Below are 1,129,103 nucleotides of genomic sequence, written 5' to 3'. Positions count from 1 at the left end.
AAAATGAAGAAACAAAGGAAAAGCGGTCTCTTGACAATAGTTCAGCAATAAAAAAAAAAAAGTCCTAGTTCCTCCTCAAGGGATGTTCCGAACAATCTGATACTTATCTTTGAGCTATGCAGGCACCAAGGCCCAGGAGGAGGATGGACTGATGAAGTTGGCCTTTTCTGAGCTTCATGACTTCAATCAACGAAAGCCTGGGAGTAGACCTTGGCCCCAATTCTGTGCTGAATTCTCTTCTGCTCAAGCCCCTTCATGAATATATAATATACTCTTAGCTTAAAACTTCCCCGATTTTGCTGTTCCGGGAGACACTGCTTCACGAAAGACCCCCCTGTGTTCTCCTTACCCGCTGCAGGTGATAAATCCTTCCTCCTCCCAATCTTTGGCTAGGTTGTTGTGTCTTCTGGCTCAACGCCCACCAAGAGGCAAATCCAGCTTTCGGGTAACACTTCACCTACTGTATTCCTCAGATTAGAAAAAACTTGCCAATCCTCCCTACCTGAGCAAATGCTCCCACCTTTTTCTAGTCCCAGCTCCTTTATAAGAACTTCTCTATCACAGCTGCCCTCAGTGGTGACTGTGACCACAGAACTCCTGCAGGCTTTGATGTCGGACTGACTTAGTAGTGTGTGAGTGTATGCATGTTTTCCTGTTGCACTGAAACTGTTAGAGCAGGCAGATAGCTAGATATGAGCAGAAAAAGGGGGACACAGGCCAAACTGGCAGGAAAGCATACATCATGTGAACAACTGGGGTCCTTGGGCAGACAGAGAAAGGCAGGAACCTCCAGACTGATGAGAGATCACACATTTCGAGGTGACAAGTGGCCTGGAGGCCGACAAAGAAAGGTGGGACTGGGCAGGAATCTCCAGTGTCTGAATGTAACCTCCTGCTCATTATGCCCCTCATGTCAATAAAATTAGCCTTGCAGATTAGAAGTGCCCATCATGCAACAACACCACGACAAGTCCTATCCAGAGTAAATAATGACAAAATCCCTCCTCCCCACAGAAAGGTGGAGCCGGGATGGAAATCAAGGAATACGACCCCAAGCCCTTCCCTCCCCAGTGAATACTGCCCCCATTCATTTTTACACTCTATGTAACCAACCTGCCAAAGAAACTCGGTGCAGCTGCTCACCTGAGCCTGCCTGCTCTCCCCTTGAGGGTGTACTATCTATCCCTTAATAAATCCTCGCTTTAATTTCTTCACCTCCAGGTCTTGTCTCTGAATTGTTTCTGTGACGAGACAAGAACCTAATCGCTGGCAACAAAACACCATTGGAGGGCCATGTTCCCAATTTAAATTTTAAATTTAAACTATAGTTACTGAGAATCTACTTTGTACCAGGCACGATGCTTCATTTGTAGGGGAGCTAAATTGGCCACCCCAAAATGTCTCTTTGGCCTGAGGTTTAATTTAGGCTGATTTAATTATTTTTAAGAAACAGAAGACTAAGGAAGTCTGTCTTTTTACCTCCTCCTTAGCTACCTAAAGAATTTAGATAAAGGACCTGTTCCCAGAAGTCTATCACCAGATATATACACAAATGTGGTGGAGAAACTCAGCAGGGCCTGGAGACAAGTTCACTCTGTGTATCGAAGTGTATCTTAGTGTATCCGAGGCTAAGTTATAAACTAGATGAAGCAACCTTGTTATAACAAAGTAGTTTGAACATAAGCACACATACTACGTTTGAATTTTAGGAATGTGGTAGTATTACATATTCTTCTCTAAAAATTAAACTTCTAGATCAACCACCAGTTTATGGAAAATACAGGGGGTCTAGGGTCAAGCTGAGCAATGCCATGATCAATCAGCCAAGTCTAGAAATGTGGAGCATTTTCCTGAATAAATGACTGAATTTGGGCAGTAGATCAATGGCACAGCAGTCGTGGCTGAGCCAGGGCTGAGCCCAGGCAATGGGCAGTCAGCTGTAGAATAATGCTCTTAAACACTGCCTCTCACTGCCCCCTGCTGCACCTCCACTGCCCCCCACTGCCCCCTACTGTCCTCCACTGCCCTCTGAAGCACAACGTTATACATTCTCCCTTGACAGCTTATTCTCAGCCAATAAAAACAAAAAAAGAAATACTTCAATGTGATGCCATTTAAACTTAAGTCAGAAACTGAACAACTGCACTTTTTCTAAAAAAAGAAAGAAAAAAAGAAAGGAAAATCATTATAGAGATGGCTAATTCTTTCCCAGTGGTATAAATATTTCTGACAGTTGGTTCCTGAAAGCATGGCTCAGTGCCATGATGAAGAATGAAACCACAAGAGCATCCCTGGGGCAGCACCTCTGACATCAGCAAGCCCGGGATGGTCGTGGTCGCCCTAACAATGGTGTCCATCATTGTCTCACGGCCTCAGTCCTCCCCCTGGTTACACAACATGACCACTGCATAATTGAAGTTCCTTTCTACTAGGTTACCATTACTGCAATATTGGTAATAATGCATCCACATTATTTGCAAACATTTACAACATTTGCAAACATTTGCAGTTTCCCAAACAATTTAGGACAAAAAATTTCAAGACAATCTAAGTCAGTGAGTATTTGCTATGGTTTTAATTTCTTTTACTGGATTTTTACTCACTTGTGGTGCACTCTTTCCTCCCAGCAGACAAAAATGTGTTTCTGGCTTGTGAAAAAGCTTTAGGAAGACAGCCCTCCCAGGGCTTAAGCCAGTGGTTCAAGACCTAACTAATCATCAGAACTTCCAGGTCAGATTTTCAAAAATACAGGCTCCCAGGCTCCATCCTGGAGCATCTGAATCTAATTCTGCTGAGGCCCCCAAATTTATAATTTTTTAAAACTCCCAGTGATTCTGATGGTCAGCCAGGTTTGGGACCCTCTGCTCCAGACAGCAGGAGGAGACCTTCTCTATCTTTCTCTCTGTTCCTACATTGGCTCATGAAATAGGAACTTCCACCATGGATTTTACCCTACATGTTAGGGGGAAGCTTCTGTCAGCCCTTGGTGCCTCTTCCCCTCACTTGCTCCCACCTGAGCAGAGGACTGACCTACCCAGATAGGGGAAGTTGAGGGAAAGTCACTGAGCCTGCACGGCCCGTCCCTGGGACTCAGGTTCCTGCTGTCTTCCAAGCAGGCCAAAGCAGAGCATCTTCTCCCGTCTGCTCCCACTTCCATACTCTACAATGGCCCTGTCTTCTAGGCTTCTCCGTCGGCTATCTGACTTTTGTCTGTTTAAATCCAAAGGGCCATGAGCAGGCTGTGACCCTCCAACTATCTGGACAGGGAAGCAGCTGCTTTATAAATCCAGCTCATCTACATACAAGTCCCAAGGTCTAGACTAAGGTGTGGGTAAAAGGAGATTCCTGCAGAGACGACAAGATGGATCGTGCGTTTTAATTCCCACCTGGTCCTTATATCTACTTCTTGGCTGGCTCCTGCAGAAGTAACACAGACCACCTGGCATCCAGTCAGATGACTATAATCTGGCACTACATTTCATTGTCAGTCAAGAAGTGGGTACACCACAAGCCCCAAAGGAAACAAAAAAGTTGGAGAATTTTGCAGAGGGTGCCCTTTGGACTGCCCCTGCCAAACGCCACATATGGCATCAGGAAGGTCAGACTAGGGGATGGAGCAAGGAGGATTCACTGGTCAGAAATATAAAAATAAAGGAATTGCAAGGGACAAAACAAAAAAGACTCTCTCTCCTAGTTGTCTTTCCTTAGTTAAGCCAGTTTTACGAGCATCTGGGAGTAGAGATGGGGATATGGGAGCTGATCCTCATAACCCTTCTTTCCTCCCTCCCATAACACACATACACACACACACACACACACACACACACACACACACACACACACACACACACACACACACACACACACACCCTACCTCATATTTAAGGTTCTGCCTATGATTTGCTCACCTGACCCAGCAAAGACACGTCTTGGGCATGTTATTTTGCTGAACGTGTTTCAGTGTGAATTTTCTATGCAATTATTGCACAAAATTTCATAGCAGTTTTTCCAAAATGATTGCTAAGGAAAAAAAAAAAAAGACTCCAAACTCCTATTTCACATCAGCTTTCTTTATACAAACTCCATTATACAGCAGGTAGACAAAGAGAGGTAGGCTTTGGTTTTGTTTTGTTTTGTTTTGTTTTGTTTTGTTTTGTTTTGTTGGTCATATAAAAACAAAAGTGTGTCCAGGTTTTTTTAGTTGAAAGATAAATGCTTTTTATGGAATAATAAAGATTGAGTTCTTGTAGAGAAGTAAATACACCTTTCAAAGCTCTTCAGACCAAACCGTTTTGGAGATGTATTTGTGAAGAATGTATTGGCAGAGTAGCAATAAGAAAAAAAGTGAGAATGAATCATTACACCAAGAAGCAACTCTGATGCCAAAAGATAGAACTAACAGCCTCCTTGTGTTACAAAGTGTCTTCCATCAGAGTTCAACTAACATACGTACAATCAACATGCATGGAACTTAACTTTACCAACTTGAAATCGATCATAATTCACACGGTGGTTGATTTTTTAAAATTTTCTCATCTATAGTGAGAAAAGCTTTATGAAGAAAATCAGTAGTGTTGATAGTGTATATGAGAAAGTAATTCTTAAATTGAAAGCAAAAAGTGCTTAAACACTTTATAGAATTCTTTTGCAAAAAGTAATGTTCACTTAAGAAACAAACACTTTTGCCTCATTACATATAAACATCTATATGCTGTCTTTTTAGCTGGAGAAGATAAGGGAAGTACTGATTTGCCATCAAGAGGGTCTCCCACCACAGTGAATGTGCTCTCGTTCATTCTCATTTTCTTCCATGAGCCTCCTACTCACCAGCTGGGCTCATCTACACAGTAAAATTAACTGAACTATACAGAGATGGTCCTGGGCCAGTGAGACCTGTGCCTTGATTTGGTTGGTATATAGTCCTAGCCGAATCTGAAACGTGGTTCTCACAGATCTCACTGTTTATTGCTTTATTGTGTGTGTTGTGTGTGTGTAACTCAACCAATACCCTTAAGCTGCTGGTTTCGTGAACTTATCTATTCATTAAAGTAAGCCTTCTAGGAGGCCAGCCAGCAAACACTGGAGAAAATTCAACTGAATTCATTTACAATTTTTTTCAAATGTATTTGATTTACATAGACACTTCTACCAGTTCATCTAAATAAGCTACGTAGAGCTACAGTATTGAGTTCTGAAGAATTCACCTGATGTGTGCTCTACAAAATGCTGTGTAATAATGAGATAAATTATAACAAGGCTCCTCTGAACTTTCTTTTAACTAAGAGTGATTATATATTGTCCATCTTGCAGCTAGCATTTAGAAATAAACCACCTCAATACAGTATACATAGACATAAAATATTTAGCAAAGGTCACTAAGGACTTAATTCTGCTACTTTTTAATATGCCTCACATCAAAGTCTTTGATATTCTTAAGTTACCGGCAAGATGACATCCTAAGCCAAATAAAATTTAAACAGTTATTTGGAAATCATCCAGTTTCACATGAGAGTGAGGGGGGAAAACACAGTCACTGGCAAAGAAAAATGTATTTCCACCTATAGGAATATTGATTTGATTATATGAATGAAAGACCACTGATTTACTTTATCAGCAAAAATATGTCATTTGGATCCTCAGGGTCTATTTTGTACTGTAATTGCAAACATTTGGAAGTTAAATTCTTCCAACAAGTTCCAAACTTATTCCTCTTGCAATAAAAATTTATTCCTCTGCGTGATTTTCCCACTTTAGCACAAAAATGTATTGCTAGATGCCTTTATAAGACTGTAGGAAATATGATTGCCTTTTTGACATCCTGTTAATCAAAAAATGGACTGGAATTCACAGGGACCGTTTAGTCACATCTGGAAGGAGGGAAATTTAACTAGCTTGCTATCTTCTTATGAAAGTGTCAAAAAAGGGATCTTTCTAAATAACTTCTGCTTTTGTTAAATCTTTCTTCCTAAAGAAAAAGTCAATAGTTAAGTGATGGTGACAAGAAAATACATATTGTATGCTTATGCTTTTTCATTTGGAAAAGATGAAAAGGAAAATATAAAATTCTTATTCCATAATCATAAGAAATAAAATTACAACTATCCCAGTAGTGTTATGTGTGAAAGGAACTCCTCAGAATGTTAAATGTTGAAGGAAATACAGTTGATCCTCCATATCTGTGGGTTCTGCATCCATGGATTCACCCAACCAATGGATCAAAACTATTTAAAAAGAAAAAAAAATTCCAAAAAAGCAAAACTTGAGTTTTCCACACACCAGCAACTATTTAGATAGTATTTAGCATTTACATTGTATTTGCAACTACTTACATAGCATTTAAGTTGCATTAGGTATTATAAGTAATCTAGAGATGATTTAAAGTAGAGGGGAGAACACTCCTGGGCATATATCTAGAGGGAACCCTACTTCCAAAAGACACCTGCACCTCAACGTTCATAGCAGCACTATTTACAATGGCGAAGACATGGAAACAACCTAAACGTCCATCAACAGATGACTGGATAAAGAAGTTGTGGTACATTTAAACAATGGAATACTACTCAGCCATAAAAAAGAATTAAATAATGCCATTTACAACAACATGGTTGGAACTGAAGATCCTCATTCTAAGTGAAGTAAGCCAGAAAGAAGGGGGAAAAAACCATATCATATCATTCATATGTGGAATCTCAAAAAAAAAAAAAGACACAAATGAATTTATTTACAAAACAGAAACAGACTCACAGACATAGAAAAAAGACTTACGGTTTCCAGGAGGAAGAGGGAGCAGGAAGGGATAAATTGGGGGTTTGAGATTTGCAGATATTAACTACAATATACAAAATAGATAAACAACAAGTTCATACTGTATAGCACTATCTCATAGTAATCTATAATGGAAAAGAATAAGGAAAGGAATATATGTATATATATGTATGACTGAAACATGCTTCACACTAGAAATTTATGCAACATGGTAAACTGACTATACTTCAATAAAAAATTAATTAATTTAAAAAATAGAGGGGAGAACATGCAGAGGTTATATGCAAATACTATGCCATCTTTATTTAAAGGACTTGAGCATGCACAGATTTTTCATCTTCACGGGGTTATGGACCCTATCCCCTACAGATACTGAGGGGCGTCTATAAATCAGCATCCCTCTCCACTGCAAGAGGATGTTCAGTAAGACAACTGACATACCGTCAAATCCCAGCAACCCCAAAGGAACTGTGCTACTTAAAGTGCAATGTATTTCAGGCGCTCCTGTTCAAGATAGTGACATAGGAAGATTCTGAACTCACTTCCTCCCAGTAACACACCAACGTATACCTATATATGGAATAATTTCCTCTGAGAGGGGAAGAAAGCCAAAAACTAGCTAGCAAATAGGAAAAAATACATATATTGAAGGGGTAGGAGAGGCCCGGATACATTCTCACCATAAACCATACTCCCTGCAGGGCAAACAATCAGAAAGGAACCGGAAACCCAGAGCTTCTCTCTGAGGAGAGAAAAGTTCGGACTCCGCATCAGGCACCCCAGATCATCAGACCTGTACCTGAGAGACAATCTCTGAAAACATCGAGCTTTGAAAACCAGCGAGCCCGCATCCGCAAGATCCATGGGGCAGGAGAGAACCGAAAAACGGCTCTTCCGGGACCCCCACGCGAACTTCCCTCACCGGAGGGCTCAGCGCGCAAGCAGCCTTTGAAAAGCGCGCAGACGTTCTGTGAAAGAGACTCGCTTGCTCATTCTAAAGCATTGAACTGAGGGGCAGCGGCCTGCTGGGATCCTCAGCGGACAGAGCTTGGTGGATGACATCTTCCTGCTCTGCTGAGCTCCAGGGCGCCGGTCTCTCCCAGAGAGGGGCTTCTACACGCATCTGGTGCCCCATTTTCTGCTGCTGGTTTCTGGAGGCGGGGGAAAGGGGGGAGGCGGCTTGCACTGTATTTTAGTATCTCTTAGAGTTGGACATCGGAGGCTGTGTATCTACTCCATCCCTTTCGTTTTATACACGAGGAGGCTAAGTCTTAGGAAGTTAAGTGATTCGTTCGCTGTTACAAAAGAAGTACTACAGGTGGACTAGAACTCCATGGCTTCCGGCTTTCAGGCCTCTTCTCTACATCACGTATCTATTAGCTCATCCAGCTGGCTTGGGGAAAAGGATCAAGCCAACATTTACTGAGCACTTACTAGAAGCTGCAAGGAAACCCTGTGTGCCAGTTATCAATTTATTGCCTCTCAGCTTTAAACTCTCCCCTCAATACATGCTCAGCAATAAGGGGTGGATTTTCTTCTGCATTTCTTTTACAGTGAGTGCAATTTTAAACTTATTAAAGTAGAGGGCGCTGCAGGAAAGCGCCAAGAGGAAGGCAATCGGTCGTTTCCTGTGCAGGGTCAGTGGGTAGGGATGCTGTGAGGGCATCAGGTAGTGCTTGGCCCCAGCCAGGTCCCCAGAATGCACGATCCCTTGACGACCTTGCAGCCCTGGCCTGGCTTAGCAATCACCTTCCCAGAGCCCTCTTAACACTGGTAACAACCGGCACTGGTGCCCCCTCTCCCTCTACACAGCCGCCTGCCAGCCCACTGGATGCAGCTCTCCTGTGCCCCACGTGTTCCTGGAGAGTTGTTTCCTGCTTGCCCAGAGCATACAGACCAGCTCTGGCCCATGCAAACCAGCAAAAAATTTTGCCATCCAGTGGGCTGCAACTACATCTTTTGCAACAAAATCTGAACCCTGGCCTTAAGGGTGAACCCCTCTTCCAGGTGTGTCTTTCCTGTGTACTTCAGTCCTAGGATATCCTATAAGGTCTCCTTTTATCTTATAGTTGTCCTTTTCTCATTGTTTAATAATTCTTTATATTATACATCCCCAGTTTGTGGTATCTGTCTCCTGACTGGATGCAGGTTGTTATACCCTGCCAGACATACAGTCACAGCCTAGTCAAACCAAGAAACATGGCACTAAGAAAAGGGGTGAGCAGAAAACTCCCTTTTGCAGATGTCATGGACTAAACCAAGTCACCAAAGGTGTCTGGTCACTGTTCAGCTGGATGACAGGGGTTCTGTTTTGTTGAATGGACTGCAACTTTGGATGAGAATTGAATTGTTCAGGATCACAGGATTTGATAGCCTGTGAGCTAAAAGAAATGAAAGAGGGACAAAGAATATGGTAGCTGGAAAAGTGAAGAACACATCAGCAAATGCAGAATTTGGTTATTCTGTTGTGTCATGTAAATCCTCATCCACATGTGCTCAGGAAAATATTCAGTTCTCATGCACGCAGGACGAATGTGGGTCTCTCTAAGGACTCAAGCTGAGTCCTGACTCAAGGTGAGCCCACAGCAGGAGAGTCTGCCCACAGGAGCCTGCTACCCTAGACTTATACTGATCAGACAGTCCCATCCCTGTGCAGAGGCCCCGTGGGGTTCTGCAGATGGGTCACAGGGATACTGACGTATTGATCTCCTCAGTCTTTGGATGGAGCCTGAGGCAGCCAGAGCCTCCAGCCAGTTGCCTCTGGCAGGGAAGAGCCATATTCAGATCTTGAGGGATTATAAGAGGAGCAAAGGGGGGAGAGACGAAACAAAATTCTCCTAACTTTTACCGTTTAAAATGGGATTTTCAAAGCTTATCCAACAGGGGTATTTCAGAAAGCACAGTTACAGAAAAGTGCAGAATAAGAGCAAAAGGAAAAGGGGAAATGGAATTGGCAAAGAATAAAAGAGTATAGGATTTTTAAAAAGTGGTATTATAGGAAGGGAGGGAGGAAAAGAGCAAATGAGGAAAGCGAGGTTGATTCTGGGAAAGGTTCATAAAGAACATGAGTCCTCCAAATCTGATCCACGTCCTGGGGTGAGAAGTAAAACAAACCAGCAAACTTTCATTTGTGCCCGAGGGGTAAGCAGGACAGGCTACCCAATGCTTGCTTCTGTGTTAACCCAGGAGAGGAGCCCTAGAGTCTTTAAAGGACTTGACCCACCTTCAGGGATGAGTCAGTCCTACTCCTAGAAGTCTAGCATATGATGCTTCTTAACTCATCCAGCCCCAAAAGCTTTCCCTGAAATGATCTCTCCCTGCTCTGCTCTGTGCTCTGCCGGCTGAGCTCTTCTAAACACTTACTGCATCTCAGCTTGCAGGAAATTGAGGTTAACCTGTATTTCCAAACTTCTGACCATTGTTATCCATCTTCTGCCCTGAATTCTGAAGACTCTGGTGACATTTTCTAGGTAATAAAAGAAATCTCTAATTTCCCTCACCTTCTGGCCATCCATGACAATATAAATGCCTTTGGGACTAAATACCTCTTCTGGACTCCTTGTTCTACAATCAAACTGATGATTGACTCTGGAGGCCTCGTAGAAGACCACAGAAGCACTGGACCTGAGAGGGGATCTGATACAACTTGCCTTTTTGGCGGCCCCTGCCCTGTTGTTCATTCATTCAGCGAACACGGGCACTGAGGCACCCCTGTGAGCCAGGCACGTCATCATGGCAACCTCAGCTTTCTCGAAGTTGAAAATCATATGGGGAGACCAAAAATACACACGAAAGTATTGCAAGGAGAAGCATGGGCTGCTGTGAAAAGGAGGCAGTGGTCAAACCTGGTCAGAAGGATCTGAAAGGCTTCTCAAGGTGGGAGGATATAGCTCAGTGGTAGAGTGCATGCTTAGCATGCATGAGGTCTTGGATTCAATCCCCAGTACTTCCTCTAAAATAAATAAGGAAACCTAATAACCTCCCCTCTGAAAAAAATTAAATTAAATTATTTCTTTTAAAAGAAAAAATCTCAGAAGACGTGACATGTCAGCAGTTGAGGCTTAAAGGATGAGCAGGAATCATCCAGATGATCATCTTCTCACCCCCAGTGTCCAGTCCCTGCATTTCCCAGGCTCCAAAGGGCACCCTCAATGTGGTGCCTCATCCTGACTTTCCTTTCCCAGGAGACACTCCCAGTCACTCGCAAGCTCACTCCCCATAATGAAAAAGTAAGTCCCTGTCTCATGTTGTCTTGAGCCCTCTGTAAACAGTCCTCACAGTCACATCATCTGAGATCAACATTCTGGCCCCGCCACTTACAACTTTGTGAATAAGGCAGATCATCTTTCTTTTCTGATCCCCTCAATTTTCCTCATCCTGAAAAATGAAGTTACTCACACCTTCCTGCCTACTTCACAGAGAGAAAAGTAGGTAAAACAATAATTATCATTGTTACCTTATAAAAGACTTTAAAGAGGTAAAATTATCTAGTAGAGGGATTTCAGTTAAGCCAGATGCCTCCAAAATGTCCATCCTTTCCCATGGTGTCATTAATAAGGATAATTATTATCATCATCATCACCATAACAAAAGTGAACATTTTTTATTGCTTACTTTGAGAAAAAAAGGGAGTGGGCCCACATCAATAAAATCAGAAATGAAAAAGGAGAAGTTACAAACCCACATCACAGAAATACAAAGGGTCATAAGAGGCTACTACGAGCAACTCTATGCTAATAAAGTGGACAACATAGAAGAAATGGACAAATTCCTAGAAAGGCACAATCTCCTAAGACTGAACTAGGAAGAAACAGAAAATATGAACAGCCCAGTTACCAGTACTGAAACTGAATCAGTAATTTGAAAACTCCCAACAAACAAAAGTCCAGGACTAGATGGCTTCACAAGTGAATTCTATAAAACATTTAGAGACGCGTTAATGCCTATCCTTCTGAAACTACTCCAAATAATTGCAGAGGAAGGAACACTTCCAAACTCACCTATGAAGCCACTATCACCCTGATACCAAAACCAGACAAAGATATCATACACAAAAAGAAAATTACAGGCTAATATCACTGATGCACATAGCTGCAAAAATCCTCAACAAAATACTAGCAACTTGTTTCCAACAATACACGAAAAGGATCATACACCATGATCAAATGGGATTTATCCAAGGGATGCAAGGATTTTTCAATATCTGCAAATTAATCAGTGTACTACATTAACAAATTAAAGAATAAAAACTATGTGATCATCTCAACAGATGCAGAAAAAAGCTTTCGATAAAATTCAACATCTATTTATGATAAAAAAAAAAAACTCTCCAGAAAGTGGGCATAGAGGGAACATACCTCAACATAATAAAGGCCATATATGATAAGCCCACAGCTAACATCATACCTGAGGGTGAAAAGTTGAAAGCATCTCCTCCAAGATCAGGAACAAGACAAGGATGCCCACTCTTGCCACTTTTATTCAACATAGTTTTGGAAGTCCTAGCCACAGCCATCAGAGAATAAAAAGATATAAAAAGGACCAAAATTGGAAAAGAAGAAGTAAAACTGTCATTGTTTGCAGATGACATGATACTGTACATAGAAAATCCTAAAGATGCTACCAGAAAACTATTAGAGCTCATCAATGAATTTGGTAAAGTTGCAGGATACAAAATTAATATACAGAAACTAGTTGCCTCTCTATACACTAACAATGAAATAGCAGAAAAAGACATTAAGGAAACAGTCCCATTTACCACTGCATGAAAGAGAATAAAATACCTAGGCATAAACCTACCTAAGGTGGCAAAGGGCCTGTACTCCGAAAACTAAAAGACATTGATCAAAGAAGCTGAAGATGACACAAACAGATGGAAAGATATATAATGCTCTTGGACTGGAAGAATCAACATTGTTAAAATGGTCATACTACCCAAGGCAATATACAGATTCAGTGCAATCCCCATCAAATTACCAATGACATTTTTCACAGAGCTGGAACAAAAATGTTTTTAATTTGCATGGAAACACAGAAGACTCTGAGAATCAATCTTGAGAACGAAAAACGGAGCTGGAGGAATCAGTCTCCCTGACTTCAGACTATATTACAGTAATCAAAACAGTATGGTGCTCGCACAGAAACAGACACATAGATCAATGGAACAGGTTAGAAAGCCCAGAAATAAACCCATACACTTATGGTCAATTAATCTACAACAAAGGAGGCAAGAATATACAATGGAGAAAAGACAGTCTCTTCAATAAGTGGTACTGAGAAAACTGGACAGCTACATGTAAAAGAATGAAATTAGAACATTCTCTAACCCCATGTACAAAAATAAACTCAAAATGGATTAAAGACCTAAATATAAGACCAAATACTATAAAACTCCTAGAGGAAAACATAGGCAGAGCACTCTTTGATATAAATCACAGCAATATTTTTTTGGATCTGCCTTCTAGAGCAATGGAAATAAAAACAAAAATAAACAAATGGGACCTAATTAAACTTAAAAGCTTTTGAACAGCAAAGAAAACCATAAACAAAACGAAAAGACAACATAAGGAATGGGATAAATATTTGCGAACGATGTGACTGACTAGGGCTTAATCTTGAGAATGTGTAAACAGCTTATACCACTCAATATCAGAAAAGCAAACAACCCTATGAAAAAATGGGCAGAAGATCTAAAAAGACAATTCTCCAAAGAAGACATACAGATGGTCAACAGGCACATGAAAAAATGCTCAACATCATTAATTATTAGAGAAATGCAAATCCAAACTACAGTTAGGTATCACCTCATACCAGTCAGAATGGCCATCATCAAAAAGTCTACAAATAATAAATACTGGAAAAGGTGTGGAGGAAAAGGAACCCTCCTACACTGTTGGTGGGAATGTAAAGTGTACAGTCACTATGGAGGACAATATGAAGAGTCCCTGAAAAACTAAAAATAGAGTTACCATATGATCCAGCAATCCCACTCCTGGGCATATATCAGAGAAAATTCTAATTAGAAAAGGTACATTTACCCCAGTATTCATAGCAGTGCTATTTACAATAGCCACGACATGGAAACAATCTAAAATCTAGATGAATGGATAAAGAAAAATGGATATATACACTGGAATATTATTCAGCCATAAAAAGGAATGAAATAATGCCATTTGCAGCAACATGGATGGACCTAGAGATTAGCATACTAAGTGAAGTAATTCAGACAGAGTAAGACAAATATAATATCATTTATAGGTGGAATCCAAAAAAAATGATACAAACGAACTTATCTACAAAACAGCATTAGTCTCACAGACATAGAAAACAAACTATGGTTACTAAAGGGGAAAGAGGGAAGGGATAAATTAGGAGTTTGGGATTAACATATATAACATAGATAAGCAACAAGGGCCTACTGTGTAGTATAGGGAACTATAGTCAATATCTTATAATACCTATAATGGAAAAGAACCTGAAAAAGAATATATATATATATATATATAATATGAATAAAATAACTGAATCACTTTGCTGTACACCTGGAACATTGTGAAACAACTATATTTCAATAAAAAAAGAAAAAATTTTGGGCTTTAGATAAGGAGGATGAATATTGGGGAAAACTATACGTTTTTAATACAGATATTTAAATAATTACTTATATAGTACAACACAAGTTAGTAAGTGCTAATAAGATCAAATGAGGGGATGGTGTGTTTGGCTTTATATTTCTGGAATGCTAAGCATCCATAATGCAAATTGGTGTCCTGATAACACTGCCAAATTAGGCAATCACTGATCCAGAAGAATACTAAGTGATGATAAAAGTCAAATTGTGGCAGCCAGAGACTTCAAGCACATCACTTACACAGCTCAAGATGTTCCCCAAATACATGGTTTTGAGAGTAATAGCTAGATAATTTTTTAGACATTGGGAGTTTACCATTTCAGATCTTCAAATCATGTCATAAACAGTCACAAGTAGTTTACATGTCAGTGTTGAGATTAATATTAATTAAATGTTTTCCTTGTTCTGTTATCAAGAAATTAAAATCAAACCCAAGACAACAGAGTATTTAAGAACTCCACAAACTCTGCAGAATACAATGAAGAACCTTGCTTCAAAGATTCTCACCACTATGCTGGTATTGTTTGTTTCTTTATGAGGGGGAGGTAATTAAGTTTATTCATTGACTTCGGCTTGGAGGAGGTACTAGGGATTGAACCCAGGATCTGTTAGGTGCTGAGCGTACGCTCTACCACTTGAGCTGTACCCTTCCCCCAGTTCTCGCCATTATGGATTCAGCTTACATGTCCAGACTCCCCTCCCAGAGATGCACAGCACTGCCAGTGCTGCAGCACAACTAGACGTTCATTCTGCAGTCCCCCCGTTTTCAGCTGAATCTTTTAGTGATGCTAGGCTCTCTGGGCAAGACTCCCTGAACACATTCCTTCTTGTTGAAATTCTACCCTTCTTTTTACAGTTGCAAAGTCATTAAGGAAGAGTGGATGAGCACAGGAGGAGAGAGAGAAATAATAACTAAAATAAAACTCCCTTCTCAACGTAAGAATGCACTATAAATGCCAAAATAATTGGAAAATCCAATCAAGCCAAGATATAAATACAATCAACCTCTGTAATTGATTGACAAAAGCCAAAATAAGCATAAGATTCTCATCAAAATTATTGTAAAAAGCATTATTCTAAGAACGACTATAATCCTAAAATTATGTTATAGATTTATGACATAATCCTCTCAGAAACTGATGTAATAAGCAGATGAGAATAAGTGAAGCTATCAAAGACATGAACAATTAATATTGTATTGGACAAAGCAAATGTTGGAATACCCACACACACACACACACACACACACACACATACAGCCAATGAAGAATATATACTTTTTGGATATACATGCAACATTTAATTACAAATAAACCATGTTAGGCCTTTGAAGTAATCTCAAATTCCAAAAGATCAGTACACAATTTAGATTATTTACTCCAATCATAGAGCAATAAAATTAGAAGTCAATGCCAAAAACACAGCTATTAAGACATTTCAAATGTTTCAGAACTAATAACACATGACCAAGCAACCCAAGGGGTTTAAAAAAAAAATTCTAAAGGAAATGAAGATCTACTTAAAACTGAATACAAATGAAACACAGTTCATGTAAAAATGTGTTTGACATGGCTAGGGCAGCACTTAGCGGGAATCTGTTTTGCTCTACCTGCACTCATTAGGAATTAAGAAAGGTTAAAAATAGACATCTTTATTATTTCTTTCCTTCTTCTCTCTTTGGATGTGCTTTGTTGCCCTTTTCCAATTCATTGAGTCAAATGCTGTGCTTGAATGACTAATAAGCCTACAAAAAAACAGATGCTGGGGCTCATTCATAGTCAGAGACAAGCAACAAAAACAATGAGATACAAGGCTGGTTTGTTACACGCATCTGCATAGTCCAAGAGAGCTCCTTAGCATATCTGCATTCCAGCTGTCAGGAAAAGAAGTAAGGAAATGGAAGGGAAAGGGAAATCCCTTCGTTTAAAAAGCACCTGCACACGTGACCACCCACACCTCACGACCCACAGACCAGAACTCGGTCACGTGGCTACACAAGACACCTCAGAGCTTCCTGAGGGTCTGTGATATGTATGCTTTCTTGTAAGGTTTTCATGTGCCAAGATGAAAACTGGGGTATCCACTACTGTAGAAGGAGCAGAGAATGGATACTGAGTGCATAGCTGGCATGCTCCATCATTTCTGCTCACAGACCCTTTCCAGTTATTTCTCAAGAAACAGGATGGATCAGGCTTGTCAATTTATAAAAGCCTAATTTCTTTTTTTTTCTTTCTTTCTTTTTTTTTGTTTTTTGTTTTGTTTTGTTTTTTGTTTTTTTGGTGGGGGGGATTGAGGGGGCAGATAATTAGGTTTATTTATTTTTAATGGAGGTACTGGGGATTGAACCCAGGACCTCATGCATGCTAAGCACATGCTCTATCACTGAGCTGTACCCTCCCCACTATAAAAGCCTAATTTCTTTAGACAAAAACATTTTAGTCTCCAACTTTCAAGGCAAAAATCTGAAGATTCTGTCACACTGAAGGAATCAAGAGACCTGTTGGTGCCCCTGACTCATGACAGACAGAAGCAAGAAGGAAAATGAGCACGACTGGGGAGAAAAGCAAAAACCAAGAGATGGAGGGTTGTGATACAAAGCAAGGTGCCAGCACTCAAGTTCAAGGTCATTGTAACCATGTCCAAGTTCAGCAGGCCCAAGAGCCTCACTCCACTGACTGAACAGGATGAAATACCACTTTCTATTCTACCTCTTCTCTGCTGGTCCCATATTACTCAAAGAAATGTAGATCCACATGGAAAATCTGTCTAAAATTTACATTTGTTCAGGAAAAAAAAAGTGCATAAAAAGGAGAATAATGTAGGAAGTGGCAACACTACCTCATTACAGGGGTGCCGCTGGCTGCTGGCCAGAGTCAATGCCCAGGTAAGGAATTCATTATCCCCTAGGGATGGATCTAATTTCAGCCAGTGGATGTTAGTGTCTTTCACATGACACATTTTCCTGTGTCCCCAAGGTTTAAAATGTGTTTGTGCACATGCATTCCCCCTCACCAGTCCCCAGGCTGACTGCAGAATTCTTGGGAGAGGTTTGGCAGAAATGTGCAGGTGGAAGATGTGCAAAATTGCAAAATGATTAAGAGGATCCATAAACACCAATGTTGGGCAAAGACAGTGTCGTAAGTTGAATTGTGTCCCACAAAAAGGAATACTCATCAGGACTCACAAAGAGGGCAAGACTTCAGACAGAGCTGAAATGCAGGTAGGAAATAAAAATTAAATTTTTTTAAAAATCAGTTTTCTGTGATCAAAGGGTTTTCTGTGAGAAAAAGAAATGGGATGAAGGGTATACAGGGCTTTTTTTTAAAAGTGAGATTTACAGAATGATTTAGCACTTAATGGGTGTGAGATTATAGAAAGCATTTATATGTTGGTCTAGCCCCTGGTTCCTAGCACAGAGCTCCTAAAACCCTTGTAAATTCCTAAGTGATAAGAACACCAGGAGCATCTTTTGCTCTAATGAGGTGACTCTGGGTGAGCTCCTGGATGGGGGTTGGTCACCAGAAACACCAAGGTGTGATTAGAAGCTTGGAATTTTCTGCTCCACTCCCCCACCCCCATCCTCCAGAGAGGGAAGAGGGACTGGGAATGGAGTTAATAACATACCTATGCGAGGAAGCCTCCTAAAATCCCAGTAGCAAGGGGTTCAGGGAGCTTCCAGGCTAGGAACATGAGCAGGTGCTGAGAGAGGAGTGTGCCCGGAGAGAGCATGGAAGCTCTGTGCCCCCTCCCACGTACCTTTCCCTACTCATCTCTTCCATCTGGATGCTCGTTCGTACCATATTCTGTAGTAAACTGGTAAGTGTAGGTGAGCAGCTCTAGCAAATAAATTGAACTCAAGGAGGGGATTCCTGGAGCCTCCAACCTATAGCCAGTGGGGCAGAAGCACAGGTGATAACCCGGACTTTCGACTGGTGTCTGAAGGCGGGTGGGTCAGAAATTTTTCCTGGGACTGAGCCCTCAACCTGTTGAATCAAATGCTATCTCTGGGTAGGCAGTGTCAGAATTGAGTTGAATTTTGGGGCATTCTGCTGGTGTCCAAGAATTGCTTGTTGATGTGGGGAAACCTCCACGTATTTGGTGACCAGAAGTGAAGTGCTCTCTGTGAAGGTAAAGGAGAAACAGAGGAAGGAGACACAGGAAAAAGAAAGACAAAATAGGGAAGAACTGGCTTTTTCCCTACACAGGTGGGAAAACTGTAGGTTTTTCCATACAATATGAATGCATAATTTGATTCAAAAGTAAACATTAAACCATTAAAAATGAGAGAGAGAGAGAGATTTAAATCCTAACCCCTAGTCCCTGTATATGGGACCTTAATAGGAAATAGTTTCTTTGCAGAGGTAATCAAGTTAAAATGAGGTCATATGGACTAGGGTGGACTCTAAATCCAATGACTTCTGTTCTTATAAGAAAAGGGAGATTTGGAGACAGAGACACAGACATACATAGAGGGGAAAGGCCACGTGAAGAAAGGGGCAGAGACTGGAGTCACACAGCTCCAAGCCAAAGAACGCCAAGGATGGCCTGGCACTACCAGAACCTGGAAAAAGGCAAGGAAGGATTCCATAAGCCTTTGGTAGGGACATGGCCCTGCCAAGCACCTCAGCTTCAGACTTTTAGCCTCCAGAACCATGAGAGAGTAAACATCTGTTGTTTTAAGCCACCTAGTTCCTAATTTGTTACAGCAGCCCTAGGAGACCAACACAGATGAAAATTCTATTTCTGAGTCAACTTTGTATATGACAACATTAGAGTCAGTTGCAGTCAGTAGACCTTCAGGGAAATGGGAAAATCTGGCATTGGGTATTTGGCTGGAAAGCAGTAAAAACCATGTTAAGGCTGAGAAATGAGACTTTGGCAGCTCACAGCTTGCCGTGGTGAATCACCTAATTAAACTAATTCCTGGGATCACCTGGAATGAATTGACTTTTGAAGGATGTTTAGGAGAACTGAGCTCCTCTCTGGCCGTAGACTAGTATGAAGAGCATGAGAAATTCAAAGTTGTGGGGTGAAAAGTTTAAACAGAAAGAAGTTCCAATCCTTAAGTTGTTTGGACTAAGATGAACTAAAGACTATTATCATTTAGCACCAAGTTTGAGATAGATGGGCACCAAACTCCTTCAGAGCTAAATGCACAGTCTCATGATTTCTAACATGACAATTATAACATCAGTTACAAAAAGTGGGACACCAAGAATTTAACCGAGGATATATGGCAGGTTTTAGAAGATCTGGACTACTCCAAGCCTCCAACACCCTCCCTCTCCCAAGGAACCTCCTCAGACAAATGAAACAGCCTCTCTGCCCCTGCCTGATGAGGCTGGCCCCCACTTTCTTAAAGACACCATAATTCCTTTACAGGAGTGACTCCCTTTGCAAAGGAAGTCATTTCTCAGTGCCCATCCCTGATATTTCCTTCCCACCACTCCTCACAGTCTTCTAACATTAACCAAAGGAAGATGCAGTACGTTCTAGGGGCTAAACACAAGAGGAAAAGGACTAACTGTAGTATGTTGTTTAAACTTCAGGGAAGACTCTATATCATAGTGGGTAAGCACACAGGCGCTGGTGCTAGACTGCTGGAGTTCAAACCTTCCCTGTGACACTCACAGTGTGAACTTCGTCAAGGTCCTTTACATATTTTTGCCTCTGTTTCCACATTCATAGAATTGCAGTAGTAATATTTTTACCCCTTAGAGATTTTTATAATAATTAAAATGAGTCAACATATAGATGTGCTTAGAACAGCTGGCACATAATAACTGCTATGTAAGTCCTCACTATTACTGCATGCTACATTAAATTACCTTTAGGAGACAGGTCACGTAGGCTCCAGGCAACAATTGTTCCCCTGAGTGTAGCTAGACTCGGGCCTCTTCTGGCAATCAGGCTCCATCCTGATGTGTTTTGCATCTCTGGTTCACTGCCTCTCCCAGCACAATCAATCTGGACATCTTCTATGCTGAGCAGGTGCACGTGGCTAAGGAAATAAAGACAATGACTGAGCTGTATGTGCCTCTACGGGGTTCATTTCACATGGTCTATAACATGGAAAGAATTACTGAGTGAAACTGAAACAGTGAGGCCCAGGTTACAGCTTCCCCTTTGTATATAACTACCATTTCTTCAGGGCCTTCAGTGTGACAGACATTGTGTGCTTCCACTTTTCAAGCTGTTATAGACTTAATGCTTTTGTCCCCCCTCCATAATTTGTATGTTAAAGCCCTAACCCCCAATGTGATGAGGTGATGAAGGTAGAGCCCAAAGATGGGATTCATGCCCTTATAAGAAGAGACACCAGAGAACTCTCTCTCCCCCTCCACAGTGCATTCTCTCTCTCTCTGTTTTCTATCATATCAGGACACAGCAAGAAGGCCAATCATGCTGACACCCTGATCTCATACTTCCAGCCTCCAGAGTTGTGAGAAATAAATTGTCATTTAAGCCACCTAGTTTATGGTATTTTGTTAAGGCAGCTTGAGCTGACTAAGACAAAGTCATTGTTCTTTGTCCTCACAAGAGTGCATAAGACCCAGTCCCTGCACTCAGGGGACTTGCAGCTTAGTAATTATATATTAATCTCAGGTGATTAGCTATTGTGATAGGGAAGTACACTAATGAAAGCTAGGAATAAACTGCTCCTAGACACACATCCACAATTTTCTGCCAAAAGCAAGGGATTTGTTTGTTTCTATCTTGATGATAGCAAGCAATATGATTTATAAACAGCATCAAGCACTGTTTCTTCCCACCCATCATCCAGGCAAGTTCTCAGGAGCTGTACTTCTCTCTCCCTCCCTCAACCTCTCTCTCTCTCCTTCCATGTGTGTATATGTATGTGTGTGTGTGTACATTTCCCTTCACTTCTGCCCTCACCTACTTCAAAATTCTCAGAAGAGTTTGGACTAGGAATCACCAATATCCTGAGGTTTCAGAACAATCTTGCCCTGCTGCATGATGGTGGTTTCAGAACCAAGGACAGCACCTGGGTCCCACCTTTCCCATACTTCTAGTTTTCTATTTACACCCATGGGAGTGGTGTGATCAGACTTCCCCCACAGTCATAGGTTAAGCCAGATTTCTCACACACTGCTCTAAGAAAATAATGCTAATAGTGAAATAATAGTCACCATATCATAGATTTATTGTGTTCTTAATATATGGTATACATGTATTATTACACTTAATACTCTTAACGACCTTATAAGGTAGATATTCTTATTATCTCCAGCTTACAGTTGAGAAATAAATTCAGCAGAAAGGTAGCAAGTGACCTGTCCAAGTTCACACAGATAGTAAGAATCAGAGCCAGAACTGGAATCTACATTAGATATTTATTATTATTCAATTTGATATCATTATATAACTAAAAGTATTGTTTTTCTCAATAACTTTGCTAAATAAAGCATTGTTTTCTAAGAATCCTATCAGAATTATGTGCATTTCACCATATTAATCTTACACTGTTGATCACAATTTAATTACACACTGTTGATCACAATTTAATTAATCTTGAGACATTGAGCTCCAGTAAAGTCAGGTAATAGGTGGAGTCCCCAGCAAAGACTCGTACTGTAAGGCTGAGGCACAAGACCCCTGGTTAACCACTGCTTTCAATCTTACTCTGTGAGCGACTTACTGCCACCAATAGGGAAGAATCCAGAAGGGGAAAAGTCATGGAAAATGCCTATCTTTTACAGACTATGCTGGGCATTTTTGCAATATTTCGAAATTTAATGTTAACCTTTAAAAGTAGTTTTTCAATTATAAATACATACTCAAGACAAAAGCAAAATCAAAAAGAAAATTTTACCCATTTTTCCAACCCCCAAAGATAACCACTCTTTCTATTTTCGTGTATTTCTGTGTAATCTTTTCCTTATAAAGTTAATTTCATCAAGTGGGGGAGCAAGTCGCCCCCCATCGCTGCTTCAAACAATGTTGTTAAGCATTTATCAGCTAAACATACTGAGGCTCCAAGTAAACGCTCGTTTGGAAAAAAAAAATCATTAATTTTTTAAAGTTTTAAAAATTTATCCAGTAAAGGTTTTAGATAATCTTGTAGATATTTTCAAGTTGAGTTTTAACAATCAACCATAAATATTTGTAGCTGTTGTAGTGATCCCGTAGAAGAAAACAAGGAAACAAACTTGAGGGGTTCAGGAACTCAGATATCAACTTGCTGTCTACTTAAACACCACTAGGTGGTACTAGGTGATTTTTCTTTTCCCTTAAAGTAAGATGGGGGTGTGTGTGTGTGTGTGTGTTTTCTCCGATGATGTGTGTGTGTGTGTGTGTGTGTGTTTTCTCCGATGATGTGTGTGTGTGTGTGTGTTTTCTCCGATGATGTGTGTGTGTGTGTTTTCTCCGATGATGTGTGTGTGTGTGTGTGTGTTTTCTCTCTGTCCTGTTAAGAATAGCGAAAAAAAGTGCAAATGCATTTGAGGGAAATTTTAGGGGAGATGGAAAAGTTCTAAAACCGGATTGCAGTGATGGCTCACAAATTTAAATCACAAATTTACTAAAACGTCTTTAATTGTACTTCAATAAAATGGTAAAGAGGAAAAAAGCTAAGATAAACATTTCCACATATGGCATATCATGGGAGTATTCGTAAATTTTGTATATTCATAAGAAAACTCTCTGTTTAGCTACAAGTTAAAATTTTTAATTCATTTACATAATCTGAACTGCTGTAATTAAATATATACTTAAACTCGCTCTTCTGCACTATGTGGCACTCTCAAATAGAAACAATCTAATATTTAGTCCTGGCCTTTCAACATCTTCCTTACCATGCATAGTATCTCCATGTTGCCCATAATGGAACTTGAAGGCATTATGCTGAATAAAATAAGTCAAATAGAGAAAACAAATTTCACATATATGGAACCTTTAAAAAAAAAACAGAACTTACAGAGAATAGATTGATGGTTGCCAGAGGTGGGGGTTGGGAGGCAAGATGGGTGAAGGGGGTCAAATACACGAACTTCTAGTCATAAAATAAATAAAGCATGGGGATGTAATGTACAGCATGGTGACTATAGTTAATAATACTAAATGTATTGGATATTTGAAATATGTATTGCATATTTAAAACTTGCTGAGAGTAGATCGTAAAAAGTTCTCATCACACACACACAAATTTTGTAATTATGTGTGGTGAGGGATGTTAACTAAACTTACTGATCACTTCATAATGTATGCATATATCAAATCCTTATGTTGTACACCTAAAACTAATACACTATTGTATGTAAATCGTATTTCAACTTAAAAATATTGAGAGCCTGTAAACCCACATTTTTAATTTGGATATTTTCAGCATTGGATTTGATTATAGACATTTTTTTCTACAATGATAGTACATGGCACAGTGGACTCTCAGTAACCCAGACATCCCTGGCTAGAGAAGCTGTAGAACTTGGGAAGTAAGCAAATCTAGTGCAGTAGTTAACTACCTTGGCCTCTTAGATCTAGTCTGAACTTCTTGTAAGAAGTTCTGTGAACTTGGACAAGCTACTTCACTTCTCTAGGCCTTTTCTTAAATTTGAAATGAAACTGTTTCACAGTAATTTTGTGAGGATTAAACAGGTCTGACATCAGTAACACAGAGGGGGAAAAATGATACTAAAACTGCCACAGCAAACTGTACTTGTCAAGAGTGGCTATTATGATTCATTTTAGTAAAACTAAATCTCTGTTCTTCTATTTACAGATACTGTTGGGAAAGAGGGAAAACACAAAGCTTGAAAGCCTTGGCGGGTGCTGTTAAGCTTAAGACCTGAAGTAGGCAGATAGTCTATTGTTTTTATTAAAGAGTCAGATATAGCAACTATTTAAAATTCCAGGAGTGGGGGTGGAGGGACTAAAGGACAGTTGAAAACAAGGATTTTTTAATATTCTATTTAATTTGTTGTGTCATTGCAACGTAACTAAGGTTTTCATTCCCAACCCAAGCCTCCCCTACAGCCTGCTATGCAAACAAAGGCCCTGGGTGAGTAGTTTGAGAAGAAGTCAAGGAAAAGGAGCTGGTCCCACCCTGGCTGTGTATGGACAGCGAGCTGCAGAAACAATCAAGATCACAGGCTCAGGAATATTGAACACACATCCCTAAAATTTAACAGAATTCTTGAGCAGTATATTGAACTTCTTATAAGATAAGGGATAGATGGTTCTAACCACGTTTAGACCCCAAACTAAACGAATCAGGTTCTAGAAGAAATAACATGTAAATTATTAGCACAATTGCTGACAGAAACAACACACTGTATGTATATTTGAGCCTAATTATTCACGGATTCCATATCTGTGCATTCACCTACTTGCTGAAATTTACTTGTAGCCCCAAATCAATATTCGTGGGGTTTGGACAGACATTTGCAGACATGTACAGAGTAGCAAAAAACTTGTCACCCAATGCCTACATTCCCAGCTGAAGCTGACGAAGACAATGTTCTGCCTTCTTATATCAGCTTTCATATTAGAACTGTGTCCTTTTGGCAGTTTATTTAGTGCTATGTTTTCCAATTTTTTTCTTTTTTTGGTGATATCACTGTTGAAAATGACTCCTAAGCGTAGTGCTGATCTGCTGCTTAGTGTACCTAAGTAAAGAAGGCTGTGACCCACCTTAGGAAGAAAACACGTGTGTCAGATAAGTTTCGTTCATAACCTCGTTCAGGTTATGAGTTATGGTGCTAGTGGCCATGACTCAATGTTTGTGAATAAACTATATGTATTAACTTGGGTGTCTTTAAACAGAAACACACAGTAAGATATTGCAATACAATTCAGATGCTAACTACTCAGGGGTAACTTGAGACTCCACAGGTTAAAGGGCACAGTCCCCAATAGCACCGACCTTACTTCAGAGGCAACTCACAAGCTTGGGGGCCATCCACATCTGACCAACTGGCTACAAATTTGGGAGTCCAATGACAACTTCAGTCTCAATAATTCACTAGAATGACTCACAAAGCTCAGAAAAGCCCTACAAGCCTTGAAGTGGGAGGAGAGGGGCCAGGGCACAACCATTGAAGGAGTGACACAGCCACTGAGGACAGGACAAACTGGTTAGAACCAAGATGGCAGAAGTTTTGACTTTCAGTAGACCTTGAGCCTCAGGGTGCACCCACAGGCGCCATGACAGCTCCCTGGCTGACCACAAAGGGTCAAAAAGTGAGCGGGGGGCACATTTCTTGGAAATCCTCGCCCCTTCCCCAAAGTGGCTGGAATAATCCTCTTGCTCATTAGCATATGAAATTGCTGAGCCCATAAACCCCAACAACCCCGCACCTGGCAGCCGCTCTGGCTCTGTTGCTCTCACCTTCTGAGACGGCCCCCACTCTGTCTGTGGAGTGTGTATCTACTTTTACTTTAAACTAAACACCCCACACCTCTCAGCTTCTCTCCCTCTCACCTTTCTGAGATGGCCCACATTCTGCCTGTGGGTGTGTATCTCCTAAGCCGTCTTCCCTTCTGAGTGAGACAGACCGTTCTCTGTCCATGGAGCGTGTATCGCTCTAAATAAACTTGCTTTCACTTTACCATGCCTTGCTCTTGAATTCTTTCCTGCGTGAGGCAAGAACCTATTCTCCACCAACATCTTTGGCTCAGCCAGCCAGGGGGATTTGGTAAGTCTCAGCCTCTCGCCCCCTCTGCGCTTGAAAGGACTACATCTGTCTCTCTGTGTCTCTCTCGCGTGAGCGCGCACTCGTCTCCTCTCTGCACCCCTAGCTCACTCTTACTTTTGGGCCTTACTCTACTGGAAGTGGGGAAAAAAACATGCTAGGCATTTCCCAACCATGCAGCTGGGTCCTGCATTTCTCATTGTTGCATATGCGCAGGGATTGTCAGGAAATTTGGGGGGAGGTTACCAGCCATTCTCACAGGCAGCTAAGGACCGAACCATGGGAGACTTACTTAGACTGTAAGAGTTTCTGCCATGGCTGTGGCCACCGAGACCCCTCTGGGAGATCCTTCACGCTGCAAGCAGTCTGGGTGTACTCGGGTGTTGGGAGAGGGAACCGTTCTGGGCCAGGCGGTTGTGCCGCCATCATGTCTGGGCCGCCATCTTTTGCCGCCACGAGGCGTCCCCACATCCAGCCTGCCCCCTCCGTACATCCGGGTCCATCCATGTCCAACCATGCACCACCCTCGCCTCACCCTGTTGGGGCAGCGCAAGGCAGCTCACACCAGGCCGGGTGGGGCACATAACCACACCTAGGGATACATATCCCAGAGGCGACCCTCATCCACTGCTGCCAAGCTTGCTTCCCCAGGGTTGCACGGCTGGGGGTGTCCTCACAGGGTGCCAGGCCCTCCATTCCCCCTAAGTGCTGACGCGGTGCCTCCAGCTCCCGCCGCCATACTCACCCCGGCGCGCAGCCCGGCGGCGCCTGCTGGAGGAAGCGCTTGTGGGAGAGTGTGGGGGGAGGGGTGCGCTGAGGCCCAGGGGCACCGCCCACAGAAGGGAAGAGAAGCTTACTACCTTAACTGGCCAGCGCCTGTTTCCGGAAACGTACCACCCTTTCAAAGAAGGGAACCTGGGACCTAAACATGTCCTGTGAACTATGAGGATGTCCATTCCAGGGGGGATACAGCCTGGAACACAAGGATTAATCATTAGCCATAGAATGCCTTCAGGAAGGTTGCTCATCCTGGGTACTGCTGACCCAGGAGAGAACCCGGGACCCCAGGACGCTGGGGGTCACCAGGGTTGCCATGTGGTGGGGTTGCTACCCCCACACTGGCCAGGATCGGCAGCACGAGGTGGATGGGGACTCCTGGAACCAGTCCTATCTTATGGAGTCCCCACGGGACCTCCTAAGGTCAGTGCTTCTTTCTGTCGCAGGAGCACGCTCTCCCCGAAGGATCAATGAGAAACACTTACCCAGCCCCGAGAGTTCACTCCTCGGGTGCATTCTGAGTTACTGGGACAAGTTTTTCTCTCAACTAGTTAAAAAGAAAAAGCTCATCTTCTGTAATAACAGCCTGGCCCCAGTATAAACTCAAGGACGATGAGACCTGGCCAGAAAATGGAACCCTCAGCTATGACACCATCCTACAGCTAGACCTTATGTTCAGGCTTTTGTGGCCCCAAGAGAGAACCCAGAACTATGCAAGTCCTATGTTAGGGAACCTTGCCAACTGGGACCAATTCAAGCAACACAAAAGCCCCCTCTAATGTCATCTACGAAGGAACACAAGTCCCAGACAGAAGACCCCAACCCCAACACTCTCACCATCTTTAGTCCCTCCCCCACCCTGTAAGCCTCTGTACCCTTCCATACCAGAAGCGCAGCCAGAACTTTGCCCCTCCAAGAAGTTGCAAGGCTGTTCAACTTCCTGCCAACTCCTCTCTACTCTGGGAAGCGTTGTGGCTGTACACCTTCCCCTCTCTCCCTGGACTTCTCTTATGTCCTCCTCTCCTGACTTCCTGACTATCTACTGCTACTTGAGCCTCCTTGCCTTGCCTTGCTTTGCCAGCAGGTCAGGTGTTACCTTTTTTATTTCGGTGAAGAGTTACCCCTCCTCAACACAAAGACCACACCTTGAGGGGAGATTTTTGCCTTGAATTACTGCCTTGTGGTGCTTCAGCCCCACCCTTCAGCTCTATTTGTTTCTTTTTTTTTTCTTTCAGAGATAAAAGTAATCCAAGTTAATCAACTCTGGGTGTAGGTCCCCTCCCTCTGAAAGATTTAGACCCTGGGACTCTGGTTACTTTTTCTCCCCTTGGGTCATTGAATCTTGCAGCTAGACCTGTTTTATAAAAGAAGGTAAATGGGGGGAAGTCCCACACATCCAGTGTTCATGACCTGATTCCAAGATCCAGGGCTAAAGAACTCCTGCCAGGTGTGCCTGGCTCACACCCCTTCAAAGCGCCTTCCTCCCCAACAGGAGCTCCGTGTTTTAGAGGAACACTTATGGGTCCACCTTCCTGAGGTCCACAACCAGGAACTCCTACTCCCTCAACTCTGAGGGGGGAAAGCCTGCTGGGCCACCTAGCACTAAGGCAGCTGGGGACCCCCAGGCCCCATGAATCAGCCCATGGATCTGGCGTTTGGAGTATTTAACAACAGAGTTAGGGTTGAAGAGACAGAAAGGACTCAGGGGCAACAGCAAAGTCACCAATTTTTGGTGGCAGGCCTACCCCTGCATCACCTCAGGGTTACCATCGCTTGTGAAGACACATGGTGAGGACAGGACCCAGGACACCTGGATCAGAGCCACTGTCTCACTGAGAAGGGACCTGTTTTAGGTCCAGCCAGGAGGGCCACTGGAAGGACGAATGCCCCACGTATAGGGAACGTCCATGAAGACCCTGCCCGGTATGCAAACAAGAAGGCCACTGGAAGCGGGGCTGCCCAGTCCCAAAGGGACTCCCAAATCAGTGAGGGCCAAGAGGACCAAAGACTGACAGGCCTGGTACCCTCCCTGACTTCCAGAGGACACCTGGTCATTTCTCCATTGAAGCCTCGGGTAACCCTTGACATGGCAGGTGGGAAAGTTGTTTTCTTATTAGATGCAGGGGCTGCCTACTCTGCCGACAGATTTCCCTGCACCCTCGTCCTCCCAATCCTGTACAATAATGGGGATCCATAGAAGGCCCCAAATCAAGCAATTCACCACCCCCTCCCTTTAGCTGCCTGCTAGAAAATTCTACCTCTGCACACCAGTTTCTGCTCATGCCTGAGTGCCCTGTCCCCTTGTTGGGAAGGCACTTGCTCACTAAATTCCAGGCAACGGTCCAATTCAGAGACCCTTAATGGGGAAGGCACCCACCAAGAAAAAGCCATGGGAGCCTGCCTTGGTCCCAAGCCAGAGGAAGTCTCCATCCCACCCCATATTGTTTCTCAAGTGAACCCCACTGTCTGGGACACTGAGGTCCCTGGCAGAGCTACTATTATCAGGGTACTTTAGAAATGAGGCTATAGGCAAGCCTCTTCACATCAAAGGCTGAACTGAGGTCCATAATTAGAGAATTTCTCAAATATATTGATCACATTGTAATTCCGTATTTAACCATGCCTTTTCAAGTCTTTTGTCTCTAGTACTATTGCAAAAGTGCTTCATCTTCAAGAAGATTCATAAGAAGGCTATGAAAGCAATTACAACAGTTACCACATCAAGGTGACGGCTATGCGAAGATACCACCATCTAACCCCAAACAAGCTGTTCTGCCCCTGGAACCCCTAGATCAGGGACACCCCCACTCAGCCCTGCACTAGCTACAGAAGACTGATCATCACCCTTCTGCACCTCCATAAGATTATGGGAGTAAAATCTGTGAGGCGGAAATGAAGTGGGGGGGAAGGGGCAGGACACAACCACTAAAGGAGTGACACAGCCATTGATGACAGGACAAATTGGTTAGAACCAAGATGGCAGAAGTTTCGACTTCCAGTAGACCTTGAGCCTCAGGGTGCACCCACAGGTGCCATGATAGTTCCCAGGCTGACTACAAAGGGTCAAAAAGTGGATCGGGGGCACACTTCTTGGAAATCCTCGCCCCTTCCCAAAAATGGTTGGAATAATCCTCCTGCTCATTAGCATATGAAATTACCGAGCCCATAAACCCCAACCCCCACACCTGGTGGCCGCTCTGGCTCTGTTGCTCTCACCTTCTGAGACGGCCCCCACTCTGTCTGTGGAGTGTGTATCTACTTTTACTTTAAACTAAACACCCCACACCTCTCAGCTTCTCTCCCTCTCACCTTTCTGAGATGGCCCACATTCTGCCTGTGGGTGTGTGTTTCCTAAGCCATTTTCCCTTCTAAGTGAGACAGACCATTCTCTGTCTATGGAGTGTGTATCTCTCTAAATAAACTTACTTTCACTTTACCATGCCTTGCTCTTGAATTCTTTCCTGCGTGAGGCAAGAACCTATTCTCCTCCAACAGCATGATTACAGTTTTATTATAAAGAACCAACATATAGGGCAGGTCTGGGAGGGTCCCAAACACAAAGCTTTCATGCCCATTAGAAAGCTCTGAAAATGAGAGAAGCTGCAGAAAGACAGGTAATGCAAAACCAACCAAGGGCACCACAGTACCATTTATGTTCAAATATCCTTGTAATTAAGCCCCTGAAGCTATTAGTAACAGGATCATTGACATTTATGTTCTAAATTTTGGTGTCACCATAAAGACATCATTTATTCATGTATTCAGGAAACATAACAAGCACCTACTCTGTGCCAAGCAGGGCTCTAGGTGTTAGAGAATAACAGTGAATGAGAATGGCCATGCTTCTGCCCCATGGAGCGTCCCTTTCTAGTCCAGGCAAAAGAGGGGTGGGAGATGGACAGTAAGAAAAAGGCTTTGACACAACATTGTAAAATGACTATAACTCAATAAAAATATGTTAAAAATAAATAAATAAATAAAAACACTTACCCTGAAAAAAAAAAAAAAAAAGGCTACTATATGTCAGACAGTACTAAATGCTAGGAAGAACAATTAGACTGAAAAATGCTAGAGCAATGAGACACAGACTACCTTTTCTCAGGGGCAAACCTTCTATGGCAGTGATAAATGAACAGAGACCTGAGAAGTGTGGACAGAACTATAGGACTGGGTGAGAGGAGGCAGTTCCAGGCAAAGGTAAGCGCAAACTTCAGGAGGAGGATAAACAAAATGCAAGAAGAGCAGAGCCAGTTTCCTCAGGAGTGGCAGGACCTGAGATAAGAGAGGCAGTCACTAATTAAAGGATACAAGGTCCCAGAAACTTGTATTTTGGATGGTATTCAAGTGTGATGGGAAACCATCAGAGAATTTTCAGCAGGAGAGTGACACGATTTGACTTATGTTTTTAAATAATCATTCCAGCTGTTGAGTGGAGAAAGAGCTTAAGGTGGCAAGAGGGATCGTGTGAGTGCAGGATTGAACAATCCTGCCAGGACTGTGGTGACTTTGACTAGGGTGGTAGCATTGGAGGGGGTGAGAGGGAGTCAGAGTCTGGATCAAGTCTGAAGGTAGAACCCACAAGATTTGCTAGTGGAATGGATGTAGAGAATAATGTTTCAGTCATACATATACATACTATATTTATTTTCATATTCTTTTTCATTATAGGTTACTACAAGATACTGAATATAGCTCCCTGCACTGTACAGTAGAAATTTATTATTTATCTACTTTATATATAGTAGTTAATATATGCAAATCTCAAACTCCCAATTTATCCCTTCCCACCCCCTCTCCCCCCTGGCAACCATAAGTTTGTTTTCTATGTCTGTGAGTCTGTTTCTGTTTTGTAAATAAGTTCATTTGTGTTTTAATATTTTTTAGAGGAATGAAATGCTGTCTATCTGTCCTTGTGAAAAACATATGTCATAAATATGAAAAAAAAAATCTGTCTGTCTCTGGACAGGACTTTTCTAACTTCATGTAACTAAAAGGTAAGTGATGGGCTCTAAAATGTGGAGGAGGGAGAGATGACTGGTACAAGAGGAGAAGGGTGGGCCTCCAGCAGCTCTGGACCTAAATTTAAGCTCTAACACTAACAGCATGACACTGGACAAGGTTAGTTAACAAGATTGAGCCTCAGTTTCCTCATCTGTGAAATGGACAATAGTGGCCACATGCACTGACTTTATGTCTGTGCCTCTGCCTCCCTGAGAACCTGTGCACACTCGAGGGAGGGCCATGCCTGTTTCCGCTGCACCCCCCAGGCCAGGCCCACAGGAGGGAGCTGACCCAGCTTGGAGAACTGAAAGTGCAGCTCTGAGTGTCTCATAAATCTTTTGGTCTCGCTTCAAATTTGGTTTCCTCAGAAAGATGCTAAAGACTCTGTTTCCCCTTCTGCCATTCTCTTTTCCCTTCAGTACTCCTTTGTGGCTCATTTTTGCAAAATGAACACAACAGAGATAAGAAAAAGACTGTAAGAAGGAAAGAGGCTAAGAATGGCTGCGTTAATGCTGAAATTGGAAATTTTTATGCAGAAGAAGCTTATATATATATCTTCATTTTAAGGCAGAACTTTTATAGATATGGAAATACAAACTAACTTTTTTTCTATTTTTGTTCAATTTCTCTTTAAGGTGTTTTTTTTAAGCTTTCCTGGAAGAGGGAGGGAGGTAATTAGGTTTGTTTGTTTATTCTTTTAAACTTTTTTAAATGGAGGTACTGGGGACTGAACCCAGAACCTCGTGCTTGCTAAGCACACACTCTACCATTGAGCAATACCCTCCTCCCTATTTAAGGGTTTTTTTTTTTTTTAATGATGGTTGCTGTTTGATGAGAATGCATTGAAACTTTAATTTCACAAGGTAAAAATATTTTCACCAGAGGAGAGGGAATTGGACTACAGAAATTCCATTTAGACTTTTCTCACAATGTGATTAGTATTCTCTCCTAACTTAGAAAAAACAACTAACATGTCTTAGTATATGTCTGAATAATTTAATAGCCCTAACTTGTGGCTAGAACTTGACTCTCTTTGAATTATGTTTCTGTGTTTGGGTTTGTACCCAAGTCCCTGACACCTTAGGCAAAACTGTTAAACTATTTGGACCAAAGCTCTCTTATTGACTCAATGGGGATCATAATGGAAATACATTTTAGCATGAACGTACTTTGCCAAAAAAGTATATATATATATTTATTTATTTTATATATATATATATAAATATATATATATATATATATATATATATATATACAGCAATATGAAACTATGTGATTTTAAAAGGTAAGGAATGTAATTGTATGGATTCATTCAACACATATTTATTAAGAATCACACATAAAACATAGGGGGTTGTGCATTTGTGAACTCTGAGAGTGGATTTACCTCTGACAAAAATCTTTGTAATCTTGGAATTGGCAAGTAGAAAATAAATCTCAAAACAATTATACTGAGTAAAAGAAGTCAGATCAAAAATAAATAAATAAATAGAGTATAGAAAGGATGAAAATGCAAACAAATGTATAGTGACTTGAAAGCACATCAATGTCTGTCTGGGGCTGCAGAGGGGAGAGGGGATGGTGAGGAAAGGCTGGAGGAAGGGATGACCAAGGGGCACAAGGAAACTTTTGGAGTTGATATGTTTATTATCTTGATTGTGGAGATGGTTTCAAAACCATATACAAATCAAAACCTATCAAGTTGTACATTTAAATAGGTAATTTATTGTATGTCAATTATACAAGGAAGCTGTTTAAAAAAACTGTAATCATATATGCTTGGGTTTACTTCTGAACTTTCCATTCTGTTCTATTTTAGTGACTTTCCACCATCCAAAACCAAAGTATCTTTGTTTTCTGTAACCTTATAGTGAGTCTTGACATCTGTATTGTTAATCCCATAACTTCATTATTTTTCAAAAGAGTTTTGGCTATTTTATTTCTTTTGCCTTTCCATACAGATTTTAGAATTAGATCCAAGAAGTAAAAAAATCCTCCTAGGATTTTAATTAGGATTGTGTTTAAGGGACAATTTGGAAAGAACTGACATCTTAAAAACATTGAGTCTTCTAATGCAAAAATATGGTATATCTTCCCTATATTTAGATGGCTGTATTTCTCTGCAATCATTTTCAGCTCTAAGTTAGAGGTGTTGAGGTGGTGGAAAAATTGAAGGCAATTTCTCCTTCATTAGGAAGTTTGCCTGGTGAATCTGATGGAAGGAATTGGGGTAGGGAGTTTGTGGCTATGTGTATGAGACTGGCTATAGTGAAGGGCTCTGGAATCTAAGTTGCATAAGGATGAAAATGAGGACATAAAGATGATGGAAAATGCAAAATTTGGATCAGTGCACCAAAGATCCTGGTGAAGCAAAAAGAAAAGAAAAGAAAAAAAAATTGACCTAAAAGACAGTCTCTTCAGTAAGTGGTGCTGGGAAAATTTGGACAGCTACATGTATAAGAATGAAATTAGGATATTTTCTCATACTATATGCAAAAATACAATGGATTAAAGACCTAAATGTAAGATCAGAAACCATAAAACTCATAAAGAAAAATAGGCAGAACACTCTTTGACATAAATCACAGCAGTATTTTTTGGATTTGTCTCCTACCTAAGTCAAAGGAAACAAAAGCAAAAATAAACAAATAAGACCCAATTAATTTAAAAGCTTTTGCACAGCAAAGGAAACCATCAACTAGATGAAAAGACAGTCTCATGAATGGGAGACATATTTGCAAATGATATGACTCATAAGGGATTAATATCCAAAATATATAAATAACTCATACAATTCAAAAAACTAAAAATTGAACTACTATATGATCCAGCAATTCTACTCCTAAGTATATATCTGAAGATGACAAAAACACTAATTTAGCAACCTAAGTGTCCATCAACAGATGAATGGATAAAGAAGTGGTATATAGATATACAATGGAATATTACTCAGCCATAAAAAAGAATGAAATTTTGCCATTTGCAACAACATGGTTGGACCTGGAGGGTATTACGCTTAGTGAAATAAATCAGACAAAGAAAAATACTGTATTTTATCACTTACGTATGGACTCTAAAAATAAAATAAATGAATATAACAAAACAGAAACATACACAGATATAGAGAACAAACTAGTGGTTACCAGTTGGGAGAGGGAAAGATGAAAGGGCAAGATACAGGTAGAGGATTAAGAGGTACAAACTGCTGTTAAAAATAATAAAATAAAAATAAAAGTAGCAGCGAGGAGGAATTAAAAGTGTTGGAGGTAGTGAGTGGGATAGTAATGAGTAGTGTCTAGGGCATGCCCATAAGAATGAGTGACTGAAGTGGTAGAAAACAAAAAACCATAAATGAGGTGGCCAGGGACTGACAAGGCAGGGTTTTGGAAAAATCATCTATGTAAACATGGAAATCACTAAGAATAACTTCAGAAACATGGGTGGGGAGTATGACTGTAAGCTAGGTGCTATGTTTAACATCACTAGAGGGGCTGTGAATAGATTTCTGCAATGAGGGAGATCAGGTACTTCACAGGAATATGCTTTTGCTCTGTTCTGTTTAGGGAAAAGAGGCAGGAGTAACAACGATTCTGGAAATGACTACAGAACACCTAGTACCTCCTGGCCTGAAGTTATTTAGGTATAGGGAAAAAAACAGTCACTACTTACCTTCAGTATGTTCTTCTGAAAATGAAATAAATTGTGCAATGTCTCTTGGAAGGATTACTACAAATAATTTAAGAACATTGAAGTACTTGAAGTTATTTGTAGATTTGTTGTGTGGAAGCTTCTAATATGTTATCTGCTATTTATGGCTAAACTCAAAAGTATATGAAGATCATATTTCAAAGAATCAGACACGTGAGTCTTCTGTAAAGGCAAGGTCTCTAAAAAAGTTATAAAGAAAAAAATAAAATCAAACAGCTAGAAGAGCCACATAGCATATATATGTGTAGTTACTGAGCACAAGTCTGATTAATCATCCTACTTGAAGTTACACAGAATTATCACAGACCTAGAAACTAGAAATTAGGGATAAACTCACTGAATTCTTTGGGTCAGTCCAGAGTGCTAGATGTGTCATTATTTAAAAGAGACATTAATTTTATTTTCCCCAGGAAATTTATTCAAAACAAAGTAAAAAGGTAAGAACCATAATGGTATCCCTAATGGTGAAAATGAATAGGAAATGCATAGGAAAGGCAAATAGGGAAGTAAACAGTATTTATCCTACGAATGTTCATCTTTGCTGGCATATTATATACTAGTAATTGAAAAAAATAGTAGGGATTGATGTGAAATTCAGATTTAGGGAAACTAAAATCCAGCTAAACTGACAATAAAATAGCACATTTAAGCTCAAACAGTATTTTAGAATTAAGTAGCCTCTGTACCTAAAACCTGAACCAAAACTACTAATTCAATGAAAAGGTAGTCTTAACACTAATCAGTGAACTGGTGTTAATAATATGTAATAGGAAGTAAAAGTTTTGCATAATTCTTGCATAGAAACATAAGAGATTGTACACACTGACATTAAAGCTATCATTAAGGAAACTCAGGAATAAGACAAGATTTCTTAGGATACCAAACCACTCCCCAAATTATAACACAATAATATAAATGGAAGATGGCAACACTCTTGAGACTGCCCAGTGGGTTCTACCTAGTGGAGGTCATGGGTGAAAGCCTCAGTGAAATCAAAAAATAAAGTAACATGAAAAAGAGATTTTACAATATGCATATGCTCCTTGCTCTACTGCTTCTGTTTTCACAGCAGAATTAAGTATCCGTTTTCTAACTTGATCTGATACTGCTTCCTGATGAGACCACGGGCCATGACATGCCAAGACAGTTCCCTGGTGCTCCGTGTGATTTGGTCTGAGATGGGAGCATGTTGTTGATTGTACTGTGGCCTCCCTGCAGAAGGCCCTTCTGTAGTGTCCTCCCACACCGACTCTGTATTTGTCAGTAGAAGCAACCTTGACTCAAATAAGCTTGAAACATGTTTGCATGTTTCAGCATCTTGTTTTGGACCCCTACTACCTTTAAGAAAAAATGCGTAGGCTAGCCTGACGAAAAGATGTGAAAGACGTCATCCTACTCATCCTTGACTAGCTCAAAACCCATTTCCCACTCAGCTGACCTGCCAGCTGACTACAGAAACTTAAATCCAGCCAAGATCAGCAGAACTATATCAAGCATTTGATAAAATTCCATATAAATAATAAAGGACACTTGGTTAAGCCACTTACATTTTGGGGTGTTATTCAGGAATACTTACTGACAGAGTGGTCAGGAAAGCCATAACAGAGATTGTTCCCTCTGCCTCTGGCATCACTTGATGGTTTAGGGTCAACCATAATAGGGAGTGGAAGTTAAGACTGATGAAAACTTAGTTATGATATTATGGCTTCTTTACAATTTACAAAAATAAGGATATGCTTTGAACTGTATCTAAGCCCTATAAGCTGTAAGTTAAGCTTATAAATTCACCTTAAGTTTATATTCTTCAACATGTATGAGGTGAATACTATTTATTCTTCCCTAGACTAACAAGTGTCCACATGGTACTTCAACATCCATCACCTTCTCTGTGCCCATCCCAAGGCAGTTTGTCAAATTATATTAACTTAGTAATAATTTTAAAGACCTTCCTAACTTCTCTTAGAAACACACAAAGTTTATCAACAAACTTCTGGCCAGGCTCACCAAGAAGAGGGGACCCAAATAAACAAAATAAGAAATGAAAGAGGAGGGATAACAACTGATATCACAAAAATACAAAAAAAATGAAAACACTATGAACAAGTAAATGCCAACAAATTGAATAACCTAGAAGAAAATGACAAGTTTCTAGAAATATATGTCCACCAAAAAGAAATAGATCATTTGAACAGATGGATCACTAGAAGTGAAATCGAATCTAATTAAAAAAGAAAAACAACTCCCTGCAAACAAAAGTCCAGGACTGGATGACTTCACTGGAGAATTCTGCCAAACATACATAGAACTTATACCAATCTACCAAGAATATACAATGGAGAAGATATAGTCTCTCCAACAAGTGGTGTTGGGAAACCTGGACAGCTGCATGTAAATCAATAAAATTAGAACACTCTTTCACACCATACACAAAAATAAACTCAAAATGGCCTAAAGATTTAAACATAAGACAGGACACCATAAATCTCCTAGAAGAGAACATAGACAAAACATTCTCTGACATAAATCATAGCATTGTTTTCCTAGATCAGTTTCCCAAGGCAATAGAAAAATAAAAGCAAAAATAAACAAATGGGAACTAATCAAACAATAGTCTTTTGCATAGCAAAGGAAACCATAAACCAAATGAAAAGACAACATATGGACTGGGAGAAAATACTTGCAAATGATGCAAATGACAAGGACGTAATTTCCAGAATATATAAACAGCTCATACAACTCAATAATAAAAACAACCCAATCCAAAAAATGGGCAGAAGACCTAAACATATAAAGACATACAGATGGGCAAAAGGCACATGAAAAAATGCTCAGCATTGCTAATTATGAGAAAAGCAAACTACGATGAGGTATCACCTCACATGTCAGAATGGCCATCATTAAAAAGTCCACAAATGATACATGCTGGAGAGGGTGTGGAGAAAAGGGAACCCTTCTCCACTGTTGATGGGAATGTAATTTGGTATAGCCACTATGGAAAACAGTATGGGGTTTCCCTAAAAAACTAAGCAGAATTACCATTTAGAGTACCACTCTACCCAGTAGAGTGGGATCCAGCAATCCCACTCCTGGGCATGTATCTAGAGGAAACTCTAATTTGAAAAGATACATGTACCCCAATGTTCTTAGCAGCACAATTTACAATAGCCAAGACATGGAAGCAACTGATGAGGTCAAATGTTCATTGACATGTGATTAGATAAAGAAGTTGTGGTATATATGTACAATGGAATATTACTCAGCCATAAAAAAGAATGGAATGCCATTTACAGCAATGTAGATGGACCAAAGGATTATCACACTAAGTGAAGTTAGAGAAATATTGTATGATATCACTTATATGTGAAACCAAAAAAAAAAGGTACAAATGAACTTATTTACAAAACAGAAATAGACTTACAGACATAGAAAACAAAATTACAAAAAAAAAAAAAGAGAAAACTTACGGTTACTGAAGGAGAAGGGGGTGGGGGAGGGATAAATCATGAGTTTGGGCTTAGCAGACACAAACTATATATGATATAAATGATATATGACATAAATAACACGATCTTACTGTACAGCACAGGGAACTATATTCAATAACTTGTAATAACCCATAATGAAAAAGAATATATGTATAACTGAATCACTATGCTGTATCCAAGAAATTAACACATTGTAAATCAACTATACTTGAATTAAAAAAAAGAGACACACAGATTTGACATAAAATACTTCAGATTATCCAAACCAATTATACCATGTCATTTATGCCTAACGTATCTCTAGAATGTTGTTAGACAGCAAGTACAATGTAATTAACAAGTACATGCAGAATGTTTCCTTCAATTGGTAAAGTAGTCAACATTCCCTCACAAAGAATAGGAAATGGTAAGTCTATCATTACAAGATTTTCAAGACCTGTTGCAAAAGGAATGTTTAGTGGTCTAACATAGCTAACGAACTTTTCTTCCAACTGAGATTGAGTATTACCTTGAACCATTGCTGGCTGAATTTTCTCACATTCTAAACCCATTTCTTTCTTTGAAGAAAGTTCTTTCTCAGCACTCTTTCCTGACTTTCAAACAGCTCCATTCCTTGGATCAAAGTAATCCAAGTTCCACTACACACTCTATTCCCCCAAAATCATTTTGAAAATCTAATTAAAGTGTAGTCCATGGACCAGGAGCACCACAGATCTCTGTTAAGCCTGCTGAATCAGAATCTGCATTTTAAACAAAAACCCCAAGTGATTACTTTCGCTTAATTACACTACTATTATTTTCACTTTTTATTATCTGTTTTTATTTAGTTACTATTAACTTTTATTTAATTAACCATAACTTGTGGACTATGGCAGTGGGCTTCCCTGTTATTTTCAGCAGTTAGGCAATCTTTTTTTTTTTCTAAGGCAGCCAGTCTTAAAAAGAGAAGAAACTAAGTTGACCCTTGACCGTTGACCAACATAGGTTTGCATTCAGTGGGTCCACTTATACCCAGTGTTGTTTTTTGATAAATATACAGAAGGCCTTCTGTATCCACAGATTTGAAACTCTTGGATATGAAGGGTTGACTTAAATGAGGGACTTGAGCATCAATGGATTTTGGTGTAAGTGGGGTCTCCTGGAACCAATCCTCCATAGATACCGAGGGAGGAGTGTACTTCATGAGTATTGCTCCTTCTCCCAGTGCACACAGCAGGCAAAAAAGAGGAAATATGACCATCAGGAGCCTTGACTCACAATTACTATGAAGCTCTGAATCATTCACCCACTTGCATATTATCAGAACTGATTCCCTCTCCAGCCCTGCTGGTTATTGATAAACATCAGTCATAGTCCCAATAACATTTTCCACACATTTACCTATTTTTTCTTCTACCAGACATTACATATCTCAGAGACAGGTACTAGATCTCTTATTCAACTTTTCAGAATCTCCAAAGCTAAATACAGTGCCTGATAAGGGGTAGGTATTGGACAGTGCCCTCTCTTTTAATTAAAGAATGAAAAAACAAAACAAAACCTTGGTCACTAAAATGAGTAACTGATTCATGAAATCTCCAATACATGCAAGAATATCTTACCTACTTCTGAAGTTTTTAATTATAGTATACATTTTCAGAGCCAAGAGAATTTGTTTCTTCTATAGTCTACTTCTCCTAGTAGGCTGATTCCAAAGATTTTAGTCCATATGACAGAAAAATTAATATTCATACAAAAGTTTACATACTTTCTCATTTCCAATGCATGTTTCTTTCTATTAATATCCTGTCTTAATCATCTTTGAATCTCTGATTCCTATAGTTTCTGGTACATAACAGGTAGTCAAATATTTGAATGAGTAAGTTATTTTTAAGCTACCATGAGTTTGTTAGCATATTACAATTAATGAAAAAAGCTCCAATGCAAAACATTTTAATGGGTTGTCAAATATACAGTTATTAGAATTATCTAAATATCACTTATATAAAAATTGGTATATCACATTGGATGATTCTATAAAATAAGAACACAAATCACACATTGACAACAACCCCTGCAGTCCTACAACACCCCCCCATCAATAGTACAAATTACAAATACATTGAAAAAAAAAAAAGACATTGTTTAGACATTTAAACCAAAGGAACATTGACTAAATACATTCATTCATCAAGTACAATAAATTTAGCATAGTCACTAACAACACAATTAGGTGCAATTTCACATGCTTTCATTTATCTTCCAGTTCAGCTCCCATAGTAAAGTGTCTTTGTGCACACGCCGTTTTCATTTATATGCAGGTGCATCATACGTCATACTTAAGACTATTTCACTTCATAATCAAACGTGTTAATATATATTGTAAGTGAACACCAGGCCAAAATTTAACCCCAATGATGACAAATTTTAACAGTTAAAATACTTTAAAGTATATTCTAATTTGTCTAATTGCATGAATATTATTTCCTCTTACTAGACACTATCAAAATAAGTAGTAAGAATTTAAATATTAACTTCGAAGGAATGGAGACTCCAACCTTCCTAAAGTATTAACAAGCATTTTAAGTAACAATACAATCATTCTGTAAATCAAAAAGTAATTTCATATTCATTGCCAAATTTAAAATACCAGTGATTTGAAAGTAAGTTTCAGGCCTAAAATAGTTCTACTAAATTGCAAAATACAATTTTTAAATGTGCAGTAATTTGCTGATGAACATGTAATGGAATGTTTTTCACAGTAATGTTATGTTAAAACACTACTCTAAATGAACGGTCTAAGTAAACGTACCTTTACCAGCAAGAAAAGTGAAAAATTAAGGCCTTTTAATGCTATCTGTAACTACTACCTGAACTCAAATTTCAAACAGAGGTTACAATGCTGCAAAGTACTATTTTAACCTCTTAAACACATTGTTAGTTGCTTCACCTCAACTCAATTATTACTTTATCTTTACACAAACTTGTTGCTCGTTAACTTTATCTTTCAATGAACATTTCTCCATATTTTAATTAAGCCCCCAACCCACTCCATCTAGAGAGAATGCTGGAAATGTTTGGGCCTTTGTCTGATAGGTTCACAACTATATATTCAGGGACTAAAAATGCTTTGCATATTTATATTTTTGAATGAATTAAGAAGCCTGGCCTCCAGAGGCAACATTACTTGTTTCCTAAAGCATTAATAGACAATTACTACCTCTTCACATGACAAAATGACCTTTTTTTCTTTTTTTTTAAATTGAAGTCTAGACTATGAAAACATTACAGGATGTAATGGAAGGATAACCAAGGCTACAAATGTATCAAATAAAGGTTAAAGGCACTGGATAAGGAAGATTATTACAAAGCACTGTAAACAATTCTTAAAGCAAATCAAGTTTTAACGTAACAAATGCCAAACTACTAAGAACAAATGGCACTAAAATGATGACAATGCTTTAAAATAGTGAACAAAATTTCTGTAATTTCACAAAAAAAAATTCTTTCACTGTTTCATCATTTTCTCTTATCCTACATTTTAAAAAATATTCCAAATCGTAGAAAACAAACACATTTTCAGTTGCATGAAACAAGAAAGCTGCAACTGAAATATCTCTGAAAATTAGTTCTATGTTCTTAAGTTACATTATAAATTTGACATATAGACAGCATAGAGATATGAAGAACATCATCTTGGAAATCATAAAATAGTAAATTGTACTCAACCAAAATAAGGGGAAAACTTCTCATTCAGGTGAACACAGTCTAAAGCCCCACAATAGCAAACTGTAGTGTAAAGAAGTGTAGTGAGCACAATCTTTCCAGATACGTTAACAAAGAATAACGAATACTGAGCTGAAAACACCGCACACTCCATGTTAGTCATTTAATATACACACTTTCACAATTGTTTCTTGAAAAACTATTTAGATAAAATATTTAGCATTTATCATCAATTTTTAATTTATTTGAATCTACGCAACTTCCATCCATATTAAAATATCAATTAATGTAAATACTTTACTATAAAACTGTTACACAATTTAAATTTTTATTAGAGAAATGTATTATTCACTATCCACAGTTTCTTAGTCCTTTTCATGAGTGCATTCCGTGAGAAACACACTAAAATCATTATTTATGTTTGCTGGGGCCGGAGGTGGGGGGAATTATGATAATCCTATTAACCCAAACAATATCCTTATTATTTCTTAACCATTTACATGCTTACATATGCTTGGTGAATAGTGATCATTTGTCCCCACAGTGGTAAATTTCAGCATAATGTTAAATAACTGGACTAGACAGTAGAATGGTCACATGTGAACAACATGGACACCTGCTCTGTTACATGTAAGCTTACTTACAAAGCAACATAAAGTGGGCACTGGATAAGAGTGATAAAATGTAAACAAATAGAATTAAATGTTAATCCCTTCCCTGAAAAACAAAAGATAAAATCGCTTCTTGTTTTATTAAAAAACATCATCTATTGTATCAAAAAAGTAAGACACTGATTTTACAAAGCTGTACTTCCAAATATGGATAAAGAAAATCTGGAACAATTGATTCACCCTTTATTGAGCTACAATGTGCAAAAAAATTTGACAATACTTAAATTTGTTAAATTCATTGTATATATTATATAGGCTGATACCATCCCACACCAAAAAAGCCTTGTTTTGTTATGATTCAAAATAGTATTTAATTATCTGAGCTTAAGATCTATTTAAGCACTATCCAAATAACAACAACAACAAAAGTCTACATTGGAGGAGAAAAAAAGTAAAACTAAAAAATTTCTCACTATTAACTGTGACTTGAAATTCATCCCCACAAAAAAAAAGCTACAGCCAATACCCATTTAGGCAGTACAGAAAATATAAAGTCCCTATGAAAGATACCTGCACTGAGTCTAAATTAAAAATGAAAAATAATCAAATTTTGCCATAACAAATGCATATGAATTTTAAATGTATTCAGGTTTAATAAATTTACTAAGCATGGAATTCATAGAGTACTTGGTACTTCTTTGTGCTCAGCTATTTGCAAAGTACACTCAGAGAGGACTGGGAAGGTGAGATAACCATAAAATTGTGATATTTTCCTTCATATAAAAAAAAAACGGTGCTTGAATTAAAAAGTTTACTTTGTAATTCTAGGGGGGAAAGTCTAATAGTTCACAGCTCTAAAACATTTTCCAGGAATATGGCAAAAATGTTAACTACTTATTAGACCTTTCATTAGTGAATCAAAGTACAAGTAATGAAAATATAAACATTTAACATATTTGCACATTTAATTTCAAAGTTTTAAATGTTTTCAATAACATGTAAGTAGTTAATTTTTAAAAGGTGGTGGATGCAAAACAGAGATAATACAAATCTTGTATTTCCAAGAAAAATAGCACTGCCCATCCCAACTCTGTGAAATTAAATTATAATTTCTGTCTTGAATATGATATAAAACTGTTTTGAGCAAGAATGAAACAGAAGCATAAATTTAGGTATCACCAAACTCTACACATTGCACTAATTTACATACAGTAATTTTGGGAACACAATACTGGGTGTCGTCCTTCACTACTTATTAGAATTTTGAGAAACAGTTTTTAGCAACATATATTCATACCCCTGCTTAACTAAACTGGGAAGTATAAATACATGAATTGTAGAAGAAAAAATTCTTAAGAGTTATTTAAAGGGAAAATAAAGAGTTAATTAAAGGGAAAATCATCCACCTTTTTGAAGCTGCAAATTAGAGTAAAAAGTATTACATGGTTTATACTTGTCACAATGTATATTTCAAGTTTATATATTTCAATTTTCCCATAAATGAAATTTTAAAAGAAAAACATCTTGTCCCTTGCAAATAGCTTCTCTCTTTTCCTGACTCTGACAAGAATGATTATTAGTGCGCTTAATTTCAAGACTTTTGTTGTTGTTGTCCATTTCAATTATCTTTTTCATAGCATGTGATAATTTGAAATTTGTATATAAATGGAAATTAAAGACAAAATCTGCTTTTGGAATGCAGTAATTCTAAATCATTTTACTAAAAAGCACCTTTTGATACACTGGTCTGAACTACAAAACTTAAACAGTACTTATTTCTGTAGAATTTTCTCCAGTTTTACTAACTTCATACACAGCAATACTAAGGATATCAACCTGTGCTTTCCAGATTTTTGAAAATGTTCTAATAATGTAATGAGTTTAGATATGGCTCATTGTCAAGGTTGGGTGGACAGAGATTTCATGATGAACTGGCTACAGAAAGCTTAACTAAACTCGTAATGACTGAATAATGGTTTGCATTTTGCTGGAGCCATTTTTTAAGCCACGTACCACCACATTCCCTGCTTAACATTCCTAAGTTTTTTCATTCTTCATAGTCTTCTAATGAACAAATAATTAGTCTTCCTGAGTAAGAGTATAAAAAAGTTAATCCCTCTACCAGAAGTATAAAGACAAATAAAATGTAGACTCAAAATACAAATTTTTTACATAGCATTATAAGTGCAGAGATATTAACCGCTGCTCTTCATTGTGATTGCCCCACCCCTTAAAAAGACAGCATCAAAGGACTCAATTATCTAAAATACTTTGCAGCACAGTAATTAAGTGCTTCAGCCCATAAACATATCCCTCATCTACTGTGTTGCTAGGGAACACGTGAGCAAAGTCTATCATTCGCACTTCTACTTCTGCAATCTCTTGGCAACCAGTGGGAAGATGGTAGAAAACTTTTTCCAGTTGGGAAAGTACATTTCCGTTTAAATGTTCCTGTGACATGCTTTTCCACCCATTGTCTTGCTCTATATTTTCAACTTTCAGCGAAGACTGACTGTGATGCTTTTTTGAATACATTTTTCTGTGACGAGCATACATTTTGGACAAGCTTTTGCCCACTGAAGCCTCTATTTTTCCATTTGCTGTGGAACTTAACACGTGAAAGTTATTATTGTACTCCAGTACATCTGTGTCTGAGAGTTGTCTTTTGGACAAAAACTTTTCTGCCAAAGTTCTGTCATTCGATTTTGTAATAGTTGGCGGAGATGAACCTTCATAAACAAACAGTAATGAACTTGCATAAAAGTTAAGCTGCTTCTGGCTTTCAAACCACTGTAAAATATTCTCAATCTTCTGAATACTGGCAGCAATAGCATCTTTTCTTAAGCCGAATCCATTATGAAAAAAACGGGAGACTCCTATAAAAAGGAAAATAATTATGATTATAATGAAATTTAAAAATAGCTATTACTTGGGAAGTAATCTCATCTTAGACAATACAATTCTTCAGTTTTCTCCATAAGCCCTTGTAATTAAGGGAACAGGTAAGAATTCTAATCAGACACAGAATCTCAGAGATCAACTTAATTTTTGGTGAAGACAGCCTTACTAGAAAACATGTAAATGACACATATGTAAAGTAAAATACCTTACTTAGACAAAAAATTTGTCACAGGGAGACTGCTAGTTTAGTTTTCTCTATATATATTCTCTTAAAGAATAGGATTCCAATATTTGCTTCATTTGCTATTGTGGGGAAGTTTATAGTAAGAGTACTTGGTTTGTTAGAATCACATTCAAGAACTAATCTAGAACCTAGAGTCAAATCATAACCATTTTTAATAATGTCAACAGCTCATTTACCAAAATACCAAACCATAATTGTACTTTATTTTTTCTGTTCTTGATAACATTGATTAAATCAGTCTTTTGGCAAACATTCAGCTCGCTTTGGATATTAGCACTACTCCAAGTTGAGTATGTTATTCAAAATTGAGACTTTACATGTTTTAACCTATCAGAATAGGCATCCTTTAAAATTATGCATATTTTCTCATATCTGGGAATTGATGGGTATATATAATTTGATTTTTGCTGTTCTACTTTGGATCAGAAACTACAAAAGATATATTCAGATTAGTCTGTGAAATATTTTACTAAAAAGCCAATCTGAATATTATCTTGCTAGTAGTTAACTATATAAAGGCAAATATTAATGGTCAAGAGCACACTGTGGATGCTTATTTTGTATACATAAAATAAAAATTCTTCAAACTAATTACACTACTAATAAGCTCTTTCCCATTTTGGATAGAGATAAAAATAAACTTTAATATTATTTCTGATAATTCACGATATCACTGCTTTTATAATATCCTGGCCATATATATTTTAAAAGCATATATGTTAACAGACTTTACTTAAACTACCTTTAATGCCAGTTTATTTACTCTTTATGTAGTCCTAGAAGCTTATAAGCTCAACTTATAATACAGCTCAACTATACATGGAAAATCTTAGTAAAAGTACATTACATGCTACAACACACATTTTAAAGTCTCTTATGTAACAAGCAGTTTCAAAATACTATGATTTGAAACATAACCTCTAGTTCCAGGACTTGGACTAGATGGTTGGTTCACAGACGGTCATTATTTTTAAGTATACTAATAAATAAGAAATTAACTTAAATATGAAAGAGGGTCATTCATGGACCCAACTTTGGTATATTATGAACCAGGGATTATGATTACTCCAATTCTGTGAATCTAAGATTTGTTTGTTTGTTTTATTTTAATTTTAAAAATTTGGTGGGGGGAGGTAATTAGGCTTATTTATTTATTCATTTTAATGGAGGGGCTGGGGATTGAACCCAAGAACTCATGGATGCTAAGCATGTGCTCTACCACTAAGCTATACCCTCCCCCACTTAAGGTTCATTTTTAAAACAAGTTTATATATTGTCAATTGAATCATTATACCAAAGGAGAATTAAAACTGAAATCACTATAGATTTTGATAACTACGTAGTAATAAAAGCATTGAAATATGGTTTTTCAATCCTTACCATCCTTTAGAGTTTCTTTCGTTAAGCTTCTTCCATAGTGCTGGTTTTGTGTCTCATAGCTATCAGAATGAACATGATAAACCTGTTAGAAAAAGCACTGAATATTAAAAACTAACACTCCTTGACCATGTGGGGTTTATTCCAGCAATACAAAGATGGTTAAAGATGGGAAGATCTACTCATATAATTTATTCTAATGGATTTCAGATGAAAAAAAATCGTATTGTCGTATTAACGGATGCTGAAAAGGTATTTAGGAAATTTACATTCACTATTGATGAAAACTCTTTAAAAGGATAGATAAGTATTTCCAACACATAAAAATTATCTATCTCAATCCACCAAAAGTGAGCCTCAAGTTTAAAGTAGAAATAAAGAAGCATGTGTCCTAAAATACAAGAAATTTCCACAAAAAGTATTCTACCACAATGTCTTTTTTTATCATTATTATCTAACACTGTTCTGGAGTTCCTAGCAAATGGAAATAGACAAAAGAAAGAAATAAGAGGTATAATAATTTGGAAAGGAAGAGATAAAAATTATTACTCTGAACTGAATTACTATGCTGTACACCAGAAACTAATACAACACTGTAAATCGAAAGAAAGAAAGAAAGAAAGAAAGAAAGAAAGAAAGAAAGAAAGAAAGAAAGAAAGAAAGAAAGAAAGAAAGAAAGAAAGAAAGAAAGGAAGGAAGGAAGGAAGGAAGGAAGGAAGGAAGGAAGGAAGGAAGGAAGGAAGGAAGGACGAACGAACGAACAATAACAAAAAGTACTACTTTGTAGATAACAGTTGTATACTGGATAATCAACTTAAACACGAACATATGGAGACTGAGTACAAGTTAGTAAACAGAAAATAAGCTTTCACATATACAATAATTAGCTAAAAAAGTAAGACCCCATTTACAAATCCAACAAAAAAAGAAAACACAGGAATAAACTTAAGAAGTCTAAGATCTATAAAAAGATATCTTTAAAGCATTCTTAAGACATACACAAACACATACCCATATTCTCAGAGAGGAAGATTCAACATCATGAAAGATAATTTAATTAATCTAGAAGTAAAATGAGATTATAATAACTCCAACAATTATTTTAATCATATAAGCTAATTCTAAAGTTCATATAGAAAAATAGCTAGGAAAAATCCAAATAAGATTAGCAAGAAGGGACAAACCTTGCCATCCTACCAAATATCAAAATGTATTTTATTTTCTTCCAACTTTATTGAGGAATAAATGACAAGTATAACTGTATATATTTAAAGTATACAATGTGCTTACTTGGTATACATACACATTATAGAATAATTACTAAGATCGAGATAATAAACACATGCATCACCTCACACACTCAATTTAATTTTTGGTGTGTGTGTTTGTATGTGTGTATGGTAAGAATGCTTAAAATCTACTCTCAGCCAACTTGAAGTATACAATATTGTATTATTAACTATAGTCACCATGCTGTACATTAGCTCCTTAGAACTTATTCATCTTATAACTAGAAGTTTGTACCCGCTAACCTACATCTCTCCACTTCTCCCTCCCCAAAGTCCATGGAAACCCCCATTCTATTCTGTTTCTATGAAATTAGCTTTGTTTTTTGTTTTATTTTTTTGATTCCACATATAAGTGATACCACACAGTATTTTCCTTTGTCTGGCTTATTGCATTTAGCAAAATGTCCTCTGGTTTCATCCATGTTGTTGCAAAGGGCAGGATTTCCTTCTTTTTCGAGCCTGAATAATATTCCATCATGTGGCTAAAGAGCTACATCTTTATCCATTCATCTGTAGACAAACACTTAGGTTGTTTCCATATCTTAGCTATTGAGAATAATTCTTCAATGAACATAGAAATGCAGATACCTCTAAAAGATAGTGATTCCATTAAAATATATTTTAGAATCAAACACATATGAGAAGTTTGTATGTGATAATGGTAGAAAAAGATGGATTACTATTAAATGGTATTAGTATGATTAAGTAACAATCTGGAAAACAAATAAGTTTTATTTATAACTTATTACCAGGCTAAATTCCAAATATATCACAGATCAAAAGGAACAAAACGAAATTATAAAAGTGCCTCCCCACAAAAGATGGAAGAATCCTTGAATAACTAATAAATAGGGAAGGTATTTCCAACTCAGAAATTTTCATCACACACAATGTTTTTTAAAATGTTCAGTGTTTCTGCCATGCAGAAATCAAAAGACAAACAAAGAAAAGGTGTCTGAAATTTATATGATGAACAAAGTGCATGTTTACTCTTCTGGGAAAATGAACAATGTATCTGAAGAGTTCACAGAAATCAAACAGCTCTCAAACATACCAGGAACAAAGCTTTCCCCTGAACTGTGGAAACCAAAAATGTGTCCAGACATTGCCAAATGTCTCCCCAGGGAACAAAACTGTCCCTGGTTCAAAATCACTGCTCTGTATCAGGCAGACTGCCAAAATCTACCACAGTTATAAATGCATGTAAGCTCAGCAAGTCCCCTCTAGGAACTTCCCTTAAGTCTACTAGCACACTGGTAGAATGAGGTAGGTCTTGAATAACTCATTTTTAACATTATTTGTAATAGCAGAAGACTGGAATCAATCAAAGGCTCCATCAAAGTGAGCTGGTTAAATTATAATACTGTGCCACTATGGAAAAATCTCCACGACACATTAAATAGAGAGAGGAAAAAAAAAAGCAAGATACAAAACTGTTCAACAAAGTAGGCTTTGCAGTAAAAACACATATATGCAGTATTTACTTGTATATGTCTAAAATATTTCTGGAAGGATAATATTGGGGAAAAAATAACTATAATATGATATACTATGTGTGGAAGGTGACTTCTCACTCTATGTTTCTCTATTTTTTGGAATTTGAACCATACAACTACGTATCTCTTCAAATTTTAATCCAGTATTTTTAAGAAGTATTAAGAACAAATTGCTTTAGAAACTAATAGTTTATAACTTGTAGTCTGATATCACTATTACCATCTACCTCAAATGCTTCACTTTTTAAATAAAGTTCAAATACAACCAAGTTCTTACACACAGCCTATTTAAGACAATTTATCTTGAACAAAGTATTAGTATGAATGGAAGAAAGCATTTTATAAATACCAAAATTACATCTGACTACAGGAAAAACTATTTTGTAAGAACAGTTAAGCCTATCCAAAATGTGTTTTAAAAAAAAACAGCCATGTTCTCTATACACAGAAGGAATATGTTTGAAAGAGGACTTTAAAGTACCTAGTCATGTAAATCACTAACTAGAAAATGTACCAGAAAAAGAAGATTCTCAAAATTGTCACCATTCTATTATTCAGGTGTGTATTATCTGAGCTAAATTAAATTCCACATATGAAAAATCTAAATTTCACATATAGACTAAAGCTGAGTAATTTCAGTGGGACTCTATTGATATTCCCTCTTCCTCTACTTAACTTTACTAGTTAAAGCTGGACTAGAAAGACATCTGGGGATTTCTTTCATCTCTATCCAATGCCCAGTCATGGTCAGTTGAAAAGATAATTGTAAATCAAAAGTTAGAGTACCACCTTGAAAATATCTAAATAGGTAGCAAAAGAAGGTACTTAATTTTTTTTTTTCTTTTAATGGAGAGGAAAGCTGGGAGACATAAGTAGGAGGACAATGACAAGCAAAAAAAAAGCTCCTAGCACTTTCTGGATCATATTTCACCATATGAGTTTCTTATTTTACATGAACTCACGTCAGGAGCAAACTAATTCACGTATCTTTAGCAAAACACATTTCCTACTAAATCAACTCCTATTAATGGGGAAGAGAAATCTGAAAGGTTACTGTTACCCACTATTATAAAGAGAAAAAGACATACAAAGAAAGAGTCTCATTTTTAGACAGTTTGATCAATAGAGACCAAAAAAGAAGAATCTTTCCCCCCAGTAATTATGAATCAGTGATTAAGAAACATCACTTCTTTCCTAAGGGTAAGTATTTCTTTGTCAAAAATTTAAGTTTTTGCCAAAAATATACTGGAACATCTAAATCTTGAACTACATGTTCTAAAAAAAATTCATGTAAATTTCTACAAAATGTATTTCAATTACTTGTGGTTAATAAATGTAATAAATCTCTATAGTTTCACAGGACATGTTTTCAGAATCAATAGGAAACTGGAAAATTAAACAGCCATGTACACAACAGTTAACTCATAAGGATGCCACTTCCAAAAGGCAGTCATTCCCAAAGTAAGCTGGTGATAACTAACTTCTCTCAAGGCTAATAGTTTAAGCTAATGTACACCCCACCTACCTATATATAGTACACAATATCACCTTACATAAACTCCTATTTCACAATATGCTGTGCCTCTTCTTGGTTTTCTACCTATTATTTTCCCTGTTGCCAGTTCAAAATACCAACTTTTCTAAAGTCACTCTTATACCCCTCTCTCTCTTGACTCCCTTACTCTTATAAGTCCTATTCTACTTCTATCTCTTTTGTAATACATTATCTCAATGAATTTTGTCATTAAACCAAAGTGAGTCCTATCATCTACACCATCTTGTGATCAAGGAAATAACAGTATAATTGCTAACACTCATTTAAAATTAAAAGAATTCCTCAATTAGCAAGTTCTTCTAACCCACCAAACCTCTTTTACTACTGGTTAAACATAACAAAAAATTTTAAAACTGATGTATTTGGTAAACTTTAGTCTATTCAGTGTTATCAAGGGGTTTTTTGTTTGTTTGCTTATGTCTTTAATTTTAAAGGCATGACTGCCTTGGAGGAAAATTTTTTTAATTTGGAACATCGATTCTAAAATTATTCAAGTTTATCTTTATTATTAGTTTATAAATCCACTGTGATTAAAAAGTACAATGAATTTACCAACTACTAAAGAAATAACTATTTGAAAAAACATTAATTGTAACATAACTGCTATTAAAATTTAAGATATATCTCCCAATTTTAGTATTCTAGAATTGTAAAATTAAATCCTGACACTTTGTAGAAAATGACAGGCTCATCCTAAAATTTATGTGGGAGCTTAAGGGACCCAGAAGGGAGAGCACAGCTCAAAGTGAGGGGAGGGTGTAACTCAAAGCAGTAGAGCACATGCTTAGCATGCAAAAGATCCTGGGTTCAATCCCCAGCATCTCCTTTAAAAAAAAAAAAAGTAAATAAAGCTAATTACATCCCTGCCTCACCGAAAAAAAAAAACCCTAAAAATAAACAAATTAAGGGACCCAGAATAGTCAAAACAATCTTGGAAAAGAAGAACAAAGTTGAAAGTCCAACAATTCCTGGTTTCAAAACTTATTCCAAAGCTACATTAATTAAGACAATGTGGTTCTGAGAACATATCTGCAAATCATGTATCTGGTAAGTGGTTAATACTGAAAATACATAAAGAACTCATACAATTTAATAGGAAAAATTTTTGATTCAAAAATGGGCAGAGGAACTTAATAAACATTTTTCTAAAGATGACATCCTAATGGCCAACAGAAACTTCAAAAGGTGCTCAGCATCACTAATCATCAGGAAAATGAAAATTAAAACCACAATGAGATATCACTTAGCATCTGTTAGAATGGCTATTATCAAGATATGGAAACAACCTAAGTGCACTCAATGACTGAGTGAATCAAGATGATGTGGTGCTTACAGGCATATCTCATTTTACTGCACTTCACAGTGAGATGGTACTATAAGGTTTCTCCCTCATAAAACTGGAGGTATGATGATGCCAATTACTGAGAGAGGGAATAAAAGAGACTTGCTGCTATTATTGTGGTTGTTACTTTGCAAGAGGGATGCATATCAGTTTTTTATATATTAGTCTAAGATGCCTTTAAGTTATCCAAGTAAAATGTCTAATCAGCTGTTAGCTATACAGATTAGGAGATAAAGAAATACCAGAGGCTGAAGATCTATCAGTGTAAGTGGAACTGAACCAATGAGAACAAAGGAAACTGCATAGGAAGAAACAGAGCAGAGAGGGAAGCAGCAGAACAGAACTAAGCGGAATACCTCAATATTTAAAGAATAAACAGAAATGAGCTGGCAGAGAAGACTGCAAAGTGCTCGCAGGAAAAAAACAGGAGAGGGTATAGCGTTGTGGACACAGAAAGAAATGTTTCAAGGAGGACCTAGTCAGGGTGAAAGGCTGCTTTTCAAAGTGAGGTAAGACAAGTAATGAAAATGCCATTTGGATTTGTGACATGGAGATGTCATTAGGGACCTTAGTGAGGAGCCAATCTGGTGGCATGATGGAGCCAAAGCCAGACAGGAAAGAGCTGAAGTATACTGAGTAGGAAGTAAGGCAAGAGAAATACACATAACTAGTTTGGTTGCAAAGGGGAAGCAAGTTAAATCCATTGCTGGAGAGCAGAGCAGGATAAAGTTCGGTTTTGATTTTTTTTTTTTAATTGAGAGTGATGTGAACACATTTAAAACAAAAAGGAAAAGAGTAAAAAGAGACAGAAGTTGATGACAAGAGAATATGGCTCCTGAAGAGGTGGGAGGGAATGACATCCAGAGGACATACGGAAGGGCTGCCCTTAGACAGGAGGATGGAAAATTCCTCAACGTGACAGGAAGAAATAAAGAGGAAATGAAAGTACTTGTAGGTTAGCTATGTACATATCTGTTAGCAGGAAATTAAAGGAAATCCTGTAATATGGCTTATTTTTTTCTGAAGCAGAAGGCAAAGTTATCTGCTAAGAGGGAGAAGGAAAGTGGGAGGGTGAGAGATTTGAAAATAGTGAAGGTTTAAATAGTTGCATGGTCAGATTCCTGTGGGATACTTATTCCTTGTTTGTTTTAATTATTATTTAATTATTATTATTTAATTATTATTCCACTATCCTTTCCCCCTTTACTATAAACCCACATTTAATCGAGTTTTCTGAAGTGAAATAACTGTATCAACAATTTCTCTGGTTTTATTTACAATCAGAATACCAAATTAACTGTGCTATTATAATTATCACATTAACAATTCATCTATAATGCTTCTATTAATTCTCTTGTTTAAAACTCAAAAGGAAGACTGTCTATCATCTTACATGATCAATCTCAAAACTATCCATATGCTTATATATAAACGATAATTTATTATACATACAAATTTTTACCTCCACACACCTATATAACGTTTAGAGGATTTTATTCCACATTTAACACGCCAATAACTGTGGCATATTGTTTGCGAAGATAGCCTCAACACCCTCTGCACACTGCCCTTTGTATTCTGACTTCCCTATTCCCACCATCAGAAGTGGAGTCTATTTCTCATCCCTATCAATATGGGCTGGCCCTGTGATATATTTTGTCCTATAAAATTCCATAGAAGTGACATAAAGCGACCTTTTAACCTAGATTTCAAGAGTCTGTGTAGCTCTCACTCTTATGTTCCTGGAATATAGCACAAAAAGAAACTCCACCTAGCCTCCTGGAAGATGAGAGACCACATGGAAAAAGGCCCAGCCGACAGTCAGTATCAACTCCCAGACAGGAGTGAGGGCATTTAGACCATCAAGCCCCCACTGAGCCATCAGAATGGTGCAGCCACAGGAGGGGCCCTAAATGACATCAGCAGAACTGTCCACCTGAGCCCAACTCAAACTGCCAATCCACAGAAACAAAAAACGGTTTTAAATCAGTCTGGAACAACGGCCTAATTTTTAATTTCTCTTTTCTGTTTTAAATACATAGAAAAGTTACTGAATATATAAACTTAGCACTTTTCTCATTGGAAATTCATAAATAGTATCACATTCACTTATGCACGTAAACTTAAAACTTCTTTAAAACAAAATTACCAGAGTCAGAGTCTTGAGGTTCAGACATTCATTAATTATTTGTTCATCAAGTACTAAGTGTCGAATAATTGCAGCCACTGACCCTATGCTAGTGAACAGAAGAGCTAAAAATCTCTGCCTACAATGGAGAGTTATGGATAATCTAACTCAAAAATATATGTGACATCTATAATTTTCAAGGGAAGAACATACAAAGTGAGATGTGAAAAAAAATAAAATTAAAAAAAAGTGGAATGTGTGTATTATACTAATAATCACTCTTACCCTCATGCCAAGCACCAAGAACCCAATCTCTTCCATTAATGGATACTTGCTGACCTGTTGCTGAATCTTCTCAGATGAAGCAAAAGGATCATAGCTTTTTCGCCCTATCTTTACATCCATTATACAGGGCTTATTAAATTTATGGGTCACATCTTCCAGTTTTAGATATAAATCTGTTATTAAAGAAAATTCTTAATTAGTAATAGGAAAATATATTACTACTCAAGTGACTGTGAAGGGAAAACAAAAAAGAGGAAATCTTAAAACTGAGAAAAAAGTTAAAACAAATCCAGAGTCAACAATTATTACTACTGTATCTGAAGGAAAAAAAAAAAAGACTGACCAACAAATTTCTAACAGGTGTAAATATAGAGAAACCCTTGCAGGAGGTGGAATAAATAACACTCAACCATAAGCAAAAGATATAAAATACAAGGTTTCCAAGGACATTAAAAAGGCAATGAGATTATTTTAAAAGCTGTTCCAGAATACAATACCCCTTTGAATATAATTTATGTCATCTATGTCTCAACAGATACCCTAGTATTTTAATAATTCTTAAAAATGTTCATTTAAAATTACTGCTAGGAGTAAATCCTTCCCACAGAGGACACAACAGGTATAGGCTAAGAAACATAAATCAACCTAAACTGTGACTGACAGACATTCTAGTCTTCCAAGCCCTAAAGGAAAAACAAGTATCCTGCTTTTAAGAACACAAAAAAATTCTTTAAAAGCTTATTCATAAACATCTGTGGCATCCTGTTTACATCTTCCCTCAGAAAACGGTAATAAATGGAGATTCAAGTAAAAAATTATAAACACGCTAGTTACCACACACTGTAGTGTAATGTTATCATACACTTGGTTTTAGCTTGAAAATAAGGATCCAGGTGCACTGAAGGGAACAAGTAAGAAAAGAAATTCTCCCCTACCCTCTCTTCCAGGGTGAATGAACCTCCCCAAAGTTCTGAATGAGATCGTAATTTTCAGTTATGAATGTAATAAAAAGCATTTCTCCTAAAAAAATTTCCTCAAAGACATAAGAGATTGTACCTCCTTTTTATCACAGTAATAAAGTTTTAGTCTTTTAAATAAATAAATAAAATTTAAATAAATACATTTACTTAAATAAACCTCATTCCTCAGTCAAAGGAAGCGGGTGTGTAGGGTGGGGGCAGGACTATACTTGTGTAGAACTAGGTGTAGTCAAGTGACAAAAAAGGAACCGCAGCCTAGGAGAGCAGCTTCGGCAAACATGAAGGAGCATGCCACCTTTTAATGGTTCTCACAAACAGACTTATCTTCAACAGGGTAACAGAAAATAAACGGTCTGGACACAGACATGAAACTGCTGACACTGAAAGGTAATGAGACAAGTAGGAATATCTTGATCCAGAAATTGGAACCCACCCTCTTCTGTGCTTCAAAAGATAACCACAGGAGGGATGGGAAGATGGGGCAGGAAGCAACACAGGACAGTCCCCTCAGATTCTCTCCTGCCACTTCCAAATACTGGGAGCAAGAGGGATGGAAACAGACCTGTCCCCTCCTCATAGCTGTAAAAAAAATTTCAGTAACAAGGCTTCTATTTCAAATATCAGAAAAGACTAATTAGATCCTATTATAGTAACTCATTAGCATTCACAAATTTATCATCATTAATTTCCATAATTCAAGAAACCCTAAAAGTCTTACTGAGGTGAGGCTATGTATAGGAGTATAAAGACAGTGAGTAAACCTAGCTATCACACCATCTATAGCTCACTGTAGGGTTATTATTTTCTACTTGCCAGTTTGGTAGTAATTAAAAACAAACAATAAACTGTCTTTTGTAATAAGGTTTAGATGACAGGAGTCAGAGTAGAGATTCTGCAAATCTGAATATAAAATCCCTACTTCCTCCTTCTCTCAGGAAGGGGAAAAATCCAAATGCAAACTCTCTTTACAGTAGTAGGAATACAATAAATGTTTGCTGAATTAATGAATGTTTGCCCTTCGTACTGCCCAGAGGGACTTTGGTTTGGCCTTCCTCACCCTGTAATAAATTGAGTCATTTCTTCAGTAAACAGGCCTTGAGTATCATTAGTTTTATTTGACATTTACTTTGACTAGCCAAATGTGTTTTTCTTTGCCTTACTTTTAGATTCTCAATATGTTTTATATGACTGGAGTTACCAAGTAACTGCTAAACTTTTGATTATTAGTCTTCAGTTAACAGGCCTTAAATTAAGGCCTACTGACAGTTGATTCAGTGTTTTCGTTCTCTGGCCTTAAACTTTTTTAAAAGTAAGAATTTGAGATTCTCATTTCTCTTTCTCTCTAACTTATTTTAAGAAAACATCAAAACTTACTCTACAGATGCAGAGTTTTAAGTTTTACAGAAAGAATACTGTATTACCTAGCTAGCAGCCTGCCACAATTACTTCGAATAAAGGAGATAAATAGGAAAATGAGGCATGATCTGAGCACTGAGATCTTTACTTTATTTTATAGTTTATTATCACTAGAAATAAATCTGAATACTAATTTTCTCTGTAAAATGCTACTAGCAAATTATTTCAGCAGAAGAGAGCTTAATTCAAAGTAGGTCAATCTTGAGATTTAGTAACTTAAATGATCAAAGCATTTTACTACAGGGGAGCCTCACTTATAAGGCAATGCCACAGACTGGACAATAAAGGACACTTTTTCAGCTAAGCCCCTCTGGGTATAGAGTGGGGCTGTATTTTTCAATTTTTAGGTAAACAGAAAATATGTTTTAAAATTCATCCAAAAAATCTGACAGACTAAGAACAAGATAATGTTCTGTCTGGATAGTTTAGGGTCATTTTGACCAAGGCCAAGGAAACAAATCAAACTATATTAATATGATGTTTGGAAAATAATTATGATATGACTATTTGATATGATGTAATGTGCAAGTAAAGATAGATTTCTGAATATTAAAACTAAATAACTAGATTTACTTTCTTCTAATTCTGAAAAAGCTCTATTTAGGACAACAGATTCTGATGAAGCTAGTCTGCCAGAGATCCAAGGACTGGCATTTGTGAACCTCAGACCTAAGAAAGCTATTCTGTAAAACTTAGTCTTGGTATTTGTATAGTAAATAAAGAGGGTATCTATTTTTCAGAAATACATGGATCTCTTTATAAAAGGTCACACTGACTAGAAATACAGTTTAATTTAAAGGGCTATGGCCATAAGAGACAAATCTATTATTTACTTATTAATTATGGAATGTATATATTGAATTTCTATAGTTTCTTAATTTTTTGAGGTAAGAATCATGAAAATAACTACCAGGTATTCCAAAATACACCACTTCATGCTGTTATAAGTAGACTATTAAGTAACATTTCTCAGTGGCTATACCAATGACATGGTTAGCATACTCAAAATATTTATATACTCCATGCTGTTGATGATAGTATATCTAAGATTATACAAGGTTATTATGAATGAAAAGCTTTTTTATTTTAAATTTATTTTCTATTTAAATATATATAATTAAATACAATTAACTTAAATATAAATTAAATTAAATACTAATGTTGCTTTCTAATACATTAAGCATAAAAAATTCTACTGCTAGAATATAGTCCTGATACTCTGAGGCAGAAAATTTCCCAGTATCAAAGGAGAAAGAATACAATTATTTGAAATACTGTGGAAAAATTGAAAGACCTACAAGTAGCTAAACAGTAAAAATGAGACAAGGAAAGGAAAGACAAGGGAGAGGATATCTAGGTATCTGAAGGAAGATTTACTCCGACCCCTTAATGAATATTACTGATTACATAAATCATTAGAACACAGGCCCCAAGTGTCATCAACCTCTTTCCCACTGTATCTAGGTAATGGCCACCATCTTCATTTCTGAACCTCCCAAAAGGGAGAAAAGGCCTGGTGGTGAATCCTGCTCATCTTAAAAACCAAATGGAAAAACAGGAGGCCTTGCTTCTGTGTTTCACATCAATCATCAGCCATTTCTGAAAGCAACAGAAGCTGAAAGTAGAAGGAATTACAAATAGAGACACTGAGCCTTCAAATGTAAAGTAAAGGGGGAGGAAGGGAACAGCTTATTTCAGTCCATGCTTCCTGAAATTTGACTAGTAACTAGATTCAGAAACCTACCAATAAATTAGGCTGGAGATTATATTTGAGAGCTCTCAATTTGCTCAAACCTACTTGAAGATACACTTTTTTATTCCTCCAAGTAAATACCAATAAAAGGCTTCTGATGGTACACATTCTAGGCATTTACATGCTTATAAACAAATAAAATGAGATTTAAAATCTATACAACTAGCCCCAAATCTTAAAATAATTACAACAAATGTTTTATCTTAAAAAGAAAAGAAAAAAAAACCCACTGTTCATTCATGTTCTAAGTTTTGCTAATGGTGCTTGCACAACTCTATGAATACACCAAAAACTACTGAATTGTATACTTTAAAAGGGTGAGTTTTACGATACATAAATTATATCTCAATAAAACTGTCATTAAGATTTAAAAGAAAAAATTCCCACTGGTCAGCACATTCTTATGTTTCTCTCAAGTTATAATAACTTGCTGAGCAAACTGGCTGTACTTTCTATACTTATTATTCTGGATTATAAGAAATAGACAAAGCTATGTAAAACTCTACCCTGAGCACATAAGAAAAGATGTCCAAATAAAAAGAGAGAGAGAGAAAAAAGGTCAAGAAATAATAAATTGTCATTAATTTATTACTATGTAAAGTACATTAATGCAAACCACAGTATTCTACTAACATTTAAGAAAATAATTGTTTTCATGATCCCATGTGCTAAAGATGTCAAAAGTATTAACTTTTCTTTAATGAAGAGAAATGGTAGAAAGACACATATATTCTGTTTTTATAATACTAGGCCTAACTTTATATAAAGCCTTCTAAAAAGCCCCTCTCATGAATTAAGACTAAAGGATGGATTTTAAGGAAAAGATTACCATTTGGAGCAGTGGGAGGTGACCAGGTGCCATAGTATTTTGGCAAATATTTTCGTAGCTCTAGAAGGACACCATCGGTACAATCAGCAGCATAAACCTGAAGCAAAGAGAAATACAACATATGCATGTTAATTTCTCATAATTCTTTATCATTACCCTACACATTTCTCAAAAAAAAACTGTTGAGTCTGGCATAAGTTTTAATTGGAAGTAAACTTGGGATAAGAAAAAAAAAAGATTACTGTGTGTCTCCAATGAAAAACTATGTATTGTTTAGAGTGCATTCTTCTTGGTTATCTAATTCTAGCCTTTCACTGTCCTTGAACTGTTTTACAACAAAGTAGTAGATAACTCTTAGCAAAAGCAAAAATATTCTTGTCTATAAACATGTAAATAAATTCTGGCCAGAGGAGGTTCAACTGATTTCCCTTCAATCCCAAAGAAGGGGAGATTTTAGTGTTCTTAGGTACACTCATTTCAACTTCTCTTTAAGCCATATAAATTTGTGCTTCTTTTGACTTCTCTTTTGAACCAGTTTTAACATTTGCCTAGTTCCCTCATTAAATGAGTTTAACAAAATCTTTACCACATATTTATTTTATACCTGTAAGGAAACTAATTTTACCTTAAAAGTATCCTTTAACTCAATGTGAGTCTAATTATTGCTCATTTAATTCTTTGATTTGTAAACAGTAATAATTCTAGAAAATACTAGAAATGTCCAGATATCCTGGAACTAGATTCTTAATTTTTTTTCCCAGGAGAGAAAGAAAATATTTTTTGTTTTAAAAAAACTTGCAAGACATCTTATCCCATTAACTCTTGCCAAATATGATCTACCTAATTATCCAAAATCATTTAAGTTTACTAGTGAAAATAGTTGTGAAATCTCAGTACTAGAATTCTAATTATATATGTCAAACCATATTCATGTCAAGTAGTTATATACAACATAATTCTACAGAATAAACTCAAGTATGACAGAAACTCTCCAAATATCCATGGGATACACTGTGTTTCCCAGCTTCCCCTACTGAAATATGAGCAGAAGTGATATCAATCACTTCTGGGCCAAGGTAACTGAGAGCAGGGTGTACTTTATCATCTCTCTGTTCCTGGCACAATGACAGCGAGGATGCAGAGTGTTCATAATGACTGAACAACAAGATGGAGGAACGAAGTATATCTCCATCTACTTACCTGAAGAAGTCCACGATGTATTTCTAAATGAAAAGGTAAAAGAACTGGAAGAGTAGAAAGGTAAACTTTCTCTTCTTCAAATATTTTTTTAAAGTAGTAAGACTGGTATTTACTCCAACATGCCAAACAAGATAACCTAAAAATTTTCTATCCAGAAATGCAGGATAAAATATAATAAATGTTTTCTAAACACACAGCATTTTACAAAATACTATGAAGGTAATAATGTAAAAATATAATCCATTTTTTACTATCACATTAACAAAGGAAAAATCAAGATATTTAAGAAACTGAATCACTAGATAAAAAATATATCCCTTCCTAGGAAAAAAGGATGGAAATCAGGAAAGGAAGAAAGAAAAAAAGAGATAGAGACAAGACAATAGGTGGCTCTGATCAATTAATAGGTAAGTTCTAGCAAGCCTTTAAGAAAAAAAATCCTGATCTGATAAAAGTTCTTCTACAAAATAAAAAAAGAAATGCCTCTCAACTTATTTTATGAAGCTAAAAGAAATTTGGTGTCAAAACCAGACAAGGACAGTATGTGAAGAAAATAGTTCAATCTCATTTATAAGCAAAGCTGGAAAAAATCTTAAATAAAACACCAGCAAACAAAATCCAGTAATGCATATTATTAAAAACCAAATTTAAAAAGACATGTCTAAGTAGGTTTTACTGCAAAAATGAAAGGTAATGTAATATTAGAAATCTATTATAGCATTTACCACATTAAGGAATTAGAAGAGGAAACTCATGACCATTTCAATAGATACAGAAAAGGTAACTGAAAAATATTCAATACTCATTTGTATTTGAATTGTTCCTTGAAATAAAAATAAACATTATATATCTTCCCCTTCCCCAAGAAGCTGATCTGAACCAACTGCATCAATGGGGGTTCCTTGTCCTCTTGCCATTGTCTCTCACTGGTCCAAGAGACACTGGAGGGTAGAAGAGTTGAGGTCAAGTTATGTACTTCTCTAGCCTTATCAGTTCATGTCTACTCATAAAGTTAGCCTCCCTGAGTTCCAGAAACCACTCCCTCTCCTTGCCTGTTCAGGCCCAGGGATGGTATAGCATTATCGCTTGCAGGTGGCCTTAAACTCTGACCACACCTTTGTAAACAGTCTTCTTATTAAACTGACAGAGTGTACCATTTGCTCCTTGACAGAATCTTGACTCACACAGAAGATAATTTCCTTAACCTGGGAAGAAGTACTTCTCAAAAACCTTTAAAGTCATACTTTAATGGGGAAATGTTAGAAGCACTTCTGCTAAATGAGAGGAAGATGCCCCCATCATTGCTACAATTCAGCAATGAACTGGAAGTCCCTGACAGAAGTAAATGGATTCCAAAGGAACAAACAAGACTTCCAATCACAGAAGATATACCTGTCTATAGAGAAAAAAATTAGAATTGTTAGAGAATCGCAGATAAATGAGTTAATAAGAGTTCCAAGAGATTACTATATATAAGAGCACTATACAAACATCTATTTCATTCTTATATATTAGCAACCATTGCAAAACTAAATTTAAAAGTTTATAATAGAAACAAAAAATAAGGCACCTAGTATAAACCCAACAAATTATGTGTGAGACTTTTATAGAGTAGATATAAAATACTTTCCTCAATAAAGAGGCAGTGTAAGTATATTCTAAGAGCAAATTCTAGAGCCAGACTATGTATGTTCAAATCCGGGGGCCATAATTAACTATTTGAATGATCTTGGTCAAACTATTTAGCTTGTACTTTTTTTTTTCACTTGCACCTACATTTAAGCGCTAAAGTTATAAAATTCTTAGAGGAAAACAAGCATAAACTTTCATGATTTTAAATATGACACCAAAAGCACAAGTGACGAAAGAACACAAACTAGACTTCAGAATTTAAAGTCCGCACTTCAAAGGACACTAACAATACAGTGAAAAGATAACCCAAAGAATGGGAGAAAATATTTACAAGCCACGTATCTGATTAGGGATTTGTACCTAAAGTATGGAAAAAACTCCCACCATTAAATAAAGACAAGCCAATAAAAAAAAGAGCAAAAGATCTGAACAGACATTATTCCAGAGAAAATATACACAATACATACATGAAAAGATGCACAACATCATTAGCCATTAGAGAAAAGAAAATCAAAACAATGAGATTAACACTTCATTCACTTGAATGTCCCTAATAAATAAATAAATAAATAAACTAATAAGTGCTGGTGAAGATGTGGAATCCTCATACATTAGTGATGAAAATGTAAAATGGGGCAGCAACTTTGGGAAACACTTTGACAGTTCCTCAATAAGTAGAATGTAGAATTATTATGACCCAGCAATTACAATCCTAGGTAAATACCCAAAGGATTGGAAACAGGTACTCAAACATTTATAGATGAATGTTCATAACAGCACTATCTACAAAAGCCAAAAGATGGAAATAACACAAATGTCTATTAATGGGTGAATGGATAAATAAAATGTGGAATGTATTGCATAATGGACTATTACTTAGCCATAAAAAGGAATGAAGTACTAATGCATAACATGAACCTTAAAACAACAAAAGAGGCTAAACACAAAAAGTCACATATTGTAAAACTCCATTTATATGAAATACCCTGAATAGGTAAGTCCATAGAAAGCAGATTGGTGGTTGGCAGGGATTGAGGAGAGGAAGGAATAAGGCATCATGGCTCAAATGGGACAGGGTTTTCTTTTGTGAGATGAAAATGTTTTGTAACTAGATAGAGGTGGTGGTTGCAAAATACTGAATGTTCTAACAAGTATTCCTAGTAACATGGTCCATTAGATGTCAAGTTTCTCCCTTTCCCCCTACCCTCCCCTCTGGAGTCCCACAGTACACATTAGCACATTTAAGGCTCTAAGAAATCCTTTAGTTAAAAAACAAAAACCACTTATTTAAACTCAGCATTTCTGAGAAATAGAGGTAGTCTCTCAGCTAAGTGTTTTTCAAAATGTAGGTCACAACCTATTAACTGAAATCAATTTAGTAGATCAGAATAAGGATCTTTAAAAAATGAAGTAAAATGGAAAATACTAGACTACATCAGTAAAGATAAGCACTGTCTTTCTTGAAGCTTTTGTTTTGGTCACATACACAGTATACTAGGACATGCTATTTTCTTACTAAGTCACCATGAGAAGACTATGAAAAACACCTTGAATACAACAAAACAAATCTTACCTCACTTACCATATTATAGAATTCCAGCTCTCTTGGACCCCTTGGAGGTGGCTGCAACTGTTTTAAAACTGTGCCATCTGGATGTTGTAGTATACCTATAGAACATAAAAATGGGTATTTTAAAATGCTTTAATAATGGTGTCTCTTGCATCACAGGATAAATTTGTTCCTAAAGTTACAGATAAACCACTTTCATAAAATCAACAGTTTCCTTTTACTTATTTCAGAAATTTTAACATTCAACCAACACATTTCAGTGCTTGTTCTATGTATTGCACAGCACCAGAACATGAATTCTAAACAGCTTGATTTTATTATCTCCAATAACCTGAGATATTCTAATAAATAGAACATATCTGTAAATTTTTATAGAAATTCTTTAGTAGTAGACTTTCCAGGGGATGTTAATTTATAGTTAAGAAGCAAGTTAAAAGTAAGTAGCATAAATTGATCCCACTTTTATAAACAGAAAGGAAAAAAATCCTGTTAACAATGGTCCTACATGAATTTCCTACTTCTAAAAATTCTTCCCTATTCAGATGCACTGTGTACAGCTGTACAGATAGTATGAGGGCACCTAGCCAACAGGAAAAGTGGGGGCTGAAATCACGCACTAGCCTGGAGCAGGAAGGGGCACCTTTTTATAATCTACCCACTCAAAGGGAAAACCTTTTTCTAAAGTCATCATACATGGACTAGCACTGGCTCTGTTCCTATGCCATGAAGACTCATTCCTAAGTTTATAATATTAAAATCATTAATTTTCATATATTGAGATTTCACAAAATCATGCAAGTTAGAACCCAAAAGAGTGCAAATAAATCTATTTACAATTTTGATAATATATGCCACTTAAGTTTCTATTTCTTTTGGCAAGTGTCAGGAATTTTTAATCATAACAAAAATGCAGAATTTAATCAACAGAGGCAGAAAGTATCTATCAAGAGATAGAGTCATCAAGTTATTTAAGACCCTGTTATAAAAGGAAGGTAAACATTAATCTATATGGATAAGACTGGTTGGTGAGCAGTCAAAAGATTCGGGGACTTCAAGAAGTAGTCTATTACACAGTTAAAAATTCCTGAAGAAAAATTGTCAGTAAAGGTTGGGGTGGAGAACAAGAAAGGCCTTTACTCTTATGGTAATAAACATTTTCTATGAAGATGAAGAATGGTAGATGCAAAGAAACCTTGTGGGTGGGAGGGTTGTGGAGCATTCATAAGTGACAAGAGAACCATGAAGCTTCCCTACCTTGGGACAGGCACCGAGTCTAGATATAGGTGAACATGCCATCAGACAAATACATTTTAGCAGGCAAGCAGAGATCAGCTAGACTGTAGACAACAGTGCGGAGTGGCAGGATGGATTACTGACAACAATCCTAACACAGAAACAGATTGCTTGGTCCAGCAATTTTCCCACACTACTCACTCTGCAAAACACCCCCTCTAAGTTTTTAGAGCAAGTAGCCATGGAGAAGAAGATGGTAATCCCAGGCATTCTCCCAGTTAGTGAATTCCAGGATCTAAAAGTAAACCAATAGTATCTTATACTTCAGCCAAATCCCTCGCAGCTAAAAAACTGTCAAGATAAAAAAGGAAGCGTCTTGGAAGGCTGAGCCAAACCAGATGAATTGAATCTAAGACTGTAGTCCAGCACCAGTTTAACTAAATTCTAGGGGGAATATGATTTATCAGCCCTACACAGAGGAAAGGGCTCATACTCTTTATGTGGAATAATAGTACATTTCACTCCCTACTGTTCTTTAAGATGTCTAAAATCCAATTTAAAAAATTATGAGACATAACAACAACAAAAACAGGAAAATGTGATAATCAAACGTAATCCAATAGAAGCTGACACACAAATGACCAAGTATTAACAAAGAAAGATGTTAAAACAATTCTAAGTATGCATAAGAAATTATAAGAAAAATGGATATAAATGTTGAATAGATGAGGTATTTCAGGAAAGAAATGGAACGTCTAAAAAAGAACCAAAATAAATTCTAGAGCTGAAAACACACAGCATCTGAAATAAAAATTTCAATTGATGGATTAAGAATGAACGTAAAGGAAGATCAATACTAAACATCTAAATTAATGTAATGAGAGAAAAAATATCTAAAAAGATAAAAGCATTAGAAACCTGTAGGATAATATCACACATTCTAACAAATTCATAGTTGAAGTATGGTAAGGAGACAAGACAATGGGTCAGAAAAAAATTCTGGATTCCACTTCTATGTAGGATACAGAAAGCTGGAAGAGTATCATTTCCATGTAAAAACAAGAAAAAGCTAGATAATCTACAAAATCATAACTTTTCTTGAAACCATCAGAGCACTGAGATTGTAAACAACAAACATGTAACCTAAGGAAAGACACACACCACTATTAAAGGCAGGGTGAGAGAACATTCTTGCTTGTGACAGAGCATGGCAAGAAGATGGGGCCACCTTACAAGGCAGTAAGAATAATTTAGCTAATATTTTTTAACAGATAGCTAAAGGCCAAATGTAGGTTAGAGAGATGGTACAAAACTCTGAGAAGTGCAAACACTTGCAGCATCTTTTCCAGCAACCCCCTCCCCTTCTACATCAAGGCAAAACAAAAACAAAACAAAACAAAACAAAACAAAACAAAAACAAACAGAAAATAAAAACAGAAAAAGCAACTCTTAAAGGTACAGACCTTGAAGCTGCAGAGATCACTACTGTAAGCAGTAGCATAGGGGGTCACCAGAGGAAGAGAACCCACGCCTTTCTTGACATAAGTTATTTTTGGCCTAAGTCGTTTTGAGATGTAAGCCTGTCCACAATCCTTGTCCTTGAACAATTAAAGATCTTAAGGAAAGGGAGGGAATGTAGGAACAAAGGAAAAGTAGTCAAGAAACAATAGTTCAGCAATAAATTATAAAAAAAAAAAAGAGTCCTAGTTCCTCCTCAAGGAATATACATAACAATCTGACACTCATCTTTGAATTCTTCAGGAACTGAAGCCCCCATGAAGGATGGAAAGATGATGTTGACCTTTGCTGACCCTTGTGACTTCAATCAATCATCAAAGCTTGGTCTCTGGGTCTTTACCCCAATTCTATACCGAATTCTCTTCTGCCCAAGCCTCTTCATGAACATGCATGTAGCTTAGCTTAAAACTTTTCCAGTTTTGCTGTCCTGGGAGACACTGCTTTGGGAAAGACCCCTGGTGTTCTCCCTACCCGCTGCAAGTAATAAACCCATCCTTCTCCGGATCTTTGGCTTGGCTGTATCTTTTGGATTGACACCCACCAAGAGGCAAGCCCAGTTTTTCAGGTACCATTACTACAGGAAAAAAAGATCCTCCCAGAACCTTTTCCTCTGTGAACAAAATTCTTAAATTTCTGGGGTAAGGACTGTAAATCATGTTGCCCCCCAAGGCACAGGTAATCCACTGTGGATGAGGAAATGGTTAAAAAAAATATCCTCTAATGCTGGGTGGGGACAAGAAGAGAACAGAAAATCACAGGTCTCCTATTACTGGAGGAGGGGAAAAGAAATTTATGTAAAGTACTTGCTAAAGAGTTTGATAACCACATTAAAAAGGGGCAGGATCACTGAAAAAGTCACATGCCATGACTCAGGGTCAGAGGGTCTACCTAATGTTGAAGCTGGACCAGAACAACAGACAATACCACTATACCTAGCATCAGCCTACTAATCACCAAATAATAAGCACAGCAGTCTACACTTGGAGGAGGGGCATGGACATGGAGAAAAACCATCTCTGAGGCATGGGTACATAAGAAGGCCTAAAACAGAAGGTTAGACAGGAATATTGAGAAAAATCCTCTGGCAAATCAGCCCTACTCTAAACATAAGATTACAAAAGAGGAATTTCAAGCCCATGGTATGCTGAAGGTATACTGGTCTGCTCAGACTTTTGAAATAAAATACCATAGACTAGATGGCTCAAAACAACAAAAACCTATTTTCTCACAGTCCTAGAAATAAAAGTCCCAGATTAAGGCACCAGCCACCTCGGTGAGAGCTGTCTTCCTGACTTGTAGACAGCCACCTTTTCACTTTGTCCTCCAACGGTGGAGATGAGACAGGAGGGAAGGGGACAGGGCACAACCACTCAAGTAATGACAGCAATTTAACACCAAAATGGTGGAAGATTCACCTCCTAGTTGACCTTAAGGATTAAGAGGTTTAACTCCTAGTAGACCTTGAGCTTCATTATATGCTCACTGTAACAGCAAGATCAAATAACATGCCCGCAGGCGCCATGACAGCCCCAAGGCTAACCACAAAAGGCCAAAGAATGGACAGTGGCCCAATTCCTGGGGATCTCAGCCCCTTCCGCAGGGCAGTTGGAATGTTCTTACCTGTAGGCTCGTGAAGCTACTGAGCCCAGAAAAAGTAGCAATACCACGCCTAGCAGCCCTTTTCGCTCCCTCCTCTTTGGAGTTGGCCCACACTCTGTCTATGGAGCATGTACCTACTTCTACTTTAACCTGAGCACCCAATTCCCACACCTCTTTCTTTGCCTTTCTCTTGCCTTACACTCTATGCAGTACGCATCTCTCTAAATAAATCTACCTTTACTCAATGGTGGCTCGCACTTGAATTCTTTCCTGCACAAAGCCAAGGACCCACACTTGGCGGGGCAAGTTCCAGGGGCTCAATCGAGACCTGGGACACGGCCCTCCTCACGCCCCACATCTGGCCCTCCTCAAGCCCCACATCTGTTTTCCTGCATCAGGGAGAGAGATAAAGCATGCTCTCTCAGGTCTATTTCTGTAAAGACAATAATCCTATTGGACCAGGCCATACCCTTATGGTCTCATTAATCTTAATTACCTCCATAAAGGCCCTATTTCCAAATACAATCATATTGTGGGTTGGTGTTTCAATGTATAGTATTTTGGAGCACACAACATTCAGTTCATAACAGAAGGTAACTGTAACAACAACAAAATTCAAACTTGGCTCCACTCCTGACTAGACTGGTTCAATCCCCAACATTAACAGCCTAGCAGAAGAAGCGTATTCATTTCAGGCATAAATACTGTTTGCCTCAGTTGCTTCAGGCCTACATATAATGTCCAGATTTTAATAAAAAATTAGAAGTCATACGAAAAAGCAAGGGGAAAATCACTATCAAGAGATAATACAACACACAACAATTTTAGAGACGACACTGATATTAGAATTATCAAACCTCCCACTTCCCAAATCTGGGGCAATTCGAGCATCAAAATAAGCAGCAACAAAAAGGAGTAAGATCCATCCACTGAAGTTTGAAAAAATCTATTAGTCCATCCTACCAATTAAAGAAAGAAAGTGAGAAGCAAAACCTATATTCCTTAAAGAAGAATGCCAACTAACAAGTGTAACAGGAATCAGAGAGTAGAATATTAGCATTTTCCAATATAGTAATAAGTGAGTTGTTCAAATATTGTAAATGGATGCTTGTAACATTTGGTGAAAACTTTGATGTCTCAAAATATTCCTCTCAAATTATTTACTTACAATAGTAAAAATGAAAACTTTACGGTGGAAAAATCAGGCAGACTTCATTTAACCAGGTGATCAAAGTTATATCATCAATAATGCACCTGAGATCCTGCACTTTATGATATGATGCTTCAAGAAAACATAATTCAACTAGTATTCTTATGAAAAAATGCATTCATCTGAATCTAATCATGAGGAAATAACCAGACAAACTTAAAGGATATTCTGAAAAGCCATATGCCTTACTCTTCAAATATTTCAGTTATGAAAGATAAAGAAAAAGTAAAAAATGGCTCTAAATGACAGGCAACTAAAGGGTCATCTAAAAATGAAATGTGTAGTCTTAGATGGGGAAAATTTGCTATAAAGGATATTACAGAAATAATGGCAAAAGCCAAACATTAAATATTCTGGATTTGCTAATTTTACCACGGTTTGGTAAGAAAATGTTTTTATTTTTAAGGGATACACAATTATTTAGAGGAAAGGAGTCACAATGTCTGCAATTTTATCTTAAATGGTTCTGCAAAATAGCTACCATACACAGAGAATGATAAAGTAAGTGTGGCAAAATATTAATAATAGGTAAATCCAAATGAATGGTAATGTTCATTGTATTATATGTGCAACTTTTCTCTGAGTTTGAAATTTTTCCACACACACAAAAATTCTTTAAAAAGGCAGTACCATTTACAGTAGCATCAAATACTTAGGGAAAATCTAGTCTAAGACCTCTACACTGAAAACTATCAAAGGCCTAAATAAATGGAAAGATACACCATGTTCAAATACTGGAAGACTCAGGATTATGAAGAAATCAAATGTCACCAAAGCTATCTACAGATTTAAAGCAGACACAAAATCTTATCAGGTTCCTTGGGAAAAATGACAAGCTGATTTAAAATCTAGATGGAAATGCAAAGAGTCAGAAATAGTCAAAAACAATCTTGGAAAAGAACGTGGGATGCTTGGTCTACAGTACAAGACTTACAAAGCAGCTTAGGTTAAGATAGTAAGGTATTATTGCTAGGATAAACAAATAAATCAGTGAAAATAAGAGTCCAAAAGCAAATTCAGGAAATTGATTGAAAGAACTGGGAAATATATGCACAACAAAGTACAAATGAGATGTAGAAAAGAATGTGGAGGCACTCTACGAACTGACAATACTACTTCTAGGATATACTCTTAAATTTAAAAAGCAAAGTGCAAAACAGTATATATACAGCATAATACTTTCTGAGTCAAAAGAAAGGGAATTAAGAAAAACTTACTTAGATCTGCTTATTTCTGCAACAAGAAACTCAGAAAGGATAAATCTGAAAACAACAAAATTGGTTTACCTACAAGGGATGCTGAGGAATGAGGCAGTGATAATGTACCTTTCTGGAAAGTTTTGACTTTTGGATGTATTTTAATTTTATAGGCATTCAAAAGTATATCATTGAAAGAAGGGAACCTAATTTAAACCCAAAACAAATAAATCCATCTGCAGTTCAAATGAATAATACTACCATCGACAAAAGGGGAGTAAAAATAACCAAACCAAACCAAAAACCTAATCCAAATAACTTCTGAAGAGTTTCCAACCACACATGCCCTCAGTATAAGGGAATCTCATCTTGAATTCTTTATCCTAGGTTTGTTTTCTACAGTAGTATGGGTATAGAAACTCTGAAAATCATAGGATTAAGAAAAAAAAAATATTACTGGGAGCCAGGTTCTCACTGAGGTAGATGGGAAACACAAATTTAGAATCAGGAAAGGAAAAGAACTCTGTGAAGCTGAAATAAAATTGGAAGTATCAGTATGCAATTATGATTTCCAAACTATTTACATATACGTTTTAGTTATGTCCACTGTAAAGGCCTTGAAGCAATGACACCCCAGTGGCAATGAACAAACCTGAACCCAGATCTTGGTTTCTAAATACCATTTCTTCTAAAAATGAACCAGGGCTCCTTGGAGAAATGGCTGGTTCTAGAGCTAGGAAGGGAAGGCATGAGATAAGTCAAAAACAACTTGTGACAGAAAGGAAGGAAGTACTCCCACTGGCCAAATCTGGGACAATTTGAATAGCAAAGTAAACAAGTTCTATAATGGGTTATGACACTTTATAAAATAAGAATCCATGACTCCAATCTGATCATAAAAAGAACATACATACATAGGAAGTAGTAAGAGGACTATTTCTTTTTTTCCTTTTTACTGATGTATAGTTGACTCACAATATTAAAATATTAGTTTTAGGTATACAACAGAGTAATTCAATACTTTTATTATTACTTTATTATATTTGTATTATACTCCATGCAAAGTTATAAAGGAAGTGGTAGAATTGGAAAAATCACAATTTTTCAACTATCAGAGTAAAGACCGCTTCAGGCAAGAAACATGAAAAGATGCCAAATCTAGGAGTGAAGTATGATTAGTACCCTGATATCTGGATGGTTTTAAAGTATCTCTCCACAGACGGCTCATTAGTTGCAAGGTGGAAAATACTAACTATTTACTGGAGAATCCAGACCACACTTGGACCAGATGATCAAATTAATAGCACTAACAGTGGACAGACAGATATTGTGGACCTCCAGATGTGATACCTTAAGAACATAACTGTAAATGTTCAAGCCAGAAATGTATCACCTGCATCTCATTATAAAAATCCATCAGAAATCCAAATTAAACAATATTTTATAAAATAACTAGCCTGTACTCTTAACAATGATATTATATATATATAAAAAAAGGCTGAGAAACAGTTACAAATTAAAGAATTTTGAGAGACATGACAATTAAATGCAATAAATGACACTGGACTAGATCCTATGCCAAAAAATAAATACGATAAAAGGCATTACTAGAACAGCTGACAAAATTAGGATATGGAGAACAGATTAAAGCACTAAATCACTGTTAAATTTTCCGTACTTAATAAACATGCTGTGGTTACAGAAATATACACTAAAGTATATTCTTAGGAAATACACACTAAAGTATTACTGTGTAAAAGGGGCATGATATATGTAACCCTGCTTTCAAATAGTTCAGAAGAAATACATAATACATATATAGAGATAAGTTTGGCAAAATGTCAAATTCTTTGTATTGTTCTTGCAACTTTTCTGTTAAGTTTAACTTATTTTAAGGCAATTTCAGAGGATATATAATAGACTAGAGTAAGCCAAAATAGTTGTCGGTTTCTCCCCAAAACATTGTCCATTAAAATTCTTCTTTTCCCTGTAGACTATCTCATTTCTATATTCTAAGTTGGACCAGGAAACAAATACCAGATTTCAACCATTTGTTTAACACTTCAAGAACTTTTGAAAGAAATTAATGGTACATGTTAAATATTAAAACAGAAAAAGGATTTTATGCTTTGGTGAACTTTGGGAATTTAAATTGAAAGCAATTACACTTTTTGTGAAACATTTCTATAGAAAAAGTTGTATAAGGTGCAAAGTATACTATAATGTACAAGAAAGTTTAATGTTATTTATAATAGCAAAAAAATGGTGAAAATCTAAAATTCTATTACCAGAGGAATAGTTAAATTGATACATCCACTGTAGAATGCAAGTTTTTTAAAGGAACAAAGTAGATATCACAAGCACATACCACATATGCCACATGATACAGAATGAAAGCAAAAAGTTGCTGATTGATATACATGCACATTTGTACAAAAAAATCAGAATTGCATTAATGCGTAATGTACATGTCCAGAAACAATGGTCTGAAAGTTAGCAGTGTTAGAGATTGCCCTGGGAGAAGAACAGGGGAAAAGGTTCTACTATATTCTTTGAATTTTTTCCCTAAAAGATCATGTACTGCTTTTATAGTTTTAAAAAGCAAATTACTTTGTATTCTTAAAGGTAAGATTCAAATATACTTTGATGAAATGATTTCATTGAAGAACATGAAATACAACTGTGATATCAGGGCTATCACATACTCTTTTTTATTACTTAGCTATAATGATATAATAAGATCTATTTTTCTGTTCAAGTACCTTTGTGCTATTGGTTCCATGTTTTTAATTTTTAATCTAATAAAGCCAACAACTCCTTTTTGGAAACAGGCAAAATATCAATCCTAAATTGAAAACCCTGGTTAAGTAAAGTAATAAAAATTAAAAACAAAGCAAAACAAAAACAAACATCCCCAATGTCTTTAAGATAGCTTATTCTGAGAATTTCAGCTGACAGCCAAAGCAAAGTATGATCTACACAATGTACTTTACAAGTGATTTATGACAGGAAAGATACAATAAATTCCTGAACTTTGAATTTACTGACCATTTGTTACTCATTTTATAAATAAGGAAGATTATCATCATTCAGGTGTCCTTTCACTAACAATATATGCAAGACTGTGTAAATAATTGATAATTAAGTTCAACAAATATTTATTAGGTTGCTAGCAAAATGTTTGAGGTATTGTGCACTGGTGATACAAAGACAGTTCCTAGTCAAGAGAACTTTACAAAACTGAAAGAAATATGTTTACTTTAAATTAAATATAATAAAAAATAAAATAAAGGACTCCAGACTCTAGAATCTAAGCTACTCCTTTAATTTGGGTGACAAATTAACTCTTTCAGCCACTGTTTGCAAAGTAGTTTGAAGTCACATTCGGGGTACATTTGTATTAGTCAGAGATAACTCTCTGAACAGGATCACTATTACATGTTTTGATAACCAATGGTCACACTCAACTGCTTGTGTTTATGTTGGGATATTTTGTTTTTTCCCCTTTTGTACATAAGTTGTTTTTAGGGACCCTTAGGGAAACAATTATTTCTTCAGGCCTCTAGACTGAATGAATACTCAATAATACTAGGAATATTATTCTTACAATTGATTAATATAAATCAATAGGATGCCATATAAATCTATTAACGGTATTCCATAAATACTTGCAAACTTTCACTACCAGAAGTTACACACACCAGAATGTCTCTATGCTAAGGACCTTGAGAACATTACGTGTTTGTTTCCTTACCTGTGTGTACCAAAAACACTGTCAATTTTCACTCAACATTTTCGGAGTCTGAGCCCCAATTTGTGCACAAGTCCATGGCATGGAGATAAACAGATTTGGTCTCTAACCTCAAAGAACTAACAATTTAATGGGGAGAAAGACACACACATCTACACATCACTAACGTCTATATTTTTAAAGGAGAAAAGAAGTAGGTAAGGATAAAGGTAGTAGAAAACGTTGTTCTTTAAGAAATAACATACATATATCCAAATTCATCCATTTTCAAAAATCCTTGTTTGAGTTATCTGCAAGCACAATACACGGTGGAAAAAAAATGCTCTGAGGCAGAACCCTTGGTTTCCTGATTCTACACGGTAGCTGTGCGACTTTAGGCTTGTCACTTAACCAGCCTTGGCCTCAGTTATCTCGCCTAAAAATGTCAGTATTATCTTACCAGTCTAAACCTGAATCATCTTACCAGCACAAACCAAATTGTCCCTAGTGGCTTCCAGGTCCAAGGTCCGCATTACTCACATAGTCATCCATCAGATTCCCCAAGTAATCCATCATGGCCTAGGGAACCAGTGTGAGTAAACTAGGTGAATTACAGTTCCTAAACTGAACTTTTACATCATCAAGAAAATTAACCGAGATAGGCACTGTGCTTTAAACGCAGTGAGCTCGAAAAAAATCTATCACACAGGTCATGATAGTCTTATAAAGACGATCACGAGTATCTGAATGTATCATCTGTGTACCACTCTAGTACAACAGCAGGGTGTATTTCCTACCATGAATCCGAGTTTCACCATTACTGGAACCACGCCTCCCGAAGAAATCCAAAAGATACCAGAAAAACCTTTTAAGGGGGTGGGTAGAGATATCCCGGATAAGCCGAGACAAGCTTTCCAAAAATAAAAAAAATAAAAAAACCCCAAACAAACAAAACCCTGTTTTTTCCTTCCCCTCCAGCTATGCAGCTGCACCCAGAAGAGAAGCACTAGATCAGCATCATCTGCATTTCATTCCTTTTCTTTTGCAATACTAGTCACCCGCCTATAATAAACAGACCTTGTGCTCAGGGGAGAATTCACTTCCCCGTCCAGCAAAAAAAAAATGAAGTTCCTTATTTTCACTAACAACGAACGCCGTCTCCAATCAATACCCACCCTCCCTGGGGAGACCAGACACTCCTCTCCCCGCCACCTCCTGCTGCCGGCTTGACGCCCCACACCCCAGAAATCACCCACTTTTCGAGCCCCTGCTGCACGGGTCGCGAGGCTCTGGAGGAAAGCGAAAGAGACCCGGGGTGCGGCGTGAAGACCCGGAGGGGCGTCCAGCCCGGCGGTGAGCGCCAGGCTGCCTCGGCCGGTCGGGGGCTCGCGAAGGCGGAAGGGGTGCGGCGAGCCCCGCGCCACCCCCACTTACCTACTTTGTCCTTCCCGTACATGTGCCCGGCCACCTGATGCGAGAGGGGCACGCAGCCGTTGAGGAAGCGGAGCCTGCCGCCCGCCGACTTCGGGCTGCCCTCGGGGGCGGCCTCGCTCGCCGGTGAAGTCCGCATTTCTGGGGGGCCGGGCGCCTCGAGCCGGAGGGGGGATGGCGGCTCCGTTGCCATAACGGAGAGCTGAAGCGGCTGCGGCGGCGAGAGCAGGGAAAAAAATAGGGCGGAGGGAGGGGGCGCCGGAGAACCCGGGGGTCACTCAGGCTCGGCCGCGAGGAGGCCTGGGGGTTCCTGCGGCTGGTGCCCGCTGTGGGCCGGCGAGGGGGCCCATGACGCCGCGGAGGCGCGGGCGCTCCCCTGCCCAACTCTCTGCGGACCGCGGCTCCTGCTGCTGTGCCGCGGCGGCCGCCGGCCCCGCAGCAGCCTCGGAGACGGATCCCAGCCGATGAGCGCCGGCGGCGGCGCCCCGCGCTCCCTGGGGCCTTGACGGCGACGGCGGCCCCACCTCCCGCGCCCCTGCCCCTCCCCCTCCCGCCGTCCTCCAGTCCCTTTTACTGCCGCGCGCGCGTCAGCGCCGCCTGCCCAGCCGCCGCCGCCGAGAGCTTCCGACTGCGCGACCCGCGGCTGCCGCCGCTACTGAGCATGCCCAGAGGCCGCCCGACGGGACCCCCGCGGCGGGGCGCTCGCTGGGTGCTGCCCGGACGAGCGAAAGGCGACCTGGATGCCACGAACATGCTTGGCCTTTCTCATCCCCACTTCAACTGGCATTACAGTGCCGCCAGGGCTCTTGCGCCTTCAGTCATTCAGTGGGCGTTTCAGCGCTTTCTGAGGTCCACCTCAAAGACGCCAGGGGCTCCAGCTGTGTGGAGCGGTCAGTCACGCGTTAGGAGGCTTGGGAGGCAGTAGCTATGCCAACGGTGCCTTGAGAGATCACCCTTTATCTGCATTCACCTCCCTCTCCTTCCCCGCACAGATACAGTAGGAGTAATAACAGGCAGCTTAGAAGACGAGCCTTTAAGACACCCTTGGAGTAATCCTAATCTTCCCCAAATTGGTGCCCCTAAACAGCTTTTATTTAAAAAAATTGAAGCCGACACTGATTTCAGACAGTAACAGAATAATCTTAGTTCTTTTTTAAGTGTGCACATTCTTAAAGAGAAATGAGCCACGTTTTCTTCCTCTCTCCCCCTCGACCCTTAGTGCAGGTTCCAAAATCCTCAACAGACGGAGAATTGGGTCGAAGGCAGAAGAAAGGGGTGCACACTGAGAGCGAGGGAAGATTCTGGAATGGGACACACAGTTGGTTCCCTGTGTCTGCCACTGGCAATTTCATATGAAAACTGGACCTGAAGATACCAGACTAAGCAAGAAAATTTGGGGTAAAAGCTCAGATAATCTAATTATGGTATTGTATCAGCACATGCCTTCTACCCCGAGAAATCCGCACACCTGGAAGAGACGAAAAACCTGGCCCGGACTCCCGATTCCAAAGGCCCGGCCCCTCGTGATTGCGCAAACTCAGTTACTACCTCTCCAGGTCTCTTCCTCCTCCCCCTCCTGCGGCTGTCAAAATCCAGGCTCGAGACTTCCTTAGGCAGCTCTGCGCATGCTCAGCATCAGCCGGGTTGAATAGTACACACGTGCTTACGGCCCCGTCACTGCGCCTGCGCGGTAGCAACCTGGAGCCGGTGCCCTTAGGACGGACGCCTGTCACACCTTGACTCCAGCTGCCCGCGCGAGCCGGTTTGCGCTCAGTTCCCTGTGCACACCCTTGCAAGCGACGGCGCCATGAGTATGACTTCCAGCGTACGAGGTGAAGTGGGGCCTGGGAGCGGGTGAGGCTGGAGGCCTGCGCACCGGTTGCAGCTTCGTCAGCGCCTCTCTGGGTTGTTCCCACTGCCCTGCGCGCCCGCCTGTCCTGTAACCTTGAGATGCAGAAGGGCAAGCGCTCTGCCGGCCTGCGGGCTCCCTAGGCCGCACGGGGGGAAAGGGGAGAGATCCGGGTATGATCCCCGGGCGTGGGGGCCATGCAGGCATCTATCCAGATCTAGACCACGTTTCTCCTCACTAGCCAGACCGTATATCGTAATGATCCCGCTGCGCTGCTAGCTTTTCTTGTTCTCCCCTGGGACCCCTCTGTGTTACATCAATGGGCCTGGATAAAAGGAAAGGTGAAAACAGAAAGAAAGAAAAACCGCTACTCCTTCTCGTGTTTAAATCACTACGGAGTGAGAATGTCGGTTTCCTGCAACCCTCAAGCGACGCATGACTAATCACATCTTAGTTTTGCACATTTTTTAAAAGAGAAGAAACCCAATCCGAGGTCTTCAGTTTCCCAGTTTTTTATTATGCCTCTGGCATCTGGCGCTCGGTGGCAGTAGTCCAAAAGAGAGGATTGAAAATCGAGCTCCTGGGGCTTCATGTTTCTCAGCCTTGCTTCCCTTATACTGGTACCCAGCGTTTGGAAACATTACTTCGCAGAAAGTTCCGTTAAAAGTAAGAGACTTTCTAGAAGTCAGTTAATGTGGAGCTTCACTTAATAACAATTCTTGGTGGGGTGTTAATTGTTAATAAAATACTGTGTGCCAGCTACGTGATACATGTGATCTTTGCCCAGGTATAAAACGCCATACCTCAAGGTTTAGTTACATGTAACAGTAGTTAAGTAAAGGTAAAGAGATTGTCCAGAAGTTAAATAAAAATAGCCTCCTTGATTCATTTGGTAAATATTGAGCCCCTGGAGTGCAAGGTTATGTGAAAGATCTCTACTGAGTTGAGCCCTAATCTTGTAATAGATTCTATGAACTGGAGAATTCCACTTGTTGCCAAAAGTTACCTGGCAGGGTGAGGGTGAAAACCCATGACATTTTTAAGGTACTAATGGCAGTGTTTAGGAGGTGGTTATTTGCAAAAAATATTTCAAAGGATACTCATCTTTAGGCTCCTTTAAATAGAGGCATCTTGGTGCATTTAAAATAGGGAGTGATTTTTGTTTCTGTTTTGTTGTAAAAAAAAATTTTTTTTTCAGGAATAAGACTATTGTGTAAAATAAGATATTCATATGACTTGAGCTACTGATAAGTTTATAGGAAGACAGTTTACACTTCTGTGATATGGGCCAAAAGGTTCCAAAATGTATTTTTTAAATGTGGAGTCATTTTCTGTAGATGGGCACTAAAGTTTAGGTAGCATAATATTAAATGTGAAGTAGGTGAACCCTAGGACTTCTTAAGACTATCTGCAAGCTAATCTTTCTTGCAATCAAGACAAGTTTGTTGTTTTCTTAATTTAGGGGAATCCTCTAGGGGATTCCAAAGGTAATTTTCCCATTTGCCATTTTCTAAGGGATAGGAAATTGCTTGGTGAAGTGGGTCATTAGCCTAAATTTTTAAGTACTCAACTTTTTTTATGAGAAGTAACTACTTTTTATCACACCTAAAAGCATAAAGATTGTTGTGAGGACCGTGGGTAGAGAGGCCCAAAGCCTTTGTAAATCACTTCTACTGGTACCTTCTTCCTCAAATATAGTGGTGGAGCAAGGTAGGGACAGAATATCCATTCTGTAAAGTTTAGATCTCAACTTGTTCTACTCTCAGTTTTTCAGCCAAACCTGTTAATTCCTATAGATTGAAAATCAATTTAGATCTTTTGATTTGGGGGAAGAAAGGACCATGTCTCTTCTCAGTTAAATAAGTGAATAATCATAAAAGACTTAGAGTGGTATTTGGCAGTGGTAAGCATTGTATATGTTAAATTTAAAAAGGGTGTGTGTATGCGTGCAGAATACTTGTTTATATTAAGAAGAAAAAAAAGGGTGGGTGGTTGAATGAGAAATAAAATTAATGGAGATCAAGTCAGGACACAATCTGGGAGAGGCAATGAGGATAAGTGATTGGAATTTGAAATCCAAAGATCCGAGTCAGTGAGATGGCTCTTGAAACCTGTTTGGTTGATGATACCAAACTTATTTTTTACTTGATACCAGATATTTATTATTGTTCAAAAATGATCAGAAACATTAAGTGGCTTTCACTGCTGTTGCGTCACAGGTCTATAACGACAACCAATAGATGACTTTTGGGAAGTTTGCTAAACTTCATGCTCCTTATTGCCTCAAAAACTCATTAAATCTGCTCTCATCCTTAATCCCTTCCCTTCTATTTGCAAAGAAGAGATTATCTGAGGCTGTTCTCTCCATATCCTCCAGATGCCATTTTCTCCTGCTCCCGTAAGCTCTTGCCTCAGTAATAATACCTATTGCTCTTAATTCTTCAGTCCTCCCACAGGGATTTTCTTATCTTCAACCCATAGTCAGTCATAATTCACCCTTATCTTAAAAAAAAAGAGCTGAGTAATCCAAATATTTTTAAAGGCCTTCCTTACTTCTGCTGTCCCCTCAAATCACTTTTGTTTTCATATTTTGCTTTACCCTCAAGTTACAAGATAGGCATTAGTCTATCTGCCTTGCACTTATTATACGTCCCAAACCCCAAACACTACAATGCATGTAACCAAAACTGAATTTCATAAATTCTTATTCTCTGGCTGTTACATTATTATTTCTTTTGCTGAAACTAATTCATAATTTTCCAATACATTTAACCACACAAAAATACTGTTTGAATCCAATAAATTCATCAAGTCATTTAAGGTAACTCTTCAAGGGCTTTTTTTTTTATCTGAGAAGGAATGTGCAGACCATACTGCAGATAAAGGAGAGAGCACCTATAGGTTGTAAACAATAAATAATGGAGTGATTTGAGCTATAGATGAAACAAGATGGGTGGTGAGTTAAGCCTTATTGGAGCTGAGTGAGGGTAACTGGGAGTTCATTATAGTACTTCCTGTGTGTGTCTGAAATGTTCCATAATACAGTTTTATTTTTAATCTCAGGAAGTATTTAAATTCCACGCTTTGATACAATAGATTAAGATGAGGTCTAAGAGAAGTCATTTGGTGTAAGAGCAATGTGATAGTAGGACGGACAGAGGGAGCCACAAGTTCAAATTAGTTATCTGTTACTTCTTTTTACTTAACTAACATTGAAGACCACCTGTACAGCAGGCCTTGGGAGAAAAACATTACCAGGCACAGCCTACTAATCTGGGGGAGCCCTCAAGCAGGCAAAGATTTAAACACAGCTCCCCTCCCCCTTTCCTGAGATGAAAGGAGCATTCTGATTCTATGGCAGTTGATGCTGGGCAGGAGAGGACAGTTTGGGACAGAAAAGGGTCTAAAGGAAAAGAAACAGGGTGAGACTTCTGTCTTAGGTTCAAGCAAAATGATTCTCTTGGTAGAGAAAAGCCAAGAAATAGGTTGTAAACATGGGTGTGAGATTTGGAAATAAGTTGATGTTTTTTCTATCTCTGAATAATTCAGAGAGAAAACCAAAGATTATACAATAGGAGGCCAAGGGAAGAGTAGGAAAGGGAGGGATTATTTAGAAATGTATTTTTTGTATTTTGTTCTTTCTATTCATGGTATTTGTATAGGTAGAAAGCACTGTTAAGCAAGTTTGGGTAAGGTGGGGTTTGATCTGACTATAGGAATACTGTACCTTGCTAGGGGTCTACAGAGAAGAAAAGTAAGGATAAACTAGAAGAGGTAGAGATAATGCTCAGGATTTTTTTCTGGACTCCAGTTCTGAAAGAATGTCTGAAAGGTGCCATCTGAAACATCTTTAGAAACTGAGTCTTGGTGAAGTACCTTGTTCAATCAGAGATGGTGTCTATTCTTAATAGACATGTATGCTATCAAGACCTAAATGTTACTTGGGTTTTGTTTTTATTTGTTTACTGTCCTGGGTTTTCAATTGTTTCTCTAATTGTTGACTTTTGAATCTATCCTCATTCTTGTCTGTCTCTGTATAGTTTCCTTTTCCTTCTTTTCCCTAGAGTTGCCAGTGGCATCCATAGCTTTTTGCCAGAAAAGACTGATTCAGGCTGCAGTAATGAAACAATAAAACAGCAGCATTTTTCTTATTCTGGAAACTTTTACAGTTGTCTCTAATGAGATTAGAGAGTTAGAATTTGGAAAGGGGAGAAGGATGGAAGTACTTTTTTTAAGACCTTATCTAACCCTGTGGTTCTAAAAAATTTATTGGAACAAATACAAAGCCATTTTCCTAGCACATATATGGCTTTGTGACATTTGTATAGGGTCCTGAGTGACCCTTCTTAGGGAGTGGGATCACAGAGTGCGTGTTTTGATTCCCCATGGGACAGCCACTCTTGGGTGATACCTACAGTCAGTTCCCTCGTCAGTTATTCTGTCATTTCTTTCACCATCAAAAACTCCAGAGGAGGTAAAGATTTAAAAAAAAAAAGAAAAAAAGCCACCCAGTGGATTCAGTTGGTAATATAAGAAAAGCAAATAGAAGAATGTTTTCATAGCTAAGAAAGATTCTTTTGACCTATCGTGTTGGGTAGAAATTCCTGTAGGATTCTCTTTTTATATCATGAAACAGATTAATCCTAGCAAATTGTAGTTATTCTTTGGATCTCAGCCTTTATATAATAATACAGGCATCATTAAAACAAATCTGTTAGAGATTACTTCAAAATTCACCTCGAAAGTGAAGTATAACTAAGATCAACAGCCATTTAGGGAATTGTGTTATTTTAGTCCTTTGGGATATTTACCCCTTTGTAAATTTATACTGAAGATTTAACATTTACCAAACATTATTGAGCACATACTATACAAGGCAGTGTTTTAGCCCATTTTGTGATGGGTACATTAGCTATTCAGAGTGGCTTTCCATTAGCTAAGTGTGGATTGCCATAGCTGCTGACATTTTCTTAAGGGAGTTCCATGGCAAATGAAAAGATCATGAATCAAGCTAGAAATCAGAGTGAAGTTTCAGCTCTGCTTAAAGTTGCCACAGAGTGATACCATGAAGCAGCACTAAAATTTGGGAAATTGACACAGGGTGTGTAGTTAAAAATATCTCTTCTCAAAAGTTTGAAGCTGTCATATGACTTGTTAACTTTTCTCAGTCAAGTAGCACTTGGGAAGGACATAAAATTAATGTTTATTTTAGGGGATTTTGGCAGGGAGGAATAGAAATGTATGGGCAGGGAAACAAACGAAATTTCTTTGTAGAGAAAAATACTGTGGTTGCAAATAGAATCGAAGGAACATGCTAATTAGAAACATTTGATTAAAACTAAATTATTAAATAAGCTACCAAGATAAAAGGACTAAGTGTGAGAGTGGTTGTTCCTTTCCGTTAGAGTTTTGCAAGAATGAGCTCCAATTTTATGGAAAGTACTATTAGGTTGAGTAATTAATCACATTAGTACAATTAGAAATTTGACTCAATAGTGCAAATAATTCTTACAGTTAATTATTCATTATATGTTTTTGTTTGGCCTTGGAATGTGTTTTTTGTACTTATCTCTCTAGGGCTTTATTTGATAGTCTGGGAACTTATTTCAAATACTGTGAAGATCTGACTCAGGAAGTGCTGGGACGCAGTCCAGTGTGTTTGTCCTGACCCCTGTTCAACTTCTTCCTGCAGTCCACTCCATGCTGGGAATAGACCACTCTCCTCTGAGGCTGAGGCTAACCAGACTATGCAGAACTCTCTTCTCTCCAAAATTCTCTGGAACTGGGGTAGCTGTTAAGTGCTTGGGTTTCTAAGGGGTCTTTGAAAATCTGTGTGAAAAGAATCCATAGATGGCTTATTGGTCAAGCAAGTAGTTGAGCAGAAAAATGTCATGAAATTTAAAATGAAGTGTGTAGGGAATTCAGATCATCCACTGGTGAAGAGTAAAATTTTAGAATTTATTAAATGAGAATCTAACTGTAATTATATTTTCTATGAAATTAGTACATTCCAATTTTTATTTTAATAAGTTACTTTGAAATTAAAAAAAACAACAACAACTTTTGAATGACTTTGAAGCCCAGAATCCTGCTGGATATATTCCCTTGAGTGTTTAATATTAAGGGTTGGTTTTGTTTTAATTATCCTTTCTTATTTTTTCTTTGGATACCAATTCTGTTTGTGGTTATACATTTTTAAATGACTAAAGGACCTACTATATAAATGAATTCTGGTGAGTCATTTTGTTAACATTATCACCTCCTGATTTTTGGGGGGAGGTGAGAGGGTCTTATTTGTAATCTGAATTTTTATGGCCTTATTTCTAATCTGAATTTTTTCATGTTAATTTTTTTAAGCTAAAGATATCTGCAAGCTCTCATGTTATTTTAAATCTATTTATGAGCACTTAACAATTATTAAGCTTTGTTTTTCCTTCTCCATCTATAAAATAATTTTTAAGTTTCCCTCTTCTATCTTAATTTAACTAACATCACTCAATAGAAAATACACAATTGCCTCAGTAAGGGCTGAGGAAAATCTTAACCAAGGACTGTTACACCAGTGTGTTCTGATCATTTCGTTAACATTAAGACCCTTTGACTATTGGGATGCTTAATATCCCCAAACGGGATTCCCTAAATGTTCATGTTAGGTTATTAGTGTCTGTTTTGGCTTTACTCAAACCTGTTTTCCTTCCCTGCTCTAGTTGAATGGATCGCCGCAGTTACCATTGCTGCTGGGACAGCTGCCATTGGCTATCTAGCTTACAAAAGATTTTATGTTAAAGATCATCGCAACAAGTCCATGGTAAATCCTCACATCCAAAAAGACAACCCCAAGGTAGTACATGCATTTGACATGGAGGATTTGGGAGATAAAGCTGTGTACTGCCGTTGTTGGAGGTCCAAAAAGGTAAGAGAAATAAGTCCTCTATGTCAGTGCCACCTTTAATATAACATTTCCTTTTGAACTATTCCGTCAAACTGGTGTCATCGGATATTGTTAAGATATGCCTTTTTCTTTTCTTCCTTTCTTTAATAGATTCTGGTTTTCTCTGTTTTCCATGTACTCTTCAGGAATATATTCACTAAAATGTATAACCTCCATGCAGTAAAATTACATCGTACCCTCATTGAGTTCAGGTGAATGTAACCATATTCTTGACCAAAGAAGAGAAAAAAAAATCCCTTTTATTTACTCTTAGAATTTTCTCCCCAGGTGGCTCTTAGCCTCCCCAATCTCAGGAAAAGAAGTGTACAGCCTAAAAATGAAGAAATAGAAGAGGTGATTTTTTTTTTCCTTGAGGTTTCAAGCTCCTGAATTCTAAGACAAGTTTTAGAAATGTCAGGAGAAACTTGTGGAAAATCACCCCTGAAATTTCTTACCTGGTAAATATATTGACCCTGTATCCTAAGCTTTCTATAAGCTGCACCTCCTAAATGTAAATATCTAACACAGGATTTTTTTTCTATCTTGAAAATTTCCTTTTGTGAGAATTGCATTTTATCAAGTTCCATCTAGAAATGTCATCTGTGATATGTGCAGCTTTTAGACAGTGATGATAGCTAGTGATCTAAAGATGGTAAAATGCTTTCCTAAGGTCACGAAGCGAACACTTCAGACATTGAATGACTTCAAAATTTCTGGTATATTTTGAGAAATCTGGTGAAATACTATGTGTACTGCCACTATTAGCATTTAAATAGATTGGATTTCACTAAAGATGACACTGTAAGTCCTAAGAAAATGGACAATAAGAGTGATATATCTATTTCTGAAAGCATGTTATGTCAGGGACCTCTTCCCACAGTGGAAAGCCATTATCACAAATCACATATCACGAATAACAAAGAAGTCACACAATAGTACTAGAAAGCATATTCCACTAACCTGCTTCTCCAGATACAACTGATCTTGTATAATCCATTGGTGATACAGTGCTTAGATCATGTCATCATGTCTGAAAACTACTTGATGAACATGTAGAATATGAACCAAAAGTTAATAGTCCCATTACAACAAATTATACCTTAAGAAGAGCACTATTCATTTGGAATGTGATTGTTTGTAAGCACTAGTGTGTTGCTAGAAAATAATCCTCAGTAATATTCTATAGACTAGATCTGGTGTGTTTTTAAAAAATTAACACCTGTAATAGGTTTCATTCTGTTGTTGCTCACCAAAATATAAAAAATACCTTTAGAAATCACGGAATCTCTAAGTCAGAGTTGTAATAGTTCTTTAGTCAGTGATCTTAAATCGTTCATTTAGCATCTGTTATGCTTACATGCATGAGAACAGTTGAATAGTAAAACAGCAAGTATTGTAGATGTGTATAGTAGATGGAGTACGAGTGCTTTAAATAAAAGGAAGAGCTTACACTCTGGGCTAGAATCTTCTGGGAAGGAGTAGTGATAGACATGGAAGTTAAACTGCCCCTGGAAAGACCGGTGGCATTGGAATACACTAGCAATTATTGGGGACTCTTTCTCAGAATCTGCTAGAAAAGACTCATGTGAACAAAGATGGATCAACGAGGAATCTAGTCTGGTCCTTGCACCTCCGTCCCCCAAGGAATAAGTCCAACCTGAGGAGTGTCTTGAGTACCAGTGTGAGGAGTTTGTGCCTCCTGACATGGGGGAGCTCCTTGTCAGGGGTTTCAGACCTAAAATTATACTTACATTATATTATATATATATATAATATATATGGGAATGGAGAAAAATGAACAGATACATGAAACATTTGGAGGGAAGGATCAGCCAAGTGCAATGACTGATTTGCATGGAAGATTGGGGAAGGAAAACTAAAGCTCGTGGAAGCCTGTAGGATTGGAAGAGGTAGTGCCATCAACAGCAATAAGAAATTCAGGGTGAAAAGCCAATTTTCCAGGACGGTGAAGAGGAGTTCAGTTTCAAAGAGTGACTTTGACATGACATTTGAATGGCAATGTCCAGCAGACAGACTGAAATGTGGGACTAAAGTTGAGACATCAAGGTTGGAGATAGAGATCAGCAGAACGGATGAGTCAAGCGCAGGAATGCAGCAGATCCTTGATAGAGATAAAAATCAAGGGCTGAGTATGAGATCTTGGAGAATTTTCTGCATTTTGTAAAGATGAACAAGAGCCAAAAAAGGAGATGAATTAGGCCAGAGTTACAAGAAAACTAAGACTATTGTGGCCTCACAGTGGAAAAAGGAGACGTTTCAAAGAAGGTTCAGTTGTGAACATCAGCCAGTGCAGAAGCCCACGAGGTGAATAAACTATCACAGTTGGATTAAACAATTAGGCAATTGACCTTTTGGTGTAATTTCAACAGAATAATTAGAATAGTTATGTTCAAATGGGTTACAGGATGAATTACTACTAAAGAAATGCTAAAAGGCTGAATATATGTCAAAATTTTGGTAAATGTGACAGTGAATGGAAAGAAAAAGAAATACAAGGACTGCTTGAGTGAATTCTGAGGCTTAGCTCTGCTGTCAAGTAAAGGGTGCTTGCTTTGGTTGGGTGTTTCCAGAGGGTAAAGGGTCAATAAAGCAAATACGGACTTTTATAGAATAAGATCTCAAGTGTTTCAGGAAGAATCACAAATGGACACAAGCTAGTGGTTTAAATGTTTATTCTTGACTTTATAAGTCAACAAAACATTCCAGGATTATTCTTTCATCATACAATTTAGATTTTCCAGATGATTAAACTGGAGATGGCCGTTTCCCATAGGTAGACTTCAAGGAAAGGAATGCCAGCCCAGTCATTTATTTTCTATTTTCTGTGTTGTCTTTCTTTTTAAGCTTACCTTTTATGCTATTATTAATCCTTTTTGCATCTATGATTTGTCAATTCTGAATTTTCACTGAATCTTGGGTACTTTTTATTCCCACATGAATCAATTAAGAGTTCACTTTGAATGTTATTCAAGTTAATGGATGTTCTTATTCTCCAGACATCTTTGGAAACTCCCTCACATTCCTGAAGTTCCTAAGGTTATCACACAGGTGCCAAGTCACAAACTTACATGTCTGCACAGAAAACTTGTAACTAATACCTTTGATTAGATGGTGATATTCGGTGGTTTTTTTTCCCCCTTCATATAACCAATTGTGTTTGAAATAAAACAAAATTTAAACTCCTATCTAAAAACAGTTACATGTGATATAGACTAATTCAGTTCTAATTCATTCTTTGTTTAAATTATAGTTAATTGACAGTATTGCACTAGCTTCAGGTGTACCATGTTTTGTGCAGATTATATTCCACTATAGGTTATTACAATATATTGGATCTAATTCTCTGTGTTGTACAGTAAATATTTGTTGCTTATCTATGTTATGTGTAGTAGTTTGTATCTGTTAACCTCATTCTCTTAATTTGTCCATTTTTTTCCCCCGCTTCTAATTCATTCTTAGGGTATCATCACTGGTAACCTATTGTGTGTGTCTAACATTTTGAGCAGTTTTCTCAGACCTAATGAATCAGATCTCTTAGTCATATGCAGAAATTACCTCTTATTAACACCTCACTCCTCTCCTCTTCCCCCGAATTGGCATGTCCTCTGCTGTTTCAGAAGCCAGCCTGTTTCATAGTATTTCACAAAAAGGCTACCCACAAGTGAAATGGGAGGGAAAGGAGCCAATAGAATGGAAATGATTAAAGCGACTGCAGGGAAAGACTGTTTGAGACAGCGGTATGTTGAAAGAGGGTGGAAGGAGATGAAAGTGCACACACAGACTGGAAACTCAGCCTTAAAAAGGAAAATAGTCTTAATTTCAAAACAAGGTGAGGGAACGGTGTTGTAAGAGGGAAGAGCATGCAGCGGAGTCTGACTAGATTCCCACACCCCACTCACCTCAGGTAGGTTACCTCATCTGCTGAGTTGTGTGAGGGCCGTTTCGGAGGCAGGGGAGAGTTTGAACAAGGACAGAAGAAGAATGCAGACTAAGAAATCATCAAGAAAGAGAAGATAGGTGAGCCAGTTCACATCAGGAATGCAGCTGAAATGAAAATGAAATGTAACTGTAGAATCATTTTCTTTCCTTAACAACTTCAGGATTTGAGTTGGGTTTTTTGGTTAGTAGTAGGTTTTTTTTGGTTTTGTCCTGTGTGTGTCTGTGTGTCTTTGTGTCTGTGTGAAAGAGATCATTTGCATCCTATTAATGGTTTGTAAGTGAGTTGCACTAACTTTATTTCTTCATAGAAGCAATATTCTGAAAATTGCTTACATTGCTTGCCCAGTCCACATAAGGACAGCCTTATAAAATCTTAATTTTTCTTACACATTTTCCTATTATATCTACTATCTTACATCTTACTAAAGTAAGTACGGAAAAATGCTATAAAATGTCATATTCTCTCAGGTAGTCTCAAAGATCTCATTGCTTTTGTTTTCTTTCTCAACCAAAGCAAGCTTGTTTCTCTGAGCAATTTATGGTAATGAGCCAAATGGCCCCAGACAACTCCTTTGGAAAATGTAAATCAAACTCTAAAAATACAAAGGTTGGAGAAAGATTTTTTTTAAATTTTTGTTTTTGCAAGTAGAAGAGATAAGTTAAGGAAAAATATATATTTAGTTCCATCTTGAATCACCCTAAAAATAGAAACATCGTAACTTGAGATGTGAGACTTGTTAAAAAGAAAGAAATCTTGTATTTTTTTATGAAGACCCTGATAACGTAGCTAGCTTTCCAAGTGGAGAGCAAGGATCTCCAATGGGTTTTTTTTTCTCCTAAACATTTATTCCAACCTCTTCTGCTACCTTCTTTTCTTAGTTTTAAAGATATTTGAGATTTGTAGTTTTATAATTGGGTTAACAAATATGAATAGGGTATTTTCTGGACATATAGGACATTCAGCCAGTTTAATTCACAAACTTTTCTCCAGGATTTGTTAGTAAGGAAATGCTCACATCTTAGAACAAATGTTAGAAGCATCTGTGAGCTATACTTTTTTCCTCATCAGTTTTCTGACCTTTATATTTTTAATTTTAAGTACTGATATTACACAAATTGAATTAAATATACCCTTTGTGCTTTTTGTAATTTAAGCTCTTCGCTTGACATTTTTAACACATTTCAGAATTTTAAATGAAAGAGGATTATTAAAATTCACATGTTTTCATCACATTATTATTTAATACAAAAACTGCTATACTTCCTAGATTACGTTTGAAAGTATATATCCACAAACGTGTTTTCTTTGTCCTGCATAGAAAGGTCAAAAATAAAACAAGATACTTTCTGGAAAAAACACAAAATATTTTTATGTAATTTACCATTTGAATTTTAATGCCAAGTAACTGCCATTCATTCATTTATACTGTATTAAGAATTATGAATTGACTTCAATAAATATATTCCATTAACATATACAATGTTTTCTTAAGAAATTGCTAATTCTGTGTTGAAATAACTCATTTTGGCTCTTGGTTGGAAAAAAAATGTTTAATCTTTTTATTAACTTAAAATGAGAAATCTCTAATGAGTAAACATAAGAATGCCTAATCTTCACATGAAGTTTGAGAGATGATTCTGACTTAAGTCACTAATTCCTGGGGTTAAGTGATATAGAAAGTACTATTAAAAGATATCTGTGCCCCTAAACAAAGTGATTTTGAATACTAAGTTTACATTTAAAGGCGTACAAAACTTTATATACTTTAAAGAAGCATGAAAGTTTATTAACAAATAGCCAGGATCTACTTACTATTTTTTTAAAGAAATATTTATTTCTTTACTTATTTTAAGATCATGATGAAACATGTGAATTTCAATTTTTAGGCAGAACCAGATTATTATTCCTATTTTAGATGTACGGCTTTCTTTATCTTTTGTATATTTCTCCTTAGATTTCTCTCTGTTCTTTATTCGATATATGGAGAAAAGTAATTTGAGAAAATGTATTAGTTTTCTAGTATTATCAATGTGAGATTTAAAAAGAAATAAAATTTAAACATGCTATTTCAGTAAGTTATTTGAGACTTTTCACAAATATTTCACTTTTCAGAATTCGTTTTATAACCTATGTGCATAAAACCCTACAGTGACATGTTTTGTGTGTGCTGTTTATACAAATTGAGCTTTTTACAATGTAAACTTTTATTCTCACTGTAAAATCATCTGTTTGTTTATTAAACATATGTCACTTTGAAATGCTGTTCTTTGCTGTGGGATACATTTTAGGTTTTTTTTTGTTTTTTTTTTAATAACCTCTTTTCCTCATCCATGCCAATAAAACACTGAAAGCTTGGGTTCATGTTTTCGCTGCAAGGACTTGTTTTTAATATGAATATTCTGTACCACATCTTTTGATAGAAGTAATGTAAATTTTGTGTACATTTATATTGCTGCCCCAAGATAGAATTTATACCTGGAAATAGAAGATAAGCACATGATACTGATTTTGCAGTTAGACATTTCACAATCTCTCTCTTCCTAGTTCCCATTCTGTGATGGAGCTCACACAAAACACAATGAAGAAACTGGTGACAACGTGGGACCCCTGATCATTAAGAAAAAAGACACTTAAACAGACACTTTTGATGCTGCAAACCAACTTGTGATGTTATCACCCGACTGTTTAATTTAGAATGACTACCACTTCTGTCTACTTCACCTCCCCTGGGTTCTAGATGTGGTATATTGCAAACTACAGCTTTCATATTCACGGCACTTGCCTTACTTGTTGAACCATCGTGGTGCACATTTGTTTAAACCAAAAAAAAAGAAAAAGGAAAAACCAACCTCATGGCCTGTGGGTTATTTTGGTTTTGTAAGGATCCATTTCTTTACATTTAAAAATAATGACATTAGCATATAAGATGTTGGATGTTGAAGTTAACATATTAAATTATTCTCAAAATCATATATGTGCAGATCATACTTGTAACTTTCAAAGAAAAATTAACACTTTAATATTACTTAGGAAACTAGAAAGTAAATCGGGTGTGGTTAGGCTACATTAATCTCTTAATAACAGTCTGGGAAAAATCTGTTACGACCTTGGCTTTCTTCTTGACAGTGGTAATGACACAGAAAATACGGCCTCTGTGTTTTTAATCAAAATGAACTTTGAATGTTAATTCTGCTTAATTCTAAGTGAGCCAGGTCAATAATAAAGGGGCAGGAACTTCTCTGTATTCATCTCCATGGATATTTAATTGGTCCATTAAAGAAATGAATAGTGGAAATTTAGATCAAAGTGATTTTAGATTTAAAGTAGTTATGAAGGGATGTCTTAAAATGTAATGTTCCAGAATTCTAGCCAAGAAGTGGCAAGCACTTGAACTAGGGACACCGAAGGAATTGGAGCACATGATGTCAGGTCTCTTGACTGCAAAGACACATCCGTAAAAGAAACAGTGGTCGTGAGGCCAGATTAAAGGCATGGGAAGATTTTTATTTCCTCATTCTTGATCATCAGGCACACAACTGATTCTAGTAAAGGAACTATTTCGGGGGGAAAAATTACATCCTCTCTCAAATTGTATAATCTTTTTTTTAAAAGCAAAATTTTGAAGACAAGTGTTTGTTTATGTAATGTTCTTCAAAGACTTAGACCAGAAACATGGCATTTCATTGCTAAGTCAGAAAAAAGAGAATATGAAAACAGAGAATAATTAAGAGCAATAGAAGAATTAAGACAGGAGTAGTTAATATGTATTAATTAGGTTTTGGGTTTTAAGAGTGAGAAGGAAAAAACATGGCAAAATATATATGTAATGTAGGCAAACGTAGTTTGAAATTAACACAGGTTAACAGGTAAATATTCTTACCATTTTTTTGCATACACTTGAATTCTCAGTAGTAGTCAATTACAATTTTCTACTTTATAGAATCCAGAATTACCTTGGAAGTCACAGGAATCAGTGAAACCAAACATTAGCATTCCTGCATTTCGTGTGATCCCTGATGTTTTTTAAATGTATGGTTTTGTGTATTATGGTTAGGTAAAGTTGATCCCAAAATTCTGTGTACTGGTTTTTAAGTACATGATTTAGTTGAACTTACCTTGAAGGCACATCTTCAGCACAAAATCTAAAGTACTACAAACCTTGATTCTACCTACAAAATACTTGATTGAGCTTTTCCCAAGCCTCTTCCCCTCCTTTTTAAGTAAGTATGATTGGGTCAACAAAAGAGAGCATCTTGCTTTTAAAGGGTATTGTTTAAAAGAAAAATATATCTGTGAACTCCCAAAGTTACTAATGAAAGGATATCCTTTGAACAGACTAAGCTGTATTCTTAATTTTGAATTTGAAATAGTACGAGTCATGCATTTTTATAGCTAGTGGAAGTATAAAAAGAAACCAACACAAGTGCTCAAAACTGTTTTTCAGTGGTGTAGGTGGGTATGTTTATAGTGAAATTGGAAGTGATCACCTAACTGTGAAATGCACATCTACTGTAGCATTTTGATAATCCAATATGATAGATAAAAATCATCCCAAGATCATGTTAAAATTCTATTGCATGCTTTTTGAACTAGAATTCCTTTAGGATATTAAAACTTTTTCATGCTATTTACTTAACTTAAAAAGTAAAGTAGGTGTAGTTAAGCTAATGGGAGGTATTTTTACACAAAAATCTTTGTGTACAATTACTGTTCTCATGTAAGCACCCTAAAGCTTCTAATTGCTTTTTCATTTGATTGAGAGATCAGGCAAGTGGGCTCCCCTACACTATCACCACTTTTTTTTCTATCATTTATGTTTCAGTGATTGCAATAAGACTTTGTGCCAGGCTGAGAAATCTAACATTAGGAAGAAACTTGTTTTGCAGTAATTTATAGCGACATTCACCTATTCCTGCAGACAATTCTTAAAGCGTTTATTATAGACCATATAATTGAACACAAAAGATTTTGGAGTATTAAAAGCTTGCAGTTTAGATTATATCATTTATGACAGGTTATATAATTATGATAATCTATGATTTGGGGTTATTTTCCTTGACAGATTATAACAGATACAGTCATGTATACCAGTCTTTCTTCAAAGTAGCTGGATTTATTTGATTTTATATTAGTTATGAAGGATTTTGTTTTAAGATAAACATGGATCAAGATTCCTAATTAGCAAAATGTTTAGTGCTTGGGGATCTATGAGGGTGTTTTACTCTACTAGTTGTCAGAAACTGCTTTTCCTCCCTGATTTTAACACTGATTTCAGGCAGAGCCACTCGCCTTTTAGCCTTTTAATTGAAATGGTTCGACCAATGGCATTTTAAGCATTTGTTTGCAGATTCTAGACCGAGATTAAAATGTCTGCATCCACATGGGGAAAAAAAAGGGTTGATAGAAGATCATCAAATCGAATTTAATTTTTATTACATGGTTATTCCAACTTCTGTGATATTGAAGTATCCTTTTGTGAAATGTCGATAGTGGTGTTAGTTGCTTTAAATATTCTTACCTGACAGAATAAAAAGTTGGCAGCCCTGTATCGGCCCCTACTTTTTTTTTTTTAACTGCTTCATGAAATCTAAAAATCTGGGAACAATTAAGCGAAGGTTTTTATCCAAAGTTCTGAGACAATTTTATAAAGGTATTAAGATAATATAGGTTTATTGATTTTGTTTATATATTTGAAATTTTTCATATATGACTTTTAGCACAATGCATTGAGGTTTCAAGCAGTTATTAATGTAAAAAGTTGTTTTCACTTCCATTCAATTTATCATCATGAATCCAAACTAAGAATAATGCCAATCCATTCCAACCCCTTCACAACCTATGACTTTAAAGGAGAATAAAATAAAATACACAACATTGAGATTTGCAGAGGATGATTGTTAACTGCACATCTGCCTTCCTGAGAAAAGTTTTTTTTTTTATGGACTTAAGAAGTATTTGATAAACAAAAGAATTGCATGTATGAGCTGAAGTTGCCAGGAATCATGCCCAAGGGGAAAGACTAAATAAAATTTTAATCAGTAAATGAATGAATATCTTTCAGATTATAAATCAGGGGTATTAGTACAGTATTAGCCCAAAGGTCTCTGAACAACAAAAAAAGCAGTCCAACCTCAAACCTGGAACAGAAGCGTGCCAAGCTGAGAATGTTGTCAGTGAGGCATTGTGTACACTGGCTGTTCTTCACTTGCGGTAACACCTTGTCTCTGAGGGTAGTCTGTTTCTAGTTCTTCCAGGCTGTCCCTTACAGACCAGCAGAAGTCAAGACCTGGTTCTTTCAAGTGCTATTTCAAAAGTTGTCTTCATCTGTAAGTATACAGAGTTTTATAGATTCCCAGCTCTATTTTGCACTTAAAATAATTTTGAACATTGCCCATCAGGCACATGCTCATTAGTGTAAGATAAATTGTTTTTCTGCTGCTAATATCTGCCTGCCACCATTTTCGTTTTTAGGTTAGGCAGTGGCTCGTCTCACTCCAAATACAGGATAGACATGAGAGGTGGTGTTGCTTATGGCTCTGTCAACCATTAAACTTAACTAAATCTGTTAAATTAATTTCAAAATCTCCCAACGATGAAAGCTAGAGTTCCATTTATGTACTTCATGTCTGCACAACAATCCTAAACTTTCTTGATCCAGGCTCTGCCCCTCCTACACAGTAAGGCTGTGTATCACCTTAATACCATGATGATTTTGTACGTGGAGAATTGATCAGCCTTCATCTTTCCAACTCGCAGTCTGCCCTGCAGCCATCACATGAACCTTTTTATCTCTCCACCTCCACAGCCCTTCCAGCAAGGAGCATTCTAACGATCACTTAAAAGAACCTCATCCCTTTCTCAATTAATACTATTTCTCTTAGGATCCACTGGGAAACTGCTTTTAGCACAGAAGTTGCAACATTGGCTTTCCACTGCTGGTTACTGCTTCTAGTGCTACGCCACCTAGTGTAGAGTCTCTGGTAATGAAAATATTAAATCATAAATTGCGTCTCTTAATTTAATAATGCCATCCAGCATATGGACTTGAGTAAGTCCCTGATCCTGAAGAACTTTTATGCTCTCAAAAGTGTGGTCACTGGTCACAGTTTAGGTTACAATTCTGTGACTTAACACTTTTGGCGTCTGGTTTGCTGAGACACTGGTAATGCTACATGACATTTTTTTTAACCCTGAGAAAGAAAATGTTTCAAATTTTGACCAGTACAATGTGCCCAGTACCCCAAACAGTACATAGCAGGTGTTTGATAAACACTTGTTTTAATTAATAAGAGATTTTAATGTAATTTTAAAAGAATACAAAGGTAATTGCCAAAAAGTCAGTATTTCTGTCTTGTTCTGCCCCCAAATCCTGATTATCTTTTTTTTTTTTTTTCAAATTTGCTCCTCTGTATGCAGTATTACAGACTTTGAACATGCCTGTTAGGAAAATTTACTAAGAGCTATCTTATCCTGACAAGATTGGCTATAATTTAATCAATACTTCCATGCTTAAACTTCTAGTATAAAACCCAACCAACAAGCAAGTACTACTACCTAGATAAGCTTGTTTTGAGCCAGTGTGCACATGATGCTTTATCATTGGGGGGAAATGTGGCACTTGGGATGTTTAAGATCTGTGGACATTGCTTCAGGAGAAGAGAAAGCTGTTTAGAAAAAGACCAAAGGTTTGTCAGCCCAGAAGTCTTTCTAATTGCATTTATCACCTCTTTGGTGGCAGTGTGTGGACAGGGGCAACAGTCATGGGCTTCTAAATCAGACTTAAGTTAAAATCCCTGCTCTGCCACTTGAAGAAATAATTTTCTGTGGCTCTCCATGATGGTTAATTTAGTATGCCCACCAGACTGGGCTACAGAGTGCCCAGATGTCTGGTCAAACATGATTCTAGGTTCTTCTGTGAGGATGTTTTTGGATGAGAGTAACATTTAAATTGATAGGCTAAGTAAAGCAGATTGTCCTCCTTCATGTAGCTCGGCCTCGTTGAATCAGATGAAGGCCTGATTAGAACAGAAAGGCTGACCCTTTCTGGAGGAAGAGAGACTTTCTGCCTGCAGCCTTTGAATGGAAACATCTACTTTTCCTGGGTCTCAAGCCTGCCAGTCTTTGGGCTGGAACTACACCATCGGATCTTCTCGGACATCTCCACCTTGCTGGCTCACCCTGCACATCTTGGGACTTCAGGTAGATAGGTATAGATAAATAACTCTAGAGATCCCTGACTAATACAAGCTCTTTTGTCATTATTTTTAAACATGTAAAAGGGGAATTATATCTACCTGAGAGGTTTAGAGATCATGTATTGGAGCATCTATCATCTCACACATGACTTACCCTAAAAGCATGTCCCCTACTTAAAGCAAGATAGAAGGATATTTGAAATGGTTTTCTACATAAATAATACAAAGAAATGATGGAACGTTGGCAAACTTACTTCGTTAACACCCCCAGGACAATTTTCTAAAAAAGTCACCTATTTTTCTGCATGAGGGGGAAAAAATCAGTTTTCTAAATTGCCAGGTCTTTCTACACCAATTTCTACAAATAATTATTAAGTACCTACTGTTTGCCATGCTGTAAGTATCAAGACTGAAACAATCCCTGCCCTTATGTAGTTTATCAACTGATAACTCTTGGGAGGAGGGGAGGTTGTTATATCATCAGGCCATTATTAATATGATTAGAGCTATGAGGGTGACAGTTACAAAAAGTATAAGAGCACAAGGGGAAAATATCCAGAACCAGAGGATGAGTAAATGTCTGAGGGGGAGGAGAGGTTTTAATTTTCAAGGCTGGGAGACCAATTCAGAGTGGTCCACTTTGCCCTCTTCTCCAAAATGGCCCTGATTGGTTCTACCCCTTGTTATGTCTGCAGTGTTCCTTCCTGTGGCATGATCACCTGAATAGTCTTTTTCTTCTGACTTTAAATTGCAAGATGAAATCCAGTTGCCATCCCTCATTCATCAAGTGAAAGCAAGACAAAGTCAGGATTAAACCCAGGTAGGTAAACCCTCATTGCTTGGGCTAAAACTGAAAAGGTCTTGTATTCAACCTTGATCAGTTCACCAGTGAGGCCAAGAAGTCAAATCAATGGAGTTATGTATTGTCACTGGCTAATAAAGAAATACCTGATCTACATGGAAATGTTTCATGATCTCAGTACCAATAGTGGTGTTTTAGATTAAGCAATACTACACAGTAATTTTGAAGAGGAAGATTAAGTGGATATTTACACCAGAACCATTCTCAGTATTTGCTGCCCATCAGTGAGCACGTAGGAGGGTCTCTAACAAAGCAAAGAGCTGAGGACTCTGCCTTTTCCATTGTGTGACCTTGGTCAGATCACTACCCTATTTAAGCCGCTATAAAACAGGGAGAATGCGACTGACTATCTCACAGGGCTGTCATGAAGATGAAATGCACATGAAGCGCTTGACCCATACTCAACACCTGGTAAGTGTACTCAGCTGCTCATTATTGTCCATTATTGTTCAGCTGTTTAACAGAGTACCAGAGTGCTGTAAAAATTGTTACTATTGCATCTGCCATGACCATTTTAGTTCAGAAAATTTTTCTTGATCAAAGACTACCATTTGGTTTGAACCACAGTCAACCAATCATAGTTAGTTTGTGTGTAAGATTTCTTTGATTATTACATTCTTTGATCAACATCCAGAACAAGAAACTGGAAAAGAACAGAAGCAATAAACACCGCACAAAGGTGATAAGATTGGAAATAAGCTGAGAGAAGTAACCCAAACAGTCCTACATTTTTCTCCTTCCCACTTTGTCCTTTAGTTAATATCTGCTCCATAGGATGAAAAAGCCTAGTGAGAAATGCAAAGTTCTGAAGATTCCCAGGTACCTATTACCACGACCACCAGGGGGAGACCTGGCCACACCTTTCTATGGCCAGGTGCTAGGTATAGTGGAGCAGTCTCTTTCTTGTAAGTTTCTTATTAACATTTAATCAAGAATAGAAAAACTGCAGTGCTGTTGACTAATGGGAGTATACTAGTTGATTTCAAAGAAGCTGTTTCATCTAGCTAAGCTTTTATTAGTATCCTAAGAAAAACAGAGGAGAATGTAAACCCTAAGGGTAGAATCAAACTCCAAATAATAAGCAGATCAAAGCAAGTGGATCTGAGACTTTTTTATCAGTAGGCACAGAAAAATGCACACGTGCAGGGTAAGAGCTCCAAGAAATTATGTGTGTGATATCAAATACAATTTCTAATCTCACATCACCTTCAAACACATCTTAAATGATAGGAAACATTTAAAATAATCCACTTCCCGAGTGAAGCACATTTCTCTAGCCTTAATCTTCTAATTTTCTGAAGAGTAAGGAGATTTCTTTTCCTTCTTGGTAAGAAGGATTCAATAAATTCATAATTCTTTGGGAGGATGAAATGAACAGTCAACTATCTCTTTCTCTGTGTGTGTGTTTGTATATGTGGAAAATACTAATGTTTTACATGTATCAGCTTCAAGTTAAAAAGTCACTTTACAGATATAAATCAAAGTATAAGGTATGCAATTACAAAAGAAGCAAACTGCTTTTGGAGGTTAAATTTTTATTGCAAGATGTACCAACAGAAGGTCCAGAGAGATTCAAAAAAGATAAAGGACTTCCCTGGGTTTCAATAGTTAGAAAAGACTACATGAGAAAGCCAAACATAAACTGAGTCTTAAAATACACACAGTAAGGAAAGAAAGACCTGTCGTAGTCCATTCAAATCTGCTAGAATAAATGAACAAATGGCTTCACTCCCTCAAAACTGTTTGAACAGAGGTAAAGCAGCAGAAGAGTTCAGTGTGAAGTGGAAGTTCATGACAACCTTCCTCTTATGCAAATGCCATCAAATTTTCTTAACCCACTAGTCACTTGGGCAATCATTTTAACCCAAATAATTTAGTAAGAAATCGTATCTTCTGCTATTCCATTTGCATGATCTGCCCTCCCTCCGTCTTATTTGTGTATAATATTACTTATGTTCAACATCCATCTCAAATGCGATTTCCTCTGAGAAGCCAATGACAATCTTGTACCTTTCACACTCCCCAAACACTAATATGCAGATATTTAGTCATTCAAGGAACAAATATGAAATATCTTAACAGACACTTTGGTTGGATACAAAGACATACTTAAAAACAGCCCTTGACTTTAAAATGATTCCAACCTAGTTGGAAAACTAATAATAATAGCCTAAAACAAAATCATTATAGCTAAAATAAAAGTATGTGCAAACTACAGTGATCCAATCCATTCAAATTCCATTCTTAGGGCTTACAGAGAGGTTGAGACCATCTTTCCAGAAAAACTGGCATTGAACTGGTACATGAAGGATAAATGAGATATTCCCAGTCAGAAACTAAGAAGAAAGACATTGAGGACTGCGGGGCGGAGAAACCAATGGGGAAAAAAGCAGAGAGGCTTTAGGCTGTATAGGGCACTAGTGGCGTGTGAAGTTATGGACTCAGTGTAGTTCTTCATGACCAAGCCCGACTACCCTCTGGCGCCATCATTCAGCATTCCCAAACTATGCTCTAGGAATCAGCTATTCCATCCTAATTTAGATGCCATACCAAGCTGCTTTCTCTTCTTGGAATGCCCCCCTATACTTTAAAATATATATAAAAATCCAACTTCTCCAAGAATCAAAGAATCAATTCAGACAGACATTGCCTCCTCTGGGGAGCCATCCCTACTCCCTCAGTTAAGATTAGCTGCCCCTTCTTTGCAGCCCACAGAACTCTGCTTATTTTCTCTCCAAGTCCTTACTACACTTATTAGAAGCCTTTTCGCTTAAGCCATGAAGTCTTTTCTGTTTCCCTACCAGCTAATATTTGTTGAGTGAGTGAATGAACACACAAGTGAATGCATGGACCTCTGTTAAGTACCAGAAACTCTGGTAGGTGAGGGGAGGGGGACGGAGGTGCAATAAGACATAATCCTTTCTCTTAAGGAGTTTACAGTCCCAGTAAGTCATCAGTGATGTTATCAGTGGCTGAGGATGAAGGGAGAAGAGAGGCCACTGAGTTGTAGGAGACATTGGCTGACATTGGAGGGAAGAGGGATGCCTGATGTCTCCTAACACAAAAACTGAGAACTGGTAGACCCGTGGCCAGAAGAGCCACTGACAGGTTTTGTTTACCTCTTTAAACTAACATTGAAAAACCAGAAGATTTTCTGTAATAAGGTAGATTTTTGGCTTCATTTGAATAATTTGGTGACATGGAACTGCATTCTCAGGACTAAGGAACAGCTTCCCTTTTTAGATATGGCATTAACTCTCACGTTTGCCAGTTTTTATATTAGAAATAAACTTATCTCAGTTAAGGAATGTGTCACTTTAAAGAAAAGCTTAGGTAAATCACCGTGCAGGCAATATTGAGACATGGCCTCAAAAGTGAGGGTGGCATTTAAATGATGATTCAAGGCCACAGAAAACAACTTCAGATTCTCACCTACAGTTCCCAACAATTGGTCAAACTGTACATGTGAGTTGGGCATGACTATCTGTAAGAACGTCACTGTATACAGCACAGTTTTATAAAGTGTCATCTTTGTAATTCTTTTCCAGACTTTAATCTCATCTGAAATTAATATCATAACCCCTACCTTCTTTTATTTGTATTTTCCTAGAAGATCTTTGTTCATCTTTTTCAAATTTTCTGAGTAATTTTAATTTTGTACTTTCTGTGCAGAATATACATGAGAGAAGTGCAGAATGTTCTTTATTTTGTAATTCAACTAGAATCTTTTTTTTTAGTAGTTAGATCCTAACATATTTATATCTGTGGATAGAATAGTTAGATAAGTTTTACTTCTATCATCTTTTAATGATTTCTTTCTTATCTTTAGTTTTTTAAAAATAAAATTTCACTCTATGTTCTACACTTGTGTTGGTGTATGTTTTTCTTGTGACAATTTTGGAAAGTTCCTATTTTTGTTTTAGTTGTTATCTTTATTATGAAATAGACTTTCTCCTCTATTTGATTAGACAGTGTCTGACTCCTACCTCTTCAAGAATCATGCCACGAGCACATTTGCACTATCTCTCCCTGCCTTCCCTCTCTGCTACCAACCTAAATAGGCATCTGAGGGAAGTAGGTTATGGGTGGCAGAACAGCAAGTGTAAAGGCATAGAGTATATTATGCTCAGCATTTTTTGTTTATGTGTTTGAAGAACAGCAAGGAGGCCCCTGGGGCTGGAGCTGAGTGAAAGAGGGAGTGAGAAGTGATGAGCCAGAAAAGTTGTTAGAGCTACGTGACTATTTGTCTTTTACTCCGAGAAGGAGCAAACACTACTGGAGGTTTCTGAGCGGGAGGCTGACATCTGATTTACATGTAACACAGGCTCCTGTACAGAGACCAACTGTAGGGGCACGAAACACAGAATCATGGAAACCGTTGGGAGGCGATCGCAATAACCCAGATGAGAGGAATGGTGGCGACTTCATCTAGGATGCAGTGGTGGAGAGTTGGTCAGATTCAGGATAAATTTTGAAGATAGAATAGATCAGATTTGCTGATGGGCTGGCCATAGTGTGTGAAAAGGAGAAAGAATCACTGCAAGGCTTTTGACCTGAGCACTCACTGAGACATTCTCCAGACTGCTGTAGGAGGATAGCAAAACCTGTAATTAAACCCCGAATTAGCAACCTCAGACAGTTAAACCTATTATTAAACTACAATAATAATTGAAATGGTGTGATAATGGAGCATGAATTTGCACACCAAAAAAAAAAAAACTATGAAAAGAATTGAAGCTTAGAAAGGATATTAATTCAAATAAGAATTTAAAGTAAAAGTGTTATTTCTAATCATCATTAAAAGGATAAATAATTCAAAGGATTATGCTAAAACAACTAAATATCCAGCTGGGAGGAAAGAATAATGTTGGAAACCTGCCACTACCTGATATCTTACACTAAATGCTAATCCTCCCCAAAAATGTAAAGATGGTGAGAGACTATAAAGTTCTGAAAGAAAAGACAGAACAATATTTTTTAACTCATGAAGTGGGAAAGACTCATTAATATAACACAAAACACAGAAGCCATAATTTTTTACTTCATTAAAAGACAACAACTTTGCATGACAAACACCCAATAACTAAGATCAAAAGACAAACAAGAAACTGGGGTTGGGGGTACTGTTTGAACAAACATGTATGATATTACACGTCACCTTTTTGTATTAACAAAAAAAGCTTTTTAATCTCATAATAAAAAGATTGAGAAGAAAGATAGAATTCTGTAGAGATTTAGGAATAGTGGCACAGGGCATTGGTGGGGAAATTTTTCCCTCACATTTTTCTGATTCCTGGTAAGTACGAAAGCTGTGGAAACAGAGAGGAGGCTTGATAATGCAATCCAAGGCCAAGAAGGAGACAGACATCCTTTCCATTTATTGGAGCTATGTTAGCAGGAGGCTAACTTTAACAGTGCATAACTTTGACACAACATTGTAAAATGATTATAAATCAATAAAAAATGTTAAAAGCAAACAACGACGACAACAACAACAACAACAACAACAACAACAACAACAACAACAACAACAAAAACAGTGCATAAGGCTGGCTTTCTTTTAGGTACTCTACCCGTTGTCCAGAACACAGCACAAGCCTCTTCCCCAATGCTTGTCCTACCTTCGGAATCTGAAAATCCCTGGCCCCATCTGATAACTGAAGCAATAAAGGCAATTTAAACTCCAGGAATGAGAGAGGAGCAAAAGGATTTATTTAAGTGAACTGAGCAAAGAAAAAGAAGGAAATAGATAGAGTGGCCAAGGGAGAGAGGTTTTTGGAGGGGAGATTGGTCATGCAGATTGTCCCTAGAGCTAGGAACTGAGGCCACATCTGAGCACGTTGGATGAGATAGGTAGGGATATTTCACACTCTCCTGCACTATGCAAGTGCAGCACTAGGACACTGAAGGCTGCAGAGAACACAGTGCCATTTAAGCAATGGATATGGAAGGTTCCTCTTGAGAAGCCTGATGAAAGCAGAGGTAGCAGGGCTCACCGCATATGACAAGCACCCAGTGGGAGCAACTCTCCTGTGAGCACTGAAGGTAGCAGCAGGATGGTACCAAGCCCAGTGACAATACTGAAGTCAAGGACACACAGCTCATACATACTGACAGAGGGTTTCAAGCGGAGGACCACAGAGGAGCCCTTGGGAGGTGGTGGAGGGATTCTGTTACATGGAGTTGGATGACTTCCACACGCTTGTCTATGATGATTCTGAGCACTTTTGAGAGCCCTGGTTCTTTTCCTTCTTGTATGTGGTATGACTTTGCTTCTGGAGTTTGTAATTTTGGGATGGGCCCTGTGGAACTTTGGTACGAGATGGGCATAAGACTGATCAAGATGTATCATGCAGTGGATTTCCTTTAAAACGTGTGTGTGTTGTTTGGAAGGAAGAGTAGTGATAATATTTCAGTACTTCTTTGTAGGCAGCTCAACACTAGGAAAGAAGACTGAAGAGGCACACTTGGCCCAGTGACTTAAGCTGTTGGCCCCACTGATCCCAGGAAACTGTAGTAAGAACCTGAGGGGCCTCCCGGGCAGGGACACTGGCTGGGCAGATGTTCAGGCCAGGAAGCGCCAGGATGGCCATTTCAAATATTAAATTATTGAAATTCCTCTGAACCAGCCGGCGAATGGCCTCTGCCCAGAGACGACCCCCAAGTGCTGCCCTGGCTCTCCTACATCTTCTCCCAAACCCCTCTTCCACCCAGTTCCCTGCGATCCAACAAGAAAAGGGCCTCCAAAATCCTGTTCCAACACTACAGTCCAAGGAAATGAATGACCAGAAAAAGGTCTCAATTTTTCCGTCAGCTTTTGCATCATTTTCCAAACTTTGTTACACCCTCTCCTGCTGGTTAAACTTCTTTTTCCCCCTCCCTTTTCTACTTCCCATGTAGAAGTAGCTAGCACCTTCTTTTCTCCCTACACTTACCCCCACTGAGCCCAACTTCTCAAGATAACCTTCTCGAGACTAAAACTCTGGAAACTGCTGACCAGTCCTGGATCTTCTGTTGGAGCAATGCCCAGCTGCTAGGCTGCATCCAGTTTCTTGGAGGCTGGGCATCAGCTTCTGCAGCTCTTGAGAGTGATTAAACTTAAAAGGAGGGTGAGGTTCCTCTAAAAGCATGTCCCTCCCAGCCCCTTTTCTTCCTGTCCTCTCATTTCTGCCTTATTTTCTTCACCAGGTTTTTCATTTCTTGGTTTCTCTCCACTAGGCAGATGCTCTTAAAACAGAGACTGCCAGACCCTGGGGTTCAGACTTGGACATATTGGGCACCTGGCCTTTAAAGAGGCCTTTCCTCTCCTGGTGTGCATCTGTTAGGAGTAGGAATACAGCCTATTTCTGTTCTGTTTTCTATTCTCTTTTTAAGCAGTGTAAGGAATGGTTTCTTTCCCCCTAACTTATTCAGCTACTTTCCTCTACAGAATATTTTCTCATTTCTAAGACAGGTGAATATTATAAAACACTTTTGTCCACAATAGACACTAGGAATACATTTTTTTTAAAGTTACTTGAAACACATCCTTTTTTTTTTTTTAAATGGAGTTCCTGGGGATTGAACCCAGGACCTTGTGCATGCTAAGCATGCTCTCTGCCACTAAGCTATCCCATTCCCCCAGCAGTACTCTTTATGTGAATGGTGTGTGTGCTATCAGAGTCTGCTAAAAGGGGGTCAAGTCTCTGTTTAAGGCATTATAAAGGTGAAATAAATGCAAAAGAGATTTCCCCCATTCTTTCAATAGTTTAAATGAAATACATAAAATCTTCTCCATCCCCAAATAAGTAAGTTTTCTGATAAGAACTAACCAGGGCTTTATATTTAATACTGGCATTTTCCCCAGATGATATAAGAGTGAATGACTCCTTTACAATCAGTACTCTTTTCATATCTGACACGAGTTAACGCTAGCTGGCGTTGCTGGAGAGAACAGCTAGCTACTGATCCTGCCGCTGCTCGGTTGAGAGCACGGTACTTAGAGATGCCCTTAGAGGAAGCAGCTTAACTAGAAGCAAATTCCTGAAATGTAAAGCTTCCAAACCCTGGTTCATTATTTTTAGAACTATTTTACTGTAAGTGAAGCTCAGAGAGGTAAATAACTTGGCTCAGATCACACAGCTGTTACATGGAAGGGTCAGGAATCAAACCCAAGTCTCTCTGACTCCAAAAGTCCAAGTCCTTGCACACAACTCCACTTTTCACTCAGTCCTAAACAAAGATGGATGCTGAAGTCACTACTTGCTGTATTTAAAGAAGAGGGAGAGCATCCTGGACTAAAACGGGCAGAAATCAGCTTAGTTCCTCTCTCTGGAAGAGGGAAGAGAGTGAAGAAAGGAGATACTGCAAACCGGGGGATACAAGGAAGAGGACTAAAAGACACAGGAAGAGAAAAGGCAGAAGGGTATCACTCATCTATTGCTGCCTAACAATCTTACTGGAAATTTAGCAGCTTAAAACAGCACACATTTGTTTTCTCACAGCTTCTGTGGCTCAGGACCCTTTATTTCAGGGTCCCCTGAGGCTGAAATCAAGGTGTTGGCCATCTCATCTCAAGGTTTGACTGGGCCAGCATCTGTTTCAAACTCAGATGGTTATTAGCAGAGATCTGTTCCTGGTGGCCTGTTGGGCTGAGATCTTGCATTTCTCACTGTCGGCAGAGACTGTCTTCAGTTCCTGGCTGGTTCCTGGCCAAAGGCTACCCTCAGTTCCCTGCCACAAGACCTCCCTAACGTGACCTTTGCTTTATCAGTGCTGTCAAGGTGCACGTTATACCTCATGAGACATAACTGCAGAAGAGACACACTGTCTCCTTTGCAGTATTCTGCTGGTTAGAAGAAAGTCACAGGCCCCACCCACAATCAAGGGGATGGGATTACACAAATACATGAGTACCAGGAGGTAGGGGTCATCGTGGGCCATATTAAAGTCTGTCTACCACAGGGAGCAAGGAGTTTTAGGCCTCCAGACTCTAGTTTGCCTCTCTAAAGCCAAAAAGAAATCCCAGAAACCAACACCTCCTAAAATTATTCTCCCACTTCTTCATCTGCCAAATGCATAATCATCCTTCCAAACTCAGGTCAAATTGTTATTTAATGATGAATTTGGTTGTTTTTTCATGGTACCCCATCCACATGTTTCATTCCTCCCTCCTCGGTTGTTCCACAGTGTTTTGTTCAAACCTCTAGTAGAGATAGCACTTAGTAATTGTTTATTATTATCTGTTTATGTGTCTCCTACCCATTCCAGCTTTTGAGGGCATGGCCCTGTCCTAGTCATTGAAATAATAACAGAATGTAGGCAAATACCTGCCACATTGTAGACCAGCAATAGTTGTTCACTGATTAATTATGACATTAAATATCTCAAGATAAATTATAATAAATCCTAGAGAAATGACTTAGTAAGCATTCAGAGAAGTGAGAAGTTACATTTATTTCCTATGACCACAGATATTACAGTTAGACTTGTGGGTCAATTGTACAAGGAAAGCAAGTTTAGGCTCACTATAAAGAGAAGTGTTAACTATAAAACCATCGCAGGAGCTATCTGTTCCCAGACTCACTAGAATATCTTGTCATTACAGATCGTTGGTCTGGGGATTCCTGTGTTTTTTGAAGTATGGGACCAAGTAACCCTTAATATCTCTTCCAAACTTCCAGCCTATAACTTTATAAAGTTCCTGGGCTTTTGCTTCCAACTAGCATCTCATCTGTACTCTCTTCTTGGGTTTGATATATAAGGGGATTTTTTTCTTGGAGGACCTGTTGAAGGAATTGGAAGTAGAAAGAGCTCAGAGTTTTTTCAGCAAAGTAAATCTTAGTCTGCATTCAGATGATCAGTTCACCCTATATTATGTATTCTGTCTGTTAGGTTGGGGAAGGGGGTCAGGGATAAGAATTTCCATTCACAAATGAGGTAATTACCTGGGCAGGTTTGCACCAACCATTTGTTGCAGAGAAGGAAAGAGGTGAGAGGAGGAGGACTAGACACCAGATGCTTGGGCCTGGTCACAAGGAAAGAAAACAGAACTTGAGTCTAGATGGTAGGGACCCATTAAAGTGGCTTTCAACAGACGAAACTTGAGAAATAATGATAAGAATGAGATTATAATGAACCTTTTTCAAAAAACCACATCCCCCTACCTTTTCCGATATAACCAACTTCCCTTTTCCTGGTCCCTAAACTGCGCTTCCCCCCATCACTTTCCTTCCTGCCCCCTGAGAAGCCCCCCCCCCCCTTCCTCATGGTACCCCTCCAAAGCCTTCTCCCTCTTCTCTGTTGCTGGCAGCTAGACTTCTGTTAGTGGATCACCTTGGTTGTGTTCATTTCCTCAGTGTACTTACCCACGCTTGTTGCCACAGTCTCCTGCCTGCCCGAAGACCGGGACAGCCAAGACCCTAACCCCGACCCCTCAAGGCTTTGAGAGGAGCCTTGGAAGAAACACGAAAGACTTCTTTCAGAGTTTCTCTGATGAGGGGGTAGGTACAGCTCAGTGGTAGAGTGCATGCTTAGCATGCGTGAGGTCCTGGGTTCAAACCCCAGTAATTCCATTAAAAAAAAAAAAGTTTTCCCTGCACTTTTCATCTGTGTGAAAGTGGGTGTTTGGTGCAGGAGGATTTTTTCCTTCTCTAGTGTTTGTTCTGTGTCTCCAGTTCTCGCCTTCCCAGTTCTCTTTCTTCCTCCCTGTTTTAAGTTATGCTTTGCAGATAGCACAGGCCCCAGCAATATGGGCTGAAACGAATCGAATGCACTTTCATGGTAGGCTGCTTCACTGGACCCAGCAGCCAGTACTAAGCATTAATGGATCAATCTTTTGTTTCTACAAGAAAATAACTTAGTTTCAGATAAATACAAAAACCATCAATGTTAACCTCTATGAAGGGGATTAGGTCATTATCTTTAAAAATTAAAACCTTAACATACCATATACCAGAAACTCCACTTCTAAGAATTTATCCTAGAGTCACTCACACATAAGTAAAGGATATAGTTTTGAGGTTATTATGTGATGCATTGTTTGTAACGGCAAACCAAAAGAAACAACCTAAGGGTTAAAGAATAGAATTCAGACAATGAAACAAAATGCAATTTTTAAAAGAAATGGGGTAGATCTTTATGTACTGATACTAAACTCTCTACAATATATGTTAAGTAAAAAAAAGTGCAGAAGAGTTTGTATATGCTTTATTCATAGCTACATTTTGTATGAAAAATGTACATTTGTGTCAGTGTATATTTGTGTGGATATGCATAATTATGATTAAAATCATAAGGTTTCAGGAAAAATCAGTGTAAAGCTTTACCCATAGCTACAACGCTCAAAATATTTGTTACATTGAATGGAGTGGCATTAGCTTCTGGAATCCAAGCCCAAATCTGAAGATGACTGGAAATGGTTGGTAGAATTTTGCCTCAGTTATAATAGATAAACCAAAAGGACATGAGCTTTCTTCTCTAAGCAGGTCCCTCTAAATCAATTCAGCACTTAAAGTTCTGACAGACCCAACTTTTCACATTTCCTCATGCAGTTTCCTCTTTCTTCTATAATTCTGTATATAAATAGTCCCTTTCAATCCCTGCTCAACTTTTTTCCCATAAAGCCTTCTCAGCTGTAAGAACCCCTAGTGATGGCTCCATTTTTTGATCCAATAAAGATCTCAGTCAGGTCTTTACGGGCACTTGCCATATATTATTTATATAATTTTATCTGTTCATCTTCATTTATGGGTTCTGAATTCCCAGTTCAGCTCCAAACACCTGCAGCAGAGTACCTCTCATTGGAGGAAGATCTGGATTCACATCCACTAGTTAGAAATTACGTGTTACTATGTAACCTTGTTTACTTTGCTAAACTTCTCTAAACCTCATCTGTAAAATGAAAATAATAAAACCTACAGCGTGAAGTTGTTGGGATGACTAATTCAAAAACATGATGCCATTCCTAGCATCTGACATGTGTGAGTTCCAGATGTGAGTCATGCCCCACCCAGGTTCTAACAGAGTAATTTGCAGGAAGTCATTAGTATATCTTTATTTATGATAACATAGGTTTAAAAAAAAAAAAGGAACGAAACACAATGTAATTTTCAAAGACGATCAATGTAGTGGTTAAATATCTTGCATACCCAACATCCAGAGTAGATCATTTTGTTCTTGTTGCTTTTAAACACCAACACCTTCTATTCTATATGACAAAATTAGCTTCAGTAATATTGTAAAAAGAAATGAATAATAATAATGGCCAGAAAAGAAATGCAGATGGAGAAAATTTTCTTTTATTTAACTTTATGTATATCAGCATGCTGGTAAAAATTAAAATTTTAATATTTCAGTAAAATTAAAGAAAAATAGCATCCATGCTGTTTAATTACATGAATGTCTTTTTTGAAAGAAAAGGAAAACACCTACATATTGGTCTGTGGCAGAAATGAATAACATCACATTTTCTGTTTGGGGTGTTAACTTAGAAAAACTTGTCAGTAGCTTTATCAAATTAGACCTTCTTTGTATCTTCAAGTTAATACTATGGCCAGATTTGTGGATCTATCTTCAGAGCAAACAACACATTTCAATCATTTTAACTTGGAAAAGGTTTCTTTAACACAAAGAAACAGACATACAAAGAGTTAAGGAAGGTTTTAAACGTCACGATAAATTTGGCAGAGTCATAAAAATCAGATTTAAAAAGAAACTCCAGAAATTGCAATACACTTCATGTCTTTGTCTTCAGGTCTGATTCTAGAGGCTTTCAAAAGTCTCCACATCAAAAATTTTCTATTAAAATGTTACCTTTACCAGAATTTACCTTTTCTGTAATTTAGTAATAACTTCCACAGGTTTGCATTCTATTAAAAAAAAATCTGTGAAAATGACTGAATAATAGTAAATACTGGCATTTTTTGGATCCATTGCTTTAAAATTGATGTCCAGTGCTTGGAATTCAAACATTGACTTTTGATTTCTTCTAGCAATGTAAGACCAGAATCTTTCATTATTTCTCTTGGCAGTCTTTGAACTTTTATTCTTTTTTAAATGTGAATGTCCCATTTCCTGAAATTTTGTTGTTATATAGCCTTCTCCTCAATTTCTGTGCACAGATCTTCAGGGAGAAATTTCAAAGCTTGGCGTTTCATCAGATATTATTCAAGTTTGATTCTCGCTGTTGGCAAATATTTTCGTATCTGATTAACATCATCTAAAACTTTCATACCAGAAAAAAAAAAAACAAGAGAAACTTGCTTATATCTATCATTGTTTATTTGAAATCTATAGTTTAAATGTAAGTATGCGTAAATTACAAGGATTGGAGGCAAAAGCTGCCCAATGACCTAAAGCAATGCTCAATCATTATGAACTTATTTTCAAAATGAATGCATGTAGCTAAATTCCATTGGGTCAGAAGTCAACAGTACAACTGGAAATTCTCCAAATTAACTTGCATGTAGTATGCAAACCTATTAAAGGATTAGTAATAAAAAATGTGCTAATTAGAAGCTTACTAGTGTATTACTAAAACCCAACAGATGATGAAAATGTTCTAAACTCGGATTGTGGTGATGGCTGCATAACTCTGTGAATATACTGAAAACTATTGAATTGTGTACTTTTTAAATAGGTGAATTTTGTGGTAGGTGAATTTTATTGTAATAAAGATGTTAAAAAAAACTGAAAAGAGACTGCAGCGATGGTTTATAACTTAAGTGAAAGATTTTTGAGGGTCGGAGAATTTTTTCACTGACTTTGTTTAGAATTGCTGGCAGCTTTATATTATTGTTAAATTCTCTACAGTGAGCCCCATGTAGTCTGTACCCAGGGCGAACAGTGCCCTTGCACACCGCTGGATCATTCACGAGTTCATAATTCTATGTAATATATTTGTTACTAAATTTTACTCCTTTCGGTTCTCAACTCAGGGCAGCTATATTACAGTTGCCCAAATGCTGATCCACACACTAATACAGAGGATTGTGGAATCAGCACAAAATGACATAATCAGGGATGACTTTGCAATTTCCTTGCCTCTGATACTGATTTTTCGGTCTTGTAATTCCTCTGTCTCTCTCTCTCCCTTTCCCCTCCCCAGCATTCTGTGTTACATCTGAAAATTATTCCAAGAGGCTTAATGTTCTGAAACCTGTCAGTTGCCTGAGACTTTTTTAAAAGGTGGTTTCCCTTTTTTAAGGTACAAAGGCTACAGCAGCTGTGTAGTTACAGCACCTACCTCAACACCTACCTTCACATGAATTCCACCTCCTTTTCCTGCCAAGGCAAGAGAAACTTCAACCCAGACGCTGAAGACTTGCTTTGTTTTGAGGTGGGTGGGATGTTAATGTTAAAATGTGACTCAGTTTTTTTCCCCATCCCCCACTAGAGTGGTGGGCTGGGGAGACTTAAGAAGTTAACCAAATAGCAGTCACTTATGTAAGTGCACCTTTATGGGATGTTTTTGTCAAAGCCCAGACACTGTGGCTCTCTTTCCCATTTCTAATCAATTGCCCTCTTCCATTTCTTTCCCGACAGGCAAGCTTCAAAACAGCACAGCTATTTCCTAGCAAACAAAGGGCCTCTGCCCAAAGTCTCTCACTTTTTCTCATGGTCAAATGTGCTTTCTCTTCACTGTTTTCTAGGCAGCTGAACTCTTTAACTTTCAAGTTTTACAAGGTGGATTACCCCCACATTTTCTAACTCTCCTCGTGTCTTGCGTCTCTGCATCATTTAATGATAGAGTTTGTGTCTTTTCTTCAGGACAGCAATGGATGGAGTTCTTTGGCAAGTAAAAGCCAGAGACAAGTGTACAAAAGGGACTGGCTCCCAGGGTGGAGTCACCCATCTGCTCTCTCTATAATAGAAGGGTTGGTAGAGTGAATGCCAAATCCCACCCTCTGAGAGATCGACTGTCCACAAGAGAAAGGGGTTATTTGTTAGGGGAACACAGACATTCAGAAGCATATTCTGGTGCAGTGGAAGGCGGTGAAGAGCTGTGGCTAACAGCTTGGCTATTACCTCAGTCACTTATAGGCTATGTGACCTCAGGAAATAATTTTTTCCACTTTAAATCTCAGTTTCTATATATGTAAAATGGGGCTAATAAGAAGTATTTCCTTAATTAAAAAGCAGACTGTTTTTGTATTTTAATGTTTATGACTGGGATATCTGACCATCTGTGCTGTTTTATATTGCATGTCTCCTAGTGCCCACCCTCTAGGGTTGCTAGGAGGCTGAAAGGTGATTGTATTTTTTTTTTTTCTAATGGAGGTACTGGGGGTTGAACCCAGGACTTTGTTCATGCCAAGCACACTTTCTACCACTGAGCTGTACCCCCACCCCTTTTTATTTTTTATTTCTGATTATGTGTAAAGTGCAGTTCACTGGTGGAAATTCTTCTATGATGGACACATTCTTCTTTGAGAAAGTAGGGGAAGCATGTTAGAATCTGTGGGAACATGAACATTTATTTTTATTGTTGGGGGTGTGAGTTTGTGTATGTATGGGTCTTTATTTTCCTTCATATCTTCATGTTGGCCAGAGCTCAACTGAGACAGCTCACCTCTGCTCCAGGAAGCACTTGCCCTGGAAACTTGAATAGGGCTGGAGGACCTACTCCCAGGATGGCTCGCCAGGTGCAGGTGAGCCTGCATCTGGTGAGTTTATTTTTAATATGTATCTTATTGAGGCATAATTTACATACTCTAAAATTCACCAATTTAAAATGTACATGTCAATGATTTTTAGTGAATTTATTGAGTCTAAGCATCACCACCATCTAGTTTTAGAACATTTCCATCACCCCAAACAGTTCCTTTGTGCTTCTTGACAGTTCATCAACGCAAGCTTGTTGACTTGCATTCTCAAGCCTAGACAGCCACTGATCTGCTTTATTTCGGTCTTCATAAATTTACTTTTGTTGGACATTTCATATAAATGGAATCATACAATATGTAGGTCTTTTGCGTCTGGCTTTTCTCACTTTGCATAACATTTCTGGTGTTCAACCATGTTGTAGCATGTGTCAGTAGTTTGTTCCTTTTTATGGCCTAATAATATTCCATTTTGTGAATATGCCCCATTCAGTTTATCTGTTCACCTGTTGATGGATATTTGGATTGTGTTCATTTTTTTGGCCATTATGAATATTGTTACATAGATGTCTTTTTGTACACATATGTTTTATTTAGGTTGATTCTGAAGTGTGAAATTGCTGGGTCATTTGGTAGAGTTTATGTTTTTGTTAAGAAACTGTCAAAATATTTTTCCAAAGTGGCTATACTATTTTATATTCCCACTAGCAGTGTATGAGGAGCTCCAATTTATCCACATCATCTCCAACATTTGTCTTTTTAATAAGACTTTTTTTTTTTCATTGTGATTAAAAAATGCCCCACAAAACTTACCATCTCAACTCTTTCTAAGTATACAATTCAGCAGTGTTAGGTATATTCACATCATTGTGCAACCAATCTCTAGAAATTTTTCATCTTGCACAACTGAAGCTCTATACCCATTAAACAACAATCCCTCCTTCCCCCCACCTTCTAGGCTCCCTGGCCCCTGGAAAGCGCTATTCCACTTTCTGTTTCTATGAATTTGATACCTATTATAAGTGGAATCACATAGTATTTGTTTTTTTGTGACCGGCTTATTTCACTTATCATAATGTCTTCAAGATTCATCTATGTGTCAGAATTTCCTTCCTTTCCAAGGTTGAAGGCATGAATTTTTAAAGGCTAAGGAACACTGCATTTATCATCCTTAGGGTTAAGCAAAGTCCCTCTTGCAGTCCTAGGTGCAGGGGAGGGAAAGGGAAAGAGAAGGAAAGAGGGAGGGAAATAGGAGAAGGGTATTGGGGAGGAAAGTTTCTGAAAAGGAGAAAGAAGTACAGAAAGGAGTTAGGAATACACACTTTATCCCCGTTTTGCCCAAGGTGACCCCAGCCACTAAACTCCTTGGCAGTCAGAAGTAATTGCCTCTCACAAGATACATGGATACATGTATAAAGGTTCTCCTGGGCAGACTGGCTTTTGGAGTCCTTGCAGCTTTTAATTGATTATGTAGTTGGCTCTGCATTGACTGCCCATAATTAGATCCTCTTAGGCTTTGCAGAAAAGCATATCCAGCCATGATTCTGGGCACTCGGAAATAAATTTGTTAAAGGGCTGTATCATGTAGACTTGTTTAACAGCTTTTATAGAATTCACATGTTTAATATTGTTTAAACTGAGAAGTAAAATTCCTAGTGCCTCTTTTTCTCAGTAAATTGTCATATATTGTCCTGGATTACTTAGAGAAATAACAGAGCAGGGTAGTCATTTACTGCCTCTAAAGAATACCCTTTACTATTACATGGTAATATCAGATGGAAAATGTCCAACTATTGGAAAATAGAGCAAAAATTCCCAGAGCGATGAAGTGTAAGGTTGGAGTTGACAGGTTCCATCCAGCACATTTATATCATAGCCTAATATGACAAGTCCCATCAAAGGATGAAGGGACTAAGTTTCTGAAAATACTTGTGGAGAGGCAAGAGATTTCCTGCCATAGGAGAAAATTATTAAATAGAATTGAAAAAAAAAAAGAAAAAGAAAAAGAGAGATCTGAAAAGGAAGAACTCTGCAAAAGGGTAGAACACATCTAATCAGGGAATAAGATTCTCTCTACAGACAGCTTTCTGCTCTAGGACTATCAGTACCTTCATCTTTTTTACATGAAACATCTGAACTGAGTTGCTTAGGGACATTTTCCTATAGAGATTTTTTTTTTCATTTTAGAGAAGAAAACATGAGAGGAGACTGCTGTGTTGTCATTGTTGCTTCTTTAAGAAATTATACAAATGAATTCGTGTACTATTTGTATAATTTCTTAAAACATTTTTTTTTAACAAGGGCCACATCAGTGATTTCCAAACCTGTTTTTCAAGTGCTAGAAGCCATTCTTCTAACAAACTCTGAAGTAGAATCCAAACACAACAGCAGCTAATTTTTTCCTGAGAAGCCCCATGATCCTCTCACTGGGCTAAGTGCATCACGTGCATTATCTCACGTCGCTCTATGAGATGGGTGCTGTTAAACCAATTTTTATATGAGGAAACTTACCAAGTCCACTGAGATAGGTTAGGAAAACCAATAAATGCCAAATTGTTCCAGTACTTGTGTGGGATGAGAGGGCCCAAGCCTAGAGACTCATCCACTGGTCTGCCACCAGCACCTCCTCATGCTGGCTCCCACGAGCCGAGCCCTAAGTTCTGGGACTTCAGTGAAACACCACCCTGCCTCAGAGTGTACTGTCGGGAGCCCATCTGCTGGGCACTGTGCTAAAGAAGGAGGTGATGCAGCTCCTCTGTTCAAGGAGAGTCCTAGCCACCCAGATGTGGTTCATTTTATGTGTCAGCTTGAGGGGGTGTGTTTGGGGGCGATCACCAGCCTGAGAAAAGAAGATCCTTCTCACCAACGGTGGTGGTGTCATCCAATCTGTTGACGGCCTGAGTGGAACAAAGAGGCTGAGGAAGGGTGAATTGTCTCCCTCTCTTCTTGAGCTCAGACATAAATTTTCTCCTGCTCTTGGACATCAGAGGACACCGGTGCTCCTGGTTTGGGGGCATTCAGACTCCAGAACCTACACGAGCATCCCCTTCCCTCCCTCCTCTTTCTCAGGCATTTGGTCTCAGACTGAAGTTGCATCTTAGGCTCTCCTGGCTCTTAGACCTTCGGACGTGGACTGAACGACACCACCAGTTTTCCTGGTTCTCCAGCTTGCGGACAGCATATCATGGCACACCTTAGATTCCATAATCATGTGAGCCAATTCCCATAATAAATCTCTTCTAACATATCTATGGTCTGTAGACCCTATCGGTTCTGTTTCTCTGGGGACCCCTAACTAATTCACCAGGGCTGCTCAATGCTTTATTAAAATGGATTCTGACTGGAACCACGGAAAGCTTTTCCTTCTCATACCATATCAAACAAACAAACCCCCCCAAATGTTCAAACATTCTTCTGCTTGCTGTTCAGTGCTCAAAAGTGGTTTTCATGAACAATAAAAAAATAGGCTACAAATGGACAGAAACAGTTTTGAAAAAAATGCAGGTTGTAGAAGGGTACACATAACAGAAACACCCTTGAAGGAAGCACATGTCTGTCACTCCTGAGTTTATGGCTGACTTCATAACCATGAAGGCTCTCTGTTCTGTGCCCCTCTCAAACCATGGTTCTGGTCTAGTTTCAAACAGAGGCTGACTCAACACTGGGTCCTAACTCAATGGAGACTTACTTGGGAATAAGGAAGTTGATGCTACAAACACAGGCCCCAGACTGGAAATGGTCCCCTTGAAGTCTCCTGGCCTGTAGCAGGACAGAGTTAGTAGGAGAGAGGGTAAGGATAGAATCTTGACAGCCAGCAGCCCAGATAGCTATTCTGGAAATGCTTTACAAGGAAATGTTTTGACTTCATGTGCACCACACACCTATTCTGAGCTATTCTGAGTCTTCTGACTGGGTTCCACCTCCTGGTGATTCTGGTTTTACAGTTATGGAACCACAGAATCACAACAGGGAAAAGGCCCTGTTGTATCTGAAGACCACGGTGGTCTTTATGCCTGGAACTGTCTTATAATAAATGAGAGCTCTCATCAGCCCCAAAAAAGCACCCACAGGTCAAAAGAGCTGGGAGCACTTGGGCAGGGAGGCCCTTTACAGACAAAGACTTTTGACAGCATAGCCACAAAGAGGCACAAAGGAAAAACCAAACGGAGCTCTATATTTGCAAAGACAAACATGTCTTCATAGAGAGCAGGTGGAGGAAAAGCAAAATTGGCAATCAGCAGCTATTCCCAGCAGTACCTGAGGAATCAGATAACTTCCTGTTCCAGAGAGAGCAAAGCTGATGGTGGTGTCCCTGGCAGGGCAGCCACTCTGATGGCCCTGCTCAGCCAGGGTGAAGTTCATGGACTATAGACACTGGACTCCTGGCACAGGCTCTACTCCAGCATGCCCCGTTCGCCAGGAATGCCTGACTCTTTTCACCAAACCCTTCCTTTTCACTCTGCTCTGAAAACTTCTGGCCAGATCAGTGTGTCAGTTTCTCTAGTGTCTTCATAAACAGTCCAGGTGTCTGTTTTGACTCTATCAGGTGTGCTTGGCCAGCACACGTCAGCTGCTCCCAAGAAGCTCTTCGTTCACCTCTTTCACTTGCTCAGCAAACGTCTCCAGGGACTTCTCCAAATAGGACAATTCCTTAATTCAGCCTCTTTCCCTGGACCAATCTCTTTCCCAACTAACATGACTTGGAAACCACTCTGTAGTCCAAGTGCTGACAACGGCTGCTCTATATCCTGCAGAGATTTCCATTTAAAATTTGAGTTTCTGAAAGGAAGTGCAATCCATGTGGCCAGTTCAACAAGGTATGCAGCCGCCATTGGGTGATGGTTCTGCTGCAGGCCTGCTGCCAAGTGACAAGAAAGTCAGGATTCTCATTGCCGTGGGTGACGGTCGCATGGAGACGTGGAATCTAGCTCCCACCACCTCCTAGGTCTGGCCCAGAGGGAATGAACTATCTTCTTCAACTGCCTCCCAGAGCTTCGGGGCAGGCAAGGCAAGTGGGTCGGGTCTGTGGGCCACGCGCCCGGCGAGCAGAGGCAGGAAAGGGCCAGGTGGCTCTGGGTAAGGCCTGTGGGTGAGCTGCTGGGGCCACCCGTCCCTGTGCCTCCCTGTGCCTCACTGCCCCAATTCGGATTTCTAAAGAGTGATTCTTGCTAATTCTGATGCACAGGCAGTGTGGCGAACTACTTTACAGATGTTGGGGCTGGAGGATTCAGAGATCTTCTTTCATTTCTTATTTGGAGGGAGTGGAAATACAAACTCAGCAGCCTCAAGATGGAAGCTGGGTTAGGACTGACCAGGGAAGAATCCAAGGAAAACAGTAATGGTGATGAATCCTGAGGATTCAAAGCCCAATGTGGATAGAACTGACTTAATCTTTGTAAAACAAAACAAAAACAAAAAACTAGTTTTATTGAGATATAATTACATACCGTCAAGCTTAGAGTGTACAGTTCAATGCCATTTGAACAACATGAAGAGCCCCTGAGGGCATTATGCTAAGTGAAATGAGCCAGACAGAGAATGATAAATATTGTATGATATCACTTATACATGGAAGAATCTTTTCTAAAAAATCAAACTAATAGAAACAAAGAATAGAAAAATATTTGCCAGGGTCTAGGGAGAGGGTGAATAGGGAGAGGTCTGTAATAGGGTACAAACTTTCAGCTACTAGTTGAATAAGTTCTGAGGATCTCATGTACAGCATGGTGACTATAGTTGTTAACATTATATTGTAAAATTGAATTTTGCTAAGAGAGTAGTTCAATGGGAACCTCAGTCCTACAACCATAAGGAACTATATTATGCATGAGCTTAAAAGAGGACCTCAAGCTCCAGATGGGAAGGCAGCCCAGCTGATACCTTTCTTTCAGTCCTTCAGGAGGAAGAAAAAAAAATGACACCAGATGAAAATTTAGATCTACATGAAGGACTGAAGAATCCCCAAATAGCAAATATGTGGACAAATGTAAAAGACTATCTTTGTTCTGACTGTTTAATGTAAAATTATAATGTATATTGTGGGATTTATAATGTTCATAAGTGTAAAATATATTGTAACAATAGCACAAAGAACAGGGAGTTAAGCCATTGTAAATGCTTACAGTTAACCTGAAGTGATACAATGTTAACTCTGAATATACTCTGATAAATTTAAGACACATATTTTAATCCTTAGAGCAAATGAAAGAAAGAAAGAAAGAAAGAAAGAAAGAAAGAAAGAAAGAAAGAAAGAAAGAAAGAAAGGTAAAAGAGGAAAAAGAAATATATAAAGGATTAGCTACAAATCTATTGGAAGATTTTCCTCATATTCTTCCTTTTCTTATTCCCCATCCTTTTCCTTCCCTCCCTGAATAATTCAGATCTAAAGCCAACAGGTAGGGCCAAGCAAGGTAGGCGTCTATGCCAGCGTTGGGAGAGACACGGTGGCTCGCAGTGTGGTGTCAGAGCCCAGCTAGAGTGAGGAGGGCATCCACACGGGGTGGGTGTGGTAAGGAAGGTACGGGAAGCAGAATTCTCAGATGCTCTGGTATTAGTTTCCTAGGGCTGCTATAACAGAGTGTCACAAATTGAGTGACTTCAAGCAACAAAAGTGTATTTTCTTACTTTTCTGGAAGCCAGAAGTCTAAAATCAGGGTGTTCATAGGGTTGGCTCCTCTGGAGGCTCTGAGGGAGATAGCTTCCCATGCCTCTCTCTGCTTCTGGTATTGTCGGCAATCCTTGGCATTCTTTGGTTTGTAGCATCATTACTCCAATCTTTGGCTCCCTGTTCCCATGGTCTTCTCCGTGTCTACCACATCTGTGTCCAAATCTCCCTCTCCTTTCTTTCATAAAGACACAAGTTATTGGAGTTAGGGCCCACCCTAAGTCCAGGATGATTTCTTCTTGAGGTCCTTAATGAACTACATCTGCAAAGACCCTGTTTCCAAATAAGATCACCTTCTGAGGTTCTGGGTGGAAATGCATTTTTAGTGAAACTATTTAAATCCACTGCATCCCCTAAGACTCCCACCCCCTGCTAATTAAAATAAAATTTTTTTTTATTGAAGTGTACTTGATTTACAATGTTAGTTTCAAGTGTACAGCAAAGCGATTCAGTTATACATATACATACATACATACATACATACATATTTTTTTCTGATTTTTTTCCATAATGTGTTATTGCAAGCAACTGAATATAGTTCCTTTTGCTACATTTAACAGACTGTGACACCTTGAGCAGAGAATCCATCTATGCCCTGCCTGGACTTCTGACCTACAGAAACCGTGAGATAATACACAGGTATCATTTTAAGCCTTTAAGATTGTGGTGATTTAATACTCAACAATAGAAAACTAACACAGTGTCTGCAAAGAGGGATGCCTGGTGCAAGGTATAGGAGCCCAAGTTGGGTAAGAGCATCCATGCAAAAGGAAATTCCAGCTTGGATTGTCAGTGAGCAAGAGGAGTAAGGAAAGTGTCCTGGTGGGAGGGTTGCTTGGTGGGGGGTATCAGAGCCAGGGGATAGGAGATGGAATTCACAAGGGGAAGCACCCCACTGTGGGGTGCTTAAACACGGTAAAGAAAGCGTCCATTTTGAGGGGAGAGTAACCTGATGCAGGTGTTGAAGCCTGAATGGGTGAAGAGGGCTTTCATGCAGTGAGACAGCCCAGAACAGAGATTTGGAACAAGAATGGGATGAAAAAGTCATCCATATGGGGATGGAGGGAGAGGTGGCTCAGTCCAGAGCATTGGAGACCAATTGGGAATCACAGGTACTTGGCAGGGGATGGGGAGCAGGGGGGAGCCCTAGGAAACTAATACCAGGGCATATTAGGAGATGAATTACATCAGAGGATAATAAGAAGCAAGTATTTTGAGTATAATGGGAGATATGTTCATGTTGCCAGGAGAGAGAGTTTAAAATATAGAAATGAAAAAATTAGAATGAACTTCATAGTGTTAGAGTTGAATTGGAGCTATTGGTGTAAATTTCAATTTTCACTATATCAAGATAGTTATAGAAATAGCTATAAATGCAAATGTTTGTACCTGCATATACACACATGCATATAGTCCTTAACTTTGTCCATGGTGAGGGCCTCGGAATAACTGCACCCAATAATAGTGATACATCAAATGCCCAGATTTTGGTTTCTAAATAATAATAGCTTTTCTTTTTAGATTCCACATATGAGTGATATTACATGGTATTTTTCTTTCTCTTTCTGACTTACTTCACTTAGAATGATGATCTCCAAGTCCATCCACGTTGCAGCAAATGGCATTATTTTATTCTTTTTTTATGGCTGAGTAGTATTCCATTGTGTAAATATACCACAGCTTCTTTATCTAGTCATCGTCAATGGACATTTAGATTGTTTCCATGTCTCGGCTATTGTACTATGAACTATTGCTATGAACATTGAGGTGCATGTGTCTTTTTGAATTAAAGTTCCCTCTGGATATATGCCCAGGAGTGGGATTGCTGGATCATATGGTAAGTCTACTTTTAGTTTTTTGAGGATTCTCCATATTGTTTTCCATAATGGCTGCACAAAACTGCATTCCCACCAGCAGTGTAGGAGGGTTCCCTTTTCTCCACAGCCTCTCCAGCATTTATTGTTCATGGACTTTTGAATGATGCCATTCTGACTGGTTTGAGGTAATATCTCATTGTAGTTTTGATTTGCATTTCTCTGGTAATTAGCAATATTCAGCATTTTTTCATGTGCCTATTGGCCATTTATGTGTATGACCCAGTAATTTCAGTTAAAAGGTTTTATCCTAGAGAAATGTCAACATATGCCCACATAAGAGATGTGTACAAGAATACTCATAGCAGCATTATTTATAATAAACCCAAACTGAAAATAACCAAATGTTCATCAACCTGAGAAATGAGGAAAAAATTATAGCGTATACATACCATAGAATACTACTCAACAATTTAAGAATTAACGACTGATACACATAACAAAATGAAAGAATCTCAGAAACATTGTTAAACTAAAAAAAGTCAAATACAAAAGGGTTTGTATTGTGTTTTTCTATTTACATGACATACAACAACAGACAAAACTCATCTATGGTGATGGAAATCGGGACAGTGGTTCCCTACTGGGAACTGAAAGGAATCACAAGGGAGTTTTCTTGGTGATAGAAGTGTTCTATGTCTTGATTGTGATGTTGTTACACAGGTATATTCATTTGTCAAAATTCATTGAATTGCATACAGATAGGTGCATCTCATTGCATGTAAATTTTAGCTCATTTTAAAAAAGACATTTTCCATATGTTCATAGAATTCACGTTCTAGTAAGATAGCCAGTTATGAGCAAGATCAGTGATATCCCTAGAGTAGGAACATCTTGCTTCTGAAATTCAAAGAATAATATAAATATTAAATCCACTTCAGTGAATAGGTAGAGGAGGATCTCATAAAAGCCTGTATCATTTGAGTTGGGTCTTAAAGAATGTGTTTGTTGAGTGATTGGTGGGAAATCATTCTATGCAGATAGAATGCATTATGCAAGGATACGTGACATTAATTAACTATAGTGTGTAAGCTAAAGACGGAAAGGAGGCATTTAGGGACAAATTGGGATGGATATTTTGCAGTAAGCTGAGGCATTAGACTTCCGAGATACAAACCAATGGAGGCTTTTAAGCAATGGAGCGATGTGAATAGGGTATCTTTTAGTAGAATGTAGGATATCCAGAAATAGGGAGAAGTTGATGCCAGTGTCCTGGGTTCTCTGTGCCTTCTGAATGAAATGGCCCTGAATGTACCTTCTGCTTGAGTGTGTTTTTGTGATCTATTGAGTGATCATAAGACTGTTCTATCAGGACTTCCCACTTAATGACCCTGGAGATCTTTTCTGGGCTTCTTGGTAATGAGTTACTTGCAACTAGTGCTTCCCCATAGTGGGAGTGGCTGAGCATGGCCTCACTTCCTGCATGATATCCAAATACAACCGGCTTGGAAATGCAACTCTCTAAAACAGCTGGTCTGTCCAAGCCAAGACTTTCTCCCCTATTTACAAAGACACTCTCAGGCTTGCCCTATAAAAAGGAAGAGCAATGTTGGGATAAGGTCCCAAAGATGGTGCATCAAGCTAGCCCCAATAGCGTTTCAGAATCCTCTGCCCCAAAGTTCTTCAAACTTCCCACAGCTGATTGGACCATAGGTGGCTAACCAACCCAAGAGTAGTCAATCCACACTTTGCTCCCTAGCTGACAGTTTATAGCCTGGAGTTAAAAGATGGGTTATAGCAATGAGAGTCTTCCTTTTAGGGAGATAAACAGGGAGTACCAAAAGGCTGGGCCGTTTAGCAGCTGAAGCAGTTACTGGAAGAGTGTCAAAAAGTAGAGTAAGGGTGGTTGGAGCTCAGGCCATGTACAAGAGAAGCTAAGGGGATGCTGGAAAAAGGAGGGTGGGCCAGTATGCAGAGACAGGAGACCTCAGGAAAAGGAAAGTTAAAAGAGTAGCCAGACTCCAGACCTGGCTTTTAGTTTTAATTTTTTAGTTTTAATTTTTTTTGGGAGGGGGTGAGAGGCTTCTAAATTAAGTTTCAGATTCCATTCATTATTTCTGTCATTCTTTCACTATCCTATTTCCTAGGACATTTTACGTTACGCGAGTAGATTTTTTTCCCCTTGCTCTTTGTAAGTCTTTAGAGTGCTATGGTAGCTTTTGTTTGGGGCTTCCTGGAAAGCTTTCCTCCAACCCTCACCTTGTAAGACATTCTGATTCCTGGCCACTGTGAAGGAAGGTGGACATGTCCAGTAGGCTTTTGGACATAAAAAGCTGAAACTGGGGTGAAAGTTTGTCTGGAAAGAGAGATTTTAAAGCTATCATCATACAAATAAAAATAAATAAGGAAATCAGTTTTATAGAGCACTTTCAACATATTAGATATTGGGTTTGGTACATTATATTAATACCAGTTACTTCTTGCAATAACATACCCAGATATTATTATCTCTTTTGTCATGAGAAGACTGAGGCTTAGAGGGTTTAAGTGGCTACCCAGTCACACAGTGTGCAGGGGGTCAGAGCTGGGATTCTGTCCCAGAATAGGGGTAAGTGTACACAGCTCGAGCTCCTCCAGCCACACTGAGTGGCCTCCCAGTTCACGGAAGGACACGAAGTCTATCTTCCAGGAAGGTATTGATGATGAGAGATCAGAGAATGGAACTCCAGGGCGCTCTCACTCTTGAGAAGAGGAGCTAGTAATGGAAAAGGGAAAGTCAGAGAAATAGAAGACCCAGCGACTGTGGTGCTGTGGAAGCCAGAGGCAGTGAACGTTTTGAAATGTAAAAGAATGACCAGCAATCCAGTGGCCCAAAAACATCACGGAGGATAAGGAGTGAACTGGATTGGGAATTAGAACCTCAAGAGCAACCTTGGTGAAAACCGAATTCTGCCGGTGCTGAAAGCAGAAGCCAAATTTTAATGAGCACTCAAGTTCTTAAGAATTGAGGGGATGAGGAGGGCGAGGAGACTGCATGGATTGAGCGATAGTGTACTGACAACGGAAGGGAAGGAGTCAAGAGTGAGGATGAAGCTCAGAATTCAGAGTTACAAGGAGGGGCGGACATGAGGGATTAGCTCGGAGAGAGGAGGCGCCTTTTGAAATAGGAACTAGGGAGCTAAGTGAGGCGTCATAACTGATGTGAGTCTGTGCACGTGTGAGAAATTGAGGCAATTTATATATTTGAGAAGAGAGTGAAATCTGTAAAGGTAACAATGACAAGATCAGCTGTAGCACATTTTAGAAATTCCTGTACACGCTTTGCGAGCTAATTTATTGTCCCCATTCACAGGTTGGAGCCCAGGCTACAGGTGGAGGTGGGCGCTGAGCAACCTGCCCTCGCAGCGCGCTGGAACTACACTTCCCAGTGTGCCCGGCGGGGCGGGGCGGGGCGGGGCAGGCGCTGGCTCCTTCCCAGAAGCAGAAGCGGAAACAAAAGAGTCTCGCCGGCGTCCCCGCCCGCACACTCGCGCACTCTCGCGCTCGGGCGCACTCGGAGCAGGCACCGGCGCCCGGAGCGAGCCAGCGAGCGGCGAGCCCGGGACCCACCCGGCTGAGCCAGCCGAGCAGCCGGCGAGCAGAGCCCGCGACGACCCCACGCCCCCGAGCCCCGCAGCTGCCCGCCGCCCGCCAGTGTCCTCACCGCCCTCCCTGACCCATGGCGCTGAAGCGGATTCAGAAAGTGAGTGCCCGGGCCGGGCCTGGGGCGGCGGGGCGGGCTTCGGCCCCCTGCCCACGCTGACCCCGGCGGTGGTCCCGAGAGACGCGCCGGGAGGGCACAGGAGGAGAGGGTGTGCTGGGGCTGGGGCGGGGACGGGGGCCGGAGGTGCCGGCCGGGCCGGCGGGCACCCGGCAGGTGAGGAAGGAGCACTGGCAGGTCCCGGGGGCTGGAGGTGCTTGGAGGCAGGGAGCCCGCTGTGCGCTCGCGGCGGAGCTGCTCCCGGAGCCCCCGTCTGGAGATCCTCCGGGATCTCCACACCTCCCCGAAATCTGTGCTTCACGGTCACGGCTGGATTTTGCCCCTACCCCCGGCTAGTTTTGGCCCTTGTCATGCTGCTTTCTCCACGTTGTTTTCTTAAGCCCGTTCTCTTTGATATTCTTGCTTCCCCGAGCTCCTGGGGAGGGCTAGGAAGGTGTGGTGGGCCTGCAGCCTTCCTCCGCGGAGCTGTTGGGTTTGTTCTTTCTCTCCTGTGCGGCTGGCTCTTGCTCAGATGCCCGAATGGGCTGGAAAAGCTCATTTGGGGCCGAGAAGCCTCCTGCCCCTTCTATTTTGGTGCCTCTGCTGCTGCCACTTCAGGTCACATAGCTGTAGTGAAAACATAGTTGCTGATACACAACAAGATGACCTCCTGGCTGTGATTCATGGTGAGTCAAGCCAAGCAGGTTCTTTTTCCCTCATGATAAACTTGTAAGTAAAGTTTGAGACACAACAAACTGTCACAAATTAAATTGTTTGATGCTTTGACGCATGGGTATAGAATGAGGAAGAAATGTATTATATTCATTACATATTTATCCATCCCAACGCAATGTGAAGAATTGTCTTACCTTGCATAATATTATCACTACCGTCTTTAATGTGAACGTCTTACAAAATTGGGGTTAGGGCATTTTCTTTCTGTTTACTTTTATTATTTGTTGGGTTATTTGGTCTGTTCACCGACGCAAGTTTTAGGTTTCGCTGTTGTAGTTCATGGGGAGAACATGGAGAATTTGTTTTTTTAATGAGAAGTTCGTTCAGCCAGTTAAGCCAACAGTGGATAGCATGTTTTGTAAAGGATTTCAGAAGACATCTATGCCTACCAAAAGAATTTATCAGCTTTTTCAGGCATGAATCAGTAGAGCAGTGATAGAGATGTATACATTGTGTTCTCAGTCTCCATTGGTGGCATCTTCTGGTACAGCGGACAACAATTTTGAGACCTAGCCAATTTTTTTTTTTATTTTTGGTTCAAATACTAAAACTAGAATATTGGTTTTGTGTGTGTGTGTGTCTTTTAAGATTCCTCTCACTGTAAAACACAAAGCTAATTAGCATTTATTAATTAATATGTTTTATGATTTGAAGATAATGCAAGTACATATTTTTTTCATATAGTTAGATTCTAATTTTGAAGCCCTACTTGGCATCTATGCCATGCTTTGTATATTTATTAATGATGATGTAATATTGGCTCACATTTGAAGTAAACAGCACATATTTTCCAAGGAAGTCTTAAAATTCCACTTCCTTCTTCCCTAGTTGTGAGAATTTTTCACAAGACTTTACACATAGAATAGATTTGAATAGTATAGAATTTGTCCACAGTAATTAGACATTCAAAGAAAATTGACACTATTTGTGAGTATTATACTGGGCAATTATCAATCATCATGCTGAGTGAATATATTTGGCTTGTATTTGTAATATGGCATGTACCCAAGTCGTATTTTTAGTAGGTATTAGTTATTATTAGTTTCTAACAGAGTTGTCTGGCAAAAAAAAAAAAAAAAATTCTTACCTAGAAATGATGTCAGACCTTTAACAAATTGATATTTTGGAGAAGAAATTTGGAATCACATAACATCCCATCTCTGCGTCAATCTTTGGCTTTCCTTTTCTGTTGGAAAAGTTGACCTGCACAATTCTCTTTCCATTAATCACATTTTCAAACCATTTCCTCAAACTTTAGGTGGTATTATTTTGTTTGATTCCCCCCTTTTCCTCTTTCTTTACCTACCTCCTTGATTAGAAGCCAATTCCAGGGGAGGTGTGCTGTTTGCCACGTGAACAGTTACAAATCCCTCTTTGATATCATCAGTGTACAAATTCTTAAATCTTGGATGCTTCAGCAAAAGAATGTACATATTAGCATTTTGACTTTCTTTTTAAGTTAATTAAAGTAACACTGTCAAGTACCTTCCAGGTCATTGGGTTGTGATTTTCTTGTACCCACACGGGCAGACTTTAGAACTATGCAGAACCTCAGTGAACTCTGCAGTAGTGCAGTGGAGTCTCAGAGTGGAGTGGAGGGCAGAGGAACAGCCTCTGGGGTGGTGTATGAGAATCATCCCCGGGACATTTTCAGACTGTCTCCGCTGCTGTAAATGGAGAGATGTTGAATCCCTCGGTTGGGCTGGGGTAGAAAAAAGGCTGAGAATCACTGATGTTCTAGTCTACTCTCCTTTCTGTTCAGAGAAGGAGCCTGAGATCTGGAGTGGAGTGCTTTGTCCAGGTTAATCTCTTAAGAAGTGACTTGGCATATTTGAAAATGTTAAAAAGTTCATGACTTTACATTTCTTCAGTCATATGAAAAGATTAAAGATGGCTGAGTTAAAATTGTATGAATATACAAAGTATGCGGATATGAGTGCTTAAATATATTTTTATGCTTGAGTATGCTAAATGATTTAATACTCTAATTTAGACATCCAGTGCCAGTTTTGCATTTCAGCTCATAAATTTACACACCCATGCCCTATTTTTAGATGCAGTGGTAGATGTTATCACAGTCACCTAAGTCACTAAAGGAAAAAAATCTGAACAAAGTCTGAGGAGAAATATCTAAAACATGTCTGAAAAAGAGGGCAGTTTTCCAGCTGGGCGTTTATTATTTTCTAGAATTAATTTTGAAGTGTTTTTTCTATCAATTCTGTTTTCAAACCTTGGTAAACTTTTTTTTGGAAATAAACTTTTTTTTTTCAATACTGAATGTCTTGAAAACCAGAAAGGAAAAAAAAAGGAAATCCTAATACAGTCATCATCATCTTAGTATATTTCCCTCTAGATTTTTTTAATTTGTCAAGAAATTGAAGTAATCATACTAACATGATGTGATCTATCTTTTGAAAAGTGAAACAAAAGAGTTTTGTTTTGCAAATATAGCAACACAGATATCTATTCCTTAATGTATAGTTCTGTCCCCAAGATGGATATTTTTTTTTAGTAGTCAATTTCACTTAAAATGTATATGTAAATATAAATTAAAATACAATTTTATGAATGTTTTAAGCTGCTGAATTTTTCAATTTATACAATTTCACATTAAACTATTTATGTCAGTGTGAAAATCTTAGGATACTTTAAAAAAAAAAACAAGAAACACCCAGCCTTTTGTGGATGGAGCATCAAATGGGAGAAGCAGCTCTGGTTTCTATTCCTGGCTCTGAATTACTAGCTTCTTCCCCTGTCCCTAATGACGCTGCTGAGAAGTACAACCAGCATGTGTAACACATAATGATTACTCTGTGCTAGACACTGTACTAAGTGCTTGACATATATTAATTGATTTTATCATTAGTAAGCCCAAGAGATAGAAACAATTATCCCCATTTTACAGAAGATGAAACTAAGGCACAAAGATGTTGAGTAGTGTACTCAGAATCACATATGTGGTAAGTGGCAGTGTTAGGAGTCCAAACCAGACTGTTGGCTCCAGAGTCCATGCTCTTAACTATTTCACTATCTAGATGGACTCACATCTTATATCTGTTTTACCTAAATTGAAAGACATAGAGTCAGATGAACTTATGGATGTAAGTATTTTGCAAACTGGAATTTTCTATACAAATGTAAAGTGGCATTATAATTAACACTGGCATATTTAATAATTTTCATTGATGGATCACTCGTGTTGGTTATGCATTGTAAATTTCTGCTCTGCAGTCATACGCACTGGATCAGTTAACATGGTAAAAGAATAATATATCTGTACATCTTTGTTTTGTCACTTATTCATAAATGTAATTCATAAATGTTTTGTCATAAGTATCATCTCATTGTGAAGATTTCATTTGAGAAAGTAGTTTATGAATTGATCTAGCTGTTTAGTTCCTGTAATGACTTTGAATAGTAGTCAGCAGTTCAGTTTGCACAGATATGTTAGGAAGACTGGCGGATTAGAAGATTAAGCCTAAGACTCCAGGTTCCTTCCAAAAAAAAAGACACTGCTTTAAAAAGTTTTTAAAAAGAAGGAACACAGTATTCATGCTTTTTGGTAGATAAATGGTTTGTCCTGAGATGAAAGGAAAAAAGTGTTCTTTATCTAAAAGCCACTGTATGAATTTTTCTGCTTTTAAGTCTTTATAATTAAGCTCAGTCTTCCTTTGGCCCCAGTATCATGTATTTTTCTTTCCTCATCACAACAAAGGTGTAAAAAGACAAGATAACTACTGTCTATCCTAGTTTAAAAGTTCTGAGGTTCCTTCTCTGTGGAAATAAATAGCATATCCAAATATGGCTGTTTGTGCCTATTTTAGGAAGCCGGGTACATATTATAAAAACCAAACCTAGCAGGATGTGGGATTGCCTCCAGCGAAGGAGAGTAGCATCCTTACTCGTTTTAGTTCCCTGAAATACATGTAGAAAACATATTTAATGAGTGCCACTAATCAAAATGGTCAGTCTAATAGTTCCCATCAAACTGAGTTAATAGGTGTCTCCAAGGTATTAGTTCCCCTCATCCCTTTTTCAACAGTGGATGAACTCGTATTACACTTAAAAGCTATTATTGAGGTACTTGTCCTCTCTCCTCTTAACCCTGTATGCTGCAATAAAAGATATTTAGTTCTGGGATGAATCTGTGAAGGTTCAGTTAACACACATTAGATGGTAGTCCGAGGCTCCTGTGTTCCAGGGGTTGTCCTTAGTATGGGAGGGCACTGCCATCCTGAAACAGTCTGGCGCTGCCCATCTGATCACCACCTTTCTCTGCGGCTTCCAGACTTGTCTCTTTTCGGAGGTTTCCCCCACTGTTCTCTAGTCATACTACCCTGTTTGTGTGACTCTTCTCCTTCACTGACGGCACCTTGCTTATTAGGCTTCTCGTCTCCTTTGAGATTTTGGAAAGCCTTTCTAACTGGGGTGAGGTAGGGGATTGGTTCCTTCACCTTAAACTTCTTTAGCCAGTAAAATTAACCTGATGGTTCTCACTCCAGGAGGCCACCCTCCTTTTGTGAGTGGTTTGGATTGCTCTGGAGGGGACCTAACAGACCCGGTGCCTGGGCTCATGTTCTTCTCTAAATCTGTAAAACTCTTGCCTGTGTTTTTACTTGCCCCAAGTTTTGATGTGTTCTGTTTTTTATTTTCACTTAGTTAAAAATATGTTCTGATTTCCCTTTTAATTTATTTTTTGACTCAAGTCATTTAGGAGTATATTATTTATTTCCCAAATAATTGGGATTTTACAGTGCTTTCTGTTCTTGATTTCTAATTTAATTCCATTGTGATCAGAGAATATGTGTTTTTATTTGACTCCTTTAAACTTTTTGAGATTTGTTTTAGGGCCCAGAATGTGGTCTCTCTTTTTTACTTACGCAATAATAGCACCCTTTTGGTGTTCAGCATAGCTTTTGAATGAACAGTGAATGAAGTTTAATAATTTCTAGTCTTCATTTTGCTGGGTGTCTGTAGAGTCTAGGTTATGCCTAAGGAATGAATGCCAAACTAAGGTCTACACCTTCCCAGTGCCTCAGTGTCTCCTTGTACTTCCCTGAGCTTTCAGAACAGGGGTGACATAATCAGTTTAGAGGATCACAAACAACATTTTAAAAATTGGAGAAGGAAATATTAGTGCTTTGGGTGTAGTAATGGTGTTGTTTTTTCAAACTTTTGTTTTAGTTATGTATATATGTCCCTGTGTGTGTGTGTGTATGTGTATGTGTACTAGGTTGTGATGTTTAATGTTTTTCTTATGAATTACCATGAGGGAAGATTGAAAATCATTGTTCCATAGCATAAGATCTTTAGGTAAAAACAATATTGTCAAAAATACCTGCCATATAGTCATACATGTACATATATGTGTTAACATGTATGTATAGAGAAAGCAAATGAACACATACACACACATATATAGATAAAGACATAATGTAAAATATTCTAGCCTTGGAAATATTTCTATGTAATACGAACTGTCAGTGCTCTTTGTTATCTATTACAAGTAGCAACATTTTATAGTCATAAAGTACAACCACAGTATTTAAGAATAGAACTGAGTGATGCTAAAAGAGATTAATTTATGATGCAAATACTTATTAAGTGCCTACTATATCTATGCCAGCTATTAGGGACAGAGCTGTGAGAAAGTAAATATTTGGTAAACATTGGTAGATAAGTTTGTGTTTTAAGTAGGTTTTAAGAACTAGATTGCTAGTTTTTTTCTTTTTCCTTGAAGCACTGTCTTTCTTGGTTACCATGAAGTAAATAGTAATTTTTCATAATGGGGCACTCCAAATGTTCTATGTTGCATGTTCCATTGTGTGTCAAAATTCTATTATGTGTTTGAAAAGTTGTATGTAATTTCCTATCTTTTTTTTTTTTTTTTTTTTTTTTTTTGCATCTCAGAGTGTCTTTGAGCACAAACACTCTCAAAGCGTATGAAGTAGTGTTCATGTCTAACCTTAAGTCTCCTGGGAAAAGGTAATAAGAATTCCTTTTCATTGCTTCACTCTTCACAGTTTTGTTTCTCTTGAGCATAGCTGAAAATGTGCAAATGGCCTTAATTCAGTCCTGGAGCATTGTTGGCTCCAGTGTTGATTGAGAATAATGTGCTCTAGTTATTACAGCCTTGAGATGAGTATTGTTTGGGGTTGGGAAGGGTGCTGGAGTGGAAATCAGCTGGTCTGAGCCTTTGTCCTAGCTTTGGCTTTGTGACCTTGGCCAAGAAACTCATAGCCTTTATTCTCTTTATCTAGGAATGGATTGAACTAGGTAACTTCTATGGTCCTTTCTGATTTATAATTTTTGGCACACCTAAGTAATGTTATTTACTGTTTTGTTCTTGTTCCATAGAAAAATGGTTATAAAAATAAATATTGAGCAATGCTATATGAAACTTGAGTTAACATTCTATTTATTTTAAATTGTCAGAATTGAAATAGACATCTTAATGTATAAGATCAGTGAGCCTCTAAAGACGTATTACTTTTTGATTAAAGAGCATTTATTTGTGATGCAAATAAGATGTATTTCTGTTTTTGTACTGGTAACACAATGTACTTTTCTAATTCCATTTAGCATCCATCTGTTTCACAGGTATCTTTTATACTTTGAAGATTATTTTATCCATGTATTTAGACAACTGCCTTACACAACTGCCTTTCGTGTAGATTTTTTAGATTCAAGTTAATGCATTTAGGCAGCACCTTACGTATATAAGGCATATACAAAATGTAATAAGGAGATATTTAGGAAAGTAAGGATAGCCAGCATTGTCTAGAAAATTTAAAACTAATAAGGGTATAAAACATCTTCTGTCTAAAAGGAAATGATGTTTGAAGCTAGGGGCAAGATAGCATTTTGCGGAATTTAAAGTCATTATGACTGGTGTAGAAAACATTGGGGGAAGTGGGAGAATATATGAGGCTAGAGAGGAGTCAGATCCTGGAAGGTCTGCTCAGCCATTTTAAGGATTTATAGCATTTTAAGGATTTATACATCTTCTGTTAAGGCTAATGAAAAGCATTGATACGGTTTAACGTGGTACTTTAACAAGGTGATTTTGACCCCACTGTGCTGGTAGAGAAATAGGAGGTCAGTTAGGACATCATTACACTTGTTAAGTGAAACCCAAAAGGATTTGAGCTAGCGTGATGGCAGAGGACATTTGGAAAGAGGGGTATGTAAGAAGGGTATGTAAGAAAATTACATACTTGGCCTTTTTGAATTGGCCTGACCCACCCATGCCTGCCCCTACTTGGCCCTGCAGGTCACACCTCTAAGGCTCGGCAGTCTGGCCAGTCTTCCGCCTACTGCCTAGTCTGTTCTCAGATTCCTTCATAGCATCTCCCTGGTTTACACTTTTGGCTTCTTACCCTGAAATGTCTCTCCTCTGGCTTTTCTCTTATGCCCTTTGGACCTCAGGTTTTTTTATGACTAGCCTGTTCCTGGGACCATTTCAGTGGGAGGATCTGTACCAAAGGAGAAGCTGAATAACTTGGTACTGATTCATGTGCGGGGGTGGGAGGGTGGGGTGGGACAAGAAGGGAAAAATTCCAAAGTTTAGAGTTCGGATTACTGGAATAAGTGCTTTTTTACTATAATACTTCCTAAAGTAGACTCAAATACAGTTTTTTTTTTCCCCTGGGATACCTTGGACTTGTCTAAGATATGTTTTTATTTATGTAATTCCTACAATGGAAGTATTACATGTAAAGGGAGGTGATTGAGTCTTTTCTTTAAAAGGAAGCCATGTTTTAAATTAGAGGCAAGATAGCATTTTGGGAAATTGGAAGTCATTATGGCTGCTTTAGAGAGCACTGGGGGAAAGTGGTTGCAGATCTGAGGCATTGGGTAGACAGTGTCCCTAATCCTGACCTCAAATGTTTATTCTAAATTGTGCTCTTTATAGTTCAGATTCAGTAAATATTAATTTGATGCGGTGAAGTCAATGGCATCATTGCTTTTTTGATCTTCTTCCTTTTGTGTTGAATTTGGCTGCTTTGATATCATTACTTTTAATAAACAGCCTTTGCCAGAGATACCTGATCCAAAGAGACAGAGAAGCAGCCAGGACCAGTTTGTTGAAGTGAATTTGGTCCCTATAACTTAATTGGATGTCGTCAGCATTTTGAAGTCTTCCAGCAAGACTCTCCATGGTTTAAAATAAAGATGTTCTTTAATTCAAGGGCTTAAAGAAGTCTGTATTCAGAGACATTTCTGAGAATTGTTTGACATCTCCCTATTGAAATAGCTCTAGTCAACTGGATAAGGAGATCAGAGTCTGAACTATAAGCCCATGAAATGTTTATTTACAGACAAACCAAATATAGCTCTTATATCCCTTTAGAGACAACATCAAAAATGCAATCCAGTAAGAATCACTGCCTTGTTTTAGGAGTTTTGAGATAAAGATGGTTGTGTCACATTAATTAATTGCCTGTTGAACCAGGATTTTTGAAATAATGCTTTCATATGCTTTGGATTCAGTAATTTAGAATTTGGACTGTAAATCAGTCCTTATGCATGGGCTGCTTATATCCTTTACACACACCCGGTAGGGTATATATTATATCTATTATGGAAATTTAGACCTTCTGAATGTTGAAAGTAGACAAGAACAAAGCATTTTCAGTCTGGTCAGCATAGATTTTAGAGAATATTTACTGCATAGTGTCATATGAAGTCTGAGCATAAATAAGGCAACTGACTTGTTAGCTTTCATTCTCTACTGTTCAGATTGGGCTGTTATCCTTCTGGGAGCTGAGAGATTAATGCAGCCCTCTCTTCTCTTATATTCCCTTCTTTGTTTCCTTTTATTTGCTTACTTTCTTTGAATTAGGCAGCCTCGTCTACTTTTAGATTTTAAGTCCCCTAGAGGCAGGGACTGTGTCTAAGTTGGTTTTATGGAGAACACTCAGCATATTGTGGGGGTGTTATAAACATACCATCCTTGCCAATTTAAAATTCAGCTTCAGGCCTCTCAGTACTTTTCTTTGTGTCTAGTTGGTTATAAAAATCTGAACCAGAATAGAGGTGCTTAGCCATGTAAGTCTATATAAATGCATTAAGTACTTGTTTTTGTGGATTCATAGTGCTTTTATAGTGCCAGTCATAATATAGGGACTATCTTGTAATCTACCTTTCATTACTGTATATCTTTATTTTGAAATTTAAATACCCTAATTAGTTTTTTTTATTTGAGTGTGAGTCACACTGGAACAGAAAACTGCTTCACTGACACAGATTACACAGATAACTTTAGCATTCTTTCACCAGTTTGACTGATCTGTGTTTAACTATAAGGTTTGTTTGTTTTAAACTTACTTTGTCTCAAAGGAGAAGGAAATTGAAACTGTATTTCAATTTTAGATTTAAAAAGTCACTGGAAATGAAATTGAAAGATATACACACACACACAAAATATATGTATACACACTGTGTTTACTGTAACAAGTTCTTTTCATGTATGGGTTTATAGCTAGTATCATTATTTGATAGCCATCTTTTACATCATATGATTTCTCTGTATTCTGTTCAAAATATAGCTGGCAGTAGAATTGCTGGGTCCTTGAGCATACCTGTGTTCACTGTTAGTGGTTATTGTCAAACTTTTCCTCTTCTACCAGCAGCATATGAGAGTTCCAGTTGCTTCATATCTGTGCCAACATTTGTACTGTCTTCTTTAGTGGCATAGCATTTTGAAAAATTTTCCATTTCCGTCCACTACAATGTCACTGTCTTCACTTGTAGTTTTTGAATTCCAAGTTTGCCATTTTCTTTCCATTTTCAGCAAATTGATGAAATAAAGTTAAAGTAAGTTCTCATGGTCCTACTCAGATGTCAAACATCAGCTTAAAGGATGTGCTGTCCACTTCTTTTATGTGCAACTTTCTGTAATGAAACTTTGTAGAGCCTTGGAAGGGTTGGGGAGGGTACCAATCACATTGAAGTCTATGTAAATGGCGCCCCTTGGAGTTGGTGCACATGGCCTGTGGGGCAAAATGCAGCAGCCCTGACTGCTGCTTGTAATAACTGACAAATACACACACACACACACACACACACATGCACACTCTCTCTCTCTCTCACCTTTTTCTGTGCTCCAGCAATCCACGTTTTAACAAATGAGGATTATTTGTGTTTAAGCATTGTGGTGTGCCACGAGTTTAAAGGAGTGGAGTAAGGTAGAAACCCTGAGGCAATCCGTCTGGCTTTTCAGCATTTCCTACCTCTTATAACCTTTTTAATGTTTCATATTTGTGTTTATTTTTGATATAGAAGGTAGTTTGTGCCAGTCAAGATATTTTATACCGGTTCCTTCCTAGATCACACTTCTGTCCTAGGAGAAACTTTCTTTCTAGCACTCCCTTGAGTGTTATAAACCTTAATGAACACATTCAGATGGTGACCCTTGAGGCTTGTAGCTATTTTTACATACATTTTCTTGGAGAAACAACTACGTGGAAGTTTCTAAGGATCCAGAGGACCTCTTTTCTATATCTTTTAAACCATATCTTATGAAGTTACTTAAGTATTTATTTATTCATTTATTTTGTTAAGAGGGGCACTGGGGTTTGAACCCAGGACCTTGTGCATACTATGCACCACTGAGCTATACACTGCCTCCCCCATGAAGTTACTTTTTTCCACAAATAAGTTCTCCTTGAATTTCATGCCCCAGTTTAATCATTAACAAATGTGCCTGACCAGTGACTTATGAAGATTTTTATTAGCATCATAATATTATGTCATTAAAATAAATCTTTAAAAGATTGGGAGTGTACAGTTGGGACTAGAGTATAAAATCAGAATCATGATCCCTATTAGAAAGGACGTTGAAGTGCTTAATAAACTCTTGCTATAATCAGTCGGGCTGGTTAAATTGAGCTTGGAACAAGTAAGGAAAAAAAACCTCTGTCCAGACAGGCAGCTCTGTCTATGGGTAGCTCTGTCACCAAGGATTGCTAGTGTTTGGAAGACAACTTAACTTTGAGACTAGGTCAGCTCAGCACAAATCCCTAACTCCTTTTGGAAAAGCAGCCGAAAGCTATGTCCTGAAAGTAGGTCAGCAGCATCTTAAATAAACAATAAGAATGGAATGTTTAGAGTGTTGAGGGCTTCTAAATCAGAAAAACCATAACAAAAATGTCTAACAAGAATTCTGTGTGGCTTTGAACACCTTGCTAGAATGTCATACGTTCTGTAAATTGAAAATAGTTGTGGCAGTGGTATGTGTTTTTAATACCTTAATGATTAATATTCTTTTGAGGTTCATTTCTAGATGTTATTATATGTTATTATAAAAAGCTACCCCCAGTGTTTTCAAGTGATTTTTCACTATTTTCAACACCTGTTATTAAGATTTTTTTTAAATTATATGCAGTCTGTATATCTACATGAAGGAGTAATTGATTCTGATTCTATTGCCAAATCTAATCATTTGCATTCCTAAAAAATAGAAATTTGAGATATCTATGCTCTACTGATCATGTTATTCCTTAAATTTTATTGTTTAACTCAAACTATCAAACACCTGATATGAAAGGCATTGTGCTAAGTATTGTGGAGGAATCCATGAATAAAATGCATGTAAATCCTGATTTTAAAATAACATTTCGGTAGAAGAGGAAAGAAAAGGAGGAAACTAGTATTTATTAAGCTTCTGTTATACACAGCAGATATTAAGCTAGGTACTTACGTGTTTTCATTTAATTTTCAGTGTAGTTCTTCGAGGTCATCAGTGATATCCCCATATGAGGCACTTGAGCAAGAGGTCAAGCAAGTTGGCCAAGGTCACATAGCTAGTAAGTGCCAGTAGCAAGGCCAGCTCTGACTCCAAAACTCATGTTTTTTAAGTGGCCATTGGGAAGACAGCCACTGTTAAGGACAATGGATAGAATTTGGGCACAGGAAGATAGTGTAACAGGGAAGAACAAATCTGACTCCATATTAGATCTGTTCCTTTAGCTCTAACTCTTTGCTGTGTTTCCTGGGTTTAGTCATGCTGGTTCTGCACCTTTTGTAAAAGAATGTTGCCTATTGCCTGAAGATAGCCCATTCTCAAGGCTCTGACCTGTAAGGGTATAAAACTTTTTCATTCATACAGAGATAAGAAGTTTCAGAACACAAAGGATTCTGACACCAGAAAGTTTCCAACAACCAACCACACTTCTGCCCCCTTTTAGTGTTAAAAGAGCCTAAATTCTGACTTGGGTGAGATCGTTCTCTAGGACGTTTGTGCCCCATCTTCTCGGTCTGCTGGCTTTCTGAATAAAGTCGTTATTCCTTGCCCCAACACCTTATCTCTCATTTATTGGCCTGTTGTGCAGCAAATAGAATGAGTTTGGACTTGGTAACAATAGAAGGAAGGTTATTTTGGACAATTATTACTGTGAGGTGAAATTACTAGGTCAGAGACCATATTCATTTTCTGCTTTCACAGTTACTGCCAAGTTGCCCTCCAGAAGATTCTGTCTCAGCTTACTCTCTCTCCAACATCGAGTGACATGCTTATTTCCCACCAAAGCCATGGGTGGAGATACTCTAATAGGTTGGCTGTGGTTTGGTTTGGGTGATGGCCTTGTGGGGGTTTGACTATTTATACAGTGCTCTCTCTGTTTCTTCCCTACAAAGCACTGTTTTCCTTTGTTTTGCTTCTGTAACACACACATATACACACAGATACAATACTTAATTAAAATGAATGGTTTAAAATGCTTTGTCTCTGGGACCTTTTACTTTTAATCAGCATGGGATAAAATCATAGCCATGAGCCTTGGATTTTGTGAGGATCCTATACATTTGAGCAACTTGTGTAAGTCAGTGTTAATTCTTAGAGAAAGAGTGAAGAGCAAAGGAAGAGATTACTGGTCCTAGCATTTCCTTTTGAAATATAAGAATCACTAAACTATTTTTAATACTCCATATGTGGGTGTGATGCTAGACGTAGATAAATAAGAATGCCAATAATAGTAGAGAAAACATAAATCAATTAATAGGGTGGTTTTTGAAAACCTTGGAGTAAACTCAGTCAAAGGGAGAATTTAACAAGTATAAATAGTCCTTGATTTCTTGTGTTTATCTAGAAGTACACTGGCTTCTGAAGAGACTTAAGAGCAAAAGGGATGAGTTTTGGTTTGTTTGTTTGTAGTTTTTTTTTTTTTATACTTTCACCTCCTTAGCACATCTCAGAATTCTTCATTTTTCAATTTTAAGACCTGTATTTTTGTGGGCAAGGGAGGGTATTTATTGTGCCTTTTGTTTTCTGTTGGTCATTCTGTCTGTGCATATGCACCATAGTTTCAGTGGCTTATTTCCAGGAACGTTTCCAGACATTTTGACAAAGGGAGAGAACATTAGAAATTTAGACCCTTTAAAAGAGTCTAGGCTGTGTAAGTCTCCTCACCAAAGTGCTTGAGTCGTTATTAGTCGTAAGAAATGATTGCTGTGACTGTTAAGAATGATGTACTGTCAACTGCCTCTTTCCTATAAGTGAGCTTTAAATAGACAACTTAAGAACCTGGCCTTTGTAGATCAGTTGTTAGATTTTATCTCTCGTTCTTAGCTCTAACTTCAAACAGGAGGTAGAATCAGGACACAAAGAAACGAGAACAAGATAACAAGTATTTTTCTATACTATTTTAAAGGGATTTGAAAGAACAGTCTGACATTTGAAATTTGAACACAATTCAAGGCTATTCCAATTAAACTATGGTTTGAGGTTTTTTGTTGAACAAAATTAATTTGTATGTGTATGTATAATTTATTCACATATACATTACTAATAAAATATATACATGCAAGTCATCAGTTTTTTTTTAAACCACAATTAGAGACTATCATTTTCTAATTAACTAGTTTTTCTAGTTAAGGGCAAAGAAGTTCCATTTACCCATTTAAACTAATGTTTAGAAAACTCAACATGATGAATCTTTTCAAAAGCAATCTCCTAAAAGCCCAAATTTAGAAAAATGTTAAGTAAAGCACAGTAATTCTAAAATGGGGCTATGACTTGGGAACTGCTCCTCCCCAGTCACTTAAACTGGTTAAATAATTAGAGAATTGGATGGTTGTCATCAGTTCCATATTATCTTTTTTTTTTCTGAGGGGGGAGGTAATTAGTTTGTTTGTTTATTATTTTTTTTACGTGGAGATACTGGGGATTGAACCCAGGACCTCCTGCATGCTAAGCATGCACTCTACCACTGAGCTATACCCTACCCCTAGTTCCATATTATCTTTTTTTTTTTTAACATTTTTCATATTATCTTAACACTTATTTGAATGCCTTCTATGTGCCAGAGACTGCTGTATGCCTCATATGTACCATTTCACTTGTTTATCATAGAAACTGTGGATGAAGGCTGTAATGCCATTTTGTATTAAAGGAAACTTAAGGCTTGTAGAGAAAAAAATGCTTTGCCCAGGATCATTTGGCAAGTGAGTGATGGTACATGGACTTGAACTGAAAAGCCTTGCTTTTTTAACCACTATCACTAGGTCAAAGACTGAAATCTTCCTCTTTATTGTTTAACTAAACCTGGACCAAAGAAGCCGCTAACTCTGTTAGTTAATTCTTGTCAGGAGGAGAAGCACGGCACCAGCTGTGGGGGAAAAAAACAACAAAAAACAAAAATGAAAGTACCAGGGTGTAGAGGGTGTATTGAGAAAGACTGGACGCCTTGGAAGGAGACTTGAGGTTGCACTTGGCCCAGTTCCTTAGCTCATATATCACTTTCTTTTCCCTACCACATCCTCTTCCTTGTTTGTCTCTATTAGAACACTGAACTCATTGCTGTAACCACTGTATTGCAGTGATTCTAAGGCGCACGTCTTTTTCATTTTAACATTTCTAAAGTCTGGATGTGTCTTTATAATTGATGGTGTCTTAAAATTAATTGGCAGAGTTTTTTCCTTAACTATTGGTACATAAAATAAAGATGTAGTTTACAGTCAATGGTGTCTTAGATTTGCTGAATACAGTGTTTGTTTACATGTGTCCCATGAAAATGTTTATATCATTTGCACGGTTTTAAATACCAGGTGTATACAGTGCTTTTTCTGATAGCTAGTCCCTTTTAATCTCCAGCCCTGCATGTTGAGCTAAATTTTTCCTTGGTGTCACAAGGATCACAGATTCATTGTGTCTGTTTTCCAAATCAGTGTGTCTTGTAGTCGTCCCACATCTCAGTAGGTGGTATCTACCTTTGTTACATTTGTGAAGCTAAAAAGCCAGAGGTTCCACTACCAGGATTTGATTCCCAGTTCCACCCTATACTAGTTCTGTGAGCACACAGTGAAGTGTGGCACCTTTATTCTTCATCTGCAAAGTTAGGAGCATAGTAACACCTATGTCTCAGGATTGTTAGGATGGTAAAACATCAAGTAAATATTGGCTGCCACTAGTCTTCACCATACGTATTTGTGACCTTTCTCCTTACTCTGTACATGTGATTCATCATCAAATCCTGTGATAAGTAAGCCCTTCAAAATATCCCAGACCCATCCTCTTTTACCTGCCCCTCCTCCAGTCCAAGCCCCTCTTCTTGTAGCTTCTCTTTCCCACCTCTAATCCATTCAACACACAGACCAGTCGGAGCCATCTCTTAAATCAGATCATACCACTTCTTAACATCCCTCTCAATGCACTTGGTGTAAAACCCCAATCCTTAATATGGTGTATGTTGTTCTCAGTTTTCTGCCTGGCCTCTGCCAATTTCAACCTCATCTTATACCGCTCTGCCTCCCAATGTCACTCATTTCTCCCAAAATTAACTCTCTCGTTCTCTAGATTTCAGCTGAAATGTTACTTTCTCAAAGACATTCCCTGATCTTCCCAACTAAATTAGATTCTTCATTCCTGACATTCGGTCTTTCGTATTGAATGTGACCCTTTCATATTTGAGGGTGAGCAGTTCCTTCCAACTGAAGGGAAGGAAGTTAAGTAATTTCCCCAAGGTCACAGGGCTCGAGCTGGAATGCCAACCCAGGACTGGCCAGCTAAAGCTGCGCCGCTTCCATGTTTCTTCCTTTGCTTCCTTGAGAGCAGGAAAGAGCATATGAGTCAGTGTGCTAGGCTTCACAATGTGGCCCACTGCTCTCCTTTCTTTCCATTTAACCTGCACGTTGTTCCTGTAACACCCATCTCTCTGTGAGCTTTCACTTGACCAACTTGGATTATGAGCTTGTTGAAGTAGGATCTGTTTCTTACGTATTGCATACCTAGCACTTAATATACGTTACCTTGAATGCAGTAGATACTCATTAAATATTTTGTCTTAGGGATGTTCAAGAAAAACCGTATTTTAACCCATTTGATTTTTTCCCAAAGTTTGGAGCTGTCTCATGAAGGAACTTAATATCCTTATTCCATACTCTTCTACCTGTCAGTGACAGAGTACATTTTATGTCTCCATATTTTTGAATAGGACTGCCTAAAATGATTTTAAAATGAGTAGTTTGTGTCTTCATGGATTATTATGCATGTTTCCCTGGAAAAGAATTAACCTGAAGTATTTTTTCTTCGCTTCAGGAATTAAGTGATCTACAACGCGACCCCCCTGCTCACTGTTCGGCTGGACCTGTGGGCGATGACTGTAAGCTTTGCTCTCTTGCTAGGATTTTACTACCATTAATAATACAGGTCTGAACACTTGTTAATGACTCCAAAACTGCTTTGTTTGTTTCAGTGTTCCACTGGCAAGCAACTATTATGGGGCCTGTAAGTATGATTCATATATATGAAATTAAATCCCTCAGCCATGCTTCATTCTTGACATTTCACCTTTGAGCAGATGTTTGTGGCTAGGGTTGAAGTTTCCTGTACCCTGAATCACCCAGGAAGCAAAATATGAGTAGAGGATTTATGATGATTTTCTAGAGCCCTGGTGGCAAATACTTGCTAGGATGGTGTTGTCTTTGCCAAATCCATGATGGTTAGGCGTAGTAATGGATCGCCCACAATTTGCAACCAGGCTGCATGTTTGCTTTATCTTTTTTTAAACACAGGGAGTCAGTTGTCCAGAACTAATCATAATTATTCTCACATCAACAGTTCTAGTAGTTTAGAAGTGAGTCTAATTAACCCAGTAATGGAATTCCTACACAGAACAAGCACCAGTTTGCAGTCAGTCTCATCGCTGTTCCTGTGTGTGAGGGAGAACTGATACTTAAGTATCACAGTGGCTCTGTCCTTGCCACCTCATGAACTGGCCTCTTGGTTTCGTTGCATTGTCTTGAACTTAAAATTATCTGCTGTTTTATGCCTGGCTTCTCTTAACACATATTACCTTTATTAAGATTTTTTTCTTTCTACACCTGAGAAGCAGTTATGACTTGAAGCAGGCTCTTCTTTCTGTGGGCAAAAATCTGATTGCATAAGAATGGGCCCTGCCAGCTCAAATCTATTTTCTGGGTGAGAGTAACTTAGTAACATGTTTCCATGAACAGCATTCTCTCCTCCTTCCCGGGACAGAGCCTTACCTACCTAGTAAGCCATAGAGTTTTTAATCTTATTCCCTTATGTTTAAATTTTAAAAAATAGAACAACTGTTGAATTTTCAGAGCAGGAGTCCTGGGCCAGTGTCTTAAATTACTAAATTGTTACATTAAGTTAGTTTTTTAAAAGGGTGAAGTGCACCATATTTATTTATCTAAGAATTTTTAGTAAGAATCTATTTGTTTTTCATTGCTTACTAAGAACCTTCAAAATAGTATCATTGCAAGGCTCACCCTTGCCATTTGAATTATATAGCCCTTGACAAATATTTCTTAGGTGAATCACGTGTAGCAAATGGTGACAATTATGTACTCATACCTACCCTTTCCTTTAGTAATGTAAATACGCTACTCTGTAGTATCGTTTGAATATCTAAGCAGACCATATCTGTTGATTGTAATTTACTTACATTTTCTACATTCCTTATAATTTTTTATGAATTAGAATTAATGTATATAGTAAGAATAATTCTATAGTACAGTCCTCTAATGTATATGCAGAAACTTAAGGAGGAAGTAATGAGCTTTGCTATTATTACTAAACTGTTAATATAACATAATACAATTGATTAAATATAAAGGAATTAAAATAGAATTTAAGGTATTTTTGCTACTTTTTTCCTTTTTAAAAAATCATCCTTTTTTTTCCCCTTGCTTGTAACATTATAAATATTTCCTAATTGCCATAAAAAGACATGGCCAAATTTAAATTCCTCTTAGAAAGTTGTTTCTTAATTTGATAATTGTATGAAATTGAATTTGTCTAGTTTTGTTTGGGGCTTTTTTGCATTTTCCATGTTATCTTATAAACTGTTGCTAAGTGAAGATTTGATATCTAAATGATGTAGCAGTGTCACTTAGCCTTTTCATAACTTGGTCATTTCAATTCATCTCCATTCTTGCCCTTTAAAGTACCGTCAGAACTTAAGTTTCATAATTAAGAAGGTAAACAGTAGCCCCAGTCCTTTTTTCCATACTGATTGCTGCTGTAGAAAATTATTCTTTTCTCCCAACAGCCTTGTGTGTTTACTGATCTTTAAAAGTCTGTACTCATAAACAGATTTGTCTGGGCAAATCACACCACTGTGTGTGTCCTATTTTTGTTTTGTTTTAAACTGTGATGCCATCATGATTGTTGGAAAATCCTCCTTCGTGCCTGCAACGAGAAACCTGTTTTCAAGGTAAATGATTTGAACTTTTGACAAGATGGCATTTTTTTTTCAAACTGGTAACTTTGGGGGAAATCATTTTAGGTTACTAAATAAATATAGTAATCAAACACTGATGCAATTTATTTTGTAATTTCAGCCTGATAGCGCATATCAAGGTGGAGTCTTCTTTCTCACTGTACATTTTCCGACAGACTATCCTTTTAAACCACCAAAGGTATTTTTATTTTTATGATTGACGTGAGTCCTGGTCAGGGATTTTACTCTATCCAGAGATATTTTCATGATGTCAGAAGACTGTGGGTAGGTTAGCATGTTCAAACTGTTTTATAAAACCACTGAATCTAAAATATACTTTCTTACTCAAATATTGTATTGTATCTATAAATAAAAGGTAGTATCTGTTAGGCTGTAAATTAGCTTCCCTACTTGTCTTTCTCTCCTTATGTATAGTTTGGGAAGTTTTTATGGTCAAGAATTAGCATTTTCCATTCAGTCGTTCCTAGGTTGACCCTTCTTTCTCAGTTTTTAAGTCATCAGCAAACATTTATTGAGCACCTGTACTGTTCTGTTGCATTGGGGAAGACACAAGAAAATATGACACAGTTCCTTTAGTGTGATAGGAAAGATAAAAGCACATCCTTATTAAATCTAAAGAGGAAACAAATGATGGAGGTATCAATGAGGGAGAAAATCATTAACAAATTGTGTGACTGAGGAAATAATTATTTTAGATTTCTGAAAACACCTGATTAATATTATATATGAAATAATGTAACAACTCTTGTGGGAGAATAGAATTCTTGGTGGATTTCTTAGGACAAGTAAGCTGGGGCTCCTCAACCTTCCTCTGAAACAGGGTCAACACCCTAATTTTAGTTCCAAATATCTCACTTCCAGGTGTCACTTGATAATCAAGTTAAGACAAGGATTGCTTTGAGGAATGATGAAAGCAATGGTTGATTTCTTCCATTGCTACTCAGCCAGTCACACTAGCTATTACAGACTTAATTTACTACACTTTCCAAAATACTTCTCAGTTGCTTGGGGTAGGGGAAGGCAGGAAACTGACTTTATTTACTTTCACATTTTCAGTAGATAAAACTACATGTGCATAAAGTAGATGTTCATCCAGTTTGTGCTGAATATATTTCTCCTCTAAGATCCCATAAAACTGAGGACATTTTACCCTAGAGCAAATTAGTTCTGTTTGGTTTCTCAGTTTATGGATTATCACAGTTTTGTTTTGTTTTGTTTCATGTTTAGATTGCTTTCACCACAAAAATTTACCACCCAAACATAAACAGCAATGGAAGTATTTGTCTTGATATCCTGAGGTCACAGTGGTCACCAGCTCTGACTGTATCAAAAGGTAATTTCGTTTATCAGATTTATAACAGTGAAACAAGAAAAACACAGCAGGAGTATCTTAGGGAACAAAGTGTAAAAAAGCCAATCTACTATGTTTTTTTCTGCTTTGATCTTGCTTTGCTTTCTTAGCTCTTATGTTGTTCTCGCTTTTAACAGTTAGCTTGGGGGACTGATGGGCAAGTATAAATGATGAAATGAGAGAAAGTTAAAATGCTAGAGCTAGGAATTTGGGGATAAGCCTGTTGACATTTTACCCCTTCAGTTTGGGCTTTATCTTTTAAAAAAAGAGAGAGACAGAACCAGAGACACAGAGGGAGAAAGAGACAGAATTAAAAATAAGATTTTAGGACCAGTTTTTTCTTTCATTAAATGGAATTATTTATTGATACAATGCGTAAAGCATTATATCTCTTTTACTTCATGTAAGAAGAAATGTCAGATTAGTCAGATAAATGATTTAAAATGGAAGACATGGGATTGGGGATTAACAGACACACAGTACTATATATAAAATAGATAAACAACAAGGACCTATTGTATAGCACAGGGAACTATGTTCATTTTCTTGTAGTAACACATAATGGAGAAGAATTTGGAAAGAAAATATATATGTATGTTTGTGTATAACTGAATCACTTTGCTATACACCTGAAACTAACATTGTAAATCAACTACACTTCAATAAAAATTAAAAAAAAAATAAAATTTTAAAATAAAAATACACATTCTATATGTAAAAAATAAAATGGAAGACATATTCCACACTTCAGAAGAATGCAGTACATATAGCATGTTAGTCTAAACTTCAAATAATCAACAGCATCATTGTAAGGACTGGTACACAATCCATGTGGATTCTCAACTTTAACACATTCTTTGCTAAATTATGAGATGTGTATATAGAGCATTGGAAATTGTTTTATTTCATTAGCCAATACTATTTGCTGTGCCAGCCTCTTAATTTTGTCTTGTTTCTCTAACAGAAAAGAACCTGAGTTACTGTTCTGAGTTAGAAGCGTCTGCCCCTGAAAGGAACTTGGCAGTTTTCCCTTTTTATAAAATTAAGAAAACTGTTTCTCTTGAAGAATCTGGGGGAGGAATCCCTAGTCATTTAAAACACTTTTTAAAATAAATGCTACCTGAATACTTGTTTTAAAAAGTGGTAAGGTTTTTAGGAAGCAGTGTCCACAACCATGATTATTTCAAGTATTAGATAAGTAATAACCCTTCAGGTCAGTTAGTTATTTTTGAATGACAGGTTTTCTGACTTAAAATGTTCGTATACCACATATGCACCCAGCACATAGTAAGCACTCAAATGATTGTCAACTATTATTACCTTTTTCCTTATCTTAAAACATTTTGATTTGTTTGCATAATAGCGAAATCAGGGGACGTGGCTCTTGGCAGCAGGAGTGGGGAGATGAAGAACTTCCCTGTTGCTTATTATTGTAGCTTAAACCTTCTTCCTTTGTTTGTACATTTTCTACTTTTTATATTTTAAATGTCTTTTTTTTTATCATGAGTTTAGTCTGGGAACTTTCTGGAGATCTGAGCCCAGATAATCTACCCTGTTGGTTTAACATACAAGACTTGAAATTTCACTGGGCAGACAAGATAAAAAAGATGAATAAAGTATTAGATTTTGTTAGTTCTTTGCAATCCCTTTCCATGTCATTTAAGAATCAGCTCCACTTTATAAATTCACTTCTGTAAGAGTAGGAAAAGATAAAGGAATACAGTAGAGTAAAGTGAAGATGAAAGATTTTTCCAGAGATTTCTTGTACCGCCTCAGAAGCGGTGGCATGTAATTGAAGCAGACAAATGAGGAACCAGAGTCCTATTCCCTCCTTTTTCAGATACTTACATTTGTTAAAAATTATAGCTATTTGCATTAGTACTTTGATGTAATGTTCCAAGAAACAACTACCATATTTTTTCAACTTTCATTTACATTTTAAAATATATGTTACGAAGTGATAGCTGTTCATATTATTTTTAAATGCATTGATATGGATAATGCACATGGAATAAACAATTCATTGAAAATAATCTTACAAATCTTCCTTCTTTAGCACTAAGCCCAAGCTGAAAAAATGCATGAGCATGATCTGTAAAATAGTGGATTGTTAACTATCATTTGATTACTTTACCTTTAATTGATTAAACACAAATTTTCTGCATTAAAATGGAATAAAAAGTGGACAGTTTTCTCATTAAAGTAAAAAAAATCTCTAAGAAACATCTAATGCCATTCTAGTATTTTTTCCATTATGTACCATTTGGGGTATATGTGTTGTTACCTAAAAATATTTTTGTAGAGAACTTTTGAGTTTAAAGGTTATTAATAGCTACTTTGGAGGCTCACATTTTTTAAATAAGTAGAAATTTAAATTGAATTTAAAGCTTCAAAAGTTATAATAATTTTGTGTTATACACACTGTATAGTAATTTTGCAATTTAAAAAATTAGATACTTGCTACCAACCAAAGTTAACCTAAAATGTAATTTAATGTGTTCATTTTATTATATGTTTTCTTTATAAGTTTTGTCTATTCAGTATAGTTATTTTCACATGTGTAATTTGTATAAAGTAGAAAACTCAGAATCTAATATGATGTTTTCTTTTAAATCTAGTTTTATTGTCCATATGTTCTCTACTTTGTGACCCTAATCCAGATGACCCCTTAGTACCAGATATTGCACAAATCTATAAATCAGACAAAGAAAAGTAAGTGTTCACTTATGTTAGTTTCTCTTTGGGTACATTTTCTATGTAATCTGCCAAAACATAAGTATTACCAATGTTTTAAAATACATTTAGTTATGCTTGTTATCTTTATATTGTTTGTTTATCTTTCCAATGCAGTAAACCTTTCTTTTTTAAAAACTCTATTAGTCTTTTTACAAAGAATCTTCTTCCGTCTCACTTATTGTTTAATCCTTTATTATTTAATGGTACTTCTGCATTTGCATAGTATGCATATTTTTTGGTAGTAAAGAACTATAATTTTAGGTAGTAAATTTATAAATGAAAAAAATTGATAATTGGAAAGTATTGAATATCATATTGCTTAGCCTTTCCCAGAAAGAGGGTTACTTCTAATTCCCCACTAAACTGACCTAATTTTCAAGCTGTTTTATCTTACTTACATTGATTCATTTGCATTTTACAAATAGTGCCCATTCAGGGTTGGCGTTTATAGGTTTCTATTAGAAGTTGGTTTCTTCATTTTTTTTATGATTTAGGTATGTTTTCATATAGGTTATGAAGAGATCCATTAATTTAAAAAATCATTTTATGTTTTCTGTTTTATTTATTCATGAGCCTAAGTTACATTGACCCAATAATTAGTGTATGTATGATTATTGCAATTAAGCATATGAAGGTAGAGTATACAGTTTTATATAGATAGATTCTAAAAGATTTAATTTATGTTTTGATTATATCCCTTTTGTATACCTACAGATACAACAGACATGCAAGAGAATGGACTCAGAAATATGCAATGTAAAATAAAAAAATTTTTCATATATACCAGAGTACTGTAAAAGCTAGGTTTTTTCAACATTAGCAGTAAATTGAGCACTGTTTACTGTTTCATTGTACCATGAAATCCTTTGATTTTTACCCATTTTAAATGTATTTCTGAAGCAAGACAAAACAAACTTCCAAAAATATCCTTAAGACTGTGATGAGAGCATTTATCATTTTGTATGCATTGAGAAAGACATTTATTATGGTTTTTAAGATACTTGGACATCTGCATCTTCAGCTTACAAGATCTACAATGCATCTGAAAAGCAACCAAATTATTTTTTGCTGAAGCTAGATGTTTTTACATGGAAAATACTGTATGTGTTGTCTGAATGTCGTCAGTTTTATAAATCTGTATTCAGATTTCATTCTTTGTTAGCTCACTTTATAATTTGTATTTTTTTACTGTATAGACTAAATATATTCTATTTACATGTATGTCAACTCATTACTTTTTTCCTGTGAACAGTATTGATAAAACCCAACACCTGATAATGAAATGAATTAACTGGCTGTCTCCCCTGTCTTAAGGTATTCTGTAGATTGCAGATTTCTTAAACATGAAATGATCTTTACACTGTAATTCTCAGTATACTGATTATGAAGAAACACTTGTTTTGATTTTGTTATACTTGACTTAACTTTATTGCAATGTGAATTAATTGCACTGCTAAGTAGGAAGATGTGTAACTTTTATTTGTTGCTATTCACATCTGAATTTTTTTCCTGTATAGGCAATATTATATTGACACCTTTTACAGATCTTAATGTAGTTTTTTCCATATAAATAAAATGCTTTTTCTACTATTTGTCTTGATTACTTAAAAAGATTTTAAAAATTACTTTAAATTACTTTATAAGTAAGGATCAATACTCTATATGAAATTTTGCATGAAAATTAATTCCAAATTATGAGAATGAGATCTATTGTATTAGGCATTAATCACCATTAGTTATATAAATTTTGTTGTTTTAGATTTGTATCTGTTTGCCAAGTTGCCAATCTAAAGAATGATATACGTTGGTTCCTTGTTATAGAAGAGAGTTTAGAATAAGTTGGGGTTTGTCTTAGATCACATCTAAAATGGATTATTTACAAAAGTACTGAGATGAATGTAAGGTAGTGTTACCCAGATTGAAGAAAATCTTTATAGACTTGAAGAATAATTAGGCTAATTCATTAAAATGCCCCTCTAGGTGTAACTGATGTATTTCTTAACAGTGTAAAACTAGAATTTCTAAAATAGAATTTTAGTGCCATCACAGTTTAAAAGAGGACATCCATTTTTTACCGTAGAAGTTACAAAGAAAATTTTGAAATGATAGTTTTCCTATTTTATAAATTGTCAGTTAAAAGTGATTTAAATAAGCAAGTTATTGTTGCAGATTTTAAAGAAAGCTAGAAAGTTCTAATGTTTTAACTTGGAAAAAAAAATACATCTCTAATTACTAGCATGCTTACCAAACCTGAGTGTCACTTTTAGGAAGGGTTGTAGCTCTTCTGATGATTGCAGTAGCTGTATAAGTGTGCAAGAATCTGTGATGGGTGTAGTCATTAGCAAAGCATTTAAATCACTGAAGTATTTTACCATGGTTCATTATTATTAAAGCACAAAATAACCCATTGTTAGAAAATGTGTTTTTATAAATGAATGTAAGATAATGAAATGAATTGTGAAATGGATGTTTAAGAAAATATAGGTTTAAAAAGTAACTATATTAAGTGATGTCTTGAAACAGCCATATCATGAAAAACACTACTTTACTAGCTACATTATTATAAGCTACATTAGCCCAGAATTTGAACACGCAACATCATTATATTTAAGTATTTAGTATATTTTGATAATAAAAGGTTTTGTTTCTTGAATATCTTCCACTTTTTAAAAAAACTTTTATTTGTGTGGCATTTATTTTTAGAAGTGTCTCTTTTTCCTTTATTAAAGTTTTTGAAACTTGCCTAACTCTTGTTTGCCTTTGCTTACATCTGAATTGTACAGTCACACTCTTGAGGAGTAAGCCCAAATTCTCATAATTAATTAAAAATCTTCAAAGTTCAGCAGTGGCATATTGGTCAGTCAGATCACCATTTTGAGTATGTTGTTTTGTTTAATTCTAACAGAGTATGTGAATTACCTAACTGAAAATTCCAAGCCAAGAGCCTTTCTCCATAGGTTAACCATTAATTTAAGGACCTCCTTGGAAGAAGGGAAATGGGTAGTCTTTTGGAGATTTAGGATCCTATCTCTGGAAGTCCTGGATGCTTTGAGACATAGTTGGAAACCATATTCAAATTGGATTCTGGACACTTGGTTTTAAATTGTAAATGAACTGAACTAGTAGGAAGAGGGAATATTCACGTAAAAGTTCTAGCATTTGGGGGACATTTTTGTATGATAAGATTTATTTCTTTTCTTTTTTTAAATAGAGGTGCTAGGAATTGAACCCAGGACTTTGTGCATGCTGAGCACATAATCTACCACTGAGCTATACCCTCCCATGAAGATAGATTTCTTGACAGACTTATTTTAGTGCTCTCTTAGGTTCTACTGTTGTAGAGGGAGGGATGTTCCTTTCTTACCTCGGGAGGAAGTCGCTTTGATTATGCTGGCACAAGTGCAAATTCTGAGCGGTGCTTTCCTCATCTCATTTACTTGATTGTGTTAAGATCTTTCTAGTGCAAAAGATCACTATGAGTTGTGTACGAGATTTTTTTGTTGTCAACTCTTAATATACACGTTGTGGGGAACAGTTGTGAGACCACTTGTGTTAGCACTCCTGATACACTTGTTTTGGCAGGCCTGTGACCACCCACACATTCAGTGTGTCAGTAGAAGAATTCACAAGACGAAGCATATGGTTGTGCTCACAGCTAAGATTTATTATAGCAACACAGCAAAAATACACAGCTGTATCAGTAAGGGGGAGAGACAGATCAGGCAGCGTCTTAGGAAGCCATGTGCAGTCTTCCTTGTTGCATTAGTGAGGATCACCCCCAGCATTATGCTAAATACAAATTGTAGTAGCAAGCCTTATTTGTTGATATCTCAGGCAAAGCTTTCATTACTTCAATATTAAGTATGGTGTTTGCTTCATATTACTAAGTTACCTTCTATTCCTAAGTTTATTGAGGATTTCTTATCACTGTTGAGTTACATGTTGAATTTTATTGAATGTGTTTTCTACATCAGTAAGATTATTATTGTGATTTTTATCCTTTTTCTCTTTTCATGTAGTATGAGTGATATTAACTAATGTTCAAATGTTAAATTATCCTTACATTTCTGGACCAAAACCCACTTTGAGATGTATTATCTCTTTAAAAATCACTGGATTCTATTTGCTAAATTTCGTTGAGGATTTTCACATCTATGTTCATAAGAGAAGATGGCCTGTAATTTCCTTTTTTGAGTATTTGTGACCTCATAAAGAGTTGGGCAGTATTTCCTCTTTATTTACTGAAATAATTTGTGTAAGGTTTGTGTAATTTCTTCTTTAAATATTTTGAAGAATATTCTGAAGCCATCTGTGCCTGGAGTTTTCTTTGTGGGAAGGTTTTAATAACAAATTCTATCTCTAACGTATATAGGACTAGACATATTTTCTAATTGTTACTCTGTTTTGTTAAATTGTGTTTTTCAAGGAATTTGTGCATTTCATCTAAATTATCAATCTAATTGGCATAGAGTTGTTCATGATATCCTCTTTATAGTCTCTTTATAATCATATCTTACATATTATATATTTATATTTTCATTCTTTTTTCTTGATGACTGCTAAGGGATTTTTAATTTTATTAATCTTTCAAAGAATCATTTGATTTTAAAATTTTTCTCTTGTACATTTGTTTTACATTTCACTGATTTCTATTTACAATTTTCTTCTATTTCTTTTAGTTTTGATTTTTTAAGCTTGTTGAGATTGAAACAGATAATTTTAGCCTTTCTTATTTTCTAATATGTGCATTTAAGACTATTTCCCCTTAAGCACCACTTTACCTGCATCTTACAAGTTTTGAAATATTACATATTATCATTCAGTTTTATAATTCCTATTTTGATTTTTCCATTTACCCTTGAGTTGTATATACAAATGTATTGTTTAATTCTCAGACAATTGTGTTTTTTAAATTTTTGCTACTTATTTCTAGCCAAGTTCTCCATGGCCAGAAAACATAATCTGAGTTATTTCAATCCTTTGAAATGTGTTGAAGCTTGATTTAAGGCCCAGAATATGATAAATTTTGATAAATGTTCCATTTGCATTTCAAAATAATATGAATCTGTTATTAGGTGCTGAGTTTATGTGCCAATTAGATCAAGTTTGTTAATTGTGTTCACAATATTTGCTTGTTCTCACAGCCATTATGGGAGATGTGTTCATATCTTTATGATTGTGAAATTGTCTATTTATTAGTTTATTTTTGCTTTAAAGATTATGAAGTTGTGGGGAGGATACAGCTCAGCGGTAGAGCACGTGCTTAGCATGCACAAGGTCCAGATTTCAATCCCCAGTACCTCCTTAAAAAAAAAAAATTTTGAAGTCATAGTAATGGATACACATACAGTAAACTCACATATAAAAAGATGTATAGAATGCCTCATTAAGAGATATTTCTTAATGAGAAAAGGATCATTCTCATTATGTTTTATTGGCAGAATGAGAATCTTATTAAAAAATGTCTCTCTTTATAATAATGCTTTTGCCTTAAGGTCTACTTTATCTAATATTAAAATAGCTTTCTTTTTGGCTAGTGTTTGCAGTGTATATCTCTTTCTGTTCTTTAACTTTCTTTTAAAAAATCTGTGTCTCTTGTGCTCATTACATAGTTGGGTTTTATTTGATTTGGTTTTTGTCCAATATGACAGTTTTAGTATTTTAATTGGAGTATTTAGTCCTTTGCATTTAATGGAATTGCTGGTGTAGTTGGGTTTCTACCATGTTCCTGACTTTTTTTTAAACCGTGTTTAATTTTTTGCCTCCTTTCTTGCCTTCTTTTAGATTAATCAATCTTTATAATAATCCCATTTTTCCCCTCTGATAACTTGTTAGACATTCTTTTCTTTTTGTGTGTGTGTGATTACCCTGAATTAAAAGATCCATCTTTGTCTTATACTTTTAGTATAAATTCTTACTTATACCATTTTCCCAGTAATATAAGAAACTTAAACTACTTGGGCCCGTTACCCCTTTCTCACCTTTTACATTATTACTGTTACGAAGTTTGACTCTACATATATATTAAATTCCACAAATGTTAATATTCTTATTTTGTATGTTATTGCCAGTATACAGACCTCTGTATTTACTTTTCTAGTGTTCTTCATTGTTTCTTGAATTTTCATGTTTCTATCTGCGATCATTTGCCTTCCTTTTAATATTTTAGTGCAAATCTGGTGACAAATACTTTTTTTTCTTGAAATGTTTTTCTGCTATCATTTTTTACAGGATATTTTCACTGGGAATAAAATTTAACTTACTATTTTCTTTCAGCACTTTAAAGATATCATTCCATTGTCTTCAGATGCCACAATTCTGTTGAGAAATCAGCCATTTTACTGTTGCTGCTTTAAAAATAATGTCTATTTTCTCTGACTGCTTTTAAGATTATACTTTTGTTTTTTATTTTTAGCAATTATACTATGATGTTACAAGGTGTGGTTTTCTTTGTCTTTATCCTGCTTGAGGTTCATACAGCTTCCTGAACCTGTAGGTTGATATATTTTCGTGAGTTTTGGAAAATCTCAGCCATTGTATTATCAAACATTGCCTCTGCCCCATTCTATTTTTCCCCTTTAGGACTCCAGTATAAAATATATTAGACCTTTTAATGATATCCCACATATTTCCTAGCCATTTTCTGTGTTATCCTTTGTTCTTTTTTCCTTTGTGCTTCTGTTTGGAAATTTGTATTCACCTTTTTTCCAGTTCACTAACCCTGTCTTCTGTGTATTCAATCTGCCCTCAAACCCATCCACTCAATTTCAGATGCTGTAGTTAATTTCAGGTGTATCTTTTCAGTTTTAGAAATACCATTTGATTTTTTAAACATATTTTAGTTTTCTATTAAGTTCCTAAATTGTTTATTTTGTCCATGTTTTTCTCTATTGTTTGAAGTCCTTAATCATGGTTATTTTAAAAGTCTTTGTCTGCTAACTTCAATGAACGGAATCACCTGTGGGTGTGGTTTTATGCTTTTATTGAAAGCCAGATATTGTGTATAAAAACTGAAGAGTCTCTGTATGATGTTCTGTTCCACCAGAGAGGGCTCACCCTCTCCTCTGCTAGGGAATAGCGTGTAAAGACGATCACCTTAAGGCAGTTAGGATCCGCACTTAGTTGAGTCTGGTTTGCAGTTTTAAGTGATAGAGTTTTGTCTGGTTTACCCTTCTTCATAGTGCATAGTCTTCTAGGATTGTCTTTGTCTCCCCAGACCAGAAGATTCCACTCTGCTTTTCAATAGTATTTTTGATTCACAGCTTTATCCTCTTGCTTCTGAGAGCTGCAGAATTTGGCAAACATCTGGAGGGGTAACTAACCATACATTTGAAGCCTTTCAAACCCACCATTTTATCACTTTTGATCTGTGCAACCACCAGAAGTACTACTTGTTTTTCAATCATGAACAGTCACCTTCTGTCAGAGATGAAGCCTGAATTCTCAGCCTTATGCTAAGTCCAAATCAACAAGTGTCCCAGGTAAAAGGGGGACTGTCGATCATCAGTGTCAGCTCCCCACTTCAGTCTTTTAACTCCTAGTGTGTTCCTTGGGGTCCCTGTCTTTCTGCCGGCCTTGGTCTTAATGCTGTGAGATGGCAGGAAATTATACTACTTTTTCACAAGTTTAGTTCTTTAGCTTCCTGATCAACATCGCCTGATTCTGGCACATATCTTGAGGAGAAAACCAGTTGCGTGTTGAAGTCCTTTAAGTTTCCACTTTTGTCACTTCAGCACTATGCAACCACAGGAAATCCTGCTAGTTTCTCTGTCCCCTAATGGTGCTCACTGCCTGTGCTCAGCCCAAATTCTCAGCCTCTAGCTTCTGCTCCAGGAGAATGACTGCAGATACTCAGAGCTCAGTTTGATGTATTTCATCCAGTTCTGATTCTCAGTAGGACCTCCGATCTGGAAACAGAAATCCCTACCTCTTCATTCTTTGAAGAGGTACTACTACAACCTCCTACCTTTTTTCCTACCCTTGGACTGTCTTCAAATTTGTCATCCTCAGAAATATGAAAGTATTTCATTTAACCCAAATCTCATCTTGTGGGTTATCATTTAAAAAATTTTAATAGTTCTCCACAGCCTCGGCAAAGAAAGAAAGAGGAGTCTGGGAAAGAAAGAAGGGAGATGCTTATGGGTTAGCCTTTGAATCCTACACTTCTACTTCAAACAGTGAAGCTCATTTTTATCGGATTTATATATCAGTGTCCTGTGGGTTCACAGGTTCATTTTCTTGGTTTAAATATCAACCAGTAGATTAAAGTACTAAGTCCTTAAGACTCTCATGATCTGACGTGACTTGCATCTCCAGACTAATTTTCAACTCTCTGGCGCCCACCAAACTTCCTACAGTTCCCATTGGCTCTTAACCTCTTCCACTTCAGTAGAGACTGGTGCTTCTCAATCTCAGACTTTGGTCAAAATGTTCATGCTGCCTAAAGTGCCCTCTTCAATCCTTTAACTCCATAATTCCATGTTTCTTCTTCCTTACCTGATGAGGAAGTGAGTAGTCCTCACTGGTGCTGACATTACACTCAATGTTCATCTTTTCCCACCAGCTTTGTTGAAATACAAGTGACATAAAACAGTGTGTGAGTTTAAGGTGTACAACGGGTTGATTTCACACACGTGCATATTGTAAAATGATTGCCACAGTAGAGCTAATTAACACCTCACATCATTACTTTTTATGTGGTTAGAAAATTTAAGGTTTATTCTCTTACTAGCACATAGGCTTTCTTCACTCTTTTTCATTTTTTTTATTGTTTTTCTCTTCTGATTGGATAATATCAAAGTTTTTGCCTTCTAACTAACAGATTGTTATTTTGCTTATTCCATTGTGATATTGATGCTCTTTACTGTACTTTGCACTTCATTCATTGACCTCCTCAGCTCCAGAATTTCTGTTTCAGTTTTTTATGATTTGTATCTCTTTGTTAAACGTCTTAATATTTTCATTTATTGACTTCCCTATTTCATTGAATTGTCTTTATGTATATTCTTGTAGCTCATTAAGTTTCCTTAAAACAGTTATTTTGGATTCTTTTTCAGGTAAATTGCAGATCTCTGTTTTGAGGATCAACTCCTGGAAGACTACTGTGATCCTTTGTGACATCACGTTTCCTTGATTTTCATGTTCCTTGAAGTTGTGTGCTGCTGTCTTTGCATTTGAAGTAGCACCTCCTCCAGTATTTACTAACTGCCTTCAGGAGAGAAATAACTTCTGCCAGCCCTGCTAGGGATTCTGAGGCTTTCTCAGACCTTGTATAGACACACCTGCTCCATACTTCTTGCTCCATTAGTGGCAGACCTCTTAAATTTGGATGCCTTTTCTCAGTCCTGTAATGCACCAGGTTGAATTCTGACAGCTTTCCTTTTGTTTTCTCAAAGGGGGCGCTAATGCTCAAGTTGTAGTCTCTCTGGCCTGCATATTCTGGCTGGCTTTCTGAGCGTGTTCACCAGCCATATGCCAAAGCTGGCTCTCACTACTGTTATCAGAAATGCATGCAGGGAGCTGGACACAGGGCGGGTGTGTGTGTGTGTGTGTGTGTATGTGTGTGTGTGTGTGTGTGTGTGTGGTGTACCAAACATGGGATGCTTGTGAACCAGCTGGGGGTCCACAGGTGATGTGTCCCTTGCAGCTCATGGGCTGGTTTCTTGATGGAGTCCACAACACAGTATGAGCCGTGTCCCTTTAATGCCCTCCAGGAATTCTGTCAGGCATTCTCCCAGCCTCTTCCTACTCCCCAGTTCTGAAGTTCATGATTCAGTATTCTGGATGGGCTGAGAGAACTCCTTTCTGTGTTCCACACACCTGGGGAAGCCAGGTGGGCACTTACTCTCACTTTCCCTTGTTGGAGATATCACAGGCTCAGAAGATCGAGTTGAGCTGTCTGGTGGGAGGGTTGACGTGCAAAAATCCAACTGTTCCTTTTACCTTCTCCAATATGTCCAAACTCATATATATATATATTTGATTTAACACTGTCCTGGAAATAATAAAGTAAAAATAAGTGAAAGTGGCCTTGGTAGGTTTATGTGCAATTAATGAGAGAAAAAGATTAGGTGGAGAATACTGGATGTAAAACCTTGATTTGATAGCCTGCAAGAAATCAGTGTTAAGTTTTTGATCAGCAAAATGATATAATAAAAGCATTTGTCTTGGGCTATTTATCTAGCAAAGTATCAAATCTGAATTGGAATAGTCTGTCATAGTAGAATCCTCAAGCCAGTCTTAGCTTCCAGGTGTTTAACTAGTTAATGAAATCCTGGTGATTACACTTAGAAATGTCTTTGCAATATGAGCCATGGCAGTCTTAGTTCAGAATCTCAACCTCTTTCCTGGATTATAGCAATAGCCTCCTAATTCATCTCCTTCTTTACAGTTTCCTCGCTCCCATCAGTCAGTGCTCCTACCAAAGAGGTTTTTCTAAAAACAAGTTTAAGCTGCCTAAAAAGTTACTTGTCCATCTTTTGCTGACAAACTTCTTAGCACATTACACATAGCCCTTCACAACCTAATGCGACTCAGCCTCTTTAGATTTGTCTCATACCTCTCATTTCACATACATTTTGTCTTTTTAAGGACACCATGCCCTCGTGCATATCTGTGCCTTGTACACACTGTTTTCTTTTTCTGGAAAGTATCTCCACCCTTCCTCACTTGAAAAAACAGTTCAAATGTCACCTACTCTATGAAGCCATCCCCTATTCTCCCAGCAGATTTAAACAGATGGATCATGCCTTAGTCATCTTTGTATTTTTAGAACTTACTGCAGTATCTAACATTGTACTGGCTTCTACAAAGAACTGAGTTTTTTTTTTTTTTTAAGTATTTAAAAAGATAAAGATTACTGTTGTATTTTGAAAAAAATGTAAAACAATATGGAGCCATATAAAGTAAAAAGTGAGTGCCATCTACTCACTCCTGAAATACTCAGGTATAGTCACCATTAAACCCAATTTTGTGTGTATTATTTTGCACAATTTTTACGCATCACACACAGGCATAAGAATGTGTGTAGTTTAAAAAATTTGAGCCTGTGGTTTTGAATGACTGAATGAGTGAATAAAGGAACTTCTTTTATTTTAACAATCTGCTAATTGTTAAAGAAGACAAGGAAGAGTCTTTATGAGGATGAGGATAGGAATAAACAATACAATGTAAGGGAGTGTTAAAAAACTACTGCAACAACATGACTGAATTGCCTATAGTATGCTTACATAGAGTCAAATATAATTTCAAAGCTGCAAACTGTGAATTTATAGTCAAATATAATTTCAAAGCTGCAAACTGGATTTACAGGAAATTTTTAACAAGATGAAACAAGGGAGATAATCCTTTCTATATAACTCTCTGAATACCAGTTTCTATACCTGTATAATAGAAATAATTCCACCTTGCAGGATTTATGAAAGGATTAGGGATAATACATTAACATGCTTGGCACATAGTTGAGCAATAAATTATAGTTACTATCACTTGTATTGATCATGTTTTTTACAATAATGTGAGGGCAGATGATGTAGGTTATCTTGCTTATTAATAACATTATTCCTGCAATACAATTATTCTGAATTTCTTTCATTCTTTAAATCAGCTTTCAAATCCGGCAATGTGAATTTGGGTTTTATAAATTTGCATAAAATTATAGCTATCCTTTTTACTTGTCCTTCCTCCTGCTGACTCATAGAATCAGCTTTAAAATAGAAAAGCTATATTTATTTTGCATAATACTGCTACAGTGAGTGGCCAGAAATAACTCTGATACACTCTTAATAATTAAGGATGCTTGCAGATGTTGTTCTAATTGAGAAATAATTTGTAAACTAATTTGGGTATATGGGAACTATTAATATGCAATAGATCTTTCTTTCTAATTTATCTCTTCCATCTTTTTGTATACTGTTTTTAAAGGCAAACTCGTGATGTGATAATAGACTCTAAATGAAAGAAAATGGTTTGAAGAAAATTATACATGTAGTTTTCTTCATATATAAATTATATTACTGTTGTATTTTGAAAAAAGTTGTACATGAAGAAAACTAACTTTATTAAAATTTTGATTTGTAGGAAAGATAAGCTCAGAGATATTCAGATTATAATTTTTTCTCACATTGCTGCAATAAATTGTTACACTTTTGTAATGTTCGTATGTTTTTACTTTATTTCCCCAGTCAAAATATAACCCCTTTGAAACAGGTATGATGTCATCCTTTTTGTACCACTTCTAGTGCTATCTGACTGCTGATGAGTAAATTTTTTTAACATTTTTTTATTGATTTATAATCATTTTACAGTGTTGTGTCAAATTCCAGTGTAGAGCACAATTTTTCAGTTACACATGAACATATATATATTCATTGTCACATTTTTTCCTCTGTGAGCTACCATAAGATCTTGTATATATTTCCCTGTGCTACACAGTAGAGAGTAAATTGTTTTTAAATGTAGTATTTACAGTATAATCTTATTTCTAGAAATATATTTTACTTACGAGTTCAGAATCACATCTATACCCCGTGCTGAGCCTACTAGGTGATTGCTTCTACTGTTGCTGGATTATTTATCCATTATAATTACAAAAGCAAGACTGCTTTCTCTTAGGAATATTTTTTTCTTGAAGTGATATCTCTGTATCTAACTCTGTTATTCATCAGGGAATTCTCTTGGTCTCTGACTGCTGCTATTTATTGGTGCTACCTTCAGCTTTACCAGTGTGCAGTTATCAATGAATGTGATCATTGTTTTCATAGACATGTTCCCAAATTTTACACGGTTCCCATCTTGACCCATAGCTGTCCCTCCTGTTGGCCAATGACACTTGTAACAGGTAAGTGCTGTTTTCTATGGAGCTGTTTGTATATAAATAATTTGTGCAGGTACTAATCTTCTCACATTTTTTTATCTCCCTCTCTCTGTCACTCTCTTTGTCCCTCAATCCATCTGTCATGCTCAATACACTATGCTAGGTACTATAGGGGACAGAAAGAAGCAGAAGACTTAATGTTGTACTCAAGTAGCTTACCAAATGTTGAGGAAAAAATATTTGCACATAAACATAGATTAAAAACTGGAGTGCTATATGATGTCACAAGAAAATAATACAAGCTCATATACCCTAGAAGATCCAAGGAAAATCTTTTGAGCTGGAATGATGTGATGTGTTGACTGAGTCTGAGGGAGAGTCTGATAATGGGAAAAGCACAAGACAATGAATTGGAAGACCAGGTTTCCACCTCCACAACTTACTAACTATTGCAACCTTGCAACGTGGGCTTTCTGAAGTTAATTTCTCTCATCTATAAGTTGGGAACTATGATCATGATAATACCTTCTCTGTTGACTTCTTCAACTTGGAATTATACAATTAAGCACAATTACATTAAAATGTTCTGAAAACATTAAAGAATGATTCCAACCTAGGAGTATGTTGTTTTAGTTTTTCATCACCTACCACAGTGTTTACACTCAAACATTGCTAATTTAAAAAATGTTAAAAGTTCAATAGAAGGGGAGAAGCGATGCAGGTATATAATATGTATGTACATATGCTATTTAATATGGAGAGGAAACAACCAGAAAAGTAAAGACAGGGCTGTGAAGCAAATCTGACTTTTTTTGTTTCAGGACAATCCATACCATATCTATAATTATTTAGATACTAATAATAATTGTTATGAATAATGTAAGGAAAATTATAGCCATTATTTATTGAGTTTTTACTATGTGCCAGAGGCCATGTTAAGAACCTTTAACACATTTTCTAATTTAATCTTCATAATGATCTCAAGAATCAACCATTACTGTTCCTTCACAGAGGGGAAATCTCTGGGTCAGAGAGATTGTCATCTGGCAAGGTCACATAGCTAGTAAGTAACAAGAGCAGGATTTGAACCTAGATCTGTCTAACTTCTAAGCCTCTATTCTTATTCAGTAATTTCCATAACTTTGACATATCACAGAAAATGGAACAGTAAACTCAGAGCCAGACTGAAGTGGTTTGATGTACTTATTAAATCAGAAGAAGAAGTGGTTATTTAATTAATAAATTATTTCAAACAAAGGGGAAGTGAGGAATGATGCTATAGAGGAAACAGAAAGGCCAGTTCATGGAGGACCTGTATGCCATGTATGAGAATTGAAGCTTGATTCTGTGGGTAATCAGGAGCCACTGAAGATTTCAAGTACATAGAGTTAGTGCTCCATACGTGTCTGATAAACAAATGAATAAATGGGATTTGCCTTTTAGAAAGATGGACCTGCTGACAGTGTGGAATACAGTTTGGAGGGAAATAAGACTGAAAGTAGGAGAACTACATCAGATTTTGGGAAAATATGGCAGAGCCTGAACCAGTGGCATACAGGAGCTGGTTGGTACTGGCTTGAAGAGCCAGTTATGTGTATGTCAGGTTCAGCAACATCCAGGTGGTACTTTGAAATCAGCCATGGTGGGAGTATTTACACCATGGAGAGCTGATTTATCATCACACTACTGGCCTGAACAAATGCAGTGGCAATAGAGGCAAAGAGGAGGGAAGTACTTCCTAGAGAATTTAATGAAGTAGAATCAGCAACTTATCATCAGTTGGTCGATGGGGGAGGAGTGAGGGAGATTATAAAATGATTTATCAATTCCTGGCTTAGATAATTTCAGTGGGATTACTGGTGTCTCTTACCAAGAGAAGGAGTTCAAGATAGGGGAAAGATAGTGAATTCTGTTTAGGGAAAACTGAGGTAGCTGTGAAACATCGTGGTAAAGATGCACAGAAGAGAGCAGTTATACAGATGTGGGACCAAAAGGAGAGATCTGGATTCAAAATAAAATACGGGAATCATGAGGATATAACTGATAGCTGATGTGATGGAAATGGATGAACTTTTAAAACATAATAAAGGGACGGAACCCTGGAGAAGACTGTGGTAAGTCTTCAAGTTTTGTAAAGTGAATATACATGAAACCGTATGCCTTTTTGTTTAAAGAGAGCTTGCATAAGTAGGTAGAATTACATTTTTTGTGTAAATACTGAATTTGGAATAAAATTATCACTGCAGTGTACATGAGTTTTAAGGAATATTGGCATCTGATGAGAACAGAAATGTTACAGATCAGATCTATAAGAATTTTACAGCAAGATTTATTAAAATGACATTTTTAAAACCACAAAAAGATTTTTTACATATCCAAAAGAAGAGTAACTTTATGTCAAACATCTGAAAGAAGAGAAATATTCTAGAAAAATGTAGAGAAAAACTGTTTCAGAAATTGTAATTGTTCATTTTTGACCTCTGCCACTAGACTTTACTGGAGGTGGGGAGAATGTCTTGCCTTTTACCTACGTTTGGGAACTTGTACATAAGAAAACTCCCCCAAACACCTGTTTCTTGCAAGACAGGGTGAGAGGTGAGAACAGATGACCTAGAAGGTCCCTTTCAATCCTGAGAATCTGTGAAAAGGGAAGTGGTGATACTTGCTTATTACTGAAAAGAAGTGGGTTAGTCCTTTGCAGCATCAAAAGGCTAGTGATTCCAAAGCTACAGAAGGATAGCAGATTCTCCGTTCCATATTACACTGCTGAGAATTTTCTAACACAGCTATCCAGCAGAGGAAAGGCTGTTTCAGGAGGCGGCTATCCTTAAAACTGGAATGTAAACGCTAGAAGGGCTCTTAGATAGCTTTAGTTTCGGTCTTCCCAATCTTTTTCATGCCATCACCCCCAGGGAGAACAGTTGTACAGCAAACGCCATCAGGGAGAACAGTTGTACAGCAAACGCCATCGCAAGGCGTACTTGTCACACGTTCTCAGAGCTTAGGTTGAGAAAACTCTGATCTGGTCCAACATCCTTAACTGCAGTGGGAGAAATTAAATCTGAGAGAAGGGATGCGACGTTCCCGGATCAAAATGTTAATGCTAACGCTGGGGCTAGAATCCGTTTCCGGACAGCTAACTAGCCAAAGTTTCCTTCCTACAAATTAAGCATATTGCCTTGAAGACTGGGTCACCGATGGTTGCAGTGGATGGGACGATGGTATTGCTTTAAATGTGGTCCCGTGACTACTGGCATTAGAACTTGTTAAAGGTTGAGGAACTTGTTAAAAATACAGATGCATGGGACCCACACTGACGTACTGAATCACGCTTTGCGGTAAAGCCCGGGAATCTGCATTTTTAGATTTGAAACCGTGTTCCATTCCCCTCCTCGGCAGTGTGTAGTCGGCCTCCTGCTTGCACTGAGGCGCTCAGCTGGGCTCGCAGCACCCAGCAGCCCGACCTCAGCAGCGTGGGCGGCACAGCTACCCATGTCCTCGTGGTAATACTGTTTGTTACGTCCTAGCCCTTTCCGCCGTCACAGGCGGACGCCACCCAGTGCCTGGTCGGGGTGAGGACATCGTAGTGCCTCCATCAGCCTCCAGGACCCGCGGCGGAACAGACCGCGGAGGGGGCCCGGGGGCAGAGGCGGCTCAGCAGCGCCCCCTCGAGGCCAGGGCCCTCCGCAGGCGAGCCGGGCTGCGGTTTCCCTTCTCCGCCCCCGAGCTCCTCCTCCTCCTTCGCAGTACTGCCCACCAGGGTAGTCGGTACAGCGCCTGCGCCAGTACTTCCTTGCCGCGCCTCCTGCCTAAACCGGATGTTAAGCGATTTCCCACAGTGCCCCGCGAGTGGCGGGCATGATAGCGGAGTGTGGACAGTTTCTCACGGCTTCAAGTCGTCATTGTTGGAGTTGTTCTTGTGTGCCAGGGGGCTGTACGAGGTTGGGGCTTGGTTAGTGCTTTGTCCGCGGCTGCAATGGCGCTGCTCCGGGGCGTGTGGGGCGTGCTGAGTGCCCTGGGAAAATCAGGAGCGGACCTCTGTGCGGGCTGTGGAAGTCGACTGCGTTCTCCCTTCAGGTAGGACAGCCCGCCTGCGCCTCAGGAGGCGGCAGGGCTCAGGACAGCCTGGGATTGGAATGTAGGCGCTTTTCTCCCCTTTCTGATCTTCCTAAAAGGTCAGGGCCATCTTGGCCCTTTGATTCACACCTCGACCTTGCCTAGGGGGTCGTGGTTTTGGGACCAGGCCTTACTCCATCACTACCCAGTGCCTTGGCTTCCGGCCTCCGTCCACCTTCCGCCTTCCTCTCCGCCCCTCTTCACCATTCATCCTTGGAGCACCCGGTTCGGCGTGCCCTGCGAAGTTGCTCCAAGAGCCTCCCGCCTTCATTTAGGCATGGAGAAGGCGGGGCCCAGGAGCTTTCCTCCACTCTCTGCCCTAAGGAGGTAAGGGCTTTGGGACTTAAGTTTTGCAAGCTCTTACCCCTGGATAGGACAGGATTTTAAATGTAACTAGCTTTCTTGTCGGCGGTGTCGTATTAGCATCTTGATGACATCTTATTTGGCATCTGTGTTCGTGTGCATATGAATATGGGCACTTAAATGCTTAACGATGGTTATTTTCTTTTTATTTGTATGTAGTTTTGCGTATGTACCGAGGTGGTATTCATCCAACTTGACTGGTTATCCAAAGAAGCCTATGACTTCATACGTTCGATTTTCTAAAGAACAGCTACCCTTATTTAAAGCTCAGAACCCAGGTAAGGAGTTTTGGGCTTTGTACTCTTCCCTGATGTAATAAAGAGATCATTAAGCAGTTAGACTGCAAACGTGATTTACACTACTAAACCACCTACTGCCTGCAGAAACATAACCGTTCAGTTTGATGGACTGTAAAATAGGAGGTTTTTTTTTGTTTGTTTGTTTGTTTGTTGGTTTTTTTTTTTTTTTACCATAAAGGTGCTTTAAATGTAATTGAGGACTAGTGAAAGATACTTTAAAAATAGTGTATAGAGGGGGAAGCACCCAGGGAAGAGGATGAAAAAGCTGGATTTTGGGCCTAGTTGTCAGTGGCCTAGAGGACCATTGATGAATCATTTTATCTCTTGCTTACTAGCTCCTCCTTCTGCCTCAGGGAATTGTTAAAGTTGCAGTGAAATAACTTTGTGGAAGTGTTATGTAAACTTTAAAGCTCTGCACAAATTAATGTTAATTTCAAGTGCTTTTTCACTGAAAATTGGTTCTTGAGTTCCTGAGATTTCCAGTTAGGTTTGTTGACGCCCTAGAAAGACTGTGGGTCTTCATTTGGGTTATAGTGTGAAAATAATGACTAAATTAGTAATAGCCTTTGCTTAAGATTTCTAAAGCCCTTTCACACACAGTGCATCACCAGGCACTTGGGAAAATCAAATGAGTTGTAATCTCACATTATAAAGAATTGGTTTAAGACACATGCTTAAGTACTTACATCTTTTAAAATGTAGGAGTTGAAACTAACAAGTGGTTTGTTAAATCATTTATACCTTGTTATTCCAGTTAAGATGGGGAAGGAAGTGGGGAAGAATGAATTGATTTTAGGATGATTTAGTTTTTTTGCAAATGGTATTATGAAATACAAGGAGGTGTTATGTGAATCAAGACTATATTTTGTTGTTTAGTCAGGTTTTATGAGCTTGATAATTACTGAAAGACTTGAAAAAATTGTTTCAATGAAATATGAAGTAAAAATCTTGTAGACATTGATTACCCAATTGCTTAAACTAATAATGAATTTCTGAGGACCATTTTGGTAGTGTGTGATATATTCCTTAATTAATCGATAACAGACTTTAACACTGTTAAAGCATTAAGTTATTTATCATTTAAATTAGCTGGTTAAAGGAAAGATAAATCATTGTATTAAGTTGTGTGAGTATAGGGGTGTCTGTAAAAATACTAACTTTCAGAGCTAGTGGATTATGTGTTCCTGGAAGTCTTTAGAAATTAATCCTGAGACATAAAATTGTGACATCTTTTTTCACTATTCCATTCTATAGATGCGAAAAATTCAGAACTGATAAAAAAAATTGCTGAGCTTTGGAGGGAACTTCCTGATTCAGAGAAAAAAGTAAGCATATAGGTTTTCAACATTGCTGACCAGTTATTCAGTTAAAAACAGTTGTCATCTCCTTTAAGGGACCAGATGCCCTGGGTTTTACTTAACATCCATTGCCCAAAAGGAACTTCATACCTTCTGATCCATGTAGATGATGAGACTGGATATATGGGGGTGGCAGTGAAGAGTTGGCAAGAATTTGAAATTGGAAGCCAATTGCTAGATTCTCACCTTGGTTATCATGTATATGAAAAATACGTGATTTATAAATGAGATTGCAAGGCACATTTTCTACCTGGTGGTTCGGTATGTCTTTACCCAAAGTCATGTTAATTGTCTCTCCCTGGCAGATGTGCTATGTTTAATTAGCCAGCAACAGCATAGTGACTTCTTATTTGGGTCTTTTAATTTATAGATATATGAAGATGCTTACAGGGCAGACTGGCAGGCATACAAAGAAGAGATAAATAGAATTCAAGAGCAACTAACTCCAAGTCAGGTGGTATTGTTGGAAAAAGAAATCATGCAGAAACGTTTAAAAAAGAAAGCGTTAATAAAAAAGAGAGTAAGTATCATTGAAATATTCTTTTCCTTTGACAAAGAACTGAAATTTATGTATCTATGAATATAGGTCTTTTTTTCTTATTTTGATGATATATGTGGCTATATGGTAGAATGTCATCAGGTGTACTCCAGTTAGGAAAAAAGGACAGTTCCCTTCTGCCACTAGAGAAGCACTTGCCTTTGAGTCTGTGTTGGAAACCCTTGTTGATACTTTTGGATGTATCTGAATTTAAGATACATAGTTAGGACTAGCATGAAAGCTGTAGGAACATAGTTTTGAAATAGCTAAATCAGGAATAGCAAGAATCTTCGTTTCTGAGTCTTATCTAGAATAGCCTGCTGATTTGAATTGTTCTATAGCTAATGGTGAATTTGATTCTGAATATTGCTGAAGAGATTGGTCTGAGAATTCCAGCATTTGTGCCATGTCTAGTTCTGATGCTTGCTTTGTCTCTTCAGATTAGGTTTTTCACCTTTTAGTATGCCTTGGAATTTTTTCTTAATAGCTAAACATGATATGCTAGGTAAAAGGAACTGCTGTAAATAGGCCTTGCTAATGTGGTGGTAAGGTGTGGGGGCAAGGCAAGTGTTATACAGTCCTGTGATTAGGTCCTGGTCCTTTAATGAGCCTATGCCTTTGCATCGTGAAGTTCACAAGTGTTCCTCAGATTTTTCTCCCCCTCCCTTTGGTGGAACAGGATGGCTTGACTGAGCTGCCACTCAGGGTATTCCTTTCACTCAGTTCAGGCTCTGATAGTACCCTAGCAGGTTAGGTTCTGATTAACTAGTTTTCCTTGAGGGCAGTCTTTGTTAAGAATAATAAAGTGCTCAGCCATTTCAAAAAATTCCTTTTCCTCTCCTCCTGCTTGGAGTAGAAGAGGATTTTTCTTGATATTTAGTGTGAGAATCTGGTAAAGTTCCTGGAGGTAAATCTCACAATATTGTGAGGGCTTTCCTATGACTGTGTCCCCCTGGAGTTTTTAAACTCTCAGAGTTGCCCATGTGGAACCTCTAGCATTTTGTTAACTATAGTTCAGGTTTTCCTACCCAGCACGGGTTTCCACTTCTGAGTCTCTCCTTCTATAAGCTCCCTGTGTTCACCTGTCTGTGTCTGTGTCTCCAATCTTGGGGGTAGCAGTTTGCCCTGTGTCCTCTTCTGTGGATCCAAGAAGAGTTGTTGATATTTTAGTCTCTTGAGCTTTTATCCTTGTTGGGACAGAGTGGTGACTCCCAAGCTTCTTACATGGGGAACTGGAAACCTGAATCTTGAGTATTTTTTCCTGCAGATTTCCATTCTCCTGTAGGAATTTTTCTTCCCATTAGGTTCCCAGTTCCAACTAGTTAGAGATCAGGTGAGAAGTGTGGGAACCAGGAAGTTGCAAGTGAAGCATCTAAGAGAGAAAACTCTAGTAGTAGCTCTAGAAACAGAAGGGGAAGTGATGCATGGTTAAGTTGTAAAATGCCTAGAGTCAACAGTAGTTGCATGACTGAAAGGTTCAGGAGGAAGGAAGTGATCTCTACGTGTAAATCAGAGGAGCCCTACTTTACTTATCCATGAAAGTTGGGTTTGTTATTGACTATACCAAATTGCTATTAAAAGCCACATCATTTTATAAATTACAATACTATTTAAATTCAGAAACTAAATAGGCAATATCCCTCATCCTCTGAGCTTAGAAACTGAATTGATTTAGATAGCAAGGAATACTTGTATTCTCTTCCATTCCCACCCCACTTTTGATACCTAGTAAAAAGAACTGAATCTAACACATCTATTGAGGGTTAAAGGTTGAGAGACATGCAGAGAAGGAAATGAAATAGGAGTTTTATTAACAGATGTTCACGAGTTGTGGAGGCACATAGTGATTTGTCCAAGGAGATGGTAGTGTCCTGTAAGGATGAAACAGAGATTGTTTTATCTTTTAAGAAAGGTTATGTACATATGTGCTCAGTTATTCAGTTCATGGAGACCATGAAAATAATATGTAAAGGAAATGTTTTTGTATGAAAAATAATTAATAAAATTATAATAATTTTCAAAATAGTACTATCAAAAAATTCTGACCCTAAGAGGGAATAGTCACATACTTTATATAAGAATTGTAATACTCACTTTAAAGAACATTCTGTAATGCATAGTAGTGACTAAAGTTTCTGTAGGTAAAATTAAGTCTCAGAGGTTAAAACTTCATCTCACTCTTCGATTTTTAATACTCAGGAGTTAACAATGCTTGGAAAACCAAAAAGACCACGCTCAGCTTACAACATTTTTATAGCTGAACGCTTCCAGGAAGCTAAGGATGGTACATCACAGGTAAAACAGAACTGTGTTTGTTTAAAAAATTTTTTTTATTCTAATTTTTAAATACCTTGACAAGAAATTTTAGTGGTGCCATATGTCAGGTGGTAAAAAGAAGTAGTAAATACTATAAACAAGTACCATGTACAAATAAGGCCCTCTTTCTTGTATCTCTTTTAAAGAAAAATCCTTTTTCTTACCACATACAATTAATTTGAATATGTAGTTGCCAATATGTATATATAGTTAACTTTTTTAATTTAAAAGACATGTAAAATTTTCAAGTTTATAAAGGTGTTAAACTTCTGGAGACTTTTCCTTTCCAGCAATTCTTCATTGTTTTACAATCACTAGGAAAGAATGAGAGTAGAGGTATAATATTTTGTACCAGGATTTGCATATCATCTATGGCTTCATGTTGTATCCTTTAGTAAAATTTTGGTTATGCCCATGGCAATGTGTTACACATGTGAATGTCGTCATATGAATGTGTCAAAAAAAAAAGCTTGTCATTCCTGTTGTGGCTTAGTCTTTCCTTTATTTCCTTCTCAGAAGCTCCAGATTGGCAGTTGTATTTTTCCTTTTATAATATGACGTGGTAAGAAAAGTGTTCAGATCCCTAACTCTTGTCAGTCTGAGATTTAGGTTTTTGCCCCTCTGCCTCTTTGGGTTACTTGGATCTTTAGTTCATTTCGCACATCCTGTTAAATATATGATTAAATAATGTGTATGTTTTATGTACTTTTTTTCAGGCTACATACTTTCGCTGATTTACTTCTATTGGGATTTTGGATATAGTGTCCATTACTAAATCTACATTACTACATTACTAAAAATGCAAGCCTATTTATTTTTTTAATATATTTCTATTGAAGTATAGTCAGTTTACAATGTTGTGTCAATTTCTGGTATACAGCACAATACTCTGGTCATATAGGAACATACATGTGTTCATTTTCATATTCTTTTTAACCATAAGCTGCTACAAGATAATGAATATAGTTCCCTGTGCTGTACAGTATAAATTTGTTTATTTTATATATAGTAGTCACCCTATTTATTTTTTAAGTTGGAATTTGCTCAGTCACGAATTTACCATGGACTTAGTTTTCTTATTAGTATAAGAACGTTATATGCTAGAGAATCCTTCTAAATCAGTGATTCTCAACTCTGTACTTTGGAATCGTCTTGGAATCTTCATAGCTGGGTCTTTTTCCTGGAAATTAAAATTAACTCGATTATATCATTTTTACTCATGTAAAAAATGTTGGTTATACATCCTTATAGTAGAAAGAATCAAAATAAGGTTTGTTATGAAAGATACTAGTTTTTAAGTTAGGGTCCTTACTCCTAAAGCAAATACATTTTGTTATAGTTTATTCTTGCGGTATTTCCACATCTCTAAATAATATCCTTATATTGTTACCTCTTGATTTTTTTGAAATTTTAAGCATTACCTATTTTAGGCATTACCTCCCACTGTTTATTTAAGATGAAAATTAACTTTTTCTCATTCTGCTATTCACAGTTCCATCACCCTATTGCCCAATATAATTACCATAATTTTGTTTAGATCAGTATTGAGTACTTACTATGTGAACTGTATTCATAGGTGAGCTGTTCCACTTGCTAAGATTATTTTTCCTTTCTTATAAGACTTTTCCTGAAATTGATTATGTCTTGTTTTTTATTTGCTTAGTTTTTTATGTACTATCAGTAATTCAGCCTCAGGCTCTTCAGTTTTCACTAGCTTTGAGTACATTTAGTTGCATTAGATATTCTGTCAGTTTGAATCTGGAGCTGTTGATTTGTTCCAGTTTGGTTGTTTCCTTTTCTACCTAGTGTTCAGCTGACATCCTGGGACCTTCTTCATCCTTGTGGTGCTTTTGCTTCTTTTGTTGTCTTTCTTGGTTTACTAATTCTGTTATAGCATCTCCCCCAGTAAGAGTACATGGGAGATTAAGTTTTTGAGATTTTGTATGTCTAAAAATGTCTCCACTTAACATTTGTTTGATAGGTTGACTTGACATAGAATTCTAGGGTAGAAATCATGTTCTCTCAAGATTTTTAAAAGATTGCTCCTTTCTCTTGTAGCCTTTTTAAATTGCTTTTGAGAAGTATAAAGCCATTTTCGTTGTGGATCTTTTGAATGTGATCTGATTTCTTTTTTCTCCCCTTTTCTCTCGCTCCCTTTTTTTTCCTTCTGACTCTCTTGAACTCTTACTTGTTTATGCATCTTCTGAACTAGTCCTCTGATTTTCTTAACTTACCTGTATTGTTTTCTCTTTTCTGTCAGTGTAGTTTTTGCTTTTCTTTCTGGGATATACATTTTCACTTAATCTCCCTGTTTTCAGCATGGTACCATTACCCCAGCTGTACTGGGTATTCACAGAGCAACTGTTTGAAAGGATGAATGTCCTCCATGGTGGGGGTTTAACCTCTTTTTAAACAGACCTTTTCCATCAATCCTCCTGTTTTAGCCCAACCTTCACCTCTATTTTATACCTATCTGGTGCTGCCAATTTCTGTGCTACTTGGGAATTCTGCATTGTAAATCAATCTGCCTTTTTGACTTTCCCACAGCAAGCTAAGTTATAAAAAAAAAATGAGGGCATTTAAGCAATTCTTTCCAAAACTAAGAGAACAGTTATTTAGTGAGTAACTATACCTGAATATATTAGATGTGTTTGTAAAGATAAATTTAAAATGTTCAAAACATAGTGGTTGTGTAGGCTCAGATACTATTTTGTACCTTTATTTTTGTTGATAGGAAAATAAAATGCTGTCAAAGCTTTGGTCAGAATAGTAAAGTTCATTGTTCTAACTCTACTTCTTAAAATCACTGATGTTACCCTCCTAGCTTTAAACAGATACTTTTCAAATCATATTCCTCTTTCCCTCATATTCTCCTTCTCCTGTCCCTCTGTCTCTGCCCCTCATTCTCCACCCACCCATTTTCCCCTTCAGTCTTTGCTGTCTGGGAGCAACAGCACAGGCTGTGTGAGGTGTACTCACTCTCCTCTCTGCCTCTTCTCCAGCTGTGGGATTCCTGCATCCCTTTAATTTTATAGATGAAGAACCAAGCCTAAGGGAGGTAATACGACTTTTTTCCAAGTCACATAATTAAGTTCAGCTAAGTAGAATAAGGACCAGTTGTTCCTATTGCTAACCTAAACACTTCGGCACAAATTTTAGAAAAAAAAAACACTAAGCTACAGAGAGGAAATAAAAACACTTAGTTTTTAAACTTAATCTATGACAGAATGTAGATTATACTCAAATATTAATATTTCTGAATCCAGAAAGACAAATATCTGCACAGCAAAAGGAACCACCAACAAAATCAAAAAGTCATCCTACCAAATGGGTAAAATATTTGTAATGATTTATCTGATAAGGGGTTAATATCCAAAATATATAAAGAATGCATACAACTGAATAGCAAAAAAAAAAATCTGTTTAAAAAAGGGCAAAGGATTTGAATAGACCTCTTCCAAAAGAAGACATACAGATGGCTAGTAGTACATGAAAAGGTGCTCAGCATCACTATCAGGTCAATATAAGTCAAAACTACACTAAGATATCACCTCATACCTGTTAGAATGGCTACTTATCAAAAGGTCAAGAAATAACAAGTGTTGGTGAGGATGCAGAGGAAAGGGAACCCTTGTACACTCTTGGTGGAAATATGAATTGGTGCAATCACTATGGAAAACAATTTGGAGATTCCTCAAAAAATTAAAAATAGAACTATCATATGGTTCAGCACTTCTTGTGCATATTTTTCTGAAGAGAGCGAAACACTAACTCAAAAGGATATCTATACCCGTATGTTCACTGCAGCATTATTTACAATAGCCAAGACACAGAAGCAACCAATGTGTCCATTAATGGATGAATGGATAAAGAAAATTACATATGCAGTGGAATATTATTCAGCCATTATAAATAAGGAAGTCTTACTATTTGCAACATCATGGATGGTCCTTTATAGAGTATTACACTAAGTGAAGTCAGAAAGACAATATATAATCTTATTTGTATGTGGAATCTTTAAAAAAAAAAAAAAAAACTCTAGATACAGAAACCAGATTAGTATTTGCCAGAATGGGGGAAGGTGGGTGAAATGGGTAAAGGTGGTTAAAATGTACAAACATCAGTTATAAATAACGTCCTGGGATGTAATGTACAAGAATTGGTGAGTCTCTGCCCATGATTCTTGATTATCTGAGTTTTTGTTGTTGCAATGAATAATTTAAAAAACCTTCCTCTAGTCACTGAAGTCCCTATATCTGGTTCTTAAACATACATTGTTTTACAGGTAAAGCTGAAAACTGTAAATGAAAACTGGAAAAATCTCTCTAGTTCTCAAAAGCAAGTAAGTAGTATGGTTCTAGTCTCAAGTGTCTAGTTAGAATATCTATGAGAATATATTAGGACAAGTCTTGATTCATGTGAAAACAACGTTATATCACTAAGTTCACAGTTAAAATATTTTAAAGTTATTTTCGTATTCTTGGAACTAATTTGGCTTTTTTCTTTTGGTAGTTTTTGGCTGCAAATAAAGTTGGTTTTTAAAACATTGTCATTTATAACTTAGTGTTGCTCTATCTAGTGATGATCACAGTCTGCTCTTGCTCCTTTTCCACATTCCAAGCCTTGAAATTGTAACAACTTCATTAATACTTAAAAATCTTTATCTCTTACCTTTTTCTTGTCTAATTTTTACCTCACAGAAACACTCCTTTTCAGTCCCCCTTTATACATGCACAATAGTAAGGTAATTTATAGGGAAGCATTTCAGAAATTATTTGCAGAAATTCCTCTAAAGAAATCATTTTAACAATTACACTTTTTCTCAGGTATATATTCAACTTGCTAAAGATGATAAAATTCGTTATTATAATGAAATGAAATCTTGGGAAGAACAAATGGTTGAAGTTGGACGAGATGATCTTATACGTCGCAAAATGAAGCACCCAGCAAAAAATGACACTGAGGAGTATTAAAATAGAAGATTGAGTTATGTTCATAATGGATAGACACAAGAAACCAATTAGGTCTCAATACCTAAAGCTGTTGTAAAATTAGAAAGGATAAAGTTGGTAAACATTTTATATTTAATTTCTTTTTCTTTAGCCCATGGACTTCTGCCAGCCAGTTCAATACATTTTGTATTGGTATCTTGCTTTGAAAACCCAAACAGATGAGAGTTCATGCGGAATTTATTTTGTGTTTAGGAACTACTGAGGATCAAAATAATCGATGAAAGGTAACAAGTGAATCATTTTACCTTTGATAAAGGTAAATCAAACTGTGAGGGTTTTTTTTTTTTTTATACTTGATGACTATGGAAAGAGTATTCTTGTTTCCTTATATTATGGAAGCAGGAGTTTCCTGTTCAGTGTCTCAAATTTTGTGGAAGCCATAGTGTGCTATGATACAACTGTGCATTTTTAAAAGAGTGTCCAGAACTCATCTTGGTAAATTCCAAATCCTAGGTATAATTCATATTGCAGTCAGATTTGATGGTTGTACATGCGAGGAACTGCTGGTGTCAGTTGGAACTTTTATGAAAGGGATGGTGAGATTTATAAATCTTTTCCTCATGGTCTTTTTTCCTAAAGTAAAAACTAAGAAATTATGTACCAAATCTATTTTGCAGCTTTCTGTCTTTTTTTTTAAAGTAAGATTTGTATTCTGAATAATTTTCTCTCTCATGTAAATATATTTATCCAGAAAGTAGAAAACTTGTCTGGTATAAGCTTTAAAATGAGAGATATAAAAAAACAAGTCTCCAGAATCTCTAGACTTGGAACCTGTAATTTTAAAACATGTTGCGTAACCTATAAAAGTCTAAAAGGGACAGCCAGCTCTGGCCTGTTGGCCGAATCCAGCCTGCTTCTCATGGCCTTGTGAGCTAAGAACTGTGTTTATATTTTAAATGTTTAAAAAAAAAAAGAATATTTCAAGATGTAAAAATTAACATGAAATTCAGTTTCCATAAGTAAAGTTTTACTAGAGCAAAGCCATACCATATCCTTTACTTATTGTTTATGGCTGCTTTTGTGCAACAGTGACAGAGTTGACTACTTGCTAAAGAGCTGCGTAGCCTGCAAATGCTGATCCATATAGTGTGGCATGAGATTCTCTTAAATTATTTGCTGTGGCTTGGTAAAATGAACCTTAAGAGATTGCCGGTTAGCACATAAACTTCATCATCTTTTAGAATTTGTTTATCATTTTAGGAGGGTCAAAGCAAAGGTTTGTAAAATCCACACCACCTTTTTGTGCTAAATAATTCAACTGTCATCATCAGTTCACAAAAATAGGATAACTCAAAATTTATATGTACTTTATATTATGCAAAAGATTACACAAAAAATTGTATATCCTAGATCTCCAGAAACAAGTGAAGATTTTTGTTGTTTGTGGATAGAAAATAAGTAAAAAGTCACAAAAAATGACTTTTTATATACTGAACTTGATAAAGGTAGGGACTGTGAAGAAAAATATAACTTAAAAGGAAACATAAGATTTACATATATAAAGTTGAGTGTTTTCAAACAACTTTCCCTGTGGTTAGGAATACAGGATGGAGTCTGTCATTAGATAAATAGACACCAGGGGTCTGAGGCTAGACTATTTTTGGGGGGAGGATTTAGGAAAGAAAAGACGTGTGCTAGTGCCTGTCACAAGTTTTTCTCGGTTAGGTTTCCAGGAGAGAATTAAGCTGTATTCCCTGTAGCATCTAGAATAGTGCTGATTTTGTCCTTAGGAAAATGGAGAAAATAATCACTCGAATCATTTACTGTGCTTTATGCTTCAGATGAGCCCAGGAGCCAGTGTTTGTAATGAATATTATAGAATGGGTGAAGTAGAAAAATGAATTATGTAAACACCTGTAGGACAAATGTAGTATAAAACATGACTTTGCAATTACCTTCTGAGCTCTTTTGGTACTTTATAGTGAACATATTCAAATCATGTCTTCCCAAGTATATTGTGGAGTTCAGTGTCTAGTAAGTTCTCAAGTATTTACATCTTAATATGGTGAAAAGAGCTAGAGCAAAACCATTTTATGATAATATTTGGGTTTCTATGTTTCTAAAAAAATTGTTAATGCTTCAAATATTAGGATAACCTGATTTTACACCTTAATAAAATTTAGTACATGTTGAAGACTGGCATGCCATATATCAGATACCATCCAGTTTAACAGTATACACAAGTTTTCTGTTGTTACAAAGAGTAAGAATTTACATCAAAAACCATTGGCCAGTCATATAAATTCTTACTTTTAAGGCTTTTAAGTTGACCCAACAAAGTAATTGCTGTAAGAGGTAAAGAAGAGTGCCACGAGAAGGGATGCTGAAGAAATGAAAGTGGTGTTTATGGTGTCTGAGCAGTTGGTCATAAAGAGATGTTTATACTTTGGTTCATTAGCATACCAATATTAGATTTTTTGGAATAATTTGATGACGGACAGGGCGTGTGTGATGATTTTACTTTCTGATTTTTATTTAATGAATATTATGTGCAAATTCAGCCTACTGTAATCATGTAATTTTGCTGTTGCTTTTGGCTAACTCCTTTTTTTTACAAGTTTTTTAAATAGTCCCTGTGAATGTGTGTATTTAAATTTCTGAATTAAAATGATACTACTTACAAGTGTAGTTAAAGTAACTAGAAAATTTTATTGATTTGCCTGACATTTACTATACCTAGAATCACCACCAGGTTGTGCTAAAGTAGCAGGAAGTTTTTATATGGTTAAGTGATAGTACCCCATTATTTCTTCTAATTTTATGTATCTTTACTATAAGAATATTCTCTCCCTTTCTTTCCTGTCCTCACAGCCACTCTCCCTCCTTCTCTTCAAAGCTCTAAGCTGTTACAGACAAATTTGAAAATGTTATAAGTACAGATTGTATGTATATGTTTTGAAATTTTAAAACAGTAATACTCTTTTTTAAAACTGAACCTTTGGGAAGAATAAGAAACAGAAAGTGAAACTATACAAAGCTAGTATCAGTCTCACATTGTTCACAAATAAAATACTTTTGGTAATTGAAGGAAATAATAAAGATCAGAGCAAAAAGAGAGACTAAAAATCAGGAGAGAAGACCAATGAAACTAAGAGCTGGTATTTTGGAAAGATAAAATTGATAAACTTTTCATCTGCCTCATTAATAAAAGAAGGCCCAAGTAAACAAAAATTAGAAATGCAAGGGAAGTGACAACTGATATCACAGAAATACAATCAGAAGAGAATTCTGCAAATAGTTATATGCCAATAAATTGGGCAACCTAGGAAAAAATGGATGAATTCCTAGAATCATACAATTTTCCAAGACTAAATCAGGAAGAAATAGAAAATCTGAATACACCAATTACCAGTACTGAAATTAAATCTAATTTAAAAAACTTCCAAGAAGCAAAAGCTCAGGACTGAATGGCTTCACAGGGGAAGTCTACCAAACATTTAAAGAGTAATACCTTCCTCGAACTATTCCAAAAACATTGAAGATACTATATATAGAAAACCCTAAAGACTCCACCAAAAAGAAGAGGAAATACTTCTGAACTCATTCTACAAGGCAAGCATTAACCTGATAACAAAACCAGACAAAGATGCTACAGAAAAAGAAAATGCACAGGCCAATATGCTTGATGAATATACATGGAAAAATTCTGAACAAAATCAGAAACATAAATCCACGGAATGGATTAGAGAACCAGAATAAACTCAAACACATACTGTATGACAAAGAAGATTATACAATAGGGAAATTACAATCTCTTCAATAAATGGTGCTGGGAAAACTAGATAGCTACATATAAAAGAATGAAATTGGAACATCTTTTCCATATACAAAAATAAACTCAAAATGGATTTAAGACCTAAATGTAAGGCTTGAAATCATAAAACTCCCAGAAGAAAACAAGTAGTATGCTCTTTGACATAGGACATAGCAATATTTTTTTGGATCTGTCTCCCCAGGCAAGGGAAACAAAAGCAAAAATAAACACATGGGATGTAATCAAACTTAAAAGCTTTTGCAAGGCAAAGGAAACCAGCAACAAACTGAGAAGGCAATCTACTGATTGTGAGAAGATATGTGCAAATGATGTGATAGGTGTTAATATGTAGAATATATAAAGAACTCAAAACAACTCCATATCAAAAAAGCCAAACAACCTGATTGAAAAATGAGCAGAGAAACTGAATAGGCATTTTCCCAAAGACATACATATGGCCAACAGGCACGTGTTAAGATGCTCAGAATCACTAATCAGGGAAACAAGTCAGAACCACAATTAGGTATCACCTCACACCTGTCAGAATGGCTATCCTCCAAAAGACAAGAAATAACAAGTGTTGGTGAGGATGTGGAGAAAATGGAACCCCAGTACGTTGTTAATAACAATGTAAATTGGCACAGCCACTGTGGAAAACTATGATGGTTCCTCAAAGAGTTAAAAAATCCAGCAATTCCATTCCTGTATATATATCCGAAGAAAATCAAAACTGTTTCAAAAAGATATGTGTACCCTAATTCCATATGTAAATATAAAATGTAATTATTACTCAGCCATAAAAAAAAAGAGTAAAAATTTGCCACTTGTGATGGACCTGGAGGGTATTACACTTAGTTAAATAAGTCAGACAAACAAATATTGTACGTTTTCATGTATATGTAGACTCTAAAAAATAAACTAGGCAATATAACAAAACAGAAACAGACTCATACAGAGGAACAAACTAGTTATTAGAGAGAAGAGGGGCAAATAGATGAAGGAGATAGGTAAAAACTACTACGTATAAATAAGCCACAAGGATATAATGTACAGCATAGGAAATACAGCCAGTATTTTATAACTATATGAAGTATAATCTATAAAAACATTACATCATGATATACCCCTGAAAATAGTGTAATACTGTAAGTCAAGTATACTTTGATTTTTAAAAAATTGCTTTTTTTAAGTTGAAATTTTTATTCATTGAATCTTGGTTAGGGAAGCAATGAGAGGAGGAGTCTAAAGTTGTTTATTATTATTAATTATTATTAGAAATTATTAAAGCATTATGACCATTCTTCTACTCAATTTTGAATTTTTTTCCTCAGCAGTCTGAACAGTTCTTCAGTAGTTGTGTGACTAAGGTGAACAGTTTTACTGGTGGTAGTTACCTAGAATTGCCAGTAGTTTTTCCAAGCTGAAATTTGTACCCTGACTATAATACTTTGTAGATGGGGAGTAGTGGAGATTTGTTAAAAGTAGAAACATTTTCTTATAATTTTGACGTGAATAGCATCTGAATTTATGTATGTTTAGTATCAGATATTAACAGTTTGAAAGATTTTTCCAAAACTCCTCACCTTCAGTTTTTACTTTTGCTAAGCTCCTAGTTGTCATTTGTAATAAGAGCCAGACTGACAAATTGACTGGTGACGTTACAACTCATAGTCAGTACTATTATTGATGGTGTTATCTTGGATTCAGAAGAGAAGTGTTCCTCTTAGGGAAAATGGGAATTGATTGTTGATTGAATTTGTTGCTGGGTGGTAAGAGCTAGAAAATGTACACAAACGAAACAACCACAATAACTAGTCATTGTTCTATAAAAACCAAGTGATGAAAAAAAGGCTTGAAAATGATGAGACTAAGTCTTCTTTTTCCCTCTTCCAAGGTTTTATTAAAGTGACTAAAGAAATGCAAAACAAGTATAGCAGACAATAAAGCAACATTAGAAAACAGGAAACAGTACCATCAACAGAGCAACAATTTCTAGGTATTTTTGGAAGTTAGGAGTTAGGAATCAAGAGGTGCTCATTAAAGCCAATATGAGCGAACCACATAGAGTGAGTGAAGTAGAAACAGAAGTCTCACTAGTTCTGCGTTTGGGGGAAGGCGATAACAAAGGTTAATCCTTAAGGTGAGTGGAGAGACATTGGGATTGGTTGGTGCAGGAGAGGAGTTCATGAAAATGGACAGACTAGAGTTTGTTTCTTCCCTGTTACTTTGCTTAAACTGAGGAAGTAGAGTGATGCGCTACTGCAGGGCAGGCTCTGTTTGAACTAGGTGGTGTGATTCTCAGCGCTTGCTTAACAGAATCAGCCCTAGAGCTTTTATACATACAGATGTTTAGGCCAGAATCTGGAGGATAAAACTGGCATTGGTGTTTTTTAAAAGTCCTCTAAGTATAGTAATACTCAGCTAAGCTTGAGAACCAGTTCGTGGGAGCAGTGCCCTAGCTCAGAGCTTTCCAACCTGATAGAAGTATTTGGTATTGAGAGGGTTATAGATAAGCTAATCATAACCCATTATCTAAGCTGGGAGATTTCTGAAAAAGTGGAAAACTATTAAAAGTTATACCTGGACGACAGGCAACATGACACAGTTGCTCTAGTTATGAACGTTCTTGGTTATTCATTCCTTTCACCTCTTCATGTAGTCGGCTACTGCCTAGAAGAGCCAGTGCTTCATTAGGGAGCCTCTTCTGTTTACTCCAGTATGCCTTGTGAGTATTAGTGTTTTTTGTATGCCATGATATGAAAGATGGGTAAATATGGTTTCTTGCCAACTCTATGCTACTTTTAACATGTAGTAAGATATGAATTTCCTCTGAAAGAGATGCCACCTCCCATGGTGTTGAACCCCCAATATAAACCTTGGCCAGTATGCTTAATGCTATTGAAGCGTGGAATCAAACTGACTGAAAGACTGTTTTCCCTTTTTCCCATGTGTGGCCAAACATACTGACTTTCTTTTTAAGAGCACATGGAACATTCTTCAGAATAGGCCATATATGTTAGGTCATAAAACAAGCTTCTGTAAGTTTAAAAAGATTAAAATCATACAAAATAATCACAGTGAAATAATAAGAAAGTTTGGGAAAGTCACAAATACATGAAATTTAAGCATCACATTCCTAAATAACAAATGTGTCAAAAAATGAATCACAAGAGAAAAGGAAACTATTTTGAGATGAGTGAAAATGAAGACAACATACCAAAACATAGTGGGATGCAGCTAAAGCAGTGCTTAGAGGAATATGTATAGGTACTCCTGCCTACCTTATAGACAAAGATCACAAATCAACAACCTAAACTTTCACCTTAGGACAGCGGAAGAAGAGCAAGTTAAGTCCAAAGCCAGTGGGTAAAATGAAATGAAAATTTCAGCAGAAATGAGTAAAATATTCTGTCTGTGAATAACCGGGTGACCAGCAAATTATCTCTGTTGCATTTCCGATATAATTATTAAGTGATATAAGATAACCCTCAAGCTCAGAAGGACCAAAATTTTGAATTTGTGGAGGAGCTTGCTTCCGTGAACAAATTTGTCAGTGAACAGTAGCCAAATTTTAGGGCTCTTGAACTTGAGCTTGAGGCCAAATGGCATGGCTGGATGCCCTTCTCGTAGATCCTGGATCTGACTTCAACACGGTGAGACTTTATCATCACAGATGCTTGTTCTCTGGTTACTGTCGCATAGTTTCTCAAAGACTGGGCCAAGGATCTGGTGCGCCAGAATCACCTTTTGTGCTTGTTTTAAAAAAACCCAAAAAACCAAAAAACCAATGGGCCAAAGACCTTAACAGACACTGCACCAAAGAAGGTATACAAATGGCAAGTAAGCACATGGAAAGATGTTCCCCATCATATGTCTTTAGAGAAATGCAAAATAAAACAACAATGAAATAACACAACGTAACTACTAGAATCTGAAAAGGCTACGTACTGTATGATTCCAACTATAAGACATTCTGAAAAAGGGAAAACTGTGGAGATAGTTAAAGATCAGCAGTTTCCAGGGGTTAGGAGAGAAGGAGCAATAAAAAGGTAGAACACAGGAAATTTAGGGCTGTCAGACTGCTCTGTGTGACACTGTAGTGGTGGATACACGTCCTTATACATTTGTCCAAACCTATAGAAATGTGCAACACCAAGACTGAACTATAATGTCAACTGCATACTTTGGCTGATAGTGGTGTGTGTCCATGTTCATTCATCAGTTGTAACAAATGTGTCACTCTGGCAGGATATGTTGTTAATGGTGGAGAGGCTATACCTTGGCAGGGGCAGGGAGCATACAGGAAATCTCTCTACCTTCCTCTTAGTTTTGCTGTGAACCTAAAACTGCTCTGAAATATAAAATCTGTTTAAAAAAAAAACACCCTCCTCCCCATGCCAGGGCCCAACCCTAGCCCTACTGAGTCCCAGTCTCTAAAGGTCCCTTAAATTTTCATTTTCAGCAAGTAACTGAGATGATACCTATGCCCACTAAAATTTAAAATCTGCTGTGCAAGAGGACATAGACACCCTCAGCTTTTTCATCAGCTGATGCTGCCCAGTTCAGGAACAGCTCAGTCCCCAGCTGGCTGTGGCTGAAGGCATCAGAGTCTGACAGCGAACTGGAGTGAATGTCAGCTGTCTTCCAGAAAATAATCTTCCCTCTCTCCTCTGCTTTCTTAACCTCAGCTAGTGATGTAATACACATACTGTGCTGCCGCTTGATTTTTGTTGTTATTTTTACATTTAGCAATATCTCAGGACATAGAGAACTTTTTTAAGAGGCTGTACTGTATTCCACTGTACCATAACTTTTCTTTAACATATTCCCTAATGTTGGTTTTTAAACATTTGCCATTACAAAAAATGCTACCATAAATTGTCTTGTGCATGCATATATGTAGATGCCATTTTGCTCCTTTGTGAATATATCTGTAGGATATACATGGTAATGCCAGATTAGAGTTATATGCATTTGCATTTTTGATCTGTGGTGCCAAGTTACCCTCCACAGAGGAAGTACCAGTCATAACACCCATCAGCAATATGTGGGCACTACATAATTTTTTTTTAACAGCTGCATATTATTCTGTTATAGGGATTGCCATAATTTGTTTAATCTGTCTCCTGCTTGTGAACATTGAAATCGTTTCTCTATCACATTTATTTTGCTCTCAAATCCGCACTGTTCTATTGTACTATGACTAAGCAACCCACCATGAGGGATTTGACAGTCTCAGGAGGGTCCTTGTGGTTAACTTATTATTGTCATTATCATAACAACAGCACTACAAACTCTTTCCTAAGGGTGTCTGTGTCTATGATCTCACTTTTGTGGCTAGACCTCACCTCTAGCCCCTGGAAATTTCTTCTGTGAACCCAGCAGGATGACATCCCTCAAGTCAAATTCCACAGCTTTGAAGCAGATCAGGAGATCAGGGCCCCCTAATGACTGATTACACACAGCTCTGACCCCACACAGCTTCAAGCTTGTTGATTTCTGCAGCCTTTCATCCCTGCATCCTGAAGATGAGTCCACCTCTTCCCCAGTGGGAAAGCAAACAGTGGAGCAGGAAAAGCATGATGCATGTCCCCCAGGCTATGCAGAGGGGAAACACTCTGATCTCTGCAGTGACTTGTTTGCAAAAGCCTTTCCCTTAATGCCAGAGGACCCAAGAGAGAAGTGGGAATGGGGACTGGCACCTGGAAACTGAAGGTTTATTGGCATGAAGCAATATACAAAGTGGTTTCGGCTGAGCATCTCCAGCTTCTCATATCTTAGTACTGCTCTAGCCTCAAACTTGGATAGTTTCATACTGTTTGTCAAAGAGTTCCCAAATATTTATAAGTTTTCAGAGATGATGGTCTTAGGGTAGGGACAGTTCTCAGAAAAGAGTGCTACAATTCCTGCCATGGTGGCTTTTTCTCAATCTCCTTGGCTTCTCTAGATTGTATCCAACTAGAAATCAGAGTGACATTGAAATGCTAGTAGAAATTATTTTGGCCAGAGACACATGAATATTTAAATCCTACCAAAGAATAACCAAGAAAGGCATATAGTCAAGGAAGGTTAACAAAGGAAAACAGAGGAATGCTTGATTGAAAAATGTGCTCCTTGACCCCTAAACCCAATATAGACAATTCATATGAAGTTGTCCAAAGAGGAAGCCTATCCTTACTCAATTTCACCCATCCAAAGATCCCCAGCCACAGTTCTGGTGTACCACAAAATGGCCATGAGGGAAGAAGAGGGACGAGAAGGAGATGACTACAACCCGTGAGCATAGACCCTGGACCTTACCACCTTAGCAGCTTGGAAGGAAGACAAAAGAGAACCACACTTCTATGGATGCACCTCCAGGGGGAAGCATGATCAAGCAAGGACAAGGTAAGGGCATGCTTCATGTGTCCAAAGGACAGCCCCTCATCCATGGATTTTATTATTCAATCCATGAATCTGGCAAGTGTTTTGTATTGCAATTGATAGCTTTGGATTTAATAATTTTAAACATAGTAGCCTTCAGTTCTTGGTTGCACTGAGCAATGTTTTATTTAGAGCGTTGTTTTGTTTTGCTGACATACACTTACGCTTCCTGGCATAAAAAATTCTGAAATCAGTGATGTTCTCCTAATCACTAACTATGATGGTGGTATGGTTACAAGGATCTTGTAAAGATGGATAACAGACCAAGAAAAGTCAAAATTAAATTAACAATACTGGCAATAAATTAAATGCTTTATTGGAAGTCTTCTCTTGGACCCATAGTTTATGAAAATGATTTATAATTTAATTGATCATATGCTTTACATGATCTTTACATGATCTTGATCTTTACATGAAAATCAAGAAATATTTGAAATTACTCCCACTCTGCTATGAAGGAAAAAGTAAGCTATATCAAGAGGTCTGAGTCAACACCTTGGCAAACCTGAATGTCAATTGGCTGCTTCATTGGGAAGTAGTTTTGTTGTCTAGTTCAGTGGATTTTTCCCAATTTCTATGAAATTCAGACATCCATAGCTATTCACCCTGGATAACTGCAGCTCCACGCATACTCTCATCAGGCTCTGTTTTAGCGTTTTTCAAAAGTGGTTTATTCCACAAACATCAGAGGGCAGCATTTGATAGGGATTTCAGAAAGGCAGCAAAAATTCCCCCTAGCTCCACTGAGCTAGGCTTTTCTCTCTTCTTTTCTCTCTTCTTTCCTGGTTTCACTCCTGTTTTCAAGCCAGGAAATGCCTTTTTTTTTTTTTTTTTTTTTGCTACCCACTGCCCGCTGCTCCCTCTAGGGACACAGCGAGCTGGCTGGGGTTCCTAGTGGGTTAGTGCTTGGCACCCCTTTCCCCTCCTTTTAGGACGCCTGTCTGTACCACATAGGCTGGACAGGCAAAAACTCAATTCCCTTACAGTTAAGGTTCCAGATGTGATTTAAATTTGTCCAATCAGATGAACTTGTGGGACGTTGGAAGACAGATACGGAGACTGGACATGGAAAAGCACAGTTACTGCTTCTGTTTCTTGTAGGCAAGCGTGGTGTGGGGCGGCTGGGCTTTCTGTAGTAGCATCACCATGTCCAGTCACTAGCTCCGTGGGCGTCAAGGCATGGGGTCTTGACTGTGGATTTGGATGATGCCAGTCCAGCAGCGTGCCTTTGAAGGCTAACAGCAGCACCTGTGGGGCATCATGCTTCTCAGATTGCTGCTTAGGCTGTGAGTTTCCGGAGCTAACAGTTCCAGGACTGTTTCCTGATCCTACCTTCTCGGTTCTACCTGGTGCCTTGGTAGGGCAGTTTTGTCATTTGGGAGCCATTCCTGGAGGTCCTACCTCAAATTTACTTCTCCAGATCTTCTAATATTTTATATTCACCCCATTCTTAAATCCCTTCCTGCTTACAATAGCTAAAGTGGTTTCTGTTTTTCTAAGCTGAGCCCTGGGCTGAAGGCAAACAAAAGCTGCAGCCCAAGTATAGCACTGTCATCCGGATCTCTGTGCTCTTGGGAGCCATCAGGTGAACCGATGAAGCACCAGCAGGAAATCGCAGGAGTAATGAGCTCCTTCTTCCCGTGTGCTTGGCTCCATGTCTAAAGCATGCAACCGTGACCCCACTACTGCTGCTATTATAAGACATGTGAGGTGGTAATCTCTTGGACTGCATGTTGGCGACCAAGCTCGCAGCCATAATTCATTCAAAAAGTGTTTACCTAGCAGATGACAGTGAGACAGTTTAGGAAGGCTTCTTAGGACTAACCACACTAACATTAGTGTAGCATGGCTTCGCTGGCCCCCCACAGACACACTGGCTAATGGGTTCTGCTATCACTGGCTTGAGGGACCTACAGCTCCGAGGATGCCTGCCAACTTCCTCAGCTATTCTGCATGCTTTCCTTGTGTATGAGACACAGCTGGGATGTGTTTCCTGACACTATTCACACACTAGTATGAGAAATATCTAGACTGATTCAACTTCATGGGATAGATCCTAAACCAGACACATTCTACTTACTTATGCTTTTCAACAGCTGCTCTTGGAGTATTTGAAGTCCAAGGGCACTTTCCATGAATCTGCAGTATACCAGCCACTCTTAGAACGACTTCATTACTCCAGCTGGTATATCAAATACAGAGTCTCCAGTAAGTGGATTCTTTACTGGATAAATGTCCAGATTTTTACACAAGATACTTGACAAGACTCCAATTCAACCTGCAGCTTACAAAATCAACCTCAGAGTTTGATTTTCAGGGAGTCGCAAACTGAAATTACTCAAGTTTTTTTTATGACCAGCAACCTACAAGAATCCCTAACTTTTGTAGCTGCAGGGCTGAGACTGCTATGAGAATTAGTAAATGAATCAGATTTCCAAGTACTCAATCTCAAAAGCCCACCATTAAAATTTCATTGCATAAGGAAGCAATTCACTTCCTTGTCTATAGAAACCATTCTTTTTGCCATACTAAGAGCTCTGTTCCAAGAGGAAGCTAATAACTCCCCTCACGCTACATCTACTGTCATCAGGCCAGGGACTAGGACCAGCTTTCATTTGTTGCCTGGAGTCATATGCAAAACCAGACATTTCAAAAGAAAGTTTATGTTCTGAAAGCATTGCAAGAATTGGTTAATTTTTATCAACAAAAGAAAAAAAGAAAGAAAGAGAAAAATCTTTCTATTAGTAGATATTGAGGCTACTTGGCTCAGAAGCATAGATGGTACTTTCAGGTGGGGCTAAATTTGTTTCTCTGGGTACACAATTCCCTGATGGTCTACACCCTACAACTTGCTCCCTAGAACCAATTTTCACGTGTTAGAATTCTTCAATTGTAAACAACATAAACCAACTCTGGATAACTGGAATGGTGTAGTGATTAATAGCTTCGGCTTTCCTGGGTCCAAATCCTGATTCTTTAACTTACTAATTATGTCACTGGCCAATGGACTTCTACTTGCAAGAGCTAGCTTTATTTCTGTAGGAACATGCTGCCTCATTTCACTTTGAACCCCCCACAATATGTACATAAGTCCTTAATAAAGATTTGTAGAATGAATGAATAAAGGTCTGCAGAAGTGTTTCATAACTTGCTTCAGATTACCCAGGAAATGTATTAACTCATTAAGCATTTATTGAGAACTTACTATGTTAAGACTAGTACTTAGAGTTAAGCAACACAGACAAGCTACCTATCCTTACGGAGCTTAAATTCTAGTATACACTGATGATAAGGATACTGAGAATAAATAAGGAACAAGAAAGTAGCAAATAGTAAAAAACTGCTATGTTGGAAATATGTAATAGAAGTGATTGGCAGTGTGGTTCTTTATGTGCAGTGGTTGGAAAAGTCTGCAATGAGTAGACTTTTTAAATTGTAAAATATACATAATATAAAATTTACCATTTAACCATTTAAAAACGTACAGTTCAGTGGCATTAAGTCAATTTACATTGTTGTACACCCATCACTGCCCTCCATTTCCAGAACTTTTTTGTCATCACAAACTGAAACTCTGTACCTATTGAAAAGCACTAACTCTCCATTTCTCTGTCCCCTCAACCGCTGGTCACCACTTATCTACTTTTCATCTCTATGAATTTGCCTGTTCTAGGTGCCTCGTGTAAATGGAATAATACCATATTTGTTCTCCTGTATCTGGCTTATTTCACTTAGAATGTCTTCAAGGTTCATCCACGTTGTAGCATTTATGAGAAGCTGACTTTTTAAAAAGCTTTTAGTTGCAGTATAACATACAAATAGAAAAATGGATAACTCCTCACAACCTGAACACATCAGCGAGCAGCATGTAGATAAGAAATATAGTTACCAGCACTGCAGAAGACCCCTGTCATGCTCCCTTCTAGTCATAATCCCAATGGTAACTTCTCTCCTGACTTCTAAGAGCATAGATTAATTTCACCTGACTTTAACTTTATATAAATGAAACCATATAGTATTGGTTCTTTTTCTTTCTGCTTCCTTTTGCTTAGTGTTATGTTTGTGGCATTCATCCGTATTGTTGTGTCTAGATATAGTTCTTTTATTCTCATTGCTATGTGTGAATATTCTCATTGCTACGTGTGATTACTCTCATTCTTTTGTGTGAATATACCACTGTTTCTTTATCCATTATGCTGTCGATGGGTGCTTTGGTAGCTTCTGTTTTTAGCTATTATAAATAGTGCTGCCATGAACATTCTTGAACATGTCTTTCGGTGAACACATAAATAGACTTATTTATATGTATATATGATGTATGTTGAATATATAGTACATAATATAAATATATAATATGAAAATATGTACAGGTTTCCCCTGCTAATCGAAAACAGGGTGTTCTTGTGAAACCTTTCATAAGCCAAAACAGAGTAAAGTGAAGAAACAACTACCTTAGGACACATCTTGCTGGTGGAGGCACAGGATAAGCGGAGATAAAGCACAGGTGCTCACGGGCACAGTTCAGAGCCCTGGTGGCTTGATGCTGCGATGCTGAGTGTAGTTCCCTCGCTGCCTCTGCAATGGCTTGCTGCAAAACAAATGCTGAACGCTGCTTTTGTTTTTCACTTTTTTTTTTTTCAAAAGCAAAAACCCTCTTCAGATTTATTTTGGTTAGCAAAAACAGGTACTAAGTTGGGTCTTTGATTAACGTGAAGGGGTATAAAGCAAACTTTTGAAAAGCGGGGGATACCTGTATATGCATGTACATGCATATTCAGAGTTGGAAATGCTGAGTCACAGAGTGTGTATGTGTTCAGCTTTAGTAGCTTTCCAGAGTGGTTTACCCATTTAGAAAGGATCACCTTTAAGCAGAGGCCTGAAAGACGAAGTGGGGTGGAGGCTGCCTTGAGATTTCTATCTTAACACCTCCACACCATTCTGCCAAAAATATGCCCTTTCTTAAAGTGGTTAGTGTCCAATGGGAGAAGTCCTCCCACTCCTTTCTGCGTGGTCTCCCAGTGACACTGTGGTGAGAGGAGCCTCTGTCATTTTGGGCAGACCCAGGGCGATGGGAGATGATGACTGATGACTCAGCCTCCCCAACTCCATTCCCCAGGGCTCCATTCGCCACATCAGTGAGCCTGGCACTGGGGGGAGACGTAAACACAACACGATGTTGATATCAATTCTAGCAGAGATGGCAAGAGCCACAGCCCGAGAAGAGGAGGAGAGAATCAGGGTAAATAAGCTAGTGAGAAAAAGACCAAGTGAGAGACTCGAAAGGCATGTGCAAAGAATTGTTTAAGTAACAGTGGCAAATGGAAACAAAAGGCCTGGACTGCTAAAATAATCAGTGGTACCTGTCTCAGATTCCCAGGCATCTCTGTGTTTTGGGGAGGTCTTGGGGCCCGGGGCTTGGCCAAATGTGTGGCCTGGGAGAAAAACCATCAGTAGAGGCTGGAATTAGGGCTTTCTTTTCAACAGAAATGAAAGGAGGCAAAAAAATAAATAAAATAAAATAACTGGCCACAGTAATGCCTGTAAATGGTGTGTGGGTGTGAGGGCCTGCCTCTTTGTCCCGGCTCAGGAAGTATAAACAAAACTGGTAGAAATGGGTCATTTTGGGAAAATGTTTCCAGTGGGAAAGAGAAGACTCTAGTTGCTTTGCCCTTCAGTATTTTAAGTTCCCTCAGGGTACAGAGAGATTCAAGTGGGCATCTTTCAGATGCTGCTCATAAAGTCCGATTTTTTAAAGAAAATAAAGAGCAAAAATGGGTACGTCAAGGTGAGGTTTCCTTTTGTATACAGGTGGCCACAAATGACTGATCCCTTTTCAAACTGCTGTGTCTTTAAGGTGGCCAAGCAGGTGTGCAGCCAACTGCTCTCAACCACAATGCCCAGGGCTAGAAGGGACTGAGCCTTATGCCAGAATCTCTTTTGGTTACTTTTGTTTCTTTAGTATGTACAAAAAGATTTTAAAAGTAGCTCAGGCTCATCATTCTGAACTATAGTTGAGTGTTCATATTAATAGAGTTGTAGATGCAGACAGTATTAAAGATGGGAGCGTACATATCCTGTCACAGTTGTGCATATGTACGTTCTAAGAGAATTTCTTGGATGACATAATTCTCTTTCATTTATTTGTGTTTCCTAAGAGTTTTCTGGGAAAAAAATACAAGTTAAATTAGCTAAGAAAATTTCAGTTAGCTGGGTTCTACTCATCTTGGTTTCCCTATATACAGGGATAAAGGAAAGGAGAAAGAGAGAAAGAACCCATTTAAACACGGGGCCCCAAGTGGTCCAGTCTGTATGGTGTGTCACATTCAACTAAACACAAGTTTCACAATCAGACTCATCAGAATGTAGTTCAAATACTTACTGAGACTCTCAAAGAAAATCAGAAGACTGTCTTGGGGAAGTCCTTAAAATGATTTCTTCGTCGCTTATTCTATTCCCTACCCACTCTAAAGTTCTTTCCAAAGGCTCTCTCGGATCATCTCACCAGATCTCTTTCTCATCCCTGTGTGCACTCAGAGTTCTGCTCTTTCCCCGCTTTTCTGCCCAGACAGAGTAAGTTTCCCCCCTCTTTCTAAGGTTAAAATTATATACACCCTCAGTTTGCCTATTATCTTCCAATACTCAGATCTTTCTATCCATTGTCCTGATTAGCTTCACAGAAGGCCTGGAGGCAAGCACACAGTCACAGAGGGGCAAAGTTGTGAACTCTTACACTGTAACTTTTTGGTGCCATCTGCACAGTAATTTTAATATAATCCATATGACAGACTGTTTTCCCATCACTAAATGGCAATTTTTTTTTTAATTAGAGGCAAGGCTGACAGAGTTACCCAAATCCACATTTTTGAAAACTTGAGGAAGGGATGTGGGAAAGAACTGAAACGTGGTACAAGATGAACAACAGCTTTGAGCAGAGCTGTAATTCTGCTTAGACCCACCTCTTTCCCTCCTCTGAGGACATCACATAGGCTTGTACTTTTCCCTGCAAGCCCCATTTCTTAAAACCTGATGTCATAAACCAATAAGTCTTCCCCTTGGAAATTTGCCTTTTTGATGGTTATTTATTTGATCAGAAGACAAAACCTAAAAGGGAGAGAACAGAACTTCAAGGTTAAGTTTAGCCATTCCTTTGCTGTCTCTAGTGCCTGAGAGTTTCTTCATTAGGACTCTCTTTCTCTATTAAAATCAAACAGTCTGATCTCTGCTTAAAAAGGGGCTGGGATTGTCCACTGCTGGTATTTAATGCTGAACCTGAAGCCAGGACAGCTAAGGTGCTTTACCTGCAGCATCCTCAAACCAGAGCAGTCAGAGAGGGAGTCTAAGAGCACACAAAGTAAAAACACATAAAGATATGATTTGATAAGATATAAGCATAACAAAAAGAAGAGAAAAATACTACATACACGCTAAATATAAACATGCTGAAGAGATCGTCAGATAAGAGGGTTTTGATAGTGTGACAGAACAAATAAAGAAATATTTCCTCAACCAATAGTATATTTAGAAAATTTCTGTGTCATTTGTACTTGTCTAGAAAGAGCTATTTCAAAAGCATCTAGATGTCTTGAGATTAAACTTCTCAGCCCTTAGGGAAAGAAGCAATTGCCTGTTCATTTACTCATTCATTCAAAATATATTTAAGCAGAATTTACACATACCAAGCACAGTATTAGGCACTAGGAATAGGACAGAGACTAAGATCAGCATGGTCCCTTCCGTCATGCAGCTTACAATATGACAGGGAAGGCAGACATTGAATAGGTTACTACTCATTCAGACATTGAATATGTGCATTGATATGATGGAGAAGTGCATGGTGCTTTGGAAGCTAGTCAGTCAGGGAACAAAATGGAAGAATATGAGTTTAAAAAAAAGGAGGTTAGGATTGCCTTCCTTTTTTGGCCTGTTAAACCAGGTGAGTGTCTGTTGAGCAATCCAGGTACCACTGCTGTCACCTCTGGGCAGAGTCTTTCTCCTTTGCCTGAAAAGAATACATTAACATCAGATTAAGCAAAGAGCTCATAAAATGCTTGATGGCGCACTGACCAATCAAAACATACCAAGCATTCTTTTCCAGAGGATTGGGAAAGAGATTCATTTTGAAATAATTATCTGGCAATAGGTTCAACCTGAAAAAAATAAACATGAAGCCATAATTATTTTTCAACAGAACTGGAGCCTTATTCATCCTACTTGCTGAAATTGTATATCTATTTCATAGCACTGGAAGCTCAATACTGTGTTTTATGTTCTGAGGGTAAAAACATGATGTCTGTTTTATTTCACAACATGAATTGAAAGCATTTGTGGGACAGGATGTTGTTTTGGTTCAGTAGGTTGTTCAAGGTTCCTTAGGAGTTTTATCCAGTAACTGCTTTCAGCTTTAAGATATTAATGTTTCCATTTGGTTTTCAGATCCAAAGACTGCATAAGCAGATTTTTCTGTTTTTGATGCCTTACTCTACTGCTAGTGTGGTTTAAGGTAATCAATCATATAACTGAGAGTAATAAGGGACTTTGGCTAGGAGTTTTTACACAAATAAAACTTGCGTTGGTTTGAGTGGGGATGGCGATTATTCAAGGATTGCAGGAATTGCTTGGAGTCAGACCTCAGAAATGTCCCAGACTTGCAGCTCATGTGCTGTTTGGGAGGGCTGTCCCTCATGTTAATTCAGGTAAGATGCTGGCCAGGCTCATGCTAGGAAAATGAGAGTACCTGATGGTAACGATAAAGTGACTGATTCCCTTAGGCTATCCAGCAAGTCTCTACCTGTAACCTCAGGAATCTTTCTGCCAAACACCAGAAGGAAAACCTGCTCTCTCTTTTCCAAGTCCAGGGTTTGTGTTTAGGAACACAATGAAATAAGTCAAATTTGTCATGGACTGTTTTCCCTAGGACCCTTTTTCCCTTCAGGAGTGTGTTATTCCCATTTTCCAGGACTCAGAACTCTCCTACTGCCCTCTAGAGTTCACCACTGCAGAGCCCTACTTTGGTTGGCCCTATTTGGCACAATATTGCTACCTGTTTTGATATTTTCCCCCAAGTTTTATGCCTCCCCAACATTTTGGCTTCCAATTGTTGCAACAGGTTACCTCAAGTCAGGGCTTAAACCAGCACAATTTTATTATTTTACAGATCCGAAGGTCTCACTGGGTTAAAATCAGTGTTGGGCAGGGCTGCATTGCTTCCTGGAGACGCTAGGGGAGAACCCATTATCTTGCCTTTTCCAGTTTCTATAAGCTCTCTTCCATCTTCACAGCCAGCAATGTCTGGTTGAGTCTTAACTCAGATCATGTATCTCTAACTTTGCTTTTGTCATCACTTTTTACTCTGACTCTTACTCTCCTAGCTTTTCCCTTTCCAAACATAACACTCTTCCCTACCATTGGTGGTAAACACTAACCTAACTTCTATGTTTCAATTTCCTTGCTTTTCATTTTAGTTTTGCCGCCCAGTTACATATCCCTAAATAATATATTTTTGTTTGTTTTTAAACTTTATATAAATGAAATCACACACTACATATTTATTGTGGCTGACTTTCTTTTTCCATTAAAAAAATTTTTGAAATTAACTCAAATTTACAGAAAAGTTGAAAATATGGGCTAAAACTTCTCTTTTCCTGCACTATTTGAGATAAATTGCTAACATAATCATCATTTTAGAATTCTTTAGTATTTCTTACAAACAACATTCTATTGCATAACCTCAATGCGATTATCAAAAGCAGGAAATTAGCATTGATGTGGTACCATTTACTCCTTAGATTCCATTCAAGTTTTGTAACTTGTCTCAGTAAAGTCCTTTATAGCTAGTAGACCCAGTTTAAAATCACATGTTGCATTTTTTTGTCCTGTATCTTTGGTCTCCTACAACCCAGAATAGTTCCTCAACCTTTCCTTGACTTTCAGGACCATGACACTTTTACAGATTATAAGTCAGTCAGTTTGTAAATGTCCCTTAACTGGAGCTTATCTGATGTTTCCTCTTGATTAGATTTAATGCATACATCTTTGGCAGAAAAACTCTAAAAGTGATGTTATGTTCTTTTCATTGCATTCTACCAGATGGCACATAATTTCTATGTTCCATTATTGTTGTTCATTTTGATTAAGCTGATTAAGTCTTCTAGGCTTCTCAACTGTAAATTTACTCTAATTAATAGATATTTTGTGGGAAGATTTCATTTTATTTTATTTTTTATTGAAGTGTAGTTGATTTACGATGTTAGTTTCAGGTATATAGCAAAGTGATTCAGTTATACATATACATACATATATATATATACACATACATATTTTCAGATTATTTTCCATTATAGCTTATTATAAGAAATTGAGTGTAGTTTCCTGTGCTATACAGTAGATCCTTGTTTTTTTTCCCATCTATTTTATATACAGAGAACAGTATGTATCTGTTAATCCCAAATTCCTAATTTATTCCCCCCTCCCTTCCCCTTTTGGTAACCATGGTTTGCTTTCTGTGTCCATGAGTCTATTTTTGGCTTGTAAATAAAATTTGTATCTTTTAAAAAATTCCACATATAAATGATATTATAGGATATTTCTCTTTCTCTGTCTGACTTACTTCACTTAGTATGATATTCTCTAGGTCCATTCATGTTGCTGCAAATGGCATGATTACATTCTTTTTTATGGCTGAGTAATATTCCATTGTGTATATACACCACATCTTTATCCATTCACCTGTCAATAGACATTTAGGTTGTTTTCATGTCTTGGCTATTGTAAATAGTGATGGTATGAATATTGGGGTGCATGTGTCTTTTCAAATTATAGTTTTTCTCAGGATATATGCTCAGGAGTGGGATTGCTGGGTCATATGGTAAGTCTATTTTTAGTTTTTTAAGGAACCTCCATACTGTTTTCTGTAGTGGCTACACCAAATTACATTCCCATAAACAATGTAGGAGGGTTCCTTTTTCTCTTGTGGAAAGATTTTTTGATGATATTGAAGTACCTTATTTAAATATCCCACAAAACTTTTAGTTTATTCATTTTAAAATTTATATTAAATTTGAGTCATGGTTTCCAATTTTATTAAGTGGGCTATAATGCTTTAATAATTTATTTTGATGCTCAAATCATGCCAGACAGTGGTCCCTTCAGGATAGTTCTTTGCCCCTTTGACCTGTCACCATCATTTTTTTTTAGCAATTCTGCATTTTCTGGCACAAGAAGACTGTTCCAGGATCAACTTCTATTTTCACGCCCCTACCCTGGAACCAGCTATTCCTCCAAGAAATTTAGCTGTAAGATTCCTTTTAGTGGGTATTTAGAGAACAAGGTCTGGGCAGTTGGTTTGCTCATTTCTCTTGAGTGTATTGTTGCTCCCATGCTCTCTTAGTGGACATAGCTAAAGAATATAGGTATGTGTATGCATACATTTATGTGTATATATAATATTCACACATAACAATACATATGTACACCTATATTTATTTCTCTATCAATTTATCTACGTGTTAAAAACTATGAGTCCACAATGATAACTCTAATTTTAATTCAGTACTAGTTTTCTCTTTCTACATTATTACTCCCTTTCTCCCAACAGTCAGAAAGCTGCTTCCCATTATTCTTAACAAATTTACTTAATTGATCAAGCCCTTGTAGGCAACCAATCTCCTATCATTGCTTCTGGTCCCTTCCCCACTTTTAAGCTCTCTTTGCTTTACTGGTGCTCTGACACCATGCAGTAGGCCTGTGACCAGCCTTATGACCGTTTGTAATCCCTCTGCCTTGCGCCTCCCTAAGCAACCATTGATCTCTATCACTATAGATGGGTTTGAATTTTCTGGAGTTTTATGTAAATAGACTCATACAGTGTGTACTCTTTCATTCGGCATAATTAAAATTCACCCATGTTGTTGTGTTCCCAGTTCCTTCCTTGTCATTGTGGAGTAGTATCCCATTGTATGGACACACAAAAATTTGTTTATCTGTTCACCTGTTGATGGACATTTGAGTTGTTTCCACTTTTTGGCTAATAAAAATAAAGCTGCTATAAACATTCATGTACAAGTCTTTGTATGGTCATATATCTCCTTTTCTCTTGAGTATATACCTAGGAATAAAATAGCTGGATAATATTCTAGGAATATGTTTAACTTCTAAAGAAACTGCCAAAATCTTTTCCAAAGTGGCGTGCCATTTTGTATTCCCACCAGCAGTGTATGAAAGTTTCAGGTTTTTGACATCCTTGTTCATACTCTGTAAGGCCAGTCTTTTTAATTTTAGCCATTGTGATAGGTATGTAGTACCTCACTGTGCTTTTAATTTTTCATTTCCCTAGCAACTAGTTGAACTTATTTTCATATGCCTTCTGTGTATCTTCTTTGGTGAAGTACCTGAGTAAATCTTTTGTCTAGTTTTTAATTGTGTTGTTTGTTCTCTTACAGTTGAGTTCTGAGAGTTCTTTATTTATTCTGGATACAAGTCCTTTATCAGATATATCCTTTGCAAAGATTTTCCCCAGTATGTGGCTTGTCTTTTCATTCTTTCTTTAATTTAATTTTATTTTCATTCTTTTATTTAAAAAATGGTTTTCAAAGAGCAGAAGTATTAAATTTTGATGAAGTCCACTTGATGAATTTGTTTGTTATGAATTGTCTTTTTGGCATCATATCTAAGAAATCTTTGCTTAACCGAAGGTCACCATAAGTATTTAATATTTTTGCTGCTGTTATAAATGGTAATGTTTTTCAATTTAATTTTCCCAATATTTGTTGCTAGTCTATAGACGTAATGCTATATAGTTCCTCTCCATCATGTCTGGAGGCACATAATGTCTGGTTTTTCCACTCTTAGCCATGTTGAGATTTGAGTTGAGATAGTGTCAATATGATCTATCCATGGAAAAGTTCCCCATCAACCTTTCACCTAGTATTTCTGGACCACCAATATTGCCTAAATGAATTATTTCATTAGGGGTTTCAAACTGATGATTTTCTAATGCTATCATTCTTCTTTTTTTTTTTTTTAACATTTTTTATTGATTTATAATCATTTTACAATGTTGTGTCAAATTCCAGTGTAGAGCACAATTTTTCACTTACACATGAACATGTATATTCCCTAATGCTATCATTCTTCTTGAATTTACTAGCTATGGTTCACTTATAAAGAAGAAATTTCCTTGGTCACTTATTTTGTTAGCCTGAGGTAGTGTACCGGGAAACAGTGTACAAACTTGATTGTTTCTTTTTATTTATCATTTTTAGAATAAAGATTTCATGCTCTAGCAACTTCTAATATTGATCAATGAGTTTTTATTTGGAGTATCATTAGGGACACATGGATTTGTATATATTTGATGTACTTCAATCCATCAGAGCCATTATATTTTAGATGCTTGAGTTGTCCCATCTTGGCCTATATGAGCCCCTTCTAATTGGCTCGTGTGTTCTTTCAGTATCTCTCTAGTAGCCACGGATACCTTTTTAGCTTTCAGGCCAGGCAAGACATCTCAGATTCATCCTGTACATTTCCTGTTACAGATTTAGAGCTGCCATTTCTATAAGGTGCCCTGGTTCTCTTTTTGGAGACATGATATAAAGAAATGATCACAATATACATGCTTTGGTCACTCATTGCTCTGGGACTGTCATTATTTCTTTCAATGGTGTATGTTCGTAAACAGAAGTATTTAATTTAAATTTAGTCAAGCTTATTAATATTTTTCTTAATATTAATCTTATATTTTTTGTGTGTCTTGTTTGAGTATATTTTCTTACCCTGAATATCATCTTCTAGAATGGTTTATTGTTTTGCCTTTCCTATTTAGTGCCACGAGCTAACTGGAATTGATTTTGCTGCATGTCAAGTGTTCCCAACATCATTTTCCCCCAGTAATGCTCCACTTCCCTGTCGTTATGTATTGAAAAGTCCACCCATTTCTAACTACTCTGCAGTACTTCCTTTCTCCTAAGTCAGCTCTCCATATGTGCAGGTCCCTTCTGGAGCACACATATTTTCTTCCATTGGTCTATTTGCCTATCCTTGCACCGCTACCTCATTCCACTAAGTACTATAGTTTAATGTCTTACTTTCCAGTAGAGTCAATCTTCCTATTGTAATTGTTTCTTGTGTATTTTTGGGTTTTTCTATGTATAGTGTGGACATTTTAACAATAGTAATTCTTCCAATTCATGAGCAGGAATATCATTCCATTTATTTGTGTCTTTTTCAATTTTTTTCTTCAGGCTCTTATAGTTTTCTGAGTACAGGTATTTCACCTCCTTGGTTAAATCTATTACTTGGTTTTTTTTCTTTTTGATGTGATTATAAATGATATTAAAAACTCTCTTTCTGATAGTTCATTATTAATGTATAGGCACACCACAGATTTCTCTATACTGATTTTGTATCCTGACATTTTACTGAATTTATTAGTTCTAGGTGTTTTTTTGGTGTCTTTAGAATTTTCTATATGTAGTGCTGTGTCATCGACAAATAGTGACAGTTTTACTTCTTCCTTTCTGATTTGGATTGCTTTTATTTCTTTTTCTTGCCTAATTTCTGTGGTTAGGACTTCCAATATTGTGTTGAATTGCAGTGGTCGGCGTGGACACCCTTATCTTGTTCCTGATTAAAGGAAAATCTTTCAGCTTTTCACCATTGAGTATGATGTTAGCAGTGGACTTGTCACATATGGCCTTTATTATGTTGAGGTACATTCTCTACTTCCTTTGTTGAGAGTTTTTTTTTTTTTTAATCATAAATGGATGTTGAATTTTGTCAAATGCTTTTTCTGCATCTGTTGAGACAGGTGAGATGATCATATAGTTTTTACCCTTCATTTTGTTTATTTGGTATATCACATTGATTGATTTACAAATGCTGAAACATCCTTATATCCCTGGAATAAATCCCACTTGATTCTGGTATATGATCATTTTAATGTATTGTTGGATTTAGTCTGCTAAAATTTGTTGAAGATTTTTGCATCTATATTCATTAAGGATATTGGCCTGCAATTTTCTTTCCTTTTTCTTTAGTGTCCTTGTCTGGTTTTGGGATTAGGATAGTGCTGGCTTCATAAAATACATTTGGAAGGTTTCCCATCTTTTCAGTTTCTGGGTAAAGTTTCAGAAGGATAGGTATTGAATCTTCTCTGTGTGTTTTGTAGAATTTGCCAGTGAAGCCAACTGGTGCTGGGCTTTTGTTTGTTGAGAGATGTTTAATTACTGTTTCAATCTCCTTACTAGCAATTTGTCTATTCAGATTTTCTATGAAATAACAAATTTTAATTTTGATTATATATCCAGAAACCTTGCTAAACTGAATTAATAATATATTTCTAGATTATTTTTGTATTTATATGTATATATAATCATACCAAATAATGACATTTTTGTGCTCAACCTATATTGATCATGTTTCTTTGTCTTACTTTATAGTTTTGACTAGAACTTTTAGGGTGGTGTTGCCAGGAAGTGGGATAATGGCATCCTTATTTTGTTCCTGATATCAAACAGATAATTTCCAGTGTTTCCTCATTAAAAATTGCTTGTGGGTTTATAAAATTTATTTTTATATACTATTTCTAAATAAGGAAGAGTCTTTCTATTCCTAGTTGACCGAGCATTTTCTTTTTAATCACAAAAGAATGTTGAATTTTACCAATTTTTTTCTGCATCTACTGAATTGATTTAAAATTTTTTCTTCTTGAACTTCTTAATATGGCAAATTCCATTGGTTGATTATTTTTAAGTGTTAAACCAACTGAGAATTGCTGGTGTAGACCCACCTTGGTTTATATTATATCCTTTTGCTATATTACTATATCTATTACTATACTGCCAGATTCAGGTTGCCACCTTAGTGGGGTTTCAGAGGTGAGTGAAAGTAGGTGCATGTTTTCAGCCTGCCATCTCTACCTCCAAGTTAATAGTCCTTGATTTTTGCCAGCTGATTTACTATGTTGGCATCTTCACTTCTATGTGGTATTCCTTGCCACCTCTCTCTACCCTGAATTCTGGCATCCCTAATTGAATTATCTTCTGGTTGTAAACTAATATGAATGTTCCCAGCATTGTGCTGGTACTACATTGCAAGTATTTTACTTGTGCTAGTTTTCCTTTATTGGACAGTGAACCCCTTGAGATCCCAATCTTGCTTCTTTGTCTTTGTGCTGTCAGATGCCTGACACAGTACATGTCTAGTAAATTTGTGATGAAGGAAAGGCTGGACAGGAACCTCCATTTTCCCCTGATATGTATCAAAAAATCCCTTACCGCTACAGTACCATTTGGCAACTGCTAAAAATGCAGCTGCCAAATGATGTACAAGACTGTGTTTAAATGCCCCATTGGGTACAATAAATTCCACTAGTGTAGAACCATTCTGTTTAAACTTTCAAAGCATTTTAACAATAGTCCTCTTCTTTGATCCTCACAACAACTGTGAAATAGGTATATTAGTAGCTTTATATGTAAGTAAATGAGTCCAGAGAGACTAAATATTTACCCAAAACCATATGGCTAATGTTTGGTCAAATTTAGGTTAGAATCCAAGTCTCCAGACGTTAAACTCAGGCTCCTCTAAGTAGAACAGTTGTTCTCAACCTGTGGGTCTCAGGAGCTGCCACAGAATGAGGATGGGAGTAGGATGGAGGGTGAATGATCAGAGATCTGAGCCCTCCACCCTTGTCACTGTTCTGCCTTTGTCCCCTCTATGTGTTACCATTCCAAATAACTTTTCATTTGGAAACTAGCTTTGTTGCTGATAACAACATGAATCCCCTAGTTTTTAAGCACATACTTACTTTCTGGCACCATGTGATGTTTCAGTTTTACTTTGTAAATTCCTGGTCCTGTACTTGGTTTCAGCCATTTCTCCAAGGAGTTCTGGTTCCTTTTGGTCAGGAATGAGTTTTAGTATACAACACCTGGGCTCTAGTTGTGCTCATGGCTACTGGTGGTCCCCCATTTTTTCTAGCTCTTTTCAGGGAAAAGGGAAATAACATTTTTTAAAATCCTGTGTTTTTTACTGATATTACATGTATCAAATGCAATGTCATAGTGTTTCTTATCTTCTCCCATTCCATTTTTTTATCTCCCTTCTCCCATAGTGAAAACTCTGCTATCCAAACAACACTGCAAACAGTATTTTGTCATTTTCTCTGTCCTACAGTGTACACGAAACATTTTTAGAACAGTAACACCAATACCCTTATTCAACTCAAAACTTCTGAATAGAGTTCAAAATTTCTTTGCAGTTCATTTTTGTCTTTAGGCTATACCATAGTAAGTGTGAACAGTCAAAGAATTGTGTTCAAAATTTACTTGAATTAAATTAATTATTTTCCGGTGTGGTTAAGTGTTCTATCAATTTGATTTATAGATACAGTCATTTGTTTTTGTTTATATTCAATTTTAGAGTTTGGGTTTTAAAAATCCATTTTGATTTGACTTAAAAATATTTATGTGTTTCACAGTTGAATATGTATGTTTACATAGATAGATAGATATGTGTGTATTTACTCAGAGAAGTCCTGAGCCCTATTTTTTCACTCCTCTCTTAGTTCCCAACTACTCCACTCTATTACTCCAGTCCATATAATCATTTTCATTTGTAGTTTATCTTTTCTCTGCTTCTGTATATACATTTTTTTCTTCTTTCATATAAAATGGCAGCATACTCTATACCACTCTAATGTATCTAGCTTTAAAGTTTTAAAAATATATTTGAATTTATCAATTTATGACTTTAGTAGTTTTTGCGTGTTGTTTAAGAATTCTTTACCTGCCCGAAGGTCATGAACATTTTCTACTGTATTATCCTGTAAATTTTTAAAGTTTTGCCTTTTTCATTTAAGTCTTTAATCAGTCTAGAGTTGATTTCACACATGGTGTAAGGGAGCAGTCCATTATTTTTTGTTATTGTTTGTTTTGTTTTGTTTTTTAATATGAATGTCCATTTATCCTATTTATCCTGATATACTTTGTTGAGTAGTTTATTTTTTACCCACTGATATTTAATGTCAGTTTAGTTACATAATCAAGTGTCTGCACTTTCATGAGTTTTTTTCTGAGCTTTTGCTCTGTTTTATTTGTCATTTCATCTATTTTGGAGAAAAATCTCTAATTTTAAAATTTCAGACATATTTTTTCATTCTAGAATTTTCATTTTAAAAAATAATTACCATTTCTCTTTTGGAGGATTTTCTACTGTTCACTCATTATGAATGTTTTTCTTCTATGTTCTTGAGGATAGTTACAATAAAATCTTTGCTAATTCCAATAACTGGCCAGTCATTCTCCACTGATTGCCTTTTCTCTTAAATATGCATCACATTATTCTATTTATTTATATGTCTGGTAATTTTGGATTATATCCTGGACACTGTAAAGATATTTTGTAGTCTCTATTAGATTCCTATGAGAATGTTGATTTTGTAGGCAATTAACTTTTCTTACTTCAAGCTCCTAACTCTCTTTACCATGAAGGTAAAAATCTATGTTTATCTCTTTCAGCCTTATCAAGGCTATTTAGAGTCTGTTTCATGCATGCACAGTTAAGAGATCAGCCAGATATTTGGGTAGAATTTACATCCAGAATTAGGGACTTTCCCTTTTTGACTTCCTCCTTTCCTGGATCTCTCCCCTCACCTTTCAGCTATTGTTTTTGGCCCAAATCTGTTCTTCGGTTTTTAAAGCCACTAAGATTGCTGACTTCCATCTGAGTTTTAGCTGACTAATGCCTGTGTGCAAATAAAAATCCACTTGAAAATGAAAAACTCACCCAGTTCCATTACCTTCATCTTAGTGTAGACTCCTCCACAGTTTCTACCTGCTTTTAGTTGCTTTCCAGTTCTTTCAGGGAATTGTTTTTATATTTTTTCTAGAATATTATTTGTTATATGTAGAGGGTTAGTCTAATAGGTGCTATTTAATCATTAATAGGAGCAGAGTACCACACTATTTTATTTATTTTGGCTTTTAATTAAACTTATATCTTGTATAACAAGTCCCCTCACCTTAGTCTAATTCTTCAAAGTGTATTAGCTATTCTTGTGTAGAACCTGAAGTCTTAGCTTATACACTCTTCTACTTCCCAGGATAAATGGAAGGACTCTGGAATTAGTCATGCCAAAGGAAGAATACATGTAATACAGGAAAGGAAGCTGTTTATGCTCTGTACATGCATCTTTAATGTCAAGGGTGGTGGTAACCTGAGGCATAGACATGATATACACATGCATGTCTGGTGTGTTGAGGGAAAGTCATTTAACACAGGACAGAATATCTGAGAAAAAAAAGTATTTTAGTTGAATGGAGAAACACCTGGGAATTCTGAAAATGGAGACATGGGTGGGTTAGTTGAACAAAAGCAACTGTCACTGAGAATGCAGAAAGGGACCAGATATGAAAGGGAATTAAAAACTGATAAACTTTGTATTCAGTGATATGTTGCTAAAGGAGATACTTATAAGGATAAAAAAACATTTCCTCCATCACTCAAATCACAGCACGTGTCAACCTCTTACTTTGCTTACACATATAATAACACTATAGAAAATCCAGAAAAAACAGGAAAAAAACATCCAAAATTCCACTCTCTTTATAAAACCACAAATATTTTATATTCCCTTCTAAGTCTTATTCAGAAACAAACACATATTTTTCATATATGTAATCATACCCTGCGTTGAGTGTCCTTGATATATCATAATTTTTATTATTTCTATCACCTCAGTGAATAAGCAATTTTCATCTTGCTGATCTTCATAATTACATCTTTTTAAATATCTGCATTGTGTTCCGTTTTTTTCAGGTACCTGACTTTTTGAATCATTATTCAATTTGTTGGACATTTATACTGCTACTAACACTATAAATAATGTTCCATGAACATTTTTAGTATATTGTTAGTCTTTCCTTTTTGTGGGAGACAGATTGTCAGCAGTAAGATACCTGTCCTAGCATAGATACATATAATGATGTTTCATGCATCTTAATATTTACTCACTAGAGCCCAGATGTTAAAAAGCCCTTAGGGGAATATGTGTGAGAGTCTTTCTATTCCAGATCATTACTAAGAGAAGGGACTTTGCCTGTTTGTGGTTTTAGGATCTAGCATAGTGCCTATTATTAAATAGACTCATAAGAGTTGTGTTTCAAATGAGTCAATCAGTGAATAAATGGATGATTAGTTTAGTTGTCTTGTGAGGAGAGTTTTAACTCAATTCTTGCCATCTGGATGCAATTTGGATACAAATGTACCCTATGAGGTTGGCAAGGTCTAGAGAGACATTTAGAGAGTTACTCCTGTGATTTAAAGAAATCTGGAATCTTGCCCTAAGAACACAATTCACAACAGTATCTGTCTGGGATTTTTACTTTTGCTTCCTGGATCTCTTCAAATCCAAGTACTTTCATGGGCACCCTTCTCGGGGGAAAAAAAAGAATATGATCTTTTCTTTTTATTTATTTATTTTTTGTTTTTTAATTTTTAAAATTGAAGTATAGTTGGTTTACGGTGTGTTAATTTCTGGTGTATAGAACAGTGATTCAGTTATACACATACACACACACATATTCCTTTTCATATTCTTTTTTATTATAGGCTGTTACAAGGTATTGAATATAGTTCTCTGTGCTATATAGTAGGTCCTTTTTGTTTATCTGTTTTATATATTAGTTAGTATCTGCAAATCTCGAGCTCCCAATTCGCTACTCCCTTCCCCCCGGTAATCATAAGTTTGTTTTCTATGGCTATGAGTCTGTTTCTGTTTTGTAAATAAGTTCCTTTGTGTCATTTTTTAGATTCCACATTAAAGCAATATCGTATGGCATTTTTCTTTCTCTTTGTGGCTTACTTTTTTCTTCTGAAGGAAACTTTCCCATTACTTTCTACCTCAGTGCAATAGGTAGAAAGGTAGGGCAGGCTAAGCTTGGGCCAGAATGTTTGGATACCTTGGCTCTGTTCTCTCCTGGGCATCAGAGAACAACTGCGTTCACGCTCAACTTAAACGGGGTCACTGTTTCTGTTTTGCTGTTTGATGCTTTTTTTTTCTTTTGGTGGTGGGATAAAGGGAGAGAAACAATTTTGGTTCAGATCAACTTGTAAAAAAGAAGTTTGCTTTGGGATTTAGCTAATCAGATTCATAGAATTGTGGAAAGGAGATTTTCTATCAATGTCACTTGTATTTTACTAAAAATAATAATTACTACCGAAGACACTTTGTGCCAAGCTTTTTTCTAGCACTTTGCTTACATAACTTGGCTTGATTCAATCATCACAACAACCTAACCCTAGGAAGTAGATAATATTATTATTATTGTTTCCGTTTTGTAAATTCGGAAAATGATGCTTGAAGTTCTTAAATCACCTTTCCTTAAGCTCACGGAAGTGATGAAGTCAGGATTCAAAGACAAGTCTGCCTGATACCAACGTCCATGCTTGTGTATCCATTTACAGAGCACTTCTGTGTAAATTCCACTCTCTGATTCACAGTTGCAGCAGTAGGAAGGAGACTGGGATTAGTCCTGCATGGCAGAGGTAGAGACAGGGATTCAGAGATCCTGGTCTTTGCCATCCAGGTTCTCATAGGAAAGAATGATAAGAGCCGGGCTGCGCATGTAGACCTTCTGGTTCCTCATCCCACACCCTTCCCATTGCTCCCCCTGGAGATCTCTCTGAATCCTCCACTTTAAAGTTGAGGAAACTGGGGCCCAGAGTATTGCAATGATTTACCAAGGTCACACAGCTGGTTAGCAAACTAAGACAAGAGCCCAGGTTTTCTGCCTCCCAAGCTAGTGTCTTTTCTATCATGTCTACGTGGCAAACAAACGCTAGTTGTTAAAGAATGTTCAATGTGAGTTATATTCCAAACCAGAAAAGATATTAACACAGGCCTTCCAGGGCCAAGACCTTTAACATCGATTTCATTTTGAAAAAATGTCCTCCATCATTTGAAATACCTAGTCTATCTGTTAACCGTCAAATATATACTGAATGATTAATAAAAATGTGCTTAGCACTGGGGCCAGCCCCTGAGTGGGGTCTCCACAGTCATTCTATGAAAAGTCTCAGGATTAGCAACCCTCCCTCCCCCAGTGTAGACCTCAAAAGAGCCAAAGTAAATAGAATTTTCCGCCTCAACAGCTGTATTTATTTTGGGCTGTTTCTCCACCTACAACGCCCATTTGCTGTCCTCGGAGCTTCTGAACCTGTTTATTTTCAACCTCCCAGAGGCAGCCAGCTGTTGTATTCCTGTGTCAAGGCAGAGAGAAGTCTTCTGGAGGGAAGCAAGCCATTTCAAAAGCTTAAAGGAAATAACCCAAAGGAGAATTTACCAATTGAGGCTATCTCCTAAGCAAGACACCATCCCTGCTCTCAAATATCTTAAGTAGCTTAACAAGACGTAATTGGAGATAGCACTTGAGCACTGAAAATTACACAATAAAATAAAAAGAGCTAAGTAGCAATATAAGCTCAGGTTTTAAGTGGTATCAAGTGAATGGGATTGAACAGAGTCTCCTAGTTGGTGGGCTGGACTAAACTCATGGAAATATTTTGCCTGGGCTCTGAGTTTGTTTCTGCATGTATTTGCTTTTTAGTAGCCAGTATTAGAACATTAAGAGCCTAAAATCCAGATTTCTGACTCCAAGCGACAATTACTATAACAAAACCCCAAATGACAATTACTATAACTAATAATAGTAGTTACTTTTTTGTGGGGTGGAAGAGTTTAAAATTAACTTTTAATCTTGTCTTAGGGCAAAAGACAACCAAAAAAAAAAAAAAAAAAAGCAAAAAAACCCCCAAACAAAACCAACCCCAAATTTAATTTATGCACATAAATTAAAAGACTTTTGTTTGGAGGATGGGCTTATTCTCTGAGTGACCTTTCTTTCTCAACTAAGCCTGTGTAACATGTTCCAACGGAGTTTTAGCAGACAAAACATTTCAATGTATTTTCATGGCTTCATGATTCATGGCACATTTACATTTTATTGTGACGTTTGATTCTCTTGAGTTTTCTCTAGGGTAAAGAAAGTGGCACATTTAAATTGTATTTAAAAATGGTGTTTATTTGCCTTTGCATGGATTTGGGGAAAAAATAAGTTTCTATGTTCATCATTCACTTTTTAAATACATTTGAAAATTTCTAATAGTTACTTTTATTGAGCTATTTCTGTATTCCAAACAATTTGTTAAATAACTTACATGCTTTAAATTTGTGAGGGATTTATTATGCGGAGACAATTCTATGTGGGTCCTGAATTTCTGCACATCTTATGAGCAAGGTGCTGGCTGGCTCCCCTTTGTTCCAGACTAGCTTTTGAAGGATGCTTGGATAACAAACAGCCTTGGAAGACAGACAGGTGTCTCCTGTTAGAACAAAGGACAGGCATGTTTATTGACCATTATAAAAGATTCCTGTTCCTTAAACTCAAGGTTTCTCTTTTGTCACACAATCCTCTTTGCATCTCCAGTGGGAAATGGGGCTTGGGGAGCCAGTGCAGAAATGCTGATTCTCTATCTACTGCTGTTGCTGTAAGTCATCAACTGTCCTCTGTTTCTGACCCAGGAATCTTCTATCTTCTTCTATCATCCATGAACGTATGGCAGGCTAATCTATTCTTGGGCAAGTAGGGTAGTATCTCAGAGTCTACACAGTCCTTTGAAAGATTTTATTATTCCCATTTTACAGAATAGAAACTGAGGTTTTAGGAGGCGTTTTCAACTGCTAGTATGATTATATCTGATTTTGTACTTCAGTTTTTCCTCTGGATAGTCTGCCTTTCAGAGATTAAATTGCCATTTCAAAGTGTATTTCTGGCACCCAAGTCCCAGTTTGATTCTCAGTTCCTCAGACAGTCATCTGTCCGTCTATTGAATGTTTACTCAGTGCATAATATTGATCTTGTTCTCATCAGTTCTTCCAGGGAATGAAATCTATCTTTGAACCTCAGCTCCCATAACTCATAGTATTGTGGTGGAAATTAAATAAAAATAATGGATATAAAAACATCTAATACAAATGATTCTCAGACTTTACGTGGCATGTGAAATGCCAGGATTTAAAACACAGAACCCAAGAAAGACCTCATCCCAAGAGAATTTGAATCAGTAGATCGAGGTGAAAACCAAAAACCAGAATTTTCACTGTCTAGTCCTTGCTTACCTCTTGTCCTGTCACTCTACCTTGTGCTTGACTTTCTAGCAACTCCTAGGAGCATGTAATTCTTTCTGCTTCTCCTCTTCTGCACCTTGGCCATATTTCTTCTCCACCTAGAAGAGCTAACCCCTTTTCATCCTTTAGCTCAGGTGTCTCCCCCTTTAGGAAGCCTTCCCCATATGACAAAGGGACATCCTTTTTTTATCCTCCCAACATTTGCTGTGTTTACCTCTATCATTCACTTAGACCTTTTATTAAATGCCTATGTCTGTCTCTACCACCAGACTATAAACTCCTTGAGGGTAAGTAATTTGTCTTGTTCACTCTTATACTTTATACAGGAAGCCTTTTATGGGATAGTAGAGTATATGGTTCCCAAAAGGTGTTGGGCTTTGAAATCAATTTCTGTTGAATGAATAAAAGAATGAATAAATGGTGGAATGAATGAAGCCATTTGTTTGCAGAAAACTTTCAATATAAAATCCCATTAAAGATATACTCTTGATTTTCTTAGCTACACTGATTTAATGTGAGGTAATCCCAGAAATGTGAGGAAAGGGAGAGAGAGCAAGAAGTTAAATTTTAGCATGGGTAGAGAGAATGAAGATAATAGAGCCTGGCCTCCTTACTTTACTGAGAAGGAAACTGAGGTTAGAAGGAATAAGTGAGTAACCCAACATTACACAGCTTGTTAGTGGGAAAGCAAGATTGGAAACTTCATCTTTTGCTTTTCTGTCCCAAGTTCTCTAGACTAACCATGATCCCTCCCTTCCACTAAGTTATTACCCTACTCCAAGCCCAGCTAAAGTTTTCATTATCCTGGCTTTTATTAACCTCATCTGATATTGATAATATTGTTATTTCACATTATCTGAACAATTCTAATACCATGTTTTCTTTACATAAATTTGCTTTCTCTGATGTATACCCAGTATTGTTTTTTTAACTTTCATTGTGTTTATACTTAGTGTTTAATTATATTTTTGTTTTTATATCCTGTGAATCATATTTGCTTCCTCATCTTGACTGACTAGTTTTGATATGATAGGTTTTTCCAGAAAAATGATTCTTTCACTAGTATTTAGGGGAGGAAAATGCGGTATATTAAAAAATAAGCCTCCTTGGTTTCCCAAATTCATCCAAAATACAATCATCTCCATCTGTGTTTCTTCTCTCACTTTTATAATCAGATGTGGAAAATATTTAACATCCCATTGAGTCCTCCAGTTTAAATCAGCACACATGATAAATTGCATGGGGGTGTTTAATTTGCCTCGCAGTGGAAACCTTTATCTTTGCCCTGCAGCCTGACTGTAGTTTAATAAAAGAAAGGCCCTTTGACTAGATCTTGTGCAATATGGGGTCCCAACCAGGTCTATGAATAATTTATTAGGCAAAGATCTTATTTCTGTTTATGAAATACTATTCTGGGACCAGTAGGGCTAGACCTGTGCAGTAGTCACAAAGTTCTTCTTGAGTTCCAGCTAGGACTGTGCAGAAAATTGTTGCTAAAACTCCTCAAACATATGGCAAGGTCCCGGGCAATCTGTAACTTTTTTGTGTTGTGTCCAAAAGTTTCCAATTATCAACAAAAGATGGCATACCAGCTCAATTACTCCCGATGCATTCCAGTCAAGGATTCCAAGTAACCCTAGTTGTGTGGGTGTACATGGCCTGAAATCACAGGATCAGTGAAAATTTCAAGCGTAAATACACAATGGAGATCATTTACATATCACAACCAGACAAACGTCTCCCACTGAGCTGAGTGTGCTTTCAACAGGAAGCAGGAATTTTTGGGCCACCTCCCAACCCCTGATTCTCAGCGGTTGTAAACTATTTCAGATACATTTTGTTTCCAGTTTTGCAACAAACTTCTCCAACAGCTTATTTGCTTCATGTGTCAACAAACTTGAAAAATTAGTCTCTTGCATAAGATCATGAGAAATGTGAAAGCTATTGTTAGTGACCTGGCTCCCCCCAAAACTTGGGCAAAGATATTACGGACTGACATGGAAGCAGGCTTATCGTGATGGGCCTTAGCTCGTCCCTTCAATTCCTAGATAACTCTTACATGCATTGGAATGAATTGGCCGGGGATCCTTTTAAAGGATGTTTATATTTAGTGACTCTAAGAGCCAAAAAATAACAAAGTAAGAAAGGGAAAAGAAGACTTTGCATGGTTCCAGGAAAATCGTTGCTGCCTGCTTTGGAGGCAAATCATCCCCAGAGATGAGGCTACAGGGAGATCCCTGAGGGCAAAGCCCCGATAGCCTAGGTCCTGTGACGGCGCTCAACATTTTCTTTATCTGTTCAGATATTAGCAGAAACTACCAAACCTGTCTGTGAAAGTGGCACAAAGTCAACCTTGATCTTCCCAAACTGCAGCTCAGATCATGTCACTGAATAGTTACTGGTTCTTCCTCATTTATAAAATCAACTGCAGAATTCTCACCCTGGCTCTCAGTACCCTCTCCAAATAATTATCCAATCTGATCTTCCATTCATCATACAGATTCTAATAAAAGTGGATTATTGGTGAGTCCATGAGATAGCCCCTATCTTTTCTATTTTGTTGTCTTTGTCCATGTGGTGTGACAAATACTGTTGACAACGGTACTGTTACTAACTCTAGTATTTGTTGAGTACTTGCTGTGGGCCAGGTACCATGTGACAACGGTCCCTACATTGTCTTATTTCATTCTCATCACAGTCTGTGAGGTCAGGACACAGAGTTGCTGCTTACTTGCTTAAGATCACAGAACCTACAAGTGGCAGGGTAAGGAATTTGATCCTGTCCTGTGTATGTTTGACACGAGAGCCCTCGTGATACTACATCTGAAGGTCTGTAAAAAATCGTATCTTGGAGAGAGTTCATTTTCTCTACCATTCTTTATAATCACTTCGCAATCTTTCTGACCCTCTCCCTAATGACATGGTGAGAGTGGGGAGCACAACTTTGCATTATCTATATCCCATGCAGCACCATGGTCTTGCACAGAGTAGGTGTTTATTTGTTCTAGATGACTCTCTGATTATCTGGTGATGAGGACAGGATTCTGAAAAGAAAGGGAAATAAGATCCAAAGTGACCTCTGGCATCGCGGTGTTCCCTCTCTGTGCTCCTCTTTTCCTCCTGGGAGAAGGTCCCATTCTCCAGGGCACCATCAGAATGGGGAAGCAGAAAGCTGTAAGTGTTCTATCAGGGCCAGAGCTGGTTTGTACCACTTCATGAGAATCAGTAACGAGTATGTTTTCTAAACTTTATGCTCAGAGGGAGTAACATTGGAAGCTTGAAATTGACCATGTGGGCACATTTACACCATGGAAATCAGCAAACACTACAAATTAGGACCACCCCCTGCCCATCTCCCAGAGAGCTGGTTTTGCCAGTACCCTAGAGCCTGCCCAAAGATGTGAGGGCCCCATGATTCCAACTGCCTCTGCTCCCTTTAACCCTCTCAACTTTGGGACCTGCAGAACTTTGTTGAGTGCCTACTGGAAGCAGATACTCTGCCAGGTGATATGAAGAATACTATGATTACTGCCATCGGGTTCCTCAATGAGGAAATAACAGATAATGAACAACATGAGTAATTGCTAACTGATGATCTCATTTGTTTTCTCTCTTCATTAGTTTTAAAATTAAAAGTATGTCTATTTACCTCTATGAAAGTGTAGGGGAATTGTAAGTGTCATGAGGGCAAGAACTTGACTTTTCACCACTGTTGCCCACATGCTGGAATAGGGTGGGGCATGGTGTAAGTGTTAAACAGTGAATGAATGAAATTACACATGAGGAAACTGAAAAGAATATATTAAAACACTGACAATACTTACCTATGAATGGTGGGGTCATGGGTTATTTAAATTTTCTTCCTCTTCTTTTATTATTTGGTGGGGGCCTTATCTGTAGTTTGGAAAATTTTAGTAATGTGTATGTATTACAATGGAAGCCAAATACAAATAAAAGGAGAAAAACATCTGTAATTATGCAAAGTGGTGAATGTTAAGAACCAGAAGACACAGAAACACAAGCCTTAGTGAAGTCTAGTTTCAGGAGAGTCTTGTTGGAAGGCTACTTGCAGAAAGGCTTGAGGTTTGAGACAGGTTCAAAATCTCTTTCTGTCAGTCATTGTAGGCTAGCTATCACAGGAGAAGGATCAGGTAAAACAGTTAATGCTAAGGGCTGAGTGACTGGCAGCTAATGATACCATCCCTCCAAGCACTGAAAATTCAAGCAGGTGGACTATGCAGTAAAATCTTCTATGGTGTTGCCAATTTTTCATTTGCTTCTTTGTCAATTACTGAGAAATGTACATTAACATCACTCACTTTGGTGGTGGATTTGTCAGTCTCTCCTTCAGAAACAGCGATTCATTCTGTGAAATGTTTTTCAGATCTATTTTCCAGGTCACTAGTTTTCCTTTCATCTGTGTCTAAACCAATGTTTAAACCTTCCTTTGAGGTTCAAATTTTAATTATGAATTTAAAAAAAATCTTTAGACACTTTATTTGGTCGTTTACCCCTTTGTCTCATCAATGTTGATACTTTAAATACTTTTGTATAGTTCTTTAAACTTATTTTTGTGTTTGGTATCTGATCATTCCATCATCTGCAGTCTGCTTAAGGCTGGTCCTGCAGTTTATTTATTTCATGATGTTGGTGATGACTTGCTTCCAAATACACTTAGAGTCTTTTTAAATTGCGCACTAAATTCCTCTGGCAACTTTGAGGCCCGTCTTTAAGTGTGTTCCTCAGGAGAGGACTGGCTTCTTCTGTTAGGTGTTTTATGGCACTATCCACCTGGGGCTGTTTAGATGTGTGAGTTCTAGCTCCAAATCTGTGAGGTGGGCTCATGATGAGTTAGCAATTACCAGGGGAGATTTTTTTTCTTTTATTCTGCTCCTTCTAGAGCTAAGGCTGAAACAGCATAGTGTTCCCACTACTGTTCTTTCATAAATTTTTCCTCCTAATTTGTCCACTGAACTCATTATCTTTTAGGGGCTCCTGAATTTACACAGTGGTCTATGATACAACCTCCCACATTTCAGTGCTTTTGCCACTTGTGCATAGACTGTTAGACTCAAGCTGTCAGCTACTAGAGACTTATAAAATGACCCCCAGTGAAAGGTGGTTCCAGTGCTTACTTTTTTCTTGGGACTTGTACTTTCTTGTTATTTCCTCTTCTCCCCACTAGTTCAGCTATGTATTGAAAAATATGAATTCTGTATTTTAGAAAACATTTTTGTATGTTCTGTACTTGGAGAGCCTTTCTGGAGTATAGATTGCCTTAGTGTCAAAAATAGATGTCCTGGGTCCAAGCAACAACTTGCTGTCCTGTTTAAGAGGAGTCAGTGCCCTCATTACCCTTCTCCTCTGCAAGTTTCATTCTTCCTCATCCTCCCATCATCATTTCATCTCTTCCAACTCATAAGTAATAAGAGCTCCCATTTTTCTGAGCACTTGCTATGTGTCAGTCATTGCCCCAAGTTCTTTACATGTTTTATTTCATTTAGTCTTTAGAGTAGTCCTGAGATGTAGGTAAAATTTGAATCTTTATCTTGTAGAAGAGGAGCCTGAGCTTCAGAAAAGTTAAGCTATGTGCCCATGGGAGTCTGCGTGCTTGTCCACCAGGCTAAACAGTCTGTCATGACTGACAGGCAAGTTGATGTGGCAATCTCAGTGTCTTGAACTCAGATATGTTTAGGAAACCCAGGTAATTAGAATTAAAGGATTTTCTTTGCAGAGAAATACAGTAAATGTGCACTGTGAGTCTTTAAGGGAGAGAAGTATGTAGCTTTCCCCAAATTCCTTCGACCACAGAACTCCTCTTTTTTTTCCCCCCAGGGGAACATCTCTAACATCAATGTCATAGAACACATTCTGGGAAATGTTACTATAACATGATGAAATTTATCCCTCTCTTTCTGCACACTTAAGCATCAAAAATTTTGGAAGTTTCAGAGAAAGATGAAAAACAGTCTTTATAGTGATGATGATGATAATGATCAACACCAAATGGAGGGTCCCAGCCTGGCCATCCTTTTAATCGTGCAAATTTGTCTTCAAGTGACTTTTCCAGTGTTTACAACCAGCCTCTCATGACTTATCACCAAGGGCATCAAAAGACTATGTCACAGTCTAAAGGGAGCTAGTTACCAAAGGGGGTTCCCTGACTTCCTGCTATGTGGAGAGCATTGTTGGCACAAGTGTAAGTGTCAGAGGGACATTAAAGGGGCCACCCTCACTAGGAGTTATACATTCAGCGACACTAAAATCCCAGCAGGCTCACCGAAAGGAATTCACAAAAATGTTGACAGTGATTATGACTGTTATTTTTCTCTTTAAACTTGTCTGTATTTTTAAAATGTCTACAATATTATGTATGATTTTTTTAAAATCGAGTTGTGATTGACATATAATGTTATATTAGTTTCAGGTGTACAACTAAGTGATACAAGAAAAGGATTTTTCAAAGAGGAATCTTGTAACTACTTACGAGGGCCAGTAAGTTTTAAAATTTTTGGAATCTGAAGTGCAGGGAGGAAAGTGGCGTTTCCAAAGCCACATGGTCTGTCAGAGGTCAAATTGTAGTTCTTTACTTCCCTGGCCAGGATGCTCCTCAGGTTACGGTGTTAAATTACCCAATCGTCACCCAGGGTGAGCCACTGCTGGGGCTGCCCTTCCTCAGGAAAGAAGTTCCCCAAAGAAGAGAAACATGTGTCTTCTGGATGAGTGAGTCCCCACCCTCAGGATAAACAGGAAGCTATGCTGCCTGTTCCACGAGTTCTCTTGCCCACGCTTCAGAGTTACTCTGTTTTTCTCTCCCAAAGGGTGCTGTGAAAGGAGAGGGAAGGGCTTGCAATAGGAGTAGGGGAGAATTTCCCTCTCTCTCCAGGACACCCTCCTATGATACACGGGGCATTGTTGCTGCTGTTTTTGTTTTTGTTTTCCCAGGCTGTTTATTTCTATTGAGAACCCCCAGAAGACATGGAGAAAGAATGTCACTTGGCCTCCTTTCTAGGGAAGAGTGGCTAGAACCACCTAATGTGAAAGTTTGGGGGATCTTTGGTTGCGGAGGTTGAGAGATTGGGAGGTCTGTGGTGATTCTGGAACTCATTTTACAAAATAGACAATGAAGTAATTGATTGATTCACTGTTTTCAATTAAGATTGCATTTTTGTGGTTTTTCTTGTGGAAATAAGAGCTCAGAGGGATGACGGTATAACATTGGAAGAAGGATGTTGGAACCTCACCCACCTGTATTTGCCCTCCCATACAACTTGAGCAGTGGAAGCTGGAAAGTGGGGGATGAAACGAGGACTGAGAGTCTAAGTCCTCCCTCATCGTGGTGTAAGACTAGAAGGAGCACCCAGAAAGCCTTGGTGCCAGCCTCCTCAGTTCTCACATGGGGGAAAGGAAATTTTACAGAGGAGGCAATGATAGTTATTTACATATTCATTGACTATCTAGGATGTACTACATCCCGAGCTAGGCATTGACCGTACGGCAAAAAACAATACCGGCGAGTCCCTGCCTTCTGCAATCTAGAGATTCAGTAAGTGAAACAACAACCCCCAAACCAGAATCCAGATCTCTGAGGTCCCAGTCGGTGGTCTTTCTTACGTTTTCCATCTAATACACCTTGGGCACCGAAGTTTTTCTATATGATTTTGAGCAGCTCACTAAACATGTGTAGGCTTCGGTTTTACTCATGTACCAAAAGAAACTGATACATTTATTCATTCATTATTTATTTACCAAATATTTACTGAGAACCATCTATATCCCAGGCTTATAGAACTCAGAATAGGATCTTTTTGCTGAGAGCAAATTTCCGTCTGTCAGTCAGGAGTTCTTTCCAAACAGTAACCAATAGTTGGCTGGAAATTCCAGAGTTGGCTGCATTTTCTTTCCGCCATTCAAAGTTGACTTACTCCTCCAAGTACCTGAACCCCAACTGGATTTCTTTCCCCTTCCTTCCCTTCTTCTTTCTCTTCTTTCTTTCTGCCCACCCATCTTCTTTCCACCTGATGTGTAAAACTTAACCCCAGTGAACTGATTTACAATAAGAGATTTCAAAGTCATAAAGCTGGATACTTGCACTGGCACAGTTAGTATATTCTTGCTTTGTAGCTGCTCCTCATTGTAACCTTTATTTGTTATTCCTAAGTGAGAACTTCTAAGTCTCAAGTTTTTATTTAACAAAGGGGATGTCAATACTGGATTACATCTACCACCATGTCAGGAAAACATGTTGCTGGCATTAATCCCATAGAAGGCAAGAGTAGGGGGAAGAAAAAGGAAAAATGCAAAGTGACATGACTGATTCTTGACAAGTTCAGATAAAAAGGAAGAAAAAGGCACTGGTCCTTATCAGGGCAAATAGTGTTATCTCTCAAAGTACATAAGAATTTCCAATATTAACCAACCTGTACCCTTCAAAAGACGTTTTCTCATAGCTGAAGAATCACATTCATGTTGGCAGCTGATTTATAAGGGCAGGAATGTGGTTTCTTGGACCATTGCCTCATTAGAATGGAGAAAATGTAGAACTAAGTGGGGCTCATCTGTTTGTTTTTTCAGTTCACTTGCATGTAATTTTTTCTTTCAACTTTCAGGAGATTAATGAAAAGTAGTTACTTGAAATTAGCAAGAGTTGATGGGCATAGTTCGAAACACTGCACAGTAGCCCTTTCAGGGTCTTATTTCAATAAGTGAGCAGGTGAATCTACATACTTTCTTTGAAGATCATTGTTAGAGCAGCGTAAAGATGGACCATCTCATTGAGATATTCCTCCCGTTAAGCTGGAAGTTCTCCCAGACACTCTGTGTCCATTCATTGCTCGTGGTGTGTGTGAAGGGGGTAGGGGGACTGTTTCAGAAGGCCCTGGGAGCCTCAGCAAGTACAGTTGATAGATCTATGGTCTAATTGGTAAAAAGGGCAAGTCCTGACTGGAGAAGCACAAAGCTGGCCCCCCTTTTTGGCAGGATCTTGATGCTGCCAGGACTTGGTTTTTCTCAGGTCGGAAGTACTCTCCTGGAAGCCAAGTGGGTGCCATTTCAAACATTTTCCTATGGGTGGGGAAAAAATGGCAAAGTTAAAAAATACACACACACACACACACAAAGACACACACACACACACCCTTATTTATTTATTTAGTGGAGGTGCTAGGGATTGAACCCAGGACCACATGCATGCTAACTGAACTATACCCTCCCCTACTCCCCAAAATGTCCAGTTTTAAAGTTCCATTCTATTGAGAGCAAGAAGATCACGACCAAACAGTAGGCTGGAAAGAAAACTGTTCTTCAGAAAATCCCACTTGATGCTCCATTGTACTGTTTGTTTTATTTTTTCACTTAACGTTTATACTTCTGTTTCCGCGACAACACCTACCTATTGCACATGTGCGTTTTTCGCAGAGCACCACAGGTAAGTGTCTTGTATCCCTTAGCTACAGTTCTTGCTACTCTGTACCACTACTACCTCTGTGACTGCCATCAGTCTTCCTGTAACTACTACCCTGGGTCATCTCAGCATTGTATTTGGATGCTCAACAATTCTAATATTATTCTGAACTCTAGAAAACTGTGATGTTTTAGAAGTCTGTCTGTAGGTGACAGAAAATTTAACACAAACTGGGGTTAAGAAAAGAACATTAGCGTTTCACTGTTGACTATACAGTGAGCTAAGACAACCTGAAATCTTCCCACGACAAACAAAAAGAAATGCTCCATGAATTTTTTTCTTGATTTTAAACCATGAATTTGATTTCTCAAATATTTTTGGAGTATTCACATTATTTGTTTTATCAAGGATGAGTTTTAGTATTTCTGCTTGTTTTTACTTTATTGTTTTTGGGCATTTTGACTTTATTGTTTTTCTGTTTTCTATTTTATTGACTTCTGCTTTTACCTTTATGGTTTCCTTCTTTCTACTTGCATTGAGTTTATTTTGCTCTTTTTTCCCTAGTTTATCAAGGTCCTTTCTGTTAGCATTTAATGTTATAAATTTCCCTCTAAGCACTGCTTTAAATCATCATATAAATTCTGATATGTTGTATTTTCATTTTTGTTTGGTTTAAAATATTTCCTAATTTCCCTTGAGACTTTGATAAATGGGTTTATTTTGAAGGATGTTGCTTAATTTCCAAGTGTTAGGTTTCCTGTTATCTTTCTGTAAGTATTTCTGTTTTAATTCCATTATAGTGAGAGAGCATACTTTGTTTGACTTCAGTTCTTTTAAATGTGTTAAGGTTTGCTTCATGACCTGGGATATAGTCTATGCTGGTGACTGTGCCACATGCATTTGAAAAGAATGTGTATTCTGCTGTTGGATGCAGAAGGTTCTAAAAGTATCAGTGAGATCCAGTTGGTTGATGGTGCTGCTCAGTTCATCTACATTCTTGCTGATTTCCTATTAGTTCTATCAATTACTGAGAGAGACAAATTGAAGTCTCCGTAATTGTGGATCTGCCTATTTCTAGCTTTAGTTCCATCAGTTTTTGCTTCATGCATTTTGAAGTCCTGTTAAAGGTACAAACATATTTAGAATTGCTATGTCTTCTTGGTGAAATGAGCCTTTTATCGTTATGTGATGCCCATCTTTGTCCTTAGTAAGCAGTTTGCTCTGCCGTTTACATTGGTATTAATGCAGCCACCATAGCTCTCTTTTGATTAGAGTTTGCCTAGAATCTCTTTTACTATCCTTTTACATTTAACCTACCTATGTCATTAAACTTGAGGTAAGTTTCTTAGAGACAGTGTATAGTTGGGTCAGATTTTTTATTTATCTACTTTGGCATTCTCTGTCTTTTTGTTAGTGTGTCACAACTGAGGATCATTTTGACACCTCTCTCATAGTTGTGTCAACCCAAACTGTCTCCAGATACTGTCAAATCTCTCTCCCTCTCCCTCAATATTTCTTTCCCTCTTTCTCTGTCAGTCATCTGTCTATCTACCTACCTACCTACCCATTTGCCAAATGTCTCTTGATGGGCAGAATTGCTCTCAGTTGAGTGCCATTGCCCTAAAGACTTCAATATGCATCCTTAACTTGTCACAGTCTGTCTTACCAGTACACTTCCTGAAGAATGTTAAGAATCTTAGAACTTGATTCCATTTGTCCTAGTCCTTTTAGTGAGCTGTTGTCATATACTTTACACTGTGTCATGTGTTCTAAGTTCTAAAAGATGTTATTATCATTGTTGCTTTGAAGTTAGTATTCTTTTCTATTTATCCACAGGTGTATACTCTTTTCAGTGCTTTTCATTTCCTTCCTCCCAGTTTTTTGTGTTTCTAGCTGAGAAAATTTCCCATCTACCTAAAGAAGTCCCCATAGTACTTACATCAATGATGTGCTACTGGCAACACGTTCCCTTTGTTTTTGTTTGAAAAAATATTTTCACTGGCCAATAATTCTAGATTGGCAGTGTTTTTCTCTCTCACAACTTTAAGGAAGTCATTAGATTGTCTTCTGACTTCCATAGTGTGTCACTTTGAGTTCCCTGAGAGGAAAACACCAAGATGATATTAAAGATGCAAGAAAGACTTACTGGAGGAAAAATGCTTGTGAAAAATAAAAGGAGAAGGAGAGGAGGAGGTAGGGAGAACCTTCAGTCATCCAGGAAGTTCCGACACCCGTGAAAGATGAGAAGGAAGAAAGGATTGGTCAGAAGGCCTCAGACTATCAAACAATTGTAAGAAATGCTTGGCCAGACCAGTGGAGGTCTCCTTAGCTAAGCTGCCTGTTAGAGAAATCCCACATCTACTCAAGTGGTTTGGTTCTAATACCTTCTTTGTGCTCATTCATTGGCTAGAAGCGGCCTAAAGGAAGTGTGACTTCTTGTGAAGGTTTCAGTGAATCTGAACATGCAGCAGCTGTCAATCAGATATGCTCCCTGCAGTAGGGTTTCTTGAAAGAAGATGTGAGGAGTGCACTTCCATGGCCATCACACACAGTTTCTCCTGAAAAGGTAGCAGTCCGTCTTCCTGTAGCTCTCCTTAAGACAGTGGGTGTTTCTTTCTCTGCCTGCTTTTAAGAATTTCTCCTTTAAAAAAATAGTTTCTATAATATGTCCACATATGAGTTTTCTTTATGTTTACAATGTTTTGGAATTGTTGAACTTCTTGAATTGGTGGGTTGATGTCTTCCATTGTTACTGGAAATTTCTCAGTCATATGTTTTCAAATATTCTCCTGCTCCATTTTCTCTCCCACCTCTCCTTCTGGGACTCCATTCTGCCTATATTACACTGTTGGAGTATGTCTCATGTTTGGACATACTTTTTCTTTCCAGTTTAGTTTTTCTCTGTGGTTCAGTTTGTGTATTTACTACTTATCAGCCTTTGAATTCAGTAATCCTGACTTTTATGTCCTGTTTGCTCTTAAACCCACCCAATATGGTCTTAAATCCAGAAATTACATATTTTTAGTTCTGAAATATTTGTTTTATATTGTAGATTCTGGTTTTCTCTTTAAATCCTGTATCATTTCTTCTGTTTTCTTTAACATGTTAGGCATACTTATTGTATTCCACTTTTACTATAACTTCATTATCCCAGTCCTCTATGGGTTTGTATTTATTTTATTTTTTGAGTATCAATCACTGTTCCTGCTTCTTTGAATATATAATATATTCTGAGTGTATGCTAGGCATTGTGTGTAAAAGGACTGTAGACACTTCACTTCTGATGATATCTTCCATTAGAGAGGGATCCTCTTTTTCTTTGTTAGGAAGATAAGGTCAGTGGCTAATCACCTCAATTCAGTCATAGACGGAGTTGGAATAGGGCTGGATTTACAATTTTAGCAAGATTCTGTCTATCCCTGGTTTGTCTCTGTCCTTTAGGCAAGGCCTTTCCAGGCCTTTCATTGAGAGCCTGGGGTGTCTTCGTCTTCCCATCCCTTAGAAAGACTTTTATTTCATCTAATTCTCCTCATCTTCTTGATGTCTTTAACATGTTTCTTTCCATTTATCCATTTGTTTTTTAGTTGTTGCAGAAAGAGCTTTGACCTCCTGTAACCTCCTACATTGTATCCAGGAGCAGAAGTGTATCTAATCTGTTAGTCATACTAATAATATTGCAGTACGTAATCTTGTACATGCTTCATTTCATACAAATGCAGTACAGCTATAGGATAAATTCTTATACCAAAGACACATACATTCGTAATTCTGGTAGATTTTTCCAAATTGCTCTCCTTAGAGACTGTACCAATTTACATCTCCACCAGCAGTATACGAAAATACCTGTTTCACAGCACTATTACCAGTACTGTGTGTTAACTTTGCAGGTCTTTGTACACAGAGTGACATGATCAGAGCCTTGCATTAAGGTTAATTCAGTGACATTTGATAGATGGATAGGAAAAGGCCAAGGACAAAGTTTACTTACCTCATAGTTTTGTTTTTGTTTCTAACGATCTACCAAGTGAAAGCCAACTGTACTCATGCTTGAACATGTTCCCCATCTTTTCCCATCAGGCTTCTTTTTAGCTGAAAAATTGATGGCTCCACATCCTTTCATGGGCTTGGACAAATGTTAGGAGATTTTTAATGGCTGTATGTCTGTTTGTCGCACCGATCTCAGCATTGGAGTCAGGAACAACCAGTTTTGTGATTCAAGAGTAGAAGGGACAGAGATGGCTGTGGTTTCCCCTTAGGGCTCCAGCAGAGGAGACAATCTGGGGACAGCAAAGAACATGTGATGATGTCTCTGTTAAGAAGAAATCTGTTCCTGCCTCATTCTTGGCCCAAACAGCCATAAGCCTGATAAAACAATATTGCATGTTAGCTTCAGGAATGTAGCTCAGCCATTTCAGTGTTTCCTTTCTGGGTCTCTGTGGACTTCTAACCCTCACTTTAACAGTAAGGCTATATTATCCTCATTTTCTCCTGCCATCACTCGGCTGTTTTTCTTTCTCCTGGGTTCAGTGAGTCATTTCCTCAAGTCTTCCCTGGTTTGGCTTCAAAAATTTAGGGTAATCATCAAGAGCTGTCCTCCTCTCCCCTTCAGGCTTAAATTCCTCTCAGTGTTAGAGACCTTTCACACCCCAGTGTCTGAGGTGGGTGGGCTCCAGCTAATATCCTTCCTTAAATCTTGGTGTGTGTGCTTGAGAAAGCTTGACAGTTAAATCGCGAGAAAGAGGTTAACAAAATGAATATTACAGGAAAGAAAGAGAGGAGAGAGAGAGGGAGAGGCAGACTCATGCTTCGTCCAAATTGCTGATATAGATGCATTACTGAAATATTTAAACCACTGGACATTTCCTTCAGAATAACATGAAAAAAAAAAACTGCTTTGTGAGAAACTGACATAGTTTTTGTTTTGCCTTCTAGGTCTCTGTGTTCTTTAACTCTATGTAGATAAGCTCTTGAGTCCTGAAGTGAGACAGATCTGGGTTCAAATACTGACCTACCACCTTCTAGCTTTCTGATCGTTGTCAGGTTATTTGACCTGCATGTGTTTTCACTTTCTTATCTGAAAACGTGGAGAGTATAATAGTATCCATTTCACAGGACTGGTGGAGCCATTAGATGAGGAAAGCTTCATAAATTGTAATCCACTATTTGCTCGTATGTTTTTCTGGGATGTTCTCATGTATTCAGTAAATAATTAGGTCTACATCAGGTGTTGTCAGACTACAGCCTACTGGGCAAGTCTGGCCCACGCCTTATATTTGTAAATAAAGTTTCATTGGAATAAAGCCATATACATTTTTTATATATTGTCCATGGCTGCTTTTGCTCTACAGTTGCAGAGTTGAGTATTACAACAGAGACCATGCGGCCCTCAACAACAAAAATACTTAACTGGATGGCCCTTAATAGAAAAAGTTTGCCAATCCCTGGTGTAGATCATCATATTTTAAGTGTCTTAAAAGTAAACAGTTGTGGATAAATTTGTAATTCTGTGTCTCGGTTTCTCTAAGTGAAAAAAAAATGCATATATTAGGTAAGATGACTCCTGAATAGGATATTCCTAGAACTATTCAGCTATTGTAACTTGTGGAATCTGGGAATTTGCAATTGGTTTGGTCTTTCTGGTGGGCCCTTCTATAAGCTGGAAGGAGAGATGAAAAGCAGAAAACAGCCCTCAGTAACTCAGATGTCAAATATCATAGTGAATCACAAGGAGAGATTTATTCCAGAGAGGGGGATGGCAGTTTTGTGAGGCTTTAGCGTTTTCCCTCTGCAGCCAGGTGCAGGAGATTTTGGTCACCACTGGGCCCCTTCCTGGCTGATTTAACAATTTCCCCAATTCTCTGGCTTAAAAAGAAATCATTCTATCCGTCTTCCCACTGCCTGCTCTCCATCCCCCTCCCTCTCCAGGTTGGCCCCTGACTTTTTGTCCTCCTCTTGTCTGACTTCTTTCTCCAGTGGTTTCTCAGCCCTCGGCTCTCCACCCTCTCCCGCCCCCAAATGCAATAGAGGTGGACTGCCCAGTGTCCCAGCCACCCTCGACTATGCCACCAGTACTGACTCCAGCAGAGCCTCAGCTCAGGGCCTGAACTCCAGGCAGCTGGGGGACCAGCAAGCAGTATGAAAGGGAACTACCACCCACCAGTAATCATGTGACTCATATGTCCTTTGAACTTTAGGGGTGGGAAGCAGAGAAACCTGGGAAATGTTTGACCGTTCCTGCTGGGTACCCGGGGAGCCGCCTCAGACACTGAGTCAGGACTCTCTGTTTCAGCTCTGCCCCAAACCAAGCGTGGAGTCCTTGGGTGGTCCCTTCTCTTCCCTGAGTCTTAGTTTCTCTGAGTAAAGTGAAAATCAGTCCTTTCCTGCCTTCCTCACAGCGCTTTATGCTGGTCACATGTACCTGAAAGAGCTTTCTTTTTTTTAAAAAAAAATTACTATTTGATTTCTGTTTTTTCCTTTTCAAAATTGCATCATGCTTATGTGCTATAAGAACATCTGTCCTTTTCACGGCCACCCAGCAGTGTCCACCATCCTTCATTACAGAACCCTGATTTCCTTTGGGAGAGTCAACCTGCCACCATTGTGTGTAATCTTGCTGAGATAAAAGTCCAGCTGCCTGTGCCCTGAAGGTCCAGATGGTTTCTTTCCTGCCTCCTGTAGCCAGAAGGCGGGCAGTGGCTTCAGCTCGGCTGGTGGAAGCTCTCTGCTGGGACTTTGACTTCTGAGTGTGTGAAATTGGTCTGTGAAGGGGTTGGCATTCTTTTTTCCCGGCAGCAACATCCCTGCCAGGACCAATCCTATAATTCCTGCTTTCTAGACCCTGAAGCTAAACTGGCTTCTGCCTATTTCTGGTTGGAGGCCTAGTTCTCCAATTTTCCTGCATTGTTTTAAATAAATTTTATTTAAGTTGGCCAGAATTTACTTCTGTTACCTGTAATCAAAACCCCCAAATGACACACATGTTCATTCAGGATCATTTATGGAGTATGGGTAAGGCCATGTACTTAGAGCCCTGCATCCATTATTTAATCTTCCTATGAGCTGGTTATTATTATTTCTAAATAACATATGAGGAAACTGAGGCTTGGTGAGGCTGAATAACCTACCCACATATGCGTAAGGAGCAAGTGCCAGAAATGGGTATTAGAACAAAGGTTTGATCCAAGATGTCTTTGATTTTACACTTTTTAACCTTTATATTATGTGAAAATGGTACAACAGTGGACATTTTGTTTTGTAGCATGTGCTTTTTTGGTTTAGAAATTTATTATGAGCATCCCCATGTCAATAATATTCTTGAACAATATGACATATAATGGCTGCCTAATAGTCCATCATTTGAATTCACTAGCATTTACCGAAACAAATTGATAATGATTAAAATTATGCAATACACTTAATGAATATCCTTAAATATCTCAAATTTTCTCCTTAAAATAAGTTCTTAGATGTGAAATTTCTGGGTTTAAAACTCCTGCTTAATATTAAGATTTTTGATGCATATTGACACAATGCCCATCAGAGAAATCTCAAATGTTCCCGTTCTTCTCAAATGTTTGGGTACCAACAAAAGGGCTTTCTAAATGGGGGAAAGTGCTAAAAAGGTATTAAGAGCCCACAAATTAATGCCTTTCTTATTAAAAAAAAAAGAATAAAATGCCTAAGTTATATCTATCACAGGAAAATAATAGAGAAATAAAAATAAATAAGGGTCCAAAATTAAGGTACAACCTGAAATGTAATTAGTATTCAAAATGTAGGCATTGGGTTTCTATACAGATCCTGGAGAAAGGGAATTACTTTAATTTTGAAGGTTTTTTTAAGGAGCAGAATCAAAGAGGGAAGCAAGGGGAAGATGATGGTGAGGCTGGAGAGGGGGAGGGAGAGGAGGATCCCGCAATGCATCTGTGGTGGTCATAGAAGCTGCTTGGATTTACTCCCAAGGCTTTTCCTCTGCATTCCTCAAGAGACAAAGGAAAGTGAGGTTTCTCCCCAGACTTTTGGTAGCCCCTGTGGTAAGGAGGCAGCTGGGCCACCCAGACTTACATATTTGAGGCAATAAATAGTGATCAAAGCAGTATGCCTTGAAGGGAACAAAACTCTTCCTCTCCGTATACCACTCTTTTTATTCCTCAGTAAGTGCACTTGGTTTCTTTTGTAAGAACGTCTACATTAGGATGAAAACTGACATCTGAAAATTCTATTGCCCATCATGAAAACTCTAGCTATAATTGCTTTATAATTTTTATTCCAATCATTTAGCAAGACCTAAGAGAATGAGATACATGACTGAATTATTTTCAGAGGGACAAGGCAGCATGAGGAGGTAAAATCATCATGGTTAGCAGTAAGGGACACCTCTAGGAAGTTTTGGAGACATTTGGGAAATGAGTGGGAACTTGAGGCTTCAGGGAGCCTGGAGTGAGGGTGTGAAGAACCACTGGTAGATAGAAAGTGGGTTGTGTAATAGGGAGAAACAAGAGTGAACTTTGCACTACTTGATAGACTAGTATAGGTATGTTGTAGCAAATGCCAGTAATGTGTCAGGGCTTAGAATAAGAAGTGAGTCTCCCAACACCTGAGTGTATCTCATTGATTCTGGGATCTAGTTCAATATCACTGAAGATGGGATGCATCTTACAATCAATGGTGTGTCATTTGGTAGTATCTTTTTCTTTATTAGTGGTACATAAAAAAACGGTGTATATTCGAATCTATGGTGTCTTCAACCTGTGTGTGTGTGTGTGTGTGAAAGAGAGACAGAGAGAGAGAAAGAGAGAAGGGGAGAGATGGAAGGAGAGAGAGAGGGAGAGAATACTGTTCATCAAAGGAAATGTCAGAAAGAATATATATTGACTACATACTCTATTTACCTTAATAGTTGGTATCCTCTTGGTTTTCATTTTTCTTTTATTCTTTTCTTTTTTGGAGAAAGAAGCTTATAGACCACTGAACCTGATGTCTTCATTCTGCTGATGAGGAAATGTCCCTGAAGTATTAGGTGACATTGTGTCCATCACATGCATTTGGGGAGCAGTGATCTGAGTGAGCGTTTGGAGCATCACTTCTCGAAAATGGCTTACAAATTACAATGGTTAGGAACCCCAAGCAATAGGGTCTGTTTGGAGTAGAAGGACTAAGAGTGATGAGAGGTGTGCTCTGTGAAAACCACAGAAGGGGAGGGAGGATGAAGACACTGATCAGGGTCCGGGGTAGTCCGTAGTGTTAACACTGGTTCCATTTTGCTGACCGGACTCCCCACCCCCACTCACTTTAAGTGGCTGTGAGGCATGGTCAGATACTGGATTTAGTTTTCCCTTTGAATGAGGAGAATCTCTCTTGCCTTGTTGGCCAGAGAAGAGACACCTGTTGTTTTATGTCCTCTCCCTACACCTGTGGGAATCAGTCAGCATTGCACTTGTTATTTACGTGTAGATTTGGGTCCAGGTGGGCCCGGACAAAGCAGCATGGTCACATTTTTCCCGCTGATCACCCTAAAATTGTCCCACCTAATTTTTAGCCCCCTTACTGATGCTGTAACCTCCCTTCCCACAATTTTCTCTTTCTCTAATTAAATGATATTCTGATCATCCTCAGGTCTAACTGGGACATGGCTGAGGAGTGTTTCTGGATCTCCTTTTAGTCACTATCTTCTTTGAGTCTTGGTGCTGGCGTTTTAGCCATGTGACCCTGGGAATCTTGAACCACAATTTGCTCATTACACATAGGGATAGTGAGACAATTAAATGAAATGCACACGAAGTCTTTTTGTTTCTCAATGTCAGACACAATGTTCAATAAATGATAGCTATTTTAAATTACTTTTTATGGTAGTTCCACTCCCCTTCCTCAAGCACTATATTACAATTTTTTCACCATTATAGCAAATTTATTCTCTATAAATTATAGCTTTTAATATTAATGAATGATGCTTGTGTGATTTTTAAGTTGTTACTCTCCCAAGAGGGTTTGCATGCCTCACTTCAGTTTGTTTTTGTAGAGCATAGACCCTTCTTATACTGAAGGAAGTCTAGTGAAGTCATTTCAGGGGGTACACTGGTGGGGAGGTGAGGAGGAATGTCTTCCCATCCACTTTGTCTCCTCCTTCCATCTCTAGGTAAGGCTGATCCTATTGTCTACCCAGGCATTTCCCCTTGTTCTAAATGCCCACTCTGTGGCAGTCCCAGTCTTGTATACACCAATTCTACATCTTCCCCATTTAACTTCTTTGTTCCAGAAAACCATTCCAGGTCTTTTAAAGTAGAGAAATATTCTCTCTCTTTTTCTTTTTTTCCACTACCACCTACTTCCTTTCTCTCGATGATGATAACCCAGGCAAAACATAATTGAGTTATTTTCACCTCTCTCCCATATCTCAAATTCTCTTTAGCTTTCTCTTTCTTTCTACTTCTGCACAATAAATTGCACTGTGTCTTCTATTTGTAAATCCAGAAATGACTATGATTGTAAGTAATAAGGAGGAGACTGGAGACTGTGGTAAGAACAGTATCCAGGAAAAGAAAGCTGTAAATATTTTTGTGTTTTTATTGGGTTTATTCAGATTATAAAAGTAATACCGAGTCACTTAAAAAGTTTGAATGATATAAACATGTATGAAGGGGAAAGAGAGAGTCTCATATAACCTCACCTACAAGAGGCAACCACTGATAACATTTTGGGGCATATCGGTTCACAGATTTTCTTTTTCCTAGCGGTGTTAACTTTTGAGGTGTAATTAGACATAATGGAGAAGAGCTGGTTTCCTAAAGCTCTAAAGCACATTTGAAAATACCCAGACCCACTCTTAGGAATCAGCATAAAACCTCCAATAAAGTCTGGTCTTCTTCAACCCTTCTTCAAAATACATAAAAAGAATCTGTATTCAACTTGCTATTTTGTTTAATAACGACCATTGCTCAAGTATTGTATGGCACTGTTTTCTTAATAAACAAAATGGGTTTCAGATTCGTGATAAGTAGAACAGGCCTAACCTGGAAACTTGGCCACCATTAAAATATTATTTCTGTAAGAAAATGTGTACTGACAAACTTTGGAAAGATAATTTGGGAACAGCTAATATTTACTTCCAAGTGAGTGAAGCTTTTGGTCAAAGCATGCAGAAAAGGACCAGACTGGGAGCAGATCTCACTTCATTGGGTGTTAAAGAAAACCTGGCTTAGAATCCAGCTCTGGCTTAGATGATAAAACCTTGGGCAAGTCATCGAACTTTGCTTGGTTGTTTGGCTCTTGCTAGGAAATACTGTAGCAGGTATCATCTGTATGCATGAATATTACGTGGTGGCTGCCACGAAGGCAACAAATAATGGTTTGAGAATGGAAAATGGGACCGTTTTGTTTAAAAAAAAAAAAGTGCAGTCAAGTGTTTTTAGAAAAAAAAAAGTTGATTTTAGGGCTAAAACTAGCAAAGTGCAGCAAATTAAGAACAGCTGAGTCAAACAGGCAGTGACAGTGAAAACCCGGGAACTGAGGCTATTCCACCACCTTTCAAAGGCAGCAAGGTCTGCATTCTTGTGTTTCTCTCTGCATGCTGTCTGTCCCTGCTCTCCAATAATTTTGACTTATAGGTGATGGCTCTGGCTGTGAGCTTGACTCTGAGCCAGACTTTGATATCTTTGAAACTTGTCTTCCCCAGTGAATTGAGCCAGTCTTTCAGTGTCCCAATTTCAAATCCTGAGAGTGGAAAAATCTGATTGGCCCAGATTATGTCAAATGTCCTTCCATCATCCAGTCAACTGTAACTAGAGATGCAGTAGGGGCTCGGCTTGGGAGTAGATTCTCTTAGAAAAAGCTGTGGTAGTGATGGCCACCATCTTTGACGTAATTTAAGAGAAAAAAAGGGGGGGTGCTTCTTAATTTCTGGTTCTAATTCTTTGATAGCTTTTATTTCAATGTAATTCAATTCGACAAATACTCTGATCTCTTCAGTTCTAAGTCATACTTTTTCATAATTTAATGTATCTGGTATCTAGTCATGCCTCAATCACTGTGTTCAGCCAATGATTTAGGTTGTAATATTTCTTTTTCCTCCTCCCTCATAGCCAAAAACTATTACTAAATTGATGAGATTTTTGGACCAAGGAGATACCGCCTATATTACCGACAGGGCATCCATTGCATTCCATGGAGGACATAATAAAGTTGCCACTAGATATGGGGCTGGGTTAGAAGATGGGGAAATATTTCAATGTCTTCTTCCCACCACATCTTAAACACTGCACCAAAAGACAAAGGAGGCTGTTTTCCTCTTTGCTGTAAGAGATGAAGTCTATTAAAGATTCTGAGGTGGTCTTAGAATTTATAGCCCTGGGAAGCAAACATTTATTTTATAGAATAATAACTATCAGTGCTGACTGAGCAGGAAGCCAATGCTAGAGCACGTGTGGGTACAAAATGTAGCTTTGTATGCAACCAAATTCCAAGCAATTGCCTCGTCTAATTCACTCAGAATTTTTTTTCTTGAATGCTTCCTTTGGAAGTGAAATTCTTTCTACTTGGTTTCAGCCCAAAGGTGAGCATTTTTTTTTTGAGAAGGTTAAATCTTTTCAGATGTTTTTGAGGTGTACAAAGAGGAAAAGCGAAACCATCCTCTATTATGCATATTTCTCGCTTCCATTACCCAAATAAGTTTAAACTTTACTATTTTTATTCTATTTTGAGAGTCCCATGATCTGCTCAAAAAGTAGCTTATGGAAAAAAGAACTCTTCTCGAATAAGTCCTGAAAATAGCAACTTTTCTGCTTGCTTATAAGAGTAAACTTTTCAAACTATGTGAGAGGTACACATAAGATCTATATATAGAAACTCATCAACTGGAAAACTGGCAGATAGAATCTGGTACATTCCAGGAAAAACTTGAATCAAGTTTTTAAAAAAATAGTTAACCTTTAAAGCATCCATGGATTGGCAAAACAGAGCATTCAAACTAATTATGGAGGCCGCACGTACAGTGGGTCAGCTTTGATGCTTAGTAGCTGACTGTGGTTGGTTAAATTGCTTCCCCTTTGTTTCAAGTTTCTCATTTGTAAGAGGGTCATAATAAAATAACTTATTTCAAAAGATTGTTGTGAGCAATAAATCAGGTAATAAACCCAAGGCACATAGAACAGTGAGTAGCACATTGTAAGCTATCAGTAAATGTTTTTTATTGAAATACATGAAAACTACTTTAAGATAGCTACAAATACTATTTAACTGAGAAATCAACAGTGCCATTTTAGTAGTCATTCAGTGTTTCAACTCATTACTGTCAAACTTAATGGCATTTTTTTCTCATGTCAGTGATTTCATGTGTTTCTTTACAGTTGGTGCAACCTGCCAAATGCAGACTGGACCAATTGGAAATGGGACAGTTTCTGAGTATGAGCATTCCGTATGCATAGTAAAAATTCCAAGCTACTCACTAGACTGCACATTTGGAGATACTCTCCTGACATTTGATATGTCTCTGGAAAAGCAAAAGTGACTCTTGTAGAAACAGGAGACTGTTGGCACCCAGCAGACCCTCCTGGGCCCATCCACACCCCACCACCTCCAGTGTTAACTTTGCCGGAGAACCATAAAACGTGGGGGTATCACTGATGCCACCAACAATTTCTTTAACTACCTTACTACCTTTCTTTTGCATGAGGCTAAAAGATTCCTGATTTTTCCCTTTAAGGCTGGCTAGGCCAGAACTCCATGCTCAGCATCAGTGACCATTTTGCATAACACCCTGAAACAAGGCAGACACTCAATTTGATCAATGTTAATAAGTGAAGGACACATTTCCACTGTAGATGAATATGGATTTCCATGCTATGTTTGTTCCTAAAATGTGTGCTGTAGACTACTTTTTTATAAATTGAAATTGATCATATTGTCCTTTCATAGACATAATTTCAGGTATCTTTTTACTTGTCTACAGACATGTAACATAAAGTTTAAGTGTTTCTTTCTTTTTCTGACTTCACAGCCTGCTAATACTGACTCCCTCTTCTCTGTCAAGACAGTCATGACATGCAGGCATCTCTTTTGAATTAGAATTATCAGTTCCACCACTCTCCCCCCCAACATTTGCTTCTTGCAAATTTTAATTTCCAAGTGATAGGTTGTCTTCAAGTCAGGGCATACCTATAAATATATTTATTGCATCATCAAAAGGCAAATAGAAAATAAATTTCAAAGGTAGATAATGTTTCCAATTTTATAATCCTGAAATTAGTGAATAGAAAGAGTATCAATCCTAAGAAAATAAAAGATGAAAGTTTGGGGTAAAATCTCTTAAACGTAACAAAAAACTCTGTTACTTTTATGACACAAAAACCAAGGTACCTATTTTCCCTTGGCATAAATAGTATGTGTTGGCTAGCTAGGAATGGTTGTAATTATGTGGTATACAATAAAAGGTTCCAAAGATGCCAAAAACAGAAAAATGGGTGAACCAGACCAGAAATCATGTATTGGGTAAACAGCTTCCCAGACAAATGAATTTAGCTGATTTTAAAAAAGCAGTTTCATTTACTTTCAGTTTTATGATCTTTATAGGTAGATCCAAACTCTGTTAAAAGATTTAGGTACATGGGTTAATATCACATATTTAATTCCATGAAATAGTATAGTTTAACAGAATAAACTGACCGTACTTTGGGAAACTACTTTTAGGACTTGAAACACCAAGTAACTTAAAGCTAACCTTTGTACAAGTTATAAAAAAGGGTGGGGAGGAAATTAGATCACTCTTGATTGACATCTTGAGGTTTTTTATTTGTTGTCATTTTTTGTTTTAGTTTTGTTTTCTTCTTGGGAGAAAATTTTAATTAGATTTAACTCTTTTTGGTAGTAGGATGCACAATAATTATGATTTTGAACAATGTCTAATCATCTGGGATTTAATATAAAGTATACATTTAAAATTCTAAATTTAAGATAATTTATATTTTCTCAAATAAAATAGAAAATACAAATAAGCAGAAACATTTTAAAATCTGTGATATTTTTCACCCAGAGATAATCACTGTTAACTGTTAACTTCAATATATATATATTCAGTCTCTTATTCCCCCATGATTTTACAATCAAGATTTTTAAAAATAGCATATATATATATAATGCCATACCATGAATATTGTTCTGAAAGCTGTTTTTCTAACCTAACAGTATATAGCATTGACATGGTCCCATGTCACTCTTTGGAAGTTCTGGCATTTCCTATTTTATGTATAGGACCAAACAGGTGCAGGAGAACTGATGGCTTTGGAAGCAACCAGCTATTGTAGACTTGGCAAAGACATTGACATTGAGATGTCTTCAAAGAAGTTTTATGAGACATGGACATGGTTAAGTGGGAGCTGGAACATTACATTGTGGATGTCTCATAATGGGTTATGCTAATAGATTGATGTGTGACAATATATAATGTCCTCTTTGAAGAGCCCTTTGAGGTGGCACTAAACTTCTGTTTTAGCTGGTGAAGAAGTGCTTGGTGAAAGATAAATGTGACCCCATTTGCAATCACAGTCTGCTGAAGGGGAACCTGATATTTCTGTTTCCTTATGTATACATTATACATTCACCATCACAAATAAGTTATCAGAACTCAGTCAAGAAAACAAAAAATGCACTATTATTTTTAGCAAAGAGAAATTTTTGAGCACTTCCTCCAATAGGTTTTATGTATTGATAATCTGCTAGAGCACTTCACTAGTTTTCATACATTTCATATTTAATCATCATAATAAACCTGTAACCTAAGTATTTTTCCTTTTTATTTTTTCATTTATTTATTTTTTATTACATTACTTTCAGGTGTACAACATAGTGATTCAATATTTTCTCAACATCAAAAACCAAACAACTCAATTAAAAAATGGGCAGAAGACCTGAATAGACATTTTTCCAAAGAAGACATACATATGGCCCACGGGCAAATGAAAAGAAGCTCACCACTGTTAATCATCTGAGAAATGCAAATTAAAACCACAGTCAGAATGGCTATCATCAGAAAGTCTACAAGTGAAAATGTTGGTGAGGATGTGGAGAAAAGGGAACCATAGTACACTGTTGGTGGAAATGTAAACTAGTGCAGCCACTGTGGAAAGCAATATGGTGGTTTCTCCAAAACTGAAAATAGAACTACCCATGTGACCCATTAATTCCACTCCCGGGTACATATCTGGGAAAAAAATGCTAATTCGAAAAGATACATGCACCCCAGTGTTCATAGCAGCAGTATTTACAATAGACAAGACATGAAAACAACCTAAGTGTTCATCAACAGATATACACACACACACACACACACACACACACACACACACACACACACACACAAGGATATATTGTACAACAACAAAGAATAAAGAGAAATGAATCTAAAAATATTTTTATAGGTTATACTCCATTTAAAGTTATTATAAAATATTGGCTATATTCCCTGTGCTGTATAATATATTCCTTGTAGCTTATTTATTTTATATGTAGTAGTTTGTATCTCTTAATCCCCTTCACCTATCTTTCTGCTCCTCCTTTCTTCTCCTTCTGCTGTGGTCGGCTGACTACAATGGACAGCCTGATACGTGTGACTGGCCCCTAGTCTGGTTGGTTGCTGGGCCCTCCTTTGTGTAGAGGCTACCAGCTGTTGGTTGGCATGGCCAGGTCATGAATAGGGTGAGGCTGGGGCCCTGGGACCCTTCAGCCCCTTATTATACTGGTCCACTGTTGGGCAGAATCATGTTCTAGAATAAATAGTTGCAGGGCCAGGGTTCCCAGTGTCGGCCTGCTGATGATGGGGCAGGTTCCTGACATGGCTGGCACCAGGTTCCAGGATGTTCCAAAGCTGGTGCTGGCCTGCTGGTGAGTGAGGCTGTATCCCGGGCTGGTGGGCTGAGGGGTCTCAGGTGTTGGTCTGGTGGTGGGTGGGGCTGAGGCCCAGGGCAACACGAGGCTCATGCTGGCTCACTGGTGCGTGGAGCCAGGTCCCATTATCTCTGGCTGCAGTGCCCGTGGTGTCCCAGGGCTAGTGCTGGGTCACCAGTGTGTGGGGCTGGGTCCTGGACCCTCTGGTGGACAGGCCTGTGTCCCAGGGTGGCTGTGGGATCAGGGGGTCTTAACACAGTCCACCTGCTGGTATGTGGGGTGTGTCCCTGCATGGCTAGGTGCTTGGCCTGAGGCATCCCAGGGTGGTGAGTGCAGCCAGGTTCTGGTGCTAATAGGCTAGAGGGAGGATTCCAAAATGACACTCTGTCCACATGGCAGAACAAGCTCCTCAGAGTGGCTGCTGCCAGTGTCTGTGTCCCCGAGGTGAGCTAGAGTTGCCTCCTGCTTTTCTGGGAGACTCTCCAAGATCAGCAGGTGGGTCTAACCCAGACCCTTTTCAAATTACTCCTGCATTGGGTCCTAGATCATGTGAGATTTTGTGTGCTTCCCTTAAGAGTGGCATCTGTATTTCCCATATCCCTTTGGGTCTCCCCAAAGTAAGCCACGCCAGCCTTCCAATTCAAATGTTCTTGGGGCTTCTCTTCCTGGTGCAGGACTTCTGGGCTAGGGATTCCAACTGGGGGCTGGAGCCCTTGCTCCTTGGGGTTAACCTCTGCAGTTGTAATTATCCTCCTGTTTGTGGGTCGCCCACCTAGGGGTGTGGATCTTGATTCTTGACTATACTGGGTCTCCGCTCCCCCCTACCCATCTCATTGTGGGTCCTTCTTTATATCTTTAGTTGTAGAAGATCTTTTCTGTTGTATTCTAGTCTCTCTCATCAATAGTTGCTATGTAAATAGTTGTAAATTTGGTGTGCTTGTGAAATGAGTTGAGCAGAGGATCTTCCTACTCCCCCATCTCCCTCACCCTTCTAACAGAAAGCATTTAATACAGGAAATTGATTATTCAGTATTGGACATAGGCAAAAAGGGAACATTAAGGTAGTACAGATAAACACTTGCGGGGAGCAACTGTGATCCCCATGGCTGGGAGGACAAAAGGAAGAGCTAGAGTAACAAAACCTGCAAGTGTGGAGGGGCCCCGAGAAGCTCCAGCCACCACCTCTACAGAGGCGGTGCCACCACCTGCTCTTGGTACCTCTGAGTAAGAAGCTAATTCCAGCAGGGGTGGAAGAAGCTCAAAACTGCAACTAACCTGTGCTGCTGGCGCCAAAGGACATTACTGGGACAGTGATGACAGGAACAGGTGGCACAAAGGACAGAGCAGATCCCTTCTTCCTCCTCCAGCCTTCTCGTCTCCTCTATTGTTTCCATTTACAGAACCTAACAGAAAGTGCTTTTGCAAAAGAGAGATGGCATGTGCAGAGCCCCGGGCCCAGCATCATGGAGTAGATATAAAAGAGCCAGTTTGTAGCTGAGAGACGGTAGCTTAATCCCTCACAGAGAGTGCTCGAATATACACATGATTCCCATTTTGTAGTCACAAGGTGCTAAATGAGAGCTGGACATTCCTGTTTCTCTGGTTATGAGTTATTAATCCATAAGCACAGGCGAAAAAGCTTATGAAGAAGACAAGTTGTCTAAGAAGGTAAGCATGGGTTCATGGTAATTGAGTTCTCCACTAATCTGTGCTTAGTAAGTAAATCCAATTGATTTTGTCAATAAAAAAGTAGCAGTAGTTTCCAAAATTATTTTAAAAACCTTTTTTGACAGAAAAACTTAAAATTGAAGATATTCAATTGTCAATTTGGTATTTTTAAATCAATTGGGGGAAATGTTATTTTATTTACTTGAGAATCTGAGCATTAACCCAACCCTGCATTCTGCCGGACATATTTAGAACCAGCATCAATTTGGTAGTAACTGGCTGTAAAGAGTAGATAGGCACCACATACTAAGGGCTAGTCCTCTTTTACTGCTTGTCATTTAATCCCTTCCTTGAAATAGCTCTTCTTCTAAGGTCCATGAAAATAATCATTTAAAAGCCATATATATATATGGTTTTATATATATATATATAAACTGTCACTTAGAGCCAAAAAAAGCAAGAGAGAAATTCTATTGGTTATTTTGTGCTTGAGCAGAACTCTTGATGTTTTATCTTTTCCCTTTTTCGTTCAGTTTTGTTGGAAAGTAGAACATTAATTCATTCACTGTATTTAGTGTCTCCAGTGTGTTAACTTTGTTTAGTGCTGGGAATATAAAGATAAAGAGACTGAGCCTGCTCTTGAGGGACTTAATGAACTAATAGATAAAGATGGGTTTGCATACAGTAACTGAATTGTCAGGTACCACAGTAGCATCAGGGGACAGTGCCATGAAGACACTAGAGCAGTGGTCAATTCTGCCTTTGGGATGGGGGTGGATAGGAAAGTCTCCACTGAGGCATTGACTTTTGAGTCTTAAAAATGAGAATGTATCAATCAAGTAGGATGCATTGATCCTTCTTCTTTCCATCCCATCCCTTTCTTGTGTGGATCAGATGTTTTATGTGGAAATATCAGAGATATTGTACCAGTGAAACAGTAAGAACAAAACCACAGGTGTAACGGCCCAAAGAAAGAAGAAAGAATTCAAAAATATAAAGATCTTTGCCAAGAAGAGCAAGTTTTTTTTTTTTTAATTGTTGGTTTGACCTTGAGCTTTCATAATACACTCTTCCTCTTCCATTTAGCTAGTCACATACTCCCTTCAAATGTTATTTTAGCCATTTTGCCTTTGGCCTTATAAAATGCAAATTATACAATGGAAAAGCAATTTTAATATAGGAATTAAATGCAGACTCCATTTGTTTTCACTAAGTATGTGCTATAATCAGGGAATACTGAGCTGTATAACTGATGGTAGAATTTAACTTGGAGTTAAAATACGGCAGTAATTGAAACGTATTTGAGGGAGGATTTCAATCACAAATATGCGGGGTTTGAGTGGTTTGGATTTTTGAACAATGTGTTTGAACATGGGTTGAAGGATGAGTCTGGAAGATTTTTGGTTGATTTTCAAGAGGAAAAATATCATTGAAGTGTTTAATTTCTCTTTATATTAAAAAAAGGAATATGTAATTGGATACCTTATTACTTCAGTGAAAGGAATATTGCAGGAACTGACTATATCCCAGTCATTTGTGCCCCAGCCAGCAAGACCCAACTTTAGAGAAAGGTGTGACACCTGGACATAGAGATTATGTTTTGTTGGAGTAAGAATTTAAAATAGTGATTTTCAAATGACTTCTGGGTCTTCTGGAAAACATGTTAATGTGTAGATCTTCAAGCTCTCTTCCTCCATTTCCCTCTGTGAGATTCAGATTCAGTTGGTTTGGGAAGAGTCCCATAAATCTGCATTTTTAGTAAGTACTCCAAGTGATTCTAACATAGGTGACCTTGGGCTACATTTGAAGAAAGGCACCATAGAAATTTCATTCTGAAAATTTTTGTATCTGAAATTCCTTCTTCATAATGCAGAATACAAAGCCACTGAAAGGCAAAAATCTTGGAACAATTCTTAAATTCTTCTTACTGATTTCTGCTAAAGTAAGATGACTTTCCTAACTTAATGCCTGTAAGCATGAAGGCGATGATGGTGTATGGTCTTGTTAGTTATCGTGTTCTTTTTCTTTTTTCTCTCTTTTAAGATTTTTCTGTTTTTCATATGCTCTCCTGGTTCTTCCTCATTTCTTTCTGTTGTATTGTATCTACATTGTCAGCACATAGAGACATTACAGACTATACTGTCTCCTGTATCATGATCATTTAGTCTTAGTTCTGCAGGTAATATATGTTTAATGTTCAGTCCTTATATTGGATATCTCCCAAATCATTTTGTGTGCTGAGAGCTTAAAGTAGATTCTTTAGAAGACCCCGTAAGAAGGGCTCTTGGGAGCAATATTTTCTAAGTATACTCATAACAGTTTATCTGTAGCCTTGTTGTACTAGTAAACAAGTTTTAGCTGCATATAGAATCCTTGATATGGGAGTTTTCTTAATTTTTTCCTTGAATGCCTTAATTTTCTCTTCTTGAATATATTATAATAAATATAAAATGAGTTGAATATATTATATTAAATATATTATTTCTCTGACTTGCGGCATAGAATGTTGCTGTTGAAAAGTCTGATTATGATCTTATTTTCTCCTTATAAATGATTTGGACTTTTTTGCCTGGCAGTCCGAAGACTGTTTTTCTTCTTATTTAAAAAATATAATCACTTTTACTAGAATATTCTCAGGGTTGGCTATTCTAGGTTGATTTTCCTAAGTTCTGGAAGACTCCTTTAAATATGTAGAGTCATATCATCCTTTATTTCATGAAAGTTTTCTTAAATTACAGTTTTTAGTATTGTTCTGCTCCATTGCTTTGATTTTCTTCTTCAGAGACTCCTATTATGTGGGAGTCCTCCTCCCATTGTTCTAACTCTATCACTTTCTCTTAAATCTCTTTGAAATATATCTTTCTTTCTTCATTTTTCCTTAAAATATTATTCTCCTTCAATTTTTCTATTCCTCTTCTGGTATTATTCATTATGTCTGTTTACTCTTTAGTTTCTTCTAAGTTAGTGTTGATTTCTTAATTTAAATTTGGTTAATTCTTTCCTGAGTCCTTTTTCCTCTCTTTCAAATCTCCATTTCCTCCATTCATATTAGAGTTTTTAAAATTCTTATTTATTTCTTCTTTCCTCAAGTAGAGTTCTCAATTTCTCTACACAAAACAATTATTAGAAATAATGTCCATCATTTATTGAGTATTTACTACATTCCAAGTCCTGAAAAAATTAAATGTTTTATAAGGTATTAGTTGATTTTTATCACACCGTTTGGACGTAGCCACTTTATGCCTATTTTAAATAAGGGAGTTCACTGATGAATATAGATGCAAAAATCCTCAACAAAATACTAGCAAACTGACTCAAACAGTACATTAAAAGGATCATACACCATGACAAGTGGGATTTATCCCAGGGATGCAAGGATTTTTCAGTATCTGCAAATCAATGTGATACACCACATGAACAAATTAAAGAATAAAAACATATGATCTCAATAGATGCAAAAAAAGCTTTTGATAAAATTCAACGTCCATTTATGATAAAAACTCTCCAGAAAGTGGGCATGGAGGGAACATACCTCAACATAATAAAGGGCATATATGACAAGCCCACAGCTAACATCATACTCAGTGGTGAAAAGCTGAAAACATTCCCTCTAAGAACAGGAACAAGACAAGGAGGCCCACTCTCGCCACTTTTATTCAACATAGTTTTGGAAGTCCTAGCCACAGCAACCAGAGAAGAAAAGGAAATAAAAGGGATACAAATTGGAAAGGAAGAAGTAAAACTGTCACTGGTTACAGATGACATGATACTATACATAGAAAATCCTAAAGGCACCAGAAAACTACTAGAGCTCAATGAATTACTATTAGATCGATACATTCGGTAGAGTTGCAGGATACAAAAGTGACATACGGAAATCTGTTGCATTTCTATACACTAACAACAAAACATCAGAAAGAGAAATTAAGGAAACAATCCCATTTACCATTGCATCAAAAAAATAAAATGTTTAGGAATAAACCTACCTAAGGAGGCAAAAGACTTGTACTCTGAAAACTGTAAGACACTGGTGAAATAAACTCTGACGTAAATCACAGGAGTAATTTTTTTGGATTTGTCTCCTAGAGTAATGGAAACAAAAGCAAATAACATAAACAAATGGGGCCTAATTAAACTTAGAAAATTTTGCACAGCAAAGGAAACCATGAACAAAATGGAAAGACAACCTACAGAATGGGAGAAAATTTTTGCAAGTGATGCTATCAACAAGGGCTTTGTTTCCAAAATATATAACAGCTCACACAGTTCAGTATCAAAAAAAAAAAAAACCAAAAAACCAAAAACCAAACAAACAACTCAGTCAAAAAATGGGCAGATCTAAATAGATATTTCTCCAAAGAAGACATACAGATCGCCAACAGGTACATGAAGAGATGCTCAACATTGCTAATTATCAGAGAAATACATATCAAAACCACAATGATGTATTACCTCACACCAGTCAGAATGGCCATCATCAAAAAGTCTATAAATTAATAAATGCTGGAGAGGGCATGGAGAAAAGGGAACCCTCCTACACTGTTGGTGGGAATGTAAATTGGTGCAGTCACTATGGAAAACTGTATAGAGCAATGATCCAGTAATCCCACTCCTGGACATATATCCAGAGAAGATTCTAATTTGAAAACATACACGCACCTCAGTGTTCCTAGCAGCACTATTTACAATAGCCAAGACATGGAAGCAACCTAAATGTCCATTGACAGATGAGTGGATAAAGAAGATATGATACATATATACAATGGAATACTACTCAGCCATAAAAAGAATGAAATAATGTCATTTGCAGCAACATGGATGGACCTATCACACAAAGACAAATATCATATGATATCATTTATATGTGAAATGTAAAAAAATATGGTACAAATGAACTTACAAAACAGAAATAGACTTGCAGACATAGAAAACAAACTTATAGTTATCTACCAAAGGGGGAAGGGGTGGGGAGGGAATAATTTGGAATTTGGCATTAACAGATACACATTGCTATATATAAAATAGATAAATAAGGACCTACTGTATAGCACAGGGAACTATATTCAGTATCTTGTAATAATCTATAATGTATAAGAATCTGAATATATATATATATATATATGCTGAATATATATTCTGAATATTCAGTATATAACTGAATATATATATATATATAAAATATATAACTGAATCACTTTGCTGTACACCTGAAACATCATAAATCAATTATACTTCAATAAAAAAATTTAAAAAATTTTAAAAACGGATAACTAAGGTTTAAAGAGGTAAAATATTTGGTCCCAGGTTGGAGTAGGCAGCTTCTAAGATGGTACTAATGATTCCTGCCTCCTGTTATTAATGCCCGTATGTATTCTCTTTCCCTCATTATGGACTGGATTAAATGACTTGCTATAATAAACAGAGCATGGAAAATGTGATGGTATGTCACTTCTGAAATTAGCCCACAAAGAGACTATGATATGGCCACTTGCTCTCTCTTGCTTTCTTGCTTGCTCATCCTGATGGAAGCCAGCTGCCATGTTGTATGTTGCCTTAGGAGAGACACATGTAGAAGGAACTGAGGGAGGTTTCCAACCAATAGCCAGCAAGGAGCTGATGCCCTCAGCCCCAAAGCCCATGAGGAACTGGATACTGCTAACAACCATATAAATGACTTGTAAGTGGATTGTTCCTCAGTTAAGCCTTTGAATGAAACTGCAACTCCAGTTGCCGTTTTGATTGCAGTCTTGTGAGAGATTTACAGCCAGAGGCACCCAGCTAAGTTATACTTAGATTAAAAATTTACTAATAATATTTGTTGTTTTAAGCTGTTACTTTGGGAGTAATTTGTTATACAGCAAGAGCTAAATAATGTACAGGTCATAAAAGTAATAAGTGTGATAGCTGACTTGGAACACAGGGGCTCTGGTTCCAACGTCTATATTCTTTACCTCTTTGTGACATTGACTTTGAGTAGCCTTTACCTTTATGAGCTACTATTTCCACCATAATGAATTTGATGGTCTTCCTGTTCTTTCTTTATTCTATTTATTCTTCTTTGAAAGAACTTTTTCTAACTAGAAACTGTCTGTTGCTGAACTGAGTAATAAGTGAGCACTGTATTTAACTCATAGAAATTTGGAGTTTGAAGGAAACTGAAAATTCAGATAGTACAAACCAAACTGTTCCCAGTTTTTACACGTGAGGAAATTACGCTCAGTGAAATTAAGAGACTTGCCTAAAGTTACAGAATTAATGAAAGAATGAGAGTTAAAATCCAGGGCTTCTAATGTCCGGTTTAGGGCTGTGAGCATGTACCTACTGATAATTCTGCATGATCATAGCTCTTTACCACATTCTGAATCTGGAGTAGATTCAATCTGATTCTCATTCATTTCCTTTGTACAAAAACACAGGGATCCCCAAGGGAATAGCTGGCAGACAATGAGTAGGATATTTACTTCCTTTGCTCTTAGGCTCACCTTCTCTGAAGGAGGGGTCCACAGCCTGTCCAACTGAAAGACTATTCGCCTTCCAATCCCTTAACCACAGCACTGGATCCAACATGGCAATGAAGTTGCATTTTAAGAGCCAACTCAGAATAATTTGTCTTGGCTCTTTGGACTTACTGAGAAGCATTTCCTGAACTGGAGTGGAAGGGCCTGTGATCAACAAGTAATGTCAGCCATGAGTGGAGGTTGAGGGTGTGGTAGAGTATGTGCCATGTATTTGGCCACTGGCATTTCTGCAGTTTTGGGGCCCGGTCCTTCCTTTGATGATCCACACTTTTCCTATGAACCATTTTTGCCATTCAAACTGCCCAGGAAGGCTCACTTTCAATGCTCCGTTGGCCCTCACTCCTGGAATCTTCTTCTTCTCATTTGACGTGAGGTTCAGCACATAAGTGGCATTGGTAGAATTTACCTTGTAACTGAGTGTAGTGTTAGAAGCAGAGCCAGTTCTCACATCCCTGAAGGTTGGATGTTTTTATGGCTTTGTAGGCTTCATTTCTGGCTGGATCTAAAAGTCTCATTGCCAGCAGACTGTCAGTCCATCAGAAAAAAATGTAGCAAGGTACAATTTTGTACATGCGTAATCTGTCATCTTTTGCTAAACATTCCATCTTCCTCAGTCCCAGGGAGTCATGAGAATAAATTTATGTGTGAGAGTTAGTCCATGTATCCTGGATGACAGGGTAAAATACCGGTTTAGTAGATCAAAAGCACAATTAACATGTGTCTTGAAACTTGGACAACTGTAGGAGCTATGAGGCTGAGGCTTATACATCTCCATGGGTGGTAGTTTCATCATAGTACTGGTAGCTGGTTTGTTTTTTTTTTCTCTTTCTTTCCCACTTTAGCAAAGTGGAGTGTTGGGTACTATTAGAATTCAGGTAAGTGACTGGAATAGTTCATTTCTTTCTTTTATTCTTTTGTTTGCTGTTTAACTTTCTTCTTCCATTTTAATCTACTCTATTCTCTTCAATGACCCACATTTTCTCTCTTACTTTTCAGCCCCGGGGTGTTGAAACCCCAATGAACATTTTTACTTTTCAGAATTTTTTTTTTTATTAGAAGCCTATTTTATTGAAATAATAAAAAAATCCTAGGATATTCCCTGATAACAAGATATCCTCTGCCCTTGACTTCTGGAAGACACAAAACCCTTCTGATGAGAAAGCAACAAAAACCTGAACATGACTTGGTGCTTTGAGCTGTGGAATTTGGGCAAGTCACTTTTGCTCTACTTCATTTGTACCCAGGTATAAATGTGTGTGTGTGTGTGTGTGTGAGTGAGAGAGAGAGAGAGAGAGTGAGTGAGAGAGACAGAGAGAGAGAAAGAGAGAGAGGGAAAGAAATCAGTAGTTTTCTGAGCCTTTGGAATCCTGGGATCATGGAAGGCAAAGACTGAGCTAGTGAAATACCCTGTCCTTCTTTGACCAGAACAGCTTTGTTATTACTAATTTTCTGTGAGAGCTTTCTGCATCAGAGTTTATGTGGAACACAGATTCTAGTTTTTAAATGTGAAGACTGCCAGCATCAATGGGCCTTAGGTACCTCCCACCTCTAAAATTTTGCATTACCTGCATCTAATCAGATCGCCTCAGGTAGGAGGGAAATCCCATGTGATTGTTAAAAACACCATCTGTGTCAGATGTCTCTGTGTTTGAATCACAACCACTCCAGACTGTGGGTCTCCAGGTGTGTTATCCTCTCAAGGCGTTAGCTACTCTCTTCTTTAAGATGGAGGTAATAATTGTACCAGTCTCATAGGATTGTGGTGAGAGCCAGGTGAGATAATTAACAGTGTCCAGCAAATTATAAATGCTCAATAAGTGCTAGGTATTATTATTAGCCCGAAAAGACATTCACATTACACATGGTATGCTCAGCTTCCTTTATTACTTCATTTATGTATATTTCAAATAAGCCTCCACCTAGAACCAACTCTGAAGGCATGAAAATAGAATGTTAACTACGTGGCTGCTCTTTTAACTTGACATCACAGGGAAAATTTACATAGTTTTAGAATGGTCATTTAAAAGCAAACTAATCTCTAAAATCTACTGCACCATACCATGGCTGTATAATTTGAGGCCAAAAAACTTCATTGAAAAGTTAAAGTTAAAAAAAAATTGAGGTGAAATAAATTGTTTCTTGGATGATGCTTTGCTAAAAATCAGCTTTTTCATAAGTTTTAAGTGTATATTTGCACATCTTAATTTTTGTTTTGAGTCTGTGTGTCTCAGTTTTTTGAACTGTGAAGTCAAAGGACTGGACCAGATATTTTTTCAAATTCAACACTGATGATTCTAAGTTGATATTCACAAAATGTGTCACCCTAATCAATTGGTCTCATTTCTCCAGTCCTTTGTTTCCTCAGTGGCAAATTAAGAGAATGTTCCTGCCTATCAGCTGCTTTTAATTCTAGCATTAGAGTTTTGACTTTTCTTTTATGTTCTTCTTCAGCTGAGTTATTCTTTGGTTATATAATCATCGAAACTGTATCAAAAATAATTTCTAAACATATGTTTCTAAGTGCATAGTTAAAAGCTTGTTAACTTACACCAGGCAATTGCTGGGTGTTGGTGACAATGATGTAAAGACACATTTCCTGCTTTCAGAATCTCAGACATCAGATAAATAATAATAATGATGATGCTTATGATGATAATAAAGATAATAGATGCAAAGATAATTGCTTTGATGGGAATGAGCACAGCATTCACTCGAAACAAAAGTTAAAGAGAAGCTAAATCCACCTGGTGGTGAGGAGCTTGTGAAGGTCAGGTGAACAAGATGGGAGAGAGTATTACAGCTGCAGTGATACTTTTTGTAAAGCAGCGCTCCAGATGAGAGCGCAGGGCTAGACCAGGAATTACAAATTGTTCTGTACTGTTGGAGGGTGAAATGTAAAAAGAGAATGAGGTGGGCTCGCTAAACAGGAGCCCGCTAAGAGCTTTGCAGGCCATTTAACTGAATAATATCTGGACACATACTGAGATTATTCAAACATAATTGAAATGCCAAGATTTTAAACTAAAATAGAAAAGTGATTTTAATGTAAATTGCTGAAACTCTTACAAAAGTACATAAGTTCAGGATCAATAGTTTTGTATTTTGCCTTAGAAGAAACTAACTCAGAGAAACTAATTAAGAGAGTCTGGGAAAGAACACCAGCCTATTTTACTTTAAAATGTTCCCAGAGGAGATTTTTTCATCAGATTACCACTAATCAAAAAGTCCAGCATTCATTTCTAAAGTAAATGTAACATAATACTGACTTCTAATTTTGTTTTGTTTTTAATCTCCTATGGATTTTCATATTTTGTAAACTTGAAGACTTAAGGTGATCTTAGTTACTCAAGTTTTTCTCAGTGATTTGCTTTTTGAGAGCCCTGCTCCACTAAAATAAAATCTACAACGTTGATTCTCTGGCATCTGATCTGTTCCTATACTTTTGGGTAATTGAAATTTATTCTTTTATTAAATAATGTAGGAAGATAAAGGCAAACAAAACAAATATACTTAAAGAGGACAAAAAAGATTGTCAATTATTCTAATTTTGGTTCAATTTTTGTAGGAAAGCACTGCACTTAAAGTTGTGAATTCAAGGTTCTGTTATTTATATACCATTTTAATGACGGTACTATGGATTAGTTCATTAGCTTTTCTTTCTTTTTTTTTATCTTTTAATGTTTTTTTATTGAAGTATAGTTGGTTTACAATGTGTTAATTTTTCGTGTACAGAATAGTGATTCTGTTATGCATATATATTCCTTTTCATATTCTTTTTCATTATAAGCTATTAACTTCATTAGCATTTCTAAAATTAAAGTTATGCATCCATATGGTTTACAGAATCAAATTGTTCTAGAAGACTTGTATAACAACCAGAAGTACCATATGCTTTCCCATTTCCCATTTCCTACAGGCAACCCTTGTTAACACTTGCAGCTTCATTCTATTTTTACCTTCATATCTCGAAATAACATGCTTATATTGCTACTTCTTGATTTTAAAAAAGTTTGAGTCATTATCCATTTATGTTCCCCTAAAGCAGATGAGGTTTCACTTTTTTTTAACCATTGCTCCCCAAAGCACCCACTACCCACATGCATACTTCCCAGTCCCTCAATTCCTAATCTAGTTCTATTTATAACTTAGGTTAAATCAGTATCTGTGGTTTACATGATTACAACTACATACATCCTAGTTATATACATACACACATCCTCAGCCATGTAGCTTACTCTGACTACTCTAACTTTTCAGCATAATGCTTTGCTTTTCTTGGAGTTATCAACTGTCTTTATTTTTTTTTTGTTCCATCGTTTTCTATAAACCAATCATGACTTTAACTCCAAAGTCTCCACCAACTTTCTTAATCTCCTCTGAATATGTTCATACTCAGGAATTCTATCATTTAATCTAGAAGAAATCTCAACCTTTGAGACTTCCGACCTATTTCCGTTTTTGTTCTCCTTTCACCATCATTCTGAGGAGCCCCTTTGCCTCTATCATGTGCTGGATCTCTTATTTTCCTTGTTTCAGGTTTTTCTCTTCATCTCGATGTACTCCCTTGTTGTGGTGGCACAGTCTTTAAGAGCTTGCTCAGATAGAGTGTCAGGAAAAGAATCTTCTTTGAGACCTCTCTTACTTACACATGAATTTGTCCTCATGTTTGAGAGTTTTGCTAGGCTTTACTTCTTTAAGAGCTTGCTCAGTGTCAGGAAAAGAATCTTCTTTGAGACCTCTCTTACTTAACACATGAATTTGTCCTCATGTTTGATTGAGAGTTTTGCTAGGTTTTACTTCTTTGTTGAAGGAGTTGAAGATGGATGTTGAAAAGGATCCATCAGGCACTGCTGCACTGCCTTCTAGCTGCTGGTGTTTCATCTATTTGGCAGGACTCCTCTGTTTTCTCTGTGCCTGCACCCAAGAAGCTTAACACTGGTGGAGAAAGTCAGGACAAGCAGGCTGATCCCATTATAAATTTATAACTACCAACATCAACTGGGCTTTCAACAGTACCAATTCATTCTTTTAAACATTTTTTATTGAGGTATACTTGATTTAAAACAGCAGCATGTCTAACTCATTCTTTTACAGATTCAAAAGGCTATTTTAAAACTTTTAAACACACACACACACACACACACACACACACACACACACCCCTTTACTTTCCTCAAACCTCTCTGGTGGCTCTCCTCCCAAACTCTCAACAGATAACTTTGACTTTTTTGGGGAAAATAAATGCCATCAGATGGGATTCCCTTGTGTTCTAGAAACAAAACCTACAAACTAACCAACATTTATACCCATCTGTTCATCTTCTGATGAACTGTTTCTCCTCTGCTTGTGTCTTGGAGTCTATTCTGTTTTTGTTTTCAGATTCCTATAATATTGATTCCTCCTTTTATTCTTATGTATTCAATTTCTGTCAACTGGATCATGTGTAGTGGTTTTTCCGGTGCTCAAACCTCACCTTTTGATTGTCATCCAACCTAACAGCCAACCAACCCAATAAACAAGAAATATCTTCTACCCACATTATTCTTCAGCTACTGCTATTTCCTCCCCTTCTCAGCCAAACTTCTCTCAAACTGTTGCCTTTACTCTTCATTTCATTAGCTATCTTCACTCCTCCACCACTCCATTCTGGCTTTCTTGCTAAGGTTCCAGGGACCTCCCTCAAAAAATTTGGACCTCCCTTACTATACAAAGATGATCACACTTTCCTTTTGGAAATAATCCTTTTCCTGGGCTTACATGACAAAACTTTATTTGTTTTGTTTTTTTCTTATCACTTTTTTCATCTCCTTTTCCATTATACTGTGATCTACCAGATCACTAAATATTAGAATTTGTGAAAGACTCTTTCCTTGGTTCTCTTTAACTCTTTTCTCATTCCTTAGACAGTAGTAGCCATGTATATGGCTAGAATTACCACCTAGAAACAAATAAATAAAATGTTTTAATCTCTATCCAAGATCTTTTCTGAACTCCAGACCCATATATTCAGTTGTTTACTTGACACATCTTCTTGGAAGTCTCAATGGCACCATAAACTCAATATGTCTAATTCAACTTCATCTTTCCTCCAATGTAGTCAGTCCTCTTCCAGTGTTTCCTATTTCAGTTAATGGTATCTATCTCTCTCCGATTATGTTAGCCAGAAGCCTAGAGTCATTCCTGACATTTCCCTCTGCACCACCCCGTGTCCAATTTGTTACCAATCTAGTTGATGATATTTTCCATCAAAGTATTTCTCAAATCCTCGCACAGTTCTCTATCTTTATTACTCTAGAAAAGCTACCAGCATCTGTTACCCAAACTTCCTGTATAGTCTCTTAATTGGCCTAACTACTTCTATCCTGTCCCTCAGTCTGTTCTCCATCCTATAACCACTGTCATCATTTTAAAATGCAAATCTAAGTAAATCATCCTTTACTTAAAGGCTCTACATGGCTTCCTTTTGTTCTAAGGATAAAAACAAAAACTCCTTCACTGGACCTATAGGGTTTACATGCTCTACTCTTTATACATCTCACCTGCCTTGGCAAGCACCACCTGCTTTCTTATTGTCTTTTACCAACTATGCTGGTTTTCTTTTGGTTCCTCCAATGGAGGGACATATGCTGCTTCCTCTAACCATGTTATCTTTGCTTATGCTGATCCTACTGAGAGCTGATAGATAGCTTAATGGCTAAGCATAGGGCACCTGAAGTCTGATTTTCAAGGGAGACTGTCTGGGTTCAGATCTTGATTTGATAACTTACTTGTTTGTAGAACCTTGAGTAACTTACTTTACCTCCTGTGCCTCAGTTTCCTCAACTGGAATTAAAGGATAATTTTATATTTGATCATAATAATGCTATTATGAGCAAACGATCATTTTCAGGGAAGGCTCTTTCTTCTCTCTTGCCCAGTTGATATTTTCTCAAACTTTTGTTCTTAGCCCCAGATTCATTTTCTCAGAGAAGCCTTCACTGACCTCTCTGAACCCCATTACTTTATTACAGGTTGTCTTGTATGTTGAGTCTCATTTGTAATGCTTAGTACAGGTAGATCTTTCTATTTTCCTGAGTGATTTATATATTTATTTTTGGTTGCCATTCTGTCTTTCTCACTAGAATGTCAGCTCCAGGAGCCAAGGGATAGTGTTTATTTTTGGTCACTATTCTTTAGGCCTACCACAGTATCCATCACTTGGTAGGTTCCCCCCCACCAAAGTATTTGTTGACAGAAAAAGACTGTAAACATCTTTGATAGAGGGCTCCTTGACAACCTGTTTTGATGCTTAAATTAGTGCTTTGCACAGTAATGAATAAGTTCTGAGAAGGAACACATGGTGGTGAATCAAGCACTTAAGCTGTGCATCTGCTCCTGGGTCTTCAGGAGGACCCTGAGCAGGAGGGCTCTCTACTCACAAGGCAGGGCTTTGTGGAGATGATGTGTCAGGTGCACAGGCCTGGGTTCAACCCTTGGCTCCATTATCTGCTGCTGTGTGACCTTAGTCATGTCACTTGACTTCCCACAGTCCGGTTTCCTCATCTGTCAGTCATATCACAGGACCCAGCACAGAGTCAATTCTTGTTAATTAGGCAACTGAACCTATAAGAATTTTGACTAATCTTAAGCATAGTACATGACTCTTTATGGGCTCCTGCCAATGATACTGCTTGCCCCTTGTGTAGGCCAGTACCCAGTCTTCTTGGCTGGTTACAAACTATCTCATTCTCCGCTTCTCACCCTTCCACCCCCCCCCCCCCATAAAAAATAAAGTATTTGTGCTCTTGGTCACAAAAGAGGGTTATGAATCAGTGTGAACGGGGAAAATAAAGTTTCAATGGCATCCCTGATACAAACAAGTTTCTTCTTCCCTGGTGCTTCAAGTCCAAGTTTGACAGTGGCAGTGATGGGCCGACCTGGGAAGGTGGGATCAGAGATTCCTCTGCTGGTCATCATCTGTAAGAGACTGACCTTGGGAACAGAGAAAAGCCCTCAGTCCCTGACAAGACAGCTCTGCCCAGATGCCGGCTGGTTCGGGCTAACCACCACAAGACTCTCGGAGCCTCTTTCCTCCTGAGCCTGTCTTTTTTTATCAGCTGAATCCATTCCTTGAGAATTACATAGAAAATGACTCCCCCCTCACCTCATTTAAGAAAAACAAAATCCCATTCCTCACAATAAAGAGTAAGCCTCCTGTCCTTCCACCTGGCTACTTTGCTGGGATGAGAGGAGCCATCTGCTTTGAACTTTTAGTAGAGGAATAAAGTTCATGTAAGCAACGACCACAGTGATGTCTGCTAGGGATGGACATTGTTTCTTCCGCAATCCTTCCCTTTTTCTTCTTCCTCCTGTTTCAAACTTGTGGGACCAACCAGGGCTGTGCGTTTTAGGGTGAAGTGTGTGTACGTAAATAAAGTGGGATCTGTGTGTACTCCGAGTGCGATCAGAAGGGTGCTGTGCTGCAACCGGGCCAGGCTCTGTGTTGGAAGAAGTGTGAAAGTATGCGTGTGGGACCAGACTTATACGTGTAAGCGCAGGAGAGTGGCAGTGTGTACGTGGTGAGTGTGTGCGCGAGCCGAGGGCAGCCCGCCCGCCCGCCCGCCCGCCGCGGCTCCCCGTGGGCCGGCCGGGCCAATGAGCGCGCGGCTGCAGGCGCGGCGGGCGGGGAGGGGGCGCCGGGCCCTGCGGATGGAGGCGCGGGCGGCGCGGCGCGCTCATTCCGCGCGGGCGTTGCTGACGGGGGGCGGCGCAGCCACTGGCCCGGGACCGGGGCCGCGACCGGGGGCGGCGGGCGGCGTAGGTGGCGCCCGGGGCTGGGATGCGCCGGGGGCTCCGTGGCGGCGGCGGCGTTGGCGGCGGCGTCGGCGGCTGCGGGAGGACGAGCTAGCGCCGGGGCGCGGGGAGCCAGTCGAGCCCGGCCGGCGAGCGGAGGCGGCGGCGCAGGCAGAGCGGCGGCCGCAGCTGGAGTCCGAGCGCCGCGTGCCCACCATGGCCGCCCAGGGCGAGCCCGGCTACCTGGCGGCGCAGTCGGACCCGGGCTCCAACAGCGAGCGCAGCACGGACTCCCCCATGCCGGGCTCCGAGGACGACCTGGTCGCCGGGGCGCCCCTGCACAGCCCCGAGTGGAGCGAGGAACGCTTCCGCGTGGACAGGAAGAAACTTGAGGCCATGTTACAAGGTAGGCATCCCCGCGCGTTCTCGGACACACCGGCTGAGCCCCCGACTCCTTCCCGAACATCCCTGCCTAGCGCCCCAGCGCACGCCACTCTGGCCCAAAGCCGACTTAGTTTCCTCGTCCCTTCCCCCGCGGAGCCGGGGGACACCCAGGGAGTGGAGACCTGGCGGGAGTCTCCACCCTTCCACGCCTCCCAGGTCTCCACGCACGGGAACGCTGTGCTAACTTGACCGGCTTCAGAAAGCCGAGGGCAGTGTGTATACCGGCGCGCCCAAATTGCGTTCTTGGACTTTAGAGGTGCCAACTTTAGTTCGGACACCTGGGCTGTGACATCCGGACTCAGTCGGACCGCACAGAGTGTGCGTGACTCTCCCCACTCTGGCAGTCTTGAGGTCTAGCTGTTTCTCTCTCTCCTCGTCAGTATCCACTTCCTTCAGCTGAGGGGCCTTGTCTTGCTATTGGGAAACGCTCTGCAGATGTCAAGGCTTAAGACCAGAGCTCCCGCCCCACCCCCACCTCCACCCGGGAGTAAGAGGGGCCAGGATGGGGGTGAGCGGCCAGAGCGTGGGGATTGTGTCAGGGCAACGCTGCTGAGTTGGAGGACAGTGTGTGTTCATCTCCTGACTGGTTTATAAAACACATCTTGAGTTACACTAGATTATTAAAAATCTTCCCGTACTGTGGGCGTCAGACTTTGTCTTTCACAACATGGGGTTTTTTAAAAAAATTTAAATTTTGTATTTTTTTAAACTCCCTCGTTTCTGTGGGACTTTCCCAGGCATAACAGCTTTAACCATATCGGACTGGGAACAAATTCTGATTTTTAATGGGAATGATTGGAGTTCTCAGAGCGAATGCCAGGATGTCCAGGGTCATTTTCATCTTCCTTAAAAGAGTGTTAATTACTAGCCAGTAGTAGTCAATGTGGCTCATTTCCCTCATCCATAGAACTGTTATTCTTAAAATACTGTGGAGGGACCAGGCAGTACTTTCACTAAGGGTGCAGTAGTGGATTCATTCAGTAGCTGGTGTCCTTATATCAAGGGAGGATTGGAGCTTTCCAACTTTCTTTTGTGGTTTGGTGCATAACTTACTTTGACTTTATCAGTTAGTGCATCGCAGTATGGGAGCTATTTAGCCCTCCGTGGAAGTGCAGTGGTTTTTTAGAACAATTAAGCAGGTTATTTTAAGACAGAACAAGATGTTTTCCAAAACAATAACTTGGTGGAAACAAATAGCAGGAGTGTTTGGCAGGCATTTTTGGATGAGCTACAGACTTGTCTCCCTTGTGCTTATTTTTATTGATAAACATCCCCAGGGCTTGTCATGTCTCTGTCCTTCTCCCTCTTTTTTTCCCCCGTTAAATTATGTAACTTTCTAGGAGAGTTACTTCTGTGATAAACTGTTCAGGTTAAGAATACTGCAAAGTAGATTAGGAAATTAAACCCCAGTTGCATTTTCAGTAGCCTATTTTAGTTACTTCATTTGTCCCATGGTTTTTTTCCCCCTAGTATCTATTATAAAACAAAATATTAAATTTACTCAAAAATATTATTGTGAGCTTGTTTGGGTTGAACTGATAACATACATACCTATCCTTTCAACAGGTTTCCAATTTGTTTTCCACATGAGTTTGGAAGGATGTGAAAGATGGATCTCCTAATAATGCTGTGTCTTCCTTACCTGTCTTGCCTGGGTGCATATAAGTAACCACAGTCGTGGTAGCTTCTAGGAAGCCCTCTTGCATGACCTGAGTTTTAGAAGTGGATTTCTTTTTTGAATTAATTCCCATTTAGAATGAAATGAAACATGAATGAGGCATTTTTTTTTAAATTTGAAGGCTGTTCCCTTTGTAGATATGACATTCTGACATGAGATGGTTGGAAATTGCTTTGCTGTGGTAGTTTCTTTTACAGAAAGCCTTAATAGAGTTAGCATTTCTTCAGCAACATATGTATCAATGAAATATTTACACTTAAAGTGCAAAGAGTTCTTTAGTAAACGAACATAATGCTTTGATTAATGTTCTAAAATCATTAAGTGAATGATGTCTTCTAAGAAAGTAAGAAAGAAACCTAGCACACTAAGTACCAAGGCATTTTGTCACGTGGGCTTCCTAGTGTCATGTTTTGTTGGAATTACCACGTTTGAAGGAATAAGACTAGTTTTCCGAAGCAAACATAATCATGTGTCTCATTGCTTTTATACCAGGTGGTTAAAGCAAATGTGGGTACTAGAATCACTCAGATCTAGGTTCAAATCCCAGGAGGACCTTGGGACAGTTCCTGGGCACCTCTCTGTCTCAGTTTGCCTGTCTGCAAAATGGGACTGATATTAGTACCTTTCTCTCTCAGTTTTGTGGGAATTAAAAGAGATATTGCCTAATAAGCTAAAACTTGCCACACTGCTTTGTAAATGATAACAGCTTAATATGTCAGTTACTTTTGTTACTACTAGTAATAAATATAGCATGGATTCAAAAGATTTCCAATGCCTATCACAATTTCTGGCATATAGTATATGTTTAAATATTTAGGGAACAAAGAAGAATTCTGTAATTTCATAATTGTGGAATGGAAATAAAATAGAGAACAAGGTAGAAAGTTTGGAAAGTCAACAAATGTTCTAGTATTGTTAGATATTCTTGGGTGGAAAGCTTTTCATTAAAAAAAATGCCGAGTAAGAAAAGTCTATATTTGCCTTGTTGAGTTTCTGATTATTGTGAATTTGGATTTGCTATTTTTGTTTGCACAGTTGCCTTAAAATATGTGGAGGTTTCCAGTTTAAGTCAGGATAAGTAAGATTCTCTGCCTTTAAGTCTGCATAGTGCAAATTGGTGATTATAATGCTTGGAATTTGTTTCCAGAGAGACTGTCCTGGGGGTAAGTTAATCTTTAATGAGTTGTATTTTTATTAGTAGAGAAATTCTTCTACGCAATGGACCAAAAATTTAGTGAGGTTAAAATATGGGCAGTAGGGTAGTGGTCAAAGAAATGAAATATCATTCTTGGATGATCATTGAATCCCAAAAGAATTGATATGCATAAAATCCACCAGGCCAAAAATGTAGGGAAAAAATCATTAGCTTTTTATTTTTTAGTTTTTATTTTGTCTGAAAATTACTTTGGAACAGCCATGCAGAGTATCTCGCATTTTTGTTTGAATCTAAATTAAAATCTTATTAGTCAACAGTTTTGTAAATGGGAATTTATTTTCAAGTTTAGTTTAGGTTTTTGATGGGTATGATCAGCCTTGGAGTGGATACCATGGACAGCATTATAATGACAAAAATTGTGTTTGATTTATTGAATTCTGATCTTCAAAATTTAGACTTCATACTTCATGTGAGGTAGTATCGATTCATTCAAGTCAATTAAATGTGCGTTACGGTAGGTAAAGAGGAAGGGTAAAGAGGAAGGTAGGTTCAGAGCAAGGTCTGTGAGAAAGTAGGAAGTAAATGGGTTAAATGAGTCAGAAATACAGCCTTGATGTTTGCCAGAGTCCTGAGAGGCAAATGTGGAATTTATATATTTATACTTTTCCTTTGTTTTATACCTTACTATTATACTTTTATTTTTATGTTAAAGAACATATATGTGTGCCATGCAAGTAAAAATTCCTACATAAAATTTAGAGGCATAGGCATTTTCAAAGTTCTGAATTCCTTATTTCATCATAGAAGGAAGTGTTATAAGGGGGGCAGCGACCTATTTTCATGAATTGAGGTTGACATCTGGTGGGCTTTTAGGATATTGCTATTAAACACTTTAAAAACCATGTTGCATTTTTACAGTTATGGGCACAACAAGGATCATTGACTGCTGCTTGCTTGAGCAGCAGAACTGGCCTCCAAAACAGCTAATCACACATTGATTGAAAGTAAAAGCAGCAATTACATAGTTATGTATCTTTTTAATTTGGCAAACTTTAGTGAAGATTGTCTTATGATTTGGTAAATAGATAATAGTTTTTTAGATTAGTTTTTGTGGGAGCAGGGAGAAAGATGAAGTAAACTATATGAAACTGGAGGAGTACTGAAATTGAAAATAAATAAGAGCTAAGCTTATATAGTTTTCTAGTTAAGGCTTGATTAAGGCTGATAAACAACAAGAATAAATCAAATAACTTTATGAAGCTTAGTGTTCAAAAGCAAGGGGCCCTTGGCCAGATCTGGATTTGAGTGTCGGTCTTACCTTTTAATAGAGAGCTTGGGAAAATTCATTACCTGTAGCCCCCTTTCTAAAAGAGGGTGTTAGTCATAGTGCCTACATCCTGAGGTGGTTGTGACAACTAAGAGAAAAAAAGATGTATGTAAAAACCTCATAGTGCTGGCCACGTAAGTGCTGAATAAATGAATATTAACCATATTCATTATAAATCATAGTTCATAAAATGCACATTCTTGCATTGAAAATGAAAAGTATATTGGGAAATGAATTAAATGATCTTATGATAAATGAATGTTCACAGCTATGTAAATATTATTATTGGCCTTCCTGGTAGCTCACAGCGTGCTGAGGGTATTAGCCCCTTGTAAAGGTGGATGAGTACGTTCTGAGTGAAGCCGTATTAGACACGAGGGTGGAATTGTAGATTTTGCTCAGGATGAAAGGGCTTTACACCCTCTTGTCATTGTTCTTGGCTTGCATATTTTTTATTCTTTGAACAGTTCTGAACCAGTCACTTCTAATATTTTTACTAGAGATTAGCTGCAAAATCAGTTAATCACCCTTTTAGTTTTATGTTGCTCTGAACTTGTGGTTCATTGGTGTCCAGAAAGAGACTTTTTCGAAGAAAATATTGTGCCTGGGCTAACGTGTTCTCTTTGCTCTCTTGTAAAATGGGAACAATCATAGTCCTGTCTTCCGGGGATGCTGTGAGCACAGAATGAGGTGATGTGTGTGAAATGCTTAGCTCACTGCCAGGCACACGGTGCTTGGTCACCGTTACTGCAGCAGCAGGAGCAGCAGCAGCACCGTGCCTTGTGATGGACAAGGATTTCAAAGGCTTAGTTGCTTGCCAGGCTTTTTTTCTTCTTTTTTTCTTGAAACAACTGCATATGAATTTTTTTTTTTTTTTTGACGGAGGGGAAGGGGTGATTTGTTTTTCAGTGAAAGTCTTCCTCCGATCAGAAAAGTTTATTAGGACGCATGTAATAGAATCAGCAGAACTGAAGGTTAAGAATGTTTTATAAACTAAATGAAAAAAATCCATCAGAGGTTGTGGAGCCTGGCAGTAAAGAGCTCAGGAACTGCCCTCCAGCCGGCCTGGGTTGGGGTCCTCACTTTGCCTTTTGCCGAGTCCCAGGAGGATGATGTGAGGTGGGCCCTGTGCTCGTGGGCATGGGGTCAGTGCTCTCAGTAAATGTACACGCTCTCACTCAGTCTTATCTCTGTGCAGACTTCTGGGGTTTTGGTTAAGTTGATTATTGATAAGTTAAAACGGAAAGGCTTGTCAGATCGATGATTTTAACAGGCAGGAATGTATTTGGCTGCAATTAACAGAAAGCCCAACACAGAGTGGCTTCGTCAAGCCAGGGGATTATTTTCTTGACCAAACAAAAAAACTGGGGCTAAGAGGTCCAGGCCCCAGTAGCTGCCTTGAAGGAGCCCAGCAACTTCCCCCACGACGTTGGCCATCCTTACCTATGGCTTTTGGACCTATTGTTGCGGTCTGGCCTGGGGTAAAAGGAGGACAAAATTTGTTTTTTATTCCAGATTTCGCCTTTTTGTGTGACAAAGAGTTCTCCCTCCTGGAATTTCCCACTGTATTTCTTTGGCTATTCTTTGCTACAAGAGATTCTGGGAAAGTAGCTTCTTTTCCAGCTTCTCTAGCAGAAGTAGGTGAGGAGGAAGGGAGTCAGAACCGATGCAGAGTGATCCAACCCATGGTTTCCCCACAACAGGCGAAGCAGGGGGTGTTGTGACAGAAATTCCAAGTTGTGTCTGAAGCAAAAGGTTACCTGTGTCAGACACTTTGGCCTGCATTGATAATCTCCAGAAATCTAGATTATTTGGCAATTTTTATGTGGGTGGACTTTCTTCTTGGCATTAGTCTGGGAATAAACCTAATTGCCAAAGAGAAAACACTTTTGATCATGGAAAGCTGCTCTCATCTTGTTACTCCATTTGCAAACAGGACCTAGGGCCTCTTAATACTGTAACTATCTTTCCTTCCTCCAATATTTTCTCCCTGTCAAGTGTTTTGTTGTTTTTTTTCACTGAAAATTACATGACACAATACAAATGCCCATTTTACCTTTTATTACTCTAAGATTTCTTTTCTCCTCTCCCTCTTCCTTACCACCCACCACCCATCTCAAATTGCTTTTAGAATTGATGGGTTCGGTGTAGTTCATGCTCCTGCCCTTTTGGCTTTTCTTAGAGTGGTCACTGCAATAGAATCTGGCTGCAAAGCCAGAATTTGTTCAAAAGATGAAGTCATTTTGGAAGCAGTTTGGTAGTAGAGTTATCATCAGATTTGTGCCATGTTTTGCTGTTTGAAATTGCCCAGAGTGATGAGCTAATAAAATATACTCATTGGCTCATCCTTGGTTTATTCTGTTGATTTTAAAATATAGTTCTTAAAAAAATGCGTGGGATAATAGTGCCCAAATGATTCCTTTACGTAAAATGCTTCATAAACTACCTGGAGTGAGGCACAATTTTAAGGTTAATTTATAGTGGCTTTTGCAATGTGTGGGGGTGATCTTGGCAAGAAACCCTCGTTGTTATACCGCAGAAGCCACCACATTCGATTTTTAATCCATGCGGTACTAGCACTTAGGGCAGTGTGTTACCAAAATGCACAAACCATTAATAGAAACATTTTGTGGATAACGTACATTTATAAATCAATTTGCTACCTAATAAGCTACTAATAACTGAAGTTGATAAAAGCATTTATATTTGTAACATGTATTAAATCTTGTTCCCATTTATGATGCTGGCATATAAAAATACCATGCTCACTTTCTAGCTACAAAGTAGTTCCTCTGATACAGTGAGTAAGATAGACCACGTATTGGTCGGCATATTGACTTGCTCTGGAGCTTAACTACATATCTGGTGGAAGAAGATGCTTAAACATAAGATCTAAAAATTAGCCATTGCGTTTTTTCCACATTGTGAAAGTAATACAAACTTATTATAGAATACTTGAAAGTACAAACAGATGTAAATAAGGAAACCCAAAAGTCACCCCTAAGTCCAGAATCCAGCAGTAATCACTGATAATATTTCAGGAATTTTTTTTACTGGTCTTTAAAAAGTATGTTCACACATAATTTATTTTTGCACAGATATTGAGTTCCTCCTATAGTCAGGTACAGTGTTAGACAAAACCAAAATAAATTATGGTCCCTTGTTTGACTTGTGTCCCTTAAATTCTAAACTGGGGTCACACTTCCTTTCTTTTTCACTTAACATTGTATCATGGGTATTTTCCATTTCATTTAAGATTTTTGAAGAACATAGTTTTAAGTAGCTATATAATATTACCTTGACATATCATGATTTGCTCAAACATTATGACATTTTATAACATTTTCAGGTGGCCAGGCAGTGGGAAGAACCTAATGTTTCTATTCAGACTGTCCCAGATATAGATACTGGCTTTATCATTTATTGATTACATGGGCTGGGACAAGTTAATAACTTTTCTGAGCCTCAGTCTTCTCATTTCTAAAATGGGATAAATATAATTCCTAGGTTGTGAGTGTTAAAAATACTACATGTAAAGCATGCGACCAGTGCCAGATGTAGTGCACATACTCAATATTGGCAGATGATGAATATTGACACTGCTACCCCAAACCCTTTTGCGTAAAACCTTTTTTTAAGAGGGCAACTTTAATTATTCTTACAGGAAAAATTCCTACTAGTGAAATTTTTCAGGCAAAGGGAATAGATATTTTTAAGGCTCTTGACAAAGTTGCAAAATTATTTTCTGAAAAGAGCCACAGGTTAGGCAGAAGAGACAACAGCTTTGCGGGATTTCTGCTCCTTGTACCTTTGATCCCAAACCTGACTTATTTGAGCTGGTGATTGTGAGAAATTAGGAAATAATTGAATTACCAGTCCAGAGTTAGAGTTTGTTTCTTTCACCAAAAACTTTGAGTGACGTTTATTGTACCCAATTAGCATGTCTGGGAATTAATCATTCTTCAAATCTGAGCATAAAATTCACCTGGGGAGATTGTACAAAATGGCAAACTCTGGGCTCTCAAGAGATTCTAGTTCTGTAGGTTTGAGGGCCATAGTGGTGGAAGGAATCTGTAGTTTGAAAAGAATCTCATGTGAGTCTAATCTACATGGTCCCAGGAACATACTTTGAGAAATATTGCTAGATATTTAGATGAAGATGATCAAAAGTAGGAAGACTGAGATCCTTTTCTTTGATTCCGTTTACCCCTGAAGCTCGTAGTTTCTCCATGTTATTAAACCATTTTGAAGCATTTTTAGTCTAGGAGCATAGTTTATAACTGGCACAGTGTTGTTTAGAGTGGCCTATCCTAAGGGCCTTGGAGGAACAGCACAAACCTATATACTCCCGTGGAGGAGATACATTGTCTTTGTTATTGCACAGTGGGCTCAGAGTGCATTCAATTTTCCTACAAACTCCTATTGAGTTAGGTGTAATAGACACCTTTTGAATATATTATGAAACAAGTTAAAGCACACATTTTTTTATTACAGAAATTTAAAAAGCCGTATGAGGAGAACTTTTAGAAAAACAATCACTGGTAATCCAACCATTCTAACAGCCATTTTCATTTTTCTGCCGTGAAATGTAGTCCTTGCAATATGGTCCTTGACTATTTGCATAGAGTTTATGTAGCTGCTCTTGTAGCACTGACTACTGTTTTGCATTCAGCACTAATCTAATATACTAAGTATTTTTGTATTTCTAAGCAGTTTTCAGAATTAAAATTTTATGGTTACATAATGGTGCATTTGGTCCAAAAATATTTCTTTGCAGTTACACACCACCTTACAGTGAACATGAATTATGTAGCTTTTTTCCTCTTTTGAAACTATATTCTGAGGAAAAAAATTTGAGGGCTATGGCTACTGAAGAATGATGGTGATTTTGAAAGCAGTAGTTGAATTTAACTGAGCACTTACTATGTGTGAAATACTGTTCTGATGCTTTATGCCTGTACAGATGCTGTTTGGATCTGACATAGACAGAAAAGCTGTTAAGTCCTTTCAATTTGGGGCCTGGGTTTCTTTTTGGAATTCTGAGTGGATCTACATACTCATTTTCTTCTTAGGGTTGTCATAGATTCATAGCTCTTAGGTAGTATGGAGACATATCGAGTCTGAGCCTAGAATGATAAACTGTACTCCAGAATAGGTTCCAGTGCTTCCCCGGCTCCCAGCTGAAATGCAGAGGGGTTTGGTGGTAGGACAGGGGTGAGTTAGAATTCTTGGTGAGAATGCAGACGTTCCAAAGCATTGCCTTCTGCCAGCTTTGGTTAAGTTTTCTCTGTTTCTTCCTTTGTGAAATGAGGATAATAATACCTTTCTCCTAGGGTTATTATGAGGATTATATGATAATGTATGTAAAGTTGGCTTGCAGTTGGTGCCCTGCAATGGTCTGTGTGTTTCAAATTAATTTCTTATTCCTCTCCAGCATCTATCCCAGTGCTGTGAAAATACACAGAATTTCTATGTTTATGAAAAAAATTCTGTGTTTATAGAATAAATGACTCATGATGAATCTGAATTAAAAACTGTCCCATTTTGGGCTGGTGGACCTGGCATTGACCTCATAGAATGGAACTTTAAAGCTAGGGCATGTACTTGACCTTAAGAAACACCAAATAGTTCTGCTTTACATAAATAAGGCAGAGTATTTCTCCACATACAATGTAGTCTTTCTTCACCCTCAGTCTGGGCTGTGTAGAATGTTGTGTTATTAGTGACAGTACATTAGTGTGGAGTTTTGAGTGAGGATATGCAAAACTTAATTCAAGTGAGGTTAATGTCGGATAATTTTTGTCTGTGTCTGATCTGGATTAGTTTTACAAATTAAAATTGGTCAAGGTAAATATAATTTTTCAATTTATTTGGTTACAGACACTAGATTATCTTATTCTTAGATCAGTACATCTTCAGATACTTGTTTAAATATGATTTTAAGGCTTGTCGAATAAAAGATAATCTACTTTTAAAATAAGTGGACTTTTATGTTAGTTTACTCACTGTACTGGGATAACTCATTGAGGTATTTTGGGTCAAAGGGAAATAAGTGGAGTGGGTGACCGGGTGTCAGGCGACTTGAGTTCATGACCTGCTTTTGCCACTGGCACGGTCACCTTGCACGGTCATTTAACCCCTCAGAGTTTGGATTACATGCCCCCTAAAATCCCTTCCAACTTCAGCATTCTGAGTCTTTTGCGTATTATACAAGCCCAGCAGTACTTGGCATGTGGTGTTGGAGCCTGACTCAGATCTATACCCCTGAGAAATTTTGGGAGTGATTTGCCCTGATTTGAACCCCACACGTGAACATTCACAGCAAATGGGGAAGCTGGTGGAATGAAAACTGTTGGAGTGTCTTTGGAGGGGCAAATACTCCCAAGACAGCTGACCATAAGCTCTGCTTTCTGACATCTTGGCAGTCAGGTTGACAGTGCCCTGTAGTCTGTGAGCTAGATGTTAGCTAATTTAAGGTTTTCTGCAGTAATTGAGCAGGAATGTCAGTGTAAACTGTAGTTGAGACTTGTTGGTGTTGACATCCCATGTTAGGTGAACAAAGGAGGTTGTATGCGTCCCCAAGTAGCATCTTTTTGTCACATTTTCCTTCCTCCTCTGCCAACGTGTTCAGTTACCAAGTTTCACGTTCCAGGGTTTATACGCCATGTAAACCACTAGAGAAATGTAGCAGGGAAGCATATTAATGTCCATTAGAGTAAAATCTCAATTAAAAGGACGTTTATATGTTCGAGTTTTAGGTATTTTCCAAATTATTGTAATTTCTTGATTATTGAGAACTAACGGTATTTCTCTTATCTTATACAGAAGACCATAAGGCTTATATTATCTGTTTTGAGTTGGTTCCTATATCATATTTTGAGCTTTTGACGTGCCAAACAAAGGCAATATTTTGGCAAGTTTCTATTATCTTTCAAATTGCTTGATTGTTATAATTTAATTTTATAAAGCCAGGAAGATACATGTTTAGCTTGAGTATTACAAGAGGAACCATATAAAGAAGTGTTTATTTTAACCCAGGGGGAATGTTTTTCTTAAGTTAAAAAAAAAATTGTATGGGAAACAGAAACCCAAGATAAGCATAGTTCTATAGAGTTTTAAGTTTTTTTTTATTTTAACAAGGATCTCTAATTTAGTAAAACATTGTTGACAGTCATATTGTCACCTGAACAGAAAGATTACCTTCAAAAATATATTTACTCTTAGTGAATGGACATCTGGGATGCATTATCTATGGAAAGTTTATTTGACTAAGTTAAAACAAGTAGGCTTGAGCAAAAAATATTATAAAAATAAATTTGAAGGAAGTTCTACATAAATGATTAGCTTTCAAGCTTGTGAATATTTTCTCATTATAAATCATTGAGACTTCTGGGCATACCCAAAGGGAACCTTACTTAATTCAAAAAGATACACCTGCACCCCAATGTTCATATAAGCAGCACTATTTACAATGGCCAAGACATGGAAGCAACCTAAATGTCCATCAACAGATGACTGGATAAAGAACTTGTGGTATATTTATACAATGGAATACTACTCACCATAAAAAAAATAAAATAATGCCATTTGCAGGGTGGACCTGGAGAATGTCATTCTAAGTGACGTAAGCCAGAAGGAGAAAGAAAAATACCATATGATATCACTTATGTGTGGAATCTTAAAAAAAAAAAAAAAGGACAAATGAACTTATTTACAAAACAGAAACAGATTCACAGACATGGAAAACAAACTTATGGTTACCAGTAGGGGAAGGGGGTGGGAAGGGATAAATTGGGAATTCGAGATTTGCAGATACTAACTAATATATATAAAATAGAAAAACAGGAAGTTTGTACTATATAGCACAGGAAACTATATTCCGTATCTTGTAACTTGTGGTGAAAAAGAATATGAAAATGAATATATGTATGTTCCTATATGACTGAGGCATTGTGCTGTACACCAGAAACTGACACAACATTGTGAACTGACTATACTTAAATAAAACTATATAATAAAAAATAAATCATTCAGGAATAGTGAGGCCATTTGAAAAACTCAATGGGAAATTATGGCATGTGTTAAAATCGTGAGGTCTTGTAATGGAGCTGCACAAGTGAATGAGGCCTTTTACCTTTAAGAGGAATACAGTCTAGTGGAAGAGAGGAAGCCTGTCTGTACTTGTTCACAGAAAAGAAGAGGAGACCCCACAGAGTAAGGCCCTACTTACTTAATGTGCATCTTTGTCTGGGGCTGCCTACCTCAGTCGCACAAGATAAGGATGTGTGACAGCTGGTTTATTTGGGAATTGCTCTTAAGTAGAGTCACATGCGGAAGAAGGAGGCAAAGCCAATACAGTGATGCATTATTGAGTTGGTTACCTCTGAGGGTGATTGCTATTTCTGGTGAATCCTAGAGTCTACATCCATAAATCTCCCATCTAAGAGACTCAGAAAAGTGTTAGTCTATCAGCTTCTGTCACTCTTTGAAGAGGATTAAGGGTTGCTCCATGAGGTTTGCTTCCCGTGTACTTCTGGGTTACACATGTGTGACACCTACGAGTCCCTACAGGCATCCAACAGACTCTCAGTGCAAGAAGTGAGAAGTCTGTCTGGTGTAAGTTTGAGATGAGGCACTGTCAGCACAAAGTGGTGTTTTTGCCTTGTTTTTTTTTTTTTTTTTTTTTTTGTTTTCTTTACTGTAGCCTGACTGGAATCAGAAATGAAGTGCAGTGGAGGTGAGGTGTTGTGTACAGTCCAGTATCTTTATATACTTTAAATGCAAAAAAAAAACCCCAAAAACCTTCAGAAAGGGAGAGATAGAGGTGGGCATTTGAAATGTTTCATACTTTTGTTCTAATCAAAGAAAAGTCTTTACTGTAAATTCTTGTTTACTTCTGTTGTGTATGTTTATGCTGGGTTTGCTGTATTGTGAGATTACAGAAATGAACCTGCCTGTGGTCAGACAGATGGTGGAGTAGGAAGCTCCAGAATTCACTCTCCTACAGAAACACTGCTTTAACAATATACAGGTCAAAAAGCCACTATGTGAATGTCAAGGCAAACTCAAAGGCAAAAATGGCTGCAGTGAAATGGGTCAGAAAAATGCTTTGACTTTATCTACATCAGCCCCCTTTTCAAGCTGGCAAAGCTAGCAGTTGAGAGGAGAAGCCCAATGTGCTGCTTTTCCCTTGGAAGGCAAAGAGAATAGTGGAACTTACAGCCAACATTCCAGTTTTCTGGGGGGACAACCTGAGGGATAGGTTTCTGTTTTGCCTGACTTGGAGTGCTGATGGGGAACTGGCATACTTTGGATGGCTGGTGGCTGTTGAGAACTAGAGAGAGCTCAGCAGCCTGTGGGGGCACCAGAGAACCTGCAGTGCTGCAGACAGACATCAGAGGGGCAGGAGGCTAAAGCCATATGAAAAAGAAACCAGCAAGCTTCCCCAATTGGTAGATCACACACACAAGCCCAGAGAAGATGCATCCTTGTAAAAAGTTTGAAAGGCACCCAGAATATCTAACTGGGCTGATTGATGGAAGTCTTCCTCTGTACGAAGCCAGTTTGTAAAGGCTGGGAGAGGTGGCTGTCTTTTAAATGCAAAAACCACAACAGAAAATGACAAGGCACACCAAAAAGCAGGAATACATGGCCCAATCAAAGGAATAAAACAAATCTTCAGAAACTAACCCTAAAGAAATAGAGATCTATAAATTACCTGACAAAGAATTCAAAATAATTGTCTTAAAGCAACTCTGTGTGCTGCAAGAGAACGTAGTAAATGAAATAAGGTAAACAGTGCATGAACAAAATGAGGCCAGTCAACAAAGAGGAGTTATAAAAAGAGAACCAAACAAAATCTGGAGCTAAAGAATGTCATAACTGAATTGAAAAATTCACTTAAAGTGGATCAACATTGGACTTGGTCAAGCAGAAGTATCAGTGAACTTAAAGACAGATCATTTGAAATTACTGAATCAGAGGAATGAAAGGCAAGAAAAATGAAAAAAAGTGAAAGAAGCCTAAGGGACTTACAGACACTATCAAATGGACCAGTATGTACTGTATGGGAGTCTCTGACAAGAAGAGAGAAAAACAGGGAGCTTATTTGAAGAAATAATGGCAGGAAACTCCCCAAATCTAAGGAAGGAAATAAACACCCAAATTTAAGAAGCTTAAAAAAAAAAAAACTCCAACTAGGATGAACCCAAAGAAGTCCAAACATTATGATCAAATAGTCATAAGTCAAAGGCAGAGAATCTTGAGAGGAACAAGAGAAAAATAACTTGTTATGTGCAAGGGAGCTCCTGTAAGCTTATCAGCAGGTTTCTCAGCACAAACATTATAGGCCAGAAGGGAGTGGGATAATCTATTCAAAGTGGTGAAAGAAAAAAGAAACCTGTCAACCAAGAATGCTGTATTCAGCAAAACTGTCCTTCAGAAATGAAGGAGAAATAAAGACTTTCATGGATAAATAAAAGCTGAGGGAGGTCATCATCACTAAAGCATATGAAAATATGAAGAAGTGCAAATCAAAACTGTAGTGAGGTATCACCTCACACCAGTCAGAATGGCCATCATCAAAAAGTCCAGAAATAAATGCTGGAGAGGGTGTGGAGAAATGGGAACCTTCCTACGCTGCTTGTGTGAATGTGAATTGGTGCAGCTGTTACGAAGAACAGTATGGGAGTTCCCTAAAAAACTAAAAATAGAGCAACCATATATTCCAGCAATCCCACTCCTAGGTATATATTTTTTTAACATTTTTTATTGATTTATAATCATTTTACAATGTTGTGTCAAATTCCAGTGTTCAGCACAATTTTTCAGTTATTCATGGACATATACACACTCAATGTCACATTTTTTTCTCTGTGAGTTATCATAACATTTTGTGTATATTTCCCTGTGCTATACAGTGTAGTCTATTCTACAATTTTGAAATCCCAGTCTATCCCTTCCCACCCTCCACTCCCCTGGTAACCACAAGTCTGTATTCTCTGTCTTTGAGTCTATTTCTGTCCTTTATTGATGCTTTGTTTTTGTTTGTTTGTTTGTTTTTGTTTTTGTTTTTTAGATTCCACATATGAGCGATCTCATATGGTATTTTTCTTTCTCTTTCTGGCTTACTTCACTTAGAATGACATTCTCCAGGAGCATCCATGTTGCTGCAAATGGCATTATGTTGTCGGTTTTCTAGGTATATATTTAGAAAAGATAAAAATTCTGATTCAAAAAGATACATGCACCCCAGTGTTCATAGCAGCACTATATACAATAGCCAAGGCATGAAAACAACCACATGCTCATCACCGTAAGATTGGCTTAAGAAGATGTGGTGTGTACGTATATGTATAGACACACAGTGGGATATTTCTCAGTCATTAAAAAGAATGAAATATTGCCTTTTGCAGCAACATGGATGGACCTAGAGAATATTATACTTAGTGAAGTCATACAGAAAAAGACAAGTATATCACTAAGTGGAATCTAAAACTAATAGAAATGAATCTATATACAAAACAGAAACAGACTCACAGACATAGAAAAGAGACTTAGGGTTACCAAAGGAAAAGGGAGGGTGGAGGGATAAATTAGGAGTATGGGATCAAAAGATATGAACTACTGTACCTAAAATAGATAAGCAACAATGACTTACTGTATAGCACAGGGAATTATATTCAATATCTTGTAATAACCTATAATGGAAAATAATCTGAAAAAATATATAATGAATCACTTTGATGTATACCTGAAACTAACACAATATTGTACATCAACCATATTTTAATAACAAAAATGGATTATAGACCTAAACATAAGACCTGAAGCTCTTAGAAGAAAACATAGGGAAAAGCTTTATGACGTTGGGTTCGGCAGTTATTTCGTGGGTGTAATATGAAGAGCACAAGCACCAAAAGCAATAATAGACAAATGATATTACATCAGAGTTAAGTGCTGCAAAGGAGACAATCAGCTGAGTGAAAAGGCAACCTATAGAATTGGAGAAAATATTTGCAAGTCATATATCTGATTGAGAGATTAATACCCATGATAAAGAACAATAAACAATGTAATTAAGAAGTGGGTAAGAAACTTAAGCAGCCATTTTCCCAAAGAAGATGTACAGATGGCCAAAAAAAAAAAAAATGAAAAGGTGTTCAACCTGAAATAATCATTAGGGAAATGAAGTTTAAAAACACTGTGAGAGACCACCTCACACCCATTAGGATGGCCATTATAAAAAAGACCAGGAAATAACAAGTGTTGGTGAGGATGTTGAGAAGTTAGAACTCTTGCGCACTCTTGGTGGGAATATAAAATGGAACAGCTATGGAAAATAGTATGAAAGTTCCTTGAAAAATTAAAACTGTCATGTGATCCAGCAGTCCTACTTCTGGGTATATATGCCAAAGAATTGAAAACAGCATCTCAGAGAGAGAGGTTCACATGCATGTTCATTGCAGCATTATTCATAATAGCCAAGTGCTGGAAGCAACCTAAATGTTCAACAGTAGATAAATGGATGAAGAAAATACAGTATGTACATAGAATAGAATGTTACTCAGACTTAAAAGAGGGAATTAAAAAATGATTCTGATAACTTTTTAAAAATTATTTTTTTAAGTATAGTCAGTTTACAATGTGTCAGTTTCTGGTGTACAGCATAATGTTTCAGTCATACATGAACATATTTATATTCCTTTTCATATTGTTTTTCATTACAGGTTACTACAAGATATTGCATATAGTGCCTGTGCTATACAGCAGAAACTTGTTGTTTATCTATTTTATATATAGCAGTTAATATCTGCAAATTTCAAACTCTTAATTTATCCTTTCCAACCCCTTTCCCCTCCCTGGTAGCCATGAGTTTGTTTTCTATGTCTGTGAGTCTGTTTCTGTTTTGTAAATAAATTCATGTGTCTTTTTTTTAGATTCCACATATGCATGATATCATATGGTATTTTTCTTTCTCTTTCTGGCTTACTTCACTTAGGATGACAATCTTCAGTTCCACCCATGTTGCAGCAAATAGCATTATTTTATTCAGAAAGAGGGAAATCTTATCACATGCTACAACATGGATGAAGCTCTAGGACAGTCACAAAAAGACAAATGTATACTGTTTGATTCCACTTATATGAGGTATCTGAAATAATCAGACTCTTAGAAACAAAAAGTAGAATGGTGGTGCCAGGGCCTGGGGGAAGAAAAAGGAAAATTGGTCAGTGGTTTAAGTTTCCATTTTGCAAGATGAAAAACTTCTGGAGGTCTGATGCATGACAGTATGCGTGTAGTTAATCCTACTGTACTGTATACTTAGAAAAGGTTAGGATGGTAAATTTTATGGACCACCAAAAAAAAAAAAAAAAAAAAAAAAAGAAAAGAAAAAGGAAAAAAGTCCTTTGTGCTGATTTTTTTACCTAATATGACAGATTTGCCTTAAATAAGCCTTTATGAACAGTCATAATCTTTTAAAAACTGAAAGTTTTCAGCATGAAAGAGCAAAGGCACTTAAAGAATCATAACTAGTTCTTTATCTTTTGTTCAAAGTTTAGAGAGGGGGAGCAGTTTTATTTCAGAAGGGTGAAAGCATTCGTCCATTGAAACCTGAACCATGAGTATTTCCTTCTGAGAGATGCATAAAAATAAGCAGGCCTGAAGGCAGAGTCCTGCAGTAACTGGAACCTCGTAATAGCCTTTACATTTGGTTCTAACACGCACATAACAGGAAGAAGGATTCAGTTATTTTCAAGCCCTCAAATCCCAAATGTGCTGAATAAACATTTCTTTTAAAAAATAAATACTCAAAATGGATTTGTATGACTTGAAGTTTGAGAGAAATGTTCTTGCATTCCATAGTTAACAATTGTAACAGTATCACTTTCTCAAATTCCCATATTTTTAAAGTGGACTATTGTGGTTTGGCTTAGCTACTAAATTAAATTATTGCCTGCTTGCACATTCCTGCTGGTTACACTATAATCTTTACCTCCGTTGGAAAATATGCCCTATTTTGAATGTTTGTTTCGAGCTACTTGGCTTGAAATACCTCTGTTTAGCTGTGAGGCATAGATATGTGTGTGATCTGTGTTATGAATCTAGAAAGAAAAGAAATAAAATTGTGTTACACATACACGTTACTTGGGCTATGAGGCACTTTAGAAGTGGAATGAAAAATGCTAAGTACAGTTAAATTGTTTTGACAGTTGGTAAGAATGGTTCTAATTATATACATATACACATACACATAACACATATATGTGCATATGTGTAAGATACACATACATACATGGCTGTATATGTTATGGAGTGAATTGTGTCCACCCAAAATTCATATGTTGAAGTTCTAAACCTTAGAATCTCAGAATGTGATCTTGTTTGGAGATAGGGTCTTTACATAGGTAATCAAATGAAAGTGAAGTCATTAGGGTGGACCCTATTCTGGTGTAACTGGTGTATTTATAAAGAAGGGGAAACTTTAGACACAGAGGCACGTAGAGGGCAGACAGTGTGAAGAGACACCGGGAGAACCTGGCCTTCCCTCACAGCTGTCAGAAGAATCCAACCCTGCAGTACCTTCACTTTGGACTTCTAGCTTTCAGAATTGTGAGACGGTAAATTTATGTTGTTTAAACCTCCCAGTTTGGGTACTTAGCTATGGCAGCACTAACAAAGTAATACAGTGTGTTTCTCTATTATGCTGCAAATCAGGATGTACTTATTTAGCTGTAATACATGATAAGTCTTTGAACATTTTAACACTTCTTATTATCTCTTAAGCACTCTTTCTTTTTTTTAATTGAAGTACCATCAGTTACAATGTGCCAATTTCTGGTATACAGCACAGTGTCCCAGTAATGTAAATACATACATATATTCATTTTCATATTCTTTTTCATTAAAGGTTATTATAAGATATTGAACATAGTTCCTTGTGCTATACAGCAGAAACTTAAAAAAAATCTATTTTTATATATAGTGGCTAAAAGTTGTAAATCTAAAACTCCCAAATTCATCCCTTCCCACCCCTTTTCCCCGGTAACTGTAAGATTGTTTACTATGTCTGTGAGTCTGTTTCTGTTCTATAGATGAGTTCTTAGTGTCCTTTTTTTCTTTTGTTTTTGCACATTCCACATATAGAGTGATATCATATGGTATTTTTCTTTCTCTTTCTGGCTTACTTCACTTAGAATTACGATCTTTAGATCCATCCATTTTGCTGCAAATGGCATTTTATTCTTTTTTGTGGCTGAATACTATTTCATTGTATAAATATACCACAACTTCTTTATCCAGTCATCTGTTGATGGACATTTAGATTGTTTCCATGTCTTGGTTATTGTATAATTTGTATATTGCTGCTATGAACATTGGGGTGCATGTATCTTTTCAAATTAGAGTTTCCTCTGGATATATACCCAGAAGTGGGATGGCTTGATCATATGGTAAGTCTATTTTTTTTTTTTTTTGAGGAATCTCCATACTGTTTTCCATAATGACTATACAAACAACATTTCCACCAGCAGTGCAAGAGGGTTCCCTTTTCTCTACACCCTCTCCAGCTTTTATTATTCATGAATTTTTGAATCATGGCCATCCTGACTGGTGTGAGGTGATACCTCACAGTTTTGATTTGCATTTCTCTGATGATTAGCAATATTGAGCATTTTTTCATGTGCCTATTGGCCTTTTGTATGTCTTCATTGGAGAATTGCTTGTTTAAGTCTTCTGCCCATTTTTGGATTGGGATGTTTGTTTTTTGTTAATAAGTTGTATGAGCTGTTTATATATTCTGGAAATTAAGCCTTTGTCAGTCACATCATTTGCAAATATTTTCTCCCATTCCATAGGTTGTTGTTTTGTTTTGCTTATGGTTTCTTTTGTGTGCAAAAGCTTATAAGTTTAATTAGGTCCCATTTGTTTATTTGGTCTTATTTCTGTTGCCTGGATAGACTGCCCTAGGAAAACATTGCTAAGATTTATGTTAGAGAATGTTTTGCCTATGTTTTCTTCTAGGAGATTTATTGCGTCTTGTCTTATATTTAAGTCTTTAAGCCATTTTGAGTTTATTTTTGTGTTTGGAGTGAAGGAGTATTCTAACTCTTAAAAAATTAGTTTCCCAGTTTTGCAGGTAGAGAAATTCAGGTTGGCTGTGATGATGAAGCCGTTAGATTTGAAAGTGGATCTAGAAGCTCTGACCCTGCTCTGTACAAATACAAATCAGACCTTATTCAGGAGTTTATGAGATTGTGCAATTTATATCAATGGCAGAGTCCTCTAGAGACCTAAACAAACCCACTCTCATCTAGCACCAAAAAAAGGGGAAAAATCTTGAAATTACACATACCAGAATTAAGTTTTCTGGAGATTAGAAACAGATGTCATCAAATGACCATTTTCCCCACTGCCCCAAGGTATACGTGCCTTTTTCTTGTACTGATTTTGTCATCAGTAGAAGGGACATGAGTTCGGTGCTTGGAAAAGTGGGAGATGCAGTGTTCTTTCAGCTATATGCCTCTACAGTCCAATGCATACCCCGGTTTCCCATATCCCATGTCTGAGTAAGTGCATATCTGAGTTTATGAACCCCAAATGATGCGAGAACACACCTGGCTTACCCAAATCTCTGACTGGGGAATATTGGAGTTAGTGCTAGAGAAGAAGAAAGCTATTTAAAAATGCTAGGTATTTTTGTTGTTGCTGTGGATGTTGAGAGAGGTTAACCTTTGGGTGAAGAAGTACTATACCTACTTCAATTTGGTGGATGAAGATAGTGAAGGCTGTTAAACTGGCCTGAGCAATGATTTTCACAGTAATTTTTAATTAAGAAAGTGAAAGAAACTATGTTAAATAAAGCTAGCCTTCTTCCAGTTATGTTATTGGCTGTTTGTCTAGTAGTCTAGTAACTCAAAATACACCAAGGTGTGTTGTCTAAAAGTTCTTGGTGTTTACTGTTAGACTGTGCGATTTTTGGAGTAACGAAGACCCTGTATCTCTTGGAAAAGTCGACCTAGTCATTGGTAGACTTTTGTGGTCTATTCCAAAAATGAATTTCATCTTTAGAAAATAGCTAATCAAGGGAGATTATATGATTTATTGTGTTTATGAATTTGAATTATTGTTTGTTGTCACTCTGAGTGCCCTTTCTAAATGTGGTGTGCTTTTTTATGACTATTCCAGTCATAACATTTCAAACCCACGGCTTTTAGTTATAAAATAATCTAGTCAGTCACTTCAGAGTAACTTTTTGTTTTTATTTTTAATATTTTAAATTGTGAAGTGTAATACAGATACAAAAATGTGGCAGAAATGAACAATAAAGTATTTCCATCACTCAGGTCAAGAAAGAAAATATTGTCAGCATCCCAGAAGCACTCTCTTCATGCTCACTCCTTGCCTTTGAAGTCCCAGCTTCCTTGTTTGGATGCTAATCTCTGTCTTAGTTTGCTGTATAGATTTACCACCTATATGTATGTGAATCCCTGTATATTTTGTTGGCTTTTGCCTTCTTTTAAACTTCATGTAAATACAGTTATATAATATATAATCTATTGGGTCTGGCTTTCTCCCTTAAAATTTGAAATTCATCCATATTCTTGTATATATTAGAGTTTATTGATTTTTTTCATTGCTGAGTTTTTCTGTGGTATAAACATATTTTAGTCTATCCTTTCCACTCTGACAATCCTTGTTTTTTAATTGGAGTGCTTAGTTCCAGAAATACTTAATATGATTATTGAGATAGTTGGATTTTTTTTTTTTAGTATATATGTTGCTGAAACAAGCATGAGATAGTTGGATTTAGATACATAATTTTATGGGGTTTTGTCTTTTTTTTTTAAATTTTACTTCATTTTCAGTAGACTTTATTTTTCAGAGCAATTTTAGGTTCACAGGAAAACTGAGAGGAAGGTACAGAGATTTCTCCTGCATTTCCTGTCCCCACACATGCAGTCATTGCCAGCGTCTCCCACCAGGGTAGTACAGTGGTTTCAGTCGCTGAACCTCCATCAGCACATCGTAATCACCCAAAGTCCATCGTTTACATTAGCGCTCACTTTTAGTGTACATTATGCGGTGAACAAGTGTGTAATGGAATGTTCTTTGCTTTTTCCTATCCAGCCTTATTTTGACTTAATTGATTACTTACAAAATTTCCACTTAACTTATCTAATAGCTTTTTGGCAATAGCCCTTTTTCTTATTCATGGTGGCTGTAGGATTATACGGCCATATGTATTTTAAAGCCATATGCATTTTAAAAAAATTAAGATGGTAAGTTTATTTGTGAATCTGTTTACATAGTTGCCATTTCTTGAGCTCTTCATTTCTTCCTTAATATCCAAGTTTCCATGTAGTACTTAACTTTCATCCTGAAAAAAAAGATCCTTTTATTACTTGTAGTATAATTTTTGCTGGAGACCAGTTTTTAAGGTTTTATTTGAGCATGTTTACTGCTGTAAATTTGTACTTTTTTTGCTCTGGAGTCTACCATTGTATGCAAATACTACAGTTTTTTTGTACTACCAGTCATGTTATTTTTGTCTGTTCACTATTATGAATAAAGCTGCTATGAATGTTGTTGTGCATACTGTTAGGTTGACTAATTTCTATTGGACGTGTGCCTAGGGATGAAAATGATACATGGTAAAAAATATGTTTAATTTTAGAAGGTATTGCCAGTTAGTTTTCCAAAGTGGTTGTACCACTTTGCACTTTATGTATAAGCTTAGAGTCTTCTAGCTGCTCCATAACTTTGCCAGTAATAGGCATTGTCACTTTTTAAAATTGTGGTCCTTCTGGTGAGTGTGTAGCAGCATTTCATTGTGGTTTAAATTTGCACGTTCTCGATTACTAATGAAGTTGAGTATTTTTTTCATGTTTACTGGCTATTTGGATGGTCACTTTCATGACACATTTATTCAGTATGTTGTAATCTTACATAACTCCAGTGAGTCTTACATAACTCCTGACTTTTTAGTTTCTAGCTGAGAGCATGATGTGGGTTCTCAGATGCCCTTCCTGAAATCAGCATGTGCTTCCCTGGGAAGGCCCCAAATCTGTCCTCCCCTTCCCGGTCTTCTGTACCTCACTATATTCCTGGCTTGGCAGTTCTTCAATTTCTTTTTAATTCTCTAATGCCTCCAAGATTTAAAAAAAAAAAGTCCATCTTTTCTAGATAACTACAGTGAGAGGATCTCTGTTATCTGTTACTTGGTCTTTCATTACAAAAGTGGAATTTCTCAGTGTTTTTTTTTTATCAAATGATTCCAGTTTTTCTAATAATTTTAAAGATATGGAGGAAAATGTCATGAGACATTAAGTTTTAGAGGGAGTAACTTTTAAGGGAATTTGTATGGAACTTCACTTACGGTTTTGTTACAAATTATTTCTTGGCTTTCAATGAATTTTTCATATAAGAGCTATGCTTAAATTTTCGGTTTTCATTTTGCAATATTATTTCTTGATGTTTTAAGAAAAAATATTTTGGCTAGACTTGAACTTTAAAATAGTCTAGATATATAATTATGGCAGCGAGTAAAAAAGCACATTCTTTCACAGTAATTTCTTATATATCAGAATATCTGCCCTTTCAGTTGAGTTGATATAAATAGACTGACTGACTGGATAGATGTGGATTGTGTTCTCATAGAACTTACAAAATGTAATACAGTGGGTTGGGGCACCAGGGATCTGTCTTCCCACCTGGACAACAGTTGCAGTGGCGGACTCTATCTGCTGTAACTATTTTGGAACTCTGGAGTCTGACACATGCTACAACATCGATGAACCTTCAAGATGTTATGCTAAGTGAAATAAATATGATTCCTCTTATATGAGGTACCTAGAGTAGTGAATTCATACATACAGAAAGTAGAATGGTGGTGCAGGGGGCTAGGGGAGGGAAATCGAGTGTTACTGTTACAAGTAGAGTTTCAGATTGGGAAGATGAGACAGTCCTAGGTGAAAACCACCTAGATGGTGGCGGTGGTCACACCTCAGTGTGACTGTACCTAATGTCACTGAACTGCACACTTAAAAATGGTTAACATAGTACATTTTATGTTATGTGTATTTTACCACAATTAAAAATAAATGATAAAAAGTGATACAAAACATTGGAAAACATTTTATTAATTCTTGTTCCTCAAATATCTAAATGAAGCCACAATTTGGATGTTTTACATGTTGTAGCTATGCATAGAAATCATATAGTGAATTATTTTCCTGAAGCGAGGCCTATTTTTGACCTGATGTTTGTTTTTATAGATTTAGAGTTTTATATATTTAGTTTCTTTTAGTGGGACCCATTGTCTTGATGTGACATACAACTCTTTTAGGTGAGGGAGCCTTCTCCATCTAATAAAATAAATCCTTGACTATTTGTAAATTATTGTTGGAAACTCGTTCTAGATTGTAAATTATCCAATGAGCATTGTGTATGTGCATTCTTGAAAATGATATGGCTGTGGTAAAGATTGTGTAGGATGAGCAATAATAGTTTTCCTGACCATGGCAACTTTTTCAGGAGAAACTTTATAAAGACTAGTAAGCAAATGAATAAATAATTGGAAAACCAAGTTCATCCATCCAGATTATTCAGTACCAAGTTACAGGCTCAGAAACAATTTACTTTGAAAATACAGCTGAATTATTCTGCACGTCTGTAGGTCCCGCAGGCTTTGTATAAACAACCCTTGTTTTACTGCAGAAGTAGTATGTCCCTCACGTATGGCCGTTGTGCTGCTTGCTTCAGCTTAGCCTTTTAGATTATTTTAGTCACCTTTTAATTTAGGATGTATAGATGTGCATTTTAGTCTTGGTTTTTAATTAAATACTTACATTTACACTTCCATAAATCTGCTCTTGCAGGTTGATTTAAAAGTTATCCTTTAGGAGGGAGGGTATATAGCTTAATTGATAGAGTGCCTGCTTAGCATGCAGGAGCTCCTGGGTTCAATTCCCAGTACCTCTATCCCACCCTCCACCCCCCCAAAAAAGCAAATGAAAGTTATCCTTTGGATATATTTTTAAGAATAATTTCATTCTTAAAGTTTAAAATGGAAAATTTCAACTTTGATTTCTCCTTAGAGTATTTATTACTATGGCACTGAGTTGTTTGGCTGTTTTGTGACTGCTTTATTAGATACGAAAGTATGAGGTTTGATGTTAACTTGTAGTGTTTTTCTGCGTCTGAGATTTGCTCATGATCTTGTATCTTGGATTTGAATGGTTGTGACTAGCTTGAACTAGCCTGACTTCAATGTTTTTCTTTAAATTCATTTGATATATGTAGTGGAAATAGAAAATGCCAAGAAAAGTGGGTACTCCATTCAGGCCGATTTTTGGCTCATATTCTTTACGTATTTGTTGGAGGAACAGTGCCTGGAGAGGCGAGCCCTGCGTGGGGGAAGGGTGAAGTTGGCCCTCTGGTGGCAGCTCCAGGCTTCTTTTTCTTGTTTCAGGAAATTTTGTTGCTGCCCAAACTTGCATATTCCACCTAGTGAAACAAGCCCACCCACCCCTTTAATTAGTCCTGCTCTCTCGGAGACTCTTTGACCTGTCTTTTGTGGAGTTCACTGTTTATGCAAAGAAGGTTATCAAGTTATTCTCTCCCAAACATGCAGCATCCTTTCTGTGTTGGGCTCTGGTAAATACCATTTTCTCTGTCTTACTGTGTTTGGTTATGTTCTGGTGCCCTAGAGGTTTAGAGCCCCTGCAGGCTTAGCTCTCTGGAGAGCAGCTCAGTTGGGCTGGCCCTTATTTCAGCTCCAAAAGAAGAAGTCCACACAGGTGCCCAGGGCCTCGTTCCTCTTTGTCTCACTTAATGAGCCCATGACCATCCCATTATTCTTGATTCCGAAAGGTAGACAGGAGTTAGCAGAGTGTGTGTCATTGTATCTTATTTTATCTGTTACATACCCATCCTGAGCCTTGATTTCTCTTTTGAACCAGAACTAAGCAGTTAATGCTGTTTTGGCATTTTTAGTCCTGTTGCCCATTATTACTAGTATAATTGAGGATACTTCTGGGTCATGAGACAAAAAATACTATTACTTGTATTAGCTTATGGACATTGTTGCTGTGTCTCCAAGTTAACTGTTTTTCGAATTTCAGGAGTAATAGGGTGGAAGGTGCAGAGCTGTAAGTAAGTGGTAAGTGAAGTGGGTTTGGATATTAAAACTAGGGAGTGGTGGGGGTTAAGGCAAACTGGAGAGGCTGTGCCTGGCCTAAAGGGAACACCTCTGCTACATCAGGTTGTGGCCCTGTAGAAACGCAGGCCAGGTGTGGCCAGATCTTTCTAGTGTTCAAACAAAAAGGCAGAAATTTGATTTTTTTTTTTTTTACGTGCAGTCTCCCAATTTTTATTATTGGCAATGAGTTCAGATTAAAAAAAAAAATTATGGAACAAGTAAAATAGAACCCTTTTCAGCCTCCAGTGGAGAGTATAGGAAGCTGGTTTGTTGCCCCTCCAGGTAGCAGGTGATGCTTATAGAACGTTCCTCCAGTGAGGTGTCAGGGTGACTAGTCTTGTAGGAGTCGGCTCTGGGGCTCTCAGGAAAAACTCAGATCCAGATGGCACTCGCAGTTGATCACAGTTTTACCTGAAATGAATGGTCCTCTTTATTATTGTAATTTAACTTGTTATCTTGTTATCAGTAGTTTCAAATCGTTAAGAAAAAAAAATCAATGTAACAGTATCAGTTTTGGAATCCAGAGGATGTTTGTACTTTTAAAAAAATGATAGGCTTTAAAAAATGATAACCTATTGGCCTCCTGCCTTGTGAATGTGTCAGCTTTTATTTTATTTTTAATATTTAAGGTATGAATCAGACTTCTAGGTGCATTTTAAATTGATACCTAGAGAAATAATGGAGGAATCTTATTTTCTTCACTGGTAAGAATTTTTAACTCATTCTTGTAGCATTTTTTTTAAAGAAAATTTTTTTAGAGCAATTTTAGATTTACAGAATAGCTGTGAATATAGTACAGAGAGTTCCCATATATCCCACACCCAGGTTCCCCTCATTAATAATATCGTACATTAGCGTGGTACATTTTCACAGTTAATGAACCAATAATGGTGTATTATGACCCAAAGACCATATTTTATTCAGATTTCCTTCTTTTTAACATAATGTCCTTTTTCTGTTCCAGGATCCAATCCAGGACACCACATTACATTAATTGTCATGTCTCCTAGGCTCCTCTTGGCCTACAGTTTCTCAGACTTCCCTTGTTTTTGATGGTTTTGACAGTTTTGAGGAGTACTGGTTAAGTGATTTGTAGACTGTCTTTCAGTTGGGACTTGTCTGAGGTTTTTTTTTTTTTTGATTGGACTGGGGTTCTGTGTTTTGGGGAGGAGGACCAGAGAGGTGCAGTACCAATTCTTACCACACACAGTGTGACCTGTTACTATGGATGTTAATCCTGATCACCTGGCTGACTTAGTATTTGTCAGGTTTCTCCATTGCAGTATTATTCTTTAAAAATTTCCCCTTTCCATGTTGGACACTTTGGAAGAAAGTCACTAGGTGCAGTCCACACTTACGTGGGGACTTATGCTGTACCTTCCTGAGCAGGGAGCACCTATGTAATATTTTGGATTTTTTTTGCATGGGAGGTAGGTTTCTTCTCCCCCTTTTCTTTATTCAATCATTTGTGTATATCAGTGTGGACCATGGATATTTATTTCATACTTCGTGATATAAGGCAATACTACTTTATTGCTCAGATTCCAGCTTTGCCCATTGAGAGCTTTTCAGTTGGCTCCTGTGTCCCTTTGGCATATTCACATCATTGTTGTACCTTTTTTTTTTTTTTTAACTGAGCACTTTCTTACTTTCTGGCACTGCACGATGGCCATGCTCATCTTTTCTAGCCCTTGATCAGCCCTAGAATCAGCCACTTCTTTGAGGAGTCCTGGTGTCTTTAGTTGGAGATTGGTATTAAAAACCAAGATCTGGTGTGCTCATGGCTACTGAGATGTGTTACTTCTAGGCCCTCTCACTGACAGAGCAAGAAGCTATACTGTGCATAGTAAGCCATGTATATACACATATTTCTCTTTGCATCCACTTGTATCTGTACTAAGCTAAACATGAGCTCAGAACTGGTTGCTCCGACTCTAACCTCACACATGGATTGTTGGAGCTTCTCTTGTTTGTAAACTCTTGCTCCAACCATGAGACATCTGGCTCCCACGGTCCACCATTCATTTCCTTAATTGTTCACCTTCGGTATACAGTGTATAGTGGTTTTAGAGTTGTTTACTAATGCCTGCTGTGAGAAATAATTTTATCCACAGTTCCTTTTGCCTTTACCCTTCCATACTGCAGTTATCTCTGAGGATACTTAGGTTGGCACTTCCCTCTTCCCACTTTGGTGAGTTTATGTCACACATTTGTTAGAGTCCTTTGTCACAGTCTGCATTCCATCCTGGGGTTCTCCAACCTCATAAACAGTTTAAAATTGGCATACATTAAGGTTTTCTCTGTATGCTGTAAAGTTTTACGGGTTTTGACCAGTGCACAGTGTCATGTATTCACCATTATAATTTACAGAATAGTTTCACCATCCTAACCATCCCATATACTTTACCTATTGAACCCTCACCTCTTCCCAACCTCCTGGTGATGACTGACCTGTTTACTATCTTTGTAATTTTACCTTTTCCAGAAGGTCACATAAATGTAATCATATAGTATGTGGCCTTTTCACATTGGCTTCTTTTACTTAGCTATATGCATTTAAGATTCATCCATATTTTTGCATGACTTTATGTAGTTCACTGTCTTTTGTTTTTTTGGTTTTTTTCCTGAATAGTATTCCACTATAGGGAAGATAGTTTCTTTTTATACATTTACCTGTTGAGGCTGTTCAATTTTTTGGCTATTATGAATAAAGCTTCTATAAACATTCTTACACAGGTGTTTGTGTGGACATAAATTTTCAAATGAATTGCATAAATGCCTAGAAATGAGATTGCTGGTTTGTCTGTTAAGTCTATGTTTAGCTTTATGACACTGCCAAACCATATTCTAAAGTGACTGTGTACCCTTTTGCCTTCCCACCAGCAGTGAATGAGAGTTCCCATTCTGCATTTTTGTCAGCATTTGGTATTGTCAGTTTTTTGGATTTTAGCCATTCTAATATATGTATAGTGGTATCTCATTTTAATTTCCTACTTGGTGTATTTTCCTGATGATGTGTGGTGTTGACTAGTTTTTCACATGTTTATTTGCCATCTGTGTATCTTCTTTGTGAGGTTTGTTCAGATCTCTTGCCCTTTGTTTTTTTGTTTGTTTTTAAAAAAATTTATTAATATTTTTACATATTTGATCATCATGTTAAATACTTTGAAATATTTTCCTTATGCTACTCATCTATTTATTGATTTATGCATTTCTCATTTAAGCATGTATGCTTAAATTTTATATAGCATTTATAGATATTTAAATTTATACTTATGAAAGGAGATTATTCTGATAATGATTTACTGCTTTGGGGAATTCTTGTAGTAGAACTTCCCAAATTCTTCAGGTTGGTTTTTCTTTCTTTCTTTCTTTCTTTTTTTTTAATTGAAGTATAGTCAGTTTACACTGTTGTGTCCATTTCTGGTGTACAGCACAATGTCATACATGGGTATACATGTATTCATTTTCATTTTCTTTTTCACCATAAACTGCTATAAGATATTGAATATACTTCCCTGTGCTATACAGTATAAACTTGTTTATCTATTTTATATATACCAGTCAGCATCTGCAAATCTCTAACTCCCAGTTTATCCCTTTCCACCCCTCTCCCCCCCGTCTTGCCCATTTTTAAATTGGGCTGTTTATTTTCTAAGTGTTAAGTTTTAAAAATTCTTTGTATCTTTTATATGGAATTCCTTTATTGGATATGTGTTTTGCAAATATTTTCTCCCAATCTTTGACTTGTTTCTTTGTTTACTTAGTAGTATCCTTCACAGAGAAGTCCAGCTTATCTTTTCTTAGATCGTGTTTTTGGTACGTATCCAAAATTTCATCATCAGACCCACGGTTGTGTAGATTTTCTTCTGTTTTTGCTTCTGGAACCTTTATAGGTGTTTTTTTTTTTTTTTTTTTAATTGAAGCATAGTCAGTTACAATGTGTCAATTTCTGGTGTACAGGAATCTTTATAGTTTTGCATTTTATATTTAGGCCTATGATCCACTTTGTGTTGCTTTTTGTTAAAGATCTAAGCCTGTGTTTATTGTTACTAATTACTTTGCGCATACATGGCCAGTGGTTCCAGCACTATTTGTTGAGCAGACTGTCCGTTTTCCATTGAATTGCTCTTGTGCCTTTTTTCAAAAATCAGATGTCTATATTTGTGTGGATCTATTTCTGCTCTTTTAACTCTGTTCCATTGATCTATGTGTCTATTGTTTTGTCAGTTCCACTCAGTCTTGATTGAGTTTGATCTTAATTGGTATTAAATTTTAGTTGAGAGTTGAGAAGGAGGTTCTCATTCAGTTGTATAACAATGCTTGTGTGTTCGAGTGTTCTTAAACCATTAGATCTTTTATCTCCTTCATCTTGTCATTTACTCTTTTTTTTAAACTTTTTTTATTGAGTTATAGTCATTTTACAATGCTGTGTCAAATTCCAGTGTAGAGCACAATCTTTCAGCCATACATGAACATACATATACTCATTGTCACATTTCATTTTCTCTGTGAGCTACCACAAGACCCTGTACACATTTCCCCGTGCTGTACCGCATAATCTTGTCCATCTACTCTACACATGCCCATCAGTATCCACAAACCTTGAACTCCCAGTCTGTCCCCTCCCACCCTCCCCTTGTCAGTTACTCTTAACATTGCGCATCATGTTTGTTTTCAAGTGACATTGAGAATGCACGTCTCTAGTCCTCCTTCGTATCTCTGTAAGAGTGGCTACAACTGCTCCCTGACATGTGATGTACTTATTTACTTGTTTTTCATCTGTTCCCCTGTTCCTTCACAAGAATTGAAGACCCACTGGAGCAGGACTTGGTGGTTGTTCACTGCTTTATCTCTTTCACCTAGGACTTGCCTGGCATATAGTAAGTGCTCAGTGATGCAGTGTAAACTAGGTGAAGGGAATTTGGTGTCTCATCTTTATAACATCCTTGAGCAATAGGTTACCGCACAAAGGTGCATTTACCAAATAGCTAAGCATTCTAATCATGTAAGCGTTAAGCAGGACTTACAATTGGAAAAATCTGCAGTTGGTGTTGTCAAAGCGCAATTCCATGCTTCTCTCATTTCTTAAACACACTGTACTGAACCCAATGTATTCCTTCTGCTGTCTCATATAGTATTTTGACCAGAAATCAAAAAATTGAGTTAAAGGACTATTTCTGAAATTCACTAACCAAGGGATCATAGAAAAGTTACAATTTCTTTGGGTCTTGGTGGACCGCTGCTTTCAGTGACCAGATGAGCTCTTTAAGACCCCATCAGTCTCTAAAATTCTGATTGATAAAGACCTCATTCCTTGTGGCAGAGAATATATGTCTTTCCTCAAAATAATGTTCATGTATGTAGAACTGTTATCTCCAACAGCAGGTGGCTTCAGCCAGCCATATTTTTAATTATTAAAAAAAAAACATACGTCTGTCTTTTGTTGCTAAGTGTTCTTGTGTTTATCTCTGTATTTTCCCCACTGAATTGTTGTTTTATTTTTTTTTCATCCTCATTAAATTGACTCCCACAGGGCTTGTCCATCTTATACTCTGTGAGTGGCTTTCTTAGTAAATAATAGATGTGGTAGGTGGCAGTTGTCCTAAAGTCCACATCCTAATCCCCAGAGTCTGTGAATATGTTACCAGGGCAAGGGAAAATTAGGGTTGCTGGTGTGAAATTAAGTTTGCTAATCAGCTGACCTTAAAATAGGGGAATTAGCCTGAATTATCCGGGTGAGCCCACTGTAATCACAAAGGTGGTAAGTGAAACAGGGAGGCAGGAGGGTTAGAGGGATAGAACGTGAGAAAAACCCAACTGACCCTGCTTGGCTTTAAATGAGCCAAGGAATGTGGCTAGCCTCGGGAAGCTGGAAAAGGCAGAGAGACAGATTCTCCAATAGAGCTTCCAGAAGGAACACAGCCCGGCCAACACCTTGATTTTAGCCCAGTAAAACCCATTTGGGACTTCTGGCCTTGAAAACTGTAAGATAATAAATTTGTGTTGTTTTAAGCCATTAAGTTTGTGGTAATTTGTTACAGCAGCAGTAGGGCGCTAATGCAAATACAGCTGTCTAGTGCAAAGAGTGCTGTGTGAATCAATTTCAGAAATTAATTTTCTGAAAATATTTATAAAATATATCAAACCAAATAGTTTTTTGGGAGGGAGACCCCCTATTTTTAGCTTTCTGTAATGAATTATAGTGATCATTTTGTATGCTAAAACATCTTGTGTCATTTTCAAGGTTAGCTCTTTAGAAGTTTTGCCAGTAGAGTACAAAAATTATAAGAAATTTGAAAGTGTCAGCCTGCTGGGTCTGGATGAGAGGACATTCACTCATATGATTACAGTTTTAGCTTCTTGGTTACTTACAGTATTTGAGGGGGATAGTGACCTACAGAATTTAAAACATCAAATAATTTATATTTGAATTTGGATTATGTTGGATGGCTTAGAATAAAACTTTTATTTTAAAAATAACTAAAATTTTTATTGTGTATATTTAAAAATAGTTAATACTAAAATGAATTACATATTATCAGCATTTTAACGGGTGATTTCTTACTAGCTGGCAAGTGGAAGGCAGGAATTGATTGAATTCAGGGTTGTTAATCCCTTATTAGAATCACCAGGAGCCATGAAGATTTGCTGACGTCACACTGATTCCAGCAGTAAGGAAAGCTGTGGTTCAGCGAGGGTAGTTGAAGGGATTAGCTCAGTTTAGCTAACCTAACTTACCTAGCTTTGTTTTAGAACCCTGAGCAGAGTTTGAATCTCTGGGTTCTGACACCAGTCTTTTTCTGTCTTGCTGCACTCAGAGGTAAGGTAAAAACTAGAAAATTTTAAGCTCTTAAAGTTAAACTTCATTGCTTCCATCAATTCTGCAGTTACGTACTTTTCATAAAGAGCCTGCAGGATATAGATGCTCTTTTTAGATGCAGCATCTTAGACAAACAGGCATTTGTATTGTTCAGTTTCTGAATTTTCTGCTTTTTCATTTTTCTTGTAATGCAACGGTAGATAGCAGTAGTTCTGGAAATATAAAGAAATGGCCAAGAATCAGATAAAATGCTGGTTTCTTTGCTAGGATAAAATGCTTTGTTTGCTTTCCCCAAAAAATGGAAGCTGAGGTCTAGCATATTCAATATAAGAATTACTTTGTGCTTTGGACTCATATGAACACTTGATAAGGCAAAAATGAAGGACCTAGTTTTAAAAATTTAGTAGTAATATTGTTTTAACTGTCTGATTTTTTAAACTTTCTACGTAAATTACAGGTAGTTTTTTCTTCCCCACCTTTGTTAGAATTTAATTTTGGTATAAATTCTGCTACATTTTGCCTACCTCTTTTTCTATAATGCATATTAATATGCTATTTTATTTCTTCATAAGCTTAATTATGTTATGTTTGTTTCTTTTTTGGCTTTGTGTCTGATCAAGAGCATAACAGAAAAACAAAACAAAGCAAAACCAGGCTATCAGTTTGACGAAGCTGAGTTTAGACTTTAACTATAAATAAGGTACCTGATCTTTTTGTATTGGCAGTCATTCCTTATTTCACGATTGTAAGCATGTTACTGCTTTAAAAAATGCAATGCTTGGATTTAATAAATAGGGGATTGCTAAAATGTTAAAAAAAAAAAAGAGCACAACCAAATGTGTAAACTCTGAACTCATTATTTTCAGTTTGCATGTTTGTTCAGATTTCGTGATAGATACTTAAAAGTCCTTTCAAGAGTAAAAGAACAAATCATAAGTAACTCACACATAGTGGGGAGAGTAAAATCATTATTTTAGTTAAAATTGTTTAGCTTTAGAATAATTACTTGGGGAAAAGTACATTTTTGAGATTTAAAAAATTTTTGAGTTATGTTCAGATGGTGCAAACTTCTGAAACTTGCTGTAATGCACTTTCTGTGGTTATGACAATTTCATGAATATCAGAGTTCTTTTACTGTTGAAGAGAAGGGAGGCTGTTGGATTCCTCAGGTGGTTGGCCTTAGGGAATGAGGAGCAAGCTAACAAGTGCAGCTTGTGGTCCCAGATACTTCACCTGTTTGATTGAATTAATTACACCTGAGCAGCATTGCTTTTGTGTCGTGTCGGGGAGAGAGCTGACTGCCCAGTTGGTTAGAAAGTAGAGTCCGCGGTAACCCTACCAGGAGTCCTAAAACATCCATATAAATAGGCACATTTTCACTTGTGATCATCGAGATCAAAAAAGGGAAGCTGAGTCCAGGTAATGAGGTTCTCTGTATGTGGAGTCAGTTAATTTTCAGTGAGCCCAGCAGCATTCCCGCCTCTCCTCACGATAATGATTAGCAGCCCGTGGCAAGGGGAGTTTCAGGGAGTGCTCAAAAAATGTGTGTCAGTGAGGCCTCTCATGTGAAACGAAATGTTGGCCTGGCATGTCTGGAACCCAAACGATGGCCAAATGGGTTTGGCCTTTGTTAAACAGAGTTTTAATCATTAAATGGAAATAGATGAAGTTGGTGAACTATAAATATAGTGGCTTCAAAGCCCTGATTTCGGTTTTTAAATAGCCCCTAACCTTGCTTGGCGGAGAGTCAAGTGAAATATTTCACCGCTGATGTTATCACTAAAGAGAATTAGTTCTGTAAATGGTCCTCGCTTCTCTAAGCATGCCGTTCTACACTGAGGATCAGAACCGTCATTCCCGGTTAAGGTAGCATTTGGGTGGAGAAGTAATATTAAATTGTATGTTTTTAAAAATGTCTTCCCTTTATTTGCTTAATTATGTTTATTTCGATAATTTATACATTACAGAATGAGAAAGCCTATTTGTAAGACGAACTTCTATTTAGATGTGTTAGAGGATGGTTAATATTATGACCAATTATTAACTTGTGATGACAGTTACACTCCCCAGGTTGTGCTAAAAATGTGACTTTACTGCTGAATGGGAAGCCTTGATTCTGTCTAATTTTTACTGTCATTGGTGTGTGCATGCAAGTGGAAAAAGATTAACTTTGCTCATTTGCAGTTTCTCAAATTCTGAAATTGCGTGACTAATTCTAAAATGTTATAATAAGTCACTTTGGTCATGCATTGAAGCATTTCATGTGAGGAAAAAATGTATGAGTTACTGAAATTCTTGATGGGCCATAAATCCACTCAGCATAAAAGTTTGCAAACTGGTTAAGAGTATAAAAGGGAAAAAGTTTTCAAGAAATGTTACATACAGAATTTTGACATAGAATTAAGTTAGCTTAATTTCATTTTGTCCTTAGAATTAATTTGATTGCTAGAGCACTTGATGCAGGAAGACAGGAGCCTTGGCTTTTTTCAGATCACTTTTTTGATTGTTTGTGAGTTCTTTTAATAAAAGAGCTTTTACGGTATTATAAATATACAAATATTGCTTGCTGCAGAATTTGCTGCAGAATGCTTGGAGTGGTTAAGAAAAAAACCAATCTCAAATTACTAAATCTGCAGATAAAGGAGAATGTTCCAGGCATCAAAGTCCAAAGGAATCTCAAATTTTTTCATACGTCTGTTTCTTCTCAGTCATACTCAGTTTATATTGTATTTTAAATATCATGTATTCTCTTGCATTATTATTATTTTTTGTTTTAGTGTAACATTTTTAGTAATTTCTTCGTATAGGGTGTATAGTAGGCAGAATTATAGTTTCCCCCAAATGTCCGTGTCCTCATTCCTGAACCCTGTGAATGTTTCCTTACACGATAAAAGGTACTTCACAGATGTGATTAAGTTAAGGACCTTGGTGAGATAATTATTTTTCTTCTTTTTGAAGAATTTCTTTTACTATTTCTTACCCTTGAACATTCTTGTTTTGCCTTCATTTTTAAAAAATATTCTCACTGGGTAAATAATTACAGGTTAACCATTTTTTTTCTCTCTCATTACTTTAAAGACGTTTCACCGTCTCCTGGCTTACTTTGTCTCTGAGAAATTGATAATCATTATCTTTGTTGCCCTGTAAATAATATGTATTCTTTTCTTTAGTTGTTTTAAAGATTTCCTCTTGAACACTGGTTTTAAGCAGTTTGATGACGCTATATGTCAGTGTTGTTTTATTCATGTGTCTTAAGCCTGGAGTTCATTGAGCTTTTTGACTTTATGTGTTTATCGTTTTCATCTGATTTAGTAAATTTTCAACCATTATTTCTTCCAATGTTTTTTTCTGTTCCCCCTCCTTGGGGCCCCATCTACATGCACATTAGACTGTTGAAGTTGTGTCACAGCTCGCTGATGCTGTTTATTTTTTCCAGTACTTTCTACCATTGTGTTTCATTTTAGTCTCTATTACTATGACTTTAAATCTACTAATATCTTTTTTTTTTTTTTTTGCAAATTGGTTAAGAGTATGAAGAAAAATTATCAAGAAATACAATTTACAGACTACTGACATGGAGTTGACTGTCTGTGACTGTCTTAATGTGCTGTCCATCCAGTGTGTTTTCCACCCCACATATTGTAGTTTTTCCTCTCTAGGAGTTCAGTTAGGATCTTTTGAATATCTTAAAAATTTAAAAATTTCACCGTTGTTTATGTCCTCATCTGCTACTTCTAACACGTGCCAGTTCTGGGTCAGTTGTCCGTAACTGATTTATCTCCTAGTTATGGATCGTATTTCCCTGCTTCTTTTCATGCCTGCTCATTGCTGATCAGATGCCAGACATCGTGCTTTTCATCTTGTTGGGCACTGGGTATTTTTATATTCTTGAGCTTTGTTATAGGATGTAGTTAAGTCACTCAGAAAGGGTTGGATACTTTCATGTCTTGCTTTTAAGCTTTCTTAGGCAGAAATGAAGCAGCATTTACTATAATTTTATCACCTCCTGAGGTAAAACCCTGCTAAATACTCGACCTGATGTCTTGTTAATGATGAGATTTCCCACTCTGATTGGTGGGAACAGGAGGAGCCATTTCCAGCCTGCGTGGGCCTTTGGGGATTGTTCCCTCTCGTCCTTTCTTGTGGTTCTTGGGTCATTTTCTCTCGCGCATGGCTCGGTCAGCTGAAGACCCCAGGGGGAACCCAGCATACCTCCACGTGTCTCTGTCACCTCTTCATCTTTGTGCTGTGCCCTGCTGACAGTGGACATCAGCCTCCTGGAACCGCTGGCTCCATCTGCTCCGCTCAGGGAGCTCACCAGCCCGCCTGGCCTTGTGCTCTTTGTGCTCCAGTCTGGAAATTCTGTCCAGGCAATAGGCTTCATGTGGTTACCTTGCTTGTTTCCTATCTCTCAGGAATCACTGTCCTTTGTGGCTTAGTGTCAAGTGTTTTAAAATCATTTTTTAAAATATTCTGTCTACTTTTGAGTTGTTAAGTGTGTGGATAAATCCAGTCCCTGTTTGTCCATCTTGGCTGGAAGAGGACGTCACTTGCCTATGTATGAGATCATAATGATCTACAAGTAACAGGCTTAGGATTGCCTTGTTGTTAACTTAGGATGCCTCTTGTTTAATAAAAACACCCAGACTTTTGTTCTTTTGCTGTGGCTTGAACAGTATTATGTTGTTGTACATTTAGGATGACTGATGACTTATCTAAAGGCCTATAAGACAGAGTAAAAACTTCAGAGTTCAGTGAGAATGCTGGAAGGTATTAAAATTCACATTCTGAATGACTTAACAAAACTGAGAAATGGTAGCATACTTACTCACTTTTTTCTGTTTTAAAAACATGTTTTAAGATCAGAGTGCAGCTATTATGTAGGTTGTGTGTATCTGTTTTCTGGAATACATAAAAATTTAAATTCAGAAACAATGGAGTGTTTTAAAGTTTCCTTGAGTGTCTCTTAGCGACAGCAAACAAATAATTTTCTTTGGATTGCATTTTTATAGGTGATAAAATTTTTCGTGATATGACAAAGTTATTGAAATTTCTTGGGAAACAGTTGCGAACGTTTTCTCCAGTGTTTGCTATAAGAAACAGGTTGTGTAGTTGAATACCCAAATGCGTGTACTTAATTACTAATGGAATCCTGTTCCACATTTTATTATATACAACTTTTCCTTTCGACTTGCAAATGGAAAAAAACTAAAAGCTCTGTGCTATTTGCTGATAGCTATGTGATCAAAGTTTGCAGTGAGTGAAAGGTGATGACATGTTTTAAGCTGATTTCAATTAGAAATCTCTTTGTTTTAGCTTTATGTTTTGGTTATGTATCTGGGCAAAGCATAGTAATTTGGGGTCATTTTCTGTCTTCCTTTTCCCTTTCTCATTTTGGGCTGTTTAAAAAATAAAATGGTTTTAAAGCAAAGTCTTTCACAAAGTGCTTTGCTCTTAGTTACTGCTTTTTTGCCATGGCCCAAAATCAAGTCTGTAAATGAGAAAATGGTCTGGGCTCCAGAAGTGCCGATAGCCACATGGAACCATCGGGGCTCTCCTTGGCTCTGCAGGCGGCGGGCACTTTGTGCTCATCATCTCAGAAGCCCTGGGAGCACTGCAGCGACGTTACAGACAAGGGACTCGATCCTCAGTGAGGTCATAGGAAGCTGCCCCTCCAGTCACACCACCAGCAAAGGGCTGACTCTCTGGGCTCTGTGACACCCACGACATTGTGCTGTCTTCTGCCCTATCCTTTTGGACAGGTAGAGACAACTTTTGGCTCTTCTAGGGCCCTTGTCCTGTCGTAGAGATAGGTACCTTCAGCCAGGGGAGCACTGGCCTGTCAGTTACAGTCGTGAACTAGTCTGTAGGGAAATTCCACCGCTTTATTGAAAGTGGGCTGTGATAACCATTTTATATGATTTTAGGAAATGTGGATGTGAATGGCTCTGACTGTTTAAGAAAAGCCTATGAAATGATGTCCTTTTAGGAACAAGTAAAGAGTATCTATGAAATGACACACTTTTGTGCATAATTTTGTTCTCATATCAATGGAAAAGGGGAATAGGGAAGAAGAAACTATTTAAGAACCTGGGTGCTGGCCACTTCTGACACTCTTTTCTTTTTGATTTGCATCTGATTTACATATGTACCATTTTTGCTTCATTTTATTATAAGCCAAACCTTCCAGCACTTTTTCAGATTTGCCAATTCATCTCCTGGGTATAACGTGAATATTTTTGACTATTTGTGTTCCTGAGTTAGAAGGTCATAGTTTGAAAATCGAGGGAAAGATGCATGTTACGTTTAGGATTTTATCGGCCCTTATGCTTACTATATGGGATTTTAGCAGGGAGGCACAGGTGAGGGACCTCTGGCATGTGTCTGCTAGTCCCTGTGCCGAGGGACACAGTGTGAACATGGCAGGCCCGGGCTCTCATCTCCAAGGGCTTGCAGTCAAGGATTGCAGGACTTTTGGAACCTTGAAAAGAGGCTGAGCAGAGCCTCCTTGATCCTGTCCTCAGGGGAGCTGGTCGGTTAAGTGGGCCAGAAAGCTCTGCCTCTGTGCAACCCTTGGAGGTTTAGGAAAGAGAACAAGCCTCTGAGGGAGAAGGCAGACTACCCCTTGTCCTCACGGTAGCTGGAAACCACTGTCCCCCCAGCCCGGACTGCCTGCCGTGGGAGGACAATACTAAATTCTAACGGAAAGATAAAATACTGTAACTGGGAGCCCTTTGTCGTATTATGTAGATCTCTCTTTGGTTCAGGTTGTAAAATTGATTAATACTCTCAAAGTCCTTGAGAGTCTGTGCTAGCTTCTTCAACTAATCTGTGGAAGAAGCGGGGAGATGGCATTTTTAAAATGAGGGTTTGTGATGTAGTGCTGGTCCAGGTAAATATCCAGGCCAAACCCAGATTTTTCTCTCTCCTTCTTCTATTTTTCTCCTTTTTTTTGTTTTTCTTCCTTTTCTTCTCTCTTCCTCTCCCTCTTTTTTTCCCCGTAAAGAGGGCTAAGAAATGCATGAGAAATGTGTTGTTTAATATTTCCCATCTATGAACCGAAAAGTGTGCATGTATAAATGAAATTTCAGTGAGTAAAATGTTGGATGTTGATTTTGTTATCTTTTGGGGGTGTGGCTGTACTTATGCTAAGCTTACCTGTGTGCTCTTTGTTTGGACCATATCTGTAGACTGACTTTGTGATTTACACATCTAAAACTGTTAAATATTACATATATGTGTGTGTATAAGTCTGATTATAACCATACTAAAATGCATTTTAAAAATTTGTAGGTGGCTTATAGCAATTAAAGTACTTATTCTGAGACATTCATTTTCCTGAAGCTGAGAGGGTCAATTAATAATCAGAATGTTGCTTGGTAACACTATAGAGCAGATCTTCAATTAATAAATAAAAATAGCTGATAAATGAATGTGGCCTTATAGCAGAAAGGGTTATCCTAATTTAACAGTATTTCTGGAGAACTGAAGCCTATACTTTTAACTCCCAAGTGAGTAAAAACTGTATTTCAGCATGTATTTTTCAGGTTGTAAAGATAATGTATGATTATTGTAGACAAAGTTACAAGAAAGGGTAAAAAAAAATAAAAGTGCCTCTATTTTAACTATTCTGCAGTACTTTTTTAGTGATAATCACTGTTAATCTTGGTTTTATCTTAATATCTTTACTTTTTTCCCATGGCTATATATGCTTGTGTCTGTTAAAAATCAGCATCAGATTGAGCATATTGTAAAACAGATAAAATTTTAAGTTTAGGTGCTTCTGAAATTCTTTATACACTTTTCTGCCTTCTTGAATACACTGACTTTCTTAGTGTTTTAAGATCACGATTTTGTACTGTAGGGTGTGAGCATTTTATTTTTGTCTCCTGGTCTGATGTTAATGTGTATCCTGAAGTTAGGCTCCTAACATGTCCTCCGTTCTTCTACATTGTGGTTCAGTTGTGCTGTGACATGGTTTAGCAGGTAACTAACCTTTTTAGGAATTTTGTTAAGAGTCAGTAAAATTCAGAGAGAGGACTTAAAGAATAAAGAGGAGGCTTTCTTGCTGGGATTCATGGTTTTATTTCCATCAATCTCCTTATAGGAGGCTGACAAATCCTCCCTCCCCCCAAGATGTCCATGTCCCAGTCCCCAAACGTGTGAATATATTACCATATATGGCAAAGGGGCTTTGCAGATGTGATAAAGAATCTTGAGCTGGGGAAACTGTCCTGGGTTATCCAGAGGGCCCCATGTAATCATTGGGGTCCTTATAAGAAGAAGGGTCATAACAGAGAAGGAGACAGGAGGACAGCAGCAGAGGTTGGAATGATATGCTTTGAAGAGGGGGGAGGCGGCCTGAGCAGGGAATGTGGACGGCCTCTCGTAACTAGAAAAGACAAGGGAATGATTCTCCCTAGAGCCTCTGGAAGGAATGTAGCCCTGCCAACACTGTAATCTTAGCCTGTAAGATCCATTTAAGATTTCTGACCTCCTGAGCAGCTAGATCATAAATTTGTGTTGTTTTCAGCCACTAAGTTTGTAGTAACTTGTTGTAGCAGCAATAGGAAACTAACATACCCCCCAAACAGTGAGGTTTCTGGAGGGCAGAACTTTATCTCTTACATTTTAAAATCTAATGCAGAACACAGTGCCTGCTAACTAAAGGTACGGAAGAAGAAAAGAATGAGCAAATTAGGAAATGAGTACTGACTTCAACACTGGAATTTAGTTAAACTTACAGTCTAGGGGTTGTCACAGTTGACAAGAATGAAATTTTGAGGTGGTGGTTTTCAGAAAAAGGCTTCCCTAAATTTAGAGGAATTTGTAACAGAGATCTGTTAATTCATTAAAACTCAGCTGTGCTTAGGGATGTAATTCTCCATTTAATTAAAGAATGTTTGTGTTTAAAACACCCTTGCAGCACAGCAAGTGCGACACTTTTTTTTTTCAGGGGGGAAACTCATCTTAACAGTTAGTTTTCTGAAGTCTTGCCAGGAAGTGGCCAGGGACATCGAGAACGGAACTTGCTTTCTCATTGCCAGCTGGAGCAAAATCACTGTCAATAGCTTTAGTGGGAAAAAGACTCTCAACACCTTCTCCTATTGCATAGGTCAGCTGAACTACCTCAGCAAAAAGACCAGTGTCTGTAGTAACCGTCCACGCCTGGGAGGCTTTGGCGGCCATGAGACGTGGTTAACGGAGGGCGGTGCCATCCTGACACGGCCCGTGCTTCCCGGCGGGCGGACACGGTGCCGCCTCCGCTTGTTTTGTTGGCAGGTAACCCCTTCCAACCCAGGCGTCTATGAGAAAGGCACTTACTGCGAACCCGAGTGTTTTCCTCCGTTACTCAGTTTCAGCAAGTTTCCTTAGCTGGGCCGAAGTCTGCAGCCAGCTGCAAGTGGCACGTCAGAAGCTTAGAGAAGGAATCCTTAGGCCAGTCGCTCTGACGTGGTCAGCGTGGAGCACCGTTGGAAACCTGATGGGAGAAGTAGGAAATGGTGTGAAAACTGAGAGTGGTCTGGGGATGCTGCCCCTAACGTCCCTGGAGGCTGTGTGGCATTGTCATTAATGTTCGTGGTGATGACCTGGGTTCAGCCGTCTCTCTGTGACTTATGAAAGGTGTGGAAAAGGTGTCTCATACGTTTGTAGAACACTTCATATACTTAATGATTAACTTCAGTTTTGTTGTAGTTGTTTTGCTTAGGAGTATAAATTTCAGTTTTCTATGATTAATTCCCTAAAAGCGCCCGAAGTGTTGATCTCATAAACCAGTCTTTACCATAAACCCTCAGAAATAATTTGAACTCTTTGCCCCTTTTGTGAGAGCTGTGAAAAGAAAGAAAAGTGATTTGTCGTTTCTTAAAAAAGGAAATATACAATGTATCTATAATGAAATAATACATAAAATATATATCTATTTCCTCTTCCTCCCCCCATAATTGGCTTATTTGACTTTGATGCTTCAGTATTTGATTGAGTTTTTTAAAATTTTTAATTTTTTAGCTCCTGCTCAGTGCTATAACTAGACTTGTACATAGTATAGCCGACAAGAACTTAAGACCAGCAGTTTCAAGTTGAGATTTAAATAAATTGCTTATTGTTAAATGGATAATTTATAGTGGTATTTTTCAAGTTCCTAGTGTCTAGAGATCCCCTGGCCAACTGTGTCTGGCAAGGTGGTGAAGGCTGCCCCGGTGGGGGTCGTGAGGGGAGATACCTTCATCTGGTTCTGAAGTGAACTTCTCAGGCAGGGACAATCAGGCAGAGGCACCTTCTAGCATAAAGGCTCGGGTGTTAGGAGGGAGGCATGGTCTGCTCAGAGAGATGAAGGATGTTAGGTGATCAGAATACTGCAGGGAGGAAATCTGAAAGACAAGAAAGAAAAAAAAATGTTAATCTCTCCTGGAGTAGGAATTTTGCAGTCAATGACATTCTAATCCTAACTTTCCCACCACATGAATTTGGGTAATTTACCCCACGTCTCTACCTTAGTTCCCATCTGCACAATTGATGGTGCTAATAGTGTCTGTCTCTAGGAGAGCTTTCATAAGAACCAGCTGAGATGATACAGAAACTTCTACGACACTGGCTGGAATCAAGTCCTCTACATGGGATATCCCTCCTTTTCTTCATTCTCCTCAGGACCCCTAGTGACCATCCCTGGGACTCTGAGCAGGCTGGATCGGACTGTTCAGGTGCCAGACAGAGCCCCAGACTTGTATGGGAAGGGCCTGGCTTGGGAATGCCCTTGCTAAGCACCGTTTGGTTTATTTCCTTCAAAGAGGAGTTCCCCCTTAGAGGTTCACACACTACACCTGGGTCACATTTGTTTCAAGGCCTTCTAAATCTAATTTTGTGTTGCATAGTATTTTTAAAATGTTCCATCAGGTTATCTCTTCACCCCAAAGTTTAAACTGAGAAATCCTCCTGGCAGGGATGAAAGGAAGGGAGGAAGGGTTGCTGGCCAGCAAAAACAGAATAGAAGAGAAGCTTGTGCATGGATCGCCCACATCAGCACACCACATCCACTCCAAGGAGGCAGGAGGTTTCCCAGTCCCCCACATCCAGCCAGGGTTTTTTTAGGTAAGGGTTGGTCTTTGTGTTCGCTGTTTGTCTTGGACTTCTCCACACTCTTTCCTGCTCCTGGTGCTCCATCGCCTTCCCCCCACCTCCCTCACCTTCTCTCTACTCGTTGGATTATCAGAAGAGAGGGTAAGAATCATATCTGAACACCTTCTGTAAGAACGACATGAAAATACCAAGGCCTTTCTGAAAGAAGTAGTTTCACCTCCCAGCTGCTGGGCCGTGGGCTCTCCTTGCGGCAGGATGCGGAGATCGCTCAGGCCTCCCCTCTCTTACCTTCTGTGTTCCTAGGGAAAGGTTTCCCCCAAAACCAAGTCAGGACCTTCCACTTTTTAGGTTACGCTTAAGAATTCTCAGTTTGGGCTTAAATTTTTTTCTTTTCCTTCTTCAGATAGCACAGGTAGGGAAATGAACCTGGGTGTTTGGTAAAATGCAGTTACAAGTGCTGTTTGTGTGCTTTCTCAGGTTACGCTGAAAGAGGGGAAACAGCCCATCAAGTAACGTGTTGATTTACAGTTCATACAGTTGGTACAGCCAGTGACATTCATCTGGAGATGGTGCAACTCCACGTTTATCTGTGCAGCTTCCTGGAGGGTCTTCAGTCTCAAACCCCTTTAATTACCCAGAGTTGCCTTGTCTCCCTTGTTACTGTTCCTTCACCGCAGGGAACGTGGGTCCTTGACATAACATTTTAGCGTCTCGGTGGCTCTATACCACAGTTGAATGGAATGTCAGGAGTCTTTCTGGGGGAAATACTTATTTTTATGAGTGTCCTTCAAACCTATAGCCTTGGGAACTATAACTCGAGGTGACTTCTTGATCACCTGCAGTAATCAGCATAGAAGCAGCATGACCGCCCAGCCACAGAGCAATATTGAGATGAATGTGTGTTTCTTGGTTCTGGGAAGCTCAAGAAAATTTCGTAGGAGTTTTAGTTAAAAACAATAGGTGCAGCGTCTAGTTCTGATGTCAGGCTTAGAGAAATTATCTTTGGCCAAGGTTGTCTTCTATCTTGTCTTGCAACATTGAAATGCCTGCTGCAGCGTGATGCCTGCATGTGCTTTTCCTGGCTCACTGCTCTCAGAAGTTTGGCCCTGGTAGGCTTAAAGGTTCTCCAAGTTGGCCCAGCTCTCAGGACGAGCTCTTTGAGTGTGATAGGCTGGAGGCAATGGCAGGAGCAGCCAGGATAAGTGGAGCTACGATTCTGGTGTTGAAAGAGGATGAAATGGAGCTATTCAGAACAGATGCAGAGTTACTCATTCCAATTGATCCCGTCTTCGTAGGCTTCTTGTCAAGCTTTAGAACTGCTTCTTACTTTGGCTTTGTATGTTTATCTTTCCCTTAACTTTCTAGCCATAATGTATTTGAGCCAGCAGAACCCAGAATTTGTGCGAATACACTTTGGAAACTTAAAGGTTAGGGAAGTTCCGTGTCAATAGGAAATTTAACTTAAACCAGAACTGGGTGTGTATTTCCTGGACCTGAACCCATTTAACCTGGAATCACTAAGCCAACTGGTAATTTAGCGTTGACCCAACCTAAACGGAAACAAATGGGTAGCAAGTACAGTTTCGGTCAGACTCTGCCAGATGCTCTTGCTTTATGTGAAACATAAAGTAGGATCTTGGTCACCTTGGTGAGATGTTTCACGACACCATTTCTGTTTCGGGTGTGTGAAAATACTACTGCTGGTCTTTTTTTGTTCTTCTTGCATAGAAATATTTTCTTGACTCTGGTCATTTTCAGTACCCAGCAAAGGTATCCGTTTCACAAATTTCCCATTTCCTTTACCTTCTTTTGTCATTCCTGTGTATCCAGTGCATTCTAGCCTGGTTTGTAAGCAGTACGTGAAACAATTTGAATTGTGAACCTGACTTCCCAGTTTTCTTATTTCTGCTTCGTAGCCTGCAAGTTTTTAGGAAGGCACTCTGGTCAGAGCTGACCAGTTCTGAATGGAGTAATGAGAATTCAGAGACTTGCATAAGTTTATTTTGGAGGGAGCCTTTGTCTTTCCACTGGCCCTGTCAAAGTACCTAGCTAGTGGAAATGCTTATTTCAAAACTTGTTGAATTGAGCTGATACAGTCAAGCAGTGTATTGTTTTTATAGATGGTGTTGATGGAGGCCAGATTTATAGAGATTACCTAGAGGCAAGACTGTATTACTTCCATGGGGATTCCATTATTAACCTAATATGAAAACATCATTTGTGGATTCAAACAAATTTCATTAAAAATAATATGATTCTTTATGTGCATAAAACTGAAAACCACACAAAAAAATCACCCTTAAACATTTAACGTCTCTCATACCTCTATCTGTAGATAGATATTTAGCATATATATTTATACTTAAATATGTAGAGAAAACTAGGCGGACAGTATGCCAAAAAGAATTATCTTTGATGTTAGGAAGCGTGAGAAAAAACAGCCAGAGAGAAGAACACCATGTTGGTGTATGTAGGTATGTAGTTGGTGGTCCCCTCACCTTTTGGAGGGAGAGGGAAATAAAATACTGTGAATGTTTTCCATTGTCATTGGCTATTCTTTGAGAGCATGTTTTTCTGTGGTATTCCATCATATGGATATTTAGTTTGTTTTGGTTATTTGGGGGGTGGGAGAGAAGATTTAGTGCTTATTATTAATAATTCTTCATCAGGATTAATGGAAGAAAACTCAGGCGGACAGTTGACATCTGACTTCGGATTTTGTACTGTCTGAAGTCGTACTTCAAGCAAAATGACTGTACAACGCCGTGATGTGGCTTCAATTTTGGAGGCTGCGTATTTTCCCTTCTCAGCTCCCTCCCACTCTTCCAACACTTTCTCTTCTGCCTTCCCTGCTTCCTCCAGTTGCAGGTGGGGCTGCGCTAGTGATTGTGCTGGGATGCCCTGAGCTGACTGCCTTTTTGTCTTCTGAAGTGTCAGGCCCAGTTTCTAGCACTTTTACAAAGGCGTAGCTCAGTGCTGGCTCCTTAAAGTAGTCAATGGATGTTTGTTCCCTTAACTACTTTTCTTGCAGGAGAAGGTAGCTAGATGCCTCATAAAAAGGTAGCTAGACTTTGAAGTGCATCCATTGGAAAAATCTTACCTGGCCTTTGTCGGTACTGAAGATGCTGGCTTTGTAAAGCTTTTGAGCCCTTCTAGGCAGCTCTTAGCAGTTAGGTGACAGTGCTGGACAAGAAGGAGTAGGCATTTCTGAGGCCACAATGGTTTGAAAGAGGTTTTGCTAACACTACTAAACTAATTTGATGGTTTGTAGTTCTTGGTCCTTTCTGGAAGGTATTCATAGCCTCATAGGCAGCATAGGTGAGGGCTGTAGGTTTGCTCCTCAATAGCCTTATGCCAGGGAGGGTGTAACTACTAAAACAAATTTCACATGGAAGTCTGCCTCACATGCAAAGCCTTATTAATGAGCAGGGCCCAGTATGGCTGTTTCATAAGTTCAGTGAGATCCTAACTCTCTGTCCTCCTGTGATGTCCTTCCTACAGTCCTTGTGTGATGTTCACTCCAGCCAGAAGGGAAGTTGTTCAAGCACCATGATTAACTTTTGGTCAACCCATGCACTGGAAGTGCTAAGCCTAGGGTGCTGATCCAAAGGGGCTGGGCCACTGGACTTGCTCAGTTCATGGGCTCTGTTTGGTCAAGGGCTGGGGTACTCTACAGTCTTTGTAGCCAGTCCACATTTTACAGATATTGCCATTTCTCCCATGAAAATGATTTTTAACATTTATTTTGCTAATTAACAAAGCCTCTGGTATTTAAGAAAGGGAAAGAAAAATTCACATGCCTGCTGGCTGACCTTGGAGTGTGTCCTGAGTGGAGGCTTTCAGATACTAAGGAAGCAGGCCTGCAGTGGTCTTAGCTGGAGTATCCAGCCATTCCTGGGGTGTGGGTCAGAACCAGCCAATGTACATTTGTCACATGAGCTGTGCTGAAGTATTTAAAATATAATTGCAGAGAACACAATAGGAGGATGCTTTGTGATTTTTCTTGTATGTGAGAACCAGATTGGGACATGCATTTGGACACAAAAATGTTGAAATATAAGGAACATTTTTGTGGTTGATGGGAAAAATTGGAAACATATTTGATGTTAAGATGGGCCTGGAAAACCTGGACACATGGTTGCCAGAGGAGGCCATTTCAGTGCTGTTTTCTGGGCAGAGGCAACTTGAATTGAGATAAAAACACAGAATGCTAATAAACTTTGCATAAACTAGAAATGCATACTGAAGTAAGGTATATTTACAAATACAAAGTTGATTATATGTATGGATTGCATATGAAAGCATACACAGCCTTTTCACCTTCAGCAGTGTTTAAATATTTGGTCTCTTGGCCCTTTGAATTTAAAAAAAAAAATTTAAGGACTCCCAAAGAGATGTCATTTGTGTAGATTACAGCTGTTGATATTGACAGTATTAGAAATTAACATGGAGAAATTTTAATATATTTATCAGTACATTAAAACATAAATCTAAACCCATTGCATGTTAATGAAAAATTTTTTTTCATGAAAAATTCTGAATTTTTCCAAAATGAGACTTTGAGATGAATGACATTGTTTTATGTTATTGCACGTCTCTGTAGTGTCTTCTGTACTGCAAGGCAGCTGGATTCTCATGCCTGCTTCTGCATTCAGTCTGTTGCACTCTTAACTCTTCGTGTAGCCTCTGAAAAACTCTAGTGTACACTTGTGAGGACAGGAGAATGAAAAAGGCACAGAATGACCGAGTATTGTTACGAAAATAGTTTTAATCTCTCAGACTCCCCTGGAAAGGATGTCAGGGGTCCCCAAGGGTCCTGCACAACACTTTGAGAACTTTTGCTCCAGTGTGTCAACAAGTGCCCTTTCACCCACTTAACACCAGCCCTGAGAAGCAAGTAGTATCTCCATCTACAGCTGAGGGAAGCAGAAGTTCCTGCAGGCCTCCCCTTGAGCGCACAGATCCTGAAAGTTCCTCAGGTGCCACTGCAGCAGTGTTTCAGCCAGGGTCTTCTCATGGTTCTGCTCACGCGGTTGTTCCTTCTCAGTAATGTCTTCATTTACCAGAGCTTGTGTCTGCACATCAGCGAGGGGGAAGCATTCGCCGTCACTGAGGCAACTTCACATCAGAGATTTGTTGTTTGCAGAGTTACAGCTCTGGGTGATTTTACAGATTTTTTTTATATCAGGTTTTCACTGTAATATTTTAATGCTTGATGAGCACTTACAAGAAGAGTAAGTGATACTCTTTACTATGGTTGTTTTTTTTTTGTAATTGTTTTTAATAGGTTGTTTCAGGACAGTCAGTCATTTTATTTTTCTCACCTTATGTGGATAATATTTCACACCTTAGAAGGGAAAGTGGATTTGGCAGAATGTCACCTAATGAACTATGTTTATACTCTCCACAAACTTGTGCCCTCCGTGGAGGTCAAAGCAAGTCTCTCTCCCAAGTCTTTCAGGAACAGAGCTATTGTGTAGGAGCTGTGCTTTGAAATTTTAAAGTTGTGGTAGACTGTTCCTTTTTGTTCCATGTACTGTTCCTTTAATAGTCAATGAAAATGAATTATGAGAAAAATGAAAATTACTAGAAAAGCAGCAGAGATAAGCCCTGCTTTTTAAATTATTTTATTCCATATACATGTGACAACTCTTTCAAGTTACTGTAAAAGTTTCTAAATGCTTCTCAATTCTGTTATTCAGTGTCATCTTGCTGTCTGGGAACAGGCCACAATTTGAGTATCATTCAATGTCCATTATAACCACTGTGCCTTCTCACATAATTCAAACCTGGAATTTTAGTCATTTTACATCCCACCTTCCATCCTTAACCTCAGTTTAAACTAGAAAATTCTTATATATTCTGTGCCTCCTCAAATAATGTGTAAATAGTATTGTACCTTGGAAACTATGTTACAGAAGTAAGGTGTATATATTCAAAGTATAATATTAAAAAGGATCACTTAACTCTTCCAAAAATACACTCAAACATGAGTTCAAGTAACACTGTTCTGAACCTTATTTTCTCACCTAACAACATGTCAGCACTGGCTTCCTTGTTTGAGGACAAAATAGCAAGTTAGTGAGAGATAGAATCCCAGATGGCTTGAGTTAAGGGAAGGAATGAGTGGTTGCTTATTTTTTCTTTACTGGATTCTTCGACAGTCATTTGGTGGAAGGCTTGTGGATGAGGAGGGGAACAGAGCCACAGCCAGTCAGAAGGGGTGGCAGCTGAGAAAAAGAGGGAGAACAGAATCAAACAGGTCAGCCAGGAGCAGAGGGGGCGCCGGAGACAGCGAAAGCCACTTTATATCAGATGATGTTGGTTTCCAAGCTGTCCAGCTGTCTACTGGACCTGTGGCTGTCGCGGTCAGCGCTGGGTCTCTCTGGGCATTGACCACTTATTGGATGCCTACCACGTGCCAGGCAGGGGCTGGTTTCTTTTCATGTAACCTCACTGAATCCTCACGACAGACCCAGGGAGGAGGGCAAGAGGGCAGTGAAGCCCATGAAAGTGAAAGACTTCTTCAAGGGCACACGGCTGTTAACTCGTGAAGCTGGGATTGGAACCCACATCAGGGTGATGCCACAGCCTGTTGCTCCTCCCTGATGCTGCAGGTGGAAAAGATCAAGAGTTGAGACCGAGGTGGGCCTACATGAGAGCTGCAGTGTGTCTGGGGCTTACTCAGTCCGGTGTAGATTCCTACCCATTCCTCCAGGACTTCTCCGGATAAAGAAGATGGACGATGAAGTATCTGTTTCCAGAAACATTTTTAAGGAAATCAGAGAGAGGCCAAGAGGGACTTAAGTTTCTCCAGAGAGGAAGTTGAGAAACTCAAGTATAGCAAACCACTAATGCCAGATGTTATTTATCCAAAGGTTTTTGGCTGCGTTGCAATGCTTTCTGGATCTCTGCTAGTTCTCTGCAATCTCTCTGAAGCTGCTTTGAGTTTTATAAATATACGTACCTGAATTTGAAACCATGGTCATTTAATCCAAAATACGCTCTTAAAACCCTAAATTCTTTGTAATAACAATGGTGGAAGCACAGAAGGAATCACTCCAAACGATTATTTGAAGTATTATTTTATTCCAAGTGGAAAAGATATTTCTGCACTGGCAACTATTTCGGCTAGAGTAAGCTGTGTTTTTGCTTTAAAGAAAGTCACATTTAGCACTGTCTTACTACATACACATGGAATGTTTCCTACTTAAATTTTTAATTATTATTCCTTAATGGAAGGCCAAAAGGAGGTTCCACTGTAGCTGACTTCGACTTTTCTACCTAAGTGATATCAGAAGCTTTTATATTTAGTCATAAGGCAAAAAATAATTACTTACTACCACGTAAAGTGTGTGGAGAAGTGGATATGGGGGTAAGGACAACTAAAATTTTCTCTTGTAAAAAGTACTGTTGATTGGCGACCTCAGTTTCTAATTATCCTTCTTTTCCTGTGTGACATTTTCAGTAACATTCCAACTTTGATATCTTTACTTTTGATCACTTTTTTCTCTTCATTTAGAGAGTGTTTTCAAGGGAGTATTTTTTTGTTCCAGAGACTTAAGAATCTCTTCCCATTGCTGTTTTTTATTTTTCTACCAGTACATTTTGAAATCTGTTCCTCAGTATAATCACACAGCCCCTGGTCTAGGGCTCACGGTGTATTCTAATACACCTTCCTAATTGGTGGAAAACTTGGAGTATATTAGTCTTCTTAATTTATTTTTCTTCCTAATAAAGAGTGATGCAGAAACATTTTCTTCTCTTTTTGACTCTGGCTGTTGAAAATGTTCCTAAAATAATAGCCCACATTCCTGCCTTAGTAAGCACAGTGGAAATGATTGCCTCCTGATGGCTAAAAACTTTGTAGTGTTTGAGAGCGGCTTTTCCAGATATCACTTCTTCTTAAACTGACCACTGTGTGGTGAATGGGGAGATTTGAAAGGAGTGGAAATAGACAGCTTCTGGCATGACTGTCAGGAGGCAGGGGATCTGGTTGCTGTGTCCCCGTCCATGAAAGAGGAGCTCGGAATCTGTGGCTGAGCCGCGCTTCTCTCCCACCTGTGCGTGTGGGAGTCGCAGGTGTGCAGACTTCTCCCCGCGCCCCTTTGCTGCTTCTCAGTGAGAGCTTTCATCCTCTTGTGCATGTGAAGGAAGAAGTGGCGGTGTTGAAATAAATCCTCATGACACCTACATGACTTACGAGTTGATCCCTCATGAAAGTCTGGGCTGATGAGGACTTGATGAGGTGCTCAAAGCTGCCCTCGTGCTGGACCACTGATGGCCACCCATCCCTGCTCTGCTCCCCCAGAGACCTGCTGCCCTGATTCGCTTGTGCCTCTGGCTTCACTGGAACTTCCCTTACAGCTGGTTTGGAAGTGAGGCTTCGTGGGTGGCCGTCCTGGGGATGGGCTGCTCCACGTGGGAGAAAAGACACCCTGACTTTACTCTCAGGTTCCGCTGAGGTGGCCTTACACCTGTGGTAGAGGGAGAAATTTCCTTACTCACGAGTCGCTGTGTGTGTGCGGGTGTTCCTTGGTGGCAGACACCATAACAGTGTCTCATGTCACTGTGGTCACACCCTGGAGCCTGGCCAGGGGTGAGGAGTGTTTCCCTGGCTGCGCTGTTCTTATGTTGCCGAGAAATTTAGGGCTCTCACTGGGTGCCGTCTTATCATCTCCAGGGGATTAGTTCCTTCTCTCAGGAGGGAGGCGGAGTGGAAAGTGCTCAGTCCTTCCTAAGTTATGAAGTGACGGGAGAGTTTTCTCCCCAGCAGCTGAGCCAGTTGTGAGGCACCGACGCCTCCCCTGTGTCACCTGTGTGCCTCTGGATTCCTCTGGCCATTGAGCTGTGTGCTCCCAGAGGGAACGCAGGCTCATCAGCTTCAAGGGAGCATGATTAGAAAGGTAAATCTACAGGGCAAAGGAAGCCCTGAGGTCTTCCAGTGAATAAAAGAGCAGCTTTTGGGATTACCAATTATTTTAGATAATATGATGTGTGCACTATCCACTCTTTTTTTAAAAATTTAATTAATTTTAAAAAACTGAGTTATAGTCAGTTTACAGTGTTGTGTCAGTTTCTGGTGTACAACACAATTCTTCAGTCATACATGAATATACATGTTCATTTTCATATTCTTCACTGTCCACTCTTACTCACTCCAGTTTAGTTCCGTGGCTGTGTGAGAATTGACTCTGTTCCATTTTCCTCTGAATTTGATGCTTTGGGTTTTTTGGCTCTCTGTGCTACCAGCCTCTCCTTCCTGATTTCAAACAACATTTCCTTTAAATTTGAAAACTTAATGGGGGATACAAACAAGAGAAATTAAACTCCGTGTATAACAGAGCTAGTGGTTTTTCAAGATCAGCATCAGAGGAATTTTGTGTTTAATTTTTAAGTCAGCTTAAGATGTCTTAATGATGGGAGTAAGAACAGAAAAATTTATGTGACAGCTATTGTAGTTGATTCTAGGAAAGGTTTTAATCAGGGAGAGCGGTGTGGTATTCAGATTTTGAAGTTGTGCACAGAAATCTTAGAGGCGTCTGAGAATTATTTTCTTTTTTTGTTTTTTTTTAGATTGTGATACAGTTGACATGTAACATTATATTAGTTTCAGCTGTACAAAATGTTTTGATATTTGTATATGTTGTGAAATGATCACAGTAAGTCTAGTTAACATCTGTCACTATACATAGGTACAATTTTGTTTTTCCTTGTAAGGACTTTTAAGATTTCCTTTCTTAGCAACTTTCAAATATATGATACAGTATTATTAACTGTAGTCACTATGCTATATTATTTTTCTTTTAGAAAATAAATGGTAACTTTATTTCTTGGTCTCCTGAAATCAGTGAAATTTTTCTCTTGTCCATATTTATTAAAGGAAGTAATAAGAACCTGTTTATATTCTAATTTTTATAAGGATAATACAATGTCTCAGATAACTGTGCTTAATAATATCAAATGTTTCATACACTGAAGCATCTTCTTAAGCATTAACTGAACTACTTTTAGTAATAGTCCTTTCCTAAATTTGTGTACTTCAGAGAGCCACAAAAAACTAAGTGGTAGTGATTATATTTAGAATGTTAATCAGTTTATTATGATATTAAGTCATTCACTGTCAACTTGTTTGTAATCATACACATACATGTTTAATACTGATTTAGATGTCTTCTTTTTCTTGATCCATAGATATTGATTGATATGGTCCTTGAGAGAATGTTTGAAATACAATCCAGGTTTTAAAAAGAGGATATTTCAACTTTTCATGTGCCTCTGTTTTGTGGTTCTTTTAAAAAAAAAAGTTCAAAGGATGGATTTTGGGTATTCATCATGCTGTATTAGAACTAAGAGGAGGGAAGTGCTGAGGGACCCCATTTGCTCCAATTTGGGGAGATTGAGAAAAGCTCATCTCTTTGCTTTGAATGGATAATACATACACATGGTAGATTTCAAAAGATAAAAATATACATTAAAAGTATATTTTTTCCATTCCTTTCATCATCAAATTACCCTTTTTTTTTTTTTTTTAAAGATTACTATTTCTACCAGGTTCTTAAGGTTTTCTCCACCCACAGGTCATCTGTGCATATATACAAGCATATGTTTGTATAACCTGTTTTGTTTTCAAACCAAAATTCTAGCATTTTCTACACACTTTCTGTAAGCTTTTCATTTTTCACTTAATACTTTGAAGGTTGTCCTTTACCAGTACTCATTCTTTGTAACGTCTGGCTGGATATACTAATACTATTTATCTAGGGCTCTATTGGTGAGTATTTCTGTTGGTTTCAAATAGTTTTAGGGTATGTGCAAGTTGATTTCAAATGATACTACAAAGCTGCTCTCCGTAGACTCCCCACTTTGTATTCATGGCAGTAATCAGTGAGATTGCCTAGTTTTCTGCATTCTCTCCAGCATCATGTAGTCTAACTTTCTACCTTTTATTTAATCTGATAAATAAAAAATGGTGTTTCAATGTAGTTTAAATTGGCATTTCCATTAAATGAGGTTCAACATCAAAGAATACCTTTAACTGTCACGAGATATGATTTGAGCACCAGCCTGTTAGGCCCTTTTCTTTCTGGTGTATATCCTCTGTCTAGATGATATATATTCCTATTCAATTACTATCCACTCAGATGTCTCAAAGTCCACTTATATTTGGTTCCTATTGGTTCTGTAATAAAGCACCACAGACTTAGTGATTTAAAACAACACACAATCATTATCTTACAGTTCTGGAGGTCCGGAGTCCAAAACGGATCTCACTGGGCTAAAATCAGTGTGCTGGCAGGGTTGTGTTCCTCCTGGAGGCTCTGGGGGAGAATCCCTTTCCTTGCCTCTTCTGGCTTCCAGAGGCTGCCTGCATTCCCTGGCTCGTGGCCCCTTCCTCCATCCTCAAAGCCAGCTGTGAAACCTGACACTGACTGACTCTTCCATCTTTTAAGGACCTTTGTGATGACACTGGGCCCACTCAGAGAACCCAGGATAGTTGCCTTACTTTAAGGTCAGCTGCTAGCAATTTTAATCCTATTTTAGCCCATGTGCTTCCTACCCATGTGACCGAACCTGTTCACAGGTTTCAGTGATTAGTGTGTGGGGGCCATTATTCTGCTTACCATGACTCTTAAACTGCATGTATCCAAAACAAAATTCAGCTTTCCCACCCTAAACTAAGTCTTCCTCTGATGTTCTGTGTTTTAGGAAATGGCTCTACTGTCTGTTGGTTGAGCAAATGGATACCTCAGTGTTGTCTCTGATTTCATCTTTTGCTTTCTTTGTATGTAATCTATCGTCCACTTTTGTAGATTTTGCTTCCAAGAAAGCGTTCAGGGCAAAGAAAGCTATCTGTCTCTGCTGTACCTGTGCCAGGGCACCTTTTATATCTTGTTTGAACTGCTGTAGAACTTCCTAACTACTCTCCCGGTATGTTTTTTTTTCCTGCTTTATTGAGGTATGATTTGCAAATGAAAATTGTCCAGTCAGTCCTCTGTACTCACAGGTTCACGTCCACAGATTCAACCAAATGCAGATTGAAAATAATTGAGAAAAAAAATTCCAGAAAGTTCCAAAAAGCAGAACTTGAATTTGAAGCTCGCAGGCAACTATTTACATAATACTTACATTGTATTTACAACTATTTACAAAGCATTTACATTGTATTAGGTATTATAAGTGGTCTAGAAATGATTTAACTATACGGATGTGTGTAGGCTACATGCAAAGACCGTGCCATTTTGTATAAGGGACTTGAGCATCTGTGGAGTTTGATATCTGCCGGGGCCGGGAAACCAATCTTCCTGTTGATGCTGAGAGACGACTGTATATATGTGGGTTGTACAACACGATGTCTTGTAAGTGTACAGTGTTTGGGTATGTCCTTTTGACCTCCTCCAGATGTTCTCCACATTTTAGCCTGAGTGATTACTTTAAAAAATGCAAATATGCTAGCGTCACTTCTCTTCTTAAAAGCTTCAAGATAAAAAAGTCTATGATGTGGCTTCAAGACTGTACTACTGTTCCTTTTCTTGTCATTCTCTGTGGTCCTTCTTCCAGTTTCCACTGTGCCTCAGGGCTATCATGTGGACTCGTCCCTCTGCATCTCTGCCACCACTTGCCATCTTTACTTAGTTAACTCACATTCATTCTTCATATTTTGGTCAGTACACTTCCTCACGGAAAACCTTCCTTGTGCCCATCACACTGTGTCAAGAACCTCAGTTGAGGGCTCTTGGACTTCTCTGTACTTTTTCTTCATAACTGTTGTCACAGTCTATAATCTAAACTACTTTATTGACTAGTTGAGTGTCCTTACTTTGAATGTTAACACACCACACACGTGTACACATGCATAATTTTTCAGCAACTGTTCTTGGCTCTGCTATGTTGAAACTCCCTTTTCTGTGAGGTAGAGTATAACGTTCCTTAATGATGTTTCAGAGATGATAACTTTCCTTTCTCATTTCTGTGTTTAAGTCTCAATCTTGTGGTTTTTTACATCTTTTATCTTCAAATCAGGAATGGGAAGAAATAACCTCTTCCCCCATGAATTCTATTCTCCCCAAAAGGTGACCATCCCCTGTGTTGTCAGTTGCAGTTGCATATTGACTAGGGTTTGGGTGGTGGTGTTGGGACCAGTCCTGGTGTCTCTTAGTAATATCTGTGTGGAGGGCTTCCCCAGCATCTGGTGCCCCGCCGCTACTCTGTGAACAGGTTCTGAGGTGTCCTTAGCTCTGGGCCTTAGCTGTAATTGTGGGTACAAGGACCGTTGCTGTGATGCTCTGCTGATTTCTCATGGTGTTGGCTAATTAATTTCTCTCTTCCTTATTGGGCAGTGAGGTTCGTGTGTATAAGAATCATATCTGTTTCTTCCTCTTCATTTATTTCTTAGTGTGGGTGACCAACTATCCCACTTAGTTTAGGACCGATGGGTTTTCTGAAGAAATAGGACTTTCAGTGCTAACAATGGAAAACCCCTGGGGAAACTGTGATGAGTTAGTGTAGTTCAGTGTTTTCTTAGTACAGTGACTAACACAGTGGGTATACTACACTTTTTGAATAAATGAGTACAGAAGAGTTTGACAAAGTCTAACATGATTTCAAGTGTTCCTGTTTTACTCAGTTAATAAAAATTCAGAATAAATAGTCATTGTGCAGCCTCACCTGTATAGTTATTAATTTCTTTCTCCTTAGATCTCTAATTGGCAAGTGTTAATTTAAGGAGTTTTGGAGGTAGAGAATGAAAAGTGGAATTCAGTTGACTCAGTGCTGTGTAAACCAGATCAACAATCTGTGATATTTCATAAGACTGGAGTAATGTATTTGTATAGTACTTCTTACTGCTATTCTTTCCTTTGGTTTTGAAGAGTGTTTTGCATGGTCAAGTAAGGATCAGGTGGTCTGTGTGCTCTGTTCCTATCCAGGACCATGTGACACAACTCCCTGTGTGGTCATTTTGAAATTCACTTTTTTAAAAAAACAGCTGTGTTTTCTCAATAATTATTGTTAATTCATTTGTTCATTTAATTATAAAAATTCTAGATAGTGTAGGTGTCATTTTCCCAGTATGACAGATAATGATGTATCTTCAGCGAGGTAGTTAAGATGTACTGTTACTATATATTAACAGATGAACAACTTTTGTTTTGAAAGGTAAGGTTTGGTACACTACACACAAAATTCACAGTATTTCTAATATACATTTTGATTGTTTTCTTTCAGTTAAACATTATCGTTTAAGAGAGATCCTCACCTTAAAGTTTTTCTGTAACTGTACAGTGAGCTTATACGAGTTAGTCGTCAAAATGTAGGCACGTGCAATTTTCTCTATGAGGATTAAATCCTCTAAGTAGAATAACTGAAAAATGCTACTTATTTCCTTGATTCTTTTGTTTCTTAATCCATGTATTCATTCATTGATCCACCCATTTAATGTATATTGTAGGTCTGCTACATTTCAGGTACATAGATTAGGGGATTGGTGAGTAAAAAACAAATGTATAGGTACGATTCCTGTCTGGGTGGATTTCAAGCTCTACAGTTCCTGGTAGCCCCTGTTGATGAGCAGTTAGCTCTGCAATGCGTGCCGAGTACTGTCTCAGGCATTGTTGCTAGCTGCCTGAAATACAAAGCGTATAAGATCTGCACAGATTTCCTGCTCTCACATGTCACGTAATAGATATAAACACACACATGCACTATACACATACAGACACTACACACTATATGTGTATGCAAGTACATATACAGGCATAGAAGCATGCAGTTACATATAAACATATGTATCTTGTTTGGCATTGTGTGTGTGTGTGTGTGTAAATCAGTGAGCTCATGGAATTGGCTTCAGTGACTTCTCTGGTCAGGTTTGCCCACTCCTCTGTGAGAGAGACACAGGGATCTGCCAGTTAGCCTGCTCCCAGCTATGGGTTTTATTTGCGTGTCTTGTGCAGAAGATGTTACCACGGTGGCATAATTAAGACCTCATAAATATTGAGTGCCACATGGCTCATGTATAATTTGCACATCATGAATATTTAGTACCTCAGGTGCCTCATGCGTATTTACAGCCTTACGAATATTATCTGCCTTTTGTATATTTAGTGCTTCATGAATTTTTAGGTGCCTTTTGGTCCTTCCATCCCTTTCTGTGTTTGCACACAAATGTTCAACTTTGTCACGTCTCATTACTTATCTAAGCTTACACGTTTGAGGAGTTTCATTTATCCATCTATTTTTCCTGTATCATTGAGCTGAATTTTCTGCCCTATTGACAAGAATTGAATTTTCTGAAACAATACAGCAGGTGTACATTACAGATGGCAGGTTATGAAGTTCCCTGAGCCTCATGTGCAGAAGCTTCAGGTAAAGGAAGAAATATTTCCCATAGTCAAAATTTCAGATCAGTATTGTGAAGTTTGTGGATGGAGATAGTAATGCTGTTTGAAACACTTTTTTGTCCTCAGGATTTTGAATTTGATCTTAGTTTCATTCCTCTACATTGTAAACATTTTTAATATAGTTATGAATCAAAGTTATAGTGTTTGGAAGTGTTATTTTGTAAGATAAAGTGTCAGACTAATGCCAGTAGGTTTTGCGTGGCTAAGAAGCTCCATTTCATTCTGACCAAGAGCCAGGTCTTCATGAAGCTCCTGGCTTTTGAGTAAATCTGAGAGCATGTTTAAGGTTAGCAGGAATCGATAGGATTGTTTGCATTTTTCTGTCTTGTGGAAAGTAGTTCATTCTTTTCATTAATAACCGGTCAGGAAGGGGCCTAGAGTTTGGTTTCTTGTCTGCCATTTTCAGGGAGAGTCTCACGTAGATGGTTCGAGGAAGTACCTTTGAACAGACACCCCAGCCACCCGACGTGTACTACCTGGAGAAGTGGTTTCTGGCTGTCTACTGAGAAGTGGTTGCAGACAGTGGAAGGGCTTTTCCAGTGTGACTCAAAGAGGATAAACTTGGATAAATTGGGGGATCATACAAAAAATACACATACTGTAAATATTTATACCCTTAAAATATAAATATACTTTGACTTTTGTTGTTGTTGTTATAGGGCCAAGGCATTTTCTGAATATGAAGGATTATAAATAGTCACATTTTTCAGGATTATTTATTTGACAGACATTTGGGAACAGATGCAGCTGGTGGGGGTGGAGCTGCCCTGGGGTGTGTGTGTGTGTGTCTTGGCAGCCTCGAGGGTTCAGGGCCGTCTTGGGCATCGGTCACTTCACTTTGTAGGAGAGCAGGGAGAATGTTGGTGATGTGGAAGGTGACCAGGAAACCTGCTTCTACTGGTTTTGACATCTTCAGTTCTCTTTTACCTCTAACCTGAATTTCAAGCTGAGCGTCTCTGCTCCGAATCAGTGACAGAGCAGGTAAGAAAGGTATCTCTTGTGTCAGAGCCTCTCCTTTGTGGCATTCTGGAGCCGTTGAAGCAGGCAGGGCCTGAGCAGTGTTCTCCAGCGGACCCAGCTCCCCACGCGGGGCCCTCCCTCCCAGGGAGGGCGAGATGCCCGGTGGGCACACCGTGGTCTAGGCACCTCATGTCTCCCGGGTGGTGAGAGCAGATCCCATGACTCTGACGTTAGTGTGAATATACAGATATAGCTCTCATCCACCGCTGAGTGCTCCTCCGGACTCAGCACTCTGCCTGGAGGAGCACATCCCATCCCCATGATGGATGGCAGAGCAGGTGCTGGCGGTGCCCCGCCCATACTCCATCCACTCACAGCACCAGGTAGGGGGGCCAGTGGCTTGGTTTGCCTGGGCCTGAGGGCTTTTCTGGGAGCTGGACGTGGAGCTGAAACTGGCTGATGAGTTGGTCCCTCAGGCCCCTGAGGGCACTGCAGGGTTTGCTCACGGCAGAAGCTGGCCTCCCCCAGTGACAGGCTAGGGCGGGGAGGTGAATGCCCGCCTCTGAGCCTCGCAGGGGGCAGCACGGTGATGTCTCTCTGAGAGGTCCCCACGGAGGGGACCCCTCACACACACACCTGTACACTTTCTTCTTTCCTGCTTCATTTTCCCTCCTCCCCTGGGATCAACTTCTGCATCATTTACTTTCACTCAGGTACTTGTCACGGAGTCTGCTGGGAGGATCCAGTCAAAAGCATAATGACCAGGAGCCGTTTCTGCCCTCATTTAACAGAAGGGGAGACTGAGGTGCAGGGAGGTGAAGTCACTTTGCTCAGCGTCATTCAGGGGACACATGGTCAAGCTAGTAATGAACTTTCTGTTACTGCGTAGTGCGCAGATTCTGCTTTGTCCATCCTCGCCCATTTGCAGTTATTTCCAGGAAATCTAACATTTTATTCACATGGGATTAACAGTAAGCAGCCATCCATCCAGTGGGATTGTGGATGGTATGATATTTATTATTTTATCTCTGCTCCCTTTATTTTTGGAGGATTGAGTGTGGAGCAGAAACCTCTTCTTAAGAGGGTTTGGGGTGTTTTCACTAAGGAGAAATCCGTCTTCTATACAGAGTTTCCCAGATCAGCGCAGTTGCTGACTAAGGACGCAGTGCTGATCCTTGCCCTCGCGACGCTCAGTCTGGCCTTGGCTGGAAGGAGGACGTTGACGTCTCTGGCTGGGTTGAATGTAAACGGCCTGCTTGTGCTGAGCACTTGTGTCTGCTGCTCTTGGCTCTCACCCTTCAGCTCTCTATCTATGAAGTGACTCATTATAAGGAAGTCCGTTAGGAACAAATCTCCCCTGTGTTAGAGCATCTCTTAAAATTTCTCTTTAATTAAAGAATTTTGGTGCTTTTCAGTTCTAGTTACTACCAAGAAGCGTAGTGTGTGCGTTGAGGGAGACTGTGATAATTATGGTACTTGAATTTCTCGTAAAGATGGATGCTTTGGAAAATGGGTGTATTTCCCCCTTGTTTGAAAGAAGGAGCCTTGGGAACTTAAAAACTTAAAAAAAAAAAAGCTTTCACTGTAGACCTGCAGCCTAACTGAAAGTGACTCCCTACGTGAGCGTTTCAGTTCCTTTCCCACCGTTCTCCATCCCTCACAGTTTTATAGGTTCTTTAGATTCTCTGCTGAAAAAAAGGCAACTGCCTGGCAGATGGTCCACAGGAACGAAATGAGATTGTGCAGAAGTGTGGAATATAACCATATGCCCATGTTTAGGAGTCAGTGGGAAATACTTTACTATAAAAAAGACATGAAAGAATTTTGCTTTTGCGAAGCCGATCTTTGACTGTAAGGGCTCACTTGCCTTCTCTAGTCTGTTCATCCTTTCTCCAAGTGCGCTGCTGCCTTTCCTCAAAGATCTAAACAGATACTCCCCAGTTTTGGGAAATATGCCCTCATTAGTCACATCTGGCTCCGCGTTTTCCAGCTTCACATCTGCCTCACATTCTGCGCTCTGAAGTGCCACAGACGTGTGTGCTTGTTCCCGTTGCGTTAGGTGCTGCTGAGTCGTGGGAAGACGAGAAATGCTGGGAAGGACTAAACCCGGTGTGGGTGTGATTTGGGGGCCTCTTCCCTCGGGAAGACTGGAAAACATTCATTCCCTCTGTTGTGGCATAGTAAGAAGTACGGGATGTTAAGCTTAACTGGCGGGGAGGTTGTAAGATGCAGTGAGAAAACGATATTGTCCCAGGTGCTCTGAATTCTTCTTGTATGTAGTTCTGTCTCTAGGCTGTGCAACCAAGTATCACAGGTTTGATACCTACATAAAAAGTAGTGCTCAGCCATGTTTCTCAAGATGAGGTGGTGATGACTATTTTTCTAGAACACATAGAGCATAGTTCCTGGGATGTGAAAACCTTTGCATTCTCTCCATACCTTTTATAATTTTATACATGTGACTTCATGATATCCTTAACTTCTCCCTAGAATGGAAGTTTCCACAGAATATTTTGTTAGGGGAAAAATATCCTCTAATAAATACCTCATTCATTATATTAATGGGTCTTATCTGGACACAGTTCTTTTTTCAGGTGTCATGATGAGAAATACATGCAGTAGTGTGGCTATTATTTTGGTTACAATCAGGATAATATTCTTTGTCCTCTCTTTCGTTGTTCATTTTTATTTTTGTGTGTGGCGGAGAAGGTTGGGGACAGATTTTGAGTCACTATCATTAGAGAATAGTCTGCATAGTTGAAAATAGTTGATTTTCCTTCCTAACTCCTTAAAATAAGTTTTGAAAAAACTCTTCTTCATTTTTCTTTTACTTACCTGTCCTCTTCCTCCCCTGTTATCTCCACCTTGGAGAGGATTGGATCCAGTGTCTATTGTTTCATCAAAGATCATCTCCATTTAAAAATTCAGAGACCAGTTTCCCTCCATTTCAGGGCAGAAGGGGGACGAATAAAGGAGACTATTTTTTTCCTTCCGATGGGAGTATTTCTTCATAAACTGTAACCACCTGAGTATCTCCCAAATGACATTCTTGCTTGAACCAGTGCAAGACAATGAAAGACATCTGATTGTCTTTCACAAAGTCTAGTAGAACAGGGATGGGAGGGAACACTGGTGCTTCTCTGCTTTGTGATTCCTTACATTTTTGGAAGTTCTTCAGGCAAAGATTGCTCAAGAATTGCTTCAAGATGCATGTAGGGAGGCTCAGGATAGTCTTTGCTAAGTGTTCGGGGTGAGCTTTTTGCTCCTCCCTTTGCGTGCATTGTCTCTGCTGGTGAGTGTGAGGGGGGTTTCTCGTGGTTCGTACAGCAGCGCTATTTTGAGAAGTTGACTTCTGGCCCTTGCTGCTGTAACAGGCACATCACATGGCACCCCATTTTTTGAGATCATTTTTGTTGGCTTGTGATGGTGCTTGTAAAAGGTGCTTATTTGGAAGGCCCACAGCTGTAGAGTTCTGCTTATAGCCACTGAGTAGGTACAGTTAAGCTAAATGCCTTGTACCCAGGGAGTCTGTGTGGATTCAGGGCCGGGGACCAGAAGATCAAGGCTGTCTCTGAATCGGCGTGATGGGAGGAGCTTGGCAGGACCTGCTGGAAGGCAAACATCCTAGCTTGGGTAGACATTTGAAGAATTTGGGCAAGATATATTCTTTTGTGCATTCCTTTTGACTTCGTTAATCTTAAAATATTCTTAAAACATTTGGAAGTTTAGATTCTATTGGGTTTAGTTAGCTATATGAGTAAACACAAATTCATAAAGTCCTTATTTTCTCAAAGGAGATAATTTAAAAAATGAATAGACTTATGATAAACACTTACGTGGTTTTTACTTTTATGTTATGTGTGTGTCTATATTTTGGGGGAGATCGTTTTCAGTGTACTCTATTTATATCCCTAGAAAATTTTGGGGAGTAAAAATACATATAATGCTATAATATAGTGATCATATTCTTTCCTAGCATACACATTTTGGCCATTTAATGAATGGCCCTAGTTTTTGTGTGTATACTAAAAGAATAATAGTTGTAATCAGTATTGCACATACAATTTTATGACCCATTTACAAATCATGCCTTATTTTATTTGTTTTTTTTACTGGATAGTTAATCGTTTTTCTCTTACTGCTTCACCTTTTGCAAATCATCAAAACTGTCTTTTCAGATAACCTTAAAATGTTTGAATCAGTGCCTGTGTCTGTATCTTCTCAGCTCTCATATTGCTTTTTCCATGCCCTTTGCTTATTTATAAATATTTTTAAATGAACATATTTATGCCAATAGTTTTTCCTTTTTACTTCATGTTTTGGATTATATTCTTAGGATCTAGTCTCCTAGAAATAGAATTACTGCATAAAATACATGGAAATTATAGGTACTCTTTATATAGATCACATTACTTTCTAAAATGATATACACACATTTGCATTTCCCTGGGCAGGCACTGTATCCTTACTGGTGCTTACAGTATTACTGAATTTCATGGTTATTATAGTTAACATAAACTGTAAAACTTTTACTTACTTGAGGTAAAGTCTTTACATGCTCTGGGAAAATATACCATTAAAAAAACAAAAGGATGCATTCAGGTATTGTATCTGACCCATTACATACCAAGAATTTATTTTCAAACCATTCTGAAATGAACCTAAACAGATTTAGCAAAATTGGAAAGATAATCTAGAGAATTTTTACACTTTAAAAATTAGGATAGGTGCTTTAAGTGTGAACATCTAGAACTTGACAGAGCACTGCCAGCTGTCAACCCCAGGCTGGAAGAGAAATTTTCATTACCTTTTTAGAAAAGCTTGAATATTTTGAGACTGGTGAATAGTCTAGGTCTAAGACATTTAAGTTCCTTGAATGTAAGAAAAACGAGCTTAAACTTTCCAAAGTAAACAGAGTACCAGAAAACTGCTGAGAAGATAGAACTGTTCAAGGAAACGAATACATCCAGGCCCACTGTGCTATTAACAGCAGATTCATTTTAATTGAGATAGAATGTGGTCCTTAACCAAAGTTACAATTCTGGGAATAAGAATAAAGCTATGGCTTAGAATATGACCACCACGTTTGCATCATAAATATACGCACATATTTTATGAAAGGAAATCGAGGTACTGATACCGGGCGTTAACTTTTATCCTAGGCCAAAGACTATTACCTTGAAATTACTCTTCAAGCATTGTTTGAGATGAAAACCACATTTAAAGGTGGTTTTCTGCCTACTGATGAAAAACGAATTCATGTTAACAAACCAAGGGCCTTAAATGGAATAAATTATAATCAGATGTTAGATTTCAATCAGCTTTAACAAAAACAAATGATTCCTTTCATAAATGAGAATTGATGGCTTAGCCCTCAGAGTTTATCTTTCTTCAAACTAAACGTCTCGAGAGGAGGGGATCTGCTTAATTTCCTAAAAGCAGGCTTGTGATTTATCGGCAGCAAACTGCTGAGTTCAAGAAATAAGAGCTCCCCTAAATGTTGTCCTAGGCATTCTGAATGAGGATGCCTTGATCTGTAGTAACTTGATTATGCAAAGCCACATTGTACAGAAGGTTGAGTTGTGCGGCTGGCCGCAGAAGCAGGACCTGCGGAGATGGTGGTTCAGAGCCCCTCTGAATGAGTACCTTTGCTGTCTTCCTTTTGCATACCTGCACTCATTCCATAACCCTGTGGATTATAGACCTGGTCCTCTTGAGTGGAGGAAGACGTCCTCCAGGACTACCGGACACCTGCTGACTGTCTTAGTACTTTACACTCCCTCTCGTGAGATGTGTCAGGCCATGTTGGCTCAGCAGTCCTTGAGTACAGCAGGTTTAGAAAGAGGAGGAAATGATTTTAGTAATAAAATAAAAGTCTGTGACCGCTTCTGCTGTTCTTTAGTTAGTCCTGCAAAGCAGCTTCTCTGGGCTGTAACGAATTATGCTACATACCCACAGCACTGGCATGGCCTTAATGCGAAGAATGACTTATGTTGTCAGATGTAAACCTTTCACCTGTCTCAGTATAATTGTATTTCTCTGTAGTCCTGGGGTTAAGGTGAAATGTGCAGAAGATGGCAGTGGGGGCAGCTGGCCAGGATATTAGGAAACCAATTTGATGGAGAGTTTGGAAACAAAAAGCATCCATGTCACCATGTGATTTTGGTGATGTCACAGTGCTTGAGACTTAACTGTTTGTTAGAACTATCTGGCATGTTTATTAAAATGCAGATTTTGGGGTACCCATAGCAATTAAGATTCAGTCTGAGGGTGAGGCCCCAAAATATGATTTTTTTTGTGAGCACCCCTCTCCCCTAGTGTGTCTTCAAGTTGCTATGCCTACAGTCCACTGGGATGTTAGAAAGCCCTTGTCCAATTGGTTTGTTTGCTTAAGCAGATCTGTCTCATTCGAGCTAGTGGGAGCGTCCAATGAAAAAAGATACGTTTTGTGATAATAGTTAAATTTATTGACAACTTAAAAGATGACAGAAAGGTCAGGTGAATGCATTGCCCGCTTGGTAGTTCACAGGTTAATTTTGTGGAGAAAGTGAAAGTACCTAGACAGTACGTTGACAGAGGTGGAGTCCTCCTTGCAGTGAAAATTACAGTCTTCCATCAGGAGTGGGAGGTCAGTAACATTCTCTTGGTACAATTTCTAAACTCATAAAGGAAATCAATAGAAGAGTGGACAATAAGGCACGCATTTAGTCCTGGATCCAACATGCAAGTAATATTAAATATTACTGGTATTAGGTAGGCCTGTGGAATTTTTCTTAATAATGATCTTCAGATAAGTTCAGATCTGTCTGTTGTGTGCAAAAGCCTCTCTCCTTTCTTGACAGCTACAGGCATTCTCTGCCCCGCTGCCTTTCCATTTGGCCTTTTTCTGCTTCTGCCTTCCGACAGGATTCTGCACTGCCCAGAAGACTTCAAAGCACAAGGGCTCTTCCAGTCTGCTGCCCCTTGAGTGATTCACTTAATGCCACCATTATCCCGCAGCATTCTAGTAGTAGAAGAACCCGCAAGTCTTGCTGCTGCTGTCTTGAAGGCTGCAGTGATCAGCTACCGTTTTCTTTTTGTTGTTGCTGTTTCATAATCTGATATTTAGACCACTCAACTTTAGTCAGAATCTTTTAAAATAAAATATAAGTGTACAGCCTCTAAGATCAAGATAAAAAAATTAAAAGCATGATTTCTATCTTTACATATCATGGAAGAGCATTAGCTCTGCTTTGTACTTAGCAAATGTAGTTATAATGGTCTTAGGCCAAATGATCACACTTGCCCTTTGTATTCTTTCTGTGTCCAGAGTACTGAAATTGTCTGGTACGTTAAAAATGATCATCAAATAATACATATACACAGTTTAAAAATGAAATTGTTTAAAAGGTTTATTAGGAAACCATAGTACCCTTTCCTATAATATCATGTACTATTCCTTAGTTGCAGTTGCTTTTTACTCTTTGAGCTATTTCTTCTAGTATTTTCTCCATTTTCTAGATTATTTTTATTGCTTTCTCTTGATTCATTTATTTCAGACATATTCTACTGAACTCTTCTGTGTTACAAATGGTTTAGTTGTCCACTTTTCTCCTCCCCTCTCTTCCCAATAAAGATAAGTCGCAAGTTTTAGTTAAATCAGTATTTAGTCTTTATATTATATTATGTATCTGCTGCTGTTCCCTGACAAACCCAGGAGTATACAGAGATTTCATTTCCTCCTTTGTTAGAATTTTGTTTTCCCTGGAGTTAATGATTGCCTTGTTTTTTCCCCCTCAAGCTTAATATTCTTTATACCTATTACAAACTCTTCCCACACTCTATATGTCCTCCCAGTGTAATTTTCCACATGGTCAAGGTTTCAGATGATTAATCAGTTACTCCACTCCTCCCCCACCCCAAGAACCTTCCTCCTGAAGCTAGTTGTTCTGCTTCCTCCTTTACCATTTGCCTTCTGTTCTGGGTGTGCAGCTGTCATCTTGGAATGGTCCTACCATCTAAGGAATTATTTTCACTTCCATCTTGGAATCCCCCCCCCAATCTGTCTTTAACTCTCGATTTCCTATATTTGGGAAAGTCTCTCACTTCCTTGGCTGAGTTCCTCATTTGGTAGCATGCAACTTATAATAGTGCCAGGAACTAGTAGGGAAATAATTTTTTTTTTTCAACTTTGCCTGAAAATGTCACCATATCCTTTGACTTAATTGAAGGTTTAGCCACGTAAAGAATTTGGGGTTGAAAATTTCCCTTAGAATTTGACTTTACTCCATTATCACATGGCTTCCTATGGCATGAATGTGAATTCTGATGCCATTATAATTGCCTGTGACTTGTTCTAGTCTCTCTGGAAGATTTTAAGATGCTTTTATTCCAGATGTGAAATTTCAGTAGGCTATGCCTTGATATGGGTAATTTTTAATTCATTTAGCTAGATATTTAGTTGGCTTTATCAATAAAAACTTATTTTTTTAATTCTGAAAAACTTCTGGTTTTTTTTTTTTTTTTTTTTTGATATTTTCTCTCCAGTTTATATTCTGTGTTCTCTCCTTCTGGAGAATTTGATTAGTTGGTTTTGGACTCTTGGACTGGCCTTCTTAAAAAAGATATATTTTATCTTTCCTCCTTTATTTTATATACATATGTCATCTTGTTTCCTTTCCAGAGATTTAAAATTTTTTCTAAATCTTGGATAGAAATGTATTATTTTTGTTATATTTTTAGTTTACAAGATTTTTTTCTTATTCTCTAAATATTCTCCTTTTAAAAATATTGTCCCATTTTGGGAGTGCATTACTTTTCCTTCTCATTTTGATAATACTGTAGGCTTAAAAAAATTCCCCATTCTCCTTCCTCTGTCTTCCCCTGTTCCCCACCCTGTCCTTCCTTACTGTCGTCTCCTCCTTCATCTTCCTCCACCTCCTCCCCTAATCCTCCCCCTCCTCCCCTAATCCTCCCTTCCTCTTCTACCCTTCTCCTTTCTTCTCCCTGTCCTCCTCCTCTTTTCCCTTCTTCTGCTTCTCCTTCATCTCCTCCTCCCCCACTTTCTTTCTGTCATTTTGTTTTGCTCTTGTTCATATTTTAGAGTGAGGCACTAAAACCTTATCTGCTTTGGTGGGATTTGTTGACAGGTAGTCCTCACCAACCAGAGAATGACCTTGTATGCTGATACTTTCCAAGGTGAATAACTGCTCTGTGGCCATCTTACCACAGTGCAGTCCTCAGCACGTAGAGCAGTGCAGCAGCTGTGGACCGGAATTAGAGTATGCTGCACTAGAATCGGACATGTGCAGTACCCAGGAGCAAATTTTAACCCTGAGTAGGGGCAGCTGTTGTAGTTTTCATGGCAGTGCGTGGCCCTTGAGTAAGTCTAAGCCACTGATGGTTCAGAGAGAAGAGGCAGAGATAATGTGCTATTTAGAAGATCATTTACTGCCCCATCTTGTGACGACAGCAACGGAAAACACCCATATATTTCCAGACACTCCTCTGGGGAGCATTGCCTCCTCTGGTAATGAATCTCTGTGAGCCAACTTGGGAAAGTCACGTTCCCGGTCACTGGGGAGCTCCCTGTCCTCTCTGCTGTCCTGCACCTACAACTCCTTTTAGGAACAGGTGCTATTTTAAGGGCTCTGAAGCATATAAAAGGGAAACTGAAGTTTTAGACAGACAGACAAGGGTGTTCACAGCATTCTGCCTGCCATGTCTTTTCCACATCACCCCATGTCTCTTCTATCTCTTCCCTATTTAACAGTCTGCTCAGAAGCTCCATACTGTATTCATATTTTGAATTCCTATTACCTGTAACTCTTATATGTATAATGTTCAACTTTTCAGAGTCTTGTCATTTTTTTATTATTGGTCTCAAAGAACTTACAGTCTTCCTGGTAAGTTCTTTGAGACCAAAGTTATGAGCTTTCATTTATTAAGTTCTTATAGAGTGCTTATTTGCATATTTTAGAGGTGAAGATAGAGCCTTCGGGAGGCTGGATGACTTGCCATTACACTGCTAGTAACTGGTAAACCTGGAGTTGAACCTAGTTTTTTCTGATGCCACAGCTTCTATCTCCTCTCTCTATGCCTCAGGTGCTAAATAAGTAGTGTTTAAGTGAATCAATAAATGAGCCTTTCAGCATTAAGATGATTGGAGTAGCCCTGATGAAAGCAAGCCCACCTTTGCGCTCTCCTGCCCCTGTGCCCACTTTGGTGGAGAGAATAACAAATAGTTCACTCTGTCACAGATTTTCTGCGTATACCTGAACTTTAAACATGCCTGGAACACATTTGGTTCTAATTTGAAAACCAGTTGGTGTGCTCCATTGCCATGTTATTACAAACACAAAAGAAATATAAACTTCATTCCATTAAATAACCATCCACATAAACTCTTAAATAGTTTTGGGTTGGGACAAAGCTGGATATTAAGGAAATGGTTATTAATGTTGTATGTTTAACTCAAACTACTCTAATACTTTAACTCTCCCACCACCTCTCCAGACACCAACCAACCTTTTTCTTTTTTCCCCTCAAAATGTTTCCCAGGATGTTGAGACAGATAACAGCTTTGATTTCGAGCTGCCGACGCCCACTATTTGGAAGTATTCCTTGTTTTCAGTCCTTTGTAGCCTGTCACAGTGCTCTCTGCTTGGATCTTTTCAAACCTCCTTGGGTCATAGCAAAGCAAGTTATTATCCCCTATAGTATAGCACTGTGAAACGGAAGCGTAATGTGTGCCACAATGTAATTTAAAATTTTACAACCATATAAACAAGAAACAAAACAGGTGAGATTAATTTTAATTTAATTTTCTTTGACCCAGTATATAAAAAATTATTTCAACATATAATCAAAAATTATTGATGAGATTTTTACTTTTTTTTTGTATTGTCTTTGAAATCCACTGTGTTTTGTAGTCTTGTAGCATGTCTGGATTCAGACTGTAGCCACGTTTCAAGTGCTCAGTAGCCACAAGTGGCCAGTGGTTATTGTTTTGGACAACACAGGTCTCTGGCAAGACCAATGTGAGCTACATAAAGGCTATGAACATCCTTTAGCTTTTGATAAAGCTAGAAGAGTATTGATTAAAAAAAAGTAAACTAATATTATGTAATACTCCAAAGTTGTCAAATAGTGCTTATGACCACAGGCTGAACTAAATGGTGCTTCAGAGATTGCTTATTTAAGAGAAATAGGGTTTATCCCTATCAAATTATCTAGGACATATTTCACAGAACTAGAACACATCATAATAAAATTTATATGGAAACACAAAAGACCTAGAATTGCCAAAGCATTACTGAAGAAAAAGAAAGAGGCTGGAGGAATAATTCTCCCAGACTTCAGACAATTCTATAGAGCTACAGTAATCAAAACAGCGTGGTATTGGTACAAAAACAGACATATGGACCAATGGAGCAGAATAGAGAGCCCAGAAATGAACCCACAAACTTTTGGTCAACTCATCTTCGACAAAGGAGGCAAGAATATACAATGGAATAAAGACAGTCTCTTCAGCAAATGATGTTGGGAACACTGGACAGCAGCATGTAAATCAGTGAAGCTAGGACACTCCCTTACACCATACACAAAAATAAACTCAAAATGGATCAAAGACTTAAGCATAAGACAAGATACAATAAACCTCCTAGAAGAAAATATAGGCAAAACATCTGACATACATCTCAGAAATGTTCACCTAGGGCAGTCTACCCAAGCAATAGAAATAAAAGCAAGAATAAACAAATGAGACCTAATTAAACTTACTAGCTTCTGCACAGCAAAGGAAACCATAAATAAAACAAAATGACAACCTATGGAATGGGAGAAAATTTTTGCAAGTGAAACTGACAAAGGCTTGGTCTCCAGAATATATAAGCAGTTCATATGACTTAAGAAAAAAACAAACAACTCAATCCAAAAATGGGCAAAAGACCTAAACAAGCAATTCTCCAAGGAAAAAATACAAATGATCAATAGGCATATGAAAAAATGCTCAGTATCACTAATTATTAGAGAAATGCACTTCAAAACTATGATGAGATATCACCTCACACCAGTCAGAATGGCCATCATTCAGAAGTCCACAAATGACAAATGCTGGAGAGGCTGTGGAGAAAAGGGAACCCTCCTTCATTGCTGGTGGGAATGCAGTTTGATGCAGCCACTGTGGAAAACAGTATGGAGATTCCTCAAAAGACTAGGAATAGACTTACCATATGACCCAGGAATCCCGCTCCTGGGCATATACCCAGAAGGAACACTACTTCAAATAGACACTTGCACCCCAATGTTCATAGCAGCACTATTTACAATAGCCAAGACATGGAAACAGCCTAAATGTCCATCAACAGATGACTGAATAAAGAAGTGGTGGTATATTTATACAATGGAATACTACTCAGCCATAAAAACTTACAACATAATGCCATTTGCAGCAACATGGATGTTCCTGGAGAATGTCATTCTAAGTGAAGTAAGCCAGAAAGAGAAAGAAAAATACCATATGAGATTGCTCATATGTGGAATCTAAAAAAAAAACCAAAACACAAAAACATAAATACAAAACAGAAATAGACTCATAGACATAGAACACAAACTTGTGATTGCCAAGATGGGAGTGGGAAGGGATAGACTGGGAGTTCAAAATTTGTAAATACTGACAGGCATATGTAGAATAGATAAACAAGATTATACTGAATAGCACAGGGAAATATATACAAGATCTTGTAGTAGCTCACAGCGAAAAAACAATGTGGCAATGTATATATGTATGTTCATGTGTAACAAAAATTGTGCTGTACACTGGAATTTGACACAACATTGTAAAATGACTATAATGCAATAAAAAATGTTTAAAAAAAAAGAGAAATAGGGTTTGAAAGCAAAACACTTGACATGACCAAAGTTTCTGTTAATCAGTTGGACTGAGAGTCCATTGACATACATTAAGATCATCAGCCCACAAGGAAGTCTTCATTGTCAGGCCAATAAATTTGAAGTCTGAATAAACTGTTAGCCAGGGTTGCTTGAAGAGTTCAAGTTTGCTTGAAGCAATGAATCATATAACTTAGATGTTCTCAGATTTTTGTGAAGTTCGTTTTCCTGCATTTGACAGCAACAGATGCTTTCTGAAACTAAAGCCCGTAGATTAGAGAACGCTGGCCTTTGCTGGAGGCTACTCTGTGCTCTGAGTGTGCCAGGGCCACCACTGTCTTAGATTGTCCCTTGCATTAGACTGTTGGCAGAGCTTTGTTGCCCTGAGAGATTTAACATGAAAAAAAAATCCCCTGCAATACTAGTTTTGAGAGATGTGTAGTCTGCAAAGGACTTAACTTAGAGTTAGCAGATGTAAGCTTTAGAGAGGCAGCAGTGGCCTCCGTTGTTAGAAGAGATCAGGGCTCCTCTCCTCACTCCATCATCTTTGTCATTCCTATTAGCTCTGTTGAAAATTTGGTGGGAAAGGAAATTTTTAAAAAGTAGCTGCCGTGGATGTCTTGGATGATTGGTGTAGTTCATGCTCTTTGCCCAAATTATCGTAGATAATCCATCCCTTTTCTTTCAGACTCTTAGCCATTGAGCCCTTTTAGAATGTGGTAAATTACTAAGGTGTTATCTGTTTTTTTTTCTTTTTTCCTGTTTCATTTAATGTGACCTTTCAGTAAAAAATGGCTTTCTTTTAAAACTACAATTTATTATTGATATATAATTAGAAATATATGGTAAAATCATTCTCTTTTGATTCCTGCCTTTTAGAGAGCATCTCTTTCTGTCTTTTGGGTAGCTATTAAATTTGGATGTGAATCACAGAGGGTTTCCAAATACTGGATTGTTTAGTGTTTTCAACTGTGAAGTTTCTTACCCTAGGTGTAAGTTGGTAAAACTTCCTTACTGAGAGTTAAGTTGCACATAATCAGTAATTCAGTCTAGAAAATGCCAAGTTAAGTAAGGCCTATGATGTTCCGTATTTGGTGTGATTTTATTGACTTTTATCTGTAGCTGATACTACATGATTCATTTGTCTCCTTAGTTAGCTTATATCCACATTGGACCTTCAGATATTTGCCAGGTTGTCTCATACGCTGGGCTGAAAATGAGGCTGTGACAAATTTGTAAAGGTAAAAACCTTGGTTCACTCTCTAATAGGAAGAACAATTTCAAATGATTTTTACGTGATTTTTCACCCTAATTAAAGGCTATTAAAAGCTATTTATTTAGACTTTTTAAAGATACTCTGAAAAATGCAAAGGAGGAAGCGATAAATGACCCAATAATTCATCCACTCAAATAAGACTTGTTAATATTTTTATGTTTATCCTGTAAGTCTTTTTAAATCTAGCATAAACATTCTATGTATATGCACACATGTATATATAAATACAGAATTGATCATTTTGTACATCTTGTTTTATAGTCCTCTTTAAGAATTTTTTGTATTTTTGGACTTGGGAATTTTTTTAACTGGAAAAATAAAACAGTATTTAAGGAAAAAGCCTGAAGCTGAAGAAAACCATCCTGAAATATCCAGCCACTACTAAGATAAAAAATTTATTTTATTTTATTTTTGTTTCTTGTTGGTTTTTCTTAGTAGGCGTACATGACTCTTTTTTCAGAGTGGCTGAGTTTGATTTGTTCTCAATGGACTCTGGGAAGCAGTGAGGGAGTTTTAGGAGAGACAGGGTCTGAAAATCCTCACACTTACTGTGATACACAACCTTCCGATGACACTACTTTCTACTGGAGGGACCCTCTTGGAGATGTTCTTGGGAGATGTTCTTCAGTTGGTTAGAGTATTTGAATGATTTTAATTGTGAATCGAAGAACCTTTAAAATTGACTTAATGTCCGCTATTTCTGCATTTAGTTCTCAGAGCTGTGCACGCCAGTCCAGAGTTTAGATACGATTCATGAACGTAAGTTCTCTGGGGATATACAGAAACTGCATCTTCTACAGCTCTTGCTGATTCCTCTCTCAGTAGAATTGGCCAAATTGTAGGGAAGTTTTCTGAAAACAGTAATATATGAGTAAAATATATGGTATAGCTCTTTTAGCATGTAGATTAAATTGATACATTAAGTGAATGTTTAAAAAAAAACTGTTAGTAAAATATTTTTGCAGGCAAATCAGACTAGCTAAATGGTTACATTTATCTTACAGGTGCCCTTAAGATACAGCAGCCTTGTTATTTATAAATGTGCTACAGTTAGGTTCTGTGGGGGGGAAAAGCGAGGAATGCCCTGAATCTTTATAGATTTGAAGAATTATTTCTCAATTTTTTTTTATAATTTGAATTTATTTTTTCTTGCTCAAATTTCACAAAGGTGAAAAAACTCATTGCTTTTCAAAGGAATGTTTAAACATATTCCATACTATATTTTAAATATGAAATACATAGCCCTTGTGTTTTTTTATTTGGCTGCATGAAGCATCAGATGTTATAGTGGAAAAGCATTTCAGAATGAAAAGGATATTTAAACAAGTTTCCATATGCCCGGTGAAGAATTTAAAATTGAGCTCTTCCCCCCCTCTTTTTTAATTCAGTAATTAACTAAACTTGCCCTGTAGTTGGAGGGACTGTAATAGTTTACACCTGTTTCAACTTTGGCTGTTTTTATTGGCTGGGGCTTTTGCCATCCCATATTTCTTGCGAAGCAAAAATATGAAATAAAATATAGCACAGCATTGGAGAAATTATAATAAACATAAAAAATGAATTGTTCAGCTTAAAATATGAAATGCTTACCTGCACAATCCACAAAGCCAGGTTTCAGTAGTATTGAAGTAATTTATTCTTGGAGTTCTGTGTCGTGAAAATAAAGACAGTTGCTTTCATTGGCAGGAATAACCCAGGGTTTTTTTTTTTTTTTTTTTTTTATAATCAGATGATTAAATTTTGGAACATCAAGGCAGAAGGCATATTGTAAAGACAGAGAAAGCCTGCTAAATCATCCTGTGTGTGCGTTCATGTTACTGTGAATAAAAAACCTGAGGGTGTGCCGGTGTGTAAGAGAGGGAAGACTCCGTAGATCTGTTGTACCACAGAAGAGAGTCAGCCTTCAAAGGTCAGGGCGTGCTGCGATGGCAGGCATGGGCTGGCTCATTTCACAGGCAGCGTTTCCCCCTCCAAACGTAATGAAAAGAAAACTGTTGGGTCAAGATAGTATCATATCATGTTTTTTCTTGCAGTCCCACTTTCAGAGGGTCCCCCAGAAGCACTCTTTATCCTTCAGTCCTGACGTTAGTTGCTGAGCTCTGGTGTTGGGTAAAGAGTAAGATGACTAGCTTCTTAGTGCATTGTCCAGAGTAAGAGGAGCTAAATTAAATTTCTGGTAAGTTTTAATTTGGATAGAGTTGTGACTGTAACAAGATCTTTGGGAAAATTGTCTCTAGAACTGAATTTTAATTCTTGATTCACCTCACTAGTTGGATGGCTGTGCCTGTATGAACCAAGGTTGCAGGTTGAAGGAAGGCAAGGCCTTGCCTGTTTCGATTCACCAGCAGCTGGTGAGAGACTGAGCTGCTCTTTCCTTTCTGGGTCTGTCAGATGAACATCTTAAATACCTGAGTTTACACGGAGAGAGAAATATTCTGCAAACCTCCTCCCCCCACTCTCTCGTTTCTTCAGGAGTTTATATTTTAATACCAAGGAGTTTAGAGTAAGTTTGAGAACTGGCCCCTCAAATGTGAGCACAGGAGGACCCCTTTTTGCAGAGAGGAGAGAATGATTTTGGTGAAGTGTTGCTCTCCCTTGATTGACTTCTTTGGTCTTGACAGCGTTGCTTGTGTGGGGTCTGTAAAAGTCATGTGGGAGACCCAGCAACCTGGCTCAGTCCTGGAAAGCAATACGAGGCATGCCGTGAGGACACTCCCAGCACAGGGCCGCTGACCGGGCCTCCCCATGGTCTGCGCCTGACATAGTGGCTGACCGGGAGCCCAGCCAGGGGCTGTTCCCAGGTGTTTGCGGTCTTGGAAATGGGCACGTCTCAGGATTCAGGGGAAAATCGGGCCCAGATTTGGAGTTTCTTGTACACTTGGACTTAAAAGAGCCCCAGGTTTTTGGTGCCAATAAGAGTTCCATCTCTGACTCCCTGCCTCCTGCTCCCCCTCAAATTGTAAGGTTGCTAAAAATGCAGGTATTTGGTTACATTTTAGATGCTTTTCCTGGGAATACAGTTATAATTTGGGTCTAAGTAAGGAAATGTCCCCTTTTTTATTCATCCAGGGATTGAAAGGCCATTCTATGAAGTCTGTTTAGCTGGACTTGGCATGAAGGGGCATTTCAAGGTTGTGACATAATGCACTTGCCATGAGGAAAATAAGTGTCCTAAAAGAAGTTTCTGTAATAAAATGTAATCGTATCATGAAATTAAAACTGAGAGATTCTAAGTGGTGAAGCAGCCCCCTGTGGGTGAAGGGGGTGTTCGTCTGCCTTGCTCGATAGGCCTTGGAAAACATCTTAGTAAAACTTCATTTTAAGGAAGAGTTCCCTCCACGTCACTACAATTTTTTTTCCAATCTTTGTGCCCTGGTATGCAATCTTCATTGCCAAGCAATTGTGTCATCGAGCAGGGGCTCCCTTTAAACTATTTTAAAATGGAGATAAAGATAGCCCAAGAGGTGGCTGGGTTGAAATGCCCCCAAGGCTTTTGTGTCATTAGGTCTGGGGGCTGACCTACTATCTCGCTGGCCCCTCTGGCTGGGATCAGCCACGTTTGCCAATTTATTTAGGAAGAGTGAGCTTTGCTTTTTTGGTTCAAAATTGCTTTTTATGTTCTTTCAAAAGCTTTAGTGTTGGCATCTTTCCAAGTCAGAGTGAAAAATTCATAACTTGTAGAGTTAACTACAAAGAGTCTGTGTAAATGCGTGATTCACATGCTCACATCAGTGTCTCTGCTCAGTTCATGGTGTTGATGGTGTGGTGTTTGTGTAAAAAGTACAGTTAAAATTATTAGTTTCATTTTGGCGCTGTAACAAATCACCACAATTACAGGGCTTACAGCAACGTAAACTTATTTTCTTGCAGTTCTGGAGGTCAGAACGCAGAAATGCACTTTACTGGGCTCTTTCAAGGTATTGGCAGGAGCACACTTTGTCCAAAGGCTCCAGGGGAGAATCTGTTTCCTTGCTTCTCCCAGCTGCTGGAGGCCACCTATATTCCTTGGCTTGTGACCGCGTCCTCCGTCTTCAAAGCCAGCAGGGTAGCTTCTCTGTATCTTTCTCCACTCTGACCCCTTTCCTTTTGTGAATTGAGATTTTAATACTTATTATTTTCAGAGCAGAGAGAATTTCTTGGAGTTTTGAGTTCTCTACTTAATGGGAAGATCTGCCACACCTCTTGGGTCTTTAATAATTTTAGCGAGTGCCCTCGTACATACACACGCACACACACGCGTGTGTGCACCCACGTGCATGTGCAGTGCCCCTTGATGACATTGCCCAGCAGGTGTTTGGGCTGCCATGGTCTTCTAGATTTCAGTCTCCGGGAGTTCTTGCTCCAGCTCATTTCTCCAGTTAGCCACTCTTCCACCCGGGGCCTGAAGCTGACACTTGGTGTCTGCCTTCTGAAAAGTGCAGTTTGAGGCTGTTGCAAGCAAGATGCTGTCAGCTCTTTGCCCCGTCTCTCCTTTTAGTCAAATTTCCCACGCCTCCCCACAGATTAAAGAAAAAATGTTCACAGAGTTGTAAAAGTTTTGAACGTACAGAACTGGGTTTGTCCTTTATTTGTAGGCTACCATTTAGATATAAAAACAAATGTTCAAACACAATGACCTTTCAGTTAAACTCACATGAAATTTTGTTGTCTGTTCCCCTCACCATTACTTTTTAGTCCTCATGGTCCCTCTCTTTGTAAATGTTGAATAAAGGATTGAGTTAAAGTAGTATATGATGCCAGCCGAAATCCGAGTAGATTATATAGTCATTGGAAAGCATAAAACTGAAACAGCTCCTAGCAGGCCTTGTCAGATAAGCCATCATTTGAAAAGGCAACCTCATGCCTGGGGCTGATTACAGACAGGAAGTGCTCACAGCACTACCGCTGAATATTACAATGCATTGTTCATGTATGTAGTTGCTTAACAATCAGGGGACAATGTTACTTTCATCCATGTGTGAAAACAGACATTTGGAGGCTTCCAGACAGAAAAAGGGGTGTGAAGTTATTTAAGATGTCTAGCTGATTGGATTAGTGCATTATGCTTAGCAATGTTGCATCACAGATGAGGCCTGTAATAAGCGTGCGCTGGGCTTCGGGAGAGCAAGGCTCGGGTCTTGTTTACCTTTGTATTCCCATGCCTGATACTTGAGAGTGTTTTGAATGCATAGATTGAAAAATGAAACTATTTTAAATGTATACATTTTTATTTACAGCTGCTGCTGAAGGAAAAGGCAAAAGTGGGGAAGACTTTTTTCAAAAGGTAAGTTGCTTTTTACTCCTACCTTGGTGATAATTAAGGAGAAATATACCTGTCCGAGTTGCTCCAGCAGAGGCCCCTGAGAGCTCCCCTTCCATTTGAAGGGGCGGGGAATAGGTTTCAGTAAGCTAGCTGGAGCTGCTGGTGGGGGCAAGGAAAGGGCAGCAGGCTGTTTAGGACTTAGGCTTCTTCTGGGCAAATGTAGTCAAGTTTTTGCTTGGAGGCAAGGAGGCCTTGAGGGCTGCCAGATGTGCTGCCTAGATCATCCCCCTTTCCTGCTGCCGCCCACTTCCCCCTTCCCCAAACACCTGCCTGACTTGGGTGGTGGAAAGAAGTGGTCGCTCACAGCCTCTTCATTTTTTTCTGGTCAGCACGACCGTGAGTGGGTTAAATATAATCGACAGAAGATGCACCGTTAGACCTGCTTGCTCACGCTTGGTAACCATGTCCACTGTGTCCCTCGCTGCCCTCTCTAAGTTCTCACCCTCCGTGAAACCAGTCTGGCCAGTCATAGATGGAAATAGGAGTGGAGCTGATTGAAGATGAGACACTATGAAGAGAAGTTGATTAATTCTAGTTAGCTGTGTTTTAAAATAAGTGTTTTATGTAAGGGAAGATGCCTGTCCTTTCAAAGAAATGGACTCGAGTTAATTTTCTTCTTTCCTTTGTTCACTGGAATTCATTAGATTTGTGTGTTGTTGGGATCCAGAAAGCATGTGTGTAGGGGCAACCGTGCAGGTGTCCTAGAGTGAAATGCAGCAATTATGGATGAGGCTAAATATCACTGTAGAGGGTTATCGAGCTTTTGGAAAATACCTGTGTGACCAGATGTGGCTTTTACAAGCCTCTTCATTCTCTTGCCTTCTGTGTGACCTCCTTTTTTTGGGGGGGGGGTCAACTTCATCCTTCATCTGCATTTTCTTCCAGAGATATTAAAAGTGAGTATTTTCAGATCTGACACTGGTATTGCCATTTCTTCATTCTGAAAATACTTAACCACCTGCTGCATGCAACACGCTGGAAAGACCAGAGTGAGCAAGGCATAGTCCCTGCCCTAAAGGAATCAGTCTGGTGTTTGATAATGCAGTCACCTAAATAGCAGGAAAGTCTGGGGCCATAGAGGATTAAGTACTTGACTGGGACTTGAGATTAAAAAGGACTTCTTGAGGTCTTTAGAAGAGTAAAAGTTAGCTCAGTGAAGAAGTGGGCTTGGGTGGGTTGGAAGGGCAATCTAGGGGAAAAAACAGAAAAGAAGAAGGCTCAGAGGTGGAAGAACTCACGCAGCTCTCAACGTCAAGTACCTGGCTGGCACATGACATCTGAGGGGTTCATGGTGCAAGGTGAGGTACTCTATCCTGTAAGACCAAATACCTTCTTTATGTGGGCTGCCTTTCCTAAAGGGATTTCAGTGTTAAAAACTTAAACATACTGTGCCAGCCGAGTAGAATGTGCCAGACCACAGTTTTCCACCCCTGCTTTTTAGGCTCATGCTTTTGAAGTTTGTGTCCTGTGCCTGAAGCCTCTTTCATTGGCATTATCTGCCACTGGTTAATATCCAACTTGTACTCAATCCTTGGGCGATTCAGAATACTCTGCTTTTAGCTGGGGCAGGCTTGCCGCAAGGGGAAGAAAAGAGAGGACAAATAGCAGAAGTCACAGATTTGCCTTGGGTTGCCTGGGATGGTACAAATACACGCGATCTGTGGAGGGTTTTAAAAAATGTTCTCAAACTTACAAAGAGATGTGAAAAGCAGATTGCTCAGCTTTGTGTGACTCAGACTTTTAAAAAGCTGAATCAAAACACAGTGTATGTGGTTATAAAGGACCTTCATTCTTGGAAGATTTGCTAATATTTATCACTCTTTGTGGAGCCATATATACATTCCAGCAGTTTAAACGGAAACACATGTTTGAATCCAGAAACATGTGTCTGTCCCACAAACTGAGTTGGAATCGTGGATTCCATTCTTGGTCACAGGTTAATGAGGTTTCTGAATAACTAAATGGGAGTACTTTTCTTCTCATTTTCTTCTCTAGTTCGGTAAAGACTGTCTTCCTGATTGACAAGTGTCCATATAGGATTTGGATATTTACTCTGGAAACAAGCCATGTAACTTAATACAAGGCAAATATCCCCAATTTCCGGAAAGTAATTTTTAGTGTTTTGACCAGACAGAAGTAGACATTATGGTTCATCTGCAGTAGAGTGAAGGAATGGAGAAGTATGGGATTGTCCTCCAGAAACTTTCTTCTAGTCTCACGTCTACCAATGAAAAATAATGGCATTTTGGGGAAACATTGAGGAACAAAAAATAAACCACATTGCTAGTCATTAGCATCTTTGAAAAAAACTTTCTTCTTCCAGGGAAATGCAAATATAATGATTCTATATGCTTATTATTAGATTTTTTTTTTTTTTTTGGTTTTGACTTTTGGGCATGTATCACAAACCAAAATCAAAATCTCTCTTGAGCTGAGTTTAAAATTTGACTCTCCTGACTTTAAAAACATCTGAGTCTGAAAGGATACCTCTCAGATTCATACTGGCTCTCCCTAAAGAGGGGATTGGAGGAGAAGTGTGAGACTTTTATATGTTACTTTTTTTTGGTACCATCAAAATATATGTAAAATGATAACAATATGATTATATTAAAGTAATCATTCCCATTAATAATTTTTGCAATTAAAAATAAAGGAAAAACTTAAATATCTTTAAGAATAAGAACTGGTAGATTTCTACAAAGGGTCAAAATTGTAGTTTAACAGCTACTGAGATCATTAAATACATTGTCTCAGATTTGGAGCTGTGCTAGTAGTTGTTCAGTTTACTCTACCCTTACACTTCTCCCACAGAGTCACAGTTACCGTTTCTTTCAGAGATCAGCCCCGATTTTCTGTGTACTGTTCTATTGTATGTGTTTAAAATGTTTCATTTCCACTGCTACTCTGTTAGGATAAAAGACCAACTTACTGTAGCAGTCGAGCCATACAGTATAGTACCTTGAGGAAAAGTTATTTATTTTACTTCCATGTAACGTTCTAAGGAGAATGTTCCTGCTTGGTGGGTGGCGTCATGCCCTGCTGCCAGTTAGAGACCAGACCCCTTCTAAGACATAGCTCTGCTGTTCCTTAAGGCATGGAAGTCACCTCTGTGTCTGAAGCCGGGTCATCACCGTGTCGGAATGTGAGCTGGTGAGAAAGAGGGAGAGACGATGGAGGGAAGTGTGCCACGGTCTGAAGGCCCAGGCCCGGTTCTGGCACGTGTCACTTACTCTCACATTCCATTGGAGAAAACTCATTTGTGTGGCCTTACATAACTGCAATAATAAGGGTGCGAGGAGGAGCATACGGAGGAAATACTGATTTTGCAAGCACTATCTACCAAAAGACAGATTGGTAGGAAAAAAATACATGTGGTCAAAGTGTAATGTCTCTGCACACTATGCTTCAAAACCTTTTGTATTAATTTTTAGGGCTGCTGTAAAAATGTACCAGAATTCCAGTGGCTTAAACAACAGAAACTGGTTGTCCCACAGTTCTGGAGGCTAGAAGTCCGAGGTCAGGGTGTGGACAGGGCTGGTTCCTTCTGAGGCTGTGAGGGAGAAGCTGTTCCACACCTCTGTTCTAGCCCCTGGAGGTTGGCTTGCCGTCTTTGGCATTCCCGGCTTGTAGAGGCATCACCCCGATCTCGATCTTCTTCACCTGGTGTCTCCCTGTGAGTCTCTCTCTGCCCAAATTTCCTCTTTTTATAAGGACACCAGTTGCATTGGATTAGGGCTCACCCTAATGATCTTATCTTAATAATTACATCTGCAGGGACCTCATTTCCAAATAAGGTCACGTTTGAAAGTACTGCCGGTTAAGATTTTCACACATGAATTTTGGGGGACACAATTCAACCTATGGTAGCTTTTAATGGGTGAAATGATTTTGTAGAAAATTTACTGTAATTAGAAAAATTTGGCAAATTTGTAAATGTTATTATCATGTTTTGATGCTCAATTTGATCTATGGATTTTAACTTCCTAGTCATTTAAACCAAATCATTTTCCTTATTACAAGTCATTTTTAAGTTGTCTGTAACAAGTGTATAATTAACATGCAGGAAAGAGAAAAAAAAATCTACATAGTCATGTCACCTTTGAAAGACAACTACCATTTATACACCCTTAGTCCTTTTTTCTGTGTCTATTAAAAATGTATATAAAGTGCTTTTTAATGTTCTCTAATTGGCTGATGGCATTACAAATTAGACTGTTTGCACTGGATGCATCCCAAATATTTTTCTATGTTAAAACTTTGCAAGTTCTCCAGTTATTGTAATTTTCATTCTTTGGATCTAACTGTACTTACAAAAGGAGAGAATGAATACAACTTTATTGATATTCTCTCTAGTTCTTTGTCCACTTCTCATGGCAACTTTAATTGAAACACATGGAAATGATCTGCCAGGATTTTTACAGTCCTTTGGGCCGTTGTTCATGGCTTACTCACTGTCTGTCCTGCTTCCTTTTAATCTGTTCTTTTTTTCTTTCTCTTGTGAAATGACTATGGCTAGATCTTGGAGGGGAAAATGTGTTACAGTATATTAGGTGGGGATGAGTAAAGTGATTGTATTACAAATGTGAGTCATCAAAGCAAAATGCTTTACGAAAGCTGAATCCCAGTGGCTGAAGAAGACAAAATCCAGTCAACATCATAATTGATAAAAGCCAAGTTTTTCACTGCATTGAGTTATATACATCATTTCTTCACAAAGTACGTATCACATATTTTAAATGTAGGGGGATTTTATATTCTCAAAATGTGTCAGTTTAGGAAACTGACCTATAAGCTGTGGCTTTTCAGAAGGGCCATCAGTAAGATTCATATAAATAAGATACTGTTTGGTGGTTTATGTGGTATATTTTTATTACCCTCAAACTCATCCTTTTTAGGCAGACAGATTACTTTTGTCATTTTGGAAGTTTTATGTGTCGGCTTCTGGGGAAAATTGCTGGGAGGAATATGGGCTCCCTTTGTGCCTCAGAATGAGTCTCAGATGGGGGCTGCTTGAATCTTTCTATTGGAGGGAGGCAGAAATCCCCAAGTAAAATTGCTTGTTCTTTCTCCACTGGCCGTTGTTTTGTATAGGTTGGATGGATCGTGTTACTCTGGTAATAGAAATAACTTTTGTTAATTATTTAGAAGTGAATTCAGTTGACTATAGCCCATGATATACTTTCTCTGAGTCTTTATGCTTAAACATGTAAAATTTTGATTTCAATAAAATTAGGATAGTTAAAATTTTGATCTTAGTATTTGTTTCAATAGGTAGTAAATTCACATGATTCACAATTCAGACATTACAAAAGGGTGTATATATAGGGAAGAGTATTTGCCGTCATGGTTCTGAGGACATGCTGAGAAGGCTGTGCAGAATTAGTGTCAGTTTTGATTCCAGACTTAAGCAAGGGTTATCAGCAATGGATGTCATCACTAATGGACAGTTAGGCCCGAAAGCTAGCATTCAGGGACACTGTGTTCCTGTTCTTGACTCTTCTGCATTACAGCCCTGAGAATAAGCTTCATTTAGAGAATCTGTGATCACTGTTCTCTCATATGACTGGCTAAATAAGGGTAACTGGCCTGCACAAGACTTAGAAGAAAGAAACAGCCCCTAAAATAGGCTATCTGGTCATCTTCTAGAAAGTTGTTACAGATGAGAATCTGTCCTATTTTTGTATCTTTTAATTTGGTCTCTGTCTTCTACCCAAGAGTCCAGCAGATAAGGGCTAGTGAGAAAAGATTAAGAAAAAGGCTGTCTTAAGCTCATCACCCGTTCTTCTTGCCTTCTGAGCTGTGTGTTTGTGTTCATTTGGACACGAGAAGCCTGGGTGTCACACCCGTATTCTCAAACACGTTGTCACCTGTTGAGTTCTGTCACAACGTTGCATACTCGGCTTTTATTTTGGCAGTCATTTCACACAACTGCTCTATAAAAACCACATTTGCTGTTTTATTCCTCTTTCTGCAAACATGGAAGCAGGGGATGTCCGTGAGATTCCTTTAGAGAGTGTGTTTCATGGCAGTGAATATACCCTAATTGCTATTTTGATTTTTTAAAGTGAATAATTGTAATAAATTTAAATCTGTATCTTGTGAAAGTTTAGTTGTTCCTGGTTGTAATGTTCTTCTCTCTTCTTGAAACCAAACTCAAAGCATGGGATCATGTGGAAAATCAAATTAACTTTATGATTGGATTACTGTATAGGCCTTAAAAATCATGCTTTTTTGGTAAATACTTAATGACTTGGAAAATCGAATATCATGTAAGTGCAAAAATTAGGACAAAAGGCATATAAATAGCTTGACTCGTTTTATATATATATATATATTTATGCTAGAAACATTACTGGGGCAGAAATTATTCTAAAATGTTAACAATGTCTGTCTCAGTGGTGGGATTATGGTTGATCTATATTTGTTCTCATTACTTTCTGTACAGTGAACCCCTATTACTTCTAAAACCAGGATTAATAACCACCACCACTTCATGGAGAAAAACAGATTGTAATGGCTAAACTAGGTTGAGATTGCCCATGAATGCATAAATTATTGCCAGTTTATAGAACATACCATATTTCGTTGAAAGAAGTCTGAAAGGTCGTTTGGTTCTGCAGTACTGAAGTTCCTTCTGTATCCCCTACAGCAAGCAGGTATAAAGACAGTACGGGGCTCAGATGCGAGGTAGATCATTTTCAGTCAGTGCTAATTTTCAGAAAGTTTTCCCCTTTCTTTCATCCATGTGCCCTTGTTTTGCCAGTTGGAGGTATAAAAATTTTTTGAAGGTTTGTTTTTTTTTTTATAAAATCTGTATGTCTTCTTTTCTTCAGACTAAAGATACTTTGATTTTATTTATCATATGCCTTGATTTTCAGATCCCTTACCATTCTATTCACTTTCAGGAGCAAGATCAAGGTTGCATTTTAAATGTGGCAGCAATATCTGGGTACAGTATTTTGGCTATAGCCTAACCCTGTACTGTTACAGTGTCCATGGTGTGGATGGATGGGATCCAGAAGCAGCTAAAGATTATGTAATTCTCAGGCACTGTTAAATGGTCACAGGCATGAGGAGTTGACGTTTGTTTTACCGCTCTTCATCCAATCAAAGAGGAGTGTTTGGCTTCAGTTGTCATTGCTAGGTGCATGTAAAATAAGGATGCTAGATTTCTGACTGGCAGGTAAAGCTTAGAGATAGCTCACGTATTCTGTCTCTCACTGTAAACTCTTGACCTGACATTTTGCTTGAAGACCACATGGCCATTAAGGTGGCCAGAACATGGAAGTGTGGGAAGCATTCCTCTGAAAGATTTTACCCGGTTCTGTGACTGCGTAGTTAGAACTCCTGTGTGATGTTCTTTCTTCAGTATGCATCCACAAGGTTTCCTGGGGAAAGGATTCGGCCGCAGGAGAACAGTCCATTAGATGATGGGGACAGTACGGTGCCTTTCAGTGTGACTCCAGTGAATGCTGTGACAGTTAGTAAAGAACTTTAAGCTTTGCTGATTTAAAATGGGTTTTCGGAAGAGTCAGTGCATTTTAAAACTGGGTGTCGTGGTGATGTCTTTTTCTTCTAGACAATGATCTGAATAGTCTTTGGTTGATTTTTTTTTTTTTTTCTAAGTCAGATAGTTAGTTGGTGGCAGCTAGGACTTGAAGAGTGCTTTCCTGACTTTGTTTGACTATTCTTAATAAAACATAAATGATTTTCTTTAAATCAGATGTTATCATGTCCTCTAAGGTGGATGGTGCTCCTGTCATGAGAGTTCTGTCTAGAGCTGTAAGTTTTGCTGAGTAGGGCTCTGAATTAGGGTCATTGTGGTACATTAGAGGGCTAAACAAGGGGCTAGAGATAAGTTAATATAGTGAAATAAATGGTGTTGATTTTGTATTCTTTTTTATTTTGTTGGAACACTCAGATTTCAAAATCATATTAAATTTGTTCTGAAGTCTACACCTGATATTTTACTATTTTACTCTATCTAGGAGACTTACAATAATGGCTTATTGTCATCTCCTGAATCAATCCTTTCTTGAATTTAGGAACTCTGTTTTTTAAAAAGCAGCCTTCTGCTTGATGTGTTTAACATTTTGCACTTTATTTAGACAAAACAGATTGCTGTGGAATTTGTCCTTTCGCTAATTAAACTCTTACCTTGCTTTTTGTCTCTGAATAGTACTTTTAAATGTACATACCAAGGTATGCCTGCCTTCCCACATACCCTCCCATGAAAAGAGGAGAGGGGCAAGCCGTGTTTTACATCACCTAACTCTATTGCCCAGCTCTTCCAGCCACAGCTGACAGATGTAGATGTGGGCACCAGACCCAGTGATGACCCTTCCACAGACACTTGCCGTGGCCTGTGTGACTGGCTCTGAAAACTCACTGAGTGAGACTTGTTTCTAGCAAAATGGGAAACTGAGACCTGCAGTAATGATGGGAATGGGATGGGAAAGGTCCTTGTGTAGGGTGGGGATGGGGAGAGAAGCCGGGGTGGCAGGGTTGACCACGTGGAAACGCTGGAGTCATAGGGAGAAGAAGCTGTGAGGAAGCAGCGGAGGCTCACCCACAGAAGGGTGCGTGGAGCAAAGAGAAAGAGAGAGAAGTGGACAGGCTGGAAGTGAGTGATGCCTCTGTGGAGGGCTGGCCATTTGTGATGCTTCTCAAGTTTAGATCTGTCGGTGTATTTGCAGTCTTCTTCCTTCTCTTGACTTGGCTGAGAACCTTTGTGAGGCCTTGAAACTAAGATTCAGACTAAAAATGCACAAAAGACATTCAGTTACTTGAATAATTGCATAATCATCCTCTTCAGAAGGCTATCCATGCACCTGTTCACAAACATGTGGGATGTGGTATGTTGAGTAGCTTAACCCCTCAATGAGTATCTCAAATTAACTTACATCTTTAAAGGAGCAGCATTCTAGGTAATACATAAGACATTCTCCCAAAGCAGGTCATTAAAATATGTCTGTAGCAGCAATACCTCAGTGTGCTGGAAAACATGAAAATGTACTATACTGGTACCTGATGAACACTCTGAATATAATTCATATATATGTGTATATATGTGTGTGTGTGTGTGTATACATATATATGAATTGTATTCTCATTCAAGGTGTGTTTCTTTTTGTAAGTCAGTTGCCAGCATTATTCAAGGAATAGTAAGATCATAATTGCTGTTAATATCTTAGGTGGAAAAAGCTTGTCCTTATTTTCCAAAAAGATTTTGTTGTGGGCTTTAATTGTATGTTTTAGGATTTCTCCTTCTCTTTGACTGCTGACACTAATAATTGTTTTACTCAATATTGTACTTTTTGTGGGAAGTTTGCAGTCAGCCAACATACAGATGGGTTAGTACAGCCTAAAACATTTTCTATTTTTCTTAATAGTGGTTAGGGAGAACACTTTGTTACTCTCTGCCTCTTTAAGTAACTTGATCCTTAAATATCCTAAATGTTACTCTTTGATTTTGTATGTTTAGCAGTTGTGGTTTGTCTCAAACTAGTTCTTTTGCAGTTTTTAAAAATTTCTTTGGAGGCAGTTTCCTTCTTGAAAGGAGCTGCCTTTTGTCACTTTAAATGGTGAAAAAATAGATTTCATGACCTTTTTATTTTCCTTTGGTGGAGTCAGAATGGTCTAGGAGAAGTGTATCTGTTTGTCGTTCTATCCTCACCGTTGACCGCTGCTAGTCCTCTTGTCACCCTAGGTTATCATCCACTTGCTCAAATTTGCTGCTGCTTAGTGGCTAAATTGATGATGGTTGGGAGTGAAGGCATTTAGCCAGAGGTGAAACCAACTACAGGCAAATATATAGAGGCTTCTGTGTTTCCTTCTTGATTTTCTTTCTTGAGTTCACCATCAATAAACTTTTTTGAGAGAGAGAAAAAAAAAACCAACTTCAACTCCCATGTGCCTGTTTATTTTGGAGTTACCAGGAAACCCTAATCCTATGTGAATAAGAAAACTTTAAACTCCTTTAGCTTGGAGTTGTTTTCTTAAGTAGACTGTCTTCCTGTTGTATTTTTGTAGGGATTTTCTAAGATGATGGTCCAAATCCACGTGTAAGTCAGTAGGTGGTGCAGTATTGAAGCTCTGTGGCTCTTCCCTAAGTTGGTAGGTTTGGAGAGCCTACATTTTTCTTGGTTTCAGCCAGTATTTTGAGAATTTTTAACAAAACTGACTGAAATACTATTTTTCACTGTTCAATTGGAACATAGATACTGAGTTTCTTCTCGTGTATGAGTACGACTTCACTTCAGTATCCCACTCCTCCGTTAACATGTATGGTGTGCCTACGTCATACTCTGTGAATCTAAAACCTTCTATTGTCTTCTATTTTCATAGAAACGCTAAAGAAGAAATAATCTCTACCTTCAAAGAGCTTTCAGCCTGAGGGGGAAAGATGTTTACAAGAAGGGGTTAGAATGAGTGATTAAAGACAGGCTTTACAAAGATGCTAAAGAGGCCATTCGTGAGATGTTTACTGCCCTGCCTGTGAGTGTGGCACCGCCCAGGTGCACGATCGTGGTGGGGGGAAGCGTGGCCATCTGGCCCCTGTCCTCAGGAGGGTCACACTGTACAGAAGAGATGACAGTGTGGCAAGAGCAGGTGATGGGGAAACAGGAGGAGTGACTTGTTCTACTCTGAGGAATCCTGGAAGGCTTCCCTGGGCAGAAAGTGAGCAGGGATTTGAGGAAAAGGTAAAAAGAGTATGATTAGTATGTTGGGTGAGATTAGGTAAGGCTTTGTGGGAGAGTTTCTGAGCAGAGAGCAGGGTTTAGATTAGGTTAAAATGCCTTCTTAGATCTGTGATTCCATGACCTAAATGTTTTAATGGAGGCAAACAGACAGGCATTCCTCGCAGAAAGAAGGAACTGAGTGCCGTTGCAAAGACAAGAGTCAGTGGAGAGTGTTTTTCTGTGCTATGACCGAGAAAGCAAATGTGTTAAAAGTGATACATATCATTGTATCATTTTATCTGAGCTAATTATTCAGATTCAAGGGAAAGGGTGAGAGGATGAGTAGGAGGTTTTGAAATCCAGATTCAGTTTAGGAGATCCTGTTGTTCGTATTCTTTTGTCTACTGAGAGATGATGAGAATTAAAGACAATAGCTGGGATAACCAAACACTTTGCAGTACAGTTCGTTTTGCCACTTTTGACTTCTTTGTAAGCGCTGGGTATGGGATGTATTACTACTTTTTTCTTCCCTCTGCTTTCCTGGAGGGTAAATACATTCCAGGAAGATTAACTTTTTAACTGTGCTTTTGAAACACAAGTTTTCAACTGTTGTCATACTTTCATTCCGTTTTGGACAACAAAATTTCCAAGTTTGGAATGGTGGCTCTAAAAGAAAAAGCATCATTTGACTAAGTCCTGAACCTTCTATGATAGCAGTTTTTAAAAAAATATATTTTCCAAGAAGACTGTTGAAAGTTTTGGTTTTGCAATTTACTTCTGGCCGTGTTTTATGGGAATCAAAGTAAAACTTCTGAGACCAATGATTCAAATTTGGCAAATAATAGAAAATTTGGTTCTATTTGTACTAAATTAAAGCCTCTCTTAAAGAAATTGTTGGCTATCAGTGACTTAACATTTTCTAGTATCAACGTTAAACCACCAGTATAATGGTGAACAGGTACAGAGAAGAGAAGGCCAAGAACATTCAAGATCCAGTATTATATGCAGAATAAATACAGCCAATGCTGAATTTTTTAGGTTAAAGTTTTCTAACTGAATTAACTGGAATTCATGTTCCTTCCCTTTCACATTTCCCCAACTCTATCATTAACCGTTTTAAAGTTAGTAAACTCTTAATCTACAGCAGTGTTCTTAACCCTCATTGGTGTAGGTTTGCCTGAGGATCTTGAAAAGTGATTGATGCCCAAATTAGAGATTCTGATTTAATTGTTCTGGAATTGAGTATTAGTATTAAAAAAAAAAACTGCTCAGGTGATTTTTAACATGCAGCTGAGGTTGGGGACCACTGATATGGCGTATGGGTAAATGCAAAGAGAAATTGTAAGTTCATGTTGGTCTCTAATGCTGATTAAAAGGAAGGCATTGTGTGTATTTTGTGTGTGTTTGTGTCAGTTATAGATGGATTTCACTTTCTTTTAAGTTTCATACTCTGAGGACTAAATGTTCCATGATATGATTTCGAAGAGGGTATACTGTGGAACACCAGTTTCTGCATTGTTAGTAAATATCATACTTTTAAAAGCTCCATGATTAGGAGTTGGAAGAATATACAGTTAAAAGTTCTTTCCTGCAAAACTGCTTCCAGCTGTTAATGTGATAATTATTTGCATTTTGTGACTTTTTAGAGGCACATATAGTATACAGTATGCTTAATACTGTTTGATCAATTTTTTTTCTTTGGTGAAAATCTAGTCTAAACAATCAGCGAATCATTTGGAAATCGTTTTTCACTGACCAAGATTTGTGTTAGGGCTGGACACATCGTTATACAAAGGAGGCTTTCTTAAAAAGTGTATTATCAGTGAGCCTCATGATAATGTTGAGTGTAAATCACTTGAAAGTGCATGATTCTTTCCAAAGACACAACTGCTATTGTTTGATAACCAAGCTCAGAATTTCTTTAACATCTCTCCATCACTGTCTAGATGAAGCTAGTTGTCTACCTTTGGCTTTGAGTGTTCATTCCAGTCTGGTTCTTTCCTGTTTATTTACCTTTGTCTCTCATTGCTCCTCAAACCAATCTCCCTGGTATCAACCAGTGGTTTCCCCAAGCTGTAATCATTCCTGACTCTTGTGGCTGGAGATAAAATTATCTACCCACCTAGGTCTTTCTCACCTTGATCTCTGACCCTCTCCAGTTGTGTAACAAAAAGTCCCACCATCCTGTGGCATGTTCTGGGCAGTTCCAGTCCACATTGACAGTTTTCATTTCTTTATACATTGCACGTACATAATGGCATCATTTTGGATTTTATTAAAAAGTTTATTTTCTTGCATTGCCATTCTGTTGCTCTGGGTTGATATACTAATAGTCCAACTCATTTCTGAACTCCTGAAAGACTCAAGTATTTTGGGCCCTAACACATTTCTTTGTGGGTATGTTTGGGGCTAAGTAACTTCTTATAATCTTGATACTGCAAAACTGGGAGGGGTCTTAGAGATTTCCTGGTTTAGCATACAGATGAAGGAAGACCTAGAGAATTTAATTCATCTGTCCAAGTCATGTAACTTCCTAATTCTTGAAGCTGGGGAGGAAACTCAATTCACTGTTCTTTTCATTACACGGACAATTCACATCTTAAAAAAAAAATCCATATGTTCTTCCAAGAAAAAATTAAAATCTCACGTCCTTATTTCTTGTTAATGGTAAAACACAGTAAATTATTGTTACTTAAAACAGATCAAAGCAGTAAGAGTCAGTGCTGTCATGCTCCCTACCCTCCCACACCACCTGGAAAGATACCTTGGAAGCTCTTCAGGAGCACGTGTCTCTGGTGGGGTCTGGGAAGCTGGTTTTTTTAAAACTTGAATGTTCCGAGAGGTGATTACAATGGACATTCCTTTATACTGTCGTCTCCTTATCCCTTCTTCCCTTTCCTGATTCATGCCATGTCCTCATTCTGAATCAAGCAGTGGGTGAAACAGATAAAAGATGTCCATGTTATCAAAAAACACTAAACTAGGAGCCATGAGATCTGAGTCCCAGCACAGTCCCAAACTGAAATCTTGGGCAAAGCATTTGGTTGTTGAGACTCAGTCCTCTTGCAAAATGGCGACAGTTCCTTTGTGAGGAGAGAATTGTTGTTAAAATCAGTTGAAAGTGAGCAGTTTCAAATCAGATGAAATCAAAAAGCTTTGAGCAAATGTGAGAGACAATTGGATTCTTCAGAGAGACATCCTCTGCCAGTGCTTGCATCTTTGAGGCCGAGGGCAGCCTGCAGGGCTTTATTGTGTGAGACTTTGTCTTTAATTGCTTGGAGGAAAAAATCACACACATGTCTATAATATTGTTGGTGATCTTCTCAGTTTAGAGTGGAGTGGGGATAGTAGCCTTCATCTGAGGATTCTACTTTCTGGATTCTTATGCTGAGAAAAGATTTCCATTTATTGGTTTTTTTAATTGACATATGTTGATAAGTATTTTTGTATTTTGCAGTAAAAATGTTTGCTTCTTTAACGGTTTTTTTTTTCCCTTTCTTTTTATTTTTTCTTGAGGTGGTGTTGATGGTGTTAAGTTCTTGTGCAGCATGATAGTTTGTCACTTATAGAAATCCTATTACTCCTTTGTTATGAAATGGAGAATTGTCAGGGAATGAATGGTAGGCTGTGGCTGGGTGAGGTTTGCTACCAATGAAGAATTATCAGGGCAAACTCAACTTTCATTTTGGATACAAAAAAATATTTTTGTTCTGCCTGGCAGAAGAGGATAAAAAGAAAATCCAAGCAACTTTTTGATTCAGGAGCTGCCAGTTCTCTCCATGGCTCAAGGACCGTTTGAGGTCTCGGCCACAAGTATTTGCCATTTTGGTTCAGATGTGCACCATCTTACCTCCTCGTGCGTGCTCTGCTTTCAGCTTGTGGCTTCATGACTCTCTGCTCGGAGTGATGAACGTCTTTTGAAGACTACTCATGAACTCCTCTTTCTCCAGCCCACTGACCTGTTGACAGGGCTAGTGGGAGCCATGTGTCATTACTGTTTGGAAGGCTTTTGTTGAATATGGAATGCAGGGCACTGTTAGGCTTCTGCAGGGATGTGGTAAGACAGTAGATTCTGTTGGTTGCTCACCATAAGGGGAGGCATGTAATTGAGGATCAGTACAGGTTTGAATACTGTACCTGACGATTACATTGGTACAGGCATGGTGGACTAGTGCTGTGGGGGTTAGGGGGAGCCACTTAAATAGGACCGTAAGGTGAAGAAGACCGGAAAGTTTGGGCAGATATGAGATAGGAAGATAAAGGGGCAAATATGAGGAAATGGGAGTGAGGAATCTTGCTAGCAACTAGTAAAATGGAGAAGAACATGAAAGAATGAAGGATGATGTCAAAGTTTCTAAGGCGTAAAGAACAGACATAGTAGCGTCTAGCAGGAGAGCTGTTTTAGAGTCAAGGTGGAGACAGTAGAGTGTAGCAGAGAGATCAGGGCAGGAAATAGTGACTTATTTGGAATCACTTGCATTATTCTAGAAATGGAGAGGTGATTCATGTAAAATTGCCCATAAGCTAGTTTTCTTATCCATCTTCTTAACATTATGGAAAATAGCAGTTGTATTTTATGGTAAATAAGTATGTTTTTTTTTTTCTCTTAAGATTTGGAATAAAAAGAAGCCGGCTAGAAGATATCCAGTAGGAGGTGTGGGCATATGTGTATTCTTTTTGAAATGTGGGTCTGGGTTTGGAATCACTCCAGCTGCAGCTAAAGGAAGAAAGCTTCGTTTCTTCGGCTCTTGCCTGCTCTTCTCTCTCCCTGTCTCAGGCTCCTCTCCCCTAACTCTCCTGCCCTCACTTTGGTCTCAGTGCTACTGAGATGTACGCCAGTGCCTCACTGCCACATGTGCATCAATACGTGGTTACCCAGAGTTCACAGACTTGAAAGTTCCTTCTTCTGAAGAGCCACGTGTGTCACATCAGCCTGCCCAGTGGTTCTGTGGCATGGTGGTAACGAGAAAGGAGGTCCAAGGCTACTGAACCCAGCTTATTAATAGTTATTGGGAAAAGAGCATTGGATGAGGTGAAAGAAGGGGGAGGTAATCCCAGCGCTGGATGTCTTTTCTAGGTCTCTGGTTCCTTTTTCATTATGAGAGGCTCAGAACCATCTGGTCTCTAAAGCTCTGACACTGTTTTTTTCGTACCCAGATCCATGCCCATACCATAAGCATTCCCAATAAATCAAAACAGAGTGTAGTAGCCACTCATAGAGCATATTTGTTCTTCATGTGAGATTATGTAGCACTCTTGCATTTGCCAAGGCTTTTATTTTCCTACGCTCCCCAGAAGGATAGTGTAGTCGGAAGGTCTTCAGCTGTTCAAGTAGTCTTGATAAGCAAGCCTGCCATTGAAATGAATCCAGGTTAATCTTCTCAGGAACCATGTGGTCCTGATAAATGGGGTCAGGTACAAAAAAAGGGATTCAGGGTTTGCCCTGGGCCTCATTACTAGCTCTTGTTAACTGCATTTTGGACAGAAATGGTAATTTCTCATTAAGCGTAAGAAAGCATTATCTTTAGTACTCCCTTTACTGGCAGAAGCAAAATATAGTGAATTAAGCAATATAAGTGTCTCAGAAAGGGTTGGATGAGAAAAAGAATTGAATCCACAGCATAGTTTCTGTTCTAGATTCACATCATATGCCCTACATTTGTTTAGGGGAGACATTCCTTGCAGACTCTTTTCTGTTTGGTACTAAAGGTGTTGGTTTTATAGGAAGAAACAAAAGTGATGGCAGAGCCATTATACCAAAATGTTTACCTGTAAACAGGTGGGGCTATTGTGAATTGTAATAAGTAGTCTTTATTCATATTGAGAAAGCTGAATTGTGGTTTTTTCACATGTGAAATTTTAAGGTGTTTTTAAGTCATTGGATTTTAAAGAAATTAACAAACTACCCCTCTCTCCATTTCGTGAGTTTTTAATTCCAGAGACCAAGGAAATTTACATATGCAGCTTATAGACATTTACTAAATCTTAAGATGGTTGTAGGGATCACGGAATAAAGTTACTCAGTACATATTTGTTGATAGAATGAGTGAAATGATGAATTTACTCATTAAAATGATTTTTTTGAGTTTTTTAGTGTGTGCTAGGTACCGTGTTGGGCATTAGGAATACAATGGTGAATAATTTAGATTTAAGTTCTGCCATTATGGAGCTAACAGAAATTTTACTAAAGGATACAGACAAAATATAAGAAAATAAGCAAGTAAAATAATTATGGATTATAATACATCTATGAAAGAAACATGCAAGGTGCTGAAATGGAGGAAGGCTAGGACAAACACATCAAGTAAAAAACTCAATTTTTAAAAACAAAGTAATTTCAGGGGACAGCTAAATTTTAATCATTTGCTTTGAATAGACAGAAAGCTTTTTTAAGTATTTACTTCAGCTTTCAAAAGCAAGTCTTTACCCTCCCACTTACTCTAACACATTTAAGAAATCTTACCCATTAAGAATGTAATTGTATTTTCTTTCAGTTGTCTTGATTGGAATTCTTTTACAGTTCTTCCCAAACAGTGATACATTCCTTAGAGCTAAGCCTCAGCAGGAATAATGAAGCATCTCATTTGATGTATTATTCCATTACCTATGATGTCAAGACGGTTGGTAAATAATTTCTTTTTATAGAGCAATCAGAGTGGAGGGGGAAGGGGAGAAAGAAGGATTTCACCCCCAATCTCAACAGTCTGGTCCCTAGGAAGTGATTTAGGGAGGCTCTGGCATGTGACGACTGCTATTCATTATCTGCTCTCTGTTGGACAGACTTGGGGTTTTGTTTGCCTTTTAAATCAGGGCAACACTTGGATTGTGGTTTTGCTGTCGTGCTCTTTCTTCATGTGGGAATTTTTCTAGGGCTTGTTGCAAACTCCGAGGCAGATGTTTGTCTTCCTGAGGTTAGGGGATGATTTGGCGCCATCTAGGTTGATTTCTGTGCTTTTCCTGAAAGAACATTTGCTCAGTAGTTTCAGGCAGTCACGGCAGCTGAAAGGAAGTGGGAGGGTGGTACCTTCGTGCCCCGAGCTAGTCAAGTATCTGTTAGCCTCAACTAATCATTTGTAATTTTAAGTTCTAATGATGGAGTGAAACTTATCACTCATATTTTAGGAAACCAATAGCTTTTATACTTTCTAATGAAAGATGAATTGGCCAACTGGTTAATAACATGGTTAGTCAGAGAAAAACTCACTTTAAGGGATTCTTTGGTTTTTGTTATTTTGGTGAAATACACATACCACAAAATTGATCATTTTAACACGTTTAAGTGTGCAGTTCAGTGGCATTAAGTCCATTCACATTTTAGTAGTACTTAAACTCTTGCTATGAAATAGCAGCCCATCTGAACTGATATTTTAACCTTAAGATAGTCACATGTTTACAGGGAAAAGAAACTTAAATTGAATCACAGATCCAAAATATTCTGCTGGGAAGATAAAATTGGAACTGTAATTGCTTTACAGTAACTGGAATAGCCAGAGTTCTTAGAGGCCAGCTTTGTGCATTTCAGTGAACGGTGTCTAGTCACTCTGGAGCAGGCAGTTAGAATTATTAAATAGTTGATCGATGCTGAGTGCCTCAAAAGAAGCTCAAGGAGTTGTCTGCATTTGTGAGGGTAAGATGCCCTGCACTTCAGGAGTGAGTGACAATAAACTGCAGCTGCTTCTCGTGGCTCTTACTTTGCGTTGTAAAAGGTGCTGGTGGGGGAGGGCAGAGCACGATCCCGTCTAGAGCCCTGTCCATCTTCCTGGAGGTGTTTATTAAGTCTGTGTGTGCTGTATTCCCATGTGGAGAAGACTGACGCTGGTAGGGCAGAGAAGGAAGTCAGAGAGATGAGTTCTAGGCTGGTGTTATTCCTGGAACTTTGTGGAACTTTTTCTGTAATGAGTTCCTGGTAACTTGAGACATCTGTAAAACCTTGCCGTTTTTTGTGTCTGGGCCATGAAGTCATCACTCCTGTTCCACCGGCCTGGCCCGTCGTCCTCTATGCAGCCAGTGGACTTACAGGAAGGTGTGGTTGACTGCACAACCCATCACTGAATTTGACAGATCAGCAAACAACACATATGCTCCTGAAAACATAGACCATTCATTTCTATTATTCTGAAACCTTAATTGCCTATGAGGTGATATTTACTTATGGGGCTTTTCAACCAGATCTGTCTTCTCTGGGACACCACTAAACGAAATTTTGTGTTGTCTGGCTTTTTCAACTAACCATTACTTAAAGGAAAGCTGAGTTGACTTTCTCAGCTTAAAAACTGGGGAGTTGTAATGCCTGTGGTTGGTTAGCCTCCTGAAGGCTTTGTGACGGTGCCAACCTCGGATCAGGACATGAGCATCCGAGGGAGGGATAATATTCTCGCTTACGTGATGGCCTTGTGCATCCAAAAACATTTGGCTGTATCTAGCAATTTGAAGCACCCTCCTTTGATTACAGAGGTCTTAGTCGTCTTCTTTCTTTGCATCTAATTTTGTCAGGCTTCCCAGATATTTCCTGAAGCAGTTTCCTCCCGAGTCATCAATCACCATCTGTCCATCAGAGAAACCTTTCCATTACCTCCAAACTCGAACTTGGCTGGCCTGGGTTGAACACAGCAATGTTAATATTTTTAGTGTGAATTCCGAATGGCAGAGTGGTCAAGCTTTAAGATCCACTGTGTTACCCCTTGTTCCAAAAAGGGATTTGAAGTGATTTAATAATCTACTAATCTAGTAATTTAATAATCTAATAATTTAGTAACAGACTGAAAGAAATGCAAGAGGAAATTGGTGTGAAGGGAAAATTAAGAATTGGAAAATAATTTGAGGTGAGGAACAGTAAAATTTGTCTACAGCACACACCTCAGAATCAGAGCTTTGCCCCATGGCCAGAGCCAAAAAGGAAGCCTGACCAGTTGTAAGAATCATAAGGTCCAGGAGATTAAAACTGAGTCAGGGACTCAGGAATATCACAGGTTTTATTGCTCCAGGAACCTCAACCTCAGAAGAGTTTGCCTGAATTTTCTGAAGGAGGCACTGCAGTATGTGTCTGGTAGAATATGTTGTCAACAGCAGCCACCTAGCCCGGTGTATGATTGTTCCTTGTCACCTCTCTGTATAGGAAAAATAGAGTTGCTGCTGCGTTTGTGCTAATATGAATGAGAGCAGTTCTACAAAAGTTAGGAATTTAGCGTTCCTGGGATGACTTACACAGCTGTGAAGCAGCCCTCTATTCTCCCAGCTGAGTTAGGTAAGCTATTGCTTGTTTATTTTTCATTGTCACTAGTAACTCTGGCGATAGCACCCCTTACGGCACGCAGCCACCCTTTCCTGTGCCTGTAATGCATCAGACATGGTACTAAGGCACTCACTGCAGGAGAGCTCTCGTAATCCTTGCAGAAGCCCTGTAGCTTTATCCTTATTTTAGGGCAAAGAAATTGGCTCAGAGAATGTGACTGACCCGGCCAGGTTTTCATGGCTGCCTGGTGCTGACTCCATCACCTGAGACCAAGAAGTGGTGCAGAGAAGGCAGTGCAGCTCTTTTGAGCCAAATCTCAAAAGCAGTCCGGGGAGCAGCCTTTTTTCCACATTAGCTTGTGCAGCGCAGACATGGCCCCCACCGGCCGCCGCCGTGCTGGGGCGCCTCTGTTTTCTGTTTAGCCCCGGGTGTGTTGCCCGCGCGCTTTGTGACATTCCACAGCTGGCTCCCCTTAAGACTCAGACTTGGGCATCCAGGGCCACATTAGAGCGACTGGAAAAGCAAGATTAGAACAAGTTCTTTTTTTTTTTCTGCTTTGATTTTTAAATATTCTTAAACTTTGAAAATATAATTAAATTTAATTTGGCTAATGTTACCCGGAAGGGCAGAAAGGGGGGAAAAAGTCTTCCACATAAAGATATCTGAGATCTGATAGTCTTTCTGCCATGTCCTCTTGATTAAAAATTTAAGTTAAAAACAATGTGTATATTATCTCTTTCCATCATTTTGACGGTATGGTGTATGCTGAAAAGTATCTTTAATATGGCTGTATATATTTTAAGCTAGAGGCAAGGTTACCTTTAAAGGTCAGTTGTTAATAACATCATTTGTTGAATGGTGTTGTATCCACATTCTAAAAGGTTTAATGTATGTTTAGACAAAGTGTTTGCTTTATATGGACAGATAGGCTCCCCCCCCCCCCCAACTGCCCCATTACACACACATCATTTTGGTACCTTAGGTCAAAGTAGAGAAGCTGATGGTAAGTTTTAAAGAGAGAAAAGATATGCAATTAGAACCATATTGGCATTTTGGCAGGTATTTATTTTTCCAGGGTGAACGTGCTTTCGGAAATTGCCAGTAGTTGCTAGGCAGACTTCAACAAACACAAAGGACATTACCCAAGCGTCCAACCTGGCTGGTTTCTCAATTTAAATTTTGTGATTCTGGCTCACAGAATGTAGTAAACTCTATTACTCTTCAAACTCGGAGTGCAGAATTTTGTCAGCAGTCCCACTGGCATTTGAGGCAGTGATGAAGTTCTCTCCCCAGGAGGCCAGGTGACTGACTTTAAGCAAGGGTGTGCTATCCAAGGTTGTGGGCAAGGTCATATGAACTGCCTCAAGGGTGGAGAGAAACTATATAAAGAAAACAGCTCCCTCTTGCCAGGAGCGGTCGTCTTTTCCTTTGGTGCTTTCCTTTCTGATGACTGGATTTGCCTGCCGAAGATATGCTGGCTTTCTGTATCTTTCTCTTTCTTCTGGCAAATGAACAAAATTTTGTTGTACTCAGTCTTTTACTTAAATAGCTTTTCTAGATGAATTTTGAGCAATGAAACTGAAGAAATACATGCCTTTTCTGCACTAGTGATTAGATGTGAAAAACTTAAAAAAAAAATTACTGGTTAACCATAGGTCTGTCCATTGATTGTGTTTTGTTTTGCACTGACCCCCCCCCCCCCCCCAGGCCAAGAACAGTACTATGCTATTTACTATGAGTTAGAAAATGCAGATGAGGTATGAAGGCTCAAAGTTTAAAAGACAACACCTCTTAAATGTGTCCACCATGCTATGGGCAAGATGCTGATAAATATAACTTTTCTTTCTGCTTTCCCAAATAGAGTAAACATGCACATTTGGGATAGTAGTAAGAATGTAAAATAGGAAATTTACCTTTATCTGTAAAAGGATTGAGTGACCCATTGTTTGGGCTGAAATTCTCCACAATACACTAACAGAAGTAGCTTTACCGTGCGTCCTGGTGAGGTATGACTGTCATCTGTCCTTCCAAAAAGGCTTCGGGTCTTGCAGGCTGCCTGCGTTATCTGTTTGGATATCATTACATAGAAATGAGGCTACGGCGGTTACTGTAAAGATGGATATCCTTCTGTGTATTGCTCTGACTGCTAATAGCCCTTTTTAGTTAGTCTCATGTGTCTGGAATATTTTGATGGAGGCTTGCATAGTATCTGTGCCTCCTGCACAGAGCCTCTTAGGAAGCTCACAATAGAAATAATGGGAGTAACAATTTTATTTTAGGTCATCTTTTGTGAAAAATGCAACAGGTAACCCTGCAGTTGAGAGACATAAGGTCTCTCTTGCCTTCTTCTGAATTTAATTTTTTTTAAACTAACCACTAAGGAGTTTACATGCTGGATACAACAGAAGATGTTTCTTTTTGTAAGTTTATACTCCATTTGGAAAAAGACCTTTTTCTTTTTGGTAAAAAATGCTTTATACTCACTGAAAGAAAAAAAAAAAAGCAGAATTGCTGAGCAGAAACTAAAGAACAGCCAAATTCCTCCCTGAAGATAACATACAAATTTTGGAAGCATCTCTCTGCTCAACTTCCCATCATAATTTTGCCTATTAATTTTTATTTAATTGTCACTTACTCTCTCAACTAGTCTATATTCTGTTTCTTCTAGTCATCAACTTTTCTTGTTCGTAACTATGGATTTAAACGTCCTGTTTGGTGATCATGGGATCACTTAATTTTCCCATAATAATATGAAAATATTTTACTAGAAAACTAGCATTAAACATTGAAAATTTATCTATAGGAACCATTGAAAAGAGAGGATGTTAAATTTCTGCTGCAAGAAATTTAGTGTATAAAGCATTGAAATTAGGTTGTCTTAGGAAATAGCAGGAATGTCAGAATCTCTCTGCTGCTTTAGAGTATCAGAAATCCTTGGCTTTTAGCTTAATTCAGAAATTTGAAAGAACTTACAGATAATTCATGAGTTTAGGAAGTATTTTAACGTCATAAAATACTAGTTATCTGGAATCCAGAGGAATGAATCATAGTGGTTATAGTATCAAAGACTGAAGGAGTGGTTTTCCCAAGGTGATTTTCCACACTCCTGAAAACCATCATCTGCACAATAACCTGTGTCTTTTGGCTTGTCAGCACTTTGGAAACCTAAGACTTTTCCAAGTCACAAAACCCTCTTTGGCTCTTCACAACTCCTTTTCTGTCTTATTGATGGGATATAAAGAGCTATCCTTCACCATTGCAAGAATGTGTGCTTAAGGGATTTGGGGAGTGCTTTCTCAAAAAAAAAAAAAAAAGAAAGAAAGAAAGAAAGAAAGAAAGTGTGTAATCATGGGAGAGAAGCATAGCACAGCCCTGCAAATGTGAAACCAGGTGAAATTTTCTCCAGCCACCTTTGGTCCTTCGCTTGGTCTCGAACTACAGAGAAAAGTTGACAAGCATTGCCGTGATTGACTGTTACTGTGAGTGTTGTAAACTTTTCGGAGGACACACTGTGTTCAGCAGTGTATTTTCCAGAAATCACGACATTTTTTCCCACCCCAGCTTCAGGACACGCTGAGTACTTCGTCAACTTGATCTAGTGTTTTCATGCCTTATTTGAATTTGGAAAGGTTTTCAGAAATAAACATGACATAACCAACTATAAAAAAAAAAAACAAACCAAAAAGAATCCCCGAAGATTTTGCTTGTTCAGCAAGCCACCAGGCCATCCCAGTGAGCGGTGTCACCTCTTTTGATGGAGACCTTTCACAGTAGAACATGGCTGAAGTCATCATCTGCTGCAGGAGCACGTGGTACTTGGAAGTTTTAGATGCTCACAACATATAAAAATATTCCAGCAACTCTCCTCTCTGAGCTGTGGTCTCGTACACATCCCAGTGCACGTGGAGTCTGAACTGGTACTGATCCTTCAACATTTTCTTGTGCTCACCCGTTTTAAATGCCATTTCCTTCTGCCCTTTTTCAGAGAAGCCTTTGCGTCTAAACTATAAATGGTTTTTATCAGACACAGAATTTTATTCCATGTTGTGTACTGCACTCCTGTGTGATAACCACTCTGCTGTGACTTAGTTTATTACTGTGGAGATGTCCTATGATTTTAAAGGCCGTAGTAGAGCAATGCCATGTTTAGCCTCATTCTCTGAATCAGTCAGTCTCACTCTGTCTCACACCCACACACACACCCACACCCACCATCCTGTATCTTTAACTGCCAGAGCGCTGAGGCACAGAATGGCTCTCTGTTGTTGGAAATCCTCTCCACCGCCTAAGCATAAAGCTCCTTGGTCCTTCTGCCTCTCCTCCTGATCATGTTGACTTCTGACCACTTTGCTTCTCTTTCCTCTTAGCTTTTCTTGTTTTCTTGGTAGTTCCACTACACAAGATTTGCGCAGGACCTTGTCCTGTTACCTCATGATTGGCACCGAGGACACTGAGTGGAGGGCCGTGTGTCCCTGGCATTCTGAAGAGAGCTTCAGAAGAACTGCCAACCCTGGAATCCGTGCAGCTCTTCACACTTCCTAAGAGGTGGCAGAAGCTGCTGTAAGAACAGTAGCCGCTACTACAAGCCACCCCTCTTCCCTGCAAACCCCCTTCCCAGTAAGAAGATGGAAGTGGGAGGAAAGAGGTGGAGAGTCGTTGGTGATATGGGGCTGGTCCCCATGAAGAGGTGAGAAGGTGATCTCTTGGGAGAAAGGACTTCGCAAGGAAATCTCAAAGACTGGACGTGTCTGCAAGAGGAGGCGGGCCACTGTTTTATTACCTGCTGGTGCAGATGTGCTGATGTGCCCCAATGCCCATGTGAGATTTGAAAAGAGGACTGGGCGGAAATTCTCCTGTAGTTCACTGTGGGTCCAGTAGATACCACTGAAGATAACTTGACTGGAGATCTGTCTTTCTGGTTACTCACCGCTAGTGAGTGGAGCTCAGCATCTAGAGACCACTGGGTGTTCTGCTGGTGTCAGAGGATAAGGACACGTGGAGGCTGTTGGTTTTCTCATGTCAGGGAAGTGTGCAGTGGAACCAAGGATGCTTCTCAAAGCCTCATACAGATTCCCCACAAGAGAGCCACACCCGCAGACCTTCCCTGCTGAGCCTGTCAGCCGCTGGTTAGCATTAGCCAGGGAAGCACTGGAAAGCAGTGGAGAAAAGATTGCTGATGCAGCCAGAGAAGTAAGGAGGCATTTTTCTTCCATTCCATCTTCCCCTTAATAGCTGATCTTCACTGGCATGTGCTGTCGGCTTTAATGTGTTAACTCATCTAATCCTCCCAACCACCCCAGACCATAGTTTCTAATACTGTTCATAGTTTAGATACATAGGAAACCAAGGCACAGAGAGATTTAGTACCTGGAATTTGGATCCAGGTGGTCCAGCTCCCAAGGACATGCTGTAACCACCATATTGTGTTGTCACACCATCCGAAATCAAAAGAAGTGATTTTCAGTATTTTGACTGTAACCAGCAGTAAGCAGTACATTCTACACCCTGACCCAGTACATATCTACATAAAAATAAATGATAAAAGTTTAATGAAATAACATTTACATGTAATACAACCTGATCTTTTCCTATTTTCTCTTCTGTTAAAAAAAAAAATGCTAGTTCCCACCTACTTCATGGATGCTCTGGAGCTTGGAAGAGATTTGAAGGGAGGAAAGGTCAGTGCCCCCTCCCCAGTGTGCCTTCTCTCTGTGTCGCTCTCTCCTCTTCTGTCCCTTCTCCCATGCCGCCCTGAGTTTCCTGAGCTGTAAATCCAGCTGGTCATGGCGCATGGGATTAGCAGAATTGGTTATGAGGGTGGGGTACTGCACTGAACTGGACTGAGTTTCTAATACTGAAAGTGACCAGAAATGTGTGTATGGATGCTTAGCTTCATGAAAAGAGATGGGGAAGAGGGGTCCAGCGAGCCCTGTTGAAAGTAGTGACAGCAGGGTTCATGGTACTGTCCCCTGCCAGTTGATTTCTTTGTGAGCTGGTGATATCAGCCTTTGACTAAATGACTCTGTGAGGGGCTGCAGTCTGACTGAGATGGCCTGTCCTCTGTGGGTCTTGCCTGCCATCCATGGAACATAGGCTACACTCTTCTTACTCACAGCTGAAGTGGAGCTGTTAGGTTTCTCATTTCAGACCTCAAGCTATTTGGTATTACTAGCCCAGAGCTGATTTTTATCGAAATGGCTTATTTTGCTAGTTCAGACTTACTTATTACTGCATTTATTACTTATTGCATGTCATAGTCATTCATTCCTCCTTGGTGTATAGTTTATTTTCAGTAAAACTCAGCCTGTTTATATCCTTTTAATAAGCTTTCAAAGTCAACCTGGAGCTCCTTTGTTAAAAATAAGTCAAGAAGAAAAAAATGTCTCAGTAGGAGAAGATGAAACCAATGGCAGTGAGTCTTGGAAAATTTATAAGAAGGACAAATGTTAATGGCAAAACTTCTGATAGAGTTCATTGAATCACGCTTTCTAGAGACCAAAAAATTACTAGGCTCCTCCTTCACCCCACTCCCAACTTCCAGATTACTTTTGTTGGCGATGAGGAATGCCTGCCTTGAACACTTTCCAGGCTGAAGTGATCGTGACCAGGCTCTGAGCTTTGTGACCTTAATCGCCCATTTGTCTGGGAGTTGGAGTGAAGCCAACTTCTCAAAGGGAGATTTTGGCCTTTTTTGCCTGTACTTCAGTGCTTGCATGTACTTCTGCGGCCCAGTGAGGTGGGCTGTCTCTTCTTTATTTGGCACTAGGCCATCATCCTGTATTGAGAGACTGTGAGCAGAGAAGACCCAGCACATGCCAGTATTGTGGAGGACACTCACCACATCACAGACTGGACCCTATGGGGAACCTCCAGGGAAATTGCTTACAGATCTTTTTTTTCCCCCAATTCTAATTTTTTATTGAAGTGTAGTTGATTTCTGATGTTAGTTTCAGAGGTACAGCAAAGCGATTCAGTTATACATATACATACATATTTTTTCAGATTCTTTCCATTACAGCTCATTATGAGAACTTGAATAGAGTTCCCTGTGCTATTCAGCTTGTTCTTATGGTTTATCTATTTTATATATAGTAATGTGTATCTATTAATCTCAAACTCCTAATCTACCCCTCCCTCCACTTTCCCCTGCTGGTAACCTCAGTTTGTTTCTATGTCCATGAGTCTATTTCTGGTTTGTAAATAAAATTTGTATTTTTTTTTTTAGATTCCACATATAAGTGACATGTGATATTTGTCTTTTTCTGACTTACTTCACTTAATACGATAATCTCTAGGTCCATCCATGTTGCTGCAAATGGCATTATTTCATTCTTTTTTGTGGCTGAGTAATATTCCAGTAATATTCTTCTTCTGTGGTGTATATATATATATATATATATATATACACACATCACATCGTCTTTATCCATTCATCTGTTGGTGGACATTTAGGTTGGTAGCATGTCTTGAGTATTTGTAAATAGTGCTGCTTTCAATATTGGGATGCATGTGTCTTTTCAAATTATAGTTTTACCAGGATATATACCCAGGAATGGGATTGCTGGGTCATACGGTAACTGCTTTTAGTTTTTTGAAGAACCTCCATAGTGTTCTCCATAGTGGCTTCACCAATTTACAGAGTTTACAGATCTTAATACCAGCTTACAGACCTTAATTCCAGCAACTCTGTGCTTTTGCCTTGAAAAATGGAGCTTACTTTTTAGCTTTATGGACCATGTTGAATACTATACAAATGTGGTTTCTCTTTTTGCTGGAGGGAAGCAGGAGTCAGATTTGCAGCCCAAGGAAGTGACCATTCAAGCCCGTGTGGTGTGAAATTCTCTGCTCCAATCCTTCCCTTGGCTTTATTCTTCTCCCATTCTAATTTTCCTTCTGGGATTCTCTTGATTCTTCATACAATGCTTTTGTCTCATACATGCTTTTTAAGACACCTCCAGTCCTCATGGTGAATTATGTACATCCAGAGTGCTGTTGCCACATAAGTGTAACGTGTGTTCTTAAAGCTTTAGCCTCATTCATCTACTGCCTTAAGTAGTGGTTGTGGTGGAAAAATATGTTAAGACTCCAAATTCATAGTGGGAGAATGAGACCACAGCTTCTCTACAGACCTTGAAATCTTGTTCCAGGTTTGGCAAGGGTAGATATGATTAAGATAAAAGTGAATTTTTCTTCAGATAATAGGATGAAGATGATTGAAAGGTCATGTTAATTACTCAGAGTTACCTAGGAGATTTTAAGGAACCATCCAGAGGGCCGTTCCAAACTGAGTAAAGAATTTGGACAGAAAGCATATTAAGAATTCTTACTCAACAGTTCAGAAGGTGGAATGTGAGGTGTTGATACTGAGAAGCAAGAGAACTCTTAAGCAGCTGCACTGCTTTGAGAAGCTGCTTTCCCTTTTTCAAATTAGTCATCCCCTCTGTAAAGTGAAGAAACTAGGCAAAGTGAACATAACAATCTTTCCAGCTCTAAAGCTCTGTGATTTTCCAAAGGCAACTGAAATAGAACCTTGAAAAGAGAGTTTACCATCACTACTTGTTGTGAGTAGAAACTTGGAAGTCTTGGGATTCGGGGCCCTTAGTGGTGGTGGAATTAACCTTCATCCACAGACCTGCACTGCAGCCTCTTGGCTGAATGATTGGCCTCCAGACCCAGAATACAAGTGTTTTTCTCACAATTTGCAGTATAGCAAATGAAAGTAACTGTGTGTACACACATGTATGCAGGTGTGATGATAGTCGTTACCAGGAAGGTTACCAATTCACAGTCATGTTCTCAGTGAGTTTTGATATGCCCATTGTGGGTGTTCAGTGTTTACTGTTCTGACTTGAATTTCACAGCATTACCCATTTAAAACAGTCAGTTATAGAGAGGTGCCAAGATGGCAGAGTAGAGAGACTCACAGCTCACTCTCTCCCACAAATACACGAAGAATTACATCTACAAACCGACTGAATCACACAGGACACCTACTGAACTCTGGTGGAGTGTCTCTTGTTTCAAAATACACAAGGATTCTCACAAAATCTGATAAACAACAAGTTTATACTGTATAGCACAGGAAACTGTTCAATATCTTATAGTAACTTGTGGTGAAAAAGAATATGAAAATGGATATATGTATGTTCATGTATGACAGAGGCATTGTGCTGTACACCAGAAATTGACAAAACATTGTGAACAGACTATACCTCAATAAAAATATATACATACACAAAAAAACCTTGGTCAATTATATAATGCCTTGTTACTTTACCTTAGAATGAATTTTTAAACATTTTATAGAGACATAACATTTTAAAGTTGGAAGGGACCTTAAAATCTACCTTGTTAAGCATTTTAGTTTTGTGAGTTTGGGGACAAGGGTATTTAATATTGCCTGGCTGGATGTAGCTTGCTTTTATTTGTTTTACAGAACTCTTAAACATAGTCTACACATTTGGTAGAAGAAAACAAGCACTTTGCCTAGCATGTAGTTGGAGCTTAGTTTTTTCTTCCTTTCCTCAAATGATTGTCTGCTGTTAGTGGAAGACTTCATAATTTGCATGTGTACACGTGGAGGCTGAGCTGAGGTCTCCTTGACGGCCTGGTGTATATATGCACTGGAACGTTTTGGCCATGGCAGTAAAGACTTTAACCACTAATACAAGAGACAAACAGGGAACAGATTAGTAGACTAGCCACACAGTAGCACATAGTTACTGCCTTAGAGCTAATTGTTGAGTGCTTTTAATGTGATTGCAACGTTGTATTTAAAAAGCTAGTTATTCTCTACAATGTGTATATTTAGCCAGGGTGAATGAATTTTGATGGTTTGTGCTGCTGATTGGTAGCTGCCAAATTTCACAAAAGAAAATGCATTTTCAGTGAGGAGGAGCAGACACAGATACCGCCCTGAGCTTGGCCAAGTAACCAGAAATAGTTTGGGGATTCATGGAGTTGTCTCCAAAATTCCAGGGATATTGCATCATCTTCCTGGGTCTGGTTTGTTTTCGGTTCTTTTTGAAACTGAGCCCCACTGGTGGCACAAATGCTCCATAAATCACACCCATACTAAGATTGTGCACACCAGAGGCATTTGCGGAAATTTAAAGCCCCCGTCGTAAGCATCAGACTGGACAGGTCTCTTCTGAAGTATGGCTTTAGGTCTGTGAAAACATAGCATTTCTTCAAGGTTTGAACTCAGAATAGTTGAGCATGAAAAACTGCTGAAGTCTAACCTTCATTTGCCATCTGTTCAATCCACAGTCCTGTTTGAATCAAGGTACTGTGTATCCTTTACCCAGTATTACTGCCGCTGCCTTGTTCCACTCCAGCAAGTACATGTTTAGCCTGTACGGATTTTGACTTCAGTAAGGAGACATAGTTTTTTAAATCACAGAAGTTCTAGTAAGTTTGGTCTTGCAGAATTTTCATGCCTTAATTTTTATTTTTATTCCTTAAAATATTTGCAATACTTTATTTCCGAGGATTCTGTAGGCAAATAATGTTTGTATTAGTTTGTATCCGTATTTGAGATCAAATTCAGTAATTGTTTCGTGATGCTAATAAGCATCTGAGAGATTAAAGACTTACTTTCCCATCACTATTAATATTTTACTTACGTTTTCTTAGTGCTGTCTCTGCTAGCAGTATTGACTTTGTCAGTTGTGTTAGAACTATTTAAAAATATTTTTCAATATATGGATTATGTTCTGCATGTAGACATGTAAGATTATGTTAAATATGATCATTTCAGCAGTAGTGTCAACCATGTACTGAGCAGTTACTGTGCATCACGGAGTGCCAAGTTGGTGGGTTTTCCTAAGAGCATTAAATATTGGTCTTTGATTCCACTCCCCATCCCCAAAGATTTGATTGGTCGAAGGGACAGCCTGGAGTATTGGGATTTTTAACAACCTCCCCAGGGGATTCTTTATTAATAGGTAAGTTTCTCTTTTAAATAATTTTAGATCTCCACAAATGTTGCCAAGGCCTCTTGCACTCCTGTCACCCAGATTCCCAAGTGTTAACATTTTCACTGAGTTTTCTCCCCTTTTTATTAATCTATGTAATATTAAATAATGAAATAAGGTTCCATCAACCCCAAATACTAAATGCTATGGAGTGTACCTCCCCCAAAGAAGAACACTCTCCTGCGTGCACTTATATTTACAATGACCACTCTAGTCTTCTTCCCCCTTCACCTCCATTCTTCCTGCCCCATTTGCTTGGGTGTCAGTGTCATCATGTTGGGGGTGGGGCAGAGTAAGGCAAAGGAAAGTAAGGGAAGGAATTGGAAGAAACTGTCTATTAGCTGTCAGGAAATTAGCATTATACAAAACCATCATACAGTCCACACACTTCATTCAGATTTCACCAAATGCCCCAGCAATGCCTGTCTTTCCCTTTCTAGTCCAGAACTGTACGTATGAGCCTATGTTGAATTTAGTTGCATGTCTATCTGTCGTCTTCAGATGGAACACATTCCTTTGTCCCTTGCTTGTTTTTCACATTCTTGAGAGACGATTCCTTCTGTAGGGAAACCCTCAGCCGGGACCACTCAGTGTTCTCCCCTGACGGGACTCAGGCTGTGCATTCTTGGCAGGGGTGATGCCATGCCCTTCAGAGTGCATCACGTCACAAAAATACTCCGTTGATCTGTCCTGCCACTGGTGATGTTAACTGTGATCACCTGATGAGGCTGGTGAATGCTGACTTCTCCACTGTGAAGTCACCATCATCCCCTTTGTATTTAGATTTTATGAGATGTTCCCAGATTGTACCGATATCCTGTTCTTCATCAGTCTCCACCCATAAGCCCTTGAGTTCATTAATGGTCCTTCCTTTTCAGGCCTCCCCCTCCCCTGAGAGATGCCGAATGGTGACTATTTATTTTAATTTTCCCATCTACATTTGTTAGTTGACATTCTGTAAGGGCTTTCTTTTCTTCTCTGTTCATCAGTTTATTTATTTACTTGTTTATATCAGTATGGATTAATAATTCTCATTTTATTCCATGGATTGTAATCTGATAATTTCATTATTTCGATAGTCAGATTGCCCCAGATTTGAGCTCTTTCCCATCGACTCTTGTGTTCTTTTGACAAATTCCCATCAATATTCTCTGCCCCTGTCCTGACCCTTGTTCTTTTGAGGAGAATCATGATCTGGGTACCAGTGGTGCCATTACTTCTAGGCCCTCCCAGCAGGCAGAACTAGGAAATAATACATAAAAGGGGAAAAAATTCAGTAAAATATTAACATTTAGGAATCTGGGTGACAGGAGTGCAAGAGTTCTTGGCAACATTTTTGGAGACCCAGAATACTCATGTGTATATCTGTGACTATTTCTGTATCTTCCTCTGTTTGTATAACTTAAAAAAAAATGGGTTTATTCTGATCAATTTGTAATTCAATTCCTTAGTATTCTTTCAATTTGTAATTCAATTCCTCAGTATTCTTTCTAGCCTTCCTTCTCCAGAAGTTGAGAAAACTGGCTTCCATTATCCGCAGTGTATTAATCTTATGCCCAATTAATTAAGTCTGCTAATGTAACCAATATTGCAACTATTCAGGAATTCTCTTTTCTGCCATCTTTGTGCTCCCCCGTTCCCCTCTCTCCCTGGCTGTCCGCGCACGATTCCCCCACCCCTCCCATCGTGGCCACACTTCTTTGGATTTCAGCATCTTCATGCCGGGAGGGAAGAGAAGGGGATGTAAAGAGAGAAGTCTCCCCTCCACCCACTGGTGATTAATTGTACTGCCAAGATTGAAAATCACTGTATTTAACGTGTTACGTACATTAGGTCTGATTTAAATATTTCAAAACATATATTTCTTTCTCATGAAGATTTGAGAAGATACATCTTTTTAGCAGCTTGGCTTTTTATAATTAGTCCATTTCTCCCGTAAATGGAATCGAGAGCAATTCTTATAAATTGGGAGGCTCTAGCAGGGTATTGATAGCTGGATTTTACTCTAATGCTTTTAATTTCCTTCGTGGTAGTAGGATATGCGTGATCTGGTATACTGGTAGCAGCCTGCTTCTGGCGGTGTTTTTAAGTGGGGAGATTCTTTTCTTTATATTTGTGGCTTTAAAGGGGCTCGAGTCCTGAGCTTGGATTTTTCTGATTTTTCTTTTGGTCTTTGCAGTTCTCTCATGCCTCTGCTTCTGCTTCTTCACTCACCTCGGGAGCACTGACATCAAGATGGTCCTACGTCTTCTCTCCCTGGAGTTTAGAAATGGCATTTGAAAGCAGTAGCACATCCCCTAAACTAACCCCTGTCTATCCCTTTTAGGAAATCTGGAGGGAGAAGTGGTTGCGAGCCAGTGGTCTAGACGATAAAAATCAAAGCCCCCAACCTGATTGGAGTCAAAAGAATCCTAGGAGTGATCTAAAGTGAAATGCGTTGCTGTGTGATTCATGATAATCTAAGACTTTGCATCTGTTTTTCATTTTCTGAAGATTGTTAAGTTGGTTGCTATTATCGACAGTGTTTAGGTTTAAACAATTAAAATTGAGGTGTAGAGTTACCTCTGTATGCTGTTGTCAGATTTTGCTTATTTGTTGGCACATGTTCATTCTGCAAAGGTTCTATGGCACAAGTTTACTTTAGATAATCTCTTACATAGTGGAAAATATCTGAAGTCGGTTGGAGGATAACAGAGTACTTGATGTAAAATTTCACTTTTACTTGAAAAATTGGATTAAGTATTATTGAATTTATACTAATTTCAAATCTGATACAGTTTGGATTTTAAAAATATGAAACTTGTAGTATTCGTTTGACTAAAGGTTAAATTTCATAACTGAGATTTGATCCAGTTTTAAAAGATAAAGAAGTCAAGAAAGGAAAAGCATAAAAATTAGAGTGTAGTTTGAGAAGAAAATTGGGAAAAATAGAGAACTGTATTTTTAACTTCGAGAACTTCCGTATTTTGGAATTTTCAAAAATGGCTATGAATGGGGGATACACGGTTGTATCTCTTACGTTCTGAATTCCTGCTCGCTGTGTTTTCACGGTGATGACGTCTGTGTGAGACTCATAGCATCACGCAGTTCTGTCATCTCAGCATGTGTGTGGAGTGACACCTGTCATCTCATGTACCTGAAGGAAGCATCAGGGACTGTGGAATTAGTAGTCCATACAGGCCGAGATATTGTTGACACAGTTCATGGAAATATTCTACTAGAAGCGTATAAATGTCCCAAAGGCTTGTAAAAAAAAAATTAAGATAGTGTTAAAGCAAAAGAAAAAAGAAAAAAATTTTTTTTCTAAAGTCATCTCTGTAAATTATGCCACCTAAAATAGCTTCTTCAGCAAAAAGATATTCCATTTAATTTTTCTGATTCTGGAAAGTATATTTTTTATAGGGATATTCCATTTTAAAAATGCCTGAATGAAATGAACCTTTTAAGAAGGATTTTCGTATGTTTTCCAGTAAGGATAAAGAAGGAAGTTCAATATAAGACTTTTAACTAAAACTGGGAATAGTTTTGTTGTCCTTCAGTTCTTACATTAGAAATACAAAACCAGACATCAGCTAAGTCGCCATAGCAATCATCTCTGTTTATGAGATGAATAACAGATTTCAGTCTGAATTTTTGGCAAATTCTTGAAAAGTGAAAAAAAAGTTCACCAAAAACATCAGGTGTTTTGACTAGAAATTCAGTCATTGATTATTTTGCATTGTAACTAGAAAGTGTGACATGACCACTGATGACATTCACAGCTTTCTCACTTGGGTTCTTATCCGTGGGAACATAGGAAAGAACTATTTTGTTGGTTAGACTGCAGTTTCATATGGTTCATGGTAATAAATATATTGTAAATCATCATGATAAAACAAAGAAGAGTTTGTAATGATCTGTTAAGAAGATGGAAAAAAAAAAAAAAAAAGAGTTCTGCCTGATGACCTTGTCAGCCTGTGGAAGACTTGTACTAAATGAATTTGATTGCATTTGTTCTCATCTGCTACTTTTCCAAATATTCAGACTCTTGCAACTGCAGTTGCACAGTGTCTAGAGTGGTGCTGGCTACGTCGCAGGTTCTCAGTCAGTGTTTGTTGAATAAATAACGTGCATAATATTTTTATCTGTAAGTTGGTTTTGAAAATTCAGTTAAAAGAGCAGTTTCCTTCCCCTCAGCTTCCACACCTTCCTGCCACAGATCTGTTTCTCCCCCTCCAGTTTGGCCTTTTCCAGGATGTCATTTATGTAGCATCGTGCAGTATTTAATCTTTGGCATCTTCTTTTGCTTAATAATAATCTTTCGAGATGCATCTGGGTTTCTGGGTATATCAGTAGTTTATTGTTTCTGTTCTTAGGAGAAGGAGAAATCTGTGGTGTAGATTTACTACTTTTTTGTTGTTGTTCACTCACCAGTTCAGAGGCATTTGAATTGTTTACATTGTATGGCCGTTATACATGAAGGTTCTGTAGAATTCACAGATTGGTCTCTGTGTGGCCATACATTTTTATGTCTCTTGGGTAAGTGCCTTTGATTGGAGTTGCTGGCTCATAATGGTAAGTGTGTGTTTCACTTTGTCAGAAACTGCCAAATTGTTTTGTAAAGTGGCTCTACCATTTTGGATTCCCACCAGCAGCGTGTGAGCATTTCAGTTGTTTCACATCCTTTCCAGCGCTTGGTACTGTCCACCTTTCTAATGTCGGCCCTTCTGTTGGATACCTTAATTAATTTCTCATTGTGGATTTATTTACATTTTTCTGATGACCAGTGTTGCTGAGCAGGTTTTCATGTGCTATTATTGGCCATTTCTATGGAATCTTTTGTTCAGTGTCTGTTCCACATTTTGCTAATTTTTCATTGGGGCTGTTTATTGAGGGGTAAGAGTTCTGGATGCAGGTCCTTTGTTGGGTGTATGTTTTGTCAGTATTTTTCCAGTTTGTGCCTTTGTTCTGCATTTCAAGCATTTTCATTTTACTCTTTCTATATAGTTTTCATCTCTAGTAAACTCACCCCCTCCATATGTACACGGTGATCATTTTTGCAGTCAGATCCTTATCATAGTTGTTACTGTTTTAAATGTCCTGTCTGATGCTTAAAATCTGGGCCATCTTGGGGTCTGGTTCTGTTGACTATGTCATTTGTTAACAATCATGAAAAAATATAGAATAAAATGGAAATCTTGAATGCTCTTATTTTTAGGAAGTAGTTTTAATTTCTCTGTTCTAGATTTTTTTTCCTTTAAAAATCAGATGTGTTACCAAATATCACAACTTTGGGGTAGAGGTGCTGCTCCTTTTACTACCTTCTTGTGGAACAGGTGAAGAAGAGTGAAACTGGATAAAGGCAAGGAAGACAGGGGAGAGGTGGAAGGGAAGAAGGGGGTGTGGGCATCCATCATCAGTTCCTAAAAGGCCAAATTCACCTTTTAATGTAACTGAAATGTTTAGTTGAGTCTTTATTTTGCGAATGAGAGAATAGAGTGTCAGAGGTGACTGGTATTTATAAGATCAATATGTAAGATTTATTGCTACTTAATGGCGAAGCCAGGACTGAAAGATGCTCCTGATTCAAAGCTCCATGGTGCTAAACAAGATCTTTGATCTCTCTAAACTTCCTTGTCAAGTGTCGAAGGAGGAGCATGCCTGCTTTATAAGGCTGTATGGATGAGGTGGAGATCGTGTGTGTGTGTGTGTTTACGAAGTGTTGATGTATACCAGGTGCTTGGTAAACGTTTCTTTCCTTGGTTTCATCTTGGCTTACTGTAAATTACTTTTTTTGTGGACATACTAAATAGAAAGTTGGTAGTAAATGCAGAATTAAATCTTTTATGATCCTTCGTTTTTTTCCCCCCAACAAAATGCACAGGGTCAGACTGAAAGTAAGACTTCTTTTGGAAGATTCCCTGAATCATTTCAGCTTCAGAAAATAGAAGTTTTATATCATCTTTAGATGCTCTGATTTCAGTCAGTGCATATTATTGCCTTGGGTCAGGTATGCCAATTTATACAAAAAAGCAGTTTTGAAGACTTTTCCTTGCCTTTTCTTCTGTGAATTCCTCTTGTTGTGAGCTTTTGATCTTCACTGAATGACCTTGGAAAAGAAAGGGAAAAGATCAATAAAGTGTAAATCTTAAACTTTCCCGTCAATTTTTTTTCCCACATGAATTCACAGCATTCTGAATCTCACCTTTAGGTCTGACCCTCATTGAAGAAAACCTCAAAAATTTTCTTTGGCACAACAGCCTGCATCCTAGGAATCATTTCTGAGCTTTGCACTACTTTGTTTGCCCTTTTAACGAACACACATTCCAAGGATTGCATTAGTTTAAATGGATGGTGTGTGTAACTCGAAGTTCTCTTACTTGGGAAAACTCAGTTTTATTAGTGACATTGAGTTCTTGTGTTTGTTTACTACATTTATAGAAAGCGCTTTGCTTTGGGCCAGTTACAGTATGCAAACCAGAGCCCATCAACTTGTAAAACAAGATTTCTTTTCCTTCTCTAAAACTGGTGGGTGTACCTAGTTCAATAATTTTTCTGATCAGACCAAAGAAGAATTTAAAAACTGAGGACTTGGGACCAGCCTTGTGCTCACGTAGCTATTTCTTTTTTCTTTAACAGTAGGGTTCTAAGAAGAGATAGTGTCTAGATGTTTACTTGAGGGATTAATAAACCTTTCTTTTGGAGTTTAAAAGGATTGTAAAAAGTTTTATACAGTAAAAGTCCAAGCTGATAGCATGAGCAGTTAGGAAAGCTATTTGTCTTAGAATATTCACCAGACTATATGTTAAAAACTTCACTGCTGACAGTGAGCAATAAATCATAGTTTCCTAAGCCGTGTTTATGAATATGTAATTAAAATACTTCTGCTACTAAGTGAAAACTCTTTTCTTGTGTAGTATCTACAGTAGTGCTTGCCACGTAGTAAGCTCTCTGTAAGGATTGGTTGAGTGAGAGTAGATATTGAGCCTTTTAATTTGTTACTGGTTTTGAAAATACAGTTTAGTTAAATTTTTTACTTAAAAGGATTATTTGAGCTTAGGGCTCAAGGTGTGGCCTGTGGTCTGTTCAAGTCAACATTCTCGCTTAAGTGTCCAGAGAAGAACCAAGGTGCAGAAGATGGAAAGAGGTTGGCTCCGTGGGGAAGGACTCTTCCTCTGCCTCATTCTCTACCTGCTGCTCCAAGAAAGAGAGACACTTTCGTTATTAGTGACTTAGGTCTTGACCAGCATGGGATAGATCCTGTGGTCCAGCAGTGTTTGACAGAAATGCTTCCATCCATACATCAGCCACAGCATTCCCACTCATGTCAGCATCTCCTTCACATGATGACATCGTTCCTGTGGCTAAATAGGATCTAGTACAACCCGTTGATGAGGTGGAACCCAGAGGAATGTGGGGGTGTCAGGAAGTGCAGCATGGCAGCTGAGAACCTGTGGCTTCCAGATACCTTCACTGAGGAGTTTGTGGATGTGGATCAGGTGCCTGCAGGTCTCAGGGCTTGTGTCAACAGTGAAGGTCCATCAGATACGATAAGCCACTATGGGTGGTCAGCATCTGAAACCTGGACATCTTCTATTTCCCCATTGATGAACAGAGCTTCACACTCACCTTTGGCGCTTTCATCTAAACCAGTGGCCGTCAGGCACAGGTCCAGCTTCTACATGATGAACCTTCTGGTAAACCGGTGGCTTTCTGCTTGTCATCAGTGCCTTCAGTTTCTAAGTGCTGGCAGAAGGTGAGAGTCGTGCCCCATTCCAGATGATACTTCTGCAGGACCACGTTATCTTTCTACCCATGATGAATGACTTATTCCTGGCCACTGGCACCCCCTCATCAGTGTCTGCTTGGCCCTGTTTATCTCTGATGGTGCAGGTCAGCTTGCTGGAGACCGTGTTCATCACCTGCTTGTTGTACCTGGCCCCCACCTATGCCTTGGGGGGCCACTCTCTGTTTCTATGTTGCACCAGCCCAAGGAAATGCTGCCCCACTGCACACCAGGAGGGAAACAAGGGTCTAGGTCTCACCCCCGGCCACCTACCTGCCCTGAAGGTGCCAGGGACCAGAGAGACAGAGTTAAATGGATGCCTTGCATCAACAAGGGCCGCTAGGAACGTGAGACTCAGAAGCAACACTTGGTAGACCTGTGGGTGCTGTTCAGCCACACAGTAGACACTCTGTCTGCTCTTCCACCTCTACCTGCCCTTCTTGGCCTCCTCAGTCAGCACCGTCATTGTTCTCCAGAACACCTCGGCCGACGCCCATGTGCAAACTCCAGTCCACAGCTTCTCTTGCCCCTGAAGACCAGTCAGGCTCTCATGCCCGTCCAGGTCCCAGCCCCACAGCCCTGGCAACCACCTTGTTTTTAACTCACAAATTCCTGCTGTACTTCTTTGGTTGAATTATCCCCAGTAAACTCCTTTGCAGGGGGAAAAAGGGGACAATTTGACTTTATTTTTTGAAGATACATTTTTGGTAGAATTTAAGCCCTTAATAATTTTATAGTTGCTAATGTTTTTTTGTGAAGAAAGATCTAGGAGTTTTAAGTAAAACGCTTGTGTTTGATAGTGTACATTGAGAATATAAACAGTATTCCTAGGGAAACTTAAAAAATACGTTAATAAGTAACATAATGTGACATTCAGTATGCCAGTAGTAGTTACATACTTGTTAAATAGGTCCAATGTATGAAACTAAGAAAATAGTATCCCTCAAAATGTTACATAATTCAGAGTGACCATTATTTTCCCTATATTAGCTGGAACTTTCCCCATTTTCCTCCTGAATTATTGTTTCATTGCTTAAAGTGCATTAAAATATTTCTGTTTGACTCTTTTTCTGCAAAGTACATATTTTGGGCCCTTGATGATTTCAAGCAGCATAAAATTAGTTTTCTTTGGTGACTGAACTGGTTACAAATGCCTTAGTAGTAAACATTCATGGATTCACAATAAAAGGGAAGAGGTGAAGGGAAGGAGGGAGGGAGGGGTGCGCTTGTCTGTAATACTGTGAAGTTACAGGTAATGCTTTTAAAGAAATGTGGTTTGGTTACTTAAGGCTTTTCTACCATTTTATTATAAAAAATACAAAAAATTTCAAAGGATGATGCAAGGGCTACCATATACCCACTACCTACATTCTGTAACTACTTTTTCCATACTTCCTTCATCACATGTGGATCCATCTGTCCATCTTTCTGTTTATTCGTCCATCCATTTTACTTTTTGATGCATTTCCAATGGATGTGCAGACATCAGCACACTTCAGCCCTTCACTGTGCATACCAGCAACTGGCATTTGATACGTATTCCTAGTGTTTTGTTGCTGTTAAATTTTGAGTAAGTGTAGCATTCAATATGTTTTGACAAACATACACATCCCAGTAACCCCAAGTCTTAGGAAGATATAGACTACGACTTGAAGTTTCCTCCTACCCCTTCCCCCAAACTCCCTTGAGTCTCCTATCCCACCCACTGTGGCAGCCACTCTGAGTTTTTTTTTTTAATCAATAACCTTTTTTGTTCTAGAATATTACATAAATTGAGATCTACCATATGTACTGTATGGTGTAAGACTCACTGAGCATAATGTTCTTGGGGTTTCATCCATATTGTCACGTATATCAGTAATTCGTTCATCTTTATTAATGAGTTGTATTACACTGTATGGAACCCACCAGAGTTTATTTCCTTGTTTATGGACACTGGCTGCTTCCCGTTTTTGATTATTATGAACAAAGCTGCTGAGAACAAGTCATTTACTTGCTGGGTATTTCCATTTGATTAACTCGGGGACTTGAAAATTAGTGTGCTCAAAATTGAGCTCACCTGAATGTGTCTCTTCTCCGTGAGTCCCTGTGTCAGTGAGTGGCACCACCCTGCGCAGTGCTGCCCGACTCATAACCTCGGGTGCCGTTCTCGACTGCCCCCGTCCCTGATCTCTCAGCCATAGTCAGATACAAAGTCCTGCCAGTACTGTCTTCGTGTCTACTCACTTTGCATTGTGCCATGATCACTATCCTGTTGGAAGTTGTCACCATTTTCCTCTGGGTTGCCAAAATAACCTCCTTACTGGGCTCCTTGCCACCTCTCCGGGTTCTCCATTACTTTCTCCAAACTGCGGTCAAAGATCTTTGAAAAAATACACATTCGATCACATTATTTTCCTATTAAAACGTCTAGTTGTTTCCCATTGCTCCTAGGATAAAAAAGTAAAATCCTTAGTTTGCAAGGCTCTCTGCATTGATTTGACTCCCGTATCTTCCCTGGTTCTTAAATTTCTAACCACGTTGGGTCTGCACATCCCACGTGCTTCTCACCTTAGACTTCATCTTCCTCTATCTTGGAATGTCTCTCTGATCAGATCATTCCCACTTACACAGTTGTGTTTTAGTGTCTCCTGTATTAAAAACAGACCCAAACTGCCTGTATTATTTGGGATTAGAATTGTCTGTGGAAACGGAAAGTGAAAGCAAAGCACAATGATGGTTGTTTAAGTAAGTTGGAAGATTATTTCTCCTGAAAGGATTCTGCGTGTACAGTTTCCCACTCCGAGACTGTGGCCCTTGTCTTCATAATCCAGATTGGAACTTCAGACGTTGTGGTCCAATCAGCAGGATGGAAGAAAGGACATGAGACAGTCACTATTTGGATGGTGAGACTTCCTGGAGCTGGCTAACACTTCCCTGGGCAGAACGTAGTTACCTGACCACACCTGTTTTCAAGGAAGGCTGAGTACTTATGTTAGGTCCATATTCCCAGGTAAAAACTGGAGATTCTAACTGGGAGAAAGTCAACATTGGGGTAGGCTGTTTGCAACTGCCAGACTTCCCTTAACCTCACATTCCCCTCCAGCACTGTCTTGTTTTTTCTGCTGCTTTTTATAATCAAAACTTGAAAGAGTTGTCGACTAATGATAATTCTCCTTTTTCAAACCCCCTTCTCAATTCTCAAGTCACACCAACTCCTGTGCTCGTTTTCCACTAAGTTGATTATGTCAAGGTTACCCTGACCTTGGTGTTTCAGAAATCCAAAGAGTACTTAAAAGTCTTCATCCGATTTGATTTCTCAGTAGCTTTCAGTTCTTTTCTTTTTCCCTTCAGGGACGCTCCTGTGTGCAGATCAGCCTTGAGTTTTTCATTCATTTTCTGTGACTTCATCTGCCACTATTCTGGAAGCTCATTACCTCTTATTTTTCAGCCTCTCCTATTCTGCCCATTGTCTGAATGCTGGAGTTTCTCAAGGTTTAGGTGTTTTTCGTTTGTTTGTTTGTTTGTTTAATTGTAGTAGCAGATACATAGCATAAAATTTACCGTAAAACTTCAGCCATGTTTAAGTGGCATTAAGTATATTCACATTGTTATGCAACCATCACCACCATCTACATGCAGTACTTTTCCAGCTTCTCAAAGTAAGACTCCATAACCATGAAATAATACCTGCCCATTTCCTGTACCCCCAGTTCCTTCCAGCTGCCATTCTGCTTTGTCTCTTCTTGGTGTCCTCCCTATGCGAGAGCCTCAGTTTCCATGACCTTAAATGTCACCTATCCAATTCCAAATTTATGTTTTCAATTAGATTTTTTCCCCCTTTGATCACTAGATTCTTAAAACTTTAGCTTGATATTTCCACTTGGATGGAAATCTACTTCAGTGGCTCATAGACTTTAAAAATACAACTTATCTAAAACTTAACTCTTAACTTCCTCAGTCTCATTGCTTCTTCTCCTTTCTTCATTGATGGCACCAGCTATCCAGTTATTTAAACCAGAGATGTGGTTGATAACTTAATAACTTCCTTTCCTTCCCACCTCCCCAATCAAATCAGTCAGTAGTCTTGTGCGTTCTGCCCTCAGTACACGTGGATTTGATTGACTTTTCTTCGTTCTGCCATCCTAACCCTTCTCCATGCTCCTGTCATCTCTTGCCCGGCAACTGCAGTGTCCTCCTAACTCATCTGTCTACTGCCAGTCCTGCCCCCTTCAGCGTGTTCTTTAAAACACAGATTCAGTCATGTTCCTCCAAAACTTGGAACCCTTCATTGCCTTCCTAGTGCTCTGAGAATAAGATCCACTCTTTCTCATGACTTTCCAGGCTTTGTATGAAGTTGACCCTTCTCTCTGCATCTCATCTGTTGCCACTTTCTCCTTCCTTTCTGGTCTTTCAATTCCTTTAACACCGAGTTCCCTCCTGCTTCAGGGCTTTTGTGCTGCATTGTACTCTCTGTCTGAGATGTCCTTTATATGTGTGTGTGTGTGTGTGTGTGTGTGTATAATTTTATTGAATTATAGTCAGTTTACAATGTTGTGTCAGTTTCCAGTGTAGAGCACAATTTTTCAGTTATACATGAACACATATATATTCATTGTCGCATTCTTTTTCACTATGAGGTACCACCAGATCTTGTATATATTTCCCTGTGCTGTACAGTATAATCTTGTTTATCTATTCTACATATGCCTGTCAGTATCTACAAATTTTGAACTCCCAGTCTGTCCCTTACCACCCCCCTCCCCACTGGCAACCGCAAGTTTGTATTCTATGTCTATGAGTCTGTTTCTGTTTTGTATTTATGTTCTTTTTTTTTTTCTCTTTTTAGATTCCACATATGAGCGATGTCATATGGTGTTTTTCTTTCTCTTTCTGGCTTCACTTAGAATGACATTCTCCAGGGACATCCATGTTGCTGCAAATGGCGTTATGTTGTCATTTTTTATGGCTGAATAGTATTCCATTGTATAAATATACCACACCTTCTTTATCCAGTCATCTGTTGATGGACATTTAGGCTGTTTCCATGTCTTGGCTATTGTAAATAGTGCTGCTATGAACATTGGGGTGCAGGTGTCATTTTGAAGTAGGGTTCCTTCTGGATATATGCCCAGGAGAGGGATTCCTGGGTCATATGGTAAGTCTATTCCTAGTCTTTTGAGCTTTATATATTCTTAACTTCCTTCAAGTCTTGGCTTAAATGACCCTTCGTTGGAGAGATAGTCCCACCCAGTGTAAAGTACACACCCTGTTATTGTTCTGATTCAGAGCATCCTGTTCTTTTTTAACCCCTCTCCCACTTTAAAAAATGATTTCTTCCCCTCCTTTCTCCATTTCCTGAAGTAGACTTATTTTGTTAAAAAATTTGTTCATTTCCCACAGTAAATTGTAAATGTGACCAGGGACTGTTTAAATTCTATTCACTATAGTATACCTAATGTTTCACACGATGACTGGCACATGTTTGGCGTGTAGTAAATATTTGTATGTGAATGAAAGCTGATCCTTCTCCCTGGCATGATTCATGTTACCCCCTTTGATGTAGCCATGCTCCATACCGTGGCTTACTTTTTCAAGGTAGCTTTCCCTGTTACAGACTATGTGACATCCCTTTTTTAGGTGGTATCATTGCAACTTCTAGATTTCTTTCATGAAAGGTCTTGTTCTGTGTAATTATACATTGGTAAGGGTTGTTTGGTTGGTTGTTTTCCTGACTATATGCTCAGCCTCGTGAGAGCAGTGGCTGGACCTGTGTTTGCCTGCCATTGTCGTCCCATCAGTTGAGGATAGAGTCCCACACTCATCTTGTGTTGTAAACGAATTCATGGCTGTGAAAGTATACCTCACCAACGGGTTCGCATTTCATAATGTGATAATTATATGCCATTTTATCAGATGTGGCTAGGTGCTGGAAACTGAGGATGTATTGAGAGAATCTTAACTTCTTGAAATTAGCATTTGGAAAGTTTAGTGCTTTTTAATTGGATTCTCCTTGGATCTTTAAGAACCTAAAAATTCACAAAGCAAAAACTGTTTTGAAACTTTCACTCTAAGAATCACATGAAGAAATCTGAAATACTGCTAAATGTGATTCTGCACTGTTGCGGATTAGTGAAATCCTACATCTGCATGTTTGTCTTTCCAGGTCTCCCTTGTGACATCATTAGTGAGCTACAGCCTCCAGAGAAACTTCTTTGGAAATTTTCATAATCAATTAAATTCATTTTTGAAATGTGTGAATTCTTTGACTGTTACTCATAACTTTTTATGGGCTCCACACATTTTCCTTTATCAGAAAGATTTAAAATTACTTTCGCAGAAAAATACATTTGGAGTACAGGAGATATTTTCTACCACACTGTATAAATTAGGTGGGGTAACACTTTATTTTTCTGGCATCCTCTTGGAAGGAATAATTTCCAGTGTTAATTCAGGAAAGTCTAGTGGCTTTTAAAATCCTGCCATGTGCCAGGGGATTCATGTACAACTTTGTGTTAATTGGCCTCAGTTTCCCAGCAGCTTTTAACCCTAGGCCTCCCCACCATACACCCTTGACCAGAAGTCAGGTGCTGGGCTCCAAAGCTGTCTGTTCACTCTCATTCTCCCTAAGATCAAAGCCTAGCTAGGTATAAAATACCATAAGGCACTGCGTTTTCTGATTCTGGTAGCAGCACCGTCTATGCACTCTTTTGGATACTGCCCCTTTCCTGTTGAGTTTCTTTTAATTTAACTGAGGTAAACAGGAAATGGACGGGTAGCTTGCTGGTTGTATTTGGCATACAAGCCTGTTTCGTTAAGTCCGCACTATATTCGTCTGAGTAGTGATTTTTGATATGTTATGTATCTGCCAACATTTAAAAGCAAGGAGATTTTACATACCAATCTGGTTTGGTAGCTTTTCTTGAAAAATCTGAGAGGCTGGGTGCGTTGGGCCAGCTCCTGTACATGCCCATTGGAGCTGGTGATGGTAGCCCTGGGCAGGACAGGTGCTCTGTTTGTCCCACCCCCCTGCCACGCACTGTTGTTTCCCTGACACTGAGGTCCAGTGTCCATTACCATTTATCCTTGTTGTGAGACTTGATTTTCTCAAGGTGGACTAAAATAGTTCTTGTACCCCTGTCTGGAAGTCAAGGGGAAAGGTGATTGGGAGGGCAGTGAATTCCAAGAAAATGAGAGAAGGTATATTTGTTTGGGGGAAATGAGTAATTTTCATATGTCTTTTTCTTTCCTTTGTGGAATGTACATCTGAATTAAAAGCATGCACTGTGCCCATTCATTCCCCACAATTCCTCGCTTGGCTCTTCTAGACATACGGCTGTGTAGTAGTCCATTGTATATATTCCATTCTTCTGTCTAGGGCACTTAGATTGTTTCCATATCTTGGCTATTGTAAATAATGCTGCCATGAACATAAGGGAGAGTGTATCTTTTTTAATTAGTGGTTTCATATTCGTTGGATAAATACCCAGAAGTGGAATAGCTGGATCGTATGATAATTCTATTCTTAATTTTTTGAGTACTCTCCATACGGTTTTCCATAGTGACTGCACCAGTTTACATTCCCATCAACAGTGTATGGAGGTTCCCCTTTCTCCACATCTTCTCCACCATCACTTGTTATTTCCTGCCTTTTTGATAATATCCATTCTAATGGGCAAGAGATAATATCTCATTGTGGTTTTGATTTGCATTTCCCTAATAATTAGTGATGTCAGGCATCTTTCATATGCCTGTTGGCCATCTGTATGTCTTCTTTGGAAAAATGTCTGTTCAAATCCTCTGCACACTTTTTAATCAGGTTGGTTTTGTTTGTTGTTATTGAATTTTATGAGTTCTTTATATATTTTAGATATTAATCCCTTATCAAATAAATGATTTGTAAATATTTTCTTTCATTTAGTAGGTCATCTTTTCATTTTATTAATGGTTTCCTTTGTTGTGTAGATGCTTTTCAGTTTGATGTAGTCTCATTTGTTTGTGGTTGCTTTTGTTTCCCTTGCCTGAGGAGACATATCGAGAAAGATACTGCTAAGTCTGGTGTCCAGTTGCATACTGCCTGTGTTTTCTTGTAGGTTTTTTATGATGTCAGGTCTTAGATTTAAGTGTTTAATCCATTTTGAGTTAATTTTTGTTTATGTGTAAGATAGTGGTCTAGTTTCATTCTTTTGCATGTAGCTGCCCAGTTTCTCCAACACCATTTATGGAAGAGGCTATCCTGTGTTCTTTGCTCCTTTACCATAAATTTATTGTCCATATATGTGTAGGCTTATTTCTGGGCTCCCAGTTCTGTTCCTTTGATCTATGTGTCTGTTTTTCTGCCAACACCATGTTGTTTTGATTACTATGGCTTTGTAGTATAATTTGAAATAAAAGTGTGTGCTCTCTCCAACTTTGTTCTTTTTTTTTTTTTCCCTAGAATTCCTGTGGCTATTTGGCATCTTTTTGATTCCATACAAATTTTAGGATTGTTTTTTGTATTTCTGTGAAAAATATTGTTGGGATTGCATTGAATCTGTAGATTACTTTAGGTAATGTAGACGTTTTAACAGTGTTAATTCTTCCAGTCCAGTGAGCACAGAATGTCTTTTCAGTTCTTTATGTCTTCTTCAGTTTCTTTCAGCAGTGTCTTACAGTTTTTAGTGTACAGGTCTTATGCCTCCTTGATTAAATTTAATCTAAGGTATTTTGTTAATTTTGTTGTGATTGTAAATGAGATTGTTTTCTTAGTTACTCTTTATCACAGTTCATTATTAGTGTGCAGAAATGCAACAGATTTTTGTATATTGATTTTGTACCCTGTAACTTTACTGTATGTGTTTGTTATTTCTAAAAGTGTTTTGGTAGAGCCTTTATGGTTTTCTTTGTATAAAATCATGTCATCTACAAGTAGTGACAATTTTACTTCTTCTTTTTCAATTTGGATGCCTTTTATATCTTTTTATTGCCTAATTGCTCTGGCTAGGGCTTCCAATACTGTGGTGAATAAGATTCGGCCATCCTTGTCTTGTTCTTGATATTAGAGGAATAACTTTTGTTTTTCACCATTGAGGATGATGTTAGCTCTGGGTTGTCATATATAATGTGTGTGTGTGTGTGTGTGTGTGTGTGTGTGTGTGTGTGTGTGTGTGTGTGTGGAGGTATGTTCCTGTATACTCGTTTCATTGGGAGTTTTTTTAAAAATCATAAGTGGGGGTTGCATCTTGTTGAATGCTTTTTCTGCCTCTATTTAGATGATCATGATTTTTATCTTCTATTTTGCTACTGTGGTGTATCACATGGATTGATTTGCAGATGTTGAAACACCCTTGATTCCCTGTAGTAAGTCCCACTTGATCATGGTGTGATCCTTTTAATGTATTGCTGTATTTGGTTTCCTGATACTGTTATTGAGGATTTTTTTTCATCTATCTTTGTCAGAGATATTGGCCTGCAGTTTTCTTTTCCATGTGTTGTCTTTGCTTTTGGTATAGGGGTGATGTTGGCCTTGTAAAATGAGTTAGGAGACTTTCTCTCCTCTTCACTTTTTTGGAAGAGTTTGAGGATAGGTATTAAATTTCCTTTGAATGTTTGGTAGAGTTCACCAGGGAAGCTGTCTGGTCCTGGACTTTTGTTTTTTGGGATGTTTTTGACTGCTGTTTTAATCTCCTTACTAGTGATTGATCTATTCAGATTTTCCTTTTCTTTGTGATTTGGTCTTGAAAAGTTGTATGGGTCTAAGAATTTATCCATTTCTTCTAGGTTGTCTAATTTGTTAGCATATAGCTGTTCATAGTATTTTCTTATAATCCTTTATATTTCTGTGCTATGTTTTTGTAATTTCTCTTTTTTCATTTCTGATTTTATTTATCAGAGCCTCTCTTTTTTCCTTGGTGGGTGTAGCTAAAGGTTTGCCAATTTTGTTTATCTTTTCAAAGAATCAGCTTTTAGTTTCATTGATCTTTAGGTATAAGATTAGACTGTTTATTTGAGATTTTTGTTTGTTTTTGAGGTGGGCTTGTATTGCTGTAAACTTCTCTTTTAGTTCCTCTTTTGCTGCGTCCTGTAGATTTTGTTATGTCATATTTTAATTTTTATTTGTCTTCAGGCATTTTAAAATTTTTCCTTTTGTTGTTTCATTGACCCAATAGTTCAGTAGCATGTTGTTTAGTTTCCACATATTTGTGATTTTTCTAGCTTTCTTCTTGTGATCAATTTCTAGTTTTATACCATTGTGGCTGGAAAAGATGCTTGATATGATATCAGTGTTATAAATGTATTGAGAATTGTTTTGTGTCCCGACATATGCATTTGAGAAGAATGTGTATTCTGCTGCATTTGGATGGAATATTCTATATAAATCTAAGTCCATCTGGTCTAATGTTTTATTTAAGGCTGCTGTCTCCTTGTTGACTTTTTGTCTGGATGATCTACCCCTTGATAAAAGTGGGGTTTTAAAGTCCCCTACTATTATTACATTGCTATCAATTTCCCCCTTTGGGTCTGTTAATAATTGCTTTGTATGCTTTGGTGCTCCTATGTTAGGTTCATATGTATTAATAACTGTTGTGTCTTTTTGATCATTTGTCCCCCTTTTCATTATGTCCATCTTTGTCTCTTGTACCTTTCTTGTCTGTTTTGTCTCATGTGAGTATGGCTGCACCCTCTTTCTTTTGGCTGCCATTTGGTTGGTATCATCTTTCATCCCTTCACTTTGATCCTGTGTTTGTCTTTAGAGCTGAGATGAGTCTCCTGGAGGCAGCATATAGTTGAGTGTTGTTTTTTACTCCATCTGTCTAGTCACTTTGTGTCTTTGAATTGGTGACTTTAATCCATTTACATTTAGAGTGATTATTGATATATGAGGACTCAGTGCTGCCATTTTAGCTTTCGTTTTCTGGTTGTTCTGCATCTCCTTTTTTCTTTTCCGTTGTGTTGGTTTCTGACTGCCATTTTATTTTGGCAGTTTTCTGTAATATTTTTCTCAGTTTTCTCTTTTATGTTTTTGCTCTAGATTTATGTTTTGTGGTTACCATGAGATTTGTATAAAATGTTTCATGGCTAAAATAGTCTTTTTTATGTGGATAGCATCTTACCTTCATTTATGTCTATGGGTTCTGTTCTTTTCCTCTTCTCCTTTTATGTTTTTGTTGTCTCAAGTTACCCTTTTTATGTTGTGAATTTGATACCAAATCAAGTAGCTGTAGTTTTTTTTTTTTAAACTGCTTTCCCCCCTTTAACCTTTAGGTTATAATTAAGTGTTTAACAATTACTGTGATACAGAGTTGCATTTTTCTGATTTCTCCTGTCTGATTATCACCTTACTTAAAAGTTTTGTGTACTTTTGCCTTTTCGTTCCAGGGAGAAGAGCTCCTTTCAACATTTCTTGTAAGACAGGTCTAGTAATGAACTCTCTTAAAGTATGTTTGCTGGGAATGCCTTTATTTTTCCTTATCTATGAAGGATAACTGCTGGATAGAATGTTCTTGGCTGACAGTATTTTATCTCTCAATACTTTGAGTATGTCATTCTACTCTCTGGCCTGTAGACTTTCTTCTGAGAAATCTGCTCATAGCTTAATGGGGGTTCTTTCTAGGTTACGGTCTTTTTTCCTCCCTGGCTGCCTTTAAAATTTATTCTTTGGCATTGACTTTTGACAGTTTTAATGTAGTGTGTCTTGGTGAAGGTATTTTTTGCATCAAGCTAGATATCCTCTTGGCTTCATTGACTTGTATATACAGTTTCTTCCCCAGGTTTGGGGAGTTCTCAGCTTTTATTTCTTTTTCTTTTTCTTTTTTTATAGAAGTATACTCAGTTTACAATTTTGTGTCAGTTTCTGGTGTACAGCATAATAGTTCAGTCATACATATACATACATATATTCATTATAGGTTACTATAAGATATTGAATATAGTGCCCTGTGCTATATACAGAAGAAACTTGTTGTTTATATATAGTAGTTAGTATCTGCAAATCTCAAACTCCTAATTTATTCCATCCCACCCCCTTTCCCCACTGATGACTATAAATTTGTTTTCTATGTCTATGAGTCTGTTTCTGTTTTGTAAATAAGATTGTCTTTTTTTTTAAGATTCCACATATGAATAATATTGTTATTTTATTTCTCTTTCTGGCTTACTTCACTTAGAATGACAATTCCAGGTCCATCCATCTTGCTGCAGATGGCATTATTTTATTTTTCAGGGCTGAGTAGTATTCCATTGCTGTTATTTCTTTAAATAAACTCTGCTCCCTTCCCCTTCCCTTCTCCTTCTGGGATACTCATTAATTTTATCTTGCCCTTCTGATACATCTTACCCTTCCTAATGGAGTCAAGATTTTTTTTTTTTCCAAATTTCTTCACTAGAAACAAAATCTTAGCCCTCTCTCCTGGGTAATTTCTAGATTTCTGTATTCAAACTTACTAATTCTGTCTTCCATATGGTCTGCTCTGTTTCCAGTGCTTTCTAATGTGTTTTTCTAAAAAAAAAAAAAAAGCCTCATTTACTGAGTTCTTCAGTCCAGAATTTGTTTAGTTCTTTAAAATTTTAGAGTTTCAGTCTCTTTGCTAAAGTATTGTTTCCGTTCACAAGTTTTATTCCTGAGACCATTGGACTATCTTTCTCATACATCACTGAGTTTCTTCATGACAGGTACTTTAAATTCTCTGTCATTCAGATTGCAGTATTCCTTTAAGAAATGACTTTAAGTTTGGTTTCTGGAGAATTGTCATTTTCTTTTTGCAATACTATGTTACCATGGTTTTTCACGATGCTTGATGAGTTGTTCCTCTGCTGGTGCATTTGAAGTAGTGAATGAATACCTTTCTTCCTTAGGTAACGCTTTTTTTTCCACTTGATTCTAACAATACAACAGGTTTGTAAGTAGAGGCTTTTCTTTCAGTAGATGGCGCTGTATCACAAGTTTTGTATTTCTCTTACCTGAGCTGCCTTTTGGCTATCTTGAGAATTGGCACTTGCCATCCTCCACTGCCTCTCTGTCAGTTATGTCTCCTGATGCCCTCATTGTCACTGTTTGTGCCTCTAGGGTTGCTGGTGCCTTGCTGCTGCTGGCGTCACTGCTGGGAATAGTGGGAGGGTGGGCACCTCCACCATGTCTGGGCCACCTGGGTTGCAGGCACTGCTGCTGCAGCAGGTGGAGAAGGAAGGATGGGGAGATGAGTTGGGGTCATGGATACCTCTCTGCATCCAGGGTTTTGGGGTTCATGGGCACTGTTGCTGCATGTTGAGGGGGCAGCACCAGGGTTGTAGGCTCTGCTTCTGCAGCTGCCCAGTCCCCTGGCTACAAGTGCACTTGCACCTGGGAGGCCAGAGCCTTGTCCACTGACTCTCCTGCTGCTGCCGAGTTCTCTGGTTTTGCTGGCTCAGCCGCTGTGGCTGAGGGCCAGGGTCATGGATGCTACCTCTGCTGCTTCCCTGGTCTCACCGCCTCCATGTGTTCCAGTCCACCCATTTTTAGGTATGCAGACGTGTGGATGTCTCTGGTGGCCTGGTGTGTTGGGCAGAGGAACCTTTGTTGAGTTACAGATGTTTCACTAGTTGTAGATTAAAGGGGAGAGACAGAGGGAGCATCTCATGCCACCATAATGCTGATGTCACTCCATCTTAACCATTTTTAATTGTACCGTTCAGTGGTATTAAATACCTTCCTCACCACCATCCAGCTCTATAGTTCTTTTCAAAAAGTATTGAAACTCTATACCCATTAAATAATAACTCCCTTTTGCTTTCTCTCCACAGCCCCTAGAAACCACTGTTCTACTGCTGACTCTATGATTATGACTCTTTAAGTTTCTCATATAAATGGAGTCACACAGGATTTGTGTTTTTGTGACTGGTTTATTTCACCTAGCATGATGTCTTCGAGGTTCATCCATGTTGTAGCATATGTTAGGATTTCCTTCCTTTTTAAGGCTGAATACTTCATTGTACGTATGTATCACATTTTGTTCATCCATTCATCCAGTGATGGACATTTGGGTTTTCACATTTTAACTCTTTTGAATAGTGCTGCTATGAACATGGTTGATACATGGAAGTACAGATGTTTCTCCAACACCCTGATTTCAGTTCTTCTGGGTATATACCCAGAAGTGGAATTGCTAAATCATATGTTAATTCTATTTTTAATTCTTTGAGGAACTGTCATACTGTTTTCCACAGTAGCTGTACCGTGTTACATTTTCACCAGTAGTGCACAAGAGGTCCATTTTAGCCACATTCTTTTCAACACTTGTTACTTTTTTTTAGTAACTATCCAGATTGGATATGAAGTGGTATCTCATTATACTTTTGAGTTGCATTTCCTCAGTGTTCAGTGGTGTTGAACATCTTTTCATGTGCTTATTATCCATTTTGTATATCTTTATTGGAGAAATACCTATTCAGATTCTTTGCCCATTTTTGGATCAAGTTGTTTGTCTTTTTGTTGTTGAGTTTTAGCATGCCTATTTTTAAGCCAGTCCCTGGCAATGGGAGTGACATCTGTCTTAGATAAGTGGGTTGAGTTTTGGACTCTGGGTAGGCAACTTACCATGCCCAGTTGCATGGAGAAGAGATTGTGTTCGGTTTAAACACGTCTAAGGAGCTAGTGAGATATCAAGGTGGAGACAGGCTTAAAAGGCTGCGTGTCTGAAAAGAGCAAGGGAAGGTTGTACCTTGGAATAAGATCTCGGACTAACTGATGCTGAATCTTTTAAAGAACTATCTTGCAGAGGCAGTAATGCCCAGCAAATATTCTAGGTGCCCCTTGCATGTCCCAGTTTCCTTTGGGTCTGCAGAGCTAGATATGTAGTCATGGCCAACAGACTGTGAGGGAGGTAGTGTGTTTTCCTTTTAGGCCAGGGCAGTAAAAGATCAATGCAGGATTCTTCCTGTTGTTCTCCCAAAGGGAGACTGAGGGGGCCATGGACTCCAGATGGGCAACTGTAAAATGGAAGGGCCTCCATCAGCTTGGGTCCCTGAATGACTGTGTAGAGCCAAACCCCTTGCTGACTCATGCAGGCCATTCAATGTGAGAGAGAAATAAACTTTTGTTGTGTTCATCTACAGAGCACACTACATGTGGAGTTGCTGCAGTAGCACAGCCTGCATGGAGTTTTACCTCTTCTTGATGTTTCAAGGACATTGTGCTATTGTATTGATCTGCCATTTCTCATCAACGTCAGTGCCTTCAGGGATGACTAAGCTAAGTAAGGTTGTTGCTCTAAGAAGAGTAAGATGAGCTGGGTGGTATAATGTATTGCCTAAAGAAGTATTTAATGTGGATTCATATGAATGGAGTAACTAGGCATATGAAAAATTGGAGGTTAGAAAATTAACAATCAAAGGTTGGTAACTTAATTTCATTAAATATATCAATAGCATTGCATCCCCCCTACCCCAAGCTGTATGCTGTTACACTCAAGTTACACAAATGTTAGAATCTGATAGTTCAAATGTAATAAATCTCTATAGCTACTCATGATGTCATGTAGAGATCTGCGTAATCCTTCTGAACAATTATAATAAAGTGATACTTGGAGAATAAAATAGCCTGAAGAATCACAGATCATTATGTCTCAGGGGAATCAAGAAACCAAATTTTCACTAACATTGTAGGCCGTCATGAATAACTCACTCATATGCCCTGAAAATTCTCCTTGGTTTGGAGCATAGATCAAAAAGTGGAAACTAGATGTTTTTCTTGCCTACTAAGTGTTTTTACATAATTGAAATGAGTCCCAACGTTTAGAAATAAGGAGATTTAACACAAAAATCTGGCTCATCTTTTAAAATGAGTGGGCGTGCTCCCTTCCCCCACGGCTGTGCCAACCATAGGCCGGAAAAGAAATGACAGAACTTAGGTTTCCCACTTTCCACAGCCTGTACTTGGCCCAGCTTGCCCCTTGCTGTACCTATCCCACCGCTTCAGACATCTTGGTTGAGGGGTGGGTTTCCTCTATCATAAAGCAGATATACCCTGGGGGAATTAATCCTGTCTGTGGTCTAGAATTGACTTTCATTTAATGAATATTCACTCAGTTCATTTATTCTGATAAGCATACTCCTCAAAAATACCACGTTTTGGATGAGTTAAAGGAGCCTTTGTAGATGGAATGGCCATACTGTGTAATCCACCGAGTGCTATGTAACTGGAAAGACTTGTGTAAAGGGAGTCTCCTCTTGCCTTCCTGATGCCTCCTTCATCACTGCTGACTATGTCACCACTGCTTATTGAGATCCCTAGTGCAAGATTCTCATGTTTAAAGATGGAGAAAATACAGTTGTTGGCCACCAGGAGCCGAACTCATTGGTGGGATTGGTTACATAAACGAAGAAATAAGCACTATAACATTGTTGCTACAGAGTCTGAATGGGGAGGGGAGAGAGAAGGCTGACCTCTGACTGGGAAAGTTGGAGGAATTTTCACAGTGGAGGGCACATTTGAGCTAGGTTTTGATTGATAAGTAAGAGTTCTCCGAACTTTTTGAAATAAAGTAGCTAAACCTGCCTACAGTATAAACAATTTGAAACTCCTTATCAGTGATTTTCAGTGGGGCATAAAAGGTCGTCCTCACCTTGTACCAGTGATGTGGGACCCTCAGAACGACTGTGCAAGCTGAAATCGTGCGAAGCCCTTTTAGCAGTCAGTGGGAAAGTGGAATGGTCTCCAACCTTTAAAACTTTGTCAAAACATTAAAAAAAAATCTCTTGTCAGTCATGAATGTATAGGAAAGTGGAAAAGAATAGAAAAACTGATACTTACTCAGAACACCTGATTTAAACATTAGAAATACTGAGAATGTGTTTTCATTTGTAAAAAAAAAAAAAGCTTGTCAAGAACTTGTCGAGTTGGAACAGTGCTGGCTTTCTTTTTGTTGTATAACTTGCAGTAGGGAGAGAGTATTTTCTGTGCCTCAGTAAAGTGTCATAATCATACATCTGGATCAGATTCAAATATTTCATCCTTTGTACTTTCAAAATTGTGAAATATCTCCCAGAGACTTTTTTATGTGAAGTGTTTTGCTGGTGTGTCTTCCCCTGGGACATCTTAATCCTTTTTGTCAGAACAGCTTTCATTCTTTACGTTGATACCTCTGTCCTCGCTGAGTTCCTGTGTGTATTCAGAGTCTCTCAGACATCGGCAGTGTCACCATGCCCCGTGTCAGCTGTTGATCTTACACCCATTGACATTTGATTCAAATTTCAATTCCAGCCGTATAATTTTTTGTTTCTTTGCTGCACTTTCATCTTTGTTGGCCAGTTTTCACTTTTGGTTATCCATTTTTCATAAATGTCACTTGGTTTTACCACTGGAAGATGAGAGTTCAGCACAATTCCTTGCTTTGCTGTCTGTGCGTGAACTGATGACAGATGTCCAGTGAATAATCACAGACAGACTCTGAAAGAAGCACCATGATTGGTCACTAGTCAAGGTGAGCATCTGTTATATATGTAATCATTTGTCTACTGAAGAGCTGGCAGTGGAATTTGTAATTTGATGCAACCACTCACAATCACAATTAATATACTGTGGTAACTGTAATGTAAACTTGTGTTGTTTGAGGGTTGGTAGTGTTTCACTGAGCTGTGGTAACTGAAATTCATGCATGTGAAAACCGTGCAAAGCCAGGACTGTCTCTGTGAATATCTTGAGTCAGTTTTCCCACCCTTTGTTGGAAGTTCAGCATCTGGAGTGCTGGCCGCTGGGTGTCACTGTGACAACCAAAATGCTTCCCACGTTCTCCGTGCGTGGGGATGAGGATACTTCCCTGGACTGAACCATTCTGGAGCCATCTATGAGTCACTCTGTTATTAATTGATCAGAGTGTTGAGGGGCAGCCCCTCACTGCTAGTGACTGTGTCAGTGTGGCAGAGTTCAGACGGTGACCTCCCCACAGTGTCTGGTGCCTTCCACTTTCTTCATAAGCCAGGTGAGGCAGAAATCGCCCTTGTGCAGGGAATCATGTGACTTAGGATCGAGCTGGGCTGTGTCATGTGCCTCTCTGCTGCTTAACCTCTTTGAAGCCTGATTTCAACTGTGAAGCAGGTGTCACACGTCTGATTTGCAAGATGATTGTGAGGACTTGGGACGTGTGCGTGAATGTCAGGCAGATGTGGGCAGTTGTTCTGGGGATGATGAATCATTGGACATTTCTTGGATTTGGAATGAAATACAACAGAGGCTTCAAATGTCTCAGTAAAATAAACATCCTCAGCTTTGAGACACCGCCTCGTGTGAGAAGTTCACTGCTTTCCCATCCCCACTTTTCAGCGTCTTCTAATTGGCTTTTTTCTCCCTTAGCTCCTTTTATGGTGTGGTTCGGCAAATTGACTCATAATCCCTTAGTGCACGAAGTGACTTGAAACAGCCTTCTCCGTGAAGGTGGACCTTCTTATTGTTACAAGGAAAGCAGAGCACACATGAGCTAGTCTTTTGGAGACGCAGCTGCAGATGGCTCCCAGCTGGTAGCCATTGTGGGCGATGAATTTTCAATAGTTTAGAGTCTGAATGCCGAGTGTTCTTTTCCTGGTCCAAGAATAAATGGTTCAAGTAAAGTCAGCATAAATAGACCTGTCTTGGGTTGATCTGAGATCCTGATTATTTACCTGTGGATTTTTCACCTTACGTCTGGATTGAAGAATTGGGTGAAATAAGCACGTTAGTAGGATGTTGTTGGTTTGGCCAGGGTTTCTTTCACCTGTAAGATATTATCCTATAATTGCTGCACAGACTTGCAGGATGTGTGGTATAGAGAACACTCATAGATACGTTCTCTTTCCACATGGTGTGCTAATCCGGAAGTTGTTGGCGATGGAATACAACTATTATAACTTGAGCATTGAAGGATTTAAGTGGAATTTTTAAAATCATGAATCTACATGAAGGATTTGATTAGATTGTGCTTATTTTATTCTAATTTTGGCAAGTTATTTAAGAAAAGTGATATAATTTAAATGATTGCATGTAAATCTGAGGTGAAATTTTTTTCAATAGCTGATAGAACTTGCTTCCAATCAAAAAACTTCTGTATTCCAGCTTCTGTAAACGTCACTCCCCCTTCCCACTCTCCTTCCCTTACTCCCCACAGAAACTGAAACCAAAATAAGAACATAGGGTCCCAGGTTTATTAGGTACCTTTTTAATATAAAAAGCAGTGCTGCTACTCTTTGATGAGGAAATATTACTCCTTGTTTATGAAAAGCAAATATGAATTAGAAAGCTAAGATGACCCTTTAGGTTCCAAAGCTGTTACCTGTCCATAAGATTTTATCTTCATCAGACTTTCCACGATGAAATGTAACCTTAAAAATGAACTATAAAAGTACCTGTTCTTTCTAATGTTAACAATCTTAATTTTAATTGCTGTATATATTCCAAAATTGGTTTTCTTTGGTCAGATACTTTCATTACAATGAATATTTGCATTTCATCATATAGGAGATTAGCATAAGAATTAAGTTCCATTTTAATTATGAATCCCCTGTAAATAATGAGTGCAGTAAGTCTAACAATAGAAATTTAAAAGTTATTTTTCAAAAAGTTACATTTTTAGATAGGCTTCTCCAAAATTTCCTCTCTCCCTGTGATATACAGGATTGCTGCCTGTTATCAGAGAGCAGCTAAAGAAACCTAGCAGAAGTTGGTAGGATTGAGAAGGGATTCTTTTGACAGTGAAGATGTCCTGAAGTTGAAACTGACCAGTTTGAGATGTCGTAAACATACAGCCTCCAGAATGATGACTTAGAACAAGTCTTTAAAATATTCAAGATGTCTTTTAATGTTTATTGAGAATGATTCAAAATCACATATTTGTTCTTGGAGCTTTGATTTTGTAAAGGTGGAAACCAGGACAATAATACAATTTAGGGGGAAAAGAAACTAGCTAGAACTCACTTCGATTTTTTTTCTTTTTTCCTGAGGCAGAAGATAGTCATTTTCTCCTTAGAGGTTTTGTGGCTTTGCATACCTAGGCATTCCTAGCTCAAGCAATGTCAGGGTATGTGTAGTTTTAGTCTTGAAAGGAAACGTTAGTCATTTTCAGCATGTTCCCTAGCTTTCAGTTCAAATTTCACACAATGGGGGGCATCAGCATCTTATTTTGGTCAGCGTTCGCCACTTAATTGAGTTATTCCTTGAATGCAAACCGAACACTTTGGACATCATCCTGATTTGCTTAAGAATGAGGGTGTCTTGTGGGTTTCTGGGAATTGATTTCTCTGTGAAGTTCTGCAGGAATTAATTGGATAATGGAAAATGGAGACTATCCTCTTGAAAAGGTATCATTGTTTCCATGCATTATAAGATCTATAAAATGAACTGCTTTTAGTGTCCTGTTTCCATGATTTTTTTTTTTAAATGTCACTTGAATTCTCACGGTTATCTGTTAAACCTGTCTCGATTTTGTGAGGATGGTGAGACGGCCCACAGCCCCTGTGATAGCTGCTCCTGCTGATCTCCTTGCCCAACGTGCTGACCCATTGGATGTAGTGGTAACTTGTTGCATCCATAGCCCAGTCTACTCAGTGACTTACACATCATGTGTGTCCACACCCAGGCTCTTGTTCAACTCAAAGACATGGCCTCTTTGAAAAGAAAAGGAAGCGCTTAGGTCAGGGTTGTCTGGAAGCCCTGGGACCTCTTTTTAGAAACATGTGGAACTGACCTGTAAGCTTTCTAGCTCTTTTTGCCCCTAGGAGGAATCCTAGCTTTTTCTCCGACCTTCACTCATTAGCTGCTTTATTAATGTACAGCATCCAGAATTACGAGTTAAAACAAGAATCTTTAAAATGTTTAAGGTGTAATTTAATGTCTGTAGGACATGATTCAAAATGAGTAGTTCTTTGAACTTTGGTTTTGTGCAGGTGGAAATGGGCCATAATAAGATTAAAAAAAAAAGCTGGAACTCACTTCAGGACTATTTTGTGTGTATGAGACATGATGGTAATTTTTTTTTTCTCAGAGGTTTTGTGGTTTCTTTGATTTCAGCCACTGCTTCCTGACCTCCCCTTTTCCAGTTCCCCCATCTACCTGTCTTGATGACCCTGTAGGGTATCTTTTTAAGCATAACATGCTAGATACAGAGCTTCTGACCTGCTTGGTGCCCTCCTTTATGCCTCTGAACTCCCTGACCCCCACCCTTACCCCACTTCTGCCAGGGGACATGGCTGCCAGCTCCCTGTTCCAGTAATTCAGTGTCGGTCCTGGGGTTCCTGGCCCAGCCTCCACCCACACTTCCAGCGGAGACCTGTACTCCCCCTCCTCCTGATCATGCTCTCTGCTGCTGGTGTCTCCTGTACCACTGCTCCTCCCACAACTGGCTGTTGTGAAAACCAGTTAGCAGTGTGCCATGTCTGAGCTGTAGAAACTGGCTTGGGGTCACTGTAGATGATGATTTGAAAAGCTTCATTGGTAAATTCCTATGCGGAATTTTGACTGCCTAAAAGTGAAGTATGGCCCCTTCCCATTTGTAGTTAGCCTGCCAGTTCTCAGAGTTGACGCCTGGCAAGTGACAGTGAGCACAGGCCGCCGGTGGCTCTGGTTTGTGTGGGGTCTTCAAGTCTGTATTGCGCATGTCCATGCACAGAGCCATAGAAGGGTGGTGAAGATGAGGGACACACTCCCTGGCCTGGATGCATAAGGTGAGCCTTGAAGCAGCTCCGCTGGCTGCATGAATCACCCTCAGGCTTGCTGGGGTACCTGCCCCCTCTTCTAGACCTTTCTGCACGCATTGCTGTTCTGCCTTGGTCGCTTTATCCCCCCTTTCCCCAGCTAGCCAGCTCTTTCTCCTCCTTTAGGTGACAGCATTAGCGGCATTTCCTTGAGATAACGTTCTGTGACTGTGCGCGACGGGGTCAGGATCCCTTCTGTACATCATACTGGCCTGCCCCATTCTGAAGCTCGGCGCACATGGTACCTAACGGTGGCTTAACTTGTCTTTTCCCCTGTTAGACCACGAGCACTCCCTTGTTTGCTGTTGTAGCCCTAGTACCTAGGACAGTGCCTGGCCAGGTGTCATCAGTAAGGAACGAACACAGCAAGGGTGTTACCCAGCACTCAGTGTGTGCCAGGCTCTGTGCCTGGGGTTTCCCACGTGTTTCATTATTGAAATCCAACAGCAGCTGTGTGAGTAATTAACTGTATAGAGGAACAAAGCGAGGCTGATGAAAGTAATTTGCCCAACACGGTAGCAAGAAGGCGGCAGAGCTGGTCTTTGATTCTTGAGCCACGTGCCCTTAGTATTTTAAACACAGCGATGAACAAATAAAGGGGTGTCTGAGAAGGCATCCAATCAGAGCTCCAGTGGGGGCTGCAGCCTAGTGAACGACCCCCGAGGTTGGCCTTGGCTGGCCACAAACAATCAGTGGAGTTGGTTTTTTCCTAGTCATATGGGAAAGGTCAGCTACAGGTGCCCAATTCCAAAAGTAGTATTTTTTTTTTTCTTTAAAAATTTTGACATTTACTGCAGCTCATCGAATTTTGGAGATCACGTGGTACGGAACGATGGAACTCTGATTTTAGAATTAGGGATACTAAGTACTAAGCTTGGGATATCCTCTCTTCCCCTCATGGACAGTCTTGATGTGGGTAGTTCGAAAGTAAGTTTTTTGGGTCTCACTTCTTCACTGCACAGTAGAGACACTGGACTGGTGTGAGGTTTAGAGGGAGTGTGTGTAATGAGGCATTTTGACTTGGTGACTATTACCTACTGTTAGGATATTTTCTGTGGCACATTATTTTCTGTCATAGAGCATCTATTGGTGTTTAATATAAAGAGATGATCACATGCAGGGTAATTTCTGCAAATAATTAAGATTTCAGAAAGTTATGTCTTCCAGCAATATTCAACAAGGAAGCTTCTCTATTACAGTATTATAATGATGGCACTGGACATAGTTTACTGGTTTAAATGGCCAAATTATTTAATTAAGAAAAAGTATATAATTTTCTTCCTGCTCCCACACCAATAGCATCATAGTGAGATTGTAATTCTCCATTTTATCTCTTAAGGTGTCTTAGCCAACTTAGAGGAAAATTTTGAATCTAATTTTAGTCACTTTGGAGATGCACGTACAGTAACTGGAACTAATAGGTGATAAAGTGTGACCAGTGAGAAACCCCTCCTACCTGGGCCTTCCTGCCCTCGTTCAGTGACTAGTGAACTTGCCCACAGATTTGCGTTTACTTGGCTTTTGGGACTTGAGTGATTTTGCAGGTTTTATCTTGGAGAACCCTTTACTAACGTCCCCCCGACCCCGACCTTTCCGGAGAGGAGCCGGGGCCCCTGGTGCGCTGGTTCTGTGTGGTACCCAGCCCGCTGCCAGACAGTCGCCCTTTTTTGTTCCTCCGCATCCCTGACTTGACTGTGAGCTTGTGAACACAGGGAATCGTTTCTTGTTGCTCTGGGCCCTGGCACCTGTGGCACCTAAGGAGGCTTTTGATAAATATTTGTAGGTTGTTAAAACCAGACAGTCTGCCCAAAGTACACACATTTGAAAGAGCTAGAGGCCCCGTATTCAGTGTAGTGTGGTGGCTGAGAGAATGGTCTTTGTCTGCGCTCTGGGGCTTTCCTCCCCGCTGCTTCCCTGCGGCTGTGTGGGGAATAAAGGAATCTACTTCCTCAGGGTGTCGTGAGGATTTATGTACCCAAATGTGTGCTGGCTATGTGCAGGGTAGAGAGCTTTTATTTTGCAGAGACAAATGATTAACAAAGAGAAAAAAGGAGAATTTCAGATTGTGATGAAGGTTAGGAGGGAAACAAACACAGTGAGGGGTTGGGGGATGGGGTGCGGGGGAGGGCGTTGGGAGGGTGGTGGGTGGGGACGTGAGGGTAGGTGCACTGCCCTGAAGGGGACACTGGGCACATTCTTGGGGGGCCCAGTGCGGCTGCAGCAGAGGATGTGGAAGAGGATAACATTTATTTTATTTTAAAATGTGGATTTAGAGTTAACTGAGCAATTTAATGGTGAAGACAATGAAACACGTTAACACGGACAGTGTAGATGGGAAGAGAAGAGGCAGGGGCCAGGTCTGTAGGATGCGGGTGACAAGCTTACCTACCTTCAGGGCCAGACGGGTACCTTGACTTTGTGAAGATAGTGTGAACTCACTTTTGTTTGCCAATTTTTAATAGAGACAGGGGTGCAGGGAAATACTTCTCCAAGACAAACGGCAATGCAAACACCATGATGAATGTCAAGTTCTGTGCCGGCACCCAACCCATTGCCCTGCAAATGTGGTGATGATAATGGCACTTGGCTCTTGATCTCATTATGGGAGACCCAGCCTGCAATCTTCCGACCCTGAGTGAAGGGGGCATCTAGTCCTCAGTGCCAGCTGGGTGTGGCTGGGTAGGAACGTGGGCTCCAGGTACTGAATCTGCCACATTTTTCCAGAGAACCAGAATCTGAATGTCTATGTGAAATTCCCAGGTTTAAGAATGTTGGCTCACATTAAAGAAAGAAAAACTTTATAATGGGTTGACAAAATGCATCTGTGGGCTGCCCATCCGAAACGTCGGCTGCAGGCCCTCTTCTGCTCTGATCAAGGGGATTAAGTGAAGTATAGTGCACGTTAACATGCTGACCCTCTCACCTTGTGCCCAGTGCATAGCCAATACCGAGGGGAAAGGGTGCTTTTTATGCATCGCACTGTTGGTGCGTTTCACTGCCTTCACCATTCATTTGTTTTGTTAACTCCAAATCTGTATTAAAAGATAAATATTCTAGTGATTAAGTGGTAGTTGCTGTCATTTGCCTACTAATTTGTTTAGCTGTTTGCTCTGTTAGATTGATTAATTTTATATTCATGGTATAAAAGTAAATATGAATCTAGGCTAATTCATGTGATAAAAGTGGAGAAAAACAAAGGATGAGTGTGTTTTGGTTACTTACTCTTCTCATTTACCGTCAACATTCTCTGCTTTGCACACATGACTTTCATCCCTGCTCTGGGGCTTTCGCACATGGGGGTCTCAGGTCCTCTTGGCCAGTGTTAGCTGTGTGTAAGTGGGAAAGAACTGTGGCAAAAATGCTATTTTAGACCAGGCGAAAGGTGATGGGGAGTGCAGCCTTAGGATGACGTGGTGTTCTGTTTAGATGCTTTACGTCAGTTTTAATGAAGTACAAATGTGCCCATAGCAAGTCACCCCACCCCCCGAAAAAAAAATCTTCATTAAGTATGGCCTAACCCACGTAGTTTTGTATTACAAGGATCATGTTTGGTGTGTTGAAATCCACTGGCGATTGTCTTGGGGAATTTTATTCAGTGTAAGCATCTTGAATGGTTTGGCATCAAACTGGGTCAGTTACTTATTCGTGTACTTTTTGGTCTTGACGTTAAAATTCTGGGGCATCACAGAGAGGAACATGGGGAGTAACAAAATATAGCTGAATATTTTAATAGATTAAAGGCTTATAAAAATGCATCTCTTTTTTCCCCCCAAGGGTTTATTTTTTTGCATTGTTTTAAGAGAAGATCATTTTGTTGCATCAACATGAGGCTAAGGACTTGAAAATAATTTTTGAGGGGAGAAATCTTATCTGTAAATACAAGCTCTTAATTGAATCAACATTTTTCTTCTCATTTTTGTTACAGATTATGGAGGAAACAAATACGCAGATTGCTTGGCCGTCAAAACTGAAGATTGGAGCCAAATCCAAGAAAGGTAAATCATGAGAGATGGAGAAATTGGTAGTTTTGATAAAGGAGACTGTGGAATTCTTGCACGTTTGCCAGGGAGAAAAATCAGCCTTTATCCTTACCATGTTTGTCCCCAAATATTTGTTAAATAGCAGTGCTTTGGGAGGATTATCATAATGAAAAACAATGTACAGCCTTTTATTCGATAGCAGAATGATATTTTAAAGTATTTTATTATAATAGAAATGTTATTCCAGAAAATGCCATAGCATGTTATGATTTCAAGGATGACCACGAGTCATGGTAACTCTTCACAAGTAATCGCGTGTTTTCAACACATGAACTCACACTGTTTACATTTTAGGCTTCCTTTTTCTGTACCACACAGATTTAATAGCTGATTATTTTCCCTTCCAATATGATATGAACTTAGTTTCCTTTCTCGTCGGCTTCTTCTCTTTCTCTGTCACACAGTGAAGAACCCACTAGACTTCTCTTTCAGGCTGAGCATTTCTCTAGCCTGGCCTTCCCTCGGCTTTAACCTAGAGGACACTCACGCACACGTGGGTGGTCAGAAATGGAAGTATGGGACCCTTAGTTTTCTCGCAAGGTTACATCGTATTTTCAAATGATCTGCCAGTATATATTTTTATGGATAGTTTTTCTTTTCCCAGCATAACCTCAGTGTCAAGAAACTTGGTTGTGTGTAATTCATTAAAAGATGCACGTAGTCACTAGCAGATAATGGAAGCTGCTACCATCAAGCAGTTTAAAAACCAGTGGTTGTGCAAGCTGGCCATCATCTGCTAGCCTTTTTCTTGTTGCTGTTTAGTTTTGTGTTTGCTGTCCCTTTTCCCTGTGACTTTTCATGCTAAATGATCCTAAACACTGCAAGATTTGCAACTTTTTTTCTTTTTGTCCAGATTCCCTTCTTTTAATCTCACGTTGTTAGAGTTACTCCTCACATAGAGTGTAAGTTACTTTACAGCTATTGCTGTGAGTGCTATTAACTGGACTTCAGTGCACTGGAATTCCTACTGAAGTTCTGACCTTGTTACTATCTTTTTTGTGACCATGGTGGTAAGAGAAGGGAAACTTATGTGCTCAGCCATCATAAGAAGACATGGTGAATTTCTGAGTGGAATTCCACAACTTTGTGGAAACCTTGCATTTGCCAAGTGCTGTTGGATAAGTTTCTCACCTAATCTTCAGTGTGCTGAGTTGCTGTAGACTCACTCTGCAGGAGAAACTGCCTTTAGTGGGCTGTCTACCTGTTTGGTTGTTTGTGGCCATTCAAAACCCCTGGCCTGCAACTTGAATAAATTGTAATTTGGACATGTCCTGTTGTCAGGTATTTTAACTTAGAGAATGAAATGAGCTTCATTACTAGCTTAATAAAAATGTAACTTGATGTCTCCCCAAAGAAAACCCCCAAGGAAACAAGAATATTAAAACAACCTCAGATAATTTTGGATGGCTTATTCCCTTGCGTCACCCACACTACAGTTTTCCCCCCACGATCGTGAGAAATGGAGAATTGATTCATTTTTTAATTTAAAATGTGGTTACAACTTTAGAGATGTTAAATAATATGGAGATGAATGGATTAATGTTTTAGATTTGTTTCCAGTCGTTGACACATTTAACCCATTCAGAAGGGCCAACTATATTCCACATTTTGATTATACATTGTGCTCTGAAAATAAGAATATTTCAGCAGTACATTTGAGGGCATTTAGCATAATTTCCACATGGTTAAAGTTAACCTTTGGAATTATGCCTAAGAATTGATCCCTCCAGGCCTGGGTCTACAGACATCATTTTGTTTTTTTATTATTTATGAAGTGCTGTGAATGTACACAGTACTGCACGATGAGCAGGATGTGCCAAAAGAGAGAGGCTGAGTTCAAGGAAGGGAAAAAGAAATCAAAAGTTTTCCTTAGAGGAAATTACTGTTCAGAGTTTACTTGAGTTGCTCTTATTACTTAAACATACAGCTGCTGAATCAGTTCTTGGCTAACATTCTTGATATGATGAATATTCCTATATTATTTTTAAAATGGTCTTGTTCAGAGATGAAGTTTGTTTGACTGCAGTTTGTGGTTAGTGAGAATGCCATGCAAATGGCAGGAGGAACCTGAGGAGGTAATGGCTTGCCCTTTCACCGATCGTGGCTGTCCTTTCTCACCTCTGAACGTCGTAGAGGAAAGAGTTAGTGGTCTTTATTTTAAGCCTTCTTCATCCCAAACTATTATTATTTCATGAGACCAAAGAATAGAAATGTATCTAGGGCCCCGTGCCACGTTTTGGATGGTTATTGAATTCTGAGTCCCAGGGTGATGTGGAGATTTGGAAGAGACAGGCGAGCCCTGGCGTGCTGGAGAGACAGTACAGCCGTGTGTTTGTGTTGTACCTCACTTTCTAGATTTATGATGCTTACTGGTTGAATATTTGAGCCTAGACAAACATTTTTCATGGCTACTGTTACCATAGTCTGTCCCTTTCTTTACCTTACTGGAATTAGTCCTGTGTTTTTCAAATGAACTTCTAGTAGTCCTGTCCCAACTTTATATTTTTAAGTCATCAATCTTTTGTCAGAGCCGCCATATGACAACTGCCTGGATCCTGCCTGGCAGAAAGGCAAGAAGCCACCAGCTGGCATTTGCCATCATTTAGGAAATGAAGATTCTTCTCTAGAGATTCCGGGTCAGTCGGTCTGAGGTGGGACTGGGAATCCATATATTTAACAAGTTCCTCCAGTGGTTCTTAAGGTTGAGTTTGGGAAACCAGAATCTCACCACCTGACACAGAAATACCATGATTTAGTCACTGAGGAGACCATGTGTTCAGAAAGGCAGCGAATGATGACTGCTATTGAGAAACAGGCAACATCCTTCAGTGGTGGTTGCTCTTGGATAATGTCCATCTTGGTTTCTAAAGGACAACACCTTTATGGATTCATTCATTTTAAGTTTCTTTGCAGTCAGTTAACATGGATAAGTGTAGAGTGATGATCACCTCGCTGTTCAGTGCCCGTGTGAGATAGTTTTGGATAAAAGATCGTGTGGTGTTTGTCCTGTCCCCTCCACCTCTCTTTCTCCTGTGCCACCTTCTCCCCTCCCTCGTGTCCTTTCACTCGTCTTCCATTCATCTTTAACCACAGAGAAGATAGTGGAAAAAATGGAATAGGAGCATTGTCATTTAGTAAGCAGGACATTTTGGGGAAGTGCATGTTTTATGATACAAATTCAGGGACTATAGAATTTTTAAAAATATTCCCTAGCATTTGAAATTATTGGAAGATTGAATCCTCATCCAAGCCAGAAAAAACTTAAGAATTTAAGAGTCAGTACACCAGAAATTGACACAACATTGTAAACTGACTATAACTCAATTTAAAAAAAAAAGTCAATATACTGGGCACTTAACTAGGCCAGTCTAGGAGTGTCTTAATGTGAGTCATGATTAAAAAAAAAAAAGCAATCCTTAGTATTTCTTCTGTATAACATAAATTCATTTTGAGTGGAAGAAAATGAAGCTTCAGCTCTTGGGGTCAGAATACTAGAACGTTCTGCTTTATGTAGAAAAACCTGAGGTTTGTGCCTGTGAGAGCAGTATTTAAGAACTAAGGTATATAATACTGTAAAAGCTTACTAACATAGAATAACTTCAGGCATTCATTAGAATTTTGAATGTTACTCTGAATCACAGCCTATTTTAAAGTAAATGCAGCTTTATTAAAGTACAAGTAACATTTTGAGCAAGTTTAACTGTTTTGCCAAATAGAAATCCTGCCAAAGCTGCCTTAGCAAATAGATAAAAGTGATTTGTGATGAGAATTTATCACCCTGGTATGATCACGCTGCGTGCTTCGTGATGCCAGATGAGTGTATTCTTTCAAATAAAGGAAACATTTTTCTTACAGTCCTCTTCTTGCTCTTAACTTGCTCATCAATCTCTTTCTTCTTCGACTGGCAAGGGTAAAGTGGGTAAAAATTGTTGACAGTCTTCATGCCAGATTTCAAATAAATAAGGTCAGCATTCATGAAGCTTGATTGTCTTTTGTTCTGGGAAGAGCTGTCCTGCAGAGTTTAACTAAGTGATGGGAACTGTTCTCTGCGTGCGTTTCTCTGACGACCACGTAGGACGCCCCAGGACAGCGAGGGGATGAAAGGTGTTGACTGGGTGGCTTGATGCATCCTGTTTTGGAGGCCATTTGGCACCAAGTTTGGCTATTCTCTTCCTCCTCGAATAAACAAGAGAATCATCAAAATTCCATGAGGTTTTATTATTTTTGGTTGTGTTCCATCAGAATAAGCAATATCTGGTAGAAAAATCTTAGCATGGGAAAAACCGTAGGCTGTTTACTTCATTCTTTTTCAGAGGAAAAAATTTGTTGAGTGTGCTTCTACTTTGGCTTTGTGTCCTCACCTGGGACGAGGTGAGGCCTTTACCATAGTGACACTCGGAGGGCAGAAAAGAGGCCTGGCGTCGTGTACTGGACCACAGTGTTTCCAGGGGTGGGTTGTGACCTGTTCGTGTATCATGAATTAATTTAGGTGGGTTGTGACCTGTTAGTGTATCGTGAATTAATTTAGGGGTCACAACCAGCTTTTAAAAAAAAATACAGCTAGATTAGAGAAGAAAATACCGGACTGTGCAAGTAGTGTCATGAACCTTTTTGTCATATACGTATGTTTATACATACGAACAAATACACACATGTATATGACTAGGTCATGATGTAAAATGGGTGACAAAGGTCAGAGAACCCTGTTCTAGGCAGTTAGCTCCCCAGAGGGTAAAGAGTACATGAATTTTGTTTATCACTGTGTCCCTAGTGCTGTAACCAGCACATAGTTGGCACTGAGTAAATATTTGTAGGTTGTCTGGTCCCTCAGCTCAGTTCACTCATGGTTATAGTGGAACTGCTGATACGGACGGGGATGTCTGTCACTACGGTGTATTGTGTAGGAAGAAGGTTTAGAACCACAGCCTTCACGAAGGAGTGGCATTCACTATTATGAATTACTATTATCAGTACTGTGACTAATGGTATCTTTCCTGTAGACCTCTTAAGTGAACGAAGGTGGGACATGATTTGTGGCTGAAGCTTCCTTTCGTGGTTCTGAGCAGCCCTAGCTGGGGAAGTGGAAAGAAACGTAAGGGAAATTAGCTGGTGGTTGTCATTCATGGGACACCTGAATGTCAGTGTATCTCTTTCTACATGAATAACCTCATTTGTAGATAGTGCCAAACGTGCACACTTGAGTTCTTTTCTGAATGTGATGTTCTCATACACAGACACACAACACATGCACACACACACACTTCATGTTGTGGGTGAAACGATTCATGCTATGTGACACCTTATCTGGACTCAGGACCCGAGCTTGGGTTCGTTTCTCGATCTCCAGCAGGCTCCGTCTTCTTCCCTCCTGAAGGCCCCGGGATGGGCTTACTTGCTCTTCTTGTAACTACTGCAGGGCAGCTGCTCGCTCCAGTCTTCTCTCTGTCTCCTGTGCCAGGGCTGGAGAGGAAAGTGGTCATTGCTTTTCAACTGTCCCCTCAAACCTGAAAAAAGCAAATAAATCTGATGGTTTTTTAGAAAGATATTTTTCATTAACTTAGTTAAGGAAGCGAATTTGGGATAGAATGGAGAGGTGAGAAAGTCAATGGAAAAGTGAAAGCATTAAGATAATAAGGAGACAAACCAGAGACTGGGAGGAAATATTTGCACAAGATATATCTGATAAAGGGCTATTACTCAAAATGTGCAAAGAATTCTTAATACTCAACAGTAAGGAAATGAACATTGCAGTTAAAAATTGGGGAAAAGGCCATAACATATACCTCATCAAAGAAGGCATACAGATGGCAGATAAGCATGTGAAACGATGCTCAATATCATATGTCATGAGGGATTTGCAAATGAAAACAGTGAGCTACCACTACACACCTGTTAGAATGGCTGCAGCCAAAACGCTGACAACCTCACGTGCTGGTGAGGACGCGGAGCAACAGGAACTCTCACTCATTGTGAAATGGTACAGCCACTTTGGAACGTGGTCCAGCAGTTTCTTATAAAACTAAACATAATCTTACCATACAGCTGAGCAATTGTGCTCCTTGGTATCTCCTCAAATGAACTGAAAACTTAGATCCACACAAAAACCTACACACAGATGTTGATAGCTTTATTCACGGTCAAACTTGGCAGCAACCAAAAGGTCCTTCAGTAGGCGAACCGGTACCTGCAGACAGTGGGATATCATTCAGCGCTGAACAGAGGTGAGCTATCAAGCCTTGAGAAGACATGGAGGAACTTTAACTGCATATTACGAAGTGAAAGAAGCCAATAATAGGTACTGTATTATTCCAACTATATGACGTTTTAGAAAAGGCTAAACTGTGGAGACAATAAAAAGATTAGAGGTTAGTATCTGCTAGGGGTTTGTGGGGAGGGAAGGATGAATAGGAAGAGCACAGGATTTTTAGGGCAGCTCAGCTATTCTGTATGATCGGAAGTGGTGAATGCATGTCATTATACAGTCATCAGAAGCTACAAAATAGGTTTTGATGTTGGTGTGATGTTGATGGTAGGGGAGGCTGTGCCTTTCTGTGGGGAGGGGCATGCTGAAACTGTACTTTGCATCAGTTTTGCTGTGAACCTGAAACTGCTCTGAAGTAAAGTCTGTATTTTAAAAAGTAGTCGTATATATTGGGTGCAACACTTTAATCAGCATCTTAAAATGTATTATATACAAAGATAATGTTACATGATCAATAACTCTTAGTGTATAAGTGTAAAAGCACCACAAAATCTCTTAAGAACCAATGAAAAGTTTTGTAAAATTAAAAGAAGAAAGCAAGAAGGACGGTTAAATGGTAAATCACACCTTTTTTTCCCCAGAAAGTGGCTGGAGCCAAGTCATGAGCTCTCTTAGCTTACCTGCCTCTGTGACCATCTCCTTGGAAGAGTTCCTTTTCCTTCAGCCCTTTTCTTTCCTGAACAGGTGTTTTATTTGAAGTCCGTTGCCTTTAGTGAAGAAAGTGCCACCCCAGGACCCTGTCTAACTACAGTTCTTTCTTCTTGTTAAACCCCGTGAGGGGGAAGGGCAAAAATATTTCTTACTTGCCTCCCTTGTAATAGGCGTGTTCTCGGTGTGTTATCTCTCTTAATCCTCACAAAATCCTACATGAATGGCTGTTATTAGCCCTGTTAAACATGTTAATAACTGATGCGGAGAGATGGTGTAACTTGTCATGATAGTGTTTGAAGTGATGGAGTTAGGCTGTAAACATTGATTTCAAAGTTCAGGGTAATTCCCACCACTCCACAAGCAGGCATGTTGGTGCTAATGATGAGTGCTGGTGACCAGACAAATGAAGATTCACTTGCACATTCATTTAAAAACACTCAGATTTAGAGTATGTTTCTTAACTGTCTTCTTCAAGAAGAAATGAAATCCCAGCTCCTTACTCACGTTTTAGAAGCTTGCTGAATGTCCATCTTTTACAGTTTTCAACCTAGATTTATGTTTATTTTTCCCTGTGCCTTTTGCAGTATTTTTTCCTTCCTTTTGGCCTCTTTTGAGACCCATTCATGGTTTTACTGGGATTTATGTACTTTTATCTGGAGTAGTGGTTCTCAAGCTGGGACGATTTCATTCCCCCGGGGATGTTTGGCACTGTCTTGAGATATTTTTGGTTATCACAGTAGCCAGTGGTGCTACTGGCATCTGATGAGTAGAGGCCAGGGATGAGGCTAAACATTCTGCAACTCACAGGACAGCTCCCCCCACAATGAGGCTTATTTGATGCAAAATGGCAGTAGAGCGAGGTCGAGAAATGCTGAGCTTAGAGGAGCAGGCGTGGTATCAGGAGACTGCTGTCTGCACAGCACTGGATTCTTAGGCCATTTCATGAAGCGCAATGCCCTGTGTAACTGGTTTCCTTTTGCAGCCTTAGAAACAGGATAGTTTATCTATATTGGTGACTCCCGAAGGAAGGGCATACCTAGGTAACAATGTAGGCGAACTGACAGAATTTCAGTAAGAGAGAGAAAACATGGTAGGGGGGCAGGTGTACACATTTGAAAAGCTGATTTGCAGTCTATTTTGATTTGTGGAGTTTGTGCAACTTCAACTGCTTGTTTATTCTCTGTGAGTGTTTGAACTGTGTTTTAAGTTGTGCCTGTAGCCCCAGTGCTGGGGAATGACGGATGCACCAGCTACCGTCCCCATTCCTGCTGCCTGTGTCTTCTGTCCCTCTTTTCTGGAATGTGTGGTTGTGATCACTGTGACAGTTTATGACCATGTTTGAACACTGTGATGGTGCCGTGTGCTCCTCTCTTGGCCTGGAGATGGACACCAGATTTTGATGGTTTCCCAAACCACGTGTGGCATTTCCCTAGCTTTCCTCCATTAGTCACGGCACTGCTGGACAGAACTGGGTGACAATCTGTCAAGCCTGTCCGTAGCCATTAGATGATTTTCCCGAAGCCTTTTGCAGTTGCAAACATTACCGAGCTACCATGTGGCATTTCTCATTAGCTACAGAAAACAACAAATCATAGTGGCATCCTCATTTCTTCAGATGGTCTTTTTGTGGCATTAAAGGATGGTTTGTGGCTTATTATAACATTCTTAAACAAACCTTGGTACTAACAGGCATTTTTATCAAAAGATACTAGAGAGATTTCAGGAATGAGGAGTTAACGTTCTTTTTATATCCTGTTGCCAGACATGACTCTTAAAGCAGAATAAGCCCTGCCTGAAATAAAAAACAAGAAAACAGAGTATGAATGTGGTTGGCTCTTTGGTCTATGCACAGAGCTCTGTATTATCGCTTTGTGAAAATGGGCTTGTTCTATGCACACACACATTTTTTGCAATGGGGTTTATCCGCTTAAATGAGAGGATATTTTCCATATAAGCACGTAAATAATAATGCTATTTTTATAGCTGTATGAAATGCCATTGTGTGTATGTGGGGTATGGATGTATCTTAATGTATTTTGGCAGATCTGTTTTGCTGGACATTGGGCTATGTTCTCTATTTTTCTGCAATGAATGTCCAATTTATTTGTGCATTTATATATAAGCTCTTTTGTTGCATAAATTCTTACAAGTAGAGTTCTGAGGCCACAGGTAGTGAGCAGCTTTGATAATTTTTAGGGTTGCACCTTGTCCTCCCAGATGACCATTGAACCCCTACCAGGCAGGGACCCACTTCTGGAAAGGGACTGGCTCTTCCCTCCCATCTTTGCCAGCATGTGCTTTCCCATCCTCGGGCAGCCTAAACAGTGAAAAAGACGTGGTCTCCTGCACTTTGGTAATTAATAGAAAAATTGAACACTTTCACCTGTTTATGGAGCGCTTACTTGCATCCTATCAATTGTCCTTTTGTTGATTTAATCATACCCTTTCCCTATTCTAGTCAGTAGTTCATCTGTTTTTTCCCTAATGAAATAAAGACCTTTAAATTGCTTTTTTCTACTCGGCAGTTTAAGATTACTTATGTGTGTCTCTAACTGTATTGTCCAAATGGCTCATTTCTCACTATTAATATTTATTTACTACTAATTCATGGATCATTGCTATTTGAAACTAGAAAGAGATGAATTGACTTTAAATGTTAATAATGTGTTAATTTTTGAAGGATTGTAGAAAAGTGTGCATGAATACTTAACACACTGGATTTCCAAAGTAAACTATTTGAAGATTAGATCTTTAATATTAATAGCATGGAATTTGTCTAAACATATATACACATATACATATACATATGTATATATATGTACGTGTATGTGTGTATGTATTTGGCAAGGCACGAGAAATGGAATATTATTTAAGAATCATTGAGCTCTGGTTTTATATTTTAGTGGAGAAAGTTTCTGAAAATTTTTCCATTCCCTTATATTCAAGGTAAAGATGCTTAAATACGTAATTTTGGGTTGACCTGCATTCCATTTCTACATTGTCTGCATTTTTAGAGTGGGATCCATAAGTAAGAATATTTAGTTGTTGGTATAATTTACTTCCTCTTCAGCATTCAGTTCACTTAACAGAACAAAAACCACCTTCTGCATTGCCCTGTTTCAGAAATGCCCCTTTGCTTTCTTTGTTGTGATTGCTTTCTCAAATCTGACACAGCCCCAAGGGGTTCTGATTTATTTCACTTGGCTGGGAGGTATGTATGAATTCAGGAAAATGAGGGAGAAGAAAGCAAAAAGGACTTTCAGCCACCAAGGACATACATGTTTGAAATCAAACTATATATCTTAATTTCCTTCACTTTCATGATCAAATGGGTATATTCTACTTTAATCCTCTTGGCAGGGAGAGGGTATAGCTCAGTGGTAGAGTGTGTTTAGCATGCACGAGGTCCTGGGTTCAATCCCCAGTACCTCCATTAAATAAGTAAATAAATAAATAAACTTAATTACTACCCACCTCTCCACCCCCAAAAAAGGTCCTCTTGGGTTTTCTCCTTAGGTCAGGTTTTGAGTACAGTTTGTTTCAGCAGCACTGACTTCTGTTCAGTTCCCCAGCCCATGAAGCCATTTCACACCTTTACGTCTGCTGTGTCTGCTGTGTGTTGACTCTTCATTTTCCTGTTGGTCAGCTCCTAGTCATCCTTCCACATCCATCTCGGATGGCGTGTCTTCCTGGAAAGCTTCACCCACACTCCAGATGGAGTCTGTACTCTGTTCCCTGCATGAACTCAGTTCTTAGACATACTTACATTTTGGCACTTTTCATGCTTGTGATGTAGTAGCCTGGACGTTGCCCTTTCCTCCTGGACTGTGAGCGCACGGACCTGTGTCAAAGGCCAGCACATCTTCCTCCCTTCCATGTGCATGTGCCTGTCAGGAGTGGACTTAAAGTTTACATTATCGTTTAGGTTTAGAATAAATGTGAAGTTAATTCAGCAATGGTTGAAGTCATTCTGGTGTCTTTTGAGTAATTTTTGAGAAAGTGAAGAAGAGCCCTGGCAGTTGGCCACACTGAATACCCCTCACAGAATATAAATGATCAGACAGGGCTACTCCTTGAGTGTGTCTGAGGCCAGGCTGAGACTCTGCAGCCACGAAAGTAATTAAGCCTCTCTCTCTCGTGACTGACCTAAGTGATCACTGCTACTTTACCAATGATGACTCTGACTCTGCTTTAATCCTCTGCCTTCTACATTAAATTTTCCAAGATACTCACTGAATACATTTCCCTTACTTCTGGACAGTTTACAATCCAAAACTGGCCACTATTTCCTTACACCTCCTTGGAATCACCGAAAACAAACCCAGATTCTATAATAAGCATACTTCAGTTTCCTCCTCAGGTGCCGCAGTTTCTTTGGTGTCTTCTCTCCTGCTGTAGCAAGCTGAAGAAGTCTCAGGTTACTGACTGCAGGTGTGTTCCTGGTGGTTTTTGGGTAGTGGGCACCACAGTGAGTGTTGGAGGAACTTAGGAAAGAAGCACTGATCTCAGTCTCTGCCCCTTGGATATTTAGTTTGACCCTCTGCCCTACTCACTTGCAACAAATTTTTAAAACTGCATTTGCTGTCAAGACTAGAATCATTTAGTGGAGAAGGAGGAGAGTGCAAGCCACAGCCAAGGATGATATTCCTTAGGAGTTGGGAGTTCCTTGTGTGGATTTTGAAAGCGTGGGTAGGGTTGAGGCATTCTATGTGGGAAAGACTCAGAGCTGAGAAGGATCATTGTGTGTTAGAGGAAGAGAGGAGGCTGGTGAAAGGGAGAGAGTTCGAAGGGTTGGTAGCTAATAAGGTTGGACAGGTGGGGCAGATCAGTGAGAGCTGTGACCTCATGAGAACCTCGTCCATTCTGTAGACAGTGTAAAGTCTGGGGAAGGGGGTGGTGGTCACAGGAGATAATTGACAATTGTTGTAGGAGGAGGGTAAAGACTGGAGGACAAGTGTGATGGATCATATTTGATGGCAGTAGGATCAAGGAAACTTTTTTAATTGAAGCATATTCAGTTACAACGCATCGATTTCTGGTTTCTTAAAGGGTGAGTCGGCAGAACATGGTGACTTGACAAAAGCAAGGAACTGGGTAGTTGGCTGATGTAACAAATACTGTTCTTAGGCTCTTGGTCTATCTCTGCCTACGTTTACCTGTGGTGGGCATTTCCCACGCAGGCTGACAGCTTCCCACCTCAAGTGCTGCGTCCCTGACCTTCTCTCCCGGGTCAGCACTGCGAGAATTTACTCCTCTGGGGCAGAGCAGCCAAGTGCTGGCAGTGATGCTGGTGTGTGAACTCTCCCAGGGACAACCTTCAACCAGTGAAGGACTGAGGTCAGAAAACAAATGTCCAGTTTCCCCTTCTCTCTGTGGGACAGATCTAAGGCAACTTCTTCACGTCCCCTCAGAACTCCCTGGGGGGATTGAGCCCCAGCAGTGACTGTTCATTCCGTTTTCTTGGTTGGCTTCCCTCTCTCTCTGTCGTGTTTTCCTTGCTCCCTAGCTTGTGCTCCCTGGGACCACCTCTCAAATAGACAAGCCCAAGAAACACACACTAACCCAGAGTCTTGTCTCAGTGTCTTTTTTGAGGGAACTCAAACTAAAATGGCCCTCTTGGATGATTGAACAGTCATTATGCCATGGAAAAATGGAATTGGCATTCTTTCCCCGTCGTTAATTACCGACTCTTTTGTTTAGTGAAAAAATGACTTCAGTGATCTCAAGTGTATTTTATATATCAGTACAGAAATATGGCAAAATGATTTAGAGTTCATGGCTCATTGTGAGAAAAAAAAATGCTCCAAACCATCTGCAGAAGTATTAAAATGATCCCAAGTGGAACATAGACACTTGAAGCAGTTTCCAGGCACATTAGATTGTTGTCAACAAAGAGAAAAATATCCATTCTGGAGAGAAGCAGGAAGAGAGAAAGGGTCCGGAAACCTGTGATTTTAGCAGGTCAGGAAAAAAATGTTAGTGGGTGAGCAGGCAGGAGCCCTGAGCTTCCTCACCTGGGTGTCATCCAGGTAGTTGAGGAATCCTAGGCCATTGGCAGCTCTGGTGTGATTCTTGCCAGGTTAGGGAGCACTGATGATCGATCACTGGGGAGAGACTCAGCCATAGCATCGTTTCTGTCCACTTGTCCTCTCCTGAAAGTCATGCTTAGTGGCTTGAGCCAAGTTAGGAAAAATGTTTCCGTTACTAACAATGTAGTTGTTAAGTGTGCTCCATGGGGATTCTGAAGTACTTACTTGACAGTAATCATTAATTTCAAATCAATTTCATTCTTTTCCTACTTTTCCTCATGATCATATTAGCATCCAAATATTTTAAAAGTCAGCACTTGATGGAGTTTAATAGACAAATGGCAAGAACATTGCTTATAACTAAAAGAAGCAGTGAATCCAATCAGTTTCCATGAACAGTCATACCTACATTCTGCAGCATTTGGAACTGATGCTTGACTGAAAAGATGCCCATGCAGGGGTGGTCCTGTCTATTACATTCTCTTAGAAAATGAAACCCTGGCTTTCCTTAGCCCTATGTTCTGTGTTGGACCTTATTCTAGAAGGGAAAGAATAGTGTTTATTGATGTTTTTCTCCTAACATCTGTGAGTCAGAGATGCTTAATTCTGTTGAAATGAGTTTAAAACATGGATAGTTTGTTTACCATTTAATATATTTTGGAGGGTTCATATGCATTATCATGTTATAAACTCATCAGTCACTTGAATTAAGGGATAAGATAATAAGACATGAATTCTTTTTAGGAACATTTTTTTTTTTAAATCAGATCTTCACCTCCATTGAATAAAACATCATATATAGGAAATTAAAATTAAGTAATGATCACATCAGTGGCCTTTGAGAGAGCAACAGAACCTAGAATACAGTGATCAGGAAGGGAAGAAGCAGCAGCGAAAGCTGAAGGGCACCTGTCTGTGAGACAGGATGGCAGCAGACGGGGCGATGCTTGACACATCGTGGGCTGAGGTGAAATTAGCTTATTTTTCTTGTTCTGTTTCATCCTTACAAGAATAAAAGTCAGTTGAGTGGATGTCTAGGCTGAGAAAGTATAGAGAAGAGCATGGCACTAGGGAAAATAGGAGACCAGGGCTAGATTTAAGAGAACATGTGTTGGGGCTAGGATTAGTTCGCCTTGGGCTATTCACCTCAATTTGTGAGTCCTTCTGCTGATATGATGCTCATTTTAATAAAATAACCTACTTCAAATTTTGGTTTCTGTGGCCCTCAGTTGACTACTAGGTATGGTCATGAGTTTAATGAGCCAGGTCGTTAATTCTGCCAGGTCCTTGCCTAGTAGAATGCTCGGCTGGTAGTATGTCCTCAATAAATGTTTATTTAAACTGGTCTGAACATATTTTCCTGAGTTTGGTGAGAAGGAGGTGAAAAGAGTAAAGATTATTATAGATTTAAGAGAAAGGGGAGAAAATTGAGTGTAAATTTCCTCTACTTTTTCTCAGTCTATTTGGAGATGAAGTCATCTCTTGGGAGCATAGGGGGATAGTCTGGACACTTGAAGAAACTGAGGAGAGTTCAGAACAGCTGCTTATGGAAAATTCAATAGAGATGAATAAAAACTTGCCAAACCAAGTTAGTATCCAGCTGAGGCTACATAGTATGTATTTGTAGAATTTGTAGTTCTGGTTGTTTGGTCACTCAGAAGTGGAGAGCACAGATTGGGGGAATTTCAGGGTGTGTGATGAGAAGGTGAAATGGATGACCAGGGAAGACTGAAGGCAGCAGGAGGCTAGAGAGAGGGCAGGGAACCAGCAGACACGATGACCTAGAGCACCTGTAGGGTTGAGGGCATTCAGGAGCTGCATTGCTGGGAGAATGTATCCACAGAAAGAAATCATCAGTTAGAAGTGGCATGGTCTGGGTTGTGATAAGGTTCAGTTTATGGCTGGCTGAGTTTGTGAGTTACTAATGCATAATTAATTACACAACTTAATAATTCTTAGCGCCTTTAAGGTCGCTTAGCAGAATTACATTGGATTCTTTAAACAAGCAAAAAGAAACTTGTTAATGAGTTAAAACCAAGTAAGATTGAAACAGTTAGTGTCATTATGACTCCAGTTTACCGAATTTTATGTGATTTTAAAGCTAAGTAGCCAAGCTCATATTCCTTTGGTAATTGACTTTCATGTATGGAAGAATGACTTACATAACAGCCTATCAGTGCTTTTGCTAGCCAGTTTTAAAATGTTACATGTGCAAACACCTCATAACTTATGCATGTTTTCCAGTGAGAATTACATCATAGGTCGAAAGAAAATAAATGCATCCATGTTTCTTAGATGTTACACAATCTAGGAACTACATAACTTCCTAGTTACATAATTTGAAGTCATTGTGTAATCTCATGGCTCCTGACAAGGGGGAAAAAGTTCTATTTCTTATAGAAGTTCAACACAATGATTGGCTAAAGAACATTTGTGTGTGGGTGTGTGTGTGTAATTTTTCAAATACGCAGATATTAAGTACTGGTTAGAATTGATCTGACCCTCTCTCTGGCTGCTCCCTCTCGACCACCCAGTGGACATCTGGGTCATCTCTCAGTTCCAGAACATCGGTAGTTGTGACCTGTGCCAGCCCAGAGCTATGCACAGGGTTCCTTGGAGTCATAGGGAGTATTGGCCACCCTCCCACCCGTTCCTTCTCTGCCAGGCCTTTGACTCTGCCTGAGTGGCCATGTATGCTCAGCCCTCCTTGTCCCACCAGCATCCCCTGAATTGGTTGCTGCAGTGGCGGGGCTGGGTGACTTCCAGGATGTGTAGGCTTTGGCTTACAAACTGCCAACTCTGGAGCACGTCTGCCCAAAGCCACAGCTGCCACTGTCATGACAAGGCAGACAGTGCACCTTCAGGTCTCTGATTCTGATACCTCCAGTGACTCATCACAGGGTCTGGCCTCCCTTACTGAGAAGGGAATTGGAGAGATGAAGGCAGATCAGAGTCTCCACAGATCTTGCTGCCTCTTCTGGCTGCCTGTCTCTGCCCCTTTACTAGCCAGAGTCTTATTTGAACGCAGATACCTGCCTGGTACAGTGTCAGCTGAAGTGCTCTACTCCCTTTGAAATCCATTTTGCTCAAATCCCTCCTCATTTGCAGTGAGGCTCCGGAGTTCTCTCTAGCCATGTGGGTAGGGGGTGGGTTTGGGGAGACGGTCATCTAGCTGGTCATTTCTACCTTATTTAACGTGTGGCTTCATTTCCCGCCTGTGCTCTTTATTATGTGTTAATGGCAGGGAGCACAGCCTTTCCTTTTGGCTCTGTCTTACAGACATCAGCCAGACGAGACGTGTGTGTTTGTGACCGACTTAAATGTGCGCTGCAGCGAGAGATCTTGCTTAGTCTGCGCTTTTCCTTGGAGACTCTCTGCTTCCTGGCAGCCCCACCCTGCTGCAGGCTCTACTCTGGGCTCTGCCCACACGTAATTCTGCAAACATTTTAAGACGTCAGATTTTCTCTCTGCCTTCATCTTGATTCTGGGCCCCATTTGGGCTTCTCTGAAGTGTAGATCATCTGGTCTAGGTTCCAGCTTGTGAAGTTACCTTCTCTCTCACCTACCCGTCCTTAAGAGGGGAGAGGAGCAAGCTGGGAACATGTTTCACCACTGGCGTGAACACATCATAGCAGAAGGCAGAAATAGCTACTTTGGGGAATTAAACCTCATGTGTTTGTGTTGTGTGTTTGCTTGCTTTACTTTTACAAATACACTTGGTTCTTGAATCTTCAGACTGTGGTGGATCTGTGGACCCTCATCTAACTCCTGGGGCCTTCCTGGCCACCTCAGGATTGGTAGATGGCTTGGATTACTAGTCTTGACACCACACATTTGGAACTGCCTGAGGAGATATCCTGTGGGCTCTTGGTTTCCTGAAAACTTGTTTTTAGGGGAAAGTTAGTAAAAAAAATTTTTGTATGCTGAAGTATGTTGTTGAAGGCTTGCCTTATGATTGTTTTGATTGATGTTTCTTAACTTTATGGGGAACGGTTGCACACTCAGTGCATTAAAAATACCCTTTATAATTGGGGATGCCAAGATCAACTTTAATGTAGATTTAATGTTAGTGTTGTTTTTACTTATAAAATTATTTAAAAGGTTTCTGCTGCTTTCCCTCTCTTATCCATAAGGGATTAGAATCTGTTCCTTTATGTAATGTAATTTTAATTAGAATGAAAATTGAGTGATTTGATCAACTCTTCCCTTCTCATTAAAATTAAGTCTTTAGAGAGGAGGGTATGGCTCAAGTTTAGAGCACGTGCTTAGCATGTATGAGGTCCTGGGTTCAATCCCCAGTACTGCCTCTAAAGATAAATAAGTAAATAAGATCCTCATTAACCCTCCCCCCAAATTAAGTCTTTGTCCCCTTGAATGGGAAGAATTAAAAATAAAAATGGAATCAGATAATAAACATGTCTATTTTCATTCAGATAAGACTATATTACTATCCACAGTGGGTTTAATATTTTGACCTGTTTCAATAATAATAGTAATCAACTATTATTTATTGAACACCTACCAAGTCAGGCACTGGTTTACAGTGTATATGTTTTATAATTTATCTCACTGTAATAAATTCTTTGAACTAAGCATCTCATCTCAAATGCAGAAACAGGCTCAGAGAGCTCCACATGGTTATATAGCTCGTAGGTGCCCTAACTGAAATCTGCATCCACAGTTCATTCTGTGGTATCCTGTCCTCTTGACAGTGCTTAGAGCTTCTAGTATAGAACCCTGGACCAGACGTTTTGTACTCGGAGAACACAAACATACTTTTGAGCACTTTAATCTTTCTGATTTTATAAGACAGTGCTTTTTATTCCATGTCTTATGCATAGAGAGGAGATGGCTTTGCAGCCCTCGTCCGCCCTGTGTCTCTTACTTGTACACAAAAGAAATCAACTGGTTGCCTTTTCTTTTGGAACAACTAGAATTGGCCTCCTACTTTTTTTTTTTTTTTTTTGATCATGATCTTAAAAATATCCACCTATTACCATGGAATGTTCTACATTTGTTTCTTAAGGTTGAATAACTCAATTGATGGTAAATATCTTTTAATCTGTGTACAAAGGAACAAGTTTACCCCAGGGGAAAAAATCAGATCTTCAGACTGTTACGTAAGATGAAACCTTTTCCTCCTGGAACTTGGCAGAGTTTAGAGTCCAGGAGGAAAAGAGTATGTGTGTGAGTGGGAGATTGAGAAAATGTGAAGAAGTTGCCTGAGAAATGTAAGCAATTGATTGAAAAGGAAGCAGAAGCTATTCTTACAGAGCTTTGTAACTATCTTACTGATGTTAATGTTTGCCTTTAAAAGATGATAGAATTTATTATAGCTCTTTTTGTTCCAAAACCCAATTGAATTTTACTGAGAGAAAATGGAATTTTCCATGGGACAGTGAAAAAGTAATACATACGTGATTAAAATGTTCATTCTGGCTACAGTTTACCTATTTACTTCCCCTTGAGAAAGCTTAATGCATGTGTCCAAAATCTCTACCAGATAGTTAAAAAATGGTTTTCATACTTGACAATTGCAAAAGGATTCATAGAAAAGTTCTATTAAAAAAGTAGATGTCTTTTTGTATTGAAAACATAGTCTTTAAAAATAGGATTCATGTTCGTTTAGCAGTACACCTGAGTAATACCACTTAAGAGCTTAAGCAATAAGCTATGAATGTATGGGGAGATTAGATAGACAATCATGATGTAGCTATAATAAGCTGAACTCTGTGGACACCTGTAATCCTTCTCATTTTTATAAATCGCTAAGAATAGGACTTTGTGAAACAGTTGCCAGCTCTTGAGGTAGTGCCAGTGCACGGTAGGTATTCAGAACGTTTTTTGAGTGTGCATGTGTGAATAGGAACATGCATGGTTGATGCCTGGGTCGGTGGTTTGATATGTGACTACATGGGTATAACACCTCCCTTTGCTGCCGATGCAGTTTTTCCTGGTTCTAATACACAGCCAGTGGTTCCTCTTCTTTTCCCTGTCTCCTTACTCTGATACACTTAGATATGCGCTCAGGGAGTGTGCTGGCTTAAAACTGGAAGGATAATCCCAGGCACACAGGCCAGATAAATTTGGGTGAGATTTATGTTATGGAGGTGGTGTTGGTAGGGACCAAGTCTCACCCAGAATAGCCTCAGCACCCTGGACATTCTCAGTCCCAGACTGAGCTGAAGCCGAGCAAGTCAGAGGGCTCGCTGGCTGCCGCAGCCACCGCGTGGTCAGTCAGCCTGGTTGTGGTGAGTGCAGGACTGGCTGATCCTGATTATCTTGGAAGCACTTTCTTTTATGCTTTAACGGTCTCAGCCTAGCACAGAGTAATGGTTAGGACCATGACGTCTTGATCCAGAACTGCATATGTTGGAATCCTGGCTCAGCCTACTTGCTCGTTATGAAACAGTGAGCACTGAGCCCCCTTAAACCTCTCAATTCCTCATCTGTAAAATGGGAACACAAGTACTAGCTATCTCTTAGGAGATTTGTATTGATGTCCACCTTCGACTGTGAAAGCTGCACTTCCATCCGTGGGAAAAGTCTTTTCTTTGAATGTGGTCACTGACGTGCCCAAGGGTCTGAACAAAAATGAGGAGGATTCTAACATGTAGTCAGGGCTGTGTTTAATTATTCATCTGCCACCATGCCTTGGTCATCTGCAACTACTGGGGAGCGAACGCTGTCTCCCTGTGACTCGTGAGCTTGGTGAGGCCTTCGGGTCTCTGTTCCCATCAAGTGCCAGTGTTTAATTAAACTCTTCGGAGTCTGTGATTATGATGATAAAAATGTTCATCCTGGAAAAGTTTGAAAATGCTTTCTGGTTAGAATGAGATTTTTAGTATGTTTTGACTGTGATCTTTGGCTATAAATGCCTGAAATGCTGACATAGTTGAATTTATTTTTGTTTTAAATACAATTGCTAACATTTCCAAGCGTCCATATGGACTCGATAAATACTTTGCTTCTGCTTACTGTATATAGGAACTGGATGAAAAGGAACGATTATGATTTGGGGAATCCTGAACATTTGTCTTCATTTAGCTTGATGCTGAAGTGAATTAGAAATATTTCTTTGTCATCATAATTTGGGGGTTTCAGAATTGTTTGCATTTTCAGGAAATTGGTGGTAACTTTATGTTAGCTGGGGAAAGTGAATTTTAAAATTCTCCTTGAAGAGGCAAATGATCTATTTTTCAGAGGAAAAACTTATTTTTCAAGAGAATTTGCTGCCAAACTATCTGCATTGGCTTTAGGCATTGCTTGATCTTTTGGCACATCAAGAAATTATTTTCTTTGTCTAAATATTAAATCAGTATTTGGGGAAGGCTGGGTATTAGATGGGGTGCAGTGTGAGGGCACAAAAACAGTCAGCTGTGCGTATTTCCATATATGCAAGCGGATTTAGTTTCTGCAACTGTCAGTCAAGCAAATCTTATGGAATGAATTTTCATTCCCCCACGAGTTGCCATACAAATTCTCATTCTCCAGGAAATAAATCACAATGGCCTTTCTGACAAAGGTAGATGGTGAAAAACAGTAAGAGGATGTAGTCCCTCCACTGTTAAGCAGAAGTAAATTGCTTGTTTTGTTTCTTTTATACTATTAAAAAAAACCAGTTTCTTCTAAACATGCCTTATCTACGTGGGGAGAGGCTGTGTTCTTTTTGTGACTGTTTACTTCTGCCTGCAGCGAGGACTGCTTGGAACATGCGGTCTGCTGGGAGGCCCTTGTCGGGGCTGTTTTCTCAGCCTCTCTGCGATAGCTGGCTGGTGCGTGGCGGCACCTTCGGCTGTGATGTGCCACAAGCTGTTGAAACCTTTTGATGCTGAGTTTCACAGGGCACAAAGCCCTCTAGGATGTATTTTATCAAACTCTTCCGTGTATGTGTCCATCTTGTGGAGAGGTTGGTGTTACTTGTGCTTAACAAATGTGTTCACTGAGATTGGAAGAGAAATACAAAGTAAACTTTTTTAAAGCATCTGCTATATCTCAGTCAGTGAGCTAGACCACAGCCACCCTGGGATTACCTCCCCACCCCCATGTATGACTGGGAAACTGATACTGTGGCATTTCTGGGAAGCTGTCCAGCTAATAGGTGTGGGTATCAAGCTTGTATCCTTTAGACTCTAAAGCCCACATACCACACCAGTCACCTCACTGAATTTTACAGTGACGTGAACTATTCAGGATCATCAGTGAATATTGTCAAGCTGGAAAGAAATTCACAGAATTCCCGTCTGTGTCCCAAGCTGTGTTATTTGCACCGTTAGGTCCCTGAATGAAAGTGGATTTCTCATAGGTGCCTTGTTCTTAGCTTGACCCCAAGTGAACTTATGATCTCCCTAGATTTGTCCCTCTTTTTGAGTTCCCGTTTCAGATGCTCAAGCCAGAATCCCAGGAGTTACCCTTGACCCCTGTCTCTCACCCTCCACATTTCATCGGGCACAAAGTACCATTGATTCCAGCTGTGAGGCATCACTGTGTCCGTTGGGAGAATGTCTGGGGAAGAAGCAGGGTAGAGGCCTGGTTTAGCTCTGACACCTGCGAAAGGAGATTGCGGGAGAGGAGACTGGGTCAGGGGCGCCTCAGACTGTGACGCAGGTCCAACAGCGCCTCTGCTGGGCCAGCAGCAGCTCTGAAGCAAAAGTTGCCTGTTACGGAAATCCCTCGTGAACAGAAAGGACAAGATCCTGATATGCCCCTGGGCTTAGTCTTTGGGGGCTGCTGGGGGAGAGTGTCCTGGGCTTACAAGCGGAGGTGAACCCTGAGCTCTGCAGCTGGAGCAGTCTTGCAGCTGCACTGCAAGTTCTGAAAGGGAGATGGGAATAGTGCCCCTGACTGGCCACCAGCATTGCTCCAGTCTGTTCACCCCGACCCCAGTTTCTCCTCCCAAAACCCCGCCCCGCTCACCTGGGCTACGGTACTCTGGCCACTGGGTCTCCATTCTTGTTCCACTCTGATCCATCCCTCCAGCCGTTTGGTTTTCCTTTGGTTTTTAAGAAGGAGGCTTGATTCAACAAATGCAAATTTAAAAGTTTCTGCTTCTTGTAGGCTACATCTCGAAGTAAGACCACGTTTAAAATGGATTTGTACAAGTCACCTTGAATGAATTCTCTTTGGCAGAATTATGGCTTATTTGCTAACACCTTTTAGGTAACTTGGAAACCAAGAAATAGAGCCCTCAAAGGAGTTATATACAAAAATACCGACCGGTGGCAACAGGGAGAGATTTTCAATAAATTTTCCCTGGTGTGACTTTTAGACCGCATGAAATATTAAAACTGCGAAGTCTTGCTTAAGGTGAAAGGATGTGTTTCTTTGTCCTTCTTTTCTTTTTTCTTTTTCATTTTGTTATAGTGTCACTACTAGAAAATAGCTAATATGACACATGAAATGGGATATTTTTTATCTTCCTGTGGTTCCATGCCAGAATTTTTTAATGAATGCCATCTTAGACCTCTAGTATTTCTAACCTAAGGCCTTTGAGCATCACAATACATGCATGAAGCCAAGGTTGGAGGACCACCAGTATACAAACCGAGGAATAGTCAGGTTTATCAGAATTTCAAGATGATTTCCTTTCCATAAAAGGCTTTGGGTACATCCACCCTGATGATCGGATCACCTGGCCTCAAGGCCTGGGGAGAAATTCTCTAGTGGGCCATTGTTTATTTTTCTCCTGATGTTCCCTCTTTGTTTTCTCTTGTCCTCTTTTTGGACTCACCTCTAATGATGTAAATAGTGATCTTATCACACCTTTATTTTTTAACCCCCAGGCTGAATTCCAGACAGGGCCCTGAAGGAGCTGTCCTGTGTCCACCACTTAACCTCTCATCCCCGCTCACCCTCGACCCCAGTGTTGGAGAGCAGACTCTGAGTGGGAGTTTCGTGTCGGAGACATTTGTGGGGGGTGCCCTCCCCCTGGAGACAACATGTGGGGGAAGGCGGGGTGGAGAAGAAGGCTTGACGGGGGAGGGAGGAGTAAGCTGCAGGCCCACCTCCATGGCAGGGCCCCCTACCCCCGGGAAGCTTTGGCATTGGGAGGCCCTTCAGAGCTGCCCCAAGTTGGGTCACAGGGCCAGGCTTTTATTTATCATGAGCTGAGAAGTCCCTAAATGCTAGTGGAAGGAGGCGTGACCAGGCAGGGGAGTTTCTCCAGCAGGGGCTGGCCACTCCCAGCATCCTAGGGGAGTGAGTCCTGCATCCTGCAGGGAGACCGGCAGGGCTCGCCTCCGCTGGGCTCCTGGGCTGGATGTCTCCTCCCGCGGCCCCTGGGCCTGCTTGTCTGCTGCTCCTCTCACCCGCACACTTCCTATTGGCGGGTTCCTCCCTGCTTTGCCTGTTTACCTCCTGTTTGCTCTTCAGATCTTACCTCGTGGCTCTCCACCACAGGGAAGCTCTTAGCAGACTAAACTCTTGTTATGCAAAACCCAAAGCTATTTCTCTTTCTCCTCCTTTGTAGTGTCATTACTTGTTGACGGTCTTCATTCCCTCTGAGAGGCCCCTTTGTGAGGCATGGCCCACTGACTCCCTCAGGGGTGGTACATGGTGCTGCCAGGCATTCAGCAAACAGATTTTGATTCAACAAAATGAGGCAGTGTTAAAATTACTTATTAAAAAATTATTTTGCTTTTCAAATATTTCTTCTCTCATAAACAATTTAAATAATACGCAGAGTTCTGTGATTACATTTGGTACTTGCTTTATTCATTACTTCCTCGAATGTAACATGCTATTTTTTTTTTCTGGTGCTTCTTGTGAAGAGTCAAATACTAAATAACTCATGTGAGTCATCATAGAGGTGGAAATATTGGTCAGTTTGGAGCATTTATGACTGACTAAATTTCCATAAAATTTAAGAAACACTACAATGCTATATTTCTAATGGACATATCTGTGATTTATTGATGCATTTTTAGAAAGTATAAACAAGCAAACAGATTTTAAAATGATCTCCATGCTGATTAAAGAAAGACCATGTGTGAAGGTAAACATGTATTTACTTACAAAGCAGTTAAATTGAAGGTCAGTGTTACGATGTAGAATTCTCGTGTCAGTGGAAGACTTAGTAGAGCACAGTGCTCACCCAGTACTTGACAAACAGCAGTGAGCTGAGTAGTTTGAAGGAAACGTAAGTCTTAATTGTTTGTCATATTTGTTCAAGATGAGAAACATTGATTTGGTTGGAAGAGTAAAGAAAATAGAATTCACGAAACTTTGGTTTAATATTTTCTGTACTTTACTTCCAATAATTCTTACATGAACTGCAAGATTTTCCCCTCATTTTTTTTTTGAGATAATATAGATACATTTTAGTATAACAAACTCCTTTGTTCTTAGAACTGAGCTTCTTTAAATTGAATTTATAAGTTCTGTCAAATTTTAAAAATATTTATATATCCTTTTCAAAGGAGATGTTAAAGTTTCTCCCTTTATAAGGAAATAAAAAGTACTTTTGATGACTTGGTTTAGCACTCTCAGAGATTGGTATATAAATCTTAGGTGAATGGCTCATGTGGAAGCCTACTGGTTAGAGAAGGCTGCCCCTTTGAAACGGACAGTCTGAGCAAGTCTTTGGTAATTGGCTCCATGGAAAGTCATCCAGTTGGCCTGGCTTTTGGTACTATTTTGTAGCTTATAGAGTATGTGCCTCAGCCAGGGAGTCACAGGGTCTGGATTTGAGTCCTCACTGGGTCATGTCTAGCTGGATTCCCTTAACCTTTGTGACCAACCTCCTCATCTGTGAAATAGAAATAATGACTCCCGCTTCATTGCGTAGCTGCAGGATGTACATGCGGGCGTCTGTGGGGAGTGCCCTGGGGAGTCCTGGCACTAGGCCCCCAGCAAATGGTAGCGATTATTATTATGACCAGTGTCTGGAAATAGCATATGCTTTTATTTCCTTATTTCAAAGTTAATTTTTGAAATGAAGGTTTATTTCCCCATCGAGTTCTAAAAGTTTTACACGTGTATAAAGAAAAGACTGTTACAATTTAGAAATTATATTTTGGAAACTTATGAGACTCTTAAAATTTTGGGGCTATTCCCTGAAACTCCTTTGACATTTAAAAGTTGTTAAGACACCATCAGTTAATTCAAAACGAGATCAGGTCTGATTCATTTGGATGAATCTGATGGGGTCTGAATTTATTTGATTATATTGAGGCTTTTTGTTCCCAGTATTTCCCTGGATCTTGTGTGTGTATGTATGTGTGTGTGATCAAGGGAAAGTATGGAGTGCCTGGGATTTTGGTGGAAAAAACTCTTTGGGAATTAATAATTTCTAAATCAGTGTTTGTATCCTTTACTTTTGTTCTTGAATCTTAATAGATCCCCAGGACAGAGTTGAGAACAAAGTGCTGTGAAGTCCACAGAAGGAGTGACTAACTCATTCTGGAAGGCCTCACAGAAGAAGTGACATTTGGGTTGGCTTTGAAGGATGACTTGTTTGCCAGATGGAGAACGGGACGGGTGTGGGGTGGCTTTTACAGACCAAGGGAGTGATATGTGAAAAGGCAGAGCCCTGGAAGCACACGCATTTCATTAACAGTAAAAATATTAGCCACTGGAACCGCAAGCAGTTACAGTGTGAACGCTGCTCCCAGAGCTGTGCTAGCGGGGCCTCAAGTTGGGCAGGTGTGAGAGATACTGGAAGGGGATTTGGGGCCCAGTTGAGAAGGGTGTGTTTCTCACGGAGTTTGTTCTTTTCTTGGAAGGCTGTGCTCACGTTTGTATTGTAGGGAGGTTTCTGGGTGGAGCAGTTGCTGAGGAGGTGAGAGAATAGAGGGGCTGTTGGAAGGCGTAGACCATAATCCCGGTGAGAGATGAGACGTGGTGACAAGTGAGAACCAATGAGGTGAAGAGTGGGATCCTTAGGTGATAGGATTGATTTGCAGAAGGAGAAAGGATTTTAATTAATATGTATGGGATGTCATGAGCTTTAACCTCATACTGAATTTTTTTTGAAGTGAAGAAACAGGAAGTTTATTTTCTAAAGTGCATCCAGTGAGTATCTTACATAATTGAGGAAATGGTTTCTCTTTTAGGCATCTGACTCTTTTATCAAAAGAAAATCTGTCCTGCTGAGCCCCGCCCCCAGGGGGACAGAAGCAGCCCTGAGCAGTGTTCTGGTCCCAAAGTGAAAGGCGGGTGCCCACAACAGAGCCCCTTCAATGCCCAGACCCCCTAGGCCTGGTAGGACTGCTGTAAGGGGGGCAGCACCCTAAAAGACACCCACATTTCCCCACACACAGCCACAGAACCCATGACATAGGTTAGTATTTTGCAACCAGTTTTTTTTTTTTTTTTAAGAAGAAGAAATGTCAGTACATTCCTTAAAAAAAAGTAAGACAAATAAATTCGGGAAAGAGTAATTAAACAAAGTGAAATAGTTTTTGCTCTAAATATGTTATTTCTCATAATCTTTAATCTGATAATATGCTTTGTGAATTCCAAGAGAACAATAATAGAATAACAGAAATCTATCTCAAGATCTATTTGTTTTCTTTTATTTTTTTTAATTCTTAGATGACTCATATCCTCACTTTACAAAATGGGTAACTGAGAGCAAATAAGATTAAATATCTTGTCCAAGGATTTTATAGTTAATAAGAAGTCCTTATATTTAAATCCGTGCTGTTTATTTTACATGATACTGGTTCCCTTTTGAAATTGTTGGGTTTAGGGTTTGAGGATAAGAAACAAGTCAAGGCCGACTCAGAGGCTTCTGGTTTGAGTGACCACAGTTGCTGGCACTTTTAACTGAAATAGGAAATGTGAGCCAGGGAGCAGTTTTGTATTTGTTTTGTGTGTGTGGGAACAGAATGGATAATCATTTAAGCTTTGGACTCGTGGCATTTGTGGTAGTTGGTGAAGATGTCTAGTAAACAGTTGGAATACCAAAAAAAAGGAAAGGTGTATTTTTTGTACTTGACAGAACTGTAACTTTTTCTGCTATACAATGGGCCAATAAAGTTTGGATATTCAATTGTATTATGACTTTAAATAGAAGTTTCTAAGCTGATGTCTCAAATTGCCACAGCAGTCACTTTGAAAGCTTCTGGGTTTTTTTTTCTAGATGCGATTATCACTTCACACCCAGGTAGCATACTTTATTTTTTGTGTGCATATTTTATTAGAAAGCTGTCTAGAAAAAACTTGAGAAAAATATGTTTAATCTTTTTCTTTAGAGAGAATTATTCTGTGTCTAGCTCCTCTGGAGAATTTTAAGAATTTCCTGACACCAGGAAGCATCCTTGTGAATAACTGTTGTATCACAGTGGTGTTTTCAAGAGTCATTCATCTCTGCTGTGAGGTTACGTGTATGATTTTTTAAAAAATTATGTTCTAATAGTGTGTCTTATACAACTTTGGCTTGGTCCGCTTAAAGATTCATACTTCACTGTTACTACGTTGTTGATTGTTGAAATCAATATTCCTTAGTTTTTTGCCATCCCTTCTATTACTGCCCAGCTTACTGGAGAACTAGCCATCAGATCGAGAACTGTAACTCCCTCTTCTTTTTTTTTGTATTTATGTATTTTTAAATTGAAGTATAGTCAGTTTACAATGTTGTGTAACACCCTTCTTAACTGGTCAGTATTACATAGAGGTGAGGTAGACCCCTAAGTACTCTGGGATGCATGAAGTTAATGTCAAGTAAGCCATATGAATAACATAGTTATGTCAATTCAGAAGGCATGTGTGCTGGATGGGGCTTGGTCATGGTTTTATAGACCGTTTTCTCCTTGTAGGAAGGTGGCTCAGAGGGCATTCCGGTGGTGGGTATGATGAGGGAAAGTCAGAAGGGCACACAGCATCTTTATGGAATGACACGCAGGCTGATTAGGCTGGAATGCAGGGTTCATGGAATACTGTAGTTTGAGATAGGCCTAAAATAAGGTGGCTTGGAACTAAACTAACTTTATAGTATCTGTTTTTTTAAGAAGATTCAATCTCCAGGTCTCTAAGTATGAGTCTGGCTATCAGCCTTCCGTGGGCTGATGTAAGACCACAGGGCCAGTGCAACTGAAGCTGTAAAATGGCACACGGATGCTGCCAGCCAATTAGGATCTGGTCCTCCCCTCTTCTCTTCTGAATTTTCACTTCTCTGATGCCACTTGATTTCACCATTTGGGCAAATTTTCTGATATTTTGATGGTGATTTTCAGATAAGCTTAAAGAAAAAGATGAAATTAGCTGAATTTATTTTAAAATACCAACAGAAATTAAACAAGGAGACAGCAGCTGTAAAAACATACACCAGACTTGTCAGTTACGGTCTTACCGTGCCAGCGTCGGTGCGGGCTCACACCGTGTGCTGTGGTTTCCATGACTACTGCTGGGCAGCAGGTCCCCCAGGTTGGTAAGCTCTAGCTTCGGAGTTTTTCATGGAAAGGAAATTTAAGACTTTTCAAAGACTGAAGTCAATACTTCTTTTTTTTTTTTTTCTTTTAGCAGATGGGTTATACATTTTTAAAAAAAGAAAAATGGTCACCACAGTTTTGATTTCCAAGTTATAAGTGAAGCCAGACTTGAAGGCAGTATTTCAAGGGCTTTGAAATTCTGGCATCTAAATGGTTTCTCCTATATCGTCCCCATGACAACAAAACTCAGTGCAGGTATTGAGTGTCATCTTTGCTGTAAAATATTCATGCCATGAAATTGCCTTTAGGTCTTCATGCTACTTAATAAGCTAAGGCAGGAGAATTTAGCTTGTTTACGGTGTTATATGGACAAATATTTCAAAATCTTTTTTGTTTTATGAGCTTAATAAAATTAGAATTATAAATGAACTGCTAAGAATTGAGTGATACACTGTATTATAGTCTTAATGTTTTGTTTACTTAAAAACAAACATTATTTCAGTTGCCAGTTGGAAAAAATACTGTTTTATGATTGAAAATTTTAAATTCCTTAAGCACAGAAGAAGATTGTTGTTTTAATAATGCTGATTTTTGTAGTGTAATAAAGTCTCTCAGTATTCTCGAATACACCCTCTCCCCAATTCTGCCAAACAAAAACTTTATTTCCCGGTTAACACCTGATCAAGCCATACATTCATTGAAAGATGTAATTTAAAATAGTTTTCAGTGTTTTAGTTCAGTGGCCATTTTAATGTGTGCTTTTTGAAGCTTTGTAAAGGATTTAAACTGTTACCCAGGTATAATGAATGGGGTGCTTTTAAGGAATAAGCTGTTCATTCCTTAACCAGAAACACTTGAATTTTAAATCTTGTATTTGTTTATTGTTAAATATTCTGTTTTATTTTATTGACCATTGAGGAGAAAGCATAAAATCTTAAATTCCATGATGAACTTTCCATGATTTGACATCTTTATTCTTATCTTGGGTAAGAAACCATTTGCTGATCCCATTTGTCAAATCCAGATGTCTCTGTGTGGTGTTCAGTACAGTGTCCACTTCTAGACCACAATTCCAGGAGAAGGATGCAAGAAGTCATGGCAAAGACATTGGGAGGTGGTGAGCAGGGGTAGCTATATAAGCTCTGAACCACGGAAGGGAAATTAATTACAGCAAATGGACAGGATGTCTGGTCTGGAAGAAATGAGAAAATTTGACTAATTTTGAGAGATCTTACAAGTGCATTTTTACTTGGTGTATTTCCACAGATTCAGTCAGGCCTTAAATTAGATTTTTCTTCTTGTCTCCTGTTATGACTTTATTCTGATACATCCACATTCTTGATTAAATGTTGCAACATACCACTTCCCTCACTTTGACCACATGGTAACTCTGATTTTCCAATGACTCTTCATCACTTTAAATTTTAGCCACAGGATTTGGTTGTTCATGAGGTGTTCTCTGCAGCGTTATATCTTTCATAGTGGAAACCAGTGGCTGGCAGTGTGGGCACTGGAGCCTGACTACCTGGGTTTGGATCCTGGCCCTGCCAGTGACTGGCTCTGTGACCTTGGGCAAGTTACTAATGTCTGTTGTCACAGTATCTTCATCTGTGAAATAGGAATAGTAATGGTACTTGCTTCATAGGATTATAAAGGAATTGAAATAGCAGAGTTGTCTAATATGTCGGTTTTCTACCACTGCTGTAACATATTACCACAGCCTTACTGACTTAAAATAACACACATTTATTATCTTACGGTTTTGTAGGTCGCAATTCCCACACAGGTCTCACTGGGTCACAGTCAAGGTGTCAGTAGGACTATGTTCCTTTCTGCAGGCTCTAGGGGAGAATTCATTTTCTTGCCTTTTCTGGTTCCAACAGGCTGCCCACCTTTCTTGGCTTGAGGGTGCCCCATTCGTCCACCCTCAAAGCCTTTTCTTCTGTAGTCACATCTCCCTCTGACTCTCCTCTTCTGCCTCCCTCTTCTCTTTTTAAGGACCCTTGTGGTTACATAGAACCCAATTATGTAATTCAGGAAAATCTCCCTACTTTTAATATCAGCTGATTAGCAACCTTAATTCCATCTGCAACCTTAAATATCCTTTGCCATGTAACCTAACATATTCACAAGATCCAGGGAGTTAACATGTGGAAATCTTGGGGGACTATTCTGTCCCTTTTGACCTCATGCTGGTGTTACAGGGTAGATGTGTTTATATTTTCGTATAGTTCTTCTCTGTTTTGGAGCAGATATGTTACCACAGGCAGAGAGAGGAGTCAGAGAGAGAAGTGGGAAGAATTATTTGCTGATGCTGGTTTTTTGCACCCACATAGACTAGGGATAATTTCTCTGTCATATTTTCGTAGCCATCCAAATTGGCCTTCCCCTTTGGTTAGTGCCTCTGAAAGTTTGCTAGTAGCAGTTAAGAAGATATGAACAACATTTAATCCGTTTATCCTTGAGAGGTTGTTTTTCTAGTGAAATTTTTTTTTATCCATAAAATATGACCTAACTACATCAACTATTATGATTTAGAGTGGGCAAAGACTCAAAACAATGAAATAAAATGTATTAACATTGGCGAGGTGACTCACAGGTTACAAATGTTTTCATAAAGATTATTTTATGAAGCCTGTCAGGATTTTTGAGAAGTAAAGCAGCCCAAATCTTTTAGACAGCAGAGTCATCTCTAGAGATTTGCTTGCTCATTGCTTCTGCTGAGGAGGACGGGGCAAGAAAAACACCTGCTTCTAACTTAATTAAAATTTGGCAGAAGTGGGATCCGTGGGAAGAGGGAAAAATGAATGCGTAGGTGACTTTTCACGTGTGCCGCCGAGGAAACTGAGGCAAACGTGACGGCTGCCTGGGTTTGTGCCTGTGTTTCTCCGTCCGTGTGGTTCTCTGTTCCTTGATGTGACTCAGTTTGCAGGGGTGGGACAGGGGAGTGGAATTCTTTTCCTTTCCTAAACCAGGCCAGGAATATATGAAGGCATTGTTCTAGTGCAGCGTACAGTTACCAGCACACTCAGTGATCACATGTAATAAAAAGGAGGTGGAGGGAAAAATCTGTTCTGAGTTCACAGAACTCATGAAAGAAAAAATTTGAAGTCAGCTGATATGTCAACAGCAGCGAAATAATTCATTTTCTTCGAATAGTGAATGCCAATAACAATAGCCGTGATTCTGGCAGCGGAATAGTGCTTGCGAGGGCGACTTTCAGCCCTTGGCTCTCTCCTTTGCCTCCGTTTCCAAAGGACATTCTCCCTAACAACAGAACCGAATGATTTATCCTTGCTCATGTAGCAGCCGAGGTCCATGGGACCACACAGTGTGGTTGGGGAGCCAGGTCTGTCTTCCTAGGGCTATAATTGCAAAGGAAGTACTCTTTTTACAAAAAAGAGAAATACAAAGTGATATATTAGTTACTAAACCTTTTTGGGATGCAAAGGAGATTAGCTTTGGGGTGCCAGAGTAAATTACATTAAATAAAGTCATGGGCCTTTTACTACTGTCTTCATTGGCCCTGAAGCTTGTGAGGTCAGTGAAGTGAAGGAGGCAGCCTTCCCTTAATGTCCACCTTGCTTGTGTCTCTGTATCAAAAATGTTGAAAGATACGGGAATGAACTTTATGTTGACTAATTATTTATAAGTAAATAAATAATTTATGTAACAAGTTGATGTAAGTCTCCACAACTTTTTTCATTTTTAGAAGGTATAGATTTTAAGTAACATAAACATTAATGTGCTTTCCCTAAAAATAGGCATTTGAAAGCTGCTTATAGCTTTTCATTTGCTTTTAAATATAAAAGTAATAATAGTTGTAGCGCTGTTGCTTTTTTGATCAGGGGTTGGCAAACCACATTCCACAGACCACATCTCCCGTGTTGCCTGTTTTTGTAAATAAAGTTTTATTAGAATGCAGCCACATTCATCATTTACATATTGTCTCTGCTTACTTTCCTGCTACAGAGGCAGAGTTGGGTAGTTGAAATAGAGACCTGATGTCCTGCAAAGCCAAAGATGTTTACTGTCTGGCCCTTTACAGAAAAAAAATATTGTCAACTCTTAGATAGGTAAGGTATATCACACCACACTAGGTGATGTGGGTTCAAAAATTATTTAAGGCTGAGTCTCTAATAACTTACAATATAATTAGAGAAGAGACATCCTCAAGTTGAAGTGATAACACAAGTCAAATTTAAATTCATTTATTCATTCACTCAAATTGAGTGACTTTTGAGTGTCTCCTGTGTGGATCTAGAAGTAAGCCGTGAAGACGAAGTTTCTGTCTTTATGGAGCTCACAGCCTTGTAGAGCAGGCAGATGATAAAGAAATGAACATACAGTGTAATGGCTGGTATGTGCTTTTATTTTTATATGTATTGAGATGCAATCCTGGGGCCCACCAACGATGTTGTTTGTTTTCAGCAAAAAGAAAATAGTTAATTTTCCTCAAGGTCTTAATCTCCAGTGAGATTCAGATTTTTAAAAAAGGGAAGAGAGGGAGAATGAAAACATCTCAAACCAATAATTCTTTCTCTGCGCTTTTGCACGTGGTTCAAAATTATATTTATACATTGATAAAAAGTGGCAAAGACGGCGTACATGTTTTGGTGTGGTAGAAGAATATTTGATCAGGCAACAGGAAACCTGTGTATTAGTCCCTGTTAAGTCACTTTTTGGCCGAGTGGCCTTTAAAGGTTCTTAATGTCTCTGCAACATGTAGGCGGTTGTGTCCTGTCAGTGCCTCTCAAAGTTGAATGTGTATCAGAATCATCTGGAAGGACTGTTAAAACCCAGATTGCTGCCCTGTCCCCTGAGTTTCTGATTCAGTGGGTCTGTTGTGGGGCCTGAGAATTTTCATGTCTCACGAGGTCCCAGGTGAGGCCAACTCTGCTGCTGGCCTGGGAACCACCCTGAGAGAATCACCACCCTGCGTGATTGTGGGGGGCCCTCTCAGTCCCGCGATTGTTTTAAACTCCCTGAGAAAAGCTTTGTAGCTCTTAGGACCAGACTAGAAGATCCCACTAATGGTTTGACCAAGGTGACTACTTAATATTCAGGACTGTTTACTGAGGAAAAGCTTCCAAAGAAGTGAGAATTATAAAACACTTTCCCGTGGTCACATGGATTGATACGCATTTATTACGTTTTCTATGGCTTCTTTAGGAAAATTAATGGACAGTAAATTCTGAGGGTGGAAGCCATGATTGTTCATGATTTTCTCCTCTTTGTATCCCAAGCCCACGGTTTGCAGTACGTGCTCAATACTAATATGTTTAATGGACCTGCACTTAGAGAAAGATGGACTGCATCATAAGGTCCTCTTCCTGAGTGCTGTTGGTTTCCTGTAAAATTCCACTTAGAATTAAGGAGCATTAATTTCATTGGATGCCAGAAGTCTAAAATGTATTCTGTGTTTGCAAACTGTAGTGTTGTTATTTCTATAGAAATTAACCTCAAACCTTCAGTGATACTCAGTCTCTCCCCTTTTGAATGTACAGCAGAAGAAACAGGCAGATACAAAACAACCAGCATATTAAAGTAAATGAAAGTTCTCCACACTTTTCATTATATATGATAGCAACCACTTACTTAGTTCAGTGTAACTGAAGACATTTCAGTTAGGACTTTTGCAGAGCATCCCCCAAAGCTGTAACGTTAGTAGGGTGGGTTTTTTCTCTAAAAAGTAAATATTTATTTCAATCTCTGTTTATAAAACTGCTACTGTGGGACTACGAAGATAAAATTTCGACCATCAAGAGACTTTCAGACCCTTAATTGGATAAGGCAAGGATTGCACATTGAAATGTCTAAGAAGCTGGGCACCCAATACTGAAACTTTGGATTTTTGTGATTTTTTTTTTTAATGTTGGCTCCAGTTAAAAATAAAACATAAAGTGAATCAACAAAACGTAGTTCACCAGCTGAATTCCAACCTGAGGCCTTCCGTTTGTAATACCCAAATACGGATCGTGCAGACATAGTATTTGGCGTGCCTCAACGAGTTGGGGGGTGAGACCAGATACAGATGCAGAGATTAGAAAAGGCTGTTTAGAGAAGGTGGTATTTGACATGGACTTTGAAAGATGAGTAAAGGTTCAAAATCTAGAACAGTGTCAGAATAGTGCATGAGGAAACAGCAGGAGAGAATGTGGGGACGTGCTTAAGGGAGGTGGATGGAGCAGGCGTTTAGGGCATCGTGAGCAGTTTATTCCCAATAGCGGGACAACCAGCATCGTCGCTACTGAGGGCAAAGCCTGATAGAAGCAGTTGGGACTCTCCTGCGTGGGGGCCCTACTGGCCGGTGGGAAGGCTTGATGCTCAGGCAACTCGAATCACCAGTCACGGCCAAGTGCTGCTTACCTGGATTGTATTTATGCCCTGCTTTATTGATTCCAGTGCCACGGGACATACATGTACAGCACCCGGGGAGAAAAGAAACGCTACCATTTAAACTAAGATGCGGTCCTTTCTGGTCATTTGGAATTATTATTTTAAGTTTCTAAGAGCTCTTTTAGAAATGTTTGGACACAAATGTGAAAATATGAACCTTTGTGTCCCAGTTTGCACAGTAATGGAACTCTGCCATCCATGACCAGCACAGGACCAAGGGCTGCGGGAGCTGTCAGTTTAAGGTGCATCACAACTTCACTGGTGTTGAAATATACATCTTAAAATCAGTGAAATACAATAAGTAAGATTTCTACTTGCTGGATATTATGTTTCTGCCCATAAACTGGATTGAGTGGAAGATTTTTGAAACTAAACAGCTAGATCATAACTAACATTACCGTCCAACTGTTATCACTTCCAAGTGAAAAGTTTTTTTTTTTAAGAAAGACCTAAGTTTTAGAAATCTGAAGGGCACCTGCTTTTTAATTGGAATCAGTCTTTACTCTTTTGAAGCCACAAATATTTTCTTACGGGAAGGGTTCTCACTGAACACAGCTGATTCCCATTTCATGTTTGTGTTCTTTTTTGGAAAAGTCTTTTGCTTCCCACATTTTTCTCTTTCTAAAAAGAAATGTTAAGAGTTTATGAAATTGATGCACAACCCTGGAGAATCAACTATTAATCACAAGCTGATAGAAGAGGTTTGCAATGGAAGATGCACACACCCAAATCAATAGCAGCGGGGGGGGGAGCAGGGCTGCTGGTTTCCAGGAACTGTTCTTAATTCAGAAAGTGCCATGGGCTCAGAATGATTATAGTTGTTTTTCTCATCTCTGGTAATTTTTTTTTAAATCATCCATTCCTGTAACTTATCTAAAATACCCCTTTAAAATTCTACACTATGAAGTGATTCTAACATAAATGGTACAGTTGCTAAAATACTGATCTTAACTGTTTCCTAGTGTCTCTACTGTGATTTTGACTGGTGTCAGCTTAAACATCTCAGTTTTGAAATGTTACTGGTAAATGTTTGTAATATATAGATGTCAAAAAAAAAAAAAAACTGTGTCAACCATAGATGTCCTTAAAATTTAACTAAGTCTTTTATTAATAGTATCTGAGATATGTTCTGTGTTTATGAAGGAACATGCCTAGTAGGAACTAGTTCATCTTTTTCTGTGTGTGTGTGTGTTTGTGTTACAGTTTTGGGATACAATACTTACCAGTTAAGATGCAAAATATTTCACTACTGGAGCAAACAGATCAGTATTGGTGGAGAAAAACAGGAACTAATACAACCCCAAATATAACCGGGGCTTACTGTCACTCAGAATGCATACTCTGCTTATATTTTATTTTTATTTTTTTGCTTATATTTTAATTTTCCTTTATTGAACTATAAATGCTTCAAATTTTGTTTCTAAGAGGCAATGAAAGTTGATTTATTTTTAAAGTGCCTGTAACATTTATCCATTTACGTGTATCTTTGGAACCAAAAATTCATAGGCTCAGTGTTTTTAGGTGATCTAATTCACTTGGGAATTGAGACTGTGCTTTTTTTTCTCCCCCCTGGAAAATCAAGTTAAAGAGAAGGTGTTAAAATGGCAAGTCTCCCTGACTGTTATAAACTTCTCTGCAGTGTACTTCACTGTGATCTAGCATGAGCCTTTGGACTTGTGCAGTGTTGCTTATTCTGAGACCTAGAATCGAATGCTGTGTGCGTTTTTTCTTTTATACCGTTTCAGGTAAGGAGGGAAAATGCGCCCCCACCCCAAATCCAAAAACCAAAACCCAGTTTGGTGTAATAGTAGTTCTGAATCTGAGATATTTCTCAATTGTTTTAAAAACTCTGAAATGTTTTACCGGAGGCATGGTTGGCCCACTGGCGCTTGGGTTATTGTTGGGTTGTTGCCTGAAACATATAAACCAGCTTTTGTTATCATCATTGTATTGATGGCATTTTCAATGGACGGTTATACAATTCTCTGATCTCAGAAGTGCTCAGGGGCAGAGTTTGAATATCTCAGTAGATGGACCTGATTCTGTCTCACACAAGTGCAGAGACTTCTTAACTGTCCCAGTGTCCCTCTGAGGCCGATTCCACCCTGAAGGCCTTTGGACCCTGGGGTGGCAGCAGTTGAACCAGGACTCAACAAGGGTGATGGAAGAGCTCTTTTCCTCCAACACTATTATCTTCCTTGGCCGCTGACCACTTTCTGTCTCATGTCTCTTCCTCCTGAGTCTTCCTCTGATACTCAGATCCTCCACTGGATATTTTAGAGACGCTGTTGATTAAAGAATTAGTTTTGATTATTTTCAAGAGCACATCTGCTCTGTGTATTAGGAGACATTTTCAAAAATAGTATGGGCATAGTTTTGTCAGCCTTGGGGAAATGTAGCATTTACTTGATCATGCACTGTCGTTCATGGCTACAAAGAACAGAAACCTCAGTCAGCAGTAGTTTCCAAAAGCAGAAGCTGTGTTTTTCCTTGCATCACAAGAGATCTGGAGGCCAGCAGCCTAGGGCCAGTTCCACTGATGGATAATGTTTGAGGCCAGGCTCCAGGTGCTTGCATTCTCTCAGTTACATGCTGATCTTCATGCTTGTCGTCTGTGGTCACAGGGTGGTAGCCGCATCGCTAAGCCATCAGGAGGAAGTGGGGAGGAAGAAGGCCTGTGTGGTATTCCATTCCTCCTTCCTCTAATGATGGAAATTTAGACTGCCTCTGCTGGTCTCCCACCAGCCCAGAGGCTCAGAGTTACCTGATTTTTTTGTTTTCCTGTTTGATTTTACCTTTCAGGTGTAGATCTTTGATCCATCTGGAATGTGTTTTTGTATATGATGTGAGGTAGGGATCCAAATTTATTTCCATAAAAGGATTCAATTTTCTTAGCACCAGTTTTTAGGAAATCTAGGCTTCCCCACTGATTTGTGATGCCATTTCTCTTGATAACCAAGTTGATGTACATAGACATACAGACACACACTCTCTCTCTTCCTCCCTCCCTGATATTTTTCTGGAATTTGTTCTTTTTGTCTCTTAGATGTCATAACATGTCTTAGTAAATCATAGGCAAAGACTGTTTTTTCTAGTCCTGTCCTGTCCTTCCTGTCCTTTTTGTTTTCTATTTTATCCTAAGATTTTCTTTTCCTTTTTTCTCTTTTTTGCTTTCCCCATCTTAAAATTGACATTGTGGTGGAGGTGGTGTCTCTGCATTCTCATTATGTGGTAGAGCTTATCAATTTTTGTGTTTCTATTTCACTGATCACCAATTTAAAAAGCAAGTTTGAGGTATTAGGTACACAAGAAGACTAGATTCAACAATAACCCCTGTAAAAACAGCAATATGAAAATCATACTATGCTGGCTACCACAGAAGTTCGTGGTTTGGTTTGATTTTCTTTGTTTCTTTACTGCCAGATGGAACAAAGTGTTCACCTAAAACTATAACATTTGGCCCTGAACAGTGTGGCCTTTTTTCACTCTTGTCCCCTCCTCATCCCTCTTATCTGGTTAAAAAGGAGTGTACTGGGAATTTAGAGTGAATAACTTTGAGAGGAAGTGCTTATTTTCTTGTATTCCAAGTAGAAAATGACATTTTGGATTCTGTTGAATAGTACTTGAAAGACTCTGAATAAATCTAGCAAATTCCATCAGCTAACTGGAGAGTCCTGAGGTTGGAAACATGAAGGTCTACAAAAACCAGTCACAGGGGATTAAGGCACCTTTGGTCACAAGTTGTTTTAAAAAAAACAACAGCAGCAGCAAACTCTGCAGCTGTTGTAAAGTGGGCGTTTCCTCTTGGAGAGAGGTGCAGTCTGTTGGAATTCTATTTGGATTTCTTTCTAACCTGCCAGAGGTTGGCAGCCTCTGCTCAGCTGATATCCCACACTGCAGGGAGCAGAAGGAACGTCTCATCTATGTCTGGAGTGTGTGGTCTAGGGGGAGCCCAGGGACACCTTAGGCGTGGCTGGGAATTTTTCCTTCTGTGGCCGTCTGTACTGTACTGGCTTTAGGGAATAATGAGTGTGTGTGTGTGTGTGTGTGTAATTGTGTAAGACTCTCCTTGAACTATAAGGAATTTTTTACCTTCCAAATAACCAAGAGAAAAAAAGAGGAAGCCTGAAAAGGGACTTTGGATGTGAAAATGCTCTTCTTGTAGCAGATCAAAATTGCAAGCGGGTACCCTGCAGACCTGAGGCTTATTGCTGCCATACCAGACGAATTACAGTATGTATTGTAGCCATTGTATTTTAGGTTACATCTGCTTTCTCTTAAAGTTCCTTGGTAAACCGAAACTGTCAGTCAGTAGAAGCCTGACTCTGAACATTTGGAAAAGCAACCATGTCCAGATCACAAGACTTTCCTTTTGTTTTTGTTTTCATGGAGGAATTGTTCTGGGTTTGGTGACAGTTTATTTAAACCAAGTTCGAATATAGGGAGCTAAACAGCCTTATTTTACCCTTATAAACTTTGGTTTGTTTGATTCCTTTTTTTAAAAAAAAAAACCTGCCAGGGCACACATTTTAGTGTCTGCTCTGCTTTCTGTCCCCAGCAATGCTGTCTCGCCCTTGGTCGTCTTGGGGAAAGAGGCAGATGACAGCATTTGTCCTCTGATTGTTCTCCGCCTTACAGCCTCCGCGCCCAAAGCCAGAGGGGCTGTTGAGCTAAAAACTGAGAAAAGCGGGTCCCTTGGTGGGCAGCTGAGACTCTTCATGTGACTTTGGTTTACATTTGGTCGGTTCACATTACAGTCCATTTGGTGAATTCTTTCTTGGGCTCTGGCAACTCCGCACCACTTCCCAGGTTTCAGTGGGGGTTTTTCAGCTACCTTCCTGGATTATTTATACATTTTTTTCTTTTTAATTTTTGTTTTCCCTTGGGTGTATTAAATGACAGCATGGAAGGGGGATTCTGATTGGGTTTTGGGGAAATCTTGGCAACAGCGGTGGAGTCTAGAGTAGACCCGGCCGCACCCACATCTGGAACAGCCCGGGACTCTGCTGGTGGCACTGCCCGTGGCGTGGTGATGGTCACTTCTCTGTTCTGCTCTCTCGGCCGTGAGGTGACCTCGCTTGCCCCGTAGGTGCTCATGGGCCCTCTGTCTGGTTTTGCCCACCTCTCCTTTCTCCATTTTCCTCTCGATTTCTTCCCCCCACATTTCTTTATGCCATTACTTCTTCTCACCCTTCAGATGTCACACCTCTGCGTGTTCCATTTTCACTAGTGTCTTGAAGTTTTGCGTCTTTTCCTTTGGAAAAAAATTCCTTTTTCCACATGTGACCCATTCTAGCATCGTCAGGATGGAGGCCTTTTTTCAATTCCCTTTCACATCTTTAGAAATCAGTAGCTTTTCTCACTCAAAGACCAGTTGGAAAGGCTTCTTTTTGCTTTTCTGCTTTTTTGCTGTTCCTCAGTGGACTCGGTTGCTTCTTCCTTAGAAACCACAGCATTCTGGGTGAAATGAAACTCACTGTTTTGAGATTGTGTGTGTGTGGGTAGAAGAGCAGCATATTGAGTCTCTAGTCTCTGCCTCCCATAGTTGTTTTTTTTTTTTTTTTAACATTTTATTGATTTTACCCTGTTTCTATATTTAGGACAAGTTTACTGAGTTTGCCTCTGGTTCTCTTTCTAGCAGGACACCCAGGAGCCCTGTTTGTTTGCTTCTTCTTACCGTAAACGTTCTCCGGGTAGACACACCTCTTTCCATAGAGGTTCTTGGTCATCGGAATTCTTTAGCACCTATTAGGGTTTTTGCTAGAAGGTTCTCCATGGTAATAATGACATATTAAGTTAGCAGCTAATTCCTTTGTGAGGAAAGGCAGGAGTTGAATAAACAGAGTGATATTTGTACAAGTATATCTGATTTGACACTTTGGCAACATTGAGATACCTTTTTAAATGGGTTCATCTCACAAAGAAAAGAAATAACTTTCTATCCTTTGTGTGCTGCACTGTGCAAACCATGCTATCAAAACTTACCTGTCTGAAACTCAGGGACCTAATAGATCCGGATAACGTGAATTTATTAGACTTTGGTAGTGAAGAATCCTTGTATGGTATTTGCAAAGAATTTCCCTAGGTGCTAACATTAAAATTTTCAATTTATTTTCTTGGTGTTTTAATTTCTTATTTGCTGTGACAAGAAAACTCTTATTATGCATAGAAATAGCCATATGTAATTAAAATGCACAATGCTGAACATAATTCATGTGTATAATCAGATACCTCACTTTAGAATAGACAAGGGGTGCATGTAAGATAATACCAGTTCTCTGCCTGGCATGAAACCAGCCGCCTCTTTGGACGTTAACACTACCGGCATATTGTCTTCTGTGGATTTATATTTGCTCAAGGATGTGTGGACATTTCTCATCTGTGAAATACAGATTTCAGTAAGTTCTTTGAAATCATAGCACATTCTCTGTAGGAGGAGTTTTTGGCTTTACCAATTCATTTTCCAACTATTGCATTTCTGTGTCTACTGGAGAATGCATGTGTAACTGAGATGTAGGAGGTGAAAATCTCACCAGATACCAAAGTGCCTCTGTGTGGGCATTGCTTTTTGTGTGAAAGACACAAAAATAAATGTCAGAGAGTCCACTGCCAGCGTGTAGCTCAGGATCATGAGTGGATATTCAGGATCTCTGACTTAGGGTTCCGTCGCTTCAGGAAGTGTTGTCTGGAAAGAGGGGCAGGAAGGGCACAGGCCTTTTCCTAACTGCGCACCTGGGTAGCTCGCGTCCGGCCCCGTCGTTCTCAGGCGCTCTGAGTTAGAGAGTAAAGGAGGTGGCAGGACTGGACCAAGAGAAGACGTTCATCAAAGATGATCTGTATGTTTAGGTTGCTCATGGGTAAAGTGTGTTAGAACCCGAGACGCTACACATACTGATGCAGTCTGTCCTTAGGCCTGAAACCTCCAGCTCACATCAGCTGTGAGCAACTGGCCTGCTCATCAAAGGCTTCCCTTTTTGCTGTCGCAGCAAGAGGTTTGACGTTCTTGGAAGCTGGCGATGCTGAGAAGCTGCGCAGCCTGTCTCAGAGACAGCCTTAGAAATCGTGCTTGCTTTTCAGAGTGGTTCTGGAGAAGACAAGACATACTGACGTGCATTTGCATTGTGTTTTCTCTGTCTTAAAAAATTATACATCTAGATTCTTAGTCACCCCGTGGATTATTAGGCCTTTGGGAGCCAAACCTGGGACCAGAGCCATCATATTAAAAAAAATTTTTTCTTGGCTGGGAAAATACATTGCATATTTTCTACAACCAGTCCACAAAAACCCTTCTAGAATGCACCCTGTTCATAAGTTTGTAGTCCACAATGTGCGTTGAGCATGTGCTGTGTGTACCCGGAGACACTGAATTACGTGGGAGCCCTCACTGTAGGTGCCTAAAGATTGCTGGGTGGTTTCTCCCCCTCCTCCCGGACCAAATGAACACTTCACTGAATTCTGCTGAGTAAAAAGGGAATTTGTGGTAGATCCTGGTGGAGGCAATTCTGTTGCTGTCATGAGTGTGATACTCAGTAACAAGCAGTTACTGGCACACAGTTATCTCTTTTTTTCTCCCCTCCCCCATGGGGGCTGTGACCGGGAAAAAACAAAAACAAAAACAAAAAACAACAACAAAACCAGCCCATTATTCTTCCGATCTCCCATTTGGTAAAGACAAAGTTACTTCTAGTAACCAAACTGTTGGACTAGATAATTCCATTTCAGCCCTTTAGACCATTACCAAAAGCTGTCAAGCATCAGAAATATTTCCCCAGCCACTTCTCACCATCTGTAGGTCCAAGATAATGAAACAAATGGGACTAACTTTTATTATTTCTTACTTGTAAAAAATTTCTGTTGCTCTTGGGACTAAAAACTATTAAGTTCTGTAAAGTGTGATCAGAAAAAAGAAACTGAAATTAAAATAAAAACTGAGCATTTGTTCCAATGAGGGTTTTTTTTTTTTTTTTTTTAAGCTGGCTTCTTGCTGAAAGCTCAATTTAGATTCCATGGACAATACCTTTAGGCATTAAAATAGAAGTCTAAACATATTCCAGTATAAACAAAAACAACCAAAAAATGTAAAACCTAAAGTCTTTGTAAACTGTTCTAGAGAAAAAAATCAGATTGCTCTCTGGGAAGTAGGCATTTTAAGCCCTTTTCTGGCACGTGGAAAGGATTAATTGGTAGGAACAGCTCCGCATGCTCACGGTTCGTATTTGGGTAGTGCCAAGGAACGTTCTTCCCCGACTTACAAGTCAAAGTAGGGGAGGGATGAAAACGGCTGAATTGCTCTTTCATTGTTAAGACAGTACTTTCCGTTATTCTTTTTCTTTGTTGTAAAAGAAACTCCTTGTTCACCTTCTGTTTTGTGAAACCTAAAAATACAGTTAGACTAAGAAGAAGGACAGAAAGGTGAGGAAGTTTCACTTCTGAGGGAATTGTGGTCGTTTGAAACATGGCATCGCGTTAGCTGTTTTCCATAAACACATTTTAAGCTGACACGTTCTTAGCTCTGTTTTTGGTTTTAATAGTAAGTCCACTGTGACTTCACACATTGTGGGAAGAGCCAGTGGTGCTAAAAGGAGCCTGGCTGTTTGTTGCCAGGTCTGAGAATGGGGTTGGTTTTCTCACGGAACCCTTATTCCACCAAGGGTGCTCAGTTACTGTAAATTACACTCCTGCAGCAGATTGGTGAGTCCCCAACTGACAGTTTCCACTACTTTCCAGCTTCTTAATGTATCTGTGCCTAATAGTTTTGCTTCTTGTTAAGCCGAAGAACTCATACATTATGAATCTTCCACAGAGAAGCTCACGTGCACCTTCTAGGTGCAATCTCACTCACCACAATAAATACGTCACCACCAAACACTGGAGAATACGTTTCCTAAGTCACTTATTTGAACTAAAACTGAATGCAGAGAAATTTCTCTTAGCCAAGAAATGCTTTTTGGAATCTATTGTAATGGGATTTAAACTGTCTTTGTTAATGGCCTTGGGATTATTTGCTTTAGGGTTAAAGGATAATTTTCCCCTCAAATGGAAAATCCTGACTCTCATACAGATATAAATTGAACACATGTTAGAGATTTTATTTATCTCATTATTAGTGAGAGAGCCAGACAGATGTTATAACCTCGCAAAGGAGAAGCACGCACTTTCATGGAATAAAGAAACGTCAGGATGAATTTACAAATGAATCTGAAGCGGGCTTTTTATCTAAAGGGAAGGGGGAAGGAAGTCAAGTGATTCACCAGGGGACAGAATTTACTTGCATGTGTGTAGACAACACTTATTCTGCTTTGCTCTCAATTACCTAAAATTTAAGGAGTTATAAATAGTTCAAAGGCACTGCAAAGCTAGCGTCAGAGAACCTGGGAGGATGCGCCCTGAAGGACGTGCGGTTCTCCGCGGGAGACACCCCGCAGTCTCGGGTGCTTATCGTTGGCTCACATTAGTTGTGAGGGACACGGATGAACATTCGATGGTGCCAGAGGAACCAGTTGAGCCATAACATACAGCCTCCCTGTGTTTTTTCCTGAAAGGTCACAGGTTATTTTAATTCCTTTACAGACAAAGGAACTTCTTCATTCACTGTCATCAAGGATGTAAAGTTCATTCGTTAGGGGTATGATTTAAGATTCTGTAAGGTAAGACACTAAGAATTTATAAACAGAATGATGAGTTTGTGTGAAACTAGATGATGCTGAGAAAACCTCTCCTTTGCGAGGTTATAACATCTGTCTGGTTCTCTCACTAATAATGAGATAAATAAAACTCTTTAACGTGTGTTCAATTCCTATCTGTATGAGAGTCAGGGTTGTCCATTCCAGGGGAAAAGTATCCTTTAACTCTAAAACAAATAATTCCAAGGCCATTAATAAAGACATTTAAAATCCCATTACAGTAGATTCCAAAAAGCATGAATGGAGGTCACTCCCTCTGTACCAGCTGTCTGTAGAAGGAGAAGGATGGGGCTGGGAAGAAAGTTGATTCCTTTCTCATTGGAAAACGAGATGTACAAGTCCTTGAGGAGAAGGCAGTGACGAGGTTTTAAATCTACAAGAGAGAAACACTGAAAAATGAGTCAGCGAAGGACTTTAAGCTCCATGGAGCCTAAACCAGTTTCCCTTTGAAGGAACTGGCAGAGATACCTGTCCATATAGCATTTTAGGGATGGCTTATTGTGATTTCCCTTGTACATTAATTAGTTCCATCTGTCTCTCTTTATTTTGATAAAATCACTTAGAAAAATGTAGACGTGTTTGTGTGCTTAAATACTGTAAAACAGCAGGAAAGGGTGTTGTGCCCCTGTAGATAAGGGTTGTCGAGAATAATTGACTAACAAATGGTCCAGGCTGCTGATTCCTTGATTCTGTTTACGAAAAATAAATAAATGAATAAATAACTGAAGGCCGCGACTTGGGCTCCTCTCCTGGAGACCGCAGAGCCGGCACTGGCGTGGGAATCCGATTGCTGGACTGTGTCACCATCCTCCAGGAGTGCGGAGTTAAGTGCCTATATAATCCTTTCCATCAGCAGATTTTAAGAACTGATGGGTTTTGAAGTTCACATCAGCCACTGAGAAAAGCAACCATTTCCATGATGATTTTTATAGGGAAAAAGTTCTTATGAAATATTTCCATCAGGAAAGAACTGGGAGTCTCCAGCCAGATGCAAATACGTCCAGTTGTAGAAGTCAGCTTTGTTTGGTAGGTGTGAGTCCAGGTTTCTATCTGAAGCCTTTTTCAAGTGTCTGTTGTCAGCTTGGCACTGCTTCCCCCACGTGTCACTGTTGTTGATTTACATCGGAAAGAGGCTGCACACCCTGTGGCCCCAGCCTGGGACAGGCCCGTTCCTCCTCACTTGAGTGGAAATTTGTGGCCAGGAGCCTCTCTGAGCCTATCAAATTCAAGGCCAAGTAAGTGAAAGCTGAAGAAAGTGCAAACACAGAAAAACAAAAATCATGGAAACTGGAAGAGAACAAGACAAGAGACTGGAAGAGGTGACACCGACATGAGGAAGTCGGGTCAGACACTGAGATCTGATTTGCAGCCAGCTTGATGGGAATGTCTGTGAAATATTGGAGAGGGTCATTGTCAGGCTTGCTGAATACAGCACAAAATGTCTGAAGCATACAGTGGAAGTGCCAAGATCAAAAATCCATAAGGTTTTCCATGGTATCTGGCCAAAAATGTAGTCAACTTTGTTTTCTTTTGTTTCCACATCATGTGGTTAGAGAAAGAGGAGTAGGTTATTAGGTGCCTGGCATTCTTCTTTACAAGCCCAGGGGTCTGGGTCTGCCCTGCTGCAGGTGAGGTCCGGCCTGTCTGGTTAAATGAGTGGACTGATTGTCACAATGGGCCACTTGGGCCAGGTGACATACGTGGCATTAAGCTCCTGTACATTCTCTCTTCAAAATTTTCTTTACATGGCAATTGACTTGAGTTTTTATTGTGAGATGGAAATTAAAAGGCATTGGCCAAACATGCAAGTGTACTTTGGAACTTAAAAAAAAAATTAAAAGAGTATTCCTCTCTTTCTAGATTTGCCTTATAATCACAGTGCAGTATTTGGGCAATTTCATCTTTGAACAAAGGATGGTCACTGCGTTCTTCACGGCCACAGCAAACCCCCCTCCCTGTGTGGTTAGACTCAGTGGAATAGAAGGTCTATCTGAATTTCATAGGTTCTAAATGAAAAATGAAGCCAGCTCTATTATGTTTGCTGTTTCAAAGCCCTGTGATCGCTTTGTGAGTAAAGGAAAGGTAGGGGAAGCCACTGACAATTGAGTTGTTAACATGAAGTGATTTCCCTCCTGATACCCAGATGTCGTTCTGTCAGATCTTCATACTGACCCAATCTTGCCATCCCTACCAGGGATAAAAATAATAGAGTTTTCCAGTAGTGAATAAACCTTGAAAAAATAGGATAGTTACTTTAAAGATATTGGAGACTTTGGGAAGAATTATTGCCTAACATGTATTTTATCTTCTTTTCCCTATATTGTTCAGGCAGCGGCCACTGTAGCTGATCGCACAAGTTGGCCAGCTTTTAAAGGTGATTTTTGAACTATGAGCATGTAGCCCTGAGCTTCTCCTAAGACAGCATCCCCAAAAGACAAGTTAAATCTGGTTTAGATGAAGGAAGAACATGTTTGCAGATAAAAGTGAACTTCATAAATTTTGGCCTTATTCAAAGAAAAAAATAAATACAGTGATTCCTAATAATGGTTAGTGCCCCCCTAGCGGGTGCCGCTGAAGATGAATTACTCACAGTGGGGAGAGAACCAGGAGGAATTCAGTTCTGAGCACAGACCCTGTCAGGTGGGACAGGATCACATGCTGGTGATCTGTTCATCTTTGAACTATTTTTTTTGCACAAGCATGTTTCTTGCTAAACTCTGGAGATGCCCATTTCTCCCGAAAGCAGAGAGGACAGTAATAAATTTTGGACCTTCCATGTTGAAATTGGAGAGTGTAAGGTTAGTGAGAAGTTGTTTGCTAGTGGCTGGAACTGTAGGGAGACCAAAGCTGGGAAACTAGAGCTGAAAAGCACCGGGGCATTGGGTGGGAGTTAAAGCTACACTAGTAGATGGATTATCCAGGCAGATGACACAGACAAATGCCAAAGGGGATACCTTGGGAGCAGAGGCAGAGAAGGCGGGAAAAGAGTCTGAGAAGGAATACCGGGTGAAGACTCAGTCATAAAATTGCTGTAAGTTTAGTGCTGTTTGGGGGCCCCTGGAAGGTGTAGGTGCAGTAACACATACTAATGTTCACTAAGCACGTATTAGGAAATAGGCAGTTTATCAAAACCGTTTTATGAGAAGGAAACAGAGTTCACATCAGTAGAACCAGGACTCATACCGATTTTACTTTGATAATAACCATTTGCCTACCTTAGGCTTTTGAATATTAGGCAAATGTTCAAACACAGAGAGCTAGAAATGACTGCAAATTGCCAGAAACACAATTCCATCAAGGATCTGTAAGAATTTAGCTTGCTTACCCAGAGACCTTAGACGTGAGCAGCAGATGTGGAAAAAATCTAGTTTATGTGACTGTGGGGAAAATCTGTACTTGGCATGTGGTATCCTTTTCCGGACACCTTATTGGCAGGGAGATCCATTAACTTGGAAGGGGCCTGAAATTCACTTGTGGATGAAAAAGCGAAAGAAATGCTTAAGGCAGTAAAGCATACAGAAAGTGAAGAAGGGGATACGTGTGTGTATGTGCTGATATAGCAGAAGGGCAAAAAGACCTGAGTAAGCGTAAAACCCGCCCCAGACTCAGGAGAGAGAAACAGAGAGCCTTGAAATTGAGCCATAATTTCCTTTTTTGGGGGTTCCAGGTCAAGTGTTTCCCACTTTATTTCTAAAACAGGAAAAAGGGTTGGTTTTAAATTTTATGCCTTTAATTTTCTTTAATCCCTGTCTAATAGAGAGAAAAATATAAAATTAGTGGGCTGAAATTCAGGGACACTGAGGAAATGAAAATGGAATAAAATTGGGCAAGTTCACTAGCCTGTCTGGGAATAATCAACAAATTATGTGAGAACAAACATTTCAGTAAATCACTACTCATCCAGAATAATCAGTCTGTGTTAACTAGGAGAAAATTTGAATTCAAAAGCTATTATTTGAAGAAAGTTTTCTTTCCTTCCTTTGGGTTGTATTATCAAATTATTACCTAATACTCCTGAGGAGACTAGTTTAATGACTAGTTGTTATGATTCTGTTGGTAGTTTATGGTTTAAAAGGTATAAATTTGGCTTCTGAAGGACCAGATGGTGTTCAAATAGCATTTCTCTAGCCCATTTTTATTTACATTCATTTACTTATTAGCACTTTCTTCATTTCCAAAGAAAAGTAAATCCCAGCCTGGCTCAAAGCTTCCTTGTTTGAATTGGTGACATTCACATTAGTGAGGCTGCACATAATAAACTCTCAGTGCGAAGCCTGAAACATGTTCTCTGACAAGGATATGAGAATCCCTTTACTATCTCAGATTTGAAAACCTACTTGAGCACAGTTCAGGATAGGCCATAGCACAAATGAAGCAGTCTAACCTTTCTCCAACTAAAATTTTGGGTTCTAAGATATGGACTCAGAAGGGGAAAAGACTATTCTCCTGCTCCAAAAGGGTACTTCTCATGCTTCTGTACTTACGAATACTTTTGTCAGAAAAGTTAATGCCTATTTCACTTCTTCTGAGCTCTATTAAGAGGAAAAAAGCACCGTTAAAATTTAATCAACAGAAGCAGGTGTTACAGAGAAGGGTAGGTCTGTTGAAAGATGCCAGTGAATCCGACTACCATAACTACCATCTCTTTCCCAGGCACACGATAGAGTTAGTCCACAAGGCACATGAAATCTTTCAAGTCCCAGTAACGTCAGAGGACGTGTTGTGTTACTGGATGCAGTGCGGAATGTTCCCTTTTGGCCCAGTTCTTAGCCCCACATCCCCAACCCCCAAAGCTTCCTCCTGCTGGTTTGAAAATCTTGATCACTCAGGCCGGACAGTAGTACTGCTCTCCAGTTACACTGCTGTGAGTGTCTGGTGGTTGCACAGGCGGTTCATGCTGATCATGTTCCAAGAGAAAGCAATCCATGAGCCAGAGTAAGGGCAAATCTCGTCTTGGGTACAGGGCCGTGGGGAGGGGTAGAGAGGCGTGGCAGGGCAGCTGGACCTTGATGGAATACTGTAGTAGGAGAATAGCCCCGTGCATGTATTTTTAAATGTCACTGCTCTCCCTGGAATGCAGTAGGGAGAGTAACTGAGTGTGGGTGCAGGAAAATGTTTCACTTCCTTGTTAGCACATACACTTGTGTGTGTTATGCAAATCTTAACAGTTGGATCATCTCAGAGTTATCAACTGAAGGAGCTAAGATATCTTCTTCAACAATAAAATCTCGTAATTTTTGAAGCAACCCCCCCCCCCCTTTCATGCCCATATTTCATTAGGGAAGGATTTTATACCATTATGAAAATGAGTACCATGTCATGTATTTTCTTCGATTTTAAATTTCTCATTTTTCTCTATCTCTTAACTGGTATTCTCTGAACCACTATTGGCCCAACCATAGATACATAAACAGGTCTAAACTTGAGCATTCAATAATTGTTATCTTCCTTTGGAAAATATTTGTGTGAATATTGATGGCTTTTTTATTTTGAGGTTTCACCTTCATCATATGTTTTATTTCATTAACTATATACCATGTTTATATTTTAGCAGCTAGGAAGCTGAGAGGATCCCCAGATATTTAAGATTTGGGCCTAAATTCCTAAAAGTGGGAATACATAGAAAATGCTCAATAAAGTAGTGTGGGTTAGGGACTTTTGTACCGATTAGTATGAACATGGGAGATTTTTGAAAATAGGACTTGCAAAGTGTCCCAGGTTTACATGTCTTTATTATATGGTCTTTCAAAGCTATCTGAACCAGTGGTTAAGTTTTTAATTACCATTGCAAAATGAAAATTCCTAAAATTTTCTGAGTAATCATTTATAATATGTTGCAGATATGACCTAGTTTAACTTCTAGAAGTCTTGCTTAAAACTCCTTTGCTGGGTTTTCTAATTTATAATGTATCATTGAGAGACTCTGCTATGAAAAATATAAATCATAGAGATGTGATGGATTTATGCTAAATTAGTCTTCATTGATTTCTCGGTTTTAGAATTCCTATTGTGGACATAATGATCTAATCTGATTATTTTGCTTTTTGGCGCGGGGAGCGGGGAGGAACAATGAGGTGACAACAAAGTGGATACACCTCGTTTTAATCCTTGCCTTTCTCTTCTCAAATGCTCTCCTCTCACAGGCTGCAGAGGGAGTCTGTCCACTCTAGGGAGTTACTGTGCTGCTGTGTTGGACGTTCCTACTACTCCTTAAAAGTGAGGGAAGGTGGGAGAGTACAGCTTAGTGGTAGAGTGTGCTCAGCATGCACGAGGTCCTGGGTTCAATCCCCAGTCCCCCCATTAAAATAAATAAACCTAATTACCCTCCCCTCCCCGGGGGGGGGGGGAAGTGAGGGAAAGTAAAAGATCAAATGTCAAATTGCATATAAATGTTTTCCTAAAAAGCCCGGAATAAGAGTTTATCATATTGTCTTTTATTAATCTCTCTTCATGATGCGAACAGTCCAATAGGAGTTTCCCATTAAAAAAGAAATACTCATGTAATAAAGCTAATCAGAGACATGTTAATGTAATTTATATTAAAACCATAGTAAAAGAGAAGTTGTTGGCACTTGATGGGACAGTCCAGGGAGGGGAAATGCAGCGCTTACAGCAGGGGGTGTGAGGGTGTGCCAGAGATTAAAGATTCAAAAGAATTTAAAATTTCTTCACTTAAAGTCAGTTCCTAGAAGGGACAAGGGAGGGAAGCAGGGACGATTGCCCCAGAACAAAATGATGGCGAGTGTAGCTGGTGGCTGTGATGGGTGTGCCAAGAGCAGTGGGCTTCTTTGCGTGGAGGAGGTGGGGACACAGGCATGAAAAATCTCAGTCAGTCTCATGAAAGCCAGTCATCCAATGCCTGGATTCTAAGATGCAGTGAGCAGCATATTCTGTGGAGGATATAAACATGCACACAGTGCATCCCGTCAGATCAGGGAGCCTGCAGACTGAGGAGAGTGGTAGGTGTGTGGATAATAGGGAGCATGTGCAGGACTGCTCAGGGATGAACAGTGACAGGAGAAGCCAGCAGGGACCTGATGAAACGTGACGTTGGGGTTGACCTTAGGTGGGCGGATTGGACAGGTGGAGCTGAACGTAGGGAACAGTGTGCTGTGTGATGACTTCAAGCACAGAGGCGTGGAGATAGGGAGTCATGGGACGTTTCGTTGTAATGGTGAGTGTTTAGGTTTGGCTGTAGCAGGTTATGAAGGGAAAGAAGGGAAGTGAAAGAGAAACAGCTGAGTGAGATCCCAATCGTTAAGGTTTTGAAGAGTACAGCAAACAGTCCATGTTTCTGATTCTGTAAAGTTGGGGAATCATTGGAGGTTTATGATGAGGAAGATGGTTTGAAGAGAATTATTTTTAACAAATAACTTTTGCTGGTTGCAAAAGTAGTACACTTTCCGTCAATAAGATTGTAGCAGTCTTGATGACAGTTCGGGAGGAATGTTACAGAGAAGAAAGCTTGCTGGGAGTGGGGAGTTTTAAAAAACTGGGCCCTCAGTGAACCTGATGAGGGAAGAAGGGGTGGGGATTAGGACTCAGTTCCATTCCAGGTCTGAAGTTTTTTGATATGATTCAAGTTGTTCTGAAACAAGATTTCACATCATCAGTTGAATAAAGATCTATTTTTGGAGCAGAATGATAAAAGTTCTAGGATTTTTACTCTTAAAAAAAAATAAGAGTTTTTAAAAAGAAATAACTTGATTCAGTTGTGCCTTCTTTCACAGACTTTCCATTCTTTCTGATTGTTACTATTTCCTCCTGTGTCTCTTAAAATAACTGAGCGAAGTGATGAACACAAGTTTGGGGTCATCTTATTGGTTAGCATTCATGTTTTAAATGTAATTGCTGAAATTATATTCAAAAGTATAACTGTTGAAAATTTCTGAATAGAAGATAAATACCAGCTTGCAGTAGTGCCAAACGAAAATTGAATATTTGAATGTTTTAAAATAGGCTCTCCTAATGTCGAAAAAAATTCCATACTCCTTAGACCAAGACTTCTTAACATTTACAGCCTATTGAGACGCTATAGATTCATTCAAAAAATTTACGAAAGCAGGTGTGCACAGTCTTTGAATGCAATTATAGGCTGGTTCACAGGCCCCACAAAAATGATCCATAGACCTTTCCTGCCCAGCAAGGGAGTCCGGCTGTAGAATGATGCAGTGGTTTAGAGAAATTCCACTTCTGTAGATTTGAAGTTGGCACAAAACAGATCTATGTATATGTTTAAAATAGTGGTCTTTTTGGGAGGCATGCAAACAAATACTTTAGAGGTAACAGTTGCATAGAAGCCCAGAAAATATTACAGAAATTTTTAAGTGCTGTTGAATCCACACCTGTTTCTCAAAGGTCCTATAAACATTACAACACATTTATCTAGGAACATCTGAAGGTGCCAGGATACTTCTGGTAATGTACCAGGGTGAACATGACCATATGGTGGAAATGCATTTGCATAGCCTGTGGAGAGAGAGACAGAGAGACAGCAATGGGTGTGGGGGGAGGGAGGGACAGAGGAGAGAAAATAAAAAGAAAATAAAGAGAGAACTGTATTACGGTTCTTTACTATAGTTGTGAGATTGGCTGTGTTGAGCAATAAGAGGAAATCAGTCTTTTCTGAACATGTCTGCTAAGACCTAAGGAATATTATTTTTAACCCATGTAAGGAAGGCATAGGGTCCACCCCTAATGGTGCCTTTGTGGAGAAGAGGTGGCACTGATGCTGAAGGCCGGGTCCCCCACTTCACCACCTCAACCTCAGGCACACTTTCTTGTCCAGAGAAGAAGAGGAGTTATTGGTGGAAAAGGTGTCCTCTCAGTCTTGGTCTGACAAAAGCCAAAATCAACTCCCAGTGATTTAAATAAACTCAAACAAAGGAGCGAGCTACTTAGAGTAGACAGAGTAGATGTGCGGAGAGTTATTAATAGATGAAGAGGCACAAAAACTGGCAATAGCTGGAAACCATTTGCACCCAAGGGCTGAAGGGGCAGGGGGAGGACAGAGTGGTGGGAGCCTGGGAGAAGGGGCGGGGCCGGAGGGTGCTCAGTGGTGTCCCCGCCATGGAGCCACAGCTCCAGCCAGAGATGCTGGTTCAGCTTCCTGGGCACAGAGCAGAGCGGAGGAACCTGGGGCAGAGGTTTTCAATTCTTGGACTTCCGTGCTGAGCAGACAAAGAAATTGTTACTGCCACCCTGCTGAAGCTATTTTTGTTAGGAGGGCACTGACTTAGAGATGATTACTTACTTACGTTAATCGGTGGTTTAATCGCACTGTGGGAATGATATGTAAGTAATGCTTCTCTCAATGTCTTTGCTTGGTGGGGGACATGGAAGAATTCTTTCAAGAAGGAGCACTATAATCTCACTACCAGGATTGCTTTTGTTTCCATTTATTTTGGAAACAATTGCTGAAGAAAAAGAGACATGTGGCCATAAATGTTGGAAAGAATTCCATGTGTAGTGAGTGGTGGCGACGAACACATGCCTTTCACCAACTCTTTGGACTCTGTTCCGGCTGTGTCTTTCCACTACAGTTCACCCCATCATTATACAGTCTTGCTCCAGTTTCACTGGGGAAGTCTGTGTTAGAGCCAAAGTACGTCGATAAACTATGAAGGGCAAGGGCACAACAAATAAAAAGAGGTGAAGTCCAGGAAACGCCTGGCAAGAAGCCTGTCACAGAGTTGTAAGTGAGAAAGAAGGAACTTTTCTAACTGAGAAGGCACTGTTGTTATAATCATGCACGTTTTTAAAGGTCTCAGTTTTTAAGAGAATTCTTCTTGAAATATTGTGCTTGGAAAACAAGGAGTTCTGACTTAAATACATTTTGTTTTAAAGTACAAGGATGTAACGGGAGCAAGGTGTTTCAGGTTTTACTGATACAGATGATCTTCTTTTAAAATATGCATATTTTTCTCACATTATAAACGTATTTCTTTTCATAGTAGAAAATACAGAAGAGCCTGAAGCATAAGTAAAATGAAAATTACCTGAGACCCAGCTATTTAGAAGTAGTTGCTATTAATTTGGTTGTTTTCCTTTTTATTCTATGGAATATGTATGTATGTATCCTTGAAATTATGATATTATGAGTCTTCATTAATATTTCCAAATTGCTCTCCAGACATTTTTCACCAGTTTTTATTTCCATCAAGAGTATGTTAGTTTGTCTAATTATATCCTTGTTAGCCCTACAATTTAAAAAATCTTTCTCAATTTAAAAAAAAATTTAATAAATTTTATTCATGTTTATATATTGCTTTTGTTGATGATTTAAATTATCTATTGATTGGCCATTTTTCTATTAGGTTATTTATCCCTTTTTTTTTTTTTTGGCCTATTTTCCTATGAGACAATTAGTGTTTTTTCACTTGATTTAGAGGAGCTCTCTGTATGGAAACAAATTTATTTAAGATGATCAAATTTCTTGTTAGAAAAGATACAACAGATTGGTCACGCCTTATCAGGTGACATTTGTTTTCTGTGATTTTTGATGAGACGCCCCTACGTCCTTGTTCTCAAAAGACTAGTCAGTTTTTAAAATACTGAACTCTCCAATTTTTCCTTATTTAAGATATTTAAGCAGGAGTATTACCTTTGGATAAATATTTGGTGAATACTGAATTTAGAAATCGTTGGGCCTCAAGGTAACTTTAGATTTTTTTTATTAAGAACAATAAGGGACCATTTTAAAGTTATTAGATAATTTAAACTACATTTCCCCCAGAAGACAGAAATCTCTTAGGACTGAGAAATTAAGACACTTGGTTCCTAGTTCCTGGAAACAGTTACCAGAAAAGTATGAGTGAGTGAGCGAGAAAAACAATACAGAGAATAGTTTACAGCCAGACACAGGGGATGACTATTGTTTCCAAGCTGTGCGGCCGCATAAAAACCAGTCACCTGCCAGCTGCTGAGCGGGTCTGTGGATGGTGCAATGGGGGTAGGAGGGAAGGATTGGCAGGTAGGCATTTTCCAAATAATTTTCAGGCTCATTTACCTAATATTAGATACTTTCAATTTTTTTTTGTAAACATTACTAACTTTCTTGAGATCACAAAAAAGATTGAACTATCTTTACCACCCAGAGTCATCTGAACGCTTAATTAGCTGGTCTGCAGTGCAGTCTGTAAAACTTCCTCACGAGATCTTACAACAAAGAAGAGAAAGGTGGAGAATTTTAATGCCAGTCTCAAGCTGGTGAGTTATTTTTAGAACTGAGCTCGTAAATTGTGCTATGTCTTACATAAACCCTTAATTGTGCCTCAAATACCTTTTTCAAAAGACACAATTTCTGTTTTTTAAATTTCTCCTCTGCATAGGCCAGACATCAAACAAAGGGACCATGTATGTGGTGTGACAGGGTCACATCTTCATTGATGGGACGTCCCTTGTGTAATGTGTGTGACTCCTCAATGTCTGGTGGCTTGTTTGTGACGGCAGCCAGAAGTTACGTGTTAAGACTTTGCATGAGTGGTCCCAGCTGCTGCAAGACGGAGCAGTCTGCCCTGGCCACAGATGCAGAGTTTGGGGTTGAGACCACAGGCAGTACCGCTGGGACTGCCATGGACACTGTGGGCATCAGTATTCCTTGGAGAGAGATGGAAGATCAGTCACTTCCGGCTCCTAGAAGTTCTTGCATAACTTGCTGTTATCTCAGTAGTTTCCTGGGGATACTTGATCCTGGCACGAGCCTCCAACCCCACTTTTGGGCTCCTTCCTTTATTAGATGGACCACTGAGTATCAGACTGGACTCCAGTTCCACTCCACGGGGCTAGTTTTTTTTTCCACGCCCCTTCCTCATCCCGGGTTCTTGCATCCTGGATTTTTGCTTTTGTCACGCGATGTGGCTTGGGCTGCGTGCCCACTGTCACCGAGTTGCCCATCTCTAGTTGTCCATATGTGGCGTTCTCCCCGGGAATAACCTCGCACTGCTTACACTTTCTGTAGACTTAGGTAAAAACCATCCTGACGATTCCAGATCTCCTCCTGGCACTTCCTTCCCCTTCCTCTCCCTTCCCAGAATCCTGTTCCTTATCTCTGGAGTGCAGAGCTCAGATGCCAAAAGACTTGAAGCACTAATTGAGTTAAGCTTTGTGTTTTTAACTTTCTTTTTCCACCCCCTGTGTTCCGAAGCTAGATTTCTCTTGTGCTTTGAATTTTTTTCCTCCCTCCCTCTACCTGAACAGCAGCTCTGCAGTTATGCTCAGAGTTCAATTTACGCTGCATAAGATAAGGTGGTTTACACGATAAGGTTGTTAACTGTTTTCCAGTTCTCACACACCTTAAATACATCTGTTCTTGGTGATCTCATCTGTTATGCCTTGAGTTTGCTTTATACTTTGTTTGCATTTTGTTGTTTTTCTCTGAGATTATTTCTAGGTTTTTGCTGAATCCCTAAAACTCTGTTTCTGATTAAATAAATACCTTTGATAGAGTACAGAGGAATCTTAACAGAAAAGAGGTATGTGCACAATTTACCTCCTTTTTTATGCCTTATTTCCTCCTCAACTTGAAATATCAGTAAAGAACAATTATAATAGCATGTTATCATTATATTTGAACTGTCTTATTGCTGATTTTGTTGGGAACGCTGGTATTCCATCAGCAAAAGCTCTTATATGTCTTCTAGCTAGCTGTAGATTTTCTCAGGTTGATAGCAAGTTTCTGCCAACTTGATGAAGGGTCCACATGCTCCATCTTGGTACGTGAGTACACCCTTTCATTTCGTTCCACAAGAACTCGCCTGAAGTGTTTATTTCCATAGTGAAGAGGGCGCCCCATCTCTAATCACTGCCAAATACTTAACTGAAAAATGTCTCGAGGAACTTGCCATAGTTTCTGTCTTTTCGTTTGTTAGTGTCATTCATGCCCCTGTCATGTCAAGAATACCCTTTCTCTGTTGAGTACTGTTTCATTCTGCCAAAAGGAATTTTGACAGGAAGTTATCTAAGGGCATCATGGTATATAATGGAAACATTTTTTTTCCCCTGGTGAAAACTAGGTTTTTGAATTTAGAATATATTTGCTTTTTCACATCTCACTGTTCCTTTTCTCTTCTAGTTGACTGGCAGGTAGATTAATTTTTTTTGTTTTAAGACAAGGTAAATAAGGCTGAACACAAGGCTTATCCTAAAGCAGCATAGTTGCCTTAGGTGAATTTGTTTTTTCTCGATCCCAGTTGTAATGTCTAACTGTTACGGCCACTCACCAACATTTTGCCTTAAATACTTAGAGCTTCGGCTCTTCCTGTCCAAATAGACTCTTTGCCCTTTTACCCTAACTCAGTTTATTGAAATTCTTGTTGTCAAAGAGCATCCCTTGAAAGAATCTGGCATCTATATTACTGGCTACAAAATAAGCTTAAAGTGCATTGACTTCCTGTTACTCTGTTTCATTCTTTTAAAGTCATTTCCAGTCGGGTTTAATAAGTGAGTTCAGGTTTTCTCTCTCTGTTGACAAAGTGTCTATCTTTACTTCAAAAAAAAATTGTGATACTGGTGTTAGTTGACCCATATAACATTTCTGTCTAAAAAGGAAAGTCTGTTTCTCAAGAAGTCAGATGGAAACTCTTTTTAGTTTCACAGAAAAACTTGGGCCATGGCCAGTTGACTGTAAACTCAATTCACTTTTGCTGATCAGCAAAGTGACTTTCCAGCCTAAAGGAAAAGTGATCAAAACAGCAGACGTATTGGATGGTGTCTAATTTTGAACTGGGACACTGTTCAAGTAGGGCTGGAGGTAGAATCCCACCTCCATGTGGGGTTGTCGCTGCATTGTGTGTGTGCGTGCGCACGCCTACAAGCACCTTATGCAAGAGATGCCCGTGGGGCGAACACTTGATACACATGTCCGCGTTCCTAGAGTGTTGCGAAACAGAAGGAAAGCGCACGCTGCCGTGTCTGAAGCCGGGGGTGGGGGGGGGTGTCTGTCACCGCGGTTGCACAGAGCTAACCTTCCTCCGCTCAGAAGCAGATTGCTCTTTCAGACATATTTGTGTTTACTCCCTGCATCTTCAGGTTCTTGGAAACATTTAAGATTGTGATATCTTTGGTGTGAGCCACTTATCATGAGATAACCAAAAAACTGGAAAATAAACCTGTTTCTGAGGTTAGTTTTATTTAAGAACCTGTTAGGACTGCGTCACACCAAAGAAATTTAGATTTGTGAGAGAGTATAGCAATGATCTGACCAAACACCCTCGTTTTTTTTGAAGGAAGTACATACTCTAGAGACTCAGTGGCCTTTCCAAGGTGGCAGAGCTTGTTTTTGCTTAATGGGATTCAGAACTTAGTATCACGATGGTAGAATCTACATCTTTCCCCACAACATGAAGGGAATGTGTAGCCTGTGGCAGAGTCAGAGACGTGGAAACTTCCCCCCTTCTCTGTGGGCTCTGCTGGTTTTCCCTAGCATCTCCCTGTGTGATCCAAGTCAGGCAGTGCCCTTGAGATGTGTGGGGCTTTTTCTGAGACTTGATGTATTTTGGCTGTTTGACAGAATTCTTACCCTAGAGCCAAAGTCTTCCTTACTTAAAAATGTTGGCCGTTACTACTTTGGAACTACTTGCCAATGGTGGATATATCTGCAGTGGTCAGAGGGAATTTCAGAGGAAGTTGAAATCCTCTGCCTGTCAACACCAACTACTCCCAGTGGTGTTGATGGACCTGTCCCCAGTCAGTGTCCTTCTTGGTTAGACAGGTTTAAAGGCTAAGACTCTTTAAGGAGAACATGAAATAGAAGTGAAGAGAGCTCCAAACCAGGAGGAAGTGAATTCTGTCCACTGGTTTCTTCTTACGGATTTAAGGCCAGTTTGATCGTTTGTTTATAGGCATAAGTGTGCCAAAGCCGACTTGACTTTAGGCCACAATATGGAACAGATGCGCAGTTCTAATGTGATGTCTTTTATTTTGAGGTGTTGTGAGTGGGAGGAGTGGGGTTAGTCAAACAAAGGATTTTCTGTTGTTTTCTCTCTCCAAGAGAACATGCTGAGAATGAAAGCATTGCTTTGAATTTTTCTGATTGAATCTTTTCACTCGACAGCCTTCAATCATGGAGGCAGGAAGGCAGTTACAGACAGATCATTGGTGGAACACTGAAGGCTTAAATTCATCAAGTGTCAACAGCGCCTTCCTTTCTGTAGCATAATAAATGCGGTGAAATGGCCAACAAGACTTTTCTATAGATTTTTGCTGTGGGATAGGAGTGAAATGGAATGGGGTGAGGAGTGAGACGCTGTGGAACGGGGGTTTAAGCTTGAGGAGAGAAGGAAAAGACAATCAAATACTCATCAGTGTTTCCAGGAATGGGAGTGTTTCCCAGGATGGAAGACCAGAGAGCAGAAACCAGAGTTTCAAGAGATAATCTTTTAAAACCATAACTTAAGCTTGTATAGACATCCCAACTCTTTGAAATGTTTATCTTTACTGAAAGTATGGTTTTTAGCATGTTCTTATGAAAACAATTGTTGCCTTACCAAGTCCTTATGAATTTCCATATAGAGTTGTGAAAAAAAAAAAAGAACAACTTTTTTTTTGCCCCAAAGTTTAGCTCTTTTGCAGGGTACACGTAGAAAGCATCCATATCATATCCTTGTCCGAACAGCTTCATGTTACCTATAGAAGGCTGGATCACTGTCTGGTCTCCTCTCTTCCATAGGGTGACACCAGAGAGCAGAGCAGACTGATGTGATAGGAACCTAAAAAACCAAAAATCTGGATGAATATCTGACAGTTTTCTGTATTTTCATAGAGGTACTAAAATCAGAATATTTGAAATCAAAACTGTTTTGGAAGTGCAGGATACCTGGTCACCTTGGATAGGAGGTTTAGACTCTGACTACAGATTTGCAGCCCCTCTCTCTGTTTTTAGCCATCTCCAGAAATAGGGGAGCCATCAGTCTTTTCAGCAACAGTTTGCTAAGTATCTGCTCCTTATTTGGCAGGGTGGAAGTTACAAAACCAGTTAAGACAATCCCTGTGTTCAGAGAGCTGGAGGGTGGATTGTACAGCAGTGGTTATGGTTTCTAGAGTAATGGCTCCAAACTGCCATGCCCACATTAGAGCTGTCCTCCAAAGCAGTTAGCTTTGGGGAGGGGGAGACTACACACTTACCTCCTGTTTCTCCACCAGCTTCCAGCAGTCTTCATGGCTGACCTTTTCCTTGTGTTTAGGTTTATTAATATGGTTCATACTTTGATTTTTCATCTCTCCATCAAGTTTTTCCAGAATGGGTCTGAATGAAACCTAGTTCCTTGTGGTATTACACGGACAAGCCTGAATGGTAAACTGTAACGCTCATTGAAAGCAGAGAATTGTACTTTGCGGTTTGAATGAGCACATTAAGCTCAACTGGGAATAAGGGCTCCAATCCTGTGGATATCTTCTGACAAGAGGGAAAAGGGAATGACAAATACAAACTACTGGCCACTTAAGCAGTCTGAGCCAGAATTTTGTCATTTTTGTTTTTCCCCGTACTTACAAGACTTGATTATCTAAAGAATCACTTGGGTCCTGATTTGGGTCCTGGAGACAGCTGCATGCTGTTGGCGACTTTTCTGTCGCGTGTGTCCGTTGATGGTTTATACTGTTGGTCACTAGATGGTGCTCTTTCACTTTGAAAGACTTTTTTTCTTAATTGAGGCTTTTGCTTTTTTATTTTGTTTATTGTTCTGTTGACGCAGAGATGGTGGAAAATCAAATTCTTTCCTAAATTGGATCTGAGGTTTCCTGTCCCTCTGAAGATGCATAGGAATTTTAATGTGATTATCCAGACTGCAAAGTAATAGGTTTTCAGATTATCATACCACTCAGTACTTACTGTTAATTTATTTTGTGAAAAAACTTTTTTTTTCTTTAGAAACATTTTATGTTATATATACTTGGCCAATACATAAGAGACTACAATTACATTTTTTATGTGGTTTGATCTACTGTGTCCAACCCTTGATTTAAGAATCACTTGGGAAAACAACAGAATGCTGATTGCTGGGTCCTGGAGACCCAGGAACCTGTGTTTTAGCAAGTGCTGCAAGTGCGTCTGATGAACAGGCACGTTTTGGGAAGCACCAGGCTGTGAACCCCCGCTGGAGGAATGAGCATTTTTAGTAGACATTTATGTCAGAGTCAGCCTACAGTGGTTCAAAGCAAAGTTGAAGATCGTTGAGACCAAACTTTTGAGTGTCGACAGCTCTTGAGTAAATATTGCCTAGAGGAGTCCTAATGGATATGATAGGAATTCCTAAAGAGAATATTTGTTTACGTAAGTGTGTTAAAGTTGGCCAGAGCCTCACACAGAAAGGGCGGTTCCTGTTAGGATGCACTAAGGAGCAAGCAGTGTGGACAGGAGGCTCTCCCAGCTTATGGTGGTCCGACCTCAATTTTCCCCTACTTTTATTTAGGCTCCTCTCCTTATAATACCTGATATTTAAACATTTTAGAAAGTTTTAACCAATCTTGAGGTCTTTGATCTTCACAACGTACCTTTGACGGGGCAAATGTCAGAGGAGGGATTAAAGAACAGGATAAGGAGAAGTGCCCAAGCCAGGAGCCTCCACTGGGAGACACAGTCTGGGGAGAGGGTGGGGCTGGAGGTGATGGCACCGACTCAAATTAAACGCAGCTGCGGGGAGGGCTCCCCAGGAGGCCAGATACATTCCTGAGCTCTGAAGCTCCATGGTGTATTGTTGTTGACTATGATTGCTCCATCCTGGTCCTGAGAGTGGGTAACTTTAGAAAATGGTTTCCTTCCTCTTCCAGTCTTTCATTCCTGTCTGTCTGTCTGTCTCTTGATTCCTCTCTCTCTTTCAATGGCATTGATGACTGTGGGGTGGAGGAGGATAGCGTAAATCAGTTTCAGGAAGTATCCATAGTTTGACAAAATCTACACTAGATTGTTTTAGATAATCAGTGGTTTAGAAGGACTTGGGCAGAACTGCTTGCTCATTGTGGAAGTTGCTCAGCAAACATTAGCTACCTCTGTTGTTGACCTAAGTGTATGAAGTATACTTAGCAGAGAAGGCAGTGTGTTGTAGGCAGTCAGTAAGATTGGCATTATTAATGACTGTGATGATGGTAAATTTTCTGTTATTCAGCTTTATCACTAAAGCTAATGGTGTAGAACTTTCCGCTTACTCCAGGATGGTAGGGTAACAGAACACCCAGACTGCTGAAGAGACTTGAAAACCTGATTAAAGAGAGAATCCAAGAGGCATGTCCCCTCACCTCAAGAGCTTCAGCTCCGATGTCTCCCCGCACCTGGAAGATCCTAGCTCAGCCAACTGCCTCGCCTCCCCTATGCCTTACTTCTTAGTGAAGCCTAATGCCCCTTCCCATAGCTGGTCTTCCTGATCCTTTGTCCTGTTCTCCTTTTTCTTTTTTTTCATAATAGTTATGTTCTGATATAGTAGGTAATTTGTTTATTTGATTTCTTTTTGCCTCCCTGCACAAGACTGCAAGCTCCATGTGGACAGAGTCCTTCTTTGCTTTTTCATTACTGATGTATCTCCCAGCCCCTGGAATAGTGCCCAGCACATGGTAGAGGTTCAGAAAATATTTGCTGAATGAGTGAATGCTTGAGTGTATAATATTCCCTGGCAGCAGTAAACAATAGACATAGTGCATATATATAAATTTTTTTTAATTGAAGTATAATCAGTTACAATGTGTCAATTCCTGGTGTACAGCATAATGTTTTAGTCATATATATACATACATATGTTCGTTTTCATATCCTTTTTCACTAAAAGCTGTTACAAGATATTGACTATAGATCCCTGTGCTATACAGAAGAAATTTATTTTCTATCTATTTTTATATATAGTCATTAATATTTGCAAATCTCAAACTCCCAAATTTGTCCCTTCTCATCCTCTTTCTCCCCCAGTAACCATAAGATTTTTTACTATGTCTGTGAGTCTGTTTCTGTTTTGTAGATGAGTTCATAGTGTCCTTTTTTTTTTCTTAAGATTCCACATATGAGTGATATCATATGGTATTTTTCTTTCTCTTTCTGGCTTACTTCACTTAGAATGACAATCTCCAGGGCCATCCATGTTGCTGCAAACAGCATTATTTCATTCTGTTTTTATGGCTGAGTAGTATTTAGATATAGCATGTATTTAGTCACTTGATACTAATTCTGAATAAATATTAAATATTACTGAGTGAAGATTAAGTTTTTTTCTATTAACCTTGATCCATAAAATATCTTCTAAATTATCACATAGTTTAAAGTATGGATCCAGAGTTAGAAATCACTGGATTATAATAAGCCCTGAACAGTTTTCTGGGCAAGTTAGTAAACTGTTCTGTGCCTTAGTTTCCTCTGCAAGTAACCTCATAAAACCGTGTGTAGATTAAATGAGTCAGTGCATTTAAAGGCTTAGATCAGGGCCTGGAATGTAGCAAGAGATGAATTAATAAGTTGAATGCTTAGACTCCTCCCTTGTTTAAAAAATAATCACATGGTATTCTTATTTTGCAATTAAATTTAAAGTTGGGTTAGCTAGTGTTTAGAAGTAATAAAACGTAGATAAATGCACGGTTTGGGTATTTTTCATATTCCTGTTTTTAGCACAATGACAATACACCTAGAATAAACCAAACACCGGGTTTATTATGGCATCACTTTTCTTATATTGTAGCATCAGTTTTAAAACAGAGTTTGGGGGTTTCTTATGAGCCCTTTGTTTCTAATTTCTTGTAGATCCCCATATTAAGGTTTCTGGAAAGAAAGAAGATGTTAAGGAAGCCAAGGAAATGATCATGTCTGTCTTAGACACAAAAGTAAGTGAATGTTAAGGACACTCAGATGTCAGAACCTTGTCTCTGCAAGGGCTACTTCATGCTGTTATGAAAGAATCATTTGGAGAAGAAAAACCAGGAGAAAGTAATGGTGGGTTTTAAAATAAGCACGTGTGATTCTACAATGGATGTAAAGTTCTGTTTAAAATGTGAATAGGTTCTCTCATACTGGGTAATTGAATAATATATTCTCTCTCTCTGTATATGTATATGTATGTGTGTATATATGTATGCACATACGTACATATATGCCATCTTCAGAAAGTCATCGACCCCGATTGGTATAGGGCAAGTAATAAAGATCTCAAGAATTAGCATATTTGCCTTCATGATGCCAGTGGAAAACCAAAGGAATCTGTATGGCTGTGTGAGAGATGGCATGAAACTTGACACTTTGTCCTGTATGTTCCTCTCAGTGCAAGTGTATGTAGAGAGAGACAATAGGGAAATTAAAGTATGTAAAACTGTGTACTTATTTGTGAGAATTTATTTTAATAAACACTTCTAAATCACTTACTATATGCCAGGCACTGAGCTATCCACTTTACAAATATTAATTTGTTTAATCCTCATACCTTAACTCAGCACAGAGATAGATGTTGGGGAATTTGCCCGGGATCCAGTAGCTGATGGGTGGGGAGGTGATGTCTGGTTCTTAACCACTATGTTTTGCCACCTAGTATTTACTGAGATGGTTTCTGATCTCTTCCTCTTTCTTTTCTTGTTCCTTTTTGTTGTTCCTGTTGTTTTTTATTTTTAAGAATGATTCACCTTATAATTATTAAATATTTTAGAATTTTCTCTCTAAAAAGGATATCTTTTTCTTTTTTTTTCAATTTTAGAGGTTAAACTAAAAACTGTTTAAAAACTAAAATATTTCATGGATATAAGTTTAAAATTTAAGAATTCAGAAGATGTAACACTATTGATATTTTTAACATCTTGCTGTATTTTGACTTTTTAATTTTACTTTCTAAGGACTGAAGAATTTCAATATCAATTTTGTAATTGATTCATAATCATAATTCATAATTATTTATGAAGCCTTAGAATTTTACATTTTGCTTTAATATAACTAATCTGACACTCTGTATTGGTTTACTCAAGCCATTTACCCTGGAGTTCTGTACTTGGTGGTCCCTTCATCACACTTCCTACCAGCAAGAATACTACATCTCCTTTGTCAAATTTGACATACAGTGATAGAGAAGTTGTGGAAACGTTTGTAAATACTTTTTTTTATTCCATTCTGAGTTTTATTTTTACTTCTAGTTTTCTCTCATTGTTCAATAGTCCTAGTAACATACATACTCAGCCTTGTAATTGTTTTCATATGTTTCTAGTTATTTGAATTATGTTTCATGAATAAGGCCTATTAAAGAAAAAATGAGTTATTTATTTGTAATTGTATCTGAATTACATAACTGCCACTTTCTAAAACATTGTCTTGGTAAAGAATGTATCTGTCTATTTCTTCTGACAAGTTTGTCTTTAAATGAGAATTTTTTAACACCTTCCTTGTGGTATGACTCCTGTACAGTAAACTACACATATTTCAGATGTACAATTTGATGAGTTTTGATAGGTGTATAGTGGAAGGGCATAGTGCAGTGGTAGAGTGCTTGCCTAGCATGCATGAGGTCCTGGGTTCAATCCCCCGTACCTCCATTAAACAAACAAGCCTAATTCCCCCCAAAAACAAAAAATAAATAAAAAGATAAACTTAAAAAAAAAACCCTGAGAATTTCTTTTTTATTAGCCAAAGAGAAATAGATAGAAATTGAACATTCATAGATTAAGATTATCTCATTAAGAAATCTGTAAGATCTCCTACTGGGTCACTTTGTTAATACAGTTCCCTTGGGGGAAAGGTGTTTGAAGGAATTGTTCTTTCCTTTTTCATGCATCAAGAAATAATACATTATTTCCATGTAGAGCAATCGGGTTACCTTGAAGATGGATGTTTCACATACAGAACATTCTCATGTCATCGGCAAAGGTGGCAACAATATTAAAAAGGTGATGGAAGAAACAGGATGCCACATCCACTTTCCAGATTCCAACAGGAATAACCAAGCAGAAAAAAGCAACCAGGTGCTTTGTCTTTTCACATAAACTTTTACGGGACAAATTAAAGCTTGATTTTTCTGTATGCGTGTCTTCTTTTGGGAGAGGAGAGCAAAAGAGTAACCACGGAGACAGCACATGGATAGACTGTGTGTCCTCCTCTAAGGAGACCTGAGGTGCTCTGCTTTTGTAAAGAGATGAGTTGTAGATGGGCCGTAAGTTCTTGGTCTCTACATGGGTGGCGGAAGAGAGGGAAGGATGTCAGGGCAGCATACAATGCGGTCCCCGTGGAAAGGCTCAGAAGGCCTGTGAGTTAGGAGAGGACCTGCAAGCTTGCCTGGTCCCAGCTCCTATGTTTTTCTGGGATTGTGCATCGCACAAGCAGTCCTCCTGGCTATGGCACATCACATTCTGAGAGACAGTGAATGAGTGTCTGACTTCCTCAGATTGACTTAAATTGTGTCTCTCTTTAGTTTATACACATTTTTTTTCCAGTTCTTGTGGTTGAAAATAAGTGGAACTCACCTGTCTACATGAAAAGGCTTTTAGTACTTGAAGAACAGGTGGTATTATTTGTGCCATTTAGAAGTTTTCTCTCCTGATCTAATCACACTACTAGGAATTAGGTCAGCCACGAAGATGAGTAAGATAGTGTTCTCTGGGGGGGGACTGATGGTGACAGTGGGCACGTACATGAGGAACTGGATAGAAAGCCATGGATGAAGCGAGGGCAGTAATCAGAATATGTGACAGCTGGTGTGGCTTGGGCATGGCTCACGAGAGCAGTGTCCTTGAGCCCCACCCCTTCCCCTAATGCCGAGAGTAGTTCTTTAGTGGATGCACCATAGGAAGGCCCAGGAGCTCCCAGGGGAGGGCTGCTGGAGCAACGGTTTTTTGCCAGGCAGCATGGGAGTAGTTCATTATCTTGAGAACTTAGCGCAGCAGCATCACTGCACGTTGATGTCCATCTCGTATGCAGAGAGTTTGAACCAAAGGGAGAACATGCAGTGAACAGGAGAAATTATGAAGGGGGCAGGATGGCCTGCTGGGGCCTGTGATGTTTTAGGTAAGTCCAGGAGGTGATGTAGATCACCGGACACGAATGTTAAAATACAAATTCTGATCAAGTAGTTCTGGGTTGGTGCCTGAGATCCTTCACTTTTAACGAGCTCCCAGATAAAGGCCCTGCTGTTTCCTTTCCTGGACAACACTTTGAGTAGCGAGGATGTAGATAACTGGAAAAACAGATGTGGGTCCAATTACAATAAATCTGACTCTTTGTTTTCTTATTTTTGTAGGTATCTATAGCAGGACAACCGGCAGGAGTAGAATCTGCCCGAGTTAGAATTCGGGTAACTATTTATTACTTTATGGACTGTAAATCAGTGTCCGCGATGCTTGCATTGTAAGGCAATAAAAATACCATAGTTTATCAATCTATATCCAGGTCATATGTTCAATATGTAGGAAATAGTGACAGAAATTGTTTTAATGTATTGAAGATGTTTCTTCGACTCATTCTGGATTTTATCTGACTTGGTTTCTCTGATGATTTTGAAATGATCAAAAAGATGCCTGAGGAAAAACGCCACAGGCAGTCCAGGTTACATAGTCTCAGGTTTCACCAAAGGCTCCTTTCATTTAAAAAACTTTATACCGTCTGTCTAAGTTTATGGCTGTAATAAAAGCCTTATGCTTTAAGATTCCATCTTTAGAAAAGAATGAATGAATTATACACATCTCTAAATGTCCAGCGATTTAACTGTCTGATCTGGGTTCTCATAATTTATTTTCAGGAGCTGCTTCCTTTGGTGCTGATGTTTGAGCTACCGATTGCTGGAATTCTTCAACCAGTGCCCGATCCTAATTCCCCCTCTATTCAGCACATATCACAAACGTACAACATTTCAGTGTCATTTAAACAGCGGTCCCGCGTGTATGGTGCTACTGTGATAGTACGAGGGTCTCAGAATAACACAAGTGCTGTGAAGGCAAGTGGTTTTGATAATTCTGAACATTGTAGGTGTATAGATCATGAAAGTTTTATTTTTTAAAGGATTTTAGATGAATTTGTTTCCCAGAATTTTTTTCTCTTACTACATTCTGGTTTTTAGAACGTGTTGAATTTTTCCATAGCTGTCAGAAGTGCAATAGACTCTTTCCCTTTGTGTGGACAGTTACTGTATAGGATTATTTCTCTCCCGCCCTTCCTCCTAGGAAGGAACTGCCATGCTGTTGGAACATCTTGCTGGGAGCTTGGCATCCGCCATCCCCGTGAGCACACAGCTAGATATTGCAGCTCAACATCATCTCTTTATGATGGGTCGAAATGGAAGCAACATCAAACATATCATGCAGAGAACGGGTGCTCAGATCCACTTTCCCGATCCCAGTAATCCACAAAAGAAATCCACCGTCTACCTCCAGGGCACCATTGAGTCTGTCTGTCTTGCAAGGCAATATCTCATGGTAGGTTTACTGAAATTAATGTTACACTGTACCCAGAGAGGTAAAAAAAAAAAAAAAAGATATGTTGCTGCACATATTGTACCAGTGTGGTATTTATAGAAGCACTTTGGAATCCTGGTCAAATAAGGAAGTGTCTTGGTAAAAGGAAATAAAAGAATAAGGTATATAGTGCCTCACAGACTTAATTTCATTAGCTAGGTGAGTAATTTCCTTGCAGTCTTTGTTTTTTTAAACTTAGACTAAACATGGAAGAGGTTACAGTGAAAGAATTGGCTGTATTTTGTGAAAGGTGATTATTTTTATCTGATGTATTAGTTTGCTTTGATAAAGAAAGTCTTCTGTTTAAACAGAAAAGTTAAAAAATACATTAAAAATTTTTTTAATTTTTTATTGACGTATAGTCAGTTTACGATGTGTTAATTTCTGGTGTACAGCATAATGCGTCTGTTTTATACCTTTTGAAAATACATTTAAAATTTTACCCTCAAAGACATAAATTTTGGTAGCATGAAACTTTGAATATTTCATAAATCTCTGAAACAATTTAAAAAATGCTATTTAAGCCATGAATTTGAGTGTCGTGCATTGAAGAAAAATAGCAGTTATATAATGTACTACTGCTTCCAACTTATAATTTGCAATTTTTCTTTCCTTCCTATATTCATTTAAAAACTCAGTGTGTAGGTTGATATATAGTAACAAAATGGACTGACATACTCTGGACTCACAAGTTTTCTTATTATAAACACCATTGTATTCTCCTGTTCAAGTTAGACCTTTAGTGACATTTGAATCCGTAAGCTTCAGGTGTGACCTTTGCTTTTATTAACTTACAGAATTAGTTTTTGAGAAACTTAAAGAAAATCCAAATTTGTATTGTTGATCCAATTCTTCTGACAGACGACAATCTGTTATAATCAATAAAGGTTATAATACACTAATTTTAAGAAATTAATTTTGTGCATGATTTTTTGTAGCCAAGCTGAGTTAGGCTATTTTTAATATGCTACTAATTAGATAGCATTTTTGTATCCAAAGATTATTATGATTATTCTTCACATTTTTTTGCACTGTTCAAGTTCTTTAGATCTTATTCTGAGCTCAGTGAACTTTCAAGCATTCTGTGCAGTAATGAGTTCATATTCATACTTTGATAATACCAGCCAAAATATGGGTGTGCAGTGAGATGCAGTATTATTATTGCACAATCTTGAAAGACGTGAGGAAAGATAAATTAAAAGGCTTTAACATATGTTTTAAATGCCATCACTTTTTTTTTATAGCAATGTCCTTACAAACATCACTTATCCAGAGGAGAAACGGAACACAGTGATTTCATTTTAGTTCTAGTATGTTTGATGGTGACTTCTGAGACTTAACATGCAGACCCGTCAGTCAGTGGGCCAGCACTGAGTATCCTGTGCATCAAAAAAAAAAATGTATGGGTTGTGGTTCCTATACTTAGTAGATGAGGGGACAGAAAGAAAGCATCAGAGATAAAAAAAACAGTGCTGAACTCTGTGGTGCTAAAAAGTGAGATAGTTTAAAGAAGGGATAATGGTAGCAGTTTACTCCAGGAAGGAGGTAAGGTTTGAGCTGCATCAGAAGAGAGGTACCCCAATACTTTCGATAAGTAAAGACCCCGATGGACAGCATTTCTTTAAAAGATAGTCAAGAGGGTGGTCTAGTCTGGAGGAAGGGGCGGACGTGTACACATGTAGGCCCATGATTGCACAAGCAAAGCTGGGCTGAGATGTGGAGATTTTAAAATGCTGACACATGTTTAGATTCCATTCAGGAGACGATAAAAAGCCACTGCTGCGAGTCTTTGAGCCAGGGCACAGTATTGGTACCCTTGATGTGGTTGAGAAACTAGTTTCTGGCATTACTAACAAAACCAAAGTCAGAGAGTGGAGGAATTTTCCAAGGTGGAGAGTAGGTTAAAAGTTCAGAGCCAGAAACAGAAACATAAGATGTATATTTTTGTCATCCAAAAAATAGTTTCCACCCCTCAACATTATTTCCACACCAGCATTCTAAGCTGTGTGAAGGTATGTAACTTAGCTTTAATATTTTGGCTTACTTCTTAATCCATAAGATACTGCATTCTTTGTAGGCATGTTACATTATTGGATGTTTAAATGAGTAACCTTTTAACCTCCCACACTTTCTCTCATGATGTTTCCTAGGGTTGTCTTCCTCTTGTGCTGATGTTTGATATGAAGGAAGAAATTGAAGTCGATCCACAGTTCATTGCTCAGTTGATGGAGCAGCTCGATGTCTTCATTAGTATTAAACCAAAGCCAAAACAGCCGAGCAAGGTGGGTTCAGAGTCTGGACCCAAAGAGAACCGCATATCGTATCACATTCTGTATAGTTTTATTTTCATTTAAGTGTGTATTTGCCTATACATGAAACTAAATATTCTATATAATATCCATCATTATGTGTTATATGTAGTTATTTTATATAGATACAGATTTGTAACAACATTCATTATGATCATTTTATCTATGTGTTGGTTTTTGGAGTCCATTTGTGACTATTTTTATTATATATGAGAAGGAAAGAGAAAACTTTTTTTATTAACTTGCCATCTGGTAACTTGAAGGTTTACTAAGCTGCCAGAGAGTTGATAAGGCTAAGTAAACGTTACGTTCTGTGTGTCAGTATACATGTACATACCCGATGCAGTTCAGCAAATACCTAGGTACTTACTGTTTGTGAGCCGCTGGGAGATTCAAAGATTAGGTGCCGATTCTCCTTCATAAATATTTTACATAATAACATGTCCCCAGTTCAGCCTTCTTGGAATTTCTCCTCTAAGATGTTGCAAAATTTCATTAATTACATGTACTGCCCAAATTTAATGGGATAATTATGATGATATCAAGTACTAGTGAACATGTGAGGAAAGAGGAATGTTCCTACTTTGAATCGTGTACATTGGCACAGCCACTTTGAAGAGCCATTTGTAACCATCTGATCATGCTGGAAAAGCGGACGGGCTTCCCACCCGCCCCCAGCAGTTCTGCTTCTAGTTAGACACGCTGATGAAGCTTTGTATCAGAAATCAAAGGACAAGGACGGTGTTAAAAAAAAAAAAAAGAAAAGAAAAGCAAGTTGTGGAATAACATGTACTACATGATAACATTCATGTATACATTTTATTATAGTTGGTAAAACACCAAACAATTGTAACTTCCATTTTTTAAATTTCTAAACTGTGAATTTTATCATAGCTGCCTATGGTATACATGTAAGATGCATTACTGTATACAATTTTGTATATGTGTAAATAATGTGGTGTTTGGTGGCCAACTTAAGAAAAGCAAACACGCCTTCCTCAGAAGAAAACCATAAAGGAAAAAATAGGATTGCTTCTAAATGAACTTGACATACTGAGTTGCACGTTAGAGAATAGGATACTAATTTTATGAATCGTGGAGCTTTACGCTTGACTAATCTGCGCTGACTGGAGTCACTGTAGGTACCAGGACTGAAGGATACAGACAGAAGGGACCTCTGAGGACTTGGGCATGTAGAGATGCACAGGCATAGGAAGATTTCTAGATTTGAGTGAGAAGTGAGCCGGGGTCAGGGGAGAACAGGTTGTGAGAGCTCTGAGAGCTTGAGTGGCCCCAGGGCCGTGTGATGCTGCCTCGCTGGCCCTGAGGCTGACCACTGCCCTCACTGCTTTCTCAGCCACACGTTTTCTTCATTGTTCATTGGAGGCTTTCCCCCTTGGGTGCACATTTTCAGTTCTGCAGATGGGTCCATTGAGGAAAAAAAAATCATTTATTGTCTGGAAATGAATTTTACCACAAGCTTTGCCACAGATCTGTCATCGAGAAATAGTGGCACCTCAGGGTCCGTTAGTTAACTAGTAGACTGTAAATGTCAAATGTGACTGTTACTGTGCAGTCTATATATGGTGACAAGTTGGATTTGTTTTGGAAAGACAAGGTGCAGGGGGAGGGGAGCTTTCGTGTAAAAGCAAGAGGATGTGAACGAGAAAAAAAAGAATGGGCTGAGGGACGGCCCCAAGTCGCAGCCCTCTGACTGCCCCTCCACAGCTGCGCCGTGACCGTGGGCAGCGAGGCCCTGAACCTCACTGAACAGGAATAAGAATTCCCACCCCATAAGGGTTTGGCAGGAATTGAAATATATGTGCAGCTTCCATCAGTGCCTGGCACACAGGCCACACCCAGCAAATGGTGACTAACATTTCATGGCCTTACCAAAAGGACTGAGCTTCAGAAATAAGGGGTTAGAATTTGCAGTTGATTTTAAAGCAGCATTAATCCAGTGCCTGAGTGGAATTCTTATTACCATATTCATTTCTCATCATCCTCCCCAGTTCATTGTGGACTACTTGCATGTCACTTTTTCTTTCTCATTATGTGTTTTCATAGTCTGTGATTGTGAAAAGTGTTGAGCGAAATGCCTTAAATATGTATGAAGCAAGGAAATGTCTCCTCGGACTTGAAAGCAGTGGGGTTACCATAGCAACCAGTCCGTCCCCAGCATCGTGCCCTGCCGGCCTGGCATGTCCCAGCCTGGATATCTTAGCTTCAGCAGGCCTCGGACTCACTGGACTAGGTATAAAATTTATTATTATAGCCTTTCTTAGTCACTGGGGGATTGCATATCCAGTTCCCTTTCTTTCTGTCATTAGAGGCTACATTTTAAAGGCAATATTTCTCCCTCTTCAGGCTCTTAAGATCAGGTGAAAAGCAACAAAACTCGAATCAATCCATTTTGATTTTTTTTGTTAGACTCTATGGATTTCTGTTACCCAGATTCTTTTTATTTCAGCATAAATAATCAAGGTCTGGCTGTTTTATTTTCAGTGGCTGTGTTTGTTCTTCTAAATTAAGAATGCCATCGAGAGTGAAATGAGCAGACTGACTGTAATTTATGTGTTTGTTCTCCCTTGCATTTGCAATATTGCCATCAGTCCCTGGAGATAAAGATTATCCAGTGTGCTTTTCAAAAAGTAATTGCAAATCTGCAAGAGAGGTGGGGAGAAGGGGAGGTGAAAGCAGGCAGGACCCCCACTCCCACAGGCGAGGCCTGCCTTGCCCAGCCACAAAGGAAATCTAGCCTGTGGCCACCAAGGGAAGCAGACGGACCTGTATTTATATCTAAGGCGAAGAAGAAAAAGATGAAAGGACAGCAGGATCTCGGTGCTTTAGTTCCTTGAGAGAGTAGATGTGTGTTGCCTCATTTACAGATTCCCATCTTGCGGGCTGAAGCTCACTGCTATATTACCGTTATGCTGGGTTCACTACTTTCTTGCACATTATATTTAAAGTTAATGTAACAACCCTCACAAATCATTCTGCCTCATTCAGTGTTGATTTGAGACAGAAAAAAAATATACTTTCAGCAGGCTTTAAATTTTTTAATAGCTATTCTTGCTTTTAGAAAGTGTAATACGGTTATACTATGATTAGGATTCCAAATAGCCCTGCTCAGACACCATTACAGGTAAAGTCAGATTCCTACCCCACCTTGGCCCCTAATCTCCTACAGTTGAGGAGATCTGAAGAGTCGTAGTAACACTGCAATGCATGTGAGTTGGGAAATTGCCAGTCAGGCGACTTAGCAGGAACTGAGTTCCTCCTGCACTAGAGAGGAAAAAAGTGGACAAAAGATCAGAGTGACTTAATTTTTAAAAATGTTTTCATGACTGTCCCTATCCTGTAATACTTAATGCTCTAAGTATTCCCGGAAACTTATTATACAGATTCACTCTTCAGAACATATTTGAAATGCCTAAAGGGAAATTTCATTACTAAATCAAACATTTAATCCTTAAAAGAAGCAAAAACCCCCAAATACTATTTTCCTGAGAAAAGTTTTCATATGCGTTGGGATGGACCACAAAGAAGTCATGGATGTGTTTTGACATCCACACGAAAACGTTTCCAGGTAGGCTAGCCCGTCTGCAAATGGACAGAAGGAAGCCATCCCACCGCAGGCAGACATCCCCTATCCACAGCTAATTGTAAGTGGTTTGAAAAGAGGTTGTTTGGAAGCTGGTGACAAGTGAGTTATGCAGATAAATAAAAATGGGTTTCCACTGGAGCAGAGCTGTGCTCATCCTGGCAGTCGAAGTGAGTCCAGAGCTGCAGGGGGGTGCTCAGTGACTGGGCTGCTGTCCTGGTCCGGGCACACCTGTCTTCCATTTCCAGATCACCATCTACTTCTGGATAAGCTGGGTCCTGTGCTGGAGTTGTGCACATGCAGTGTTTCATGTGAATATTTGAAAGAAGGTAGTCTATCACTCATATGTTATATTTAGAAAATATCAGATTATGTGTGTGTGATTTTAAATGGCAATATTGGTGCCATCTGTATTTTAAAATTTTAAATTTATGTGTATTGACTTCACATTCATTCATTACAGGTCTTTTGGGACCCACCACCTTGTCTCTAAACACTTCGACTTCTCCAAACTCACTCTTGAATGCTCTCAATAGCTCAGTCAGTCCTTTGCAAAGTCCGAGTTCTGGCACCCCCAGCCCCACATTGTGGGCACCCCCACTTGCGAATACTTCAAGTGCCACAGGTCAGTATCATTTAAGTATAACCAAAGGCGTGTATCCTTAGACATGATCAGTTTTTAAATGAAATTTATGAGTGGTTCTGTTTCCTCAGGGAAAAATTATGGTTCAAAGCATACTGTAGCCAGACAGATTCCCCAGTGTGTAAATTAGCTAAAATGAAGCATAGCAAAGCAGTGAGTTTTTTCATAAAAGTAGTATGTAATCTTCCAATGTGACAAGCAGATCAGGAATAAGAGCATGATGTGCAGGGGGCAGTGGCAAAGGCACGGAAGGGTCACTGACCCGGCAGTGAGGAAATGCAGGTTCTAGTTTGACAGACTTGCTTGGTAGCCACATGCACATGCTGAGTCCAGCTAGTGTCCTCCTCTGCACAGTGAAGAGCTTGGATTAAATATTCTCTAAAGTGTTCTTCCATTTTCATAATTTATGTGTTTTTATAGTAATGTGTTAAACCTGTTAACAGAGGTATCAAAATTGAATTCTCTTCTGAATGTGCAGCAACAAAAATGACATTTTTTGTTGTCATTACTGAAAATGATAAAATAATACGTGTTGATTCTGAATTTTTTTCCTGTCTAATATTTGCCTTCATGCAATGTTGCAGGTTTTTCTGCTATACCACACCTTATGATTCCATCTACTGCCCAAGCCACATTAACCAATATTTTGTTGTCTGGAGTGCCCACCTTCGGGCACACAGCTCCATCTCCGCCTCCTGGCTTGACGCCTGTTGATGTCCATATCAACAGTATGCAGACAGAAAGCAAAAAAATCTCTGCTTCTTTAAATGGACACGCACAGGTAATGCCCTTCAGCTAGAATCATGTGATCAGTGCTGTTTGTGAGGGATAAGCCACAGGTGACACGTTTAAGCTTTCACTGAAATGAATTTTAGAATTATGACCATATCTGTATGTTATTTTTTCTATTATTATTTCAGTCTCCAAATATAAAATATGGTGCAATATCCACCTCGCCGCTTGGAGAAAAAGTGCTTAGTGCGAATCATGGTGATCCTTCCAGACCAACAACTGGATCTGAGCAGGTGTCTCCCAAATCAAATCCTGCAGAAGGTACCTTTCCTTCTGCTCTGCATTTTGGATAAAGGGGATTGTAGAAAGTCTGTGCAGTGATTTTAAGTTGGTTTTGCTAACTGGTCATAATTCATCCTGCCTCTAGTATGCAGAAAGACATTATCTTGAATAAAATTCCGAAGAGCATGGTGATAAACTGAAAAGGACTTTTCCACAGAAAGAATCACTTTCCCATTACATTGGACTCCCTCAATTAAAGTGAATGTAATTGTGTAGCAGGAAAGCATCAGTTTACTCTGTGTGTGTGTGTGTGTGTGTGTGTGTGTATAATTTTTTCCAAGTAGAGTATTTCTTTTTATAACTCCTTCATCCCCTAAGAGTCTTTCAAAAATATGAGCATCTTTTCTTCAAAGTTCATCTTGAGATTTTGAGACAGCCTGAATTTAAGATGTCTTCTCTGCAGCTGAAAATTGTTACATTTATGTCTCTATAGTGTTGGATTCTGATTTGTTTCCACTGCAGGTGATTGTTGATTTTAAGGTGATGATCGGATTTTACTTTTTTCTCTCCTCCTCTGCAGGTTGTAATGATGCTTTTGTTGAAGTCGGCATGCCTCGAAGTCCTTCTCATTCTGGAAATGCTGGTGACTTGAAACAGATGATGGGTCCCTCCAAAGTTTCCTGTGCTAAGAGGCAAACAGTAGAACTATTGCAAGGCACGAAAAACTCACATTTGCAGTATGTATTTTAATCTTAAAGGCCCTTGACCCTTTGATAGAAAGTGTATAATAGGCTGGAGTTGTTTTAAACTCAATAGTTAATGCTCTTTAGTTCAAGTGAGTTTGATTTTATCTGAGTTTTTTCATTTCTCTTTATAATTACCCTTTCTTTTTCCTTTTAAGCTTTTTAAATTAAGAAATAATACCTGGTAAATTTCACCACTGCTATAAAACAAAATTCAACTGAGTAAATTTAAAGATCAAATTGGCTTTATTTAACGATTCATGCATCAGCAGCCATCCTATTTAGCAAATAGAAAGGAGCTCCAAAGAGCTGCAGGAAAGATTTTTAAAAGCAGAAGGAGGGTGGGACAAAGGATTCATAAACAAAAGAAAGGTTTATTTCAGACAAGGTCACCTTCCTTTGGGAGAAGGCACGGATCAGTCAGGTGGATTACCTCACTAGTGCTGGCCAAGAAATTCTAGATAGGGCTGGTTAAGATTACATTCCTAGGAGAGGCTGAAACTGGTTAGGTCAGGAATAAAGTCTTGGTTTGCTGACAAGGGGTTTAGCACAAGTGACTCCATTTTGGGACTGTTGTGTCCAATTCTCTCCTTTTGATCAGACTCAGCCTGAGCAAGAGATGTGAAAATTTTGAGGCGTTAGTCCCACTCTCAGGATTCTGTAGTTCTTACAGCTTTTACTGATTCTCTATGTGACATTCACAGGTCATGATTTTTTGTTGTTGTTGCATCTCTGTGGTATTCAGAGGTCATGACTTCAGGCTTACAATTGTTTGCTCAGTCATTTTCTTCATTTCTTTTCTGGCATTTAGCTGTTAGGGAGATCATTTGCTTGGTGGTTAGTGGCTGTGAACGTGCATTTAAAACTTTTGAGAGAATGCAATGCACCAGGGAGATCATTATGACTATCTGTGGTCCCCCAGACTCAAACCAACCAAAATTAAATAAGTTAAAGCCCTTGCTGAGAGTCATTTTTTTTTAAGCCAAATGGCTTTTGCTCAGTGACCTTATGTAACTGGCTTGTAGCTTCCCCAGAAGTGTTATTCCAGGTGCAGCAAGGGGTGTTGGCCGCAGCACAGACACTTCCTTGCTCAGCTAAAAGACAGTCAGAGGCTATCCCATTGTCAAGAACAACGCTGGTCAGAGAGTCTAAGGATGTTTGTTGGGCGTCTATTATCTTAGTAGTAGATTCTACAGTATTTTCAAGAGTTAAGGAGAGGTTCCTGATAATGGTTGACATAAATTTACTCATAACCATGGGGGTAGGGCTCGGCCATGGAATGTGAATCCTGAATCATGAAAGCCTCTTGGTAAATCTTTTCTAAATCGACAGTGTAAATTCAGGGGAAGTTGCTCAGTGAAGTGTCTCAGTTTGATCGTAAATAATTAGGGGCACAGTTAGAAGACCTAAGAGACATTGCCCAGTTAATGCGCACGCCATCTAGGCATCCATATCCCAGGGAGAACGATAGCCACCACAGACAGAGATAAATGCTGTCAGGGCACAAACTACTTCCACTGAAGTGGCTCTGTTCGGGGCTTCATTCGCAGGGGCTGTTGCATTTGCCCACTCAAGCTACTAGTTTGTTAAGTGTTCAGTGCCTTTAGAAAGTAAGTCTAACGAAATAAGTTCTAAATGCCAGAGGTTACCCCCTCTTAGCAGTGGCTTTGGGATACAGGTGACGGTATTATCTTTCCAGTACAATTCTGAGTAAATGAAAGAAAAGGAGAAGTATAAAGTCTCGTTTAAAGTATAAAGTCTCGATCTCGGGTCTTGGGAGGAAGCAGTCTACCTCAGTCACTTCTCTCACTAGTCAGCTTGAGTCTTCGGTCTCCAGCTGGTGTGCAGGACTGGATGTTGGGTGGAGGCGTCTTCAGCTGTGAGATGTGTGCCTAGGGTCCTGTAGTTTAGCTGCCATCCGGGTAGTGAAGATGATCTGACGCAGTGCCTTCCAAGGAGACTCAAACACTTCTTCTTGTGATAATGTAAGATAATAAAATGCCTTTGTGAAGAGATGAAGTGAGGGGAATGACGTAGGCATTGTGACGTCGTGTTAGGCTTCTACTGACCTGGTGGTACGTCAGAAGGAGTATCGTCTGCTCCAGGTGGTCCTAGATCGTTGAGCCATGATGGTGTTCATGGCTGGGGATCCCAGGATGGAGTGGAGGGAGATGGCCACTTCACCACACTTCTCAGAGAAGTGCACTGTTTAAAACTTACGGCTTGCTTATTTCTGGAACTTTTTATTCAATATTTTCAGACCTAGGTTGATTGTGAGTAACTGGAACCATGGAAAGTAAAACCGTAGATAAAGGAGGACTACTGGATTTAATTTACTTATTTTATATGAGCATTTAATTTTTTAAGCCATTTAAATAGAGGTTTTTTACAAATTAATTTTGGCAGTAACATCTGAAGGTGGAAAATACCATACATCTGCAACACATATGTAGGCACACATAAATAGTCTCAAACAGAGACCTTTTGGATTTCATTTTTAAATCACTGCCATGAATCAGGTACAATAATACAGAATTCACTAGTTATGAAAGAAGTTGGATTTAAGTTGTTTTTCTGGTAGATGGAGTAAGTTAAGTTTACCTACTCAGATGGTTAAAGCATTTGTGGGGAAGCCACTTAAAAGATTTTTTATCTACCTTTGTTTCAATGACTGTTTCCCTTTTGTTTATCTTCTGATAAGAATTACCTCCCTGAAGTTTGTAGAATATTTACATCTCGGAGGTACAGGGAAAGAACGCAAGTTTCTCCAAGGACTTTGGTTTCCTAAGGGTAGAATTTCTACAATGCTTATAAGCCTTTTGGGATAAATAGGGGAGGTCTGAGGATTGGAAAAAGGCGTAGGTGGATTTTGAACTACCTCTAGAGCTGTATTTCTAGTTTTGCAAAGATTTGTGAGATACAGTTGCTCTCAATTCCTTAAAGAATTGGGTTGCAACCTAAACAACATCATAGTTTGATCCACCCATCCAACTACATTATTCTTAATTTGCTTTAAAAAAATTATATATATATATATATATATATATATATATATATATATATATATATATATATATATATATAAAATCAGGGAGAAGATTTCTAAGATGGAAATCAAAAGATTTCTGTGTTTTAGTAAATCCCTTTCACAAAGGCTTAAGAGGGTTTTTCTTTCCCTCTGAGTTTTTGACTAAAAAGAATTCCTATCAGGCTCTGAATATAAGCTTCCAATTTCTGACCAACTTCTGACTAGAGGGCTACTTTAAAAAATTCTTTTAATTTTTTAGGGACAGTAGGGACAAACAGTAAATGCTTCTGGCGGTAGTGAACAACCTCATGGATTTCAGAGGTGCTCCCCAAGAGGGTGCAAAAGATATTTTATTTTCCTCTCTTTATTGGGCTCTACAGACAGAGCCCCAGGAGCGCTGACTCTGGTAAGAATTCTCACCTTTAACCAGCTCCTGCCAGTTTTCCTGGATGCCATATGCAGACCCCAAGTGGGGTTTAAGGAAGTGGATGTAGCTCAGTATTGGCCAGAATTTGGCAGTTTTTCATTAATTTTAATTTAGTTTCCCTTAGCTATTTAGGAGAATAATGTAGCAGTTTACCAGAAAATTCCTCAGAGTCTCAACAACTCTGGGAGGGTCCCATAGAGGGGCTCTCCCTTTGACAGTAGATACGAGAGGGTCTGTAAGACCACTAATTTTGCGGACTTCTGTTTAGTCTTGAAGTCTCTTCAGAGTGGAGACATTTGAGACAGGATTACTAGAATAAGTGCTCAAACAAAGGAGGGTAGAGGGGAGCAGGAGGAGTCACATCAGTCTCATAGTCCCTTGTTTAGGTACCTCTGGTGTCTTTAATTTTTCATTAGCCTTTTTGCAATGAATCTTTCAATGAATCTGTTTTGGAATTTTGAAGCCGTTTGGAGGCGTCTGCATGCCAATTAAAATAGGTGTCCCATTCTGTTTGATTTAGGAGCCCTTGCTTTTAAGTACAACTTCTTAAATAATGTTATCTATTTGGAATGTTCTTCATAATGGCCATTGTAATTCTGTGTTGTCTTTAGTAAGACTTGGCCATTTTTGTAGATATCTGTAGCTTCCAGGATCATAGTTCTTAGACATAAAACAAACAGGTGTACTGGCAGATAGCACACTTAACTCTTCGGGTTTTAAGAATCCCATTTTTTTTAGCCAAGCTATTTGTGGCTTGGAGCCAGGTTAATACCTAAGAAGGATGTGCCACAGGTTTTGGGATTCTGTGGTGTTTTACAAAGTGAACCTTGTTGCAAAGAAATCTTTTTGACGTTGGTGGGTGACCTAGTGTCAATCTAACCTGCTCTGTGGCCTAACACAGGAGCCTTTGTGTTAGGCGGCTAGTGCTTTAACAGCTTTTTAAGTGTGCCACCTGCACTCACCAATTTTTGAAGCCTTTTGGCTTCTGACATTCCTGTTAGCAATAGCCTTTATCTACACAAAACAAGACAAACAAATGTGTACACTTCATCAGTAACCAAGAGATGCTGTGTCCTGGCCCAGAAAAGGCCCTTTGTATACCGCCAACAATTCCCAGCATGGAACATTGGCCTGGGAAAGGACTGAACCAGAAGTCCTCAACAAATGGGAACTAACAGTTCCCACATGGGTCTTGGGACAGAATCAAAGCCTGGGTTTTCCACCAATTAAATGAGAATCATGGTCTGAAATAAAGGCTAGGGGCTTGGGCTCCAGGCAGAATTGTCTGCCAGCTCAAGCTGACCTGCCCTGTACTGGAAAGCCAGTTAGATTGGGAGCTCCCTGCAAAGAAAGCAGAGCTCAGAACCAAGAGGAGATTACCTACAGCCCTCAGACCCAGTGAGAGAGACAGTGAAAGGGTTTGCGGGTGCCACACCTGTGTTTCTCATTTGTCCCCAAAGCTGTTGAAATCTCCTGCAGTCCTATCACTGCCACTTAATGAGTTAAAAAACAAAATCCAACTGAGTAAATTTAAAGATTAAGTTTTCTTTATTCAGCAATTCCTGAATCAGACAGCATCCCATCTACAAAGTAGAAAGAAAATTTGAAGAGCTGTAGAAAAAGAAAGATTTTTAAAGGCAGAAAGAAGGAGGGACAAGGAAGTCAAAGAAAGGATTATGTCAGTCAGTCGGTCAAGGCAGGGATCTATCAATCAGCTTACCTCCCTAGTGTTGGCCAGGAACGTCCAGACTGACTGGCTGAGGTTGTATCGCTAGGAGAGGCGGAAACTGCAGTCAGGTTAGGGATAGTCTTAGTTTGCTGACTTGGATCTTAGAGCAAGTGACTCCACTTGGGGCCTGTTGTCTCTTTTTCAGTACCTTTAAGTCTTCTCTATCGTTTATGTCTGGGTCTTCTAAACCATCTATATGCCTCTGAGACTTTAACATTCTCTCTGCTTTTCAGGAATCAGCAGGGCAATTTTTACTCTCTGATTTTTGCTATTAGAAATTTTCCTGCTGTGAATTCACCTTCATTTAGCTTTGAGTTTCTAAGCTAAACTATGGCTCCCTTGTTCCAAGGTAGTTAATTGTTCACCTTTGTAATAAATACTTGGCAGTATCATGATTTTAATTACTACAACTTACAGTAAGTATAAATACTTAGGTTAACTATAACTGTCTCTTGCCATGGCACCGTTACAGATGTGTTACCCTTACTCTATTTTCTTTTTCCATTTATTTTATTTTTTCAAATAGGCAGTCTATTCACGTTTTTTAAAAAAGCAAAACAATGGAATGCTTCTACATTGAAAGGTTTTGCTCCCTAGCACCTCCATCCACCCAGTTTCCTCTATTTTCTTACCTGTCTGCACAGAATAGAGTATCTTTAGGCAAATATAGCATATATATTATTTCCTTTTTCTCAATAAAATGTTTGTTTTTATAAACTCTGGTTAATTACCATTGTCTTCATTTTATCCAAATCTGTTTTATCTGTGTTTTTATTTACATGGTACTAATACCCCAAATTAACATTATTTAGTATAGGTCAGAGAAATGATTTTATTTTCTCTCTATATTGATGCATTTAAAGTACATACCTGTTACTTGCATCATTAAATGTGATCCCTGAGTGTTTTCTGACTTTTTATTTCTTATCTGCATTAAGCTGCAGTTTCCAGAATGGTCTCCCTGCCTCCAATCTCTTATTGGCTTGATCAGTCCTTTATTTTGTTCTAGTAATTTCTGTCACATTCTGGCTTTAAAACCACCAGTGATCTGCCTCACATGCTTCCTTTTCTTTGCTTATGCTGTTCCCGCTGAGTTGCTCTTCTCTTGGCCTTCTGCACTGGTGAGCCTGAAGGTGTCCTTTAAATTCCAGTTCCCATACCTGTGTGAAGCCTCTGAACTTTTGTCAAAGTTCGTCGCTCCTCCTCTTGTATTCCAACAGCCCTTTCTAAATTCCTCTGAATTCCCCTGGCACAAGTGAGTAGTGAATGATAAAAAGAAGAACGCACGAAAACATCAGCTCTTTGACTAATACCGTTTCTTATTTCTGATTTACTTGAGCTTACTGTGCAATTGGATTTGAACTTGAGATGCACGTACAGGGCATTATCAAGTCTTGTAGCTCAGATAAGTGTCCCCCATTTTAAGAAGCACTTTCATGCTCTTCCCCTGCACCCTGGACAGATGGTAAAGGATATTTATTTATCTGCTACTTTTATCATCACAGACTTATTAGCAATGTCATGTATGTTTCACACAGATGGACTGGACCATCTGCATGCCTTCAGATTAACTTAGTCTGCTTACGTCAGTGATATTTCTTTGATGTATACAAATTAAAAATCTTGTCTGTATGTCTATTTCATATATACCAACTACAGTATATCGTTATATTTAATATGTGTGAAAAAATATCATGAATAGTTTCAGCACCAGCTCTGGGGTCAGAAAATCTGGGTTCAAATCCCAGCTCTACCATTCACCAGAGATGTGACCTTAGACAAGGCACTTCCCTCATCAGAAAAATAGGGATGGTAATACTGCCTTCCTCATAGTAGTGCCGTGAGGATTAAATGAGGTAATACCTGTAAATGGTTGACAGCGGTAAAAGTACATAGTAAATGTGGCACCTAGAAACATTGGGTCCATTTGTATGGAACAGTGGAGCATTCAATTCCAAACTCTCTTTCACAGCAGCACTGACAGGTTGCTCTCAGATCCTGAACTGAGTGCAGCAGAAAGCCCTCTGGCTGACAAGAAGGCTCCAGGGAGTGAGCGGGCTGCAGAGAGGGCTGCAGCCGCCCAGCAAAACAATGAAAGGGCCCGCCTGGCCCCACGGCCATCATATGTCAATATGCAGGTAATGATAAAAATAAAAAGAAATGGGTAAGTCATCCAAATGTAGGGTGCGTGGGTAAGGGAACAGGGAGTTCAGTGAGTCTTAAGCAGCAGAACAGAAGTTAAGTTTTCCTTCTGCATGCTGGCCAAAATTAAATTTAACTTCATATGCACTAGTTAGGAATTGGTTTTGGTATAAACATTAAAAATGAAGTGCAGGATTTAGTTTAAGTGAGAATTCTTTAAAATATAGTATTAAAGATGACATAAAATGGTCTATATCACTATGTCTTATGCAAATGACACTTTTCATCTGTTAAAAAGAATTTAGATAAATGTGAGAGCTGTTATTTCTCAGCATTATTGCCTCATGTCATAGTCATAGTCTTGGATAAATAGATGTAATATCCTTCTGTCTGTGAAATGGAGATAATAACTTTGTTTGGTGTCCTTAGTCATTATAAAAATAACTAATGTGAGGCTTTAGTTTTCCAAAAGTAGATGCTAAATATGATTGATGATTATGTTGGTTCACAGATTTTTATGATTATTTTACACTTTCTTCTGCCAGGATTTTCTCTGTATCCATTTTCAAAATACTAGGTTAAGTACTCAAAGCAGACTATTGATCATGAAATTCAGAATTCTGATCTTTATATCGATTGCAATATGAAAAATAAGGATTTTGTGCTTTTAGAGATGCCTATAAACTTTTTAGTATCAGAATCACTGGGTAGACTTACCTACTTTATTAAGGGATTTATCATCCTTATCCTCCACCTCCAAAAAAGGGAAAACTTTTCACAATATCCTGCAAACAAAGACACTGTCACAGGTATATCCAAGAAATTAATTCATGGAACTAAATTGTACTTCTATAATGCCAGTGAACACTACAGTACAATCCTACTTATCTGTTTTTTAAATGCTTTGCATCTGAACATTTTCATGAGTTTTTAGAAGAATGTTTTTATAAAAGCCATGGCCTTTATAAAGTACAAAGTTAAAAAAAGACATTTATTACATTTTCTCTGGTGGGTTTATTTTCAGTTAATATAAATTAAAATTCTCTTATAATCTAAGAAGTATCAAATCCCTTTGTGATCCCTTTATGGTTTTTGTGCATTTTGTGATTTTCATCTTTTCCATCAGGCTTAAGCCTACAGTGAACCATTTTCATGGTCCTTTCTTTTAGGATGGATATGAATATTCTTGGTGATAGTGTTTCAACTTAAATAGATGTATTTATGCCATTAGTGAAGAGCTGACTCTTAAAAAATCACTAAGAAATCAATGATAGTCACTGAGCATTGACAGGGAGGAAGATGGAAGACTTCCCTGATTCCTTCAGCTAGAAATGATCTCTGTCTCCTGATTGTTCTTGGAGTTCTGTATCTCCAGCTCTCTTTTCACATGTTTCTCACTTTCTAATTTATTTTGCAGTGATTTCTTTCACCCATTCCTGCTAAGACTCTACATGCTTCGAGGCTATAGATTATTCAGTTCATTGTTGTCTTCTTCCACAAAGTGCAGCACAGTCCCTTTACCCAAAAGGCACTCAATAAATATTTATTGAACAAGTGAATTTAGAATCTCCCCACAACTTGCCCTTACACATTAGTCATGAAAAGCTGATTTTAACTCCCGGAGCCATTTTTGACCTACGATTTCAAAAAACATCAAACCGTGTTATCTAAAAATCTGACCTTCCCAGTTTACTGGCATGTTCTTTCTGGCTTGTCGGGATCAGCCCGTTTACTTTTTATGATTTTGGACCAATCATTTGTAGCACGGTTTACTCTCAGAAGTGCCCTGTTTCAGACCATAAATTATATGGACACCCTACATATGATGGCATAGTCCTCCTGGGAGGAAGGTCCAAAGAGCTCTTGCCAACTGGTTCTTGACCCTCCTGGTAGACCCTTGAGACATTCTTGAATTGAGTCTAAGCTAGTTTCTAAATTGGGTAGTTGAGAACACTGCGTTAGCATTTGAGATGTAGCTATTGTATCTGGTCTGCTTTCTTCAAAACAACCTACCTTGGTCCCTACATAGCCCTGACTGTCACAGCCACTCTTTCAGTGTGAACGGGAAGAACAAATGGTGTCATCCTAGTCCTATGCAACAAAAGATAACTAGGTTTTATTTTTTTCTTTAGGTTAATTTTTTTAAATTTAGGTTTAATTTTAATGTGTTTTAAAAGCTAGACATTTACCATTTGTGTCATTTCAACAGCAAAGACAATGCTGATTAGGCTAAATAATCTCCTGGGTTGTCTTGACATCATGCCACCTTAGGCCATGCTTTACCTAAATGAAGAGGGGACTTGGAGAAACAAAGGAGGCTGACAGAGAACCTGAAAGCGTTTTGATAATGCATTGTTTTGAAATGTAGCATAACTATCATTAGGCTGTGCCCTATACTTTAGCATATGTTGGTCCTGGTGTGTTAAATATTCATAGTAAATAGGATTTTTTTTTCCTTTTGAAGGAAAATTTCTAACTCTTACCACTGTCATGACAAAGTCAGAAGTAATAATTTATTATTCTAGTTAATTAGTTTTGAAAGGATGTTCAAGTTTATCAGACAGTCTGGATTACTGTCACATTAGCATGTGTCCCTGGCAGATTCATGGGCTGTAGTCAAAATCTTTGTTCCCTAATCATGGGGAAGACATTAAGATAGACTGGCAATAAAGATACTTTCTCTGTTTGATTTTCAGGCATTTGACTATGAACAAAAGAAGCTATTAGCAACCAAAGGTATGTGATATGTTAATGATCTATACTTTGATTTTTTTTTCAACAGACACATAAAAAGGTTTTTCAATATTTATGTTGAACTGTGAAATTGAACCTCCATTTATAAAAAGAAACCCAGAATGTTTAGGTTCATGTTGCACAAATTTTGTTGAGGTTGAATAGATTATTAGCATTAGATCAATTAAGAAATATGTATCATTTAAAAATTTACCATTACTTTGTATAAAATGTTTCATTTGTGAAGATATTTTAAGGCATTCTGTGTTAAGAAATAATATTCAGTGATAATAATTTCTTTACATGTATCAAAGAAACAATACTCATCAATATTTCATTTAAGAAATACATTTAAAATACCGAACATTTATTTTATGTTCTGTTTCCCAAAGCAATGTTAAAGAAACCAGTGGTGACAGAGGTCAGAACACCCACAAATACCTGGAGTGGCCTCGGGTTTTCTAAATCCATGCCAGCTGAAACTATCAAGGAGCTGAGGAGGGCCAACCATGTGTCCTATAAGCCCACAATGACAACCACTTTTGAGGTTTGTAGCGTCATGCCCTACCCATTCTTCCAGTCTGTTCTCTTCAGTGAAAAGAGAACAATCATCTCTTCCCCTCTCATTCTGTATTTACATAAGGCAAGCCATTCATGGTGATTTTTTAAAAATTTCTATTTCTGTAAGTATATTGCTGTGAAATTGATACAATCTAATTGCAATCTTTTATATGTCTTCTGTAAGTTGTTGACCAGCTGAGAAGGAGATGTAAATGTGGATAAACGTGTTTTTGTTACGGGGGAGAGTGTCATAAGTGATACAGCAGGGCTGAGATTAAGCAAAGGACAGATGTATCACTAGCAAGCCCACCATAGGGGGAAAAGGCAAATACTCAAGAAAAACAAGTTCTCAGATATGAGTTAAAAATTCAGTGTGTTCACATGTGCCAGGAACACAGCAGGAAGTATCACAAACAAGAGCTCCAGAGCGTTATGTTTCCCAGACTCCGGCTGCACTGCTCGCGGGGGACTGGGAAGCTAGCATCCTCAGCATATGGAGAAGGGATCCCGAGTCCCAGGCTTCTGGGTCCGGCTCTACATGACTCACTCAGCAAGGGCCTTTCAATAGGAGAGTGTCAGACTGTGGCTCTGAGCCTTTTCTAAGTGACGGTGGAGTCAGAACGCACGTACACACGTGGTACTGGGGAGACCGCGTAAACCCAAACGTGGATGAGAATGATTTATCCAAGAATCGCCGTGTTCAACCACAACACTGTAGGCTGAAAAAGAGATACTGGTTCAGAGTTTATCATAATTGTTAGCCTAATGACTAGCATTTAGAGACTGACCTGCTTTTCTCCACCCATTTTCTTTGTAATAAATTAGAATGTCAATGAAAGGCGAAAACAAACATGCAATTTTTTTCTTTGTCCCTTTGAGTAAGTGAAAAAGAAAATGCTATTGCAATACTAAAAAGAACAGTCTCCTGTGAATTTCATGGTCAGACTTACAGTAGCAACCTGGCAGGCTGTATTTAAAGATTGAAGTTACTGTCAGCAGCTGGAATGTCGGAACCATTATGAAAAATTTGAGGCTCTAGGAGGTACACGCCTCTTTCTGCTGTTATAGTTCTGAGAGGAAATAAGCATTTCCTTTTGTGGGCAGAAACCTTAAAACCGCTGTGCTAATTCTTAGGCTTCCACTGGTGCGCCTACAGTCGTCCACTCCACTTACCTTTGTCATTGGCAGAGTAGAGTATTAGAGATGGCTGATTGAGTTTTTGTAGTTTCAGAGAGGAAATACTCCACTTTAGAAATGCTAATTTGGTTCTCAAAGACCAACAGCAAGGCAGGTTGAAATGGTGAGCATTCTAACAGCGTAGTGGTCAAGTGCAGGGACCGAGGGGTCTGACAGCCACCACCGCCAGTTGTACAGCCCCGGTGAGTGACTCTACTCTTCTGAGCCCAGTTTTCTCATTGGACTTGTTTTGAGGATGACATGGGAGAGAGCACCCAGTATGTAGCATGGTGTGTAGGAAGTTCTCAGTGATGTTTACTGAGAAATAGGCTACTGTTATTTCCACTCAAGAACTTCACTCTGAAGGAAACCAAGAGCCCGATGAAAGATGTGATCATGTCTGTGAATGCTGATGCTGGGAGTATTTCTGCACATTCAAACTAGGTATGTTTCTTATATTTAAAGGAATAACTTAGAGCAGTATATGAACATATATAAAGTACTAGTAATAATTATCTTAAATCACATTCATTTATTTCTTTGTGGTTTATTAGGTACATTTTCATCCATAAGCTTATTTGATTCCTGTAAGCTCCCAGAGGGAAAGCAGCCCAGATGGGTTAAGTGCCTTACTTGAGGTCATGGTGGTAGGTGTCAGAGAAAGAACCTGAATACATTTTGCAAAATTTCTTATACTCCTCTGCCTAATGGTTTAACTCAAGAGGATACATAGCAAAGGTGCTAGGTAAATGTTCTAGAACCATGTTGCCATACCTTAACAGACGTAAGAATCACTTGGAGAACGTGATAAAAATGCACTCTCCCCCCAGGATCCCATTCATCAGTTAGGGAGCCAGCACAAACCAGTAACCTGCATTTTCAGCAAAAGCCTGGTGTGATCCGGTTGAGGCACCCTTCTAGAAACACTACCCTACAGGGCTGTAACACCAAGAGGGATGACACAGAAATGATGTCAGAACCGGACTCTTCTGCCCCAGCACTTGTCCAAGGACAGTAGACTGCTTCCTGTGGGCAGTAGTGTGCAGGGTCCTGACACAGTGGCTGAACCCCCTCCTGTGGCTTTTCGTGCTTTGGGCCAGTCTGTCCCGCCTTCCTGACTAATGTCTAACAGCCCACTCACACTGAAGGTGGGGGAGAAGATGTGACGAGCTAGATTAGGGCAGGGTATCCACCGTGTAACCTGCTTTTATCCTGGCCCCTTTAAACACTGCTGATGGAGAGAGAATCACACTCTCTTTGGGAATGGTGTTCTAGATCCGTCCTGGTGTGCAGGACTTGAACTTTCCCTCGGGCATCTCAAGTCCACTGAAATGGGGTGGAAGGGCCCTGGTAGCATGATCTGATATTCTGCAGCAGTTCCTCTCTGCAGCTGCATGCCTTTCCCTTGTTTCTGTCGCAGCTCAGAGGGATTAAAACTGGGCAATTAGTGAGGATTGCTTCTCTGGGTTAGGACATGGGGACGGGATGGGGTTGAGAAGGACCTGGGGAAAAGTGGAGAGAACTTAAAAAAGTTTTTTTGAAAGATTGACCACATCTCTGCTTGTAGCACTAATATTTTCAAATTAGAGGGTAGCTAGAAACACTCTCTTTCCTTATTCTTAACGGACGGGAGTAGATGCTGATCTGCAGCAGCACGTTTAGCCAGTAGGTCCTGGTGGGTGTGGGCTCCTCAGTGTGCGGGGGATCAAGGTACAGGAGCTTCCTGCTCTAGGAAGCTTGCTTAAGGCAAGAAATTGATACTGTGAACACCTTGTTCAGATGACTGAGAAACTAGATTTGAGCAACTATTTCCAGTTTTAAGGCAGTTTTGAGAAATTAGCCTTTTCCAACGAGCTCCTTTAGATAAGCAGATAGCTTGAGGCTTATTTTTGTTTTCTTCAAGACTCAAAAATATGACCTTATCCACTTGTTGATAGACTGGGACACCAAAGGGCAAACAAAAGGCTGCTTTGACCTGCAGTATTTCTGTCGCATTAACAGAACTACAGAAGGTTTGGGATTTTCCTTTTCTTTTTGCCACTCATCTGTTAAAACCATTAGGAACGGTTCCATATTCTCTGGAGCAAATAAAAACCTGCATTGGGAATCAAAAGTTTTTTTAATTTGCCCAGCACTAAGAGTGATGAGGTTGTCTGATTATTTTAAGTTTTACAAACCTAAGAGTGGAGGTGAGGTGCTCTTTTGATACTTTAGTTAGTAGATAGCAAACTATTAAATATTACAAGATTGTGTTTGACGTAATGTTTTTAGAAAACATCGTGTTTAGCCAGGTCTGATACAGCTGTGTGCATTAAGTCAGCTTACAGCTTAGATGAGTGGTTTTTTTATATTCAAAGAGTTTAGATGCAGAAGTTTTAAAATATATAGAAATAATGCGTAATGATCTCATTAATGCTTGTAGTAATTACCATTCCTTAGTAAAAGATTCTGTTGGAATTAGCCAGTAAACATAAAACTTTTAGAATCAGAGAACCCCGACTCTTAATACTCTAGATAGAGTACAAAGTAAGGTGCCTATAATACAGTGATTTTAAAAATGAATAAAGAATGAATAAATGCAAGTTCAGTGCGGATTTTGAGATCTTTTAAATTACTATTTCTATTTAGATTTGGAGGAATTAAAGGAAAATTTTCCCAAGTATTTGTAATTTGCTGGGAGATCATATACTTACCTGGATACAGAAGAAGTGCCAGCTCCCTCTCCACCTCCCACTCTGAGAGCCTGGGTGCTCAATTCCTGTCAAAGCACTGGGCGTAGTTACACCTCTTCCCCATTCGTCCTTCTTACGTGATGCAAGGCAGAGAAGCTCCACTCTACCAGCTGGAAGATTTGCCTTGTGGTTCCCCAAAACAGGAGTCTCAGTACCCACTCTTCCAGGTCTTTAGGAGTGAATCTTTATGCTGGGGCTCTCAGAACTCCTCTGGGCACCCTCATAATCTGCTCCCTCATAATGAAGGAAGAACACCTCACCGTGCGTATTACCAAGTGTCCTTGGTGACTGGAGGACAAAGGCTACAGACGGTTATTGCAGCCTCTCGAGAATCAGCATCCATGGGTAACTGCAGGGGCTAGCAATCAAAATTAACGGTAGTGGTCCAAAGTGGATTCCTTTCTCTTCCTACCCCAGGAGACCTACCATTTTAAACATTTCCTTTTCTGGCTTTGTTTGCAGGGCTCGTCGATGTCCCTCTCGAGGTCCAACAGTCGTGAGCACCTGGGAAGTGGAAGCGAATCTGATAACTGGAGAGACAGAAATGGAATAGGACCCACAAGGCATAGTGAATTTGCAGCTTCTATTGGCAGCCCCAAGCGCAAACAGAACAAATCAAGTGAGCTTTGACTTTTAGTCATACTTTTAGATGTAACCAGCTTGGAATTTGTTTATTTGGTTTAGGGTGATGTTCAAGTATAAACTCTGGACTCCATGCCTTCAAGTGTTTCGGATTACTCACAGAAGCCTCTGAGAAGCCTCCCCTATTTTTCCAGGGAAGCAGGCCACGTGGTTCTCTGCTTTCACTGCATTTTGTATATGTTTTCACTCTCACATTTGTCGTATTGAAGCACAATTACTTACGTATCTCTCTCTTTCTATAGAATTTGAGCTCCATGAGCCAGGGACTGTATTCAATCTGTAAGCAATTATTTAGTGTCCATGAGCCAAGCATTCTTTCTGCCTTATTTTTTTTAATTGAAGTATAGTTGACATACAATATTATGTTAGTTTCAGGTGTTCTGATAGTGATTTGACATTTGCAGGCATTATGAAATGATTGCTACCATCAGTCTAGAAATCATTTATTCCTATACAGTTATTACAGTATTACTGACCGTATTCCTTGTGCTGTATATTACATCCCTGTGGTTTACTTATTTTATAGCTGGAGGTTTGTACCTCTTAATCACCTTTGTCTGTTTCACCGCCCCCACCTCCCCTCTGGCAACCACCCCTTTGTTCTCTGTATTTACACGAGTCTGTTTTCATTTAGTTTTGTTTTGTTTTTTTGGATTCCTCATTTAAGTGAGCTCACATAGTATTTGTCTTTCTCTGACTTATTTCACTTAATGAAATACCCTCTAGATCATCTATGTTATTGCAAATGGCAAGACTTTATTTTCTTTATGGCTGAGTAATCCATTGTATGTATGTATGTGTATACACAGACGCACACAGAGCACCTTTTCTTGAATCCAGTTGTCTGTTGATGGACACAAGTTGCTGCCGTATCTTAACTATTGCAAATAATGCTGCAGTAAACACAGGGGTACATATAGTCTTTTGAATTAGTGTTTCTGCTTTCTTTGGATAAATACCCAGAAGTGAAATTGCTTGAAATGGCAGTTCTATTTTTAATTCTTTGAGGAGCCTCCATACTGTCTTCCATAGTGTCTGCTCTAATTTATAATGCCACTAATAGTAGGCTGTGCCTTATTTCTTAATTTGTTTTTTCCTCCCAGATGTCTAATGGGGTCTGACACCTCATAGGTGCTCAGTAAATGTGTGTGGAATGAATGTGTGAATGAGTTGTGCACACATGAACATCAAAATTATGAGGAAAAGGCAGGGATGTAAAGGAGTTGAACAGAATGTGGTCAAATTAGTATCTTGGACAATAGAAGAAAGTCTGCCCAGCTACCAAAGGTGAAGAACAGGATTTTTCAAACTGACAAGATGTAGCTAAATGACATCAACAGGAGAAAAAGTTTAAAGCATAGGCTTTGAACAAATATTAAGACTGAGCATGAGTCTCGTGGTTGTGTCTGTAACAGCACCCATAAGTCTCCATAAACAGACATGAATTGACACAGTAATCACCAGGTATGCCCCAATGCCTTTTTTTTTTTTTTAAGGGTTTCTGGCAATTTTGAAAGCCTGAAACATATAGCTTGGAGTATTTGAAGAATACTTGAAGAAAGGCAATCTAAATGAGCACAGTAAACACTCAGTAACAGCCAGTTGTTACCATCAATCAAGAGTCTCAGATTGGAAAAGGCTGGTCGTGGTGTCGGCCAAGTCTGAATAAGAAAGCATGGTCAACTCTTTCATTCCCAAGTATGCTGTCCGTGGTACCTAGAGGCCTCCTTGAGTCCTGGGCTAGGTCCTCCATCGCCCACAGGGGATGGAGCTAAGAGGCTGGCTGGTGCCAGGGGCAGATCTCAGGGTGAAATGATCTCCGTTTCACATTCCAACATAAATTAGCTCTGTGCATCTCTCCTCTGTCTTTATCTCCTTTCCCTTCACTTAACAACGGATAATTAAAATTGACTATGCAACTTAGCTGCACTGAAGTTCAGAATTGGGGTTAAGATAAAAGATTGATTAAAGAAGAACTGTTCTTTGGCTTTTGTCAGATGTTTTAAGAGCCTAGCGGATTTAAGAGAGACTATAGACACTGTAAGTAAAGATAAAAAGAAATGTAAAAAAAAAAAATGGTGTATCATTATAAATATTTGTCAGATAAAAATATTTTAAAACATTTTTTCAGCTTTTACTGATGTACTTGCTTCACCCAATATATGTAAAATATTATCATTTAAACATGTAATCAATGTAAAGACATATACTTTATTTTTTGTGGTAAGTCTTTAAAATATGGTGTGTTGTATTTTACACTTACGGAAACATTTTAATTCCCACTGGCACATTTCAAGTGCTCAATAGCCACATATGGCCAGTGGCTACTGTATTGAACAACAAAGTTTTAGATAATTTTTCCTGACACCTTTACCAATGTCTAGGTTTTCTCTGGGCATCCCTGTTTCATCAGGTGTCCCACTATAATTCTCAGTAACTCTGTCTTTTTTTTTTTTTCTCAAAGTAACCTATCATTTGGACAGTAAACTATGTGGCCAGCCTGCCAGTGAAGTCCATGTTGTCAAGTCAGTGGCCACTCCAGTGCGTGTCACACTTGAACCAGGACCTCACTGGTCATTCATTCCTCCTCGGTCTATTTTGGTGACTTTGGGGCCTTACCTTCGATTGGTGGAATGTTCCAGGGCTCAGGGCCTCAGGGCTTGGTCCTGGATCCTTTTCTCTACACATTCTTCCCACAAGAGATGAAACATCTATTTTTAAAAGAGAAACCTTATCAAGAAACTTCTTCCACCTGAGATATACATAGGACTTTCAAATGGGAGATGAAAACAATGACAGAAAGTAATTAGTGGCACCCGGTGCAGTGCAGAACAAGATTCTTAGATTTGGTGAATGCACGGATCCCAGAGGAGAGTAGATGGATCTGATTAGCTTGGTGAGTGTCTTCTGTCCCCATCAGTCTGGGAATCCCTCCTGAAGCTGCGTCTGGTGTAAGAGGATAGAATCCCCACAGTGGTGACAGTCGGTTGTCGGTCAGGTAGGAATGGCTGCACAGCTCTGCTCGATTCTGTAGATGGCTACGGAGGGCCATCCTGCATCCAAAAGGAGCCTGGACTTCCTGTAATTTTCCATACCTTTATTGTGCCCTAGGGGTCCTCCTTCCAGTTCCTCATTTAATTCACATCAAATCAATTAGAAAGAGCAAATGTTTCAGAATGCCCGGGGAGAATATGATGAATGATTATGAACTACAGAGGCACTGTTGCTGAATTGCTGCCCCCCAAGTGTAACCTTTTAAATGGCAAGAGCCTCCCTGAAAGCAATAACCAGCATTTCCTTAATGAAAAGCCAATGCTTCAGTAAAGGATGGCTGTATTGCTGCAGCTACTGCTCTATTCAGCCCAAAACAATGACTCTGGAATATTTGAGTGATTAAAACTTTTAATTAAACCACGTTCTCTCTGGGCATTTGTGCTTCAAGCCTGCCTCTCCTTTCCCTTTCAGCGGAACACTATCTGAGCAGCAGCAATTACATGGACTGCATTTCCTCGCTGACAGGAAGCAACGGCTGTAACCTGAACAGCTCTTTCAAAGGCTCTGACCTCCCTGAGCTCTTCAGCAAACTGGGCCTGGGCAAATACACAGACGTCTTCCAGCAGCAAGAGGTCAGTCATTATGTGTTTATTTTCCCAGGCACCTTTGTTTTGGTTGTGTGTATGACGACTTGCAGAATGGAACCACTCGCTGACCTAAGATGACTGTGCTTTCACCGAGCATTTATGCAAGTCTCACAGCTTGGTTTTGCTGCTGAGAAAAATCGCCCTCTCATTTCTTATTTATTTAGTGCAGCTGGTAAACAGGATAGCAGAAACAGGAAATTGTGTTTGCAAAAACACATATAGCCATCCTTCACCAGTTTCAAAACTAAAAGACCTGAGTATATTGATTCGTAGGAACTTTTGATTCACGGCTTCCCTAAGGTCAGCAGCAAGTCTATATTTAATATGATTTTCCTGTTTCATCTGTTGCTATATCTTCATTTGTGGCACTAAAAAGTAAATAATAGCATCTGAAATAACTATGGTTGTTTTCATGTTACTGAAGTCTGTTCTTCAGAATATAATGCGCTTTTTATACATGTTAACTTATTCATTAATTTACTGTTTGGCTTTTACCTCAACTGAGACAGAACTAAGATGTCTCCTGAAACATCCTTACCATGGATTTTGGTCAAACTGATCAGCCGTGGCCATGCAGCACTGGCATAAAGAAAAAAGCTCCTAAGCATGATTCTTTCTCGTCATCTGATCTAGTCATAACACCAGGGCACAGCTAATCCACGGCAACAGGAAGTGAGAACAGTTCTCTAAATCTGTCTGTTTTTCAAATCCTGACATGGTCCACGTTTCATGCCAGTTGGCTTTATTTCATGCTAGAGAACATCTGATTATGTCAGTAATCCCCAGGCATGCAGCAGTCAATAAAGAATCTAAGATTTTCATTAGGCACTTTATATCATAAATCTAATGTCATGCCCATGGTTCAATAACTTATCAAGTTTAATTGCTGAACTTTTTTAACACTCAAAAAATGGATATTTTGGACTTCAGGATAACAATGATTTTGTTTTCTTTTCCCCACATCTAAATGAGTGTTCATTTAACTGAGGGTTTTTCTAAGTTGAATAATAATACTTTCATCATCAGTACATTAAAGAACTGCATTTACTTAGTCTTGCTGGTTAGATATAGGTGGCTGAGAAGCTCAAGGGCAGAGGTATTTTAATTTGTTCATGTATAGAAGGTTTTAGAAGTAAGTGATTAGATGTTATTCAATGATATTCTGGGTTTGTTTTTGATATATGTATTTATTTCCTATTTGAAGAAGCACAGAAATAAATTGACCATAGTTACTGCTTATCTAGTTACTTCAAAAAGAAAGAAAACATAATATAAAGCCAGGATGGCTTATCTAATATTAATGGGAGCAGGGGTCAGCGAATTACAGCCTGCAGACCCAGTGCCTCATTTTGTAAATGAAGTTTTACTGGGACACAGCCATACCAACTCATTTACATATTGCCTGTTTGCTTTTGAGCTAAACCAGCAGAGTTGAGTAGGTGAACCAGAGACCATATGGCCCACTAAGCCTAAAATATTTATTCTCTGGACCTTTAAGAAGAGTTCGAGGATCCCTGAAATAATCTTCATTGACCAGAATTTCTAAAAAACATCTCTAGACCTGTTATAAATGATAAATAAAAAGGTTTCTCAAGATCTGGATGTACCTTCCAAATCAAAACAGAAAATTGCAAATTAATTTCCATATAATTTGAGTAAAAAGTATATCTTACTATTTTCAGGTGTGTTGAAATTTGGTACTGTTGCCTTCATGGAGGATATTTTCTAATATTCAGATATGACTTAACAAGAATCCCCCATTAAGCAACCTTCTGAGATTTATTTTAAGCAGGATGAAGATTTATTTTGCAGCTTTCACAGATGATCTGTCTATATGCATTGTTACTAACCATAGCTGCCAGCTCTTTTACCCCTTTGGTGAGTGCACTGCATTGTATCTAAGATCATGTTTAATGTCCACTACAACCCTGTGAGGTATGGTCTTGTCAACCCTAAGCGCCTACAACGCATAGTGGCACAGCGTCTGAGCCCAAGTCTCTCTGGCTTCAGAGCCTGTTGCCTTTCTGTTCTTCCAGACAGTCTCCAAAGGAAGGTGAGACTCTTGGGCTGCTTCCTTCCACACTTTGTTGCTGATGCCAGGTTGTACAGTTATACTGTTCCTGGAAATACTTCATATATGCCACTTTCAGAGATCGTCTGCTGGGCTGAGCCAAGTGTGTCACGGGTCTGAGGTAGTTAGTGAATTCTGCTGTGACTCGTATGTAGACTATAATGGAAGATACCACTTATGGTGCTATTTTTTTTTTTTAATGGGGAGACATTTAACCAAGTCAGAATCCAAAACTAAGAAATATTTTCTCGCTTGAACAGATAAGTGTTCCTCCTTTCACCAGTTCACAAAAACCGTGTAATTTGTGTTTTCCTTTTTGCCCTGAGTGCCAGGATGCTAAGACCTAAGTTTATATCTCAGGTGCAGTAAATCATTGGCTTAGACTGTCTTTGGCTAGAATTACCGCCTTCATTTTACCACCTCTGTTACTTAACTCTTGTCCCTGAGGTTTGTGACACCACCATTCTTTTCTGGAAGTAAGCAGAGCATAATGAATAAACAAGTGTAATAATGAGTTGAACCTATAAGGAGGAAGAAAATAAGTACTTAATATATTGATTATAGATTACTTTTTCACCCACAGATTGATCTTCAGACATTCCTCACTCTCACAGATCAGGATCTGAAGGAGCTGGGAATTACGACTTTTGGTGCCAGGAGGAAAATGCTGCTTGCAATCTCAGGTGAATATAAATGTTCTTATTCACATCTTAAAATCTGAAGAACCTCTGCCAGTGGTCTCAGCCAGCAGGGCTGGTTCTGCCCATCACTCGCTTCCTGTCCTGGGACTTCGTGGTTGTGCAGAGTGTTTTCCCACCAATGCTGACATATGCCAAGAACACCCCCACTCCTTCATTAAGGCATAGCCTGAAAACCTGCCTTGACAATGTCATTCCTTAAAATGGATCTCTTCAGGAAGGTCTAACCCAAATTCCCCTTGCAGAATGTGAGGATGAGGGAGCAGTTTAATTCTCCATTTCGTGGTTGTGTTAACTTATGATCACTGGGTTTGTGAATAATTATTCTGGGTTGGTTATCATGCTTTATAAATGCATGTGCCCTCATAAACCAGCTCAGGTCACTGCACCAGAGAAAAAGAATATGCTCCTGGGTATAGCTGGAACCTGGTAGTGTTTCTTGTCTTAATGCTTTTTAATTTTTCCCCAAGTTTTAATAGAATTTGTGAATCATAGAAGAGTGTAGTATCCTAAAAATAGTCACAGGATGAAGGAGAGTCTGAAGGTCTGTCTCCCAGACTGCCACTTTAGTGCATCTTTTGCATAAGAAAATATTCTATATGCATTTACTAGGTACCTCCGCCAGGTGATGAGTCGGGAGTTGGCAAATACTTAACGATGTACCTCAAAAAGATGTTGACAGAAATGAGGAAGAAAATTAGGGGGCAAAAAAATGATGTGCTTACTTTCTGAAGACTTTCTGATAAAGTTCATGAGTGTTAATTTTATATGTGTGCCAGTCTCTCAAAAAGACAGAGACACCAGGTGTCAGGTGTGGTGAGAAAATGACTTTGCTTTTTCAAAACACGGAATTTGCAGGCTTTGCTAGTTTGAGGCCAGCAGTGGCCTCCAACTGGTGAAAGTCCTTTCTTAAACAGCATTCTCTGATCAGATCATCAAGTAAAATTAAAAGCCTCCGTAGTTTTCCATTTTATTTTAGCAGCAGATCAACGCTACCCGCCACCCCAATATCTGCTTTAGATTTTAGATCTATATAAGCAGAGTAGCTTTAGGGCTGGAAATTCAGCCGTTGGGCAGCCTGTTAGGCTCCTCCATGGGTAAATAGAGTTCTGCACACAGCAGACTGAGAAGCCTTCTTCCACCCGGTGCACCCAGGCCGCTGCATTAATGGTGCTCCACAGGGCAGCCGCTGTTTCTTGTGCTTGTATCAGCTCGGTACAGTGGATAGAACGCTGTATTCAGAATAGGAGAACTGACATTTGCTTCTCCACATCATGAGCCCTTGGATGAGTTTCCAAACCTCTTTTGGTTTTGGTTTCATACCCATGACGGTGGATTGGCGTAGATGATCATGTAGGGTCACTTTCCATTTCTAAGCCCTGCCCTTCCATGTGATGGCTCACCAGGCGGAGTGAAGCGAACCTGAGGTTTTACCAGTACGTGTTATTAGGAGGGGTCCCTAGTTCTTTTTTACTGTCTATGCCAATATTATAGTTTTCAACTTGTTTACCCTAAAGCTCAGCTTCAGAGGGCTATTTCTGGATCCAAATTAACTTTATATATCTTTATATTCTTTTAATTGTTTGAAAGTAAAATTAATATACTGCTTGAAATTTGATTAACTCAGTCACCACACCAGTACTGTTAAAATATGCCAGTGGGCTAGCACATTTACACCAGAGAAGTGTATGTTTCAGAACGCCATAATCTTTCACTAGAGATTTGTGGGATGTCCGTGACAGTATAATGAATAGTCAGTCCTTTCTTTGTGCACCAACCCAATTACAAACTTTCTAAAACTTCCAGCAACAAGCACACATCTCTAAATATTTTCACAGGTTCCAGTTGCATCGTCAGTACCTCTGCTCTGGAATACATAGGTGATGTATTCCAGGTGTGTTCTGGGGAGTAGGGTGTGAAACAGGAGGCGTTTTGAGTCCTTGTTTAAAAAATATTTTCTCTAATCATCATCTTTAGTGTGGTTCTATTGAGATTGTAGCCTGCTTCTCCAAACTGCCTCTCAGTGGGGTTCACAGGTCCTCTTGCTTTTAAAGGGAGTTAAAGACTGAATAAGATGCCTTATGAATGCTCTGCACAGCAAGAAGTATTTGATTATTTTAAGGTTGATTTTGCCTTACTTTGTTGAGTGCATTTGTTTGAACCTGGTAAATCATTTTCTCTGCAAGAAATAAGTTTTTATAGAGAAACACTTCATCAAAAAGCTTCTTTTTCCAATTCAACTCATCTGATAACAGACATTCATTTATAGTCTCAGAGCACTTCATTTCCAGATAGATGCAGGGTCTCAGGGCAGCCTTGACTCCCGTTGGTCTTGTGGTTACACAGTTTAGCTATAGAGTTTGCTCAAAATTCCTTTTAAAAATTTTGTAGATTTTTAACTGGAAATCAAGAGTTGTTCTTTCAGTGTAAGGTTTTGTTTTGCTTTTAATCTTGGGCCAGAAGACATTTATTTTAATTGTTATAGGAGTTAAGATTTATCTCTAATAGAATGGACCAGAGAAAAAAAATTCTTTTTTCCCCCAAATTCACAAGTCGATTTTTCTCTGAGAATTATAGTGATTGGTTACCTAAGTGTACAGGAACTAAGTGAAAGGAAGTTTAGCATCCTGTTGACAGGCTTGCCGCCACGGCCTCAGGTAGATCTAACATCTCCCGACCTATTCTTTTAGTTTGTGACTCTGTTCAGATCCGCACCAAGATCCTGAGAGCTGCCAGGATTGTGTGAACCTTGGAATTTCAAAGAAAAAAGGTTGGTATTTTCCCAAACTACCCCTTAGGCCTACTGAAAAAAAAAATCAGAAGAGGGAGTTTGCTTTTTAATTTAAAAAACAACAAAAAACGGAAGTCTCTTTGGTAGGACTTGATTCTTGATAATCTCTCTAAAAGACTTACCTGTGTACTTCACACTCTTAGAAACTACATCTTTAGGGAATGGCTGACTTTCTTCATGATCATTTATTCTCTCAAAAATCTGGGGGATGTGACTTTTCACATTGAAGTTTTCAACATCTATTTAAAAATGTCTTCGGTGACCCGATCGTTTTCATGTGCTTAATTGTACATGTTTTATGTGCTAGGAGAGAACGGTGTTTGCCGCCTTCCTTTCTTTTCCTTCTCTATAGTGTGGGAGTGTCCTGGATTCATGGGTTATCCCCCCACGAGAACATGGAGGGCAAAGAAAGTCTCCTCATTTAAAGGCGATAAAAACTTTCCCAGGCTATGTTTAAGAGGATTCAGATATTTTTAATTCTCCTACAAGTGTGCCTTTAAATATATTCAATTGTCTTGATTTCTGAATTTTTTGTGTTTGTTTTTTAAACAGGACACACGTGATAGGAATGTCATTGCTACTGTTTCTGGGGGAACTTGAAACAGTAGCCATCCATATGCATGCCTGCATGTTTTTTACTCCTAATATCTTCCTTGCTTCTTTAGAGTTTCTAAGCTATGTTTTTCTGTTAAAAAAAAAAAACAATTTGGTATACATATAAAGTGCGAAAGGAAGGCTCTGTTATCCAGCATACCTGAAACTACCAATTTCTCAAACTTCTATTCCCGATGCCTTGGGTGGTCTCCACCCAGTGGGTAGATCCCTGCCGCCCACAGCATGGACCTTTGCCTCAGGCAGAAAGGGCTTCCTACTTCATCCGTTTCTGAAACTCAAGTTTTCTTATCTATAAAATGGAGGATGGTAGTATTACCTGCCCTTTAGGAGGACGGAAATAGAACATACTGAATGTAAAGTACTTGTCATATTAATAGGCTCTAATAAATCACTGTTGTTTTCTTTTCTCCCCTAAAACCTAGAGGTAAACAACAAAGAGGTGTCTCCCCTCTTGCAGTGCCCCTGTGGGGCAAACACTGACATTTTGGGAGGCAGTGGGGTGAAGTGTTAAGGTCACTGGTCCATCTTTCAGAACTTGGGAGACAAGAGCATGTCTGGCCAGATGGTTGTCCCTGGACACCTCTGACCCACTGCAACCTGCCTGAGTCTCTGTTCTCGTCCTCAGCTTTCCTGTAGCAGGCCATCGCTTGCCCTGTAACTTCAGATTTCAAAAAGGGATTGTATGTGTGTATGGTTGAAAAAGCACCGAGCACTTTGTAAATATTAGGTGCCGACTCACTTGCTCCACCTGACCCCCACCCTCCCAAAGAAAAACAGCTTTAAGCACATCATCTATATAATCCCTCTATCTGAGACTGAATAAATTTAAAGATACAGTTGACCCTTGAACCACATGGGCATTAATCCCTGTATAACTTAAGTCACTCTTTGTATCTGCAGTGCCTCCTTCCGCATCTGCAGATTCAGTCAACCACAGACCAGGTAATACTAGTATTTACTATTGAAAAATATCCACGTAGAAGTGGACCCAGTCAGTTCAAACCCACATGATTCAATGGTCAGCTGTACTTGCATTTGGCAGCTATCAGAAACCCCACTTTCCACAGACTGACAGTTCTGTCTACTTGTATGAATTCATTAGTGAGAATTGTATCAGTTGACTTGAGGATTTGTGAATGTGTGTATGAAGGGGAAGATGGGACACTGCTTCAAGTGTTCACCTTTGTGGTTAATCATTTTGAGTTGGGAAAAGACAAATTAAACAGCACTGTGGTTTCTTTAAAATTAAAATTGAGCATCTTAGTTTTTCCCTGAAAATTTAGATTCAAGTATTGGTCATTTTCAGTTGTGTTAATTTCCTAAACTGTTGCTATTTTTACTAAGTTGATTTTTTTACTCAAAGAAACCTGCTGGTAAGCTTCTTCGGATAGCTCTTCCTGACTCAAGGAGTGTAGGCAAATGAGTCCCTGGAGCCATGGGGCTGGGGCTTAACTCATCAGTATGCTCCTCCAATGTTCTTGTGTTTAGATGTGGAGTCTTCTTTTCATGTCTGATTTAAATAATTAATGACTTCTGTGTTTGATATGGGTGAGTTTATTGAGCTGTAATAATTTTCTGGGTCACTGGTATTGCATCCTCTCAACTGCCTTTTACCAGCTTCGATGGTCCCCCTCCCTTTGCCTCAAATGACATCTGGGATAGGTCGAACTGTTTATATTGTGTATCTGGACTTCAGAGGGTTCTGAGAATGACATATCCCCTGGGTAGTTTACAAACTGCAATGAAAACTATTTGCTGTCCTTGGTTCTCTCAGCTACAAGATGCTACCTTTCATATCAGACGTTCTAGCATTTCAAAAATGTCTTGACAGTGGACTAAAGGTTTTCCTTTTTGCTACCTACTTAACTTTCCCCCCAAAACTTAACCACATCACCATTTCTGAGCTCTAATGCCATGTCCTGAAGATTACAGAACTTCCCCACTGAGCTAACAATCCTCTCTTTCTCTCTCTAGAATTAAATAAAAACCGAAGAAAGCTTTTTGAACCACCAAATGCACGCACCTCTTTCCTGGAAGGCGGAGCAAGTGGGAGGCTACCCCGTCAGTATCACTCAGACATTGCTAGTGTCAGTGGCCGCTGGTAGCAGGACCCTTCAGGCACACGCCCGCCAACTCTGTCAAGTGGACACAGGAGCTCTGTGAACAGTCTTCACTGCACACCGTCCTCAGCACTCTGGGTGTCTGGTATCAGGACCAAAGCATCTTATTCGCACCTGAACTTTGTGCCAGAAAGGAAGAAAAAAGAGAAGATGTTCTTATGTCACCATACAGAATGCCACATGTGGATCACTTTTTTTTTAATGGCAATTGGACAGAATTTGCAATATGAGGATAGGGCTTTTTTTTCCCGTTTTTATTTACCTATATAACATGTGCACTGATTTTTTTTACTTAAAATGAAGGATGAGTTGACATCTGGGATGCCAGAAAACATAGAACTTATTTTGTTTGCTTTTTGGTATTTGGGGATTTTTAAAAAAATAATCAAAGTGGAATTTCCTGGCACTGCTTTAGAGCAATTGCTGAGGGCTTGCAGCACTTTACGCTTTCTAGCTTCTCGTCCTGTGGAAATGCTCTCTTTCATTTTCATGTCACTTGATGTATTGGTACGAATCGGATTTAGTCACATCTTTTCTGCGTTAAATTTTTATTTGAATTAGTACTGGATTATTAGTTTTTGTGCAGAATATTCTGTGACTTTGGGAAATAGTGACTCCACTTGGTTCTGGACCAGTTCTGTTCATTTATGTCAGCATCCTAGGAACACTCAGTGTTGAACCTAGTTCACCGTAACAGGTACAAGCAAAGAAAGACCAAATGGACTTTGCAATATTAACCCTTTGCAGTCATCATATTTAGCTGCTGCCTTTATTGCTAAAATGATCTTAATGGTTATCTGAAGGCAAAGGGCTATTCTTAGTATACTGCCACTAAAGGACACTTATTTATATCAAACTTTTATTTTTAGATATTATAAGCATACAGTACATAACTGATTAAATTGATATCTACTAGAGATTTATGATAGAGAATGGACGGCATTCAATAACTGGAGCCCTAGATTGTCACTTTATTTAAAAAAGACAAATAATCATCTGACAAGACAGCACTGTTGCCATTAGGAGGAGAAATACATTACTGTCTTTATGTACACATTAGCTGTGCTCCATATGGTCACAGGACTTTCCTAAAACCACATCTGTCTGCTTGAAGTAGACTTGGGTTTGTTGAGAATGGAAAGGCTTTATTTGAGTCTCCAGGGTAACAATTTATAAAGACAGCTGAATTCTGAAGGAGGGGGAAAAAAAGACTATTTTGTAAGTGGCTAACTCATCGTTACAATCTTATACTGTGAAAGTCCAAGAAATCAGGCAACATTGTTTCCTAGGTCTTTTCAGACATCTTCTTATGGATTTATGAAGGGTTTTCAATCCATGAAGAAAATCACTAAGTGCCTTTCTTTCTTTAAAGCATTATTATTTCCAAGTGTATTAATTTGTTGGAAAACTTTCCCATAGGAAATGTTGTGACTTACCTGTACTGTAATGACTTATTTATGTTCAGTATTCAAGACTTTCTACGTGGACATAAACCACTGTCACGTCCTCTCCTCAGAAGGCATTAGATAATCATACAGAACAACTGGGGACTTTCATACAAGTGCGGGATCAGAAACACTTGTCTGACATTTTTCCATGGCTAAGTGTTACCATTAAGGTAAGAACAAGAATTAAAATTTTGCACAGAGAAAAATTCACTTAAAAAAATTGGTTACCTTGAAGGCATAGATAATGGACCTGTCATAAAATTATCAATTGTAACGGCTCTAAGGGGATGTAGAACTAACTTGCTCCCTGTGCAAATACAATGGTATCATCCTGCACACGTCACATGTATGCAGGTCACTACGGGAAGCTCCCTGCCTTATGGGGCTGTATGAACACATCATGCTACACATTCAGCACAGGGTAAGAATTCCAGATCTGTTTCCTGTTCAACAACTATACTTACTAAGATCTTCCCAAATAGAAAATAATCATTTAGAGTTTTATCCCAGCTCTCAACCTGTTGCATCTGTAGCAGGAGGAAGATGGAATGGATTTACAGTGTTAAGTTGATACAGGTTTTATGAACAGTGCTTTAATATTATGCCAAAGGGAAAAGTGTCCCAATTAAACTAGATTAAATAGGGTGGCTAAAAAAAATAAATAAAAACACTGGAAATGACTTTTCTCACTTTCTCTTGATGCAATGAAGGGAATATGACACTACAGTATACGGTGTTATCAGTGTTATATGATGCACAAAATATTTGGATTATTTGAATAAATGTTAGTTTTTAATCAATCTGTGCCTTAATAGTGACCGGTTATCTGTAAATATAGAACAGATACAGATTGTATTTTTGTGTGGGTTTTTTGTCCTTTTAGTGATTTTTTTTTAAAAATGAAAGATGGAATTAAACATTGAAAATGGGAATTTTTCTAAACTAATCAATTGTTATATGAAAAATAAATTTATATAATCCGTTTGTATTGCCCTTGCTAGATGAAATGAGTCTTTGTTTTCTAACTTTTTTTTTTTCTGTTTTCAGCAGAATTGAATATGCACTCTCTGTCCTGTTGTCTTGCATTGATGGTCCTCATTTTCAGCTAGAAGCTAAGGCACTTTATTTGAGCCAGAGAATCAAGGACCAGTAATCAGCCATCCGTTCTGTGGCCACCCATAGGTACATACAAAAAGAGTAAGATTATGAACAGGTTTATTCTTCTTCTTTCTTTTATAAAGACTCAGGTATACGATTGCTTTGATGTCTTCATCCATCAGCAAAGGAGCTCCTTACTAAAGTGATGCTGGGCTTCTTGACCCAGGTTCCCATTTCAGAAACTAACCACTGTGCTATCATGCTGGATGGTTACTGTGCCTTGCCCTGAGATTTGTCTAAATCTCAGAAACCCTAGCCCTCCACCCATTATGCTCCCAGAAATATCTCCACTTAAATTACGTGTGCCAATGGTTCTTAAAAATTGTTTCTAGCACAAGAGTTCTTTTGATAACTAGAAATATTACTTGGGAACCCAATATTAAATAATTCATCCGTTAACTCATTCATTCATTACATAAATACTTAATGAGAGCTAAGTACCAGACCCTGTTCTAGGGACACCAGTAATTGAACCATAAAGCCTTATCCTCACTAAGCTTACATTCAAAATGAAGAAAGACGAAAGTGTTGTAGATGAATAGAAGGATGGAATACCCTACCCTTTAACACAGGCCTCCGTGAATTTATAGCACTTCAAGCCAACTCGAGTGCTGCCTAGAAACCCTGGTTTTTGACAAAACTTTTGAAAGTACCTATCTCATAAAAACAGGCCTTTGCTCCCAGTGCAGCATATTGACACCTCCCCTTCCTTTTTCTAGGTTTCATAGGTTTAATCACATTCTTAAAAGGAGTGTGTGGCCAAAAGGGTTATGACACACCTTGTACAATGACCTGTCACTTCTTAGATTTGACTCCAAGTGACTTTGCAGTATTTGGGAATCAAGTTTACCTTGAGAGAATATGCGTTTGCTATCCCTGAGGATACTCCAAGAAGGCAGTCATAGAGAGTGATGCCACCCGGATGGTAACAGGTTATTCCTGACTTTGCTTCCCTTCACTAAAACAAAAACTAATCACTATTGATGGACAAGACACCACTAAGGAGGGGCTTGCAACAACCGGGGCTCAGGTCTTGGCAGTCTGAGTTCCTCCCTGCAGTGCCCAAGTAGCATTCCCAGCCAGCGGTTTTGCTCATCTGCAGAATCAAGAAGGGAGCACAGTCTGACGAGGAAACTCAGAGGGGTGCAGGGGTGCTGGTCTGCCTCATTCAGGCCCTGGGGCCTGGTCTGCCCATGCCAGGTAACGGAGCTGAGTCATAGCTCCACCCACCGCCAATCCTGGCTCCAGGCACCTTCTGACCAGAAGCCCTGTTTGGGAAAATCTGGGAGTTACCTGAAGCGGGCCCTCCCAGTCCCACTCAGGCAGGAGGGCCGAGTCATAGCCCCAGCCTCTGTGGAGTGTGACGCTTCCACTCCATCTGACAGGAAGGGGCTGTATCACAACACCTGGAAGCTGCTGCAAAACCCAGTAATGCTCAACCTGAGAGGCGGGAGATCAGAGATGACCTCCTTCAGAGCAAAGCAAATGGCCCTGTGTGGGTTGGGTTGAATCAAAACCACAAACAAAGAGACTTTCATGGGCGCTGCTCCTCCCACTGCATTAGGGAGGGAAATGAATTCATATCGTTACTCAATGTTGAATACAGCCTTCAGGCTGCCTGACTAGAGAACCTAATCAGAGAACACCGCAGAGCCCCTCTAACAACCCTGCTTATGGCAGCCCTTAAAAGGAGCAAGCCATGGCTTTTTCCCATCTGCAGAGCAGAACCAGTGGCCTCATCTGACCAACGTATTCAGTGCACGCTCTTGCCTGATTCCAGTCCCCAAACAAGCTGTGTAGCCCCTGGGTCCTATCCTACAACCCTGCCAAGCAGGCTAATTCATAGCCCCACCTACTGCTGAGTATAGTACCCAGTAGTGACCATTTAATAAACATCACCAGAGAATCCAGGCAACTGCGGAGCCCATCCTACAGCTTCCCTGGGCAGGGAACCAAGCAGCCACAGTCTGTCCAGCTGTTCTCAGCTATGGCTCATGCCTCACCCCAACCTCAGAGCTCAAACAGTTGCCTTGCTCCAAAATAGACCTTAATAGCAGTTGCCCACCTGCCCAAGGATGTTACCAGCAGACACGCCCAGAAAAACCAACTGAGCTGACTGGTGAAAAACTGTCTCTGCCTAAGTAAACCAGCAAAGTCTGGAAGGGGAACCTACTTATTCAAATACAACAACATAAGAAATAAAGGATCACAAAACATCAGGTAAATGTGGCAACATGCAAGGAGATTAATAAATCACTAATAAATGAGCCTAAAGAAATGGAGGGCTAGTAAATGTCAGGGAAATAATTCATAATAATCCTCAAAGAAATTCAATGAGATACAAGAACATAGAGGCAACACAATGAAATTCGGAAAATAGTCCATGAACAAAATGAGAAGTTCAGTAAAGAAAAAGAAACCACACCCCAAAAAACCATACTGGGAATCCTAGAGCTGAAAAAAGTAGAATAACTGAATTGAAGAATTTGATAGAGAGCCTTGAAAGCAGGCTTGATCATGCAGAAGAAAGAACCAGCAACCTGGAAGATAAAACATTTAAAATTATGTAGTTGAGGAACAAAAAGGATGAAAAAGAGGAGGCAGGTTGGCAGAGCAGGAGATTCTGAGCCCAACTCCTCCCACTGACACACCAAACTACATATAGAACAACTTTCTCTGAGAACAACCTAAAGACAAGTAGAACAGCTCTTCTACAACTAAGGATATAAGGGAAAAAACACTTGAGACAGGTAGAAGGGGCAGAGACACAATCTAGTCAGGGCCAACAACCCTAGAGGGTGGCCCACAAGCAGAAGGGGCTATCACAAAGTTGGAGATCCCACCTAAGAAGTTAGGAGTTAAAGCCCCAAATTGAGAACTGCAGCCCTGGGGATGGCACTGGGAATATAAGCCCCCTTAACTGGTTTTGAAAACCCTTGGGACTTACAATCAGGAGTGCCAGAGGACAAGAGGAAACCAAGAATTTGCTCTTAAAGGGGTCACTTGCTCTAAGTTTCAGCATAGAGGCAGCAGAATGAAAAAAGTACCTGTTACTCTAGCCAGTCTGCTAAGACAGCCTTAGCATGCCCCTCACCCCCCAGCCTATTCTGAGCTCCAGTTCTAGACCTCCTTACCCACCAGGGCAGCAATTCCCAGTGCACCACAGGAGAAGCCATGGTCTATGATGGGCTCCAGTGGCCCTCACCCTAACCAAGGTGAAGACCCCAGTGTAACCTTAGAATCCCTGGCTTTTAGCAGGCTCTGACCCCAGCCCCTAGTCCCCAACCCCTACCTACCAAGGTGACTGTCTTGGCATGCCCTGGGAGAATCCCTGGTCCATGACCACTTCAGCTCCAACCCTTCTGCCAAAGCCACCAGACACACAGAGTCTGCATAGGGATGCTTCGACACAAGGGCATACTTTCAAAACTGGGAGAGTAATTGTCACCTAATTTGTAAACACAGAAAGTCAAACAAAATGAAGACAGAGAATGTGTTTCAAATGAAAGAAAAAGACTGAACCCTACCAAAAAAACAAACAAACAAACAAAAAAACACTAATGAAACAGAGATGAGTGATTTATCTGATAAATAGTTCAAAGGAATGGTCACTAAAATGCTCCCTAAACTTGGGAGAAGAATGGAGAACACAATGAGCACTTCAAGAAGAATTATAAAATATAGAAAAGAACCAATCAGAGCTGAAGAATGCTATAACTGAGACAAAAACTACACTGCAGGGAATCAATAGCATATTAGACATAAAGGGGGAAAAGTGACAGTAATACAGTAATAGTGGGGAACTTTAACACCCCACTTACATCAGTGGATAGATCATCTAGAAAAAAAACTAATGAAGAAATAGTGGTTTTTAATGACACATTAGCTCAAATGGAGATTATATATATGTATGTATATCCATATATCTATATCTATATATATAGAGAGAGAATATGAATGAGAGAGAGAGAGAGAATTCCATCACATAACAGCAGAATATACATTCTTTTCAAATGCACTTGGAACTTTCTCCAGGATAGATCACAAGCAAGGCCACAAAACAAGTATCAGTAAATTTAAGAAGACTGAAATCATACCAAAGATCTTTTTCACCCACAACATATGCAACATGAAATTAATTACAGGAAGAAAACTTGAAAAAAAACACAAGACACTGAGACTAAACAATATGCAACTAAAAAACCAATGGGTCAACAAAGAAACCAAAGAGGAAAAATTTTTAAAAAGCACCTTGAGATGAATGAAAATAGAAACACAACTTTCCAAAATCTAAGTGACACAGCAAAAGCAACTGTAAGAGGGAAGTTCATAGTGATACAGGCCAACCTCAAAAAATAAGAAAATGCCAAATAATCTAGTTTTACAACTAAAGGAATTAGAAGAACAAAGCCAAAAGGTAATATAAAGAAGAAAATAATAAATATTAGAGCAGAAATAAATAAAATAGAGACTAAAAAATAAAAGAAAAAATCCATGAAACTAAGAGCTATTTTTTTAAAGATATAAAAAAAATTAACAAACGTTTACTCTGACTCATAAAAGAAAAAGAGGACCCAAAAGATAAAATTGGACGAAAGGGGAAATTACAACTGATACCACAGAAATACAATCAAAAGAGAATATACAATTATATGCAAACAGAATGGACAACCTAGAAGAAATGGATAAATTCCTAGAAACACAATATTCCAAGACTGAATCAGGACTAAACAGACTATCTGAACAGACCAATCACTAGTAATGAAATTGAATCAGTAGTCAAAAAACTCCCCCAAAACAAAAGTCCAGGACCAAATGGCTTCATGGGGGAATTCTACCAAACATTTAGAGTTAGTACCTTTCCTTTTCAAACTATTCTAGAATACTGAAGAGGAGGGAATATGCCCAAACTCATTTTACAAGGCCAGCATTACCTAATACCAAAATAGAAAAGGACACTATCAGAAAACTACTGATCAATATCTTGGGTGAATATAGATGCAAAAATTCTCAATGAAATACAAGCAAACCATATTCAGCAGCACATTAAAAGTATCATTCACCATGGTCAAGTGGGATTTATTGCTGGATGCCAGGATGAATCAAAATATGCAAACCAATCAATATGATACATCACATTAATAAAATGAAAGAAAAAAAACACTATGATCATCTCAATAGATACAGAAAAAGCATTTGACAAAATCAATATCTTTTCATGATAAAGAGTCTTAACAAATTAGGTATGAGAAAGAAAAATGCCATATATCCCTTCTATGTGTAATCTAAAATAATAAGGACACAAATGAACTAATTATTATTTATAACTCAGATGACTGATTTCTTGAATATGTGTAAGCACATCTGACTGTCCTTTATGATTGGATTACCACATTCTGTTTATTCTTATTTTGTGGTTGGCTTTATTCCTTTGTTAACTATGTAAGTTTAAAAAGCTAAAGCTCTAATCTGTTCTTAGAAACAATGATCAGTACATATATTTAAACTAAAAAAAATGTGCAGTATATTGTGTATATATATATTCACATGCAATATAATGTTTATGTGCAAAAAAGTAAGGTATAAAAGAAATGTATCTCAATGTAATAAAGCCCACAGCTAACATCATACTTAATGGAGAAAGGTTGAAAGCTTTTCCTAGAAGACCAGAAATAAGATAAGGGTGTCCACTCTCTACACTCTTATTCAACATAGGACTGGAAGTCCTAGCCAGAGCATCAGGCAAGAAAAAGAAATAAAATCATCAAAATTGAAAAACAAAGTAAAATTGTCTCTCTCTGCAGATAACATGATTTTATATGTAGAACATCCTTAAAGATCCCATTGAAACACTGTTATTTCTAATCAATGAATTTGGTAAAGCTGCCAGATGCAAAATTAACCTACAAAAATCAACAGCATTTCTACCTACTAACAAAAATTACCTAAAAAATAAAGAAATGGATCTCATTTACAAAAGAATAAAAATAGTAAATACTTAGGAATAAATTTAACCTAGGAAGTAAAAGATCTATCTCTGAAAATTGCAAGACATCAAAGAAAGAAACTGAAGAAAACAAATAAATAGAATAATATACCATGGACATGGATTAGAAGAATTCATACTGTTCAAATGTCCATAACTACCCAAAACCATCTGTAGATTCAGCATAATCCCTATCAAGATTCCAATGGCATTTTTTAACAGAAGTAGGAAAAAACCTAGATTTTTATATAGAACCACAAAGACTCCAAATAGCCAAAGCAATCCCGAGAAAGAACAAAGCAGGAAGAATCATCCTTCTTGATTTCAAGCTATACTATAAACCTATAGTAATCAAACCAGTATAGTTTTAGATAAAAACAGAGAAATAATGGAACAGAAATAAACCCAAACATACATGGTCAACTAATATTTAAAATGGAGCCAGAGATAGTCGACAGAGAAAAGGCAGTCTTTCTAATAAATTGTCATTCACATGTAAAAGAATGTAACAATATCCCTATCTTACTTTGCTCACAAAAATTAACTCAAAATGGATTAAAGTATTAAATGTAAGACCTGAAACTGAAACCATGAAACTTCTAGAAGAAAATACATGAAAAAAGCTCCTTGATGTGGGTCTTGGCAATGATTTTTTGATACGACTTCTAAAGCCCAAGCAACAAAAGCAAAAATAAAAAGTGAGACTACATCAAACTAAAATGCTCTGCACAGCAAAAGAAACAGTCAACAAAATGGAAAGATAATCCAGGAATGAGAAAAAATATTTTCAGTCCATACATCTGATCAGGAGTTAATATCCAGAATACATGAAGAACTCATACAACTCAAAAGCAAAAAACCAAAAAATCCAATTAAAATAGGGCAAAAGAACTGAATAGATTTTTTTCCCCCAAAGAAGATACAGGAATGGCCAACAAATACAAGATAGGATGCTCTACATCACTAGTCATTAGGGAAATGCCAATCAAAACCACAATGAGGTAGCACCTGATGCCTGTTAGAATGACCATCATGAAAAAGATGAGGGAATAAATGTGTCAAGTGTGGAGAAAAGGGAGTCCTTGTGCACTACTAGTGGAACCGTATACTAGTATAGCCACTGTGGAAAACAGAGTGGAAGATTTTTTTTTAAATTAAAAATAAAACCATCATGTGATCCAGCAAATCCACTTCTGGAAATATATCCAAAGCAAACAAAGACACTAACTTGAAAAGATACCACCCCTATGTTCATAGCAGCAATATTATTTACGATATCCAAGACATGAAAGCAACCTAAAGGTCTATCAATGGATAGAGTTTAAGATTAAGAAGTTGTGGTAAATAAATACAATGGAGCATTCATTATTCAGCCATTAAAAATGAGAAAATTCTGTTATCTGCAACAACATAGACTGAACATGAGGGCTTTATGCTAACTGAAATAAGTTAAAGAAAGACAAATGTAGTATTATCTCACTCACATGTGGAATCTAATTTTTTAAATTCATAGAAAAAGATTAGATTTATGGAAGCCAGAGGCAGAAGGTGGTTGAAAGGTACAAACTTCCAGTTACAAGATAAGTACGTGATGATAAAACATGATGACTATAGTTAACACTTCTGTATGATATATAGGAAAGTGGTTTAGAGGGTAAATCCTAAGAGGCCTCATTACAAGGAAATAATTTTTCTTGCTTTTTCTTTTTATTGCATCTATGTAAGATGATGGGTGATAAATGTTGCAGCAATCATTTTACAACATGTGCAAGTTAAACTATTATGCTGCACACCTTAAATTTATCGAGAGATGTATGTCAATTATAGCTCAATAAAACTGGGGGGAAATGCAGTAATATTCAGAAGTTAATTCCAAAAATAGACCTCCCAATTGTTTTATGTATCCCTTAACAGCCTATTGCGGATATGGATGATTTTAGTACTTTTGTCTTTTACCTTCCTACTAGCTTTTTGCATAAAGGATTTCTGACCTTTACTGTATGTTTGCCTTTACCAATGAGCTTTTTAATTCCATAATTTTCTTGTTTCTAGTTGTGGCAGTAATCATGAGGAGAGGAGACTACAAATGCAGGGTTTTAAAAATGCACTTGATATTAAGAGATTGGCAACTTAAAACAATTTATACACACACACACACACACACATATACTCATACATATATACACATATATACATATACATATACATATACATATATATATATATATATATATATATATATATATATATATATATGTAGAGAGAGAGAGGGAGACTGCTATATAAAAAACTCATGGTAATTACACACCAAAAATTTATAATAGGTATACACACAAAAAAAGAGAAAGGAATCCAAACATAACACTAAAGGTAGTCATCAAATCATATGAGAAAAGAACAAAAGAAAGGGGAAAAAAGACCTGCAAAACAACCCCCAAACAAGTAACAAAATGGCAATAAGAACACACATATCAATAATTACCTAAAATGTAAATGGACTAAATGTTCCAATCAAAAGACATAGAGTGGCTGAATGGATACAAAAACTAGACTCATATATATGCTGCCTACAAGAGACACACTTCAGACCTAAAGACACACAGACTGAAAGTTAGAGGATGGAAAAAGGTATTCCATGCAAATGGAAATCAAAAGAAAGCCAAAATAGCAATACTTAATATCAGACAAAATAGACTTCAAAATAAAGACTGTTACAAGAGACAAAAGATACTACATAATAATCAAGGAATCAACCAAGAAGAAGATATAACAATTAGAAATACATGCACCCAACATAGGAGCACCTCACTATACAAGGCAAATATTAACAAACATAGAAGGAGAGATCAACCTAATACAGAACTACTAGGAGACTTCAAAAACCCCACTGACATCAATGGACAGATCATCCAGACAAAATTAATAAGGAAGCACTGGCCTTAAATGACACACTAAATCAGATGGACTTAATTGATAGAGGTATACATTTCATCTGAAGGCAATAGAATATACTGTCAAGTGCACATGAAACAATCTCCAAGATAGATCCCATGCTAGGCCACAAAACAAGCCTCAGTGAATTTAAGAGAACTGAAATTTTATCAGACATCTTTTCCGACCACAATGCTATGAGACTAGAAATCAACTACAAGAAAAAAAAAAAACTGTGAAAACACAAACACATGGAGGCTAAACAATGTGCTACTAAACAATCAATGGATCACTGAAGAAATCAAAGGAGAATTCAAAAAGTACTTAGAGACAAATGAAAATGAAAACATAATGAACCAAAACCTCTGGGACAAAGCAAAAATAGTTCTAAGAGGAAAGTATATAGTGATACAAGCTTACCTCAGGAAACAAGAACAATCTCAAATAAACAACCTAAACTTACACCTAAAGCAATTAGAGAAAGAATAACAAAACCCAAAGTTAGTAGAAGGAAAGAAATCATAAATATTAGAGCAGAAATAAATAGAAATTTAAAAAACAATAGCGGGGGGTGCCAGGATGGTGCAGTAGAAGGATACTCCAAGCTTGCCCTCTCCCACAAATACACCAAGAGAGACATCCACAGACCCACCCATTCACTCAGAACACCTGCTGAACTTTGACAGAATATCACCTTCTTCAAAAGACAAAATTTCTCACAAAATCTGGTAGGAAAAAAAAAAAAGGAAAGGAAATTAGCGTGGTACTTGTCCCACAGGGAGGGAGAAGCAAAGAAGAATAGCACTCTTATGCTGGGATGCCCCTTCTCCAATGGAGAGGTCAGTGGGGACAGAGGGATAACCTCCAAAGCTCAGAGGAATGCACAGCAGCCTCTTGGCCAACAGAACTGAAACCAGCATAAGGGTCTCTGTGATCCCCAGTGCTAGACATGAGCCGGCAGGGGTGGGCAGGGACTGGCTGCCCGACCTGGGTGGCAGGTTGGGGCAGACTGTGCAGAGGCAGCCTCAGGGGGCTGGAGTGTGCTATGGGCTGTGGCTGGGATTGTATACAGAATAAAATAGCCTGGATCCCCCATTAAAAAAAAAAACAAAACACTGCTGGTGTGTGTTGTGGGGAGGGGTGGAACACAGCTTGGCCATAGCCACTGTCTCCACAGGCCCAGGCGTTCTCATGAGAAGAGAGGCGGAGCTCAGCAATAGCCACCATATTCACTGGTGCGTGGCTCTCAGGCAGAGGTGGGGTTGAAACCTGAATCCATACCCAGGGGTTCTGCAACTTCATACCTGGGACTGAGGTTTATTTACAGCTCCAAGAACAGGGGACTGATTTGCTCCACAGGTGCTGTTTTTGGACCCATGCCTCTAAGAAAAATGAGCAAGGAGAGGAGTTCTGTCACACAGCAGGGGCGAGGGCTAGTGCAGCCATTTTCAGCGGGCCTGAATACAATACAAGGATGTGGCACTGGGGACGGTGCTGACCTGGTAGCATGACTGCACAATTGCTGCAGGCCTGGAGACTCTAGCAGTGCAGGCCTCTAAGATGAATGAGCAGAGTCTTCACAGCAGGGGTGAGTGTAGGAGCAGCATTTTAGCGAGCCTGCTTACCATGCATGGACGTGGTGCTGACCCAATAGCACGCCACAATCCATGTGTGTGGCCCAGATGTCAGTGGATCTGCACTGGTAGTTCTGAGGGCAGAGAACCTGGGGGACACCAGAGCAGAGTACTGATATTCCTACCACTGAAGTGGGGACAAGGGCAGCATCAACAAACAGAACTTGAAACACACCAACCCTGCCTACCATGCACTGCAGCTCAGAACCAGGTCTGGAAGCCTCCCTTCCACAGAAGAGGAACAGACCTGGCCCCTGTCGGGGCTGTGACAACCACAGAACAAAAAGGAGGACCTGCCCAACAACCAGGGCAGGCTCTGATCACAACAAAATCAGCCACACCCCCAAAGGGATAACAGTCAACACACACAGAAGTAAGACATGGCAACCATCTATACTAGAAACAGACCATGCGACAAAATTATTAGAGATACACAGTCTACACAGGAGCACATCCTTTTTTTTTAAGCCCTCTAAGACCATAGTAGATAATTGATACTCCATAATCCACAGTGCCAGAGAGATCTAAGTAAAATGAAGCAGCAGAGGAACTACTCCCAATTAAAAGAACAAGAGAAGTCCCCTGAAAAAATGATCTAAGAAATAGACCTTGATAGTCTACTAGATCACGACTTCAAAAAGGGGATGATAAAAGCACTGAAGGAAATAAGAGAGACTATGAATAAACATGCAGAATACCATAAAAAGAGGGGCCAATTAAAAATAGAAAACTCAATGGCTGAGATAACAGCCAAGCTAAAGGCAGTCAAAAGGAGACTACATAATGCAGAGGGACAAATAAGTGACCTAGAAGACAGGATAACAGAAATCACCCAATCAGAACAGGCAGAAAAGCAAGTGAAAACTAGTGAAAGAAATATAAGGGACCTATGGGTCATATAAAGTGCATCAACCTACACATAATAGGGGTCCCAGAAGGAGAAGAAAGAGAAAAGGGGATTGAAAAGGTAATTGAAGAAATTATGGCTGAAAACTTCCCAAACCTAAAGAAGGAATCAGATATCCTAGTATAGGAAGAACAGAGGGTCCCAAATAAGAAGAACCCAAATGGACCTAACCAAGACATCTTATAATTAAGATGGCCAAGGTTAAAGATAAAGAAATGATTTCAAAGGCATCAAGAAAAAAAAATAATCAGTTACAAGGGAACCCCCATAAGGCTTTTCACCTGATTTCTAAACAAAAACATTGTAGGCCAGAAGGGAGAGGCAAGATATATTCCAAGTCCTGAGTGAGAAAAGGCTGTAAACTAGGATACTCTATCCAGCAAGACTATCCATTAGAATAGAAGGAAAGATAAAGAATTTCACAGACAAGCAAAAACTAAAGAATTCAGCAATACTAAACCTGTGCTAAAAGAAATACTGAAAGGTCTAAATAGAAAAGCAGGATGCTACAGAAATGAGAAAACCATAATTAGAAATGAGATAACTACAATGAGTTGCAACAGAATAAACATGAAGATGCACAAGAGGACATCAAAATCATTACAGGTAGGAGAGAGGAGCAAGAAAATACAGATTATTTTTCTTTTTTTCTTTCTTTTTAGGATATGTTTGAGCTTATATGACTATCAGTTTAAAGCAAACAGATATAGTAATGGGTTAATATACTTGAAAAACAGAGTAACCACAAATCGAAAGCATTCAATAGAGTCACAAAAACCAAAAAGAAACCAAGATAATACAAAAGAAAATTATCAAACCACAAAAAGAAACAGAAAGGAACACATATCTATCAATAATTACTATAAATATCAATGGACTGGATGCTCCCATCAAAAGACACAGACTGGCAGACTGGATAATAAAACAAGAACCTACAACATTCTGCATATAAGAGACCCATTGTAGAGTGAGGGACACATAAAAGATTGAAAATGAGAGGATGGAAAAAGATGTTTCATGCAAATGGAAACAAGAAAGCAGGAAGAGCAATATGGATTTCAGATAAAATAGACTAAAACAAAGACCATAAAGAAAGATAAAGAAGGACACTATATAATGATTAAAAAAGCAATACAAGATGACAATATTACACTCATAAACATATGTGCACCCAATATAGGAATATCTAAACATATAAAGCAAATACTAACAGACATAAAGGGAGACATTGATGGGAACACAATCATAGTAGGAGACTTTAACACCCCATTAACATCACTGGACAGATCTTCCCGACAGAAAATCATTAAGGCAACAAAGAAACTAAAGGACACAATAGAATAACTGGAGTTGGTTGATATTTTCAGGACATTACATCCCCCTAAAACAGAATATACATTCTTTTCAAGCATGGAGCATTCTCCAGGATAGATCATATTTTCAGGCACAAAAGAAGTCTCAACAAATTTAAGAAGACAGAAATTATTTCAAATATCTTTTCTGACCACAATGCCATGCAACTAGAAATCAACAGAAAAACAAAGGAGAAAAAAATGACAGCATAGAGATTAAACAACATGCAACTAAAAAAACACCAATGGGTCAATGATGAAATCAAAGAAGAAATAAAAATACTTTGAGACAAATTATATGAAAACACAGCCACACAAAATTTATGGGATGCAGCAAAAGCAGTTCTAAGAGGGAAGTTCATATAGAAATAGGCCTTCCTCAAAAAACAGGAACAATCTAAAGTTAACAACCTAAGCTATCACCTAAAAGAATCAGAAAGAAGAGCAAACAAAACCTAAAATTAGCACAAGGAAGGAAATAATGAAGATCAGAGAGGAAATAAATAAAATAGAGATGAAAAAAATAGAAAAAAAATCAATCAAACCAAGAGCTTTTTTTTTTTTAAGTAAACAAAATTAACAAACCTCTGGAAGGCTCACCAAGTAGAGAAGAGAGAGCACAAATAAACAAAATAAGAAAGGAAAATGGAGAAATTACAACCAATACCACAGAAATACAAAATATCATAAGAGAATACTATGAACAACTACATGGAAACAAAATGGACAACCTAGAAGAAATGGACAAGTTTCTGGAAACATACAGTCCAAGACTGAATCAAGAAGAAATAGACCACTTGAACAGATTGATCACTAGAAAACGAAATAGAATCAGCAATTTAAAAAAGAGTCCCTGCAAACAAAAGTCCAGGATCAGATGGCTCCACTGGGAAATTCTACCAAACATACAAAGGAGAACTCATACTGATCCTTCTCAAACTCTTCCAAAAGACTGAAAAGGAGGGAGTACTCCCAAACTCATTCTATGAAGCCACCATCACCATGATACCAAAACCAGACAAAGATACTACCAAAAAAAAAAAAAAAAAAAAAAGTACAGGCCAATATCACTGATGAACATAGATGCAAAAATCCCCAACAAAATGTAAGCAAACAGAATCCAACAGCACATAAAAAAGGTCATACTTCATGATCAAGTACGATTCATCCCAAGGACACAACTATGGTTCAACATACAGAAATCAATCAATGGGATCCACCACATTAACAAAAGAAAGGACAAAAATCACATAATCATCTCAATAGATGCAGAAAAAACATTTGATAAAATTCAATACCCATTTATGATAAAAAAAAAAAACCTCTTACCAAAGGGGTATACAGGAAACATATCTCAACATAATAAAAGCTATTTATGACAAACCCACAGCCAGCATAATACTCAATGATGAAAAACTGAAAGCCTTCCCACTAAAACCTGGGACAAGATAAGAATGCCCACTCTCACCACTTCTATTCAATATAGTCCTGGAATTCCTAGCCACAGCAATCAGGCAAGAAAAAGAAATAAAAGGGATCCAAATTGAAAGAGAAGAGGTAAAACTGTCACTATATGCAGATGACTTGATATGATGTATAGAAAACCCTAAAAGCTCCACACAAAAACTACCAGAGCTGATAAAAGAATTTGGCAAGGTAGCAGGATACAAGATTAACATCCAGAAATCAGTTGCATTTCTTTACACTAAAAATGAAATAGCAAAATGGCCATCACTCAAAAATCCACAAATGACAAATGCTGGAGAGGCTGTGGAGAAAAGGGAACCCTCTTACACTGCTGGAGGGAATGCAGGTTGGTGCAGCCACTGCAGAAAACAGTATAGAGATTCCTCAAAAGACTAGGAATAGACTTACCATATGACCCAGGGCATATATCCAGATGGAACCCTACTTCAAAATGACGCCTGCACCCCAATGTTCATAGCAGCACTATTTACAATAGTCGAGACATGGAAACAGCCTAAATGTCCATCAACAGATGACTGGATAAAGAAGAAGTGGTATATTTATATAATGGAATACTATTCAGCCATCAAAACCGACCACATAACGCTATTTGCAGCAACATGGATGCTCCTGGAGAATGTCATTCTAAGTGAAGTAAGCCAGAAAGAGAAAGAAAAATACCATATGAGATCACTCATATGTGGAATCTAAAAAAACAAAAACAAAAACAAAAACAAAGCATAAATACAAAACAGAAACAGATTCCTAGACATAGGATACGAATTTGTGGTTGCGAAGGGGGAAGGGGGTAGGAAGGGATAGACTGGGATTTCAAAATGTAGAATAGATAAACAAGATTATACTGTATAGCACAGGGAAATATATACAAGATCTTATGGTAGCTCACAGAGAAAAAAATGTGACAATGAATATATATATGTTCATGTATAACTGAAAAATTGTGCTCTACACTGGAATTTGACACAACATTGTAAAATGATTATAAATCAATAAAAAGTGTTTAAAAATGAAATAGAAGGGAAAGAAAGTAAAGAAACAATCCCTTTTAAAATCACATCCAAAACAATAAAATACTTTGGAATAAATTTGACCAGGGAGGTGAAAGACTTATATATGGAGAACTACAAAACATGATTAAGGAAATTAAAAATGACTTAAAGAAATGGAAAAATATTCCATGCTCTTGGATTGGAAGAATCAATACTGTTAAAATGGACATACTATTCAGGGCAATCTACAGATTTAATGTGATCCCTATCAAATTACCCAGGATATTTTTCACAGAACTGGAACTAATGATCCTGAGATTTATATGGAATCACAAAAGATCCAGAATTGCCAAAGCAATATTGAAGAAAAAGAACGAAGCTGGTGGAATAACCCTCCCAGACATCAGACAATATTACAAAGCTACAGTAATCAAACCAGCATGGTATTGGCATAAAAACAGACACATGGATCAATGGAAAGAATAGAGAGCCCAGAAATAAATCCACAAACCTACGGTCAATTAATCTTTGACAAAGGAAGCAAGAATATACATTGGAGAAGAGATAGTCTCTTCAGCAAGTGGTGCTGGGAAAACTGGACAGCAGCATGTAAATCATTGAAGTTAGAACACTCCCTCACACCATACACAAAAATAAACTCAAAATAACTTAAAGACTTACACATAAGACAAGACATGATAAACCTCCTAGAAGAAAACATAGGCAAATATTACTGACATAAATCGTAGCAATGTTCTCTAGGGCAGTCTACTCAGGCAACAGAAATAAAAGCAAAAATAAACAAATGGGACCTACTTTAACTTATAAGCTTTGCACACCAAAGGAAACCATAAGCAAAACAAAAACAACCTATGGAATGGGAGAAAATATTTGCAAATGATGCAACTGACAAAAGTTTAATTTACAGCATAAACAGGTCATACAACTTAATAAACAAACAAATCAATTCAAAAATGGGCAGAATACCTAAACAAGCAATTCTCCAATGAAGACATACAAATGGTCAATAGGCACATAAAAAAATCTTCAATATCACTAATTATCAGAGAAATGCAAATCAAAACTACCATGATGTATCACTTCACACCAGTCAGAATAGCCATCATTGAAAAGTCCACAAATGATAAATGCTGGAGAGGGTGTAGAGAAAAGGAACCCTCCTACACTGCTGGTAGGAATGTAGTTTGGTGCAGCCATAAAAACAGACTAATCATATGATTCAGCTATCCCACTTCTGGGCATATATCTAGGAGGGAACTCTGATTCAAAAAGATATATGCACCCCAAAGTTCACAGCAGCACCATATACAATAGCCAAGACATGGAAGCAACCTAAATGTCCATCAACAGATGACTGGATAAAGAAGTTGTGGTATATTTATACAATGGAATACTACTCACCCATAAAAAAGAATAAAATAATGCCATTTGCGGCAACATGAATGGAGCTGGAGGTCGTCATTCTAAGTGAAGCAAGCCAGAAAAAGATAAATACCATGTGATATCACTCATATGTATTAAAAAAAAAAAGAAAAAAAGAGGACACTACTTAACGCATCTACAAAACAGAAATGGACAAGCAGACATACTTAACAATCTTATGGGAAAGGGGGTAGGAAGTAATGAATTGCAGCAATTGAGATATGCAAACATTAGCCACTATATATAAAAGTAGATTTAGAAAACAAGTTTCTTCTGTATGGCACAGGGAACTATATTCTATATCTTGCAATAACCTTTAATGAAAAAAATGAAAACAAATATATGTTTGTATATGCATAACTAGGACATTATGCTGTACACCAGAAACTGACACAATGTAACTGACTATACTTCAAAAAAAAAAAAAATAGAAACGATCAAAGAAGCTAAAAGCTGGCTCTTTGAAAAGGTACACAAATCTGATAAACCTTTAGCCAGACGCATCAAGAAAAAAAGGGAGAGGGCCCAAATTAATAAAATCAGAAATGAAAAATGGTAAGTTACAACCAACATCACAGAAATACAAAAGATCATAAGACACAACTACAAACAACTATGCTAATAAAATAGGAAACCTACAAGAAATGGACAAATTCTTTGAAATGTACCATCTCCAAAGATTGAACAAGAGGGAATAGAAATATGAACAGCCAATAACCAGTAATAAAATTTAATCAGTAAATTAAAAGCTCCCAACAAATACAAGTCCAGGACCAGATGGCTTCACAGGTGAATTCTACCAAACATTTAGAGAGAGCTTAATACTATCCTTCTCAAACTATTTCAAAAAATTGCAGAGGAAGAAATACTTCCAAACTCATTCTATGAGGCTACCATCACCTTGATAACAAAACTAGAAAAAGATATCATAAAAAAGAAAATTACAGGCCAATATCACTGATGAACATAGATTCAAAAATCTACAACATAATATTAGCAAGCTGAATCTAACAATATATTAAAAGGATCATACACCATGGTCAAGTGGTATTTATCCCAGGGATGCAAGGGTTTTTCAATATCTGCAAGTCAATCAACATGATGAACCACCATAACAAATTGGAGAATAAAAACCATATGATTACCTTAATAGATACAGAAGAAGGTTTTAATAAAATTCAACAGCCATTTATCATTTTAAAAAAATCTCCCAAAAGTGGGCACAGAGGAAATATACCTCAACATAATAAAGGCCATATATGACAAACTCACAGCTAACCTCATAATCAATCATGAAAAGCTGAAAGCATTTCCTTTGAGACCAGGAAGAAGACAAAGATGCTTAGTCTCAACACTTTTATTCAACATAGTTTTAGAAGTCAAAGCCACAGCAATCAGAGAAGAAAAAGAGATAAAAGGAATCCAAATTGGAAAGGAAGAAATAAAACTGTCACTCTCTGCAGATCACATGATACTGTACATAGAAAATCCTTAAGATGCCAACAGAAAACTACTAGAGCTCATCAATGAATTCAGTAAAGTTGCAGGATTCAAAATTAACATACAGAAATCAGTTGCATTTCTATACACTAACAATGAAGTGTCAGGGAAATTAAGAAAACAAGCCCATTTACCATTGCATCAAAAATAAGATACCTGGGAATAAACCAACCTAAGGAACAAAAAATCTGTGCTTGGAAAACTACCAGATACTGATAAAAGAAACTGAAGATGACACAGATGGAAAGATATACTGTATTCTTGGATTGGAATATTAATATTGTTCAAATGACAGTATTATCTAAGGCAATCTATAGATTCTGTATAATTCCTATAAAATTACCAGTGGCATTTTTCACAGAACTAGAACAAAATATTTTTAAAATGTTTATGGAAACACAAAAGGCCCCAAAGAGCCGAAACAATCTTGAGAAAGGAAAGCAGAGCTGAGGGAATCAGTCTCCCTGACTTTCGCCTATACTACTGAACTACAGTAATCAAAACAGTATGATGTTGGCACAAAAACAGACAGATCAATGGAGCAAGATGAGAGCCCAGAAATAAGCCCACACACTTATGGTCAATTAATCCACAACAAAGGAGGCAAGAATATACAATGGAGAAAAGACAGTCTCTTCAATAAGTGGTGCTGGGAAAACTGGACAGCAGCATGTTAAATAATGAAATTAGAACATTAACTAACACTGTACATAAAAATAAGTTCAAAATGCATTAAAGACCTAAATGTAGGACTGGGAACCATAAAACTCCTAGAGGAAAACAGGCAGAATGCTCTTAGACAAAAATTGCAGCAACATTTTTTCAATCTGTCTCCTAAAGCAAAGGAAATAAAAGCAAAAATAAACCAGCAGGACCCAATTAAACTTGAAAGCTTTTGCACAGGAAAGGAAACCATCAACAAAATTAACAGGCACCGTACTGAATGGGAGAAAATAGGTGCAACTGATATGACAGATAAGGGGCTAAGATCCAAAATATATAAATACCTCATAACACTCAACATTAAAAACCAAAAAACCCAATTAAAAAATAGGCGGAAGATCTGAGTAGATATTTTCCCAAAGAGGACATGCAGATGGGCAAAAGGCACATGAAAAGATGCTCAACATCGCTAATCATTGGGGAAATGCAAATCAAAACAATGAGATAACACCTCACACCTGTCAGAATGGCTATAATCAAAAAGAACACAAATAATAAATGTTGGCAAGAATGTGGAGAAAAGGGAACCCTCATATACTGTCAGTGGAAATGTAAATTAGTGCAGCCACTGTGGAAAACAGTATGGTGGTTTATCAAAATAGTAAAAATAGAACTATGATATGACATAGAAATTCCACTCCTGGGTCTATATCGAAAAAAATGAAAACACTAATTTGAAAAGATACATCAACTCCAATTTTTAATCACAGCATTATTTACAATTGCCAATGTACAGAAGCAACCTAAGTGTCCATCAACAGATTAATGGAGATAGATAGACAGACAGACAGACAGAAAGACAGAAAGGAATCAATGGAATACTACTACTTAGCCATAAAAAAGAATTAAATTGTAGCAACATCGATGGACTTGGAGGGCATTATGGAATGAGTCAGATGGAGAAAGACATTTATTGTATGATACCATTTATATGTAGAATCTAAAAAATACAGCAAACTAGCAAATAAAACAAAAAAAGAAGTAGACTCACAGATACAGAGAACAAACTAGTGGTTATCTGTGGGTAGAGGGAAGGGAGGGGCAACATAGGAGTAGGGGATTAAGAGGTACAAAGTATTATGTATAAAATAAGCTGTAAGGATACACTGAAGAACCAAGGGAATAAAATCATTATCTTATAACAAGAAAAAAAACAGCTCTCCCAAAAGACACTGGACAACGGAATCATGGAGTCTCTCAGATGACGTTTCCAAGGGAATTTCAGTCTCTTGGCTATGTAAATCTTGGTATACATTATTAAATTGGCTCAGGATTTGTCCTGAGTAGTTATTAACTATATTCAATTATGTTAATGTGCATTTAACTTAATTTGGATAATATACTGAAGTTTTTTCAATGTTACGTAATTCCAGTCTTCACCAGAGGCTATGATCCTGCTTTTCCTTCCCCTTAGAATCCTGCTCCAGGTAAGTCTTTTCCTTTTCTCACCTCAAGAGTCATTCAGATAACTTTCAGTGAATTTGGCTGAGTGGTGAAGAAGCTGGACTTCATAGTTTGACAAACATGCACTCAGATCTTGACTTTAGACCTCAGGAGAATCCGTCTTTGCCTGACAGGCCCTATCTGTAAAATGGAAATAACACCTACCTCTTAGAGTGGTTGGAAGGGGAAGTACAAGTCCTGTGTTAGTCACCCCACGTGGTACATGGCACATAGTGAGCAGTGATTCAGGAACAGCTACTTTGGTTACTAGCTGGGCGTTCCTTTCACTGTATGTTTCCTTGCTCATCAGGGAGCTTCACTGTGTTCATCTGCCTTCTGCCTCAGGAGGGGAAGCCCATTTCCTGGGCCAGAATATTAATCATGAGAACCATAAATTCCAGTGTCAGGTACCTGCCTCCAGACTGAAGACTGAAGTCAGGGCACTTTCCTGAAGGTGAAGGTCAAGGACCTCACACTTTGTACAGAAATCTGTACTGTATTTGATTGCTTTTTATTTTGATTCTTTTAAACCTCTGACTCACCAGAGTTCTGATAACAGACTTCTCCAAACGTGTGGAGAGGATTTAGCAGCTAATTCTAATAGTCATATACTTTGTGCCTAATTGTCATGTTCCAGAGAGTTCTTACTACTTCCAGATGGCTATTTTTTCCCCTAAGATCACCTCAAACCTACTCCCTGGTTTTGCCCAATTTCTCCCATTCTAATTCCCTTGGTCCCACCACTACCCTGCGATTTAATACTGGTTTCCTTTGGTTGTGTATAATGAGCTTTTCTTTTCTTCTCTTTTGGAAGTAGCCATTTGCCTAGATTTGTGCTAAGTTTAGTTGTTTTCCACTTTAAAAAGTGAGTTGAATTAGATAATAGTTGACCATTTCCACAGATGTGGCCAGGGCATTTCAAAAACACTTCATCAAGGGATTTCACATTTTGATTGCTTTTTAAAATACTTTGACTCATTCTGCAAGAAGACAAGTGGAGCCTGAAGTTCCCTTTCTCAAGGATTAGGCCATGAGTGTGTTTTGGAACAGATTTTTGGGAACTGGATTCTCAGTCTGACTGTGGAGGCAGAATTTCAGTGTGGGAACCAGAATCTTTAGGAAAAAATTACAGTAACTAGAATGTTTCACTTTGTAATAGACTGTTTGGATGGATTACAAGAATAGCTCAATAATTTGGTGTGTGTGCCCCCCCCCCTTTTTCAAGGCCAGAGAAAATAAGTGACTCTGAAATTACTGTGTTCAGTGCTTCTTAATCCCTAATAGAGAGGTTGTGGGAATTAGACATTACAGGACTTTAGCAAAACATCTAGAAAACAATTTAGGTTCAAACAAAATTTTCACTGAAGTACTACTGACTTTGTCTGAACCGCTGATGCAGTCTGATACATAAAGTCATTGTGGATGCTGTTCTTCAGTGGTTTAACTTTGGTGATGTGGGTGGGTGACACTTCCTGTATTTTTTCCCTTCTTTGCCAGAATCTTCAACTGGCACTAATAACAACCAAATGAAATTGCTCTCCTTAAATTCTCTCTATAGGTTGAAAGAGTCTCCACAGTGAAAAGTTATGCTACCATCTGTTTCATAAATCTGAGTTAAATTCCTCAGCGGGGGTGGGGGAGTTCCATCCTATTACTTTCTTTATTTTAAATCTTTAAAGGACACATAAAACCATCTTAAATATTTCCATCAAAATTGTGGGAACAAGGTAGCTTTAAGGACAGTTACAGCTTTCACCTGTCATGAAATAAATTTTGAATCAGGTACTCCCATATAATGATGTCTTTAAAAAACTGACTTGTTAAAAAATATCAGAGAACATAGAACTGAGTTAGAAAAGAGTATCACAGGAATGATAAAAGTAATACCTATCTCCTTTGTATTTTTAAAAGCCTAGTATAAATGCAAACTTTTTGGAATATCCAACGTATTAGGAAGTGGAAACATGAAAAATGGATCCCTTAATTTCTGGTCACACTACTTTTAAGGCAATAATAAGTTAACAAGACAGAGAGGCCAGTTAAAAAGTTAAAGAAAGAATTTAAAAGCAAACCTTAGGTGCCTAACTATACGTCCTCCTTATACAGCACTTCTTGCTGAGGTATTCTGTATTTCTGCCAGTTTGTTAGAAACAATTAAACCTAGGTGATGCAAACCTGGGTGTTATTCCGGTGCTTCCTAAACCGTTACGTGATTAAAAAGCCAGCTTTTTTCAATGCATTTAAAAAAAATGAATTCATTTGACTAATATAGTTGTAAAATACAGTAAAACATTGTGGCAGTATGAAATTATTATAGTTTCTAAACACTTCCTCTCACTTCCTGTACTTACTGGAGACCAGGGATAGACAGTTCTCCCATGCACACCTGTCCAGAGACCACTCTTAGAGGAAGACTCAGTGATAAGGTTTCAAAACAGATACCTTAAAAACGTATCTGAAAGGATCCACATGGAATTACTGTCATCGCATACTTTACCAGCTGTGCCAGCCTAGAGAGAACTTGGATGTGCTTTCAAGTGTCTTTAAGACACAGCAAGCTGAATAAATCTCCTGGAGAAATACTGAATGCGCCTCCTGTGTGTGCTCAGCATCAGCGTGCTTTGCTGTTGATGTCTGTTCTTTTGCCAGCCCTGTGGCTACTACTGCTCCTTCCTCTGTGCTTAGTGTATCAAATTCTCCCTCTGCTGGTTTCTCCATCTCACGCTGTCCCGTGAATTTATGCTTCCCCACAATTGAGGGGAAATAGCATTTTCAGGCACTTGGAGGAGAGTTTATTTTGTGTGGCAGTACCTCTAGGATCTGGCATGCTCTCGAAGCGGAAAATATTTCCTTTGATGTTCTCAAGATGGTGGCTTGGAGGGTTCCAAAGCAAAGGCTGGAGGGGCACGCATGTAATATTATAGCATTTTGGAGGCAGGCCCGTTGTCATTTTCACCCTTGCAAGGCTAATCCAGGCCACTTTGTTTGGAGCCATTCTTTATTAGCAGATGTTAGAACTTTACCTCTTTAGGATACTCTAGGAATTTGATTTTAATGTTTCGCTAAAGTAGAGGAATCATCTCAATACCCATGGCATGCAGTGACAAGGATACACTTTCAGCAGCAAAAAAAGGAAGCAAAATCCCAAACAGTGGCCACTCCAGCCCACAGCCTAGAGAAACAAGTTGACAGTTATGTGAAGAGGATGTCCAAACCAATGTGCCTGCTCTGGAACCAGAACGGAGAAAGCACGTGGAGCAACTGTAACAAACCAACTACAGGCTGGTTGAGGATTATGAGGAACAACTGTTCACATGAAAGGGAAAGGAACCAAATACAATAGTAAAAAGGAAAAGAGAGAAAGTGGGGGACATGCTACAGCAAGCCTCTGCACACGGCAGAATGAAATCCCCGGGACTGTGTGTGTGGACCTTGGATGGGTTCTGCGTCCAAATCCTCCAGCCACGCAGTGGGAACTGCTCCATTTAACAAGGGGACTCCTGAGATGGTGGCTCCATGAAGCAGCTTCCTTTCCAAGGACTGCTCAGGCCTTCCATATCTCTTCTAGTTCTTTTTGGGGTAGAGAGGGGACAGACAAGAGCACTGCCATTCCCATGATGGGAGGAGTGGGGGAGGCACCATGGCAAATCTGAAGTTAAGCCATGATCAGAACTTGGACACAGAACCTTCCTTCGTAAATAAATAAATACACCTCCTGCAGCTACACATCTACTGTCCTGCCTGGGTGCATGGGGCTGCGTGTGTACAGTGCCCGTGACGGCTTGGAGGGTCGCGTATGATACTCTCACTCCTGGCTCTCAGCCTCAGCTCCACTTGTGAGTTACAAACATTCATTCCTGCCTTGTGCTTTTTTTCTTTTTTGACTTGCCATGCTTCTGCCCATACATCTAATTTTAATGTTTACTGAATTAAAACCAATAGTTTTGAAATACAGATGTCCCAGCTCCACTCTTAATGAAAAATTTCTGGGGGAAGGTTCAGGGAATCTGTATTTTTCTCAAAGCTTCCCAGATGGTTCTCTTATATCAGGGCTAGAAGCCCAGCCTTTGTAACCTTTGGACCAGACCATTGTTAAGTGATCATTTCAAATTCAGCATTTTCTATTGTAAATTTGAGTCTAAAACCACCTTTTAAATACTATGTAAAGAATTCTGGTAGAGGATGAATTGCAATTTGCTTTTGTTTGACAAATCCATTCTTCAAAGTGTAAATAAAAGGGGGGCAATTAAGAGTTCTAAATGGGGCAACCCTGAGGAACATGCATTCTAAGCTCTCTCACACATTAAAAACATGTACTGTGTACACATCAGTTGCAAGATAATCGAAAATCAGTCACAGACTCCGTAAAGATTTGTATAAGGCAGTGGTCTGAGTATTAGACTAATGGGTTGGACATTGTACTGGGAAGGGACAAAATTACATTATTAGAATTCTGCCTTTCAGACTGGCCTCCCTTCCCCCAGTTTGTAAAGCACCCCCCAACCGCTTTAAAAGTCAATTTTTGTTACTGAAGTTCTTTTTTGTATGATAAAGCCTAAACCTCCATGTCCTCAAGTTCATCATTAGAAGTAATGATCTGCCGCATTCTGTACCGCCATATTCTCTCCCTCTTTTCGTACACCAACAGGTTTCTCCCTCTGAAGGGATGAGATGTTAGTCGGGACCCAGAGCAGGCAGTGGCACCTGTGTGCTGAAGAAGGCAGCTCCCATTGTAGGTCTGGGAGCCCACGCGCTGCTGGGACTTAAAACATTTCTCTTCCCGGACTGTCACTGTACCCGAAGCCCATCATTAAATCTGCCTCTTGGGCAAAGACAGCTATGTTCCTGAACAAGCTGCAACAAGATGTGGAGGTGGGAATCTGTATCACTGTACCTCTTTTTATCTTTCCTATGTTGCTGGATCCCTCGGTTCTGAGTTCGGTCAGCTTCATGGACATATAACCAGTGCAGCCACCCAGGGCCAGATGCTTAGATAGGCCTTGTGCTTGGTTCAATGCTCTGCTGTTGCCATCTTGAAATTCTTAGTAATTTTTGAATAAGAGGCTATGCCTTCTCATTTTGGGCCCACCAATTATGCAGCTGTTCCTGCCTCTAAGGTTGATCCAGCTCCCTATGAATGCTCAGAAACACTTGGCCAGTCCAACTTCCTTTCCATTTTTGTGGCTGTCACATTAAACTGTGCAGCAAAATGAATGTGGAGAGGTGACCTGATTCGGGGGATTAGACATAGGTCTTCTCACTGGAACTGTGATGGGGAGAATGCTTCCCTTGGCCCATTTCCCCTACTTGGCAAGACACATAGAGCTCCATCTGAGCCACGCTTGGCCCGTAGACTGGGCTCCATTCAATAAACAGCCAATTCGGCATATAATTTTTATCATTATTGTTTCTGTGGAGAGTTTTAGGGAAGTCAGAATCATAAAAGAATCCTTTCTCCCTGGCCTCTTGCTTAGGCTGGGCCATGGCATGTGTGTGAAGTAAAAGGGCCATGTGGTCTGGCCAGTGACTGCCATTAACTTCTTGTTCATTCTGACCAGGGGCTTTGCAAAGGAGCCTGCAGGTCCACTCTTCTCCCTTTTTGGATCATCTGCCTTTTTGTAATCTTTAAGCTAAAACCAGCTTCGTATCAAGTGGGACATCAGGAATAAAATGAGAGTGGGAGTAAAATGAGAGGAAAAAAGGATGTTGGACCAGGACAGGGCAGGTCAGTGGAGAAGGAAAATTGTTTTCTTTAGCCTAGGGCATTGGACAGGAAGGAGGTAGCATGTAGTCAAATGAAGGTTAAACCCCTTGCCCAGAATTGCTTCCTGAACCCTTTAAGTAGCCCATGATTTATGTTCTAAGATATCCTGGATTTAGCCTGACATGTATCAGGGAGGAGAAAGGTCAGATGGAACAGTCAACATGACAAGTAGAGGTGGCACTGGGAGGAACAGTACCTGGCTAAATTCTGAGAACTGCAGAGATCAGAAGTTACTCAAAGGAGAGAAGAATGTGAGTGTCTTGGTATTTACCAAGTGCTGGGGACTTCCTGGCAAGCACAGCCTGCAGAGGGGGTCAGTCTCTTCCAGAGAGCTTTGCACACATCAGGATGTGAAAATGGGCAGGCTGACTCTCAACTGCTTACTGAGCTCTTGCCAAGTACTGTACATGCACTGTGCTAAGTAGTTCACATAGATTATCTCATTTCCTCCTCACAGTCACCTTCAGAGAGAATGTATTGGTTAGCAGTCCTTAGGTTGCAAGTGACAGAAACTCATCTCAAATGTGTTTTAGCCAAAAAGGGAATGCATTGACTCGTATAACTGAAAAGACCAGGGAATGCTTTAGGCATGGCTGGATCCCTGTGCTCAACAATGTTCTTAGGAATCCGTTTTTCTCCAACTCTCAGCTTTGCCTTTCTTTCTGTTGGCTTTATTCATTAGCTCTCCCCAAGACAGCTGCTAGCAATTCTAAGTTTATAGCCTATGGAAAGATGTCTTTCACAATATTCTAGCAAAGGTCCTGAAGGAGACACTTACTGGCTTATATCAGATCACATGATGAACCCTGACCCAGTCTTTGACTTTGATTAGGCAGGCTTGGCTTACACACCCACGCATAAAGCCCACAGAGCCACATGGATTGAGTAGGGGAGGTGTAGCGCCCCAAAATAAAAAGGACTGTTGTTGGAAGGAGATGAAAAAAAATATAGCATGGAAAACAAAATCTTCTATTATAAAGTGGCACTATTGTCACTCCCTCTTGCAAATGGTAAAACTGATGCTGTCATTTACCTAATTTGTGAGAGGTCATATAATCACTGGGAGATTAAATGGGATTTAAACACAAGTTCTTCTCCACTCTTTTCCACTATGCTGAGATGCAAAAGATCTGGGGCAATGTGGGCTGGGCTGATATGGCTGGGTCGCAAGTTGCCTATTTGTTTTTAGAGTGGAATTATGGGTTAGAATATTGGAAAATGACTTGAAATGGAACATCTCTGTCTCTGGGAGCAGACAAGAGGGTGGGATTCTGTGCAGCCTGCCCTCTGCAGGCAATGCTGAGAAGTGCTGATCAGACTATCATGTACAGGCAAGGGTCAGAGCTGAACGTGCACAGCTTAAAAGTGGCAGGACCTCCTCCAGACTGTGTGTTGAAAACTCTTGACTTGGGGGAGTCACAGATGGGAATAAATGTGGAAATGCTCTTTCCTGACACTTTAGCCCTCTTGGGGGATTCACATGCTCTGATTTCTCTAATTGTCAAAGAACCTAAAGAAGCCTTGACGTGGAAAATAATGTAAGGGTTATGTGTTTTAGCCAAAAAGGGAAAAAACTGACTCTGTTTTCCAACTTACATACACTGTTTTCCAACTTACCTTTTTTTTTTTCCAATCAAGAAAAACACTGCAGTTATCACAGGAAGGGGAAGAGGCATGGAACGAGGCAGATATCCCCCATCCCACTTTTACTTTCACCCTCCATTCCCAGCCCTTCTTCCTGGAGGGGGAACATGTCTGATGTATCTTTGAATTCCTCCAATGGTATTGCTGGGAAAGTGTTTAATTCCAAACATTCTGCTGTGCTCCTCCCAGAGATCTGATGGAATTTAAAAGGTGACTATTGGATTTAGCCCACTTAGCAGCTTGTCATTATTCCGGAGCAAGGTATTTGGCTTCTCTGACACTCAGGCTTCTCATCTTAAAGTGTAGTTAACAAATGACTACTACCCAGGGTTATGCTAAAGATTAAATAAAACAATTGGGCTTAAGCATCTCACTTGGTATCTTTCAATCAGCATGTACTCAATATGTGTTCATATCTTCTCCCCTTCTGTCCCAGTTATCTTTGGAGGGCAGCACTTCCAAAACTGTTGGAAAAAACAACTACTAAAGCTATCTGCTTAGAAATGACATTTTGAAATCTGACATCCAGGTTCCTTGACTCTCCTGAGGTAGATCTTCCACATAAAATAGTTGTCGATGTCCCCCAGCCAGACTCACAGGGAGCACACCTGGAGCTGATGACTGGATTTATTCTCCATTGCAGGGAGGAAGAAAGCACCCTGGTGAACTGTGGTGTCTCAGTATGTGGTGTTAGGAAGGCCTTCAAGGGCCATAAAGAAAGATAAAGTAGGACATTACATAATGATTAAAAGAGCAGTACAGGATGAGGATATTACACTCCTTAACATATATACACCTAATATAAGAGCAGCTAAATACATAAAGCAAATACTAACAGACATAAAGGGAGACATTGATGGGAACACAATCCTAGTAGGAGACTTTAACACCCCATTAACATCACTGGATAGATCTTCCAGGCATAAAATCAACAAGGCAACAAAGAAACTAAAGGACACAATAGAATAATTAGAGTTGGTTGACATTTTCAGGACATTTCATCCCCTCAAACAGTATATATTCTTTTCAACTGCACATGAAACATTCTCTAGGATAGATCATGTACTTAGACACCAAAGAAGCCTCAACAAATTTAAGAGGATAAAAATTATTTCAAGCATCTTTTCTGACCACAATGCCATGAAACTAGAAATCAACAACAGAAAAACAAAGGAGAAAAAAATGACAGCATGGAACTTAAACATGCTACTAGAAAACCAATGGGTCAATGATGAAATCAAAGAAGAAATTAAAAAGAACTTGGAGACAAATGACAGTGAAAACACAGCCACACGAAATCTATCGGATGCAGCAAAAGCAGTCCTAAGAGGGAAGTTCATAGTGATACAGACCTTCCTCAAAAAAACAGTGTCAAATAAACAAACTAACCTACCATCTAAAAGAATTAGAAAAAGAAGAGCAAACAAAACCAAAAGTTAGCACAAGGAAGGAAATAATAAAGATCAGAAAGGAAACAAGTAAAATAGAGATTAAAAAAAAGACAAAAGAGAAAAAAATCAATCAAACCAAGAGCTGGTTTTTTTTGAAAGAGTAAACAAAACTGACAAACCTCTGGTCAGGCTCACCAAGAAGAAAAGAGAGAGAACACAAATAAACAAAATAAGAAAGCAAAATGGAGAAATTACAACCAATACCACAGAAATACAAAATATCATTAGAGAATACTATGAACAACTATATGGAAACAAATTGGATAACCTAGAAGAAATGGACAAGTTTCTGGAAACATACAGTCCAAGACTGAATCAAGAAGAAATAGACCACTTGAACAGATTGATCACTAGAAAATGAAATAGAATAAAAAAAAAAAAAAAAAAAAAAAGCCCTACAGGCAAAAGTCCAGGACCAGATGGCTCCACTGGGAAATTCTACCAAACATACAAAGGAGAACTCATACTGATCCTTCTCAAACTCTTCCAAAAGACTGAAAAGGAGGGAGTACTCCCAAACTCATTCTATGAAGCCACCATCGCCCTGATACCGAAACCAGACAAAGATACTGCCAAAAAAGAAAATTACAGGCTATATCATTGATAAACATAGATCCTCAACAAAATATTAACAAACAGAATCCAACAGCACATAAAAAAGATCATACATCATGATCAAGTAGGATTCATCCCAGGGACACAATGATGGTTCAACATACAAAAATCAATGTGATACACCACATCAACAAAAGAAAGGACAAAAATCACATAATCATCTCAATAGATGCAGAAAAAGCATTTGATAAAATTCAACACCCATTTATGATAAAAACTCTTACCAAAGGGGGTACAGAGGAAACATAACTCAACATAATAAAAGCTATTTATGACAAACCCACAGCCAGCATAATACTCAGTGGTGAAAACTGAAAGCCTTCCCACTAAAATCTGGAACAAGACAAGGATGCCCACTCCCACCACTTCTATTCAATATAGTCTTGGAAGTCCTAGTCACAGCAATCAGGCAAGAAAAGGAAATAAAAGGGATCCAAATTGAAAGAGAAGAGGTAAAACTGTCACTATATGCAGATGACATGATACGATATATAGAAAACCCTAAAAGCTCTACACAAAAACTACTAGAGCTGATAAAAGAATTTGGCAAGGTAGCAGGATACAAGATTAACATCCAGAAATCAGTTGCATTTCTTTACACTAACAATGAAATAGCAGGAAAAGAAAGTAAAGAAACAATCCCTTTTAAAATTGCATCCAAAACAATAAAATACTTTGGAATAAATGTGACCAGGGAGGTGACAGACTTCTACATGGAGAACTACAAAACATGATTAAGGAAATTAAAAATGACTTAAAGAAATGGAAAAATATTCCATGCTCTTGGATTGGAAGAATCAATACTGTTAAAATGGCCATACTACTCAAGGCAATCTACAGATTTAATGTGATCCCTATCAAATTACCCAGGATATTTTTCACAGAACTGGAACTAATGATCCTGAGATTTATATGGAATCACAAAAGATCCAGAATTGCCAAAGCAATATTGAAGAAAAAGAACGAAGCTGGTGGAATAACCGCCCCAGACTTCAGACAATATTACAAAGCTACAGTAATCAAACCAGCATGGTATTGGCATAAAAACAGACACATGGATCAATGGAACAGAATAGAGAGCCCAGAAATAAATCCACAGATCTACGGTCAATTAATCTTTGACAAAGGAGGCTAGAATATACAATGGAGAAGAGATAGTCTCCTCAGCAAGTGGTGCTGGGAAAACTGGACAGCAGCATGTAAATCAATGAAGTTAGAACTCTCCCTCACACCATACACAAAAATAAACTCAAAATGACTTAAAGACTTACACATAAGACAAGACATGATAAACCTCCTAGAAGAAAGTTTAGGCAAAATATTCTCTGACATAAATCTTGGCAATGTTCACCTAGGGCAGTCTACTCAGGCAATAGAAATAAAAGCAAAAATAAACAAATGGGACCTAATTAAACTTATAAGCTTTTGCACACCAAAGGAAACCATAAGCAAAACAAAACAACCTATGGAATGGGAGAAAATATTTGCAAATGACGCAACTGACAAAGGCTTACTTTCCAGAATATATAAATAGCTCATACAACTTAATAATGAAAAAACAAACAACCCAATCCAAAAATGGGCAGAAGATCTAAACAAGGAATTCCTCAATGAAGATACACAAATGGCCAATAGGCATATGAAAAAATGCTCAATATCATTAGTTGTCAGAGGAACGCAAATCAAAACTATAATAAGGTATCACTTCACACCAGTCACAATGGCCATCATTCAAAAGTCCACAAATGATAATCGCTGGAGAGGGTGTAGAGAAAAGGAACCCTCCTACACTGCTGGTAGGAATGTAGTTTGGTGCAGCCATTATGGAAAACAGTGGAGATTCCTCAAAAAACTAAAAATAGACTTATCATATGATCCAGCAATCCCACTTCTGGGTATATATACAGAGGGAACTCTAATGCAAAAAGATACATGCACCCTAATGTTCATAGCAGCACTATACACAATAGCCAAGACATGGAAGCAATCTAAATTTCCATCAACAGATGACTGGATGAAGAAGTTGTGGTATATTTATACAATGGAATAGTACTCAGCCATAAGAAAGAGTAAAATAACGCCATTTGCAGCAACATGGATGGACCCAGAGATCGTCATTTTAAGTGAAGTAAGCCAGTAAGGGAAAGATAAATATCATTTATCACTCATATATTGAATCTAAAAAAATAAAGGACACTGTGAACTCATTACAAAACAGAATCAGACTTGCAGACTTAGTAAGTAATCTTACGGTTACTGGGGGAAGGGGGTGGGAAGGGATAAATTTGGGAGTTTGAGATTTACAAATGTTAGCCACTATATATAAAAATGGATTTTAAAAGTTTCTTCTATATAGCACAGGGAACTATGTTCAAGATCTTGTAATAACCTTTAATGAAAAAAATATGAAAACGAATATATGTATATGTATGCATGACTGCAACATTGTGCTGTACACCAGAAACTGACACATTGTAATTGATTGTATGTCAATTAAAAAAAAAAAAGAAAGGTCTTATAGGATCTGGGCTGGTGTTAGGTGATTTGGGGGAAGGGTTTAAAGGAGGGGTTTTGCTCTGGGTGGGATGCTGTCAGGAAACAGGGGTAATTCTGACTGGGTAAAAATGCATTTTATCTAGAAGGATACAGGATAGGATAAAGGTGTAATATGTAAAAATGCAACAAGCAGTGACTCATATGAGCTAGGATAGTGGGATATTTGGAATTCTGAGGGTTGGACAATGTTCATGTTTTGTCTATGTTCAGACGTGGTAATGGAATGGTCTCATTTTTGTCTTCATCTATCACGGTCACAGAGTGGCCTTTTCTGATGTTGATGTTGTGTAAAACTGTTTGTGTTCAACAGGAGAACAGTGAGTTCTGGCTGTGAGTGCCAGGCAGCACTCCCAGATGTTAGGGGCTACCTTTCTCTTGTGACTTTTTTGTTTTTGTTCTGGTTAAGTATTTTCTTGAGCAAGCTAATTTATGTATAGCGTTGACTATCTAGTACATGCCAGGAATTGTTCCAAGAGCTTCACTGATGTCAATACATTTAATCCCATAATACCCTTGAAGAGGTGAGTACTTTTTTTAAACCCCCATTTTACAGATGAGGAAACTGAGGATCAGAGAGATGAAATAATTTGCCCAAGATCATGGCTCATGGCTGACAGAGCCTGGGACACAACCCTATGCAATCTGGCTCATGAGTCAGGGCTCTTAAGCTTCATCAATGAAGACAGATTGTGTTTGTCCCAGAAGGCAGCCATCTGTGTCCTTTCAGCAATCCCCATCCCTGTGCAACCACATGAGTTTTACCTGCCTGCCCTTTAGGACAGCTCCTGCCATGCACACAAGAAGGAAGAGATTTTGAAAGGGCATGTCCCTACTGCCCTGATGTCTGGGACTGAAGCTTCAGAACTAGTCCTGGGACAGCTTGGGAGAGAAAGGCCAGAAAAGGACAGAAGGAACATCAACCACAACAAGTTCTCATGGTCCACATAAAGGTTTTTCAAAGTTACTTTTGAGTTTTGCTCTTCCTTGGATCTTCTCATTCCATCATTGACCCTGGATTCTCTGCATTTGTTCATTCAAAATTCTTTACTGAATACCTACTGTGTGTACACAGTGTGTGTGTGCCTATGTGTAACCCAGACATTGCCAGCCAACCTGTGGGCAGTCTCCCTTCTCTGCTGCGCCTATGTCAAAGAACCGGCACACCGGCCCCTGTTTATACCAAAGCAAGAGACAGGTCACTCTCTCTGGTTCAGTTGTTGGCAAGGGAGATAGTGAATCTTGAGGGCAGGTCAAGTCACAACCTCCTACCTGCCAGCACTTGGACTGTGTGGCCAACACCTGAGCAAACCGGATGAGACGTTTACATCCCAGAGAATGCTGCAGCAATTCCAGGTGTTGCTCAACCAGAGTGACAGCGTGGAAGATGAACTGATTAGGTTGGGAATGGCTGACCAACCATTCACTACTGTTTTAGTGCTGAGGTCAGAGAGTGGGAAGATGCAGGACCATCTTCCTACATGGTCAGCTTATGGACACAGTGACATTGGCTTGAGGTTTCTTTTGGCAACGCATCTTCCAAAGGAATTATAATCGAGACTCCTCCCAAAGCTATAATCTAAGACCATCAGCAATTTCTGTTGTCTGCAGTATTTCTCCAGAAGGAAAAAATGCAAAGACCCCAAAGAAAGTGGGAAATGCATGTGGAAATGGCAAAGATAAGCTCAGAGCTGATAAAGACGTGAGATTCTGCTTCTAGGGGGTCAAATATCAGTGAACAAAAAGCCCACCTTCCCTCTAGTAGCCTATCTTGTAGAAGCTACTAGGAGGGAGCTCTTCCTTATGCCTAGTTAAATCTCTCCTTCCACAGCTAGTTCACCTCCTCTTTGCATGCTTAGTTCTTTTGCATTGGAGAGAAACAAAATTATCTGTGGGGAAAAAGCTGTAGAATGAGTACTCTATCCTTGACAGGCTCTGCGTTCAGCTTCCCTTCAGTCTTCTAGACCCTCCAGTTTCCCCTCCTGTATCTATTTTCATAGGCTCCCCAGCCTGTGTCCCCTTCCTCGACAAATTAGTTTTGCTTTCAGGTCAAATAAGCTCACCTAAGGAAGAGAGGGAGAAAAAAATCTGCTTAGGTGTGAATGGGCAAGAAATTCTTTTAATTCTCAAAGTGGCTGTTGGTAACTTGTCCAGAAATAATGACTTTATCCAACAGAATGAAGAACCAATGGTGGAATATCAGGCATCAGCTGTTGTCCTTTCTAGAAAAGATTTTCTGTATGGTTTTTGTAAAACTTTGAATGGTACCAGGGAACCAGGCACTTGCTCTGTCCCCATTAGAGGCTCCGTGGAGGACTGATGATCATCATGAGTTAAATAAATAAATAACGATCATCATGAGTTAAATAACGCTGTTGCCTGTTTTGTGGTCAGTGCAAGGCATCCATAATCATTATGGTCTATGAAACTGCTTTTTACATACTTTGGTTATTACTGAGATGGGCAACTGAACCTGCAACTGGAGGTCATGATCTTGGAGAGTAATAGATTCAGGCTGGGTTTAATGTGTGGGAGTGCCATTTGCCCCATCTCCACTCCAGGGTATCCTGTTCTCAAAGGACAATTGGATGTACCTTTAGGCCTTGCTGTGCTTTTTGTAACTAACCATGTGACCCCAATTGCTTTTTATTAGTACATGACCCTGGTAATTTATACTCTGACATTCTGAGCTAAAATATCCTGTGAACATCATCCAGGACACAAGCTGACAGAGGCTTGGAAACTCACATTGGACATACACCAAAGATGCCTGAAACCAGACACTATTATAGAGATCTATGTGGATCTGAGCCAAGTCATGTCCCAGTTCTGACATATTTATCAGGGAGGTAAGGTTTTCATTGGCTAGCTTTGGGGAAAGTGAATCCCCTCCTTGCAGTGCTCTAAGGTCATTCCAGAAAGACAGGGTAGGCTTAGCTGCAAATTACAACATGAAAGCATCCTGGGTTAGACCCAGTGACATATAATGATATACGAACAGGTTCCTTTGGGGATGATTATGCTTCTCATCCAAGCTCATGCCTCAGGGTAAATGAGAGTAGTCATAGAGGAACCATCATTGGGGATGAGGCACGAAGGCATTTACACAATACATTGAAGTCTAAAGTAAGAATGATGTAAAATTAAAAGTGGAAGGGGGCTAAATCTAATTAATGTTCAGACTGGTTGTTGTGGCTCTTTTCTTAGCTTGGTTTCCCCAAAATACAGAAGAAAATCTTTTGTGTTAACACTTCACTGGGAGTGCATTGATCAACGAGGAGTGAAGATAAAAGGGGAGTGAGTCAGAGAAGGCAGGACTGTAAAGATAAGGCAGTGCATCCCCAAGCTGGACATAGCTGTGTGACGAGATGATCGTGGGGTCTTGCAAGAAGTGTTCCAAGGGCCATGGATCCCCAGTCTCTCCAACCAGCCATAATCAGACTTATGCTCCCCCAAGCATCAATTCCCACATGCTTCTTTCTGGGGTTGTGCATGCATGGGTTCCAAGAGGATCCCTTTGGGCCTCACACCTCAAGGGGGCAAGCAACCCCCAAGCAGATGGTACACAGTACGGGCATGAGCAAGATACTGTTGTGACAAGCTCAAGAGAGACTGAAGGATCAGGACCAACCCACACAGCAGGCCCTGCAGTCCATGGCAGGAGATGGAGGCAGAGATCTGACTTTCTGACAATAGCGCAAGCTAAGGTTAGGGCTGTTTAAACCAGAAAGCAAGGCGAGGGTACAGGTCTACATTTCCTATCTCCTCCTCATACCCTGGAGGGTGCTGAAACGAAATGAAAACAGAGTTTGCCTTTCAGCCCGCAGGTAGCCAAGAGTCAAGAAAGCCTGAGTTTAGAAGAAGTGACCCAACAAATTAAAAACTCTCTGGACAATGGCCTTATAGTTATTGTTCAGAACAATGGGATAAATAAATAGATCAAAGCCATGGAAAACAAAAGATACTGCTTTTGATGCAGCAGAAGAGTTCATAAAAGGATGTCACCATTTGGAGGAAGGGGTAGGGGCAATTAATATTTTAAACAGTTTAGAGGGAGGGATTATAATAAGAGATTTTCATAATTATCCTATTAATATTATATTCTTTTTGCAATGTAGTCTAAGAAAAGACAACAAGAATAAATAGGAAAAAAATGTCCTGAAGGGCACCTTTTTGGAGGAAGCTAACGTATTTCAGAAGATAGGTAGGGGCTAATGAGAAGGCAGTATTGATCAGACTGATAATCCTGAGTCGGAAGGGGAAAGAGACCAGGGTTGGTAAGAAGAAAAGAATGGGTAAGGTCCGTGGATTCAGAGTAACATATATGGATTACAAAAGATTGTGTGGGGAAACAAAATACAGAGGGGAGCCTGCAGAATGTTTGAACTGTGTAACTACAGAGTAAGGTAAGCCAAGGACACCGTGGATGTTAGAGTAGAGGTGCTTCTGCCATTGGGGTAGGACACCTGTGACCTGTGGGGCTCCTCCTCAGGAGAACACCTGCATACAAATGAGGTAAATGGTCTTTAGAGGTGTTACTATGGGTGGGAATTCTAGAATTTGAGAGCTGAGAGCAAGTATGAAGAATGAGGTGAAGGAGAAGAATGTGAGTTCTGCAAATAGAGGTAAATGGAGCCTGTGTGATCCTAGGGTCCTGGAGGGTTTGGTTTTTGTAGAGGTTAGAGCAAGTATTACAAATATCAAGCAGTTTCTTACCCACATTGCTTCCAAGCTGGACTTAACAGCAATGTTGCCTGAAGGAACTGAGGGATGAAGAAGTGATGGACACGTTCTCTCTGGGTTGCAGCGAAGGGTGAATGGGGACACAGCTGTTGATGCATAGATTCTCTCTGCTTTTATTTCCAGGAGGATGGTCTGGCCCACCCAGAAGGGAAAGACAGAGTAGAACAGGAAGGCCTCAGGGAATAGTATCCAAAGGGGAAATGAAGTGCTTTTTTTTGTTAACAGCTGAGTCCATACCCAACATTACTTCCAATTCCCCCTCCCAAAGAGGGCTTCTTTGACAAAACTGAGTTTGGGAACATGGTTGAGGTAAAGTGAGGTATCTCTTCCCTCTGCCATGATACTGGACAGTTGGGTCGATGGAGCGCAGTCTGAGTTCATCCCTAGGGGCTGGGCCCTGGGCACGCATCACATGGAAACAGAAAGTGGGAAGAGGAAGTGAAAAGGGGGCCCATGGGGCAGGGACCAGAAATGGCACGAGGCAGGCTGAAGCCTGGATTCTGTCTCTGAAGCTCAGCACTAGCCCACTAGGAGTAACAGATCCAAAGAATGCTGGAGGTTCTGCCAATTTGATCTGTAAATTTTCCTTTTTTGTGGAGGAATATATGGGAAAGACCATTCAATGACACTTCTCTCCTAGATGTTAGCTGACCTAGAAATTTAAGGTGACAGACAGGAAAGTCATCCCCACCTCAACATTCCCCAGTTCCTCAGATCAAGGTTCAAGTTCCTTATTATAGTTTTCAAGACCCTCCACACTTCGTTTCTAGTCTCATCTTCCAAGACTCATAACACATACCCTCTGATTAGCCTGAGTAAACAGCTAGATAGTCCTTGAACATTCTCCATATCCAGGAGCACACGTCCATGTCCCTTCAGCCTGATGTGCCCTCCCTGACACTCGCTGGTTGGAGAAATCTTACCCATTTCTGCAGGCCCAATTCCAAAGGCAGCTCCACCATGCAGATTTCTTGATTGCCTGGGTGGAAGTATCTTATTCCTCCTTTGAACTGCTGTAGCTCTAAGTAGCCCTCTCACATGGTTGGTCAAATATTGCCTTGTAACACAGTCTGAGGATGGATGCTAGCTTTCATTCTTCTTTCCACTGCCTCAGTGGGGCCTAGGATGGTGCCTAAGGTAAGGACTCAACCATACGAGTTCAGCAAATACTTGCCAGCATGAACTGAGTTCAAGGATACTTGATGGAAAATAGGAGATACCATAGAGAAGTGCAAATGACCAGCATTTCTCTTCTGCTTCCGCTTAATAAATATTACTGCATAATCAGTTACAGCGGAGGAGGTCCTGGAGGTGCCTGAACTAAGGCAGGAAGCAGAAGGGTGGAAGACACATGAGTTACAATTATCTTCTTTCCAAATTCAGAATCTGTTGTTCTTGAAATGGGCAAAAAGCATGCTCGGCTGCAGCTCAGTGTCATTTCACAGCGTGAGCCATCTGCTATAATTGCTCTGTGAATATTTGTTCTGACATTTGGTTTGATGTGTGTGTCAAAGACCAAATGATGAAACGGATAAGAATTACTGAGAAGAGCTTCAAACTGGAAAGGGGAAATGGAACTGAGAACAAAAATGAAACATAAGTAGGAGCAACTAGGGGTACTATCTGGTGGCTGATATCATTGTGGAGTGTACTGGGAGTCAAATCTGCTAAATAACACGCTTAGCAATGAGGACTTTCACTGGCCTGAGAAGAGGTTGGTACTAGAAACCAGGAAATCTAAGTTCTTTTCATAGCTCTAATCTCCTCTAGCAATTAACTTCGATTGGCCTCAATTTTTCCATCTATGAAATGGTCCTGATACACTGCAAAACATCTGTCTCCCAGAGAGTATGGAGCACACAAAAGACACTCCTCTCAATTCACGTCCTGAGAACCCCTGGCCTTTAATTCTATTAGAACAACAGGTCATGCAGGACAACACAATTTGTATCAATCTATTCCAAAATTATTGCATAAGTAGCTACTGTGTGTGGGCTCTGCAATATGTTCTGGGAATGGAAAACTGAGCAAGACAGATACCTTTTGAGGCCAAATTGCATTTGATATGATTGTAGCCAAGTTTGCTTTACGAGTATGACCTTGGGCACCCTGCTTTCCATCACCAAGCCTGTTTCCTTACCTGAACAAATAAGATGACAATAAAATCCAACTCAAAGGATTGTTGTGAGGATCATATAATATAAAGATGTGCAAAGCTTTCAGCAGAATGTCTGGCACATAGACCACTAACAAATGTAAGCACTGATGATGATAATGATTTGAGTGTATCAGAGTGACAGAGAAGCTAGGATTTGGAGGGAGGCATGCAGACCAATCTGAGTCAATCACATGACAACTTTTAAAAATTCAGATAAATCATGGTACATTCAGACAGTGGAATATTATTTGGTGCTGAAAAGAAATGAGCTGGAGAGTGACTTCACCAAGATGGTGACATAGGTCACCCCTGACTTCACTCCCCCTCACAAGAAGAAAAACTAAAACTATTCATGGACAGGACACCACTGAGAGAATCCTAGAACATGGGGATGAGGCTGAAGCACCTCCAATACCACAGAGACCAAGACAGACTGCACTGAACGGGCAAGAAGAAATGGCTACATGCTGATCACGTTGCCCCCACCCCAGGCCAGGGCAGTACCATGTGGTTGGTCTCCTCTGAGTCTGTAGTTCCTCCACAGGAAAACAGAGCCTGGGAGGGACATCTAGCTCCCCGCCAGTGTGTGGCTTGGTGGGAGCCCCCACTCTAGTGTCACCCCATGGGAGTCTACAGGACTCAACCACTGGGCATTTGACTGTGAAGGAGAAGAGAGGAGAGGCTTGCAACCACAGCACTCAAATCTTGGCAGACTAAGTTCCTTCCTGCAAAGCTGCAAACCAGCAGATTTGCTCAAGTGTAGAACTAAGTTAGTGGTACACTTTGACCAGGAAACTCAGTGGAGTGCAGGTCTGCCTGATTCGAGTCCTTAAAGTTTTGCCGGCCTTAGAGCCTGGTTTGCCCATGCCCAGGCAAGGGATCTGAGTCATAGCTCCACCTGCTGCTGCAAGCATGACTCCTGGCCCCAACTGACCAGCTGGGCTGGAGGGAAGCTAGCAACCTAGCAACACTCCACCTGAGAGCGGGCAGAGCTCACGTCCAGGGCAAAGCCAGTACCAGGTGTTAAGAGCTCCGCTGCTAAGTCCAGGCAGAGGAATTAACCCATAGCTCACCTAAGGCTGACGTTAGCTCCTGGCCCCTCCTGACTGGAAAGCCTCTTCAGGAAAACTAGGAGTTGCCTGGAGTGGCCCCTCCCTGCCCCACGCAGGCAGGGAACTGAGAGCTCACCTGCTGTGGAGCCTGGCTTCTGGCCCCATCTGACCAGAAGAGCTAGAGACAACACCTGGAAGCTGGTAACCCAACAATGCTCAAGCCAAGAGACGGGCAGGCAGAGTTTAGTCTGCAGAGCAAAGCCAGCGGTCCTTTTCAACCCAAGGGAAGTGAGGCATGGGTCAGCTTGAGTTAAGGCCACAAACAAAGAGACTTACTGACCTTAGAGCTGCTTCTACTGCTGTGCCTGGGCAGGGAAGCTACTCCGTAGCCCCATTTATGCACAAACAGGGTAACTAATCAGATCATACAGGAAGCTGCAATGCCCATTCAACAGTGCTCACTTACAGCAGCACTTGGACAGACAGTACAATTTTCCCATCTTCAGGGCAAAACCAGTGGCTTCACATGGCAGGGAATTCAGTGCACACACTTGCTCGACTTCTCCAAACACAAGGCATATAAGCCCTGGGTCTTGTCCTACTGCCGTGGCAGGGCAAGGAAGCTAATTCACAGCCCTGCCTGCTGCTGAGTAAAGTACCCAGTCAAGACCATCTAGTAAGCAACACCAGAGAAACCAGGCAACTGTAAATTCCTTCTTACAGCCTCACTTGGGCAGCAAACCAAGCCAGCAGGCATATCCAGCTTCTCAGCCAGTGGCACACCCCTCATCCTGAACTCAGAGGTCAAATAGTTGCCTCACCCAAAAACAGACCCTAATAGCAGGCCCTGCCTACCAGGGGCATTACTAGCAGACATGCCCAGAAACCTAAACTGAGCTGATTGGTTAAAAAAAAATAGTCTCTGCCAAAGCAAATGTGTAAAGTCTAGAGAAGAGTCTGCTTATTCAACTACGCAGATACCAATGTAAGGAGTCTACTTATCTGAAAAGTTAGATAAATATGACACCACCAAAAGAAACTAATAAAGCTCCAATAACTGACTGTAAATAAATGGAGATCTATGAACTACCAGACAAGGAATACAAAATAATCCTCTTAAAGAAGTTTAGTAAACTGTAAGAAAACACAGACAGGTGACTAAAAATTAAAAGAAAACAATGCATGAACAAAACAAGAAGTTCCAAAAAGGAGTAGAAACCATAAAAAAAAAAAAAAAGACATCTAAGAGCTGAAAAATAGAATAACTGAACTGAAGAATTCAATAGAGAGCTTCAAAAGCATACTTGACCATACACACAAAACACTCAGCAACCTGAAAAATAGGCCATTCAAAAGTATCCAATCTTAGGAGCAAAAATAAAAAAGAACAAACAGGAGTGAAGAACGCCTATAGGACCTATGGTACACAATGTGAAGAAACAACATTATGGAATTAGAAGGAGAAGAGAAAGAGAAAGGAACAGAAAGTATATTTAAAGCAATAATGGCTAAAAATTTCCCAAACCTGGGGAGAGAAATGGCATCCAGATCCAAAAGGCCCAAGAGGACCCTAAATAGATTGAACCTGAATAGGGCTACACTGAGACACATTATAACTGTCAGAAGTCAAGACAAAAAAATAATTTTAAAAGCATCAAGGGAAGAGAGAAGTAATATACAAAGGAGCCCCCATAAGACTGTTGGTGGATTTCTCAGTGGAAACATCTCAGTCCAGGAGAGAATGGGGTGACACACTCAAAATATTGAAAGAAAAAAACTGTCAACCAAGAATTCCATACCTAGTGAAGCTGTTCTCCACAAATAGAGGTACAAAGACTCTCCTAACAGACAAAAGCTGAAGAAATTCATTACCATTAGATATGTCTTACAAGAAATGCTAAAGGGAGTTACTTTAGTGAAAGCAAAAGAACACTAATTAACACCATAAAAACAAGAATGTAGCATAAAACTCACTGGTTAATGGTAAATATATAGTCAACATTAGATTCTGTAATATGATAACGGTGGTACATAATTGACTTACAATTCTAGTTTAAAAGTTAAAAAACAAATGAAGTCAAAATATCCATAACAACAATAATCTTATTAGTTACACAATATAAAAATACATAAATTGTAGCATCAATAACCTAAAATGTGGGGAAGGGGGAGTAAAAGTATGAAGTACAGGAATCCTCTTGAAGTTAAAATTTAAACCCTTATTTTAAACTGGTAACAGCTTAAGATATTTAATGTAAGCTTCATGGTAAACACAAGGGGGAAATTTTTAGCAATTACACAAAAGAACATGATAAAGAAGTCAAAGCATACTGATATCAATAGACATCAAAACACACAAAAAAAGACAGCAGGATAAGAAACAAGCAGTAATGGATTTATAAAAAACCCGAAAACAATTAACAAAAAGGCAATAGTAAGTCTTTGCCTATTCATAATTACTTTAAGTGGAAATACATCAAAATCTCTAATCAAAAGACACAGAATGGCTAAAGGAATAAGAAAAATCAAGATCCAACAATATGCTTCCACAAAGACTCACTTTAGCTTTAAAAATGCACACAGACTAAGTGTGAAGGAATGAACGAAAGGTATTTCAAGCAAATGTCAACAACAACAAAAAAGCAGGGGTTCTATACTTATATCAGAAAAAGTAGACTTTAAACTAAAAATGCTAAAAAAGAAACAAAGAAGTTACTATATAATGATAAAGAGGTCAATGTATGAAGAAGATTAAAAAATTGTAAATATTTATGTACCCCATGTTGGCGCACCTAAATACGGAAAGCAGAAACTAACAGAAGGAAAAATAAACAGGAATACAATAATAGTTGGGGATTTGATATCTTGCTCTCAGACAGAGAAGCAATAAAGAAATAGCAGATTTGAACAACACTGTTGGCCAAATGGACCCAACAGACATATTCAGAACATTCAATTGGACAACAGCGGAACACACATTTTTCTCAATCACACCTGGAACATTTTCTAGATATGTTAGGCCATAAACCAACTCTCAGAAAATTCATAAAGACTGAAATCGTTCCAAGTATCTTCTCTTATCAAAACAGTATGAGCCTAGAAATCACTAGAGTAAATCTGGAGAATCCATGAATGGCAACACAATATACCAAAACTTTTGGGATGCAGCAAAAGCAATTCTAAGAGGGAAGCTTGTAACAATAAAAACCTACATCAAGAAGCAAGAAAGATCCCAAATAAATCACCTAACTCTACTCCTTAAGGAACCAGAAAAAGAAGAATAAACTAAGACCAAATTTAGCAGAAGGAATAATATAGATTAGAGCAGAAATAACTGAAATAAAGAACAGAAAAACACTGGAAAAGATTAACCAAACTAAAAGTTGATTCTTTGAAAATAAAAACAAAATTGACAAACCTTTAGTTGGACTAACCAAAGAAACAAGAGGAGACCCAAACCAACAAAATTATAAATAAAAAAGGAGTCATTACAGCATATACCACATAAATACAAAGGATCATTAGAAGCTACTACAAACAACTATATGCCAACACACTGTACAAACTAGAACAAATGGAAAAATTCTCAGAAACATACAACGTACTAAGACTGAATCAAGAAAAAACAGAAAATCTGAATAGAATTACTAGCAAGTAGATTTAATCAGTAATCAAAAATCTCCCAACAAAAAAACACCCAGTACTAGATGGCTTTGCTTTTGAATTTTACCAATTATTTAAAGAAGAACTGACACCAATCCTTCTCAAACTCTTCCAAAAAAAAAAAAAAACAAAGAGGAGCTCATTTTTTATGAGGCCAGCATTATTCTGATACCAAAAGCATAAAATAAAACACTACTAGGAAAGAAAACTACAGGTCAATATCCCTGATAAATATAGAAGCAAAAATTCTCAACAAAATATTAACAAACCAAATTCAGCAGCACATTAAAGGGTCATTCACCACAATCAAGGGGAATTTATCCCTAAGATGATAGGATATTTCAATAACCACAAGTCAGTCAATGTGTTATATCACGTTAATAATGATGAAGGAAAAGCATGATGTTATCATCTAAATAGAGCAGAACAAGTATTTGACAAAATTCAATATCCATTTAGGATAAAAATGCTTAACAAATTAGGTAAAGAAGGAACATATCTCAATGTAATAAAGGTCATATACAACAAGTCCACAACTAACATCCTTAATGAAGGAAGATTGAAAGCTTTTTCTCTAAGATTAGGAAGAAGACAAAGGTGCCCACTCTCACCATTCCTAGCCAACAGTGCACTGGAAGTTCTAGCCAGAGCAACCAGGCAACAAAAAGAAATAAAAGGCATCAGAATTAGAAAGAAAGAAGTAAAACTGTCTCTATTTGGAGATGATGTGATTTTATACATAGAAAATCCTGAAGACTCCACTAAAAACACCCTTTATCCTAGTCACTCTCTTATTTGTGGGGGACACATTCGAAGACCCCCATGGATGCCTGATATCACGGTTAGTACTGAAGCCTATGCATGCTTTTCCCTATACAGGTACTAGTGGGCAGGTAGTGTATATAGCATGCACATGCTGGACAAAGGAATAAATCACATCCCAGGCAGAACAGAGTGAGATGATACAAGATTTTATCACACTATTCAGATCAGTGGGCAATTTGCAATTTATAAATTTTTTTTATTTCTGGAATTTTCCATTTAATATTTTCAGACCATGATTAGGCTGTGAGCAACTGAAACCACAGAAAGTGACACTGTGGATCAGGGGAGATGACTATATATCTAATCCGTGAATTCAGTAAAATTGCAGGATACAAAATTAACAAAAATTAATAGTGTTTCTATACACTAACAACAAAATGTCTGAAAAAGAAATGAAATTGATCCTATTTACAATAGCGTCAAAAACAATGAAACTTAGGAATAAATTTAACCAAGGAAGTGAAAGTTCTCTACTCTAAAAAATACAAGACATCGATAAAAAAAAAAATCAAAGACACAATTAAATGGAAAGGTAGGCCATGTTCATGGACTGGAAGAACTAACACTGTTAAAATGTCCATACTACCCAAAGCAGTCTATAGATTCAATACAATCCCTGTAAGATTCCAATGGCACTTTGTACAGAAATATGAAAAAAAATCCAAAAACTTATATGGAACCACAAATAGCCTGAATAGCTAAAACAATTTAGAGAAAGAGGAAGAAAGCAGGAAAGCTATAGTAATCAAAACAGTATGGTACTGGCATAAGAACAGACAAACAGACCTAGGGAAAAGGATTGAGAACCCAGAAATAAACCCTAGTATACACGGTCAACTTATATTTGACAAGGGGGCCAAGGATACTCAATGGAGAAAAGACATTTTCTTTAATAAATAAATGGTCCTGGGAAAATTGGATATTCACGTATAAAAGAATGAAAGTATAACCCTATCTCATAGAAAAAGAAACCATATTTATTGTTACCAGAGGTAGGGGGTGGAGGAGGGGATTGGAAAAGATGGTCAAAAGGTGCAAACTTAACAGCTGTAAGATGAGTAAGTGCTTGGGATGTACTGTACGACATGATAACTATACATACAGCTGCTGTAAATACATATGAAAGCTATTAAGAGAGTAAATCTCTTAACATTTGTCATAAAAATGGAGTTATCAAGTCACAAAAAGACATGGAGGAAACTTAAGTGCATATTACTAAGTGAAAGAAGCCAATCTGAAAAGGCTACGTACTGTATGATTCCAACTATGCAACTTTCTGAAAAAGGCAAACTACAAAGACCATAAAAAGATCAATTGACAGAGATGGAGAAGAAGCAAGAGGGAAACACATCGAGGATTTTTAGGCCAGAGAAAATACTTTATATGGTATGATAATGATGGATATATTGTCATTATACATTTGTCAAAATCCACAGAATGCACAGCAGCAAGAGTGAACCCTAAGGTAATCGATGGATTATGATTATGATTATGGTGAGTCAATGCAGACTTATTCTTAATAATAAATGTACCATTGTGGTGAATGATACTGATAATAGGGAGGCTATTCATGTGTAGGGACAAGGGGCACCTTCTTCTGAATTTTACTGTCAATCAAAAATTACTCCAAAAAATGAAGTTAAAAAAGTACTTAAAAAAAATTCTAATGTCCTGAATAAAATCCTTTTCTTGGGTTTTGGTCACTTAGAAATTCCAAACATTTCTACTCTTGGCTTGCACTTAGCAGATGTTCTGATTCAATGTTCCTAAGGTCCAGGATTCAGTGTTTCAGTGTTGAGTCTCTAGCTTCTGTTGTTGGCACTTAGGAACTTGAAGTAGTCATGACCATGGCTCATGACAGCTTCCTATCCTGGGGAAGGCTGGGAAGGGTGAAGAAGTGAGCAGGGGAAGCCCATTAGGGACACTTGTTTTCAGCTTCCAGCTTTCCCAAGGTGCCATTTTCTGTATTTGAGAAGATTAGACTGCCAGGAGTGACAGAAATTGAGACTCAGAGATAGTTAAGTGGCTTGCTATTTAGGATTGGGACTAAAACCTACATTTGCTAACTCTCACTGCAATACTCTCTCCTTTATGGTACATTTCACTGAGTTTGTTGCATGGCAAATGATAGAAAAGAACAAGGAGAGTCTGTGGTCTTAAATCTGTATCTCTCTTGATATGTTTTTTGTCATCAACAAGTTCAAGTAAGTTTTAAGTTAACTACGCATAGTATCCAAGATGGTTTTGTGCTACTCTGTATTGTAACGGGTTAGCCCCAGTCTCCTTTTAAGTACTCCCAAAGCACATGTGGTTTTCTTTTCTTTTCATTTTTTTTTTTGGAGCAGCAATATTCTAAGGTAAGTTGGGTCCCTCCTCCAGGTACAAGGAATGACCCACAATGTTTCTAAAGCCCACTACACTAATCTCAATGATTGGCTTTGTTCCGGCCAATGAAATATAAAGATATATCTATTAGGGACTTTTGGGAAAGAATTTCCTCTCTGAGAAAAAAAGAAAAAGTCTTCTAATAAATTCCTTCTTATGTACTCAGCATGGGAGAGGCATTTTCCTTAACTTCTTGTCTTTGGCTATTTCCAAAATGATGAGATGTTGTGGCAGCCATTTTGTGACCATGAGACAAAACCAAGAGAATTGGAAAGAAGTCATTAGGCTGTTGAATTGCTTAACTCTGGAACTCTCTAGCTTCAAGCTTCTTTTTACATGAAATAATGACGACTAATTATTTTAAATATTCTGCTACTTAGAGCCAAAAGCATTCTAACTGATTTTGAAAACTTCCTGGAGGAGACGAGAAGTAGGTCTTAAAAGACAGTAAGATTTAGGTAGACAGAAAGGAAGTGGGGCAATCTTCTATTAGAGGATGAGCAAAGGCAAAGAAATAGAAATTAGCTTAACCCATTTGGCTGGTTGTGGAAAATGTCAAATGAAATAACTGCGCCTTTAGAAACTCATAGTATTTACTTTTACTCTGTGTATATGGATTTGCAAATGTTTATTTGTTTGCCGATTTTTGTCAACAGGATGAGAAAAGTGGTTTGGCTCAGGTACCTGAGATGAGGACAGTACGGTTTTTTTCCCAGCTCTTAGTTCCTGGCCAGGCCCCACAAGTTTTTTCTGCAGTCTTACGGAGCGTGGCTGCAGGCAGAAGCCAAAGGAACCCTTCTCACAGGGTGTTGTATAAGGCCGGCCCAAAGCAGAGGCTTTGGTTTTCAGGTAACTAGACTCCACAGAGCTGCGGCAAGGCCAACACTGTGTGGACTGCTTTAGCCAGCTCTAGGGGCACCAAAGGCCTGTGGACTGGGCTGCATCGTTGTCTCCTGAAGGCGGGTATGAGCAGCTGTGCAGGAATTTCTCTCTGAACTGCCACAACATGGGTAGAAGCTAAGGGAAAAAGCCTACATGACCCAGGTACAAATTCACCTGAGACAGTTCCTGCAACACAGAAATAATAGCATGAGACCCTGAGGGGAATGAAGTCCTTCACTGTGCGGCTGGGCCTGATTCTATGAAATATAGTCCTTACAGTCAATGCGGCTCTGCTGGAATTCTCTGGCAAGTGAAGCTAGATCAGGGTTTCTCATTATCAGCACCACCGATTCTTGGGCCAGATGAGTCTTTGTTATGAGAGCTGCCCTGTGCATCATGGGATGTTCAGCAGCATCCCTGGCCTCTACTCACTAGATACCAGGAGCACTCCGCCTCCTGAGCTGTGATGACTAAAAGTGTCTCCAGACATTCTGAGAACCACTGGTCTAGAGAACCATGGGAAGAATGAGTGAGTGAGTGAGTGAGTGAATGAATGTGTGTGTGTGTGTATGTTTGTGAGAGAGAGAGAGAGAGAGAGAAACGCACACACATGCATGAGAGAGAATGTAGTATCTGTTAGTCATTTACATTTATATTTGTCGATCATTTAGATTTCCACCTTTTCACTTTACAAAAGCTTCAGTCAACATTTCCTTAGTTTAATCTTTGTCAACATCTGTAATTATTTTCCTGGGATAAATTCCTAGACATGGAGTTGCTTGGTGAAAGAACAGTAAACTTTAAGGCTTTTTATATACACTGACTAAATGGCCTATAGAAAGATTTTTCCAAATTAGATTCCAATCAAATTCGACACCTCTTTTGAATCTTTCCAGAGTTTAGGACCTAGTTTTGCACATGGCAGGTCCTCAGTGAATACTTGCTAGTTAATTGACTGAATGTTGTTTGTGAGTTTCCACCCCTCTTTTTTCCAACAAATACCTGGTCATGTTGGTCTATGACACTTCGTAACAATTTCTGTATGGGCTGGGTCTGCAGAAGAATATATAGTTACATATATTATTTCCTGTAGATCCACACCTCTTAAAGTGTGGTCCTTGAACCCATGATCTTCACCTCGGAACTTTCTAGAAATGCAAATTCTCTGGTCCCACACCTCGACCTACTTTGTGTTTTAAAATCCTTCCAGGTGATCCTCTAAAGCTGAAGTCTGAGAATCACTGCAACAGACGATAAGAATGAACAAACACTTCTCTCATTAGCATGAAGCTGCTCTTCCTTAGAACTTCCCTCTATAATGGCATCTCCCTGGTAGGAACTGGCCAGCCTGCTGTTTGTTCATAAGAGATCGTGATCCTTCACAATCTAAATGTATGTAATGCTGTCTCATTCCATCTGGTACCTGGTTGGTCTCTGTAAGGTTCTCCTATACCTTATACTAAGGCTAACTCAGCCTGCCTGATGGTCTACTGCCTATAAGCCAACAGCTGAGATGATCACAAGAGACCCAGAATTGCCAAAACAATACTGAAGAAAAAGAATGAAGCTGGAGGAACAACCCTCTCAAACTTCAGACAATACTACAGAGCTACAGTAATCAAAACAGCATTGTATTGGCATGAAAACAGACACATGGATCAATCGAACAGAATAGAGAGCCCAGAAATAAACCCACAGACCTACGGTCAATTAATCTTTGACAAAGGAGGCAAGAATACACAATGGAATAAAGACAGTCTCTTCAGCAAATAGTATTGGGAAAACTGGACAGCTGCATGCGTATCAATGAAGTTAGAATATTCCCTCACTCCATACACAAAAAATAAACTCAAAATGGCTTAAACAAACATAAGACAAGACACTATAAACTTCTTAGAAGAAAACATAGGCAAAACATTCTCTGACATAAATCTCAGCAATGTTTTCCTAGGACAGTCTACCCAGGAATAGAAATAAAAGCAAAAATAAACAATTAGGACCTAATTAAACTTATAAGCTTTTGCACACCAAAGGAAACCATAAGCAAAACAAAACAACAATCTATGGATTGGGAGAAAATATTTGCAATTGATGAGACTGACAAGGGCTTAATTTCCAGAATGTATAAACAGCTCATACAACTTAATAATGAAAAAACAAACAACCCAATCCAAAAATGGGCAGAAGAATGACACAAGCAATTCTCCAATGAAGACAAATGGCCAATAGGCACATGAAAAAATGCTGAATATCGCTAATTATCAGAGAAATGCAAATCAAAACTACAATGAGGTATCACCTCACACCAGTCAGAATGGCCATCATTCAAAAGTCCACAAATGATAAATGCTGGAGAGGGTGTGGAGAAAAGGGAACTCTCTCACACTGTTGGTGGGAATGTAGTTTGGTGAGGCCATTATGGAAAACAGTATTTTGATTCCTCAAAAAGGCTAAAAATAGACTTACCTTATGACCCAGCAACCCCACTCCTAGGCATATAACCAGAGGGAACCTTAATTCAAAAAGATACATACACCCCAGTGTTCATAGCAGCACTATATACAATAGCCAAGACATGGAAACAACCTAAATGTCCATCAACAGATGACTGGATAAAGAAGCTGTAGTATATTTATACAATAGAATACTGCTCAGCCATAAAAAAGGAATAAAATAATGCCATTTGCAGCAACATGGATATACCTGGAGATTGTTATTCTAAGTGAAGTAAGCCAGAAAGGGTAAGAAAAATACCATCTAATGTCACTTATATGTGAAATCTTAAAAAAAAAAAAAAAGACAAATGAACTTATTTACATAACAGAAACAGACTCACAGACATAGAAAACAAACTTGTGGTTACCAGCAGGGGAAGAGGGTGGGAAGGGATAAATTGGGAGTTTAAGTTTTGTAGGTACTAACATATATAAAATAAACAAGTTCATACTGTATAGCATAGGGAACTATATTCAGTACCTTGTAGTAACTTATGGTGAAAAAGAATATTTTCACGTACGACTGAAGCATTACGTTGTACACCAGAAATTGACACAACATTGTAAACTGACTATACTTCAATAAAAAATATACATATACAAAAAAAGGATACTTGCATGTTCAACCTCATTTGCTAGATTGCTCATTAGATAGATAACCCTATCTTGGCCAGATATGAAGTACCCTGTGAGTAAGGTGGCCATCTGTTCAGGACTGGGTCCTTCCAATATAATCAGAGATCATGGGACTCTAGCAGGCCCCCCTGCCAGAGAAAAGAGCAGAAAGATCCCTGGGGCCGAACTGCACAGGTGGCTGTGAGCAGGGCAGAGGAGAAGATGGGGTGTTGCACACACCTTCCAAGGCTGAGTCATTCTTTCCTCCATAAAGGACAACCCCAGGGCATCCAGTTGTCTTTCCAAAGTGTAGGCGACAAAGTCAGGAGGTCAGTTTGGAAGGGAACAGCTGCAGTTGGCAGGAACCTTAGTGCTTGCACTCACACCTGGTTCCCCTCCTCCCTCGTGGGTCAGAAATGAGTTTCTGTACTAACAGCTCCTGACATCTGTAATCTCTGGGAACTACAGGATTTTTTGTATGTGCGTGTGTGTGCGCGCGTGCATGCAGTTGCCTAATTAGACTGCACTCTCTTAATTAAAGACAGGGGCTATGCCTCTTACCACATGCTCAGCCTTGCTTATAATGGGGATTTTTAAGTCAGACTGCCTGCAATCCAAATGCTCATGCATGCTGAAGGACCTCATCTTCAGGCTTCCCAGGGAGCACTGTGTGGTCCTGCTCACAGGACACATGCTTCTGAGAAGCTTAATTGTATAAGAGATTAAAAAACCTAATGAAAAACAATTAGTCAAAATTCTTCATTAGGGCCAGTTTCAGATACTGCTTTGTAACTGAGAAGTTTTTAAATGGTGAAATGTATCACTATTCATGTCTGACATCTCTATCCCAGGTTCACAGCAACCTATCTGATGACCAGTTCAGAGAGTCAGCAGCTCAAGGGAATGGGGTTAAATTCTAAACAAGCCGGGAAGCTCTACAGCCCCTCTGGCTGGGAGGCAGGAATTAGTCAAAATAATCCCATCTGATTTAAGCAGACCAGGTCAGTGAATAAAGCCACCATTCTAAGGAAACGGGTGCCGGCGTTAGAGCAGTACTAGCTGAAGTGAGAGTCAGAATAAAATGCGCACAGTCAGAACACGTTTGCATGACTGGAGGCCTCTGTAGCTGTGAAGAGCACAGCTTGACATGGCTGGAATGCGCTGGAATGAAGAATCCTAAGGTTTCTTGCTAACCTGACCCTAACATGAGTGGACGGTGACCAACTGTTCTGGTTTTACACTCAAAGTCTGTGTCCCTAGAAGTCCCTCAGTCCCAGAAACACTAAGGTAGGTCACTCTACCTGGCTTCTGGACGTCTTCTCTGACAGTCTCTTCCCGCAGAGTTCAGAGATGGCTGAATTCCTCGTGAGATACATTTGATGCAGTCCTGGAAAATAAGAAAGCCAAGTCAGCTATTTTGATCTGAACTTTTCTTCTCTCCATGAAGTGTGTGCTTGGTGTTTGTAGATTTTGTATGTTTTTCCTACCTCTCAGATCTACGGCAGGGAAGCAGCAGGTATGGCAGTCCTAAAGTGGGGCAGCTGCTCATGTTGGAAGTAGAATCTGCCTCAACACTGGGGGCCAGACTTCCCCGGATCCTTTGAGTTTCCTCCAGGTGTCTCCCCTCAACCTCTGATGTTCCAGCAAGAGGTGTTGGGTGAGGTGATGTGTTACAGTGGGAGTGTGTATTATATTGCTACAAGTTTCAGTGTCTCTCCCATTCAGTTACTTGGTTATCACCTCTCTCATTCCTAGGACCCTGGTCAGGCGTGTTTCTGTTTACAGGCTTATCAATGCCCTTTTGGATTTTTGACACTGTCTGGCCACAAAGTCTAAAATTCTGAGAAGCACTTAGGTTCCAGAATATTTGAAAATAGAACAGTAGAATATGTTGAGAGTATGGTTTTTGGATTCAGACTTCCTGGCTTTGAATCCCATTTTTTTCCCTTTAATATGTATGACCTTGGGCAAGTTATTCAAATTCTCTGACCTTAGTTTTCTTACTATAAAACAGGGGTAGTAATGGTATCTTTCTCATAAAGTTGTCATGAGAATAAATGAGCTAATTTATAAAATAAAGTGATTTTCAATGAAAAAATTTCTTTTCCAGTTTTACTGATATAATTGACATTAACATTGTCTAAGTTTATGGTGTTCACTGTATTGATTTGCCGCATTTACATATTGCAAAATGATTACCGCTAGTGTTAGCAAACACCGCCATCACATTGTTACTATTTCTTTTTTTGTGTTGAGAACATTTAAGATTTACTCTCTTAGCCACTCTCAAGTACGTAATACAGTATTTTTAACTATAATCATCATGCCCTGCATTAGATTCCCTCGAACTTATTCATCTTATAACTGGAAGTTTGTACCTGACAGTTTTTCTTTCATGTAATGCAAGTGTCTGACTGAAGCTTTGATTGCCAGGGATCCACTTCAAAGAGGCATCCACTTCAAAGACAGCTATCTTGAATAAACACCTTGCCTGCCACATGACTAGATAAAGAGCCAGGCTCAAGCTGCTCCCCCACCACTCAGGTTCCTTTGTTTCAGAGTTTTTTCTTTAATAGCAGTAGCTTTATTGAGATATAATTCACAAAGTTCATATCTTTATATCTTTAAAGTATACAATTCAGTAGTTTTTATATATTTACAGAGTTGTGCAAACATCACTGTTATCTATTCCAAAACAATTCTAAAATTCCAAAAAGAAATCCCATCCCTTTTACCATTTCTTCCCGTCCCCTGGCAACCACTCACTGACTTTCAGTCTCTATAGATTTGCCTATTATGGACATTTCATACAAGTGGAATCATACAGTATGTGGCCTTTTTCACTTAGCGTAATGTTTACAAGGTTCACCCATGTTGTAGCATGGGTAAGTATTTACTTTCTTTTTATTTCTGAACGTTATTCCATTGTTTGGACAGACCAATTTTTTATCCACTCATCAATTAAGGAACACTTGAACTGTTGAAAAGTAATACTTTTAAAATTACACAGCTTAAAACATCAATCCCACATAATGTATGTGTGGACTAGTAATGATCAGTAATATTTATTGTGGATCTACTATACACAAGGGGTTGTTCTAAATGCTTGTAAGTTTCAGCCCATTTAATGTTCACTACAACCCCATGAGGGGGCTGTCACTATTACCACCATTATTTTTACACAGAAATTGGGAAATAAGGAGATTAAATGACCTATCTCAAGATAAACAGTTAGTATATGATTCAAACCTAGGAAGTCCGTCTGCAAAGCCTGCATTTTATTTTTCATTAAAAGAACTATTATATAATAAAACTGACTTTTTTTGTGTGGGGGGGATATACAGTTCTATGAATTGTAATACACACCACCACAATCAGATAAAGAACTATTCCATAACCCCCACAATACTCTTTATATCCATCCTACCTCGTCCCAACTATTGGAGGAGGTCACTGAGAGGATGTGACAGCTGGTTTCAGAGATCTTGGTTGATTTTGGTAACTGACCACTTGGGCTGCTTGTTTTTTCTCTTCCTGTTCTATGTCTTAAGTTCACCAATAAACAGAAGGCCTTGAAACCCTAGGCCCCCACATTTGATCCCAATAAAAGCAGAACCTCAGAACTGCTGCCTGATTTTCCCTATTCTTGACCTCACTGTGTGGGCTGAAGTATGCTGTGTAATTTCCAGGACCTTCGAGTAAAAATCCTTTTTATTCCCCAAAAGTTTTCTATTATTGTTGAGCTCACCTTGCAATCATGATAAGGACCACAAGGGCCAGTCCAGCAACAACACTGGTTACTGATAGGTTGAGACCAGTATAAAACAGACCCCTTGATCCACATCTCCCCTTTTTCCCTACACCTCAGCCCTGGGTAACCAACACTCTCCGTTTCTATGAGTTGGCTTCTTTAGATTCCACATAAGTGACATCATACAGTAGTTGTCTTTCTCTGACTTATTTCACTTAGCATAATGTTCTTAAAATCCATTCATGTTGTCTCAAATGGCAGGATTTCCTTCTTTCTCATAAGTGAATATTTTCCTATTATGTGTATTTATACTACAACTCCTTTATCAAATCATCCCTTAAGGGACAGTTGGGCTGTTTCCATGCCTCGGCTACTGTGAATAACACTCCAGTGAGCATGACAGTGCAGATATCCCTTCAAGATATTGTTTTCATTTCCTTTATGTATACTGAGAAGTGGGATTGTTGGATCATACGGCGGTTTTATTTTTAATTCTTTGAGTAACCTCCATACTGTGTTTTATAGTGGCTGCACAAATTTTCCCACCAACAGTGCACAAGGGTTCCCTTCTCTCTACATCCTCAATACTTGTTATCTTTTGTCTTTTCCAAAATAGCTATTTTAACGGGAGTGTGGTGATAACTTATTATGGATTTGATTTGCATTTCCCTGATATTTAGTGATGTGGAGCTTCTTCTCATGTACCTGTTAGCCATTTGTATGTCTGTTTTGGAAAAATGTCTAGTCAGTTCCTCTACCCATTTTTAATCAGATTTTTTTTGCTTTTTTAGTTGTATAAGACCTTTATATATTTTAGAATATTAACTGCTTATTAGCAATATGATTTACAAACATGTTATCCCATTTCATAGGTTACCTTTTCATTCTGTTGAAAAAGAGCATTTCTTTTGCTGTGCAGAAATCTGATGTAGTTCTACTTATTAATTTTTGCTTTTGCTGCTTATGGTTTTGGTGTCATATCCAAAAAATTACTGCCAAAATCAATGACAAGAAGTTTTTCCTATGTTTTCTTGTAGGAGTTTAATGGTTTTCAAGTCTTATGTTTAAGAATTTCATCCATTTCAAGGATGGGATGATGTAGGCAAAATGAATTGTCTTTCTTCTCTTCTTGTGTAGTTATTCTCAGACTCCACCCACCCCCCTCCCCATGTTGCTGAAGTTTATTAAGCAGGCTCCAGGGCTTTTCCAAGAGCGGCTTTTGTTCATGGATAGCTTTCTAATTGTTGATCTTTGTGAGGAAACGGAGGCTGGAGTGATGTCACCTCAAAGAAATGCTTAGAGCACAGAAGGAGTGCTATATAAACACTTGCTATAACCATTATGCCCATTAATATTATGGCTGCAAGTGGAAAGTGTTTAAGAGAAATGGCTCCAAAATATACTTTTATTATTTGCTAGCTGTATGGTTTAGGCAATTTATTTTACCTTTCAGTCTCAGTTTTCTTACTGGTGAAGTCATACCCCATCAGTTTGTTATGAGAACTAAATGAGATAACTAGAGTATCCAGCAAAATGTCTGGCAGCTGGCTTGCTGATTCTTTTCTACCCATAGTAAGTTAACACAGATTTGGTGCCAAAATTATTTAGTCACATTATTCAAGTAGTTACATGTAAGGCTGGTCCCTGGATTGTCATTGCTCCTGGGTTGGGTGCAGCGTGTGCTAAACTTTATGCATGATTAAAATTGACATCCATGGTCTCTTTGTAACTTCAATGGCAAGGGCTACTGAAAAAATTTCTCTGAACCCCATAGCTCCTGAGAATATATAACTTCACTTCACAACAATGCATATTTTCATGAGTCATGGAAACAGTTATCAACTCCCAGAAGATTTTGTTAACAATCACAAGATTGCTTATTAGCTATAAATGAATGCTTTGGTCTGGCCAGAGCCAGCTCAGTACCATGCAGTATCTGGAGATGTGCCAACTAGGGCACTGCGGTCTTTCTCCAGATGGTGCCATTACAGATTGCCTTATGTCTCCATCCCTTTGATCCCCTCCTTGCATGGCATGGCCTCACACTCCCCCTGCTTTTTGCCTCTGTTACTTTGTCTGACTCACAGAAGAGCACGCACAGCCCTCCCTTCTCCCACCCCCGACACAAGACAGCTTCTACATAGCATCACATTGTCTATTTGTTCCTCCTGCTTTGATTTCTTGGAAGAACCAAGCTTTCAAGCTTGATCTGTCTTTCCTTGAGAGGACAAGAAATGAGACCCTTTCTGACCCATGTGTAGGGTTCATGCCTCTACCATATGGTTCCAAGGAAAGTCCACAGCTGTTCTGGGGCCAGGGAGCCCCATGCTAGTCACCACACAAGAAAGGTCAGCAGCATAACTCTCTTTACCTTACATGCATACTCCCATTCTTTTCACCAGCTTCCATTTTTATCAGAAGGCCAGATAAATGGATCATGGATTCTAGACAACTGTTCTAAGCCACACTTCTGAGTCTTTAATAGAGCAGGTCACGTCTGGGTGATAACACTTGCATCTTTTCATTACCTTAAACAGTTCACACTTCTGGGTATCTGATATGAATGTAAAGATGAATAAACAACACGATTGTTTCACGGGTATGAGATCATGTCTCTTTACATCACCATTTGACTGAACTTTTGTTAGCCACCCACTGTATGCCATGCTGTGCCAAGCCCTGTGAGAACAATTCACATAACACGCAACATATTGGCACGACACTTGTATTATGGTGAGAGAGAGAAATTCATCAGTGATAAGAGGACCATGAAGTAAAATCTATGACAGAGACATACTGAGGGGAGCACGCTGAGTCCTCGTTGGAGGCGAGGGAGGTGAACAAGGGGGAGATTTTGCAAAACTGACACTAAGCTGACTTAGTGTGGAGCAGTGGTTAAAAGCCAGATGGATAAAGACAAGTGGGAGAGAAACCCACAGCTCCCTTAGCCCTCTGTCCCTTCTGATTTTGTCACTGTAGACTACACATTGTCCCTGCTCTCTCTGTGCATTATGGACTCTGGAATTTTCACATAAAGAAATGGAAATCCCTGTTCCTCATAGTACAACAACAAAGTAAAATCTCTATTCCTTGGGAAACAGTGACTGTTCAGGGTAGTTTTGCTCCACTCTGTACTCAGACATGGCCTGTAATTTTAGTTTTTGATTTGTTCTCCACTAACCCCTTATGATACTGGGGCTGCAGATGGAGCAGGTTCTCCTGGATCTCTGAACTTGAGAAGACAGACCATTTCTATGATGCCCTGTACCCTCATCTTTGGGAATCTGTAATCATGGAAACAGGGCAGGCAAATTTCATGAGGAAAGGGTTTTCTGCTTGGAGAGTTCAGTCCTGTGTAAGGGGCAGGAGAAATGTCTGAGTAATCAGGGAAGAGTATGAGGATTCAGGATGCCAGAAGAATGTAGGGAAAGAGGAGGAAACTTGTAAGGGAAATAAGGTAGCTTCAAATATAAACTTGGTCTTCCTCGCAGCATTTTTGTTGCATTCTGATTACGTCCCTAGCTAAGTTGCTCTGGGCAACAGAAAACGAATTATAGCATTTCTTAAGAGATAATCAAGCCTTAGCAACAACCAACATCTGTAGTGGAATTGCAAGGACTCCCACGCAAGGATGCACATCCAAAATTACCAGCTCTTTCCTAGGGAAGGACTTTATTTTCCGGAAATAATCTGTTGTTCCTGGAAAACTAAAAGCCCTCTGCAGTCTTTTAGGCCTGACTGAGTGTATGGTTTCTATGCTGCGAAACAGGTCAGGATGGATGCTACGGGATATGCTAGCAGCTGGGGTGTGGGGTATTCCTGTCCTCTGAGGTTCAATTTCACCCAGAATTCTTTAACACTAGCTTCTTGTCAAGCCTTCACTAGCTGTTTATGATAATAACCAACCATTATCTGAGTCTAGTCTGAGAACCTCACATAACCTTACCCGGAATTTAGAGCTGGGATAGAATTACAAGTCCAGAATTAGGATTTCATACAAGGGCCAATTAGGGAAAGTTGCATCACCCCTCACAGTTCATGCTGCAGTAAAGTCCAAAGTAAAAACCACAGCCTGTTTGTGATTATTTAATATTGTTCTGGGACAGTCTACTCAAATGCAAAACAAAATGCAGTTTATTACATTATGCTGAGAAATAAAATAAAGCATACTGTAATCATTAGCAGAATATTTTGGGGGAAAACATGATTCAAAGACATTTTTTTCTTTTAGTCAAAGTCACCTCTTCCACTGGACATACTTCAAAACTTTGTAACCAATACCTATTCTAATTCTTTTAAGCAATACAGGAAGGAAACAGTAGATGAAAAAACAATTTCCCTTTTGAAGAATAATCCAATCCAAAGAATGTTGCACAGTAATGCTGCTAATAACTCTGAAATTACTTGAGATAATAAATGTAAATGTAAAATTATGATTATTCAAGAAGAAAAATAGAAATAAAATAGTTACATAGTAAGTAGTATATTTCTGTACAGAATTGTCAAAGGTGTTTCAAAAACAGAATCATAGTTATCAGTCTAAAGGGACAGTTACAGCTGACATTCAGCTTCTCCAGAACCTGTTCTGATCTGTTTTTGCTTCTGCCAGAGCCTGTTCTTGAGACTAAATAAAGATTTCATCCCCTTTTTAATTATTTGTTTATTTAAAGAAGAATCAAGAGGCTAACTGAACGTAAGAACTGAGAGTGACTGCCAAAAGAAGAGTCAGGAAATGAAATGGGAAGTACCTTGAATCATGGCATAAATATATTGACTGGGGAAACTGAAGCAGCTCTCCTAGGACAATGAACATAAAAGCCCTTATCTGTTATCGTTAGTGAAATGGTTTCCCAAACACGGGCTGATGGACCTGGGAAAGCTAACTCTCACTGGATGTTCTCTTGCTATCTTTCTTTCTCACGCATACAGAACTCTCACGGGCATAAGTACTTTCTTTCTCGGATGGTGACTTGAGAATGAGACAGCTGTGATACCTGCCAGCCCTCTGACTGCTGGGGTTGATGTGACTGATCTGGCTGCCATATCCTTTTCCTCACTCCTCACATCATGAAGAATCCTCCCGAAGTTCTGAAAGGATGTCTTTTCTAAGAAAAGAGGATTATTCTTTAATAAAAGGAAAGCAATCACAGTACTCTCCTGCAAGGCTAATTTAAGTAGAAAATGGTGATTATTATGAGGGAAAGGGGAATATTTTTAGAAGAAAATATAAAAGAATATTTTCATGATCTTGCCTTGTTATAGTTTTCTTCATGTTTCTTGTTGTTGAGGTTTGTTGAGAATCTTGCATGTGAGTTCATAATTTTCATCAGATTTGAAACATTTTCAGCCATTTTTTCTGCAAATATTTTTTCTTTATTCTCCTTTCTCTTCTCTTATCCAGGGACTCCAGTTGCACATATAGTATATTGCTTGAAATTGTTGCATAGTTCATTAATGGCCTGTTTGCTTCTTTTTGGTTTTTTTCAAATGAACCTTTTTGTTTCATTTTGGATAGTTCCTATTGTTATGTCTTCAAGTTCACTAATCTTTTTGTCCACAATGTCTAGTCTGCTATTAATTCCACCAAGTGCATTCTTTGTCTCCTGCATTATAATTGTCACCTCTAGAATTTCAATCAGGATATTTTTTATGTCTTCCATACTTATCAGGTTTCATTTTCCTCTAGTTCTTTTAACTTAAGGAATACAGTTATAAATGCCTTTTTTTTCCCAGTACTTGTCTGCTAATTAAAGCATTTACATTACATTCAGTTTCAATTTTTAATTTATCTTCTTATTGCGGGTTTTTCTGTTGTTTCTCCTTATTGCCTGGAAATTGTTTAATTCGATGGCGGACAATGTGAATTCTACCTTGAGAGGTGCTAGGCACTTTTGTATTCCTGTTGAAAATAGTTTGATCATTTTAGGCCTTGCTTTTAAATTTTGAGGTGTGACCACAACACTTATTCTATGGATAATTAATCCCCACTGCTGAGGTAAGAGCCTTCTGACTACCCAATTTCTTCTCAATTATAAGATTCTGTAGTTTGGTGGGGACAGGAGTCAGGAAAATAATGCTTTCTTAACAGACTGCTGGTACCTGAATAAAAGGATGTTTGAATGGCAGACAAGCCTTGGGAGTTAAAGATAAAGGGCCCTTGGTACTATTAATAACTGACTTAGGGATCTTCATCCTTTATCCCACAAAGAGCATTTATGTTAAAAAGCAGAAGTCTTCCTCTCTCTGGAGGAGTAGTGGTATCAGGTGTACAGCTCTCCTATATAGACCCCATGCACACACAAGAGATTTTTGCCCCCAGTGCATTGCCCTTTGGGGAACTGGAGCATGCAAGACTGATAACATATGTTCTGAGTAATTAAAAATTTGTCTCTGATCTAGAAACCTCATGTTTCCTGTCAAAATAATTAACAAATATAGATATAAAAACTTATTAACAGGCACATTCCCAGTACTGTGTGAGCACTGAATACATTTCTTCTAATCCTTTTGCATGGTTCATTTCCTAGCCTTGGATATTTTTATCACAATCATGTGCTGATTCGTATTCTGCTGTATCCCTTTGCAAATCTTGAGTTTTATCTCTGTTTATATTTCTCTCCTCTGGTATTCTGTCCTGTGAATTCTAGCTATAGGATCTCCCTGGACCCCTCAGCTCTGTTTCTTCAGCTTAGGGAAAACACAAAGCTTTGCCTGAATTAGTCCTTACTGTACCATAACATGAAAATTCTCTAAAGGCAATAAATTAGGGCATCAGAGGGCTCACCTCACTTTTTTCTTGTCTCTTAGAGATCACTGTTTTTTGTTGACTAATGTCCAATGTCATGTATTTTTGTCCAGTGTTCTGTTACAGAGGGAGCATTTGTCAACAGAGAAAATTGTAAAGAGAATCAACTGCTCATGTCAGAGGAATACAGACATTTTCTGATAACCATACAGTGATATACACTATAGCTTGAATTTTAATGAAAAAATCTGACATAAACAGTATTTAGTGCCAGAGACATACATACAACTGCCTCCTCAATATCTCTACTTAGTATAAGTGAAAAAGTAACTTGTGGGATAATATGTAGATTATCATACAAGATAAATGTGGTTTAGAAAGATGCAAATCCATACTATTATATATTAATTTTGAATATGTACACATGGAGGATGAGCATAAACATTTCTACTAGAATGATAAGCATCCAATTGAAACATGTTTATCAGTTACCTTTTGGGAATAGCATGTATTTACAGTTTTATTTCCTAAAATATTTGGTCAGTATCTAGACATCTGATTGTGGACAAAGCAGCAGCTCTCTTCAAAATGCAGCTCTGTGGTGTTTTCTGAACTTATTCCAGGAAACTCAGATTTTAATCTGTGTTTTCAACAGTGATGTAGGAATACATGTAATATTCTATATAAGTCCCTTTCTGCTTAAAGTAATTAGAGTATATTCAGGTCTCTGCAATTAAACTTGACTCATATAAAATACCATTCAAAAAAAGGAAGAAATGGAACATGAAGAATGTGTAAATTTAAATGGGTAGAGATGGGGGTAAGGTATTTTAGGTAGAGAAAACAGTAGAAAAAAAGGATCTGGAACTTCTCCATTTACATTTAAACATTCTTAATTCACTCACGTCTTAGAAGAAGGGCCAAGTTTCCCTCTGTGCACTTACACCTGGTTTCTGCCAACTAACCTCCTTTTCAATAAAATCATTAGACAATTTCAATCTTCAGATTACTTGACCTGTAAGTATAGTCATTGTTCCCAATTATAAATTCTCTTTCTTGAGCTTATAATACTATATTCTGCCGATTTTCCCCTTTTTCTCTAGCCTTCTTTTCTCAGACATCATTGCAGGCTCATATAGCAGGCCACTTAATATTGGACTTCTTAAAAGTCTGCAATAGGTCCTCCTCTCACCTCAATACAGTATCCCTAAGGAATATCACTTATGCCCATGGTCTCAACTATATTCATGTATAAATTTCAAATTTCTATCTCCTGCCATGACATCTCATGTGAGCTCCACCTTTTATATACACCCAACTACTTAGTAAATATCTCCAATTAGTAAAGGCTCATCAAACTTAACATGTTAAAAATCAAAAAAGTATTATTTGCTTTCAGTCCGGTATGCAAGTTAAGCACCAATTTTACAAATGAGGATGATACTTGGTGAAATCAAGTAACGTGACAGTTACAGGACCCAGGAATTTAATGAGGCAAGTAAGTCTTGACTTTTGTCAGCACTGATTAAATATGTCATGACTGTATAGATTAAACCCCATTCAGAACTGATCATCACCCTCTAACAGTACAATTGGTGCAATGATGAAAAAAGTTGTTGAAAGTCTAATTTCCATGAGTGGATCTGGTATGAATTATAATATTTAAACAAGTTAAGGCAATTAAAAGACATACAATCATACATCCTTAATGTGAACTTCCTTAGGATGCCCACTCTCACCACTTTTATTCAACACAGTCTTGGAAGTCCTAGACAAAGAAATTAGGCAAGAAAATAAAGTCATCCAAATTAGAAAGAAAAAAGTAAAACCATCAATGTTTGTAGATGATATTATATATAGAAAATCCTAAAGACTCCATCAAAAAACTGCTGAAACTAATAAATTCAATATAGTTGAAAAAATCAATATACAAAAATCTGTTGTTTCTATATACTAATAGAAAACTATCAGAAAGAGAAGTTACGAAAACAATTCCATCAAAAAGAATAAAATAGGTAGGAATAAATTTAGCCAAAGAGATGAAAGCTCTTCACTGAAAACTACAAGACACTGATCAAAGAAATTAAAGAAGGTACAGATATATGGAAAGATATTCCATGTTCATGAATTAAAAAAATTAATATTGTTAAAATGTCCATACTACACAAAGAAATTGACAGATTCAATGCAATCTCTAGCAAAATTCCAATGCCATTTTTCACAGAAATAGAAAAAAAATCCTAAAATTTGTATGGAATCATAAAAGATGCCTATTAGCCAAAGCCATCTTAAGAGAGAAGAACAAAGCTGAAGGCATCATGTGCCTTGATTTCAAACTATGTTACAAAGCTGTTGTAATCAAACAGTATGGTACTGATAGAAAAAGACACACTGATCAATGGAACAGAATCAAGAGCCCAGAAATAAATCCAAGCATGTATGGTGAATTAATTTATGACCATGAAGAGCCAAGAATATACAATAGGAAAGGACAGTCTCTTCAATAAATGGTGTTGAGAAAACCAGACAGCCACATGCAAAAGAATGAAACTGAACCACTATCTAACACCAAACACAAAAATTAATTCAAAACTGATTAAAGACTTGAATGTAAGATATGAAATAGTAACACTCTGGAAGAAAACAAGCAGTAAGCTCCTTGTCATAAGTCTTGGTAGTGATTTTTTTTAGTCTGACACCAAAAAAGAAAGCAATAAAAGCAAAAGTAAACAAGGCAGACCATTTTAAACTAAATTCTCCAATGAAGACATACAAATGGCCAATAGGGCACAAGAAAAAAATGCTCAGTGTTGCTAATTATCAGAGAAATGCAAATCAAAACCACAATGAGGTATCACCTCACACCAGTTGGAATGGCCATCATTCAAACGTCCATGAACAATAAATGCTGGAGAGGCTGTGGAGAAAAGCAAACCCTCCTACACTGCTGGTGGGAATGTAGTTTGGTGCAGCCTTTATTGTAAACAGTATGGAGTTCTCAAAAAGACTAAAAATAGACTTACCATATGATCCAGCAATCCCACTCCCAGACATATGTCTAAAGGGGATTCTAATTTGAAAAAATATATGCACCTCAATGTTCATAGCAGCTCTGTATACCAATAGCCAAGACGTGGAAACAACCTAAATGTCCATTGACAGACGACTGGATAAAGAAGCTGTGGTATATTCATACAATGGAATACTACTCACCCATGAAATAATAAAATAATGCCATTTGCAGTGATATGGATGGACCTACAGATCATCATTCTAAGTGAAGTAAGCCAGAAAGAGTAAGAAAAATACATATGATATCACTCATATGTGGAATATAGAAAAAGAAAAAAGAAGATACCAATGAACTCATCTACAAAACAGAAACAGACTCACAGACATAGTAAAGAAACTTATGGTTACTGGGGGAAAAGGGGTGGGAAGGGTAAACTGGGAATTCGAGATTTGCAAATATTAACTATCATATATAAAATAGATAAAAAACACTTTTTTTTTCTGTATAGCACAGGGAAGTATATTCAATATCTTATAGTAACCTATAATGAAAAAGAATATGAAAACAAATATATTTTTATCTGCATGACTGAAATATTATGCTGTACACCAGAAATTGACACATTGTAACTGACTATACTTCAATTAAAAAATGGGCAGAGGATATGTTTGGATGTTTTTCCAAAGAAGACATATAGATGGCCAACAGGTACATGAAAAGAGGCTTAACATCACTAATTATCAGGGAAATGCAAATTAAAACCACAATGAGGTATTACCTCACATCTGTTAGAATGGCTATCATTTAAAAGACAAATAAGTTTTGGCAAGGAAGCAAAAAAGGAAAGCGAATTTTGTGTACCATTGGTGGAAATGTAAACTGGTGCAGCCTCCATGGAAAACAGTAGAGAGGTTCCTCAAAAAATTAAGACAGAACTACCCTGTGATCCAGCAAATCCATTTCTGGGTATTTGTTAGATGAAAATGAAAACACTAATTAGAAAAGATATATGGACCCCTTGTTCATTGCGGCATTATTTACAATATCCAAATTAGGGAAACAACCTAAATATCCATTAATGCATGAATTGATCTGAAAAAATGTGATACACACGTATACACAATGGAATACTATTCAGCCATAAAAAAGAACGAAATCTTGGCATTTGCCACAACATGGATGTACCCTGAGGGCATTATGCTGGGTGAAATAAGTCAGGCAAGAAAGACAAATATCATATGATCTCACTTACATGTGGAATCTCAAAAACAAAACAAAACAAACCCCCAACAAACAAACAAAAACCCCTCAACAGAGAATAGGTTGGTGGTTGCCAGAAGGGTTGTTAGAAGGTAGGTGAAATGGGTGGTCAAAAGGTACAAACTTTCAGTTATAAAATAAGTAAGTCCTGGAGATGTAATATACAGCACAGTGAATATAGTTAATAATCCTGCATTGAATATTCCAAGTTCCTAAGAGAGTAGGTCTTAAAAGTTCTCATCACAAGAAAATTTGTAACTATGTGTGGTGATGAACGTTAACTTATTGTGGTGATCATTTTACAATATACATCAATATTTAATTCGTTTATACCTGAAACTAATATAATGTTATATGTATAAATATCTCAATTAAAAAGAGGAACATTTTTAGCATGGTTTAATTTGAGCAAATCATTAATTAACTAGAAGTGTTAGAGGAAAAGATGAAAGATAGGTAATAATAATAATAGGTATTATTTAGGACCCTTACATATGGGAGTGTAATAGTTTTTCTGTGTGTTGGGCTGACAACTTGCTATCATGAATAGCTGTTTAACATGCAGCAGAGTAATAGTGGAGAACTCATATGTGTTCTACACAGAGATTAGACTTTTTTGAGGAAGAGCAAAGAGAATTACAAAGAACAATCAAACAAAAGTGTATTTTCATAACATATAATAATGTTTTGTTATACTTGCTTGTTTTTTTAAAAAGAAATTAAACTAAAGTCCCTATGTGTTCACTGCTCCTATTTGCAGACTACAGAATCCACTCAGTTGAGCTGAAAGGGGTTTTTAAAGGGTAGTAAGGTAGTGCATAAAAATCTCACGGAGGGTAGAGGACCAGGCTTGATGCTACATAGCCAGGATCAATGCAGCCGAAAGACCAGACCAGCCATCATGGGTCTGTTGGAGCAGAAGCACCACTGCTGTTGCCACCCATTACTCAGTACTTATGATGCTAGAGTTTTGAAGCTAAGTTTGCCACAATGCCTCAGAAGAATCACGTGCTTTCACCGTCATGCATTTCCTCAGGCAGAACCACCATCTCACAGAGCTGACTCCCCTGTTAAAATTGTACACAAGGTCTCTGCTTGGCAGAACCTAGGCCATATGAAGAATATCAGCTGCAAGACAAACTAGAAAGGGACAGCATGAGTGTGGAGCAGACAATCAACGGTGTTTATTCACTCTAGTCCCTTTGATCACCACTACTGGTCCCTTTTTCCCTGTAACCCCTTACCCTTCCTCCCCCAGAAGTAACCAGTATACACATTTATCTGTAAACAATACACATTTTAAATTTATATACATTGTATCTTCTTTACATGGTTCTATCACTTGATTTTTCCTTTTCACATACTTGAGACCTATTCATTATCATATTTTACTCATGGGTACCCTCCATCTAAATATGTGCCATTTTTCACTAACTTTTGATGGCTAGTTTGTCTTCTTTTTTATTATAAAAACTGGTAAAATTTATATCAATATACATATATCCTTGGGCATAATTACAGAAATTACTCGAAGACAAAAATCTCTGGAGGTAAAATCACCTGGGGGGCACTTACTATAAACAGAGCTTTCCAGGCTCCTCCAGAACAGTCAAGGGTCAAGTAGGAAAGTTGGAAAACTTAAAAAAAAAAAAAAAAAAAAAAGCTGAAACAGGTTAATTACAAGGGGATTATTTTCAAAACTAAGTTTATAAGTTATGGGTGGGAAAACCTTTTCTGTCAAGGGCCAAACAGCAGTGTTTTAAGTTTTGTGGGCCATATGCTGTCTGTCTTCCTCGCCTTTTTTTTACAATGGTTTAAAAATGCAAAAAACATTTTGAACTTAATGGCTGTGCAAAAAATAGGCTGGTCATTTGCTGCCTCCTGGTTTGGTGAAGCAAGGAGTAGTAGAGTCATCTTGAGACAGGAAGGGGGCAGGGTCCAGCCATTCAAGGAATGCTATAGCAGTTAACATCAAAATGGTGAAAGATTCAACCCCCAGTAGGCCTTGAGGCTCAGGATGATGAGATTTAACTTCTAATAGATCTTGAGCTTCATTATACGTCCATTGTAGTATATTAATATGGTGAATAACATGCCCACAGTCACCATGGCAATCCCAAGGCTAGCCATAAAAGGTCAAAGAGTGGAAAATGGCCAACTTCCTGCGAATCCCAGCCCCTTCCCCTTAGACTGGTCCTTCCACTTATTAGCATATGAAGCCACCAAGCCCATAAAAACCAGCAACATTGCTCCTAGAGGCCAGGTGCCCCTCTCTCTCTCCCTCTTCAGAGACGGCTCGCATTCTGCCTATGGAATGTGTACCTACTTTTAATCCGAGCACTCAACCCCCACACCTTGTGGCCTTTCTCTTGCCTTTCAATGTATCTTTCTGAATAAATCTACCTTCACTCAACTGTGGCTCGCTCTTGAATTCTTTCCTGTGCAAAGCCAAGGACCCACACTTGGCGGGGCACGTCCCAGGGGCTCAACTGAAACCTGGGACACAGCCCTTCTCATGCCCCACATCTGTTTTCCTGCATCAATCTGGTGCCAGTAGCAGTGGAGCTTTTAGTCCCCAGATCCGAAGGGAAGAGAGAGGTTACTGGGACTTGAAAGGAGAAAGAGTATCCTCTGGAGTCAAATGCATGCCTTGAGGGGAACTGTGAGAGAGCCTGCCAATGGAGATATTCCAGGAAGAAATTAACATCTGAACCTCACTCCTCTGCCCTCCTGCTGGGGCTTGCTATTTGGCTAAACCAATCCTGAAGCCAGGGGCAATGGAGCCCTGTTATGCTGTTATGCAATCCTGCCTTCTGGGACAAAGAATAGGGTGGGTGAGGGTGGAGAGCGGGTTTGGAGGAATGAACAGAATGCATCCAGGAGGCTTCCATTCATGATTTGAGTTAGTATAGCTGGGATGGAACCTGGGAACTGCTGATTTTAACAAGAATCCAGGTGATGCTGACCAAAGCTTGAGAAACACTGTTCAAAGGTGTACAGCTAGAAGTGAAACTGCTCGATCAGAGAATATTACCCATTGAATATTACCCAGTGAATTACCCATTTTAGAGCTAAATTATTCTCCAAAGTGACAATATCAATTTAATCTACACCATCAGAATACAAAACCAGTTTTCCTTTTAATCTGACCAAATACTTGATATTGCCAAACTTTTCCATTTTTGGTAATTTAATGGGTGAAAAATGGAGTATATTTTGGTTTTGTTGTAACTAACATTTATCTCATTTTCAGTGAAAGTGAACATATTTTCATTTATTTGCCATTCTAATATCTCTCCTTTTTTGAATTTATTTTCTTTACCCATTTTCTCTATTATATTATTTGCCTTGTATTATTTTCTTAATTGGTCAGAATTTTTTACATATTCTGGATATAACCCCATGTCTAATATATACTTTGTATATATGTGAAGGAAAAGCCCAGATGGGCTAACGAGCTAAGTCACAAATCTAAGTGTGATAAGTGTTGGTTTACTGATATAAGTTCTGCCGGGCTAACTCGTAAATCTGAAGTTTAGTGTCAGTTTACTGGGCTAACAAGCTAACTCGTAAATCCAAGCTCAACAAGTGTCAGTAACGTGATCTGTTCTGAATTGATAAGCTTCAGTGTACTGATTCCTTGCTTTTTGTTGTTTGAACCTTATTGGCTAATAGCCCCATACTTGTAATTAACCCTATAAAACCTCATGCGCACGTCTTGGAGGTGCTCAGAGCTTCGGAGCAGAAGCCCCTCTGAGCCCGCCGGCGTAATAAATCTGAGTACTCCAACTCTCCGAGTGGTGCTTGTTTCTTGACTGGCCTGTCGTTTCCATAACATATACACCTTTTATACACTTTGTATACACACCTTTGTCTAATACATCTTTTCCTAGTCTATGGCTTACTTTTTTCATTCTGTTGATCTTGTCTTTTGCCATATAGAATTTGAAAATTTTATGTAATAATTTTTTGATTTATACCTTTTATGACTTGACTTTTTATGACTTCTCCTATCAAAAGTTCATTAATACGTGTTCCATTACTTTCTTATAATGTCATAGTTTTATTTACCTTACTTAGTATATCTAAAATATTTCCAAACATAATACACTAAAAGTCATATAAAATTATGCTGAATTAAACTATTAATTCAAAATTCATTTAAAGGATTTACATTTTTCTGAGGGCCAACATGAGCAAACTATTTATACAACAGATGTTTGAACATACCAATTAAGAAAATTTTGAAAGAAAATATATTCGGCTTTGGTTAAAATAAAAACTACTGTATGAAGTAAAATCAATTTATTCCAGTTAGCATTAATAATGAAAAAATATTTCTCAATGTAATATTATTGTGTAATACAAGAACAATCTAATATAAAAATGTTTAAGTTGAGTCATCTGGCTAATAAGTAACCTATTATTTCTATTAAAAATTATGGAGAAAGTGGGGCTTTTAAGAAATGGAAAAATGATATTAAGATAGTATTTTTGGAATTTTGTCAAAAGTCTGGCTTCAGCACATACATCTACCTCAAACATCCCAAATTTCTATTGAAACAAGAGAATGAGTTGAAAATAAATGTGATAATAAAAGTTCTGAAATAAAAGACAATCAGCAGTAAACCAGAACATTTCAAGGAAATCCTGGAAAATATAAAATATATGGAATCAGATTAACGAAAGAAAAGGGAAAAGATTAGGGGATGCCACAGTTTTCCCCAAACAGAGGCATAAACTCTCCTTTTCAGGGAGCATCCTTACTGCTCCAAGCTCAAAGTGAGCAAAGTGCTGGATAATTATTTAAAGACCCACTGTGTTAGTCTGTTTGGGCTGCTATAACAAAACTACTTAGACTACGTGGCTCAAACAAAAAACATTTGTTTCTCACAGTTCTGAAGGCTTCAAAGTCCAAGATCAAAGCACCAGGAGATTCACTGTCTGGTGGGGCACGCCCCCAGTCAATGGTGGAAAGAGCTCTCTGCAGTCTTTTACGAGGACACTGATCACTTTCCAAAGACCCCAGCTCCAAATACCATCCTCACATGGCATTCACATTTTAGAGGGGAAAGACAGGCAGTAACAGAAATTCAAATTCAGAAAATGGCTAAGAAGGAAATAATCAGGATAATGTGGAAGGTGGTGTGGAGGCTGCTTCAGAGAGCATGTGAGAGCCGGCCTTCCTCAAGTAACAGATGAACTTAGATCTGTAGCAGGAAAAGGAACCAGGCATGAGAAGAGCTAAGTGGAAGCACATTCTGGGCAGTGGGAGGAGAGCGAGCCAGGCAGCGCTCCTGTTTTTAAGGGAGTGTTGAAGAAACAGACCTACACAGATAAACGGTGAAGGACTTCCGTTTGTCTGCCAACTTTCCTTTTTGCCCCCTTTAGTTTTTCCCTTTGAGCAACTGCTACCCAACCCGCTCCCAATTAATGAGGGGATCGTCAGCCATGGGGTTCTTCCTCCTCATTCCTACTCAGGTGAACCTATAGCCTCAGTGATGCTTTTGCTAGGAGTTTATATCTTGAGTGGAGCACTTCAGGGGAGAAGTGTTTGATGCTATGTCATTTCAAACGTAGCTCCTTAAATAGGCTGCCGATTACTTTCTGCTTTCTGCGGCCCGCTGGCTGCCTGGCACCTTTCCTTCAAAGGCAATTTTCTAGTTTCAGTTCTATGGCTCTGAATCCTCCTAGTGAATTTTGCATCTTCTTAAGTTAACTTTTTCTTCATAACCAAATTATCCTAACTTTACAGAAGACCAATCCAGGCACCTATGGTAATCAGTCTAGTTCTTTAATCACTGAAAAAACCTGAACTAAAGATCACATGACATTTGGGGAACACTAACAGCAAAAAAGTTATTAACCAAGAAGAGCAACTAGAAAAACTGGTATCAGAGTTAGCAAAAGCACAAAGTGATGATTATAAAACATAAAATAAATATTATAATTTTGACCATTAAAAAAATACATATAACAAACAATAAGGCTACAGAGATGCAAGTGGTTGGACGTATACGTACGTTCAACTTCTCATCTTGCACAGTGGGAAGTCAACAAACCCCTTAGTATCGACAACTGAAGCCAGAGAACTATGAATATATTATTTAAACTTGTAATAGTCAACACTAGAAAATCTTAAAATCAGGTACTACCTAAACTAACTACTTCAGGGAGACATTGATTTGAAGGTGGGGAACAAGAGGATTTTAAATTTTAGACTCTTGCATGGTTTGAGTTTTTTAAACTCCACCTAGTTATTAATTTAATTAAAAACTAAACCTAGTTAAAATGTAAAAACATAATTTGTATTATGCAAATAATGCATATTGAGTTAACACCTGCCTATGTTTATTTTTAAATAAGAAATTAAATCCATTAAGGCTAGGATATCCAGAAAACTCCAAATCTCATTCTTAACTAACGACTCTTCCCCAAGGGTCCACAAGTATGAAATATGCACACAGGAGGCAAAGCAAGGCAAACCGAAGGCAAAGTAACCCTTTAGTCCTAGCTGTGGTCTTATCCCACAAACCAGTGCTCAACATCATGACACTAGTTATCTGGGCTGTGACATACTCGGCACTTTCTTCCTTAAATAACCTGAGAGTCAGTCAAGCAGGCTGTGAGGCAGGCTTGCTTTTCCCCACCTATACCAGAGTCAGAGCACACACTCCGATGGTAAAGAAGTCCAATCCCGAGTTCACTTGCCAACACCAGAAAATTTGAAGCCCTAGAGTCAAAAGCCCAAGAGAAAAATAACTCCCCTCCCACCAAACTGAGGAGTGGAAGCTTACCTCGGGAGAGCGAGCCGCCTGTGCGTCCTCCATTTTGGAGCAGCTCTCAGCCCTTCCAGCTTCAAGTCGTATGGAAGCAAACAGCAGGGAGAGAGGCAAGAAAGATCCCACCCACGCGTGCTGACCCTTACCCAATGGCTTGCAGCCTGGCTATACATAGAAATCACCTGGGAAACTTTAAGCAAAGGCCTGTGCTATAGCCCAGAAGTTGATTTAATTGTTCTCAGGTGCCTCGGAGATAGGCGCTTTAAAATTTCTCTATGTGGGATATGGATTAACAATTCTGAAACTGCGTTTTTCTGTATACTCGAGTCAAAAAATAAGTAAATGGATGGTGGATGGTGGCTGACAGTTTTCTCAGTCAGAGAGGAAAGTTCCAGATAAGCAAGAAAGGAAGGCTAGAATGAACCTTGTGGTGCTGGAGTTGGGGACATCAGTATGAATGCACGTTTAGCTACATATACACACACACACACACACACACACACACACACACACACACACACACACACAGAGTGAATAGTACAGAATACAGATACGTGTTTATATATAGACTAATACACAAATACATATTACTTAGCTCGGTTCACTGAAAGCAGTGACACTCCAATAGCAGCAAGCATTCCCAGTTCCTAGATCTTGGTTGTTAATGATCGTTCCCCCAATAAAAGTAACCAAGTCTCTTTGGAGAAATGGCTGGTTCTGGGGCCAGAGCAGGGAAAATACAAAATAAGCCTGGAGTATCTTGTACTACCACAAAGTAAGGCAGTGCTCAAAAAAAAAAAAAAAGGATGGGGTCAAAGGGACACAGGAAGCAATCTGAACGGACTCCCAATGACTAAAGCTGGAAGTATTTGAGAAACAAAATAAATAACATAGTATTTGATTATAACCCAAAGTATGAAATTAATACACATGAGTTCATACTGATATAATTAAATAACTGAATTGATAAGTGAGAAGAAAGAGACAAATCTTTTGTACAGAATAATTCCAGGTAATTTATGTAGATACTATCTTGTCCAGGAAGTGGAGCTTCATTCTTCCCTCACCTTCCTGAGGGTAGGCTCAATTTTGTGACTTGTTGTTAAAGAATAAAGTAAGGGAAGGGAAGATAGTAACTATTTAAGTGGAGGAACCTGGAAAACACTAACCAAGTGATGAGGGTTAACACTGCCAATGATGTCACGTGGCTAGCTCGGACCCTCTGATGTGATGAGAAGGGCATTTGATCTCTGGTACAATTTTCATAAACCCATAATTACAGTCTAATTATGAGAAAAGTATCAGACATACCCAAATTGAAGGACGTTCTATAAAATACCTACTAGTACTCTTTAAAGCTTTCAAAAAAGTAAGAAAGGAGACTGAGAAACTTATAGACCAGAGGAAATCAGGAGACATAATATCTCAATGCAGTGCAGTACCCTGGGTTGGATCCTGGAAGAGAAAAGGGAAAAACTGGTGAAATCTGAATAAAGTCTGGATTATAGTTAATAGTAATTTACCAATGTTAGTTTCCTAATTTTGACAAATGTACCACAATAATGGAAGATGATAATGTGAGAGGAAACTAAAACTGGGTCGGGGTATAGGAGAAATCTGCACCATCTCTGGTACTTTTCTGCGAATTTAAAATAATTCCAAATTGAATTTTACTTAAATAACAACAACAAAAACGACAACAAAATTAAGCGGATAAAAACTGGCCAAAAAAATGCCCATGCCCAGAAGAAGCAGGGATGTGCACAATGATCTTAAGAAAGTTCTGATGTGGGAAAAGCAGATTCCCGAGCTAGCCATGTGACGTCACAGGCAGTGTTAACCTTCATCACTTGGTTAGCGTTTTCCAGGTTCCTCCACTTAAATAGTTACTATTCCCTTCCCTTACTTTATTCTTTGGAAACAAGTCACAAAATCGAGCCTGCCCTCAGGCAAGTGAGGGAAGAATCAAGCTTCACTTCCCCACATGATTCTAGTAGCAACCACATTTGAGAATCCCTGTTTCAACCCCTTTGAAAGCTTTGTCACTAGAACAGGTGACCAAATTGGAGTCTTTGATTTTGACCAAATATTCCACTTCCTGTTGAAATGGAAAGAGGAGGCGGCTTGGGGAAGTGAATATAAGGTCTTTGAACTACTTACTCCACAGGCCAGCGAGCTAGATTAGGGTTGTAGAGGAACACTGTGGATTGCGGACATTTAATTTTTCTTATTTTTCTCTGACAGGCTCTTCAGGCATATTTAGGAAAACACAGGAGGAGAACTAAGGATGAAATCAGCACTGGCTTGTAACGGGAAATGGTATTGATAGTAAGGGGGGATCTGTTTCAGCAATTTAACCAGGTTCCAGAGAAACTGAAGGAGCATGCTATGCGTGTTCAGTGGTTAATGTTTCCTTGCCATGGCACATAGAAAGCACTAAACACATACATACTGAATAAATGGCTTAATGTCTTCCAGCGGCCAGTACAAGAGATTAGAAAAGAAAATTCCTGAACTTGAATCACAAGACATTACTTATGAGAGAAATTGGCAGCATGCACTTAAAAAACTTGAAAAGATGTACAGTCTGGCATGTTAGAAATGCGTAATAACGCCCCATTTGTACTACTTCCACCAATCTTTGTAATTTATGTACTGTGTTATGGGGGAAAGAAGAAATGATCCTAAAATGAGGAAAATCTACTTTTTGTTTTTCAAGGATTTACTTAATTTCACTTCCTGAGGTTCAGAGGTATTTTCAGAAAACACAACTTCCCTCTTTACGTATCAGTGAAAAATACACTTTCTTAGAGCTCAAGAATTCTTGCTATCCCTGGGAAATGTGGTAGGACACTGAAAAACTTCATTCCAAATGCCAAACCCATCTTGGCAGATGATCTCATGGCTTATGTTTTCTGGGGGAGAAACAAGATGAAAATATGGCAGAGAGAGGAAAAAAGAAAGAGGAGGGAGGGTGATTAGGAATGAGTGGTGAGCTGTGATGCAGGAAGAACCAGACAGTTCAATAGGAGAATTAAGAGTCAGCCTTGTATCAGGGAAATTAGTCCTGGCCTAAGAGGAGGTCTGGAAAGGACAGGGGGCAAGGAAAATGTCTTGAGAAGATCTGGTCCAGGACCTCTCCAAGGAAAATAGTTTATAAAAGTTTAACAAGGGAAAAGATATCTGGGATTTGTCATTCCCCGGGGGCCTTTCATTTTGTGTTTTGAACTGAGAAAAAGAAGATTGCGGCAAGATAGGTTCACCACAAATAGAAGTGCTCACAGGGTGCCCACTCCCCAGATCCCCAAATTGAGCACATCAAGCACACAGGGCAAATGTGGGAAGCTGGAGGGATGGAAAATGTAGCCCACAATGAAAGGCGGGAACAAGGGGTGTATTTATCAACCTCAAAATAAGCATTGTAGAAGTTGTCTTCCCAGATCCTGACCATAATGGAAAAATCTTTCATTATCAGAAATAATATCTACTAAGTGGTTCCTTTTTTTCACTATTGGCAAATTTTTTTTAACATACAAAAAGCTGTGCATCATTAATGTATACAATTTGACAAGTCGGGAGATAAGTATACATCCATGAAACCATCACCACAATCTATGCCATAAACGTATCCATAACCTCCAAAGTTTCCTTCTCCTCTCTTTCATTACTTTGTAAGAAGAACACGTAACATGAGACTTACCTTCTTAACAAAATTTTAAAATAATGAGTCGTTCTTTAAAGGTTAGGAACTTGAATTAAATGGGGGGGGGCTGAGGGCTAAATGATTCTGCCAACTGTCTGTTAACACTGGTGAAATCTGAATAACAATACGAGAGTCTACAGGATATGAGTCAGTGTCTTTCAAACCAGGGCAGACTGAAAGAAGGTAATTTCTTTCCTAAATTAAACTAAAAACTCAATTCCTTGGTTCAAAGTATCCTATCTCCCTTTTTTTTAGGGCAATATAGTATGCTTAAAAAATTCAAGGAAAGATTATTCAATCACAATGGAGCTTAAATACTAGGCTTTATCATTACTTGCTGAATATCCATCATGTCCCACGCATTGAAGAGGCACTCGGGACACCAGGACAAACAAGAAAGAACATCATCTTGCTTTCCTAGCTTGTAGTTATCGCCCAGTTAGCAACAGGATCTTTGAGAACCGCATAGATTTAGCTCTCATTTCAGAGTCTGCAGAAAGCATAGCTCCAAATTTCTGCAGTGCACGTCTGGGCTTCTGACCTAATGGTACACAAGGATAGACAAGTGTTACACTTGGAGAGACAGTTTGAGTTGTAAAAAGATGAAATATATGCCTCTATCCATCTCCATTAAGAACAGAGACATGTTGGAATAGTGCAAGTGGTAAGAACGATTCCACTAAACTTGACCAGTCTCTGACATTTTAGAGTGAGTATATCACCTTTGGAGATCACTGATGTTTTAAATAAAGCTGTGAGAGCTTGTGAAATTATTTATCCTTTGAGCCTCAGTTTCCTAGTCTGTAAAATTGGGATAATACCTACTTTACAGAGTAGTCATGTGATATCAATATCAATCTAGTGCTGGGTACACAGCTGATCCTCAAAATGGTTGATTTCCCCCCACTTCTCATTTTTCACAATTTAAATGGCTGATTGATGAAGTGGCAATTATTCCGTATGTGGAAATATTCATTACTGAGGTACTGGAATGAGTAACAATTGATAGAGACGATACAGAGACAAGCCACTCATCAGAAAGGACTAGAACACGTCTGGATTGCTTTCCAACTCTGAGAGTCTTTAAAAGCCTTGGTTGGATGTTGCTGTGGAACTGTGGTTTCTTCTGCCTTAATAAGCAAGTATGGACACCCAATCTACTTTAGAGGTTCAGCTGGGCCTAGGTTGTTTTCTTAAGCATCTGATGTGGGAAGCACATTCCAGATTATGGCATTTAATCCTTCCAACACCCTGGTGGGAAAGGGATTTTAAGATACAACAAAAAAGACTCAGCAAGATAAAAATTCAATGTAAACTGAGCATAATAATATTTAATGTAACAATTCAATATAAACTTAATGAGTAAGTGAGAGTTTGAACTCAAGACTTTCCACTAATTCAAATCCACATCCTTCCCTCTCTTCAGTACTCAGGGTAAGATGTGGTTAGAATGGAGCTCGATTTATTTGGCAGAAGAGGCCATAGGTAACGGGTACGTTGGCCCCTGGTCACTAAACTCTGCATGTGCTCTGCTAACTTCACGTCAGCAAGGGCCACCTGTGCTTCTCACTGTTGCGGAGGCCACTTGGACAGCATTTTACCCACTGGGTTCTGGGAGCACAGGTGTGAGGACTAGAGTAAAAGCAAAAAATTGAATGATTTTTAACTCCCAAAGCATGGGGCTCAGGGCTCTCAAGCCCTGAACTGAAGACACAGTGGAAATAATGAGAAGCAGCTGCATTGTTTTCCATCATTTTTAGGTTTTAGAAGGGTGCGGGGCAAAGGAGGTCATTGTAAGTGATGTATTTTATAAGTTCCTGGCATATTAGAAGAAAACCTTTTAATATTTGTCATGTCATAGTTGAATATGAAATGTAATTGCATTTAAATTTTCTCATCAAGCCTGGAAAAAACAATTTTGCCCAGAGGTATCCATCTGGAAGTTTAGCAAACCAGGCACCAGATACATTTCATAACAGACTGGAGAGATACCCAAGAAAACTAGGGTGTGCTGGCAGAAGTGCTAATTTTCATTAGGTCAACTGTGGATGGTAAGAATTCCTCCATGAGGCTTTGAGCCCATTTATCCAAAGGAATCTCCAAATAAAGTTCTCTTTTCCTAAGTGACCAACAAAGGCTGACAGAGTTGAAAACAGAGGAAACTCGCTCTCTTTTCAAAGGTCTGCTGGGCTCTGGTTGTTAAACCCACAACATCTAGCAGAATATTTAGACACTATTTTGCATACTGAACTCAAACTTGCATTAAATATTTGCAGCATGGAAGGCAGTAGATGTGGAAGATAAAACCCCAAACAAAATATTCTTTACTGCCCCCGTGTAAGAAGTAAATGAACCTTCCTCCAGTATTTGCTGTGATCTGTGTGCTGTTGGGATCTTGTGCAGTTACTATGGAAATGTCAGGTCTGAAAAAAAAAGCTATGATTTCCATTAGTACTGCAAAAATGACCCCACTTAGCACAGTGAATTGATTGAACCCTGCCCTGAAATTTGGTTGAAGGCTTAAAGGCCTCCAGTCTCTCTCACTGTTCTTATTAAAAGCAGTGGGCTCAAATAGCTTGTGTTAGAGAGTAGTAAAGAAATGCAATGGTTTAGTTAAAAACTAGACCATATATTTAAGGCCGCACATATCTTTAGAATTATAATGTCAAATGATGTTTCATTTCTATTGGAAGTTTAGGAATGTGAAATGGTTAACCAGGCTCAACTGGTAGTATGCCATTTATTTTATTTCTCAGTGAGAAATGATCATTTGTTATCCACTGCAAATTTATTCTGAGGTTTCAAGGTAAGCAGAGAAAAAAATGTTTAATTTTTCACGTTTGAATTGGCTAGGAAATCACAGAAGAAAAGAGATGAGTTGTTACCAGATTTGATATTTCCATCATTTGAAATATGTCTAAACTCGTTACTGTTCTAACTGCACTTTTCATCAAAGGAATTGACATGTAAATTATACACCACAGTGATCTGAATATTAGAGAGGTGAGATCCACTCTTCCCTATTTGCTGATGGGTGGTGAGCTGTCAGGGAGACAGAGAACCCTGCCAGGGAATGAGGAGGGCAGTATTTCCTTTCGAGTTGTATTTTCTTCCAAACCTGGGCTACCCAATTACTTTCCAACGTCTCCACAGCACCACCCCCCCCCAATTTAAAGATGTGATCCTTTGTGCCTATTATTTCATCACAAGCTCCTTGCCCTCAGCCACCCAACACATACTTATTCAAATTCTACCTCCTATAAGCCCCAGATCAGAGTTCTCTGTAATGCTGCCTCAGCTGGTCCAGTCAGCATCATTAAAATTTCTACAAATGAAACTTTTTCCCAAACCACTAAGCCACTTGTACTCTATGCCAGTCATTGCATTTTCCCCAGTGAATCCAAGAGCCTCTCTTAGTTTTCAGCCTTACCAACATCTCTGCATCATTTGGCATCACTCACCAGACCTCTCTGCCCATGTCTACCATGACTCTATCCTCTCTTGGTTGCCCCTTACCTTTCTTAATGCCCTTTCTCTGGTCCCCTGCTGCCTTCCTTTCCTTTACACAACATTTGTTCATTCATTCATTAGACAAATTCATTAAAATTTATGAGTTGCTTATCAAGTATGAGGCTCAGTATTGAGAATCTGCAGATACAAAGATGAATAAGATTAGACTCCCTCCATCAAGAAGTTTACAATACAGCCTAAAGGAGAAGAAAGGTCAGCAAATCAGCTGTTGTATTGTAATGATTCCTTTCCAGCTACATGTAATGTCCACTGCTTGTGAGAGCAGAGACGAAGAGTTTTTAAAATCCAGGTCAGAAAAGGAATTAAAGGCTTCCTGCAGAAGGCAACCCTTCCTACAGAAGCTAAGTCTTGATGAAGGTGTAAAACTTACTCAGATGAAGGAAGAAAGTGAGTTTTTCAGGCAGAATAGCATGCGACAAGGCATAGACATGTGGCATAGCATGTTCGGGGAAATAAGGAGCTTGTGGGTTGGGAGACAGTGTTGTATAGTAGGGAAAATGATAGTCCCTGGAATTGGATGTGGGATTGGATCTTGGTCATATGACCATGGACAGATTGCTTAACCTCTGACTCAGTTTTGTCATTTATAAAATAAGAATAATATCTACCTTGTGGTGTTCTGGGGTGAGGTTTCATGATAAATAACATTAGGCACTTGTATGAAACCTGGCAACATAGTAGACACCCAGTAAATTTTTAACTATGGTTATTACGGTAATAATGATACAGTGGTTAATTTTATGTGTCAGCGTGGCTGGGCCACAGCACTCAGATATTTAGTCAAAAATTATACTGGATGTTTTCTGAGAAGGTGTTTTTTGGATGAGATTAACATTTAAATTAATGGATTTGAGTAAATAGATTATTCTCCATAATGCAGGTGGGCCTCACCTAATCAGTTGAAGGACTTAAGAGAACAAAGACTGACCTTTCCTGAGCAAAAAGGAATTCTGCTTTTGGACTTGAACTACAACTCCTCCCTGAGTCTTGAGCCTGCTGGCCTACCCCATCAGATTTTTAGACTCATCAAACCCTCCACAATTGTGTGAGCTAATTCCTTAAGATAAATTCCTCTCTCCTTATATACACACAGACACACAGTTAATTCTATTTTCCTGTAGAACTCTAATATAGATGGCTTACCTGAACCAATATCCAACTGCCTACTTGAAATCCTCACTTGGCTAATCAGCATTTCTAGTCTAGTATGTCCTAAACTGAGTTTCAGATTTACCCTCCCCCACCCCTCGCACCAAACCCTACTCTTCCTGCAATCTTTCCCCTCCCAGTAAATAACATCTCCATTCTTACAGTTGTTTGGGTCCCAAACCTTGATGTCATTCTGGACTCGTCTTTGTCTCATACTACACATTCAATGCACAGGCAAGTCCTGTTAGCTCTATGTTCAAAACACATTCAGAATTCAACCACTTTTCACCACTATCCCCATGATCCAAACCACCTGGATTATTGAAATACCTTTCAAAATTGTCTTTCTTCACCTCATTCTCAGAAACCAGAGAGATCCTACCATTCTCTGCTCAAAATCCTGCAGGGTCTCTCTGAGAGTAAAAACCTGAAGTCCTTACCTGGCCCTCAAGGCCCTACTCAGTCTAACCCCTTCCCTCTGCCTCATCTCCCACTATTCTCCTCTTGCTCATTGTTCTTGGCTGCTCTGTCCTCCATGTTGTTCCTCCAATTCACCACATCACAAAGGTCTGAGAGTACTTGCTATTCTCTCTGCCTGGAGTGCCTGCCCCCAGATTTCTGTGTAGCTCGCCCCTTCTCTCCTAAAGATCTCAGCTGAAGACAGTGATGACATCTCTGAAAATCCTGTCTAAAATTACAACTTCCTTCTCCCCATACCCTCTCCACACACAATTCCTGTCCTCCTTCTTTGCTTTATTTTTCTCCTTCACACACTTATCACCATCTAACCTACTAGATTTAAATTATTACCTTCTTTACTCTCTCTCTCTCCCTACTAGAATTAGGCTGCATGAGAGCAGAGAGGTTTAGTGTGTTTCATTCAGTGCTGCAATCCCCAGTGCCTAGAACAGAACCTGCATAACAGGAGCTCAATAAATATCTGTCAAATGGTCAAATGATCAAGATGATGATAATGAGGAGGAGGAGGAGGAGGAAGAATACCTAAAACAGAGGTAGGGTCCTGATGTGTTATCTATGATATGGGAACATGTCCATCTCTCAAATCTCCCAGCCTCAGAAATCTAATACCTCAATGTTGGGCCAACTTCCCCTTCCATTTCCACCAAGAATACTTACTTAAAATGCGGATCGGTGGGTCTTACTTCTGAGATTTTGATTCAACAAGCTTGGGGTAGGCTGTAAATCTTTATTTAAAAAAATGACATTGATGCAGGTGCTCCTTGGACCATACCTCAAGAAACAATGACTAGGACTGAGTTCCAAATTGTGTAAGCCATGTCTGGCTCACAGATGTATTTCATTTGGTCCAGAAAGTATTGGCTCACAAAATGCTTAAGAAAAGTGCATTATTTATCGACATCTAAAAATGAAAATATTTCCTATATCATCATTATTCCCAGATTTCTGTAATGACTTGATGACCTGGCAACACTGGTCCTGTCTTCCTAGATAGCAAAAACTGGCTGAAGCTGGGTGGCAGCTGCAGATTTCTTCTAAAAGACGTATCTAACTGCCCACTCCAGGTTACCACAGATACCACCTCCTCATTATGTCTGAAACACTGCACTCATCTACATTACTCACAAACCCCAGGAAGCATTTGAATGTAAGGCCACTTCCCTAACTGAGACAAGCCCAGGATGGGAGTGGCGTCAGGTTGGCATAACTCTATACACAACCTGAAACTCAAAAAGTCTTTCGGCCACTGCCTGAATCTGGGATGCCCAGAACAGGAAACACAAAGACCACAGCTGTGAGGATCACGAAGAAAATTGCCTTTTTCTTGTTTTGCTGATTCTGTTCTACAGGAAACATAAACCACTGAGTAATTTCTATATCAAACTTTTAATACATTAATCATTTTACTGGTAAGGAGCAATCAATTTTACATGAAGATGTAAAAGATGTACCTAAAGATATACATAAAGTTTTTCATAATTCTTCCATAAGACATGAGTGATCAGTTCGTGGCTCCTCAGAAGAATTCTGCTCATCTCACCAGAAGAAAGACAGACACACACTGAGAATCACACTCCAGAAGGAATATTCTGATTGGACCAGGCACCTGCTCTGACATATCAGACTTCTCTCCTAGGAGGAAGCCTCTTATGGTCAGCCTGGCAGTACAGTTTTGGTTGTGATCTGGCTGTGCCACTCAAATATAAACCAACCCAGTCCTAAGTAAACTTTTTCCAGTTGTCTCAAGAGTGGATTAGAAGAAAACAGGCAACCACACTTTGGAGAGCCCAATCTAAACATAACCCCCACTCTGAGAGTCCCAGCCTCTGAAAGAATGGCAGTCTTATGACAGCAGGAGCCACAGCTGTGACACTGAAGGACCATTATTGGCAGAACTAGTGGCTCGCCAGTCAGGCTGGCAGGCAGTTTGGTGAAATGTGACCTTGATATTGACAGTAAACAGACGTAACAGGCTCTCAAGGGGCACATGGAGACTTTGGGATCGTACTAAAGTAAGGGAGGCTACTCCAGCTTCTAGTGACTGTAATTGGTGTAGCCTTAGTCAAAGATATTTTCCGTTGTTATTGTTATCCAGGGCCTTCACAATCTCCCCCAGCTTCTAAGGCCTAGGAAGCAGTGGCTACATTGATAGTGGCACCAGCATTAAATGAGTTCAAATATTTTTATCCTATTCAAAGGTAAAAACGCTGAAGATCCTTTTTCCTGTAGTTTTACAGGAGTTTTAAAAAGCTATCGGTCCATGCAAAACCCACTGTATTAAGATGGTTATTTCCTTTTTTCACCCTCTAAGTGTCTGTCCTAGGATTCCCTAAGACTGCTAAATGCATTAGATGAGCATTCAGTCAGATGCTATCCTTGAGCTGGCAGCCCCACCCCGCTCAATCAATTTGAGGATGGGCACCATTTTTATATTCTTATTGGTCACAAAAAGGACTCTACAAGAGTGTAGACCAATGAGGAGAAAGACTCTCCTCCCCTGGAAAAACATCCGAGGACAAATGACTCATTTCCAGTTTTCACACAGAATGCAGCATGTTGGGAAGAGAGCAGGTCTGAGGCCTGAAGAACTCGGGTCAGGACTAAACCTCTGCCACTTCCCGGGGGACAGCCTTGAGTACTTTATCTGCTCCCTGGAGCCTTAGTTTTGTCATCTGTAAAATGAAGATAATAATTCATTCTCCATAGGGTTTGGGCTCAGATGAAATATAACACGTGTAAAGGATCTAGTCCACTGCCCGGCTCACCAAGGCTCCACGAAGCGTCACTGATTTGGTTATTGTGACTGTTTGGCCACAGTGGATGTCACAGGGAATCAAAGAGCCATAGAACTGAAAGGGACCTTAAGTTTTCTAATCCTACTTTCTTTGTGCCTTTAAGAGGCACAAAGCATTTCAGATAAGGTATTATCCAGCCTTTGCTTCAAATTGTCATTTCCACTCATTGACATTAATATTCCCTAACGTTGTTTGCATACTGACTATGTGTTAATCTCTGGTGTTGAACGCTCACTCCAGTACTATCTCCCTGCTTTCCAACTGAGGACTTGGAGGCGCAGGCAAGTTCCATCACCTGCCCAAGGTCAGACCGCTGGCCTGGATCCCTGATGCTTTCCCCACCATTCTATGTTGTCTCCATGTTCAGACTTCCAAGGTCAGTCCTGCTGCCCACACAATCCCTTTTTTAATCCTTCTAAATAAAAACCAGGCAAATGGAACACACATACCTCCCAGGCATATAAAACCCCTGCTGATACCAGAGTCTCAAAAAGTAAACACACCTGATTCATTAGCCTTCTCTTTTTTGACCTCTTTTCACCCTAGCTGTAGCTCACCAAATTCAGAAGCTAAAACCATTTTAAATGCCCTTGGCTTTTCTGTGATGATGGGCAATAGGACACCCTTTCTGAAATCTTTGCCTGAGAGATTCTGGTCTAAGGTTCCACTTCATGATTTTACATGTTGGGGTTGCTACATGACTATGTTTGACTGGGTTATTCCAACGTGCTCTAGTGGTGACATCGTTACGGGTGTAGCTGTGAAAAGGTGAACAGGGAATTTAAGGGACAAGGTGAACCTGACAGAGCACTTAAGGGTGGAGTCTGGCTAGAGGGACACTAGGGGTCAGATCAGTCTGAAAGGAGGTGGCAACATTTGTTTCAGGGTCTGTTGCTGGTGCATAGAGTCTGGATAGGGGAGGGTAGGAACCTCCTCTGTCTTCAGCTTCAGGGGTAGTGGTCTGGCTCTTTGGTGGGAAGAGTGTCTGACTTAAAACAGCAATATGTACTCTATAAATATTTATGGGATCAAGGAACAGGAGCAGCTGAGGAAGGAAGAGAAATGTGAAGACAAGGAGAATGGTCTTACCAGCAGTGACAGCAAAAAAGGGATACTTTTCGGGTGACAAGCAGAGAAGTAGGTGACTTTTCAGGTCAGGCAGCCAGTCATACATAAGTGAGAGTTTTACTACAAAAATAGGACACAAAACTCCATAGTAAGTTGTGGATGGATAAATGAATGGATCCATCCACTAGAAGTCTGTAGGGTTTATAACTTGGGGTGGAGATGATGGATGGTTTTATTTCCTTCTTTTTGTTTATCATTGTTTTATTATTTCATTGTCTTATTCAGGTTTGTTAAAGTTTACCTAAACATTATGCTTGGGTGTGTCACAGCTTGCAATTAACTCTGACAAAGCCTCTGTCCTTTTGTCTCATGTGGGACTGACTGAAATCTGCAAGTCAGCTGAGCCTTAATGAAGAGAATTTTTCTTAACTTACCCAAGGTTTGTTTGACTCTCTCTGCTTACCCACACCAGCCAGCGGTTGACAGATGAGCCTTTCTTCATGACTCTTTCTGTCAGTTCTTCCTAGCCCTTGTTCGAGTGCTTTCCTCAGCTTCCCCAGACATCAGTTAAGAGAGGGATGTTTACATTATCTTTTTGAATGGACAATGCCCTATTTTCTTTTCTTATGTACAATCTCATGTATAATAAAATCTTATTAAATATTGGTAGCTACTACAGAGACTTACAACAGTAGCATAAGAGAAGCTGTTTTCTCAGTCCAAACGATTGTAGAATCCTATTGGCTTTGCAGGTGAAATGTATCTCTGACATTGACTTTGGTATTTTCCTTCTTGTCTTGCCTCCCTGTTTTTAGCCTTAGAGATGGTGTCACCTGGGGCTTGATGCCAACCTCTGGGTGCTCAGCAGGATAAGAGGCCTGGGAAAATATTGTTGGACATAAAAGAATGTTTAAAGTTTATTATTTGTGAATGTGCTGTTGTGTACAGAACAATTACACTACACCTTACTGACTTCCTTTTTTGCTTGGAATATGCCTCGGCTCTGATTTGCCTGATGGTTATCTACATGTAGCCTCTCTCTCCCTCTCTCTCTCTCTCATTCCTGCTCTTGTTGCTCTCATAGATAAAATAGCTGAAGAAAATAGAGGTGAAGAATGGGAACAGGGAGGAAGGTGTTGAGATTTTTCAGTATAACTACTGTAATTTGAGGAACAGATATCGGGGAAGATCCCCTTACTTTCTGATGAATTTAAAAATTCAGGCTTATGTATAAACAGTTTGGAACCCATGTAATTTCTACTTTTAAAGGATAAAATCCTGGTGTGGTAACCAGCCCCATTTTTTAAATTGAAGTATACAGTTAATTTACAATGTTGTATCAATTTCTGGTGTACAGCAGACAGATTCAGTCATATGTATATATACATATATTCCTTTTCATATTCTTTTTCATTACAGGTTACTATAAGATATTGAATAAAGTTCCCTGTGCTGTACAGTAGAAACTTGTTGTTTATCTATTTTATATATAGTAGTTAGTATCTGCAGATCTTGAACTCCCAATTTATCTCTTCCCACCCTCTTTCCCCTGAATAACTTGTTGTTTTCTATGTCTGTGAGTCTGTTTCTGTTTGGTAAATAAGTTCATTTGTGTCATTTTTTTAGATTCGATATATAAGTGATATCATACGGTATTTTTCTTTCTTTTTCTGGCTTACTTCACTTAGTATGACATTCTCCAGGTCCATCCATGTTGCTGTAAATGGCATTATTTTATTCTTTTTATGGGTAGGCAGCCACATTTTATAGTGAACTCTCTGAAATCTAGGTCTAGGGGTGACCAGAGTCCAAGGGATGGAACAGTAGGCTTGGCTGTTTGCTTCCTCCTGGTTTTCCCTTTCTACCCCATCTTTCTTCCGCAAGGTACTCTTGTCTTCATCAGGACCTATCCCCTGGAAGGAACGGATATCAGGCATTTATACCTTAATGTAAATGGAAGTTTCTGTGTTAGCCTTTGTGAGCATTTTAATCTTCATCTCTCATTTTGTGTCAAAAGATAATACTCTGAGAATTTAGTAAAAGGTAAGAGGTACAAATCAAGTCTGATAAAGGTTGATTAACTCATCCAAGACACTGTGTCCATTAAAGTGACATCCATCAAAGGTACCAAGGGAGCAGTGGGTAGGTTCTGTTCAGGTGGATAAGTGAGAAAGGCAAAGATATAACATACTTTCAAGGTTTTTTTTTATATTAAACAATTACATATTAAGAAGAGGATGCATGTTTATTAACTCATGTTTCCTGATCACAAGCCAACTGTAAGAGCTGGAATAAAAGGAACGTAAACATTACGTACAAACTAGAGTTTTTGTTTCTTTTGTTTTGTATTATTTTTACTACTTCAAAGCAATAAACTACACCAAGTTGAATTTTTTTTATACCTAGAAGAAGACTATTATTATATATGTCTCTGTATCTGTGTATCTGTTTTGTCAGGGATAATAATAATTAATGTGTTTTCTTTTTCCTCCTCACCTGCTAAAGAAATTTTGATATTTGCCCATTCCATCTCTCTCTCTCATTAATCTCTAATGAAAATACTCTTTGAGTGTTCAGTTTCTGGGCCTTTGTAATGCAGAAAGGAACTGCACCAGATACAGTCAGTTTCACCCTCAAGAGATATAATTTCAAGAAAAATGAGGGAGGCTAAAGAAAGGAAAAGCGAGGAAGACTGGGAAAGAAGGGGAGACTAGAGATGGTTTGACAAAAAGGTTTGGAAGCATGGAATTGGGAAAGAGAACTTTAAGAAGTAAATTGGGGTTATATATTGATATCCTTTGAGAAAATGGAATAAAAATTTTGATTAGTTTTGATTACTAAAGTGTTTTCCTTTGAATAAAAAATAGTAATAAGAGAACCATGATAAATCCTTCTAAATATAATCAGAGTTCACAAATGCATGAATATGTATTCTTTATTTCATTTCTGAGATGATTATCTAATCTGTGGTTATTGATTTTAAGATGCATCCTCATTTCATAGACCTACATTTAAGAAAGAGGAAAACACTTTTAATCATTATTTTAACAAGTCACCAATTACAAGATACGTCTGTTTCAAAGATATTAAAATGTGAATAAAATGTGTATCAATAAAAGAGTATAGAAAATAACAGAATAAATACACCAAAATATTGAGTACTTATCAGTAGATTTTGGAATTGTAAGCTATTTTTGTTTTCTTCATGCTTTTATGTGTTTTGAAAGTGTCTCACTCTGATCACGAGTTTCTTTTCTAATTAGAATCAAAAACATGGTTCAGATGTAGTTTTGCCAGAAATTCACAGGGAATGAAGCCTTTTGCTTCTGGGAAGTTCTGATCTCATTGGCAAAAATCTACAACTGCTACCACCATCAGATAATTCTGTTCTGAAGTCCAGCAAAAGAGTCTTTGAAATTATTGTAACAATTTGTTCTCTGGATTTCCCAGGACCTAGTGAGTGTCCCTGCCAACAAAACAAACATAACCTTAGTTAGCATAAATTATTTGTACATCTATAAATGCAGACATACCCTTTACAAAATGTAATAGTGGGTGAATTTCTAAATAGTGCAGTGCACAATTTCTTTTCAATGGCCAGTAAAACGTTAAAGTCTATCGATGTTCGTTAGGTCTCTTTGCTTCTCATGCTTGCTTAGCTCATCTGATGGCCAGTGGGTTCAAGGTTTGAAGTATCTGCCATGTAACCTTAGGGCTTAACTCTTCCAAATGACTGTATTCAGGGGGTTAAAGTGTCATCTCCCACCTTCCCGTAGTGAAGAGTTCAATGGAAGAGAGAAGCTTAATCAGGAAAAAGCTTTCATATTTCCTGTGGCAGAGTTTTCAGCTTGAGCCAAGCTCAGTATGCCTAAGAATACAAATGATTTTGAGTGAGAAGGGTAGCTTGGGAGGAAGAAGGACAATGATTTCATTTCTGAAAAACTTTCCCCCAAAGCATCATCACCTTTTAATGATTTTTTAAGATAACCATCAAAAAAAGCTCTAAAAGTAATAAAACACTGGTGGTCAGACAGTGAGACATGCAGTCAAAGGGTGGTGGCTGTTTATGTGCTTGCTCCCAACCCAAAGTGCTTTCACTCCCAGCACCATCAGGACCTCGTTTGCTTAGAGTCTGGGCACGTCTGGAGGGCCTGGAGGGCCAATCCCCAGGGTGCAGAATGGGAAAGACTCATTCAACTGGATGAGGGAGTTGGGTTCACAAATTCAAGCCAAGGAAAATAGGTTGGAGTCAGAGGGCAGAGGTAACTCTAAGTCCAGTGGAGTGTCTGCCTCTCAGTATGTCCTCTGGATCATCTCTTGCAGAGTCATGGATTGTTTCTGGAAGATTACTTCAACAGAAAGGAAGTTTAAAGAAAAAAGAAAACAATTCTAATAAAACCTCAGGAAGACCAGGAGAGAAGGGAGTGCCGTGGAGCAGAGGGTGTGCAAGTGGGGATAAAGGAACCTTCTTGCCTTGAGGAGGCCTCTGGCACATGGAACAATCTGGCTTACATGCAGACTGGAGACAGAAGCCTGGGAGATGAACCGTGGGGCCCCAGCCACACAAGATACTCTGCTAAAGAAGAGATGGTTGACCACAGTAGCTTGAACAGGAGCAGAGGGAAGACAGAACTTAAATTGCAGCCCAGAGTTGAGGCTAATGAGCATGTGATGTGTTCTGTAAGGAAGTATGCAGAGGCAGTCTGAAGTGGGGCAGGCTGGTGTTGCAAAAATACCAGTGAGGGCAGAACCGCAGACACACTGTTCTGCTATTCTTTCAGTAGCACTGTTATGACTTACAGAATCTGGGTTACATACTTAAACCACTGTTCTAAACCGGGCACAGAGTGACTCCTGATTTTGCATTTGGTCACTGAGGCTAGAAACTGAATCTGTCCAGGGATCATGGCCCTGAGGCGGTGTTCGATGTCAGAGATAAGACTTATTGCTGGGCGCTGCCCCTCTTCTAACACAGGAGGCTGGAGGACTTCAGGACTCTAAACTTGGCAACCTTCACATAATTTAGAGCACCCCAGATTTCCATGGGTTCTCCAGGTTTCAGAAGGAATCCTTTCCCCAAACCAGTATTCTTATTTCCCATCAGGTGGAACTTGGGAATCCATTTATTTTTTCAGAAGTATCCATCCAAGTATTTCCTGGGAATCACCAAAGAACAATTAAATATTCTGGTTTTGGGTTTTTTTCTTTCTTTTTTTTTTTTTTTGGTCACCTGAGAAGAAAACTACAATGCAGAAAAAAAAAAAGCTTAGAGCTGAATAGAGACACCACTCTTCCTAAACTTGTTGGAAATGTCCTTCTAGAAGGTTCTTTACTTGACATTGTAACCAGCTTCCAGAACTAAGCCTACCCCCTCTCAGAAATACGCCTTTGAGCAGAAGTTCCCACTATTCTGGCTTCCCAACTTGCAGCCCAAGAGTGGAAAGTGTCGCTTCCTCCTCCAGGCTAAAACCTTCCCCATTTTCTCTCTTCAGGTGATTTGAGAGAGGAGACATAGGTTTTCTTTAGAGGAATGCCATGCTCTTGTTTATAGGATTTGGCCTGGCTCCCAAGTCATGGGATAGAGCGAGTACAATATCTGGACAACAAGACTTGTCCCAGTTGGAAGTATGCTACTTGGGGCTTTTAGAAGACTAGCAGAGAGTGGGTGCTGGCAAATCCCATCCATTCTGTTTAATGATCCAGCCACCAGCATGAGGTAAAGACATGCCAGACCTCATCTTTCCTGCCATCAACCAGTCTCAGCTTCTAATTTCTTGTAGGTCATCCTTAGACATCACACACACACACACACACACACACACACACACACACACCCTTCATAGGAACAAAACAATACTTTTTTGTGGATAGAGATATCTAGACTAAAACAAAAAAAATCTTAATCTGTAAAGGCACAATCAGACATCTCATCTGTGTTACTAACTGTGTGTTGGGAGCAGTGTTCTCTAAGAGAAATGGGTGAGTACTTGTGCTACAGCTGCATTAATAAAAGCACCAGCTCAGATGGCCGTTCCCAAAGACAAATTCTGGTCTTTACTACAGAATAAAAAAGTCTGCACTCAGATGAACAGTTCCTAGCTTTGATAATTTAAATTTTCATCCTCCACTGGCACCTTCCTTACAGAAATACATTAGTAAATACAATCAAATAAGACCTTGAGAAGCTGCCTAGTTTCAAACACTTTTAAGGCACATTTGAATGATTTTGGTTAAGGATAGTCTACTAAGATAAATATTTGGATAAAAGTGGTATTCTGGCCTGATTCATTTCCAGAATATTTTGAGTTAGGATCTATGAAAAGGAAGAGAATAAGCACTTGGATTTCATTCTGGAATAACTTTCTTACAAGCCAGCACAACTCTGTGAACTAATAAATACCTCTACCGCCTTTACTTTTACATTTAGAAAAGGACTTTCTTCTTGTCTTTTAAATGGTCCTTCGGAAAAATAGTTTAAATCCTCCTGAGGTTTTGTTTTTTGTTTTTTTTTTTTTTTTTTTTCAATTCTAAGCCTAACCTTTTGAGTCACTACTTGCTGGCTTCTCTTTGGGATCATGTTTTTCTGTTTGATTGTTACAGTTCCAACCTAGTAAAAGGTTCACCCAGGATGAACATAGTCAAAGCAATGGAAATGGCTACCTACGTGGAGTTCTCCAGTGCAGTGCTCATCAGGGGAAAAAGGGAACTTCTGAGGTTATGCCACCTGGACCCCTTATGGCCTTGGAGATAAATAAAGTCTTTGCATTTTATTTTTATTCACTCTCCTAGATTTCACTCTACTTTCATTTTGTTCCTCCAGATGTTTTGTTCCTCTGATTTTTTGCCTAGCACCTAGATAACGATCTATTTCCTAGACAATGATGCAGCTGCCTAATTTTATTGTATTAAATAAACATTTATAAAATGTTTTGCTCACTTCCTTTTCTTACATTAGTTTTCTCTCCCCTCTCCTTTATCTAGTAAAGACTGAAAGGAGATAAGGGAGCTAGCCATATGGATAAAAATCTGGTGAGAAAACTTTGCGGAAGAGGAAACAGCAAGTTCAAATCCTTGAAGAGGAGTGTGGCATGGCTGGCACAGACTGAGCAAGAACAAGAGGGTAGAAAAGATGAAGGAGAAATCAACTAGGCTTTATCAGCCATGAAGAGGGTTTGGTTTTCACTGAGTGAGATGGAAAGCCCCTGGAGGATGCTGATCAGGTTTAACCTTCAGTTTTAAGAGGCTCACCCACACTAGCAGATATGTTGAGAATATAGTATGACCGACCAAGATAGAAAGGTACAAAGGTGAGAGCCAACTGAAATAATCTAGGAAAGGGACAATAGTGACTTGGACCAAGTTAGTAGCAGTTAAAGAGATAAAAGAGTTGTTCAGATTCTGGATATATTTTGAAAGTAGAGCCCACAGGATTTGATAACCAACTTGATGTGTGATGATGAGAGAAAAAGAGATAAAGGATGAATCAAAGATTTTGGCATAAGAAACTGGAATAAAGGAGTTACCACTAACTGAAATGGGAATGGCTGGGACTGTGGGATAAGAACAAGATTAGGAGCTCAGTTTCTTTGGATATATTCTCATTGGGAGTCCTAATAAATACCCAGATGCAGATGTCAAGTAGGCAGGTGAATTTATGGATTGGGAATTCAGGGGAGCATTTCAGATTGCATATACAAATCTAAGAATTCTCACTATATAGGCAGTAGTTAAAGATGGGAGAGTGAATGAAATTTCTAAAAGAGTAAGAGGATAAGACCAAGAGATAAAAGGGAAAGGAGGTCCATGGATAGCAGCCTAATCTACTCAAGTGTTTTCATCTTAGGTCCCATTACTCTAAATGTCTCACTGGCATAGCAGTCTGTCCTCCCTTTCCGGGAAAATGCCCAGAGAATAAACATCCTATTGAGGGCCTTTTTTCTGTTCCTTCCATAGAGTGCACACATTCATTGGCAGTGATCCAAGAACAAATGTGTGTTTGTCTGTGAATCTGTGTGTTTGTATATTTTTTTCTCCTGATTTTGAAATATGTTGAGTGCACCAGAGTGATGGGAAGTGTAATCTATCGAAGGAGGAAAACATATCAAGAATTGTTAGAAGAAATAAGTTAATTGATAAATCTAGAGAAAACTGATGACACAGGAAGAAGAATTTTGCTGAACGTGTATTTCTTGCTACCACAAGAGTGAGGTGAGCAAGAACGCTATTACAGCCTGACCAGATGGGAGAAACGCTTGGCTGACTGCACAAGTGCCATCCCTGGTTGCCTTGGTTACAGGCAATTTATAACACATGCAAATGAGGTAAATGGTAATTAGCAATGGAGCAACAGGTGACCTAGCTAGCACTACCTTGGGGGAAGGCCATGTGGCAGGAATAGGATGAGGACGGGAGACAAGGAACTTAGGTGAATAACAAGGGCAACATTAGGGCTGCCTGTTCAGGAACCTCTCAGTGTGGTGGAACTTTTTGTATCTTCCACTAACTTTGTTCAGCCTCCATGTAGATAACCTACATCATTGCCACCCTGGTCCTGTCTACTGTCCTTCTAGTGCTGAACAGAAGGGCACCCTAGGGAGAACAAAGTGGGTGGGTGAACAAAATCATTTAAAGAAATCTTTGTTCTCACAAAAGGGAAGAGGACGTTCTGAAATGCATCTGAGCATTTTAGCATTAATTTCCTTGGAAATCTCTGCGGGAATATACCCTCAGATATTAGCTATGCATTATTCCAAGATAAAGTGAAATGGAAAATAAATCATTAATAGAATCTATGAACATGGTTCTGATTGCTCAAACCTTCATAATAAATCCAAATCTCACAAGTAACATAGGCAACATTTAAGGCATGAGATTGTTACTGCCATTATAGGGATCTGGTAGTTTGATCTGAAACAACTCAGAATTTCTCTGGAAGTCTAGGTGTGAAATTAACTCCCTCCTCCCCAACTGGTGGGTTGGCCTAATTGGGTTAATGACGTCTCAGGAAGAAGCCAGCCCTCTTCTTGTGAGGGTTGTGGCACAGCCTCATAATTTGGAGCTATCAGAAGCCACAATGAGTAACAGTATTACAACTGGGGCTCCTTCTTGAAGCATTTAGAACCAATTTGATTTTGATTCTGCTCCCTGGCACAAAGATACTTTGGAGGTGCTGATTTGGCCATTTCAATATTGGCTTTACAGGAATCCTACAATGTTTTGAGGGTTGGATTGAGGAAATAAAGGTAGCCAGGAAACAAAGGAACTTATTTCTGTTTCTAATGTTGATCCTCTGCCACCTGGATAGAGCGTACATGAGTGGGAAATGGTGCACAGTGTAGATTTCAGCCAGCAAATTTGGGAAGTCAATTATTTTGCTCCATGTGGTTTCATCAGGGAAAGAAGAAGAAGGTTAGGACCATCGGAGGAATGCCAGATACAAAACATGCTTCCGCAAGCGAGAGCACATTGGTCATGTTGTTTGAGCAAAGGCAGAGAGAAGCTCCAGCCATGAGCACAAGCAGATGGAATATCAATTTTTATTCTTGGCAAAATAATAAAGTCAACACTTCAAAGCTTTAAAAGCTTTTCAAATTATTCAATATTCACCCAAACATCAATTCTTCCTGTTAATGTTTATGCCGATAGGAAGAAGTACCTTGTGGCTAAATGAAGCCCATAGATAGGCAATTACCATAGTGTATTAGGAATGCTCTGTGTAAGGGAATACTTTAAATAACTAGTGTCTCTTTGCATTGAGATATCTTTTCCCCCTGTACAATCTGAACAAGAACATCAACAACCTACTTTCTCAGAAATAGCATTAATAACAGTTTAAAAAGGAAATTTTTACGTATAGATGCTAACTGCTTTGAGAAGACTCATTCTTAAAGCAAACAAAAACATTTGGAAATCAAAAGCAGAATCTTCTTTTCTTTAAATAAGATGGAAGGAAGCAGAGAGTATTTAAAGCTTGACTTTGTTGAGTATATGCCTTCAAAGAGAAAATGCTGAAGGACGACATTTCTTCGTCAGGATGTTTTTTTTTTTTAATAGAGATGGTACGCATTTGTGTAATCCACACATTCTGTTTATGCAGCAAGCATTGACTGTTTATTATTCTCTTTATTAAAGATGTGCGCCATCCACTTTGTAACATGTGTGACCCAGCCCCTGCCTCTTGGATGTGCCCGAGAGAACTTAGCAGTTAGCTTTCTGACTAAACTCAAGGAGATAAACTTTTACAAGCTTATCCCATGTGGAAATTACTGTAGTTAACTAGAAATTAGAAATTACCATAGATGCTTGTTATTTAGATCTTTTTTAGGTCTGGATGTAGGTCTTGTTATTTAGCATGTAAATAAACATATCACTATATCACAAATTTGGTTTTTTAGATGTTTTGTATTTGACTATAATTGGTTTCCTTTGTGATTTTACATATTTTATGCATTTAAGGACCTTATTCTGAGAAAGTAGTCATAGTAGTCTCACCAGAGTGCCAAAGGAGCCATGGCACAAGGAAAGTTTAAGGACTTTTTTGCAGTTCTTGTTTGTCTGAAAAAGTTTTTCTCTTGCTTTTGTTTTTGGGAAAAAAATTTTTTTTTGTCAGATATTAAACTCCAGGTTGGCTATTATTTTATTTCAGTATATTGAATGTATCTATCCATGGTATTTTGGCTTTCATAATCGCTACTGAGATGTCCCTTCTAATCTAACTGTCACTACTTTGAAGATATTCTCCTTTTTTAAAACTACTCTTAAGGTTTCTTTCTTTCATTTTTCATTTTCAGTGAATTAGGTTTAAATGTGTTTATTTTTTTATTTGGTTGGCTTCTTGAAGCTATGGCTTAATGTTTTTCAATAGTTTTGGAAAAATTCTCTGAAAATTCTCTTCAAATTTTGCCTCTGCTCTGTTATCTTATTTCTTTCAGGGACCTTTTCACTCTGCCGTATGTCTTTCAGTCTTTCTTTTGTATCTTACATCTTTTTGTCTACTCTTGTGTTATTTGGTTATTTTCTCTGGTCTGTCTCCCATTTGTCTGATTATTTCTTCAGCTGTGACCAATTGGCTATTATCATTGTCCATTGAATTCTTAATTTGGGTTTATAGTTCTAGAATTTCTGTTTGGCTTATTTTCAAATCTGTTAGGTTGCAATTTCAGAGCCCTTGAGTTACAGCTTTTTTTTTTAAACTCTTCTACTTTCTCTTTTCCAAATCATGTTTCCTTTCCTGCATTCATTAGAACCACATGTAGATTAAAAGGCACAATTAAACTTTGCTTTTAAAAATAAGTTTAAAATCATTGAGTTCTACATAGACTAGAACTTGGGCACTGGAACTTCTCTCTGGGCCTCAGTTTCCCTCTCTGTAACATGAGGGGACTGGGAAAGATCAGTAGCTTCCAGAAATTGTCGGATTTTACAAGTCAGTAAAATTTCCAAAAATAATTTGGTATGCATTAAAGGGTTGTCAATTCTTTTTATGTTTCTAAACAAGGGTATTAGCAAAATAAGCCACCATTACTTCTGAGAATGGGCATTTAACACAAACAAATTTTGAAATAATGATCAATTCTTCCAAAAGAAAGTCAGCTTGCAACTTCCATGCTCTCCTTATTCTTCTCATTTTTCTGCAGACCAATCCTGGAAAGAATGAGTCCTCAGACGCAAGTTTTGGAACCAGATGAATTAAGAATATGAAGTTCATTCCAGAATTTACATTATCTGATTTCTAAAAGAAAGTACTAATTATGTAGAATTTTTAATGAACACAATCAGAGATTCATTAGAGAGATAAGATGGTTTAACTTTGTTGAGCAAAGTTTCACAGCAGAGTCAAGACTTTCACTGGAACTGTTCTATTTCAGCCTAAGAATTGTCCTGGGGAGGTTTAAAAATTCCCAAAGCTCAGGGTAGTGCCATTCTGATTCTGATTGAACTAGTCTGGGGTGGAGCCCTGACAGGGACAGTTTTTTACAGTGCCCAGGTGACTCAAATGAATAGCCAGGATTGAGAACCGCTGTGCAAACCTTACGGGCTTTGAAATTAGAAAGTTTGAAATTTAGAGCGAACCCTATTGCTTATTTAGTATATGTATGATTAGGCCACTCAAGATGGTGGTTCTCTTGCTCTCTGTACATCCCCTGGTCAACCAGTCCCTGCTTCACCTACACCCTACTCATATGACTATCCAATCCTCTTAATTATAGGGCATAATCAGTAACTACATGCTTGCCCCCTGCTCTAGCCGCTGGTTTCCGTGGTAAATGATGAGCCAACCTGACATCATTTCCCGCTATAAATGGTAGCCTTCTCCCTGGAGTCGGGAAGACTGTTGTCCTGTCTGCCATACATGGCAGGGTCTCGCTCCAGGACCTTTTGCTTCTTGTAAGATTTCCTATCCAATAAATCTTGGCTGTCTCTTTCTCTGGATTCTTTCTTCAGTTTTGTGGCTAGGCAGTTATAAGGCCTGTAGACCTGTGGAGTGCAGCCCAACACTATGTAACCTTTGCAAGTTGTTTAAACTTTCTGGCCGTCAGTTTCCTCATCTGCAAGGTGGGGATTATAAAGCCTGTTTCACTGGATCAAATCAGATAATACATGAATATTCCTTTGTAAACTATAGAATACTGTATAATAAATCATGTGATAATGTTATCATCTTTCATTGCTGTAATGAAGGCAGAGAGACCAAAGACAGCCTAGTGCGTGTGGAAGTGATAGAACAAAGACAAGCTTGACTGTAATGGGGAACAGTGAAAAACAAAGATTTATTGGGTCTTCAGTGTTTGGCATAAGTTTCAAATTAAAGCAAAAGTTCTGTATTACTCATCAGAGTATTGGAAATATTCCCATATGAGAGGTACTTTTTTTAATTGGGTGCCTACTGCATTGATGCTAGGTGCTTTACCTGTATTATTTATAATCTTCAGAATGGCCCTACAGAATCTTAGTATCATCATTTGACAAATGAGGACACACCTCAGGAAGCAAAATCACGTTATCTAAAGGTTACCTAGTGCATAAAGAGCAGAACCAAGATTTGAACTCAGGTCTTTCTAGCTCTGACTCCTGTGCTCTTTGCATATGTAAGAACACCAGGGTGGTATTTCAGTTCTGGGTTGGTCAACAATCACTTTAACATCTTATTTTGTAAACTAAGTTGTCAGCTCTTAGAAGAGGAAAATATGTTTTAAGCCAAATCATGTAAGCTAGGTAAAAATATCACTTGCAGATAGACCCAGCCCTGGTATTTCTGAAGCTCAAGTTCATAGGATGAAACTGATCTCGGAGAGTCCTCCATCCCTTCCCTCATCAAATAATCCTCCCATTGGGAGAATTTTCTCCATCTCACTCTTGTGAGTTTCACTAGCAAATAAAACAAAATAAGAGACTGGCAGCAGTTCAAATATTCCCCTTCCAGGGGTACCTGCATTTCAACAGGGAATTCATCAAGCTTGAAACACATTCAGGACTCAAACAAATGAATCGCCTATTATGGAAGGTTAGAAACTATGGTCAGCAGCTGGGGAAAATATTTTAGGACAAAGCACTTTAATTGAGAGCCTCTGGAATCATAGCCCTGAAATGTACATGAAAACACACAGTTTATTTTTACTAATAGTGGTTTATTAGAAGGAAAAAGAAAAGAAAGATGAGAAACATTTCAGTATTGGGTAGTGAGACATGGAAGCAAGGGTATCATCCTCACAACTTAAGATACAAGAGCAGCCACAGGAGTCTGAAGCCAGTGGGTCTAGACACGACTCAAATAGTTTTTGATGCTCTGAAGTTAACTCTTCAATCTCTGCTAGTCTCCATGGGCTGCTTTTTCCTGTTTGGCTCCTAGCCACCTCCTTCTAGATTCTCTCTTCTCTACTAGTGACCTTCTCTTGGTAAGATTTCCTACTTGTGCTACTTTGGCCTCTGCTTACTCTCACTGTAAGTCCCATTCAAAATCTCCAAAACATGATGAGACTAATTTGAACTGCTACCATCTGGTATGAAATGCCCCCACTGGGCAGAGGTCTCAAGGTAGACCGCTTCAGAGGGCACAGACCATAGACAACTGTCTGTAGCTCAGATGTTAACTCCTGGTCAAAATGGCTATAATCAGGATAGCTGGAACCCATCATACAAAGTGGGGTGACTTTTTGTTAAAGAACCACCGAAAAGGGGACTAGAAGAATGATAGGCATTCAGTATGAACTGTTAAATACACGCTCCATGTAGACTCAAACATATTCCATATACTTCATATCTGATTACTGTTCAGATGTCCTACTGAGCAGGGCTGGGATTAGGGGAAGGCAAGAGAAATAAGGTGCAGAATTTTAAGAGGCACTCAATTTCAGGGTCCTGTAAGGACAGAATCAGTGCCTAAGAGTGAATGCCTCCTTAGGTTTTGTATCCTAGGCACTTCATTTGCCTTACCCTAGTCCTGGCCCTGCTGTAGAGAGGCAATTTCCTTTGCTTTGACTTCCTTTTACTGTCTATCACTTAAGTTTTAATGGCTGTCTACTACTAACACTGGTATTCCAACTATTAAAATCCATAGAAGTTCTAAAAGCCTGTCTATATGGTTGTATTTTCTTTGTAGAGGTAGCATTTAGCAAGTCTTTCTAAAGGAATTCTAAAGGAAAAAAAAAGATCAACCAGGTTTCATTTCACTTTCATAAGGGTTAATTAACAGTTTAAAAACTTTATCATCAATTTGGTTCCTTTTGGTATTGAAAGAAACATAACAAACAGCCCATGTAGTTATTTTCTGAGCTGAGCTCCAGTGAACTGCACACATTTTAATTCTCTTTCAGAGGTGAAGAATGAAATATCTTGTGATAGAGGGTCAACTATTTTTCACAGAACAGAAAAAAAAAAGGATAACTTTTTCCCTTAATGAATTGCTTAAAATTTGAATCATGTGGTGTGCAACTAGAATTATTTGCATCAGGCTATAAGCTGTTGCCAGTATTGGTCATATTCCTACAGAGATGAGTCATTCTATAATATCTTAAGTGGCACATCTCAAACATATTGGACTTGAAAGTAAACCAAAGGGCAATTAAAGAGCAAGCACTAAGGGTAAATGGCAATTTTTCTTCCCTAGTAAATTAAATGTGGATCATAAAAGCTTTCTTTGGTTAAATAAATAATAAGACCTATAGTGAGTGCACCAACCAGATCCTTGTTTAGGAAATCATTCCTCCAGCTGGCAAGAGTGTTAGCTGAAGGCTCATGACCATGTCCCTATTTGGGGAACTGCCCTCAGTCTACTGATAACTGCTTTACCCAAGGTTTTGCCCCTTTCCAAGGGAGCAGCCTGCAGTCAATAACTGGCTGGTGCAGGGATACAAAAGCCTGAAACTTTTACCTGTTACAGACATCTCTAAAGAACCATCCCAGCTTCAGAACATCCTGTAGGATCTATGAGGGTATTGCAATTGCATCATAGTTCTGCTTCTCGCTCTGCCCAATTCTTTTTACCCTGTATCCTCAGAGGTGTTGTTCCTGAAAACATCCCTCAAAAACTCTCTCACATATGCAAACCTCAGAATTGCAGTATTTATCTCCTGATCTGTGAGAACTGGAATCAGAAGCTATCCTAAGAAGCAGACTCTAAAATGAGATTTTGGAGCTGGATAACCCCCTAGTCGGGCAGCAGTGAGAACCTGATCACTGGTGGTAGGTGGAGGACGAGTAGTGCCTGACATGCTATAGGAAAGGAATTGCTAATAATTAATTGGTGCAGAACTGGGATGTGATACTAGTAGAAGAAAATGCACTGAGAGATATATCTCAGATGTATAAGAGATATGGGTATACTGTCTTTAGAATATGGCTGTAAACTTTTTATACTGCTCCCATTAATAGGTAGGAACTATGTCCTCTATCCGTGAATTTGAGCTTTTGACTGTTTTGAGCAATAGGTTATGGTGGAAGTGATCCTATGTGATTTATGAAAATGTCATAAAAGGCCTTGCAGTTTTTTTTCTAGATTTGTTTACTCTTTTTCAAACAACAGATTTTTATTTATATATTTTTCATTTTAATCATTTATAGTGTATATGGCTCAGTGACAGCATTATTTTTGAAACTTCGTACCACCATGTAAAAATTCAACTGCCCTTAGGTTCCCATGCTATGAGGGAGCCTGTCACCTGGAGAGGTCCTGGAAGAGCCTAGCTGTTGAACTGTCCTAGCCCAGGTGCCCAATATATGGTGGAAGAAGCCTCCAGATTAGGATTTCTCAAACTTAGCATTATTTGCATTTGAAGCCAGATAATTAATTCTTCATTTCGGGGGACTGCCCTGTACACTGCAGGATGTTTAGCAGCATTGTTGACCTCTACCTACCACTGCCAGCAGTACTCCCTTTCCCCTAGTTGTGACAAACAAATATGTTTCTGACATTGCTGTATTCCAGGGGACAAAATCACTCCCAGTTAGGAACCATGCCCTCAGATAAATTCAGCTCTCAGCCCTTTGTATAACAAGGTATTTGAGCCTTCCTAGGATGTCTCCCAGAACCATGAAGCCGAGAAAAGCAGTATCTCCCTATTGTGCCATGTCTAAATTCCTGTCCTGCAGAATCAGTAAATATACAAAAATTGTTGCTGTTTTACACCAGTAATTTTGGGAGTATTTTAAGCAGTATTAGATAATCAGAACAAGGGAAAAAGAGTAATTATGATGACTATGGAATTGAATGACTATAGCTGGAGGCAATCAATACATTGGAAAAGATAATGAAAACTGAAGATGTTTAATCACTAAATTAAAAAAGTGAATGTGAAAGCCAGAGGTTCTTGTTGGCAACATATAAAGAGATTTTTATCTCCAGAAAGCTGAAAATTAGGTCCCAAATCTTAATTATAAAAGTAGCAGGACTATAGAAGAGACTGAGTTCTCAACTTTGGCACATTTTCTATGCCAATGGCAGGGCTATATTTGGAGAAGAGAGACCCTGGGACATGGCACAGAGAAATTTGGGGTGATTATCTAAAAAATCTTGAATCCCTTGATTTTCCTTAACGTAGTAGGCCTGAAAAAGTGGCCCAAACCTCTCTTAAAGTTCAGTTCTCTCCACTTGCTGAAGTCCCTTGCCTTGCTTTCACTTCCATCCTTCGCCACCAGGTGAATAACTAGCACTGAGTCACCATTCAGTCCAGCTATGAAAGTGCTGGGACTGATGAGAGAGGAAAGGGGCTATATTCTGAGGATGTGGAGTTGCAGGCCCGAGTCAACATGTGTCAGCAAGAATTGGGAGAGAGTGTATAGTACTTAATCCTGAACTTGCTGGATCAAGCAGGGAAGAACATATGGGAGAGCTTATATAGAAGCACTTTTGAGTAATACAGCATTTAGCACCCTGGAAAATATATTGAGAGATGATGTTAATGCTGTCTTTGAGGACGGCTCTTAGAAGCTTTGAGGGAGATAAATTCATAGCAACAAATAAAGAAGATATTAAAAAGCTAAGTTAATTGGACATGCTTGAGTAGATACATCATATAATTCAGGAAAACCCACCAGCCCACTATATTCTGTGGGAAGGCCCAGAAGACACTCTATTTATTGATGTCATAAGGAACACACCAGTAAAAGGGGAACAGCATTGACAAAACTCTTAGTTATGATCTTCCTCTGTAGGCCAAGGTTGATAGTAGGAGATGTTGTGTAGAACTGGGTCTCTTGACAGCAATAAAGTAGACAGGAGAGTGATTTCTGAGAATGATTAGTACATTCCTGGCTTCTATTAAATATCAGAAGTAGAGAGTTACTGTAAGTGTTAAATTAGATAAAGTATATCACATTACTTCTTAAACTATAAATGCTATTCATATAAATGTCCAGGATTGTTATTAGTAAGTTGTAAGACTAAGCCATAGTAACTCTGTATCTCAGTCAAATAGCACAGTGCCTGGAATGCAGAAGGGGCTTAATAAAGGTTTGTTGATTAAATGATTGTGAAAATTAACCATTCATATGCCCAAAATTCTCAGAAACGTGAGTGACGTGAAAGAGTCAAAATATCTATTTTTAATATCAAAATTGCCTTGACAACAATCAACCACATACTTATCATAAATTGTAGAGGAAACTCAATTTAATAAAAAATTAACATGTGATTTTTAATCTCTACCCTTGAAGACAAGCTCTATAGTTAGAGATTATAGTTGGAAAAACTAGACTCACAGCAAAAACAGTAAGAGAACAAAAGGGAACAAGACAAGAGAGCATATTAAGTGTACTGTAGATCAGAGACTTTAAAGATCAGTGCAGGTTGAAATGGCCATGAACAGCAAGGGGAAAACAAATAATTAATTATAAGGGAACCCCCATAAGGCTTTCAGCTGATTTCTCTATCCAAACACTGCTGGCTAGAAGGGAGTGGCAAGATATATTCAAAGTCCTGAATGAGAAAACTCTGTAACCTAGGATACTCTACCCAGCAAGTCTATCCTTTAGAATAGAAGGAGAGATAAAGAATTTCACAGACAAGCAAAACCAAAAAGAATTCAGCAATACTAAACCTATCCTAAAAGAAATACTGAAAGGTCTACTCTAACTAGAAAAGAAGCAAGAAGCTACAGAAAAGAGAAAACCATAATTGGAAATGCAATAATTACAATAAGCTGCAAGATAATAAACATGAAAATGTAAAAGAAGACATCAAAATCATAAAAGGTGGGAGAGGGGAACATAAAAGATGGGAGAGGGGAAGAATGTAGATGTTCTTTGCGTTCTTTCTTGGATGTGTTTGAGCTTATATGACTACAAGTCTAAAGCAAACAGATATAGGAATGGGTTAACATACTTGAAAAACAGGGTAACCACATATCAAAAGTATACAATAGAGTCACAAAAACCAAAAAGAAATCAGAACAATAAAAAAAATTATCAAATCACAAAAAGAAAAACAAAAAGAAAAAGAAATAAACAAAGAAATATCAAATCAACTAGAAAACAAAGTTCAAAATGGCAATAAACACACATCTATCAATAATTACTGTAAATGTCCATGGACTAAATGCTCCAATCAAAAGACACAGAGTGGCAGATTGGATAATAAAACAAGAGCCTACAATATGCTGCATATGAGAGACAAACTTTAGGGTAAAGGACCCACATAGATTGAAAATGAGAGGATGGAAAAAGATATTTCATGCAAATGGAAATGACAAGAAAGTGGGGGTAGCAATATATCAGACAAAATACACTTTAAAACAAAGGCCATTAAGAAAGATAAAGAAGGACACTATATAATGATAAAAAGGAGCAATACAAGATGAGGATATTACACTCGGTAACATATATGTACCAAATATAGGAGCACCTAAATACATAAAACAAACACTAAAAGACATAAAGGGAGACATTGATGGGGACACAATCATAGTAGGAGACTTTAACATCCCACTAACACCTTTGGACAGATCTTCCAGACAGAAAATCAATAAGGCAACAGAGACACTAAATGACAGAATAAAATAGTTGGACATGGTTGACATTTTTAGGACATTACATCCCCCCAAAACAGAATATACATTCTTTTCAAGTGTGCATGAAACATTCTCTAGGACAGACCACATACTCAGACACAAAAGAAGCCTCAACAAATTTAAGAGGATGGAAGTTATTTCAACTACCTTTTCTGACCACAATGCCATGAAACTAGAAATCAATCACAGAAAAACAAATGAGAAAAAAATGACTGCATAGAGACTGAACAACATGCTACTAAACAACCAATGGGTCAATGATGAAATCAAACAAGAAATTACAAACACTTTGAGACAAATGACAATGAAAACACAACGACACAAAATCTATGGGATGTGGCAAAATTAGTCCCAAAAGGGAAGTTCACAGCAATACAGGGCCCCCTCAGAAAACAACAATCTCAAATAAATAACCTTATCTACCATCTAAAAGAATTAGAAAAAGAAGAACAAATGAAACCTAAAGTCAGCAGAAGGAAAGAAATAATAAAGTTCAGGGAGGAAATAAACCAGAGATTTAAAAAATAAAAGAAGAATCAATCAAACCAAGAGCTGGTTTTTTTTGAAAGAGTAAACAAAATTGGCAAACCTCAGGCCAGGTTCACCAAGAAGAAAAGAGGGAAGACAAAAATGAACAAAATAAGATAAGAAAATGGGGAAATCACAACCAACACCACAGAAATACAAAAAAACCCATAAGAGAATACTATGAACAACTATATGGCAATAAATTTGACAACCTAAAGGCTCCACACAAAAACCTACCAGGGCTGATAAGAGAATTCAGCAAGGTAGCAGGATACAAGATTAACATACAGAAATCAGTTGCACTTCTTCACACTAACAATGAAATATCAGAAAAGGAAAGTAAAGAAACAATCCCTTTTAAAAATCACACCCAAAACAATAAAATACTTAAAAATAAATCTGACCAAGAAGGTGAAAGACTTACATGCAGACAACTATAAAACATTGATTAAAGAAATTAAAGATGACTTAAAGAAATGGAAAGATATCCTAAGAAATAAACAGTGGAGAGAAGACAGTCTCTTTAGAAAGTGATGTTGGTGATACTGAATTTGTGTCTACGTATTACATAGATATTAATTACATGGTATGGGTGACTTATGTGGAATGTGAGTTATATCTCAATAAAGCTGTTATAAAAATAAATAAATTTTTTTAAATGTTAAAAAAAAAAGATAGGGTACCAGAAGGACATTCAATCCTGGAAGCCACACCCCAAGTTGGCACTCCTCATGTTCTTTAATTGGGAAAATATTTGGAATTACAAGACTTAGAGGGAGCTCAGGACCTATGGAGTCAAGAGTCTAAAGCTAGATCAGAAACTTATGATCAGAAGCACTGACATTATCCAATTGGTGGCTCTGTGATTCTCTCTGAGCTGTGTCTAATGATTGACATCATTAGTAAGACTAGGGTCTGGGTGGGACGTGGGGGGTTTGGCTGATACACAGCTATACAAACATGAGACAAAGAGGTTATCAGAGAGGGACAGACTGGGAGTTTGAAACTTGTAGATACTGACAGACAAATGTAGAATAGATAAACTAGATTATACTGTATAGCACAGGGAAAAATATACAAGATCTTGTGGTAGCTCACAGCGAAAAAGAATGTGACAATGAATATATTTATGTTCACAACTGAAAAACTGTGATCTACATTGGAAATTGACACAACATTGTAAAATGAATATAACTCAATAAAAAAAAAAAGAAAGTGATGTTGGGAAAACTAGACAGCAGTATGTAAATCAATGAGATTAGAACACTCCCTCAAACCATAAACAAAAATAAACTCAAAATGGCTTAAAGACTTAAATAAAAGACAAGACACTATAAACCTTCTAGAAGAAAATTTAGGCAAAACATTTCTTGGCATAAATCTTAGCAATGTTCCCCTAAGGGAGTCTACCCAGGCAATAGAGATAAAAGCAAAAAGAAACAAATGGGACCTAATTAAACTTATAAGCTTTTGCACACCAAAGGAAACCATAAGCAAAACAAAAAAACAACCTACAGAATGGAAGAAAATATTTGCAAATGATGTTATTGACAAAGGTTTAATTTCCAGAATATACAAACAGCTTATACAACTTAATAACAAAAAAACCAAACAACCCAATCCAAAAATGGACAGAAGACCTAAACAAGCAATTCTCCAATGAAGACATACAAATGGCCAATAGGCACACGAAAAAATGCTCAATGTCACTAATTATCAGAGAAATGCAAACCAAAACTACAATGAGGTATCACCTCACACCAGTCAGAATGGCCATCACTCAATAGTCCATGAATGATAAATGTTGGAGAATCTGTGGAGAAAAGGGAACCCTCCTACACTGTTGGTGGGAATGCAGTTTGGTGCAGCCATTGTTGAAAACAGTATGGAGATTCCTCAAAAGACTAAAAGCAATCCCACTCCTGGGCATATATCCAGAGGGAACTCTAATCTGAAAAGATATATCCACCCAATGTTCACAGCAGCACTGTTTACAATAGCCAAGACATGGAAACAGCCCAAATGTCCATCAACAGATGATTGGATAAAGAAGTTTTGGTATATGTATACAATAGAATACTACTCAGCCATCAAAAAGAATAAAAGAATGCCATTTGCAGCAACATGGATGCTCCTGGAGAATGTCATTCTAAGTGAAGTAAGCCAGAAAGAGAAAGGAAAATACCATATGAATATCATTCATATGCAGAATCTAAAAAAGAAAAAAAGAAGACACTAATGAACTTATCTACAAAACAGAAACAGACTCACAGACATAGAAAACAAACTTACCGTTCCAGGGTGGAATGGGGGTGGGAAAGGATGAACTGGGAGTTCAAAATTTGCAGATACTAACAACTATACATAAAATAGATAAACAACGAGTTTCTACTGTATAGCACAAAGAACTATATTCAATATTTTGTAGTAACCTATAATAAAAAAGACTATGAAAACAAATATATGCATTTATATATATGACTGGGACATTATCTGTACACCAGAAATTGACACATTGTAACTGACTATACTTGAAAGAAAGAAAGAAAGAAGAACGAATGAGTGAGCCATGAAGGTTTCCAGGAGGAAGTGGAATTTGGGTTGTGTTTAAATGAGAAGAGAGTACCCTTTTAATTTTTACTTCTTAAACAATTCTCCCAGTTTTAATAATACCTTTTAAATTTTTCTAAAATATTTTTATTATTATTATTTTTAAAAATCCACATCATTTCATTTTATTTCTCTTGGTTTTGATGTCCTGTTATTGATTATACACAGGTTTCAAATACATTTTTTCCCTCTTTTCTCCTTTTTTAAAGGTTTTTAAAAGACATCTCAACCCGATTGCTATTCTGCTTCAATTTGCTCTTCTATTATTCATTATACACTGTTTTCAAACCTTTTTTTCTCCCTTCTTTTAAAATTCTCTTTCTCTCTTTTTTTTAAAGTTTTATTCCTACATAGGCATTAGATAGATAAATAAATAAACTCCTTAAGGACCACAATAGATAACTGATAATCCATAAACCACAGTGCCAGAGAGGTATGAGCAAGATGAAGAAGCAGAGAAACCATTCCCAATTAAAAGAACAAGAGAAATCCCCTGAAAGAACAGTCAATGAAATAGACATCAATAGCCTACTAGATCAAGAGTTCAAAAAAGGAGTGATCAAAGTACTGAAGGAACTAAAAGAGATAGTGTTTAGAGATATAAAATATGTCAAAAATGAAATGGAAGCTATAAAGAAGAGCCAAGTAGAATTGGTAAACTCATTGGGTGAGATGAGAATTGATCTAAAGGCTGCGCAAAGCAGACTAGATAATGCAGAGGAACGAATAAGTGGCCTAGAAGACAGGACAACAGAAAGCACCCAATCAGAACAGCTACAAGGTAAACAAATAAAAACAAATGAAACTAGCATAAGGGACCTATGGGATAATACAAAGCATGCCAATCTTCGCATAATAGGGGTCCCAGAAGGGGAAGAAAGATCAAAGGGGATTGAAAAGGTACTAGAAGAAATCATGACTGAAAACTTCCCAAACTTAAAGAAGGAGTCAGATATCCAAGTACAGGAAGCTCAGAGGGTCCCAAACAGGAAGAGCCCAAACAGACCCACCAAGACATATCATAATCAAGATGGCCAGAGTCAAGGATAAAGAAATGATCCTAATGGCAGCAAGAGAAAAGCAAAGAGTGAGTTACAAGGGAACCCCCATAAGGCTCTCAGCTGATTTCTCTACACAAACACTACAGGCCAGAAGGGAGTGGCAAGATATATTCAAAGTCCTGAATGAAAAAAAGATGCAGCCTAGGATACTTTATTCAGCAAGGCTATCCTTTAGGATATAAGGAGAGATAAAGAATTTCACAGACAAGAAAAAACTACAAGAGTTTAGCAACACTAAACCCATGCTAAAAGAAATATTGAAAGGTCTACTCTAAATAGAAAAGTAGCAGGATGCTACAGAAATGAGAAACTCACAACTGGAAAGGTGATGACTCATGAATTACAAATAAAATAAACACAAAATTGTAAAAGAAGACATCTAAATTATTGAGGGTGGGAGAGGGAGGCAGGAAAATACAGAATTTTTTTTCTTTCTTTTTTAAATTTTTTGTTCTTGGTAGGATGGGTCTGAGAGCATCTTACTATCAGTTTAATAAAAACAATGATAGTAATGGGCTAACAGACTTACAAAAAATGGTAACCACAAGCTAAAAACTTACAAGGGAGTCACAAAAACTAAATAAAATCCATGATAATACAAAGGAAAATTACCAAACCACAAAAGGAAGAAGAAAGGAACAAAGAGGAAATACCAAATCCACTGCAAAGATAAGTTCAAAATGGCAATAAACATACATCTATCATTAATTACTGTAAATGTTAATGGACTGAATGCTCCAGTCAAAAGACATAGAGTGGCAGACTGGGTAATAAAGCAAGAACCTTCAATATGCTGCATACAAGAGACCCACTTTAGGGAGAAGGACACATACAGATTGAGAGTGAAAGGATGGAAAAGGATATTCCATGCAAATGGAAAAGCCAAAAAAGCAGGTGTAGCAGTACTGATTTCAGACAAAATAGACTTTAAAACAAAGTCCATAAAGAAAGATGAAGAAGGACATTTTATAATGATTAAAGGAGTGATACAAGATGAGGATATTACACTCATTAATATATATGCACCCAATATAGGAGCACCTAAATACATAAAACAATTACTAACAGAGATAAAGGGGGATATTGATGGGAATAGAATCATAGTTGGAGATTTTAACACCACGTTAACATCACTAGACAGATCTTCCAGACAGAAAATAAATAAGGCAACAGAGAAATTTGTAAATAATACAATAGAAAAATTAGATTTGATGGATATTTTCAGAGCATTACACCCCTCAAAAATAGGATATACATTCTTTTCAAGTGCACATGGAACATTTTCAAGGATTGATCATGTACTTCGGCACAAAAGAAACCTCAACAATTTTAAGAAGATACAGATTATCTCAAGCATCTTTACTGACCACAATGCCACGAAACTAGAAATCAACAACAGAGAAACAAAGGAGAGAAAAAGGAAAGCATGGAGATTAAATAATATGCTATTAAAAAACCAACGGGTCAATGAGGAAATCAAAGCTGAAATTAAAAAATACCTTGAGACAAATGAAAATGAAAGCACAATCACACAAAATTTACGGGACACAGCAAAGGCAGTGCTAAGGGGGAAGTTTATAGTGATACAGGCTTTCCTCAAAAAAGAAGAACAATCTCAAATAAACAATTTAACCCATCAGCTAAAAGAACAAGAAAAAGAAGAACAAAAAACCCCAAAAGGCAGCAGAAGGAAGGAAATTATAAAGATCAGGGAGGATATAAATAAAATAGAGATTTAAAAAAACATAGAAAAAAATCAATCAAACCAAAAGCTGGTTTTTTGAAAAAGTAAATAAAATTGACAAACCTTGAAGAAAAAAAAGAAAGCACAAATTAGCAAAATAAGAAAGGAAAATGGAGAAATTACAACAAATAACATAGAAATACAGAATATCATATGAGACTATTATGAAAAACTATATGGAACCAAACTGGATAACTTAGAGGAGATGGACAAGTTTCTGGAAACATACTGTCAACCAAGACTGAATTAAGAAGAAACTGACCACTTGAGCAAACTGATCACTAGAAATGAAATCGGAATAGCAATAAAAAAACCTTCCTACAAATAAAAGTCCAGGACCGGACGGCTTCACCAGGGAATTCTACAATACATACAACGAATTCTACCAAACATACAAAGAAGAACTCCTACCAGTCCTTCTCAAACTCTTCCAGAAGATTGAAAAGGAGGGAATACTCCCAAACTCATTCTATGAAGCCACCATCACCCTGGTACCAAAACCAGGCAGACACTACCAAAAAACAGAATTACAGGCCAATATCACTGATGAATATAGATACCAAAATCCTCACCAAAATATTAGCAAATAGAATCCAATAACACATAAAAAAGATTATACATCATGACCAAGTAGGGTTCATCCCAGGGACACAAGGCTGGTTCAACATATGCAAATCAATCAATGTAATACATCACATCAACAAGAGAAAGGACAAAAACCACATGATCATCTCAATAGATGCAGAAAAAGCATTTGATAAAATTCAACACCCATTTATGATAAAAACTCTCACCAAAGTGGGTATAGAGGGAACATATCTTAACGTCATAAAAGCTATATATGACAAACCTACAGCCAGCATAGTACTCAACGGTGAAAAACTCAAAAGCTTCCCACTAAAATCTGGGACAAGACAAGGATGCCCACTATAACCACTCCTATTCAACATCGTCTTGGAAGTCCTAGCCACAGCAGTCAGGCAACAGAAAAAAAAGGGATCCAAATTGGAAAAGAAGAGGTAAAAGTGTCACTATACGCCAACGACATGTTACTATATATAGAAGACCCTAAAAGGTCCACACAAAAGCTACTAGAGCTGATTGAAGAATTCAGCAAGGTAGCAGGTTACAAAATTAACGTTCAAAAATCAGTTGCGCTTCTTTACACTAACAATGAATCAACAGAAAAAGAAAGTAAAGAAACAATCCCCTTTAAAATAGCACCCAAAGTAATAAAATACCTAGGAATACTTCTAACCAAGGAGGTGAAAGAATTATACACAGAAAACTATAAACCATTGATGAAGGAAATTAAAGAAGACTTTAAAAAATGGAAAGATATCCCATGCTCTTGGATTGAAAGAATCAATATTGTTAAAATGGTCACACTGCCCAAGGCAATCTACAGATTTAATGCAATCCCTATCCAATTACCCAGGACATATTTCACAGAACTAGAACAAATCATAATAAAATTCATATGGAACCATCAGACCTAGAATTGCCAAAGCATTATAGAAGAGAAAGAAAGAGGCTGGAGGAATAACTCTCCCAGACTTCAGACAATACTATAGAGCTACAGTCATCAAGACAGCATGGTATTGGTACCAAAACAGACATATGGACCAATGGGACAGAATAGAGAGCCCAGAAATGAACCCACAAACTTTTGGTCAACTCATCTTCGACAAAGGAGGCAAAAATATACAATGGAATAAAGACAGTCTCTTCGGCAAATGGTGTTGGGAAAACTGGACAGCAGCATGTAAAACAATGAAGCTAGAACACTCCCTTACCCATACACAAAAATAAACTCAAAATGGATCAAAGACTTAAACATAAGACAAGATACAATAAACCTCCTAGAAGAAAATATAGGCAAAACATTATCTGACATACAACTCAAAAATGTTCTCCTAGAACAGTCTACTTAAGCAATAGAAATAAAAGCAAGAATAAACAAATGGGACCTAATGAAACTTACAAGCTTCTGCACAGCAAAGGAAACTGTAAGTAAAACAAAAAGACAACCTATGGAATGGGAGAAAATTTTTGCAAATGAAACCAACAAAGGCTTGATCTCCAGAATATATAAGCAGCTCATATGACTTCATAAGAAATAACCAAACAACCCAATCCAAAAATGGGCAAAAGACCTAAACAAGCAATTCTCTAAGGAAGACATACAAATGATCAGTAGGCACATGAAAAAATGCTCAGTATCACTAATTATCAGAGAAATGCAAATCAAAACTACAATGAGGTATCCCCTCACACCAGTCAGAATGGCCGTCATTCAAAAATCCATGAATGACAAATGCTGGAGAGGCTGTGGAGAAAGGGGAACCCTCCTACACTGCTGGTGGGAATGCAGTTTGGTGCAGCCACTGTGGAAAACAGTATGGAGATTCCTCAGAAGACTAGGAATAGACTTACCGTACGACCCAGGAATCTTGCTCCTGGGCATATACCCAGAAGGAACACTACTTCAAAAAGACACCTGCACCCCAATGTTCATAGCAGCACTATTTACAATAGCCAAGACATAGAAACAGCCTAAATGTCCATCAATGGATGACAGGATAAAGAAATGGTGGTATATTTATACAATAGAATACTACTCAGCCATAAAAACTGACCACATAACGCCATTTGCAGCAACATGGATGCTCCTGGAGAATGTCATTCTAAGTGAAGTAAGCCAGAAAGAGAAAGAAAAATACCATATGAGATCACTCATATGTGGAATCTAAAAACAAAAACAAAAACAAACAAACAAACCATAAATACAAAACAAAAACAGACCCATAGACATAGAATACAAATTTGTGGTTGCCAAGGGGGCGGAGGGTGGGAAGGGATAGACTGGGATTTCAAAATTACAGAATAGATAAACAAGATTATACTGTATAGCACAGGGAAATATATACAAGATCTTATGGTAGCTCACAGAGAAAAAAATGTGACAATGAATATATATATGTTCATGTATAACTGAAAAATTGTGCTGTACACTGGAATTTGACACAACATTATAAAATAATTATAAACCAATAAAAAATGTTAAAAAAAAAAACAACCAGATAAATGAGAAGAGAGGATACTGGCAGAATGCGTGAAGTTGGTGTGGTGGTGGAGAACAGATGAGGTGTGGGAGGTCAACTAGATTGAAGGCCTGGAGCCAAAATCCTAAAAAATATACAATGGAGAAAAGACAGTCTCTTTAGAAAGTGATGTTGGGAAAACTAGACAGCAGTATGTAAATCATATTTGAGTGTGGTGAGTTTATAGATGGAAAGGAAACAGATTCTACCACATACTCTGGTGGAGTGTATGTTGAAGGGTAGTGGATGATTTGCTATGGTAAAAAATGAGGAGTCACTGGAAATTTTTAAGCATTGGAGGGAGTTATGTGCTCTTTCCAGCTCATTTACCCTTATCCCTACACAGTATTCCTAAGGCACCTCCAACCACTAAGATAAATCATTCAGAGCATTTTAAGATTTCTCTGTGTTTTTCCTTTATGTGTGTGGCTTTATGATGATGCTTAGTCCTGTATCCTTTGAGGATAAAGTTAATGTATTTTTCTATTTCTTTATTATCTTGCAGCTCATCTATAAAGATGTGAAGGAAATGGCACTTAGCAACTGTCTTTGACCTGCCTCACCAGCTCTTTCTGACTGGCTAGGTACATTCCTATTTATAACGATCATCACTCTGCAATTGCAGTCAGCTCTTTTTGATCTAGTTACTGTTCTCTCTTTCTGCGTACTTTTACTAAACTCTTCTAGGGTAAAGCATTATAAGGCTACTGAAATTTAGAATGGTAAATGTCTAAAACAATATTTAGAAATTATTTCATCAACCAAATTGGTTCTTTTTCATATGTTAAAAATATGTTCCCTATTAAAATCAGTTCCCTAGGCTTGTATATTCTGTAGAATATATAATTTGTGAATAAAAATATTTCTTTAAAAACGTCCTGAAACTTGACAGCATCTTTTGCTTAGAGGAAAAAAGTTAAGGAAAGAAGGAAGGAAGGAAAGAAAGAAAGAAAGGAAGGAAGAGAGGGAGGGAAGAGGGAGGGACATAGGGAGGCAGGGAAGGAAGGACAGAAAAAGAGATAAAGAAAAGTCATGTCTGACATGGAATCTGTCAAGTCACTGCTATTTTTCCTGATGTGTGGTTGTGTGTTGGTCAATATATATTGAGACTGCATTAGAAGATTTACCATGTAGGAATAAATTTGCTAAGGCAATATTCTTGGGGTTTGGTTAAGAGACAACTGGTGAAACATCCTAGGGTAGAATGTATTTCTCTTTTCAAATTATTTCAGACATGAAAAGTGACTGCCACCAACGTGTAAACTTCAGTTTTTAAGCACATCTTTAAATAATTAAAATGTAGCCTTTTATTGCTTGAATACTGATTGAATTGAGAAAAGATGGAACATCACTTTTAAAAATGCCATTAGGAGCCACAAATTGGCATATTCTGTAATCTCAACCATTTAAAAAATGATCAATCATCTAAAACTGGTAGTCTCTGTGAACGGAGCCATAAACTGCTGAAGTTTCTTTATGGTTATTACTCTCTGGAATAGGTTTTTGTTAATAAGTGGGTGACAGAGTTCTTTCCAGTTGCTTGGTTGCTTGCATTTTTGTTTGTTTATTTAAATCTCTTAGGTTTTGGACCCTATTTGTGTCATGTTCGGTGTGGGGATCCTAGTGGTCTGGTGAAGAGAAATGCATTTTCATAAATGGCTATTTTGACAAACTCTGACTGAAATTTGCCATTTTGTAGTTTGTCACCTCAGATAACATGGCAGTCCACAGAGGCAGAGAACAAGTAAAGACTAGAGTGATAAAGACCTTTAGACATCCTAGTTCACATCTTTTATTTATAATGATAAATGAGAGACTAAGATCTGGAGATTCATCCCACAGAGATGGGAGAACTCAGAGTTCTTAACTCTTGGGTTAATTTATCTTGCCTGACTTTATCTTCTCCTCTACATACTAAATGTTCCTCTCTTCAGCTCACTCTCATTTGCTCCCCTGCTCACACACAGACATCACCACAGGGATGATTCTGTTGAAACATTCATCTCAGCACATTCTAACTTGGCCTTATCAAATATCAGTGGCTCAGATAAATTTGTATTTGGAATACTTTCTGAAAAGGACCTCCCTAGCCACCATAATTTAAATACACAATATTTATAAGCAATATACAATAATATATGAGTGCTTGTATGTGGCTTTTTTTTTTTTTTTTACCAAATGTGTACTCACAGAAAACTCTTAATGCACTTTTAAATTCTGATGCCTTCAGATAACTTTAAAAAAATTTTAGGATCCTATATTAACTAATCTTCAGAGGTTTAGTATTTTTCAGATTATCCAAACTAAAACACTCTTTCATTTAAACACTTGCCTCACCCCGATGACCCTTCCTTACCAAGCATAAAATATGGACCATTAATTTTAAAAAAATTGAAGTATAGCTGATTTACAATATTATGTTAGTTTCAGGTATACAGCAAAGTGATTCAGATACACACAGACCCACACACACATATATATACACATATATTCTTTTTCATGGGCCATTAACTTTTGACTGTCAATCTCGTCTTGTAAAACTTCCATCTAAACTTTAACCATTATTTAGGACTGGTTAAATATATAGATCTTTAGAATCTGGGTGTTACTGATGGAAGGCAGATAGCTTCTCATTAACTCCACTGTTCTAGAATAGCTCGTCTATGATTGCCTTTCTTGTGTACCAGAAAACTTCTTTTTCATTTTGACTTTTAGTCCTGTTAACCTTGAATCACACTGGTCCAGGTCAACCATGTCAACAATTCAATGAATTCCAAATTATACCCAGCAGCCAGACTGAAGGAGCATTAACTGAAATAAACTGCCCCGAGGGTAAAGGTACCATGGGGGAAACAAAACAAAAAGCCACAATTCTATTCCAGATATAGGTCCAAAGAGCCTCCTTGACTGATACTCTATCAAGCTGTTCTGCCCATACTGAAGACCATTTAGCTAGGGGAATAAAAAAAAACTAAAATACCCATAAAGCCGTATTTTTGAATGCCTCTGTTATCTAGTATTTAACACCATGATGCTTTTTTGTAGATTTAAGGGTTTCACTGGATTAAGTTTTTATTAACCAGTTTCGCAGGTGTTTCTATGATTAAGAAAGTAATATAATTTCTTTATAAAATGCCCATATTTTACTGAAAAGCATAAAATGAATCACTTGTCATTCTATCAGAGATAACAACTGATAATATTTTGGTGTAAAGCTTTTCTGATGTTTTCTATGCAGACAAATGTATGCATATTACAGAAAGTTGAATCATGCTGTAATACTGCTAATTTCTCTAGATCATCTTTTCTATATAAAATCAATTGTCTTATGAGTGACTCTACTAAATTCCACTTCATGGACATGGCCCAGTATCATTAACTTGTGCCACTTTTTAAGTAGCTTCTAATTTGAAACTGTTATAAACAACACTGCTGTGACCATCCTGTTTATGCATCTCTGCCTCTTTGTCTAGTGCTTTCTTAGGATTAATTTCTGTATGTTCAATTTCTGGGTAAAAACATACATTTTATGGATTTGGATGTATACTGCCAAACTTCCTCCCAGAAAGTATGCCTAGATAGACTCCTAGCAACAGTAGAAGAGGACCCTTTCCCTCACTGTGTGCCCCACACAAACAATAAGATTTAGAATTCCTTTTACCTTCGCTAATCTGAGACGTGAAGAGGGAATTTTGCTATTTTAGTTTGCTCAAATACTAGTAAGGTTGAACATCTTTTCACATATGTTTTGGGTCAAGTCTAACTAGAAAGCAACTTAGAGGAACTCAGGTAGAAATTGTATCTAATGTTGATTTTATTGAACTGAAATAAGTAGGATGGTGAATGTACTCTTTGAGGCTATTAAGTTAACTGAAAGTAGGAAAACTTTTCATTGCTGAGTCTTTTACAACAATAGAAGTTTACTGAGTACTTTTATGCCAGGAATTTTTCTACCTTTGTTGAATTTAGTCTTCATAACAATGCTGTGCAGTAGGTACACTATTTTATTCATTTCATCAATGACGAGATTGAGGAACAAAGAAGGTAAGTAACTTACCCAAGTTAGGTAAACGGCAGAGCTAAAATTTAAACTCAGGTCCTGCCTCCAAAACTCACACTCTTAAACTCTATGTCACTCTGGCGTTTTTACCTGCACACATACCCAAGATACCTTGATGGAAGGTTATTAGTAGCATCTTCCTCTATTTTATGTGTTATTAATAACTTCTCTACTTATTAATAATAATATTTGTACAATATATCTATTGATAATAATACATATTAATAAATAATAAATAGAGAAGTTATTGATAACTTTTTATCAGTTATATCTTCTGCTATTTTGTATTCATTATTAATAAATTCCTCTATTTTATATGCTATTAAAATAGAGTTAATAAAATAGTTTTCTTAAAAACTTTTCAGAAAATATTTTAATTTTACTTTAATTTTCAGCTCTGATTTATATATATATAAAACTAAAATTTGTGCTCTGCTTTTGGGGCTGAATCCTCAAACCTTCAGAAATACAGACTTAAACTTTCATCAATTTAGTCGTTTAGGCTAAATGTTGAAGCCCTCACTGGAAAACAAAACTCTTCGCTTTTTTTTTGGCTGACTTCTCTTCTGCTCAGTAATGAGCTAGTTTTCTGTATTCATAATTACCTGAATTATCAAGCTGAACTGCTATTTTTTGAGATTTGGAATGCATATCCAAGGTTATAGGATTGGATGTGAATATATAAAACAAGTTTATACTTAAAAAATATTTAAATGCATAAGCAAATGTGTATGTGGTTGGTGATACATAAGTAATGAAAAGGCTGCTACCATGGGTGACTGGAAAAGTCAGGATGAAAAATTACTTGATATCGGCTTATGGTAATGAGGATTAAAAAATGAAAAACATAGTTTTGATTTAAAAGGCCAATCATCTAGCAAACGCCAGAAAATACTAATTATTTACCCTAAACCAGTTCAGAGTAAGAGACCTGAGTGCTGATGGTCAAGATCCCCTTATCTATGAGATGAAGCCTCACAGTTCATGGCACTCAGGTCTCAGTGCATTAAGTGCTTCCTACACTCATGGAAATCGATCTTCTCTTTGGGTTTAGGAAGCTTCAATCCCAAGTTCTTGCCTGAACTTGCAGGGATTCCAATTTGCTCTAAGTATAAGGGGGGCTCCAATCTATTTGGGCCAGTGATGCTTCATATTCTAAGTTTGATTTATAGAGCTGAGAAAGGTAGAAAGTGATTTCTTTTGAGTACCAAACAGTATGATATTTAATTCACAGTAACTCCACGGGCAGGTCATAGCACACTCAGGTTGGAGAGATGAGCTCCCTTCATTCAAGGAACAGAAAGATTGCTTGGGAGACTGGCAGCACTCCCTTTGTGATACTCCCCTCTTCCACCCCACCACCATCCTGCTTAAATACTTAATGCTAAAAAGCTTGGTCACAAGAATGTGATAAAAACAACTGCAGTCAAAGAAAAAAAGACAACTCTACTGATAGCCCTAGAGATATCCTAGTTATCTTGGGAGTTGAATAAGATGCAACAACTATCATTTTAAAAATCCATTTTTTTTACAAGATGTACATTTCAGTTAAGATACAAGCTTTATATGAATTCTCTTCCAAATCTCAATTATTTCTCCCTTCTTTGCACCACACAACTAGTTAAAATGTGAAAATTTACATGGTCATCTCTTGCTCTCTCATTTTGTAGATCAAAAAATCCCTTTTCAGTCTTAATATTACAAAATAGTTTATTTGATTGCTTTTCTTTTATTATTGCAATGAGATGGACATATAGAAGTTGTGAGTATTAACCTCAACACTGTCTCTTTTTCCAATAGGACTAACAGCAATAACAATAGCCAACAGTCATATATGTGTTCTACTCTATTTATATTCCAAAATCCTTCTCTAATGCAGTTAGTGGGGTCCAAATAACTCAAAATTCTAGAGAAGCATGATTTAAAGTTCATTGTTAGACGGCTAGGAATTTCCTGGGACAATTATAATCCATCCTTGTTCTGGCTATGGCTTGACGCCATCTGGGAACAATAATTCTGGATCCTGAAATCCCAGCTGAGGCTCCCAGGACAGTATGAATGATTCCAGGAGTCTCTTAATTAGGTGATACCCATTTCTTCAGCCCAATCCTAGGATATATGATGAGTAGAATTCTGGGGTCATAGGCTGGACCAAGGATGGGAGTGAACCAGGTTATGTGTGAATGTGTGTCATCGTGGGGATAGTTATTCTAGGAATTGCTTTCTGTATTAACTCGCTAAAATCCCAAGGTAAATACTATTGCTATCATCCCCACTTTCCAGGCCAGAAAACTGTGGCATTGAAGACTGAGTAATTTGCCCACATAGCTAGTAAGCGGAGGAACTGGGATTCTAACCCAGGCAGTCGGGCTGTACTCTACTGCCCCTTTTACCCTTGTCTACCCCATGATTCCCAAGGATGAACCATGTATAACCTTGTGAATTATTACCCAGGACCCCCCTACCTGTGTGCTTCAAGCGTTTTGGTAATGGCAGAGGGATTTATTATTGATGTACACAACAAAAGAAGACAATTGCATCTCTGAGACAAGAAAGAGGAGAGGGAGCAATGGCCACCTGCCTTATTCTAGTACCTGAATGGAGCTTCGGGAGGGCTAGTGTTGGTGGGGACTGACTCAGGAAGTCTGTAAAAGCCAATCTGCAGTTTGTGAAGAGGAGTCATAATCCTGTCATTAGTTGTTAGACCCATCAATACTCCTGCAGCGTGACAAAGCCAGCAAGGTTCCAGAATGCTAACCAGGTAATTATTACTGTGCTAGGGCTGCTCTTGTTTTCCTTCTTTGCCTGAAAAACATAAATGAAATTACGTTGCCGTTCATTTTATTCTTTATGTCCTCTTACTGTTAGGTTCTTTCTTCTCTTTCCCTGCTGTTAGCTAGATGAAAAAGGCTGCATATTTCAAGGCTTTCTGTTGACCTTTGAGACTTAAAAGTCTCCCACAAGGGAAAGAAAGCATCCCTGAAATAAATGCGGATTCACGAAACACCTCAGGCTTGCAGAGGAAACAAATGACTCCGGGTTCTTTTCAACTCACAGCACATCGCAGACAGAAAAGCAGCAATTTGAGATTTCAGTGAGTCTGCGAGCCCCACAAGATAATGCTGAGGGTTGGCAGTCAAAAGTACTAGTAAAGTGTTAGTGCTGCAAATTTAAAATGTTCATAGTGCCCAGGATTTGAAAAAATAAGGCAGCCATAAGCTTATTAAATTTGGGCTGTCAATAGAATTTTTAAAAATTTATCAATTTGGAGGGAATTCCCTTGTTTTTATTTGGTAAAGAGACATCTCGATTGCACATATTCATAAAGAATTCTAGAGAAATGAAAATGTTATGCTGTAAAGGAGACACAGCATAGCATACTACAAAGATTATCAGCTTGGAAGGAAGACAGACTTGTGTTTGAACTGACCATTGAACAATTAATAATTCTGTCTTCTTGGGAGGATCATTTAATACCATCACTGTCCCTGAATTAGCACAGTCAACTCCTAACTTGTTTTTCTTCTTCTACCCTTACTTGTCACGCTTACGATTAAATCTAAATATGAAGTCCTTGCTATGACCTATGAGGATCAACCTCTCACCTTATTCCTGACTAATCCCCCTTCTTCTTCACTCTGCTTTAGCCACACTGGCTTCCTTGTTCTTCCTTGTTCACCAAGCACAGATCCACCTTGGGCTGTGAACATGCTGTTCCTTTGCCTGGAATTGTTCACTCAGCTGGCCCCTTCACTGTATTTGGTTCATCTCAATTTCATCTCTTCAGAGCAGGCTTCCTTAAACTAGTTTTCTAAAAAAGTACGCCTTGCCATTTTCGATTCCCTTACTTTGCTTTATTTTTCTTCTCAGTTCTTATCTCCATCTGAAGCTGTTTTAGTTTACATGGTTGCCAGTCTTCCCAACTACAAGATAAACTCCACATAGGCATATTTCTCATCTGTTTTGTTCATCACTCTATCCCAAGTGTCTAGAACAGTGTCTAGTACACAAAAGGAAAACAATAATTATTTATCAGATGTGGTTTGGTTTCTCTCTCATTAAAGTGAAGATGGAAAAAAAACCCTTGCAGCGTTTACAAAGACTATAAATAATGTATTAAATGGAATCTCAAAGTCCTCTAGCACATTTCAGTAAAATTTGTCTGTGCCTCATCTGTTTCCTTCAGGGTTTACCTATTGTGTGTACTCTGCTGGACTTCCAACTGCCAATGCATGCTGCTCTTTGCCCAAGGACTATTCTTGAAGACTTGGAAGGACAGAAGTGCCTGGGAAATAACACTCTCACCCCAGAAGCCCACAAATTATGACTCTTAGGTGCTGGTGCATAAATATCTCAATTGCCTAGCAGCTCAGGATAATTCTAAGGCTTCCCACTGCTTCTCCAAAAAATCAAGCTGTAGCCAATCACTGCAGTAGCTGGCTTAACAACGCATCCATTATTGGCTGTGTTCCCTTTCCTTTATCATTTCTCCACTCCTCCTGTTGTTTCCCAATAAAATAATTGCATTGAATTATTGCCTCAGGATCTGCTTCTGGGGGGACTCAAACTGAGACATTTAAAAAATGGTAGTTATTAATATATAATGACTTCCTCTAGTCTACCAGGTAAAAGGCAGAGTTTTTAATGTAAAATAACTGTACCGGTATAAGTGTGTGCTATTCTACAAATCTTAATAATTATTAAAAAATAATAATATATTTCTCTGATATTTAGCTCATACCCAAATATCTTACACTGCAGTCCTCATCTCTGCACTGCATATTTATTTTCTCATGCTTCTTCCATGATGCTTAAGTGTGTTTGATTTATTTATATCTGGCATAACTATTTGATTGTTATATGGTTCTCACACCTAGCTCTGTTCCAAAATTATCCATATTTTTTGGGTTACAGATCATGTATTGATACTTCAAAAATCTCTTTCATGGTCTCCTGTGCAACTAAAGTGGCCAACTCTGGTAAGTCTTCTGTAATTTCCCCCTTTTCCACGATTTCAATAACTTTCTTTTTTTCTCCAGAGTTCTCTGCAGTTCTATATGCTCACAGAGCTTTATTTTTTTTTATCTTAAAAGCCTCTTTTCTCTGTTTTGTTAGCATTTGTTTATGGGTTATCAGAGTTTCAAAGTTAACAATTTTTAAAATGTCACTTAAGTCATTTAAATATTTAAAACCTTAAGATTTTGTAACACAGCAAACTGTTGATTTCAAAGTATGTGAATACATTTAAGTTAATTTATAGGCATTTTAACCTTCATTTAAAAAATACTAAGCATTAATACAATGTGGTATTGGCATAAGGATAGAAATATAGGTCAACAGAAGAGAAAAAAAGAGTCCAGAAACAAATCAGTATGATAGTCAACAAAGGTGTCAAGGTAATGCATTGGAGAAAGGAGAGTCTTTTCAAGTGGTACAGGAATATCAGATACCATATGGTATTTGTATATATCAAAAACTTTGACTCATAATTTTACAAAACACAAAAATTAACTGAAAATGAATCACAGGCCTAAATTTAAGAGCTCAAACTATAAAACCTCTATAAGAAAATATTGGAAAAAAATTGTGACCTTCCTTGGTTTAGGCAAATATTTTATAGATACACATTACAAGCATGATCCATTAAAAATATTGGTAAGTTGGAAATGCAGTTTGGTGCAGCCATTGTGGAAAACAGTAGGGAGACTCCTCAAAAGACTAAAAATAGACTTACCATATGATCCAGAAATCCCACTCCTGGGTATATATCCAGAGGGAACCTTTATTCAAAAAGACACCTGAACCCCAATGTTCATAGCAGCACTATTTACAATAGCCAAGACATAGAAACAACCTAAATGTCCATTGACAGATGACTAGATAAAGAAGTTGTGGTATATTTATACACTGGAATACTACACAGCCATAAAAAGAGTAAAATAATGCTACTTGCAGCAACATGGATGGCCCTTGAGAATGTCATTCTAAGTGAAGTAAGCCAGAAAGAGAAAGAAAATTACCATATGATATCACTCATATGTGGAATCTAAAAAAAAACCAAACAATGAACTTACTTATAAAACAGAAGCAGACTCACAGACATAGAAAACAAACTTATGGTTACCAGCAGGGAAGGAGGTGGGAAGGGATAAACTGGGAGTTCTAGATTTGCAGATACTGACTAGTATAAAATAGATAAACAAGTTTATACTGTATAGCACAGGGAACTATATTCAATACCTTGCAGTAGCTTACGGTGAAAAAGAATATGAAAACGAATATATGTATGTTCGTGTATGACGGAAGCATTGTGCTGTGCACCAGAAATAGACACAACATTGTAAACTGACTATACTTCAATAAAAAAGTTGGTAAATTATATCACATCAAAGTTCTATACTTCTGCTTTTCAAAAGACACCTTTGGGGCAATGAAAAGACAAGCCATATACTTGACAATGATATCTGAAAAACATATAAGGGAATTATTCAGAATAAGCAGATAAGGGAATTATTCAGAATACATAAAGAATTTTTATAACTAAATAACAAGAAGACAACTCAATAGAAGAATTGAGCCAAAAGTTTTCAGAAACAAGTTCTCATAAGTGGCTACTGACTACCTTCACCTGTCAGTATTAGTATCATCATTTCTAAATTAACGTTTGTGATTTTCAGGTGGTCATTAGATACTTTGATATTCTAATTGGTTATCATGATCACATAAAAATTATATTCAGCTCAATATTGGGCAAACATACTTAAGCAATTTGCACATAAAGATATTTGTTCAAAGGTAAAGAAAGTAAATGTATAGATAAAGGTGAATCTTGTGGAGATTCTCCTTTACCAGAGTGTTTCTAAAGGGCCAATTATAATTATGTTCTAAAGAATGGGTAAGGTGCCTTCTACTTCCAAACAGAATGTAGTAATTCATGGTAGGTAATGACAAGATTTAGTAAGTTATGCCCCTGAGGCCAACAACTAGAAAAAGCCAGACAAATAATAAAAATCATATGAAAAGAATTATACAATAGAATACTACTCAGCCATAAAAAAGAATAAAATAATGCCATTTACAGAAACATGGGTGGACCTGGAAATTGTCACTTTAAGTAAAGTAAGCCAGAAAGAGAAAGAAAAATACCATATGATATCACTCATATGTGGAGTCTAAAAAAAAAAAATACAAACAAACTAATTTACAAAACAGAAACAGACTCACAGACATAGAAAACAAACTTATGGCTACTTGGGGGGAAGGGAGTGGGAAGGGATAAATTGGGAGATCAAGACTTGCATATACTAACCAGTATATATAAAATAGATAAACAAGTTCATACTGTGTAACACAGGGAACTATATTCAATATCTTGTAGTAACTTATGGTGAAAAAGAATATGAAAATGAATATATGTACGTTCATGTATTACTGAACCATTATGCTGTACACCAGAAATTGACACATTTTAAACTGACTACATATCAATAAAAATATATATATATAAATACACCAAAAAATCATATTAAAAGAATTAGAGAGATATAGAAGTCTAAGGAACTACTTGGACTAAAATTCCAGAGTGGGGAGAATCATTTATCGGTGAGTGGACAATTAGCTACCTGTTTTTGCCTGAGGCACATGTCAATTTTTTGTTTAGGCTGATAAATGGAACTTGACCCATGTATAAGGCTGATACTGGGGAATAGATAAATCAATAAATCTTTAAAAAATTGGAGATTTTAGAGGCCCCAATTAATTTTTTGGTTTTCTACAAAAGACATTTGCTGTAACCTGATGTTGTATGAGGGTTAAGAGATAAAGAAAAAAAATCTGACAGGCTGAACAAAATCTCTTGCAGTACCTAAGAAACAAAGGTCAACCAGGCCAATCCTGAAATTAAATTAGGCAAGAAATGAAATCCCTAGAGGAAGTATATAATTGACATTGAATATATGTCTTTTCACCTGGGGACACCTCTTCGGGGAAGGGAAGGAAGAACACAGGAAGAGGCTGAAAACCCAAGTTTGGCCCTGGCAAAAGCTGCTGTTAGGGACAATAGCATAGTTTTTGGCATTCATGCCGGACTAGTGAGTTGAGATTCCTCAAACACATTGCTGGTCAAACATCTGACAGATTTGAAGCTATGTCAGGACACTAACAAACTAAACTGAAAAACTGAAGAGTAGAACTACTGAAGTTTTATAGAGCCAAGACGACAAATACTAACCAGTCTTTAAAATGAAAACTCCAGAGGACCATACCCTAGAAATACTGGCAAATCAGAGGTAGACTGAACTTTAGCAAAACCAAAGTCCAAAGAGGACCTATCTCAATTCCTGAATGGATTCAGGTTGAGTAGTCCCTTACTCGACTTAACAAAGGAAAAGAAGACCCCTCTGTGGTGGGAAATAACATCATCTGGGAACTCTATGGTTCTTTCACACACACACTTTGTAGCATACAGGAAAAGTATGAGACATGTGAAGAGGTAATACCATACAATAGATAACGAAAAAAAAAAAGCCCAGACAATAAAAGATCAAATATTGGAGTTAGCAGATGAGAATATAGATGAGCTCTGATTAATATGTTCAAGAAAAAAGAGAGAAAAGAGAGATAAAATATAAAAGGGTGGAGAATTTCACCAGAGTACTGTAATTATAAAAAGGGAATCTAATGGATGTTCAAAATATAATAGCTGAAATTAAGGACTGAACGGATGGATTTAACAGCAGATTGGACAATAAAGAATCTAGAGTCAGTGAATAAAATTGGTCAGTAGAAAATACCCTAACAGACTGAAAGAGAGAAAAAAAATGGGGGAAAAACTCAGATGTGACATAAAAGATAGGTGAAACACAATCAAAAGATCCAGTGTACCTGTAACTGGAGTGCCAGGTAAAGAAAAGGGAGTGGAATACAGCAATATTCTTTGGTGTTTTATCCAAGAATTTTCCAAAAATGATGAAAATCAACTAAGATTTGAGAAATTTAGCAAAGGTCAAGCAGGATTAAAAAGACAAAAACCAAAAATCCCTAGACACATCATAGTCAAAATACTGAAGGGAAAAAATCTAAAACTTGCCAGAACTTAAAAAGCAAATTAATTTCAAGGATTCACAAACTGAAAAGCTAATTTCTGAACAGAAACAACTTCCAAAGCCAGAAGAAAATTGGACAATGTCTTTAAAGTGCTGAAAGAAAATTAATTGCTGACTTGGAATTTCATACCTAACAAAAATATCCTCCAGAAATGAAAATCAAATAAAGACATTTTCAGAAAAATTCTGATGGAAATCATTGTTAGTATGGTTGTATTAAAAAAAAAATAAGAAAAGGGCTTTTTCCAACAGAAGGAAAATAAACAGAAAAACATGGAAATGTTGGAGAAAATGAAGAATACCAAAAAGGGTAAATTTGCAAGAAATAGAAATAAATATTGACTATTATAAAATAATTACAATGTTTATATAGTTTAAAATGTAATTAGAACTAAGTTCATGAGAACAGTAACAAAAAACTTGATAATGGGAAATTAAAGGGGTGAAAATGTTCTAAAGTAGGTTTTGGGGAAGTGATAATTATTTGAGTTAGCTATAATAAATCAAGAGTGCATATTGCAATCTCTAAGGTGGTCATTAAAGGAATAATATTTACTATTTAAAAGAGGAAAACTAAAATAATACAAAAGTGATTGATCCAAAAGGAGAGAAAGAAGAAAAAAAGGAATATAAAATATGTGAGAAACAGAAACAAATGGAAAAATTGTAGTTATAAAATCAGTTATATCAGTAATTAAATGTAAATAGATTAATATTACAATGAATAATGAAGATTAATTGAATCAAAACCACAAAACCCAACTGTATGTTTCTTAAGAGTGAAGTATTTTAATTTTAAATAACATTACAGAAAAGTCAAAAGTGAAAGGATGGGCTTGGAGATCTTGAGACTACAAAGATTGCTACTCCCACACTTTTATAAGAACATAAAGAGCTGTGCAATTTTCAAGTTCATGACTTTCCTTGAACCCAAGAGACTGCAGTACTTAAGAAACAAAGGTCAACCAGGCCAATCCTGAAATACGGACAAAGATGGGACACAAGAGCTTGCTTTCCTGGGTAGATGCAGCCAGACACCAGCAAGAAGAATTCAGCTAGGATAGTTGATAAATAGGCAAAAGTAAACGTAGGCTAGAGAGGGAGCTGGAAGACCTTGAGGTCCACAGATGTAGGAGAGGGGAGGAGTTTACATCCTCTTGCAAGTTTTTTTCTCTACGAATCTCTACAAATCACAGGCACTCACCAGGAAGACTAAGGAGAATCGTGAGAAAGAATCTTTCATGGTGTAGGTCAGGGAAGGAGAAGAGCAGCTGTTGTGGCAGGAGTACAAAGCTCTGCACCGATCTTTCTCCTCTATTTCCCCGTCTCCTCTTTGGAACAAAGCCTTGCTATACAGCGCAAGGAGAGGGCAACAAAAATTGTTGCACCTAAGGTAATGGTGAAAAACTCCTCATAGCTGAAAGAAGGAAACAGAGATGTTACCGTCTACCTCTGGGGGAGGAGCTTGAATTTTTCTTGGGTCCAGAGCTATAGCTGGAGGATAGGCAAGAGGATTCTAAAGGCTACAGTCCCCAGACTCAGGGAAACAGTAACTTTCTAAGAGTGAGGTTTAATCAGAATATCAGAGCACATAACCCCTACTTCACTGCCTCCATAATGCAAACAACCATTGAGTGAAAGAATCGGGTGGACGACTGCCTGGAGAGCTGTAATATTCATACCCTCTATACAGCGGAGCATAAAAGGGAGACCTAAAGCTGAGATTGGAACAAAGAATGAGAAACACCCTCCTGGCAACCAGCCCCCAATCTAAACACATGTTATCATTAGAGAAACTCTGCATGCAGTGAGAGCAAACTAAGCAACAACAAACCTCAAACCCAAGCTGAGTCTTTGATTAACACAAACCCCCAATACTAAAGGCCTATCAGAAGGAAAGGTGTGTCCATTGCAAGTTCAAAATCTACTTTACCTCAGTCTCTATTGTCCTTCATAAGTCAAACACACACTCACACTCACACTCACAAGAAGCAGAACAGTCAGCAGAATCAGATGTGGCTATTATAGGGATGTTGGAACTGTCTAACAGATAATTTAAAATAACTGATTCATATGGAAAAGACTCAATAGAAAAGTTGGACAATGTGTAAAATTATATGCGTGATTTCAACCAAGACATGGAAACTAACTAAAAACGGAGTTACCATATGATCCAGCAATCCCATTCCTGGGCATATATACAGAGAAAACTATAATTTGAAAGGATACATGCATCCCAGCATTCATAGCAGCACCATTTACAATAGCTAAGACATGGAAGCAACCCAAATGTCTACTGACAGATGATTGAATAAAGAAGTTGTGGTATACGTATACAGTGAAAAATGACTTAGCCATAAAAAAGAATGAAATAATGCCATTTGTAGCAACATGGATGGACCTAGAGATTATTATACTGAGTGAAAGTAAGTCAAACAGAGAAAGACAAATATCACATGGAATAAAATATTTGCAAGTCATATTTCTGACGATATTTGTATCTACCAAATATAAATAATTCACAATAATAATAAGAGAACCAACAACTGATTTTTTAGCTAAGTGATTCAAACATACAACCAAGTTTGGAAACCTCTCTTCAATGGCATCTTCTCTCACTTATGTGAGAATCGTAACATCATAACATCTCTTCTATCTTAGATTAGAGTTGGCTGTGAAATATAAATCTAAACTCCAGGCTCACTCAGATTCCTTTGAATTTGTGGTGGTTTCTGGTGTGTGTAGTGGCAGCCTACAGACATCTGGGCTGGTATTTCCCTTCTGGTCCTTCTGTCACTTGTTTATTCTATTCTTTCTTAGCACCTATAGATTTCAATTTGGCTTATCAGGCAGGCATATCTCTTGAAAGGCAAAATATGGAGTGTAAACATCTGATATTTGCCTTTAAAAGATGCTTCTCAATTTATCCTTATAAACTTCTACACTGATAAAGTTAGGACATCTTTGAGCACCTCTCCACGAGCAATTTGGGCATGCCTCTTTTCATTTAGGACAGACCTTCATGCAAACCCATTAATAGTAGAAGAATGGTGGCAAGTTAGTTAATTCTTCTAACATTGAGTTTTATAATTTGCTCATCAGTTTGTTTCTAAGGACAATTTCCTATTAGAGTGATGATATTTAGATTTTAGCAGGCATAAAAATTACCTAGAGAAGTTTTAAAAAATGTAGATCCTTGACCTCCCACCCCCAGAAATTGTGTGTAGTTAGCATTGGGGTAAGCCCCCCAAATCTATATTTTTAAATAAGTACCTTCCCATGATTCTAATGTAGCTGGGACTGTAGAAGACCCCTTAAAAATCCTGGTAAGGATCATCTCTGAGAATTTTGTGTTTATGCATGTCCTGTTACTGAAAACTAGCATAGATATTTAACTTCACCAACGCAGACATTGTGAGGCAAAAGAGAGTTTGCTAAAATATAACAGGAGAACATCTAGCCTTGAAAATGAGCCTCCCTTTCACTGATGCTTTAAAAAAATTTTTTTGTAAATGACAACTTTTGTGAAATGACTCACTGGAGACTTATTATGGGCCATGTAAGTGATAGTCATTCATATTCTGGCCACAAATGCATTTCATTTGGTAAATTCTAGGCTCTTCAAAGTATAAAGCATCTAATGTAATTGCATTCTGCCCCTAGGACAGCAGACCCCAGGGTAGCCAAGGATCTCTCTCTTGTAGCCCTGGATAGAAGCCTCAACCTGTGGCCCTGAAGTGGAGTTGTTTCAGTTTTCATCCTTCCTCCTATCTCATTTTCTTTTAGACTACTCAGTTATATTCAGAATCAGAGGGAAGAACATTTTTTTCAGTCTTTTCATCCTAGGGTCCTGACTGAATATGAAAATATTCTGTTTGGAAAGTTAGTGTAAAAAATTTATTTCCATATATATACAATTATGAAACTAGTAAGGGAAAAGGGGATATCAATTTGGTTATCACCACTGTACTGTGTATTGCCTTTGCCTTTTGATTTTTCCTCGGATTTTAGCCATTTCTTTAGTGAGGAATCTTGGGATATGTTGTCATTATATCCACCCCCAAAATACTTACCCCATCAAGTGCATTTTCTTTCTTTACTTCATTTGCAATTTAGCTTTCGCTAAGTACAACTGGGAATGGTATTATGGTCTCAGATAATAGAAGAAAAATTAAATGTGTTGAAAAGCTCTCTGGTGCCTTTTCTGGGAGGGGGAGGCTCATTGTCATGCATGGACCTATTGGTTGACTTCTAATGCCGAGCATAGGAGTGTGAATCTGGAAAATCTTATTGTGTTTTTTGGGAGCTCAGGCAAGCTGCATGGTCACTACGGCTCAGGCATCCCATCCTTTGCATTTGTTAAAATTATATTTCTCATTAGAGATAACACTTGTAACAAGCCAGAGGAAAGTAGGTCTTGCTGCAGTTTAATTTGAGGAAATTGATTGAGATAAATTTTAGATTGTGCCCATCTTAGAGAAAAATGAAATAACTCATTATGAAAAGAACAGACTGCTTTCTATTATTCTGATAGGGAGCAATTTAATGAGCAAATTTATGAACTGTTGAAGCTAACTTCTTGGCATTTGCAATTTGCCTCATGGTTCCTAAAAAAAAAATAACCCACATTAGGATGTGAGCAGATGTTAACACAGAAAAATTTGGAAAATACACAAAATTACAAAAGACAAATAATATTGTTAACATTTTGATGCATGTGCTTCCAGCCAGTTTTCTATGTGTGTATATGTTTTTTGACATCATATTTTATATACTTCTCTGTATACTGCCTTTTTTGCCCTATTCTTTGAGTGTAAGCATTTCCCAATGCTATTAAAATATTTTCACAAATATAAATGTAATGTTTGTATAATGCTACCTTTATTTATGCACTATGTTTTAAGTAACCATTCTTTTATAATTGGATATGAAGTTTATCTATAATGCTGTAATAATCTTGATCCATCATAGAAGGTCTAACAGTTTTATGAAAGATCTCGTATTTCCAAAAATAAATTAAATGGCAGATGGTGAATTCTGGATCTTCCTGTTTATATTAACTAACTCACCTCTTGAGAAAATATGAAATGTTAAATAAGATTGTAGGCCTTAAGGACTGGTTATTTTGGGAATGTCTTTTTGTTATATTTGGTTTATTTCTGGAGTTGTGTCCATGTTTGAGGTCAATGGATTAAAGCAATAGTTTCAGTCTTTTCTGCAAGAATTGAAGGAGAAAAGGGAGGGAAGATAGATTACAGCTCCAAATCTGCAAAGTTGTGGAAATTCATCATGAAGTCTCTGAGCTGGGTATTGAGAAACTGATCTCAGAAGCTCTGATTAGGTAAGGAAAGGGAGCAAGGGTCTATGGTGAGAAAAATGGAAGTCTGTGAAATCTGTGAAGTGACTAGGACTTGACATGGAGATACTTTGGGGAGAGAAGTGATAAAGTAAATTTTTTACCAGATAAAAGTTTGAGATTTTCTAACACTACACATTTGGTTGGCCACATCAAAGGCTAATTTTGGAGTGGGAAAGCCCAACTGAAAGCCTGAGTAAAGTGTTGAGCATCATAAGTAAGTAAGTGGATGAGTGAAGAATAAATGAATGAATGAATGAATGAATGAATAGCTCTTATTTCCCAATTCTCTAAGACAAACTGGAATCCAACATTTCAATTCAATTCTGACACTAACTCCCGGATTTATCAACAAACCCCACAGGTTGAGGGTTCAGTCTCACAAGCCTGCCCTTCTGTCTAGCTTGACTGGAATGATTCACAGAACTTAGGGAAATTCTATACAGTAGTCTCCCCTTATCCACAGTTTCACTTTCCATGGTTTTAGTTACCTGTAGTCAACCTCAGTCCAAAAATATTAAATGGAAAATTCCAGAAAGAAACAATTCATAAGTTTAAATTGCATGCTCTTCTGAGTAGTGGTGTGAATTCCTGTGTCATCCCACTCTGTCCTGCCCAGGACATGAATTGTCCCTTTGTCCAGTGAATCCACACTGTATACATTACCCATCCCCTCATCACTTTAGTAGCTGTCTTGGTTATCAGGTTGACTTTTGCAGTGTCATGGTGCTTATGTTTAAGTAACCCTAATTTTACCTAAAAATGGCCCCAAAGCACAAGAATAGTGATGCTGGGAAAACCACAGTATTTATAGGATTCAGTACTACCCATTGTTTCAAGCATCCATTGAGGATCTTGGAACTTATACCCCATGGATAGCGGGGACTACTGTATTTACTACTGCAGTTTATTACAAAGGATAAAAGTGAACAGACAGATAAAGAGGTACATAGGTTGAGGACCAAAAGGGTCCTGAGTGCAGAAGCCTCTTTCTCCATGCAGGTGGGGCACACCACCCTCTGAATACTTCAATGAGTTCATCGTCTTGGAAACTCTCCAGACCTTGTCATTTAGGAGGTTTTATAGAGGTCTAGTTGTGTAGGAACAATTGATTAAATAACTGGTCATTGAGGGATTGAACTCAATCTCTGGCCTCTGCCCCCACCCTTCAAAGGAATTTAATTTTAATTGAGAAAGCATCTTAAATCAGTCAAGCTTCACTTTATAAAAAGTTCTTGAGACTGCCCAATAACAAAGGAGGGGATTTCTTCAGGTCTTGCCTGCTATCTTCCCTCCCAAACCCATTTGCTCTGCCTCAGAGGCAGCATTTCCTCCTGTGAATCATCTCCAGTAGGCCTCTTGATGGGTAATACTTTGATCCCAGTCTTGATTCACCCCACAGGAGGGCTCCTGGCTCTGCCTTTGGCCCATATTCTGCATTCACTGGCAATCCCAGGTTCATTTAACCTCCGCCCTGTCTGGAGCCTTGTCTGTCCAGGAAGGGAGAAGGGAACACACACAAAGTAACATACAAAACAAGTTCTATTCAGAATTGCAAACTGGCTCTTTGCCATAATATTAACAATATTAATAACAACAATGTTAAAAACCAATAGCTATAGAGAGCTTACTAAGCACCTGGTATTGCTCTACCCACTTTATATGCATTATTTTAATTAATTCTTATGACAGTTCTATTAAGTTGTTATCACTATTTTACAGATCGGGAAACTAAGTTACAGAGAGATTATTCAAATTGTGGGTGGAAGAAATAGGATTCAAACCCAATCATTCTGATGCCTGTACTAAGGCAACGTGAAGCTACACTGATAGACGAAAAAAGGTGAATTAGGGAAGGTTTCCTGGAGGAAGGTTTGTAATTTCTTTAATTACAAACTGGATGGGAGGGGGCATTCCAAATCAAGAAAATGCTCTGTACCCATGCTCCCAGAACCTAGTGTGATTTCTCTTAGCCTAATGTCTTTGCCCATGTTAGTTTCTGTACTTGGTATGCTTTCTGCCTTTTATTCATTTGACTAACCCTGGTATAAAACTTAGCTCAGATACTATCTTGTTTTGAAGACTTCCTTGCATAAAATGCTCTTGGTTTATTGCTCCCCACTCACCCTGTGCTGACTTCTGACATAGCTCATGGAAGATTGATTGTAAAAAATGCCCCTACTTGTCCACCTCTCTCTGTATTCATGTACTTTGCCATGTACCTTTGCAGCCCTATCAGGAGGTGGGATCTATTTCCTTTGACCCTTGAGCACAGGCTGGCTTTATGACTTTCTCTAGCCAGTAGAAAGTGGTTTGACTGATAGCGTGTGAATTTCAGCCTGAACCTCCAGAGATCTTGTGACTTCTGGTGTCTTAGAGCTCTGCCTCTCCCATGAGAACAGGCTGGGATGCCTGTTAGAGGGGGAGGAAGCCCATGGAGGAGGGCTGAACCAACCCCCTATAAATAGATCATAGATACATGAAGGAGCCCAGAAGATAACTGTCAAGTCTGGTCCAGATAAGCAAAACTGCCTGGTCTACCGGAGACATGAGAAACAACAAATGGTTACTGTTTTAAGCAGCTAAGTTTGGGGATGATATATTGCACAGCAATTACTAATGCACACAGAAATTGATGCCCATAACAACATCCTCATTATGTGCCATTGGTTTTGTGGCATTTGAGTGATGAGTGGAAGCAAAAAATGATGGGCAACTGTAAGCTCAGGCTGGAAAAAATGATGAGGAAATTTTTAGGAGAGGCTGGAAAAACAGTAACCCATGTTATATAGTAATGAAATGATTAGCAAACTTGGAGCAAGGGATATATGCCTAATGACCTTTTGGATTTGGCTAAGAAGATCTCTAGGCACAATGTTGAAAGTATCAGTTAATTTCTGTTGGATGAAAATGATAAGGTACAGAAAGAAGATGTGCTTAAAAAAAGACTGGTCAGGTTTCAAAATGTGAAGAATGGAAAATAAAAATGTTTCTCATCTCTAGCCTCTCAAGCCAGCAAAAGACAAAATACCCCATGCATCAGAAAGACATAGCCTTAGGGTAAAGATGGACATGGAAACAGGGAAGCAATTTATAGAATATAGGAAAACAGATTTTGATCTACTAAGAAAAAACATAATTGGTTAACATTGAGAAATTAATATGCAAAAAATCTAGAAAGGACTGAGATAGCTTTAAAATTTGTTTTTTATTTTAAACATTTTTTTTATTGAGTTATAGTCATTTTACAATGTTGTGGATGTGGACTTATGTCTAAACCCGTCAACTTCTTTTCTCCCCATAACTATCATCCTTTTCTCCTTCTCCCTCATTTGCTCTATTTCTTTTTGCTTACTCCTTTCCTATCTCTCAGTGATGAGAACAACATAGTAATTTAAATATAATATCCCTATAATATTTCCCAAACCATCCTTTTTATGTAACAGACTCTGTATGATGAGTCTTAAGCATAATTATGATAATTGGATACCTGGTAATTGCATTATTGAATAAATGTATACTTTTAAAGAAGAAAGTATAACTTAATACTCTTTTATTATTGTGGTGGGTAAACACTATTTAAATTTGAAATTACAGGCAAATCAATTTATCAAGTCCTAGGTGTCAACTGAAAGTCCCTTAAAACAGAACATTGTGGATATCTTTCTTTTTTATTTTTTTGGTAAGCAAAATAGTTGTAGAGAACTTTTTTTTTCTTTTTAACCACTCTTGGATTTGGGTCTAGTCTGAAGCCTAGCCTTTTGGGCTTCTGCTTTCTACAAGTCACAGGGTGGGGATGTTTCTGTTTGCCAAAATTGAAAAGGCCAGAATAAAAAAAAATCGTATGTTGCAATATTCTGTTTCCATTGCCAGAGCAGGCTTAGTTCCTTCCTGGTTAGATGAGGTCAAGTGGAGATCTCCTTCTGAGTCACTTCTGGAAAAAGCTATCTGCAGTCTCCACATATTTTCAGTGAGTAGATGATGATGATGATGATGATGATGATGGTGATAATGATGATGGTAGTGATGATGATGATTAACATTTTTCAGAATAATTCTTGGAATGCAGTTTCCCACTGCACAAAATGGGTGAAAGATGTGATATTTGGATTCAGAATAGTTTACCAGTGTGGTATGCTGGTTAGCAAGGCAGGATGGGACACATCAGCAAAAGAAGTGAAATATGATAAGCAAGTCTCTCCTTTCAACCATACCATGGCTGAAAGTTCACCCAAACTAGCATCCGGTCATGAGTCTCTGTGCTCTGAAAGTTGTGAATATGTTGGGGGTGTTTAGAAGCAAGCAGGCAGAGTCATAAGTCCAGCCTATACAAGATTTAAAGAAAGGATCAAAGAGTATCCAAGACTATTAAGAGTATTTGAGTATCTAATGGTCATAAGTAGTGGGTCAGGAAAGCTGCCTGATCACTAGGACTTCTGTTTCTGGCATCATGGAATGACTTGTATCAAACTAATTCTCCTGCCAAGACAAACTGTAAAAGCTGGATAAAACAACAGTTTGAAGATACTGGGGAGCAGCCAAGTCAGCCAACACTCGAAGGGCCAAGAACTCTGAGAGAAATGAGGTGCTGAAGAGAGCCCACATTTACTTCCACATCTTACCCTGGGTCATTTGCCAATTTATAGATCAAGGAATAGAAGCCTAGCAGGTTGACACAGCCTGGAATTTTGACATTCTCATTAGGTGAGGAAACAGATATTGGAGCTTGAGGCTGCCAAGATAGCAAGGAATTGAAGACCCAGAGTCCTGGAAAGAAGGGAATCTTGGAGAAATGAGCCTGAAATTCTGTGTGAAATTTTCCCTGAGACATCCTTCAGATCCTAGCTGTGCTCATGTAAGATAAAGTAAGCCATATCTCTGAAGAAAACAGTAGACAGCAACAACTGGGAAGCTAAGTAGCTGAGCAGAGATTTTGGCAGTCATCTAACACTGGGTAGACAGAAGTTGGGGTTCAGGGCTCAACAAGGTAGAGAAGCCTTGGAAAACACTCTCATGCTTTTAGCTGAGACTCCAGAAGGGGAATGCACTGAGGGCTAGGGCTAAACAACAGCAATAAAGACAGTCCTGAAGTAGACAATGTTCCCCTTATCTCTTACTGTTTTCCAACCTTTCTCAGAAGTTAGGGACTGAAGACAGTGACTTATTATTATCTCTCACAGTTCAAGAGGTTGACAGATTCAGTTGGGTGGTTTTTGTTTGGTGTCCTTCATATGCAGCCAGATAGTGTTTGATACTGGACTCATTTGAAAGCTTCTTCACTCACGTGTCTGGAGCCTGGGTTGGGAAGTCTGGAGTAGGTGGGGAGTTGCTGAGCATTTATCTCTATAGGAATCCTCTCCACATGACTAGTTTGGGCTTCCTCACACATGGAAATCTCAGTGTAGTTGGACTTCTTATATGGTGACAGGTTTTTCCCAGAGTGGACATCTCAAGAGACAGGAAGTAGAGCTGGCAATCTTTTATAATCTTGGTCCAAAATGGCACAGCATCACTTCTACCATATTATATTGGTCAAAGCAGTTCCAGAGCCCATCCAGTTGTCAGAGAAGACCTAAACCCTTCAACTGGGTGGGAAAAGTGTAAAAGAATTTGAGGCCATCTTTATTATGCCACAAACTAGTTCTAACAAAGCTTTAAGCCCAGCCTTGACTGAAGTTGATATTCACATACTCACCTGCCTGTCAGACAAAATTAAATCCTCCAAAGAGAAAGATCACTTCACCCAGACATTCTACAAATTGTTCACGCAAAATGTTGAATAGTCAAGGAAAAATTACTAAGAATGCCAAGAATCAGGAACAGACTAAAAACGCAAAATAAAAAGCAAATAATAGAAACAGGTTCAGCTATGATACAGGAAATTTAAAGTAACTATGATTAATATGATCAAGAAGATTTTTTAAAAGATAGCTTTGCCAGAAAACTGGTTATCTATAAAAAAGAACAGTCAAATGGAAATTGTAAAACTTAAAAATACGGTATCAGTTACTATGCATTCAGCAGATCACACATGGAGTAAAAATAGGTCATTAAACTGAAATATAGGGTAGTAGAAAATATCCAAATCTAAACACACAGATAAGAAAAGAATTGAAAATACAGAAGGAATTTAAGAAATATATGGTAGATGGTTAAGATGACTACCACGTGTAGTAGGAGTTCCAGGAGAAGAGATGGAAGGAAACAGAAACAACTCATTTGAAAAAATATTAGTAAGGAATTTTCTGTAAGTCAGAAAACATTACGCTTACATAGTCAAGAAGTGCTCTAAACCCCAAGCAGGATTAACACAAAGAAGACCACATCTAGACAGAAAATATTCAAATTGATAAAAAACAAAATACTCAGGGAAAAATCTTTAAAGTAACAACAATAAAATAGACATCCTCCTTCAAAACAATAAGATTGACAGTTGTCTTTTCAACAAAAATGTTGAATGCCAGAATTCGGTAAATTGATTGCTATATTTAAAGTGTTGGGAAAAATAATTGTCAATTTCAAATTCTGAATATACTAAAGATGTCCTCTAAGATAAAGTAAAATAGAGACAGGTTTAGACAAACAAAAATGAGAGAATTTGCTTCCAAAAGACCTGCACTAAAAAACTACTAAAATGAAAATTTTATTTTATGCAGAAAAAGAAAAATATGACCTCATATGGAAATAAAATAATTCAAGAAGGAATGAAGATCACTGTGGGTGGGGAGAGTGAGGAAATCTAAATAAATATTGATGATTGAGAAAAACAATTACAAAATCTTCTATGGTTTAAAATATATAGAGTGCTATAATCCATGAGAACAATCGCGTAGATGGCTATGGGGAACAATAAAGAGAGTTGCAGTGATGTATCTGGGAAGCAGTAAAATAACTACTGTTAGGAAGACTTTCATAAATTAACAATGCACCTTGAAATGTCTAAGATAACCACTAACACCATTCTTAAAGAAGAAAATAGGAAAATAGTTTTAAAGACATTTGATTTTTTTAAAAAGGCACAAAAAAAGGATAAAAACAAAAATAGATGCAATGAATAGAAAATAATCATGTAGTAGATTTAAACCCAAATTTATCAGTAATTAAGTTAAATATAAATGAGGTAAATACTTCGATTAAGAGACAGAGATTGCTAGAGTGTATATACAAAACAAAATCCATATATATGCTTCTTACATGGTACAAAATTTAAATATAAAGCACAGGTAAAAATAAAAAGAAAGTATATCATGCAACACTAACCAGAAGAAAGCTGAGATAACTATTCCAATATAAGACAGAGTAAATTCTAAGGCAATAGCACATTACTAGAGATAAAGAGATATTTTACCATAAGATGATAGGCACACATTATATAAAGAAAAAATCTAAAAAATAAAAAAGCACTTGCTTTGGCAGCACATATACTAAAATTGGAACAATACAGAGATTAGCATGGCCCCTGCGCAAGGATGACACGCAAACTCGTGAAGCATTCCATATTCTTTACTGACAAGTATATACAGAATAGATAAACAAGTTTATACTGTATAGCACAGGGAAATACATTCAAGATCTTGTAGTAGCTCACAGTGAAAAAGAATATTGAAATGAATATATGTATATTCATGTATGACTGAAGCATTGTGCTGTGCACCAGAAATTGACACAACATTGTAAACCTACTATAACTCAATAAGAAATTACACACACACAAAATAAAATAAAATAAAATAAAATAAAATAAAAAGAAATGAGAAAATGACAAATCCAAGATCACTGACTTGTCTACTTTTAACTCAATAGTCTTTGTGATAAATAGAACAAGCAGACAAAAGCAAGCAAGAAAGCATCAAAAGGAAGAAAGCATCAAAAGGAAGCAAGCAAGCAAGCAAGCAAGCAAGAAAGGAAGAAAAAGAGAAAGAGAAATGACCAATAAGGATATAGACAATCTCAACAACATATTAATGAACTTGAATTAATTGACCTACATAGAACAGTACACCACAAAACTACAAAAAGTATTCATTTCAAGCACAAATGGGATATTTGCTAAAACAGACGTATGTTCAGTCGTTAAGGAAATCTTAACAAATTTCAAAAGGATGAAAATTTGATATTGGGTTATTGTACAACATGGGGAATATAGCCAATATTCTGTAATGATGTAAGGAAAAAAAGAAAAAAATTAATACTATGTACTCTGACAAGAGTGAAATTAAACTAAAAATCAAAAACAGAAAAAGAGCAAAACAAAGAAGTCCCTAATTTAGGAAATTAAGTAATATACTTCTAAAAACCCATGGGCCAAATTTGAAATCACAGTCTAAAATAGAAAATGCTTTTAACTTTATGACAAAGTGTAACATATCAAGATGTGAGGATGTAACCAAAGCAGAAAAATGTAGTCTTAAATGTTTGTCTTAGAAAAGAAGACATGCTGAAAATCACTCATTTGAGCAAACATCTCAAGAAGAAACAGAAGAAGAAACAATACTTAAAGAAAGTGAAAAGAAGTAAATAAGAAGGAAAAGACTAGAAATCAGTTAAATAATGAACAAGTACACAATGGGAAAAAGCAAGAAAGTTAAAAATTGGTTCTCTGGGAAGATTAATAAAATTGTAAAGCCACTACCAAGACAGATCAATAGAAAACAGAAATTATCAATGTTAGAAACAGAACAGGGGACACCAATACAAATTCTACATTCAAAAATAATTAAATATTATGGCAACTATATGCTGATAAATTTCACAATATGCATAAAATATACAAATATTTTGATAAAGAGAAATAGAAAATCTGGATACTCCTGTAACTAAAAAAGGAGATCCCAGAGCCAGATGGTTTCACAGGCAAATTCCACTAAATGCTGAAGAAAATTAGCATGATTGTTACACAAACTCTTCTACTAGTGCCCAGTACTCTGTTAAATGCTAGCACAGTATACACTGCAGAAGCATAAGGATAGGGTTTTGTTTGTTTTTTCACTGAAGTATAGTTGATTTACAATGTTGTATTAGGATAGGGCTTTGATTACATGCAGTTTATTTGTTCTGGAGGAACAGATCTTTGCAGAGAATGTACAATTGAGTTGGGTCTCTAATGTTAGGTAGCAAAACCTACCAGACACAGAAAAGGAAGACCTGACATTCCAGGAAGTGAAACAAGGAGAGCAAAAGGGTCATCTTGAGTATGTTAGTTATGGTCAGTGTAATCAGCTTGGTGTAATGAGTACAGGTGCCTGAAGCAGGGAGAAGGCAGTGAGAAAAGGTAATCAGTGAGCTACTGCCTGTCTTGTTTCTTTCACTTTGACTCTCTGGACTCCCATAGTTGATTTCATCGCTGTTTTCTCTTTGCCAGTTTGAGGTGAAACAAGCAACATTTAAATTACCTTGGCAAGAGGCAGGAGTGTAGGGAGCAATAAAGGGAAGACTGTGGGATGAAGGTGGAGAGATGCAGGAAGTAGTGAGAGGAAAGACAGCTAGTATCTGCCACTGTCCCAGATATGTGATCCTGCTGCCCCAGCAGTGACAGATGCACTCTGGTACTGATCCAGAATCCCAGCTGTCTCCACTCCTATATGTCCCAGTTCCTGCAACTTGACTTCTAGTTTTGTTCTCACTGATTCTTGATATTTTTATGCCCAGGCTTCTATGAATGTGGGCACAATAAGGGTCAGGGCTGAAATTGACCTGTTACTGAATGGATCATTATCATGACAACATCAGGGCCCTAAAATTGGAGCAGCCCATCTGCCACTTTCTCCTGAAGTCACAGCAGGACAATCGGATGCACTAGGGAGACCAGACCAATAACCATTAGAGGACAAAAGAAGGTAGCATATAATTAAGCTGTTATATTGTCGATATAAGCTTCCAGTCGTGTGGCAGAAAATCACAAAGAACAATAAGGACTTCTGAAGTCAGGGGAGTCCTCATATGGATGATATTTTTCATCATGACCACCCAGGAAAGAACAGAGCATAAACATTTTTGTTTTCATAAAGAAACAAAGAAAACCCTGGAGAAAATACCGGGAGGAGAAAATATTGGCTATTCATGTCACTTAGTCTATATTGATAGGAAACAAAAACAACCAGTCAATGCAGTTGACTCAATGTTAGAAGAAAACATCAAACCTGCTGCCTAATCAATTTTGTTATTTGACTGAGCTTGACAAAGCCTTGAAGAATCTCTTGTCTTCAGAAAATAGGAATAGGTTCAATAGTCATTGAAAGGGGTTAGTTTCAAATAGTTTGAAAGTCCCAGAAGTAAGGCTGGAAGTAGGGCCAAAGACCTCGAATGCTCTCTGTGATTTTACCCTTGATTAATTGGCCTTGGCCAGACTTTTGTTGTGTTTTTGTCTGAGGTTGTTTTGGATGGCATTCCACTTGTCACATATCAAGACTTTGTAATTAGATGCTGCTGGTTCTTACCAGTATCTCCTCAAATGCCTTCTGTTTGATGTCATTTTCTCTTCCTCTCAAAGATGAATTAAACAATAACTGAAACTGTTAAGAATATTGTTTGTAACTGGTGTTAGAAATGGTTAGCCTATTTTGACTAGTTGGCACTAAGCTCTGGACCCAAGTAGTCAGTTTAACTGCCTGCAAATGTTTTCTTCAACCTGAGAAGTTTGTTGACCTGAGAAAAGTAGATTCATGAAGTCCATTTGAATTTCCTTTTTAAAAAAATTTTTTGTTAAAGTGTGGTTGATTTATAATGTCAGTTTCAGGAGTACAGCAAAATGATCCAGTTATAGATATATATACACATATATATTTTTTTCTTTTCAGATTCTTTTCCATTATATGTTATTACAAGAAATTGAATATAGTCCCTTGTGCTATACAGTAGGTCCTTGTTGTTTATCTATTTTATAAACAGTAAAGTGTGTCTTTTAACAAACCCCTAATTTATCCCTCCCTGCCCTTTCCCCTTTGGTAACCATGGTTTTTTTTCTATGTCCGTGAGTCTGTTTTTGGTTTGTAAACAGAATTCATATCTTTTTTCTTCAGATTCCACATATAAGTGATATCATATGATACTGGTCTTTGTCTGACTTGCTTCACTTAATATGATAATCTCAGGGGGGAGGGTATGGCTCAATGGTAGAGCACATGCTTAGCATGCATGAGGTCCTGAGTTCAACCCCCAGCACCTCCTCTAAGAATAAACCAATGAGTAAACCTAAATACCTCTCCCCACCAAAAAAACCAAACCAAAACAAAACAAAATATGATAATCCATCCATGTTGCAGCAAGTGGCATTATTTCATTCTTTTTTATGGCTGAGTAATATTCCATTGTATACATGAACCAGTCTTTATCCAGTCATTTGTTGATGGACATTTAGATTGCACCCACATCTAATAGCAAAATGTTGTAGTAAAAGATTTTGGTTGGTCATTTTGGAAATTTTGGCTCTCATTCACTGTTTGTGTCAAGTGTTTATTGACAGACTACTATATTTCAGCTTAGGGTGTTTTGTGGGAATATTTAGGATAGTGTTTTCTAAACTGAACATCAAGATGTTAATAGATGTTCCTTTGATAAAATGGTTTTTGTAACACAAACTGTCCTCTTTGAGTCATAGAGCATGTTAGAATAGTCAAGTTTCAGGTAAGTCTTACAGCAAAGAAATCTGCTTAATTTTTCTTTGATTTAACCCAGCATTCTCTTTTCTTAAATTATTTCTGCTCATGTAACCCCTTATTTTGGAACACCTGTTAAATTCCATGGGATTCCTGGGAATTCTGGGAAAAGAGGACTGAACTAGTCCTGTCTGCTGCCCACCCCGACCCCAGCCCCTTATTTACTGGGGATGGACATTGATGAGGCTTAATGATACACCACGTGTCAGAGAAGTGCCCAAAAGCAATGGCTGTTATGAAGAATTTGCAGTAAAACATGTTAATGGCAGAAAAGATCCAAGATCCATGTAAACATTTAGTCAAACTACTTTTTCTCTCTCATTTTCTCTTTTTGTCTCCTTATTTTCATCTCTGTAACCTTTCTTGAGCCTCAGGCACAGAGAGGCAGTAATTCCTTTTTCTGGAACTGTCTTATTGGTCACCATACTGTGCCTTCTCTCTCTGCCAGTTTCTTAAATTATTTGTTTTAAGTGAAGTGTAGTTGATTTTCAATGTTGTGTTAATTTCTAGTTTACAGCATAGCAATTTGGTTATACACACATACACATATGTATACTCCTTTTTATCTTCTTTTCCATTATAGGTTATTACAAGGTATTGAGTAGAGTTCCCTGTGCTATACAGTAGGACCTTGTTGTTTACCTATATATAGTAGTTTGTATCTGCTAATCCCAAACTCCTAATTTACCCTTCTCCTCCCCTTTTGATTTTTGATGCTGTACCTACAACCTATGTTAAAAAAAGGTTTGGATTTACCTTCTCATTCAAGATGCGTGACCAAGCCTCATCAAGTCAAAAGCTGGCCAACAAGTATGAAGGAGATTATTTGGAGACAGATTCCCAAAGCAGTTGGTGGCTGCGCAGCCAGGAATCTTTCCCAAATATGAAGAATGTCCCTAGAGTGGGTAGAAGACCAGAGAATTGCCCCAAGTGCACAATTAGGTTAGTTATTCCAAGAATCAGGGGGATCATTAAAATACTAGGGGTGTCGGTTAGTCTGGTGAGTATGACAGCACCCACATTCCCTTGTGGAGGCTGTGAGGGAGAATCCATTTTCTTGTGCTGTCCAGCTTCTAGAGGCCACCCACATTCCTCGGCTTGTGGCTTCCTTCTTTGATCTTCAAAGCCAGCAACATAACATCATGTGACCCTGCTTTTGGTGCACATCTTTCTCTGACCAAAGCCAGGAAAGGTTTCCCTACTTTTTAATGATTCATGCCATTGGAATGGGCTTACCTGGATAATCCAGGATAACACACTTATTTCAATGTCTGTAACCTTAATCATATCTGCAAAACCCCTTTTGCCATGCAAGGTAACAGGTTCTGGGGATTAGAGTGTAGGCATCTTTGGGTGGGGGTGGGTGGGTCATCATTCCTCCTACCACAGGCAGGGATGACTCTGATGAGGTAAGCAAAGACCACATCATGGATGGAAGGCCCTGTGTGTCTGCCACGTTTTTGAACAAGGTTCTGGTTTCTCTTTTCCAGTTTGAATTGATTCCCTTGCCAGTGCTCTGCTATTTGGGGGCTGAAGCTGGTCTCCGGTCTTTGTGGCTTATTGACAAAGAGAATGGCTGAGGGCTGATTGCTTTTCATTGTTCTCCATGGTGCTCCCTGACCCCAGGCAACTTAACCCCTGTACCAGTAATTAAAAAGCAATCTGCTTCCTCTTCATTGTATATCTGAAGACACACACCAAGATCAAAGGGAGTTTGACTTCCTACAGATTCTGCCAAGCCTATTTTCTGCCAGATAGTGCCATCCTTCTCTTAAATTTGATTTTCAGTTACATGCACATAAAAAAGATATGACAGATTCTACATATATTCCTTCCAACTGACTTATATGAGTTACTAAAGATGAAACTGGTCCCAAACCAGTTCTTGAAATTATCTTGTTCTGTATTTTATAGAAGAAATCTTTGAGACAGTCCAGCATTTCTCAAACTTTTGTCCTCTTTCCACACTGTTCCCATGCTCAGTCAATCTTCCTCAGAAACAGCACTCATTAAAATAAGTGATTCTTAACGGAACATAACTCAAAGTTTGAGAATAGTGGATCTGGTCAATCTCCATAATTTTATAAACTAGAAAACTGATACTCGGATAGGTTCAGTGCAACGTGATCAATGTCACATAGCTACTTAACTGAAAACCCAGGATTTGACAAGACTATCTACACTTTTAAGCTTTAGACTTCACATCAATTTAGTTTCAAATTTAATTTTCTCTCAGGATTTCCAATTACTCCTTTGTTTAAAGGAAAATAACTTTTCATTTAAGTCTCTTGTTTTCTTTGGGTTTTTTGTTTTTGTTTTGGCTTAGTCCTATATTTTAGAGGCTTTACTACCTTTACTGGAAAGGTAAAATTTAAGGACCAAACACTGACAGGTAGTCTCCTACTATTTTTGACAAGGAGAGATTAGCTTTGTTGGCTTATGTTTCTTTTTTTAATCTGTTCTTTTTATCTCCCTTGTAAGACTCACACTCCCCTCACTTCCTCTTCACTTCTAGTTCTCTTTCCTTTAATAAAATCCTGCACTCTATACGCCTCCTTGTTTCCTTGGGGTCTAAGACTAACAACGGGCAGACACAAATAGCTGCAGCAGTGGATGTGGATTTAATTGTTTGGCCACATTCTTACTTTTCTCCTAATTTTCCAGATGCTTACCTAATTTTCCTCCTCCTTGCTCTATTTTTTCCCTTCTAAAGAAAATGCACCCAGCCCCATCCACATCACAATTTTCTGTCAGCTCAGGCAAGGAGTCAGCATCCCAAAAAAGATGGATATATTGAGCATTTATGTAGCACCTGCCCCCTCAGCCATTGAAAACCTTCCATGGGGGAGAGATATGCCATCTCTATTACGTTACTGATGAGAAATGGAGGCAGGGAGTAGAAGGAGAACGCTGATGGAAGGTGGAAAGAAGATATATTACCAGTTACACTTTACTGATGGAGCAACCAAAGTACAGATTAGGTCTACCCAACTATTTCCCTTTATCATTTGGGGCCTGGGAGGAAGTCATAATGTTGGAGCATTGATCAGCAGACTGGCTTGCCAAGAAATCAATCCAATCCTGTAGCGAAGATACCTGAAATAGAGAGATCTACACAGCCCACAGAGGAGAGCCGAGGTGGGACCAGCTGCCATAGAACACAGCAAGGCACCGTGATGAAAGGCGCTGCATACAGGGCTCGGACGCTTTTCTATCTTTCCCTCATTAATCTCCATGAGCCTGCTATTTCTTGTCTGTGAAACTGAGAAGGGCAAATATGCATTTCAGGGCTGTTTTCAGTGTTAAGTGATTTTTAAAAAGTCTTGAATTCAGTTAAAAGCTGGAGGGAAAGATTCAGTATAAAGCAAAAAATTTAAGATAGGAGAGGAGATAATTTATAAAGCAAGGTCCCTCCCTGATAAAGCAGGGCAGGGGATGGTGCAGGGTTAAACCCTAACTAGAAAGAAGGGCCTCTCTTCTATAGTGACAGGAGGCAAGGTGGAAGAAAGTCTGCATAAGTGCATGGGTCTGTCAGTGTGATGGTGGGAAGTTGGAGATTGTCTCCTCTGAGGGTCTCTATCATCTCTGTGAGGTAGGAGTTGATGCCACCTGTTTTGAGTACTGAGGGATGTGAGGAAGTCAAAGAATTAAGGACAATGGAGAAAGTATGTAGTCCTCACTGTAGAGAATAGAAGAGAGAACTGGTGAAAACTCAACTGAATTTCTGGGCAGTGTGTCACGTCCTGTTGAAGATGCTGACAATGAGCACATAATGACAAGACTCTGCCCTGATGCTTTTTCTGCAACCATGCTCAGCAACCTTGGTCGATATTTGGATTCATTGAGAAGCCAAGTAGGTTTGACAAAAGGATAGTGGGGCAAGGGAATTGAGGAAATTAATGAGAGTGGTCGAAGTAAACGAACACTGAATATAAGTAGAACAGGGAAGGAAGTGAGGAATGAGTACACTGATAAGTGAGAAATTGTGAGGGTGGTCCAATGAATTCAAGGAGCTGGTTTTACAGAAATAACAGTGTGTACCACTTGGAAGGATAAGAGTTGTGACATGTCTGAGTTGTTGATTTTGAAGGCAGAATTGTTCTGGGTGGTAACAAGGTCCATGGAGTGGCAATAAAAACACATGACCCAAGTTGGGAGTGGAGTGAAGATGACAGAAGATGAAGAGTTCAAGGAACCCAGCAGCCAGGATGCTGGGTATTAACATAAATGAAGTCACATGGGATGGTGACATTAGAATCTGGGGATAGAGACCATGATTTGGTAGATAATAGTGACAAAGAGCAGTAGAAGATGGTAAAGCCAAAAGCAGGAGTCTTGGTGGAGCAGGGGCTTTTACAAGAGGGTAAAAGAACAGTAGTGCGCAAATGTCACTGTGGAGTGAGGAGGCCCCTTCAGACTCTAGGATGTGTGGCTGAGCAAATACTCCTTGAGAAAGCTGTGCAAAAAGTTTTACCTCCAGGAGAGAGCGAGCAGTCTACAAAATGGGGACAAAGAACAGTCAACCCTCTATCCGCGGGGCCAACCAACCGCAGATTGATCCAGGGTGGGTTGAATCCTGGGATGCCAGGCGTGGGGATGTGGAGGGCCCACTTCATCACTTTGTATAAAGGACTCGAGCATCCAGGCATTTTGGTATCTGCGGCGGTCCTGGCACTATCCCTCTGGATACAGAGGGACGACTGTACCTACACTACGGAGTTATCATGATTAAATGCGATACTGCATGTTGAAATGTCTGCCATATAAAATGACGGTCTTATATATTTAAACAATAGAATTTACAATGCACATGATACTATGCTAACTACATTTTGTGCATTATCTCATTTAATCCTAACAGTCTGATAGGGAAGTACTGTTATTATCTGCATTTTATAAATGAAGAAGCTGGGTTTTAGTGGGGTTAAGTAACTTGCATGGGTCTCCCAGCTCAGAGGTGTCAAATGTGAACCCAGGCAGCTGAGGCCAGAGCCCACACTGTTAAACATTAGTAGAAGCTGACTATTCTTATTTTGAAAACAGCATTATTGGGTTGTTACATATGAATGAACTCAACATATGAATTTCTTTTGAAATCACTTAAACTAGGCCTAAACTAAGTTAGGCACAATTTAAGGGTAGATACAAAAATTCTCAAAAGTGTAGTGTTTATGTTATTTTCAGCATGAAAATCACACTACCATCACACCCTATTTATAGGGCCAGGAAGGAGGATTAAGTCCAGTTAATAATTTTTTTGAGCCTGGTGCCTCAAGGCAAGTCTGCAAGGCTATTTTGGACTGTTTGATCTTGAATGATGACTCTGAAATAACAGTGTGAGTCAGGGAAGAGATGAAAATGAGCGTGGAGTAAATGTAGCTGATAGTTGGAGTAGGTGGAGATACAAGGAAATATGTTGGCAGGTGTGGGATGATGGGAGGGCTAGAAAGGGAGAACCAGGGGCTCTAGTTGCCTGCATCTCCTTAATGTAGATCAGAGAAAGGACAGAGGAGGGGATGCTGTTCCATCCCTCATGGGTCTTGCAAGGGGGAAATTGTCACTCTAGGCTATTGGGGACATTCAAACATAATTTAGAGTCCCAGAATTCCAAGAACTCTGAGTTCATCCCCAAGAGGGAAAAGTCAGGAGTGGTCAAGTCACAAGAACATTCACCCGGTCTTGGATGCTTATTTGGATCTCCTTGTCCTCATACAACCACCACACTGAAACTCTGGGTGAATGTTCTCAGTCTTTCCTTCTCTGAGGAGCTAAAGTCTCCAGGACCTCAATGCAGTGCTCTAAAATTCTGCCATCAGGATAGTGCTCTCAGCCATGGGCACTGTGTGAAGATGGAAAGGGTGCACAGAGATTCAGATGCAAACTAAGGTCATTCTTGATCACATCTGGGGATGGTGAAATGATAAGCATCACTCACCACGCTAGTGGTTGAGACTGGAGGAGAGATGATCATGAGAAAAGACTGATGGAGTGAATACTGACATTTCCCTTAGTGTTTTCCTTTTTATCAAGAAGATTTTTTTTTTTGTCCCATCACTGAAGGGACCAAAATGGTACCCTAGATGATCCTTAACTCTTTGGGACCCTGTACTATTTTCCTCCCCTGGTTTGTCCCAGGAATGTGAAGTAGTTACTTTTTCAATTTATGGAACAAAGTGATAAGCCTGAACATGTTCATGAGCTGGTGGCACTGTTTTGAGTAAAGAAGATTTTTTTTTAAAGTACATTCAGAGCCAAAGAGTTTCAGGTAAGTTTTTCTGAAGTACCCAGTGAGAACTTCCAGACAGCCACATCTTTTTTTTTTTCCCTTTGTTTCAGAAGCCCAGTCCCTGAAGTGCTCAGTTCTGAGCCTTGTTAGGAAAGATGAAACTCCTGCTGGCAGGTACTGAGAGGTTTGGTTTGTTTGGACTCTGCACTGATCCCCGGAATGTTGAAAGGCATATTTTCATGCAAACCACACCGATAAAAAAGATGACTATGGCTAAATCCAGTCCCATGGGGTAGCTAAAAAAATAAAAATATGTATATGTTGCAAAACCTAATGCTTCTGTAGCCAAGTCTGACAGGTTTACAGAGGGGAGCTTTCTGGAACGTTTTACACCAATGCTGTCTATTCTGATTAGGGTGGCAGTCCCTAGCTTTTTCAGTTATGGTTTGTCAGTTTTTCCATTAAAGATGACGGCTTCTCGGAACACAAATTTCTGGAGTGTTTCTAATCCCTCCCAAGTCTTGCTGATGGCAGGCAAGCCAATGGCATGCAACACACACCCTGCTCCACATCTCTGTCTAACTTTTTGGTGTGAAATTCCAAGTTTTGTAAGTCTAATCTTTCCCACATGATCCCATACAGCTGTCTTCAGATCCAGGAAATCTTTGGACAGAGAGCAGAAAATCAGATCCTCTGCTTTCTGGAATGTGAGGAGTTTTAAACAAGGGAGTAAGAGATTCCTGGCATGTAACGTGGAACAAGTTTCAGTTGTTTTATTTTCTTTTGGAAAAAGTCAGCATTGTTGGCCAGATGTACTTCTGTTAGCATCTAGAACAAAAAAAGCCTGACTTGGTCAGGAAGCCTGGATTAGAGTTCCGGCCCTTTCACTGAGTAGCTGTATGGCCCTGGGTGATCATATACTCTCCATGGGAAATGGCTTCCCCTTTAGTAAAATGAAATGGTTGAGTGTGTTGGAATCTAAGCCTCTCCTAGCTTTCCAACCCAGTAGATTCTGGAGAAAATGAAAACGTCTTGTCATAGGTTTCACAGTACTACCCCATATCACCAGTAGATGGCAGAGTCGCATTGTAATTTGAAATTGATACCGTGATGTGATACCAGTAGTCCCATTGGTGATGAAACCTATCAAGGTAGGTACAGTATAGTCACTATTAAAAAAATAAAAAGATTCTCGGTTACCATTAAACCCAGTGGGGACTCCACACCTGAACAACTGGCATCCTTTCAAACTATATTTTGAAAGGCAACGTACCCACTGGAGCAAATCATGCATTTCTTCTCTCACTTATTAATTATTAACTTTCATTTATTAATTAAAACTCAACAACTATGTGTCAAGTCCACTATGTTCCAGGTCCTGGGATAAGTGCTGAGGATACAGAGGTAAACAAAAAAGACTTCAGCACTCAGGAAGCTCATCCCCCAGAGACTTAGTCCATTGAACAAGTAATTGTTGTCATCAAGGAGAAAGTCTACAGAGAAGCACAGAGGAAGACCCTGAAGCATGGGTGCTGAGAGGCAAAGGGTGTCAAGAATAACTTCCTGGGTAAAGTACTGGATATTCGAGAATCAGTGAAGTTTGGTTTAACAAACAAAAAATTAATTGGAGAAAGAAGTGCTCCAGGCAGAAGAAAAGTATGTGCCAAGAGTCAAAGGCGAGAGAGGGTGAGGAGCATTCCAGAAGCAAAAGAAGCCAGAATGCCTGTGGCATAGAACCAGGCAGAGAGTAGCATAAGAGGAGGAAACTAGATCTCATGGGGCCGTCTAGGCCATGAGAAGCAGAAAACTGGCTTGATAGAATTCTTGATTTCCCCATGACACCATTGGCAAGGGCAATTTTGTCAGACCAGTTAGTTGGCATCTTGGTGGGGAAAGGAGCCTGGTCCAATAATAATAGTAAAAGAGAGAACAGGTTCAATTTGTCTGGGAAGTAGAAGACAGGAACATGGAGATCTGAGAACCAAAATGGACTTGGATCAGTTTAGACCAAAAGAGTATTCATTGCATTTCTGGGGTTAACTGATCTACCCCTCGCTGGCCAGCACCCAAGATGGCCACAGCTAGCCTGTCAAAGTGCCGCAACAACCTCTCACATCTGTGTACTGTGGGCTGTATTCTCCTTAACACTGCTCACGGCTACTTGTGTGCCAGACACTGGGAGTGCCACTTGCACTGCAAGAATTTGCAGCACTCTGGAACCACACAGCTTGGCTGAAGAGGCCTGTGTCACCCCTCATTTGCCTACCATCCTCTCACTCATCATGACTCTGTATCAATTAAGCAATTGTTTTTCTCTGTAAATCTCAGCTCTCCAATAACATGACTGCTTAGCAAATGACACTGTGAATTAGCTCCTGAAGTGTTTCTACAGAGTAGAGGGAACAAACAACATGTCATTATGGATTTTCTGGCCATAAAACCAAGACATGTATTAGATTTTAAAGACTTACAGGCTGAAGACAAGGAATCACTTAGTTTCAAAAGCCAAGTTAGGTTTGTGATCTGCTGTGAGTCATGGAGTGGTCACGAAGTTGAAGGTAGAGGAGTTGTATCTGTGAACTCAAATGACTAGCCCCGTACAATGCCCCCTTCCCCAGTTCTGTTTAAATGCCCAGAATAGTGAGTACTGTGTACTTAGACATTTGCTTGAAAGCATGCAAAATCCAAAGTCAATGAATCTTTTCCCCCTGCCTTTATGTGGAGCTAAGCACATTACATAATGCAATTCTGTGTGTGAGAAATCAGATGCTTTGGGTCCACTGGAAAGTTTTCATTTAGCTTGTAGTGACATTCTTAGACCATGTAGAAAAAAAAATCAAGAACTATTTGTTTTCACACCCTGGCTGCAGTTTGGCATAATACGGTGGCCAGCCATTTATTTTCACCCATCTCCTTGCTTGATCTAACCATATGTCCAAAAGTAGGTTACTATAAATATAATGAGGATCGTTTGGGGACGTGAGCCCAGCGTCTTAGACAGTTTTAATAGTATTCATAAATATTTATGTTACAGATGTAATCATATTATTACAGTTTTGTATATACTCACATAAAATTCATAAGCTACTAATTTTATCAACTCAGCCATGCCCCCACTCCTAGGCAGAAAAATATATGAGAGATTATAAAAATAAAGACCTATCAGTATCTTGGCCACAATGCTTCTAATCGAACCATAGTGCTTAGGGTCGGCCTGACCCACTGGTGGGTCAAAGGCTCTCCCCTCCCCATATTGCTCTTCTCGCCTTCCTGGCCTGAAATCCTCACCTTTTGAGACAATCATGGATGGGACTATCAGTTAATAGATTTTTTCCACTGAAGGAGGCGCAAGGGGTAACCTCCCCATATTAAACATAACTACGGGTTACCTAAAGTTATGTACAATTCTCAGTGCATTAATTAAATTCCTACTTCATTTTCCACTCATAAAATGTAACTGTATCATTTACATAAGATGTGAACTGTGAGCAAACCAATACACAGAGCAGTTGTAGTGAGAAATAATCTCTGATATATCCCCTGTTATTGATTCCAGGTTACAGTCTTCAAGAGGTCCAAGGGAAGACTCCAGAAAGGAGCCTACAGGGCTTCACTGACTATCTGAAGAATAAAATAATTATATAAGAATAATAATCACGGCAGTTATTATCACTGGAATGCCAAAGGGAAGGGACAGAAGCAGCATTGGCCAGCTTCTTAAGAAGTAGAAATGAAGATCAGAGCACCTTCCCAACAGAACTGTGATCATCAAGACAGTAGGGTTTTCTCTGCACATGTCCATGTGTCCCTGGATGGACACAGTAGGGGCACATGTACTGACTAGATAACTTTGAAAGGCTGGATACAGGAGGGATCAAGGGGTGCCATTTCCTGTCTATGTCTTGTTGCACCGAGGCTGACAGAACGTTGGCGCTAGGAGGAACTTAAGAAGTCTCCCACACTTTCCAGATAGTTGAGCCAAATCCAGAGAGGATGAAGTTCACCCAGGAGCTGTGACCCAGAGCTGCTGGGGCTGTGGCTTGAACCCACTTCTCGTAATTACCAGTGAGGTCCAATTTCCCTCACAGTGCATATTAAAGCAATTTATAGGAGAAGCAAGGAGGATAAAGAAACAACAGTTCAGTTGCACCCCCAGGAATTCCTTAGCTTGCTGAAATGGATACTTCCATAAGAAACAGTAAAATGCAATCCTCACATTACTCTTGGTTAAATGATGTAATGGACAACAAGCCTTTGGTGTGATCTGTTGAATACAGTCCTTTCTCTAAATTAATCCATTCTCTTTGTCCATTTCACACAATCCTGGACCCCTTGTGCCTTTTGAAATTCCCCACCCATGCCTGATCTCCTCCTTCTTTTGGCCAAAACAAATAGTTGCTTCCATATGAAACATACATCTTTTTAATTTTGTCCTTCAAGGTCAGATGTCTTTTGCCCAGCAAGTGTCTAGCTATATAAGCTGCTAAACCTATTCAAGTCATCATAGTGAGGAAATCTAAAAGGTACTCCTAGAGTTATCCTTCCCTACTTAGCTACCTTGCCCTGCCTATAAGTCCAGAAGCATAATGGAAAAAGGAATTAGAAGACTGAATTTGAGTCTTAGCTATATGACCATGGGCAAGACTCAATGTTTTTGAGTTTTAATATTCTCATCTATAAAACACAAATTTAAAATCCCTCACTTTCTATGCCTTACAGTGTGGTGAGATCCCAATGTCAAGGTGCTTTGATAAACTTAAAGCACCTTGTAGATTCAGTGCATTGTTAGTAGCCCCTAGGAGTCACGCAATGGTAGGAATCTGAATCCAGGTATAGAGAACTCCTAAGAATTCTTAAAATTCATGCCCTGGTGACTCCTTGTTTAACCTGCACATAGAACCAGCTGTGCTAGATTTTCTCACTGAGAGAATTATCATCTTCATGGAGATAAATACACAATATTACACCATCCCTAATACATCAGAAATTGCCTCTTTCCACTGTTGCAACTAACCCAGAAGCATAGATGGTTCAGGAAAGAACCAACTTTTCCTTATTATCAGGAAACCATGTGGGCTTTCCTTACAGTATCTTTCCAGAAGATGCCTCAAAACTTTCCTGTGGCCTCCTTGACTATCTTGATGATACCATGACAGAAACTTCACCTGGTATGCACACTTTTTCACCAGTCATGAGTACTGTGCAATAGAAAAATGTTTTTTCTCATTGCCTTGTAAGCCAAGAGTACCAAGATTTGGTTTTGCCTGCATTTTCTGAACGAATTTCCTCTGTAACAAATTTTTGTAGTAAATCTTTCTTGAACCTGGCATATCCTTTTCTTTTCGCACATTTATCCCATAAATTCACATCTTTGTTTTCTCACCCATCTGACACCCTGACAGACAGTATAATTTACATAAAGAATTAAATGTGCTCTGCCTTTACGCTCTATAGGATGCCGCCCAAGCACAGGCCACGCACCTGCCTTTTCTCACCTATGACATTTATGGCTTGGGCTCCATCAACTAATCATGTTTGCATCCTTCCAGACCCAGTTTACACTGGACAATCTTGGAATACAAATCAGATCAAGTGCTGATCATTTGGCAGATTATCTGAACTCAGTCTGTGCAGAAGCCTTGGGAAACAGATATTTCCAGGGAGATGAAAGGATTTGAAAAACATTAACAGTTTAGGTAAATGTGTGTCCAGTAAATAGAGGGGACATGGTTGAGTTCAGGTGGTGGCCCAGAAAATTGTTAGAAGGCATCCCATATCTCCTACTATTTTTGACCAGGGTTCTTCTAAGACTGAGGCTTTTTATTTTACTTTTTGCCCTGTCAAAAGGATGAGTTGAATAGCTAAACACACTCTGTAACAAGAACTATGTAGAGGGACTGAACATTCCTACATACAACAAATTGTACCTCTGTGTGCGAATGGGTAGTTCATGTCAGCTTCCCATTCCTCTTACTAAGGAAAAGATGGCTAAGGATATGTTTTATTTAAATTATTTGGATTTATTTTTACCCCAACTTTCCATCTTGAAAATTTTCAGATCTACAGAAAATATTATAAAAAGTAAAATGAATTGCTGTCTATCCTTCACCCAGATTTATTAACTGTTAAATTTTGCCACAATTTGTTTGATCTCTGTCTTTATATTTCCCCCTTTCCCCTAGAATGACTGAAAATAAGTTGCAGACATCATGATAATGCTTCACTCACAAATACTTTAGGGCATTTCTCCTAACAAAGGCAATATCATTATTATATCTATAGAATTTAACATCAATATAATTTTTAAATAAATTTTTACAGTGAGACAATTTACATATAGAGAAATATATGGATGTGTACAATTCAACTGGTTTTAACAAATGCATATAGTCCATGCCTCTATTAAGACACGTCTCTATCAAGAAAAAGGGCATTTCAGTCACCCTAGACGATTCCCTCGTGCCCTTTCCCAGTCTTCACCCCAGAAGCAAACACTGATCTGATTTCTACTGCCACAAATTCATTTTGCCTCTTCTAGAATGTCACATAAAAGGAGTCAGATAGTATGCATATTTTAGTTTAGCATTTTTTCTCTCAAAATTTGTGAGATTCATTCATGTTGCATAGTATATCAGTAGTTCATTCGTTTTTATAACTGATCAGTATTATATTATTTATGTAGCTCAGCTTGTTATTTACCTCACCAGGCTGTTTTGAGTTTTTAGGCTATTATGAACAAAGTTTTCTGGACATATTGATGCAATATTCCTAATATATAGTCTATATTCAAATTATTCCAATTATCCCCCAAATGTCTTACGGTTTTTTTTTTTTTTTTTTTCCATTCCAGGATGAAATCAAGGATCACACATTACATTTGGTTGTCCTTTCTCTTTGGTGTCCTCTAATTGAGAACAATCCTGCTTTTTAAAAATATCTCCTGTGTCATTTGGAAATATCTACACTGGTCTTTGAGCATTTTGAGGGAATAATTTTAACTCTAGTTCAGTCTGGACCTTCTCTGTGGATCCCAGAGTCTATACAGCACTGGGATTTCTGTCTCTTGTTTCAGAACCCCTATTAATAATTGCAGAATTAATTTAAGTAAATACTTACTGAGCACCTGTCAGCACCAGGCATTGTTCTAGGCCCTGGGATACAGGCCTAGATGAAAATGTGACTATAAGAGAAAAAAAATCCTGGGTGTTATAGAATTTACATTCTAGTGAGAATGTCTCACATTTTGCTTACATAATTTTTCAAGTTGTTCTAAAGACCAAGCCTTCATCTCCTGCTTCTGTAGAGATTTTTTTTTTCTGCTCTTTAAAATACAGGCTCTTTGCTTCTTTCTTAATTAAGGTGGCAGCTTATTGCCATAGATCTTCTTTCTCTCCCTCTCTCTCCCTCTCCCTCTTTTCTCTGGCTCTCTCATCTCCTGAATTCTTATATTTGAGTTCCTTTTGGTAGTTACGTCTCCTTCATAGGATCAGCCATCCTTTCTGCACTATGACAATGAGAGAAGTCTTTTAAATATTTTGGACATGAAAAAAGTCCCTTCCATCTCAGAGTCCAGCTGAAACTAACTTCTATATTCTGCAGCCTCATGATACTTTCTGTGAAAGACTATTAAGTTTCTCCCAGAGGCAGTCATTTGGGGCATTACTGTTTAATCACAGGAGTTCTAATTCTACTATTAATTCTAATAGTGCATGGGCTGTGTGACGACCTAGATGATGTGAAGCACACAGTCAAAGCACAGCTGATGCCTATTGAATGTAACGTAATAAACCCTTGGGTTGATGTGACTGAACTGACTGACTATACATGTGGCTTGCTGTTTTAGTATTACGTAGGTCTTTTATTTTATGTGGAAGGTTAAAATCCTACTCAAGACTATGGTCATTTGGGGCTTCTTTCCTGTGCAGAAACTGCTAACTCTAAGCAACAAAGACTATTGATCCCTCTTCTGTTTCCTTAGATTTCATATCAAAACCTTCTTCTACTTTTCCTCTATACCAGTGTTTCTCAACCGGGGAGCAATTTTATCCCCAGGAGACATGTGGCAATGCCTGGAGATGTTTTCAGCAACATGACTAGGGGGTGCTATTGACATTTAATGGGTAGAGACCAGGATGCTACTAAACATACTACAATGCACAGGACAGCCCCCCACAACACAGAATCATGTGGTCCAAAACATCAGTAGTGCGAGGTGGAGTAATCCTCTATACGCATGGTCTCAGTCACACTATAATACATAAAAGTGCTAATACCCAGAGTGTAAGTGATGCCTGGACATAGCCCTGGAGTACCATAAGCAACCGTAGCACTGGTAATGGTAGCAGAATCAAATTTTAGGAGCAAATGAACAATCTGAGTTACTAGGGGAACTGAGTTTCACAAAGAATGATCTAGAAAGGGTTTGAGCTATTGCTGCTCTCTGTGGGCTTTTTAAGGGAATTCTACTCTGCCATTTGTATTTTTTCTTCACTGTTTCCCTCTTGGGTACATGTGAAGAGGAATGGTCCAAGGACTCCAGTAAAAGATGCCTTTATCCCTTCCTTGCCTTACTAAGCCTTTGTTTCCATAACCTGGCTTGGCCTAACAGTCCTCACCTTGCATTAGAAAGCACCGATTCCATTCTTGAAGCGCTGCCACCCTCACCCTGTTGGTGTTTATTGGCCCTGCTTCTGGTCCTGGGCCATCAGCTGCTTCCACAGCCAGCGAGCAAGTGAGGTCACACAAGCTGTGGTGGCAGAGGTTTCACCAACTTTTTCATTTGGCCTGGAATCCCATGAGGCATTCAGTCCCCTCTCCTGTGGTGCTTTTGTGGGCCTGCCCCTAACAAATGCCTTCTTGTTCTTCCTCAGAGCTCACAGGGTGTCAGAATCTAAGACTGAGCCCTCATTTGCATTCCCAGAGCCCACTGGCATGACCTCAGGAATCCTGCAGCTGCAGCATGAATGGAGCCATTGGACGGTTTAGCTGAGGGCTTACGTGGAGTTGGATGGCACAGAATCCTCCCATTTAACAGCACTGTCAAATCTTCAACCAGACTCAAACGAACGCTCTTTGGAAAAATCACTTGCTTGTCTGAGTTCCCCAACTTGCAACTCTGCAACAGAGAGCATCAGAGATCAGGGTTCTGCCCCACAGCACCAGCACTGGGCTTGGCACACAGTGGTCAGTAAATATTGGTTAAACCAAATGATTTAAGCCAAAGTGCCAAAATAAATGAAGCCTTATGCATTGATTGGGACTCTAGGGAAGAAAAAGAAATCATTTTTCTCCACCCATTTTAGCTTCTCTGGCTGGAGCCCTATAAATTAGACTGACAAAAGACAGATTAACAAGGGAAAGACACAAGTTTATTAACATGTGCATCATCCATACACATGAAATACTCAGAGGAGTAACTCAAAGGAGTGATTAGAATTTGGGCTTATATATCAACTTAGAAAAAGAGCAATACATTTTGGAGAAAGGACAAGACAAAGGAATAGGACTTTGAGTTTCTAGCAGCGGCAAATTGTGAGAAGGCAAATACGGGGGAAACCAATGGCAGATAAGTGCTAGTTTTAGTGAGGCTTGTTACATGGATTCCTCTGGTGCTGTCTCTGGACCAACAAGGAATGGTCCGGAGTTGTCTCTGTTGGTTAACTTCTATTCTTCCTGGTTGGGGAAGCACTTTTACAAATTTATGACCTGCTTTTAGGCAAATAGGGAGAAGGCAGAGAGCTTTTCTTATATATGCTTCTTCTCAATTGCTTTCAGCTCAAAATAATCCTCTTGCCAAAGTGCCATAAATTTGGGTAACATTCTGTTACCCTCCAGTACTGTTTTTCTTTGTCCCCAGCCCCATCCTATTGCCCCTATTTTTAAATTTAAAGAGCAGCATTTCCTGAAAGGAGTAGTTTTCAGGAAGAGCAATAATATGTTTCATTACAGTCAAAGAAATCCCAGCCTTAACACCAGCCATATTGTTCCCATATAGCAAACAGACTGATCACTTTTAAAATGCAAATTTGACTATGTCCAACCCTCAGGGAAAACCCAAAGTCCTTGGACAGGTTCTGGGATTTTCCACTAGTGGCCTCTGTAACCCTCTGGACTCAAAACTGAACACTTCTCCTCCAAGTCTAACACTCCTGGACTCTGAGCTCACCAAACCCCTTTCCACTCACCAAACCCACTTTGCTGTCTCTGCCACTGAGCCTTTGCACATTCTGTTTTCTGTAATACTCTTCCTGCCTGTCTTTGTGGGGCTAACTCCTACTCAGCTGCATTTACCTTAGACAAGTGGGTCTCAAAATTTGCTGCATATTAGAATCAACTCGGGGAGCTTTTCATCACCCCGCCCCCACCCCATACCAATTAAACCAGACTTGCTAGGGGTAGAAGCCAGGCATCACTAGTGTTTTCAACTGCCCAAGTGATTCCAGTGTGCAGTCAAGTTGGAGAACCAGTGGTTTAGAGAGGTGTTTCTCACACTTAAATTGCATAGGTATCACCTGGGGCTTGATGCAGCTTCTGACTCAGTAGATCAGGGTGAGGCTGGAACTGCCACCTTTCTAACAGGTTTCCAGGTGGAGTCTATGTCATGATGCTGCTGGTCTGCAGACCACAGTTTGGGTAGTGTAGGCTGAGACTTTGGTTCCTCTAGGACTGTGGTTCTCAAAGTGTCATCTCTAGACCAACAACATCAGTGGCCTGGAAACATGTTAGAAATGCAAATTCTCAGGCTTCCCCTGAGACCTGCTGAATCAGGAACTCTGAGGTGAGCGGATCTTATGCACACTCCTGCTTGAGAACTGCTGCTCTAGGAAATATTTCTGAGACCCCAAGTCTAGGTTGATTTCTCTCTTTCTAGCCTCCTCTGCTTCCCAGAGCATTCTGTGCTCCCCTCTGCTGTAGCATGTTTTATTCACACTGTTCAACTGTTCATTGGCCTATATCTCAAACTGGAGGGGAAGTCTATATCCCTGGGCCCATGGGATACCCATGACCTAGCAGCTCAGTGCCTAACAAGCACTCAGTAATATTTGTTGACTCTGTTACATAAGGACAGAAAGGTAAACTGCATCTCATTGTGTCATTCTTTCGAGGTAGTTCCCTCTGTGGCTAACATAAAGAATGAGGCCAAGAGAAAGAAAAGGTTATAAAATACCATCAAGGTCACCTTGGTGCCTGAACTCTGTCCTGAAGACTGGCCCTCAGAGGGCAGGGCCCGAGTTTCCATGACTCCTCTCTCTCGAGGAGAGCTACAAATGGCAGTTTAACAGATGCCTTTCTGGGAGAAATCTGAGTCTGGCAATAATCAAAATTGGGGAAGGCAGAGGGGCAGCTGTCTGATAGATTTTCTTGTAGAACTACCTGGCAGTAGTTTCTTTCCACTTTTGCTGCAACATGATGAAAAGAGAGTGATTTAGATTCCTTTCACACTGCACTCTCTGAGGTTTTCCCCCTTACCTGATGGGGTCATCTCTCTGATGCTCCTCTCAATAGGAGCACCTCCATTTCTACCAGGGAACAGAGGTGGGGATGTGCCAATTGTTAGGGATCATAAACATGATTTTTTAGCAGTAAGATATAGGGAGAGAGACTCTTGCTATCCCTCAGCCACAGCTATCAGCAGGTTTCAGGGAGTATCCCTAGCAAATTCATTTTGGTTGGTATAATTCTGTTGGAAAATGTAAAATTGCTTCTAATCTACCCAGAGAGGCATAGCAGGCATCCATAATTCTCCTCCCTGGAGTCACAGAATCCCCAGACAAATGCCTAGACCAACAAAATCAGAATCTCTAAAAATAGGATCTGGGCATGTGCATTTTTAAACGCCCCAGGTGACTTTAATGTTCAGCTTCAGAACCACTAGATTGGTGTTAAGACCAGGTAGGGGCTAAAAATCACCCAATCCAATACCACACAGTGGTGAAAATGAATGAACTAGATCTCTGCACAGAATAAAACATCACAGCATGGAGTGCAAAGAAAGCAAGTTGCAGGACAGAAGTGTAGAAAGATTCAAATTATAAAATGCATCCCCAATATTATATATTCTCTGTGTTTTCATATAAGTTAAAAAGGTCTGCAAATAGACTCAACGGAAGTGCTTAATTTCTTTCAAGTGGTTTTCTCTGCAGGAGAGGAAGGGGTCTAAGGAGGGAGGATCAAGGGCCTAGAAGGGGCGTCCATCTTCTGTTGTGCTGTACTTCATTTCTATTTTAAAAACAGGTTTTGAAATAAACATTACAAAATGTTACCAATCCTCTCTTTTTGCTGTAAGGTAGACATAAATAATTACATTCCTTTGCATTTTTCTATATATTTTAAACGTTCTCAAAACAAAAATGATAAATAAAAAATAAAGATCTAGCACCTAGGTTTTTCTAAATGAGAACTATGAGGCCCTGAAGCGTATTTGACCGATCACCATGTCAAAGGCAGGGCCTGGGCCTCTGGACTCACCCGAGGGCTCTGCTATTGACCTCTGCTGAGTCACAGATCGCCCTGCCTGGAAAGCTCTTCTCAGCGCTCCCTCTCAGCATCGGCTTAACTGCCTCCTCTGATGGAGGTTCACGGCCTCCCCAGCGCAGGGGCTCTGGGGTTGGACGGCTGCCGGCTGATTTCTCCGCCTTGGCCCCTGTCCAGTGCGGCGCCGCCGGCCCACTCGGAGCCAGCGCGGTGCGCTCTGCTGGGCAGCCCGGCTCCTGGGCACCGCGGCGTGACCCGGGCAGGCTGCGGCAGTGGCCGCCGCAGAGCGGGCGCTCAGGTGGGCGTTCCCAGGCGGGAACCCTGCAAGGAAGGCAATCAGTCCGCTTGTATCCACGCTGAAAAGCCCCCTCTGCAGGCAGCAACTCAGACACAAAGCTGGATAAATGTGCTTCGCTGCAGAGCATGCAGCTGGATTATTGACTGGGGCTCAGAAAGGCGTTGAAACGAAATCGGGAGACTGAAAAGATCTACTCTTTGATTCGGCTCTTCCAGAACTCTGCAGGCTCCAGATGGCCCTAGTCCAAAGTTAAAAGAAAAAAAAACCCCCAAAACCAAAAAAAACCCTCCCAGTGATCCTAAGCTAAAATTTGGGGGAGTCATCTGAGTGAATAATTTTCTCTTAATTAAAAGCAATACGATAAAAACGATAGCACGTGCTGGTTTTTCTCCCCTCCCATGTTCTGATGAGGTTGGCTCACCTGTCACTGAGCTGTTTGAATGAGCTGGGTTTTTCCTCTTTCTTAGCAAGCCCTAGTGTAAAGCAAGCTGGTGCCTGGGAACAGCTGAGGAGCCATGTTCATGGAGTAGGAGTACAGTGGCAATTATGCCAGGCAGTCAGAGGCTTTAATGGATGAATAGCTGTCAAAGCACAGTGGGGTGTTTGATAACCTCTAAGGCTGCTTATTGTGAGTGGAAACCACAAGGTGAAAAAAGAGACAGGGATGGATGAGCTTATGTTTCTTTCCCCTCCTTGCCTTTGACGAGTCTGACAATACTATCAAGTATTCCTTGGGGAGGGTACTCTTAGGGACCTAGCAGGACTCTGGTTTGAGGAATGAGGAGGAGAGCCACAACACTATGGAAGGAAAAAGCAGAAATTGGGGGCAGGGCTGCACATTTAATGCAGGAATTCAAAGCATAGAAGTTCCATGGAGGGGAAAGAGACCAAAGCCCCATTATCCAGTATCCCCAGAGGAGGAGCTGGAGTCACTGAGATAGGATCCCCACCCAAGGTCTCCAAACAGAAAATAGGGAGACGGAAGTAGAAGCATCTGTTCACTTTTAAATCGGTCTCTCTCAGGATTTTGCCAGCTCCAGAAACTGAGCTTGAGGGGTGTTCTAGGCATCAAAGTGTTTTATTGCTGGATTGCAGTAGGAGGAATTTTCCTTAATGCCTGGAAACAAGAGGGCATTGGCTCTCTAATGCAGGGACATCAGACAGAGCTCTGTGTACTTGCCAATGCCATTTGAATGGCAGTGGCTGGCTGGAACATTCAGTTCAGTCAGGAATGGTTTTAAAGTCAGATCCAGGCTCTGGGGGGGAATATTGCTTGATTGATAAGTGACATCTCTCTTGGGTATGGAATGGTAAGGGTAGTACATGTGCTTCCGAATTGTCATCTCTGCTCGGGATGATTTTCCTTCTGTAGGACACCACCATCACTGACATTAATGTAATAATCTTAATTTCAGACTTTTCTGCTAAGGAGCTTTCAATTTAAAAGGGAAGGTCAGCCATGGTACTTATTTCTAAATTTTTTAGGTCCTAAGAATTTGGCCCATGTATAAATCAGGTGGCACTGAAATGCTTTCCACTGGCTTGCCACCATTACCAAAATGCCTGCAGTCCTTATGCCAGAGAGAACAGACCTTTTTGTGCATAGATTCATCCTCTGAAATTAAACTTGTATACTTAGGCTCATCTTCCCCAACTGAGCAACCAGAAATTTACAATTATATGGCTACAATAAATGTTCAGTGACTAAGTCTTTCAAGAGCCTGATGTACGTAGTTTTGAGCACAAATCCAATTATGCAATGTATCCTTGGGCTTCTTGAGCACTAATAACGCTTATGGTGAAATAAATAAGGAAGGGTAGCTGGAACAGAACTCTGCCACCAACGTCTTGCTCCCTACAGGAGGAAGGAAAAGCCCAGAGATGACTCAGTATTCGAATCCAGACAGAGCTGAGTTGAAGGGCAGGGAAGAGAGAAAAAAGAATGTGAGAGGGACTCAAATCCTTATTGCAGACAGCCCCAGCTTGTCAAAAATGTGAAATACTCAAGTTCATCATGATAGCCTGTGGTAGGCTGAATGACGGCCCCTCAAAGACACCCAGGTCCTAATCCCTGGACCTGTATATGGTAAAAGGCACTTTGCAGGAAAGATTAAGATTATTTGAGATGGTAAAATTATCTTGGATTATCTGAATAGACCCACTGTAATCACAAGGTTCCAGTAAGAGAGAGGCAGGAAGACCACAGTCAATGAAGGAGATGTGATCAGGGAAGCAGAGGTCTGAGTGACCCAGGCCATGAGTCAAGGAATGTGGGGAGTCTCTAGAATCTAGAAAAGGTAAAACAGGTTCTTTCCTAGAGCCTCCAGAAAGAACACAGTCCTGCGGTCCCATTTTAGATTCTGACCTCCAGAACTCTAAGAGAATAAATGTGTTTTGCTCTAAGCCATTAACCTCGTGCCAATTTGTTAGAGCAGAAATAGGAAACTAAGTCAGAACCCTGGCTGACTTCTAAATTGTCTCCTCCATTCCCACAGCCTTCAGGCTTCTCAGTCCCATAAATGCCTCTTCTTAGGAAAGGAGGCCCCATCGTGTGTTGCTTAGAATAAGTTTTAGTCACACATTTCAGTCAACCTCAGCAGTGTTTGGCTAATGGCAAATTTTGACCATGTTAAAGGAATTCCAAGCATAAGGACCCCTTCCTAACCCTCTACATTTAAGGCTACTAGCTTAGCATCAAAGGAATAACTATGTACAAAGAATCTTTAAGGTGGAAAATCCTTAAAATCCCAGACTGTGACCTGTTTGCCATGATAAGGTATCACTAAACCAATAATTCAAAATTTTTTTGTTGCTCTGTCAGTTATGAGACTATAAGACATATCTCTACATCACCCCATTGAGGGAAAGAGTTACTTCAGTCAGGCATCTAAAAGCATCTGTGTCTTTTCAGGCTAGTGAAGGTAAAATACATTGAAAACTTCTTTGAGAGAATTAACCTATAGGTTCCATGAGGCCAGGATCAGGGCCTGTGTTTAGCCATCAATGTGTTCTAGCAACTAGCAGAACACCTGGTTCAGAGCAGACATTGAAGCAATAGATCTCAGATGGATAAATGAATGAACCAAGAAGTAAATAATCTTTGATGGTGGTCATTCAATATGTGAATTTCCTAGAGGGAAATGACACATAAAAAATACTAGAGACTATTGTTGATTTTTACAAGAACTATAGTAGTCCTTAATATGGAAGGAAAAAAAAAAATTTCCCTGCATGTGATCCTTGATATAATTACAGGAGATTTTCATTTTCTCCCTCATCTTTGTCTGTATCTTTAAATTTTGCATGGTTAATATAATTTATATTTAGAATCAGAAAAGAAAAATTTAAAGTAGGTACTTAGGGAATATGGTTAGTTGGCTAGAGTTGGATGACTTTCCTTGGGGATGGATTTAGCTGTCAGAGGGAGGCATTCAGCTCGTGAATATAGTTGATTATTTATCCCTAGTTTTCTTACAGGAAAGTAAGACATGGATACAGCCAGGAGGTACGGTTTAGTGTTAAAGGTCAGAAGCAGTGGCTGGAGTCAGAACTTGAGTCTGTCCCTTCCTAGTTGTTTGACTATAAACAAGTTACCTAGCTTCTCTCAGCTATGATGTTCTCACCTGTAAAATGGGGTAAACATACCTCACAGGACTACTTAGAGGTTAAGTGAGATACTGGCTGTAAAGCAGTTAGCCCATGCCTGGCCCATTACAAGTACTCAATAGATGTCAGCTCTTATTACTCTTCTTATGAACAAACTGAACATTCTTGGCCTGGATGCTGACATTTCCTGCTGATATGCAAACTGGTTTTTCAGTGCACATAAATGGAGGGCACTGGGAATTCCTGCAGTTTTTCTTAGCAATAATTAGAAATGACAGAGTGATTAGGTGGTTAGAGGACATAATTAACCTCTCTGACTCTCAGCACTCTTCTCTGTAGGAGAAGGGAATGGAATTGGAAAACCTTTAAGATTCCTCCCTGCTCCCTGTTTAAGATATATTTTTTCACTGGAAACCTTCATTCAGAGGATAATGACTTTTGTAAAATTCACTTTTTTAAACTTTTTTTTAACTATGATCCTCCTACAATCTATTATCCCAAATGAACCTGGGAACATAATAAGAATGATCCTGGTATCTGGCCAATTGTCTTTGGATTCTATGTACAAGGCTAGAGGTAGATTCTAATTTTTGTTGTCGTTGTTGCTTGAGAAAATTAAACAAAATTTGTCTTGGAAATGTACTAGAGGATGAGGAGGGCTAAGAATTTTTAAAACTCACATATTGTTAAAGAGAGTGGGAGCTAACCATGTCAAGGTGAGCTACGGCTAACATTGTGATGGAGAAATTTAAGACTGTACCTGACTAAAACGAGTAGTAACTTTTGTTTTATAGATGACTGCTGCATGGCTGCCCAGGGCTACCAATTATGGTGCCACCTCATCTAACCTCTCACTCTGTCCCTTTCCTCCTCATCAAAACTTACCTGCTCAATGTTTCATCCCCCTCAGGGCCTTGCTTCTAGTTGCTATGGTAACAGCTAGCTAATCCAAACTTAATGTGCCCTTCCTGCCTTCTCAAGCAAGGGAGACTTCTGCAGACATCTCTTCCTAGACGTGAAATGACACTAGTGGAGGAATCTCAAACTAAAAGTTAAGACTGATATTTCAAAACAAGTAGCTTGTTGCACCCCTCAAATTAAAACATGGAAGCAGTCTTCCTTCCTACCTATATGTATAGCCAACTTGGTACCTTGTTACTCTTGTTCATTCCTTTTGCTAAACACCTGAGTCCTATCTGCTGTGATAACAGTGGCATGCTGACTGTGGTCTGTCCCATGGAGAAATACTGAGCACTGTGTCTGCACAGGTGATATTCAAATCCAACTAGCTAGTACCTTTTCCTGGACTCTCAGTAATGCAGGAAGAAATGACACTGTAGGTAAAACAAAATAAAACAAAACAACCTCTGGCAAGTTCTCACCTTGTGTCTGATTGACTTCTTTTACACCCCAGGGAGGTATTGTCAAACCAGCAATCCCCCAGAGCTGTGTTGTCTTGGAGATGCTAAATTGCAAAGGGAAAACATCTCAGTGTTAAGGAGGAAGAGCGCTCTGGATGTGGAATAATTATAAGGTGGAATAACCTCTGGAAAAATGCTGCAACATCTCAATAGTCTTATACTCTAATATTCTAGTTCTGAGATTTCCCATCTCAAATGCTCAGACTTCCAAAGTGTATCTCCCCCCCAACCATACTTTCTAGCATGTCAATGCACCAAAGAAGGTAAATGAGTAACAACAGTTTCATGTTACCCATCCCCAGAGATATCTTATCTTGACATGGAATGAAGAGGCAGTTCAAACTATAGTAGAATTCAAGTGTAGAAGCAGGAAGGGATAAGAGGAACTCAAAATGCAGATGATTCTATAGTCCAGTAACCTGGAATGAATCCCATCTGCACTTCTGCCTTTGAGCAAGTCACTTAACCTCTTTAAACTTTCATTTTCTCACCTATATTAGGGGATCATAATTGTTCTATCTCATAGAGGATGTTCAGAAGACTAAATTAGTTTATCCATATAAAGCGTCAAGGGGTTGAGTACATGCCTAAGAAATGATGGTTTTTGCTATAAATAAAGCTTTGAGAGAAGTAAATTAAGACTAGTTGTGGAATTTAAAACATTCTTTCTTTCTTTATGCAACAAATGCTTCTTAAGCACCTGTCAAACAAGTCCATGTACTGTTCTAAAGGCTGGGCTGGGAGAACAGCTATGAAAAAGGGGGACAAATTCTCCATTACTGAGCCTACATATTAGTGGGGAGAGGCAGGGAATAAACAAATGCATATATAGTATAATTTCAGGTACTAATAAGAGCTATGAGTGAAAATAAGTGGGATAAGGAGATAGAGTGATACGGAGGGGGGCTATTTCAGACAGGATAGGCAGGAAGATCTCTGAGGAGGGGACATATGCACAGAACTTTAAGTGAAATAAGGGAGTGAATCAAGTGAGCTCTGTTGGAAAGAATCAGCAAATCAGTCATGCTTTGTTGAAAGATTGGTTTTTCTGAAAATTTCCTGTTACCTCTAAAATTATATCAATAGATGGAAATTTACTTGGCTAAGGCTAAGACTGATCTTGAATCTCAGATTAGGGCTAGATGAAAGAAGGAAACCAGAATTTGCTGAGTTCTTATTATGTGCCAGGGGTTGTACTCACTGCTCTAAACACGTTCATTTTGTTCTCTAACTACCTAATCACTCTCATTTTTCATAACAGTCTCTGATGTGATTATTACTCTCTCAATGTGGAAGCTGAGCCTTGAGAATTTTCAGACACTTGCCCCCAAATAGTAAGGGGCGGAAATGGAATTTAAACAGATTCCACTGATCCCTGGTAGCCCTCCTTTAGATAGTACATTCAGTAAGACTGTGCCCTGGAATGCCTTGGAAAGCAGCAGCTACTCTCCTTCCCCTAGAAAGCCTTTAAAAGCCATAAGCCCTCATAGGGTCATTGAGAATGTATCCAAAAGCCCTAAATCTTCACTGAGCACAAGCACAGATTACAGTAATCTGACCGTGAGCCATCTTTAAAAAGAGTATAGATTCTACTTGAAGCAGAGAGCTGCCCATTTCTAGACTCACCAAGGGGAGAGCTAGAAAGTAGGCATTCTGTTGTTACAAGACGACATTCTATTGCTACCTTCCTGTGCCACTATTTGTGGGCTCAAAGAATTTCACAGAAGACCAGCTGTTCTGCTCTGTGGGGAGTTTTCAGAGGAGTTAATGATTTTTTTAATGTGCAGTCAAGTGGCAGATTGCCCACAATGGGCCTTTGGTCACTTGTAGCAGGTGTAACTATAAAGAATATTACCTTTTTGTTGTCTAAAGGAGCATACAAGGAGGTAAGTGTAGACAAGAAGGTTGACCCTTGGGAAACTTCACTTATTTAAGATGCTGCCTTTGCTTAAAATATTCTACCTACCATTTAATTTTATCTGTTTAAGAGGTAGGTGATTTTATCCCCTTTGTGCAGATGGGGAAATCTGAGACACGGAAATATTTGTTGAGTTACCTAATGTTAGCCATTTAGTAAGCTTAGATTTGAGCCCGTATCTGTCCAGATATGCCAAAGTCTGTGCCCTTTCAACTAAAGCTGCTATTTCTTTTGAAATTTACCTTCAGAATTGGCAGCATGTTCTTTCAAATAACCCCACTTGTAGCTGACCATTGTCCTTTCAAAGTAGAGTCAGGTTCATTTGAAGTCAAGACTAAGTGGATGACCACATTGCATGATGTCATTTCTCATTCATCTTTTCTGTCCTTTAGCACAAATACGGTATTTTACACAGTCGATCAGTGTATATTTTTTATTTAAAATTATTTGTGAAATATTACACATTGATCTGTCATCAGCCATCTATACTTAGCATTAACTTGTTGATTAAATTGTCTGTCAGAGAGGAGAACCCTGAAAGAATAGGATAGAGAACAGGTGAATTTTGATGGTAGGGTTAGGATGCAGGAAGGTCAAAGGAGATGGGGAGGCTGGAAGGTAAAGGATGAGGAAGCTAAAAGGGAGGAGGTGGGGATCCTGTGGGTAAAAGGTATAGATGGGTGGAGGGCAGAGGTGAGAAGTGTGAGAGCAATGAAGACATGACTATAGGACTAGCTCTCAGAAATCGGGCTGGAGGGGAGAGACTAGAAGGAACAGGGAAACTTACCTTGACAGTCTTTTGAAAGAAAGGCATTCTGGGAGTAAACTATAATAAAATGTTACATAAAATTATACTTCCAGGAACCACTTAGCACCTTGGAAGAGGTCATGGTAACCTCATTTGCCTCAGGGAGAGCCAAGTATTTTTCTCACTTGATTCACCATGGAATTAACTCCAGCTAAAATATAAATCCCTCTTTTTTTTTTTTTTTTTTTTTTAAAAGAGATTTAGTAACTTCCCTACCTCAAATGTAGCTGTGGCCATTGTGGAATGATGATCTACCTTTGACCTCATCCATCACCAATAATAAGCAAAGGGAAATTAATTAATTAAAAGTAATTAATTAATGTCTGAATATGCTTTAATTTACTTGGGCTGGGCAGGCTTCTCTTTCCAGTTAAATATTTACTGAGAACAAATAGTTACATGTTAAACCATAGAATTCTAAGAGCATACATACAGAGGCTTGTACACTTTACCTTAAGTAGAGGATAATTCTCGGAAATGGAACTTTAGTAATATAGCCACCCTCATTGGTGGAGCTATAAAAAGCAGTTCCAATTTTAGCAAGGCACCTAGAATATGTTATAAAATGTCTGCATATAATTAATTCAAAATACTCTCATTAAATCATGTAATGATGCTTTGTGAGCCCACATAAGCTTAATTAGGAGTAACGAAACTAAGGAGACTGAGATTCAGAGTGCCATAAATAAAATAACAGTTAGCAGCTCCTACAGTATAAATTTAGATCATAAGGTAGTCTTGAAAATGTCCCAAGATTTGTTCTAGGTTGATAGTCTCTATGTGAAGACAACAGAAAAACTGCTAAGTCTTATCACTGGAAGATCTGAAGAGTTTCACTTAACAGTCAATAAATTCCTTTCAGTCTGCAGTGGGTGAATGAGTACAGCACATTCAGAGGTCCCTGGAGGGTGGGACATTATACTGTAGCGAACAGAGTTCTGCAGATTCAAGGACATTATGTTTGACCTCAATAATTTGTTTCCTCATCTGTCAAATGGGCAGAGTGTATTGAAGATGAAATGAAAAAACTCATAGAGTGCCTTGATACAGTGCCTGGCACACAGGAAGCATTCAATAAATGCTATTGGTTTTCCATGCCCCCAGCAAAGAGTGTTCTGCACAGTGTAAGAACAATAGATAATTGTTGACGTGACTGAAGTGTGCCCATTGAGATTACTTCCCTAAGAGGGTGGCCTATATTTTCTAGTCAGACATTGAAGCAACAAATGGAACCCCAATCAGATTTAAGGCACAATCAGGCTAATGGCAAAAGAGAGACTGGATAAACATCACAGGGTCAATTGTGAAAGGAGTCAACTCCTTGCTCTCCCATGACGGGATCCCAGGCTGAGGGCAGAAAAGCAGACGTGTGCCATTTGTTCTGCTATTTCTCCATATGCCCCTATAGCCATTATTAAGTGACCACAGCCATCTGCCCTCTCTTCCCAGATGGGTCCTCAGATTCCTGAATACAGCATTTGGACAGCCATTCATAATCAGGTAGTGCTGGCATTTGTGATAAAACCAGCAGAAGAGTACAGCCCACTGCCTGATGGACCCTATCAGTTGAATCTCAAAAGAAGAACAGCTACTTCTCTCCCCTTCCTGAATCCCCTCTAAAGCAAGAGGAAACGGCTGAGTATGTTTCTCTTTGTAGAGTAACTTTTTAGTTTATAGGTGATTCCTTATATTTGAGCCTTGATATTTGGATACCACTTCAGAGTTTGTATAATATTTTAAAGTGCACTTAATCCTGATAATAACCATGGGTGAGAAGTGCGTTATATATTATTACCCTCACTGTATATAGGAGAAAACCAAGGCTCTGAGAGGTTAATGAATTTATCTAAGATATCAGTAAGTGGCATAGTTGGAACTTGAAGATTGGGATATCCAACTCCAAAATCTGGCAATGATTTAGAGACAAATGCTCCCATTAATAAATAACATCAGGGAGAAGACTATAGACAATGATGGCATATGAATGCTCCTTAGAGGAGAAGCTAGTCTTCAAAGAGAGGATAAGATTTGGAATTGAGAAGACATGGCAGGATGGCATTCTAGGCAAGGTACTGTGAGCAACTGTATGGAAGTACAACTTTCTGGGCATGGCAAGCAGTGGTGGTTGGTATCAGCCACAGCATGGAGATGGCCACGACTGTATGGGAGGTCACAGGAGGATGCTAAGGAGTATTAGGAGATGAGTGGACAAGGAAGGTACATCTTCTGGGGAAAGCTTTGAATGCAAGGCCAAACATGCTGAATTACTTGTTTTGATTATTGAGCTATAAGCTCTGATTTTATCAAAACCCTTTTGGAATCAGTTTATATTTTCAGTTTGTCAGATATGGTCACCATCTAAATTTCCTTGCCTTGATCCTAAAATAATGCCTTTGAAGAAAAGAAGAAAGGACTAATCTGATATTCTTTAGTTCGCAAACATGTCTCTATCCTTTCTTCTTACTCCTCTAGCGACTTTTTATGCTGCTATATCTTGGGGCTATTGGCCTTTCTTGGAAAATAAGAATACTGAATAAAATTTAATATACAAAAGTCAATAAGGTTCATATATACAAATCCCAGCAAGTTAAATTTTATAAAGGAAGAAATGATCTCTTTCAAAATATCAAAGAAGAAAAAGAATCCAAATCCATGAAATAACTAAAAACTAGGCTTAAATAAGAAATGTGCAAGATTTATGTGAGTACATTTTTAAATGTTAAAGAGGGATACAAAATAATGACTTGAACAAATGAAACTACACATATACTTTGTTTTTGGAAAGACTCATCATAAATATATCAATTTCCTTTAATTTAAAATATACATTTAATGTAATGTATATGTATACATGTGTAACATAATGTCATTATCAAAATACCCTCAGGTTTTTTTTAAACTAGATAATCTGTTGCTAAATTCATCTGGAAAACTAGAAAGCAATAACATCCAGAAAAATTATGAAATAGAAGAGTAATGAGTTAGGCATAGTCCTATAGGATGTAAATTATAAAAAGACAGTAATTAAAATAGAACAATTAATGGACTAAAATATAGTCCAGAAATAGACCTCAATATGTATTTAGTATATGATAAAAGTGGCATTGCTTATCATTGGGATAAGGGATTGTTCAGTAAACATTAAAAGTAGAAAAAGAAATCAGAAGTACTAGAAGAAAAATAAATATATATATATATAATATGTATACAATTCAAAAAATATAGTCTATATTTTTACATATAGACTACATATTATTATATATCAAGTATATTATGTATTATATATAATATTTTTATATATAAGTGAATATATATATATTTGCAGAGAGGGGAATGCTTTGTTAGGAATGACACAAAAATCCAGAAATCATAAAAACTATCCATATATTTACTGGGATAGATCTTAAATTTGCAAGAACAAAGAGCACAAACAATCCTAAATGGACATCTAAGAAAAAGTATTTGTAGCATATCATAGGTTCATTTTCCTAATTAAGTATAAGTGAGTATGAGAAAAAACTAAACATTTAATAGAAAAAATTAGAAAAAATATGATGAAATAGTTCATAGGAAAATAGATCTTAAACATTTAGAAAGATGTCCAGTCTCACTGATCATGAGAGAAATACATATCAAAGCCACAGTGATATTCCATCTTCACCCATCAGAATAGCAATGATCTTGTTGACCCTGCATTGTGTTAGTGAAGATGTAAGGAGCAATCCATATCAGACATCAGTGGCGGGACAGTGACTGGTGCAACTCTGTGGAATGCAATCTGCAACATCTTTTAAATTATAAACGCACATTCACTTTATCTCAGAAATACCACTTCTAAGAATTTGTCCTATAGGTATATACTAGCACATACATATGTAGAATATGTAGAAACATATAGGGTATATCTATGATGGTTTATAATAGTCAGAGATTGAAACAACCTAAGTGTCTGTCAGTATGGTGCTGGTTAATTAAACTTGGTAGATATATATAATGATATATGCATATATATAATGTGCAACTATTAAAATTTAAAAGTAATAAATTTTAAATATTAGCTCTGTTTTGACCACTGCAGAGCTCCAAGTTCTCTTTTCATTTTTGGCAAAATCTCAAAAAGTTATCAGGAAGATGGGAGGGACTATGAGTGGTAACTTCTCTCTCCAGTTAAATTCGTTATAATAGAGTAATGCATTAGAAGGATGATTCATTATATTTTAGACAGGCAGAGTGAATAGACTGTGGCTGCCCTTTAATGTACATCCCTGAGAGTGAAAAGGAGATCATGAAAAAGATAGTTGTATGTCATAATCAGGAATGTTCCTGGAAAATCTCTAAGGAGACATAAACGGAAAATCTCTAGGTCCAGTTGTACAAGAGGCTGTGTAATCTGCAACACAGACACAGAACAAGAGAGATGGCCTCAATATGGCATAGCAAAATGTCAGGATCAGGACTCCAGAAGCTAGGCCTAGGGGCCATGGGTTGCTGGAAGCACAGTGCTTGCCTTCCTGGTAGACTAAGATACTTCCAGGTGCTGATATGGATGGGAATTGGGGCAAGGGATAAAAATCTGGGGGCACTTTGTGGAGAGTTGTCCACTGTCACTATGCTGCGAGCATCCCTGTGAGGAACAAAGGAGGACATTGTGGGCCAACATTTATGCAGACATATCCTTTGATTACTCCAAGGGTTCTCAGGCTCAACCCTGCCTGCTCATTACCTGGAGAATCACCTGGGTTGCTAATAAACATTTACCATTACCTAGGCTCCTCCACCAGTGGTTCTGATTTAAGTGGTCTGGGTGTGGGCCCAGGCATTGGTATTTGCTAAATTTTCCCCCAAGTGATTTTACTATGAACTGGCTATTCCCCAGGTGATTCTACCAGGTCTGAGATCCTTGGGACTGTGCTCTTATAGCTCTTTTTTTTTCCATGCTTAGTAATGCTTGTGTGTAGAAATGTTTAGAGTTCGTGAGTTTCATCTCTGTTACTCCCCAAACTCAGTTGGGTCTCTCATCAGGCTTAAGAGAAAGAGAAAGAGGCAAACAGAAAAACAGATAGAATCATTGAAAAGAAAACTCTGACAGAGAAATTTAAAAGAAAAAGGGAGTGAAAGGGAAGTGTCGAGTTCTTCACTCCAAACTCACTCCAGAATCTTTGAGGACAGGACCTAAAATTCTTCGGAAGTTTATAAACTTCTGAGTTGATTTTTTTATGCACATTTTAAGTTTGAAAGCTCAGATCTATTGGGAGATCCATTTAAAGTAAAATCAATGAGAGAAGCAGATAGGGCTCATGTGCTAACTGGTGATGGGTGATGGAACAGAGGGTTCCATCATCAAGGAGATGTGGACTAAGCAGAGGAGCTTGTGTAGATTGCTTGTACTTTGCCTAAACAACCTCAATTGTTTGAAATTGGGGGGCTTTATGTGAAAAGCAAAACCTAACTACATCCACTTTTTGATGGCAAACCAAGCTGAGTTGGACACTTGGAATGAAGCTTGTCACTGACACCCATCATTGGATTTAACACCCATTCTAATCCACTTCTTCATCTTAACTTGATTGGGTCAGCAAAGACCCTCTTTCCAGATAAGGTCATATTCATAGGTACCACAGGTTAAGATTTCAACATATATTTTTTGGGAACACAATTCAACCCACTACAGATAACTTGTGCAAAGCTGTCTTCCATTTTGCTTAAAGCTATTTTACCTATGAGACCAGCAGTGGCCACACTTTTGAGATCCATTTTTCCTACCTCTTCATTTATAGACCTATAAAGTACTTTTTCTAGAGTGGTACTTCCATTTGGTAAAAGAATAGCTGAGAAACAAGGGATAGTGACACTTCACTTTCTCCATCACCACACTGATAGGCATTAAATTACACTGACAAGACAGATGCCCTAGGAGCAAATGGCCAGTTTACAGAGAAAAAAAGAATAGCAATCAAAGTACATGTGAGGAGAGCTCATTTTAGACCTCCTTTTCCTGCCCATACATTGGAATACTTATTTGAGCACAAGAAGTTATTTGGCTTCACATAGCCACATAGCCATTAGTTTTTTCTGTCCCCAGTACCTGAAGGTCAATGTGAGAAAGCACAGAATTCCAGAGATGCAGGTTAAGTAGCCCCTTGGGATTCTTTGGGAACATTTTGGTCTAGTTATTTTTTTTCCTATTAAAAAGGAATAGTTATAAGAAAACCTCCTAAATCTAGTTCCAACCCAACTGCCTTTAAATCCATGTAAATACTCCCAACAAAGAAACATCTTTGCTATTTGGTCACTGACTAGGAATAGACTGAGTTCTTACTCAAAGAGCTTTTATTTCCACTGGGACTTGTAGGCATGATTTTAAGTGGACAACTCTAATTCCAAACTGTTAATGAACAGAGCCATTGGCATCAGGTTGCCAGGATCTAGGGTCAGGATCATACAGATAAGTGTGTATAGAGGAGAGAAGAAGTAGGGATAATAAGGAAAAAAGGGAGATCAGAGGAACAGATATTATAATCAGAAGGAAGGTTATTGAGCTGAATGGGAGCAGGATAAAATATACAACTAAACCCCCTCATTTATGCCTATATGACTCAGATAGGATGAATATATTCAAAAGGTTTAGGTTGCAACTATGTTGGCATTATGCATTAAGAATTGGGGGTTTCCCACACACTGAGATTTAAGGGATCCTAAGAAAAGGTCCCCTCAAAAAATTTTCCACTAGGACTCCACAGAATTCTCACAGCTTGTACTTCCTCGCAGAAAGTTAATACCCAATTAAGAGATGTAAAGCAGCCTATAATGGTAGCTCTCCAAGCCAGTCGCCATCACCATCTTCACGGCTATTCTGTTTCCCCTGGTTGGAAATCTCAGCAAGTGTCATGCAGGAGGAGCACTGCCCTCTCACCTATTCTACTGACCAGCCCCTGTGAGCACCACCCCTCCAGCTTTCAAGAAAATGAATAGAACCATCTTCTACACAAGAAGTTAGGGCTCCCTGAGTTAAAGCATTTAAGTTACCAGCTAACTACATATAAAACATTTAAGTCTTAGCAGTCTTTAATGTATTAGTGTAAATTTAGAAGCAACTTGACATAGAAGCCAAGTGGGTACAGACTTGGACTCAAAAGGCCTGAATTTAAATCTCAGCTTTTCATATCATTGCCGTAAAAATCTGGGGCAAGTTATGTAATTTTTTTTGAAGCTCGTTGTCTTTACATGTAAAATACTTATCTCACAGCATTGTCCTAAGGATGGGATGACACATGTGTAGTTATGCTTGAACACAGTAGGGAGTTAATAAATGCTTATCTAATAAATAGATGATTACATTTTTCAAAAGGCTTTTATACAGATTACCCACTTATTCTAATTCTCCAATGAGATAGACAGGGTAATGAGGGCAGAACCAAGATGAGAATCCAGAACTTCTGACTTCCCAGGAGTAGATCTGGTGTTTCCCAATAGCATAAATACAAAGGGAATAATGGAAGAGCACATCCATCTACTTAATTACTCAGGAAATTAAACAGTTAGATTGAAACAGAGGGTAAACAACTTGCCCTCTGAATAAAATATTCAGCTGTCTCTCCTTATTTGGTAGATAAATTCATTCGCTCCCAGGTATTGGGCTGTGTCTTACAACTGTTCCATTTGGGAAGCTCGTTTCAGGAGTTTAGCACAGCAAGTTTCCCCTGGACAAGTCCCAAGAGGCCATATGAAGAACCTAAGCAGTACAGCCTGAAGTCAGCGCTGTCAGGCTCCTCAGGGGCAGCTGACACAATGACTGACTTACTCACTGCCAGCTCATCTGTATCGAGTCACAGGTTTTCTCAAATCCCTAGATGGACTCCCCCTTTTTATTTTCACCAGTTATCGTGCTTTTGAAATAGTTCTTTTGGAGGGATGCTAGTCCTCTTTCTCAACCCAGGAGATTCAGAGAGGTAGACTCACCTGGCTCCAACATGAATTGCTGTCTTTGCCAGAAATGGTTATTCTCTTCAAATGCCAGGGTGAGCAGTCAGGAATACTATTGCTCTTTTTGGGGTACCTGATAAGTGAGAAGTGTGCCTGTCCTAGGGGACGTTCTCTTCTATCTTAAAATTACAGGAATTTACATGAGTTCATGTGAGCTGTGGCATAAATTAACGTGCCTATGAATCCTCCTTTTAAAATATTTAGTTAATTGGAAATGAGGATTTATCAGGTAATTCCATAGTAGCATCTCAAAAAAAAGGGTAGTTTCAGTTTCTGAGGATATTTTTATTTTAAAGGCCACCCAGCAAAAAAGTTCAACATAAACTTTGGTTGTTGTCTCTGAAATGGCTCTAAATAGTGGTAAAAGTGTTTAACTTGTTTCAAAGATGCTAATTTGAGCCTCAGACAGCTGCTGTGGTTATTAATATGAGCACAATGGCTGACAATCTGACAACAGCCTCTAGTTTTCATTTACTGCTTTCATACTAAATGTCCCTTTTGTGCACAGGGTGTAAAAACCATGGTCAGATGACTGAACTGGGAGACATGCCTGTAGACTGGCCAGCATCTAAGAGCCTTTTTTTTTTTTTTTTTTTAAGAAAGTGATACCCTTTTATTAGGGAAATTGATAGATCTTATACTAGGTTATAAATCTGTAACACATTATTAGTCTTTCCACAGTGCAGTAAAAACTCAAGAAGAAACTTATTAATAAAATTAGTGAGGAGTTATGTGTTCTTAATGCATATTTACTCTAGATAAATTGACCTATAAAGTGTCATGGGACATTGGCCTAGTGTTAGAACAAATAAGCAGTTCTTTGTCATTCGGCTGAAATGTGATTTAGAGATAAAAATTTAAATAAAAGTTACATTTTGCCTGCTTATTCCTTGTAATTTTCAAAAAGTAATGCTATCTAAATGAAAAAAACCTAAAACATCTACAGAAAAACATCTAATGACATGTATTTTCTTTTCATAGTAGTTTTATGAGTCTGAGCCAAGTGGATGTGTATTTACGTGTGGTCTGTGGGTTTTTCCTACAGAGCACCATTTTGCTTGGTTGAACTTTGTTTTGTAAATGCACAAAGGCTTAAATCATCCTGTGAGCATCTCTGCATGTGTCACATTCACCAGACAACTTGTCCAACTCTGTGAATGTGTTTCTTTTGAGGGACTCAGCTGATCCATTGTTTGAATAAAAGAAAATAACCAGCTATATTCTGAAAGATGTACAACTTAGTGTCTGTGATCCAGGCTCAGCCAAAGGCAGAATTATAAAATATAAGCATTTATTTCTATAGTGTATGATTTCACAATTTAAAATGAGTATCTTAAGAAATTACTACAAAGAGATTGATTAATTAGGAAATTACACTTTACATCAAGCAGTCTGTCTTCCCAGCCAGAAGGCAAGTACTATATGGCCAGAGAAAGTGTTGTTTCACTGTACCTGGTTTGGTGTCTGTCACATGAGTGAGTGAATGAATGAATGAATGAATTCTTATAGGACCTGAATGTAAATTGTTTAATTCTCACTACCAGTATTCAATGTAGGCGTTCTTATTATCTTGTTTTACAGAGAAAGAACGTTAAATACAGGTTACAATGATTTGTCCAGTGTTATCCAGCTAAGAAGAGTAGAGGTGAAAGTTGAATCCTATCTTTTCACTCCTAAGTCTAGGCAATTTCTAAGTCCTCATAATGTCAAAACCCTGTCCTTAGAATTTACTTCTGCTCCTATGTTGATCTTATTCTAGACCATTCTTTATCTTTTAAGTGTAAGCAATCTTTCTGTGAAGGACCAGAGAGTAAAAATTTAGGGTTTTGTGGGCCATGAGGTCTCTGTCTCACAGTTTCTCAATTATGCCATTGTAGCACAGAAGCAGCCATAGACTCGCTACATCAACAAATGAGCATGTATGTGTTTCAATAAAACCTGATTTATAAAACATGGTGGGCTGGATTTGGCAGTCCTCCAGAATAACAGAACAGAGGATCATTCTTGGAGAATATCAGAGGATCTAAGTCTTAGTCCAGGGTATAGTATGAGAAATGGAAATAGTAAGACAATAAAAATAACAACAGCACATTAATTAAGCAATTCCAGAAAATAAGTGCTTCATCAAATTTATCTCATTTAATAAGCCTACATACAGAAAAGCTATCCTATTCATTCAAGGTCACTGAGCTACTAGTTGTAGAGCTGGGTTTAAACCAACTCTGCCTACTTCATATCCCCTCAAGGCTTCGGAACAATGATAGGAAGCTCCTGCTCTCACCAAGCTCAAAAAGCTGTGCTGCAGAATCTGAAAGAAGTGAGTCCATCATCTTTGGTGACATGAAACCCAGGAAGAAACTATGCTTTTTGTGTTCCCATTGGCTGGAGTGTGGGATGCTGGCTGCCTAGAATGAGCCCATGGCTGCATGATGCATCCACTGGTGACACAGGACTCTGGAGAGAGCAGGCTCTGGGGGATACCCGCGCCTCCTCCTGGAATTTACTAACTATTCTCTCTAGGCTCTGATTGCTTTCTAGTACATCAATTAAAATGTTTTCCTTTCTTTGAATATCTAATAAATAACTCATTTAAATAGAATTATGCAAAGATCGTATAAGACAAGTCACCATGCCAGATTCAAAGTTGTGTGAACCTGCACTCCAGGCCACAATACCTTTTCACCATCTCATCTTCATGGAATGCATGTCTGGTGCCAGACAGGGACAGACAACCTCACTTCATGGGCGTGGCCACCAGACAGTCTCCCAGACTGAGTGTGTATATGTTACCCTCAGAGCTTTGGAAGGGTGCCCTTGCTGAGACAGTAGTACTAGACTCCTGGCTGCAGGTACGTGGTTGGGTGGAAAATTGAGAATTTTGGACAGGCACGACTCAATGCAACAATGGTCAATATAGAGAGCTTTCACACAGGCAAAATGTGCAAGTAAATTTCCAGCCTTACAAGAACCAAATAGTCTTCCCCTCATTTTCTTCCACTGTCAATCCATTCTTTGCCACTTGGTTCACAGACTCCATAGGGAAGATAACATCCTGAGACCGTGGCATCTTCAGATCCCTTTCCCCACTGTTGAGATAGACCAGAGCAGCAAAAATTATATGGCACCATAAGAAGGTGAAGAAAATGGAAGAAAGACACAGAAAGAGGAAAAGATGAGCAAAATACTGCCTTTGATTAGTTTAAAAAAGAAACTGGGGGAGGGATGGGTTGATGGTGCTCAATGGGTATAAGAGCTTTAGTTTTGCAAGATAAAAAAGATTTAAAAGTTTTATTTTTTTAAATTGGGAGTTTGAGATTTGCAGATACTAACTACTATATATAAAATAGATAAACAGCAAGTTTCTACTGTATAGCACAGGGAACTATATTCAATATCCTATAGTAACCTATAATGAAAAAGATTTTTAAAATGAATATATGTTTGTATATGTATGACTGGAACATTATGCTGTACACCAGAAACTGACACAACATTGCAAACTGACTATTCTTCAATTAAAAAAAAGTTCTAGAGATTTGTTGCACAATTTGAAAATCCTTAACACTACTGAACTATACACTTAAAAATGGTTAAAATGGTAAATTTGATGTTATATGAGTTTTTTTTTTTTTTACCATAATTGAAAACTTTAAAAAAGAAGAAAAAGTTCAAAACCTAGCTCCATGACTAGCTGTGTGAATCTGAGAATGCCTAGCCTTGTTTTCTTTATTATTAAAATTGGGGTTAGGATTCCGACCTCATTCGGTTGATGAAGGTTAAATGAGATAATGTACATAAAGTGCCAAGCGGAGTACTTCACACCAGCAGAATCTCAATAAAAGCTAGTGTTCTTTTCCCACGTCTATCACTTTCCTCCAGCAGTTCCTCTCCCTGTTGCTGTGGTAGCAGATTTTATCTTTCTATGGAATATTTTTTCCAAGGAGGTGAAAAATATTGCCAACTGAATTTAGCTTGCTTTTCTTTTCCCTCATTACTCAGCTGGTGTGCATATACGTTGTGGTCCACCCAGTGTGGTGAATAATAAACTAACAGTTACATTTATTCCGCATTAACTCTTGAGGCCATTAAATTGCAAAGTATGAACTCAAGGAATGTGGGATGAAATGAGGTAGAGAAGCATTTCCTGAGTGTCCCAAGGAAGAATATGGGTCATTAAACAGTGCTAAATCTCCAGGCATGACAAGATTAAGGAAAGTTAAATATAGAATATGAATCAGGAAATGTGATGCTAATGAACTGCCAGATGTCTCCTTCAAGGACAGTAGTGGAAGCTGGGGACCACATTGGTGAGGGCTATCTGTAGCATTTACTAAGAATTTATATTTCACTCGATGCTTTCTAGAGGCAAGGTGATTTACCTTAGTCTCCTTCCCATAGCCTCAGATTTAGTTTGACATCAAGTGTTTCATGTAGAGACATGTATGGTACAGTTTTATACAACCTACTTTTTTCAGTGGCCCTTGGCTTTTGACATAAATTTGTACCCCGTGCCTACTCTGGGCATAGAGCATAGTGTAGTGCCGCATGTCAAGAGGAATAATGAGAGAATGCCAAGGGTCCTTCCATGGTCTCCTGGGTAAGAAGGCAAGAATGGAAGTGTGTGAGCATACGCAAACACACAAGCACATGGACCAGTTAAGCACAGTGCAGGGCAGGTACATTAGTAATTACAAACCCAGAGCCTTGGACAGTCACTGCTTCAGATGTTTACAGAAATGAGAACTCAGGGTAACATGGATCAGTGTTCCTCAAACTTTAAAGTGCAATTGAATCCCCCTAGGATTTGTTAGAATGCAGATTCTAATTTGGTAGGTCTGGGATGAGACCCAAGAGTCGGCACTTCTAACAGGCTTCTGGTCCACTTTGTTTGTTTATGCATTTGTTCATCATTGATTCTGCCATGCACCATGCATTGTGCTATAAACTGGGGGTAAAATCATGACTAAAAGGTAGCCTTTCCCTCAAGAAGAAGACAGGTAAAGCAAAGATTATAACTTCATAATTGATAGAACTATCCCCCAAGGTTCTTTCTGAGCCCAGAAGTATAGGATGCAGGCTGATTTATGAGGGATGGATAAGAGTTTCCTCAAGAAATTAAATCACTAAGGGGAGGAAAGAGGTGGGGCAGTTCAGGCAGGAGAAACAGCATGTGTGAAAGCCTGGAGATATTCAACAGACTCCTTAGGGTGCTTTTACATCTGGTGATATGATCAAAGCAAAGGCTCTGGGTGGAAATGCACAGGGAAAAAGAGCTGGACAGTGGTCAGGGGCAGGGGCTAGGTCCAGAGGGCCTTGTGTGCCAAGCCAAGATGTTGGCATGACATCCAAAGAGCTAAGTGAGGTGTGGAAGGGAATCCAGAGACAGCTCAGAGGTCCCCTGTCTGGATGGTGTGTCCAACACCTTGTTCCTTCACTCTCAGGGGACCATGCCACCTCCTCTGCAGCACTTAAGCCCTTATTTATGTTTTATCTGATTTGATGCCCAGTCCTCACCCCGACTCAAATATGTGAAGCTCTGCTGCTCCTGTTTCTGATGCTCCAATGATTTTCTTGAGAAGAGGATGTGATGCCCAAAGTGGGGCCTCTCAGAGGTTAAGAGAAGCTTCAGCAGCTTTCAACATTTGAGTTTCCTGATTTATTTAAGAAATAAACATGAATCAAAAGAAGGTGACAAAGTTTACAGTCTATTTTAAATATTCCCTTGAATAATTAAAACCTTTACCATAAGAAGTGTACCACAAGTGTATGCTATTTTAGAGATAATTATAGTTTTATAAACATTAAAGTACATTAAAAGCAGAATGGAGCACAAGATTAATACCTGCTTTCAATTTTGCATCTCTGTGGTTGTATATATAACCTAATTTGTAGACAAAAAGTGAAAATATGTAAATGTGAGGCTAGGGCAGACTGCCACTCCACTCCTAACCTCCCTACCCATTCATTCTAATAGGCTCTGATCCAGGAGCTTTGGAAATTCTATTTTCTGCTTTAATTATTGGAGAAACAAAGCCCTAGACCTCACAGGGAAAAGCAGCGCACTGACTGAACAGTATGCAAAGTCAAGGACCAAACATCAGTGACCTTCAAAAGCCACCTTGAGGGCCAAAGAACCCACTGTGTTGCTCCAACCTAATGCCAACGCATGGGCACTTTGAGCAAAATGACAAAAACCACTGAAGAGGAAACGGGCATGTCATCACGTAAAAGACAGACTAGCTGGTCCTCTATCATCACCTCTCTCTCTCTCTTCCTTTTTTTTCCCCCTTTTTTTCGGCTTAGTGGAAGATTTCCTGATTTGAAGAGACGGGTTTATTTCAGAGACAGTGAAACACAAATGAATGCACAAACAAAAGGCGTATCTGGCAGCAGCAAAAGCAGTTTGGAGTTTAAAACACAACGGCACAAACCAAATTTAGCTCCCATCCCCTGAACCAGCTGAAAACTCAGCCACTGCTTGTGCTCAGCAAGCCACATCCAGCACGCAGATCCACCTCTGTGCTGCGTTTGCTGGCCCTGTACTTCAGGGTTGCAGATATTTGTAGGAATTGCTCCTGGGCTTTCACGATTTTTTTTTAGAAAAATAAAACAAGACCTTGATCCTTACAGAGTCCTATGAGAGAGCTTACTGAGAGAAAGGGCTTTATCATGAGTTACGAAGAGGAAAAGGGATTCCAACAAGGGAAAAAATAATTCAACTACTCTTTAGTCACTTTGATAAATGAACATTGCCTAGCCTGGGCAAAGATCTGACTGTCCAGAGTGAATCTGGGAGTGATATTTTACAGTTTTGTCTTTTAAAAGCCATGTAAATTGGCAAGCATAAAGCTGACAGGACCTGCAGGCTTCAGAGAGCACACACTGTCCCTCTCATTTATTTACAAGAACGCTGCCCCAGCTCAGAGGCCTGCAGTGAGCCGTGCCACTGCGGTTTGGGTCATGAGTGCTTGATGCAGTCTTGCGGGAGGGTGGGGTAGCACCAGGAGCATTCAAATGAGAAAGGAGTCTGCTCTGGAGAGACAAAGGAGCCACAGAGCCATAGGCATTGGTCCAGGAAAATTCCCATGTGCTGCCCTTTCCGACACAAGAGGATTTTTGGCATGGCTGAGACCTGAAACTTTTCCCCTGAGAATTCTGAACTCTAGTTTTTGGAATTAGGATTTTAGGGCCTGACAGAACTGTAATGATCAAAGTAGGTTAAATTGATCACTTTGATCCATCTCTGATTAAATGCCCTGTAGGATACAGAGGTGTCTGGTCCAGAGGATAAAGAGGAGGTTGGAAACTATAGTTGAAATGGGAACAGAGAAGTTAACCAACTATGAGGATGCCAGAGCAGAAGCGGCTTTAGAGGTAACCTGGCCAGATGCCCTCATTTATACAGATGAGGCAATGGAGTGAGACCTCAAGTGATTTGCTTAGGGTCATACAACGATATGTCGTTGAGGTAGAGTATTTACAGCAGTAGAACGTCTGGTTTATGTGAGTTCGGCAGATTTATTGCCAAAGTGCCTCCAATTCTTTCCTTCTTTGCATTCCTCTCTTTAACTAGAGAAACCCCCAGCCAGGGCCTGACCAAGATCAGCAGAAGCAGCCAGCCCACTGTGGATTTGTGAACAACAATAATAGCTGTTGTTCTAGCCCCTCGGTATTGGGGTGGTTTGTTTGTGGCATTCTTGTGGCAATAATTAACTAGTTGGTGGCACTGTAATGAGAGGTCAGTCACTGAGACGAGAAAGCGGTAGCAGGATAATCTGCCAACTTGTTAAATGCTGCAGTTTCCCTCATCTGGGAATAGTGGAGAACTTGGAGGATGAGAATACGTGCTGGAAATGGGATTCCGGAAAAACCTCCTCAAAGTTGTGTAGTTGTGTGCTCCATTTGCTAGGAGATCCTGAAGCACTTGTGTCATCACACAGTGAAGCTGGGACAGTGCTGGAAATAGTCCCATCCTGATTTTACAGATATGGAAACAGAGGCTACGTAGGGTTTAGGCAGAGTTGGCCTCATAATTTGAGGGATCCAGTGCAAAGTGAAAATGTGGAGCCCCTTCTTAAAAAATTAAGAATTTCAAGACTGTGACTGCAGAGCACTCAACCAAGTGCTGGCCCCTTCCAGGTGAGGGACTGAGGGATGCTTATGCAACTCGTTGGTCTGAAGCCAGCCTGCAGTTAAGCAACTGGTTGAAGGACACACCTTCAGAAATCCATCTGGTTAATTTTTACCAAAGTTTATAACTTATTTGTTAACAGCTAATTGAAGATGTAAGGCAAGAATCTAAGGCCTCTAGTTTCTACTCCAGTGACTCATTTTCTTTATTTTGGGGCAGGCTCATAGAAAGAAAATCTGAACCAGAAACAATGTGGCTGGCTTGGGGTCTGACTCAGAGGGAAGAATTTCTAATTCTTCATTGAACGTATTGAAGCATGGGAATTTGGATTTAGGCAAGGGAAGTCTGAAATTAGAATTCTTACATCAAGTATTTGCTGTGCCCAATTATAACTTCTTTGATACTTTCTTTGTGGAAGTTGATTACTGTTCCTTACAATAAATTACTTGAACTGTCTGTCTCTTTATTTAGCTATTTTCTAGTCTTTGCTTTCTTGTTTTTCTTTTTTTTTCTTTTTTGGTAAGCAAAACACTCTCAGGTACTAAATGACAAGGGTTTAATTCTTTTTTGTTTGTTTTACTTTCCTTATGACATTAATAATTTTCCAAAAGCTCTGAATTCTTTCCTTTAGAGCTCTGGATAAATGGTAGCTTAGTATGTGTGTTACCCCATCCTTAGCCAACTTCATCACTATTTTGAACATTCTTCTTTTGGACTTATGCAAGACATTACAGTTAAGTATTATTAGAATCTTTGTTTCTATTGGAAATCAGTCTCCATTATTTTATTTTATAATTAATTAGAAAGAAAATGGAACCCTGGGCTTTTTTTTTTTTTTTTTAAGGCGTCTATAAGTTTTTTCTCATTGTCTTATAAGGGGTAATTCAAAAGGGCCCTTCAGGTAACAGAAATGAGTTCTTGAATTAAAAAAAAATTATTTTAGAAAAGACAAGGTTTCTGTGACCTCTGTTTTTAAAGACAATGAAAGTGATAAGGCAAGATCTTAGATGATTAAGTTAAAGGCATCACTAAAGGCAAAAGTCAGAGATGAGAAACAACTGTAAGAACACATATAAAAAGCTGGTGGTGATGTCATGAGGAACAGAGCTCAATTTTGCATCGAAGGTTAAGCTAACCGAACACTAATGCTTCAATCCAGGTAGAGTCCCTGCTAGGTAGAGGCTGGTTGCTTTCTGCTTTAACACAAGTGCTTGCTTTAAAGGTTGCTTGCTAACTCACCAAAGACATATGTCAGCCCTGTTATCTGCATCCTTTTTTAAGGCTCACATCCACCCTGGCTTTGTCTATGCAGCTACAAAGGAAGGCTAGGTTCTCAGGGCATTTACCCTCCTCTCCACTTCTTTTCCTTCAAAAATCACCATTCTGGGCTTATATTTAGCCAATGGCATCTAACTGGATTAATGAAATGAAATGCCTAATTTAATTTGGAACAGTGAGCCTTGATTCTACTTTGGCTTGTTCAGGTTTTTATTAAATCAGAATACATTTTCATAGTCCCTAATGGAAATGGCAATTTTCTCCATCAAGGTGGCACAGCACTTCCATTATCAAAGAAGTTTACAAACCACTTTTCAGAGGAGGTCCCTTAGGGGTTAGAATTGGTCAAAGAACTAGGGGTTGTAATACTCATAACCTGGTTCTGGTTATTATCTTTTGGGCCTGGTTTCTCTTCTGCTATCTGTTGTTTCGACCCCCCATGTATTTCTTACCTCTTTTCCTCTTTTCTCCCCTATATTTCCCCCCAAATACCAAAGCTGTGATCCTTCTTTATGTTTGCCAAGGTCACACTGGCACAGAAATCTTTCTGCAGGCTTCCCTCAAGGACAAAATCAAACTGAAACTTTCTGCCCTTAAGCTAAACACTGGGTAAACTTCTAGCTACTTGGCTTCTGTTTGGCTTTTACTTTCTCTTCGTCTTTTAGGTACTCTTTGCCCTCTTCTTATCCCAAATACCAGATACTCTAGATTCCTTTCTCTGTCTCTCTCCTGCTTTCTTTCATTTGACCCTGAAAGACAAAATGCTGATAAGCTCCATCCCTTTGCCTCATTAAAAAATTGCCATAAAATTTACAGCTGGCTTAGGCCAGCCATCACTGATCTTCTTGATTTAGTTACTGCCAAGAAATGTTTTATGATTATCCACTGACTTATTTACAACAAACACCACAAAGTCCTTGGTGTTAGGAATCTGTATAGACTTTCTGATTTGTTTGGAAAATACAGTGGGTACTTGAAGTTCCTTGTGTGGAATGAGGTGGTTTGGGTGGTCTGACTTGCACATATTTATACAGGAAGATAAAATCCCCAAGCCTTAAAATGTAATAGCATCAAATCATTTTGCTGTTGAGTAGAAAAGGTATACAGCTCTGAGACAACTCAGGAAACTTTCCAATACTTCCCTAAGCATTAGTTTCAGAAGGCCATTAGTGAGGCTGGTAATTAAAAACAAACTGTATTGGTGATGTTAAAATTGTATACTGGTGGAAACTGTTTGAATAGCTGAATGTGATGAGGTTAATTGATTATACAAGAGTGATTTAGAGGCTGATGGAATAACCGCTAGTCTTGAGTCTGCTATTTGAAGGATGAGTCAGAGCAGGAATGATTTAAACGCTATAAACATTTGAATTATGCTGATTATTCAGTTGTATATTTGAAACACATGAAAGTGATCTCTTCCTCCTGTGACTCGTATATCATATTGGTCACTATGTGAATTTAAGGTGTTCGATAGTACCCAAAGGTCTCTAACAAATGATGTTTTTTCTCAGCAAAACACTGTAATTATCTGGAACAGATCCTTAAAAAAGAGTTCTGATGTGTGTTTCCAAAAAGAAATCTCGACTGCATCTTTTGGAAGTTCACTCAAAATTATGATGCCAGTGGTTATTTGAACACTTCACTGTCATAGAAGGAGTCATCGAGGAATGGTTGTACTGTTCTGCCTTCTCTAGTTACTTTCTCCAACATGGCTGAGGCTAGGTTTGGGATCTGGGGTCATGGCAATGAAGGTTGGGTGTCTACAACTGTACCATCGACAACTGTTCACTCCTTGGATGAAGGCAATGCTATTCTATGGGGAGTTCCTGGTGGAAAAGAGCTTGTTGGTGAAGGTAGAAGGCTCATTTGCATAAGTTTAAGGTGCAGTTCCCCCAATAAATCCAGAAGTCACGAGGAGGAGCAATCATGTCAGCGCAAGCCTGTCACAGCACTGTTACAGAAGCGCCACTTGGACATTCAGGACATGAACCAAGTACATACTGGGGCCCTGTGTGGCCTCATCTCCACATGATGCTTCATTAAAAAGAATGGTCCAGAAACCAAAGTAATTACAACTCAAAGCTAATTGTTAGTTTCATCTCTTAAAGATCATGAAAGTAGATTCAATTTATAATCCACAGTAAAACACCTTTCAAAACTCCCTTTGCTTCCTTCTCAGTTTCTCAGACTCCAAATCTATTGCAGAGACTCCCCTATACACTTATCTCATGTAACACGTGGACTGCACATCCCCTGTCCCACCCTTTCAGTCTTCATTTTGCAAGTCTTCTCTGCCTGTCTGGATTTATTCCCCTATCTTTTGTTTAATGTGGCTCTGCCTATTCTTACAGAAAGGGCAGTGTGAACGAAAAATACTGCAAACCATATCAGTAAACAAAGACTGCTGAAACCATCAAGTCATCATCAGCTGCTGCCACCCCCCAGTGAAGAAAAGCCTGCAGCCCAGCCCCTGCAGCCCAGCCTCTGCAGCCACTCACAATGGTGCATTCTGAGAGGACTCAGAATAAGAAAGGACAGGATACTGGCCCTAGATAGCTAGGTGCTTGTCAAAGAAATGAATTCAAAGAGCCCAAGTGTTTGCTTCCTCCCATACATAGAAAAGCACTAAACTCTTTAATTTGAGGTGCCTGGTTTTCTTTAAATAACAAGCAATCATTTATTGTTCCAACTACCTGGTCTTCGCTGTAAAGCTCCTATATATCCTAGCTCTTCGGAGCAGTCCCTCAGAGTGATCTGAGAGGCTATCATCCCGGCTTGAGTCCTCCTGCCAAATAATACATAACTCTCAACTTTTAGGCTGTACATTTATTTCAGTCGACAGTAGTACTTTGGAAAAATTCTCTTACAGCATAAGGCAAGGGCAAGGGGAGAATCTGAGCAGGTAAAGACAATGTTCTCTTATTAGCTGGGGTGGGACCAGGAATGTCAAATTACTGCTCAGGTTACAGGTAAGATAACTTGTCCCTAATACAATTGACAATAAAAGCCAACATTTATTAGTAGTTAACATGTTTCACTCATTGTTCTAAGTGTTTTTACATCATGTAATAACATTTTGCAAATTTGTAATAACACTTAAAAATAAGGCAACTGTAGTTTAGAGAGGAAAGTGAGTTACTTGCCCAAGCTTACATAGCTGGTTAATGGCAGAACTAGGATTTCTGGTCCTCAGTCTCCTTCTAAAGCCCCTGTTCTTACCATTCATAACTTCAGGGATCAGCATCCCCCAGTGGCTGAGGTTATACTGACAATAAAGTGATCATTTAAACACAATGACACTGGTTTGTACATAAGAAATACAATTTTACTCCATCCTTGAAACTTTTTACCCTTTTATTCAATTTTTTAGCTGAATGTACCATTTTGGACTCAGATCTGCATTAGCATACCTCTTATTAAACGTTGGACAGTTGTCTACAAATTAGTACTGGAACTTCTCAGTTATCAATGCTTGGGATTTGGGAGAGCAACTTAAAATTTAAGTTTCTGTTATTATTTTAACTTTTTTTTATTCATTTATTTTTACTGTTTACTGTTTTCCTCCTAAAAGATCAGAGGGTATTCTGTGGCTCAGGATTACAATCTTGAGTGTGTTCCCTCTGAGTAATTCACTCATCTCCACTGGCCTCATCTGTGAGGCTGGAGGAAGGATTTAGAAGGAAGATTAGGAGCTCATCAGAGCATGACAGTGATGAATGGTACCCAGAGTGCATGTAAGAAACTCCAAAAGCAGTTGTCTGTAGGCTCTGCTGTCAAGAATGCAACTCAAAAATTATCTTCACATTAAATTTCTACTTTTTGAACAAATTTCTTTTTTGGGATAGATGTTTCTGTACTAGCTTGGTATCCTGACTGCAAGTGAAATGCTATGCTTCTGATGAGATTCCTCATTATTCTTTGAAAGGTAAGTCTTAACCCAATGCTTTCCATTTTTCTTTTTCAGTAGATGCCTTCCACAAGGAATACATGCGTTGAGTTAGTCACTTTCATTTTCACTGTCTGGAATTGGTGTTAACTCACCATCTTGGTAGTGAATCTCAGGTCAATTTTCTGGGCTGCTGATTGGTTCTCTCCTGATTGAAATTAAGAGTTTGAGCTAGTTATTTAAAGGAAATGGAAACAGAGGGATAGGGGATAGGGGAGGCTGGATGTAGGACTCTTACCATACATTTGGAGGCCTGGGCTTTTACAGTTAAAACAAACACCTGAGCTATAAAAAGAATCATTCTAAGTCATGTCCTCAGTTTCTTGATCCTATTAAAGAAGGGGTGTATGGAATTATTGTAAGAGATCTACTCATCCCTATGTAGACTGAATAAAGCTTACATCTTACACATGCATATACTATTTACATTTCAAGTGTTGTAACCAATATGATACAACTTATTTTAATAATATTAATTTTAGTGTTTATTTTATATTATATATTTTTAGTCTATATATTAATATAGGCAAGAGATCCAACTACTGTCATAAGACATTTATGAACTCTTACATTCGAAAGGAATTCTCATTTTTAAAATAGTTGGGGATCACTAATCTAAATAGTGTTGGTTCCCATGTGAACAGTAAAATGAGAAGAAGCATGAAAAAGGTCAGAAATATGAAGGCATGTCCACAAGAAAGAAGAGCAGGGGGCCCCTACCCAAAGCTATCAATTCCTGACAGGAAATTGGCTGACATATCCTTGCTTTACCTTGGAGCTATGGGAGCCTGCTGCTTGATTTAGCACGGGTGTTAAAGTACCCTGTGTCAGCAAACTCACAGAAAGAACTTGTCATTTCTACTAGTATTCTGTCTAAACTTCAAAATGGCACAGCACTCAGGTACCCTAGTATATCAAAATGTCTTTGACATTCTCCTGAGGAAAAATCACAGATTATGAGGCAATGTAGAAAAGGGAGAATACAGGTTATCCCTGACTGTGAAATTTCTGCCTCTAGTTGATGATCAAAAGGATCATTCAAGGGGCATAGCATGTACATGGTTCTGTTGGTTTTTACAGCCCCAAATTGACCTCTCCTGCCTCTGGTAACAGAATCTTTGTTTTCCTTTAGGGAATTTTCCATACCCATTGCTGGCACACGGCTCAGACTTAGTCTCAAAACTGCTGCTAGAATTACTAAGAAAGAGGTGAATTCCTCTGGATAAAGGTTTGAAGCTGGGAAGAGGTCAGCTTAGTGCTGCTTGCCTGTGGTCATTTTTGCCATCACTGGGGAGAGCCTGACCAAGAACAAAACAACACATGGGACAGTTGGCCAACAAGTGGAGAAAGAGTCCAAAAACAACATTTGAACATCTGACCCAAGTATTCCTGATTTTGACTTTTGGGTTATGTGAGCCAATCAAGTTTCCTTTGTCGCTTACATGTTTGAGTTAGGATATTGTCAGTGCGACCATAAAGAAACCTGATTAATGCAAGGTTGTCCTTCAGCCTCTGATGGAATTTACCATTCTCTTTGCATTGTTTTTTTCCACCTTCCAACTCCAAGACATCTGCAGTCTGCCGTGTCAGGACTGCTGCAGCCTTACTCCATTATGAACCCTCTCAGCGTGGAACAGGACTTTTCCTCTAGCTCACCAGCTGACTCCTAGGGACAAGGCAGTCACAGCCCTGATGAGGTTCCCCACAAAATGGTGAGAAGTAGAGACCCAGAAGTTCTCCTGAAAAGCTTGACTGTTGGATGGCATGGAAAAGTCACCACAAACTGAAATGCAAACTGAAGCTTTCTTTCCAACTGGCAATAAACAGTGAGTGAAGCACTGCAGTACACAAAGGTTGCCAGCTTTATAGAGTAGCTCAGTAGCTCAGCCAGGGATTCTACTAAGAGGGAAGACTATAATAAGCACTGTTTTATAGAGAGGGGGTATTTTGATGCTGACCCTTCAATTTTGCTTCTATTCTCTTTTTCTGATTCTTTTTCATTCTTATTCCCCCCACACCATGTTCTTTTCCACTAACTGGACCCACAGAAATGAGCTTGTAAAAAGGGGACATGAGAATCCCTAAATTTCCCTCATTCTTATTTTCTACTTTATTAATATTTCAGTTTATGAGACATACAGGAGTTATTTTAGCTCACTGGCTCTTCCACTTAGTCATGTTACTGTCTAATCTGTTGCATGGAAAATTTGAATATGCATCATAGCATCTAAAACCGACATTTCTAAATCTGTCTGCAGTACATTATGTAGGAAAATACTTCAGTCTCACTTGTACTTGAGAAACCCTCATCATACATCATTTAAACCTAGGGAAAAAAAATAAGAGGGAAAAGAGGAACAGCAATATTGCAACCCGTTGATAAAGATTAAATTGTCTTGCTTAGCTTAACTGGACATGGCTTGTCTTTGATTTTTGTGTCTCCTTGTGCTGCTTAATACAAAAACAAGTAAGATAATTGTTCTTCAGTGGTATTTGCATAGGAGTAAAACAAAATCTGAGGGTAAAGTCTTCATAAACTTTTTAAAGTTTAAGTGATTTTTTTTTCCCTCCATGAAGCTTTCTGGGTTACTCCTGAACGAATGCAACTGTTTGGGTTTTTTTGGTACACTTGACTGTAGTGTCTTTTTACCTATACCATACGTCCTAGGTTATAATATACTACAGAATCCTTCACATATGCTAATTGAAAACTTTCTGCTTTAGTTGTTATTGTGTGTTTTATGTCTGGTCTCCCCACCAGGTTGTAGTGAGGGCAGAAACGGTGTCTTTTGTTCACCACTGAATCTCCTGTCCCTCCTATAATATGCGAACATAGTGAGCACTTAATAAATATTTGTTAAATAAGTGAATAAATAAATTAATGAAATAGCTCAAGTTAGAGTCATGGTCACTGAATATTAGCATGGATCAGTAAGTAGTTATCAATGACGTGTGACCAGGTGAAACTAAAAGCAACAGCAACAGCAACAATGACATCATCCTTGCGCTTCAGGGTAAAGCAGCGCGATGTATTACAGGGAAGGGAAAGAGAATGATCCTCTCCTGAGTGCTTATTATTTAGAGAGAGTATAATGCCATGTATGTAAAAAATCTTCATAACCTACAGTAAAAAATACACTCTATAGCAACACTCAGTATACATGCACATTCCACTAAAACAAAATTTTCACAGAATATTTACCTTTACTGTATGGGACATACTAATATTTCTATTCTAATCCATTTTATGCTTTCTCTTTTATTTCATTAAAAGATGCTGATCATAAGCCACTAAATTGATCTCATGTCTCTCTCATGGGTCTCAAGAACCCCCCGTAGCGGTGAGGACTGAGGGTTCTGGAGTCAGACTGCTCGCTGGCTCTGTCACTTACTAGTGGTGTGACATTGGTCCAAACATCCAATGTTGTAAAGCCTCATTGCTTCATCTAAAAATGGGAATAGTGTTAGTAACTACACCATAGGGTGGTTGTGAGGATGAAGTGAAATAATGAGTGGAAAGCTTTTACCACAGTGTCTGGTACAGAGAAAATCCTCAAAAATAATGAGCCACTAACAGGTACCAGATACTACATGTACGCTTCTCAGGCATCTCCCTTTATTCTCTGAAAAGTCCCATAGTGTAGTATTATTATCCCAATTTTACAGTAAGGAAATTAAGGTTTAGTGAGGTTAAATGAGTCACCCAGGGCCAAATGGTCAATAAATGGCAGAGCGGGGTACTCAAACCAGGTCTATCTGACTCTGACTGAGACCTGTCGTTTTTATAGGAAACAGCAGAGAACACTTAAAGACGGCCCCATGGAAATGGCGGGACTTGAGATGGCCTTTGAAAGATGAGTGAATCGTATAGAGCCATTATGCCCAAATGTTATTGCCCGTGTTTGAAAGATGGGGTTTGGGATGAGCCACACCTGGGTTCTATCCTTGGTCCATCATTTATCAGCTTAGTAATTGTGTGCAATTTTACTTAGCCTCCCTAAGCCTCAGTTTCCTCAGCTTTATGCTACTGATAATACCACCCTTGCAGAGGTCTCATGAATAATGAACCACATGATACATTTTTTGTCTGACCAACAGGTGCTCAACAAATGGAAGCTATTTTTATTAGACAGAATTTGCTTAGAGGGTACATGAGTTGAAACAATCTCTCACCTAGGGGTTCATTAAATTTGCAATTTGTAGACTTCAATAGATGTAATCTGCAGCCATATTGAGAGCATGGGTAAAATATACTGTATTAATCTTAAGGTCTGGTAAGTTTTATTATTAATTATTGTAAGCAGTTCCAAATAGTGACACTGAGGTTGCAGCTATTGATTGTCCTTCTGGTAGTAGAGTTTGCCCAACATAGTCTCTTCCAAGTTAACTTGTAATATTATTTGGCTTTTCAGGATTAATGTAAAGTATATTTGCCTCACCTAAGAGTCATCAGGACGTTACAGTGACATTTTGACAAGTATTATAGAGCATCAGATGACAACGGGGCCAACTTGGCAGCATTGTTCATTTCCATCTCAGCTTAATTACCAACTCTGCTGCCTGCTCTTCAAGCCTTGGGACCAAAGAGGAATCAAATATTGGAAATATAAGGTTGACTTCTGTTTCTGCCCCATCTCATTTCTACCTCTGTGAATTGGAAAACAGAGAAAGCCAAATTTCTTGCTCCCTAGGGTATCAATGAAAAACACACGACTTAACTGGGCATGCTGCTTCATCTGTTCTCAGCATTCGTTACTCTAAAACCATTCAGTTTATAGTATTTCCCCTGTGGATGCCATGGTGTGTTAGGTGGTTACTAAACCCCTGGACATCAGAGGTGGAGCATAGCTGTGACTCTACAAGGTGCATTCACAGGTAGAGAATGGTGATGGAAGAGCTTATGAAGTTGCGATGCACTCTTAAGGCTCTTAGGTGCCCAGTCAACCCTGGAAAAATTCTATCCTGCAAGTGAATTACAGAGATGCAGGGAGAATGAATGTTTTAGTCTCTGGGGCAATTAAAATACTCCTCAGACAGAACTACCAGGAGAGTGGAAACTGTTAGAAAGGTGATTTTACACACATATATTTTCTTAAGTAGGAATATGATTCCACATATCAAAAGGGAAGTTTTAGTTTTTGTGTTTGGTGACAGAGTGAAAAATGCTTTAGTAAAACATATGCCCTCAAGTAATTTATTTCTTAACAAGGAGCAGTAAAAAGCACTGAAGTTGAGAGAATGGAATTTGAGCCCTCATCCTACTGCAATGGTTTCTGTTGACTTGAGTAAATCACTTACACTTTAATCTCTTTTTTTTCTAATTTGTATAATTCAGATTCATATCCATGGAACACACAGTCCAGTTCTAAGACTATCTTTCTGATATTCTGAAAGTTGCATGTGATCAAGCTGAGATTTTTGGATTGGGATTAACCTCCATTAACCTTTCTTGAACAGCAAGAACATTTTGTACTACGTTAAGGGACTCTATCCACATAAATCAGCATATGACTTGTCAGGTGAAAGAACCAGGTGTACAATACTTCAATAAAATATATCCCTTCAAATATTATATTTATTAATGAGTAGCAATCAAAGAATGAAAACTACAGTTTTCAAGATTTTCACCCATTTATCTCATTTGATCCTTATAAAAATTCTGTAAAGTCATTTCAGTCTAACAAACGAAAGTAACTAGGATTTTAAAAGGATTATTCTCTTGACTATATTTACCTAATTAATAAATAGCAGAGATGGATCTTAGCATTCATGTTCTTGACGTTTACCCCACTGAGGAACCCAAGCGGTCATGATGATATTAGGAACCCTTTTGTATTCTGCTGTGTACATTTCAACTTTCAACTGGATGCTCCTGATCATATGCATTTGGATCAGCTAAAGCAGGAGCTTTTAATCTGTGAGATGCAAACCCCTCGGGAGTTGTTTGGAAGGTTATTTCTAAAGGCATTTGAATCTTCATGGACACTAAGAAATATCTATTCACTAAATGCCTTAAGTCAATTCAAGCTGCTATATAATCAAGCACCATAGACAGGGTGGCTTATGAACAACAGAAATTCATTTCCCCTGTTCTGCAGGCAGGAGGTGAGGGTGCCAGTATTATCGAGTCCTGGTGAGAGCTCTCTGCCACGTGACAGTCAGCCGACTTCTTGTGGTATTCTCACAAGGCAGAGAGCAGAGAGAGCTCTCTAATGTTCATAAGGACATTAACCCCATTTGTGAGGGTTCTACCCTCCCAAAGTCCTCACCTCCTAATACCATAACATGAGGGGTTAGGAATTTTGGGGAACATGAAATATTCAGAATATTCAGTCCATAACACCAAATAAGTAATACCTCAAATACATGTGAAGAGTTTTTTATTACTCAATTATTTCCATGCACTATTATTATTAAAACAAATAATTATGTGAAAACATTACTGAATTAGTATTTTCTATCCACATGTATTTTCTAAATCAATGGATACTGAGAGTTCAACTAATATTTGGATTCTGTGAAATTTTGGATATTAAAATGAGACCCTGTGAACATCCTGGGGTTAAGGAAATGTTCTGTATCATGATTCAAGTGTTGGCTACATGAGTGCATATATTTGTCAAAATGCATTATTTTGCTTAGGATTATATGCCTAGGATCTGTATATTTCACTATTATGAATTTTACTTCAATTAAAAAAAATTAGGGCTCAGGTACTTGGAAAGTTCACAACCCAAATGTACAACAACCTCTCAAGTCCTAATTAGCTTTCCCCTTTTGGCAGTATTTGTGGTGATAGTGAGGTGCCCTTCCTCTTGTTGTCCCCCATGGACTAAACTACTAAACATCACCATTAATGGTGAAATTAGACACCTGTAGGTGCAAACTAAGAAATGTCTTATAGATGTGTGCCTGGAAAGTGTGAAAACAATTTCAGCCAAGGTGATCAGGACATAGATTTGTGAAGGCAGAAAGAGAATGTGATTGCAATTTAGAAAATGGAATCTAATTGAATGTTTAGAGAAAGGAAAGAGTCAAAATAATTGATTAGGTTTTTGTGAACAGAAGAGGGGTAGTCAATCTGAAGCATAAAAAGGAGGTCTGAGGACTGGCTAATGCTGCCCAGGGAAGAAATGTCCTGAATCTAGTAGGTTCAAATTCAGGTGTTCTCTTGGGCGGAAATGTGGGTCATAAAACTTCATCTAGTCTGGATAAAATAGGTTTAAGTTAACCATCTTCCTTTGTTCTGATCCCCAATCTTGAGGCAATCTTTTGTTTGCTGACTTTTGCTTTTCAGGTGACATAATTCTGAGAAATGGATGCCATAGGTAGAAGACATGAATATCTTAGAGAGTTGCAAAGGTCTATTCAATTAATTTTCTGTTTCATACATCAGTCTCTTAAGTTTGGTGAATGCAAGTCAATTCCTTTGTGTCTAATCATTTCTAAAGACCTCAACTTTAAGTTCATGTATCTCAAGACTATATTGACTCCTTGTATCAGTTAAGAATTTTGTTTTCAAGTAACAGAAACATAACTCAAACTTGCCTAAGCAAAAGCAGGAATTCACTGGCTCATTTAACTTAGTTCAAGTTGGCACAGCCTTCAGATGAGCTGGATCCAGACAATTGAATAATTTGGTTAGGAATATTGCATTCTTCACTGCTAGGCTCTGCTTTCCCCTCCATTAGCTCCATTTTTATTCAGTCGTACCTTTTGTCCTGACCAAATGGTTGTCAACAGATCTAAATTAGTCCTACATTCTAAGGTATTTCAGTGAGAAAAGAATCTCTATTTCCAACAATTTCCCCCAAATCGCGGACTCATATCTAATTGGCTTGTCTTGAGTCAAGTGGCTAAGCTTGAACTAACCACTGGAACCAGGGAAATGGAATGGACCAGTTGGCCTGAGATTTGGATCCTAGACGTCTACTGCAGCTGCAGGGTGGGATGGCCCCTTCCAATTTGTGAGGAATTTGGGGAAGGGGAGTTCTCAAATTGAAAGCAGAGGTACTAACATCAGGTGAAGGAAGAATGGAAGCTAGGCAGATAAAACACAATAAATATCCAGCGCAGCCCTCAAAGTCACACTGGTCTGCGAGGCTTTGCCTGGCCTGTCCACCAATAATCCCTGACTCGTCCTTCCTCCCTCTTTCCTGTGTCCCCTCCTTTCTCCAAACAACATAAGAGACCAAGGAAGTATGAGTGGGTCATGGTTTATAAATGTCTTTTTAAAAACTAATCTATTCTAAATTTCATTTAGGAAGTAAATCTGATGTAATGTGGAGTTGTATCTTAAGGGTATCATGACCACACTACTTATCCTTCTATAAATGGGGATCTGCTGAGAGCAAAAAGATATCCTGAAACTAAAATAATATTTTTTGAGGTGTGATCTGCTTTGGATTTTCTATTCTCCTCCTTTAGTTTACTGAGACTGTGGCTGGGATTTTTTTCTGTTTGGTTCACAATAAATAAATAAGCAAACAAATAAAGGCTGCTTTGTAACAGTGGATTATCTACTTCATTCTGCAACTAGTTATTAAGTACCTACTATGTGCCCAGAATTGATTCTAAAAGAATATAGTATTAAAATTCTGTTTATGTGATTGTGAATATGTGAGATAGTAATGATTTTAAGGATAATAATACTACCCCTCATTTGGGTGGGTATGATTAGTATTATTATCCTCAGTTTATAGATAAGGAAACTGAGGCACTGAGGCATTGTGTCTTGCTCTAAATCATACAGCTAATAATTGATGGAGCTATAATTTGAGCTTCGCCTTCAGAGTCAGTGTTGTTAATAGACTACTTGCAGTAAGGTAATCACTTAAGTACATAACTGAGGCTCAAGAAATTGCAGGGCATGATTATCAGCAGTAAGTCCAGGAGCAGGTCATGTGCAGTGACCCAGGAAAAAGGCTAGTTGCTGATGTTAGGAAGGATTGGAACAAAATCCCAGGTGTGTGGTGAAAATCTAGTTCTTAGGAGAATTTGTCAGGAATAAAAGTGAGTCTCCTTCCTGGAAAACTGCTAAACCTTGGAGATTTTAGGCATAAGACTGCGGCAGCTGGGACCATAATATGGTCCAGGTCCTGGAAGAGTGTCACAAAGTGCAAATCATCTCAGAAACAAGGCAGAATCCCTGCAACTAAATGGTAGCTCATACTTAGAAATGGGCTAGCAAGGAAGCACGGCATGATTCCTCATCAGCCAGAGGGCTCTGACTAGCATGAAGTCAGCCTGGGGGATACTGAGCTACAGCTGGGCATCAGGCAGCCCCGCTAAGAGGAGGGAGAGACAGGCAGTGGGAGTAGGATGAGGCAAGTTACCCCTGTCACGTTTAGTGATGACAGTAAACTGCTGGTTTAGCAATCCCGTGTGTGTGTGTGCGTGTGTGTGTACATGTCTGTGGTGTTAATCAATCTTCTAGTGTGTATGAAGCTATTTTTAGAATGCATCCTTCCTAAGTGTACTGTGGATTCCTAAAACATTTCTACAGCCACCTTATCAAAATGACTCTTTGAAAAAATAAGCTCGTTATCTGCAAGCAACCAACCAACTATAACAACAATGATAAGAATAAATTGTAAAACCTACTCCCAAATCAATCATTACAATAAAAATAAAAATTAAAAAGCCCTTTTAAACAAAAGGGAGACTAGATTTTCAACCGAGTAACTATTTAGACATCATCTTTAAAACATGTAGGATCTTCCTAACCTTTCATTGTTTGAGAAAATAAATGCAGAACCATACAGAGTGATTAACTAAGGAATAGACTTAGGAAAAGATTGTGAGGAAATCAGCCAGATAACAATAAAGGACCTCCCTCCACTCCATTTTCTTTTTTCTTTTTTTTCCCCTTTAAATCCAAAATTTGAAAAGAAAAACCTGGCCTGGACTTTAGAAAGAAGCACTGGACCCTAGTTCTCCAGGCTGTTTCTTCTCCTGGCATCCTTTGAGGGAGAATATGGAACTGAGCTGATAACATCTGGATGAAGGACAGCTCATTTCCGTTTAAGTTTACGTCTGTTTCCAACTCACATCAAAATTAAATGTGTTTCTTCGGTATCTTACTAAAATCGAGGCTGAGTCTTATGTAAGTTTCCCACAAACTAGTTGTTAAGGAACGAGAAAATCCAAATTCGGGTCTGCAATCTATCTTGGCAAGTATCTTAAATTTTCTGGGGCTGTTAATTCCTCTGCAAACCAAACACTTTTGAGTAGATTCAAATTTTTAAGAATCCTGGCACTTTGGCAACATGGTAAAGTTTTTATATTCACAGGCTAAATATAGACAACATGCCCACATATGGCAAATTATAATGAAGAATTATACTAGTTTGAATCCTATGATCCATAAATTAAAAAAAAATTTCTTCAGAAATGGTTAGGAGACTCCAAAAATAATAACAATGTTAATGAAGTACTGAAAATAAGATTAGAGGCGGATGTTGTAATATTTTCCTTCTTCCTTTCTATGTCATTCCTTTTCTGAGGCATGTTAAATTAGGCATTGATTTTCTACCTCCAGGTGGCAATGTATAGCAATCTGGCTCCGACACTGGGGCCAATAGCGATAACAGCAGACACTTCTAACCATATGGCAGACCGTGTCCCAAGCAAGGATATCACATACACATACCCTCTCTGCAACACACACACCATTTTACAGACACACACACAGAGTTTTTTCCTAATGCTCATATATACCAACACCAAAAGCAACAAGGGAAGAAGGACAGGCCTAGAGGTAACATGGAGTGAAGGCTTCCAGGCACTAATTATGTGTGGCCTTGGGTGAATCTCTCTGATTGACCTCCTCTTCGTGTAGTATGTTGTTGTATGATCAGAAAGACTGGGTGTTAAAAAAAACTATAAACTCAAAATTAGTCAAATAATTAGACAACTAAGAGCACAAAGTACCCCTGGGAAGTGGAGGGATGGGAACCCTGAACCAGAACAGCTTTGGTTTTTCTTGGGTCTCAGGATGATAGGTCCATTATCTCTGCTTGTCAACTAATCTGCATCCAAGAGGCATTTTTAAACTTGGAAAGTGCAATTCAATAGGAAGTGTCACTGTACAGAGATGATCACAGTTAACATTTCTGTGTTTTTTCCTAATCTTTTTTCAATGTGCGTGCATGCATGTGTGTTTCGTGTGTGACCCTCTACATAGTGCAGCTTGTCAGCAGCCTGTGGCTTCCCCCACACTCATCTTCTATGTAGCATTCCACATACAATGAGCAATTGCTATGTTACCGATAATTTCAAGCAAATGAGAGAAAGGGGTACAAACTGCCTCAGAGAGCAAGTAGTATTTTGCTTTAAAAAAAATACCTGTTCTCTATTCAGCTCCTGGCTAAATCCTCTCTCCCACTGTATTGTCCCCCATGTAGGCAGTTCTGCTTCTCTTCTCAGCTTACAAATACCATAATCAGAAAAAAAGGCTGGCATCTTGCTGAATAGCTACCATGTAATATCCAGGTGAAAGCAAATATGATTCCAAGTGTCATGTACATACATGTGTAGACACATATTATCTTCTGAGAACTATACTCATATTATATATTTTTATCTCCTTTTTTCACTAATATAGTCTATTCATTTCCTCACGTCATTAAATATGCTTCAAGAAAACATAATTTTCAAAGGACTCCCAACAAGAGTAAGAACTTTTGATATGAGAAAAGCAGTGTGGATGTGACATGGACTTTGTAAGGTGCAAGATGACCTTCATCATAGGAGACTACGTGGAACTTTATCACCTACAACACTACATGAGGAAGCTGAGATTTCCCAGAGGGAGCAAGGAGGTATGGAACCTAATACTGTGTGCTTTATCCTCATTATCCTATTTAGTGTCCCCCCAAAACCTTATGAACTATTACTCTCCTATTTTTTATATAAGGAAACTGAGGCCCAGAGAGCTCTAGCTAATTTGGCACAGACCTTGGATTTGGGACCAGAGATGCCTGAGTCTAGACTCAAGTTTTTTTTTTTTTTTCCTATTTCACCATAATACTGTCCCTCTGAAAATGGAATCTTAAAGTCAAGTCATATAAAATGTCTCAGAACCACATGAAGAAAAAATTTTAACAAATGTTATGAGCAAGAATAGAATATTCAGTTACTCAGAATGAGAGAGAAAAATGCAATGTCAGCGTGCCTTATATTTAGCTCCCGAACCTAAAATAGGAGTCCTGTGGGCCTGGCAGGGAAGCCCTTTCTCCTTGGACATTCAGGGATCTGGGGGCTGGACAAGGGTGGAGCAGCTGCTGAGATGATGTGTGGCTCAGCTTGAGGGGAGTGGAGCCAGCTCAGCTGTGTATGAACCAAGTACTGGAAGGGACTGAAAAATCTCTGTAAACCCTTCATCACTTCTAACAAGTAGATCTGCTGGTCTAGAAGGTATTCCAGCAATGTAGGGTTGAGGACATGAAGAGAGGTCTTTTAATATATCTTGGCCAAATGTCTTAAGCGATATTTCAGAATCTTGGCAATAAAGTCCTGTACTCTACAAAATCATGATTTCTTAAGAAATTTTTAAAAATTTTATTTGCTCAGTTTGTATTTTTCCCCTTTGTCTTTTTTGACCTTCCCTTTCTAGCTGGGCCTGACTCTCTGACACAAGCAAGAAGCAAGACAAGTATTCAAGTAAGTGAACTATCAAGAAGGCCAGCAACCCAAGTCAATGCCAAGAGTTACCAGGACAATCTGTTTCCTATCTTCTCTCCAGGGTTTCTGCCAATCAGTGATGGTGACAGGTAGGCCAGGAAGTCACAGATGCCACTACACTTACACTGTTCCTTAAGCTGATGGAGAAACAAGAGTCAGGCATGATGCCCAGAAGGTCTCAAGCAGGTCACTCAGGGCATCATTTTACTCAGAGCCCCAGATATTCTCTATGAACTCTCAGGAATGGAGCCCAGACTCCTTCCAAGATCTTCAAGGCCTCTATATAATTCCTTCTCCTTTAACAACCCTGTGTACCCAGTATAGGCTGGGAGAGACACGTTCTTATTACTGATGAGCTTAATTCTATCACCTTAACATATTTTATTCTGCCAAAAAATATAACAAATTATTTCCAAGCATGAACAATCACATAAATTATGCCTTTTATGTATAGAACCTAATAGAACGTACATTTCTCTTCATGTGGCTTAGAGTAACAATCTCTCTATTCCAGGCTACAATAAAGAGCAGAACTACCATCTACATTCACCTTTACCAAGCTGAGGGGAAAGGTCACCATGAGCCAGCCAGATGAGAGCAGCACCAGAAGGTGTAGTGCCAGGTTTGGGATAGGGACAAAGCCAGGGACACTGGGACAGTTCCCAAGGTGGGCCTTCAGAACTGAGGTGAGGAGGAGGGACAGCTGTGGCAGGAACTTCCTCCCTCCTTGTGAATGTTCTTAGCTACCAATAGCTGCATTGCCCCACCAAACCCATCCCAATGTCCCCTTGACTTTTCCATCAGTGGCTTCTGCTGTTGTAATGGTAGCCTTGGCCCCTGGCAGGGTCAAGAGATGTGCACAGTCATACAGTCCCTCTTCACTCCTTTCTGAGTCCTTACATAACTTCATAGACTCTTGGGTTGAACAGAATATCCTGTCAAAAGCAAGAGGTATCAGAGAAAAGGAGGCAAAGGAGAATTTCAGGGCAGACTCCCTAGTTCCCTCGAGCCTTGTCACTGATGTCTGTCATCTGGTAATAGTCTGAATTCCCCCTTTCCCAGTGTGCCCTCCTCCAGAAGCACTCACATCTCTATGGTCCAGACAGCAATTACAATGAGCTGCTGACACACAGGTCAAGGAGGTCTGACAAGATTAGCCTCATGTCATAAGAACAGGGTGTGTGTATGACAGAGAAAGAGCCAAAAGCTTTCTTTACTCCAGAGCAGCATTTTATTTTTTATTAAAAGATCAGTTACTCAAATTCTACACTTAGATATATACCTGAAAGAATTGAAAACAGAAACTCATACAGATACTTGTATGTCAGTGTTAATTGTAGCACTATTCATAACAGCCAAAAGATAGAAACAACCCAAGAATCCATCAACAGATGAATGGATAAACAAAATGTGTGTGTGTGTATGGAATATTGTTCAGCCATAAAAAGGAATGAAGTTCTAATATATGCTAACAATAGGATAAACATCAAAAAATTTGTTTTAAGTGAAATAAGCCAGACACAAAAGGACACATATTGCATGGCTCCACTTACATGAAATATATAGAATAATCAAATTCTCAGAGGGAGAAGACAGATTAGAGGTTAGCAGGGACTGAGGGGAGAGAGAATTGGGAAGTTATTGTTTAATTATTTAAAGTTTCTATTTGGGGGTAATGAAAAAATTTTGGAAACAGAAGTGATGGTTGCACAGCATTGTGAATGTAATACATGCCACTGAATTGCACACTTAAAAATGGTTGAAACAGCAACTTTTAGGTCATATATATTTTACCACACAAAAAGAACAGTTGCTCAGTGAACATTCATTTTCCTTGCTATTCAAAAATTGTCTTTTTAGATTCTGCCAAGTTGCTGGAAATTTTTTGATGTCATCAGAGTGGCACATATTTTCTTTTCTCTTTCTGCACAGCTCCATTATCTGATCCTCTGAACAACTATTAGTAAAAATGGAGTCCCAGGCAATCTTCTGTTCTACATGACTTAAAGACTTTAATTTACGTGAAAAGTACTATCCTTATCATTCCTATTTTACTGAAGTGAAGGAAAAGCAGGTATCCTTCCCAGTGTCACCCAGCAATTAAGAGCAGAGTCAGAATTCAGTCGTGAATAGTCAGGCTCCAAAACTCACATCTTAACCATTAGTCTATGGCATCCTTGGAACTCTGCAATAGACACTTTCAGGGAACTTGTGAAAAATCAGACTCATAGCTTACCTCATATTTAAAAAGATACCTATGTGCTCCAACTTCAAAACTTACTAGAAAGCTATAGTGGTCATGCCAGTGTGGTACTGGCATAAGGATAGACATAGATTAATGGAACAGAAATGAAAGTGCCCCATACTCTGGCAGCGTGTAGAGGATGGACTGGGATGGTTAGAGACGGTTATATGAGATTTTAGAAAGAAAAATTCTTAGGAAACTGTAGTAAATTACCCAATTTAGAGACGAAGACTGGAGTATGACAAGGGGTAAGGGAGGGGAACCATTTGAAAATAACTCCATGGCATCTAGCTTGGGTGACTGATAACAGAGTAATGCCATTTTCCAATAAAAAATACTGGAGAAAGAGCAAATTTTTTGAGATGAGGAAGAGGACAATGAATTATTTCAGATTTTTAAAACTTAAGCAGCCTGTGAGGCTATCCAGAGTGGCTTGGCAACATCAGTCAAGAGGTATGGGCTAGAGATCTAAATTTGGGATTCAGGTGCGTGGCGGCATTAACTGAAACAGTGGAGGAGGTGAGATTCTCTAAAAAGGTCAGAGAGACGGAGAGCCAGGATGAGCACAGCACATTAGGGAATACTGATACTTAAGGGGTAGGCAGAAAAAAGAGGCACAATTAATGGAGGCTGAGAAATAGATGGAGAAGTACGAGAAGAACTGGAAAAGATTGCAAGGCAGACATTCAAAGAGAATGTGGACCCAACACACCCATCGACAAAGTACTTATTATGATACTTTAAGCTGCAAGTAGCAGAAATCCACTTGAGCTAACTTAAGTGGAGGAGGAGGATTTAATAACAGGATTCAGAAGTGTTTCACTCAATCGAAAGGCAGACTGTACGGTTGGGCCTCCCACGGGGGCTAGAATCAGGAACCTGACAGCTGTCAGGAACCAAGGGAGATATCTGCTCAGTTCTTTAAACAACTGCTTCATTTATTTCTCGGCAGACTATCTGTTTGCTTTTGCCCACCCCACAGTGCCTGATATGCATACTGAGTAGTTCTCTGAATCCAATTCCATGTCACTAGAAAAAAAATCTGATGAGCCCCAGTTGTCAGGTGTCCACCCATGATCCAATCAGTCACGGCCACACTGGGGACAAGGAAGACACACACAGAGCAAACATGGCAGCCACGATTCACTTCTTAAATAAAGGGAGTAGTCTCAGAGATGAACCACTTTGAATTTGGTGGATGCCCCCAAAGATATGTACTCCAAGCTTAATCAAAATGTCTGCACAAAGATGTGGGTGCCCATTCACGGAGGCATTAATTATAAGGAAAGTTGTGAGAACCCTGACTTTTCCTCTCTCTCTGTTTCTGTTTCATCTGTCAGCCCAGAGGGAAAGCTGCATTAAAGTCTGTGTTGATTTCTCCGTAACAGAGACAAGAATAAAAGAAATTTCTTGAGAAAATGCCTTGACATCCTTAGGTCAGAGAATCTAAACAAATACAAAGGATCTTTTATTTTTTTTTTCTAGGGAGAGCTAGAGCTTTCCTGTTGTTTTTGCCTTTGGCTGGGTCTCATTGATTTCCCAAATTGTACTAGATGCTTTCTGGCTTTCATTAATCAGACTGCCACCTGTGATAGACTGTTGGTCCCTCGTCTTATTTTGATTAATTCCATTCTCACATTCATCTCTCCAGCACAGTTTGCAGTGGATGATTTGTTAGGGGCAGAGCAGGATGGGGGATGACTAGAGATGTGTAGTAGAGCAGTCTTCTCCTGAATCTGACTGAGTCTATCTGTTAACAGAAATATTTTCCCCCCTCATTCCTTCCAGCTCCAAGAATAGCAGTACCAGCTGTACTTGCCTGAGCAATATCTAAATTAATAAAATAAAGTGGGATTATTGACATTTTCTTGCTTCAACTAGCAAATGTGCATCTTTGAATTTTTATCAACTAAAATGCTCTTAAAATGGAACATTCGTAGAAATGGGCTTGACATAAAAATGAAAATGCTCACTTGACTCATGCTAATTATGCATTTGTGTATGTTGTTCTTTTATCTATTTTGCATTTTAGAAATTAGTATTAAACTAAGGCAGTTAAAGGAAAGCAATGTAACTTAGTAGTCAGGAAAGGGGTTTTGTGGTCAGACTTGTGTCTTATTGCCAGCAATACTACCTAAGACCTGGATGACTTGAGGGAATTTATTTAGCCTTTCTGAGCCTTCCTTTTCACATCTCCGCTATTACTCTCTTTTGCAGTTTAAATGATACATGTAAAGAACACACCATTACAGCCACTATGGAAAACAGTATGAAGGTTCCTTAAAAAACTAAAAATAAAGTTACCATATGATTGCCAGCAGTCTCACTCCTGGACATATATCTGGAGAATACTATAATTTGGAAAGATACGTGTACCCCAAATGTTCATAGCAGCACTATTTACAATAGCCAAGACATGGAAGCAACCTAAATGTCCACTGACAGATGAATGGATGACTGGATAAAGAAGATGTGGAAGATATAAAATGGAATACTTCTCAGCCATAAAGAAGAATGAAATAATGCCATTTGCAGCAACATGGATGGACCTAGACATTATTATACTAAATGATGTAAGTCAGAAAGAGGAAGGGAAATACCATATGATATCAACTTACATGTGGAATCTAAAGTATGATACAAATGAGCTTATTTACAAAACAGAAGCAGACTAAAAGACAGAAAATAAACTTATGGTTCCCAAAGGGGAAAGGGGGTGGGGGAAGGATAAATTAGGAGTTTGGGATTAGCAGATACAAACTACTATATACAAAATAGATAAACAACAAAGTTCTACCATATAGCACAGGGAATTATATTCAATATTCTTTAATAAACCACGGTGGAAAAGAATATGAAAAATTATATATATATATATATATATATATATATATATATATATATATATATATATATATCACTGAATCACTTTGCTGTACACCAGAAACTAATACAACATTGTAAATCAATTATAGTTCAATATTTTTTTAAAAAAAGAATGCAACATTAGTATCTGACACATAGCAAAAGTTAATTAATGTTAGTTCAGAAAAGGTGTTTTGATGTGTAGAGAGTAACTTCTCAGCCACACTATTCAGAACCTTTGTTTCAGGTGTCGAGATAGAGGAAGAGTTTAATGTGGGGATAAATCCAAGAGAGATCTGGGGATTTGATGTAGCAGGGGAGAATAGTGGAAATGGTGGAAATGGGGTCATGCTATCTTTTGCATCGCATAGGAGAACGTGACAGAATTAACAGTCTGAGAACCTGTCCATTCTTTACACTTTACACTATCTAAAGGTCTCTGGGACTGGTCCACAGCTGCCTATTTGCATGAAGGCCTGAGGAGGCTTCTGGGAAAGAACTCTTCCAGGTTTGTGTGACTAGAGGCCAAAGGCCAGGCTCAGTAAGCAGGGTGATATTGAATGGAAATACTATTCAAATGTCCTGTGGTCCAGACTATGGGTCGCATGGTTAAACTAAAACTAAGAGATAAATGATCTCCACTGACACCCTTGTAGGGCATTCAGAGCACAAGGCCGCATGGCTTTGTAACCTGCTTAATATCACAAATCAGGGTAAATGAAACTTTCCTGCCTTAAGATAACTTCTAGAAGCAAAACAAGTCAAGGCTACAAAGGCCTGAGCAACACAACTGATTACCTAGAAAATGAAATAGCAAAAGAAGAAACACTTGCGGGCCCTTGGCAGCAGAGGACTAATTCACAAACACAGGCAAGACCCAGGGATCCGAGCTGCCATGGTGGGGTTATGGGCAGAGCTAAGGAAATGCCATTTGTGGCTGCTGCTGTGATGCTAATTTTACCCTCTGAAGATGTAGCCTGGGAAGTAATCGGTACCTAACAATGTTTGTGGAATAAATTTCTACTAAGTAAGCAATTTATATGCATCATACTTGTATATTGTCCTTTTCATTTATTTTGTTTTTAGGGATTAATATTGAAGTTAAAAAGTTCAAAGAAGTCTGTGTGGTGTAAACATGGGCTTTGGCATCTAGGAGGGACTTGGGCAAGTTACTTTATGTCTCCATGCCTTTTTTATTTCATCTATAAAATAGGATTGCTGGGAGATCTAACTGGACAATGGTGTCACTGTGTGTCTGATCCCAAGAATGGAGTTTTCTGCATAGCAATAATCAGACAGACATAAGCCGCTTACCAAGAACTCACGTATACAGTTGTGTCTCCCTATTCTCATAGTTGAAGATATAATCACAAAAAGGATTCAAAATTAACGTAAAATTAATGAGTAAAGATGTCTGCAATGAGAGGGGCAATCTGACCCATTTGAGTTACAAATTATAATAATTTTATTGTAAAGAACATGTCTCATCCTTATTTAATACTTTCTGAAGTCTTTAGCAGTTCTTGGTTCATTTAGGTAGGTTTTCAGTAAATACATACTAATGTACTGCTTGGGCGTACCCTTCACAATTCCGGACAATAATAATGCAGCAGTAGAGCCACTGAACTAGGAGCCAGGAGACTTGGGTCAAGACCTAGTTTTGCAGTACTAATTGGCCTGTGACCTTGGGTAAGCTTTCAGGACTTAAAATATTCTTCCTTAAAGTAAAGCGTTTCCTCCAAATTCTTACCAGCTCAAATATTCTATATTTTCACATAGGCTCTGAAGAGTGTTTTTCAGGAGGAAAAAAAGGAGCACGGAAATAGCAGATAGGAGGGCCCCCACGTGAAAAATCACAGTATCCCAGGCACTAACAACTTGTGAGAATCAGAGAAATGATACAGTATCAACAACAATTTGAGTGCCTATCAAATTTTAAGCACTGTGCCTTAGTGCTTTACATACATTATTTTATTTAATCTGGACAATAATCCCATGAAATAAGTATTTATATTCCCAATAATAGCTAAGGAAACTGAGTTTTAGACACTTAAAATTTTCAGTGACCACTTGCCTCTTACACAAACCTGAGAAAATCTGGGATGCCCTTCTTATTAACAAAGGGAACTGGAATTCGGTACTGGAATTATGTCCATAGCCTTGGTTTGTTTATCATGGTTCTTAACCTTTATTGAATTACAAATGCTTTAGAGAATTTGATGAATGTCATACAGATGGCAGCAGAAATCACAGACCCTTTGAAGTGCATTTATGGTTTAGAACATATCTCAGATAAAGCATCAAATCCTGCCCACAGTCTTTAATGGCAGTCTAAGAGGATCCAAGAACATCTCAAGTAACTGTTCAGAGAGTGCTTCAAAGGTCTAGCAAGGTGATAAAAACCCTTGCCACTATTATCCTTTCAAGATATCATGTTTTCTCATTTCTTAAGTCTTCTTCCATTCACATACCTATTTTACTGAGGCCAGAGTGTTTGCTTTGGAGCAATAAAAGGTGAATAATTTGCCCTAGATTTTTGCACTGCCTTTAATCCACTTCTCCATGGGCTTTAATTCTGGATCTTTACCACATCCCCCCTGGATCTGGGGGATGGAGATGATTACCCAATACTTATGGGTATTTGTGATAAGCTTGGTGACAGCACTTCAGCCTGCTTATTCCATCAACTGCAATCTGTCCGGACTGAATTAGATTATAAGGGGCTGCCATCCTGCCATTTAAAGACCCTTCAAATTAAAATGGCCAAGAGTCAGATAAAGCAGGACCTTATCTGCATTAACAAGGAGTTTGAATTATATACCAGGGGAAAATGTTGGAGAGTTTGAAGCAGGGGAAATATGACCTGATCAGATTTGATTTTTCAAAATGGCACTGTGACCACAGGAAGAAAAGGCTTGGAGAAGATGAAGAACTTGCATAGGAAAACAAAGTAGGAGAATTAGGTCATCCCACTTCCCTTTGAGCTCCTTGAAGGAGAGACTTTGTCAATCTTTCTCATGATGGTGTCCACATCACCTAGCACAGAGCCTGGTACAGTTTAATTAATCAGTGAATGAATTAAGAACTAAAAGCTCCTTGAAGGCAAGAATTCTTTGTCACATCGATATGTGAAAGGCTACTGTTTACAAAGAGTGGGCTTGGTGTAAAAAATCACAAAGTGGCACAGCAGCTTTCTCAGTAAATTATAAGCTCCTGAAAGCAGCAGCTGTAAATATTTTTCTTTGTGTCTCTGAGTGCCCTTCCTCCTAGCACTTAGCACAGTTATATCATAGACTAGTAACAAATGTTTACTGAATGAAAAAATCTGTTTGTAGACTAATGGAGTTTTTTCTTTTAAGCAAAGTGCTAAAACATCATTTTCAACATCCTACACTTACCAGGGCCTCATAGTGGGGCTGATTCTGAGAGTTACATCTATGAGCAACTGAAAGAAGTACAAGCAAAGAATGCCCAAACTGGAGAAGGCTTTAGAAGTTATCTGATCCAACTCCGTGGACTGTGAATAAGAGTACAGCTACTGTGGGTACTGCTTTATATTTTGGTCTCATGCTCGACCCCTGCCTGACTTCTCTGAGCTCTGTCCTCATTTCTTTCCAGCCCTGGGTAGTACACATTTGTATGACTCTGCTAAGTCCATTTGAAAATATAAAAATGGGATGAATTCCTGGTGTGATCCAGTGCCTGTCATTCATCTTGGCTCAGATCAGCTTCTTTGGCACTACTCAAAGGAGGGCCTTGGCCAGGAAGTGCTGGGAGTTCTAGAAGTAAGTATGCACAGCCAGCAGGTTAGGGGGCATCTTTGTGGGATTTCACAGTGTGTGCCACTTGCCCCTACCAAGCACCTTAATAAGCAAAGCAAAGGTTGCTGGGGGGGTGTTGGGATTATGTAAATTCACCATTTAACAATTTTATCATTAATAAAGCATTCCTGGGCTCTGCAGTAGAATTTTTATACCTCTTATCTATTTATAAATAAAATGCTTCCATGGATCTTATTTCTTTTTGTCAGTACTTGTTTTGGCACCTAAATTCTTTAAAATATCACTGATGAACACTTACTCTGTGACACACACTGTGATTTGTGTGGCAGGCCATGCAAAGAAGTAGAGTATTTGCCCGGTAACAGCACGTTTCAGTTGCCAGCAACAGAAAAACTGACTAACTGGCTGCAAGGCTATCAAGCTGCTAAAATAGCAGGCTTGGCCAAAACAGGATCTGGTAGATCTAGGAAGCCAAGGTAGCAGAAGTGAAACAACTGCCCCAGGTCACTGCCACTAGAATAAATCAACTGGTTTTCCCTATGTTTGTGATACTTTGTTAGAGCTTCAAAGCCCTGGGAGAGAATTCCAAGAAACCCTTAAGTTACCTACTTACCCTTCTGGAAAGGAAGGGCAGAAAGCTCTGATGGGCTGTCCCGTCAAGGCCACACACAACCGAAGAGAGATAACTTCCTGAGAGAGAAACAAGCTACTGTTTCCAATGTAGGACAGTGGATACCGAATAGCCAAAAAACAACATATGACTACTACCACTGGTTTCCCTGTAGATTTTACAATCGGGCTTGGAAGACGTCATGTATGTCCATGAAGAGTTAAAAGGATGAGGGTTGAACAGCCAAACAAATCAACAGCACAAATATCTCAAAGTAATGGTCTGTTTAAGTCTCATATAAATAGTCATACTGAGGATAAGAGCTGTGAATTTAGAGAAACCAATAAATGACTAGGGAAAGTCAGGCAGCTCTCACAGAGAAGGAGCAATTTAAGCTGGGCATGGAAGGATGGGTAGAATTTGATTAGGTGGGTGTTGTTCAGCATGCATTCACTCCTGAGGAGATTTAAAATAAAAGGTCCAAGGTGTGCCTGGACTAGAATAGTTCATGGGATTAAGTGCAAAAACTAATTATTGAGCAGCAAAAGATAAGACATGTAGCCTATTTAGAATAGGGCCTTTCCCATAGTAAGCACTTAACAGATGTTTACTATTGTTATTAACATTATTATCATCATTATAAGTTTAAAACTATTCTTCAAATTATACATGGCATTAATTTTTATATGTCTCCAAAAGAGTCTAGGTCTGTGCCTTACATGTTACAGAGTCTGATAGGAACATCTGCCAAAGACTGTGTCCCTGAACTGACTGAAAACTGATTTCTGGGACTCAGATTTGAAAGGTCAGCCATAGCAATCATAACTAGATTTTCACCTAAATTAGCCAGGATATTTTTAGATGCACCCAGGTTGATATAACCATACCCTATCTAGCATGCTGTTCCAGTGTTGTCACTCTCCCTGACAAGACATTCTTATTTGTGTCACATCAAGTTATTTTGCTGTAATATTTACGTGTGCTCAAGTGTATAGAAATGGAAAACAACCTGTCAGCCTTCTCCTCATAATGATTGTTATACTTGAATGTTATTGTCATTTTTTGGCTTCCTCCTCACCAAGCTAAAAACAAGCTCTTTTCATCTTTCTTTTAAAGCTCCCCAGCTTTAAAAAATGCTGTTGTTGCTGCTTTTTTTCAGGATCACTTCCAGTTTCCACACATCTCCTTTTATACTTTCTAGAACAAAATTATATAGCGTAGGTGATCATAGGGAGTTCCTATGAATAGGGCCAAGAGACCTCTCAAGAAATAATAATAACGAACAATTGTGGAGTGCTTATTATGTCCCACGTATTGTGTTGAGTAATTTACAGACATTCTTTAGTCAGAATACTCCTATGAAGTAACTATTATTATCCCTATTTTATGCATATGCAAAGTTTCAGAGCCAGTAAATGCACAAATAGGATAGTAATTAGATCTGTTCAATACCAAAGTCTATGCTTTTAATCCTCAGGCTATATTCCAGCCAACTGAGTTTTGGACCATGGTAACAAACAGAACATTAGATGATTAAGGCCCCCAAATGCTCTACCTTAGAGCAGTGCTTGTCCAATTTTTCCCACTCTAATGTTCAGAAGACATGGCGGGAGTCACAATGTAGTCTACCAGAAACAGGAGAGATTCTTCAGGAACTCATCTTTTATCTTAAAAATTCACATATATTTTGAATTCCATTTAATAATATACTCACATTTATTCACATATAAAAAAGTTCAGATTATAAACACCAAAGTAAAATTGAATCTTCAGAAAAGTGCATCATACTTATGGACACTTTGAGTTCTCTAGGACTATGGGAAGCCCAAATTGAGAATTAGAGCCTTGGCCTCGGCTACAATAACTTTAGCATGGGAAATATTTCAAAGAAGTTGTAATCCTTTTCCCTAGAACCGCCCTCCCCAAATCATCTTAGCCAAGCATCGTAAGAGATCAAGCATCACTCAGAATTACATCCTGATGTGCTCTCTAATATATACTGTTTGTAAAATGTCTGTAATAGAACTCAGGGTCTATGGCATGGGGTTATTCAGAATAATCTAGGAAAATTTGGGGATATCTGCCTTAAATGATGATTATCATTTAAAAAAATGATTGCTCTGCTGCCTTTCATTCTGGTAATAATTAAACATTATGGAAGGAGTGGTTGCTTGTTAAGCTCATTCTGAGTTTGTAACAATAGTCTATGTCACCTGCATTTAAGGGAAGGCTTTTCCTTCTATTCTCTTTTAAGAGTGGTGGTGAGGAGGGTGACAGTGCATCAAGCTTATCCCAAAGTGTAATTAAATAGTTATTCTGTGAAGTTAAAAGAGAAGGAAAATGTTTTCTGCTTCATCAACTTAACTTTCAACAGTAGTATTAGTGGTTATTGGTAGCTCTACTTGAGTATCAGTTATTGGATCAGGAAGGAAAGTCTGGCTCAAAACAAGGGTGATCCTATAATTTATCATTCAAACTGGGGCACTCTGGAGAAAGAAAGACGGCACTATTAATAAATAGGCCTAGACAACAGTCATAAACTGGGACTGTTCTGGTCAAACTGGGTCACACAGTCACCCTACCGATAACCAATTCTTCACATGAGTAAAAAGCCAAGGATGGTTCATTATACTAAAAACCTAATGTCATTCTATGTAATTTCAGGTTGTTTTTTTGGTGACACTTAAGACTAATTTTTATATATGGGTGAGAGCTATGGGCTCTCAAATTTAAAAAAGCCCTCTGTCCCACTCTTGCCAATTCCTATACTAATGTGACTTTCTTCTTCCCATACTTTAGGTGTTCATGTATGTCTGTTTACTAATAATTACATCTAAACTAGCAACATCCATTGCCTATTCATATCCAATTTATGTTGCATTTTGACCATGAGATTTTTTTTGCAGCAATAAAGCATTTAGTCACTTTCTCATCCTATATCTCAGTATGTGTGTTTGCTCTTAATTGCAATCTGTATAATTATTGAATTTCCATTCCATTTTTGAAGGATTTCTTCACACTTTACAGTAAATTTGATTCCTGCCTTTAAAAGTGTTGGTAACATTTGTCAACTTAACTCAGATGCCATCTTAATTGTTGTTGATATCACAGAACTGTTTAGTGTGACACCAATGAAAAAGGCTTCCAAGGTCATTCTAACTGCCCTAACAGATAACTCTAAAATCTCAGTGGTTTAACAAAATAGAAGTTGTTTTTTGACTCAGGTCAAAACCAAATGGTTATTCCTAATAGACTTACCATATGACCCAGTAATCCCACTCCTGGGCATATATCCAGAAGGAACCCTACTTCAAAAAGACACCTGCACCCCAATGTTCATAGCAGCACTATTTACAATAGCCAAGACATGGAAACAGCCTAAATGTCCACCAACAGATGACTGGATAAAGAAGATGTGGTATATTTATACAATGGAATACTGTTCAGCCATAAAAATAACAACATAACGCCATTTGCAGCAACATGGATGTTCCTGGAGAATGTCATTCTAAGTGTAGTAAGCCAGAAAGAGAAAGAAAAATACCATATGAGATCGTTCATATGTGGAATCTAAAAAAAAAAAAAAAAAAAAAAGAACATAAATACAAAACAGAAATAGAGTCATAGACATAGAATACAAACTCGTGGTTGCCAAGGGGGAGAGGGGTGGGAAGGGACAGACCAGGAGTTCAAAATTTGTAGATACTGACAAGTATATGCAGAATAGATAAACAAGATCATACTGTATAGCATAGGGAAATATATACAAGATCTTGTGGTAGCTCACAGAGAAAAAAATGTGACAATGAATATATGTATGTTCATGTATAGCTGAAAAATTGTGCTGTACAGTGGAATTTGACACAACATTGTAAAATGACTATAACTCAATAAAAAAATGTTTAAAAAAAGAAAACTGCCACTATCTTATTTATGTTAACTTTCAATAGGTTTATCATCATCAAGTGAATTAATTTCTAAGGAGGTTAGTTTCTTATGCAGTAAATATTAATAAATACAGTCCACATAAAAAAGCTCTTTGAGGCCTCAATAATTTAAAGAGTATAAAGAGTTCCTGAGACCCAAAAGTTTGAAAACCACCAAGAAAGAGAAAGACATTAGAACAGTGTAGGCACTGAGGAATTTCCAGTCAAGATGGTCAAGTAGTAGGACCACGAACTCTCCTCCTCTCATAATCACAACAAAACTACAAGTGATTGATAAAGTATTGATAATTAACTTAAATGTAAATGAATTATATGCTCCAACCAAAAGACACAGACTGGCTGAATGGATACAAAAACAAGACTCATGTATTTGCTGTCTACAAGGGACCCACTTCAGAGCTAGAGACACATACAGACTGAAAGTGAGGGGATGAAGACCCAAAGAAGGACATTACATAATGCTCAAGGGATCAATCCAAGAAGATGTAACAACTGTAGATATATATGCACCCAACATAGGAGCAGCTCAATGTGTAAGGCAACTATTAACAGACATAAAAGGAGAAATTGACAATAACACAATAATAGTGGAGGATCTTAACAGTTCACTTACATCAATGGACAGATCACCCAGAGAGAAAATCAGTAAGGCAATAAAGGCCTTAAATGATGCATTAGAACAGATAGTTTCAATTGACACTTACAGAGCATTCCATCCAAAAGCAGCAGAATACATATTCTCCTCAAAGGCACATGGAACATTCTCCTGTAACACATGCTGGCCCACAAAGCAAGTCTCAGTAAATTTAAGAAAACTGAAATCATATCAAGTATCTTTTCTGACCACAGTCTTATGAGATTAGACATCAACTACAAGAAAAAACTGCAAAAACCAGAAACATGTAGAGGCTAAACAATGTGCTACTAAACAATCAAAGGATCACCAAAGAAATCAAAAAGGAAACCAAAAAATACTTAGAGATAAACAAAAATGAAAACATGATGATCCAAAACCTCTGGGACACAGCAAAAGCAGCTCTAACAGGGAAATTTACAACAATACAAGCTTACCTCAGGAAACAAGAACCATCTCGAACAAACACCCTAACCCTACACTAAAACAATTAGAGAAAGAAGAACAAACAAAACCCAAAGTTGGTAGAAGAAAAGAAATCAGAAATATTAGGGCAGAAATAAATGAACCAGAGACTAAAAAATAATTTTAAAAAGATCAATGAAACTAAAAGCTGGTTCTTCAAAAAAAATAAACAAAATTGATAAACCTTTAGCCAGACTCATCAAGAAAAAAAGGGAGGGCCCAAATTAATAAAGTCAGAATTGAAAAAGGAGAAGTTACAATTGACGCCACAGAAATACAAGGGATCATAAGAGGCTACTATGAACAACGATATGCCAACAAAAAAGGACAGCCTAATTGTAAGACTGGATACTATAAAACTCCTAGAGGAAAACATAGGCAGAACACACTTTGACATAAATTACAGCAATATTTTTTTCAAACCAATTCCTAAAGTAATAGAAACAAAAGCAAAAATAAACAAATGGGACCTAATTAATCTCAAAAGATTTTGCACAGCTAAGGATACCATCAAAAGACCAAAGAGACAACTTACAGAATGGGACAAAATATTTGTGAATGATGTGACTGACAAGGGACTAATTTCCAAAATATACAAACAGCTCATACAGCTTAATATCAACAAACAAACAGACAAAACAAGCAACCAAAAAGTGGGCAGAAGACCTAAATAGACATTTCTTCAAAAAAGACATCCAGATGGCCAACAGGCACATTAAAAAGATGCTCAATTTTGCTAATTATTAGAGCAATGCAAATCAAAACTACAACGAGGTTATCACCTCATACCAGCCAGAATGGCCATCATTAAAAAGTCTATAAATAATAAATGCTGGAGAGGGTGTGGAGAAAAAGAAACCCTCCTACACTGTTGGTAGGAATGTAAATTGGTGCAGCCACTATGGAGAACAGTACGGAGGTTCCATAAAAAACTAAAAATAGACTTATCATAATGTCCAGCAATCTTACTCCTAGGCATATATCCAGAGAAAACTGTAATTCAAAAATACATATGCACCCCAATGTCCATAGCAGCACTGTTTACAATAGCCAAGACATGGAAGCAACCTACATGTCCATCGACAGACAACTGGATAAAGAAGATATGGTGTGTACATACATATGTGTATGTACACACACACACAATGGAATATTACTCAGCCAAAAAAAGAATGAAATAATGTCATTTGCAGCAATGTGGATGGACCTAGAGATTATCACATTAAGTGAAATGAGTCAGACAGAGAAAGATAAATATATGATCTCAATTATATGTGAAATCTAAAAAAAATTACAAATTTTATTTACAAACCAGAAATAGTCTCTTAGACATAGAAAACAAACTGTGGTTACTAGAGGGGAAAGTGAGGCAGGGGAGAGACAGATTAGGAGTTTGGGATTAACAGATATACATTACTATATATAAAATATATAAACAACAAGGACCTACTGTGTGGAAGAGGGAACAATATTCAATTTCTTATAACATAAAATGGAAAAGAATCTGAAAAGAAAAAAAATGTATGTATATGTATAACAGAATCCCTTTGCTGTACACCTGAAACTAACATTGTAAATTGACAACTCTTCAATAAAAAATAAGAATGAAGAAAAGGTTAAAAAAAAAAAGGTTATTCCTAATGAACAGGATGACTCTACTCTGAGCAGTGACTGAGAAACCTAATTTTTTTCATCTTCTTCTTCTTAGGCTAGGTATGGAGATGGTACACATCACATCCAGCTATCTTCTGTTGGCCAGAATTTAGTTGTATGACCACACCTTACTAAAAGTTTTGTAAATGTAGTCTAGCTGCAGTCCCAGAAGGGAGAGGAATTAAGTTTGGTGAACACCTAGGCATTCTATGCTACAGAGGTGATTTTTCTATACCATTTGTTTGGCATCTTAAGCAAGAATTATACTTAACACAGTAAGTTCAGAACCTAGTCTATACCATATCTCCTTAATGTGCAAATAGCACAGATACTAAAGCTTTATCAAAGCCCTTGCAGAGGCAAAAGATCAAAGAGAGTCAGCATGACCTTACGTAATTCACTTAAACTCTATAAGCCTCAATTTTCTCATCTGTAAAATCTAAGTAAAAGTACCTGACACAATTCCTGGCACATAGAAAGCTCTGTAGTTAAGATTATTTCTTAAGGTCTCACAAGGAATGTGCTATACATCAGTATTTGTTTCACTGTAGTTTTTGCTTTGTTTTGTTTTTGACACTACAGTGTAAACTGACTATAATACAATTAAAAAAAAGAAAGAAGCACTAGCATTAACAATTGTAAATTGTTCAAAATCAAGAACTGTCTTCAGGCCAGATTCTCATTAGACATTGTTTTCTGGCAGTGTATATAAGTGCCATTTTTTTATTTTTACATTTTCCTTCAGGAAAGAGAATGTCATGGGCTTACACATATAGTAGAGGAGGGAGGGAAAAACACACAATAATAGGCACTTACCTACATTAACTCATTATTTTTCCCAGTTGTATTGAGATATAACTGATACATATCATTGTTTTGGTTTAAGGTATACAACATACTGATTTGATATATATTTATATATTATGAAATGAACATTAAGCTATTTTATTCTAATACATATAATCCTATTAGGTATTGACACCCTCATTTTAATAAAATGAGTCAGCCAAAATTCAGAGAGATCAGTTGACTTGTCCAGTTTTGAGGGAGGCTTTAGGCTTCACAGAAGACACATGCTCCTTTCTAACCCAGAATTTCTCAAGATGTGGTCCAGGTACTACGGACTTCAGAATCATTAGAGCCCCAGGCAAGGTCTGTAGGACCCAAAATCTTGGAAGATGGCTCTCAGAAACCTATATTTTAAACAATCATCACAGGTAATGTTGGAGCCATAGTGTAAATCAGCTGGTCTCCACCACTGCTATCCTTACTGTCCCTACTGCTCCACAGAAATCAGTCTAGCTGAGGTATGCTATGACCTGCTGGTACTAACTCCAACGGATATTTTCACTCCTAATCTTACAGTCTGTCACCTTAATTTGAAGTTACTGATCACTTTCTTTTTGAGAATTGTACTACCTTGGCTTTTGAAGCAATTCCTGCTCATGATTTGTACATGCTCTGTTTCTTTTCTATCCTCTACATGAGTCCCCTTGTTCTGCCTGCACTTTAAATGCTGGTATTCTCCAGAGTTATGCCCAAGGCCTACTGCTCCCCTCATTCACACTCTCTTCCCACAGGGTTGCTAATACCTCTCACCTGCTGTTTGTTTTTGCTGCCCAGAGATTCAGACACACCTACCCAGGGGTCCATTATGTGTCTTGATTGTCTACTTCAATATCCAGTATACCCCAAACAGAACTAACCATTCACACACATGAACTACTTTAGTTCTGAAAAGAATCTATTCAACTTTTTATTGAAATATAACATATATCCTGAAAAGAGCACAAGTCATAGGCTTAGATCACAGATTGATGAATTTACACAAAGTGAACACAGACATGTAAGCAACACCCACATCAAAAAATAAGTCATTGCTGGCCGCCAGCAGCCCTCCCCATGACCCCTTCTAATCACTGTCCTCCCCATTTTAAAAGTAATGCTATTCCGACTTCTAATACCATTGATTAATTTTGCTTGCTTTTGAATATTATATAAACAGAAACATCTAGTACGTTTCCTTTGTGCCTGGCTTCTTTAGCTCAAAATTATGTTTATGAGATTCATCCGTGTTGTTGTATGTAGCTGTAGAATGTTTATTCTCATAATTATGTGATATTCTATTGTATTAAATAAATCACAATTTATTTTTCCATTCTACTACAGATGGAGTATTTTGTTATTTCAAGTTTGAGGCTATTATGACTAGTGAAGCTATAATATTATTGCACATGATTTTTGGTGAACATACGTACACATTTCTGTTAGGTATGTATCTAGAAATGGGATTGTTGGCTCAAGGTTATACATAAGTTTGACCTTAGTGGATATTTCTAAACACTCTTCCAAAGGATGGTGCCAATTTATACTACTACCAGCAGGATATGAGAGTTCCAATTTTCCCATCCTCACCACCACTTAGTATTGTCTTTTTTTCATTTTAGCCATTCTGGTGGGTGTGAATTTAATTTGCATTTTCCTGGAGAAAAATCACTAATCATTTTTGCAAGTTCTGTTTCATTACATTGGTGCCACCATCTACCCAATCATAAACTAGAAATCTGGGCCTCATCCAAGCCCCTCTCCCTTCCTTTACTCTCACATGCTAATTTTACCATGTAAATATTTATCAAATCCTTCAGCTTGCTGCTACCAATCCCTTCATTCAGAGCTTCATTACTTCTCAATTTGTTTACTTCCAAAGTGGTTTCCTCTTAGTCCCCAAATTAATTATCCATAAAGGCATTGGAATGATCTACACCAAACCCAAATTTGCCATGTTTCCACCATGTTTAACCACTTCCATGGCTCCCTGCTTCCTCTAAAAGAAAGTCTAAGATTCTGAAAATAGCATGTAAGACCCACCAGTGTCTGGTTTTTGTCCTCCCATTTGGCTTTATTGCTTATTATCTTCTGCCACTGGCTCCACATTCCATAAAATACACATTTTTTCCTAGTGTCTCTTTTCCTCAAGAAATGCTGTATCTTCCACTTTTCACTCCAAAATCCATCTCATATGTCCTTCTCTGCTCCTAGAAAAGTTTCAGTTTACACTAGGTCAAAGAAATGGTTGCTAAACCCTGAGGTATTTCCTCTTTAAAGGATTTTTTTTTTTTGAGGCTGAAAAACTAGTCTCTAATTGTGGAATTTCTAGCATTAGTGTAGATGTGGAAGAAATACAAAATTACACCATAAAGCTTGCAGCCTATGCATAAAAACAGCTTTTTGAAATAACAATTTTAAGTATATTTAGGAAAGAATAAATCTATAGCCTTATATAAATCATTACACCAAATTCCAGATGGATCAAAGCTTTAAATGTTAAAAAAAAACCCAGAAGAATGTGAGAAGAAAATATTTTTTAAGATAATTTGATGAGAGGGAAAAGCCTTTCTAAACATCATAAAAAAGAAATTATGAAAGAAAAGATGGATAAATTTGATTCCATTCGGGAAAAAAGCAATATATGAAAATAAAAAGAATCAGTATAAATATGATTGAAAGACAATAGTAAACTGGGTGTGGGGCATAGGTTTCCTATATCTTTGCTGCCTGCTATAATTGGAACAGCCTTTGTGGAGAACAGTGTGGCACTTTGTGCCAAAATGTAAAACATTCGTTTACTGAGCAATCTCATTTTGGAGCCATTAACGTGGTGATACATATTGATGGAATGTTTATGGCTTATTATTGAATGGAGAAGTGAGTAGATTATAGGCTGACTTTAAAGCAATTTCATTTGTTTATAATTAGTAAAATGATATATGTATATATCTACCTGTGTGTTTATGCACAGAGAAGTGGAGCTCTTCAAGGACCATTAAATTCTAAGGCATGAGGAAAGAGACACTATTCGGTCTTGCACACACCTCTGAAAGCACAGTGCCTGTCACATAATAGGTGTTCAATAAATATTTGAGGGAGGAAAGGAAACAGGAATGGAGGGAAGGAGGAAGGAATGGAAAGATTATTTGTCAAAATGTTTATATCGGTTTATAGGCTTCAAGTTGTTTTTACTCTGAAGATTGTACTTGTTTATATCTTCGTGATTATTTTTTCCTCCGAGGAGCATGTGTAATTAGAAAAACAATAATAAAGTTATTTTTAATCAGTAAAATCTTTGTAGCTGTACAAATTTTGGTGAGATCTGGAGGATTTGTGAGAGATTCTGGAGTAGTCCAAGAGTGAGGAGAAAGGGCTTTCACACAGCCAACCAGCAAGAATGGGTTTTCATTTCAATTGTAGTTTAGCGCTGTTTTGCCACCAAAAATGTAACTACTTCCTCCTCAGGTCAAAACAGGAGACTTTCATCCTAAACATAGCAGGTGGTGCCAACAGTTCCCAAAGCCTGCTTCCCTGCACAAATGGAAGTCCCCTGAGCAAACTGGACCCAGCTCAGCTCCAGGTAGAGTCCCCTAGTTGGTATTAGCCGGAACCATGGGATTTGCATTGCTGAGCTAAAATCATCTTCACCCTCCTTCCTCTCTCCCTGTTCCCTCTTAATAACCTCCTCTGCACTTTTTCCCTCAGTCACTGATTTCCATCTTTTAGGTATCCTAGGCACGTGATCCAGTTCTAGTTTCTCAAACAGACAAAAAGGAAAATGTCTGCCTGCCAGGAGAGGAAACAGAATGCTAAAGTACTGCCACGTTGCCCCACATAAAGTGCTTCTGTCTGGATCTTCTCCCAGAATTCTTGGGAGAAAAGGGGGAGTGCCTTTTCAGATGGGTTTTGGCAAGTCAGAGATATTCTCACTTCTCTCTGTGCTGTGGGAACACTCAGGCCAGATTAGAGGAATGTGGTCTCTTTGGGATTTGCCCCTGAGAAGCTGAGGCTAGTGCTCTGGTGTGTTATCTGCCCAGGGCTCGAGACAGCCAGGCTCCAGTCAGCTCAGATGGATAACAGCACTTTGCCTTTGAAGGCCTTTCCAACCTGACTCCTAACATTGACAGAACCACCTATTTCTTTCTAAATGAATAGAAGCCAAGTTTAGTTCCAGGGCACTTTCTCAAACAATTGGTCTTTAACCTAGACAATGAATGTACTTTGACTTGATATCTTAATATATACTCTGAATACTTACTTCTGTATTGGTCAGTGGGTTGTCTTGTTTTATTTTTTGAAATAAGAATGGTTTCTCATTTTCCCCTCTCAAACTGCATTTTTTAATTTAATTTTAATTTTTTAACCCTGTCTGCTTGCTGCTTTGGAGTTACAATTATACTTTTATTTGCTTCTTGTGCAACTGATATAGTAGCTTAAGGATCAGCAGTATCCTTTCAATACTTTTTCCAAAAATGGCAATTTTTTCTAAGTATTCTTTTGACATGAAACTTTTGAACAGGGATTTGTTAAGACATACTGGGGCTTTATGTAAAGCCACTCCTTCCATGCAGTGTGGGGAGCTGTGGACATTTCTGGTAGAGGATGGTGAATGAGGACCTTCATCATTGGTCTGCGAGCCTGGGTGCCCCTGCCAAAAACCAATTAGCTTACGCAATTAGAAGACTTGCGGGAAGGGGTTCGGGGCAGGGGTGTGACACAGGGTAGAAAAAGTCCCTGAAGAACCAAGTTTTGGGAGGAAGGAACCAGGGCAGCTTTGGATACTTCCCAGTCTAAAAGGAGAGCATTAAAAGCTGTCACAATTCTCTTTCTCTTCGTGGCGCTTGCTTCTGCTTCTCTGTGTATGCTCAAAACTGTATATTCTCTTTTAGACTGAAATGCTTTTCTCTACCAGGTAGGGGAATGTCCTCTGGCTGTACAATCCTGTGTTCTGAGCTTTCCCAGCAACAAGGAAAGAATCCGACCCCTGAGCCTGCCTGCATCAAGCCCTTGGCCAATCAGGAAGGGAGGAGAGTTGTGGTCCTGTGATTGGTGCCTTGCTGGTCAGTCCTCCAGCTCTGGACCAATCATTGGGGCCGGTGAGGCAAGGTCACGAGGTCTTGTGAGAAGATGACCGCTCTCATTCAGAGGACTTGTTAGAGCAGTTCCCCAGGAGTAGGGTCGTGCTGGGTAGACTCCAAAAGTCCTCTGCAACTCTCCCTCAGAATACCCGTCAGTGGTTCCTCAGTCTACAGAATGTTCCTCACAAGCACGCTTGTCCTCCTCTGGTTCTACCTTTGTAGTTTCATGTCTTCCTCTGCAGTTCTGAAAGAATTTCAGTTACTCTGCCAAGCCTTTCTATTCCCCTGGGCACGCCTCTGTGTCATCAATTTAGCAAACTTCTGTTTCACTTTCAAGATTCCATTCAGATGTCACTTCCTTGGACAGACGCTCCTGCATCATCATCCTTCCCCAGGCAATTTTTTCATCCTGTGGGTCACCATAACTTCTTGTTTACATCACTGTAGTTCTTAGGACTCAAAATTGTTTATTTATGTGTTTTACTGTCTCTCTTCCTCAGGACCAGGGGCTACACTGAGCTCTACTCATCTTTGTACTCAGGGCTTGACACAGTTGCTGGCACTTCCTAGATGTCTGCAGAGTGTGCAAGTGAGTAAATGAATGGAAGAGAGGGAAGAAGCAAAACCCTTTCAATCTGACCAGGTTTATAAGCACTTTAGAAAAGAATTTATAGAAGGTTATATAATTTTAAAGCCTCCATCATCAAAGCAATTTGTATTGGAAACATGTTTGCAAATCAGAGGGTAGTAGCAGCAGAGCAATCCCCTACATTATATTTAAATTAATTAAACTACACCTAGCAGCTGGAATGCTGGGGGAGGGAGGGAGGGAGGCAGCTTGGAATAGCCGAGAGATATAACCGAGGATAAGAAAATCACAGGATTGCAGACAGAGGAAAGCATATGTTTTGCATTTTCCAGGGTAGTTCTGATTTTAAATATTCTGTCCCATTGTCTCCTTAAGCATATTAGTTTCTTTTAGATTGTCGTTCTGATATCTGGGTAGGGCAATATAGTAAAAATATGTCTAATTAATCTCTCCCGTCTAGTTGCTAAAAAAGAAAAGAAAGGCATGAAAGTGAAGGTACTAAAGGGAACGATACGAATTTCTCCTAATTTGAACCTTTCAGCCTAGTAGAACAGTTTATTGATACAAGGCAGAGAAAAGCAAATCTATGAAAAGTATTAAATTAAACATCCAATGTTATTATTTAAACATTAAGCCTCAGTGTATCACATTTTATTGAGGTACTTGATATCTTAAATAAACATTCATTTTCATGAAGAAAAGCCTATTGCTGCCTTCTGTTTTTGCCAGACTTACTGGAAGTCTGGCCCCCAAATCAAAGTATTAATTCCCACATGTTGATAATGATGTTTAATTTTAGAGAAAAATAAAACTTAAAATGGTAGTTCCTAATCCTAGATGATCTTTTAAGTCTACTGAAGTGATAACGCTCCCAGTCTCCTTCCTCCCATTCTCTTACCAGATTCTGGCTTTAGATAGCTCTGGAGTGGAACCTATGTGAAGGCTTTTAAGAAAAGCTTCCCAGGCAGTTCCAGTCTAGAGGACTGAGCTTGTGAACAAGTTTCTCAGGTTATGGTCCTGATCTAACCCAATCAGAGTCATCTAACCACTTAAGAGAAAGTTGATTCTCAGATCCTGCTTGAGGCCTACTGAATCAGAGCTTCTGGATGGAAAGGTCAAGAATCTGCATTTTAAATATATTCCCCAGACAAATCTCATGCACACCATGAGAATGCGTGGGTTTGGGAATCACAACTAATAAGCTTCTGATTTAGAATCAATAAATATGATGACTGCTAATATCTACCTAGAGATGTATACATAAAAATATCTTGATTAACCAGAATGCTCAGAGAATTGGGAATTCTAGTAAATTTAATGTTGTGGCAAATTCATCCACAACTGAACAAGGAGAGCTCCCATCTTCTGTGCCTAATCATAAATTCTGAAATTTCCAAAATTTCCAGAAAAGGCCTACCATGCTTTTATTTACAAGTAGAACTTATGAGTCTTCTGGGAAAGTCCACCCTAAAGAAAGAGAAGTTGAAGAACTCATACTTGGTTCAAAGGCAATGGGCTAATGCCAGGCAGGAGGGCAAACAGGGAGAGGGCAGAGGTAAAAATAAGAACTTTATTCATCAAAAATGAAAACCAGTAAAACTGGTTTTCAGTGTTGAGGTGGCTGGTTAAATGCACACTACAGAACAAAGAGAAGACTGTCCAGTCTTGACCAAGATGGAGAAGTGAGAGGGCAGCCACACATATGAATGCTGAGAAAGTCAGAAGAAAGTCCACTATGGCTAGAATTTGAGGGGAAAAGCATTGTGAGCCCTGTGAGATGCTGAAAGGCTAACATTCTTCCTGGCCCGTGAGATGCGAGCGCTGGGGACTTCCTGAAATCATTAGGGGGAGATTTTTGGATTGGGTGGTCTTCTTGTAGATAGCAGATGTGCGTCAAGCTAGGAAGTTCTCCATTGTCACTGTTTTCATGAGACTTGTAATGCCTAAGAAAACAGAGATTCTATATGGTTTCCTTGTTGGAAATCATTCTAAAGTGCTATGTTTCTGCACAGTAACTGGAGTGGAGAAGATCAACTTGCGGTGACAAGAAAGAGCACTAGACTGCATCAGAAGCCCAGTATTCTAATTCAGGGATGTAATCTTGGGACTCATTTTCTGCTGTGCAACTTTGAGCAGGCTTTAGTTTCCTTTGTGATCTACCACCTAGGGTTGTGCTATGATTAAATTAAATAATAAATGGGAAAGTGCTATAAAAATGTAAGGTGGACTGATTGTAATTGGATTTGCTCTCTACTGAGGAGCCTTGGTGATAAGTGAACAGTTCTCCAGAGCAATTGTTCTAGGGGTTGTACCTCAGTGCCTGTAAGACTTGAAAAAATAAAAAGTACTCCTTGGCCCTGACCTTGGATATTATGACAAGAGATGAAGAAGGTATCTACATATTTTAAATTCTTCAGGTGAATCTTAGGGTCATTAGAGGTTGAGAGCCACAATGCTTTAGCATGGAGGTCGGTGGTGAGCGGAGAGCACTAGCAACCTGAGTCCTTGTTCTGCTCCAACAAATATTTCTGTGCTGCTGGAGGAAAACTGGCAGGCTCTTGAAAAGGTCACTATATTCTTCATGCTTCACTTTTCCCATTTGTAAAGTGCAGAGCTAGACCAACCAGTGAACGTCTCCCTTTTTAGGCCACAGACTCCTTTATTCAAAGAGAATTTTACTTGGGAGCTTTAACATATACGACAGAAAAAAAAAAAAAAGGCAGCTCTGCTCTGATTTGTGCTCAGCAACCCCCGACAGGATTTCAGAAACCATTGGCCTGGATGGTCAATAACATCCCTTCTAGCACTAGAATTCTGTTCAAGGCACAGAAAATTTTAATAAATTTGTACTGGCTCTATTTGGGAGGTTGGAAGTTTCATGGTACATATATTCTGAGGGCTGTGAGTTAAGGCAAGTGGGCAGACAGAGCTGGACTTCTACCTGCTTGCTGTCTTATCTTTTCCCTGCCCTCCTTGGTTTTTCAGATGCACTTGCCAACTGGCTGTCAACTAGGTTTGGCCAAAAGGATGCACTGGCAAGATACCAGAAGACAGGAAAAAATATAAACCAGAATATTTCAACCCTCTTTCTCTGTGTTGGGTGATGTTTCTGGAATATAGAGGCTGTCTCTTCCCTTTTTCCAGAGTCAGCCAGCTGGAGAAAAGAATGCACAGGTACCCCTGGCCTCTAATAATACCCTTCTTTCTACTGTCCCTCCAGCTCCAGGGATGGTAGCAGCTTCTATCTATAGCTGTGTGCTAACATCTACATTGCCTAACCACCACTCTCTTTGGCCTTTCAATTCTTTCAACACCTGTGTAAAAAGTTTCCTGTGTAAATTTCCCTCTCGTGAACTATCTGGCAGGGACTCTGTATTTCTGACCATATCCTGACTAAGTGGAGTGTTGAAATTACATCACCGGACCTTGAAAAGTATACTAAAGAGTTTACATTTTATTTCCTAATGTTGGGAACCTTGTATGTTTTGTTTTGTTTTTATTGAAGTATAGTTGATTTACAATGTTGTGTTAGTTTCTGGTGTACAGCTTAGTGATTCAGTTATACATATAGATATATTCTTTTTCATTTTCTTTTTCATTACAGGTTATTATAAGATATTGAATATGGTTCCCTGTGCTATACAGTAGGACCTTGTTATTTATCTGTTTTATATACAGTAGTGTGTGTTTGCAAATCCAAAATTCCTAATTAATACTTCCTCCTCTTTCCCCTTTGGTAACCATAAGTTTGTTTTCTATGTTTATGAGTCTGTTTCTGTTTTGTAAATAAGTTCATTTGTGTCATTTTTTTAGATTCCACATATAAGTGATAGCATATGATATTTTTCTTTGCCTGACTTACTTCTCTTAGTATGATAATCTCTAGGAGTATCCATGCATTATGGCATTATTTCATTCTTTTTTTTATGGCTGAGTAGTGTTCCATTGTATAAATATACTTCTTTATCCAGTCATCTGTCAATAGACATTTAGGTTGTTTCCATGTCTTGGCTATTGTAAATAGTGCTGCTGTGAGCAGTGAGGTGCATGCATTTTTTCTAGTTAGAGTTTTTTCTGGATGTATGCCCAGGAGTGGGATTGCTGGCTCATATGGTAACTCCATTTTTGTTTTTTATAAGCAGTATCCATCCTGGGAACCCTGTGTTTAAGGAAAATGAGTGTGGACATGGACTAGAAAAACAAATGAGAGGACATGGGGAATGGCAAATGTTACCATAATATAATGGAACTGTTTCTATATTCAACTTTATATAAAACATATTACCTATTTCTGGCTATGTTTTTTCCATTGAAAATTTATTGCTAGAACCTTGGAGGAATTCTTCCCTCAAATATCTCTTGGCTACCTCATCCAACCCTTTTCACTTTCTTTCAAAAAGAAAAGTCAGATGTCATATAGAGTGACCTGAGTCACCATGTTAAAGGAATTCCATGGCAAAGGAGATGGTGATAACCCATCATTAAGAAAAACAATTTCATTCCTAGGAATTGTTCATACATCCAAGAGAAATAAAAACATCAACACAAACACTTGCATCCTAGTTTCTTAATATTATTCATAACAGCCCCAAATTGTAAATAACCTGCAGATCCATCAACTGCTAAGTAGATGAATAAAATGTATATATCCTCACAGTGAAATTCTATTGAGAAATAATAAGGAACAAACTGCTGATATATCCCATAATTAGGCTGATGAACTTCAAAAACATTATGCTAGGTTAAAGACACCAGACACAAGAGACCACATGTTATATGATCCCATTTATATGAAATGTCTAGAAAAGGGAAATCCATAGAGACAGGAAGCAGATCAGTGATTGCCTGGGTAGGATGAGGAATGTTGGGGGTGGGGTGGGAAATTAACCCATAAAATGACATGAGCAATCTTACTGGGGTGATAGAAATGTTCTAAAATTGATTTATGATGATGGTTGCCCAACTTGGGAAATGCACTAAGAAATTATTGAATTGTACAGTTGATGTGAGTGAATTATATGATATGTAAAATATGCCTAATAAAGTCATTTTTTAAAAGGAGATAGGTAATCACCTCTGTAGTCCTCCACTCTACCAATATCTCATACACCTTAATATCAAAAAAACAAGCAACCAAATCAAAAAATGGGCAGAAAACCTAAATAGACCTCTCTCCAAACAAGACATACAGATGGCCAACAAGCACATGAAAAGATGCTCAACATCACTAATTGTTAGAGAAATGCAAATCAAAACTTTACAATGCAGTATCACCTCACACCAGTCAGAATGGCCATCATTAAAAAGGCTACAAACAATAAATGCTGGAAGTGTGAAGAAAAAGGAACGCTCCTACACTGTGGGTGGGAATGTAAATTGGTGCAGCCACTATGGAGGACAGTATGGAGGTTCCTTAAAAAACTAAAAATAGACTTACCATATGATCTAGCAATCCCACTCCTGGGCCATATATCCAGAGAAAAATATAATTCAAAAATACATATGCACCCCAATGTTCATAGCAGCAGTATTTACAATAGCCAAACCATGGAAACAACCTAAATGTCCACTGACAGATGACTGAATAAAGATGTGGCACATATATATACATATACACACACAACGGAATACTTCTCAGCCATAAAAAGGAGTAAAATAATGCTATCTGCAGCAACATGGATGGACCTGCAGATTGTCATCCTAAGTGAAATAAGCCAGACAGAGAAAGAAAATGCCATATGATATCACTTATATGTGGACTCTTAAAAAAAGGACACAAATGAACTTACCTACAAAACAGAAACAGACTCACAGACATAGGGAACAAACTTATGGTTTCAGGGTATAATGGGGCTGGGAAGGGATAAAATGGGAATTTGAAAATTGCCTTTTTGGGGAGTGATGGAAATGTTAGCTATCCTGACTCTGGTGGTGGTTTCATTGGTGTATATACATCTATCAAAATTCATCAAATTATACATCTAAAATATGTGTAGTACAGGAACCTTACTACAATAAATGTGTTAAAAAAAAACAGTTACTGAGCAGCTAAGCAACTGGTGTCTGCATAGTACTAATGCCATAAATGCTTTACGTTTTAAACATAAAAAAAGGAGATAGGTAATAGGCAGCAGAACTATTGATAATCTAGGCCTTTTTAGAAACCAAATAGTTACCATGTCATTTTCAGTTACATTATCAGCTACTATGTTGTTTTCATGGACTTTATCTCAGAAGAGCACTGAGAGCTTTGCTGAAGTCTAACTATATTATCATTAGTCTGGTACTCTATGCTAGCATTCAGTTCCATCAAAAGAAACAGTATGGACTGATGTGGTTCAGGTTCTTATAAATGTGTACTGATTTGAAAAAAAAAAAAAGGATCCTTTTCTTGGAGGTTGAGCACCTTAAATTCCCACCACCATCTAACCCCAAAATGGTTCAGAAGTTGGTAGTCTAATACCAATTCCTACCAGAAGCTTGGGGAAATACTAACTGGTGCCGGAAAGTCTGCACTGAGAGGTTCGGAAGAGAATGCTTGCCTTTGTTCTCTGCACCCGATAGCTGGGATTTAGGTGATAAACAAATTCTTTTAAACATAATTTCTGCCTAACGTGGTAATAGCTTTAATTCCTATGATCTGAAGAAGAAGCCTTTTTTATCTTGCTGTGTTATGGCAATAAGGCACTTGCTGCGAAAGTCTGCTGCTCATGACAAAGCTCAGTGACTCACATAATAATCTATTGATTCTTCCTACACTGGGTTTGTCATTACCTTCAGATTAAAGCCCCCTCTCCTGACTTCAGTGTTCACAGATCTCCCATGGAAAGCCTAGTGAGTACAGGACCATAATCTTTGAAATGACTGAGCTGGATATTTAGTTTCTTACTTTTATTATTCTTTCATGCTTTCTCTCTGGGAAGGAAAATAATAGGCCCCCACCTCTCCACATTCCAAGCCTGTACCATCTAAGCATGGCTAGAAGAGGGGGGATTTCACTCAGACAGAGTTCTGCCATCATTAATTGAGGGACCTCAGGAAAAGTACTGGACCTTAGATTCATCTACAAAACAGACTTCATACCGTGCCTGTCTCCTTTAAGCATAGTTGGGAAAAGGGATGTAATAGATGTAAACATCTTTTCAAAATATTTACTGGAGGAAATATTCAGAGATATTTTTGATTCTGGGCTGAAATCAAGCTGAGTTTCAGGCCTTTAGGGGGATGTATGAGAGAAGCAGACTACAGAATTAACCCGAAATTTGTCAAGTGCTGCATCACTCCTGGATTCTGAAAGCTCTCTGCTTGGTGCTCCTCCCAATGGGATCTCTGCAGCTGATTGAAGTAGAGGAGGGACAGCTGCAGGTCCTTGGATAATTGAATCTTAAGAGGACTGACAATAGATGCCACCGCATCCCCCTCCAGTCACACCTTACTCCCACTAGCAAGATGTCTACCCTCGATCAAAATCCTGTCTTCTGCACTTTTCTCCATTGCCTCTGCTCTGCCCCACCACATCTCACATTCTTTTCATCTCCTTTTAATAGATGCCTAATGCCTGCCGTGTGATGGCAATGCCTGTTCCCATGGAGTCACTGCTTCCAAGAAAGCTCGCAACAAAGACAAGGCAGAAAATGGTCTCCTAGCTGAAGATGAAAAGAAGCTGTCCTGGTGAGGAAATCAGTTCTCAGTTCTTGTCGCTAAAATCCTCCTCTTCTGCCCCTGGTTTTCTTTATTGTGCACCCCCAGAAACAAGTGCTCTCTCATAAGGCAACACACACAATAGAGAAAATATTGATTCTATAACCTAATTTCAATAAATGCAACCAAAGCGGAGAGAATGATCTACCCAAAGATAGGGCCTCCTGATTACTTTACGGTTTCATCTCCTGTTGTGCCTTTATGTTGCTGAGAGAACTCTAAAGCTCTGACTTACACTTTAGAATACTTGGAAGAAAACACCATGCCCCGTGTATCAGTCTGTGCGGGTGTACCATACACCTGTAGCTGTGTCTGCTTATTAGAATCAATGCATTTTAAAGCACCTAGCACATATCGGATACAATGCTGGGCACTGAGGAAACAAAGGTGACTGGGATGCTGCCTTCCAGGAGCTCACACATTAGAAAGGTAGGCATATGAATAGGTATCTGCAAACACTGTGCTAAGTTATTTAGAAAGTACAACAGGACTGCAGATGAGGTAGCAGAGAACTGTGGTGGAGAAGAGGAGGGAGTTCGAGAGAAAGCTATAGGAGAAATGACATTGTTGTGGAGCTTCAAAAGGTGAATTGAAATTTTGCTGGTGGGACCAGGATGGAAAGGGCACTTCAGCAGAGGTAAACTGAATAAAGACCTGGAGACATGGAAGTGAATGGCATACCTGAAGGGTTAGAGCCCTGGGTAACAATTCACCACGTATGGGCATCAGCATCACCACCATTTGGGGTATTTGTTTAATGTTTCAGCTTTTTGAGCCCCAGCCCAAACCCAGTGAATCAGAATATCTGAAAATGGGAACCAGGAATCTGAATTTTAGAAGTGCCCCCCCCCCACCAAACCCGAGAGTGTGATGAGTAAAGGTTAAGTACCATCTGATTAGGCTGTTCTAGGTAGGGTGGGGAATACAGGGAAGGACACATTGATTTATGACTCCAGTTTGTAGTGTAGTTATGTGCCTATATACTGTTGAACAGATTGGCCAATTCAGTTCCAAACGTGTTCAATCAAATAAATAGAATTTACTGTTTGTCAATTTATTATTGTAAATTGTGAAACTTCTGTAAACACACACCCACTTATTGTGAATTGAAAGAGTCAAAAGGCAAAGATCCAGCTGAACCTGTCTGAAAGCGGGGAATGTTTCCCAGACTGTTCTCAGCTGCAAAGAGAATCGTCTCATATAACACTGGGAATCTTGATTAAAATCTCTCCCTGCTCAGCAGCACAAAACTCTCTCAAGGAGTCTCAAAAGAGATTCATCTCAGAGTGGCTCTCCCCATTCCCTCCATCCTTGAGCTTAGTTGTAGCACTGTACAGGCTTGTGCGACAGCAGAGCCACTGTGCGGAGCGAGGGCAGAGAGCAAGCTGGGAAGTTGATGGACTCCTTGTCTGAGGCACGGAGCCTGGACCAGAAGGACAGGATGCTTCAGAGAAAGATGGACCTCTTCTCAGTGGATGCATTAGCATCAGGGCAAACTGATGATCCCAGATTAGAAGCATACAACATGAACCAGGCAGAGCAGCACAATAAAACCACAGCGAGGTTTTTTTTTTTTTAATAACAGACATCTACTTTTATTATTATAGCATGAAGGGCTTTGACAGGGCTCAACAATGACTTTGAGTTTGGTTTGTCCTAGATTCTCAGTTGGCTCAGCATCCTCCAAGCTCACATAGGCCATGAGGCTGGGAGAATAGGGGGCAGGATTTGGGGAGCACATATGTCGGGGGTGTGGCAGCAGCCTGGCACTGTATGTGGCAGTTCTGCACCCCCCCCCCAAGTTACCATGCTAGGACAATTGGGTAGCAATGCCCCAAATGCAAGGAAAAGAAGGGGCTGCTAGGACAGTGATGACTGCCTCCCCCGCAGCCTAAGCAGTCCTCCCCGCACACAGCAGATGTTCCCCATCAAAAAGCAAAGTCTCCAGGAAGGAATCATTTTTAAGGTATTATTAACACCTAAGAGTGAATGAGTTTATCAGCTCTTTCCTGAAATCAGGGAGGGGAGAACAGGAAGGCACCGAGCAGCCACTTAAAGCTATTTGCTTCCCCAACCTTTCCTCAGAGGGATTTGCTGATTTCAGAGCCATATCATAGTTCTAGCCACCCATCATCTCAACAATTGCACACACAAATACCTGCAATTAAGTTCTTGGCTTAAAATTCATACATAACTCAGCCAATGTTGACTTAACGTTTCTCAACATAATCTTTTTCCTCCCCTATATAATTGCCAAAGTACTCCTCCATCAGACTCTTACTTGAGCTTGTTAAAATGCAGAGGCTTGGGTGCTACCTCCAGCCTTCAGAATCAGACTCTCTGAGGTTAGTGCCCAGGAATCTGCATTTTCACAAGCTCACACAGGGGATTCTTAAGCACATGAAAGCTGAAGAACCTCAGCTTTCAAGTACCTGGTTAAGCAGCCCTCTTCAGATACTGCTGAAGATAACTGAACCAGGAACCCTCCCTGGGGCCAGTCCAATGGAGTACAACTGGTATCAAAGTTGAACAGAATTGGGTCCTAATGAGGTGCAGTTTTAGGGAATGAATGAAACAAGCCAGCTATAAAAAAATTCCTGCATATTTGCTTAAATGAATAAAAATAATCAAATTATTTTGATACTGTGAAAACAGTCAAAATTCAGCTCTTTATAATGCCCTTGCATCATTGGAGCAGAGTGTTTGGGGGAGACTAATAAATCAAACATGGCTCATAAAGATTAAGGAGTCATAAAATAATAGAGCTGGAGGAGGCCGTAGAGATGGACTGACCTGGTGTTTTATTTTACAAAAGAAGAAACCAGAGCCTGGGGAGGCCTAGTGACCAAGGTCATATAGCTCATTAGTGGCTGAGAACCAAAATGTCTGGATTTCTGGCCTAGGATTCTTTCCATGGTACCGCCTCTGAGAATACATTCCTGCTACTAAAAAGGTAAAATAATATTTTTCCCTTAAAAAGTGGCCTCATCTTCTCATTTAAAAAGTCACAAAACAAACAAACAAACAAACAAAATAAACAAAAGATGCTGACTCAGGGACCAAAAGGAAACTTAAATGATTGATGATCCCAGGCTGAAACTGTCATTGACATTCATTCATTCATTCATTCAGTAAGTGTTATGGGATGATTGTTCTCCTCATCCCTAGAGGGAACAGGAAATGCTCTCGAGAGAGAGGCAGTGACATTTTGGGAAGATGACACTGCAGAGAGCTAGTTGTTTGGCTGCCAAGGCCTCCCTCATGTGTCTGCACCCCGTCAATCTTCTCTCTCACTGTTTCTCAAATTGAACTGTCTGCCCCAAGAGGCCAGACCCATTCTCCCTCTTCGTCTTTCCTCCTGCTACGCCCCAGCTTGGTGTGCCTCCCAACCTCTCTTTGGTTCTCTAAATTCTGTCATTCAAAGACCAAGCTTGAGAGTCTGCCTCCTCCTTTAAGACGATTCTCTCTTCTTGGATCGCAAGACTTTCTCTTCAATGAACTCCTATTACCCTCAGTACAGAAAACACACTGATATTTGGTTTTCCAATATTTAGAATTTTGTTAGTGCGGCTTTGGTAGGTAGGTAATAGGGTGTGGTTGCAGGAGCACAGGGATTGTAGCTACAGCACTACCTAACTGCCCGGGTGCCCTGTGAGATGTCTTACAGGTATCCCCAGCTCAGCAACTCTCCCACTCTCAGTCCACCCCCGAAGAACCAGTTCCTCTCCTTTTGTTCCCTGTCTCACTAAATTATATGCCACATCGAGTGAAACCCAGGGGTCATCTTTTGCCATTATCTCTCCTTCACATAGTGACCATCATAAAGTATAATTTCCCTTTCTAAATATATCTAGAATCCATCCACTTTTCTTCACCACCACTCTTGCTACCATTCTTAGGGCTGCCACCCCTTCTGACCTAGATTATTTTAATAACTTCCTAACTCCAACCTTACTTCTTTCAATTTTGCTCCATTTTGATACCAGCATGCTCCTTCTTAAATTCTCAAGCTGTCACTTCCCTTCATACTATCACTTCCCTGCTTAAACCTTTGGACTCTCAGGATGAAATTCCAATCTGTTCAAAGCCCTTTCATGATCAGGTCCCTTTCCAGGCCTTCAGCCCCATTTCTTTCTGCTTTGTCACTTTGAACTTTCCCACTTTCTCCAACCAGACTGAACTGCTTGCATAGTACATCAGATTCTCTTTTGCTGCTGGACCTTTGCATATCCTGGTTCTTCTTCCTAAAATGCCTTTCTTTCATGTTTTTGCTTGACTGTCCACTGCAGGTTTCAGAGGACTTAGCTTAAATACTATCTCTTCTAAGAAATTTCTCTGACCCAGGTGTCACTTCTTCATATTTTTCTGAAATTATGGACTTACTGCTTGTTATAGATTGAATTGTGTCCCCCCAAAAGATATGCTGAAGTCTTAACCTTTGGTGCCTGTGAATGTGACCCTATTTGGAAATAGGGTCTTTGCAGATACAATTTAGCTAAGATGAGATCATTAGGGTGAGCCCTAATCCAACATGACCCATGATAAAAAGAGAAAGACACCATGTGAAGACACAGACACAGGGTGAACGTTATGTGATGACAGAGGCAGAGATTGGAGTGATTAGGCTGCAGGTCAAGGAATGCCCAGGACTGATGGCCAGCTAGGAAGAATCAGGGAAGGGTTCTATCCTGAGTCTCAGAGGGAACAGGGCCCTGATAACACCTTAATTTCAGACTTCTGGCTTCTAGAACTGTGAGAGAACACATTTCTGTTTCTGTTTTTTAAGCCACCCAGCATTTTGTTATAAGAGCCCTAGGAAACTAATACCCTCCCATTGTGGTACTTACTGCACTCTGTTCTGTTGGCTGGGCAATTTTGCTTATTTATCTCTTTCCTTTTGCATTGAAAGGTGTTATTGAGTATACATCTCAGTCCTTAGTCATTGCTCAATAATTAGTGAGTGAGTAAGTCCAGTAATACAAAAATGAACTAAAATATTTAAAAACCTATAGCAAAGTGTCTGACATGACTTGGTAAATGTCAGCTGCTTTCCCTTTCATCACCCTAAAAGTTAAAAATCTTCTCAGGGGCAAAGATTTGGCCTTCTTTTCCCTTGTGCTCCTTCTCAGCATCTGGAACAAAGCAACAAAGACCACTGGGGCTCGCCAACCATCCATGTGCTCCCCCACATTCTCCAGCCTCCCTGGCACTTAGGGTTAGGGTCTTGTACCCAATTCTGGTCAGTGTGCTATGGACAAAAGTGAGATTATTCCAACCCATCCTCCTTAACCCTCCAGGGGCTCCTTCCCATGCCATGGCAACCTTGAGGGCCTACAGACCAAGTTAGATACAAGATGAAGGAGCTTGACCCAATCTGCACAAGACTCTCTATGAATGGGAAATAAACTTTTACTGTATTATCCACTGAGATTTGGTGGGTATTTATGACCACGGCAGAGCCTTAGCCTATTTTGACTAGTATACAAAGCAACATGGACACATGGGAGGTACCAAGAAGTCCCTGTTGGTTGGCTAATTAAATCATGACAACAAATTAAGATATCAGGGAGTCCTGACTGAATAAAACTGAGAAATACAGGCATCTTTATCCTTCCTCTTGGCATGCTTCGCTAATTTTAAAAAGTGTCTGGAGCTTGAATGTTTTGATTGAGAGAAAGCTGCCCAGCCAAGACAGCTGCTGTGGTGAGACTGTCTCGTCATGATACTGAACCAGTCCATGTGTCTGGGCTTTAAAAGAAATTGGTTCAGTGAGACCAAATTTAATTGAATACTGTCTTCTCCTCTCTCTGCAGGTGAAAGGGGTATAATATTTTTTTTTATCATCAAACATATCTTTGTAAGAACTTATTGTTGTGATGCAGCTCTTGCCATAAAGTTAATAAAGATAGTGAATTAAGACATTAAAATCTAAGCCACAGTAATTATCTGGAAGTAAAGTAAATGTCTACTAAGCTAGAAAACAGAGCATTGCCAATAAAAGACACAAATTGAGCAGACATTCTCTAGTACAACAATTAAAATTTCACAATGTAAACCAGATAGCCACTTGCTGTTAAAATGTGCATCTAAAATTTTATTTGCACAGAGACATAAACCCCAGAACATTTGGGGAAAAGTTCCATGGTCTAATTGGTGAACTGGATTTACTTCACCTGGCTGGCTGTGCACTGGATGTTCCTAGGATGAGAAAGGAGACTTAACTGACCGCAGTGATTCTCTGATGCCCAGAGGGCAAAAGTCATCAGCATTTATTTATTATGAAGGGTAAGTATGAGTGTATCCTGCTAAGAGTGCTCACTTTTGGTGAGAATTAGGACTGTAGTGAGGCTCATCAATCCAACTATTTTTTTCTTGTCTATTTTGTCTGCACACACGTAGAAGAGTATGCTGGACCTTTTTCTCTCTTCTCTCTCTGTACCTCTCTCTCTAACTTCACTCCCAGTTCATGACAATGCTTCAGATTTTACTGAGGAAACAAAAGCAATGGCAAGAGAATGTCCACACATTCTCATAATCTCACTAATTCACTTACCTGCATCAGTTCCCATTTAGTCTGCCTTCTCTTCTATTACAAGGAAAGAAATGTCTGAGATTTTGTACTTGTGCACTAGATTCCAGTCCCTCTTACCTACTCAAGGCATCATTTCAGAAATTCTCCCTTCCCTCTCCTCCATCAATGGCTTTTTCTCCTCTATTGATTTGTTCTTACCAATACACAAATGTCAAGAACTGTGAAAGGTCTAAGATTTGACCCTACTTGCAAATCACAAATTAGCCTGCCAGTTTCATAGCTGCTGGCAGAAGCCACGAGACTCCTGGGTCAGAGACAAGGGACTTTATTACTGACAGAAACAGCAGTAGCCAGAGGATTGGCATTTTATTGTCCTGGTTCCCTGAGCCCCAACCCCCACAGGTTGTTACAAAAAGAGCCAAGTGACACCTGCACACACAGTGAACTGCATTACAGGAGAGGAACTCTGAGCTTAGGGAACTTGAATTATTCATTATACTGGACAGTAAACATGCCTACTCTTTGTTCTGGAAGGAGACACCCTCCTTGTTTGCAAAAGCTGTTCATTATACAAATACTCCTGAAAGGAAAGCTGAGAAGAGAAGCAACAGTGTCTCTGCTCACCAAGACATACAGAAATGCAAGAGACTCATGGAAATTTGGCTTGCTACCACAACATGCTTTAATTTCTACCATCATTAATAAAAATATCTGCCTTGACCTTTGTATCCGCTCTACCTACCACCCCATTTCTTGGCTCCTCCTTATAGCTATAATCCTCAAAAGACTCATCCATGATTGCTGACTCAGATTTATCTCCTCCTGTTCTCTCTTGAACACACCACCGTCAGGCATTCATCCCTACACTGCTTTGTCAAGGCCACCAATGATATCTGTGTGCTAAATCCAAAGCTCAATTCTCTTTTCATATTTCTTGACCCATCTGCAGAATCTGACACCATCGATCACTCCCTCCTCCTTGAAACACTTCCTTCCCTGGGATTTCAAGGCAACATTACTTTCTTGGTTTTGCCTTCTACTTCACCTACTGTACTCTCTCAGTTTTCTTATCTGGTTTTTCTTTATCCGCCATCATACTGGAGATTCCAGGGTAGGAACTAGAGCCTTTTGTCTTTTCTATCCACTAGGATAGATATGGATATCTATATGCAGCATGTGTAACCAGGATTGAGTATATATCACCCTTAGATATCCAGAATTATGGCTTTAAAACCATCAATGGGATGATGACTCTCAAGTTTGGCCGTGTTCTCTGAAATCCAGACTAATATGTCTATCGGCCTATTCCACATTTCCTCTGGTCTTGTAGACATCTCAGACCTAACAGATAAAATACAGAACTCCTGGCTATCCTACCCCTAAACCTGTTCCTCCCACAAGCTTGCCCATCTCATCAAACAGCAACTCTATTATTCCAGTTTCTTAGGCCAAAATCCTTGGCACTATTCTTGCGTCTTCTCTTTTAAATTTCACATTTTATTAGCACCAAATCCTGTTGGCTCTATCTTTAAAATATGGCCAGAATCCAGTCACTCTTCAGCACCTCCACTTTTACCACCCTGGACGAAGTCACCATCCCTTCTTCCTTGGATTATTATATGAGCCTCCTAAATGGGTTACCTGCTTCCACTCTTGTTTGCTTTCAGTCTGTGCTCAGCACAGAGGATCCTGTTAAAACATAAGTCAGATCATGCCACTCTCCTCATTCATAACTCTCCAATGGCTTCCCACTATATTCAGAGAAAATGCTAATCTTTGCAGGATCTCCTGCTCCTCGTCAGTCTTTGGCTTCAGCTCCTACTTCTTTCCCCTTTGCTCCACTGACCTCCCTCCATTCCCTGTGCCTGGCCATGCTCCTGCCTTCTGGTCTTTGTGCTTACTCTCCTCTCTGCCCATTACGCGCTTTTCCCAAGATATTCTCATAGTTTCTTCTTTTGTCTCTTTGCTCAAATGGCACCTGAACATATAATTGTAAATGGAAAGCATGCCCCCACCCAGAACACTTCCTATACAACTTGTAACCTTATTTTTTGTCAATGACATTAACTAAAATATGATCAGATTTATACAGTTGGTTCTTGTTTCTCATGGTGGTTATGTCACGGTGGACGCTAAGTTAACAAATACTGAACCCATGTTCTTACTGTAAGCCTTGTTCACAATATTTTCTTCCATCACCAATGCATAACCTTGTTTTATGTGTGCTTCTGTTTAAAGTCACTTTACTTAATACATATTGTTGATTCATTAACATTGAACTTACAACTTATGCCTAAACAAATCTTATTGAACACACATATTTTCTCTGTAAGGGGTATCACAACCTTCTTGCACTAGGAAACACTAGATAGCACTTTAGCACTATGCTTGTAGGACAGTTTTAAACAGTGAAATTGTTAACAACACAAAAGTGAGAAAAACATTCGGTGCTAAGTAGACTGAGAAAAGTACACCTGTTAGTATGAGACAGAATGAAACCAGAAACAAGAAGGCAGAGTGCTGCCTTGTTTGACCTCATCTGGGAACATGCCTGTCGGGTGACACAAGTTTTTCACTCCTCTGTCATGTTTATAAATGACCATGAAATGCTGTGAGTATTGATTTGGGAGTTACAGATACATTTTAGCAAGTAGGCGAATTTGCAAATATAGAATCCTCAAATAATGGGAATGGACTGTGTTTACGTGTATTAGTTACGTGTTTGTGTATATAACTATTACATATTTATTGTGTTTCCTCCTACTAATATATAAACTCTGTGAGCCTGAGGATGTTTGTTTATTTCACTGATGTATCCCCAGTGTCTAGAATAGTGCCTGTCACCCAATAATGTTGAATGAATAAATGAAAGTGCCTTTCTCTCCAGGTTCAGAAATGCATTCCTATTGAAGATTCTAAAGGCCAGGACTGTTGATGTTGAAGGACAGAGCTCCAGGGGCACCGAAGCCAAGGGAGCATTTACAGCCGAATGTCCAGGGGAAACATGGGGTTGATAAGCCAGAGAAAGAAATCCAAATGGGTTATCAAACCCAAACAGGGAGAAATGCATATGGAGTATGGATTGACCTGGGGAGCTGAGGACCAACACAACAGTGCACTGAGCACTGAATCAAAATAGAAAGTAGGACAGCAGTCAGGAAAATCTCTGCAACTGTAGTTAGTATCTTTGGCTGGATAGTTCATGACCATGATGGTAGACTTACGGGAGGGCCTGATGGGTATAAAAACCTAACAACATGGAATATGTCACTAGCTGTGAGCTGCTTGAAATTAGAACATGTGTCTGATCTATCTTCGTACTTCTAGGTCTTGGTAGTAACTGGCATACCATAGGTGCTAAAAAGATATTTATTGCATTGAAAAAACCTCTATTACCTATTACAATCTTCTTGGATCAGAAAGAAGAGAGAGTTTCTGCACACTCTTGGGTCTAGGGGTCTTATAAAGAAAGCCTCCATTCAGACTAGACTTCATGTTAACCAGGACCCTAACTCAGGGATGAATTTCTTCCTCCCTGTTCTCAGCCCACTCTAACTCTCTGAGCGAGACTTCTCTGTATTGTCTTAACCCTGCTGTGTCCTGTGTCCTGTGTCCTGTGACCCATCAAGACAAAATGTTTACTGATGTGGATTCACTCAGCTGTCTTTTCCAGGGCAACAGTTCTTAATCTGGCACATATGAATTGGCCTCAAATCTGTGAACCTCCTGAAATGAAAAATGTAATGTGCATATGTGAGTGTGTCAAATTTTCTAGGGAGAGGATTCATAGATTTCACAAAAGGGGATTCATTATTCAGAGAAATTTGAGAACAATTTCTTAGAAAGATTCTGATGGTTCCTGCAGATCAGGGATAGAATTAAATATAATCCTATTCACTAGAGCTGTGGTGGGGGCTGAAGATCTACACTTTCAAAAATCTCCCAGGGTTATTCTATACACAGACATGATTAGAACCATTGCAGCAGAGGCCAGGACCAAAAGCAGCCATGTTTAAAAAATTCCACATAGTGGGGAAAGCTCTCCTTGTGGACGTGATCCCAGAAACAAACGGGAAGTTAAATATTATAGCCAAGTTTTGTTGAGAAGACATTTACATTTTATTAACCTTTGGATTTCTCTTTAAAAAGGCAAGTAAGCAAGTGACAACTTAGTACTTGTTAATGTTTTACATTCACAGAAGTCAGTGAAAGCAAACACAACCCATGGATTGAATTTCAAAATGGAATATTAGCCACGTACAGGCCAAAGTGAGAGCCATACTCAGACTTCCTGTGGAATTATTGTAGCTCCACTAACAGTGTGATTAAAATGAAAATGACTCAATTAGGGAGTTGAGTGAAATCCCAGAAGAAACAAGGATTCCAGGGACTCAAACTTTTTAGAACAGTACATTCTTCAAACACCAAATAAGAACAATTCAAATGCATCATTAATGCTCAAAATCACCTCCAGTTATAGGCAAGAGTCCTAAGTAATTACTTTGTAATTATCACTCTCGAAATTATGAAGAGAAGCTAAACATCAATATCCAAAAACAAAGAAAACCCGTAACTTTATACCATTTCTACAAAGGACAGGTTAAAACTAAAACCTTGAAGAAAGTTTCAGTATTATTTTACTAGACATTCAGTTTAATTGAAAACTAATTTAGTGCTTATTTACCATAGTTCAAACGAGATGATTTATAATAATCTGTATGGAGTTCTTATCATGGTATCTACTATAGCAAGTGTTCAATAAAATTACCCTACCAACTTAGGATTCTAGAATTTTTTAACAAGTCTAATGTGCATGAAAGCTTTCAGGAAGCTTTGGACTAGACTTTGTGACTGATGGCTGGGCTCCTCAATACAACAATTAAAATTCTCAAATCAAAGAGAGTTGAAGCCTGCCCTAACCTCTACCCCAGGCAGATGGAGATCTTTTCTAAGGTACGAGAGTGTCAAGGCACATCTTTCCTGTCTTAGAACACAGTTCTAATGTTGACAAAACAGGCTCAAGTGGTTTCAGACTATTAGTTCCAAACTTGGGATGAAGTACCTGGACAGAGAGAAATGTAACCATGAAAAGCAAGTCAGATACCCGAGGCCCCCTGGTTTTGTCTGAAGAAGGTCACATTTGGAGATAAAACCTCTTGGGAATCTCTCCTGACTTTTAAATCTCTCACTCCTATTTTCCATGGGGGCCCTTCACTGGCTTTTTTCCCCCTACCTGTACCCACCCTCCCACTCCATCCCACTCCCAGCAATTTAGTGCTTAATACTCTTCTTTGCTTCCTTAATTCTCATCACCTAAGGTCTTGTCATGGCTTTGCTCTGAGCCCAGAGCTACTGATTCAGAAACGTATTTTATCGAGATCCCCAGGTCATGCATATGTGTATTAAAGTTTGAGATGCACTGGCTGAAGACACATAATTTAGCTCCCCTTTGCTTCTTGGTATCCATGGAGAGCTTTAAACTGCACATTAAGAAATTTGTGATGAATTCAGGAAACAGGGAGTCATGGAAAAATTTTTTGAGCAGCAGAGTAAAAGAGCAAATGCCTGAAATTTGTTCATCTTGCAATAGTAGTCTTGTGGCACTAAGGTTTTTAAATTACTTTGGCTGTGAGAGAATCTGAGTAGAAGCTGAGAATTTTGTATTAGAGCAAATATCGTGCAGCATTAAAAAAAAAATAACTGGCTTAGAATCTTAAAATCGAGAACAGGATACAGCTACCTCAAGTTATGGGTGTTCCAGGTAAGCCGGCACCTACCCTCCTGCCAGAGGAAGTATCCTCACAATAACGTGTTAATCATTTTCAGCTACAACCCTGAAGAGGTCATAATAGTTGGTTTTTCTGACATGCTTGTGATTTAGTCTTATGAGTCATCCTTCTTAGCAAAACAGAAATTGGATCTGGAGCCATGGAATTGTACAGAAATAGCTCATGGTTCAGCTCCCCAGATCTCTCACTCTGCTTTTCTTTGTTGTTGTTGAAAAGCAAACTCTCCTAACTATGATTTTTGACCCCTAAAAACCACCACTGTTTGAGCCATATAATTTTTTCAAAGAACTGGCCACTTGGTTCAGCAAACAAAAGCCAAATCAACCAACAGCAGACACCAACAGATGGCAGGCAGAAATAATACTTACGCGCAATGTGAAGAATAAGCAGCAAAAGGTGAGGATTTAAAGCCATCAGGAGATAGAGGGGAATAAGGACATCCCCAACCCATTCAAATTTAGACCAGGAGAAGTGACAATAGTATAAGCTGAAATTCTGAGCCTCTCTAAAGTAAAATTAGCAGCTTTAATTTGTTGCTTAAGTATCAGATATTTAAATGTATTTTTCCCAATTCCCTAACAACCCTGCAAAGTGGGCGTCATTTTACTCCTCACAGATGAGCTCACTGAGGCCCAGAAGTTACCTAACTTGCCCTAAATTAGAGACACACCAAGGGCAGAATCAGAACATTGTCTCAGATACGACTCTCTTTGAAGCCTAAGACTTGTCCACTCTACTACAGTGGTCTTTTGAGGAAAGGGTCTTCTTCCATTTTTATGTCTGCTGAAAGTTCTCTCACTGTGAAGAGGAAGAGCTCCTGGACCTCTTAAACCAGCATTTCCCAGACTGTGCTCGATGGAACACTAGTCTTGAGATATCCTCTGTGAAACAGGGATTCTAGGGCCAGGTAAGTTGGAAACAGGGTCCCAATACACATTTAAGAAGGCCTTGAAAAATTATATGACCTTGAAACATTTTTTTCTACCTATATCTAGTATTTTAAAGATCACTATAGGAAATCTTGTGTTAACCTCTTTTATTACCTATGTCCAAGTGCTTAATAAAAAAACAAAGCAAAATACCTTAAGCATTATGGGAAACCCCTGGAGCATTACCCTGAGAGCCAGATAAATCCTCCACATTTGTGAAGGATCTCCAAGCTAAAAACTAACTCCTGAACTCTTCCCTCTCTCCCACTTCCTGAATCCACTTGGACTCTAGATTCTGATCTTTCCATGCTGCCCAAATCTGACCTCTTCAACAGGGATAGAGTAGCCCTGTTGCCATCGCTTTGCTTCTGGATCTTCATTTCCACATTTCATCTTCCACACTTCATTTTTCCAATCAACTGCATTTTCTACACTTCATCTAGAAATCTTTCTAGAAAATTAAATCTTAAGAAACACATCTGCTTGTGCCAAATTTCATTTTAACACTTCTACTCTCTCCCTGCTGCTTACTAGATAAAGTTCGACCTTTTAGTTGGCACAGGAAAACTTCACATTCTGGTTCCAACATATATCTTGATACTCTCCAATCAAACTGAGCTCAACATGGTTCCCAGCACATTCCAGGTCCTTAGTGATTCCTTAGTGCACGGTGATCTTCTGCCCAGACTGTTCTCTCTAAACTTCTTTGCATGGCAAACCACCATTCCTCTTCACACCCAGTTTAATTACTACATTCCTATTAACACCTTTTCAGCTCTCTGAGGAAGTTTGCTACTTTCTTTTTTATGCTCTTAATGGATTTTTGTTCTTCTCTCTATAGGTAGATTTTTTTTTAACATTTTTTATTGATTTATAATCATTTTACAATGTTGTGTCAAATTCCAGTGTAGAGCACAAGTTTTCAGTTATACATGAACATATATACTCATCGTCACATTTTTTTTTGTCTGCGAGCTACCATAAGATCTTGTGTATATTTCCCTGTGCTATTAGGTAGCTTTTTAATTCATTGCATTCTTGTTTCTCATCCTCGCTAAACAATAAACTCCTTGAAACTAAGAACTCTTACTTTTTCAGTCTTGTTTGTAATATGTATTCATTAAATGCAGCAAAAATTGAGAGCTTGTTGTGAAGCACTGCAGATATAAAGATTTAGCTACAGCAGCCGGTCTTTTTTCTCTCTCATGCTTTGTCATTTTGAAGTGAAGCTTCATCACACTCTAAATCCCTTAGATTTTTGTGACTTTCCAAGTTTCACAATTATGTCTTCAGGACTCCTGCCTGAAGTGTGACAGTCATCATACCACTTCTTTGATCATCAAGAGCCTCTTGAACCAGGCTTATCACTTTTGCACAAGTGCTTATGATCTAAATCTTGTTTCCACGTAGAAGAGAAGCTTTTCCTTCTGCGAGGCATCCAAGCTGATTCTCAAGAACCTGAAAGTCAGTGAATTGGACACAGCTCTCCATAATGATGCATTTCTCCTTTGCTTATCTCAGAGACTTGCGGCAAGGTAGCATAGTGCATGTGTAGGACAATTCTCAAAGTGTGGTCCTTGGAATGGCACTGGCAGCATCATTTGGGAATTGAGAAAAATGCAAATCCTCTAGTCCCACCTCTGACCAACAGAATCAAAACCTCTAGAAGTGGAGCTCCGAAGACTGTTTCAACACGCCCTACAAGTAAGTCTGATGCATGCTGAAAGAGTTTGGGCTCTGGAGTCAGCACACCTGGATTCAAATTTTCATCCTGCCTCTGCACCTTATGTGTTCCTGACACCTCTTGTGTCCCATTACATATCCTCTCAACCTGCTGCACTCTTATCCTTTGCTTCCTGCTCTGTCACTGCCCCCATGGGACATCTGTAAGAACCAGTTCAACATTCTAACGCATGGCCAACCTGCAAGTGTAGGGGAGTTAACCACTTGTGGGACAACCACTTATTAAGTAGTTCCTTCTTCTGTCCCTTGAGGACAATATTGGGCCTTCTCTTCAGCTCCTCAGAGGGTCCCAGGTTAGTTGAGGTCCTGTTGCCCACTCAGTGATCATGTCAGTTGCACAACTTGGACTGGCATTCCCTCCTTCCCTCTCTCATTTTCCTCAGTCTTCCATGACTATTCCTTGGGGTCACTTTCCAAAATAAACTATTTGGTGGCAAGCCCCTATTTCAGACTCTGCTCTTGGGGGATCCCAGCCGAAGGCAAGTTCCTTCACTTCTTCAGACAATCTTCAGCTTCCTAACCTGAATAAGCATAATAATTCCATTTATCTTGTAAGTTTTTTCTGAGTATTAGGTATGATAATGAAGATAAAGTGCCTAGAATAGCACCTAGAACAAATTAAGGATCAACAAAAGTTAGGGTTACTATTATTCCCTTCTTTTTTTAATTTTTCACTTTTAAAAATTTTTACTGAAGAAGAGTTGATATGTAACATAGTATTAGTTTCAGGTGTGCAACCTAATAATTTTTATATATTGTGAAGTTATCATCACGTACGTCTAGTTAATATCTATCACCATACATAGTTACAGAAAAATGTGTGTGTGATAAGAACTTTTAAGGTCTACTCTCTCAGCAACTTTCAAATATGCAATACAGTATTATTTACTATAGTCACCACGCTATACATTACACCCCTGTGACTTACTTACTTATAACTGGAATCTCTTCTCTGTATCTATGAACTTAGGAGGTTTTTTCCTTTATTTTTAGATTCCACATATAAGTGAGATGACATGGCATTTGTCTTTCTCTATCTGATTTATTTCACTTATTATAATACCCTCAAGGTCCATCCATGTTGTCACAAATGGCAAGACTTCATTCTATTTTATGGCTAAATTATATGTATGTATATGTACATATACATACCACATTTTCTTTATTCATTCATCCATTGATGGACACTTGGGTTGTTTCCATACCTTTTTAAATTTTTCATAACCATTTTTTGTCTGTCTGTGACAACATTTTTGTTTCTTACAGTATATGCAGACTCTAGAAATCATCTTTTTATTTTAAGAAATCATCTTTGAGAACAAATTTCATCTTTTCTTTTTTGTCTCTCGGGGGAGCTAAACTGAAATGGGAAGATTATAGTTTTTGGAGCTGGAAAGCACTGATTTCAAACCTTGCCTGCTCCTAGTAGCTGAATGAATTTCTGAAAGTGTTGCGTCTTCTGCTTTATCTGTAGACTTGGGGTGATCTTACCTACCTTTCAAGGTCGTCATGGGCAGTACATAAGATAATGCACGTAAAGGGTCAGGCACATGGTAGGTGCTCAGTGAATGCTGGTTCTTTCTTCCACTTAAAAATATGCCCTTTTCTCTCCATTTTTATTGTCACCACCTTGGTCCAAGATTTTATTACCTCTTAACCTCATCTCTTGCTGGACTTTCACAACAGGTTTTTGTTTCTTTCCTCGCTGTAATCTTTATGGCCTTTAATCCATACTGTATACCCCTGTCAACCCTTGTAGAAACACTACTGCATTTTTATAGCCTTTGATAATCTAGTCCTAACCTACATATGCAATTTTACTTTTCACTACTTCAAATTCTATTTTTCATACGTTCCACATTTCTGATCAGATACCCAAATTTTGTATTCTCACTCCTCTCTGCCCATCCTCATGCTCCTCCCACTTTCTTTTCTGACTGTTCCTTTCTCAAGCTCCCTCATCTGGAATGCTCTCCCCTTTCCCTCTGAAACTACAGTGTTCTCAGTTCCCAACTGCCACCGTCAGCAACAATCCCTCTGGTCTCTTTCTCCTCTAACTCCTCCTGCACTTACACACAGTTAGGTGCCTAAGCATCCACACTGGACGCCTGCCCTTCCAGGGCTCAGTGTCAGGGCAATGGGACAGCATCAAGGAACAATGACAAGCAGTACCTAAGCGTAGGGAAGTTAGAGTAACGTTTCTTCACTGTCATTTCAATTTCACAGAGCCATTCAGTCTAACAGCAGGACTTGAAACAAGAAGTAATTGCTCACCAAACAAAAACATCTGAAGGAAAGCTGCCCAGGCTGAAGAACATTTCAGCTATTGTCCTCATTTCACTCCTGCTCATCTCTGAAGCAGTTCTAAAAACTGTGCAACTGTCTGTATTTATTTAATGAATGAGGAGAAACTAAATCCACAGTTTTCTGCTTCCCTTTGCAGAGGGAAAAAAAGTTAAGATGTAGAATTTCATGGCTCTCTCTCCATGCTCACCCTGGGTCACCAGGTCTGAGTGCCACCCAAGGACACATGATTTGCTCACAAGGTATGAGTTGCAGCAGCTTAGTGCTTGCAGATGCTCCTTCATAGCCCCTTTGTTTTGGTGGTGAGCTGAATGCCTGTCTCAGGGAGATAACTTATGATTGCTGGAATATATTTATAATTCATGATCATTTATTTATAATTTATAATCCTTCTTCCAAAAGTAATTTTAAGTGTCTTGCAATAAAAATGAATATATACTCTTACATGGAGTTTAAAGTAGATAAGAAAAGGACATCAAATGTCACACAGAGGAAGATCCCAAGTCTCCAAGGACGTCACTGAGGAAACAAGAGCTGCCTTTATGTGGTAGTCCAAATGATTGTCTTAAAAACCACTGCCACTTCCAAGATCTTGGCTGATTCCCAGCCTCAATCAGATAATCACTCCATAGACAATCCCTTCTTCACCTAGTCATTTGGGAAGTTAGCGGGAACAAGATAAAGGATGAGCTATTAACAGTAATTAAATATTGAGTTAACTTCAAGCTCCTGACAGCCAAACCAAGAAAGAAAAAAGGAGAAATAAAGTTAGATATAACTCTCATTCTAATAAAAGGGAAGAAAAATGCCTGATCTTCAGAAGAGATGAACTGTCCTTCTGACACTGAGTTTGGAGAAATTAATCATAAGAATGTCATGAAGCCAAATTATGGGAAGTACCTTCAAAAGCAGTTCTTCAGAGGATGCTTTTTGGTGGCCATTTCTCACATGAACCCACAATTTAAAAAAATACAATATTAAATTGTGGTTTGATAAAGGCATGTCTACAGGGAGATGTCCAGTACAGACACATTTTGGAGGTAAATTCAAAGTTGTTCTTAGCATATGGAAAATCAGGACGATAGCCCTTGAACAGTTTGTTTGTGAGGAAAGGCAAGTTGGTGGGAGCAAAAGCAATCAAATTTACAATCTGATGGTCAGTGATTGAGGAAGGCATCTAAGAGTAGCAAGGAATTTGTCTCCATGGGCTGGCAAAATACAACTACACATAACCAAGCCCTAAGCCCAGGATCAAAACTAAAGCAAGTTCATTCCCCAGCAAGATTTTTCTCCTGAAATCTGTAGGGTGCTCCTTTGGTACAATTTTCCTTCTGGTCTTTATGGTCTCTGTGTACTTCATTTTATCTGTATAGAATGGAGCTGGGGGTTGGAAAGTGGTCATGTCGTGAAATTTTGCCCCAGATCCACACCTTTGTGATGATTCTGAGCCCTTAAACGCTTAAGACACTGGATTCCCAAGGACCCACTGTACTACACTTTGTGAAATTTAAGCCTGAATTTTATGGGCAATTCATTCAGTACTAGAATTTTCTACAGGTACTTTTAGACTTTTAGAGAGGAAGTACTTTAGTTGGGATACTCTTCAACTGAGAGTTTTCCAGCTCGGCCAACAGCAGAGTACTAACCATGGAAAAAGTGTTAAACTGCTGTTGTGTGATGGAAAAAAACAAAGTATGTGAAGTCAAAAGATATGTAGTAATTACTTGTATTTATCCTGATGAAATCATGTTAGCCCTTCGGACTCAATTTCCTCAAAATTAAAATAAAAGGTTCAATTATACCATCCGTAAGCCCTAGCTGTATTATGACATTATTTGTAAATTATGGATATGAGTGTGTGTGAAGGATGTTTGTGTGTGAGCATGTTACTCCACTATGTAATACCCTTTGATGGCTCTTTGGGTAAATCCATACTCTTTAGATTTGGCTTACAAAACTCCTTATGATCATATGTGGTTTGTCTTCATCCCATCTCTTGTCACTTAATATGTGTGTGTGTGTGTGTGTGTGTGTGTGTATAAAATGTGCATGTATGTATATGCATTTATTATATATGTATACGTATACACATATTGTACTTACATACAATTACATACGTATTATACATATATACATACTTGTATACTCTACACTATATATATTTCATATACATACTAAATGTCCAGTTACCCCAAGCTCTGATGTCTCTTGCCTGTAGCCCTTAAACATAATGTTTCTCCATCTGACATGATCTCCATCTTTCCCCTGGTTCTCACTTACTCATCTTTCAAGTCCCAAATAATTATAAAAGCAATAAAACAGTAGTAATAGCATATAGTAATAATAATTTAAGAATAATAACAAAAATGATAGTATCAACTGTGTCTTTTCAGAACTTACTATGTCCAGCAACTATGCCAAGAACTTCACATACATTATCTCATTTAATCTTCACCTCAATTTTCTGAGGTAGTATTCTGATTCCTGTTTTAAAGATGAAGAAACAGAGGACCAAATGCCTGGTGTAGTACTTGGTTTATAGTACACAATAAATATCTACTGAATTGGATGGATGAATAAACTCAAATCTCTCCTTACACAAAATTTTGACTTAGACCTAATTAGGCATCATTGTCTCTCATTCTCCATTCTTTTGCCCATCCCTCCTTTGTGCTTGTGTTTCTAGTCACTTAGTGGATACTCGTTAGTTTTTGTTGCTCAGCATCTAAACTCTCTTCACGACTCAGTGGATGGTAGGGTCCTATCTCTCATTACAGAAGCCAAAGGCTTATAAAAATGTTACTTTGACTATGGCTAGACACTAGCTGCCATGGTAGTTTGAGGATATGGAGCTGCTCCTGGCTCTGCTGCCTTCTGAATCATAATAATCTATTCTGTAGAGGTAATATTACCTCCTGACCTGTGGATGACAGAGACTCACATGTAGGAGCTCCCCACATGTTCCAGACTGCCCCCTTGTCTGCATCCTCCCCTCCCCACACACACCCCCCCCCCCCCACCAATGAAGAGGACAATATGAGAACTTGAAGATTCTGCTCACCTTGCCTCTGGAGTGGTCCTGGGTGCTGACCACCCATTCCACTTGGCAGAAATGCCACATAGATCACTGTGAATTATGAGAAGTATACAATGAATTTCTCAGTAAAGGAAAAAAATAACATGCCAAGATTTGTCCTCACTTGAAATCCTCTTTCTGGCTAATTTCCTTTTACTTGCATTTGGATTGCAGCCAGATCCTTATGTTTTCAAAACTCAGAGATCCCAGGACTTGATGGAATGGCCCTTTCCATTAGTCATCAGAGGCCCCAGTTTACTGCAGAGTCTTCCACAGTTAAAAGGAAAGATGGCAATCTCTGATGAAAGTCAAAACTTCACTTAAACATTTTCTCTTTCAGAGATACAGGTGCAACACAGAAGGGTATTCCAGTTATATTTTCAGGATCTACAGTTTATACCACATCATTTCTCTGTGCATGTAGACTCATTCACTTAGGGGTTCTACCATAGCAGCTCATTCATATTATGAAATTGAAGCGAACAAGAAATTTTATTGATAAGAAGGTGTAGTGTAATCAGAACTGCTTGGTGGGATCTGAGGTCCTAGACATTGTTCTTGACTTTGTTGTGGATCTGATGGTTCCTTAGGAATGTCCTGGACCCCCTCCCCATTAGCATCTGTTTCCAGATGAAGCTGGGCTACAATAAGGGTCTAAGGCAACCTCTGAAAAGCAAAAAAAAAAATTTCAAATGTAGTCTTCTGAGAAGTGTGGAAGGAGGAAGTTCAGCTGCATATGATATGGTCACATGCAGGGCCCTTCTTAGCAGCATCTGAAGTTCTCAGTGGCCCAAGTCTGTGGTCTGTGAGAATGGACCTAATTTTCCATCCTCAAGGGCAGCTCTGAGTACAAGTCAACCTTACTGGGAGAGGACTTTGACAAACTGCCCAAGTGAGAAAAACACTGCCTCTGTGATACTAAACTTTCCACTTAGAGGAATAAAGAGCCCTGAATCCAGACGTATTGCCCACAGGGAGATGCTGGGAAACAGCTGTCTCTTGGATTGATCTGTCTCCTCTAATTTTTATCCAGATGTGTGCCAACACCAAGATCCAGCTGGAAAGTCTGTTTGCAATCCCCCCTTTTCTCATAACTACTCTGCACATGCTGGCAGAAAAAGTAAAGCAATGAGAATGGCAAACTACAGCACTAATAGGCTTTAAAAAAAAAAAACCAAAACTGCCCAGGACGCTGATCACCTCTGGTTTGCCACGTGACACCTTATAGGCCAGAAAAGGCCTGAAACGCCCGACTCCTCTGAGCTTCCTCACCACAGTCAGTAGCTGTTTGGGACATGTAATCTCAACCTCAAGGTTTCTGAGACACAATCACGTAGAAGCTCTTATTAAAAACACACATTCCTGGTTTCTGCCCTTGAAATATAGAATCAGAAATTCTGTGCAGGGAATCTGCATTTTAAATGAGTTCCTGATATGATTCTTATATACTCCAAAGTTTAAAGACTTCTACATATTTAAGAATCCAAGCAGTGGTCCAAGTGCTAAGAAGATTCACTCAACTGCTTAACCATCATAAAGAAATACTTAAGTTAGAAAATATCCCAAGTCAGTGTCCTGATAGGCTCTCCATTCTGCCAGCTCTTACTCCTAAATTCCAGTCTGCTATTGCTAACTCTCATTCATCTCTTATTCCTAGTTCCTGCCCAGCCTTCCTACCTGGTTTCCTGGCTCTGCTTAGTTTCAGGAACATAAATTCTCAGAATGTCAGAATGCCAGAGCTCAGAGGGACTTTAAAGATCATCCATGTTCTGACACCCATGTCCCATGAAGGTTTGGCCTTGGTGGGGTCCCACTGAATCTTCTCTTGGGAGAGTCTATTTGGGGAAAAATTATCTACTGAGTCAAACCCACATTTTTCTAATATGACAAATAGGTACTCTGAGTCTAGCATTGTGTTAAAGGGCTCAGCTCTGAGAAGCCAGAGCCATATCAGTTCAAAGGCGTCATCAAAAGCAAGCCATACGTGTGTTGTTCTCTGTTTGTGATTAGTTCTCCCTGAGTGCAGGTTTTATGTTATTAGCATTATACTCCTGTGTACTTAGCACAGGCCTGCACATTAAGGCTCCTGGCAAATATCTGCTTAATGGTGGAAAGCAGGGAGAGATGAAAGAAAGGAAGAACTCTCTAAAACAGGATTCAGAGCTGCTCTTGATCATGTGTACCTGAACTGTCACAACAGTCTTCATGCGGCTAATAGTGCTGGGGTCCCTCAATATTCATGTCCTTCGCTTCATGAGCACAGAACCACACTTTCCTGTCTCCTTTGTGGACAAATGTGGTCTTATGACTGAGCTCTGGCTAATGAAATGTGATAGGTACCACTTCCAGTTTTGGTCCATGAAGACCTCCCACACAGGATTCTTACTCTCCTCCCCATCCACCAATTAAATGGAGTCGACTATAAGGCTCTAGAGGGAGGTAGGCCAACAAGACTGAACTTCCATCTCTGGCTGACTACGTGGAGCAAAGGTCTCACTGGCCTTCACTGGACTGTGATGTGGGCAAAAAGGAAAATTTTTTGTTTCTATATCTACTGAAATTTTACATTATTTATTATATCACCTAGCCTATTCCACTAATCATGCTTGGAAATAATCACGCTTATTCTCACAGCTTTCACCCTTTGCTGTGATGCTTCATTAGCCAGGAGTCATTGAAAGAATCTGTTTCTCTGAGTCCTAAGTTTCCTGGTTCCAAGGAGTCTGCACTTAACAGACCTATGGTCACAGCCAAAGAGTCAATATCTTCCTGTCTTCTTAAGTTCATTTACAGGTGATTAACCCAAGAAAGGATCTGGACTAAACAGAGGAAGGTAATATGTTAGGCCATGTTTCACCGTTCCCTAAATGACCCATCATCAAGGCCAACTTCATGCGCATTTACTTGGTTTAATGTTCGGCTGTTGCCACTCTGAAATTTTTAATACTTTTGAACAAGAGGCCTTACCATTTCATTTTGCACTGGGTTCCACAAATCTTCTAGCCTGTCCTGTTCAACATACTTAAGGGAAACAAGGAGTTACCCTTTGGCCCGTCTTGAACATCTACCTCCTGAATGACTGGCCTCAGGACTTTCTGAACTGTAGAAGTATGGCTCAAAGACGAGACCTGGCCAGTTGTTGTCTATGTACAAAAGCCCATCTCATATATATCATGCACCATGGCAACTTTCTAAACTCTGAGCTGCCTTATTCTTTGGAAGGTACCTGGATGGTGGAGGTGATGACAGATTTCACTCCAGTTTCCCAGAAAGAAAATGGAGGATCTCCTTTTTAAACACTGGCAAGAAGGTATGCCATCATTTTAAGGGCTTTCTGTGTCTTGCTTTGCCTTGATATAACCTTCTCCCCATCTTTAATGTTTGAATTATCTCTTATTCTTGTGATTCTCCTGGTTTCTGATTCTTGGCCTAGACTACCCTGATTCTCATTACTGATTAGCAACCTCAATTACCTGCTACCTCCGATGTTTCAGATTCTGCTCTCTGTGCCAAGGTACTTGTCCATTTTTAGCTGGCTCCTCATAGATGTCCCACTGAACTTTCTAGCCTGTCTTTCATTCAGGTCCTAGAATTTGCCCTCCTGTTCTAGTTTGCCTATCAGTTCTTGGTTTTTTGACTCAAGTTACACCTCAATTCTGCCATCACTACCAGAGGTATCCCTCCCTTTTTTTTTTTTAAATGGCCTTAACAAATAGTGGCTCATAAATGTTTAGCAACCAGCTCATCAGAGGGAAAGGGGATAAAAGCCTAATTGGTAGAATTTGACAATATCTAAGATATAAAGACTTCTGCCATGACCAATTTCAAGCTTTCAATGTGATGTCACTGAATTAAGAGTTAGGAAGAGACACATGCAACTGACTTTCATAAGCCCGTGTGAGATAGCTCCAGTATACCACTGGCTTAAAGTTTAATTTGCTTCTTTCTGAAGAACGACTGCAACATAAGTTACACAACTGCCCAAGTCAAAACGTTCCTGTCTTCCAAAGTTCCCTTGAGGATGAACAATTCATTTTATACAAGAGAAAGTCAGGACTATATAAAGGAATTAAACTTGATGGCAAGGGCTATGTTCAACTTCTCCCTCATCCTTATATTAATTGCTCACTAAATCACACATAGTTTATTTCCTTAGTAGCTAATAAATCCATGCCATCTTCTCCATTTCTTCTGACACTGTCATTTTTTGGCTACCGTATCTTTTCTTTTACCTGGATTACTTAATACTTCTGTCTTGCCCCCTTCTAATCCCTTGTCTATGTTACTTTCTAAAATGTAATGTGATAGTATTATAACCCAGGTTAAAAAGCTTTAACAGTCTCTCATTGCCTATAGGAAAGAGTCATACATGGTTTTTGTGAACTGATCCAACTTAGCTCTTTAGTTCCATCTGTCGTTCTCTCATCTCTTACCCTATGCTCCGGCTAAGATGAAAAACTTGAAGTTCCCCTGGAATGTTATGCTCCTTCTTGCTTGTGAGCCTTTGCCTATGGTACTCCTCTGCTTAGAATATTCTCTTCCTGCCTTTTTCACATTTCTAACTCCCATCAATTTTCATTTGATCCTTTAGATACTATCTCCTCCAAAGTCTCCTTGATATCCTCCAGGATGGTTTTATATTTTTAATTCCTCCTCTGATCTCATAGCACCATGTTATTCATGTTATTCACACTAATAAAGACATATATTTATCACATTCCCAACAAGAAACAGATGGTATGTTTCAACTGAGAAATTTGAGGAAAGTTTAATAGAACAAAGGTATAGGCAGAGTTTGGGGAAACCAACAAAAGATAGTATGCTGGTGTTAGCAGTATCAGAAATTATTACCACCCTAATTATTACTAGCCCTAAGCCAGCTGAAGGAAAGGGAAGGCGCAGTTACCACGACTCAGAGAGAATACCTGATGGACGTAGTTCACCATGTGAAAGCTGTGACCTCTGGTAGAAAAAGCCATAGCAAGTCTACAAGGAGGGAGCCCAGAGAATACATACCTCAGCCTCACACCCATCATGCCCTCTAATCTACTGCCAATGACTCCAGTTGGCTAAATCCAACCAGAAGTTAAAGAACAAATAGAGGAAGATACAATTTGTATGTGTAATCCATAAAGGTCAGCCTCCTAGGTCACAGAACAGGGTTAAGAGAAGCAGAGTGCAGATCCAGAGGCACAAACACAAGTTGTCCAGAACAGTCAATATTCACTTATGAAACACCCACATTACTTGACAAATGGTAGTCCTAGTTCATAAATGTGCCCTACGTTGAATATAAAGTTAGCTGTATTCTAGAAGTGAGAAAACAGGCTCAGCTAGCCAGCTAGCTAACAGGCGGCAGGACAAAGATTAAAATGCAGTTCTGTCAGAGTCTCAAGACTGAGCTCTTTCTACTTTCCGATACTACCGTTTTTGCAATATTTTGTCTCATCCACTAGACTGCGGTCTACTTGGATACAAGATTAACATTTCATTTGTATTCATATCACCAGTACTTTGTAAGGTGGCTTCCCCATAGTAGATATAAAAGATAATAGATATTTGTGTAATTGATTAACAAAATTAACAGAATAATTTAGTAGTGTAATTTATGTGAGTGGGGAATTGGGTAATGGGAACATGCCAGTAGACGTTAGTGAATTATATCTGGCACTAAGCCTCCTCTTTGTAATTGTCCTTTATAAATAATTTCCCTCCTCTTAGCATCATAAGGGGAAAAAAAGCTTATCTGGTCTCTTAACCATAATAGAGTGGAACAAAAACTGACAATAAGTGGGTTCTCTGTATGCTGATCATCCTCTTTCTTCCCTCTGACTTGGCTGAGAGCTGAGGGTAACACACAATGGAGCTTACTTGCCTTAGTCCTTCCTCTGTGACTTTTCTTCTGAGCGGCCATGCCCCTTTCTAATGGTTCATTTCTCTTTCCCTTTCACTTAACTCAGCTTTTATATATCTGTCCATCACTGCCTCTCTAACTACCAGCTAGGATGGCCCATCTCTTTTTTAAGTTTCAAAAGAAGCTGCCTGCTCTGAATGTGTGATGCTAGAGAATGGGTTTGGTAAGTCCTCAGGAGCAGTTGTTTATGTCCTTTCAAAGGTTTCCAAGTAATAAATAGTTGTTTGAAAGTGAAGGGTAAAGTGGTATTTCATCACCCTGTTCTCGGCTGTTCTTGGGATGGCTCAAATCATAAAACAGTGTTTCAACCTTCGTAGGGAGATCTCATCAGCCTAGGGTTATTGAGTGGGCAGAGACACTTGCTTCCCTACTCAGTACCCAGGGCACTACTCAATTCCAACCCAGTTGGAACTCCGCTAGTTGAACCTTTGAAACTCTGAGGCTGACTGAAGCTTCTGAGCCAATAAAAGAGGCAAAGGGCCTTTGTACTTCAGCAAGGAAATGTTCCAGTTCTTTTGCACTTTCCTAATGAAGGCTGGCCCAGCAGCCCTAGTGTCCCTGGCACACAGAGGGGGGTTGTAGGGAATAAAGGCAATTCGACTCTTTGGGGTCACTCTTCTCTTCCCAGGGACTTTTATAGATGGCTTTCCACCCATTGAGGGTTTTGCTACTCATTCAGATTTCATAGCTTTAAATCTTGGGAACCAAAAAAGAAGTGCTATTTTGTGGATTGCTGAATTGCATCAAATGTTCCAATGTATCTCAGACATGCCATGTCTCATTTACATTAGTCCCTACCTAGCTTCATTCATTTAGGTCACCTGACCAGCCTTGCAGGGACTTCAGTTTGCCATTCCAAATTTAATTTGTAAATTACAGGGCTATGGAGATGTAAATTGTTCACTACTGTTAATGCTGGATCAAGTTAAAATGCTTCATAGTGTGGAATCAGGTATTAATTCCAGTACCACCCAATGCCTCCAGTAAGCTGAATAAAGGGAGGTTTCTCTCCTGACACAATTCTAGAAAATGTGAGTTTTAAAAGCCCCAAACTCCAAATTCCATTGTGACTTGTTATGTTATATATCTGGATATGGAAATTGAGGTAAATAGAACTGTATATAGCAGACCTGAAAGGAGTTTGGAATCTGATCCCCAATCCTTGACTTTATAAATAAGTTATTTGGGAACCAGAGAAATTACTGGATAGGAATTAGTGTGTAAGATGACAACAGTGTTCCCCTGGTCATCAATTAGAAATCTTCAAATTTGCAGAGCTCATTAGATTAATTATGATATAGCATCTGAGCTTGCAATGAAAGAAAGCAATGTAAAAGATGGTTCTGATACCACTTAGAAGAATCCGGCCCTGATCAGATTTCAATTTTAGACCTAGTCCTACCTAGAGTTTCCTATAAATTATTACATCAGAAGACTGAAAGAGTCATTTTTATGCAGAGAAAATTGGACTCAAGTAAAAGTTATTTTCATCACTTCATCTAATTACCAAGCTGAGCACAGAACCGTGACAATTGAAACATGTTGCAGATATAACAAAGAGAGTGAATAGCAATGAAAGATGGTCTTGACTAGCTGCCAAGGTAAGCAAAGATGGGGAAAATGATTCTCATGAATGGAGGGGAAGGTAAGGAAGCAGTAATTTCTTTTCAGCATGTTTACATACTCTGTTTAGCTAAGTATTTTAAGGGTTAGTGTTAAATATGATGTTGATTATTCCTTAGTAGCATGTAGCTTATCCCAGGAATGAAGTGTGTTCCTATTGTAACTGACTTCAAGGAATATGGTCTCCCACTGAGGAAATAAAGAGATGGATAGACTTAATGGTTGGGCCAAGGCATATGAATTTGAGCAAACAGACGTAAGAGTTTAGATTTAGGCTACAGGTCCGTATCTTTTTGGGTGATTCTTTCCTTCCTTGGGATAACACAAAAGTACATTAGCATGGAGGAGGGAAACATTAGTACTGAGGAGAGAAAATTTAGGCAAAAACAACGCTATGTTTAAAAGTGAAGCAAAAGAAAATTTAGCATGATGAGGGAGAGCTCATAAGTCAGTCAACTATTTTGAGTTGTTTTTTTTTTAAAAGCAAAGAACTCTATTTGGTTTAGAGAAAAACTCTTAACTTTCTCTCAACTCTCAATTACCTCTGGGTGAGTTAAATAGATTTAGCTTATCTAGTTTCCTTCTAATACACTGTTGCTGAAAAGTAGTCTGCGTACAAGTCCGAGAAACCTGGAATTAAATCCAAACCATGTAGTTTAGAGCCATGTGAGCTTGAGCAAATCACAATCTCTCTAAACCTCAATTTCCTCATCCATTAAATAGTATAAATCATAGTTATTTTTAGGGTAGCCATGAGAGTTAAGTGCAAAAAGATAAATCTCAATAAATAGTAGTTTTAAATTTCTGATGAACAAATTCTCAGTGCTGTCAGTTTATTCCCATTGTCTCTGGAAGTGATTGAAAGAAGAGTTATTTTCTTATGCATTCAGTTGCTCTTGCTGCCCAGCAAACAAACAACTTGGCAAAAAGATATCTTTACTCAACATGAGGGTTTGCACTAGCCTAAGATATATTACTTCCCAGAAAATAGAAGAGGCAGAATGAGATTAAAGCAAGTAATTTTCAGACTCCTATGATCTAAAAACGTACTGCACTTGCAGTTTGGCAAATCCCCAGGATTTCGGACACAGCCATATATAAATATGTTATTACATAAACATAAATGCCAGTGGCCACTTGGGGAGGTGGTGAAAGGCATCACTCCATGAACATGGACATTTTTATTTTGTTTTAAATTCTTATTAATGAGCTTGCACCATGTGTTCAACACACACGTACAGTGTTTAGATGCTTTATATATGCCATTTCATTTAATTCTCACCATTATCCTATAGGAAAGATATTATCCTTATTTTGCACTTGAGGGAACTAACAGAGAGGTCAACCTGGATTCATGACCATTGTTTACAATGTAAAGCAGAGGGAGGGAAGCCAGTTAGCACTCTCTTGCAGTAATGTGGTTGAGTGGAATTGTTGGTCTGTGAGAATGGAGAGAAGTAAATTTTTTGGAAAGATTCTAGGATGTTGTTTTTGCTCCAAATGGCACATTACAGAAATCAATTAATCCAGTTAAACAGCAACAGAATGTGCAAACTTGTTCTTATGACTCTTCTGGATCATATCTTATACCTTCCCTTTAATAAAAGTAATTTATAAATAAATTAAACACACTTGAATTTGGAGATAACATCAAAACCCTCATCTAGTTTCTGTTTTAAAGATCTTTAGATAGTGAAATTGAGCAATCTCCCTTGTGAAGTGTTCAGCCATCCTGATGGCCAGGACCTGCCTTTAGAAATCTAAATAAAACTGAACCTGCAGCCGATGAGCATTATGTTGGCTCTGAAGGGATCACTATCATCTCAATAATTTACTCCAAATCTACTAAATGAAAATAGCCATCATAATCTTGTTTTATTTAGCTGTGTGTTTTATACTATCTTTCCCTTCTCTGTAATGAACCATGTATACACACAGCTGTAAAATAAAGGTATATCTTTAAAATATGTATTTCTATGAATTCCATTTTGAATAAATGTATGACTTATCTATAACCAGATAAGTTTTATGTTTGGCCACTAAAAACTTTCCTCCACTAAGCTGATGCTTAAGTCTTATATTTTGCAATCAGAGAGGCTTCCAGTATCAAAATGCTAATTACTCTAGAGTAGGGTTTCCCAAACTTGACACTTCAATTATCGTTATGGACTAGACAGTTCTTTGTTGTGTGGAGTTAGTTGCCCTGTGCATTGTAGGATGTTTAGCAGCATTCCTGGCCTCTCCTCACTAAATGATAGTGGCACCTGCCCCCTCCCTTTCCCAAATTGTGATAATCAAAAATGTTTCTAGACATTGCCAAATAACCCTTAAGGAGGCAAAACTGTCTCCAATTGAGGACCACAGCTCCAGAGACCAGACTGTTACTCTACTTTCAGTCATTGACAAAATGAAGTTATCTGTTTTTCCACATGACAAAAGTCTGTAAGAATAAGCCTCAACAGATAAGTTTATCATCATCATTATTATTAAAAATAAATTTATCTTTGTTAAAAGAAAAAGCAATATATATTCATTGCAGATAAAAGCAGAAATACAGGTAAAACTATCAGAAAATATTTACACACTTATACCATGTTCCAGAGACTGCCAGCATTATTATTTATGTGTTAATCTTCTTGATCAAACTCTTCAAAGTGAGATTATACAGTACACACTGTTTAGTAAGTTGATTATTTTTAGATTAATAATACATAAAATTTAATTATCCACCCACAGCATAATTTGAAATAGAATAGCATTCCACCGTATGGCTTTACAATTGGTTAGTCACTCATTCATTTAATAAATATAGTGAACCTCTACGTGTTAGGCGCTGTGCTTTGTGCTAGGGATAAAACAGCGAAGAAGATAGATGGGCAGGAAACTGCCTCACAAAGTTGGAGAGACCAACAAAGAAAATAAATAAAGTAAGAGACTAGGCAATGGCCTAACACCCTGTAGGAAGACAGGCCTTGACAGCCGGGGGAGGTAGATCAAGACAGATGAGAACAGAAAAGTGAAGAGTAGCTAGTGCTGAAGACAAGCTGTCATCCTATTGATCTATGTTACTCTCCATACATTTATAATTATACTGCTTAATAAATGATTGAAGAATTTAAATATTTATATAAACTTGAACATCTCCAATCATTCCTACCCTTGGTTTGGTAACCTTTCTACTACTCTTCCTCCCTTCCAGCTCCCCAAGATGCGCAGGCAAACGTTTGATGTCTTGTAGCTGTGCTCCTAACAGGTCTGGATATATGCAGAGTGACCCTCAGACCCTATTGGAAGCACTCAGTAGGTGAAAATTGTGATTAAAAAAGTATATGAACTTAAATTGACATAGTGTTTTAGACTAAAGGTTTTCTTGTTTTATGGAGTTTCTTCTTAATGTAACAGCCCTATCTTTCTGACTAGTGTCAATGTTCTTGCCAGGATGGTAATTTCTCTTTTTGTCCATCGGTCCCTTGATAGAAGTAGCCTTGGAAGAAGGAGTTCAGTGGGACTTTTGATATTCCCTCCATAAACTCACAGAATCCAGAGTTGTAGGAACAAAACTTCCCTGCGTGGGTCACTAAGTGTGATTAGGTAATTAGGACCATTCCTGTTTCTATTTCTTGGTTCCTGGACCCATGTATTTTGCTAATTGAATAAAAGCACTATACAGTAGTCATTGATTTACAGTATATACTGGATTTTTAGAAATGGCATCCTCTCCTCCTTGGGTATCATTTCTAAGCTGGCACCCTAACAGGTAGTTCTGTCACTCAGGCCAGCAGCTCTAGGATGGTACAATGTGACAGGACTAGTAGATCCCATTGTAATGTGCCCATTGCTGCACTTCTTTTGTTTTAAAACAGGTCTCTTGATCTATGTAAAGTTTTGTGGGCAGTGGATCAAACAGTCTGAAAGCCAGCAGACAGTGGTGCTGACTGAGGACTCATAGGCAAGGAAAGACAAACTCATATCAGGAATAGAAGTCAGTCTCCATCAAAATGGAAACTTCTATTCAAGATTGCACTGTAGTTCCTAGCCAATGTGATATAGGAAGAAAAGGAAATAAAGCAATTCAGGTTAGGATGGAAGAAATAAAACTATTTGCAGAAGACATGCTTACCTATGTAGAAAGCCCTAAAAAAAAAAAGCCACAAAAAACCCTTTGAAGACCAAGAAGTGACTTCAGAAAGGCCAAAGAACGTATATATAAACTTTCAGCTTAAGGCACTTGTATAGCAATGGGATCAAAATACATTTACAAATGACATACAAACAAAATATAACAAAAATAATAATTAACAGCATCATTTTTATGTGATGGGTCCTTTTTTCTTTGCTTTATCATGAATATTAGTCCACTGTAACATCCTACATTGTTTGGAGGTAAGTATGCCTATTAACTTGTTCCATATGATAACTCAAAATTTTCATTTATCAAAATTGACTTATATTTTAATTGGCTGGAATACTTCATTTATTTGTTAACTCCTGATTAGTAAGCATAAAAAGAGTGATATAACTTGAACTCCAAACTATCATAATCACAACTACAAATGTAAACTTTGGCACTGAAATGCTGTGGCAATACTCAGCTATATGTTATCACAAAAATGATCCAGAATAGGATTACATTAATTAATTTTAAAAGTTTTCACAAAAATGTAAAAAAAAAAAAAATCACACAGAGACCTTCCATAATAATACAACCATGGACTATACAGAGGTTCATAGAACCCAGTTTTGAGAAACACTGATAAATACCACTCATTTGGTAATGAACTCTGTAATTATAGTCTGCTTGTATTGTGTCCTATACATTAGACCTAGGAACTTTCAAAGCTTTATTATGGTAAACAGAGTGTGTTTAGTGTGGGTTTATTTCTTATTTCCTAACATACAGAGGGTATTCATCTGATATTCATGTGTTAACATATACCCAAATTCCTCTTCAATGGATAAAATGCCTTTAACCTACATAAAATTCTAAGCTTCAGATTGTTTTCTCTGATTGTAAAAATGTGCCATCTAGTTTAAAGAGCTATTCAAATTAATATTCCCTGAATACTAAGCACTGAATGCTTTTATGCATTGCACAGGAATACAAGCTTTATCTCATTTGAACCTACCACAGCTTTATTAAGAAGGTAATGTTATCCCTACTTACAGTGCTTAGGAAAACATAAAGCCCTGAAGCTTAGAGAGGATCAACAATTTGACTAACATCACCTGGCTACTAAGCAGCACACCTGGGGTTTGAACTCAGGCAGATTGGTTTTGAACCAGAGTACCAAACCCCCAGGTTCTAATACTCAATGAATCCTGGAAGTTTCTTGGGTATCTTTGATGACATTTGCTTCCCGAGTTCTACAGTTTGCCTTCCAGCTGATTAAGTTGCTTGGAATGACTGATACATAAACGTAAGTACAGAAACCTCATCTTTGGTCCATGAAGATCCCTAAGAAAATTATCTTATTTCTCAATGGGAGTTTGGTAGGTTTATTTGTACTCTGGAGTTTTATGTATCTATTTTTCTTAATAATTTGATTTGGGCAGCTGTGGCTTCCTAGAAGCATTAAGGTACTTATGTTAGGAGATTCAATTTTTATAGTAAAGAAAGAGATGATTGTGAATTTCTTTAATAATCAAAACTTAACACAGCCCCTTAAAATACCCAAGGAAAGGAACTGCTTCTCCTCCATTTTCTATGCTAACCTAGGTGGAACTGAAGGAAATTCACAAGCCATCTGGATTTAATTAGACAGTGCACTGTGTAGATATGCTGGTAGCAGCACTGCTGAGGGGAATTAGCTTTAATGGAGAGAACCTTAGATTTGGAGTCAAGAATTCTGGTTTCTCTCTGCCTGCTGTCACTAACCTCTCACTCTACGTTTTTCTTTTATCAAAAGAAAAAAATATCTCCTCTGGTACCTCACTTAGTTTTACTTTTACGTTGGCGATCAGATAAGTTGTTTGGAAATGTTTCAAAACATAAAGCACAAACCACTGCAGAATACAAAAGACTTTTTTGTTATTATTATAGTACTGCAAAAATCAAACCATGTTTTGTTGTTATTGTTGGTTTTTTTTTAACTTTTATGATTATATGATAATTAATTTGTGACTACTTGGTCACAAACGATGGGAAACGGGGCATTTTGAAGCTCTAATTTTGGAGTCTAGTATCTCTATATCACCTCCCTCAGCCATAGAAGCCCTCCCCCATACAAGTAGAGTTTGCCTTTATTTGCAGACTTCCCTTTCCCTTACAATTTGCCTCAGGTTTTCAGAAGCTGAAATATTCAGGCATGTTTACAGGAAGTCAGAGTGTTATTATTGATTCCATATTGGGCTGAGGATTCCAAAACAGTTCAAATGAGAGAAAAATAATCTACATAGAGCTTGTAATTAGCCAGCTGTGGCTAGGGGGGGGACCAGCTTCTATTAGGGGAAACTTCAGCTGGATTAAATAATAGCAGTGTACAGTTAGCTGATTCTGGCCCCAGTTTGGAAATGTAGTGACTCTGCATAGCATTTGCTCTTTTAAAGATATTTGTAGCCATCCTCATTTCATAGCCAAATATTTGGAAATTTGGTACACGCAGTGTTTTTGCAAAGTTGTCAACTGTTCATTAGGCAGCTCACAGTAGGAGGGGTGAAAAGATTGCATATCTCCACTTATATCAGACTCTCAGCACCAGTCTTGCTCTTTTGGGAAGTCAGAGGAAGATAAAAAATAAATACATAAATAAAAGAACAAGCAAACAAAAAACCAGCACATGAACACTGAAAACCTAAAAGCATCAAATTTTTTTTTTTTTTTTTTGCCAAATCCATTCTTCCGGGAGGCTTAGTGTGATTTACTAACTAAAAAACAGATTTTCATTAGTTTTATTCCCCAGCATGAAGCTTTAATTTTGTACTTTTCTAATATCTTTTTAAAATATTTTAAAGTATTATTACAAAGATGGTATGTGGTCTTGGTAGAAATATTTTATATCTATTGATAAATATAAACGAAATAAGATTAAAAAAGCAATCAACTTGGACAACCCATGGGTTTATCATCATCCTTACCGACCTTATCTCATTGGATTAAAGAAGATTAAATCAGATACGTGATATGACAGTCTTCTTAAAGGGTCCAGCTGAATACAGAATAATAATAGCTACCTTCACTGAGAGCTTACTGTGTGCCAGACATTGTTCTGACCACTGTGCAAGTGTCCTTTTGCAATGTTATCCCCATTATAGCGATAAATGTAAAGCACAGGGGTATTTAGTAAGTCACCCAGAGCTACAAAACTAGTAAGGGAGAGAACCTGAAATCGAACCCAGCAGTCTGACTCCAGAGCCCATATCCTAAACCAAGAGTCATCAAATTATAGCCCAAAAGCCAAATCTGGACCTCCTACTTGTTCTTGTCAATAAAGTTTTAGTGGAACACACACACACACACACACACACACACACCCCACATGAATCATAATCTTAAAACTCAGGAATAACCTTGTTGATGGTTAGCAGGTACATCCATGGTTTTCCAATTCTTTTCTTTTTTCTTTTTTTTCTTTTTTTTGATGGGAAAGGGAAGAGATAATAATGGCTAAGAAAAGAGCATTTATTAAACTTAATATTTATACCAATTCAAGACAACTACCACTCAAATGATTTATAAGAAAGAAGTGTTCTATAATACCTCAAAGGGAATAGAACATGAGTTCATTAAACCCTTTGCACTTATCTATTACATAGGGCTAAACCCTCAGACAGATTTTGATAATGTGTCTTTGATAAACACAGCTGGCTGTACTGTTGTCATAGCTCAGGACTCAATTAAAGTACTGATTTATGCCTTGACTCTAAGCAGGACTCTGAAAATGCTACTAAGTTTGAGATCCCGGCTTGTAAGTAAAGAATTGTGGGATGTAAACATAATTTTGAAATGTAAATACCAGTTATTCTTGAAAACAAAACAAAAACAAGATTCTAAAGGCCAGCAATTAATCAAGTGAACATCAACATATATTTATTAAGTCTATGAGAACTTAAAATAGATATTAAAAACATAACGTCTCTAGTTTTAAAAAGCATATAACCTTGCTGTTTATTCTCTTCGTGAACAGGGCTCCTTGCCAGTATACATGCATTGTTTAAAGCACGTTTTCCAGGTTATTCTATTCTGTGGGGACTGTGAATCTTTAACTGCCTTTGAACTATTTTACAACACTGTAAATTGTAAGTAACTGATAGCAGTACAAAAGAATTCTTGTCTATAGATATGCAAATAAATTTTATCCATTGTAAGTTCAAAGACTTCCCTCCTCCATATGGAAGCAACCAGTTGCGTGTCCATTTGCAAACTCATTTCAACATTCCTGATCTATAATCATGTCTGTCCTTTGGATACTCTTTTGAACTGGTTATACCATCTTACTAGTTCTCTGATTTATTTAATGCGTTAAATAAAATACCTGACATGCATTCATCATGTATTTGTTAAAAAAAAATATCCCTTAACATGAGCTTAGGCTCTGGAGTCAGTCATAGATCATCCCGATGCTAGTTTAGCTATTAGCAGCTGTGTAAAATTAACCAAAAAGTTACCCTCTCTATTAATAATACCTGCCTGGGACACTTTTATTTTTTGAACATTCTTTGACATAAAAATGCAGTATTTTTCTGGATTCATCTCCTAAAGTAAATGAAATATAAGAAAAATAAACAAACAGGAACTAATTAAACTTAAAAGCTTTTGCACAGCAAAGGAAACCATCAGCAAAATGAAGACAACCTACTGAATGGAAGAAAATATTTGCAAATGACATTGCTAATCATCAGGGAAATGCAAATCAAAACCACAATGAGATATCACCTTACCTGTCAGAATGGCTACTATCAAAAAGTCTACAAATAATAAACGTTGACAAGGATGTAGAGAAAAGGGAACCTTCGCACACTGTTGGTAAGAATGTAAATTGGTGTAGCCACTGTGGAAAACAGTATGGAGAATTCACAAAAAACTAAAAATAGAACTACCACGTGACCCAGCAATTCCACTCCTGGGTATACATCCAAAAAAACCAAAAACACTAATTTGAAAATATACATGCACCCGAATGTTCATCGTAGCACTATTTACAATTGCCAAGATATGGGAACAACCAAAATGTCCATCAACATATGAATGGATAAAGATGTGGTATGTGTGTATACAGATATAGATATGTATCTATATACACACATACACACACAATGGAATACTACTCAACCATAAAAAGAATGAAATTTTGGCATTTACAGCAATATGGATGGAGTTGGAAGGTATTATGCTAAGTGAAATAAGTCAGACAGAGAAACAAATACTGTATGATATACTTATATATAGATCTAAAAAATACAACAAACTAGTGAATATAACAAAAGAGAAGCAGACTCACAGATACAGAGAACAATCTAGTGGTTGTTACCAGTGGGTAGAAGGAGGCAATAAAGGGGTGGGGGAGTAGGAGGTATACACTATTGGGTATAAGATAGACTGAGGGATGTGTCGTACAACACAGGGAATATAGCCAATATTTTGTAATAACTGTAAATGGAAAGTAATCTTTAAAAATTGTATAAAAATTCAAAATTAAAAAAAAACCTGTCTCATTAAACTGTTGTGGGATTATATGACATGTTACTTCTATTCTGAAACTTAGATGTACTTAATGAAATAAAACCAAAGTTTAAGGCAAGAAAAATTTAAACACCAAATGTTTTTCTCTGCCTGTTTGGGCCTCCTCTCCATCCACCACTCTAGTGTGCTTTGTGCATCTGTATTATGCATTAACCAGACCTTCCTAATGGCAGAAATATCTGCTCAACCATAAAGATCAATTTTTCTTCTTCTGGTGCCAGCCATGTAACTCCTTAGAAGATAACATTCCTTTCTCAATCCTGTAAGGCTCCACGATGGCTGACCACTTTTCTTGTATGTGCAGACATCGTTGGTGAACTTTATGTATAATGCCAATACATTGTTTCTCTTAAAGATAGCAATTGGTATGGAACAGACTGGTCAGATGACCTGGGAATATACTGGGCCATACCTAATGGAAGTTCTTAGCTTAAACACTTTCTTATGACCTTGTTAATGTCAACTAGCTACATAATTTGTATCTGTGTTTTTTACAAGATTATTGTCTTCTCACATTACCCAATATGTGATTGAGCCTCCGGTAAAAATAATAATTACCAGATGACTTGAAACAATTGACCAAATATATAGTTCTATAAGAGCAATGATTATAATAATGTAACTCTAGATATGGGAAGAGGTAACAAGAAGGAACCATTTCCTGAAACATAACAGACTAGTGAAACAGGTGGTCCAGAGACTTTGGCTACTGTTAACAGGGCCTAGTTCAGTAATAGGACACTGAGTGGCCTATCAATGAAATTCTCACGTGACCTGGGGATGAGCATTCCTTACATCATGGGACAAATTAGTCATAAAATGCCTCCCAACCCTTGGTCAAAATTAAGACCAAAAGGGAAGGGATTGTAAAATAACAAATGGAGCCTACCATCCAGTTCTAAAGAATCTAAGAATCCAGTCATTAGCCACTGCAGTTGCTAACCTACAATATACTGTAACAAGAACTCAGGGTGGAGATCAAGATGAGGCACTTTGTGCTCTGGGAAAACTGGGACAACTGGCCTTCAAATAGTTAAATACTTTCAGGAGAAAATTTTGTGAACCCAGTTTCTTGCATCTTTCCATTCATAGGAAAGCACTAAAACCATTAACTAAGATATCTCCTCCTCAAGAATAGCAGTAACCTTCTATCAAGATGTGTGCTTGATTGCATGTACCCCTTTACCAAAATCACGTATTTACTGGCCTCTCCCTTTACCTCCTCTCAACAGTCTTCAGAGCTTTCTGAAAGACTGTCTCCCAGATTATAATCCCCAGGCTGGCTAGAATAGAATTCTCTGTTTCTTTCTTTGATTGACTATTAATTAATTTTTAGTTGACATACTTAATAATAACAAAAAAGCATTTTTTAAGGAATTAGCAGAGTCAAGGTATGAACTGTGTACTCTGTAACATCAACAGAGTAGTGTGGACCCATGTATCAATAACCAGGAAGTACAATGAATGTGACTGCTCTTCTTTTTTTTTTATACCTCTGAAGTTCCTGATTTAAGGCGTATGACTCAACTACTTAAATAGGTCAAAATGTTTTCCAAAGCCATATAAATGAAACAGTCTAATGAAGTTCAAATTCCAGTTACACATATTTAGTATGCAAAGGTTAATCAGTGAGTAATCTTCGCAATCATGTTTATATAGGAAGATACCCATAATAGTCAATTTCAAGTACTTCCTCTCTCTCAGTAAGTTTTCCTGAAGTTCTTCCTCTAAATAGTCATCTAGTGCCCATTAACTATGAGATATTTTTCAATGGATTAAGAACACAGGCTGTCTTCAAAAGATTAGTAATCCTTATCCTTAATTCTAGCTCAAATCATGAATATAATTAATTCCTCCTACAATTATACTTTGCCTTTTACATTTAGACATATTGAAACAAGCCTCTTTTGGGGGGAAGCTGGAATAAATAATTAAATAATTCTTTGAGTGGTGAAGAGCCAAATGACAAAACTGAACATATGACTGTGTAGTATTATACGCCATTTACGTAAACAGTCATTAATTCCAATTTGAGGCCCCTTTCAAAATCCTTCAGAGATTAAAATGATCTCTGGACTTTAGAAGATTCATTACCAATCTTCTTAACTTCTGGAACAAAATTATTCTACCCATCCCACTTCAACATTTCCCACCCATCTTGTCCATTCTGTACTTACATGCATACAAGTTGTATTTCCTAAATGAGAAACATGAGAGTCTCAGTAAGCTCTATGTAAAAGTGACTTTGGACTACTGGATACAACATCCCTGCTGGAGAGTCACAAAACAATGGATTACTGAAGACTCTGAGAAGGCCTACAGCAATGAAGCCTGTTAAATCTAGTGTCTCCCAAGTTCCAGGCCTCGCCTCACACGATCCTCCTCTCTGCCATCTTCCTCCAGGCACATTCACCTCCTTTCATTCCTATGTCTGTGCAACAGAGCCTATAATAAATGCTGCTTCTCAGTACACCCGCACCGGATCTCAACTCTGGTCCACTCAAGAATCCCAATTCCCAGCCTAAAGGGCATCAAGGATCAATACTTTTTTCGAGTGCCGAGGTGATTCATGTTTTAGCCAGTGTCAAGAACCACTGTCCTGGGCTCTAACCTCCATGAAGGCAGGGCCTGCATCTGATTTTGTTCACCATCATTGTTCACATAGTAAATAATAAAAAAGTGGCACATAAAGGGATGAATCAAAGAACACATGTGTCAAAGGATGAATGAATAATGAATTTGTCAAATTAAGGGATGAATGGATGAGAGGAGCAAACAGGGCTCTTTGGGAAACACTGCCTTAAGGAGACAGGCTGAGATATCTCAGTGTCTTGAGAAGTTAGAGAGGTGTCAGAGAATTTTTAAGTTTGCCAAACAATTAGTACCAGAGGGGAGCCTATTCTTCCAAGCCAATAAGAAAAAAACCCAGATTGCTTTCCTCTCACTATTCACCACTTCTTTCCCCACCCAATTTTACAGAAGAACTTCTTTTAAAAGAGGGCAGGCAGCAGTGGCAGACTAGAATCACCTGAGGAACATTTAGAACATACAAATGCCCATATTTTATCTAAGACCAATTAAAAATCAGAATATTTAGAGATGGGGTTGGGCATTGGTATGTTACAAAATGTCCCCAAGTGAATATAATGCACAGGTAGGTTTTGGGGAGGTAGGCTTTTGGCAGCGAGAAAATCTTTAGAGCAGGACATTTTTCTAGATACCACAGAGGATACAAAAATGTGTCTCTGTACTCAAATCATCTTGTAGGAAAAAACTTCTACCTGGAAAAAGATAAGTAGCCAAAGGCTACACATGCTGGGTATACAAGTGGGTAGAAACTAAATGCCACAGAAATTTAGAGGTGAAAAATCAATGAAAGTTGGAATGGCCTAAGATTTCATGGCACAGGAGGGAGATCATTGGAAATTTAGAGGAACATGAAGTCAAGAAATGCCATCCTTGACTTTTTCATACCAACTTTGCGTCATATTTTCAGGAGTGAAGGGGACTGCTTAAAATACTCACATTTGTGGCCTAAAATTTTAAGACACCACAAAACCTTTGTAAATATAATTTATTATTTCTAAAAAGTTTCAATTCTCAGAGCAGCTCTTGAAGACAATGCTATTGTTATTTTCTGTTGAAGAAATTGACATTTAGAAAAAGTAAGTTACAGCTTTAACAAAGTGTGGTATACAGGCAGGTGCATATTAGACCTAAGGGAACAAGCAGGTAACCTCTGAGGAACTCATGTTCAGGCCACTTGCCAATGTTTCTCAGAAAAGTCAGTGTTCCTTTTGCCTTACTGGTCTCTTCCTAGGTCACAGAGAAGGACAAACTTCCCCATAAGCAATGGGCTAAGCTCTAATGGCCTGATCCCCGTCTAGCAGCGTATAGTCTTCTTTGCACGTGAAATTAAAATTAGTCTTTGACCACTGTGCTCCTCTTGGTAAGAACCAATCATTTCATTTCTACTCATTTCAACCCAGTTTCTTTGCTATTGAACCTAAGGGTTTTACACAGGAAAAAAAAAAGCGTAGAAATTAATGTACATTTTGTCTCCTTTCAAGAGTATCTTTTTTTAAATGTGGAGTTTGAGGTATCTAGACTTTCACTTCTGAGACTCACACCTTTGTAACACTTTAGTCAAAGGAAACTCATTAACTTTCCCTAATAGAAAAGTTAGAGGCGTCACATGCTTATTTGAAGCTGAAGTTTTATTCTAATGGGGCTGGCTTAAGATCCCTTTTTGGAGGGGATCTGACTGAACATTGACCCCAATTACTGGCATTTTTTTTGCTTCAGTGCTGCTGTTTCAGAATAAAAACCAATAACTCAACCCAACAGAGAAGCTTTATAAACTTCTCCAGTAAGTCTGTAGCTCATTTCTCTTTTTTTATGGTCGCTGATTTTTCCTTGTTGCTTGTACATGGCATTCAATTATAGTGCATTGCTAGAATCCGATGACAAGCAGCTATCAGAGAAACTACAGAACTTAAGGGGGAAATTTACAAAATTTTAAGTCTTCTCCAAGGATAATATCCCAGCCTTAGGCGTTCTCACCTGGAGAGCTTGTCATCATTTTAGGTTGCTCTATCAGGTAGTTTGGATTTTGCCTTTTGCGAGAACATATCAGTTGCCTATTAAGAGTCATGTGTAAATTGTTTTAATTTTCTATTTGAGGGTATCTCTAAAATATAAATGGAGTAATTATTTTTTCAGGCATCCTTTGGAGTTGGTATTAAAATCAAGCCATTAATAGTGAGCTAGCATCCACCAAAATAAAAAGGTAAAACAAGAAAGAAGCCACGTGTTCTGGTTACAGGAATAACCCAGGAGAATGGCAAAGGATAAGAACTGTGCTGTTTCCCTTCCACGGAAACTAGTTCAAGTTGAAATAGAAGGCCTAAATTGACTTTAGAAGGAAAGTGCAGGAAAAATGTAAATAAGAAATTATCTGACAAGTTACATTTGTGAGTGATTCTATTGAAATGCTGGCTGCCAGAGGGTGTAGAAAGACTTAAGTGTAAAGACATAGAAAAACAAGTGAATTTTTTTAAAGGATGCAATGAATAACTCTAGGGAAAACAAAAGTCATGTTCAGAAAAAGAAAATAATGTCATGACTTAGCACAGTATTGAATTACAATTATATAATTACATTAAACTAAAGTTAATACTTAAAAATATGGACATACATACCAGAAGAAACAGGTAAGATATTCGAAAGTAGTTGCCTTTAGAGAGTGGAGCTGATGTTGCTGGAGGTAGGAGAGAAGTGGCCCTTTTTTTTTTTAATATAAGTTATTAGGACTATTTGATTTAAAAACTTTGTACCTGGTACCTATATGGTTTTGATTAAAAAATTAAACATTTTAAAATTTAAGTTTGTATTTTTAGCCCTTTTTTTTTTAGCATAAGTACAAGGTTGGCATGCTTTTCTCAATGTTTTGTGGAGCAGCACTTAAGGAAAGGATTGTCTTTTTAAGCGTTTGGATCAGGAAGATTTGGTGGGATTGGTAGGATGGAGGAAGAGCTGTAAGACTAGGGTTCCATCTGGACCTGGTCAGTTTTGTTAATAACCTCTGTTGGCATGGATCCAGCCCTGATGAATAAGCAGGGAGAATTTCATAAAACTCAAGAGGGTTGAGTTCTGTGTGTTCCTTTGGGCTGCTGAGCTTTTCCTTCCCATTATTTGCTATTGGCCCAAACATTATTCTCATTTTGAAAAGTGTTCTTCTGGGCTGCCTGAGTGTGCACTGGACTTGTGTTTAAATCTTGGATGTGTTAAAGCATCTTGCTGGATCTAAGATCTTTGGATGAACATGAATACAAGAGGCTGAGGAACTAGAACACATTTTGAAAAAAAAAAATGGACAGGGATTTACCTTGAATACTTGTCCATGAGCAGAAATGCTCTGTACCTTCTTATTCAACCTTAAAGCAATATTTCTCAGTTTGCAAAACAGGACCCAAGGCATTGTGGTAAGTTTCAGTTAGTAATGACATTTTTTTTCACTTGAATGAGTTTCTAAATCTTGTATCAGCTGGCTTTTGTAGCATGGCTAATTATATGCATGCATTAATGTTCTGTCATGCCTTAGTCATTCAAACATAGCAAAAATGTTTCTGGGACTGATAACCAGTCATTTGAGTTGAGGTATGTGATTTTTTATGATCTGAAATTGTGGAGTTGTTTACACTCAGGTTAAGAATTAAAGAGAAACACGTTTAGTGTAGGCTCAGATTAAGAAGGAACATGGTATGTGTTTGGGGAAGGAAACTAACATTAGTCAGATGTCTACTATGCACTAGGCACTTTACAGGTATTATTTCATTAATCCCCACACAAACGCTGCATTATTCTCAAAGTCAAGATACAGAAAGATCATGTGACCTTTCTAAGGATGTCTAGCTAGTAAACTGTGGGACAGGAATTTTAACCAAAGTTTTGCTAGCAACAAAATAGGAAAGAGTTGAACAATTTTTATCAACATAAATCCACTTGCAGCAATATCACTTGTAAAACTTGTTAAAAAGTGGATATTGTAGGGCTCTACTCCGAACCTACTAAATCAGAATTTCTGGGAGAAAGGCCAAGGGAGTACACTATGACTTTAATGTACCCCAGAGTTTGAGAACCACTATGTCATGATTGTAAACTGTGTTCCAATTATTTTGCAGAATACATGATGCTATCCTGTGATTAAACTTCCTTGAATATTAGCCCTGTTTTAACACCTACTATTTCTCAATCTCTATGGATGCAGTCAGAATTCTTAAAAACTACATACAGAAAATATCAGAAAATTATAATTTAGACTCAAATTGGGCCACAAAAAATTAGCATTTTTCTCCTTAGACTAGTTTATGGAGTAGTGATACAAAACAATGGTGCAAATAAGAGCTGAAATACCATATGAGATCGCTCATATGTGGAATCTAAAACAACAAAAACATAAATACAAAACAGAAACAGACATAGAATACAAACTTGTGGTTGCCAAGGGGGCGGGGGGTGGGAAGGGACAGACTGCGATTTCAAAATGTAGAATAGATAAACAAGATTATACTGTATAGCACAGGGAAATATATACAAGATCTTGTGGTAGCTCACAGGGAAAAAAAAATGTGACAATGAATATATGTATGTTCATGTATAACTGAAAAATTGTGCTCTACACTGGAATTTGACACAACATTGTAAAATGACTATAACTCAATAAAAAAAAGTAAAAAAAAAAAGAGCTGAGAAATTTTCTGTGCATGCATTCATGGTAAGAACCATGATTGTGCTGCATCTGTTTACCATGGCATCTTAACTACTGACACAAGTTTTAACTGATATATGCATAGATTCCCCGCCCCCATCCATTCTGATGGATCAATAGCGATGTTCTAGTCCTTTTTTATTCTCTGTCTTTCTCTTTCTTTTGGCAGTGCTTATGCATAGTTTATGCCTTGAATAGCTTAGAATTTGAGAAGACTGAATGAATGTTTCCAGAATCCCTGGGAACCTATAAAAAGATAAATATATACAAAAATCAAGTGCAATGTAAAATTAAGAAACACAGGAAAGAGGATAAAAAGAATGGGAGAGTGTGTACTGGCCTATTGTTCCCATAAACCCAGGTAAAAAGGCCATGCCCTAAATATACCAGAGCAGAAATGACAAGCTGAAAAGAGATAACTGCAGTGTATGCTCTTCCTACTGTGTCCCTTTTCAAAAAAGGAAACTTGCTAATGTAGAAAGATGGGAGGTAGGGGTTTGGGCAACAGAGTTTGGTTTTTCTTTTCTAATAATTCAGTGTATTTTGAAATAAGAGAGCATAAGGTCACTAGTTCAATCTGTAATATTCATTCTGAATTTAACAAATATTTATTGAATGGCTTCTATATTAAAGTCCTCTAAGTTTTGAAATGCTGAATTCCTACTCAGGGAATTAAGACACATGAATTTTAGGCTCAGTTAGTTGTGTGACCTCTAACTGGTCACTCATTTCCTCTGACCCTTAACCTCTTTCTCTGGAAAAGCAATCAGATATTTCTGAGGATCTTTCAAGCTCTGTGAGTCTGTGTATGCATTGACAATCATATCAAAGGGAGAGTATGAATTTTTTTTTGGTGGATTAGGAAATTTTGAGTGAGGTTATAAGTTTGTTTAAACTGATGAAAAATTATACTTGTACGGGAAGATACTTAAAGCCAACTTGGTAGTCATTTGGGATAATAGATTCAGTTAATATGAGTCCTATCTAGGTTCCTAGTTAGCATCTGTCTGTTTCTGAGACAGTTATCAAGTTAGCTATTCTGCTGATAAAATAAAATGCTAATGTTTAAGGTGTGCAGTGAAGAGGAGAAAGTAGTAAAATATCTGCATCCTCAACACCCTGAGGTGGTATCTTCTGTGCATACTACTGTATTCTGTTTGCTTTCTAACAGCTTTATTGAGGTATAATTGACATGCAGTAAACTGCACATACTGAAAGTGAAATTTTATGAATTTTGGCATGTGACATATGTCCACATGTTTAAAATGACCTATGAATCCATAACTACAGTAAAGATATTGAACACGTAAGGCACTCTCCAAAAACCCCTTTTTTTCCTTTGTCATCTCTCCCTTCCACCCTTGCCCACAACATCCCCTCCTACTTACCTGTCTGGCAAAAAATTATCTGCTTTCTGCCACTAAACATTAGTTTACGTTTCCCAGAATTTTATATAAATAGAATTATATGACAGTTTGTATTCTTTTTTTGTCTGGTGTCTTTTAAACTCAGTATGCTTTCATTTCTCCTGGGTAAATAAATACCAAGGAATGAAATGGCTGGATCATATGGCAGGTATATGTTTAACTTTATAAAGAACTTCCCAGCTGTTTTCCAAAGGGATTGTTCTATTTAACACTTCCACCACCACTGTGTGATACCTTTGTCATTATGAAATGATAGTGTTAGTATTGCATATCTTTTTCGATATTTTTACTTTTAACTTATTTGTGTATTTATATATGAAGTGGTTTGTTCATATGCATCATACACTTGGGTCTCAAATCTTCATTTAGTGATAATCTCTGCCTTTTAATTGAAGGATTCAGACTATTTATACATCATGTACTTTACTAATATGGCAAGATTTAAATCGACCTTCTATTTAATTTCTCTTTGTCCTATGTGCTCTGTGTTCCCCTTTTCCTCTTTCTCTGCCTTTTTGTTTTGTTTTGTTTTGGATAACCTGAGCATTTCTTATGATTATATTTTATCTCCTTGGTTAGCTTATTCACTAACAATTCTTATTCTTCATTCTGTTATTTTAGGGGATGCTTTAGGATTTAGAATATACATGTTTAACTTATCACAGGTTATCTTCAAATAGTAATATATCATTTCAAGTGATATTATAAGGAATTTATAGCAGTTTACTTCCATATCCACCCTATTAGTCTTTGTGCCAATACTGTCACACATTTTAATTTTAGATATCTTATAAAGCCCACATCTCATTGTTATTATTTTTACTTATGCAATCAATTATCTTTTAAAGATATTTAAATAATAAAAACATAGATCTTTACTGCCTTTGTATAGATCCAAATTTCCAACTAATATTTTTCTTTTGCCTGAGGGCTTCTTAAAACATTTCTTATAGTACAATATTACTGCTTATGAATTATTTCAGTATTTGGATGTTGCCTTTATGTAACTTTTTTTTGGAAATGTATTTTCAAAAAAAAGCCTTTATATAACTTTTTGGAAGGACATTTTTGGAAAGACATTTTCACTGGGTATCAAATTCTAGATGGATAGAGTTTTTTGCTCTTCCGGAAATTTTAAAATGTTGCTTTGATGTGTTTCCACTGGCATTTTTGACAAGAAACTTGCTATCATCCTTATCTTTGCACCTCTGTATATAATGTAACATTTTCTCTGGCTACTTATAAAATTTTCTCATTATCATTGGTTTTGGAAAATTTGATTATGATGTACCTTTGGGTAGTATTCTTTATGTTTCTTATTCTTGGGGTTTTTAAGCTTTATGAAGGTTTACAGTTTTCATAAATTTGAAATTTTTTGTTTATCATTTATCTTTTTCTGGTTCCCACCTTCCTTTGGGAACTCCAATTACACATACATTAAGTCACTTGAAGTTGTGCCACAGTTTACTGATTTTTATGTTCTTTTAAATTTTGTAGTCTGTTTTGCTTCATTTTGGATAGTATCTATTGCAATATCTTCAAGTTCACTAAACTTCTATAACGTTTAATCAGCCATAATCCCATTAATGTTTTTTCATCTAGGTTTTATTCCTAGAGTTTATTTTCTTGTTTTTGTCTCTAAAAGTTTGACATGGGTCTTTTTAAATCTCACTCTCTAATTATGATATTCAATTTTTCCTCTAGCTTTTTGAAGAAATGAAATATAATATAATGATTTTCCAATGTCCTTGTCAGTTAATTTTAACATCTCTGTCAGTTCTGGGTCAGTTTTGGCCAATTTGTTTTTCTCCTTATTGTAGATTTTCCTGGTTTTTGGCATGCCTGGCAGTTTTTGATTGGATGCAAAATATTGTGTTTTCCTTGTTAGGTGATGGATATTTTTGTATTCCTATAATGATTTTTGGGTTTTGTTCTAGGACACAGCTAAGTAATACGGAAATGGTTTGATCCTTTCTGCCACTGCTTACCAGATTTATAATGCAAGGCCTGAGCAGTGTTTTGTCTAGATCTAATTATTCTCCACTGCTGAAGCAAGACTATTCTCAGTATTCTATCCAGTGGTTCATGAATTATGAATTTTTCCTTTCTGGTAGAGGATTGGTCTAGTCTATTCCTTAGCTGATCCCATTAGTCCTGGCCCCACGTGGGATCTGAGTGCTGTTGTCTCTAATCTTTTTGAGTACTTTTTCCCTAGCCTCAAATAGTTTCTGCACATGTATGCCCTGATCATTATTTTGCTGCATACCTGAGGGGGACCCTCTGCCAATCTACAGAGAACTCTCTCTTTGCAGCCCTTCTCTCTCCAGTATTCTGCCTGCAAACTCTAATTGCCTTGATCTCTCTAGATTTTCAGTTCCATCTTCTCAACTCTAGAATTTTGCAGCCTTTGCCTGTGTTTCTCTTCAGTATGCATTGGTCTGGGAACTCTCTCAAAGCAACAAATTTTGACAGTCCTAGGGTTCCCTCATTTGTTTGACATCTCTTTGAGATCACTATCTTTCATTGCCTGATATCCAATATCTTGAAAATCATTTCTTAATTTACTTTGATTCTTTAGTTGCTTCAGGCAAAGGAACAAATTCAATCCTTATTACTACTTCTTAGTCAGAACCAGATATCTTCTCCACTTTTTTTTTAAAGGAGTAACCAGACAATGCTAAATAGAAATAAAGGCAAAAACACAGAAATCATTTGGGAAGAAATTCTACAGCATTTGGGGAAAAAGTATAAAATTCCTTTGAATCCTAGTGAATGTGATTGACCAAATGTTTATTTAAATATATAAATGAAATAAGTTAGGAGAGGCTTTGAAAATCCATCTTGTAGAGAGTCTCAAGAATAACTGAGAAATATATCATTTACAAGCATACTATTATTATTTTTACATATTCTCAATGCAGAATAGAAAAGGAAAAATACCATTCCAGTCATAAAATCTGTGTAGTTTAAAATGTGACTATTTCCCCGACCCCAACTTGGCTGTGCTGATCCATTTACTATGCACTGAGTAACTTGCATCTAAGGGCACTGTAGATGGCAGTGAGGTTTTGAAAACCTTCACATGAGACCTAAGTCTCATCTTTGCAGAATGACGCAATAGATCATTACTGTTGATGAATTTTAAACAGAACAATCGTTTTGATTGCTCAAGTCTGACTCAGTAAGCCTGCAAAAAGCATTTCTCTCTTCATGCTGAATCCTAAACAAATCTCAGGATTCTACCAGACATTTTCCTGAGAAAATCTGAGAAATGTCCAGAGTTTCACATATTACCACCTGGCCAGTGTGACTACTTTTCCTATGCCATGGTCTATGTGCATTAAATGGAAAAAGAGAATACAGTACTAGAGGATAAAGTTAGGGAGATTAAAATTAAACCTCAAATTTCATAGTTGGTTCTTATACTTCCTTCCTCTTTTTTATATATTTAATCTCATTTCCTATTCCATTTTCTGAATTCTTTTTTTAGCTTTTAAAAAGTATAGTTAGGGTACCTCAAATTCTTTAGGAAAGGAATGGGCAATAATACATTCAGTGCATGTAAATAGCATTCTAGTTGGTTACAGCAGGTAGCTGACCTGTTTGGAGAGCAGACACTTCACATCCTTAGCAAGTAGAGAATCAGTCATAGCATGATGTGATGCTAGAACTGGAAAGACCTTCCGTGGTCAAGGGATGGAAAGATTCTGGCATTAAGGGCCCTTGTTCCTCTATCCCATGGTTATGGCTAATTTATCACAAAATACTCTCCCATTGCCTCAAGTTTTATCTCAGCTGTCTCAACTCAGCACCCCAAGCAGCTACTCCCAATCACTCAAAGTAGGACCATAAAATAAATCCTATTTGCAATTCAGCACCTAGTCCATTCTCTTACTATTATAGTTATAGAAACTGAGGCTTCTAATCAGCTGCAGCGCTCAGATTGATCCCTGACTCTGAGCACAGTTATTTCAGAATGTCTCTATAGTCCTAGAGGGCCAAATATTTCTGTGTGAATACACAATGACAAAGCAGTTATGTAGACGCTGGATGATAGAGCTGGCCTGGAAAGAAAGATTAAGAGGCTTTCATCCTATTCTGCTTGTTGCCACACTGAGCCCAGGTATGAAATGGAAAATTTTACCAAAAGAATAAAAAGATTTTCAACTGATTTAGGAACTAATCCTGTTTGTCAAGCAACCCAGAAGGAAAGGGTAACGTGATATTTTTGTTTGTTTGTTTTTGTTTTTGTTTTCTTAGCCAGCTTTATATAGACCCAGAGAAGAAGAATATCCAAATAAAAGTATTTCAGAGTCACTGGAAGTCTCTACCCACTTCAAAACCCTTCTCCCATCATCAGTTCTTGATACATGAAGTTCCTTTAGTAGATATATAGCCTATCAGTACTCGCTGAATGATTATACTGAAAAACAAATTCCTCGGGAGAGAAGGAAATCTTGAATAAGGTGTCAACAAGTATCAACAGGGTATTTTCTACGAGCAGTTTATATAAAGAGGGGAAAACAGAAAGAAAATACTTAGCAAGAGAGACGTGAAAAAGGAGGCTGAGACAATACAGGGTAGTTTTAAAAATACTGAGGATAAGTGAGGATTAAGTGAGTTGCCCAAAGTCTTTCAGGTGAAATTGAATTTTGAATCCTGAATACCTTGACCTGATTCACATTACACTCTGCTGCACTGCACACAGCCCTGGCAGTTCCTCAGAGACCCCCTCCATGAACAAAAAATATCTATCACTTAAAGTTCCAGGTAACAACCACTAATATTAAGGGAATACTTACTGTGTGCTAAGCTATATGCTTACTGCTGCTCATCTGTGTTACCTCACTTAGTACTCACAGAAAACTTATGAAGCACATTCTTTTATTATCTCCAGTTTGCAGATAACAAAATTGAGTTTTAGAGAAGTTAAGTGATTTACCTAGGGACTTCTGGCTAGAAAGTGATAGAGCAGAGATTTGAAGCACAATGCATCTGATTGCAAGCCAAACTTCTAATCACTACACTAATATGCTTTCAGTCTTTCCAGAGTCAAATAGAAGAATCTTAGGCTGGATTTATATGTTCCTCAGTATTAAGAATGCAATTATGGGACAATATATAAGAATGCTAAAGAATTCATATTCTTTCTTCAGTTTTGCAAAAAATCAGCAAAACATGTGACTAGATCTAAGATTCTGACAGACAACATACTGTATCTATATTGAGATATCTGTTTATCTATCTACCTTCCTACCTATATAGAGAGAGTGACTGAGCACAAATATAAAACGATAAAATTATAATAAAAGCTGGTATATGTTAAGTACCAAAAGTCTAAGCCCACTACTAATGGTCACTCAAGTTCCAAGGAAGAATCAGAGAGTGATGAGAGAAGTAAGCCAAGGAATCTAACTCACTGTTTTATCCAAGAGGAAATAAGACTCAAAGAGAAATTATTTGCCTAAAGCTTTAACAGCCATAGTAGTTCCTCACTGAGCCGAAATCTCCTGAATCATTGGTCCAAGGCATCTGCTATTACATCAGGCTGTCAGGGAAAGATTCATGAAGCAGAAAGAATTAAGCTGACCCTTGCAGAGATGTAGAGATTTTAACATTTTTTTGTTATCTTGGGCTCGCTTATTGGAGGTGGGAAGTTCAAGATCAAGGTGCCAGCAGATTCCCTGTTTGGTGAGGGTCCACTTCCTGTTTTATAGACAGCTGTTTTCTGTGTCCCAACATGGCAGAAGGGACATGGGAACTCTCTAGAGGCTCTTTTATAAATGCACTAATTTCATTCATCCCACTCTCATGACCTAATCACCTTCTAGAGACTCCAGCTCCAAAAGCATCACATCAGGGATCAGGATTTCAAAACATGAACCCTGAAAGAGGACACAACATTCAGCCTATAGCAGTTCCTAAGTCTTTGAGCACAGTCTAGGAAGGCAAGAGACAACGTCCATAGACGGCTTAGGCAGAAGACATGTCTCTGTCACTCTGTTCTGGGGAATGCTACAAGGAGTACGTATCTATTTGTATCTCAGGGGAAAATACTAAGACCCTAAATCTCTACTTACACAGCAATCCAAACATGTAAGTTGAATGGTCCCAGGTCTCTCTCTGTGAATTCATGTAAAATCACGTAATATTAATATCTTCATCATTTGTCCCAAGCTACTACCGCTAATGCAGGACTTCTGGTTCCTTGCAAGATTCCTCAAAAAGGGGATGGAAAATGTGGAATTAGGTAGTGGTGATGGTTGCACAACATTATGAATATACTAAAAGTCACTTTAAGATTATTAAAATGGGGGGAAGTGCCAAGATGGTGGAGTAGAGAGACTCACAGCTTGCCTTCTCCCACAAATACACCAAGAATTACATCTACAAACCCACTGAATCACACAGAACACCTACTGAACTCTGGTGGAGTGTCTCTCGCTTTGAGGCAGGGCTACAATCTGCTCTGACCTTGCAGCACACCATGGATTCAGGCGTGTGACTGCATGCTTGCTACAGTGGGTCCTAGCGCCTGCATTGGCGGATTTGCACTGGTGGTTCCAGGGGCCCAGAACCTGGGGAATACCACAGAAGGTGGCTGACATTTCCACATCTAAGACTGGGACAAAGGCAGCATCAACAAAGAATACTTCGTAAGTTCACGCAAGTGACAGACAACACCACAGAAGGCACTTCCCAGTAGACATCTCCTGTGGAGGTACATTCAGCAACTCTTTTTCCCAGCTGAAGTGCTCCAACCTTGCCTACCATACACCACATCTCAGAAATGGGTCTAGAAGCCTCTATTACAGCAATAGGGGAGCAGACCCAGCCCCTGTCAAGACTGCAACAACCACAGAACAAAAAAGGAGGCCCCACTCAACAACAATCAGGGCAGGCTCTGATCACCACAACACCAATCACACCCCGAATCAAAGGGTTAACAGCCAACACACATGGAAGAAAGACGTGGCAACCACCCATATTAAGAGCAGCCCTCATAACTAAACTATTAGATGCACACAGTCTACACAGGAACACTCCCACTTTAACTAAAAACAAACAAAAAATAAAAGAGCCCTTCAAGATCACAGTATATAACTGATACTCCTAATCCACGAAGCAAGAGAAACGTAAGTAAAAGGAAGAAGCAGGAGAACCACTCCCAATTAAAAGAACAAGAGAAGTCCCCTAAAAGAATGAAACATGAGATAGACCCAGACAATCTACTAGATCATGACTTCAAAAAGGGGGTCATAAAAGCACTAAAGGACTATGAAAAGAGACACAGAATACTATAAAAAGGAAATAGAAACAATATAAAGAGGAGCCAACTAAAAACAGAAAACTTAATGGCTGAGATAAGAGCCGAGCTAACTAAAGGCAGTCAAAAGCAGACTAGATAATGCAGAGGAACAAGTAAGTGACTTAGAAGACAGGATAACAGAAGTCACCCAATCAGAACAGCAGACATAAAAGCAAGTAAAAACCAATGAAAACAATATAAAGGACCTATGGGAAAATATACAGCATGCCAACCTACACATAATAAGGGCCCCAGAAGGAGAAGAAAGAGAAAAGGGATTGAAAAGATATTTGAAGAAATCATGACTAAAAATTTTCCAACCTAAAGAAGGAAATATATTCAAGTACAGGAAGCAGAGAGGGTCCCAACAAGAAGAACCCAAACAGACCTACACGAGGACATACTATAATTAAGATGACCAAAGTTAAAGATAAAGAAATGATTCCAAAGGCAGCAAGAGTTAGTTACAAGGGAACACCCAAAAGGTTTTCAGCTGATTTCTCTATACAAACACTGCTGGCCAGAAGGAAGTGGAAAGATATTTTCGCAGTCCTGAATGAGAAAAAGCTGCAACATAGGCTACTCTAACCAGTAAGACTATCCTTTAGAGTAGAAGGAGAGATAATGAATTTCACAGACAAGCAAACTAATTCAGCAATACTAAACCTATGCTAAAAGAAATATTAAAAGGTCTACTCTAAACAGAAAAGAAGCAGTGAGCTATAGAAACAAGAAAATCATAATGGGAAATGCAATATCTGCAATGAGTTGCAAGAGGAAAACATGAAGATGTTACCAAAAAAAGGCATCAAAATCATTAAAAAAAAAAAAGTGGTAGGGGGAGCAAGAAAATATAGATTTTTTTTCTTTTTTTTTTCTTTTCTTTTTCTTTTCTTAGTTCTTTTTAGGGTATGTTTGAACCTACATGACTACCAGCCTAAAGCAAACAGGTATAGTAATGGGTTAACATACTTAAAAAACAGGGTAACCACAAATCCAAAGCATAAAATACAGTCACAAAAACCAAACAGAAACAAGCTAATACAAAAGAAAATTATCAAACCACAAAAAGAAAAACAAAAAAGAAAAGAAAGGAACAAAGAAGAAATACAAAATCAACTGGAAAACAAAGTTAAAAATGGCAATAAACACACATCTATCAGTAATTACTATAAATGTCAATGGATTAAGTGCTCCAATTAAAAGACATACAGTGGCAGACTGGATAATAAAACAAAAGCCGACAATATGGTGCCTTTGAGAGACCCACTTTAGAGTGAAGGACACACATTGATTGAAAGTAAGAAGATGGAAAAAGATATTTCATGCAAATGGAAATGACAAGAAAGCAGGAGTATCAATACTCATATCAGACAAAACAGACTTTAAAACAGAGTCCATAAAGAAAGATAAAGAAGGACACTATATAATGATCAAAGGAGCAATACAAGATGAGGATATTACAATCCTTAACATATATGTACCCAATATAGGAGCACCTAAATATATAAAACAAATACTAACAGACATAAAGGGAGAAATTGATGGGAATACAATAATAGTAGGAGACTTTAACACCCCACTAACATCACTGAACAGGTCTTCCAGACAGAAAATCAATAAGGCAACGGAGATACTAAATGACACAATAGAACAGTTGGACTTGGTTGATATTTTTAGGACTTTATATTCCCACCAAAACAGAATATACATTCTTTTCAAGTGCTCACGGAACATTCTCTAGGATAGACCACATACTCAGGTACAAAAGAAGCCTCAACAAATTTAAGAGGATAGAAATTATTTCAAGCATCCTCTCCAACCACAATGGCATGAAACTAGAAATCAACCACAGAAAAACAAATGAGGAAAAATGACAGCATGGAGACCAAACAACATGCTAATAAAATGATTAAAATGGTAAATTTTATACTATGTAAATTTTATCTTAAAAAATACAAATTGCCTTGAAACATTTTCAAAACTCAAACAATGCTTGCAAATGCTTACAAAGCCAGTCCAAGACTCCTGCTCACTTCTAGCTTCTACTACGTCACTGCTTTTTAAATTTTAAAAAATATACACAACAAAACATTTCAAGCACACAGAAAATATCCACCATCCAAAATCATATCACCACTCAGAACCAACAAATACCAACATTTTGCCATTTTCAGATTATTTTCACTTCAGATTTTTTCATTAAAAAATGAAATGTAACATACATTTGAAGACTTTCCGTCTCATTCTCCTCTCCAAAGACAGCGACTCTTCTGAAGCTGTTACACTTCACTTCTGTAACACATTTAAAGATATTTACCACTGATAAGTTTTTTCATAAACTATATACAATGTTATCTCACAAGTTTAAATTTGGTAAATAAATGGTATCTTACTGCACACAAATTTTTATTCCGTGTTGTATTTTCAAGATTTTTGTTGGAACATGTAAATGTGTTTAATTCACTTTAACTGCTGTATATTATTCCATCATATGTATATACAGTTTTCATTCAACCCTTGTTGATTGGCATGTAGGGTGTTTCCAGATATTTGTTATTACAAACAAGATAGCACTCAGCATCATTGTTCTGTCACTATATGCATACTTCTATGAGTTTCTCAAAAATGTACATATGAAATAAAATATGTAAGATATTACTAAGAGCCTTTCAAAAGAGGTTTTTGCTATTTTCTCACATCTTCCCCCACATTTGTTATATCTGCACTCCTTATTTTTATTTCCCTAAAGGATGAGAAATGGCATTTCCAGGTTTATATTTCATTGATTATTAGTGAGTTTGACCATCATTTCTTAAGGTTTTTGGCCATTTGTGTTTCTTTCTCTGCAAATTTGCACTTCATAACTTTTGCCAGTTTTCTGTCTGTTATTTGTCTCTCTTACTAATTTGTGGAAGTTCTTTATAGTCTGAGTTCCACTCTTTTGATTACACATCTCCAAGCTGAAGGCATATAATAAAAAAAATTAGATGTATATATAATCAGATTTATCAGTCTTTTCCTTATGGTTTCAATATTTGCATTTTATTTAAGAACTTCTGCCTCATCACAAAGACATATTCTATATTTTATTAATAATTTTACTTTTTTGCTTTTTACATATAAGTATTTGTTTCTTGCAGGAATGTTTTGGTAATAGATCTATTTTTTCCCTACATGATAGACAACTGTCAGAGCAATTGTTACTAAATAGCTCCTTTTTTCCAATTTAACATAATGTCACCTCTCATATATACCAAGTTCTGTTGCTGCACTCTTTTTCTGTTTCATGTACATATTCATTTGTTCTGAAGTCAGTACCATGCTGTCTGAAGTACTATAGCTGTATAATAAACAGGTTTTGATATCTGAAAGACAAAGTCCTCAGTCACTGGTTGGATTCCAGTGGGGAAGGGAAACCCTGAGATATATATTAGCATGCAGGGGGTTTATGAATTCCTCTTGGAATTAAAATATGTGGAAGGGAAAGGAAGGAAGCTGAACTGGGCTGAAGGAGAAGTTGAGCTGTGATGCAGTCCCAGTGAAGGTCTTAGGGAACCTTACAGGGATCTCTGGATCGGGGATAGCCTTTTAGGATATAAAGTCTGGGCCTTTGTACCCCAGCACTGATCAGTAGACTGCCCTAGATAAGGGGCATGGTTTTGGGCTGGATGGCTCTCTTCAATCGGGGCAATATCTGAAGGCAGCTGACAACTAAGGACTGTCTGTCAGTGGCACTCAGCATCTGGGGCATGAATTCCTTCACTCCTGAAGAGGGATCTGGGTGGCACGTTGCATCCTCCCTTTTTTCCTTATTCACAATTATTTCAACTATTCATGGCTGTTTACAGTTGGTATGAATGTTACAATTATCTCATAAAATTCCACAAAATCAGAACAACACCTGTTGAGGTATGACTGGAATTTAGAATGCATAAATTGTGAGGAGACAACATTTATGATACTGTTTCCCCATTCACTGACCATGGTCTTTCTATTTATTTAAGTCTTTTTTTTAATGTCCTGCAATAATATTTTATAATGTTTTCCACAATGGTCTTGTGCATCATTCGTTAGATTTATTCCAAAAGTATATCATATTTTGCTGCTGTTACAGTTGGGATTGTTTTAATTACTATTACATTTTGAAAACTGTTTGAAGTGATATATAAGAATTCAAATAACTCTTCTATCTTTTTTTTTTAACATTTTTTATTGAGTTATAGTCATTTTACAATGTTGTGTCAAATTCCAGTGTAGAGCACAATTTTTCAGTTATACATGAACATGCGTATATTCATTGTCACATTTTTTCTTTCGCTGTGAGCTACCGCAAGATCTTGTATATATTTCTCTGTGCTATGCAGAACTCTTCTATCTTGATCTCAAATATGGCAAACATAATGAATTCTTATTATTTCTGCAATAAGAAATATTCCATTTGTCTGTAAATTCACTGGGAATTTTCAAGTAGAGAAAAATACCATCAGTGCTATTAGGTAGCTATAACAATAAAGCACAACACTGAATAGACACACCAATAGTTGATGTTCCCATTCTGTTCTTGACTTTAAATGGAATGCTAAGTAACCTTAATGAGGTTAAGAAAGTAACCTTCAAATTCTATTTTTTTCCCTAAAAGGACTCTTTAAGTCAATGTACATACTAAACATTTTAGAGATAAGATATTAACAAGTTAATATTGATGAAGCTGGCACCTGATCAAGTGGGCACTATTATTATCTAATTTTACCAATGAGAAAATTAAGGGAAGTAACTTGTTCAAGATCACACAGCTAGTAAATAGGATTTGAACACAGAAGCCTATCTTCAGGGTACGTGTTCCTGTTCTTATGGTTTTTTTGCGTGTGTGTAAGGGGGTAGAGAATTGGGTTTATTTATTTGTTTGTTTGTTTGTTTATTTAAATGCAGGCACGGGGAATTGAACCCAGGACCTCATGCATGCTATGCACTTTACCACTGAGCTATAGCCTCCCCCTTCCAGGGTGCATGTTCTTAATGGAACACTTACGGCCTCTCAAGTTCTCTAGCAAGCTCACCCAACCTCCTTGACATTATTTCCTAGTATTTTATTTCTACCTTATTTTAATTTTGTCCTTTTTTTTTTTTTTTTTTTTTTACCCAAAGTCCCAGGCTAATGATAAGATTCCTTGCCACTTTCAGACTCAGTTTTACAGAGGGGGAACCCTAATGGCATACTATCTTTGAAATTCGTGCAAGAATCTCAGTTCCAGCTCTCTGCCTTTAATAGGGCAAAGACTATATTTCTGGTCCTTGCTTGGGAACTAAAACCCAACATCCTGGTCATTAGGATTATATTTGAGAATAGTACCCCATTGGTCAGTCATCGTGGCATTAAGCACATGTGTTCAGTATCTTGTTTTCATATGTCTTCTTTATTTTTAACATCTAATATTTTTCTTTCTGCTTGCATTTCATCATAATTTTTTGTTATATTTTATTCAACTCAATGGACATGGGAGGGAAGGGAGGGTCCCTCAGTGTCATGTCAGTCCAAGTGTTGCTGGAATTTCTACCTCTTGTCTTGTCTCTTCTATGCTCTTTTCAGCATTTCCCTGGCCTCTGCCTCCAGTCACTTTGTTAACCTGGCTTGTTCACTCCAAATTTACTAATGATGCACAATTCTGCAGTCCTTGTGAAGCCAGAAGGAGAAGGTTCTCTCCTCTGTGACACTTCAGTGCTGGTGTCACAGGGACAAAGCACTTCCCTGGGCCTAAACATGGCTCTTTCAGTGTTCTCTAAATCAGAGTAGGTTTCAGCCACTACTCTGTACTCTGACCCACTGCTCCTCTCCTCCCCTCAGGCCCTGTTGCTGACTCTCATTAAACCAAATTTTTCTTATCTAATGATGAACTGGATTTCAGTGGCCCTGTCATCCTTTCCGGCGAAGCTTCTGCTGGCATCCATCCTTCCCTCTAGTCAGCACCCACTCCCATCTCCAGAAGACTCACGAGATGCAAAGAGATACTTGAGCAGGGACAAGGGTGGGATGGAGAGGGGTGTCATCTCTCTTTGATTGTGGATTTGCCCAGTCGCAGCTCTGGCCCACCAAGACCCACTGCTCTGTACTAAAATCAAACATGTGATGTAAATCTTGTTTTAAAAGAATATATTAAAACATTTTTTTCAAATGGAGCTGTTTTCTATGCAGTAATGAAGTTTCCCATAAGTTTTCTGTTCATGAAAGACATAAGTAGAATGACAACAGAAGACCTGAATCCTGGTCCCACCTTTGCAAGGCCTTAAATCAACATTCTAAGACAGAATGTTAAGTCTAGATAATATGTGAATATCCACAGTTAGGGAGCAAATCTTGTGTGGGGACCACTTCTGCTTACTTGGTAAAGACCAACTTCTTCCACATTAATTATTTATTTACTTATTTATAACTTATATACATTAAAATTCACCCTTTTTTGAGGAGTATACAGTTCTATGAGTTTTAACACATGCCTAGATCATATAACCATGATCACAGTCAGAACAGACACTCCATCACTCCCCAAATTCCCTTGTACCTCCTCCTATAATCATACCTTTCCCTGACCTGTAACTCCCAGCAGCCACTGATCTGTTTTCTGTCACTATAGTTTTGCCTTTTCCAGAATGTCATATAAACATCACATAGTATGCAGTTTTTTGAGACTAGCTTATTTCCTTCAGCAGAATGCCTCTGAAGTTCACCCATGCTGTTGTATGTATCAGTAGTTTCTTTCTGCTTAATGCTGAGTAATATTCCACTGTATTACTACAGTTTGCTTAGTCATTCACCTGTTGAAGAATTTTTGGGTTGTTTCCAGTTTGGGGTGCTTATAAATAATGCTGTTTAAACATTTTTATACAGGTTGTTGTGTGACTGTAAGTGTGGTACATACCCAGGAGTGGGATTGTGGGGAAATACAGTAAATATATGCTTAACTTCGTAAGAAACTTTGTAAGAAACCAAACTGTTTTGGAGAGTGGTTATGCCACAAGCAATGTATAAAGGTCCTTATAGCTCCACATCCCTTGCCAGAGTGCCAATTTTGGGGTATTTTGTTATTATTTTTTAAATTTAGACATTCTACAATAGGTATGTAACAGTATAAACAGTAAATAAGCACACAGAAGAGGCTGAACATTATTAATCATTAGGAAAATGCAAATCAAGCTCTTCTAGCACTCTTATGAAAAGGGTATTAGGTTTCATACCAGAGAGACATGAAATTTTTTTTTTTCTGGAATGTAATAGCATAGCAATGTTGGCAGTGTGACTCTCAACTAGATGGCCTATGGATGGGGGAGGGAAAAAAAAAGGAGATTCAGTAAAGATTCTGGAAGAATGCCTGGTCCAGAAATAAGAAAATACACTTCACAATGTCCTGAAAGTCACTTGCTGTGTATGTCTGATCTGTTGTTGGAAATCGGGTGTAGAATTGATTTTCCAATAATGGATTTTTGACAGTTGTTTAAAAAAAGGCATTACATTTGCAGTTGAAAAGCGTGATTTTTCTGTGCTGTCTGAAAATTCAATGGTCCCTTCACTACAGGAAACAATGTGTTATATACAGATAAATAGAGAGAAACTGAATTACTGGACATCAGTCCCACCAAAGGGTTCTATAAAATTGAAAGAGACCCTTCACAGTTTGTAGAAGTGCCAGAAACTTGAGGTCAATTTATAGCCACAGACTTAGAATTCTGCCAGCAGATCTTGCCCTCCCCCAACAAGTTCCAAGAGCCTCTGTCCCCCTGGCCTTCTCTAGTTTCCCCTCAGCAATCTGGAATTATGAACCTTTTCCTCCTACTCACTTCTTCCCAAGTCCAGGTCTTTGTATCTCATCCTGCCTCCAACTCTCCCCAAACCTCATCCCCAGGCTTCAAGGCAGGGACACTGCCCACTCACTCAGCCAGGCAGGGTTCCCAGAGTTGAAGGGGCTATTTTTCTCTTTGTGGCCTCTGAAGGCCCCCACAGAGTCCCTCCAAATTTGCTTTCCTACTCTGATGATTTCATCTCTATTTGTCGTCAGCCCTGAGGACACAGTTCCTCTACTTTGAGCCTTGGCAGCACTATTGCTAAACCCCACAAGTCACATTGGAGTCTCGCCTGAGTTACTTTCCTTTTCCTCTAGATTGCAGTAAGTTTCCAATTAGTTTCTTCTTAACGTATTTCATACCTTTTCCAGCTTTCTTTGACCATTTCTGTGCCAATAGACATTGTGGACTATTTATTTAAAGTCATTTAAGTCCAATCCTAAATTGAGGGCCCCACTGTCCAGTGAATGATCAGTGTAATAAGAATGCTACCATTTTCCATTTGCTTTATTATAGGGTCATTTCTATGGTACATTGCATCTGGAAGGTATTTTGAACTCAATTATTTTGATCTATTCATTCTGGAAATAAGAGATAATATTCTTTGAGAGGAAGGATGGCCTGAGAGAATTTATGACAAAAGCTTGGCACTTCAAGCACAGACAGATTCTAGTCCTAATTCTGTTGTTGACTCATGATAGGACCACAAAAAAGCCGTTTAGAAGTATGCTTGCCTGTTAAGTGAGAATGAACTGACTCTTAGGTTTCAGATGAGGAATAAATTGCCAAACAACTTTCCTAACACATTGTGTTCTGTAGCTCATCCATTGTCAGGGACCTGAGCTAAGAAGCAGGGAAACGGCTCTCTGGATTTCATCACATATCACTTATAGATGACTCAATTTTTCTAGGCAATAGAACTCACTCATGGGACCTAGAAAAACAAAAGTTTTAACCAAATCATAAAGAAGTTAATTATTTCAGGCAATGGAACTTATATAAAGAAACCTAAAAAACATTTTATCTAAAATTTGTTAGCCTTAACTTCATTTTCACCTAATTTATGATGTTGCAAAATGGGGTTAACCTAGACTTGGAGCCCACAAGGCCAAAAGAACTTGAAGGTATTTTCACCTATACCACTGAGGGGCACTGTAATTAATAACAAATGATTTAACACCTTTCTTGCTAACAGACTGTAAGTGCCATCAGAGCAGAGTTGTGTCCTATTGTGTTCAATATACAGTTGTTAAATGAACTAGTAAGTGAAAAAATATGACTTTTGAATTAAACAGCTAAAATATAGTTTACAAGTGAAACTGATGTCTGGATTTTGTTGTGTCAGGGATTCCAAAGTACTCAGGAGTTGAACATTCAATTCCAGTTGTCAGGTGTTACTGGCACAGCTGACAACTACCATTTGGTGTGTGCAGGCAGGCACAGATTTTTTAGAGGAGGTTGGTCTAATTTTTAGTGAGATGGAAGGTTTCTTTCTTTCTTTTTTTAGTGTTTAAGTCTTCTAAGGGGAAACTTATTTAGCCTACAAATGTTGGACCTGAGATATAAAAATGTAAATAAAAGACTCTATTTACATAGGCTAATTAGATTGGCAGTCTGAATTGGGTTAGGAGCACAGAATTTAATCATCAATAAAATATGCCTATTCCCATCAATTTGGCTTCTAATCAGCCCCATATGTCGAAGCCTATTTTTCTCTAGTGTGTCCTTGAGTATATACAATAGCAATAGTCTCTGCCCACCTCCAGAGTTTTGTTCTTTTGTGCCACTGGAACTACATAGGATTCCAACTGTAGCTGTTGAGCTCCCTCTGGACATAGCTGGGGCTCTGCTGGAGGTGGATCATTAAGCCCAAGGATCAGAGCTGGACTCGTTTTAATCTCACTGCTGTAGTAATCACTGACTTGGCAGCTCAGGAATAATCTTCCTGGTAATCTGCAATGGCAATCCGACATCAAAGAAGAATCCTCACTTCGTTGTGTTCTGATCTTTAGGACATTCACGCACCTTCCTCAAATGCCTTCAGCAGGTGGCTTAGTTTTTGCCTCTGCCACCATCATCCCTTTCATCTTCATAATAAGTTTTGATAACTCATCCAACTCTTTTGTCTGAACCATCTAAATTGTAACCCCCAATTTAGAGATCAAGGCTATTTAAAACCACTTCAGACACTGAACCTCAAACTCTATAGTCTGTGAAAAAGTATCATTCATGTTAAGGTGGAAAGAATGAGTAAAATCAGAGAGGCAAAAGGAAGAATGATTGAGGGAAAGGAACCCATAACTCTAAAGGGTCAACAATGAGTGAAAGAGAATCCCGCTCTTTTAAGGAGCTGAAAGACACTCAGCATGGCAGGGCAAAGATGAGAAGTTTCCTCCTAGAAGAAAACATAGGCAAAACATTCTCTGACATAAATCTTAGAATGTTCTCCTAGGGCAGTCTACCTAGGCAATAGAAATTAAAGCAAAAATAAACAAATGGGACCTAATTAAACCTATAAGCTCTACAGCAAAGGCAACTATAAAGAAAATGAAAAGACAACCTATGGAATGGGAGAAAATATTTGCAAATGATGCAACTGACAAGGGCTTAAATTCCAGAATACACAACAGCTCATACAACCCAATAACAAAAAAATAAACAACCTAATCAAAAAATGGGCAGAAGACCTAAACAAACATTTCTCCAATGAATACATACAAATGGCCAATAGGTACATGAAAAAATGCTCAATATCACTAACAGAGAAATGCAAATCAAAACTATGATGAGTTATCACCTCACACTAGTCAGAATGACCATCGTTAAAAAGTCCACAAAGAATATATGCTGGAGAGGGTGTGGAGAAAAGGGAATATAGTTTGGTGCAGCCATTATGGAAAACAGTGTGGCTATTCCTTAAAAAAATAAAAACAGAATTTTCATATGATCCAGCAATCCTATTCCTGGGCATGTATCTGGAGGAAACTCTAATCTGAGAGGATACAGGCACTCGGATATTCACAGCAGCACTATTTACAATGTCCAAGCAACCTAAATGTCCATCAACAGATGACTGGATAAAGAAGTTGTGGTGTATATATATACAACAGAATACTACTCAGGCATAAAAAGAATAAAATAATGCCATTTGCAGCAACACAGATGGACCTGGAGGTAGTAAGCCAGAAAGAGTAAGAAAAATACCATATGATATCAACTTACATGTGGAATCTTAAAAAAATGAGACAAATGAACTTATTTACAAAACAGAAACAGACTCACAGACATAGAAAACAACATTGTTGTTTACCAGAGGGGAAAAGCGTGGGTAGAGAGATAAATTGGGAGTTTGGGATTTGCAGATACTAACTACTATATATAAAACAGATAAACAGCAAGGTCCTACTGTATAGCATGGGCAACTATATTCAATACCTTGTGATAGAAAAAAAATATGAAAAGGAATATATATATATAGAACTGAATCTATACATATATAGAATTGAATCACTATGGTGTACACCAGAAATGAACACAACATTGTAAACTGACTATACCTCAATTAAAAAAATTAAAGAGTTAGACAATGCAGGGCACTGGGAGTCTTAGAAGTCACATTAAAGAGTTTGGACTTTATCTCAAACCCACTGAAGGAGTTCCAGCAGAATTCTAATAAGGTAAGAATTACAATTTTGGAAAGATCAATCTGGCTTACATATAGAGTAGGGATTTGAGGAGGATTAAGACAAGTAGCCAAGAGACCTATAGGAGCATATTGTAGAAATCTAGGAAAGACACATTTGCATGAACTTACGCAGTACAAATGGGGAGAAATGTATGAATTAGGGAGGATTCCAAGAGGGAGAACTGGCAAGCTTTGGTGATAAATAGAATCAAAGGGTAAAAGCGAAAGGCTTGCTAAGACTGACTCTCAGATATGTAGTTTAGGGAACTGTATGGTGGAGGAAGGTGATTAATTTGACTTGAGAGAAGTTTGAATTATGTCAGAAATCCAAGGAGAAATACTTGTAAGATATTTAAATAGCTGTATCTGGCTATTAAAAAAGAAGGGTTTGGGTCAAAGATACAGACTGGGAATTTGTCTATACATAGATGGTAACTGAAACCAGGGGAGTGGATGAGGTTGCTAATAAAATAAAATTGGTAAAGGAGACTAAAAAGGCTGATAAAATGCTAGAAAGGTAGGGGTGAGGAAGGGCTTGAAAGTGGGGAGTGACAAGCAAATAGGTAAGCTACATTCCAGCAAAATGAGTAATTCCACAAGTTCCCCGCTCCCGGTACTATTGCTAATGATGTTCCCTTTTCTTAAAGTATCTCCCCCCTCAATCTCACTGTTAACCTTGTAATTTTAGTCATTTGGCAAGTAATGAATGACTTCTGCACTCAAAGTCTTTTATTATCCCTCTCCATCCAAACCAGAGGCCACTTCCCCTCCTCAAACCACTATGGCACTTACTACACCTTTCCCTCTGGGCTATTGCTGCCTATGTGTATGTTGTAAACTCCTGGTTATCTCCTTCAATGTTTGGCCAGTCCTAGAGGACTAGGGATTCCTGTTGATTGTAAATTATATGAAGGATGAAATTATCATTGAAAAGCTGCACTCAGAGGTTATCTACCTAATATGTCAAAGGACTGAATTCCATCATGACAATTCCCTAAAGCTCAGACTGTGGTGAACAGTAAGTTGTCTGGGTCAGGAAGTTAGAATGAACTGCGCTTCACTCCCTTCATCTTCTTGCTTCACTTTTTGTCTGCCTCCTTTTGCCAGCTTCTTTTCTCTACTCTTTCCCCATCCTCTTCTTTCTTCCTTCTTCATGGTTTTCTCATTCTCTCCTCATTTCTTTTCAGCCCATTTGTCCTTTCTCCTTCCCCTTTTTCCTCCACAAGTGTTTTTTAAGCATCTATTATGTAGAAAGCACTTAAAGTGAATCAAATTATTGATCTCAAGGAAAAGAAAATCTAACTAAAGCAAACAGAACACACACATCTTAATATAATTCTTCAATAAGTGTCTGGAACAGGCCACTCTATTCCTAATATTTGTTGCCCCTTTCTCTCTCACCTTGCCGCCCTTATTCTTGTGTCCAGTTCCTAACAACAGTAGCTTATTTTCAACTGGCCATCAAAATGCACTATAGCTTTGGGTTTGCAAACTTGGGCTTCAAACACAAGCAAGCCTTAGCAGAAGGCCAGCTCTACCACTAGCCAGCAGAGTAACTGTGGGCCAATTAAGCCTCAGCTTCCTCATTGGAACAGTTAAAATAGTATGTTTCTTTCTTAGGATTACTGTTAGATTTAGCGATAATTATGTAAAGCACATGACAGAGTATCTGGGATAGAAGTACTGCTCAATAAGCAGAACCATGCTAATGATAATCATCATACTACATCGAGTATTACTGAGTCACATTCTACATTTTATGTTTGAAAACCATGTTTGATTTTTAACTATAGTCAGTTTACAATGTGTCTGATGTACAAAATAGTGATTCAGTTATATATATATATATATATATATATATATATATATATATATATATATATTCTTTTCATATTCCTTTTCATTATGGGTTATTACAAGGTATTGAATATAGTTCCCTGTGCTATATAGTAGGACCTTGCTATTTATCTATTTTATATATAGTATTAGTATCTGCAAATGCTGAAAACCAAAGTTTGAGATAAACTATAGCTGTTAAAAAAAATACACAACTAAAGAAGCTGCTTATATATCACATGGCTTTCGATACGGGTAGGGGGTGGATATGGGAGTTACTGTGCTCTGTGGGAACAAGCAAAGGAGCATTTTGCCTACATATGGATGGGTGAATGGCAATATCCATCCTTGATCTCCCCCTAACCCCCCGCCCTCCCTCTTCCAATGACTAGGAAAAGTAGACCTTCTCAAATGAAAAGAGAGACTCTGTTTTCTTTATGTTTAAATTTAGTTCCACACTATAAATTTCTAACTCTACTGTGGGACATGGGCTGCTTTCTGTTAAGAAGATCCCATGAAAGGGTCAGGCTAATGTTTTTTCCAGAATTGTGTTTTTGGTATGCTGTTGGAACTGACAGTCCCTATGGTTACACACTCTGTTAGCCAGAGCACTTTCTGTGAGCAAGCAGAGCAGTAAGGAACCAGGGCAGAGGCAGCGGCAGGCGAATGCCCAGCAAGCAGTCTTGTCAAGGGAAAGTAACGGGGTAGGAATGATAGATGAAAGAGTGGCTTGTGAAATGGAGACAAGCAGAGGCAGGAGGAATAATAACCAGGCTGAAAAGGACTCTGGAAATAAAAGGGAAAAGAAAGAATTTACCATAAAAGAACACAGGGATAAAAATACAGTAATTATTAATATAAAGATAGATCACAATGAACTTTAAGTTCCTAAAATATTATGTGGAGAAGAAAGAAAAGTTATTTTGTGAATTTAAGGCATTTGGAATTATTTTGTAGCTGCTAATATTTTTTGCACTAAAATTTGGAAGTCAAACCTATCTGTTACACAGATTCCCCTACACCTCCAATCCCAGAGAAATGGTTCTTCAGCTTTTTGGAGCCATGAGATACTTTTTAAGAATATGATGAGAGTTATGAACCCTCCTTCCTAGAAAACAAACTACACTTATAAACAAAATACTACACACATAATTTTATTCATTTATGGATACAGACATGCTAAAGCTTATTTATGGACTCCAACAGTCTCAGATAAAGAGACTGGAATAAAATCTTTCACCCTCATTTGACGGATGTCTTAGCTAAAAGAAATCATTGTTTTCAGAAAGGAATCATGATATTCTTGAATGGTAAATATTGGGAAGGACAGAAAGTTATTACTTAGTCCCAAACTCTAAGAAAGTATTAAAAACATTCACCCTGTTAATGTTATAATACAAATTAAATATAACATTAACAAGGCTGTCAGATTGACCTGACAACCTCTGCTTATGTGTTTTCTCTAAGGGCCTAAATTATGTAAAAGAAAGTAAAAATTGTACATTTCAGCTAATCTACTTTATGTATATTACTCTCCTGGTCAGAAGCATGGAGTCTTCAGAGATGAGACAAGGCAGAGAAAAAAGGGGCCAGAGAGGGACTGTGAATTGGAGAGAGATTTACAAACCTAGTGAGTATGGTGAATAAATGATAAACACAAGAAGTTGAGAGAATTAAATAAGGAAATGGCCAAAAGATACAATTGACTTAATATAAGGGCTTTGTAGGACATAAATCCTAAAACTCAAAAGTGAAATTTACAGAACCATGCATTGCTAAATGAAATGTATGATGCTAGGTTGGATTCTAGAAAAAAAAATAGTTCATCAGCAGAAAAGCTAGGGAAATCTGACTAAAGTCTATGGTTGAATGAATAGTATTGTACCAAGGTTAATTTATTAATTTTCATAAATATCATGGTTATGTAAGATTGGGAGAAGTTGAGTACTATCTTTGCAACACTTCTGTAAATCTAAAATTATTCCAAAATAAAAGATAAATTTTTTTAAAGAATCCTAAACAGAGGAGCTAAACTAAAGCTTGAAAAAAATCACCAACTATGATTTCAGAAAACTACGTAGATATATGTATATACCACAACTTCTTTATCCAGTTATCTGTGGATGGACATTTAGGTTGTTTCCATGTCTTGGTTATTATAAATAGTGCTGCTAGGAACACTGAGGTGCATGTATCTTTTTGAATTTGAGTTCCTTCAAGCTAAATGCCCAGGAGTGGGATTGCTGGGAATGGTAGGATTGCTATATATACAATGGAACACTACCCAGCCATAAAAAAGAATAAAATAATGCTATCTGCAGCAACATGGATGGACTTGGAGACTGTCATTCTAAGCGAAGTAAGCCAGAAAGATAAAGAAAAATACCATATCACTTTTACGTGGAATCTAAAAAAAAGAGACACATATGAACTTATTTACAAAACAAAAACAGACTCACAGTCATAAAAAAACAAACTTATGGTTACCAGTGGGAGAAGGGGGTGGGAGGGGATAAATTAGGAGTTCCAGATTTGCAGATACTATCTACTATATATAAAACAGATAAACAACAAGTGTATACTGTATAGCACAGGGAACTATATTCAATGTCTTGTACTAACCTATAATGAAAAAGAATATGAAAATAAATATATGTACGTATATGTATGACTGAAACATGCCATACACCAGAAATTGACACAACATTGTAAACTGATTATACTTAAAAGAATAAAAATAAAGACATTTCCTCATCCAAAACAACAACAACAACTAAGTAGAGATCCGTCCCACTTTGAAAAAAGATTCCACCTTGCTCCTTAGTAAATCGCCCTCCCATTTGATCTCCCTTACTACCATAGTCCCACTTCACGTTTAACTCGGTTCCTCTGACTATGTTTTTCACTCTTGAGGAAAGGGAAATGCTTGGTCGACCATGTTTTAGCCTTTCATTTTCTTGAGCTAGCTCTTCTATTTCCTCGAGCAAAAAGACTCCTCTTTAACCTTTTTCACAGACTAAAGTAATCCAGCAGTTAATCGTTTCCATGCTGCTCAAACTTGCTTCAAATGTCAGTTTGTCCTAAGATCCTGTCTATGCACACTCAGTTTAGTTGGCTGAAAAATATCTAATGCATACTATTAAGTGAATGCCTTTGTGTGTGAGCAGTAGGGGAAGAAAACACTGCTTTTCTAATGTTCAAGCAATTATATTGTCTGGCTTAATAAAAGCAGATCCATTGAATATTTTTATGTAATCCAATACAATAAATGTTTATTGAGAATCTTTTATGAGCCATGTGCTGAGCTAACCAATAGGATAACAAGGCTGACTAAAATGAAATCCCTGACTTCAAGGAGATTCCATGTTGGGGAGGATACAGAGAGGGAAAGAGTTAATTTCAGTGTATTAATTGCTACCAGAGAAATACATATGGGATTTTAGAGGACTGCATGAGAAAAGTCTTGGGATTGTGGCCAAATGCATATTTAATCATTCTTTTGTTCAGTGTTAAACACCTATAAAACAGACTAAAATGGTGCCTCTCCCATGAATTCTTTTAAAAACCAGATTTTTTTCCCTACACACAAAGGATCTTTAAATTGTTCTACTCTAGACACAAAGCATCTATGACATGCCATTTTCTGTGAAACACATTGTTGCATTTTTGTCTAACACCTTATTTTCCCAGTGACTATTTATCATCTGCTCTATGTTTGTCTAATGAACAAAAAGTGTGAGGCAATGAAATAAACCTCAGCAAAACAATGAAAAGGCAACCATGCATCATCGATTCAGCAGGGTAAAGGAGGAACAAACAAAAAAGGGCATAGAGGTTCAGTTGCTTCTGAATACCAGGAAAAGGCATCTGTGTTTCTTAACAAGTTAATAGCACCAACTGAGCCAACTAGTTGGAATCACTGAGGGAAAAAAAACAGCCAGATTATAAACCAAAATAAAACAAACCAACCCCATTCAGCTGTATTCACGTGCTCCACAGTATGCAGTCAATCAAGAAGCCAACAAAGCAGCCGTAATAAGATTTCACATGTGTCCATACACAGTAACTTCTCCTACCACTACTACTAATTCAACCAAGGAAAATGTATTCATATTTTAAAATAATTAATAAGTATCTGGAACTACTACTCATGGATCTATGGGATTTTGTAAGGGCACTCAAGGTGCCATTAAGAAATACCACAGATGAGGCAAATTAAATAGAAATTTATTTCTTACAGTTCTGGAGGCTGGGAAGTCCAAGATCAAGGTCCCAGGACAAAAAAGGTTTCATTCTGAGGCCTCTTCTCTTGGCTTATAGGCAGCTGTCATCTTACTGAGTGCTCATTGTGAATTGGGGTTGGGAGCAAGCTCTCTGGTATCTCATAAGGACATTAATCCTATCAGATCAGGGTCCTACCCTTATAACCTCACTTAACCTTAATTATTTCCTTTAAGGGCCATCTCCAAATACAGCGATGCTGGAGGTTAGGGCTTCAACATACGGATTTTAGGGGGACACAAACATTCAGTTCTTAACAACTTACAAAAGAAGAGGGAGGTGGTGGAGGGGGTGCTGAGGAATGCAAAACATCAACTGAAAATAATATAAAACCACAGGTTAAAAAGTTAGTTCCTGGATACACATTTTCTAAAAGCAATGTCAACTACAGCAACATTTCTAGAAATGTCAGTGCCTGAGGTGTACCTTCCTGATTGTCAGAACAAATAGTGTGTCCTGGGAAACGCACATATCACAAATGATAGGAAGTAGTGCAGTAGTTGAATTAGGGCTAGAAAAAAGGCAGTAGATGCAAAGATGACAGTAGAAGAACAATATTCTCCAGGAGAGTATTTAAAAACCTGAGAAATAGTAACTTTCTAAACTTATGTTTGTATTAAAATAATACATTGATGAATTTCTGAAAGTAGCTTTGGAAGCATGTAGAAAGGCATTTTAAGAGGATCTATGGTGCTGTGGGAGGGGGGTGTGTGTGTATTTCCCCAGTTCTATCCTGAATATGTAGAGTGCCCTAAGACAGAACATTTTTAAGTTCTCTGTGTCTAGGCTGCCACATTCATTATGTAGAATGGTATTGATAAGTATTTTTTCATAACTTACCACATTAAGACAGAGTAAGTTTTTTTCAATTAGGAGAAAAGGGATCCTAATACAAACACAAATGCAGCTCATACATTTGAACAATGTACTTAGCATCACTAATTGTTAGATTCCTTGACTGTGAAACAAGCATGTTAAACTAAAATCTGATATCTAAGATTCCACTCAATTTTAAGACTGTATGCTTTTTTACATGATAGGTTTAACAAGACCCCCAGGGAATCTTTATTATTAGATAAAACTTTAAACCTATTTTCTTATTGTTCTAACTTAAAGGAAACCATTTTGCTTTATAAAGCCTTAAGTATATATAAAAGTAATTTCTCTTATCTTATGTTTTTTCTCACTACTCTCTGTGAGACGGATTTCAGTCTCCATTTTCAAACAAGATAACTGAGTCCAGAAAGGTGAAATGATGTCCAGGGAGGTGAAATGACTTGCCCAAAGTAAACAGAAGAGACTGAATGCATCCTTTTGACTCTAATCTAATATCCTTTCTACTCTACTGTCTTACTAGTAAATTGTACTCTTTAGTCCACATGAATATCATTTTCAAATGGAAAGTAAAAAAATTACTCTTCAGCCAACCATACTATTTCACATGAACTTACTGAATATTTATATACTTGGGCTGGGATTTGAGGTTATGTTAATTATGTCAGAGTTCTTGCAAGATCCCTTTCTACAAAGCATCTATGAATCCATAAACATGATTGTAAAACTGAAGTTTCCACCACTTGACAATATTTTCCACTCACTAACACATCTTACTAATTTTTAGTCTTCCTAATTTCTACCCTTTCCATAAGAATAAGTCACTAAAGGAGATTCCATAACATTGTACTGTCTTGATGTGATAGAAAGATCACCTCATCTTTCCATGTTAGACCACTTGGAGTTGAACATGCCATGTACCAGTGTAATTACCATACAGTATTTCAGCTGTTTGAGCTATTTAGTATCCAGAAGAAGTTTAGAAAGACAGTTTCTAAATATAGAACTGAAAATATAGGGACTTTGAGAAAAGAATATAGCTTGGTAGTTAAGAGCACTGGCTAGGGAGACACAATGATATTTGAAATTATGGGTGCAAAATAGAGTTGGATTTGAAGTGAACGACTGAATTCTAGACTCAAGTTTAACAAGCTAAGAAGAGTGAAAGCTCTCTGGGCCTGGACCAGGCTGTGGTGTAGAGTCGACAGGAAAGGATGGCCTCAACTTGTGACAGGGGTCACGAATGAGGCTATATAATTGGGAACTCTCATACCTCCTCAATTAATCACTTGTTAAAATTTACTGAGGAAGGACTGTTCAAATATCTCCACATATCTAAACCAAGCTTTCTAGCAGGTTTTATTCCCAAGTCCTTCAGGCAAGACAGTTACATTCTTACTTACGTTAATTTGGCAACTGAAGTCAGAGGAGTGGATCCATGGGAGTCTTGGGGTCAGGGAATATTGCTAAATATACATTTCATTTCTGGCCTAAAAGACCTTTAGCATTAAAATTAACTACTTGGTTTCACTTATATGAAAAAAACCACATTTTACATTGCTGAAACGCAGCTGAGAAGCATTTGTGTTAAATAATTATTGGGCAAGAGAGAAAATGTATAAAAAAGTACCTTCATTAAAAGGTAAGCGTTACTTTATTAGTATTCACACTCTGCAATCACTGGTTCATGAGAAAACTGGGAAGAAAAAAAAATGAGGCAAGGAACAAGAAAATGCTAATGGCTATTATGTTTGTTTTTGTGTTTTTACAACACTGTACACATGCTACACATACCTAACTATGCTTACATAATAGCAGGTTACATAAGGTCTTACATAGTTATTAGCCAGGTTATACAGTCTTATGTTTACCATGGAAAGATCTATATTCTGTTCCTTAGGCAACAAAATGCTATTTTATGCCTTGGAAAAAGCAAGTAATGAACAGGCTAGAAATACATTTTAATTTCCTTAGGATTCATAAGTAATATTGAGGATTTGTTGGATTCCTCAAACTCCTTTGATCACAGATACAGTCTGATTAAAGCAACTTCATCCACATAAAAGACATATGTTCTTCTCTAAAACAAAATTTAAATTTTGTTCTAGTGTATTTAACATAGCTATAAATGATCCTGTGTTTTAATTTCAGGTATAGCTGTATTTCAACTTTTTTGCTTTATCAATTGGATCTATCAGAATTTTAAGATTTCTTTGAGCTTATTTGATTTTATTTTACTGTTTGGACTTATATTTTGAAAGCATTAAAGCAATATGTATTTTGATTTTGCTTTTAACTATATGTACTTTGTTTTTTATCAAAAATGTTGAACTATTACTTTTAAAACTTGGTAAAATAACCATGAGTGATATCAATATTTAACTAAGCCTTTCTTAAAGAAAGATCCTAAGAATAAGTTACTTAAGTAAATTCCAGAATAGCATTTACTGGAGATAATCAACTAGACTGTTAATGCCATGACCCAGGGAATCTATCTATGTCCAATAATAATCCAAACTTGTGAACAGGAGCTATGACCACAGCTTGATCAGATTCTATCTTTGCAGAAAGAGTAGGAGGCTCTGGTTTTTATTTTGTAATCCTACAAGATATTTTCTAAACATGCAAAGCAAAAACCATGGGTGAATCTCATGTGATTTTGTTTTTTGGTTCTATTAGTGGAATTTATGGCTTTCAGTGTTAAAAATGATAAAGTCTCAGGCAAAGTGAGTTGAGTTGGTCACCCCACTAATTATCCTTGCCGCTTCTCCTACCTTAAAAATGAATGTAATGTCTAGGGATTTAACTTTCATCTTGAGACTATAAGGACAAAAGCTTTATACAGATAGAAGTGAAAACAGATAGCGAAAAACCTAGGTCCCTAATGCCCTATCTGAGCAGCTATTTCAACTTTGAACTGACTGCCTCTAAGTTAGGTTTGGAAAACCAACATGGTTTTGTTCAAGTAACTGTATTAGTATTTCCAGGTAGATGCAGCCAATTGCATTTCAAACTCATGAACACATCCAGTTAGATCTAGAATTCAAAGAAATTTCTTAGAAAACGTGATTAATTTGAGTCTTGATCAAAGAGTAAAAACTAACAAGGCAAAGAAAAGCTTTTAGCTTGAGGTCAAGCCACAGTACACACTTCATGGAATGACTAAAACTCGACAGAAAACCTGTAATCTCTCTGACATGAAGAACCAGCGGATAAAGTCCACAGCCACTGGAAAGTAACTGTGTGGGATGGGGGCTGGAGGATTGCATAATTCCAAAAAGGAGAAAGCCAGAAAATATGAAAGGCATCCAGAGGAAAATGACCTATAAACATAGGCAAATAATAATACCTCACAAATAATGGAGACCAGACAGTAGTGGAACAAAACTGCTAAAGTGATGAAAGGAAAAACCTGTGAATCCAGAATGCTACATCAAGTGAAAATATCCTCCAAAATGAAGGTAAAATAAAGACATTTTTCAGATAAGGGAAAACAATTCAGATAGCCTACCTTAAGAGAAATGTTTAATGAAATTCTCAAGGTAATAGGAAATGGCATTAGATGCTTAGAACTACAGGAAGAAGTGAAAAAAAATTTCAAATTGTAAATATATTGGTAAAAATAAAAGAATACCTCCTTATATTTATTGAAAGAAATGACTCTTTAAAAATTATACCACTGTGTTATGGAGTTTAATTTTACAGATGTAATAATGAAGACTACAGTATAAAGGATGAAGAGCAACAATAAATGGCCTATAGAGGTACAAAGTTACTACATTTTATACTCTAATAATGTTAGCTCTAAGCATGTTGTAAAATATTTACTATGTATATTAGAAATATAGCTACATAGTCCACAGATACATTAAAATAAAATTCTAAAAAAAATTCAAGTCATCTTAAAGAAGGCAGCAAAGGAGAAACAAAGGGAAACAGAACAGAAGGGAAAAGCAAAATCGAATAATAAAATATGAGATCTAAATCCAACCATACCAATAATTATATTAAGTATCAATGAACCAAATGCTTCAATTAAAAATTAGAGAAAATAATAAAGGGTTATCAAAAAAGGTACCAATATATGCTCTAGACAAGAATCAACTTTAAAATATAAACACAAATAGTTTGAAAATAAACGGATGGAAAATATATAGTATGCAAACAGTAAGCATAAGAAAGCTGGAGGGACTCAATATCAGATAAATAAGACTTCAAGATAGAATACAACCAAAGATAAACAGGAACATTTCATCATGATAAAAGTTGAACTCATAAGAATTAACAATCATAAATATGTGTATACCTAACAATAGATAGTGTTTCAAAATATAGTTGACCCTTGAACAATGAATGCAGGGGTCAGGGGCGCTGACCCAGAGCAGTTGAAAATCTGTATCTAAGTTCATAGTTGGCAGTCAGTGCCTGCAGTTCTGCATCTGTGGATTCAACCAATCATGGATCATGGATCATGTAGTTCTGTATTACATATTTATCACAAAAAATCTGCATATAAATGGACCCACACAGTTCAAACCTCAGTTGTTCAAGGGTCAACTGTGAATGAAGCAAAAATTGACAGAATTAAAGGGAGACATAGACAGTTTCATTATCACCTTAAGAGTTATCAATACCCCTCTCTCAGCATTTGGTAGATCTAGGAAAAATTCAATAAAGACATAACTGATATGAATGGCACTATCAATTATCTGCCCTTAAATAATATTCCAATAACTACAAAATACACCTCATTTTCAAGTGCACATGGTATGCTCAACAATAAAGGAAATAAATCAAAGTATCTTTTCTGACCACAGTAGAATTAAAGAACTCAGTATCTGTAAGATATCTAAGAACTTGCTGGAGAGAGAGCAGAAGGATATGAGAAGAGAAGCTACTACAGGAAGGACTGAAAGACAGTAGTATTGAAACGTTTGTCCAAATATTGTCACATGGAATTATTATATATCAAAATAATATAAAACAAAATAATTATTATAAAATGCCCAAATTCCAAGTTTTGGGTAATAATCAAAGCCTGCAGGGGATATCTAAATATAAAGATTCCTAAATTAAATGTGGAAGGAAGAGAAACTATCATATAGATCAATTAGAACTTAGAGTAAAAACATACATTTCTAGGAAATGTCAACAGTGGCCATTTCATTCAGAAGCCCTTGTAGAGTGTCTATCTTGAGAAAAAGCAGCTTCACAACTGGTTCCTGTTCAATTTGGGAACCCAGAGTACATCAACTCAACTCTTTGTATTCTAGTTTCTTATTTATTCTTATCCACCTTGGTCATGGGCTCTTAGAAGAATTAATGAACTGAATTAACAAATTGAAACCATTTGGGGTTATCTGAGAAGATACTGTTCATTTGGGTTTTATGCCCTTAGAGTAGAAGTACTACTGGACGTTCAGTGGTTATACTGATACATACAATATATGTTTTTCTTCTAGAGCAGAAGTTTGTGTACACAGTTCTTATCTGATCAGTTTCTTCTATCTGGTGGCGCTTCAATCTATTGGAGCCATTATCCTTTTGATACACAAATGCCCATCTTTGGCTTATAACAGCCCTTTCAAAGTTGTCTCTTGAGTCCTCTTGACACAACCACAGTGGTCTTTGTTCACTTCCATGCTTTCCAGCATAATAAGATGTTCCAGGCTAATCTTGTACATTTCTTGCCAGGATGTGGCATTAGCCATTTCTCCTAAAAGCCTTGGTTACTTTTAGTAAGAACAGAAATTTAGAGATTTCAATTTGGGCTCAGTGATTTATTTCTATTGTGTTGATATTACTTCCAGGATCTTTTCTATGGATAGACCAGGGAACTAAATATTTTTTAAAAGGAAAAATGCATCATGAATTTATGATGGCATTAATAATTCAATTAAAATTAAGGATTTCCCCTTAACTCATTTAATATCAGTATTTGCATCTCTTTTCACTTACTCTAAAATAATAATTCCTAAAGATATTAATGTAATTATTTATGGGTAAAGTAAATAAATAATATAATGAATTATATGAGAAACTAATACATACATATATTAATTATAAAATAGCAAACCAATATAATTACTAAATATCTTTTACATTTTATCTTTTGTCTTTTTGTCTTGAGGATATATCTCCTAAGAACATACATTCAAATTACTGAGTTTTGTAGATACTTGAAAGATTTCTTCTATGTTTGACTAAACTACCAACTTGACACAAAGTTAGTCTTATTTGTTTCATCTATTATTGATTTTTAAAGGAATTTCTTTGTTTTTCAGATTACTTTGACTAGCATGATTATGTATACTTTGCTTATATAGTTACCTTTTCAAAACAATTTTAAGATATAATTTATACAATTCACCCATTTAAACTGTACAGTAAAATGTTTCTTAGCATATTCATAGTGTTGTCTGACCATCACAACAATCTAAGTTTATATCATTTTTGTTCACGCACAAAGAAAGCCTGTACTCATTAACAGTCACTCCCCATTGCCCACCACCTCCATGCCCTCAAGCTGTAGGTAATTGCTAATCTACTTTCCATCTCTATAGGTTTGCCTCTTCTGGACATTCCATATAAATGGATTCATCCAGTATCATTTGTGATTGGCTTCTTTCATTTAGCATAATGTTTTCAAGGTTCATCCATGTTGTACAGTCTATAAATACTTCATTCCTTTTTATTGATGAATAATATTCAATTATGGAGGAGAAGATCAAGAGAGCAGAGTAGGAAGACCATGAACTACATCCTCCCACAGACACACCAAAATTGCACCTACTTACAGAGCAACTGTCTATGAGAGCAACCTGAACTAGCAGAAAAGATTTCCCACAAATAAAGATAATAAAAAAAAAGCCACAAGAAGACAGGTAGCAAGGGCAGAGATGTGGTCTAATCAGGACCCACACACCCAGGTTGGTCCACATACAGGAGGGGTATCACAACCACAGAGGACCTCCCTGAGGAATGAGGGGTCCAAGCCTTACATCAGGCTCCCTCGCCCAGGAGTCTTGCACTGGGAAGACAAGCCCCCACTGAGTCAGGCATTGAAAACCAGCAGAGCTTATGTTCAGGAGAGCCTGAGGGCTATAAGAAATAGAGACTCTGCTCCTAAAGGGCACATACACAAAAATTTCACATGTTCTGACTCCCGGGGGAGAGGCAGTAATTTGAAAGGCACCTAAGTCAAACCCACATGCTAACCCTGAAGAGCTTCCCAGGGAGGCTGGGAGTCACCTTGTGGACTGAGACAATGATAGCAGCTATTTGGGGGATCTCATTCTACCATGCTGAAACCATGCTGGCAAGTGCCATTTTGGGATCTCCCTCTAGCCTATTAGAAATGGGGGTGTGTCCCACCTACCTGCAGACCCACAGCAGTCATGCACCTAATGTATGATGCACAAGGAGCCAGCCCCGCCCTTCAGCTCACCTGCAGCCACTGAACAAGGCAGGGCCTCATAGCCACTTGGGCTAGGTGCAACCCCACCTACCAGCAGGCTTATAGTAGCTGGCCCCACACAAAAGAAGCACACATGCAACTCACATCCCAGGTACATCCTGGGAACATCCAGCTCAGGTGGCCAGAGGAGAAAGTGATTTTGGGCCCCACAGAACAACTCCTACATAAGGTCAATTCTCTAAGATTGGAAAATGTAATAGACCTACCAAATACATAGAAATAAACACAGAATTAGACAAAATGAAGAGAAAAATATGTTTCAAATTAAGGAACAACACAAAACCTCAGAAAAAGAACTAAATGAAATGGAGATAAGCGACCTACTCAGTAATGAATTCAAGGTGATAATTATAAAAATGATCACTGATCTTGGGAGAAGAACAGTGAAAACTTCAACAAAGAATTAGAAAATATAAAAAAGAACCAATTAGAGCTGAATAATAAAATAACTGAAATGAATAATACACTAGAGGGAATCGATGGTAGATTAGAAAGATGATATGAAAGAATGGAACAGCAATCTGGAAGATAGGGTAGTAGAAACCACTCAAGCTGAACAGAAAAAAAAAGCAATAATCAAAAAAAAAATGATGACAGTTGAAGGGAATACTGAAGGGACAACAGCAACTGTACTAACATTTGCATTATAGGAGTCCTCAAAGGAGAAGAAAGAGAGAAAGGGGCAGAGAACTTATTTGAGGAAGTAATAGCTGAAAACTTTCCTAATTTGGGAAGGAAACAGACATCCAAGACTAGAAAGTACAGAGAGTCCCAAACAAGATGAAGCCAAAGAAGTCCACACCAAGACATTATAATCAAAATGTCAAAAATTAAAGATATAGAGAGACTCTTAAAAGCACCAACAGAAAAGCAATTAGCTATACAAAAGTGAATTCCCATAAGAATATCAGCTAACTTTTCAGTAGGAACTTAAAAAGCCAGAAAGAAGTGGCATGTTATAGTCAAGGTGCTGAAAGAAAAAAACCTACAACCAAGAAAGCTTCACCCAGCAAGATTATCATTCAGAACTGAAGGAGAGATAAAGAGTTATACAGTCAGACAAAAGCTAGAGGAGTTCATCACCACTAAGTCGGCCTTAAAGAAATGTTAAAGGGATTTCTCAAAGTGGAAAACAAAGGCCACAACTAGAAATAAAATTATGAAAGGAAAAACTTACTGGCCAGGCAATATATAGTAAAGGTAGTGGGTCAATCACTTATAACGCTAGCAGGAAGGTGAAAAGATAAAAGTCATAAAATCATCTACATCTACAGTAAAAAATAGCTAAAGGATATACAAAATTAAAAGATGTAAAATATATCAAAAACACAAATGGGATGTGGTAAAAATGTAGGCCTATTAGAATGCATTGAAGCTTAAGAGATTATCAACTTAAAATAGGTACCTATATATAGGTTGTTATATATGAACCTTATGGTAACTCAAACCCAAAAGTTTATAATAGATGCACAAAAACTAAAGAGAAACAAATCCAAACATAACACTAAAGATACTCATCAAATCTTAAGGGAAGAGAGCAAGAGAAGGAACAGAGAACAACAACAAAAATAACCAGAAAACAACTAACAAAATGGCAGTAAGTACATACCTATCAATAATTACTTTAAATGAAAATGGACTAAATGCTCCAATTAAAAGACATAGAGAGAGTGAATAGACAAACAGGAGACCTATAGACATATATATGTACATATATATATATACACACACACACATACACACACTGCCTACAGAGATTTATATCAGATCTAAAGATACACGAACTGAAAGGGAAGGGGTGAGAAAAATATTCCATGCAAATGGAATTGAAAAGAAAGCTGGGAGAGCAATACTTACATCAAAGAAAATAGACTTTAAAACAGACTGTAACAAGAGACAAAGAATGGCATTAAATAATGATAAAGGTATCAATCCAATAAGAAGACATACTACTTGTAAAAATCTATACACCCAACATAGGAGTACCTAAATTTATAAAGCAAATATTAAGAGACATAAAGGGAAATTTGACAGGAATATAACAATAGTGGAGAACATTAACACCTGACTTCCATCAATGGAGAGATCATCCAGACAGAAAATCAATAAAGAAATATTGGCCTTAAATGACACATTAGACTAGATAGATTTTATAGATATATACAGAACATTCTATCCAAAAATGGCAGAATACACATTCTTTTTAAATGAACATGGAGTATTCTCCAGAATAGATCACATGCTAGGCCATGAAACAATTTTCAGTAAAATTTATAAGACTGAAATTATTTCAAGCATCCTTTCTGACCAAAGTGATATGAGTTTAGAAATTAACTACAATAAAAACAACTGAAAAAAATAAAGATTCTAAACAATATGCTACTAAACAACCAATGTGTAATTGAAGAAGTCAAAAATGAAATTTAAAAAAACCTGATACAAAAGAAAATGGAAACATAACATTCCAAAATCTATGGGATACAGCAAAAGCAGTTCTAAGTGGGAAGTTTACAGCAATACGGGCCTGCCTCAGGAAACAAGAAAAATCTCAAATAATAATCTAAACTGACAGGTAAGGAAAGTAGGGAAAACCCCAAAATTTAGTAGAAGAAAGGAAATAATATATACCCAAATGGAAATAAATGAAATAGAGACAAAAGAAAAAATATATAAAAAATCAACTGGTTGATTGGTTCTTTGAAAAAATAAACATTGATAAACCTCTGCCAGACTCATCAAGAAGAAAAAGAGAGCCTAAATAAAGAAAGTCAAAAATGAAAGAGAAGTTACAACCAACATCACAGAAATATAAAGGATCATGAGATTACTATGAACAATTAAATGCTAACAAGCTGGATAATCTAGAAGCAATGGATACACCACTAGATGTACAATCTTCCAAGAATGAACAAGGAAGAAACAGAAAATCTGAACAGACCAATCACTAGTAATGAAATTGAACCAGTAATTTAAAAATTCCCAGCAGACAAAATTTCAGGAACAGATGTTTTACAGGTGAATCCTACCAAACATTTATAGAAAAGTAAACACCTATCCTTTTCAAACTACTCCAAAAAAATTGCAGGAGAGGTAGGAGAAGATGGCGGAGTAAAATGACGCTCGCAGGTCACCCTCTCCCACAAATACACCAAGACCCAATCTACAGACCCACTCAGCCAACCAGAGCACCTGCGGAACTCCGACAGAACATCGCCCTCTTCAAAAGATAAAGACGTCAAAAATCTGGTAGGAGAAAAGAAAAAAAGAAAGAACAAAAGGCAAAGCAGCGCGGGACGGGTCCCGCGGGGAGGGAGCGGCAAAGGAGGACTGGCGCTCACTCGCTGGGTCTCCCCTCTCCAACTGAGAGGCCAGCGGGACGGAGGGGGAGCCTCCGAGGCTCGGACCTGTACAGAGCAGCCCTTGACTAACAGAACTAAGTTAAATGGGCACAGAGCGTCCCCCCGACACCCAGCCTGAGACGCGGCCGGCAGCAGCGGGCAGGGCCAGGCTGCCCAAGCCGGGCGGAGGATGGGGGCAGCTGCACGGAGGCAGCCCCAGGGGAACGCAAGGGGCTGCGCACCGTGGCTGTGGGTGCACAGGGCAGAACAACCTGGGCCCTCCATAAAACAGCAAGGTTGATGTGCTCCCGGGGGAAGGGTGCACACCCCCATCTCTGAAAACCCGCGGAAAGTTTTTGGGGGAAGAGAGGCGGGACTCAGGCGCAGCCGCCATATCCTCCAGCGCTGAGCACTCAGGCGGGGGCGGGGAGAAACCTGCATCCGCACCGAAGGGCTTAGCAGCCTCAAAGGCCAGACTGAGACTGGCCTGCAGCCCGGGGCAGATAGGATCCTTCCATCCTGGTCCCTCAGAGAACTTGCTCCACAAAGACAAACAAGTAGCTGGGTTTTGGCTCGGAGCAGGGACAAGGCTGCCCCTCGGTCTTCCCCGAGCCCACCCGCGGAGCGCCAACCAGGGCGGCGGAGCGCGCAGCTGCACAGAGAGTGGAACTACCCGCGGCGCAGGTAGAGGGAGAGCGCCCCCCCCCCCCCCCCCCCCCCGCCTTTCGGGCAGGAACACAGCCCCTGACCGAGGTGCTGGGAGGGGGCACGACCCGCCCTTCTACCTGGCCAGTCTGCAACATCTGACTGCGGCATCCGGAGGGGCAGCGACCCGCCCGCCCACAGCAGAGGAGAGCTGCACCTGACCCAGTGTTAGGAGGAGGCACGATCTGCTTGCCGACAGGTGCTGGGAGCAGCACAGAAGAGGGCGCCAACGGAGGGCCTCTGAAAACAGCAAGCTGAGCTTCCAAAACAGGACAAAGACAGAAAGACTTCACATTAAAAGCACACAGACTCCAGGAGAACACGGACAAACCCCCACCCTTTTTTTTTTAAATCTGTTTTTACCTGTTCTATTTTCTATTACTCTCTTAATTTTTACTTCTTAATTCATTTCTATTTCTTTTGGGTTTTGATGTCCTGTTATTGATTAGACACAGGTTTCAAATACATCTATTCATCTCCCCCCCCCCCTTTTTTGTAAAGGTTTTAAAAGGACGTCTCAACCCGATTAATACTCTGCTTCAACTCGCTCTTCTATTATTCATTATACACTGTTTTCAAACCCTCTTTCTCCCTTCTTTTAAAATTCTTTCTCTCTCTCTTATTTTTTTTTCTTTTTTTCCTAAGTTTTATTCCTAAATAGGTATTAGATAGATAAAATCCTTAAGGACCAAAATAAACAACTGATACTTCATAAACCACAGTGCCAGAGAGGTATGAGCAAGATGAAGAAGCAGAAAAACCTTTCCCGATTAAAAGAACAAGAGAAATCCCCTAAAAGAAAGATCAATGAAATAGACATCGATAGCCTACTAGATCAAGATTTCAAAAAAGGAGTGATCATATTGCTGAAGGAATTAAAAGAGATAGTGTTTAGAGATATAAAATATGTCAAAAATGAAATTGAAGCTATAAAGAAGAGCCAAGTAGAATGGGTAAACTCATTGACAGAGATGAGGAATGATCTAATGGCTGTTCAAAGCCGACTAGATAATGCAGAGGAACAAATTAGTGATCTAGAAGACAGGGCAATAGAAAGCACCCATTCAGAAGAACTACAAGATAAGCAAATAAAAAATAATGAAAATAGCATAAGGGACCTATGGGATAACATAAAGCGTCCCAATCTTCGCATAATAGGGGTCCCAGAAGGAGAAGAAAGATCAAAGGGGATTGAAAAGGTTTTTGAAGAAATCATGACTGAAAACTTCCCAAACTTAAAGAAGGAATCAGATATCCAAGTACAGGAAGCTCAGAGGGTCCCAAACAGGAAGAACCCAAATAGACCCACACCAAGACATATCATAATCAAGATGGCCAGAGTCAAGGATAAAGAAAGGATTCTAAAGGCAGCAAAAGAAAAGCAAAGAGTAAGTTACAAGGGAACCCCCATAAGGCTCTCAGCTGATTTCTCTACACAAACACTACAGGCCAGAAGGGAGTGGCAAGATATATTCAAAGCCCTGAATGAAAAAAAGATGCAGCCTAGGATCCTTTATCCAGCAAGGCTATCCTTGAGGATAGAAGGAGAAATAAAGAGTTTCACAGACAAAAAAAAAAGCTGCAGGAGTTTAGCAACACTAAACCCATGCTAAAAGAAATATTGAAAGGGCTATTCTAAATAGAAAAGCAGCAGGATGCTACAGAAATGAGAAACACACAACTGGAAAGGTGATAACTCATGAATTACAAATAAAGTAAACATTAAATTATAAAAGAAGACATACAAATCACTGAGAGTGGGAGAGGGAGGCAGGGAAATATAGAACATGTTTTTCTTTCTTTTTTAAATTTTTTTAACAGTAGGATGGGTTTGAGATCATGTTACTATCAGTTTAATAAAAACAGTTATAGTAATGGGTTGATAGATTTACAAAAAAGGGTAACCACAAGCCAAAAATTTACAAAGGAGTCACAAAAATTAAATAAAATCCATGATAATACAAAGGAAAATTACCAAACCACAAAAGGAAGAAGAAAGGAACAAAGAGGATATACCAATTCAACTGCAAAGATAAGTTCAAAATGGCAATAAACACACATCTATCATTAATTACTGTAAATGTTAATGGACTAAATGCTCCAGTCAAAAGACACAGAGTGGCAGACTGGATAATAAAGCAAGAACCTTCAATATGCTGCATACAAGAGACCCACTTTAGGGAGAAGGACACATACAGATTGAGAGTGAAAGGATGGAAAAGGATATTCCATGCAAATGGAAAAGCCAAAAAAGCAGGTGTTGCAGTACTGATTTCAGACAAAATAGACTTTAAAACAAAGGCCATAAAGAAAGATAAAGAAGGACATTTTATAATGATTAAAGGAGTGATACAAGATGAGGATATTACACTCGTTAATATATATGCACCCAATATAGGAGCACCTAAGTACATACAAGAATTACTAACAGAGATAAAGGGGGATATTGATGGGAATACAATCATAGTTGGAGATTTTAACACTGCATTAACATCACTAGACAGATCTTCCAGACAGAAAATAAACAAGGCAACAGAGAAATTAAATACTACAATAGAAAAACTAGATTTGGTGGATATTTTCAGAGCATTACACCCCCAAAAAATAGGATATACATTCTTTTCAAGTGCACATGGAACATTTTCCAGGATCGATCATGTACTTGGGCACAAAAGAAACCTCAACAATTTTAAGAAGATAGAAAGTATCTCAAGCATCTTTACTGACCACAATGCCATGAAACTGGAAATCAACAACAGAGAAACAAAGGAGAAAAAAAGGAAAGCATGGAGATTAAACAATATGTTATTGAAAAAACAATGGATCAATGAGGAAATCAAAGCTGAAATTAAAAAATACCTTGAGACAAATGATAATGAAAGCACAACCACTCAAAACCTATGGGACACAGCAAAGGCAGTGCTAAGAGGGAAGTTTATAGCGATACAGGCCTTCCTCAAAAAAGAAGAACAATCTCAAATAAGCAATTTAACCCACCACCTGAATGAATTAGAAAAAGAAGAACAAAAAGCCCCAAAAAGCAGCAGAAGGAAGGAAATAATAAAGATCAGAGGGGAATTAAATACAATAGAGATTAACAAGACCATAGAAAAAATCAACCAAACCAAAAGCTGGTTTTTTGAAAAAGTAAATAAAATCGACAAACCTCTGGCCAAACTCACAAAGAAGAAAAAAGAGAGAGCACAAATTAGCAAAATAAGAAAGGAAAATGGAGAAATTACAACAAACAAAATAGAAATACAGAATATCATACGAGAATATTATGAAAAACTATATGGAACCAAACTGGATAACCTAGAGGAGATGGACAAGTTTCTGGAAACATACTATCCACCGAAACTGAATCAAGAAGAATCTGAACAGTTGAACAATCCGATCACTAGAAAGGAAATAGAAATAGCAATTAAAAACCTCCCTACAAATAAAAGTCCAGGACCGGACGGCTTCACCGGGGAATCCTACCAAACATACAAAGAAGAACTCATACCAGTCCTTCTCAAACTCTTCCAGACGATTGAAAAGGAGGGAATACTCCCAAACTCATTCTATGAAGCCACCATCACCCTGATACCAAAACCAGGCAAAGACACTACAAAAAAAGAGAATTATAGGCCAATATCACTGATGAACATAGACGCCAAAATCCTCACCAAAATTTTAGCAAATAGAATCCAACAACACATAAAAAAGATTATACATCATGACCAAGTGGGGTTAATCCCAGGGACACAAGGCTGGTTCAACATACGCAAATCAATCAATGCAATACATCACATCAACAAGAGAAAGGACAAAAACCACATGATCATCTCAATCGATGCAGAAAAAGCATTTGATAAAATTCAACACCCATTTATGATAAAAACTCTCGCCAAAGTGGGTATAGAGGGAACATATCTCAACATAATAAAAGCTATATATGACAAACCTACAGCCAGCATAGTACTCAACGGTGAAAAACTCAAAAGCTTCCCACTAAAATCTGGGACAAGATAAGGATGCCCACTATCACCACTCCTATTCAACATCGTCTTGGAAGTCCTAGCCACAGCAGTCAGGCAAGAGAAAGAAATAAAAGGGATCCAAATTGGAAAAGAAGAGGTAAAAGTGTCATTATATGCCGATGACATGTTACTATATATAGAAAACCCTAAAAGGTCCACACAAAAGCTACTAGAGCTGATTGAAGAATTCAGCAAGGTAGCAGGTTACAAAATTAACGTTCAAAAATCAGTTGCATTTCTTTACACTAACGATAAATCAACAGAAGAAAGTAAAGAAACAATCTCCTTTAAAATAGCACCCAAAGTAATAAAATATCTGGGAATAAATCTAACCAAGGAGGTGAAAGAATTATACACAGAAAACTATAAACCACTGATGAAGGAAATTAAAGAAGACTTTAAAAAATGGAAAGATATTCCATGCTCTTGGATTAGAAGAATCAATATTGTTAAAATGGTCACACTGCCCAAGGCAATCTACAGATTTAATGCAATCCCTATCCAATTACCCAGGACATATTTCACAGAACTAGAACAAATCATAATAAAATTTATATGGAACCATCAAAGACATAGAATTGCCAAAGCATTACTGAAGAGAAAGAAAGAGGCTGGAGGAATAACTCTCCCAGACTTCAGACAATACTATAGAGCTACAGTCATCAAGACAGCATGGTATTGGTACCAAAACAGACATATAGATCAATGGAACAGAATAGAGGGCCCAGAAATGAACCCACAAACTTCTGGTCAACTAATCTTCAACAAAGGAGGCAAGAATATACAATGGAATAAAGACAGTCTCTTCAGCAAATGGTGTTGGGAAAACTGGACAGCAGCATGTAAAACAATGAAGCTAGAACACTCCCTTACACCATATACAAAAATCAACTCAAAATGGATTAAAGACTTAAACATAAGACAAGATACAATAAACCTCCTAGAGGAAAACATAGGCAAAACATTATCTGACATACATCTCAAAAATTTTCTCCTAGAAGAAATAAAAGCAAGAATAAACAAATGGGACCTAATGAAACTTACAAGCTTCTGCACAGCAAAGGAAACCAGAAGTAAAACAAGAAGAAAACCTACGGAATGGGAGAAAATTTTTGCAAGTGAAACCGACAAAGGCTTGATCTCCAGAATATATAAGCAGCTCATATGACTCAATAAGAAAAAAATAAACAACCCAATCCAAAAATGGGCAGAAGACCTAAACAAGCAATTCTCCAAGGAAGACATACAAATGATCAAAAAGCACATGAAAAAATGCTCAATATCACTAATTATCAGAGAAATGCAAATCAAAACTACAATGAGGTATCACCTCACACCAGTCAGAATGGCCGTCATTCAAAAGTCCACAAATGACAAATGCTGGAGAGGCTGTGGAGAAAGGGGAACCCTCCTACACTGCTGGTGGGAATGCGGTTTGGTGCAGCCACTATGGAAAACAGTGTGGAGATTCCTCAAAAGACTAGGAATAGACTTACCATATGACCCAGGAATCCCACTCCTGGGCTTGTATCCAGAAGGAAATCTACTTCAGGATGACACCTGCACCCCAATGTTCATAGCAGCACTATTTACAATAGCCAAAACATGGAAACAGCCTAAATGTCCATCAACAGGTGACTGGATAAAGAAGAGGTGGTATATTTATACAATGGAATACTACTCAGCCATAAAAACCGACAACATAATGCCATTTGCAGCAACATGGATGCTCCTGGAGAATGCCATTCTAAGTGAAGTAAGCCAGAAAGAGAAAGAAAAATACCATATGAGATCGCTCATATGTGGAATCTAAAAAACAAAAACAAAAACAAACAAACAAAAACAAAGCGTAAATACAGGACAGAAATAGACTCACAGACAGAGAATACAGACTTGTGGTTACCGGGGGGTGGAGGGTGGGAAGGGATAGCCTGGGATTTCAAAATTGTAGAATAGATAAACAAGATTACACTGTATAGCACAGGGAAATATACACAAAATGTTATGATAACTCACAGAGAAAAAAATGTGACAGTAAGTGTGTATATGTCCATGAATGACTGAAAAATTGTGCTGAACACTGGAATCTGACACATTGTAAAATGATTAAAATCAATAAAAAATGTTAAAAAAAGAAAAAAATTGCAAAGGAAGGAATGCTTCCAAACTCTTTCTAGAAGGCCAGTATCACTCTAATTTCCAAACCAGATAACAACACCACAAAAAAAGAAATTATGGGCCAATGACACTGATAAATATAATGCAAAAATCCTCAATAACTTATTAGGAAACTGAATTTAATAATATATTAAAAGGATCACACACCATGATCAAGTAGGATTTATCCCAGGAAGGCAAGGTTTATTCAATAGCTTCAAATCAATCCATATGATATACTATATTAACAAAATTAAAGATAAAAATCATATGATCATCTCACTAGATGCAGAAAAAAAATTTGACAAAATTCAACATTCATTCATAAAAACTTTCAGCAAAGTGGGTGTACAGGGATCATAACTCAACATAAAAAAGGCCATACATGACAAATCTACAGCAAACATAATCAATAGTGAAAAGCTGAAAGCATTTTCTCTAAGATTAGAAACAAGGCAAGGATGCTCACTCTTGCTACTTTTTTTTTCAACATAATATTGAAAGTCTTATACACAGCAATCAGACAAGGCAAAGAAATAAAAGGTATCTAAGTTGGAATGGAACAAGTAAAACTGTCACTATTTGCAGATGACATGATATTATATATAGAAAACACTGAAGACTCCACCAAAAAACTATTATAACTAATATATGAACTCAGTAAATTTGCAGGATACAAAATTAATATACATAAACCTGTTACATTTGTATACACTAAAAACACACTATAGAAGCAAAAGAAAACAATCTCCTTTACAACTGCATTAAAAAGAATAAAATACCTAGGGATAAATCTAACCAAGGAAGTGAAAGTCCTGTACTCTGAAAATTATAAGATATTGATAAAAGAAACTGAAGATGATACAAACAAATGGAAAGATATACTGTGCTCATGGATTGGAAGAAGTAATATTGTTAAAATGTCTATACTACCCAAGGTAATCAACAGATTAGATGCAATCCCTATCAAAGTAACCAAAGGCATTTTCCACAAAAGTAGTACAATAATCCTAAAATTTGTATTGAACCATAGAAGACCCAAAACAGCCAAAGCAATCTTGGGAAAGAAGAATAAAGCTTGAGATTACATGCACCCTGATTTCAGACTATACTTCAAAGCTACAGTAATCAAAGCAGTATGATTCTAGCACAAAAAGAGACACATATAACGAGTGTTGGCAAAGATATGGAGAAAAGGGAACACTCATGTGTTGTTAGTGGCATTGTAAGTTAGTGCAGCCACCTTGGAAAACACTATAGAAATTCCTCAAAAAATTAAAAATAGAACTATCATGTGACCCAACAATTCTACTTCTAGACATTTCCCTGAAGAAAAAAAAAACACTAATTAGAAGAGATATATACATCTCTACATTTATTGCAACATTGTTGCAAACAGCCAAGACAAAGATGCAACCTAAATGTCCACTGATACATAATAAATAAATGGATAAAGAAACGGGACACATAAAAGCCATAAACAAAGAATGAAATCTTACCATTTGCGACAACATAGATGGATCTAGAGGGTACTATGCTAAGTGAAATAAGTCAGACAGAGAAAAACAAATACCATATAATCTAACTTGTACATAGAATCTAAAAAACAAAACAAAGGGACAAACAAAAGGAAAGCAGAGTCATAGATACAAAGAACAAAAGGGTGATTGCCAGAGAAGAGGAGGGGGAATAGGGGAAATAGGTGAAGAGGTATAAACTTACAATTACAAAATAAATAAGTCACAGACAGGTAATACACAGCATAAGGAATATGTTTAATAATAATGAAATAACAGACAGTTACTAGACTTATTGTGGCGATTTTGTAGTGTATTTAAATGCTGAATCACTAGACTGTAATTTGAAATTAACATACTATATATCAACTGTATTTCAATAAAAGAAAAAAAGAATTATGTAAAGCATTTCTAGTTCAACATACATTTATTACCTTCTCAGACATTCTATCTTAAATGAGTTATTAATAAAAAAATCCATTATATGGACATTCTATGATACATATTTATCCATTTATCAGTTGATGGGTATTTTGGTTCTTTCTACTTTTTAATATTACAAATAATACTATTATGAACATTTATGTACAAATTTTTGAGTGAATATACATTTTCATTTTTCTTGGGTCTTTATAAGATATATTTCTTTCTCATTATAGAAGATAGTAATGACGCTATTGTTTGTCATGTAATTCCAGACCTAGTACTAAGAACTTAGGTACTACCTTATGCAATAATTCAGAAAAATATCTTAGGGTAGTTGTCCCTGCTTTCTTTTATTTAGTAGATGTCCAAAGGAAAGACGTTGCTCTCAAAAAAGAACAAAGGAAAGTCCAATTTCACCTAAACATTAAAAGGTACTTACTGAGACAGACAGAGGAAATGGAGAATTATGTAGTAGGAAAAGCATGTAGTTGAAAGTAAGAGATCTGGGTTCAAATCATCACTGTAACTCAGCAGCAGTGTGACCCAAACAAATTACTACTTAGTTTTTCTGTACCCAGGTTCCTTCCCTGGAAAAAGGCAAATGACACAAACCTAACTAGTCTTGTGAAAATTAAATTTAAATATTATGAAATACATAGCAGGATGCTTCACATGTTCTATGTACTTAACAAATGCTGGTCATGATCCTTTTTATTGCATAATTTCAGTTTAAGACTGAATGATAATAAGATAGAGTGAAAAGAGTTTAGTAACTGCACTGAATTCTTATTCTACAGGCTATATAATTTATTATGACCAACTCAACAGGGGTTTAGAACTGGCATGGTAGTGAGTTGTACACTGGGTTGCCTTGACAAATTGTCGTGGGAAAGTTGTAAATGTTCTGCTTCCAGCAATTTGTGTTTCTTCCTTCTTTCACATACCATAATAAAAAACCTGGAACACTACTCAAGAGGACAGATGAGAAGAATGTGTCCTTAAAAGTGACTACCGATAAGACTCCAGCAGCTTGGTCCCTGCCCAGAATTTCCCCATTAGTTAAAAGTAAATACACCCATTCAGCATTTTCCACTGAGACTTAAATCTCTTCTAGTAATAGCATCTTCTATGCCTGTTATCCTTAGGAGAAATAAAATTAATTTCTCTAGGTTGAGTTCCTGTTAATATTATCATAATAGGTTCCTGTGTTCAATCATTGAATCTAAGTCAGTTGGTCATGACTCAGCCCCATTTGTTTCAAATTATAATTATGTTTGCCAAGTTAAGTTTATTCATAAATCTTCCCAGGTGTCCAAGGGTCTACATTATGCTCATAATTTGTTAAGAATTGGAATGCAAATTTAAGCGTAGCACCATTTAAATTATATTTTCATTTATTCCATTTAACACTGTGAATTGCAGAGCTGGCAATAAGCCAAAACATCTTTCATAATTCTGACAAAATCATTGTGTTTTACTAAATTGCTCTCAAGTTGACACTTCCTTCTTTGCTAATGGGGAACAACACAAAATTTTCTAAAATAACAATCATTCTATAGCAATAAACTTTTAAGAGACCTTATTCATCAATATTGTTTACATAATTATAAATGTAAACAAATCTGTAATGCCCTATAATGCCCTGAGGTCCATTTAAAGAATCATTGTTTATCTCCTACATATAAAATTTCTGTTATAAAAAATAACATTAGGCAGGATAAAAATGCATAATTTTAGCAGCTTTTTAAGGTATAGTTGACATACAATAAATGTACACACTTGAAGAATGAAATTTCATACATTTTGACATATGGCTATATACCCCATGAAACCATCAACGTAATTTAAAAAAAATCATTCCCAATATTTTTCTCATGCCCCTTGGTAATCTCTCCCTTACACTCCTCCTGTCCCCATTCTCCCACTGCAGATTCATCCTTTGGCCATCACTGATTTGCTTCCTATTCCTATAAATTTGCTTGTAATATAAACGTATTGTACAAATAAAATGAGTAGGTATTCTTTTTTATCTGTTTTCTTTCACTCAGCATAATTATTTTGAGATTCACCTATGTTGTAATATCTCACAGTTTCTTTATCAATTCACCTGTTCATGAATATTTGGGTTATTTTTAGTTGGGTTATTATAAATAATGCTGCTGCAAACATTTGGCACAAATCTTTATATGATCAAATCCTTTTGTTCCTTTTAGGTAAACAGAAGGAGTAGAGTGGCTGAATAATATGGTACTTGAATGGTTAACTTTTTAAGAAACTGCTCATTTTTCAAAGTGGTCGTACCATTTTACATTCTCATCAACAGTGCATCAGAGTTCCAGAATATCCACATACCTGTCAACACTTAGGACAAGCAGTTTTTTTCATTTTAGCCATTGTCACAGGTATGTAGTGGTAATTCACTGCACTTTGAATATGCATTTCCCTAACAGTTCATGATGTTAACCATGTTTTTCAGTATTTATTTAGCATCTGTATATTTTTATTGAGTTATCAGTTTTCCTCAGTATTGAGTTTGAGAATAATTTATATATTCTGGATATAAGACTTTTATCAGGCATATGAATTTAAAACATTTTCTCCCTGTCTGTGGCTTTTCTTCTCATTTGCCTAAAAATGCCTTTTGAAGAGCTGAAGTTTTTCATTTTGATGAAGCTCAATTTTTATGGGCTGTGCTTTTGGTGTCCTGCTGAGGAAATGTTTACCTAACATGAGATCACAAAAGATTTTCTCTTAAGTTTTCTTCTGGAAGTTTTATAGTTTAAGGTTTCAAATTTAAATGTATGATACATTTTGATTAATTTCTGTTTGTAGGGCAAGTTATGGATTGAGGTTCCTTTCTTTTGAAGGTGGGGTATAAACTTCTAATTGTTTCAGTATCATTTGTTAAAAAGATTTTTCCTTCTCCACTGAATTACATTTAAGCCATAGTCTAAAATCAGTTTCCCAAATACATGTGGATCAATTATCATCAGAAAAGTGAGACAGTTGCTTCCCAATCTTTCAGCTTATAAATTTTCTAATTTCCCACTTGGTCTTCTTATTCCTAGGTAAACACACCAGTTATTTCAATTGCTATCCCTAGTCATGATACAATGATGGATATTTTTCCTGGTTGGGAGTCAGAAGAATGAAAAGCAGTCCTCCACTTACTATGGACTTTAATTCTATTCCCTTTTGGTAATGTTTATTGTTTCATTATTTGTCTTTAAAAATATAACAATTTGGTAATCACTGCCCCTATGTATATGATTATAACTAAGGTTCTAAGTCCATCATTCAATGTCAGTGAGACACAAAGGCACCAAAAACCTTCTTGTGCACATATGACACTGCTACAGAAAAATCCGTGTAATATAGCAGGAGGGCACACATTTCACAAACCCTTTTACGTATCTGCTGTTCCTAAACTAGCCAGGTAGATAAGTCCCCCTTTATCAGGGCAGGATAAAAACATGCACAGAATTGAAAGTCTGCAGACAGAAATAGGAAGGAAAGTATGCAAAAGGAAGTCAAAGATAATAATAGGGGGGCAATGGTAGCATTGTGCCTATTCCTAGAGTATGTTCTCCTATAGTGTCTTTCCTAGAGAATGAGCAATCCCTGATATCATATATAAGTATTTAGCCTTTCACAGGACAATGACAAGATCAGGGGGCTACTGTAAGACACCACTCAGAATACTTATGTGTACACACACCCCCACCCCAGATTGAGTTTCTGAAATATTTTGCTTTGACTCACAAGAAAGCTACTGAGTCACTTAGGATAAAATTCTAATAAGGACATGAAATTAATAGCTAGCTAACTGGTTTTCAGGGCCTTTACCATACTGCTGTATCTTATTTATATTAAAAAAATACTTTTCTCCCAATATTTAGATGCCTACTTCATGAAGGATAAAGAAATAGAGAACCCAACATGTGAAATAAATTAAATAATTTCTTTAATTCTAATTATCTGCTAAATGCCTGATAGGGCAGAAAAGACTCCATGTAAATAATATGACTAACCCTTCCCTAAGTCAACCAAATGAGTCAATGTATTTATAAATTCAGGCTCAAGCTTATTGATTAGTGTGGCTTTTCTTATCTATGGTTTTCATTAGGCAAGGTATTTTTGCTCCTTAGCACAAGTTGAGAGGGGGCTCATAATAAAAAAACTTGCATTATCATTATAAATCAATAATGATAATGAGTTGGCCTACTATTTTTATATCTAAATGTAGGTGATAGTTAATGTGATCAGAATAACAATGTATGAAGTTCATGTTTGCAACAACTTAGTGAGCAAATGTCCATAACTTTCCTCCTATGGAAACGTATCACCTAGGAAGCTATTTATACTCAAGATATACTAATAATCATATTTTCTAAGTAATAGGGAGAATAAGAACAGGTTATAGTTGCAGCCAATGGGTTTCTCAACAGCCTAGAACAAAAATAAAAGTACATTGCAATTGTCATTAGTATTTCATAAAACAGAACTAAATTGTCCTTTGCTTTATACAGTTTTTTTGTGTTTTTAAACCTTAGTTACATCTAAATTTTCCATTAAAAAAACCCCCAAAAAAACCCTTAGTTACATCTAAAACCTCAAATCAAATTATTTTCTTTCATAATTACTTCTGAGTCACTAGATAATAGGGAAATGTAAAAAAAAAATAGGGACAACCCCTTTGGGATTCTGTATATTTAATTATGCAACAACTGTTAAATAAAGACTCATAGTTCTTTAACTGTATTTTAAAAATATAAGCACTATACACATTAGGATAAGTCAACTGTTTCCTTTTGGATGTTGATCCCAAGTAGGTCATCCCAAGGGCTTTGTCTACATATGGCCAAACCACCACCTGCTCGCACAGGACATCAATTAGCTGACTCTCTTAATGATCCAAATAGGTCACTGCACAATTGATTTGTATGTGGCACATTCAAATAGACTGAATAAGTTTGCCAGTTCCATTATGTTTGTCCATTTTTCAACTGCCAACAGCTTCTGTATTGTGTGCATAATTAAAAATTAAGGAATAGGGGTTTGGAACACACTTGTCCCAAAGTTTAAATTTTTCTATAGAATGAATATATGAGCTACCTTAGATATTATTAACTAAACAACACTTGACTGAAAATGTGTAACAAATGACAGACCCAGCTCTCTCTTGCTTTGGGGGAGAAAATCCCTATCTTTTGATATAAAGAGGGAATAGCTACAAACACATAATACCTATCATGTACCACATAATTTTCTGCCCATTTTACATTCATTACACTCATTATTGCACAACAACTATATGAAATGGATCCAATTATTATCCTTATTTTATAGAGGTGGAAACTAAGGCACAGAGGGATTAAGTAACTTGCTCTAAGTCTCAAAGTAGTAATTGGCAGAGCTGGAATTTCGATCCTGTTTGACTTCAGAGCCTGTACCAACAACCATTAGATACACTACCTCTCTTTCCTTTTGCTTCCTTCGTATACTTACCCTCTTGCTATGTTTAAGCTTCACTTCGATTTCCAGAAAGACTTTTCACAACTGCTATCCCTTTATCAGTGTGCCCACTTGCATATAGGTTGGGGTGGGGATGGACCAGAAAACAGTTGAGTTGAGAAAAAATGAGCTCAATGATCAAACACGGTTTATGGGAATAAATATAAAGAGCTAATAAATAGTAAAATTTTAAAGAGTAGCAATGGCAAAAGTTTCAGGAAGACTAAACATCTGATGATTAGTTTCTGCAAAAAGAGAAAACATAATCTCTCTGGATTTGAAAGAACATAAAATGGACAATTTAATGATCTGAGATTCCTGAGATGGCAAAGAAATCCTCACTAAGCAATGTGAATCTCTAAAAACAACAAATACTGGCAAATCATGTTCTAAATATATTTTTGAAATCCTCCAAATGGTAGTTCAAGCAATAGTAGTAGAATGCAGGATTGGTAGTGGCAAAGAGCAACAGCCCGTTAGCTTTGCAGTGGTGTGTTGATAAAGGTTTTAACAACCAGATGGGAGGGAGCTGGAGGATTCCTGATTTGCACCGTTAGTTCACTCATTTTTGTGGAATAAATGCTCCTGCTATGGACGATTTCAAGCTACTAACTTAATATCACTGAATACAGAGTATAGAAGACATGTGCAACAGCACGCTGTTTTACGGTGTTTCCTCCATTCAGATAAAAATAGATGTCAATAACATGAAAAACATAGATGACAGCAAAATGTGTAAAATAATGTTTTACATATTTATAAATTTGTGTACACTTTATCTGTAGGTTTATATAATTTAATTTTTAATAATAGCTGTGTTTAGCAACCAGCTGCAACATTCCTGAAAATTTACTAATCAGCTCTTGTGAGCTGATGTGAACTGATTACAACACACTACTGTCACCAAAAAATGTATAGATGACTTTGTGAGCCATAATGTCAAAAAACAAAAGTCCACTAAATTTTACATGCCTGATATCAAGTAACTAATTAGAGGTAGGACACATCTCCAAGTTGTCTTACTCTGGAACCCCAAAATAAATTCTGTATTATAATCAATTACTGGGAAGGCAAAAATGTTTATTAAGAATGTTCTCCTAACATGGAAACAGCCTAAATGTCCATCAACAGATGACTGGATAAAGAAGATGTGGTATGTTTATACAATGAAATACTATTCAGCCATAAAAAATGACAACATAATGCCATTTGCAGCAACATGGATGTTCCTGGAGAATGTCATTCTAAGTGAAGTAAGCCAGAAAGAAAAATACCATATGAGGTTGCTCATATGTGGAATCTAAAAACAAAAACAAAAACAAACAAACCATAAATACAAAACAGAAACAGACTCATAGACATAGAATACAAACTTGTGGTTGCCAGGGGGAAGGGGGGTGGGAAGGGACTGGGATTTCAAAATGTAGAATAGATAAACAAGATTGTACTGTGTAGCACAGGGAAATATATACAGGATCTTGTGGTAGTTCACAGCGAAAGAGAATGTGACAATGAATGTATGTATGTTCATGTATAACTGAAAAATTGTGCTCTACACTGAAATTTGACACAACATTGTAAAATGACTATAACTCAATAAAAAAATGTTTAAAAAAAAAGAATGTTCTCCTAGCCAAGAATATACAATGTAGATGTTGCTTGGTAGGAAACTATCTTCCAGAATTGCCCTAACTGAAACAAATCTGTGTTTAGAAATTCTATAATCACTAGAGAAGGAATATAGATTGACTATCACAGACTAAATAACTGGCTGATAACACACCATTGATTCTAAAAGAGACAAAGTGTAGCACAGTATTGAAATCCATGAACACTAGAGTTAGACAACCTTGCTTCAAATCCTGGCTCTTGCACTCATCATCTTTGTGGAGTTGGGCAAATAACTGTTTATTTCATCTGTAAAGTGGAAATCAAAATAATATCTGCCTCAAGAGATTGCTGTCAGAATTAAATAAGTTAATACACGTAAATTCTGAGAACAGTACCTGGCACATAGTAAGTGCACATTCAGGGATTGTCCACTGTTAAGAATAGAACAATAGAATAGAAGAGTAGAACTGCTACCTTGTTGAATTCTTTATCAGCTCAAGTAGTTTTTGTGTGGAGCCTTTAGAGTTTTTTATATATAGTATCATGTCATTGTCAAGTATCAAGTATAAAGGTTAACATACAGAAATCAGTGGCATTACTTTACACTAACAATGAAATATCAGAAAAGGAAAATAAAGAAATAATCCCTTTAAAAATTGCATCCAAAACAATAAAATACTTAGGAATAAATCTGAACAAGAAAGTGAAAGACCTAAATGCAGAGAACTACAAGACACTAAGGAAATTAAAGATGACTTAAAGAAATGGGAAGATAGCTCATGCTCTTGGATTGGAAGAATTAATATTGTTAAAATGGCCATACTACCCAAAGCAATCTACAGATTTAATGTGATCCCTATCAAATTACCCAGGACATTTTTCACAGAATTAGAACGAATAATCCTAAAATTTATATGGAATCACAAAAGATCCAGAATTGCCATTACTGAAAAAAAAGAATGAAGCTGGAGGAATAACCCTCCCAGACTTCAGACAATACTACAGAGCTACAGTAATCAAAACAACATGGTATTGGTACAAAAACAGACACATGGATCAATGGAACAGAATAGAGAGCCCAGAACTAAACCCACAGACCTATGGTCAATTAATCTTTGACAAAGGAGGCAAGAATATACAATGGAGTCAAGACAGTCTCTTCAGCAGATGATGTTGGGAAAACTGGACAGCTGCATGCAAACTGATGAAGTTAGAACTTCACACCATAAACAAAAATAAACTCAAAATGGCTTAAAGACTTACACATAAGACAAGACATGATAAACCTCTTAGAGGAAAACATAGGCAAAATATTATCTGACATAAATCTCAGTAATGTTTTCCTAGAGCAGTATACCCAGCAAACAGAAATAAAAGAAAAAATAAACAAATGGGACCTACTTAAACTTATAAGCTTCTTCACAGCAAAGGAAACCATAAGCAAAACAAAATGACAACCTATGGAATGGGAGAAAATATCTGAAGAAGATGAGACTGACAAGGATTTAATTTCCAGAATACATAAACAGCTCCTGTAACTTAATAATAATTAAAAAAAAAAAAACCAATCCAAAAATGGGCAGAAGACCTAAACAAGCAATTCTCCAGTAAAGACACACAAATAGCCAATTGGCACATGAAAAAATGCTCAGCATTGCTAATTATCAGAGAAATGCAAATCAAAGCTACAATGAGGTATCGCCTCACACCAGACAGAATGGCCATCATTCAAAAGTCCACAAACGATGAATGCTGCAGAGGGTATGTAGAAAGGGAACCCTCCTACACTGCTGGTGGGAATATAGTTTGGTGCAGCCATTATGGAAAACAGTATGGAGATTCCTCAAAAGACTAAAAATAGACTTACCCTATGATCCAGCAATCCCACTTCTGGCATATATCCAGAGGGAACCTTAATTCAAAAAGGCACATACACCTCAGTGTTCACGGCAGCACTATTTACAGTAGCCAAGACATGGAAACAACCTAAATGTCCATCACAGATGACTGGATAAAGAAGTTGTGGTATATTTACATAGTGGAATACTACTCAGCCATAAAAAGAATAAAATAATGCCATTTGCAGCAACATGGATGGACCTGGAGAATGTCATTCTTGGCGAAGTAAGCCAGAAAGAGAAAGAAAAATACCATATATAACTTACATGTGGAATCTAACAAAAAGGAAAAAGACAAAGTTATCTACAAAACAGAAACAGACTTACAGACATACAAAACAAACTTATGGTTACCTGCAGGGGGGAAGTGGGTGGGAAGGGATAAATTGGGAGATTGAGATTTTCAGATGCTATCAACTATGTATAAAATAGATAAGCAACAAGTTTACACTGTATAGCACAGGAAACTATATTCAGTATCTTGTAGTAACTTATGGTTAAAAAGAATATTAAAATGAATATATGTTCCTATATGACTGAAGTATTGTGCTACACACCAGAAATTGACACAGCATTGTAAACTGACTATAGTTCAATAAAAATATTAAAATAACTAAACAAAATTTTAAAATTTTAAAAAGAATAGAAAATACACCCTTTTACTATTTTTCTGATCCTTTTCCTTCATTTATTGTCATATAGTAGTAATAACATTTTCAATTTATTGAGCACCTATTTTTGCCAAGCCTTTTATGTATACATGTGTGTGTCACAACTCAATTTACAATGAAATTTAAGAAAAACACATATTACCTCTTCTTTATAGTTGAGAAAAAATGAGCTTTGGTGAGGCAACATGACTTTCACAACTGACACAGCTAGTAAGTGGTGGAGATAACATTTAAACTCAGTTCTCTCTGATCTCAAAGAATGAATGTACCTTTTCCTTATTTAACACTGCCCTTCTGTTATATCCCATAATTTGATGTTCTTGATCACACAACCTACTACTTAAAATATTCTTTTCAAGATTGCTATGACACTTATTTTCTCTTGATCCTATTTCTACCTAATCATCCCTATCTCAGTAAGTCATAGCCTCACATTACAAACCATATTCATGTGGTATTTATTCTCTGTACATGTCCATCTCCATGTCCACATTTTTCCTTTTTTATAAGGACAACAGTCATATCAGATTAGGGATCATTCTAATAACCTTAATAGTAAAACCGTATTTCCAAATAAGATCACATATCGAAATACTGGAGGTTAAGATTTCAACATATGTATTTTTCAGGAGGAGACACAATTCAACTTGTAACAATGCTTACCCCCACACTTATTTCCTCCTAATGAGAAATTTCTGCTTGGTATTTTACTGTTTACCCATGCATTTTTTCTGGGCTTTCATTTTAAAACGTATACACTTGCAAAAGAGTGAATTTTGCAATTATTTTTTACATCCTACCTCTTCCAAAGAGAATTTGCAATTATTTACAATACAATAAAATGGATAGACTAGATATATAAAATAATAAATGTGAAGATAAAATAAGTATAGACTATAAATATAGAAGTTTTTTTTCTTTTTGTTATATGTTTCAGGTGGAGAATGTCATTCTAAGTGAAGTAAGCCATTATAATGTGACATCTGTATACACCACAAAGTGACCATCACAAATCTAGTGATCATCCATCACCATACAGTTGACCCCTTCAGTCATTTTGCCCATCTCCCAACCTCCTTCCCCTCTGGTAATCACTAAATGGTTCTTAGTATCTATGAGTTTGTTTTTGTTTTGTTTGTTTTGTTTAGATTCCACATGAATATGGTATTTGTCTTTCTCATCTGACTTACTTCACTTACCTCATACCTTCAAAGTCCAACCATGTTCCTGCAAATGGCAGGACTTCGTTCTTCTTTATGGCTGCACAGTATGCCACTGCATATAAATACCACATCTTCTTTATCCATTCATCTGTAGATGGGCAGTTAGGTCTTTCCACTTCGTGACTATTGTAAGTAATGCTGTGATGAACATAGAGATTAACATATCTTTTCAAATTAGTGTTTTCACATTCTTTAAATAAATACCCAGAAGTAGAATAGAGGGTCAAATGGTAGTTCTAGTCTTAATTTTTGAGGGATCTCCATATTGCTTTCCATACTGGCTACATCAATTTACAGTCCCACCAACAGTGTACGAGGGTTCTCTTTTCCTCACGTCCTCTCTAAGATTTATTATTTCTTGTCTTCAATTATAGCTATTCTAACAGGTGTAAGGTGATACTGCATTGTGGTTTTGATTTGCATTTCCTTCATAATGATTTTGAACATCTTTTAATATTGTCTCTTGGCCATCTGTATTTTATGTACTTTGGAAAACTGTCTATTCAGATCTTCTGCCCATGTTTTAATCAGGTTTTTTTGTTGTTGTTGAGCTGTATGAATTCTTTATACATGTTTTAGATACCAACTCCTGGAAGTTTCTTTTTATTTTATATGCCATGTACAATAACTAGAGATGAGTTTCAAGTATGGATTATAATAATTTAATATGATAAAGAACTTTCATGATTATAAAATATCACATTTATTGTAGAAATTGAGAAATACAAAGAAAGCATTAAACACATACTTAATCCCACCACCATAAAATTTGATACATATCATCCCAAGCTACACTATAGCTATATCAATAAATAGATATATATTTGTAACTTGGAAGTTAATTGTATATACAATTTTTTAGGCTTTTTAATTTATGATATTGTGAGCATCTCTCTATGGTTTATTACTACCATAACTTATTTAACTCATGTGATTTAAATTTTTTTTTAAATGAGTGGCTAAGGGCATTGTGATTTTTTAGAGAATTTGACCAAAGATTATAAAATCAAGAACTCTATGTTAAAATTCAATTTTACCCAAACAGAATAGGCAGAGCTGAATATAATTTAGCAAAGAGTCCACCAAAAAATATAAACCACCAAAGAGAGAGTTCAGTAGAATCTCATACAACAAAAGGGCACCAACAATATTTGAAAGACCCTTACTCCATTTAATCCATTGATAACTTTTAGGACACAGATTGAGCAAAATTACTCAGGCATGTATGTTCAGTAACTTCTTTTTGACATGCACTATTCCATTCTACCATCAGAACTGTTTCTTATGAAGAAGATATAGTTTATTAATGTCAAAAAGTACAAAAGTCCTGAGATTTCACCCTGCTTACAAACTAATAAGCTAACCTGATACTATTTCATGGATGCTGGCAGAAGACACAAGACTCCTGGATTAAAGACAAAGGACTTCATTACTCTTAACAAAGCAGTAGCCCAAGCTTCCTGTTGGTTTGCTTTGGCTCCCAGTGCCCTTCCAAATCCTACAAGGAAAATGCAAGTGGGCCTAAATGAATGCCTTCATAAACACTGGGCTGTATTCCAGGAGAGGAACATGGAGCTTAGGGAATTTACTACTTTCATAGTAGGTGCAAGTAAACCTGTCCTCTGTCTGAAGAAAGAGATTACCTCATCCCTCAAGGTTACTCACTGCAAACACGAAACTGAGGGGTGGCCTGGGCAAAATGTAGTCAAGCTCTTACATTCTTGGAATACCAAGTCAGAAAGTACAGGAACCCTCATAGCCCATGGCATATTGCTCTGTCGACAATCTCCATTTTCCAGTCATAAACTCAATGTCACCAAATCTTGGTATTCATGAGACTGTTTTTCCCCTCTTAATTCAAATGTTTAGATTTGCTTTTGAATAGGCCTTTAAAAATGGACACTTTAAAAAAGTTTTTTGCAGTCCTATACATCCATTTATGTTAATAACTATAAGTAGTTATCGAGAACCTATTATGTCAGGAAATATGTAACATGCTTAACTAGCCTTGTTCCTGATTCTTATCTCTACTATTTTCTCTCAAGAATCATTAGATATACAATATGTTTTTCTTTGATATTTACCAAAGTACCAGATTTTGTATTTTTTTCTTTATATATTTTCTTTCTCAAATTTGATCCTTCCTAATCAGATTAATTTTTTCATGCATGCTCTTCCAAGTCTCTCATTGCCTACTATTCCATACCTTTTCAAGAATCCATCATTATAGCTTAATAAATCACCATAAAGAAAATAAGACCCTATTTTCCAATAGCATCTGCATAAGCAGTTTTTAACTTTTGCATTCTGCTTTTTGTGCCAAAGTCACAACTCCCAACTTGAGATCTAAATCCATCTGTGCCCCTCCTTAGTCTTCCAGATTCCCTCCCTAAACTTCCAAGTCAGTAAAACTATGTTCCAGGTTTCTTCTGGCTTCCTCAATCCTCCTGTACAAATCTGTTTTCACGGAGAGCAGTTGGTAGGTTTCATGTATCTTGGCAAGCTTGTTCATGCATCCTAGGTGCTTACTCTAGGAAGGGAGCACACATTTCAAATGACAATTCAATTTCAGGCCAATAGATGCCTACCATGCTCTATTTCTCACTAAGGAGCTGCATACCACCATATTTTCCTTTTCCTCCAAGAAGTGGTAACTAGATTCCAAACACCTGCTATTGCCCACGGCCCTCCTTTTGTTGGTCTGGGAAGCAAGGAATGTCGCGTCATCTTCAGAATGTACAAATTCACCATTAACTGTATTGAATTTCTACTCCTCTTTCTACTCTGTGGCAGGTTCTACTTTATATTAACGTATTGGCACTGGTTTTGATTGCCTTTATCTCCTTGAATCTTTTTTCTTTCTGATTTGCTTTCTGATTTTATTTTCCCACCTTATCTAAGAAGCCTTAGTCCTGACATGTAAGCCTTAGTATTGACATACATTCCTCAGTTCCCTCAGTTTCTCCCTTAGCAGGAAAGCTAGCTTGCATAAATATTATGCTGGATAGAAAGGCAAAAACATCATATTCATGCTAGCAATTTAAACCGATACCCTAAATTTGTACTTATGGATCCTAAGTTGAAATTTTCTCCTTGGAAGCTGTTATAGTAATGATTTGATAGGCCTGTTTACCAGAGATTAAAGGAACTCTTACAAACATTGCCTTAACCTTGCTTGGCTACTCTGCTCCCCTTTCAGGTAATCTCTGCTAACATTTAAAAATAAATAATTATTATAACTAATTTTACCAGAACAACAATCTAATTTTTCCTTAGTAAACAAATAGCTATGTTACATGATACTTAACATTTAATGAATTCCTGCTGTGTGCCAGGTGCTTTATTTATCAAATTCTAGTTTAGATAGCTCTTAAAATATGTTTTGTAAGTGAAAACTATATAATTCTAAGTGCTTTCAAGTATTAAAATGGTGGAGCTGGGAATCAACCCCAGGCAGTCAGATTCCAGATGTGTGCTCTTAATCACTGATACGTATTTAATTTCCACAATAACCCTGCAAAGCTACTTATCCACAATTTTAAAATGAGAAAACTTAGGCAGAGAGAGGTTAAATAAATTTCTCAGGGCATCCACCTATAATTGGTAGATGTCACATTGAAACCTAAGTTTCACTGACCTCTTTTCACAAAGCATATTGCCTCTTGTATAAATTATTTTCATCCTAATTAAAACTTGCCAAATAATAGCACCATTGTATCAGTTATCTAGTAACAAAATAATCCTACATAACAACCGCAAAACCTCAATGAATACATTTTTTAAATGTATTTATTTCATATGTCTGTATGTCTCCATGTACTTAGGCTGGGTTTGTTCATGCTTCTGTACTCATCAGTAGGTCAGGTAAACAGATTATTGATCCTGGCTAGACTCATACTCATATGTCTTGAGATTGGTTGACTGTCAACTGATTTAGCATGGTATTAGTTGCAATGATAGGGAAATCTGACTTTGCTAGCCTGAATATGTTCTCATGGCAACAGCAAAAAATCAAGAGAAAGCGTGGAAATACGGCCTTTTTCAAGCTTCCACTTTTACCATGACTGCTAACATCCCATTAGTCAAAGCAAGCCATTTGGCTGGTTCAAGAATATCAGCAGGAAGACATTACAAGGTTACACGGCAAAGGATGTGGATACACGAGGGGTGAAGCATAGGGCAATAACACAACAAGCCTCCTGCACTTATTATCACTAGGACTAAGTAACCAAGTTATATAATTATTAATTTAGTTATGAGAGCTAAGTACTAAATTTTCAGAAATTCTGCAAGCCAGCTGCTAAACCATTAGCAGCTTGAAATCAACCCATAGCAAGAGTATACCACAAAAACTAGTCAAAACGCTGTAAATCAGAGCTGTGCATAGCCATTTACCAGCACACTGTTGTTTGTATCTCAGAACCCTCAGTCTCCCTGCTGTATAGAAAAATTCAAGAGGGGGGAGAGGTAAAATTGTCACTATAGGCGGATGACACGATACTATATACAGAAAATTCTAAAAGCTCCACACAAAAACTACGACAGCTGATAAAAGAATTTGGCAAGGTAGCAGGATACAAGATTAACATACAGAAATCAGTTATATTTCTTTACACTAACGATGAAATAGGAGGAAAAGAAAGTAGAGAAACAATCCCTTTTAAAATCACATAAAAACAATAAAATACTTAGGAATAAATCTGACTGAGGTGAAAGACTTATACATGGAGAACTACAAAACATTGATTAAAGAAATTAAAGATGGCTTAAAGAAACGGAAAGATATCCCATGCTTTTGGATTGGAGGAATTAATATTGTTAAAATGGCCATACTGCCAAAGGCAATCTACAGATTTAGTGTGATCCCTATCAAATTACCCAGGATGGTTTTTCACAGAACTAGAATAAATTATCCTAAAATGTATATGGAATCACAAAAGACCCAGAATTGCCAAAGCAATACTGAAAAAAAAGAACAAAGCTGGAGGAATAACTCTCCCAGACTTCAGACAATACTACAGAGCTACAGTAATCAAAAAGCATGGTACTGACACAGAAACAGACATATGGGTCAATGGAACAGAATAGAGCCCAGAACTAAATCCACAGACCTATGGTCAATTAATCTTTGACAAAGGAGGCAAGAATACACAATGAAGAAAAGACAGTCTCTTCAACAATCGGTGTTATGAAAACTGGACAGCAACATGTAAATCAACGAAGTTAGAACAATTCTTCCCACCATCCACAAAAATAAACTCAAAATGGCTTAAAGACTTACACATAAGACAAGACACAATAAACCTCTAAAAGAAAACATAGGCAAAATATTATCCAACATCTCAGCAATGTTCTCCTGGAGCAGTCTACCCAGGCAATTGAAATAAAAGCAAAAATAAACAAATGGGACCTAATTAAATTTATAAGCTTCTTCACAGCAAAGGAAACTATAAGCAAAACAAAACAACAACCTACAGAATGAACAAAATATTTGCAAATGATGTGACTGACAAAGGTTTAATTTTCAGAATACATAAACAGCTCATACAGCTTAATAACAAAAAAAAAAAGAAAAACTTAATCCAAAAATGGGCAGAAGACCTAAACAAGCCATTCTCCAATGAAGACATACAAATCGCCAGTAGGTACATGAAAAAATGCTCAATATCACTAATTATCAGAGAAATGCAAATCAAAACTACAATGAGGTAGTCAGAATGGCCATCATCCAGAAGTCCAAGAATGATAAATGCTGGAGAGGGTGTGGAGAAAAGGTAACCCTCCTACACTGTTGATGGGAATGTAGGTTGGTGCAACCACTATGGAAATGGAAATTTCTCAAAAAACTAAAAATAGACTTACCCTATGATCCAGCAATCCCACTCCTGAGCATATATCTGGAGGAAGCTCTAATTTGAAAAGATACATGCACCCCAATGTTCACGGCATCACTGTTCACAATAGCCAAGACATGGAAGCAACCTAAATGTCCATCAACAGATGACTAGATAAAGAAGTTGTGGTATATTTATACAATGGAATACTACTCAGCCATCAAAAAGAATAAAATAATGCCATTTGCAGCAACATGGATGGACCTGGAGAATGTCATTCTAAATGAAGTAAGCCAGAAAGAGAAATACCATATGATATCACTCATATGTGGAATCTAAAAAAAGAGGACACTAATGAACTCACCTACAAAACATGAACAGACACACAGACATAGTAAACAATCTTATGGTTACCAGGGGAAAGGAGGTGGGAAAGGATAAATTTGGGAGTTTGAGATTTTCAAATGTTAGCCATTATATATAAAAATAGATTAGAAAAACAAATTTCTTTTGTATAGCACAGGGAACTATATTCAGTATTACTAATAACCTTTAATGAAAAGGAATATAAAAATGAATATATGTGTGTATACATATATGGGGACATTGTGCTGTACACCAGAAATTGACTCATTGCAACTGATTATACTTCAATAAAAAAAGAAAGAAAAAAATACAAGTGATTATATAATCAAGTTACTTTTCCATCTTGCTTCAAAGAAATAATATAGGTATTATAATCAGGTTGCTATTATTTTTCCTTAGTTGCCTTCTATGTATGCAAATAGCTTAAAATTAATAGTTCTAAATATAGATGGTTCATCATTTCTTGAATAGGTATTGTAAGAATAGTAATTAAGTAAACATCATCAAAGAAATTAGTTATGAGTCTAAAGATTCCAATTTACTATTTTAATTCTCATTCATTCTGTGTTTCCAGCAAATCTACTGTAGACAACCCCAGGGGCAGCATTAATTTTGTCTTAAGACAGTTGAAGTTGTAATTTAGGCTGATTTAGAATCACAGATCACATGTGGAGTCCCTTCTGTCACTCAAAGGATTTGAGCATAGGTGTGTCTTTTTTCATAAATAATAAAATCAAGATTCCTTCTATTTCAAGTACAAGCATTTCACAAACTGTGACTGATGAAGCTGGGGATGCAGGAAATGCAAATCTTTTTAACCTTTTAGCCACTCCCCAAGTCTCAGGTATCCCATCACTGTCATCATCAAGAAAAAGAAAGAAAGAAAGTTGCCAACAGGTAATTATTCAAAAAATAATATAAAACTGGAAAGAGTTGAAAATGACTGTGTAACTATGTTCTTTCTTCTGTGGGTAAGGAAAGTGTGAAGTGAGTCTTCTTCCTCCGTAAAAATTTTATAGCAGTAAGTTGTAAAATTGAATTCAGTGTTTCTTTCTTATTAAGCAACGAAAACACTGAATTTGAGTAGACATATATACGCATATATACAGAATACACACATATATTCTTTCTCCCTTTCTTTCTTTCTCCATGTGTGTGTGTATCTTTTCTTTTTTCTTTTGAATATAAAGATGTCTGAAGCCAAACTACTTGACATTCAAGGTCTGAAATTTTGAGCAAGTATTAAACTTCTGTGTTCATTTTCCTCATCTGTAAAACTTGGATAAAAAGAGTATTCACTTCAAGGGTTGTTATAGGTATTAAAGGAATTAATACATATAAAGTATTTAGAATAGCGCCTATAAATTCTCAAAAAATGTTGCCTGCCATTATTATATGATACCCAAACCATTTTCATTCAAGTCAGTTTTAAAAAAGTCATCAGTTAGCTCAAAAAGTTTAATCGTATTAGTTGTCATTATTTAAGATATTTCTTTATTTCTCCAGAATCTGTGTGTTACATCGATACAGTTTAGGAGTGTCTAGACACAGTATGAGGACGGCACCAGCAGTTCAGACTCAGGATAAAGACACAGACCTCTCACTTCAGCTTTGATGGTCATGTATATTAATATATACAGAAGTGTATATAAGAAACACCTTATGAAAATATGCAATCACTTTATAATCTTATATCCCTGAAATTATAGGATACAGAATAGATCTTAGTGTGCTTACTAATTGTCCTTACTTTAGGTATCTTTTAACTAGGAAAAAAATCTTAGCTGTAATAGAAATATTTACTTGTATTTTTATCTTTTAGTAACTGTAATTTCACTACGGGGTCAAAGAGAAAGTGTGAACTGTTATCTCTTAATGGTATATGCTTGGCAAAAGCCCAGAAGACATAATGGGAAAAGAGAAGAGTGAATGGTCCTGGTAATGGAATATGAAGTATAAAAAGATGACTTTACAATTTTATAATGTCCTAGCTGAGATAAAAAAGACATTTTTATATTTCATAAGCATGGAGCTTAATTACATAGAATAGATAATTGGAAATCTCACATGTAAGAAGAAGACATGCATATCTCAATGAAAAACTTACTGAGGTAAAAATTTGCAATTGAAAAGTTATATTCTATAAAATGATTTTTATTATGCAGTGCTTATAGGTAGAGCAAAATAGACTGGTGATGCTATTTATAAATCTATTTGGAAGTCATGTGCTGTGGCACTATTAGGCAGCATCTCTACAACAGGTACTGTTTGTTTTCCTAGCCTTTATTTGAGGACATGGGCAGAGAAAAGAATTATTGAGGTTATAAACATGCAAATTGCTATGGTTTTTATTGATAAAGATATAAATATATATTCTTATATAATATATAGATATATAAATATATAACATATAAGTATATTATATATTTACATAATATAAATTATAGAATATATACATTTATTCTTATATTTATATTTTAGATGAGAGAAATATAAATTATATTAATATTTATAGATTAAATAGCCTCAGATACTTTCAATGTAATAGTCACAGAATATACATAAGAAAACAATATTAGATAACTTTAATTTTAATTTAAAAATTAAAACTTATGATATCAGAGAGTATCACTCAAAATCAACCAGAGTTGATTGAGAAACCCAGATTTTTAAAAAATAATACTGCCAGACCAACCTTAGTAATCCTTATAGACGAAACAAAAAAATAAAGACTTTAAATACTAGCCTTTTTAATAGTATGAAAGTATTTTATAGTATACACAAGTACTTTCATTACATTAAATGAAATTAAAGTTGTCTATATAATTGACCACGTTATTCATCATTGTTAAATAACCTCTGTACACACAGCATTCATCCTTTCTACTCATTATAAGGTCTCAGTCTGAAAGAATATATCAGGTACTGACATTGGGCCATTTAATTAAACAATTTTTTCCTGATATATCAATAGAAAAGAAAAAAAAATTGTTTTGGGGATAGGATGAATGCTTCTGTGGATCCCTCTACAGGTTAAAATGGTTGACTCAGCAGCACTTTGAGTACAATGTAGAGCCTAGAGAAACAACCTGATAGCACTTTAGTTTATTGTACTTAACGGCACTCAGGACAAGTGTTTTATTCACATAGATTTCCCCTAGCTGAAATTAATTTCTCCCTTCTTTGTGCTTACACAGCACACAATTTCTTCCTCTCCTGCAGCATTTGCTGCATTTTGCCTTCTTCTAAATTCTACTTTTTTGTGTAAAAAGGTGAAACATCAATACTTATAAATATCTTAATAAAAATTTTAATCTTTTTCTGTATCTTCCCTCCTTCTTCATATACCCTTCTCCTCTAAATCAGTATTAGAAAGCACAAGCTTGCTACACAGAATGCAAGTGTAGATCAATCAGTACCACTATAAAACAACATGGAAAATGAAAGAAGAGTGAATTAGGATGAAGGCACAATGTCATATTTTATACGTATTTTAGGGTGTACACTGGCATGCTAGAAAAGTATCAATGTCTTCTTTCTCTCTGACCAAAAAAATGGTTATGGCATATCATGAAAAGCAAATTATCTACATGAGTTTGAGGTCTCCTCAATGGCAGTAGCCTTATTTTCTCATGGGTAAATTCAATCTCACAATAAAGTCTTACACCTCTCTGTGTCCTAGCTCTTATGGCCCTACACATAGGAAGTACTAAAAATCTTTGTTAAATTGCATAAGTCAAACCAATGGAGTTTACATTTGTTGATTCTAGTCTTCAAGCCAATGATTTGGCAAACATCCTTCTTCCACTCAGTATCCACAGGCCACTACCATCCAAAACAAAAAACAAAAATGAAAAAGAAAAGTTTTTAACTGACTTACTTTTACTGTTTTCTTTGTAGTCTGGGGAATTGAAGGACAGAGAACAGATAGATCTAGTCAAGGGATCATGGATGAAACTTGAAAGCTAAATTATCTTATAACTCAGCTATATAAACAATTTCACAAGTTTATCCTTTCAAATCCTTTAGAGGCCATTACCTTGATAAAGGCACTGAAGGCCCAGGATTGAGAAAGAAAAGACAAGAGCCTTGAAACAGAAACTTAATATATTCAAATTAAGTCTGCATGTGAAGTGGTAGAAGAAAAAAATTAATCACTTGTTTCTGACCCATAAGGATTTTTCTGCTCGTCCATAGGAAGGTGAGACCAGTAAAAGTATCATTTGTACCATCTACTACTATAGATTCACAGCCTCTTATGAAGACATGAAATAAAGTCATTATGAACAGTGTTTTAAGAAATTCTAGCATGGTTTCAATAAGATGTTCAAAAAAGCATTTTAAAAGACTCGTAGACATAAAATACAAACTTGTGGTTGCCAAGGGGGCGGGGGTTGGGAAGGGACAGACTGCAATTTCAAAATTTGTAGATACTGACAGGCATATGCAGAAAAGATAAACAAGATTATACTGTACAGCACAGGGAAATATATACAAGATCTTGTGGTAGCTCACAGTGAAAAAAAATGTGACAATGAATATATGTACGTTCACACATATAACTGAAAAATTGTGCTCTACACTGCAATTTGACACAACATTGTAAAATGACTATAATTCAATAAAAAATGTTCAAAAAATAAAAAACTTTAAAAATAAAAGTATAAAACAAATTAGACACTTGACTTGTTGATGTGACATCAGACAAATTAGTTTGAATACATACTAATATATTTGCTGAAGTAAACAGTTGTTCATCTATAAAGCCATCCTTAAGAGAGCAAAATAGAGCTGACTAATAAGGGCCTATAATGGTCCAATTGAGTATCATATCTGTATTGTTTTGTCCTCTTTTCCTTCCCTGATCCCACAAGGGGATTTGGCTACTATGATAGGAAGGAAGGAAGGAAGGAAGGAAGGAAGGAAGGAAGGAAGGAAGGAAGGAAGGAAGGAAGGAAAGAAAGAGAGAAAGAAAGAAAGGAGTAAAGAAAGAAAGGGAGAGATCTAGACAGAGTGACTGATCCATGGATGTAAGACAGTGAATAAGGAAAAACAGAAACCAGGACAACAGAATGTAGTGTGCAGCAAAAATGAAACTAAATGTGCCTAATGTGTCTTAAAAGTTCAATTTTGCCAGGTGATGGCTTAGAATTTAACTCTGTATTTCTATCAGTCTGGTTCCTGGGAGTGTTAGGACCTTTTCAGTGGGGTTACTGTCTATGTAGTGTCTCTGTAGAGTCTCTCTTGGCTATGTTTGATATAGGCCCTTAATTCCTCAGTTTTGTGATATTCCAGACCACTAGTTTAGCTGAGCAACACTTTTGTGGAAGAAGTAAACGCAATGTCGGACTATGCTGTAATAAAAGTATTACATGAGAAACCAAAGAAATAATCCCCTTTATCATTATAACAGCATCAACTAAACCCTTATAAGGCTATCAGGTTTGCTCTGTGAATATCTGAAATGAGGCCCCTTTATTGCATTTCATGGACTGTCAACACCTTCCACACCATGGAATATTAGCACACTATCTGTCCTACAAAATGTGTGAATCCACAGACAATTTTTATCAAGCTTCAAATAACATATTCTGATTTAAAGGTCTTAAGGATCATAGAGTAATCAACAGACTACATAAAATATAACTACATTGCAGTACTTATCTCATTTTTGATATGTTATGCATAATTAGCTTTAATGTCATCTGTGATTTGTAAAAATGAGAACCGTAGGCATTTCTGTAACCTAGAAAACAGAAGTTCAAGAAGGTTGTGGGGAATAATAAATGCAAGTTACTGTGAAGGACTTTCCAAATACAAATAGTCATACGCTGTCAAATAATGATCAAATAACATTTTTAATGTGAATAAACCGTCAATTTATGTAAGAGTACATGTTTGTAAACAAACAGTTCAGATGAGTTGCTTCACTGTGATCAGACGACCCCCATTATATTGTGTGTAGTTCTGGGCATTATATTTTAAGAGGGAAATATATAATTTTAGAGCATATTCAAAGGAAACCAAGGACTCAGTATCTTTTGAGTCAAGCTGCAATATATGGGAAGATTTAACCTAAGGAAAAGATGAATCAGAAGAGATAGCAATGTTTTCAATTATATATATATATGGCTGTCATGTGAAGAATTAACAATGTCTTCAAGATAAGTGGAGAAACCTCGACAGTGGAGGAAGTTTTTAAGTCCATACAATGTCGACTCTGGAGCTCTCTCTAGGTATAGCAGGCTAGTTCAAGAGAAAATCATTTTCTAGTTGTGAGACATAATCATATACAACTTGGGTTAGCTATTGTGGAGAACTTTCAAACAAGATAGTGGTAAAACAAATCTTCCAGTCTTTAAAACATTTAATACCTTTATAAATATTATACAATGAATATGAACACATATTGGGACAACAAATAGTCTCATTTGTGTGTCCTAATGACAGGGACATTATTAGAAAGAGCAGAAGGTGATAGTTATCTGTCTCCATGGCCCTCACTATTGCCACTTTCTAGTTGAAGCCCCTCCTGTGAATAGCTGCCTCGCTAATTTTTATGATGCCATCTCCTCTTGCTAAAATTAGTCAGAAGCAACTCTATTAATCTGCAGTATAGGATAACAACAGTAACATGGGGTAAGGGGAAATGTTGACATGAGCAGTGTCTTTGTATTATCACAGAAAAACCTAATGACCACTCAATAATGTGTACCAACTTCATGTATACATACATACATAAATACAAAAATAGCATTGAATCATCATTCAGTGGATGTCACTGACTGAGTAATCTTCTTAATAAACGTCTGCCCACCCTGATGCTTTTTCCTTATGGATCTTGGCCTAGCAGGCGTAGCTTGGATGAAGTTAGGAAAGTTAAACTCCAATTGAGTGCAGGGTAGTAGTTTTGTTTATTCAAATATTACAAAGCAAATCTCAAGGCCAGATGTGGTTGTTGAATCAGGGCTTCATATCATACTAATGAGTGTATTGCAAATTTGAGCTAGCGAACTCCACCAATGTTACAGTACAATTTGAGTTGGAACTGGGTGTTGAGAACAATGAGAGAGCTTTTAGAGATCCTATAGGCATTTCTTTTAGTCTAGAAGGGACTCTGGGAAACCAGAGTGTGTTAATCATTAAAAAAGTCACAGCTCCAATTCTGCCAAGATAAAAATCCTAGAAAAAGAATCAGGAAATTTCTGTGGTTATATTTAAGGGGATACTAACTAAATCAGGATTTCAGAAAAGCATTTTTGAGCTGTGTTTGAGGGGAACAGACTAGAGATCCTGTTTGTCAGTAATGTAAATATGTAAGTGAATGGTGAAAAACTCAAAACTAGAAAGATACATCTATGAAGGCAAGAACAACCTAGAACTGTGGCAAAATGATTGTGACTATATACTCACATATCTCTGTTCACTATATATAATTTATTTTCAAGATTCCTGACATGATATTTATGGAAGACTGTATAGTTGAACACATTCTAAAAAATCTCTGTTCTAATACATACTGAATAGAAGGGGAAAGAACAAGAAAGAGAAGACAAAGGCTATCAATCAAAGTTGGTCAGTCTACAGGGAAGTTCTTTCTTCTCTATACCTCCCAATATTTCTTACCCCCAACAACCAACTCCTTTTAAATTTTAACTAGTTTTGATTTGCATTTCTCTGATAATTAGTGATATTGAGCATTTTTTTCATGTGCTTATTGGCCATTTGTATGTCTTCATTGGAGAAGTGCTTATTTAGGTCTTCTGCCCATTTTTGGATTAGGTTGTTTGTTATTCTTGTTATCAAGTTGTATGAGATGTTTATATATTCTGGAAATTAAGCCCTTTTCAGTCCCATCTTTTGCAAATATTTTCTCTCATTCTGTAGGTTGTCATTTTGTTTTGTTTATGGTTTCCTTTGTTAGGCAAAAGCTTGTAAGTTTGATTAGATCCCATTTGTTTATTTTTGCTTTTCTTTCTATTGCCTGGATAGACAGAACATTGCTAAGATTTAGGTCAGATAATGTTTTGCCTATGTTTTCTTCTAAGAGGTTTATCATGTCTTAGCTTATGTTTAAGTCTTTAAGCCATGTTATTTTTGTGTGTGGTGTGAGGGAGTATTCTAACTTCATTGATTCGCATGCAGCTGTCCAGTTATTCTAACACCATTGCTGAAGAGACTGTCTTTACTCCATTGAATGTTCTTGCCTCCTTTTTCAAAGATTAATTGACAAAAGTTTGTGGGTTTATTTCTGAGCTCTCTATTCTTTTCCATTGATCCATATGTCTGTTTTTGTACCAATACCATGTTGTTTTGATTACTGTAACTTTGTAGTATTTTCTGAAGTCTGGGAGGGTTATTCACCCAACACCAGTCAGAATGGCCATCATTCAAAAGTCCACAAATGATAAATGCTGGAGAAGGTGTGGAGGAAAAAAAACTCTCCTACACTGTTGGTGGGAATAGAGTTTGGTCTAGTCATTATGGAAAACAGTATGGAGATCCCTCAAAAAATTAAAAATAGACTTATCATATGATTCAACAATTCTAATCCTGGGCATATATCCAGAGGGAAGCTTAATCCAAAAAGATATATGCACCCCTATGCTCAAAGCAGCACTATTTACAACAGCTAAGACATGGAAACAACCTAAATGTCCATCAACAGATGACTGGATAAAGAAGCTGTAGTATATTTATACAATGGAATATTATTCAACCATAAAAAAGAATAAAATAATGCCATTTGCAGCAACATGGATGGACCAGGAGATTGTCATTCTAAGTAAAGTAAGCCAGAAAGAGAAAGAAAAATATCATATGATATCACTTATCTGTGGAATCTAAGAAAAAGACAAAAGAACTTATTTATGAAACAGAAACATACTTACACACATAGAAAACAAACTTATGGTTACCAGTGGGGAAAGGGGGTAGGACGTTTGAGATTTGCAGATACTAACTAATACATATAAAATAGATAAACAAGTTCATACTGTATAGCACAGGGAACCATATTCAATATCTTATGGTAACTTATAGTGAAAAAGAATATGAAAACAAATATATGTATGTTCTTGTATGACTGAAGCATTATGCTGTACACCAGAGATTGATAAAACATTGTAAACTGACTATACTTCAATAAAAATTATACATACAGAAAAAAATTTTAACTAGTGACAACAGAGTATTCTAAAACATGCTACTCTGAGAGCCATTTTTAGTTGAGTTTTGTTTATCCACAAATACAGAATAAAGACTAGATGGTGCATTAGTTCTTGAAGTTAATCTGCTTGTATATCATTGGCAAACAACTATGTTATTTTAAAGATGGAAGTAGTATGTTCAAACATTTTTCTTGCTTCATATGCCATATGATGCTGTACTATAATATTAATATTTACAGCATATAGCCATCAATAATATGAGTGAACAATTTAACCTTTTAAAATATCAAAATATCAAAGAACCTCTTCTTTTTGTGATTTTTAAAAATAATCTCAGAAAACAATAAAACAACACCACTCTCTGAAATCCATTGCTTCTTTTACATTCCCAATTCTACTGTCTTAATCTATTATACCTTATTTTTTGCCTCAACTATAATAATCTCCTAAACTTTTATCATCCTCCATTCCATTCATCCTATGAAACATGGGCAGATTAATCCTCTCATAACATTGCTTTGCAATTGTCATACACCTGCCTTAAGAACTTCAGTAACTCACCATTAACTACAGAACAAAAAGAAGTAGGTACTGTAATTTATTGAGCAAGTTCTGATTAACAAAGTGCTTTAGTAGGCTGATCTCATGAAGAAGGGGGATAGGAAGACTATGTATATGATAATTTCAATTATCTGATCAAAATGATGAGAACTTAATGCATTAGCAGTACTTATAATTCAGGAAAGGATTACACATCCAAGAACTATTGCAAAATTTTAATTATTTTCAAGAGTTTCGTTTAAATAGGAAAAGAGAAAATCAGAAAACTGGGTAATACTGGATAACTAAAGGGTTCTGCTGCCAGTGACTATAATGAGGAAAGTTAAAAAGAGAATCATTTTTGGGAATGAATTGATCAATTAGAAATGGTTATGGGAATGTAAATAAAACTGTTAATTGGAAATAGGACAATGGCTTTTGTTTATAGTTGGGAACTTGAGATAGGGATCTGATGATAAAGGTGAGAATTTCACTAATAAAACATTAAAATTTATGGGAATGCATGCATTCTCAGAGGAAATGGCTTTAAACAGGAGAGAACATAATGTCAGAGGCTGAACTTTAACAAACACCTACACTCATGAGGGCGGCTTAGAAACTAGAGTTGATAAACATTAAGCACTCATGTAGGAAAAGAGCCAATAGCGTTCAGTGCTACAGATGTTCAGCAGAAATGAACTGCTGAAATACCAAAGAGGATGCAGATGATAAAAGGCCTTATATTTGGTGATGTGAAAAATATTACCAAATCCAAAGATGATTCTGAAGAGTAAAAATAAGAGTAGCAGAGATGGCTGATCAATTGTATGAGGAAACAGAGGCAATGAATAACACTTTTATGGCACTTCACAATTTAGAATGGGCTCCTTCTATATCTTAGAATATTAACATATTAGACAGTAATTGGTTGGTTCAAGTAAGATAATTTTTAAAATCAAGGAGATTTGGTAATATTTAGAGACAAAAAGGAGAATCAGAAGAAAAAGACCAAAGCAGCTGGAGGGGGTAAAAGTAGGAAGCTAAATTTATTCTGCAATACACAGGCACTGAATGGAGAGCACAGATTAAGTAGCAAGTTTTACCAGGACCTACGGAGCTACAGAGAAGAATAAAAGAACTTCAATCTGCCTTCATTTTTTTTTTTCCAGAAAAGAGAGAGGGAGAGATCATCTTGTGAAAGTGAAAGTGGAGGTGGGGGTTTCAAAGAGAAATGGTCTGCAAAAGCTACTGAATTGTTAAGCTAGCTGAATTTTGACAGCATGATAGATCATTATAGTTCTCTACCTTCTCCCATCAGTATTTACTGAAACCAGAATTAGGAGTGCAGAAATCAAATACTGGGCAGAGATTCAATATTGAGTATTTGCTTATGGGCTTGGCAAAAACCTACAATTGAGATAAAACTCAAAACAAACAAAACCAGGCATAATTTTTAAGGGTCCCAACATTCTACATCATAAAGATATTCTAAATATGGAAGTTCTTAATGTTTTGAAATAGCTATTAAAATACTGTAAAACTGATCAGATATCCTTTCCTAATGGCATTCTTAGTGTCTCATGATAATAACATCCTAACTTTCTGAAGTGCCTCACAGCTCACACACTTTCATATGAGTTATCTCATTTGATCTTCACAAGTCCAGACTTTACTTGAATCAAGATAAAGAATTTAGAATATGAGTTGTTTTCAACTTTGTCTCTGTCAATCATGAGTTTTCTTTCACACTGCTATTAATAATAAGGGCTTAGGAAAAGTTACGGTAATGTTATGAGATAAAGAAAAAAGACTCCTTTGTTTACTATGCATTTTTTGGAGTTCGCTTTTACCTATGGTTTTGGTTCTCATTCTTTTCCTTCTACCTAGCAATAAAAAAAACTGGGTTGTGCCTATGGCTGTGGGTCCTCTAAGAATGACTTTCTGCACTTACAAGCTTACCTAACCTACTTTTTCTTGGGGTTTGATAAAATTCTGGGCTAGTTGCTGCAACAGACTCAAACACATTTAAAGAACTGAATGAACTTCAATCAAATAATTCTGTACTATCTTCTGTATGCAAAAACTATGTGCATAAAATTTACAACATCACAGGGAAAATAAGAAATGTTCAGATATGCGGTATAGATTTTATGTGATTATAAGCTCAGGGTGTGTAAGCAGAGTGATACAACATGACTGGCATATAGAGCAAAGACATTGATAGACTACTGTGTACTCCTTTATATATTGTATTTATAATATAATTTGTAATATGCATATTAAATGTATATTATATTTCCACGTCTAGTGTGTTCATCCAAGATCTTTTAGAAAAATTAAAGCTGTCCAGGGGAGAGTGTCCAGAGTGATAGAAGGACTCAAAGTAATGTGATATCAGAAATGCTTGAAAGAGCTAGGAACATTTATCCAGAGAAATGAATATACATGGGCAGCAGAAAGAAGGATTATCACTATTGTGTATGATCAACAGAGGGGAAAATTAAGGTCTTTGTATTGACCATATAGGAGGCATATTTGGGCTTGGGATGAGTAAGGCTTTGAGTTACTTCATTAGGATTTTAATTAACCATTTATTAAAATATAAACAATTTCCTGTCAAGGACTTCAACATTGGTTAAGGGATCGAATTGGGATGTATTTCGGGTCCTTTTCAAATTTTAGCCTGATTCTTCATGTATAATAATAACTTATAAATCATAGTGTGATTATGTCTGTAGATAATTATAAATAAAGTGCCATGTAAAGAAAACAAAAAGATCTTTGGCAGATGAAATTTCATTCACTGATATATAGGTGAGGGAGAATAATGTGCTTGTAGTCTAACCCAGTCTGAGTTCAATAGTATTTAAATCAGTTCCTTTAGGTAAAGATCAGCTTTTTTAGGTAAAATCCTCAGTCCTTCAGATTGCTACCTTTTCACTTACATCCTATCCTGATTTTTCCCAAAGATCTGAGAACAGGGGCAGAAACTTCTCTGTACTTGAGTCTTCCCATACCTATCTGGATATTTCTAAAGCTACAACCCCTTACTCCACACCCTCAAGGTGAGAGTGAGTAGAAATGTTATTGGTTGCCTTCCTTGAGCACTTCTACCTCTTTTCCATAATTCTCTGAGCCAAAGGGTATAGGATTTTCTTCTACTTTACCTACCTCATAACCATCATCTAATTTATACTAATCTCTGGCCTAAGCCTTATGGTGGACTGGGATATCTTGTATTCACCATAGGAGAAACTCTTATCATTTGGATCAATTGGCCTAGTCTTGATATATTAAACCATGAACGTAATTATATTTCACCTGTTGACAATGTATTGATTTGAAGCTTAACAACTTGCTTAAAAAAATCCTATATAGAATGTCAAAAGTTAAACATTAACTTTTCCTTTCATATTTCTTATGTAACAATCTAAATTCTTAGCAGAAAGGTGCTTTGGATTGAATAGGTCTTGTACCCAGAAAAATCACATTAATATTTCCAAAACATTACCCCCTTTCCCATTACACAAATATCCTGGCCCACAAATTTGATCATGGTAATTTCCTTTTTAAAGCCCTTCAACCGTTTCCCATTCCTTCAAAATTAAATCCTTCTAGAGGCTTTCCTAACTAACCAGACTACAGTAGGGCCCCTGTGTGCACTTCCACAAGTTTCCATACTTCCTCTTTCATAACACTCATCAGAATCTTACTTTGTCAATGTCTATCTTTCCCAATAGATTTGAACTCAAAATTTCCAACATCTAGTGTATAGTCCTTGGACATAGCAGGTGCTTATTAAACACTTGTATGAGATATAATTTTAATTATATGCATAAATTATGTTTCTCATCTGTAAATCAATAAATTGGTAATCTAGTTTACACAGTTCCTTTTAAGATTTGTAAATTTGATACCATAAAAGATGACCTCACTGTATTTGGGCTGACAGAATCAATTTCTAGTCCTCCAGAGCTAGGTTTTGGAACATAGAAAATTCACCAATAAGCGCCATCTTGTCATATTTCTTGACAAGTAGTAATTTATCCTCTTTTGGGGGACACCCCTACCTTGACACAAAAATTCTCTCAAACTACATGAAGGATACCTAAGTTCACAATAAGGACGTTTCACTTTAAGATACCCAATTATCTTCTACAGATTTTTATCAACTTTCAGTTGTGCCAAATTTTCTCATAGGCTTACTTTATCTTAAGCTGGTCCTTCTGTTTTAGGAGGCTTCAATTAACCATATTTTGTCACGTTATAGCTAAATGGATGTGCCTAGAAAGGGTAGCATATAGCAATCTGTATGTGAATTGTTACCTTATTGGCTAATATTTAGGTTTGAAATTGGAAAAATCAAGGAAAAGAAACTTTAATTTCAAATAAAAAGGCACACTAAAAAGAGGTGGGGTACTATTTTTGATCCCCAAGATAGCAACAAAACTAAAAACTATTCCAAAGAAGTAAATGGCAACAGAGATCAAGAGGTTGTGACCTATTTCTATAGTATTAAAAAATTTTTGTTTTGCACTTCCACTGAGTGCACTGCAGAATCTTAAGCCACATTAAAAACTGGGCAGACAAGTTCAGGGTAACTAAAGGAAGCACATTTTTCCACTGTGGAAAAGGTCCCTTCCACAGTGATGAGGTCAGGTACTGTCTTTTCGCCCTTTCCTGGCGCCCAGAACAATGCCTGGCACAGGGTAAGCACTTATTACTTATTTGTTGGATGACTGAATGGATGGATGGATGGATGAAGCTAGACTGCGAACGCTAAAAGATTAGTGGCTGTCGGCCCCCAAAGCACGTCTGCTGCGTTTCCAGCAGGCAGGCTAGCATCTCGTCATTCCCTCACCTTTCTGGCAGTTCTGAATTCCCATCTTGCCCTTCCTTCGGGATGACCAAAATCCTGACCCTAAACCGCGCCTCTCCTCAGTTAATTGCTCATTACTCACACAGACACAGCTGTTTCCTAGGAATGGCTGGCTGAGCAAGCGGGGTTTGGACGGCCAGTAACCCGGGACCTTGAGGGGGCGAAGGTAGCCTGCTCGCTTCAAAACCCGATGTAAAAGGGTCTGGACCCCCATTTTTCTAATCCTTGATAAACAAACAAGCCTCTCACTCTCACCTCCCCGAGCAGACGCCGTAGTGCCCACCTGGTTTTCCACTGACACTGTAAGGAGGGAAAGACGCCAAATCGCCCTCACCAGGAGAGAGTGAGAGACGAGCACGCGCCGCCCACGCCGCGCCGTCCGCCGTTCCCGCGCGCTCCGCGGTCCGACGCTTCACGCGCAGGGTGGCGGGTGCAGAGAGCCACGAGGGCAGCCGGGGGCGCGTGCGCGAAGAGGGACTGGGGAGGGCGGGGGGAGATAGCGCCGCGCGCCAGCAGGTGGGCTCGCCCTCTCTCGCGCGTGCGCGCGGCGCGCCTTCTCCCTCACGTTCCCCGTTCGCCGCGTCCCCTCCCCGCCGGGAGCGCGCCGCCTCTTGCCCTCGCGCCGGCTCTGTCTCGGTCTCTCAGAGCTGCACGCTCTGCGGAGCTCCTGTCAGTGCCGTCGCCTCGGCAGCGGCTTTCTAGCCCAGCGGCTCAGCCTCGGCCCTTCAGCGCCGCGTCCTAGGCTGCCTTCCCTCCCTCCACCACTCCCCTTCCCTTTCCCGCTCTTATCTCCCACACGGTCCACCGAGAGAGCCTGGACACGAAGATAGCGGGCTTGAGAAAGGGGTTGGGAAAATGGAGGTGCCGCGCCTGGAGCATACCCTCAACAGCCCCACCAGCCCATGTGAGGAGGTGATCAAAAACCTCAGCCTGGAGGCCATTCAGCTGTGCGACCGGGACGGTAAGAGCGGGACCTTGAGAGGGGCCGAACCTGTGCTCGGGCGTCGCGGCTGCCGGGGCTCCGCCGACCCTGCCCGCCCGGGCAGCGGGGTCTTTTGTTGTTCTCCCCACCCCCGTGAAAATGAATGCTGGTGGGGGCTTCCTTTCGCCCACCTACCCTCCCCTCAGACTCCAGAAACAAAAGGACCCCGGGGCTCGCGCGTTGGCGCGGAAAGTCGCCGTCGTCCTCGGCGGTGGCGCTTCTCGCCGTCCTCGCCTGCCTGGCCCGGGTCGAGGGGCCGCCCCCTCTAGGGCGCAGTTGCAGCCGGCGGTTCCTGCCCGGGACGAGGCGTTTCCGATCTTTGCCGCAGTCCCGCTTTCCTGGGTCTCCTGGCACCGAAGGGGAGATACCTTCAGGATGTTTCTAGCATCCCCTCCCCCCCGTACACACTGGTTAGCGGTCTCTGCCCAGAAACTTAACAGTTTCTTTTTTGAACCTCCCATCTTCAGACCTCCTACGTCTAGAAGACTTTTTATCCTCTCAAAACGGGATTGGGGTGACAGCTTCGTTTCAGTGAAAGGGTAGAAAGAGTACATTTCAGCACCAAGGACAGCCACAAGCTTAATGGTTTGGGGCTGTGATTCAGATACTAGAAAATCTGTAAAGGAAGTGGCCTAATATATGCTGTGATTCAGAATACGTGGCGAGTACTCACCATTGTGTCTTGATATTATATCACTTATTCTGTTGTTAAAGTTGGTAGTCTTCTAAAGAAGGAAATTGATTAAGCATAGGTCTGAGTGTTAAAGAGATAAACTAGTACTATATGCAGTATGGTTAGTTATAGGGCTTCTGTTTTAGTTGGAGTAGTTGGAGAGTCGGTGCTGTTTCAGTGGTGTGGAATAAAACTTCATTTGTAAAGAAGTCGTCTGGTTAGTATTAATTGGCCAAATAATTGTAAAATTGTACATCTGACAAAGAGAAAACAATTTACATGTTGTTAAGATGATCCCAAACAGTTTTGGCTATAAATGAAATTAATGTTTAACTGTGTATAGAGATTATGATTTTAAAATGCTTTTTAGCCAAGGTTATGTAGGTATACTAATATCCTCACAATTAAGGTCGTAAAATTGATCAGTATGTAATCCAAGAGGAGAGCTGAGGTCTTGTTTCCAGAGTCATTTACATGGTGGTAACTTAGGCGTTGCTATACAGAACAGTTTAGGTCAACTGAACACCGAGTTTCCATTTATTTATAAATTTAGGATAATCGCCCTTTGAGTAATTACTCTTTGAAGCCAACGCCACTTTAAATAATTCTGAAACAGAAAACAAATAATTCTGAACCAGGTGTAGTATGAATAATATTCTTGTAACAGCTACCTATATTTCTCTTATCCTTAGACTAGTTTGGTCACCATAGTAATAGGTGCACATATTTATGGCATCTAAAAAGACTCCTTGTTTTGGTATTCCATATATAAGCCTGCACTGTTAGACCATGCAGATTATTTTTAATATACCACGTAGGAAGTCCTATGGGTTTTAGTTTATACTTTTGTGAAATGACTTTTTCTAATTTTACCATTGTAAATATTTTGATTTTCCTAGATTGGTTTGACAGAAAACCAAGAGTCTAATAAAAGTAGATTTTATTTTCATTTACTTCAATGATTTATCAAAAGCTCATTACTATAGTTATTGGAAACAGGCAATCGATGGTTGCTCCTCAGAAGCCTTAATCAATATTTAAAATTTCACTTACCACGTTTCAAAGATTCTAAAAAAAATAAAGTTTTAAAAATTATATTTAGAGTTAATAGCATAGAGTACAAAAATTAATGAGCTGCATTTACCATTGTCTCTTCTCCAAGTAGTAATTTTATTTTGGCAATATTTTTTAGTTGTTTCTGTTCACATTATTAATCCTGCAAAATGAGCAAATTATATAATATTTCATTTTGGGGGGTACTGGTAGTAGGCAGTATCTATGAAAATTACTGCTTATTTGCGGATTTCTAATTGATTCAACATAGATTAATTAAATAGTGTTTCATTTTATAAAATAGCTTATACCAACAAATACAAAGGGCTAACTCTTTTATTGAAGGATGTGGAATTTGAACGTATCTTGTGTAAAGATGTTGTTAAATGCCTAACTTTTCTTTTTGTGACTCTATATGTCAATTCCAAAAATGTTAATTTTGCCTCATAGGGATAATTTAGAGATGATACAGTTATTTTTACAGAACAACTTTAAATGTACCTTTAAGTTTTTCAACTGGATTTTATTTATCATAATTATATATTGAGAAATGTTCAGGTAGATGCTATTTCCTTCCTTCACTCCCTTCCTTTTGGTCTCTCTCAGGTCTCATTATTTTTTTCTTCTATAAATATAGAACATAGAAAAATTAGTATGTGACAGATCTATCATGTGCTTAAGTACATATTAAGTGCTATATTTTCATAATTTGATAATTATAGAAATAGATTTGTCTTGTTTGCTCTTTACTTTTCTTTATTTTACTCTATTAATCTGATGATGGGAAAAAATTAGAACAACATTAAATCCTTGGAAGTGAAATAAAATAGATTAAGAAAAAGTGTCATATGATTATTTAATAAAAATTTCTTTTTACCCTCTCCACTTATAGACATTTTAAATTTTATAATATTTTGCATATCAATTAAGAGCTGTAGCTGTTGGTAAACATAACTGTATGTCTTATGTTTTCCTGGCTCTCCTCTTTTATGTTTGTTTTTTTTTCTGTCCAGTTTCTAATAAATTAATCTGTTTACATTATTAGCAACGATTTACAATGCTTCTTTTTCTCACAGTTCTTCAAAATATTTAATAATCTCTGAAGAATATGGAATAGAGTCCAAGTGGTCATATAATTGGATTTTTTAATTAAGCAAGAGGGTTCTTATACACACACATTATTTCATGTGTGCTTTTATCCTAGGCATGTGCATTTTGGTTGTGAGTATGTGGCCCTTCCTAGATGTTACCAGTAGTTCAAAATGAGGATTCTGGATAGACTTCTGTTGGGGAGGCTCTGAAGATGTACTGTAGATCTAGTAGTTTCTATAATCTCTGTTGTAAGTGAAGGAGTGTTTCTGATTTTCCATCTCTGCTGTGCTGAAGCATCCTCAAGTTGCATATATTATGTACTTTAATTGTGGCTTTTCAAAAAAAATCAAAGAAAAAAACATTAATATCTCATCTGGAAGCATCAGTAATATGGGAACTCATTTCCAGTTTTGTTTCTTCACATAGATACTTCAGACCCTCACTGACTTATGATATGACAAAACAGCTCTGACCCCACACATAGAATTCTATATTAGTTCTCTTCATCTTTTTTATCATGCATATACATATTGAAGCTCTTTCCTTGCTGAGAAGAAAAGATGAATCTTTATGTTGCTTTATATACAGCCAAGCCCCCGTACTCTTGTTATAATAGTAAGGAAGAAAATACAAAATTAATTTGTTGTACAGCACTTAAATTCACCCCCAAGGCGTTCTAGCTTTAACAAGTATTATTTCCATGATTAGAGCATTATGACTGCCTAGATATGGTTTGTGGAGTTTATGATGCTAGTTAGCAAGGGAACACATTTTAAAGAAATTGAACAGACAGAAGCTGGCCCATTTCCCTGTCTTTGTCTCCAATAGTAGTTTTGTGGAGGAAAAGGAAAAAAGTTTTTTCTTTTACATATTTTAAAAGATAAATTTCTTTGAATTTGGACTCTATCATATTTATTTAAATTATAAATCGGTTCTTTTTTATCCTTATTGACATGTGACTTAAATTTTAATTTTGGAAATAAAGTAATACAGAAGTGCTTAGTAGCACGATAGAGTTAAATAATTCCTTTTTAATATTTTATTTACTTGGGGGGGTTATTTGGTTTTTGGGTTTTTTGCAGAGAAGAAGTAATTGGGTTTATTTTTTTTTTTAGTTATTTTAATGGAGGTACCGGGGATTGAACCGAGGGCTTTGTGCATGCTAAGCAAGCACTCTACCACCGAGCTATACCCTCCCCTCTGTATTAGATAATTCTTAATGACATTTTCTAAAGCAGAAACCTAGGAAGAATGCTCTTAAGTATTACCTTTAATAGTACAAGAATGCAGGGTAGGCACTACTCAATCTCACTGACATGCACACAGCATGGTGGTAATACATACATTTTAGAGTCAGCCTCTGACACAATATTGATAGCTATGTTACCCTAGGCAAATTATTTAACCTTTTTTTTAGCCTCAAGTTTTCCCATGTAAAATGAGTATAATTCAGTTTTGTAGGGTTGTTGAAACAATTAAATGAAGTATTACTTATGTAACATTTCTCACAATTCTTGACACAAAATAGAGAATAATAATTATTACTGTAAATGGAATATTATTCTCCACATGCCTTCTTGAGTTAAACTGCTGCTTTTTAACTCATCATTTTTGGCCAGTGTTTAGATCTTTGGGGTTTTTTTTTTTTTTCTCGTGTCAGTTATATTTGGTTTACACAGCAAACCCTTCTTATGTCACTTCATGAGTAGTCAGTGGAAACTATAAATTCTGAATTTTAAAAGAATAGTAAAATCATAGTTACAGTACTTTATCCTTTGCTGATATTTCTCTATCCCATCAGTAATATCCTCAGTATTAATCCTCAAAGCTATTTTCAGCTTCTACTTCAAACCTGCTGTTTGCAGTTGCTTTGATGACCTTGATACCTACTTTGGGTAGGTATTTGCATCAGAGCCCTTCTCTGTTCTTTATTTAACAATTTTTTTTTAGGATTTTTTTTTTTTAAATATACATCTGTACTGGCACATGTGACCTCTGGATTCGTTTCTTTAGATATGACTATAGAAATGCTGTCCATTTTTATTAGTATGAAACAACCCAAAAACAAAATAAAAACTAAAAGAAACAAACAAAAAGCTTGAAAAACATCAGATTACATTAAAACAATTTATATTCTTGGTAGCGTTTCTAATTCATTTCCAGAGAAGACCAGGAAGTTATTAGAGTAAAAGTCACATCAAAGGATGTGTGACCAGACTCCCTCCAGTGGTAGAATGACTGATATGTCATAAGTAGTAACATTGGCAACTTGCTTTGTTGCCTAGGTAAGTCAGCCAGTTAGAAATTCACTCCATAGAACACTATCTAGACAACTTCCAAGTCACTTTTTTTCATCGCTGCTGATGTTTCCTTGTCTTTAGGTCTAAGTTTGATTTTTCCTTTAAATTAGGTGAGTAGTTTCATGATAACTTTTATATTTTATCCTGGTTTTTAGGAATAATGGCAGCTGTATCAGTTACTGCAGTAAGCATAATTCTTCTACTTTTTGGTTTTCCTTCTCTGCCCTTAGTAAATGTATAATTTAAGTTTTCTTTATAGCATTTACCTCTTTCGTGGGTTTGTTTTCCTTTTCTTTTCAATTTCCCTGTAAGAATCTTTTTATTGTTTGTAAATTATTTAAAGTCTGTCTACCATTCTAAAGCATTTGCCTCATTTTAACTGTTTAAAATATTTTATTACTAGACAGTAGTTAAACTGTCTTATTAACATGACTGTATTTTATACAAATACATTTGAGAAGTAAAATTAGAATTTGGGAAGACCTGTACAGAAATAGAAGAGTTGAAGAGTCTCAACAGGAAAAATAGGCAGCCTCAGTGTGTTCTCTACATGGGAGGACAGTTAAGCAGGAATGGTACTAAAGAAATCCAAAAATCATTACCGAGCATTTGTGATTGAATTTTCAAACAAAATGGAAAGTGACCAGGACTACTTTAGGATTTAAAGTCTGGGAAATCAGAAGAATCATTGACAAGAAAGAAAAAAAGGAGAAAGGAAATAGTATTTAGACATCATGATGACAGTATTTTATGTCTCAAATTTAAGGTCTCATTGGACACCTAAATAAGTCCCAAGTGCCTTTTCCAGAGGCACTTCCCTTTCAGAGAAATCATATGCCCAGAACAGTGTTATATACTGCCTTCTTACTGCTTCAGTGGGGATCCCCACAGGAGAACACATTTACATTCTTTTTAGACTCTGCTTTTTCTTGATCCCCACTGTTTAGGGCTATTCATCATCCAATGATAATATTTTCAGAATCATTACTAGGTAAAAACTAAACCACTTGATACCTTATAAAGCATTATGAAATAGAGATTTTTGAGTCATCTGCATAAAGGTAGTTTTAGAGTCTTAGGAGAATTTTCACAGGCATTTAGTAGAAAATGAACAGAATTTGGAACATTAAGACTTTTGAAATCTAAGGTAAGAGACTTCCTTGGAAACCTGAACATTTAGCAACTCCACTTGTGTTCTAGGGGGAAAAGTTCCAGAATGAAGAAGAGAATTGTTCATAGAACTATATATTCCACTAGGGAGACTACAACCTAGGTGAAAAAGAAATATTAAAATTTGACTTCAGTTTGGGAGTGACCTCTAATGAGCTTTGTGTTTTACCCTTTGAACGTGAGGAGTGATCACATGCTGGGGAAGGCTAATTTTAAACACCAAAGATGAAATAAATCTACAATACGGGCTTTTAAAAAATGTGAACAAGTGCTCTGCATTTTGAAATCGCTCACTAGATGTGAGATGAACAAAAAGCATCATACTCTGAATTGTGATTAGTTTTGTTTGTGATATTATGATTATTTGGGCCAAGTTTGTGGTTCATTTTAAAGGGGTTGTGGGATTTTTGCATATATACTGTTAGTTGTAGTGGTTGTGGCAACCAGTATAGATAAATCTTTTTGTTCTCTATAGCCTGTGGAAGTGTTGCTATCTAATAATAGTATGAAAGGCTTATAACTTCCCTAGACATATGCTATGCCATTAAAGACAAGGCACAACATTTTTTTCATATGCTTTGAGTTTTTTGAGAAATAGTAAGAATTTCTTCCCAAAGTTAAATCAGTGTAAGTCCTTTTGGAGGAGAGTGATAAAACTGATTCATTCATCAGTTCATTTTTTTCATTGTTTAGTGAGAAAATAATGTGTCTTGTAATATTCTGTGATACTTGTTGATAACATTTTTAAAACAGTCCTATTTGTGCTGATCTCTTAAAATTTCAGAATAGCTTAATTTGATTTATTTGAATGATGAATCTTAACTCTAAGGATCAATTTCATTACTGATACTTTATCTGCATTTATAAGCTTGGTAATGTGTTGACTGTATTGTCAAATCCAGTTTTTTCAGCTTGTTACAAAGTTATATAGTCAATATTTATTTATGTTTGAAAGATATTTGTCAAAGGACTTTTTAATTAATAAAGTGTTTTCATATTTCTTTTGAAATACTTACACTGTGCTTCAGTATACCCACCTAAGTTTGGTGTGAAAAAATTAACTTTGAAATTTTCTATCTGTACCATTACAGTTAGCTCAAAAAAATAGGAGAAAAATCCATCAATTTAAATGATTGTCTATATGTAATTAGGCAAAACTATATTGAAATATCTTAATATCCAGTCCTTATTACTGAACAATTCCTACTCAATGAAAGCTGACAATAGCTTTTACAGAATTTAAAAAAAATTTTATCTACTTCCCTCAATATAGTTATCTCAATAATTCTGACAGTTTAGTTGATGGTGTGTTGATGGTAATCTAGACATTAAAATTTTCTTGTCCATTGTGTGTTGTTTTTAGCATCCTTGAATTTACCTATTTGGGAAATTTTAACAAAAGTAAATGGAGAGACATGCCACATTCGTATTCTCATGCAGTTAAATTGGAAAGATCCTGCATAATCTCAACATTTGAATTAAGCATAGGTGATGAATAATTTTGTATTCTCTGCATTTTTAGTCATGTACCAATATTTCTTTCAGTTTTTTGATAACAATTTACCAATTTAACATATTTGTTGCACTGTCATGCAGGATTTACTAAGATTTTTTTCCAGTTGTGTATGCTATTGTTTATAGGTGATGACTTTGTTCCGAGCACATTTTAACTGCTAGATTTACAATAACTTTAGGCATACTTCTTTTTTCAAAATTACAGAATTTTCAAAGACCATATCATTACAGGTTCCCCCCAACTCCATATCCAAAAGAAGAGCGTATCTCTGAAAGCTTTCCTAAGCCAAAGTGATGTAAAGTGAAGAAGCAATTACCTTAGGACACATCTTGCTAATGGATGCACAAAATAAATCCATATAAAGCACAGGTGCTCACAGACAGTTCAGAGTTCTGGCGGCTTGATGCTGAATGCTGACTGTAGTTCCCAGGGAGGAAGTTGGCTGTGCTGGTCTCCCTGCTCAGGGTACATACTGCCTCAGTAATGGCTCCTTGCAAAACGGATGCTGAAGATTATATTAGCTTTTCACCTTTTTTTTTGTAGAAGGGAAAATCCTCTTTGGAATTTTTTGGTTAGCAAAAACAGGTACTACTGTAGATATTTTGTAAGAACCAAGTGGCGTAAAGCAAATTTTCGGAATGCAGAGAATATCTGTATTTGCAAAACCTTGACTACGAAACCCCATGAAAATTTACCAGTTTTTATCACTACACTGTAAATTCTACCAACAGATGACTACCATTGAAATTTAACATTGTATTTTAGCTTTATTGAGAGCTCCCAAATGTTAGCTGAAAAATCAACTGCTACTAATTAGTAAAGACTTTGAGACACCTGGAGCCAATTCTGTCTTAATGTTACGTCAATTGTTAACATTTGTTTAACATTCCTGCTTTTAACTAGGGATCCAGTTCTAGTTTTATAGGTAATTATTTCATAACCTATGCTGGAAAAAGTGTAACTCTAACCCAAACTTAGAATAACTTCACAAATAAAAAGAAGTTCACAAAATTCAAAATGAACCCTCTATTTAATTTGTTCTGATGAGTTGAAGGGCCAAACAGATGCACCTGAGCCTTGCCTGCAACTAATTGAACACTGCATGCAAGCACATAATGTTTGTAAAAATTTTACTTGAGTAATACTTGCTGACTTCAAGAAAACAAACATGAAACATGATCAGTGCCATAACTTTTTATACATTGTGCCATTTTGTGCACTGAAGTAACAGACAAAGTTTTATTTTGATGTTTATGCTAAATCATAAAACATCACAATTTAATGTATGCTGTAGTATAGTTTTTAAAATAGTTCAAAATTATTAAGAAGAAAGTTAAATGATACTGTTTGCTGAACCTCTTAATCAGCTGTGTGTTAAAAAAAAAATGAAATCACTTGTCAGAACCAATTTAAGCCATTGGTTCTCAAAATTTATCACCTGGAGGGCTTGTTAAAACAGATTGCTTGACCCCACCCACAGTTTCTGATTCGTTAGTTCTGGGGTGGAGCCCAAGAATTAGCATGTCTAACACATTTCCAGGTAATGCTGATGTTGGTGATTCAGAGACCACACTAGGAGAACCGCGCTCTGTGTAGCTTGACCAACGATGTTCTTAGGTAAGGAAGAGATATTACATATCTGGTTTTAATATATCATTTTGAGGAATGAACTGGGATATTAAGCTCAAGCGTCTAACCTCTTACAGGGCAGTTAGAGATAATAGGAATTTTAAGAAAAGGTAGATAAAAATTAGGGGTGGAATTGAACATTTTTGAAGTGAAAATCTGTTAACTTTGTAATTAAACTGAAAGTGTGCAATATGAAAAAGGAGTTGTTGTTAATGGCTAAGTTTGCTAGATTGGGAGATTGGGTACATTTTGACACCAGTAAATAAAGTAGAAATTGTTGGCTGGAGAGAATATGAAGGAAAAGCTTTGATAACAGGCTACTCTCAAGCTATTAAAGTGTTTTCTGGATAAATTAGGTTTGAAATATTTGTGGAATACCTACCTAGATGGAAATGTCCAGAGGTGGTTAGAAATATCTATTTGTGTCTCAGGAAGGGAGTTTGAGGCTAAAGATGAAATTTGGTGGTCCTCTACAAGCTGTTTTTCTGTTGCTCCTGTATCTCCTTTATTAAGTGTTTCTTCCCTCATCTTCTTGTCAGTCTTTTAGACTCATGTCAGATTGTTGAACCGCTTATTAGAGTGAGTAAATTCAAAAGTTGGTGTCTTTTTTGTGGTGTCTAAAAGGAGCATTTGAAAATTAATTACTTTTGATATAATTAACTGTGGCTTGGGAGTGGTTATTTGGGGCAGTTAACATGGAAGAAATAACACTGACCTAAGTTCTATACTCGGTAGATTTCTCTCCCTTATATTGATGGAAAAAGTTAAATGTATGATTTTCTGTGCTTACTGTGAAAATACACTGGACTAATTTTTCCCTCCTTGGCAACATAAAATTGGCAACAGTGCATAAAATAAACTGTTGGAACTCAAATTAGCAGAAAAATAATGACACTGGAGCCTAAAGAAAAACTAAAATCTTCACCAAAGCTATTTCTAAAGCTTTCATACTGAACATGTACTTCCAAGACTTTATTTTGACTTTAAACATGCTAATTTTAATGTTACTATGGTCTGTATTGGATGCTAGTCTAAATAAGAGTTTTTTTTTACACTTAATTTTTGTTCCTTACAGATTTGGGGGTCTAAACTTAGATAAATCTTCCATTTTAATAATAGTTTTTATGTAACTTTTTCAAGCTGCACTAAGTTTGGGTGTTTGAGCCTATTTTTATATATTTTCATACAGTTTAGTACATCCAGTATTAATTTCCCTGCAGCTTGATATGGTTTTTTGTTTATTATTTTTAGTGATTAAAGGGAAGAAAGGAAAGCCTAATGACTGAAAAAACAGTGATTCTGGAATTTGCTGTTTGCACTGTATGTTTTGCTAAAAGCTTTACTCATTCCAATTCTACTAATAAAATTTATATTAATAAAACCTGAGGTTGAAGTAGTGATAAATGTTCCACATGCAATCTAGCCATCTCTACCAGAATTTTTATTCTGCACTATGTATGTAGAAGTGTATCTTCATCTATATAAATATTTCAGGAGCTACACAAATATTTCTAAAAGCTTCATATGGATCAACAGTCATTGAACTTTTTCTTCACTGCCTTCATAGTAATTTGAAGAATATTTTTCCCAGTTTTTTGCCTTTAGTATTAATACATTACAATTTAATTTATTGACATACAAAGACAATTGTGTATTAATAATTTAATGAAAAAATTAAATGTACTTTCCTGGATACCTGCATATATCCTGGATACTACTTAGGACAAAGAAAAGTGTATGTGTGTGTGTATTTACTTAATTTCACTGCATTTTAAAATGCAGGTGTGCTGTCCTTTAAGAAAATCTGAAATCTGAAATCTAAACTTAGGAAACACATTCATCAGGGAATAATTATTTTCCCACAGTAATGTTCTCTGTCATTTCTCTAGTGTTATGTTTCCTTCAGAAGAATGTGACAGAAGAGCAAAGTGGCAGTAAAATATAATACCAGCTACATTGTCTATGCTTTCTTAAATTATCTTGGGAAATTTTTACAAGAGGACGTAAATAGTAGACATTGGAAATACAAAGATTTAACATTTTTAGCTTCATCTCTATATAAATCATGTCTAAGATAGCAAAGTTGTTATTGTGCTGACAGTTAAATTCAGAAACACTCTAGAATGCTGCATTCATATCATTTACTTACGAGTCTACAAAGCTTTTTGCCCAGCATTTCTATAAACATTTCTTTAATTTTTTTCTCTGGGCACACAGAACTCTTGTGAAATGTCAACAACACTGTTTTTAAGTAAAAGACTCCTAAGAAAGCTAAGTGTGATGATGTAAGAAAACAGAAAGGAGAAAAAGGATTTTACCCAGAATAGTTTTTGTTATATTGAAAAGTAGTTCTGCAGAATTTTTGCATTGACTAATGTTATTATACTAACAATATAAGATAACATAATTTATTGTGGTGCCAGAATTTACTTAGTTGCTTCTAAAATGACTTTAATTGTCTTGTATAATCATTAAGCGTTTCTGCAAAAGGCTATATTTATCTGTTATACTCTGCTACTTTTTATGGGGAAATTATATGCTTTGTTTCTACAGGATAAGGACTTTCAAAAGTATCGCATAAATGCTATAGGTATATTGTGTATAAACCCCAGATGTCACATAAGATAATCAGTTGGGCCATGGAAGAAGTAATAGAAGTTCTATTAATATTTTTATCTTATCTAATATAAAAAAGTTTGATTAACCTTATCTATATAAATATTTCATATGTCAAACTATCATCTAACCCTATGTGCATGGGATGCCTTTATATGATTGGTGTATGGAACTGAGAAATAAAAATTATTAATGTTTCATAAGACACCTACTTGCTAATGCACTTTTTCCATTCTGATGTACCCATTCTTGTGAGGTATTTTTTGCAAATGTAACAGCCCTTAAAACCAGGTATCTTAAATAAGTTTAGAGGTTGTCATTCGAATTGCTATATCATAAAATGTTAAATCAAGATTATCAAAATAAGAACACATATTCATATACTTATTTTAGTAATAAAATATTTTAAATACCATATTTTTATTATATTAAATTTCTATTTTGTCCATAATCTACAATTTTTGTAATGTAATTGACCCTTGAAGAACGCAGGGTTGAACTGCACAGATCTATTTATGTAGTTTTTTCCAATAAATATTACAGTACTGTATGATTCACAGTTGGTTGAATCCCAAGATGTGAAACCTGAGTTACAGAGGGCTGACTGTGGGACCTCAGCATCCATGGACTTTGGTATCTGCAGTGGGTCCTGAAACCAATCCCCCTCAGTTATACCAAGGGATGACTGTATATTATACAGTAATATGTGTATATAATTTACAAAGAAATCTCAGCTTTTTTTATATGAGGTGTAAGATCAAAAAATTTTTTTAATTTATTGGCATATAGTTGATTTACAATTGTATTAGTTTCTTGTGTACAGCAAAGTGATTCAGTTTTGTATGTATATATACGGAAAAGAATATGAAAAACTGTGTGTGGTTTTTCCACTATGGTTTATTATTGGATACTGAGTATAGTTCCCAGTGCTATACAGTAAGACCTTGTTATTTATCTGTTTTACATATGGTAGTTTGTATCTGCTAATCCCAAACTCCTAATTTATCCCTCCCCAACTCCCTTTCCCCTTTGGTAACTATACGTTTGTTTTCTGTGTCTTTGAGTCTGTTTCTGTTTTGTAAAGAATTTCATTTGTATCATATTTTAGATTCCATATATAAATGATATTATGTTGTATTTGTCTTTCTCTAAAAAAAGTTTTAAGAATGAACTTTTTATTCTGTTTTTACACACCTTGCTTTATAGAGCAAGGTGTATTTGTAATAAATCCACTCAACATTCAAAAGTAGTCATTACGATTACATTACATAATTAAATACTCTTTATGATCAAAACCATTTCTTAAATGTGTTTTATAGAGGTATAATGATATAACAGTATATTAGCTTCAAGTATACAATGTAATGATTTGATATTTGTGTATGTTGCAAAATGATCACAAAATAATTCCAGTTAATGTCCATCACCATACGTAGTTGTAATTCTCATGATAAGAACTTTCAAAGTATTCTCTCTTAGTTACTTTCAAATATGCAATATGGTATTATTAATTATAGCCACCATGCTGTGCATTATATCCCCATGACTTACTCATTGTATGACTAGAAATTTGTACCTTTTGACCCCCTTCACCCATTCCATCCACCCACCCCTACCCCTGCTTCAGGCAACCACCAATCTGTTCTCTATACCCATTTATTCAGGGGTTTTTTTGTTGTTGTTGTTTGCTTGCTTTTTGTTTTTGTTTTTTAGATTCCACATATAAGTGAGATACAATATTTGTCATTTTTTGTCTGATCTATTTTACTAAGCATGATACCCTCAAGATCCATCCATATTGTTTCAAATGGCAAGATTTCATTCTTTTCTATGAATGAATAATATTCCATTGTGTGTGTGTACATTTTCTTTATCCTTCATCCATTGATCGACATTTAGGTTGTTTTCATGTCTATTGCATATAATGTTGCAGTGAACATGGTGATGCATATATCTTTTTGAATTAGTGTTTCATTTTTCTTCAGATAAATTCCCAGAAGTGGAAATGCTGAATCATAAGGCACTTCTATTTTTAATTTTTGAGGAATCTCCACACTATTTTCTACAGTAGCTGCACCAATTTACATTCCTACCGATAATGCGCAAGGGCTCCCTTTTCTCCACATCCTCACCAATACTTGTTATTTCTTGTCTCTTTTGATAATAGCTATTCTGACAAGTGTGAGGTGGTATCTCCTTGTGGTTTTGATTTGCATTTCCCTGATGATTAGCAATACTGAATATATTTTAATGTGCTTGTTGGCCATCTGCATTTCTTCTTTGTAAAAATGTCTATTAATTTCATCTGCCCATTTTTTAATTTGAATTGTTTATTGTTTTGCTATTGAATTTTGTGAGTTGTTTATATATTTTATCAGATGCCTTATTAGATATGTGATTTTCAGGCATTATCTCCCATTTAGTACGGTACCTTTTTCATTTTGTTGATGGTTTTCTTTACTATGCAGGAGCTTTTTAATTTGATGTAGTCTTGCTTATTTATTTTTGCCTGTATTACCAAATGAAAAAAATCGTTGCCAAGAGTGATGTCAAGGAGCTTACTGCCTATGTTTTCTTCTACAGTGTTATGGTTTCAGGTCTCATGTTCAAGTATTTAATCCACCATGGGTTAATTTTTGTGGATGGTGTAAGATAGTAGTCCAGTTTCATTCATTTGCATGTGGCTGTCCAGTTTGCCAGCTTCATTTATTGAAGAGACTGTCCTCATCTATTGTATATTCTTCACTCCTTTATTGTAAATTGATGCTATAGGCATGGGTTTATTTCTGGACTTCCTGTTCTATTCCATAATTCTGTGTCCTTTTATGCTCTGTACCATACTGTTTTGATGTCTGTAGCTTTGTAATATATTTTGAAATCAGCGAGCATGTTACCTTCAGCTTTGTTGTTCTTTCTGACGATTGCTTTGGCTACTCAAATTCTTCTGTGGTTTCATATAAATTTTAGGACTTTTTTTTTTCTATTTGTGTAAAAAATGCCATTGGAATTTTTCATAGGGAATGCAGGGAACTGCAAATTGTTTGGGGTAGTAGGAACGCTTTAACAATGTTAATTATTTCAATCTATGAGCATGGACTATCTACTTATTTGTGTTGTCTTAAATTTCTTTCATTAATGTTTTATAGTTTTCAGTGTAATATCATCCCACAAAATAAAATCAGTAATAGGTATACTTCAGAAATGTTTTTCAAACTGTTTTGTTAATACTTTATTATTTTTTTATGTACATATTATAATTTACAAAGTAAAAGTCAAACTAACATAAACTGCAGTACACGTGTCTCAACTTTGGCAGACTGTAGTGATTACTAAAGAGACCACAGATTATGGTAAATTGATCAGTTGGCTACATGTACAAGAATTCCTTTCTAGTGACTTGAAAGGGAGCAAAAGAAACCTAAATGGTTTTATTGTTACAGAAATCTACATCAAGGTCAAATTCCATGAAAAGTCTTTATATAGCTAAAGAATTTATAGGGTGTATAGAATGTTTATAGGGTTTATGCCAATAACCCAGGTTTCTGAAAAACTTTACAAAAAGACCTATCAAGAGGTACAACAAGTCATAGAATATGCTTTAAGTAGGTACAAATACCAACAAGGGCATAACTTTCAAAATATACAAACAGCTCAAATAACTCATAACAAATAACCCAAGCAAGAAATAGACAGAAGACCTAAATAAACGTTTCTCCAAAGAAGACATACATATGGCCAGTAGGCACATGAAAAGATGCTCAACATCGCTAATTAGTAGAGAAATGCAAATCAAAACTACAACGAGGTTATCACCTCACACCAGTCAGAATGGCCATCATTCAAAAACCTACTAATAACAAATGGGGGTGTCGATAAAAGGGAACCCTCCTACACTGCTGGTGGGAATGTAGTTTGGTGCATCTCTTATGGAAAACAGTATGGAGATTCCTCAAAAAACTAAAAATAGACTTACCATATGATCTAGCAATCCCACTCCTGGGCATATATCTGGAGGGAACTCTAATTCAAAAAGATACATGCACCCCAATGTTCATAGCAGCACTATTTACAATAGCCCAGACTTGGAAACAACCTAAATGTCCATCGACAGATGACTGAATAAAGAAGTTGTAGTATATTTATACAATGGAATACTACTCAGCCATAAAAAAGAATAAAATAATGCCATTTGCAGCAACATGGATGGATCCGGAGACCATCATCCTAAGTGAAGTAAGCCAGAAAGAGAAAAAAAATACCATATGATATCACTCATATGTGGAATCTAAAAAAAGAAAAAAGACACAAATGAACCTATTTACAGAACAGAAAAAGACTCACAAACATAGAAAACAAACTTATGATTACTGGAGGGGAAAGGGTGGGAAGTGATAAATTGGGAGATCAAGATTTGCAGATGCTAACTACTATATATAAAATAGATGAAGAAGTTTGTACTGTATAGCACAGGGAACTATATTCAGTATCTTATAGTAACCTATAATGAAAAAGAATATGAAAACAAATATATATATATATATATATATATATATATATATATATACACACATATATATATGACTAAAACATTAGGCTGTACACCAGAAATTGACACAACATTGTAAACTAACTATACTTCAGTTAAAAAGAGATAAAAAAAAAAATAGAACATCAGTAAATGACCTTACTTAAGAATATCACAAATGAGTCTTTTATTTTGTTCATTAAGTATAACTTTAGCTGCTTTAGAGTACAACATCTGAATAAACCAAAATACTTTTTTAAGGCCAACTGATTTTGTTTATTCTGTCATTAAATAAAAGCTGATCCCTTTCTTAAAGTTAAACTTGTATTTCTGATTTCGTATTTCCCTTTTTCAAAGAAAGGGCTTATGTTATTTTTCTACAGGTAAAACCGAACTGTGAGTGAAGTGTTTCCCTAAGTAGCTATGTGCCCTGTAGTTTATGGGCCCTCATAGACTTAGAGTCATCTCAACGTAACACTTAAGATTATATGATAGATAAGCTATATGTATTCCCAATGGTGTAATAATTTTCTAAATGTAGATTTTATCTGCTCTTCAAGTTGTGCATCATAGATATTAAATTAATGATAAATTATAATTCAGTTTTTGAGTCAATTTGATTTGATTAGAAACTGTATTTGTTGTCTGTCATTTTCAAGGTGTCACCCATACTTTGTATATGGTTACAAATTATAGCTTTTGGTTAATAATTTGTAGAAGACTATTTATAATGTGTAGTAAGATCCTAAATCTGTTTGGATAAAAGGACTTTAAAAAAGAAAAAAGATAGTCTCATTATTTTCCTCTGCACTTTCTTCAGTGCTGCCAGAGTGGTTTTTTCGAACAAAAATCTAATCATGTAATTTACTACTCAAAATTATTTAGTGGTTGCTTATGTCTGTATTATTAAATATTAACTCTCTACCATAAAAAAACTATGTGACTTTACCATTGTCTCCTAATCTGGCCTTATTTCCTGCCATTTCTCCTGTCTTTTTCTAACAATGTCATTCTGCTTGCTTTGCCTTTAACACCTTGTGCTATCTTTTAAAGCTTCAGAATATTTTTAGAAAATTAATATTTAAAAGGTAGCTTTCAGTGGTAGGATAACCAACTGTAGGTATGTTTACCATGTGAAATGGAAAATATAAAAACAATGAGGTGATATGAGCTCATGTTCAGTGATACGTATTAGGTACATATTAGGAGTCAGTTGCTGGGGATGGTAGTGAAAATTCTGGTAATTGTAATTATGGACATGAGTTTCAGCCACAGAATGTAGAGCAGAGACCCAAAGGCTGCATTTTGGGGAATGCTCACCATTGAATTGTGGAGGGAAAATCAAATTGTGTAAGTTAGGCTTCTTGGCTACGAACAGCCAAAACTACTGTGTTTAAGAAACAAAACACAATATATTAAAAGAAATTCAAGTGACTCTTAATCTGTGTTAAAGCCAGAAAATCTAGGTTGGGCAGAAAACAAGATGCAACACAGCTAAGATTCTGCCACAACAATAGGCTACTTTAGGTACTACCACTAGTGCCATTGCCAGTAGATGCTCTCAGCCATTGTCACTAACTCTTCTACCACTAGAAACGCCTGCTATGAGTCTGGACTCTTAATAAGTGGTTAAGAGATGTTTCTAATGCTTGAGGGAAAAGATGGATTATTCAATAAATGGTGTTGGGGAAACTACATAGCCATTTGGATAAGAAGACAAAATGGATTCCTACTCTACCGTAATTCCATACAGATCAAAGTTGTAAACATTTAGAGAATAAAACCATAAAAGCACAAGAAAAAAACATGAATATTTAAAAATATGTACTCTAGGAATGCAGAAGATGCTCAGGGGTGACACAAAACCATGAAATCATAAGAAAGATTGATAACTTTTAATACAGGGAAAACATAAAACCAAAAATACTCTTAAAATTTAAAATAAAATAAATAAAATTAAACTTCAGAGTTTATCCAGTTAGCAGCATAATTACACAGAGAGGAAGTATTCCGAGTGACTTGAAAACATAACAGTTACAGTGTACCTCCCTCGTGATATATACCCTACAGAAAACAGAGCTGAGGAAAAAAAAACTAACAACTGTTTACAGAAATCATATTGTTGGTAGTAACGTTATATTATCTCAGACTGTTAATGTGTGGATTGTGGGATTTAAAAAAATGAGTAAGTAGTATTCTAATTTTATCTTCCTAGTCCCACTGAGAACCAGACATGAGAGGAAGGAAGTAGGAATATAATTTGAAGGGGTTAAATTAAAATCCTATAGTACTAAATTTGAAATAGAAGTATTAGTAGAACTCATAATAACTTTCCTCTTTAAAAATAAAACAATTATTTTTTAGGTCTGTCAAATGAAAAAGCCTAAAAATAAAGATCAACCCAATAGGAACGAATATTTTTAGTGCCCAAATTATGCTCTTAAAATGTCATTTTCCATGAAAAACAGCTAAGAAGAAATTGAAGAAATGAATGATTCCAGATCTGGAAAGGCAGATAACAAGGCTGTGTGCATAGAATATTCTGGAAGGATATAAGGAAAAACTGTTAATAATGGTTATTGTTGCAGAGGGGAATTGAGAGGCTCGGTAACACTGTAGATAGTACACCTTTTATGGTACACTTCTTTCCTTTCTTTGAATATTATACATTCTTTTCAGAATGATAAAACCATTAGAATTATTTGGAGAGATAAATTCTTGCTCACTGTTATTGTCTGCCTGAAAGAACATATTATTTGGGGCTGGGGTTGGCAGGATTTACCCATACAGTGCGATAGCAAAACACTGTAGTGTCATGCGTGTTTTAAAGTATACATAACTTCTTTATTGGATCTATAAAAGTGAGCATTGCTTTCTAATAGGTTACCAACTGAGTAGTACAAGAAAAAATGGATAATTTCTTTTATTATGAACCTTTGGGAATCAAATAATTAAAATTTCCTTTGCCAATTAAGTGGTATTTTAGAAGCATAAAAATAACGTTCCATTTATGAATTTGAGGAATGGACTGACACTTAGTTCATGTATCCAATAAATATTTATGTTAACATTGTGGAAATATTGGTAACAAGATGGACATGATCCCTGCATTCATAGATCTTATGATCAAATTAAAAGAACCAATTAAAGATAAAAATTAACAAATACAAATTATGGAAGAACTTTGAAGGAAAGAAATAAGGAGCTTATGAAGAGTATCTGTAATAAGAGGAAAAACTTAATTTAGATAAGAGACCTGAAGGATGAGAGGGAGCTTTTTGAGAACTGGAGGTAAAGCATTATATGACAGGGGAAGCAGACTTCAGGGAGAAAAGAACTTGAATTTTTGAACAATTGAAAAAAGGTTAGTTAACCTGTATTAGTTGTTGAAATCTAAAATTTTTAGATGCAGCATCTGGGCAGATGCTGAGGCCAGTTTACTAAAATGGGGGAACACTGGGTTGGAGCATAAGTTGGGAAGGAAAATCAAGGGTTCTGTTTCAGATATTTTAAATTTGACATGTCTGTGAGACATCCAAGTGGAGGTGTTAAATACACTTCAGATCTTGAGATATAAACTTGGAAACTGTAAGCAGAAAAGATGATAGATCACTTAACAGGGAGAAGTAAGAAAAAAGGGCTTTCTCTAAAGCTATGTCGTCCAGTATAGTAGCCATTAGGGTCAAATGAGTATTTAAAATTAAAATTACATCAAACTTGAAGTGTATTTCTTCCTTCACGCTAGCTACATTTCAAGTGCTCAATGGTCACATGTGGCTGGTGGCAACCATACTAAACAGCACGTAAGAAACATTTATCATTGTAAAAAGTTCTGTTGGACAGCACTAATGTAGACCTCTGAGAAACACTAACTTTTAGTTAGTCACAAAGGTCTGGAGAATATGAAGGAGTAGTGAGATAGGAGAAAAACTAAGAGCATGTTTTAAGAAGCAGTAGATGGTGACCTGTGTTAAATGCTGTTGAAAGGTAAAGTCAGGGGAGAACTGAAAAGTATACATTGGATTTGCTAACATGGAGTTTATTGGTGACATGACATAAGGACTTGGAGTGGTAGAGGCAGAAACTAGATTTGACTGGGTCTAAGAGGGAATCAGGGGTGAAAAATAGAGATAGCATGTTTTGGCAGGTGTTCAGAGAAGTTTTCGTTATGAAGGGAAGCAAAGAAATTGATCACTGTCTGAAAGGGTATATAAGAGAGCTTTAAAAATTGACATGTATATATACACACTTATATACATATGCATATATATATGTTTGCTAGATTATAATGTAAGCTTCTTGAAAGAATGAACTCGTGTCTCATTGATCGATCTTTTAATCTCTGGCACTTAGGCATTCAACTAATGTCTGTTGAACATACCAATCAATTAGCTTTGAAACTGTATCTGAGAAAACAGTTTGTAATATTTATTTTATTTTGCCATTCTTGGAGGGAGATTCTAATACTCAAAATTTATGTATTAAGGAGAACTGCCTTTTCATAACCTTGAGTTAATAAGTAATATTATAGTAGACTACATTTTGCAAAAACACACATACACACACCACAATTGCATTATCTATTTATCCATTGTGTGTGTGTATGTATATGTATATCAAGTAATCATGATGTATACCTTGTATAAAGGTATATTAAAGTATATACCTTATATAAAGTTGTATAAAGCTGTATTTTGAAATTTTAAAAAAATAAAGAATAGGTTAAAATTGGCTAGATTTCATATATTCAAAAAACTTTTAACCTGCTCTGTAGGAGTGGATCTAAATAACGTGTCACCTCAACCTTATATAACTTGGAAGACCTGCTTTAGAAAAAAGAATACATAATTACAAATAAAAAATTATGCACTAGGCCATGGACGAAGACCATGCAAATGAGGTTCCCTGAATATTAACCTTCATTAGCATCACGGTAAAGCATTTCATTACAATATAGAAGTACAGATTTTGTATACAATATTTATTATTTTGGGGAAGCTGTGGAATTATCATATTGAATAAGTTTTATTGAAATTAGCTGGTGTTGATCATATGCATAAAAATTATATCCTAAATATTTTAAAAGACTTTTTGGTATCCCTTAGTCGTTTTGGGACTGTTTCCTGCATGTATTCCATTAATAAATAAGAAAGTAGTATTTAAAAATAATAAAAAGTAGAAAGCCAAGTAAATAGAACTGTGAACAAATTATAGTGTTAATTGATCAGTGACTTGCTTGTGTAGGTATTTTTTTAGACAGTTTGATATTTACGTTCTGAAATGTAATATGTAAACATGAAGCATCCATCTATAAGTCTCGTACAATAAAAGTGCTTTTAGTTACACAGGTGGGAATAAATAAATTAAATGTGGTTCACTAACTAGTCTCTAGATAGAGTTTCATGAAGCAGGCTTATGACCCAAAGTGTTCTATCCACAATTGCTTTTATAAGTCACAATATAATGCTAATTGGATCCATTTATATGAAAAGTTATTTATTTTTCACTTTTATATGAATTGTGACCACGATTTTGTTGAAGTTTTGAAAATTGATGCTCATTATTTTACTACGTGGAAGTACCTTCATTTATGTCAATTAAATGAATTTGCTTATATATTGATAATTTTTTAAGATTACTAAATATACTAGGGGAACAAGGGTCATTATTAGAGAAGGGGAAGGAGGGAAGAACTTTGAGTTGACATCCATAATGGACAGTATCTTTTTCCCTGAGAGAGGATGATTTCATGAAATAATTCCACTTCAAATGTATATCTTCCTCTGCATTTCTAGTAGACTACAAGGTATTAATCACAAAACAGATGTCTTACTGAATTCATATAAAAATAACAAAGCTCAGGTAAATTGAAAAAGCAAAGAATAGGATTATGCAAACAGTTCGTGTTTGTTCTGTAGTCATGGAGAAAAGGAGCAGCAAAAGCAGTTCAGACCTTAAGTTTAAGGTAGATTCTGCCTCCCTTCACACCATTTTTATGCTGAATTGCTAATAACTAGCAAAATAAACTGATATGCCCCTTGCCTGTTCCCACTTTTTTCTACCCCTAGGTGTCCTTGTTGAGGATTTAATACTATAAAATGGCAAAAAGACAGGCATAAATAGTCGACTTTTAAGTAAATTAAAGTTGATCAGTTCTGCTTTTTATCATCTAGGCTTTTTCAAATCAAGAAAAATGTAACATCTCTAAAATTAATGGAACACATTGGCAAGTCCCCTCAATTTAAAGAGGAGGAACTTGAGTTCAAGAGAAAGTAAGTGACTTAGCTAGTAACTAAAAATGACTTAGCTAATAACTAAGGTCGTACAACATGTCAATAAGAGAACTTGGACCAGATACTAAACTTCTCTATTCCTACTCTACTACACCATGATGTCCCATTTAATGGCCCTATTGCAAGGAAATATTATGAGAAAAGAATTGAATTCTTCGATAAAAGGATATGTTTAATTTGACCATGAGGTGATGGAAAATTTTGTTAACTAATACATGCTAGAAGCTCAAGAAAACTGAACTTAGAAAAAATGTGGTAGCCAAGTGTGGAGACGGAAGTGACTTCAGAGAGTATCTAATGCAGGTAAGTTCTCTTATTTTACAAGTGAGTAAACAGAGAAGGTTAAGTGATTTGCCCAAAACAATACAAATATTCTAGAGCAATGATCATAAGGCAGCTGTAGTTATAGCAGTTAAGAACCTACAATTTAATGCTTGCCTCCTGGGTTGAAATTTTGGCTTTTATATCAGCTATTTGACTTTTGTCAAGTCATATAACCTCTTTTTACCTCAGTTTCCTCATCTGTTAAAATGGGGTGATGATAATAATACTAATTCATAAATTTTATGAGGATTCAAAAATACATGTAAAACATTCAGAACACTGTGTAGTGGGTACAAATGTTTAATAAATGTTTCTATTACTAAAAGGTTTTGATTGAATGCTATACTTAAATCTTATTATAGTTGACCAAGAAACCAAGGTATAAATAGCTTGATTTGCCTAGTTAGTGAGAAAACCTGGGCTAGCCTTGATGTTTACGGTTGTCATCTAGTGTTTGTTTTCAGTCATACAAAATTGTTTCTCTTCTTATAGATTTCTTTCATCATGTCATTTGTCACAGGTGTGTTCTTCAGTTTTATTCTCCATATAGGTTTGACATTTGAGTACCGAAACAAGTGAAAGACAGATTTATCTTATCTTTAAAACTTGTTTAACACATTTTGGCTTTTATAAGGAGAAATGACAAAAAAATCATAGCTATTTTAGTTATTTTAAACCACGTATATATAATTTTTGGATATTTCAACTGAAGAGTAGATACTGAATGAGTTTCACTTTTTTATTTGCTGCTTATTTACTAGAGCTTCAGTTCAACTTTAGGGGCAGGGATCACATCCATTTTAAAACTGACTAGGCAGTTTAACTCAGAATTTAACACAGGATACAGCCAAGAGAGATAAGCCTACTAATAGTGTGAAGCATTAATCTTGTGCTGCTGCTTATGTCAGTGAAAGCCAGACTCTTGTTTCTTCTGTGAAATGAAGTATCCAGTGCTATCTGTGAAGGATCAGCATCACAGAAATCAACCAGTTTTCTTGGTTTCACACAAAAGAGCAAAATACTGTAAAGTCCATGAGCACTGTAATTTAATTACATTTTAGATTCTTTTGAATATTGGTGTCTTGGACTTCAGGAGTCTGAGGTTCCAGGGTGATCATATTCCCCTGCTTTTGACCACATAGATTGCCTTTACAGAGAAGAAAAGTTTTCATTAATATTCTGGTGCCAGTGTTCCCTGTAGAACTATTTTCCTAATGTTGCGATAGTTGGATTTTTATGTCCTCCGTTTGTAACTCCTAACCTCTAGAGTAATGAGAAGCTGTGAAAAAATGTTGGTATCAGGAGGTTTCAATAGCCCTGCAGCTGGTTCAATAAATGCAGTTTCATCTTTGGTGAAGAATAAAATAGTACCTCATAAAAGTTTCTTGAAAAATAAATTGGAATTCTCTTAATAGAGAAGTACTGTTACATGGATTTGAAACAACCCCAGGAAGGATAATCACAGAATAGAGATGCTAAGATCCAAAATAGGGGTGAAATGTCATTTGGAAACTATGGGTATAATTGGGAAATATGCTTTCAAAAATATTAATGATTTGGATGTGAAATAACTATGAAAAATGTACAGATAATTAGGATGTGCTATGATCATAAATCTGAGAGAAATAATTCAGAAAGAGAGGCTTAAGAATTAGGTGCATAGAAAAGAGGTAATAAAAAATGATATATTGTACAAAAATAAAAACTAAAGGCCTGTGGAAAGAAGGAATACTCCAAGCAGGGTGGCAGGCTCTAAGATAAAATAACACTCTAAAGACAATAAATAAGGTGTGATTTGTTTTTGTTTTTGTTTTTGTTTTTATAAATGTTGAGTATATTCAAGCAAGAAGCATGAGATAATTAGATATTATTTATACTCAAATGTCACATCAAAATTAGGAATTTATAGCCTCTTTTAGCATATATGGATTACTAAAAATAGTTGCGTGTATCTGGACACTAATGAATGTCAGCATATTTGAAGGATTTCCAAAGAAAATAATCATTCAAGACACAGAGGCACTGACGTTCTGGAGTGAATTAGAAGAGTGAACTATGCATTAATTAGACCAAAGGACAGAGTGAATTTATATTGCTTTTTCTGTTAATGTAATGTTAAATTATCTAACATTTATTGTCTACTACATGCTAGATACTGTATTAAATGTTTTTTCTGTCTGTGTTACCTGATTTAAAACTCATTGACCCTGTGAAGAAATGGAGGCTTAGAGAGTTTTGCAAGGTTTAGACAAGATCAGACAATTCCTTGTGGCATAGCTAGAATTCAAACTCTTGTCTGCCTGCCTGGTATATACAGTCTTAGCCAATCTGTAATCAGTAGTTGTGTACTTGTGTGTGTGCGATATGCTGTCAGTGTAGGAAATTAATTTGAGTATTAGCATAATGGAGATGTATAATTTGTGATATTTAGAGATAAACAAACAAATGCAGGTTACCTTATTAAAAATGGGACGCAAAATATTTGAAATGCCTTTGGCCTACCTCTGAGATCTGTTCATGGGTTCCATCACTTTTCTTAGCTGTGTCTGTTTCACATTTCCCTCCCTGGATTAGTCCTGCAATTTTTTCTTTGCTCTTCCTGTGTCCTCTTTCAAATGCTGCCTCAATATGCAAGCCTGTTCTTACCTCTCTTGTGTAGTGTAGCATAATCTTTAGTTTCTATCATGTCTCAGTCCTATATCTTATTTTCTATTTTAATACTTAAGGGATATTTATCCTCAGTTCCTAGTTTCCTTTAATTCTGGAAGTTGGATGTCCAGAATTACAACTATCTTAAATCTGAAAAACATGTATTCAAGTGGATAGGATACCACTAAATAATGTATAGTAAAATAATAATAAAAATAAAAATAACTGAGTTCAGTGATATAAAAAATAAGTTATTAACTGTTTAGGTTATTTTTCAAAGGACTTATACATTAACATTAAGCAACTGACTTATTTGAGGTTTTTAACTTAACTGATTGAATTGATTAGATATTTTATGTCATGGACCAATGAAGCTTCACAGAGTAAATTCACTAGATGCCAGTAGCACCCTCCCTATGTTGCGTTGATAAAAAAAATATTTCTAGACATTGTCAAATATCCCCTGGATGGGGGCTGAGGGGTCAAAATCAGTAAAGGTATAGAGTAACGTACATTTTTTATTAGAAACTCTTTCAATTTAATTCCAGATTTTAGAAATTAATGAATTAAGTGAAAGAGTCAGAGAAACAGTGCCATGTGAAATTATACAAATCCAGTGTGACTATACCATTAATTTACTTACTGGTAAATTATGGAAAAGTTCCATCAGCATTCCACTCACTGAGGAGTCTCTGTTACATAATTTACACGTGAAATTCCCACTATAGAAAGGACTGTATAATTTTGACTCCTTTTCCTCAGAAAACCATGTGTTACTGCAGGAAATATAGTGGAGAAGCTCTTGGAAGGGACATGATCTAGAACCCTCTGATTTGGTGGATAGAGGGATCAATGGGAGCACAACTCCACTTGAATTTTCCTAGTTGCTGTGGTTCAGTGGTCCTTGAAAGCAGGTATGCTGTGGGCCACAGAAAGTGGTATTATCCACTAGTACCACCTGGTAGGTTTGAGGCATATCCCTAAAATAGTAAGACACTTTTCTGATGTGATAATCAGCAATTAATGAAAGAATCCAAACTTGGCTCTACATTGTAACTGGAGGGAGGCTTCAGACCAGACAGAATGCTAGAGGTGGCAAGCTGTCCTCTATCAGTAGGTTAACCAAAACCAAGAGTATAAACTGAGATGATGTTTCTGTCCTCAAATTATCCATGTCTCTGGTTCTTTTTCCTCTTCATACAGACTTCAGGATCTCTTAACCAGAAAAATAAATGCATAATTGCCCCTTCAGATTAAGACCTAAGAGGAGAAGTTTGATAGCATTCTCTTATAGCAAGCGAGGAGATAGATCCTTTGCCAGACCTAGAAATGTCTTCTTGTTCAAGGATAAATACACAGAAAAACTAAAATGAGACCTATCTATGAAAAGATTCTACAAAGAAATAGGTGGAGAAAAATGTAGCAATAAGAGGTATAATAACACTGCAGAGAAAGATTTTCTATAGTAAAACCATGTAAATGTTATAGATTCTGATTTGTATTCTCAATAAAATTCAAGATTGGATTTAATGAAACAAAAAATGAAAGATTAGATAAGATAATAAACTAGTACATAAAGAGATAATTAATATATAAAGAGACCTAATTGTGAACAGGAGAGAATATAAGAAAATTTATAATGCCATACCAATTCTGAAACTTTTATGATAAAGAATGGAAGCCACACTGAAGGAAAAAATCAGAGATATGGAGAAAACACTTAGTTTTTTTGTTCAGAATATAAAAGAAAAGGCAGAGGTGAAAACAGAAGATAACATATACCTGGAGGTCAGAAACAGATCCACCTAAACAAAAGATACACTTAAACCAAATTTACTCAAAAAGATTTAAAGTAAAAAATAAAATGCAGAGATGAACAAAGATATTCCATACACATGCAAATAGAAATAAATCAGGATACAAATTATTTTGTATAATTAATACATTACATATATTAAGGTAAAAATGGTTATTTTTAATTGAAAAGGCTATAATGCCCAATGAAGTTATAAACACACACACACACACACACACACACACACACAGTAGCATCAAGATACAGAAAGCAAAAAGGAGAAATTAGCTGAAGCATTGGTAGAAGGGCACTTCAAGTAGGCAAAAATAAATAAAGGTGGGGAGGGTCTGAGTGTTTTTCCTTTTATGGATCATGCATTTGCTTTAAGTCTAAGAACTTTTTGCTTAGTCTAGATCCCAAAGACTTTCTTCTGGTTTTTTTTTTTTTCCTAAAAGTTTAATGGTTTTGTGTTTTACATTTAAGTTTTCAGATCAATTTTGAGCTGATTTTTGTATAAGGTGTGTGGTTTAGGTTAAGGCTCATTTTTTGCTTTTTTAAGATAAAATAAGATTTCAATTTTTGCCCATCAAAACTCTTGGATATTTTATTTTACTTTAGTATAGTCAATTTAAAATGTGTTAATTTCTGGTGTACAGTATAGTGATTCAATTTTACATATATACATATATTCCTTTTCATGTTCTTTTTCATTATAGGCTATTACAAGATAGTAGATATAGTTCCCTGTGCAATATAGTAGGACCTTGTTGTTTATCTATTTTATACATAGACATTTTAAATAGTAATACATGGAATTAATAAAAGTACAAAAAATACACATTCTAAAACTGTAGTTGGGAATACAAATTGATGAAAACAAATGTGATTCAATGTTTGCAGTTCTTGGGATTTATCCAAAGATAAAAAAATCATAGATATGCATAAAATTTACATAGAATAGTGTTGATTGAAGTATTATTACAGGAAAACACTGGATAAATCTGTATATTTGGTATTAGGATGACTGATTAATAGAATACAATATACCAGTATTAAAATTATATGTCATAGGAAATTGTTCACAGTATAGTAAGTGAAAAACAGATTATAAAACAATATACTGCAGTATGTTAACAGTATAGAGATTACAAGAGATTTTTATTGTTTTGTTTTTTCCTAAAAGTTTCAACAATATTCAGTGTTACTACTGAGAGTATTTTGTTTTGGGAGTTTATTGTGAATAAAGTGGAGAACAGTTTCAGATTTTGTTATAGTTACTATTTTGAGTTTTATTACTGTCTTAATTAGTTTTTCTTTAATGACTTTAAAAGTATTGCAGCATTTTAATGTTTTATGAAAAGTATTTTTACCACAGCAGACTGTATCTCTTATTTTATAATGAAAATTATTAATATATGTATTTAACATATATATACAATTTTCATTGTAAAATAAGCCCTCCTGTTTGTACTATATGGTAGCTGATTTTTTTATCATTAAAACTTTAGGAAGAAAAAAAGATATGATAAGAGAAAATTTTTCCTGATTGCTGCTTTTAAGGGAAGTGAACCTAACACTTGTAATTTTTTTTTAGAAGGACAGCCTAAGGCCCATTTTTAAAACTAACTACCTTTATTACCTAATACTCTTTCTTTTATGTCATTTAAACTGAGTTATTTATGCCCTTTTAACTACTGTAACTATGATTTTAGATTATCTTCTAGGGAAGATAATATGAGGAAGAAAAATTACTCATTTTTACAAAATTTGTGGGGCCAAGGGACAACGATACAAAAATTTTGCTACAAACAGGTTCTCAATAAATAGAAACATGTTATGTTGCAATTTTTGTCAGAGTACATCTGTTTATTAGGTAGTTTACATTTTTAATCTTAATTCAGACAAAACTATTTTTGGATTAATCATTTTGGGGGAGACACTTCATGAGGTAATTCATGAGGAAATCTTGATAACCAAGTAATTTTTTTCCTCTGATATATCTTTCAAAAAGGTAAATATAAAGACATCTCAGGTTGTAAGGAATTTAAGGATTTTGATAGGTAAATAAATCTCTGAACAAAGCAATTAAAAAGAAAAAATATTGTATCATTATATATGTGTGTATTATATATTCACACAGATGAATGCACTGTGTGAATACATACATACACATATAATACGTATGTATTCACATATATACATACATGCATATATAATGAAACATACATATATAATGAGATGAAAAGATTATGTTGCATGATTTCTATTCTGAAATATGGCCCTAAAATAAAAGAATAAGGATTATAAAGAAAATACAGTTGCTTAATGCTTTTTCTATTGTTTCCATTTAGAATGCCATGTCCTCAGCTCTTTCACTACTGTCTTCACCTGTTAAAATTCTGCCTCTCCCACAGCATTGTGATTATAGTTAATTAACAATACTGTATTATGTACTTCAGAGTTGCTAAGAAACTGGATCTTAAGTATTCTCACCACAGAAAGGAAATGATAATTGTGGGACAAGATGGTGCTATTAGCTAACTTTGTGGTGGCAACCATATTGCAGTTTATAAATTTTATTAACATATATGTATCACAGTCAACACAGTTATACAATCAAGATAGTTAACATTTCCATCACTCCTCAAGAGGTGGAATTTTCAAATTCCCAATTTATCCCTTCCCATCTTCTTTACCCCCTGGTATCCATAAGTTTGTTTTCTATGTCTGTGAGTCTGTTTCTGTTTTGTAGATAAGTTTGTTTGTGTCTTTTTTTTTTTTAGATTCTACATATAAGCAGTATCATATGGCATTTTTCTTCCTCTTTCTGGCTTCACTTAGAATGATGATTTCCAGATCCATCCATGTTGCTGCAGGTGGCATTATTTTATTCTTTTTTATGACTGAGTAGTATTCCATTGTACATATATACCACAGCTTCTTTATCCAGTCATCTGTTGATGGATATTTGGGTTGTTTCCATGTCTTGGCTATTGTAAATAGTGCTGCTGTGAACACTGGAGTGCATGTGTCTTTTTGAATTATATTTTTCTCTGGGTATATGCCCAGGATTGGGATTGCTGGATCATATGGTAAGTCTATTTTTAGTTGTTTAAGGAACCTCCATATTGTCTTCTGTAGTGGCTGCAACAGTTTACATTCCTACCCACAGTGTAGGAGGGTTCCTTTTTTTCCCATATCCTCTCCAGCATTTATCATTTGTAGCCTTTTTAATGATGGCCATTCTGACTGGTGTGAAGTGATATCTCATTGTAGTTTTGACTTGCATTTCTCAAACAATTAGTGATGTTGAGCATCTTTTAATGTGCTTGTTGGCCATCTGTCTTCTTTGGAGAGATGTCTATTTAGGTCTTCTGCCCATTTTTTGATTGGATTGCTTGTTTTTTGATATTAAGGTGTATGAACTGTTTGTATATTTTGGAAATTAGTCTCTTGTTGGTCACATCATTGGCAACTATTTTCTCCCATTCTGTAGGTTGTCTTTTCATTTTGTTGATGGTATCCTTAGCTGTACAAAAGCTTTCAAGTTTAATTAGATCCCCCCATTTTTTTTTTTTTTTTTGCTTTTATTTTCATTACTTCAGGAGCTGGTTCAAAAAATATATTGCTGTGATTTTTGTCCAAGAGTGTTCTGCCTATGTTTTCCTCTAGGAGTTTTATAGTATCTGGTCTTATATTTAAATCTTTAATCCATTTTGAGTTTATTTTTGTATATGGTGTTAGAGAATGTTCTAATTTCAGTCTAACTTCCAGTTTTCCTAGCAACACTTACTGAAGAGACTGTCTTTTATCCATTGTATATTCTTGCCTCCTTTGTCATAGATTAATTGACCATACATGCATGGGTTTATTTCTGGACTTTCTATCCTGTGCCACTTACAGCTGTGTCTGTTTTTTGTGCTAGTACCATACTGTTTTGATAACTGTAGCTTTGTAGTATGGTCTGAAGTGAGGGAACATAATTTCCCCAGCTCCATTCTTCTTTTTCAAGATTGTTTTGTCTATTCGGGGTCTTTTGTGTTTCTATACAAATTGTAACATTTTTTGTTCCAGCTCTGTGAAAAATGTCATTGGTAATTTGATAGGGATCGCATTGAATCTGTATATTGCCTTGAGTAGTATGGCCATTTTAGCAATAATGATTCTTCAACCCAAGAACATGATATCTTTCCATTTGTTTGTCATTTTCAACTTCCTTCATCAGTGTCTTATAGTTTTCGGAGTACAGGTCTTTTGCCTCCTTGGGTAGATTTATTCCTAGTATTTTATTCTTTTTGGTGCAATGGTAAATGGGATTGTTCCCTTAATTTCTTTTTCTGCTATTTCATTGTTAGTGTACAGAAATACAACTGATTTCTGTATAGTAATTTTATATCCTGCAACTTTACCAAATTCATTGATGAGTTCTAATAGTTTTCTGGTTCCTTCTTTAGGGTTTTCTGTGTATTGTATCATGTCATCTGCAAAGAAGTTTTACTTCTTCATTTCCAATTTGGATTTCTTTTATTTCTTTTTCTTCTCTGATTGCTATGGCTAAAACTTCCAAAACTTTGTTGAATAAAAGTGATGAGAGTGGGCCTCCTTGTCTTGTTCCTGATCTTACAGGAAATGCTTTCAGCTTTTCACCATATGGTATGATGTTAGCTGTGGGTTTGTTATATATGGCCTTTATTATGTTGAGGTATGTTCTATCTATGCCCAATTTCTGGAGAGTTTCTATCATAAATGGACATGGAATTTTATCAAAAGCTTTTTCTGAATCTATTGAGATAATCATGGTTTTTATTCTACAACTTGTTAATATGGTATATCACATTGGTTGATTTGAGGATATTGAAAAATCCTTGCATCCTTAGGATAAATCCCACTTGATCATGGTGTATGATCCTTCTAATGCACTGTTGGAGTCAATTTGCTAGTATTTTGTTGAGGATTTTTTCATTTATATTCATAAGTGATATTGGCCTGTAATTTTCTTTTTTTGTTATATCCTTGTCTGATTTTGGTATCAGGGTAATGATAGCCTCATAGAATGAGTTTGGAAGTGCTTATTCCCCTGCAATTTCTGGAATAGCTTCAGAAGGATAGGTGTTAAATCTTCCCTAAATGTTTGGTAGAATTCCCTTGTGAAGCCATCTGGTCCTGGACTTTTGTTTGTTGGGAGTTTTTTAAATTAGTAATTCAATTTCAGTACTTGTAATTGTTGTATTCATACTGTCTATTTCTTCCTGGTTCAGTCTTGGAAAATTGGACCTTTCTAAGAAATTGTCCATTTCTTCTACATTATCCTTTTTGTTGGTGTATAGTTGCTCATAGTAGCCTCTTATGATCCCTTGCATTTCTGTGGTGTCGGTTGTAACATCTCCTTTTTCATTTCTGATTTTATTAATTTGGGTTCTCTCTTTTTTCTTGATGAGTTTGACTAAAGGTTTATCAATTTTGTTTATGTTTTCAAAGAACCAGCTTTTACTTTTATTGATCTTTTCTATTGTTTTTTACTCTTTACTTCATTTATTTCTGCTCTAATCTTTATGATTTCTTTTCTTCTGCTAACTTTGGGTTTTGTTTGTTCTTTCTCTAGCTGTTTTAGGTGTGAGGTTAGGTTGTTTACTTGAGATTTTTCTTGTTTCCTGAGGTAGGCTTGTATCCCTATAAACTTACCTCTTAGAATTGCTTTTGCTGCATACCAGAGGTTTTGGATCATTGTGTTTTCATTTTCATTTGTCTTAAAGTATTTTGTGATTTCCTCTTTGATTTCTTCACTGATCCATTAGTTGTTCAGTAGCATATTGTTTAGCCTCCACGTGTTTGCAGTTTTTGCAGTTTTTTTCTTGTAGTTGATTACTAACCTCATAGCATTGTGCATATAAAAGAACATACAGGTCAATAATTACCTTAAATGTAAATGGATTAAACACTCCAACCAAAACACATAAACTAGCTGAAGGGATACAAAAACAAGACCCATATATATGCTGTCTACAAGAGACTGACTTCAGAGCTAGAGACACATGCAAGCTGAAAGTAAGAGGATGGGAAAAGATATTCCATGCAATCGGAAACCAAAAGAAATCTGCAGCAGCAAGACTTATTCCCAACAAAATAGATTTTAAAATAAAGACTGTTACAAGAGACAAAGGAGGGAACTACATAATGCTCAAGGGATCAATCCAAGAAGAGTATATAACAGTTGTAAGTATGTATGCACCCAACATAGGAGCACCTCAACATATAAGGCAATTGTTAACAGACATAAAAGGGGAAATTGACAATAACACAATAATAGTGGGGGACCTTAACAACCTACTTACATCAATGGACAGATCATCGAGATAGAAAATCAATAAGGAAATACAGGCCCTAAATAACACATTAGACCAGATGGACTTAACTGCTATCTATAGAGCATTCCATCTGAAAGCAACAGAATACACATTCTTCTCAAGTGCACATGGAACATTCTCCAGAATAGACAATTGATTTTTGCCAAGAGTGCCAAGGCAACTAAATGAAGAAAAAAAATAATCTTTTAAAATAAACAGTGCTGGAACAACTGCATATCCATATGAAAAAAAAAATTACCCTGGACCCCTACTTCACGCCATATACCATGAAAATTAACTAGGACTGGATCTAAAACTTTAACTATTAAAACTGTAAAGCTCTTAGAAGAAAATTTAGGTGTAAATCTTTGTGACCTTGGCTTAGGCAATGGTCTCTTAGATATGACACCAAAAGTACAAGATAGATGATAAGTGTGAATGAGGATATGGAGAAATTGGAACCCAGTTACACTGCTGGTGGGATTGTGAACTGGTGTAGCCACTTTGGAAAATAGTTTGGCGATTCCTCAGCAAGTTAAACATAAAGTTGCCATATGAACCAGCAGCAATTCCATTCCTAGACATATACTCAAGAGAAGAGAAGAACATATATTCACACAAAAACTTACACATGAATGTTCATAGCCACATTATTTATAATAGCCAAAAAGTAGAAACAATCCAAATGTTGAGCTGATAAGTAAATAAACAAAAGCTGGTGTATCCATACAATGAAATATTATTCAGAAGTGAAAAGAAGAATTTATACAACATGGATGAACCTTGAAAATATTATGTTAAGTGAAAGAAGCCAGTCATGAAGGACCACATATTCTATGATACCATTTAAATGAAATACCCAGTATAGGCAAATCTAGAAACAAGAAATAGATTAGTAATTGCCTAGGGCTGAGGTCAGAGGGGACATGAAGAGGTTGGGGTTGGGGAGTGATGACTCAGGTATGTGGAGTTTCTTTTTGGTATAAAAGAAAAATGTTCTCTGATTCATTGTGTGGAACGTGGATGGATGCATGACTCTGAATCTACTAAAAGCCATTGAAATTTTACACTTTAAATGAATAGTTGTATGGCACATAAATTATATTTCAATAAGTCTGCTTTTTAAAATCTGATCTTTTTTTCCTAAGGCAACTTAAGTTCAGTGAAAGAAGAGCCATATATATGAAATGAATCAGTGTAATTTGGCCATATTTTCAGTTTGCATTTTAATAATTGCTGTTGTTAGAAACGTGCTTTTGAAATGTTTGTTCTGAAAAAGCAACTTTATTTTGGATGGATAAAAAGTGCCACTTACTGGTTCTCCATTCAGTATTACCAACGAGCAGTACAGCTAGAGTTATGAAAATTGTTTGGCACGTAGAAGCACGTAGCTAGAATTACCCTAAAGACGAAGTCTTACTGATAAAGGGAAGCTACCTTTGAAAGTACACTTGATCGTATAGATCTGAGGTAGAATTGGCTAGTTATTGAATATGAATGTCAGGTGGATCACTGTTTCACCAGTTTTAAAGACAGAATCATTGTCTTCTGTCATTTATCTCAAAATCTCAGTTAAAAATTGATGCACACAGCATGAAGAGGAAGGAAGTTATATGTAAACTGATACTCTATACTAGTTTTTCCCAAGAAAGCTGCATGAAGGCTAATCTAGTGGGGGGGGGGTTGTTAAGGAGTATAAGTAGCTTGAAAATGAGGGTTCTTATAAACAAATTGTTTCTAGGTTTGAGCTTTATATTGTTCTGAATGGCAAATTATGATGTGAGCAAAAGTTACCACATTTCAATAAAGGTAAATTTTTTCTCAAGTTTTAATAATTAGAAGAGAAACTGTATAAAACAAAGTATTATATTCTAGAAAATAATTATTTGTAACTTTAAGGTTGAATAAAGTAATAATAGAAGTTGAAATGACAAAATATATTATTTTAGTGTCTGTATTGAAGTTGTATTTTCATTAAATTGGATCAAATGCAAAATAGCTTTTTTTCTTAAGAAACAATTTTTCACTCAGTTGTTGTAAAATTACATGGACAGTCATAATGCATATGATTTCTACAGAAATTTCTGCTCTTAAGAGTCCAGAAAAATTTTCATTAATGTTGCTTAAAGATATATTAAAGATATAAATAAAGATATCCTGACTACAGTCAGAATAATAGGTTAAAATCTGAGCTTTTCTAAATAGAACAAAAATCACTATTTGCATATTTTTTGCCTTCCCTTTCCCAAGGCCATTAACAGGATGCCACTTGGTTTCTTCCTTTCACTTTCCTTATGAAAGACTTCAGGCCAGAAGCAATTTGGGGATTCTGTGAGGCCAGGTGGAAGGAGGAAGAAGATGAAGGAGTAATTTTTCTGGGAGTTTTATGGAGTGGGGGAAACTGGGATATGATAGAAGCACGTAAGAGAAGAAAGAAGGATTTTTAAAAGTATTATTCAAGAAATGACAATAAAGAACTTTCGTTATTTTGAAATTATTTTTTGATTGTCATACAGTTTCTCTGGCCACAACACAGCTTGGGATGAGACAATATGGGTCAAAGATTTAATAAGACTGGGAATTGTCAAAAGTTTTCTATAAGTAATTGAGATGGGAGCTTAGGGGTGGAGAGCGCAGTCTAATCTGGAAATGGAAGGTATTGCCACAGGTGACATTCATTATTGTTGCTTTTAGTTTTTGTTGATCAAGATTTGCTATTTTATTCTATGTAGGAACAAGCTATGTGGCTGATTTATGACCTACCATTTTTATCATGAATAACAATGACATTTATTGAATTTTATGTTGGTTTGGGGGCGGAGGTGGGAAGGGAACATAGGAAGGAGAAGTAGAGTAACATTTGGTCCAGTATGCCTTCCTTATATATGAAACAAACGTGGCAAGTCTATATTTTCTCTTTTTGTCTTGTCATTTGTCATATTCTGCTCTGTAATGTTAGCCAAAGTGAAAGCATTTTCTCTATCTTGTGGATTGTTTTCCTGCAGGTAACAAATCACAGGACAGTGGCATAGCAGAGATGGAAGAACTTCCGGTACCACATAACATCAAAATAAGCAACATTACATGTGACTCATTCAAGATTTCATGGGAAATGGATGCAAAATCAAAGGATCGTATTACACACTATTTCATTGACCTTAATAAGAAGGAGAACAAGAACTCCAATAAATTTAAACACAAGGTAAAATCCTAACACATCCTTACATTCATTTGTGTCTTGAAACTTTCTAAATATGATGACATTTTGACAGAAGGAATAATGTTGTATTAATTACTTATGACACTGGGAAGAAACTCTATTCCTCTAAGAAATTTTTGTTAGAAAATGAAATGCCAAGTATATTGCTAAAATACAGTTTTTTCCAGAAAACGTGAAACTTTGAGTTTCATACAGAAAATGAACATGTGTTAACGATTTTATTTAACTCACTAATGAGGTAACTGATGTGGTATTACAACCAATTCAAAGGATGATCCAAAAAAAGGCACCTTTATGGATCAGGACATTGAAATAAATGTAGAAGTGGAGGCAAAGCCGGTCTGGGGTGGGGTAAGGGGCAAGAGCAGGAGGGGAGGGTTGTACTTCCACTGGACAAAGTTGACTTGCATGTATTTAGACAAGAATAACTGAATTGTTATCAGTTGTCTACAAATCACAGAGTTGTAAAAATAGAACCAGAAGGAGGTAGGCAGAAGTGTGCTACAGACGATTCATAGTTTTCCACTGAAGCACATGTTTTCATATAATAACTGCCAAAAGAAGAATGTGATGCAGCTTACAAACTTTAGGATATTTGTGAAAATACTTTAGGGCTGAAAATTGTTCTATGTAGTCAATTTTATTTTATGGTTTGAGAATAAAAATTAACCTTTAGGTATTTTAGACATGTAGCAATTCTGGTGTTCATTCTCTTACCTGCCTGCTTACCACATCTTTTCTGACAGGCATCCCCCTTCAGAAGTAGCTACAGAAAGGATAATAGTTACCTGGTTTAAGAATTCTTTGTGTTTCAGTATTTTCACTGATGATGAAAACTGACCTTTTTTTTTTTTTAATATTGATACTAAATTTTAACTTGGCAAATCTTTTGGAAGAATTGTCTTGTCTGGAAGCTATACATTGTAGTAGATGTGTAATTATACTACTAATGGTAAATGAGGCTTATCCATCCAGATAAGTGCGAAAGAACAAGATTGGCAAGTCGTTATTTTCCCCATGTTTCTATTGTAATTGTTCTTCCTGGTCTTGCATATTCTCTTTGCTGACATTTGCCTTCTTGAAGTAGTTTTGAAATATTTAGCATTAAATGATGAGGGGTCAAATCAAGATTTGATCCTCTGTCTTCATTCCACACTTAGAATATCATATCTTAGGAAGTACAGTGAATATTCAACTAGCAGGTTTAACTACCTTATTAATCATTGTTCAGAAATGTCTAAACTTTTCTGTGACACATAGACTCCATACTTGAATACAAGTAAAGCAAATGTCACCTCATTTGTATGTAAAACTGATCATTTACTTTTAAAATGTTCTGTCCCCTCACATATTTTTAATAATGGGCTACTCGTATAAAATTATTGTATAGTATAAGTTAAACAAATATAATATTTTAAAATACTAAATCTGTTGAATTTTTATTTGTTTTTGTTTGTGTTGCTTTATCATTTAATATTATAATACTGCATTTTAAGGAGCATATTAAGGAGTGTACGGAGAAGAATATTATACTGGAAATGGATCCAAGTACATTTATGTCATTAGCTAGCCTGTCTCTTGATCAAATTGGGCCTTAATTTTTATACCTGGAAAATTAGAGATTTGAATCTAATAATTGCTAAATATCTCTAAACAGAAAACTTGTCATCAGCCAGGACTTTAATAAGTTCTTCCATATTATTTACAATTGATTCAAGTTATACTGCTGAATTTGTTTATTTCCTTTCTCCCTTCCTTCTCCTCTCCTCTCTTTCTTCTTTCCTTCCAACTTCCCTTTCTTCCTTTCTTAGGATGTTCCAACAAAACTGGTGGCAAAAGCTGTTCCCTTGCCGATGACTGTCCGTGGACACTGGTTTTTGAGCCCAAGAACTGAGTATACAGTAGCAGTGCAGACTGCCTCAAAACAGGTTGATGGTGATTATGTTGTGTCTGAATGGAGTGAAATTATAGAATTCTGCACAGCAGGTAAGAGAACCGGGTACAAATACGGGGGAAAAAACTTATTTAATAGTTCCTGGAAAGCTAATTATAGAAAATATATTTTTTGTAATTATGAAGTGATACATCTTGCATTGGTCATTTTTGCATTGCCACTAGCATTGTGACAGAGGGAGCTGAGGTTCTCAGCAAAAACTAGGTAATGGCATTAAATTACTTCTGTGCTACATGCACAGTTTGATTTTTCAAAATGAAAGCTCTGCAAATAAAAATTGATGCAGCTTAAAAATATACTCAGCATATCTTGAGATTTATTTTGAGAGAGAGCTTTATTTTTCTTCCTTTATTTTTTTTTAATTTCTTATTTTACAACTCTTAAAGAAGCCAGGAGCATCCTTTCTCTAAGGGAGCTGGAGGCTGATCTCAATGACTAGCAGAAATGTCATTGGATTTTTCACTTGAATGCTGAAAATCTCTAAGCTAAAGTCGTGTGTGTGTGTGTGTGTGTGTGTGTGTGTGTCTGTCTTTGCTTAATTAGAAAATATCTCAGCCATTTAGCACTGGGATATCTGATGTGGAGAATCCATCCCCTTAGATCATGAACTGTACCTTAATAATAGACTGGTTTGTAAATGTTACCATTCATCTTATTCATTTATCTATTTGTTTATTTATTCAATCAAGAAACAATTATTTATTGAGCACTTAAGTAGGTGGTGAAGGGCAAAAATATATCTCTATTTTAACACATCTGTCATCCTCTCCTTTTGTCTCTGAGAAGGGGCTTTGTTTCCTCTTTGTCTAGGTAACTGTATTCTCTATAAAATTGTAGAGAGAGGCTGAGTGTTTCAACACAAAGGAGCTTGTGGAAAAAGTCTTTAAAACAATTTGCCTCACCTATTGCAGGTTGCTTGGCAACTTTCCCCAGCTGAGACATCCTTCAGATAAATCAGCTTTTCTTCCCCCATAGCCTCACACTTGCATTTTTTTTAGACTCAGTATGTGCTTAGTTACTGCTGTATCTCTCCTTAAGATGCCATTGATTATAATAAGAGCCACCATTTTATGTATCACTAAGAAAAAACACTGCCAATTAAACTGCAAAACAGTGTTTTGTTATAACGTTTATTGTCAGACTCATGTCAAAGATGCTAAAATGTGAAAAAATACATTTTAAAATGAAATATGGCATACATCATAGTCCAGTAAGCAGTAACCACATAGCTAAAGATTTCAATATTATATAGTGTGTAAAGAATTCTTACTGATTTGACTTTTACCTGTATTTGTGTCATACTAAAATTAATATATCCTTTCAACTGTTTCCTGAATTAAAATTCCTCCTTGGAATCTACCTCATGTTTACTCTTATTTACACGTTTCCATTTACTTTTATTGCATCCTACCAGGGAGGTTTAATCTAAGTAAGACACAGTTAAACAGTATCTTTTGACACTGTTTTAATACATAGTATTTTCCCTAGGACTGCACCAAACAATACCATAGTTGTTTATTCATTTTAAAAAGCTATAATTTACCTGCTAAAACCCGATTTGACAATAGGGAAAGGTGTGAAATATTACTTCTTCTTTAACTTAAAGAAGCCCTCTGGCATTTTCAGTTCAGAAATAACTATATACATACACACATATACACATATTCACTGTCCTATATATAACTACATTAGTACATCTTTTATTTCTACGTCTGTCAAGAAAAACCTTGTTGTCTTACTTTTCTTCAGAGTGATCTCCCTATTGCTCTTTTATTCAGATGCATCCTATAACTCTTCTAAGGAAATTATAGGATAAATAAATAAGGAAAATGCCAGCTTTTAAATGTGCCACAATATTTTTATGAATTATTTTGCATTTTTATTTTTAGATCTTATTAAATCTAATGGGAACTTAAGCAGTTCAAAGCTTGTTATTTCAGTTTATCAAAATAATTCATAGCTTATTTTGCATAAACTTTATCCATAACCTCGACTCTGCACATTTTGAGAAAGCTATTTTATACAAAATGCCTTTCAATCTAGACATATAATTCACTCATAATTTATTGGGCATGATTGTGCTATGCACTGTGTAGAGTACTGGAAATAAAACAGAATGCCACTGACTAATTTCTAGTCTAGTCCATGACAGAGATAAAACCCTGTAAGTCATAGTTGTCTGTATATTTACCTCTTCCCTTAGACAGTGAATTCTTTGAGAGGAAGAAAAATATTTTTTTCTTTTAACTTGATCATTTAATTTTGCATGATGCCTTGTACATCATATGTTCTAACCTAAATGTTTGTTGAGCCAGTAAAGCAGTGAGTAAACAAAGTATGCTGCCATGAGTAGTTCAACTAGGTTTCTCTTGTTTGGAAAGTCTTAAAATCTTTATAGACCAAAATTTTTGCCTAGATTGTAGTACAAGAGTTTGGCAACAATCCTCAGTTTTCGAAACAAAAAGTTGGTGAAAAGATCAGATTAGTTTGAGAGGTGCTTTAGACTTTCATGAGTCTTGTGTATTCAAGAACTACCAATCAGGAGCCAGAGATCTAGTCTCTAAGTTACAAGCTTTATGGACATTTGGCAAATTAAACTGTGACAAGCCTCCATCTCTGCATCAATAAGATGGTCATACTTAATTTACCTTGCCAACTCCAAAGATTTAGGGAGTAAATTAAGTGACCATTTTTACTGTTACTCCTTTAAATTCCATCTGCTACTGATTTCAGGTTACAATAAATCTTTTATTTGGTTTATCAGTTGATTAAAGAAAGGCTAGTATGGTGCTGATTGACATTACTTGGGCTATGCAGAATCTGCATTCCTTATTTAACATTTTGGTTTCAGGATCTTTAATTTCAGTGAATGAAAAAAAATGCAAGGGTATTCTAAAAAGCAACCATAAACCATAGCAAACACTTTTGCAGAAAGAAAAAAAAATATGCCTCACAAAGATAATGTTTTCCTGTTTAAGTGTAATTTCCTATTCACTAAGATGAATTTCCTGAAAGTAAATTTTAATAGTGTACAATGTAATAAGCCTGTAAGTTGATGCTTTTGATAAATGTATTTTTAATAAGACTTTTTTTGGTTATTTTCAGACTATTCAAAAGTTCATCTAACACAGCTGTTGGAAAAGGCCGAAGTGATTGCAGGACGGATGCTTAAATTTTCTGTTTTTTATCGTAACCAGCACAAAGAATACTTTGACTATATTCGGTAAGGATCAAAATATGTACACTGATTTGCTTTACTAAGTGCCATTCCAAATTCCTAGCTCAGGTTTCCCCTGAGTCTGCTTCTGTGAAACAGCAATTTCATCTTTCTTCTCAAAACAGTTGATTATACTCTGACTTTTATTTCCCAGAAATAATTAAGTAGAAAAAGTCAGATTGTGGGATGTTTTTTCCACATCACTTAGATTCCTTTCCACAATCATTTGTAATACCAGTTGCTATCAATTTGAGTGGAAGATCTTAAACCTCCAGGGTTAAGACTGATGAGCATTTCATATACAGTTACACACTCCCCTAATTCCCAATAAGTCAGTGCCTTCTGTCTCATACAAACTACTAAATTTTCTCCTTTTCTTATGGGTTTCTGAAAATGAGAGAATAAAAGGGTGACCCTTTAATAAAATACTGTGGTGAATCAGGTGAGATTTTCAGGCTTATGCCTACACAGAAATCTCTCAGCCATTATCTTGGGTTAATTATTCATGAGGAAAATCTGTTTACTTTTGAATTCTAGTGTTTATCTAGTATTTCTAAGATATCTTATGTTTATCCCTGGAAGCAGTTTCCAAGAATTCAAAAGAATTTCACACTACAAGTAGTTTTAATACTTACAGCCGTTTAATATTTATAGGAAGTTTCAGGAGAGTGTTTTAAAGTGAGACTGAAGCTTTTAAATTGATAAATGCTATATAGGTTCTAAAACTTCTACATGGTAACCCCTGTAAATTGTCATTTTAAACGCTTTAGTCTCACTTTAAAACTCAAGTATTCTTGACGGGATTGTATATGAAAAAAATTTAGGAAGTTTTGTTATTTTTTGTTTAACTCTAGTTTTTCTTAAATCAAAATTGTAGTTCCAGATCTAAATAAGCTGCAAGCTGTGGAAATGCAAAGGGAATCACAGAGAAATGAATTTAGGCATGTGTGTTCTTCAAATTGAGTACTTTGTAATATCATATATTTTTATATTTTTTATTGTGAAAATTTTTCCTGCCTTCTGTTGGAATATCCTATACAGAGTTTAGTCCATAATTTGCTTAGCTATAAAATTATTTACCTGAGTCTATATAGTTCATGGCAGATGCCATTCATCTAATTTAGAGAATATGAACTGGGAGATGCAACACAAACTACACCTGTTGATGTTGAATAGGGATGACCATACATACTTGGTAAGAAAGGCATTTCCTTATATTTGTTAAGCATAAAATGAGAAATAAAAGATCCACTGTTGCTATTTTCTTTAATAATACATTAACAGGATAAATCATCTTTGGTACTAGGCTGATTGCTGGACTATTGCCAGCATTTGCTGTAGATGGCCACTAGAGGTCACCAGTTCTCTGATTTTTCTCTGTCCTCTGGGAATTGGCCTTCTGTTTCCAGGTCCTTGCATACTCTAGAATTTGTTCCATTTGTTTTCAGAGATCCTTCCAAGAAGAAAAAAGATAGAGAGCATGGAAAATGGAAAAAAATATTGTATATATGATTGATTCCAATATATTAGTATGAAAGGTGTATTTACTAACAAGGAAATTTACCTCTTGGATTTTCCACGATAGTTGTAAAATCCATGTAAATTATATTTTGATGCAGTATATGTACATATATTTACACACACACATATACACACTTGCCAAAGCATGGGTACAATTTTTCAACGTTGGTTTTTTAAAAAGCTGTATTAACTGAAGCTACGTTAGCATCAGTGAATCCTATCCTTTTAAGTAATGCACTCTGTAATTAGTGCACACTTTATCAGGATTAATTTAAAATGTCATATTGTTATTCACAGTGCTTGAATAGAAAGGAACCTTTCACTTAGCTGACACACTTTCCAAATCATTGAGTTATGCAAAAACCCTAGATAAATTCTGACTCAGTTCACATGGGATGAACTCATTTTGGTATCTTCCTCTAGAAATGAATTCCTAAATGAATATTGCTTTACCTTACCCCAAATCAAAATACGCTCTCTCTCTTCCTTCAAGTTCACTGCGTAGTCTAACTGTCCTTAAAACACCTGTTTTCTCTTCAGGAATCCACTGAGATGGCAGACACGTATAGGAACTCCAGCGCTTTCTGGTGCTAGATTGTATTTCCTCAAAGATGACGTTTGTCACTGGTGTTAGGGCATTCCTCGTAGCCCGAGCGCCTGTTGAGATTTGGTCAAGGCTAGAATTTAGCCACCTATAGGTAATGTCAAAAGATGCATTATCCTTGATCTGATGGTAGGATGGATGAGTACTCAGGCTTTTAATACCAAACACTTGACGTTCAGGCCTATCACCATTGAACGCTGTACATCAGTAGCTTTACCACAGCTGTACCAAGCAGCGACCATTTGTTTTCTCTTGCAGAGAGCATCATGGGAATGCTATGCAGCCCTCTATCAAGGATAACAGTGGCAGCCATGGTTCTCCCATCAGTGGAAAACTAGAAGGCATCTTCTTCAGCTGCAGCACTGAATTCAATACTGGCAAACCACCCCAGGATTCACCTTATGGAAGATACAGGTTTGAGGTTGCGGCAGAAAAACTTTTTAACCCCAATACTAACTTATACTTTGGGGACTTCTACTGTATGTACACTGCTTATCATTATGTGATTCTTGTTATTGCCCCAGTGGGATCACCAGGAGATGATTTTTGTAAGCAGCGCCTTCCTCAACTGAATTCCAAGGATAATAAATTTTTGACCTGCACAGAAGAAGATGGGATGCTGGTTTACCACCATGCCCAAGATGTCATTTTAGAAGTCATTTACACTGACCCTGTGGATCTTTCTCTAGGCACTGTGGCAGAAATCACTGGTCATCAGCTCATGAGTTTGTCTACTGCAAATGCAAAGAAAGATCCCAGCTGCAAAACCTGTAATATCAGTGTTGGACGCTAATGCCCACTTTTCTTATTATTAGTCCTTTTCTTCCCTTAGGAGCATTGATCCTCTGTAGTCCATTTTCATCACCAGATGTTTTCCACTGACGCATGCACATGCCGCTATCACCAAAAGCAAACTGCCACTTTTCAAATTTCATTCAGAGCTGTTTTAGTGTTTCCTATTCCCTACCCTTCCCACTACGTTCAATGATGAAATAGCCTCAGTTGTCCTTCTGACACTTTCTTGCCTAGATGCTGCAATGTTTTTATTTTTTCTTTATGCCAAATGTAACGAAACAATTATATAAACTGCTTTAGCAAAATACAAAATAATAGCTTATAAATGGTGTTTAAATATGCACTCATTTTAATCTACTGAACAAATATTGGGATAACTCCAAACCGCATGAAAGGGTGTAATTGCAGCATGAGTTAAATCCTGAAGCTTAGAATTGTCAGCACTTCCAACTTGTTGTTTGACAGTGTTATTTATATTAGCTAACAGGAAACTACTGTGTTTCAACATAATAAATATAATAGAAAAATATTTTATTTGTATTGTTGTATAAAATATTTACAATCTTATAGAATATATAGAGTTACATTTTAATAGCAATTGTATACATGTCATGAAACCATTTCCCTTATCAAAGATGTAGTTTGTAAACCTCAGATAGCTGTGTAATCTGTCCTGTTACAAGTAGATGACTTAATTAAACAAATGTATGAAGGACATTATTCTGATTCAAGTTATAAACCACCAGGTAAATACAGAGAAAACAATAACCCTGTGAAAGTGTGCTTCTGAAAAGTCAATACTCTTCCCATCCAAACTATATGAAAATGTGAATACAAACATGGTTGTTGGTATTAAGAGAAAAATGTTGACCTTTTACTTATTTTTACATAAGCAAAAAGTAATAAACATGTGGTTTGGTACAAAATAATAACAAAACAATATACACTAAAGTTCATGAAGTAAATCAAATACTCTGGCTTCACTTCCAAGGTGTCATAACAAACCATTTTCCAAACCTTTCATTTTATACAGAATGAGGAACAACTACAGCTCATGAGAAAGTTTTTTGACTTTACAAACAGACCTTGGAACATTAAGAAAAACACGTATTCCCAATGGAAAAATAGTTATATAATCTTAGAGTAAACAAAACAATTAGCAATCATAACTGTGATCACATTAATTATATACTACAGACACATCTATCCAAAATACCTATTTTCAAATTTCAATACAATATTTTAATATAAACATCTCTCAGTTATAGACAAAGATAAATGCACAAAGTACATGCTATCAGAATGAACTTTGGTAATCAGAAATGTAAAATTTTAAGTAACATAAAATACTGTGCTATTTTTATATAGAAATAAAAAATTAGCAGTAACACACTCTAGTATATTTTAGGGTGCTTAAAGCCTAGCAGACTTAAGGGACAAGGTAGTAAATTTTTTTTGTCACTTAAAAATCTATTAGAAGTTTCAAATAAATTACATTCTTACTAGCTGTATCCCTTCCTACATGAAATTAAGATTTTTCTTCTTCTTACTGATATTTTAAAGTCATGCTGTTTTCCATATGTCAATATAAGCAACCTTTGGACACTAAATAGACTCTGACAAGTGACCCATTGAACATGGTGATGCTTTGTGTTATTTAGAGTTGATAAAATAGCTGTTTTCTAACATAATTATACTGAGTTTTCTCCTTGTCCTGGAGAAGGCTGAATTTTATTTTCCAATTGTACTGTTACTTGTATTTTCCCCCCCATTTTACTCCCTTCTGTTCTTAAAACAGCTAATACTACCACTAAAGTGCTTCAGTTTTCAGTTGTCAAAAGTACTTAGCAAGAATGGCAGAGGAAGATAAACAACTCTCTCAGGTGAAAGCAATCACAAACATTTTCTGTACCTCAGATAGTTTTGGCCACATCCTGCTTGCTGATGAGGACCTCTAATAGCCTCAGTTTGGCTTTGATGTGCTTGTATTCATAGTACTCATCTGCCATGGGTATCTTATCTTCCTTTTGTGGACTTCTGCAAAAAAAAAAAAAAAATACCATCTATTAGTTCATAAGGAACCAAGTCATTAAAAGTCCTTTTTGAATTCTTAAATGAAAAAAAGGACAGGGTAGCAGTTTGTACTTGATTTCTACATCTTTTTTTTTTCCCTTCCCTTTCATCTTCATTCACTCCCTCATCCATGTGTTACTAGGTCTCAATATAGCAGTACTTTTTGAGAAGCTAAGTATCATAGGTATTTTGCAAATATGATCCAGTGCATAGACATATAATGTTGAGGCAACTGAAAAGGTCTGAGTAAAAAATAAAAAAATCAGCACCTTCAAGGCATTTCTTATCTAGTCATTCTCCCATTACCCACACCACAGTTCCATGCTGTGCAGTGTTTGGTCTTTAGAGTGATGTTAAAAATATCAACCAAAAAATACTACAGAAATTATACTAATAGAAACAACAAATTTATAGTGATAAGAGGAAAACTCAGTATCTACCTTAAAAACATGAAATATTTCTAAGTTTTCTTGTAATTATTGTATCTGTCTCTGCTACTGTATAGAAGAACCACTGAGAATTGAGAATTTCCTTTAAGGAATTTATAAGTCTAAATTGTAGTGATTCCCTTTGCACACTAATTCTACTAAGACTAGGTACATGATGATGCATCTGTTTTTATAAAAATGCATTTTAACTACTACATGTTCTTGACATTTACTTTGAAGAATACTTGGGTAACACCTGGAGTTCAAACTATTTGCCTTCCCACAAAAATACACTGATTGCCAGGATATGTTTTCTAAAGGACAATAGCTACTTCAGGATCTCAGAAGGGTCTTTTCTCCTTACTTAATAAAGATGGCCAATTGCTTTTAGAATATTCCATCCGTAAGTTTGAAGTACGAAGGGTGGAAAACACACGTGAAGTCTCCACAATTGCTACTGAAAATAAGCACGAGCACTCTCCAATTAGACCACCGGGCAGGCAGCAAGCACGGAACATTCCACCTAGACCCTGTCTACTTTCCCAGTACTGATAAGATTACAAATAAAAGAACCGTTAATCTATAAATAGAACCCCTAAGAATGTAGTTATCTACTTGTGGTGTAACACTGTATGCTGCCCTGAAATAATCTTTTTCAGAACAGAGAACAATGCTCAAATCTATACACGGGGTTCTTTTTAAATGTTGTCTCAGTTACATAATTCTTTGCCTCCATTCTGTGTTCTGGGCCAAACTTATAACTGGGTGTCTAAATACTATCTTAATTTGTGTAAACAGATCTAAGTGAAAAAATGGTCTAATTTACAGGGAAACACTAATAGTCCATTATGTAATTTTCTCTGGCCCTGCATACTCCATTTTGGCTAATAAACCAGGGTACACTGGCCAGAGTGAAAATCTTTTCAAAATATTTCCTTAAGCAGTTTTCCTATTATATAAAATACACTACTGTTAAGCACAGTTCTTGGCTCATAACTTAATAATGTCATATGTATATAATTATGCTTCTTGCATGGTGAATATTACCAAGAACATTCACAGTACCTTAGAATTTTTAATAATCCATTTGCATGATTATTTTACCTATGGATAGTTAACCTTTCCCAATGAAATGTTTTAGGAAAATAAGATTAAGATCCATATTTTCTAGCCATTCAACTGTTTGATTTTACTTGTAACATAGCACCGCTTCTGCAGTTAGTTTAAGTGTGTTGCCACAAGAGGGCATATAACCTCAGTCAACTATCAGGCGCATGTGAAGTCGGTCTGGGACTCACTTGTGCACAGAATGCTAACAAGCAGAACATTAACTTCCCCGTATGTGGAAAGGCATGCAAGTGCTGCTGCAGACCATTAGGCAGGACCACTAACACATGGGGCAGCTCTCCAACTCTTCAAATTCCTGGGTTCAAATAGGTTAAAAAGATGTAAAAATTGTATGGTAATTTTGTAAAGGCAGAAGTAGAAATGGAAAAAGCAAACAAGAAATTACGTTTCATGTTCTAAATTTAACAGCCATATAACATTCCTCACTAGATAGTTAGCAGCAGCAGCAAGGTAAGTAATTTGGACTTCTAGTCACCAACTGGAAGGAAAGATTCCAGCCAGAACACTTGGTGGGCTACCTCTGTACTTGCGGAGAGGAAGAAGTCTGATAGGTCTAGTCCGAGCGAGCCAGCACTGGCGACCTGAAATGGAAAGTTACTAAGAGGTGGCTAGACTAAGCTTCCAAGCCGCTTTTAGAAAACAGTCCCTTCTCAATCAGGGCAACCCTCGAGCTGCTGAAGTCAAAGCCATTCAGGAGAGGCAGGCACCTAGACGGAGAAGAATGCTGAGGAGCGAGTGTATCACTGACGCCCATCACTGACTCTGCCACCTTAACAATTTGACTTTGGGAAAGTTAAAGACTGATGTCCCACGTGACAGCGACAGCTTTCCAAAGAATCCCAGGGACTCCAATCATTTCATTTTACAACTGTGGGAACAGGCTCAGGACAGCTAAGTGACCTGTCTCGGTCTCTTCTAGAAGTAGATAAATAACCCTTATCTCATGATTTTATACATATATACATACATACCTGTATTTTTATATTTTTACATATACATACATAATTTTGATGGTACACCAAAATTTATAAGAAATTAACAGAGTGCATAAAGAATCATGGGTTGACATAGAAAAGTAGAGGACGTGACTAAACATTTATTTAAGGGATAGAAAGACTATAGCTGTGAACGTTTGACCAAACTCCTGAAATAAAATAATTAAGGGTAGATCCCGATGCTTAAAGGATAAATGTAAAGCAAATGAAGAATTATTTAAGTAGGGAATAAATTGTGGAACTAAGGAACTAAGAACAAAGAAGTTATATGGGCTGAAAAATTGATTTTTTAAAGGGTTAGATAAATTCAATAGCTATAATGAAACTTATTATGCAAAGTTGGGGGCTTGGGAAGTTCACCTTTTTTTTAAATCTTGATGTCTCATACCTGATAGCTACAGCCTCCCATAAAACATACCCAACAACAGCACTATTAGAATGTTGCATTAAACAAATCCTGGGTCTAAGTCACTGTGCAGATTATTTAGGTCTTGTATAAAGTCACTGTTCCTGCAAAAAAATTGCAACTCACTCTTACAAGTAGTTTTCTAGGAAATATTAGCTCAGAAATATCTCTGCCTATACTTACCTTCCTGTTTGTTTAAAAAACTGTTCCTCAAATTCTCTTAAGGCTTTCCGAAGTCTCTTCTTGTCAGCCCTGGTTTCTCGGAGATGATCGAGAAGTACAGGCCTGTGTCAGGTAAAACACGTATTTGCCATTAGTGAGCTCCAGCGTAACTGATTATCATGAGCTGACTGACCTGTTTAGCAAAAGTATATTATGATGTAGAAATGTTCTGCCTACAAGAGTGTCTTCTGAGTAAGTTTGGCACATGTAGAGCCTGACCAAGGGAGCACATCACAGAGGAAATAACTTGATGAAAACAATGTCATAAGAAAAGAGAAAGGACAGACAGGAGGCAAGTGGACTGAGTCCATTATAAAAAATAATGAGAGTAAAGGACATATGAACACATGAGGGAGAGACAGACATTCTGGAGGAATACTCATCAGTACTTGGTGACAGACTAAACTTAAGAGGCACATGAGGAAGAGATTTTAAAGAAAATTCTACCCTTCATCTAGTATAGAGAGAGAGAATGGCAAAACCCTTGGGAATGAAACAAAGAGCCAAAGAAAAAAGCTGTAATTCTGTTGCAGGTTCTACTCCATTCTCCTAAGAGAGAAATTTAGAGCAGGAATTTTCATCTGGGGAACTTATATCTGGTTTCAGAAATGTTGTGAACTTCCTTAAATTATATATGCACATTTTCCAAAAAGAAAAAGATTGCATTGCTTTAAAAAAAAAAAAGTCCAACACCCAGCAAAAGTTAAGAATAGCTGTTTTAGAACTGCCAGCAAATGAAGGGAGGGAGGAAGATTGATACTCTGCTTCCAAACAGGTCACTCTTCCCTGAGCTGAAATTGGGGTACCAACTGATACAAGCACAACTCAAATCTCAGCTTACAACTTAGTCCTTGGTCTTGCCTCCTTATTTGTGGGGATTCCATCTCTATCTTGGGGCATACACTCACTACAATATAATACACGTTAAAGAAAAATCTCATAATCTGGCCTATAATACACAAACCAAAGAAGGCCAAGTGATCAAGAGGAATGCCAGCTACTGAATAATGGTTAACAATAATGATAATATTAATGAATAGCCAAATAGCTCCTGACTGAGGGGCCATTAGGATAAAAAGGTCAGCTCATTTACTTGAGGCCCAGTCTGGAGAAACCATTTTATCTAAATGGAATAGATTAGGATAAGGCCCAGTCTGGAGAAACCATTTTATCTAAATGGAATAGATTAGGATAAAGGCCTTGACAGCTGTGGACCCAACACTGGATCCCAGTTCCTTTTGGCCCAGCATTTTCAAAGGGCAACTCTGCTTCGCACGGCACCAAGCATGACACTGGAGCCAGACCCCGCTGAAAATGTGCAACCGTAGCAAACTGAACATGAGCATTCATGACATCTTCAGGATCTGATCAGAAGCCTTGGTTCCTCGTGGCTTTGTTGTCCCTATTTTTCTGGCAAGAGGATAGATAACCAGATTGTGCTTTTAAGGCTTCTCTCTGGTAGACAGTATTTTTAGAGAGTTTAATAGCTCTTCTGAATTTTGTGTGCACATATAAGGTCCCCCAGACCAGAGGAGTTAAAAGGAAAACTCCACACTTAGGATTCACACTCACATGGTGGCCTCGTGTAAATTGGACATGGAGAGGGCTGGCTGTTTGATTTCTTTCTTTTCATCTGGCAGCAGGACCCTAACAGGCTCAGTCTCACTAGGGTAGGTGAGGTGGTCGCCAGCAGGGAGGTGGGATGCTGGATTTGGCAAAGAAGGTTGTGGGCTTCCCTGTGGACAGTCTTCATCAGAGTCTTCTTCCTCCTGCTTATCATAGGAAGAGTTAAAGTCACAAAATGCTAAGTGCCTCTTGAGGAAGCAAGAACAGGAAGGGGAACCGTAAACAGACATCATGAGAACAGTGACCTCTGTGCCTACTGAGAACCCACAAGGAGGCAACCAAGAGGAGCCCTTGCTCAGTTGCACCAAAAAAACTTGCAGAAGTTAATGAGCCAAGCAGCAGCCATCCTGGGCTAAAACGCTCACCAAACCCAGCTCTCTTCGCTGGGCTAACGAAGGCGTAGACGTCTGGAAGGCAGTCCGGGCTGGGCCGCAGTGCCTACTAGTTCTCCCCTTTCACCCAGACCCCTGGGCCCCAGCTTCGTAACAGTGACATGGGTTGGACTGAGATGGACTACAGACTCTGTCATCCAGAAATACCCACGATCAAGTTCTATGTGGGCCACTTTCAGATACAGAGGATACTCAGAAACTTGAAAAATTCAGGGAAGAGCTCTACAAAGGCCAAAACAAAATGGAGTTACTCCTTAACCTGTTCTGGTAATGCTTATCACAACCAAAAGATGTTCTTGCAAGGAATCAGTATCGTCTTTATCTTTAGAATTGTGGAAGTCTAAATGTACTATAGTATACTTAAATTCATATTTGTTAACACTTATTTCTTTTAATACTGATATCTTGAGCAAGTGTCTGTTTTAATATTGATGGAGTAGGATTTGTGGTGTTTTTTCTAGTTCTGTATTCCCATAAATCATTCTTTATTAAAAACAGTCTAACTCAATTTCCACATTCATATTTTCTAATGCAAAAGATCTACTTATATCTTGCACAGTGATGGTCAAATGGTATCAAAGACAAATGTTGCATTATATCAAGGAACATATTAAAGGAGAAAAAGTAACAACACACACAGAAAGTCTCTGTTTTGTCTAGCTCTGCTGTAAATTAGATAACGCCAAACTATAATCTATTGTTTATTCTCCTCACCCAGGCAATGAAAGCAAATGTTAAAACTGGCTTCAAAAACGGAGTTGCTGTATATTCCTATTTGGTGACAGTTTTATCCGTCACTGTTAAGCACACTGTTGGGGCTGAGGGAGACCACATTTCTACTTTTTGAAATAACAGCTGGCCTTGTTGGCAGCAAACAGTGCCAAGAAGGCGCCTTTATAACTGTCCCTAGCTAAACACCAGTACAAGCACAAGGACAGGTTTCCAGTTAATGCAAGTATCTTGACTTACAATTGTTGGGATAAGGGAAGGCGTGGACAGGATTTGCTTGATAATTCTGTATCGGTCATAAAGAGGCTTTATGAGGTTCTTGTCTTGCTTAGTCACCTGGAAAACATGAAATTAATTATTGTTCCTTTCTCAAACAAGAATGAAAACATGTCAGTATTTCTAGCAGGCCAAAAAAAAAATGTTTTGAGGCCTCAGAGTAAGGGTAATAATACTCTAATGCATCGGTAATTAGGAAAAGGTAGGTCAGTCATTCATAAGATACCATATACATTACATGCCAGTTTTCTTCGAGGAAAGGTTTCTTAAAGAATAGGTCCAAGTTTAGAAAGATGTGTCTACAGCTTTCTGAAGGAGTCCACTGTTTAAACAGTGAGGAGCCTGTTCTTTAATTACTTTTTCATTCTTAAAAAACCAATGGGTGATCAAGACCTATCCATTTTTCTTCTGACACATGCATTTTATCTGGATTTTCAAGGTTGTATCCACAAACGCCAACCTTGTCCAGGTCTTCATCTCTACATGCCTGGATTATATGCTAGTTTACTGGCTCAATCTGACATAAACTAAATACTTTGGATAAAACCTCTGAGTTCTCAATTTCCTACCTATACGACAAGTTAAGTTGGAGTTAAAATTTCCTTCTGACCAAAATATTTAATAACCTCTTGGTCCACTGATGCATTCTATTACCCCTCTGTTCTTTGACTCATCCCTAAGCACACTTTATAACATGTCACAATGTACATACAATTTTAAGGTTTCCCATTTATCTATTAGTCATCTATTTACCTACCTACCTACCCCTACCTCTCCATCCAAAACTACCAAACTCCTCTGCTTGCCTTGGTTTTCCTCCCTGAGGTGTATCCTGTGTTAATTTTCTACATATTTACTACACACCACCTCCTTTTCGCTCCAGTCCAAAGGTTCTCCCTTGGCAGGGAGTGGGGAGGGAATGGGAGAAACAGCGCAGAGCATAATCTCAGGTATCTTTCCTCAAAGTGCACGTGCCCAAGTGTCTTGAGTCTGCTTCCAGATCCGCTAAGAGAATCTTGAGGGAAAAGAAAATGGCTCCAGCGTGTGTATTTTTAAAGCCTTCTAGTCACCCCATGCTTCCCGCCCCTGTCCCCGGTGAGGACCGCTCCGGCCCATACTCATCTCCCTCGTCTCTGAACTTCTCCGTGTCTCACTGTCTGGGCCTTAGCTGTTTCCCGTGTTTCAGTCCTATCTCCCCAAATAATTTACAAGTTTCCTGAGGACAAAGATTATATCATATACCCCTTTAAATTCTCACAGGATCCAACACGTCCCTTTCCCTACTACCAATCTAACAACCCAGGTTTACATGCAAAAGTACTCTAGTTTTTAATAATCATATAAATTCCACAGGCTATAATCTAAGGTTCTTTTATTTTCAGTAGAAAGAATATTTCTCTGTGGAGCCTTTTAAATATTGGTTAAGTAACCCCAAGAACCCTTCATTTTCTAGCCCCATCATTCCTTAAACATTTTCAGTCATGACACATCTTTACATGAAAATTTTTTTTTCTCTCATATATTCCATGAGATTTCATGTATTTCTTAGGTGACAAAGAAAAACATCTCTAAGTTCAGAAAACACTGAAATAATGTTCTTTACTCAGTATCTCATTGGGACATACTCCATAGAGAACACTTCAGAAAATGATGTATGTAACTATTACTGGCATCTCTCTATTACAGTTTGATTTTTGTGATTTTATTTATTTTTAGTGTATTTTCTGGATTCTAGAAAAGCTAAATTTAGTCTTAAAAGAGAAAAAGAAAAGAGTGACCAAAAAGCAACTTAAAATGATGAATGCCTTTAGAGAAAAGTTCCTTCCACAGACACTAGGTGGATGTCAGGGTATGTGTACAAGGTACGCACCCTCTTTCATTTCAATGATTCCATGTTTTTACTCTTACAATCATCACCAAAGCAATCCCCAAAGAGAGATTTGAGGGTTCAATGGCTGTAAGTAGAGGAAACTATCAAAACTCTAATACCCTAAATGCTTGTCTTCAAGTATGTTTCGACAGGAAGGCAGGCTGCCTGCAGGAGGAGGGTTAGTGGTGAGACCGTGGGCCAGGAGCTGGCTCCTACTCACAGGCCTGTAGAGACAAGCTATTAGGAGGCCTGTGAAGTCAGTCTTCATGCTGGAAAACAAGTCAAGAGGTAGGCTCTGCTGGACAGGTGCCTCAAATCTAAGGGGCTATTCCTCAGCCATGTTCTACTAAGAATCAGAACATTTTGTCCTCTGAATTCAATGGCCCTCTTTTTCTGAAATGCATCCTCCCTCCCTAATTCTGTATGTTGGTGGCTGACTGTGGTATGTTAGTAGCATATAACCTTTGATTTTTATCTAAATGAAGGAAATAAGGACCATGTTGAATAACCCCAAAGAGCCAGGGAGAGATACCAAGGGAGAGAATGGACTGTCAGGTGTTAAAGATAAATGTAAGGAGATAAACCCTAAAGCTAATTATCCTTACTTCCTGCTCCTCCATTTCTGATGGCATCAGAAGGAATGAAACTTACAGGAGGCTGAGCAAGAGGGGACTGTGCATAGTAGAAAATCTGACATGTTTTGCTGACAGCCTGACAACTCTGTCATAAAAAAAAAAACTCCTGGCCCCCTAACTAGTAGGTCATTCAGATCATCAAGGCGTGGAGTAGCAGTCCCCAAATAAGCTGGCTGTCCAGGCAGAACTGCTGCTGAGTGGCTAGCCCACGTGTTCTTCCTTTCTGGGCTCTGGTCAGGAAGCTGTCTGCGGAAACCTACCATAGCTTAAGTGCTTTAACCACCATGCTCGTCTCCCTTTCTCCCCATTGCACTGGTCCCTCGTATTCTTTCACAGTAAACCACAGAAACTAATAAAAATCATTCGAACCGCCCCCATAAACATGCTCTCTCCTGGAGACGGAAGTAGAACTGACACTCTCCGCTGTGGACAATGAGTGGTGGGAATCTATTACTCTTTAGCTTAAGGGACTAAAGTCCTGCAAAACCTTCCCTGTGTCTAAGTCTCCCCAGTCCCTCACTGAGGGAGACAGTATATGTGGAACAAGTCTGACCATCTGAACTAACCGGTCTGTCAAACAACATGGAAAGTCAATAATGAGCATTATCATACAAAGCAACTGCTGAAGAGAATGGCTTCGTCAATTCTGATTTCTAAGCAGATTGCAGACTAATATTGGCCTTGAAAATAGAGGCCATGAGTTCAGATAACAAGATTCAAAAATTACACACTATTTTTAATTTGGAAAATTATGAAACCTCTGAAACTTCATTCTTAATATGCAGAATGAGGATCGCTTCTAATTATCTTACGTAAATGCCTCTGGCACAGAGTCAGGGGCCCTAAATGTTATCTAAGGTATCAAGCTAGTTGATCTGAGGGTACTGTCAACATCGTACCTTACTAAACAAGGAATACTATGGTGCTATTAAAGAATAAATTTCAAAAATAAAAAAAATGAGAAGCTGTCTATGACTTGATATAGAAAGCTATCTGGAATATGCAAAATGCAAAAAGGAGACATAATTACAAAGACTGCTCTGCTACCTTTGCTTAAAAGGGGCAAATTAAGAATGTATATTGATACTCTCTGATATGCTTTGTATAGAAACTCCAAAAGAAGACAAAAAACATTAATAACAAGAGTTACCTGCTTGGGGTTGGGAGACCTCAGAACTGGAGATGGCAGACTGGGTGGGAAGGAGTCTTTTTAATGAGTAGCCTTTTATATATTTTTTTTTTTTTTACTATGTGAGAAAGTATTACCTAGTCAGAAAATTAAATTTTTGTTTAAAGGAACTTCCCATCTAGGAAGATGGATCTTCCTTCTGGTGCCCTTTACCTGTAAGTCTCCCCTCACTCTAATGCACAACTCACTAATCAGTTATTAAATTTTTATTGGCTTAAAAAATAAAATGAATTATGATGTTTTTTTAAAAATCTGCTTTTCTCCTCAAAGATGCTGCAGCTGATGAAGGGCCAGAACAAGTAACTGCCACTACTGTGGTAATTCGTGCTGTGCACCTGACCCCACCTACAGTTCTTGGAAAGGACCATAGAAAGGGTATATATGCCAGTACCAATTCAGAATTTTCAAAAGAAAAAGACAAATAGGCACCACAATCAGACCTAGGGGATGACTCATTCATTTCTAGCGCTCAGCAGATACTCTGCGACCCAGAAGTGATTATCTCCCTAAATCAACCCTAGGTGACAGAGGAAGATTACTCAGCAGCAGGGTCTGAACTGACGAGGCCACACTGCAGGACTTCCCAGCGTCAGTGTGGGCTCTGACTGAACACCAAATGCAAACATTTCAGCAAGAGTCATAATAAAGGTCTCTCCAGAAAGAAATAACTCTTCATCTTGGAAGCTTTAATATTTAATGCATTTTCAGCAGTAAAGCAAAGACCCCAGATGAAAAACATCTGTCAATTTGAATTTAAAGAAATAGGACCTAATGAGATAAACTCAAATGCTAACGAGCTCACTGAGAAGCCAGGAATAATACAAGCCATTGTGGGAATGTATTATCCTCCCTTTCCTTCTGCTGTGTCTTCTGGACTCCCCCCCTCCCCCCAGGAGCCACCCAGTAGCTGCTCAGCCACTTCACGCTTCACCGTGTTAGCCTCTCCCCGGAACAACACTGCGGTGGAGGACACTGAGGCACACGTGCTCTACAACCAATGCTCTCTACTCCAAGGGCCGAACTGCAGCCTCCTGAAGAGACATTAGGTTTATCTGAAGGGGCTTCTGACTCTTACTAAACAGTTCAACAGGTATTTCATTTAAAATAGAAATAAATTTCCATTTACACAAAGATGACTTACAAGGAATGCAGAGATTTTTCTCCAATCTTCAGACTTGCATTTGCATATTTTTACTTGACTTAGGTGCCTTCATAGGGTAATCGACCTTCCCAGTTTTCCCAGGACTGAGGCTTTTTGTGGGCCATGGAATACTCAGTGCTCAAGTCAGGAAAGTCTAAGGAAGCCTAGGATGGCTGATTATCCTAGTCCTCAAAGATCTTACTATGCCCCAAACAGACCCCACTCCCACACTCAACCTGCTGCTCCTCCGGTTTCCCCCGTCTCCGTAAGTAGATCCATCATCCCCTTGGTTCTTCCTTTCCTTCACTCCCTACCATCCAATAATTCAGCACGTCCTTTTGATTCTATATCCAAAATATACTTTGAATATGTCTACTTCTTTCCATCTCCAAGACCACCATCCTAGTCCAAGCCACCCATTTCATCCTCCCTTTTCCAGTCTTCTCTCCTCTGATTTATTCTCCACACAGCAATCAGAAAGATCTTTTAAGCATAAAGCACACCGTGTCACTTTCGCACTTACAACCATTCAACAGCTTCCCAATACTTTCAGTGGCCTAAAAGGTCCTGTGATATGGGCTCTGATCTACCTTTCTGACTTCATCTCATGCTACCCTGTGTTCCAGCCCTCAGACCTGAGAATTCCAACCACAAACAAGCTCCTCCTTCAAGGCCTCCAGGCTTGCAGTTCCCTCTGTCTAGAATGCTCTTTGCTGCTCTCTTGGCCTGCTGATCCTTCTACATTAAATGTCACCTTATTGGCCTTCCTAATCACCCTATATAAAGTAGAAACCATGCTCATTATTTTCTATCATATCATCTGTTTAATTCTTTGCACAGCACTTATCAAAATCTTTAATGATTTATTGGGTTATGTCTTGTTGTGTCCCAACTCCCAGAAAAACATGAGCTCCATGAAGGCAGTGACCCACATCACTTCTCTATCTGGCTTATTTTTTGTATCTAGCATGTATTGTAGCTCACAACACAAGGCACTCAAATCTTTCCGCAAATGAATGATTGCCAACAGTCACCAGGCACCTCCCTTGAGTGTCACAATAGTTATATAAATAGGTATTATCTATACTTTACAGATGAGGAAGTTGTGTTTCCGAGAATTAGTTCGTTTAGCAAGTGTTTATGATTAGCAAGTGGCTTGTTCAAGGACTGAGTCCTGCTCTAAGTCTATTACACCAGTCCCAACTCATCCCTCTCTGCCCTAATCAATTGAGGAGAACACAGAATTAGGACCTGGGTGTTCATCAAGTTGCTTGCATAGATGTGGTCAAAGTAACTATAAAATACAGGAAAGACCATCAGAAGCACGGAAGGATGGAAAACCACAGATATGCCTGCATATGAGTGTGTTTACACACACTCACCCTCACAAATAAGTCATCTACTTACTCACTGACTATCACAAAAGTCTAGAATCTCTAGGGGTGGGAGGAGGGAGACAGGTTGGCTGAGTGGATAAAAAATCTTCTATTTACTCGTCAAAACATGTATTGGTTATTTTTAAGTCTAAAGTATTTCACAAAGACAGAGATGGCCAAGGGTCCATTTCTACTTGTAGGTCACATGTACCAATGTAAATGACTTGACCAGGGGTATATGGTGAGCCTTCTGGGATTTGGCATATGTTCCACCTTATGATTAAGACTAGATAATGTAAAGCCAGCATTCTTCTCAAGAAGACTTCATTTCAAAGTTAGTTATGCTAGTTTGTTCACTCATCTATCCATTCACTCTGCAAACATTTATTCAATACCTACCACGTAAACACACTGCAGGATCATGAGCAATAAACAGACTAAACTCAAGAAGCTTAAAGTACTGTAACATGAGAGACAGAAAGTGGCACACAGCATAGTTAGAACTGAGACAGGGCAGCTGCAGATTACTCAAGAAATGAAAGGCAGCCACACCACTCTGAGCGTTCTGACAGGAAGGACCACAAGGAAGGTTCCATGGCATAAGTGAAATGTAAGCATGGATATGCAGGATGAGGAAAGATTAACTAGGGAAACATGAAATCACTTCACGATCTTTTTGTAAAAGATAGTAAATCTCTTTGAGCTCCAGGCTCATGTATCCAAAACGTGTAACTGAAAACTCTACCCAGGCGTCTCGCAAAGATTTCAAAACGATGATGTCTAAAGCTGAAGTCTTTAGTCATATTACCTAATAATCCTCAAGAAACCCTAAACTCTCCATTCTTGTCATATAAAATACCAAACCACTTCCCTTACTATTTATACCTCATCCCTGCTTCATTTTGTACATAAAACATACAGTAAAATGAGATGGTAATCCTAGTCTTGGATTCATTTGCTAACTTACAGAGGGAAACCAGGGGAGAAAGGGAAGTGATATATCCTCGTGTCTTTACCATTTGTTTCCCATCAACATGCAACACACTCTCCTCCAGAAAGGCAACATCCTGGAATCATGCGGCAGCACCCTAGGTCACAGCTAATAATCCACTAGGAACTCACCTGACTGAAATTTCAGAGCCAGTCACCTAAAGATGTTTATGTGGTACCTAAGTGCTCTTACAAATTGGTCAAATCATGATCTCACTGGCACGATGTGGAGTGCTGGGCCCTGTGAAGGTTAGCAAGGTACCTTAGAATCCTCCTGAGAAGGAAGCTGCTCCCTCTTCTCCTTCAGGCATGTCAGCACAGCATCTGGAGTCTCCTCTCCAGAGGAGCTTGGCTCAGGGCCCGCAGCTTCCGGCTTCCCGTTCTCTCTGGGGACTGCGGCTTGCTCACAGGACAGGTTTCTAGGTGGGCCTTTGGGAACACTTCCTTGTTCTGACAGCTTCAGCTTTAGTTCTAAGAGAATTGCCACAAGTTATCAAGAGAGGGAGGACTCACTGGCCCTAATAAGAGCAGAGAACCTGAGGACTCCCCTCCCCTAACACCAAGATGGTGGAAATGAACAGTGCTGATGACGGCTTTCCATGGGGCAAGGGCAGCCTCAATAACTGAAGCCAGCAACACAGGCTCCCAGTCAGACGTGAAGAGAGATGGCTCTTGAGGCTGGGATCTCATGGAGGGGAGGATCATGTGTGGGAGTAACTCAGTGGTTTAGAATTCAGAGGAGCTGTTCTGGAGGAAGACCAGTGGTACCTGGCCCCAAAGTTTTCCCCTGCTATCTACCACAGCACCTGAAAGTCTGCACTCAAGATCCATTTACTTGGGTTTTGAAAGTTGTGCAGTCAGTAAGAGCCTCTGTGGAAATGCAAGTGCTTCTGGAAGGCATTACACATGCAGACATCTGAGGATATGCAGGAGGGATGGGAAAGGGGAGACGGAAGTGCCAGCCCCAACTTGACAGATTTCACAATTTTGTCTAATGCCAGTATTTAGAATCTGGAAATCACCATTATTGCAATGTGGCTTTATAAAAACCTATAGAATTAAAAATAAAAAGGCCACCTGGGAGTTACCAGGGAATTACAAGGGACTGGTCGTTGGAATGAGGCCATTTATATTGATTTCTCAATTACATAGCTCATTCTCTTTGTTTGATGTTTGTTTTCCAGTTAGACATTGGTGTGGTGTTTAAACACTACACATTTTATAAACCTGCCACATCACTGTAGTTTAATACCACTGATTAATATTCCTTTCCAGTTCTTTATCGCAATCCTTTTAGAAATGTGGGAAAACTCCCATATCTCTAAGTATTGAAATAAGAGTTAGAGGGAAGAAGAAAATATATATGTATTTATTTTTGGTAAATGACCACAGTCCCTAAAAACAGATTTTAGAGTTAATGAATCTTCACACCACCATCTCCAGAGAGACAAAGAAAGAAGAACACTGGATAAGGAGGCAAGAAAACAGGTTTTACTCCGAGCTCAGCACCTCCCAGCTACGTCACCTTTCCCTCTCTCTGGACACAAATGTCTTCATCTGTGTAGTGGGGTATGTGGAGTAAATGACTGCTCAGGCCTCTTCTGTTTATAACATCCAAGAATCCAATAACCCAGGGAAGTGAATTCTCCACACACTGAAATGTTCCTGGCACTGAAGTGAATCATTCCACCTGGGAATCTGGAATTCCCCAGTCTCTTCACAGGGGGACTTATTAAAAGGCATTGAACAATGAAGGGGACTCTTTACTCCTTATTTCAAGATGGGGCCTCCAGTCTAGGCAGGAGACAAAGTTAAAAAGAACACAGGTAGAAGAGAATCAAAAACTCCTTGGAGCACATTATCACTGTTTTAACTGCTTCCTTTATGAGAAAGGAGACCCTTAGCTGGCATTTACCTTTGAGCTGCTTACGACCTTTAGCCAAATCATTCATCCATTTCAGGACTTCAGGATTAGATGTCTTGTCACCATGTGAAGGCTGAGAGGGAGGGGAAAACGGGGGTGTAAGGGGAGAACGGAGGGAAAGGGAGGGAGGGAGGAAGTGGGGGAAAGAAATAGAGAAAAGGAAAAACAAAAATTTTACACAACTGAAGCAAACAAAGATAGTTTAGGGACATATAAAGCTGGGAGAGAAATTCAGGCGTGAAATTTGCAGCTGATGGAGCTGCCTCTGAAAAACACAGTAAACATTCTTGACCTCCTCCACTCTTTCATCCTTGCCATGGACGTCATGTCTAAACACGCCTGATCACCCAGCAATTTTTACATTGTCCCAGCCATGCCAATGCCCACTCCAGTCTAACTCTCAATCACCTTGTGAGCTACCCACACCCAACACCCCACTGCCAGTCCATTCTTTCTGTCAGAGTAGACGGCTGCATGGATGCAAAACAGTGCTTACTCCCTTGCCTCTGATCATGACCAATGACCGCAACCCGCCTGGGGAACACTCACCACCTGGACACCTTAGCCCCAATCAGTCATATCCTCCAAGCTGAAGAAGAGAGATCTCAGTATCTCTAAAACCTGACAATCATCTGAGAAGTCAGTATGTCAGGGGAACCCATATTTTTACTCCTCTCACTGTCTATAGACTCAATATCCTACTGGGCTAACATTAAAGTAAAACTTAACCTTTATTTCAGTGTGAACTTGGGCAAATTATTTAGCCTCCCCATGTCTCAGTTTCATCTACCAAGTGAGGATTATAATAGCATCTCTCTCACAGGGTTGCTTTGAGGGATAAATTATTGAGTACATGTAAAACACTGAAAAGAGTTCCATGCATGTGGTTAACACTGTAGCTATGCTAGCTACAATTAAACATACTATTATTGTCATTATTATTGGCAGAGGTGCAGTGGTAGTAGTGTTACTATCAGACCTTCAAAGGAATAGTGAATTAGGTTTTCACCAATAAACATACATGTAGGGGTTTGTATGTCCTACCAAGTAGCTAATCACACATGGATGCGGCTAAAAGAATGTATTTTTAATTTTAGAAGGATATGACTCTGTTCATACAAATCATTCACCGTGATTTCTGGATTTCTTTTCAGAGCATAAAAGTGAATTTTCTACAGAAAAGAGAAGCTAGGAGAGAAGAATAGCCAAAACACCTAGCCTGCACCCCCACAGAGCAGCAGGGAACTTTTTTAAACAAGCTGTGGCCATGCAGGCTCTGGAAGATTAGTGGCTACTGTGAATTGGGGATAAAAGAGCTATACAGGAATGCTCAGGAAGACATCATGAACATCCTAACAGTGCCAGAAAAGTGTGCATTGTTAGTGACGAGGTCTGGGGGCTCTGCCATGTTTAAGGATCCACTAAGTATAACAGCAAGCTGTCGCTGAGAGAGGTATAGGGAGAGGAATGAGTTCCTCTCAAATTCAAAAGGAAAAACAGTGCTTGTGTGACAGGATCACCAAATGCACATGGGATTAGATATTTAAATTATGAAACACAAGACACGGTTCTGTCACTTCTATAGTGATGTAGAAAACATACATTTTAAATTCAATGTGGAAAATAAGACTGAGGGAAAATGACAGTGATTTTTTTAACCCTAGGGGAACCCAGAAGGGAGACTGGCTTCCGGGAGGGAAGCGCTGGTTTCAGGACCACGGACAGTGGCATGGGGGGCACACCTCCAAACTGCTTTGCCTGGTCCTACCCATGGTCTGCGGGAATGCCGCACTGTACTACTTCCCTGATACAATGTTTAGCACTTTGGTTTTAGGTGCCAGTCTGGTTATATGAACAGTCACTGTTTTACATTTGGTTTCTCGAAATCCTCACAGAATTCTCCACTCTGATCTGAAAACACATTTTATTCTCTGGAACGTATTGTTTTCACTGGATATGCTCCACAGAGTTAATGCCATATTTTGAAATACCATTAAAAACAAAAACAACAAAAACCTAAGACCCTCTGCCAGTAACCACCAATGAAATAAGCTTTCACTACTGCAAACAGGACTTAGTAGAAATTTAAGGTTGAATTTTCTGACAAAACATTGTAAAGCCTGAAATCATTTTCTGAAATAAATTTTCTATTTCCCTACTCTGGAGGGAGCTTTCAAAAGAGGTTAAATCATGCTCACAAGGAAGGCAGCTCTCAAATCACATGGAAAGTTTTCACGTACAAACTGTGGATGGAAGGCTTGAAGAAGCCTTCTAACTACCGAAATGAAATATTTCACTTTAATAGACCCTAAGGGCCATAACCCAAAGGTTACAGTTTAGATTTTGTTCAATGTAATTAAAATTGAAGTTCTAAATGACATAATTGAGGGCACCACTGGACAGAATCTGTGGTCTTCCAAAGACAGTTCAAAAGACACTTAGATTTGAACTGTCTTCCAAAGACAGTTCAAAAGACATTTAGTAATGAAAAGACCTGAGTTGTTACCTTGGCTAGATCAATTCTTTGCTGTGTGAACCTGGGGAAGTCACTTCCCTTCTCTGGGCCTCAGTTTCTTCTATGGTCAAGCAAGACTAGCTGATCCCTTCTAATTCTAACACCATCTAATACTACTGGAAGAGGATACCTGGTTGAAATAGCCTTAGTTAAATGTAAAGTCAATTGTAGGGAATAAACATGGTTTGGGATAGGAAAGTGAAATGGTCACATTTAACGGAGAAGGAAAGATGTATATTGTACCAGGGCATCACGCTAGCACAGAGGCCCAACAGGAGCTCGGATTCAAAAATTAGCAGCGGGTGCTATTAGTTCCACAGTCAGGCTGCCAAGAAGGAAAGCCATACACACAGCAACCAATTAAAGCCCACTGACATGTCAAACCTCTAACCACAGCCTGGCACCCAGACAGGAAGGATGAAGGGAAGCCCCATTTCCTGAGACATGGAAGGCTCTGATTACACCAAAGATTTTCACACACACAGAAGCAGTGAACATGATGGCTTCTTCCTTTACTGCTCCCAAATCCATCCATCTGCATGTTTAAGTGTGTGGACGTGTAACTTCTCTGGCTCTAAAGCTTCTCTAGACAAAAGCAGGGGGTGCCAGGAGAAATTCTTTCCTAAAATAGTTAGCTGCTGGGTGGCTATTTAGCTGAGAGAAATAATCCAGGGTCTGTGGCTGCAGGTAGAAAAATCCAGTGGAAAATGTGTACAATTTTATTTTTTGACAAGCAGAGGCTGCCATGGGATAGCCTGTTCAAATATCATTCAAACAGATTAAAAAGTTAATAATATCTAGGACTACTTATCTATCTCCTTTAGCCCAAATTGTAATAAGCATTATATATGCACTCCCTAATTTAAAACTCACAAACTTAAGAAGTCACTACTAATATTAACTCCACTTTACAGATGGGTAAACAGACTCAGAGAGGTAAAGAAACAAGTCCAAAGTCACAGTTTCCTAAGTGGCTATGCTGAATTCAAATACAGATCAGTCCGATTCAACAGAACTGCTAGGTAGGAAATACTACCATGCCCTGGGAAAGGAGCCCCTACATGTTACTCTGCAGTTTCCAATTTGAGGGCATCACAGATCCAATAACACTCCAGCAGCAAACAAAGAAAACCAGCTTCTCTCAGGGTATCTGGAGCTTTCAAAATGTGGACACTTACTCCTCCACCGCAAAACCTACTCATCTGTAACCACCCCACGCCTGAGCTGACAGAACACAATTACCTTAAGAAAGTTACGTCTATGCTGGGCCTCAGTTTCCTTTCCTGTAAAATAAAGGCCTGGACTCAGGATGTCTTGAGCCCCCTCCTGCTCCATAACAGACAGTAAGTAGCTCTGATTGCCTGGCTTCAAGGAAAAGAGAAGCCTTCAACACCCTGACTAAGGCTGTCTAGAGAGCCAATCTGATTTTTTTTTTTCATTTGGCAAAGTTAAAAATCACTCCCTAATATCCCTCTTTTAATGAATCTGAAACCGCTGTGTGAGACACAGGGTAGGAAGAACAGAAACTCACCCACTCTCACCTCCCTCCTCAGAACTTACCCGCACACCAGGAACCTGCAGATCACCTCTGTACTAAGTGCTTAGTGAGCCTTTAAATATTTCATGATGGATGCAACATTATTCCCTGTTCTCTTTCATTCTAATAAAACAGCCCAAGCTGTTCTGGGCCCTCTGCCAAATACCCAATATCTTCATGCAATTCTACATGGATTTATGATTTCTCTCTATGCCATGGTCACTACTGGAGAAAATAAATAAAACTAGCACTGGCCATCAGGACACTCACCTCTGACTCTATCATTTCTTTTTTTAAATTTTTTATGTAAGAAAAGAAAAGGTTCCTGACTGCAACCCTACAGCACCAGCGTGAAGCCTGGTGTCTCTGACAGAAAAGGATGGGTCAGGGCTTGTTCTGAGAGACCTGAAGAGGTGTCACTAGATGCATCTCTATCCATCAACCAGAAAGTACTTTACTGTCAAAAAAACCCACTCTCTCCCTCATTCTGTTCCATATTTAGAGATTCTGCCCTTTGGGCCCTGAGTAGGTTCTTATCAAAATGCCAATGAGAAAAGGTTAAAGAAAAAATAAGACCATCATCCAAAAGCTTAAGGAGGGATCAATAATCAAACAGCTTGGACAGGGCTGTAATCTGTTACTAGGACATATCTTAGCGGAGATCAATTGGCAGCCTGCGTGGACAAGACGGATGCAGGAGGGAAACTCGATTTACAATGGGTCTTGGGTTGGCCAATGGAAACCGAGCCGTCCCCTGGCACAGAGAGGCACTCAGGAAGGGAGGCAGAAAAGCCCATACACCTGTGACACGATCCACTCAGTTCAAACCACAGCACGGGGTCCTTACCCGGTATTTCTTTTCTTGTTCAAATTTTTCTTCAAATTTCCTAATTTTCCGCTTGAGGCTCTGGATGTGCTTGGTGAGCTGAGTAATGGTCTGTGGCTCCTTGCCATCACCACAGCTGCCCCGTGAAGAGCTCCGGGGCCTGTGGAGAATACAGGGAGGGAAATAATCATCAAAACCATGGTCTTCCAGTCAACACCACGGCTGGTCTACCAACCAAGCCTCCTGGATTCTCACAGAAGTCCAGAGGGCAGTTCATTATTTGACCAGTCCACTGGGGTAGTATTTGCTCACTAGTGGAGACCCCTGATCACAGCACTCATTATGGGCAAATGTCATCAGGGACTTTAGTCTACAAATGTCAGAATATTAGTCTAGGAAATGCATTTCCTACAGCTTGGAGGAAACCAATTTCAGACTAAATCAAGACAGTCCTGTTGTGCTATTATCCTCAGTAAGTTGCGTAAGCCCCACTTAGCAACATTTTCAAGGGAGATTTAAATGAGTAGTTAACTTTTCTTGGTATAACACAGGCTTTGTGAATCTGATGAAAGGAATAGAGCTCCTCTCCAGAAAATGAATTCACTTTCTCACTTGACACACTGTGCAATAGCAATAATTCTCTAACTCCCTCAAGTCCATCAGTAGACAGCCCATGGACTGAGGTTTGGATAAATTCATGAATAGCAAGAGTTATTAAGGAGAAACTAGGAATTCCCTGCACATATTTTTAGTCATAGGAGACTCATTTTTGCATCAAAACTATTTGCAAAACTTCAAAAAAAATAAGAGCACATGGTTTCACATTTATATTTTTGTGTGGGGGAGCTATTGCAAGCTACCACTTTTATAGAATCTAAGACTAAGCGGAGATGGACCACTCCCAAGTGTTGCCAACCACAAAGGCCCCTGTTGGACATGGAAATACTTAGTGAGGTAACCAAGAATGATACTCCTGGTATTTGCATGCACGTATACTTTAAGATTCTGGTCATCTCACCAAAAACATTCCAACATGTGAGCCCCAGGGCAGCCTGCGTCTCGAGACCATTTCCTCCTGAGACAGGAGGACTGAAACAGCACTATTCTCGACGTGAAAGTACACTGGTTTTTTGCCATTTATTGCTCAGGGCTTGCAGTTGCATTTGGTGCATCTGGTAGGCACGTGTGCTCTACTTCGGACACAAACCTCACTGTAGTTTATAACTGCAGTATTTGAAAAACCTTTGTGAAATGAAGACAATAACAAAACAAGATTTTCTTACATCATAAACTGCTGAGTGCTGGGTGGAGAAGGGGCTGATTCGGGGTCTAAGTTGAATCTCTGGCTTTGGCTGAAGATGGAGCATCGCGGTGACAGCAGCGGGTTGTCGCCATCGGTGATATGGGAGAGCAGCCTGCTAGTCTCGGCACCCTGGAGGTCCTCTGGAGCACTGTCTGCTTCAGCCAGCCCATCTCTGTGGCCTGGCACGGGGGCTGAGCAAACAAATACATCACCAAGACTTAGAAGTGACAGAGGGCTTGAGACTGCCATGTTCCTAAATAAAGATCATCAACATCCATTATAATGTCTTGGCTCTTTGTCACTTCTTCTTTCTGGAGACAGGAAAGCCTTTTAAAATACTGTCATGTTTGTTCTCACAGAACTGGGACAGAAATATTACAAAGCCAACACTCATACAAAAATGGAAGCACAAGTTATTTCGGTTTCAGTTACAGAGCCTGCAAAGCCCAAAACTACAAAAATTCTTTGTTTCATATAATTTACATATGTCAGAGAGTATATACAAAATGTTAAAGTGAAAAAAACAATAAAGTAAAATGAAACTGGAGCAAAAGAGGATAGATTATGAGGAGGGAAAGGTATAACAGAATTGCCAGTGAAGAAAGGGAGAGGAGGGAGTAGGGAGGAAGAGAGGGGAGAGGAGTCCTCAGGCAGAAAATTATTCAGCACTCATTAAAAATAATGGAAAACTCTGCTTATCAACATGGGATGATGTTCAGAATATGCTAAATGGAAACCACAAATTTCAAAACAAAATCATGACTCCGTTTTATATAAGAAGTATGCATTTATGCGTACAAAGCAATGCACTAAAAGATCAAAGAAGCTACGGAGCAACTACAAAGCAGGCTAGAATTAGGAATAAATCTATTTCTTCTCCAAAATTTTACGTAGCATTTTATTTTTGGACAAAGACAAAAACCAAGAACCAAAGCCTGCTCTAAATCATCTCCCCAGCAATGCAGCTCTCTACCTGGCTTCTGTGATTACTCCCCTTTTAAATGGGCTCAGTATCTCCCTGCCCCCATGGCCAATCCAGAAGCCTTATGCTCCAGAGGGAAGGGCAGTAGAGTGGGGAACTTTAGGACACTGGGTCAGGGTGGCCAGGATAAGAGTCTCTCCGTTCCAGGGCGCTGTACAGAGTGACTCAAAAGACAGCCAAAACAAACTCAGTTTTGCCCAGCAAACAAGTCAGGACAACCCAAGGCTTTCTTTTATTTCTACTACCCTAAAGAAAGAGGAAAAACAGATTTTCTGGGTGAATAAGCAGAATCTGAAAATACTGACAATCCACTTTTCCAAAACAAACATTTATCACAATTTGTACTGGATGAATCTTAATCAGGTTTAGAATGGCTCACTCTCTGGAGCTTGAAATGCAATTTGCTTTGTGCAACAAAGGTCTGATTAGGTCCTCCTGTGTTTTCAGTTGGCTTCTCCCCTGCTGGGCTGTAGGCTGGGAGTGGGGACAACATCTCCTGTTGTAACTCTGGAGCTCACTGACAGCACTTCTGTCAGGGGCTGAGGCTGGTCAGAAATGGACAGGGTCAGGCCTGGGGAAAAGCTGGAGCCAGATGAACGTTGATGCCCAGGCCCAGAGGCAAGGTATGCTGGTGGGACTGACACCACTTGCCACAGGCAACACCCTTACTAAGAAGAATTTATCCAGAAAACGCTGCCATTGTGGCAAGAGCTGTAAGGAGTAATGGGAGTAACAGTTACTAACCAGTAAATCACAGCACACACTAACAATGACCTTCAAAACCCACCAGGAATCATATGAATTCTTCACCAATTCCTTTTCTTAAACTATTAAGCTCTAAGAAGAAATGCATTTTAATTATGTTGCCTGTTTCTGGGCAGTAGCTTTTGGTAAAAATGATGGGGAAGAAACGAATCTTTAGCAAGCACCTGGGATCAGCATATTTCTCCTGAAATGGTAAAGGTCTGAGGCCTTCTACCCTTCAGCTCAGCTGTGGTGTCAGGGTCAAAGCTAACAGGAGTCTCCTGGTGCTGTCTTAGAATGACAAGACAGGAGCACTTGGGTTCCTGACCACATGACTAAAGGGGAGGTGAGGAAAGAGCTCAGCTTCGGAAACCCAGAGCCCTAAGACATGACTCCACAGAATCACAGGCCGGCGTGAATGGCTCTTTCTGAACCACACAGTGACAGCACCTGTAAACTTCCACTTACACAGCAACTGTCCTTTGTGGGCACTCGCATCACGGACCAGTGCTGCCTAATTAATATCCTGACCTGACCTCTCTTCCCCCCAGTTCACCACTGAAGGAAGCAGTGAGCCCCAAAGACCCCAAAGTCACTGTCTAGTTGAAAGCAAGAAACAGTCAAAAACTGGTAATTAGGTAGGGCCTGAGTTCTCTGATTAAACTGAGTTATGAAGTGGCTTAACTAAATGAGTGAGCACATGTCTGTGTGTGTGCATTTGTGTAGACAGGATTATTGAGCTCCTTGTTCAGAAGGGGCTGGGGTAGATTCAGAGCCAATCATCATTGCTGCCATCCTGGGAACAGAGCCCAGGCCTCCACTTACAGACCCTGCTCCCCAACAGAGAGAAGCTTATGGCAATATTAAACTCAAGTGGCTTCTGGTGGGACCCTGGGAGCACATGGATTTTTCTTCCAAAGGAAGGGGAAGCTTGCCAGGGCCCAACATGCGACGCAGTGTGGTTTAGAGGAGGGTCTGGGAGCCAGGAGTTCAGGTGCTTATACTTTCTTGTGGGGCTCCAGCCAGTTCACTGACCTGTGTGTCCTTGTTTGGACCATCTTTCAGGCTATGACAGAAAAATCAAAGAAGATCTGCTGTACAACATCCAGCCTGTAGCTAACAACATTGTACCGAACACTTAAAAAGTTAAGAGTCTATATCTCATGTTACATGTTCTTACCACAATAGTTTTTTTTCTTTTTTTCCTTTGCATTTTCTGAACTTCTGTAATGAACCTGTCTTAATTTTTAAGGAAGGACAAAACAATAAAAGTTAATATAAAAATTTCAAAAAAAAAAAAAAAAAGAAAAAGAAAAAGAAAAGCATTCTTGAGAAGAGAAGTGAGAAACAACCCCAGGGGCAGCACAAGAGAAGGCAAAGATTGTAGTGTGAATCCCAGGTCTACCACCTGTTAAGAGGTATTTCAGAAAGGGTAGCCTTTTTAAAAAACATCAGTTTCTTTAGCTGTAAAATGGGAAAAATAATGGTGCCCGCCTCTCAAGACCAAGTGAGGATGAAAAGAAAAGAAACTGTATCCCCTTCAAAATTTTTGCCATATCCACATAAACCTATTTTTAATATATGTATATATATGTGTGTGTGTGTGTGTATGTGTGTGTGTGTGTGTGTGTATATATATATATATATATATATATATAAAATCTTTATTTTAACCTACATTTTTAAAATTCAACTTCATTAGACAATGATGGCCAAGAAACATGAATATGATGTGCTAGTTAGCTTTTTAACCAATACACTTTAAAATAAATTCCTAATAAAAATAACAACGTTCACCCATGCACCCTCTGTACAACATATTTGTTGAAACACTTAAGATAAGCCATAGAATATGCACAGTAACCAAGAGAACCATCATTTTAACAATTAGTATTATCAAAATAATAAAGTTGAATATTATTTTCTCTTAGTAAGCACCAACCACACTAGGCGTCCTTCTGGGGTTAATACGGGAAACGAGAACTAACACACTCCTCAACATACTGTCCCTCCTACCAGTTCTTATTTATAAGTTAAGAAGAATCAAATCTAATACTTATGTAGTGACTCACTATGTCCTCAATCTTGTCCTAAGAGTTCTTGCAAGTATTTAATCTTCATAACAACCACAGGAGTACTATGAACTCCAAGCAAACCTCAGTACGGAAGGTGGTATGACTACGCTAGCTGCATGCAGAGAGGGTCTGACCAATGCCCATGACAGAAGACTCCACATCTCTGAACCTGGCAGCCCACTCACTGAGCAATAGGGAAAAGAGAACTAATCATCAGGTGTGAAGGCCAAGAGCCCACTTCTGATCCGGCTGCAACCCCAGGCAGGAGCAGATGCTTTATTTCAGCTGTTACATCAATCAGTCAGCCTGAAATTTATGCGTTTCTAACATGAAATTTTAAGAGATTCAAATTGTAAATCAACTATACTTCAGTAAAATGTTTTAATTAAAAAGTTAAATAAATAAAGTGATGCAAAATTTAAATAAATCTCTATCTGCAACCCCTTGAGATGGACTGCTGAGATCTGAGTCACAAATTAGCCATGGGCTTGTGGGTTTGTTAATTTGCACTCCTGGGTTTGTCCATCATGGTAGGCTCATAGATGGCATTCAGAAACATTCCAAAATGCCATACATCAGCCTTTGATGGTTTTAAAAACTAAATGAGCCAGAAGTATGTGTCCATGATTCTCATGAAGCTCAAGCATCAGACAAAAAAGGCCACCAAAACAAAACCAAAAACCAAAAAACACCTGATAGATACACAATGGATTCAGTTTAAGGTGTGTTGAATTTAAGCGCCTGAAGGCAATAAGTGTTCACAAGAGCGAGAACATGGGTAGCCTGAAGTCACCCTAATAACTAGCCATCCCAGTAAAAGGGATTCCAGGTACATGAGGCTAATCGAGCTACAGAGTGGGACGAGGCTGGCACTCCAAAGCAGGTTTCTCCATGCCAGCCTCTGTGGACGACCACCAGAAACATCAGGGAGCTAGAGGGGTGAGGTGTGCGTCACCGTGAAAGCAGGGCTGGGATCTACAGCAAGCAACCTGCAGATCCCACGAGGCAGTTTGCTGTCAGGAATAAAAGCATGAGCTATAGTTTCAGCAACGCCTAGATTCAAGTCACAGCTTTGTCCAATGTGCTACCTGAGACATATTATCCCATCTTTTTCGATCTCAGTTTTCCCATCTGTATAATGAGAATGCATCCAATTCAACAGATGTTTACTGACCATCTCTGCAAGCCAAGTCCTGTTTCAGGCAAGAATGACATCAGTATCTACCTCATAAATTGTTAGCAGGATTAAAAAGAGATAAGGAATCTCAAGTGCTTAGGACACTGCCTGGTGAAAGGGGTATAATAACTCATCAATACATGTTTGTTGTTGTTTGTATTTGTGGTGGTATCTTTCACCTTGTTAGGTAATTCAGGAGGGGAACCAAAGGGAAAAATGAGTTCAGTTCTGGGCACGTTAAGAAGCACTTATGGTCACCCAGGTGGAGATGCCCAATAGGTCCTACACGTGTGTCGGTGTGAGCTCAGGAGACATAATCTAACTGGGTTTGATCTCAGCATGCATTTCCCATTTAAACCCCACTTCTGGAGCGGGGGGTGGGGCAGTCAGCATCATTTTTATTTTGAAGGAGTCAATGTCCTGATTTCAATTAAAATGAACCACCAGTAGATAAGGTCATTGGGTTAGCTGAGCAATGAGAAATTTTAAAATCCTTTCTGAAAACTGGAAAACCACATGGATCAAGAAACCTCAAATCTAAACTTATTCCCTGCCTCTGCATTTTGCATTTTTTGTAATTAAATTTGTATCAGTAAACACATATCCAGGTTATAGGTTTTTGAGTAGTTTTCAAGATAAATTAATATTATCACTCCTGTTCCCTAAAGAATTACAGAAAGACAATTTTGGAATATTGTTTACTTGAGTTGCTGCTACTGTATCTAATATATACAACACTTTCTGCCTAGTAAACATTACCATCTAAATCACAGAGAAACATAAACACATAAATCTTCAGGGTACACTGTCACTGACCATTTTAGAAGTTCAATAATAACTTACATGTACTCTCCTAAGAGACTTTTACAGTTCTTTTTTAGTATTTTCACTGTTTCAATGGTAAAGATAAGGAATAAATGACCTCCAGTTTAAAAAAATGTATCACCAAAAGCCCAAGGAAAGGAAAATCACAAAGTCACTGGGCTAGTATGTTGCTTACAGTATCATTTTGGGAGGTGTAAACAATTTGAACTCACCCATATTTTCAGCATTATAATGATACTCAATAAATGTAAGTGCCTAGATGAAATTCAGTAACTATCTTAAATACGTTTTAATTTCACATGGTAACTAGCCTAGCAAAGCAAAGTCCCAAAGGAAAAGGAGGGAGTAGGGACCACTAGATTGAATGGAGACAGAGAAAGACAACGTGGCAAGGCAGTGGGTGGGAAAGAGGAATAGCCAGAAAGCCGTGAGGGAAGAAAAGGAATAGAAACACAGACACACCACGCGGTGGGGGTGGGTGAGAAAGCAGGCAAGGCTAGGTGACAAACGTTGAGTTCTTTCTGAGGAATCGTGCAGTGAGGTAAGCTTCTAGCCTGGGGCAGACTGAGGTCTTTACACACTAGCAACTTTACCCTAAATCAGAATTGTACTGTGGGCTACCATAACATGCCTGCACCGGGGACAGGTGTGAGATCTCCAGATCGCTGTCACATGGGGAAAGGAAAGAAGTCTATTCTTTGCATTGTTCTGTAGTAAATCAATGAGGCAGGGGCAATTCATACTTTTGGAAGCAGTTTCTATACAGCACCACACCAAATGCACAATTTGGGGAGATAAGAAGAAACAATCTTACAGACAAATCTACCAGGTGACTAGACAAATCTTTTCACTTTCCTCTGATTAGTGAAGACTTACTTCTTTGCCTATATGCACACTGTCAAAGAACAGCTGAGGAAGAGCCAAGGAGAAGGGCCAGTAACCAGTGTCTCATCTCTGAAGGCAAATTTTCCCCTCCCTGTGTCACAAAAGTGGAGTCGAGTGCTCAGCTGAGCTGTGGGGATGACAAAAGAGCAAGTACCACGCACAACAGTGTCCGAGATTCAGAAGCACCCTCCGCATACACGGGGAAAGCTGGGTGCTGTGATGCTGTCATTTTTCAGTCTCAACAACTCCCCACGTCTTCTAGTCGATTCCTACACAAATGATCACCTCGATAGTACAGCTGATAAAAATCTGCTAGTAAGGTAGCAAGAGCCATTTTCAAAAGGGGGTTTTCATTTACAAGCAGATGTGTTTTGAGAAGCAGAAGGGAAATCCTATACAAAGCAAACAGGAGGACGACTGAAAGAAATTCCAACCTTCAGTGCAGATGGTGTCTTTAGAGGCTCATTTAGTGTCAGCTCGGAAAAATTAGTCCAAAAAGCTGGACCCTCAGTTCCATATAAGGGTACGGAAAAGTCTGATTCTAGGGAACTGGAAGAGACAGGAGAGGTTGTCCACCTTGGGCTGGGGGCTGTTTAGGGCAATGTCAGACAATAAGCATCTAGGCACACCATCTGGTCACTTCCAGACTATTCTTAACAAGCATGAGAAAATGAATAGCCAGAAAGGAAGGCTTTTAAATGACTGTAATATCCAAGAAATTATATGCAGGGGAAAGGAGGCATATGAGAACTCTACTGGATGCTTAATTTTCTATAAAACCTCTTAAAAATAAAATCTGTTAATTAAAAAAATAACATGACTCTAAGCCTACTGGTTAAAAGCCCAGACTCTGAGATGCCACATGCTCATAGCTGTTATGTCCTTGGCCAGATGAGTCTCTTCAGAGTCCTCTGTAAGAAGCATGGCAAGAACAATTGGGACAATGGATACACCACAATCCTTGACCTGACTTAAAAACTGAATTAAAAAAAAATTTTAATAATCACCTGTGGTTTATGCTGTAGGACTGATTTCCCCATCCTTATAAGGCAGTTATAGAAGTGGTATCAGAGAATTACACTGTCATTTATGGATTCTGAAATCATTTTTTAAATGCTTCCTTTGGAAAACAAGGGGTTAATGTGACGCTCCCTCTTCCAGAGACTATGAAGATGGTTATAAAAGCATCAGAGAAAAGTTATTCATAGTAAAGCTCTTTCCTAGCCAAGTCATGTCACAGGTTTAGCACAGGATAGATTTTATGATAACAAATGTAGTTTCAGCTTTAATAGGAGGTAATTATTCAACCCTCAGCTCTATAGATTATTGCTGTTATAAATACCTTTTGCTTAAGGGAACTAGTGTAATGTCAATCATATGCAAGACCCTAGAGAGGACCTAGGGAATAAACGGTACTAAATGTCATTTCTACACCTTGACAGTAGTTATAAATTATGATAGAGTAGACATTTAAAGGCAAATGTAAGCATTTTCAACTGGAGGGAAGGCACTATAAGCTCTGAATACAGTAAGAATGCCCAGTTTTTAAAATAACGATAGCTGACATTTATTGAGCCTTTACCACGGGTGATATGCGAAGAAGCTCCTAGGTATTATGCTATGTCATTCTCACAACAATCCTAAGAAGTCGATCCTATCCTTTTTCCCTTTTTAAAGAAAAGTTAACTGAGGCAGAGAGGTCAAATAACCTCTCCAAGTTCGCCCAACAAGCACATCAAGTACAAAGAGCTATGCTTCTGAAAAAGGTAGAGCAATGAATATAACTGGGGATTTCCAGAAATCTACAGCATGGTGTTCATCCCAAGACTTGCTTAAAAACAAAACCAAATGATGGTTGGGCTACATATTTTGTAAAGGATAAAAAAGACTCACTTAATGATATGCCCCAAAGAACAGGGTTGAATTCGTTTCTTAACGACAGACACATCAGTACTAACCCTTGCAAACGGATCCTGGATTAGTCTCATTTTATGTTTCAGAAATGACATGGAAGAGGAAGTACAATCATGAGTCTGAGTTCGCAGATGATGTTAGTATTTTTCAAAGAGTAAAATGCTAAGCACTGAAGAAGCTCCCAAACCATGAGCAGACTCCATTGTGGCAGATGACCTTCCCTGTGGGCCAGGAGGCAATGCAGCTGGAAAGAAATGAATCCACCTACTCTTAGCAAAAAATAAGCACTAAACTATCAGTTTGATACGGAATAGGATTTTTGGAGCTCTTATAGAATATAGTTATATGACATAAAAGCCAAGAAAAGAGTGAGCATCTCTAGGAAGAAGATGGAAAGTAATCTAACAAACATAATTACTTAGTAATTATTTTATAAAACACCCCCTGCCCATATTTTTCAGGCATGCATTCTTTGTTTTTTAAGTTGAGATCATTGTTGTTTCAAGTGTAGGAAATAAGAGACGGATCTTTTGTACCCTTGGCCCAATTTCCCTCAATGGTATCATTTTGCAAAAGGATAGGATCTGTGACCATTTTCACAAATAAATTTCTACCACTTGACTCCATCTGGGATACACTAGTCAGGTCAGGTAAAGACACATCGAGAAAGGCACAGGGGCCTGGAGATGGTTTAGATCAGAGGCGCTGAAATGACTACAGGAACAGAGGGGCTGCACCAGGTTAATCTAATGCAAATCTAGGTCTCTTCAGTCCAACAAAACAAAGTCAGAGATGGACTGAAAACTGACTTTAAAACACATTAGTTATGTGGAGTGTATACAGGCTTCAAGTTCTAGAATATGAGAACTATGTGGACTTAACATTTAGGCAGATGGCAAATGACACTGTTTGAAATACTTAGACCATGGAGTCTGATTGGGGAAACTCCTCCCTTCCTCCCTTTCCTCCCAATCCCCCACCACTCAGCACCAGGACCATCAACAAGTTACATTAACTCTGTAACATCATGTCCTCATCTTTCATCTGGGGAGATAACGGCACCTGCCTCACAGGGTGGGTGTGGAGGTAAAATAAGAAAATTCATGTAACAATGCCTGGCGCAAGTGAAGAGGTCATTGTTAGCTAATGTTGATGCTATTCATTTCAAGACCTTTAAACTTTGGCACTACTGACATTTTGGACCAGATAATCATTTACTGGAGCAATGCAGGGCGGGCAGAGGATCTTGTACATTGTAGGATGTTCAGCAGCACCCCTGGATCCAACCTACGAGATGCCAACAGCACTCCCACAGCAAAAAAAGTCTCCAGATATTGCCAAATGTCTCCAAGGGGGCAAAAAAAAAAAAAAAAATCAACCCAGGTTGAAAATCACTGCTTTAAGGGAATCAATTTAGGACAAAAAGATGAAGTACCACTTTCTACAATGGTAGCCATCTTCAAGTTAAAGCAACTGGTGCTACTTACTGAAAACACAAAAAGGTTCAAGAAGGACTTAGAAAAAAACATAAAAACATACACAAACTCTATGTATACAGTTTCTAAAAGATAGCTGGAATTCTGTGCACTTCTGAGGTTGAGGTAACGAAGACCCCCCTTTTGTTGACTGTCAGAGACCCTCTAGGGCTGCTGCAGGCAGGATGAACCATCGTGTGGATGGTCAGCCCCACCTAGTGGGATACCGGAGATGCTTCCTGTTCCCGAACCAGATTATAAACTGGACCTGCAGCAAGAACACCTTTCATGTTGCCCTTGGAGGGGTGCTGTGTTCTAGAAAAGTGTTCCTGAACCTCCCTGAACATCAGAATCATCAAGGGAGCTTATCAAATATGGGGATTTTCAAGTCTCATCTCTACAGTTTAATTCTGCATCTTAGGGTGAGTAGCCCAGACATCTCTGAGTTTACTAAGCACTCCAAAGTAACTGGGAACTTCTGATCAGGTAGACAGTGTCTTGAAATATGACAGAAAAGGTCAATTTCTCTTTGACTCTACCCCAATTCAATTTCAACATTAGGAAGAGACCTACAGATCATGCAGAATTTGTTATGGGAATAACTATAGGCTGTAAATAGATATAATACATCAGTATTCACCAATAAGCAACATTAGCACTGAGGCTCTTACCCTAATGGAAAGTTCAATTTGAATATCAAGATTTTAGAATAAAGTAAGTAATTAGGTATTGCTTTGAAACTATTACTACTAGTAATAAGTCTTCATTATCTCCAGCAATAGCTTTTGCTAAAAACTATCACCTATGGTCAGACAGCACAGGGGTTACTAAGCTTAGCCATATGGAATGTCAAGCAATCCTTGTACAAACTTTGAAAAAGACAAGCAGCCAAGAAGACAATCTTCATTCCATTTTCCAATAAACACCACCAGAATAGACGCTTACTAACGCCACAGTGGAAACATTTGCTGTAAGAGGCTGTTGATTAGAGGGATTTTGAGCCTAAGTACTGTGTGGGTTTCCAGCTCACATTATGTGGTTTGCAACCTACAGGTATGGTGAGCAGCTGTCCTGGACTGTCTGGAGTTGAGGATTTCCAAGCATGTGGAATTTCCAGTGCTAAAACTGGGACAGTCGGTTACTCTCTGTGCAGTCCCAAGGCTGCCTTGCAGCTGGTACCCCCTCTATCACTTTTCCCTAAGAGTCTCTACATCCTTCAAGTTTGTTCCTGTCTCCATGCCATTCATCTCTAGCTCCAGCTGAAGCAGCTTTCTCCTCCTGAAGTAGATCATCTGAGCCAACTTGTCACAGACACTGAGTTCTAAGTCCACGTGGTCTGTGAGCTTCTTCCTGCTGATCAAAGAGAACCTGATCTTCTCTAATTCAAGACACTGTCCATTTAAATTATGGTGGTTCCCAATATTTAAGAATTTTTATGAACTATAAAGACTCCAGGACTTCCAACCCTAGACTGTCTAGAGAATTCCCATATACAAAAGCTTCCTGGTAACTGTGATGTGCAGGAAGATTCAAGAATACTCTCTGTAACACAGTGCCCCTCCGGATGCCACACAATCTGCTCTTGCTGCAAGTGTAGTTTGTAAGTGGATTTCTAGAACAGGGGAGCATCTCAGGTATTTTACTAGATGAGATTCATCTTTGTATCCTATAAACACAAGTTAAAACTCAATATTTTGATCTCAAGACATAGAGAATACAGTATTCTGCTCAGAACATCATTTCAGATGCCCATAGTCAAAGCTGAACAACTTTACTTAAGGCATGCTTTAATCAAGTCTAAAGGACTTAAGTTTGAAACCTATTTAAATCACACCAATTTATATCTCTGAATGTCTGCTGTGGATGGTTAATTGGTAGCATATTCCATTCAGACATTCCTGTAACAATCACCTGTTGGATCTTGTCCTTGTTATACCAAATATTGACATCAACAAACATTAATCCAAATTTTAAAAATATATGGCCCAGGACAAGATTTTAGACTGTAGAAGTTTTTAAGCTACTGTAATTTTTTACAGACTTACGGCCATCTGTGCTAATCTTATGCAATCACACTGTCATCAGGGCTTTGTGCTCACACAAAAAAACTATAGCTTCAGAGTGTTCAAAGATCACTCCAGATATCCATGCACAGGCCCTGAGTTAAGAACTGCTGACCTAATATGAGCATAAATTTCTTCCTATTGAGTAACACATGGACTATAAAATGCATGGCGTTCCTGTATGAGTATCTTGGAAGCCAATGAGACCAAACCACCCCTTAACTTGAATCGTGAAAGCCTCTTCCAAATGCTCACCACTTTCACAATATTCCTGCCAAATAAAAAGACTTGTTAGGTCCCCGAAAACATCCAGTGAGCAGTTTCTAGATTTTGTCAGGGGGATTTCTGATAAAACTAGAGCACCAAATAAAGCATTCCAAGGTTCAATTACAGGGACTGGGACTTCTTCACTTTCCCATATCAATTCCCATGTGGTTATTTTAGCTAAATGAGATTCCTTATTCATAAGCTCTGCAAAGGTGCAAAACATCAGGATGGGTTTTATCTCTGAACACCTGCAAGAAGTGTTCTTGCCCAGTGCGTGTGCACATGCACGAGCACACACACCCCGCAAACACACACTCAACACAGGGTGGAAGCCTCTCTTTTTCATAAACTCTCTTGGAAGTCTCTGGAACATCTCAGATTCACTTACATTTTAAAAAATCCCTCATCCAACCAGCAAGCCTCCTCTGTAAGGCGCCTTCTGCCCATTTCCATCATTTGACACTTCTCATGAAATACACTGATGGTTTCTTTGTGTGGGGGCCATCCCTACACCAACTCAGTACACATTTCTATTTTACAAAGAGTGTGCTTAATAAGTTTGTTCAAAATCCTGTCCATCCAGAATGAGAAAATGTAAAACTATTATTGACCTTTGGGGAAAATAAGACATATATACATATAAAAGTCATGATTTAAAAAAAAAATATATATATATATCCATATCCAGCATGCAAAGAATATTTTATTGGACAGTCTTTGCCAGATCCTTGTGAAGCTATACAAAACATCAGATAATTCAAAATTTAATGTGTGTTTGGCTTGAGACTTCTTTGTGTTTTGTATGTTAATTGTTTACAGAGAGTGGAATAAGGGGTTGGTGGAAGAAGAAGGGTATTGTCTCATAATCTGACTCAATTCCCTAATTGGTCTGACATTGGCTCCTGCCCAGTGTTACTCGCATCTCATCCAAACACAACAGCCAACAGAGTAGAAGAGCTCACCAGGCGTTAAGAACAGCCAACTGGCCACCTGCATCCATAAGGAAATAATTTTCCACCTACCAGTATGGTCACACTAGGCCTCAGTGTTCTTACTATGAATGGTATTATTTCACAGGTTTAAGGATTTAATATAACAGCTATGAAGTGCTTAGAACAGTGCCTGGATCAGAGACAGTCTTCAATAATAATAGTAGCTACTACTACTAGCTATTATTAGCCACTATTACTAATATACATTGAAACACCGAAGATGACTGTCCTGCCTACTTAGACCACGTGGGTTACACAGTAATGTCTTAAATGCACTATTGCTAATGATACTGAAATAGGTTACCTTTGTAAATCTCTTCCTTCAATTCCTGGCGATAAAGGACATCTCATGAAGCAAGCTAACCTAAGTCTATTTCTACCAACCATTCAGAAACCAGTCTGTAAACCTCTGACTCATTTCTGTTAGATAAGCTATGTTCTCATTTCTACTCATGTAAATTAGTGTTTCTTTCCTATCAAAGTCCTCCTGGGGAGCATTTGCCTTTTGCTTGCTAGCCAACCTACTATTCCTGAGATTAAAACTAGAGAAACCAATAGACAAATGAGACTCAAGTGTGAGACTTTTCAACACAGAAATTAATGCTAAAAAAATGAGACAGAAAAGACAATATAGGGTCAGAAGGAGCTATATCACTCACCTCCACCTCCCCTGGGTTGATGGATCCTCTTATAAGCAGTTAACAGAAGAAATGAAATAGCAATGTTGAAACTCCCCCAATCTCTCAATCCTTCAAAAATATCATGAGTCTCAAGACAGCACAGATACTGTAAACCCAGTGACATGAGCATACCACTTGCTTGTCACAGGAGACCAAATAGGAAAATGAAGACAAGGAGTTGTGATGGGTGCTTTTCACCTGACAACATTTATGGACATCTGACTCTTGGCCCCCAGTTTGAGAGAGAGCTCTAGGCTCCAGCAAGTCTTAATTCCTCCTGCTCCCTCTCAGCTCCCCGGGATCCCTTCAGCCTTCCCGTTGCATCAGGCACTGTTTCCCACAGGGGCCACATTCAGGAGGAAGCAGCAAGGGGACTAACCTGGCCCGAGAGTAGAACTGAGGACCTCCCCAGCCCAGCCTCTTACCTGCAGCATCGGCCCCCTCAGCGGGCACACTCTGGGTCAACGCGGGGGCTGGGTCCTTGACTGCCTGCACCTGAGCAGCTTCTTCCTGGTTTGTCAAAAAGGCAGAGCACAGATCAGTTTCCAAGGCTTGGAACTTCAGCAAGGAATTCTGCCAGCAAAAGCAGAACATCAGGCTCGCTCAGTTCGATGCCTAACACCCAAGGCTGGGTTTGCAGCTCCTTTCTCAGCACCTGGCACAAAGGGGGTCTCGGCCTCAGGTGCTTCAGGCTGAGCTGGTGGTGCCAGAATCAGATCCACGTTATTCCACAGGCAGCCTCAGTGTCCGCTTCACTTAAATCCTAATGTATATAGGTATCTGTGACACTTGGGATTGGTGATTTCGTCAGCAAGAGACGCTGCACCCAGAGAACCAATCTGAGACGTTATCTGCTGCCTGGATGCTTGAGGCTTTACGCTTTGCAAGTGTTTCATTCACTGTGCTGACATCAGGAGCGGATGACATTAGGCCCCTCCCAGGCTACCATTCATAAAAGCCAGCATCCCTCCACTGCAAAGCCTGCAGCAGACCGCAGTGCACAAAGAGTTACTGCTGCAGAGTCTGCCTGGCATCTGGGAGGTGCTTCGGGGCTTCCTTATCTACATCTGCATGTGGGCTGCAGGAGGGTGTGTGCGTGCATGAGTGTACGTGTCTTCTGAAGTTACTTTACTTTTCTCACACAGGATGGCTACAGCTGCCTTTCATCAAGAGCAGAGTGGAGGGATTGAGGGACATGACCTTGGCCCCTCAGTATGACCCAGCCACTGAGGGGAGAAACAATTTATCTTTCCAAACTCCCAGCACAACCTCCCCTCCACCCGCCCTTTTTTTCTCTCATTTTAAATTTCTCCCGTGGTGCTTAATAAGAACAAAGTCATACAGACTGACGCAGGGACCCTGCCGCGACGCAGACGCCCAGCAAATGCACTCCCCCGACCAGGTGAGAGTGAGCCGCTCCGCGTCCCTGGCAGAAGGGAAGCTCTGCAGCCCTCAGCAGCCCCGCCGCCCGCTGGGGTCCCGGCAGGGGTGGCTACTGGAGAGAAGCCATCGGTCCTTTTCCCTACCATGACCCCCCAACACACGCTCACACACACACACACGCACGCACGCACCTACTTACAGCTAGCCCTGCACATAACCCATTCCCCACACACCCATATCCTGCATAGCCAGCTGCCACACTGTACTCCATACACAGTCCATCCCATACACCCCTCACACCGGATTCTGCACACACTCTGACTCCCTGCCTTGTGCACACCTTCACCCCTGTATTCCACACCCTCGTGCCCAGCCCCCCACCTTCATACACACTCTACTCCACATATACTTTTAACACCCCATATACACTCTCCTTCCTACTCCCACTCACCCCTTTTATCCCCTGCTCCACACACACACAAAAACAGCCTACTTTATATACACCCCACACACCCTCATCCCCACCTCCCACACTCATGTCCTATACCCACACACACCCACCCCTAGTCCCCCTACATCTGGCCCCCTCCACACACACACCCCCTCATCTGTTCTGTGAGTGTGAGTAAATATGAACAGCAGTGTTTGAAAAGCCACTCATTGAGGAATGTCTTGAATCTGTTCTCTCTTGGCCAGTCTGTAAGTGGCAGGTGCCTAGCAGACTCAGGACCTCTCCTCCCCTGTGCACAAAGATGGAGCAAGACAGGGCACAAGCCTCCCTGTGCTCAGGGGCTGCAGCCGAAGAGCCCATAGCTCGGACGAAGCCCCTGCCTGCCACCAGGCCTTTTTTTTTTTTTTTTAAACAGCTGCTGCTTCTTTTCTGGGACGTTCTCCCAGCAGCTAAGTGTAGAAGCGAGAGCCCAAGGTTACTGACAGGAGGTACAGAAGGAGTAAGGGCACCATGTCTTGGGAAAGATTTAGTAACCAAGGAGGTTACTGGAGGCGAAAGGAATGATTCCAGGCAAACTTCGTACTAAAGGACCTTGGAAATCAGAGTGACCTCTCAAAAAGAGTACAACTCTACTGAAAATTAAGAACTAAGACCCCGAGAATGTTAGATGGTACAGCTGCTACAGAAAACAGTATGGTGCTTCCTCAAATAGGTGGTTCTAATAATAGGCAGTTCCTCAAATATGGTAGTCCTAAACACAGAGCTGCCGGGTGACCCAGGGCGCACACTGCTGTGCATACCCCACAAAAGAAATGAAAGCAGTGACTCAGACAGATATTTGAACACCCAAATTCAGAGCAACATTATTCAGAATAGCCAAGAAATGTATTACGGACTGACTTGTCTCCCGCAAATCCATGCGTTGAATCCCTGACCCCCACTGTAACTGTATTTGGAGACAGGGCCTTTAAGAGGAAACTAAGGTAAAATACGGTCATAAGGGCCAGGCCCTAATCCAATGTGACCAATAAGAAGAGAGAGAGAGAGACCAGGGATGCACACACACAGAGGAAAGGCCGTGCGAGGGCACGGGGAGAAGGCAGCGTCTGCAAGCCAAGGAAAAGGCTTCTGGAGAAACCAATTTTGCTGGCACCTTTATCTGAGACTTCTCACCCCTAGCACTGTGAAAAAATATGTGCTTGTTGCTTGGGCCTCCCAGTCTGAATTATCTATTTTTTTTTTAATGGAGGCCCTAATGAAGTATTAGCAGATTAATACAAGGTGGAAGCAACCCAAGTGTCTATCTACCTGATAAACAAACTGCAATATATACATACAATGGAACCCTACATTTAGCCTTAAAAAGGAAGAATACTTTGATGCATGCTGCAACACGAATAAAGCCTGAGGATAATATGCTGAGTGAACTAAAAGGGCTTAATGAGCACAGTGCTTCAGACTAGGAAGATAAAGTTCTGGAGATGGATGGTGGTGATGGCTGCACAACAATGTGAATCTGCTTAATACCACCGAACTACGTATTTTAAATGGTTAAAGTGGCACATCTGATGCATATTTTACAACAATTAAAAAAGAAGTAAAAGAAAACCACTCTTTCCCTATATTGAGAGGGAGGATGTGGACCAGCTGCTTCTTGTAAACTCTGTGCTCCTGTATATTCCACAAAGCAGACAAGGACACGGCCCCACACAGAACTGGAGGGCACGTCAGCTCTGCTACATACCAGGCATGTGACTTGGGGCAAGAGTCCTGGCTATTCTGAGCCTTAATTTCCTCATCCATGAACAGAGGCAATAATGACAGTGACAGTGGCACCTGCTCTAAGCAGCAGATGAGGGAAGGCCTGGAGAGCGCTTCACTCAGCACCAGCCCATGGTCAGCACTCAAGGACTGGACACTGTGCTTATCAAGAGTATCTCTGAAGCCCAGAGGCTGCTGGGCAGAGCGCTGGTCTTGCAGGAGGCTGAACCCCACATCTGCTCTGTGACCTTGACTCATCACTCTACCTCCCAGGGCCTCACTCTCTGCATCTGCCCGGGAAGGACCTGAGACTAGATGACTGGTAAGTTCCGTTCCAACTTCCAAGGAGAGAAAAGCAAATGTGCACGTGTACTGAGGCTGGTGCAGAGTCTGACAGAGGGGCTGCCTGGACAGTGCTTGTGGAACTGAACCAAGTGTTCACACAACACAAACGGCGAAGAGTTTCACTGCATAGGAGCTCGTCGGATCACGTTCAGAGGCCTCTCCACATCCCCGAGAGTGGGGTATAACGCTGAGACTGCGTTATGGCCGATGTCATAACGGGGTTGTTCTCTCCCACCTCCCCTCTCCTTCTCTCTCACTTGTACTCACACTGAGACACAACCAAGACTCCGAGCGTCAAAGGAGATCCATTTGCCTGGTTGGTTTATGCCTCTCTGACATACCGGGCAGGAGGAAGCTTAAAGGAATGGGGAAGAACAGAATCACAAATAGAACAGGAGAAAGATGAAGGTCTCAAGGGACAAGAGGACCTCCAAGTAGAAGGGAAAACCTTAACTGCTATAAATGAGGCCAAGAGGGAAAACTGGGAGAAACCCCGCAGACCAGCTGTCGTCAGCTGTGTCCCTTCCCCACCCCGAACTGACCCATCCCCTGAGGACCGCCTGCTGTTCCTCAGCACAGAAACACAGGGTGGGGACTTGGACACCCTGTGTGGGACAGGCCCCGATGACCAGGGAACCCAGGAGGCTTTACCTATGAGCAATCTACACCACTGTCACATACGTGTCCTTCCCGTCGTTGACAGGAGACATCCAGTCCAGCCCATCAGATTGGAGCCCCACAGAGCCACCCCTGGGAAGGCTGATGGACCGCAGGCACTGCACTGGCAAGGGTCACGCCCCATGCAGCTGTAACACCACACGTGCAGCTGCCGGGCTCTGGCATCAATGCACAAAGAGCCGCGCTCGACAGCAGCGGGAGACTGATGTCAGCCCCTTCCTCTTGGGGCTCCAGTCTGGTGGGGAGACAGCTAATAAACAAGCAAACAAATCAAACAATGATGACAGTTATTACTGTCACCGGGCGATGGAGGGGAAAACCACAAGCCCAGGGAGAGAGTGAGCAAGCAGCTGTTTCACTCTCTAATCCTGCCTGACTTACTGACCTTTTATGCAGGAATAAGCTTTCCCCTTCCAGAAAAATGAAGGCCAGGAAACCCCTGTGGTCCTGGTGCTACTTTAGTCCAGCCTTTCTCTCACTTGGGGGCTTCCGCTCCCTGTGAAGGTGCCCCCAGCCTTTCCCCCCGGGGCCAGCCGGCCAGTGCTGCTCCAGGTTTACATCCAAAGTCTCCCTGACTGGGTCTCTGGGAACTGCAGGAAAAGTGAACAAAGGCTGACGAATCCTCTGAAGAACAATGACTACCTCTGCTCCCCCCAATGCCCCCATCTGGTCACGTAAGAAGCCAGAGGGACATCCGTGAAACCTAGGTGTGGTTTTCTAAAAGCTAATTTTTCCCCTTTACATAATGGAAAATAGGCTACTTGTTTTAGAAAATACTCTACTCATTTTCTGTGGTCTACAATTACCAGGTCCCACCTTAGCTGAGTTGGAATGGAGAACACCCACACAGGCTGGATGGTTAAGTATTATTTTAGGATGCCTGTGTCTGCAATTCACCAGTTGCAGAGCAGGGACAGCTCACTTTTCATGTCTATGAGGAGGTTTTGAGGCCCTCTCCCATCCCTTTATCTATCCAAGAACTGTACACAGATCTTCAATGGTGATATGAAGCAAAATCAAATTGGAAATCTGCTCAAAATTGAAGATACAATGGAGTCCCCAAACATCCCCATTTCTACTTACCACTCTTTTTCCCTGAGCTTTCATGTTTCATGTGTACACTACCCCACCACACACACACACACACACACACACACAGGACCCTTCCTTTTCATCTGCTCCCTGCCCCTACCTCCCCAGGCCAAATTCAGCTATAGCTGATTCACAGTCAAATTTCCATCAAATCTTGAGCCAGTTCTGATTACCTTATCTGAACAGTGCCCCCCAATTTCTCTTTTAGCATCTTGTGTATTTCCTTCCCAATCCTCACCATAATGTGTAATTTTATTTATTTCTCTCCTTGTTTATTGGCTCTTTCCAACCCCTGAAGGGCTGGAACCACGCCGCCATTGTTCACTGCTGAACCTCACACAATGAGCAGAACAGGAGCCAACCATTAAGGACACTGCCATTGTGTATTAGTTTTGTTTTCCTAGACCCATTAGGTGGTACTTGGGAGGCCCTTCTGAGTATCTAATTTCAAGTCTCCCTGCTGCCCTGGTTCAGAAATTTTTAAATGCTTACAAATCACTGGGGAGTTTGTTGAAGACGTGCACCCCCAGGCAGCGAGAGACTCGGATTCTATGGTCTGGGACAAGGTCCCTCAGATGCAGGAGATCCAAGGTCCACTTTGAGAAATACTGCCCTATTCCCTAGGGCCTTGACTCACTCTAAATGCTGCCTTGGTTGCTTGTTTTAGCTCCATGGATCACAGGAACCATAGCTTTTCCCCAACCCCCAGCATTCTGACACCCTCATCAGCCTCTAGTCCTGGCACCCCTCCCTGGAGCTGGACCCCCACCTCAGGAAGTATAAAGCATGAGGTGCTCAGAGCAAGGCAGTGTTACCTCCTGAACTGATGCTGCTGCACTCCAGATGCTCTTCCCAAAAGAACTGGGACCTCTTCCAATGCTGATGGCTATAGGAAAATGCCACATTCACCCCATCCCGAGGACACTGGGCTTTTGGCTAATCCATGTGGGGCCTTTGTGGCTTATGTCCCAGCATGCTTTGCAGCCAAGTCTAACTGAAGGATGACAAATCTCGGCTCAGCCCATCCCAGCTTCCTCCGCTCAGAATGCGCAGCCCTCACTGTCCTGCACCACCCAGTGGAGAGACTCAGTGTAAGAGAACAAGCTATTCACTTCAAGCAGTCCTCTGCTGACAAGAGGATCCAGGTCCTGCTCTGAGGACAGCAGCACTTCTTTGTTAAACAGGGACAATCTTGCCACCACACACGACAACCCAAAGCAAATTTCCTTCCAGCCAGATGATTTGATTTCAACTTGGGAAGGGGGAGTTCTGCAATTAGTTTGCCTCTTTGTGATATCCTCACTATGTCCACTTTATTAAACAAACAATAAAAACAAGATGTTTGAGAGAATAATGCAGTTTTATAAACTCATATTTTAATTCAGGACTCTGAGCTTTTCTAGATGATAAGACATTGATTTTCTAAAAACAGTATGTCATTTTCAACTCATGGAATGGATTCCAATAGTTTCTCTTTATAGCTTCTAGTACCTACATTACCCAAAAGCACAGGAATTAAGATCAATAAACTCCCTAACAGGTCATTTTTTCCAGAACATCAATTATATTCCTTGGGCTGAAGTCCACAAGTCTAGTCCATGTTGTAGCCCATATGGTTACTTCTTTGTGGCTACTTAAAGTTCCAATTTCTTTTAGCCTGGAAAAATATTCTGCTTAAAAACTAAACTCAGTAAGATGTATACATAGTACAGGGACCACTGGGGCTTTTAATCCCAATTTTACCATTTGCTCCTTCTGTGTCTGCGGGCAGGTCCTAAAAAGGCAAAAGATACCAATGCCAGCAAGGCCAGACTCTAGGATACTGAGCTGATGTGTGTCACTACAAATCCCTAAAAAGTGGGGATTCATCCTTCTGCTGCAGCCCCAATATCCCACTCCAGTTCCCACCCAGAGTTCGGTGTATATCTGCTTCTCAAGAAATACTGTTGAAAGAAAGAATTACTCCTCAGAAAAAATATCCCAAAGGTCAGAGCTTTCAGGCAAAATTCTGGTATTAGGACCAGCAAAAATATTTTGTTAACATTTAGGATGGGTTGGGGGAAGCAAGTATTTCATGAAAGCTGTCAGCTTTATATTCTGCCAAGTGAGAGCACGTGGGAAAATAGAGAGACAGAGAGAGAGAGAGACAAACAAACCTCCCCATCATTTAATCACAAAATGAAGTTTTTAAGAACAATCTCTAAATTAAAGAGTTGTTTGCTGACTCAGCTTTATGAAAAACCAACTACACTATTCTTAAATTTCTCCTTTAGCTACAAAGCAGTGAAAGCTACCACACAGGCTGACCCCTGGGAGCCACTGAACTAGACACAGTCCCTTTCCAGCCTCCTGTGAGACAGCAGGGAATTAGTAGCGTGAAGAGGAGTGAACGTACGAGTGAGCACAAAGGAAGAGGATGGTGGTGCTACACCAGAGCAAGGAGCAGGGGCAAGCAGGCAAAGCTGTGTGGAGTGGGAGATGGCAAGGCTGGTAGGCAAAAGGCAAACACAGGTGGGTCAGCTATGGTGAGCCTTGCACAACTTCTCTGCTCAGCCAACACCCTTGAAGTTTCTCCAAGTCAATTCCCAGACAAGGAAGAAGATGAGCAGCTGCTGCCACCTTTTCTGCCAACACCACTTTAAGGATTCCCCTGAGGGTGCTGACTACAAACCTGGTTGCCCTGGAAACAGAAGCTAGGCTGGATGGCTGCCTCTGAATACTGGGGCAAAATAAACGAGGCCTGGAAACAGCTCAGAGTTTCTTTGCTGTGCAGTTCATTCAACTGGGAAAGAGAACCAGGGTTCACATCATGACCACATTAGCTGCAATATGTAATTGTTGACACTGACAAGACAAGTGGGCTAAAATCAAATGAATTATATAGCACACCGTTCCTGCTGAGGAAGAAATGTTGGTAGGGAAGCAAGGTCATAGCAGAAGGAAACCATACCAGAAAGATGCCAAATAGCATCCTGCAGTGGTCCAGCACACAGGAAAATTACCTTGGATATTATGCTTCCAGAGACCAATATTTTGCAGCCCAGCATCCATTTATCCATCTTCTAATCCAAGATGGGAAATATGTCTATGTCTAGTCAATCAGCTTATTCCAAACCCCACAGTCTTAGTGACTGGTTCAAGAATGGGCTACAGGCCCCAAGCCAGATAAACGAGACTCAAGTATGGGACTCTATGGAGCTAGAAAGGACTCTTCTTCCACTGTGTGACAGGCAGAATCTTAAAGATAACCCCCAAGATTTCTATACCCTGGTATTCAATCATACACTAACCTCAATGCTGCTATGAAGGGATTTTGCAGGTATAATTAAAGTCCTAACTCAGTTGACCACAGATACAGAGATTATTTGGGTGGGCCTGACCCAATCAAATGAGCCTTTTAAAAGCAGAGTGATTCTTCCAGCTGGCAACAGACGTCAGAGAGATTTGGAGCCCAGGAAGCTTTGGTTCCACTGGCTCAAAGATGAAGGGGTCCATGTAAGAAGTAATGTGAGCAGCCTCTAGAAGCTGAGAGCTGCCCCCAGCAGTTGACCAGCAAGGAAACAGTGTCTATAGTCTTACAACCACAACGAAGTAAATTCAGGCGACAACCTGAAAGAGCTTGGACGTGGACTCTTCTCCATCTTCTCTAGAACTTTCAGAGAAGACTTTATCACAGTCAATGCCTTGATTTGTTTTGTGAGACCTGGAACAGAGAATCCAGTTAAGCCTACCTCATTCACGACTTACGTAACTGTGAGCTAATAAATGCGTGTTTGAAGCTGATAAGCTTTTGGTAATTTGTTGCACAGCAGTAGAAAACTGATATACACTGGAATTACTAACTGGAAGAATAATGTGTCCCTGGAGAGAGGTCGGCCTAAAGATACAGTCAATAAAGGAAAGCAAGACTCAAGAAATGGAAAGAGACGGCATCTAAGGACAAGTCTTATAATCCCTGAATCTAACCGCACGTGAAGCCTACCCTGGTCCTAAAGTTTCAAGTGTGTGGATCAATGAAATCCTGTTATTTATTAAAGCCAGGTTAACCTGACTTTCAGTGACAAGAAAAAAAACCAAATACTGGGGGAAAAAAATCCCCAGTCAGTCCTGATCTAAGTCCCAACCCTGCAGACTGGGTTTGCATTTCAATAGAAAAATACAGCTGCCTATTCCTACAGAAAAATTACCATTCAGCCAACTCGGGAATATTAAATGCCTGAAGAAGCCTCTTGCTAGACCACTTTCTCAAAATTAAAACAATTTTCAGGGAGAAACACATCTTAAACATAATAGCAAGTACCATCTTGGGTCTGATGCGACTTGAGCCAAAACGTCTATACACTAACCTATGGATGGTAATAACAAGACAGTCAAACCCTTCACATGGAGACACACACACACACAGACATGCATGTGCATATCAGCTCAAAGAGGGACACTGCCAATGTGCACACAATAAAACACAAGTGTTAAGGAATTCTTCATAGACTTTAAAGAGGAAGAGATCTTAATATTGAAGGTACTACTGAGCTATTTTGAATAGTATAATTCAACAAATAAGAGATACCTACAGTATACGAAGGAATAAATTTTTATATTGATTTCAGATAGACAAATGACCTCTTTCATAGCCAGCTAAATAAAACAGATGTTCCCTTTGAATAAGAACTGTGATTACAAATCTAAGGTTTAACTTCTTGTTACTGATACTAGGTCATTACTGAGCATGTCACAGGCTAAAATTTATTACATTTGTTTCTTACAACATAGACCTTAAAATTCCAATAGTATTCCCAAGAGTTTTATTCCTTCATGGTAGGACCTCTGTCAGAATATAGCAGAGCACAAGACCAAATCCAATCTCTCTCTGAGCATCTTTTTTTCTTCTAGTTTTTTACCAGTGAGAGTGACACCACACATAAATACGAAAATGTCCTAGATCTTTTTGGTAAAATCAAAACTGCACTTCAAAGTAGCCATAGGGATAGAGCACATTTCTAGGATGCCCTGTAGGGTCAACTGACACCTCAATGAAGGTGAGATCAGTGAGTGTTAAAACGAAAGCACTCTCAGAGTTAACCCATTTCAGAACACCCTATCTTGATTCTACAAATAAAAAACTAAAAGACGTTGATGTGATGCTTTATGACATGTCTAGGAGGCGGAAAAAGTAGTGTGAGTATCCAATATGGCATGTTCTCTCAGTGAAGCGGAGATCCATTAGTTTTCTTTTTACATCTGTTATTTTCCTTAAATGAAACTAAAGGCAGGAATGGGATCTCCCAGGATGTGGAGAAGGAAAACAGTAATTTTTCTCACTTAACCCTTCAAGCAACTTTTCAACCTATTCACTGATTATTGATTATATGGACATGAGAAAATAACTAAAACCAAGGATTAAGGTGAATGAGACACTGACAGACCTTAAGTTCAGAATATTTTCCAATCAAGATCCAGGGGACCCCAACAAATGAAGTCTCCTGATGTCTTACAGAGACAGAGTCCGACAACTCAGGACAACAGTAGGAGGGAGACTTATTCAGTTTTTCAGAAACCAGTTCCTACAGTATTATAGACAAGACACCAAAACTCATGGAATGGAGATACAAATCCCACCAAGAGACTGACCCAAGGTCAAAAACTGGGAGCTTGAGACTGGCAGAAGAAAAGAGAAGCTGGCAGGAATCAAATCTATACTCATGCCAAGCACAGAAACAAGAAGTGAGCTTTTCAGTTTACTGGCAAAGCATGGAGAGCACACAGAGAGACAGACACTCACAGGTAGATATGACACATTGTATATCACCTTACTGCACAGAGGAGCTCTCAGGTCAAGTACCAGCTCTGGAATAAATATAGCTAAGCCCCATCTATATGTGACACGGCAAGCAGAATTAAGAAGATCAAAAAGTAGAGGTGAAAAACCAGATTTGAGGAAAACAGAACGCATATATGTAAGACCTTAAAATTGTTATAATCAACAATTACAATATTAAGGTCCATGGAAACGTCTGGAAAATATTTGTAGACCATGCTTCTCATGAGGCTCAAGAAACTCTCTTTTGGACCTTAGACCTGCAAGTTGGAGTGGAAGGAAGAAAGCAGATATGCAACTAGAGGACTTTTTTTTTTTTTAGAAGACTTCTTAGAAGGCTGTGTTGGAAGGGTGGAATGTAAATAAAGGAACAAGGAGCAATGAAGATGGTTAACACAACAAGAAAGTCCACTTTACATTTCCATTTAGAGATACAAGGAATAATACTCCTGTAAAAATCAGCTGTGCAAAGGGTGAGCAACATTGTTGACAAATAATGACTGATCATAAAAGTCAAAAACTAGAAACCACCATACAGTGGGTTATAGCAAGGAAACCAGAAAACTAAAACTACATGCCATACACGTATGAATCGCACAAACATAATACTGAGTAAATAACCAGACTCAAAAGAGTATACACATCCATTTATAAAAAACTCAGAAATAGACAAAACAAATCTATGGAAGTCTGAAGAACAGTTATACTTATAAGGGAGTAGTGACTGAAAGGAATTAAAAAGGGGTGTCTGAGATGTTAATAATGCCTGTTTCTTGACGTAGTTGATCATTACACACTTTGAAGAGAATTCATCCAGCTGTACACTTACGATATGTACACTTTTCTATATGTATTTTCTACTTGCATTAAAAGCAATAAAGCAGTATTCCCCACCTGTGTTCCATAGGACTCTGCTGCCAAAGAAAAGAACGTTACTATGAGGTTCTTCCATAAAAGATCTTAGTGTTCTCTAAATTTGGGAAATGTTAGGAAAGTCCCAGTTAAATATATTCCCACTCTACAGGATATCTCCATCAATGTTTCTGAACATAATGACACTCCCTGTTTGGCCTTGGACCATGAACTGGCCTTGTTCAAGCTTTTCTAAGGTTTCCTCTAACCCTCAAATCTTAGCCGCAATATGATTTGCACACACGATTTACCCCAACTGGAACAATTCCACTTCGAGCACACACTCACTGTTATCAACCAGTCTGGATCAGCAGCACCACCTACTCATTGAAGAGCACACATTTACAATATGGTGCGGACTGCTCTTTTGGCTATATGTCTCCACTCAGCACTCTTGCATCTATGTAATCACAGGGTAGTGAGCTGGCATGTTTCATATAATTTGCAAATACAGTATAGTGAAGGCATACAGAAAAGCAGATTTTCAAATAGCTTTTTGCAATTGAGATTTGAGAATGCTCAAGTAATCTTAGCATTCTCACGGGGTTCCAACACACAAATCAGTTTCTCCCAATTACCTGAAACCTATCACAAGTTGCTCTTAAAATCACCTCATTTTTCTAGTCACTTAGGTCAAAACAAATCAGTGCTTCTTTACAACTAGCATTTTGATGTTCACAGTGGGACAAACAGCAGTGTTCATTGATACAGGTTCTTGCCTCTTTTCTCAAACTCTTTTTCACTCCTATTACCATAACAGAGATTGTGGAATTTGAAGCTTGTCTCTATGCACCAGGAAATAACAAGTTTTGTGTTGTTATCTTTAGGACTTTTCTGCAATCTTAGTTTTTTTATTTAAATTGGTTTAATCAGGCACTTGGTTTACTTTGACTATTCACTTCTGCCAACCTCTACAGTAAAAACGGAAAAAGAAAATCACCTAAGTTCAGTTCATTACCATTTTTTTTTTTTTTGGAGAAGGAGAGATGGATCTTCAAATGATGAACAATTTGCCTGAAGCCCATCACTTCTCTCCTCGACATCTGAGCATTAAGTCTTTTCATTCTTTCTGCTATGATCCTAATCAGATATACCACCCACTGCTCCTTCACTATACAATGAAGGCAAGAGAAATGAGGCAGATTATTCCAAACCAATGTCTTAGGCTAAAGCATTCATAACGACAGGGATCCTAATTATATTATATTGATTTCCAATAGGAGGATTAAATTATATATTTTAAAGGAAACCCAGAACAAGCTTACTAACATTGTGATGTCCAGTTCAAAGGAAAACCATTCGGATTGGAAAATATGGCTTCAGTGTCTCAAAGCATACTAGAAGACCATATTGCAAACACCAAACTATAGCATGTTCCATGGAAAAATAGTAAGATGATCATATTTGAGACTGCAAAAACCATTAAAAAAGCAGGGGGTGGAGGGAGAAAATAAAATTAAGAGGAAATTTTTACAAATGTAACTGTCACAGCCACGGTTATATAATCCTAAAGCAAAGTTGAAAGAAGTACAATGAAATGAATGCTGGACTCGGTTTAGCTCCAAGACATAGTGAGCAGCCTTGCAAATAATATTTTAAATATATTTGCTCCAAAGCAAGGAAAAACATTACCCAAAGAATTGCAAAGAAAACAAGTTCACTTAAGAGCAAAAATACTTAAAAGTTTTAATCAGAAAATATTCGAGTCCTAGGAAAAAGAATAATACATTTCACGATTGGCTGATTCATGTCCATACAACCAGCAACGACTGCACCTACCTCACTGAAGTCCTGCCGTGTTTCAAAAGCATCCTTTGGCCAAATGGCAGCCCTCTGGTCTATTCTATAAAATACAAAGAAAAATTATTTCCATTTAAAAGAAACCTTTAAACACTGCTTACTTAAATCTGGTAGCTACAGATTTGGCCATATCCCTGTTAAAAACTCTCAGTGGTGTCCTACTGCCTGAAGAATAAAAACCAGACCCCATGTAATAGCCTGCCACATATTACAGGGTTGAACTCTGCCCATCTTCTCTCCCACCACCTATCACTCTCACCCTTGACCCCTCCCTCCCAGCCTCCCTGGCCTTCTGTTTCTTGAACACACAGTGCTGGTTCCCTGTTCAAACCTTCACATTTGCTTTCCCCCCAGATCTTCACAAAGCTGACTCTTCCCAGCATCATCTATGCTCCTCTGTCACCTCCCAATGAGGTCCTCCTGATCTCTCTAATACAAGTCCCCTCCCCTTCACTCTCTACTGCACTGTCCTCAGATTTTCTTCTTAGTGCTTATTACTACCTAAAATTACACTGTTTATTTGCATTTCCCCATTAAATTGTAAACTCCAAGAAATCAGTGATTCTGTCCATTTTCTACACTGCTAAGTCCTCAGTACCTAGCACAAATCCAATGCTTTTTCATTCATTCAAAAAAATTTTTTTGAATACATGAATATGATCTGTTACAGCTGTTACAGAAAGTTACCATTTGTTCCCTGAAGATAGCTTCTGGAAATGTCATCCTATCTCTTAACACAATAAACGTTATAGCAACTGTTGAGTAACATGTAAAGCGAGATTTTGCCACTTCACAATTTCCAACGGAAGAAAAAGGACTTAAAATCACACAAACTGACTCAGAATACATTTTTTAGGTTAAAAACAAAAAACCCAAACTCCACTACAGGCAGATGCTTAGCTCCAAATCATGATTCATCAAATGCTATGGTTCAATGGCATCTATTACATAACACTGAGGTTTTTCCACAGCAGTTTGCTATTATATAATAAATATATTCAATTATAGTTATTATCCTTATAAAAAGGCCTGCTATCTTAAGGAATAAAAGATTTAGTCAGTGGTAAGTCATTTATAAAAAGATTTATTTTGGGACATAATTATTTACAGTTATTATTCTGCTTCAGTTTGAGTCCTACAGAAAGCACATAGGTCCTCCGAATGATCATCAAGGTTAATGATTTCTAAGAGTCATGATGCACGCTGAGAAATGCCACAAGCCAAACTCCTTCAAAATATTCTTAAGAATGCAAAGTTCTCTCAGTCCTAGCACTGGGAACTGTGCAAACAATTTACTTCTAATGAGAAAAATGAGATGGTAAAACAAAACTGTGATGCTCACACTGATGTCTACAATGTCTCTCCTGGGTGTGAGAGAAGTCTAAGGGTCCCAAACATGAGCTCAGGGAGAGAAAGCTCAAGTGAGAAAAGAAAGTGAGGAAGAAGGCTGTTGACACACCCATTCTCTGCACATCAATTCCCTGAGCCATGAACAATGATTCCAAAGCTTCTGAAAATACCAAGTAGTGCTTTCCTACTACAAAATGGGGGGAATCCTGTCCCCCTTGGGTGTAGGGTTTAAACCCAACCTATCCAGTAACATCTAAAACTTTGAATGGCTCCTAATTTCTCTGTAACCTAAAGTGGTTCTCAAATTGTGTTTCTAGAGAGTTATGGTAGCACCAGAAAAACGAAAGTCAGGTTCTCTAACGGAAAGAATATTTACCATTTTACAGTTTTCAATCAAAAATTTCTCCAGGGCTTTGATGCCAGCAGATTGTAAAACACAGTAGCAAATACTAACAGAAGAAAGCAGAAACAGACTTTGTTAAAAATATACAGTAGGTATTACTGAGATGCAGAGATTACAGCCTACATGTAATTACTCACACATTCTTCCAGGAAAACTATTTGTAGTCGCACATAAACCTCCAGATCAAGTTTGAGAACTGCAGTCTAAGCCTCAAAGGTGCTTTAATTTGACCCAGCTGAGTGTCTCCTGTGTGCCTGGGACAGTACTGAGGAGATAAGAATCAACAAGCAGACTCTAGGCCTTTAGGAGACTTACAATCTAGTGGATTCTGAAGCAGAGAATAAAACTAATTAATACCCAGTCTTGAGACAGTTTCCATAAATCAAGGATCAGGGCATGGGAGCTGATACTAGAACGACAGAGAGGAACTGGGGTGGTAGAGACACAGAAGAGATGTTTTCAAGGGTGAAAATAAGCAAGAGGTCTTGGGTCCGTATTCAAAGTATGAAACGAAAGAGATGGCGTGATGAAAATTCTTCCAAAGTTTTGAGCCTGTGTGACAAGAAAGATGATGAGTGGTCTTCTACAATGGAGACAGAAAGATATGTCATTTGTTGGAGAGAGCGGGCAGCTGGCGTAACAAGAGGCAATTCACGAGTTTTGACTTAGATATTTGAAGCTTGAAGCAAGGCTGAAATATGGAAGTGAAAACCCACGAGCAGGGCTCGCCCCAGCACCGGGTGCTCAACAGTGGGTTCAGGAGAGAGAGGCTGGTGATGACAGTGGTGACACAGAGGCTACAGGTCCTGTATCAGTTTTTAACTCACTGTGTGGCCAGAGCCCAGCACAGTGCCCAGCACACGATACACACTCACTACATGCCTGCTGGGTTGATGAATAAATGAAGAAGCAGAAGGAACAAGACCCAAGAATGACTTCGTGATCTACCACCTTTTAGGTGTGTGTACCCACAGGCAAGGTATTAACCTCTCAGCCTCAGTTTCCTCATCCGTAAAGTGAAGATAACAGCAGGTACCACAGCAGATAGATAACTCAGGAGGGAAACTGAAGGACAGTTCATGAACAATGCTTACTGCTACTGTTAACTGTATTAAACGTAACACATGAACTCTATAATTAAATTTAAAAATACCATTAGAGATTTATAAATGATGATGATTAATGGTTCATTTTATTAATAAAATAACTAAAGCCTTGTAAGTAAATAAGACGAAAAAGGGAAAAGCTGCAGTCATCCTTACTCAGAGCCACTGGGTAGATCTCTGAAACTGGCCAGTTAGGAGATAAAAGAAAGAAGAGACATGAAGAAAACAAAGATGCATCAGTAAGAAGAAAAGAAGCCAACCAGAACAGCACTCTAGAACTAAAGAGAAACATGTTACAAGAACGATGAGAGTCACGCAGAGCCCAACAATTTCAGTAAATTCCAGGCACTCTACTGACATTATTTCATTCAACCCTTGTGGTAACCACATGAGATTAGCACTACTAGATCCATTTGACCTAACAGGAGACAGTTCAGGCAATTAAATAATTTTATCCATTCATTAAACAAGTATTTATTAAGTACCAGCTTATGCCAATTGCTAGTGCTGAGAATAAAACAGGGAATGAAACACATCTCTGCCCTAATGGAACTTATGTTCTCCTGAAAGCAGAGAGAACTTAAGGAAATAAGCCAGTGATCTCTGGTGCCCAGGTGCTACGTATTAGGGAGAAAAAGAAAATGAGGCAAGGAGAACAGGACATGCAGGAAAACTGCCCAAGCTCACGCTGCTAGGAAATCTCAAAGTCATCTGGAGCTAATGAGGATGAACTAATGTGGAGACATAAAAGGCCACTGGATCCGAAAAGATAAAGGTCAAGGCAGAAGAGAAATCTAACAGAAGCTTCTCACCAGAGGAATTTAGCAATGAAATGAAAACTGGAACAGGTTTTCTTTTTAAGATCTTTCAAGATAATGCTTGAATCATTTACAATCCTGCCTGGAAGCTGGCCTAAACACCAAAACTGGGTCACACCAAAACACTCCAATTCTCTCAACTCCCTTCACCCAAAACGACAGTAGGAAAGCGGCCAAGCACATCTCCGTCAGAAGTGTGCTACTGGAGAGGGCAATGAGGAGACGGCCAGTCAATTCCAACACAACTGTGCCCTCCAGCCCAGGCCAAGGCCATGGGAAATGCAGCCTGGACTCCTGATACGGCTTCAGCATTGATGCCTCCAATCACCATCACTCCCAACACCCTCCCCACCCCCACCCCCCCCATCACTGCTACCATGATGACCACCACCATGAGAGACTTCAAAATAGAGAAACAAAGCGAACTGTGTGCTGATGTTAAGAGTTTCTTTCTGGATTCTACAACTGCAAAATTGTGGATTGCCTGTGGCCGTGCAACTTTTTCAAAAACTTCTGGTGTTCCCACATTGCTGGAACCCAAAGCCTATGCTGAGCCAGCCTGTAGGGTCATCCTGCAGTGACCTTCCCTTGGGAAGTGGACTGGAATTCAAAGCAGCAAAACAAACAAAGCATTAAGATATTTTTCTTGGCTCAAGGATAATGTCAAGCCACAGATGTGATAATTTGTGAAGAAGCAGTATTTTAGCATAGGATTGTTGATTTATATCAACTTTCTATAATTAAATTAGCAGATAAAAGCATTCCTTATCTCAGTGAAAAGCTTCCTCATCTATCCAGTTGCTCATGAAAGACTGAGAATTATCTGACACTCTCCTCTCCCTCAAGCCCAATATGCCAACCCATTACCAATTCCTTCAATTTCTTATCCCAAATAACGTTTGCATCTGTCCCCTCACCCTCTCCCTCCCCCACGACCACCTTAGGCCACATCACCATCATCTGTCTTCTGGGCTACCTCCCTGATCTCCTTCTCCTCTACCCTCCGCAAACCATTTCCCACACAGAACATCGTCACCACTTTTCTGCACACTTAAAGACCAAAATTCTTCAAGCATCCCGTGACATCCTGAAGGGCTACATCTGCCGACTTCTTCCACCTCCATTCACCTCCTCCTCCTCCGTGTTCCCGCTGCACCAGCAGTCTCCCAGTCCCTTGGACACACCACATTCCTTTCCACGTCAGGCTCTCTCACATGCTGTTCCTGGGCCCCTAATGCTCTTCCCTCTCCACTTTCCTAATTAACTCGCTCATCCTTTAGCTACCAGGTACCAGACCAATCAGGTCTCCCTCTTGTATGTCTCACTAAACTCTGATCTTCCACGTCTGCCGTGTAGCACGTCTCAGTCCCTAACTGTGTATCTGTATAATTATTTGATCATCTCTGTCTCGTGATAGTAAGCTCTATGGGGCACAGGCTGTATGAGTCTTGCCTAACATTTTATTCTAGAGCTAATCCTGGCATTAGACACATAGTTGACACTCACATGTGGTTAATAAAGTATTAACCCCAGGGTTATGTACAGCTGCTGATTCTGATACGTTCCTGAGTGTGTGCAATGATTAGGATAAAACTCACACTCCCTCCTCCACCTGGAGCATGCTAGCAGGACTGGCAGGATGGGATGACTCTTATTCCCACCTGCAGGTACATTTCTTGCAGAGGAGACCTGCTAAAGATTAGCAAGTGGCTTTCTAACCCATGTTTAGAAAATCTAGGCAGAAAGAGTAAAAGGAGAGGCTCCATCACACTTTTCATGGTCCTTCATAAACAATCAGAATCTTAAAGCTACACAGTGCCTACCATGGATCACATCTTAAGAGTTCAAGGTATTCCACTGCCTCTGATTAAGCCCTGTGTTAGAAAGCAACACAGGATACGCTAATGTATACCCGGATGACAGTCAGCCGTCCGTATGACTGCTGTTTTTCCTGAAACCTTTTTGGAAACAAAAGGTATATCCCAAGAGGACAACCCACTGAGCAAAACAGTCTTTATGTACAAACAATAGCTCTATATGCAGACACAGACAAAATGGCAACAAATTCCAGTAATATTATTAGAAACAAGAATAGCCCTCAGAACCAGTAAACATAAAGTTCCTTTCCCTGCAGCCTGTAAGCTGTGTTAAAGCCAATCTCTTCTTGATTTTTTTTTTTTTTTTACCAAATTACTCTGCTAAAGGACTGAGATCAAATACTGGGCAGCCCACTTCAAAGATGGAGAAACTGGGGCACAGAGTTTCAAAGGACTCTCAGAGAGACAGCTGACAGAAAACAGAACTAGAAGTCGAGAGACATTCATAAACTGACTTTTCAACCCACGTATCTCTTTGTCCAGGTCAATGAACTCCCACAGTGGGCACAAGGGTGTCAGTGCTAGAAGTGGAACGCTGACCCCCAAAACAGGCCCTCCAGTAGCTGGGATCCAAGCCCCAGTCCTACCTCCCATCTTACACTTCTACACAGATTCCTGGACTCACACTTCCTGAATCAGAACTTCCAGAGGACTGGACTGCCGGTGTGTATTTACCAAGCACCCCAGGGCATTCCCACCTAGTTAACATTATCCTCAAAGTCCAGGGGCAATGACCTAGGAGGAGACCAGCAGCTGAAGGGTGCAGCTGAGGGACTTCTAGGGGTACAGGAGTGACCTGGGTGTTTCTGGCCTGGCCTCCTAGGGAACACATTCCAGAAGAGCGAAGGGCTAAGTCCTTGGAGACACACTGAGAAACTCTGAACACAAAGCAGCCCAACCACACGGGGATAAGCACCACTCCTTACCTTGGTGGGCTGGAATGGACACAAGAAACAGCCAGAACCATGTCAATGCCTGGAGAACACATGAAAAGGGGACTCAGGCCCCTAAGGCCAATGTCAGGATGGGGAGAGGGAAGGAGGAAGAGTTTGTGACAGGATCTTGAAGACAGGAGATCCAGCAGAAGTAGAGGTCCCAATAAAGTATCATCATTAATAATAGCTTGGTTTGCTGAGCAGGACACAAAGCGGTCGGCTCCCATCACCTCACTAACTTCACTCACTGAGTACAGAATAATGAGACACCTGCTCCGGTGCAGAGTCCTTAGCTCAGGAGGCAGAGTGGTCTCAGCAGAGCTTCCGGCCCATGGACAGCTCTGCTCACTCACCTTTCCCCACTTCAAGTATTTGCCAAGTCTCTTCAGTTTTCTGCCGCAAGGGTTTTGTTTGTTTTTAAGACAGAGCTTGATTCCTTAGCCTGAAGGTGTGGGAGAGTTACCTCCACTGGGGCCAAACCTCAGCCAGCAGAGCAGAGAGGGGAGTGTGTGGATAAACACTGCAGCGCCCCAACTTCCAGAGGGATACATCTGAGGACTTTCTGAGGATCACACTGTAATAGTGGTATGTAATAGCTTCTATCCCCACGTATAACTAGATCATGAACATGTGCCCATGTTAAGTAAAGACTCCCATAAAACATTTTTAAGTTTTAAGTATCCATCATGAAGATTGGCATTTCTTAAGGGGGTGATGGTATGCCCTCTAGGGGACATTTAGGAAATTGGGGACACAGAGGCTTGGGGTGCCCACTGACACCCTGTGAGCTAAAGCCAGTGCCCTTGACATGCACAGAGCAGTCCCACATAACAAGGAACTGTCCCCCACAACCCTGCATGACTGCCAAATGTTCGGTGGGAATGTGAGAACCAGAGGCACCTGCCTTCAGCACAATCTGAAGTAGAAAACGATGAGGGCTAGTGGATGAAACAGAAATACCTAGAATACACAGGTATGGAGGAGGGAATAAGACTTAACTGTCTCAAACAATTTTACTCAGAGCCACTATCCTATGATTCCACCACATATAGAAAGCCACGTGACTTCCCACCTACTTCTCTCAAAGTTATCGATTTTCTATTATAACCCTGTCTTCTTCCATGATTGATAATCTCCAGATCCGACAATGAAACATGTCCATCATAAGTTTCACTATGGTTAACCATTTCAAATCCTACGCCTAGGCAGCTTTTACCCTTAAGCACAGACCAAGGAAACTATAATGTATGTATATACAAAATATTTTTATATGATTCTTACTATAGCAATACCTATAAATATAAATCCTAGAAGTCATCAAAATATCAAGTAATTTGGAATTAGTTAAATAAAAGATAGTATATTCATAGAATAGACTATTTCATAGCCATGAATGTTTTATGATATGGAAAAACACAAATTAAGTGGGACAAACAAGCTACAAAGAAATATGTTTCTAAGATTTCATATATATGCAGAAAATTCATGTATCTATTTCACATAGATTTCAAATATTCTCTTTCATATATATCTATTTCATATGCATATACAAATTAAATCAAAAATGTTTTTATCTAGAATTGGTAAAGGATAAAAGAAAAAATAGAGGCAGAGTGGTGGGAGCTGTGTGTGTCGTTATATACGATGTGTGTGTATGTGAGATATTTTAGTCTTGAAAAGGAATGACCCTGTCGATAATACCAGCAGCACTGGAGTAGCCACTGCCTCGCTGGGAAGACAGAGAGTAAGTAAAAGAATAGCCTCATTCCCATGTCCTCAGGAACACTGAACACTTAACCAGCTAATCAAAGTCCTAAATCAGATTTAATTTTATACACACTCTATCTCCTATAATCATTATTGACATTTCTCTCTTAAATCTATTCCAAGCTAGGCTAAGAAGTTTTCCAAGATGTTGATACGATAAGGACAAAAGTTTTCATTCAATTTCCTAGAAGTATTATTTCTAACACAGCGTTATAATGACACCAAAGTTTGCAAAACAAGTTTCTAATAGAAAAACGAGTTTCTTATAGAAAATTGTATGTTAAAGTATTTGGTATAAAAAATCAAATTTGTTCACCATGGCCATAAATGATCTCACTAGCTTTGTGATAATTAACCCATTACTCAGCCTATGTATAAAGACTGTATAGTCAGAATGCACTCTGGTCTAGCTAGCTTTATACTCTGGGGCCTGCTTTAAATAAACAGTGCTTCTAACAGATTCAAACCCTAATGCATCAGAAAGCCTCTTTCATACATCATTCTTTTTTATGTCCACATTAAAACAACAGAGACAACATAAAAATGCACACTACAATGGTAACAGAGGTCATATCTGGGTGGTAAGATCACAAGAAATTTTATGTCCTTGGAATTTACTGTTTCCCAATATAATCATGTTTCACTTATTTTATTATTATTTTTAATGAAAGAATGAGTCTCCCTTTTATTTTTATGCTAGTCATTGTCCAGCCAAAGTGCTAACATTTTATCAAGGAATCAAGGGCAGACTCCTCCAAAAAAAAAAAAAAAAAAAAGATTTCATTCCCAGAATAATCAAGTGTGGGCTCATTTTCAATCAGCAGTTTAAGGATTTGGTGTGGGGTTTGTGCGTATGTGTGTGCGCACGCACGTGCTCTACAGCAGGGAGGATGAAGTATTTTTATCCGGGACTGCAAGAGCTTGTATTATTAAGCTAAAGTCTTTCCATGTCTAATCCTTTAAACAGCTAGAATGTTGAGCATTTTCAGTGTTGGAGCCAGAAGGGGCTTTAGAAATTATCTGACCCCAACTCTTATTAGAGGAGGGAACTGAGGGACTTCAGTGAAGTGGCCAAGGTCATCTGATAGACATAAGACGCTCCATTTCTTAATCTGAAGGTTCTTTCCATTCCACCAGACTGCTTCTGTGCCCACAGGGTGGAGGCAGGATTTGGGGGTGTGGGAGAGCCCTCACTATACGGGCCCCTTTCTACACCGTGTAAGAAGAGAAAGCTATTTTTAGAACCTCCTCACTACCCAACTGCATACCAGGGAGTTTCAAAACATTGTCAAGACAAGCTAATTTTTAAAAAAAAAAAAAACTCTACCTCACCCCATTGCCCAATTAAAAAAAAAAAAAAAGAAGAGAAAAAAATTCTAAGAGTACACCGATAAGAACATGCTGACGACATGCAGAGCTCCCGCTCTGGTACAGTCCAAGAAGGCAGACCTTATCTTCTTTATTATTAAAAATCTCTGGATGCTCATTCTCTTACTCGTGTTTTTTTCTTTTTAGCAGAGCCCATTAAGACTCTGCTTACTTATATGAAAAACATTTGAACAAGAAACAATCAGCTATTAAAACACATACAAATTGTCTCTCTCAAAAACAAAAGATGAAAGGATTTATCCCCCATGGAAAAGTTGCTGCCAACAAAACTTCCTCTTTCCATAAAGCAACAAAGCCTTTTCTTTTATCTGGAATGTTACAAAAATAGTCAAAGCCATCAAAGGCTGTTATCCTTGCTAATACCCCAATCTTCAACCCCCTCTAACTGGGGACTTCCAGATGAAGAAGCTAATGAACTTCAACTGGCAAATGTAACCACCAACTTAATTAGTAGTAACACACTGCTATAGAATAGCTCCTGTTTATACAGAGGAGGTCTTTAACGACATTAAAAGGCTTAATGCTGTCATAAATTCTAATATAATATTTTAAACACAAGTGAATTAATCACTCTCAAAAGTAAATTTACTTAGCTGGGTAAGAAATCCCCAACTTCATTAGTATTCTCGTACATTCATAAATTCCCCTTTGTCATATCTTGAGCATTTACAGGATTGGCACTGGCTTTAGCTATAAAAATCAATCAAACTAATGCATATTCATCAACTCACTGCTCTCAGCAGATTGATGGCACTTGTCTTGGTTCTATTACAAGGGAAGTGAGGGCTTAAGCCAATCACAGCCTCACAGGGTATCAAACTAGAAAATGAGAGGGTTGTATTAAATGATTACTAAGGCTTCATTCTTGCTCTAACTAAATGCAGTTCAATAGTTTGACATGTTTTGAAAAACTCCAGGTACTGAGGAGCATGCTAGGGTAGGGTAATTTGTGGCCCCACCACTCAGATGCACCAAAAATCCAAGTTAGAATGTAAACACAGCATCTTGGAAAAGGAAGCATTAAGGCATTATCAGCCCTTACTTTATTTAGGGCTTAGCTCCAGGCAGCTAGAATCCAAAGGATGAGCAGTTGCTGGCAAGAAGAGGATTGAAGCAGGCATTTTAAATCAAATGCCTACAGGAGCCAAGCAAAGAGCATAAATAAATGAAGAGATCTGGGTGAGAACTGTGAAAAAGTGGAGAGCTGCTTCTCAGCTCTAGCTAACTGCTGCCTTGTAGGAATGTATGCCCTGGGTTATCTCATCATATTTTTCAAAAGAACAAAGATTTGTAAAACTTGATTTTTAAATATTGAAATAAAGTATGTTAAAACATTCTACAAGCCAAATATGTCTCCATACCAGATACTAGGACCCCATATCTGAGATCTCTGATGTGGGGCACTGTACCACCAAGGAATATAACAGAGGGACGTAGGGATATAGCAAATAGGAGGAAAGATGCAATGGAAAAGGGCAGAGTGGGCTCAGTCAATATCTGAGGCTGGCTCTGTGGAGGGAATGCAAACTTGGATTTAAGAAGAGATTAAGACAGTGAGTCTAAACCTTTTGGGGGGTCATGGGTAGCATATGAGATTCTGATAAATGCTTTAGAGATTTTCCCTGGACAAATAAACACATGCAGTAAGCAAAATAATGCCACCCACCAGGATGTCTGTGTCCTCACTCCTTGTCCCCCTCCTGACGTTACCTTTCGTGACAAGAGATTCTGCCAATGTGATTAAGTTAAGGACCTTGAGATGCAGAAATTATAGTGGGTCATCTGAGTGGACCCACTAATCACATGAATCCTTAAAATCAAAAAACCTTTCCTGCCCATGGCTGGTAACAGAGAAGAACAAACCTGACTCCATATTGGATCTATTCCTTTAGCTCTAGTACTCTGTTGCTTGTGCTGAGTCATGCTGGCTCTGCACCTTTTGTAAAAGAATGTTGTCTATAGCCTGAAATACACATATAGTCCATCTCAAGGCTCTGACCTTTAGAGTTACAACACTTTTCCATTCACACAGAGGCAGTTGCAGAACAGAGAACAACCTTTGTTTTGTTGGAGGTTTACAGGAACAGTGTGATCAAATAAATCTACACGGAAAGCTGCAAGAACAAAAGATTCCAGCACCAAAAAGTTTGCAAAAATCAGCCAAACCCTCTCCCCTTTCAGTACAAAAGAATTCTGAATTCTACCTCTGGTAAGATGGACCTTTGGGCACTAGCCCACCTTCTTCTCAGTCTGCTGGCTTTCTGAATAAAGTAGCTGTTCCTTGCCCCAACAACTCATCTCTCAATTTATTGGCCTGTCAATGAGACCTGCAGTAGGAGCTTGGACCCAGTAACACGGTCAGAGGGAGACACATGGAAGAAGGCTCAGAGAGATGCCATGTTGCTAACTTTGAAAATGCAGCAAGAGGCCATGAGCCAAGCAGTGTAGGCAGCTTCTGAATGCTGGAATAGCCAAGGAAATAGATCAATTCTCCCTTAAAACTTCCAGAAAGGAGTGCAGGCCTGGTGACGCCTTTATTTAAGCCCAATGAGACCCATGTTGGTCATGTATCCTACAGAATTTATAAAACTATAAATTTATGTTGTTTTAAGCCACAGGTTTGTGGTCATTTGTTACAGTAGCAATAAAAAACCAATATAGTATATACACATTCAGACTTTGGCAAAATCATTCATATGCCTCCCTGAAGCTCACCCACAAAGATAAAGGCTCCTGGTGCTAGAAAGAGCTAACAACACACTCTCAGCGCTGTAAGGTATGAAACTGTTTCCCCTTGGCACACGTGGGAAGATAAATACCCACCCCATGCCACAATCAATTACAAAATCTCACTTCTACAATGATGGAGTCACTCTCTGAACACTAACTACTCCTTTGAGACTCACCCAAATTGCATGTGACCCCTTGATGGCTCGTTGCTGCAGAAGTCTTTCTTCCTTTTCTCAAAGTGTTCATTATGCTAAGAACATGCTTCCCCACCTCATCCCCAAGAAGGTGGCATTTTACACCTGCTGAGATTTAGCCTGGATTCTTCCCTCACTTTGAGCCAGACCTAGGTCTGGCATGTCCTGTTACAGTACCATGTCACCATCAAGTTCTTACTGGGCATGGTATTCCCGAACCTGGCCATATGCTGGCTTAAAACGGAAGAGGAATGTTATCAGGAATGTGAGCTACCTGACTCAAAGTTGTTTTTAGCCTCAGATCTCATTTCATCAGTTCATCAAATTTCACAATCCCTGTAATATTTTGAGATTGTTTTTCTTTTAAGTTCCATTAGAATGACCCTAGGTAACGCCACCATGGTTGTGACAAATAACTCTGCAGTTTAAAGGTTGCCATCCCAATCTAAACACTAAACCTAATATACCAGACACAACTAGCCTAACAAAGCTGCTGATCTGGGACTTAACACCGGATCCTGTGATTGCCAACACTGGTGCACAGACAATTCTGGAATGCTGCTGGCTCAGAAAGCTAAATCCTGTCAAAGCAGAATATAGAGGCTAGAAGGGAAAAAGAAGAAAAGAACAAGGTATTTGGGGTCCTATGGAAGTTTGCTAAAATGAAGAGGAAGAAAGACTAGAGACCAGATCTGTTTTTGCAAGAAACGGCCTATCTACTGGGGAGAGAAGCCTGACTTAGTGAGGAAGGCTGCCCAGTGACCCTGTATCTGATTCCTTTTCCCGACATACAGAAGAGGTCTAGGAACCTCCTAAAAATTTACATTAACTTTTGTGTGTATGTGCATCCCTTTTGTTCTAGGGAAAGGTGCTATGAATCTGAGAATCTTAATGAAACTAACTCCCTACCCCCAAATGTAAGAAATAGCTCAGTGGCAGAGCATCTGCTTAACATGCACAAGGTCCTGAGTTCAATCCCCAGTACCTCCATTAAAAAATAATCATAAAAATTAAAAATAAGTAAAATCTTACAAGAAAAAGAATTGCTGCCTTTATGTTGCCCCATGAGGGCTTTTCTAATTCAATACACTTAGCTCTTACTAGTCATATGTAAATGACTCCCACCACAGGATCCTATTAAATTGCTGACTTTCCTTTTGATGACATTAATATTACCATTTACCTTCTCCACAGTACATGGGATATAAAGTGGTTTTAAGGGTACCAAATATCAAGTATCTTGAGAAGGGTAACTGCTAATGTAATTTTCTTCATCAGCTTCTGTGGAATATCCACCCCAAAGGGCCACCATCTATTCCTTTTGTTTTTAGTGTTTTGCATTACCTTTTTTATTATTCTGAAATACGCATGGGAATATATAGTTGGCCTTATTCTTGCTGAGAGAAGCAGTCACCAGTCTGATGTGGGGGAGACAGGGTCACTGCCTAAACTGGTTCCAGCCAGCCTAAAACTGCTTTGTTACAGTAAGGCCTCCAGAAGGAGGGAGAGTGTCCTGGTCAGCAGAGAAATGACAGGGCTGAGTCTTACCGAACCTGACCTGAGATCAAGATAAACAGACAAGAGATGGTGACCAGGAGTTGAGGCCAAGATGGCGGAGTAGATGGATGCGGTGCCCACCCTCTCCCACGAACACAACAAAAACTACACTTACATGTGAAACAACTTGCACAAAATACCTACTGAACTTTGGGAGATTATCTCTTACATCAGAAATAAAGGGAGAATCCTCATAAAACTGGATAAACAAGTTTACACCATATAGGATGGGGAACTATATTCAGTATCTTGTAGTAACCTATAATGAAAAAGAACATGAAAATGAATACATGCACATGTATGACTGAAACATTATGCTGTTCACCAGAAACTGATACAACATTACAAACTGACTATATTTTAATTTTAAAAAATTAAAAGAAAAATTTTTTAATTAAAAAAAAGAGAGATGGAGGGTGAGAAAAGGGTGAGGAGGGTGAGAAAAGGCACCCAGGAATCCAACCAGATAATCAGTCCTCATCAACCCTCTGGGGCTCTACACATTTAGTAAGCTGAGTATTTAAAAGCACAATTTCATAACACAGCCAATCTTGTCTGTAGTTGTTGATTCATATCGACTCTGCTGCCTTGGAAAAAATTTCTAAAGGTCATGCTCAGAAGTATAGCCCTCCCTTTCCCTGAGCAAGAGCTATGATTACACTGTACACAAGATCCTACAAAGACAGCTGACACAACTAGCGGTTGAATTCTTTCTTCTGTTTATTTCCAGAAGAGACTTTCCATAGACAGCTGCAATGCCAGGCTCCCATCCGAACGCCAGGCCAACCTGGCTACAGACAGCCTTCCACCCACATTCCTGCCCTGGACCCCGGGCTATCTCCAGCAAGTCTAGCAGAGCAGAGAAGCCAGCCTCAGGGCCACTTCAGGGCTTAAGGGCACCACTTGGATCAATCAGCACAGAAGCAGCAGCACCTGCTATGCTGTAATCAGACATCTGGAGGTTCAAATTCTGGCTCAAACTTCTTACTGTGCAACATTAGACAAACACCTGAATGTCTCAGTCTCAGGCTCCCCTGCCATAAAATGAGGCTAGGAGTACCCAGTTTCTGGAAAAGTGGCGAGGGCCAGATGACAGAAGATGTGAAAAGCAATTGGCTTGATGTCTGCACTGTCATCACTAATCATTATCACAGAAGAAAACCTAATCACCTCTAGCAGAGAATGAAAGCAGACACAATAAAATCAGCATTTCTCTAAGGGCAGACTGGTCTCCACTCCCCTCTGAGCCTTAAGGCTCATTATCTTCCAACTGAAGGCAGAGAAAGCAGTTATTTACATTTCTCTTAAGCTCAGAGTCAATGATTCTCCGTCTGGGCCTCTTTAAGCAGCTTCTCTCACCTCAAGGAATGCCAACAGAAGTGCCTTGCCTCTTGAGTGGGGTAGCCAGCACAGGCATTAGCATTTCTGGGCAAGGACTCCCAGGCCCAATGCAACTTCTGTCAACAAAGGACCCACCTTGGTTGAACTCGCACGGTTTCTTGGCACCTAAAGGTATGGTCCTGTGGACTCTGCTGAGCTGGCATTCCTGTTCTCCCCTGACACTCTGACTGGCTGGGTACCACATGCTCTGTCTCCTGCAAGAAAAACAGCAAAAGCAGATGAACTGTCAGCAGCCATCAGTTCCTCAGTGTCTCCGGCGTGGGGTGGGTCTCAGGTCAGGGCAGCAGCAACACCAAACACACGCTGCCGATGGGAGAGGGGAAGCAGGCCAATGAGGGACCCAAAAGTTAAAAAGCCTCTTTCTATCAGTCAGTTGCTGCAAAGTTACAGAATAAATAAAAATAATAATAAAAATCTAAACTTTATAGACATTAACAATATTAGAGAAGAGTATTTGATGAATAGACATATCTAAAAATACTATCTCCAGAATATTTATAGCATAGGCTCATTTTTGCAAAAACAAATGTATGAATGTATACACACACACAGACACAGACACACAGAGATTGGGATAAAGTGAACCAAATCTTAACAGTGACTAACACTAAGATGTCATTTTTTTTTCCTTTGAGCATCCATCTATATAAACATTTTTTTTACAACAATCATACATCATTCCTGTAATAAGAAAGAAATGCGAGTTAGTCTGAAAACTAAGGAACAAATTATTTTTATAAATTCCAAATCCCCAGCATGCTCGGTCTCCATACGTCCCTCTGTCCCTTCCTCCCTTCACACCCCCCCCAACACACCCCTACACGTGTCACTGGCTACTCTACATCCAAAGAAATTACCTTATTAGTTCCATCATCCCATGATGAAATCTACTCAATTTAGAAACTCCCTAGAAGCTAATTCTAGAGAGTATCACAAACATGCCCAAGCTAAGATGAACCTGTATTCAATACAAGGACACACACCCAAAATGAAAGGCATACGTAAGTTCAGCAATTGAATCACTATGGTCTTTAAGCTAGGCCAAACCTCTGACAAATTTTCCTTAGGATAATATAGCCCCTCTCTACCTGATAAATGAAACACTAAGGCCAAAATCAGTGAGAAATTTAGAAAATCCAGATGGCTACTGTCATGCAGTCAAAAACATTCATGTGATGCAGTGAATCTGGGTCTGACTGTGCAGTTTATTGTGGTGACAATATAGACCAAGTTCCTCTAGTAGAGATGTGGGTTGAAGTCAGTACAAGTGCCAATACATCAGGTGTCTCAGAAGTCACTTTTCCAAAATAAGAATAATTTGGTGGGGCTATTTGCCAAGTAGTCATCACAAAATCATAGTCTAGATGCCTTCCTATAAAAGGGACAGAGTGGACAGTGGGGAGCAGAGCTAAGGAAAAGGAATGAATTAGACCTACCAGGATCCTTTCTTTTATTCCATTTTTCTAAGCCTCCAGCTTGAGGCAGGAGAACACATTATATGAAAGGCTTCCATTAATATACAATAGTTCCCTAGACATAGTAGCTACTTGTGAAAAATTCTACAGCTACCCAAATACTGGCCAAGATTATCCAAACAATGGTTTTCAAGTGAGATAGCTCTGCCTGCAAGTATTCTAGGTATGTGACCTCAGGTAAATTATATCAGTTAGCTGGACCTCAGTTTTCTTGTCTATAAAATGGAGCTAATACTCCAAACTCACAAAGTTGTTGAACAAAACGTAGTAGGGAAGAACAAATTTGACTTCATATTAGATCTGTTCCTTTGGTTGCAACCCTGTGCTCTATTTCCTGTGCTTAGTCATGCTGGTTCTGTACCTTTTGTAAAAGAATGTTGCTTGTAGCCTGAAATACACCTAAGGCCCATTGTCAAAGCTCTGACCTTTAAGGGTACAACACTTCCCCATTCATATGAAGATAAAAAGTTGCAGAACAGAAAATAACATTTGACTTCTTGGAGGTTTACAGGGACATCACGACCTGACCACAGGGACAACTACAAGAACAAAGGATTCTGACAGGAAATTTGCAACAACCAACCATACCCTCTCCCCTTTTTAGCATGAAAGGAGCTCAAAATTCTGACTTGGGGAAGATGGTTCTCTAGGACATTAGTCCCCAACTTCTCTGACTGCTGGTTTTCCGAATAAAGTCATTATTCCTTGCCCCCACACCTAGTCTCCCGATTTACTGGCCTGTCATGTGGTGAGCAGAACGAGTCTGGACTCAGTAACAAAGATGCTCTTTTACTGCTTACCAACTGGAGGCACACAGCGGATGGAAGTTGTTGATGATGATATTCCTTTTATAAAGATTCCCTCAAAGCTCAATATTCTGAAATTAGTATTAAGGAAATCCTTGGACACTTAACCCAAATGAGTTCAGCAAAAGCAACCTTATTTTTGTGGTAGGATGCTTGTTTCAGGTTTCTATACTAATAGTATTATTTTAAACATCATATTGAGAAGCCTCCATACTCATAGACCTAAAGAAACAGCCCTCCTAATCTCTAAAAAATTTGAACCATAAATTTCCATTTTACTAAAACTTAATCCTTTTAGGGAAGAGCAGGGTTTTTTTCCCCCAAAGACAGTGTTTTATCTAATCCTTTGAACCAACGGAGGTTGAAAAGGGTTAGAAGCCACACACTGCTAGACTCCCATGGATTTTATGAACAAAAGCAAAAATAAATAAATGACACTACATCAAACTGAAAAGCTTTTGCACAGCAAAGAAACAAACAACAAAACGAAAAAGCAGCCTATTGAGTGGTAAAAGATATTTGTAAATCCTGTATCCGATAAGGGACTAAAATCCAAAACATACAAAGAACTCACACAACTCAGTAACAAAAAAAAAAAATCTGATTAAGAAATGGGCAGAAAACTTGAATAGACTTTTTTTTTTAAGGAAGACACACTGATAGGCAACAGACACATGCAAAGATACTCAACACCACTAATCATCAGGGAAATGCAAATCAAAACCACAATGAGATATCACCTCATACCTACCAGAATGTCTTCTTGATAATAGCCAACAAATAAATAAATGTTGGTAAGAATGTGGAGAAAAGGGAACCCTCATGTACTATTGGTGGAATATAAATTGGTACAGTCACTATGTAAAACAGTATGGAGTTTTCTTTAAAAATTAAAAATAGAACTACCAAATTTTAACTGAGCAGGACCCTACTGTCATCAGTGACCACCTGATATCTGTAATGGTGTTTGTAATGGCTTAGCTGTATAATGGTTTCAAAGGTTTTTCTCCTGCCCCCGCTGACCAGAGTTAGGCTGGAAAGGAGGGAGGCTTGCGTGGTCCGCCCAACCCCCTTGTGGTGCTGGTGCTGCCTGCAGGGATCATGCTCAGTGACCTGCTTTTGCCCTCAGTGCCTTGTTCTTGACACCAATGCCCTCCTCTTGACTCCAGTACCCTCTTCTGGACCCCTTCTGGTTTCTTTGTATCCTGTTGTTGAAGCTGCAGGTCCCAGGCCTCAGGCTGCTTAAAGGCTAAAAGCATTTATCAACCTGACTCTGAACTATACAAATTTTTCTCTAGAGCTCTTTTCCATGGAGCCCCTTCTTATGCATCCTTTGTTCTAGGTACAAGAATATTAAGACAGTTCCAAAGCCAGAGGTGAACTTCATACCCAGTAGAAGGAAGATCACTGCATCTACAAAAATAAGAACAATTTTGCAACAATTTGTTACCCTGTAAGTCATCTTTATGGAAACTAGCTCCACCCCCTTGAACTTTTACTATAAAACCCCCTGCCTTCTCTCCTCAGCAGGCTCACAGTCTTAAGAGTCATTACCCCACAGTAACCTTTGCCTGGCAAAGAAATAAGGCTGCCTTGTCTACTTTATCCAAAACTCTGTCCTTGAGTCTCAATAAGGTAAGTGGGGTACAGAGGCCATGTTTCAACAACAATAGGATTCAGTGATTCCATTTCTGGGTATTTATCCAAAGAAAATGAAAACACTAATTCAAAAAGATACATGCACCCCTATGTTGAAGCATTATTTACAACAGCCAAGATATGGATGCAACCTAAGTGTCCACAGAAGGGATAAAGAAGATGGTACATACACACACACACACACTGGAATATTACCTAGTCATAAGAATGAAATCTTGCCATTTGCAAGACTAGGATGAACCTAGAGGGCTCATTCTAGAGGACACTATGCTAAGCGAAACAAGTCAGACAGAGAACGACAGACACAATATGATTTCACTTACATGTGGAATCTAAAAAACAAACAAGCAAAACAAATAGACACACAGATACACAGAACAAACCGATGGTCACCAGAGGGAAGGTAGGTGGGGGATTGTGCAATATAGGTGAAGGAGATTTAAGAGATATAAACTTCCAGTAATAAAACAAGTCACAGTTATGTTATGCACAACATAGGGAATACAGTCAATAATACTGCAGTAACTTTGCTTGGTGACAGATGGTTACTAGACATATCATGGTGATCAATTAGTAATACATACATATGTTGAAACACTGTGTTGTGCACCTGAAACTAATGTAACACTGAAAGTCAACTATACTTCAATTTGAAAAAAACAATCACCACTATTTACAATAGCCAAGACACGGAAGCAACCTACATGTCCATCAACAGATGATTGAATAAAGAAGTTGTGATATATAATACACACATACATACACAATGGAATACTACTCAGCCATAAAAAGAATAAAATAATGACATTTGCAGCAACATGGATGGACTTGGCATTGTCATACTAGGTGAAGTAAGCCAGAAAGAGAAAGAAAAATACCATATATGATATCACTTATATGTGGAATCTAAAAAATAAAAGGTACAAATGAACTTATTTATAAAACAGAAAGACTCACATAGAAAACAAAACTATGATTACTAGGGAAGGGGAGGACGGAGGGATAAATTGGGAATTTGGAATTTACAGATACTATATACACTATTCAGTATCTTGTAATAGTCTATAATGAAAAAAACATGAAAAGGAATATATCTATGTTATAAATAAATCACCATGCTGTACACTAACACATTGTAAACTGAATATACTTCAATAAAAAATTTTTAATAAAATTTAAAAAAACAATCACCAAGAATATTGATAATTAAGAGAGGTATATTAAAGTAAGACATCCCCACCCCCAAAGAACTTTAAAAACTGACTTTCTGACAAAGACTGAAGTGTGAGAGGGCAGACACTACCTTGCCTTCTTCTATGTTAATGTGTTTGTCAAATGAGCAGGTCCAAGTGGACCAAGGCGAACAAGGGAAGTAGAAGCCAAGACTCCCTCCTCCAGGCTTATCTTCTGCCACTTGGCCAGGCACAGTCTGGATGGGCATCTGTAAGAGCAGTCATCCTACATCTTTTCCTGTTCCCAACTGTCCTCTTCTACCCTTCGACCTCACCTCCAGCATTTCCCAAGTCCAGCCTCTACAAAGTGATTTGTTGGTTCTCTGCTATATGCAGGAGCAATCAAATCGACTAAGCTCTGAGATATTTTACAAGAAACATATTTTGGTTATTTTCTGATCCATGAGCAAAGGCTAGGATGGTAGAGAAGTTATTAGGTTGAAAGGATCAAAACCCCAGCTGAGATAAGAAAAAATTAGCTGCCCATAAGCAGAAATGGTGAAATACAATATTTTGTACTTATTGGGATCTTAGTGAGTCCAGCTGCTTCACAGAGAACTTGAGAGAATCTAGTTTTAACTCAGTGGCATGGCCACTGCTTCAGGCCCTTCCAAGCTTCCCAATTTGTAGAGATCCATAAAGCAGAAGAAAGAATTCTTCACCCTCATTCCAGTTTTTGCCCATCTGCTCTAGTTTGCCAAATCAGAATATTACCCTTGGGCCTCAAAGACATATGCATCCTCTAAATCATCCTTCCAAGGTGTGGTCAGTCAAAACATTAACTTTTTTCAATATTCTCAAACTTGAGGTTTTATCTGTGTCCATTTTACTCCAAAATTGATTTAAAATGCTATTTTCTCCAACTGTTGGCTTAAATTTTAAATTAAGTGTTTTTATAACTAATCACTCCATTGCTAACAACGTCTTGCATTTATGAGAGCATGTTCTTCCCAAGAGCTCTAATTAGTACATGATTAATGCATCTGATATCTTCCTAGCTCAGAAAAGCATACATATTCAGCTCTTAGAACAAACAGGGAAAGTGCTATAAATCTACCCTCTATCACCCTAGACTTCCTCTTACTTTAAACCTGAACATGTCTGTGAAAGTAACTTAAACTCCTGCTGAATAATCGGGAGTTTTAAAAACCTTTACCTCTGATTAAAAGAGCTATTCAATTATCACATTCATTTCATGATTGGGGGAAAGGAAGCCCTGAAAGAGATGATTTTAATTTCTTTTTAAAAATGTATGTCTGATTATTACTTAATGTTCTTGTCTATTAAGAAATAAGGAACTTAGATAACTATTTCTTTAGTCCTATCAGTCCATTTTCAAAAATAATTTGTCTACCTTAGTCACTATTTCAACACACAAAAAAACATATGAAGGAAGGCAGGCATTGGTTCAAAATCCACACATATGCAAAAAGTTGGATCTCTGATCCTATTTCCTTATCTGTAATAGAGAGATATCACCATTATAGTTTCAAGAATTTCTAGTAGAAAACATTCAATTTAAGTTGTCTATCTTGTCCATTTTCCAAATCAAGTAACATTCACTGAGTTCCTGGTCTGTACCAACCACTAAACTAGGTACTTTTAACCTACATTTCCTCATTTAAAACTAGGAGGTTGATATGCCTCTTCCAGTTTCCCCCGTGAGAATATTCAAGAGAAGACAAGACAGATGACTTACCTAGGCTAGGAAGACTGTCTTTCATGCAAGAGATGCCTTCCTGAATTCCCTGAAAAATCTGATATTTATATATCTTAAGACCATTCCCATACAGAAGACATTGGGTATTTCTGTTCACCAGGTAAAGTGGAAGTATTTCAATAAAATAAACACAACTTCTAATTCAATAGACCTGAACAGCTTTCAAATTATGCAAATATTGATAAATTTGGGGGACTACATTATTTCAAACTGTTTGCATTGAGACATAATACTTTATATTTAATATTTAATTCAAAATTGCATAAACTTTATCATTAGACCTAGAGAACTCAGATCCTAATCTCAATCTCCTAAATCCAAGTTCAGAGTTCTTTCCACTATGTTTCAACATCCTGAGTTTACTACTGTCAAATGACAAAAACTAAAACAATTTAGTAACTAGTTTGATGTCTTTTATTCAAGGGAAAATGATCCATGGGTTGGGGGAGTACAGCACCTATCAAGCAGTAGAGTGCTCTTCTTGAGGGATTATGGGCAAGAGTGAGTATTACAGAGCATTAGAGGAGGCAACACAGAAACAGGGCATGACTGGCTAGGAGGCCAGGTATTTCCTTATAAGGCTAGCTGGGCCTATCTTCTGGTGTAAGGTAAACTAACTAAAGATTAGTTGGAGGATTGTTAATTGATGTATGTTAGCTTTCCTCGATAGGTGTTTCCAGTAGGTGCAGGCTGACTAAAGTATTAGTATTGGAGGTCCTGGCCAGAACAATTAGGCAAGAAAAAGAAATAAAAGGCATCTAAATTGGGAAGGAAGAAGGAAAACTGTCACTATCCGCAGATGACACAACATATAGAAAACACTAAAGGCTCCACAAAAAAACAGAATAAATTCAATAAAGGTGCCAGATGCAAAATCAACATACAAAAATCTGTTGCATTTCTATACATTAATAATGAACTATCAGAAAGAGAAATTAAGATAACAATCCCATTTACAAATGCATCAAAAAGAGTAAAATATCTAGGAATAAATGTAATCAAGGAGGTCTAAGACCTGCACACTGATAAGGCATTGATAAAATAAATTTTGAAAAAGACACAGATAAATGAAAGGATATTCTATGCTCACGAATTGGAAGAACGAGTAGTGTTAACATGTCCACATTACCCAAAGTAATCTACAAGTTCAGTGCAATCCCTGTCAAAATTTCAATGGCATTTTTCACAGAACTAGAACAAATCATTGTAAAATTTGTATGGAACCACAAAAGACACCAAATAGCCAAAGTAATCTTAAAAAGAACAAAGCTGGAGGTATCATGCTCCCTGATTTCAAACTATACTACAAATCTTTACTAATCACAACAGTATGATGTTGGCATAAAAACAGACACATAGATCAATGGAACAGAATAGAGCCCAGAAATAAACTTATGCGTATGTAGTGAATTAATTTATCACAAAGGAGGCAAGAATGTCAATTGGGAAAAAACAGTCTCTTCAATAAATGGTGTTGGGAAAACTAGCCAGCCATATGTAAAAGAATCAAACAGGACCATTATCTTATACCATACACAAAAATTAACTCAAAATTGATTAAAGACTTGAACTTATAAGACCAGAAACTATCAAACTCCTAGAAGAAAACATATGGTAAGTTCCTTGACATCATCCTTAGCATTATTTTTTGGCTCTCACTCCAAAGACAATGGCAACAAAAGCAAAAATAATCAAATGAGACTACATCAAACTAAAAAGTTTCTGCACAGTGAAGGAAACCACCAACAAATTAAAAAGCAACCTACTAAATGGGAGAATACATTTGCAAATCACAAATCTGATAAGGAAGGGGTAAATATTCAAAATATAAAGAACTCATACAATCCAACAACAAAAAAACCCCAAAACCAAACAATCCAATTAAAAAATGGGCAGAGGATATGAAAAGACATTTTTTTCAAAGATGACATAAAGACTGCCAAAAAGCACATGAAAAGATGCTCATCATCATTAATCTCAGGGAAATATAAATCAAAACCACAATGAGAACTCAAAACCAGAATGGCTATTATAAAAAAAGACAATAAATAATAAGTGTTGCCAGGGATGTAGAGAAAAGGAACCCTCATGCACTGTTGGTGAGAATGTAAATTGGTGGCAACACTATGAAAACAGCATGGCAGTATCTTAAAAATAATAAAAATAGAACTATCTAACAATCCAGCAATTCAACTCCTGGGTATTCACCTGAGAAAAAGAAAAACACTAATTTGAAAAGATGTATGACTCCAATGTTCACAGCAGCATTATTTACAATAGCCAAGATATGGAAGATACCTAAGTGTCCACTGACATATGAACGGATAAAGATGATGCAGTTCGTGTACATATACGTGTGTGTGTGTATGTATACAATGGCATACTATTCAGCCATAAAAAAGAATGAAATCTTGCCATCTGCAACAACATGAATGAACCTTGAGGGTATTATGCTAAGTGAGAGGAGTCAGAGACTCATATTGTATGATTTTACTTACGTGTGGAATCTAAAAACCAAATGAAACTCATAGATACAAAGTGGTTATCCAAGGAGAAAGGGATTGGAGATGGGCAAAAATCAAAAACGGTGAAGGAAGGCAACTGCGTGGTGAAGGACGGTAACCAGATTTTTTCTAGTGTATATCAATATTCAATTATGTTATACATCTGAAACTAATACGTTATATATCAAATTTACCTCAATTGAAAAAGAAAATATTTCTTCATAATGGTGGTTGTTAATAGCTAGCTAACTTGCACCTACTTACATTTTGATACGCCCTCCATCAAAAAAGTCTGAATTTCTTCTCTTATTTCCCCAAGTCCGCTAGTGGTTTATGCTGCAGACTTAACCTGGAGGCTTTACCAAGTCCCCTAACGGCTGCTATCTTGCTTTCTTTAGATTAAGGGGTACCTATTATTTTCCCTTGAAATAATCCTCCCTAATTCAACTAAATTTACTGTTTCTGGCTGCCTGTGCACAGTTCCTGAGACCTTAAGTCTCACCATGAAAACCCAGAGTCTCTCACATCCCACCTGGAAAACTCAGGATGAACAAACTCAGCTCAGAAGGCAAAACAAGCCAAGCCGTATCCGAGGGAAGCGCACTGTAGAGCCCGGAAAGCGGCCCCAGGCGCAGCCAAACAAAAGCCTCTGCTCCTACCTTCACCCGCATCTCGGAGCCGGCCCGGACCATTCGGCAGCTGTCTTTGCGTGTCATCTCCTTAACCACTGTCCGAAGACAAAACTAAAACAACTTAGTAACGAGGGTGGTGTCTTTTTCTCAAGAGAGCGCAATCCGTGGGTAGAGAAAGCCCAGGGCCTCACAAGCCGTGGAACACGCTTCCGGGAAGGTTCTGGGCAAGCGTGTTGGCAACGGCCGCGCGGAAACGGGGTATGATTGGCTGGGAGGGCGGGAATTCCTTTTACAGCAGGTGGGTCCTCTTTTCTGGAGTAAGATAAACTAGCTAAAGCTGAGTTGGAGGGTTGTCGTCGGTTTGGACAACCAGACAACCCTCTCGATTTCCCTGACAGACAGGTGTTTCCCATAAGTGCAGGCTGACTCCCGTTTAGATATGTGAGGTGAGCTGGGTTCCGTATACAAATTAACATCACCAGAGACCTGAGAAGTAGCCCATGCAAATAAGTATCAATATGAACGCAGGCATATTAAACAAAAAGTGAAAGCTGGGCTGGGGTGGGGCTATTCAAGTGTAAAATCAACAGAGCATACAACAGGGTATAAAAGAGAATCACAAGGAATTTGGGTTCTCAGGTATATTTATTTCTTCTCTGCAGCATGTAGATAAAGGACACGGGGACTCCAGATCGAGAGAGAGATTAAAGAAATGAAGGTAAATAAAATAAAGAAACGAAGGTCTTCCTTTAATGAGCTTACACAGACTGGGAGTTGGAGGCCGGCAGGGAGTAGCAGGATTAAACAGCAGCATGAGACGCCAAGATTAGCCGCCATGGATGTTGTGACTACCCAAAATCCGAGTACCTCACTCCAGGAATCCTCACATGTCAGCTCCTGCCCCACTGAGCAGTTACGCCGTGTTCAAGCCTCCAACTCTCCCACTCACTCCAAATGCAACACATACTCGAGTCTGCAGAAGGCCTCAAACTGGACGAAGCGTGAAGGAAAGCAGAAGGCAGATTCTGGTCATGATCACTTTGCTCTACTCCCTAGTGGCACTGGCATCTCAAAGTGCCCCACCCAGGCCCTGAAAAGTGCTGACAATGACCTTTGAACCAGCCTGATCCCTCAAGGTGAGTGAAGCTTCTGATTTGACCATTATAACTGCTGGGATTCAGGAAAGGCCACCTCTCAGCATTATGGGCTTCCTGGGTTTCTGACTCCAGTTAAGCCTTGAACAACTTAGCAGTTAGGGATGCATGATTTCCCCACCCCTGTCCCCACCCTCCCTGTTGAAAATTTGTGTACTAGTGTCTCTGCCTCAAAAACCAAGGAATTGATCAATGACTCACCAAAGGGCAGGAAGCTGAAACCGTCTGGATAGAATCAGGACTCAAACCCTAGTTCTTTTGATTCCACACATTGTTCTCTCTAATCAACACAAACTTTTTCCCACATACAAAGATCTGAAAAGTGAAAATATACTTACTATATTTTTTGAAAAAAATCTGCATATATTTGCCCCCCAGCATTCCAACCTGTGTTATTCAAGGGTCATCTAAACATTCATTTATCGTTCAAAGATGTGGCTCCTATCAGGTGCTACATTCAGTGCTCCTCCTAGTTCTTGCCCTCAGGGAGCTCGTGGTCTAGTGGTGACAATAGAGGGGGTGGGAGTGACACAAACCACACACAGGCTAGTACAGTACAAAATATCAATGCTATAGTAGGATAAAGGTGTGTGGGCGATACTCTGGGGACATGTAGGAACGACACCAAACCCAGTTCATGGGAGAGGCTGATCACTGAAGTGGTCTAAAGGATGGAGCAGAGATGGGGAGACAGAATGTACCAAGGCAAATGTGTAAGTAAGAGTATGGCGTGTTCGAGGAACTCAGATGGTTGGCAATGTTTGGGGTTAGAGTCAAGCACAGGTGAGAATGGTGACCAATGAGGTGGGCAAGGCATAGGCAGAGCTAGATCATATGAACCCCACGAGTTTGGGCTTTATTCTGAAGGCAGTAGCAAGTCCCTGAATATCGTAAGTAAGACATGTTTAGATCTGCACTGGAGAAAGATCATCTGGGGCCTGTGAGGCAAGTGGATTAGAAGGTGAGCAGGGAGAGTGAAAGGAAGGAGGACAGTTAGATAATTAGAGCACCCCAAGCAAGAGATGATTGTCACTGGCATTACAGAGGTGGTAGTCAGAATGAAGAAAGACTGACTGATTTAAAAGAGATTAAACAGGTGGAAACAATAGGCCTGGTGATTGACATACTGTGGTTGAATGAGAAAGAGGAAAGACTAAAGATGATGCCAAATCTCTAGCCTGGAAAATGGAATGAGTAATACTGCTGCTTCCCGAGATGGAGACTGGGAGAGACACAGAGTTGAGCAAGAGTTGGGGGTAGGGCCCACACAGCATCCAAGGAGGCATGAAAATAGAGGGACTGCAGTCCCAGAGACAGATCAGGGCTGGGGATATATATTTGGAAATAAGCACGAAGGCGACTAAAACTACAAGTGGCACAACTCCATTCAGCATGTGCAGAGAAAGAAGAGAAAACCTAGAAGAGAACCCTGAGAAACACAAATATTTAGGGGACTGATGATATATCATTAAATTAAAAATTAAGCTGCAAAATAGTATACACAGTGAGAGCCCCTGGGGAAAGGTGGAGGGGAAGCTCAAATACATGTGTGTGTGTTATTATGTACTTAATTTTTTTAATGCGGGACATGTTAATTTATAAACTACTCTGTTATTTGAGTTATTTAATGAATATGTACTGTTTTTATAATTTAAAATAAAAATATTTCATTTTAAAAACATTTAAGAGACAGGCAGATGGGAAGAAAACTGCAAAGGAGACCAAGAAAGAGAGATGGGAAGAAAATGTGGACAGAAGGAAACTTACTGCCTGACGCTACCTATCTGTTATCTCACTGTAATGCTGAAGGATTTTTACTCCACATGGAAAATCAGGGTAAGGAAATAAAAGAAACAATACGTATTAGTAATGTGCACTCAAGCATACAACTTCTATCTGAAAATGTTATAAATAATGTTCTTTAAAATAAATGCCACTGTTTCTTACAGTCTATGTATTTTAATAAAGACATAGAATTTTCATCAGCAAGTAATCAAAAATCATGACCAGATGGGAGTAATGAATCAGCACCTATAAATATGGCGACACTGAGTTAAGCCTTCCGACTAGAGCTCGGTCATACCCACAGGGCAGACGCATGAAAGAAAGGCTTAATGGCACCTTCATCAAGTCTGTACTCCCTCCTCAGCCCCGTGGCCTCTTAAGCCTATGACAGAAGCTAGTGACTAACTTTCACTTTAAAAGATTACTATAATATTAAGAATCAGAAGTGCTAATTTCTGTGATTTTAATATAAATGAAATATTTAAGTATATTTTAAATCATCTCCCTTTGAGCTGAGGCTTACACTATTTTAAATACATCTCTCCTACTACAGCATGTCACCTCCCCAGGAAAAACCACCTTTTATTCCCCTTTCACTGAGAAAGTAAACAGCCTGTTGATATGGAAACTCTACCATGTTATTTTCTGAAATGATTAAACTATGTCTGTTATTCTTTGCTTTCAAATATCCCTCAGTGTTTCATTTCACAAGCTCCCTTGTTTATTTTATTTAGTTTAGCAAGAATCAAATGATTCTTCTATTCCCAAAGCAGTCATGAGAAAAATCCAAACATACCATCCCAAAAATTACCCTAGATCCTCAAGCTTCTCCACTAATGTCAAGCACAAGGAGAAACTGGGATCCTTAAAGAGAAAGCTCCATATTCAGTGAGCAAGTGGCAAAAGGGGCCCTTTCAATTCTAGTTATTAATGAACTCTATAGTTCCTTGATGGCTACTCATTCAAGGATATTCTGAATACTTTCTATAGTGCCAGGGACGGTTCTAGCTGTGGGACTACAGTCACAAACGAAACAGATCATCGCTCAGGAAAACAACAACAACAACAACAACAACAACAACAACAACAACAACAACAACAACACCCTACTGTATAGCACAGGGAACTATATTCAATTTCTTGTAACATACAATGGAAAAGAATCTGAAAATACATATATGCATATGTATAACTGAATCACTGTGCTATACACCTGAAACTAACATTGTAAATCAACTAGACTTCAATAAAAAATTTTTTTAAAAAGGAAAAGGAAGAAGAAAAGAAGATGTTCTAGGTTTTTGCTAAGTCAATGCAGATTCCTCCCCATTTCCCACCTTCCATAGTATTAATGGACAATCAAATTAATAAGCCTAAGAGCACCACAAGATACCTGATATCTTCTGAGAAGGCCCCTCAGTGCCCTGACCACCTTTCGACTCAAACCGTTTGCTTTCTCAATGCACTTCCCTCATTCCTGGGATGCCTGCCTTGTTCCCATCTTATTTATATCCTGTTTTAGTTCAGACTGATGTAACACAAATACCACAGACGGGGTGGCTTAAACAACAGAGATTTATTTCTCACAGTTCTGGAGGCTGCGAAGTCCAAGGTCAAGGGGCCAGCCAATTCGGGTCATAGAGAAGGCCCTCTTCCTGATTTTCAGATGGATGCCTTCTTGCTGTGTTCTTCCGTGGCAGAGAGGAAGCAAATCCTCGCTTGTCTCTTCCTACAAGAGCACTAATCCATATCCCAAAGGCACCATCTCCAAATACCATCACATTCAAGACTAAGGTTTCAACATAGGAATGAATGTTGAGGGTACACAAATATGCAGTCTATACCATATCCCATGAGTCCCCCTCAAATCCCATGTCCTCTGATGACTTTAGGCCACATCAACAGCCCTCTCTCCTTCTGGATGCTCCCCTCATCCTCCATGTGTTTAATCCTGTATAGCCTTGTTTCTGCAGTCTCTGCAGAATCTGTGCGCTTAGCTGATGTCCCCCAAGTTAAAATGTAAGCAAGCACCCCAACAGAGGACTTCTGTGACTTGCATTTCTTTTATTCTAAGTGTTTCAGCACTGTGTAAAGTATTTGTTGATTCATTCAGTCAGGCATAACCTGTCCATTGAGTACCAGTGCCTGATGCTGAGAATCCATCATTTATGGATTTGGGAAATACACACACACACACACACACACACACACACACACAATTTCCACAACATAAAAACTAAATATTTTTTACTGAAACACCAGGAGCTCATTGCTTGCATGCTCATTTCTGTAACTGGAGTGAGGCTAAGAGAGTTTGGCCTAGGGAACGGCCTGCAACAGCTGTTTTACTGAATAAATAAGAAACTGCCAAAAACTAACAGCAGCTTGCATTTGCAATATGTAAACCTCTCAAACTGCTTTCCCATCCATTAGCATAATTTATCAAGTATGTTTCTTAAATGAAGGCATCTAAGTACTTGGAAAGAATCAGAGTTTTACACATTATTATGTTTATAATAATGTTATAATATCATCATTAGTATAATCCTGTCTCCATTATTATGTCTAACAGTTTTTCATAGCTGATGGTCATGTAAAATTCAACCCAGACTTTTTCTTACAAATTCTGAACGAATGAAAACGTTAGGTCTTCCTCTAGAACACTGAGCTTCATCCAAGTGCTGAACAAACACAGCATTAGACAAGGCTGTTTCACAACTCTCAACACTGGGCTCTAAGCATGTCCCTGTATTAACAAGGGACATGTGTCTCTCATCCTATTGAACCAGTCATTGTGGACTTTTGGGAAATCTAACTGTTCTTACAAAATGTGGAACAGTTAACATAAAGGAGAATCGTGTCATTCCAACATTCTTCTTTTTTAAAAAAAAAATTTAACACCTTTATTATGGCATGACTCCTGTACAGTAAACTACACATATTTCAGATGTACAATTTGATGAATTTTGATAGATGTATACACCTATACACCAATGAAACCATCACCACAATCAAGATAGCTAACATTTCCAACATTCTCCTTTTAAAGATTTGTGGAAGCATCAGATCTCTCCCATCTTTAAAACACAAGGTTTTGTTTTTGGCTTTTTTTTTTTTTTTTTTTGAAGGATGTTGTACAAGGCAGTGGAAGGAGAAAGAGAAGTAATGTTATCTCTGAAACCAAAAATGCTTGAATGGCTTTTAATTTCACAGAAATTTATTTTCAAAAGCATTTTATAACTGGAATTAAAATAAACTGAAGTAAAATGAAATAATATGTACTACATTCACTCAAATTTAAAATCAACAGCAGTAAGAATATAAATCCTGACCAGAATACTATCCTAAGATATCTAAAGAGAATAGATGTATCAAAAATAGTGGTATCTTGTGAAGACCTAACATTTACCTGCATTATGGCTTCTTGTCCATTTTAACAGTAGTCAAAAGACACCAAATCTTTGATGCTAGCTTCCCTTGGTAATACCCCGGATACAAGACCGTAGGGGATCCCACAAAGGTGAAAAATACTAGCTTCTTCGCAATATTAGTACAAACCAGGATCAACTCTAGAAATCAAGACTTGTCTTATCAAAGGCCACACAAGCAGTGTCTCTGTCTAATTTCCCAATGAACAGTGATTAGGACTATTTATCTCCAAGTCTTTTAACAGACTCTCAGCTACAAGTAGAATATGTAAAGTTTTTGCTTCAAAGGGGGGTGGTCTCTATTTTAAAAGAATGTTTCTTTCCACACAGTAAGATTGGATGACACAGTGGACTAAACTGAATACTCCAAGTAACAGTAACTCATGAAAAATGTTTTTATGTAGAACTGGGAAAAGTCTAAGAAGGTTCTATTAGACCCAAATTCTTATTGTAGCATCACTTACGCCGAAGAAGCTTGTCATTTAGAAACCCAGCAGTTACCCGGAATGAAGAAAGAGCTTAACACCCAGAACATTTGAACTCAAAAGCATTTGGAGCTCAACAGATATCTGGCATCTTAAACCCAAAAGTCATAGCTTCTTGCTCCAAATGGGTTTACATAGAGCTTCAAGACACAGGAAGCCTTGGAGACAAGATTCCACCCAGTGAATGGTGATAAGAATAACTGAAGGAAGCCCATAAGAAGCAATTCTACAAATCAGGTCACCTCGCTTCCTTAGGTTAAAGTATCTGCTAGCTCTCCATTGCCTGCACTGTGCTTCTTAACCCAGGTCAAGTCCCCAGGGTTAGGAATGGCAGGCTTTAGGTGCTGTGCCAGGGGGATGCAAACCCACAAGATATATGTTGGAATAAAAGCTCCATTATGAGCTAATTTTCCATAATATCACACAGAGGTTCTCAATAAATATTTGTTGAATGATGAGTTATTAACATGGTATAGTTTCTTGGGACATCAAATTTAAGTGAAGATTTGGAGGGGGGGAAGCCCTGTTTCCATTAAAACAAATATGTTAATAAACTGCAGGATCCTTAAGACTTTTAAGATGACATGCATGTACCAGTCAGGATTCTTCACTTCAAACAATGGAAACAAACTCTAATTTAAGCCAAGAATGAATTTACTGGGAAGCTTACAAAGTAACCCAAAGGTCTGGAGAAGCAGACATGGAGCTACAAGGCCAAAACTGCTCAGAACTGGTCCAGCATGGACACTTCTGCCATCACTGAGCATGCTGCATCTCCAATGCCACTGACCCTAAGACCACCATGTTATTATTTTAGTTTTTAAGGAAAAAAGTAGATAATGCTGCATATCAAACTCTGTTACAACATTGGTTGTCAGGAGCACCCTGATTTCAACAGGACTAAAATGCTGAGAATATGGGAATCTTTGGATTATGAAGAGGAGTCAGTCCTGTGGTGTGCAACGCTCACCCAACCCACCCACTAGCCACGGGCACCACCACCATGACCACGGCACACAGCCCAGGTCTCCTCTCCCGCTGCATCTGCTCCCACCCCAGGTTCTGCCCGTGTCCTAGCTGAAATGGAGGCTGGAAAAGCAAATACTGGCATTTTGGCTTCTATAGTGGAAAAAAAGATTCTGCTTTTTTCCCTCCTGTGGGAAATTCTCCAAGCACAAGAACAGAGTTCAGATGCTGGGCAGCCAAAATAGAATAACAAATATCCCCTACAGGGGATTTCAAAGAAACACCCTCTTATGGTAAAAGTTCAGTCTCCTCTGTGGTTAGGACTTACAACGTTAGAAAAATGTTTGAGAGGCACCAGCACAGGAAAACTCCTTAGGACAGACTCCAAGCCCCATACAATCCAGCCCCTAAAGACCATTCCAGTCTTAGTTTCTATCACCCCACCCTCTGCACGCCCCACAGTCCAGGGATGACAAATAGGTAGCAGCTCTTGAACTGCCACCATCATCAATCATGTCTTCACTCATGGTGCTTTCCCTCAAACTAGAACTCCCTCCTCCTGCAGTTTTTCTCTACTTAATACCTACTGCACAACTTGGATCAAAAATCACTCCTCATGTGAACTCTTCCATGTGACCTCATCTTTGCAGTCCCTTAGCACTTTATACAGATCTCCACTATGGAAGGAAGAGATCCCCACTCAATAACTGAACAAAAGCTAAATTAAAGCTTGATAAAGCAGGGGAGAGTTGCACTTTCACAGACCTCACTGAGCAAAGCAGAGACCTGATCGTATACAGGGTTTGGAGATTCATGGAGCTGAGGGGCTGGGAGACTTCCAGAGGCTGGACTGTTGAGGCATTAGTGGACCTTTAGGTACAGAAGCCAAGCTGGAGTGAGGATGGGGTTGACTGGCTGATTTGCAGCAGTGCACTGGCTGGAATTAAGCTGTTGCTGACCATCTGGCTTTATAACTGGGTGTGTTAACAGGGTTGAGGGCTGCTGTCACTGATGGGCTAGATTACAGAAGCAGGAATGATTGCTGTTATTGATCAGCTTAAACAAGTGAAAAAAGGTTCTGATGGCTACTGGTAACCATAGTCACAGAACAATCAGTCTCTTTCTAAAAGGAGACGAACTTTTCATTCCCACTATCGTGACAATATATGAGGATATAATAATCCTACTAACAGCAAACATGCTAATATTTATTGAGCTTTTACTATGTACTAAGCATTAGAGGAAGTACTTTACAAGGCTTATGTCATGTAATCCTTGAACAACCTTACAGCAGAGTATTATTACCCATCATTTCACATCTGGGTAACTTGAGGGACCTCACTGGAGTCCAAGTATAAACAGAATGACAAGAGGCAGCGCTCTCACCCAGGGCATGGTAACACACACAAAACCAGTTTTAACTATGTGAGATGATGGATCTATTAATTCTCTTGATCTTGGTAATCATTCTACAAGGCAGTATATATATAAATTATCAGGTTGTACACTTCAAATGTATACAATTATATTTGCCAATTTTTCCTCAATAAGTTAAAAAGACAAGGCTGTGCATGATCATTACCACAGAAATAATATTTTCATAATGATTCCAGCTGTCCAGATGTGACCTACAAGGTCTGAGCCAGGGCTTCCTACTGCGGTAATATTGGCAAGTAAAGGACACCCAGAAGTGATATCTGGGCTTGAAGATGAAAGCCTTCGATTCATGTACTATCCACTTCTAAAAACACATGGAACGGACACGGTGCTAAAGAACCATGCCAACAGTGAACACCCGAGTATACATCCAGAAACTTCTGGTTATCCCACTGTCTCAGTGATGAATGAGCCTGCCCCTCTGACTCCACCCCTAGAAGAGCCCATCTGACCCTTGGCCCGTGTTAGGTTTGACTCCAACAAGACGTGGGACTGAATCTGTCCTTGGTCAAAGGAAAGCAAAGTCAGCGTGGGTAACGCAGCAACAGGTGCGTCTTGCTGCAACGGCCACCCTGAAGTTTCACTGAGTGTCTGCCTTGTTCCTGTCCCCAAATCCCACTCTGTGCCCCGCTGCAGTGACCGGATCCCAGTCCTATACGCACATCTCTGCCCTGCCCGTCTGCTTAGTGGCTCACATCCTCCTGGACTGGAATCCTATCCAGCCCTGGCCAGTTCCCCAGGAGCACGGGGGAGCCAGCCTATGCACAGTCTAACTTCAGGAAGCCCCTGGTGTTTCTTTCCTATGGCTGCTGTAAAAGTTATCATAACTTGGTGGCTTAAAACAGCAGAGATTTATTCTCTCACAGCTGTGGAGGCCAGAAGTCCAAAATCAAGGAGTAAGCAGAGCAAGTTTTCTCCAGAGGCTCAAGAGAAGAATCCTTCCGAGCCTTTTCTAGGTCTAGGAGGCTCCTGGAATTCTTTGGTGTGTGGCAGCGTAACTCCAATCTCTGCCTCCATCTTTCCGAGGCCTCTTCCCTGGGTCCCTCGAAGTCCTCCCCTCTTCTTATAAAGACACCAGTCATTGGCTTCAGAGCCCACCCTACAGCCAGATGATCTCATCTGTACTGTTACATTAAATACATCTGCAATGACCATATTTCCACATAAGGTCACATTCTAGGGTTCCAAGTGGACATGAATTTTGGGGAGACACTACCCAATTCATTACATTCCTCAAGCTACAAGAGGGGAAACAGATGCCCCCTCTGGCACACTCAGTCCAGCATCACCGATGAAACACTGGGTTACTGAGTCTGCTTTGGCAAATCAAGCAAAATTGATAGATGGTTTTGCCCAGGAAGGGATTATTATTGAAACGGACAGTCTGGGAAGTAAAAGAAGAGGCCAGGTCAGTCTGCATAGAGCAGGCTATCTTTGAAATAGAATGTAGGTCCTCAAATCACTAAAGCTAAAAATGGTGACATTAAAATCATCCATTTTGATAGAAGGAGACGAAGATAATCTGTACGCGTATTAAAGACATGCTCTTTAGTCTTGTTTGCAGTTGAAAAACCTCCTTCGAAAGAATACAATATTAAAAGGCTCTGAGATAAATCACTTTAAGCAATTAGCTCACAAGTAAGAGGAAGCCAAAACAAACAAACTTCAAAAGTACCCTAGTCAATGACAAAATGTACTCACAGTTACAGCATTGCAATCACACTGTAATAAATTTTAGAAGTGTCATTTCAGAAATTTTAATCAAATAATGAAATTTTCAATTACAGGAAAACAATGTTCAAATACAGTTGCAGCTACTGCATTTTCTGCAGTAATATCTCCTAAAATCATTATCTACAAAGACTTTCACTGTTTTGTGAATTCAAATTATATCACTGCCAGAGATTAGATCCCTGTTTCTTTTCCAGTGTGAGTTCCCTGCTGCCCTCTCATCTGATGCCTACCTCAAGCCCACCTTTTATCTCCTGGGGCCCCTCACTTGCCTCTAAACCCTGGAGACTCAAGACTGCATCAGCCACAGCAGAGCTCAGCAGGTTCCTTCCCTGTAGACAGCCCAGGGATAGCTCGAACATCCAGACCCTGGTTCTCCAACTCTGTCACATTAAGAACCAGTCACCGAGTTCCCATCCTGTTTTTTAGCATAAGGTGAAAGTGAGATAGAGTTTTAACAGGGTGTGACATTTTGGTTTTTTTCTCTATTTCCATCTTGATGTTTCACATCTGGTAGAAAAGATCACACTTGTCAAATCTTTATAAGTAACAAGGAAAAAATAAAATAAAATAAAATTGTAAAAGGAGGCTTAAATCATTAGTATATGTCTGTTTTTTATTTAGAGCTGAACTAATTCAGTCTTTTATTCAGTTCACTTGTCTTTCAGAGTTCACCATATCTGGACCAGGCTCTCTTGGTTTCTAAATCAAATGTCAGTTTTAATACGACTGAGAAGACAGTAGGCAACAGGGAGGGACACAGGGAAGAGGTGGGAGGGAACAATGCTGTTCTGTGGATCCATCAGCACAACATTCAGCGATCTTTTCCTGGTGGCTTTAAAGCTGGTAGGTCATACCTTCAGTACAGTCGGTGTTTTCTGGGTTAAAACACACTAAAAGCCAACTGTTTGCCCCCACCACACTGGCAGACTAATTAAGAGAGCTTTAAACTTTGACAGTATCCTGTTGGTTATTTCATGCTAGTTATAGCTGAAAACTCTGAAAATCTAACATTGGGATGACCTTTTCTATAGAAAATTTATCTGGCACATGGCAACATCACCAAGCCAAGCAATCATAATATTGTAGTTCAGTGTGTTAAGGAACAAAAGAAGCAGAGCTGAACATCTTTGTTCCTGTAAGAAATCCCCTAATTGTGGCTACAACTTATTAAGCAGTAGTTAAAGTTGCAGAAAGCTCAGCTGTTTAAAAAAAGAAAAAAAAGATTCAGAGCAAAACCAAGCAGGGCTTTGCTGAGTGGGAAATCAAAGCACCATCATGACTCATAGACCACCAGATACTATGCCAGAAGTCAATCAACTACATAATGAAAGAATGCTTAAGACAGGAAAGCCATTCTTGCACGTGGCACTAGCCTCAGCCTAGAGCAGCAATTTTCAAAGCAGCATCCTGTCTGGCTGTTTATCCTCAGTACAATTCGTGCTCAAAACACCGCTATCATTCAGTGTCTGACATCAATTATGTTGTTTTTGATCATTTTAACACAGAAACAGGCTAATTAAAGTCAGCATTTCTATTAACTTGATGACAGTCACTGCTCATGGCAAGGGGCATCCAGTGGGATCGTCTGCAGACTTTGAGGGCAGATTTTCAAGCCTTTCCCACTTTTACCCAGTTTTTAAGGCTTTCTCATCCCAAGAAAGTGGGCTGCTTTTTCCAGAATGTTTCAAACTGTTTGGACAATAACGATGTGAAATAAATACTGCAATAAGCCTCGAGATCTGGACAGGCTGCTAACTTCCCTTCCTGTACCTATTTTAACTATCCTAAAGGGATCAAACTTAAAAAAAAGTTAGTTCCTGATATTCTCTGGCTAAATGGGTGCAACTAGTTACTCGTACTTTGGAAGAGGAGTGAGGTTAAATGTGCAGGCCATTCATTCTTGATACAGTCACCATATTTAGTTAATAAAAACTCAATGTCCAGTTAAATTTGAATTTCAGGTAAACAATGAACAATTTTGTAGTGTAAGTATGTTCCATATAGATATTTGCTTGCACAAAACAAATTCCTGTTGAAAGCAATATCTACGTGGGACATACTTATCCTAGAAAATTATTCATTGTTTCTCTGAAATTCAAATTTAACCAGGAATTCCATATTTTATCTGGCAACTACATCTCTTGCAAAATATGGAGCCTAAAACTGCAGGCTTGAGGTTGATATGTTACGTCTCAGTCTCAAAGTGATATTTAACCATGTTTGATAAAGTTTAGATTGGCAATTCTTAGTTACCCAAAATGTCAGTTCATTATGTTTCTGCTCTCCAGACTTTCCAAACAGCTTCACTTCCAAGCTCCAAAACAGGCTGTCTAACTCCTCGCTAAGCTGTTTTCTTTGCCTAAAGAACACCCTGCTCTTGGATAAATATCACCAAGTACATGAGGATGTGAATTTGCATATCCGTGTGTATGCAATCACAGCTCCCACAGCTGACAATATCCCAATTGTCAAATCTACTTTCTATAGGAAGGATTATTTTGGGGTCAAATTTTAAAATGCCTCTTAATCACAGCCCCACAAGTTTAGCTGACATAAGCCAAAGTCACTACAATCTTCTGTCAAGAAGAAGACCACAATTATTTCCAAATAAAATAAAACTGACAAACTCTGAAGTTTCATTTGGCTATGGAGACAAAGTCAATAACTAAACCTACTTCTTTTTTCCTGATCATAATGAAGCAGGTGTTTAACAGAAGGGATGTTTATATAAAACTCCAATTTCTGTTCAGACCAACAGTATAATGCCATGTAGCTCCTTTGGTGAGTTAGACTAATTAATGTTCTTTTTCTTCTTCTAGTCCTTGACATTAAGAACATTGATACATCAGTATTTTGAAGGACCGGAAGAGGCAAAAGACCAGTTAACTTCTTGCTTTAGGTTATATACTAGCTTGAGAGATGTGGAAGTCATTAGTGCTGCTGGCCAGTATTTCATTCTCCCCCTGGGCACGCATTGTAGGATTAGAGTTCCTTGCCCCTGTGTTATACAGGTGTGGTTATAGGGGAAACACATGACCAGCTCTGGTCCATTAGTAGAGAATGGAAATATTGTGCAGCTTCAGGCTTAAATCTTTTAATTATTGTTTCAGAATCCTCCAGAGCTCTATTTTCTCTCTGACTCAAAACCACACATCCAAAACTGTCACTATTTTGTTAGTTTGAGTCCTTAATTGACCGCCATGAACAAATTCTTCCTGGTGACCAATGACAGATAGATAGCAGGTACAAGAAACACACTTTTGTTGGTTTTAACTACTAAGGTTTTGGATTACTTGTTGATGCAGCAGAGCCCAGCTGAGCCTAACTCAGGAGACATGCAGTTATTGAAGTTTTAGTGTTATTCAGCCAGATGAGTCTATAAAACATTCTATATACTCTTTTTAGCCCCATGAAATTTGCTGAACAGTTAGGTTATATCATTATCACTTTCAATTCTCAACAAACTCTAAAAGTAAATGCAAATTATTATCTCTGCTTTATAGATGGAAAACTAACACAATGAGCTAGTAAGTCAAAGCTTAAAGTCACACAGAAAGTAAGTGGCTGAGAAGGAATCTGAATCCATATCCACCAGGAACTACAGATCATACTTTCCACCTCACTACACTGCCATTCAATTATTTACCTCTGGTTATTATTAGAGGAAAATTCTCCATAGTAGAGGGAGTAAGTCTTGGAACCCCATGGAGGGACAGCAGGTGCCAAAAGGGACAATGGTGTCCCATGGACATGTTACTCCTCTTTCTATATGTTGGTGGGTCTTGATTATTGGCTGAATGTGTAGGGCTATATATATGATATGAGAAACCACCTTGGGAACTATGTAGAACAAAATCAGAGATTCTTCAAATAAGAATTTATTTATCACAAAGGATGCAGAGGAAGAAGAAAAACAACAAATTTAAGAGCCATCCTATATGGGAGCCACCTGCATCTCTGCTAAACATTATAGGCAACATGTGAGTAGAGATCAGTCCATGCCATCCTCCACTGCTACACTCAGGTGAACCAATACCATCAACACTGTCTTGTTCATGTTTTTAAGGGAATTCTTCTGTATCCATCAGAAGCAGAGTATCAGTTAAATAATGTGGCCTTGAGCACTACAAAGACAACGTTTTAAGTATCCCATTGCTCATAAGCTTGTCTCAAACCAGTTATTTGAACACACACTGCCTTGAGTGATGACTTTTTTTTTAACTTTTAAGATTCAATGCCCAGGCAAACAAGGCACATCACTTAATTTTAAGTTTCCTTCATGTCAGTATTAAGCTAAATATATTTGTTCACTTGAAAAAAAGTAATAAAGTTACATTACAGACATTCCAGGTTCCTTCCTAAAAATATCTTTCTGAATCAACTTCATCACTGAGAACAGGCTGGCTGTTATTTCAAAGAGGAGGATCAGAATCTGATACACCATGAGAAACAAGTAAATCCGAACACTGACTCAGATGGCCTCACTTTCAAGGACCTTGAATTTCTCAGAACTGTATCCCCCTGAATCTCAAACATTTTACTCTCAGAGAAGTGATGGGGAACTTGGAACAAAAATCTAGAGGATCACCTTTTGTCCTGACCAGTAACAAGTCTTCCCCCACATCCACACCTAAACAGGAACTGAAGTAAAACCTCTACACTGGAGCTGCAAAATCACATGAGAGAAATAAAGCAACAAAAACGAATGTGTCAAAACAATTATCTAAGACCAATTGTTAGAATCACAATGAATTCAGGCTTTCGACACACTGCAAAAAGAAAGCCCTCAAAGGCATATTCAGAACTTAAAAGTCTTCCTTTCAGGGAAAAGCAAGTGAAATTCTATTTGAAGTTCATTTTAGCTTTCCAGGGCTCTCAGTTTCAAAGTCAATCAGCTGTACCAGTTTTCTTGCTTTTACCATGTGCACTAGCATGGTGGTTCAGTAATATATTAAGAACAATGTACATAAAGTAGAACTATAATTGGAAACAGAATCTTAGTTCCTTTTTGGGTAAAAAAAAATGACCCAGAATTAACTTTGTCTTTCTCTTAATTCAGAGTCTAACGCAGGAAGAATAAGAGCTGTACTCTCCAAAAACAGAAATGTAGTAAATACTCCACAGTTAAGTTATTTTGCCTGAAGAGAGGTTAGGGGGTTTTCATTTCTGCAGAAAGATAAAAATGCAATTTTCACAATCAGTCCTGGATCCCTTTCCAGGCTCTTAACACATTTACAAGAGCCAAGTGGAAGAAACCTAATGCTGATGTACACCAGACCGAACAGCTGGTCTCCCCAAGGAAGTGGATTAGCAGCACGATCATAGTACACAGCTCAGTGCAGAAGAACTCTCTCTATAGCCTCCTACCTTTTGTCTTCTGCTAAAGTACCACCAGAGGGGGAGGACAGAAGGATGGTGCATAGCCTGATGCCACCTGGTAGGAAGTGAAGATGGTAAGACTCGATCCACCAATGCTAACTCTAAACGTCCTCTGGACACTTGTGAGGTCCAAAACATGAAGCTAGTTCTGTTAGTCAAATCTAATCATCCCCAGATCAGGTTGTTAAGGATTAATACTATAGCAATATAGAATCACTTCTAATTTTTCACAAAGTATTACAACATATAAAAATCTATTGCCTTTTTTCAAACCAAGTTCATTTTAATCAGTAATATCAATAAATAGGGGTTTTTTAATTAAATAGTAGGTTTCTAAATTTTTCACCATGTAATCAGGAAAGTGTGAATATAAAAAATTGACGTGAGACAAATAGTTCTAGAAAATGGTAGAAATTGTACCAAAAACAGGAAAAACTGATTAAGACTGGTGGTCACACTCAAAAAACAGAAAGTAAATAACAGAGATGGTCTCACAGTCAATCCCAAAGTTTTCCAAGGTGAAAAATTACCTAAATATTCTATAGGGGAGAGATGAAACCTCCAGAGCTTGTTGTTAATCATGGGATAAGGCATACATATTTCTCACTGAGATAAAACTGGTATGACATCATAACATAATGAATTGACATATGTATATATTGCAAAATGATCACCAAAATTAGTCTAGTTAACATCCATCACCACAGTTAACACAATTTTTTGCTCTTGAGAACTTTTCAGATCTACAACTTTCGAATATGCAATACAGTATTATTAACTACAGTCATCATGTTGTACATTATATTCCCAGGACTTATCTATCCTACATCTGGAAGTTTGTATCTTTTGACCACCTTCACCCATTTCACTCACTCCCCATATTTTGTGTAATTTTTCATAAATTATTACAACATATATAATCTATTGCCTTCAGTCAGTTCTCCTCCTTGGAAAGAGTGTTTGCTATTTAATAAGACATTCCACAGGATAGCAAACTGTTAACTGGAATATACTTTGATGAGGAGTTTCTGCTTAGCACAAACTAAAGTCTTGTTTTAACTTCAAGTTCATTATATCAATAAACTCTAATATTAGCATCAATAAAACTTGACCTTTCAGGAGACAGGTCATTAAATGGTCCTTATCCAAGCCACTTTTTTTTTAACAAAGCCCTCTGCCTAAGGAAGAAAGGAATACACAAGCAAAAAGGAAAATTAAAACTGACCCTCGTGAAATGAACATTCTCCTTCCTCTAAATATCTTAACTTTTCTTTTTTCTTGAAATATAGTTGATTAACAATACTGTGTTATTTTCAGGAGTACAGCAAAGTGATTCGGTTACATGTATTTTTTTTTATTCTTTTCCATTATAGGTTATTACAGAATAATGGATATAGTTCCCTGTGCTACACAATAAATGTTTTTGTTGTTTATCTATATTATACGGTAGTATGTATCTGTTAATCCCATACTCCTAATTTACCCCTCCTCCACTTCCCCTTTGGTAACCGTAAGTTTGTTTCCTATGTCTGTGTGTCTATTTCTGTTTTGTCAATAAGTTCATTTGTATCATTGTTTTAGATTCCACATACAAGCAATACCATAAGTTATTCGTCTTTCTGTCTGACTGACTTCGTTTAATATGATAATCTTTAGTTCCATCCATGTTGCTGCAAATGGCATTATTTCCTTCTTTTTATGGCTGAGTAACATTCCATTATATATATATATATATACATACACACATATATACATACACCACATCTTTTTTATCCATTCATCTGTGGATGGACATTTAGGGTGCTTCCATGTCTTGGTTATTATAAATAGTGCTGCTTTGAACATTGAGGTGCGTGTATCTTTTCGAATTAGAGTTTTCATCTTTTCCGGTTATGCACAGGGATTGCTGGATCATATGGTGAGTCTATTTTTAGTTTTTCAAAGAACCTCCATATTGTTTTTCATAGTGGCTGCATGAGTTTACATTCCCACCAACAGTGTAGGAGGGTTCCCTTTACTCCACAGCCTCTCCAACATTCATCATTTGTGAACTTTTTAATGATGGCCATTCTGACTGGTGTGAGGTGACACCTCATTGTATTTTGATTTGCATTTCTCTAATAATTAGTAATGTTGAGCATCTCTTCACATGTCCATTGGCCATCTGTATGTCTTCTTTGGAGAAATGTCTATTTAGGTCTTCTGCCCATTTCTGATTGGGTTGTTTGTTTTTTGATATTGAGTTGTATGAGCTGTTGGTATATTTTGGAAATTAAGTCCCTGTCAGTCACACTGTTTGCAAATATTTTCTCCCAGTCTGTAGGTTGTCTTTTCATTTTTTTTTTATGGTTTCCTTTGCTCTGTAAAAGCTTCTAAGTTTGATTAGGTCCCATTTGTCTATTTTTGCTTCTATTTCTTTTGCCTTGGGAGACTTATCTAAGAAAATTGTGCTACGATTTATATCAGAGAATATTTTGCCTATGTTCTCTTCTAGGAGTTTAATGGTGTCATGCCTTATATTTTAATCTTTAAGCCATTTTGAGCTTATTTTTGTGTATGGTACGAGGGAGCATTCTAATTTCATTGTTTTACACATAGCTGTCCAGCCTTCCCAACACCACTTGCTGAAGAGACTGTCTTTTCTCTGTTGTATATTTTTGCCTCCTTTGTCAAAGATAAATTGACTGTAGGTATTTGGGTTTATTTCTGGGCTCTGTTCTGTTCCATTGATCTGTATGTCTGTTTATGTGCCAATACCACGCTGTTTTGATTATTATAGCTTTGGGGCATTGTCTGAAGTCTGGGAGGGTTATCCCTCCATCTTTGTTCTTTTTCTTCAGGATTGCTTTGCCACTTCTTGGTCTTTTGTGGTTCCACATAAACTTTAGGATTATTTGTTCTACTCCTGTGGAAAACATCCTGGGTAATTTAACAGGGATCATGTTAAATCTGTAGATTGCTTTGGGTAGTATGGCCATTTTTAACAATATTAATTCTTGCAATTCAAGAACATAGGATATCTTTCCATTTCCTTTAATCATGTTTGATTTCCTTTATCAACATTTTATAGCTCTCAGTATATAAATCTTTCACTGTTTTGTTTAGGTTTATTCCTAGGTATTTTGTTTTATTTATATATTTATATAAATATATATATATATATTTATATAAAGTGACTTTATAAACAGTATTTTTTTTTTACTTTTTCTGATATTTCATTGTTAGTATAAGGAAATGCAACTGATTTCTGTATATTAATCTTCTATCCTGCTACCTTTTTGAATTCACTTCTCAATTCTAATAGTTTTTGTGTGAAGTCTTTAGGGTTTTTACATAGAGTATTATGTCATCTTCATATAATGACAATTTTACCTCTTTCCTTCTGACTTGGATACTTTTTATTTCTTTTTATTGTTTGATTGCTGTGGCTAGGACTTTCAATACTATGTTGAACAGAAGTAGTGAGGGTGGGCATCCTTGTCATGTTCCAGAATTCAGTCGGAAGGCTTTTAGCTTTTCACCATTTAGTATTATATTGGCTGTGGGTTTGTCATAAGTGACTTTTATTATATTATTTATTTTATTATCTTTATTATATATAGATATTAAATATCAATTTCTTTGAGAACATTCTTGCATTGCCTTCCTGATTCCCAGACTTTTATTGGATCAGCAAATACACCTCTTTTAAATCATTCATTGTTGGTGAAAAACTGGAATCACATTCGGACATACACATAAAACCTCAGATTCTGTACTCTACCCTCAGAGAGGTGGCCAAAACCAAAATTAAAGAAAAGTTGCTGTAATATTGAGTCTGATCCTTCATAAGTAGACTTTTTGATTCTGACTTTGGGGCTGATCAGAAAGGTAAGAAAGATCCAAACTTTCAATGGTTCCTATCGGACCCCTTCTCCTTTGCCCACACCCCCATTCCCAACCTGGTTAGGATCAGACTGAAGATCCACTCTGTGATGAGAGAACCCAGAAATGGCAATAGCTAAACTCTTATAATGGTGCCCTTCAGCTTCAAAGAGGGTTCCTTCTAAGTTCATAAAGCTGTGCCTGTAGGTTCTTCACAGGTACTTTTGGGGAATGATGATTTCATAACAGACCAGCTAGAACTGTGTTCTGATGACAGCAACCAGTGTCAAGCAGGATTTGTAGCATAAGCTCAAGATCCCCAAATAAATCCAGCTTTATGAACAGAACTACTCTCTCTACCACAGTGCATGGTAAACCTAGTTAGTGGGTCATTTACCCTTTGATCCAAACTCTTATGAAATATATAGTTCTATCAAATTCTGGTATATTTGTTCCAGTCCTATGGAACTTTGCCTGATAATATTAGACAACAACGCTATAGTGTAATCAGTGATAACTGTGGTTATTATTTAAAAACTAGACTTGTCCATAGCCTTACTTCTTTCATTTGAATCTGGCATCATCCAGGCCAGTGGTTTTCAATCAGGACACACAACAGACTTGTCTGCGGAGTTTAATAATAATGCAGATGTCCAGGACCTACACCAGACTTAACGAATGTCTTACTTGATACTCTTGGCATCTTCTTTTAGGACTATTATGCTATACTTTAAAGTTCTTTCATCTATAAAAATTATATTACTCCATTTTTGTAAAACCAGAAGTAAATTCTCTGACTTCTTTAAAGATAGGCTTATTTTATTATCCCCTGAGACATTCTAACTTGATGGGAATGGTTTCACTATCTTGTTTTCATGTCACATTATGAATCATTTTTCTTATGAACTTTCATCAGACTTTTCACATTTGAAAATTATTAGTAGTAAATCAATGAAAATAACTGTCAGTTTCTGTGATCTATAGATGTTTGTTTTCTTCAGACACTTGCCTTAAGGTTCTACTATCAGCTTCAGGTCAGGGTCTCTGTCATCAACTAAGAAGAATATTCTCAAGAGTCTCATGGTAAAGGCCCAGATACTTTAAATAACTGACATTCCAAAGAACAGACTCTTGGGTATAGGTGTCTGATAACACCAGTGGGCTGGGTCAGGACTTGCAGAACTTTAGTCCAGAAGCAGACAACTTCTTGCTATTGCTAACCCAAGATCAAGTGGAACAAGGTTTAACTACACAGAACTGAATGGACTGATAAGGGAAATTTTACAGTGGTTATCTGATTGGAATATTGTTGTTTTAATATAGTCTGTCTTCTGGCCCTATAAGAAAGTCCTTTCTCTTTCTACTTCAACTATTTGTTACCCGTACTATTTAGTAGATTTTTATAGCAAACAAGATAAATGACTTGCCCTGGAAATAGAAATGTGCCATTCATATGCAAACTAACAAATCCAGAACCCATACGCTGAACCACCTCCTCTACCTGATTCATACACTCCAAGAAGCAATCATCCTTTGCCCTAATCATCCCAGGGCCAGGTACCAGACCACTAGAGAGAACCCCTATACATCAGAGTTCACGGAAACTATTCAAACTAGCCAATTCTAAGCCTGCTTACTCTGCCTTGCTTTTCCTTCCAATAAAAGCCACAATAATGCCTTCTGCCCATGCTCCATCTTCCTCCTGACCAACCTTGGTGCTTCCCCTTGTGGCCCTGCATGACATAGTATGCCCCCCTCTCTTCTTAAGAACTATGAGTAGGAACTTTTCCAAATGATAGTCATCTTCTGATCCATCGGCCATTCTGTTATATATATTATATATATAACATATATAACCATTCTGTTATATAAACTTAAATGAAATATTTTTAAATTATACCTGAATCTCACTAAACCCTAGAATCCAGAAACTCATACCAAATGTCCTTACTTTCAATGGCAATAGAATTATTTCATATATTCAATAATAACATCTTCTGTTTTACCAAGACAAAATTGGATAACTCTATTACATAACTAACATCTTGCCTGAAATGTCATACTGATCTTGGATCAGGTAGAACAGGCTGATTTCAAGGAACTAACGTGGCTTTAATTACAGAGTCAATGCCTACAAAGGACTCCTAGGATAACTAGCCTGCTATCTAGTTTAGAGGGTCCAACCTTATAGGTGGTAAGGACCATCACTTCCTTGGAGGCCAGGAATCTAAAGTTATTTTGGGGACCTTAAGAAAAGAGGAATTCACCTAAATGCATAAGTACTGCAGGTGAAAAAAGGTGGAGAGAATTTCTTCAATTCGGTTCCCTTGCCTTGGGATTGCAAACAACAGGGGCATTAGAAGTCTAATCTGAGATTCCTTATGAAAGCTTCCAAAGAGAAGTTCATTCTGTAATTATTCAAAACTATACGGCTCTAGATTTTGCAAAGCATATGTAAGAAGAACTAGATGGTAAATTAACACTCTTGCCATGCCTGTCTAGGTAAATAATAAGGCCAAACCTAAGGAGAGTAGTCTTATCTTGTGATCAAAGTTAATCTTTCTTTGAGATTATCATGATCACAAGGAAGAAGAAGGGAGGGAGGTCGAGACTGTGAGGAACAATTATAAAAGACTTTGAAATTTAGTGGATGTCCTGGCTAGCTCACCTATCTGAATAATCTCTGCTTTTTGTTCGTCTATGTAGAAATAGAAGTTAACTTGCAGAAACTGATGACAATGCAAATAACTTCTCTCCACAGAAATGCAAATTGTGTCCACAGCAAAGTAGTTGATTATCACGCTATGGATACTGCAAGTATGGCCAATTTTGTGTGCACTTCTAAATTTACTTCAGCATTCCTTGGCAGACTGTAAATGTGTGGTATTTTGCATTCTTTTTTGTATTGACTGTAATATCTTATTGGTTCTGTCATTAATTCACAATTTAAATAAAATCTTTGACACATCTTTACTTTGTATCTGTATAAGAGTCATGATTATATCCTCTTTTAAAATGAGACTTTTTATAATTGAAAAGATATTATGCTTCCACTTTACAGAAAAATATGGAAGACCTAATATGCCATTTTACAAAAAAGTTATGCACAATATATATAATAAATATATACATATTTAGGTGTGTATATATATATATATATATATATATATATATATATATCTTACCAATTTTGAGTCATTCAGTGAATAATACTGAGTGACTGAGTGCCAGAGATCCAAAGACAGACAACAAAGACTGATTCACTGACCTCAAAGAACTTAAATTCTAGTAGACCTAGCATTCACTCAACAAAGTGTGCCTAACTGATGTGACCAACATCACAAAGCTTTAAGGCAGAGAAGAAAATCACACTTGTAAAACTCCCTCAAAGTAATCCTTTCTAAATAATAATTACTGCTTAGCAACACAATATATCACCAAAGGAAAAAAATTCCAGGGTGAAATAATAGGTTTTATATAACAATTAAGGTATGAGTGATATAAGGGGGTAAATAAATCACTAGACACATAGTTGGAAGTTCTGGGTACCTTTTGTTAGAAACACTATGATTTATGGAAAAGACATTCTACTCAAGTTCTTCCAAATCTTACTAAAGTGGTTAGGTAATCTCTCTGATCCTTAGTTTTTCCACTAGTACAAAAAGATAATTGTCATAAATATGGCTACATGCCTAGAACACAATAAATGCTTAAATAAGTGTTAGTGGATTTTATTAATAATATTATTTATAGATGCTCAGTTCTTGGTCAGTACTCAACCAATGTTAATTATATCTCCTTAAAGAAAATGGGAAGAATGATATCTGTTTCAATTTTCTCCAAAATATGGAAGACCTAAAATAATATTATCAAAGTTCTCTTAGTCATTAGAGGGGAAAAAAATAGCTCATTGTGTACATAGAGATGTTAAGAATGAACTGGAAGTTTTGCCTGCAGTCCAGGGTTCTGATGATGTACTACCAGCAAAGACTATACAAGCATATCTCTCTCCTGAAATCTTTCTGTGCATGAGCAACATGTTGGGAATTACATGCCCCATTAGCACCTTATTACAAGTGATAACTGTGCAATTTCTATGAGGCCAGACTACAGGATGACAAGAAAGAGGGCATTCCAGGAGAGATGGCTGGTCACCCAAAGCCCACAATGTCACAGGTGACACTTAGTGGGAGATTCAAGGTCAGAGCCTCCCGGAACCAGCCAGACTGTGCAGGCAGCCCTTTGGGTACCTGTGTCCTCCCCAGCACCACACTCCTAATCAAACAAGTGCTGGGTACATTCAGCAACAGGCAAGGTCTCAAGTTTATCATAACTTAAATGGTATTTCACACTTAACCTCTCTCTGCAACTCAACTCAGTTTCAAATAATCACAACACAGCTTCATGAATGCAGAGGGCATTTCATCTCCCTACAGAATTAACTGACTCAATAAGAGGTCACCGTGCCAAAAAAGAAATGAAATGAAAGTCACAAGGCAAATAAGAAAGTTATAAGGTCAGGTAAACTGCCCAGCTAAAGCTGTTCTAACAGGAAGGAAGACCACCTGGTGCCCCTTTACTGAATAGGACTGGACTTAAATTTATTACATAATTAACCTATTACGCTTAGAGCCTCCCACATTATTTAACAGTTAGAGTGTTAAAAAAAAAAAAAGCAAAGGTCACATTAATGAAGCACCTACGTCCCCAAAACTGCTTTAGGTGCACTAGAAGTATAATCTTAATTTTGGGACCATCAACCTCAAGATTAAAATGGGATATATTCATTTAATCTCTTTTAAAAGCACCATAAATTATTTGAGGGGCTTTTAAGATTTTTTAAAATCACATTCTTTAGTACATCCCTCTACAACTAGAAAAGTAAAATAAGTAAATACGTGCATGTGTGTATATAATGCAGTACTTGAATCAATTTGAAAAGATGCTTCTTTCATACATTTAAGTACTTATTGACCTCAAAGAACCAGATACTACACACACATACAAACAGGCACATACAAGCTTGAGTGTTTTTCCGAAGCCGCTAAATCACAGCCTAAGAATGGCTCTGGAGAAACTTGGGACTTTTGATTTGCGAAAAAGAATCTCTAGGTTTGGGGAAAGAGCTACCTGCCTTAGATACATGAAGGTAACTGGAGGTCTTCCTTCACTCTCCCCCAAAATGATGCAGCAGCTCCTCTAAATCAATGTCAGACTTCAGTATTTAAGAATATCAGTTTGGAAGAGCGCTAAATTGTCAGCCTGTCCAGAGCGCTCCACTATTAACGCACGGTGCAAGCAAGCGTCCCAGGCCGCTGGTGCGCAAGTCACATTAACCGCCTCTCGCAAAATAAAGTGCTCAGACCATCACCCGCAACTGTGCCCTCGCCTGAGAAGCACCCGTCTTGGCAAAGGGCTGAGGAGGTCTACCTGGCTTTCTCTGTGGCTTCTCCCATTCTCGGCCTTGAAGGTGGACTTGGGCTTCCGGGACTTGAAGTTGCCCATGCTGGGTCGCAGCAGGCCGTCCAGCAGCGCGGTCTGCTCTACATGCTGCGGCGGCGCGCAGGACAGCGGCGCGGGCTCCTCTAGCGGAGGCCCGGCGTCGGGGTAATTTTCTTTATGGTCTTCATCTCTAGAACAAGAAAGATCCAATTTAGAAAGCACCAAAAAGAGTATAATAACCTGCTGTGGGAAAGAGAGGCTGGTGATACTGGTTGCTGCTCTATTTATATATACGGTACCTCCCAACTTGTTAGTGTAGACTTAGTTTCAGAGGAACTGAATTTCACTCGAGATCACGCCCATTCCCTTCCAGTCTTTGCTAATGGATGTATACTTTTTGTAGTTGTAGCTTCGTCCATACTATCATAATCTGCTTTTAATTTTTCACTTCAAGATGGATTCACATATATCTTGTTTTTCTCTCACAAGAGTAATGTGATATAGATGGCTTAGTTATTGTCACCCCAACTTTATAGACTGACTATAAAACCCAGAGATTAAGTGCCGAATAGAAGGGCTAATTCACCCAGGCCTGGAGTGGTCAGGTGGGTCTCCAGCCTCTCATGCCTGTGTCCTTGGTTCAAGGTATAATGCTTCCTCCTCACTGGAAAGTCTTTAATCATCTCCTTACAACTTTCAGAAGCATTTAAAAGTTTAACAGGGCTCTATTTTAATAGGATATACTACCTGAGTAAAATATAACACAAGGGCCAAATTTTACCTGACCAAGCCATAAGAACAACACTCAATGCAAAGCTGAAGATCCCGGCATCTGGGTCCTATTGGTGCAGAATTGCTGGAGAAGACTGAACAGGCCGGCATTACCTCCATACACTTAGGGCTGGGAGGACAGTGTTCATTTTTACTCATCAATCAAATTCAACACAATTATCACCCTGGCATTTCAATTTTCTCAAAAATAATGACATAATAACACTCTTCTTTGAAGTCATTTGTCTGTCTTAAATCTAGATGTATTTTATTTTCTTATTTTGCTAAGAATTCAGCAAGCACCATGGACATAACCAAATGGGAGCATTCCCTTTGTTTAAGCAGTATCATCATCCTTAACCTATTGGCAGTCATTCATTACCAGGTCATACAATTCTGCAGGAGTGGACACTTCCCCCAGGTGGTGTTTTTCCCTCCTGGTCCCCGACCAGAAGCATCCATAAAAGAGATTTTGGCCAGGTCAGCTAAGAATCAATTCTTCATGGCTCAAGGACACGTAAAGTCAAGAGACAAGACCAGCAAAGGAAGGATTTCTACCCTCTACTCAGGATGCCTTTTCACGAATGAAAGAGATTAAATTCACTAAGCTGATAGCAAGAGGATGAGCTCCAGGTAGTCCCTGAGGGAAGATCAAAGAAAACATCAGGACAGGAGGTCTGGAGCCTGACCAGAGTGCATGCAATTGGGCAAAACATGGAAATAAAATTATGTGAAAGAGTTAAATTTAAGCCTTAAAACAGATAGTATCTGGTAAAGAAAAACCCAAGAAGTGAAATAATTCATGTTAGTAACTGAAAAACAAAACAAAAAGAACTACACTAATTTGTTTGAAATGCATTTCTCTCACTAGAAACAATTACTACCCATCCAAGTACTCTATGTTCCTGGGTGCGCAACAAAAGAAAGAACAGCTGCATTTACAGTAACCCAAACGTTCCTCATTCAAGGAGAATTCCAGAACACTCAAAATAAGGGGAACAAAGTGATTTTTCAAATCTAAAATGACTCTTGGGGGAAGGTATAGCTCAGTGGTAGAGTGTGTGCCTAGCATGCAGGAGGTCCTGGGCTCAATCCCCAGTACCTCCATGTTAAGTAAATAAATAAGCAAATAAACAAACAAACAAACTTAATTACCTCCCCTCCGCACAAAATGTATAAATAAATAAATAAAATGTCTCTTGTGATAGACTCATTCCTAAAATAATATCTGAATTTTATTTTTATATCATATTTTCAAGGTGCCCCAAATTTACCAATGTCATCTCATTCACTTCCTTGGCTTGAAAAGCAAGGAAGGTGGGGGGGAGGAGCAAAAAGCATCTGTCTCTCATTACACAAATATAAAACCTAATACAAAAGTCATGTTTAGAAATATATTTTCCAACTGGTTCCTCAGAATCCCCAAAACAGAATACAGGTAATTTGTCACTGCTCATTGGAATCACTTGTAACTGAGAATGAGCATGGTATTCTGAAAAGAACAGGAGTCCAAAAGATCCTCCCACTTGTTATAACACAGCCTGAGCCACACCACTTCACCTCTGCGACTCTTGTCCATAAGATGCCTGGAGTCTCTACTTTGCAGAGGTAATAGTCTCTGTGAAATGCCTACCACAGAAAGTTGGCTCAAGGCCACAACCCAGTAAGTAGGGGCTATTATTACTCTCACTTAGGGCCTTAGGTGAATGGGTTATTCGCAAAGAAAAAACATGAGGGCTATTTTTAGTCTTTCCAATACCTCCAGGATAAATTATAAACTCCTTAGCAGGGCACACGAATCCTTCAGAATCAGGTCTTTGTTTATCTCTGGAACTTTATTTCTTACCACTCCTAGCCTCACCTCTCAGGGTTCCTGCCATCCTGAACTGCTTGCTGTACCTTCAACTTGAATTATTTTCTCTATCCTCTATTGGCTAAGTTGCTCCCTTTGTAGCATCATGATGTTTTGGCCTTATATCCCACCCCAAAGAGTCATGTGCCATGTGTAATTTTCTTTAGGAATCCATCCCAGAAATCTCACTAGACTACACTAAGTCTTCTAAGTGAATCCTCTGCCTGATCCCAGTGAAACAGCACTCAGTGCACAGCAGCGTCATCACCTGTGTTCTTGCCTGTCTCCTCCAGTGGACTGAACTTCTGGGAGCAAGGATTGGTTTGTCTTTCTCTACCCCAGATCTCCACTGGTTTCTGGCACCCAAAATAGGCCTTCAACAAACGTTTGTTATCCAACAGTGGACTTTAGTGTCAGACAGACCTGAGCTCAACTTCATTCTCAGAGTGGCTATGTTATCTTGGATGAGCTATCATCCCTCTGAGTCTCAGTTTCTCCACCTACAGAATGAGAAAGGAAACATCAGCTTCCTTTCATTGCTTAAATAATAAAGAGTATCTGAAAGTGCATATCTGAATAAAATGTGGAAGAAATGGTGACAGGAAGGTTTTGCCATTGTATCATGAACCCCTTGATAACCAAGACCACACTCCAGACATGGGTGGTGAATAAAGCTAGAACCTCTTCCTTAGGATCTACGATGGGAACATTGAAATGGGCTAATCAGTGTTTAATTCAACAGGCATTTATTGAGCACTCTCCATGTAAATGTACTGTCCTGGGGAGTATCCAAAAGTAGACAAGACCAAACTTCCTTCAAGAGCTGATCATCTATTACAAGAAATCAGACCTGAGAATAAATTATTAGAATTCAATGAAGAGACTTAAGACCAGACCCAGATGGTTTCTGTTCTTCATAAGAAGCAAGCAATGGTGGGTCATACCTGAGACTGGAGCAGTCAGTCTGATCTTCATGCAGAGAGACTGTGTCTTCGTCACACCTGGGGAGAGGGAATGAAACTGTATCAGATCCAAATGTCTGCTGCAGTAGAAACAGCAACAGTCTAGGATTATCTTAAGATCAGCCCAGTAAACTTAAAAAATAGAACAATATTTACTGCTTTCACCTAAACCAGCAACGATTCCCTGAAATTCTATCAGTTAATGATACCAATGTTGTCATATCATCTGAGCTTAAATGCTCAGAACCAGAGGTAATGGCCCTTTTTCCTCCACTGCTCAGCATCACCTAACTAACAAGATTTTAGCAAGGATCTAAGTGTTCACAGTGCTTGAGGGGACATTGGACACCAAGATTGGTGGACTGCTGTTGGCTCCAAAGAGACTCTGCTACATGTCTCTTGGCATTACCTCTGCCTTAGGCAGTCCCAAATCACACCAGCTGCCATTTGGTTTACTCCATTGGCCACCAGACTTTCTCAACCTCTTTCCTTTTCACAAAAACTTCTCAAATAACCTTGTGAAAAATTCTTGGCTCTTCCATACTGAAAAATCTCTAGTGCTCCACATTGCTTAAGGGAATCTGGAGTAGGACCATTCTCTCACTCTAGTGTATGAGGGAGCTTCTGTTCCCATTCTCAGCCATTCCCCACACCACTCCAGCCTAGAATGCTTTTTCCATCTTCAACTCCTACTCAGCCTTCACTGCTCAAGTCTCACAAGCTCTGTGAACTTTCCCAGCCAAGTTCACCCACGTGCCATGTTCCCACTTTAATCTAAATATATACATGTTTACTCTTCATTCTGAGGTTTCAGGAGCCAACTAATTTTGCCTGGCACTGTCCAGTAATTCCTTTGTACCTCTGAGCTGTGTTTAATTCGTTGTTAATTCCATGAAAAGAAATAACCATAATTTCTTCTTCTAGATACGGTGCCACAGTGCCCACAGTGCTAACCCAAAGAAGACACTCAACAAATGCTTGAATTGAATCATTAACTCTGGCCCCTCAGCAAGTCTAGCCCCTGATATAATTTAACAAGCATTTACTGAGCATTTACTGCCTTCCAGGCACTGCAGTAGGCACTGGAGCTGTGCTTCTCAAACCCCTTGGGATTCAGGATGGACCACTTGGTTGTCTATTTCCAATCCACTGTGGATAGATAATTTGGTAAAAATGCCACAGGAATGCCAAATCCCTATAAAAGTTATTAAATGCATAGTCCCTGTTTCGGTACTTTTCTTGTCTCAGACATATTACAACCTGTGAACCCACACTTTGAATAGCACGACTACTAAAGGATAGAAAGTTGAAAAAGAACCTGGACCCTGCTCTGAGATATTCATAATGTGATAAGTGGACCACAGTAAATAAATAAATATCTACATACATAGATATCACCATAATATTGTACTTATCCTATATGAAATCACTTTTAAAAATTTTAAATATTGCTTCCTGGCAATGGTGTATAATTTAGCCACAGAACAAACTGATGACAGCTTCAGTTCTCTCCCCTTACTACCTTACTTCCCTTTAAATTATTGTTTTGTAACGAATTAAACAAAGGCCACCAACCCTCTCTACCTGCTGAAATATTTTGCTCCTGCTGACAGCTGAAAAAAAAAAATCCATTGCCTTAACAAAAATGCTCTCCTTGACAAAATGAACTATATATCCTTGCTTTCCCACTTTTTGACTCTTAATAATCCACTTTGTCCATCTCATAGAAAGCAACAATTAAATTCCTAAATGTTGCCTTGTTCTCCTCCATTAGAGGCATTTACTTTAATAGATCATAGATCATTGTAATGTGAATAAAGATGTTCCCCCAACAAAAGCAATCTAGCTAAGCAGAAAAATCAATGAAGAACAGAAATCTAGGATTACTGCTTCCAAAGAACTAGAGTTCAAACAGAGGCTCCACCTCAGAGCTCAACAATACCTATTGTTTGGGAATTTGGCAAGAACTTTTTTTTCTCCTCCTCATTTGATTTATTAATCTTTCTTCTCAAAGGATAATTAGTTAAAAATGGAAACTTGGCACCAGAACATACGAAGTTGCAGATGCTTTCTCAAGTATGAGGCCAGACCTAATTAGCTGATCCAATTTTAAGGACTACTGAACAACTCTAGACACCACTCAAGAAAACACAATGCCTAGCTTGCAGATATAACAATGCAATAGATCTCCCTGTGGCTTCCATGGTGCACATATACAAGCTCTTTTAGTTGAACTGAGTTTTCATTTGCTTCAGTGAAGACCATCAAGTTGTACTTAATTAGTATCTTTCTGATTGCTCTACTGATTCCTTGCCCAGAGCCCCCTGCAAATGTACAATATTGGCCCAATAAAAAAAAAAAAACTGGATTCCACAGTGGGAACCCATATTTAGATAACCCTATACCTGAAAGAGAATCAACTCAGATCAAGTGCCCAACTGGCCTTGGGCATGAGATTTTTCTTCCTACGTTGTATGAAGAATTTAAAGACCAATCTTTTTAATGATCTTCATCTTAAATATTCAAAACTGGACACCTTCAAGTACAATGTTTTTCAAACTGTATATTGTGACCTATTGAGATTAGACAGCAGCTACAGCATGTTGTTGTTACTATTGTTAGAGAAAGAGAATAGAAAATGTCAATATAGTGAGGGTTATTTCATGAAACTTGTTTAAATAATTCATGTATATATGTGTGTGCTGGATTACAATAGAAAATGTTTTTCTTACTGTTGTTCACAGTAAAAAAAAAAAAAAATTGTGAAAGATACCTCTATTAAATGACTTCCCTCTAAGCCCCAGAGTTCTAATTTGTGGTTGCCCAGACAATATATGGGTATTTTATCCTTGCAATCAGCAAGGGGACTTCCATTCACCTGCAGTACCATGTTCTTTGAAGGCAAAGTTGCAGAGGTGCAGCCTGCAGTCCTGTGGGACTTCTCAAAGTGTGACACCAGGAACCTCTTGCATCAGCACTACCTGGAGTGCTGATTAAAACAGCAGGTTCCAGCCTCATCCCCACCCCAGCCCTACTCGATCCACTCTCCAAGGGTGGGGCCCAGGCATGTGGGGTTTTTTTTAACCAGATTGCTCTTCTTCCCACATAACTAGTGTGCTTCCAAAACGTTTACACTGACCTAAAGCTTTACAAAACTCAGACTAACACTAGGCTGACTGCCACACAATCACTCATTCTGGTTTCCCACTTTGGGATAAAACTCAGGAAACCGGATTTTTTACAAGCCCCAGTCCCCTTCTCCAGTTGGTATTGATGGTTTTTGAGAACCACTGGATGATAATTAAGTCGTTGCAGAATTCACTGCTGGCCAGGCATCATTTCAAATAGCAGGTTAGGCAGGGCACCACAGGAAATGACCATGGAAAAATAACAGATGAAAGAGTGCTGCAGATACAAAAGGGAAGGCCAAGGCCATTCTGATCTTGGATGAACTTGGGTAGAAAAAGAAACTGACTTGGTCCAGATAGGGCCAGGCGTGGGAGAAAGTAAGAATAAAATACGTCTTTGAGTCCCTCCCAATTCCCCTGCCCTTTGACTCTTAGAAGATCCCCAGCTGGCTAAGCAGAACCCTGTTAGGTTAGACTATCTGATAACATAATTTATATTAAAGTATTAATGACACCTTGAATCCACTTCCCAGGGGCACAGACTTTTTAATTTCCATTTTAATAAGGGTCACCACCAGAGTCCTTCATCCAAAAGAAACCATCTCTAGGTGGAATTTCAGGTGCTCAGGAAGAAACGAACACATGGACAGGAGGAAGTAGGAGTAGGGGGACAAAGGGAAGGGGAAGTTTTCTTGTATCCAAAACATATAAGAGAGGCAAGTGCTTCCTCTTTATATGCCAGGACCAGATCCAAACATTTACTGAGCACCTGCTACTTCTTTGTCCCAGGATAGTGCATCCTGGTCCTGCTGGCTTTGGGGTCATGCCCAAAGAACCAGGGGAAACAGTTCGCATTACTGAGGGGAGGAGAAATGTTATATTAGACAATGACTGGTTTTAAATGACCCTAGTCTGTTCTGTTACACCTATGAAGATTTTGGTAGGTTTTAAATATGCTCCTCAGATTTTTAGATTAGCCAGATGGCATTCCAATTGTCACTCAGTGCCTTTTAAAATAAATCACTGTCACTTCTCTGAAAACAACAACAGGATCTTATGCAACCAGAACTCCCTGGGGAGTGTCCAAAGACAAGGCACCAGACTATCCCCAGCATTTACCCATAAAACCTTATTTTTTTAGAAAAAATTGTCCACCTGAAATCTGAAACTAAGTATCTCCATTTTGAAGCTGCTATGCCTGTGGCTGACTCTGGGGATTTGGCCACATAGGGGTCCTGAGAATCAGGCCCAGAAAGCACTTGGTACTGGAGGCACAGCGAAAGGAGGAAAGCAGTACCTGCGCCCCTGAACCAGGAAGTCACAGCCTCATCTCTGGCCTGTATACTTCAGCCTGCCTCTCTCACCTGTCTCAGGCGCTCACAAAAGCAAAGTTGTAACATTGTTACCAAGCAATCTCATTAATAGGATGCATGTCCCAATGAGTATTTTATATTGCATCTTCTAAAATCAACCCTGGGTCTTTTTTTTTTTTTTTTAAGTAACTCCACTTAAGGGAGCAGGAAGCTCAACACCAAGAGAATATCGTATCTAAACAGAGAAACAAAAGCATGTGAAAAACAAGAGGGCCTGGGAATCTTACCCTCCATCACCAAGACATTTGACAGGGATAAGATTTGAAACACATAATTTATTTGCTGTTTAGGGAACTTGAACAAACAGTTTCCAAGTGACCCAACTTTCTATATCAAACTTGCAGCATTTTTTTAAATGTCATTGAGTATACAACCTTATACACCTCTTTTTCCTGAAAAGCTATTTAGAGTGACTTCTGTCATAAGGTCCCAGAAGTAAACATCATGAGTTAGCCTAGAGAAAGACTGCTAAGTGAAGTTAGATATTTCAACATACATATGTAAATTATATATGTTACATATAGTATTAGCATATACCTATTAATTTTTAACACTTAGTATAGTATTAGGAAAACATTAAGGAAGGGATGACAAGGATTAAACCCATAAACTATAAATATCTAATAAAAAATCATGCATGCTCGCCTTGAGTAAAACATTACACTCCTTCATTTCATGTTTAAACGGTGTCTGTCACCCCAGTCAAAAGCTTTAACCATAGGACTAGATAACTCATTCCTCCTACAGTCAGATCTTTGAGGTCAGAAGACAAAATTGACAAAGGGCATGAAAGAAAAGTTCACTCTACTGTGTCTTAAAAATCTGTAGACAAGAGAGGGTGAGGATAAGTTCAGCCTGTTTATCACATGCTGGAATTCAACTCAAGTCATTTCACATCAATCTCCCATTTGCTCTAAATGTATACAAGCGTGCTCCGTGAAAACACACCAGTGTTGGCAAAATACAACAATGCTTCCTTTCTGACATATCAAATAGATTTATTTTTTAAATATCTGAACTCCAATAACACACATCTTGAAGCACTGAGCTCCCGGAAGCAATTAGTTTGTTTTAATCTCTCTCCCATAGTTGCTAAAAGGCTGATTTCAACCTGTAAAGATCTCTGGGCCCCATCAGTCCGCATGCCTCACAGTCTTCACAGCCCCAGATTGCAGGAGACAATGCATCTAGTACCACGAGCAGCGGGGGACGGTGGAAGATAGTTGCTTCCAGAGAAAAGCATGCAAGTCTTATTTTATTGACAAGAATCACTTACTCTGTTACAGCGGTGCTGCTGAAGGAATTATCCTGAAGGCTGAAACAGAAACAAGAAAACATCAGCCAAGTCCGGCCGGGGAGCCGTCTCCCTGCTCGCTCTCCGGGAGTTAGAGCACATACACAAACATGGCATTGCAAGGCAAGTCTCAGGGCTCGCCCGGCACGCTCACTCTACCTTGGGCTGCTGTCTGCACATGCTCGTAACGACACCCCCAGCAGGGGCCCAGCCGCACGGGCGAACCACAAAGCCCAGCAGCCTGCGAGGCTGCGGGGACAGAGCTGGGCGGGGCGCAGCCACGGGGCCAGGACCCCGGGACCCCCGCCAGGAGCACCTGAAGTGTTACCGAGCGACCGACCGCAATCTTGCCAACACCTGGCCGCGTTTAATCCAGGCCTCCCGGTGCCAGCCACCCCCGGGGAAAGCCCAACTGTTTCTGCCTAGGTGAAATCCCCGGGGGACTTGCTTTCTTCCAGACGTCTCCTACCAGTTTTACAGAGCTACCCCCTCTAGGGATGGAGGCTCGCAGAGATTCATCAATCGTTCAGAAAAAGCTGGCAGGGAACGAGAAGGGGGAGGGGAACATAGCTGCTGTTTCTGGTGTGTGTGGTGCGGTGTGTGTGGTGTGGTGTGGTGTGGTGTGTGTGTGTGTGTGTGTGTGTGTGTGTGTGTGTGTGTGTGTGTGTGTGTTGCCCAGGCAAAAGAGCCTCTGAAGGAGGGCTCGCTGCATCAAATCTGATCTGTCTGCACTCTGTTATTTTAGTCCCTAAGAGGAAGCGCCCAGCCCTGGACCTCAGAGCTGTGAATGAGCCCACACAGGGTGAGTGGAGAATTTATTCCAGACAAATTTATTCCAGGCATTAGCCAGTAACTGGGGAGACCGTGCTGCAGGTGGGGCTTGCTCTGCCCAGAGCAGCTCGCCTGAGCTCCACTCCCACCACCTTTGCAAAAGATGAGAGCTGGAATCCACCAATGGTATCTATCCCCTTTAAATAAAGGCAGCCCTCTTGGGAGAGGGGAAGGCTGCCAGCCCCTACTTGCTTGTTTCCCATGGACATATTTGTCCAGCCCTCTTTCCATTGTTAACTTCTCCTGCCAGGTTGACCTTGATAAGAAGGAGAGAACAGTCACCTGGGAAAGATGCTTCTTTTTGAATTTTGAATTGAGAATATCCCCATTCCCTTCTTTTAATCTCTCCACTCCCAGAAGCAGCTGAGATGGTAGAGTTTAGTCCAAATTATCTAAGCAGATGAGTTAACTTATAACACAAAAAAATCAAATTTTTATTTTCAGATTAGAAAAAATATCCAAAACTTAGTAATAAGGGGAAAGAGGGAGACCTTTCACACTGAGACACTATTTCTCAGGTCTACCCAAGGACTGATTAATTCGCTAAGAAACTGGACTTGTGTCTGACTTGCTATTCACTATTGGTTAGATCCCTGACCCTGTAGATTTACATGTTAACATGGCACATTTTGTCCACTCTGTCCAGAGGAAAAGGTGACTTCAGCATTCATGGTTTCATTGCACTGTGCAGCTTTAACCAATTTTGTGTCTAACCTAGCAATCTTATACTAACATTCTTTCTAAATGCCTATAAATATGCAGATCCTCAAAATGCTCTTAGAACCAAGAGCATCATCATCTTATAGATCCTCTCATTATTAAATTAATAGATGTCTGATTGTGCCTATATTTATATGAGTCATATATTTAACTTTCAAAGTTATACCTTTGAAAAAAATCAAAATTTACTTTTCAAAGAACAACAGGTTCTTTGCAATTTTCCTTTCCTTTCTCTAAATATTTTTTAGGTAACTGAATAAAAGCATAATACAGGCATTCCTTAGAGATATTGTAGGTGCAGCCACACACAATAAAGCAACACCACAATAAAGTAAATGTTGCAATAAAGTGAGTCACATGAACTTTTTGGTTTCCCAGTATGCATAAAAGTTATGCTTTCACTATACTGTAGTCTACTAAGTATGCAATAGCATTATTTCTGAAAAAAAAGTACATACCTTAATTTAAAAATACTGCTAAAAAATACTCATCATCATCTAAGCATTTAGTGAGTTATAATCTTTTACTGGTGGAGGGAGTGTCTTGCCTCAATATTGATGGCTGCTGACTGGTCAGGGTGGTGGTTGCTGAAGGTTGCAGTGACTGTGGCAATTTCCTAAAATAAGACAATGAAGTCTCCCACATCAATTTACACTTCCTTTCATGAATAATTTCTCTGTGGCATGCAATGCTGTTTGACAGCATTTTACCCACAGTAGAACTTCTTTCAAAATTGGAGTCAGTCACCTCAAATTATGTCACTGCTTTATCAACCAAGTCTGTAGTATTCTAAATCCTTTGTTGTCATTTCAGTAACCTTAACAGTATCTTCACCAAGAGTAGATTCCATCTCAAGAAACTACTTTCTTTATAATCCATAAGAAGTAACTCATTCATTAAAGTTTTATCATGAAATGGCAGCAATTCGGTCACATCTTCAGGATCCACTTCTAATTCTAGTTCTCTTGCTATTTCCACCACATCTGTAGCTACTTCCTCCACTGAAGTCTCAAACCCTTGAAAGTCCCCATCCGTGAAGGTTGGAATCAACTTCTTCCAAACTGCTATTAATGTTGATATTTTGACCTCTTCCCATGAATCACTAATGTTCTCAATGGCATCTAGAATGGTGAATCCTTTCTAGAAGGTCTTCAATTTACTTTGCCCAGATCCATCAGAAGAATCACAACCTAGGGCAACTATAGCCTTACAAAATGTATTTCTTAGACAATAAGACTTGAAAGTCTAAATCACTCCTTAATTCATGGGCTGCAGGATGGATGGAGTGCTTTAATTTCCTTCAAGAATATTTCCTTTGCATTCACAACTTGGTTGTTGGGTGCAAGAGCCCTAGCTTTCGGCCTATCTTGGCTTTTGACATGCCTTCCTCACTAAGTTTTATCATATCTACCTTTGATGCTAGTGAGAGATGTACAAACTGTTTCATTCACTTGAACACGTTGAGGCCACTGTAGGGTTATTAACTGGACCAATGTCAATATTATTGTGTCTCAGGGAATAGGGAGGCCTGAGGAGAGGGAGGGAGACCTAGAGTGGCCAAATGGGGGAGCAGTCAGAAAGAACACAAAGAACATTTTTCAAGTTCACCATCTTATCTGGGCATGGTTCATGATGCCCCAAAACAATTAAAAGAGTAATTTCAAAGAGCACTAGTCACAGATCACCATAACAAATACTAATAATGAAAAAGTTTGACATATTGAAAAAATTATCAAAATGTGACACAGACATGAAGTGAGCAAATGCTGCTGAGAAAATGGGGTTGATAGAGTTGCTAGACACAGGGTCGCCCCAAATCTTCAATTTGTAAAAACACAATATCTGCAAAGATCAATCAAGCGAAGCACAATAAAATGAGGTATGCCTATATGGTCTTAGATCTGAACCCTATGGACTAAGATAAGTTTAGAAATAGTCATCCCTTGAATGATTTAATATACAGTATATATACATTTCTAAACCACCTACTGCCACAAATGAGCTATGTTCAGGAGTGTCTGACATGGCCTTTTCACTGTATTTGTGTATACATTATTTAGCCATCACAAAATGAGGTCTACTCTTTGTTTTAGTGAGCCCAATAAAGGTAAGTTTATATTCAGCATTCTTAGCTCTAAAAATTCAAAAGTTGCCGGTTTTCAGAAATCCTTTTTACTCATTTTCTGTGGTATTGATTCCAAACGTTCTAAGGCAGCAAAAGATCATACTTTTCTCATTTAAGCATTCCCAGTGATCCATTTGGAATGGAAAAACATAATGCATTCAACTTTTAAACAGGACTTGTACAAGTATATGAAATAATGTGGGCCCTTTGAAAATAACATGAAATAACAACTGTATAAAATAAATGCAGGTATTCAATAATGTCCACAGAAAAGAAACAAGAATTCTCAGCAAATCCTCATGGGAATGCAGTTTGGTGAAGCCACTGTGAAAAACAGTATGGAGATTCCTCAGAAGACTAGGAATAGACTTACCATATGATCCAGTAATCCCGCTTCTGGGCATATATCAAGAAGGAACTCTACTTTGAAAAGACACCTGCACCCCAATGTTCATAGCAGCACTATTTACAATAGCCAAGACATGGAAACAGCCTAAATGTCCATCAACAGATGACTGGATAAAGAAGATGTGGTATATTTATACAATGGAATACTATTCAGCCATAAACACTGACAACATAATGCCATTTGCAGCAACATGGATATTCCTGGAGAATGTCATTCTAAGTGAAGTAAGCCAGAAAGAGAAAGAAAAATACCATATGAGATCACTCATAGGTGGAATCTAAAAACAAACAAACAAAAAACATAAATACAAAAGAGAAACAGACTCATAGACATAGAATACAAACTTGTGGTTGCCAAGGGAGTGGGGGGTGGGAAGGGACAGACTGGGATTTCAAAATGCAGAACAGATAAACAATATTATACTGTATAGCACAGGGAAATATATACAAAATCTTGTGGTAGCTCACAGCGAAAAAAAAGTGACAATGAATATATGTATGTTCATGTATAACTGAAAAATTGTGCTCTACACTGGAATTTGACACAACATTGTAAAATGACTATAATTCAATAAGAAAATGTAAAAAAAAAAAAAAAGAATTCTCAGCAGCTCCATGAATAGATGAATAGCAGGGACAAAAATAAGATTTTCAGTAGTACTCTTATTCAATGAAAACATTTTGTTGATACAGTTGATTATGGTTAACAAACAAAAATGTCCCAGAAAAAAAAAAACTCAGTTTTGGCAGTATGGAAAAAAATTAACTACTTAAATTCTTCTAACATTATTTGTTTTCATCTTAAATCAGGTTTAGAGATTATAGTGTCTGGAGCTTTGTTTTGTAGTATTCAACTTGGAACAGGACAATACTGATGAATAATCATACAACATCTGGTTATTTTGGAGACCCTAACTGACTAAATAGTAGCTCAAGGTGAGTTCAAAAAGAGAATCAGAAAAGCTAATACAGGAGTTCTAGAAGAAGTAAGTTCTAGATCAGTGTTTCCCAAAGTGTCCTCAGTAGAATTGTGTTTCCCATATGGTTCAAGAAAAGAAAACAAAAGAAAGTTACATGATCAAAAATAAGTTTTGAAAGGATATATATTATAACTTAACCATGCATATTAGGCAGCAAAGCAAAGTATTTCATTGTTTTTAACCAACATTTCTCAAACTCAATGAAGACCACACAGTTTTTTGTTATATATGTTACCTATTAGTATCAAGTTGAACTAGGATTTTTGAGGAAGAATACCCTGAATATATCAGGGGAAAAATGCAAAGCAGATTAACTGGTATAATTATTAACTGAACAAATGAATGAAGGAACAAATGATGCTACATGCTTGTCGCTGTTCCATAGCTATGAACAAGACAGACATAGTCCCTTTCATCATGACGTTTCTAGAGTAATTATTTATGTATGTATATATATGTAATGTATATTGTAAGTACAGCCCTATTTTATACAATTTAAGTAGACTAAGGGGGAAATGGAAACACTAGATTTTGAATATGGTTAATTCACTGACATGTTCAAAGTTTCAATGTATTACTTTTTCTACCAATGTTCTTAAAATCAACATCTGAATTTCAGACTTAATAACAATAACTTAGTCTTTATTACAATTGAAAAAAATTTAATTCTAATGTATTGACTTGGCTATATGCAAAATATAAAGCAATAAAGTAGTGGTCAAGAAAGAAATTTCTAGAGTTGCCAGGGTTTAAGACCTACCAGTTACTAGTAGTCTGAACTTTGACAGCCACTCCATGCCTCAGTTTTCTCAGCTATAAAATTGGAGATAATAATGACCTTTCTCATGGCTTCCAATGAAGATGAAATGACATGACTGAAAATGACAGAAAAAAGTCAATAAATGTTATCATCATTATCATTTCTATTATTATTATAATAAATAAGAATATATAAACATAAAGCTTGGAACAGTATGTACAAACCGCTGTGCTGGGATAGTAGGTTTACAGATAATGTTTTCTATTTCCCATAATGGCCCTGTGTTTACAAAGGTTTTTTTTTTTTTTAAGTACAATAAAAATGAAAACTCTACTAAATGTAGATGGGTTGCTCTTAAAAATGAAATCAGCTCCATCCAGAATGGCTTTGTGCTCACTTTACAGCTTTTGATTTAAAATACTCACACATCCCTGGAGAAACATTCAATTCTGAGAAATCACTTTCTGCAAGACCCTGCGGCAAGGAGCCAGGAGTGTACAATGCCAGGAAGTCAACAGAGGCCTGCTCTCCTGTCCTGGACACAGTGACTTGGAGCTTCCTGCCAGGACCCCTGGGAGTGACCGGGCTTCCCTGTGGAAAGAGAAGACTCTTGCCTGAAAAGATAATTTTCCATAAAGAAAACTCTCCCTGGTTCTCTGTCTTATCCTTTCCCTCACCAGCCCCAAGACCTGGTACAAGAACTAAAGAGGCCTCATTATCTGAGCGGTCAGTATCTGAGCTCCTGAAGATTCAAAGATGCCCAGGGAAGCAAAGTTGTGATACCAAAAATATAAACTGATGGTGGACTGGTTTTGATCCTGGTCTCCATTCAAACATCCCCCCACCCATTAATGCTAGTATACAGCAAGTTCACCTCTGTCTGAAAATCTGATTCTTCTGACAGCAAAATACAGATACAATATAAATTGATTGCTAAGCAAAATTGTAATTTTTGCAAATTAAATTCTTCAGGATTTCATGAAGTCAGTGGAAGTAATGGTGGAGAATGGCTTGTATCACGTTCAAAACCAAAGGTTTTGGCAATAGCAACTAAAGAATAAAAAATTAACAAAGATGGTGACATGTCAATTCCAAAGGGGATGAACTGACTATCAAAGGATTAAGAGTGGTTCTTAGAAAAATTTATGAAGCCCTTAATTAATTTTGTAAATGCTACCTTTTAAAATTATGCAGTGAATGTTAAATGTGAGCCGAAGGTTATCATTTTGAGATGTTAAAATTTTTGCAGAAAAATTATGTTTATCCTCTCCAATGGGCATAATTTACTCTTTATTGTTTCTAAGAATTAGTTCACTATCACAATTATATCCCAACTATAAGTTAAGAACACTTTTATAGTGTATTTACTGTTTACCATCATCTACCAGGCCGTATGCGCTCTGGCCAAGAGACAACTGAACTTGTCTCCAATCATATTGGCCTCCCTGCTCTTACTCCAATAGGTGAACCTGATCCTTCCCTAGGCTCTTTGCACTTACTATTCCCCCTGCTGGGAAAACCACCCCAGATCTGCTCAAATGTGCCTCCTTGGGGAAAACATCTCTGACCACACCCTTTAAATCAGCAGCTCCCATCACTTTATTCTGCCTTACTTTCTTCATAGGACCTGTTACTACCTGATATTTAATATTTGTTTGCCTCTTTGTATTATAATTGTCTCTCCCACTAGAATGGGAGCTCTTTGAAGGCAAAGATTTGTGGGTCTTATTCATTACTCTATCCCCAGGGCTGAAAATGGTGTCTACCGTGGTAGCTACACAACAAATGTTTGTAGTATGAAATAAACAAATGAATATTGAATATCATTTTTTTCCAAGATAAAGCTCTGTTCACCCTTAATTTTTTCTATTTACTTTGAAATACTAGCTTCTGTTTTAAGTGACTAACTGTAGGTGGGATTTTTCCAAGACAAGTTACCTTCAGGTAATGAGGTTTTCCTGTATTAGACATTCCTTTCTTTGCTTTGCAGAGATAACTAACAGATTTCATGCTGTTATGCTGATACGGTTGATGGTACCGGCTGCCCAGAGCATCGTTGGTTTCTAAGATTTGGTTGCAGATCAGCCAGAAAGAGCACTGGGATTGATCAGTCAGCAGTATTTGCTATGGGACAGAATGAGGACATGGTATTAGAATTATTGAATTAAAACACCTTATTAAAACAAAGATTTTCTTGGGAAAAACACATTTCATTATTAACAGCTTAGCTTGAATGAAATTTTAGATAATCAAATACATCCTTCCTATTGGTAAGATTCTCAAGAACCTCAGGAGTTACCTGGTCCAATTCTGTTTTAATATCTAAACTTGTACCAGGACAGTCCCCTACCTGCTGCTTGAAACCTTCAGGAACAAGAAATTTATACCTCACAGACTCCTTTATTAGACTCCTCTAATTCTTGAGAAAATATTTTCCACTTGAGCCCTTCCCTACCTCTTGCTACTTTCACCCATGATTGAATGCCCCTAAAAAATTAATCTACTCCATCTCCTGATCTCCAGGTCAGATCTTCCCCACTCCCTCAGTACATTCTCACATGGTGTGATTTGGAATCTCATCTATGTCTTTCTGGGTTGTGTAGCACTGGATAAACTGTGAAAACACCCTCTTAAAATGCATCTGCTACCCTAAACATGTTATTAGTCCAGGCATGGTTTGTTCAGTGAAGAGTGAAATGGGATTTGCACCTTCTTCTTTTTAACATTATATTCTTTTCATGTGACCCAAGATCACTGTGAGTGGTTCTGCTGGTCTGATCAGACTAGAGACCCAGAATGTTGGAGTCAACTGCTACTCCACATTGTAATTGACTGTACTTCAATAAAAAAATTTTTTTTAATTTTAAAAAACAAATTTCTTCTGTATAGCACAGGGAACTATATTCAGTATCTTGTAATAACCTTTAATGAAAAAGAATATGAAAATGAATATATGTATATATATGTATGACTGGGATATTATGCTGTACACCAGAAAGTGACACATTGTAATTGACTATACCTCAATAAAATAAATAAATTCATAAACAAACAAAAAAAGAAATAAACTGCTACTCCAGATCCACATCTGTGCCTTCTGAAAGGAGAGCAACTGGTTGGTTGAACCCAAGTCCCAGCTTTGCATACATTCCTATGAAATTCTATATTGTTTGATCTGACATTTCATACTATCAAACTAACCTTTCACATCTTTTTAGAATAAACATCTTAGCAAAAATTACATTGGCTATCTCCTCCAGTTTCACAGAAGCAGTACTCTGTAGATACAGTCCTTCCAAAAACTGGAGCATACAATAAATATACTTTTATCCAATTCATAATGTTTTCATTTATATAAATAAGGAAAAAAGTCTTAAATAATTATTTACTATAGTAAAACTTAGAATATTTGAAATTACATTACTTTAGGGGTGGTAGGTGGGCAGAGAAGAAATGATAAAAATGACTTGGGCTCAACATTTGGGGGGCTACTAGAGTGAGAGATAGCAATGGGGGAACCCTTGGGTTACCAGGTGGTAGAATGATTAAACCAATTCAAGGTAGGAGTGGCAACTCCATCGTCTTCAGCACCTCTTCCACCCGCAAAGTGCTACAGCTGAAGCTCTAGTCAAACACATAGCAATTTAATGACTCATCCAGTTGAAGGAGGACAGCTTCACACTTCCTGGGGTTCACATAAGCAGAACACATCTAGGATACCTGGGGCCCACTCAGCAAAACCTCTTTTGTTCTATGAAGGGGAAAGGGTATTTTCTCCCCATAATTCCTCCTACACCTTTCAAGAGAAATTTCTAAGTTTTTCTTTCGCCTCCCACAGTTTCATTTAACTACTCTGTTTTTAAATCTCAATAGCATCCTCTTTCTCTATACATGAGCTTCGGCCCATGTAACTCTGCTCACATTTCAACTGGTAATCTTTTTATATAAATGCCTTCACTCACAACATAATATTCTGTATCTCTTTAAAATTCTCAACCTATGTTGTTCCAGTTATCTATTGTATTTATGACTTAAAAATTTTTTTTTCTCCTGATTTTGAGGGTTAGAAATCCCAGAAGAGTTCAGCTGGTCATTTCTGATCAATGTGGTATCAGCTGGGGCAGGTGGAATGGGAGGACCGCCTTCTGAACTGGCTTCTTCACCCAAATAGCCAATAACTCAATGTTCCCGGCCTTTCTGTCCACACAGCACCTCATCCTTCAGGGCTTCTCCATGTGACCTCAACAGCATAGTGGTCTCAGGGTAATCTATCCTCTCACATGGTGGCTGACCTCCAAAAGACAAGGTAGAAGCTGCCAGGCCACTAAAGGCTTGGCCTGAACTGGTATGACATCACTTCTGCCATACTCTATCACTCAGAGAAGATATAAGTCAGCTCAGATTCCAGGACAGGATAATAGACCCACCTCTTAATGGGAGGAGAGTCAAAGAATTTGTATCCATTTTAATCTGCCACAGACATTTACATTGGTTATTGATTTCCTTATCCTTAGAGTCATGACAGCAGATAGCTATACTTCTCATGTCAATGGACCACTAATCTATAGATTTTTGGGTATAATATATATATATGATATAGTTATTAATTAAGAAGAGAGGCAAGATTTCCGGTTTTTTCAAGGGAAAAAATTGAGCTAATCCAAGCAACCGTCCTCACCAGTGTTGTTTCAACACCGTGGCATGACATGATCGAACTTGCAAGTTGTTTGTCAAACACTGACCTTTGCGAATAACTGAATTTCAAAATAATAAATTAAAGCAGATCCAAGCTTTTTTCTATAATAGCATCACTCTGTCTCCCATGCATTCTTCAGTGGAGGTTAAGGGACGAAGTTGTTGCAGCTCTTCCACTGGGAACTGCTCACAACCCTGGCACACTGATGGAGAAATTCCACATCCCAGCCATCATCTATCCCGCGTGGCTTAGAGGGAAAAAAAAAGAAAGAAAAGATTAAGAACTCCTAGCTTAGAGCAGGTTGCTAATGAAACCAGTATTAGCTAGCTAGATGAAAGCTGGATAAAATCCAAATATGAAGCAGTTAAAAATTTTATTTTGCTCAGTAGCAACAAAGAAAAATCTTATTGCTGTGTTCTTTTTCTCTTCTGCCTCTCTCCTTCTCCCAGCCATTTCCCCAGAGGGCTCACAAATGTGGGCAAACGACACTTAGTAAAATGTACCAGCTACCAATCATACTGGAAAAAATAACTCAAAAGTCATACATTGCTAAGGCTGGGCAGGAATACAATTTGCTAATACTAAAAACAGCAGATATTTATAGTTCCAAAAGCATAGTGTCTCATTCCACAACTATTTCTAATTACTAAGCACATACTCATAAAATATATTTTGCCCTTATCACCTCCTTGAGACAATGGCTTAGCTCCACTTTCTATGGACTTTGTGAGCTGCTTGTCAGTTGCAGGGGTTCACACACATCCACAGGGAACCACATTCCCGCCGGCCCCTGAGCAGTCAGGGCTGCTATGTTTCTATATTTGGTGTCAATCCCTCAGCGCAGGACTCAGCTCACATCTGCTGGGCCTGTTGTTACTGGGCTGGACTTTGCACAGAAACCAACTAACTTCTTAATGGTCCTCAAGAAATCATTAAAAATTCAGTGATACTGTGCCTTTCAGCCAAAACAGTAAATATCAAATTGTAGAACCAACAGGATATGAATTACTAACACAAAACAGATCAGAAATGGTTAGTCTAGTGAGCAAAAACAGAATATCTAGAATCAACTGACAAAGAAATATCAATTTTAAAACATCACCCATTAGAGATACTTTTCATCTAATAACTAAAATGCTAAAAGCTTAAAAACCTAGAAAGCAGCATAAGGCAAGAAAAAGTACAGATGGAGAGTTCTGGGGCTTGAAAGCTCCCTCAGCTCTACTACTAACACATTCAACCTTGTAGGGTGAGTGACCTTTCCTGGACCTCAGTGTCCTAAATAAGAAAGCAGCTAGATTTGACAGTCTTTAATGGCTTGGCCAACTATAAAATTTTGTGGTTCTCGGGAAATGTAAAAAAGTTGCATGGCCTGTTTTTGGAAGAGAGGGAGGAAGAGAAAAAAAGAAAGGGAAAGAGGAAGAAAATAAGGAAAGGGAAAAGGGGAGAAGGGGAAAGGGGGAAAGAGAGGGAGGGAGGGAAGGAGACAGATTTAAAAAAAAAGTAGAGTAAAAGAAAAGCTGGAATATAGATACAGATACATATATATGTGTGTGTAGATATACATATATATATACACACATATATAGATACATCTGTGTGTGTGTGTATGGAAAAAAACTTTGAAGTTAAAATGTTATCTAGGCAATGACCACATCAACACAATAAATGACTTAATGAAGTGGTAAAGGCTCAGCCAGGGATTAAGAATTTGAACTAATGGTATTGCAAGACTACTTAACATTGTTTGGCTCATTACACAGAATGTTGATGGGTTCTACTTACAAACTTCTAAGAAGCTTCAATAAACCAATCAGAAAATTGTGCTCTATTTTTGGAAACAGAATGGGACTGTTTCAATACTGTCTGCCTCCAATTTCTACTGCATTATGGGTAAACTGGCTTTTGTGGGCTGGCCTGGCTACTGTGATTCCACCATGTGTGAAGTTGTTTCTATGGGAGGAAACTGAAGGGACTAAGATGACTTCCTCTCTCCCCACCTCATTACAGTCACTGAAGATCTTGGAGTAGAAGTGGAGAAAAGGAAGTGTTTGGAGGCTACTGAAGCCAGGCTCAGAAGGAGAGAACAAGGGATTATGAGAAGCACGAATGGAAGTGAGGAAAGAAATGGCAAGTGAAGTACGTGTGGATATCAAGAGGCAATGGAAGTATCCCGATTTCCAATCAGGCCCTGGGATTCTCCCAACTGCCAGGCTCCTATGCTGTTTACACACTGACAGTACCCTTACTGGTTTGTATACCATCTTCCTACCATCAGAAGAAACAACTCAATAGAAGAGGGGTCACCTCACACTCTCCAAGCTCCAGAGTAAAGTCCACCACTGATGAAGAGCATGCTCGTAAGAACAGCATTCAGCCTGGGTCTGCCTGTACCACTCATGAGGGGCCAGGGATGCTTTGTCATGCTATATACTGTCAAGAATTGTGCTGGGAGTTTTGTGTTCACACCCCTCAGATGGAGGGAGACCAAATCACAGGGCTATGGGAGGCTGACACCAAGGCTCTATTTTCCAGCCTGCTTATCACGTTGTCTTGAGCTCTCATCACTCACTCACCAGCTCCTTTCCTTGGCCTCCAGCCCATCTAGGTTTTAACTCAAGGATTTTAGCTTTTTTTTATTTTTTAACTTTCCCAATATACACAAAAGTAGAGAAACACGTGTAACAAGCCCCATATATACAAGATTCAGCTTTTCCAATTATCAGTATTCAAGCCATTCTTCTTTTACCAAATGCCAGCTCCTCCAAAATATCATCAAAAAAGACTTTGATACAACAAAGCTAAGTTTATTCTTACCTGTTAAGGGAGAACACCACCTTGCCAGACTTTCACTACCCTCTTAAAGTGAGGATGGCAAAGCTGGAATATTTATGAGATTGTGGGGTCTAGTTGAAGGTGGATCATTCAGTGGGAAGGGGACATGATTAGGACAAGTAAGGATCATGATATAATGATTTATGACCTGTGGATACAACAAGGTAAGGATTTTGAGGTAGAGTTCAAAGAGTCTTGAGGCATACAAACACTGGCTTGCTGCTGCCTGCTGAGGAGGTGATTAGTTTTAATGTTCATTTAAACAGACTTTAGGGGAAGTTCCTGAAACAAGCAATAAATATATTTGCAACTTTTATCTTCCTGGGCAAGAATACCCTGGAATAGTGAAATTAAATTGATGAAGGCAGTGGAATAACAGTCACATTGGTTAAGCAGCTGAAAAGTTAAGTTGTGATAATGTACACGGTAAGTTCTGTGGATGGATGTCATCAAGCCGCCACTTACTTTTATTGTATTATTATTTGCTAGAGTATTTTAAATTATTCCTTACTTTTTTTTAAAGTTGCCAAATGGTATCCAACTCATATATACAGTCTGTTATCTCTAATAAACAAAACCTTCATATACATGTAATTTTTTAAAAAATCTTTCAATTTTTCTGTTCATGGCTTTATCCAGAAAGCCAAGGAAATAACCCCATGCTAGGAATTCACTACCACACTCAGGAATAAAAATGTTGAGGACTGTTCAGAATCTCGAAGAGCTCTACACAGACATCATCGCCTTATTTGGCCAACAGCCAGTCAGCCGTGATTACAGGGGCAGAAAGAACCAGCAAGTGGGACTTCAATGTGAACTTTGTGGGGAGAGTGAGGGGAGAGGTCGGCTCCTTTTGAGTAAATGAAGCCATTCTTCTGAAGGAAAAAAACTGCCTAAAGAAAACGTACCATGAAGTGGATATCTACTCCTGTGGGGTTTTCGTAAAAATATATGTGTATTCAGGCTACAAACATTAACTGAGCACATTTTAAATGCGGGGCCAGTAGGAATTGTGCAGAAGGGAAAAGCCATCTCTGAGTTTTTGAGGAAAGCCTGCCTTGGTGGAAAGATCACCACCTTCAGAGCCAGACTTGGGTGGGAATCGTGAAGAAATGACTCAGTATCTAATTTCTTAATGCTTCTATGTTTCAACTTCTACTACAAAAGCTTGCAAGCTTTTAAGGATGGAAAGAAATAATGTACATATAGTGGCTGGCATGTAGAATTTATTGTTTATTGTTTTAGTTGCAATTTCTGCCTTTGAGGAGACTGGTGAAGGCCAAGAGTAGGCAGGAAGGCCTGCAGGTCATGTTGGGTCCAGCCACCTTGGGCCCACACTGCCATGCTAGACAGTATTTTGTGCATCTGTGAATACTCCTGAGTACGATCCTGTTACGATTAGAGCCACACTTCAGGAGGATGAATCTGACAGCCAGTGTGACCCTTAGACTCGGGCAAGAGGGGCTCTGCACTGGGCACATGCTTTAAGGACTGTTAGCGCACACATTATGCCTCTTGGGTCCTTTGGGGACTCAGCACCGAAGGAGTGTGACCTGTAGTTAAACGTTCACTCCTGCCTCTGATGCCTCATCAGCCTCCGGCAACTCTGCTCCACATCTCTTGCCTTATATTCTTGGAGAGAAAGCCACTGTGTCCAAATGCCCCAGTAGTTTGCATGTTTTCCCACAGACACAGCTCCAGAGAACTGGGAGAATCTGAATGACAGAAAAGCTTGAGTAAGAGAAAAGACAAATTAGCTAGTTTGTCAGTCACCCCTCTTAGAGAGCTCAAATGCACTAGCCTCCTGCATAATGAAGTATTTCCCAGGAGCACCGAGCGCCCATTAGCCCCTGTTCTTCCCTATTCATAGTTCTAGAGACACTCTCAAACTAGTGAGGTGCTGGCAGCTGAAGAACATCTTACAACATGAAATAATTCAAATAACTTAAATGCATATCAGTTTGAATCATATAAAATTGTCCCTTTTTTTGTAGATTAATCTGCATGGTGCAAACACACACACGCACACGCACACACACTATATCTAAAGGCATATATACATGAAGCATGATAGCAATTCTTTACAGTACTATCTGGTTCTAAAACTGCTTTAAGATAGGGTGAAAATAAAGGGATAAGTGTAATAGATTTATATAATGAAATTAAACTATATTACAATATTTTCTGTGATCGTATTTTACCACATGCAGCCCTATTATGGTGTTTAACCATGATATGTAGATTCATGGCTTGTATATGATATTTAAAGTTCATGATTATTTCCAAATCGAAATATTGCTTTAAGCACTTTTTTGACAGTTCCAATTGCTATTGCTTTAGGAACATAAAGTTTCTCTGAAATAAAGTTAATTAAAAAAACCATCTAGAACCACAATAACTCACAAGGATGGCATGGCTGAGAATAGAGCACAAATTATTAGAAAATCTTGTTCTAACAACCTAAGTATTTGTTTTGCTGAAATAAAAGCAAGACCCATAAATATAAAATGGGCTAAATATAAAATGATTCATAAATCATGTAGATCTTCATTATTCCTTAAAACATCACTAGCTCATTCAAAGAACCACCATATAGGTGCAAAAATAATTTGGAAAAATCAGCCATCTTTGACATTTTGCCAGATTTAATTCTATTAAACCTATAGCTTATAAGATATTCTTGATTTGTTATTACAAAGATATATTTGCCACAGTAGGAGGATAGGATGGATTTTACTTAACAGTTTGTTAACTTGCTTTCTTACTTTTAAATATCTGTATTCTTGCTGCAGATCCCTCAGATGTTCAGAGAAGGCCTTTTCCCAGCAATATCTTTATTTATCAGTCACAGTTAGTCATTGGTACCTACAACATGCCACATAGATTGGAGAGAATACAAGTTTAAAGGTGACTAGACCACAGAAGAGACTCCTGCAAGGCTCTTTGACTCAAAGCCTAAAGAGGCCAGGCAATTATCACAAGGCAGTGAGGCAGGTGGGAAGGAGTGATAGGGAACGGTGGGGACTGTGGTGAACTGGACAGAGTTCCTGTTCTATCTGAGGAGGCGCCTATGGCTCAGCTGCAGCCCACTGTCCCACAGTTGCTATGGGGGAAAGTAGGTCAAAGATTCCCAGAAAGTATCTTTTTTTAAATTAGGAATATGGATTTTTTTATATAAAATCTTTGTTAAAACTATGTAGATCAAACAAAATATTTCTATGGACTGGATTTAACCAATAAACTTCCACTTTGCAATCTCTATTTCAGATGGAGGTACAAAGGACAGGAACTAACATTTGCCTTGTGCTCTTTTGCCATTTCTCATTCCTCTCCTCACTGCTGAGTGTCTGTTTCCTCCTTCTCCTCTCCCCGCCGCCTCCCTCTCCTCTCCTCTCCCCTCTCCTCTCCCTCTCCAGTTGGACTTTCTCCGCTTTTCTGTGCCCTTGATGAATACACAGCTGGCACACCCATTGTCATTTCAGTTACAGTTAGAAACTAACCAGCCAAGGAGAGAGAAGTTTCTCAGCACCATATATGTATGAACAGGGAGAGGAGTTTCTAGAGAATGTGGTTTGGGCACCAGAGGGTACCCCCCAAGGAATGACAGCAAATTGACTGATCCAAGATTAAATTCCCTTGAGAAGGCATATTTGTATTAAAAAAAAAAATCAAAGGAAATTTTTGTACCCAAATGACCAAATACTTGCTATTTCTCAAGTTTACTACTTTATATGCATAGTTACCAAACCTATTAACCTCACAGTCTCTCACATTTGAATAACAAAAGCCAACTTGGGATATTAATAATAATCCTTATTATTATTCATGTATGTATACAACCTATGGCATAATCTAATTAAAATTGTTACATACACTCAGAATGGATGATCATTATTCATGAAGATGTGTTCTCAATTATAGATGGCAGTACATTTAGGGGTAGATTTTTTTGTGCTAACACAGCAACTCCCACACAAAGGCAACAGGAAAGAAAACAACAGGGGCAAGAAGAGAAAGGTGCTAAGAAAATTATCACAAGAACCCAGCAAGAGAATTGGCAAACTGAAAGCCAGAGGTCTTACAGTGTAGCCACAAAAGACTGAACAGGATAGGAAAATTGCATCTCACTTAATATTCTAACACTTGTCCATTTCAAACCTATTTCCCCCATTTCTTCTCTGAAATCTTCATTTTCATTGTTCATAGCAGTGACATTTCTTTGCCCTAAGCAGCTATTTATAGAAGATCAGACATTTAAAATGTCAAATAATATTCAAGACAGCAAACACTTAAACATAAAATACACAATTACTCATCAGGGATTACAGTGGCTTCTTGACATGCAGGCCCAAAATGACAGGCTCTGCTTTAAGGAAAAAGTATATGGAATCAGAAAAAAGAGGAATCACTGTCTCCCTAATCTTCTACAGTAAATCATTTTTCTGTCTCTTTCATCCCCCTCAGTAAAGCAGGAGTTTCTGCCATACAGCTGACACATCTATCTTGCTAGAAGTTTACACAGATTTCTTGTGTTTGGCTTTAACTGTAGGTGGAGTATGACCTCTCACCACTTTACAACACACCTTTTGTAGGTGAGTACTAAGAATTATATGGTCAGCAAGTTTTAGAGTTATAAAGTCCTTAGACATCTATCTCTCACATTTTATAGATGAGGATCACAGACCTAAAGACATAAATTGACTTTGGGGGCCAAAAAGCTAGTAACTGGCAGAGCCTGGGCTTGAATTCAGAACTCCTTAGCTTTAATATCTTCCTACTCTTTTACACAGAACTTTCTAGTAAGACAGATAGACCCTTTTGGTGGTTAATTTCATGTATCAACCTGACTGGGTCACAGGATGCCCAGACACTTGGTCAAACATTATTCTGTGTGTTTCTGGGAGAATGCTTTGTCAGATGAGATTAACATTTAAACTGCCAGGCTTTAACATTAGATTAAATTAACATTTTAATAGTGGAGTATGCAGATTGCCCTCAGTAACATGGGTGGGCCTCATCCAATCAGTTGAAGGCCAGAATAGAACAAAAAGATACACCCTTCCCTGAGGTAAGAGAGAATTTTCTGGCTGACTGCCTTCAGACTTCATCTGCAATGCTGGCTCTTTCTGCCTGACAATTTTCAAATTAGAACATCAGCTCTCTGTAGGTCTCCTGCACTATGGGCACACCTTGCAGATAGTGGACTTACCAGCCTCCATGATCATATAAGCCAATTCCTTATAATAAATCTCTGTACATGTATGTATGTAGATAGATTGTCTCTCATTGGTTCTGTTTCTATGGAAAATCCAGACTAAATATTTCTGAATAGGTCTATTTTCCTAAATGATAATTTTCATGCTGCTTCTTTTGTATTTTTACTTTTTCTAAATTTCTCATATTATATAGTTTCAAACCAGAGAGCAGTATTTTGTATCAGACTGAATCTTGTATGCCAACTCCAGTTGGCCGACGGTCCCCTGCTTTCAGGCAACAGCTGTCTCCTGGACCACAAGCCACTGGGAATTCACTAAATTCCCTGAGATGGGAGGTATGAGTTAAATTCTCAGGCCTCCATGGCCCCATGACCCTCATGCCAAATGATCCCTGCCTTTTAGGACACAAATACCATACAGTGGCTTCCTAAGCTGCCAAGGGGACTGATGGCACAATCTAGAAATGTGGAGAGTTAAGTCCCTGAAGAGTGAAACTTGACCAGTTGGAAATGAGGGACAGGAGAGTGTCAGACAGATCATCTGCTTTCCCGTCCTACTTCTGCAGACTGCCTGAAGGTGCATGTACCCCTCACAGTCCTTCTGGAGGGTCCTCATGCTAAGTGAGCCTGCCTCCTGAATGACTTGCCATTTCTCTTTGTGGCTCATTGGGACATGGTAGCCATAATGGAAATACATCACATCACATAGCATTGCATCTTTCTTTGGCTCATTTGCCTTCTTCCTCAGCTTTGCCACCCTAGATTTATATCTCTCAAATAAAGTTTCAGCACTTCAATCCTTGCCTTAGGCTCTGCTTGCTAAAGGATCAAGGAAAGACATGCTTTCTGAGTTAAGATCAATGATTGCTTAATAACAGATTGGTGTGGGAGGTAAAGGATAAATTTGTTCAACAATTGACTATTTAAAAAATCAAAATAGAAGTTGTGTTGTATATTTTTATATGGCCAGATAACATCTTGCTAAAATATCCAGGGAATGAAGGACACCATTATATAAAATTCCTGCCTTGCTTATAATTAAACTCCTTTCACTCCAAAGCAAATTAAAAACTTTTGTAGTTCATGAGTCCACCTTTATGAACGAATACAGAAAACAGACTGTATATTGACTGTCTGGTAACTTAAGACTTTTCAGAGTTTTGAGCACCATCCATCACAACGACGTGGTACCAAACACAGAGATGATGACTAAAGCCGGGTGGATGACTGCCTTGGGTCTGATGAGATACCTTTTAACCAAGTCTATCTGTGATCTGTCTCCTTCCCTTAAAGTGACAAGTTCAGAGTTAGTCTGATAAGTTCTAACTTAACCAAAGTTTTCCTGACTATTGTGGACTGAATATGTGTGCTCCTCAAAGTTCATTCGTTGAAGCTCTAACCCTGCAATGTGGTGTTATTCAGAGGTGGGGTCTTTGAAGGTACTTAAATTTGGATGAGGTCATGAGGGTGGGGTGCTTGTGATGGGATTAATGCCTTTATAAGAAGAGACCAGAGAAGTCCCTGTCTCCCTACCCACCACATCAGTATACAGGGTGAAGATAGCCATCCAGAAGCCAGGAAGAGGCTCTCACCAGGAACAGCAATCAGCTGGCACGCTGACCCTGGACCTTTCAGCCTCCAGAACTGTGAGAAGTAAGTATTTGTTGTTTAAGTCACCCAGTCTATGCTATTTTTTATAGCAGCCTGAGTAGACTAATACATCGAGACTGATAACTTATTACTTGTTCTCTCTAAACCAGTCTGTAAAAACAGTCAGAATTAGCGGAGAGGAGAGTAAGAAAGGCAAATGATCAATGAAGGGTTCAGAGCAAAGTTGAAATGCAGTAATTCTGCTGGAATCTTCTCTAAACACAAACCATTAGAGAAATAAACTTGCTCCGAAACTCAGAATTGCTGATGTTGACCTTGGCCTCTACAAATACCTTAGGACGTCAGAGCTGAATGCTCTGGCCTAAATCCCATGGAAACAGGATTTAGTAGTTTCATCCAAAGTCACAGTTCAGGCATACTCTGGTCAACAAAAGGAACAAAAGTATCATCTGCATCTCCTTAATTATATTTGACCTAAGAGTTAATTTAAATTTGTTTAGTTTGTTATGCAGAGGGAAAAAACATCATCTCAAAATCCCAGCGTTTCACAAAGCCAGGGATCATGGAAGTCAAACCACAGATTCAGCCACATACATCACCAATAATAGACATTCTATAATTAGAGATTAGCCAGCTGAAATCATTTCTGATGCTTCACACAGCTGGATCAAGCTGATTTCATCTCAGTTGTGTCAAGCTGGAATGTCCCATTTTTGCCTTTTTAAAAGAAATCAGCAAAATAGTGTGACTCAGAAACACAGAGATTCTCTTCCCCCACCCAACTCCCTAACGAAGTCTTTTTGTACCTATACATTTTTTTTTTCTAACTTCACACATCTTCCAGATAAAACACTTTTATTGCCATGTCGCTGCTGGGTGAGATGCCTGGAAAATCTTTCATCTAGACTTCAAATTGATGGCATTAGGAATGGTTCTTATGAACTAAATCCTACGTTCAATCCCACACGAAAGAACCACTTGGTTTATTTTCTCTAGCACTGGCTGGCTGAGAAAACCTAGGATTAATGATCACAATAAGAGCAGTGACAATGATGACTTCAACACCTTCATTACTAATGGAAAAGTAAGCATTCCAGATTCCTTCCTCCTAATTCTAACTCACTGGGCACTCCCACTCAGCCTGCACCTTGTGCCTCAAAGTCCTTCTATTAATATCTAAAGCTGCGGATGCTATTTTGTCCATTGTTCTCATCATCACTCTGCCTCATGAGATGGGAGGCTGGCTTTACATTTTAATGGAGGTGACAAAGTCAGACTAGCAATAAAGTATTCCTCAGTCTTACTTGCTTCTAAGATGGCATCAAAACACTAATGATCTTCCACAACTTAACAGGATCTCTATTTCACAGTAGTTAGAAAAGTTGTTTGCATGGTGAACGTTAAGATTCACAACTTTTCCAGTTCCACTAAAAAAAGAAAGAAAAAAAGAAAAACTAAACGATTAAAAATTTTTTTAAAAGTCAGTATTGTCAACTTTTTTAATATTAGGATTGTAAGATATGGCTTGCAGGTATCAGCTAGGATTGTTTTTCTCACCTGCCCTCCGTTCTCCAGCAGTTGGTCAATATTAGGATGAATGACTGTGTTCTCTTTAAAGGGTCTGAGAGGCGGCTGGGCCAAGCTTGGAGGCTGGAGGAGGTTGAACTACCCACCCGAGAGGCTGTCCCACACCGGCATCTGTCCTCTATGGATAAGAGGGTGGCTGGGAAACACTGAGTGGTGACTTCCTTAATTTATTTTCTGATATTAGATCAGGCCACTTGGGATTTCTCAGGCAGCCAGAGAGATAGGAAGCCACCCTTCCCACCTGCTGGGCACAGGGCCCACACAGGTGTGCGCTTCCACACCTGTTTCTCCCATCAGACTGTATACTCCTGAAGATCAATTTCTATGCTTTATTTACATTTTACCTCTAGAGTTTTGCATAGTACCTGACACACAGTAGGTTACTCATACTTTATTTAATGAATCAATGAGTAAATGAACAAATGAATTAATGTATATCATATAAATTACCACTGTTGCTGACAAAGATAAATTTTCTACAACATTCGAAACCAGCACTGAAAGTGGGCAAGATCTAAAGATGAGCCAAGTGCTGCAACACTCAAACCTCTTTCCCTAAATGCAACAGAATATTGGATTTGAGGCTTTTGTAGCTAAGAGCAACCTGGTGTTTGTTTTCACAGGCTCCTTCCACCATTTTTCTGCTTAAAAAAATCTTTTACTTCTTAGCCAACAAGGCTACGGGACTTAACAGGTCACATTTGCTTTTATGTCCATTATTCCATTTGATCCACATGCCTGTAAAGGAGGTATTATTATTTATTCTGTTTTATAGGTCTGGAAACAAAGGCCTCTGAGAGGTCAAACTTTGCCCAAGGTCACAGTTAGTAGACGCAATATGGGGTTTAACTTTACATCTGCCTTCTTCATGGACCACAAAATATACTTAATGTACAAAATATACTTCATGCACCAATTTCATTATGACTGTTACCCAATCATATGACTGGCAAAGTGAGAATCCTAGAGATGGTCCATAGAAAACTGCAGAGTCACTCACACACCCAGACGTAAGATGGATGCCACCAGGACTGATGAGTATACGATGGTCTCCATAAACACAATGAATATATAGTAAAGGTTTGGTTATGTGCGGGAAAAGCACGAACACACACAAACATACACTGAGATAAAAATATATCGAAAGGTTAATTTAAATGCAGTAGTTATTGGTCATTTTAATTTTAACTCTCTTCTCCAGATTTTCAAGTGTTTTTCTTATTTTTGCAATAAATGTGTTATATGCATACAGAGCATGTTATTTGAATAAAAAATAACGTCTAAAATTGAATAAATGGACAGCCCTACTGAATATCTTAGAAGCAAAGTCAACATCTGAGAATTGAGAACAGAAGCTCACCTACTTATGAATGTTCAGCCTAGAGCCCTAGACAGTCATAAACAAAACCACAAGCCAGAGAAAGGTCCTTGGTCTTTGTCCACTGCCAACAGATGGCACTAGTTCTTCCTGGGTTTTTTGGATGTAAAGACAAATGGACTTACATACAATCTTCAGAACTAAACTGTTTTTAAGTAGAAGAGTCTCCAAATATGGCAAAAAGAAGTACCACTAATAAATGGGAAGTTTTTTTTTAAAGTACTGACTTTTATGAAAAAAATCATAGCATTATTTATAAAAACAAAAATTTGAAATTCACTTAATTATCTCAAAATAGGGTAATGATGCAATATAAAAGGTATGCCTAGATTATGAGTTATCATACAGCCATTAGTTGTGTTTACTAAGAATTTTAATGACTTTAGGAAATTGTCAAGATATGATGCTATTTTAAAAAGTCAGGATGCAAAATTGCACATACATGTAAACAATATAAATATATTATGTACAGAAAAGAATTTACACCTAGCAGTGAGTGTTTCCACATAGGAAAGTTATATGGTAAATTTTATTTTGTATGAATATTTTCTCTATATTCTATCATTTTCTTCAATGAACATTTATCAGGAGGATAAAAATTAAAATCTTTCTTCTCTGTCTCTGTCTATCTATACCTCTCTATCTTTCTCTCTCTCTGTCACATACACACACCCCTGAAGGGATAAATCCAAAGTTTGAAACAAAACATATTTAAAATGGAAGCAGACAACATCCTGAAAACTAAATAAACCCTTGGGTGAGCAAATTAAATGATTCTGCTGTGAACACTCAAACCCTTGGCTGACCTTGGTTTTTATCTACCCAAAGGACCCAGGGTCCTGGGCTTGGAGCTGGATGGCAGATAAAAGATCTCCAACTGCCCAGGCCAATGGAACTGCTGATCTATCTTGCCAATATTCTCAACTTTTTTTCCCACAACTTTCTGCTCTGCAAGGTGCAGATTTCCCCAGGCAGCAATATTCAGAGCTCTAAGAGTGCAGCAAGATAAAAAAAAGAGTTGAACAAATTACCTTGAAATTCATCATAAATGTGAGATTGGAATTGATGAATCACATATATGATTTATGGTTCCTAATTTACAAAACACTTTGCACATGTATTGACGTACAACCACAGTGTGTGATAAGTAGCCATATTCTGTGTATCACTGCTTCACAAAAGTATTTAAACTTTTTGCAAGAACTCAAACTTTTCTAAGTTACAGAGCCTCACTTGAACTCTAGGGTTTCGAATCCAATCCTATGCTCCTTTCACTAAAGCATGTTATTCCTTAAAAACAGTGTTAGTGCTTCCAGCTAGAAATATATTTATCATATTCATCTTAAGAAAGCAGACGCTCTGTCATGTACAACTTTCCCAAGATTCTTAGGATAATCTAAGACTATTACAGGATTGCTCCTGATTCCATGCCCGAGCACAATTCTATGATTGCCTTATGGGGGGAAGAATGGACTGCATACCCATCAGACAATGTGCTTGTTCCACCAAGTTTATGAGTCTTGAATTACATTAAGCTTGGAAGTCATGCTCCCTGTATTAGGCTCAAGTTGCAAGTGACACAGATCCAATTTAAACTAGTTTAGGCGAAACAGAATTAACAGGCTCCCCTTGAAATTACCAGAAGGAACGAGGTGCAGTCGGGCCTCAGAAACAACTGCAATCGAGGTCTTGACCACAATCAATACCCTCTCCCTCTCTCATCTCTGCTTTTCTAGGAATATTAGCTTCATTCTTTCAGACTTGCGTCTTTTGCCTAGATCCTGACCACTGGCAACTCTTGAGCCCTAAAGTTCCCACCCTATGACTTCATTTAAGCCTAATTACTTCCTTAGTGGCTCCATCTCCAAAAACAGCCACGCTCGGTGGTTAGGACTTAAACAGATAAATTCAGGGGGACACAAACATTCAGTCTATAACGGGATGGACCAGTAATTTTCTAATGAAGGCTGCTACTTCCAGAAGAGGGAAATGATGCTTGACAGACAAAGCATTAGATGGCCCAGTGATTGCTGTCAAGACCTGGACCGAAGTTATCCTAAACTTCTGGTTACATGTGGAAATGTGTATTTTAACAACCAGCCAAGATAAGATATGGCTAATTTTCTTTTGTGAAAAATGTGAAGACTGACAAGCATATACCATTTTACTTCTGAGCTGAGAGAGGAGGCTTACACTGGCCAAGCAGCCCCTAAAAAGGTTGTACAGGAATTGCTGAACCATATGGTAGTTCTAATCAGACTCACAGATAGAGAAACTTATGGATACCAAGGGGAGAGGGAGGGGGGAAGTGACATATTAGGGGTATGAGATTAATGCAGACAAACTACTATGTATAAAATAGACAAAAATAACAAGGATATACTGTATAGTAAAGGGAAGTACAGGCATTATCCTGTAGTAACCTATAATGGAGCATTATCTGTGAAAATATTGAATCACTATGCTTTATAACTGAAACTAACATAATATTGTAAGTCGACTATACTCCAATTAAAAAATGGGGGGCGGGGAGGTCGCATTGGTTTTTCTTTAGTACAGAAAAGGTAGTTGACATAATGGGATACTACCTTACACTTGCCAGAAGGGTTATTATCAAAAAGTCTACAAATAACAAAGGTTGGTGAGGCTATGGAGAAAACAGAACCCTCATACACTGTTGGTGGGAATGTAAATTGGTGCAGCCAGTATGGAAAGCAATATGGAGGTTTCTCAAAACACTAAAAATAGAACTACCATATGACCCAGCAATTCCACTCCTAGGTATATATATGGGAAAAAACACTAATTCAAAAAGATACATACCCCTCAATATTCATAGAAGCATTATATTTACAACTGCCAAGACACAGAAACAACCTAAGTGTCCATTGACAAAATACTACTCAGCCATAAAAAAAAAAAGAAATTTCGCCATTTGCAGCAACATGGATGGACTTGGAGATGAAATAAGTCAGACAGACAATGACAAATATTATATGATATCACTTATATGTGGAATCTAAAAAATACAACAAACTAGTGAATATAACAAAAAAGAAACAGACGCACAGATGTAGAGAATAAACTAGTGGTTTCCGGTTGAGGGGAGGGACAATACAGGGGTTAGGGATAGGAGATACAAAGTATTGGGTGTAAGATAGGCTCAAGGATTTACTGCACAACACGGGGAACATAACCAACATTTGCAAATGGAAAGTAACCTTTAGAAATTACATTAAAAATTTTTTAATAAAATAAGAAAGAAAAGGTAGTTGAACCCACAAATTCTACACCATAGATTATAGCCAAAATAGTGTTACCTTGGAAAACATTTAAAGCATCAGATCCTCACCTATGAAATTAAAAATGTAACTGTCAGGAAAGCCAGAGAATATTTAAATTGTGCACTCTGAGCTCTCCTCCAAAATAAACCAGTTGCAAAATATAACACAACATAATGGAAGAGTTAAAACTTGCCATATAAAAGTGTTGGCTGGAACACAGTTGAGTGTCAGACTAAATCTCAACCTCCCAATATAAACTCTTTGGTATTAAACATTTGATCTGAATCTTTTCTTTTCTCAGTAGTAATTACAGAGCTGGTTTGGTTATCTATTAGGGGCCCTGCTGGTTCATGGTAATAAAATCATGACGTCTGCATTATCAAAGAACGTTTATATATCTTCACTCTATGGAAGACAGGTATGTCTCTATTCCAGGCAAAAGTAGTTTCAGGACATAAAGCTTTGAATTAAATAGGAACAATGAATGGGACACACTCCTGAGGTGAAAATTTCTGTGAGATTAATCAAAATAGCGTTAACAACCAACCGTGACACTTGAAGTCATATTAAGTCTGTACCTGTATCAAAAACAAAGGATTGCTTTTAAGCTAATCAACTGAACCCATAACTCATACTTGTACACTGAATCAAAGACTGGGGAAAAGTAGATAAAAACCCTGAAGCTGCTTCAATTAGTCATAAAAGAATTCTCATTCAGTTAGTGATGAGTAAAACAGCATTTATTTGCTCCTTGATTATTAGAATTCCGGCCCCCAAAGCCCAAACTTGCAATCAAGAGAGAAATGTATATTTTAAATGAATTGTATAATAAGGTAATACATCTTTCATTTTTTATAGAAATTTTTCAAAAAATGAAATACATTATTACTCTACAACTTGAGCAATATATATGTTCTTTATAAAGAAATGTATAGTGGGCCCCTGGTGCTGACTTTTAGGTATGAGTCATGAACCAACCCACTCTGTACCCATATTTTAACATTAAACTACATAAGCTATTACAGTCTATCCCCTTCAAAACTTCACAATGTTTGTGGTGATGGAAGAAGTACCTCTCCCTCTTTGTGTGTGTGTGTGTGTGTGTGTGTGTGTGTGTGTGTGTGTGTTATTCATAGCACAGGATGCTCCAAATAAATAGTCTAAATATTCTCACTGAATCTCCATTCTTTCTATCCTTTGCTATCCTCTAAGGATAGAAAGATCCAGAAGTCATAAATAATTCTTGAATATTTTCTTTGAAAATCTGCATGTTGGTGGTTAGTCTTTCTACCCTATTTTATCTGATTCTACAACCTCTTGATATCTCAGTGTAAATTTCCAAGTTAGCATACTGCCACAGGATATTAACACAATTGCCAAGGGGGTACTGAGCCCCCTTGACTATCCTTGGTTATCAGATGTCATCCAGAAAATCCAGACTGTTCTCCTACAGAGGGCTCACTTAATTTTATTTTTTATAGTTTCTCATTCACATAAATACAAAATATTTTTAAATTCTCACAAAAAATGTATGGACTGAATAGATTATGTGTCCAAACATAGTTTGGAATAGACAACATTCTGGGTCGAGTCAAATGAGACTTTGCTATCATATTGAAAAAAGTGATTTCATTGGCAGGGTATCTATCTTCCTAAGGTGTTTTATTCAGATTGTAAGAGCTTCTGTTTGTCTGCTCGTTTGTTTGGGTAACTGTGCAATGAAAGAGTTGATTAGCAAGCAGGTTCAGATCCTCAAAGTTTGGAGTTATGAGTTTGATATGCAAAACTGGGAAACTGAATCCGTCTTGCCAAGTAGACATCAAGATCTTATCTTCATACATCTGGCACCTGTTTCCCATGGCCAAATATGCTATCCAAATTCAGTTCTTCCTACATCTGTTTATTAAACCTGAGGGTTTTTTAAGGTGATTTTAAAATTACAATATTTAAATTTGATTTAAAGAAAAAATGTGATGGTCTTTTCAGGTCACGCTCAACTGGCCAGTGTTGTTTTTTTAAAACAGGCACTTGGATGACTATCAGGTTTGTGGTGGCATAATGCAGATGGATCTCTTTAAGCTCAAATAAAATACTGATAAAGGGGGAAGGAATAAACTTTCCACTGAAGTATCAAAGGCAGAGTTTTAAACAGGCTTTGAATAGCAATAGGTCACAACAGAGTTTTAAAGATTTGATCCACCTTTCTTCTCTCAGCTTCTGGCCTGAAAATGAGTAATGGACTCTGGGACAACTAGGCTGCATATTAAAATGTTGTGTTTATTTTTCCTAGGGAAAAAAACAAATCATACTGAGATAGTAATAAGCAGAGAGGGTAACTTGACACAATAAATGGTGCTGACATCAAAATTAGACATGCAGGTCGTTGGGAGTCACACGAGCCCAGAAGGCATTACTTAGAGTATAGCTCATGTGGGCGACATACCCTGGAAGTTCTGCAGTGTGGTGGCTTTTGGATGGAAATTCTCTGGCATTTTTTTCTTAAGCTACCATATACATCACCACTGTCAGGTATTAGGTATATTTAGTGTGAAATTTCTCATTTAAAGTGATGTATCTGATTCTAAAAAAATGTTCCTACCCTGGATCTTTGGTTCTTAAGATTATTTGGAGAGAGAAAAATATTGTTCAGGTCTAGTAGAGTCCCTGATAAGGACATCAATCATCAGTGAAAGAATATATTTCAAAGTGAAGAAACAACTATTAACAAAATAACTGCTGTGTTTGTTGTGTCTTTTTTTTCCATAGGCTAACTGTGTTTGATAATAAACATCTGCTTTGATTGTTTCTATAAGCTTTGTAGTTTGTTTCAAAATTAATTCTTCTAATCAATTTATATGCAATTCATTTCTTATGATTTTTAATTGGCCAGGAAGGGAAAAAAAAGGAAACAAGTTCATACTGTATAGCACAGGGACCTATATTCAATATCTCATAGTAACTTATGGTGAAAAAGGATATGAAAACAAACATCTATATATGTTAATGTATGACTGAAGCATTATGCTGTACACCAGAAATTGACACATTGTAAACTGACTACATTTCAATTAAAAATATATATACATATCAAAAAACCCCACACATATACAAACAAAAAAAAGAAAAAAAGGGAAATTTCCACTGAGAAGCTACTATTCATTGTAGCTGTTCATTGTTACATACATTTTTCTTTTTTAATTCTCACTGCAAGCTTAGAGGGTTAGCGTTATAATCCTCATTTTTACAAGTGAGAAAAGAGATAATGAAAGTAAGAGTAAAACAAGAGCAAGAGAGATAAACTAGAACTATTTACTTCTCCTGTAATACTGCATTCAGAAGATTATATTAAATTTTAAAAACCTTTTTTGTTCACGTTTTTATAGATGATGATTTCCACATTAAAGATGGAATAATTAAGATAAATAAATGTCAATAAAAGAATGTTCTGCAGGGAACCAATCTTCTAGTTCCCTTTGATTCTAGATGGAAACCCCTAAGACCATAGCTAATCCTAAAATTCAGGTCCCCAGAGAAAAACTCTGCTGTAGAAAATTATAATAAATAAATGTTACATAATCTTATGAAACCAAAAGAAAAAAAAAAAAAAAAAAAACGATGAACAATTCAGGAGAAAGACAGGCAAATGGTGTTACTAAGAGGGACCTGTAAAAGCAGTGTGGACGGAGAGGAATCTTCCAGTTCTCCCCAAGTCTAATATAGGTCTTCTCTGTGACTCCTACACTCCTTATCAGCCATGATAAAAAAATTAATCAAGGAAAATATATGATCAATTTTTAATAATTAAGGAAGAATGGGAGGTTAGAAAGACAGTAACATTAAAACACTAAGGAGGAGGGAGAAAAAAAGAAATAAAATACAGATTAAAACGAGAGACTAAAAAGCCTAGCAAAGGCAGGAGATTAACAATCAAAAACAGTAAAAGAAAATAAATGATGTTTAAAATAAAGCATAAAAGGCAAGGGCTAACAAGATTAAGGAATAAAAATCTAAAGACGAAAGAGATAAAGAATAAAAAGCCATTCAATAAAAATAAAACCCATATAAATATAGGAGATTAAGGATTAAGAGCAGAAATTAGGAGATAAAAAGGTAAAAGTAAAAAAAAAAAAAAAAAAAAAGAAAAACATCAATATGAAAGGATTAAGGAAAATTATGTATAAAGGTCACTGAACTTTAGAGAAATCATTGGAAAGAAACGATAGAGCACAAAAGTGGACCCAGTGGAAGGGGATGTGGAAACTATCAGTAGCTCTTGGGCTGAGCATTTTCTTTTCATAAGGAGCTTCCCTTTGTGTGTGGTGGTCCTTGCAGGTAGGATGGAGAACAATCTTACACATATATTCCTTGGTCTTCCTAAAGCACAAATCAGTAACCTATGGTAGACTGACCTCTAGACACTTCTAAGGCAAGCCTCACAGAGAAGTTAAGTTTCTTCAAAAGACAAAGATTAGAGGAGAAATGACCGAAGCATCTAGAAGAAGAGGTCATAGAGAAGAGGTGAATATGGATTTTTTTAAACCAAACCTCTTTCTACCACTTATACAAAGAGGCAAAATTAAGACAATTTATGAGAAGGCATTTTTACACACAAGTTAACAAACATGAAATTCATAGCTCAAAGAATTAGTATAGAAAATATTTAAATAGTTGTTGAAAAGATGTGGAAGACAAAAAACTGGCAGAATGCAGTGTAAAAGAATTGACAGACATGCCTAAGGTTCTAGTTCCAGCTCTGCCACTAGCAGACCTTAGGTAAAGCGATTTATGTTCTTGTATCTTACTTTGCTTATGCATCTGCAAGAGGAATAAAAAGGGCTGGATTCGATATTCTCTAAAACTAACATTCGAGGTTGGTATTAAGAAAATGAGTTTTTGTCATACATTGACTATTGGACTGAATGGGTTGTGGATCTAGATCTGTTAACAGGATTGAAAATAATAATTCTTAGAAGGGTTGAAAGGTTAAGGAAATGAAAGAAATGATCAGGCCTAAGACAAGAGGGCTGTGAACAACTGGAAATACATGTCTCCTCTAAAGGTCAGGGTCATTGGTCATTCTCAACTATACCTAATGGTTGCCATACTGAAATGTAGGCAGCCAAATGTTCAGATTTTTCTATGAAAGTCAGAAATTCACCAAATGTGAAATTTTTTTAAATTAAAAAAAATTTTTTAATTAAAAAAAATCACTAGATGAGCCACCTGAAAACTAATCTGCTAGTTCAATTTTGCCTCTGAATCACTGTTTACAAACTCTGCTGAGTTGGATTTTTGATGTTACAGCTAAGAAATATTTGCTTGTATGTTTTCTACTACACTCTATACTTAAAGGTTTAAAATTTAGGTGATTCATTTGATTTAGTATCTGTTAATGGGATGAGGTATGGATTAAAATTTTGGGGGGGTTTTGTTGTTGCTGTTGTTGTTTTTGCATACAGTATCCATTGGGAGACAATTCTCCATGGCTCTTACATTTCTTCATATCTTATAAGAAAAGCCACCTTTATTTCAGACTATATTTTCAAGGATATTTATAAGACCAAATTATAGTGGAGGATGGGGACAGTGTCTCCCTTCAGAGGAAAAAAACAGATTGGTTACCTGTCCAGAATAAGTAATTACAAGAAGAAACCAGGAACATTCACAAATGTGTGGAGATTAAACATCCTCTTGAATAAACAGTGGTCAAAAAAAAAAAAAGCAAAGAAAACATTTTAAATATCTTGAGAGAAATTTGAGAGAAAAACACCAAAACTTACAGCATGCAGCAAAAGAAGTTCTAAGAGGGAAGTTCCTAGCAATAAAGGCCTACATTAAAAAAAAAAAGAAAAGAAAAGAAAAGAAATAACCTAGCTCTAACCTCAAAGAACTAAAAAAGACCAAACTAAGCTTAAAATTAGTAAAAAGAAGAAATAACAATGATCACAGGAGAAAAACATGAAAGAGAAACTTTAAGAGATTAATGACATTGTTTTGCTAAATATATAAACAAAATAGACAACTCTTAGCTTACCAAGAAAAAGAGACATGAATCAAATAAGTAAAATTAGAAATGAAACAGAAGACATTACAACTGATATTTGACAAATACAAAGAATAGTAAGGGACTACTATAAACAATTATACATCAAAATTTTGGAAAGTCTAGAAGAAATGGGTAAATTGTTAGAAACATACAACCTACCAAGACTGAATCATGAAAAAATAGAAAATGTAAACAGACAAAACTCCTAGTAAGGAGTTTGAATCAGTAGTTTAAAACCTCCCAACAAACAAAAGTCCAAGACCAGATGACTTCACAGGTGAACTCTACCAAACATTTAAGAAAGAATTAATTCCAATTCTTCTCAAGCTCTTCCAACATTCTTTCATGATGAAAACTCTCAACAAACTGAGTACAATCAGTCCCCTATATCTGCAATGCCAAACCCATAGATATGGAGGACTAAATGTACTATTCCATTTTATTTAAAAGACTTGATTAGTCATAGATTTTAAAATCCATGGGGAGTCCTGAAACCAATCCTCCATGGATACCAAAAGATGACTGTATAGAGGCAATTTACCTCAATATAATAAAGGTGATTTATGACAAGCCCCCAGCTAACATCATTATCAACACACAGACTGAAAGTGAAGGGATGGAAAAAGGTATTCCATGAAAATGGAAATCAAAAGAAAGCCAAAGTAGCAATACTTATATCAGGCAAAACAGACTTTAAAGACTTTTATAAGAGACAAAGAAGGACACAACATAATGATCAAGGGATCAATTCAAGAAAAATATATAACTATTGTAAATATATATGCACCCAACATAGGAGCACCTCAATATACAAGGCAAATATTAACAAGCATAATAGGAGAAATCAACAGTAGCATAGTAATAGTAGGGAAATTTAATAGCCCACTTATATCAATAGATCATCCAGACAGAAAATCAATAATGAAACAATGGCCTTTAATGACACATTAGACAAAATGAACTTAATTGATACAGTTATTCTCTGCAAACACTTTTGCCCTCTAGCAGGAAAGATGACATGTTAAAAAACACATACAGAAATATAATCCACAGTGCTATAAGATGGTAGCGTGGGAACACAATAATACTTAAACCCTGCCTGGGGATCTTGGGAGGTTTCTTAGAGACAATGACTATATTTGAAGAACAAAGAGAATTTTGACAGACGGCAAGAGAGGAAACCAGGTTTGGAGGAGAAAAAGACAGGGCATAAACCAGAAATTGTGAAATTTCCTGTTTAATAATGTCTGAAGGGCACTGATGGGAATATAGGTTGAGAAGGCAAGTTTAAATCTCAAGGAGATGTGAATCCTTGAATATTCAAAATTAGCACCTTGAATATTATGCTAAGAGTTTGGACTTCATGTGCCCTTTGCCTTTGGGAGATCCTGAGAATTTTTCAGGGGATGTAATAAGGTTAGAACAGTGATTTAGAGTGTAAAGTAGAACAGAAAAGGGGAGAAATAAATAGAAAAGAGAGAGAAGACAACTTTGGGCGAACTTCTTTTCTTGACAAAGCACTTCAAGCACTTAGGTCTAGAAATAATATAAAACCAGATGGAAAGATGTCAGTACTGAAAATTATTTTATCACTATTTTCATCCTGCTTGAAGAAGCATGCCTTTTTTCTTGTACAGCTAACAATCTCTTTTGCTTGGCGCCATTTTCACTTGGAGGCACTACAGACTGACACTGATATTACTGATGTCTACCTCTGTAAGTTCCTTTGCCCAGCAGGAATTAAGGCTTGTAGGTCTGGGTATCTGAAAACTCCACAGAAGTGAAAAATCAAATCAAAACAGAACAGAAAGTCATCAGTTCTCATGAATCAGTTCTTCTCTGTAGCAAAAGAAAATGGAGGACCACAGTCTCCCACTTGGCTTTATTTATGGGAATTATGTTGAATTTGGTGTACAGAATATATTTATCTCGATGAAATTTAAGTGTGGCACAGAAGATAAAGGGTACTTACTTTGAACTGGAATTGCTTTTCATTTTGGTGTCAGGGTGATTGAACATTCACGTATTTTTCCTCACTTTTCTTACATAGTCACGCTAAAGGTGTATTTCAGCAAGGAAATCCTATATGAAAGGAGGATCTTAGGATTAGCTCTTGAAGATTACTTCTAATTCAAGTATTTGGAATGTCTTTCAATTGTACGCATTCAAAGTGATTTGGTAATCCATGGGAAATAACTGAACTGTTTCAGGTAATACTCCATAGTGTTAAAATAAATAATCACTGTATCCAGAATGATTCAAGAAGAAAGCTAGTGGGATGCTGGGTTACTTAATTTATGAGAAAATGCAGACTCACATGCCCAAATGTTACTTGAAATTTTTAATATTTTTGTTTCTTCCTGTCCTTGAACAACCTTCACTGGCATTACTTAATTTATTAACTTAACATCTGCATAATTTCTGTTATAGATACATAAAATAAGTAAATAGCCCCTAGGACTTAGCCATGCACACAATAGGAGAGTGTTGATGATAATGATAATGAACACTTTGATTCGCACATCCGGTATTTTCAGTATTTGGAGATTCTTCTACCACATTGTACCTTCCTCTTTGAGCCACTGTCTTTGCTATACATGTCTTGACCGTAAATCTATGGCTAAGTACTCTTCAATGTATTCTCTAACAGGTGATTCTTTATTTTTTATAGACTACATTGATCAATTCTGTACCTTGTGGATCTCTTCAATTCAATGTCTGAGTAGATTATATAATTTAAAGGTCCCTTGGGAAAAATAGAACAGGACAAATACAGAGAAGTGGTTGGGCCATTTAACATTCATATCAAATTCACTCTGTGGCCAATTCTATGAACTGGGCAGACATTAGCTATAAGAAGGCCAAAGAAAAACAAAAAACAAAAACAAAAAGCCTGGAGTCACTGAAAAATGATTGCTTCAGTGACTGTCCAGAGAGCTGTCACTGAACCTTTTCTTGAATCTCCAGAAAGACAGTTGCTAGGAGTCTGGCAGTCAAATATTGCTGCAGAGCAAGGGTAAGAAAACCATGGCATGACTCTTGTTTTGATACTAAGAGTGATTGTTACATTTTTAAATGGTTGGGAAAAAAATCAAAAGAATAATATTCCAAGATACATAAAAATTATGTAGAATTCAAATTTTAGTGTCCATAAATAACATTTATGGATAAAATATTATTTCTTCTATATAAAATGAATGAGTGTGCCACAGCCACACTCATTTATCTACACGTTGCCTATGACCGCTTTCATATGACAGTGGATAGAACTGGAGAGTTGAGACAGACTCTGTAGCCCACAATCGTGAAATATTTCCTATCTGGCCCCTGACAGAAAAAATGCTCCAAACCCTGCTATAGCACAAAAGCCAGTTGTTCATGCAATTTTTACTGCTTTCAAGCTGGATTTGTTGGAACCCTTTTGTCTGTGGCGGAAATTCAACTCAAATATGGTTTAAGCAAACAAGAGGATTTATTGGATCATGTAGTTTAGGAATAGATCTGGCAACAAGCATGACAAGATTCAAGAATGAGCTCCTGACCCAATCAGGGCCAGCCAGTGATCTTTCCTGTGACTGATGGGCAGATTCTGAAAGAATGATGCTGACTACACCCTTCTACTGGTGTTGCTAACCTGATGTCTTAGGCCTGCGGCTCTCCTCCAGTGGTGACGAAGATGACGATACGACAAAGATGAAGGTGGCACTTGATGTTACCAGCAGAAAGAGTTCACCTTTTTTCCAATAGTTGCAGCAAGTCCCCAGGCTAACTCTAACTGTTCTGAATTGAGTGGGGTCCAGGATACCATAAAGCAAAGCACATGGACTGAGTGTGGGGAGAGGTATTTGTGCAGAGGAAAATTGGAAAGGAGAGGAAATACCCGCCAAGCAGGCATAGCCAGCAGACGGCCACTGCAGTGAGAAAAGAGAGCACTGGTTCTTCCTTTTTTAGAGGTAAGACTACCTAATCTCTAAAACGTTAAAAGACTTATTCAAAATTACCCAGATGGAGAACCCAACCTGTATAACTCCTGGTCCACTCTGTACCAAACTGTGATGCCTTTCCAAATGGTAGTTGTTCAGGTGCCAAGCATGCATATGTTGGCCTGAAGGAAAGTTTTCAGTCTTCCATAAATTAGATTTCTCTAATGTTATGTAAATATCTCATCAACTACCTTGGCTCAATACTCAAATTCATGTTTATTAAATTAACTTCAACCATTTAGCCAGGCCCAAGGGAGAGGACCTTAGAGGATCAGTTTGGTGCAGAGGGAGGGAGCAAGGGAGTGGGGAAAGTTTCAGAGCAAAAGGTGTCATCTGATGAGAGAGAGCCACAGTGTCCAACCATCAGAACCCAGGAAGTGATTGGGAGTGTGTCTTTGTGTGTCAAGAAGTTAAGGAGTAAATATGCACTCAACGGAGGCTTGAGAAGAGCTGCTGGAAGACAATTTCTGCCTGTTTCCCAGTCTCACCACAGCAGGGTCCTGGCACCCTCCTCAGGTGTAAATTGGTCTCTATCCAGAGCGTAAACTAGGAGCAGACTCAATATGCTAGACATTTCCATTTGCTTTAGGCAAGCAATGAGACCATTTCTTGATAGCTTTCTGACAATAACGAAAGTGCACGGCTCAGCAAGGGTGACTCACTTGGTGAGTCAGTTGTTTAACGCTCTTTATAAGTCATCACTCAAATCAAGTTCCAGCATACACCAGTGACTGGGGCCTCATCTCAGCCCAACTTAGGAAGAATCTTCCAGTTCAACCCACTGGCCACCTGCCCAGCTCATCCTTTACTTTGGGAGAAGATACTTGGCATCTGTATACATGGAACATGACAATCTTGGGAGCTACGGCCAAAAGAAATTAAAAATTGTCATCACTATGGTTTTGTATTCAGTTACCAGATGAGCAAAAATGCCTTAGCACCTTCTTTGTGAATTCAATTCAATTTCCAAACATTTAAAACAGCAGGGATGTAACAAAGCAGACATTTAGCTGAACAGTGAATTGAATTCTGGTCTGCACAGAAAACATGAACTAGACGTTAAATAAATGTCAATATTCAGCAAGCTGTTTTCCATTTCCAGACTAGAGAATTTTAGCTCCCCATAAATTTCTTAGGAATAAAAGTGTAACCATAAGCAGAGCTTTTATTAATTCAGCTGCTCCAATTGTCTCATTTGATTTTGAGCTCTGACATTCCTGAAAGGATATAAGTCTTTTAAATCTAAACCAAAAGAATGTTTCAACCTCTATTAGAAAAGGACGTTTGGCACATCAGGATTGTAAACAAAGGCAAATCATGTTACCATCCCATACAGAATTCTTTAGCCACTACAGTCTCTTGCACTTGTGTTAATAGCTCCAGATTGATGGAGGAATTAGACTTTTTGAGAAAAAGAAATGTAATTAACATGAAGTCCTATAATATGTTGGAATGAAAAATTATTTTTTCCTCTTCACCCTCTGCTAATTTTCTTTCCTCTCAAGCTTAATAGTGGTATACCCCAGGCAGGTTAGAGAAAACGGTTCTTTTGTAGACTGAATGGGCTGTGATGAAACCAGCAAGGGGCAGACTAATAAGAGAGAACTGGGGCCAAGACTTGATAGGATGGAAGCAGAGCAGAGGCTGCTAAGAGGTGGGGACAGAGGGCCTCCAAGACCCATTTTGCCCCTCAGGAGCAATGTCATAGGAAAGAAGTGTTTGCTCTGGGCCCTAGGGAATCCTTTTTGGTTCAAAAACTGGTAACCAGCAGGCTACACGGTAAATATCAACCGCTTCTGCCTGCCTATCTCTTTTTCCAGTAATAGAAATCATGGCTCTTGTCCTCTGTTATGTGACCTCACTTGACCTCACTTCTTTGCTCCCCCCTCACCAACCATGGTGGTCACACGACCCTCCAGCCTGACCATTCACATAACCTATTCCCTTAGCCTCAGTGATTGACTCACAGTTGGGCATAGAACCCGTGCTAGTCCAATGGGAGTCTAAGTGCTTCTCTGGATTTATTGGAAAACAGCCAATAGAATTTCCCCCATTTTTCATTTTCCCTAAGCTTGTTAAACAGGTAGATTGGAAATTGGGTCAGAACAAGACCATTATGGAGAACAGTAGACCTCAGTGACAGACGCCCACAGACCCTACATAAAGATACTAGCATCCTTTGTGTCCCTCAACTAAATCATGCCTGATTTCCCTCAAACTTCCCAGTTACATAAGCCAATAAGTCAGCCCCTATATAATCTAGTCTGAGCTGAGGTTCTGTTGTTTTCTTAATTACTTGCAACTGAATTAATTTTACACAGGTTACCTATTTTCATTTTCATCCTGGATTACGATAGGAAGCAGACAAAAGGACAAAGAAATACGAAAAGGATAAGGAGACATTCTGCATTGGTGTCAAGTAACAGGCATCCTTCAAATAATCTCCTACTTGGGAAACCAAGAGATGCATTTTTTGCAGCAAGCTGTTTTTCTTTCTCATGAAGCTGTTGGAGGAGGATTATTATCTCAAGAGAATTTTCTCCTACACATTTTACTACTCAACCCATCATCTAGTACGCTTTCAGTTTGAATGAATTCTGATACCCTCTCCAATTTGTGTTATGACAACCTAATCTTCAAAATACTCTGTAGGTTCTCAATGACACCTGGGATAAGACTGACTCAAAGCAATGGAAAAGCTTATAATGAGTAATCATGATCTGTTATAATGCACCTCTAATTTTTATGTTTAAAAGCCTCTCATCTGTAGGTACTCTGTCCAGAAATAACTAGTATCAATTTTCTCATAGGTATGAACATAGCAAAGAAGTTCTCCTGTCGTGTGATTTAGATAATGAAGATGAATACATTGATGCTCTTTTAAGCACTCTACCTGGCTGTTGTATTGTTGTCGTTTTTCAAAAAGGAGGTGAAAGTGGTTAAACAAGTGACCAGTACTGGATAAAACCACTGTCTCCTCGGAACCTTGTTATTTTCTGAGAACAATGAGTCACGAAGCAAATGAGCTTATGAATCACTCTCCCCAACACAGAGCACATTTATAATAAGGTCTTCAGGTACATTCATTATTTATACTACAAAGATTTTCCTAGAACAATCCAAAACACTAACCATAACCTATCCACTATTCTTAAGTATCTATTTGATTGGTTGGAGGAATAAGAGGCTAAACAACCAGGACCTGGAAATACAGGTTCAAGTCCTGGTTCTGGATGAATCGCTGAACATCTCTGGACCTGTTTCCTCTGTGAATGTGCTGTGGGACCAAACTGTGCATTGGACTTTGCATCCATGACAAAATCAGAATATGATTGGCCTGGTTTTTATGGCTAAGATAGTGGTATTTAAATATTACACTTTTTAGGAGCTGAGGAGACAAGTCAGTAACTTATATCTATAAAATCTATAAGCTTTGTCCACATAACACCAAGCATCTACTTTAAAAGTAAAAAAAAAAAAAATTAAGTCAGTTGGTTTTTACAGAAGCCCCCATTCAACAAAATAACTGACATTTTCCTCTGACACAGTGAATTTACCAGTAGTAATTAACGTTAAGTGAACTATTTTTGTTTGTAGAGGGTGTGAGGGTCCTCCCCAATACCAACCTTAATATCTGTTCAGGCATGAAATCACAACCTGCGGGCTTGCCAGCTTTTTGTTGACTTTTTTCTTGGGTGACAGAAATTTTTTGGCTTACCTCTTATTTTCTACTATTAATCTTGAGGTCTTAGAGGCTTCTGTGTATCGTCCCTGTCCCTCACATGAATTCCCAATCCTTTGCATTCTCTACCTCGCTAGTGACCTGTCTTACTCCTTGACTCTGCTTGGCGGACATGCCTATGCCTTTTCTCGAGCAAATTTTCTTACAATGAGAAGAGCAAAGGATTTAGGACAAAGAGAACTGGATTCTTATCCTAGCTTGGACTCTGTTCCCTACTGACTTTGTGACACTAAGCAAGATGCTTTGCCTCACTGAATTTTCATTTCCTTATACAGAAAATAGAGGTAACAATGCTATTCGCCTGTAGCAAAGTTAAGAGTGTTCAGTAAAAGTAACAATACGCTATTTTGCATTAACAATGACTGATTGACAAATGCTAACATCTAGGCCACTGCATCCCACACTGGGCTGATCCTGCCATCCTGCACACTTTACTGTTTATTAAGCCTTCCAGAGTTCTTTTTATCCAGGGAAGGAGCAGCTGGGGAAACTATGCCTCAGTTGCATAGTCTTCCAGAAACTTTGAGGGGCTCTCTGGAGCACTAGTTTGGGGGAGCATATCTTCTCCTACATGTATTCCCCCAGATTTACCAGTCAAGTCATATGGTCATGGTTGTTAAGTGCTTTGAATGCAACTCCCCATGTTACAAAAACTATCCTCCTTCCTCCTTGATCTCAGAGCTGAATTTCTATCCTGTTTTGCGAGCCATATGACAGCTGTCTAAAGAACCTTTCCTGGGTAGCCATATCCCCCTAACTCAGTGGTGTTCAAAATGGCACATCAGAAATCACCAAGGAGATTGGATTCCCTGGACCTCCTTCTCAACCTACTGGATCAGTCAGAATCTCTCAGAGTGGGGCTACCATGTATATATAACAAGATCGTTAATTCATTTCTCAACTTTGGACTTAGTTCCCTTCCCGTCAGGCCAAAAATCCATTTCCTCTCTGATTATCAGTCCAATCTGACAGGCACATGAGCCAGAACCTAGCGTCTTACTTTCAGTTTTATTAGTATCTCTATTCTGCAGATGTGGAAATGAGGACTCAGCTATAAGTGAATTGCCTAAAATCAAATAAAGAGCAAGGGGCAAAGGTATACCTTAAACACTGATTTCCTCATGCCAAATCCCTGCTCTGTCACTATGCCACGGGATCCTCCTCCCCTGCCCCAGGCATCTTGCTAGCATGGCTGGCAAGTCCATCCTCACTTGCCAGCCATGCTAGCAAGGTCCAGGTCAATAGGGGATCTTATCCCCTCTCCCTAATCCCCAATCCTTACTCACCATAGATAACCAGTGGGTCTCAAGTCCATCAGGGAAAACATCAGACCATTTTGAAGCAGACCAGGAAAAAGAGATATGCTATCTAATGGAACTTTTCCTCAAGGACCTCCCCATGTATGATCAAGATTGATTTTTCACTAAGCACTTTCATATCAATTAATCTACTAACTTGGAAGAACAGTATATTGTCCCATTTTGCATTCTTTATTTCATTAGCTTCATAATATTATTCTCGTTTATAAATTAAAGTTGTGTGTTGATATCACCTTTAGGGGAAACTATTTTAAATGTTTTATCACTTTTGCTTATGCTGACCTCATGATACTTCTAGTGCTAACAAACATCTCAGTTGCTTTGAGGATTCTCAGTTTTATAATCATGTAAGTGTCCTATAAAAAATCAAATTAGTGAAATAATATATCCAGTACTTAGCATAATCGTATAGATAGACTTGTGATTTTACTCACCTTAAGCCTCTTTCCCACTCAGAAATTTTAAGGAGTCAATAATAGTAAATAAAGTCAATAAATATTTAAGTGAAGCAGCGGGGAGTCAAGGCCTATTTGAAGATTATTTAGTTACAAAAACACAATATGTAAGTAATGGATGGAAAAATCAGTGCTTGAGATCACAAAAGTGCTCAGTTATTCATAAAAAATTCTGCCAATAATCTGGATTCCCAACCACAGAGTAGTGAATACACTTAGGGACTAAGATGGATCCTGAATAATATTCCTGAATTGCTCATAGGGAATTTCTCAAATTTTTATTAGTATGAGTATTTGTTATTCTATAGACAAAAAAAAGTCTGATTCACTGAATGTTTAATTCTTCAGCTGAATGGTACATGAGTGGAATTCATGCAATGAGAAAACCAATATATTTTACACTGTCTGTTAAGCCCTCTTCTTTGAGTTCTTTCCCATTTATTCAGTGATACCTAGGGCAGGTCCCATGAATTTCCTGGTGACTATCAGAATGTGAATCATCCTCTGGTCCCTTTTAGTCCCAAGACTACTCATTTCAGGCATTAAAATGCTCAGTTCTGGCAAAAGTAAAAACTCAAAACTCCATTCAAATTAGACTTCTCCCTTCCTTCAGCCTGGGGCTACTGCATATGGGAAGCCTCCAAAGAGTGGGATTCTTTGGTTTCCCAGGAGGGTGTTTCCACTCCTCCTTCCCCACCTACAAAGCTGCTTCTGACCTCCAAGAGCCTCAAGTAGGAGGAGGGGGTGGAGGGGAGGCAACTGCTGTCATTGCTCTGCCCATCACCCGTCATGCTGAGTGCAGGGCACCCACGACTTCCACCGACTGTGGCAAGCCCCATGACCCTACATCTAAGGACTTCCTTTGGCCACTGGAACCCATTCCTTGTGCATCCAGAGTAGGCCAGAATGTCTGAGGAATTAATGTTCCTGGGAGCAGCCCTCAATAAATGACTGACAAGAATTGATGGAGACCCAGCTCCCTTGGCTGGAATAACTCTGAAGTGCATTCTATACCCAGAGCAGGAGGATTGAGCTTCAGTTCCCATACCAGTAGCCTACTCAATTTCTAATGAGTTACTGGCTTCCTTCCCTTCCTTATCTCACTCACTACCCACTCCCCTGCCTGAGCTTCTTGGGATCACCTCCCAAATACACTATGTGAACTCACATCCATGTCTAAGAGTCTGCTTCTGTGGGAACCCAAATAAAAGAAGAGGAAAAGTGCAGACACTGTCTTCCTTGAAAAACAAAAAGATGTCTTGGTTTTCTCTGGCTGCAGCAGACAGTTTAAGTAACTCTCTCTGAACTTGCCCAGTGCCTAAAGGGGCTCTCTTTCTTGGAGTTTATAAATAAGTTCTTTAGGAACCGCTTCATTTCTGAAGCTATCTCATTCTTTATTTGAGGTTCCTATATTTGGGCAATAATCCACTGCAGCTGGCTAGATACATATAATATATAGTGTTATATAAATATATAAAATAATTTTTATACATAGTTACAGTTATTTATGTGTTTATTTTACATATATATATAAAATAAAGAAATGTATTCTAAAAAATGGACTCAGGATTATGGAGGTTGAAAAGTTCCACAATTTACCATTTGCAAAATGGAGACTCTGGAAAGTCTGTGGAGTCGTTCTAGCCAGAGTCCAAAGGCATAAGAACAGGGAGCACTGATGCTGTTAAGTCCTAGTCTGAGGGTAGAAGATGATCAATGTTCCAGCTCAAGCTTTCAAGCAGAGAGAGAGAATTTCCCCTGCCTCCACCTTTTGGTTCTATTCAGATACTCAACAGGTTAGATGATACCCATCCACATAGGGGAGGGCCACCTGCTTTACTCCGTCAGCCAATTCAAATGTTAATCTCTGCTAGAAACACTCTCATGGACACACCAGAAATAATATGTAACCAAATATCTGGCAACCCTTGACTCCTTCAAGATGATTCAAAATATTAACTGTCACAGACTGTCAGTCTTTGGTTTTCTGGTAGACCACATAATGAAAAAATTAAGAGTTCCATTGTCTGTAGCCATGCTTTTCATGTCCAAAGTCCCTTTAAAATGACTCTGAGCCTGCTCTCTGTACCAACATACTCACTTCTCATGCATTTTTTCACACTGACAAACCCTAGGATTGCAAGCTATTTCCAAGGCAATAATCTCTTTGGCTGCCAGCTTCACTTTCAAATCTTTAGACTTCCCCTTACAAAGGCTTTACATTAGCCTACAGTCTCTATGAATCACAGGTCAAGCTTTTCAAGTCATCTCCTTGAAATCCTCTAAGCTTTGTGGTAAGAGGTTTATCCTCCTCTCTCTCCTCAGAGGTACACACTGCATCTCCCTCTGAAGACATCTTATCTTTAATTCCCCATTCCTTGACCACTTTATCTTAAATCTACATATACCCTCAAAGAATGAGTTCCCTGGGATTAGCTCTAGGAGACATGGGCACCTGAGCCAAGGGAGGTCAAAAAGCCCCTTCCTTATCTGGACTCAGGACCTGAGGCACTGTCCAGACAATCTCTCCTCAGAAACTGAAGCTTTAAGGTGTAAAACCTGAGGGCTTTCTGCAGTTGTGTGGGGAACGTCTGCCTGTGGAGAAAGAGATTGGCACTCAGGTGCAGAGAGAACAGAGATAGGAATTGATGAGAGAACATTCTGGCAACATCAGGACTGAGGGCTTCTATACGTGGAGGCCCTGCTGGATCCCTGATCTTTCCTCTTACTCATTATTCTACCCTTCTATTGGTAAATTCCACTTTTTGCTTAAGGTACTTCAAGATGGGTTATGAAAAGAATCCATAATTAGTATATATTTGTTCCTTATGTCCATAGACCAAGAAACGAACTCAATGTTTATCTAGATCATGAACCTAATTTTACAGGTTAAATTAAAATAATAACAGTTATTATTTACTGGACACCTGCCATGTGTTAGTAAATATTTTATATACACGATTTGTAATACAATAGGCATCCAAGGTATGTATTCTCATCTCCAGTTTATAGAGTTTATAGGTGAGAAATTTGAAGACCAAAGATGTTTATTACCCATAGGCCATAAAGACAGTTTAGGGGAATTAAGAAGCCTCAATATTTTCCATGGGTTATTTTTCTCTGCTGGTTTATACTAAATGATGAAAATCTATGATGAAGTTTGGAAAAGTCAGATGACTTTTCACAAGAGTATATGAAGTTCACCATAAAAATTGTAGGGAAAGTAACATTTTAAAAATGATTAACATTTAAAAATGATATAATTTTACAACTATCAAACTGCAAAACATAACAAAACAAAATTTTGCATGAATATAGATGGTGTTATGCAGGAAATAATACCCTCAGACGTTGCTTGTTGCTGCCGACACTGGTGAAGGCTTTTTTGGAGAGCAATTTGGAAAAACATTTCAATAGCCACTCAATGCTCACATCGTTTGATGCATGTAATTTTACTTCTGGAAAAATAACCTTAGGAAATAATCCAGAACTTCATTCACCAAGATGTTTGCTAAAGCTAAACTTATAACAAGACAAATTGGACACCTCTGAAATGTGTAAAAATTAAGATTTGTTTAAGGATGAATTTGTGGGTTTATTAACTCATTTAACCAGCAAACAATGAAATACCTACCATGTGCCAGACGCTATGCTAGACACAGAGGTGCACAAAGGTAAACAGGCAGATACACAGCCCTGCCCTGTGCAAATACTGTGCATTTGTGTGAGCAGAGAGAACACTAGAACACGAAAAATAATTTTGTATTTCCATTTACAACTCTTTTTCTCACTCAAAGGACAGGAAGAGGCTTATATCACCATAAAACAGAATAAACAAATGCAGGACCAGGGAAAATTCATGCTTTGACAGAAAATCAAGTTCAAGGAGGAAGAGTACAGATACTATTTGGTTACTGAAGTTGGAGCTCAAATTTGGTTCTGCGCTTACAGGCAGGTAAAGGGAAGTATTAATAGTAAGTGATTTGCCTTGTTAATGAAAAGAAAACACCAAGGTTTCTCAGGAGAGATCAGTTACTCCTTATATTTTGATCTCAAAGATATCTCTCTTTTTGTAAATTGTCCATATGCAATATTATTGGCATCTCGTAGGAGTTTGGAAGATTTTTAGAAATGAAATATTCCAAGCATATGAAAATGTATATAGAATAATGCAATGAGCATATGTGTATCCCACACATGGTCTAAGGAATTAAAATATTACAATTAAAACCTTTTTGTACCTCTCCACAATTCTATTTCTTGGTACCCCTACCCTGGAATAATTACTCTCCTAAATTTGGTGTCTCTCTTTTTCAATTCAATGTAAATAAAATTTACTCAATTTAAATTTAAACTTAATTTAATTCAATTTTCAATTCAATTTATACATATGCCTCCATTGTTTTCATGAAATACATAATAGCATTTCTATAGACGAGAGGTGTGGGACCTCTAGATTGTTCACTTTTTACTTCTGAATAAAACTGTATTCTGTGAATATGCCACAATCTATCCATCCCCCTATTGATAGACATTTAGGTTATTTCCATTCTTTGGCTATCATAAAGCAGCAACAAACTTCCTTGGATGTACCTTCTTGCCTTTTGTGTGAAAGCTTCTCCAGCACTGTATCTAGAGTGAAACTGCTGGCCAGGGAATATGTGCATGTTTATCTTTACTTAGTATAGCCAAATGGCTCTGCAAACTGGTCATACCAACTTACATGGAGGATAATTAAACGTGAAGGTATTCAGTGACAGTACAGCCAGGGATGCAGCAATGCTCTGCAGACTACCACCTCTTCCCTGCCCCTGCAAGGTTCCTACTCAAAGGATAAGAATAGAATTGAAATTTTAAAAGTACCCTTCAAGCCAGCATCTGATGACCCTTGAGGCAAAGGCAAGGAAATGAAATTGGCGGCAAAAGGCTTAGATCTTCCACTGCCTCCTGATTCTAAATCCTAAATTCTCTCAGACACGTGTGTAAAGAGAGATAGTTTGCAGGAATAGGGACCAGAGGCCACATGACCTGAGTCAAAAAGAGGTCCAAATGGGGAGAGTAACAACTCTCAACTCACCTTCCTGCCACCTACAGGGAGCAGAAGGAAGAGTCAGAGAGGCTCAGAGGTGGTACTCCTTTGGTAAATGTGGTCTAAATGATGATCGTAATACAGGAAACTACTCCTTCCCAAAAGAAGAGCTAGCACTTGGAGTGTTGGTGAGAATATTAGAGAACTGAGCAAGGCAGAGTTCCCGTGTGACTGTGGATAACTTATTTTACCACAATGATAAACAAGCAACATTTTTTATTTTTTTTAGGGGGGGGGGGATTAGGTTTATTTATTTATTTGTTTTTAATGGAGGTAGTGGGGATTGAACCCAGGACCTCATGCTTGCTAAGCAAGCACTCAACCACTGAGCTATATACCCTCCTCCTAAAAACCAACATTTTTTAAAGTCTTCCTTAAAGCATGATAGTGATTGAGATTTTCATTTCTTCTTCCCTCATGAAATCATAAAAAATCTTCAGCAATGGAAGGGGCTGATTAGGAAGTTCAGGCAGGGGTGAAAGCCACATACAGATAGCCAAAGTTTCTGCTCTGGGAAGCTCTCTTTTTACAGTTATAGTGAAGAGTAGAATTACTATTTTGTGTTACCATATTGATGCTCCTAGAGTACCTTCAATGTAATTTAGTCTATTTTTTTCAAACTATAAATGCCTTGGTTAATTTCAGGATTATTAGTTTAATATCCTCATTTTTTGATAATAGCCAGTATTTGAGAGCTTATTTGTGAATTTGAATTCACCATGTTGGCAATGTCATTTCTGCTGTAATAAGAACTTTAAAAAGATCTTCAGATAGCTGTGTATAATTATAAAGGAAAAACATTTGTATAAAAAGGCTTTTTACTCGGCTTCTTACCCATTTGTGACCACCAAAGATGACCTAAAAGGCTCTCTTCTCTCTTTTTTCTTAAGATACTAGAGAGAAAGGAGATATGGCAACTGCCAAAAATCATTATATAAATAAGCAGTAAATAGCCATTAAAAAATATATTTCCCACTTCTCACATCTTCCAACTCCAACTGCAGATACAATCAATAGACAACAAAGGACCTGAAGTGGTCCAAGACTGTAAGGGTCATAGAAGTCCTGACTGTAGAATCTGTGTTCTCTCAAGGTCTTTCAGAGGACGGTGAGCACCTAGTCAAATATTACTTACTGTTGAGAAACCCTTGAAAGTCCCTAAGGAAAACATCCTTCCAGCCCATTCACTTTTGGAATGGAAACATTGTTTATTTTATATTTATGTTTCCTACATCTTTATTTGGAAAAAAAATTGTTCTAACTCCCAATAATAGCTCAACACTCTCATCTGGATTTTTCTGTAAAATCATAGGAAAAAATGTTTTATGTAAATTCCCAGCCACCTACATTCAGTCTCTATGTTATATAAGAAAACAAACAACTTTTATTTAATTATATTGACGTTTCAATTCCTTGTAGCACAAATACAATCAATCTTAACAGTTATATGTCGGCCACCCCTCTCCGTCTTCCGAGATGGCCCACATTCTGTCTATGGAGTATGTACCTACTTTTAATCTGAGCACCCAACCCCCACACCTCGTGGCCTTTCTCTTGCCTTTCAATGTATCTCTCTGAATAAATCTACCTTCACTCACAAAAAAACAAACAAACAAACAAAAAAAAAACAGGAAAAAAAAAGTTATATGTCCTTATAGTGACAACTATTAAATGCTGGTAATTCTTTACTCATGTTGTTTCAGCTTCTGCCTTGTCATTCTTACAACCACCACAACTGGAGCCCAAACCCCAGTATTTCATAGCTGGATTGCTGAAGGAGCCTCTAAACGTGTACCCTTCTCCAGTATTTCCTCTCCAATTCGGTTGGTATTCACCAGATTAACCTTTTAGCAAAACCCCCTATAATCATTTATTTCCCATAATCAGAAATCTTTAATGATTTCTTACTAGTTTAAGTCTAAAAACATGGCCTGATCTTCAGGGCACTCAGCAACATGGCCCCAGTCTGCCTTTCCACTCCATCTTTAACCACCCCTAATGCTGTAACCCTTCAGTCTACTTCTAACAACCTAGTCAGAGTCCCCTGGACACACAGTTTATTCCTACCTTTGTAACTTTCCTCATGTTCTCTCCTTAATTTGGCAAATGCAGATTCACCAGGCACTAGGCATAGTGGTAAGCATGGAGAGGCAAAAATGAATAAATCAAAGTTCCTGCTTTCTTCTCTCTAGCCACTTATTGCAGGCTGAATCATGGCCCTCAAAGATGCCCATGTCCTCCTAATCCATAGAACCTGTGAATGTGTTACCACCTGTGGCAAAAGGGTCTTTGCAGAGATGATTAAGTGAATGATCCTGATTTGGGAGATTACCCTGGATTATCTGGGTGGGCCTTCAATGTACTCACAAGGATCTTTAGAAGAGGGAGGCAGAAGGGTTAGTGGGGTAGGGATCCAGGGTGTTGGCGATGTCACAATGGATTGGAGTGATGCAGCCAGGAGCCAAGGTATGCCAGAAGCCTCTAGGAGGAGGAAGAAGCAAAGAACAGACTTACTCCTGGAGCCCAAAGAAGGAAATGGCCCTGCTAGCACCTGAATTTTACCCCCATCAGACTCCTTTTAGGCATTTTATCATTCCAGTAAGATCCCCCACATGCTCATTTATAGTCAGTCCCTGTTGCACTCCAGCTCCGGGAACAACTAATCTATTTTCTGTCTCTATAAATTTGACTTTTCTAGACATATCATCCTTCCTTTGAATCTTTAGGGTCCTATCAGTCATGTTTTATGTGAGAGTATATATCTGAGGACCTCACATTACTGAAAACTGATATATTTCATATGAATATTCTCATGGAGGAGATAAATACTTCTAATGTCTGAATCTATATATAACCACTGTAGATTTTCTTTAATTCTGCTTTTATTTTTTCACCATTATCTCTAATCTTTAGAAGAAATTCTTGCAGGGTGGGGATTGCTTTCACTTCTTTTATGTATTCTACTCATCACCTTTATTTTTTGTTCCAAAGATCCTGGCTTGGGTCCACCCTCCCCCCCCCCCCTTTTTTCTAACATTAGCATTAGCTCTTATACCAGCATGACCACATAATGAATACTTAAATGGCTTTGTTACAGAAAACAACATTTTAAATTATAATAATGAGTGTTAAAATAATAGGACAGTAGTCATCAAAATAACATATATATAAACAATAGCTAGCAATTCTGGCAGTGTTGGGTATTCCTACTTATCAGCTAAAGTGGTACCAAAAGTTTGCCACAGTCAAACCATGAAAAACAATGACAATACACTCAGACAGCCAGCTGTGAAACTGGGGCACTTTTTTTTTTAATTTGGAGGCCAAAATATGAGTGTTATTAATAGCTTTATATTGTTCAATTTAAAATTCATATAAAATGTGACCTCATTTACTCTTTTTACCACTCATTTGACACATGATAGAAGACCTTGATTATTCTAACTGCCCAATCTCCTTAGGTATACTAGAAGCTTGCTTGCTTTCTTTTTTACTGTTTTTCCCTTTTTAAAAAAAAATTAATTTTTTAATGGAGGTACTGGAGATTGAACCCAGAACCTCATGCATGCTATGCACAATGAGATATACACCCCCAAGCTTTCTTAAATCTTTTGTCCTCTCACTATCTGCTTCCCCCTCCCTCACTTCTAGCATATATTACAACACTCTGTGTGGGCTACTGGACAGTACTTCACTCAAAAACTATTCCGTCTTTTGAAGACCACCACCTCTTTGAAGATTTATAAATAATTACTCTAAGAAAATGCAATTTATGTTACAGTAAAATGACATTTTCTTATTTCACTCATGTGCTTCTAAGAGAGAAAAGAGAGAACAATGGATCAACTTATAAATACTTTAATTTATATAACTCTGGTATCCTAATTTGGAAGAATATTTCCAACTATTACCCAGTATCACTTTCCCAGAGTTCTTACCTTTTTTGGTATGAAAAATTAAGCTAATAAAAATCTAAGACTACTTTTCCTCAATAATGATAATGATCTTAAGTTGTTTCTAGTCCCTTTAGGACATAGCCAGTGTGGAATTAGTTTCTTCGTGAATGGAAATGTAAGCTTTAACTCAAATTAAATTTTTCCCCAAAGACTTTGCTTAACAGAGCTCAAAAGAAAATTGAGTCAATAAGGTTATACGTAACAAAACAGAGCGATGGCATTTTAATTCACATATGCAGTTCTCCAAAGATAATGAAGTCATTTAGTAATGATTTATAGGTGGAATTTCAAAATATTAGAGATAAGTAGAGGAGGATGCTTGTCATTAGTCATTTAAATGCTATCCCCAAAGCACTTAAAGGTGGTATATCATTCTCACAGCAGAATATTTTTGTTCAAATAATTCTGTTCAATAAAATAGGCACAAATAAGATTAAAAAGTTATTTAGGGACTAAATAATGGCTTTTGGCATTCAGCCTTGAGTCCAACTCCAAAGGTCAAATCATTACAAATCTTTAATTGATTTTCATCTGTTTCTGTTAACTATGTCACCTAAAGTGAACAAGGTCATAGTAGTCCAGTTACTGGATTCCACAGATTTAGACATCTTGATTAAAGCACTGTTATTAATCTGTCTAAATAGGGCAATGGAAGTGGGGTAGAACAGATTATCTTCAGGGGCATAGTTCTCAGACACAAAATTGTTGCTGTTCTTTAATCACATGTCCAAAGAAGAACAAATTACTTTCCTGAAAACCCCCTTTTATGAAATGGGTTTCTTAAATCACGGAGAATGGGACATCAAAAAAGTACATCTTCATTTCCTCCACCCCAATGGTCAAGATAACCAGAAAGAAGACTTTGGGGAAAAAAGATACTAACCTTCAAGCAAGGTTCTTATAATAATTTTTAAAATAAAGATATCTAGCTTTTATTTGATTCTTACTAAATGCCAAGCACTTTTACATGTATTATCTCATTAAACTCAAATGGTAATCAGAGAAGTAGGCAATAGTGTCATCACCCTCATTTTGGCTCTATGGAAACACAATTAGAGAGATTAGATGACTTAAACAGCATCACATAGCTGAGCATGGAAGAGCTGGGATGTGAACCCTGACTTCCTGTCTCCAGAGCCTGGGTGGGTCATCCCTGTGCCACAGCTGTGTGAGGACCAGAAAGACCTAGACAGATATCTTGTCCAGTGATCATATGCCACCCTCCTTTTTGATGTTGAGATTTGTGTTCATGTTCCCATAATGATATTATTTGTTCCAAAAGATTCAGTTATTTTATTATTGTGAATTTATCATTTATCATTATACTTATATAATGATACAATTTATATAATATACTATGTATCATCATAAATATTTTTTGTATCATTAAATGCTTTTATCCATGAATGGGGGGTTGCCTCATACTATTCATGTGACGTCTGCTTTCCTTTGTTTTTTGCAGTTGCCCATGTATCTTTGCTTATTCTTCAAACTTTCTGAGTCATTTTGTTAAGATGTATGAAAGAAAGCTAATGTTGTTGCAGTAATTACACAGGGTCAGATAATTGAAAGAATGCATGGATTCTTGAAGTTGTACTCAGGAAAGGATTCAATGAAGGTAAGGATTATAGCACAGCAGCAGAAATAAAGCCTAGGCAAATATCAGAGAGAAGCAAGTTTCTAGGCACAGATTCCAAGGTTCTTTCTCAGATTCCCAGGATATGCTTTGACTTCAGGTCCAGACACCAAGATACATGCAAGATTCTTGGTCTCAGAAGAACCACTTATTCAAAGAGGAGTCTCTTATACCCACTCTGGTCGCACAGTCAAAACCAGAACATAGACTAGATTCAATAGTAAAACCAAGAAAATGTAAAACAAATGCAAAGCAATCTATCAATACATTTTCTATAAAATGTGCTGACTTGCTTGGTACACGTTGCCCCTGATCCATCTTCGTGCCCTTCATTTAGGTTTAGCCAACGGTTAGCATCATGGTTTGAGGTATCCCCAGAGATAAGCACAGCTGAGATTACCCAGTACTGACCCAGTCTACCCCTGATCCTTGGTCACGCCTTCTTTTTGTTGTTGTTGTTAATTGAAGTATAGTCGTTTTACAATGTTGTGTCCATTTCTGGTATACAGCATAATGTTTCAATCACACATACACATACATATATTCCTTTTCATATTATGCCTTAATTATAAATTGCTCATCATTTTTCCCTCTGCACCTTTTACACTACTTCTAAAACAGAAAAAGCAGGAGGATAAACATCAAAATACTACTCATTTGTCTTTTCCAGTGAGGTTTAAGACTGCTTTAAGGAAACATTTCAGTTTAGCAAGTATTCTAACACAAACTTATTCTTCTTCATGCACAAGCTGGACAACTCACATCTCCCTCCACTACTGACTTTGAACTTCATGAATAATACCAATAGTTTGAGTCAAAGTAATAATTGATAATTAACAAAATCTACTTCTTTCTCTGGCTCATCGGTTTCCACCAGAAGAATATCTGGGGAGAGTTTTCACTTATTCTTCCAATTTGGTTGATCATCATTATCATATTAGCATAGCTTTGAAGCAAACTTTTTCAAATATTAATAATGTGACATGTACTTTGCTTTGGTTTTCAGTTGCCAGATATTTTTCTGTCATTCTTTGACAATCAGTCTTTCTGAATTTTAGGAGTGTGAAAGCAAAATGGACATATTGCCTTGAGTCATTATGAGTATGTACATTGTGACCCACCTTCAGAAAGGAAAACAAAACAAAACCACTTTGCACGGAGACAAACCAAAAATAACAGGTCAGTTTGTCAAGGTCTGGTCCCTGAAATAAATGAAACATTGAGCACTTCCTGTTCAAGGAAACAACTTTACTCCTAGTGTTTATAATAATGTGTGAAGACATGCCCTGGCCCTTGCCACTACAATAATTGTGAGAAATGTCTAGTTTTTTCAACATGTTCAGTTCATTATGAATTAGTAACTGTGGAAATCTTATATTTTTTTCCTTTAAATGATATTATATTTTTATTTGGTGAGAAAATGTTTCTGATGTCCAACTCCCTTGCACTTCTTTGAAAGTAACATTCTTCTCTTTTCCAAAATGCTGTTGAGGCTGTGTTTTCCTTTGACATACGTGTCTCTTGCTATCCAAGTAGATGATACTTCTGTTGTTCTCCTTTTTTGTGGGGGGAGTCACTAGGTTTATTTGTTATTTTATTTTTTATTTTATATTTTATTTTATTTTATTTTAATTTTATTTTATTATTATTTTTAATGGAGGCACTGGGGATTGAACCCAGGACCTCATGCATGCTAAGCACGCACCCTACCACTGAGCTGTACCTTCCCCCCACCCAATGATACTTTTAAAAAAAAATGATTCGGGGCCATTTATTGGTTGCTCTTCTAAAAAAAAAAATAGAACTTTTGTCTTTGTGCAGGAAGAAGGAACTATGACAGAGCAGGAATTTAGGGGGAAAGATGTGATAGCCTTGTAGTTCTCCCTACTTTAATTCCACTTTCAACAACATATTCAGCATCTATTAAGCAGCGGTCACAGCTTTAAGCTCAGGGAATACACCAGTGAACTAAACAAATGGTCTCTGACCTTATAGTACTTCCATCCATTTGAAAAAAAGATAAACAATAAAGAAACGTATAAGCATGTGGTGGTTGGGGTTGCGTAAATGCCTTGAAGAAAAATAAAGCAAGGAAGGAGAATAGAGAGTCACTATGGTGGGTGGCAAGTTGTGTTTGTGGCCTCTCTTATAAAGTGATAGAGTCACAAATGAAGTAAGGAGATTAACCCTGGAGATATCTGGAGAGAAAATAGTCTAGGCAGAAGTCGTAAATGCGAAAATTGTGACGCAACAGCTTGTGGGGCCAGTCTGCTGGGACCCGAGAAAGCAAGGAAGCGAGCTAGGAGATGGGGTTGGAAGGGAGAGGTGGGTGTGGGGTAGATCTTTTAAGGCCTATAGACCATGATGAGGCCTTGAGCATTGTAACAGGAAAGCCCTGCTTGGGTTGTTTTGAGGTGAGAAATGGCATGATCTCACATTTAGAAGGAACACTGGCAGCTGTGTGCAGAATAGCCAGCAACAAACAAGAACTCTAGCAAGGAGACCAGGTGGGAGGCTGTTACACGATGGTCCAGATGAGAAAAGATGGTGGCAATGGAAGTGGGGGGAATTTGTCAGATGCCAAAATTTGGGGGTTTTCTCCTTTTTTCTTCTTTTCAGTGGTAGCCTATGATGGAGAAGGCAGCATAGTCTGGCTGGGTCATAGGGAAGGTAGATGGATAATCAAGACAGAAACAAAAGATCTTTTAAAAATTTTATGTGGGCAGTGATGGTGGTTGCCCTCTCCTCCTAAATTTGCCTAACCACTGAAAACTGAAGGATTTGCTACAAAAAAATAACAGGATGCCAGTGGGGTTAGGAAACAGAAAACATCAAATCAACTACATCTGGTGGCTTCCACATAAGAGGATAAACTGAGAAATTATATTAGCTATGTAGTACAAAATTTTTCATTTTAACTATTGTTAAGTGTACAGCTCAGTAGTATTAAGTACATTCATACTATTGCAGAACACATCTCCAGAATGCTTTTCATCTTGCCAACCTGGAACTCTATACCCATTAAGCAACAACTCCCCACTCCTCTCCTATCCCTCCCCACTACTGGCAACCACTCTTCTATTTTCTGTTTCTGTGAATCTGTCTACTTACTCTAGGTATCTCATATAAGTGAAATCATACAGTATTTGGTTTTTTGTGACCAACTTCTTTCACTTAGAGTAATGTCCTTGAGATCCATCTGAGTTGTAGCGTGTGTCAGAATTCCTTCCTTTTTAAGGCTGAATAAAATTCTGTAGTATGTATTCACCACACTTTGTTTATCCATTCATCTGGCTTTGCCCATTGTCTCAATGGGCAATTTGTCTTTGCATTGTTGAGTTGCAAGAGTTCTTTATATGTTCTGGTTACAAGTCCCTTCTCAGATATACAATATGAAAATAATTTTTGCCATTCTGTAGTTGTCTTTTTTCCTTTCTTCATAGTGTCCATTGATGCAAAATAGCTTTAAATGTCGACTAAGTCTACTCAATCTATTTTTTCTTTGGTTGCTTATGCTTTAGGTGTCCCATCTAATAAACCACTGCCTAATCCAAAGTTACAAAAATGTATACCTGTCTTTTCTGCTATGATGTTCAAATTTAGCTCTTACATTTAGGTCTTTGATTAACTTTGAGCAAATTTTTGTATATTCGTATATCTATCTATACATGTATATGTGTATACATATATACGAATACATATATACTAACATGTAAAGTTATGATCTGAAGGAGTCAAATGATGTACTACAAAATGCTAGATGGGAAAATAACCCTTAAAGCTAACACTTATTAAGCACTAATACATTTAAAGCAGTCTGCTCACAGTTCTATGAATGATTATCTAATGTAATCTTCATAACGACCCTATAAGGTGGGTCCTACTTTAGGTCTAATTTACAGCTGAAGAATTGGGAACTGATTCCAAGTCCTGCCTAACCAGTTGCTAGAATAAAATTGTGTTCATTACGTTCTTAACGTAATTTCACAGCAAGGTTTAACTTCCTAATATTTAGGTCCTGTCTGTGCCTAAGCAACACCTGCTTATACTCACAAATTCCTTTTAACTTCAAAACACTTTTGTAAGAGGTCTTTTAAAATTTTCACTTCATTGATGAGGAAACAGAAATCCAGAGATTTGGCAAAGGGCGTGGCACAACCAGGGTTCAAGTGGAGAACTTCTCACTCCAACCTTAGTTCTCCTCCTGGTACACCAAAGCGGCTTCAAAATCGAGTTGATATGCACTAGGAACACTGAATTTATATTTAATTTGGTAACCATAAGTAATTTTAACAGTTCTAGAAGCTGACTCAAAGCCTGAATATAATGCCAGTTAAAAATAAGCTGAGCTGCTATAGATTCTGCAGCCTTCTTTGTCTCAGCACAGAGCAGTCTCTCTTTTGAAGGCATATATTCTCTTTCCGTTGGCTTTTGTGTGAGCAAAGATGGATGTTTCTTGCATCCTCTGCGGATGTCACTGTGCATTGACCCATTAGCCAACAAGCATATATTGAACACCCACTGTGGATAAAGGAGTTGACACAAAAATAAATGTAAAAGAAAATCAAGCAATGAGGAATTTGAAATGTAGATAGATATGAAAGCCCACAGCTCTAGCCTAACCTTTGATACGTAAGTGTAATCTGGTCCTCATGTGGTCCAGCCTTCAAGTGGAGTCACAGTGAAAGACATAGCTATCTAACTCCACAGACACTGAGGAACAAGGTCCATTGTTACAGTAGTTTTCCTTAAGGAAGCAGTGTGGGAAGTTTACACAGCATCCCCAGAAAGTTCCCTTAAAAACATCGTTCACAGACATCTTTCTCCCTTCTCAAGTCATCCTGCTCATGGAAGCGGCTTCATTCTGCCCCTTTCCCGCCCCATGATTTGCTTTTCTCACTGCTGTGCTGCTGTTCTCACTCACTCACTTCTACCTCAAACATACAGGGCTCTGGACATGTGAATTCCCTGTCACAGGCAACCCCCTAGCAACTTTCATTTTCCTCCAGCACCAACTCCTCATCTTATTAAAATTAGAATCAGTTATCTGGGAATTCTAGTAAAAGGAACTGTTGTATGGTACACACCCCAGGGATTCCACTCAACGCGCCATTGCTTTTTGTTAAAATGGTTAAAAGAACCAAGAAGGCAGAACATCTGGTTATGACAACAGAAATTTTTACTGCTGACAAGTCTCTCTCTTCCCAGCATGAAGGCTGCAGGCTTCTTTATAGAAGCGAATCTGGATCCATGTTTCAGTCCATGGAAATTTCTTTGCGATTTGTCTCCTGCTGCCTTTTAGAATCTACTCACTTTTTTTTACTCCCTAGGCGCTTTCCCTGATTATAGACTCTTGGCTTCTTACCATAGTTTTTGTCTGTTTCTTTGTTTATATTTTGGTTTAGCCCTTCACTTCTTTCCTCTGTTTTGATTATTTTGTTTTGCCACTGTCATACATTTTCCTACAAGTATTCAGTGAAAAACAACTGTAAAAAGTAAAGAGTAAACATTTCCCCTCTACTTAACCAGTTCTCTAGTTAGACACAGTTAATAGTTTAGGGTGTATCTGAATACTGACCTCTACATACAGACACATATAGGCATAGACACTTTTTAAAAATGTGTTTCTATTTGTAAGTAAATTTTTACTTACTAATAAATCATGGACAGCTTTCTATTTTAGAGCTTATAGATGTATCTCATTCTCTTTAATAACCTCTTAGAAAGGGGCACTTTATTCAGAGTCTTCTTGGCTTTAGATCCTGTCTTTGCAGACACACTATTTTTATTCTCTCATGTCCCATAGTCCTGGGACTTGGTTAGCCCAGTTCTAGTCCTTTCCCACACACAGCCCAGGGCCTTATAAACCACTGCAGGGACAGAACCAGTGGTGGGCTGGACTTGACTTTAACTGTCTCATGAAAGCCAACTGTTAAAATTTCAGGAATTTTGTAAGTTGGTTGTCAAGCTCAGCCACTATTAAAAATTAAATTATACATTTGGTGCAGCCATATGGAAAACAGTATGGAGATTCCTCAAAAAACTAAAAATAGACCTACCATATGATCCAGCAATCCTGCTTCTGGGTATATATCCAGAGGGAACTCTAATTCAAAAAGATACGTGCACCCCAATGTTCATAGCAGCACTATATACAATAGCCAAGACATGGAAACAATCTAAATGTCCATCGACAGATGACTGGATAAAGAAGTTTTGGTATATTTATACAATAGAATACTACTCAGCCATATAGAATAAAACAATGCCATTTGCAGCAATATGGATAGACCTAGAGATCGTCATTCTAAGTGAAGTAAGCCAGAAAGAGAAAGAAAAATGCCATATGGTATCAGTCACATGTGGAACTTTAAAAGAAAAAAAAGGACACTATGAACTCATCTACAAAACAGAAACAGACTCACAAACATAGTAAACAATCTATGGCTACCAGGGAGATGGGGTGGGAAGGGATAAATTTGGGAGTTTGAGATTTACAAATGTTAGCCACTATATATATAAATAGATTTTTTAAAAAGTTTCTTCTGTATGGCACAGGGAACTATGTTCAATATCTTATAATAACCCTTAATGAAAAAAATATGAAAACAAATATATGCATATGTATGCATGACTGGGACGTTGTTCTGTACACCAGAAATTGACAAATTGTAATTGACTATACTTCAATTAAAATTAACTTAATTAAATTATACAAACTTACAATTAAATAAATTACATTAAAAATAAGGGTAATAAATACTAAAAGACAATCTTATCTGCATCTTTTTATTACATTTTACTACTATCTATGCTATCAAGTTTATTATTTATGTCCATTGTTTCTGAATAGTGAAGATACTACACAATAATGTGCTATCAGTATTTCTTCCCAATTCTTCATCCAATAAGCTTTCACTGACAGCTTGAAATCTGCCATGATGGGAATATTTACACTGTGGAAATCAATAAATAGTACAAATTGGGGTTCAACTTATAGTTTTGTTGATTGTCCAGACTAAAACGGTGATGAAGAAAACATCAATAATTCAGACTGAACTGAAAACTGTGGGTGTCCATAGTCATTAGATTGTCAATATCACAGTCTATGAAAACTATTGTCAGCTTCAGCCAAGAAATCACTCATCTCATTGTCAAATGGGTTACCTCACTTTTGTATGTGCAACATTTATGCTGGAACAACACTTGGTTGTCAGTGAGGTGAGTAACTTCTTGGCTAACCGGACAGTCATCATAGTTTGATTTTGTGACACTACTATTGGCAACAGAATCATAAAAACTCATAGACTTTGTAAGAAATAGCAAGTCACACTGAAGTTACACGTATATGGAATTTATAATAAAGTATATTGTACTATTTTATTATTTATTTATGATATATATCCTTTCTATCTATAAAATTTATAATAAAGTTGTGTTTTTATAAACATGCATACTTTTTTGAGAACTGATCATTAAACACTGGCCATCATACCACTGCAAAAGACCCTGGGGCTCCACTTGCCTCGAAGGAGAATTTGGGAGAGGAGTATAACTTGTACTTTGCTATCAACTAAATCTCTGACCTTAGACAGGGTTTCTGGATTTCAGTTTGCTCTTTTTAAGATGAGGGCTTTGAGTGTATGTTAACCATTTTTTCCACGATGGATTCCTTTGGGAATCTAATAAAAGCTTTGGACATCGTGAGAAAAATGGATATGTACACACACATTTGTAAATTATTTCTGGAGGTTTATGGACTCCTCAAGTTCACCCAAGTACCCTAGGTTAAGGATGTATATGTACTCTCTAAATTCCTTCCAGCTCTAGAAGCTATAATTCTGGGATGTCAAAATGCAATCTCATAAAATATTTATAAAAATATTTAGAGAAACTAGTTTTTCCTCTGGCTTCAGCAGTAAAATCAGAGTAATGCAAGTTGGAGTTAAATCAGCAAATGGATTTATTTCCAAAAAAAGATAATTGAAGAACAACCCACAAGCCGAACCCACATGGCAAGTCCTCCTGCAGAAAATTCTTGTTCCTAAATTTGAAATGTCCCACTCCTACTGCACATAAGATAATATTATTATTAGCAGGCAGAAAATTCATCGTGACACCGATTTCAACAAATATTTATTTGGTATTTCTGAAAAAGGTAGGAAAAGTAAGAGCTATGTAGATAAATGTGAAAGGATTTCCAAATCCTTCAGGGTAAGCAGGATATGAAGGAGGGAATGGGAAGGAAGAGACACACTTTTTCAAGCTGCCTGAAAAACTAATTTCAGTTTCTGGAAGAGCAGTGCCCCATTTGTGAGGGGCAGCATATTCCTTCCTGAAGAAGGCAGGGGCCTGAGAATTCAGATGTTTCTAAATAACCAGATCCAGTAGCAGCCCAGGTCCAGCATATATTGTAATTGCCCAATGATTTATAAAGTTCACTCTGTAAATTTGTCTCACAGAATTTCCATGTGGTGATTTAAATTGCTATCAATCAATATGCAGAGGCAAGTACATGGGAGATAAAGTTATCACAAAACTGTATGCATTCACATGATTCAATATATGTAAAAATTAAAAAAGGAAATGGCATGTTAAGTATTCACTGAAAAAATGGGAGATTATACAGCAAAATACTAATGGTTATTTCTAGATGGTAAATTTTTAAAAAAATTTTCCTGGGTTTTTAACTTTTTTCACCAATAAATGTGTTATTTCCATAATCAGAAAGAAAAATATATAAAAAATTCTCATTTGAAGGATAAAAGGTCCTATTACATCAGAACTATTAACATCTAGGCTTTGCTCTTGTTTTTGCTTGTGTCTTATTAAAAGGTCAAAATACAAGTGGTTTTTAAAATGTACCAGTTTTTAACTCTATTGGTATATTCTATTTTGAATACTTAAGTACTAACCCAAAATAATCTTCATCATTTTTTAAAAGTTGAAAGGAAGTAATCAGCTTTGATTTATTGGTGCCTAGTGTTTGGATTCACACAGACACAAAAATGAGGATAGATATATTCTCTTTGATGAACAAAGAAACCACTAATTGTCTTTATAATGCCAATCATTAAAGAATTACTGAGTGCCTATTTGAATAAGGTGTGCTGAAGGATACGTAGGTTCATAAGACACAGCCTCTGCTCTGTAAGTTCTATAAAATCTATAACTTCTAGATGTCAAACATACAGCTGGTACAGAATCCAAGCCCAAAAGAGTACGTTCCCCAAAAGATTAACACTTGGACTCTTAAATATAACTTTAGTGAATTCTTCCCTTCCTCTTCCACCTCAGTTGAATACACTGCATCCAGAAGGCATACATGCTAGAGTCTGAAAAAAATTGAGCTGTCAAATTCTGTAAACAAAGAAGGTCAATTATAGGTAGAATGGGTGATAGATTGCTTGGTGTGTAGTGACGTGTGCGAGGCTGTCCACTGGTCAAAAAGAAGTCTATCTCTACCAGGACCTCCAGTAACCTGAAATTCTGGTATTAGAGATTGGTTGCCTTGAATTTCAAAATTTTTTTTTTTTACCTTTCAAATATTCCTTAGAAATAGGAAATCATCCTATGGGTGACAACAGCTAAGTCATCATTAGCTCACATCTTGGAAAAATTAAGCCCTTTGATTCTGGGACGTAGGTATGCAGCAAAGAAAGAAAGAAGAAACTGGGTACCAGGAGAGGGTATAACTGGAGATGCTGAAAGCAAGGTGTACTGATTCAAGCACGCACGCGCGCGCGCGCGCACACACACACACACACACACACACACTTCTTTTAAAACCCTGGATTGTGCCCAAGATTGACCCAAGCCATGGAAAGGTCTATACTTATATTACCTTACAGTTTAACAGTAAACACTTGCTACTTAATAGATAATAATGAATGCCAGAGATGAAGTGGTTATTAAGATTTGCCTGAAAAGGCAATGTGGATGAGTAGGCAAAAGGGAGAGCCATCATGCTATCAGTGCTTAAGAAATATTTATTGAGTTAAATAATTAAATATGTGAAAAAGATAAAGGCACATATGATAATGGTAATATTATTAATTATAACAGCAACAGCCACTTTAAAGTGCAAAATGTTTAAGATCCATAAGTAACTTTTTATATATCATCAAATCTTCACATTCGTGTTTGGAAGAGTTCAAGACATGTCAACTCTTTCTCAGGGAAAAAAAAAAAGTCTAACAAACAAGTCAAAATACCAAGTCTTGAATACTTTCCTATTTCTTTGTTATTTTATTTGTTCCCTTTTTCAAAGTGAGTAACTACTGACATTCTGGGACACTCATAAATTGGCCTGGAGCTCTTATTTCCACTGGGTGACCTTAACATGAATCAGAAGCAACCAAAGTCTTTTGCTTTTATTAATTACAGGTTCTGGACTGGTCAAAAACTTTTCTGGGCAAGATTAGCTGGTGTAAAGTCTGCAACCTAGACTTAAGTGAGGCATGTGTCATGCTTCACCATCAGAGTGAGGTTTAAGAAAAGACCGATCTTCCATTTAAGAGAATTGCTTTGCACATGTCGAGCAGAAACCAAGCAACTCAAACCAGAAGACCCTCTGCTGTATTTGAATGCCTGGGCATCTAGAATGGCTGAACTCTGAATGGATGAATGAATGGATTTGACAGTTTCTTCATGAGGTCTCCCAAGTTTTCCAAGCCAGTGGAAAAATGTAGTGGTGGTACAGTGACTCTCCCTCATGAATTTTCTAGGCAAGACCAGCATTTTGAATAATGGATCATCCTCCACAAAGGTATTAGCGCATTTACCATATACCATGATTCAGGGTTCAGAAGAAATGGCCTGTGAATTTTGGGATCAAATATCTTCCCGTACAATAGCTCATGATTACAGAATGATGCAATAGGATTGTTGGCCTTGTTTAAATTTATTATGTTGCTATGGACTACGGAGAATTTATCTTGATGTTAACCTACTTTTTTCATAGACGGAATACTACACCCCCAAATGCCCTTGAATATAGCCGACTTTCCACCTGATTATAGTCCAGGGTAAAGGACAATAGATAAAAGGAAAACATTAACTAAAATACTAAACAATAATAAAATGTTCATGTTAATCAGATTGTTTGATTACCGAAGGATTAGGCGGAAGCAACTTCTGCAAAAATAGTTTCCGAAATGTATGAGTCATTCTTCAAGTATAAATATGGTGAATGGAATTAAATCCATTTTAGGGGTTCAGGTCATCAGTCTAGACTTTAATTTTTCGGGGATTATTTCTGAAAATAGACTGGCAGAGAGTGCAAGCCATTGGACTAAAGCTACACTGACTTTAAGATAGTTTCTAAATAATATTTGGGGCAATGGGCTTTAAAAAATTTAACCTGTACAATAATATTTTGTTTTTTAAGTTGTCTAAAAGGATTTCAGCTGTATTTCTGATTGGAGGTTCTGTTTAGTAGGATTCTATTTAATAAATCTGACTACCTTCTACATATTCAGTCTTTTGCTACCTGCTGTGCTCCGTTGATCAAAGTTTTACTGCTGTTTTTTCAGATAGCTTCTCTAAATTTTAGATGTTTATTCTTACTCTCATTTGAATGCCTGACTTTATCTTTGTCTGGTGTTTGTGGGAGGTGTCTGTGAACCTTGAATAAGAAACACCATCTGTAGTTTATTTCTTTGGCATAAGGGTCCATTTAGGGAGATTTTTGGCATTTAAAATCAAACTGCTGTGCTACCCTCTGGCTGCTTCTGATAAAATCTAACAGAAGAAACTGCTCCCACGTTCCCTTACAGGTCTTTCTCAGTGTGGAATTTCGTGGTTGTCTCACAGCCTAGCTGAGTATCTACTCATCTTATCAGGTTGACATGTTTTATTTCTCACGGATAGGACTGCAGACACAGGTGAAACAAATCAGCGTGATCCTGCTTTCTGTTAAAGTCCTCTGCGTGCGCACACTTGTGGTAATTTTCCGGCCAGTAAGCTTGAGTATATTTTCTAACAGTTCAGATAGGCCATTATTTTCCATTTTCACTTGTCCTTTTTTGATGCCTGCAGATTGGGGAAGGGCCAGGGGAAATGCCACTTTATCTGCCCTACATTTTGCCAAAGGTGGAAGATTTTTAATGGTCCCTCTCTGCAAGCTTCCAGAGGGGGATAAATGACCTATGCAGTGACACTTATAATCTAATTAAGATAAAACATCACATCTTTCCAATTAACTTCACTTCAGATTCAGAAAGCCTAAATGTGATCTCTACTGAGGGCACATTTTTATCAAGCCTACCCTGAGAGCAGAAAAAGATATCCTCTTTCATCATTCAAATAGCAATTCCTTTCTTCCTTTTCCAAGATGACAACAGTCTATCGAATTCACAAAATTTTAAACAATATTTGTACTTTACATTTATAAAGGGCCATTTATCAAAACCTCTTGTTTGAAGAAGCTTTTAAAATCTAAAAGGTAAATGTTAAGGGACTTCTGGTTTTAGCTCTGACAGATAAAAAAACTTTGAAGTTGTCACTTCCACCCTTAGAATAAGAAAAAGCTGAACAAACTAAAATCTGGCTCCACATACCAGTGGGCCAACACCTGCTCTAGGACACTCCAAATCCCACAACCAGCCATGTCAAGAACCAGCCTCATGCATCAATAGGCAAACACAAGCCCTGGGACCCCACCCCAGGCTATGACCCCATGAATGAGTAGGCAAACACTAGCTCCAGAACCCCTGACTCTGCAGCCAGCAGCCCCAAGACCAAGTTCTCCCCACCAGCGGGCCAGTACTAGCCCCAGAACCCTTCAGGGCTCCACAGCCAGGTCCCTCCCGACCTGGCACTGCCCTCTAGTGAGGCAGCATAAGGAGAAAGACTCCCCAAGTCATGCAGCCAGCTGTGCCAGGACCCAACCCCGCCCAACAGTGGCCAGCAGTCTCCATACTGGGCAGGGTCTGGCAACCAACCAGAATGAGGGCCAGCCATAGCTACCAGCATGCCTGCAATAGTTAGCCCTTCACAACAGAAGAATCCACAACACACTTAAAGGACACCCTTAGAGTATGTAGCTTTGCTGAACAGTGAGGAGTGCACTCCTGGGTCTCATCAGATGTCTCCTACATAAGGCCACTTCTCCAAGATAGGAAAACATAGCCAATTTACCAAATACATAGTGTAACAAAAAAAAAAAAAGTATTAGGCAAAATGAAGGGACAGAGAAATATGTTCCAAACAAAGGAATAAGATAAAACCCAAGAAATGTACATTGGTGCAGCCACTATGGAAGACAATATGGAGGTTCCTTAAAAAACGAAAAATAAACTTACCATATGATCCAGCAATTCTACTCCTGGGCATATGTCTGGGGGAAACTATAATTTGAAATGACATGTGTACCCCAATATTCACAGCAGCATTTTTTACAATAGCCAAGACATGGAAATCTAAATGTCCATCGACAGATAAATGGATAAAGAAGATGTGAGATAGATAGATAGATGGAATGGAATATTATTCAGCCATAAAAAAGAATGAAACAATGCCACTTGCAGCAACACAGATGGACCTAGAGATTATCATATTAAGTAAGTCTGACAGAGAAAGACAAATATCATGTATCACTTATATGTAGAACCTAAAAAAAGAAACAAATCTTATTTACAAATCAGAAACAAACTCATAGACATAAAAAAGAAACTATGGTTACCAAAGGGGAAAGGTGGGAGGAGGGATAAATTGGGAGTTCAAAATTAACAGATACACACTACTATACATAAAATAAACAACAAAGGCCTACTGTATAGCACAAGGAACTATACTAAATTTATTGTAATAAGCTATAATGGAAAAGAATCTAAAAATATATGCATATATCTATGTGTGTACTGTATAACTGAATCATTTTGCTGTATACCTGAAACTAACATTGTAAATCAACTACACTTCAATAAAAAACAAAATAAAAAAAAACTGTACACATAGAAAGGGTACATTGTATTATATGCAAACTATACCTCAATAAAGTTAATTTTAAGTCAAAAATGACTACCAACATATAAAAATTAAAAGAAAAATTTTAGACATTAAGAAAAAGATAAAACCCAAGAAGACAAATTAAGTGGAGATAATGAAATCTACCCAATAATGAAATCAAGATAATGATAAAAGCACTTGGGAAAATAATAGATGAACACAGTGAGAAGTTAGAAGTTTCTAACAAAGAGTTAGAAAATATAGAGAATAACCAAACAGAGCTAAAGAATAGTTTAACTGAAATAAAAAATAACACTAGAAGGAATTAACAGTAGATTAAATGATACAGAGGAATGAGCCAGCAAACTGGAAGACAAAGTAGTGGAAATCATTTAAGCTGAACAGAAAGAAAAAAATAATTAAAAAAAAAATAAAGACAGTTTAAGAGACAGAATCAAACATAATAACATTCACATTATAGGGATCCAGAAGGAGAAAGAGAGAAAAAGGGGTAGAGAACACATTTGAAGACATAATGGTTGAAAAATTCCCTAACCTGAGGGGGAGGGGGAAAAAACCAACAACAGACATTCAGGTCTAGGAATCACAGAAAGTCCCAAACAAGATCAGCTCAAAGAGGACCACACTGAAACCCACTGTAATTAAAAATGGTAAAAATTAAAGATGAAGAAAGAATATTAAAAGCAGAAAGGGAAGACAACTAGTTACATACAAGGGAACTCCCAAAAGACCATCAGGTAACTTTTCAGCAGATTCTGCAGTCCAGAAGAGAGTGGCATAATATATTTAAAGAGTTAAAAGGGGAAAACCTACAACCAAGAATACTCTACCTGGCAAGGCTATCATTCTTTATTCGAAGGAGAGATCAAGAATTTTATAGACAAGTGAAAGCTTAAAGAGCTCAGCGTCACAAAACTGGCTTTATAGAAATTTTAAAAGGGCTCCTCTAAGCACAAAAGAAAAGGCTACAACCAGAAATATGAAAATTATGAAAGGAAAAAGCTTATTGGTGAAGGCAAATATACAGTAAAGGTAGTAGATAACCATGTATAATGCTAGTAGGAAGATTAAAAGACAAAAGTGATAAAATCATCTATATCCACAATAAGCAACTAAGGGATATACAAAAAAAGGGTGTGAAATATGTCAAAACATTAAAATTGAGGGGAGAGTAAAAAAAAAAGCAGGATTGTTAAAAAATGCATTAGAACTTAAGAGATCAGAAACTTAAAATAATCACATACATAGTATAAACCTCATTGTAACCACAAAGCAAAAATCTACAATAGACACATACATATACATACAAAAGAGAAAGGAATTCAAACATAACACTAAAGTAAGTCACCAAATCACAAGTGAGGAGAACAAAAGAAGAAGAAAGGAACAAAAAAGAATCACAAAAACAACTGTAAAACAATTAACAAATTGGCAGTAAGTTCATACCTATTGATAATGACTTTAAATGCAAATGGACTAAATACCCCAAGGACATAAAGTAGCTGAATGGATACAAAAATAAGACCCATCTATATGCTACCTACAAGAGACTTACTTCAGATATAAATAAACACACAGACTGAAAGTGAAGGGATGGAAAGAGGTATTCCACACAAATGGAAACAAAAAGAAAACCTGAGGTACCAATATTATATCAGGCAAAATAAATAGTAAAACCAAGACTGTAACAAGAAACAAAGAAGACATGATGTAATGATAAAAGGATCAATCTTAAGAATATATAACAATTGTAAATATATATGCACCCAATGCAGGACCACCTAAACACATAAAGCAATTATTAACAGACTTAAAGGGAAAAACAGACAGTAACACAATAATAGTAGGGGACTTTAACATCCCACTTATATCAATGGATAGATCATCTGGACAGCAGTCGATAAGGAAACACTGGCCTTAAATGACACATTAAACCATATGGACTTGGTAGCTGTATATATAGAACATTCCATCCAAAAGCAGAATACACATTCTTTTCAAGTGCACATGGAACATTCTCCAGGATAGATCAGATACAGGCCACAAAAGAAGTCTCAGTAAATTTAGGAAGACTGAAATCATATCAAGCATCTTTTCTGACCACAGTTCTCAGACTAGAAGTCAAATACAAGAAAAAAAATTGCAAAAAATATAAATGCTTGGAGGTTAAACAATGTGATATTAAACAACCAGTGGGTCACTGAAGAATCAGAGGAAATGAAAACAAAAACACAACAATCCAAAATCTATGAGATGCAGCAAACGCAATTCTAAGAGCGAAGTTCATAGTGATACAAGCCTACCTAAGGAAACAACAACAGAAACTCAGACAACCTAGCCTTATACCTAAAGTAATTAGAGAAAGAAGAACAAACAAAACCCAAGGTTAGTAAAAGGAAAGAAATCATAAAGATCAGAGCAGGAGTAAATAAAATAGATACCAAAAAATAATAGAAATGATCACTGAAACTAAGAGCTGGTTCTTTGAAAAGATAAACAAAATTGATAAACCTTTAGCCAGACTCATCAAGAAAAAAAGATAGAGGGCCCAAATCAACAAATCCAGAAGTAAAAATGCAGAAGTTACAACCCACACCACAAAAATACAAAGGATCATAAGAGATTAACACAAAAAATTATATGCCAATAAAATGGACATCCTAGAAGAAACAGACAAATTCCTAGAAATGTACAATCTCTAAAGACAGAATCAGGAAGAAACAGAAAAAATGAACAGACCAATTACCAGTAGCAGTAATTTAAAAAACAAAACAAACCAAAAAAACCTCCCAACAAACAAAAATCCAAGACCAAATAGTTTCACAGGTGAACTCTACCAAACTTTTAGAGAAGAGTTAACATCTATCCTTCTTAAACGATTCCAAAAACTTGCAGAGGAAAAAATGCATCTGAATTCATTCTATGAGGCCAGCATAACTTTGACTCCAAAACCAGAGAAAGATATCACATAAAAAAGAAAATTATAGGCCAAAATTACTGATGAACATAGATACAAATATTCTCAACAGAATATTAGCAAACTAAATTCAGTAATATGTTAAAAGGCTCATACACCATAACCAAGTGGGATTTATCCCAGAGATGCAAGGATCACTTAATACCTGCAAATCAATCAACGTGATACATCACATTAACAAATTAAAGAGTAAAAACCATCTATTCTTCTAAATAGATGCAGAAAAAGCTTTTGACAAAATTCAACATCAATTTATGATTTAAAAAAAAAAAACTCTCCAGAAAGTGGGCATAGAGGGAACATACCTCAACATAATAAAGGCCATCTATGATAGGCCCACAGCTAACAGCACACTCAGTGGTGAAAAGCTGAAAGCATTTCCTCTAAGATCAGGAACAAGACAAGGACGCCCACTCTTGCCACTTTTATTTAACATAGTCTTGGAAGGCCTAGCTACAGAAATCAGACAGGAAAAGAAATAAAAGAAATCTAATTGGAAGGGAAGAAGTAAAACTGCCACTGTTTACATGACCTAACACTATACTTAGAAAATCTTAAAGATGCCACAAAAAAACTATTAGAACTTTTCAATGACTTTAGTAAATTTGCAGGACACAAAAATAAAAATATACAGGATCCTGTTGCAGTCCTATACACTGATAATGAACTTTCAGAAAGAGAAATTAAGAAAACAAACCCTTTTACAATCACATCAAAAAGAATAAAATACCTAGAAATAAATCTAACCAAGGAGGTAAAAGAGCTGTACTCAGAAAACTATAAGACACTGATGAAATGATTAAAGATGACAAACAGATGGAAAGATATGCTCATGGCATGGAAGAATTAATATTGTTTAAATGACCTTATTTCCCAAGAAAATCTTCAGATTCAATGCAATCCCTATTATAGTACTATTGCTATTCTTCACAGAGCTAGAAAAAATAATTTTAAATTTTGTATGGAAACACCAAAGACCCCAAAACAATCTTGAGAAAGAACCACAAAGCTGGAGTTATCATGCTCCCTGACTTCAGAGTGCATAATAAAGCTACAGAAATAAAAATATTATGGTACTGGCACAAAAACAGATACAGAGATCAATGGAACAGAACAGAGAGCCCAGGAATGAATCCACACTTATATGGTCAATTAATTTACAACAAAGGAGGCAAGAATATACTATGAGGAAAAGACAGCCTCCTCAATAAATGCTGTTGGGAAAACTGGGCCACTACATGCAAAAGAATTAAACTGGACTACTGTCTCACATCACATATATGAGCTCAAAATGGGTTAAAGACTTAGTATAAGGCCTGACATCACAAAACTTCTGGAAGAAAAACCTAAACAATACACTCTAAAGCATCAGTCTTAGCAATATTTTTTTGGATCTGTCGCTTCAGGCAAGGGAATAAAAAGCAAAAATAAACAAACGGATTATATCAAACTAAAAAGCTTTTGTACAGTGAAGGAAGCCATCAAAAAATATGAAGGCTACTTACTGAATGGGAGAAGATATTTGCAAAAGATATGTCTGATAAGGGATTAATATCGAAAATATACAAAGAATTTATATAACTCAGCATCAGAAAACAAAGAATCTTATTAAAAAATGGGCAGAGGACATGATTAGACATTTTTCCAGAGAAGACATGCAGATGGCCAACAGGCACACGAAACAATGCTCAAAATCACTCATTCTCAGGAAAATGCAAATCAAAACCACAGTGAGGTATCACATCACACCCATCAGAATGGCTATTATGAAAGAGATGACAAACAACAAGTGTCGGCGAGGATGTGGAGGAAAGGGTACCCTTATGCAATGTTGGTAAGAATGTAAATTGGTACAGACATTATGGAAAACAATATATGGGAGTTCTTCAACCTATTAAAAATAGAAATACCATGTGATCCAATAATTCCATTCCTGAGTATTTACCCAAAGAAAATGAAAACACAAATTCAAAAAGATATATGCACCACGATGTTTATTGCAGCATTATTTATAATAGTCAAGATATGGAAATATCCTAAGTGTCCATCAGTTGATGAGTAGATAAAGAAGATGCGAGGTACACACACACACACACTCAGCCATAAAAAAGAATGAACTCTTGTCATCTGTGGCAACATGGATGGACCTAGAGGGTATTATGCTAGGTGAAATAAGTCAGACAGAAAAAGACGAATAATGCATAATTTCACTTACATGTGGAATCCAAAAAACAAAAGAAATGAACCAACAGAATAAAGCAGAAATAGTCACAGATACAGAGAAAAAATAAATGGGTGCCAGAGGGCAGGGGGTTAGACAGAGAAGAGAATAGGTGAAGTAGATTAAGAGGTACAATCCTCCAGTTAAAAATAAATGGGTCATGGGTGTGAAATTTACAGTGCGGGGAATGTAGTCAATAATTATGTAATATCTCTGTATAGTGACAGACGGTAACTAGATTTATCATGGTGATCATTTTGTGGTGTATAGAAATATCGAATCACTATGCTGTATACCAGGAACTAACATAGTATTGTAGGTCAATTATACTTCAAAAACAAAGAAAGATTAAAAACAAGCCCATATGAAAAAAATCACATTTGTAGTTATCCGAAGTGGGGAGTGGGGGGAGGAGGAATTGGATGAAGGCAGTCAAAAGGTACAAATTTTCAGTTATAAGATAAATAAGTCCTAGGGATATAATGTACAACATGATAAAAATAATCAACACTGCTATGTGTTATATGTGAAAGCTGTTTAGAGAGTAACTCCTAAGAGTTCTCATCACAAGGGGAGATTTTCTTTCTATTTCTTTCATTTTGTATCTGTATGAGACGGTGGGTGTTCACTAAATTTTATGTAATGATTTCATGAAGTATGTAAGACACATAATTATACTATACACCTTAAACTTACACAGTGCTGTATGTCAACTACATCTCAATAAAACTGCAGGAAACAAAAAGACAAATATACATGATATCACTTACATGTGGAATCTTAAGAAGCCAAACTGATAGAAATGGGACTAGAATGATGTTTTCCAGGGACTGGAAAGTGAGTGGATGGGGACATGTTGATAAAAGGGTACAAACTTTGAATGATAATATGAACAAGGTATTATATATATATATATAATATAACAGGGTGACTATAGTTGGTAACACTACGTTGTATAAGTAAATTTGATGAGAGTATAACGTAAATGTTCTCACTGAAAGTGGGGGAGGGGTAAATCTGCAAGGTGATGGATGTGAATTAATTCAATGGGGAAATTCTTTCACAGTGTATATGTATATGAAATCATAACACTGTAACTTTATATATCTTACAATTTTATTTGTCAATTACACCTCAATAAAGCTGAAAATAAAGTCCAACATTAGAAGAAAAATGCTGACAGAATTTATCATAAGCTCTTCAGAGAGAAGTAAATTAATACAGGTCAGAAATTCAGATCCGTATTTAAAAAATAAAGCAAATCAAAGAAGGAATAAATTTAGATAAAATAAAAATCTTTTTATCTTTCATATTATTAATTGAAAAAATAGATCATTTTGAAATATAATTGACATGCTAAGAGAGGAAAGAAAATGGAGTTATATAAATGTTCGTTAAAACAAGAGAAGGCAGAAAAAGGCCAAAAAGAAAAAAAATAAAAAGTAAGGGCAGCAAACAAAAACAGTTCTGATATGGTACATATCACTCAATCAATAATCACTTTAAACCTGAATGTTCTAAACATTACAATTAAAAGTCAGAGATTATCAGAGATGATACAAACAAGACCCAACTACAATGCTGTCTACAAGTAATCCACTTTAAATAAATAGACCATAGATTGGTTAAAAGTTAAGGGGTGGGAAAAGATACACTAATCATGCTAGCATTAATGCTAATAATAACTGAAAAGAGTTCTGGAATAGTTGTATTAATTTCAGACAAAGCAGATTTCAGGACAAATAAAAGGACTAAAGACAAAAAAAATCAAACAATATCTAACTAAGTAGAAAGATATTCTATGTTCATGGATTGGAAACTCAGTATGGTTAAGTGTCCATTTTCCCAACTTGTAGGTTCAATGAAATTCCAATCAAAATCACAGCAAACTATTCTATAGATATGAATAAACTGACTCTACAATTTATATGGAAAGGTAAAAGACCCAGAATAGCAAAATATTACTGAAGAAGAAGCAGCATAAACTCTGAGGACTGACACTACTCAACTTTAAGACTTTACTATAAAGCTATCACAATCAACACAGCAAAGAATTGTCAAAAGAATAGAGACATAAATCAATGGAATATAACAAAGAGCCCATAAATAGACCTACACACATATGTAAACTGAACTTTAACAAAGAAGCAAAGCTAATTCAGTGGAAAAGAAGAGTTTTTCCAATAAATAATGCTGGAACAACTGGACATTAAAAAAAATTAATTTAGACATAGACCTTATCCCTTTCACAAAAAGTAACTCAAAATGAATCATAGACCTAAATGTAAAACACAAAAGTACAAAACTTCTGGAAGAACACAGGAGAAAATCTAATTGACCATAGATTTGACGATGAGTTTTTAGATACACCATCAAAAACATGATTCATGAAGGAAAAAACTGATGTTAGATCTTATTAAAATCAATAATATCTAGTCTGTGACGGAGAAGGAAAAAATAAGCCATGGATTAGGGGGAAATAACTGTCAAACACATCTGATATAGGGGTTATATACAAAAGATAGAAAGAACTCTTAAAACTTAGCAATATGGAAATAATCTGACTTAAATTAGGCAAAAGATTTAAACAGACACCTCATTAAAGAAAATATACAGATGGCAAATAAGTGTACGAACGATGGTAAACAACACATATTATTAGGACACTGGAAATTAATACAATAAAATATCACTACTTATTTATTAGAAAGGCTAAAATTCAAAACATTGACAACATCCAGTGCTGGTGAGAATGAGGAGCAACAGAAACTCATTCATTCCTGGTGGAAATGAAAAATAGTACAGCCACTTTGGGAGACAATTTGGCAGTTTTTTACAAAGCTAAACATAGTCTTACCATATTATACGGCAGTTGTAGTCCTAGGTATTCATCTAACTGATTTGAAAATTTATGTCTACACAAAAACCTGCTGCAAATGTATACAGCAGCTTTATTCATAATTGCCAAACTCTGAAAGCCACCAAAATGCCCTTCTACAGGTGAATGGATAAATGTGATACAACCATACAATGGGGTATTATTCAGTAATAAAACAAAATGAGCACTAATATTCATAACAATATTATTCACAATGGTCAAGAAAATAGAAACAACCCAAATGTCCACCAACAGGTGAGCAGATAAACAATATGTGGTATTATATATACAATGGAATATTATTCAGCCTTAAAAAGGAATGAAATTCTGACACATGCTACAACATGGACGATCCTTAGAAATACTAAGCTAAATTTTAAAAGCCAGACATAAAAAGACAAATATTGTAAGATTTCACTTATATAAGCTCCACAGAATAGGCAAATTCATAGAGACAGAAAGCAAATTAGAGTTTACTAGGGGCCAAGAGAAAGAAGAATAGAGAGTTATTTTTTAATGGGTTCATTTTAAATTCGGGATGGTGAAGAAACTCTGGAAATAGTGGTGATGATCATACAACAATGCGAATGTACTTGATGCCACTGAATTGTATACTTTAAAATGATTACAGTGATAAATTTTATGTTATGTATGTTTTACCACAATATGGATGACATAGTAAATATGCAATAAATATCTGTTGAAAGAAGGGAAACAATGAAATGAGCTATCAAGCCACAAAAAGACAGGGATAAGTCTAAAATGCATATTGCCAAGTGAAAGAAGGGACTTGATGAGATAGCACTTTACCTCTATGGTCCTCCTCCTCAAAACCTATCATACAAGTCCAGTCACGAGGCAAAGATCAGATAAATTACAACAGAGTGGCATCCTACCAAATCCTTGGCTAATACTCCTCAGAACTATCAAGGTAATAAAAAACAAGGAGAGTCAAAAAAACCTGTCACACTCAAGAGGACCCTAAGGAAACAACGACATGTAATGCGATAACCTAGATGGGATTCTGGGATGGAAAAAGGACATTGGGTAAAAACTAAGGTAAAAATGAATACACTATGGTCTTCTGTTAATAATAACATATCAGTATTGGTTCATTAACTGTAAAAATGTGTGACAGTCATGCAAGGTGTCAGTAATAGGGGAAACTGGGAGTGGGGGCACAAGGGAACTCACTGTCCTAGTCTCTTCTTGACTATCCTGCAAATCTAAATCTTCTAAAAATGTTTTTAAAAGCATATTGAGAACAAGAGAAAAGATGAATATTCTCAAATGATTTTCAAAAACTCTTGAGTGAGGAGTTAGAAGAAGGGAAAGTGTTACAGAAACACGGTATGGTTTTACAAAACGAACAAACCAACAAACTAAGTCTTTACTGAAATTTTTCAAAATAATTCACATTTAGCTTAAGGAAACAAATTCTACTGTACATTATGATACATTGAGGTAGTCCCAGGTAAGTCCTCAAACTCTTAATTATTAATGCACCAATTCACTTGGAAACATAATTTAACTCCTATGATTTTAACATTGTGCCATGTCTCAGGCTATAATGATAAATCAAATTCAGCATATAACTTCACGGGGCTCTGTCTGATGGGAGAAACCAGTTATAAAGAGAAAGCTAGAAGGATGCAGTCAGATCCCTAACTGTAGGAGAAAACTGTGCTGTGGGCACACAGAAGAGGAAGGGACAAGGGGAGGCCAGAAGAGGTGATGTTTCTCAAGGCTGAGTAGAAATACATGAGACCTCACAGGTGAGACTGGAATGCTTTTTACTTTGCAACTGTTTAGGTACAGGAAAGAATGTGTGCAAAGGCCCTGTGGCCTGTGGGACTGTAACTGGGCAGGCCCCTCTCCCATATCCTCTGCTGTAGCTCCTCTCTGAAGTACGCAGATCATGCATCTCTTGCATGTTTCCTGAGTTTTTCAGATGCTAAAAGCCACCACCAAATGGAAGAAACTAACTACTTGCTAATCGAGAGCACATGGCCCCCAGATCTTCTGTTGACCCAGGCATGCTTCATCACCATGTTAACCTACAAGGGACACTTCACTTCTACTAATATTCCATTAGTGGGAACTAATTACATGGTCACAGGTAGATTTGAGGGCAGAGGTAGTGTGGCCGACTGGGAAATGTAGTCCTCGGCTGGGCAGCACGTACCAATCACTGGTCCACACCATGGCGGCAGAATACTCACCTTGACAATGACTAGCCATCTCTGCCACCTGGCTTGAGATCCTAAGACTCATTCTTATAAGCAAAGAGAACCCAGAGAGCAAGTATGAAAGCTGTGGCTAAAATCCACAAAAATGGGCATTGATTGCAACAGGAAGTGATAGCCAACAATTTGTCTTTCTCCCATGGGATAATGAAAAAGAAAAGACGGTGTGTGGACCTATTTTACACAGCAGAGTAATCCATCTCTGGTAGTAAGTTCCCAGGTTGCAGGAATTAGATGCCACATCGCCTAAAGCCCAGTTACAATAAAGCATTCATAAAGCTATGTATTGATTCTCACTGACTCTTTGGGTCTGTTTCCTACCAATTAGAGCCCAATGGGAGGAGTGATGAGGAGTTGGAAGTCCTACCCTTCAACACAGGTAAGTGAATGAGATAAGAAGTTCAAAATAATCCTGTTATATACTGCTGTATATCCCAAATCCCCAAGTATAATCAGTTATAGAGAAACAGTACCAGCTCAAGGCACTTCTTTTCTCTACCCCTTTTTCTTACCAAATAATTTGAACCTACATCAATTGTCACTCATATACTTCAGGGGACGTAGAAAAACGATGGGGAAATTGTGAGATGTATGACCTGTGGTTTCTAGATGTCAGCTCCAGTGTCCGGTGAAAACCCAGTTAGGATGTGGCATTTGTCTTCAGTAGCAGCGACTCATCCCCGCTGCTCTCTGAGGCAATGCATCGTCCCTTCACCACTGAGCTGGGCCTTTTCACATTGCAGTGTGTCCTGGAGCATGAATGCCCTTAAGCAAAATTCAAAAGGTGAACTCTTGCCTAGGGTGGCAGGAGGAGGAGAGAGATGGGAGGCTAAAAATTACTACATCAAAATTTTCCATATTCAGAGAAAATCTCCTCATGGATGATTCCTTTCACTGAGCATCAGGGAAAGAATGCTGGACTCTGTTTCTCTATTCTAAGATGGCATCCAGCAGCAGATGTGCACTTGGAAACAGAAGGCCAAGCATTCAGACCACACCAGCTGTACTGGACACCTCGTCTGCCCTGTTGCTCACCCTTTTATTCCAGCTTTTGCGTGGCAGCCAGCTGTACACGGATGCAACCTGACAGCACCTTGCTCTGCTGCACATTGGGCTCCCTGGCATCTGCTGGAATCTCCTCAGCCATTCTGATGTGTGTGCCCATCTGGAAGCACGAGTTACCCTGGACCAACAAAAGTCCCTGGATAAACACTGCCCTCTTTCTGCTCTGGAGGGAACAATTCTGACGTGCACTCCACATGGCTCCTCACAGGGTTCTCAGGAGATCCATTTGCCCACAGCAGTGACCAGCTTTCCCAGCCTCCCAATTTCATTCTTCCCAGACTCCCACTCCTGTTCCTTGGGTTCACTTCCCTAAATAAACGACCTCCACCTAAGACTTGGTTGCGGACTCTATTTTGTTGGGGCATTAGGAGGAGGGTAGGGAGCTAAAACACCGGTTGAATGGGCTTCCCAGATGACAATTGTAAAAGACCACAAAAACAACAGGACCATCAAGGTGACTGTCTGTCTGTCTGTCTATTTATATATAGTTTATTTCTTTCCTTTCTGTTATGGAAATATTCAAATATGCATAATACTCGAAAAATAGCATTAGGGACCCTCACATATCCATCTCCAAGCTTTCATAGTTGTTACCCTTCTCCCTTTTCCAGTAGATTTTTAAGGGTACCTTGTTTGCTAATAATAAATGTTGAGATGCTGCGATCATCATGACTGCCTAAACCATTGGTATAAAAGTGCCTATGTGCTCTAACAATCAGAAAACTAAAATGAAAACTACTGCTACCCACTTACCGCAGTGATTGGATCAAACACGGATGTGTACTGGAGGCCTAATTCAGGGCGTGGTCTTCTACTCCCCCAACCCCCTCACCCCATCCGCATCCCCACCCCAGCCCCAGGATGGCATCTGGATGGGCAGACTTGACCTATGAGTCTACTCAGACTGAACTCAGCACTTTGTTAGATAGTTGTGGAAAGCGACTTTCTTGTTTCCTATTGGAGAAAATAAGGCAGCACCCATCCCCACAATTTCCTGGTAGCCACCTGCGTTCATGAAGCAAGCTGGCCTCAAGCCAACACCATAGAAAACACAGAGAAGCACTGGGTGCTTGTGATATCACTGAGCCATTGGCTCAATTCCTGTTTGATGTGCCCATACTTTAGCGTTTTCATTTATAAGAACCATACATTCCTATCACTATTTAAGACAATATGGGGAAGGGTATGGCTCAGTGGTAGCGTGTGTGCTTAGCATACACAAGGTCCTGGGTTCAATCCCCAGTACCTCCATTAAATTTCTTTTAAATAAAGAAATAAATAAACCTAATTATCTCCCCCCAAAAAAGACAATACGGATTTTCCATAACTTTCATACATACACATTCTAACTAATCGATTTCACTTAGAAGTCATGGCATTTTGCAAGTGTTTTCAAAGTCTTTTCCTCAAACATGGTTATAATAAAGTTAACGACAGTTTTAGGTATCAGGAAAGTAAATTTATGTCTTTATTTTTATTTCAGGGTTACCCGATAAATGAAGTCTTGTTGGATAAGATCTGAGCATATCAGAACTTACTGTTTTTTAACCATAAGATCATCACTAATCACCAATTGTTTCAAGAAGTTTCATGAGTTCTCAAGTATTATGAAAACCTTATATTCAAGAATGATGCACAGATTTGCATGAAGGTCTCTTCATTTTTGTTGCTATTTTTGTCAACCCCAAAATACCACTGCCACCCATTCCCCTGCTTCTGGAACTGCAACTTAGTCTGGCACTCCCGGTGGCATCCTGAGTCCTAACTGAACACGACTAAAGACAGTAGAATAAAAGAACTTGCTCTAGTTCACCTTCACCAAGCTAATGCTTTCAGACATCAAACAACTTTTTCAAACTCGTATCTTCTTTCCTGGATTTTCTACAACCAACAATTTATAGTACTAAACCTAGAAGAAAAATTCTATAACCATAAGAATTTATGTGCTAAAATTTATGGGATAAAGTTAGGCAGAGAGTAATTGCAATTGGTGTTTCTTCAGAAGGTAGCAAAAACGGGGTCAGTACAAATGCCCTTGGGAGTCCTGAAGCCAGCCCTCCCTGTTACTTTACTGATGCTTTTATTGCTTTTATTTCTTAAGTGTGGAATGTATTTGCAAAGTCACTGTACACTCTCTGTGTAGAGAAATAAAGAAAGCCACAAAGAGTCCCACTGTGATACAAAAATGTGAAATATACTGTTCAGTTAAAGAAGCTTATCCAGCCCTTGCTGAGCCAGATGACCATGGGCTCCGAATAATAGGAAGTAAGACAGAGGAGGGAAAGGTGGGTGCACACGAGTAGGGCCAAGACAAGAGAAAGAGTGAGAAAACAGGGGTAGGGGAATCAAGGGAGAGAGGGAGACCAAGGACTTGGCTGGAAGAGTGTGTATTCAGTGGGATAAACTTAAAATCACAGAAGGCCTTTGAGTCTGCCTATAAGACAGGAAGAGAATATACAGTGATGATACGTTCCTGTGCAGGATAAATGCCACAGGGATGTGTTATTCAACCAGGGCTAGACTCCATTTTCTGTCACTCTTTGCTGGGAAAACTTCAGTGGTTTCAATGGCCTGTGACTCCAGGGACAAACACTACCTAGACATTGAAGGTGTTTAGACATTGAAGGTTTTTCATAATCTAATTTCTATTCTTCCTAAACAACTGGATATTGTTTTACTCCGTATAACTGGATATCTGTTCTACTCCCACCATGTGATGACTTCCTACATCCATGGAGAGTCATTTCACCACCTTACCTGTGTCCACAGTGCTGTCTCTCCCTGGATTGCCCTTCTCATTCTTCACACACACCTCCAGGAAATCCCACCCAAACAAGAGGACACAAATCACATGTCACCTCCTCCCAAAAGCCTTCCTTAACCACTTCAGCCTCAAATGATCCCCTTCATTTTCTGAGGCTTGGCTAAACTCAGCCTGGATCATTCTCTTTCTGAAACAAGTTGGAGAATGAAGTAAGTAAAGTGTTCACACTATTCATATCCATTCTTAATCACTCATCGCCTTGCTCTGTTATCTGTTACTTCATGCATAAATCTTTCTCTTTTCATACAAATTGCACACTCTAGACAAATAAGAACATACTAGACGCAACATCAGAAAAAAGACATTTAGTACTAGGACTTCTCGCATCTCTGCCTTCACTAGAAGAGCATTTCCTTAGTAAAAAAATCAAAGGAGAAGAGTGTTCTATGAGAAATTCCTCTTTGTCTAAACATGTTTGTGGAACTTGGATGCTAGCAGATTCCGTGCTTTAAAGAAACATCTTCTGCTTCAACTTTTAAGAGACAGGAAGCAATTTCTGATCATCAAAAGAGGTATCTACGCTAGCGGTTCTTCTGGAAGGAGAGACAACTCCAGGTCTGACAAAAAGACAGGCACTGTCTGCTGAGCCATGTGGAGCCAAAAATGGAAGCAATATCACGTGAGAGCTGCCCTACTGATGTGGCACCTCTTTGTGTTATGCCGTTTTTAAATGGTGTTTGAATATCCACGTTCCCTGGGACCACCTGGCACCGGAAAATCCCTCTTGGAGTAAACTTGTAACAGGGGCCACATTTCATTGTGAATTTTATGATGAAAAAGAGCTTTGATTCTGATGTTTAAAAATTGTTTTTAAATTTGTGAAAGTCGGTTTATTTGATCTTCAATTTAACCACGTTAGACAAAAATACAGACAGGCTCTAGTTATTAGAAGAGACACAGAATGAAGCAAGCATTGATGAGAAGACAGTTTTGTTTTCTGACAAAACTGTATACTATCTTAGGCCACTTGGGCTGCTGTAACAGAACTGGCAGCTAAGAAACAACTGTGAGATTTATTTTTCACAGTCTGGAGGCTGGAAGTCTGAGATTGGGGTGCTAGCATGGTTAGGTGAGGGCCCTGTTCTGGACTGCAGACTTATTGTATCCTCATGAGGGAGCTCTATGGAGCCTCTTTTAAAAGGGTATTCATCTCATTCATGAGGTGTCTGCCCTTAGGACCTAATCACCTCCCAGAGGCTCTTTTAAGTGATCTTCCAGATTCCTACCCCACTGATATCTGACTGGTCTTCCATTAATATATTTTGCCAAATCATTAGTAAAATGATGACTCAGGCAGGGATGAGGCCCGAGTCATGTGGCAAATCACTAGAGACTTATCTCCAAGTTTGTCATTATTGGTCAATCAATAATAAATTTCACATAACTGTAACACAGACTCTATCCTTTGTCTCCTCCACCAGGAGAGCAAGAAAGCCGTCGTCAGTCATCTCATTAACATCCAGACATGCTACGTTGAAGCATTCTCTGATTTTATGGCTCTAATAACCCTATCAAGATAGGGGCTTGGTTTAGTACAGTATACTTCACTTTTGGTAATTCCATATCAACTGTAAGTGATCATATCATTGCTTGAATCATCTGTTTGATATTTTATTCCAGAATTTTGCTTTGGAGAGACCTCAAGCTCATTAAAAGGAAATACCTTATCCTTTCTTTAAAGAAAAAATTTTCTTCCTTTCAGTCTGCTATGCTTTGAATGTTTGTGTTCCCCTAAAATTCATACGTTGAAATTTTAACCCCCAAAGGTGATGGTATTAGTAGTTCCCTAGCCTCTTCTACCATGTGAGACGACAAGAAGTCTGCGACCATGAAGAGGGTCCTCACCTGATCATACTGGCACTTTGATCTCAGACTTCCAGTCTCCAAAACTGTGAGAAATAAACTTCTGTTTTTCATAAGCCACCCAGTCTGTGTTATTTTGTTCTATCAGCTGGAACAGGCTGAGACACAGACTTTTTACATGTCTTCTGGTCCAAAAATTTGCTCAAAGAAAATGCTTCTGATTGCCAAGTTCTCTCTGTGCCTTGCAGAGTCATCTCTTCAGATGAGGAGATCTGAATTTATTTAGGGCAGAATATTCAACAGAAATCATCCCTATCTGAACCTTCATTTCTCCCTAACTAAATTGGTCCTGGCCTTCCTGTCATTCTTCAAAACTGGAGTCAAGCAGAACTTGGCTAGTTTTATTTCATCTTCAGACCCCTGAGGTCACATTTAACAACCACGTGGAGCTCTTTTAATTTTTATTCTCTCAAGTTTCTTATTTCATTAAGAAATTCAGCTGCAACCAACCACAGAGTAGTAGTCTGAGAACTACCATCTTCCCAGGAGTATTCTCCCCAGCCCTCCATGGAAGAAGGACCATTCATTTCCATGTCATTTATAGAAACTCTTTCCTTTTTTATTTTTTATTACTTAAGTCCTCTTCCACTTTATTTATAATTTATTTGTACTTCACATTTCATTTTAAAATAAATTTCTGAGGCTTAATACCCAAACACAGATTTTCAAATAGTTACTCAGTCTGATGCTGTTAACTACATCCAAATGGAGCCACCTCTCACCTCCAGGCAGCCCATATAGAAGCAGTGCCCATGGGAGGCAGACACAAGACAAAAATTATTACCCCAAGGGTGTCAGAATTCTTGTGATTCATTCCCATTTCCATTCCTGAGGTGACAGCAAGAACCACAGGTCAGACAAGTGATTTCCTAATGTAGCCATTCTTTCTCTTAAACCCTGATCTGCTGTCAAGTGCTATTCACTTGGCATCTGCAACACAATGCAATGATTGCATTTGGGTATCTTTGTTGGTTTTTTGTCTTTTGTTTTCTAAGAATGAGCAGATGATAGACAGGTCATGCCCTGGAGAGATTCCTTCCTGAAGCCTTTGCCATTAAACCAGAGAACACAGCAAATTCTGTGCAGGAAAATTAAAGCCAGGCTGGTCCGGAGAAGGTAAAGACCAAGGCCGGTTGTTTCTACTGGTGCAAAAAGCCATGTGCCCCTGGAGGCATCATCAGTGAAAATGAGAAATAAGGCATTAATTTTGATAGTTAAAACTGTCCTCCATCTTGTGGAAATCAATTTCAGCAATGACTAAGCACTCAATAAATGTTAGAAATCATTTTTATTATTATAATTTCCTACCAACAATAGGGGATTTTTCGCTTTTTTAAAAAAATTTAACACAAGGGGCCAGTCCTCAACAAGGTCACGAAATAAAAGCTTGTCCTGTTCAGGACCTCCACCCTAGTTCCAGGCTCCCTTCTTCTCCAGGGAGACCCATATGTCTCAAAATTCCCAGTTTAGCCAGTTGGACAAGCACTATTCCTGGTCTAAAGGTCTATTCAGTTATTTCCTGAAGATGTTTGAGTTCTGCAGTAATAAGCCCAAGAAAATACTTGGCCTTTGGCAAGTGTCAGGCTACCTGGGAGTTGAGGGTAGGAGGGTGTTGAGGGCCTTGAATGATGACCGTCTCTGTTCCTGAGTGATGTGCAGTGGACGAGACCCACTCTTCTATTGGATTACATAACTCTGAGGTTGACAGGGTGCTCCTGGCTCAGTGGGGCGCTCTGCATGATTGATTCTGGCCAGCCTCATTCCTGGCCCTGACCTCCCATCTTCTGACCAAGATTTTCTAGGGGAAGAACCCAGGAATCTGAATGTTTAATGATCTTATCAGGAAAATTGGGAAACCCTGCATCAGGGGACACTGCCTTTTGGGTTGGCAGCCCTTTACAGAAAAGAAGCACCACACAGCTCCCAGGGCCCAAGGCCTTAGGACTAGTAAATTGTAGGGCTGAGTCTGAGCTAAGGGCAAGCTCTGACTGTACCTCAGTCTAATATTCCCTCCGCCCTCTTCACCCGCCTTGGTTCCCTTCCTTTAGGAAACAGAAGCAGAAGCACTGAAACAGAGGGTCCATCATGATCTGAACATTCTCTTCTTTCTGAGGGTGGCATACTAGTCACTATGACAAGCCTCAGTGACATGGCCCTGACTCAGAGTCACACCGGAGGAAGTGAGGAGAGACACTGAGGAGCTCACCTCAGCTGTGCCAAGTGCAACTGACACTGCAGACTCAACAATCATAAATGCTGCATTTAACCCTAAACACTCACTTTGAACTTTACCACTGCTGTGTGAGAGGAGGTGAAGAATAGACAGCACATTTTATAGGCTCTACAACTGACTGAACATGGGCTCTGCCATTCATTAGCCTCCCACTCTCAGCCTCAGTTTCCAAATCTGTAAAATGGAGGCATTTACACATAGCCATTCCAGAGCACTATTGCATGCCCAGCAATAAATTCAACAAATAAGTCCAACAAATTCTTTCCCCACACCCAAGACCCAGGTTGGAGAAAAGGGAAGAAAGGTATCGTGGGACCTGGTGACATATAGGGTCATGGAAAATTAAGGAGAGCACTTGGATGGACACCCTGTCTTCACAGCAATGAAACCATCCATTTCCCCAGATATAAATCTACATTATAACTCTATTGGCTGTGCAGGGAGCCCCTGAGCCCAGAGTAAACAAAGGTGCCTGGTGTTGTTTTCCTGTCCCATACATGCAGACAGGGAGATGATTAAAGACTGAATGACAGCTTTCAAGAGCTTGCCTGCAGTGGTGCCCTATCTGACATCTCAGATGGTAGAACTAAAGCCCTGGAGGATAATAAAGCTTTAGAACCGCCACAAGTGTCCAGGACTTGTGCTTCTGGTTACTCTGCCCTCCTCTCCTACCCCACCACAGGGCAAGGCAGAGGTAGTCTCATTCACAGCCCTCTTTAACCTGGAGCCACCTGGTGCTCCTACTTCACATTTAAGCCAAGCACTAGGAGACGGGGATAAAGAGAATTTAAGCAGAGACTTTGATGAGGCAATTTCACTTCTGGATCTCCTAGAGCAGTGGTTCTCAAATCGTGGTTCCCCAGAGCAGTAGCACCATCAACACCTGAGCACTCATGAGCAAAGTAATGTCTTGGGTCACAACCTAGACCACCTGAATCAGAAATTCAGGGAGTAGAGCCCAGCCTCCTCTGTCTTCACAAGCCCTCCAGATGATTCTGTACATGCTCAAGTTTGAGAACTAATGTTCTAGACATATCCTTGTTCCTGTGTGAAAATTCATTGGAAAAAAAGGTATTTTTGCAGTGCTATTTATAACTGTAAGATTTTTTTAAAAAGGAAATAGCCTAAAAGTCCATCAGAAGGGATGCATTAAATGATTAGAGCACATCTAGGCAACAGAATATTATGCACACATTAAAAAGAACAAAGAAGCTTTGTATGTTCTGAGATTAAGAGATCTTAGAATGCACAGTTAAACTAAAAAAGTAAACTTCAGAACAGGGAGTATTATATTCTACCATTTGTGATTAAATACACACAGTTAGACATTTAGATATTAAGTATATGTCTAGAAATTTATATTTAGATATATGTTATCGAATGTGAGTCTTGTGCTATGGACTAAAACTTCTAGAAGTCCTAGAAACCAGAACTCTAGGTTCTGAAGGTAGTGAGGTAGACCCTGAGGTCCACACAAGAATTGGGAAGGAAATGAAATGACTGTCACTTAAATGTCTTTGGATTGGTTGATAACTGCTAACACTAAACAGCTTGCACGTCTACCTGGCTGTCTGCAGCAAACCAGGGGGCCAAGGAAACTCAATGCATCCTCTTATCAGCTCAGACCTAAAGGACCAGGGTTCTTTGCTGGTTACAAGTTCAGTTAATAGACAATGTGAAAATGGCCACACACACACACACACACACAAACACACACAAAATAAAACATCTTATCACCTTAGGCTCTTTGATTAAATGTAAAAGAACTGGAGATGTTCAGGTGGAGAACAGGAGATTTAAGAGGATGTGACAGTTTCCTTTATGTATCTGAAAGGAAGATGGATTGGACACATCTATGTTTAGATTCAGGACAGAACTGGGATCATAAATTTTAAAATGTTAAAAGAACACAGATTTCAAATCAATTAATAAAATGTTTCTAACTGTTAAAAGAAAGTGTTAATACACCTGGATGCCTCATCAGGTAGCAAGTTCCCTGTCACCAGATGTATTCAAGAAATTCTGGGGTTGTTTTTAAATGAATTAAAGTATTGGGAAGATAACTGGATTAAGAAAGCTTCTAGTTTCTTTCATTTCTGAGATACTTTGATTCTGCTCTATGCTATGGCTGTGGCCACAAAATCATGTGCCTGTGCAGTCAAATGTAAAATATCTGCTAGAGTGGGCATCTTATTCTACCTTGTCTTGTTCTTACTTATTTTGGATGAACCCTTGCTTTCCCCATTCTGATGGCACAGAAAGTACATGAATGATTCATAAACCTTTCAGCCACATGATGACTTTGATGCTCATCTTCCCTGAACACTTGGGAAACGTGGCTTTCCACTGAGGGATGACCCCGAGAAATTCATGTTCAACTTGTAAATTATGGCTACCTCCCCAACAAGAGTGACAGTTCTGAAGAAGCAGTATTTTGGTGTGTTTTGCTTTGTTCTTTTATCCTGAGGAATAGTAAAGAAGACCATATGAAAATGTTCACAGGGACATGAGCAAGGTCTTAGAGAGTTTTTGGACCATCACTTATAAGAGAGCTCCATGGATCTGAAGGGCCAAAGCTGGGACCCAAAGTGAATATGACAAGATAGATTTTTAGGAGAGAACTTTACAGTAATTAGAGCTATCTGAAAAATAATGAGGTCCTTTGTGGAGCAGTGAGTTCCCTGTCAACACTGAGGATGTTCACACCACTTATAAATTAGAACCAGCCTCTGGGGAACTAGACCAGATGACTTCTAAGGTGCCAGTGGTGCCAGTTCTCAAAAGGTAGGTCCACTATTCACTGCTGGGCTAGAAGGCTCTTCCTAACAGCCTAAAACTGATTCATAAACATATGCCTTCTACTCTCTTCTTGGACAAATAACACACAGCTCCCAAGATTCATTTTATAAGTGCAAAGAATCTTCATGACCTACTAAGAAAGTTATTAAGGATAATTAAACTTTAATTATTATTGTAACATCAAATTATTTTTATTTAAACTGATACTCAAGTACATTTATGTTTGTTTTCTACTGCTGCATAACAAATTACTACCAACATAGTGGCTTAAAAACAACATCCATTTATAATCTCAGTTTCTGCATTCAGAAGTCTGGGTATGGCATGGCTAGGTTCTCCTGGTGTCTGAGATTTGATGAGAAGTGGAATGTTTAAGTAATGAATTACATACATTTCAATGCTCAGGGTATCACAAGGCTCAAGTCAAGGTGTGGGCCAGGCTGCTTACTTCATCAAGAGCCCAGGTTCCTCTTCTAAACCCGTATCTTTGGTTCAGACTTTAGTTCCTTGCAGTTTTAAGACCGAGGTTCCTATTTCCTTGCTGGCTGTCAGCGAGAGGCCAAGATTCTAAAGGCTGCCTGCATCCCATGACATGCAGCCTTCTTCAACAATGCAGAATTTCTCAAGCATGGAATAGCCCCTCATGCTTTAAATCTTTGATTTTTTCTGCCTCTGACCTCTAGACCCAGATTTAAAAGGCTCTTGGACCAGGTCAGGTCTTCCTGAAAAAAAATCTCCCTTTCTTAATCAACTATGCCATGAAATATAATCTAATCACAGGGATAAAATCCATCAAATTCATAGTCCCAGGGATTAAGCAAGATGTGTACACTAGAGGGTGGGGATCTCAGGGGCCATCTTAGAATTCTGCCTGCCACATTTTCTTGGAAAGTTAAAACATGAAAAGACTAAAGTTCTAACTGACTGCTAACCACATCCACCAGAGATATCCACTTTATCAATTTGACATTTAGCCTTCTGAATCTTTTGTGGGTTTATATGCTTATATATGTATATGTAAAACATGTGGCATAGTTTTTAAAGAAAGTTATCATACTGTTTTATAGTTATTGTATAGGTTTATAATTTGCTATTTTCGCTCAAGAGTATGCCTCGAAGATTTTTGTGTATCAGTTCATACAGATCTATCTCATTTCTTTTGTATGGCTATACCATAGTTGATATAATCACCCTCTTATTGATAGACATTTCTATTGTTCTCCATTGTTAACTACTATGGACAATGTTGCAGTGAGCAACATTGTAAGTGCCTCCTGGTGTCTGAGAATGAATGAGAAGTAGAGTGTTCGAGTATTAAAATATACACATTTTAAATTATAGGAGATACTACAAAATTGAGTGGCAGTATTTTTAAATATAAAAATCCATGTTAAAGCTTACAATGTCTCTCTTATAAAGTAACTCATATATGTGCCTTTTTGACTCTTATTACCATCAAATTTCTTTCAATTAGAAACTGAAAGCATGAAGTAAGGTGGACCATACATAGGATTTGCTGCCCTACCTGAATTGTGAGTTTACTATTGACTTGTGAAATATGTGTATTTTGCGTATAGGTAATCATAGGCAGCCCTTAAAATGTGGGAGGTGCAATTTCCCTCTAGAGTGGGGGCAGGCACCCTCATTGCACATGGTTTTTCCCAGTTGGGAGTATCTCTGGGTGCCAGATGACAAATCCTGAAGTAGCTCTGTCACCCACAGGGGTGCTTCAGTGGGGCTGGCAGTAGGTTAACCCTGTCTTAACCATGACTTAAATTCTATCTGCCAAAAATTCAAAGATTCCATCAAAAAAACTATTAGAACTAATGCATGCATTCAGTAAAGTCAAGATACAAAATAAATATACAAAAATTAGTTGAATTTCTATAAACTAACAAGTAACTATATACTAAAGAGAAATTAAGAAAACTATCCCACTTACAAAAGCATCAAAAAGGATAAAATACTTAGGAATAAATTTAACCAACTAGGTGAAAGATCTGTGTACTGAAAACTATAAGATATTGATTAAAGAAACTGGAAAAGACACAAATAAATGAAAAGATACACCATGGTATGGGTTGGAAAAATTAGCATTTTTTAAATGTCCATATTACCTACTTCAATCTACAGATTCACTGCAATCCCTATCAAAATTCCAGTGGCATTTTTCACAGAAATGGAAAATACTATTCTAAAATTTGAATAGAACCTCAAATAATCCCTAATAGTCAAGGCAAGTCTTTGCTTTGAAAGAAGGAAAAAGACAGAGGCATCACAGCTCCTGGTTTTAAACTATATTACAAAGCTATAGCAATCATAACAATATGGCAATATGGCACTGGCATAAAAACAGACACATTGATCAATGGAACAGAATAGAGAACTTGGAAATAAACCCATGCATATATGGTCAATTAATTTTTGACCAAGGATCCAAGAATATACAATGAGTAAAGCATTATCTCTTCAATAAACAGTATTGAGAAAACTGGATATCCACATGAAAAAGAATAAATCTGGACTATACATGAAAATCAACTGCAAACGGATTAAAGACTTGAACATAATCTTCAGCCATAATAATTCTAGAAGAAAACATAGGGAATATTCTCCCTGACATTGGTCTTGACAATGATTTTTTCTTATTTGACACCAAAAGCAAAGGCAACAAAAGCAAAAATAAACAAGTGGGACAACATCACACTGAGAAGCTTCCACACATCAAAGGAATCCGTCAACAGAATAAAAAGGCAACCTAAGGAAAGGGAGAGTATTTACTAATCATACATCCAATAGGGGTTAAATCCAAAACATACAAGGAACTTACACAACTCAAGTGAAAAAACAGCCCAATTTTAAAATGGGCAAAGGAACTGAATAGACATTTTTCCAAAGAAAATGTACAAATGGCCAACATGTACACAAAAAGGTGCTCAGCAGCAATAAACGTCAGGGAAATGCAAATCAAAACCACAATAAGATATCACCTCATACCTGTTAGAATGCTATCATCAAGAAGACTAGAGATAATAAATCTTGGTGAGGATGCGGAGAAAAGGGAACACTGGGGCACTGTTGGTGGGAACGTAAACTGATGCAGTCACTATGGAAAATAATACAGAGGTTCCTCATGAGATTAAAAATAAAACTACCATATGATCCAACAAAACTCCAGCCTTAAAAAATAAGGAAAATCTTTCCATTTGCAACAACATGAATGAAGTTGGAGGCCATGAAGCTAAGAGAAACAAGCCAGGCAGAGAAAAACAAATTCTACATGGTATCACTTATATGTGAATCTTAAAAAAGGAAAAACGTCCAACACATAGAAACAGAGTAGGAAAGTGGTTGCCAGATCCTGGAAGGTGGAGGAAATAGGGAGAAGTGAGTAAGAGGGTACAAATTTTCAGTTTTATAATGAATAAGATCAGAGGATCTAATATTTAACACGGTGACTGTAGTGATAACACCATACTGTAAAATTGAAATCTGCTGAGAGTAGAATGTAAATGTTCTCACCAAAACAAAAACAAAAAAAAGTAAATACGATAGATAATTAGCTTGATGGTGGGAATCTTTTCATGATGCATATGTACATCAAATCGTCTTTTTGTAAACTTTAAATATCTTACAGTTTTGTTGACTAAACTTCAGTAAAGCTGAGAAGAAAAAACAAATCTCTGAGGAGGAATGATCAGAGCACTGCAGAGCCACTTACAGGAAGAAAACATAAATTATTTTCCCCCAAAGGCCTTAAGAAACCAGTAAACATTCATTACTGTATGAGGCAGTTGAGGAAGGGAGAGTAACTAAAAGCCTTTGATAGCATGACCCAATAACCAGAGGGCATCTGATTTCATACCCAGCCAAGCTGCACAATACATTATTTGACCTCTGCAGAACCTTATGATACCAACACTCTCTCCCTTGGCATGGATAGAAATTGATACCTTAGGTCCTTTTGGATGGATTAGGCCTCCTTCTTCACCACCACCTTGCTTTGTGTGTAAATGCATATCGAAGCTCAAATGACCTTGGTTTCACTTGGCATGCATGTAATTTTCTTCAGCGGAAACAGTAGGTCATCACCGTGAATTTTATGCTCTAAGTCTCTACTAACAGTGCTCAGTCTACACCAATAGTAATTATTCATGCTCTGTCATTTTAATACTTGCATGAAGAGAAAATAGTGAAGTCAACAGAGTCTCACCTTCAAAGCTGATTAGGGACTATACTGTAATATTCAAAGACTGCTAAACATCTGTTCATTCTAGCTGGCCCAGTTGCAAAATAAAGAAATGTTTAATATATTATTTTGAAAAATAAAGAGAGAAAAATAAACTTGCAGGTGCTGTCAAAAAAATATTCCTGTCTTATAAACAAACATTTGACAGAATTTCAAAGCTTTAAGTTCTTTCCTTTTTCCTACAGAGACTTCATCAGTAGGAGGAACCAAAGGCTAAATTATGAATCAGTCTGCCAGAAATTCATATTCCTTGAGTAAGACACTTAACTTCTCAGGCGCTTAGATTCTTTTCTTGAATTGTAAAATTAGGGGGTGGTTAACTTTTTCAAAGTTACTTTCAGCTTTAATAGTAAAAAGACAAAAAAAAAGCCTCTCAAACATTGAAAAAAATGTCATTACCAACATGTGCAGAATTTCACTATGATATGCATTCACCTTTCTGTTGCAAGGACAATCACATGTTAATGGTAATTACATTTAAGAGGCAGAAATGTAAAATGCATTGACGTTTTCCCACCCATTCACTCACTATTGGGGGTTTAATCTAGTGAATACTTCAAAAAATAATAACACTGAACACTCCTGCTATAGACTGAATGCTTTATGTCTCCCCCAAATTCATGCTGAAACCTAAACTCCAATGTGGTGGTATTTGGAAGTGGGGCCTTTGGAAAGTGATTAGGTCATGAGGGTAGACCCCTCATGAGTGGGATCAGTTCCCTTATAAGAGAGGCTCCAAAGAATTCCCTTTTCCCTTTCTGCCGTGTGAGAACACAGCAAAAAGACAGCTGTCTGTGAACGAGGAAAAGGGCTTTCGCCAGACACTGAATCTGCTGGCACCTTGACCTTGGACTTCCCAATCTCCAGAACTGTGAGAAATAAAGGGTTTTTGTCTATAAGCCACGCTATCTATGGTAATTTGTTACAGCAGCCTGAATGAATTAAGACAACTCCCAAATCCCCTTCATATTCTCTTCCATTTCTCTTTTAAATGATTCTAATAAAGATGGTAAAATGATCTACATTATCATTTTTATGTTTTAAGAATCACCTATTTCAACAAACACCTTCCAATTTCTTCTACATTTTAACACACTGTGCTCTGCAAGATTGATAGTGATAATCTGCAGTGGTAACAGTTGACAATATTTGACCTTGGTCAGAAATTAGATGGACAATAGTGAAACATCATGTCACCCAGCAATCGTAACATGATTTATAGTTTCTGAGTTGCATCCTGGATGAATACGGTCCAAACAGGTAATCAAGACTTAAGATTAGGCAGCAAGAGAGCATTTATTCTGCTTTGGTGTTCATTTCACTGAAAAGAACTGACAAGAGAAAGGGAAAGTGAAGGAAGGGTCAGGAGGAGGTAACTCAGCAGCTACCACTCATGGCGTGAGAAGCAGGGCTAACTGCTCAAACCTTGACTGGGTTACTGGACCACAGACACTGGCAGATGCAGTGCTTTTGAAATTAATGTTTTGGGAGCTTACTGTGCCATTTTCTATGCTGAGTTCTTGGGTAAGTCCAGCCAAAATCCTTGCAGTCGGTTTCTTCATATATTTTTCTGCATTCATTCTACTCAAGCATTTTTCTTGGTCATTTAATTAGGGGAGTTGGCTGAATGTGGGTAAAGTGACTTCGGGTATATCTTTTCTCCCCTCAAGAAAACTGTGGTGGGGAAGTTTTATATAATCCATGTCTTTCTTAAGTTTGTGGTCAATATTTGTACTGAGTTCTGCTCTAGATAGCATCCTGACTGGTTTTCCCTAAATGTGAGTATGCATCACAGCCCTCTGGGGAGCTGTTCTAAAATACTGATTCCCTAACCCCACTCCAGATCTCCTCTAATTCAGCACATGTGAAGTTTGCCAAGGCATCTGTTTTCTGCTGCTTCTTCTTCTTATTGTTGTTGCTGTTTTTAAACAGCTTCCTAGGTGGTTAGGATGGAGATATGGGATCTGCTGGGACTTGACTGAGACACAGAAGACTTGATCTCAGCCCTAGTGCTTAATGCTATGTGATCCTGGCTGAATTTTATGCTCTCTGGGAGTCACTTTCCCATCTCTAAAATAAGGGATGTGAATGACCTGCCCTGCCCTTTATGATTGATCCAAATGTAACTTTCTCTAAAGCTAACAAAGTCAATAAATAATCAAGATGCTAAGGACATCAATTGGTGCCCTTTTTTTAAAAAAAGAAACTCATTAAGTCTTTTAATGAACACATTTTCAATGGCATGGATAACTAACTAAAATCATTAGCAGAGTGAGTTAAGATTGATTTATCTGCATTTTAATTTTAAAAAACTCAACTGAACTATGGGTCTGTAAGTCTGTGGAATTTGCATTACAGCTCTGGCTATACATTTGTCTTATTGGATGATTTTCTGTTTTCACAAAGGTATATGTGTTATCTTGTAAATCAATAAATTTTTAAATATTAGCACTAAAGAGTCCTCAAAGTGGAGAAATAGTGGACACATTTTAGTAGGTCAATGACTTAATTTTGTATATTAAGTAAACATATCTAGCGTTAAGTGAACAGAATCTGGCAAGCAGGTGGGAGCAGGTGTGGTCATGCCTCACTGGGGAAGTTCATAGGTATTAAGCTTGAAGGGAGCCATGCTTAGAAGGGGTCTGCAGAGAGGTGGCTACATGCTGGGAGTTTGCAGAGGAGAGTGTGGGGGATGTAAGGTCTTATTTGGAAAATAAAGCAGGAAGAGAAGGAAAGTCCTTGAAATTGAGCTTCAAATGAGAGGAGCAAAGCAGGAACGAAACTTTTTTTTTAAGTGTCAGCACCAAGCCACAATTTAAAGCATGGACCAAAAAAAAAAAAAAAAAAAAATAGGGGGTTACTTAGTACCATCCACCAAACAACAAGCAGCCTTATGCATAGTCCAGCAGAAACCCCAAGATCAAGGATAGATTCCTAATGGGACCAAGTTGTCAAATAGATTTGGCCATGGCCTTTTCACTCGGCACTGAAAAATAATACAACACTCTGAGATAAACGACCCCCAAAGATAGGTGAAACTGAACTAAAACAAATGAAAAATCTTACAGTTAGGTCAAATAAGAGTACAGAATGGGAGAGACAGACCAGGTAAAACCAACTGATTCTCAGTTAAGGCAGATGGAGACAAACACTTCACAAGGGTGATGCCTCTTAGTCAGTGAACTTGTGGAGACTGAAGTGTCTAGAGAGTCTGTACTGACAAATCATAACCATGGCTACTATTTATTTGGCCCCAAACATGTGCCAAACATTAAGTATTATCTCATGAAATCCTCTGGAAGAGGTACTGCCGTTAGCCCCATTTTACATGCGAGGAAGGCAAGGTTGGGCAGGGATGAGTTTCTTGCTCAAGATCACATGGTGGGGCAGGGTTCAAGCACAGGCCACTTGGCTCTGGGGTCCACATGCTTGTCCCTCATGCTCTCTTGCCTTCACTGGCCAGGAGTGGTAGAGTCTTGAGAAATCAAGCCCCACATGGTTGATTAAGTGATCCCACTCACCCTATCCATCCTTAGGAGTCTATGATTCCAGACTCGGCTCTGTCACCAGGTAAGTATGTGTACTTTGAGTCTTTTCCTTGGATCTCATTTCCATTTTCCATTGGACTAGAAATCAGAGGAGCCTTAACCATTTGTTAGCTGCTGAATTCTTCAAACAGAATCTTGCTGAAGCCCAATGTTACACAATAGGCGAAATCAGAGCTCCGATGATTGAAATGTTAGGTAGTTAGAAAAGTGGCAGCACTGGGCGGACAGGTGGAAGAGAGAGAGGATGGTCCAGAAGATGGTGTTATGCTGCCATCTCCAGCATAAACGGACTTTACTTCTAAACGAATGCCAACAAGAAATCGGTTAGAACCCAACAGCTACAACTGAGCGATAGAGAGAGGGACCTAATTCGAGAGGGCCCAGTGCTCATTGTAATATAATTAACAGTGTGGTTTAGGCACCTCCCACAGTGGGTTTTTCTGTGTACGCCATGGGTAAGGACACATGTAAAGGGGTCAAACATAACTAAGCATTCCAGGGGCAAGAGCCATCAATCAATCAAAAGACCATCTCTAAGCGAAGGTATAAGAGAAAGGGCAGACAAAGACCTCTGTGTTTTCCACTCTTGGATCAGTCTGCCTCCTGTTCTTGGAGGTGTACTTTTCCTTTTCTAAATAAATCCTTTAAAAATCTTTCACTACACAATGCACCGTCTCCCGTCTGTAATCTTATCTTTCAGGTATGACAAGAACTGAGGTCTTTTGCCTTTTCCTTTTAGGGTAACAGAAGCAGAGGTGGGAGCCCGCTCAGCCCAAGGCAGAACCCCCCACCCAGTTTCCTCCCATGGTTGCCCCTGGGGTCCCTGCTCTGAAGCTCTACATTCTACTGAACACATTTGAAAACCACTGGGCTGGATTGTTTCTAGGATCTCTCCTAAGTGCAGGATTCACAGATCCATGACCTAGGTGTTGTCAGAGGCATGCGATATTAGCAAATTAAAGTTGGCTCTTTAGCGCGCAGAGTAACCTCTATGGATGTAACTTGGAAAGGTTGGTCCCTCCCTTCAAGAGCCTAGGGAGAAAGCCAGTGGCTCAATTTGTTCTGAGAGATACTTGGAAAAAAGATTGTTTTTCATCTTAGGAAACTGGTTTATTGAAAGAGCAGCCAGTTATCAGGAATTCAAGACAATGGAACATTAACATTAAAGAAACAGGTGAGTTGTGAAACCACCACCACAATCCATCTTAGAACATTTTCATCACCCTAAAAAGAAACCCCTTACCTCTCAGCAGTCCTTCCCAATCCCCTCAGCCCTGGGCAACCACTAATCTACTTTCTGTCTATATAGATTCGCCTATTCTGGATATTTCATTTAAATATAACCAAACAATATAAGATCTCTGTGACCGGCTTCTTTTTTTCATTTTGCATAATGTTTTCAAGGTTCCTCCATGTTATAGCATGTCTCCATAGTCCATTCCTTTTCATGGGTGAATACACCATCAACATTGTATGGATGAACCATATTTTGCTTACTCATCCATCAGCTGATGGACAGGTGGATTGTTGCCAGCTTTTGGAAACTGAGCAAGTGTTCATGGCTCCATGTTGTCCCCTCCCCATGTGCTGTCACTGCTGCCTTGAGAGATCACATTAGAGAAAGTTTTATTCCCCCTTGACTGCAGGCCTATATAAGCACAGAGTAAATAACATCTTAATTTAAAATTTCATTCAAACCTGGGCTTGTGGACTGAGATTCATACTCACAAGAAACAGAAATGAGTCAAAAAGGAGACTAAGTACACCAGTGTGTGATTAGGACTCAGAAGACCAGTGTCTCAAGCCTTCCCTCTGGAGTAGGAGGGATAAGAAAGAGCAGAAGAAAAGTCAGTCAGTCAGACAAATCCAGGAAGGCAGCCATTCACTATTGCTTAGGATGAGATGTGGCAGAATATGAGGGATGGAATCTCCAGTAACCACCAGGTGCTCAACAGACCACTAGGTACCCTGAGCATGTCCTTCATGTTATTTCTGTTTGTAATCTGTACTTTATCCTGAGCTCCATGGTGGGCTTTTTTGTTTAAGTAAAAGACTGTAGTCTAAAAGCTATATGCTTTGTTGGAAAATGCATATATATATATATGTTATGTTGGAAATATATATATATATACACACATATACACATACATACATATACACACATGCACAGACATATACATGTGTGTATGTATATCCTTGTGACCATAAGCGACTACTTTGCTTTGTTATAGTGATGGGTTTCTATAATCACAACTCATTTACTCCCATCAAAACCTATTTCACAGCCAGCTTGCAATCACTGAAAACCAAAAGTGGGTGGATAAATGTGAATTTGGAAGTAAATTTTAGTAACGTCTTGGGATGTGCTTTTAAGAGAAAATTTTCCTCCCACAGGAGGCAAAGTCATCATATTTGTCCTTTCCACCAAGGGGGAGTTTATTTATCCATTTATAGTTTACAACTCTTACCTTTCCAACTGGGTCACCCACGTCTCCCTATCACTCATCATTTATCAGCCAAAAGGACCTGCTTAACATTTCTCACGGACACACCAGTCCTCTGTGACTTTGTGCAGAATGTTCCATTTGTTGCATCTGTTTGCACAATCCCTCCCTTCCTGGTTCCCTCAGAGTACTTGACAAGTGCTTCTGCCTCCAGATTTTATTGAAAAAAGCTAAATTCTCACCTTAAAAAAAAATCCACTTAATTGAAGACCCAAATATAGGTTTAACTTTAGGACAATTCTAAAAACAAACCAATTCTAAATACATAGTTGGAGACCATGAAATCTTGAGGGCACTGTCTTGTTCTGTCTTGTTAATTGCATCTCCAATGCCCAGAAGGGCATCTGAGGCATAAGTCAATAGGCAATGAATTAATGAGTGAATGATTTAAGATCCATGCTTTACTCTACCCTGTTTTGCCCGTGTTACCAAAAAAACTTATTTTGTATTTCCTTTTCCCTAAGCCATCAACATGGATGTTTTGCTTGACCCAACCTTCTTGTTTCTACTCAGCCCCTTCCTCTCCTTGAGGAAGTCTCAAGAATCTCAGCATTGTGCAGAAAGAGGACAGGTAATACTTGGAAGCTGACTGTCATTACAGACATGCGAAGTTCAGTACCATTACCGGGTATCTGAGCACAGGAAAAGCTATTGGAAAAGCATGCCTTTAGATTTCCCGACCCCAGATATACTTGTCTCCACCTCATTAGTGCCCCCATTGATACAAGTTTGTTTCCATCTCTGTGGCTTTTCTCACAGCTCAAATTATCCTTCAGTAGTTAGAGACCCATCACCCAGTTAATGCACTTTATTAACATGCAGCAAACCAAGGAAATTATTTTAACTTGTCAGTCCCCTCAAAGGGAAGGAAATAATTTGCAGTCTTCCAAACTACCCAGAAGCATATAATGCTTTTCATTAGCAAAAGGCAATTTTGCCAGGCATTATGTTGGCTCCACATACCCTTAAACAAAACCTTGATGCTAATTCTCAAATCCATCATGACAATTAGTCTGCTCAGCACTTCACTCTCCAAATAGCAACATGACTTGAGAATTCTCCTACAGGTCACTTCCTGAAAGCAGAAATTCTGGCAAGCAGTTGAGCTTAGGGGTGTGCAGCAGGGTGGCCTGAGTACATGAGGTGGGGAACGGGTGTACAAGCAGCCTTGTAGCTCTCTCTTCTTGGCACAGTGATTGAGATCCTACTGAGCTCAAGGACAGAGCAGCAGGGGGCAGCGGAAGCCCTGGGTGGAATTCACAAAAGCGGTGTTCCCAAAGATAGTCCATTAATCTCAAGTCTAGAGTTAGTTCCCAGCCAAGAAACCTCAAGCAAGTGGCGTATCCTCTCTGAGACACCTCCCTTTCTCATCTGTAAAATGGAGACGGTAAGACACAACCTTGTCTTTTGTTATGAGAATCAGGACAGAACATATCTGATTCCATGATGATTCCAAGAAGTTTAGTCATAGATAACTGATTAGCTTAGGTCCCTGCTCAGTGTGGCTTCTGTAAATTTAATGGGATCTCAAGAAATGATGCTACTCTGTTCTATATAGTTCTTTATTTTTAATTGAATTATAATTCACATACTGTAAAATTCACTATTTTAAAGTGTTTGATTCAATGGTTTTTAGTATATTCACAAGGTTGTTTGAATATCACCACTATTTAATTCTAGTACATTTTACATTATTTAATTACAGTACATCTAAAAAGAAACTGCATACTCATTAGCAGTCACTCTTTTTTTCCCTCCATCCCTCAGCTAGACAACCAATAATTTACTTTCTGTCTCTATGGATCTGCCTGTTCTGGACATTTCATATGAATAGAATCATATAATATTTGGCTTTTTATGTATGGCTTCTTGTACTTAGCATAATATTTTTAAGTTTCATCTATGTTGTAGAACATATCTGTACTTCATTCCTTTATATGGGTGAGTAATACTCCATATTGTAAAAACATTGCACAGACATACCACATGTTTTGTTTATCTGTTCATCGGTTGATAGACATTTGGTTGTTTCCACTTTTCATCTATTATGAATAATGTTGCCAAGAATATTCATGTACAAGTGGACATGTTTCCAGTCTCTTAGGAATATAACTTACTCCTAGGAATGAGGTATACCTTAACTCCTAGAAATACTGCGTTATATGGTAACTATGTTTAACTTTTTTAGGAACTGCCAAACTGTTTTCCACAACAGCTACACCATTTTATATTCTCACTAGCAATACATGAAGGTTCAGATTTCTCCACATTATCACCAGGCTCATTTACTTTTAGGAACTAATTTTCCCTCAGTCATGGAACATTTTTAAGGGGAAAAGAAATTTCACCTTTTTCTTATGTCTTTTTTTTCCTTTCTCTTCTTTTTCTCTCTTCCTGCTTTCTTTTCTCCCTCTCTTTCTTCCTCCCTTCCTCTATCTTACTGCAAAATGCCTACCTAAACTAAAGTATGATTTAAATGACCCTAATTCTCACTAGATTGTAGTTGAAAACGTATGGAAAATTTTGTAGCTTACACAACAGATCAATTTTCCTTAAAGTTAATGTGACTGAATGACCTGCTTGAAAAATTAACAACCTTGTTCCCTCTGCTGCAATCACAAATTGGAGAGAGGGGTTGAAGTCTTGGGCATGTGTGTTTTGCTCACCCTCTGTGAAGAATTACCAGGTCTTTTCCTTTTTTAAAAGACTTTGATTAGCCTGAGCAGATGAGAGGGAAGCTATGATATTGAAGGGCTAATGGAAAAAGAGCCTAATCCTTGAATGTGGTTCCCTAGGACTTTGGCGGACAGGAAAGGGAAGGTTGCAAGTCCTACAGAAGGGCACAGCCTCTGGAATGGGAGCTTCAGGGATCTCTGGGGAGCTTCGGTGAGGGCCCCTCTGAGCACCCTGGCATAGAGCAGTGGTCTCTACTACGATTAGAGCCGTCTACCCAAATAAACTCCAGCAGTGACAGTACGGGATTGATAACCTGTGGCCTCTACCCTCATTGTCTTTACAGTGGACTCTTAGAGGCTTTGGGGAGTGGAGCTCAGAGGTAAATTCGATTTACAAAGTCAAGAAGTCATCTAGCACACTGAGTATCACGAAGGAGCTCACACCTGTTTACACCTGCATAGCATGGGGGGAGGGGGCAGATATTATCCTTATTTTTATGAAAAATGTAATAGACGTTCAGAGAGTGTAAGGGATTTGCAAAGCTCACATAACTAGTGAGGGGTAAAAGCTGGATATCACATCCTGGTGGGGCAAAAAAACAAACCCTCTCCCACCACATCACCCCAGCCTTAGGATGCTAGGGCCTGCAATTTACAATCTGAGACTTGGTAATATTGGAGAAGGAAAAGAACCTCCTGTCAAGCAGCATTTTCCTCTGGCCTGCACTCCCCTTTCTCCATCCAAGCAATGCTACTGATGTCTGATTCATCCTTCCTTAAGGGAGTGGGGACACAGTGGAACTTATTTACAGCCGAAGGATGGCTAACTTCATCTCTACAAGGAGAGAAATGATGAGCAAGTAGGACATTCTGCTGTTTTTACAGGATCAGGAAAATGTAAGCTTTGAAAAATCAGCATCTACTCTACTAAGTGTTCTTCAAACTAGGAATAATCTTTAAATTTTTTCTGTAATTGCATCCATCAACTTAGATTATATGTTTTAATTTTGTTTGGAATTTTATTTCATCTATTGCTTATTTTTTTCTAAATATTCCAACACTTCCAATTTTCTTTCTCTCTTTTTTTTAACTCAAATTAAAACCAAAATGATGTAGTCATTTTTAAAATTACATTGCTTCATTCATCATTTTCTTAGTTCACTTTCCTTCTGCCTAAGCAAGAAACCAGCTGGCAGGATCTTAACCCTGGGAGAGAACATTAATCAAATCCCAGACTTTGAGATGATACATTTATAATGCAACCACAAATTATTAATAACATCCCCTTCATGAAACAGAGTAGGACATTAACCTGAAAAAAAAATTAATGAGAGAAATACAGGAGAAAGAATCTGATTGTACTGAAATGGAATGTAAAATTAACTTTACTTGTTAGAAAATGAAGCTTTTTTTCCCCTCTAAGTTTACATTTTTCTATACCTACATCACTTTCATCTTTAATCATCATTTCCTAGAAAGTACAACAGTTCAGGTCTTCATTTAGTGATTACGTTTTAATATTTCCTTTTATTTCACTTTGAATTTTCATCAGCTCTTTTCTGGGAGTTTACAGTATGATGTCTTCCTCATGTTTCTCCAAGGAAGGGCAGAGATCACAGTGGGAGTTTATGACACTTGCTGAGAGGGAATCACTGGATGAGGACACTGCTTAAATTACTGAGTTAGAGAAATTCACATTCAAAATGTATCCCTAATTCTTTAATTACAGAATCCCATGCAGTGGAATGATCTTTGTAACACCTTCAAAAATAGTGAACCAGCAACAATGAAAGGAACCCAATTTAAAATAGGTGAGACAGAAGAGAAAGAGAGAGCATTTACTGACCAATGGGATGGGCAGGGGAAATTTCTGAGGAGAACAGAAGTTTTTATCTTTTTAAATTCCTTCTCTGTTTATTTATTCCTTCCTTCTTGCTCTTTTTATCCTCCTCCATTTTACTACAGAGTCTCTTTCCAAGTGTTAAAGAATGTTTGTGTCCCCACCAAAGTTCAAATGTTGAATCCCTAACCCCCAAAGTGATAGTATTTGGAGGTGAGGGCTTCAGGAGGTGATGGGGTTTAGATGAGATCATGAGGGAGGCACCTGTCATGGGATTTGTGTACTTATAAGAAGAGGAAGAGACCAGATCTTTGTCACTCTCCACCCTATGAGGACGTGGTGGGAGGGCAGCCATCTGCAGCCCAAGGAGAGATACCTCACCAGACACCAACCCTGCTGGCACCTTGGTCCTGGCCTTCCCAGCCTCCAGAGATGTGGGAAATAAATGTCTGTTGCTTAAGCCACCAGTCTATGCTATTTCGTTATAGCAGCCTGAGTTAAGTCGCCAAACTAAACCAGACTTCTCTACAGTGGTAATTTGAGCAGTCAGTATTTTCACTGGATCATACCTGAAGTACGAAAACTAGTGAACAGCAGAGCGGTTTTTGAAAAGTTAATGCTTACAGAATTTAAGGATGAGTTTCAGAAACCTGGTATCTTGCATTCGAACTGGGGATTGAACTCAATACCTCTCTCTTATCTCATCTCAGCTTGTTTTTACATATTGATCAAGCTCATTACCTTCTACTGCAGACAGGACTTCCCTGGGTGGGTGGCAGAAACATGACCACTGAGAGTTTGGCAAACCTATGCAATGAGCCACACCACTTTAACAAACCCTGGATATCCTTTCCATGCACTAACTGCCACAGGCCACCAGAAATCACTGTTTATATAAAAACAGAAGTCACTGTAACCTTCAAAAATGTACAAATTTATATCCTTACATGTTTCTTTATATTTCAACAAAAACTGCATATTGCTGTATCTTTTAAAATAAGACAATGCAGGATAAGTGTTTAGGCCTCCAGCTACACAGTTTATTAAGAGACTTTTTGAAAGCTTCCTATCACAGAAGCTAATATTGTAAGAGCCCAGCCGTGGCCACTTGGTCCATCTGCTTCTTGTGGGCGGCAGGAAATACACAAGCCAACGGAAGTAGAAGTCGCTTTTGTACTAGGACACCACTTTGAAGCTTTACATCATTCATGTTTAATTATCACTATAAATTTACGAAATTTTTACCAAACTTTAAAGCCATCTGCTTGGTAACCGGTTTCCTGGCCCTGAACAAAGAAGGAACTGATTTTCACCTGACATTTGCTGTGTTTGGAGCTTTCTAGATAGCACAAATAGTGAGTTTAAAGTCACATTTCAGGTTGAGAAGGAACGTTTATAATTTAGAGTCAACAGCAGCAGAACTTAGCTCAATGGTAAACATTGGACATGTGAGAAACACGAAGTCACCAGCTATTAGCAATTTCTCTCATACTATTTGTTAGTTGAGAAGCAACACAAGAAACATTCATGCAATTTGCTCCTCAGAGAACATCTTAGCTTTTTAGAAGGCAATTACCATGGAGGAAAGAGCACAGGCTTGTGTCAAAAGCAAGACAAAGGAGTGAATCTTCCCTCCACCACATACTAGTTGTGAGACATTAATTAAGTCACTTCACTTTTCAGAGACCCTGAAAAGTGATCACAGTTACTTCACAACGTGGTTGTGAGGAGTAAATGAATCTTTAAATGTACCACATAATGAGTACCATGTACAGCATATTTTAAATGCACAATAAATGCTAGTTTCTTTCCACTCTTTAAAACTGAGAAGTGGGCCATGGGAAATAAGAGGGTTGTGTTCAAATATTCTAGAAAAACATTTGCCTGATTTTTTTTATCCTGTTGGAAAAACCCTCACTTGATCCAAATTTTGACTCCAGTTATTGGCCATTTCTTGGCTCCCCCTTAGAGAAAAACCCAAAAGAATTATCTGTCTTTGCTGTAGCAAATTTCTTTTCCGACATTCCTTCTCAGGCTCACTGTAATGAGGCTCCAAAAGAAAACAATCACGATGAGGTCAGTCATGACATCCTCCCTTCTCTATACAGTCACTCCCTTGATGATCTCAACCAATCCCATGACCTTAAAATCTACCACCTTTACACTGGTGACCCCCCCCAATGTTTATCTCTATCTTGGCCCTCTCCCATGAACTTTAGGTTATTATATTCAATATTACTTGCTCAAAAGCCATACCTGGGTGTTTTGAAAGACACCTCAAACTTGACATGTTCCAAACTAAACTCCTTATCTTCCCTTTATAACCTACTCTTCCCATAATCTTTCCATCTCAGTCAATGAACATTCTATCCTTTTTCAGTTGCTCAGGACAAAACCCTTCAAGGAATCTGTATCCTTGAGCTTTCACTGAATTATGTTACTGTAACAATAACAACAACAACAACAACAACAACAACAACAACAACAACAAC

At 38.4% G+C, this 1,129,103-nt stretch overlaps 7 protein-coding genes, 1 long non-coding RNA gene and 2 pseudogenes across 28 annotated transcripts; 7 read left to right on the top strand and 3 right to left on the bottom strand.

Moving 5' to 3' along the window:
- Nucleotides 1-40,933: 40,933 nt before the first annotated feature.
- IPMK (inositol polyphosphate multikinase) lies at nt 40,934-77,801 on the bottom strand. Of its 2 annotated transcripts, none has more exons than XM_064488170.1 (6): nt 77,251-77,801; nt 65,343-65,428; nt 60,929-61,025; nt 56,005-56,123; nt 47,859-47,940; nt 40,934-46,209 (listed from the first exon to the last, which is right to left on the bottom strand). In XM_064488170.1, the coding sequence occupies exons 1-6, from the start codon at nt 77,438-77,440 to the stop codon at nt 45,587-45,589; spliced, it is 1,197 nt and encodes a 398-aa protein (XP_064344240.1). In that variant the 5' UTR covers nt 77,441-77,801; the 3' UTR covers nt 40,934-45,586. The 2 variants fall into 2 exon arrangements, with proteins under 2 accessions (XP_064344240.1, XP_031317170.1); XM_031461310.2 differs by having other exon boundaries at nt 55,951-56,123; nt 77,251-77,799.
- Nucleotides 77,802-78,907: 1,106 nt separating this feature from the next.
- On the top strand, nt 78,908-95,534 carry CISD1 (CDGSH iron sulfur domain 1). Its single transcript, XM_010985762.2, has 3 exons — nt 78,908-79,079; nt 85,804-86,009; nt 92,533-95,534. Exons 1-3 carry the CDS (start codon nt 79,055-79,057, stop codon nt 92,620-92,622), a joined length of 321 nt encoding a protein of 106 aa, XP_010984064.1. The 5' UTR covers nt 78,908-79,054; the 3' UTR covers nt 92,623-95,534.
- A 31,035-nt stretch (nt 95,535-126,569) lies between these two features.
- UBE2D1 (ubiquitin conjugating enzyme E2 D1) lies at nt 126,570-151,965 on the top strand. The gene is made up of 7 exons (XM_031461307.2): nt 126,570-126,846; nt 144,116-144,179; nt 144,273-144,304; nt 146,389-146,466; nt 147,516-147,621; nt 150,258-150,351; nt 151,090-151,965. The coding sequence occupies exons 1-7, from the start codon at nt 126,823-126,825 to the stop codon at nt 151,133-151,135; spliced, it is 444 nt and encodes a 147-aa protein (XP_031317167.1). The 5' UTR covers nt 126,570-126,822; the 3' UTR covers nt 151,136-151,965.
- A 14,873-nt stretch (nt 151,966-166,838) lies between these two features.
- TFAM (transcription factor A, mitochondrial) lies at nt 166,839-179,819 on the top strand. 2 transcript variants are annotated; one of them, XM_010985765.3, is made up of 7 exons: nt 166,839-167,266; nt 167,828-167,946; nt 169,222-169,292; nt 169,696-169,845; nt 172,063-172,158; nt 176,465-176,521; nt 177,006-179,819. In XM_010985765.3, the coding sequence occupies exons 1-7, from the start codon at nt 167,166-167,168 to the stop codon at nt 177,150-177,152; spliced, it is 741 nt and encodes a 246-aa protein (XP_010984067.1). In that variant the 5' UTR covers nt 166,839-167,165; the 3' UTR covers nt 177,153-179,819. The 2 variants fall into 2 exon arrangements, with proteins under 2 accessions (XP_010984067.1, XP_064344239.1); XM_064488169.1 differs by having other exon boundaries at nt 167,005-167,266; nt 177,283-179,819.
- Nucleotides 177,313-506,287, top strand: BICC1 (BicC family RNA binding protein 1). Of its 6 annotated transcripts, XM_031461295.2 has the most exons (22): nt 254,859-255,191; nt 335,214-335,260; nt 399,531-399,600; nt 463,755-463,834; nt 465,788-465,946; nt 467,218-467,271; nt 467,716-467,910; nt 468,137-468,388; nt 470,578-470,709; nt 472,804-472,990; nt 474,804-474,965; nt 475,568-475,764; nt 475,904-476,036; nt 476,578-476,734; nt 483,897-484,062; nt 486,763-486,802; nt 487,192-487,346; nt 491,731-491,887; nt 495,376-495,536; nt 498,206-498,305; nt 501,011-501,090; nt 503,701-503,837. In XM_031461295.2, exons 1-21 carry the CDS (start codon nt 255,002-255,004, stop codon nt 501,064-501,066), a joined length of 2,850 nt encoding a protein of 949 aa, XP_031317155.2. In that variant the 5' UTR covers nt 254,859-255,001; the 3' UTR covers nt 501,067-501,090; nt 503,701-503,837. The 6 variants fall into 6 exon arrangements, with proteins under 6 accessions (XP_064344229.1, XP_064344228.1, XP_031317155.2 ...); XM_064488159.1 differs by lacking the exons at nt 254,859-255,191; nt 501,011-501,090 and adding an exon at nt 177,313-177,415 and having other exon boundaries at nt 503,701-506,287; XM_064488158.1 differs by lacking the exons at nt 254,859-255,191; nt 501,011-501,090 and adding an exon at nt 185,784-187,332 and having other exon boundaries at nt 503,701-506,287.
- On the top strand, nt 373,560-374,550 carry LOC116156018 (5-hydroxytryptamine receptor 3D-like; annotated as a pseudogene).
- On the bottom strand, nt 487,132-1,029,905 carry FAM13C (family with sequence similarity 13 member C). 12 transcript variants are annotated; one of them, XM_064488166.1, is made up of 21 exons: nt 1,029,887-1,029,905; nt 1,024,045-1,024,083; nt 1,018,250-1,018,306; nt 1,014,671-1,014,872; nt 979,056-979,174; nt 963,433-963,496; nt 949,642-949,726; nt 935,118-935,328; nt 933,856-933,994; nt 928,948-929,029; nt 927,295-927,503; nt 919,796-919,891; nt 918,381-918,580; nt 916,770-916,871; nt 913,469-913,593; nt 797,687-797,756; nt 558,995-559,080; nt 503,750-503,965; nt 494,530-494,621; nt 491,230-491,772; nt 487,132-488,079 (listed from the first exon to the last, which is right to left on the bottom strand). In XM_064488166.1, the coding sequence occupies exons 4-15, from the start codon at nt 1,014,743-1,014,745 to the stop codon at nt 913,470-913,472; spliced, it is 1,506 nt and encodes a 501-aa protein (XP_064344236.1). In that variant the 5' UTR covers nt 1,014,746-1,014,872; nt 1,018,250-1,018,306; nt 1,024,045-1,024,083; nt 1,029,887-1,029,905; the 3' UTR covers nt 487,132-488,079; nt 491,230-491,772; nt 494,530-494,621; nt 503,750-503,965; nt 558,995-559,080; nt 797,687-797,756; nt 913,469. The 12 variants fall into 12 exon arrangements, with proteins under 12 accessions (XP_064344236.1, XP_010984068.2, XP_031317157.1 ...); XM_010985766.3 differs by lacking the exon at nt 1,029,887-1,029,905 and adding an exon at nt 1,024,222-1,024,448; XM_031461297.2 differs by lacking the exon at nt 1,029,887-1,029,905 and having other exon boundaries at nt 491,230-491,798; nt 1,024,045-1,024,215.
- On the top strand, nt 646,444-646,543 carry LOC116156171 (U6 spliceosomal RNA; annotated as a pseudogene).
- PHYHIPL (phytanoyl-CoA 2-hydroxylase interacting protein like) lies at nt 865,868-912,085 on the top strand. Of its 3 annotated transcripts, none has more exons than XM_010985768.3 (5): nt 865,868-866,245; nt 903,251-903,447; nt 905,277-905,451; nt 908,525-908,642; nt 911,020-912,085. In XM_010985768.3, exons 1-5 carry the CDS (start codon nt 866,140-866,142, stop codon nt 911,552-911,554), a joined length of 1,131 nt encoding a protein of 376 aa, XP_010984070.3. In that variant the 5' UTR covers nt 865,868-866,139; the 3' UTR covers nt 911,555-912,085. The 3 variants fall into 3 exon arrangements, with proteins under 3 accessions (XP_010984070.3, XP_064344238.1, XP_031317166.2); XM_064488168.1 differs by lacking the exon at nt 865,868-866,245 and adding an exon at nt 871,404-871,494 and having other exon boundaries at nt 911,020-911,718; XM_031461306.2 differs by lacking the exon at nt 865,868-866,245 and adding an exon at nt 875,410-875,687 and having other exon boundaries at nt 911,020-911,718.
- Nucleotides 1,029,906-1,030,317: 412 nt separating the features above from the next.
- LOC116155788 (uncharacterized) lies at nt 1,030,318-1,073,732 on the bottom strand. Its single transcript, XR_010382048.1, has 4 exons — nt 1,073,494-1,073,732; nt 1,034,629-1,034,829; nt 1,031,825-1,032,010; nt 1,030,318-1,030,477 (listed from the first exon to the last, which is right to left on the bottom strand). It is a non-coding gene; the product is annotated as an uncharacterized LOC116155788 (long non-coding RNA).
- Between the last annotated feature and the right edge of the window lie 55,371 nt (nt 1,073,733-1,129,103).

This window comes from Camelus dromedarius, chromosome 8 (genome assembly GCF_036321535.1).
Source record: "Camelus dromedarius isolate mCamDro1 chromosome 8, mCamDro1.pat, whole genome shotgun sequence".
NCBI lineage: Eukaryota > Metazoa > Chordata > Mammalia > Artiodactyla > Camelidae > Camelus > Camelus dromedarius.
The sequence above is the reverse complement of the archived record's forward strand: the minus strand, read 5'-3'. Positions and strand labels throughout refer to the sequence as shown.

Coding starts and splice junctions, on each gene's coding strand:
- PHYHIPL (XM_010985768.3), top strand. CDS start 866,140: ATGGAGGTGCCGCGCCTGGAGCATACCCTCAACAGCCCCACCAGCCCA. Junction 866,246..903,250: donor TCAGCTGTGCGACCGGGACG/GTAAGAGCGGGA, acceptor GTTTTCCTGCAG/GTAACAAATCACAGGACAGT. Junction 908,643..911,019: donor GAATACTTTGACTATATTCG/GTAAGGATCAAA, acceptor TTTCTCTTGCAG/AGAGCATCATGGGAATGCTA.
- IPMK (XM_031461310.2), bottom strand. CDS start 77,440: ATGGCAACGGAGCCGCCATCCCCCCTCCGGCTCGAGGCGCCCGGCCCC. Junction 61,026..65,342: donor AGCTGGAATTCTATAATATG/GTAAGTGAGGTA, acceptor TCTTTGCTTCAG/GTTTATGCTGCTGATTGTAC. Junction 47,941..55,950: donor TCTTGGTGCTTGGCATGAGG/GTAAGAGTGATT, acceptor TTTTTCTAACAG/GTTTATCATGTTCATTCTGA.
- TFAM (XM_010985765.3), top strand. CDS start 167,166: ATGGCGCTGCTCCGGGGCGTGTGGGGCGTGCTGAGTGCCCTGGGAAAA. Junction 169,293..169,695: donor TTCCTGATTCAGAGAAAAAA/GTAAGCATATAG, acceptor TTTAATTTATAG/ATATATGAAGATGCTTACAG. Junction 169,846..172,062: donor AAGCGTTAATAAAAAAGAGA/GTAAGTATCATT, acceptor TTTAATACTCAG/GAGTTAACAATGCTTGGAAA.
- CISD1 (XM_010985762.2), top strand. CDS start 79,055: ATGAGTATGACTTCCAGCGTACGAG. Junction 79,080..85,803: donor TATGACTTCCAGCGTACGAG/GTGAAGTGGGGC, acceptor TCCCTGCTCTAG/TTGAATGGATCGCCGCAGTT. Junction 86,010..92,532: donor GTTGTTGGAGGTCCAAAAAG/GTAAGAGAAATA, acceptor CTCTCTTCCTAG/TTCCCATTCTGTGATGGAGC.
- BICC1 (XM_010985769.3), top strand. CDS start 255,002: ATGGCCGCCCAGGGCGAGCCCGGCTACCTGGCGGCGCAGTCGGACCCG. Junction 255,192..335,213: donor ACTTGAGGCCATGTTACAAG/GTAGGCATCCCC, acceptor TTTTATTTACAG/CTGCTGCTGAAGGAAAAGGC. Junction 472,991..474,803: donor CCTCGGACTCACTGGACTAG/GTATAAAATTTA, acceptor CATTCATTACAG/GTCTTTTGGGACCCACCACC.
- UBE2D1 (XM_031461307.2), top strand. CDS start 126,823: ATGGCGCTGAAGCGGATTCAGAAA. Junction 126,847..144,115: donor CGCTGAAGCGGATTCAGAAA/GTGAGTGCCCGG, acceptor TCTTCGCTTCAG/GAATTAAGTGATCTACAACG. Junction 147,622..150,257: donor AGCTCTGACTGTATCAAAAG/GTAATTTCGTTT, acceptor TTTTAAATCTAG/TTTTATTGTCCATATGTTCT.
- FAM13C (XM_031461297.2), bottom strand. CDS start 1,024,106: ATGTTTTCTTGTTTCTGTTTCAGCCTTCAGGATAATTCCTTCAGCAGC. Junction 935,329..949,641: donor TGAGGGGGCCGATGCTGCAG/GTAAGAGGCTGG, acceptor TTGTTTGCTCAG/CCCCCGTGCCAGGCCACAGA. Junction 933,995..935,117: donor AGCACTCAGCAGTTTATGAT/GTAAGAAAATCT, acceptor TATTCTCCACAG/GCCCCGGAGCTCTTCACGGG.